The 1,094,565-nt window shown below is 38.3% G+C and overlaps 5 protein-coding genes and 1 non-coding gene across 6 annotated transcripts in view; 3 read left to right on the top strand and 3 right to left on the bottom strand.

Annotated features, from left to right (window-relative positions):
- Nucleotides 1–20,075: 20,075 nt before the first annotated feature.
- On the bottom strand, nt 20,076–45,154 carry GPR180 (G protein-coupled receptor 180). The gene is made up of 9 exons (XM_054386276.1): nt 45,019–45,154; nt 43,397–43,555; nt 40,236–40,430; nt 35,002–35,182; nt 34,764–34,813; nt 29,577–29,734; nt 22,589–22,780; nt 22,154–22,231; nt 20,076–20,346 (listed from the first exon to the last, which is right to left on the bottom strand). The coding sequence occupies exons 1-9, from the start codon at nt 45,152–45,154 to the stop codon at nt 20,188–20,190; spliced, it is 1,308 nt and encodes a 435-aa protein (XP_054242251.1). The 3' UTR covers nt 20,076–20,187.
- Nucleotides 45,155–45,692: 538 nt separating this feature from the next.
- TGDS (TDP-glucose 4,6-dehydratase) lies at nt 45,693–59,001 on the top strand. Its single transcript, XM_054400763.1, has 13 exons — nt 45,693–45,759; nt 46,091–46,148; nt 46,866–46,932; nt 48,368–48,436; nt 51,552–51,642; nt 52,634–52,776; nt 53,320–53,418; nt 54,272–54,331; nt 55,340–55,383; nt 55,652–55,817; nt 56,363–56,421; nt 58,103–58,200; nt 58,580–59,001. Exons 1-13 carry the CDS (start codon nt 45,693–45,695, stop codon nt 58,678–58,680), a joined length of 1,122 nt encoding a protein of 373 aa, XP_054256738.1. The 3' UTR covers nt 58,681–59,001.
- A 5,468-nt stretch (nt 59,002–64,469) lies between these two features.
- TRNAF-GAA (transfer RNA phenylalanine (anticodon GAA)) lies at nt 64,470–64,542 on the top strand. The gene has a single exon. It is a non-coding gene; the product is annotated as a tRNA-Phe (tRNA).
- A 10,174-nt stretch (nt 64,543–74,716) lies between these two features.
- Nucleotides 74,717–92,116, top strand: DCT (dopachrome tautomerase). The gene is made up of 8 exons (XM_054382132.1): nt 74,717–75,017; nt 81,874–82,173; nt 83,578–83,678; nt 84,728–84,894; nt 86,391–86,570; nt 86,677–86,812; nt 88,229–88,430; nt 91,935–92,116. The coding sequence occupies exons 1-8, from the start codon at nt 74,717–74,719 to the stop codon at nt 92,114–92,116; spliced, it is 1,569 nt and encodes a 522-aa protein (XP_054238107.1).
- Nucleotides 92,117–120,436: 28,320 nt separating this feature from the next.
- Nucleotides 120,437–894,811, bottom strand: GPC6 (glypican 6). The gene is made up of 10 exons (XM_054384418.1): nt 894,451–894,811; nt 665,128–665,286; nt 463,234–463,625; nt 326,518–326,683; nt 190,185–190,315; nt 181,928–182,071; nt 177,451–177,480; nt 130,720–130,856; nt 121,085–121,260; nt 120,437–120,639 (listed from the first exon to the last, which is right to left on the bottom strand). The coding sequence occupies exons 1-10, from the start codon at nt 894,809–894,811 to the stop codon at nt 120,437–120,439; spliced, it is 1,899 nt and encodes a 632-aa protein (XP_054240393.1).
- A 137,505-nt stretch (nt 894,812–1,032,316) lies between these two features.
- GPC5 (glypican 5) overlaps nt 1,032,317–1,094,565 on the bottom strand; it is a 723,207-nt gene continuing 660,958 nt past the window's right edge. Inside the window, 1 exon segment of the mRNA XM_054400650.1 lies at nt 1,032,317–1,032,477. Coding sequence (XP_054256625.1) covers nt 1,032,317–1,032,477 — 161 coding nt within the window.

Genomic DNA, 1,094,565 nt, shown 5'->3' with positions numbered 1-1,094,565 from the left:
AAACATACGGCATATTACTCATCCTATGCCTCCAGGCAGAGAATTCTCCTATTGAAATCAACCAGTATAACCAGATTTCTTATGGGAAATTACAGAGGACATCTTAAAACTCTTCTTACGGAAATATATTACTGGAATGTCAATTCCGATCCAGTGCTTCCCTTTTCTTCCTTCCCCCCCTTACTCCCCCTAACAAAAAGTAATTACCCATTGGCAGACGAACCTTTGAGATCCTAAAGGCGTTGGCAACACACAAACAGAACCTGGCATGCAGCCCCGGCAGCCGGACCCCCCCTCCCGACCCTCTCCCAGCAGCGACCGGAGTTGGGGTGGGGGCCCACGGGCCCTCGTTCGCCCCCAGGAAAGGAGGCCGGTTCCCCGCCGGTCCCCACCTGCTCGTAGAAGCGTTGGGCACCCGTGATAAGGAGATAAAAGAGAGGGAGCCCCGTGGCTGCTGCTGCGGAAGGGGGCAAAATGGCAGCAGCCTGCTAAATACCATCAAACAGCTTGGGGATGGTAAAACCACAACACCCCCACTTGCGCAATTCTGTATCCATGTGGAGCAGGAGGAAGGAAAGAACAGGATGAAAAAAGAGAAAAATTCTATTATCAGGGAAAAAAAAGGTCTCTGGGAAAGGAGAATATGTTCTGGGATTGTTCAACTTTTAATAAGTTTTAGGACTAATTCCAAAAGCAGCAATGATTACTGATCAAATTATTCTCCTGGAAATGCTTCTACACGTTCTTTTTATTAAGATTTCTTCGGCTGCCAGAAATGAAATATGAGATATACCAGATAGAAAGCAAAGGAAGGCCAGAGTAAATCTTATAAGTGTTTGGTTTTGGTTTTTTTTGTTTTGTTTTGGTTGGTTGGTTGGTTTGATTTAGTTTAATTTTTTGTTTGTTTGGTTTTTTATTTGGTTGATTTTTTGGGGTTTTTTTTAGGGGTGGAATGGAAGGAGGCGGGAGCGGAGGCTGGAGCCAGGGAAATGACAAGTTATCTAACCAAGCTCTCTTTCAGGTTCCCTACAATACGAATTCATCCTCCTGGCTGTAAGAGCAAGACGGCTTTCTAGCACATCCTAGACTTTGACTCGAGGAATTTGACTCGCCCTCTTTTGCTCAGGGGCTGAAGCCGGGCTCGGTGCACTTGTTGGGAACTAATTTTCTCAGCAGCAGAGTCAGAGACTAAATTAATCATCGCTCCTTTGTTTAGATGCTACAGTCCGTCCCTCTCCCGTACGATGCTGGCGAACGGCTTCCCTGAGTCACCTCCACTTCCCTAGTTGTAGGGTATTTGTGACACGCGTGGGCAGTAACTGTTGATCCCGAGTGCAGGAGAGCTTCGCTAGCGGCAGCTCATTTAATTCGGAATGAAGAAGAGCTTACGTCTCCGGAAAAAAATGGTGTCTATTAACTGTTTATTAATGCGTCTTAATAACCCAAATTATCTCTATAGCATAGAGCTCAGGAGTAAGAACCATTAAATCTGTTCATGTTTTAAGAGGGATCAGCCTGAACAGAAATCAATTAGCACTGCAGACAAAACCAAGCCCTTCTTAAGACAAGTGACACCGCATTTTCAACATACTTCGGGAGTTAATCGGTAGCACCGATCCTGTTTCTTCCCATGTTCAAACATCTGAGCATGACGAGGCGCAGACTCCCGTCAGATGGCTCACTTTAGGCAGAGTCCCGATCACCAGGAGGGAGTTACCATTCCTTGTCCTCCCGTTTTCATACATGTTGAAATCCCATGCCACAGGTTGAGGCCAGCACAGTGGTGCTGAAGTACATACCTCTCCTCATCCAACCCCCGCCCCGGGTGGGTGCCGAGGGGAAAGGAGGGCCTACCAGCCGCTGTCCGCCCCGCCGGGGCTGGACACGGCTTCAGCGACCGTCCTGGTGCTCTTCTCCGCGGTTCCCTGCACCGCTTTTTCGGGAGCGGGTGAAACAACCCCGCGGCACGGAAAGGCCAGGAGCATACTCCCTCTGCCCTTCCCTGAGCAGGCCAGCGGGGCTCCTGCGAGCTCTAGTCCAGACGTGGCTGGCAGCCGGACCCCTCTCGGCTCCAGCCTTTCCTGACCCTGGCTGAGAAGCTGCCCGGTCTGCCGCAGCCGAAGTACGTGTGTCACCCGCTGCTGCTCGCCCTTGTCCCTCGGCCTCCCTCAGCCGGTAGGGCGGCCAGCAGTGCATCGCCCCCGGGGCGGCACAATGGGATGCCAGTGCCCCTGCGCGGCTCCCTGTCTCTCTCGTGCATACCCGGCCTCACGACGCTCATCCCGCGGAGACCGTGCGGGAATTCAGGGAAGCGTCCTTGGGTCTTTGCCTCGCTCCAGCCGCTCTGGGGACCGTCGTGGGGTACATTCTGCACCTTAGGAGCCCGCCTTCCCGGCGCCCCGCTGTGCTGGATTGCTGAGTTCTCCCTCCCCCGAGGGGCACCACGCGCCCCCGAGCTGCAATCTACGAACCCTAAACTCCTTCGAGAGCTGCAGCCAGGATGGGTTTGATTTATTTTCCTAGAGCAAAACCCCAAAAGAGAACCCTGGAAGGGAGGACATACACCTGCGATCTCGCTCTCGGGCTCCTCGCGATGTGTTTCGTAATTAAGGTCAACGTGGCAGTCTGAAACTGGGGAAGCGAGTCAGGAAAACCCCGCTACGGCAGCGTGGCCGCGACTCCTCGTACCTCCTGGGGCTCCCCGCAGATCTGACTTCCACACCGCTAGCCTTTTTGCCTGTCTAGAGGAACCTGGGATTCCATATCAGGCAATCCCAAGGTTTACCCCATAGCCCATGTACTCCCCGCCTTTGTTCCTGTCTGATAGAGTACCTTTCGACCAGGAGAGAGCTGTACTGTACCTGGGAGAGAGTCTCCAGCTCCTGGCAGCCTCGCTTATGAAGGGTTTTCACCTCCTGCTCCCACTCTGACCTACCCATGGGGCAGCGCAGGTGAGAGCTCTGCTCTCCTTGGGACATCCTGTGGGCTGGAGAGTGAGATTCACAGAGACAGAAGAAGGAAAAGCTTAAAGATTAAGGGGATTTAAGGCATTGCTGCAACAGGGAATGGAAGGGTGTCCAGGGGTTTTGCTTCATGGGTACTTTATTTAGATACTTATGGGGTAAAATGCAGGCATTGTTCAGCATGCAGAACTCCAGCAGAAACCTCAGATTTAAGTGAAACAAGGCTTTGATGCTCAGCTTCCAAAAGATGTCTAGCAAGGACAGCCAAGGACAATTAAAGGAGAAGGGCATTAGCCACACTTTTTTATTGGGAATCTCCTTTGCAAATCCCAGTGTGAGCCTCCAGCGCGGTGTGTGCATGTGCGTGGTCAGACCTGTGAGACTCCATTGTCATCTTGGCCTCTGACTTGTGTGTACTGCTAAGCCCTTTTCTTGAGTGCGTCGTGTTCTGGGGTGTCACTACTCAATGACATCTCATTAGAACTTCCTGTAATTGCCCAAGTCCAGCTGGTGGTTAGGCTGTGGTCATTTCTCAACCAGCCTTTCTGAACCTTGTTACTGTAATTACTGAAGAATAAAGGCATGTCTGAAATTTGTTTTCATGGCCTGAATATTCTGTATACAGGACAAATAATACTTGCTCTTGTATCTCTTCAGCTAAATTTAACAATTAGCAAGCCAGCATTCAAGTAGTCCATGAACCAGTATTACTTACCATCATTTACTGAAATACTTTGTAGAAAGTGTCCATTTATACATAGCTGCACAAAGTATATTGTCACATCCAGATTATTAAATATCAACAATATTAACATTGATATTTTAGTGTATTTTGAACATAATCTCACCAATTTAAATAGAAAAAATATCAAAAGGAAAAATAATCAGAAAGTGACAGCATTGGGATTATACTGGTCACAGATAAAAGACACTGTGAAAAATCCAGACCACTCTAAGGAGAATGACATCTCTACCAAGGATTTCAGCACGACCAGGCTTTTACCCAACCTTTTTTTTTTTCCTGTCGTTGATGCTTTGCAATAAATTAATCAGTTTCTGGGCTCCAGACTCTTCAGAAGGTCATAAATCCTGATGAAAACATGTTCCCTCTTGAAGGTGCACCTGGATTACTTATAGGAACATTTTTTAAAAATTTATGTTAAAGTTCCTTTCTGCTTAATTAAGTGGAAAGTTGAAAGGATAGCGGGTTATACGAAAATGTAGTCTTTTATTTACATCTCAGAAGTATCCTTGAGAATGCTCTTTTTCTGACATGAGCTAATGACAAACTTAGCTCATACATGACCTAGTATAGGACACATTATTTAAAGATTACTAATCAAAATTATTGCTGAAGACTTTTTCTTTTTCTGATCTATTTGCTCTGAATTCCTCAATAACAATTTTTATTACGTCAAATAAGTTGTGCCCAAGGCACATTTCCTCTTAATGAGCAGAATATTCTACCTCAGTCTTGTAACGAAGAAAAAGAGCTCTCACTTTTGAAGGATTCGGGGAGAAGAATGGAAAGTTTTAGGAAGAGGATACTCTTTATGGGAGACTGGTTTTGTAGGTATTGCTTCAGTACGATTGGCAAAGTCTTTGTCAGTCTCCAAAACCCACACTTAAAAAAAGATTCATTATCTTCTGTGCTACCTTTCTGTAAATAGAAAGGAGGGGAGTTAAGTCACCTACTAAAATATTTATTCATGATCAGCTGTGGAGAAGCAATGATAACCTCAGAGCAAGTTTGCCCTAGCCAGGTATGACAGTAATTCTGACAAATACGCCTATCTTCTGGGAACACTCCACAAAGTTCTGATAGAGCTGAACCTCCAGCAGCACACTGATACTAGCTGCAGCTGCAAGATGAGCTAATATCCCACCTTGCTAAACACCTCCTGTTAATGGTAGAAGATAATCCAACCAACCTCTTCCCTTGGACATACCACCTGTGATTGCTCTCTCAAGGTTTTCCATCTAGCTCTTTTACATTCTGGCCCATGGTGTATTTTCATCCTCTTCAAACTCTTAGGTGCCTCTGACACCTGCAGCCATGCACTTTGGGATTCATTTCCTTTGGGCTTTTTTTATTTTTTTTTTTGTGGCCACGTTTTAAATCTCTTTCTTCCAGTATAGGGATCTGACAGCGCCTTGATGCTGCTCACACTTTCTTTTAGCTAAGTCCCAAAGTCTTGCCTCTTTAATCTTTTCTTTCTCTTACCTCTCCTTTCCCTGGTGACTCTAGAGAAGAAGATGGCTTAAGCTATCACCTTCACTGTGACAGCAGAAGAGTATCTTTCTTCACCCAGTCAGAATCTGTCTTTGTAGTTGTTTTCAAAATGTCTTATCTTCATGTTTTTTAACATTCAGCATAGCTCAGAGTGAGCCCCTAAATTCTAAGACTTCAAGAATTTTCTGCCACACTCCTCCCTTGCTTGATATTCATACCAACATCGCTGAACCTTGACCTTCCCTTACTGTCCTTTGAACCAAACTCAGGTCAAGTGTTACAGAATTTAGGTTAATGTACATTCCTTTGACAAATATTCTTTGTCCACCTTCCCTGTAACTTTACATAACAGTGCATGGATATCCTTCTCTCATGTGACCACATCCTGCTGTGCTTTCCTCCTCTTTTCTCCACACAACTTTTAACAGTTCCAACACAACAGTTATGCTAGCATTGACAGCTGTGTCTTACTCCATCTTATTTCTTAACTACAGTGTTGCTATATGTGCTTCTGCCTTTCTCGTGCTTTCAATACTTGGTTCAGCTTCCCTCTCAAGCTTCTCCAGCTTTGCCCAGTTCTATGTCCAAGCAGTTTCCTGTGAGGTTCTCCTCCTAACCTCTTCTTAAATTTGACCTCTCTAATCGCACCAGCAAAATGCTGGACAAAATCAAGGTAACTGGTAGCTGGATGGGTGCTTGTTCCAATATGAGTGATAATTCTACTTTTTCCTTCTCCACTTTGCATGTCCAATTATCTGTTGTCTTGTATCACACACGCGGCTTGTTCACTTTCCAGTCCCAGGAGCATATCTCAGGTTTCATGCGCAGCAGTGTTGGCTGAAGAGCACAGTTTTCTTTCGTCAAGACCTAAACATACACTCACACATGTATACAATGTACAGAACATGAACCTGCAAGACATTTCCAGGCCTCAGACAGGCCCAGAACTGTGGACTCCAAGACATTACACTAGAATTTGGTCTCTGAATCCCAGCCCTGCATCAGGCAGTTGTGAAGCTCACTAAGACCATCTTTAGGGAGCCTGGGCTCAAGTCAGCGTTTCCAGGGCTGACTTCCAGGGAAGGTCCACCAGAGAAACCTTCCCGGATTTCATAAGGGATACAAGTCTTTTCCAGGACTCTACATAAGCTCTGTGGGGCAAACATTCATCTTCTGTATGAAGATAATATGAAAGATGTTTGCAGCATGTTTGGACAAGTAAGGTTCTGAAATTCATTGTTGGCCATAGAACATGAAAGGTCCATTCTGATTACCAGGAGTAACAGATCCTTCCCAGCTTAAATCAATATTATTATGTGTGGATCCTTCCCAGCTTAAATCAATATTATTATGTGTGGGTGCAAGGAATTCTGACTATGGACCTAAGTGCCATCTTAACTCCAAGGTTATTTTGCATCCAACTGTTTGGATATAAATGCTGGGATCCAGCATGAGCTTTAGGCTAACTCAAGAAGTAGTGAGGCAGAAAGCTGAGAATGCATGAGACCCATTTGATGGACCAATACACAAAAGAATATATGAGAAAGGAATATGTACAGCATTGATGACTGCTGGATGGAAAGAGGAGATAAAACTCCCTTTGGTTCTTTAAGAAATCCATGCTCACATAACCAAATATTCTATCACTTTGACATTGTTGTTTTATTTGCTCCTCTTGGTTTATCACAACTTACATGTTGGTGATTATGCAGTTAGATATTACATAGTTACCTGTCTAAATGGTCTTCATCAATATGTTGGCATAAATAGCAATATCCAGCTAGGTGTTTACTTTCAGACACATTTCTAGGGTATATTTGAATATAACACCAACACAAAACAAAATATGAAAGCACTGGCATGGAGCCAACTGTGTTTTTACCTTCATACTCTTTACTCCCATCCATTTATTTGTCACTACTTATACCCTCCTTTCCTTTTTTTGCACTGCTAGTATCTTTAGCAATTACAATCATCATTGACCTCAACAGCAGTGGGAAAGGTACATGCAGTTGAAATGCACAGTGCTCCTCTCAGGACCCTGTATAGTTAATGCCCATGTCCATTGTAGATTCCCAAGCAGTTCCAGGCTCAGCTAGTCTACATTTGCATGGAGTTGTGGATTATGGTTGGAAATAGGCCTAATATTAGGAATTATGCTCAAGATCTGTCTGAAACTTTTCCTTGGGACTCTCAACTCCATGTCTGATTCACAGGACTGATCTTAAGTTAGAGTCTTTCCTTCTGGAATCACCAGATTGGGTTTTCCTCTTATACAGAGCCACTCATTTCCATAATAAAAGGATGCCAGACCATCTTCCCTCAGCCAGATTTGCCTGAATTTGGCTAAAAAGATAAGCAGTTTTCAGGAAGGGACCATCACCGAGGATTCCCTAAACACAGTTCTTGGTAGTACAACCTCTTTTCCATTAGGAAACCAGCCCGAAAATCACCATGCGTGTCCATGGACTGAAAAGTCTGCCAGAGATGGAAGAAGAAACACTCATGCGTAATGTCACATCAGCAGTGATCTGGGTGAGAATGAACCAGTTTTGTTTTTTTTTTTTCCTCACTGGGTCGTTTTAAAGCTAGATCATTTTGACAGAACCAGGCTAGCAGTGAGGTTGTCACAACCCACATGAGCAGATGTATGGGGCTCTTACCCCCGTGGGATGGCTGGCAGCGCTCAGGCAGGGTAAGGCCAGGCCTTACAGCCAGTACTACCAGACTGTGTCTGCTCAGATCCTGAACCCAGGTGTCCACACATCATTTCACAGAAATGTTCGCCGGGGCACATCAGCTTCCTGGGGAGCCCTGTGGCATGGGGACTCAGCCCCACAGGTGGGGGACTCAGCCCCACTGCTGAGATCTCAAGTCTCACAAATTCAGCCCCACCAGCACGGAGCAGATGCAGGGTGTGCTGGGATGGAGGAACTGAGTGCCAGCCTCCCCTCTGGGGCTGGGAAGAAGGACAGGGCAGGGACCCATCCCAGAGCCAACCTGACGGTCGCCGCCTATGTGTGGTGGGCCTCACACAGCTCTCAGCCAGGCCCTGTGTGTTCGTGGTGGACAAGAAAGGGGGCTTTTGACTGCCAAATGAGGGAGAGACTGAGCCTGGGTTTCTGCTTACATGTTTCTGTGGTGGGGCAAAACATCAAAAGATGAGTTGGGTGATGTCTGGAGACATGATTTGAAAAGATAACCCATGTTTGTGGACACGTGTGTCTGGGACAAGGTTGTCCTTTTTCCTCCCATGCTGAAGAACCTGGAGGTCCACCAAAGGGGTTGCTGATACAGACCCCACCCCTAGCCATGGACCACCAGGTAAGGCTGTGCTGTCACGGCTGGGGCTGCTGCAGCCAGCTCTGCCAGGGAGCGACTTCCATGGGCAGGGAGGTTTGCGGGGTAATGAACAGCCTTATCGTCACTGGTATCTTTACAAGTGCTTAGATGGCTTTTTAATTGTGGCTTAATGCATTTAATTATGACAACTCTTCTCCATTTTCAAGTATGATGTATTAATATTACAGATCATTAACACTGCTAAATTACTGTAATGACACAGAGTCCTCAGTGTCCCAGTTAGATGGAAAAAAAGACCCGCTCTTCTCCTTTGGCTCTTTTGTTATTTGCCTTATAGGAAGTTCATGCATGATTCTTGAGTTTTTAAAGCATGTAGGAGAGGCTGCTGCTGCACCCTCCTTATTAAATTATGGATGGAGAAAATCCCCCATGTAAAACTTCCTGAGCCCGAGATGGCACAGGAGCTAATATTGTCTTTCTAATAGCCACTTCATCAATGTAAAAGTTAGAAAGCCTCAGCTCTTGTGCGGGTGTCCCGTCCCCCCCCCCCGCCTCGTTCATAATTAGAGCAGACTGTATTTAACATCTGCAAAATAGTCATGCTTATAAGGAATGAGAAATGCGAGATGTTCCATTCTGTTTGCAATGGTTAGACCGTTTTAATCTCTTAACTTCAATATATGTCCTCTAGCAGGCTATACTTCTTGGATTTCATTTTTAGATCCTTAAGGCTGCATATATCTGTCAAAGAGACATAATGAATTTAAAGTGCTAATGCCTAGAAGACCAGGAAAAAAAAAAACCCAACATTGAAATATATCCTTGGTTGATTAAATTACCACCTCTAGCTACTTTACCTCCTTATGTCCAGCTTTCCCTTTTTACTTACCAAGTGCTGGGATCTGGGAGATGTGGAAGATCTAATTTCACGGAAAAAAACAACCCAACCCAACAGCAACAACAAAAACCTAACCAAAACCCAACCCATGCATGGGTCTTTAGACAAATACATTATCTTTCTGATATGTGTTTCTACTACGGGACTTCCCACTGACTGGAAATATTTTTCAATTACACCCAACCTCCAGGATGACCCCCGTGTGGGAGCCAGTGGCTTTCCCGCGCTCTCCTCCACCGGGGGTGGTGGGGGAGGATTGGGCATGGGGGCCGGAAATCGAGGGGACAAGAAGAAGGTGCACCCGACGGCGGCGGCGGGAGCGAAGGGTGGCCCTTCCTGGCACCTCGGTTCTGCCCCCTCCCCGGGGGCGCTCCATGGCTCCATGCTCCCCCACCGCCGCTGCCTGGCCCAGGTGGGGCGGCCCAGGAAAGGGAGTAGAGGGTAATCCCGGCCCCGCGGATGCCGCGCGTCTGCGAGGGACCGGCGAGCCGGGAGAGAGCGGGGACAGAGCAGATTTGTCGCGCTTTGAAATGAAACGTTATAATCCCTCCAACAATCCTGTTGACTGTGAGCTCTAGCGCCGGGAGTACAACACGGCAAAAAAAGGAAAAAAAAAGAAAAAAGAAAAAGAAAAAGAAAAAGAAAAAGAAAAAGAAAGATACATTGTTGGATAAACAGCTCCTTATAGGTAAAAACTGAATGGGCCAAATAGATGAATAAGGCGACACAATGGGGGGGTAGGGGGGTAGTGGTGGTGAAAGGAAACGAGTCGGTGGCAGTGGAAGAGAAAGGTAAAAGTGAACAGAGGAGAGAAAAGAAAAAAATGTAAATGAGTGAGACAAAAAAGCAAAGAGAAAAAGAAAAGAGAACAAGAGGAGGAAAGAAGTAATATTTTCCTTGATAAAAATGCACAAAAGGGAAGATGAACTTTGTTCTTTTTCTCTTTCTACTCTCCTCTCTCTTTCTGCTTTTCGCCTCGCAGCACGCCAGCCTAAGCTGAGAGCTGTAATGTCATTAAATTGCAAATGCTTTTTCATTTCCGACACACACTGTTTACTTATCTGGCAAAAACATATGTTGGAAGGAATCCGTTAAATTCTGCCCATTGCCTTGGGTAAAAGTGCAATGGAAACGGACCCACTGAGCTTCTTCTTTCTTCTTCTTTTAGCACTTCCCTTATCTACAAGACTGCTTCGCAGAAAACTGGCTAGTTCAATGAAAAATGAAGATACAGCAGGAGATTAGAGAAGAACACTGAGCAAAAAATTCCTGGAGAGAGGGTCACTCCATTGCAAATGATTTCACTCCTCTAGATCTGCATAAATTACTATTTTTAAGGCATCTCCAAAGTCTGTATATTTTTCTCACTCTGTCAAACATTTAATTTCACGCCCCGTGTTCTGAATATGCTAAAATGCATATCTCTGATGCACCTTTAAGCCAGAAAAACGAATGCAAAATTGAAGATAAAATGATGTGATTTGCACTACAAGCCTATTACTTGAGGTATTTACATATAGTTTACCTCTGCAGTTCTGAGAATGATTTATTAAAAAAAATCTGGATTAAGCTCATATAAATATGTATAAATCTTTGTTTAGAAAATAGATTTTGCAGCTGTTGTGTCAAAAAGTTCTTTAAGATTCTGTGAAGAATTTTCCTTTAGCCTGCTTTAAAAAAAAGAGGGAAAAAGGACAGCATTTGACATCCTGCTGTGGCAGGAAGGAAAACACATGCACACAGACATACGCGCTCAGACATTCAGGATTTGTCTAAAGACCTGGTTGCTGGAATTTTTTTTAAATGTCTTTTTTATTTATTTCACACTTTTCTTCTCAAACTTCTTTGTCGCCCTTCCTCTTCCTCGCCTCATTCGCTGGGACTCGGTACCAGCCGCGCTCTGGGCTTTCCCGAGCGTGTGAAATAGCGGCTCAGGTGTATCAAAACAACTATAGGCTGGGGGAGCAAAGACAAAACCAAGCTAAAATTTCAAAGGAAAGGAAAAGCATCTCGAAGCGGCTACCAGCCCAGTCCGGCTGTGTCTGTGTCCCAGCGGAGGCTCAGCCCGCTCTGACCCGGCGAGAGGAGCCGTGGCAGTGCCTTGATTCCGGGCCTCGGCCCCGCTGCCAGAAGAGTCTCGCCGCGGCTGCCGCCTCTTCGGACCCTCTCTTTTTCTCCGCGACAAATAACGCGAAAGAAAATGCTACCCCACCCCTACCCCGCTGTTCCGCGCTCTTTGCCGATGTCAGGAAGGCCACTGGGTGGTAGCGACTCGGCAGAGGGACCTCAGCAAAAAGGCTCGCTCCCCGCCTGCTCTGGGAGCGGCCTCTTCGTCCGGCAGGTATCGGGCAGGGACGCTACTTCTGAAGTGACTCTGATGTGCTGCAAGCAGACTGTGGACCTTGCCGTGCTAGGCCGGGCCGTCACGGCCCCTTATCGGAGCGCAGCCCCTCTTGCCGGGCGACTGTCCGGGCAGGGACAGCTCGTGGCGGCGCGGAGCGGCCCGAGGGCCCCCCCTGGCGGCCCGGGCCCGGTCTCAGCAGCCCATTCGCGACCCCGATCTGGAGTGGCTTCCCCTCCAAGGGTAACCGCAGCAGCTCCGGTCTCCGGCGTGTCACGGCGAGGTTTCCCCCTCCTCTCCGAGCCGCCTTCCCCGGCGTAGAGACTTTCACGCCCTGGAAGGACACGTTGTCGCCCCGGGTGGGCCTGCGGTGGATGGCACCCATCTCTCCTCACGGAAAACTTGCAGTTATCACCCCAGATGCAGGGAAGAGGTGTAGACCCTCACAAACCCTGCACTGTCACAGCTGTAATTCATGGAATTAGCCTGAATAAACTTAACTAAAACACCTCTTAGGGCACTGCTTGCATTTCCTTTCTCTAGTGCATGTAACAGCCATGACCGGCGGGGGTGAGATGTGCAAGGAGTGAGGGCACTTGCTAGGATAACCACATACTTGATAAGGAGAAATAGACTTCCCAGGTAACTTCAAGGTTAATTTGAGATTTAGCTTTAAAATCTAGACTTTGAGTAATACATGAACTGCAACTATTCCACTGGGATATGGTGCCCAGGAAGTGGTTTTTCCCTCTACTCTTGTCCTATCCTCCTACTTTTATCTTCAGAAAAAAAGCCTCAGGTTTGCTGGTATCCCCAACAAAGAGACATGTTGTTGCATGACATGACAACAGTCACTTGCAATGGTGCAATCTGTATATACACACCATTGCACATTTTGGTCTCTGGTAACAGACCTCAGAGATAAGAAATTGAAACTCACAGTCTACGGCTCACAAACTCGGTGGTAGAAATAATTTTTTTTTTTAAATTTTTTTTCCCATTTGAAGGTGGTCTGCTCTTCTAGTAGGTGCATGGCAATTTCCCCTTGCAGAAATTCGTGATGCTGATGGCAGCTGCCAGCTCCTCTAGTGTCACTGGATAAAGGTTTTGTACTTTGCCCATTTGTCAGTTCTAGGCTGACTGAGGCTATTGACAGAGAGGCAGTACAGGTTGCTGCCTTGAAGGGATGGAGACCAAAGCCCATCCTTGTCCTCACAAAGGTAGGAATGAGAGAAAAGCCAAATGTATTCAGTTCTTGGGGAGAAGCAGCAACAATCCTCATGCACTGATGACATCAGTGACAATGGTGTGGCAATGGAGATTCCTGAAGGGCATCACTTCACATTTAAACAGGAGAAAAAGGAAGTAATGAAGGAAATTAAGATGGTCTTGCAAAGGCCTTAATTTTGGACAGCAAAGGTTCGTCCCACAGACATCTCAGACATACCATCGCAGACAGGTCTGGCAACTATCAGTTACGTAGTAGCCAAAACCAGTTACTTGCAGGAGGCAGCAGGGTGAAACCATGATGTACAGAGAGGGCAACCCAGGCTCCCATGCCATATATCTTTCAGAGTAGTGGGATAGAACTAGGGTATCCCCACTGCAATCATACAACACAACTGCAACTGGCATTGTGAAGGACATCTAGACAGTCTCCATTTTTTAAGAACAGGCCAGTTTGCTGAAGCTCCACAGGCTCAACAGTCAAGCGAAATCATGTACTCCATCACCTCCACACCACTGTTTCAAAAGGCATCCATTAATGCTCCCTGGCATATTAACTCTTATGCGTCAGGACACTGGGTCTGCACCATTATTACTGCACCAAGATTAGTGTTCTGAGAGCCTGAATTCCTGCTGAAAGCAACTATAAAAGCTACAGTTTGCCAGGACAGAGATGACACTAAGTAAAGGTTCTGTCATTTGAACTTGCCTTTCTGTCAGTTGAATTCCCCACCACGCAAGGTGACTTTGCATTGGAGGAACAGATTGAAGGTTCTCTCCACTGAGGGGACAGCTGAACAGAAGCATGTGGAGGAACTTTCAAGAACCAGACCACAGTAATGAATATGTATTTACAAAACTGTGCACTTATTTGAGACCTGAACACCACAAGTACTACCATTCCAAGGGGAACTCAGCAGGGAGAGATGCTGTCTCTCTCCCTACCATTTCACTGATGAAAACATGGTGATGGAAACAAGAGACAATTGCTGAGCTGTTCCCAGTTTAAGGCATAGTCCTATTCCTTCTCTTACCACTTTGAGGACCAATGCTAACTTTAAGGAGTTTGCAACCACTTGCTTGGTCTTTTTCTTTCCCTCCTTGGTGTGAAAGCTAGAAATGAGCAGCTACCAGGGAAGCACTGAAGACATGACTGCATGGGAATCAAGGGTAACAAGGAAAGCAGAGAGAAGATAAATATCCACAGCTCTAGAGGATGAAATAAGTAAAAAGTATCTGTTGATACTGCTCAGTTTTATGTCTGTCACAATACAGACGCTATATAAATTGTAATCTTTTCCCAAATTCCTCCCAACTTCCTGGCCCAGCATTATGTCCAAGCCATTTTATTTCTTTTCTATGAAAAAGGAGCAATCAATGCAACCCCATCACTGTGAACTCCCATGTTTTACGCACCAAAATCCTTATTCTGCATTGCTTTGATATGGTATTGTCTGAATGTATACCTTAAAATTCCTGACATGACTGGATCCTGTGTAGTCTATCACAGGAATACATATCTGAGCTCTGGGTAGCATTGCCATATGCAGTGTAGGGAACCTTCCATATGGTTTCAGAAAAGTGGTTAGAGCACACGTGCACCAGGCACTTTTCAAAGTAAAACAGATCCGTTCATTTTTATTTTCAAAATACCAAAGCAGTAAAATCATGTAATTGAGTAATCACTTGCCAAATTTCCTTTTCTAATCTAATCTATTTTGAGTTACATTGGAGCCAAAATGCAAATTAAACTGGTAAGGTTCCAAGATTCCCCTCCCCTTTTAGAAAATAGAATTTAAGGTACTCATAAGTAAGGAAATTTTTAAAACCATTTGTTTTGTATGCTGTAAACTTTGTAAAACAAGTTTCAGCCTGAAGTAAATTTTCATAGGTAATAGGTTAAATAGAAGTCTCATGTAAATTTTGATCTCTTCTTAACAACTCCAAGGTTCATTTTACAAAATTTGATATGAAAACAATGCCATTGTTTTAAGAGGCTCAAGAGGTCAGGAACTAGGCAAAAAAGTATCCAGTCTAATGGAGCACATACACACTCTTTCAGCTCTAACTACCCAGAAAAGGAGAGATTCCTGAGCTTGTGTATTTGTAGTCTCCATGAATAAAATTTTTGAGGGGTTGTTGCACTCACTTGCCAGCCTAGGCAGCCCTTTATCACATGGTTAGATCCTCAGCATTCTACCACTGCCTCACAGAAAATCACACACCCCAGCAGATTAAGTGATAGGGTAACAGCAGCCTTCCAGAGTAGTCACTGCTGGAAACTTTTGCTTTTTGGGTTGCAGTTGTTCAGATGAAGGCTCTCCCTACCCACAGGCAGACCCTGTGAAAACCTGTGTGACCTCCTTGGTCACCTTCTGCCACAGTGCTGCCATCTGTTGCAAAAACTAGTACCCAGTCAAGCCATGGCTGTTTTCATGGTGCTTGTCTTTTCTCCCATCAAGGCTCCTTCCTCTAACTGCTGCCTCCTGGGCCCTTTTCTAAGGCTGCAAAAGCACAACTAACCTTGTTTTAAAATACAGTAAAGTAGTAAACCAGGTTGTTTTCTTCACTGGTAGAGAAAGGGACAGATCAATCCTTAGCATGCAAAATGCAGTAAAAGAAATACAGGAAAGAAAGATGGAGGAATTACAAGGCTCAGAGTTTGCAAAAGACTGACTGACCTTGAAGCTGCCTATCTAAAGAGGATCTTGGCCCTCTTCAATGTGCCTTTTCTACCCCATCCTCAGCAGTGCCACCGGTACTCATCAAATCCTGATGAGTTCTGTGAGCTAAAACCACTGAGAAATATTTTTTTTTCTGCTGTTGCTAAAGACTGAGTTTTCTACCAGTTTAACTTAAAACTGCCCGGTGACTAGCCAGTGTCAGTTCAAGGGCAGCAAGAACAGTGTGCAGCCTGGGGAATAGGGATGCTCTTTTCTGTACAATTAACAGACCAACTTTGCTGAGATATCAAACCACAACCTCACATCTCTGATGGCTTAGGGAGACGAAAGACATTGTAGAAAGGGCAAAGGAGAGACAGGAAAAGCGCGAAATCAAAACAGACCAAGGATAAAGAGAACACACATACTAGATGCAAAATAGGGGCTGGACTGTGAGTGTTGATCGTGGGAACAGATGGGAGAGATAGAGAAACGACACCCATTACGCTCCAAATCTTATGTGCAAGAGATGAGAAGAGGGGAGGGCAAAGCATGGTGGGAGAGATAGAATGCACAAGACCGGAAAAAGATTTACAGAAAAAAAATGGCTTAAGAAAAACTGGAATCAGAACTTACTGTTTACCGGAAAAATCACAGTCTAGCTGTATCAGTGAGGTTAGAAAAGAACAACCCTGTGAAAAACAGCTTCATACTTTCTTTTAATGTCTGACATTTGCAAGGATCATGTGCTCTTTGTACATTGCATAGTCACACAAAAAGAGTTAAAAGGTAGAGCATGACACCAGTTTTAGCCTGCCCAATAAACAGTCCTGTCAGCTAGAGGCATGGCATTGCGTGGAGTCAACTAGGGCTAAGTAAATCTTCCAGTTCTGTAGAGGACTGAGATGCAAACAAAAAGATTTTGATACTTTCATGGTTCTTCATTGGCATGGGAACTAGAAAGGAATATTTGTTGGATCTGACTATGGTTGTCTTGTGTGGGAGGTCTTAATATGTATTAGAAACTTGACTGTTTTTCCAATCAAGTGTTTCCACTTACATTTACATATATTTAGTTGTAAATACTCATTTTCCTACCTGGAGCACTTAAAATGAATGTACACTAAACACATTCTACACAGAAAGGGAGCAAATAGCTTAGGGTACCTGTGATGAGGCCTAGAACTGCTCCAGCCTCCATGGTGATCCCAATACAAGGTGATCCCTCCTCACAGCTTGTAGGGCTCTTGTAAATCAAATTAGTGATCATTTCTCCAAAACTGGGCACCCCACTCCCCCCCCCAACCAATAAATCATAACTGACACAAATGAGCATCTGTGCCAGTAGAAAAAGTGATGGAAAGGAGATACCCCCTCACATACAGATGTGCTCCTCAGAGCACAACCAACTTCAGTTTGCAGTCTCATCAATACACGCTTGTCTTTACTGAGCACAGAAATGCACAGGCAACAGAATTCGTACACTCTGTAACTGCAACTTTATTTAAAACAGAATCGTGGAATGCGCAGAAACTCTCAAGTGAGATGTCATTATCTGACCTCAAGTAAACAGTGCTGGTTCACATGGTCAGCAGCAGTAGTGTGCCCTTCAGGGTGCACGCCAGAGTCTCTTGCAGGAGTGAGGTGGCAGGCTGCCCACAGCTGCTGGAGCATTCCCTGAGAGCTCCCTGGGTACACGGCCGCTTTTGATGGGCACAAACTCGCCTCACACACACTCCGGGGCTACAGGCATACGAAAGGAGTGCTTTTGTCCACTGCTATCATCTAACACACAGCTGACATAGGATGCACTGTGAGTTCCTCATATGCATGTGAGAGCCCCAGTTCATGACAGAAAGCACGTTTTTGAAAAATACTAAAGTTTTCCCAGTGCTGATTGAAGACAACTGAAAGAAAGCTGGGAGCTATTCTTTCAAGATGAGGTTATGAAACCAAATTGATAAAACGGGTAACTGTGTGAATAAGCATGAAAATAGCAAGTTGTTATCAGCTGGTCTTGCAGAAGATATAAGTTAGGAAGAAGAGATAGGCTTTCACATACTCCAAACACTCTTCAGGCACAATCTAGAGGCAGAAAGCTTCAAGCTAAGGTACAGGTAAGTATGAAGCTCTGTCAATTAGTTGTACTTTAAGACTCCCCTCTAAGATAGGCTGTACCAAATTAACTGACATCTTGAATATTATTGCAGTCAAACTGACCTATTGCTACACTATGTATCAATGATTTAACAACATAAAAATTGGTGAGTGTTGGTTATGAAAGGATGCTAATAGACCAGGGCAGGAATGTATGTCCTTTGTTCCATTTACCATAAGAAAATAATCTTTAATTGCTACAGTTATTTTTAAATTGTTGGATTCAATGCCAAACTAAGAGCATAATGTTACCTGCTGACTTACGGGGCAATCTGGAAAAGATTAAAAGACAACACCTTATGCTTCATATTTACACTCATCTTAACAGTGAAATCATTTTTATGAATTGTTGTAGGGCATATTTATAAGGTGAAATTAAGATTCCATTTACCTTAATACTGACTGATTCAAGTCAGAGGGACTACAGGAAGTAAAAAAATACTCTGGAGAATAAAACAAATAGAGTGCCTCTTCTGAAAGTCATGTACAAGTTGCTTTGCATAGATTCAAACTTTTATCAGGATGGATCATAAACTCTAAAGTGCTTCTCATGTCTATCGGAAAATGCTATTTTATGTGTGAATTACACATCTTATACATGAGGACAGATAGAACTCTTCTGCATTATTTGAGACTTATCGAAAGCAGGACGCTTTTTTCTTAAGATGAAAAGTACAGAGATAAGCAGGGAAATAAAGACTGAAGCTTTAACCAATAATATTTTTCTGTGGTTATCAGAGGAATGTAATAATCTTTTAATCATTCTGAAGATTGTGTGAAATCATAATATCTCATCTTTTCCAGCCTCAACCTGCCATTCTTGATCCGAATTACAAACAATAAGAAAGGAGATGATTTAATGAGCAACTTTGTCATGTTGCCATTTTGCCTTAGTCAAAGGCAAATGTCTAGTTTTGCCTCTGAACTAAAATGGAATAAGCTTATGTTTCAACTATGTTCATAACTGAGGCAAACACGAATAGAAAAGCTACAGCTAATTTAAAGCTAGAACCCTGGTGTTCTCCTATTTTCATAGACAATTAAATATATACTGTTAACAAGAAACAAACATTCATTTACCAGGAAAAAAAAAATCCATGTTGTGAAGACACATGCATGAAAAGAAGTCTTAAATATGAGAAGTACTAAACTAATGCAAAAAGAAAGATTTCAGTCAATGGTAATAGGTATGTTCTTATTATGAAGGGGGGGAAAAAGTCAGCATGATTTAATCACAATAAATAGGCACTTCAATAAAGTATATTATTTACACTGACTTTCTGAATGCTAGGGCATCACAAAGCAGTATGGCTTTATTACAATGGATGGAAGATGGCAACTACTTAGAACCCAGTGCCAACATGGATTATAACAAATCCAGTGAGTATTTTGTTTTTCAATTATTCATAGAAAATTTAATCCTGATTAAGTATCCTTGGGCAGGAATTCATGGGTAGTTGATGACTGAAACCAACATTTATTTGAAATGCTTCTGTTAATTTAATCTGTGTATATGGCTTAATTATGATTGAATCCTCAATGTAACAGAAATGAATTATATCAGGATTAAAATTCTGCTACCACATCACCCATTCCATTTTCTTTGCCTTTTTTTTCCCTTTAAAAGATGCAAGCCTGCTGTTTTAATTACCTTTATGTTGCCATGTCTTCTAAGCTTCAACTACTGTTTAGACCTTCATTACTCGATGAACCTTCTAGATACATTTATTAAAAACAAACAAACAAACAAACAACAAACCCAATATAAACCCTATTTTCATTTCCATTAAAATTTTAACCAGTGTGAACATCAGTTGCACAAAAAGGCTTTCCCTTTACACCAATAGTAAAGAAAAATGTCTTGAAGTCAGTTGGGAACATTTTACATGTGTTTTATAGAGGACTCTCTCTTTTGTTTCCTTTTCTTTCATACTTATACATTTTATAAAATTCATTTTCTGTAAAACAGGAAAATAACTTGTACTTGTCATTACATATCACACCAATTTCATAACTAGCTTATTTCAGACTTGTTTGAGCTTGTAGATGTTTTAGTAACAGCATTTTATAACACTGTCAAACCTAGTACTGATATAAAGTAAGGACAGTTTTTTGTGTCTGTGAATGGGAGAGAAAAGGCTTATTGTACTTTTCCGTGATACAGCTCAGGACCATACCAACACAAACAATATTTTTTAAATTATTCAAATTATGGATTTTCCACTCAACAATACTTTTAACAGATTAATCTAGGAACCTTGTCAGACTAAAGGTCTGTGAATTGCTCTGATACTGTCACTTAGTTTTCCAGTGAAACTAATGTATCACACCTGTGACAAAAATACCTGTATATTCAAGTTACTATTGCACATTTATTACATAATGTATTCTTCCTAAATATCTCAGAAGAGATGTCGATTTTTATGTCCAGAGGATACTGTTAGTGGCAATGTCACTGATGACAGTGAAGATACTTCCCAATATAGACTATGAGATAGAAAAAGTCTGTAGAGGCTAACCATGGAGATGCACTGACAGAGGATAACGCCTATGGTAATAATCTAGAGACAAAAAAAAAAAAAAAAAAAAAAAAGAAGAAAGAAAGTGAAAACCACCCCACAAAACAACCCACAATAAATTTCTATTGGCATACTGTCTAAGTACTTGAGGTTTAACTTTAAACCTTTTAATACTGCTGCAGTTACAAAAGATTTGAACATGAATCTCAAGTCCAGGACTCACTCTCACACCTGTGTTTTTAAATCAGTAGATGGCCCAGGGCAAGTCACATAACCCTTCTGGCAGTCTCTGTTCTGGGGAATTTCAGACTTGCAATTCACCACCCATGCAGTTTCACAAGCAGAGGTGATGTTTAGATATTCTATTCTTATAACAAACAGAGCAGCAGAAAAAAAAAAAAAAGAGTGAAATAAAGAAAAGAGCCTGGAAACACTGCACTAGCACAGTCGTGGAGCTGTGAGGACAGTGATTTATCAGTCTCACTTAGTCAAATCTCTTTTCAGTGCAAGTCTTTCTACCTGAAAAAGATGTCTAAGGAAGTATTTATCAAACATACAACTATTTTTTTCTGAGGAAGCAAAAGCTTTGTACAGGGAGTCTTTTAAAACATGCTTTTCTTACACAAATATGGTATTTAGTGATGATGTATTTATTGTATTGAAGTACAATACAATATGAAACACCCGAAAAAATAAATCTAATAAATCTGAGGCATTCACTCTTCTGACAAGCTGCCAAAGCCTGCAGAACTTGCTCTCACACTGCCACCTTTTCTGCCCTTAATGTCATGTGCAAAACACGAGGATTTGTTCTTTGTTAAAGGAAACACAACTGAACTATCGTAATTTAGAAGTTGTAGATACATGCAATCATTACACTTGCTCAAATGCAAGAACAGAGCAATTGCACTCCCCCTTCAGTAAGCTCAAAATTTCAAAACACTGTCAAAATTTCCTTTACTGATCTCACCTCTAGAGACTGCCTCCTGCTCTGATGATATTTGCATCAAGCAACAACTAAAAGTCTCTCCATTAGTATCTCTAGAGGAACCTCTAGATTTTTTTTTTTTTAAACAAACATAGTATTTAATTTACTTTATATTTTTAGTGGAATCTTCTTCTTTCCCTTGTATTTCTGAAAATATTTGCATGCAAATGCATAAATGTTTTCTCTATGGCTATAACCATACAAGAAAAAGAAGCAAACTTTACCCCAGAATGAGTTAATCAATCACCTGAGGATAGTAATACACATTGTCTGAACATGGCAGGCTCCACTGTAGTTCTCTAGCTCCCAGTATATTTAAGCAACTGAGAAATCCACCGAGTCCACCTTTGTTTTTAACTGTTTAAAGCTTACCAGCCAAACTACCTATCTGGACAGATTTCTTAATCTAAAGAATACAGTTCACCTACAGGTTCCCTGACCTCTTTAGCCAAACAAAGCTTTTAAAGGATGAAGACTAAAAAGCAAACAGCAGCAAAGAAAATCCACTGATTTATCTTTCTGCTAGCTTTGTTAAAAGAATCCCCAAGGTGTTTTTAATTAAAAAACAAACAAGCAAACAATAAAAAAAAAAACACCCCCTCCATATTTTCCTTTGACTTCACAATCTTCCCCCCTCCTTGCCTTAGCCTAGAAATTATTACTCTTAGATGATTCAAACCCTGTATGCCTTTGTAAAATATGACTCACATTACCGTCAACGAAAGCTCTGTGACTAAGACTTTTCAAGTTGCTTTGGGGTCATAAGATTAACAGCCTAAGAGCATGAGTTTGCTAACAAACACTGAACATGAAGAACAACTACTATGCAAATTCCACCTCTTTTATCTTGCCTGTACATACCTTTTCTCTTTGATATTCTCTGAATATTGCAGCAATGGTTGCAAGACATGGGTGGCACAAAAACCAGAGAATGCAGGCCTGAAAGAGAAGATGAGTATAAGTTATAGAATGACTACATGCCAGCTTAGAAGAAAGAAATGACAGTTAGAGGAACTGCATTTACATTTCTGTCTATTTTATGAACCCATTGTTTAATTTTTAATCAACAGAATGGAAACCACACAATGAAAGGTGGGATTACTGTTTAAAAAAGCTCTTTATGCCTTGTCAAATTAAAATGACTACTCAGAGTATGATGACAGGGTGCAGTTTAATCAAAACAGACACTTAAGTGTTAACTTTCTCATGGAGAAGAAGTGTTCTGTGCTTCAGTCAACTGCATGTCACAATTATATTTACAGCAGAAGGGATCAGCTTCCTGGACGTAGCCCATACTTTGGTGAAGGTGATATAGAACTCCCTTTTCAGCGTGCTTCTTTCTGCTATGATGATCTGGTAAAGACCAGCAGCCAGTGACAAAGCCAGGCAAACTCTGAGGCCAATAAGCAGTCCACTTGCTAAGCCATGGTGTGAATGGTAGCTGTGGTGATTCGTATCTTCAAACTGCTCCCAAATTAATAAAAAGCTCTGGAAAAGAACAGGAGCAAAGTACATTTAGACAAGGTTACACTACACCTCAATTTATATTTCCATCACAAATTATCTGCACAACTGGTTGTGCTCTGCTCTGCTTGTTTAGGAGCCTGCCATGTTGCACAAAAATACCCTGGTGGCAACTGCTTTTTGGCACTACCTATTACTCTAAGTGCAGCTGGGAGGGAGGAAGAAAGTCTCACTTCTTCAATTCTGTAATTTTTAGGAAGTTTGACAAGTTAAAGTTTCCTCTAATTTGGACAGGAGGAATGCTGCACCTTACCATAAGATCCAAAATCATCATCTAGTTAAACAGCGGCCTACTTAGCAGGAAGCCCACTGAAATGATTTCACAGAGCTACAGGGAGGTGTCTCCTTCCACTTGGGATCCACAACCTGTAAAGCTTGTTTCAAAGGCAGGTGACTACGCCTTTTCTTTCAAAATCCTAACAGGATTCACTTTTCTTTTCAAAGATGGGGAAGTAAGAGGGTGGTGCTGCTGCCCCTTTTATACAATAGCCTAAAGGCTCAAGCATTCACCTAGATTGAACTCAGATCTCCCACAACTCCCTTCTTTGCCTAAAGGAAATCCAACGCACATCTCCCACCTCCTTGGAGAGTGCAGCAACTGCCAGGCTATAGGCTGTTCTTGGGTGGGCCACTCTCCACCCCTTCTATTGAAGCTGTGCCATAGTGGAGAAAAGAATTCAACATGAGCTAGGTCAGAAACTGTGAACGAGTCTGACTCTGCAAGCAACTGGCATGAAAACTTCTTAAGGTCTAGGAAAGGGAACATCACAGGTTCCAAACGCTGCTCCAACATCTGGACAAATGCTCTAGCCAACAGACAACTACATGATAATAGTAATTTTCCTTATCTCTGCACTGTACCCCATTTGCTGCAGAATCCAATTTTTGTAGAAACACTGTAAGAAAGCTTATTGATTTTTTTCCATGTTTTTCCATGTGAAAACAGATTTAAGAAGTGCCCAGTTTCTGAATCTTACTTGGGCAGAAGGCAGGCACATACTTGTTGCATAAATAATGGGTCTTATTGAAGTGTATCATTTTAACACTTTGTGAATGTTAACGTTAAAAATTAGAATGCCCATAACGTTTGGACTGTCATAGCACTACGTAAGCAGTAGAATGGCATTTTAAGACATGAATATACACTGGAATCCAGTCCACCTACTGCACACATCTCACTTGCACTTAGGTTTCGGGTGCCTAATGAAGCAGGTTTTCTGAAGAAAGGTAGGCAAATTTGATTTATATGAGTAAGGTAGCTCTGAAGGCCTTCAGAAGCAGGCATTGTATGCCTCAATTTAGAAATCTAAATTAGTCAGATTCCTTTCTGAACACATTCAAAGGCTCTCTCACTACATTAATTACATAAAGACAAAAAGGTTACTGATATTAACTTTTTTTTTTTTAAATGTGTACTCCATCTGTGCCTTCTGAAGGTGGGTGTCCTTGAGCCTCATCAGTTGAGATAGGATCAGTTTCACTTAGAATATCATCAGGTAGTACTCTTGAGCTTTTCCCCTCCATTACCTAGGCCATGAAACAGCAAACATAACTGCTATAATTTCAGTCAGTCCTCAACTACCTGGATGGAAAACACAGATGGGAGAGGGACAGATGTGAATCATACACACATCTTGAACATCACTGATTACTAGTAAACAATCCAATCAACAGGCTTCAAACATTCCCACTATAAAACACTGAGTAACGTTAAGCAAACATCTTCAAATGATCAAACTACTTCACTAAGAATTCTGTCAAGGATGAAGACTGAAATAAGTGGCTGAAATAAATGGCTCCTGAAACCCTGAGATACAGTACAGTGTTTGATAAAGTTATTTTTACAGCACTAGTTTTGGCATGAAATTGATGAATTGCTAGCACAAAAGTTATTTCAGTCCAGGTAGAAAATGCTCAGGAAACAAATAAGGGTTCTACCAGTCACAGAATCACTGCAGTCTTGTACAAAGCACCTTCCTTTTTGATATTTACACTTGGGAATAGCCAAAGTATTTAACTTCCCAGTATGGACTGGACATACACACAGGAGATATTCAGTGGGTGGGGTATTTTCTTGGACAGTGTATCTATGTTCCTGACTGAAGCATGCATCTGGAAGAAAGAAATATAGGCTGATGGAGATGGAACTGTGACTCTGCTTTAAGAGGAAACTTTAGGTAGACCCCCCCAAAGATGGCTTACCTTGAAGGAACAGAGCTCAGAGGGTTTGAATTTTCCTTAACCTACGCCAATAGTAACAGCCATGAAGGAAGCCACTTTCATGAGAAAATGACAAAGAACTGGAATAAAGGAATCATGAGAACAAAGTCCAAATCATCAAGGGAAAATAGTGTCTGACAGGAGAGTATGCTCTGGACTAGCCCTTTAAAGAGTGTAAACAACACAGGAATCAGTTGATCAAAGACTATGTGTACTGACAGTAATGTAAGATCACAGAAATCCATCTTCCTTCAGTTTCATTACTTAAAATAAGCAGAAGGCAGAAGCATTAGAGGCAGAGATGGAACTGTCAGTGCAACAGACTGGAAACTGGAACAAGGTAAACATGTCATTGCACTTACTATGAGCCAGAACTGTTCTCACTCACCAGAGAAAAGCAGGACCCTATAAAAGCAAGTTTGTGCTATTGAGTGTTTCTAGTTTACACTAGATTAGGCAATCCATTCCTCAAAGGATGAGCTTTCAGAGGCAAGCATGATCTTGAAGTAAAAAACCCTTTAGTTGGCTATGGTCAGTAAGCCCTTAGAAGTCCTCCCTTACCTTGACCACAGAATCAGCTCACTTGGCTGCAGTTATCAGGAAGAAGCTGAAAAAACACCCAGACATCAATGTACTGAAGTGGATATCAGTGACATTTTTTTGTCAGCAGTGAACAGAACTATGTTTGAGCTCTGAGAAGAAACTGAGGGGGAAATTCTAATTATTATCCAGAACAATAACTCTGCATAGTAGGCTGCATACAAAAGAACTGAATGAGGCAGGTAGTTGAAAAGCTGACTTGCACTAGCTTTGTCCAACATTAAAGTCACACTGCTTCTTCATAAAGTGAAGGAGAATGACCATCTCCTTATTTACATAACACACTGCTCAAAATGCCTGACTTCACCTGCACATATTTCTCACCTATCTTGGTTCACAGCAGATACCAACCACTGTCCAGTACTCATCTTCCTCTTCAAATGCTAGAGGAATATTTGCCATAAACATCATCCTGATGTTCCACATATACAAGCTGAAGTTCCACATTCATACAACGAAGAACCATACACTCCTTTTCTCTATGTCAACACTGACTTTATGTCAAGCCAAGTTAACACATCAATCTCCAGTATAGGCAGGTTCTTATGGGACAGATCATCTCTGAGGCAAGGAAAAGAAGGAAGCAAGAGAGAAATGAAAAGTAACAGCAAGGTAAAGTGAATTAACTAGCTGCTTCTAACCTAGTATCTAGTACTTGTGTATCTGATGCCATACAATGCCAGTACAGTAAAAATGCTTTAGATCTAAGGTCAGAGGTATGGGCACACCTTTCGGGTGCACCTAAGAACCCATGTGATGCGTGGCATCTAATGCAATAAAGATTTGATGTCATTTTAGTCAGGTTCAAAGAAATCAGCTATCTTTCTAGAATCACTGCTTCCACTTTGGATCAGCCCTGAAAAGCGAAACTGCTGAAGTCAATGTGATGCAAAGGCCTGCCATCAATAAAGTTCTGAAGAAGGTTTCTGTCTCAGCATTGGAGAGTGGAATCTTTAACGAATACAGAGTGGCCTGGGAATTTTTTGTTCCGAGGCTGAAATAAAGAACAAGTTAAGGCAAAGGGAGGTGTTAAATGGCAGACTTGTCCCTCCTTTGAGATGCTGCTACTCTGCAGCCACAAAGGCCACAAGAGATTTGCTTACTAGGAGGCTGTTTCCACCCTGCACTGATGGTAACCTGCAAACACAGCATAGGAAGTTGCTGTTGGTTTTGACAGAACAAAAAGAATACATCCATAGCATCAATACAAATCCTGAAAACTTGTCAAGTAATTCAAACTAGTAGCAGGCAAACAAGGTCAGATAGTTTGCCAGTTGAAACTGCAGTTAAGTTGAGTAACATGTTTTCCCATTTGGTTGACTTCCCTGAAGGTAAGGACAGGTAGTGTAGAACATCAATAAAGCTAACATGGTTCAATCTCTAGCTGTGTTAGGGTAGTAGATGTGATTTCCAGCACCCTCCACACAAGCCCTCTAAATATCTCTGATTTTTCACACAAATGTGTCTGTCTTCTGGCATGGGAGGAAGCTGATTCTCTCTAAGAATCTGTGATGGTTTGAAACTGTCTTTTTAATTTTTCCTTGCAAAGTTCAGAACAGAGAAAGTGAAAGAGTGTAAATAAGTCACTATTGGGTGTAAGAAGGCAAAATACTGATTGTTCTAAACACTTCCATTGGATAGATAGAAATGTTTAAGAACTATTACCCAAAACAAAGTAGGCACTCTGCACATTCTGCTTTCTGCAGGGGGGGCAGTTGCTGGGCTGTCTGGCTGCTGTTTCTTCTTCTCTTCTGGCTGAAGATAACACATACTGACCTTGGCAGCTAAGTTAACAACTTTCTGCTTTAACTAACTCTGCTTTCCGTCCAGGGGGGTCTGGGGGGGAAGCTCCTGGGAGAGGGAGGCCCCTTTGGGAAGGGTCCCCTCTGGGGGGAAACAAAGGGAGATCAGTTGTGATTTTCTGTTGATTGTATACATATTTGTAAATGTTGTGAATTTTGTATATTTGTACATATTCATTGCATTTCATCATAGATTGTAGATTCTGCTTTGTAAATACAGCTTTCATTTGCTTCCAGACTGAGCTAGCCTGGTTATTGTCAGTGGGGGAGGGAATTTCAGCTCACACTGACACAGAATCTCTGGAAAAAAGGACAAAAAGGAAGTTGTTCTGTTTTTTAATCATTAAAAGTACTCATTGATTGTCCTGTTACAGCAGGTCCAACACCTGTGTCAATCTAGACAGACCACTGAACATCAGACTAACCCAGACTTGAGCTCGCTACCTTTGACAGAGGTGATGAGGCCTGGATCCTGCTCCTCTGAGCTCAACAGCCATGTTCTGTGCTAAGAAAGCAGCTGGCAGAAGGTATACTTTGTATGTATTGAAGCATGAGATGGAAATCATCCTTTCCAGAAGGGGCAAGGGTATTCTTGGTGTCAGGGAACTTCTGCTGGAGACAGCAGACACTGAGATGAAGTTGCAAAGTGATCCAGGCAGTGACACACTCTTGATATCCATATCCTGTTCCTACACAACTCTTGCTAAAGCTGACATTCCCAATGGTACCAGGAGGAGCAACATGGTAGAGCTGTGACTTCATGGTGAAAAGTAAGATAGAAAACTTTGTGTCAGTGCTTCAGTGCTGCTCAAAAATGGACTAGTACTGGGGGAAGCACCACATATTTATGGTACCTGCCCAAATTTTTACCCAAGTAACAACTGAAAAAGGATCAAGCTGTCCTTTATATACAAGTGTCCTTTCTATACAGTAAAAAGGAAACAACAACAACCACCACCACCTTTCCAGTCTGAAGTGACAGACTTCTAACACACCCATACGTATGTACAAGTGGAGAAGCATGAATAAAATTAAATACTTCAGAAGCCGTCTTTACTACCAGCATGTAAAATTTCTGGTGCTAGATGGGTGTCAAAGTAAGGTGGAATGAACCTATCTTTAAATTTCAACAGTCTCATTGGCCTTAATTGCCTTTGGTTTACACACTTAATTAGCAAGAAATGTCAGCTCCTAGCTATTCTTAATGTTTTAGCAGTCCACTTACTTATTTTGGAAGCGGCACTAATTACAGACAACTCAAATGGCACAAAATCTCCAGCATAATCTCTTCCTCATTACTGTCTCCAGTTTATCCCTGCTCCTCTCTCAATAGCTTTCAGATTCTGTTGTCTTCATGCTGTGATTAAAAGAAATTTGTTTACAAAAGGTACCACCAGGTACCTTATCTCCATTACAATTTACTTTTAAGTTACTGGTTTACTTGACTTTCTAATTTATACTAATAGAAAATATTTGAATGAAATTATGAGTCAGACCATTTTGTATATTTGCAAGACCAATCCTGCAAATAAGCCTTTCAAAAATTCCCTTATATTGATTGAAAAGACCATCAGATGTCCTATTTGAGTAGTTCTAAGAAGACGCTGAGAATTTTTTTTGGTGACAATTTCTCACAGCAGCTTTTCTTATCTTTCATGATGTTTGCTGTTGCTCCCACAATGTAGTTCACAACTCCTCAGTTGTACTGACTACAGCTATTTCTAGGGCTACATTGTAAATTAGGTCAGTAAAACAACTGTGCTGAAATGTCACCTTTTTTTTTTTTTTTTGGTGGTGATTTCCCCCTCCCCCCCCAAGTCGAGATCATTTCACCGATCTGGTTTACAGAATAATACCATGAACAATTGGCACAATCAGGAGTTTGGAAAACTGTGGGAACTTTTTAAGTGGTTTTACTGCTGAACAAAAACATAGTGCGGAACTACAACTTAAATTGTTAAAGTAAAGAGAAGGTGTTGTTACCTATTAGACATACTGGATGCACATTATGCTGTGGTTTTTTTTCCCCAGGCTTGGTACTCCCTTCCTCATAAAATATTGAAATTAGTTGGTTCATGGTCTGCCATATTTAATAGCATCTGTGTATTTCAGTATAAGAATGAAGATAAAATACTAACCTGTGTAACAACAACTACTACAGCAATGCCAGTAGATGTTGGAGTGGAATCCCACTGAAGAGGCCTGCCATGAGATTTCTTCGTTCTGCCTATCGTCCAACCCATACACAGACTCAACAATAAATACAGCATTTGTATCTGTGAGACAATGTCGCACACTATTGAAAACAGAAGAAAAATAAAGTCACAATAAAAATATTTTTTAAAGCAAAGAGAAATGTTCTATATACCCAAAAAGGAAGGATGGACATTTACACCTCTGCCATATGACCTTTAATTATAATTTTCATGCCAGTTTGACTAGCTGAGGTTGCTTTGCCACAAAATGTGGATATTTTGAGTGGTTTCCAGTAACCAAACAGACCACTATCAGCTTTCCTTTAGGTATGCTGCAGTTCTGCAACAATATGGGCACAGCGTCACATCCTTCCAAATGCTGCTCTTGTGCCAGGGAAGTCTGGACTTAGGAGTCCATGTGCATAAACAGACTTATAAATGCTAAAGAACTATAATCATGTTAACCACACTGCAAATATGAAACACGATGAAATTAACTACTTTCTTTGCTCTGATTTTTTGGTTGTTGTTTTTGCTCAAAAATCAGGTAGCTTGTGACAGAAAGGACAGATACTGAGGACAAATTCCACTCTCCGATACTTAGAGGGGAATTTATAATGAATAACCCTAACAGAAACTTCATTTGGAACAACTTGCTTATATTTCATTTGCTTATATATTATTTTATTAAATGCAAACTACCTTTGCTTCATTTTGCTATGTCCATTTTAAATTATTTTTTCCTGTTTGGGAACAATTAACACATACTCTATAAAGCTGCATTCTTAAACAGCATCCCAAACCCAGGTTTGAAGCTCTATCTCAATAATGAAAACTTCAAGCCAGATTATACAGAGCTGTTACTTATTAGCCTCATTGAAGTACTCCTGGCAGTAAAAAGAATAGAAGACTTCTTTCTGGCGATTGTTAGCTTTAGACCTGGAAAGTTTTAGTCAAAAATTTTTTGAACAATTTTCAAGTTGATGTTTGCACTTGAGAGTAAATCACCTCATGGTACTGGTGTAGCAAAGATGTACAACAAAAAAAATGATTCTTGTATTACGTAAATAACAAATTTGGTTCAAAAATTAGAGAGCGGACACTACACACAACGCTTTTCATCCAATTTACGTTTCAGTTCAAGTAAATTTGTTTCTTATTTATAATTTTCACATACACTATCAGGTACATGACAAACATTTCTATGTCACAGAAGTAAATTTCTGTTTTTATGCAGCTGGACTGTATTATAAATGTACATTCCACATTTACTACAAGTATTGGCACAGAAAATGCTGTCATTGTACAAAGATTAATATGCAGCCAAAGGGACTGTGTCAAAGGAAGATCAGCTATATTTCCCTGACACCAGCAATATTAGCAAGATATGGATATAAAACAGACTTCAACACATTATTCCTGGGATATAGCTGGTATTCTCAAAGTTTAAATGCTTAAATGTTTCTTTTTTAATGTATTGAGACACTTTCACTATTTAAGAAATATCAAGAGCTTTTAGTAAACACAAAGTTGCTAATTCTTTCATAAAATGAACTGGCACTGATTTTGGGAAAAATCATCCTGGGATTATTTTACAATGCTAGCTATGGAGACATAGAGCCTGCTAGGGAAAATTGTTACATGAACCCAAGGCCTGCCAAACCAGCATTACAAGTCCAAGCTGGAGAAATGGCTGAACAAATCTAGATTTTGCAGAGAGCATTTCATTTTCTGTCACTCCTTAAGATAACTTGCCCTATAAGTTATAGTCAAACATAGTCACTCAATCATATCTTGGATATAGATATTGTTCTGCTTGAGTGTGGTAATAATTCAAACTGATTTCTAGATAACATAGTATAAGGGAAAAAAAAAAAAAAATCAGTAGTGACTTTAATCTTTGGTATTCCTGCACAGCTTGCCAGAAAGTTAAGAAAGCTCAGAGAAATGTCTGAAATTACAGTAACTGTACAATATCCAGGGCCAGTGTAATGCCACATGCTACTGAGTTGATACCATGTTTGTCCAACTTCCTCACAATTCATCTACTTGGGCTGTTCAACAGGCTTAATAGTATTATTTGTTTTTTCACATTTCAGTCCTACCAAAAGTTAAAAGATGATTATTTGTTATGCATTACGTGCTTGAGTGCCAGTACTACTTGTGCGATTTATGTGATTAACTTAGCTGATAAATGAGACTGAGGGTCAGGCCTTTATATATGGTAATAACTAAATGATGGTAGGAAAAGAATAATTGCTTAGGGTAGCATCTGGACAGGTTTGTAGAAAGAAATTCTGGCCCCACTGAAGTCAACAAATTTTACCATTTACTTTTAACTCGGATTTTTGTTCTAAGAAAAATGGCAGCACCTTCCATCTTCAAACTATGCTACTTGCTATCAGCCATTCCTCAGAACTGTAACTGACACTGAAGTTTTCCACATTTTCATTATTTCTGCTTTTTTACTTTTTTTGGGAACTACAAACCTTAAAAACAGTAGGAAAAGAAAATTCAATATTAAAAAATATTTTATTGCTAGTAAGTTTTGCTTTAAGCAAATAAAAGTGGGCTCTTCACTACATACACAGAAAACGTAGCATGCAGCTACTCTCTCTGCAGGTCTGGCTGGGTAGTTAACACTGGGTTTCTCACTGGGGAAGAGATATGACTAGCTCCATATCCTCCATTGAATTTAATTTCAGGAGACATGAGGGAAAGTTTAACAATACAGCTGCTGAAGAAGCTGCAAGGAGCTGCTAACTCAAACAGTTAAAACAAGAAAGACGCAATTACTGTGGTGCCAAGTGCCATCAAGAGGCTGTTAATTCCAACTGCAAGCTTCTAAACATACTCTAGGAAGGAAAATAATTTTTTCTCCATAGGCTGTTACTATCACAGAATCACAGAATGTCAGGGGCTGGAAGGGACCTCAAGAGATCATCTAGTCCAACCCCCTGCCAAAGCAGGATCGCGTATACCAGGTCACAGAGGACCTCAATCCAGGCAGGTCTTGAATATCTCCAGAGAGGGATACTCTGCGCCCACCCTGGGCAGCCTGTTCCAGTGTCCTGTCACTCTCACAGGGAAATAATTCTTCCTCCTGTTTCCATGGAACTTCCCGTGCCTCAACTTCCACCCATTGCCCCTTGTCCTGTCATTGGGCATTGCTGAGAAGAGCCTGGCTCCAACTTCTTGGCGCTCACCCTTTATGTATTTATAAACATTAATGAGGTCACCCCTTAGTCTCCTTCAAGCTAAAGAGCTCCAGCTCCCTCAGGCTCTCCTCATAAGGAAGATGTTCCACTCCCTTAATTTTTGTGGCTCTGCGCTGGACTCTCTCAAGCAGTTCCCTATCCCAGAACTGGACACAATATTCCAGATACGGCCTCAGTAGGGCAGAGTAGAGAGGGAGGAGAACCTCTCTCAACCTACTGACCATACCCCTTTCTAATACACCCCAGAACTGCATTGACTTTCTCAGACTTCCTCAGACCACATTGCTGACTCATGGTCAACCTTCCATCCACTAGGACACACAGGTCAGTCCCCAACCTATACCGGTACATGGGGTGATTCTTTCCTAGGTGCAAGACTCTACGCTTGCCCTTGTTGAATTTCATTACATTTCTCCCTATCCAGCTCTCCAGCCTGTCCAAGTCCTGCTGAATGGCAGCACAACCCTCTCATGTCTCAGCCACTCCACGCAGTTTGGTGTCATCAGCAAACTTGCTGACAGTGCTCTCTGTGCCTTCATCCAGGTCGCTGATGAATACATTGAACAGCACTGGTCCCACTACTGACCCCTGAGGGACTCTACTAGTTACAGGCCTCCAACTGGACTCTGTCCCATTGACCACAACTCTGACTCCTTTCTTTCAACTAGTTCTCAATCCACTTCATTACCTGATCATCCAAGACCACACTGCCTCAGCTTAGCTGCAAGGATGCTGTGGCAGGCAGTATCAAATGCCTTACAGAAATCAAGATAAATCACATCCACTGCTCCACCGTCATCTATCCACCTGGTTATGTTCTCATAAAAAGCTATCAGGTTGGTCAGACATGACTTCCCCTTGAAGAAACCATATTGACTGCTCCTAATGACCCTCTTGTCCTTGATATGCCTAAGAACAGTGCCGAGGATAAGTTGTTCCATCACCTTTCCAGGGACGGAGGTGAGGCTGACTGGTCTATAGTTACCTGGGTCCTCCTTCTTACCATTTTTGAACACTGGAGTGATATTTGCCCTCCTCCAGTCCCTAGGCACCTCTCCTGTCTGCCATGACTTACCAAAGATGATGAAGAGTGGTTTGGCAATGACCTCTAGAAGTTCTCTCATCACCCTTGGGTGCATCCCATCAGGACCCATGGATTTATGGATGTTCAGATGACTTAACTGTTCTCTACTATCCAATGTTATTTTCACTGCCACAGTACTACTTTCTTGGGATGCTTCAAGCTAATCAAAAGGCAATGCATTTTCTTAGAAAGAACCCTCCAGTGCTTCAAATGTGAGAAAATAACAACAACAACGATAACAACCCTAACAGTAATATTTAACCCTGAAGAACCCATGAATAGTGCGTTCTGAGAAGGGATGTTACAGGAAGCCAGTTCCAGTGAGAACCCAGAATATCTATACAGAGTAGAGGAAAACACTCTGTTAACAATTTTTGTCATCATTCTAATCAGATCACTTGTGCTTTCAACTATTTACTTTTCCATTATAATCGTTTGCTGGTGAAATGAAACACTCCATAAAATGTGATTAAGATTCCTAAAAAGCTTTGCTACTCAATAATGCAAAATTAGCAACTCCCTTCAATGTATTGAAATGGTTACTCATGTGACAGGCATGTATTTAAGTGCTTGTCAGAAGGAATCTTCAGACAAAAAAAATATATCCTTTAAAAATCCTAAACAATATGTAATTGTGTAATTTTAAATACAATTATTGTAAACAAAGAATAAAACTTGTTTTTCCAGAAGAACAACTTTTAGTATTTTATAGTAAAAAAAATCTGGTGATAGGGCCCACGATCATAATACAGTCCAACAACAGTATCTGCTAACGTATTATACAGATTAATGTGCAGGAATATGTAGCAAATAGACAAGCATACTCACCTTCTGCCAGACTTCCCATAAAGGGTGCTCCTATTCCATCTTTGGAATAACTGATAAAAGAATAAAAATTATACTTAAGTAAGTGAGTCTTACATACATGTTCTCTCTTCAAAGTACATTTAGGCTAAAAACTCAGTCCTATGTTTTGTCACAATCACCACAAGAAAAATCTTGTACTGATCTTTACAACACAATGTTCTTCAAATCTTAAGACTGAAGCAAAAATAAGCAAAGATACCTTGAGAAATGCAGATAGTTGGCAAAAGCTGAACCAGCCTGCAACAACAATGCAATTGTCAACACCTTTAACACAGTATGCATAGGTCCATGCTTCTTAATTGTTTGCCATAGGGATTGCGCATATATGCAAGCAGTTACGAAGTATGCCAGGACAAGCAGGAAAAAAAATTCATGTAATCCTGTGGGGAAAAAAAAATAATACATCTTAGATTTTACAAAGAAATGTTGCTACTAGCTGTAAATAATTAAAACAAAGTATGATTTTTATATAATCACTGGGAAATACTTTGTAACTGTCACCCAAAAGTGGGAATACAGCTAAAATGAGTAAACCCTAGTGTATATTATCCAAGAAAGTCAGTGAATTTTTCCAGAGAGCTGATTATTATTTGATCTGACCAAGTATTCTTTTTTATTCAGCACTATCTTTTTTGAGTATAGGAGAGATTCTCTTCAAATGCAAACAGTTTTGTAGCAATTGCTGAAATAGGATAAAGTGGCACAGCTTCTTGAGAAACAGAAAATAATCGTAGCCCATTTGATCACTCCAAAACATATTTAAAGGACTCATTTCTAACTCTCCTTTTTTTTGGCTTCAATTTTTAAAGGCACAATCTGAGATTATAGGAACTGTGAAGAGACTTCTGCTGAATGTATTTAACCACTGGGTGTCACTATTCCTCCACATAAAATAGTCCAAAGACCACAGCTGACCAAGACAGAAAGCTTTTAGATAAAGAAAAGTGGAAAGAATCACAGCACAGAGAAGAGTAAGTTCATAAAGTGGATTTTTCAATTTTTTTAAAAATCAATCTGAGAAAACGCCTCAAGTTTTTGGCATTATTTACAAACCACAAGCCCTCTAATTTTCAATCTGGCAGTACCATAGAATCACAGAACTGCTGAGATTGGAAGAGATCTTTTTGATCAAGTTCAACTGCTCACCTAAAGCTTACTATCCCACCACTAAACCATGTCCCTAAGCACCACATCCATGTGTCTTCTAAATACCTCCAGAGATGGCGACTCCACCACCTCCCTGGGCAGCCTGTTCCAATGGCTGATAACCCTTTCTCTGAAGAAATTTTTCCTAACATCGAACCCGAACTTCCCTTGGCACAACTTGAGGCCAGTTTGTCTTGTCCTGTCACTTGTTGCATGTGAGAAGAGACCAAACCCCACCTTCCTCCAACCTCCTTTGAGATAATTGTAGAAAGCAATGAGGTCTCTCAGCCTCCACTCCTGAAGAATAAACAACCCCAGTGCCCTCAGCTGTTCCTCCTAAGACTTGTGTTCAAGGCTCTTCACCAGCTTAGACACTCTTCTTTGGACATGCTTCAGCAATTCAACGTCTTTCCTGTAGTGAGGGGCCCAAAACTGAATGCACACCAGTAGCAGGGAGAGAAGTAGAGGGAGCAATCATGTCCCTAGACATGCTGGCCAGGCAATTCCTGATACAAGCCAGGATGCCATTGGCTTTCTTGGCCACTTGGGCACTCTGCTGGCCATCAGGTGACCATCAATCAACACCACCAGGTTCCCCTCCACCGAGTAGCTCTCCAGCCACTCTTCCCCAAGCCTGTCCTGTTATATGGGGTTGTTGTGGCCCAAGTGTGGCACTTAACACTTCACCTTATTGAATCTCCTCCCATTGGCTTCAAGCCCATCTATCCAGCCTGGGAAATACTTAGTAACTGTCACCCAAAAATGGTGACAGAGCTTTCTTGCCCTCCAGCAGATGGGACATGTCTACCCAACTTGGTCTCTTCTGCACACCTACTGAGAGTGCATTCAATCCCCTAATTCAAATAATTGATAAAGATGTTAAACATAACTGGCCCCATCACTGAGCCCTGGGGAACACCACTTGTAACTCACCCCCAGGTGGATTTAATTAACTCCATTCACCACAACTGTCTGGGTCCAGCCATTCAGACAGCTCTTTACCCAACACAGTGAGTGCTTGTCCAAGCCATGAGCAGTCTGTTTCTCCAGGAGGATGCTGTGGAAGACTGTGTTGAAGGCCTTACTAAAGTCAAGGTAGATAACATCACCTGCCTTTTCCTCATCAACTAGGCAGGTCACCTTGTCATAGATCATATTGGTCAAACAAGACTTGGCCTTCATAAACCCATGTTGACTGGGCCAAATTATCTTGCTGTCCTTCCTGTGCATGATGTCACTCAGTAAAATGCTTCCCTCACAGCCTGGATCCTGAAAATTTTTTCTACTGTCTGGAAGATTGGGAACTCCCAAAGGGTCAAAGTGAGTAAGCTATAAGCAAAAAAGGGGTAAACAAACATTTCTCACAGAAAACTCAGTCATTCAGTCTCCAACTTTCCTTGAAACTAAGTGATGTCCATAGAATCAGATTCTGAACGTTTATCGTCCAGCAGCAAAACAACTCTGCTAAAGACTTCCAACCAGCTCCACCCAGAGACTAGAAACAGAACAGTTATACCTATTTCAGTATCTATGTTGAAAAACATTAGAATGGGATGAATTCTGAATTGTTGCTAGTGCTATAATTTCCACAGCTCAAAGTAATAATTTTTGGCATACGTACAGTGAAACTGAGAAAGAGCATAAAGTAATGAAAACAAAAATTTCAGAGCAACTCTACTTCTCTACTATAGCTATACAAAAGCATGATGTATGAATCACAAACCCACACATTTTAGATGAAATCTCTTATGCTAGCTTTCTGCTTCAAAAGACACCCATCAAAGCTGGCAAGGATTCTGGACATAAGATATTTCTCACCCATGTGGGTACACATAGAAAACTCTTTAGGAGAGCCAACTAAATTTTAATAAACATTAACTGTATTGAATAGAAAGTTCCTTCCAACCAAAGACAAATTGTAGATGATCGGCTTTAGACCAGAAGGGTTTAAGAGAAAGTTGCATTGAAATACAACTATATAAACAAACAAACCAACCAACCAACCAACCAAACCAACCAACCAAAAAAAACCCAAAACCATCAGGGTAATTTTCAGCATGGTCTATTTAAGTCTCCTGACTTTCCACTTATGAGTTGCATATGTATCTTAATTTGAAATATCTAACTTCAGAGATCTTCAAAGCACTACCTGTTTAGCTTGTCCTTAGAAGGGAACTAGTACCATGTCATACGTAAAAAATCCCTACCGTATAAAATGATAAAAGATTACTTGCGACAACCAGAAGTCATACCTCCTTGTCCCTCAAGGCAAACATCTTAATCACAAAGTTACAGTCTTAAATTCTTAACTTACAGTCTTAAATCCTATACTTCTCTTTTAGTCCATCTTAAGTTCTGAAATCTCTTGTGTCAGACCACAGTTTTAGTAACTGAAGTTAAGTATGACCTATATTGAACCACCTTTATGTAGCTTTTAGGTGCCGGAATGAAAGAACCAAGAAACAAAACTGAATATTCTCTGATACCCTAGCACTCTACAGTGCATACCTCTATAAAAAAAAATGACAAACATTATGCCCCAGAGAGAGAAATATGAAATCCTCCTCAGTTCTTTTACAGTAGACACAGGCACTTAACTATGTAACTTCTGGATTCTATACTGTAACTTCTGGGTCTGTTTAGCTTGGGAAAGACTGAGAGGGGATTGTAACATTATCTAAAGGGCAAGTGTCAAAAGGATGGGGGTCAGACTTTTTCAGTGGTGACCAGTGACAAGACAAGGGGCAATAGGGACAAACTGGAACACAGAAATTTCCGTCTGAACGCAAGGTAACATGTCATAACCAACTGGAGCACTGGAACAGGCTGCTCAGAGGGGCTGTGGAATCTCCTTCTTTGGACTTGTTCAAAGCTCACCTGGATGCAATCCTGAGCAACCTCTTTTAGATGAACCTGCTTTAGCAGGAGTGGTTGGACTTGATCTCTGGAGGTGCCTTCCAACCCCTACCATTCTGTGATTCAAAGCAGGGATGTAGGTTTTAATTTTGAATAAACAGAGGTGTTTCTCTGCAGCTGTGGAAGATGTCACATACAGCTCATCTTGTTTCCTTCTTGTTAAATCTAAATATGTGCGTTCAATACATTTATGCACCTCCTCACATAGCATGCAAGGTGTTCAGAGTTCTGCTTTCAAGTGCTTGAATTCTCACAAAATTAATATAGAGCTGAGATGCCTCTCTAGAAGGCTTGTACACCACTTTTGAGGGCCACATGATATCTTATGGCTGCTTTGTGCCTTTATTTAGCAAAATAACATTATTATTGCTTTCTGAGACTAAGTAAATTAATTTACTTCTGGATTCAAAATTCACCAAGCAAAACCTACCAACTAAGTCTGTAGATTAAGACGCACAGTTAAGAAGTTAAAGAGATGGGTAACTCAATTATAAGCTATGAAAAACAAATTATTAACAGTGATACTTTTTTACAGCTTCTGCTAAATATTTCAGTGTTGACTTTGTTCCCTCTATACTCTTCTGAGAACAAGCATGTCAGCAGGGAATATGATTCTGAGCATAGCAAGTAGGTTCATGCTAGGTACAGAAGTTAAATCTGTTCATGGAAGGCAGAATGAGCCTAATGGGCTCTTCCTTTTTACAAATTGAGGTTAGTGGCACGCTGATGAGGCCTCCCAGAGCAGTGAAGCTAAGCACTACAATAGTTAGGTTGGTTTGGATTGTCGAAAGCACACATTTTTATGTAGACATTTCTTTAGCTGCTGCCTTGAGTTACTTCTGGAAGTTTTTCTTTGTATGTTAAAAAATGTAAAATTATATTTCTTAAATAAAATCAAGACTGGAAATAACTCATTTGCAGACCGTGACTGAGATACTTAGAGAAACCTAAATACTGAACTTAAATTGTAATGGCAAAATATTTTATTATGCATGTACTCATGTTGCACAGAATCAAATTTTCAATAGCTAAGGAATTTAATGAATTCATTTAAATCAGGGATTAAAATCACATTCAAGCAGCAGTTTACAGTTTCAACATGGGAAAAACACGTATCAGCAAAGATGTTAACACTAATATCTATATTTCCAGTTAGTCAAGTTTCAGAAAGTCAGTCTAGAGAAAGGAAGGTTTTTCTCTGTAATGCCAGCAAATGAATTAAACTTTACTATCTGTGAGAAAGTAGAGTATGAAATAAAAGACTCTGCTATTGATACCCCACACTTTTCCAAGCATAATAAGTATGGATTTGTTTGTGTGATCAGATCCTTAACATACAAATCTAATTTTAAGGAAAAAAAAAAATCTTACCAGATTCCCCTGCGCTAAAGTGATCTAACGGATTCCCTTCTGCATCTGGGTTTAGTAAGATCATTTCAAACTGAATATCCTCGGATTCAGAATAATTCTCCTCGCAGGTAAACTTGTCTACATAAAACACATACCATGTTTCTGGATAAGGAATCTGGGATACTGTCAGATTTTGCTCTGTGTGGTTCACAGTCACTTTGGAAACAAACAAACAACAAAAACAGGAGTAAATATTCAATCAGTTGAGTTTTAGAAAACCAGTCTATGAATTAAGATAAAATTTAAATCCACAATATTATGTACAGGCTATAAACTACATACAGTACAAACCAGCCTTTGTTTTGAAAACTAGCCGTAAGACCAGAGACCAGAATTCCAGCTTAACCTTTTGTTTCAAATAGGTGCAGGCAAGGGTCGGTGAGGATATGTACCGCATTCCATCTCTCAGCTTTTGGCTTCACTGGGAGGGTTCCCCTCTTCTAGAGGATAGTAACTGCACCAAACTGGAACAGCCACATGTGAGCTTGGTAAACTGCAACGTGCAACCTTTCAAGGCATATCTTAGCATATTTTAGAGCTTCTTCCCCAACATTAATTTCAATTGACAGCTAAGGGTTGAGATCATTGCCTAATAAAATTGTGTATTTCAGATCAAATGGCATTTAAAACCAACTATGTAAGAGACATTATTTCATCTGCTCACTGATCTTACCATTATTTTTCCTAAAACCAACTGATAACCAAGTACAATCTCTTAAAAATAAACATTTGCTGCAAATGAAACCTGTGGCTCTATATGCTTGGTTGGAACTGCAAATAATGTAAGTACTGTTACACTGATTACTGAAGTCAAGCGCTGATTAGCTCAGCCATAAATGAAAGTCATCTCTGTAGAAAAAAATAACAATATAGTAACCAGACTGTAGATCAATTCACCTTAATAATTTGACAGTGACTAAGAGAAAAATGCCATTAAAAATGTACAAACCAAGCTATTTCTGGTTTTTTTCATGCAAAGGCCTTTCTAGATAAACAAAGCTGCAAACGTACATATAAAACTGCCTTTAGCAAACTCGTTATCTCTAAATATTTTGCAGACAAAATTTAAACTAATTTCTAAATTGAAGCTTACCTCTGGAAAACCTTTTTGTAATTTAAATACACTTGTTTCGACTTCAAGAAAATATTTTCTGTTCTCTCAAGGCATGAGCTGATCAACATTAGGATCCAGGAAGAAATGTATGGAATGTACCTTTGCAGCAACTGTCATGAAGTACAGATATGGACAACACAAGAACTAAAAAGAAAAACAAAGCCTTCCAATACAGGCTATTGGTCTTCTGTAGGTAATGCTAAGTATGCATACCACTCTGGAGCTACATATCTTATCAATCAAATACATAAAGTTAAACAGCTCCTGTCAAAAAACTGCATCTCACAGGGATGGCTTCACTCTCCATTTCAATTCTCAGCTGAGTTCTGATACCGTGTTATTCGTATCAAGACTTAGAATCACACAGAGCATGTTTAATCCGCTTTCCATCAAAGATGCAAGCTAAATCACAAGAAATTAAAATAAAAACAGAATTGATTTTGTTCAAGATCAGCAAACAGATCCAATTCACCCTGTGGTCACATGATTCCTGCATGCAGCAGAAAACAGCAAGCATACTGCTGTGATAGACAGGAGTGGCAGACCAACTGCTGGCCATTTCAGCAGCACTTCACATTCAGTTTGGATCAAGGGTAGGGGAACTGCATCCTTAGAAACGGTACCCGTGAAAATTTTCTTATGGCATGGTCCAGGAGATAAATTTGTTACTCTAGGGATTCTGGCTGCACAGAGGAAATGCATTCAAAAAGTATGCTGTATTCATTTAAGATACATTTGAATGATTTTTCTGATATTTAGTTTATTAAAGGAAAATTCATCCTCTAATTAGATTTTGCAGTATTATGATCAATAATTGTTGCAAAAATTATTTCATTATGTTTGCTTTCCACTGAATGCTTCAGTGTTTTCTTTTACATTTAGATTGATACTCAAGTAAAGCTTTATCATGATTGGCTCATCTTTGATACTGTATTAAAAATTCTCTAAAATGTTTTGTAGATCAAAGCATGACAGGCTTATGCTGTCATGAAAATAAAACTACTATTTTTATTCTCTTGTCTTTGAAAAATGTTATTTCCACAGAACAGAACGCTCCTGACAAATGAGAAATGTTCCTTCATAAAAACGAAGACAAGAAGATAACCTACATAGTATGTACTGCTGTAATTCTCAGCTCAAATACTCAAAACACATGAATGCAAGATTCAATGACGAACATCAAAATGCAAAATTAAAGGGTGAAAGAAACGAGTTAAAATAGAAGCAGCAAAACACAGATTAATTTTCTCAGATGACCTTTTAGGAGAAAAAAACCCAAACCAACCAAAAAACCCCAAAACCCTGAACAACAGAAAAAAAAGCTTTGCAGGTATAAAGTTACCCTTTTACTGTGTACCTGGGCTACACACTCCCAACATAACCACTTACTTCAGAAATTTAGAGGTAACTGCAGCAGGCTTCATCAATTTACCTCTAAATTTTTTTTCATTCCACTGCAATAAAGGTCACAATTCAAACTGTACACTTGACTTTCTCATTGATCTTGATTCTTAAGTTCTTTAGTTTCATTTTACAACAGTATTCTTTGTAAATTCTTTCAAATACTCAATGCAATCTTTTTTTTACAGAAAAGTGTGAGATTAAAAAAAGGTTTTTACTTCAAAGCAGAGCTGAAAAAAAATCTCTGTACTGAATGAATAATGAAAACTTCAGTCAAATGCATACCCTTTCTGAACTGTGGACAAGTGAAAGCATGAGACTCGGACTGGTAGTGAAATTTGGCTGTTAATATGTTAAAGTCTTCATTTGTCAGGGACTTTTCATTTTCTAATAACCTAAATATCATAACTCACAAAGTCTTATGAAATTATGCAAACAAAGCAATTTTATTTCCTTGTAATAATTTTTAATTACAGAAGGCTGAATTCCTGCCTTTAGTTAAGTTCACGCAAAGTCCAAATTCATTGAAGTAAATATTCTGAATATGCACCTAACAGGGTTCTAAATAAACAACTTAATTCATAAGGGGAAGAAAGTAGCAACTCACTTGTCAGCTGAGCTTTAGAGAACTTCTCTGTACAGCTGTGATCCTGGATACTGTTTTGCACCTTCTGCCATTCCTGTGCTTGAAACAGGTGAAGTCTAGCTGCTTTTGTCACAGCTACTGCTACATTCTTGACTCTGACACACAGAACAGCATGGTCACCTTGATATTTAAAAAATAGAATCAACTACTCTGCCTTTATGTTTTAATCCAAAAACTAGCATAGTATAATTTTTTGTAAGTAGCAATACTACAGCTTCACTTAATTTCTTAAACTTTTACCACTAATTCCTGTAAAAGCCTTTACACTCTTTCAGAAATAATTTCTATACATGTCATTAACTTACTACTGCATACGTCATTCTCTGTGATGGTACTTAAATAAACCTTCATCATAACCCAAATGTCATTAATCTTCTCTACTACTAACAGCCTTCCCTCTCCTTCCCTTTTTTAAAACAGATTTCCAGAAAACACTTTTTTCCTTCATCCCACCTCAAATGCTATTTTCTCAAGTTCAAATAAAGATGATGCCTCAATCAGTCTCAATAACTGGTTCAAAGTCTAGTATTTTATGACCTTTGAGCATCATAGGGTAGCTATTGAATCTAGTACAAGGGTGGTGTCACATTTTCCTTCATTCTATTATTTTCTTGCAAACACTCTCATTCTGTTCCTCCAATCTGGGAGGAAGCCTGCATGAGTATTATCTTTCTGGGTGTTTTTTGAAGCTTTCATCAAAACTCTTTGGCCATGAAGTTAAGTTGGAAAGAAAATAGTCTCTGAAATGCTAAGCACACTGGAAAAGCACGCTGACCAGCACAGCCTCATTGTATATGGCACTCACCACACTTGCATATATCTCTTTCTGAAAAGTAAAACTTCTGTGGCGAGGAAAGGTATTTACAACCTGTATTTTTCTGCAGTGCCCATTCTAGCAGGATTCTAACCCACTGCTAGGCCTCTTTAGTAACAAGGAATTAATAACTTAGAAAAGAAAAAGCAATTGGGAGTAATCAGGTGCAAATTTACATTCTGATGCATATTGACCTTAAAAACACCCAGTGACGTGAAACCCACACGCGGAGTGTTAAGCCCTTCTCTCATTTGGTGGCATACCAGAGATGCATGTTAAAGTCAAAATGCCTCTGCTCTCCCAGATAACCCTGTCACATCGGACTACGGGACACGAAGGGCGGCATAGCGTTGAACAGCCAGAGCTGCACTTTCCCACCCACTGACAAACAGCGACGCTGTTTAATGTAGTACGACGTGCTGCTACCAGCTCCCGTTTACCACTGCCTCGGTGCAGCCCTTCCTCGGCCCAGCGGGGTCCCGTTTCTGGCCAAGCTCCCCACCACGCCACCTCTCGCCGCTGCCCCAGGCTCCTCTCTGCCTGCAGCACGAATCAGACTTGCTGCACGTCTCAGGGGAAGACGGGCTGGCCCCGCTGCCCACCGCCGCTCCCCATGCCCCTCGGCCAGCAGCCCTAACGGTTCCCTCGGCCCCCCAACGGCTCCTCGCCCCATGTCCCGTCCCCCTTGCTTCACGACGGCAGACAGGGACGCTGCGGCCAGGCCGCGCAGCCGCTCGCTCCCTCTCCTTCCCCTCCCTCGAGCACCCACCGTGGAACTGGAACCGCGCCACGGGCCGCCAAGGCTCCAGCCGGGCTGCGGCACTGACGAAGCCGCCTCGCAGCGTCTTGCCCCCAGCGCCCCACCAGCCAGCGGCGCACAGGAGCCACAGCAACCACCACCTCATCCTCGGGCCGCGCCGCCACAAGCTACCCACCAAGGGCTCGCACAGCCGCGTCACATGACCCGCCCCTCCAGATTACAAGCGGGCGCGGGACACGCGAACGGGAGGGCGGGAGAGGAGAGAGAACCAATGGGAGCCACGTGCGACCAAGCGCGCCCGCCCTGGCGGGGCAAGGTCTCCTCTGTTGGCTGTGCCAGCCCCACCCCTGCCACCGTGCTCCGCGCCTGCCCTACTATACGTGTCCATTGCTGGGTTTGGCCGTAAATTGAGAATTACAGTCGTAAAAGGGGACGGGCGACATTGAAGGCCGAAGCAAATCTCTGGCTTTTGCGATTGGAGTGCTCGCGGTGCTGCCACTCGCCTCCATTGTTGAGGCGCGCGAGGAGAGAGGAATGCATTTTGTCACGCAGGATCTTGCGGTCACTGCGAGCTTCGCCATTAAACCCCCGAGAGGAGGGCCGCCTCCCGTAGTGCGCATGTGCAGGTGTGACGTCACGGCGCAAAGCAGCGCGGAGGGGAGAGCCACTCCCGTAAAGCGCAGATGATGTCGCGTCTAACGAGTTCAGTGGAGCTACGGGTTTTCGAGAAGCGGCTGCTGGTGACAGGCGGTGCAGGGTTCATGTGAGTGGTGGTGGCGGTGCCCCAAGCGCGGTCTCGCCTCTAGCTGGCCCGGGAGGGGTCTGCCGGCTTTCTTTCTTGGGGCGCATGTGGGATGTGGTAGGTAGGGGGCAGGTCGCAGCGGGAGGGGTTCCTTGGTGCCGCCTCGCTTGCCTGTCCCCGTTGGGCCTGTCCTGGCTGGCTCAGCGGCTCCACCGACTCGGGCCGCGTTCGCTCAAGCAAAGGCTGCGGTGAACGCAGCCGTTTCTGCAGGTCCGATTTCGCGCTAAAGGCTACCTGTGCCTCTCCCGTGTCGTGGATCTTGAGATAGGAAGCTGTGAGGAGAGAACTGGGCTGCCGCCGTGCACTTCTCTGTCCGTGTTGAGGAAGAAGGTGTTCGGTGAGAGAAGATGCCGACAGTGAGAGTCGACTCTCGGTCCTAGTCAGGGTGGGGTAAGGGAGTGGCAGTACTTTGAGCCAGCTACTTCCCGGTAATACGGGCTCTGTTCGAAGCAGAGAATGGTTGTTAAAGTCCATCTTAAGCTAGGGCCCTTCATCTTGCTCAGAGGTTGAAGCTGTGAGAAGATTAGATTTCTGTGTATACCCCTCAGCTTGGGGGCCCTGCTAAACCTGAAGTCTCAGCCTGAGCTCCTTGTACACAAGACTGTACCAAAGATAAGTTATGCCTGGTAACCAGGCTGTCATTGCTTCTTACATCTAGCATCAGTGTCGGAGAGTCAGTAGGAGATGACTGTTCGGTTCTTCTTAATACTTAGTGTATAAACTTAAGAGTATAAAAGTATTTTAGAACAGTAGTTGAATGTAGCGTGTAATGGTTTGGGGGTTTTTAGGTGGCTGTGAGCAGTGCTGCTTTCTTTTGTTATAACATGAGCTTTTAACCAGACTTCTAACTTCATAACATATGTACTTAAGGGCACGAGTGATAGAATAATGTTGATGTATCTTAAAATATATCTTAATTCTTTAGTCTTTGAGTACAACTCCCTTTTCCCCTGAAGCATTTTGATATTGCTGAGCTTATTTATAATTCGTTATCTCGTTGCCACTGTAAAGCTAACTACATAATTGTAAAATATGTTTTTCTTCTATCTTACAGTGCTTCACATGTAGTTGTCTCCCTAGTGAAAAACTATCCGAACTATCTGATTATAAATCTAGATAAGGTAAATAGCTTATCTTCTTTCTTGAGATTGAAAATTATTTAAAACAATTTTAATGTAATCTATAGCATGTTGAAATTTGTAAGGGTTATTTTATCTAGTATATTTTTTTTTACTATCAATTTATTCCTATGCAAAAAAAGAAAAAAGTAACTGTTGTTCACCTTTACCATCCTGTACTCATCACAAATAATTACTTGTAACAAAATAATAATAAAAAAGTAAAGGGAGCTTTTAAATTCTAAACTTACAGTTCAGAATTTTTGGAGTTAGAATATATTTTGTAGTTTTGTGCTTTTAAAGCTTCTTTGTGTCTGCTTGCAAAATAGCTTTTCTTCTGAAAAAAGTTTTTACTTTGTTCTCAAGCTTTCTAGTAATTGGGCTGGATCTTAATTAGAATCATAGAATGATAGAATCAAGAAGGTTGGAAGAGACCTCAAAGATCGAGTCCAACCTGTCACCCTAAACCTCATGACTATCTAAACCATGGCACCAAGTGCCACTTCCAGTCCCCTCTTGAACACCTCTAGGGATGGTGACTCCACCACCTCCCTGGGCAGCACATTCCAATGGCCAACCACTCTCTCTGTGAAGAACTTTCTCCTCACCTCCAGCCTAAACTTCCCCTGGCACAGCTTGAGACTGTGTCCTCTTGTTCTGGTGCTGGTTACCTGGGAGAAGAGACCAAACCCCTCCTGGCTACAACCTCCCTTCAGGTAGTTGTAGACAGCAATGAGGTCACCCCTGAGCCTCCTCTTCTCCAGGCTAAACAGTCCCAGCTCCCTCAGCCTCTCCTCATAGGGCTTGTGCTCAAGGCCTCTCCCCAGCCTCGTTGCCCTTCTCTGGACATGCTCCAGCAATTCAACATCTTTCCTAAACTGAGGGGCCCAGAACTGGACACAGTACTCAAGGTGTGGCCTAACCAGTGCTGTGTACAGGGGTACAATGACCTCCCTGCTCCTGCTGGCCACACTATTCCTGATACAGGCCAGGATGCCTTTGGCTCTCTTGGCCACCTGGGCACACTGCTGGCTCATGTTCAGGTGGCTGTCAACCAGTACCCCCAGGTCCCTTTCTGCCTGGCTGCTCTCCAGCCACTCTGACCCCAGCCTGTAGCTCTGCATGGGGTTGTTGTGGCCAAAGTGCAGCACCCGGCACTTGGATTTGTTGAATGCCATCCTGTTGGACTCTGCCCATCTGTCCAGCCTGTCAAGGTCCCTCTGCAGAGCCCTTCTACCTTCTAACAGATCAACACCTGCTCCCAACTTGGTGTCATCTGCAAATTTACTGATGATAGATTCAATCCCCTCATCCAGATCATCAATAAAGATATTGAACAGGATGGGGCCCAGCACTGATCCCTGGGGGACACCACTAGTGACAGGCTGCCACTTTCACAAAGACCAGTTCATGATACTGATCTGGTATTTCTCCTTAGCTCGACTACTGTGCAAGCTTGAAGAATCTTGAAACTGTCTCTGAGAAAGAAAACTACAAGTTTATCCAGGTGATAAAGCCTTCTCTTCTAGGGAACTTGACTTTTTACTGATCTTTGTCTTCATACTAAGGTAATATGGTCTCCAGAGCTCCCCAAACCAAAAGCCACTGCTTTCATGTATGGTGAAGTTGAAATTACTGTTTCATTGTCAAGAATGAATCAGTGTATGCCATATGCCAGTGTATGTGACAATCGGATGGCTGTTAACAGCATTTACTTCATCTCTTTACCTTAATTAATCCTTGGAAGTTGGTGAAAAGTGTGTTCTGCCTCTTACATGAAGTAGTATTTTGAAAGTTGATGTATTTTGCCATATAATGCAGGTACAGAACTGGTAAAAATCTGGCTGTAGAGATGAGTGGTTGTGGGTATGGTTGTTTCATTTACAATAGGTAATATGGACAACATGGACTTGAATTCAGCTCCTTCATGCTACTCTGATGCTATCTTGGATTTTGCATCTTCAAACACTGCTAGTCTGTGATGTGCAACATGTTCTGTTAGCATTAGACATCAGGCTGCATTCTTGCTTTCGCTGCTGTTGGTGCTGTGTAGGAGCAGGGTCTCATAGGACCATTTAACATATGCTTATTCTTTTTAAAATTATGGCAATTAAGTTAGCTTGCTGTTTCCACAGTCTTATATCCAGACAGGAGATGGGTTTGGGTTTGGTGTTGAGATAAACATTCTAACTGCTGGGCTAATGTGGTGAAGCTCTTCTGAAATAACAACTTTGGGGAAGCTTTGTCAAAGATAGTAGATATCTATAAATATCTGAGGGGTGGGTGTCAAGTGGAGGGGGGAAGGCTCTTTTCAGTGGTGCACAGTAATAAGGAACAATGGATAAAAACTTGAACATAGAAAGTTTAACCTCAACATGAGAAGACACTTCAGTACAGTGAGGGTGACAGAACACTGGAACAGGCTGCCTAGAGAGGTTGTGGAGTCATCTTCTCTGGGGACTTTCATAACCCACCTGGGTGCATTCTTGTGATCCTGCTTTTGGCAGAGTAGTTGGACTTGATGATCTCTTGAGGTCCCTTCCAACCTCTAATGTTCCATGATTCTATGTAAGTTAAACATATCTCTTACATTCTGACAATTTCCGTTGTGTGATATGAAATGTATGAATGCATTAGAAAAGCCTTGTTACTTGGGTATATAAGAACATTTGGTTGGTTGGGACAGCATAGAGTTCTAGAAGGCATCTTAGAGTAAATGCTCAGATTCCTGTGTGAAGCAATGGGATACTAACAAGGAATGATGGATCTTCTGAACTAGAGTGGGGAATATGTTTTTGTAAAACTTAGGTCAGTACAACTTATTCCAACTTTTAGGGACTTTTGGGTGGTGGTTTTTGTTTGTGTGTTTTTTGAAGGAAGTTTGATCAAAGCTCAATATACAGATGGTATGCAGCCACAGAGTTTGCACTGATAGAAAAAGATATGCTGTAGCAATATCTGGTGGACAAGCCCTGTGATTAGAGCTCTAATGCTATTGTAACTAACCTTAGAAGAGAGCAGGAAGGATAAATGTAGTGATGCTGTAGAAGAGGAGCCCATTTTGGTGCTTAAGTAAAAGCTCAGAGAACTTGCATAAGAGGCTGTATGAAGGATGCAGGTTTATTACAAGTTCTGTTGTTGCTCAGCACAGATATATTGAGTTTGAATTTCAGTGGTGTGGGATTTTTTTTTTGTTTTGTTTTTTTAAGTCAGTAATTGTAACCCTTTAGTTCAAAGTAATGTGTGAGCCCGAAGTATTTGCTGGAGTGTTTCAGTTCTGTTCAGGGATGAGAAATAGGAAAATCAGTTCATCTTCTTCCCATCTCTGACATACTATACTTCAGGCTGTTCAGAATCGTTGCTTGTGAACTTCTTAAAACATAGGTGCATTCGAACTATTTTTAGATAATTTTCTTGTTATTGAAAATGGAGAAGTCTTTAAGTTGAGCCAACAAGAAAATACCAAAAGCTTTTCCTCAGCTTGCCTTTACCTCTAATGTAAACCTGTTGCTTCTGTGCCAAACTAAAGAATGGCTTGTGGGTCGATGCCTTTTCTAAATCTATCCATTGGAATACCAATGTTCCCCCACTCTGCAAATTACCAGAACAAGCAATAAAAAAGAAAATGCGTGCAAGTCATCCAATCGTCTTTGACAGAAGTAGAAATCCGCCTCACCTTTTATAGTGCCACTAGGTGTCACTGTCCGATAGCCAGACTCTGGTAGCCCTCTTACTTGCTCTGCTGATACTGAAGCCACACACTATACTTCTGTTGTGTGTATTTTGGGGAATGATGCCGTTTTGTAATGTTAAATCATAATGCAAATCCTGAAATAAGTTTTGTTGAGATGGTTGCTCAAAATAGTTTTGGGGCCTGCAACAGAAGAGAGGCATGGACCTGCTGGAACAGGTCCAGAGAAGGGCCATGAAGATGATCAGAAGGCTGGAGAACCTCTCCTGTGAAGACAGGCTGAATTAGGCTGTTTGGCCTAGAAAGAGAAGGCTTTGGGGAGACCTTATAATTACATTTCAATATCTGAAGACAGGTTGAATTAGGCTGTTCAACCTAGAAAGAGAAGGTTTTGGAGAGACATTATAATTGCATCTCAATATCTGAAGGGGACCTACAGGAATGCTAGGGAAGGACTGTTTAGAAGGGCTTGTAATGATAGGATGAAAGATGGTGGGTTGAAACTGGGGCAGCGTAGATTTAGGTTAGACATAAGGAGGAGTTTGTTACAACGAAAGTGGTAAAGTACTGGAACAGGGTGTCCAGGGATGTGGTCGAGGCCCTGTCACTGGAGACATTCAACATCAGAGTTGATGTGGCCATGGGCAGCCTAATCTATTTGGAGGTGTCCCTGCTCACTACAGGGTGGTTGAAGGAGTTGACCTTTGAGGGTCCTTTCCTACCTTATGCAATCCGTAAATCTGTGATACTTATATCTGGTTTTATTTTAGACATGGCATTGATAAATTGGCCCAAACTTACCTGGTACTGCTATTTGCATCCTCTGCTTCCTTTGTAATTTTTTTCTCCTTTTATGCGATGCTTAGTACAAAATGAAAGCTTACTATTTTCTAACCAAAATAATTTTGTAATGATCTTTTTTCTTATTTAGGGAGATATTTGTGAACCTGATTTCATAAAACATCTCTTTGAAACTGAGAAAATAGATATAGTCCTTCATTTTGCAGCCCAGACACATGTAGGTGAGTAGTATTTTGGTATTATTTTCTATGAGTATGTTTGTTTGAAATATATACTGGAATTTTTTATATTTTCATATAAAACAAGGGTACAGTTTGTATCCACAAATTACATGATTCAAGATTTAGTAGCCTTTTTAACTTAGAGAGGTTCACAGCCTTACCTTACAAAGTGCTTCACCTGACTGTTGTCTCTGTTAGTTGTGCATAACTAGTAATTCCTGGCATTTCTTTTGCATTACATTTTTAAATATGATCTAGACACGTATAACTGCCAGTGTGCTGGTGGAGTCATGAAGACAGTGGAGAAAAAGTTTGTTAGTAGTCTCAAGTTTTAACTCAATTTGCTCCAAACTTGCAGGGAAACCCCCTGAGTAGAAGCTGAAGGATTAGGCATAGTTCCCTTCAGAATCCCACCTGGGTGCTAAAACCAGAGAATATGCTTAGAAGTGCCTATTTCAAATTACTGCTTTTTAGTAAAACTATTGATGAGACCTATCCTTACCATACTCCTTTCATCGTGAGAAGAAATTCTCAAAAGAGTTATCCAGGAAAATACTTGGCAAAAATTGTCATAATTAAACCAGATAGTAGTTAATTAACAGTAATAGGTATATAGTACTACATTATATAACTGTCTGAGTGATACTTTGCTGACTGAGCTTGGCCCTTCCTAGTGGAGAGGGGAGGTATGCTGCCGCTTAAATAAAGTTAGGTAATGCTGTTTGCAGTGGAAGCATCTATAGCAAATAAGCTTTTGCTCCTGATTCCAGTCTCTTGTACAGACCAAGGAATATTGTCTTGAAGTGTCTTCGTTTAATAATGATCTTGCTATCTGACAATCAAAGAACCAGTATTGAAGCTCCAGTCTGTATTATTATATATATTATTATTATTATATATTATGTATTCTATAGCCTCTAATATTATGGTTTGATAGGAAGTCCTGTCTTGGCTAAATGTAATCAGAATTATCTGAATTTTTTTAATGTAGATCTTTCATTTTGGCATGCCCTGGAATTCACTTATGTGAATGTGTATGGCACTAATGTGCTGGTTGCTGCTGCGCATGAAGCCAACGTGGAGAAGTTTGTCTATGTTAGTACGGATGAAGTATATGGAGGTAGTACTGATGAGGTAAGGTCAAAAATGCATGAGGGTTTTTCTAGTTTTACTAGCTTTAATCTAACTTTCCTTAGCCTCCGTAAATGTATGACTGACTTGAACTTATAAATAAGCACTGGTTGTTTCTAGAAAACTAAGTATCAAAACTGTCCTAAATATTTTTTTTTTTTTTGTAGCATCCTAAAGCAGTGAGATAATGGACCCCTTTTATTTAGGACTGAAAGTTCTATTTGCTAGCTGTAGTGCAATGGTACTCTAGTGGTACTCTCGTGGAACCTCCCTAACAATGATTATTTTACAAGATAAAAATCCTAAGGATCTGTTACTGTGAGCTGCAAGTATAAAAATATTACTGCCAGTATTCTAGCAGTCTCCTGTGTTTGATAAATACTCTCTTGTTAACTGTTCTGCTGCTGTAAATGGAAGGGTAATTTTATCAGTCTGTCGTCCTTGGTATTTAGGGATTTTTATTTTGGTTGCAACTGCAGCTTTTGTAACTTTAAGATTCATCTGGGCAAAACAAATTGAGTAATGCCAGTTTTTCTTTTCTTTTAGGAATTTGATGAATCTTCACCAAAATGTCCAACAAATCCCTACGCTTCCTCTAAAGCAGCTGCAGAGTGTTTTGTTCAGTCTTACTGGGAAAGATACCAAGTAAGTTGATACAAGCTTCAAAAACTCTGAAGTCCATACTTAAGTGTCTGTGTTATGTATGTAAGAGTATAAAAGAAAAATCAGTACTAGTCCACACAGTGACAACTCTCTTCTGATTGCCAGTCTTGTAGTTTGGATGTGTTGTAGGATGTCCACCACTTATTGGTGGAGATAATACTGCAGGACAGTGAGAAGTCAAATGTTTTAAAACTTTTTTAAAAATCTGAATTGGAATGTCCAAAAATGTTCTTTGATAAAATGGTCCAAAAAAAATTAGCAATTTAAGAAAACAGTGTTAAGCTGGAAGGAAATCCATTGATACAGAAGTAAAATATGCAAAGATCAATTTGTAATAAGACTAGACTTACAGTGAAAGCAAAAAATTAAGGGGAGGAGAGGGGAAACCTTATTACTCAGATTTGTTTAAGTAAAAATACTCAAAATTTTGAATACTTAAGTCTTTTTTTTTTTTTTTTTTTTTTTTTACGTGTGTTGTTTTTGACATAAGGCTGACTTGAATAAGATGTAAATGGCTGTGAAACGTTTTCCTGGAATAAGAAGTAGTAAGCCAATCTCCAGTCAACCAGATAGATCATGGTGGTTCCTAAGCAAGACTGAGAGATTACAAACATTCGTTGCTTGTGCTTCTGATAGTTTGAGAAGGCTGGAGGCCCTTGCCTGTTTGACAAGAAGCACAGATGGCTTCATTCATTCATGTTTGTAAGGGCATGCAGATTTTTGAATAAGCACTGTAGGTATGTAAGTGTGTTACTTATTGATTGGCAGGAAGCCTACAGGCTTTTAGTGGTATATATTTTATTACGTAATGACTTTCATGTTTAATGCTCTTAAGTTCCCAGTTGTTATCACACGGAGCAGTAATGTTTATGGACCTCATCAGTATCCAGAAAAAGTGAGTTAAACCTGTGCTTTACTCTGAGCTTCTGTATACAATAATTTAGGGTTGTCATGATGTTACTGTTTTCTGACTTTGCAAAAAAAAAAAAAAAAAGCACTGTCTTGCAAATATATTTGTGTATATTTGGCTGAGGTTGTATGTTTTGGTCTCACTCTGGCATGTCTTATTATCAACACAGTGAACGCATCTTTTTGCATTGTCAGTAAAGCATCAACTGAAGATTTCCAGTATTTACATGAATTTTACTACAATGACTGTAATTTTTCTATTTTTCAAGGGATATTTAACTGCCTTATGCCTGGTAGGGTTCCCTTTCTAAGTGCATTAACTCACATACCATATACTGTTGTTATGAACACTTAGTAAATGAATTAAACATTTCAAACACTACACTATATTGTGAGAGAGAACTTCAATAGTGGGGCAGACTGTCCTGAACTTTCTGGGACATTATGAATGGATCTAAGCTTGTAGCTGAACGTAATACTGTAAAACTTTATGCTGTGAGCTAGTGGTTATCACTTGATCTGTGTTTACTTATCTTAAAATTCTCTGTTGATTCTCTTCCAAATACAACTGTTTTAATGACTCTTACTTTCTGATTGTAGATGAACTGTAATTGGATGTTTAAACTGGATGTTTAAACTATGTTCTAAACTCTAGTTGAACTGTAATGCACTTCTGTGTGTGAAAAGCAATGGAACCATTTTCTTTTGCAAAAATGTTACATTTATAATTACCAATTTGTAACAGCTGACCAGAAGGATAAGCTTTACAGTGCAACAGGCATCTGCTCTTGAAAAAAAAAAAAACCCAAATCCTTGCAGTTTCTAGATTCAATGCATTTTTTATTAGACTTAAGAAAACTTAGAAGTATTTAAAGGGTTTTATTCAAATACTTAATGATACTTGCTGGTGAAGGTCCATGTTCTTTGCAGAATAACAGCTTCTAAAATAACGGACTACTGATTTTTTTTTTTTTTTTTTTGTTCAATTCCTTAGGTTATTCCAAAGTTTATATCTCTGTTACAACAGAACAGAAAATGGTAAGTAATATATTTCTTTTTTAATTTTAATATCTCTACTAATTACAGTTCTAAATCTGTTGCGTAGTTTGTAAAATGGTAATTTTGTAACCAGTTTATGAATTGTTTATTTTAATAATAGAATTTCCTTAAAGGATTGTTTGCATGTCAGCTAGTTAAGGTACCTTCAGTAACAGCTAACAGCAAAACTGCTTAAAACGTACATCTAATAAATTGAATGCTTCCATTTAAGAACTAACAAAAATCTCTTCCCTTTTCTGATTTTAAGCTGTATTCATGGTTCTGGACTTCAGAGAAGGAATTTTCTATATGCAGCTGATGTGGTAGAAGCATTCCTTACTGTCCTGAAGGAGGGAAAGCCAGGTGAAATTTATAACATTGGAACTAACTTTGAGATGTCCATTGCCCAGCTTGCTAAGGAGTTAATCCATTTAGTGAGTAAACAGTTATGATCCTTTTCTTTACTAGTCATTGCATGTGTATATACTGTTATATGAACTGCTGCTATAAACCTTTTGTAGCTCTGAGAGAGCTTAGGCTTGTAGTGGGTCTTAGAAGGTAATTGCTGCAGAATGATGAACTACCTTTTCTGTGGCAGCTGTGCTATGTAAATTTGCAGTACAGGCTGTCATGCATTGAGCTGCTGCAGCAGTTATCCCAGCTGGGGCATAAGTGGCATGATGACAACATTTAGTAGGGGATTTTTCATGCTGGCTACTTCATTTTTGGTCTGAGATTGTGACACTACTAAAATCTGGTTATGAATGGTTAGGCAGTTCTTGGATGAAAGAAAAGATTTGGAATTTTAGACAGTTTTGATAATTCCAGTAGTTTGAGAACTCAGTTTTGACAAAATACCATTTCTGCCTGTGTGTTTTGGTTGATTTGTTTTTGACAGACTTAAATCTTGTTAAAAATTCTATGTATGTTAAGACAGTGCAAGGTGTGTTGTGATAATTTTTGTTTGTCTTCCTGACAGATAAAGAAGACCAGTTCAGAATCTGAAATGGAGTACTGGATGGATTATGTCAAAGACAGGTAGGAAAATAGCAAAGCACATGCAGGATAGCTTTTTCCTGAAGGTTTCTGTGACTTTTCCAAAACATTTTTTTGAGAAAATGTTTCTGCTCTGCAAAAGGGGCAACTTTTGAGGGAGTAAGAGCTATTTTGTTTTCTGTTTATTATTTGGATTTTTGGGTCAGAGTGTATGTCTCGAAGGCAAATGTGTCTGTCTTTGAACTTTTTTCAGACTTCTCATTCCTGTCTCATTTAGCTTTAGTATTTTGACCTTAATGAGACTAGTTCAGACTTACGTGCTTTATAGGCAAGACCCACTCTCCACAGGCAGAAATATGTACCTACAGAGTGTAGTTAATTTTAGATTCCTATCTTAAGCTGAAACTGCTATCTCAAAAGTAGATGTAAAACTCTGAGGTGCCAAAGTTAGGGTGGTAGCAAAAACGGATAGCTTTCATAGATATGCTTTTGCTGTGTGTTTCCCTCCTTAATTTCAGGCTTGATTTGGCTCTGTTCTCTTATCTCAGTTTCTTTTCTGCAGCAACAATGAGCCTCTGCTTACTTTAGATATCACTCTCTCCAGAGTGATTAGAAATGACGTATCTGCTGATGGCAGTTAAGCATTGTTATAGCCTTTAGAATTCTCACTTTCTGTTCACATTTGGATTATCATGGCAACTGAAGTGTTTAAATGTACCAATTTTTGGTTTTAAGAGGAAGCTTCTTCAGAATCCTATCTGAGTGTATTGCAGGACTTTGAACGCATTGCCTTGGGCTGATGTGATGTGACTGTTCAGTAAGCTTAGTGTAATTTAGGCTGAGAGGTGTCTTCATGTGTATTGGGCCTTGTCCTCTAATCTTTAAACATAAATGGGCTTGTGAAGACTAACCACATAGGAATACATGTTTCAGAGAATGTTGAGGTCTTAAAAAGATTCTTAAGATACCTATCTAATGATTATTTAATTCTGTAATGAGCAACTTAAAGGTCATGGGGGTCACTTGCCATGGAAAATTAGTTCTGCTTCTGCTTAAGATTAGCATGTTTTAATATGATGATAAGTAGCTCGTTTGTCTGCACACATAGCTTAACTATTCAGTATGCTAATGCCAGTAAACCAGGAATGCTAGATTAGACTACCTAACTGCCAGGTTGCAGAAGTGAAAATTCATGCTGTGCTTAAATATAGGGAATCTCTTTCTATGTTGAATGTTGCAGCCTGGGATTCTACATATTCAGTATTACTAAGTTTGTGTAACTACTGAGGTACTGTGATGACAATGCTTTGGAAGCCTGTATTTCAAATCAGAAGTTTGTGGAAAATTTGTGGGCTTTCAGAATGAAAAATGTGAATGAGGATACTTGAAAACACTGGTGTGTGTGGTGACTGTCTAAAGAGTTGCAAATGCACTGATCTGCACAGTTGTATTGGCAACAAATTGAATTTTGCGTTCATTTTTGTGCCAATAAGATGTTAATCCGTATTTATTCTAGTCAATTCTAAGTAGATGACCGTACAAACTGCATTGTATTTTAGCTGCACTCAGCTGCTGTGTATTTTTTGAAGGCAATAGTTTTTGTTCATTTGTTGGGAATTTTCAAAATTGAGGCATGCCTGCTTTGAAGACAGTGTGAGGCACTACATCTCTAATGAAAAAGCCTAATCAAATTGTTTTCTGTGTGCATTTTATACTTCTACAGACCTACCAATGATCTGAGATATCCAATGAGCTCAGAAAAAATGCACAATTTAGGATGGAGACCTAAGGTGCCTTGGAAAGAAGGAATAAAGGAAACAAGTAGGACTGACTTTGATTTGGATGTGATGGGACGAGGGAAAGGGGAGGGAAATGGGTTCACAGGTTAGTTAATTTGAATTAAAGAGAACAAATTTAACACTTCAATTTTACATAAAATTGGCTACTTTTCAAATAGTGAATTTACCTGATTTAAAAAGAAAGATTAATCATGTTAAAGTGCATAAAGTACTGGAATTAATTGCTTTTTAATACTAGAATAAGTTTAATGAAGAATTTATAAAGTTGAAACAATATATTTTTTAATATTATAGGCTGCATAATAAACTATTAGCACATTTTTGGTCTTAGTATATTGGTAGACTGTTTGAATTTCTCTGTCTCTGACTCACTTGACTAATCAGCATTCTCTTCGTACTAGTTGAATGGTACAAGGAAAACTTTCATAACTGGAAAAACACAGAGAAAGCTTTGGAGCCCTTTCCTATGACAGAGCCATTTGCACAGCTCAGTGGTCCATAGGGTGGTGGAGAACCCAAAGGAATTTATTCTACTTCACACAGTCTTTTCTTCAAAGCATTCAGTCAAGTGGCCACATTAATGTATTCAAAGATATGTGAACCATGATGAATACAGAACCTTGGGAAGGGTTTCAGCACTTTCTAAATGGAACAATGGTGCAATGCTATATTCTCACTAGGTATTGATTTTAAGGAACTATACAGGGTGAAGAATATTTATAATGCTGTTAATTAGTGTAACTGATGCCAAATCTGCCATATTAATAAAGAATAAATAATTCCAGTTACAGTTTGGGGGACGTTCAGTGAAATTTGTTTTAGCTCTGGAATCATTCATATAGATTTGTTTGTTTTTACACTGTAATACATTATTTTTGTCACTTTAAAGATTTATTTTTTATTAAGGGGAAAATGCTGTACTTTATATGTCAAGAGTATAAATCTAGTTGATAAAACCTAGATATGGTATCTATATGATTCAATCATTTTCTCTGATACAGTATTACCTTCTGTAGATGATTGATTACAAACTTTTATCCTCTTTGTAACTTTAAATGCCCTGTTTTTTGAAGGGGGGTGTGTGTAAAAGTGTCAAGAAGTAGCAAGTGTTCTTACTGAGATTTCCAGAAGCATTTTCTTAAACTTTGGTCTGTTTTAGATGTCATTTTTTTACTATATTACTGTCTTACATGCTTTTTTTCTTAACTGCAATTGTAACAAACTTGAATTACTGTAATACAAACATTCCAGTGATGTTATTTCCTGTGATATGAAGGCTATTTGTTATTTCCTGTGATATGAAGGCTAATTTAAACATCTTGTCCTGTGAATTGTGGGTTAGTGTACTCTTCCACATTTTTTTTGTTTGTTTTAAAGATGAAAAAATACTTGATTTTTAATGTAGAGTTTTAGAGGAAACTTCAAGAAACATGTCAATGAATCTTTGGCAAAGTTGATTTAGTAATAAAAGTTGTGATGCAAGTGTTTTCTCTCAAACATGCTGAAAATGTAGGTGAGTTTTGAATTTATTTTCACGATACAGTAAGAACTAATAAATATCTTCTTTTTTTTTTTGGCTTTAAGGTGGCAGACATATAAGGAAAAACTCTTCTCTATTTTATTACTGTAGCTTCTTTGCTTGGCATAGACCTAGATCCTCTGCTTTGCTCCTGCAGAAGCATAGGACTTGGCTGCTATGGTGTACTCAAATTGCTGTGACTTCTAAAGTCTCGGAAATTGGGATTTAACTGTCCAAACACAAGTGCAGAAGTCCTTCCCTCATCAGCCTAAGTATAGGAAGAGTGACCTTCCAGTATCTGAAGGGAGCCCTCAAGAAAACTGGTGAAGGACTTTTTAGGGTGGTAGGTAGTGATGGGACTGAGCGGAATGGATCCAAGCAACAGGAGGGGAGATTTAGATTAGATGTCAGGAGGACATGCTTCACCATAAGGGTGATGAGACACTGGAACAGGCTCCCCTGGTAGGTGGTGGAAACCTCATTCCTGGATGTTTTTAAGGCCAGGCTGGATGCAGCTCTGGGCAACCTGATCTAGCAAAGGGCATACCTGCACATGGCAGAGGGGTTGAAACTAGATCATCCTTGGGGTCCCTTCCAACCCTGACAATTCTGTGAAGAGTGGATCTTGGGACATTTGCCTTAGCTTTGCCCTGATAGAGTTGCAGTAGTAACTGAACATAAACTTTAGTAGTACTGACCCAGATAGCCTACAGGTAGTGTAGAAACAATTCTGATAGTGTTATCAGATCAGAAATACACAAAATAAAGCAGTAGTGTGTAATTGCTTTATTGAATAGATCTTTTGAAAGTCTTTTGGATTATTTTGATGCTGAAAATGGAAGCTTTGACACACATGTGACGATCACAGCGTGTTAGGGGTTGGAAGGGACCTCTGGAGGTCATCAAGTCCAACCCCCTGCCAGAGCAGAACCATACATCCAAATAAGTGGTATTACTGGAATTTGAATTTTTGAAAGGATCCATTCATTTTTAGTGGAAGCTCTTGTAATTTATTTAAATGTTTTTGAAGATTTATTCATGCCAAGTGTTTAGTGATTTTGGGTTTGTAATTTCTCATATATGATATGTACATGCACATTAAAAAGGATATATTTTAAATTAATATAGAAGGCTTTTGTATTGAACTACTTTGCTGTAGATCATGTTGACTTTCCAAGTGAGTGCTCTGGTAGTAATGTTCAAAGGGTTAAGTCTTTACTGTTTGAGAAAACAGCTGATTTTGCCATTAACCTTCTGGCTTTTGTCAGAAGAAACGAACAAAGGATCAACTAGTGAGTTGTTGGTGGGGAGAAATGTAATGTTTTTAGTCTGTATTTCTCATTTTTTTTACTCCAGAAGTAGGAAGAAGCATTTCTGCAGAAGGCCAAAGATAGGGATGTAAAATGCTGAACACAGCAGTCATTCAGGGTCTCGGGGTTAGTGTCATAGAACAGGGAAATTACACCAGTAAGAAAATATAGTAAATGTGTATATCACTTCAGTTGCTAACACTTTCTTAAGCAGCAGGGCTGGTCAGCTTCTATCACACTTGAAAACTTTTGACGGCACCTGTTAGTCCCACATCTCTTTTTGGGGTTACTGCTGTGGATTGGATAAGATCTTCAGGAAACATTGGGAGAAAACAAGATTACTACCCTATTATCCTGATGTCCCAGGTCTGCCATTCAGTACCTCCCTTGCAAGTAGCATCTGAAAGATGAAGCAGGCAGCTAAGGAGGGCCATCCACAGTCCACCTGCCCTGCAAGTTGTGGGCAGCAGAGCCTTTGTGTGTGTGTAAGTTGTGGTTTGTGTGTATGAGTTGTGGTTTGTGTGTATGATTTGCAGTTTGTGTGATGGAGATCATCCTTGCTTTCTCAAAGTCTTTCTCTGGTCTGACCTTGGCGCTTGCTTACATTCGTATGCTGCTTGGCATTAAGGAGTGCTAGCTGTGGGTGAGGCTGGTTTACATTGTCATAAGATAACTGACCAGAAAATAGCTTTTATTTGGCCACCCTGTCCTTTGCTAGATACAGGAGGAGGTTATGAGAGGAAAAAAAGTGTGGGTGGTGTTTCTTTTGTTGTGGTTTATGTGCTTTATTTGTTTTGTCAGGATATTTTGTTGTCAATACTACTTTTTGAGGTGGTTCTTCACCTTCCAAGTCCTATTTTGTAGGGATACAAAATGGCACACATTTGGTTTCCCATTAGAAGAAAGTTGTGAATAGCTTCAGTTGGACTCAGAATGTTCTGTTTTGCTAAAACTGTTCTTACCCTCTTTAAACGTCTATGAAATGCTAATATGTTTCTACTTTTCAGTAAGAGTAGCTTTCATACAAACCCCCAAATTTTGCTGGTGAAAAAAGTGACTGTTTTATTAAATGTACTCTCTCTGAGACCGAATTATCCTTCTCTTGTCTATTTTCATTTCACCTGGGAAAACAAAGGCTTCTAAAAATAATAAATATTAAAATAATCTGTTGCTTCATCGTAGCTCTGATTTTGGCATTCTATAAAAATTCTACAGTCAATAGTGTTTTGACTTCTACGAAGCGTGTCATCTCACATTTGGAGTTTATCTGTACCAAAGATCACAAGATTGTTAGCTGCATAAGTAGGAGACATGCTCATTAAGTGTTTACATTCACCGTTTCTCAGCTAGACAACCATTGCCAGTGGCAATGTGAAATTGTGAGAATAGGAGATTTTGTGTCAGTATGTTGTTAGCACACCTCTTCAGTACCATGACGTGTGTTTGATTTGTAATGTATCCCTAATGGAATTTTTTTCCTGAAGATTTTGTTTTTAGTCACTAAACTGCTGCCCCAGTCCTTGATGTTTTGACGTCTGAAAACACGTCAGTTCTGAAGAACAGGGGTTGGCCATGAAAGAATTTCCAACAGTCAGACAACTTGAGAAAAGCAGATAATCACAAAATGGTAGGGGTTGGAAAGGACCCCTGGAGATGTAGTCCAACCCTCTTGCCAAAGCAGGATCACCCAGAGCAGGTTGCACAGGAACATGTCACTCTCACAGTAAAGCTTTTCCTCATGAAGTGAAACTTCCTGTGTTCCAATTTGTGCCTATTTGCTGTTCGTCCTATCACAGGGCACCCCTGAAAAGAGACTTGCCCTTTCTTCTTGACACCCACCCTTTAGGTATTTGTAAGCATTAATAAGATTCCTTCTCAGTCTTCTCCACTCTCGCTGCCTTCTCCACCTCGCAACCTAGCTCCAGGTCGCGCAGCCTTTTCTCATAAGACACATTCCAGTCCCTTAATCATCCTTTTGGCCCTCTGTTGGACTCTCTCTGAAAGTAAAAGAAAATAAAGGCATACATGATACCAGATATTCCTTAGGTTAGTTTGTGAAAATACTACTTTCTCCATGCTTAAAAAAGTGGAACAGAGGTTGCTTTGGTTTGTTTTGACTAACAGAAGGGAGAAGCAGTGGACAATCTTGCACCACAGCATTTCACCCTGTGTGGCATGCAGGGAGAATCAGTAATGGATGCTCTCACAGGTAGCTTTTTCTAGAGCCATGGGATGTGCAAATAAATGTGAGATCCCAGCAGCAGTTCCAGATGTAGTTTGCACGCTTGGGTATTGTGCTGGTTTGAGGCCAGCCAGAACATCTCTTGCCCCGAAAGGGACAAAAGAATGACACACGCAAACGGATTGGAGCGTGATGGAAAGTTTAAGTGGAAAAAAAAGCGATTGGTGAAAATACAGAAAAACTACAAACTACAAAGCATAGTGGAAAAGAACATCCCAAAGCATACAGAGTCCCCCACACAGTACCCAGAGGTTTCCCAATCCTTCCCTCCTTCCACCTGAGGGTCTACCCAATCCCTCAGGGCTCTTCCTTCCCCTCCCTCCCACTGCTAGGCAAGTCTCAGGCTGGCCAGGTCTGAGACTGCCCCCCCCCTCCATTCTCCTCCTGGCATTAGGCCTAGTCAGGCCTAAGAGGCCTGAGATACCCCTCCCCCCCAGCATTACCCGATAAGAGAGGACATCTCCCATGGGAGCAGAGAGGGAAGAAAGAGGAAGATGACTCTGCAGATGGCTTTATAGGGTGCAGGATTTATGGGTAGAAATACGCCGTTTCCTGTGTTCACCCCTAGTGGGCGGGTACCTGTAACACCAGAGGTGTATCTCATGCAGCAGTGGCAGGGGGCACCCAGCCCAAACTGCCACAGGTATGTTCTCGGCTTTCAACCCATAGCTGCAGGAATGCCAAATCAGTTGTTGGTTGAAATAAATGCCTCACAAACAACGTGAAAACAAACTATTTTTTCTTAAAACTATGCTCAGTCAGGCTTTGTGATATAGGCAGACACAAAGAGCTTCTCTGAACATGTCTCTCTGAACAAGACCATGGGAAAATGAGGATGGAGGTGCCTGTTCTATTTGTGTCTGTGGAATGTCAGGTCTGTCATAGTTCAAAATAAAGTCCCTGAAAGCTCTGAAGCAAAACTACTGTCAGTGTAATAATGTTATTGAATTCCACAGAATAGTTATTACTACCAAATAATCTAGGGAGCCACAACTGAAATGTATTTACTCTGCCATGCCTGTATGTTATTGCTGCACTTGTCTTTGTTAAGGCATAACTTTATTTGCAGAGACTCGTCATCAATTCGTTTGTGGTAGTCATGGTGTCTAGTGATATAGGACAGGTGACACCTGTCCTGGATTAGTAAACAGAAACATTAGCCAGGTGATGCATGGGGAAGAAGAGATTAGTGCTATTGCTCCAAAGTTCTTTCCACACGAGCCGAAATAGCTCAGTTGGGAGAGCGTTAGACTGAAGATCTAAAGGTCCCTGGTTCGATCCCGGGTTTCGGCAGAGTCTTTTTCTGCCTCGCTGCTGCCTCCCTCAGGGTACTGGCCGCCTTCAAACCCCCACAGCGGCCCGAGGTGGACCTAATTTACCTAACTCGTGATTGTGCTCACGTCTCGTCGCCAGTCATGACCGTTTGTGCAGAGCTAGTGGCAGCGCGCTGCCTTGGCTGCCCAGACAGGGCTTTCGACGTCTGGGCCTGAAATTTCCTGTTTTGCTCAGCTGAGTTGTGGGTTAAAAAAAGGCACAGAATTTCCAATGATTTCATTGTTTTAGGGTAACGATGCCATTTTAACTTTGTTAAAAGTGTGGGTAATGATGCTTGTCAGACAATGCACTGATCCAGAGGTGCTGGTCCGCAGGCCCTCGTGCACAAACAATCCACAGTAGCCTGGTGCGGGGCAGCCCTTGGCCTGCCTGCACTTCATGCCTCTGGAATGTGCCTGACAAGCACTCAGAGATGACCTGCAAAGGAGGTATCAGGGAGATGTGGAGCTTCCCCATCCTTTTTACCACTGCTTTGTTCTGTAGAAGTGAGGAGGACAGGATGCAAAGCAAGCCGTGAAATCAGTGAATTGCCAACACTGTGCCTGCCGTTCTCCCTGGCAACTAGGAATGCAGCATATATGGGGGTTTGCCTTCCAGTTCCCTTTTCAGCTCTTTTAAATTTAAGCATTTTATTTACGATGGAAGAACTGAAATAAAAAAGCTTAATTCCTGGTCCCTTCCCTGCCCTCCACCACCTCACACTAATGGTTGAAACATGGTAGAAGAGAAAGTGAAACTGCACAGAGAGGAGCAGGATGGTGTCGGGGCTTCGGCTACTGAGGGAGAGAGGCTTTCAGCAGGGTGGGAACAGAGACAGAGGGATTAGAGATTGCTTCTTGTCAAAATCTTGAGCAGAGGTCAAAATTCCTGCATCTCACTACTCTTGTGCTGTCAACAGGTAGCTGAAACTATATCTGGTTCACAGGAATCCTAAGGAATAAATTCAAGGTCAGAAATTCTGGTAAATAATGCAAACTAGTTTCTACTGTTCATGCATTTCCCCCAATCCTTTCTTCACTTCTAAACTGGGAAAAATGGATCTATCCTCTGTTAAATTCTAGCTGTTATTTCTCTGACAGATCAAATTTTCTCAGCATCTGGCATTTGGTCATCACAGGATCACAGGATGTTAGGGGTTGGAAGGGACCTCTGAAGATCATAGAGTCCAACCCCCCTGCCAGAGCAGGAAGATAGAATCTAGCGCAGGTCGCACAGGAACACATCCAGACGGGTCTTGAAAGTCTCTAGAGAAGGAGACTCCACAACTGCCCTGGGCAGCCTTTTCCAGTGCTCTGTGAGCCTCACCGTGAAGAAGTTCCCCCTCCTGTTGAAGTGGAACCTCCGTGCTGTAGTGTATATCCTTTACCCCGTGTCCTATCACAGGGTGCAAGTAAAAAGAGGCTGTCCCCTCCCTTTTGACACCCAGCCTTCAGATATTTATAAACATTTTTTCAAGTCCCCCCTCACTGTTATCTTCTCCAGCCTAAACAGCCCTCCTCATAGGGCATCTGCTCCAGTCCCTTAATCATCCTGGTATCTCTCCATTGGACTTTCTCCAGCAGATCCCTGTCCCTCTTGAACTGGGGAGCCCAAAACTGGATTCAGTATTTCAGGTGAGGTTTCACCAGGGCAGAGTAGAGGGGGAGGAGAACCTCCCTCGATCTGCTGGACACACTCCTCTTAATAGACCCCAAGATCCCGTTGGCCTTCTTGGCCACAAGGACCCATTGCTGTCCCATGGATAACTTGTTATCCACTAGGCCTCCTAGGTCCTTCTCCACAGGACTGGTCTCCAGCAGATCACCTCCTAACCTGTACTGGTGCAGTTTATTATTCCTTCCCAGGTGCAGGACTCTGCACTTACCCTTGTTGAACCTCATTAAGTTCCTCTCTGCCCAGCTCTCCAGTCTGTCCAAGTCTTCCTGAATCATGATGCAGTCAAGACAACTCCCAGCTTTGCTTTGATAAACCAAAGAAATAAAATTCTTTGAGTCTCTCATTTTAAGACACTTTCTCCTGCTTTCATATAATTTTGTGTAACCTTTAAAAAAATATTGACTCCAGAACAACATACAGAAAAATGTATTTCACTATTAGTGCCAGAACTGCAAAACAGCAGTAAATCTGCTCCTTACCAATATTCAGCATCTTCCATCTATTTGTGAAAAGGTATTGGTCTTTATTTTAATCACAGCATCACATCAAGGAGAATGCACTCACTGCTGATGAATATTGTGTTAGCACAAACAGGGTAAGTGTCATTTAGACTCCTGCTAAGAAGACAGACAAGGGATAGTATGTGCTTAATATTACTATTGTTCCTAAAGGCTTTTGAATGTTTTTAAATAATATTTATAAATAATATTATGACTGCACAATTGAATACTCCAAGACAGAAAGAAATATTAAAATGAAGATTACTTGTGGCTTCTCATCTATGCATGTGATATCAGAAATACATACTTTCTTGGGAAAAACTTTTAATTATTCATCAAAGACTTTAATGGTGCTTTGGGGATGAATTAGGAAGATATTTCCTGCAGATGTGTGTTCAAATAAACAAAAAAGAGAATGACTGTTTACTTTTGGGTCTTTTTTATACTGCTGAATAAAAGACTCATGGAGCAAGCTTGGATGTTGGACCTCTGATTGTCTGCTTGGCTTGTGCACTAGCACTCTGATGCCAGTTTTCCAAGGTATATTTGTTATGGAGGGACCAGCCCCACATAGTGCAGACGCCAACCAGCTAGTGCCACTCAGCTGGGGGGCCAGGATGTAACTGCAACTGGTTTTAGGCATCGTCTGGCCATACCCCTTCGGCACTGCACCAGAGGTTGAGTCCCCTCTGCTATTTATCTCTGTGAGGTCCAGTAAAGGCATAGGTCACTCTCAGTCTCTCAAAGTGTCTGATTTTCATTAGGAGTACCTGGGCATGCAGATGTATGACAGTTAGATGCTGTGGTAGTGTCTGAAATTTCTATTTATAAGCTAAGGATAGCAATTACCTTCTCAGAGGTTTTGTGATGCTAAACACAATTTTTGTGGAACACTGAAATAGCAAGGGTAATAGCCATGGGGACACTGAGAAGAAAATCTCATTTTTGTTTGCTATGGGATTTGAATAACACACACTGAATAAGGCCTTGGGTCTTATGTGGAAGAAGGTGATAGAATTAAGAGATAACCTTAATTCTGGTATTTTAAAACTTCTGTCTGTTTGATTTTGTAAGCTTGATGCAGATTTTTAATGTGATTTGACAGGTTTTTGAAAAACAACCCCGAGTGTTGCTGCTTTATTGATTTTATGTCACAATATTCAGACATTTTTCATTCAGATATATCTTCTAAACCCTGTCTTCTTTTTAGCATTGCTACTATCTAGGTTTCCTCTTGCCAGCAAATATCTCTATTGCAATTTATTGTTCTACTAGCTTGTTCCCACAAGATGAGACTCCTGCTAGGAAGCAAATCCAGGCTACTTTCATGTCTCATTAACTAAGCCTTTATGCTTTAGTCACATGATTGCTTCTTTGCAACTGGAAAACTTCTCTGCTGCTACAGATGTAGTTACGTATGTTTTTGTAAATGACCATCAAATGCTGAAGTAGATACCTCACAGGGGTTCAGAGGAAAAAAAAAATCACATTTTACAATATTGTTTCAGCCTTACTTGAATATTCAAAATCTGGTGGATTTGATTCATGTGCTTTTTCCCTAGCCGTCCTTGGCTACTGTTTAAGGGAATGAAAACTGTAGCAGAAGGTGCAGCAGGGAGAGGTGTACCCCACATCCTTTTCCTGCTGTAAGCTGCAACAACTTGAAATGACACAACATGGCAAATAATGAAGAAGCTTAAAGCTTTACTTTGATATTTCTGACAGAGGAGGGACAAACTTGCTGTGCCTGGCATTTTCCATAAGCTTTCTGAGGTTTTTAACAAGTTCAGATGTTCCTCAGATAAAATGCTCCTCCTCCTCTTTCATGTCACCAGACTTGCACATCTACCTGATGTGCCTCTTTGACCCTGCAGGCAATTTCTGCACCTGATATTTGTTACTGCCTTGTTTGCCTTTCAGCAGTGAATAAAAGTCACTCACTTGTACAAATAGTAAAATTTCCTTCTCTTTGGATTGAAAATTGAGTTTGTGTGATAGTAAAGATTTGTTTCCTCTCTTAACTAAAAGATTTCTGAGTTTGGCTCCTGAACCATCTGGTAAATCTTATTTAATTATCCAGTATGATAGATGCAAGAGATTTAGAAAACATGAACCGACTCAGAGTTAGTTTTTATGATTTTTATATAATTTATATATTTTTAATAGCAAATCTTATTTCCAGGTCCTGTAGAAGAACTAGAATTGTGGTTTTCAGTTTTCTAGGGAAGAAACTAATTTAAAAAGAGAACCAAAATTTTCAGCTGATGATGCATTTCTAGAATCTAGCACTCTACTTTCAAGGTGCTTATTCTTATTTATTTTTCCCCTGATAAGCAAGTTCCCAGAGCTTTGTCCTGTCTGAGTTCAGCTTAAGAACCTCATGTAATGATTTTTTTTTCCTGATCCATTTCCTTGGGAGTTGCTTTTGTGTTTGTTTGTTTGTTTTGTTGTTGTTGTTGTTGTTTTTTTCCCAGCAATATATTCCAGTGTTCCTGCTTTGTGCTTTTGTAGAAATATGTACCTCATATTCCATAGAAATATAAAAAAAAAAAAAAAGAATTTATGGTGTAGTTAACAAGACATATTTGGGGCTTCATAGTTAGCCCAGGCTAGAAGTTGATGAAATAACAGTGGAGATGAAGTCACCCTTGGACAGCCTTTAGGCAAGTGATCACCACAGCAGTGGTGCAGAGGCAGATGTAAAAAGGTTCAACGACTTTAAGGGTCTTTTCCAACTGAAACCATCACGTGGTTCTATGAATATGTTGTAACATATAAATTCTTTTTCAGGAACAGAAGTCCACTAACTAGAAAGGGACTAGTTAAATATCTGAAATATGACAAGAGCTGATTAGGTTGTTCATATGAAGAGGGATTTTGCACTGGGGTGGGATCATGAGATCTCCAGAGCTTCTCTGCATGCCAAAACTTTGGCCTCATTCTCCCAGATACAGGACATGGAGGCAAAGGGTAAGGTGGTGAAAGAGCAGTGGCCTGTGTCAGAGAAAGGAGGAGAGAAGACATGAATGAATAAGAGCCTGTGTAAGAAGGAAAAAGCATAATGGGATTGGAGAAAAAAGAAAATTAGGGAGAAAAGATTCAAGAGATCTACTCTTCAGGGGGGTGGAAGAGAACAGAGATGAGCAGTTAAGTAGCAAAAATAAAAAGGAAAAACATTTCCACTGTAGAGACAGGATTTGAAAGACCTATGTATAAGGATATAAAAAGCTGAAGAATTGCCGTCAGACTTTCTGGAAATTAAACATAATCTTGCAAGCATAAATAACCTAAACACAAACATGAAAACCTAAATGAGTATCAGATTAACATAGGCAGAAGTGACAGTTACTCTTTGACCTTGATCCTTAACTTGTCTGCAGTTCTGGCTATAGAATTACCTTTCTTCTTGTTATCTCTAGAGTTATCACCTGTCATTAGGAATTATCATATGGTTTATTCTTGCTCTTTATATATTGATTCCGTATAAATTTATATGTAGAATGTTGTGTTTTGGCCTGAATTCTTTCCAAAATTCCAAAGGCTAAATACTTTTCTGGCTTCGTGCTAATCTGTACTAGAGTGCAGTAGAAGTAGCCTGAGAAACAATACTGTCATTGAGAAAAAAAAATGTGAATCCACTGCCTACTTACTGCTCAGGAATTCTGTGTTACTCGGGTGAATTGTGTTTAGTGATTTCTTTGAGTATCTTTTTTTGAGTATTTCTTATGAATCTTTCTTTTACCTTTGAGTATTCTTTTTCTTTATTCCCTCTGTTGTCAAAAAAGCATGTGAAAGTCTTAATCCCAAATATGCATTGGCATCTGTGTGGATATATTTCTTTCCCACCCTTTGATGACAGACTGAGAAATTTGCTGTTAGGGGTGAATCTGGGCACAAATCCAGACTACGAGGTGATTGCAATATTGTTTTCTTGTACTTTCAGCATAAAGCCTAAATGTTTTAACTAATAAATGCAGCACAGTTTCAGGTGTGGGAGCCTGACTCAGTAGATCAGAAATGATGACAAGGCATCATGGTCACAGTTTGTATTACTGGGGCTTCATCCACTGCTCGTGTGCTTAGATTCACTGTCTGAAAAGTCCTTTCATAGTTGCAGGCAAGCCGTTCTGGGTAGTAGAGCCAACAGACAGTGCTACTTATGTTTCAACAGCTAGTAAAAACCCATAGTAAATAAAAAGTCACTCAGAATGCTGTTTTGTAAACTCATATAGTGCTGATACTGTGCAGCCCTTGCAATGGTTCCTTTATTTAAGAGCAATAGCTGCAGGGAAGCTGCAGGAACTTCTCATCAGTGAGGCAGGAAGGAATGGACAAGGGCTGCTGTTTTTGAAAGACAAATGTCTCTTTGTAATTTTTGCTCGGTGCCTTCTTCAAAATGTGCCATGAAGCAACACACAGCTGCCAACACTGAAAATGACAGATTTCTCCTTCCTCATGTACTACATGAGAAGCACTTTTCCTTGCCTTACCTTTCTCTGTGCTTACTCTTTCTGTCTTATATAAGATTGCAGTAGCATCCAGCTTTGATTTTAATGGCAACATGGACACTTCAGTTCAGGGATTTAATAAGCTAGCTGAATCCTATAATTTTTTTAATGATGTTTTGTTTGGTGATACTGATAAATGTGTATTCAATTTAATTGCTTTCAGATGGTATGTTGGTAACTTTTGTTCAAAATATCACATAACCTAAATTCATAGACAGATTCTTGCCTACACCAGAAAGGTGTATTCAGTTGCTGAGTAGTATGTGGACGTGTGTTGTTCAGAGTGATTTTGAGTCGATGCCTCCATTTATAACTCCTGGGCTTCTTCAACCTATTTTTTTTTCCAGCATTGTGTTGACAACTGCCAGTTCCATTTAAATTGAATCCTAAGGGAGATGAGTTGAAACCCATTTCAGACTACTGGTATTGCTAATTGGCTTTGTACATCCATAAATGAAGTAAAATTGTATTTTAGTTTGTCTGGCAATTAATAGATTTTTGATATAAAGATCTGAGAACCTGAAGAGTGCTGATGTTAGTGTCTGTAGCGTGGATGAATTCTTCAGTTGCATGATGATGATGTGTGCTGCATAGGTAACAGACTTCTTGTGCCAGAATAGTGTGGTTGAGCATCCGTGGAAACCCTGAATAGAAGAGACACAACCACAACTGTTTCCATTACACATACTTGGATATTCACAAGTCCATGGGACCTGATGGGATTCATCCTAGGGTGCTGAAAGAGCTGGCAGATGAGCTGGCCAAGCCTCTCTCCATCATTTTCCACCAGTCATGGCTCACTGGAGAGGTCCCAGAGGACTGGAAACTGGCCAATGTGACACCCATCCACAAGAAGGGATGCACAGAAGAACCTGGGAACTCCAGGCCTGTCAGCCTGACCTCAGTGCTAGGGAAAATCATGGAGCAGATTGTCTTGGGGGCAATCACTGCGCACCTGAAAGATGGCCAAGGAATCAGGCCCAGCCAACATGGATTTAGGAAGGGCAGGTCCTGCCTCACCAACCTGATCTCCTTCTATGATCAGGTGACCCGCCTGGTGGACGTAGGAAAGGCTGTGGATGTAGTCTACCTGGACTTCAGCAAGGCCTTTGACACTGTCCCCCACAGCAAGCTCCTGGCCAAGCTGTCAGCCTGTGGCTTGGACAGCAGCACTCTGCACTGGGTTAGGAACTGGCTGGAGGGCAGAGCCCAGAGAGTGGTGGTGAAGGGTGCCACATCCAGCTGGCAGCCTGTCACTAGTGGTGTGCCCCAGGGATCAGTGCTGGGCCCCATCCTGTTCAATGTCTTTACTGATGATCTGGATGAGGGGATTGAGTCCATCATCAGTAAATTTGCAGATGACACCAAGCTGGGGGCAGGGGTTGATCTGTTAGAAGGTAGAAGGGCTCTGCAGAGGGACCTTGACAGGCTGGACAGATGGGCAGAGTCCAACAGGATGGCATTCAACAAATCCAAGTGCCGGGTGCTGCACTTTGGCCACAACAACTCCATGCAGAGCTACAGGCTGGGGTCAGAGTGGCTGGAGAGCAGCCAGGCAGAAAGGGACCTGGGGGTACTGGTTGACAGCCACCTGAACATGAGCCAGCAGTGTGCCCAGGTGGCCAAGAGAGCCAATGGCATCCTGGCCTGTATCAGGAATAGTGTGGCCAGCAGGAGCAGGGAGGTCATTGTACCCCTGTACACAGCACTGGTTAGGCCACACCTTGAGTACTGTGTCCAGTTCTGGGCCCCTCAGTTTAGGAAAGATGTTGAATTGCTGGAGCATGTCCAGAGAAGGGCAACGAGGCTGGTGAGAGGCCTTGAGCACAAGCCCTATGAGGAGAGGCTGAGGGAGCTGGGACTGTTCAGCCTGGAGAAGAGGAGGCTCAGGGGTGACCTCATTGCTGTCTACAACTACCTGAAGGGAGGTTGTAGCCAGGAGGGGTTTGGTCTCTTCTCCCAGGCAACCAGCAGCAGAACAAGAGGACAGAGTCTCAAACTGCACCAGGGGAGGTTTAGGCTGGAGGTGAGGAGAAAGTTCTTCACAGAGAGAGTGGTTGGCCATTGGAATGTGCTGCCAGGGAGGTGGTGGAGTCACCATCCCTGGAGGTGTTCAAGAGGGGATTGGACGTGGCACTTGGTGCCATGGTTTAGATAGTCATGAGGTTTAGGGTGACAGATTTGACTCTATGATCTTTGAGGTCTCTTCCAGCCTTCTTGATTCTATGATTCTATGATACTTACAAAAATGGCTAATAACAGAGGTGTGGAGGGAGAAGTAGAGAAAGCTTTTGGTGAAGCAGAGAGAGTTGCCATTTTTTATTCATCATGGTAGAGATGAGCTAATAGCTATTGCTTCAGACTCCTTTCATGCCATATCACTACTTTATATTGATTTATTCATTTTATTCCACTAGCACATAGAAGCTGCATTGTGGGAAAGAACTGCTGGGTACTAGGAGCTTTTGAAAGTAATTTTTGTAGATGACCTGAACAAAACCACTTGTCTGCATGTCTGATATGTGTATTGATCTTACAGACTGTCTCCTACCAGCTGGGTAATAGATGCTTATCTGTGCAGTTCTGAAAGTCTAGCAGCCAGACCAATCCCAAGACAAGCTCTGGTGTAATGATGGGGAAAGAATTAGAGAGCAAACAAGAACCATTCACCTTTTAAAAACAATTAAATAATTTATTTTGCACGAGAAAAAGCTATTAAGAAGGGAACCCTTCTCCACTTGCCATTGAGATGCTTGCAGTATCCAGCACTGAGGTTCTGCAGTCAGCAGGTGGAGTCTCCATCCTAAACAGTTACTACCAGGTTCATTAATTTTTGTTAATGATGCACCTATATCCTCTGTGCTTCCATTTAATTTTTATTGCTATTTCTTTAGTGGAAAGTATTATCTTGCAGTGAATGAGTTGAAAAGAGAGTTTCCTCTTCTATTTCTTATCCATTTACAGGATTTTGATTAAAAGAATAAACCTGTTTCTCCAGCCACCTCAGCTAAATCAGGACCATCAATTTCTCAGAGTTTTCACGCGAAAGACCTGAAAAAAAAATGTAATAAATCTGAGGCATTCACTCTTCTGACAAGCTGCCAGAACCTACAGAACTTGCTCTCATGCTGGCATCTTTTCTGCTCTTGATGTCATGTGCAAAACACGAGGATTTGTGCTGTGCTAATCCCTCTAATGAGGGCTTCTCCCAGCCTCCATATAAACCCTGCTCAAAGCTGTGGCTGCTGGGCAGGCACTACAGAGCCAAAGCGCTTGTCTTTTGAACTACATTCAAGGCAATTAGAGACTGGGATTAAACAAACACCCAACACCAGCATCTCAGCAGCAAAAGGGATTATCCTGGTTGGCTGGGGCATGGAGCTGTGGTGAGGCCAGGTTGTCCCACGGTGATCTCCCTGTTCCACTTGCTCAAGTCCAGCAGAGAGGCAGAGACTGTCCCCAGCCACAATGGGCACCCTGAGGTGGCTCTTCTGGGCTGGGCTGGGCTATCTGAGCTGTTGCTGTCCCACCCAGGTGCAGGCACAGTTCCCTCGTGCCTGCATGACGGTGGATGCCCTTCACTTGAAGCGCTGCTGCCCGGCCTTGGGAATGGAGCCAGGCAACATCTGTGGGTCCCTTCAGGGCAGGGGACGATGTCAGGAGGTGCAGGCAGACACTCAGCCCTGGAGTGGCCCCTACACCCTTCGAAATGTGGATGACCGAGAGCGCTGGCCCCTCAAGTTCTTCAACCAGAGCTGTCGGTGCACAGGTGAGAGGGGTGCAAGGGTGAGGGAATGGAGTTGGATGGCTCTGCTAACCTTGCTGCAAAGGCTAGAGACATCCCTCATGGCATAAGGTGTCAAGAAGGCCTCAAATACTATCAGTTTTCTAAGAATACTCTCATGTTCATGATATTGTCAGCACTTTTTCAGAGCAATGGAGTTGAAAATGTTTCTCTCATGCAAACTTGTGAGTTTTCCTCTTTGCCCCTGCAGTTGTCCCTGTAGCTATCACCTTTTTCTGCAGGGTTTTAGACACTTCAGTACTGCATTCAAACCTCTGTCATGGTACAATGAACCTGATCACTTTGCATTGATCAGAGATTTATTCCTCTCAGAGTGGTACTTTGCAGCACAATATAACCCTGGGCACTAAAAATGTGTGGATGTCTGCCATCGTGTTTCCCAGGGTTGCTAACTAACTCTAGAACTCAATCTGAAACAGGCCTATACAACCACAGGAATCTTATTCTTTTCCTCCCCATCTCCAGCCTCTCTTTTTCATTATGACTTTATGTGGGCCTCCGTGTTCATGTGCTGGAGGTGAAACGGGTTAAGGAGGAGATGTGCTTGAAGGCTAACCTGGCCAAAAAGATCAGGTTTTAAAAAAGATCAGTTTACTAGCAGAAGGAAGGGAATACAAAGGTGGGGTCAGGGCTGGACCAGGTGCCAGGGCCTTTTCAGCAACAGCCTTTGTTGAAGAGCATTAAAACGAGTGGGATTCACAGCTGCAGCCCTAACTGGTGGAAGATGGTACCAGGAGTCAGACAAAAGGCACATTTCAAGCACTGAAGTCACTTGCTAGACAAATTTCAAATGCAGCCTGGGAATACTTGTTGGAAACAAAGTTATTTGGATTTTCTATCATGGGAAGACTAGCCTGCTTTTTTTCAGTGGGATTCTTAGAACTAGCTGAAGTGTTTTGTCTAAAATACACCTTTGCTCTCACTATCATAAAAACCCAGATCCATCTAAAAGGAAGTACTTCAGAAAATTTCAGCCAAAAGGATTAAGTTTAGCAATGTTGTTATCAACTGAAAGCAGAGAGGTAGAGGCAAATTACTTAAATGGATATATAGCACTACTGAAGCTTCTCAAAATAATAGCAACTGACTTCAGAGTACAAAGCCATCTGTATCTCTTTCTGTGACTAGATTTCAAATGTTTGTGTGGAAGTACTTTTCCAAACACTGTACCAAGAAAACCCCACAATTGATGTAAGTTTGTTCTTTTTTTCCCCTTTTTAAAAAAATTATTATTTTAAGTGTTCTTACATACCTCAAAACACTAATGTCAAGTATCTTATACAGGAACAAACCCTGAGTTAGAAAAGCACTGAAGCACATGGGCATACACCAATATTTATTCATTTGAAGTGATTAGGGCATCAAAACCTGGGAGCAAATTGAAGAGCAGTATGGGCAGACAGAGTCTGCATAGACAGACATTAATTTGTCCAAGTAGAGCTAAGCACCATTATGTGATACTTGCAGGGCTGTGCCCCAAGTTATGTGACCAGAATGTAGTGTCATTTCTTTCAGCCTTCCTTCTGAGCTGTCCAGTCGCCTTAGCTCTTAAAATGTGGTTTCTTCTGCTAAATTTTTATGTCACTTGTATTCCTCTTTCTTCTCACAGTCCTTATTATCCAAATTTAACAATGATAAAACATTAAAGTGGAAGGGGTCCTTAAGGATGATTTTCAGAAAGGCTTCCTGGGCTTTACTCTGCTTGATGCTACATGAAAAGGCCTTTTTAGGAGAATGCTACAAAGTTTACAACTACATGGGATTTGAATTAGATCTGATGCTTTTACAGTGCTGGTGATCATGTGTCTGTGTTTATTAGTATTTTGTTGTGTTTTTTCCCTCTCTATTTTACACACTAGTTGGCTGTCTTCACACCAGGGTTTTAAGTCATGTAACGTGGTCTTTATTAAGCACCTAGAGCTATAGTCCCTATGGTAAGTAATGTAAATTAAATATCCTCATTCAAAGGGACATGGGACAGTGCACATCTCTACTATGAAAGGTATCTTATTTTTCAAATGAATGTTATATTTAGGCTGCCTATTTGAAATAGTTCCTGACTTGTGCTGACCCCAACCCACACCAAGGCTTTCTCTAGCATTTTTAACAATATAAGCAGTCATATTCTGGTGCCATCTTGGCATTGTTTAATTTATAGATATGGTTTAAGCAATAAGCTATGGGAACTCCAATGATTCTGTTTGGTTAAACAGTGTCACTTAAATGTGTCACATACCTGATGTCTGTATGTTAGGAAACATAACTGGAGTAGTGAGGAATAGGGGCCAGGGTTTTCCCCGGAGGATTCTGGAGTTCTTGCAATAAGATAATCCATTGAGTTTTCTACTAAAAGCTTAGTAGTTAAGGATAAAAGGAACTCTGAAAAATGTGGCCATTTGTTGTAGCTGTTCACTGAGGAAAAATGCCTTTAAATCATATCCATCCAGGGCTGGATGCAATGCTGAGCATTTCTGAAAAATAGAGAATCCCAAACACAATAACCACACTGACACACAAACAAATACGAGTGGTTATTGTGGGGTCAAGTTATTTTTATATATTTTTTTCTCAAATTAATGTAAATTTTACAAGGAAAAACAAAACAAATAAACAAAAGCCAAACCAAACCAACCCACATTTATTCTCCATTTCTAGGCTTTACCAGATAGTGTACATTAATCTTTCTTTAACTGGGGAGAAATATAACAGAGTGAGGTTAGTACACATGGTAGCAATCCTGATCCTACCCTTGGGATGCTGCAGTGTGCTGGTGTTTCAAATATAATACAACTCCTGCTTTAAAGCAATGGCTAAAGAAGTCTGAAAATGGCTAAAGGACTCCTTTCTCCTCATCTGATAAGTGATGTATGTTGACATGGTCTCTGTGGAAAGAAGAGGAATCACAACTACTTAGATTTCATCTGATACAAAACAAGGCAGAAGGTGGTGAGTGTTGGATGGGTTTCTTTCTAACTAAAGACAAGACACTGAATTGATGGAGATAATTTCTGTTATGCTCAGTGTCTGAAGACCAACCACTTGTTAAGACTGCTTAGAGGTGGAAAAATCCCTCTCTGTGAGCTCAGGCAGCTACTGGGTTTCAGTGGTGTGTGATAACTGGTGTTAGCATATGCCAGTGATGTATGTTAACATATACCAAGTGTCACGTCATAAGAAGTGTCTTTTTCTTAGTGTCATGCTCATGGACTGACCTACTGGGAGAAGCAGCATGGTCATATGGCCTATGGAAACATCCTGATTCACCCAGCTTGACTGGAAAAGAACACCATTAATGATAGCTCCTGAATCATAGAGCCCCATCTTCAGATAAAAGGGTTAGTGGGGAAGACACCTGAGATGATTTTTTTTTGGTACTACAATGGTCATTCCTGAAAGCAGTAGAACAAACAGGAACCATCTGAACTCAGCGACATGGTCTCCTGTGTGTGTGCCGAAACAACCTCCCACACTATATTCTCTAGGAACCACGAGAGAGGAGAATAATCTGTTTGTCCTTGGCACAGCCTCAGAGAGGTGATACACTGGGTGGATACATGTTAGTCACTGAAGGTAAAAAAATGCTGAAGTGTGAATCCTTGCACGTTCCTATGGTCCTTGTGTTCCAAAGGATCTTCAAACGGTCTCTCTGTATTACTGAAAATGCCCACTGTATGCTACATCCTGATAATAAAAGATTACTTTGCCTGCTCTCCTAGAGCTGTACCATTGAAACGCACAATCACCAATGAGCAAACTTTGAAGCTGAGTTGTAGAAGACAGAGACATACATTTCATAGTGCTGTCATGTGGGAAGTCCACAGGGCAGTATGTAAACTTTCTGAAAACAGCAATGCGTCATTTCCAGACCAGTGACCTGGTAGAGTGCTTTAGAAACAAATGCTGAAAAAGTGGTTTGGGTGGGACATAAAACCCCTGAGTCTGAGTACTGCAGTCATTCCTGTTTGCAGTGTGAGAAATCCCACAGACTTCTATCAGCTTCTTGCCATTTGGGCTGCTGTGCAATAACAGTCCTGTGATGCATGGAGCCTGCTGAAAGAAAACCACAAAAAGCAACTTTCAGTTTTGTGAATTGCTATTATTATGTGCATTTCTGACAAGAGAACATTACTGAATAGACCTGAGTATGTTACAAAAGCATTCAGAACAATCAGCAGAAATACTGCAGTATGCAATACCACTTTCCCTGGAAGCCAGCTCCTCCTGTTTGCTAGTTTCTGCTTCACTGCAGTTCTCCTTCTTACTCGCTAAAAGCTCATGTCCCATTGAAGAGTGTCTGGTGAACTAGCAGACAGAATGGACTTCTTGGATTACTTCACAGATGAGATGGTTAAGGGAGAAAATCCTGAAGAGCATCAATTGGATATAATTAGCACCCGCCCAAGGGAAATGGGTGAAGAGTCATTGGTTCACCTGGCTCCAGAGGCCACACAGGTGGAGAAAAGCTTATTTTTTTCCCAAGAAGATGACTCAGTATATCAGGCTTTTGCAAACCTCTTTTCATAGCCTGAGGAGGCACATAAAGTGTACCTAAAGTACAGACATTTTTCCAATGAAATGACCTTTGCCATCAAGAGCTGTGTAGATTCAAAGGGCCCTCACTGAGAGAGGAGTAGGTACCATCAAAGCCTCAACAACTGACTGGTGGAGCTTTGTTCTGCTACCAAGACTAGACAGGGCAAACCTGGTCCTGTACTAACTTTGGTTCTGTTAGTGTTATATTTCAATGTGATGCTTATCCAGTGCTGTGGGTTATTTGAAATGCTGGAAGAGCGACTGCCAATCTCAAAAAGAGTTATTGACAGATCTTTCAGCGGTTAATTCCTGCTTTGCTCCCCTATGCCTTTGGGTATGAGGGGATAGCAGCCCAGTGTTCCAGAAGTTCATGGTCTGTACTGCAAATTGTGCAATATACATAGCCTAATTAAGTAATGTTGCAAGATATTCCTGATACTTGTCATCTGGTCAGTACAGACAGGAGTATGTGATGGGCCCTAACAGCTAGGAATGAGCAAGTATACAGGTAATGGAGTACACCAAATCCACAACAGCAGTTGTTCTCTTCTGCTGGGACTCTCAGAATATCATGATAAAATCAACCTTCTGTGTTGCTTCTCCCCCATCTCAGTCTTTGCCCTCATCATAATAACATATTAATGCAATCTTATTTCTTTCATGGAACTATAAACTACTTGCTTTTTCTGGTGTCAGTGTTTATCCTTCTAAACCAATGCAGGCTTATGGATTTGGGTGTTTTCTGTCCCGTCTGAACATGGCAGCTGAGCTCTGCCTGCATCAGGACAAAATGTAAGTCATACACCTAGAAACTGCCCTTATGGTATGACATTGGTTGTACACAATCCAAAACCTAGATGAAGTCTTCACTTTTGTGCTCTCTGACCTTAGCACTGATCGTAAGCTTCATGATAGCACATAAACCTACAGATCTTAGAGCCTCTGAACTGACCATAAGCTCTCCAAACCTACAGTTAAAGGTTGGTAGGATTCACAGTAGTCTGTCATGAATGTTTAGAGCTCAGCAGCCTTTATCCTAGAGTTTGCCATAAGCAACACAGCCTTCACGGTAATAGCCCTTGTAACCTTGGAGGATCTTTGAAATTGGTAATAAACCCTGTAGCTCCTGACAATCTGAAATCATTGGTGTCAGCTGTTCTGCTCATAGACTCAACCCTGAAGCCTAGGAATCTCTGTCCATCCAGAGACCCAGATTTAATAAGCCACTTCACTGTCTTTATGTCAGCCTGAAGCCTTTCCTGGGTGCAGCAGCACTGGCATGTGTAGGGAGCAGTGAGATTTTGTGCAGTTTTGAAGACAATTGTTGTGGGGTGACTGTCTATGTGGGCTTGGAGGGACAGTGGGGTTAGAGGGTATCAGTGCAGATTTCGGAGAAATGAGTGGAGGTCCCAGAAGGCCCCTGGTTGCCCCTCTGCTCCCTCCTTCCCTTGGCTGCAATGCCCACAGTCCTATGCTGCTACTGCACTGGCAGCCTGCATGCAATACCTGCTGCAGGGGTGGTCAGTTGTTTTCTGACTCCCTCAGCAAAAGCAAAGCAAGCTGCAGCAGAGCCTTGCTGCTGGCAGTCTGCCATGGTGGGTGAGAGACCACACTTAAGGCAAGCTCTGCTCTCCTGGGTTCTTCCACCATATTAGAAGGTCTGAGCTAATAGCCCAGAGAGGACCTGATTACTTGCCTTAGGAACAATGCCAGTGGGGAACTACAGTACTGCAGTGTTTCTCAGGCTCTTATTGCAGCACCATTTAATAATAGTTAAAGCATGACCTGCAGCATTCCTGTGCTTGTCCTGGATTGCACTAGATACACTGTTAACAGACCTTAATTTTGCCCTTAAGAGAGATGTTTTGTTTGGGGATTTTTTTTCTGTGCTTAAGGATCCACACGAACCAAGCCTTTTCTGGCTGTGATCCTGGGAGTCTGGGAGTACTTGGGAACCAGTTGAACAAAGTACTTCATCACTGTGCTTACCCTGAAGTGCTCAGCTCTCTGAGTCTGAGGGCTTAGTGGAGCTCTGAGCACCTTTGGGCCCATTACCCAGTCCTTCACCTCCCCAGCCTGCTGTGATTCTTGGCCATGCCATGGCTCTGGGAAGTGAGCCATCCTTCTGGTTAGGAAATTGGCAAAGTTACCAGCCTGCTCAGCTCCTGTCCTTTCTAAGAACTGATGTCTCTGGGGGAAAAATGTGCTAATTCTTAATTCTTCTGCATTTCACTGTTAGTTTTCCCTAATTCATAATGTTATGACTGCTATTTCTCTCTTTATTCAGGAAACTTTGCTGGCTATAACTGTGGTGAATGCAAGTTTGGCTGGACTGGCCCTGACTGCAATGTGAGGAAGCCACCAGTTGTCAGGAAGGATGTCCATTCCCTTACGACAGAGGAGAGAGAGCAGTTCTTTGATGCTCTAGATCGAGCAAAGACGACCATTCACCCAGACTATGTAATTGCAACTCAGCACTGGACAAGTCTGCTTGGTCCCACTGGAGAGGAACCACAAATTGCCAACTGTAGTATTTACAACTACTTTGTCTGGCTTCATTACTACTCAGTCAGAGATACACTGTTAGGTTAGTGCTTTTCTTATCCAATGAGTTCTGCAGGTAAAGGAAAGGGTGAAAACTATCATTGCTGAACAAATGTAAGTATGCTTAATGTAGTTGTGCTACTTATCAAGCAGTGAGTCCCAGTAAGAGCAGATCTGTGGAGTGAAACAGTTGAGGGTGAGAAGTTTCTGGCTATCTGCAGTTGATGGAGAGGTGTTTCAAACTTACTGAGGTCTGGTCCCCACTCCCTGTGGCAGCTGGGGCACACCAGCCCCACTCCTGGTGCATCTTCTATCTGACAGGGAGGCATTTCGCAGGCTCCACAATTAGGTGTTAGCAGGCAGTGACTGACTTCAAAAAGATGTTCCATGGGACAAGAGTGTAGCAGCAGTGGGAAAGGGACTTTTCAGTGGTGAAGGCAGAGACCACGCAGAGATGCTGGGAACCCGAGTGGTACTGCTTTCTTTGTCTTTCAGCATGCCATTAAGAATGGGATTTGCCTGACCAACCACAGCCACTTTTTTAAACCAAACCAGGTTAGAGGATTGGGTATCTAAGGCAGTGCTTTCTCCCTGATCAGGATTTCTAGTTCTCATTACTCTTCTAGGCAGAGGTAACTATGACAGCCCAGTTTTGCAAAACATGAGGAAACAGCAGTATGACTTTTCTACCTAGCAGTCCTACATGCAAGATGAACAGCCTATATGTACCTCCTTGCTGGAGGGTATCTGCTACACTACACTGAGTTTTCTTCAGTCTCCCCTTATGACCCAATTCCATTTTGCAGGGCTGTAGGAGGCAATCTCTGACCTATCAAGAGGAAAGATTCATCGGGGACAGGATGGTCATGTGGAAAAGAAAAGAAGCTTCTGCAGTGATAAATACATTCACATCTGGGTTGAAGCTTGCCTCAGTGATAAACAAATGTATATGTGGTTTGAAGCCCCCTACCATTTGGGCGTGTTAGTTTTTGTGTGTAATATACGAGAAATAACAAGCGTAATTTGAAGAAAAATGGCAAAGGACATGTTGTATTACTGCTGGAAGGTTATGGGAAATGCTGAGGTTCTCTTGATAGAGACAGTCTAAATTCTGCCATTGAGCAAGAAAATAAGATAATGTGGTACATATTAGTAAGAAGATAAGATTATAAACAAGACTGCCTCTTAAAACCAAAATCCACTAAATGGATAAGACATCTTCACAATATCAAGCTGATGGAAGTGGGAAGTTTCAAGAAGCACTGAAGTGAATATGCACAGAGGAGTTTGTTTCACTTGTCCCATGCAAGTGTAGCATCTGATATGTGCTCTCTTCCCAAAGGTGAAAAGCTGCAGTTTTTTATTGAACTCCACTTGAGGCAACAGAAGAACGTGCTGTCTTTCTCCTGAGGCTCATTTCGTGCCTTATTTTATATTCCCTTTGTAGGACCTGGCCGCCCCTTCACAGGTATTGATTTCTCCCATCAAGGACCTGCCTTTGTTACTTGGCATAGGTACCACTTGCTGTTGCTGGAGAGAGACCTGCAGGTTAGCTGAACAGCCTTTCCCCTTTTCTCAAGCAGCTTCTCTCTTTTGCTACATGACTTTGTTGAGTCAGTTAAGGGTAAGCTATTTCCTAGGACAGGTTCTTAGTCAAACTCCCAGGAGTGTTTGCTCACTGATCTTTTTTGTTTGAAACAAAATTAGTGCTTTCAAGACACTGAGAGCTAAACAGTTTCTCACTATGAACAATGATGTGAAGGTTACCATGTTTTTTTTTCTTTATCTTTGCAACAGAGGACAGAAGATGTGAATTAATAGTAATTATTAATAAAATCAAAACCTACATGTAAAACTTGGTAGCAGATATTGCCTGCTGATATTTCAGATAGCCTCTGAATGAATACAACTCTAAATATTACTCCCCTAAAATGTGCCATACTTAAGTTTAATACATGCATATATTTAGCAGTATATCTTTTAGATAAATAGATGTTAACATACCCAACAGTAGGTTGCCAAAACATTAACTCATTTCCATTTGCATTATGTTGGCAATATTACTGTATATTAACTTTGCAGATCTCTAATGAAAATGGTTGGTATCAAAATAGCTGCAGGATCTTGCTTGAGTTAAATTGTATCTAACAAGCAAGCACAAGCAAATGCATGGTATTCCTCTGTTATTACAAGTTCAGATTCTTCTCCAGGCCTAGTGTCTCTGAAGTGAAAGCAAACCACATGCACAACTTTACCCATTAACCACTTACATCACTCAGAAAGCCTCTTTGTTGCTTAAGGCTCAATTATCTCTGCTCCTGCTTTCCTATTTGGGTTCTTTTTTGGTAGAAATCCTAACACAGCCAAAAGAAGTGCATTCCAACAGTAGAGAAAATAGTGACAATGCCTTTGCTTGGACTGACTTAATACCCCAATATTTTGAAAGGAGCTGGAGCAGCACTGTGACATGTGTTATTGAAATACAGACTGAAAAGCAGAATATCCAGTGAATACCCAGTGAAACAACTTGCAGGAGTCCCTTGCTTTCTCTTTCTTTTGAAGGTGGTTTCCTGCTAACACATTTCTGTCCATTGCAGCGACTGATGGGCAATGACTCCTTTGCACTGCCCTACTGGAACTTCGCCACAGGTAGAAACGAGTGCGATGTCTGCACAGACCAGCTTTTTGGAGCATCACGGACAGATGACCCAGGGCTGATTAGCCTGAGTTCCAGGTTCTCCCGGTGGCAAATAGTTTGCAACAGGTGTGAGAATGTTTAGGATGAGTTCACATTCTGACCAAACCTTGCTTTCATTCAGTAAATGTCAGCGTGAGCTGCTTGCTCAGTGTGAGTGGCAGGAAAAGAGCCAAGACATCTCTTAAAACTGTGAATCATGGTCTGTCTGTGTGTAGATGCTGCTGTGTAAACTTTGCCCCCTGGTATTATGAAAATACATTTTTAAAAGATGGTTCTTTTGGTACAGGATTTTATTGGATTCAACCAATTTGAGGCTGCCAAAAGTGTGAAGAGTTTATACATTGGCAAGTATCACTTTAAAGAAATGCCTGCATGTCAGTTCACTGTAACTAATACCCAACTGATTTTGGCAGTGGAAGCAGAAAACTGTTTTGGCATATAACAAGCTAGAGACAGGATGAAAAATCTGTTCTCTTGTATTTGCTGAGACCTTAACCCTGGTATATTCAGTGCAGTTTGGGGGCTGACTTTGAAGTGGCTGAGATTTCACATGGAAAACAACAGAGAGACAGCAAGGAGCTTGCTGCCAGCTCTCTGTAGGTATATGTCGATTTGGGTAAGAGCAGGGCTTTGGCAGGGGATTCACATGCAGGATTGAGGCTCTATGACATACCCATATATAGTACAATACCCATATATAATACAATATAATGTTCTGTTGTCAGCTCTGGGACAGTGTGCAGTAAGTCAGACAGAGGTACCCAGAGTTCAGGGCTTTTTCATAGAGTCCCCGGGTACCTAAAGAGCTACTTGAAATTCTAACTTTAGGCACCAGTTGGTTTTGCATCTTTCCCCTACTTTTTCTCTAAGATAAATAAGATTTTAAATTTTTTTTCCCTTGAAAACAGCTTTTGCCTTGCCCAAGTTAAACAGAGAAGGGCTTTTGTTTACTTCAGGAGTTTCTGAACAGTACAGACTTATATTCACAAGATTTACTTTGTTTTTCTCCTCCTCCTTCCCTGGTATGAAGGGCTTGCTCCCTGCAAGAGAAGTATGTCCTCCAGGCCCTGAAAAAGAGGTTGTAACACATTGCAGTTGCTTTTATTCTAAGGGAGATGAAGGATGGAAAGTGTTTTCTGTCATTCATTGTATTTTCTCTGCCCACCCCACAGTGGGACTTTCAGTTGTTTCTTTTTTCCCCTCTTTGTTAAAACTTAAAAAAATACTTACTCAAGACTGAAAGTTTGTGAATTCAAAATTTAAAAGATTGGTTTAAATTGTCTGGCAAAAGCTGTTCTTCCAAATCCCTCAGGAGGGAACAAAGTATGAAGGGAGTTGTGCTTACCTTTCTAAAGCATCCTCCCTTTGTGGACAGGACAAAAAACCAGGTAACTCTTGGTCTAAATGACTGATGGTCCACAAAGAGGACACAAAGCCACAGGAAGCCATGCCATGGTGGCCATGGGAGCTACTATAGTTGAGGCCTGCTTTATACCACGGAAGAAAAAGCCAGCAAGTCATCAGTCTCTTCTGACTTTTGCCTCTGTCTGTTTTACGCTCAGCTTGGATGACTACAACCGCCTGGTCACGCTCTGCAATGGGAGTGACGAAGGGCCGCTGCGGCGGAGGCTTCCGGAGGGCTCCAGTGAGCAGCTGCCCACTGCAGAGGATGTCAGGAGGTGCCTTTCCCTGCAGGAGTTTGACAGCCCTCCCTTTTTCCGCAATTCCAGTTTCAGTTTCAGGTTTGTCCTTCAACTCCTCCAGCAGTGGCTAGGTCACGAGTTTTTCTTTACATGCACATTTATCAGCAAAATGTGGTTATGTGATGCTGCTTTTACCTATCCACAGGAATGCGCTGGAGGGCTTTGATAAACTGGGTGGAGCCCTTAACTCGCCGATGCTCAGCCTTCATAATCTGGCTCACTCTTTCCTGAATGGGACCAGCGTTCTCCCTCATGCAGCTGCCAATGATCCTATCTTTGTGGTATGTGTTTTCCCCTCGTGACTGAGTGGCAGTGGCTCAAAGGCAGATATCTCATTAGACGTTTGCAGAACTGAATTCCCTAAAAATAAGTCCTTTAAATAGAAAAGGAGAAATATTTTTTCTTCTCTTGTAACACTGCCATGCCCACATAATGGTCAAATAAAGAGGGGGAAAAAGATCTCACAGTGATTTGTAAAATATAAGTTTCTAGGGAGAAGAGCTGCTATTCCAAGTCATATTACCCTCAATCGTTTCATTAGGTGGTATCTAAATTTAATGTCTTATAGCAGACAATTTTACAGCAACGGGATAAACTGAAAATGGGGATGGTTATTTCAGAGCAGTAGACTTAATAGCATGTTTCTTTGTTTCAAAATTCACAGGCTAAAAGGAAGTACACCTTATCCAGGGTCTCTTGGGAACTAGAAATAATGTGATTTCACTCTTTCATCTGTTCACTGGGCTGCTTATCACTGTGCACATTGGCTGCACTGTGATAAGCAGCACAAACAGTGATCTGCAAATACAAAGCCAACAGTTGGCTCTGCTGACACCTCTTTTGCTCTTAATAAATTCATGCCATTTTATTTTTCTCTTTGTTAGATCAAATCATGGTGATTATATAAAGAAATTCTACTACAATTAATGTTTTTCTTACCTTTAAGTTTGAGATATGTAGATATATATATATATGAGGAATTGGTCCGAATACTTTTGTACTGGTTTTCCAGCTTATTTTCTAGCAAAAATTTTCATTCTTACATAATGAAAACTGTACTGTAATTTTATATGCAAGAGCATTTTCTATAGGATATTTTCTAAAGTTTTTCCAGGGTTGTAATTAAAAACTCCTACGAGATCTTCAGAAATTAATTTGAATTGCCCCAGGCACTTGTAATACTTGTCTGAAACAGCTTTTCTCTGTTAGTGCTTGATAGATCTGTAAACTCAGTGAGCAAGACCTGACCAAATTCAAAGGTACCTGGAGCAATGGAGCTGGTGATGCACTAAAATGAGCATAAAGAAATCAGATTCCCACAATTTCCCATACCTGTTCAGAGATGACAGAGATCAAAATATGTTTGAGAGGTGCATTCACCTGAGTGAGCTCAGTGAGCCCTCACCTGAGAGGACGCACCTGCTCATTCAATGCCAGCTGACATTAAACCCTCTGGAGGAAGATCTTATTATGAACAAGTGGCAGCAAGGACATATACAACAAAATGTCCCATAGAGGAAAGCATTTTACTTCATTCTCATTACCTTTCCTGGCTTCCCATTCTATAAATCCCACCTAAATTAGATTTCTCTTCTCTGTCTTTCATAAACTGCTGCCACCTTGGGTGAGGGTGTTTTAAAGGCTGTTCAGTTCTGAAAGAGTTTAGTAACTGTGCATGCCTATGTCTGGATTTGCAGGTTCTTCACTCCTTTACTGATGCCATCTTTGACAAGTGGATGAAACGATTTAACCCCCCTGACAACGCCTGGCCTGAGGAGCTGGCCCCCATTGGTCACAACAGACTGTATAACATGGTCCCTTTTTTCCCTCCTGTGACCAACAATGAGCTCTTCCAAACAGCAGAGCAGCTTGGCTACACCTATGCCATTGATCTGCCAGGTATGTCTTGGAGGTGTGGAGGCTGGTCTCAGGCCAAGCAATGAGACAGCCCATAGAAATGTAGAAACATAGAATTGTTTTGGTTGGAAAAGACCTCTGAGATCATCAAGTCCAACCATCAGCCTAACACCACCATGACCATTAAACCACATCCTGAAGTGCCATGTCCACACGTTTCCCGAACACCTCTAGGGACAGTGACTGCACTGCCTCTCTGGGTAGCTTATTTCAATGGCTGACCACTTTTTTTTGGAAAGAATTTTTTCCTAATATTCAAACTAAATCTCCCCTGGCACAATTCCAGGCCATTTCCTCTTGTCCTATCACCTGATAGTAGAGAGAAGAGACTGACCTCTTTCAGGTAGTTGTAGAGAGCAATGAGTTCTCCTCTCAGCCTTCTCTTCTCAAGATTAAACGATCCTGCTTGCCTCAGATGCTCCTCATAAGACTTGTTCTCTAGACCCTTAACCAGCTTTGTTCCCCTTCTCTGGACATGCATCAGCATCTCAATGTCTTTCTTGTAGTGAGGGGCCCAAAACTGAACACAGTATTCAAAGTATGGCCTCACCAGTGCTGAGTACAGGGCCATGATCACTTCCCTGCACCTGCTGGCTACACTTTTCCTCATACAGGCCAGGATTCTGTTGGCCTTCTTGGCCACCTGAACACACTGCCTGCTCATGTTCAGACTGGTGTTAACCAACACCAACAGGTTATTTTTCGCCAGGCAACTTTCTAGCTGCTCTGCCCCAAGCCTGTAGCATTGCATGGAGTTGTTGTGACCCAAGTGCAGGACCCAGCACTCGGTTTTGTTAAACCTCATACAACTGACCTTGGCCCATCCGTCCAGCCTGTCTAGATCTCTTTGCAGAATCTTTCTACTCTCAAGCAGATCAACACTTCCACACAATTTAGTGTCATCTGCAAATTTACTGAAGGTACACTCAATTCCTCATCCAGAGCATTGATAAAGATATTAAAGAGAACTGGCCCCAATACTGAGCACTGGGGAACACCACTAGTGACTGCCTGCCAACTGGATTTAACTCCATTCACCACCACTCTTTGGGCCCAGCCGTCCAGCCCGTTCTTAACCTAGTGAATTGTCCATCCACGCCAATCTCCAGTCAGCTGGGACCTCCCATTGAGCCAGGACTGTTGGTGAATGATGGAAAGTGTCTTGGTAAACACTTCTGCCAGCTCCCTCAGTACCCTCAAATGTATGCCATCCAGCCCCATAGATTCATGTATGTCTAAGTGGTGCAGCAGATTATTAACCATCTCCTCTTGGACTGTGGGGGCTTCATTCTGTTCCCTATTTTCCAGCTCAAGGGGATGTGTAGGTAGCAAACAACTGGTCTAACTACTAAAGTCTGAGGCAAAGAAGGTGTTAAGTACCTCAGCCTTTTCCTCATCCTCACATTTACAATGACACAGGCATGTGGAAGATAAAGCACCCTTCACCTACTCACTAGCAATCACATACTGTAGCATACACAGTTAGTTGCAACTTACTATGTAAGATATGGTAACTGTAAGCATGCAAAAAATTTGCTCTGCTGTAAACTTGCATCAACTTGAACTGCCCAACTTTGACAACAGCATGCCTTTTGGCTTGTGGAGTCTTTGATTTTGTCTCCTGCTCCCAGCACTGTTTATGCCTTTTACAGGATCCTTTAACCAGCCAATAGTCAGGCACTCAGCCAGCGAGTTAATGCCTGGTCGTTAGAAAATACTTGTTTTGCTCAGGGCTGTGAATGATACTGTGCCATGAGTCTCATTAGAGATGAACTCCATCAAACTTTGGATATCCTGGGGAGAGGTACCTAGGTGTTTTGTGTAATTAAACCCCAATTTTAAAGGTTTTCCATGTCTATAGGTATAAGGTGCCCTAGGATTTTTCTCTTCATTTGAAATTGCCTTTGACACAAGTCAGATAATGACAAGAAGTAAGAAAGCAAAGTATTTATGCACAAAGTCCAAAATTCACAACAGGAGTTACAAATATTTTTAAAAGGTACAAGTATAAGCAATGCATGAAAACCATGCTTCAGCTTGCTTTACCGAAGATTAAATCTGAGTCTGTCTGCATGATCTGTGCTCAGACAACAAAGTTTTTACACATAAACCCTTCTCTTTGAACTAAATGTATAACTTGCTAACTCTGCTTCACATAACTGCATTATAATCAATATATTTTAATACATTGGTGGCTCTTACTTGAAAGATGGTAAAACGGTAAACAGTTCATTTTGGGACCTTACTGAATTTGGCATGATTTCCCTCAACTCTTTTGTTGACAAAGACTGCAGACACACAACTTGTAGTTGCTTCATAGTCAGTGTGACATTCCTCTGAGCCATCAGTCTTCTAATTAACTTCTAAATATCTGAAGTACCTTTGAGAGCTTTTTGTGAATATTTAGTCAGATGTAACTATTGCCATGTCAGTATATGTAACATATTTCAAACAAATGGAGTAGGCATTTTTTGCTTCTGAAAGCATAAATGAAAACACAAAATTCAACCAAGTGGAGCAGTGTTATTATAAGAATGGGCAACATTATCTTAGAAAACATTGTTCTCCAGAAGTGGTTCAAAATCAGAAGATGCAATCTGAAGCCATTCAGCAAAACCACACACTAAGTAGTGTTTTCAGTTTAAAGTTTGATGATAGGTTGCTTTGTGGTCTAGATGAGAATTTGAGGGTTTTCTTTTGACTGAAATGGCTTGGAAACAGCTATGCCGAAATGTCATTATAGAAAAAATTTCTTAAATAATTCACAATTTTGGCCAAATTAGATAAGTTTTTTTTTTTTGTTGTTGTTTGTTTGTTTGTTTGGTTTGTTTTGTTTGGTCTTGTCACTGTTAATGTTTCCTGTTCTCAACACTTTAATTTGTGTGAAAGGTTGAATTCTAAATTCAGCTGTAGACTTCTTTGGCAGGAAGCATCTCTGGCTCTGGTATGGCTGGTTACAGGGTGCATTACCAGCTTCTCCTGTGACCAGTGGGTCTCTAAGCTGTTGTAGGCTGTTGCAGACCCCAGAGAATCCAGTCGGGCTTCTCGGGAGCTCTTCGTATGCTTCTCCCCCCAGCCCGGTGCCCGGGGCCGCTTGCAATAAACACACCGAGGCTTGGAGCGTTTGTACTAACAGCTGCCAGCACTGCCAGCTCCTTGATGAATACAAAGCCTGTTTCTTAAATACCTTCTTACTTTCCTGCTAGTTGGTTCTCAGAACACTTTCCCAGACAGCAAAAACCTCCCTACCTCTTACCTCGTAGCTGCAAAGCTAGTCATCTTTAAGGAATACAAAGCGGGGAGGCATTCTCACCATCAAGGTCGTTTACAGCTAGCCCGCCAGCCACCTAGCCCACTCCACATTCTATCCACACTAAGCCACACAAGTAATCATAATTACCCGGCTGTGGGATATTTTCTTTCTTCCATATGATTTGAGAACTGGAATTATGGGCTGTCCTCACTTCACATGCTTCATATTTGCAGGTTCCCTTGAAGAAACCCAAGCATGGGCTGTCATGGTTGGATCCACAATTGGAGGAGCACTTACAGCTCTGGCTATGATCGTTCTGATGCTTGTACTTTTCCAGCACCGAAGGCAGAGAAGAGGTTTTGAACCACTGATGAATGTGCGCTTCAGCCCCAAAAAGTATATGGAAGAGGCGTAGTGCCCTCACTTTGTTCCTTTGCTTATTCTTGTAGGGAATGACCTTGATTGCCTTGTTTTTGAGATCTTAGCTAAGAATTTATCACACACTCCTTTGGCAGCTGATTACATTGTTATCATTCGGGTTTTTGCATTATCTTGTGAATTGTAAGATAGGATGTCTCTGGGTACATACGTGCAAGGCCCAAGGCAGGCCAGACTTTCTCTAATTACCAAACTTTATCTGGAGTGTGTGACACTTGCAAGTCGTCCTTTATAGATTTAGATCAAGACAGCTAAGAATCTAAACAGAAGAAAACCAACTTGAATAACCAAGATAATTTTTCACCTCAATGTGTTTTTGATTTCATTTAGCAGCTCAGAGATGTGCTGAAGGTTATTAACTTTACATATATATTTGAATAACATTATTTTACAGTTATCAATAAATAAATGAATAATGTAGTCTTTTATTAAGGTTCAAAATGCTTCATGCTGTTTGACAAAATACTATAGAAACTCTCCATAGTTTATTTTAGAAGATCAATGCCATATACTATTTCTAATAAAGCCAATGTTAGCTGTAGGTAAACCTCCAAATTCAAATGCTCCTGAAAATTAAGACCAGGAGTTCCCTGGCAGCTTGATATACACTTGAATTTTACCTCTGTGTTAGAGACCTGTCATAGAAACTGAAAATGGTGCTCATCCTTCTCAAGTTTAGCTCTGATGCACTGATTCATTAATTTAGACCTAAATTTCCAAAGCCTGGAGTACAGGACTCAATATAGAGATAACTCTTATTAGGTGAGTCTGCAGGTGGGGCATCAGATTTGGATATAGCACTCCTTAGACCTCATCTTAAACATTCCTTTATACATTCTCTATGTATTTCTTTATTTAGACATAGGTTTTGACTGTATTTGGGTGGCTCTCCTATGTTACCTTGAAAGAAGCTTGTTACACAGCAAATGAAGACCTGAATGGATTGTTTCAGATTTGGTGCGTAGTGTGTTACATTACTTGAGTGCTCAGATTTTGTGTTTTGTAAGGTCCTGAGTCTTAGAAACATTCTGCTTTTGAAGCCTTGAATAAAAAATTTCTGTTAGCAATGCTTTCTGGTATTTTTTCTAGGCTGTGGATTAGAAAGATCTCACTAGGTCTTCACATATACTTAACTTTAAATGTGTAATTCACAAAACTTACCTCTCAAATATGGAAGATTTTTGGCACAGAAAGTTTATGATTTGCTCTCCACATGGTAGGTAGCCCTTGCTGCATCATGTGGACAACAATCTGTTGTTTTTGCTGTTCTGTGGTGGTCCCAGTGCACTTGTTCCTGCTGTGGTGGTCCCAGTGCACTTGTTCCTGGCTCATGCCCAAGATGTCAGTAGTTGGAGCATTTGTATGCAGCTGCTCAGCCCAGTGCCCTAGTTCCAAATTCAAGTTTACTTTCAAGGGTTTTTACTGTGTAGAGACCAGTGTCAACTTGATACTGAGGACATCAGAACATCAGATGAGGTCTCCAGAGACCTGGATTGGGCATGTATTGTATCAGTTGGATCTTGATCAGTGTCAGTTTGCGATTATGTCTGAGGTCTCTATGTGCCCTTCTCAGAGGAGAGATGCCAGTCACTTTCCAGCACTACAAGACTATGAGTCTTCACATGCATGAGTTTCTACTAATACTGATTTAGAGAGATGCTGCTGGATGGAGATGGACACCGTTTTGTCCTTCATGTGATGTGACTGCCAAAGCTTAGGACACAAACTAGGCTGCTGCTTTTATCTTGGTCTCAGTGCATAGTGTGTGCCTGACTAGCTTCACCACCTTGGAGTTTTGGTTTGGTCCATACAAAAAAAAGGGACTCTTTACGAGGGTCAAAGATATGTGCGTTAGCTTTTCCACTCACAGGGCCTTATTTTAATAATTAAGTCTGGTCTGAGTAGTTGCTCATAGAAATCTGCCTGCAGCAAGCTGTATAGAGAGCACAACCTGCCCTCTCGTGGCTTACTGGGAAATTACCTGGTGACACCAGAAAGTTGTTTTTCATGCTTTTTAAAAAGTAGAGTCTTGGTCTAACAACCAAGGAAAGCTGTGTCCTTGGTGTAAGGAAGGAGTGTAGTTAAACTTGATATAAAATACTTAAAAAAGAAAAAAGTTGATGAAAGGCATGTTACAAAAGGATTTGAGGAAATGCTGTAGCAAGTGTGATTGTGAAGGTTGGTTTTACATGTTTTAATGTTCCACTTATCCCAAACTACAGAAAAGACATTTTTTTTCCGCTGTTTTATGCGGATGATAGTAAATACCAGCAATACCCCCAGAGAAGTTATGGAGGCTCCAACCCTAGAATTGTTCAAATCCAGGCTGGATAGGGCTTGAGCAACCTGGTCTAGTAGGAGGTGTCCCTGCCCATGGCAGGGTGGTTGGAACTTGATGATCTCTAAGGTCCCTTCCAACTCAAACTGTTGCATGATTCTATGAATCTACTGTTGCATAAATTCTACTGAAGTTACTACTGCCACAGTGAAATGAAAAAGTAATCTCTCCCATAGCTGAAGGCAAGACTCTCACAGACACCTAGAGCCCAGGACATCTCGGGATTTTGGTCCAACAAATCAGTGCAAAGCACAACCACATCACCGGGAGTCAGGGCATTAAAAGGTATCCCCACAGGGTTGTTTTGCCTTTACACTGCCCAGTGCAGGCACCAAAATGGGGACAGGGAGGGCAGTGCCCACCTAGATCAGGGGTCACTTGTAGATCACATCTACCTTTTAATGCTTTTCCCTCCTCCCCACTCCCTCTCCACTCCCCCCCTTTCCCCACCCCAATTTAAAATAATTCCTGCTAAATCGGTGCTTTCTTCAGACAAAAGTATCTGAATCACATAAGAGCATGTAACACACAGCTCAAATAAGATGCTTAAACTCTAGAGAGGGAGAAGTGCTCAATACCATCCCTTTCTCAGCTTCCAGCTCTGCATGTAGGGCTTTTGTGTGGATTATCTTTCTGAGGATTTTAATTCTCTTTAGTTAGTAGCTAACTGCTCTCTCAATTGGTATACTGGATCTGTGGGTAGCTAATACCTCTTTCAGGTGGTCAGGTGCCTAATTTTTTGACCCTCTGGTAAGCTGGTGTCAGCCACATCATCTTTGCCAGTCGTAGCCTGTGCCTTTGTGCAAATGATTATAATGGAAATTCTCTGAAGGAGTTAGTGAGAACCTGTTTTCTGTATTAAATTGTATCTCATTGCTGGCTGTTTAGCTAAATGCTTGAAAAGGAAGCTGTTTCAGTTCTGTCCCTGCTTTAGGATGTAAGGGGTGTAAAGCAGCCACATCTTGTGGCTATTATTGTAAAACTGAAAGCTGCAATGCCATTACTGACCTCCTGCTTCTGTTAACTGCTTTATGCTGCTCCTGGGAAAGGTATTGTGTGCCTGTGCTTGTGAGGGGAGGACAAGAGAAAGAAACTGATTTAAAAACTCAGCTAAACTTAGTAGTAGAGATCACACTGTCCTAGCTTATGTTAGAACAGGACTAATTCTGTTAGGTGATTTTACTTTTCAACTCAGTTCCTTCTAAGTAACTTCACTTTCTGAATTAATGGCATGTTTTCACAGACAGTGCCTGCTTCTAGAGCAGTGATAACGCTTGATGTTGCTACTTAGTACCAAGCAAGTCAAGATCACTGCTAAATCTTGTGTACCGCATTGGGGTGTAGAATAAAAGGTCACACTTGAAGGGAGAAGTGGTCAAGGCAGGTGACCCTAAGCTGACCAATGAGGCATTCTATTCCATGCACATCATATTCATTATAAAGATGAGGGATCAGAAGGGTCAAGCTCTCTTCTTCAATGGATGGCATGTGAGGAAGACTCTGTCTGTTCTGCTTGATCCTGGATCCTTGAGTTCCTGAATCCAGTTCCAGAATCTAGCTCCTGAATCTGGCTCCCATTTGCTACTGAGTCCAGTTTGGGACTTCCCCAGTGTACAGCATCAGTGGTGCCAAAAGGGGCTTAGGTCAATATTGATTTTGTGTATACTTGTATGTATTTAATTTTATTGTTATTATTTTGATTAAAGTAGTTTTAGTTTTCCAATTCTTAAGCCTCCCTTATTACCTTTCTCTTCTCCTTTAGGAAGGGAGAAAGGTTAATAGAGAGCATCTGTCATGCCTTTAGCAGCTGGCCCAGCCTTGACACACACTTAGAGAACCAGGCAAGTAGGCTGATAGCAACAAAGAAGGAAACTTATTTTCCAAAAGTACCTGCTTTGGCCCTGTGTATGACTTAGACCTGGAGAAAGTCAGGTTACTAACAAAGCTGCATCTGTGATCCTGCTCTACTTTAGTACTCCTGCAGCTGAGACACAGCTATGGGGAGATATTGTTTGGATCTCTTTGCTAAAACTAGGCTTTTCAAGACCTGAGTGTCCAGAAGGAATGATACCAGCATTGCTCATTGTTTTACACAGCAGTTTTCTTTTCATACGAAGGAGCATCCCCCTCCTCTCCTAAACTCTGAAAGACCACAGACATCAAAAGTTACCTCTACACTGGGTTTTAGATTAAGCCAATGTTTCTTTGCATTGTATAGGTACAAATCCATGCTCTAATACTTGCAGGGCCCTCTCCTGTAGGAACCCGAGGGACTAGTTAATGGAATGTTTAGCTGGCCTTTGTGTTTATGAGAGGGTGGGGTGGGAGTTGGGGGGTGGGTGTGTGATAAGCCATGGGACATCTTGTTGTACCACAGAACTGTGAGAGATAGGATGGGAGTGTGGAGATAATGAAATGCTGTATCGCTGAAGCAGATAGGAACAGCAGTTGGGGAAAAACATGTCTGTTAGAACAAGTCAAAACAGTGGGTTTAAGGATTGGTAGGCTGTGGAAAAATGAATTAAAGAATCTACAAACCTCTCAATAAATACTGGTTCTGTGGTTCGAGGCCATTTTGGCCCACCTGTGGCCTTGGTCACCTCTCCACAACTGGTCTGTCAACTTGTATTTTGTCTCTCCATGTTGAGACAGGCAGGCTCTGGAATCAACACACTGCACGATACACTGAGGTATAACTACACCCTCCAAGGAAGAAATATGAAAAGAAAGTTCCAGGTATGCACATAACTGCAGAATCTGCAGGTCTGGTTCATTTTCCCTGTCCCAGTTCTGCCTGCACTTAAGGTAATGGTACCATTGCCATATGAAGGGTCCTGAGACAACCCATGTGCCAGGACAGATAGGATTTGCAGATAGTAGCTAAGGCAGTAAATCTGACAATGAGAGCAAGAGACCTGGATATATCAACCTATTCAGTAGACAGAGAATAAGCAGTCAGTTCCTTTCTCCTCCCTTCAGAGACTTGCTTTGTCTGGCCTGTTGACAAGGGGCAAGTTCAACAGGCAGGGTGGAAAGAAAGCATGGACTGACCCCTCGATGGCCCTTGGCAGCACTTCCAACTGCCTGTGAATAAAGGAAGTAGTCACTTGATCTCCAGCTTGGATGAAGTATTCTCAGCCCTTATCTCTGCCCTCAGGCTTTCTCACAGAGTAGATTAAAAAGCTCCTTTTTTAGCACTGTGATTTTTCCTGTGGTGGGTTTCCTCCAGTGTTTCCTGTTTCTTTGCAGTCCTGTAGCACACAGCTCAGCTGTCTGTTCTGGATATGGTGAATTATATTATGTGGATTGGTCCCTGGGAGACAGGTGCTTAAATTTTCAATGGTGTGGCCACAAAGTCTCCTCTTTTGACTTTCTTTCACTTAATGATTTTGTTGCTGTGTCCCAGGCTTCTTCCATGCCTGTTTCCCTCCCTTCCATCTCTGAAGGTTTGCTCCATCCTGTCTCTTAGAGGAGTTTTTAATTTCTTACTTAGAAGAAGGTTTCCTGAGGTTTCACTTCTTTTTTTTTCCTTTTTTTTTCCCCCTTTTTCTCCCTGCCTCTTGCATCTTTCAGCAGCTTCATTTTTATGTGGAGGCTACAGATCAAATATCTGTAAGAGTTTCACAGCTGCCTCCTCTGCTTGAGTTAACTGAAAAGCTACTGAGTGCTTTAAACACTCAGAAGCTGTTATTGTCAGAAATAAGGCTGATGATTTGCTTCTGTTTGGCTGGTTGTCACGAATTTCAGATAGAGGCTGAAGTGCTTATTAAACCTTCTTTTTGGGTTCCTTTTTCATTTTTACCTCAAACTTGTAAACTCCAGCCTAGCTTTCGTCTACAAATTCTGCCACTTGCTTTCATGCTGTTGTGTCCTACCACATGGTCGAGGCTGCTCCAGGTTGGAGAGACCATGCCAAAGAGTTGCTTCTTTCTGTGTTGCTCCAGTTGGCTGTGCATGGCAAGAGCACTGTGAGGAGAGCTGCTGTGCTCAGCCCTTGCAGGTGCACTTCAAATATACTTACAGTCCTTAGGATCTACATCAACAGCTGGCTTCATGGTTAGCAGGTGCACTCTTGCTTGTCATGCTATCCTCTTGCCAGTTCCCTTGGCAAAGTTGTCAGTTAAAGATGTGAACAAATGGCTTCATTTAGAGCAGCCCTAAGACCGTTCAGATTCCTATCACATCCCAAGGCGGCTGCATCTCCTCCCTGAGCCTGGAGATGGGAGCTTTGACAAAATGTAGAAAGCCTGTGTTTTCTGCAGATGTGGACACCCACTTGGTGTGCCAGCCCCTATGGAATTCAGCTCAGAGCTTCCAAAAACACCACTTGTGAAGGCAAAGCACAATAATTCAAGAGAAAAGAAAAAGCTGGATTTTTAATGGAAGTTAAAAAAAAAGAAATCTTTTTATCCAGGTGTCATGAAGGCATCACATGCCCAGAATTATGCCCCCTGATACCAGCTAACTTGTCCCAACATGTTCTGGGAAGTCCCCCTTCCACCCTCCTTTCAGGAAGGGAAGACAAAAGGCTCAGGCGCCTGCCTGTCTCCTAAGGGGCAAACAAGAAGCAGGCACCCATCTCAATGGGATGCCTATGCTCTTGCCATCTACGGGCATAATTCTAGCTTCACCTTTCTATAGGTGGAAGCAGGTTGTTGGCAAGTGTGCCCATTGGCTAAGTCCAGCCTCGAGTGTCTATAAGTATTGCCCCATTTTGGTGCCACGTTGCTCTCTCCTTTGCTTTCACCCATCATGCAACTCACGATTGTGTAAGCTATAAGCCTTTCACGAAAGCATACTTGGAAGCCTCTGCGAATATGGAAGCCAGCCCACGGAGTGTGCATCGAGGACCCGCAAAGGATGACCCCGTCGCCAGAAGCGACGTAGACCCAGTCGAAAAGGACTGAGGGAAGCCCCCAGAGAGGGTAAGCTGTAACCCAAAGGGGGAAGGACTAGCCCAAGCCTGGCTGTCCAGAAACGCTGCAAACTAATTAAGCAGCCAAAAAAGCAGAAACGCATCTTGCGTGGCCCCCGCAGACCGCGGGTGTGAAAGGAGCCGTCCTCTGCAGCCGCTCTGCAGCCCGTATCAGGGCGAAACACCCGGGGTTTTCCCGAGGGAAAAGAGAGAGCAAAGATTAGCCTCTCCATTGAAGTCAAGGCAATGACTGTACCATTATAATTTAAATGGAAGCAGTCGCCTAGAGAAGCGGCAGTCAGCTCACCTGAAGCCGAGCCGAGGCGGGGAAGCATCGCGTCATCGCACCCCCCACCGGAGACCTGCCTACAGGAAAACTGCCCTCGATCGTAGGGCCGAGCCCTGAAAAGACCTGGCCCTCCTGAGCCGTCCTCCGGCCAGGGAGGCAGTCCCCCTCCCCGCAGACTGCGGGAGGACAAAGAAGCGAACTGCCCTTCCCGCAGACCGCGGGAGGAGAAAGCCAACCTTGCCCCCCCCCCCCGCCCAGAGCCGGGAGGGAGAAAGAAAGCGCCGCCCGAACGGGGCCAACCTCGGGCAGAAGCAGACACCCAGCGAGCCCGCGTGATCCGGCAACTTGTCTCGCTGCATGTAGCTTCATGTGTGTAACATTTAGTAACGCTCTATTCAAAGCGCCCGCGCATGGCCGCGTGATATTTCCAGCTTAACCTGCCTCGTGATAACGATATAAATAGCTCTTACATAGCTCACAGCCGCAGGCGCTTTGTCGAGTCTCCATCTAGTGGACAAGCGGCGGAACTGCAGCCTTTCGTTCCCTTAATTAGAAATTGACTGTAAATATTATAATTGGGTATAATTGTAAATACTAAATCAGTTATGGTCTATATTATTACAACCGTGCATCCGAATCAATATATATATAAAGTAATTAATTGAATATTAATAATAATAAACGATAATGGCATAACTCATATTTTCATAACTCATAATTAATAATCACTATCCTCCATCCCTATTCCCCTTCTCCACGACACCAGGTCAAGTACACTCTTTCCTACCTCCTTTTCTTTTCCATCCAACATTTTCTATGTGTAATATTAGGATAAATCTCATAATTTTGAAAAAAAAAAAAATTGAAAGCATTTGTTTTTAATGTACAATTTGTTCTTGTTAAATGTAATCTCCCAACTAAAAATATTTTATCAGGGACATGACATATCAAGAGAGGGATGGCAGAGCTCAGAGTTCACTTATACTATGTCTGTCTACTGGTAAAGAAGTATACCCTGGTGTCTGTGCTATGACAGATGAAGTGACAGATAAAAGGTATATTTCTACTTAGAACTGAAAAGGGAGGGGGAAAAATGGTACTTTTCATTTCAGTCTTGCCTGTATCTGAACTTTTTAGCTAGGTTTGGGGATTGCTAGTCATGTTTTTCTGATGTATACTTAACTGGGTTATTCAGGTAGATGAATTTGTGTCAGCTCATCACAACAGCCTGTCTCATGCTCATTTTTGCTTTAGTTGCTCTCAGTCATTCAATATCAGTGTGGTTTTTATCTGGAAAGCACATCTCTAGTAGCACTGCAAAAAATTGTTCCGTCTACTTTTCTCTAATATTCCATGATTTGTTTTACTTAGAAAGATAAGGGCAGGTTTTACAGAGCAAAGTGAATGGAAATGTGAATTTATTGAACAACAAAATGACTACTTGGAATATTGCCTTTGCCTGACAAGTTCCAGTAAATTCATCCTGTAGCCAGGGAATGTCAGACTTTTCTCTTTCCCTATTTCTTGAAGTCTGTAGTAGAGCAGCTTGCTCTAGAACAGAAATCCCTTAGTTTTCAGATGTGGCTGTGGCATGGTTAAGGAGCTCTGAAACTGTTTTAGGGAGGGGAACCTTAAATATTTCAACATTTGAGGGCACTGTATCTACACATATAGTGAGAATTATTGATTTGGGAAGCAAAGTTTTCCAGCAACAGCTGGGAAAAGAAAAAAGCAGCCAATCTGAAATTTTCTAGTGTGTTTGCATTGTAGCACAGGATTGTGCCAGCTGTATGTTTTTTGCTTGGAGGTGCCCAAAGGTTTCATCTCTGCTGGTTCCTCTGGAGACTTCTTCAGTCACCCTCCTTTCTTCCACATAACTTGCCTTGTCCTTTTGGCTCTTTCTGTCTTGCTTTACAAACATATTTTTTCCCCCTCATCTAGCGTATCTATTAATATTTGTCACAGTGGAAGAAAGTAGAATGAGGTTTAAACCTAGCTGTATATTTAAGAAGCACTCTAAAATGTGTGGCACAGTCACCTCATGTACATTTGCATTGTATATGCTCTCAGTTGTTTTAAGTATATTCAGGGTTACAGTTAAAAGATTGAGGTTTCTGACATCAAATTAAGAGTTTGTGAGGATTTTCTGAATTTATATTAATCTTATTGATTGTTTTGTATTAATTAATCATAGAATCATAGAATGGTAGGGGTTAGAAAGGACCTCCAGAGATCGTCAAGTCCAATCCCCCTGCAAAGCAGGACTTAGGGCAGGTCACAGAGAAATGCTTTCAGATGGGGTTTTAAGATCTCTATAGAAGGAGACTCCACAACCTCTCTGGCCAGCCTGTTCTGGTGCTCCATCACCCTCACATCTCACCCATCTTATGCTGAGATGGAATTTCCTGTGGTTGTGTTTATGTTCATTGCTCCTCATCCTATCACTGGGTATCACTGAAAAGAGATTGGCTTCATTCCCCTGACAGCCACCCTTCAGATATTTGTAGACATTGATAAGGTTCCCTCTCAGCCTCCTCCTCTCCAGACTAAACAGCCCCAGGTCTCTTAGTCTTGATCATCCTTGTAACTCTCCATTGAAGACTCTCCAGTGGTGTCATGGTAGGGCCAATCGAGCCCAGCACAAAACCCAGACAGGCCCTGATGTGTCTCGACATGGTCCCCCTCTCTCCTCTCCTTCCTGCAGAAAGTTGGTGTAACACGGGAAAGGGAACGAAAGGGACAGGACAATGTGTGTCTGGTAAATAAGTCTCCTTCTGGGGTAAGAGCATGTGTACTGGCCACTGCTCCTCCCTGACCAGGCCTATTTTTCTGCCTTTTATGGCTACAGCCTGGCAGAACTCCTTTTCACTGGGTAACTATGTGCTGGCTTCAGTTCCCTATTGTGCCCTGTGCTGGTTTGGTGCCAGACAGATCGTCTCTTGCCCTGAGAGGGACAAAAGAATGACACTCGCACAAACGGATTGGAGAGTGATGGAAAGTTTAAATGGAAAAGCAATTGGTGAAACTACAGAAACTACAAAGCATAGTGACAAGAATATTCCAAAGCATACAGAGCCCCTCACATAATACCCAAAGACTTCCCAATTCTTCCCTTCTCCCACCTGAGGGTATACCCATAACCCCCAGGGCTTGCTCTTCCCCCTTCCCACTGCTAGGCTAGTCTCAGGCTGGCCAGGTCTAAGACTGCACACCTTCCCCTTTCTCCTCCTGGCATTAGGCCTAGACAGGCCTAAGAGGCCTTGAGAAACTCCCCCACCGTTACCCGATAAGAAAGCATCTCCCACGGGAGCAGAGAGGGAAGAAAGAGGAAGAGAATGACTCTGCAGATGGATTTGTAGGGTGCAGGATTTATGGGTAGCAATACGCCGTTTCCTGTGTCCACCTTATTGGGTGGACATTCAGGACACCGCAGGTGTAGCTTATGTGGCAGTGACAGAAGGCACCCAGCCTAAACTTCCACATTCCCAATTGAATCCTGGGCAAGATATATATACATATATATGCTTGATTTCTAGTCACCTTGCCTTGCTTGAAGCTGCCTTGAGTTGCCCTGCCTCGCCTTGATTTGCTCAGTCCAGAGCCTGGGATAAAAGCCTACTCATGACCCTATTCACTGCAAGCTAGAGAAGACACAAGCTTAGGAGCCGGAGCCAAGCCTGCTTCCCCTTGCAACTGGAATTTTGCCGTGCCTCAGTTTACCCAGGACAAAGCAAGAGCCCGTTGCAGTAACAGTGTCGTACAGCTTGCTGTCCTGCTGAAGCCAGACCATCCCCGAGACCACATGGCTTTCTTGCTGGCAACCAGCCATGCCAGCGCTGTACAAGAGCACCCCCAAAGCCTCAACAGCTAATACACAGCAGCATCACTCCCCACTTGTGGGTGGAATCAGCTGTGAGTAATTAGGGAACTTGAGCATCTCCCCTACGAAGAGAGACTGAGATCCCTGGGGCTGTTTAGTCTTAAGAAGTGAAGACTGAGAGGGGATCTGATGAATGTCTATAAATATCTGAGCGGTGGGTGTCAAGTGGAGTGGGCCAGGCTCTTCTCAGTGGTTCACAGTGATAGGACAAGGAACAACAGGTTCAAACTAGAACACAGAAGATTTCACCTCAACGTGAGGAGAAACTTCTTTACAGTGAGGGTGACAGAGCACTGGAACAGGCTCCCCAGGGGGATTGTGGAATGTCCTTCTCTGGAGACTTTCAAAACCCACCTGGATGTGTTCCTGTGCGGACTACCCTAAGTGATCCTGCTCTGGCAGGGGGGTTGGACCTGATGATCTCTTGAGTTCCCTTCCAACCTCTGATATACTGTGATACTGTGGTACCGTAAATTCATTGCCTCTTTTACCTAATGGTTCTTGTTGAGTCTCCCCCCACTATGGTCAAGCACCATTTCATTCCCAGGGGTTCTCTCTTTCACTGTTATTTCCTCTCTGTTTGCATAAAATTGTTAAAATTGTTATATTTGCTTAAATACTGTACATTTCCATTGTAAATGTATATTCTAATTGCACATCGAACCTATTTAATAAGTTTTGGCAATTTTTTCATATTAATAAAAAGTTATTGATATTTTTATTAATATTTGCCATTATAATTTATAAATTAAATAAATTTCCATAACAAGTAGTTCCCAGTCTGTGCCCAAACTGAATAAATACATAAGTGAAGAAGATTATTAAGCAAAACAAACAAACAAACAGACAAGAAAGAGAAACTTCATTCCAGAAAATAAAATGAAGAGCTGTATTTGGCATCTTTATCTGTTTTAGTTTAAGGATATTTTTGCTGATACTCAGCCCAATTTTTTCCTCTTAATTCTGTTATTATGTGTCTTCTGAACTTCTTCCATTTTCCTCTCCTCTCTCTCTCTTATGCCCACCATCTCATCAAATAATTTGCCTGCAGTAATTACAAGACTCAAAGCTGGCTCGTTGTAGTAGGCTAGTTCCTTCTCCAAGCCCCTCATGATTTTAATGCTTTCTCATTGCCTTGTTCCCAGAACCACCAGCTGTGTGGGCTGCCCAGCCCTGCACCCTACAATCCTTCTGTTGGGCTGGGCTTGGTCTCAGCTGATCTCAGAAGTGAGCACCATCCATCAGGTGGAGCTGCACAAAAACGGGCTGTGGTCTCTCTGCTTCTATGACAATTTCATTGCTCATGCAGATCCGAATTCCAGGAGAGTTTTTTCTTGCATATATTGCAAATACTTGATGCTTGCACATTCTTTACATTATCTGGGCATCTTTATTTGATGACTCTCTGGTATGTCTAAGCTTTAGCAATGCATCAGAAAACATTTTCTTAGGCCACAGCTTTTTCCTGGATTAATGACAACAGTTGATTGGATTTATTAATGTTTGCTATCTATACTACACATTCAAGTGAGTGGATATGCAGTTCACAGATGTAAATATGATAACATTCAATAGTGTATTAAAGCAAGAGTGTGGTAATAAATTTACCAAAGCCTCAGAATTTAGTACATCTATATAATTTAAGTGCTAAGTGTGCTTTTCAAATAGCATCTCTAAAATCTAAAAGAACAGACCAGAACCTTCACTTGGCATTCAGATAAAAGCATCTGTTGTTTTCAAACAGTTGCTAGTTGCATTTTCACTTTTGAAATACTTTCTCACATTTCATTCGCCTTAAATTTTGTTTGCTTTCTGTTATGACAAAATATCATAATGGACTTCCAACGTTTAATACAGTCACGAAACAATGATTAGAAATCTGGCAGAATAAAATAGTCACCGCAGTCTTTCTAGACCAGAGGGATTCTGTGGTGTTTGAATAGGTAGTAGATTCTGGACACTTAATCAAATCTTTAGCAATTTACATTTTCATTTTGTTCCAGGAGGATTTAAAGCAAGCCACTATTAATTAATAGAACCTTGTGGTAAGTGCCTGAGAAAGAAATAATAATTAAAAGGAGTTATTAATTGTTAGATTCTCCATGACTCACTGAAGGTTTCATGCACCATTGAAGGCAATGTCTCTTCAGGCAAGCAGCAGAACATTAAAATGGTACTTTCACTAAGGTCTTCTATGATAAGCAATTGTTTTTTTCCCCTCCTTGTAGAGCATGAAACATACACATCAAGGTTTGATTGTGTTAAGAAAGGGAAAGAATACTGCAAAATTATTATAAGCTGGAAAGCATTCTTTGGAAGCTGAAAATTGCAAAATACTGTATTTTGTTTCTAAATTCAGTGTTTTGGTCTAGAATGGGTTACACAGCAGTCTGGTCTAACCAAGTGAGTACATTCCCAACCCTGCTCAAACAATGTCTTCACAAATGTTATTTGAAAATGAGCTGGTCTCTCTCACTTCGGTGACAGACACACCAAGAAGGTTGAAGGCTTCATCTATCTTGGACATCTAGTGTGGGTACCCAGAGGTAGATAGCATAGTTCTATGGGAGATGCTCAGCAGTGCCACGTATTGGCTGCGTCTCCCATCCCAGAAAGGCATGGCTTTCTTGCAGCTCAGCATATTTCCCTGCTACACACAGATATTTTGGATGCAATACAAACTGTGATTGAATGAACTCCAGAAATGTGTCCAGTGCCATTTGAGATATCCTTAAAAATCCAAGGCGTCAGGAGTGGGACTAGATGATGTAGACACAGGATTTACAGTAGATACAGAACGCAGTTGAACTGAACGCTGCAGTACTCAGAATGGCAATGGTGCTTCTATTTAGACAATGAAACCATTTTTCAGGATGGGATTAAATTTGCCAAAATCTAGATTTGCACCAGGCTGGAGTGGTACTCAGCTCATCTGAATTTAGAGAATTGATTCTCTTGCCTAAAATTACAGCCTTTAGTTTTGTGTAAAATTATCAAGACCACTCTGCCTGGATGTCCAGTTGCCAATCTGGAGGTGGGCAGGACCTCTGCTGGTTGTGTGTGATGTCTGGGGCAAAAGTCTTGGTTAACCTAAGACGTTTCAAGTGACATCAGATAGAAATCTGTAGTGAGCTGAACAAAACTCTTAGAACCAAATCAACAGAAGAATTTTAAGAAGGCTATATTGACAATTTAAAAACATAGTACAAAATCTTATACTTCACTGCAGGAGTGAAGTAGACAGAAGGAAATTAGATACCTCTAATTTGCCAGGTTGCACATTTGTTAAAGAACAGGACTGATTTACATTTTAAGACCTCTGCATCATGGGCAGACATGTAAAAGACCCCACAGTGTTCAACAATTGCAATAAAATGCTACCATTAAACTATCTTCCAATCTGATGGATTTAGAACTAATAAGTAAGTAAGTAAAAAAACCCAATCAAACAAACCAACCCAGCTAAGTATAATTTTAAAAACTATTTTACATATAGTCACAGAAAGCTCTCATTATGCAAGAGAATAAGCAGCTCCTGCCTAAAATTTCATCCTTAGGTGTCATGATTTCCACCATGTTCTTCACTTCCCTGACAGATTTTAAGGAAATATGCCTGTCACGTAAATATAGCTGAAAAAAAAAGAATGTTGTAAAATGCACTCCTCATACATTGTTTTAAAGATTCATTTTACCTCATGATTCTGCAGGAACTGACAATCGTGGGATTAACATTGCTGGCCTGCAGAAAGCGCTTGTCATTTTTTAGCCAAGAAACTGTAAGACACGAGGCAGGTAGTTACTTCAGGTATTTATTGTAGTCCATCAGAGAATATCAAATCCCTGTTTTCAAACCACCAATATACATTGCCTTCATGGTGTGAGTGAAAGGTGATGAGAATGAGATGAAGTGATGACAATGATTTAGATTTCTATAACACCTCTTGGATAAAAATGAATTGGACAAGTCAGAGTAGTTATAGTTTTATTCTTTATATGGTAAAGCAATCTGACAAAACCAATACCATAAAAATAACTAGAATGAATAAGGCATGTCAAAGTCTTCACTGAGGTGTCAAGTATATATATACATACAGTACTGAATATTAAGCAACAGTGTAAAAGATCACCCCAAGTTTTATTACTGTTGTAATTATGAACTGATATAGTAAGTGTCATCAGTGTTGTTTGAGAGAGAGACACCGAAGAGCACAGATTTAAATGGTTAGTATCAAACTTGTTAGATATGCTTCTTGTGGTACTAGAACGGATGGCAAACTCTCACTAGCTTCAGTGGAAGGAGGACCAGAGAGGCTTGGGGAAGGCATTTCTGATCCTCCATTGCATAGTCCTTGCACAGCGCAAATTACATTATCCAGAGTGCTGTAACACCTTTAAACTTTGAATTGAAAAAAGTTACACTGGGGATTCCTTATCCATACACTTTGGGAATAGTTGCCTCACCAAAAATGAATACTTCAGATTGCCTGTCTTTAATACTTGGATTAATGGACAGTCTGCAAACCACCTACTGTGGCATTGTGCATGTCCATAATGGTTTCTAAGATGAAGACAGTCAGGAATCATTCACACAGCTTGTTATACCTTGATGCCAGACCAAAGATTCTCTGTACTGTCAATGGAGAGAAATACGAGCAACATATAATATACGCATCTACAGCAGGTGGAAAGAAAACATTTCTCTCTTTCTGTCTGGTGATACCATCGACAGTCGAGATCTCATGGCACTGGGTGGTAGATAGTTTGACTCCCTCATTTGCTTTCCTGACATTTCATGTGACAGTAGTTGCTACAGCTGGATACCTGTAGTAGATGGTCTGCATGTGACTGTGTGTGTTTCATCAGTAATAATTTCTAGACAAGCAGTCTGATATTTCTTAGCTGAGATATTGCTCTCTCTGTACAGAAAGTTAGTTAATTGTGGATTCTATATTCTAATACTTTACCAATTGAATTATGGCAAGATTAGTATAACTGAGAAAAGTTTTTTTTTCCCCCTCATTATAAAGACAAGTGGAAAACCTGTGTTTTCTAATGTTTTTAACACAGTGCTTTTGTGGAGATTCACTGGCAAAGAGTTTGCTGTGATGTTGAAAACAATATCCTTAAGATCTAATAATCAGAATTAAGCTTTCATGTAATGATCAGAATTTCATGTAATGGTGTCTTAACAAAAGCAAAACTTTGGCTAGTAATCAGTGACAATCAATTAGACTTTCCAACAAGCCACTGCAAATTTAAAATATGCACATGAATAAAGAGTAGAATAACACTGTGAGAGAAATAACTTGCCTTACACTGTCATCAATGAAAATATGTACTCATTAATATATGCATACTATGAAGCAGGGAAACTAACAAGGTACAATCTGTCTGAAAAGCGCTACGTGGATAACGTTTGCAGGCAAAAGGCAGAGCAAATAAAATGGATCATTAAGAGCGCTAGTTATTGTCTCAGTCTGTTACTGAATATTACAATCCTATCCTAACTCTCAAATCTGTTCTAAGCACTAAGAAAAAAAAATCAGTAGGCAGCAAAAGAAAGTATTGATTTAGAAAATAAAATAGATGGACTTTTTCAAATGCCTCTGTCTAGTAACATAATATTGCACCAGGCAAAATTGCCTTGGCTGAGCAGCAAGGTCTTCTAATGCCTATATTTCAGGAAGACACGTTGCAAAAAGTGAATTTAATATCAGGTCATTAATTATCTGGTAGTAATTGTAAGGTATATGAAAGAAGCAGGCGCAACACTGCAAATGTGTGTGTGTGTGTGTATATATACATATATATGTAAATGACTGTTAATACAATGCTTCCAACAAAATATCCCTGCAGTCAAACTTTTCTTACTAATGGACAGGAACATAGCAATTTATGGTTTAAACTTCTGTCATTTCCAAATATCATCTTTAACATTCTCGACATGACAAATTGTGAAATAAACAAGCTTAAGAAACACAGAATTAGTTATAAATCTTGAGGGAAGAAATGATATTTACATTACTGATCACTGCTTTGTGAAAACCACATTAAATGTTGTGCACTGGACTTAGTAAAGACTCTAGGGGAAATGGAAAAGCAATGGGCTGAACAGTGCCATCTGAGATTGTCTTGAAAATGTCAAATACTTCCCTTCTTTTTATCCACAGGGAAATCTGAATACATTTCTACTAATCAAAACTTTCTGCAGGAAAGTGTGTGGAAAGGAAAGATGTGATGAAAAAGACTCAGTGGCTGTGAGGTAATCCACTGGGTATATTTGTGTTATGTCATTCTTGAGTGATGGACAGTAGTAGTATGATTATAAATCTGTGATTAAATTATAGGGGAGTCAGATGATATCATTAGAAATAAAAGCCAATTTTCATTAAACTCACACTCCCCCACTCAAAAAACAAAAAAGAAAAAAAAAGAAGATACTTTAAATCATTGGTATTTTACCCAATTCATTTTTAAAGAATGTATTTTCATAAATATAGAAAAGTCATCATTTAACAATTATTGTCATCTGCAAAGAAGGATGTAGGGGTTTTGAAAAGCTTGGTGGTATTTTTTTGTGTTCAAATAAAAAGTAAAGAAACAATGAAATTCATATCTGTAAAGTCCCAGAATACTGTGAATGAGATCCCATCTAGGTTGCTGCTTTTATCTGGACAGATGGATTTGTTTTTACGTTTTCGTTACTAGTACCAGCAGATGTTCCCAAATAATTTCTTCAGACTCACCCTTTTCCACAGTAATTTCAGAAAATTGCAACAACACTTACAGAGACACCAGCTATAACAATCTCTAAAGCACAAGTCCCTGTGTGGAACTCTCTTGTTAGGTCTGTGTCAAGTATTGTGGTAAACGGAGCTCTTCCAACACTCTTTCATAGCATCTGCACTCAAAAATTACTGGCTTGTGGCTGTATTTATAGAGATAATATGTATGTATAGTGTAAGTAAAAGTGTATACAGGGAGAGAGACACATGCTGACATTTACAATGCGAGTGTGCCATTCTCAGAAATGCAAAAAGGAAAACAACGTGGAAGAGCAGGAAACTTAGAAAAGTGAATACTGACTGGGTGCTTTACAGATAGGGCTTTTGGTTTCTGCCACACTTTAAGTACCAACTCAAAGAGTAGGTTGAGGAAAGAAAAAACATTTCCTCATTACAGAGTCTCAAGAGATGATGGGGGTTACAGAGGAATCTGTACTTAATGATTTCCAGCTTTTGAAAAGTTATTTTCTGTCATAATGATAGGCTATTTTGAAAGAGGTGTGTTAGCGGTTTGTCTGCATTAACCTGTGTATATTAACCTTGCTTTCTCTGCTGACCTCTTAGAAGATGTGTATTTTCCTTTCATTGATGCAGCAAAGGCTGAGGCTGACAAATGACTAAGTGCATTAATGATTAAGCCTGAAGGGTATCTTTATCTCAGTTCTCACTCTTGAGGCACTGTATTAGCTTGCTTTCTGCCCTTCGGCAATGTGCACCTTGCTCCTCTCTAACTCTCTGATCTGGCTTGAGCCCTGTGCACTGCTTTCATAAGCCTTGGAAAGGCATTGGGATTTCAGGAGAAAGCTGTTTAAGCTCCATCACTTGTGCATATGCACATTCAAGGTAGTTGCCTTGTGTGTTCATAGGTAGGTAGGGTAGTTGACAGGTTCTGTCTTACAAGGAAGAATATAAACCTAACAGCATTAGGCAGCATTCAGAACAATGAATGCATGTTGTTTGTACATCTAGTTACATTGGGGTTGGCTTGACCTAGAAACAAATTCCTTTTACTAAAACCCGCTCACATGAGATCTCTCTCCAAACTCCTCACTCCAGCACTGACATGAAGAAGACACACCATTGTGCCAACAAGGAGAAGGGCAGGAAAAAATCATAGTGAAGCCTGGATCCCCTGTTTGACCAGTGACATCTACCTCCAGGCACTTAGGGGAGGTGCCTACATGACAGGCCTTGTCATCTCAGGCTGTCTGTGCAGGGTAGAATGGTAAGCCCCTTCCCAGATATGGAGGTACCCGTCTCCTTTGACTAGCTCTAGAGATCTAGAAAGTAAAACCCTGCTGAGCCACATGCTTCCTGAAGTGGCTAGTGCTAGGAGGTATGACCTTATGGCCCAAGACACAGATGGTTTTCACAAAGACAGATGGAATAATAGGAAGAGGAGTCTGTGGGAAAGGATTTCAATCCTGAGAAAAGGTAGGGATTGCCCATCAAGAAGGTCCGAGTGCTCTTAGAACTGTTACCCTTTCTTGCTTCCAAGCTCTAAGTCTACAGATGGACTGAAAGTGCATTTACAGCTAATAAAGCAGAGCTTTAGTAGTCTTTCTACTGTAGTTAGTAATCATAAGGCTGTATATGATTATAGTGGAAAGAAAAGTCTAGTGTTGCATCCGAAACAGTTATTACAAAAGGCTATATACAGAAACAAATTCAATTGCATTAGCCCTACAGAACGTGATTTAAGGCGTTTTGCACAAAAGGTTTTGGGCTCTGTGAAACTTACCTCACAAATGTATCAATATTATTGTATATGTTTTTCTATTTCTGTCCATGGTACATTACTTTTCTGAAGTTATAAAACCATAAAGAATCTTTGCCTTGAAAGTTCAAACTCTGCCTTTCTACACTTCTCTCTCTCTGTATAAACACACATGGTCATATGCTGCTGAATACTGTATCTTTGTAAGGAGTGCTGGGAGATAGGAGAACTTGGGATTTTTCTTTAGCTTTCCTTTTTCCTGGAATTCTCCCCAAACACTGAGGCTGTACCATTTAGTTATAGGTATGATCTATAAACAGTATCTGCAGGTTAATTTTTTTTTTTCTTTCATGTCAGATCAGGCTGAAATGGTAAAATCAGTAGAAAATCAGGTTTATTATGATCTTTTCAATCCAACTCTATTTCTGTCTAAACCCAACTTGATTCTAAACCTGACTTGCAATCAAATATCACCCCATCAATTCACATTTTACTATGTTAAATACTAATCTAGAAATACAGCGTTAAAACTGGAGCTAACAATTTGCATGCTTTCAAGCAATGTTCCTATGCCTGGAGTCATAAAAGTTTAACAAGCAAGTATAAATATCAGTCAATACCCAAATCAAGATATCTGACCTACTTAAACAACACCTTTTCTTTGAATTTGAGAAATGTAACAAAATTGATAGTGGAAATGAAATGATATTGCTCATCAGCAAAACAAAGTAACCTGGAAGGAGTCTGTCCATCAGCTTATGTAGTTCGATATCCCTGAACAACTTAATTCTTAATTTGTAAATTTGTGTTCAGATTAGGTAAAAGTGGAAAACAAGTTTTTGAACAGTCTGGAGATGCAAATGCTCCTTTTTTTGCCCCTCAAATACACATACATATTCAGAAATTACTCACAAAGTATCCCTGTAGCCTCAAAATCAACTAAAGCATAAAGCTTAAATCTGGACTCTTCTGACCTCTCTTTGGGCAGATTTTAAAGAGTGATCATCACACTGCAGCTCTTATAAGCAGACTAATACTGACCAACTACTTAAACTTACTCTCTGTTATCTAAAGACTGAAAAAGTTAATTCATAGTTGGGTTACAAGCATATAATGTAACATACATATAGCCAATGTGAAAGCAAATCAAATGAAGCCCAGAATGTTAAAATAAAATAAGAAGAAAGAATCCAACACCAAACCTCAAAAACAGTAAACTACAGAACTGTTTCCTGATGTTGTTACATGTTCAATTAATCTGACTATAGAAAATTCACAAATTCTTGGCCATTTGCCTTGCTGGCTCATCAGCAGGGCAGAAATAACAAAACAGAAGCTATATGCCACAGTTACAAGGAAGAAACAGAATTTTGCCACAACTGAATGGATAAGACAACATGTAGTCTGTAAACTCTAATTATGCATGAGATGGAAAAAGAGTCTTCAATATTTATGTCATATGATGATGAACATACACCCAGCAGAGCATGTTTAGAATAGAGAATAAAAGCTAAAGGTGAGGTCTGATAAACATGGGAAAAAACTCCAAAACAAGTGGACCGAATCTCTTTGTTGCTACAAACTTTGGAAAGGGAAGAATTAGTGCTATAAAATCCACAGAGATTTAGGAAGACGAGATAGAAAATCAAGTGAGCTAAAATTTACTGAAAAGGAAGTTCAACCTGGAGAAGAAAATGGTCACAGGGACACAGGAGAATCAAAGACAAGCATGATGTCTAGTACACAGGAAGAGAGCCAAACAGGAAGTTTGGTTAGAAATGTCTGTCATGAGGAAACATGAATTTGCCAAAAAAGCATTTTTTTTTCCTGCAATGAATTAGATTTGGGGAAATATTCACTATGAAACATTTTTTCAGGCCCAGGAAAGTACTTTGAGTTGAGGAATGAGGAGATGAGGGAGAAGAAAGAGCACAGTCTATCTGAAGCCTGGTGTTCATTGGGAGAACCCTACAAAACTTTGGCTGAATGACTAGAGCAAGGCCCCCATGAGTGATGTTTTCAAACTTGAGAATAAAATCCACTAGATGAATAGTGGAATCAAGTCACTTTTGTGAGAGATGCAAAAGCCTTTTTTTCCTAAATAATGTATATTTTTGGGAAAAAAATTACTTGCACATAGATATCTGGTTTAGGTAGCAAGCTCTTCCTCAGACGTTGAAAGATACAGAATTAGCCAGTGTACCTGGAAACTGAGAGAAAGGAGCCTTGCAGAAGACTACAGAAACACCACTGACCTGTGAAGCAATATCTGGGCATTTTCTATGTCTATGAGTGGAGGGTTGTAATTAGATTACACAGAAAATTCATAGACAGAGGTTGAAAGGAAGTGCTGGACAACTGTGAGGAGCAACAGCTGTCCCTCATGATTGTATTGTTAACCCTCCACAGTCGTAATATATGCTTACTCTCACTGTGAATTATTGCTCCTATCACTCATTCCTCAGTTGTCTCTTTAACCACATATAAAAGAACAAACTCCACTGTTGGCAGGGATGGGATGCTCCTTGCTTCAGGTAGGATCTGCATGGGAGCTCAGCAGAGCCCTGGATAGGTATAAAAACATCACTGGGTTTTGAGAGCACAACTGTCTAAATGATTAGCCTCTCATTTTGAGGAAGACAAATTTATTTCCAATGTCATCCACACCTGGAATTGAAAGACATACACTTTGTAGTTTTTTCAAGGAAGAAAATCATACTGATTTCTATTTTAGAGGAACTATATTTGTCTTCTCTGAAAATTTGGCTTTAAAAGGTCCTCAGAGGTAGTGACAGGTGCTACCCCAGTATAAGTAAGACAAATAGTTGCCATTCTGTAGCTCTTTTTTTGCTAATGATGAATGCCTACTCCCTTTCCCTATTGCTTCTCAAGGAAAAAGACAGCTTGTTTTGGCAATGCATCTGTTTTGATTGAATAAACAAATGATACCACTAGATACTGCTTTGTGCTTCAAGTATTAAGTCTCACAAATTTCTTGGTGTCAGTATAAAGAAGAGGGAAAAAAAATTCAGTACACCATGAGAGAAAAGCTATCATGGGTATTACACTGTTAAGTATCAATGATACATAATTAAAATAAAGGTGAAATGAGACCTGATTGAAATACAGACCCACTTTCTTGATTTTTTTTTTTTCAACCCTGTAGACTTTTAGCTATGGACAAATCTTTGTGACTTTCTTTAGCTTCTGGATAGCCCAGAGAGCTCAGCTGTGGGAAAGCTGGGCAGGAAAATTGTGATTGCTTGGGATAAAAGTTTGGAAACTCACACATGGGGATGCTAATGTCACCTCTTTTATGGACAACATTGCTCTGTTATTGAGAGTCAGAAAAAAATAAAGTATGATCAGCTTCCAGGAAAAAAAGACTTTCTTTTTTTCCCCTTCTTGATTATAGTAAAAATCCTTGTTAATGGCAAAGCTCTCACTTGCTTTGCCACAGGGACAGAATTTCACAGTGATGCAATGCACAGTTTTGTTATATGATCATATAGGATGCACAATTAGAACTGTAAACTGTGTAGTCAGTTTAGTAGAAAGAATAGTAAGTACTGTAAGTGAATCCTTCATATTATGCTGGCAAGTTAGCCTAAAATGTTTGATCATCTTGGTCAGCAGATTTGAATAGGACAGACTGCTGGAAAATGTTCTGACTTAATGAATTTGAGACCATCTCTCTTCTCAGATGTGAGAATTTTCTTTTAAAGATCAAAGTTCTTGGTTCTCCATTAGGTCTTCTTATTCCTGTTTACAAGATGAGAACATGGTTACTATTATGTTGTTTATCTTTCATGTACCCTATTACCATGGTACTCTGGCCTCTGCAATTGTTTTATCAAAACCTGGTCATAATTACACCTTAATATGATCCTCATGGTCTATGTGAGTAGCTGTAATGGAAACATTGCCCTGTTCAGTGCATTACCTGCCCTAATTTTCTTGGAGGTAGGCATTGCTGTGTCTATTATGCTTTGACAACATATTCTCAGCCTTACAGCTAAGGACTTAGCCTTTGTTGAATTTGCCTTTGAAATTCTCTTTTTTTTTTTTTTTCCAAGTCTGTGTAATATTCCACTGTTGTTAACTCTTATCAATAGGAGGTTTAAACATTTATGGGTTAATATAGTTAACATAGCTTTGTGGTCTTTTAAATGTAGATTTCTGCTTAATATCTGAAGTCTGCTCAGACATTTGTATTAATAATGCAATCTATAGAAAACTGATTTTTTTTCAGTGAGGTAATACTAAATTTTAATGGATTATTTTTGGGAATAAATTAAAAACAAACCCCACAACTTGCATAAGTGCCATAATTTATTTTTCATGTTGAAATTATAAAAGTCTTGGTGAATTAGTCATATTTGATAATGATTCAGAGTTGGTTCATAAACTGAAGGCAAATGCTCCCTGCTGAGACACTGTATGTGCAGCCCACCTCCCAAGAACATCTCTAACTCATAGTCATTTTCCATGGAAGCAGCTCAGACTGATTCACACATCTGTGGGAATCATTCTTACTAAAAATCCTATGGAATTGGGATAATTTGTATGGCTGAGACTCACATTTTGGGAGCCTTCCACAGCCAGAGCTTTGTGATGCCTCTCAGGGAACTGGGACAGATCAGTATTTACCAGAACACTGAGGCACAGGTTTCCTCTCCTCCTCCTCTTTAGCTGGAAATCTGTACCCTCCTTTTTTCTTTTTTAATTTTTTGTTTCTGTGCTTTTTAGAAATGCCTAAGTTTAGCCAGAGTTCAGGTAGTCTGCACTGCAGTTGAAGGTAGTCTGCACTGCAGCTGAAGGTAGCCTGCACTGCAGTTACAGTAGCGTGTACTGAGTCATCACTAGAAAACTTTGTAGTACACTGAACACTAAAAATTTGGGGACCATGCAAAACCAATTTAATTAATATTAAAATGCAGATCTTCATAGGGGTCTGCAGCACTTCTTATGTTATTAATGGCACAAAATTTTTTTAACAGCCACCATTTTAAATGAACATAAAATGACAATAACTTCTGGATGGCAGAGCATGAAGGGTTTACATAACCAAAGGATTTTTTCCTTAAGACTTAGATTCTCCTTCTTGAACAGGTAATTGCCTTCTTTATCGTTTCTTACTTTACTGCCTGCTAACAGAAGAGAAATATTTAAATTGTGGCACACACAAAAAATACCTTAGAAGAAGAGATATTGGATGTAAAGGAAGTGCAAATAGAAACACTGGAAATTATGTAAATTCTCACATTTATGAACATGACTGCTTTTTCTTTTCTTTCCTTCATTCCCAATTTCATTTGCCCTGTATATTTAATAGCTCTCTTAATCTCAGAAAAGTACAATCTATGAAGAAAGCATTCAACCTTTAGGGACTATTAAAGAAATGTATGTCTAATGCCTCATGCAAAGGCATTTCCATCTCCTGACAAGACATCATGATGCATAGCAGCAAAATAACAGGAGAAATAACAGGGGAGGCATACATCTCTGGTAGAACTCTCACAAGACAATCACATTTTTGGCTAGGATTAGTCTAGTTTGCTGTTTCACTGGAAGTTTGTGGTCCAAGAAGAACAGGGCCTGTTCTTCAGCAAACCCTTTATCTCTTAGGGTTCCCTCTTACTCCTAGCCTACAAGTCAATGGGGTCTACAAACAAGTAAGTGCACCCTGGACACTCAGTTTGTTTGCACCAGCTGAAAACACTCATCAGATCACCCAAGTCTAGCATGAATACCCTAGAAGCCTAATCAGCAGTATGGAGCAGGTACAAGAGAGGACTTGCCTCTGAGGGCTTGGACTTCATTACCTGTCACTAAGCTTCCAGAGTCAGAATAATCAGATGAAAACAGTATCAGTTATCACTGAATAAATACACAGTGAGATAAATCAAAATGGTACTGAACTTATTCTGAAACAAAGTTGTTGAGGAAAAGTGTATAAAGGATGTGTGTATGGGTAGAAAGAGATGGACCAGTGGAGAGTTTTAAAGGGCTCTCCTTGCAGAAAGCTGCATGTGCAAGTTCAGGACCAAACAGGCCCTGCTTTGTACCTGCTATACCAGGGTCAAGGAACAAGCCTGTGAGAATTGACTTAAACTCTGCTGTTTAACTTCCTGAAGACACTAAATTCTGAATGACAAGGTCCGCTCTAGAGGGAGGCATCAGAGAAGCAGGAAGCATTGCTATGACTGGTGTAAGACATGTGTGATCTGAACAACTAGCCAGCAGCTCCTGCACACTAGGTGAGGCCCAGAAGAATGGATCATTGTACTTTGAAGGAAACAAACAAATGGGGGAAAAAAAAGAATGGGATACAAGTGGCTCAAAACCTATTTTTTTTTCTTTTTTGTTATTAAACATACTATATAGACAGTTTATAAATATTTTTTTGGTAAAAGTGCTTAAATATACTTTATCCTAACGTGCTGTGTGTTTTCTACATAAATTTCACACCTAAATCGATAGCTAATTATAATTTGTCAAGAATAAGAGATTGCAAGGGATATGATCTACCTGCTCTGCTGTAAATATTGTGATGTGGTTGGCTGGCTTAACTGCGTAACCACAATTTGTCTACACCATTTCCAGAGTCATTGTACAAATGAGGAAATACATTTCTGGGGAATAATTCCAACACCATGCAGAATTGTACCAGAAGCTGTTTGCCTGTGGCTGATAGAAGAGGGAAAGTTTTGATGTCTCATTGTTGACACTCATTTGTTCAGGATTTAAACAGCTTCCATCTTGGTTCTTACAATCAGGTGCAAATTAGGGAAACTCCATCCAGGACCATGGTCATTTAGGCAATGACTATTAAAGCAATGTATCTTTGAAGAATCTGAGAGTACAATTGCCATCACAAATAACATCCATGTCCTTATCTAGGCCTATCATGTGAACTTATATGCCCCTCACGAATACACACAAGAGAGGCTTTCTCCCCTACACCCTGCAAACCTGTTAATAAATGGACAACTGGATATGTAAAAAATTATCTTTGATTTTTCTGCTCACCAGTCATTAAAGGGTTACTATTCAGAGCAGCACAAAAAGAGAAGAGCTGGTTGACCAAACATTTTTTTTTCTTACAAAGAAGAGTCAACCCTGAGCTTGTAATTAAGAAGTTAAAATCTGTGATTTGTATATATTTATATATATATATATATAAAAATAGATGATCATACTAAGACTAAAAAAGTGAAAGAAATTTCCATGTCAGTACTATGTATTTGTCTGTTCCAGAATTCTGTGGGAGAAATCTTTGTGACATTGAAATTAATGGATATGAAAGATGTAGTTAGGTGTGAAACACACTATTGATCTGGTTGCTGTTAGTCCATTAGAGAATTGCTGTTTTGGTAGGATAATGAACACAGTAGCAGAAAGTCCTAATCGATGTCAGAACAGTGACAAAAGGAAAGAGATTATATCACAAGAGATTATTTTCTGTCTGAATCCTTGAGCAGAGACTTGTCAGGAGTGTTGTTTAGCATTACCACCACAGCTGATGGTGAGCTAAGTGGAAATCTGTGCCAATTGGATAACATGGATAAATACTAAAAGAAGCTAGGTGAAATTGTGCTACTACTTAACTTTTTACTGGGCATTAAGATTTAAATCCTAAACAACTGTAACATGGCATTCTGAAGCTAGTGGAGTTACTATCATACTAAAAGATAAGCTTGTTTTTCAGCTTCTTTACCTTCATACCAATCTGATGTGGTTGGTAGATGGAGTGCAAGACATTCATTGTGTTGGAAAAAAAATCCAGACTTCCTCCCTATAGCAATGATCATTCTGATGACCTGAATCATCCTACAGAAGTTCCTAAAGGAAACCTGGCTGTCAGTGAATAACAGTTGCATTTTTTTTTGTTTTGTTTTCCTTTCTTGTCTTTTTTTTTTTGTTTGTTTGCTTGTTTGTTTTGTTGATACTCTGTTGAAATGCAGCAGCCTTGAGTCAGGCCTGATTCAGAAAGAGAATGGTTTTCTTGGTTTCTTCTCCCTTGTTTGTTTTTTTCTCATTAGGGAAAAAACACACACTGTAAGATCCTTTTTTTACTTTTGCAGCATAAAAGGAAGTGAAGCTCAGAAAGTCTATTGTAATAAAGGTTTGAGAAAGAATTCTCTCACGAGTGGATATCATCTTCAGAGATATCTGAAAAAAAGCAGGAAGCAGTTTAGTCTGGTACCTGGTACTCTTTGGGAAAACAAAAAAGGGAAGCAGGTTGCAGTACTGCTCTCTTGTAGAAAACTGCAAGTGTTTGTGGCATGGTCCATTGTCCAAGAGTATAAGAAAAGAAGAAAGTTGGCTGTTTCTGTAGCTAAAACACAGTTTCTTTGACCAGATCCAGGATTATCTCCACTGTCTCTGCAGTACAAGACTGATGATGATGATGAACAATGTCTGCAGTGACCAGCCAGGCTGTGTGGCTGAAGCTTCCACTTCCCTTCTGTCAGAATCAACTGGTGGTGCTTCAGTGGTGATGAAGTCGAACTCGGTGGGACAGATGTCATCTGTACAGCCACTTCCGCTGCCTGAGCCACTGGTTTCATCACCTGGCAGAAAGAAACAATGGAAACAGTATGAGTTGTTTCTTTGGTACACAAGTTACAAAGCTCGTCCCTTCTCTCTATTCCCATTCCGCCCAACACTCTGGTAGGGCTGAAATTTTGGGAAGGGGGACATGTTGGTGGTGCTAACTTTCCTTTAGTAAAGAAACCAAATGAAAGCCACTGTGATTTAATTAGGTGATTAAATGCTCTTCTGATAAAGGAGTGGACTGCTGGCACTACAGAAAGCCCTCAGAATCTTGATGCATTTGACGTGAAGATAAGCAAGAAAGGCAAAAGAAACAAAAATATAACTGGAATTTTGCAGGACAGAAAAAGACTTTAAAATGTAGCACAGAGTGCAAAGACCAAAAAAAGCCATTGCAATGGAACCAATTTATAAATGTACTCCAAAACCATACTTATTTTATGACAGTTAATGATTTCTTACTTGTATCCTGGAAGTTGACATCATTTCCATTATACGCGTTCTTCAGTTTGTTAGTCATGACACGTAAGGCCATGATTTGCTGTCTGATGAAGGTGTCTGGCCTTGTGATGTCCACATCTACTTCTGGATTGTTAATCTGATTGGTCAAGCCATCATTCATAATCTCAGGCAAGTATCTATATAGCAGGATGAAGGATTAGTTTAAAACACAGTAAATTTCTGAAATAAAAGTCTGTGTAGTAAATGTTCTGCTAAGCAATTTGACACTGATAGCGATGAGACACTTCTTAAACAGCTCCAGTGAAACCATTTAAAAAATATGGTTTTTAATTTTACAGACTCCAAAGGATCTTTTTAGTAGCTCAGCTGCACGGGGAGCAGAAAAGATTTAAGCTCTCCAACTTCCTAACTCTCTACATACTCCTCAGCAAGTGTGCTGGTTCTGTGAACTATGGAAGAAGTTTACCAGCCAGCAGTAAGTCACTGCATGTTGAGAACCTCTGCTGATAGGAATGGTTGCACACCAAATTAAGCATCTAACAGTGCATGGTTATGTTTTTATTTCTTTTTAAAAAATATGGACTCCATTGTTATATATAGCCTATTTGTTCTGAGATAATTTAGAAGACTGTCCTGAAGAATTATGGCTCTCCTTGTTTAAAGGAAGCACTTAATTTTTTTTCTCCAAAAACCCTGTTCACACCACTGTGAACATCCACAGCCTATTCAACATGTAGGCCCATAAACAGTGTCTTGAGTTTACTACACTCTAGTGTGGTCTTTGTTTTGGTCCTTATTCCTTACAAACATGCTATACTTGCATCTCTTGTCCTATGTGCACAATATAGGTAAGGTATGGCATTTCCTATTCATCCACACATCTGAATTCTTTATTCAGGCTCTTAGCTTATAATTTCTTGATTAGTGCAGCATTCCCTTGGTAAATGCAGTATTAGGTTGCTCAGGGGCAGCAAGTGTGCTTTTAGAGGTATCTACCCTACAGTAAAGCATTTGACACTGTCTCCCACAGCATCCTTGAAGCTAAACTGAGGCAGTGTGGTCTGGATGATTAGGTAGTGAGGTGGATTGAGAACTTGTTGAAGAAAAGAAGTCAGAGAGTTGTGGTCAGTGGGATGGAGTCCAGTTGGAGGCCTGTATCTAGTAGAGTCCCTCAGGGGTCAGTAGTGGGACCAGTACTGTTCAATATATTCATCAATGACCTGGATGAGGGCACAGAGAGCACTGTCAGCAAGTTTGCTGATGACACCAAACTGCGTGGAGTGGCTGAGACATGAGAGGGTTGTGCTGCCATTCAGTGAGACTTGGACAGTCTGCAGAGCTGGGTAGGGAGAAATGTAATGAAATTCAACAAAGGCAAGTGTAGAGTCTTGCACCTATGAAAGAACAACCCCATGTACCAGTATAGGTTGGGGACTGATCTGTTGGAGAGCAGTGAAGGGGAAAAGGACCTGGGGGTCCTAGTGAATAGAAGGTTGGCCAGAAGTCAGCAATGTGCTCTTGTGGCCAAGAAGGTCAATGCCATTCTGGGGTGTATTAGAAGGGGTGTGGTTAGTAGGTCAAGAGAGGTTCTCTTCCCCCTCTACTCTGCCCTGGTGAGGCTGCATCTGGAATATTGTGTCCAGTTCTGGGCCCCTCAGTTTAAGAAGGACAGGAAGCTGCTTGAGAAAGTCCAGTGCAGAGCCACAAAAATGACTAAAGGAGTGGAACATCTTCCTTATGAGGAGAGACTGAGGGAGCTGGGGCTCTTTAGCTTGGAGGAGACTAAGGGGTGACCTCATTCGTGTTCATAAATACATAAAGGGTGAGTGTGAAGAGGACGGATCCAGGCTCTTCTTGGTGATGCCCAACAGGACAAGGGGCAATGGGTGGAAATATTTTTTCCACTATGAGGGTGATGGAACACTGAAACAGGCTGCCCAGGGGGGTTGTGGAGTCCCCTTCTCTGGATATATTCCAAACCCACCTGGATGCATTCCTGTGTGATCTGGTATAAGTGATCCTGCTCTGGCAGGGGGGTTGGACTAGATGATCTTTCGAGGTCCCTTCCAACCCCTAACATGCTGTGAAAACCCAGTCCATATCTTCAATCATTCTACTATGTAAGCCTTGCTCATTTTCTGTTAAAGATGCACGCTTTGTCATCTGTGGCTCTCTGTCTTCAGGAAACTCTCCCTTCAGACATCTGCAAAGCTACCTTTTCTCCTGCTTTGCATCCTTGTTAAAAATTGTGTCTCACAGCTGCTAGGCTGATGAAGGGCTGACATTATCTCTCTGTGCTGGCATGGTATCCTGAGCAAATAATGTAGCAAGGCTTTCCTGTTCTCTCTCATCTGCCTTTATTTACTATCTTTGTCTCTCATTTAGACTGAAAGGGATTTGGGGCAGATCTACTTTTTTTTCTCATGTTTCTGATCACAATATGATCTATTTTGCAATTAGTTTGGATAGCAGGTTGTCCTACTGACACTTGTGGAACTCCTCGTGCGGGTATGTGCTCAGCCAGTAATGCTGGCACAGTATAGCCTGCTAGTGGCCAACTTTCATGATGCCAAATATAGTTTAAGAGTATTTCACTTCAGTCTCATTTGTGCCAGCCCAATTCTCTCAATATTCAAATTTGGCATTGGTACCAGTGTTACGTTCATATTGGTCTGGAAAATAAATACATCCCTTAGCAATAAATGTGAAATTAAGGGAGGAGAAAGGACTTTCTCTGCTGAAGTCATGATTATGAGAAAATAAGTTTTATACTCCTTCTGGAGGTTCACAAAATCATGACTGCTTTACTGCACCAGGGTTGGGTTTAGTCTCCTGTAAAAAGTCTTCATTTTGCAAGATGAGATTCATTTGTCATCAGTGCCCTTTGAAAGCTTACACGAGAATAATCCCAGGGGAGTGTGAACATATAAGAACAAAACATGCTTGCCAGAAATATCCAGCCTCAAATTGCATTTGTTTCACTAGCTGTTCTTTCACTAGCACCATAATGAGAAATAACAATGCTGTAGAGGTACCATCCAGACTCCTGTGGTACAGGCTTAACTACTGTGAGAATACACCTCCCTTAGTACAGAGAACTGCAGACTGCAGTGTTATGAATCACCCAAGATAGAAATTGGAAATAATTCTGAAGAGCTGCCTGGAGGCAGGTGGACGGAGACCTTGGCACACTGGGAAGCTCTGGGCTGCAAAGGAACAGCACCTCCATCTGTCACACGTCTCCTCAAATGAAATGGCTGCTGTAGATGAATTACTCAGCCTAGAAGTAAATCAGCAATATCAAAGTGCAGTTGATTAAAAAAAGTGAGACTGTGAGAATTGCCCTACTGGCTCTGAAAGGATGTCCATCTTGCCTGGTATCTTGTCCATGACAATGGCCATATCTGTTAGTGTCTAGCGATCATGTCAACTGCTTTCCTCACTTATGAAGGGTTAGCTGTTCTTTATTGCAGGCCATCCATGAGAAGCTCTGGATAGCTCCACTTGACAGCTCACAGGCTTTCTTTGATGGATTTGTGTTTGATTTGGTCTTATTGTCAGTAATAAAAGAAGAACATACTGAGTTCTCAATGCAGTTTTATATGGACACAATATGAGTTAGTTTGGAGAAGTGAAGCAATTAGCATTGCTATCATGGAAGCACTTAACACCCCATGAGAACCATCTGATGCACCTCACCTAGAAGTGTAAGGGAGCCATACCAGATGTGGGGCGCAGGAAATCCATTAATTTAGGATGGGCTAAAAGCTAGGTGAATTCCCAGGTGAACAAACCTCTTGGCATTTAGGGCATAAGAGCAAAAGAATCAGAGAGGCTGAAGGTTCATCTGTGGGTTTACATTGTTACCCAAACTTGTATGTCTACGTGCAAGTGTCTGCATGCGAGCAGAGTCCCACTCTTGCCAGATGTAGTCAACACAAGATATGGTTAAAACCAGCCAGGATTTTATTCGTCAGTGGAACAGGGACATGCTGGAGTCCCATGTGCCTTTCTAGTTCATTAGATTTCATCTGCTGGGATTTATTTCCACAAACATAGACAACTGGTGCCATTTGAATGGTCTTGGTTATTCCTCCTCGTGTCATAACCAACCCTGAAAGGTGTGGCTTTCTGCATTATATCTACAGGCTCAGGCAGTTGAATTGAGACTTGAGTGCCACTTTAAGCCACCAGGTTGTATGCTGCTTGGTATCCTGCTGCCACTCCAGTAGGGTTTGAATATCCTATAGGTCCAGTGCCTTATTTGCTAACTCCAGAAAGGTGTCCTGACTATTTAGATCTTTTCACATAGCAGTAGATAAGTGTGTTTAGGCAGCAGAAAACTGTCTCATTGACTACACTGACTGGATATTGGGGCTCTCTTCAGGCATCTTGACACTGGTGAGTTTTAGAAAGCTCATGCAGTTCTAGGCCAGCTTCTGGTCCAGATGGGAGATAGTGTCCTGTGTCATACTCATATCAGACCTTCCAGCATCTCAAATTACTGTATTCTCACATGGGCAATAAGAGTGACACCCACAGGCATTTATATTTAAGTGCATGGATTTACATATCTGCATGTGAAGATGGATTCTGCCCTCAGTACTGAACTAGGTCACTTGCTTTCTCATTCTGCTTTCTATACTGAATGTAAATATCTTTGAATTGTTTTCCTTCCTTTAAAGCACTGGCACAGATACGGGAACAGTCAGGCCAAGGTGTTTTGTGAGTGGCAGCCTCTGAGAGGCAGCCTGGCATGTGTTCTGACAAAAGCATTTTGTGTGGGGGGTAGGGTTAAATCACACTGAATTGGAATCCATGTCTTGGGACCATTTTTTGACAGAAGATTTTTTGCTGGCTGAGCAAAGTTGTTGAACACAGCTGCTTTTGCTGCAGTTCTCTGAGTGGAGACACCCCTGTGAATTTTAAGCTTTGCTGCTGGTTCTGCTGTCGTTAATGATCTCTTTGTAGGCCTGGCCGTTACAAGAACTGTATGCCCATTATAAACAAAAAGAAGAGAAATGCCAACCTGAATCAGTGTTTGTTCTCTGCATCCTCCTAGCAAACAAAAACAAAAACAAAAACAAAACCCAAAAAAACCCCAACAAAAAACACAGTTTCCTTATCCATCTGAGTGTGGAGAAGCTGAATAATGTGGTTTGTTTCCTGCTGTTTGCTCCTTGCTCAGCTATGTCAGGATTTTAGTGTAAATTGCAATGTTTTCTAAAATATTAATGCTTTCTGTTCCTCTTAACCTTTCTACAGTTCATGCTTGTCTCAGCAGACACAACAGAGATGTAAAGATGTCTTTTGGCACACCATAGCCACAAAACCTATTTAAAAGTACTTTTTTTTTTTTTTTTAATATCCAGTTAGTGTTCCAGGGTGTCTCCATCCTTTTCAAGTCTAAAAATGACTGACTAATCTTTCAGTTCATTTATATAAAGGTGGTAGCTATGAAAAGAAAAAATTGGCAAAAATAAAAAAAAAGGAAAAGGAAAAAATCTTCTAGCTTTTAAAAGACTTTAAAGGGCATCATTTTCCATATTTTGCTGCTGCAGCAGCTGCTTACAGTACGACTGGAGCATCCCACCTAGGCAGTACTGAAGTTTTTCTGGGTGCACAGAATCATAGGCAATAGAATACAAAATACAGCACAGGCTTACTTAGGCTGGGCTGGGGGTAGGCAATCACATCTGGTGCAGAAAAATAAGTGCAGTGGAAGATTGGCTTGTTTGGCTAACTAGATCACCTCATCCTATTCTGTTTGCTAAGGCGATAATCCCCACAGGATATTTTCAGGTTAGTTTTTCTTTTTTTTTCTGCTCCATCCTGAAGAAAGATTGAGGAGATAGAAAGAGAGGGAGAAAATGGCCCATTTGCCAGTTTGTTGGAAAGAAGAAGATGCAAAAATAAACTAGAGTCACCAACTATAGGCAGTTTACAAATGTATTGAGAAGTGGTTTATTCACACTTTGACTAGTGGTGCTAGATGGTTATCTTTACCTACCTCCACACAAAGGACATTCAGTTCTTTCTCACTGCAAAGCCTTCCAGGTCAGCAATGAGCTGCTTTCCCAGAGCAGGCATTGATGTGGTGAGTTTTTTTTTTTTTTTTCCACCAGAATTTCACCCTGGCTCTCTGCCAGGGAACAAGGCATTCCCATATATGTGGCAGAAGAAGAAAATTTCAGTCCAGCTGAGACTCTATCATGTGTTCATTTTGGTGGAATACCTTGTAGTTTTGAGCTAGGTGTTGAAAATTAGTGTTCATTTTCCCTTTTATTCCTTGCCTTTTGTTGTTGCTGCTTGTTTGTTTGTAATTACTGTCTATCTCATAATTCTATTCCTTCTTCATTGGACTTGAAGGAGTGATAGGCTCCTCATGGGAAAGAACACAGGTCTCATCTCTTCCATAGATTACAGCCTTCCAGGGCTAAGTTGTTAGTAAGTCTATAGTCTTGGAGAGTGTCAGCACTAGGATGATAATGCATGAGCACAATCTCTCACATGGTTTGGTTGAAATGAGTTGACTGAGTTGGTAGGAGTAATTCAAGGTTCGTCTCCTGACCAGCAGAGTGATTGTTTACTGTTCTCATTTTGGCAAAAGGCACTTATTCAAGGGTTAATACCTTGGATTCAGTTTAAGTCCTAAACCCTGAATTTCATAATTCTTGGGAAAATTCATTAACTTCTGGAGAATGTCTGTTAGTGAAGAGGTTATCAGACATTGTTAAGAATTTACTTGTCTATAGGACAGGAGCTAAACTTTTAAGGTTTGTGCTTATTGATAATTTTTGGGTCCTAAATATCTTTAAAAAATCTGTCTCTGTACATCTGGCAGAAGATATTAATTCTTTAAACATAAAATTATGTCCAAGTTCACTTGCAAATACAGATATGCTAAAGAAGTCCTGTTAGGCATCTCTCTAGAAGGTGCTTTGTCTGAAGTAGCTATTATTATTTTTTTTTAATGTGGATATTTATAAAAAAAGAGATTCATCCACCTAGTAAATGTTTACCCATTTCCACAGCACTTGGTTTCAACCTGACGTGACCTGATTAAAACCAGTATTCATATAAGATCAGCAACAAGCCAAGTGCACCTTTCCAAAATGCCAAATGGATGACTCTCTTACCCCATGATTATTCGTGAATTGGTGACCTTCATTTGGCAACCGAGTGTCACTCTAAATTAGTCATGGTAGCAAAGTGATATCTAGGGAGTGTAATAACCACAGGTGACCTTGCTGTAATGCCTCTCTCAGGAGAAAGCCTTGCTTTCATTTTCTGTGATCTCAGGTTTGTAACTCTTTTCCCCAGTAAAAGCAGCATTGAGAGGTGATGTGTAAAATTAAACATGAGGCATAAAGTCTCTCTGCAATTCAAAGTTTCTAATCCTTTAGAACACCACAGGATCTCGTAGAAAGCCAGCAACAGCCTCCTTTACCAACAGCAGCCAACAGCCTGTTCTCTTTTTACTAGTAATATTAAAATCTTTCCCCCTATTTTCCCTTTTCCCCTCTAATATTTATATAGTTTTATTATTTATATACATAGTCATGTTGTCTGGAATTTAAAATGTAGCTCCTCATATAGCACAGAGGTGCTTATGACACAAGCAGATATATGCATATTGGCCAGATTTTGCTACCCTTGTTCTTGTGAACCAGCATTTGATAGCAGACAGTAATCAGTATGATCAAGGAAGCATTTATATTTTCTCTTTATGCTGCCATAAATGTCCTTGCCCACCATCCAAGAGGTGATTTTGCATCTAAAGCTAGTTATTGTCAGTAGTATTTCCCATATTATTAAACATTGAAATTATTATTCAATAGCATTCAATAATAATTATTCAATGTTATGTCAGTATTATTATATACAGGTTGTGGCATTCTATGCTATCTCTGATTTATTACTATGCTCTCCACCTGAGGCATGTATTTGATTCTGTTATTAAGACTATGGGTATATATTTCCTCTGTGAACATATACAAAATAAAGGAGCAGTGGCTGGGCCTGCTGAAGCTGTGTTTTCAGGCGATGCTTTGAAACTATGATTCCACATCCAGTGAAATGACTGTGTTAAATTAATCGAGGAGATTATCAGCAGAAGATAGTTTTCTCTGTGGCTCCATAACATTAATCTCAGAAGGCATAATGAAAATAACCGGGCTTCTCATAAGATAAATATTACAAGAGAAGGATGAAAAACTGCATGCATAAAATGCACCTCTGTAGCTCCCAATAAATGTGCAAGTTATGCCAGACACTTCAGTGCAGGAGCCGAAGAAGCCTAAAAAGTATTGGCCTGATGTGGTATGAACACTCGCACTGATCATGGAAACCAAGAGGGATATTTAGCATGTTTGATTGCTCTTTTGTAGAAAAAGTAGCATGTATCTCTTATTAATGCATGCAGCCCACCAACAAGAAGAGATATAATACAGGCACATAAGCTGCACAATTTTATTTCTTGGCTTCACACCATTCTTTTGTGATGTGTCCTGTAATAGCCAGTCACTGCTCCTAGCTGTTCTTCTCAAGGTATTCTGGGGCTTACTCTGAATCTAGGACTTAGGAACTGAGATTTTCAATGGATTTGATCATGTGCATCTCAAAGTGGGTTAAATGGACTAGCAGCATCCCAAAGACCCATCTGCTTTTGTCTGTAGAATGAATTAGCATTTATTTAATTTTTAAATTGGCTTATTTTTGTATTCTGGATTAATATTTTATCATCAGGTAAAAGGAAAATAAAGATTCCAGTCCCTGAGGGGAGGCAGGATCACTGCTCTCCATATTCAGTACTCACCAGACACTCAAAAGTTTCTGCTTCTCCTGTCTTCCCCAACGCACAGGCTATGGCTGCAGACCTGAAACCTGATTGCCCCTGGCATGGTCCTAGCACCAATTTCCCTCTCTCTTAGCAGGGATAATCAGATCCTCTCCACTGTCAGCTGATGAACACACACTGGGACCTTTGGGGACACCTGCTCATCTGCCAGCTCCAGCCCTACCATAGCCTGAGCCAAGCAAACTTCAAAACTAAAACTCGTAGAAAACTCATCACAAGCAAGGTCAGATGACCACAGTATCTCTGATGAAGTAGCATAAGGTCAAGCCTTCTACACAAGACAAGTAGGAGTGTTACATTTATTCTCTGCTGGCTATTTTTCAGCATTTTTTTTTTTTTTTACTCAGAAAATAGCTCTAAGCTTTGCCATCCAATGGCAAATAAAGCTGAAATTCCAATTTCTGTTTCATCCCAGTATGACATCCCAAGAGTGCAATTGCTTCACAAGCTGTCAGTCCCAACACAGGGATGCTAAATGGAGCTAAAGAGCTCTTTGAAATCTCAGTATAAATTATCCTTCTGGAGCTGAACCAATGAACATTTCCTGTGTTCACATGCTGACATGCTGTGCACATTTACTCTGACTCAAACTCCAGCCTTTAGTGGCACCTTGACAATAAGTAATCTCAGCTGCAAGCTGTGTGTGGACAATTACTTTTTCTCTCCATTTTTGTTTCACTCTTATAAACAGTTTTGTGAAATACCCTCAGTTTCATGACTGTTTCAGGCCAGATAGGGATTTGAACAGAGTGTGGTGGAGAGGGGTCCACCTCACCTTGCCTTGGTGTGGCCGTTCCAGCAGTCCTCCTCGATTGATGGACCGGCTGTCACTTGCTCATCCTTGCAGATTGTGTAAGGTAATGTTGACCAGAACTTTTTAGAGAGCTTTAATTTTTCTTTAATGTCTGTTACCTGATAAGAGACAATGAGAGGGAAAATAGGTTAAAAACATCAGCTCTGCTAACTATCATGTTAAATAATAGGTTATTTAGTTCCATAATGGTAATGATGGTGAAGGTTAAAAGTGCGGAAGCTGCTAAAACCTGAATTTCTATATTTGCAAGCAAGGCACTCAGCATCTGGATTTGGAGGTCACAAAAAATCAGTCACCTTTTTCCACAGGCAAGCTATTAATAAAGGCATGATACATCTTGTTCTTTCTAGTTTCTATTTGTCTAAGGCGCTCTAAATATACATATTTCTGAGAAGTAATATACCTCACAGTCTGCTGAATGTAAATTCAGTTAAACAGTGTACATCAGATAAAATGTCTCACCCAACTTGGTCATGTCTTAGATAAATATTATATTTAGAGCTACACCCACAGGTTCTTAAAAATGGTGCAGTGCTGAGCTGATGTTGAACTGATTTAAGATAGGCAGGCTGCATGCATTGCAGTACATTTGGATCTCAGTAACAATGAGAAGTTTGTGTATATACATGCATGCAGAGACTACATCCATCTTTGCTGTGAGGTATAGATAAATCTCTGTGCTGGATACACCTTCAAGAAATCAAATAATGAAACAGTTTCTTTATGTTATAAACTCCTTGAACACTGGCATGATTCAGGCAGCGAGCAGGAACAAACTGCATTTCCAGCATCAACTTACTAAAGAATTGCTCTGGCTAAAATGTTATAAGTTCTTGTTTTGCTTTTGGTATACCAAAGTGGGAGGAAAAAAAATCTACAAGGATAGACAGAAAACACAACAAAGGACAGACTACAGAGGATGAATGGTGGCACTGTTGTTCTTATAGAAACAGATGCATTTCACATTAAGTTGTAATAGGATTTAGTGGAGCTTGTTGAATAGCTTTCAAAGGAAATTGCAGAGCTTTATTCTTTAAAAAAACAGAGAAATAAAAGCTCTCCATTCTTCCATTCAGTTTTGAGAGTGGCTTTTAGGTTGTTGAGGTACAATATTGTACTTGGCTATTTATCTCTTTTATCTTTTGTTCCGAAGACATGATAGCTCTAGAAGCAAATAGCCCACGCTGCTTTACCATGCTTAAACTCAGTGGAATATCACTTTATAAGCCAAGATATAGAAAAAGCCACGGATGTTGTTTCAGAAGCATTGTCCATATTTTCATCTATAAGAAATAAGTAGGACACTACACGGCTGCATGGGCTGTTGACAGTGTTTCTTGCCATGACAGACACCTTATAAATCTCCACACCCTTGGCAACCCCTAGTTGACTTTTTTTTTTTGTATGAGATACCAACAGCATTTGCAAGCCTTTAAAGTCTCAATAGGCAAAAGAATAAAGAGGGGTTTCACAACTCACACGCTGCACATACTACTCTTCAGAAACGTTCTGAAAATCAAAACGAGGACTCCCATACCCCAGTCACATCTGAAGATATTAAATTATATTTATATACTTTATATGTGCACTGCATATGGAAAACAAACCATCACATTTCCTGACAATAAACATTTTTTTGTTATTGGTGTTACAGAAACACATCTGGTAAAATAAGATGGTCTGACTTTACCCAGGATTGTTGGTAAATGACAGCTAATTAAATCTCACAGACATACCTCTGAGGTGTCACCTGCATTTTAGACCCTGGAGGGAAGGCAGACATTTGCATGACTCATGAAAAGCAGCAATAGGAAAAAGGACTACAGCTTAGTGAAAGGTTATCGGCCCTCTCTGGATGCCTCCAATTCAGGTGCATTTTGATGCTTTTTATCCCCCTCAAACGTTTCCCTTTATAGCTGTTTCCCAGTCACCACTGCATAATTTCGCCATCAAGCTTGAGGATTCAGCCTGAGAAGTCTCACTCTTTCCTGCTGTGTGACTGGATATCTGTTAACCCCCTCAGCTTTTGACAGTGGAGCTTACACAGCTACTTAAACAGTTCCTTGAACTTCACCTTGAAACAGTTTTTGTGGAAGTGCAGTGTGGTTCCTGATGGCATTAAAAGAGGAATTGCAAACATCGATTGATTCACCTCCTCTTTCAGGGAGTAGCCTGATGGTTGTGTTCGGTTCTGATGAACATTGGGGCAAACAATAAGTTTAGAGTACTCTTAATATAACTTTAAATGTGGAATAGAATTAGGTGAGGTAATGCCTGCCATGACATGTAAAACCTTTACCTGTGGATACCTGGTGTCTTCAGTTCAGGGATCTTCTTAAGAATGACCGCAGAAAGTCTCTTGTTACTGTATGTGGTTATGCATATCCCTTTGTACTTTGTTTTAATCACAGTCAGCATTCAAAAAATACGTACCAGATGTACAGTCCCTTGTAAGCAAGATAAAAACCCTTAAGGATTCAGTTAACGTTGCTTGCTTGTGGTTTACAAATTTAGACTACTGTATCCCTCTAGTGACCTGTGGCCTTGTAAGTGATTCTTTGATATTTCCTATTCTTTGAATCAAAGATTAACTTTTAAGCTTGGTTAGACTTCTGTGGAAACATTCAAACACAAGACATTGGTGTTTTACATATTTCTTTTCCACTTTCTCTAACAGAGATTTATTTGGATTAAGACAGCTGGATCTCTGACTGTAGTTAGCCTGACTTTCCCCAGCTATCTTCCTGATGTAGCCCTCATATTGTACTGAATTACTTTTTTTTCCCCAGCTACTTTGAAGGTGCTAAATTTGTTTTGAATTGCAATACTTTCTCACAAGACAAAAGGATATATCAACAGCCAAAGAAAGAGCTACATTTTAAAATTTATTCATGGATATATAGAAATGGATATTAAAATTACTTGGACTTCATCTATAATTGCTAATAGAAGAAAGGCATTATTATGTAGGCAAGAAAAAGCAAACATTTGTCCTTCCAAAGAGCAATTCATATCCAGAGTTATGGAAATGGTATAGCTGCATGCTCTACATGAAAAATTTTCTTATTTCTGCCACTGACTTCTTATGTGACCAAGGCAGTTGCATATGTCATGCAATTCCTCAGCAGAACTTGGAACAGCACCCATGAGCTCAGTTCCCATCCTACCAGCATGGGCGCAATTATAAGCTGGTAAATTAAGCTGACCAATGTTTCTGTCTTCTTTACTCACCTTGCACTCCAAAGTAAGGAAGTGAGCTAAAAAGCAAGCCCATCATTTTAGCAGGAATCAGACCTTAGCATGCCTTATTTTAATTCAGGACAATCAAAAGACTCACCAGGATAATTCAAGAAAGCACTGAAAATACCATGCAAAACTAACAGTGATATGACTGCATTTTATAAGGCATAGAAGATAACAGAAAGAGGTTCGCTTGTGAAGTGGGCAGCCAATTGCCCATGGACTCCATTTTGGTTTAAAGTGATGGAAACACACTTCTTTAGCAGTGGGATAATGTGGGCTCAGAAGCAATGGGGGTGGGGGTGGTGTGGAGAGGGGGGAGACAAAAAGCAAATTTTAAAGGTGAGTGCCTTAATATAGTTTTAAAAAGGCAAGTTTCCTTTCCCCTTGCTCCTCCCCTCCCAAGTCCTCACCTGGCAAGTCCATCTCATAGTCCAGATTTGTCATCCCTACCAATATAATCCAGATAGAGAAATATCAGAAGATGCTAAAATAGTGTTTAAGGATGGTGGAATGTGCTCAAAATGGACTCAGGTTCAGTGCAATAAATAAAATAAAAATATATGGAACCTTGATTGTCCCAAGAAGTAAGAGTTATTATTAATAATTTATTTTCTTTTTTATTCTGCAAGCTGTGAAGATTTTCCTTTCAAAAAAATACAAGCAGAGTATTCAGCTTGCTTTTCTGTCAATGTCTTGCCCTAGGGATGTTCAGCAATGCCTCAATGCAAAGTTGCACTGAGATTTGAGCCTTTATGCTTTATGTGCAGAGGTTTCCAGCTGCTTACCGGGTGTTGGTTCTTTGGTGTAGGGGGTGCCATTCTGAGTGATGTACCATCGATTGGGTCATGGTGGTGTAGCCAGTTGGAAGATGTTTCCAGTGGATGTTTGCAATGAGGTGTTCTAATTCCACGTACTTCAGGCAGCTATGTAAAGTGTGTTCTACTGGTGTGTAGAACTAACAGAACAGCTACAGACAGTGAGTAGAAAGAGCCTTGGGGTTTTCCCTTACAGAACAGATGTGAAAGTAGCCATTTCAAGCCACCTCCCTGTTTGTACAGTTTATTCGGTCACATACTCCTTTGCCCTTTAATCACAAGCGACATTTAACTAAACCCACTTCTTCATGCTGCATAATTTCCAGGAGAAAATGAAGAAAGATTTTTCTACAGCCTGCTCCTTTTTTTCTCCTGGATGTGTCTAACATACCTAGCACCCTTTCAGTCTTCATTAAAAATTATGTAGACCTTGCATAATGATGGGCATCTTGACAACATATTTAACACTTGAGCCTGAGCCATGTGTGGGATCATGAATAGTATGCCCTTTGTCATGGGCATGGATGGCCATATAGGAAGAAAAAGTGATCTGATTTGTGTTATTCCCTACCAGCAGAAAACTGCATTGGGCTTTCATACATTGATCATTATTTATTTATGTCCATTAGGGACCTAATCTCAAAGCATCCTGAGACTAATGGCCAACAATGTGTTTTAAAGGACTAGGTCAGTAAGCACGTATCACATGCTGTTTCTAACTGGTTGTTACGTTTATGTCCCTGATATATGAGTGTCACAGGCAGGACAAGAAGCATATGTCACAAGCAGTTCAGTATAAGACATCTGGGTATCCTAATTGACTCACAGTTTTCCTAGTAAACTGAGTTTAATGAAAAGCAGTTAATTCAGACCCCTAAGTTTTAGGGGCTGCCCTTTGAGAAAGATGTGTCTCCTGTGTGTCCTTTGTTGCGTCTGCCATTTTCATATAGATATCTCAGAGGCACTAGGGTCTTCTGCAAGCAACTGAACTGGGCTTTCTCCATCTCACCTAGGTGTTTAAATTCAGCTAAAGAGGACGTCTTTCTCACTCTCAGTGGTTTTTTAAAGGCACCTTCATTTCTCCAGTGATTAGATACAGGGAGCTCAAGCACATATTTTTGTTTAGAACAGCTCATTAGGTGCCCAAAATTTCAATGCACATTAGGCACCTCAGGGAAGGTGACTTGTTCGATTTGGAATAAGCGAAGCAGAACTTTATTTGCTCTATATGGAGATTATTTTTTCATACATTATACATTTCCACACTTTCTCACAAAATAAATTTAAATGCCAAGCAGCTGCCGGAGCACTACGTGCTTGATCACAGATTATTTTTCAGCCTTTTAAAAAGTGAAGTGTACAGGGCACAGATTCGGTGGGGTTTGAGCCTCGCGTTGCTTTAGCAGCTGCAGCGCCCCTTGGCTCTGGAGGTTCCTGGAGATGGCAGTGTTGCTCAGCTTTTGCGCCGCTGCCAGCCCCACCGCCGCACACCCGCAGTGTTTCCCAGGGAGTAAGACCGTAGATTGTTCTGCTGAATATAAAACTGACAACCCTGTTATTTTAAACTCGAAAGTGACAGGCTGTTATTTTAATGAGGTCTGCCAGTGCCAAGGTTAACCAAAGCTTTATTTCCCCTACAAAACGTTAAGGCTGTGGTTCTAAAGAGGGGGCTGTGAAATTTTATGGTTATTGATACTTTCTTAGTGCAAATAAGTTCGGAGAATTTCACCCTTATTGCGCTACAAATGCTCTTTGGTTTTCTGCCTCTCTAGGTTTATTACTTTTTTTTTTTTCCTTAAATTTGACTTTCTGACTTTAAATGATCCAGAGCTCTGCCAATAACTGCCTGCTTGTGATTCATGTTTCTGCACAGAAAAGCAGATGACAGCTCTTCTAATCAAGAACTAACGCCGAGTCCCAGTTATAAAGCACAAACGGGCGCCTGGGTAATTTGTGAAATAAAACAAATGAGCTAGGCGACTTTCTAAAGCAAGGCTTTTCTCACCAGAGTATTTTAAAGTGAAATGAAAGGGTTTTATTCTGTCATTGTCTCCAAAGGCTATCCATATCTTTGACAAGGAAAAAAAGTTAAGGCTTTTAATAACAATACAGAATGAGTATTAGACCTACTGAATTTTTGAACTAACATATATAACTTTTGAGAGTTAACGTGGGTGCTGCTCCCATAAACACACACTTAGTGTATCTATGTTCACAGTAAAGTCCACAGCAACTCAGCACTGACTCAGTTAAGTTTCTGATGCTGTTTGAGATGCCTGCAGCAACCTGGGCAAGTTTCCTACAGCTTGTGAGTTATATGTAACTGCTCTGTGTGCTATCTTGGATGACCTAGTTGCATTTTTTTTTCGTTCAGCTTTGATCTGGAACAGGTATTTTAAAGTAATCCAGGTTGCCTATTTCATGTTTTTTAAAGAAAATAATTTACAGGTCTGCATAACAAGCACTTGCAAAAGTTTCCTTGCCAACTGTGGTCTGCCAATTCTTGTGCCACATTGTGTGTTAGCTGGCTCCAGGGGCAAGTGCCACTGCCTGTGCAAGGCCATGACTGTCACCACTGAGGTGACAGCACCATGCTCAAAACCAATACAAGCGAAGAGAGCATGTGCCTTATGACACCACTACCTTTCTGTGTCTTAACCCTCACTTGGAAACCATGCTTTCAGCAGTCTCTACAACTCTGCAGAGAGTTTAACACCACTTCACATCATCAGATGGTGACTTTTTAAAAACAAAACCACTGGCTTACAGCCAGGTAGACACCAATCTGACACTAAACTCTTCCCAAATTCAACGTTCCTTTTGGCTGGGGGAAGAGGAAGGAGAAGAGTCTGTTAGATGATGAGGTAACCTGGATTAAACTTCTACTCATTTCCACAAATGTGCCCATTTAACCTCACTCTTGCTTGTGGCTTGATTTGATTTCTGCAGCCAGTCCACCTCCTTAAGCAAGTATGTCAGGACAAGTTCACTGTTCACTGTACTTGTCTCCTTGGTAAATAAAAACATTGCTCTTGGAAAGTAAAAGCTACCGGAAACCTCAGCACCCTGAAATGGAAATCTGTAAGAACCTGAAGCAGCTTTACCCTTTCTTTTAATACCTGGGAGCAGTGCTAAAAAGCTGGTCTGCAAATCTGATTCAAGCAAATTGGAAGCACTCAGAAGAATCAGCATTTTATTGCACTAAGTATAAAAGAAGCATCACAAATGTGCTGGAATTTTGAAGATAAAATGCCAGTGGGTTTTCAGTGCCAAGGCTTAGCTATTAAGTACTGATTCTTTGTGAACGCTCCTTCATCTCTCCAAGTGAAAACATTAATAGCTAATGTAAACCATTACTGACAGAGTATTTCAAGCTTATACAGACTTTTCATTTGTCTTGGAAATGTTCACCTGGTACATGTAGTGAAGTGGCTGTTTCATCCTTTAAAACTCAAGGGTTTAGAGAGAATCACATGTGTTACAACAGACAAGTAGTTCAAGTCTCCTAACAGCTATGAGAAGCATATGATTTCTAAGGACAGCATGAGTTGGGATATGTCCTTTCACAACAAAGCAAGATGGATAATTGTACTTCATACTTGAAGTAGCCTAACATTTAACTTCATTTCTTCTAGTGGTTACTTCTTGACACAGATCCATTGCATTCCAAACTTAAGAAGCTCTCAGTGGATTCTAAATGCCTTGAAGTAATTCAAGATTCAGCAATAAGTTGACAGCTATCCTGGCAGCAACTTTTGGGCTTCTGACCTACCTCTCCATAAACCACAAGTGGTACATCTGGCTGTTTACTCAGAGTAGACAAAGCCACAGTGAAAAGGCCAAGGTAGCTGAAAACATAGGAAACAAAGAAATATGTACAGCCAGAGCATGCAAGTGAGAGCTTCAATGAAAGGTCCACTTTAAGATTTCAAAATTATTGCACACTGTCATAACATATTTGAGATATTAGGGGACTTGAGCATCTCCCCTATGAAGAGAGACTGAGATCCCTGAGGCTGTTTAGTCTTGAGAAGACTGAGAGGGCATCTCATCAATGTGTGTAAATGTCTGAGGGGTGGGTGTCAAATGAAGGGGCCAAATTCTTTTTGGTTGTGCACAGTAATAAGACAGGAAATAATGGGTTCAAGCTTAAACATAGAAGATTTCACCTCAACATGAGGAGAAACTTCTTTACAGTGAGGGTGACAGAGCACTGGAACAGGCTGCCCAGGGAGGTTGTGGAGTCTCCTTCTCTGGAGACTTTCAAAACCCACCTGGATGCATTCCTGTGTGGACCACCCTAAGTGATCCTGCTTTGGCAGAGGGGTTGGACCTGATGATCTCTGTAGGTCCCTTCCAAACTCTAATGTACTGTGAGAGTGTGATATCTTCCATAGAATGTGAAAACTAGTGCAGTTTTCCCTACGGATTTCAGGGATCATTAGCATTTTCCAAGGACTTGGTTGAGATTTTAATTTTAAATTTCGATGTTTTAACAACAATTTAGAATGAAAGCAACAATGTTTTCAGAGATAGAAAGGTTTATCAAAGGACATTTCTGGCAAGGCAAATAGGCTCAGCAGGAAAAGCACTTATCAGGAAAATAATCAGAGTCAGAGAGTACCTTGTACTGTGAATCTGCTGCGTCAATATACTAATGACTTTCTTTGCCTTCCTACTAAAGAGAAGGTGGGTTATCCTCCCCTGATGTGTTGATGCACTCTCTTGTCCTTTCATGATAGTGTTAAGTACTGCAGTTACTGGATCCTAACAGAACTGCACACAGCTTCCTCAGGGCTGCCAGGGACTCAAGTAGATGTAGGCAGGAAACACAGAGGTTGGGTGTGGGTCTAGCTACCGCTAAAGCTTAAGGATCCATCTAAAAGAGGGAGAAAATATAATTCCTTTTTGAAGTACAGCAAAGTAATGAGATGTTCTTATAAGATTTTATCCTAAATCAGCAAAATCTAATGAGACTAATCAATTTCCTGTTTCTGCCATGGCTGAGAGGAAAGCCATGCATTTAGATATTTTTGCAATATTGCTGTTCGATCTAATCCTGAATCAGAAAATTGACCCAGTCTAGGTTTTGGTTCACTTTGAAGTGAAAAGTGCTAGCACATGCCTATAACTACCTGGACTCTGGAGTCTGAACCTCAGTGAGTCCTATAAATTCAAAATGCAGTACTTACCTCTGCCATGAATTCAATACACTCTTCAAGACCATTTGTGGAATCTAATCCAGGCAATTTAAAGAATAAACATGAATGGAGAAGTTTTGCATGGATAAGAATGGGCACAATAACAAGCACCTGAGGCATGCTATGTGAATCCAAATAACAAGATGTCTGTCCCAAAGAGTTTTAATTTAAAATAGAGAAAGGGAGAGCAGAAAGGAATACCCCTATTTTATATATATGTAGGAAAAAGAATTACATGTGAAGAAAATTGTCTGAAGTCAAACAGAGCCACTGGATAAGCAAAGCATTACTCCTACATCTTTAGCACTTCCTTTATAATGAAGTTCCCTCCTTGGATATTGCTTTAGGTAGTAAGCCTCCCCACTCCTCCAAGGATATGTCTACCTAACTGTCAGGACAGTATAACACAGTTCAAGCTATATTTAAATCAAGTAGGTAAATGCAGTATGCAGCTAGACATGGTGTTACTGCCTGAGTATTTATTGTGACTCTTGGGCAGACTTTGTAGGTTGCTGTTCATCTCCCTGTCAGCACAAGTGTGCTGCCGGCATCTGAGCACTTTATGTCACCACATAGCTAAAGGAGACATGCCACTTTCTGGACACTGTCAAATAAAGAGGTCTGAGTCAGGCAGCTGTGTATGTAAGATTGATTTTGTCTTCAAAGAACAAAAGGTAAGGACCAATCCAGGGCTAGATGGGAAGACAAGCAAGACAGAACTGGAGTTGATGAAGCTGTGGCCGCTGTTCCTGATCGTTTGGGAAAGGGGAGGCAGCTCTGGCTGCTGCCTGACATCTGCTAGGCACAATGGACAGGTAGCAGGCACAAGCAGCAACAGGCACCAGCCGTCTTGTTTGCCCCTTCCCTTTGCCTTTAGTGCTAATGCAAGAGGCTCCTGCTTCAAGAAGCTACAGAGAGAGGGAGGCTGCCTGTCTCTGTGGTGACAAGAATGCTGTCAGTGGGATATGTGGAGCCCAAATGGGATGACAGAACAAGGTACTCTGCATCTTCCGTGGGCTGTGAGGGCAGGTTGGGTGGTGAAAGCAAAGCAACAGGACACAAAGCAATCAAGCTGCAGTTGCAAGCTAGGGAGTCACTTCACAAAGAGCAGTAAAATATTCTTGTCTCATTCTTCCCTCAAAGCCTAGGCAATCCCCTGCCTGTTCTTCACAGCTCTTTGTGAGCACAAACAGATATAACTGAGTGTTACCTGCTGCTGAGCTGCCTACAGCTGGCAGGCAGCAATTCTGCTGGCTACCCCTCTTGATGGAAGTGACTAGCTGGACAGAAGATCGATGTTTGCTCCTTGTGCATAGGCAGCTTAAAAGCAGCCTAGCCTCCATGCCAGTACCCTCAGGATTTAGGCAGCTGCACAGTGGTTATTTATTTGTCTCTTTTTGAAAGTGCATTCTCTGTCTTAGCCCACTGCTGCATTTCAGCAAGGATTCATGCAAGGCCATGCCAGGCATTTGGTGATCACAAGCTGTGTTCCCATAGTCACGAGTCTATCATAAAAATAATGGCAATATAAAAGTAACAAGTGCTGCTGTTTATTTGCCTCCAAAATCTAGAAACTTTATAATTAATGTTTTAGAGGATTTAGTGATAGTCCCATATGTTGGAAAATCGGTTTTGTTTTACCATAATGTTTCAGACTGCAGATTTTAAGAAAAGGAGGTTCACAAGACATGGTGTGAAAAATCTAGAAAATTTGCAATTTTATCCTTAAAAGCTAAACCCAGAAAAACTCAAAATGGAAAAAATACAGCTTCACAAAGGGTATTGTCATAAATGAGCAAAAGATAATAATAGAAGCACTCACATTTTCTATTTTAGCTATAAAACCAGTGATACTTTCCAGTCAGGAGCTCTTCACCAGACAGAAGAGATTACTCTTCACTGACTCAAAGCTATCCTGATACTGAATGCATAAAATATAGGCCACTGCCTGAAGTATATATTCAGGAGCATTCCATAAGGATCCTGAGCTTCACAAACGCTGTCATTTCTTATCCTCTTAATTGGAATATTTCAAGAATGTCATTTGAAAAGCCTGGAATTTGGTTACATGGAGTACTGAAGGCACGAAGGCACTGGCACAGGGTGGAAGGGCCTTAACTACACACCCTGTAGGAGCTGATATGGATATGCAAGACCAACAACTGCCATCTCTGAATTACCTGTGAGAGAAAGGGCACATTTTTGACAGAGAAGAAATATGATATTTGGCAAGGGCATGGGAAAATGCCCCTTCTAAATTCTTTTCCTCCAAAAGCCACAGATCAGTTTGAGAAGCTAAACTATAAGGAGAAATAGTGAATACTCACCTGGAGTATAAACTCATTTAACCGTTTTACCTATCAGATTGTTCAGCAACAGTGCTTATGTTATAATTTATAATACATTTTTTAGGCACTGCAAATTTACTTCAGTACTTTGCTGAAAAGTCCCTGACAGTAATTTATGCAGGCCAAAGTCATATTCTGTCAAATGTTTCTCAGGCTATCATGCTTCATCTGTCCAGGAAAGCCAACCTCAGTGGATGTAGTGAATTTGGAAGTAAAGAAAAAAAAATGTAAAATGAAGAGAAACAGAAGTATTTTATGGGTGAGATAATGCTTGGTGAAAAAAAAAAAAAACAAACAAAAAAAAGAGAGCGAGTTTTAGACTCTTCTGCTGCTATCCACTGCTCTACATCTTTGTGCATAAGAACAGCAGGTCCTAGAGAGGACCTGGTCTTTGTGAAGGAAGGAGAGCAAATGTATGGTTGCTCTCAAAGGTAAAAATGCTCAGGGAGGGGCGGCTTTTAAAAAAATATCCTGTGGAACAAAACAGCCCAGCGCCACTTTTTCTTTATTTAATTCCTGCAATGGAAGAAAGAACATGAAGCAAATGTGGTGTTTAAGGAGAATAAAATAGAATGGAAAATGGAACTTGTTAGCATGCCTTTTATTCTGCATGTTAACATCTTGCTGTTGTGTCAAAAGATTGCCACAAGGAAGAACAAGAAGCAGAAGTACAGAACTGTAGCTAAGATTTCCATCCTAAGTAAAACAATGTGATGATTGCTCGTTCATTCGGCATTCCTCCTCTCCCTTAGTCAGCACTCTGAATGCTGACATCGGCCTGTGACATTTCTGAGTAATGGTCCTGACCTATTGGTCATTTTCCAGCAGAACTAATATTTGTTGGCTACTCTGCCCTAAATATCAAGCAAGTAGTTACACTCTCTCAAGTTCGTATCTTCAGCTGCAAATGGGCACATATGAGGAGGAACAGTCATGCAGTATTGGTCATATGAATTCAGCAGCTGTGGGGATGGGTGATGAGGTTCTGCTTTTTTTTTTTTTTGGTGTCACAGCAGTAATAACTTGCCATGAAATACAAAGAAAAAAGAATTGCTTATTTAAGTTTTATGTATTTTCCCCCCCTTTCTTTTATATCTCTCTTCTCTTTCCTTCTTCCATTGTACAGAACAGAATGTTCCTCTCCAGTTGTTTCAGAGTTGGCTCTGCCTATCATGCATGTTTGGAGTGTGCTGAGGTTGTGGTCCAGCTTGCTAACCATCTCCTAGGGCCCTGGCTAGCTTTCACAAGGGAGCTTACCCTGGCAGATGAGCCAGGACAGCTTCCCATGCTCTGTGAGTCTGGTGGATGATCCCTTGCACCACGGCCAGGCATGAAAGTCTCAGAATAAGCACAGTTTCCACCACTACTCTTCAGCCAGTGGATACTACCTCTTGCTTTTATCCAGCCTGTGTGTGCTCTGTTTGTCCCTATGAGATGTTAAAGAGTTTGGCTCCATATCTGACTGACAGTGAACTCGAGATGGGAGGTAGCTTGAGAGATTCTTTCCTGGTACTTCCAAGATAAGAGCCTGCCAGCATGAGTATACCTATGGGGCAGGAGATTTGTTGAGTCCTTGCACTGAGTGTATACAGGACCTAGATTACTGTGTAATGCAGACATTTGCTTTTGCTGGGCTATTCATTATCATATCCATTTTGCAGCACTAGCAAGGCATTCTATATATGTACATAGACATATAACCTCCCACACTGCCATAGTGTGTCCTGGAACCCCTGGTCATCTAAATCAGGTACTATTAGAGACCTTTCATTCCCATTCAGTTTTTATTTTTGGATTTCCTGTCCCATAAACCAGGAATGACAGAGATTTTGGGTCTTGACAGTCTGGAGCTGGGACTCAAGCCAAAGGTCTTACCCCAGCATAAGCATCCAGATCAGCTGGAAGCTGTCATCTAGCCTTTGCCAGTGAAGACTAAGTGGCTCAACTCACTTTTAGATATATCAAGTCAGCACGCAAGAGGTTAAAGCACATTAACAAAAGTTTCATGAAACTTTCCCTAGGAACTAATGTTGCCTGTGGTCATAGAGCAGATGTACTTCTTTGGAGCAGCTATAAATCCTGCGAGTACTCTAATAAATACACTACACGTTCATTGGAACAATGTGCCCCATGGATTTAAACTGCATCTTATCACTTTTTCTTGAAAATAATTATCACACCTAATAGAAGCTATATTTGGGATTTTTAGCCTTATGCATACATCTGCTTTCCTCCCTCTAGATAGATATTGTGCCATGAAGGACATGTATTGGCAGCCTGATTTTCTCCCCAAAGAACAGAAATAACCCTGTGACTATACACTGGGGCACTGCTTACAGTTTAAATCAAGGTGCCCTTGAAAATGGCTTGAAGATACAGGCACTGAAAATCCTACTTTTAAATTGCTCCAGGAGAAAACCTTTGTGCACAAAATGCATTTACCTTTTTAAGTGTCTCTTTTCATATTGGTCCATAGGAAGATCACACCACATCCAAAAAGCAGTGGAACAAGAATTTCAGAGCAATGTAATGCCAGTGGTATTTCTGTTAACTGTTTTTCCAAAACACTGTGGTTGTCACAGTTGCTGCTTTGGAAAACAAAGCCAAATTAAGCCTCTTTTTTTTTTTTTTTTTTTTTTGACCTGAAAAATTAGATTCAGTGATGCTGCCTAGGATGGATTCAGGTTCTGCAGACAGCATGTAGATGATTTAATTTTTCCTTCAGAATCAGACCACAGGCAGGTATCAGTGTTAAGCTCTTATTTGGTTCTTAAATTTAAAAATAATTCAATAGGTAGAAAGCACCAATAAACCCCACCCTCCACAACAACAACCAACCAGCCAAAAGCTAACAAAAAATCCCAAAGCCAAAACCAAACAGAAAATACACTGAACATCCTTCTCTAAGGATAGCTCAGATTTATGAAGAATTTGCAGAATATTCTTACCAGAAACAAGAGAAATCAAGTGAGCCCAACAGGCAAACTCCAGATAAATTCAATTAGAGAAATGAAGACATGCCTGATAATTCTAGGAATAGAACTGAACTGTCTTTTTGGTGGAAGTAGAATGAATAAGTGTAGTCCTATATAATGACTAACAAAATTGTTTTGCACAGAGTAAGTTCACAGCATGCTGAAATGACTCTTTCTCACATTAATTTGACTCCAAACACCAAGAGCTGATCTTGCTTGAACTTGGTGAGAATTTGCCTGCATTATAGCTCTTAACAACCTTATTTTCATCACAAACAGAATTTTGTCAATACGGTATGGGGAGCTGACAGCTTTGGTTGTCATCCTTAGGGACAGCAAGCTAACCTACTTTCTCTCAGCAGACGGATGACTTCTGGATGTTCACTTAGCAAAGAAAAGTACTACAGAAAAAGATAATAATCCACACATAGAGACTAAAGCATCCTTAGAAACTCCAGGAGATATTTCATCATAATATGTGGGTATTTCCTTCTCTCACAGCACAGACTGAAGTCCTGCAGATATTTGTGGATGGGATGCTTTGCATGCAAAAGTAATGACACTGGGAAAGCCACAAATACTCTGGTTTGCTGACAGGAACTTGCAGTATGGTAGTCACAAAACATTCCAAGTATCCATTTGTAAAACGACAACTTCTTTATGACCAGCAAAGCTCAGTTCCTCTACCAGCAGCACTATTCAGTATTCATGAAGGGTATTTTGAGCTGATAGGGAAATATACCATATAAAAATTCCCAATTGTCAGTGTTTAAAAATTTAAAAATAACAGCAAATCTAAGGCATATCCTCCCCTCCTTCCAGCTCGAGAAGTCAAAACAAAAGTGCTAATGTCCTAATGAATCATTGTTTTGTTTATCTAGAATCCAAATAGCAACGCACAGGCTGAGAGTCAACATGATCCATTTTGTTGCAAGAAACTTAAATCAGAACTGATATTAAATCAATGTCCCAATCATTTGCTTCCCCAGAGCCTTCTCATTTGCCCACAACCAGAAAGCCGCTGAAACTTACAGTAGTAGTGCATCACAGTACTGATTTGGGTTAGCTTTATTATAACCCGGAGCAGATTTCAGTAGATTTAAGCCAGTATTAAACACTTAATTCTCATTGACTCTTGTTTTTGGGGGCAAGCCCATTATCCACAGACCATCTACTCTCTGTGGGATGTCGGTTACATCAGTGAATGTACTGATCTCACATCTCTTAAGCAGGAATGCTATTGAACACTGCTCTTTGTATGGTATGCTAAGGGAGCTGGCACGCAAAGTTCCAGAAAGACTGAGGAGAATTGCTGATCCAAGTCCTTTTATCCAAGCTGGACACAGGCATTCTAGCACAAAGTAATATCAATTTTTCAAGCCCACTTTGATTTATATTCCTGTATTTGAAAAGTTAGAAATGTAAGTATATTTGTAAAGGCAGACATTTTTAACCCTAACATCAATAATTCTAACCACTAGACACTGAAGATAGATCGATACTGCTAAATAACAGTGGGAGAAGGCACAAGAATGTGACCTCAGATGGTTCACGGTGCTCTACTTGTTAACTTGTTCTGTGGTACTGTGTTTTCTCCATCACAGTGTTCTGGCATGATTTGGGGTGGAGTTAATATCAGAGCTTGCTCCCAACAGGCAATGCATGTGAGACTGTGTGTTTGTGATACCCTCTGCAGCTCTTTAATGCCATACTGGCAGGTTTTGCCTTTTCTTGCACAACCATAGACCTGCATGTTCAAGGACATATGGCATATATGCTCACTTTCATGCTACCACACTGATGGACTGATAGCCTTCCAACCTCTAGTGGTGCCTTCCAACCTCTAGTGATCCCTCCCAACCTCTAACATTCTGTGATTCTGTGGGTTGATCTCTGGAAGTTACTTCCAACCTCTAGCATTCTGTGATTCTGTGGTTCTGTGACTGCAGCACAGCTCTCATGTCACATTATGTGGACTGGAAACACATACACACAAACACAGTATTTTCTAAGACAACAGCAATGGATTGCAACACCCACAGGAGATCCAAGACAAAGTGATGTGGTCTGTGGATGCAGGCAGTTTGCTTTTGTGGAAACTAGTCATCAGCAAAGTGAACAAAGCAGTTTACATTGTATAGGCACCAGATGCTAGGATCATATCCTAGCCATCTTTCTGTTTAGTGGTGTACACTACATGTACACTTATAGATTAGACAGACATTTTCAATGCAAATGGAAACTCCATTGCTTGACTTGATGGATAGGGTCCAGTTGACCAAATGTAGACTGCCATTGATGTTGGAGAGTGCTACTTGGCTTTCAGCTGTCGTTTCAAGAGGATGCATGCTTGGTAGCATGAGGAAGCACTGCTATAAGATGCACCTTGTGTCACATAGTCTACATAATTCCAAATGACAATAGGTACCATATCTAAGGAAATGCACTGAGCTCTGACAGCTGAAAAATTAGGTGCATACTAAATCGAACCTATGTTTCTCATACTTATCTGACGTTGATGGACAGCATCCTGGAGGTACTTCTCTTCCAGTACCTCAGAAAAGATGCTTCACAGAATGGGTACAGACTACAGAAGGACACACTTAGGAAAGCTGTATCTGTGAGCTACCATAGAGGTCAAGGCAAGTTGGAAACTGTAAATGATACAAAAATCATGCTTACTTAAGAGAAGACTGGATGAAAATTAAATTGCTGGCATATTTAAAATTAAGAGCTAGTATTAAGAAAAAATATTTGTGAAATGAATGTATTTATTATTTTTGTATATATTAGATTTGTATTTATTATTTATTCACACTTAGACCAGGACTAGTTCAAAACTGTGACTTTGTCCTCTGAATTTGCCTTGTGACCCTCACCCCAGACCTAACAAAACAAAGAGAAGTTTTCCCATTTACTTCACTGGAGTTCATACTAAGCTCTAGATTTTCTTTTCTATGTGCAGTTTGATTTGTGAACATTATGCCCAGGTTTGTTTTAAGAGGGTATCTGAGTTAGTCTGTTATGCCCACATTTAATGCTCTTTGGAGGTGTGAACAGATGCTTCCTGCAAAATCACTGGAACACTTTGATTGCTCAAACCTGCTGAAAAACAGGGCCACTTGCTGAAAAAACTCAGCATGGTGTTATTAGCTTAATTGTGGGCTCTAGTAAAGGAACAAAGTGTCTTGTATTAATACTTACTCTGTACTTCATGTTTAGCTGGGACAAGAGTTTGTTATTTCCTCACTGTGATTCCAAATTCAGCTAGCATCACTACAGAAAAGACAGCCCAATCTGGCTGAAAAGATTCAAAGTATATAGAAAAAAAAAAGATGCTTGCTATAGCTTAACATGTCTGGGATTTCATTGTCTTCAATGAAACTTCTGTTTCAAACAATGTGAGAATCAGAAAAGTTACTGTGTCATTAGAGACAATCATGAGAGAGACCACGTATCTGGTGTCACCACTATAAAACAGCAGGCTGTCCTTATTACAGAAAGCCATTTATAGTTCTAAGCTCCTCATGGAGGGTTAAATGCTTTAAAAATACTTATGAGTGATACCATAATGGCAGAATCAGTAACAGTGTAATTTACCTCATCTCAGCGTTCCTCAAAACTGAAGGCACTCCAAAAGGACAGGCTCCGTAAAATAGATTATAGAATTTTTATGGTGCACTTCTGATTTTTTTCTACCTGTCATTAGTTCTAATAAAATAGGCAACACTGATGATGCATTCACAACTTAGCACCATGTTTCAGCTTCTCTCGAACCCCAAACAAATAAGAAACTTCACAGGCAAGATTTATTATCTTTTAATTACAACAATTGAAACAATCAGTGTTCCACTGATAAAAAGTAAAAGACCACTGTATTGACAGTCAAAGGAGAAGTGCCATGTGAGATTCTATCATTCTTTATGCAGGGATATGGAATTAAAAAACAGAAGTAAACCTTCAGTGGAGAGGAACAACTGCTCGAACAGTCTTACCCCAAGGTAAAACTCACTATGAAAAAAGCACCAGTTCAGAGAGAGAAAGAGTCTTTGATTCAGGGTTGATGATGCTTCTGAAACTCTTCAATAAAACAGCATGCAGAGTTGTCTCTTTTGCTGTACTATATTTTTCCACACTGCATCTAAAAGTGGTGGTAGTAAACTATGTGTAATCTTCTAAGGATAACCTATATGCTGGACCCATCAGAGAACAGCAACCAATGCACAGTGGTAAACTGAAATGAAGGGAAGTCACCCCAGTGATATACTAACTATCTGGGAAAATTGTGAGATTTTGCATCATTGCAGTTTACAGCCAGGCTCAGTCATGCTCCCACACTTTGCCCTAAGACATTTGGATGTCTTTCCTGCATGTTACCAAATTGAGCTGAGAGGATGTTCTTTCGCTAGGATGGACAACGGGAGAAGGAAACTGAGAGGTTTGAGTGTCTTCAACCAGGGGAGAAATTAAACACAGACTTTCTATGTTCTGGAGAATGCTGTGATAATAAGGTCTTGTGCTTGATGTCCATTTTGGAAGAAGGTCTCTGCTCAGTGGTTCAGGGTGATAGCTTTGCCCAACATCCATTGATATATGATACAGGCTATATGTGGAGGTGCTTCCTTGTACTGATGAGTAAAGTACCCAACATGTCAAGAAAGTCCCTAAACAGTGCCTGGCTATGTCTAGGCTAGTAGCTCCCAAACCTTTTCAGCCAACAAATTACAGCTACCTTTTAAACTTTCCCCTGGGTAACTTTTCTTCCTTAGAAACGCTTTACTGAAAATACTCTGAGCAGTGCTATTTCATGTGTTCCCAGGATCAAGCCTGCAGACTGTTGGTTTGATTTCTGCAATTTGTTTTGCATCTCACAATAAGGCACAAAACTGGCCCTAGATATGATGAAAGTAGTGCTAATACCTGGCCCAAAGATTTGTATTCAGCTCTGGGCTCACTCAGTGCATCCATTCTTTTTGCATCTAGCCCTAAAAGACCTGATCCAAAAACCACTGACAGAAATAGGAAGATTGCTGTTGACACTGGGCTGTGTCTTAATGAAGGGATAGATACACACAGCCCAAAACTGCCATTCAAATTTTTATCACCGATGTTTCCATTGAAGAGTACTGATGAGCTAAATTAAAAAAAGAACAAAGATTTACTTTTCATAATGCAAACTTTGATTGTTGGAATGGAATGGAAAGATTATAAACTGTGAGAGAGAGGACATAACCTCAGTAAAAGAGGAATTTCGTCCAGGAGTCAAATAAAATAAGTGATTTGTTTTTAAGACCTCCTGTTGATTTTTGCCTTCTTTTTATTTAAAAGGCATTACTGTGAAGATGTGTGTGTGTATAAAGGAAGACTCAGATAAAAGGATATGCAGAGGAATGGGTAAGTTTAAAACAAAACCATCCTCAAATTGTGTTCTGTAATTTTTTCATAAAGCTGGGCATCAAACAACATTAGATACCATTGGTTTGATATACAGCACTTTTAAAAAAAAATAAAAATTAAATGACAACAAAGGAAGAAAACCTAAGTCAAACACAATATTGTGGGCAACTGTGTCTTAAATCTCAAATATCGGAAAGATGCAATACATACATTTAAATACCTGAGTCCAAGTCTTTTTATTGCATCAGCAAAATCTATGTGTGGGGCCAACACATAGAAAATCAGTGTAATCATCTACATATAGACACACCTTTTTCATGTACAGACTATTATCTGAAAGTCTTAAAAACAGTATTTGGCTGTTCAGACACGTACTCTCCCCACCTCAAACCCGACACTAAAGTTAGAGTCAGATGAAGATGTGATGGTGACAAAGACAGCTAACAGCTTTCTGAATATTTTGTGCCTGGTGTTAGTCTCCTTTTGTGAAGAAGCAATAGACTGAGAAAAATAGCTCCTCTGTCACCTTTTATGTCAGTATGAGAAGTGATATCACTGAAGTGATAGCTAATGGTCAGAATCCTTTAAATAGCTCTGTCAGGTGTGCTTGAGCTATCTGACTGATTTTTATTTTGGCTTTTTGACTCATTTGTCCATAATGGTTTGCTTCTGCATCCAGGAGGAATGTGATGCTCAATGAGGACTCAATCGTGCTGTGTGCTAAGAGGAAAGTTGCTTACCTGTTCAGTAACTAGAGGTCTTTGACACGCGTTATCTCTGCATGCATTTTGCTTTGCAAGTGTGGGTGTACATATGTTTACTCACTGGAGACTTTTTCCCAGCAATGCCTGCTTGGCAGGGGAGAGACACAGCAGTAGTGAAGTACAAATGATGGTGAGTGAAGGGGATTCCATGTTCACTTTGTTTTAAACAAGAAACAATTTGGAGTTCGGTCCCTTGCATATCCATTTGGAAGCAGAGAAGTCACATTTTGAAGTTCCACAGGACCCATTAAGGGGTCAGGAGCTTTGTGGGCAAGTTGTTGAGTTCCACACTAGAGGAATTATTTTTTCTGTCCTATTTATTTTTCTTCAGAGTCCTCAGCAGTGGATGAGGAGTGGATGCAGACATTAATTGACCTGACAGTGCATTAGAAAGGTATGCTGGTTCTGATGCCCCTTGAGCAAAATTTGACAGATCTTGCTTGTGTTCCCTACTGAGGGGTTTATGGCTAGACACCCCCACTTCTGAAAAACAAAAAATAATAAAACTTCAGAGTCCCTATTCATGATCTGTGGAGAAAATACTTATGATGTGCTCTGTGGGCAGCATGTGCACCAGTGACAGAGTGCTCTCACGGTTCATACACTCTTACCAAAGCATTTGCTTTAGTGGAGACTGTGTTTTGCTTTTGACTATGAATAAGCTATTTCCATGCTGTCCAGTGTTAATGTAAGGGCTAACTTTGATGGACGAGGTGGGAAAGCTGCTTGTGCTGGGTACTGAAATGCTTCTGTCGTACAATGACTCTTGGGGAATTTGTGTGGGGAATTTGTGTGGGGAATTTGTGCTCCCTTTCACATGTCCAGTCAAATTAATTCTCTATCCTGGCAGCAATCCATTCACTGACTGCTGTTTCCACTGACATGGGAAGGAATAAAGGAGTTCCTATACAAACTTCTAACTACTTCTGACTGCAAGACACTCAAGAGATTAGAGCATGTGATGTATCAGGAAAGGAGAGCTGCAGTGTTCGGACTGAAGAAGTGACAGCAAAATGGGGATCTTATTTGCTGTCTTTAACCACCTAATGGGAGATTACAAGAAGGCAGAGTCTGACTCTTCTTGAGAGTCCACAGCCCAGAAATGAGAGCAGCAACGAGCGAGATCAATTAGATATTAGGAAAATATCACAGAACTGTAAAATCATAGAATTGCCTGGTTGGAAAAGACCTTAAGATCATCAAGTCTGACCATAACCTAACATCTCCCTGTACACAACTGTTAGGCCATGTCCCTAAGGTCCTCATCCAAATGCCTTGTAAATGTCTCCAAGGATGGTGATTCCACCACCTCCCTGGGCAGCCTGTTCCAGTACCCAATGACCCTTTTGGTGAAGAAACTTTTCCCAATATCCAATCTAAACCTCCCTTGGTGCAACTTGAGTCCATTTTCTCTCATCCTATCACTTGCTACCTGGGAAAGGAGTTAACCTCCACCTTGCTACTACCCTCTTTCAGGTAGTTGCAGAGAACAGTAAGGTCTCTCCTCAGCCCCTCTTCTCCAGGCTGAACAACCCAAGCTCCCCCCTGATCCCTCTCTGCCAAACCACTTTCAAGCCATGTTTTGCATAAGGAGAGTGACTGCATATCAGAAAAGATTGCTGAGACTGTTTGTGGTATCTCCATCTTTGGAGATAATCAAATCTTGAGTGAGGCAAGTCTCTGAGCAAACTGATCTAACTTGAAGATAGACTTGCCTTTGAAGTTGCCTCTACTTTGAACCCAATGGAAATACAAAAAGGAGGTGGGGGGTGACCTTCAGAAGTGCCTTTTAATCTAAATTATTCTATGAGTATAAAATATGCAATTCTGCTTTCCATCCACTGTGAGTTATTTAGACCTTTTAAGGAACAGAGAGCAGCATCTTTGGGCTGTCTCCGGATGCATGCCTGCAAACAATAAAGGTCAACTCTCATGTTGTGTGTGATGTTAGATGACCCAGAAGAAACAGAAAAGAGGCTGGTGACATTTAAGGATTTGATCAAAGTCTTTGTAGAGGTTAATATATGCATAGTATCCAAGGATCAAGCTTCACTCCAATGCATTTTAGAGTTTTACACGCTTTTCATTTACCATCTGAGAAAGTTTGAAAGAGTCTCTTTAGTATTGCTAGTGCTCCCTTATATAGTCCCTTTAAAATGCTAAACCAATTCCAAGTCTTGTGAAACACAGGTGGGCCACAAACACCAGCAGACACAAGTGCAGATGTCCACACAATACCAAAACCATTTATTTATATCTATCTGGAAAAGTGCAACTCTGAGGACAAGAGCTCCAAACCAAACTCCCTGACCTAGCAGAAGAATTACTTAGTGACCAATCTGAATCTCGAACACTAAATCAAAGTATTTAGTGTTTGAAATGCAAAAGGGCATTCACTCTACTTTCTTCCTGAGGAAAAGTAAATTGGACAGGTTGCGTAACAGATGAGAAAGATATAATTCAGTTACATCCTTTAAGAGCAAAGACCACACACTCCAAGTGAAAAACCTAAGAAGGGCATAGGAAAATTAAAGGAATATATATTACTTGATATTGATCACTTACTATGGAGTGAAAAAGCAAAGAATTAAAGTTGTATCTCAGATTTTTTTTTTTGGTCAATTTTTTCTTACAAAATTCTGGATGTACTCTGGCAGAAAGTCTGCAGTGCCAGAAAAGCTGGATAACCATGTGTATTTTACATTTCCTGACATTTTTAGGTTAAGCATGGCAGTCAAAGGGAAATCACAGAATAAATAGTTTTCTGCCAGCAGCATGATTATATGATCATATTACCTGACTTAATTTTTCTCACAGACATAAGATCTGTCTGAGAGAAAATGAAGCACAGTTTTTAACATGCAGTAAGAACTGTCTGACTTCTCTCTGAAAAGATTTCTTCTTGGCAAGGGCAGCCCTTTGTTGTCACCTACAGTTTGGATGATGTCTGAATGCTGTAGCTAGGAAGATATTGTCACAGTTACGTAGTCTATGTAATGAAAAATTAGTCCTAAAGACATTCAAAGCTGTTTTGCATGAAGACCTCATTTACAGCTTTCTGTGTGATTGTGATGATTTTGTTCACCGATCTCCTTAGGCTGTTTATTACAGAACTGCTAATTTGTCATACTTAATGAATTTATATTTGGCTATGAGCAATTGGTAATTTGAAACAGAAACTTGAAAATGCACTAACAAGTTCTATTTGCTTCCAAAAAGGTCCAACATCTTTCTAGAAGATGCTCACAGTTGAGTGGTACTTATACTTCCTGTATCTCCATGTAGCCACAGTGTTCATAATAAATATGATATAGAGAGAGTGTGTACAGGCTGTATAAACTTGCATGGAGTTACACCATGATTTAGTTTGCTTCGATGTGGCAATAATAATACTACTATAATAATCATAATCTTGTCTTTTGTAATTCTAGAAATTCAATCTGAAAAGAAAAACATAATCCAACTTCATCTAGATCCATGAATGAAATCCACTTTGTGTGTGTGTGGTTAATGCCTCTGGAGAATCATACCACCCACATGCTTTGTAAATATGAAAAGTTGAAAAATTTCTATTCTCTGTGTAAACTATATTTTGGAAAGCTTGGAACAGCAAAGAGACTGAGTGGCAGGAATTAGTGCCACTAATGATGAGGTAGATCTCCGTGAGAACTATTAGCGGGTCTATAGGCTTCTGACTAGGCTAGACAAGGTGTGTTATTGACTAAATGGCAACTGAGGTATTTAAGGGCAGAAACAGAGCTGCAGCCCATGTGTTTAGAAACATACTGGCACTCAAACCAAGCCATATGCTCCTTTAATATCTGCCATAGCCTTCATGAGACCGTCATTGTTAGAAGAGTTCAGAGTTTGTAGCTATTTTATTTTTGTCAAGAAGGCCAAAAGAAATTTCTCTTCTGTTGCAAAACTTATGTGAAAATCCTTTTGCTAATGATCCTGCTCTAAGCCCTGTGGGAGGCTTGCTGGGTAGAGTTAGCTCAGCAGGGCAGCAGTTGTGGCCGGCAGGTTGTACAGCAAACACAGCTGGTCGCAGCAGCTATCAAAAAATAAATCCAGCCCACATCTGCAATATCTGTTCTTCTGTGATGTGCCCAAGGTTGTCTGGATGTCTAAGAAGAGTACTGGGACAAGGTTCCAGAAGGCCAAATGCATGCTGGGTTGCATCAAAAGAAGTGTGGCTAGCAGATCAAGAGAGGTGATTCTGCCACTCTACCCTGGTCTGGTGAGACCTCACCTGGATTACTGTGTCCAGATCTGGGGCCCTCAACAGAAGAAGGACATGGACCTGATGGACAGGATCCAGAGGACGACCACAAAAATGATCAGAGGCCTGAGAGAGCTGGGGTTGTTCAATGTGGAGAAGAGAAGGCTTTGGGGAGACATTATAGCAGCTTTCCAGTAGCCAAAGGGGACCTACAAGAAAGCTGGGGAAAGATTGTTTACAAGGGCTTGTAGCAACAGGACAAGGGGTGATGGTTTTAATCCAGAAAAGGGTCGACTTAGACTGGACATCCTAATGGATGAAGTTCTTGACCATGGAAGGTGGTGGAACACTGGAACAGGTTGCTTAGTGAGGTGGTAGAGGTCCCATCCCTGCAGATACTCAAGGTCAGACTTGATGGGGCTCTGAGAGGCCTGATGTAGTTGGGGATGTTCCTGCTTACTATATGGAGATTTGACTAGATGACCTTTAAAGGTCCCTTCCAACCCAATGTATTCTATGGTTATAAATCCATGTGCTCATGCAGACACCTTGATGCTATGGCTCCTGAGATGATGCTCAGGCAGGAGCCTCCAGAAACCATCCACTGTCTCTGTATAGGGGCAGTTGGACCACAGCTGGATAGAAGTGCTCCTTCCTCTTCTGGAATATACTGCCAACCAGACTGGGAAGGAGTAACTTTGCCCCAGTTACCTGTGCCCGTTATGAATGTGATGAATCTTTGTAGGTTGCTTGGTGTAATTCACAACATAGTTATTAAGCATTGTGTTTGGTTCTGATGATAAATCCTCGAAAAGAAGAGCGGAGTCTCTCTCAGATTTGCAAAGAGGAGAACTTACAAGCCATTCCCTTTCTCTTAAACCACTAATAGTGCACCATTTTTGTCAGCTGGCGATGAATTCAATTTTAAAAAGCAATGGGATTCATTACTGCTGGGACCAGCCCTGATACCTGTCAGCAGCAAATGTGGCATATGTGTAGGTAGTTGCCATCACCACCCTAAACTGTTCGAGTACAGAGCTTACTAAATGCTGTCCTCCTACTCGCAAAAAAATTTCTTAATTACACTCCTTTAGCTCTCATTTTCTTTTCAGAGGGTAGAGTTATGACGACCTTCTCTTCTTGGATGGCTGCTATATAAACCTTGAGTCTTCATTCATATTTAGCTGAAAGGATTTTCATCTAGTACTGTGCAACAAATCAAAAACCTGCAGCAACCTGCGGATATTTTATAGTCAATCTAGCAAGACTCTGCAGTTTTCATACTAAGTAGTAATATATGACCTAGACAAGACCCAGACAAGGGCTTGTGAGAAAGACCATGCAGCTTTAAAATGATTGCTTTGAACATAGGAAATATGGATAATCACTGTCATCCCCTGACCCAGGGTAGTCTTCTGAGAGATAAGTATACAGCAGGAGACAAAGAACATCTGGGAGTTGGCAGGTTTTGCAGCTAGGTCATACCACTTGAAGCTGAGATTTAAGCTGATATATATATAAAAAAAACTTTTGAGCATTGCCCTGAGTGGAGATGAGGTGGATAGTTTGTTCTCCCTCCTGGAATGAGGGATTTTAAGCGTTGCCAGAAGAGAAGTGTCTGGAGACAGTGTCTACCTTTCAGGCTCCAAATAACCAAAATAGCTTCAAAAAGTAAAGCCCTTAAAAATCAAAACAAGGCTTTGCATGGTTCTGAGGTGGTACAGCATGCTGTGTCTAGGAGAAATTTATCTCACTGTCCAGAGTTTCTCTGTTCTCTGTTTTAGACCTTACACAGAGGAAAGCTGACTTTCACTGGGATATGTGTGACAGGTGGCTACTGATAGCCAAAAGAAGCTGTGAGATACAGTATCACTGCCCTGCAGAGCTGTATGTCCTGCATTTACCTCCCTTCTGCTAATGGATGAATGGACAGTGCATCCTGGGCATGGAGTTGGGGTGTAAAGGAGAATAACCTTCAGCAAGATACTAATCTCTCTTCTATTGTTTAGTACTGTTATTCAGAAATAATTCAAAGCCTGCTTAAAAAAATGCATAGTCACCCCAGAAGGAACTTCTACAGGCATCTGGATGAGAACCAGTGCGGCTGCCTTGCTGTTTCCATTGTGGCATTACAAACTGCCTGGCTCCAGAAGGTGAGTGAGAGAGATGGACTGAGGCACCGTGATTACAGTACATACATTAGCAAAGTCAAGCATGTCTCAAGGGTTACCCTAAAATTCTGTTTGTGGAAGGTGCAGCCACACAAACTTAGCCCACTAGAAATATGGACACAGTGGATATGTCCCTCACTCTGCAAGGCAGTGCTCGAACTGTTGTTACTATATTTTTATATCTTGAGATGTGTGGTTGCTATGGCAAAGTGACACTTGTATTGGAACTGCCCTAATACATATTTTGCCCTCAGAAGGCAACTTGGCTACAAAAATAAGGTAGACTTGGATATACTCCAGTGCTTAATTTATTTTAATTTTTTTTTAACCTGTCAAGTCACTTTCACCACATACTCAGCATGCATATCTTAAATCATGTTGCTGACTTTCTTTGGCTTCCTATGCCAATCCATTTGCCTCAATTTTTCCTTTGACTCATGAGTGGGATCCAGCTGCTTCAAAGTTTGGTGTTGGGTGACTTAACTTGCAAGTGCACGAGTTCTCTGTTGGAACCAGCCCATAGTGATCACAGAGCAAATGACTTTTTCAGATGGCATCTGATTTCCCTGCACTTGGTATTCCTATATGCCCACAGTACTGCAGGTGTTTTGTATAAAATTAGGTCATAAATAAAGCCTGGGAAACATCTCTTTAACAGTGATATCATAAAGTTCTCTGGTTATTGCTTCTCAGTGGTTTCAAAATCAAATTTGCTTTCTATATAAATAAAATCGTGTGAGATTTTTACCTAATTATCAGCCCTCCCTTGAAATATGACAGTCAAGCACTTTATTTCTAGCTTGGGGATTATTTCCTACTCTGAATGAATTGCATTACAGGCACAATAAAGAAACAACTGAGCTAGTTCAAAATGGAACTGGAGGAGTCAGTAGATGGCATGAGGAGGTCTGCACACAGCATGTTGATGAGACTTTACATATTCATCCCATTGTTTCCAGCTGGTGCGATGAGCCAACTAACTGAGTAACCCCGTGAGGCAGACAGCCAGAAGATTAGCTGTGTATAGATGTGTTACAGATCACCTGAGATAACTTGGGTGAACTGGGAAGAGCAGGCATGAATGCTATCAAATATGATATCAGCATAAAAATTGAAAGAGTGCAACTGTATTCTAGGAGTTGGCAGGTGGCCACCCAGGTGTGTTATAAGATCTTAAGGATCTCCTGCATGGTTGGTTTGCTATTATAACCCCATATAATATTTCCATCTATGCCTGAAAAGACAAACACAACCTCTTCACTCCAATAAAACCTTACCATATACCTCTGTAAGCTCAAAACTGTATTACTGTAATTCACTCTATCTGGAGTGACCTATTGAATTCACTTGGAAAGTGGCGTAAGCGTGGAATATAAACTCTGCTTCACTGCTTACTAAGCTATATGCTATGCCAAGTACACATTACACATTCATTGACATCTAGTGTATCTATAGATAAGAAGTGAACCTTTTATCAAGATCTATTTCAAGGTTTAGCCATTTTACTGGAAAGAATATTGCCACTTAACTCTTTCATAGAATCATAGAATCAGTCAGGGTTGGAAGGGACCACAAGGATTATCTAGTTCCAACCCCCCTGCCATGGGCCACTTTGTCTTCTGAATTAACAGCCCTGGATTTGTTGATGTTACAGATGGACAGGATACAGTCTTAACCTCTTACAAAAGGAGTTTAACTCATTGCCTCTGAATTTTACTATCAAACTATCGCTATCAAAACATGTTTTATCTAAATGGACTAAAATCGTAAGTGACTTAGATCACTGTCTTGGGCTGTCTTATTCTATAAAATATTTACTATGTGATCAGTCTGTGCTACCTGCAAAAGTCATACTGAGTTCTACTGAATGCTGCAAGACCTGTTACTGGTATGAACAGAAAGATCTGGTTACATAGAAGAGCACAGTTGTGTGGAAACATACATTTGATGGTGAAGCCCTTCATTTGCATATTTAAATTTCAAACCAGCCTCTATCGATAACCATTTTGAGTCGCTCAGTTTCAGTTGCTTAATATTGTAGTTTTAGTTTCTTGTCCATGTCAGTGATCTTTCAATTTACATAATTGAACTATATATTCAGGGGTTTTTATTTTTTTTTAAAAATTTTAGCAGTCAAAACTCTTAGTCATCTACCTTGGGAGAAAATTCTGTAGTATTTTCACAAGCTTCCAATACATTTACTTTTCTCACATTTTATCTGATGACCTATTTTATGCTCTCTAGTACTTTGATATAACTGGGCTACATCTATTTTTTTTTCTTCTAATCACCAGTTATCTGCCTCTCTGAAATTTTATTTTTCTAGTAAATCCTACACTATTCACACTAGAGGGGTTGTTGCTTGCTTTCCATTTCAGCTGAATCTGTAGACTAAGACCCCTGGATGCAGCCTTCATCTACAGATGATTGTTTTGTGTTTTTGTTTGGTTGGTTGGTTGCTTGTTTGTCTTTTTTTTTAGCTGCACAAGTGGTACAGCTACGTTACAAGAGTCAGAGATCCTTGAGATAACCACAGCCACACTCATTACAGGCTAGGGGGCTGGATGGCAGTGCCATGTCAATTGAACCAGTTATTCCTGTGGAGATGCGGGTCAAGAGGCACAGAATGGTACTAAAATATCTTTATTTCCTATAGGACCCAAGCGGGCAGCTTCCCATGGTGCAGCACAGTGCTGGGTGGCAGAGGTACACTAGCTCGCATAAAGCTGGCTTCTGACTTTTTAGTCTGTGTTACTGCAGAGCACAGAGCTGACCTGTGACATGTTTTTAATTGTAAAGTTCAAAACTGAAGGGAAAAGAGCAGGAGTATCTCCTTGAGCAATCAGTAACCATTAAAGAATTTGCATTAAGGAGAGGGGAAAAAAAAGAGACCTGAAAAAGATGGCAGATTGCCACTAGGTTACATGCGGGCAGTAATAACAAGTAGATCCACAGGGATAAAAGCGGCTGCAGGATGAAGTCTTGCCCTAGAAAGACAAAGATGAGAGCCTCAGGGGTGTGTCCCTCTTCTGCAGTCTGCAGTCTTCAGGCATATTTTCATTTCAATAAAGTACCATGGAAATGAACTGGAAATTAGCCAGTCTCCTTCTTCTCAGCATTCCCTGTTTTACAGTACAATGAACCATGCAAACTCTTGTGAGCAGACAACTCTCCTGTTTCTTGTTTTTTGCTCTTGTTATGAAATGTAAATTCTCGCCGAAAATAAGCGGCGGAGATATCCATAAAGGTTTAATAAATATTTATTAACACTATATTACAAGTGATATATAATTGGTATTTACAGGTTCTAGTATTCAGTCGGAAAGAATCAACTCTGCAGAATGTATATATATAGGCACTTTGAACAGTTTGAGGAAATCTATGTTTAAAAAGTGAAACTAAATTGGAGTGAGGTAAAAAGAGAGAGAGCGGAGGGGTGAGTGCTTGTCCTTTGGGAAGAAGCGGCAACTTACGGCAATGCACTCGAAGGCTGCTGGTTCGAGTCCCGGGCAGGGCGGATCTCTCGGCGGCAGAAGGCACGAGGCGAACACGGGCACGCACACGGGAACAGGCGCAGGTATTAACATGGAGCACCGAACACGGATACCGGGCACGGAACAGGGAACACGAGTGTCCAAAACAACTCCTATTTAACATTTGCTGCACGGACACTGGTCCAGTGAGCATCCTTGTTAAACAGAGCAATTGGCCAATGAACTGGTGTTTCACCAAATATAATGTGAACATAACTTGTGAACAAAGCCAAGTATGGGCATGTCGTCGGCGTGCCATTGTCCCGAATGACCCAGGAGATGGTCTACTCAGACAGAGTGGTGCCCAGCCTTCCCCCCCGCGACTCCAGAGGGGAGAGGGGGTTCCAGCTGAACACGTAGGCCATGTCCCACCACTTTAAGGATATAGTCTTGGGTCATAGGCTTCTTTCACCACAGCTCTCTGGAAGTTATAAGCCTCCTGATGAGCTGGTGGCCACAGGTACACCGCAGCTCCCAGAGGGCAGCTACCCCAGCCACCATTTGGGTGCATGCGCCATGATGCCTAATTTGCCTACAGAGATGAGGGTCATCCTCATGTGTTGAGACAAAAGCTTCTGATGCAGTTTTAATGAGTAACTACGAATCCTGGGATTCAAGATTGAAGCCTACGAATGCAGGGTTGTGTGGCTGAATACTGACAAGAAGATGATGCACAGCTTTGGCCTTAAGTGATATCTATGGCCAGGGCTATCTATGATGTAAAGAGTTTATCACTGTCAAAAGAAAGAGAGGAAACAGGCCCTGTCCATTTTAAACAGTTGATTGTAGATGTTGTTCTCTGCTGAGTGGAGGTACAGACGTGTTACTCAAAATTTTCTTTCCAGGGTGCTCAAAACCTCTTTGCTTAGTCTGCATGTCTGAAAAACTGCTATATGCATATGTGCTGCACCTATATGATGCAAATAAATCTGTACTTTTATCACAGGAAAACATTCAGAGGCAGACATCCCAGATGCTCCAAATGCTTTTGGTTTAACATAGCCTCTTGGACAAAAATAATGCTCCAGCATAGCCATGGTGCATCACAAATCAAGAGCTTCTATTAATCCTACAGCAGTGATCTCCCAGACAACATAATTCAGTTTTTATTAACACACCAACTTAATCTTGTAGGAGGGGACACATTAAATACACATTTTCTTTGGAAAAGAAGTCCAAGAAATAGCAGACTTTTTGACCTGAAATGAATGCTATTTGCCCACACGAGTTCACTTTTTGTTCAGCTCAAGTGTAATTTAATGAGAAAATTCCTCATTTTTCATTAGTAATAGTTGCTCCACCTGGACACACCGATTTGTACCATCTTTATAACAACAACTAGGAAATCTAGATAAAGTCCTACTAACAAGGTAGCATTAGCATTACATTTCTAACACTCCATGACAGGTGGCATAGAAAAGAAATGTATTTCTTTAAAATATGATTTGCACCAGTTTCCCTTTGCACAAATCAGTTAAGGCCCATAAGTGAGAAATTATGTGGGTTTTATTTTAACCAGATTCATAATCCATGAATAAATTACTGCCTTGTAAGAGTGTAAGAAATCTAATTCTGTGTCAACCTGCTGCTCATACACAGAGGCCCCCCCAGTGAAGTCGTAGGCTACTCACAGAAATGCAGAAGTGCAGCTGAGCACTCCTGTGCTTCAGAGAAACAATAATAAGAAAATGTTTTTGAATTTCTTGAGGTGTGTGGTGAATAACAGCACACAGTGCTTCTTTTCTTGGGGGAATATGATGGGATTCAGACTTACCTTGCCCCAGCAGAGAGATAATTGCTATAATTCATAAGAGAGGTTTATTTCCATTTTTCATTACTGGAACAAAACTTTATAAATTGTGTCGAAGGGAATAGAAGCTTTTATTTCCTGAGGCTGCACATGTAATCATTTTAATTCAAACAACCGATTGAACCAGCCTATACTGGTCATTACATTTCTTGTCTTCTTCCTGTCATTTTGTAGTTTGATTTCTTTATCAACTTGCTCCTAGTTTTACATGCGCTTTCAATTTCTTTGTCTGGAGGCATACAGCAAGTAGTCTCATTGGCAATGATCAGTTAGCACAGTTTCTACAGGTCCCTTTTAGAATAGCCTAGCCAATGTCTAACATTGATCCTACATAATTTGTGTTTAAACTTTACAAAGAGAATACTTTCACACTAGGAATGACTTTAAACTATGTCCTATTTTAAGATAAATCTATTTATTTTCCCCATGCCCTTGCCACATTTGCTGATCACACTGACACATACATCTAAGTGAGTTTTGTTTCTTACAGATGCTTTACCTGTTTTATTTTATTCTACAGTACAGCTGCTCATGGAGCTGAATTTGTAACTTAGCTACTGTATGCATAACTGTTATATAGCCTGTGATGGGAAAAGAAAAAGGTTTGAACCACACTACAGGTTCAAGAGGAAGGCAAAGTTATGTCAAGAGAGTTACGCAAAGGAAAAATAATGAAGGAGACCACAAGTCACATCATTAAACTCTGGGAGAACTTTACCATTAAGATTGTAAGTTCTTTAAGATTTGTCTGAATATACACAAGCAGACAAGCTGAAGGATGTTATTGAAACAGCAGAAGTGGAGAAGAACAGCAAAGCATCACAGCAATCAGTAGGCTGCTCTCTGAGCAATCCATCTGCAAGTTTGTCTCTAACTGAGAGTGGCATTCTCCAGGACTCTTGCCTGGACTATGGAGACATACAGATGTGTTCCAGCTTCTGCAGTGCTGTGCATCAAAGCAAGAAGATGAAATACCCAGCTCTACTTTTTAAAGCTGAACTTAGGAATGCAGTTCAGAACTACCTCAAAACTGGAGTATTCTGTTTTCCTGAACCTTTGAAATCAGTAAAATATGTCTGCAATTGTGCTTCAACCTGAGATTACAGATTATGTCAATTTATAATACTTCGTTTATTTGCTTATTTCTGTTTGTAGTCCTCATCAAAATCAGACTAAAAAGAAACACAGAAGAATTACCTGCCTTACTCATATCTCCCATCCGCTTTCTAAAGGAAATAAAATTCAATGGCCAAAGGCTGGGATGGTCTGGATCTGTATTAATTACTGACTCAGCTTCTTGGTGAAAAAGCTCTGTTTGTGCAGTTCTTAGGCTAATAGATTCTTCATCTTGTCAGGAACCCTAAAAAGAATTGTGCCCAAAATATAAGTAAGGAAAAGTCCCATGATTTTTTTTCAACACACAAAATGTTTGAATTCAGTCAGGTGTGGGAGAAAAGATAGAGTCACTTTTCATTTTATCTGACCCATCCTCTTTTTATGTTGACACGCTTCCTGGGTTCAATTATTTTCAGAATATATAACTTTCCTCATATTATCCCACAGATGGCTTCCAGCCCTTTAAGAAATGTACTATGAAAGGCAAATCTCTACAATGTTTACACTTTCTTTCAAGGTGGTTTTAGCAATTCTATCTCATTTCATTTTCTTACTTAGGAAAAGCTGGCAAAATATCAAAAGAAAAATGTACAGATGAGTGCTCTGCATGGAAACTAGATGGATGCTTAGTACCTTCTCAAGCCAGGCTAACCTTGGGCATTCTGATTAGCTGGTTGAAATTCAAATGCATTTGATGCCTGTGGATCCTTTCAGGATTAGTACCTCTTCCGAAGAAGAACAAAGGTAGCTCAAGTTGTCTTGTGTGATGCACCCCAAAGACTAAAAGCTGGTGATTGTGTCAGTATAAAGTACCTCTTGGCTTTCCTTCTATATTTGTGTGATACCCAAGGCTTGTGATTTTGACCTTCCTACTCTGAATGTGCAGTGCAGAGTAGCAGCTCACTCCCATGGTGGCAGCCAGCATGGCATGCTCCCTTTCAGAACCCTAGGATATCTTTACCAGGCTGCAGCACTGCTATCCCTTATCATGTAGGCCAGTAGGCATAGGGCACTAGGCGCATACTTGCACTGGCCTTTCATATCCAAAGCCTACAGGTAAATTAAAAATTGCAGACAGGTCAAAAAATAAATGCTTTACTGTTAGCCCTCTTTAGCTTCTGGGGATAGAAGGAGACTAGAGCATACTTTGTGTCCCTAAGCAAAGGCCTTGAGAGCTTTGTTGTTCCCTAAATCTGTGTGTAAGCACGCAAACAGTTCCTAGAACTGAAATTCCTGACCACCTCATAATTCACTGCATGTTCACAACATGAGGAAAACTTTTCAGGCCTCTCCATACTGTTCTCTTCCCTGTGCTCCAGGCCACCCTTCGTGGAAAAATGCAGGCATTGCTTTCTTGATGACTGTCATACTCCTTGAAACAGGATTTTTTTCCTACTCTAGAATGGATCTCCACATTGGCCCAAGAAAATCATATTGCCCTTCTGCTTCACAAATCACCACCCAGCCATAGACACATTGTGTAAAAGACAGTGTAGGTTTCTGGAGGTTATAAGTGATGGCATATGAAAGGGAATTAGAACTATCTGATTTTCCTATTCTAAGCTGACCCCTGTAAAACTGAGAAGAAAATTGCTTTGACTAAGCAAATATGATATGGTAGTCACAGAAGGAATGTAACAAACCATATCGAATATCAGAATCTTTTAAAAATAGACATGCCTTCTTTCTAAACCAGAAAAATACTTAAATATTAGCAGTAAAAATTGTAACCACTTCTTGCTCTGCCTCATACCCCCATTTTCCTCTGTAATCCCTTTATGCCAATATATTATGCCTATGATTTCTATCTGAGAGACCCTTTCCCTATTTACCTGTAGCTGAACTTCTGTTTGGGGTTTAACAAGTGTCTAAAGAGCTGTGGTTGGATTCTTTGCTCCATCTGGTTTCTGATAAAAGGCAAAGCTTGATTAACTTATCCTGATAAGTTACTATGGCAACTTCCAACACTACAGGGAGAATGAAGCATTCACAGGTATGTTCTATCACTGCACATTTCCCCTGACCATGCAATTTAATCCATTAAAATTAAATGGTGAGTTGTGCAAATGGAGGCTGAGCCTTGGACTCCTTTCTGGAAGTTTGTCATTAGGCTGGATAATAGTGTGAGTATTGCTTTCTTTGATAGAAATCACTTCAACAAGCTGACAGGTAGCAGAATAAGGTCTCAGAATGAGATAGCATTGCATTCAGAAGTGCAGTAAATCCTGGCGAAAACCTTAGTGTTGTCGATAATGCTATTTGTCACTATCAACAGTGAAAAATGACAAAATAACGGCATGGCTATCTGAACAAGTTCAAATCAGATTTGGATTTTCTAAGCATCAGTCAGTCTAGTGCTTCAAGTGGAAAAAAAGTATGTGGGTCTAAACTCAGCTGTGTGGTCAATGTACAGCAGCTGAGTCCTTACTGAAAGCCTGATAAGTTCACTTGAATTTGCTGGATAGCTTCCAGAGTGCATGTGGGATGAGATTTAACAAGGCTAAGTGCAGGGTTCTACACTTTGGCCACAACAACCCCAAGCAGCACTACAGGATGGGGACAGAGTGGCTGGAGAGCAGCCAGGCAGAGAGGTGGGTGCTGGTCAGTAGTTAGGCTGAACATGAGCCAGCAGTGTGCCCAGGTGGCCAGGAGAGCCAATGGCATCCTGGCCTGTATCAGGAATAGTGTGGCCAACAGGACAAGGGAGGTTATTCTTCCCCTGTACTCAGCACTGGTGAGGGCACACCTTGAGTACTATGTCCAGCTCTGGGCTCCTCAGTTCAAGAGAGATGTTGAGGTACTGGAACGTGTCTAGAGAAGGGCGGCGAAGTTGGTGAGGGGCCTGGAACACAAACCCTATGAGGAGAGGCTGAGGGAGCTGGGGTTGTTTAGCCTGGAGAAGAGATAGCTCAGGGGTGACTTCATTGCTCTCTACAACTACCCGAAGGGAGGTTGTAGCCACGTAGGGGTTGGTCTCTTCTCCCAGGCAACCAGCAACAGAACAAGGAAACACAGTCTCAAGTTGTGCCAGGGGAGGTATAAGTTGGGTATTAGGAGGAAGTTCTTCACAGAGAGAGTGATTGCCCATTGGAATGGGCTGCCCAGGGAGGTGGTGGAGTTGCCATCCCTGGAGATGTTCAAGAGAAGACTGGATGAGGCACTTGGTGCCATGGTCTAGTTGATTGGATAGGGCTGGGTGATAGGTTGGACTGGATGATCTTGGAGGTCTCTTCCAACCTGGTTGATTCTATGATTCTATGATGTGTCAGGGGGCAAAGTTCAGAAACTTGCTTGTGTCTTTACACTCTAGCAAAGTATGGCTCATATCCCGGATTGAGTGGGTAGCCTTGGTTATTTGTTCCAGGAGGCCAAAGTCAAATCTTTAGGTGGTTTTAAGACATGGAAATATCTTGGTCACATCTTCTTTCTTACAGTGATGCCCTTCTAATCTCCTTTTTCTCTCTGATAAATCACATGCTGAGAGAGACAATAGTGTTTTAGCATGGAGATGAGTGGCCTTGAAGTGATTATGGTGCCTTTGCCATGGGGAGACATTAAGGAACAAATGACATTGAAGAATATGTCCATATATATCATTAACTATTTTCTAGATTTCTGAAAATGTATTTGCCAGCCATGTTATTTCACATTTCAGCACAGAAATAAATCAGCATTACAACCTGTGGGAAATAGGATTTTTTAAAAGTGCTTCCATAACTAGCTTGAGAATTTGAGAGGTTTTGTCCCAGGACATTATCAAGTCAGTTTGCAGCTGGTCACATTCCTGAGTGAGATGCTGTACATTTCACAGGCAGTACTTTTTCTCCAATCAATTTCTCTCCTATCTGCCTATATCCAGCTGATTTCATGATAAAGGAGATTTTTAAAGGACTCAGCTTTGCCACACTGATTTTTATCAAGCAAGGGCTGACTTGATGAAAAGTTCAATGAAGCTGGGCTTCTCTCTGCAGGCAGAGAGGAGCTGAGTTCATAATTTTTCATTTAACAACAAAGGTGTTTGCCTGGGTGAACTCTAGTTGGCCTAGGAATAAGAAGCTAGGTGGGATTGAGAGAGGAGCTGTACTTCCCCCCCTCGCCCCCCCCAACAATGTGGTTATTATAATCTGGGAGAGAAGAACTGCAGATGAAAATGGCCATGGTTTTCCAGTCGTATTACTACTTTCAAAAGTAGTCATGAAAAGGAAGGTATTCACAGTCTCTGTGAGTCCTGTACCCTCAGGTACAGCATCGCTTCTGTACTATTCTCCCCTTGGAGAGGTAATATGAACTGAATTGTCTGAGCGTAAGTGACAAGAGGAAGACTGTGTTAACTTTCTCCTCTTTCACTTGTGAGGCAAGCAGGCTACCAATGCAGACTTTGTTAACTTGGATATTTCAAAGATCATGATTTACAGAAACAGATGATTAATTTTTCTGGATCGCTCCATTCCCTTAGTGCAAATGGACAGTTAGAAAATCATACATAGACAAGGAGCAATGACTGGGAACCCTGAATCTTCTACTCCACAGGAAAAGAACAACTGAAAGAAAGATCTCATTAAGGTGTTCAAGACAGGAGTATATTTTTAATACATGTTCAATGCCTAGCATAGAGTGACCCCTTGTTGCTGAAACAAATGAAGTAGAAATACCATCAAGCTGTATGATAGTGATTTCACAGTCTGTTCAGGTTTATAGACCCTGAGTTCCATAAGACAGGATGAAATTCATCTCACAGCATGTCAGTGTCCATGTCTGAGCTATGAACTCTTCTTCTGCAGTGAATGGTGAGAAACACAAACTGAAAGGTGGAAGTGCATCTTGATCCAGTAAAGGTTTTAAAAATAGCTCTGAAAGCACCTACTTCTTGCAGCTATCCAATAAAGGATACATTATTTGGCTGACTCTAGGGTTAGATACTTCCATTTGGTCATCTGGATTTAACCTGAATGAATGAATATCAGCTGAAAGGATTTTTATGTACCCATTATTTCTAAAATTATAAATGGTCCCTGATTTTTAAGCTCATTAACGTTCATTGTGAGATCATGGAAGTTTCTTTCAGGTTCATTTATCATGCAAGGATTTTTTTTCTATGAGTGATTTTTTTTTCTTTTTTCCTTTTTCTACAGAAGAAATACATTTCTAAAATTCCTGTTATTTCTGTACATTTACCACACTTCTATGCACAAGCGCTGTAGGTATGTTATGCTAAAAAACCCCCAATGCATTTCAAGCAATTAGCTTTTTGCTTCAGTCACTGTAGCAGTTACTTAGGTAAGACAGTCATTATTATGCCCTGCAAATTTTCATGGACTGGAATGTTTGAGAGAAAAAACAAATTTCATTCCAGTCTGTTTTCATTTGGTTTCCTATAAAGTATTTATGCTGTCCAAATATGTAGTAGGAAAGCAAAATTCACAGCACTTTAAAGGAAAGGCAAATATTCTAGGGACTTGCAAGAGCTGCCTGTGTATCAGCAGCAAGCTTTGCTGTCATATAGATAAACAGCAGTGTCAGTTGCTCATCAGGTTTTGGAAATGAGTTAGTCTTGCCTGAGTTTAAAAGCTCTCAGTGTGGGTATTGACATGTGGACTGGGTGTCAGAGAACCCCACCACAGACAGTGGAGACCTGAAGTGGAATTCAATTGGTTGCACACAGATATCTGTTATCTTTTTAGGTCTTCCCTGTCTTCCACACGACACTATGGGTCTCCATTAGATCCCATACCATACCTGAGACTCTCATGTGAAGGCCCTAAATGCTTTTCCCTGGACAGCTTATGGCCTTTCAGTCAGTAGAGTCTTGGGAGTTGTTCAGGTGGACAGCTGCTTCATTTTGATCTAATTTAGGATATTATGAGTAGCTCCTAGATCCTTCATTCGATATAGAAATGAATGAGGGCTCTTCTTCTATGAGGACAGACTGAAAGAGTTGGGGCTGTTCAGTCTGGAGAAGAGAAGGCTCCGAGGTGACCTTATTGTGACTTTCCAGTATCTGAAGAGGAGCTACAAGAAAGCTGGGGAGGGACTTTTTAGGATATCAGGTAGTGATAGGACTAGGGGGAATGGAATAAAGCTGGAAGTGGGGAGATTCAGGCTGGACGTGAGGAAGAAGTTCTTCACCATGAGAGTGGTGAGAGCCTGGAATGGATTGCCCAGGGAGGTGGTTGAGGCCCCATCCCTGGAGGTGTTTAAGGCCAGGCTGGCTGAGGCTGTGGCCAGCCTGATCTAGTGGGAGGTGTCCCTGCCCATGGTAGGGGGGTTGGAACTAGATGATCCTTGTGGTCCCTTCCAACCCTGACTGATTCTATGATTCTATGATTCTATGAATCTAATGCCATTTTGGAGTCCTCTGGGGCATCCAGAAGACTGAAGAATTTCTGTAAGGCCTTTATATACATCTGTTAGCTCCTTGCACATGTCTAGATATTTCAGGGCATCTCAGTTATTTGTGTTTCAGAAAGTGAATTCTTCCTGGCTTTGACTAGCTGTCCATTGTTATTATGGGTGATTAACAAATCCAGTTGCACAGAGCACCTATATGAGAGACATTGAATAAGACATGGTGAATTCCATTTCTTATGTACCACAAATGACATGCACATCACGTACATTCAGTGCAGAAGCAGCAAACCCCAAGAAAACCAACAAAGACATATACATCATGGTCATTTATGATTTCTACCACCAGACTGCAAAGCCACCAGAACATGGTGAGTTTATGAGCATCTACACAGTTCCCAGTGAGTACACCAAAGTCCTAAACTGTAATAGCCTAAGTCATGTTTACTTCAGTAGGGCTATTTGTGGAGAAGTCAAGTATTGACTACTCAGCAGGGCTTAATCTAACTCTGCTCTAGCCCTCTGTAAGCTAAATATCTTGTCAAGTTTAAAGTTCTTTATAGTTGACAGAGAAGCACGGATACTTCCAGGAAACTTTTCATTCAGTTTCTGGCAGATGTCTACATTAGACTGGAATTATGCTCTGAAAATGCCTGTTCTCTTAACCCTCTCTGGAGGGAGTCCATACTAGTAAGTCCTAGTGCTGTAACTTGAGTTCTCTTTTACTGTGTACTTCAGTATATGCCGGTGTCCAGAGTGGCATCTGCTTGTCAAGGGCCAGGGTTGAGCTGGCTGCTAAACAAGTGACGCTCTCTGTCCTTTCTCAAAGGGGAGGAGAAAGTGAATAAAGAATAGAGACTTATGAACTAGAAATGAAAGCTAAAACTACTTTAATAAAAGTAATAATAATAAAATGAGATATATATGAATGCATACAAACCCAATATCAAACCCAGCTCCCTGATGGCAATTAGCCATCACCACCTCTGATGCCATTGTAGAAGTCCCAGACTGTACTCAGTGGCAGATGGGAACTGGAGCTGGATTCTGGGACTGGATCCAGGAATACATGGATTTGGACTGAAGGCAGAATGGACAGACACATCCTTGGACACCAGCCATTTGAAAAGAAGATGTTGACCCTCGTGAACCCTTAGCTTTATACCAAATATGATGTATATGGAATACCTTGCTGGTCAGTTTAGGGTCACCAGAGCTGTCTGATCCTGCCTGCAGGTGTGGCCTTTTACTGTGCACCTCAAAGTAGTACACAAGATTTAGCAGTAGTCTTGGTCTACATACCAGTCCTTGGTACTAACTAGAAACATGGAGTGTTATCACTGCTAGAAGCAGACACTGTCTGTAAAAACATTCCATTAATTTCAGAAAGTGCAGTTACTTAGAAGAGATTGAGCTGAAAAGTAAAATCACTGAACAGGATTAGTTTTGTTCTAACTCAAACCAGGATTCTGCTGGATCATAGATTCGTAAAATCATTAATGATGTTGGAAAAGACATCTAAGATCACTGAGTCCAACTGTTAACACTGCCAAATTTACTGCTAAGCTTATGTGCTATAGCTACTTGTTTGTTGAACACTTTCAGGGATGGTGATTCCATCACTTTCCTGACCACTCTTTCAGTGAAGAAATTTTTCCTGATAACCAAACTAAACCTTCCCTGGTGCAACTTGAGGCCATTTCCTGCAATCCTTTTACTTGTTAACTGGGAGAACAGACTGACTCCCACCTCACTATGACCTCCTTTCAAGTAGTTGTAGAGAGAGACAAGGTCTCCCCTTGGCTTCCTCTTCTCCATACTTATCAATCCCAGTTCCCTCAGCTGCTCCTTATTAAAGCTACTCTGCCTTTTTGTGCTCTAGACCACTCACCATTTTTGTTGCCCTTCTTTGGACTCGCTCCAGCAACTCAATGTCTTTCTTGTAATGAGGGTTGCAAAGCTGAACTCAGTATTTGAGGTATGATCTCACCAGTGCCAAGTACAGGGGGAAAATCGCTTCCCTAGTCCTGCTAGCCACACCATTTCTGATATTTCAGATATTTTCTGGTATCATTTTGCAGGTATTCCACAATGACTAAGTATCTGGAGTGGCTAGGGCCTACAGCCAAGACATAGGATCCAAAGAGTGCTGTTGGGTCTGCCTATGTATACAGAGACTTAGACTTATTCTTAGCTGGTGATGGATAACATTAGATATAATAAATCTTTTCCTTTCCTCCTCCCCAGTATTATTAAATGTTTTGGTTTTCCTGTCAATGAGTATCTGTAACCAGCCGCTAAAGCTTTGCTGTTATAGAAACATCCCATATTGCTATCCCAGTAACCTAGATTCATGTGTTGGTATGATTGGTGGATGGGATATAAAAGCAGGTGGAAAATATAAGAAATCCTTCCTAATGTAGAATATTTGGTTTTGACTGAAGAAAGTTCACAAAAAGGTCACGATTTGTATGAAGGCAATCCTTTTCAGTCTTTGTATTTTACCTCCCATCTAACCACTGGTGATACACATAAAAGTCCATAAAATGTCAATTTCTGTCTGTTACAACCAAAGAAAAATATATGAGATGTTTGGCTTGGGAAATCAGTTTTCAGTCTGCTGTAACCTACTATTTGTTATAAGTGGACTCTAGCATTGAACACTCCTGTTAGGAGTTCACAATATACCTGTGTGCTGCAGTCTTGCAAAATAAAAATAGCTGCAATAGGCTGGAGAAAACTAATTGCCAGTAAAGTATAACACCTATATTTCTTTGGAGTGAGAATCACTACTTGCAATTAATTCAGAAATTACCAAAGCTTAATGTCTCTGTTGGTATCCACGCTTGTGCACAAATAACTTCAATGCTGAAAAGACATTTTATGGTCTGTAGCCACTTGCACCAAAGGACCTTCTAATTTTCTAGTGGTAATTGAACTGGTGATATATTACAAAATCCATTTTTTTCCTGGAAACTTAGGACTTGTTGGTTGTAGTCATATTAACAATGCAAGAATTCATCACAGTGTACCACCTTTCAGGCAGACAGTCATCATTGTTACTGTCATTGTTACTTGGAAGCATCTAAAAAAGCATGGTTTATGCACTGCAAGCAGGAACACAAACCCTGCTACCAATTTTAAAAACATATTTTTTTTCTTCTAATATCGTGTCAAACAGTTAAAGAGCAGAGGATGTTTATATAGTCACTTTCTTTAGCATTAACAAGAACATTAAGAATTAAGTTTTCCTTCTGCACAGATTCATGCACAGACAGGTGAAATGAAATGTGATGTATCTTTCAGCTGAAAGAGCAATGCTGATGTATTTTCTGCTTACATTAATCTTCCAGAGGCTGATAATACAAACTTTCTATACTGGAAAAAACAACCCTAGTCTTTATTGAATAGAGGCTAAAACATCACACGAAAGAAAGCACACTTTAATCCAGACTTACAAGGGTGAATTACCACTGATTGAAACTTGTGCATCTTCTTAATAACTATTTTTTGTTTGTTTGTTTGTTTGTTTTGGAGACTAGCCTTCCCTCTACTTGATGATACCATGACAATGAGTGTGATTAGGAATATGATTGGACCAAAATCTCTTTTGCTCACATTTGATTCATAGAGCCTAATTTCAAAGCCCAACACTGCCGTTACATTTAGACATTACAAATGGAATATCAGAGCTAATCACCCATACTCTGTCTATAATCAGTGGGGAGCAATGGGTAATTCAGATTTTTGGCATCTCCAAATTACTATCTTAAGCAAGGTCTGGAGGTGCCTAATTCTCTCTACTAATTGGTGAGGGAATGAGATGATAACTCAGATTTTGATAGCAACATCAGAAGCATGAAAAGCTAGGGGGAAAAATCTTTGATATGTCACAGACATGCAAACTTTAAGCCTATATATCTTGCTTTTCTTTACCCAATAGTCAAGATCATGAATCACATGATTTCTCAATGTAATCAGGAGTGGATGATTATTCCTACAGGTTTTGTATTCTCCATCTCTGTAATAGGGATTCATAATATCATTAATCCATTTAAGACTTTCCTGGAAATGAGATGATGAATCTTAGTTGGTCTTCACACCCATCAGTTAAAAGGAAGTTCAACTAGCGTTGACAAGTACATTTTTAGAAGATACCCAAGCAGGCACTGTGTTCAATAAGACAACACATACTCTTCAGGCAAGGCAGATGTTGCACAGTAATCAAGGTAATCATGACAATTAAGGTAGAGACATGTCTTTCCTGTTGCAGCTGGAATACAGTTTGTCCTTGCTCTTAAGAAGCAGGGTCTGAATAGCAGGCAGACCCATTCCACCTGAAGACAGAGGCAATCACTATGATAAAGCTCTTTCTTAGTAACTGCCTCATGCACATTAGGAATGCAATGCATCAGATACAGCAGCATGCAGAACCATTCAGCTGGGGGATGGAATAATATCACTGTTTTTATAAACAGGACTCTGACAGGTCTCCCAGGAGGGTTCTGACAGCCGCCATCATTCATCTGCCTTTGCCAACCGAAGCTGGTATAAACCATGAGGGAAAAAAGTGATGGCACAGACCTAAACTTACTTAGATGCTGCTGTGCCACAGACACTGAGAATAAACAAAACTTGACATGAAGCAAACACTTATTTTTGGAGAACCAATGAAATCCTAAATCTGACATCGAATGACCACGACAGATGTTGTAGAATATATTTATTCACTGCACGTATTTTGTCCAGACAGCTAATAAGAAACAGGAATCTGTTTAAACATGCAAAACCTAAAGCTGGAGAAGCTGTACACCTTGTGTTTTGCAGGAGTTATCTGCTGATTAACATCACACAAAGTGAAATGGCACATCCAACAGCACAGCATCTAAGCGTTGTGAGGGGAGTAGCCTGTGGGCAGTCAGTGGGCTTCTAAAACACCTGCATGAGCCTAAGAGTGTGACCAAACCTCCTGAGATATGAAGTCTTTTACAGGCCTATGGCCCTTGTATGCTGAAGGTGTTTGAAAAATTAAACTCAGTATTTTAAACCCTCCAAGTTTTATACCTACTGGATTTTATTCCAGGTCCCTTTGAGAAACAAAGTGTTGAGAATAAATATTCTGTCTTTGGGAAACTGTGCTATCACTGTGTACATTTAACATTTCTAGACTCTGGACTAAATGGATGCTAACAAAACTGAAACATAAACTCCACTTTCAGGTGTGCCCTAGAGGATTCCCTGGGAAATTCAGGTCAGTGCCTTCCCAGCATGCTGCTCCTTTGATTTTTGTCTTTAATAGCGGGCTAATATTTTTTTCCTTTTATTCCCCCCCCATGTAGTTTTCAAGGCCTGGGACATAACTGTTCACAACAGATTTGTTAGGTTACTACTGATTTTTTTTTTGGGGGGGTGGGGGGTAACAAATATCTAATATCTAAACCAATATATAAATATCTTGAAATATCTAAATATGTAAAAATATGACTGAATGGACACTTAAAATATGTATCACTTTATTCCTAAAAAAAAAAAAAATCTTTCAGGGTATTTTGCTCCTGGAAATGAGGACTTTATTTACTATTATTTAAAGAAAAGCAGAAGAGAATATAAACCACAATGTGTTCCTACAAAATACAACACAATATATTCCCCTCCCCAAGGTAAAGAGCATGAAAGGTTTTCTTTTTCAGACTGGGTGCATGCTCATCCACTTATCTATGCAGCCACTATACTGTACTTGAATGTAAATCACTTGCAAAATGCTATGGCCAATTTCCCAGTTGCCTGTCTCCATAGTATGCATGTGCATTATGTATTATATGGTTAATAGTGCATCAGCTCCCTTGTGGAAAATCAAGAAAGCTTCCATGTCCTCCTGAAAGAAAATGTGAAATTATTTCATACACGCCCAGCCAGGTCAGGCTGCAGTATGTTCTCAGGAGAAATTTCAGGTGAATTAAGGTGTCACTGTGCTCTACCATGATGTGGTGGATACAGAGGTACTTGAGGCAGCTCAAATGCAGGAGGTAGTATGGCTAGATCAGCATGCTGCTCTCTGTAGACTAATTAGTTCTGCTAAGAAGCAGGATATAATAGTCCATGCTAAGTGCTTTGAGGTACTTCACAAGCGAGAGGGTGCATATCTGCATGGTGCTTTGTTCCTGCCTTCCCCTTCAGCTGTGCTGAATTCTGCCGAGGAGGCTTTCTGACTGAAAACAGGGACCTTTAACATTCACAAGAGCTTATGAAGCTGGAAAACATAAGAGAATCTACTCCCACAGAGAAGCCCAATGGTTTCTCTGCTGGACAGCAAGAAATGGACAATTCTAGGGAGAGAGCACAGCCTGAGGACTTGTTTCCATTGCTCTAGTGCTATCTCAAGACATGGGACTTGGAGTTGAATGCAGCCAGTGTCTGCATTTCTACACATGCACATGTGGGGTCTGCTACCATGGGGACACTTACACCAGCTTTTAGCTCACTGAGGGAATACATATGGTCTTTCTTGGGGTGAGGCATCATCTTTGAAGTGGCAGAAAAGTACTGGAAAGAACCAGCATCTCTGGGAACTGAACAGGATTAAATTAGGTACAAATTAGGAACGCAAAGGTACAGAAAGAACTGCTAGCATTTTAGCCTACAAGACATGCGCAAAGTAACAACGGTGAAGATGAAACTTAAAGAACTTGTTTTGCCAAATATTGCAAAAACAAATGGGAATGAAGGTGAAGAATAAGAATACCAAAGCTTACACCATGTTGCATTGTCCTCCAGATAGTCCTCTGGGTAGCAAGAGGGAAACAAATTCAGGGAACAGAAAAACAAAACAAAACAAAATAAACCACAGGTTATACCAAACAGGCAACTACAGAGAAGATAACGAGTCTTTATAGTCAGTTGATTTTAAATGAGAAATCTTAATCATTCATGTTCTACAGAAGCAGCTGAGCTCAGAGGTTAAAAATATTTAATTTCTGACAGTATTAATTTCTCTGAACTTCAAGTGTAATTGCTATATGCCTAGACTAAAGCTGTCACTTTTTGGCACTTTGTAGTAGAGAGATATGGAATGATTTCTCTGAGCTGTTTAAATGCATACTTTAGGATGAGATCAATCGTGCTTTAGAAGTATTTGACCTCATTTCAGTTTCCTAAGCCTACACTAGATAACTGAATGAAGACCTTTACTTCTTTCCATTAACAGTAAAAACTACAGCCATCTTGATTTGAAATCTAGATAACTGGTTCTAGGTTCTGCTGCAACAGTCAGTAGAGAAATAGAGTAGAATTCAGTTACCTAAATATAGACATAGAAAATGATTTTAGTAGCTCTGAGGTATTCCATCTTCCAGTCAATTCTGTAACTGTGCTTTTACATTTTGACATCTTGAAGACCATAGGCATCTCAATTAGCATTTAGTGACTATGTTTATGTATCTGAGTTCCAATCAGAGGGACCTACAGAGAGCAGCCAAGTCCCAGTTCTGTTCTCTTGCTTGGCTGACACTTAGTAGCATTCTCTGGGCTGTTTTACCTGGATTTCGACTGCCAGTTGTATAGGGGAGCATCCCAAATTACTGTCTGACGTGTCACCTTAGTTAGATGTCATAAATACTTTGAGGCATCTCAGTGCTACATATCTACATGTAGGTATCTCAGCTGAGCCTTTCGTTCCCCAATGTACGAGAGGTGTCTGTGACAGATGGAGTTAATCACTCTCCAAAACCATGTCTCTATTTACTTCAGAAAGAGCCTGATTTTTAGGCCCTATGCTGTGAAGATCTGATTCAATTGCCTGAGCAGAGATATCTTGAATTGCTTGAGGTGCTGCAGCATATTCAAGCCAGCTCCCCATTGCTGCTCCAGAAGTATACTGGTCTCCTCTAGTGCAGTGCCATATCTGCTGAGGCCATGATTCAGATGATCCAGGGTGTCTTAGGTGGTGCTTTACATACATGCTTGGATGACTCTCTCGAGCTCTACGTAACTTCCTGAAAACATCTGACACATTTTAAACCAATCATATCAATGCATTGGGGGGATATGTTTTTTTCTTTTTCCTTCACGTTTCTCGCAATTATTTTGATATATTTCTTATTTATTAAGCATAACTGGTTACAGCTATGACAATAACAGCAGAAAACTGCTTTCCCTCCTCTTGGAATGGAATGGCTGGATTAATAACACAAGTTCAGGCAAGGAGCAATATCTCAGATGGGCTCAGTGCTCAATGATTTCAGTGTAGGTTTCTTTTGAGGGCTGCTTTGTGCAACACGCCTGAAAAAATATGCTCAACTGAATAAAGCTTATAAATGGGGATATGAACAGGAGTTAAAAACCCCCACAACTGGTTCTGATATGCTACATGTTTGTCTAACGTTGAGATGCAGAGGAAATATTTTCTAAATTTGGATTCTTCTGAGGACATTATGTCAAAAGACAGATGAAAGCAGACTTGTTTGTCTCTTCTTTTGAGGTTTATGTTGCTGCACATTTGGACTTTGTGATGACAGTTTAAAGTGGTCTGACAGTGTTTTATGAATACAAACTCCAGAACAGACTTCTAAAAGCATTAATGTAACACTGAACAGTCAGCTGACTTACAAGGAAAGATTTGTTTCTTATATCTGTATAATCAAAAGAGGTTTTAACTGTTTGACACTACTATCAAAATAGTGATATTGCTGTATGTTTGTATTGAGCAAGTAATAGAAAATGGTCAGTGTGCAGATTGGGAAAGTTCTGGTCCTTAAGTCCTGCTGGCAATGCAAGGGTTTGGAGCATCTGCATGAAGCTGGCCCTCCATGCTCTGTCTACAGCTAATGAAGTGAGATACATGATTCAGAGAATGATTCAGCACATTAAATGCTAAGGATCCAAAGTAGGCAGGTTGAATGGTGTTCCTGTGGGGCAGGAGTGCTGCATTTATATCCTTTTGGATAAAATTACCCTAGCTGGTGTGAGTAGCAGGCAGTGACCTTTACCAAGTGCTGATAAGGGATTACAGCTCTGAAACAAGACCTTCTGCTCTAATCCACATAAACAGCCTTTCCTCACTCCACTGAGGTCAGTGGCCATCTCTAACTGGAGGGACCGTTAGTCTCAGCAAAAAAGACAGTAACACATGCATGACTGCCGTTTGGAGATGTATTTGATACCTACAGTCATCACTATGACTATAAACAGTTATTTTTCAAAATATCACCAGCAGGAAAAACAAACATGTTTGGATTAAATACTTTTTAAGGTGAGAGCAGCAATGTTAAGACCTTTGTTTTTTTAATGCTTTTTTCCTGAAATAATGCACAAACAAACCTAGTTAAATCATATGGATACAAGCTCCCCTTTCAAAGTGATTAAGAGTTATAATGGATTGTCTGCACTGGCAATTTTCATTAGTTACAGCCTTAGAAGGCTGGAGCATGTGACAACTCTGTGGTATTCAGGATGCTGCTCAGAACTGTGGTTTAAAATTTTTAGTTTAGAAAGGATATCAATGTGTTTAGAAGCATTCTCCTTATGTCTTTTTTCATTACAAAAATGCTTAACTTGTTCTTATAAAACTAATCTAATCTGAATTGTGCTGTCAGCCTTCCATTTTATGTTCTTACTCACTTGCTCTGTTTGCGACCTTTATCTTTGACAGAGCACGAATGAAACCTACAGGCTTTGGTGACCTTCGCTAGTCCTAGATTAAGATCCAGGCCTCTGCACTGAGTAATACACAGGGGCTGGTACTCTGAATCTGAAGTGAAATGGTAAATTTAAGATCCCATCAAATATGGCTTGAATATTGCCAGCTAGATTTTTAGCCTGAGATGTTACACTAGCTTATGAACTTGCTGTGGTTGAAAACCTGTCTACAAGGGAGGTAAACATATTTTCTGCTTCTCCTGTTAGGATACCAGGGCTTCACTGTTTCCAGAAGAGCAGAGAAATAACAAATGTTGCTTTTTGCTAGAGGGTAATCACATGTCTTGACTAGAAATGTCATGTTATTTTGCAACTCAGTTGATACGAAGTTTGACAGAATGCAGTAGATAGAATACAGGATAGACAGAAGTGATTGGAAAGACTTGGTGACTAGAAGACTACTGTGACTGTCAAAGGAATTTGATGAAGGATGATGATGTCAAGAAGATACCCAGGTCCTTATCTGAATTAGTATATTTTGAGTTTCTGCTCAGTGATTTAAGCTGCCTAACAGAGAAACCTCTAGATGTCTTAGGCTCGTGATCACAACCATAGAAAGATATTTTGGTGCTCTAATGCAGCTAGGCCTTGCCTGGCACCCAGCAGGAGTGCAGCTCACCAAAACCTCACATCCCTAATTAATGGCGGCTGTTTTTGGGTGGTCACTCCTCTCCCCTTGTTCTTGCTACGGCCTTGAGCACAACTGTCGTCAACAAGACAGACCAAATATCGTGCAAATGTTCATCAATAAGCTTGGCAAGCAGACAGTATGCAATGCAGTCTGTTTTGATCCAGGTGCTTTACAACTCCTTAATTTTGCTCATTGGCTTTGCCTTGAGATGATTGCTGAAACAGTATTAATGCCTATAATAATTAGCCTGCTATAAATCTATAGATGTATAAATAGCAGTGACATCAAAGTCTGAAATGTGAATGCAATGACTGGAAATAAAGAAAATAATCTTATGTTAAGTCTTGTTTTCAACATGATTGAATAAAGAAAGCAAGATTAATGATTACTGAATATTTAGCTGATAAAAGTCAGTTTTTATATTAATGAAAATAAAATAGCAGTCATTTTATAATTAACTAAAGCAGTGGAAAAACTTAATGTGGCTTTTCAATTCTATATGTTAAAGAACCAGCTGAAAAAATGCCTTAATGCATAAAAGCATTTTTGAAATAAAGTTTTGTTTTAAAGTTAAAAAAAATAAAAATATTGCTGTAGACCACTTTTAAATGAAAGTTTATACTGCAAAGTGCCTGCTGTGGCTTATCTGGGTTTTGTCTTCCAGGAAAGAGCATATTCAGTTCTAACATTTCTAATACATACAAATTGAGTCTGTTCTCCTAAAACGCAGTTCTGTACCATTTCCAGTGAAGAAAGAAAGGTTTACTGAATGTGGGAACAGCTGGCATAGAAACTATATAGAGTGATTACAAAATAGTTAAAAAACCCCCAAAATGTAATGAGATTACCACTCTATATTACCAAGCCATTTCTGCTAATTAAAGAATGGAATAAGTTTGCCTTACCAGCCTATCCAAACTTGTGCCAGCAGCAGTTGTAGGTCGCTCCTCTGGGTTATATGGTTTAAAGCGGGTATTGAAGTTATCAGGGACAGAACGGGAAGATCTCAGGGCAGGTGCTGGTTTAGGTTGGCCACATCCTTGGAAAACCTGAAAAAGACATTGCAGGTTTTATGAGAAAAAACAAAAAAACCCAAACCAACCAACCAAACAAAAAACCCTGGTATTTTATATTCTCTTTATTCTTTTTTTTTCATATATTTGAAACCAACTTTGATTGACATTTTGATAATAGTGAGTTGAGCACTTGCCTGATATTCAAACTCAGGTTAATAATTAAGCATGATTAATTACTCCACAAAAGTATAAAAACATATAGGGGCCTTAAAACTCCCTTAATTTAGGAAGATGATTATAGTAAGAAGTTAAAATCTGAAAGCATTTTAATTGTTGACTTTCCAAGAAGAGGAATGAGCAAAAGGTAGTCCTTTGTGGTGGAAATTAGTTGATAATTTTTTTTCTTTGCTTTTGTTAAAACGTGGCATTTACCCAGAATCACAGCTCCTTCATAATCCTTACCTACAGCTCTTCCTACCTGGCAATTTTGTTTGCAGTCTCAGAGAAAAGGTCAGTGATGAAATAGTCCTATAACTGAATAACTTTCTAATTCCTTACCAGTCTCTCCATAGGAGAGGGGTGAGGCATATGGAGTGGACATATGGAGTGAATAAGAAATATTTTCTGCTACTATATTTGCTTTCTAGGTATAAAAAATAGTGTTCAGTGTTATGAAATTTTTCATATACTTCCATGTGGGAGGAAAAAAAATCAGTGGCATGTATCTAGTGCAGGCTAAATGACAAAGGACACTTAAAACTACTGGGTATTGAACATATATTCCAGAGGGATTCTCAAAAAGTTGGTTGGCTGAAAGGTAGAATATTCCTGATATTAAAGTTTTCAAGTGCTCTCATAAAGTAGGATCTTAGTGTTTGCCTTCATGCCAACATTTTTGGAATTGTGGTTTTTTTTTGTATGTATTTTGGCTGTTTCAACATTTTGCTTTTGTTCAAAAGAAAAAAATCGCCCCCTTAAATGTCAGAATAAACAGTAAGATATACTTTATAAAATCCTAATGCCAGACCTGTCTGAATGAGCTTTGTAGAGGTGAAAACTCCTATGCAAGTCCTGTGTTTTGTTTGTAGGACTAGATTACTTGTTTCTGTGTGGCAAATAAGACGACAAGCTCAGAAGCTATGTAGTGACCTAGTGATCAGGAAGACTCATGTTTCGCTTTTTGAGTTTTAGATTTTTTGCCTTGAGTGGTTCTGTCCTGAAGCAGCTATGGATGGTATGACTTTTTTTGCCTTCAGGATACATTACAATTGACTCCTAGTTAGGTTTTCCTGTGTTAATATAGAGGTCCCAAATGATTCAAAAATTGCTGAAAGAAACTGATTCATACTAAATTTATGTCCAATCATCAGGTTTGTCTTTGCTCGAACTCTAGCAAGTCAGCTGTTGTATGGCCATTGGGATTTTTAATTTATGAGTGGAATACTGCTTGGTCTGATTTGAGAATATCTGTAAGATTTTTAAAAGAGTTTCTCACCTCTCTGGTCATGAGGACTGTTGGACGATAAATCCATTTAATCAACCAGGAAAGATGATTTTTATCTTGCAATGTTCTAAATTTCTCAGTAGGAAAGAATGTTATTTTTCCTCTCTGAAGAAAATTCAACTAAAACTAGTATTTAGGATTTATACATGATTGTGTATGATACTGCATGTTTGAAAGGGCCAAATGTATATGTTGGGGGCATCAGTTATACTTTCAAAAGTTTACTTATATTTCTTCTGACTGAAGAGATCTTATGTGCCAAAACCATAACTGTTTTATTTAGATATCTCTGAAATCCCATCTAGCCAGTTAAGCAATCAGGTATTTGCTTACAAACACAAGTGACAAGTATCCAAAACAATGCAACCTGATTCTCAGGGGAAAGTGAGAGCACTGAGTCTTCTCCTTAAATTCCAGTGTGTGACTGTTAGACTACATGTTTTTTACCATGCTGAGGAACTGTGACTCTACACAATGTGTATTTCATCTTTCTTATGACATATTGAAAGAACCCAACATTGTCTTTGTGGCATTTAGTTTCAGGCAAAGAGTTATAGCAAGTAGTTTTATATGAACAAATCTACATACAGCCAGACAATAACAGAGATGGAAATTACATAGCACTTTTTACATCACAGAAGAAATAATTTGCATCTGAAATGGCTTGGCAGAAATGCAGTAAGGATACAATATTCAGCAACTAAATTTTGAGTGCAAAAGAGACATTTCCTAGTTTGTATTGAAGCATTAACTGACAGAACAGAAAATGGGAAGGTGATATCTGAGATTAACAAGCACTTCCTAAGAAGCAGCACATGAAACACTTTCTTCACAATGCTACTGAGAGACACTGAATAATTTCTGAGAAAATATTTGGACTTTTCAATACACATGCTGTGAATTTGCAGCATAAATCCACTCTTTTAACAAATTGCATTTTATATACAATTGGTGCAATCTATTGCATCTGAGTTTAGAGAAGGGATTCCATTTGAAATTAAGGAATGTGAATTTATGTGTGTGCCTGTAGTTGTCTATATTTAAACTAAGCTCCCTTCATTTGCTCTTAAATCAGCATGTATGACAGTTTGTGATGGCCTGGGGTATCTGAGACATCTGTTAAGACTGTCTTAATACAAGACAGTTCTCCACTGAACTGCAGCTAAAGCTGAAATGGGTTATCCTAGGGAGCCACAAAGAGTACCAGACCTCTGTGGTCAGGGGTATGACCAAGCCATGAGGTAAGTCAATAGAGCTGGTGAAGTATTACATAGAATCATAGAATCATTTTGGTAGGAGAAGACTTTTAAGATCATTGAGTCCAACAAATATCTAACTCTACCAAGCCTGATGCTAAATCATGCCCCTTAGCACCACATCTATTCATCTTTTAAACACCTCCACAGATGACGTTCAACTACCTCCCTGGGGAACTTGTTTCAGTATTTGATAACCCTTTCAGTGTAGAAATTTCTTCTAATATCCCATTTAAACCTCCCTTGGTGTAACTTGAGGCCATTTCCTCTCGTTCTACCACTTGTGACTAGGGAGAAGAGACCAACATCCACCTCACTACAACCTCCTTTCAATAAGGTCTCCCATCAGCCTCCTTTTCTCCAGACTGAACAACATCTATTGAGCTGACTAAATGCAGACATCTACTTCAGGACTAGGATATAGATAGTATAAAAATAGTCATTTTCCCAGGAGAACTCAAAATTTTGGATCCCAGCAGAAAGAGTTTGTTTTCTGTGATGCCTCCAGTCATATTGCTATTTAGATATGTGCTAGTTCTTGGTGTTTCCTATTGAGTGTCTCTGTATGACTCTGCTCCACTGACTCTCTCATCTACAGATAGAATAGCATTGATTTTTTTTTTTCTGAAATGCCATTATATTTTTTCCTGCACAGAGCTCTGTAAAGGACACAGATAAATGAAGAGGTTTGGTTAATATGAAACTCGGAGGCTATTTTAAGAAAAACCTTGGATGTAGTTTTATGAAGATTTCCTCCTTATAAATAATGCATAGGTAGTTTGCTATGTCATGGAGCTCATTCATCCTTTTAGCAGAAGTAATTGCCAAAAAGAAACATATATCTATAGGTTAAAATGAACTCAGATCCATGAGCTCAGATAAAAGCAGATTTAACATTTAGTAAGGGGAGACTCAGTTTTGGGTTAGCCTTTATGAAAGTGGAAAAATCTTGACGTGGCAGCCAAATGACATGTAGAGCAGCAAAACATGTCTGTATAGAACCAGACTCTTAAATTCAGAAAACAATCCAGTATGCTGTGTTTTGAATAGCAATGAAGACACAATTATGCTGATGCAACCAGATTAGGAATTTTTTTCCGTTTGGAAGAAAAATGCATAACATCTTTTCTGCTGTTTTTCAAGTTTCTCTTCACTTCTTTTAAATGAGCAACCTCTGCAGATGTCAACTAGTAAACATTCATATTGTTAAAATGAACATATGTAGGATGTACTTTTTGACTTGAAGCAAGAATCAAAGGTAATGGTACTGACAGCCTTATGGGAAGATTGTGAAGGCTCCATACACATTAGTTTTGGCCAAGACTGAAGACTGAAATGAGTGTTTTTGAGTTATGACTCTCTGAATATGACTCCCTGAGTTACCTCAGGAAGAAAGAGAATAAGGTAAATTTATGCTATGGCTAAGTGTTGGATATGAAATAAGACACAGGAAACAACATGCAGAATATGAAACTTCTGCTTGAGGCATAATCAAGCTGTTGCTGAGCATTGGGTCTGGCACCATAATGTTCAAATACCAAAGAGGTGTCACTGGCAAATAACAAGGTGATTTCACTGATGAAGATAACACATCTCAGACACTATCAGAAGAAATCCAAGGTAATCTTTTGCAACTTGACTTCTACCAGAGGTGACTTACAGAGTACACCTGGGGTGCACTGTACAGAGTACACTGCGGTAGACCCAAATTGCAAAGACCATTCTTATAAAGTGCTAATGTCTTGGGAGGCATCTCAGGTGACCCAGACACTGTTTTTACATTCCGTGTAGTTTGGTTTGCAGAAAGTACTCTGTCAGAATGGCTGTAGCTGTGATGAAGCAATGGAAACTGGTTTTGATGATCTTCAGTCCTTGCCTTTTTTTGGAGCAGGGAAACTTGGGGCTGATTCAGGGCATGTAGATACCTCTAGCATAAAGGCCTTGGGGTCTGACTTTCCAGACCATTGCTCCTGTTTGAAAAGCATCTCCAGACACTGCAGCTGTCAGCTATATGGCATTCCCTGAGGCAAAATAGGACGTTGTGTGGCTGTTGTTTAGGGATGTGAGAGCCACACAAGGTGAGCAGCCTATGGAGCCTAGAGATTTGTGGTCAGACCTAGACCACCAGTGCAGAATATAGACTGCAGAGAAATGTAAAGAAAACATAATTTCCAGCCTCAGGATGAATTGTAGGATTTTAACACAATGCTTGTACCTGGTTAATGTGAACTGTGCTAAAAGAATCAACTACAATCAGCACAAGAACAAGAAAAGTGAAAGATTCAGGAACAGGGATGTTCCATTTTATGCAGTCATAGGTACTGGGCAGTAGCTGAGTCTGTGTGCCCTTTGTTGAAAGTACAAAGATAGAAGTACATGTGGCATTTCTATAATTCTCTGTCTTGATATTGATGTGCACCCATCAAGAGTGGAAGACAGAAGGCTTGTGTCTTCTGAGGAACTGAAAGACAAGGTGTGACCTCAAGCAATAAGCCCTGACTGTCTGTACTGATTAATTGTTAACTCACTGGCCTTTTCTTGGACTGCTCCATCTTGTTCTTGGCAGAAAGAATCAGCTCCAGAGAAGGTAGTGCTCAGCAGTATTGAAATGAATCAGGCTGTAATACTTTGTCCTCAAGATCAGGCACTGGTCCTTAAGGCCTGTCCCCCTTTTATTTATTAATGCAACTGTAACCATGAAGACTATTTCTCAGAAGAATATTGCTAGAATAGGAGGTGCATATTTATAGGAAAACAATATTGGACAAACCAGTGCTTTGATACTACATAAGTGAAGAATGGAGGGCCAAACCACAAAAACGGAAACTTAGGAAGTTCAGGGTATACTTTGATGCTCATGTCTGAAATTGAGGACTTCATCATTCACATAAAAACATTCATTCTCATTTTTATACACTTATAACGTTGGAAAGCATACATTGTTGATCATAATTTTCCCTGAATACGCACAGTCAATGTGTTATAGCAAACATCTATTTTTCTCACATAAATTTAAATATATAATTGCAGTTGGTATAATGAAAATACAATTTCATGATAAAAAGACAAATCCATAGTGCAATTTTATGTGAATGACTTTCACAATAGGTCGATTTTGTGCAAATATTTATAACAGGAGAGGGGTGGATTTTGAATTAAATAAACTCTGGTTCTTCTGCCACAAAGAGGATGAGATTAGTGAAAATTCCTTGAGAAAGAATCTCTTCATAACAACATTATACAAAATTGCCCCATATTCTACTGAATTCAGCACAGGGCCTCCTCCCAGGCACGAACAAGGTTTTTAGATAGAAAAAGCTCTCTGTCAGTGGTGAAGAATAATCTAGGTGCATGTGGGCATAACATTATTAGCACATCATCATTTCTCCCATTGTAAAAACGTGCCAACTGACTTGTGGAAAAATAGCTGTGATTCCTAGTCATCACATTCTTAGCAGGTACAGAGAAATGCAAGATATGAAAATGTTTGGAAAAAGAGAAAATAGCATGATTTTGACACCGTGCCTGAAGCTTTCTGAGTGGTGTCTCAGAATAATTGACAAGTGTAGCTTTTCTACTGCATTAGGTCTGCAATTGCATTCCATGCACCCCATTACATCCAGCAAGGTATCTGTCATTTTCACTGAAGCTCTAAGTGGTCAGTATGTATAAGAGGAAAAATTAGACAACAGATGACTGATTCAGTGTCTGCTCATATATAATCTGTACAGATCTGATATGACATAGGAATGCACAGCACTAAATCCAAAGTCTTTTCCTGAGACTTTTCTTTAAAAATAAAACATTTCCATGCAGTAGAACTTGAAAAAAAAAAATGGATATAGCCAAAGAAATCACATTTCAGGACAATAATGTTCTACACAGAAATATACAAAGGCTGCTCAAGGATAGACAGCTCTGTTTTCTATAAAAATCCCATAAAACAAATTTCCCTGATATAATCTGGTTTCTGTTTCTCAAGATTAAAAAAAAAATATTGTCTAAGGTTTCTCTTAGAAGAAAAACTTTACATTGTACATGAAATTACTGTGATTTATTAATCTTTACAGCAAATAAAATATTTCTGAGGGACAGGAGAAACAGTCTGCTCTGCTGTGAATGAGCTTGTGCCAAGATGACAATTGGACTTTGGCAGAGGACGCAGCTTCCTGACTAATGGAAAAGCTGTGAGAACTGAGAAAGTAAAAAGGGAAAGCAAATGCACCCGAGACTTGGGTGAGTTTTCAGTGAAGATATTTTCCCCCCTTTTTTTAAGGACTGAGTTTGCTGAAGCTGGTCTTGAATTCCCCAAATATTTGGGAGAATTTGGCTGCTAAATGTTGACTGCTGCTGCCAGAACAAAGCCCCGTTGTGTAGGATGCAGACTGCTTTTAAAAATCTGAGTAACTTCATGTAGCTTGAAAGGAAAAAACATCTAGAAGGAAATTCTTAGCAACCTGCAGCAGTGGAGCCATAAAAAGCATCTAATTTTGGGTTGGCAGGTAAAATATAAACCTCAGCCTCCTGCCCTTCATCCCTCCCCCATTTTTCCCAGCTACAGAAGCTTCCTTCTGAGCAATGGAAATTCACTGGCTCGGATGGCAGTCAACCAGGACCTGACAAACTACTGGGAGATCAATGGGAGGTAGAAAATCCTAATGCAGAGAACCTGACAAGCTGTTGACTTTAGATTTTGAGACACAGTGCACAGATGAGTATTAACGAAAAGCCATTAATTGTTGACTATTGGCTCAACAGCATGTGCTACTGAATTTGAAGGCTCTTATTAACGTGAGGTTCAGAGGTGGTGGTCAACTGTGTATATATACACACACTAAAAATGGAAAGGAGGAGGCTGGTATCATTAAGTCTATTTATCTTCATGTCAGAATCCAGACAAAACTGAGGTCTGGTAATCAAAGAATGTCCACTGTAATGATATTTCCCTGGAGTGGCTATTAAAGGAGGTTAAACAGAACATTTTGTGTATTCACCTCAAACACATTTTACTTCAGTCAGACCTAGACAGATCAAAATGTGTTTGGAAGTTAATATGGAGAATCATAGATGAGACACGAGCAGAAGTTACCAAGCTTACTCTGCAGGGTATTTCTTACAGAGCTGCTGCTAATTTTCATCACTTGCTGTTTCCCTTAAATCTCTTTCAGCTATTAATTTGGAGTTTACTAAATGGTCTCTTTTCTCCTTGTCACTCCTTTTTGAAAACTTCAAGCTTGTTTAACTAGAGGAAGGCAGTCTGATGAACTGTCAAACAAGCAGTTTCTAGTGGGCAGTATTTCTTAAACTCTGGACAGAAAAATGGTGGAGATGTTTTTCTTCCTGCTTGTGACATTCATCAATAGAGAAGGTGTGACTCACACAGTACCTTTGCCGACACCTGCATGCTGTTTTCTTGCATGTTCATGATGGCTTCAGAAATCTTGACATCAATAGGATCCATGACTGATTCAATGTTGAATGGTCCCTCTAATCTCTCCGCTACCAGAAGCATAGCATCTGTTAAAACACAAAGCAGCCATTCCCTTAAAGGAGGGATACCTTCAGATGCCTCAGGCAGACCAGTGCTGCCAGCTGGAGGCATGAGTACCAAGCGCTCTCGAGCAGGAATCCATGGGGAAGTGTGGCAGCAGGACCGTGAAGCCTGCAGGGCAGCTTCCCCGCTGTCAAAAATGTCTTCTCTTACTGCTGCCACCACAGAAAGAGGAATAAAGACTGTAAAAGTTAGATTAATAATAGTTGCTATAGCATTATCAAGCTTTTACACAGCATTGCACCACTCGAGGCAGCCAGTGCTCGGGAGTGCTCTTAGGTAGTCTCCTTCACGAGAAAAAGGAGGATGATAGAAATGAATCCCTGGAGTATTTTCTTAGAGTTTGTATGAGGTGATGAAAACTTTGGTATGATATATCAGAGTATTATAATTAAAGCAGCTGTTCTTTCTGTCCTTAATGATCTCATTTTCTTGCAATGTGAACAGCAGATGAATATTGGATTTCTGCCATAGCTTATAGGTATAAACCATGTTTGCCTTGCTACATTTTCAGAACACCGTTGAAAGTTATATTCTTTCTATGCTTTGGATTTTACGAACAATTGTTTCCTTCAATTGCGTTAGAGCCGCTCTCCAAAATAATGTTATATTTTCATATTCATTAACAAGTACAAAAAAAGCAACTGAGGAAAAATTATTAACAGCGAAGAAGGTTTTGCCATAGTTCACATATGTTTGTCTTCGCGCAGACACAGATTTATCACAATTTCTGTGGCAATAGCTGTGCAATAAACTGGATTTATACTCTACCTTTGAACATCATATTTGATCCTTGCCTCATATGCTAGCATTTGAAATTTTCAGCATCTAATTAGCTGTAAGCAGATGCCACTTGCAATTCTAACATGACAAACAAAAATCTTCACATGCTCTCTTCTTTATGCCCTAGACTTGGAATCCAAAAGGTACTAATCAGACTGCCTTCCTAAACAGACTCTGCACATGCTTTGCTATTGCAAGCACAAGTTGCATGGCAGCCATGGAGCATCTTGTAGCCTTGATGGCAGTGTTGTTAGTTCCACATTTGGCTGCAGAATCCCAGGGCTTTTTTCCAGCCTGCATGGCCATCTTGTCCCTCCCCACAGAAGCACATGTGCATGGGTGTATGGGAAGGAGCCTGGCATCTCACTCTGGCAGCTGAGACACAGACTGGCACGCACAATCTGACCTGAGGGCTACAATATGTTGTTTATATGCAGTCAGTGCACGCCTAAAAATCCCACTGAAACTGAAATTACTTGTCATGTAGTACCTAAGCACTTTTCCAAATTCAGGTTCAATATTTCACAGTACTTCTAGGTTGGCAAGTGTGTAATGCCAGTTATTTGGAGTGGGGTGTACAGCACCTGTTGCTAACTGTGACACAGAGTGAGATGATAGGAATTTGGTTTCAAAGAGAGGTATTATTTTGGCTGTATGTTATTTTAAAATTCTTTAGTTTTAACTCTTTCCACTGCAAAATTTTCTGAAAGAAGTATGTAGCTCTGATAGAGGAAACAAAGATATGTATACACACACACATGAACATGCTTGCACATTAGTTAGCTGCAATAAGTTAGCAATTCTTCCACATGAAAAGAAAGTTTGCAGTTGTATACTAGTATAAGTTTTTCTCTTCCTCACACTTTCAGAATGTCTTTTATGGAATCATAGAATCTTTATGTTTGGAAAAACCCTCTAAGATCATCAAGTCCACCCACTGACCTAACACCACCATGAGTACTAAGCCATGTCCTGAGGAGCCACGTCTACTAATATTTTGAACACCTTTAGGGATGGTGACTGTCCCACTTCTCTAAGAATCTTGTTCCAATGCCTGACCACTCTGAATTAATTCTGAATTAAATCTTGAAGCGGATTCTCAGCTACGTGGCAGAAAAGTGCAAGATCGGTGAGTCAGTGAGAAGCACAGCTTTAATTGCTTCACTTTTATTTAAAAAAAATGTTATAAGTGCCATTTTAATGGGAAGCACAGGACAAAATGGATCACCAAGCTAAGTGTTTCATTGTATAACTTAAACATTCAGAAGGCCACGTGTCATTTTCAAGATACAATGATGTTTTGTGAACCCTGAGCAGCTTCAGGCAAAATAATGGACAGAAGAATGATACAAATAGACAAAAATCTACCTCTGTTTCTCAGGAACTGCATCAAGTCACTATCTTTTTGACTTGGTACCAGTTGTGGTGTCTTCCTGTTTCTGTTACATTTCCTTTAGGGCAGGTTTCCAGAAAACTTCTTAGTAAATCCCAGGTTGAAACAAAAGGAGCAGGGACAAGGACACTGATTTATGGTACATCTGATGAGTAAAAGCCCCCCCAAACCAGACTAAAATACAAAGTTCCAATAAAAACAATTAGTGTTTCCTTTTTCTTACCACCTTTCTATCACCAGGAAATTGCAAAGAAGAAGGTCTGATAAGGAAGACTCAGAGAGATGATAAGGGAAGACACAGGGAGCTGATAAGGGAAGGTGTTTTTTGGGTCTGCATTAGTTTGGTTGTGACATCGGTTTTTACTTTCATGCACAGTTTGTTTTTCTTCTACTTTTAAATTATCAGTGAGATTCCAGCAGTGGCTGAGATTTCCCCAGGGAAATCCATAAAAGCATCTATGGATGAAGTCTCTGAAAACCTTTTTTCTTCAGGAAGACAGAGAGAGGTAAAATACAAAACTGTATGTCCTTCAAAAAATCTTAAGGTACATCTTGTTTTGGGGGGGGGGGGGGGGGGGGGGCGGGGGGAAGGGAGGAAGATCTTAGATTTCATATCAGGATGTTTCTATATTTTTCTACTCCCATATAAATTCTTTATGAAGGACTGTGAAATGTTCGTTCACACATTTGCTTCTGAAATAATTCAAGGATCAGTTTTTATTTGAGAAGGTTCAAACAACTAGTTTATGGACAAATCCATGGATTGCAGAAGAGAGGTTAATCAGTTGTAAATGAACTAAGCAATGTATTGTAGTTAATTGTGACCTTGAGAGTGGCAATGCCGGTTTTAGAAAAGGATAAAACTTAATATGCTGGGCTGCAAAGCAGTGCTCATTTGGTAGCTTCCCAACCTTCTGACAAAGGGCAAGGGAAGATTGGAGTTTGGGTTGTCTTTACTATGTCATGTAGCAAAACTCAGTGAGTTTTTCATCATGACACTAAATATAAATAGTAGCCGTAAAATCTTTAGAGCATTAGATGGCAAATTAATGAAACAAAATGAAAAACAAAAATGGAAAAGTGAAATATGGGTACATGTTGACTTTTTAGAAATATAATGACAGTGGAAATACATCCTGGTAATACTCTGTCGAAACTTTTACTGCTAGATTATGATTTACTAAGAAAATTCAATGAGAAGAAAGTAAAACTCCACCTCACATTCAATGAGGTGCTAAGAATTATTTTCTTGGGAAATCAGATTAAGGCATAGGAATGATGCCAGAAGTGCTGTTTTTCTCAGGATTTACTGTCTCCTTTTGACATTATTCCCATGCTAATGCTTTGTGGTTCTCTTCTGATGAGGCTTTAATTGACAAGTTTTCTGACTCATTAAGTTACACAGGTATTGGCATAACAACATTACAATTCTCTACATCCTGCTTCTTTTTTTTCTTCTTTCTTTTTTCCTTCTTTCTTTCTTTCTCTTTCTTTCTCTTTCTTTCTTTCTTTCTTTCTTTCTTTCTTTCTTTCTTTCTTTCTTTCTTTCTTTCTTTCTTTCTTTCTTTCTTTCTCTTTCTTTCTCTCTTTCTCTCTTTCTTTCTCTCTTTCTCTCTCTCTTTCTTCTTTCTTTCTTTCTTTCTTTCTTTCTTTCTTTCTTTCTTTCTTTCTTTCTTTCTTTCTTTCTTTCTTTCTTTCTTTCTTTCTTTCTTTCTTTCTTTCTTTCTTTCTTTCTTTCTTTCTTTCTTTCTTTCTTTCTTTCTTTCCTTCCTTTTTTTTTTTTGTTGAGAGGAATGTACTTTTCTTAAAACTCATGTTTCCACCTGTGTAAAGGGATCCTCAATATTTCTTATTTGGATATTCAGTTATCATTATCCAGTTAAGTTTATCTGTTAAGATATGCAGATAAATGACTTGCCCTTGCCTGAGATTTAGGTAAGTGAGCAAAGCATGAGAAACTGCTGGACACGGTGTAAGGTTTTCCATTTTCCTGGAGGTAACAACACAGTAAGCAGCTGACCAAAAATCACCGCTAGTTTTGTGAAGAATGGCAGCATTTCAGACAGCAAAACAGAGAAATGGGGAAGAAGTACCTGGAGTGGATTGTTTGCATGGGAGAAAATAAGGGCAAAGAAAGAAACTAAGGTGAGCTGGAGAACAAGCATGGGAAAAGGGAGAGAAAATGACATGAAGGAGGCCATCCATGTGGAAACGCTGCTGATCAGCAAACTTGTTGATTCCCTGATCACTGCAGTCTGCCCTATATTCTTATTAACTCTCTTCCTAACTGTTTTCTGGTTGAGAATAATAGTATGGGTGTGCAGTAAATTCTCTGTGTGTGTATCATGTCCTGCTAGCAAACTTCGAGATGGACTGAGATCAGCAGCTGTAAAGACTCAGCGTCTGCACTGGACACTTGATGAAGGGTCTAGGTCTGAGTGCAGAGTTTGAAGGGTCTTGAGGTTCAGGCTGCAGTTTCAAGGCATCTAGTTCAAGATGTCTGTGTGTGAACAAAGAGGTCTGCATGCATTCTCCTAGTGAACTGTCACAGTGGTAGAATCTTATCCAGGTCTTGTGGCAGAGCTGTCTTTTTGGAAAACATGGCCAGTGGACAAGGCAAAAGACAGATCCTGTACAAAACTCAAGTCAGTCTTAAATACTTTCTAAAGCTTAGTAACACTTCATGTCAGTCTGACAGGGATCCATTCACCCTTTCAGCCCTTCTGAGACAATAATTTCTGTAGCTCTTCCTACAGCATGGAGTTCTTCAAAGGAGCAGTGAAGAAGAATGAAGTCTCGAAGGTGCCTACCTTTTCAGAGTACAACAAAGATGTAGGAGACTCCATTTCATTGTTTTTTTGCCTGCTCACAACCTCTACTGTTATTATGTACCTGATAGCTCTCATTTCAAAGCTGCTTCTATGGTGTACTTAGCTATTCACCTCTCTTAGTATTTACAGCATACAGTTATGAAGGGTTGACAGTTTTCTGGCTTGTGCTTGTAGGGCTGAGATTCAAAGGCTGACACAATTAAAAGAAAGTCATCGAATCATAGAATGTTTTAGGTTGGAAGGGTCCTTCAAAGGTAATCTAGTCCAATTCTCAACACAGTGAGCAGGCATATATTCAACTAGATCAGGTTGCTCAGAGACCTGCTCAGCCTGACCTTGAATGTTTCCAAAGATGAGGCTTCTACCACCCCACTGGACAACCTCTTCCAGTGTTTCACCATCCTCATTGTTAAAAAATTCTTCCTTGTGTCAGGTCTAAATCTAGTATCATAAGTTCTTTCAGGAAAGACTGGAATCAATAATTGTCCCTACCAGGTCAATTACCAATTAATTAAAAGGCAAACTTTAAAAATGTGTGTAGATCATCAGGTCTAGGTATTTATTATCTGTGTTGTTTTGATATCTTTCATCAGCTATTTGGCTGATATATCCTGATTGATGACAGCGTCATTTACTCTTCCCTCAAAAAAGGAAAAAAAAAGAGTTGTCAAAAGTATGAATAAGCTGAAGTTTTCCACACCCAGTGATGGAGAATTTTTTAACACTCTACTAGTTTTGCCTCTGATGGTCTGTTTTATGTAGAGCAGCTAAAGAAATCAGTTTATTATCACTTACCATTATTATTATTATTATCATGTATTGTCACGTATGAAGAAGGTACTGACACATAGTTATCATCTTGTTGCAGATGATAGCAGCAAATGAATTTTGTAGGGGAGACTGCAGTCTCACTAGATTTTTTTTGGAGCATTTCACATAGCATACATTATTTCTCCTTTTTTTTTTTTTTTACAAATCATATTAAAATGAAGCTGCTTCTTTGTCTTTCTCTATAGCAATTTGGGCAATTCCAAATAATTCGGTGCACTGTTATGAGGTTATATCTTAATTTTGTTCACTCATGCAAAAGAAAGTAGCAAAGACTAGGCAAAAAAAAGTAGTCTTTATCGACTATTGTTATTCTTTCACTACCGTATGCGAGCTGAATGCAAGATGCTCTTCTGAATTGGACTTTCAGCAAATGTTATTGCCAAATGTTATTGAGGATTCTATCCGAATGTTTGACACAAAATCTGTTTGAATGTTTGACAAAATATGTCTGAATATTTGACAGAAAGTCAGTTAAAAAATGCAACGATTTTATAAAATCTTTGTCTCATTGCTTTTTCTATATGTCAAGAGACGTTCAAATAGTTTCATCATCAGTCGCAGAAAATGTTGTTAGTATATATAACAACCCTCATTGATGAGTACCTGTTTGCTACCTGCTACAGTCCAGTCTTTACATTTACATTGACACAGACTGGTGTGAATAATTATTTCAAGATATGTGCAGGTTGGAGTTATTTTTTTGACTCTTCTTTGATGAGATCTCCTCAAATGCTTGAAGACAGCAAATCATAGCTGTCCAGTGGATGGGCACCTATATGATGAGAGGGTTGGAGAAGAATAAAAAAAGGCTGGGTTCAAAGAGCAGGCTGGAGTGAAATCTCATCTGTCTTCAGTGCCTAAATGGTAGGCACAGAGAAGATGCAGAAATTGTCTTCACACAGATGTGGAGTGGCAGGACAAGGCACAATGGACATAGGTTTCTGTTTGGCTTTGCAGAATCCTGAGAAACCTAATCTAAAGCCCTGCCTTCAACTGAAAGTTGGACACTAAAGGCTCTCCATAGGCCACTTCCTAACCTAGACTTTTCCCGTGATTCTGTGGCTGGGCTTTGATTCTTTTTAGCTATCTAGAAGGTAGATTTACAGTCTGAATCAATTGTAGAAAGCTTATGCTGGGATAACTTCTGCTCCAAAGTAATTTTTAAGACTCCACAGGATGCTGCTTAAGACTTTTCTGTTGTAACCTTTTCATAAAAGATCTGGTGATGGGGGTAAACAGTGAGATGAAACAGCACATTGGTGTTACTGTTCAGGAGAATAAAGATGAAGATTGCCCCAGAAAAGCTGAGAGGAACCTTAGTATTCTGAATGACTGAGCAGTAAAATGGAATCAAGTGATGAGTTTAAGAAAAAAAGAGATAAATTCTAACATGTTTTTAGGCAATAAAAGGCTTCAAGACGGTTATTGTCACTCAAAACTAAGCTTTTCAGTTTGTAATACCATAACATCAGTTTAGTAATTGTCAAAAATTTCCAAACTGAATATTGAGAATAACTAGGGAAGAAACATGTTTATATTTATGAATATAATGAACTGAAATAAGATTCTGGATACTGAATTACAGAAGAAGTTATAAATGTAAGCTTTCAAATATAATACTAGTCATAAAGTAACATTCATAATCTTGAAAATGAATTACTGGAAGATGTGACAGAGGCCAGCAAAACTGTGAGTGACATGGGAAGATGTTAAGGTTCATGGTAGAGGATCACATTTTATGAATTTTTTAATGTTGCAATAATGATACCTTGGTAATCCCAAGAGTATGTGGCAAATTCCTTAGTTTCCCCATGACTATCAGAGATCATCTGGATGCTTCTCTATTGCTTTGGTAAATTCAGCCTTTTTTCTTCTGAATTAAAGCAAATTTTTGCCCATTTTTATGGGGAAAACCACAATTACTGTTGAGATCTGAAATACGTATGCCCAGATACCAGTGTTAAATTTTTTAATAGATATCCTATGAGTAACATCTTTCCTGCTACTTTGTCACTAAGTTGACTTTTTGCCTTTCCTTGCCATAAATAAACAACCAACTTATGGCCAGATTTGCTGGCATGAATTCATCCCAATGGTACAGCTTTTAGAGAGGTGTCACACACAGTTGCACAGAAAAAATTGATTTTTGCCTCTCATTTTATTGATTAATATGGAAATGTGCTGCAGATTTCTTATTGTGGTTAAAAGCCTACCACTATACAGAGAATTTTGAGATGCCTAAGAGCATTTTCTCCTAGCGAGCTCCAATGTAGCAAATACAAGTAAAAATGCTGTTGTTTTTTTTTTTTCCTGCCTAGATAAATGTTTGAATCCCAAACATTTGCGTATATCAGGGTTGTCACAAATCAATACATCTGGTAAGACTAATCTGTTTATTGTTTTGACATTCCTCTTGAAAGGAGAGAGCAATTTCTGTATGTTTGCCTAGCTGCATTAACTGTATTATGGACATGAAACAGAACTAATCAATAGGAGTCAGGCAATGTTGTAAAATCTCACACCTGAGCTTCTTAATTCTTCTAAATTATCTGTGTCGTGATCTTTTAAATGATTGGAAGATCAAGAGTAAAAATGTTCGGCCAGTCTAGAGAAGGTCAAAGCAATATAAAAATCTAAGTCTAATTCCACAGGGCCACTTGCCTGATCTGTTATAATCATCATAAATATTAATAACAACACACAGACAGTGTTGGTCAGAAAAGAAGAAATTTGTTCCTACTAAAGCTTTCACAGTGGGAAAAAAATTGTTATAACTGAGAGCAAAAAATTTTTAAGCAGTGCATTTTTCATAGCAAGATTGCTGGCTGGCTGCATCTTGCTGAGGCTTCTAGGCCACTGACCAGGGAAGCATTGTATTAATTCTCCCTCAAGACTGTTTAATTTTAATTTTTCAAGATGAGCTAACTAAAACTGAAACAAACATCCAAGCATCTCCAGCTTCACCTAAGGGTGATTTATGAATATGAATTATCTGTATCTCCCCATAAGAATGCTGAATGTCATAAAACCAGATTAGGAAATCTAGGGAAGTATGAGGAGGTTTTGGGATCAATGTTCTATATCTTTGAATTTTAACCTGTTCTAAGAACTTAATATCACAGTCCTTCCCGATTCCCTGTACTCTAAGTGAGAAGATCTCTGGAGGGAGATCTCATCCACCCAATTTGTTTAGGGATTAAATTTGTTATGAATTTGTTCACACTGGATCCTCTTTTTAGTGGTTGCTCCAAGAGCACCAGGTTCATGCATCTGCATTCAAGCCTCTGCACAGCTCTGTCCACCTGAACTCTGCTATTCTCCTGTACTCCAGACCATTTTCCTTGCAATTCCTAAGCATGCCCACTTAATACATCTCTTCAGCTCACCAGAAAAACAAGCATTGGTTAAATTATGCTATCACTAACCTGGCCACAGCTCTGGGATACTAACACTGATTTTGTTGCAGCTCTTCCATATCCATACAGCCATAAGCAACCCTATACTGTAAGTATCATTAATATTTATATCTACCAAGTAAATGGGATGTGATCCAAGACCTAAAAAAGTCACAAAGAGTCTTTTCAACAGTTTGGTTTGGAGGAAGCTGTTCATTCCCATTCTCAGATTTTGCAAAGATCCAATTTTCTTTCCCCTTGGCTACGTGCATGACAGCAAATGAACAACTGTTATTCGCAGTGCTGTACTGATGTCTAAGGACAGTGCTATACAGAAATAAACATTTTGGTATGACAGGACTAGGGTGGTAGTTAAGTTGATGTTTTGGTTCCCATTATAAACAATAAGCCATGTCAGTTTGTGCTCCACTCAAAACATTGGGGGAGAAAAAATCATGTTTGTCAAAAGGAATAGGACAGCATCTGTGGGGGTTATAGTTTTTCAGGTTTGCAGAAGAGATCAAAAGAGAAGGGCAGACACTGACTAAAACTTGATACAGCAATGTCTACTTTCCTAAAATGCTGCTTATGGATGTCATGTATTTTTTCAAGCATAAAAATGGGAAAAATGGCATCATCTGATATCGATGTGCTGCACTGGGTACTGGATCTTGTTTGCTATGAGAGAAAATATTTCACAGGCATTGAGCATTGCCAACATTCAGTAACTTAAAAAGGCCTCTAAAGAGGTGCCACCTGGGTTCCACTTCAGTAAAAAGAAAATTGAAGGCACATTTTTTGTCCTCTATAGAGATAGATAACAATGAGTAATATAAATAATGAAGATTAACTTAGTAACATTATGTTCCTCTCCCAACTAGTACAAAAAGGCTTTGATAACACTTACATAAGCCTAGCAATATTTTTTCTCCTAAAGCATATAGATACCATCTCTATTTAATTTCAGAAAAGCAAGTTAGGCAGCCTGCTTTTTCAAAGGTGAGTCACACAAACAGAACTGGAACAAGTCTGTCATTTTGGGATGTTTGCTCAAACCATTGGATAGAAATATTTATTTCGATTATTTCAAGTATTTCTCTGCATACAAGGAAACTCAACAGCCACTAAATTCAACTCACTCCTCACACAGAATGCATAGCTTAACATTTGTTAATTTTTCTGCAAATATTTGTATGCTTTGTGTTGGTTTACACAAGTATCTATGGAGGAGATTTCATTCATGAACAAATTACGGTGTTTCTGTTTCAGATGAGTTTTTTCAGTCTTGTCTCATGTTTCAGGCCACAACTGCTTGACAGAAATATGACAGAAAAGTTTCACAAAAACACCAGACATTTAAATGTCTGGTAAATGTAAAAGGACTATATGTGTAAAGACAGTTCTTATTTTTCTTTTCTTTCTTTGATAAGAAGGAATCTCATTAATTTTAAATGAAAGAGGCTTTGGAAAGGAAATATTTCCATACTTCTATTAGACCTCCTTCTACAAAGTTTTTTTTTTCTCTTTCCTATGTGAAGGCTAGAATATCTCATCAAAGAATAGAAATCCATTTACTCTGAACTCAGTGGCCAGTTACAAAAAAAAAAAAAAAGCTTGCCAAACTAGCTTGTGATTTCCTTTAGTGTAAACAGTTTAGTATCACTGAAAAGCCACTTAAGTTTATAAAATTTGTTCTTTGAAATGTATTGAATAATGGCTGCAGCCATGGCATGATTGTATGCTTCTGGATAGCTGCCTGAAACAACAACAAGTGACACAACAGTGTTCATGTGTCTCCTCAGGCAATTCCTCCAGTCCTTCTGCTGTCTTGGATGCATGATACAGCCTGGAAATCTACATGGAGTAGTGGGAAAGATGACTTGGATGTTATGCATGGAGGAAATAACTTCCAAGAGACAGTCTAGAAATGAGAAATCAATGGCAGAAGGTTGGCCAACTGTGCCTGCCCAGCTCAGGGTGCAGTCACACAGCCTGTTTAAACTAGCTGAAACAGCGATGACTTCTCTCCCACTTCACTGAGGACAAAATTTCTTCCTGTTCTGTGCCAGCACTAATGCTCAGGGAGTATAGAGAGTAGGTTGGGATGGAGCTGGTTGGAAACAGAATCTCTTTTTCAAGTGGGTACATTTTCAGCAGGAGTTATCTACTGCAGAGCAGCCCAAAAGATGATGGGAATGGGAATGGGAAGGGGTCTGCTTTTCAAAAGGGGGCTTCTGTTAGGGTGTCTTTTACAGGTGCTCAAACTGGTTGCTGCTGTCTGTTTCAGGATTTCAAGTGGCCCCCACCATCCCAAGTATTTGCATGAAGAGGTGACTGCAGACCTAGATGGTGGTGTACACCCAGAAGCTTGCTGCATGCTCTGTAAGGCTGAGAGGAGAGGAAGTACCAAACCTACTTTGTAGCAGCAAGAGTAGACTTGGAATGGGATGTGCATTGCAGGGAAATGACATTTCCAAAGGAATGGAATGGGAACAGCATAATAGAGAGATGCTGCTTTGATGAAATTGAAACAGAGGACTGTCATGGTGCTGGAAATTGTAGCCAAAGCCAAAACTGTTACAGCGATGTGAATCATCAGCAAAAGATGGGCTACAAGCAAAGGATTGGCAGAATGGCACCAGGACACTGTGAAAAACGTGCCAAGACCAAAGTTCTGCTTAATATCTGCTTGTCGTAATTGGACTCCTTTCCTGCATCTGCTGCTGTTCGTAGACCTCTGTTACTCTGTAATGATCACAGCGTGCTTGGGAAGTGCTTAGAAAGTTTTGAATGCCTCTGTAGGATAAATTAAAAAGAAAATATCACTAGTAAAATGGTGTCTTGATATAACAAGACGTATATGCCTTTAAGTGAATGGCTGATATAAAAATTAGTTGTTCCTAAACCAAAAAGGTGCCCATAAGTCAAAATCATTTTAACAGTAAATGGTTTTAGTTCTCCATATTTTATGGAGAAGCAAGAAGGTGTAACAATGAAGGATGATCAATAAGGGTGAAACAAGTTATGTACCAGGTTGCATTCATTCCAGCTACCTGACTGTGCTTGAGAAAATGGTGAGCAGGTTGTCATATCAGATTGATGGGCTCTTCTGCTGATAGAGAAAAAAAAATCATCTGCAAAAGAGGGGAAGAATGGGAAAATTTCATTCCTTTCCACACTAGGGAATAAAACAAGTATTAATGGAGACAAAAGTCACTAAAGACATACTTACTCTGAAGTGTTTTTTGGTGAATTTAAAGATGGATTTTTTTTTTAAAATTGTCATTTACAATACATCTAAGGGTTTCTGAAGCATGGTTGCTTTGTAGAGTTTTATGTTGTTTAAAAGAATCCAATTTCTTAGACAAATACTGCCATTATGCAGCTATTTATCCCTTTACCGTTAGGGCATCTTCTTTCTTTAATAGTTTTAAGGATTTGCTTACAAAAGAAATTGCACTGTGCTGTGCATGTCCTTGGCAATCAGATAAAATACCCTCATTCATATCCATATTCATCTTAGTTGTTTCACACTTACCTAGCCAGTTTATATCACTTGCTCACATTCTTCCTGAACACTTAGATGATTCATTCATATAAAAAAAAAAAAAAATTGTCTTTGCATCATTTGCATTTCTTTTCTTTCTCTCAGAAGTGGACTGGAAAGGATATCTTCAATCCCATTTTACCTAAAACACTATTTGATGGTATAGAAAATTAAAGATAGCCTAATCCAAAACATATAGCACCTTCTCTGTTACTACCAGTTTCAGCAGTAAGCAGCAGATTGTGCAAGTGTAGGAAAGAGTCTCTGATGGCACTGTTATTTTTTCCTCTTGGGTCATGCACTGAAAAAGTGCCTGGATATCACTGGAAGGTTTTCAAGACATTTAATTTTGTTAGAAAATTAACTGTAATTTCCTTCACGTCTCATTTTCCCTCAAATATCATGCACAAATATGAGGCAGTCATCAGAAAGACATTTTATTTACCAAGAGTTTAACCGAGTTTGATGCAAGACAATAAAAAGACAATTCTTGTATTCCAGATAGTGGAGAAGTACAAGAGGTATTGAATTTCTAGGTTAATGTGTTTGTTTCATACCAAATTGTCAGAAGAGACAGGTGTCTTCCAGTCCTTAATCTTTCTATAAAAGCCCTCTGTACAGTGCACTCCAAGGCATGTGGATGACAAATCTCTGTCCATTGCAGCTAAATCAGGAGAAAAGTACCTCCAAGAGAGGGAGGGCCACCAAAAGTGCCTCACATCAGCTTCATCTCCTAGAAAAGAGCCATTTCACTGTTGTTAGTATTGCCAGCAGAGGAGCCAGGACTCCGCTGGAAAATGGAGCAGACTGCATATATCAAACTAGGAATGAGAACATGGAGTAGGCTTTGTGATGGGGATAAATGTCTTGCAGCTGTTAAGTAAGGCATCCCTCTAGCCAGAGCTGATGAATCCTGTAGCACAGAGCTGCAGAGCAGAGGGCTTCACCCAAGTAATGATCCATCTGTCTTCTTGTAATAGTTTTAAAAACTTCACACCTTTGTTTGCATGCTTTTGTTGTTTCATGTTTCATGCTGTCCCCAGTGTTCTATTAACAACACATGTTAAGAGATCCTTCCTCCAGCTGTCATTATTTGTTTTAAAGAGAAAGATCAAAGAATTTTAATTGCCAGCTCCAGTCCGATTCATCTGCTACTCAATGAAATGAACAGCAAAGGGTGGTAAAATAATTCCTTCTTTATATCGACTATGCTGAGACTTATTTTTATAATGTAGATTACTGAGGACTTGGGTATATGTTTTAACTATTTCTATAAAAGAAGATTGGATTCTTACCCATTGGGCTGTAGATGCACGTGTATTTGGTAGGGCCATGCTTTGTGTGTGTGACTGTATATGTATGTACCTGTGTGCATACACACATACACCCACCAGCAAACATACAAACTGCATAACTAAAAGTGCAAGGAAATAAACACATTTTAGACACACAGATGCTTATCTGGCTGCAAACACCAATATCTGTTCATATGTTGTTAGTACCAAGTTCCTAGATTCATAGAAGGTTTGAGATGAAAAGGACTAAAAACCACCTAGTTCCAACCCCCCTGCCATGGGCAGGGGCACCCTTCACTACACCAGACTGAACACCTCCAGGAAGGGGACATCCACAACCTCCCTGGGCAACCTGGTCCGGCATCTCATCACCCTCACTGTAAAGAATTTATTTCTAATATCCAGTCTAAACCTACCCCCCTCAAGCTTCAATCTATTCTCTCTCATCCTACCACTATAAACCTTTGTGAAATGTCCCTTCCCGACTTTCTTGTAGGCCCCCTTCAGGTACTGGAAAACAAGATCACCCTGGAGCATTCTTTTCTCCAGGCTGAACAGCCCCAACTAACCTGTCCCCACAGGGAAAGTGTTCCAGCCCTCTGATCATTGTCATGGTCTTCCTCTGGACCTGTTCCAGCAGTTTGATGTCTTTCTTATGCTGAGGGCACCAGAACTGGATGCAGTACTCCAGGTAGGGTCCCGCAAGAGTGGAGAGAGACAATCACCTCCCTTGTGCTGCTGGTCACATTTCTTTTGATGCAGCCAGGATACAGTTGGCCATCTGGGTTGCAAGCACGCATTGTCAGCTCATGTTGAGTTTATCATCCATTGACAGCTCCCAAGTTCTTCTCCTCAATACTGTTCTCCAGTCACTCCTCTCCCAGCTTATATTTGTGCTTGGGATTGCCCCAGCTGAGGTGTAGGACCTTGCTCTTGGCCTTATTGAACTTCATGAAGGCGGCTTGGGCCCACCTCTCAAGCCTGTCCAAGTCTCTCTGGATGGCATCCCTTCCCTCAGGTGTATCAACTGGACTACACAGTTTGTTGTCATCCACAAACTTGCTGAGTGGCAATGGCAAATAAAAGCTACTGTACGTTCATGAATTTTAGCAGAAACTTCCAGCCCTTTAAAAAGATATGCCCCAAAAGCCATTTGGTGACTTTGTGGTTGTTCACAGTATGGCTTGGATCTATGTGGTCTCTTCTTAATGGTGGCCAATGTTAGGGTAAGGGGCAAGAGGTACAAACTAGAACACAGGAGGCTTTACTTGACCTTAATGAGAAGCTTCTTTGAGGGCTATGGAGCACTGGAATAGACTTCCCAGAGAACTCATGGTGTCTCCTCTGGAGACTTTAGAAACCTGACTAGATGAGCTCCTGTGCAACCTGATCTAGGCATACTTGCTTTAGCAGAGAGGTTGGACTAGATGATCTCCAGAGGTTCCTTCCAACCCTACCATTCTGTGATTCTATTTAAGAAAGGAAATTTAAAGGAAGTTCAAATTTATTCTTACACTATTTTTCTAAATTTATAATAAAGACTGTATGGGTTCAGGGATGAAGGACAGGACAAGACATTTTAATCATGTGAAAGGTTATTAACATATCCTGTCCATTTTCAGGGCCTGATTATTTATACCACTTAAAACTGACCAGCACATGTGTCTAGCAAAGACATTGGGTAGAAGACAGCATTTCCATTCCTGGAAAATTCAAGCATTTTGTAATGCATTTTTTGCTTGCCCACTATTATGATTTACAACTACCCCCAGAAAGGGAAAAACACTACAGAAAATAGCAAGATACACAGTTTCAGCGTCCTAATTTCTAAAATGGAGCCATCACCTGCTCCAGTTCCTGGGGACTCCACATATTAGAGGAGGAGGTCGAACTTCCCCTGCTTTATGATGGAGAAGCTGTAATACATTGGCAACCAACTGCTTAGAGCTAGGAGTTCCTGAGGTGTCCGATTCTGTGTATGGAGCAGCAGCTGCAGCAGTGTGGGAATCTTTGTGTGGGTAGTCTGCATGGTAGTGCTAAGTAAAATAACCCATTTTGGATTTATATGCAGACTGGCAAATGTGCATGTGTATGTGTGTGCTTGTATGTATGTGTGTATGTATGAACACAGTCCTGCACTCATAAAGCAGGGCCCCACAGAACGAAGTACATGTGCATCAACATACAAATGGAGATGAAATCATATGAAACATCTGATTAAATGTTTATTTTGGGATATATTACTGTTTCCCATAGAAGACCTTTTATCAGCACTTTTGTGACTCAGTCTGTCTGGGAGCTGATCAACATTCTGCTGCCCAACACATACGTCTCAAATCACCATGTCCAAATGCACATAAAAATGAAGCCACTCATTTAGATCGTATGGATTTTAATTAGTAGATACACTGGAAGGGAAGCCAGAAGTCCTCACCTAAATTCTTCTGCTAACAGAGGTTTTCAGGATGTAGAGGTCTGTATTTTTTTCCCTTCAGTGACTTTTCAATGAAAAAAAAATATTGAAATGCAAGTGGTGAGTTGAGCAATGACAGCCCTTGTGGCTGATCTCTGATGTGTACCAGGGCGTGCAGAGCCTTGGACAGACGGCTGTGCATTTGTCTCCGACCAAGGCTACAGATGGAACGTGGAGCTTATTTTATGTGATAGCAAAATATCAGAAGCCTAATCATATGATATGACCTTGATTAAAAACTAGTTGCAGGTCTGGTATATTGGAGTAATTCCAGAAATGACTCCATAATTATTTAGAAAAGTTGAGGACAAAGTGCAATGCATCAGTTCTGCCTCTGATAAGCAATTTAGGGCCCTGAAAAGGCTCACACAGAATGGCTTCAAGCACTGATGGATTACTTGTGCATTATCCCTACTGATTACTGAGCGTTGCATCTGAATAAGTACTTTCACTCTGATTGAAGATACAAGGTGCAGACTTTGATCAAAATGAATTAAATGACCACTCTGCAACACTTTTCCAACTGCAGGCAGAAGACAATGTGAGGCAGATCTGAAATTGTTATCCTTGTACAATGGGAAGAGCTGGGCTTGATGATCTCAAGGATCTTTTCCAACCTAAATGATTCTGTGACTCTATGACATTAAAAGGAGATCATCATTACCAACAGAAATGTCAAATTTACTCATCAGAAATATGGGATTTCTTGTATTTGCATTTTAAAGTCACTACTAATAACTCAATATGTATTTTCTTCCAATGTTATGACGGTGTAGGTACAGAGTAAATAGATTTATTTAGTAATAAAATAAGAATTATTATCTCAGGCCAGTACAAGCTGAGGCTGAATGTTTCTCTTTGATTTATCATCCTAGGAGCTCAGCTCCAAAGTGGCATCCAAAAGCCAGGAGTCCTGGGCTTTAGCTGCCTCTGACTTAATGCTGTTCACTGACCTGGAAAACAAGTGGCTTCCTGATGCCAGTGGGAAATGTGCATCACATTGGGCATTTCTTCACACCTTCATCTCCTCTTCTACCCTTCCCAAGTGCAGCCTGGCTGCTGTGGCTTTTCTGGAGGGAGTTTCTCATGTTTCTCACTTACTGCTCATGATCTCCCTGGGTCCTAGGGGCTCAAGCACACCTCTGCATGTCTCTAGAGCGGCCTTATTCTGTGTGAGGCCATAACTTGTTGCTTGGTGGCACTGTGGCTTCACAGTGGTCCCTGGGCAACTGCCCACCCACCACAAGAAGAGGTCAGCGGGAGCCTCTGCAAGTCTTATACTGATAGCTGACATGTGATTCCTCCACACAAAACCCTGCTGAGTAGGGAGCCATTATATCTCTTCCCCCTCCTCCTATCTCATCTCTGTCTTTCTGTTCTGCTTTGATTTACCCTGCCTAAATTTATGCACTGAACTGAAACACCTGGATTTGAAGCTGGACTAAGTCAGCATGTGCATTAGAAAATCACTGACACCAATAATTGCATGGAGCTATTTTCCTTTTGTTTAATAGTCACCATTCTGCACTCTTGCTTGAGTGTACAAATAAAGGAAGTGCTATGTCTATTTGAGCTAAGTTTACTAGAGAGAAGGACTGCAACAATGCTATGGGAATGTACTGCTCAGCAAGGCAGTGGCAAGCAGCAAGTCAGTTGCCTTCTTGATTTTTCCTGTTAAATCACATCTTTACTCATAGCTTAATCTGTTTGGAAAATCGCCAAGTGGGACCTCAGTTTGAAAATCATATGTGCGCTCAGTCTTTCATCAGGTTAGTTCCCTCTCCAAGAAAACTATAGATTTTTTTAAATTTTTTTTTTAAGAAGACATTGCGTCTATGGAAGAGCTAGAGACTCTGGGTTTCTACTAATTTCATATTTAACTTTCTTCCCCCCCTTTCACAATCTGTTAATTAAACAGAGGCTAGGTAGAGAATAAAGGAGAAGCTTCACAAACTAATTTGTCACATACCACCTCACTTTTCTGCTGTAGATTCAGCTGCCTCCTGAAATTCTTTGAAAGAATTTGAAAGAGATAAAGCTTCTAGGTTTTTTGGGGGTGTTGTCCTCAGAAAGATGACAAACATCATATACAATTCTCTTTCAAAAGAGTAAAATTGACCTTGGGCATATTATTAGAATGATTGTTTCTGAAGGAGTATATAAGGAGCACAGGCACTGACTAGAAGAAATGGAAGGAATGCAGGGACAATATAGTACAATGATGCTTCAAGTACTACAAAACATAGGGGATAATTTCTAAACCAAATATGTAGTCCCCCTCATTAGCCCTTTGAAGAGTCTTTTAGTCCAGACTGAAACACAGATAAGAGAGACAGTTAGGGCTGTAAGGGCTGAATCCAGGGGACCCAAGAACAAAGCTCTGGAATGCACATCTGAATGATAGCAAACTTTGTTATTCATTTTAATTGCTGTAAAATGGGCATGGAAATTGTTCCATTGCTGAATGAAGGTAATTTTGTTTGATTGGACACTACATGTAATTTGGATGCTCCTTTCCTTAGACAACCAAATAAGGCATCTAAAGAATGATACAGAAAGAAAATTATATTCTAGGGAAAAATATAATTAAGGAGAAAGAGAAACTCAAACACTTTAGCTCTTTTTAAGCTTTGAAAATTCAAACACAATAATTTTAGTTTTGAACACATAAATGAAATGCCATCCTAAGTTAGGTATCTAGCTTGCACAGAAAGTGTAGCTGTTCAGCGAAACAGTTAACTACAGTGGGGACATTTATATTAGTATTTGAGTTCAGATTAAATTACTCTGCCTATCCTCACCTAATTTGCTTTGGTTCACTCTGCAGTGTGGGTTTAGGGCACATGAACTGTATCTCTTTGGGTGGAAACTGCATGGGAGCATGTACTTCAGGATCATATTCATTGCATTCCCAGCATCGCAGGGTATCGGTGCTCAGGTCCAGGTGAGATCTCTAGTGTATTTGCTCTGGATGTCAGGTCCTCAGCACTAAATGGTTTCCTTTGCAAATACTACCCTATGTGTCCACAATTCTGGCTAATGTATGCATAATCTCTTTAGTCAATGGGGAGAAGTGGCAACAGAGACCTCTGGATGGATATCTCTGCCTGCCTAAGCCCAGGCACCATAGTCAGTCTGGAAAGATTTCTCCTGGGAGGTTCTCAGAGCCACATTCTTCACTGTTTAGACAAGGAATATATTTGTTTATGCTAGGAGCTAAATCAATACCTAAAGTATGGGTGCAAGCTGTAATGAAGTTCAGCTTCCTTACTTGTCTGAGTGCTGTCAGCGCTGCTTTTGAACTCTCTTTAATCAATTAATTATTCTGAGCAGACATGCAGATTGATAATTTTCTTAAAAATATTAATGTTGATTTGTCTCCCTAATTTTTCATTCATTTGAACAACGGATCAATATTACCACTGAGATTATTCTTCTTTCAAAAGGAAAAAGTCACAAACTTGAACTTGCTTTAGCGTGTGTCAGTGATCATAAAGTAAAACCCTTTCCAAAGGGTTTCAGATCTGACTTTTGATTTATACTTATGTTTTATCCAAAAAGTTTAAAATATGTTGAAGTTTTAAAGTTGTCCTTAGATAATCTTTCTATTTCTGTAGTGTCCTACTTCTCTCAGTCTCTTTTTTATATGTACATATAAATATTTTATAGAAAACAGATGGTCTGGTAAAGTTTCTATCCACTAAAAAGGCAGATGATGAAACAGAATGGGTCATATTATTCCCTAGCTTATGCTCATAAAATAATTCTATTAACATCATAGTGTAGGACTTACCTCTACATATTGAAGTGAGTCACTCACACATGACCCAAAACAAGATTATTTTTCTAGGATGATAACCATACTTAACCAGGGAAGCCTTGCAAGAAGAAAACAATGTGCAGCCAAACGGTATTTATACAGAACTAAGAGAATAAATATTCATTGAAAGGGACATTATCTTTCTCTTCCTCAGCTTGTTCATAAAGCAATGGTGACCTTTCATTCTGTGTATTGAAAGGTCTTTCAAGCTGGTGAATCTCAGGAGTGCAGATCTGTGCTGTTCCTATTTCTGTCAGAGAATTGATGGGGGCTTGCAAGAGAACTTTTGAGCTTCTGGCATTTCAATAAAAAGTGGTTTAAGGTAATAAAAGATAAAACACCTGTTTCTTTTCTTTAAAAAGAGTAAGCATATCTCCTTATCAGTTCTAATCTGAGGAGTTACTCTGAGGGTAGTTCAGTCTCTCTTTTCTCTGCACAATACCAACTGATTCCTCCTAGGACCTGAGATGTCTGACAATTCAGTGTTAAAACATGTGCCTTTGAGAGTAAGGCATATAACAATGAATCTTCACTGTAATAACCCAAGTCAGTGTTTATTCCATGGTCAACTCAAATGTTACTTAAATCTGAATACTCCATCGACTGACTCTGTAGAAATCCAGCAGAAATATGAGGTAATTCAGGGAAGGAACGAACACCGTTCTTTAAAAAAATAAAAGCTTCTCATCACATCCACATTTTAGTGCAGAGACAAATGGCACCAACCTTTTAAAAATGAAATATTTTGAGTATTTTAGTATGACCTTAGAAACTGGAGCAATGTCTCTTTAATCCTTTTAAACTCCTAGGTGAAACACTTTTATTTTACATTTTTTTTAAACTCTTGTGGGCTTTTCTACTGAAGTTGGTTTCCTCTTTTAAAGGGCAAAAATGTACAGGATGCTACGCTTGCAACTCCTCCTAAAATCAGGGAACGTGTGTTATAGTGTGTTTTCTTACCCATCTATTGACCTGGCAGAGCATACATTGCCAATATCACACACACAGAATCACACAGAAATGTTCAGGTTGGAAGAGGCCCTCAGGATGTTTGTTCAATGTGTATCAAGACCCAGTTCAGATTTTTAAAGTCTATATGGTAGATATTTCAAATTTTAATTCTGACATGCTGTTGACAATTTGTGACACTACTAATCACACACATATTAAACAGCTGAGACCACAGGTTAATCTGTCTGAAACTTATCTTTGACAGTCTTAGGCAGAGGCATTTTTCTAACTTAAGATTCTAACCTTTGAATTAGGTGGCTACATATTATTATGTTCACATGTTATTTCATAATTAACCCAAAATCTTCTTAAGAGAAAAATAAGCTCCAAGCACTTAAAATTGAATGAAGAAAATCAGTCCTTGCAACATTTTGAATCTGTCATTCATTTCATGCTGATTATTTGAATCATTGCACCAGTGTTTCTCAGACTTTTACAAACTAGGAGCACATAAAACCTTTAAAGACAGGGCAATTTCTCTGCAAAATATGGATTTTTGTGTCATTAAAAAAAATGCCTGAAAAGCTCTTTCCTGCCACCATTGCTGGAAAAAAGTCCTGTTGTTAATCTTAGTGTCAATGCCAACATATTTAGACTCACAACACTGACTTCTGGGAGGGAGATTATAAATGCTGATATATATTGGATGATGCGATGGGAACTGGTGATGTGTGTGCACATGTACGGCACTGGGATTGGAAACCTAGTTTATTTTACTTGGAAAATCAGGAAAATAAATAGGGAGAAATTCGGATGGTTCCTGTTATTATTTAAATTGTGGTCTAAACTAAACATTGTCCTATGAAAGAGGTTTTTGAAGGATGAATGGAGTAGTCAGCTCTCTGTTAAAAAGAGACTAATAATAAAAAAAAGCTTCTCTACCCAACTGAAGGAATCTGCCTGCACCAGAGATATTTTTCTGTCTTTAAAATGGTGCTGTTTGAAGCTCTTCTGCATACACTTATTTGAACTGCTTGGCTCTACTTCCTCTCTGTGTACTCACTCATAAGCAAAAATAGTAATTTATATGAGCATGCAATAATGTTTTTCCACTGAAATATTTGCATGGAAAAGGTTTTGAATCTTTCACTTTGTAGTACACTTAAAAGTTCTTCTTAATGAAAAGGATTCATCAAGGACTTACTAGAACCAACACTTCATGAGAAGGGCAGGCCAAACTTACTTGAAAAAGTCATGGTGAATTAATAAGAATAAATACAATCATTTTGTTTGGCAGAAAGTATTTCTTATAAAATGTCAAAATGACAAGTAGCAAAATGGGCCAACACCAAGAACGTAGGAGAAGAGACAACTTTTGAACTAATATCAGAAACAAGCTAAAAAGGGGGATGCAGCTAAAGGCTGCTTGGCATGGCTGGAGAGGAAAAAGGAGAAAGTTCTTTCAACACTTTTCAGAAGATTGTATAGAATCTTCATACTGGGGATGGAGCAAGCAAGCAGTTGAGAAAGCTTGGATGGGATTTGCTCAGGTCTCAGAGCAAGGAAAACAATTCTGGAGGGAGATTTAGTGGCGGTTACTTTGGACACTGAGAAGCATCAAAGAACACAAAAACAATATTTGAGGGTGAGTTCTTTAACCTGCTGTATGCTTGTATCACAAAACAGCAGCTGCAGCTGCAGATATACTCTGAGAATGAAATCTGCCTCTGCTGAAACAAGTAGCTAAACTCCTCTTGATTTCAAGAAAGCCGGTGTTCCAACTCAGGATAATATATGTATGTAATAAGAGTAAGAGATTGTTATCCATATATCACAATTAACCACATAGGACTATTTAATGTATTTTGTGATCCTGGGTTGTATGGTAGACAATCTAAGATGTCTTGCAAAATATATATATATAAATAAGAGTAAACTAAAATGATCTTTCTCCTGTAGCCCCACTTGTTTTGTGAGATTAAAAACTAGTAGTTAAAATAACGAAATAATATTTTTTATCTTGCAGTTTAATTATCACAAAGCATTTAAAAATTCTTTCACTACAGATGCTAAGTAATATAACTGTATACATTTTATAAGAGCAAGATAAGTAAAAATCAAAGATAAGCAATGACACCGAGAATAGCTTTTTAATTACCAAATGTCTGTTAAGCTGCCCTTTGTTTCTTTTAACGGAAATAGACTTATATATGTTAAAATAATAATATTTTCATATATTGCTTTCCAGGCATGGGCTTGAAAGCTTTTTTGAAAATACTGGTTTTTAATGGCAAAACTGATGAAGAGATTTTCTACTTCACTACTTTAAAAAAATGGCTTTTTAAAAAAAAACCCTTTTTTTCCTTGTCTTTTAAATTATAAAGTAAATCATACAGATTTTGAAAGTCTTAGTCTACCTGTTCAATTAATGTTGAAGCTACCCGCCTAAATGATTAGCTGCTTCATATTTGACTGGAAGATAGCTTACATTCAGAGGAGGCCAATGTCAATTATAGGAGAAGACAAGACAACAAATTTGATTTTAATAATATCTAGATAATTGAAAGTTAAACATTTGAGAAAATATCATAGACTAACTAAACTATATTTTAATGTAATATAAAGGTATATTTTCTTCGAGGAAATAACTCATATTCTAATGTTAGTGTGCTTGGCTACTTTGCATGCCTCCTCTTTCAATTTTTCCTTGCAGATGCCATGGTAAATGGCAGATGAAATATGAACATTTTGAAAAACATTGTCAGGTTCTTTCCTCGTTGCTACACCACTTGCTTTTCCTACAGAAACACTTGAGATAATTTGGACCCAAAGTCTCTTCATCAAATTTTCCTTCTATGTAAATGCTTTAACTTCATAGTGAAATCAGTCTTTTTGACCTTTGCAGAGCTTTAAAAACAATACATTGACTCAGACAACAGACAAAAGCACTGATCTTTTTCCCATTGGAAAGAGAAAACAAAATCAGATGTGTTTTCTTAGAACATTTTACTTCTCTACAAAGAAAAAAAAAATGATGCCAGTCTTAGAAAGAAAACCAAGTGCTTTAGATATATGGTAAAAAGGATGACCCAAAAATAACAAAGAACAAGATCTGTAAATGGAATGGATGTGACTTTCATAATGTGAATTTTTAACTCTTTATTTAGTGTCTTTCATCACTTCTCAGCCCAGATCTTGCCTAATGTGTTTAATTTATAGTGACAATTATGGTGCAGTCTTTACATGCATATAAAGACATTGCCAAATAAACAAGAAAAGAAAAAAACTCCTGTTTAACTTTCATAAGAATATGAAAAAGCTTAAAGTCTTTCACTTCTGGTGCCTATGAAAATGAAGGTTACGTGGTTTAGGTCAGAGGGAGATCTAGGGCACCTCAGAGGTCTGATATGGGCAGACCCAAGCTCTCTCTGCCAGAACTGCAAAATGAAGACAGGATACAGAGGCTCTGTGCAGTGCCATGTTAGCACAGACATGCATCTCCTGGGTGAGTGAGCACTCCAGTCAGTCTGCACCATTGCTGTATAGATTCTGCTCAGTCAAAGCATTTCACAGTTCATTGTACAGCACTCCCTCTTTGATGTGTGTGCATTGTGCCTTCTTGCTCCTTTCCAGAGGCATACCTATCATTTGAAAAAATATCTCTAGTTCTTATGGAGGAAAATTAAGCTTCATTTGAAACAAAAATGTTTCTCAGATTCTTGCTTCTGTAATTTTGGGGCTGTATCCCATGATTATATACCAGGACAAACCACAGGCTTGCATTTGGCTCTCCTCTATGCATATGGAAAGGAAGTCAAAGATGTGCTCAGATGAGACCTATGGTTCATTCCCACAGGTCCCCAATATGGATTACAAAGGATCTGAGACACCTGCTTGCACTGGTATGGTATGAATTTGTTCAGGTCCTGATCCACAACGTGAAGCTCCTGTGCAGCTGCCTAGTGTGCCTAGTGCCACTGAATCTACTAAGAATGTCCTTATGGAGAGCAAAGTAGAATACCTATTTCACAAAAGGTATTTCAGTCAAGTGCCTAGAAAATAGGTCTTGGAGGGCTAATTTATTTCAGTGGTTGCTAACAAAACTAGTATGTTTTAATATTAGCATGGTTGTCCATTTCATGCCATGAAGTCAAGCAAGAAATAAGAAACAGATGCATATCAAGTTCAGTATTGCTTACTTCCTTTGGTAATTCTCCAGTTCTCTCTGTGTATACCAGGACAGGATTCTGACAAAGTTGGGTCTGTTTCACTGTGTTTTTTCTGACTTTGAGAAGCTCTCAGTTTTCAGACTCCTTTGAGAACCACCATTTGTAAGACAGAGAGTTTAAAAGCTCTTAGTGCACTGCACTCTTGACCTGCAGAAGACCTCACTCTTGCCTTCACACTCTTCACTACCACACTTGTGTATTGGTTTTATGATCCACATTAACATTCACTAGTGCACAGGTTGACACTAAATCATGTCTGCATGGAACTATCAGAATTCGAACTTAAGTTTATAGAGGTGAAGAGTTAAAGTACCTACCACAGCCCCATTGGTGACTTCACTTACCCTCCTGCAGTCATTTGGAAAAACTAGATAATAGTAAGTGAAACTATTAATGCTGAATTCCAGCCAGACTAAATCAATCTGTAATTAATATTTTATACGTTTACTTCACAGTTTGGTAATGCCATGATATTCTTCATAATAATAGGCTATGGAGATCTATTCTTCTGTACACATACATAGGGATTTACATTGTTGTTCCCCACTATTATTAATGGAAGCAGCCACATCTATTCCAATAATATAGAAATAGAAAGCAGGATGGGATATGATGGAAGAGAGTTACTTTCACGCAACTGAAAACTGATATTGAAATATTGTCTATCACTATATACAACACATACACAATTACTACACTGATTTATGTAGCATTAAATAAATAAGTAGGTGGTTTGAGTTTTGTGGATGCTTAAGGTAGTTTTAGGAGCTGTAAATAGCTGTATCAGGTTAGACCAAGGTTTACATAATTCACTAATCTCTGACAGTGGTTAGTAGCAGATGCCTAGGAAAGCACTGAAGAGCAGGTCAGGTGTGTACTGAATTGCTCCTGAAGTGCTGTACTGCCAGAGAAGCATCTTTGTATTTGAAAGTCCCTACCTGATTTTTTTTTTTAATGTGCTCACTTAACCTCTTTTCTAAACCACTGTAAATTTCTCTGTCAACCACACCACCATCTGGCACTGAAACCTGAGGTTTAGTTATGCCACATGTGGAAGAGAACTTCCTTCTGCTGATTTGCAATTGTTACTCAAATGGTCATTACTCAGATATTTTCAGACACTGGAGAACACAAATCTCCTTTATGTTTTTGGGGCCATCCTTGAACATGAAAGGGTAATAAGTGGAATAAAAACACATCTATATTTGATTCTGCCTGATGTTTGAATCTAGGGACAGTTAGCCTGAATGCTGTAAAAGACATCAGTGATTGTACTACTACACAGGCAGCAAGAATACAGACAATTTGAACAAGTATCTTTTTGTGACATATGACAGCCCTGTTTTCTCCAATGGGATGATGAAGGATCGTTTTGCAAGTGATCTCCTACTTTCACCTTAAGCTTGCTTGTGTCCAGAGAGGTTGTCTCATCTCACTTTAGACACCTCCACTTACGACTGCTCTGAAGAAACCACAAAATTGTCTGAATATAATAAAAATAGCATATATAGGTTCATCTCTTCCTCGTACATTTAAATTATCTTCCATTCTACACAAGTGATATTCACTGGGTACAAATGACACCATTTTCTCAGCAGCTACAGGAACTTTTTGTTCAAATTGATTTGGATTTATACGGGTTTCAACACCATGTATGCATATTAGCAATTTGTATACTGTCTCTCTCCTTGGGACTAGCATAGCCATGAGAACAGCTAGGCCATTTAGACTGAAAAGCCCTTGATTTAGTCACCAGGGAGTGGTATCAGTGCTCAGGATGTGTTCCCTAGTTTGTTCAGTTCATTCAAGATCACTGAAAAGTGAAGGAATGATTAAAGCACAGAAGAGGGTCAGCCTGCTTGCACAGGGAGAAGGGACAGGGATGATGTGTGCCACTGCCGAGGTGATTGATGCACCAGGCTTTGAACTAACTGATTGAAGAAGCAGGTAGCAACCATTTTTTATTAACATTTCTGTGACTGGTGTGAGAATAACAATAGCAATGCTGAATAGATTTGATACTCAGATCTGTTAAAAAAAGAAAAAACAACCAAATACGTGGAAGCCTGAATTAGAGGCTCTACATTAAATTGTCACATAATAAAAAAAAAAAGGCATTGGATTTTTAAGGTAAAATTGTTTCAATATGCAAATTCATCTTACTATCCTATTTATTATTCATAAAGAATGAACTTTAAAATGCCATTAAATAATGCTTAGTGGTATCAGACACAATTTTGATTAACTCAGGCTGCTTTACTGCCCAAGTTCCTCAGATTCAAATGCTTCATATTACCATATTTATTTACTTAAACTGAGCATTTATCTACTTGTTCTTAATGTACAGCTACAGAAAAGTCAGACTATAAATTCGTGTTCCTTTAGTTTTCCTACCAGCATAATTTAACTCTCATAATAGATGATTCTCACATTCTTTTTAAGAGCTAGTCGTTATTTTTATAGATGATGTTCCACCCTCTAAGTAGAGGCCATTATGATGTGCAATATTCAGATGCTGGTCTCTGCTGGGCTGTGTTCATGAGTACTTGAATCCTAGGGCTTGATTCAAGCTTATCTCCAAATTATCAGGATGCTCTCCTGAAACAGATTCATGCCTCCATGACAGGATGACTTGTCATTCTGATGATATTTACCAGGATAATTTTACCCATAAATTTCTTTGCATGGATGCTCTTATTTCTGAGTAATATCTGAATTCCTCCTGCTTGGTGAGTTATGCTTTTCCTACAATGGCAGCATAATTATGCTTTTACATTTCACCATAGAGGCAAATGCTAAGCTTCATTAACCAGTCTGCAATAAGTAAGTGATTTTGTTTTTTTTTTTCCATGAATTTCTAGGAGGCAGTGAGATGTATCTGTATTTACTTAAGAAAAAAAGGAAGAACAATAAAACTTTTTAGTCTTCTTTTTTTTTTCTTGTAATATAGCCCTCATTTACTATTCCAGTGACTATGCTGGTTGAAAAAATGGCTTGAAATAGCTCTTCCAGAGTACTGTAGTAGAAGATAATGTTGTTATCCCTGTCCCTCCAAAAACTTTTAATAAAAAGTTGTCACAGAGTTAGTGAGAGATAATTTTTCTCTGTCCTATGCCTGCAGAAATTACACAGAGTTTATGAAATGGCAGTCTTAAATAGATCTGAACTTGGGCTAGAAATGCAACCAGGAACATTCAAAGGTCCAACCCATGATTTGGCTTCTTGAAAAATAAAAAATGGTAGTTCTAACTGACTGCATGTTATGTTTTGCAAATTTTCAGGATTTTGCGTAGATAAAAATAACACTTAAGATGAAAATGCCATCAAAGTAATTTCAGCAGATCCCTACTGGGATGTTTGAAATATTTCATTTGAATTCAGCATTCAATATCTCTGTATGATGAATAGAGAGTATAACTAATGAGACTGAAGGATGTCTTATAACCTTGCTGTCAGTGAAGCTCTGTGAATTGATTGAAGACTGGCACACGCACCTGGTAAGATGCATGGATCCATGCTGGGATGCAATTAGCACATACATTCTCATTTGTTATTGTCTCTTTAATCCCCTTTCCTTATTTTTTTTTTTTAATGAAGTATTAGGAGACTTTCTCAAAGATTAACATTTTCTCTATATTTATTTCCCTACAGATGAAAATAAGCTCCCAACAGTAACCTGTGCTACTGTTCAGGAGAAATTCGGGAGATATATGGCTTTTCTCAACCACAAATAAACCCTCCATGGTACTCTGCATCATGGGAACACTGTCAGTACATAAGCAAAAGAAGAGAAAGCATTTGTATTGTTTGAGAAGTATGTATCTTTCCAACTGAGCCTAGACCGATTTGAAGAGACATAAAAACATTGCATGTTCAGTACTAGTTAGGTATTATTTGTTTATCCCTGTTGTAATTTGAAAGAATTTCCAAGTTTATTATAAAAGTTTACTCTAACGCAGTCTAGCAAAAATCTGGTTTTTCCTGATATATATGCACATGTATATATATGTAATTTTTTTTGGTCATTACATGTATTTAATGTTGTTTATATTTCTTTAAATGAGATAAAAACACACACATAAAATGATGGATAATGATTACGTGTACCCAGGAGATTAAGCATCTTCATGATTCCTATTGAAGCACATCTAATGGTTAATGATTAATATTTTGGTATTTGAAAACTCTGAACTAGTGCTTCTATAAAAGAAATGGATTCAACATACAACAATTCTTTGATTCTCTGAAAGAACATTTGTGGGACAGTGGTATCACTGCCTGTGTTGGAACTGTGCTCATGAATCTCTTTTTGTTGTTGTTGTTTGTTTTTGTTTTTTCTGTTGTGTTTATACCTGTTTGGGGCTTTCTTGGGTGTAGTTTTCTTTGGGTTTTTGTTTGTTTTGTTGTTGTTGGTTTTGTTTCATTTGGTTTTTGTTTTGGCTTTTTTGTTTTTGTTTTGTTTTTTATTGTCTTGAGGGTTGTTTTGTTTCTTTACTCATTTTTTTCCTTTTTTTCCCTTCCTTTTTATTGTTTTTGGTTTTGAAGAGACTTCAGGAGGTTAAGAGGGCAATACAGATTCAGAGAAAATTTTTAGTCATCTCACCAGATATTTGTCATGTGGTTGGGTAGTTGTAGAAAATTTCAGCAATAAATTCAGAATCTATAAGGTCCATGTAATTAAAAATTCCTCTTTCCTTTCTTGCCCTACAGAGGCCCACCCATGTGTGTATTTTTATCTCCACTTTCTCCTGCAAAGAATAATTTTTAAATGTTTGGGCCCAAAACTCAGGCTTATGAGAATTTAAACTCTCCTGAACTCCCACTTAGACACACAGTATGCAAGAGAAATTTCTACCCACCCAGCAAGCCTTCACTGATTCCATGTGTAGAGCTGAGCTGTTTGACAAGCACTGTGAAAAGAGAGCTGTTAAAAACAATGATTTTTTGTTTTCCCCTACAAGCACTTCAGCAAATCTCCCTATTTATTCAGCTTTGTTTGCACAGTACATAAAGCAACTACTTTACTGAAGGTAAATCAAAATTGATACAAGATTAAAGTATTTCTGATGTATATCTAGCAGCTTGGTAGAACATGAAGAAATCACCTTTTCTGAGCAGCACTTGAGACAGATTTTCCGTGGAACCAAATGTACCCTCCAGTAAATTTAAACAGTATAGAATGAATACAACAGTCATGCTGTTCCCTCTTTCTGTTTTCCAAAAGTGACATCTTATCAACTAAAAGATATCATTGCCCAAGTGTTTCAAAAAGTTTAATTAAATGTATCACTTCCAATAAATTCCTTGGGCAAACAGACTACCATAGGGGAACATAAAATACGTGAACACTAATTGCATTTGAGATTCACCTTGCTGAATTGAATTCTCACACACTGATACCCTTTGCACTTAAGCCATAAATAGCCAGCATTTGTACATCCACCTATTGGCAGGCTTACTGTAAAATAATATTCCCACTAGACTGCAAGGCTATACATGAAAAAGTTCCCACGAACAGAAGCACCTGCTTACAAATGACCACCACTGAGAGAGACAGAATCTCTCTTTTGATACTCTGCATAAATGAGGTATTTCAGTTCTATAGCATTCCATTAGCAATCTCTGCATTAGAGAACTGTAGATGAAAAAAATATCATAGTTATATAAACCATAACAATTTCTTTTCTGAGGGGGTAAGGAGGGGGGAAGTGGGAGGAGGGATACCAACAAAGCAAGGACACCGAATGAAAAATCCAATTTGCTGATAAATTAATTAAATTCCCTACTGACCCAACCCCAGCCAAATGTACCCCATGTGGAAGAGACTAAAAGAAGAATTTGCTAATTAATGTTAATGCAGGGACCGGAACAATTAGAAGAATAGTCTCACTGAAGAACATCCCTCTTTTACTCAGTGAACAAAAGCATGGTAACTAAATCTTCACATTGGCAAGAGCTATTGTGAATTAAACAATTCCATTACACAGAACACAGGTAATAATATTGCAGTCCCCTTGTGGAAGGAAATTTAAACCAAGTGAGGAATAGCTCTTCTGTCTGGGTTTACATTTAATCTTGTCCCAATATCTTGAATATGCTGTGAAAATCATAAGGGATTGGTACTACCGTGCACTTTGAGTAGTCTAAGAGATTGTCATGCCTGAACATCTTTTGTAAGCATATTCCAATAGAGACTTTTAACTATTTGTAATTGTCCTGGTTTGAGGCCAGACAGATCCTCTCTTGTCCCGAGAGGGACAAAAGAATGACACTCACACAAATGGATTGAAGAGTGATGGGAAATTTAAATGGAAAAGCAATTGGTGAAACTACAGAAACTACAAGCATAGTGGCAAAGATATCCCAAAATGTAGAGAGTCCCTTACACAACATCCAAAGTCCTCCCAACTCTTCCCTTCTCCCCGCCTGAGGGTATACCCAAACCTCCAGGGCTCTTTCTTCCTCCCCACCCCCCCCCACTGCTAGGCTAGTCTCAGGCTAGCCAGGTCTGAGACGGCCCGCCCCACCCCCCCTTTCTCCTCCTGGCATTAGGCCTAGACAGGTCTAAGAGGCCTTGAGATACTCCCCCGGCATTGCCCGCTAAGAGAGCATCTCCCACGGGAGCAGAGAGGGAAGAAAGAGGAAGAGAAATGACTTTGCAGATAGATTTATAGGGCTCAGGATTTATGGGTAGAAATACGCTGTTTCCTGTGTCCACCTTATTGGGTTGGGCGCTCCGGACACCAGAGGTGTAACTTATGTGGCAGTAACAGGAGGCACCCAGCCTAAACTGCCACAGTAATTAATTGATTATTATGACTGTTTCAGTGGATATAGTTGTAAAATAGAAAAGTGGATAAAATCACCTGTGTGGTTTTATAAACTAATCAGAGTTGGGAAAGCTCCAGATGGCTAATATTAAAAGTGGCTGACTTCCCTTCACCAGTGCTCACTTTCACCAATAGTAAAGCTGATTTTTACAGTGAGGAGATAAAGACTACATATATGGTGGTGACTTGTCTGACTCCTTCCCAGTTTATGTAGCTCCGTTTTAAAAATTAATTCTAGATGAAGTAAGCTTCTCAAGCCTACACAAGGGAATCTCATAAGATCAGTTAGAATTTTATTGAGTTTATTGGTTTCTACATGAAAGCAAAAATAGTGCAAAAGACATTTGCCAGTTCCTGATGTTTTTACAATTTCTATAAATTATTTCTTAAAGATTGTTTATGATATATTTCCATTTTGCCACCATGTTATCTCTTAATGACTGATCAATATGACTCTAAATATAGATCTACTCAAATAGTAGACTACAAGGAGCCATAATGGACTACTGGGTAACTAATGTCTGTTTTAACAAGTCCATAACCATGTATTTGATATAGGAGAGACTTTACTATGGCTCCAAAGGAGCTATTACAAGCTATTGACTCTGAGCACATTTCTACCCATCTAATTACATATTAATGTTACTGCTGTTACTGTCACAACAGAGAGAAAATTGAAGTGAGACAAAAGGTTAAGAAGCGAAGTAAATGCAAATTTATTTAACATTTTAAATTCTAAATGAAATGTTTATTTCCCACTGTTTACATGTTTTTTGGTAAAAACATGAAATAGAAGAACAGTTGAAAGGAAGAGAGATGACTATTAGCTCTTTCTAACACTCAGTGGATTCAGTTTCCAGTAAGTTAGACAGTTGTTTTGTTTCATTCTGCATTCCTGAACAGAACCATCCCACAAATTTCTCTTTTAATATTCATCTGAGTGTGGTTTCTTTTGCACCTGTACTATTGCTCGCCACATGATTTTGAACCCAAATCCTTACTGAGAAGGAAGATTCATTCCTTTTTATTTGTCTGGGCACAATTTTCAGTTATGTAAGGAAACCCAAAGCAAGGAAAATTTAATTTGTTTCCCCATTTTACAATGAAGAATTTGCACAGCTTCAGTCCTGGCAACATGGAACAAGCAAAGAAATAGAAGGGGGGTGCCTCCCTTTTCCTACATTTAGGGGTTTCACTGTATGCACATTTACAGAACAACTACAGATAGTGAAGGCTGATAGTGGAAAAGATAGGGGATGTGATAGGGGATGTATCTGATGGTGCAACTAAAGGCAAACCTTTCTCTGCCATGTCAAGGTTCTCTCTAAGGATTCTCACAACTCTGTGCAAGATAACCAGGCACATCATACCTGGATATCTTAGTTTTCCAACAGATAACAGGCATAACCAATAAAGTGGACAAAATGCAGAACCCTTTCCTAAATTCCTTCTGAAAAACTTTGTCAGAAATCTGGAATGAAGAGTGCAGAATATTTTTCATGTAAATAAATAAATAAAAATAATTTCTAACTCTAATCCTCTGTAGTGTTTAGTTTTCAGCACCTCTTAATCAAGACTTTTTCCTAAAACAGTCCTTATGCCCTAGGGGAGAGAAGAAAAAATAGAAATTTTCAGCAAAATTGTTCCTGGATGTGATTTGCCATTGGAATGGGCTGCCCAGGAAGGTGGTGAAGTCACTGTCCCTGGGATTGTTTAAAAAAGACTGGATGAGGCCAAGGTTTAGTTGATTAGATGGTGTTGGGGGATAGGTTGGACGTGATGATCTCGAAGGTCTTTCCCAACGCGGTTAATTCTGTGATTTTGTGAACTTCAAAGGCAGCTCAGATTGCTTAGAGCCAAGCCCAACTGAGTTCTGAATTTGTCCAAGAATGGAAAATCTATAGCCTCTGTGGGCCACCTGTTCCAGTATTTGACTATCCTGGTTTTGACTTTTTTTTCCCTAAAAATGTAAAAATTCCTTTGCATTTTGCAAGTCTTACAAAATGTGATGAAAAAACCACCACAACTGGCAACAATATTCTGCAGTTCTTCATTTAATAGGTGGCATTCAACAGGAGAAAGGAGAGAAAGCACGTAAGTACATAACATAGAAAGAAACTCAACAACTTGTTATTTCTTCGGCATAATTTAGTAAACTACTTAGTTTGATTCGATGTGACAATATATTCAGTTTTTGCAGTTTGAATATTTAAGGAAACAAGGGCCAAAGAAAAAGAGATTTCTTCTTTAAAGAAACCTGAGGACAAGAGAAGCTACAGTCTTTTTTTTGTTGTTGTTATTTCATTAAAATAATCTGCTGAGCAATGGGTGTTATGGGTGGTCCGTTATGCCTAATTGACAGCTACTAGCTAGAGATAGCTAACAGCTCAGTTTATAGACAGATATGGTCTCTGTTCCTGATGTCCTCAGCTCTGTTTTAAACCACCCTGACTAACATAGCTAAATTTGATATTTATTTCATAGAAGAAGACTGCTTTGCAAGTGAAAGAACAAGAAAGCATGAGGAATCATGGCTTAGTTGCATATCTGGAACAGCCTCAAAGAAATTACAGGCGATGCAAGCATAAAATCACTGACTCAATTAATTAACTAATGAAATCTCATTTTTCAGTTCCCTCCTTCTGCATTGTAATACTGTGTGCCCTTGAACTGCTGCCTGTACTCACAAGTCTTTATTGTTAAGAAAAAAAATGAATGAGTCACATGAACAAGTACTTTCTGTTACATATGTTACGGACAATTCCAAATTATGCCAAATAGTCAGAATAAGGTTGCAAAAATGCTACAAAAGCAACACTGATATATATAATTCAGAAGCAGGAAATGTTTTTGCAGTATCATCAAAACTATAGCCAAACTAGTGTGTATAGATATAGTCATATCTTTATTCCATATGGTAGAATGGTTCATTGCAGCTCTTTCTTTCCACTATATATATTGAAGTTAAAATTAGGGCAGTTAGGCATGGGTTTTCTCAGGCAGGTAATAACACCAGCAAACAAATCAAACCAAAAGGATTTGGCCTTCATTAAGACAACTGAACCTTGTAACTACCCCTTTCAGAAGAGTAAAATAAAGACACCAAATAGTTGTAGATGTCTGTGTGCATCATTTCCTCTCTCATTTTAGCTTACAAGAAGCAGTTTGAACAGTTACAGCTTTAAGGTGATTAGATACCATAGGAAGAGCAGAACAGTCCTATGCTAGAGCCAGTGACCCCCATTACAAAAGAATGTGCACACTCTGAAAATTACTGAAGGTGTCCTGGTTGCACAGGACTGCCAGCTCATCTATTTCAGATGCCAATGTTAGGAGACGATGCATCACACCCCTTAAGTGTACATTTCTCTTCCACGAACACAAAGGCAGCTTAGGGAAATAGCACGGCTCTCTGCACAGGACATACTTAGAGTAATAGGAGGTGGAGGAAATCTTGGCCAGGCTGCTAACGCATCTGCTTGAGAACCAGTGTTTCTGGGGCCAGAAATTGTGTATTTCCAGTGATAGTGTCATGAACAGAACCTGAAGATGGCATTTAGCAGAAGCTCTTGAGTTACTGGCAGCTCTGGGACTGGGGAGCGACCCCACCTCATTTGCTGTCAAGTGTGTGGTTCAGTGCTGGGGGCATGGGAACTGGGTCTGGAGACTAGGGAGGAAGTGGAAGTAAATAGGAACACAGAAATAAGGTTAATTTGCTGGTCTGAAGAAGGTGAGTTAAAACAAGGGAAGTGTATAGATGTGGGGTTCTGGGTTGAGGTGCTAAGGACGAGCTGTGGAGTTGTCAGTTTGAAGATGGGCTTTGGGCAAGCTGTTGAGTTGGTGGGGAGCAGGTTAATTATGCTGTGTTTGAAAATGTTGAGACCCTTCTAAACTTTCCTCTCATTTCCACATTATTTTAGACCATATCTAAAAATGTACAATTTTTCCTGCCTGATGCTGAGATGACATCCTTGTAGAAGGGCTGAAAGATATATTGTTGAATATAGTTGAAGTACAGACAAATGGAAATACAACCATGGAACAAAGTGTATCCTCAGTACGTGTCCTATCCCCCATTCCCTGCACCCTATTTCTACTGCCTTCTATTGTAGTTTCTGTTCTATTGTAGTTTCTGTTCAATTTAAGCCAGTATCAAGAACTCACAGAAGATTAAATTAAATCACTTCCCTTAGAAAATAAATTACAAAGGACAGCCTATTAAAAGCAATTGGCAAAATTAATATCTAGCCTGAAATAAGAATAATTAAGGTTTCTGTTTGAAGCAGTAGGAATTCAAGAATCCAAAGGAATTTGGAAAATATAATAACAAATGAGCTCAATCAGGGTTTAGGAAAACTATTCAAAAAGTAGGTAAAAGTTCTTACAAATCAAATATTAGAGCTGCAACTACACCTTTCTTTTTCAAATCCTTTCTCCTAATGCAAACTAAAGAGCTCTTTAAGACACTTGCCATACTTCATACGCCTCCTTTCAAGCACTGAAAATTTTTCTGATCAAGTAAAACTCCACACTGGCTAGGATCACATTATGAAGTGTCATAAGTTAGCAAAACCACTGGTCAGAACTGAATTTATAGTAATTCAGGGTTTCATGGTCTGTTCTTCCAGATCACCAAGATATCAGTAACAGTGCTGCCAGTGAGTGAAAAAGTGCCGAGAGCGCTCCCTAAATAATACATTTCTCAGAGCTCATATGAAAGTCTTAATGCCTATGCTAGAGGAACTGTTGGTTTAAAAATTGGTCCTTTTCTGGATGTCATACTTAAAATGAAAAATAATTGTTCAATGAATCAAAATGCCTTTTTCTGATTATTTCTTCATCTAAGTTTGTAAGTTTTCAGAGAAACATTCCCAGGTAGTAGCAGCATTGTCTAAACATAAATCTGCATCATTCTGCTGTCTTGCACACAGAATACAAAGGTTTTGCTTTTAGTGTCAGCATGCATGGGAAAGAGGATTTTCATAGCTGCTTTGAGAATTATTTCTTAAGAGATGTGGCTTTGCTTGTTCATTACTGCTTTAGAGTAACTGTATCTTTTGGACATTAATACTGGATATGAAAGTGTACCTTTGGCTAGGGTTTTGCTGTGGGGTTTTTTGTTTGTTTGGGTTTTTGTTTGTTTGTTTGTTTGTTTGTTTGTTTTTTCCCCCTTTCCTCTCCTGCACTGAAATGCTGAGCAGTGCTTCATTTACCAAAAACCAGATGCTTCTTCCTGCTCCTCCTGTAGCCAAATGTCTGATTCGGATGGGTTTTTGCATCTGTTATGCAGTTATGGGAATTGCAGAAACTCATTAGCACTCAAGCCGTATGTCAGCAAACTTCCTTTGGGAAAGAGAGAAAAATGAATGCCCCACAAATAATACACAGCAGGAGGTTTCATCCCTTCAAATATATTAAGACAGGTATCTCTAGTTCTATAGGTATTTTCTAAAATGTCTTTTTTTTCCTTCATAAATATGTTATCTGCTGCCAATGAGCAAATCTGACCATTGACTTTACTGGAAATAGAAATATTGGAACAAAACCCAGTAATTTATTTTTAGATGACCTCTCATGGATTGGGTTTACTTTAATATAAACAATCTGTGTCCTGCAGATACCTTTAAAATAAACTTTGGAGACTGCTTTCAGAGCTATTCTGTATGCACTGCCAAAGCTCTACTTAGACTCTTTTTTCCCCCTTTTTATTGGCACCTTCATAGGACAACACCTTACTGGCACAAGAATACACTCAACTTTTCTCCCCCTGATAATAGTGGCTTGTTGTTAGCATGGGTACTGTCCAAGAATTTAATGCAATTAAATGCTTTTTGCAACTCTATCACTTCTTTTCAGTACACACATTTTTAACTAACATGAAAAAAGGAGAAAAGTAATATATTTGTTTTCATTAGTTTTCTCCAGAATTTCTTTAGGGAACAAAGGTGCTGTCATTTGGATGCTTTAAAGTATAAACAACAAATGTTCTCCCTTTTATGCTGAACAAACAGACTAAGCCCCTATGAAATGTCAGATATATTCTTAGCAACTGAGCTAGTTCTCATAAAGGATCAGCAAACCTAAGCATTTTCCCCTCTTGTTTATAATTAGCAGCTTAGCTTTTCCAGTCAATTCTTTTCTACATCTTAACATCCCAGAATTTCTCTCCTGTTTCCTTTGAGGTCTGTTGCCTGACACATATAAGATAATGCTCATATTTTTGTGCCATATCCCCACCGAAACAGGAGTTACGCTGTTATTTATTGAGTGGTTTTGAGAACTGCCGTCCAATCACCACCTCTTAAAAATCAACTGGCTAGTTACACAGCACCAAGGAGGAAATACTATGAACTGTATATTCCCTATTCTGAGAGGAAAAACATTGGCAAAACATGTAAATATGCTATTGAGAATGAATAATAAGACCGCTGGAGACTGAATGGCTATTTTCATACACATGTAAAAATGGCATAACTGAGTGGTTGTGTAAAACAGCTGCATTGAGCAGAGAAGGCTGTTCAAAAAAAAAATTCAAGAATTATTTTCATAACTTCTGTTGTTAAATGCATGGCAACATTTGGCCAGATTATTGTTGGTTTGACAGTTCTGATCAGGCATATGCTTTATTCCAGTCCTTATAGTAAGTCTCTTTCACCAAAGGAGCCACACAGAAAATGACCAGCTATAATGCATACCACAGCATATGAGAAGAGAGGCTTGTTCAATTTCCAAAATCATCCTGCTTCATGTATTATTCCTGCAATTTAATGTAATGACTTTCTTAATATTTCATTTGGATTCACTTCAGTAAAATGTCCTTTACTCTCTCTCCTTCCCCCTAGTTTCCTGCTTAGAAACTGCAGATTAATGAGAATTTACACAGGTGAAATGAATTCTACCCCATCAACTCTCAGTTGTTTGTGGTAAGTTTACAAGTTGTAGGTTAGTTGAACTGCAGATGCAGGGACACTGAGCTGGCTCCTTGCAGAGCTAGGTCTGGTCTGGTGAGGCTTGTATGCTAATGTACAGTGCTGTGGGAAGTGACTGTAGAGTGTCCAGGGTCAAGTTGGCCCAGAAGTGGCTCAGACACTTGACAGAGCCTAAACTAATAATGCTTTGTCTCCCTGCACCATGCAGAGTCAACCAAATGGCTCTGCGTGGAGCTAGTCCAAGTCTGGCATGGCTGGCTTGGAAAAGAGGTAAAGAGTTTAATGGGTACTGTGTGACAGCTCACAGAGCTTTCTTTCTCCACATCTCTGCACTTTTGTCCAGAAGTGCTCTCGATCCAAGGGGTTTTTGCCAGTAGGCAGAATGGAACTAATGTACAGAGACAGCATGAAACGGGTTTGGTGCCATGCCTGAGCTGATAGACATTGCTAGAGTGGGGGTCTGGGACAGAGACAACTGTATGGTTCTGCTAAAGTCAGCTAGGATCTACCTGACTTATTGGCTCTGCCAGCCATGCTGAACATCAACTGACTCTGTCTCATGCTCATTCAATTTGGATATTTCAGGTATCCCAGCCTTCCTTACCTATGGCCAGCTGATGCTAAATTCCTTTCTGAAACAAGGCTGACTTTGGGGATACTTGTAACATAACGTTTGGGAAAGAAATGCCTTTTCTCAGTGAAAAACTAATTTCTGGTTAAAATATGGAAGTATTCTTCTGCTTCCGGAACAACAATGGCATTTAGTTTTTCTTAAAACTGCTTTTGGCCATCTTACAAATTTCCATTCTGTCTGATGTAGAATAGAATTAGAATTAGAATAGTTCAGTTGGAAGGGATGTACAATGATCATTGAGTTCAACTGCCTGACCAATTTAAGGCAGACAAAAAATTAAAACATATTATTGAGGGCCTCAAACACACACAGGAATGTTTTAGGCCTTCTGATTTCAGCTGTGGAAATTGCCTTAAGAAACAATGTTTTGAAAGTGAAATTGTTGTAGAAAGACAGAACCCTTTGCTTTTCTTACTAGATGAATTAGAGTGGGTGCTTGCTTGCAGGCACTGCTCAGACCTATGCCTGTCCCTCTGGAGCTGGGGACTGTAGCAGTTATTCCTTTGGACATGCTTGCCTGCAGGATTAAGGAGGCTGCTATCTCCAGCTAGCATTCCTTTCACAGTACCACAGTATCACAGTATATCAGAAGTTGGAAGGGACCTCAAGAGATCATCAGGTCCAACCCCCCTGCCAGAGCAGGATCACTTAGGGTAGTCTGCACAGGAATGCATCCAGGTGGGTTTTGAAACTCTCTGGAGACTCCACAACCCCCCAATGAGCCTGTTCCAGTGCTCTGTCACCCTCACTGTAAAGAAGTTTCTCCTCATGTTGAGCTGAAATCTTCTATGTTCTAGTTTGAACCCAGTGTTCCTTGTCTTATCACTGTGAACCACTGAAAATAGCCTGGTCCCCTTCTCCTGACACCCACCCCTCATATATTTATAGACATTGATCAGATCCCCTCTCAGTCTTCTCTTCTTAAGACTAAACAGCCCCAGGGATCTCAGTGTCTCTTCATAGGGGAGATGCTCAAGTCCCCTAATCATCCTTGTGGCTCTCTGTTAGATTCTCTCCAGCAGGTCTCTGTCTCTCTTGAACTGGGGAGCCCAAAATTGGACACAGTATTCCAGGTGTGGTCTCACCAGGGTAGAGTAGAGAGGTAGAAGAACTTTCCTACACCTTTCTTGATACATCCTAGGATCCCATTGGCTCTCTTGGCCACAAGAGCACATTGTTGTTCCATGGAGAACTTGCTGTCCACCAGCACTCCTAGGTCTTTCTCTGTGGAGCTGCTTTCCAGCAGGGCAGTCCCTAACCTGTACTGGTGCCTGTGGTTATTTCTCCCCAGATGTAGAACCCTGCACTTGTCCTTATTAAACTTTATGAGATTTGCCTGCACCCAGCTCTCCAGCCTGTCCAGGTCACGTTGGATGGCTGCACAGCCTGAGGGGGTGTCAGCCAACCCCCCCAGTTTTGTATCATCAGTGAAATTGCTGAGGGTACTCTCAATGCCCTCATCCAGGTCGTTGATAAAGACATTGAACAAAACTGGACCCAGTACCGATCCCTGGGGGACTCCACTTGCCACAGGCCTCCAAGTTGACTCTGTGCCATTGATGACAACCCTCTGAACTCTGTTGTGGAGCCACTTTTCAATCCACCTGACTGGCCAACCATCTACGCCACATCTCCTGAGCTTTTCTATGAGGATGTTATGTGAGACAGAATCAAAAGCTTTACTGAAGTCAAGATATGTGACATCCACTGCTCTTCCCTCATCTACCCATTTGGTCACAACTTCGTAGAAGGCTATCAGCTTAGTTAGACAAGATTTCCCCTTGGTAAATCCATGTTGGCTACTCCTGATAAACTTCTTGTCTTCCATGTGGTTAGAGATGACCTCCAGGATGAGCTGCTCCATCATCTTTCCAGGGATGGAGGTGAGGCTGACTAGTCTGTAGTTGCCTGGGTATAGCAGGTGTCTGGAAGCACCTAGAGGTCCAATTTTCCCCAAACTCCTGGACTCTTGACTTAATATGTGCAGGTGATAAACAGGAGGTACTAAAAATATGCTGGACCCCTGCTAGGGGGTCCAGCTGTCACGATATTCAACAGCATCTATGTGTAACTGGGTAGTGAGGCCAGCCAGCGCAGTATGAGCTGCATCAAGACTTTCCTTTGTGGTTGCATGAAAATTGAGAAAAGTTTTTGGAGCTCATCAGCCAAATCATACCAGGGAATTGAATGAGAGAGTGTTTGTTAGGACAGACCAAAAGGATCCAGATTTACTGCTATAAGCAGTGATATTGCTTGCCTAGGAATATCTCTCTACCGCAGAGGTACCTTGAGGGGAGATTACATAAAATACCTGGCTTCCAGGGGAGCTAGTCAGCACTGGTTTGGAGACTCCAGAAAAGGAGACTCCTGATACCCAGCTCCAGAGTAGGCAATCTGCATTCCTCCATCCCATATGTGTGGTACAGCAAGGATGCATTTTTAAATTATACAGTTCTTTTTCAACAATGACCTTAAAATGGTTTTGAAGAGGGGCATATGACAGGAGGTCCTTACTTTGTACTGTTTCTAGAGATGAAAGGGTCATACCAGAGCAACTCAGAGAAAGCAGGTAATAAAGTGATGTCCGCTTACTACCAATGAGCATTACTGCCCGTTTAGGAGTACAGGAACCAAAGGCAAACTAAATTATTTACTACACCTACTTGAAAAGAATTTTAAAGATTATATCTTACTGCATGAAACCCTTTTATCAAACTCCACATCAACATCATGAGTACGTTAACTGTGAATTTGATACAGCATTTAATTGGGCCAAGAATCTGGCTTAGCTCCTGAATGGACCTCTTGAGCTTTTGTGTTGGGAAACTTATTCTCGTGCCTTGTTTTTCTAATATTTTCTGTTTTCTGATAGATTCTTCTGGGTACTGAAATGTTGAGAGAGCATTAGCAAAGACCAGTTCATTCAAAACTAGGTTTCCAAAGCTGCAGTTAGTGCATGATGTATCCTACAGAAGCGGTTTTGATGTGTCCAGAGAAGGGCAACGAAGCTGGTGAGGGGCCTGGAACACAAATCCTATGAGGAGAGGCTGAGGGAGCTGGGGTTGTTTAGCCTGGAGAAGAGGAGGCTCAGGGGTGACCTCATTGCTCTCTACAACTACCCGAAGGGAGGTTGTAGCCACGTAGGGGTCAGTCTCTTCTCCCAGGCAACCAGCAGCAGAACGAGGGGACACAGTCTCAAGTTGTGCCCGGGGAGGTATAGGCTGGATGTTAGGAGGAAGTTCTTCACAGAGAGAGTGATTTCCCACTGGAATGGGCTGCCCAGGGAGGTGGTGGAGTTGCTGTGCCTGGAGATGTTCAAGAGAAGACTGGATGAGGCACTTGGTGCCATGGTCTAGTTGATTGGATAGGGCTGGGTGATAGGCTGGAGTGGTGCTGCGGTCGAGGGGAGGCTTATTTATTAATTACCCTCACAGCAATAATTAATAAAACAATATGGCAAATGGGTATTAATAAAACAATAACCCTTTATTAGGAAATATGCCAAAACTCGTTAAAGGATCGTTTGTACGGTTGGAAGATATATTTACAAGGGATTATGTGGTCTCAGGGCAAAATACACACTCTTCTATGCAAATTAGGAGGCAACAACTTGGAAAGAGAATGTCCCCGGGCGCAGTTAGCGCTCAGCTATAACGGGGAGGAGAGTCGGTAAGAACCGTTAAACCCAAAGGGCAGTGAATTAGTTACTCACAGCCATTTTCACCCATATAAGGGCTGCTGCTGCTGCTGCGTTGGCTTTGTGGCACTCTTGTAGGTGCAGCATGGCTGATTGCCGGCAAGAAAGGTTTACCACGTGGTCCCAGGCTGGTCTGGCTTCAGCGGACCAGGCGACTCTAGCTACTAGGTGACTCTGGCTTCTCCAGCTTGCACGTGTATGGCTCGTGGCTTTATCCCAGGCTTTGGACCAGACACTCGAGGCAGGGCAGGACAACTCGAGGCGACAAGACTTGAAGCAAGGCAAGGCTTCAACAAGCTTGAGCAAGGCTTGGAGCAAGGCTTCAACAGATTTGAGCAAGGCAAGGCTAGGCTACCTATCCACTTGTATATATATAAAATGCCAGAGGCCAAGTGGTCCAATGGGGCACTAAACCTAATGTGTAGCTGCCCAGTGGAAAATGTTCTGCCAGGCTATGACCATAAAAGGCAGAAGCAAGGACCTTGTATCTGGGGGAGCTTATGTACTCTGACCCCAGATAAGCATCTTGTTTACCAGACAGGCAAGGGTCCTGTCCCCTTTGTTCCTTTTCCCACACTGCCCTGTTTTCCTGCAGGAAGGAGGGGAAAGTGACCTGTCTAGACATCTTGAGGCCTGTGTGGATTTGTACTGGGCCGTGCGATGGCCCTACCACCACAACTGGATGATGAGGAGATGTGTGGGCTATCTCAAGGAGCATCTTGCTCCATGTTATTTATCCCTCAGCTGCCTGAAAGTGGACTTTGCTCACACGTTGTCTGGGAAAGAAGTTTCTTTGGTCTTTCCCCTTTAGATGAAATGTGACCTGCAGCTATCGTACATTTTAAATTATTGGCAGACAGCAGCAGCAGGGAGCCCAGTGATTAAATGACAGAATATTTTACTTTTCTTGCTAAATGACAGAATATTTTACTTTTCTTGAAAGGTAGCTTTTCCTACATCATTCTGAGCTGTGCTACTTCAGCTAAACAGATACCAGATAACAGATAAAAGAAACCTTAGTTAATTCCAAATTACCTGCAGACACTGTTCTTCAGATTTACTGTTTCTTTATCATTCCTGAAGAGGAAAGGGAGTAAACCCAAATTTTTTATGTTAATGTATTTCTTCTTAAACTAGTTCTCCAAACAACAAACAGCGAAGGAGTGGAAGAGAAGTGGATCACATCTGCACTTGCTCACATTTTTTTTTTTAAAGAATCCATACAGTGAGGTCAGGATTCAAATCTCCAAAGCTTCAGTGGTTTGCAGGTGAAAGTAAAGTATGAATTCTTAAACCGTGTGCTTCAGATTTTCAACTATGCCAAACTTTGTGAAAAATGTTACGGTTAGATTGGTGTGGTGGGTTGAAAGTTCCCTCCCCCCAACATTATATTTGCCGGACCAGCTCAGCCGGAAGCAAATGAAAGCTGTATTTACAAGCAAAACTACAATCTAAAGTGAAATGCAATGACTAAGTACAAATATACAACATTTACAGCTATTTACAATTAATAAACCACACAAGGACCCCCTGGTCAAAGACCAGGGGAAGCTAATAGCTTCTCTCTCCCCCTGCTTCCCCCTTACTCTCCTGTACACAAAGGGGTAAGAGAAAGAGCAGAGAGATGTTAGAACTTAGCCAAAACAATACAGCTGACTAGCAGAAGCACAAAGTTAGTGTCTCCCAGAGTGAAGAGGCAAGAAGAGAGAGAGATTGTTTTGGTGCAACTAGTTTAAGTCCCTTATTTCTCCAGTGGGATTGTTTAGAACTATCGTTATTTCCCTTTTTACACCCAATAATGATTTATTAACATTTTACTACTTTCTGCTCAAAATCTGTGAAAAATTTTAAAGGCACAGCCTAAAACTACCGCAATTGGATAATACAAATCTTGCATCATGTGGCTTTATGAATAACAAGATGAAACACAGTTGCCTCGTCAGTGAGTCTGACAACTTGCCTTGTCCAGAACAAAATGGTTTGGATCTCACAAAAATTTACATTTGGGATACTTCTATCAAAATAAAGATTATTTTATCATCCTTTCCTCCCTTAGTTTGCTAAGGAATTGTTCATCTCATCCTAATGTAAACAGGGACACAGGGATGTTTACTTCACATCCAAGATACAACTGTAATTCAGCTCAAAATTCAAACATATATATGTAGACATTTACATCATAAACATATAAACAAATAAATTGTCTGAGTCTAGAGATGAGTACTGCTCTTAGTGTTCGGTGATATGAATACTTACTTTGTATTACTTTGCCATTTGGGTAGGGTTTCCTAAGATGCCCTGCTTTTTCACTTTTCTGTTTTCTAAGTTTCATTAGATGATTTTATAAGTTAATTCAGTTTCTTTGCAGCTATGAATAGAAATCTGGTATTTTAAACACATTAACATGAAATGGATAAAAAAGGACCAAGAGGATCAAATTTAAAAATGAAAAAATACACCTATTTACTTCTCTTTCTTCCTCCAGCAGGAGAGATTTCTGAATGCTTGCATCCAGGCATGTGAAGTTTTCTTCCCCCCCTTTTAGTTTTTTAATTACTTTTTTTTACAAGGATGAACAGAATTTCTGTCAAGCCAAGTTATTTTCTTACTTAGTTAAAAAAAATAAAAAGAAGAAGAAAAAAATGTCATATACTTAGGAAAATTACAGAAAGACAGTTTATGGGCTGCAGCAAGCAAGAATTACTGATGCAAAAAGATTAGCAATTACTCATTTTCAGCCATCTATTTCACTGAATTAATTCATTCTACCTACATTATAGCACATTTATCAACTTAATTCAAGCATTTTCTTTTAATTTTTCTCATTTCATTACTATGTATATAGAGAAATTGTTTCAGTAATTATGGTAATAAGCTGTATTTAGACCTGATTTACCCTCCCACAACTTTAGGCATCTCAGTTAAATGTGTAAGTTTTGATCTTTTTTGGTCTTCTCAGCACAGAAGCCTCCTTTACATTTGGTGGAAGAAGAGATGAGGCAGCCACAGAAATGCAGATCTTAAATAGTGGCGGTGAAAACATTAAATCAGGCAGGCTGGATTTTGGGCATACTCATTGCTACACAGAAAGGTAACTGAGTTCTTCAAGGTTCTGGCATGCCTGGCACTTGCCTTTAACACACTTGCTTGAAATTTAGTTTACATTTTTCTGAAGGTTTTTTTTTTATTTTTTATTTTGTTTCCTCCATCTACCAGCTTGAAACCTGCTACCTATAAAAGCATCCATAAATCAGCTGTTTAATGGCTGAACTTACGAGGCATTTAGAACTAATTTTAGGCTGTTCATAGAGTCCCTTGCACTATGCTAACCAAATAGTGTAAAAAGGAGATATAAGAGTAGTCACCCTCTAGCTCAACAGTTTCTGCTCTGAATCCAAAATATCTTTGAAAATTTTTGCTACTTCTTTCAGCATCTCACAGGTAATATTCCATTCCTTGTAATTATTTTAGTCTTTTTCTTTTGATTAGTTCCAAAGCCAAGAGATGATTTCTTTTCTGCCTTGAGAAATCTATGTATACATATATATGTATTCTTGCTGTTTGTTAAATGTACTAATAGCTTCATCTCTGGCCTTTTGTTTTTCAGCTTTGTTAATTTACACAGTCCCTTGGATATAGCTAGAGTGGATATTCTCAGGTTTGGCTCCTTTGTTCATCAACATTAGCCTCCTTTATTTCTGGTGTATTTTTAGCTAGATTACATGCATAACCCATGGGCATACACTAATTTATCTTTGAATGTTTTCCATTTCCCTCTGTGTCCTTTATCTCTATTGATTTATCCTACTTGATTTCATCCTTTGCTTTTTACATTCTTCTAAAACTCACTCTTTGAAATTTAACATACTTTTTTTTCCTTTTGTGGTTTTACCTGTGTCCTAATTACCACCATAATTAGGTTATGAACACAACTGCAAAGAGCCCTACTTCTGCAACAGTGTTATATTTACCACATGCAGATCCAGCAAAAGATTGATTTTTTTTTTCTCTGAATTCTTCCTTTTTCCCTACTGGATAATAATGTAATAATGTGTCTTAGCCACAGAAAATAACAATTCCTTTGATTCATTTATTTTAGGTAATTAGCCTACATTTACTAATCCAGAATTTTAACAATTTGCTTTAGATTAGTCATCTCTTCTTATAGAATTTTGCATTTACAACACATATATATGGCTATATGATGTTTCAACTGGAAGTTATCAACCAGTTTATTTTTTCTTTTACTCTAGCCTCATTTAAAAACATTACAGATTACCTCTACTGTCATGTTTTCAAATATAAACTATATTTTTCTCAAGCAAAAAAAGTTATTACACTATGGTCCTTTTGAAATTTCTGGCTTAGATTGTTGAGGTGAGGTTTGTTTGTTGAAGGGTCTGGAACACAAGCCCTATGAGGAGAGGCTGAGGGAGCTGGGGTTATTTAGCCTGGAGAAGAGGAGGCTCAGGGGTGACCTCATTGCTCTCTACAACTACCTGAAGGGAGGCTGTAGCCACGTAGGGGTCGGTCTCTTCTCCCAGGCAACCAGCAGCAGAACAAGAGGACACAGTCTCAAGTTGTGCCGGGGAGGTATAGGCTGGATATTAGGAGGACGTTCTTGTGTCGGTGTGAGCTGAAATTCCCCCCCCACCAACAATAACCAGGCTAGCCCAGTCTGGAAGCAAATGAAAAGCTGTATTTACAAGCAGAGTCTAAAATCTACAATGAAATGCAATGAATATGTACAAACATACAAAATTCACAACATTCACAAATATATACAATCAACAGAAAAAGCACAATCGATCTCCCTTTGCTTCCCCCCCAAGGGGACCCTCCCAAAGGGGCCTCCCTCTCCCAGGAGCTTCCCCCCCAGACCCCCCTGGACAGAGAAGCAGAAAGTTAGTTAAGCAGAAAGTTGTTAAGCAGAAAGTTGTTAACTTAGCTGCCAAGGTCAGTGTGTTATCTTCAGCCAGAAGAGAAGAAGAAACAGCAGCCAGACAGCCCAGCAACTGCCCCCACTGCCGAACGCAGAATGTGCAGAATGCCTACTTTGTTTTGGGTAATAGTTCTTAAACATTTCTATCTATCCAATGGAAGTGTTTAGAACAATCGTTATTTTGCTTTCTTACACCCAATAGTGACTTATTTACATTCTTTCACTTTCTCTGTTCTGAACTTTGCAAGGAAAAATTAAAAAGACAGTTTCAAACCACCACAGTCCACCCCTTCTAAACAATTCCATTGGCTGCTACTATCATTTATCTAATCTAAAATAATACCTACAACACTAGGTGAATAAAGACCATAGTCCATTCCGGCTATCTCAGACGTAGATGATTCAAAAGAGTCAAATCACAGGAAAAACAGCAAACAGCTTGTTTCCTCGCAGATGGAGCGAAGGAAGGAACAGGGACTCTCAGGTGACTCAGGGCTCTCAGGGTTCGTGCACCGTAGATCTCATGAACTCTCCTCTTGGGCGCGATGCTGTGTCTGCGCAACACTCTGAATTTAACCTCTTTCAGCCAAAGTTAGATTTCTTTGTGGAATACACTGAATTTCACCATTTTCTTGCATCACCCAATAGGTGTGACCAGGACCTTCAGCAGAAACCACCCCTCGGACAGGTTTGGCCTCTCCTGAAGGAGAAAATACCCAAACAGTTTTGCCTAACAGATTCTTTTCTCTGATAACAGGAACTCTATCACCTTCTTCCTTTCGCAACAAATCTGATTGGGCAGGTCCAGCTCGATTCACTGAACCTCTACTATTCACCAACCAGGTTGCTTGTGCTAAATGTTTCTCCCAGTTTTTCAAAGATCCACCCCCCATGGCTTTGAGAGTGGTTTTCAGCAAACCGTTGTAGCGTTCGATCTTCCCTGCAGCTGGTGCATAGTAGGGAATGTGGAATATCCACTCGATGCCATGTTCTTTGGCCCAGGTTTTTACAAGATTGTTTCTGAAATGAGTTCCATTGTCCGACTCAATCCTCTCTGGAGTTCCATGTCTCCACAGGATTTGTCTCTCCAGGCCAAGAATGGTGTTACGTGCAGTTGCATGAGGAACTGGATAAGTTTCCAGCCATCCAGTGCTTGCCTCTACCATAGTCAGCACATACTGCTTACCCGATCGAGAACGAGGTAGAGTGATGTAGTCAATCTGCCAGGCTTCACCATACTTGTACTTGGACCATCGGTCACCGTACCACAAGGGCTTGATCCGCTTTGCCTGCTTAATAGCAGCACAAATGTCACAGTCATGGATGACTTGTGTGATAGCATCCATGGAAATGTCAATGGATCTGTCACGAGCCCATCGGTAGGTTGCATCTCTGCCTTGATGTCCTGATGAGTCATGGGCCCACCGAGCTAAGAACAGCTCACCTCGGTGTTTCCAGTCAAGATCAGGATCAAGATCAGAGTTTGTGTCCACCTGGGAAACTCTTGCAGCTAGATCTGCCTGATGGTTGTGGTGTTGTTCCTCAGTAGATTTGCTCTTAGGAATGTGAGCATCGATGTGTCTCACTCTCACTGGGATTCTCTCAATGCGAGCAGCAATGTCTTGCCAGCCCAGATTGGCTTTCCTTTCCTCTGCCAGCCATTCTTCTTCCAGTCTTCCAGCCAACCCCACAAGGCATTGGCTACCATCCACGAGTCGGTGTAGAGATAAAGCTTTGGCCATCTCTCAAGTTCAGCTATGTTAAGAGCTAGCTGGACAGCTTTTACCTCTGCGAATTGACTGGATTCTCCTTCTCCATCTCTCGCTTCTGCAACTCTGCGTGTTGGACTCCACACTGCAGATTTCCATCTCCGCTTGTTCCCAACAAGACGACAGGAACCGTCTGTGAACAAAGCATATCTCTTTTCATCATCAGACAGATCACTGTAAGGAGGAGCTTCCTCAGCACGAGTTACTCTCTCCTCTGGAGGTTTTGCACAGCTTGTGCCTTCTGGCCAGTTTGTGATCACCTCCACCAAACCAGGCCTTTCGAGATTTCCCATTCGAGCTCTCTGTGTTATCAGAGCCATCCACTTAGACCAGGTAGCATCTGTTGCATGATGTGGTGAAGAACCTTTGCCTTTGAACATCCAATTCAGAACTGGCAATCTAGGAGCTAGAAGAAGTTGTGACTCAGTTCCGATCACTTCAGAAGCAGCTTTCACTCCTTCATAAGCAGCTAAAATCTCTTTCTCTGTTGGAGTGTAGTTTGCCTCTGAGCCTCTGTAGCCACGACCCCAGAAACCAAGAGGACGTCCTCATGTCTCCCCTGGAGCTCTTTGCCATAAGCACCAGGTTGGACCATTGTCACTCGCGGCCGTGTACAGAATGTTCTTAATGTCTGGACCAGTTCGGACAGGTCCCAGACCCATCGCTTGGACTACCTCTCGCTTGATCTGGTCAAAGGCTGCTTGTTGCTCAGGACCCCATTGGAAACTGTTTCTCTTTCGAGTCACATCATATAGAGGTTTCACAATCTGACTGTATCCAGGAATGTGCAGTCTCCAAAATCCCACTATGCCTAAGAAACGCAGAGTTTCTTTCTTGTTGGTGGGATTTGCCATGGTGGAGACTCTGTTTATCACATCCATTGGGATGTGACGGCGACCATCTTGCCACCGCACTCCCAGAAACTGGATTTCTCTGGCAGGTCCTTTCACCTTGTCTCGCTTGATAGCGAAACCAGCTTGCAAGAGAATGTCAAGGATTTTGTTACCTTTCTCGAAGACTTCTTCAGCAGTCTCACCCCAGACGATGATGTCATCGATGAACTGAATGTGTTCTGGAGCTCCACCTTTCTCCAAAGCATCATGGATCACTGCATGGCAGATGGTTGAACTGTGAATCCACCCCTGGGGCAAACGATTGAATGTGTACTGAATGCCTCTCCAGGTGAAAGCAAACTGAGGCCTGCATTCCTCTGCTATGGGAATAGAGAAGAAAGCATTAGCAATGTCTATGGTAGCATACCATTTGGCCTGCTTGGATTCCAGCTCATATTGGAGTTCCATCATGTCTGGTACAGCTGCACTCATGGGTGGAGTTACTTCATTCAAGGCACGGAAATCAACTGTCAGACGCCACTCTCCATTCTGCTTTCTCACAGGCCAGACTGGACTGTTGAAAGGTGAATGAGTTTTGCTGATGACCTTCTGACTCTCCAACTGACGAATCAAGTTTTGAATGGGCACCAAAGAGTCACGGTTGGTTCTGTATTGTCTGTGATGCACAGTTTGAGAAGCAACTGGCAGCTTTACATCCTCTATCTCATGTTGTCCCACAACTGCAGATCCATCTGAAAGCTCAGGTCTAATGGACAACTTCAATTTTTCTCCATCAATTTCTACAGTTGCTATTCCAAAAGCCCATTTGTAACCCTTAGGGTCTTTAAAACACCCTTCTCTCAGAAAGTCAATTCCCAAAATACAAGGTGCATTAGGACCTGTTACAATAGTATGTTTCTTCCACTGCTTCCCAGTTAAACTTATATCAACCTCTATCTTAAACAACTCTTGAGATCCACCAGTGACTCCCTGAATAGTTATAGATTCTCCCCCTTGATAATTTGATGGTATTATGGTGCACTGAGCTCCTGTGTCAACCAAGGCCCTGTACTTCTGAAATTTTGAAGTGCCAGGCCACTGGATGTACACATCCCAATAGATTCTGTTATCTCCATTATCCCTTACCTCCCCCTGGCAGAAGGCAGGGCATCCCTAGTTGTGGGGATTACCTCCACATGTACAGCTGGCACAACATCCAGCACCAGAATTAGGATCACTGTTGGAGCTATCAGAGTTGTTCTGGGAAACTGAGGAAGCGACAGCTACCCTCCTGGTATTGCTACCTCGGGATCTGCCCCTCTGCAGCTCCCGTAACCTCTTGAAAAGATCAGAAGTTGGTTGACCATCCCATCTGTTCATGTTCTCACCAAACTGATCACGCAGAGTTATCCAGATACTGCCACGTGATTGCTTCTGCTGTCTGTTTTGGTTTGACCTATTCTGGAATGGCCTCCTTGGAGCACGTCTGTTTCTGACAGCTGAAACTTGTATCCATCTGGAGGAAGAGGAATTAGAATCATCCCCCTTCATCAAGTTGGATATGGAGGTTTTAAGTTCCTCCTTCAGCTCTTTCATGCAATTCTTCATTTCTCCAGACAGAGTTTCAATGGCTGAAACCAAAGAAGTACGTGCAAGACTATCCTCCAATTGCCTCATTTGGTCAGTGAAATGGCCAACAGTGGGAGGTGCTCCACCATAATTTCTTGCCACAATCCTGCTTGCCAGAATAGTAGCATAATTAGGAGGAGCAAGCTTAATGAGCTTTTTGGCAAGGCCTGTTCCAACAGGAATTTCATCAGGATTCAGAGTCTTATGATCTCCATACATTACTTCTCTCACAGCAAACTCTCTCAGACGCTTGATTCCCTCAGCTATTGTGGTCCAAGGCTTAGGGTTCCATGGTAAATCATCTCTGCTGGGGTACCGCAGCGAGACTGCCAGTAGGAGGCGTGCCCACAGAGAAACTTTACCAATGCACTTGCCTAGGTGCCTGTCTATGCCTGTATCCTTTGAGAGCATCCCCAACTGAGAGGCCGACTTGTCACCTACCACCAATGCTGGGGCTCCCATATCAAAACACCTGGCTAGCCAAGACAGGACTGGCTCATTATCTCCTCTGATGTAATCCTTCCTCACATGTCTAATTTCCTGTCTGGGTGCATTAGCTGACTGTATGTCATCCTCATCATCATCATCATCATCATCCTGAGGTCGCTGTCCCCATAATCCTATTTTAATCCTCCATTGAATTTCCTTGAGTTCAGAGGCACTGCCTGCAGTTGCTAATCTACCAGGGTCTACATCCTGACCTAGATCTCCATCATCCATGTGGGGTCTCAAGAGGTCTACCAGAGTTTTAAGGCTAACCCTCTCTTCCTCATCAGAAGGATCTTTCTTAACAGAGGGACCCTGAGTAGAAGGACCCTCATCTCCATCTGCACCATCTCCTGCAGCATCTGCATCTCCTTTACGCTTTCTGCTTACAGTGGCCACCAAATTTACTGGCTTGGTTTTCACATTCACAGCAGAGTTGGAAGAGCAAGTAGCCTTATGTCTTTCTTGACACAGTGCTATCAGTAGCCATATGATTATTCCAAGAAGCAACAAATTTAAGATTAAGGCTAGTACAAGATATCTAGGGTACCACTGGTTACAAAGACCCTCTGTAGTTGTAAGAGGAGTAACAAACTCATATGTGTCTGCTAGCAGATCCATAGTTGAGTTACCATAGCTTCTTAGCCCAATAAGACCATAACAGAATTCACCAACATTCAGTAACTTGTTCTTAACCCAAAGAAACGACTTATATGCCACGTATCTCACAATCTTGTCTATCATGCAGGAAACAGCCCATCTGTAGACAATCACACTGATAACAGAGGAAATAAAATTACTCAAAATCCAAAACAGCTTCATTTTGCTTCCTAATCTGAGCAGAAATAAATCAAACAAGCAATCGAGCCCCGAGTTGGAGCGCCAAAAATAAAAAGTGTGTCGGTGTGAGCTGAAATTCCCCCCCCACCAACAATAACCAGGCTAGCCCAGTCTGGAAGCAAATGAAAAGCTGTATTTACAAGCAGAGTCTAAAATCTACAATGAAATGCAATGAATATGTACAAACATACAAAATTCACAACATTCACAAATATATACAATCAACAGAAAAAGCACAATCGATCTCCCTTTGCTTCCCCCCAAGGGGACCCTCCCAAAGGGGCCTCCCTCTCCCAGGAGCTTCCCCCCCAGACCCCCCTGGACAGAGAAGCAGAGTTAGTTAAGCAGAAAGTTGTTAACTTAGCTGCCAAGGTCAGTGTGTTATCTTCAGCCAGAAGAGAAGAAGAAACAGCAGCCAGACAGCCCAGCAACTGCCCCCACTGCCGAACGCAGAATGTGCAGAATGCCTACTTTGTTTTGGGTAATAGTTCTTAAACATTTCTATCTATCCAATGGAAGTGTTTAGAACAATCGTTATTTTGCTTTCTTACACCCAATAGTGACTTATTTACATTCTTTCACTTTCTCTGTTCTGAACTTTGCAAGGAAAAATTAAAAAGACAGTTTCAAACCACCACAGTTCTTCACAGAGAGAGTGATTGCCCAGGGAGGTGGTGGAGTCGCTGTCCCTGGAGATGTTCAAGAGGAGACTGGATGAGGCACTTGGTGCCATGGTCTAGTTGATTAGATAGGGCTGGGTGATAGGTTGGACTGGATGATCTTGGAGGTCTCTTCCAACCTGGCTGATTTTATGATTTGAAAAATTGTCTTAAGATACTATTCCAAGTTTGTTTGTTTGTTTGTTTTTCCCCAAATGACACCTATATGAAATCTCTCTCCTGTGCCCTACCTTTGACTTTCCAATTTGTTCCAGATTTTCGTATCAATTATTTGTAGACTTTCACAACATTCATCTTATCAATCTTGAATTAATTATATCACACACCATTGTGATACCTTGCCATGGTGACAATGTTGACAATGTCGACAATGTCGACAATGTCATTGTAACTGCCTTGTACAGGACAAAGCCAAACTTGCTCAGGAAAGCACTAGCATATTGTACAGTTTTAGGGTAACGAATATTCAAGTTGTCACTTATATGCTAGGAGTAGGTAGATCCAAACACTTGATGCTTCTGTGGGAACTTGTGTCTACAGCTAAACCCCCCACGTTTCATCTTCATATATTTTTCTGCCTCCTCATTTATGAAAATATGCCTTGCTTACAGTAGATAGTTTCTACAAGAACACTTTCCTTCTTGCTGTTCAGTTCCTTCCATCTGTTATTTCCAGCTAATGCATTTAACCTACTGATTTGTCACTTCTTTCTTCCATAGTATTTTTGAAGACCAGGAAGCATTTAAAGAGACTCAAGGTTTTATTATTTCGTATATCCATAATATTTATGACTGCATGTTCAGAAAATGATTCTATTTCTTAGAATTTCTATTTCTATTTCTTATTGCATTTTTCTTCAAATTATTTTCTAGCCGTCAAGATTCTGTGATAAATGGTCAGACTGCCTTTGTCCCATGGACACCAGTCTTAACCTTATAGGTTATGATGTAGCAACTTCAAAACATTTTACCTGAAACTTCATTGCTAACTTTAAGTTTCAACAACATTGTATTGAAGTTCAGCAGATACTGGGAATGATTTGTAGTCTCTTCATTTCAAATCCCAATCCAATCCTGCAGTGTAATATATATATATAAATTTCAATAATAACTTTGTTGTCTTTATTTCCCTTTTAGTAACTGCTGCAATAGCACTTGGGGCTGAGTGTGTGTGTGAGAATGGCTGTAGCTGCTTGAGCAGGTGGGTTGGGGCATTGGGAGGTGGAGAAGTAAAAAAGGCAGGGTGAGGCTGGGTGGGGCTCTGAGCAACATAACCCAGTTGAAGATGTCCCTGCTCATGGCTGGGAGGCTGGACTAGGTCCCTTCCAACCCAAACCACTATATAATTCCATGATGCATGTGTGACTTCCACCTTGAAATCCTGCTCCTAAAACTGGGATATATCATCTGTCTACACCACAGCATGTGGCAGCTCCTTTCGTTCATCTTCTAGTGTGTCACTGCAGCTGTTTCTGCACCATGTTCTAAACCATTTAAATCTCTATGACTGCATGTGAGTTAGACTAAAAACCACCCATCTTGCATATATTTCTTGCATGGCTTCATGATCCACATAATGTTTCTTCTAATATTTACTTGTGGTTGTTTCTAGAAGGCTTTAATGCTTTACCTTATCAGGTTTCTCTCCACAAGGAGTTCCTCTTCCACCACTAAATTGACAAGTTGTTGAAAGCTTCTGTGTGTGGCTTGGCATCTATTAAGCTCTTCTTCAGTGTCTTCCCTCTTTTTCTTTTACTATCTCCTGCCTTACTAGCTCTAAGCCCAGGTGCTCTGGATCTTATTCTTGCTGTGCTCATCTTTTCCAGATATCCTTGCTATGAAATACTTGTTCTAAACACCAGGCAATGTGGTAACTCAATTCATAAGCTCAGAAAAATATATTGCTGTCAGATACTTTGGTTAATGTAGAAACCATTTGTCCTTAACTGTCTTCCTTTAGAAATCAGCATATCCTCTGCTGGTTGCAAACTTTATGTTTTACTAAGTCTTAAGATATCCAGTCTGTCACATTTTACAACCCATCAGATTAATGTAAAAGAGGGTGATCACAATATGAAGCAATCAAGAGCCTGTGAAGAGGGCCCCCATCACACCCAGTCAGACCCCTGGTGTAATCCAATTAAAATGAGCAGTCTGCAGTAAAACCCAGAGGATTAAACACACTTACCCAAGCAAACCCAGTTCCTACCACTTGAGTGGTACAGCTCTGAAAAAATGCATCTCATTAAGTCATGTTAGACTTCCTTAAATGGCAATTAAGGCTAGCAGGTTAGAGAAAGATAATCAAGTGTTATAGGGATTCAGCAAACTCCATCTCCCTACACCTCCCTCTTCTCCCCAGCCAGTGTCAGCTGTTTTCTAATTAACCCAGTGGTAGCAAGGTGTCCACAAGAGGATATCTGCTGATTAGCCAGAGAGCTCTCATTTGCTCAGTGCTGCTCGGTCTATGCCTCTAAAGCTCCCTGTTTTACAAAAATTATATCTATGTAGTATGCAGCTAAAGTACTTGTACACAAGCAAAGACACACAAACTCAGTTAAAGCAATTATCTAATGCTAAACATAAATAATTATGCAACTGAGACCAAGACAATGCATTGAAATTATCAATATTCTAATTTCCACCTTTTACTCTATCTTATGTGCTTCCTTCTCACCCTCAGTCTTTCAAACTCCTAACACCAGAGTGTCAGTCAGACTCTGTTCATAGGGAGCAGTGTGCCACTGCAGCCCCAGGGTGTCAGGGCAAGACTAGGAGCAACTGCCATCACCTGCTTCCCATCCAGGGTCACAGAATTACAGATGTTATGGATTGGAAGGGACCTTGAACTAGTCCAAATCCCCTGCTAGAGCAGGACCACCTACAGCAGGTCACACACAAACACATCCAGTCAGGTTTGAACGTCCCCAGCAAAGGAGAATCCACAACCTCTCTGAGCAGCATATTCCAGTGTTCTGCCACCCTCAAAGTAAAAAAGTTTTTCCTTATGTTTATGTGGAACCTTCTATGCTCCAAATTGCACCCATTGCCCCTTGTTCTATCGTTGAATATCACTGAGCAAAGCCTGGCTCCATCCTCCCAACACTCACCCTTTGTGTGTTTATAAACATTAATGACATCACCCTTCACTCTCCTCTTGTCTAAAGTAAAGAAACCAGACTCCCTCATCCTTTCCTCATAAAAGAGATGTTAATAATTTTTGTGGCTCTGTGCTGGACTCTTTCAAGCAGGTCCCTGTCCTTCTTAAACTGAGGGACCCAGAACTGGACACAATATTCCAGATGCAGCCTCATCAGGGCAGATTAGTGGGGGAGGAGAACCTCTCTCAACCTACTATCCACACCCCATCTAATATACCCCAGGATGCCATTGGCCTTCTTGGTCACAAGAGCACATTGCTGACTCATGGTCATGCAGTTGTCTACCATGCAGTTGTCTACCATGCAGTTGTCTACCAGGACTCACAGGTCCTTTTCCTCTTCACTGCTCTCCAACAGATAAGCCCCCAACCTACACTGCTCCATGGGGTTGTTCTTTCCCAGAAGCAGGACTCTACACTTGTCCTTGTTGTATTGTGTTAAATTTATGCCTGCCCAACTCTCCAAATATGTTATATGAAAATCACTTGTAGATAAAAGTTTCCAAAGATGCCAGTGCTTGTCTGTCTTTTCACTGATTTTGGTAGGCTGGGGTTTAGACTGGGTTCATTTAGGGGAGTGGTCAATAGAGCCCAGAGAAACTGTCAGTGTAGAGAAACAGGTACTCCAGAAGACTCTTTAGCCAACCCAAGCTCTGGATTGCCCATTGGAAGTAGCTGTAGCATGGCTTGAATTGTTTGGCTCTCCACTTAGTGGACTAAATTTAGGTGAGACTAGTGAGTTTCAGAATATAGGCATTAAAGTTGGTATCGTCTAATTAAAGACTTTAAAGACTTAGGTAAATTAGATTAATTCCTTTTATGAAACTGATTTGCCTGGCCTTTGCATGTTAAGAGACATATTTGTAAGTCTAGCAATAAGACTATTTCTGCCTCTCTTAATGCTGTCTTTATTTCTGTATGTTTCAGGTCCTAAAATGTAATGTGCTTAGGCATTACTGGATAAGAACAAAATCTACAAAAATGTCTTTTTATTATTACCAGAATATCTAAGTGTATGCTAAGACTTTTGTTGAGCTGACACAGACAAATGATCTTCTATGTACAGTTTAAATAGCTGGTTTGAAAGAGCATTTCTGTACTGTCTGTACTCCTATCCTCTAAGATATCTTTTCAAAATGTAACCCACTTTCTCACACCATTCAGCTACAGAATCACAGGCAATCATTTTGCAAATAATAATAGAGCTACTTTTCCACTATAAGGTGTTTTTATTTTGTGCATTCCATTGCAACATCCTCTGAAACAACATTTTGTTGTTCTTCAGAAGCAGTTTGACAAATCTTGACCTGACGTTTTTTCAAAATGTGCAGTGTCAAAGTTGGAGCATATAAGTCATCCAGGGATGACAGTGGTAGAGATTTCATTTTATGAAATGCTGAAACTTGTGCCTGCTATGAAACTTTCATTCACCTGACAATGTTTAGGTGACTGGAAAGTGCAGTACCTTCTGTTATTTCAGTATGCCTACAGGCAGCTATAAAGTTGAAAGGTATATGCCATTGTACACCAGATATTTTAAGTCTAGATTTTGAAACACTAAAATTAAACACCAAAACCAGTAGAGAAAGCACTGCACTTGTTTAAGATTAAAATCAACTAGGATGCAAGAAAGAAAGTTTCAGGTGTGTGTGGTTTTTGTTTTGTTTTGTTTTTCCCTTCTTAATGATATTCATTATCTGCCATGCAGGGATAATTTCTTATCTGCTCTTTACACACCAGTCAGAACTGAAAGCACACGGTTTGTTCTATTTTCAGTGTGAAAATCAAGCTTCTATTTCTTCTAATGACAGCTATAATTTAAACATAGTTGGCAGGACATATATATATATATATTTTTTTTTTTTTTTTTACATATATATTTAATTCTTCATGTAATACCCAGATTTAAAATGCAGCTGCTCCAAGACAAAAGTTCATTTGTAATCTTTGTCCAAGAAAGGGATCATGAACTAGATTACAAAACTGGAGATAATTTACTTGAAGATCTGCAACTTTTTAAAAGTAGAAGGCTTGATGACAAAAGTAAATCTAGGTATTGCTTTCAAAACTGTTCTTTGTAACAAATATGTTTTGTGGTACAATCAACAGTCCATATCATTCAGCTTCTTCCTGTGCAAAAAAAAAGTGTATCCAGTGCAAACATAATTTCATTTTTCTACCATAAAGACTTGAGATTTTTCAGAACTGTTGCTCCTTTTAAAGGAGCAATTGCTTATATACATATATTTGAGGACCACAACTGAAAGGAAAAGTTATAAAATTTTGCTTTTCGAACTTCTAGCTAGAAAATATTTGTCGTCTTCACAACTGATATTTAATAATCATAATGCTATAATATACTTTGCCTAATTTTATGGATACTTAAAATTTTATTAAGAAATTAAAAGCATTTAAAATAAATAAGGCTGTGAAAGGATAATAGAGTAACAGGTAAAGAAGTAGAGAAGCAGTTCAGTTACTGACACCTATTTAAATTTAAGCAATTTTAAAGTAAGACAAAATGTGTATGAGAAATATTTCAGGCAAAATAATGGTGTGGATGCTACAGACCTAGTAAGTAGAAAGCTAAGAGACAGAACTGCATTTGTTCAGTCAGTGCAAGTTTATGGAGATCACATTTAAATAGTTTCTTTATGAGTCATAAAATCAGTGGAGATGGTAAAAGTGTTGAATTAAACTTATGCAAAGCATTTGACTTAATGTTACATGACACTTCAATTAACAAATTAAAATTATTTTAAAGCTCTGCAAGGGATATTTTAAAGTGATTAAAGATGGCTAACTGGTAGGTCCAAAATGTCACTGTAAATTGAAATCGTTCTCATTCATCATCAAATCTTTCCAGTGAATTCCCTCAGGGACTGATTCCTGGCACTCAAACACATCATATATTTATCCAAGATCTGTAAGAAGTGGTAAAATTATTACCGGTATTGTGTGAGGAAGACACAGGGACAGGATGAGCGGTAAAAGGAAAGAGGCTAACTTGCAGATGAAGCAATCTGGGACTTGTCACACAAGAAAGTAATAGCCAAAGAACAAGATATACAGTCTTGGTCCCTCAAGGCTATTTGAACTGCTCTGCCACCTTGAGAGCCTTTTCTTTCACCAAGTGGTAGAATGGAAAAAATTATTTTTGTCTCCTGACCTGCACAGCTAGGATGTAAACCTGCAGCCAGTAAACAAGGAAAAGGACATAACCCTCCTGGTTTAAATGAAGTGTATTTGTGTTTCACAGCTCTCACTTAGAAAATCAGGACTGGGGGTGTCAGTGATACGGGACCCAAAGCTGAAAAAGTTGGCATCTACAAGACAGTTCCATTGTCCATCCCCTGGAAGTGGTGTATGAAAAGAATATTGAAGTGTATAGAAGTCATTTACCCCCACATTTGTTATTGGCATGTATGGTTTTGACATTGTCCTTTTGTTGTTGTTTGCAGTTTCATAAGAAGGATAAAATCAAACATCCCAGAAAGGCATAAGAAAATTTGAATTAGAATGAAAATCTCAAACTCTGTTGAAAAAACAGTTTGTTCTAAATAAAATACAGTAATTGGAGCTTTTATTTAGGTTCTGAATCACCACCAGTTCTGTGGTACATTCTCCAGGGCCCCAGTCCTATGATAATCTTGTCAGACCATAATCCATCTCAAGATCCTGGGCTGCATCAGGAGAAGTGTGGCCAGCAGGTCAAGGGAGGTGATTCTCCCCCTCTACTCAGCTCTGGTGAGACCCTACCTGGAGTACTGTGTCCAGTTCTGGAGCCCCTATTACAAGAGGGATATGGACATGCTGGAACGTGTCCAGAGGAGGGCCACCAGGATGATCAGAGGACTGGAGCACCTCTCCTATGAGGACAGACTGAAAAAGTTGGGGCTGTTCAGTCTGGAGAAGAGAAGGCTCCGAGGTGACCTTATTGTGGCCTTCCAGTATCTGAAGGGGGCCTACAAGAGAGCTGGGGAGGGACTTTTTAGGATATCAGGTAGTGATAGGAGTAGGGGGAATGGAATAAAGCTGGAAGTGGGAAGATTCAGGCTGGAAGTGAGGAAGAAGTTCTTCACCATGAGAGTGGTGAGAGCCTGGAATGGGTTGTCCAGGGAGGTGGTTGAGGCCCCATCCCTGGAGGTGTTTGCAGCCAGGCTGGATGAAGCTCTGGCCAGCCTGATCTAGTGGGAAGTGTCCCTGCCCATGGCAGGGGGGTTGGAACTAGATGATCCTTGTGGTCCCTTCCAACCCTGACTGATTCTATGATTCTATGATACTTGCTTGCTTTCCTTGTTAGAAACATGAGACTGTAAGTATCTTAAACTGTCTATTTTGCCTGTGACTTGTGACAAAAGCATTGTTGACACCATTTTGTGAAAAAGAAACAGGTTCTGAGAGGCTGATTCCTGGAAAGATACTGGTGTAGTACCCTACATGTCTGAGGATGCTGGATTTTTTTTTCCTTTTATGACTTCTGTCCCCTAAAAAAGAGTAATTGGAATGAACACTTGCATTTTTTAGTGCAGTGCTGGCCTAAAAAAGACAGGAAAGGGTGTACAGCTTTTCTCTATGGGAGCAGCCTGCTCTAAAGTGTGTAATGGACATGTGTAAGGGTTTATCATAGAACATTATGTGTCTTGATTTTCTGGTATTTTCAATTGTTTGATTAACACAGAAATAAGCACTACAACTCTAAATTAGCAAAGCTCAACTTATGTGAATATCAGCACTTCAAACTAGTGTAAAGCATATGGTAGCTTATTTTCTCAGCTGTATGACTAGCTTATCAAAAAAACTCCACAACATCTTTAATGAGAAAATATTGTGGAATGTCTTCCCTCCCCCTCCTCCCCCCGATTCTTCTGTTTGCCAATTTCCCTTTAATATCAACATAACTAATAACGCTCTAGAAGTCATAACAGTTTTGCTATTATTTGAAACAAAGTCAATAAATTATGGGAAGTTAAAACCAAAAGGAGGCCTAATGGAAGCTGCAGTTGAAGTACCTTTGAGCGTTCAAAGTCAAGAGATATCAATTATTGTACATGTCATTCGTTATTTTCTAAATTCCTGCTGTCGTTATTTCCTTTTCAGTGTTTAGGAACTTGTCAAGGAACATGCTCACCAATAAAAAACATTTTGTCATAGATGTTCTAAGAAAGACACGACTGTTACTCTAAACACCTTGGTTCAATAAAAGAAGTGTTAAACCGTCCTTTGCTGTCTATAGGGGCAAACAAATATTTTAACCTCTGGAAGGCAGGGCTGTATGGCTTGGCACTCCTATGTGCCTCTGCAGCAGGATGCTCTGCAGGGATCAGATGTCCTGGGAACAGTGCCGCTTTCTCTCAAGCTGCTGCGTGTTTGGGCACCTTCACAACTGTCCTCTCAGAGTTGGGTGAGGGAGCACACACTGCCAGCTAATGTGTGATGTACATCTGCCTTATGGAAAAGACATGTCTTCAGTGCCAGTCACTAACCCCATGTTACTAGCAAACTGATGTAATTTAGATGTATGTCAGTCCAGAGGAAAGTGTGACACCAGTGTAATTGAGAAAAAGGTATTAACTAATTGGCACATGCACCACAACTCTTCCTTCTCTTATTAACAGAGCCTCATAAAAGATTTCAGGTCAACTTTGAAAACAGAGGATTTCCTATTCTTTCATCAGTTGGAGGCTGATCTTTTTTGGCAGAAAACGGTTCTTGGGTGATATTTCAAATGTTCTCAGGACTAACACAGTGCTGCTGCAGTAAAAGCTTGACAATAGCCAATGAGAGCATGGCTAAGTTAGTGCTGGCTGAGTATGCCTAAAAATTATGCCTGCAACAAAGCTGTATTATTTGCAAGAAGTGCATAATTTTATTATTTGATTTAAAAAGCAAAAAGAAAGAAAGAAACAACCCCCCGACTTAACCATTTTCTCATAGGAAAGACACGCACATACTTTGTTGAAGTGAAAGATACAAGCATGAAATTCATCATTCATGTGCAGTCACATATATCTAAAACATTAGCTCTGATTTAAAGATTAATATTTTGAAGCCTGCTTAACATCTTTAGCTTTGGTAATTTACTTTTACTTTTTAAATGTGTTACATCAGCCTTCCAAATATTACTTAAAATATATTGATACATATGTGTCAGATATAACTGAGATATAAATAGCTCTAAAAATATTCAAAATCTGCCCTTTGGATGCCAGAGCCTTTTGTTCTACGAAATTTAATGTTTTGAGTCTTTGAAGAGCTTAGAATACATACTCCATTGACATGAATTATGACTGAGGTCATCATGAAGCTTATTCCCCGTTATAAAAAATGATCACACAATAGACTGTTTAAAGCAATCTAAGCTCTGCAGATCTTATTAGTTCCCTTTAAATTTGTTTTCCAAGATGGAAAATTAATCTGTAAAAATCTGTCCTGGAAAACAATATCAGAAATTTCTTCTTCCCAAAGACAAAAAGGAAATTTATACTATATTAAGATATTTTGCAATCCAGACACAGACACACACTTTGATATTGTAAGTGCTTGATCAACTGAAAAAATTGGCTTCTGACTTTTATAAGTAGAATCACTTAGTACTACAGACAGGTTTAATATGAATGGAATTACTTGTATGCTTGAATACTCTCAGGGATTAGTCCATCTTTTGTGAAATGGACACAAAGCAGAGATTGCTATATGAAGACTTATTTGAGCTTCAAACGTAATTTTTCAGCATGGGTTTGTTAATTTATTGGGGTTTTTTGTTGTTTGTTTTTTGTTTGTTTTCAAACTTTCTGTCTTTCTTCATGGAAAGGATGTCTCAAACCTCTAAGTATAACATTAAGGATCAGTGTTTTAAAATCCACTTAAATGGCAAATGAACACAAGTTCTTGGAGAGTATTTGAGATACAATACCTAAGATATTATTTCTGTCTTTATCAGATGGATATATTTTAAAGTTAGATTCGTCTGTTATGAAGTGTACGTTCACATAGTTCAGGACTAGGATGTAGAGGACGTTAACAAAGTGCTGCTTCAATAGATAATACATAGAAATTCTAGTATCAAAAAGCAGGTGTCACATTTGCATGCATTTCTCATACCCTGCTTGGATCTCAGATAGCTGCCAAGCAGAAGAAATTTGCTCTCTTTTTCATCTAAGACCTTCTTCTTGTCGGTACATAATATATTTTCATCAGGAAAACATAAACATGCAAAATCCATGAACATTAAAAACTACGTATTGGTATAATCATTCAAAGCCAGGTCATATTACTGCAATAAATTATACTGTTTGGTGTAATAGTGAGAATAAAATTATGATCATAATAAACAGAGAGGCTGCCATTATTACTGTTCTCACTGTTCTGGCACCACAACCATATTATTCTCATTTTGACCATATTATTCTCATTTCAGTCATATTTTTGTCAAGGCAGATGATGAAAAAATCATAAACCTGATGATGGTCCTGATTCAGGAGCCTCTACTTCGGTGAAATACATCTGTTCTTCTGTGTGTCTGGCAAAAACACACACCGAGGCTCCTAACACTTCAGCCATCTAATTTGGTGAAACATTTTATATGGTAATTTGAGAGACTGATGAAATCATAGTAATTTTAAAATACAGTGCTTTCTGAAAATGTCATCATTTTAGCCTTAGTGGTTCTAACCCAGCTATAGATTAGCATAAATTTCATGAAATATTATGTTATGAGAATGTTCCAATTTGCAGATTGCCTAATTCCCTCATGATGGGGAGACACAAGTATCTCCAGCAATACTGGTCCAAGGTCTTGTCCAAATAAACATATGATGAAGAACACGAATAAGCCAATTGTGAGAAAAAAAAAGGTCAAAGTGAGAAGTGAGAATTGACCTCTGAAAATTTTCAGTAGACAGTACATCCCTGACTACCTGTGTGAGTTACTCCTGGTACCATGGCCGTAGATACTGGTTCAAAGCAAGACTGGAACATGGCTTTGTTAAGTGACTTACGAACACATTGTGATAAAAAATGTTTGTCATAAGAACCCAAAAATCTAAAATCCCCATGCCCATACTTGTGCAGTGTTTACAGTGCAAGCATGCAAATTTCATATATGCCCATGTGTCCTACTGAACTAGTTTTAGATAGGAGGATCTGTGAAAAATAATTTCAGAAATTTGTTATGCAGGTAATAGTGTGCCCAAAATGTAATTTCATGGTATTTACCAAGCATACAAACCCTCATACCTTTCTACTTACTACATGACTGGAATATAGATCTTGCATTTATTGAGGCAGAGATTGTATCTTTATCCTCTCAAATCTGCATGTCAGATTACCTTAGTAGATGTTATATGGTCTGACTGCAAATATGGTTACTTTAATATCTCACAAGCAGGGAAAGTAAAAAGGGAGAAAATAATTGCTGAATGCTCAGCACTTATCTTAAGTCTTATCCTGTGAACTGATAGTGTCACAAGATAGCTTCTGACTGCTGTTGCTGTCTATCCTCAGGCATAATTTCATTGCTAATTATTTTTCTTATTATCAATACTTGCAATTAAAATCTTTGTAATTAGAACACCATGTTTTTATAAAATAATTGGCATTTACTTAATTTCTCATTATTTTATTTATTATCTTTCATTCCCTCCCATGAATCACAGTGAGATGGTCTCATCTGACATCTTGGTTATGCCTCTGTATGAGGCATAGTGAAAACATACCAAACTCACTCTTCAACAGCGTGGCCCCTCCTTATTGCTTTTCTTTTTGTCAGGATATGACAAAAAGCAACCATTGCAATTAGAGTTAAGGATAACTGTAGATAAACAGTAACAAATTAAGATTGTGCCAGAGTGAATGGGAAAAAAATTACAGTTAGGAATACTGATATACCATTTGTAATAGACTGCAAAAAGACAAAGGAACAGCTTGAGAAGATCATCTTCACCTGTGAATTTGGATCTGTATCCACCTTTATGAAGGTCCTTAAAGGTTTAGATCAAATAATGGGGAAATATATACAGAACTCATTTCTGAACCTTATTTAGCTGGTGCTGAATTGCCATGATGTGTACTGGCTATTAATACAGTGGTACAACCTCTAGTTTCTATCTTTGAAAATTTTGCTGTTGCACTCCCTAGTCCACAAGGACACAGACAGTTTTCTTGCATCCCGTGGATGCCATCTGTTGAGTGCAGAGGTCTGCTGCATTGTAGGTCTGTGCCATCTGCTTTGCACTTTTAACCTCCTTCATATGACATGTTGGGTGGGCAGATAGCAGGTTAGCACAGCCAACTGCACTGCATGAGCATTTCTTAGCTTCCTTGTTCAATATGCTTTCCCATCTCACTGACATGAATTGCCTCAGAGGGCTGCAGTCAGCTGGCGAATCCCAGCAGTGACCAATAAACAATTTAGAGCAATGATTTTAGGACAAGTCTTTACTCCTAGGATTTACTATGTCTTAAATTGATGATAACTATATAAATTGGTGTATCTGAGAGAGAAGACCATATACTGACATGCACTGTGCATTTCATAGAGTGTCACAAAGTGACTTTACTTTGGTTTTGATATACTGACTTACGCTTGCTTCACCCTTCTGTCTCATGTTCCACTCAGATTCATAAAATCCCATCAAAGTTCAGTGTCCCTGTTGTTCACATATCTCAGGTGGATGCCACTCCTTGCAGCTTTTCCCAGACCTTACACACTTTCAGTACACTGATGAACTTTTTTTTCAGCACTCTACTACGATGAAGTAGTTGTTCTCCGTTTTTTCACTCAAACAATTCTCTCATTTGATGATAGAATTTATCTCCCACACACACTGTCAGTCTTATTATATTTAGCAAAATGTAATCTGACGACCATCTGATGACTTTCAGCAACAATTTACTAGATTTCTGGCTATGCAGCACACTGGGTTTCTGGCCATCCAGGAATGTAAAACAATCACTATCTGCACCCAAAGAATCTCCATGGTCTTTGGTGCAGCAAATCAAACCGAAGCTGGACACTTTGAATTCAGTGCAGATATGACTAGCCTCATTTAGGACTAGCAGGCAACAGCTGATCCGTGAGTGAATGATATAGACCAGACTGGCAACATATGTACAGATGGTTTTATGGACATTTTGGATTCCTACCATTTTCTTCATTAGAATATTGGCAGGTATAAGCTCATTTTATCATGGGGAAATATAGAATGTGCTGTCACATAAACGTCCCCTGGCTCCAACTGCATAGGATATTGAGGTAAATCTTTTAGTCCTATATCGCAATGATAAAAAAGAATCCTGATTATTGCAACTGCTTATGTCATGCTGTGCATAGTAACTCTTTATTCTTTCCTATAATATTAATTTTAACTTTCTAAAAACTGTTTCTAGTATAAAAACATGATTTAAACTTTCTCTGTGCAGACAACACAGAAGCAGAGGAGCAGGCACTTCTAGAGGATGATTCATCTCACAAGTCTTAGGCATCCATCTATCTCCATTTACTATGAAGTTATCCCAGGTATCTAAATACCCAGGTTTCAGATGGCTGAAGAAGTTTAAGGAGAGGAATCCTTCTCTAGGTAGTGCTAGTCATTGTTCACATCTGAGGCAAATGATGGAGAACCAGTATATACCACTGTGGTAGTTTCCGGCTGTGCCTGGAAAAATTTTTCACAGGTCTTGAACAGAAAGTGGTAGAATGTGAATAAATTACTGTTGGATGTAAAAAGGAAAATAACGATAAGTTCTAAACAATCCCATTGGATAGACTACTAACAAAGTTTGTCTGTGTAGTCTAACTTTTTGTCTTTTCAATTCCTCCACTCTGGCTGGTGCTTGTACTGGCTTTCCTGAGCTTGGCTGCATTGCTTTGTTGTGGCTAGGTACTAAAAACCATCCCGCTGCTCTTCTCTCTCCTATAGTGTGTACAAGGAGGGGGAGGGGGAAAGCAGGAAAGGGGAAGCTATTAGTAGCCCCCCTGGTTTTGTCCAGGGGGGTTCTTGTGCTGTTTATAAATTGTAAATATATGTAAATATTGTATATTTTGTATATATTAATTGCATTTCATTTTAGATTGTAGTTTTGCTTGCAAGTACAGCTTTGTTTGCTCCCAGCTGAGTTGGTCTGGCAATTTAATGCTGGGGGGCAATTTCAATTCACCACAGCCAATCAGACAGCAGGTGAGATACAGGGCTGAGGACCTCCCAGTTCCTGGCCTGAAGCAGAAGTCAGGCAATTGTGTATCTGTGCAGTTGGTGTTGAAAGATGCTATGCACAATCTTAAAGCTAAGGTTCCCTTACATAGGCACTGTGCAGCTGCAGTGCCTGTGCCTGTGCACTTTTTCACAGATTTAGTCTGAGTCCCATCTTTTCAGATATCTGGGAAATATACTGTGACTGACCTGTGAAGTTAATTGACTTTGCCAGTGATATCTGAAAACTATTACCTTGTATTAAATTTATTCTGCAGAGGGAAATATATTAGACATTTTCCTCATTCATTTGATTAAAAAAATCCTGCTATGAAATGTAAACTAATACATGCTGATCATCATGAAATAGCCTTCTCTTCTGGTTTTTAAGTAATTGTAATAGTGAATATAATTTTTTTAAAACCTGGAATTAAGTAGACAACTTCATGTATTTATTTCTGAAATGTCCACAAAGGGCCTATGCCATATTTTCTTAAGAAAAGATCCTCATGGGAAGTTTAAACAATCTATGTGGAGTAAACAACCAGAAGGGACGTGGGTAAGTTTTATTTTTCTCCCTGTGAGACATTTCAAGGACAGTAAAAATACCTTCATTTTGATCGAGCTTTTAGTTGTCGTTCGAGGGCTTTTTGATTGAACAGGTCAAAAGCGTGTTGAGAAAAAATGAATTTCAACCTTTATATAGAATCCTCCAACTTCAAATGAAAAAGCTTTCCTTAATACATAAAATCCCCAAAACAACAAACCCTCTAAACTCCTGGAAAAAGTATGCAGTTGCCACGGTTAACAGAAGAAGACTGGAGGATGACAATTCCGCAGAGGTCATACACCAGATTATACTACAGATTCATTAGCTGCTACCATTCAGAGGATCCCTTCACTTAACATAAACTTACTGTTCTGTTTTTGCAGAACTAGAGCATTTGAAGAGACTCTCTGTTTTTCTCTCCCGTGGTCTTGCTTAAGACACTATAGCTCCAAATTCTACCATCCAGAACCTTCCCGTGCCACCTCATTGGTGCTGAATGTGTGATCTCCCCAGCAGGCAGTGGCAGTATTAAATGGGAGGAAATGTCAATCTTTCTATTTACAGTTGGTCTTTTTGAATTCAATTTATTGGGATGCATTGTTCACTCATATGTAAACAGATGAGCACATTTAAAGCCAGATGCCAGACACCTGTGCCTGTGCAATCCACCTGTCTGCTGCAGAAACAAGAATAACAGGAAAAAACTACAACACCTAGGAGCTTTGGCATTGGAAATGCAACCTCTGAGGAAAAGTACTAATTGGGTTGACTTTTTCTTTGGCTCCAGCAGGTCTGCTGGGACATTAAATAATCTTGCATAGTTCAATCATGAGAAAGTAAGCTTGCAAGAGCTTGAAAGGAAGAGAAGTGCTTACTGTTTTCTGTGTATGTAGAAGAGAATCTGCAAGTTCTGCTTTAGGTGAGGACTTAAAAGGTTGAGAGAGCAAAGATCCAGTTCTGGTGTTCTCCTATTGTAAACTGGGAAAGACCATCATCAGATCTGTAAATCTATTTGTCAAAAATGACCAGTAGGGAACCAATGGGGTGAGTATGAAATCTTGCAAATTTGTTGCATCAGCTTTCAAAGACCTAATGGTCTCTATGCTTACTCAAGTAGGAGGAAGTTAAGCAGGCATCACTGAAGGCTGTCTGCACCTCAGACAGCACACAGCATGAGTGATCCAGGTTGAAAAGATGCTAATCCCTGCCATAAACCAGATTATTCTTATTTCATGTAAATAACTCATAATTTTGGTCTTTTTTTTTCTTTCCTTGGTCAAGAAGGGCAACTCAAGGTTTGGACCAAATGAATAATGAGATCTGGTCAGGGAGGAAAGTGAAGGTAGAGGCACCTTCTGTGATAATCTCCTCCAGAAACAAAATGACATTGAAGGGATAGTAAATAGCTAAGTAGCTTATAGTAGTAGAGTTATTCTGTGATGGGACACAAATTGAGCAATTTCTCACAGCAGATAGCTGCTGAGGGTGAACTTAGCTGTGGGGCAAATGCTCTATCATTACACTCCAGGAGCAGTGCAGAGATACTTTGTGCCTCTTCCTTCAGCTGAACAAATGTCTGTTACTGCCTGACCTGAGTGAGAAAATGCTCACACATCAGGAAACACAGAGGTGAATGAGCTGAGACATGAGACAGTTTCCAGGTCCAATTCATCTCAGTAAGAAGAGAGAGAAAAGGGAAAAAAAGAAATGCTGCCTAGACACATCCTGGGGGAGACGGCAGTAGCTCCTTCTGTTGTGGAGGGAATCAGAGAGAGTAGGAATGGGAAAGGTGTTGCAGGCTGGAAATCTGTGCTATTCTGTGAGGCCCAGAGCTTGACAAAACCAACCAAAACAATTATGTTGCCAGACTCATGTTGACTGGGAGAGTGCACCTCTTCACCACTGACTGTTATGAAATAGCAAATGAAACCAGGACTGTCCATGTGTGTTGCTGTTAATGGGTGATACTCAAAAAGTAAGTCCATTTGCAGTTATGGCCTTGTCACTAACCTGTAGTATTTTCTCTCCACTCAGCACCAAGACACAAGCACTTTTCTATTTCTCAAGTACCTAAAAAACACAGGCAAGCCAAAGCAATCATTCAGATTACTACACAGCAAAGATACACTAGTCACTTGGGCCCTCTCTAATTACCAACCATGCTGTATTTATCTAATTCTTGAGAAATAAATAATTGGTTGCAAGCTATCAAAAAATGTAGCTTTCTCTGGGGAAAACAGAAGTAGGAAGTCTTCATGTTCTTAAGTGACTAGATAACAGCAGCAGATAACAGAGAATCAACAGGAGACCATCTTTGCCGTTGGTCAGGAATGAGTTAACTTTCACACTGAACTTAGCAACTGTTCCTGCCTTTTTGCATCCTTTTACTAGTCATAGTTCATTAAATATGTACCCACAACATAATTATTTTATAACATAGGTTTTATTAAAAAAAAAAAAAAGAATTCACAGCTGACAGAGAGAAATGTGTTTGATATATTGCACATGCATAAGGGAGCCACACAAAGCCCTAATCTATCTGCTGTGTTCTCATAGCTGATCATACTTTAAGCAGGAGGCTGGACTAGATCTCCTGAGGTCCTTCCCAGTCTGGGTGGTCCCATAGAAGACAGTAGAGCTGTTCATATCTTTCATTAACTCAGTTTGGGAAGGATATTTTATAATTTCTCCTCTTCAGATCTAACACATATTGTCATTGCGCCCCTTTGAACCAATCTTCAAAAAACTGAGACACATTTGAGCCTCTCAAATGAAAATGTTCCAAACCACAGTCAGCCAATCAAGCATGTTGGCATTCTTGTCTCAAAGAGGTAAAACTAGCCTGGTTGAATAGTTTTGTAAATAGTTTCAGTTATGACACAGGAAAATAAATTTATGTAAGGACCCTTTTAGCAATATTTACAAGTATCTCAGTTGTTCATTGCTGTGAGGAAGGTCGTTAACAATCTGTCAACACGGTTCTTATGCGGAAGTTTTTGAAGCTTTTAGAGCTTGGGCCCAGATCCACCTCACACAAAGCTAGGTACCTAATTAAGAGAAAAATTGACTTGGGCTGCCTGGGTATCAAAGGCAGAGGGAAGCAGCTCAGACCTTGAGGTGGTAATATGGATATACTTCTATCCTAACAAATGGAGAGTGCTGTCAGAATCACCAGCGTATATGCTTACCATAAATCTGAACTGTAGGCGGGTATTTTTTAATGTAGCACAAGTAAGAGTAAGTGGATTTTCTCCTGAGCCAGTCAAGTAAATTTAGAAACAAATTGTGAGTACATCATAAAATAACATTGAATTAATATGTTAATTTCATGGGCAGTTAACCTTTATGTTTCTTTAATAATTGATTGCTTAAATACTTTGTTAATATTATTAGTTTCATTACTCTATGGTCTTTTTTCTTACCTTTGGCCTTTTATTACATTAGGTCCATAAATTTTCATAGAATTGATTAGTTACAAGAAAGAAGTTGTTATGCTCTAATACTATTCTGCCTTTCATGGAAGGGAAACACTTCTAATTTTGTTACATATCTCTCTTCACAAGGATAACTGGAATATAAGGATTACTAATTAAATTAGCATAGTTATGCTAGCTCTGCCAAAATGTTGTGATGTACAGTGTAGTTCCAAGAAATGGAGCAAAAGTAAGCTATTTTTATAGTTATGCTATTCATTTATAATGCTGTTTTTTAATCTTTCCAGTAATATGTCATAACCTCTAAGTATCTCAAAGTATGTTAATTAATCATGCAGGAACAAAGACAACTTGATGCCTTGTAACACACAATATTCAAGACAAGTAAAGAGCAAAAAGGTCAGGTCAAGTGTTTCATACTGTATGTTACATTAGAACTAAATGGGAGTGAAACCCTGAAACATCTCTGTAGGAAGCATTAGCTACTCCATTTAGTTTCCTGAACAAAATGTGAGTTTATGAGTGTTTTGAGATGTGAATGAAATAAAATTTGCACATGAAAATAAAGGCACATTGAGATCAGCAATCCAATCAATGGTTCAATGGCTTGTTTTCTTACTTCTTGTTGCATTTTTTCCTATCATCGTAGGGGGCTGATTGACTTAGTTAAAATTCGTTAACTGCCTTGACTGATTTAACATTGCTACTGTCTAACGTTGCTCCCAAACTGCAAATGAGCTTATCCAACATCTACTAAATTGAATGGAAATGTTCCCAGTGGCTCTGACTGATACTGGAGCAGTTCCACTGTTTGTATCATTTATTGAGGCATATTGTTTGTTGTGATTTGAGAATTCATTCAGTAAGACTCACACCTTTTTGTCTGCATTTTGTTTGCTTTCCAAAATTATGTTATTACTAGAAAACTGTACTGGTGACCTGTAGGAACGTAGCATTACTCAAAGATTAAAGAGGTATTTGCACTGCACATATAAATTTAGAACAGTCTGGTAAGAAATAAAATTACAGAACATGCTCTTATTTACCTCTTCAGGTTCAGTGGATAATTTTCAAACCATCTTGTTTACAGAATAATCACCCAACTTACTACAACAACTGGGTTCACACTGGAACTGTGAGACATCTGTGCATTATTTGCCTGTTGCTTTATTACTCATCATAACTATATTAATTGAATGTAATTTCTTTTATATGAAGTAACATTTTAATGCTGCTTTTTGTAAGCTAAACAACCTAGTAAGCAAGGTGTTTCTTGTAATAATTTTTTCGGGGGGAGGGGGGTGGAGGGGGGGGGGAGGGAATTATGCAAATGTACCCAGTTTAAGGTAATTTGTCCTAATAGCCAGCAACCTTATTTGAAATATGACTGGTTTAATTGTCAAAATTAAGCCAATTTCTTCTGGATGTCAGTAAAGACAGCTACCCCAAGAAAGTCAGATTTTGTGTGTATACAATTTAGAGCCTGGTTCATAAAAGTTAATTTAGAGTAATTTCTACACCATTACAAGGGAAAAAGCTTTAAATGTAGATATTAGGATGCTTGGATAGTGGCCAAAAGAGTGTACAATAACTGTCAATATTTGCAGTGGTTAGGGAAAACACTTTCCAAGCTTATGCCCGTTAGAATAACCTGTTTCACTCAGGGAGCCTAAGCAGCAAGATAACTCGGTTGAGCTAAATTGCTTCATACGAAGGTTTACTTTTTCATTCAGATTCAAGGAGTCATTAAACATTTCCAGATGTTATTCATGTGATGCTTCCTTTTCTTAAATTTAATCTCTCTTGTGGAGGTTACTGATGCAATTTATCATGAACTGATTCCAAAGTAAATGTGAAAAATTGGCAGGCAAAACTAAACTGATTTCATCTGCACTAGCTTTCCTTTTGTGACACTTCACTGACTTCAGGAGACTCACTTCTTGGCCATAAAAATGGGATCAAAACCAAACCCAGAAATACAGTGTTTATTTCATTTGCTAATATTCAAGGAATAGGTTCACAAACAACCAAACTCATTTATGTAATAAGAAAACTGTAAAATATCCAGTTCTAGATATCCTTTTTTTCCTAATCTCTATACACATATAGAATAGGGATATATTTTTTTAAACAAATGTCATGAATGTTTCCATTTACATATGCTACACCTTCTAGGATGAATGCCTATACTTAGATCATAGTGTTAGCTGAAAGAACATGTTAGAAAATAAAGGCAATTGAATTACTTTTTGAAGAAACCATATAAAGCTTTTGCTGTTAATTGAGAAAACTCTATATTTATTTTTATCTGGTTAAAAATGGTTCATTTTTAGAAGCAATTAGGAGAGGCTAAAGCTAAACTTACTACAATGACTTGGGAACAAGGCAATTGCTTTCAGTGGTAGTTGATTGTCAAAGAAAGGCAAAATTAAAAGATGCTAGAAGAAGCTAGGCTTCTCCAGATTAGAAATACATCTGTTATGGTTGGGGGTGGGGAAAGGGTGCCTGTTTTGTGAACGAAAAATTCCCTTTCAAAATCATATACTGCCTTGAAGATGCAGTTTTCAGTCACTATTTTAATTAGCTTTTGATCCCAGGGAAAAGGGCTTATAGATGTCAGCACAGGTTGGCCATTTAACACAGATGGTGAATGGGATGGAAACCTTGCCAAAAGCGTTAGGACTGCACAGTTACAGAGATATGCTTGTAGGTAATCAAACATCCCAGTAATTTTTAGGCCAATGTTTTTAAGTGGGTGTGTATGTATTGTAACAGTGTGAGAGCTGAAATCCTCTCCACCGACAATGACCAGGCTAGCTCAGTCTGGAAGCAAATGAAAGCTGTATTTACAAGCAGAATCTACAATCTATGATGAAATGCAATGAATATGTACAAATATACACGATTCACAGCATTTACAAATACGTGCAATCAACAGAAAAGCACAACCCTTTGCTTCCCTCAAAGAGGGGACCTCCCAAGGGGCCTCCTCCCCAACCAGAAGGACCCAGACACCCCTGGCAGGAGGCAGAGAGTTAAGAAGCAGAGAGGTTGTTAGACTTAGCTTGCCAAGGTCAGTGTGTTATCTTCAGGCAGAAAAGAAGAAGAAGCAGCAGCCAGAAGCCCAGCAAGTTGCGAACCCAGACTCTGACTGCCCCAAGTTTGTTCTTCACCCCAAGTGGTTCTTAAACATTTCTATTTATCCAATGGAAGTGTTTAGAACAATCATTATTTTGCTTTCTTACACCCAATAGTGACTTATTTACAATCTTTTGCTTTCTCTGCTTGAACTTTGAGAAGAAAAATTAAAAAGACAGTTTTTAAACCATCACACGGGGCTAGAACCACAATAGGCTTAGACTTGTTTTCTGATTCTGATACGGCTGCTTCTGGCATTTTTGAGTGTCATGATATGGTGAGATGTAAATGAAGTAGTGTGCCTAAAAATTATAGACAGCTGTCCTCTTTGGAATGTGTGTGATGGATTTCCTAATGCAGCTAAATGCTGTGAGGCTGATGAGTCTTAACATTTCAAGTAGAATTTAGAAATCTAAAAAAATGAACTTTTGGAAAATATTGAGATGTATGCACAAAACCAAAATAAAATATCTGAGTTGTTTTTGTATGAAAAGTCTCCTAAAGAAGACATTTAGAAAAAATTAATGATGAAATCAGAAAGGTCACAGGACATTCTGTAATGACATTTTAACTCTTCTCTGGTAATTTACAACATATTGCACAAATCTCCTTTGCTATGCTGTGCAATTATACATATGTTCAGTGACATCTGGAATAAAGCGGCTTTTGCTAGGAACATATCAAACAGGGGATTTCTGAGAGATCATAGTTTTGTATCTGACTAAGTGAATAATTTCTTTTTTCCAAAAGTGAAAACTAGGAATGACAATCAGTGTTCACTAATCCTGAAGTCAAACAGTCTATTACTGGAATAGGCCAGACAATTATCAAAGCTGGTAGAAAACAGTCCCATTATTTGAACTACTGTTTGTACCAATTTATGTATGGATTCTATGTTTTTGTTATTCTACCTGTAGAAGAAAATCAGAAGTTCTGAGCATTTAAGTGACTTAAGACATCTTTCTACTTTGAATGATAGGACCTTTCCTATGAAGACCTCTTTGAGACTGTTTGATAAAATACAGTTTAACAGGCAACAGGATGTTAAGGCAGAGGAGAAACTCTCACAAGTTTCACATTATTCTAATGCTGAAGTACACAGAATAAGGGATATTACTGTTCACAGTAATGTTTTCCTAGTCATAACAGGTTTTCCTGATAATGAAGAAAAGATTTTTCCATTATTTCACTATATAACAAGCACTGAAGAGCAGCTAAACTGTGGCAACTTAAACCAAGTTCCCTGTTGTCCTAGCTGTTTTATTGCTGTGACAGGCAGTTATCTGATAGAGGTTTGTTCATCTGGAAAGGCATTTTGCAGGCCACTGAATCTTTTCCTGTCATCCTGTGCCTGCCTCCGTTCTCCTGCCCTGATTAAGACCACACTGTAATATAGCATCAACTCCATTTACCTTCCAATCCACAACCTCACAACCCTTCCAAACACCCTATTATAAATCTATAAATCTATACAGTAGGAGAGAGTAGAAGCCACAAACTATAATGAGCCAGAGGGGAACTGAAGGTCATCATCCATGTCTGAGAGGCCTTCAATCTGAAAGACACTGTTAGCTGACAGAAGTGGAAATGGGAGAATGCATCCCTTAGAGAAGGCAAGAAAGGAGATGAGCTCTTCTTGTCTGACATAATCTCCTTTCCTCAGCCTGTTAACCTTAAAATTGGAAATAAGGTAAGGTGGCTTCAGATTAGGCTACCTGTAAAAGGACACAAGACAGTGAGCAGACAGCTAAGCTTTAGCAGCTGGAAGCCAGTCAGAAAGGAACTGATCTGGAAAATTTATTGCTTGATGGACTGCTAATTAATTAAATAGTAATGCTGTGATCCAATTAAACCTTGCCTCTTGCATTCTATCTAGGTATCATTGTGTCTGGGACAACAAATTCATGAAAGCTGGAAGAGCTAATTGTCTTATTATATAAGAGTATAAATAGAAAAGATTTCAGCACTACAGTTCAGCTGAAAAAGGAGTAGGAAGAGTATGAAGCAAGTTTTACATAATGACTTCTGAAAGGAGAACTAGTAGGAGCTATAAAAGCAACTCTTTACCTGGCATGACTGTCCAACCACTTTAGCCTGCTTTTGAAAGCAGATGGACAACACCGGTTTGCAGCACTCCTTTTAGATATTTTCATGCTAATACATTCACATTTTCCTTTGGGATTTTTTTTTTCCCATTATGAATTACAGTCTGCAGTTTTAAGAACTTTATTTTGCTTGACAAAGAGATGTTTGTGCTGCCTGTGGCAAGGGGGGGTGTGACTTTCAGGGATATCCCAGTTCAAGCCAGCTTTCAGCTGCTTTTTCTACACACCATTTGCTCTGGAACATAAAGACACACACACACACACACACACAAAAAGGCTTCTCAGAGGAGTTGTCCTTCTGTTTCTTAATGAAATGCCACTAAAACAACCTGCAATCAGCAGTGAGGAAAATAGTGATCATCAATGCAGAAAAACCGAGTCGTGTTTCAAAGACTAGCAACATACTGAAACCTGAATACCACAAAGCGAAGGTCAAGTCCCACTGAAGCTAACAGCAAACCTTCTCTTAATTTCACTGGGAGAGGAATGTAGAAATATATCTGAGATTTCGTATTCTCTGGGGTAGAACAGTGCAGAACGGTAGAAAAGGTGACCAAAAAATAAAGTCTACTATTTAGGTACTGAAAAACAATAGCAGAATTTTACAGAACATATTAAGGTAGGGATTCTGGGGGCTTCTTCTGTTTTTACCACTTATTTAGGGGAACTTATTTTGGACATGATTTTGACTGCATTTGCTTAATTTTGTCAGCCAGCTCAGGACCCTGGCTCATGAAGTAGTTATACACACAAATGGAATGAAACCTGTGTGACTATCTGCCTTAACAGAGACCTAAACCCACTGAAGCAGCAGAAATTTAATATGACTTAAGATCAGGACCCTATTTTCCCAACAGTTAAACAGTTAACCTACTTTGACTCACAAAGGATTGAGAACAAACCTTACTTGTTTTTAATTTTAGTTTATTTTTTCCTAGCATTCTGTGATTTTATTTATACAAAACAATCAATATTTGTTCATCAGAAAACTAACATACCTCTCTATACTTTGGATTTATCACAAGGGCTGGAAGACACAAGAACTCTAATTGAATTAATTTTATTAAAGTCATCCAACTTTTTAGGTGTCAGCAGAATTTCTTATGTGTGACCATCTCTGAGACAAAGAATAAAGTAAGAGGGAAAATGACTATAAAAAAAGACAAATGGAAGTGTTAGAATTGACCACAACAAAAATGTTTTACAAATTCAGGTCATCAAGATGCTGTAGTTAACGTGATTCCAACAAAACCAGCAAAAAGCCATTGCTGACAGGAAGGCATTTGATCGTCCGTTTAAAGAAGGGACATAACAGGTATAGTCAAAGGTACATTAAGTGAGTGTTTTATCCTAAGGGCATAAAGATCGATAGTCTCCTAAATATCCCACCACACATTCTGATTTTGATGGGGCACTATTAAACACTATGGCAGGTGAAGACTTCCATCAATACTTGTATTAATCTGGGCTTTGGGATGTCAGAGGAATTCCTGTGAAGAGAACTACAGATAAACTCACAGAGAGCAATTACAAAGTGTTAAAATGGGTGTTAAAGATTTCTGAAGTTGTCATGTATCACATAATAAAGTTGAAAGAGAGAATTTAAATAACACTTTGGCAGAACACTGACTTTCCTAATCATGGACTCTGGGGGGAAATTTCCAGCTGGATGCTGTACTGCATTTCAATGACAGGAAAAAGTGAAGAAGACAGACTGCTCCATGAATGGACAGTGATGTCTTTTTATCTTATTCATTAGTAATGATAAATTAATTCACTCTTAGTTCATACAAAGTTATCCAATTTACGGAATAAAGAACCCTTGGCTGCATGCACAAGAATTAAAGTATTTTCCACATCAAGGTGTGCCCGTAAATATATATCTAATCCCCATATATCTGCTCTCGATAAACATCCTTACATGGTATGTCATATAACATATGTATAATCTGTGCAATTATCATGAGATGATCAATGGATCCACAGTTCCTTGTCACATAAGTTTATCATATATTCTTCATCAGGTGGATGCATTACTGAATATTTTAGGGAGACTTCACGATTTATCAGAAACATCTTTTCTCTCTTTTCAGTCAGGACTACGAGTGCCATTTTCAGTCTAGCAGCATATGAATCAAAGCCAAAGAAGAATACATTATTTAAAAATCCAGCTCTTATCAAAACAAATGAAAGTGGTATTTTTCTGTAAGTGAAAATATAGCAAATCTAGAATCTAACCATTTTATAATTCCCAGATATATTCCAATTTTTCAATGATCAGAATCTTGCTTGAATGGTTACAAACCGAGCAGATACAAAAGAGGCAGTATGGAACTCAGGCTGATTACCATGACAGTCATCTCAAAATACTTCATTTTACTGAAACAACTCTAGCATTGAAGATATCTTTCCTTACATTGTTAGTCTGTATGATTGAGGCACACTCTTAGGTGAAAGTTGTGTATACATACATGTCTACAGCATAAATGTCTTAATGTGAATTAGTGACTGTAACTAAAGTCCTGCTGTCCTCAACAGAGATTTCAGGAGACATTCAGCTCTTCTTTCTTCTAGATCAGTAAGTCTTGGGTATCAGGTATGAGTAACACAACTTGGATTTCTCTTCATGATGGATGACAGAAAGAAATAAATGCTTCCTAAAAGAGATTCACCTGACCTATCTCAGACCTCTATCTCGAGAAGAATTTAACAACCCTCTGAAGCTGTTTATCTCCATTGACAGGAAAGACAAATGACTACTTTGAACATAATGATCTGCCGTCTAGACCAATAGGTTACAAAGGATGATTCCTTTCTGTTGTAACAATCAGTTGGCACTAAATATCTCTAGCAGTGCCTGCAGGGCTTCCTTTCATTCTTTGGAACTGGTTCTCAAAACATCCACAAATATAAACTGTTGCAAAGCAGCTAATTAGAAATACAGGTATCTGACAACACTGCATCCTTAATGATCCAATATTTTGTACCAGAGAAGGAGCATTGCCCTGACTGACACTGACTTTTTTTTTTTTTTTTAAATCTTTTAAAGTAATTTTGCACCTGATTTTTTTTAATACTAAGTAGCTGGATTTATACAGCATAGTTTACTTTTCTGGGCAGCATTCTCTCACAGAGAGGCTTCTCTGTCTTCTTGGCTGAGGCAGTGTGTTGCAGTGAACAGCTGAGTGAGCACGGTAAATGCTGACGGAGCCTGGTCAAGGAGACCCTTTGGCATACAACTGCCTGCCTGCCCACAAGCGCTGTGAGATGGATGGCTTGCAGACTGGGTTGGGGAGTCTCATTCTGCATTGGTGGAAATTCTCCATATAGCCACAGCCTTGATAAATCTATGTAGACAGATGATTTTTCTCTCTGGCAATAGCTGTCTTTCTGCGAAGTACATGAGCATTTGCAAGTAATGTCGTTCATGTGGAAACATTTCTTGACCTCCTATTTCTGTGGAGTTACCAGAGAAAAGAGAAGGAGAATCATACCAGCCTATGATAAGGACCTGGTGGTTAGGGAAACACAATTTTAGAAACTGCAGATTGACAGTGCTTTCTATTTATTTATAGATTTCAGACAAGAAAATAAAGTCCCATACTGTACATGAGTAAACATGTTAACACAAATTCCCCTTTTTAAAATGCCATTAATGATAGTCCTAGAATAGGATTCACTACTTGGAATTTAGTATTGCAATGAAGTACAAATATAGTTTATTAAACTTGTCATGAATAGCAATTTTCTGTTTCTTTGTAGTGAACATTTTAATGTAAAGTTAAATTACTACTCACAATCATAGAAAGAAAGTCTTGATTATTTGGATTTTTAAAGCCTTGCAATAAGTTTCTAGAGGTGAATTATACACTAACACTATAAAAATAAAACGGAAAACCTCTAAAGTGCTGCAATCCAGAAAATACATGCACTTTTATCACAGATCACAAATGTAACTACACATAATTATAAGCATATGATAAGCTTCTCCTTAAGTACTTATATTTCAGGGAACATAACTGTGCTCTAAATTTTATTGTGGTCTGATATGTCATAGAATAATTTTGAACATTTTTGTAGGCAAACCTACTACTGCTCATAATTATATTTATTGAAGCTGGATTGGTTTACAATTTGCAACTCATTAATTCAGCATATAATTCCAAATAAACAAGGAGTATCTAGTATAGCTATTTAACTCAACAGCAATACATTACTGTAAAATATTAGCTATCAACAGTTGTTTCATGAGCATCAGAACTAATGTGTCTCTCAGTGTGTCTTTCTGGCACTTCTCGATACATGAGTGTACCTTGCTGCTTTGTTCTGCATCCTCACTCTTTCTCTTCCCACCACTACTTGCCTGCTGAATTACTTGAAATTGGTCAATAGATTTTCCATTCAAGTACTGATCTGATAATGCCACAGTAAGGACCCTCAAGGGAATAAGACATCACAAAGTCAAGCCCATGTTTGTGCTTTCTTAGAAGTTTAATTATATGATGAAAAAAAAAATGTAGGATCTTAGAGTCAAATCACAGAATCACAGAATCAAGGAATCACGGAACGTTAGGGACCTCAAAGATCATCTAGTTCAACCCCCCTGCCAGAGCAGGATCACCTATACCAGATCAGACAGGAACACATCCAGACAGGTTTTGATTATCTCCAGAGCAGGAGACTCCACAACCACACTGGGCAGCCTATTCCAGTGTCCCATCACCCTGACAGAACAGCCCAGGTTGAAAGGGACCTTGAAGATTATCTGATTCAGCCTTTCTTGGGAAAAGAAGTCTAGATAAGATTATCTAGTACCATCCCAAATGCATTTAAAAAATCTCTGGTAATGAGAACTCTACCACATCCCTCATGAGACTGTTTCAAGGACTGATTGTTCTCAATGTTATTTATATATATATATGTATATATATATATATATATATATATATATGTGTGTGTGTGTGTGTGTGTATAACCTTTCCTAGAGTAAATTGCACCCACTTCCCACTGTCTTCTCCATATGGCTTACATGCAAAGATAGAAAACTGTGGAGCAAGGAAAATAAAGGCCTAAAAATGTACAATTAATGTAAGGAATAACAAAGACTTTGGGTGCAGGTCATTTTTTACTGTCAAAGATTCAATCCAGTTTCTGAAAAATCAAACTGTGCTAACTAAACCTTAGGTCAGGACTGCCTGACAAAGGAATTGTCATTGTACTGGTATTTGAATTAAAGGAAATAATTATAAAGTTGGTAAATCTTAAAGCAGCAATCTGAATTGTTTTCTGCCTGAACTGCTAAAATGGAAATCTGGTTTGAAACTGTAAAGCATGAATCATATTTGAAGAACTGTATATATATATATATATATATATTCATTATTTCATAAACATTTTAAGGCAGAAATAATTAAAGAAGTCAGTATAATTTGAAATGCAGAATAAAACTTAAAGTGTATGCATGAGGTTCAGAGAAGGCTAGGATTAAGTTAGGACAGAAATGTCACAATTTTGTGAGTTTCTGTTTCACAAGTCACTTTTTGGATGAAAGTTTACATTGCAATGATTTATTTTTCCCTAAATACATTACTTTGGTTGACATGATTTCCCAGTAAAACCTACAATGCAGAATAAAGTGCCAGATGTGTAATAAGGGTATCTCTACAGATTTGGAGAAGGAATAGAGCATAGAGCACAGTAGGGGTCATTCTGTGGGTGTTTGAATTTTAAAGTGACTTTCAGAAACTCAGAGACCAGCTAGGATGTGCAAATGTAATTCAAAAGTGTAGATCCCAAATACATTACAAGTAAATTTATGGACTGAATTGTAGCAAGTCTGTAGGAACCTACTGAATTTAGATGTAGAGACTTCTTTAGGAACAGCTATCTTTAGAGGCAACTCATCTTTTAAGAAAACTCCTGCCTCCCAGTTCAGATTTCTCAACAGAAACTGAATTCTGCCTAAACAAATCTGAATCTTTGATATTTTGTCCCATTTATTCTGTATAATGGAAATATATATTTAATTGCCACAACAGGGGTTTGCAGTGCATTTGTTAATCAAAACTGCAAAACTGCAAGGTAAGGTAGAACGTTTGAAGATTGATTATCCTCCTTTTTTTGCTTCCTAAGGAAGCCTCTGATTAATTACTACATTTGTTATTCAGCATAATTTATCCAAATTCAAATGTCAGATCACTACAATGGTCTACTTGTGGTGACTAATAATGCAATATATGAAAGACCTTTTCTGACTACAAAGATAGTTAAGCTTCTCCAACTGGACACATGAGCTGATAGGAAAAAACTCCTTCAAAACCAAAAGGCAGTTGAGTACAGTATATTAGGGCAGGGTGAAAGCAGTTCTTTAAAAGAAGATTGAGAATGGTTATTCATCTCCTAAGTAATTTTGCTATTATTTATACTAAAACTCGATTAAACTACTCTCTTAAAAGGATACTTCCCTTGCCGGTAGGGACTATAGGAAATAAACTATGGCTTGTTAACTTCAGGTTACTTCTGAGTGGAACAGCTTTTGCTTTGAGTAGTCAAAGTTCATGAAAAAGCTCCAGATTTTCTATATTCAGTAATGATATCCAGAATCCACACAATATGATTGAAATATGACTAATTGTAAGCAAATTAAGCTGATTGGACATACTTTGTAAAAATAATGTACCTTTTTACTTTCCTTTTACAAAGATGCACTCTTTTATACAGAAGTGTACTCTGTAAAAAGAGGTACTGTTTTTGGTTTATGGCATCTGAAGATCTACTGTCAAACAGCTTTGTGTAATTAGACCTGCATAATCATATGCATAAAGAAATCAGAGAATCAGAAGCCAGAATATTTTAAAACCTCCCCTCCAAACTTAACAAACAAACATGCAAAGAAAACAGGAAAATGGTCCTCAATGACTTTTGTGAACTTAAAGTTTAGTGTAGAATCATAGAATCATAGAATCAGCCAGGTTGGAAGAAACCTCCAAGATCATCCAGTCCAACCTATCACCCAGCCCTATCCAATCAACTGGACCATGGCACTAAGTGCCTCATCCAGTCTTCTCTTGAACATCTCCAGGGATGGTGACTCCACCACCTCCCTGGGCAGCCCATTCCAATGGGCAATCACTCTCTCTGTGAAGAACTTCCTCCTAATATCCAGCCTATACCTCCCCTGGCACAACTTGAGACTGTGTCTCCTTGTTCTGCTGCTGGTTGCCTGGGAGAAGAGACCAACCCCTGCCTGGCTACAGTCTCCCTTCAGGTAGTTGTAGAGAGCAATGAGGTCATCCCTGAGCCTCCTCTTCTCCAGGCTAAACAACCCCATCTCCCTCAGCCTCTCCTCATAGGGTTTGTGTTCCAGGCCCCTCACCAGCTTCATTGCCCTTCTCTGGACACGTTCCAGTACCTCAACATCTCTCTTGAATTGAGGGGCCCAGAACTTTGCCCTACTAAATACACCCTACATGAACTGGAAAAGAGGATCATACTCCTATCCTGGAACAGCGCTGAATGATTCATTGCTAAAGTAATTTTGCTGTGATACATAAAATTCTGTCAGTGATTTTATTTCAGAGGATGGAGATTATCATGGTTATGTCAAATCAGAAATATTTCATTAAAATAAATATTATCGAGAAGTTTTCTGTACCTCATTATGAAAGGATTTCTTTTCATGGGTCTCAGGAGGTCCTGTTCTGCAAACCCTACCTCAGCACAATGCCTTTGACACACACATCTCTGTGGGTAGCAGAATGATGTTTGCATGTGCAAAGATTTCAGTATCCCATCACTGCAATTTCTATCAGGAAACAGGCAAATTCATAATGAATATTCAATAAATCTTGCAAACACTGCCAGTACACATAGTTGAGACACAGGAAAGGTTTGTTTACCAGGCCTGAAAATCTGAAAGCTTTTTCTTGATAGAAAAAGTTGTGATAGCAATTTAAAAATTAAGCAACTCTCATGCCCCAGAATGTTTATAGCTGAATTATCCTTTTAGGATTTTGCTAGATCCTGCTGTACCATTTATCTCTCTAAGAAGCAATTTCTTAAAGATTTCACCATTACCTGTTTGCTGTAACAAAAATGTGTTTGCTTTTCAGATTGTGAAAAATGTATGCATGTGCAGAATGTCTACACATGTAGCATTTTTCTTCTGTGTCAGAGATTTGGAGTAACAAGAAGGAAATAGAGTATCTCATCTTGCTACTTTCTTCCTATAATGAAATATTTAGAGACTGGTTCTGTGAGGAGCAACAGCCTTTCTCTGGGAAACAGCAGACCGGTGTTTTCTTGGACCCCGTCTTGCACGTTAGTTCAAATTGCTTCACTTGCAGCTCATGGGATATGTGCCTGTGTATTCGCCACCTTTCCTTCTTGACTGCTATATCCTTGCTCTGTCCTCCAACTGAAGCCGTTTTGCAAAAGCAGAGGGAGAAGGCTGACTGACTTCTTGTGTTTGAAGTGGAGTATCCTCCTCAGTGCACCAAAATGCAGAAGATGCTCGGGTTGGCAGATGTCTGTGCAACCACCTGCTCAGAGCTGAGTCAGATCCATCAAGCTAACCAGCACATTGTTGAGATGGGTTTTGAATATCTGTGCAAGGATGCAGACTCTCTCTCTGGGCAACCGGTACCAGTATTTGACCATCCTTACAGTAAATTCACAGAACCACAGAATCAACAAGGTTGGAAAAGACCCCAAGGATCATCAAAGTCCAACCTGTCACCCAAGACCTCATGACTACTAAACCATGGCACCAAGTGCCACATGCAGTCCCTTCTTGAACACCTCCAGGGATGGTGTGGCAGTTTAGGCTGGGTGCCCCCTGCCACTGCTACATGAGATACACCTCTGGTGTCCCAGGTGCCCACCCAATAGGGGTGGACACAGGAAACGGCGTATTGCTACCCATAAATCCTGCGCCCTATAAATCCATCTGCAGAGTCATTCTCTTCCTCTTTCTTCCCTCTCTGCTCCTGTGGGAGATGCTCTCTTATCGGGTAATGCTGGGGGGAGTATCTCAGGCCTCTTGGGCCTGTCTAGGCCTAATGCCAGGAGGAAAATGGAGGGGGGCCAGTCTCAGACCTGGCCAGCCTGAGACTTGCCTAGCAGTGGGAGGGGGAAGAAAGAGCCCTGGGGGTTTTGGGTAGACCCTTAGGTGGGAGGAGGGAAGGATTGGAAGCCTCTGGGAGTTGTGTAAGAGATTCTGTATGCTTTAGGATGTTCTTTGCCACTATGCTTTGTAGTGTTTTTGTAGCTTCACCAATCACTTTTCCATTTAAACTCTCCATCACTCTCCAATCCATTTGTGTGTGTCATTCTTTTGTCCCTTTCGGGGCAAGAGATGATCTGTCTGGCCTTAAACCAGGACAGATGGTGACTCCACTACCTCCCTGGGCAGCACGTTCCAACGTCTAACAGCTCTCTACATGAAGAACTTTCTCCTCACCTTGAGCCTAAACCTCCCCTGGCATAGCTTGAGACTGTGTCCTCTTGTTCTGGTGCTGGTTGCCTGGGTTTGTCTTGTTCTCAAATAATCATCCTGTATTTGTTTTTGTGCCTGTTTCCTTTCACTGTATCACTGGGTACCAGTAAGAAGCACCTGGCTCCTTCTTTTTCACTCCCTGCACATCAGGTTTTATATATGTTGATGAATTCTCCCTTGAGCTTTTCCTTCTCCAGGCTGAACAGTCTCAGCTCTTTCAGCCTCTCCTTGTATGAGATGCCTCAAGCATTTAACCATCTGAGTGGCCCTTTTACTGTACTTGCTCCAGTATGTCCATGTCTCCTGCACACAGCATGACAGTCCTAGTCTATGGAACACTGAGTGGGGATGATCCACTATTAGGCCTGCACAGTCACTGTGGATGAAGTGCTAGACTGATCCTGTGTGCTGCCTTAGTTCCCCAGAGCAGCAGCCATGGCAAGGATTCCCTACATTATGCTTCTTATGAGTGTAGGCAATCAAACTAACTGTCTCCCAGTGCCTACAGTTATATCTTAAGAGATTTTTTTAAAGCACAAATGGAGGCTCTTTTATATCGTACTAAACAGCAAAAGACCTGAACTTTCAAAGCTGCCAAATTCTAACACAAATCCATATTACTTATCTTCAGACATTGCTCAGTAAGGACTACTTTTTTGGCTTGGATCACCAGCATATAATCTTAATTTCAAGTCAAAGATAATAAACTCTTTTGCAGTGTATTGAAGGCTCATCCTGACCTATGTAACTCAACTCATGATAATTAATGGATTACACAAATTTAGATCGAATTTTATTAGGCATTTCTTAACGTTATAAGTCTTTGGCTACTCTGAGATACATTCACAGTCTCAGAAGATATGGTAATTTGACCTTCTGCTCAGGCATTCTTGCTGCAGATGTTATGAGACTGACAAGTGTTTCTCAGTATATTCCCTCAAGACTCTGAAAATTTAAACTCAAACTCAAAGATAATTTTCAGTCTCCTACTGCATATATGCTGAGTTCAAGTTCATTCTGCATAATTATAGTCAGTGCCCTGTGACAAGAAGGAATCCATCTAGCCATACTCTGTTAACTCCACCATTTTATGTTCAGCAATGAAAATCCATTTTGTGGAATTTTACAGATGCAACAACCAGAAACAGCATCAGGAAACACTGGAAACAGCCAGTGACCCAAAATTTCCTGGAGAACTCTAGCACAGAAAACACTTGTATCCTTTTACCTCTGAGAAATACTTTCATATTTCTTTGCTTTGATAATTTAGGATTCTGCCAATGTACAATTTATGGGATGTAGACAGTTTTCTAAAATTATTGTGAAAAGTGTGTGGGTTTTTTATTTCAATCTATGGATGGGGAATTTTGTCATTTTCTGAAAAGCTCTGTAGCATTCACCAGATTAGGCACAATGAAGAGTCATTAACTTTAATGACCACCTTGTCTACACAGAAGGCATGCTCAGGCTGCCACTTAAATGAAGAAAAGCATTTTTTCCCTCCTCCTTCTCTATGAAAGGGAGCAAAAGGTGAAAATGTAAACTTTCTATTTGGGACAACAACATAAAGTGACAAAGTAGGGAACTGAAATGATTCACAGGAGAAATAAAAAGTTCCATAAAGAGGTTTCTGACAAAAGAGGAGGTTGTCTACCACCCACAGCCATGAAAATCTTCTGTCTTGGGGAATCTCTGCAAGAGATGTTCTGAGGCAGCACAGCAGACACAGACTTCACCCCAACCAGCAAGCTTCAGGAAAGGTTTCTTACTTCACTACTTCACTTAGGATCTTTGATTGCTCAACCTGTCACAGGAAAAACATGCCTGAATGTCCACTGGTCTACATGAAGACAGCTTTTTAAAGCAAGTGTGAAAGACTGTAAAGTGGTACTACATTAGTTATCAGCCTGATTTGCCTATGTGTCAAGTGTCATGTGTCAAGTGTCATCCCAAGAAGGAAGTTAGAAAAATCAGGCTCTGCACGCTCCAAAAATGCAGTCTTAAGGTCAATTCCTGAACTTTTTTTTCAGTTCAGCCTCTGATTTAAATAAGTCAGCTTTATCCTAGGGTGAGAAGCAGAATATCCCACCCAATTAAGAAACTGATGCCTCAGATACCATGCAGTCTGCAAGGCCATAAACAAAAGCCAGCACCAGACTCTGACAGTGCAAACATATTTGAATAACTCCTTAGTTAATGCTGCTCACTGTTTCACATAGTTTCCTGCCGTTTTCATGCAGATTTAATTAAAGTGGACATAATTTCATAGAGTAGACACTAGAATAATTTCCAATTATTATATTTCCTTACTATCAGGCTTTTTATTTTAAAAGGAAACATTATGTTGTTATACTTGATACCATTTTAATTAACACTTTTTCTATTTAAACACCAACTTCAGTAAAATTATTAATGCTAAAGCAGTTATTAACAGCAGGTGTGAAACTCAAGAAAATGTGAATCTTGACTGTAAATTTGTTTTCTTTCAAACATAGAATTGGCCTTTTTCCCCCTTTTCTTTTCTTTTCTTTTCTTTTCTTTTCTTTTCTTTTCTTTTCTTTTCTTTTCTTTTCTTTTCTTTTCTTTTCTTTTCTTTTCTTTTCTTTTCTTTTCTTTTCTTTTCTTTTCTTTTCTTTTCTTTTCTTTTCTTTTCTTTTCTTTTCTTTTCTTTTCTTTTCTTTTCTTTTCTTCTTTTCTTTTCTTTTCTTTTTTTTTTTTTGCAAATATTAAGCCCTCAGGATTAAGGTAGAGTACATATGAATAAAGAAAAAAGAAAAATAGAATTAGCTAAGAAAGTGTGATTTAATGTGATATGACAGGAAAACAAAACAAAGTAGCACCAGAACAAAGTGGGGCTCCAATACAGAATCACACAATGTTAGGGGTTGGAAGGGACCTCCAGAGATCATTGAGTCCAAAATCCCTGCAAAAGCAGGATCACCTAAGGCAAGCCACACAGGAACACATCCAGGTGGGTTGTGAAAGTCTCCAGAGAAGGAGACTCCACTACCTCTCTGGGCAACCTGTTCCAGTTCTCTGTTACCCTCACCAAAAAGAAGTGTTTCCTTGCACTGAGGTGAAACCTCCTGTTCTCTAGCTTGTACCTGTTTTTCCTTGTCCTATCACTGGGTACCACCAAAAAGAGACTGGCATCTTCATCTTGACACCCACCCCTCAGATATTTATAGACATTGGTAAGATCCCCTATCACCCTTCTCTTAGTCTCAGGACTAAACAGCCCCAGTTTTCTCAGTCTTTCTTCATAGGAAAGGTGTTCAAGTCCCACAATCATTCTTGCAGCTTTGCTCTCCATTGGACTCTCTTCAGCAGATCCCCGTCTCTCTTGTATTGGAGAGCCCAAAACTGGAAGCAATATTCCAGGTGTGGTCTCACCAGGCGTTGAGGGGGAGGAGAACCTTCCTTAGACCTGCTGGACATACTTTTCTTAATGCATCCCAGGAGGCTGTTCGCCCTCTTGGCCCCAAGGTATCTCATGGGTATCTTCTTGTCCACTAGGACTCAAGGTCTTTCTTCACTGAGTCGCTTTCCAGCAGGATGACCCCTGGTCTGTACAGGTGCCTAATGTTATTCCTCTCCAGATGCAGGACTCTGTACTTGTCCTCATTGAACTTGCCTTCACCCAGCTCTCCAGCCTGTCCAGATCTCGTTGGATGGCAGCACAGCCTGATGGGGTGTCAGCCACCCCTCCCAGTTTTGTATCATCAGAAAAAATGCTGAGAGTGGACTCTATCCCCTCATCCAAGTTGTTGATGAAGATATTGAACAGAACTGGACCCAGTACTGATCCCTAGAAACACCACTAGCCAAAGGCCTCCAACTGGATTGTCCAGCTGATGACAACTCTGAATATTGTCATTCAACAGATCCAAGTGCCGGGTGCTGCACTTTGGCCACAACAACCCCATGCAGAGCTACAGGCTGGGGTCAGAGTGGCTGGAGAGCAGCCAGGCAGAGAGGGACCTGGGGGTACTGGTTGACAGCCACCTGAACATGAGCCAGCAGTGTGCCCAGGTGGCCAAGAGAGCCAATGGCATCCTGGCCTGCATCAGGCATAGTGTGGCCAGCAGGAGCAGGGAAGTCATTGTGCCTCTGTACACAGCACTGGTTAGGCCACACCTTGAGTACTGTGTCCAGTTCTGGGCTCCTCAGTTTAGGAAAGATGTTGAATTGCTGGAGCATGTCCAGAGAAGGGCAACGAGGCTGGTGAGAGGCCTTGAGCACAAGCCCTATGAGGAGAGGCTGAGGGAGCTGGGACTGTTTAGCCTGGAGAAGAGGAGGCTCAGGGGAGACCTCATTGCTGTCTACAACTACCTGAAGGGAGGTTGTAGCCAGGAGGGGTTTGGTCTCTTCTCCCAGGCAACCAGCAGCAGAACAAGAGGACACAGTCTCAAGATGCGCCAGGGGCGGTTTGGGCTGGAGGTGAGGAGAAAGTTCTTCACAGAGAGAGTGGTTGGCCACTGGAATGGGCTGCCCAGGGAGGTGGTGGAGTCACCATCCCTGGAGGTGTTCAAGAGGGGATTGGACGTGGCACTTGGTGCCATGGTTTAGATAGTCATGAGGTTTAGGGTGACAGGTTGGACTCGATGATCTTTGAGGTCTCTTCCAACCTTCCTGATTCTATGATTCTATGATTCTATGATTGAGCCAGTTTCCAACCCACCTCACAGTCCAATCACCTAACCCACTTTTCTTGAGTTTATCTATGAGGATGTTATGGGAGAATGTCAAAAACTTTGCTGATGTCAAGATAGACAATATTCACTGCTTTCTCTTCAGCTCTCCATTTGGTCATGCCTTTGTAGAAGGCTATCAGATTAGTCAAGCAAGATTTCCCCTTAGAGAATCCATGCTGGCTACTCTTGATAACCTTATTTTCTTTCAAGTGGTTAGAAATGGCCCCCACAATGAGCTGCTCCATCACCTTTCCAGGGATAAAGGTAAAGTTGACTGGTCTGTAGTTGCCTGGATTTTTCTTCTTGTTCTTTTTGAGGACTAGAGCGACACTGGCTCTCTTCCAGTCCTCAGGCACCTCTTCTGTTCTCCACGATCTTTCAAAAATGATAGAGAATGGTACAGCAACATCATCAGCCAATTCCCTCAACACTCATGGATGCAGCCCATTGGGGCCCATGGATTTGTGTGGTTTTATTCCATCCAAGTGATCTCTAACCCAATCCACAATGATCAGTGGAGAACCTTCCTCCTTCTAGTCTTGCTGCTACCTCCAGTGTCTGAGATTCCTGAGGGCTGGTCTTAGAAGTAAAGACTGGGGCAATACGAGTTGTTAATTCCATACCATCAAAGCCAAACCACAGAGGCAAATATTTTTCATATTGCCATTACTTTACATCAAGCAAAGCATGCAGTGTGAAACAGCATCCTTGCACTTAGACCTAAATCCAAAAATGATCCTGGGATGTCTGTATTAAATCAAAGGAAGAAGGAATCTAAAATCTGATGCATTGTTGGGGTTTGAAGCAATATCCATAAAGACTGGAATCTCTCAAACAATTCAGACATCTAGTTAATGACATGCTGGTTAATGAGGAGTACAATTCCATAAGTCTTTTTATTTTATTCTGTATACCTAGTGGCACCTTGGGAGCCAGACACCTGAAAATCATCTTAAATTCCATATGCTCAAGTGAAAAACACAGAGAATTCTAACTTACTGCTGCCTGTGCGCTTTTGTGGGACTCACTGCTAGGTTTGTAAAATATGGTGAATATGGTCTTCTACTACACACCTTCTGTGAATAGGATGAGTCTTTACCAAAGAATTCCAGGAATATGCAATCTTGATGATTAAAAAAAAAATAATTAGAATAAGAATTATCTAAAACATGCTACTTTCCTAACTGAGTATCAAGTTTGTATCAACACTTCTAGACACAGACACAAAGATCTCTGGGGAAAAATGAAAAAAAAAAAGAAAGAAAAGAAACAGATACAAAGCATAACAGAGTATTAAAACTGGAGTAGTGCTTCCATACCCATGAGATTTCTTTTTCTTTAAAGTATTTCAATTATCTTGACAATAAAGAAAGAACGACTACATTAGTATCATATTATTTCCATAACAGTTAACTTCAGTCACTTCTGATTTGACAAATTTCTACATATATTGCACCTAATAAGCTTGTATTGTTTATTCTGACCTGCTTGCTGAGGCATAAATCACTCCACAACTGTTTCAGTGGAGGCTTGCTATAATGCACCACCATGCAGAACCTGTTGCTAAGACAGAGCATGTGGTGAGGCTCCACCATGGCAACAAATACTTGCCCATGATATGTTAAAATTCTCAGCTCCTCACATTAAAGATTATTTTGTCCTAAATAGGGATCCTATCAACTGAACACATAGAAGTCCCTTGTTCTTTCTAGTAGTGGTGCAACATTAGCAATTGGCTACTGAGTCTCAGACTGTATCCCAGAAGAGGAGCAGAACATATGCTTTGGTTTATTAATGGTCACTGGCTTTATATCATTATGTTTTTAATTTAGGCAGTGTATTGTTCTTAATTCCCTTCCAAGAGACAGAGGACTCTATGAAGATCATCAGGAAAGTTTAGTCATCTTTGTGAGTACTTCTGAGTCTTTTTTTAATGTCATCAAACCCTAACAGGAGTTTTCTTCAAGGAGTCTTCCCAAAGCTGTGGACTGTGCTCACAGAGAGCTGGTTTTATTAAGATTCAGTCAGTTGGCATTGTTACATGTCACACTGTAAGAAGTCCTTTGTGTATCTCCCAAAACAGATGATTCCTGAAAGAATGATAAGGACCGCCTGTATGGACACATTACATTATGTTGGAAGACCCTATTATTAATGAGGTAAAACCTGATGTTCTGTAACAATCAATACACACAGTTAAAGAGATCTGTATAGGCTTATAACTGTTACAAATCCAATTATTTCACTAAATGTAAAAACAAGAGATAAAAATATGCTAAACAGTTCAAAATTCTTTGATGGAAGCTAAAACTAATTTGTGTGCTATAATATGCAGTCTTGCTGAATGCAATCATACGAACTGTGGCAATCTTGACCAGAGTTTAAAGGTATCCATTCACTGAAATGTTCATTAAGCATTATCTCAAGAGGCAGTTCTGTTTGCTAGAATGATCTTTTCTAATTAGTGAATTACAGAACCACATAAAAAAACCTTCAGCTGTCATCGCCTTCTGCTTACACAACATCTTTCTACTGCTTAAGAACAAAATTACTCTGTAAGTGAATCCTCCACTTCAAATAAGTGAAAAATATATTCCAGGAACGATCTAGCAGCTCCAAAGATGAATAAATAAAGATGAAGAATACCTTATGGGTTACTATGACCAGGTTTTGTTTTCTGTTTTTCAGAATCTTTTAATGGTAGCTATTTTGTTAAGAAAAAATACATTATTGTTGACATCTTATAATCTGTGTGAAATTGAGGTGACTTTCACGAAACAAAAATATCACCCATATACAGCTATGGTTAAAAATGACACAAAAACTCCCCAATCCCCAACACCCAACCCATGAAAGATAAAGAAACGGTCATTGTGGCCAGAAATCATGCTATTCAACCAAATACTCTTAGAAAAATAGTAACAAAATTTTTGTCTCATTTGTGGTTAACTCTTCTTTTGACCTGAAGAATTCTTGACAGGAGAATTATTGTCTCTTGTGTTCTTGTTGTCAGGTGAGGGACACAAGCTGGGGATATTTTACTGATAATTATTGATTTATCAGATTACTTCTGCCCATTGACAAAATAGTACTCAACTGACCAAAAAAAAAAAAAAAAAAAAAGCTTCTAGAAGAGTATTATTCCCATCTGCTGCTTGTGAAAGAGACTGATCTAAGCCTATGCATATGAAAATTCTGTTTGTACCAAGACACTTGTAAATAGACATGATGTATAAAGAACATTAAATGGTTCAGCAGGTTTATAGAATTAATTTAGGAGTAACGGTATATCTATATATCTATATCTATATGATCTCTATCTCTATCTCTCTATCTCTATCTCTCTATCTATCTATCTATCTATCAAATCATAGAATCATAGAAAGGTTCAGGTTTGAAAGGACTTCCAAACATCATCTAGTCCAGCCTCCCTGCAGTAAGCAGGGACATCCTCTACTATAGTGATCAGGTTGCCCAGAGCCCTGTTGAGCCTGACCTTGAATATCGCTAAAGATGGGGCCTCAACTGTCTCCCTGGTAACCTGTTCCAGTGTTCCTCTACTCTCATGTTAAAGAACTTCCACCTAACATCCAACCTAAATTTACTCTTCTCTAATTTAAAACCATTGCTCCTCATCCTATCGCTACAAGCCTTTGTAAACAGTCCCTTTACAGCCTTCTTGAAGGCTCCCTTCAGGTACTGGAATGCTGCTGTTAGGTCTTCCTAGATGCTTCTCTTCTCCAGGCTGAACAACCCCAGTTCCCTCAGCCTGTCCTCATAGGAGAGGTGTTCCAGTCCCCTGATCATTTTCATGGCCACCCTCCAGATCCGCTCCATCAGGTCCATGTCCTTCTTATGTCGAGGGCACCAGAACTGGGTACAGTGCTCCAGATGAGGTCTTACCAGAGCAAAGTGACAGAATCACCTCTCTACGTGTATGTGTCTGTATGTGCGTAGATAGATGTTCTGTCAGTCAGTGAGTATGCAGTAAACAAGAGAGCACAAAACTTCAAATATAGCCTTTAGGTTAAACAAGTTGACACTTCTGAATTACTGTTAGCCTGCAGATAAGTAATAGGTGTTTAGCTCAATAGGTTATCTGAGTGCGAACATCCAGCCTGTAATCTTGCCTGCACTGACTGTGAATACATCAATACACTGATGCCTGTTGCATCAGAAAAGCAAATACAGGAACCAACCAACCAACTGACCTCACAGCTCAGACAACAGCCATTCTTTCCATCATTATCAAGATGCACATCCCTTAACTGAGAAGACAGTGAAGGAAAATTGGTCACACCAAATTGTTTTCTGCATTACTTCAGAATAAATGCACAGTGACTCCAGAAAACACCGAACCACGACACAGTAGAAATGCTAAAATGAGAAGCTGATAAAAAACTACATGATCCATAAAACATCCTGAGAAAAAGGCTGACAGAAAAAGGAAACAGAGCTCTAGCAATGTAAAGGAGGAAGCTGAAGAACCTGGGGATCACACAGATTTTTATCGTCTCAGTTTTCACTTCCTGGGGCTGAGTGACAACTTACAGTGAAAATTAAGCTGGAGTACACCTCAAAAGCACAGTAGTGCTGAGCAAGTGTCACGCTTTGCAATTTTGAACATTCTTCTGACACAGACACTTTTACAAGGAACTGTGTTGATTCTCTTCTTAGAAATTCAGCAACTCCTCAGGAGCACTGAGTAACTGAGATTAGGAAGATAAGAGTCTCTGTTCACTTGAGCTGGTCAATACCTACATCAGAAGCATATGCATACAGGCAACTCTTCCTTCTGATCATCATCTGTGCTTTTTATATTTTAGCGAGTAACAACTACATGAAATTTTGAGGATGAAATATAAATGATATTCCAATAAAAACCATGTCACAGGTCAATAGCTTCATGGACATGGGAAAAAATAATGAATTGCTTGACTACTAATGTTTAGTTTGAACTAAATGAGGATATTGTTCAGGTCAGTTAAAGTGCTACTGTATCTTCACCTTACACATTCTTGAATTAGTAGTTACATAGCCTTAAAACAAGTATTTTAAGAGAAGCTGTTTTGGCAGTCTGAAATACTGCACTGTTATGCAGGGTTATATAAAAGAATGTATAATACTTCCATAAATGACATAATTTCCAAATCTTTTTGATCTTCTTATCTGTTACCTGTTGCTGAAGATAATTTAGTGTAAAGCACAGCTTTACAGTGAAAGTTCTTGTCCACTAGTGGCCATTCCCCTAATTTTCAGAACTTCAGAAATAATGAAGAGGAAGAATGGAAAAACCATTACCCTTTCTGAGTTAAAGGTTAAATGTGAAAATATTTTGGATAAACATGGCCTTATTAAGTGTTTACTTTTACAATAGAATTTGTAATCATTTCCTTGTTTGTCACATGCACATTCATGGTATTGCAAAGGATTTCATTAAAGCTGCTTGAATGTTGGGAATGGTTCATAACTTCACAAATGATAAATCCTGTGAAAAGATTGCACTAGTGAACTAAATTTCAGAAACCATTCTCTTCCTCTCCTCCTATATGGCATCAGCCATGGTATTTCTGGTGTAGCTACACGCAGCACTTAATTTGCTAATAGCTTAGTATGTCTTTTGTTAAAATCAAAATTGTGTTGATAGCTGAACCGTTTCATCATTTATAGTGCTTAACTGATAGTTCATTTTTCTGTCTATGATGTGGATTATTCCAGCAAGCTGTCTCTATGACACTGCTGAAGCACTGCTAGAAGGACATTTCATTCTTCTGTCCCTCCTGAAAGTCAATACATTTTGAGACAAAGATGCACCAGATTAGATTTCTTCCATACAGCACTCCTACAGCATGATTTATGCCCTCACACTGTTCTTTTAGTTTTTAAAGGTACTTGAAAGTACTTTTCTTTAAAGCAGAAGACCTATCACCTACTCATGCATGCAACTTTCCTCTTTTGGGGGTTTCTTAATATGAAGATCAGAGATGGCTTTACCCAATTCAGAGAGGGCAAAAACCAGAAGGGGCTTGCTGTTATTCTTGCTTTCCCCATAATTCTCTTCACTGGATCTTATCAGTAAAATAAATAATTTAATCAAGGCAACTACTATGATGAATCAAGAAGCGTTCTTCTACTTCTCTGCTCTTCCCTGGTGAGACCAGACCAGGAATACTGCATCCAGTTTTGGGCTCCTCAGTTCAAGAGAGACAGAGAACTGCTGGAGAGAGTCCAATGGAGAGCCACGAGGATGATTAGGGGAGTGGAGCCTCTCCCCTATGAAGAGAGACTGAGAGCCCTGAGGCTGTTTAGTCTTGAGAAGACTGAGAGGGGACCTCATCAATGTCTATAAATATGTGAGGGGTGGGTGTGAAGTGGAGGGGGCCACACTCTTTTCAGTGGGGCACAGTGGTAAGACAAGGAACAATGGCTTCAAACTAGAACATAGAAGATTTAACCTCAACGTGAGTAGAAACTTCTTTACAGTGAGGGTGATGGAGCCCTGGAACAGGCTGCCCAGGGGGTTTGTGTAGTCTCCTTCTCTGGAGACTTTCAAAACCCACCCGGATGCGTTCCTGTGTGGACTATCCTAAGTGATCCTGTTTTGGCAGGGGGGTTGGACCTGATGATCTCTTGAGGTCCCTTCCAACCTCTAATATACTGTGAGACTGTGATAAAGGATGTTTAAACACAGATATCTACATAGAAAAGAAGTCATAGTCCCTGTTTCACTTTTCAGATATTTTTCTGCTGATACCCTTTCAGTATCCTTCTAGTACAGATTTAACTGTTTTCCTCACATGATTTAAATTTTACCAGATACATTATACACTATTTGAAAATATAGTCTCCTGGGATAAAAGTGGAATTTTCTTTGAAGACAAGCAAGATTTAAACAGCAGGCACAGAGGCAATAGTCTTGGTCCCTACCAATTTAACAGTATATTCCATCCAATAAATTCTATTTCAACTCAATTCAGACTTAATTAAAAATGTAAATAGTAGTAGATATTTTAATGGACTTCTACAGTGATTAAACTTTAAAGGACTGATTATTTTTGTTTTTATAGTAACAGGACTTGCATTTCTTATTTTATTACAGTAAGTAAAAAAAAAAATAGAAGACAAAGACACTACTTCCAACAGCTAGTGTCCTATGTCTGGAAAGAATCAGCATCTCATTAAGGTAATTACTGTTCTCATTTGGGATCCTGATAAGCTCTTAAATAGTCTGTCATTAAGATATATACAGCACATCTCTTTAATAAGATCTCTTGATTTGATGAAACCCTTATTAATTCCATCAAAGGTCCCAGAAGAACACCTCCATTTTTCGTGAGTGTTCTGTTCAAGATTACTCTGGTGTCATTGACACTACTTTTTTTTAATAATTAGGCTTGCATGCAGACTCCTTTTCTTGAATTTTCGACAGTTTAACAATGGTGTGTATGTACCAATGGGATGTATCTCCCTTTATAAAAGCAGCTGCAAGCATAAAAATGGTGCATTTATTTTTTAATTTTATTTTTAAGACTAAGTTAGTACCAATCTGATTAATCTCGGGGTATCCAAAAATGAGAAATTGGTTTTATAGTAAAAGCGTGCCATACTTAAAAAAAAAAACTCTTTTCTGAAATTGTTTATTTCCAACAGGCATATCTTTTGTTCCTCTGGTTCTGCTATGCAATAATTGCACTGTGCTGATAGTTTGTAATGAGAAGAATAAAATACACTAGTACATATACTGAAGTTTGGATTAAGAACAGGTGGGTACCTCCTTTGTTGTCTGATGGGAGAAACAGAATGCACTAAGCACTACATCCCAGATAGAGCCCTATTATCTGCAGTTAAAAATGATTGCTTGATTTATAGGGAGTAGGAAAAAGTAAAAGCTTGAATAGATAAATATGAACCTCTTACTGATGTTAAAAGGAGAAGGAGCCCTCTGACCCACTGCCACAGCTGTGATGCATGGAAGTGGTAAGCTGTCTGAGAGCTGTCAGACAGACTTGATAGAGGCCATGAACGTTGGTCTTTCCTGAGAATCAGGCTGCTGGTGCATGTCTTAGTAACTAAGCAGACAGTGAAGTTTGCCCACCCCTCCCATGCACATAAACTCCTCATTTTTAAAATTGCTATAATTTCAATTCATGGTTGGCACCCAGCATATCCTAAAAAAGACTATTAAGAATCACATGCAGAGTATTATTGAAAATCTGGCCACTTCTCTGTGTACTCTAAAAAGTCTAGGATTGTTCTAAATATAGTCACCTTGTGAATCAAATTCCTGTGTTATATAAAGCTTAAAATGTTACTGAAAACAGGGAGAGCATGTGAAAATATATAATTCCTCCAGGTTGTTTAATGACAAAAGTGCTCTGGGAAAATACTAGAGAAAAAGCACAGTCCGAGAAGTTTTTATAGTAACTGTGATTTAAAAATGAATTAAAAGTTACAATGTGTTCAAAGCAATTTTAGACACCATTAGTCCAGACAATATTTGTGGAGTTCTGCATGGAAAGATCTTATTTTCTTATTGCCTGCCATTCTGAGGTACTTTTGTGTGCAATGAAAATTTTCCTCATCCTTTTCTTCTATTTTTTTTAACCTTTACTTTTCCTTCAAAAAATGCCTCCAAGAAGAAAAATGTTGATATGTCCAATATTTTGTCAATATATCTAAGATAAGACACTTTCTAATTCTCATTATTTTTGTTCATTCTGCTTAACTTCTGAAGGGTTATGACTCATGGAAAAAGGGGTAGATAATTCAGAATGTGGAGGAGAAAGACAATCTGCCAATCTGACACAAGTGAAATCTGGAAGAACTGTGTAAATATGTCGCAGTCAACACGTTTGTCCATCACTTTTGCAGCCAAGTATTCCCACTTTATAGTCTGAGTGGCAATACCTCCATACCCACTGAGAGATCTAGGATCTATTGCAAATGTATGTGGTGGAGGTTTGCTTTAATTGCAAAGCAGTGGCAATCACCATGGTGCTGTTAAAATCATTATGAAGGATGGGTTTAGATGATTCCACTAACCCTGAAGCAAATTATGCCAGATATCCTGATAACTAAAGCAGTTCCCAGAGGATGAGTACATTAGCTTGTTTTCTCAGTTCTCTAGGGCTCACTCAAATGAAGAAAAATCTGTTCAAATTCTTCATCTGCCAAACAATTAAGGGAGCCTACTGTATATGAACTAGTTCAACTTTTCTAGTATTCAGTGCTATTTATTCTCTTGAATTCTTTACTGTTCCTAAGCATATTGCCACAATTTAGAAGAAAAAAATTAAAACCAGGCAAATTACAACTAGTAATAGAAACAATCTTTGCGATGGAACGTTGTCTCTAGTAATTCATTTGCAAAATCTTATACTAAATTAGAATGGAATTGCTCAGTTGCTTTCATGTTGCTAGGCTCTGTCTGAGCATTTGCTCTTTTGCTATTGTACTTTTGGGTTCAATTTTTACTTCTAACAGCCATACCAAAACAGCATCAAAGACATTAGAAAGTTACATTTTTAAATGAGAGCCCCAATATGCCTTTTAAAATTTAAATTAATATGAAACATATATATATATAAGTGTAAATAGTATATATGATAGAAAAAAAGCCACCTCCAAATAAATTACTGTCTCATTTTTTTAAAGAATTTTATGATTTTTCAGATTTGTTAAAGATATGTTTTTACATCTGTGATTGATGCATGGACATGACATGGTATACAATCATTGTATATATATGAAAATTATTGTGTGGTGTACAGATTTCTTCTGCTTTGCTGAGGCCATAGATTGGACTACAGGTTTGGTGCCCTAATTGTTTAAGCAAATTAGTAAATTAATCTGGTATTAATTAGTCTTAGAACAAGATATCTTTTAAAAGGGAAAAAAATAGGCTTGAAAGTATCTGAGGACCATCTGGAAATAGCAATAAATTAATTTCTTTCTTATTTATTTAAATAGCTAATTGTACTGGGTCTGGATGGGATGGAGCTTTTTTTTTTTTTTTTTTTTTTTTTTAGTAGCCACTTGTGTGGTGTTGCATTTTGGATCTGAGACTAAGCCAGTGTTGCTAACACACCAATGTTTTGGCTGTTGCTGACTTTCTCCACTCCTCATTCTGCCCCTCTGTGAGTAGGCTGGAGGTGGGGAAGGAGTTGGAAGGGGGCACAGACAGAACAGCTGAACTGAACTGACCTAAGGGATATCCCATACCATATAACATTGTGATCAGTGATACAGCTGTGGGGCTTTGTCTTGAAGGTGGCCAAAACATGGAGACTGTCTGGCATCAGGCTGCCTGTGGGAGGTGGTGAGTGATTGCCATTACAAGAGTCACTGATTTTTTACCTTCTTGTCTTTAACTTGGTGCAAAATGTTTCTCACTTTTGCTCTTCTGAATCTTTCTGCTGTCCCACTGAGGAAGGAAGGTAAGGGTAGTGAATGAGCTGCTGTGTGGGTTCTTAGCCGCTGGCTGAGGTCAATTTACAACATGAATTAATATTAAACTAAGGATCCTATAAATGCAAAACCACATTTTTTTAATGGGATCACAAAACTTCCTAATGGATAGCTCTCTTTTTAGACACATATGACCTATAAATTCTAGGACTCTAAAAGTAAAATAAATGCAGTTAAACTCCTGCTTCTTGAGAACGGTAAAGGAAATTAAAAGTTCAGGTTTAGTTTGGCAAACAATTCAGAATTTGCAACACTGGATCTCTGGACCCACTTATTTTTAATTAAAATGGGGATTTTGACATTAAATACAAGCTCTACTTGGAAAAGTTCAAGAGTGATGACAGTGTACCTTTGAAAAGAATTAATTTACAGGTTAAAGAATAAATATGTATTAGAACTAAGGAAATGCAGTCAGGGATGGAAAGATAAATGTTTCTGAAACTATACTGTGTTGCAATTATAGTAACCTAACAGCTCTATTCCCTTTAGCCCAACACTCCGTGCTAGAGTTAGTTTATTCCTATTAGGAAAATAAGCATTACATGGATAAAACAAAGCGGTGTCATGTTACTAGGAACTTTATAAACATTACAACACTTTACTTCATTTTGGACTGCGTTTTACAACAAACAAAAGAGGCTTTTGGGAAATATTAGTGGTGAGTCATGAAACACCAGGTGTTACCAGCACTTTGATTTTGGTTTCAACAGTTTGTCAATATATACATTTGATGCTGCCAGTACTCCTGATTTTTCCAGCATTCATGACTTACTGGCGCTTCAAAATAATGCACACAGTCATAGCTACAAGTTGGTTTCAGGAAAGTACTTGTTGGCATACTGGCAATTTTTCTAAGTCAAGAAACACAGTTTGCTTTTATAAAACTTAGAAGCATTAGGCTTCTGCCCTCCCCCCTGCAGCTCCCCAAGAGTAAAACCTTTTAATTTTGAAGTGAGGTTGATTAATGCACATTAACAAACACACATGGTAATCTGTGAAGCTATTTTAATGATTTTTGCAATTGAAGTAAGCATTCTTCAGACTCACCTTGGTTACAATACAAAGTCTATCCCATTAATGTCATTAAGCATTTAAATTTTAGAAAGATATTCCAGGTTTGTCACCTAAAGCCCATGAGTGTTTTACAGCCAGAGAAAGGGTAATAGCAATTTTTCTCCCAAAAGTTTTTCTTCTTTTCAGTTTTTCCATCCCAAGACAGGCCAAGAATTTAGTTTGGACACTGCTCTTAATTTCTGTGGCTATGAAATGAAGCATGAGCTATGTTTGCCAGTGATTGTAAGAGAATGGTTCCATAACTCAGTGGCAGCTTCCAGAAATCTATTAAAAAATAATTTTATTTATTTTACAGATATGCAAGGGGCAAGTTGATACAGTCATAGAACATCTGCAAGGAAAGTGAAAAGCAAAACAAAAACCAAAACAAAACAAGACAAAATAAAGAGAGAAATTGCCCATTGTGGAAGGGAAAGTAGGTAGAGAACTAGTAGCGATACAAAGGAGGTATGCAACGCTGCCAGTACTGGAAGGTGGGGTTTGCAACTTTCCAAGGGAATGAAGACAAATGACCCAGAGAGGCTCTGTTTCAGGAAAAGAGCAATCTGATCTAACAAACCATTTGCTTACTTTGAAACTTAACAGCCTACTTTGTGACCTCACTAGAAGAATACTTGCGTCTACTGCTCAGGTCTATGCTAGACCTAGGAAAGTCGTAGCAAGTGAAGAATTCAGCACATTCAAGCTGCAATAAGGAGTAGCACAGCCCCAAATAACAAAATCCCTTTGCCTGTCTCTTTCTGAGCCTTTCCACCCACATTTGTGTCTATCACTTCTCAGTGCTTCCCATTTATGATTATCACTCCTTCCCACAGTAGTCTGTCATTTATTGTTAGCACCAGAGAAAACAGTCAGGCATAAGTTTTGCTTATACTATCATTTAATTTTACTTTTCTCTACTTATTCTAGATGCAGTATCAAACATCTGCAGGATAGAAGATATACTTGGACTTTTCATACAAATGGCTGAAGAGAATAAATGAAAGTATACTATCAAATCAAGTTGTGATGAACTGACCTGTACTATCATACCTGAAAAAACACGATCTCTTCACTGCAGAGTATTCACATTTATGTGTGTTGACTTGAAAAATCTCTCTGCAGCTCTCTAAAGGCATGGTTCTCTTTATTTTCCTTTTATGTAGAGCTATGTTATGAAGTATTAAAGCTGCAAAGGCAAGACCTTGAAAATCAGGAAATTTCATAATTCAGGTTATGCATAAAGCTTTAAATGTACTGCTGCCCCCTGTGCAGATGTGGTATGACCACTTTTAATGCAATGCCCACATATTATTTTTCTCAAAGGAGTCCTGTTTCATTTAATGGTTTAAAATTTTGGTGAAATTATAATTCATTCTTTTACAAGCTTTTTAGACCCTCACTCAAGAGCCTGGAATCCTGTGACCAATCATTTAATCTGTAATATTACCTTACGTATTTCATAGCTGGAGAAACAGAGAAGACTTTTGAGGGCAACATATGGGCTCAGCAGTAAATGAAAGTTATAATTCAGGATTATCTAACTGCCAGGCATGTGTTCTGACATTATAGATTTCTTTCAAAGATGAAGAAAATAAGGATTTTCAAACCAGGTCAGACTATAAACCAGCATCCTGTCTCTGACCTTGGGAAGCCAACAGGGAAGCCTGTGAGGATAGGACAAGCCTGTAGTAATATAAATACATTGTATTTATAAATATTATAATATTTTCTAGATAATCTTTCAGCTTCAAATGATGTCTGACTCTTTGGCTTTCTATGTGGTGGGTTTTTTTCAGTTAATAGCCCTCAATTTTCTTTTATGAATTGATCATAACCTACTTTGATAACATGCAATATCTTAGGCATTAGCCAGGGGAGCCAAGTTTGTGTGTGCTCTTTAGTTCTGTAGCAAAACCCTGGAAATATGCTGGTTTACATGATTTCTGGGCAGAATGATGGGGAAATTGTCACCTACAGGTAAGTGGAAATTTTCTGTGAATTTCCAGAGCTGGCCAGAAAGAAAGACCTTGGTGAACCTGAGATCAAAATCTGTATTAACCAAAAAAATTATAAACTTGAACCAATGTTCTGGCACCATGGACAGGAACCATCCCACTAAAGCTACTGGAATAGAAACAAACACCTAAAAAAGGACCAAACTAGTACATTTACTTGATGTTTTTATTTGCTGTTAATGGCTTTTCATCATTTGGTGTCTCTCTTTCTGGGACTAGGAGATCAGTTGGGGTCTGGACATTAAAAATCAAGACATGTTTTTTGTTGGGGATTGTTAGCCTGGATGTTACTGAATGCAAATTACTGCTATCACATGAATGCTATCACATAGTTACTGCATTTGAATGTAGCTGGTTAAATGCCCTTAGAACAGTTCTGATGCATAGAAATTGGTGAGTTAGTGCAACTATTGCAATACTGGTATGTCTAGCACATCTACTCAAAGACTTTCTTTCCTCTAAATTGCCTACTGAGTTTTGTATTGAAGCTTTCTCAACTGATAAAAGAAATAAAGCAGGGCTGCTAAAGATTGTCATTGGTCATATTGGCTTATTTTTTGGAGTATCTCCCACCCTCTGAATGGCAAGAGACACTCCTTTGGAAAAAATATCTGATTAAAAAAGGTAGGAAAATTCAGGTGGCTTGAATAACTTAGTTTGACAACTGCCACCTGATACTTCCCATTTTGCAACTTGCAAAATGTCTTTTATGCTTCTATACTTAGGTGTTTCTTTTTCAAATAAGAACAAAGGTGAAGGAATTGATTTAGGGATGAGCTCCCCAGATCCGGACACCAGAGATCTCTGTTGGGCAGTAAACCCTGGGAGCAAAGTGCAGCTGTGTGAAAGAAAACACAGACAGATTGGCTCCCTAGAAGACCACTGTGACCTGTAGGGTTATATGGTGACCCAATAACAAGAACAAAGCAAAGCTCGGGACAGAATTATGGAGTTCCCTTATCTCTTGCTTGACGGGTGCTTAAGCCTTAGGAAAAATATATGCGTTCGTGTGATACTTTCTCTCTGTAGCCAATCATGAATTTACAACTGTAGTATGGACATGCCAATGACCGATTACAAGCTGCCTTCTGATGTTATGTTAACTATATAAAGAAAAAGCTTTGTACAATAAATTGACACTTGGCTTGCATCAGGCCTCGTCCCGTCTCTCACATCGCAGTACAAAGGTGAATGCAAACGCTTTTGTGTTCAACTACAACAGCATTCCATTGTGTAATGGTTAAAAAACATTTGGACTGTAAACCGTGACTCTGTCTCTTTCAGTATTGCAAACAATGACCTCCTCATCTTGTTTACCATTTTCCTTTTGTGGCAAGCTGAAACATGAAATAAAATGTTTTTATTTTCATGCAATACTTATTTTGTACTACTGGAAAAATAAGCAATGCAATAAGGGATGATGTGCCAAGCAGTTACAATGCTTCCTGCCATAGGTTTTCAAAGAAGTGGGTTAATCCATGCTAATCTGGTTCAGTGCTTTGAAAACTATTACACACTTTTTACAGCCCATTTTCCATCCCTGCTAGTATTGCAAATGTCCTCCACTGCATACATGCTTCCATTTTATTGCATCTGTTGGCAAATTTAAAGCAAATAAAAAGATATAATTATGTTTGATTAAGGTAGCTCAGTGGGATATTTGTGTCATCCAGTTCAGTGTCTACAATTTTTTTTCAGTTTCATAAAAGGGATAAATAGATCTCAGAAGGTGCTGTGTGCTCCACTCTGGAGATCTAGTTTGTTCAATTAAACCGAGACAATTGCAGTATTATAGAAAAATGGGAGAGGTGTGGATACATCAGGTGGGTGACTCCCCAAGACCTGAATTACCCCTCAGAGATGCCCATCTGTTGCTATTGATTATAGAAAACATTTAAGTTAACTACAAGATAAACCCAGAGATGCCCATGTTGCTATTGATTATAGAAAACATTTAAGTTAACTACAAGATAAACCAGACTCTGCCGGTTTGTATATCTATTGGGTGCAGGTGTCAAGGTGTGGCTGGCAGAGGTGGCCTCTGTGGGAAGTGGCCAGAGTCTGCCCCAAGTCAGACACAGCCATCTCCAGCTGATCCACCATAGGGCACAGCTGAAACTCTCAGTCATGATGGAGGCACCTTGGGGAAAGTGTGTTTATGAAATGGTAAAAATGCCAGAAACGCAGAGGAGGAGGGAAAAACAGAGTGAGAAACAGCCCTGCAGGTGTTACGACCAGAGAAGGAGGGTATGGAGGGGATACTCCAGGTGTTGGAGCAGAAATTCCTCTGCAGCCTATGCGGGACCCACAGTGGAGCAGGCTTTTTTCTTGAACAACTGCAACCCATGGAGAGTCCTCACTGGAGCAGAGTAAACACATGAGAGGGAAGTAGGGGTCTTTGTCTTGACCTGTGAGCTTTCTTATCCTACTTTCTCCTTCATTATGCTGAGTAGGAGTGAGTGAGTGGCTGGGTTGGCGTCTGGATGCTGACCAAGGTTAATCCACCCCAGTACCTGAATTTAACAGGATGATGTCAAGTTGGAAATGTGCAAGACAAGGCATGCCAGCATCAAATATATGGAAAACATTTGCATTATTGGTCTGAAAATGAAAACCCTGTGCCTACGACTAAGACATGCACTGCATCATTTTAATGTTTCTGATTTAACCACAATCAGGAAACACAGCAATCCTATTCTTCTTATAAGACATTTACATCTACCATTAAAGCTGTTCTTGTGACGTTCCACTGAACATCACATATGCCATAGTTCAAAGCTGCAATAAAAAATTGGCTGAAATCATAAAGATAGAAGATTGACTTTGTCAGTTCCTAAGTGTTTGAATTTTCCTGAAAAACTTTATTCAGACTACTCGTACATAAATATTAGTCATAGCATATTAGGAGGAAAAGCAAAATAAGAGTTGGTGGCACAGTTGGGCACATTTTACTTATAACTGACTTTTAAATTTTACAATCTAAATAACTAAGATATAACCAGAAGGACAGCAAAGATCACGAAGGTAACCACAGACTTTAATCATGAAGACTAGAATATAAAAAGAAGACCCTATCTCTAGTCTAGGTTACTCTTTCTCTCCAGGTTTCCAAATTATCTGTCTCTTTTTTCCTTTTAGTAATGATATATGTTCTTCTGTCAATATTTGTACTAGATGAAAGGCATACTGACTTTGGAACTGCGGTGTGTTAGCAGATGCACAATTAATCTAGTCATGTTTCCTTTCCCTAACTTTCCACGATAACCTTGACAAAACACGTTGTTGTTACCATGTCCCTCTGTCCGTCTTATTAAGTATGGACTGAGTTACAAGTGACAGTGCTGTGATAAGATATGCTTTGTGATAGAAACATATGAATATTGAAACAAGCTATTTTAAGTGCTCCAGAAACAGTTATTTCCTTCACCTATTTACTGTTAATTAAAGATGCATGTACTTACAAGGACATTTATCATCATGATCATCATGCTACTAGCAAAGAAATCCCTCACTGCGAGAACTGTACCCTCACTCATCAGTTCCTCTTGGGAAAATTTGAGGAGAGACTACTAGAAAAAGGAAGAATATTAATTCCTTATGGCATGTAAATCTTAATGATTTAAACAATGTCATTGCTTCATATTGGAATCCTCTTGAAACCTCACGTCACTTTTCACCAACAAAGAGCAAAACCACCATGTTATTAAACTCTTACAACTAATGGACTTCAGTCCAGTCCCCCACATCTGATGTAAGTGCCCTTAACAGAATAGACATTGGTACAGTTACACTGAGACTTGCATCTTCCCAAAATAATTTCAGTTGTGATGAACTAATATTCCTTGATTATTTTAAAACAAACAAACCAACAGCAACCATTCGTGCTGTATTTTCTACACAATTCTCAGCTGTGTATAGTGACAAATGACACTGTGGAGTGCTGTGATGGACAAGATGGGGTTGCAAATGCTCTGCCTTACTGCAGATTTCTTGAAGTCACTTCCGTGGCAAGGATGGAAAAACAAAGATCCTTTCTCCTCAGTATTTCTACAATCCTAGCTTTAGGTCAGCACTTTTAATGCCTTATCTTCCTGGGATTGTTTTTGCCATCAGAATGGAAACAGGACTGAAAGCACCACAATCTTTTACTTAAAAATAAGTAATTTATTTGCAGTGGCATAAGGCCATGGAAGATATACCTAAGTGTGTGCATCAACATATGGTAGGAATCAGTAATTGTGTAGAATTCTGTAAAGGTTTTATTGCTAGTGTGCCACTTGTGAGTTATGCAGGTCATCCCAAACAAGCCGCAAAACAACTCTTACCGCAACATGAGCTATTATATTTCAGTCATGCCACACAGAGTATATCAAAGTAACAGCATTAAAGAAAAAAAAATCCTAGCAAGCTTTTAAAATAAAATGTTATTGAAACCGCTTCTATGTGACCCTCCACCTGCAAGGTGAATTGTCTTGGTTGCCCATAAATCCCAAAGATTTAAGGAATTCTGTGTCTTGGTTAGACTATGCACATATTTAGTGAAACTATAATGTTGTTTAATTTTTTTAATGTTCACTACCTTATCTTTGTTGCACAGTTTAGCTTTTAAAATGTGTAATTATTTATCTCCATTCGTAATGAGAGAAAACTCTACTTTGAATCCCCATAAATCAAAATTACTTTTCTGCCATGCTGTTATTTGTAGTTAGGCTTTAAATTTCACTTGCTGCCTTGAGCTAAAATATATGTGAAAGGAGGTGCAAGTTCATCTACACAGGATATTAACATTTATACAAAACAGGAACCAATTCTATCCATATCACACTATGCTTCCAGTCCTATGGTATTAATAAATGATGCTTACACACTGTAGTTATATCAAAACCTATTAAAATGCCAGGGATCACTTAAACAGGGCTTTTATGGTTAATCAGGAAATTTAACATTGATTATACTGCATCTGCTTTTAAATAAAGCAAATGAAATTTGCCCAGTTAAGAGTCATGATCAATCCCTTTGGGACAGTGAGGGGAATTAACATATTTAATTACCCTGTGATGGATTCTTTTTTTCACTTGCTTAATATTTAAGACATCTTATATTACTGCAATAGGTGACTACTTGTGTTATGAACTGCACAGGAGTCCTGGTGTTCCTGTGATGAAGGGGACCACCTTTGTTTCACACTGATACAGGATAAGAGATTCTTTTGTTCTAGGTTTTTTTTTTTAATTGATACCTAGATTATGAGGAAATTTTTTTTTCACTATGAGGGTGATGGAACACTGGAACGGAGGGGCTGTGGAGTCTCCTTCTCTGGAGATATTCAAGATCCACCTGGATGTGTTCCTGTGTGATCTGGTATAGGTGATCCTGCTCTGGCAGGGGGGTTGGACTAGATGATCTTTTGAGGCCCCTTTCAACCCCTAACATTCTGCGATTCTGTGATTATGCACTTCATGTGGGAGAATGTCCAAAAAGTGTTAAAATGCTAGTAGGCAATGAGGCGCAAGGTTGATTAAGGAATGGACAAACTTAACCCAGTTCCAGGTTTCCAATTTTATCACCCCTCTCCAAATCAAACCCCAATTTGGACTTTTGCCTAAGCTGCAAATGTTTCAGTAATGCCTCTATGTTTGCAGTTATGGAGGTGTACAGAAGCAAACCCAAGGCTAGGACTAGGGGCAAATTCATCTCCTCTATGTGCTGCAGGAGTATCTTCAGGGCTGCTTTTGGGAAAACTGGGATTGTTCTTGTGAAGGAGTTTACATACCCCCTGAAACCCACACTCGGTAAGCGCATGGGTTATCACAGAGCACTAAGCAGCACCTATTTGCTTTTGCAGTGATCTTACATGACCAACACTGTGCTGAAAAGATGGCCCACAGTCCTTCCTAGAAGGGCAGATACAGAATTTTAGGAAGAAGCTGAGGATCTGTCACAGTCTGTGCATCAGGAATGGGTTTTTGTCCATCCCAGGAGTCAGCAGCTCAGGTACATTGTAGATGTGGAGGTAGTTAATGAAACCACAGCCATAAGACAGGCAAGTGTGCTAGTTCAGCCCATGGCCCTGCTACCTCTGGACCTCACTGCAGATCCTGCTTCTCCGGAGATCTTTCTGTGTTGAGCCCTAGGTTGTGGCTTCTGGTCCTATTGTTCATTGGTTTTACCCCACTCTAATTCAAAATAGGGGAAACTGTCTTTTCCCTTTTATGAACTTCTCTGTTACGTGAATACCTCCTCTATGCAAAAAAATTCTTAGACAAGGAGAAGGGTCTGGAGTTTTTTGTCGGTAATTATTTCTGGATTATTAATTACCATTAATTACCATGTAACATCAAGATTAAAATGCATTCTAAAACTTGACACTTCAACCTTATTATCTTACAACAAGAGTATGGTAGTTTCTAACAATACTATTTATCAAAGGTAAACTGCTTATTAAGACCTTCTAATTATTAAGGTAGTGTAATTAATCTTCAGTAAAATTCCATTAGAGAGATATTAGCCCTTGAGAAAACTGCTTCTGACTCTTATGAACTTGACCAATTCTGAAATCTCCTTTCTCCTGTTGTGAGTTACCTGTATTCAAATCTGCTTTCTTGACACTTCAGGGAAAAAAAAAAAAGTTTTAAGTTAGTTGTTCATATGCCAACGGTGTGTTTAGGTCATGTAAATGCTAATCTTTTTTTTTTTTTTTTTTTTTTTTTTTTTTGTAACAATTTTATTCCACAAGAAGACAATTCAATGATAGGGAAGATAATTCAGAAATCCATCAGAGGGCACAATATTTTCCCCACAGTATACTTCTTAGAAACACTGTTCTCCCTCTAATTTGCCTCTTTGCTGAATCACCTGGATGTCATCCTTCTCATTCTGTTCCTGTTTTCTGTATGCAGATGAACTTTTTATTTCTTAAGTCCATCCAGACATTCTGCATAAGCCTTGGTCTCACCTGAATTTTGAAATGTTGATGTTTTACCATATATGTTCGTTTTGTCTATGTCTGTACTGTTGTACTGGAAATGCCTTCCTTTTCTAGGTGTGTAACTTACTTGCTTACACTGGGATAGGACACAACACAGACCTGCAGCACTATCCACTCCTTACCCTCAGAATAATGTGTTCTGACCTGCCTCTTAGGCTGCTTGGGGGCCACTGGCTGTGGGACATGGGTGTATTCATGAGTGTATTCACCTTCCTCACTGTATTGACACAGACTAGATCACTTAGCTCACCTCCTCTCTTCTTTTCCCACACGCCAGAAAAGGACATTGCTCATCCTAAGATGCAAAAAAGCCCCAAACCAAAACAGTAAAGGCTTTCACTATCATCAAACAGGGATCCCATCTTTGAATGTGTTTAAAGCTCAAGACAAGGTTACTCTTTATGTACTTTCTCTGCTTTGCTTAATTGACTCACTCAGGGCTGTATTGTAGCCCAAGACAACAGAGAGACACTAAGATGAAAAGATACTCCACTAGGCTTCTTGGTTGATGTATTAACGCTTGCCTGTGTCACATAGAGACAAGGGAAACTTACTTGGTAGCCTTTTCTATGCAAAAAGAAAATAGTAGATTTTTTTTTTTCTCTTAAAACATTATGTCTGGGTGAAAGAGTGGAAATAACTTGTCTTGTCTACAAAAGATGGAGTGAGTTCCTTTATCCCATATGAACTGTGACCTTCAGAATCACACCTACTCTTTTAAAGATTTGTTTCGCATAGCAACAGGTTATTCAACACTGAGCTAAAATTCTTGCTTTCAATTTCTTTTGATTTTTCTCCCATTATCCAATTTCTCCCATATCCTGCATTTCTCTCACTTTACTCCAGCATTCAAAGGATGTCCTCATCTGTACTTGCTAGCATTTAACAGGGCACTCGACATTTCTCAAGCTCATCACCTTCATGCCTTTCTAAACCTCATCAGATTTTTTTCCCCTTCACATATGTCTCCTACTATCCTGATTCAATTTATTCCTTAGAAATTATCCTACAAATGAATGTTGTTTACTCACGCCAAACTAACTCTTCAAGAGCTTTCTGCACTTTTTGGTACATACTTTTCTGCATTGTTAAGATTAGGGTTTTTTTTTAATAACGTTGATCTAAAATAGTAAAAAGCTGCATTACTCTTTTTTTTTTTATAACAAATTGAACATTAAAATTGTCTTTATTATTAAGGGTTATTTTAATAACATTGTACAGAATTAATTTCCTGCTCAGAGAAGAAACAGAAAATTGAAATAACTCTATTGCAAGAATGTGTATCTTGTTTTTCAGCTGACTGAAAATGCATCGGGGGTTTTATCCAAGAACATAGTTTTCAAAACCAACACATAGCAATCATTTTTAATTTGCCTCCATTGTGGAAATATATTATAATAATAAAATCACAGAATTACAGAGTGATAGGGGCTGGAAGGGACCTTGAAAGATCATCCAGTCCAACCCCCCTGCCAGAGCTCTGCCCCTACCCCTTCTAATAAATATTAGAAGGCAGGGAGAGAGGTGGGGTGAGTTGTCTGCAATTACAATTCAAGCTCTATTTCATTATGGATATCTTTACCATATTGAGCCCTGGACATCTAGATAAAGTTCAGTGTTGATTCTTTTTTTTTTTTCATAATACTTGGGGAGAGTATTCTGAAAAGTATAATAAAAATTTGGGCTATGAAAGGAGAGTTTTAAAATACTTTTGTATTTTTCTGAAAGCATAAGATCTTTTCTTCTATAGAGCTGGATTTATCTTCCTAGTGTACATTATGAGTTATGCTTTCTTTAATTAGAAAACTATTTTTATAGGAGAGTAGTTTTTCTTTGAATGAAGCTACTTTAAAGCAAATAATCTAAAGAAGACAAATATATATTAAAGAAAATCCATTCTGGGAAAATCATAGAAGCTTCAAGCCGTCCTATACATTGTAAAACCTTATTTATGCCTTCCACAGTACTGAACTAAATTCTAGTTAATGCTAGATAGTTAAAGACGGAAATATTATACTGCAGATTTCATTAAGTAGGATCTTGCAGTATGGTATACAAATATGTGCCAGATTTCTGAAGAGCCCTGATACTTCCACACCTACTCATTTCTTCAGGAATATTTTCAAAAGATGCAATTAAGAAATTGGATATACTGTAGGAGGATTATTAGCAAGGTAGAAATAGGTATCTTTTTTACTTTTTTTTTCCCTTTTGCTCAGCTTCACTGATTTTTGAAACATGGGTTATAAACAGGAGTGAAAAATCCTGGATGTGGTAGAAAACAAAAGACCAGGGGTTATGTTATTTCATCCCTTTGTGAACTCTTTCTTTGTTTTATGAGCCCCCACTGGTATCTGTGTTCTTTCCCACTGACAAAGTGATGTATTCTTCCCCTAGCATACAGACCTCTTCAGCTTTGTCATTCATGTAAGTAAGGTTTCCTTATAAGCCATTTTCTGACAAGTTAATACACCAAATCTTTAAAGGTGGAGTACAAGAGCTTTTTAAAACGTTTCAGAGTATGTTCCTTCATAGACTCAAGAATGACTGCAATTCATTTAAGTCAAATGCTTCATATAAAAAGAAGCATTTACAGCAGCAGGGTTGTTATTAAAGCAGTTTATTTTATGTAATGGGTTTGGCCCAGACCTTTAGTTTTCAATAGCATTTAACTGATGGAGAGAAATCTTAATTTTCTCCCTGCAAAGCATAAGTGACAGTTTCTTATGTAACAGTCCACAAAGCTTGAATGACAGTAAGTAGTTATTCAGGCTTTGTTATTTGCTTCTGGCTTGCTTGTAATGGCTTAGTATTGTGATAATGCAATTAAATGCTGTGACTTTCCACAAAGCAATGGAGCATACAATTGTCACATGGTTTAGTTTGACTGTGGAATACGGACAGTGCTCCTAATGGATGCTGTTAATCACAGACAAATTGCTGTGTGCAGGTAATAGGCAGCTGACAATCAGACTATCCATTTCCAGGCATCAGATCAAAGAAAGATTATTATCATTATCTAAATGATTATGTTGGGTTTTGAGCTGCTGTAACTTGACGGATAAGCAAGATCTAAATACTGCTGTTCTCACCCAAAGTAAAACTTTTGAGTGTTGTTTCAACATGAGATACTGAGGTGTCCCTCAGCACCCAGTAGTGCATCCAGGCCAAGTCCCACCTTCATCAAGAATGAGGTTGATGTATAAAGCTCTTCCTAATTTCTGATTTTCATGGCAAGGATGGAAGCATAGAAATGTATAGTGCACTATGGTAAAGAATGCAGGATTCTGGGGTGTTCTGCAGGGTACAGATATCCTCAGCACGGCCCTAGCTTTAAAGTGAGCCACTACAAAAAAGGGCCTGATTTGATAGAAAACTTAGGTAGAACATTGTTTTCTTCATTCTATTTACATACTCTTTAAAATTTCTGTACTCCATGTGATGAAGATGCAAACCTCTTTAGAAATTTTATATGGGATACATTTGCTTTCCTTAAACTCATTTTGTGGAGTCTTCTGAATGAGCTGACAAATCCCAGGTGTTCTCTTGAACAAGTGTTGAACACTCCTGGGCTAGAACATGAATGTTTACATGCTGTTTTGGCTTCTGAACCATCTAAATGTAGTGTAAGGTTACAACTATATTTTGAGAGAAATTTGTACCAAATTTCTCTAGCTAACTCTATTCATTATCACAAGCTTTGACATTAACCTATTAGTTTCCTTTTAAATGAAGAGTTGTTTTACCTGTTTGAAAAGGTAAAAGTTTGGGTTTTATTCTTTTTCCCTAAAAACATTCTAATTCAGTCCTATTTATTTGTTTTTTTAGTAAGCCCTGAGAGTATACCAGATGGGAAATGATAGATCTGCATATCTCTGTATAATTCTGACATCTTTAAGTCTTTTTATAAAACTACAAACTTATATTTATAAGAGCCTCCAAAATGAAAATATATGCACTTTAGGTAAAACATTTACAGTTTGCTTATCCACATGACAACCATTTCACATATCCCAAAATATTTATTTTTTATATTGAACTTCTTTTTATGGTTGATCCACTCTCTTTCAAAGCTGTTCAGTTTATACAACCAGTAAATTACTTTTCCATAATTGCTGTAATTACAGTCCTCCTCATGTGTTTACTCTTATCTCAGAACTGTGCTACTGTTGAACATTCTGGTAACAGAAAGCCTCATGTTTATTTAGAAGATAACACAGAACATTCTGTTAACTAAAATACCTATTTGAGAAATTCTCTGTAGTTAACATAATGTGATAATACTGTGATTTAAAAGGTTGTAACAACATACCAGCCACACAAAAAGCTTTTAAAGACAATGTACAATGCATATGGTTCAGTGAAACCTTGAAATGTTTTTTTCCTATTAACAATCAAGCTGAAACTATGGCTTTATTATGTAAAGGGAAAATATGCTAGCAGTAGGAGAAAAAAAGACTACAGTCTAGACCATTCCCACAGAATATACTTCATCATCTCTGAAGACACAGTTATTGTAACAGCTCAGGACCCTGAATTGTGTACTTGGACAAGAAATTATCTTACACTTTTTAAGTAAGTTTCATCAAAAGTGAACACACAAACTTTTCTCCTTGTGCTCTAGTTCCTGCTATTATCTCTTAAAAAAGCAACAACAGTTATTTAAAACACAGCTATGAGGAAATGACATTTCATAAACTGAAATACTCACAATCCAGAAGATGGATTCTTCTTCCTAAATTCTAACTTTGTGAATTTAATTTTCACTTTTTAGAAATTCCTTCCCTTGGTTTTATTGTCACTGCAGATTACTCAAACCTGCTGTTGCAGTTCTGATTTCCTCACAAAAACAACTCAAAACCACAAGGAAAGAGAAGGACTAGCAACACAATTCTGAGAGGGGCTGAAGCAGCCTTAGAGCTTTCTGAACCGTCACAACCTTGTGGCTATTTTCTCATGGATACAATGAAACACATATATATTAAAATGGCATTCATTTCAGAATTCAGATTAAAGCTGACCTCTCATAATACTCCGACATATTTATTGCAAGGTACCACCCAGACTTAGTGCTTTGTATTTCACCACTCATTCTGCCTAATACTATCTTCCACGCTATCATTTTTTATTTTGTTACCATTATTCATGCAGAAGTCTACTTAAAAAGAGGTTTTGCCTGCCCACTATTATAAATCACATCACAAACCACTTTTTTTTATTCTTTCTCACTATTTCAGTTGCTCTTTTTCTCACTTATTTCTTCATTATTTGCAGTTCATAAACATATTTATGTCTCTAAAACATAAAACATATCAGAGGATGCAGTGCACACCACAATTGCATATTTTGGTATGGTAACATGAGATGCCCTTTATAAGATTATAAGATTCATAAGACTGAAAAGTAAAACAAAGCAGAGTCACAATTTCTTCATCCTAGAGCATGAAAGACCACAAATGACACAAAAGCAGAAAAGATTGAAAATTGTACATAACTACTTTTCTCCTTTTTAAAATGAATCTTGTAAACCAGGAATTAGCTAACAGTTCAAATGTGGCAAGCATATAAAGCAATAGCATTGTGCTGTGTATAATTCTACTGAAGAACTGAAAGCAGAGTCTTAAGGTGAAGTGACAATGGTAATTTTTTTACCAGCTTTGTAGCAGTGAAAGGACAGAGGGAAATTCCACTCTCTCATCCCTCATCTTATCTGAATTCCTTGTTATAAGCATCCACGGCTTATTTTGCAATGGTGCTACCATGCATTGTATGATGATTCAATGGGGCAATACACCAAGAAAACTGGTTAAAAAAAAAAAAAAAAAGGAAAAATTTGGGTGGAGGGAGTATTTCATGTTTAGGCAATGATCCTGTTCACAAAAAAATCCTATTAGCATGAAAGTGAGTGCAAAGGAATCTATGCAAATATGAAATATGCAGCCATACAAGGCCATACAAGATGGGGAAGGAATAAGTGACAAGAGACCTTTTCAGCAGTGGTGACCTCAGCCATCTCATGGAAAGTGATGATTTACATTTCTACTTCAGATGGCCACTGCTTGAATTGATGCTATGCAGTAATCTGGCTGATAATTTCAAACAATTTTTCCCTTTATGATTTGTACTAGGTTAGTAGGCTGGAGAAAGCTTGCAAAGAAAGCTGGGAGAAGGGATGCATTAGGAGCACACAGCTGGGAAATGTTTTCTCTGCTTTTGGTGTCCTCCACCTTTTAGACTGGCTCAGGATATTAGTGCTAAATGCATCTAAAGGTTTACTGATGAAGATAAAATTAACATTCCACTGCTTGTCCTAACTTATTTCTTTCTGCCAGAAGTGGATATTGTGGCATATAACTTAATGTAGGTAGCTCAGGCTGCCTATACCAGTTTTCCGACTGGGTTAACTTCCTGATAGTTCTGGGTGCAGTCAGCTCTCTGCAGACTGAGTGCTCCACTGTTGCTGGAAAAGAAGGTAAGGACAGAAATGTGACTGACCTGTGAAGCTATGGCAGTTGTCCATAGCTTCATCTCTGTAACATCAAACTAACCTCTTAAATCATCTGTGGAGTTCTTTTTCTCTCCTTGTAACTTTCTTTTCCCACTGGCTAATTGTCATTGTGCTGCCTGTCCCTGCCCTGTGTCAGCAGTGCTGTTTGTCTGTGTAGAGGATGACAACATCAGGGATCACTGATGACACAGTGGTATAAACATACAGCTGCCTGCTGTGTGGGGACTGCCTCAAATGGCTTAAGCAGGAAGGGTGCCAAATGTGAAATCATGGCCAGACAGTGATTCCCAAACATAGCTTGCTCAGATGCTGCCTTCATAGGACTGGAAATGTTTTCTGTCACACCTTCCCACTCTGTGCCAGACCATATGCTTAGAAGAAAACATAACACTGGCTTCAATCTCCCCTTTCATATAAGACAGTAGTAACAGCAGTGACAGATCCTTGCTCATTCACACAAGAGGACCCAGAGGGAGAGGCTTTCAGGCTTTTCTTGTCTCTTGAGGAAGACAAGGGTGATCAGTTGTTAGTTCTCGGGTATTGTGTTGACTCAAACATAAAAAAGTGACTGGGCTATGGCTATGTCTCACCCTAGTGAATCCTTGGAGAAGGGTCTGGCTACACCCTTTGCTATTGTGAAGAGAAAGGATTTAAATGTTTTAAAATAAAAATCTAGGGGATTTTGATTATAAAGTAGGACAGCTAATGCACAGAAATTAGAACACACAGCATCCTAGGGCTTTGGATCACTATTTATGAAGGTCTTCTAGCTCACTATACATGCCCTCTCTTGTCATGGTGCCAGTATTCCTTAGGTCACAGGGAGAGCCACATAAAAGAACGAATACAGATGAACACACTCATTGGAAAAAAAAAAAAAGTGGTTTTCACAGAGATCAGCCATCTGGCCTCCAGAGCTGGGACTGGAAAACTGGAAAGTGCAAGTACGTGTGTCTGGCATCATTCTTTTCTGAAGCAGCATCATCTCAGAGCAACTTAGATCAGCTAATAATGAAGGCACACCCTTGGGCAATACTTAGAATTCTGCATAAAAAGCATGTAAAATGCACATCTACTCTGATGCTTGGGTGTCATCTGTGTTGGTCAGCAGCTTCTCAGAGCCCTTGAAATGTGTATTGTTTGTTTCCTACGCTCTTAAGGATTATTGCTGCATATACTACATACACAGTGGGTCTCTGCAGAGAAACAAATAATTTTATTTGTCTAAGGTTAGAGCTTCCTAAAGCCGCAGATCTCCACATTTCTGTGAAATTTCAGATGGCCATAATAGCTTATCTGAATGTACACTGAAATCTAGAAATTATGGCCTTAAAAACAGGGAATTGAATAAGTCTTTTCGGATTGAAAGTCAGTGATGCAGAGAGAGAGTCTGAATCATTCTGGGAACTTTGAGATGCCTTGATAGCAGTTTATGAGTACATAAACCCTCATGATAATTAATCTCTTTTCAGGTTTATACCTGCAGGAATTGTTCATACTGGAAGTCAAACAGATTAAATTTGTTATTCAACATCTCTTCTTTCCTGTACATTTCTGTCCTTAAAAAAAATGTTAGTTAACCCATTTCTTCAATATCTGTAGCAAGAGAATATTAAATCTATCTTCAGTCTAGCTGGAGGTGCACCTGGTACCTAGGGACATGGTGTAGTGCTGAGACCTCGCTGGGTCTCTTCCAACCAAAGATATTCTGTGATTCTGTGATTCACAGGTACCAGCAGACATCACCAAGACCAATACAGGTTACAAGACTCAGTTAAGAGCTCAGGGAAATACAGACAACAAATCCAGGATACTATTTTAGGTTGTAATTAGTATGCAAACCATATATTTGTACCTAAACTAAATAAAGCTCAGGTTGCACCTTAACTGCAGCAAGGACATGTGTCACAGCATCTTATAGATATCTGTGTTTTACTGCTCACTTAGTAATCGTGCTTCTTTGGTATGATCTGAATTTTCAACCTATGCAAAGTTCCCTACTCTAAAAAGCAATTGTGGAAATAGACAAATTGACAAAAAAAGCTGCCACTCTCACTGCTCAAATACTGGGAAATGATCACAGAATCATAGAATGTTTTGGGTTGTGAGGGACCTTTAAAGGTCATTTAGTCCAACTCCCCTTCAGTAAGCAGCAACATTTTTAGATCAGGTTGCTCAGAGTCCTGTCCAGCCTTATCTTGAATATTTCCAGAGAAGGGGAATCTACTCCCTCTCAGGGAAACCTGTGTCAGTGTTTCATCACTCTCATGGTAAACAATTTTCTTCTTTACAGATGTGTAGGTCATCATAGTCCTCCTACATGCCAAATACAGCAATTAATCCCACAATTTACTGCAAGCATTAAAAAACAGTTGTGTTAATCTTGGCACTCTGTTTGGGTTATTATCATCCACATGACTCCATGAACACTGTGAAAATTCTCTAGTTTACTTATCAGGAGAACAGGAAGAAACCTGTTGTACCGCTGGCTTATGGTCAAGTAAATATAAAACCCTATGATTCTCAAAGGGCCAATTTCTGTCTCTCTGTTTCCTTAACTCACTGAAAGGTGATACATACACTTGCAGAGTGTTAAGTCATTATTTCTTTCAAATGGTAGTATTGCAAAAAAATGTTTTGGTTGGCATTGGTGCCCATTCATACTCTTGCCACTCCTCTAAAATATATGAAAGCATTTTCTCCATTTCCCTAAAATAAACAACTACTGCTTCTATTCTAGGAGCAGCTTGTTGCTTCTGCTTCAGTACAGCTATTTAATGTAAGAACATTTAATTTTATTTACTTTTTTTTTTTTATTAAAATGTCTCCTAATACGTTCCTGGGAACTCAAGCAGCTCCCATACTGTTTAATTTGTTCAATAAGAACAATAAATAAAATGCATCCACGTATGTAACATGGAATAGCACAAGCCTATATCTTTTCTCTTACCTTTCATTACACTACCTAACTTTTCCAATTTTGTCTCTAATGAGGTCATCTACCAGAGTTTAGATTTGATGAGCTTCTTTTATATGCTTCTGCAAAATATCCGCTAATCAAATAGAAATCAAACAAAAGAAATTTTTTGTCTTGTCTGTATTAGTTTAAATTAAAGGTATCTGACAGATAACCAAAGCTCTTTACAGAAGAATAGTTATGGAGTTCAGACTGAAATGAAGAAAATTCAATAGCTACCCAGTTTCCATTGAAAATAATGGCATTTCATAACTAACTCATTTACCTTGAATTCTAACTCTTCTGCAAGGAGCCATATAGTGTAATAGCTATTTATTAGACTAATTTCAATAGAATTTCAGGAAAAAGTAATGAAAAGCAGAGAGTGTACATCCAGTAGCTACTAACTCAATATAATTTTAACTTTTTATTCTAAAGAGTATATTTTTATAAGTATTGAAAAGCAATTTGGTCTACAGGAAAAGATAATTATTTCTTTTCATGTTTGCATTAGGGACATTCATGCTTGGAATAGTACTTTTATGCCTGAAGGTCTTGCAGTATACCCTTAGTTCTAGTCTTAACTGGAAGGAAAAATGTCAGAAATCCTGCCCTTCTCCCCTCAAAAAATCCTCTTCTGAAACACAGTAAATCAGAGATCTGAATGTCTTCTGTTTCTCCTACAACAGTTTAGAACATAAGTGTGGTATATATTGGGAGGCTGATTTTCCAAGAAATAGATGTAACGATAACATCTGCAAGTAAACTGAGCTGGAATACTAAAATATCACATGACAGAAATGAAGACTGATTTTAGGCAGTTATGTACTTTGTGTGGTATTCCCCCATCTCTCAAACTCGACATAGGAAATGGACAAGCATTCAAAAATTTGAACAAACAAGCAAACAAAGACATCTGATAATGTATAGATTTTGCGACCAAATGTATTTGATTTGTCTGAGCTGGAGTTAATTCTCCTCAGAGCATCTTTCTAGTGCTGTGTTTTGCAGTGCTATAGCTATATGTTGATAATACATCAGTGTTTTGGCTACTGCTGAACCAGCACCCAGGCTCTGCTTTTCCAGCATTTCCCCACCCCAAGAGTACACTGAGGGGTGGGCAAGATCCTGGGAGGGGACACAGCTGAGCCAGCTGACCAAAACTGACCAAAAGGGTATTCCATGCCATATGATGTCAGCTCAGATATATGCACTAAGTGAAAGAAGGAAGTGTGGGGATATTCATCCCTGGCATTTGTCCTGCAGAGCAAACATTACGTGTAGAACCCTGCTTCCTGGGAGTGACTGATCACTGTGTGCTGACGGGAAGTAGAGAACAATATCTCTGTTTTTGCTTCCATGTGTGGTGTTTGCTTGTGCTTAGCATTATTAAATTACTTCTACCTTTTTATCAGCCTTTTTTAATATTTCCCCCTCTCCCCTGTCCATCTAAGAAGGGGTGGTTTTGGTGGGCATTTGGGCCCCAGGCATGGCCAAACCACCGCACCAAGTTAAAAATTGACAGAGATTAATCTCATTAAACAGCGACACCTTTAACTAGGTTAGATTGTTCAATAGCAACAAAGCAGATTGGAAGAGAAGTGTTTTCATGTAAAATCTATCTGGGCTTCTGATTTCATTTAATATTGACAGATTTCAATGTGAGTCCAACTTGAAACACTATTACGAGACTACCTTTACCCTACCCATCAGACTTTGTGCAGGAGCCGTGCTTTTGACATCATAGCTTATATAATTAGACACATAAATTATCAAAAAATCTTTTTTGTAAGGGGAGAGAAAACTCCTCATACTTTGGAATCAAGAAACTTTTTTTTTCTTTCTGAACAGAATGGGGGCTGGGGAGTTTGAAGATGCTTTCACATTAAAAAAATATAGTATTTGTTTTCTTCATTTGTCAGTGACAAATAACCTGACAAAGAGGAATTCCTTCTGGAGTTATTTTAGAGTTAAATTCAATCTCAGTGTAACTGGGTCTTCACGTGTTGTTCACTGACATGTTTCCATTGCTAAACTGTTTGCATCAGCAAACACATTTAAGAGTGGACCCACTATTCCCCTCTTCTTCCTTTTAGTTTTGATATATCTAAAGAAGACCTACTTGTCTTCTTTCATCTCCTTATCCAGGTTTAGATCCCTTCCTTGTTGTGTCTCTACATATTCTGACAGTATTTGCGTAACTCTCCCAACTGACCAGAAGATTGAAAGACACTACAGGAATATATTCACTGTCTATGCAGGAGACAGTAAAACTAAATATTATGAAGAGAATCAAAATTGTCTAATAATTCAAAAGTGATTTATCTGGGTGAAGTCAATGTGCCAAAATGAGAATGTCAGTCATTAATATATGGAATAAAGGATTTTCAGTATTACTAAATATGTTTTTAGCCATCACAGTAGCTCCAAGCAGCCATCACTCATGCCTCCCAAAGAAAGGTTTTCCTGTCAGAAAATCTCACAGGATGAAGTAGAAAGGAAACACAATTATATGATTTTCCTATTAGTATGAAATACTAACCAAAGAGTACACGTAGTACAAAGAAGAAAGCCTGCTTTACAGTATGTTTGCAGAGCTGCTGATTTTAGCAAAGTTTCAACTAAAAAAATATTAATTAGGTCAACTTTAGTTTGTCATAAGAAATAGACAAACTGCTTCTTTTGAGTATAAATGAAACACAAATCACAAACTATAACTATCTATGCCAGAACTCTCACTCTTACGTTCCTATAGTAGAGAGGATCTATATCCTTTAACCAACATATTTAAATAAGGATGCTGAAGTATAATTAAACACCAGTGGGTATGATCCTACATGTTTTATTAGATAAGTGAAATCTGCTGGCAGACTTTCTGTATCATTTAATCTATGACATTCAACTTAGCAGCTTGTGAGTGCTCTATGTTTTATTGGCTCATGCTCAGGATAACTTCTTGCTCTTTTTGATACTGTCCTGTTACTGTGGTACAACATTTGCTTTAGTGATGGTTTTCATCTTACCCTAATGTTGAGCTAGGTACTAGATGCTGTTGTAATTTGCGCTCTGGAAGAGAAGACTGACCTTCATTTAATTGCACAACATCACACTGAGTTGCAAAGCTTGATTGAAAAACTGGATTCTCCTTTGAGGACAGTAACACATATCCAGTGGAATCAAAATTGCATTCTTTGTTTTACAAGTTGCTATTTTTTTTCTACATAATTACGTGTATTTTAAGAGTTAACAATACAAGACAGTTAGAAAAGGTCTTTGCTTCTGCTACAAATTGAAGTGTGATATTACGAGGGTGAGTTCCTACTGACATGGAAAGTTCAGTGTGTGCTTCTGGTGGATAAATGAAAAACATCTGTCATGGGAGTTTAAACTCCCACTAGTTAACTAGCAATGTAATGCTATTAAAGAATGTTGAATGTTATATTAACGGGCAGGTAACACTGACTAACACAGAAAAATAAGAAATATAAGAGCTCAGTTTTTTGTGTTACCTTCAAATTATCTTCTAAACAATTTGGAATCTTCCAAATGCATCAGAACCATTTTAGAGTTCAATGCTGAAAAAAATGCTCAATGAATTATGCCATGTCATAGTACTCATCTGTCATAGCATTCTGGGACAAACTAGTTTTCTTGACTACAGAAATAGTAGGACTTTCTGCTAGTAAAGCATAAATAAAGGAGGAAAAAAAAAAATCTAAGTTTTCCCCCATAGTTCTTGAATCTGAAAAAAAAAATTTTTTTACAAGAAGGAATGAAGGTTGACATATTGCAAGAAGGGAATGTATAGGACCCTTACCAGAAATAAATAATTATTTCCTGAATTGTTTGTTTTTCTAAAATTCTGATATCTCTAATGACCTTAAGCTTTTCTCCACTAAATATGGCACCGATATAGGGTACTATGCAGGGACCTTTATCCTTGTCACATTGCCAAGTCATGACAAATTTATAGTGCAGCCAACCAGTCTTCACTTTCTTCTATCACTTTATCCTTAAAAAGTCTTTTGGAAGTGAGAATATTGAGTGTCTATGTGTGTCTATGTGGCTTCACTGGAGAAAAAACACTTTGCTTACATTAAGGAACTTAAGTGCTTAATATAATGTCCATACAAAATTCTGTAGTTGTGTAGGTTTTGCCGTATTGCTAATAAGGTTTGGAGCTTCTAGCAGTATATGACTCCAAAAAGACCTGCATACACAGTCAAGAAGTAAAGAAATTTAGTGATTTTTACTGAGATTGTCTACACACCTCAATTATTTTCCTGTGTTTTGGGTTGAGCTTTTATTCTTCAAGAGCCATCAAACTGAAACTTGTTCTGAAATCAAAGTACTGAAAAAAAAACACCCAAATAGTGATACTGAGAAATATCCAGATTTCTCATTATTGGAATTTGGCAGATTATTTAGAATCTAAAATACTTTTTTTTTAAATCCATTATTCATGTACAATATTAAGATTTATTTGTAAGGAGAAAACAAGGGTGGTTGCCAACACTACTTTGTTTCTGCATTTGAAAAAGAAATATGTGCAGTTTGCTTTTAAGGTCACAGGACATGGTTGTAAAGAGATAATATACTACCTAAGACATTATCATAAACAGATTAGCCTTCATAAGGCAATGGCACAGGATTATAATACAAAGAAAATCAATGTCAGTTTTGCTTTGACATCACTGCAGTAAGGGATTTGAACCTATCACCTTTATTTATATTGTATAATAACTTGAATAGATTTAACCCAGTGTTTTAATAGTAGTAAGACAAGACAAATGTTCTTGAAGTAACATACACCTCTCATACATTTATGTTGACTAATAGAGAACATAATTTGATATTTTGTTTTAAATATGAAGTTTACAGAATCTGAAATAGTGGTAAATCAGCCTATGATAATGTAAAATATTACATAGTTTCAAGATCTATTTCCAGTGTATGAAAACTGGTTCTTATTTATGCAGTTTTCTAAAATAGGTGGGTGTCCATTCCACGACAAAATATTGTGAGAGTATAAAATGGTGTCTTAGTGCAACAAAATATTTTTCTCAGGTATGTGGTCTCAAATGCAACTGCCTCCAGGCAAAATTTACACACACAGAATCACAGAATCACATAATCAACCAGGTTGGAAAAGACCTCAGAGATCATCCAGTCCAACCTGATATGTAACACCTCCTGACAACTAAACCATGGCTCCAAGTGCCACATCCAATCTTTTTTTGAACACCTCCAGGGACGGTGACTCTATCACCTCCCTGGGCAGCACATTTCACTGGCCAATTGCTCTTTCTGTGAAGAACTTTCTCCTCACCTTGAGCCTAAACTTCCCTTGGCACAATTTGAATTATTGCATCATTACAAAACCCAGGAATGTCTGCAAAACATAAAATTCATATCATCTTAAGTATATCAATACTGATTAGGCCAAATGACGATGTAACTTAAAACATGTTTAAAGAGAGAACATAATTTTCATGTTTCCTAGTGTAATATTGCATTGCCCCAATTAAGTACAGTAGAAATATCAAATTCAAACCAATTAACCTGATAATTAATCGCTCCTGCTCGTTACATTTGAAAGAAATCTCTTTACCTGGTTTAAAATAATCCATTTTAGAGGTTAACCAAGCATTTATTAAAGTGGACTTACATTTATTTCTTTGAAAAACTTCACATGTTCCTCAGTTGGATTTGTACTCCTTGAAAAAAACACTACATCAAAGTAGTTCTTTTAGGTAACTGAACTGTAAGAGCATGGCTAAATTCTGTAATCTGGGTGTGTGCTTCATTCACATCCTGGTGCCCCAAAACCTCAGACCAAGTAAGAGGCACAATATTTAACAGCTGGTCCTTGGCCCATGAAACAGGGACATGAGCACAATGAAATGGCTGAGGGATACCCCTATAAGGAAACAGAGATTCAGATCTACCTAAGCAGAATTAACTGGAAGATCAATTTCTCCACTGAAGAGAAAACTCTTTTGAGGTGTTAATATACATGGTGACTTAGGACAGGAAGAGCAGCACTGTTTACTGAATGCTGGGAATCAAGAAGTGCCTTGAGAGAGAGCATAACTATGGACTTGGAAAAGTACAAAATAATAATGTTTGATCCACACAGTATTCAAGCAATACATGATTAACATATTCTCCTGTTTTTAGAGATGCCTCATGTAACATCTTCGTGTTCATTGATAGCATTTTGAAGGGCAGTGTCAAAACAACTTATCCAGCACTTCCCCTGAATGTAAACACAGAGAAATTTGCTATTCTGTGCAACTTCCAAACTATGCTCATGTGTACTAGCCAGTCATTTCACTTTGATGTAAAATGATGTGAAGGAGTTGGAGATGGCGAATGAAAATGGAAATAAAAAGTAATCATTTGGATCCAATGGTTTCATTACAAAATCTTCTAAACTTTTTTGACAATGCTGATCAGCCTTGTTATTTTCAAAAGATGCTGTAGCATCTAAACGCTGCAGTCAGTTTAGGGCTCTGCTGTGCCTTATGAAAATGCTGAGTATGTGACTCTCATACCACTTCAAGTTTTGAGAAGCTTTTTTCCTGCAAATGCAGAAACCATACAGTTTAAGAGTATTGTGTATGGATGACAAAGGCAGAATTCTAGAACTGCTGAATTCAATTCTGTACTTGTAACTGACAAGTGACATGATGATGGGGGATGTGTGCCACATGCCCTAATTATCTTTCTATCCTTAAAAAAATGGCATAGTTAATCACCACACAAATCATGTCAAAGCTCAAGAGCCCCAGAAGTTTGCTGCTATCATTCAGCTAAGCATCTGCATCTTCAGAAACCTACAGCCCCTCTTCAGGAACTGCAGTTTTCAAGAGTCAGCCGGAGTGAAGCCATTTAGCATACTTCCAGGATGCATCCTCCTAATGATGAGCTGCTAATGGTGTCAGAGAATAGCAAGATCAGGCAAGACCAGTCCCAGCACTCTTGAGCCAGTACCTGGAGCAGAAGATCCCCATAGTTCCACAGAAGGGAACCTCCTTTTTCAGTGACACATTCTGAAGCAAATACACAGGTCAATGGACGCTGTGAGCTGCTTGCAAAGAACTGTATTATCCCAGAGTAGGGCATAGAAATTTAGCAGGGTAAGTAGAGTTTAAGCAGCAGGGAAGTGCTGGTGCTATTTGCATGCTTCTGGTAGTCCCACGACTTCAGAGAGCTTTTCTCAGGCTGAATTCATTACCATCTGAGAAATTACATGCCCAGGTTGAGTATCCTTTATACTTCTAAGGGAAGAGAAACAGTAGGGAAAGAGCAGATACAATTCTCCTCTTCTACGCATTTGCCTTGCTGTATGGTAACATGTTGATGTTCCCCTTTTTTCAGGGAGTCTCCTGTATGCTCTGACTAAACCATCAGGTTTGGGTATCTTATTTAAATTGTAGGCTGTGATTCTACTGTTTGTGGAAAACAAGATGAAAACATGAGATTGTGGAGTCTACTGCTCAATAGAGAATTTAAAAATGGTAATACTGTAAGCTTTTAATTAGGCATCATCAAGCTGAATTCACTTTCATTTGTGCAACTCCCTTTTTTTATTTTTAAATATCATTGCCAATTCCTTTGTGTAGGCTACCTATACATTGATGGGTCTGAAGCACATTGTGGGTTTTTATTATCAAAAACATTAAATTTACAGCTGCAAATCTGGTTGTTATTAACTTTTAAGCAACTGAATTTGCAGTTGTATCACACAACAGAGTATTTTACTATTTCTTTCCTTGCTTTTAAGAAACATATGCTAAAGAGGAAAAAAATAATTCTAAACTATGAATTCTATTTTTTCCTATATAATGAGGATGGATCTCTACAACCTTTAGAGTCATCTACCAAAGGGAATAGACATTAGTGAATTATAATAGCTAATATAGTCTGTACAGACAAGACTAATAATGGGTAATAATTACTTCCTCAAACTGTGGAGTTTCTCTAAGAAATGGGTAGAAAAGAAGAAAAGCATTAGGCCAAGACAATCTTCCCTATTCTTATTCTGATGGGTGACAAAGAGAGTTTCACTATAAATGGCATTCAGGAATTCAGATGTCACTTTATACAGAAGAAAGCAAGAAAGGATGATTTTAGCCTTAACTATTAAATGTTTGCTAAGTTGATGCTAGCAGAAAATAAATCTTTATATACAAGTTTTGATATTTAGGTTGCCTTAAGCATGAATGACACCAGTTTTCACATGTGCACAAGATATGCATAATGAAATTTTATGTAATGGCACCTCATGACTGCATGAACCCTATCCAGTGCCTGTCTATGAAGGGAACAGTATATGCTATTTTCTCTCTCAGAGTCCTTACAAGAGGCTAGCATTTAATAAATATCAGAACATACTTTCATATAATGACTAAGGGTGATAGAGGGAAGAAAATCAAGTGCCAGGCAACCAAGTTTTCTTAAAATCCTTTTATTTTTAGCTCTTACAATGAGCAAGCAGGAGTAAAACTTTTGTCTACTGAGAGTTGCAATAGACTTCTAGCCTTTGGTCTGTAGTGTGTAAGGGTAAAGAGCAGTGAAATATACTGTACACTTCAGAGAAAAAAGGGGGAAAATACCCATTTTGGTTTGAGCGTTATCTCAATACACTTCAAAGGCTCCTTATTTTCATGAATATAGTATATAGTTGCCTACACAGTCATGGATTTGTTTGTTTACAGTAGCTGTACACACAGGAATAAGAAATTTTTAAAACATTATTGTTAAAATTATAGACTGATTTTTCTATAAACCAGAGGCAATCTCGAAAAGCAGTTATTCTTATAATAAGCCTTTAAAAAAAGACAAATCTAGGAGGTCTCTTGAAGCATTAAAAGGAAAATGTTTATCCTTGTGCTTGCACATGGAATAGAGAAAACGAGTTCTGAGGGCTTTTGTAAGCAGTAAATAAAACTGATTGCATATTTTCACCACTCTAAGGCTTTTGTTAGGAGTAAGTAGCTAGGAATTTAATAAGGAGTTTTACTTAGAATGATTGAGTTGCTATAAGTGAGACTGCATGGTATGCTCTACCTCAAGAGATCTCTTAAGGTAAGTGTCTGAGTCATACTGATGGGAAAAAAATGAAGAAGTCTTAAAGCACATTAAAAAGAAAGTTTATTAGCAGTGCACAGCTGCTGGAATGACAGAAAGGGAAATTACTTCAACACTGGAAGAGGAAGCTTTTTGCTGAAAGCTTGCAAATGGGATTTTCTCATCTGGCTGAAGTCTAGCAGGGCAGTGGCACTAAGAGGTACCTCTCAGCCTGGATGCTAGCTTTGCTGCCCTGGACTACTATAGCATGAACAAACCACATGCTGATCTGCCTTGATACGCTACAGAACTTGTCAAACATTGAACACTTTGGTAGCAAAGCCACTTGGTCCTGAGCTTCAGAAAAAGGATGGCTGTGGACGCAGTCTGGCATGGATGCCCCTTGGCTCCTTTTCATAGCCAGGGATGCAATCCTGAGCCATCAGAATCACAGTGATTTGCTCATCTCTGTGACTGCACCACTTCAGAAGTGTTTTCCACAATTTCCCATTATTAAAACATGGGATTAAGGTCAACGTGTTGAATAATTACTAGAAAACAAAAATTACCTGCAATTTCTACTGCACTATCACTAAATACAGCAGCAAAACATTTATGATTGACTTCGGATGCTGACAAAAAAATCCCAGATATAGTTATAGCAGTGGTTAAAGCAACTGCCTGGATTTTGAGTCTTCTATTTTTTCTAAACTATTTAAGTAAGGACTATCATATTTGACTCACAATCTGGCTTGACATTTGGATTCAAGATCATCTACCTTATCAAGATGGAAGAAATTCAACTCCACTGCTAACTGTTGAAAAAAAACCATCAATCTGGACACTTTACTACCCTGAAGCTGTGGATAAGGCAGTCATTCATTAGGATGAGATGCACTTGCCTTCATGGAAATTGTCTTTTTGTGGGTGTGGATCCTGAAGGTGAATGAGAGTACCAAGGGAATGTGTGGTGCCCAATAAGGGGAGCTCATTTCTTGACTGACATTCTTGCTTGAGAAAAAGAGCAGTTAAAAGGATATAAATGATCAATTGTAGAGAAAGTTAATGTTAGGGAAAGTCAAAGAATCTCAAGATAGAACCAGAGACTGAACTATAGGGTAGTTAGAAAAAAGGTAGTAACAGTATTGTTAAAATTGAATGTAATTCCCTAAGATAGATGGAGTTTGAATCTTTGTAAGTGGGAATATCTTTCTCAATCTCTTCTGTGTTTCCATGACAGAATGAGCAGTGGGATCCCTAAGCCTTATTGCTGTTAATTGATATAGCTCCATGGAGAGAAGCATAATTTTGACAATATCTGTTGGGCCATGAGACAATGAAAATCCCCTTTTCCCTGTTCCATGGAATCAGTCAGCACCTCCCCTGAGGCAATCTCCTTCCTCAGCAGTACAGTTCCTCTGCTCATTCTTTTTATCTTACATTTGCTAACTTTGCTTGAGACTGGTGCAAACGAGATTATGAGGAGTAACTAAGAGGCAGAATATCAGAGGCAAGCTTTGTCAAAACACACATTTTCAAAGTCAGTGTGACTGGTTTACTTTTAAATACCTCATAAGCATTTTGTATAGACACCTGCACAAAATAGTTGTTAATTATAGGTTTATAATCATAATATTATTATTAAAGACTGTCTTTCTTTCTCATTCAAAATTCTTCTAGAATGAAATGTGCTATATGTTTTGCTTTTATTTTGCAGTAATGAAGGCAACAAAATAGAGGAAGCCTATAATGCAGTGTTACACAAAAAAGGCACAGACCTTAAGGGGACACAAACAGGAAAAATATAATAAACCTTGTGTCATGCTATTGTAGCTGTTTCACCTCTCACTAATTTTCACAGTCTATAAAATCTCGGAAAGTGCCAGATGTTTAGGAGAAGCTGTCCAATGCTCCCAAGCTTTGAAAGTAGACATAAGATTTATTAGTGCTGTTATAAACGTGATTTTAGTCCTGACTTTTATATTAAAAAACTGGGTGGAACACATAACATATCCTGTTGTCAGTGAGCCCATTTACTTTGCTCTGTTCCTCCTCATTTGTAGATCTTAGGTGTTAGTGACAACTGCAGTAACTTCAGAACAATAACAGAACATGCTGTCAAAACTACAGTATTTGTTTAGTTACTGACAAACACATATGAGAGTTTTCTCCTAGTAACACCCTTTGCCAAAAAGACCTCACAGTACACATACTTAGAGCTAAGCAAAACTATCTTTTTGTGTATGAATATGTACTAACATTTGGGACTCCTGCCTACTTAGAGACTGTCAGTGCACAAAATTGTATATTTTTTTCCAAGTGCATGGTTCCAAGTATCAGAACAGGTTTAAAAACTGCTCATGCATAATTTCCAATCTTTCATAGCTCAGTGGTGCTGTAAAGTGTTGCCGTTCGTTTTAATTCAGTGAGTAGAAGTTTTGTTGTGTTTAGTACTAAGGGAATTGCACGTGCTGTTAGAAAGCCTCTGATATCTGTCAGAGACAGAGGCAACTCGCTGCATTTCAGTCTTTTATAAAGGAAGGACTAAGGACCCTCATATTCAGCAAAGCTGTCAGAGACCTCAAAATGGGATAAAACAGTTTAGCTTTTGCAAAGACAGGAAGTCCTCTGTCTCTCCTTCTTTATTCACTTCCCCACCAAGTTGTAGAGGGGAACTAGTGTAGGTAGAAAGAGAAAATATGTCTTGATGTATTTGTACTTTATACTGCCTTGTCATCACTGACCTAAAGGGGTAATTGCATAGCATCTTGCTTTCCTTTAAGGAAGGACATGGTATATTACAAAGTATTTAATAAATTGGCACTGTGTTTTAACATGATGTACAAGCTTTCATGCAGTTTTTCTTTACTGAGAGCAGGAGCAATCAAAATTTGAAAGACATTGATGAAGACAAGGGCTTTGCATCAAAGGCTCTGAAAGTCTGAATCTGTAAGCATTTCCACACTTTCCAATGTATGCCTGACACAGCCCTACACTCTTACTGAATTTAAAGCACAAGAAAAGGAAATCTTCTCCAAAGACCTGAAATTCTTACCTTTGAGCTTTTGATTTGAACAACTGTGTCCCTCTGTTGTTTATTTTAGTTTCAAAAGTTCATTTTATTCTAAAATCCTCCATTATTTCCTTTGACCAGAATCAGTGGTAATTATAACGACAAAGGGAAAGTAGCTTAAGCAATGTCTTTAAAAAGCTGGCAGGTTTTTTTCCCGTCAGCACCTGCTTAGCTTTCTGATGATGACCTGACTCTCTTTTCCACAGCAGTAATCCCACAGGAATCCCTCCACATAACGCTGGTTCCAAATTCAGCTCCTTTAACCAGTGAAAGGGACTGAGAAGCCATGATTATTTGCATCATTTGTTTATTATTGTTGTTTTAGTTTTTGGCTTGTGCTCTTTTCATAGCACATTCAATGTTATTTTTCACTCTTCATACTCTGATTCATTTTTCATCCTGCTTTTATCTCCCTAGCCACTTCAGTGCTGAGTAAAGTGAAAATCCATGAATGAGTCAGAGTCAAATTTTCAAAGTCACATTGGTCAGTGGGGTTTGAAGTGAAGTAAAATGAGATTACTCATATTTTTGTCTTTCCAAAAGTAGAAAATAATATTTCCTTTCCTTGGCTGCAATAAAGAGAGCTTTATCCCATGTTTTCTATCTGCTTTTATTTTCCTGAACTCCAGTCTAGTCTATGACGCTCACTAGTGACTGATATAATTAGCTGATTCTGTTCTTTCTATATTATCATTAGCCTTGTCTAATTCCTCATCTTATTCTATCTTTCATCAAAAGCAACTTGAAGGTCTTATTTCTTGTTAAGTGTTACTCTTCTGGGACTGCTCTTTTTTTCCTTTCCTTTCCTTTTTTTTTTTTTTTTTTCCTACAGGATATCTGAATGTGTGTTTAAAGGAGATTTTTTTTTCCCCTCTCTCCTTTTTCCTCCTGTTTTCTTACTTTACTTGAGTGAAGAATTATGTGAATAAAACTGTAATAGGATTTGCCTTAAATACATATTCTATATTCTGTATTCTATAATCCATTCTAATGTTTCAGTTGTAGGTTTGGTACTTTCTATTCATACATTAATGTATTTTAATCAAGAACAAGGAATTGATAATTCCTCCAGTATGTATCTTTTAAAGATTTTGCCTATATACTACCAGAATTAAGAACAGCAGCTGTTGTGATTTATGTCAGCTGGGTATTATACAATGTTATTATTATCTTCTCAGCTTGCAAGAGCCTGGTTTTCAGTTGTAATACATACTATTTCTGCCATGTAAGCTTGTTATCAAATCCTCAACCAAAGCTTTCTCAACATTTCACATACCATGTAGTAATTTGGCACCATTCCTTTTGAAATATGACAGAGTAATTTCTTACTGCAAGCAAGGAAGGTCAATTAGAAAGTGAGATATTGACCAACAGTATTTCCTAACCTCATAAAATTCTGTTTTCTATAACCAGCATGTTCCTTCCACTGATATTTAAACTCTTACCTATGAACAGATTCCACTCAATATCCAAATCTGCCTGATTTGCTAGGCAGCCCTTCATTACATTGAGGCAATAGCTGTTGCAAGGTTTCACAGTGGGAAGTCCTCTGCAGTAAGGGCAGTACAACATCTTCATTAACGCCCGGATGCACCCTGGGGTGGGACTGACCTGCAGAGTTTAAGGGGGGGAAAGAAAAAGAAAAAGGAGGAAATCAATCTCCTGTTCTGTGAACTTTGGGGTCACTGAGATCATGCCTCTCAAGCAGTAAGTGCAGAAAGGCCAATCTGTGAAAAGAGCTCAATCCTCAATAACACCCTTCTATAACACTAATCGATTCCTGTCAGTTATTCTCATTTAACACAGCCAAGAACAATTTTCATGAAAGCAAAAATAAACACTTTTCTACTGATGGCAGTGCTTGCCTCCCCAGCCCTCCCACACAGTCTGCTGGAACGTGAAGGAAAAACATCCAGGGAATCAGCTGGACAGTAACTAACTGATCCTAACACAGCGGATCCTGAGGACACCCCAAGCTATTTCTATTCAAGCTAGAATTGCAAGTCACACTGCCACTGGATCAGATTCTCTTTGCTAAAGCACGGTAAATCCAGGATAATCTCAACGATTTCTATAAAATTATTTGGACCTGCACCATGATAAAGGGATATCATTCTGTTTTCAGAAAAAAATACCTTTCTGTCTTCTCAGACATTTTCACAGAGAGAGCAGTATGGGGTTTTGTTTGTATACTTTCAACATCTTGTGTGAAAAAAAGCCATTATAGGACAACTGTCTAATGAAGCTCAATCTACATATCAGCATGGCACACAATGGCTGCACCAGAGTCAATGGAGAGACATCCAATGAATCTAGAATTTCCAGTCAAAGTCATTACCACTGGCAGGGCTGACAGAATGAAGTAGTGTATAGATTTAAATTTTTAGTGATATGTGTTAAAATTTTTGTTAGAAGGGTATGGATTTCCTGGAGAGAGAGCATGGAGGTTAGGGAAGGGCTTTTGCATGAGGTTTCTCCATTACTTCTAACAATCCTTCACCTCATCTTTTTCAGTCATCAAAATATCTATTCAACAACATGACTTCCATGTTTAATGGAAAGAAATAGATCCATTTTAGGTTATTTCTTTATCCCAGTTCTTGAAAGGTAGGATATATCATTTTCTGGAGGACATCCACTGAATTCTCCGTTTCTAAATTTAAACCACATAACTTTGACAACCATGGGAAGTTCCTTGGGTAAACATTATTTCCCTCATCCTCTCATTTCCATATTTGCTTCATCTCAGACTTTTAAAATTATATTATTTTAAAATCATATTTTTCTACATCATGATGGTGGTAAAACACTGGAACAGGTTGCCCAGGAAGGTGGTAGAAGCCTCATCCCTGAAGGTTTTTAAGGCCAGGCTGGACGGGGGCTCTGAGCAACCTGATCTAGCATGAGGTGTCCCTGCTCATGGCAGCGGGGTTGGAACTAGATGATCCTTGATGTCCCTTCCAACCCTAACAATTCTATGACTCTATATGTACTACTGTAATATATATTTTCAGCCCAGAAATTCTGCTTTGGATTAAAAGGACAAGTTAGGTAATACTTGAAATAGTATCTTGTCAAACTGCAGTGGAGTGTAAGTTTCTCATGATGAAGTGACAATCTAAAGCGATGAAAATGGGCTACAGTTTTTTTCAGAGATTTCAAAATACCTGGACAAGAGAGTGCAAAGCAATGGCACTCCTTTCACTCATTCTGTTGGTTTATGAATAAATGCAACACTTGAAATATGAATTTGATGGGATTAAACTGTTTTCCTATATTCATATTGTCTTGAGAGTATGAATCTAACTTTGCACAATAACAGTATGTGTACAATCAACTGATGTGGTTTGTATATTAGGATTGTACTAAAACGGCACTTCTTTTTCTCTGCAACATCTTCCTCCTTTTTTTTTAATTTATGTATTTTAAGTCACTGATTTTTAGAGAATGATGCAGAACATATTCTTTACAATGGACATATTTACATGAAAATGGTTCTGTTAAAAATTATAGCTAATGTTTCTGAGTATGCTCAGAAGTAATTTTTGTCTCAGTTTCCTAGGGAAATACAGTTTAGCAGCACAACACTGATGATACGTGTGAAGGTATATTTATTCATGTTTTTTCAACAGCTTTGGAATGATCAGCCAATTTCTATCAGATTTGGCCGAGGACTTCAGGTCTTCACTATATTAAGATCCTACAAGGTGGGTTTTTTTGGGTTTTTGTTTGTTTTTTTTTTTTTTTTTAAGTAGGCTGCGGGGAGAAGAAAAGGAAAGAGGCTCCATTACTGTCTATTGAGGAAAAATGATGAAGTATGAGGTCAGTTCCTCGCAGATATCAAAGAATCTACATGGATGAATGATGCTATGAATGGCCCATGGGTTAGAAAGCACCAGTAGGAACTTTCACCTTGTTAAACAGCAGAAAATTCAACTACAAGGAAAGCTTGACTTCACTGCTTCCACTGCTCAGAACTTCTATTCAGAGTCACTTATCCAGCTGTTTATACCTCCAAAACTAGAACAGGTCCATTTTTATAAAAAGATCAGCAGCAAAAGCAGGACAAAAGCAGAATAGATATGCTTCTGGTCAACAATTGAACAGTTGCTTTGAAATTACTGCCAAAATTGAGAGATATTTCTACCTATGATCACTGAGAGTTTTATCAGTGAATTTCATTGTTTAAAATGATGCTTCTTCCTGGGCCCAGAAGTCTTGTCAATGGAAAGATGCCAGTACCAGCTTGTTCCCTAAGTTCAGCTGGAATCCACGTGTTCTCCTATCCACACCTTCCCAAGCTCATTTTGATAGCTGTGCTTACATCACATATAGCTATAAGACCCTGACCTTGAAATTTCATTCTTGAAAAGCATAGCTGGAGGAGAGAAGAGACTCCATGTCTTTATATTACATTTATAGAAATAAAAGATAATAAACATTTTTTAACAAGTGTGGTTTGAGAGATAACTAGCTATCCTATCTTTCTCTGCCAGAGGTCCAGATCGTATCCCCAGTCTGGAAGGGCAGGGTGCCAAAGGTCAGTTAGAATATCTGTTTGTACTGGCCCAGTCAATCTTGACTTATTGCTGCATTACAGAAGAGCTAACCAGAGTAGTCCCAGACATAGTCCATTTCAAAGGAGTCAGGATAAATTCTTACCACTCTAAAAGAATGAGCAGGACCAAGATGTCTCATGTCTTGTCTGAATGTTTTAGTATGCTCTGTACAAATCATTATTAACATTATGCATTATCAACATTATGCATTATCAACAGCATTTTACAAGAAAGGAAGATTCTCTGCTTTTGTTTAGAGAGAAGTAACACAGTTTTTAAGACAAGGGGCCAAGCTGTGACTCCAAACAGAAAACAGGCAGGGAAGGTTTCTATGGAAGACTCTGATGTATCTGTATCAGCCTCTGACATATCTATATTGACTTCTGACAAAGACCAACAGAAGTAGCTCTTTGCTGATCAAGCTGGATTTTGCAGACTTGTACTTCAGAAAATGCCAGGCTGATGAAATAAAATAGAAGCACAGATCAGGTCTGTGAGGCAAAGTGTCAGGGACTGGCTTACCTTCACGTTCTCTACTACTAGCATCTTCTACTCCAAGCTAACCACATCCCATAGACTGCATAGTATTTGGCACTACATCTCCTCTGGGTCCCACCTGGTGCTTGAGTGACTAAAATGCACAATAATTATTTCATGTGGTTATTTTAATCTCAAATTGTTGAAGTCATAGGAGGCAGTACTGCAGGCAATGGGAGTGAAAGGAAGCTAAATATAATGCTGATGTTTTGAAGTGAGAGAGGAAGTTACATTTGATAGTACTTAGACAACATTTGGGGTTAGTGTTGGAATGAAGGCAGAGAACTGAAACAAGATAGGTATCTTAATGTATCTTTAGGTGACCAACCATTCCCAGTTGTGGTACACAGAAACATTAAAGTAACTCAACTACTTTGGAAGTCTCAAGGTTAAAAGTTAAATGCTGTGTTATAGCAGTTAAGTGAATCTAGCCTTCAGTGACCAACCAAATTTCAGCACTCAGCTTCACCTGTTTTTCCTATATCTTTATTTTCAAGGAATACCTTTCAGTCTTTTTATTCCTCAACAACAGCTTATGTATCTTTCATGGAAAAAAAAATAAATTTTGCTCTAACATTCTGAAGTTTTGGTGGATAAACAAACATAAGAATTACTCAGAGTGTATTTCAGAAAGCTATGAATACAGGAACTTTGGAGATTATTACAGAAAGTTGGGGGCAGGTGTTGATCTGTTAGAGGGTAAGAGGGTGCTGCAGAGGGGCCTTGACAGGCTGAATAGATGGGCAGAGTCCAACATGATGGCATTTAACAAGTCCAGGTGCTGGGTGCTGCATTTTGGCCACAACAACCTCATGCAGTGCTACAGGCTGGGGACAGGGTGGCTGGAGAGCAGCCAGGCAGAAAGGGACCTGGGGGTACTGGTTGACAGCCACCTGAACATGAGCCAGCAGTGTGCCCAGGTGGCCAAGAGAGCCAAAGGCATCCTGACTTGCATCAAGAATAGTGTGGCCATCAGGAACAGGGAAGTCATTCTGCCCTTGTATTCAGCACTGGTTAGTCCACACCTTGAGTACTGTGTTCAGTTCTGGACTCCTCAATTTAAGAAGGACATTGAGATACTTGAACGTGTCCAGAGAAGGGCAATGAGGCTGGTGAGAGGTCTCGAGCACAAGCCCTATGAGGAGAAGCTGAGGGAGCTGGGGTTGTTTAGCCTGGAGAAGAGGAGACTCAGGGGAGACCTCATTGCTCTCCACGACTACCTGAAAGGAAGTTGTAGACAGGTGGGGGTTGGTCTCTTCTCCCAGGCAACCAGCACCAGAACAAGAGGACAGAGTCTCAAGCTGTGCCAGGGGAAGTTTAGGTTTGAGGTGAAGAGAAAGTTCTTCACAGAAGGAGTAACTGGCCATTGGAATGTCCTGCCCATGGAGGTGGTGGAGTCACCATTCCTGGAGATGTTAAAAAAAGAATTGGGTGTGGCACTTGGAGCCATGGTTTAGTTGTCAGGTGGTGCTGGGTAATAGGTTGGACTTGATGATCTCTCAGGTCTTCTCCAACCTGCTTGATTCTGTGATTCTGTGTAATTTTCAGGCTTACTACTTTGTGCTTCTGGCAAGTTCTATGAAATGGATTTTCAAAGCCCTTTCCTTCTTCTCATCTTAATAAAACCCAACAATTCAGTCTCTTAAATCTAATCAGACTTTTCTGCAGATGTGAATTTCACCCAGAAGCATTGAAAACCTGCATTTGCTGAGGAGGGCTGCTCCTCAGCCCAGAAGTTGCAATGATTTTTCTGTAAGTAGCATTTGTAGATGGATATGGATTGGATTTTTTTTTTATATGTGTTTGTGTGCTTTTGTTTGGCTTCTTTTTCTTCTTTTTTCTTTTCTATTTTCTTCCAGTATACATTGCAATTGACTCTATGTTATCATAGCAGGGAAATTTACATAGACTTCAAGGTTTAGAAATAACCAGACCTTATGTAAATCATATATTATAAATCAGTCAAATTACACTGAATGGCATAACTGGTGAAACTGCTATAGAGAAGTCATTAATTATGTCATACTCTCCCTGACTGAGTAGGACATCTTCATTTTAGTATAAGCATATGTGGAACGTAACACATGAGAAAAGTGCCTTTCTGAGATTTGATTGAGCCTAGTTGCTTCAGGACATGTTACATTACTGCATTTTGTAACATTTTCTGACAGCTTCAACTTTACCTAAATGTATGTTTTTGCATACATGCAAAAAACCAAAAAGCAAGACTCTTAAGGGCTTCATTACTGAACACTTGTTTTTCCCCCTCAGAAATTCTAGGAGGAATACTATTTCATCTAAAAGACAGATTTTACAGTTGTGAACTTGCAAATATAAATAATTGAGGAGAGAACTTCTTTGGATAAAAGCCACAAAATTGTACTCTCTTGTAACAACACATTTGCAAAGACTGCTTTGTTATGTATTTGACCTGGTTTTATAACCAAAAGCCTTGGCTTTTAAAATTTTTTTCTGATATAAAAAGAACAGACAAGCTGATTAAATAACTGGACACCTTTAGAAGGATCAAACACACATGCAGTTTCACTAATTGTATTTATAGAAGATTCCTTACAGAAGCATCAAATATATGTTTTCTGGTAATAAAGTAGGGGTGTTTTTCCAAAGTAATATTGAATAGACTCAAACTCACAGGATAAAGCCTTACTTGGGTCCAGATCCTGTTACTTCTTAGCATATAATAAAATCTGTCAAATATAGCAAAACAAATCAAAACTGAGTGTTGTTTTAGAGACCATAACCAGGACACAGCTCTATCCCACATTTCCCTCCCATCTGGAATCACCATGAGTCAGTCCTTGCATGGAGACCTCAGAAGGAAACTACCAGGAGTAACCATCTTATTTCTAGTCAACTGGCCCAGGAATTAGATGCTTTCTTAAAATGCCTCTACACTGGAACAACCAATGGTCTGGGAAGGAGAAGAAGATTGTATTTTATTTCTCACAAGCTTCATGAGCGCATTAACAACCAGACTGTTGGATAAAAGTGGAAACTTTTACTTCCTTTCCCATTTGGTCTTCAAGACAAGGTATTAAATTCATTGCTTCATACAAGAGAGTTAAGTGCGTTCCTATAATCCCATGTAAATGGTTCATAATGGGATGAGAGTTTTGAAATAAATCCCTGATTTTAACACTTCCATATTTGTTGTATCATCCAGGTCTGCACTCAGCAAGCTGATGTCTGTCTGCGCAGACACGATGCACTCTCAGAGAAAATGGAGCACTGACATCCTTTAAGTCACTTTTTAGATCTCTGTGTAGCCCATCTACAACTTAATAACAGAAAAATGAGCTAAGTTTCCCAAGGATAATTTTGTTCATAAGCTAATTATCTCAAGAGTTTTAAACAGTACTAGGGCAGTAACAATAAAATGCTTTCATATGTGGCCAGGTGAGAGCTCAACTACACTGGCATGTCTCAACCAACTAATTGACTAAAAGTAGCAGTCCCCACACAGTTTTCCAACAAAAAGTTAATATATCTCTGGACAAATCCATAGTCCATTTCTAGAGCTTTGCGTAAAAAAAACCAACTCCACAGCATAAAACTAGTATTTCTATAGAAAATATATCAAAAATCAAATAAGCCATGATGATCAGAAGTCCATGCTTGTGATTTAAGAAGAGAAGGTAAAAGAAAAACTTTTATTTAAGATTTCCTGATTATTGCATTCTGCTGAAGCACAAAAACGTTTCTTATTACCCATTGTAACAGTGATGTAACTGGAATCAGACTGAGATGTATCATGAAGTACACTTAATAGGATACACAGAATTGCCATGGACCTTTGGACACCCATCCTAAGAGCTTCAGATCCTTTTTTCTTTCATCTTAAACTAAGTACAAAGACTAAACCTCAGTCCAATCACTCACTACATTTTATCTTAAGTCTTTGACCCTATCTTCTCAACACATTACAAATACTCCCTACTGATTTTTGTTTGTTTTTAATGCTGGGGAAAGTGGGTAAAACTTAGTTGGCAATGATGTTTTTCTTCCTTTTGCTCTTTGTTTTCTGCAAACAAGAGTTGCTCAATGTTGGATCCAAGAGATTAAATTTGTTTGTCTATATTTTGGCTGTTTTCATGAGTGCTGTGTTACTGTTTATTTCATTTAATAACCTAGATACTAAGCAAGTTCTTTTTTTTTTTTTTTGTATAGTTCAGCTGAAACTATGTCTGTGTATCTAATTAGAACTACATAGAAATAGTCAAAAGATATTTGAATGCACTATTGAAGTACCTTTCATTGTTTCAGTCTTACTCTTAGATGCTAAGATCTCAGTTCACTGCTTTTAAAGCAAAATCTGATATAAAAATGGAAATACTGCATCAGCCACATTCAATTGGAAATTTGTATTGTAGAAGGTCAATTTGAGAATACTTGCTTGTATCAACCAAAAGTCTAGTCCAATACTAAACTCCTAAAGATAAAAATAGCTACCTTTTTAACAATTCATAGCATCCTAGATGACTGAAAAGTAGAAGACCTGGTTTGAGTATTTAATCTTTGCACTAGTGTTTTTGAATCTGTGCTTGAACTATAACAAAATAAAAGCGAAACACCTCATCCAGCTAAACAGCTGCAAGATTCCCACAGTTCTGGGACAGTATATCTCAAGAATATCATAAGATAAAAATTGGTAAATTAAAGTTTAATATTTTCATATTCAATAAAAACCCCCATAAAAATATATAATGCATAGTTAAATACGTCCATTAAACTGTTAGGAACAATTTTAGGGAAATATAGTTGAACTCTAAAAAGTTTAATAGTGTAAAAAAAAGAAATTACGCATTTACTGTCTGACACAAACACTTTGCAGCATTAAGGACTTTTCTCACTGTGACTCAGAGGAGCTACCTTAATTTTTTTCTAAAAGAAGAGGAATAGTTAGCCATTGTTCTTGTCTAGCTGAGACATCTTTTTCTATTTTCTATGATTTTGAAATTATGAAAAATATAGCAACTGAATTTCTTTCCAACACCTGTTAAAATTTGAGGTATTTTTCATAATTATTTGATCATCTCAATATGTCTATAGCTGTGTTCTGATATATATATATAGTTCTAGAAAGTAGATAAATCTTGCTATGTTTTGCAGATGAACAAAATGAAACATCACAAGCAATTTTAAAAGGTATTTAAATGAATAAAATCTTAAAAGTTACACACCAGAAAATTTCAACACTGATTATAAGTATCTCTCTCATCTGGGATTTGCCCAAATTATAATAACATGTAATTCAAACCTTGCTATAGGAAAATAAGGCCTTCAAGTCTCTAAGTGATTACATCAGGATCTTATACATAAACCAATAAATCATTGTTGGGGAGATGAATTGTGGAGTTTCACAATTTCCCCACAGAAGTCAAGGGCAAAAAATAGAAGGAGAAAATGTTCAGATGTTTACTTGGGTGAGATCAGATCTCCATTTACAGAGGCAAAGAATAGCTTCTTCTATTTTCAGCAAACTAGGAAAATTACTTATTGGATTATCTGAATACAGAAAATCCAAATTTAGAAAACCACTTGTAAAGCTGCAAACACAAGGATATTTTGTATAAGGCATTTTTTTTAAAATCTCTTGAATCACTTATGAGTGATGCTTTAAAGCAAGTTTTATTTACAATTTAAGCTTTTTTTGCCAAATAAAATGTTTGAATGTTCAGATGTAAATATTAAAATGCACTTACATCTCATTTTACCTGTCAGAGGCACAATCAGTTTCTAGCAAACTGGGTGGAAAAATGTTGTTTGATTATAAGTATGATTAAAAACAGAGATTTTATTGGACTGAAAATAGTGCAAGCTGAGAAAATACTCCAAGATACAGGACTATCATTACACTCCATGAGATGTTACTGAGCTGAAAACTCTGCCCTGCAAATTTTATGGAAAAGTAATTATCTTTCTCATCTGTTGTTAGTGTAAGCCCACATTAAATAGAATTTGAGGTGTGGATTCCATATGTTATTTCCCCAGCTTTTCAAGGGCAAAGCTAAGGTGAAAAATCTTTGAAATAAATTTTTTCTTCCACCCCCAGGAGATGAGAAGTTTTCTATTACACAAACATAAGGAAGGAATCTCACAGCTGTTAGACATTTCAAATCCCACCATCTCTTCTGGAACATAAACTTTAAGATACTCTCTTAATAAAAGGCACTTCCTCTGATTTCTTCCCAGAGAGAAAACAACCAAACTGTTGCATCTCCCTTAAAAGAGAATGTGCTCATTTCTTCCAGTGTCATGTAGAATTTGAGAGGAAAGCATGTGCTAAATTTTCCAGGGCTCAATATAGAATAAGACATGTCTGTAAGTAACATCATCAGAAAATGCCCTGAAACTGTCTTCTTCGAACAATTTGGAGAGTAGAAAATAAAATCCATGAAGTCCAGCACTTTAGAAGAGATCCTTAGTATGATTTGTTAGACTAGACACATATAAAAATCTGACATATGCTCTCTTACAAAACAGATTAATTTCAATTTAAGAACAGGTATCTAAAATATGTGCTTATTATTTTCTCTTCTGAGAGAGGTGCTATAATGGCTAATCCATAATGTATTTGATTGGAAGAGACCTTCAAAATCATCCAGTCCAACCTTCCACCCAACACTGAAGGGTCAACACTAAACCATATCCCTAAGTGATAGGTCCACATATCGGCTAAACACCTGCAGGGATGATGACTCCACCATGGCCCTGGGCAGACCATCTCAATGTTTGATAACTCCTTCAGTGAATAAATATTTCCTAAAATCCAGCCTAAATCTCCCTTGGCATGGCTTGCATCCATTTCCTCTGGTCCAGTTGCTTGTCACCAAGGAGAAGAGGCTGGCCCCCTCCTCATTCCAACTTCCCTTCAGGTAGTCGTAGAGATTGAACAACCCCAGCTCCCTCAGCTGCTCCTCATAGGCCCTTCACAAGCCTCAATGCCCTTCTCTGAATATGCTCCAGCAACTCAGTGTCTTTATATTGAGGGGCCAGAACTGAACACAGTACTCAAGGTGTAGCCTCACCAGTGCTGTGTACAGGGGGATGATCACCTTCCTGTTCCTGAAGCCATGGTGTTTCTAATACAAGCTCAGATGCCATTGGCCTTCTTGGCCACCTGGGTACACTGATGACTCATATTCAGTCAACTTATCAACCAATACCCCCAGGTCCCTCTCCAAGTTACAAAACCACCTTCATACATATGTGCAAATATCTTCATACATAAGAAGGATCCAACTTTTTTTTTCCACTAGTAAGGAATGAGGTTGTTACTGAGCAATGACATGCAGTTGCCTTTCAGAACAGTCAGAAGTAGAATCAAATCAAAAGAGACAATAAGAAAGAATGGTGAGGGCACTGAGAGGAAAAAAAAATGTTGCAGAGAAGTATTATCCAGGTACAAATGAGAAATAGAAGGGGAGGTCCTTGATAATCTGAAAATCAAACCCTCAGATAAGTAGGAGAGAAAATTCTGAGAAAGGCAAAAAGAGAAGAACTGCCACAGCAGGAGATAATGATCAAATGTAGCAGTTAGACATGTTGTGCAGCAGTATCTGGATAAGAAAATGATCTGAAGAATGGTCAAAGTCAGTCCTACTTACAACACCCAAGAAACTTGAAAGGCAAACTACCTACCTAAGAGCAGTCTGGCTGACTGCCTATCTATGATTCATCCTTCAAAGCAGAAGAGAAGAACCTGAGAAGAAAATCAGTCCTTTCAAATAGAGAGAGAAGAGCAGAACTGTTCTGATCACTTTTAAGTACTCACAAGTACTCACAAGCCTTGTTTACTGTTCACTGATCTGTGAATTGTTTTACTGACTTTAAAAGGGTATGAAGGTCAGAGTGGTGCAGAAGGCTGTGGGATGTCTTAGTTGTGCAGTGTCAGCAAGAGCACGCTAGCCCTGATGAGAAAGAAATAAATGCATGCATAATATTGGCCGATGATAAGTTATGCAATAATTTGAGATGACAAGTGACAACAGATTGACCCAACGTGTTCCAACTCCTTCCTGCTCTAAGACGGATGAATGGATTCATGATACAAAAGACACTGTAAAGTGTATAGTGAGGTGATCACTGTCTGAATTTTTTGACAATGACAATCTCCTAGACACAGCAAGTAAGGATATGAGAATTCCTTACATGTGCTTTCCTACATGATGGAGGAATTGTCTGGGCTGCACATCAGTAGCAACTAAAGGGTAGGGACTGGGTGAACTAGCACTAAAAAAAAGGACATTCTATTAGAGAGAGAAATTAAATTGTAGGGATAGTGATGCAGGCAACTCCAAGGCTGTTTTGTGTACTTGATAAGCTTAATCATATTCCTACAATGAACATTTTTCATGTGACTTCAAAGGGTAAAATCCCCTAAGTAACTTTGAGCTATTTGGAAAAAACAACAACAAACAAACAAAAAACCTTCAGTGGTATCTCCATAGAAACAAAACAAGTTTCAAGTTGCCCATATTCCTGGTCTTCATAAAATTCAGAAGGCAAAAACCGTGCCTCCAGCATATGGGAATGGATCTGCAGGAGTATGTCCAGAGGAAGGCCATGGAGATGATCAGAGGGTAGGAACACCTTTCCTACAAAGACAGCATGAGAGAGCTGAGATTGTTTTGTGTGGTGAAGAAAAGGTTCTTATAGCAGCTTTCCAGTAACTAAAGGGGGCCCAGAAGAAAGTTGGAGAGAGACTTTTAACAAGGACATGTAGTGATACGATAGGACAGGGGTAATGTCTTTAAAATGAAAGAGGGAAGATTTAGATTAGATAAAAAGAATAAACCCTTCACAATGAGAGTGGCAGAGCCATTGGAACAGGTTGCCCAGAAAAGATGTGGATGTCCCATCCCTGGAAGTGTTTAAGGTCAGGATTGTGAGCAACATATTCTAGTGGAAGGTGTCCCTGCCCATGGCAAGGTTGTTGAAATCCCTTCCAACCTAAATCATTCTGTGATTCTATGATAAAATTTTCCTTGTGCTCCTGTTTCATTTCCTGATATGAAAGAAGCACAAGATGGAGCACAATATACGGAACTGTAAAACAAAGTCTGAGTGGGTCATATACAGACTTAAAGATTGAAAGGGAACATCTTAAACTATTTTCTTGACTTCTAAAGTGAAGAAGGGTGTCAGATTTTTAAGGTACCTCAACAAGGGTCTAGTCAGACATACTGCTGGTTTCTAATAATCAGCCAGAGACTCCTCAATAAAATTCACAATGTCTTTGTAATATATTCAGGGTAGCACAGAAGCAGAAAGATGATTTACAAATAACTCACTATCTATTTATAGGATCCATAAGTGCCCACTGCATTATGTGGGCCAAATCATGTGAGATCACCTTATAGCTCCATGTTAACATTTCCTCTTTGATGGTCTTTCAGATGCTCTTGTTAGGTTTTCACAAAGGTACTTGTAAATACAAATACCGTTTATGAAATATTTAACAGATACTCAAGTGTACCTTGGGATGACTATGGTTTGGAATGACCTGTTTATGGGATGTTTGCCCACATTTATGCTGAGTATTGAATTCGAGCTTTTGGAACTGCATAGGAGAAAATAAATCTGCATCTTTGTCCGATGATTTAAGCATTATTTGATTGGTTTTTATTTTCTTTTAAATCCCTTCCTGATCACTCCTTCCCTGTAGACACAAAATGCAACAGAGGGATCTTCACACTGTCTCTGTGTCCTATTTCAAAGTCACTATAAGAGAAAAATTGGAAAGTGATTAAATTGAGAACAGTTAGGGGAGTTAACGTTGCTACAGTTAGAAGAGGGATTTTTTTCTCTGAGGTCATAGGATCATAGGATGTTAGGGGCTGGAAGGGACCTTCGAAGATGCACACTATAGAAACATCTTGTCAGTTTCTGTAGTACTATATGAAAATATGATATGAAGTCAAGTATATAATTTCCATGAGAATGTTTTCCTGGATCCTGTTAAAACAAATTAGTCTGGTGTAAAAAAGATCTAACTTCCTCCTTCACACTCATAGCCACGTAAACACACAAAACCTAGAACTGTGTACATATATATATTAAAATTAGATGTGTTGTCTTGTTCCCTAAAGGGTAAACCACAGCAGCAAAACGTCTCTATTATATCTTGTATTATAAAATTATAGCTTAGGGACTATAATTATTGGAAAATATTCTAAAGAAAAGTGAGGACTTTGTAATATTGGTTTGAAACAAGCAAGTACCCACTGAAAGACAATTTATAGAGTTTAAAGTGGTTATTTGTTCACACCTTGCATTCAGGAAGCAGATAAAAATCTACACTGTATCTAACAATCAGATCTGATTTTCCCTTTTATGTAGAGATAGATTAAATATGAAATTTACTATTAAATCTTCATTTAACTTACTGCAAATTTTAGGTTAATGTGCAAAATAAAGAAGGAACTGTAAGCATAAGAAAATATCCCTTTCACTATTTTGTTTCTCATAAATTCTCAGCAAGTAAGCTATCATTGAATTTGTTTTCTTTACCCAAAACTGAGCAGGAAAATGCAGTCTGTGTTGGACTGACTAGGACTGAAAAAGCAGCAAATCTATAAATGTGAAAATAAAAAAGAAGATATAAACTGGGGAAAATATAGCCTAAGATTATTTTCTTTTGCTTGCACATTCTGCTACAGTAATGTAAAAATCAACAATTTCAATTATCACTGCCAAAAACTGCAATTGCCTTGCCTATAATTCTCACTTTCTCAAGTGCAGAAATCACTCATTTATGTATTATTGTCACCAACTCTTGAAATCACTGATCCTATATCAGCTGCAGTAGGATGGAAGTGCTCTGCATTATTCACTGAAGCCCCTGTCCCAGAAGCACACTTCCCAGCTGCTGGCTAAGATCAGGTACCTCATCTGTTCTCATCACTTTAATATCCCATACATTGTCAGCCTGAAGATTTTATATTAAACAGGTTTGGAGGCTGTGGGAAGGAATAACCACTTGCTCCATTCACTCTATGCATCAACCCAAAACTGCAGTGCTTTCAGGTACTGTGGCTGCATTGTGACTCCGTGTCAGAATATGAAATCTGTGCATAAAACCACCCTGTGTGCTTTGGTCATTTTTTTCAGGGGGAATTCAGATCCTTGGTACTCCCATGAATTTTCTGGTGATGCAATCAATGGCTACAATGCCACCCACTCTGCTAAGCCTGTGTACTCCCCAGGGTTGATGCAGCCACTGCAGCTATCCACTTGCAGCTGTGACCACCCTTGTCCCTTCTAGTGCTGCTCTTCCCAACACAGTTTCAAAGACTTTCCAAAATAAGTCAGAACAGATTTAAATGTGCAGTGGTGTGAACTGGTCCTGGATATAGTTGCAGACTGACCAGGGCAAGGATTTTTTAATTTCTCCCCCAGCACAGCAAGATTTTCTCTAACAAAGTAAAAGATATTCTGTAGCTTTTTGAAGATATCAGTCCTTGCAAGATGGTAAAACCTCCGTTCACACTGAACCTCAAAGGACCACACATATTAGACTGAATGACAATTTGATCTCTCTCTCATTTTTGGCAAATGAGAGAATTTACTGCCAACTAAGTCAGAAAATCCAGTAAAAGTGAAATACAGCACTATATAATGGCTACCTGGCAGTAAATTTTGTATTTGAGCTATTTCATTGCCATTCGTCTTTATCTGATTAAGCCACCTGATTTATAAAACATGCTGGGATATAGTTTGTATACAGCAACATAATCCACCCAGTGGTCTGGTTTCCAGAACCACAAGGATAAACATGCTCAAACCATAAAGGCACTTTCAATGCAAGATATAAATTTATAATGCCTACTAAAACATGTCTCATCATTACCATTTCTGGTATGGATGAACTGTCAGCTACAATACCACAGCCTCTTTCCAAACCTTTTAAAAGTAAGGAAAGTCTAAGTCACGTTCAAAACACAAAAGTCACAAGTTAGCGGAGATTTTCTCAGTAATCCAGTGATACCATTCACCTTCAACGAGGAAGACAAGAAGGCTGTCACTGTGAAGTTAGCAGTGCTGTAGACCTCTGACAGAGAAGCTAAATTTTTCAGTGGATCTAAGAAATGCTATGTATCTAAAGGTGGATATTGTAGCAGATTCTGAACCTGACAACTTTGGTCCCACAAGATATCCTAAAAAAAAACCCCAAAAAACCCCAGTTACACTGTGCCTGTGCATTCAGCAAAGAGTATATATTGTTTCCAATTGTATCTCGAGAAAAAGATATCCTAAGTAGAACACCAGTTCTTAAAGACCTATGTCCTGTAAGGCTGCTGAAACATTTATAACGAAAAATTAGAATGTAGAAGATAACTGTTTTCTTTCTAAAAGAGCAGAGGAGAGCACAGAATAGATACTGCACTAATAGCTTTCTATAGTAAAACTCTTGCTATTGTATCTAAAGTCCCAGTCTAATACTTACACGTTTGTAGGTCCCACTTAAGTTACTTGCTAGTATGAACAGTAACTTTAGGTTTAATTCTAGAGGTAGTAAAACAAATAATTTTAAACCACTGAAGAAGAGCAAGAAAACAATTTGAACAGTGGTTTGCTGCATTTTGATCTGAAAATCTAGAGAGGTTCCAAGGCATGTTTGCTGTACTCAGAATTACTTGAGATCACAGACTATTATGAATGGAAAAAATGAAAACAGTTGCTTGGTTGCTTTTTGTGGGAAAATGACAGTATGCAAAATACAATAAATGAATTTTTTTGAGTGCTTATTCCACTTCCTTACTCACTTACTCACATGAAAGAAAAGTGAAGGTGGAGCTGCAGACATCAAAATCGAGTGCAGTCTATTCTGGGAGCCATTTATAGTGTAAGTAAAAGTGTAATTAAATAACGACTTCATTTCAGCAGGATCCCATGATAAGAATCAATAGTCGGGCCACTGATCTTGCATTAATTTGCTCTTACATCGACACTAAATCTTGTCACAGTCACACTTCTGTGACACCCTGAATTAACCTTGACTATAACCTTGGCTTTAAAATAGAAGCATTTCCCCCCCTCCCCCTCTCCAGAGGCATCAATGGCTGCTTTCTGGGATTAATCACATTCAGCAGAATTTACATGTATGAGACATGGTCTTCATTTCTGAACAGTGTAACAGGTGTAACAACCCTTGCCAAAAAAATGTCCTCCACAACATAATGGAAGCTGTTACATGCTTAACTTTTCTGAGCCTTTGACAAAAAACAATTTTCTTTTACTTTAAGCCTTTCATATTCCTTAGAAGTAAATACTGCATTTTGATCTTAGTCATAAAAACAAAAATGTGTTAGAAAAAGCATACAAAGATATAAAGAATGCAACCAAACATGACTAAAGTGTTGCAATATTATTTCCGAGGGGATTTTTTTGTCTGCTTTTACTTGAATACTTTTTCATTTTGCCTGAACTGTATTTGCTGGCTGAAATTTTGAGCTCCTGCAAATACAAAATGCTTCTTGCTCTTTACATCTCTTTAGAGAGTTACTAAAAATTTAATTGCTTCAGAAAAAAAATGTGGATACAATTTTACAGTTTGGAAACTATACAAATGCAAAAATAAAGCAGATCCCTGTCCAGACTAATAGACTGGGATTTATGGAAAGACAGCATTTTCACTTTAGGCTTTGTTAAGAAATGAGAAGCCTCAATGAATCCTTACTGTTCTGGAAATACAAAATATGCTTTTTCAATCCTTTCTAAGGGTTTCATATTATGTAATTTCTTCTCTGGTGATACTTCATTAAGTTTCGCAGAAAACTCATTATCCTCCCTGTCTGAAAAAAAAAAAAAAAAGTCAGTACTGGGTCTTTTTATTAAAAAAAAAAAACTAGTTTCAGATTCTTTGCTTTCTTGGAGGCTTAGAAGCACCCTGGTCTTCAGAGCAAAGTGTACCCTCACCAGCCTCTTGGTCTGAGTTCCATGGAGGACATCCTATATTTTACAGTCCACCTTGATCCTGGGACTAGACCTGGCCAGGCTGCTTTTGGCAAGATATTGTCTTTTGCCTTTGACTAGAAAATGAGACAGCCAGCTGTTTACCTAAAAGGTGCCTTAGTTTTCTGAGTCAGCATCAGTCCCTGAAGCTCAGTGTTAAGACGATAAGGATGTCGCCGATGAAGCAGAGAGGCAGAGATTGAAGAGAATGGTATCATTTGCTGTTTTACACTGCTCTATCTATGTGTTATGAAACGTGGAAGTACATAACATATTGAGGCAATTTTTCACACCATAATATCCATAGCAAGGAACTTGCTTTTGAGGAGTGAAAGGAAATTTGGTTTAGGCTTCCTTCATGATTTTTTTTCATAGCAATTTTACCTTGTAATATATTGTGCTACTGTTTCAGGCAATTTGGAAATATAAATTGCAGTATAAATAAATGAAAGAACAGCACTCATTAAGAGGTAAGAATTTAGTGATACTCAGATATTGGTGGCCACGACCACTCCAGGGTGTACTGCTGTGTTGACATTCAACACTTGCAGTTACCATACTCAAGTTAATGTCATACTAATCATAAAACTCCAGTCTGTTTTATTTTGTGTAGTATCCCCATACTCATTATTCATTTAATTTTCTAAATTTCAGTTTGCAAAACTAAGCAAATAGGAACTAGGCTGGCCAGGATAATACAAATGACACAAAGTCCTAAGGGCATATGACAAGCTTTTGAAAGGCTATGTTCCATTCAGCATAATTTAAATTTTTAATAGAATTTTCTAAGTAACAGTACTATGTTCTTTGTTAACCATCGGTTTATTTTCTTGTATCTGAGGACAATCAGACACAAAAGGATGCAACAAGAAAAGTACACAATATTCTTCTTCTAAATGTATTTTTAGAAAAGTCACTGTCATACAAATCTGCACTTATTCCTGTCTTAATCTTCATTAATATGATTAATATCTGGTTTTGTATGACCTAATGGGACAATACTTCTATAAAATTCAGGTTTTGAGTTCTAATAAAAAAATGATAGTGAGTAGTAAAACTTAATCTACTCTACAGTATTTTTTAACATCCACATGAAAAACTGAGAGGGATGCTGGGAGAGTTTGAGCTGACAAGTCAACATGCCACACACTTGTCCATTTTCTTATTGCCAAACATCCAAACATAAAAGAACCTTTTCACAGCACTTTCAGTACTTAGACAGAGTACCCAGCAGCACCAAGGAGAATCAAGCAAACAACACAACAGATTTATTACCACTAATGAGTGACTACAAAAGTGCTCTGAAAAGGTGCATCATACCCATTTTCTTTTTGGTTTTAACATTACTATGCAGTAGAGAAGATAAAGACATGGAAGTCTACTTGTATTCAGGATGAGCTAAGAGTTAAATCAAAAAAACATTCGATGTTCCATATTGGCAAACTGAATTTTTTTTCCCAGAAGCTAATGAGACAAAGCTAATATCTACTTGTCCTTCATCCCATAATACACTTATTACAAAAGCACTATTCAATTTACAGTCACATCTTATTAGACAACAGATGGTCTTATCTAAATTGATTGGTTAATTTAGGTTTATGATTTCTTATTAACAAAGTCACAACAATGAATCAAGTCTTCCTAGGAATCTTCGTGAAGCCAGCCATGTTATGAAGTTAATGACTGCTATTCAGTAAGAAGCAACAAACTTACAAAAAGGCCATTTATACAAAACGTGTTACTGCAGTTCCTTATGTATTGTCGTCTCCTGTAAATGCATTTCTTCCGCCTCTCATAGGTGCTAGAGTCTATTTTCTCATCGTGATGCATACACTAACTTTTCACAAAGTTAAATTAAGGTGATCACAATAGAAAATTCTATGAAAATGACATGATATTCAACTTTAATTTTATAGAAAAGATTTATTCTCTTCAATTATCATCCCCTTCTGCAATGTGCTTTTATGATGTGTGGCCTGAAGGCCAGGTTCACTGAAACAAATACATCTTTCTCTTCTCTGGACTTACCTACCTTCCTCTGTGTTCCCTTACAAGAGCTAGAGCCCTCCTGCAAGCCAACACAGTTACAGTGCCTGGAAGCTGTTTAATGAGAGATTTTCCTCTGAAGAAAATGCAGTGGCTTGTATAACCAGGCTAAGCCATGACAGCAGCAGATTTAAAAAAGCTGCAAGCCCACGACAAAAAATTTAGGGCAAGTTCTGCTAGACATTGAAAAGCTCCAAAAGCACAGCTGGCTCACTTTATACACAGTTGCCAGTGTCTGATTCCCTCCAGGTTTATGACATGATTTTGATGGCCATGCTCAAACAAGATTATCAGCTATAAGGCTGGACTTTTTTCATACGTGAAGTGAAAAATAAGGCTAGGTCTTAATACAAGTCAATGTTTCATTTGTGCTTATGGAGATCGCTGAGACTGAACCAGACATGCTCTGAGGAATCTGCCCTGATTGAGGTCTCCCTGTGGCAAAGTCATCATATAGTTTGCTGTCAGCTTGCTGTCAGAACAGGAACAGTTGTAACAAAAGAAGACACAGGGTTTGAAAGTTAACCAAAACCCTGCTGGCAGTATTTGCCTGCTCAATGTGCAACATTAAGTCCTCATGCTCACAGATGACAGCCACTAGAACCAACCACCAGATTATAGGAATGAAATCTTGACCTGTGTGAATTTGACAGGAAGGCATCAACTGGCCTCAAGGGCCAGACTGTCACCTCCATTTTGAGATTTGCCTAAGCCATTAAAAAAAAAGCTCTACAGGTAAATAACTGAAGTAGAAGTTCCACCTGAGCCAAAGAGGGAGTAGATTCCCAAATACTGGACAAAGCAGTGCTGTTGTTTCTTAAAGTCATGAAGATGCCTTTTCTCATACGCATTCCAAACACCTACACCTCCTCCCCTACTCCCCCCCCCCACCCCCCTCCGTTTTATCTTTAATGCTGATTGCTGTTTTTCATTGGGGTCACAATTTGTTTACATTAGATTTCAGAAGGGATGTCACGGGGAAGAAAGGAGAAGGAATTTTGAATCCACATGGTACAATTTTTCATTTAAATTAGACAATGCATATGACATCTCATACAGGAGATAAAAAGGCATATCTCTTTGTTGAGGTGAAATACAGATACATTTCAAAGAAGGAAAAATTATTTGCAATTTTTGATTTTTGTCTGGAGAGTACTACTGTATATATTTAGTTCATCTCATTTAATAGGTCCCTTTTCTTTGAATTCCCTGACGTGATAACAGTTTCCCTCCAATGTTATTTAATTTGAATTGGATTTTCTTTATCCTTGATGCCAAGTTTTGCGCATTTTTTGCTTACCATTTATAAATGATGAGCACAAGTTGGGCGTTCAGAGAAACAGATGATAAATTACAAGCTATCCCTAAAATTACAACTGCCAATTTATGTGAAAAATTCAGCAAGGTTTCAAAGAAGCCCAAGTTACAACAAAACCCCACCTAAGAATGTGGAAGAAAGTTGAGTCCTTGGGTAATTACGAAACAATCAAGCATATAACAAATCATATTGATGTCTATGGAGGAGACTGTACGTTTCTGAAAACCAGGTGATTAAACTTCAGAAATTAAATATGGGGTTAAGACTTAAAAATCAGGCCTCTATAATAAGCCAGAGAAATAAATAAAGTGGAGGAAAAAAGAAAAAAAAAATTCATCCATTTGCAAAAGAAATTTAATACTCTATGGAATTTAAAAATAGGACTATTATTTAAAGGTGTAAGACTATCACAACAAAGAATAATACAGAGAAACTCTACACAACTGAGAAAACATTCAGTAGAAGTATCACATAAAGTTAGAGAGAGAGGAAGACCACTTCAGTCTAACTACTTATCTGCTGCTTTATCCTGTAAGGATACCATGTCTGGTGCAATAGGCAAATGCAACTTAAACAGAGCCAACTACCTTGAAAGCTTTCATGCAGAGAGCAGTGAACTGTAATATAACAGAGATTACTATAATGTACAGATTAAAGTATGTTTGAGAGTGATATAACTGTTTGTGATGCCATACATTTCATAACAATTGCTTGAAAAAATAGAAAGAAATAAACCAATAGAAGTGACTACATATACAGGAGGTAAGTGATCAATGACAATAGTATGGGAATGCCAGAGGAAGGGAAAAATAGCTTGCAAAGAAGTGAAAAACTGTCACATAGTTGTAGAGGTGAGTAGTTTGGGTGTAGTATAGGCAGGCTTACAGTTAGCTGGTTTTGTCTATAATGTCTTTTTTCTTTCTCCATCCAAATTGAAGAACTCCACTCCTCTTGCCCATCCCAGTCTCTGAAGCCAAGGTGATCTGTAAAAAGCTCTCTTCAAATCCAGTAATAGAACTGGAATTTCTGAATGTTTTTTTGAGAACTCCTTCCTTGCCTTTTTCATGTCTTTTATATATATAAGAAGGTTTTAGGGGTTAGAGTGGGTGGTAAGATTATTGCTGCTTGTGTTTTAAGGTAGCAGTAGGCCCAATTAGGCACCTGGAAATTGACTAGGGAGCAATTAAACATATAGAACTTGCCCTGAGCTAGAAGCAGTTTTAGAATTATTGTCAAACAGCTCAAACAAGTGTATAAAAATGTTTTCCTGAGTACAAACAAATTAATCCCAAATGACAAAATTATTGCAAATAGTAGTCTTCACATTTTGAATACATCCACTGGTGCCACAATATCTCCTACTGAGCATCTCTTCTCTGTTTGCTGTGTCTCTTCATAGGATTTCCTCGTTCTTGCCAATGTCTCATGCAAACAAAACACTTTCTTACTTCAAAGAATTCAATTTTTTAACAGCTAATTCTCTTATATTAATGTAGTTTTCATAAACTGAAATTTCATTTCATAATTCAATACTGGAATGATCTATTCTAATTTCCTCAACACACACTCTGATATTATTAATAGTTTGAGAACAAAACCAGGATGGCAGCAATTTTTTTCTCTCAAAATTTTGGCAGTTTTATGTCATTACAATGCTACTGGCTGAAAGGCAATTAGTCTTCAAGTGCATGTTTGTCACTTTTTATATGCCATGTGGTAATCAAAATATAGATAAATAAAATGAAAAGCTTCTGCCACCAATTCTTATTCTTTGTTTCTACCTCAAAGTTCTATGATATTATGACCCTTACTCTAGAAGTAGAGATTTTAGAATAAAAGATGGAGCAATTCAATGTAATGAGGGTTACTAAAATAATTAAAAATAAAGCAGCAACGTGAAAATATCATAGAATGAAATCTCTCTTTACCCTTTTTAAGTTACAAAAGACTGGTATGTAATGAACAAAAGAACAGGACAATCAGCTTGACAAAATTCCCCAGACATTGACCATTTAGCAGCCTAATCAAGTGATCAACATCTTTTTTCCCCCATTCTCATATGATTTACAAGAAACAAAGAAGATCTTCCCCCAAGCAGCTCTGACAACTTGGTCTTGGATGAGAATGATTATTTAATTTTTCAGTCTCCAATCTGAACTGATAATGACTATATTATGGCCCCAGTCCTGCAAAGTGTTCTTTCCACGCAGAGATCAATGTGGGACCGTGGCTTCTTTTCATACTGACTGATGGATGTTTGGTGGCCCTCCTGAGACAAGGAGACAAGTTATCAAGCTCCGTCCACCACACCACTACCACCATCATGTTTTGCATTAAGAGGTGTTCTTACTGGAAAACTAAACTGAAAAGATAGATTGTGGATGTTGAATTAGTTTGTTTCCCACACCAGCCTCCAGAGGGATAAACACCTTCACTTCTGCTTTCATTCTTTGCCTAAACAGAGTTTAATTCTCCATGATATTAATATTGCACTATTCGTAAGCACACCATTCCCTAAATACTTGTAATAGCTTTGATAAAATTACATTAGTTGTTCTTGGCCATAAATGGAAACAAGCACAAGGTATATTCCATTCCCAGAAAAAAAGTTATGTGGCACTGCAAAGAAAATACAACTGACACTAAGTAATTCTGAAGGGTTTTGGCTTTCTGTCCAGAAGACAGGCTGATGATCTCTCTTTCACAGTGGGAGTGTAGGTCTGAATTGCACTGCATGAAATTACACTTGCCTAAGCTTATCGGAGAAACCACCTGAAAATGACTTACAACTCAATTTGTTGGGAAAAAAAAAAAACAAAGAATTCTGCAATGGCGAAGTGAATCTTTCCTGTTCTGAAGTTTCTGGATAGTCTTTTATGATGAACATAAAATAAAAGAAACAGCGGATTAACCTTCTTTGTAAAGTAGAAATTTATTGATGGATGGTTGTTTTCTATTTCAAAATCATAACTTACTGAATATATATTAAAGCCATTTTATTGAAAAGCCTTTTTTTTTTTTTTTAATGAAAACCACTAAGGCTAAAGACAAAAATCTTTGGCCATGTAGTATATATTCTTGAGAATCTATATTTCCTTCTCAGTGCAAATCACCTCCATTTGTCTCCTACAGGAAGAAGTTATTTTCTCATCATGTCTGGAAGGCTAGTACAAAGGTAGATATGAAATTTTAGTTACTGTGTGAAGCAAAGTTTCCTTTTTCTGAATTACATTTTTAAACCTATTTTTTACACACTTTTGACAATAATGAAATGCCTCTTCTTTCTTCTTCAAACTTATCTCTTCACTTTAAATATTTCAGTCTAACACATAGTAAACTTAAGCTAATTTAGCTTGCTCTTTTTTTCTTTAATAAATATTACTTTATATCTTTCTATTGTTCATTAAACAACTCCAATTTTAACATTTTTGCCTGGGAATTTGATTTTGGGTGTATGATTGCTCATTTTCCTTATGAACAGTAAGATAATGACTTTTTGCCCATGTTCTCAATCTTTCTATTCCCTCTAATTATTTCTTAGCCTTTCTTCCAGGCTATGACACTTACAGATTTTACTAATATACTGTTAGCTCTGTCTCTGAGATAATTTAGAAAAATACTTTTGTAATTGAAATGACTTTGTTATTATAATAGTGTCTTCTGGTTCATCCCTTCTTCACCTCCAGTCTATGAATCAATTACAAATAAGATGTCTATGAGCTAAAAAAGAAAATCTTTTCATCTCCAATAATGCATTGGCCTTGAATGTTTTTAATGTCACTCAGTAACCATGCCCACATTTAAAACACAGCCAGTCCTCTGCTTCTCTCTACCTATTTACAGCAGCTGATACTACTCTGAAGCATTTATGATTATAAATAGATTTGCTCCTCATTTTTTCTATGCTCATTCAGGAGAACACTAGGATACACTGGTGGGTTTTGTCCTGAAGGGACAAGCCCCAAAACATGCCCTAACCCAGACAATGGGTTAAGCACCTGTGAATGTGCAAACTCAGACACTTCCTGGGGTCCAGATGCTCCAGGCAAACATGTAGCACATGTAATTAACTTGTAACTGTGTGCACCCCTGGCCATGTTTGGATATGCCCCATTCTATAGGTTCAGCTATCAGGTTTCTCTCTTACAAAAGGGCATTAATTGCTTTTGGACAGTGTTTAAACCAGCCAAGATAGTAGGCAATTTGCCTTGTTCTCACCCAGAAAGTAACAGGAGCCAAAGGCTGCTGGACTTGCAGCTGAAGAGTCTGTTCCTGCAGGAAAACTACACCTGGGCCTTGCACCTGGACTAAGGAAACCAACACTCCGAGAGCCCTGCGATGGAACACACGAGAGAGAGGCCTCTTAGCCCTCTCTGAGCCAAGAGCTGCTTGAATTATAGTTACAGTGTCTGGGAAGATACCTGACAAAGGAGCAAGTTGTGAGTCCCTGGCTCATCTGCTACAGAATCCTGCTTGTGGGAAACTGTAGATTGTGGCACCTTTATTTCCAATTTGAATCACTGTATTGGAAATTCTCAGATGTGTGGTTAAGTTGTTTAACTGCCTTCATACGTGGAATATAATATCCACAACTGAATAACAGAACCTGGAAATATACTTTGTAAATAAGTTACAGTGGTGTCTGAAGATACCACTGCCCAAAATATTATATATTATATATATATATATATATATATAATTACAGTTTTCAAGCCCCTTGAGGTTTTAACCACCTATCATTAATATTTTCTCCTAACAAAATTTCTTGGTAGGTCCTAAAAGAAGCTCAGAGATAAGGAGGTTTCCAGAATGATCCCTGTAGACAAATATCCCCTTTCCTGGTGTGGTGAAAGAGATAAAGCAAATATAACTGTGCCATACTTGGGAATTCTGAGACATTATTTATTTTTTGTCATGATAAGGGAAGCTGTATGTGTTCTGTTTGTAGAAAAAACCCACTACCTTGCTGAGTTTTACTCACTGTGCTGGAAAAAGAGACATAGTTAATCCTAAAAAGGCTTTGGATATTTCCAAGACTAAGGCTGTTGGACTATGGTCCAGTGGATTATATCACATATATGATTAGTGTCCTTAGCTTAGGTGAAAAAGTTGGAGTGAATCTAAACTGTTAATTTCAAATGGCTAATTCCATTGTGCACTTTCACCAAGTCCAGTGAAGAAGGTGAAAAGGTGGAATGCTACATCCACTGTGGTGTCCATGTCTGCCAACTCTGGCTTGTCAGAAAAAGTTCTTCTGGTGTTCATGAATGCCTGGCTGAAACACAACCATCATCATGTACAAAGGGAGATGGATTTGTGCTGTCTTAATGGCATGTCATGTAAAATAATAATCTCCATCTTCTCCACATATAAGAAAGTAGTGTTTTCACAGCAATCTGTTGTATCAGAATAGGACTCTTGCTTGTTTTATCCACCAAGGTCAATGTCGTGTTTACTCAAGCTGACACATTTTAAAAAATTTACATAAGAGAGAGAGAAAAAATAACAAGCTGATGCCCCTTATACAATCAAACATATACACATGGACTAAAAAATGGTTCATCTCTACAGGCAAAGAGAATGTCAAATCTACTTGCAGAAAGAAAAGCCTTCTCTGCAAAAAGAATGAACTACAATAAACTTAAATTCGTAAGACTGAGGTGACAAAAGGGAAGCTTTCTTTATTTTTCAAGTTATAGCTTGTTTTGCACCAGCTTGTGCTTTCTTTTTATGACACCAAAGCCAAGACCTTTGTCTGTGCATGCAATGCTTTTGCAGGTTTACATCATCACTGCCCCATATGAATGCTTCCCTGATACAAACATGACCTTATGCTCCAAAGCTGCCATCTTCTGAAAGCAAAGTGTTCATGGCTTCCTTAACAATCATCACAAACTGTGCAAATCAAATCAGATGTAAAAAAGATGTGTATATTTCATTGCTCTAAACCAGCATGTGTTGTGCCACCTGAAAGTGTGACCTGCTATGCTTTTAGCATAGTGAGGTCAAGGTTACATGCACATTATAGTCTGACAAAGAAAATGAGAAATAATAGCAAAGCAGCTATGCATCACCTGCTTTTTGTCCCTATCTTGGTACAACTGCCAATTAAAACATTGCAATACCACGTTTAGATGTTAATCCTAACTAGTAGCAGAACAAGTGAAAAGTAACCTCTTGCTACAAAGTTCAGCACTATCAGTGTTTTGTATTTTTCCAAGTGTCAGAAGCTTCCTAATGGAAATGGAGCATGGGGAGTATTAAACAATGTGTCTATGAAAACAATTTTTCATCCTATTTTTGCAGTTTTAACCAGAGAAACAGTAAAATTCACTACTACACTACTTCTGGAAGACGAAACTGTAACAGGAGTAACTGTAACAAGAGTAACAGGAGCATTGATACTGTAGACCATCAACTTTAGTCATGCTTAATGACCTTAAAATGACTTCATAAAAATTTGCTTCCTGACAATAATCAGGGTTGCCCTTCAAAAACACTAGTAAAACATTAGAAATTTGAAAGAATATTAAACTCACACCACTTAAGGGCAAACTTTTTATAAATATGAACACCCTAGGAAGAAAAATTAAAAAGAGATAATTGTTTCTAATTTATTTACTTCTACATAAAACAATTATTTGCATGGTTTCTTTCATATCAATCAAAGCAGAATGGAATCTGATCAAATTTCTACTCTGCCCAGATGAGGCCATATCTGGAATATTGTGTCCAGTTATGGGCTCCTCAGTTCAAGAAGGACAGGGAGCTGCTTGAAAGAGTCCAGTGCAGAGCCATGAAAATGATTAAGGGAGTGGAAGATCTTCCTTACAAGGAGAGCCTGAGGGAGCTGGGGCTCTTTAGCTTGGAGAAGAGGAGACTGAGAGGTGACCTCATTAATGTTTATAAATACGTAAAGGGTGAGTGCCAAGAGGGTGGAGTCAGGCTCTTCTTGGTGATGCCCAATGACAGGATGAGGGCCAGTGGGTGGAAGTTGAGGCACAGGAAGTTCCATGGAAACATGAGAAAAAATTTTTTCACTGTGAGGGTGACAGAACACTGGAACAGGCTGCCCAGGGGGGTTGTGGAGACCCCCTGTCTGGAGATATTCAAGAACTGTGTGGATGAGTTCCTGTGTGATCTGCTCTAGGTGATCCTGTTCTGGCAGAGGGTCTGGACTAGATGATCTGTCAAGATCCCTTCCAGCCCCTAACATTCTGTGATTCTGTGATTCTATTGACCAAGTAAAATGAATGATTTGCTTACACAACTTTGACTGCAAGGCTGCAGCAGAAAGGAGTAAAAGGAATGAACTTCTGTACTTAATGAAGTTTAAATGACAATGAAGAAAAAGCTGAACAGGTTTCAGTCAGGAGCAGTAATCCTTAGAGGGCCACCTGACAATTACATTTAATATGCTAATGCTATTACAGTACATGAAATTTTCTATTCTGCCCATAAAGGTCTTGTTAACAGTAATTAAATGTTAAGCCATTCAGCCCTGAAAAGAAAAGAGATATAGTGAAATTATTATCACTTAAATCAGTGGAAGACTTTTTATTTTAATTAGTGTTTGAATAGCAAAAGATTGAATTCGAACTACCCAGGGACAACAAGGCTGGTAGGAACATACAGTCATACCTCCTTCATAAGAACTGCAAACATTTGTGTAAACCACTGTTTTTTCTATCCAACAGATGACAGGTATTGATACTAATTCTTACCTCTTCCTACCCTCAGTGAGTTTTATACCTAGCCCCTAGTGCTGGTCATCAGGCAGTCTCCTGAATGGGAGATCACCTGGGATTAGGTCTCAAGTGCAGAGAAAACACTACTTGAGTAGCCAGAAAGATGATATGCTGGAGAGTGTGTGCTGCTGCTGTTGGTTGGTCTACATGGGATATAAGGCATAAGTGTCTTTAGTGTTAGGGCCCTAGCTTCTCTTTTCAAACTGTAACAGTTCATGATTTTCAGTCCTAGAGGTCCTTGGCATTTTGTCAAAATGACAAACATCATATTTATGCAAACAGTTTCCCAATTCTTTAAAGAATATTTTGGTAACTTCTTAGCAATGTTTTCTCTTTTGCAAGAGTGAAGTAGACTCTTTATCAAGAGCAAGCCCTGGAATTACACAGCATGGCTTCCAATAAGGAATAATTTGATTTAGTCTATAAAACTAATTAAGATTGCCACAGCCTCTTTAGGATCCTAATACAGCTTTAAATACTTGCTCTAAGTACTTCACAAAACATCCATTTGCATTGAAATTTATTTGCATAGATAAATGTATATCAGCTAATTGAAACACATAAAGAAAAAAGAAGTCCACTCATTACTTAAACTAGGTAGAGACTTAAGCGCAAATTAATTCAGATTAATATTTAATGAGGTCCTAAATCAAAACTGATGTCATGAGGATATAACTAGAAATAATCACTGTACAGCATATCAAGTGATTGTTGTTCCTCAACATCTTGGCCTCAGTTCCATAGCATCTACCATCGTACAGAAATACTTGTCAAATATTTGAAGCAGAACTCCCAAGAAGTTCAGAACGAAATAAATACTGTTGGTGCTAAATTTGCAGTGAATCGCCTCAAAAGCTCATAATTTTAATTTCTGATGATAGCAGACAATTTCATCAGGCAATGGATACCAATGCACATTTTCTAATGTAGAAAAGGGAAGAATATACACCATGGGAAAACTGCTTAATTCTTTATGTGTCTATTTTCCTCTTCTAATGCTTGGGTACAGTTACATGGAATTTCTTTCTGTTCTACACAGACAGACAACAGGATGCTTTGGTCCATTGTTAAAAAAGGGTCTGTTGCTTTATTCACGTTTCTCCAGCTTCCTACATGGTAATAAAGTGATTATATTTGGGAGCAGAAATAAAAATAACATGCATTAGTAACATCTTTGTGAATCAGTAGGTGCACTTCTTGTAAATCACTCTTTCTGACCAAACATGGAATCAGTGTGGGTTACTACTATCAAAATAAAATTTCTTCATCTGACTTCCCACCAGTAAAAACGATCAAGATCTCATGGAACAGAAATGCCTCTGAGTGCCAGTGACCTGTTTACCCTAAAACCATCTTATACAACCTATAACTTTATTTACAAAGAGAACTGAAATAACGTTTGTGCAATGATGGGAGAAACATCTTTCCTCTTCTTCCCTGCCTCTCCATTTAACCTTTTTACATATAAATCTGGACAAAAAATGTAGTTACTATAACTATTGGATGGCTTGCAATAGAAAAGTAAACAAGACAAGTTTTTACAACATATGCTCCTTTCAATCAACACTCCTTTAAAAATGTCTATATTCAGTCTGTTCATCTCTTTACCAAGAAGGTTCTGATGTCCTCCATCTGCTGTTCTGCCCAGGTATCAGAGCCACTTCACATAGATAAGCAGGAATCTAGGTAAATACTGATTAAGAGAAGGTGCACTGTGCTATATGCTAATGCTTGCAAAGCTAGTCTTCAGAGGAGCTGAAGATACTGTCTCCATAATGCATTTAGCCAATAATTTTTTATTTCAAGTTGGTAGAGATTTAATGGGAGAGGATTAAGAAGCACTAAACCAGCACTTTCAAGTTACTTGACAAGGAATTATACAGTGGATTGTTAAAGCTGTCTCCTCTTAGAGTTGGAATCAAAACATGACCATTTATAATAAAAATTAATAATGATTAATAATAAAAATCCCACAGAGGCTGAGGTATCTCATAACAATAAGTGCTACCTTTTCCAATCTAACCAAATATTTTATAGTACTAGTCTCACCTATGGAAAACTGAAAGGATTTTAATCATCTTCAGTGTTAGCACAATGCTATCACTGTAGAATTTGCTTCTGATAAAAAACCCCAAAACAAACAAACAACCAAAAAAAAAAAAAAAAACCCCAAACCAACCAAACAAAATAACAAACCAAAACCAAACCAAACCAAACCAAACCAAAAACATACACACACACACACAAAAACAACAAACAACAAAACCCCCCCAAAACACCACACACAAAAATGGGAGGTGAGATTTTGTACAGATTCTGGACCAAGCTTTCCAATAGTTACTTTTAGAGTCCATAAGCAGAATCCATGGAAACAAAATATGGCCAGGATTGAGGAAGAAAATTTTGCCTTGTGCTCTTTATTTTCCCATTTTCCTTGGGCAATGAGGACTCTTCACTTTCTATTCATAGAAAACCCAAATAAACCAATTCTTTTTGAAGAGCAAGGAGTCTGACAAAAGGAAGAGTACAAATTGAAGGTGTCAGTTTCTGGAAACCTATGGCATAAACTCTATGCAAAGTCAGCAGACAGTAAAGCTTGTACCATCTGACATGGTCAGTCTTTCCCTGATTGTTGTCATAATGCTACTGACTAAGTGGACGGTGAGAAAACCCACAAGTGAGTGTTTATGTTTCAGCCTCCATATCTGGGAGGAAATGTACACATGTACATGCTATATAAAGCACAATAATTTAGAAGTGGTTAAACTTGTTTGGGTTTTTGTTTGTTTTTAAATAATTTCCTCTGGCTCAAGTCATATGATTGCCAACAGAGATCTAATGTTCCTGCTTGCTTCTGGAACCACTATTTTGACTGTGTTCCAGTTCCAATACTAATGCAACTTTCTTTTGAGTGAAAAACTGCAATATCCCTTTTTAAGGTAAAACCAGGCTGCCATGATTCATTCTACCTGGCCCCTCTGATCTTCTGCTCTGAGCTTTTGCTTTAGAACAAACTGATCTACACCACAGGAAATACCTGCTAGATGGCTTATACACTTAAGACTTATGGGTTCATTTAGTTACTGACACATAAAAGTGCTCTCAATTTATTGTACTGTACATTGATTAAAAAAAAAACAAACAGCATACGAAGAGCTTTGATGCAGTCGTTGACCATTAATATCATAAACATCTGCTGTTATTTGACATCTCTATCACTGATTCCAGGAGCACTTTCAGTTTCTGAAGAAGCTCAGGCATGGGTGTAGGATCTGGACACCTGGGAGATGAGGTCTCCTAAACATTACTCTGGCACGTCCCAAGGAGAGCTCTGGCAGAGCACTGTTGTAACCGGAGCTTGGCTGGGGTTAGGGTTGTGTCAATATGCCAAACTGTTAACAGAATTGCTATGTGACAAGCATAATCTGGAGCTTTACCAGACAATATCTATCCACAAACACCAGCCTGCTTTGGGATGGAAAAGAGTTTAGCCATTATGGCACGAGCTATGCCATACCTCCACCTTCTACAGGCTAGAGAAGAGTCTCTGTTTTGTAGTATGTGTGTAGTCTGTCTGACATCTGCTGACCATTTCAAAAGACTTGGCAGTGTATGAAAAACAAGTTATTTAATCATTTAGTGGAAAAAAAAAATAAAAATCGTATATGATCTGACAGGAAAATAGCATTGGTTTTCTAGACTAATCTTTCTAACAGTCAAATGACCTCCTGTTGAGGTTACACAACCCTTAACATTGTAAATACATTTCTGGCTTTTAAAAATCCTCAAAATAATCTTTAGCACAATTCTATAATTTGTGGATGGCATTTGAAGTTTCAAAGAGATTACAAAAATGTCAGAGCTGATTTTTGGGAAAATCTCTTCAGATTTGACTGACTCATGACCAGGCCAATGTTTGAACTTGTACTATTCTCATTAGAGTCTGCTAAACTGAAGAGGACAGAAACTTCGAATATGCTGCCTGAATGAGTCCCATTGATACTTCTGCTGCCAAACATGTAATAAGATACATAGGATACATGTAACATATATAGGATATATGCAACATGAATTTTATTACAAGAGCCTGGATGTCTTAACTGAAATGCTTTGCTGTACTGTAATAAAGATTAACATGTGCTGTCATTTCACTGCATATTAAAACCTTAAAAATGCAACAGATGTAGCTAAAAATTACACGAAAAATCAGTATTTGCAAATCACTCTCTCTTTGTGAAAAGTATACGGATATGTAGTAGTCCTTACAGATATGGGAATCCATCTTTGTTTTTAAGGAAAAGGGAGAACTTAATTCTAGTATGTAGGTAATGAAATGCCTTTATATTAACATTGGATAAGTAATTTGCTGACTTGCTGATGTGTATTGATGCTTGTGCAGTAGCATATGTTTTGGATCATAGCTCTTTCCTTCCAAACCAACAAACAATGCCCCTCACACATGTCATTACTGGAGAGTGATGAAGATATCATATGCATATATTTCAGGACTTTGAAAAGCTCCAGATTATTTTAGTATTCAAGTGAATTTGAGACAAAAATACAATCAATCAAATTTGACAGTATCAGTTCTGAGCCAGATTCTATTATCCAAGATTCAGGTGGAATGGTGCTTTTTTTATCAAGTGGTACAATTGATTTCAGTGGTGTTAGTTGCCAAATAAGAAACTATTCAGACTAAATAGGATATCAAAAGTCACCTTCCATAACTGAAAATGAAAAATATGATGACTGCTAGACATTTCATATATGCTGGAATACAAAATGAAGAGTCTTTTAAAACATAAATGCTCTTGTATAAAGACAAATAGATTTTTTTTTAAGAACCCTTTTAGTCATTTTATTATTTTTTCCTTCTGAGCACTTCAGTAAACATGTATGAAATGCCTTTTCAAAATGCTACAACATGAAAAAAGGAAAAATAAAACAACCCACAACAAACACTCTTAAGAAAGGCTACACTCAAAATAAATTTCATATGAATTAGTATGTCAAAAAAAAACCCTCAACAAAACAGACCTTCGCTTTTGCCAGGGAAGATCCCTAATTTTTTTTTTTTATTGTTTCATTCCTTACATAGGGATTGATATCAATGATGTTACTATAAAAAATAACACCCATCCTAACTCTGGCATCAGAGTGTGAACCAATTAGCACCATGAGATGCTGTGGAAGTTAAAAATCAAATGTGGCAATAACCATCTGGGTAGACAAAATATTCTTTTTACCTGAGGGTCCTTGAACATGGCAACAAACATATGGCAGCCAGAGTTGGGCTTGTTCAGTGCATTTCTAATAAAAATCTAGGTAACACAAATACACCATGATAGGTGTCATAGAAACCAGTGTAATGACCTTTCAGATCTTGAGGCCTCATTTCTAATTTGGAATGAATAAGACATAACAAGGTCAGGTGACACTGTCTAACAGAGCATATTACTTGTATATGGATGAGGCATAAAAACACTTCCAAAGTGTTTTTACCAATCATTTTACCTAACTCAATATGACACCAGAGTGTGTCTCCTTAAAAGAGCTTCCACAAGGAAAAGGTCAAAAGTTTTAACTTGGATTATGCATTTTGTTGTTTTTCCAAATTTATATCTATTCCAAGTTTATATTAATTCGAAATGAAAACCAAATTTTTGCCCCTCCACTTCATACCCCCTTTGAAATGTCATTTTCAAAACACACCACTTGCACAAGTTGCTTACGCTCCCCTAACAGTATGTGCACATTTTACCAGTCATAATAACAGATGGCCAGATCGTGGTTCCCTTACACTGAGTCTACTTGTGCAGCCAGTCTCACTGAAATTTTATTTTCTCATCATCAACTATTCTGCTTCCTCAGTTTACAACCTTCCCAAAATAATACAAGTTAAAAGGGGCATTTTCAGAACTTTGCAATTCATCTGAATGGTACGACTCCCAATAAGAGAAGCACTGCACACTAAAGGAGTTTATCTCTACCTCCTGGACCTAACTCTAAGAACAGGAAGGGAAAACAGCTGCTGCTTTGTAAAACTTGTCACCCAGGAGTCCAGCCCTAGTGGAAGAGAGTGGGCTGGGGCTGTCTGTAGCACCTCCTGGCAGTCAGTGAGCATCCCCTGCCATGACCCCAGTGCAGTGAGAGGGGGAAGAGGGATATTTATGACAGCTCCTGAATTTAGGTGCCAGCGAGTGACTGCTGGCTGTGTCTGGTTTTGCATTTCATGCACCTATTCCAGATTTTTTGGGACATACTACATTCTGCCTTGAGTTTGTCCTCAAGTGGAAACAGAGGTGCTACTGGGGGAGTGATGCTTGAATTGTTTCCTCTGATTTGATGTCACTTGAAGGTATCTTGATTGTATGGGTCTATTGCACTGGGAACTTCACAAGGAGTTTTTAGTACTTTTTTTTCCTTTCTGGGAAATGCCTGTTAAAAAAACCCAGAAGAGATTTAAAAAGAATTAAGAAGAAAAAAATTACAAAGAGATGGAAATGATTCTCTGAATAACCTACCAGTTTGTCTTGCAGGTCATTCAGACAAGGTCAGTGTTGACTGAAAATGATCATTCTTGTTCTTTGCAGGCACAGGTAGAATAAAACAAATCATAATACTGGCAAGCTTAACTCTATCTCATTTCCCAGTTAAGCTATTTTGTCACATGCTTTTAAATTACTGCTTCATTCTTTGTATTTTAAGATTAAAGAACAATAACATTTTTATTACATTTTAAGATCAAACACAAGCCAGCTGAAAAGCAAACATGTTTTGGTCGTGAAAGAAACAGAAGAGGAGAGATTGGTGTACACTTGGTGAAATTCACAGCATGTTCAGAATAAAATGCAGACTATTTTAATGGTTCATGTTTTTAAGTGAAATCAGTCTAGGGAGCTATATCAGGAATTGTTCACTTGATCTTTACTGGATCTAAAACTCATAACTAGTTATAACCAAGCAAAGCTTTCTCATGGAGAGCAGATTTTAGTTGTCAGCTTTAAAGCAATTCAATTTAATTTTAGTATTTCCTGGATAGATCTTTATGACTAATGCACTCTAAAGGGCCACATCTTCTCTTTTGAGTTGACAATCCATTGCATGTGCAATTCTACATTTGTTAACAAATACTGATTGCTTAGGTATGTGCTTGAAATAAATAGTAAATCATAGCAGGAGACTCCTGAGCTGGAAGACAATTAAACTCTGGAACTGGTAGCAGTGTAGTATTACTATCCAATCTAAACAGCCTTCTGAAAGACATTGTACACTTATAACGTGGTCAAGGATATCCCCTACAGCTCATTTACAAACATCCACAGTATAAGCAGTGTAGAACTGGGATCAGTCTATTCTTAGATCTTCCATTTTCTGAGTGGGCAGCTATTCCTAAATCAGTCCTGGATTTTTTAGGACTTCTAATATGACGTGAAAGTTTTGGAAAAAATACTGACCTATGTATACTTCTTTTCTTTGCATTCCTTAGTACCTTGCTGCAGCCTACCTATCTCTGTGTTATTCCTTCCATCTTTTCACTGGGTAACAAACAAAATTTGTTTTAAAGTTTTACAGGCCTAAGGACTATGATTTATTATGAGGACAACAAGGTGCCAGCAGGTCTAGGGATGCTCTCCTCCCCCTCTACTCTGCCCTGGTGAGACCACACCTGGAATATAGCTTCCAGTTTTGGGCTCTGCAACTCAAGAGAGACAGGGATCTGCTGAAGAGAGCCCAGTGGAGAGCTATGAGGATGACTGTGGGACTTGAATATCTCTCCTATGAAGAAAGACTGAAAGATCTGGTACCGTTTAGCCTTGAGAAGAGAAGGCTGAGAAGTGATCTTATCAACATCAATAAGTATCTGAGGGGTGGGTGTCAAGATGAATATGATAGTCTCTTTTCAGTGGTGCTCAGTGACAGGGACAACTGGTACAAGCTAGAACACAGGAGGTTCCACCTCAACACAAGGAGACCCTTTCTTTACAGTGAGGGGGATGGAGCACTGGAACAGGCTGCCCAGAGAGGTTGCGGAGTCTTTTCTGGAGACTTTAAAAAATCTACCTAGTTGCATTCCTGTGTGGCCTAGGTGATCCTGCTTTGGCAGGGTGGTTGGACTCGATGATCTCTAGATCCAACCCCTAACATTCTGTAATTCTGTGATTCTTTGTCTAGCACATATCACACATACTGTAAAAGTAACAATAATTAATATTCTGTGTTGAAATCCTGCTTTATTTCAATCTCTCATTCAGTGTAAAGCATCATGTTTTATGTTTGCTTTTAACATATCTCAATCCATATTTCTTTTAAATTTTCTGATTTGAGATGGACTGTTACTAATCTCATGGTGCTGGTGGCGTGGTTTTCCTGCAAACGAGTCTGCATGTCTCAAAAGATTTGCCTGCACTGACTACATAAATACAGATTACTAAAGAACTAGAAAAAGGCAGGTAAGTTCACTGCCCCTGGCTTTGGCAAATATGTCCCTTTGGTATGTCTGTCAATGTAAACGCTATCATCGCAGAGCAACCTTATGTTTTAGGTATATGGCAAAAGATGAAACTACTTAAGGCCAGACCTAACCCCTGATTTGTGCTGGGGCCCAAAGGTCAATCAGAAGTCAGTCAAAGTTCCCCCCTCAATGTCACCAATGCTCTCACCTATTTCACTTTGTTCTGAGCAATCATAGTCACTTCAAGGATTAGCCAACAAGGGAAGACTTCTAATTTCACACAGTCAGCACTCAGAGGAAGAGAGGTCATGATCCAGCCACTTTTCTCCTCCCTCCTTCCCATGTAGGGAAATAGCATCCTTAGATGGTCTCAGATCATCATCTCTATTATGAAGATTCTCCTTCTAATACAAATGAAACTCCAGACATCATGCACAATGTTTGCCTTAGTTGTATATTTAAATATTATCTTCTGCCAAATTGCATCTCTTTGCAATTAAATGTTCATGATTGTAAGTAAGCTGGAGTTAAAAAAAAGTAATTCAAAACCACTCAAAGTAGAGGGAGCAACTGCTGCTTTCTGATTAAGAGAAAAAGGAAAATTAAAAGAAAAAGGAAAACTGATACATGAAGCCTGATGGTTTCCTGCATCTTTTTAAAGCGTGCTGTTTCCTAAAGGAAAAATCAAACAAAGGCACAGACTTTCTCCTGTGCTTCATGAGACTAGAGTAACAGATGCTGTGACCCAAAGTGATTCACTTAAGTCTTTTCCGCTTTTTAATAATAATTAAAGTTTTCAATATCCTGAAATCCACTGCATTTAACCACTGCATTTGACACTGGAGCACAATTAAATATACCCTATGGAATTCAGCCCTGCAAATGTATGAATTCTTGTGATAACTATTCCAAGCTAGAATGCCACTATCAGATAAAGTGCCAGACTACTTGGTTTTATTTGACCTGGTGGACATGGGAGTTCACCGTGAGCCAGCAATATGTCCTCATGGCCAACAAGACCAAGAGTGTTCTGGGGTGCTTTAAGAAGAGTGTGGTCAAGGGAAATTCTCCTCCCTCTCTACTCTGCCCTGGTGAGGCTGCACATGGAGTACTGTGTCCATTTTTAGTCTTCCCAGTTCAAGAAGGACAGGGAACTATTGGAGAGAGTCCAGTGGAGGGCCATGAGGATGACTAAGAGACTGGAGTATCTCTGTTATGAGGAGACACTGGGAGACTTGGGGCTTTTTAGTCTGGAAAAGAGAAGACTGAGAAGGAATCTTAAAAATACTCATAAATACTTAAAAGATTATGAGGATGAGGCTGGGGTCTTCTCGCTGGTGGCCAGTGATAGGACAAGGGGTAATGGGTACAAAATGGAACACAGGAGGTTTCACTCAAACTTAAGGAGAGACTTCTTTACTTTGAGGGTGATGGATCACTGAACCAGGCTGCCCAGAGAAGTTATGGAGTCTCTTTCTCTGGGGACTTTCAAAACCTGTCTGAATGCATTCCTGTGCAACTTGGTCTAGTATACTTGCATTAGCAGGTTAGTCTGATGAGATGATCTCCAGAGGTTCCTTCCAACCTCTACCATTTTATGATTCTATATAATGTCTTTCATATAAAGTACCCTAGAAACTACATATAGTGCAAATCACTGTTACACTATGTAATGGCAAATTATTGGAATTTGGAAACTGTTTGTGGAAAAGTAATTTGACAACAGAGAAGGGAAATAAATCCTTGTACTGTATTGCACAAACACACTTTGTTCCTCAAATAATCATAACAGAAGAAAACCTCCCTTTTGCATTTTTCAAGTGTGGGACTCCAGTGCTGGAGGTGTTGGTCTTGCTATTCCCAGCTTTACTTTGGCAAACAGCACAAAAGAGGAATATTCTTTACTAAATCTTAGTTTCATTCATATCTTGACCTCAGATTTTAAGTTCTTCTGCTTATGGTTTCCCTATTTTTCCTTGACAGCTGGGGATCAGGGAACACTATTTTACCTTCAGTAATATTTATTTGTAAAAAATACCAGAGAGAATAGCATGAGGCATAAAAAGCAAGACATCAGGAAGGAAAAATTTGATAATGTGCCATCTAAAATGATCAAGTTGTCAAAGATGACACTGAAATAAATTCTCTTGTTATTAAGGATGAACCATTCTAATATCAAGGGACTGAGTATGAGCCAGATTTGATTTGTCAACTTATTGCTATTATTTTGACAACATTTCAGCAAAATTGTCACATCTGTCGAAATTGTTAGAAAATTAGATGTAACAAAGAACACCAAACAACCTTATTCTCTCCTACTGAGTGTGCTGGGATTTTCCTTTGGTGAGTCATCAGCAGGCAGCAACAAAGAAGTGTCACAACAATCACAAAGATACCATCTGTTTAAGGGAGATGATCCAAAAGCAAACATGTATTTTTCTAAGCATAAAACTCATCAGCACAAAATACTGCATGCTCAGACACAAGTTTGTGGGTTTGCATACATATAAATAATTTCTGTAATTCCTGACATGCTATCAAAACACTCAGATAGCAGCAATTACAAAATTTCCTGTATGGATTTCTATCCTCAACTAAAGCCAGATGATATTACTTGAACATTATATCATGGGTGTTCATGACATTTGGAAATATGGAATACGGTTTTGTCACATGGTGTTTCTCACACCTGGTGCTTGTAGAAATTAGGCTTTAATGATTAGAGTGCTTTCATTCCTTTCAAAGTATTTTTAACAAATACAGGCTCTGCATTGCCAAGAACACCTCCAGCAAACTAAGTCTACCAGATGACTACTGCAATAGTGGAATCACAGAATCACACAGAATCACAGAACACCAGCTTGGAAGGGACTTCAAGAATCATCTGGTCCATCCTTTCTGGGTGATAGTGTAGTTTAAACAAGATGGCCCAGCACCCTATCAGGCTGAGTCTTAGTTTTCTAACACTATGCATGTGAAAGTCTCTGTTTAACTTGAAAGAATACTGTTTAAAAAACCTAGTTCTCTTTGTTAATCCTGGCAGCCATAATGGATGCCTGAAAATGTACAATTTTGATCAAGGTAGTCCTTATGCATTTTATACAGTAACCATGACAATTAATAAGCTGAGGGAGAAAAAAAACCCAACAGTGTTTTCCCAAAATGTAAAATCACAGAATCATAGAATTGTTAGGGTTGGAAGGGACCTCAAGGATCATCTAGTTCCAACCCCCCTGCCATGGACAGGGACATTTTCGACTAGATCAGGTTTCCCAGAGTCACATCCAGCCTGGGCTTAAAAACTTCCAGGGATGGGGCTTCTACCACCTCCCTTGGGAACCTGTTCCAGTGTCTCACCATCCTTACGGTGAAGAACTTCTTCCTAACACCTACTCTAAATCTATCCTCCTCTATCTTGGATCCATTCTCCACAGTCCTATCACTACCCAGAATCCTAAAAAGTCCCTCCCCAGCTTTGTTGTAGGCCCCCTTCAGATACTGGAAGGCCACAATAAGGTCTCCTTGGAGCTTTGTCTTCTCCAAAATGAACAATCCCAACTCTTTCAGCCTGTCTTCATAGGAGAGGTGCTCCAGCCCTCTGATCATCCTTGTGGCCCTCCTCTGGACACACTCCAGCACATCCAGATCTTTCTTGTAATAGGGGCTCCAGAACTGGATACAATACTCCAGGTGGGGTCTTGTGAGAATTAATAACCACATCTGTTCACCTCTCTGGTTCCCCACTGGGCTCCATCTGGGGCAGGACAGGATGGCCAACTATTGGGAACCCACTGAGGTGCCGTCACTGCTGCAGTATTGATATGTCTGGGTGGGATTCTGACCTAGAGGCATTCAGTCATAAACCTGTAGATGGTAGCCTTGTGCCAGTGGCTCCTCAGCCAAGCACACGCACCAGGAGGCTGAATCTGTGGTTACTCTTGTACTGAGCAGGATTACTTTTGCAACAACACATCATCAGTATCACAGAATCAAAGAATTAACATGATTGGAAAAGACCTTTGAGATCCAGTCCAGCCTATCACCCAACACCATCTAATCAACTAAACTATGGCCCTAAGTGCCTCATCCAGTCTTTTTTTAAACACTTCTAGGGGCAGTGACTCCACCACCTCCGCAAGCAGCCCATTCCAATGTCCAATCACTCTTTCTGTGAAGAATTTCTTCCTAGGGTAAAACTAACCTGTCTCTCGATGGCCTAAACCCAGCTCATCTTCCCTATTAGTGGGTGAACAATCCAACGCTTGGTGAATTCTGCTTTACAATGATAGGAAGAGCCAGCATGGAAGGATCAAAAAGCGACATTACTATGAACTCTTGGCCACCACAAACCAGTTATCCCTGTGGTAACTTTTCTGATGCCTGCTGCTTAAAACCCCAAAAGCCAGGAGGATCGCAAGGCCCCACTTTCACAGCCTGTATTTGTACTGAAAATCAAGATCAAGCAATTTTTTGTCCTTGTGCTCCACAGGAGGTTTCTGTCCTCCCTGAGCTCACCTTAGGACACCTGCATTACGGTGTGACAGGTGTACCACCCCAGTCAAAATCCCCACCTGCTGCTGTCCCCAGATTCATAAACGAAATTCAGGGGAACATTTTCATTGTGATTCATGAAAATATCAACAATGAAAAGATTATTAAAGAGGCAAAAAGGGAGAACTGATTTGCCAGTTTAAAAACTTAAAGTAAAATTATACAATCAAGGAACAATAATAGCCACATGTTCAAACAGAGGCTTAAACTTATTTTTCTTTCATTTATACCATCCATAACTTTAAAATCAAAGCATAATGGACAACAATGGTCATTAGGTGATGTAAATGTTACCCTGTTATTTCTATGTCCTCAAGCTACAAGACTGAGTAGACCTAGATTACAACAATGGACCTCATGAAGTAGTTCCAGAGACACAGGCAGCTACCTTCTCTGCTTGACTGTTTAGCTCATGTATCTGTTTCTTTGTCTTTCATTAGAAGAGTGACTTATGTAACACAATAAGAGCCAAAAGGAATTCATCCAATAGCAAAAACTCCTGAGGAGTGTTCTAATGATGATACTATAACTATCAGTATTTGTCGTGACACAATATTTTACTTAACCCCTGTGATTACATTTAAACAAAAGGCTTAAATATGAGCAAAACCAGAGATATCAAAGTTTTGCTTAAACATTTACTATTCTTCCTAGATCATGTTCTCACAGAGCAGGAAATGTATGTTATTGTTTTATAAGACTTGTCTGCATTTCTATCTCTACTTCTCCTACTATTCAAGTGATCTGCGGTACAGGAATCAAAAAAATTATACTTGCCTTCACTTAAATGTGAAGTGAAATATAAACATACATGCTCATATGAGATTACAGCAGAAAGTTCACCATTATTGTAAAAATCAATACAACTCAAACTGTTGCAAATGAACCTTCTTTCTGAATTCTCCACTCTTAATATTGCAACTTGGTCAACTTATCTTTAAGCCACACAAAGCATGTTATCTTTTTCTGGGCATACACCTTACCCGATTTGGTAACATTATGCTATGCTATGAGTTGCTAATATAATACAATATAACATAATATACAATCTAATTACTTAAACTAGTTATTTTACATCTAGTATAATGATTTTCACCAATACAGAGAATAATTACCAATGACTATTATTAATAGAATCTAAATTTAAAGAATATTCTTGAAGATACTGTCATGAGTGATTTAATTTTTTAAGTCCTCACGTTAGTCAATAAAAATGATAAAACCATGACTTTGAAACTGACTCTGTGAATAGATGTGGTAGCAACAAATGGCAAAATTGAAGCCTATTTTTAAACAGTATCAAAGTTTCACTTGTTCTTGATGAATTCTCTGCAAAGATTCTTATAAATAACACTGATTGTCATGATGATGTTTGTGTCATAAAAGACAAGAATCTTTGCTGATGAGAAATTTAGTTGGAACTCATAAAAAGTCAGGTTTAGCATATAGTAGGTCAGGTTTCTATTTTCTGCTGTCTGCACACACATGCACACAAACAGGTACCAGTCTGAAAATTCAGCCTTAAAGACTGTAGGTGTGAAAAAGAAAAAGCCATATGTACAATGAAATATATAACAGTTCCTGAATATAGATGTAACAATGACTTCAGCAATAGGCAAAACCTTAAGCAATTCACCTGACATAGACAGACCAACATCAAAGTGAAAAACCCATGAATGGGGAGCCTTTATGTAAGCCCACTGGAAGTGCAACACATTTCAAAAAAACATATTTTAAAATGGCACTCAAATGGTGTTTTCAAATGTGTTCCATCATTTCAGCTAGATGGGGCATAAATGACAACAAAACTTAGTTTTCAGCATTCAGTCAGCAGAACTATTGTGTGATGTGTATCTCTTCATTGGGACTGAAGATGAGTGTGGAATGAAAACAAAGTGACATCAAAATGAAAGAGAAGTGATATCACATAGATAAACTTGTCTTGGACATGTCAGTACTCGCTATTTTATTTCTCTTATATGAAGGATGGATGAAGTAAAACCAATTTTGGTTGTCAAAGGCTTCCACAAAATGGAAAGAAACAACGTGAACAACAAAAAGATGTCAAGAATAGGCCTATCAATAACACTAACTTATTTTATACATACACAGTAAAAACCCATTGAGCTTCCAACTTCACATAAATAAAATACCATTCACTTTCTAGTGGTTGCCATAGCTGCAGAAGGTAGCTTCACCTACCTTCTCAAACTACAAAAGTCACTTATCTGAATATCTTAACATTCTGTACAGCCTTGAAATTTCAAGCAACATGTATGAAGATATTACTTCCCCTTGGGCTTTATTGTCACATTTTTGAAGATCCTGCACAAAGCCCCCATTGAAGGCAATAGAAACTTTGCCTGCTCAGCGACTTTTAAAGTCTTCTCAATTTATTTTATCTTTTCACTATCCGTTTAAACATAAGCCCTTCAAAAACTAAGAAGGCTCTTCAGACAAAAATGTAAATAATCTGAACAAACCTACACAGAGTTTGGGAATCCATAGTAAGAAATATAGTTATAAACACTGGGTATATCTCTGAACTGAGCCACAAGAATCAGTGAAGTTATGACAAAAGAAAAATTAAAGAGCCTGTTACAGAAGAAATGGGAAGGTAGGGAAAAGAGAAAACCCTTACTATGTGGAAAATCTGCTGAAATACTGTTTTCTGTAGAACTTCCATGTCATAAAATACTTTTCCTTTATCTTCACATCAATCTTATTTTCAAAGAAGACATAAGCAAGTTTCATCGATTATTGACTAACTAATACTGATTTGACTCTTGTATAACATGTGTGAGGTATGTCCTTATTATCAATAAAAGAGCCTACAAGTTACAACACAAAACACAATAAAAAAAACTGAAAAAAATGAGGAATAAGGAATGATACAACATAATCACCTTAGATTTTCTAGCACAAGTATCACGGACAGCTGCATTCAGTACTTAAAAAGTGATTTCCTCCCAATGGTCTGATCCAGTAATATTGGTAGGAGTGATAGATGACCCAGCATTTTCCTTCTGTGAAATGCTGCAGAAGACTAAGCAACTCTTTCAAGGGCATTGCTTTTTCTGGTTTGATGTTTTCTTCAGAAAATCAACTGCTCTCAAAAGAGATACTGTAAATGACTGTATATCAAAACCAAATGTGCATGTAATAAGCAATTTCAAATTAAAACCAACCATAATTTCTAAAAAAAAACCCAAACAAAACCCAACTATTTTCATACAGAAAATAGATGCCCTTTCTACCAAGTAGTGCAATATAAGAGATATATCTAAAAAGATAAGCCTTCATGTTGGCCTTGAGGATCAGAAAGTGATGCTGGTTGATAAGCTTTGTGATTAAGAAGCAGCATATGCAATCACTGTTCCTATTTGCTGTTTCTAAATAGGTTACAAGTGCATTCCTCCCATGCTACCTAGAAGAACTTGAATGAAGTAAGCTCCTTTTCCAGAGCAGATCAGAGAATGACTACTGCATTAGAGACCAAAGAAAGCAATGTTGTTGGAAAAATATTCACTACTTAAGAAATACAATGTAATGAGCTGATTGCTCATTGATTATCTCATGTTTCACTAGATCATGAAAGGAAATTTCAAAGGCAACACAAGAAGGGGCCATTCTTTTTTCAGTGGTGCCCTATGTAGCGTGAGAGGCGATGAGTACAAACTGGGACACAAGAAGTTCTGTCTCATCATCAGGAACAGCTTCTTTACTGTGAGGGTGAGAGAGCACTGGACCAGGCTTCCCAGAAAGGTTGTGGAGTCTCTTTCTTTGGAAACTTTCAAAATCCACCTGGTTATGTTCCTGTGTGGCATGCCCTAGGTGATCATGCTTTGGCAAGTAGGTTAGATTTCCAGCGGTCACTTCTGACCCCTACCATTCCATGATTCCATGATAATAGTTGTAGACACTCTACCTAACTCAGGATTAAAAAGAAATCTTTCATGTTACAAGGCACAATGATTTTAGATTCCTCTCTGATTTATCATAAGCTATAGTCTTATTTTAGACAAATGGAGCAAAGAGAATGAGTTGAAGAGTAATGACATTCTTTAAGAAACATAATTTGGAAGGGATGTAGTAAATAGGACAAGACTTATTTTAATGTGAAACTCAATTAATCCTCTCTGTCCTTGCACATCTTCTTTTTCCTTGATGCTATCTATTTCCTTCTGAACTTGATAATTTTCAGGTAAAATATTCTCAAACTGGAATGTTTCAGGCACACTACATTACTGTTTCCTTTTGTCAACAAAGTCTCACAGAATAAGCAAGAGTAATTTAAAAGCAATTTATGTTGAAAAAGTGGTTCAAGGAAATAAAATGACTCCTATACTTGAAAAGCAGCTTGGAGAAGATGTTGAAATAGATAATAGATAATCCAGAGTAGATAACTTAAAGATGGAAATGAGGCTACTCCACAGGAGAACAAAGTAGAAGCAATTTGAACGTCACTTTGCAAAACCAATGTGCTGATTCTGGAGTAGAACTCGACCCTCTAAACGTAAAAAGGGAGACAGAAACAGCCGGGTTTGCCATATCAGTGAGATGCTAGGCTGTTGAAGCCAACTGAGAGAAAATCTCAGGGAATTTTCAGTGGGCTGAGCATTATTTCAGATTAGCAATTTATCTGGCTATGATAAAGGGCTTAAAAGTAAAAATGTATCCTGGCTGGTGTTGCATTAGTATATTTCATTAGCCTAATTATAAAAATCTAGCCTAGAAGTAAGTCACCATAACTCACAGGTTTCCCATCACATTTAAAACAAAAAGTAAAAAAAAAAATCAAAAGGATTACAATTTACAAAACATCTTTAGATACTGAAGTGCTTCTCTTCTACTGAATTTCAATGGGACTGAGACCTTAACAACTTGTTTGGCAATATTTGGAGTTCTTATGTAAAATACAGGTGGAGGCAAATCAAACAGCACAATTGCATTAGACTCAAGGAAATTAAAAAAAAAAAAAAAAGGAAAAAAAGCAAATATTACACAGAAGGATACCAGAGATGAGTTTCTCTCGTATGTAGAGCAGGATTTGAAGGTGACATAGAAAGGTCATCTGTGATTCAAGTATCTGTGTCTTTCAGCAAACACACAGAGTCACAGTGCAGTGCACACAGCTCTTGTGAAAGGCAAAGACAAAATTTCCCAGGTGAAAGGAGGAGTAGGAAAAAGACCAGCTTTTAAATTAAGGAGGATAGGGGTCCTGCCCTGTTTTGATATTGATGCTGCATTACTTACATATTCTATGTAATGTTCTTCCCTTTCACATCAGTTTTATAAGAGTGTAACTCTACCGGCTTCCAAACCTCTAAGCACAGTCCAAAGAGCATCTATAAATTTGACCTTTCCTGCATCTGGATGTTACTGCAGCTCCTTCAATTTTAATTCCATTTTAGGTATTGTGGCACATTATCTCTCTTCATATAGCTTCGAATCACTTATTTGAAAATGCTGTTTACAATTTCATTTCTACATCTGGTGCTTATTTATTATTTAAAATATATTCCCTTTGTAACCTCCCAGAGCTCTTTGAGCATGAGGGATTTTTCTTCCTTTAAAAAATACTGTCTTCTGTACTATATCTACTAAAAGAACATGCTGATCATACCAAGTTTGCAGAATACTGAGATATATGTTGAAGAATATGGTAACAAACAACAGTAGGACAGGTAAATAATCAAAATACTGTGGCAAGATGAGAAATCTAATTTAAATGTCTTTAAATATATAATCTCATGGGTTTTTATTTTCCTCATTTTTTCTTTAGTTTTCATGTCCATTTATTGAGAATGCAACGCTATGAGAAATGCCTTGAAGGACATAATTTAGTATCATAGACTACACATTTTTGAAACCTAGTTTCTAGGGAATGATGATTTTCAATCTAGGTGAACTCAACTAAGCAATTTTGCCACTTCAAAGTAAATAAATTAAGTTCCACACACATTGCTTTATGTGATTTTGTTGGAAGGGAATCAAGGCTCGTCCTCATGTACATGGAACTTTTTAGAACAGATCTATCAGTATGCAGCTGGTTGGGATTTTGGTTTTTCTTTCCAGTAAACTAGGTTTTCCTTTGGGAAATGATGAATTATCAAAATTGAGATCTCTTGCTTTAACAGATAATACTGAATCTGGCTGGGATGGAGTTAATTTTCTTCACAGTGACCCATATGGTGCTGTGTTTTGGATTTGAAACTAAACCAGTGTCAATAACACACTGGTTTCAGCTATTGTTATACAGTGCCTGCACAGCATCGAGGCTTTTTTTTTTTTTGTGCTGCCTCTCCAGTGAGTAGGCTGGGGGTGGGCAAGAGCCTCGAGAGGACACCACCAGAAAAGCTAACCTCAGAGGTATTTGGAGACTGGCTGGGCATCAGTCTGTTTGTGGGTGTGGGGAGTGATTGCCTTTTCAACTTTTGTGGGTTTTTTCACTTTCCTTCACTTATAAATTTGCCTTTATCTTGACCCAAAAGTTTTCTTGCATTTACTCTTCAAGCTGTCACCCTAATCCTGTTGGAGGACAAGGGAATGAACAACCGAATGCATGGTTAGTTGCTGGCCAGGGTCACCACACTGATAAACTAGTTATAGTAAGAATATTTTGAAGTGAAAGATCAGCAATAAAATAAAAGCAAGACAAAGGGTGAGAGATTCCTCCTTTTCCAGTCAGTTCTGACAATCTCTTGTTGACTTTTATCCCTACTTAACATGTTCAGTTAATCACTCAACAGTGCATAGAAAGTGTAAAATAGATTAATCCTAACTCAGCAGCTACAATTTTGTCCTGACTTGCTAGTGGAAGAAAAGACTCAAGTGCCTTTTCAGGAGAAGGATTCATGACTTACCTAATCTACAATAGTTCCAACAGTAAAGGCTGCAAATTCCTTTCTTCTCAAAGTAGTAAATAAACATTTGGTTATGAATTTTGTTTGGAATGAAGAAGATATGCTAAAATACACAGAATATGAATCAGAGTCTTCCTCAATCACATGAGTTTACTGGTCACTAACATAATGAAAGGAAAAGTCTGGAGAAACAGTTATTTAAGTCCTGAAACTCTGATGTGAGAAAAAGTTATTTGCTCTCTAGCTATATTCCAGTACCATTCATCAAAATATCTCCCAGTTTCTTTGTATGGATAGTATAATTTCATGGGATTCTTTAGACTGAAAGGCATTATAAAACAAAATAATCACACAATTAGATGAACGTAAAATATTCTTACTCAATTCTTATCAACTGAAATTTAAAAAGCATAAAAGACAGATAGATGGCCTTGGACCTGCATAGTTCTTGCAACGAAAATTCAATTTTCTTTTAAAGTCTCCCTTTCCCCTCAATCTCCTACTAGTCAAAGTTCGTTTAAGACATACCAGGTGAAGCCCAATGGAACATTGGAATATTATCTCTAATGGTGTGTTCACAAGTTATGAAATGCTACATAGCCCTAATTAGTCAACAGGAAACCTATTTTACTGTGTTCCTTGTAAGATATAAGATGTTTCACTTTGGCTAAATAGAATCACAGAATCATAGGTAGATGAAAATCTAAATCACATATACATATAAGAGCTCAAAACTTTTTTCTCTTCTTGGAAGCTAATAATTCAGGTAAGGGGAGTTTGCTCGATGTACCCAAGTAAACACTTCAGACTAGACAAGGATTTTTAGGAAGTATGAATATTTGTGATTACAAAGCCAGTATAAGACAGCTTGTATAAATTAAATGCAAAATAGATTTATGTATTTGGAGAGTCATATATGCACTATACTCACTGTTCATTTAGACTATACTCATACTTTAAAGATCCAAACTTCCAGTCTTGAATATCGCTGTCTTTAACAGCAGAGAAGATCTGAGTTGATATTTGATGAAAATGAAACCTGGGGCAGAGGTTTCAAAAATAGTCTATATAATATATTGATCTACATAAACATACAGGTGACAGTCAGCATTTGGATAGAAATTAAATGGTCATGATTTTCTGGGCTTAATGGTTGTGTAAAGCATGCTTAGAGTACCTATTCTCTCCCTTGGTTTTTCAAGCTATCTTATCCTTTGTTGCAAGAAAAATATTCAAATTCAAAATTTTGTCTGTTTTTCCAGACTCCAGAAAACTCCACTCTGTTTTCTCTCTTCTCAAACATTTAGTCTTGTCAGAATAGAAAATAAATACCACAAATAATATAAATATATTAATATTGAAATTCTTATTAATAAATTGAAATAGTTTATCACAATAAAGTACCTATTCTACAACACAAGAAAAATACATTTTGGAAGAATGTTGAATTACATTTAAAGGGCTTGAGAACAATGCTCAATAATGAGGAATTTTCATTTCCCTTTAAATGCAGTGCTATGATTTTTTCGTTATAATATACTAATTGTATGCAAATATCAATCAGTTTGAAATAAAATTACAGGCATACCTTAATAAATAACTTTGACAAAGTTTAGATTTTATCATGTACGAAATTTCATGATACTTTGATTATTATTATTTTTCTCATCACCTCTGTTGACCCATAATCATCTTTGCATAACTAGCTACAGAGGAAAGCTAAACACTGCTCTTTTAAGTTAAAATCAAAATACTGTAAAGTGACTACCATTATTTCTGACTATATTTCAGTATCATACTGTAGAGTTTCTAAATGGACCCTTTGGCTGGAAAAGGATGTCCAAGGATGTTGTGTAAAGGTAACTGACTGAAGGAACAGCTGATGAGTGAATAACATGTATCATGGCATCAACTTCAAGATACAAGGCATGTTTTATTCATACATCTGGACAGAAATGCAAAACAACATATGCTGTCTCATTTTTGTCCTTTCCCTCTTCCTTCTGAGCCTGAGGAAAGCAGTAACCTGCAGTTCCTGGGCTGACTGAGGGGAAGTCTGCTTCAGCTTCTGCAAGAAGAAAAGAAAGGGAAAAGGCTCCCTTTATTTTACATCACTCCACCATTTGTGGATACAGGAAAAGCAGAGCTAGTTCCCATTTAGTGCCATTTAATGCCATTCCCATTTAGTTTTGGTAATGTAGTATGGATGAGATGTTTGCCTGTGTCTTGTTTTAAAGGGCTCTGTTGAATACAGCTATGTTACTGGGTGCAAGTGATGAAGCACCATCAGGAAGCTTCTGCCACCATCAGTGCTGATCTGTATACAGTAGAACTGTATGCACAGATAATGCCCTGGAATTGCTATTTCAGACAGCAATGTTAATACAAATCTGGAATGTTTCTGAAAGCTAATAAAAACATAAAATGAAATAATGCAGCAGACTTCTGGCGACGTCTCTGTCCTGTGCAATTTACCAGAGGAAATAAATCACTGAGACGGGAAACATATGCAGTGGCAAAACATGGGTCTTGTCACATCAGTTTAGTGTCAATGTGTATTTGTCTAGTTAACTCAGACTTACATTCACCTTTCCTCACTGAAAACTCAGTTTCTGACCAAGAATTTTTATTAACTTTTCATAAATTTTAAATAGCTTTATATTTGGAATAATAAAAAAAAGGTGACATCTTGTTTATGTAGCAACATAAGAATATCTTATGGTTTCTTAAACATGTAAAATAGCTGAATGCTTCAGGCTATAAATTTACCTATAAAATTATACACATGGATTTTTAAGTATACTGTGTTGTTTGGAGCATGGAGATACTATCTAGTCAGTGCTGGTGAATCATTCAAGCGAAAACCTGTTTCAGATTTCTATTGACTGTGAACACTCTGAGGCAGCACTTTCTCCCTGATGGCTTTTTCATGATTTCCCTGCTGAATTTTGTTTTTAATACATTTGGATAAGTAAATAAGCCATTTCATTTTTATTTTCCCTTCCGTGAAATGCTTCCCAAGTAACTTGATTAATGTTCAAACCCAATATTTGAGCAGCCACATAATGTAATTAAAATTTCATAAAATAGCTATAATCATCCTAGCTTGGTAATAAGCAACCTTATTTATCACACAAATGATTTCTTTGGATTCTCAACAAGCACTTTATTTAGCTAACTAAATAATCCTTTTTTTTCTGCAGGATGCTTGTGTTTTAAAACAGACAACTGATGTCACAGCCAGGATGCCTTGCCATACAAAGCCAGTATCTAATCACAGGAGGTTTCAGCCACATGTGCACTGAAGTTAGCCTGATTTATCCAGGAACGTGTGCTTGACTGAGTTCCATTTTAAACCTGCTTGCCCAAACTATTTTTTTTTTAATCTTGAAATAATACTAAGTACCCACTGAGCCAGTTTAAAGGTAGATTGTTAGGTGAATAGTTTTGCATTTTGGTGTTTGTTTTTTTTTTTTTTTAAGCAACATGCAGCACTGTGTTGGTATCTTTAATGCCATGTGGACCTTTTATGTCAGTAACAATAACTGTGATATCTGCTCTTTGCTAGAGAACCTTAAAGCTGAAGAGAAAGGCTTTAAATTTTTTTTTTTCACTGCTTTTTACATAATGTCTACCTCCCTACTGTCCCTATGGTCCACTTCTATTTGAGACTGAGTGACTTAAAGTGTAGTCCTAGTTTAAAAGTGCTTTTGCAAAAATGGTAGCACAAAGTTCCACATGTATTATATCCCAATGATATCCAGATCAAAGTTTCTTGGCTTGCTGACTGAAAGGTCATTTTTATCTATGCATCTGTTCTACACAGCTTCCTGGAGTCTGGAAACTAAACGATGCTGTTTCTTCCATGCAATATCATTCAAAAACTTTTCTGCCAGGCAAATGCTTCCTTCGGGTGAAACTGGGAAAGACAAAGCATTGCTTTCAAATCCTGTCTTCATTTACTTCCTTCTATGTAGCCCTGGGCCCACAGTGGGGCTGGAAAGGTGCATCTTAGCACTCATTTGAAGCTATATACAGAGAGGCCTCTGGATATTTAGCTGCTCATAGTTATGTTGATTATATAAACAGTAGAAACCTATCTTGCTTTTTATTGCTGAACACAGTCAGTTCTGTAGGGATGACAGGATTGGAAAGGAGAGAAGAACAAATAATAGTTCACTTTCCAGAAGTATAAGGAGAAAGAGCTGTTTCCTGAATGACATAGTCACAGCATACTGTCAGTTTTTATGGGAGAAGCAGAATCAAATATTATTCCAAGGTTCAGTACTACCACCAGGAAGCTTTTTCCTCTGTGAAAATACCAGTCACAGCAGCTGATGATTTGTGACATTGTGTTGTAATCCAGGAGGAACTTGGAATATGACCAAAGGGTGTTACTAATATTCTGCATGACTAATTACTGAACCTTCCTCTGGGTTCAAATATCCCTGTGTTTGCACAGATGATGCTTTTGTTCATCCATCATTTGAAATGACTTGTAGCTGGAAAGCTAACAACATTCATAAAAGTCCATTCATAAAGCCCTCTGGTAGGGGGGAGGTGGGGTGACAGTTTGCATTTTTCTGGTCTTTTAATTTCTTTGCTGCTGACCATGATTACAAATACCTTGTAGCCACAACCACTGGGAAGGTGATTTGCCATATTTTCTAGATAGAATAAAAAGAAATATATTATATTAAGGCAACAAACCTGGTTCTGCTAAACAAACCTTTTAGTCATGTGCTCCTGACAAGCTGGAATTTCACAGTATCACACTCCTGCTTTCACCAAGTCTTTACAAATAAAGACTGCAGAGGCAGGAAATGGAGGAAGGAATGATGTCCAAAATTAACCTTGATATGAAGCCAAGATGCAGACCAGGTGTGCAGAATTGGAAGCTGCTGGGTGCTGTAATCTAGATTAATTTTCACTGAATATCAAGGAAAAATTTCAGTCTGCAGTGACCTCTGGAAGTTGTTGGAAACAACACCCTGCTCTAAGCATAGGTGAGTCTGATCAGGATTCTGTGCGTCAGAAGGTTGAAGTTCTACAGCAGCCTGACTCCGTGACCAAGCTCCACTGATCCTAGAGGTCCCTTCTCTCTCTGACATCTGTGAATTGTGTACATCTTCCAGAATTAAACAACAACTTCCAGTATTTTCCAGGTATTATGAAAAGCTCCTGGGAAAAAGGAGATTAAAGGACTAAGGAGATTAAGTCCCATAAAAGCTTTCATGACTCCAAAAGCTTAGTCACTGCAATTTGAAGCATGTCACTACCACAAAACATAGGTAGCAAGAAGTCCAAAATTTCAGCATTTCTTTTCATAGACTTTCACAGAATCACAGAATCAATAAGGTTGGAAAAGACCTCAAGGATCATCAAGTACAACCTGTCACCCAAGACCTCATGACTACTAAACCATGTCACCAAGTGCCATGTCCAATCCCCTCTTGAACACCTCCAGGGATGGTGACTCCACCACCTCCCTGGGCAGCACATTCCAACATCTAACAATTCTCTCTGTGAAGAACTTTCTCCTCACTTCCAGCCTAAACCGCCCCTGGCACAGCTTGAGACTGTGTCCTCTTGTTCTGCTGCTGGTTGCCTGAGAGAAGAGACCAACCCCCTCCTGGCTACAACCTCCCTTCAGGTAGTTGTAGACAGCAATGAGGTCAACCCTGAACCTCCTCTTCTCCAGGCTAAAAAATTCCAGTTCCTTCAGCCTCTCCTTGTAGGGCTTGTGCTCCAGACCTCTCACCAGCCTCGTTGCCCTTCTCTGGACACGTTCAAGTATCTCAATGTCCTTCTTAAATTGAGAGGCCCAGAACTGGACACAGTACTCAAGGTGTGGCCTAACCAGTGCTGAGTACAGGGGCACAATGACTTCCCTGTTCCTGCTGGTCACACTATTCCTGATGCAGGTCAGGATGCCACTGGCCTTCTTGGCCATCTGGGCACACTGCTCATGTTCAGCCAGCTGCCAATTAGTACCCCCAGGTCCCTTTCTGTCTGGCTGCTCTCCAGCCACTCCGACCCCAGCCTGAAGCGCTGCATGGGGTTGAGACTTTGTTTTGAAGAGAATCTTGTGCACCACATTCAAAGCTCCAAAAAACACATTTCTCCTTAAAAATCAAGGTGGCACTGAGTATCTTATATTCTTCCACAGAGCTTCTCTTCTACACTTGATTTCCTCTTCTTTGTGAGAAGCATTCTGATTAGAATTTCTCTGCAGAAAATCAATACTTATTAAATAAGACTGAAGCTGACTTTGAGTTTGAATTTGAAATTGAACCTGACAACCATTCTGACTTGCAAACTTTTGATTCCTTAAATATGAATCTGTTAAATGGACCCTAAAACCCCTGTTTCTTCCCCTCTTTGTTTTAAGGAAGGGCTATGCACAAAAACATAGTGGGAAATTACCAGAGACTCACACACTCACAAAGTAGATGAGAATTACCCATGAGCAAGCTTTGCAAAAGCCTAATGCTGCATTCAAATAATAGCTAATTGTTGAGAGACATCCCTGCTGATGTTCTGCTCAGTTTCGTGGTTGAACGACAAACATTTGCATGCAGTGTGCATAGCGTGTGTTAAGCGTGAGTGTGCATGCCTGCGTAAGTGCACAGGTGGCTGCATCTACCCGTTGTGTTGAGATTCTGTTTCTGAAAAGAGAACAGAATAGCCTGATAAAATTAAAACACCACTCAATGAAAGATAGATATTAGACACACAAGTTGTTGATATCTCTGTAGCTATCTCATAATGTTTGCTAATTTTAAAAATGCAGGTGCTTACTGCAAGAGCCAAATGCATGATTTCACTGGCTGCAGAAAAATAAATTTTAGGATTTAACTCTATCCTCTGAAGATTAAACACACTCAGTGGTGCAAAGTCCTTGCTCCTGCACACAATCTCACTGGTGGAAGATGATTTACGAGTCAAGAGGAAAAGCCTCCAGCCTTTGTTTATGAAATTTTTAGTTACAGGATATTATAAAGCAGAAATTACAGGGGAGTGAAGTGCTTCACTGAAAGAACAGAATCAACACAGCTCTTCTCTGTATTGATTATGTGATTAGTAAGTGTTGTATTCAGCTTTTTCTTTCATAACTTTTTTTTTTCCCCTTGGAAATTCGAGTGTGATCTGGTCTCTTGACATATGACAAATTAGTCTTCAGCACAGTACAAACAATTTCTTCATATGACAAGAGCACAAGTGGAGTAAGGTGATAAGCCTAAAGAGAAGTAACTATTAGGAGCAAACATTACTAGCCCCTAGAGCTACAGGAGGGCTAGTTTTCCCACTGGAGAGGGTCAGTGGAAGCACTGATGAGGCAAAGTTTATGGTTCCATGCACTCTAATACCAAGTCTGAACAATCACTAGAGCAGTACAAAATAGTTCTGTACCAGGCATGAACCAACCAACCCAACCAATGAACCAGCTAATGACAGTTTTGCCTTATTAGTCTGCAATATCCTCAGCTACCCTCTGTGCCTTAGAGACCACCGAAGTCAGTTCCAGCTGACTGATGTTGAATAAATCCCTACATCCTGATGACCACCAAATCCAAGAGCCTCTAAAAGTTGGCAAATCACAGTGCTTGTTAGCAGTTGCCTTAATGTGAGAACACATTCAGAAAGGTAAACTCTGGGGAACTCTCCACCCAGAAAAGCAAAGCATAGTCATGTTGCAGACCATTTGAGAGCACCATAAACCTCTTTCTGATGACAACATTAGCTAATCTGGCATAGTACATGATGCTTGCTCTTGTTTTACAAAACTCTTTCCTGATCAGAGATCTATGAGAAGCTCCTGACCCAGAATTCATTATGACAAACTGACTACAGTTATGTCACCCTGGTTTTAACATTTGGCCTGTGTTATATTGTCCTTATGGAACTACAGTCTAGATCTCAGTTTCAAAGTAATACAGAACAGGAATAGTTTTTCTCTGCTTGGAGCCTGGAGACTGACAGTTGGAAAGCAGCATTAAAGAAATCAGCCCTGGGGTCCTGCTGGACACCAGGTTGGACGTGAGATAGTAATGTGCCTCTTTGGCAAAGATGATCAACAGGCTTCTGGGCTTGATTAGAAAGATCACTGCCAGCAGGACAAGGGAGGTGACTCTTCCTCTCTACTTCAACCCTTCCCCTCTACCCCTAATTTGATGAAAAAGAAAACAATGAGTCAAGAGGGAGGTAAATTTTGACAACTACAGAGAGGAAAGCCTCTCAGTTTTGAGTGAAAACCATGTTTATTCTTGTGCTTTCCTCTTAACTGTTTCTCTCAGTCTGACTGAAATATTAAGCATCATCACATTTCCTAAGCTAGCATAATTCAAACTACAATATTCAGTGCACCTTCACCACATCTGTATAAATGTTCATCAGCTCCTCAAACACCACTTCCACAAATCCCATTTTAGCTCTGATAAAATGGATTTCTTCTGTGCTAAACGTATGGGTGACTGTACCTAAGAGGTAAGCAAATAAAAAAGCTGGCAGATGACCATATAGGCATCGTTTCCAAATGATAAAATCACAAACCTTGCTATGTCACTACTGATACAGTCATCAATCTTTTGATAATTCAAATAACAAAAATCTGTGTTCCCTTGTGCCCAAGTAACAAACACATAACCTGGTCTAAGCAATTTGACAATGTCTGACCTGCAGATGGGAAAACTTGTGTATGAACCAATAAATCTGGCTATTAAAGAGCAGAAAAGCTGAAGCAAAGCTAGGGTTTTATCATTTCACTGAATCAGATCATTAAAGTTGAGTTATAGCCCGTAACCAAAAGGATGAAATTATGAAATGCTGGTTCTTTGCCCAAAAAATTAAAGCACTATAGTTTTATTTTTATCTCAGAAAGTCAATGTTCGTTCACTTAGTAGCTTTCCCAGGTGCAATGAAAATTTAAATGGAAAGCTCTAGGCAGTATTATGAAATGATTTCCTCACTCTTTGACAGGAAAACATGCAGCACACAGATGTCTTAATACAGAATACTTATACATAATGGAATCACAGTGAGATAGAAATGGGCTGAAGTGAGGAGAAACAGAAAGCTCTGTTGCAAGAAACCTGGTTTCTTTCTGCCATTCTGTTTTTTTTTTTTTTTTTTTTTTAAGAAAATAGAGGAAAGTGTATGTAATTCTTGCTACAGCTAGTTTGGGTTTCTTGAAAACAGACTGAAACCTGGCACATTGTGTTTTCCATGGAGCTTCTCAAGTCAGAGTTTCATCTATAAATCCTGAAAAGCATCCTCAAATATTATATATTCATTATCATATATTGATAAAATACCCATGATGAGACATGGAAAGGAGTATTTTTTCCTTTGTGAGAAATTTCTTGCATATGAGCATGTGACTGTAGTGTTATCAAGCAAGAAGATAGCTTAGAAGTACTTCCATGTATGTTCTTCTTTAGATATGGCAACAAACAGTGAACTTGAGGTCAAAAATCATTCTAACTGTAAAGGGAACCAGTAAATGAGTCAATTTCATGGCACTTAGCAGTGTAAAGACCATATCACATAGATCATATTCAACCTACACTCAAAATCAGGACGGAAGCCATACTCCAATCACTAGGTCCTAGGTCCCAAATCTATGCCCCCAAGCTGGAAATCTAGAAAGCATAATCATGAACTGTGAACTACTTGTGAAGTTCATGTAAATGGGTTTCATTTGCAATATAGGTGTGGTGGTTTCACCCTGGCCTAGGGGCCAAATGTCCACCAAAGCTGCTCTATCACTCCCCTTCTTAAATGGACAAGGGGAGAAGGGAAAAATATAGCAAAACCCAATAATAAGGTAGAAGCAATTTAATAACAATAATAAGAAAAGGCAATAGACTGCGTGGAAGCAAAAGCAGAGAGAAAGATGTTAGTCTCTACTTCCTATCAGCAGGACGATTGTCAGTCTCAGGAAGTAGGGCACTCTAAGCTTGGTGGTTCCTTAGAAGGATAAATGCCAGGGACAAATCACCCCCACTTCCTTCTTTCACTTATTCTTATATCTGACCTGACATCATATGGCATGGAATACCCCTTGGGCCAGGCTGGGTCATCTGGTTCAGCCATGTCCCCTCCCAAGATCTTGCCCAACCCTCAGTGTATGCTCGGGGCAGGGAAATGTTGGAAAGACACAGCCTGGATACTTATTCAACAGTATTCAAAACACTGCCATGTTATCAACTACTGCTGCAAACACAGCACTAGAAGGATGCTTTGAGGAGAATTAACTCCAGTACAAGATATTTTCCTAGAATGCTTTAATAAAAATAGCTTATAATGTGGTTCAAACAAGTGATTCAGAAAATTTGAAAGAGGAGAGGAGAGGAGAGGAGAGGAGAGGAGAGGAGAGGAGAGGAGAGGAGAGGAGAGGAGAGGAGAGGAGAGGAGAGGAGAGGAGAGGAGAGGAGAGGAGAGGAGAGGAGAGGAGAGGAGAGGAGAGGAGAGGAGAGGAGAGGAGAGGAGAGGAGAGGAGAGGAGAGGAGAGGAGAGGAGAGGAGAGGAGAGGAGAGGAGAGGAGAGGAGAGGAGAGGAGAGGAGAGGAGAGGAGAGGAGAGGAGAGGAGAGGAGAGGAGAGGAGAGGAGAGGAGAGGAGAGGAGAGGAGAGGAGAGGAGAGGAGAGGAGAGGAGAGGAGAGGAGAGGAGAGGAGAGGAGAGGAGAGGAGAGGAGAGGAGAGGAGAGGAGAGGAGAGGAGAGGAGAGGAGAGGAGAGGAGAGGAGAGGAGAGGAGAGGAGAGGAGAGGAGAGGAGAGGAGAGGAGAGGAGAGGAGAGGAGAGGAGAGGAGAGGAGGTTTTCCATCTATGTAAGCAAATTTTTTATTGCAGTTCATATGTGGATTGCAGTTTAGTACTGAGCATGAGCTGGTAAAATAAGCAGTGGGTAGGTACTGGCCCAAGGTACATTTTTTAAAATGCTCACTTAATGTCAAAGATTCAAAGCAACTGCACAGAGCACATGTAGCTTACTCCTTAATGCATTGGGCAACACAATTTAGAGGTAAAACACTACCACTGAGAGGACTGAAAAAACATTTTAGAAATCCCTCATGCTTGTACTAAGCAGAAATTCTGTTCCCTTGTTCAAAACAGAGGGTTTCATTTCCACATATAAGCATTTTCTTCAGTCTTTTAAATTCAGGGGAAAAAAGTCCTCTATTAGAGAAACAAAAATAAATCTATCAAAACAAGGGCAGAAAAGGCAAAGACCTTTTCCTTTTTTAACTGATAAGTCTCTAACACAGTCATTTTCTGCTTCATTTATCTGTAGCCAAAATATAGCAAAACATCTCAAAGGGGTTTTCAGTGACCTGTAAGAATAGGATTGTAGAGTTTAATAGTCCCAGCATTTCGGGATCGTGTAACACTCTGTCACCCAGCAAGGCAATGTCAGAAAGGAACAATTGTCCTTATTCTTATGGAATGTATAACAACTGTGATAATTCCTTCTTAAAGTGGTTTAACTTCCCATGATTGTTTGATTCTTGGGCAATATAGCTGGCTGAATTTTATATTAGCCTCCTTTTATTTATACCCTTGTAACCAACTTTTTAATGAAGAGGTAAGCCTTTGTACAATTTTCAATAGGGTAATATTTTTTATGCACACAATTCAGTAAGTAATAGCAATAGTCTAAGTATAATATAGGATTTTAAAAAATTATAAATGTTGAGGTTCCCTTCTTAGCATAGGGCTGTTTTTGAGTTTGGTTTGCATTTTCATTTCTTTTATTTGTTTGTTTTGCTCTTTTTTGTTTGTATGTTTCCTTAGAATCTCATTTCAAAATAACTTAAAAATTTTGTATTAAACAGTTTTATTTATAAAGCAGACAAACTATAACTCTAAAATGGGTTCATAAGAAGAATCAATTTGAATGAAAACTGAGTTACCTTTTGGTTTGATTACTGCATTTTTTTCCTATATATAATTTATTCTATAAAGTATAGACAATTTAAGATTAAAATTACCCAACATAGTCCTCAAAGTAGAGGAATGTCCTTGAATAGTCAGTGTTGTTAGCAGTGGTGAGTTGTTATAGTGAGAACTGCAGAACTCAAATATGGACAGTTTGATTTGAAACACCTCTCTCACTGGGAAAGAAAAAGAGAGAACACGTGCATCCTTCAGAATTACTTGTTCTCTGCTTTTGCTGGTTTGTGGTTTAGCATTTCCATGCATCTTTAAAAACCCCAGGTGTAAGCCTCAAGCAATCTAAACACACCAAACATACCAAAGGCAATGTTTTGTGATTTCCTGCCTGCTTTCAGGGTATTGGAATTAATTAAACCTGAAGCTTCTCTAAAGCAAACATCCTACCCCAAATGTAAGATCTCTGTTTTCATATTTGCTTGGAATATTGCTCTCAATACATTTGCTCATTACTATTTGCAATGGGTTAAAGTGCCAGTGAGTGGACAGGTCATATCCCTGGTGTTTCACAGGCCCATACCAGAAGTACACATAAAGCCTCTCAAATTGTTTATGTATCAACAGGGCAAAATTTTTTTGCCTCTGCAGTTCTCAACACTTTATCTGCTCTCCCCATTTCCACTTTACTCCACAACATGATTGCTGAAAAGGCTCCCTACCCCTGTAAAGCCAATCATCTGGTCTAAAAGAGCAGAAAGGGAAGCCATCTGAGCTCTCTAGTTTATGAAATTAAAGACAACTAGGAATCAACCTTCCACAAAACCAGTGGCTCCAGCTATCTTCCCAACTCCCTAACAAAGAATTCTCTCAAGAGTAGTATTTTTTGTGGCTCAGCCTGCAGCTGTGAAGACAGAGGACACAGATTTGGGAAAGACAGGAAGAAAATAGGAACATGGGAATAGGGTATCTGCAAGAAACCAGGTTATCTGAGGAACCTGATATAGTTGCCCCTGCTCACTGCAGAAGGGTTGGACTAGATGAGCTTCCAACACAAACCATTATATGATTTTATAACACAGCCTTTATCAGACACACTTTCCTTATGTTATGTTGCTGTCTTGTTATGAATGTTTAGATGGATGGATAACTGCAATTGCTATAAAATACCTGTAACAATAATGTACGTTAGAAAATGGTAATCTAGAATCATTCATGGGATATACACCACTGATGAGGACTTCCAGTTTTTAGCACATGAACTTTAAATTGATATTTCTTTTCCTAGAAAATGTAGCTGCACATGCTTTTTAAAAGAATCATCAGATATCAGAGAGGGGTAAGTGCAAATAAATCTTCAAATGGGAGTGCAAAATGATTGTTGCAGAGAGCTTGACTGCAGGTACCAAAAAGTGCATGACGAGTTATCTCTTTGACATCTCTTATTCCAATACCATAGAATCAGTCAGGGTTGGAAGGGACCACAAGGATCATCTACTTCCAACCCCCCTGCCATGGGCAGGGACACCTCACACTACATCAGGCTGGCCAGAGCCTCATCCAGCCTGGCCTTAAACACCTCCAGGGATGGGGCCTCAACCACCTCCCTGGACAACCCATTACAGGTTCTCACCACTCTCATGGGGAAGAACTTCTTCCTCACGTCCAGCCTGAATCTCCCCACTTCCAGCTTCACTCCATTCCCCCTAGTCCTATCACTACCTGATATCCTAAAAAGTCCCTCCCCAGCTTTCTTGTAGGCCCCCTTCAGGTACTGGAAGGCCACAAGAAGGTCACTTCGGAGCCTTCTTTTCTCCAGACTGAACCTCCCCAACTGTCTCAGTCTGCAATATGTTCTATTAGACAGTACAATATTCTGACTGTGTCAGAATACAATATCTTCATGTAAAAGCCTCTAGTATAAATACAGTATATAAAAAGACTTAGTAAAACAAATGATGAAAATAGTTTTCAGGGTTTTATTTGGAGCATGACTAAATCAGTTACTTTTTCTCCTAAATTCAGAGAAATGCCTGCCTACATAGCCCATTAGATGTTTTTTCAGTTTGCATCTGCTAGATTTCTCATAGGCAGTTTGTAAAATCAATGAGTTAGCTTAGTCTTGCCTTGTTTCAAGGCCATCTGAATTCTGGTTTTTGACAACCTGACTCCCATGCAAAGTAGCTTTTAATGGGTATAAAAAAAATACCTGTGGAAAAAAAAAGCTGTGGAAAACAAAAAGAATTCTAATTGAAAACTAATATAGCAAGAAGATGTCCTTTGTAGGAATCTACCTGTTTCAAAATAGAGAAAAAAATTAAATTACAAGATGAATTATGCTTTTAAATCAGAAGCAGAGGAAAAAAAACCCAGTTTGTTCCTTTCAAGAAATGATCAAACTGTGATTTAGGTGTCTTAAGTCCTAGAGGCTCATGTGACAAAACTTCAAATTAGTTTGACAGCTCCCTGCCTAAATTTTGAGGAGTGAAAAAACCCTCTCTAATTTGACTGAGTAGCTCATTGCTTTAAAGGAGCATCTGTTACACTTCACGAAATGTAAGATTTTTTGATTTATATCTTCACCTTCTACAAGTGATTTGAAAGTAGCCAATATTGTTAGCCTGAAGAAATAAAACATGCAATTGGAAAGATCATATTGGTATGAAATTCCCTTTACAGGAACAATATAAGAGTAATTGTATAGCTTGCACTGATTTTTACATGTGAGTGATTCAAATCTTGAGAAACATATTTCTCATCTATATGGACTATTAGTTTTACACTTTCTTTACTAAAGTTTTGATTTAATAAGCATGGTTGCTGAATTCTGTTAATGGAGAATGATAATTCAGAAATAACTCTTTTCTTGACTGAAGGAGCTGAACGATATATTAATGGAAGCAGAAATGTCCTGTAAGTCTAAAGTGACTAATAATATAACACAATACAGCTGAGCTGTATGGAATAAAATAGTGAATCCATTGTCAACCAGCCTGAGTGGATATCACCCCTTCAGCAGCTATGAGTGACATGATAAATTTGTGATTATATTAAAATATCATTTTCAAAGGAACATAGGATCATTTCTAACCCTGTATGCTAATTTTTAAGATTATGCATCTGCATACACTCATCTTCCCCTTATTTTTCCTGGCAACATTTTTTTTCCACAGATTTTATTAACTGAGAAAAATCATACTATAATATTGTGATATAATTTAAATATTCTTTGGTCATCAAAATGACATAATTTTATTATGTAAAATAAATTAGGTTTTTGTACTTCCTGCAAAAAGTTCTGCCCTGTCAACAGTATATCAACTTACAGTACATCAAATCCTGCAGTTGTCTCTTGTTTTCCTGTCCTTTAGTTACTATTACTACCATGAACTCTAGCCATAAATCAAGACCCTGTTGTAAAAAAGACTGTGAGCTAAAAACAGGATGACAGAAAATACATGGACTGAGCATAACAGGATAATGGAGAGGATCTGTTCACAAGAAAGTGAACCTAAAATTGCTAAACATGATAGGCAATAGAAATATATAGCACATGAATGCAGAGAAGATGCCAATTTTGCTGTTGCTTTGTGGGCATCATTTCAGCAGATCTAAGAGATTTACTCTAGGATACTCCTAATAAGAATCAGGGGCACACCAATGATGGAAGCTGCTTGTGAGCTAGTTGCATGTTTGAAGTGACCTTTGAGTGAAGGCAACAGAAAGTTTCTGTTTATTTTAGTGAGAAATAGGATCCAACAGAGGACTGCAAAGGGAAATTAAAAAAATAAACCCCAAGAATAGTCTTTACAGAATTCTGGAAACATTAGCAAGATTGCATTGGTCAAGGCCAGAAAAGGATGATGTGGTGCTGGCACCTTGGCTAAAAGCATATTAATGAAGGGAAATATATATTTGGATATTGTATAATTAGTCTACAGTACCTGGAGGAAATTCCAAATGGAGACTAATAACTGCAGTTCATACAAAACCTTCTCAAAGGAAAGATGGTGCTGCTGTTCAAAATGTTATAGAGAAATGTTATAGAGAAAGATTCTGCAGGTAAGTTTAAGAACAGGTAACCTGGAGGTATCAAAGGAACAAGGTTTTAGCTTGAGCAGAAGGGAACAGGATTGGTAATGATAGAAAATTACATACCTTTCCAGTAGAAAAGATAGTAAATTAGATTGCTGTTAGAAGAGGTTACCCCAAGGTATGGCATATTGAAAAGAGAGAATGGATCAGAACAGACCCCAGAGGGCCTTCAGCTAAAACTAGTACATTGGAAGGGAAATAAAGAAGCAGAGAATCAGGAAAGAATGGAGGTCTGGGAGCAGAGATTGAAAAGATTTCAAGAAGATTGAGATGCTGAAAGTGAGGGGAAGATAGAAGAAGATAAAAATAAAGTTCTTACAGTGTAATTCAGCTCTGAAATATCATTCTCATGAGGGCTGTTTCATTAGAGTGTGATTAGAAGTTACAGGAAAGAATTGGCAAACAGCTCAGCATGGCAATTTCAAGGCATGTACTCTCTGATCTTACTTCACTGGCAGCATAAAGATTTCCAGCTGCTCAAGAATGAGACATCTAAGTGTGAGTGAGTTACCTTGGGCTCTCTTTCTACCTAATTTATCTGATCTATCTTAAGAGATAATGAATCAAACTCTGGAAGGAGCTTCAATTGACTCGAAGTGGGACATAGACACAGAGCAATTATATGCACAAATTAAGATAGAAATCCTATTACAAAGATCTGTGTAAATGTGGCTGCAGGTCATTGTTCTCTCCTCTTTTATACTCTTCCGTAGAATCGTAGAATCACTAAGGCTGGAAAAGACCTTCAAGATCATCAAGTCCAACTGTAACCCAACTACCATGACTACTAAACTATAGCTTGAAGTGCCACATCTACATGCTTCTTGAGCACCTCCAGGGATGGTGACTCCACCACCTCCTGGGCACTCTGTTTCAGTGCCTCACCACTCTCTCAGTAACAAATTTTTTCCTAATGGCCAAACTAAACCTCCCCTGGCACAACTTAAACCCATTTCCTCTCATTTTCAGTTACCTGGGAGAAGAGATCAACACTAGCCTCATTACAACCTCCTTTCAAGTAGTTGTAAAGAGCAATAAGGTCTCCCTTTAGTCTTCTCCAGACTAAACACCACCAGCTCCCACAGCTGCTTCTCGTATGACATGCCCTCCAAACCCCTCACCAGCCTCATTTGGCTTTGACTACCTTGCTTATGGGAAGAGGATTGTGGGCTCTTAATTTCTTTTCAGTATTAGAATTTTTTTCATTTTCACCAGTTTAAGCACAGGTCTCACAGCTGCATCATTTGTTTTTATATCCTTAGTCCATCTCTCCACAAATATTTCCTATCACTTTTTTACCTGCCACTCCTCTTCATATAAGGATCTAAGACTATAGGGCAGTGGGATGAAATATCATGTGCACAAGAAAAATGTGTAAACCCTGAAATAAATAAATAAATGAGAATTCATGGAGAAGTCTATGTTAGACTAATCTTCTTCTTATCTTTTTTTTTTTTTTTAATATCTGACCTCCTCTTATTACAAAATTCACCCAAGGCTGCTTTGAATGTACCGATCTGATCTGTTTTGTGCACCCAGAGCACTCTTGCTGTGCTCAGCATACTGAACAGTATCTGTTGCAGTGCAAATTTCACATCCACTTCAAGTCTGTTTCATATATTATTTTTTCATCATTAAAAGGAATACCTTTTTTTTTTGGTACAGGACTGTGTAAGGAGTTAAGTTTATCTCCCTTTAATTGTCTCAGCATTGTTTACCTTCTCAAAAGGTTTCACACCATTGTCCCAAAGGACCACAAGCTCAGTGCTGACACGGGATCCCACTGTAAACAGGACTCATATCCTCACGTTTGCCTCATGTTTGAGACTACTGTCTCAAGAGGAATCTTTTCTTATCTATAAACCACAAGCCAGCAGATTCTGGGACTTGGTGAGACAAGTCTTTGTGGACCTTCTCATGGACAAGACTCTCAAAAGGTGACTGACACAGCAGTTTCCCAAGGTGTTTTCACACCAGTACCACAAGCTCTGTGACAATAGCAGCTGATAACCAGACAAGGCCACAAGTTCTGCTCTCAGGAATGTTACTGTGAGACCAGAGCTGGGACAGGTAAACCACCCATGGACCGGTGCTGACACAGGCCAAATGTGTTCAACTGAATGGGACAGTGTGACCACATATGGGACTGGAAAAGGTGTAAAACCCAAGAGGCAACAGGGAGAGTTTGAAGCTTCCATGCCCATCAAGCAGCAAGGCCTTATCTTGCTCAAGCATCTCAGCCTTTGCTGCTGTAAGCTTCCCCACCGTGGATCAAGACCTTCAGGGATGAGTGAAACATCATCTAGATCCACAGTGGTAATTATCTTTTTTGCTTTGCTACCCCTAGCTTATTTCTTCTTCTTTTTCTATATTTCTAACTTTTTCTCCTGCATATGTAAGCAAAATAAATTCAAGTGTTTTTCTCAAATCAGCTACTCAGTTCCTTCTTGGATTCATTTGGGGGATCCATAAAAGAACCATCCCTTCCACAAAAAAGTGGATCGAGACAGACCGCAATGATTTTACTAGCACATCTGACACATGATTACCACCATATTAGCATTGGTCCACTGCACAAAGCATCAGCTTCTGTTCTTTACTGAAACTATCATATCTGTTCTGCTTTTATCTCTGCCTAAAGCACTATACACACACGCAGAAAAAGAAAAGAAAAAAATGGCACAACTATTTCCCCTATTGCAAAAGAAGGGCGAACAGTAAGAATTCCAGAGGCTACTCTTTGCTTATCTTAATCAATCTAGAATTTTCAAAAACAAATTAAACAAAAAATTAATTTACTTATGGATATGAGAGTTTCCATACACCCATAAAAATATTTGACTCCAAAGAACAAAATACCATTACTCTTGTATTTGTCCAAAAATTTTCAAGTTTAGTCAGAAAGTGAATCATGTCAATCTATGGAACCTTAACAGCAGGGGCAGGTTACATTCATGCAATTATTGATATCACTTTCTGTTATCAAGCATTTGAAATAACCTTGCTTCTAAGGAAGTTTTCAGAGCACCAGTACTTTGAAGTATGAAGGCTATCAAAATGTAGCTGAGATATACCTGCAAACCTTCGACTGAACTATGCAGTCTTTGATGTTAGGAGTTTCTTTCTTGTTATGACTACATCTTTTTGGTAAAGATCTAGAGACTCTAATTTTGGTGTTTTGGGTTTTTTCAAACCCCATATACAGTTCTTTTTTACTAGTGTTCTCGTAAGGACATTTTAGAGATTTTTTTCATTTGCAACATTTTCCCAGGATTTCTGAGAAAATAAAAGCAAACAAACAAAACCAAAACAATCCAAATGCCTTTAAAGGATATAATTTGATTTTTCACTGTTTCTAGCTTCTCATCAGATATTCATTTCTATTTCTGGATATTTTAAACTCAGTTTTATTTTCTTTCTTGCAGCAGTATATTTCAGGTTTGAGATTTTGTTTCCTGTCTCTACAAACATTCTTTCTGTGTGCTTTAGTCCTTACTATGATTTATTAACAGTAAACTAGTGGATGCTTATTATCCTTTAATCCTTCTTAAAGACAAAGGAAAATTTGTGAGAGTATTCAGGTACACTGAAAATATAAGTCCATTTGAAACTTATTTGTAAAATTAAATAGGTAAAGAGTATGTAGGTACAAATTAAATAGGTTTGTTCTTTTCCATTATATTCAATATACTCTTCACTTGTGGCAGTGAGTAGTATTTTATCATTCATAGAATAAAATCAACAGAAGCTTCTCCCAAACAAATGTTCTATGTATTTGTTTAACTTTTTTTTTTTCCCTTGATTGACAATTTTATAAATAAATATGGTACAAAGGATAGAGCAAGACTATTTCTGGAGGGCATACCTGGAGGAACCATTGCTAAGAATTCCAATGGATTGGGCATCTACACATTTGCCAGCTATCATTTTTCTCATGTAAGAAGGACAGAATAAAAACGTATTTCACATGGTTTTTACATTCTGTTTGCAAGATTAATATGCTTTGTTGTGAAAGAACTGCCAAATTTAAATGAAAATGGGTATACTTTCTAAAATATCATAATGCCCCATGTTTTGCTGTCAGGAAAAGGAAACCAAGCATGTGAACTAAGTGACAGTGAAAAGGAAATACTTTCCTTCTATTCCTCTGATTTCTACAACTTCTTGTCAAATGAACATCTGATTAATCTCAGCTTTACCATATGTACAATGTGTATATACCCACAAATCTTTTTGACTGAAGAGCATTCAAAAACAGCTTCATGTAGCAATTTTCTTTCTGAGAGAGTAAGAGCACATCATATGAAAAGATCAAAATTGTAACAGAAACATTAGCCACAGGTTTACTAACAGCACTTCCAGAAATGTAGGGAAATTTAGTAGGCAAGCAGTAAAAATAGGTGTTGACTTTACTCAACATTTATCTGTTTAACACAGGCCTCCAAAGGGACTGCTGTCTTGCAGGATTAAGTAGTAAGAACATATTACATTATTTTAAAATAGTCTGAAGATGGTATTTTTTTGTCCATGTATGAGGGGCATTGTTAACGTGAAACAGTAAGAGGCATTGACTAGAAGTTACCTCACCTCTACTTTCTAATATCCTATAAGCTTTAACCAAAGTAGTAGGCTGAGGACAGATTTCTTTCTCAGTAATCTCAGTTGTGTCAAAGTCTCTCTTCTCTGGATGAAAAGACCTTTATGCCACCACATAACAGTGACTTCAGCTACGTTTTCTCACCAAAACATGAAACGTTTTGGGAAAGGCAGGTGGTTATCAACCCAGGCTTCAGAACGGAAAAAAGACAATATTGACTTGAATGTTGAGTCAGCTTCTCTCATATTTTTTTGCATACCCACCCACATGTTCAGGAAGACAAAAAAACTCTCTGATAAATATTCCTAGGGATACTTTAATTTTTTGTGATAGTAAGAAATGGAACCCTGAAGTCCTAGTGACACACATATAAGAGCACAGCACCACAGCAAACTGACATCCTAAGAACTCATTCACAACTATCCCAAAAGACAATCAACTCTACAGCAAAAAGTCATCCAAGCATAAGGACCTTTATTTAGGAAACAGCAGGGTATCCATTCTTGTAAGCCATAAATTAAAAAGTGACAACAAAATTTAAGCAGGTGATTTCTACTGGTAAGATCTGCAAAGATCAGACATATTTTTAACTTGCCTTGGCCTATTGTTTTCTACTGTTGCTGAATGACACATTTACCGTGGCACGTTCTTTCTTAGGTTTCATCCTGGGATGAACCTCTTCCCTCTGACTTTCTTTCTTTCCTTACATCATCTGGGGAAGAGGCAACTTCTTTCCTACTTTCACACACCCAAGACTGTACAGCGATTTTGTTTGCTGGCTTGCTTTTATTTATGCCACATTTTTTCCATTAAAATATTACCCTCAATTACATAAAAGATATCCATATTTCACCTGTCAGATGCCAGCTTCTCAGCAGATGTGGTCTTGCCCCACCACTAATGATAATTATACCAAAGGTCATTCTTGGAGGCTTACTGTCATTTTACTGACACAATAGAAAACGCTCATAAAAGCTCTTCATTTATGTTATAAATTTCATCCTAATCTACAAAGCTGATTTCTCATCATCATTAGAGATTTTACCTTATGTATGCTCTAGTGACAGTGCATTTCTGCAGAATGTGATATTTCACCCCTGTGATTCATTTTCGTTGTAATCATGAAGTATCACATTCTATTCAGTTTTTATCCTGTATCATATCTATTCAGGCTCTTGTCCTTATCTGACCTTGATAAACTGATTGCATTTGTGAAGCTTACAATTTGCTTTTTAGACTCCTTTTCAGATGAGTTATTGGTTGAGCAGTTGGATATACTTGGTTAATCTTCCTGTGCCTTTGGGCAAGAAATCATCTCTGCTGAAAGCTGCTGTGATGAAACTTAAAAATGTTCTGCCTTATTGGGGGAGGGAGAAAAGCCAGGGGTATGTGGGATCTTTCAATGTCCTGCTATTCATTTTTATTTTGTGGCATTGTTATATCTTCCAGAGAATTTAGAGTGTATTGTTCCCTTCTGAATAGCAGCTTACAGGAATATGTATGGTGGGTTCCTTACAAGATTTTTCTGTCCCTAAGGGAAAGAAACTTAAACCTGCTTCTCATAATATTTATTCAAGTTACTGATGAAAAAGTTCTCTGAGCTGCAGCACTAGATGATAAAGAAAAAAAAAAATCAAAACCCAAAAAACCCTCCAAAACTCAACCATGCTAACAAGTAACTTTAAATTATTGTATCTTATCTCTGTTTAAATACACATTTCGCTTGTTAAATCTACAGAAAACTTTGGCACTAGGTTTTCACTGATCACTATAAACTTTTTTTTATAAATCTGAGAAAAGTGGGAAGAAAAATGAAGATGAAGCAGCTTTTTCCTGGAGTGGTGGTAGATACCAATGATAAGCAGGCAAAGGACAAAACCCAAACATCCTGGGAAACCATATTGTGACCAGAATGTACCTCCGCTCAGACGGTGAAGTGGTTTGATCTGATCTACATTTTTGTAACGCTTAGTTTGCCAGTAAAAGGTATTGTCAGATAGTAAATGAATCAAACCTTTTTACGTGTTTTGTCGCTCAAGACCTAAAACTCAAGGATGAGGTGTTGAATGTCTCTGTAAAAACCCTCGACTGGAATTTTAAAATTATGGACATCTTTGAAGATAACCCAGGACACAGATAGCTCCCACTATGGTGCTACAAAGGTAGCTGTGCAAATCCCTGGTCGACCACATAAGTGAGTTTGTTACTGTGAATTCATTGGGCATCTGGGAAAAGTAATTTGTATTCACATCTTAAAGCACTGCAGGAAAAAAACCCTGCATCACCACCAACTAAAACAACAATGAAAAAGAACCACTCTTTAACAAACTGTTCTTTCAGCAGTCTCCTTCAGAATTAATGTGGAAACAGGATTTGTAACAGCAGAGCAGAGGAGGTTCTGATAACCTGCAATCCCTTCTTCAGCAGAAGGAAGTACCTTCACAGATGCTTTCTGTTGTTAGTTTGGAAAAAAAAAAAAGAATTAAAAAAATGTTAGCTATGAGGACCCATGACACAGGCATCTATTTGCTAGCAGAGAGATTCACTGACTAGCAAATCAAGGAAGGCAGGAATACCTTCAAAATAGCCCCTTTCAAATCTTGAAAGAAAAGAGTTAAAAAGAGAAAGAAGTAGACAATTAGGAAACAGAATGCAGTGTCATACCTCAACTATGCTGCAAGGCTTGGTCTGCTAGTCTGGGAAAAAAACTAGTAAGAAAATGGTATTTGAAATAAATGAATTATTCCTGCTGTTCACACAGAAAAATGTTTCAGGGAAAAAACTCCATCTCTGCCAGTATCACCAGTGTCTTATTGTAACTATTTACTTGGTGTAGACATTACAATATCATGACTTTAATTATATATACACACATATTATAATCAATGCTTCTTTAGGGAAAAAAGCACTACATTACAACTGAAAAATGCAAGAATTCCTGCTACAAGTTGATTTTTAGCCTGATGCCTTCTCTGCAGTGAAGCTCTATCAGTTTCAGGCACTGCGGTTGTTACCATTATTTCAGAAGCACAACATTATTGTTCTTAAGTGACTTCAGATCTTGGCCTCCATTGTGTTAGGTGTTGCATTTTTAGGGCCCAACTTTCACCAGCAATTCCCCAAAAGAAGGTTGACATGGCTCCCAGGTCTACCAGAAAAAGGAGGAAGATGCAGAAGAACACCAGAGTGGTAACTGAAGACAAAAGCAAGGCCAGGTTTCAAAAGGAAAGGATCATCTCACAGGTTACTCTATGAAAGCCAACAAGTTACATTAGTTTGTCACTCAAGAATGTTTGATTTGCCAGAAATCAAGTGATAATACACATTAATGTTGATTTTTATTTTCCTTGGATTATGATAAAAACAAATATCCCTTTATTTTTTTTTTTTTTAAATAGAACTTCAAGACATAGCAGATTTTCCTGAAAATACTGTAAAGAAAGTTTTTATTAATATTTAGTTGATGATTCATCTAATTAATTTAGATGAGTGTATGAATGCCTGCAAGTATTTAAGTCAATAAACTTGAAGACTGCTATAAGACTGCTTGTTACCTGCTCATACACCAGTGGCAGCACACCTTTTTATTACGTGTAACTGACTTTTCTAACAAAGGTATTTGATAAAATGCTGAGAGCTGGGGAAAAACAATAGGACAATAGTAGTAAAAATTATTGTCTTTGTTGTTTGGTAAAATACATTTCCCAACCTTATATTTAAAGAAACCAAACCAAACCAACCAACCAACCCTACAACACAAACCTACACCTTTTCATGCTAGACTTTTCAGTAAGACACTACAAAAACACCCAAAGCACCTTCACTATCCATACAGCCAACTTTTTCTTCATCAGTTGTGCTCTGTTACTCAACACCCTTACAGCCAAGCACAGTAAAGAAACAGGAAGGAGATCTCAGTGAGCATGAAAGCAAGATGAAAAACAAAACATCAAAAGAGCCAAAATAGATAACAAGAAGATCTGTTGCATGTCTGGCTTTCTGCTTGCCAAAAGAAGTGGAAGCCTTAATTATGATTCATGGAGTCATTAATTCTTTTTAGGCATGAAAGTTAATGGAATAATGATTTTTAATTGCTGTGGGATGGTTCCTGATGTGCCTAAACAAAAATAGTACTGATGATGTATAATGCATAAAGAATATTTCAAGAAAAGGAGTCTCACTGAAATTAAAGGATACTTAAGGACTAAGTGTTCAGAGAGAGCCTTTTGTGGTTTCAGCTCAGGGCAAAGACACTCAGGAGCCCATGCTCCCAGAACCACAACCAAAGTGCAATTGAAAGTGAACGGCCACTTTTGCTTCTGCCTTCTTTACATGAAAATAACAACAATTTGCACTGATTCCTTTGAATCTTTTTCTCTGGATAGCTGCCTGAGATGCGCTGTAGGGCTCTGTATGGTGGAGATGAAAACCTGCTTAGCTGTAGATTTCTTTTGGATTGAAGTGTACCAGCAGTAATTTATTCCAGAAGTTCAGCTGGCCTGATTCATTTCAGCAGTCATCTTGTGCTCTTTCTATTCTCATTCAATTAATAGCATTGCAGCTAATTAAAAAAAGTGTTGCTTTTATTTGGATGTTATACGTAACATTTTCCAAAATGAGATTTTATTAAAACATATGAGACAGCTATGAAAATTTGTACAGAATAACTCTATAGCCTACATTATAAAATATAAATCTAAGCTGAGTCCTCTTCTACCTTATTTTTTATTCCTGTCTATATATGTGGCCTATGGAGCTTTTCTTGCTTTTTACCATTTGCTCCTGTAGTTTTAATTCCATTCTCCCCTACTTCTGTCTTCTCCCTCCAGCCCCTTTCTGGTTGGCTTTGTGGATCAAACCAGGTTGATTGACACAGCAATAATTGACTGCTTCTAGAGCTGATCAAACATTTATCTATTTATTTCCTTTGAGTGCCAGACAACCACTTCTCAATTCTGATATCTCTAGTGTAGGAGCCAGTATATGGACTAATCAATGGAAAGTTCAAGGCACCTCTCTGACATCATTTGTCTACTTGGATCACCTACTTTAGGATGAGACAGAAGGCATAGTGTAAGAGGAGGAAGGATTTGCAAGAATTCATTAGAGACCCCCTGTGCTCAGTACCTATGCAGAGCCACTGAAAGCTGTACAGGGGCAAGCACAACACTGGGATCAGCCAGAGCAAATTTGGAATAGCAGAGATAGACTTCAAGAGAAGTGTTTGAGATCAGTACCACCGATATTACAAGAAAAAACTTCTTGGTTACTTCAGGCACAGTTTTAAAGCACGCAGTAGTCAGAGACATAAAAGGATAAGGCCAGTACTTAAGCTCTGTTCACTTTCACATGAACAGCAGAGATGAGGGATGAGTAACTGATGTCATTTACCTGGACCTGAGCAAAGCCTTCAACACAGTCCCAAACCACATCCCAGTCTCCAAACTGGTGAAACATGGGTTTGATGGCTGGACCATGAGATAGATATAGAACTGGCTTGATGGCTGCATCCAAAGAGTGGCTGTTAATAGGTCCATGTCCCAGTAGAGGCCAGTGACAAGTGGAGTCCCTCAGGGATCAGTCCTGGGACCACTCTTATTCAACATCTTTGTTGGTGACATGGACAGTGGCATTGAGTGCACCCTCAGCAAGTTTGCTGATGACACCAAGCTGTGTGGTGCAGCAGACACACTGGAGGGAAGGGATGGCATCCAGAGGGACCTTGACAGGCTAGAGAGGTGGGCACAAGCCAACCTCATGAGGTTCAACAAGACCAAGTGCAGGGTCCTGCATCTGCGTCGAGGCAATCCCAAGCACAAATCCAGGCTGGGCAGTGACTGGCTGGAGAGCAGCCCTGAGGAGAGGGACTTGGGGGTGCTGGTGGACGAGAAGCTCAACATGAGCTGTCAATGTGCACTTGCAGCCCAGAAAGCCAACCAGATCCTGGGCTGTATCTGGAGAAGTGTGGCCAGCAGGTCAGGGCAGGTGATTCTCCCCCTCTGCTCAGCTCTGGTGAGACCCCACCTGGAGTACTGCGTCCAGTTCTGGAGCCCCTATTACAAGTGGGATATGGACATGCTGGAATGTGTCCAGAGGAGGGCCACCAGGATGATCAGAGGGCTGGAGCACCTCTCCTATGAGGACAGACTGAAAGAGTTGGGGCTGTTCAGTCTGGAGAAGAGAAGGCTCTGAGGTGACCTTACTGTGGCCTTCCAGTATCTGAAGGGGGCCTACAAGAAAGCTGGTGAGGGACTTTTTAGGATATCTGGTAGTGATAGGACTAGGGGGAATGGAATAAAGCTGGAAGTGGGGAGATTCATGCTGGACGTGAGGAAGAAGTTCTTCCCCATGAGAGTGGTGAGACCCTGGAATGGGTTGTTCAGGGAGGTGGTTGAGGCCCCATCCCTGGAGGTGTTTAAGGCCAGGCTGGATGAGGCTCTGGCCAGCCTGATCTAGTGCGAGGTGTCCCTGCCCATGGCAGGGGGGTTGGAACTAGATGATCCTTGTGGTCTCTTCCAACCCTAACAATTCTATGATAATGCATAAAAAGTATGATTTCATCTCAATCTACTGTTTGTTTATTTACAGTGGCTCAAGATAATACCTGAGAAGCAACTAGTGATCTATTTCATTTTCAGAGCATCTCTAAATCAAACCTAAGATATCTTAGTTCCATATCCCCTCAACTAATGGTAATTTTGAAATGTAGCTATTTTAACTATGATATGTAGAATAACATGTGCTAAAAATGTAACTGACAGATATAAAATATTGCCCAGAGAACTGAAGATACAGCTTTTATGTCACTAAGACTATTATTACTCAGTTGAGGTAAGTTAATTTTTACTATTTTTTACTGTGAATATTTCCAAGGATAAAGATTCTACAGCTTCCCTGGGTGACTGGTTCTGGTGCCTGATCTGCTTCGTGAGAAAAAATATAAAACATAATGTCTAATTAAAATTTCCAGTGTTGCAGTGGGGGCTTGTTGCCTTTTGTCCTGCTGTGCACCTTTAAGAGTTTGGTTTTCTTCTGTAAGCTTGCACTGGGTATTTCTAGATAGCAATAGGATTCCTGAAAGCTCTCCTCAAAATCGAACAAACACGGTGCTCTCAGCCTCTCCCTCTATGCTATATCAGCAAATATAGCTGGGTGAAATCAGCAAATAAAAAGATGAATAAAATATGTATTTATTGTTATTCACTCATGGATTAAAAACTTATCAGATGGAAAGCTACTCTTCCTTGTATGCCTGATCTGAGCACATATGACCATAAACATGCTCAGATTCAGATTTTCCTCCTAAGTGAAATAAATTTCAAATTTTAATTGTGAAGAAGAAGAATAAAGTGGAAATCTTTCCTGCCTACTTTTAGTCACAATTCTGCTTGTATGTCCAGTCACTTTAATGCTGCTCATAGCTTTTGCTTTGTTTGGGGAAAAATCACAGTAGTAATAATAATAATTTAAAACTATAATATATGTTGTTTTAATTGATACTCTGAAATGTTTGTGGATACTTTAAAGACATTGTAAAAAAATTATTTTTATCTCCTTGTCTAGCCACTGATCATAACAATGCTGCCCTGAAAGGAAGGAAATGAAAAGTTGTTGGGTTTTCCTTGTTTGTTTATTTTAGTTGTTGTTTTGGCTTTTATATGTTTTGTGTTTGTTTGTTATGTTTTGTTGCTATTGTTTTTTTGTTGGTTGGTTGGGTTTTGTTTTGTTTTGTTTGTTTTGTTTTTCTCGTTGCAATCAGAGTAACCTGTCAGGTGTTGTGTGACACTTACTGGAAACATGTAAATCAGCACTGAAATCATCAAGAGGTCCAACATATGGATCAAGGACCAGTTAGCAGCTTCCAATATGACTGCAATATACATGTTAAGACTAATTCTGGAAAGAATTCTGGCATCCTCCCCATGTACTTCTTCAAGAAGGAAACAAACAAAAAAAAGTGTTTCTCTAGGATTTGTGACACAATTGGCCAGGGACCTAAGTGATCTGGCTTTTCGATGTCTATCCTCCTGTCACATGTGTGTCAAGAAGAGTAGGGAAATAACTGGTGATCCCAGTTCAACTGCAGTACAAAGATTTCTTCTTGGGATGAAAAATGGGAAAGAAGAAGAAAATACAGAGATGATAGAAGATACTATTAAATTTCATAGATTCATAGAATGGTTTGGGTTGGAAGGGACAAGAGGGAGGTATAAATGTGTGATGGACTGGGGAGCACATAGATAGAGGTGAACACAGAAAAAACTTGACTCCTGAAAATAAAAGATTTTCTTTTAAAATTTTAAGTGGAATATTCAGATCTTAAGATTAGAAACCCAGTTAGGTATTGCATATCTTATTTTGTTATCCATGAGTTAAGGCTTGAAAATAACAGCAGCCTTTGAGGAAGGCTCCTTGATCTTTACTCACAGAGCATTGTTGTTGTTATTATTATTATTATTATCATCATCATCATCATCATCGTCATCATCATCATCAAAGCTATGATACAGAGAATACAATGGGGAATCAATTCCAACCCATGTGGAATTGCATATATAAGCACTAAGAAAGTAGTGTCTGCCTGAGTTAAAAATTATTATTGTTATTATTATTATTATTATTATTATTGTTGTTATTGTTATTGTTATCAAAGCTATGATACAGAGAATACAATGGGGAATAAATTCCAATCCATGTGGAATTGTATATATGAGTACTAAGAAAGTAGTGTCTGCCTGAGTTAAAAAACATGTCGTTTCAAAATTTTATAGACATAAAGTATTTTTTATCTAACTATCCATCTATCTATCTATCTATCTATCTATCTATCTATCTATCTATCTATCTATCTATCTCTATATACACATATATATATATATATATACACACAGGAAACACTGAAACAAACAAACCCAGCTGTGTATCTCTAATTGATGCCATGCCTTCCTCTCCAATAATCTCTTCTTCCCATGGGTTAATTGTCTCAGAGTGGGGTGCAGGTACATCTGTGTTGCTTCTGGCTCTGGAAGTAACTTGGATGAGGCCAGCTTGTGGGTTTCTGCTCCAAGCTTTATCATGTGATGCAGGCTTAACACCTTTTTTTTCACTCCTTCTTGCCAATCCAGACAATTTACAGGGTTGTCACTATCCTACAGTGCATTTACAATACATGGGAATACAATACATGAGAAAAGATGTTTTGACTTTGACACATGGGAAAAATAATCACAGTTCTCTTATCTGGGAAAGTGATGGACTATTCAAGCAGATACAATAGAATGTTAAACTATTTAAGATATATATTAGGTGACACAACTACACTTGAGATGGAAAAACAAGACAGCACCTAAAGTGATTCTGGATTCCCTGTTTTTCCATATATCCCTATGCTGTGTTTAACAAAAAATGTACAGCCCCACTTTTTGGCAGCTCTGCTCACTGCAGACTGCTGACTGATTTCTTTGTTCAAGGCACTAAAATGGAGAAAAGCTGCCAATGATGATATTTTACGTTCTGTATGCCTTGGTATCTCTAACCTTTCGACCTGTCTGATCCATGTCCATTAAGAAAATCCTACAGTCAGTAATGAGGACAGCAAATTCCTTTATCTGAAAGGTCAAGCTCAGGAACAAATTTCACTCATAGTTTTCTAAAGCACTACAAAAGAAACATTCCCTTTGCTCTGCTCTGACCACAGGACACATCTGATTTGGAGAGAATAACTGCAGGTTAGGACTGTTGCAAGAGACTTCCAGCATTCATGATCCAAGGGGTCTACAAAAAGTCCCACATAGGAACCCTCCTGTTTGAGCACTTAACATTATTGAGAGAATTGCTGATTCAATGATATCACCAGGTATGGATTTAAATGCTGCAGTTTAAAGCTGAACTTGCACTTGCATGCTTTCTTTTTTGAGGAGTTTCTTCCTTTACAGGTAGGATAATGTAATAGACACCTTCTGAAAATGAAATATATATTTTGCCTGCAATGGATATGTAGTTTCATTCCCTAGTGTACAGAGACCCAGGAAGGAAATCTGAATTGGTCTGCCCTGAGGTCTATCCTTCTGGAATAAGGGTAGAAAGAAAGAGTCTCTGCAGTTATCAGTGTTAATGCAGAGGCCAAAGTCTGTAGAGGCTGTATCCTCACTTCTCTGCTGGTACAGCTAGTGCCTATCTTCTCATCCAGGGCAGGTCTTAGCCTCAAGTTAGGCTGCATCTGTTCTCCAATATAATACATCCAGCATTCTTGAAGACTTTGGGTCACTTTTAACAGCAGTCATGGTCTGACTTTCTTTTTATTACTAAACTGGATGCAAAAGGCAAAACGTTCTGAGAAAAATTATTTTTCAAAATCTGGAGATAAGTGAAGAAGCATCAGAAGCAGAAATTTGATTCCCTTCAGGTAATTCAGTGCAGCCGAGATAGTCAAGGGCAGAATATAGGATTACTGTTTTGTTTCACAATTAAACCCACATTTAAGATTCATTTACCCTTAAAAATTAATATAACCTTTAAACTTCTAGAGTTTGTATACAAACAGTATGGCATATAGGACTGTGTGAAACTTTTCACATATTAGCAAATGAGTATGTTCTTTTTGGCAGGACAGCAATATGTCAGGTTAAATCAAAAGCTAGGCATCTGAGAAAACATTTTTTGCTGTATGTCTGGAGGTATAATCTTCTAGTGCATGACCTAGTCAAAATGACTCAATTTTACTGGCTTTCCAGCTCTCTATTGATAGGGTTATATGAAAATAGAGCAAAACCTTATTTATACTGGTAATTCTTAATATAAAACCAAAACTGATGTTGATTGAGACTAGTTGGAAAGTTTGTCTAAAAAATATCTTTGTGGGACTCAGAGCAAACTTTCACTATCTCTATGGTACCATACATACACTGTACACAACAAGATATTGATTATATTCCCAGATATTTGCTTTCTGAACATATTTTCTTTAGAGCTGAAAAACACTGAATCTCAAAAGTTACATTTCAACAGTTAACTCATTGATTGTTTTCTAAATTCTATTAGGAGGAAGAAGGTCACATAGTTGTACCCACTTCTCTGAAGATTCCAGTACTGGTTACTAAAAAATACTTGGTTTATACCAACAGTTCTGTTTTTCTGTGGTCCCTTTCCTCATTGCAGAATCAGAACTCCTTTAGACTGAAATATAAAGTAAATGGATGAAACTTGAATAATTAATGACTTGACACGGGTGGAGTCAGTACTTTTACAAACCACCTGGCACTAATTCTAAATAAAAGAATCCTAATACTTTGAGAAGAAAAAGTTTCTAATATACTCTAAGTGTTTCAAGCCAATGATTTGAACATCTGGAATTTGAACATCTGGCAGGGAAAGCCCATGTTTGAGCATGGAAGTATTAGGTTAAACAAACCTGTCTCTGGGATACAGAGGACTCGAACAGATTTATCATATTGCCATATCTCATCCACAACAGTCTTAGGACAGAAATCCCTGGAGAAGTTAATATGTTAATATATATGTAAAGCTGAAAATAAAATACAAAACTTACGAAATCCACATTAAAGAAGAATACAGAACTGTATTTATCAGAGCGCAGCCGCCTGTTACTGAGTGCAACAACGGACTTTTTGCTTCTGCCACTCAGTCTTCAGAAGCCTGCTCCAGGAGGAAATGAATGGTCCACTGGAAACCAGGGGAATTGAGGATGCTGAGGGGATGCAGCTAATCACGTTCAGCCTACTACAAACAACTGAGAACAAACCCCATGTGATGGCAAAACTATTAGTGAAACTGCAAAGCAGTAAGGAAAAAGCAGCTTCCAGAAAGAAAACCTCACACTTATGGGTATGTTAGTGTTCACCTGCTCCCATGGTTTTTACTTACATTCCTTTCCATCTATTTTGCTGTCTATCTATCTATCTATCTATCTATCTATCTATCTATCTATCTATCTATCTATCTATCTATCTATCTTTATATTTAAGTGTGTTGTCTACAAAAGTCTACGAAACAGACTTAAGGATTGGCTGCCTACTGCTCTCTTTTTTTTTCCCAAATATCTGAATATTTATGTCTACAACTAAGACGTGTACTCACACAAAGTTTATGCCTATTGGATATAATAATTATAGGTTTTGAAGAGAGTATTATTCTCTGTATGCAGGGGCAAACATCATTTCACTTTGCTATTGTGCGCTTTCCTTTCTTGCATTCTATGTTCCACATAAAATCTAGTGAACCACAAAAACTCCAAGCAGAAGAGTAGTTGTTCTAAAATAGTTTCATTAAAAATATGAAAACCAAAAGCCAAAAATATGAACCCAAAAACCAGCAACAAGAAAACCTCTTTCCCTTCCCAAATCCATTTAAAATTACTCCCTGTACTGGCACCAGAAGAATCTAAACAAAAAAATAATGTGGCCCATTTAAGCTTTACATTGAATTATTCTGTAGAGGAAACAAAAATCATAAGCACTGTCTCATGCATTGAAAAGGATTCAGATCAATCCAGTGGAATAAGACCTTAAGGTTATAGATGTAAATTGTTTACAATAAATATAATACATCTCTCCCAGCCTTTTTATTGTAGATATTGCTGATTGATTTGCTCTATTAGAGTGCAACAGAGATTGTTGTGATAGGAATTCATATTAACTGGTGAATAACATGTACATAAAGGTGTCATAACACATTGAAATCAATGTTAACCCTTCCCTCTTAGTTAGCTCTGGAGATCTTCAAACATTTTTTTTTTTAAATGAGAAAGTGATAAGCAATGTGCAAAATGAATATACTCATTATTTTAATGTCATTTTAATGTCTTAAATTTACTTCTTTTTTTCTTAAAAGAAAATGTTAAGTTCAGTTTAAGATGATAAGTCTTGGCTATTGTTGTAAGTACATCTTTTGTGCTCAAAGTTAGCAACAAAATGTTAATCAGGCTTGTTTTCTGCCAAATGCTACTAGCTGTTGCTTCAAAGCAGAGCTCAAAAGATTTAAAGAGTGTTTTTGAACAGTCAAGACCTCCCTGTGGCATTAGAAATTAAACTCACTTTTTCTTTTCCCTTTTCTCAGATTACTTATTCCGTCAGGAGTAATTTTCTCTAATTAGAGGCGGTATGTTCTGAAACTGTAACTGTTTCTCCAGGACAAGTTAAATGATATTGTGTCACTAGCTGCTCTGCCCTATCAACTTTATAAGCAAACTTTCAGCTTGAATAAATTAAACATAGAAACACAGTATTTGTCAGAATGGATCAGACAACTGGTCTATCACATTGCCCTGCCTGCCACTGGCAATGATCAGACACTTCTTGCTCTTGAGCAAGACAAAATATGCCTAGCTAACCAAAGGCAATATTCTTCATAGGGGAGGGAAAATGCCTTCCTGACCTCCATAAGTAGTGGATTATCTCCCTGAAGCTTAAGATTTTATTACAACTTTGCTTTCACTTCTATAACTAGAGAGGTAATGGATATCAATCAGAATTACTTGTATGTAAAAACAGACACATGTCCTTCCCGACATGGAAACAAGTATCTTGCAAGTGCCTCATACATGGACATTTGATTTTGCAGAATTCAAAATATAAATGAGCGAAGGCTCTGGGAGCAGTCAGGATCAAATCATCACCATATCAATAACATACCTCCTTCTGCAGCCTTCAGTGTGCCCTATTCTTCCCAGCCAAGTTTGCCCTTGGGTTTCTTATTCATTCAGAAGTACACCATCCCCACCTCCTAATCAATAATATAAATAAGACTGATAATTCCCCCCTGATTTTCCATTGCTCTGACTGCTTTCATTATGTAATTTTTGGTGAGTTTTTGGCTTTGGTCTGAGTTGTTCATTGTTTTTGTTTGTTAGTGGTTTTGCGTTGTTTTGGTTTGGGTTTTTTTTGGGTTTTGTTTGTTTGTTAGTATTGGGGTTTTATTTTGTGTCCTAGTTTTGTTAGTTATTTTAGGGTTTTGTTATTTGTCATTCTACTTTTTGTTTTTCTTCTTTAGTTATATAATAGCTCATCACTAGACTAGGACATTTGTGAGTGATACTTTTTATTTTATATAAAACTTTGTGAGACAATTGTTTCAGTCAAATGACAGTTGCCTTAAAGTCACAGGATCAAAGATATGAGATACAATGAAGCAAGAGTAAGATTATTTGGTTCACAATGTCATCATTATGACTTTATCGCTTTCTGGCTTTTTTATATTCTTATTTGAGAGGATCCTCTGTGGCTTATTATTTAGCTAAACTGTCACAAACAGCACAAATAATGTCAAACAGAGAACTCCCACAAGAAAACTTTTCCTTTAGAAGAGCAATTCTCTCCATTCTTCTCTCACGGCTTCTCATCTTTCAGAATAAAAATAAAATTAAAAAGTCAGTTATTTCAGTTATTTTCACCCATGTGCATTATACTCAGCTTGGTTGAATTTCACAGTGGGCACCAGGGACAGAGGTATCTACATCTGTGTAAGCTCTTTTTAATTGCCTACTCATGTTAATTAAGTAAAACAACTTACAGCACTGTTATTAATAAACATTTGACTCATTGCCTACTTTCTCATCCAAATCATTAGCCTATATGCTACTCAGTTTGACCTCAGCTACATCATTGATTTTTCTCCTCTCTTTCAGTTAACTGCCTTTTGTTTTTAAACACAATTTGTTCTCCCTCTCTTTCCCCCCCCCTTCTTTTTCCCCTTTGTCAACAATGCTTTACAACAGACTTTATGGTCTTATTTAAAAAAAAAAAAAAAAGATCAAAAGTAATTATATTTTTCAGCTCACCTTTATTTTTATTTCAAAGAAGACTGAGAAAAAAAGAATTTAAAAGCTATTTTCTTTCTAGTTTCTCATAAACTTAGCAAAAAATCATGCTACATCTCTAAATTTCTGTTAGTATCCAATGATCAAAAGAAAAGCTTAATCTTTAATTTTTCATTTTTCCTAATTTCCTGAGATTCTTAAATGCTGAATTTGATTTCAAGGTTTCTGCTTCTGGTTTGTTTTCTAGTGAAGCTGCTTAACACAGACCTGAGGAAAAGAACTCTGCTTTTAAAATAAGAGTTGTCACTTCTCTATTTTGTCTTGAATAATGCATATAAAGGTAGGAGGATTAAACATTTTGTTAAGAAAATGAGAAACAGCTTTTAAAGATGAAAGCATCTCAGTAATAGTTGTAATCATTCCATAAAAGAGAGGTGTGATTATGGCTAGTCCAGAAAAGAGGGTGACAGTGGAAAGGCTATCAGTGGTGTATTTGTAAAGAAGTAAATAACATATCAGACTTAAAAAGCACTACAGTGAAACAGTTGCAATGCTCCATGAAAGTCACTGGAACTGAGTGACACATTAAGAATGCCACGTATCTCTTTCTCTTATGACAAGAAAATACGTCTTAGCTTACTTTGCAGGGTAATGGATCTTTTATGACACATCTTAGGTGCACACTGTTCCATCACCTTCAAAAGTGCACAAATTCACTTCAAAAGCTCATGCAGTGTTCAAGGCCTTGAAAAACTGACAGCACACTTGGTATAGCTGTTGTCAGGGGCAGGTAAATAATCTGTAGCATTACTCAATGAGGCTAGAACCATCTGAACTTATAGAGATGTTATGCATTAAAAAGCTTGTTACAAATGTTAAGAGGGGTTCTCAGCATACACAGAATGCAAAGCATTAAGCATCTTTAGGCTGTGTCTTACATGAATATCTTTGCTTACATACATTGGAATATGTCACCTGAATGTATACCTGAATATGTACTGACACGTACATGAGTAATTTGTAGGAATCCCTGCACTGGTATAAGATTTAGCATAGAAGTTTTTCTCAAACTGCACTTTTGGGAATATAGATTAAGAAAAAAAAAAAGAAATCCCCGAACAGACACACTATGTGAAATACTGAAAGCTGGAAGATGGGATGCCAGCCAGAGGGACCTGGACAGGCTGGATAGGTGGGTTGAGGAGAATCTCACAAGGTTCAATAAGGCAAAGTGCAAGGTTCAGCACTTAGGTTGGGGCAATCCTTGATATCAGCACAGGCTGGGGGATGATGAAATTGAGAGTAGCCCTGCAGAAAAGAACTTGGTAGTACTGGCAGATAAGAACCTACAGGAAGGCTGGGGAAGGATTGTTTGGAAGGGCTTGTAGCAACAGGATGTGGGGCAACCGTTTTAAACTGGAGCAGAGTAGATTTAGGTTAGACATAAGGAGGAAGTTCTTTGTAATGAGAGTGGTAAAATACTGAAACAGGTTTGCCCAGGGATGTGGTTGAGGATGAATCCCTGGGGACATTTAAGATCAGACTCAAGGCAGCCGTGGGCAACCTGTTCTAGTTGGAGGTATCCTTGCTTACTGCAGAGTAATTAGACGGGATGACCTTTGAGGGTCGCTTCCAGCTCAGTGCAATCTGTGAATCTGTGAAATCTGTGAAAATACAATGAAAGATGAAGTGGACAAAGAAAAAGAAGCATAGTCATGATCACGAGTGTTGCCTAAATGTTCTAAATGGAGCTTTTGAATTTAAAAAGCAGAACCGGCACAAATTTTAACCAAAGAAAAGCCACATCAATATTCAGCTACTGGTAGTATGCATTTGTTTTCTAGCCTTCAGCTCAGAGGATACTTTGGGAAAAAAAAAAAAGACAGAAATGTTCATTAATTAGATAATATGCATCATTTGTCTCCCTTAAAAGAACACAAAATGCCTCTAAGGAATCTGTGCAGAGGTCTGCAAAAATTAACAATCAAAATATGTATATAAGAAATAAACATAGACTGCAATGAAAGCTTTTTTTCTATCCCCAATTAATATATCTCAATTAATTGTCAGAAGTCTAGTTTTTCTTTTTATATTTCTGAGCATGTGAAGATTGCCAAGCACAGAGCTCAGACAGTACATTTTTCCTAATGTTGAGTAGTTTTATATGTTTGAATGTGAAAAAAACCCAACCACATATGTGGGAATATTCTATCAGTACAGTATATTTTAGCAGCTCTTTTTGAAAGTCACAAGAACCTTTAGAGAAGATGCAGGGGACCACATTGTGAAAGCACTGTCTATCCTTGGTGACCTCAGGACAGCATTACTAAGTCTTTCCCTTGCTTGGGAAGAAGAGTGATTGCACACACTCTGCAATGTAGCATGCTCTTTAATAAGGAATGAACTCTATAGTGGCATGAATCAGAAAACACAGCAGGAATGACAAAATTCACAAACTCAGTTTTAGAACACCCAAAGTTTTTAAAAGATAATAGTAGTGAGAGAAAAATTCAGCAAGTTTGAATGTAGTTAAGCTCATTGGTATTTCTGCTTAGTAGTTTGATGGAAAGCTGATGTATGTTAGCATCTAATCTGTTTGGTAGTTTATGCTGTAGTACTGAACCAGGGAGGGCACTAATTCACGTGGTGACTTTTGGAGCCATATTACAAAAACACATAAATATTATATATTCCATTATTTGCTTCTCATAAAGGGGATTACCACATGAAAACCCAAATATTGGCTGTAGGTGTGAAAATGGAATCAGAGTATGCAAAAGAAATCAGTCTGTAAATTTGGGAGACTGAAAAAGGAGGAATACATAAAAGTGACATTTCATGATTTGATGAGGACAGTTCATACCCAAGCAGAAAACAACAGCATTGTCTTGGTGGCCAGCTCCTGTTGTTTGCTTTGAACTGCCATCACAGTTGATGGGACTGCATGACCACTGAGCTACTCTGGGAAACAATCCTGCAGAAAAGTTCAGAAAACCTCAGCACAGATGAGTTTTCAAGTGGGTCTGCTCTCCATTCTGGCATGCAGTGCAGACTCCCAAGTGCTAAGGCACATGCAGCAGGATCTGAGTAGGGGTCTGCCAGCTTTGACCAGCCAGCCTTGAGGGAGCAGGGGAAAGGCTGCCTGAGGTGCATGGTGAGCACTGCTTTTCACTAAGGAAGCACGACAGTGTTTGCTGGGAGGGGGAGTAGATGAAGTAGAGGCAACACATACCTACAGGAGTCCTTTCTGTAGCTTCACTATTGATTGAGGCACTACTTGCCTTTAACAACTTTTATACCTGACTGGATGTTTAATGTTTGCAGATGCACATGGCATAACCATTCCTCTTTCTTCCCCTTTTAAAATTGATAGCCTCCAGTAGATAAATTGTCATTAAACTAGTAAGTTTCTGTAGAAGTTAAATAAATCAATCTGCAAGTTACCTTCCTGTTTAAGTAGAGTATTTCTCTAAATGTTGCACAATCACTTAACTATTAATTCAGGAGCAAACTCAGACTTATGCATTCAGTCTCAAATGATATACTTCAGAATAAGTACAGGCAAAGTATGTATGTGAGAGTGTGTGTGTATCTGTGCATGCATATCTATCTCTGAATATATTTATAAAACAGTTCATGTTCTACTGCTTGTTGATTATTCTCAAACTTAAGAAATAAAAGAACATGCATTATTTTAAAATAAAATGCATCAGGCTCAATTCTACCAGTGGCTTCCAGAACCATTCATATCGGAAATTTAATTGTTAGTATGTTTATCTATTTCCTCTCTTTACCATTTCAAGCATCACTGAGCTCTTTGTATGTCCTTTACTGAGCTGTATAGGGAGCATCATTATCCTCTCCTACGACAATTCCCTGCTTAGCTGCCTGTATCACCTTCAAAACTTTATTTTAGAACTTACCTAATTAGCCTTTGATCCACTAATTGGCTATTATCTGCAGATCTCTTGGTTCTTTCTTGCTCACATGTTTTTTCTCCTTTCATTATAGGAACATAGACATTGTCATACTGGGACAAAACAATGGGTCACCTAGTCTCATATCCTCTTTCTTACCGAGGCCAAAGGCAAGACATCTCAAGCAAGTGTTCAGCACACTGAGCCTGCTCCTGTCATTCTGTCGTGTAAAGCTTCCAGTGAAAAGGCACACAACATCTTCCCTTGAGCTGCAGGTGTGCACTGAACAGATGTCTTCATTGAACTGTCCATAGTGACATTTAAAACTCTTTCCCCCCCCCCCCCCCTGAGAGATTACAGCTAATTCAGAACTTAATTGCATGTACAAATAATGTCAATGTCACTTCCAAACAGCTTTTATGTACTGATTTGGGTACTGTGCCCCTTAATGCTGCTGATTACAGGTTGGTTATTCAGGGACAGAATCTTCTCGGGAAAGAAGCAAATATAAGTTCAACAAGACCAAGTGCAAGGTCCTGCATCTGCGTCGAGGCAATCCCAAGCACAAATCCAGGCTGGGCAGTGACTGGCTTGAGAACAGCCCTGAGGAGAGGGACTTGGGGGTGCTGGTGGACGAGAAGCTCAACATGAGCTGTCAGTATGCACTTGCAGCCCAGAAAGCCAACCAGATCCTGGGCTGCATCTGGAGAAGTGTGGCCAGCAGGTCAGGGCAGGTGATTCTCCCCCTCTGCTCAGCACTGGTGAGACCCCACCTGGAGTACTGCATCCAGTTCTGGAGCCCCTATTACAAGTGGGATATGGACATGCTGGAATGTGTCCAGAGGAGGGCCACCAGGATGATCAGAGGACTGGAGCACCTCTCCTATGAGGAGAGACTGAAAGAATTGGGGCTGTTCAGTCTGGAGAAGAGAAGGCTCTGAGGTGACCTTCTTGTGGCCTTTCAGTATCTGAAGGGGAACTACAAGAAAGCTGGGGAGGGACTTTTTAGGCTATCAGGGAGTGATAGGACTAGGGGGAATGGAATAAAGCTGGAAGTGGAGAGATTCAGGCTAGACATGAGGAAGAAGTTCTTCAGCATGAGAGTGGTGAGAGCCTGGAATGGGTTGTCCAGGGAGGTGGTTGAGGCCCCATCCCTGGAGGTGTTTGCAGCCAGGCTGGATGAGGCTCTGGCCAGCCTGATGTAGTGTGAGGTGTCCCTGACCATGGCAGGGGGGTTGGAACTAGATGATCCTTGTGGTCCCTTCCAACCCTGAGTGATTCTATGATTCTATGATTCTAAGTTCTAAGCTTTTTACCCAGCCAAGATGTCTATTTTTTGTTGTTGTTTGTTTCAGTGCAAAGTATATTTGCACTTTTCAGGCTTAAAAGAAACCAAGTTTCACTATTTTATCAAAACAACCTGATTAATTTTGCTTTATTTTGAAAAAAAAGAGAAATCTGTTCTAACTTTTCAAAGGTAGACATTAAAAAGGAGAATGATTCCTTCTTTTTGAAACTCTTCAAAAGCTTGATTCACAGTATTTCCACCCTTATCCATCTAAACTTTGTGAACGAGGCTCCAGAGACTCACAACTCTAATGAAAAAAAAAAACAGCAGGACTCTTAACAAGACTTCAGCAGACTGCTGAAAGGGTGACTGGATGGCCTTACCTGCTAACCACACTCAAATGCCCTAAAAAGTCCAAGTTTTTTACTTAAAAAAAACAACAACCAACCAAAACAAAACAAAAAATTCCAAACCACATAAAACCAAAACACAACACTCCCCCCCGGCCCCAAACCAACCAACCAACCAAAAAAACCCCAAACCACACAAAAGACGAAGAAAGTCACCAGAATATTAAGCTAAAGACTAAGAATTTAGCAGAACTTTCTAGTTTAGTAATAAAATGAAGGGAAAGGGAAAGAGGAAAGAAGGAGGAGTGTGCCTGGAGCACTGCATCCTGCTCCTGTCCCCAAAACTGAAGCATGTATACACTGGAGAGGGTCCAAAGGAGGGTCATGAGGATGATCAAAGCAATGGGGAACCTGCCCTGTGAGGAAAGGCTAAAGGAGTTAGGTCTTTTCTCTATGGAGAACAGTCAGTCAAGACCTCATCACAGTATTTCAGCACATAAAAGAAAGCCACAAAGAGGACTGAGGTTCTCTCTTCACAAGAAGCACATGGACAAGACAAGGGCTAAGGGGTCCAAGTTGCACCAGGAGTGCTTTCATCTTTTTTACAGTAAGAACAATCAGTCACTGGAACGACCCCCCAGGGACATGGTGGAGTCCTGTTCACTGGAGGTTTTCATGATGTGATTGGACAGGGTGCTAGTTAATCTCATCTAGGATTCCTTTCCAGATGACCAATTGATCTGTTGGGATCCCTCTCCGCCTGAGTTGTTCCATGAATGATTCTATGATTCTAGGAAAGAAGAAAGAGGAAAGGGAGAAGAAAATGGGGGAAGGGGGGGGGGAGGGGGGGGAGATAAAGGAAAATAGAAAAAAAAAGAGCAAAAAAATACAGCAACACTATTTCCCAGCACCACAAAGTGGAGCGCTATGACAGACACAGCTGAGAAAAGAAAATCCTACACAGTCCTTCCTCCAATTAAAGGGTTAAATGACTGCTAGTTGTGATCGTGTTTAATTTCAACTCTAGATAAAATAATATCTGAACACCTTCTAGTTGCCAGGGCTGAATAATTCCAGAGACCTTGCTGTAGTTTCTGTAGGTCATTATACTAATTTAAATTCACAATGCTTTCATCTCTGCTTTGAATGTAGAGTACCTCACACTCATCTGTGCTACATTTCCTTTTCCATGTTTTTAATGGCTAGATTCAGTTATTTCCCTCCTAAATGCCTCAGAATTTGTTCCCTCTGACTACCACTTTGTTCTCAAAAGAAGCTGAACTATCCCAATTTAAGATTATAAACAAAGATGCTATGGGGATAAAGTCACTAAGTGGGTATCTTTTGACCTATACTAATTTGCTTCCATTTAGGACATGGGAAAAGCTGAATTTTATGCAAAATAAATGACTGGCAGAATAAGGAAAATTAGATTGCTGTTTCAGCTGAGTCACTGTTACTCTATGCATATGTATGTGTGTGTAGTCTTGATCCCTAGCAAATAAAAAGCTATACGACTTGCTTTGACTAAAGGTTAATTCATCTCAGTTGAACCAACAAGTGGGCAAGAAATATTCTAAACTGATGAAACTTTGGCAAATACATAAAGCTTTTTCTGTGTCCCTCTTCCTCCCTTTTCACAAATATGTTTAAAGATGTGTCCTATGCTCTCATTATGTCATGTGCTGCTGGGGAAAGTTACACCTGTGGGAGGACGTGGGACAGTGAGGGTATCTGACGGTGGTGTTATGAGTTGATCATCCTGGGAACCAAATAGCCCATGGCCAGCCCTCAGGCTCTGTTGCAGCTTTGTGGTATGAAGACAAGGGAATCACCATCCTCTCTGTCCCATAAAGGCTGTGCCCATGGTCTTCAGCTATGCTTGAACCAGAAGACAGGGTTCAACCTTTGCAGTATATAGCTTCCAGAGAAGGAAGTTTGGCACTCTTATCTTAGGATAAGAGTCTTAGGATAACCATCCTCTTAAAAACTAATAACAGGACCACTAGGACTGGAAAGATCATGACCTTTAACTAGCCTGAACAGAAAACACAGTGCCATATGAGCAATTACAGAAATTGTGGCCCAGAAAAAAAACAGACTGAAAGTATATTGGAAATGGGGTAGAAAACTAAATGGGGTAAAAAAAACTAGGCACAGGAACAGCTGGATTTGGTTATCAGAGTTTTTACAAAACCACCCTGTCATTAGCAGAAACCTGAAAAACAAGTGAAGAAATACCCTCAGGAGCCACTTTTTTTCTTCAGATCAGAGATTACAAATGTGAAGAAAAGGGAATATGAAAAATGGAGAGAAGCATCTCTGAGCTGTTTGAAGATCTGAGAAAGAGAACAGGCACAGAGAAATTCCATTGAGAAAAGCATCAAAGCCATATGAAGACTAGAAATGACCATTGCATAAGTGAAGACTTGAAATATCTTTCAATAAAACTTTGTCTTTTATTTTCCTTTTCCTTTGCTTTCTTTTAATTTCATTCTTCCATCACTTCATAAATTTCTTCTCACTCTTTTTTATTTTTATTTTTGCTCCAAATTCCTTTCTTGCACCTTTGCATTTCATAACAGAACATGTTAATTTCACATGTGTATCCCTTCCCACTGGTTTCCACATTCTATTTCTAGTGAATGGTAAGATAATTCTCCACCAAGCCTAAACAGAAAACTAAAGCATAAAAGGACAGAACTTTATGCTACTTGCAGGCTGCTATGACAGTGAATATGGACAGGCTAAGCCTAAAACTTACTTACTTAGATCCCCCATAAAACCATACCAAACCAACACAAAAAACACCCTCATCTACTCCTGTCCTCTTTTCTCTTTGAGGTGGAATTTTCCATTTAGAATAGTTTCTCAGAGTACATATAGCAGTCATAAATATCTAGCAAATAAATGAGCTTTGAAATTAGTCCCTGCATTTCTCATAAGCATTATTTGAATTAGTAACTTTTCTCTATGCTTTGTTTTTGAATGCTCCACCACTGTGGACTAACAAAATCTTCCATCAGTTTTAAGTAGGCAAATAAAACATGCCTACTTTTCCCATCACCAAAAGCATAACTCTGTCATCAAATCACCTCACTTTGTGAAATCTATGAATAACTAGATATATGTTTTCCATTAGTTTATTATTCTAAATACTGCAATTGAACAAATTCCATTAAAGGCTTTCAAAACTATTTTTTTCAATTCCTGAAAGAAAGCAAACTATAATTTTATACCTCTTTTCTCATGTGATCTCCATGGTAACATATATTACAATAACTTTCATTGTGAACACCTTTATTTACAACTTACCAAACTGCAGTCCTTAAAGGAGTTTTTGTGTTAAAATATACAGGTTGACACAAATGGTACATTCATTTGTGCTCAGATGAAGTTCAGTGCTTTTTAACTTGCTCATATGGAAGTAAGATTAACCTTTTGGTTTTTTGGTTTTGCACCATAACTTTTTGAGGGAATGGAAATGGTTTTAAGATGGTTGCTATCTTATACATATCAAATACCTAACCATATTTGCATGTTCCATTTTTCACAGTTATAAAATAACACTGGGATACTGTATGTTCATGTATATGTTCCTAGCAATTAAAACTTTTCTGATCCAGTCCAGTTTCTGATACTGGAATATAGGAAAACAATTTTGCTCAGTAAAATCTGAATTAATTCAATTCCAGTAGGCATTGATATTTCTGAAAACTACCTTCCTTCCTATAGTTTTATTGTAGTCTTGCCAAGTAAGCATTCCCACAATTGACAGAATAATAATTTCTCAATTTACTTCTATAGTCTGAAAAAATTGAAACTTTTACTCTGCTTAAAGGAAGGAGGATGTGGAAGGTGGAAGGGTAAATTTCATATTACTCACTCCCACCTGTTTGTATTGTTCTGAGGCTGTTTGTAAATAAGGTGAAAAGCACTTCACCAAAGCATGTAACGTTGGAGCTTATTTGTATGCAGAAGGCATGGTACTAAATAAGGTGCATAAAGCATTACTCAATACAAAAATATGCTATGGGAATTACTGTATCATCTTCAGAATCTGACAAATTGCCAGTGTATGACATGTTTAGACACTGGTGGCTTACTTGGGATGCATGAGTTGCAATAAAATCATAAGGCCTCCAAGACAAAGCCTGATTTTTTTATTTGATTGCAGAGAAGCTCCAGCGTGACTCTTTTCAAGCTGCAGTTGATTTCTTTAGCTAGATTTTGGCATGTAAACAAATAGAAGATTTCTCTATTTATTTCATTCCATATTTTTTGATTTCTCTGCCATCTCCCTGATAGCTTTTCTTTTTTTCTTCACTCACAAACTGCTCATTTTTGTAGTGGCACCTGGGCTGGATGGCAAACTAACAATACAGAGGCAAGTGTTAGAAGGAAAACAAACCCACAAAGCCTGCTGCAATGTAAGGGTGCACAGTGTGCTTGTATCTTGGCATCTTCAATGAGAACCCACCCCCTCAACTGTCATTTTTACTCCAAGATGATTAATCTCCTTTCTCCTTTGGAGTACAGACTACAAAGTAAGCCAATCAGTTGCTGCAGTTGTATGAGGTAAACGTTCTTCCTGTTATAGATGTAAAGCACAGTGAATCTGAAGCTGAGCAGTGTGAAGGGGGTTGAGATTCCATGTACACCTCTCACAACAATCTGCTATAGTTATTCTACAGTGCCTTTTAATGATCTCACAGTCATCTTTTGATGATCGTGTATGGAGGTAAGGCACTAGAAAAAAATTCTTATGTCCTGCTCAAGAGCTCCTCAGACATGTTCCATTTTGACTCAGGTTTATAAATTACTTGGCACTGTATTAAAAACTCAATTTAAAGGTCTTGTTTAATCCTGCCAATGGGAATAAGAGCACACACAAAATATGCTCTGAACTGAGCCTGGGGTTGGACACCATTAGAAAAAACAAAATCTCTGTCCCTAGTGGTGCTAAAAGATGACTTTCTCTGTTTTAAAATTAAAATGAAATCTTAAATGGAATCTGGACTCATATTAATGAATGTAACTGGAGAAATATTCTGCCTAAGAATCCATATTCTCTGTTTTAGTGCTTATGGTAGCTGAATGGAATCAAGAATCTGGTGCTCAGGCTGTCTACCACCCTCCTTCTTTTTAAAATATTTTTCTTCACATTTCATGGATTTAGTCACCTACTTTACATGACAAGATAAAGGGTTTTCATAGGGCAGAGCAGAGCTTAGCCTTTTAATTTGGTGACAAAATCACCAAAAAATATCCTTGGGCATCTTTTGAATGAAAACTTGCAAATTTAATTTGTATATGATAGTTTTGACTATTTATTCTTTCTTAGAAAATATCTTAGGCAAAAATCCCATGTTTGCACAGACATCTAGAAATCTTTCCTTCCCAGAAAGGTAGAAAAAAAGTTTCAAACAAAAAAAGGTTAATGTTAAGTATGGAGAATGTATCTCAGTCCAACTGACATATCACATGTAGAAATCCACTCTAGTCTCAATCCAGGATGCAATGAAATCTGTAAGACAATGCTGGCTTTTTCTATTACACTGCTATTAACATTTTATTAGATCAGGCCAATTATGACATTCTTTAATATGCATGCCTGTGCCACCCAATCACAAAATCCTGCCAGCAAGAACTGAAACATGCACTGAGCAGTGAGTACTTCTTGACAAAAAGTTACTTAAACTGGTGGTGAATGGTGCCACATCCAGCTGGCAGCCTGTCACTAGTGGTGTCCCCCAGGGATCAGTGTTGGGCCCAATCCTGTTCAATGTCTTTATTGATGATCTGGATGAGGGAATTGAGTCCATCATCAGTAAATTTGCAGATGACACCAAGTTGGGAGCAGGTGTTGATCTGTTAGAGGTTAGAAGGGCTATGCAGAGGGACCTTGACAGGCTGGACAGATGGGCAGAGTCCAACAGGATGGCATTCAACAAGTCCAAGTGCCGGGTGCTGCACTTTGGCCACAACAACCCCATGAAGAGCTACAGGCTGGGGTCAGAGTGGCTGGAGAGCAGCCAGGCAGAAAGGGACCTGGGGGTACTGGTTGACAGCCACCTGAACATGAGCCAGCAGTGTGCCCAGGTGGCCAAGAGAGCCAATGGCATCCTGGCCTGCATCAGAAATAGTGTGGCCAGCAGGAGCAGGGAAGTCATTGTGCCCCTGTACACAGCACTGGTTAGGCCACACCTTGAGTACTGTGTCCAGTTCTGGGCTCCTCAATTTAAGAAGTATGTTGAGACACTTGAACATGTCCAGAGGCTGGTGAGAGGTCTCGAACACAAGCCTATGAAGAGAGGCTGAGGGAGCTGGGGTTGTTTAGCCTGGAGAAGAGGAGGCTCAGAGGTGACCTTCTTGCTCTCTACAACTACCTGAAAGGAGGTTGTAGACAGGTGGGGGTTGGTCTCTTCTCCCAGGCAACCAGCACCAGAACAAGAGGACACAGTCTCAAGCTGTGCCAGGGGAAGTTTAGGCTTGAGGTGAGGAGGAAGTTCATCACAGAAAGAGTGATCTGCCATTGGAATGTGCTGCCCAGGGAGGTGGTGGAGTCACTGTCCCTGGGGGTGTTCAAAAAAGGATTGGACGTGGCACTTGAAGCTATGGTTTAGTTAGTCCTGAGGTGCTGGATGATAGGTTGGACTTGATGATCTCTCAGGTCTTTTCTATCCTTGTTGATTCTATGATCTATGATTCTATGAAAATAATAGAGTTGTAAAATTCCTAAATAGTATCAAACAGAAAATTCAATAGGAAAATAACAAATGACACCACTGTTGCACCACAAAACAAGCTCTGCCAGTCTGAGACATGTAAGACAGTTTTCAATTCAGTCAGGCACTGTGATGTCCAAATGGTGGTGAGAAATGTTCTGCTACATTCCAAGGAGAGAAGTATTTTGGAATGCGAGATAAAAACCTGAGCGTGACAGGCACCTGTGGATTTCTCATGAACAGATAGAACATAGGTTTTATCTTGTATTTTTATCACATTTTCCTGTGCCTTTGGGATTTCATAATGTTAGCATAGTTTTATAAATGACCCAGTGGGATTTCCTGTTTTTTATGTTTCAGTAGGGAATCACAGTTCTGGGAAGAGAGAATATAATTTCTGGGATTTCATACCTTTATTCCTGTTGAGTGACCTAGTCTTTGTCTTAATGTGGTTTTAAATTCCTATCTTTTGGGGAGTGCAGGCAGCAAAGACAGCCAATTTCTGGATTAAAAGAACAGATATTAAAGATTTAATGAAAAAGAGCTGAATTGGGATGTAGATGGGAATCATGCTGTCCTTTTCAGATTCTCCTTTTAGAAAGGATATGGATTGGACAACATGAAAAATACTGCAGCTGCTGGAGAGTGATAAAATGTTGTGATTTATGCCTTCATACTCTTAGTTGTCAGGTGATATTTGTGAACAAGTCCTGTTTGTGGACACGCATAAAATAAATTGATGGTCTCAATTCAACGAATGAGCTTCTTTTGTTTCGCACACAAAAAAATACAGGTGCAGATTACTGCATATTTGAAGTTGAGTGATCAGGAATTTATGGGTCATGAGGCTGAAAAATTCCAGTCACTTTAGACATTGTGCTTTCCAAGTGAAGAACAAAACAAAAACAAACAAACAAACAAAAAAACAGCCAACCAACCAAAAGGCAAAACAAAACAAATCACAAACAAAACAAAGCCAAAACTAGATGTAGGTGTTAGCAAATGTGTTGCGACACTGATTCCACAGAACTTTCCTGTACATAAATTATTTCACCTTCTCCTGCTGTCAGTCTGACACCCTTTCAGAAGCAGTACATTTCATTCAATGAATGTTAGCACAGAAAGCTGATTCAATCTGTAACCTTAAAGGAAAGAGAAAAAGATGTTCCTGAATAACTACACAACTTATTCTGAAAGACAAACATAATCCACATTTCAACCCCATCTGATGAAAGTGCTGCCCTTCTGACCTGATGCAGGTAGGTACTAACCAGAATTTCTAACATGCCAGTCACTCTTTCTATCTGTCAGCATGGACAAACATGAGTTCTTCAAAGATGACAGAGAGTGGAAGAAGTGTGGTTTTCAACCCATATCCTTCCAGACTTCCTAAATCGTAGCAATGTCAGACATGTTTTAGTTGTTGTCAGGAATGCACAAGCCCTACCTGGTTTGTGTGAGCTGCTTCCCAAACTGACAAGCACGTGTTTTCTGACACCTGCATAGTCCAGCGGGGCCCCTGTTGTTTAACGTACAGCATGCAACTGTGTCACAAGATACATGGGAACACATGCACTGCACATTGCTTCCAAAAGAGTGTAAGACTACTCACAATTATACAGTTTTTTTCTAGCAAATTGTATTTCACTCAGAGCATCACATCCTAAGCATCGTGTTATTTAATACAATAATGCTCCACAGCTGACCAACATACAGGTATTAGCCTTAATAAGGATTGATCACCTGGGCAATTATCTGTTGCAACTGGGCTATGTCATGCATTACAATAACACTAAAGCCAGACATTTTATGTTTTGGTTCTCTTCCCAAACTGTTAATGACATAAGTTAATGCTTTGACAAAGTTCAGAGTGCTGATATAATCAGATCACAGCTGCTCTGGTAATGAGTGCTATAGAGATGTCTATAGGTAGGTTATCTAATTAAGTATTAACATATCCACTGCAATATCCATCATTATGCTCTAATGCTGTCCTTCCCAAATACCCATTTTGGGAATCCTTATTAATATAATCTGCTCTGGGGCTTACCTGCAAAATGGAATACATTGACACTTACCTAGCAGAAATCCTAGTGGAGCACTTGCTGGTTCTGCTGTACCACTGCATGGGGAAAAGCTGGCAGGAGGCTAACTCCACAGCAGGGGCTCCACTGCAGGTGCTCCTGCTACTGTCCAGCCAGGCAGGAGCATTTAGCCATCATGAGTCTGTTCCTCCAAAGTCAGGCTCATTTTTATTTAACAACTTTTTTAATTTCACATTTGAGTAATATGCTGATGGCTTTGGAGCCTTTTTCTTCAGGTTTTGGAATCTCTGGGGATTAGGTGGGCCACAGTTTAGGTTCAGTGAGGCTTCCCTTTTCTCCTTCCCATTTAAAAATATATAACTTTTAGGTGAAAACTGATATTCTGACACACATGTCAATGACAATTTCAGTTTTAGAGAACAGTCCAAGGTCATGAAAGGGCACACACAGAAGTAAAATGTAATTCAGAGCACTATAGAACATGAACAAATAATGGTGGGACAAGTTGAGGTAGAGAGAAAATTGATGCAGGAATTTCACGGCATGTTGCTGTGAGGTTTTCTTAAAAAAAAAAAAAGGAACATGACAGCCTCAGGCAGACCATCTCATATGTAAAGTTTTCAAGTGGAGAGGATTTTAGGTTTTATAGTGGCTTCATAAAGAAATATCTTGCAGGTTTATATCTTCACTGAATAAAATATGTCATACCAGTGTCTAGAAGAGGTGCCACAGAAGTCCTTAAAAGAGTATTACACCCTAACTGAAATACTAAGCAAGCCCATCCATAATCAATGACAGGTTCTAGAAAAAAGCTGTTTCTGTAAAAGGTGTAGTTAAATGGTGGTGTCAACAAAGTACACCAGGCAGCCTTATGCCACAGAACACGACAACTCTCACTGATATGTATGGGCAATATATAAGCAGAGACTAAGAGATCTTGGAAGGTGTTTAGTATCTTGGAAATGCAGAGTAGGAAATGTCAGAAGATAGGGATGTTGTCTCTGAGCCTGAAGATGGGACAAAGCCATGGCTACCTTCCAAATGAGGAAGAAGACAAATGGGTGAGGATGCAACAGACTAATTCTGTGCTAGTGAAAGCTGTTGTGAAAAACATTTTCCAAAACAGACATTTGCTGTGTGCTTTTTGCAGTGTTTCTGGAAATTTGGTGGTAGTGCATAATAATACTTGATATGAAAAGACATTCCTTGGCTAATTCATATTCTCTGCTTTCTGATCTACCACCCAAATGGCCTGGTATATCTGCATTTTTGCTGCATGCTAAATAATGAATATAGTAAGTGTTTAGCAATCCAAAATAGCATTGAAACCCTGGAGATTTGTGAATAATACATTAAGAAGTGTAATTTCATTAGTAGTATGTTTCCTTTTTGTTATATAAATGCTCAATAACTGCATGAAGAATACAAGAATGCATGACTCTTATTTTCCTACTAATCAAGTCAGAAGAATGAAAGGGAAAGCTAGAGCAAAATAAATCTAATATTTCTGCATTGTAATTTCTGCAATTATAACGATTGTTCTTTTTTCATCAGAAGAATTTCTTAACAATGAGTGTGCTTAGCCATAGCTATACCCAGAAAGCAATTCAGAGACATCATGTTAAGCAAAATGGGACCTCTGTAAGAAATCATTGAGACAACTACACTGCGAAAATTTAAAAAGGCTTCTGCATTTATGAGAACAGCAGTAACAAGTAACACTGTTTTACCTATGCCAAAGAGCTACAAAAATTAATTCAGAAACATGAATGCAATCATGGATCACATGGATAGTCTGAGGAAGAAATTCTTTTGTCAGAAGGAAGTTCCGCAATCATATAGGTGCATTATGCAACATTTTCTTTGGAAGCTTCACATGTTAATAACAGTGAAGCAGAATAGCAGTTTAGAAGTTTCACTTGTCCATAGAGCAAAGAAATCAGTTCTTGGTCGTGCTCCAAATATATCTTCTTAGAACACTTTCATGTCTCCAAAAGCGTAATACATATCATTAAGCACTCCCAGAAATTTTTTTTTTCATCATCCCATGTATTTTTAACTTCATCTAACTCAACATTTGGTTTAGCGTCTGCCATTATAGTATCTTCGAGATATTTTGGCCCAACATGCCCAGTATGAAATTATCTCAGCCTGCTGACAAAGTACAAAACACCTTCTAGCTGAAAAAAAGGAAATATTTAATGCTGTATCTTAAAGGGAAGAAAAAAAGAAAAGCTGGGTATAAAACATCTATTGTACTGGCTTCCTTTAAATATTTTATAAAGAGGGGACATGTTTTAAGATTTCTGCTTTGCAGAAATTTGTGTGACTCTAGCAGAAAAAAAAATCCCACCATGGTGAGGTGATATCTAACATAATTCTTTCAAAAGTTAAGATAGAGTTAGGGTAACTGATGTACTGCAGCTACTGTGATGTTAGGAAATGAATCTGTGTGTAAGGGAACTACAAAATAGGATTCAGCTTTGAGTTTCAGACATTTGGTTTAAGATGTCTTACAGTGTAAATGTCTGCAAGCAAGGTCAATGTCTAAGCTCCCTAATGGAGATGATAGAGGCTGCAGAGATACTCATCTTACACTAAAATACATATTGACACTTGTCCAGGTGACCACACTGACTACACAGGGACTTCTTGCTTGCATGCTCTGTACCTCCAGTGTAGGCACTTGATGACACCTGATCTAGTGTGAGGCGTTGGAAACAGATGATCCCTTGAGGTCCCTTCCAACCCTAACAATTCTATGTTTCTATGTTAGGGATAGGTAAATTCCTTTGACTAAAGCTTTCACTTATGATGATGTGGCAATTTGGCTGCATTTGATGTGCTGTTTGTTATTTCATCTATCTCAGGTATCGTACTGCCTTTTCCTCCAAATTTTTCACTTAGTGAGGAAATAATATACTCAAGGAAGTTTTAATGAATTACTTTCCATGTATGCCAATCAGTATGTTCATTACACTTCCATACTGGCTGTTTGTATTACTTACATCCATAGTTATGTATTTATATCAGGATCAGGCTGTCTTAATGACTAATTTTATAAACTACATTGTCTTTATCAGATGAGAAAGTTTTCCAAGGGCTAAAGATGAAAAGGATGAAAACTACTATGCAAATAATGTTTACTGAGGGGAAAATCAAGGCCTCACATTCTATAACTATCACCTCATACAACATATAGATGTTTCCATCTGCTTTGTTACTTCTAGCTAAATTTTTATCATTTAGGCTATTACAAGTCCAGCATGGATATGATTTCTAATAACAAGACACAGGTGTTCACTTTAATTCCCTCTTTCACTGTTTGCTTGACAACACATTTTACTTCAGCTGTTGGGTGTTATTGCTTTAGGCAGCCGAATGCTATAAAGCGAACATAACGTATAAATTATATTTTGGACCCTCTGAAGCAAACAGCCTTTTAAAACGTGCCATTTAAATAACAAATTAATAAAATATGCGTTTCTGGTTTTCTCCCTCTCTTTTTTTTTTAAAATCATGTAAGTTGACCCTGAAACTCTAAGTTCTTATTTTGTCTGACAGTATTTAGACTGCTATATAACTAATGAAACACTGCACTTTTTAATTATTATTCTGAGCCCAAACTAAAACCAAAAAGCAATTCAAACCCAGTCCTGACTGTCCTGAACTCTGGAGACATGTCAGTTACTTAAACAATGGAGATAAGACAGAGACATTAACTAAAGTCAAGAGGGCAAATAGTCTCTGAGATCTGAACTGAAAAAAAAAAAAAAAAAGACCATATAGGAAGTGGCACACAGACTGCTTTGCTCTTTTTCCTCAACAGATTAACTGGAGTCTTTCTGTTCACAGTAAAGTTATTCATAGCCTGTTGCCATTAGAGCCATTGCTCTCTTCCACACAGTTCATTCACTCCATGGTCATTCCTCCCATAATCTTAGTGAACAAATAGCTTGCAGCTAATTGGCTGATCAGCTGGAATTGCTCCATTTACAAATAATGACACAATATTCCATCATTTGGGGAAGTCTTTGTTTAAACTGAGCCAAATTCAATATGGGAGATAAAATTAGGGGGGAAATAAAATAAATCACTTCTATGTCTAATTCTAAATATGGCTAGAAAGTGTTGGCAGTCTTCGTTTAAATGTTGATTAAAAAGAAGGAAGGAGATGAAAACTAACAAGAGATGTTGCTGAAAAAGAGTGTGGGAAGTTGACAGTAAACCTAAGAGTATAATAAATGTTCTATTATGGAGGTACAGAGCAGAGCCAAATCTCACACTGTTTCAAGAAAAAATAAACTTCAGTCCATTTCCTTCTCAGAATCACTTGCCTTCTTTCCCCTACAGTTTTTAATCATTACCATGCTCAAACCAGATTTCAAACACAGCTGTACAGAGACAGCTCTGCTTATAAAAGGCAATCCATCCTTGGAGTGCCAGAGCCTCAGTTTCTTTCTAGTGTAAACCAAGAGTCATCTCTAGCAAATGCAAGCATTTTATGAGTCTGACTTTTAGTTCATCACGATGGATAAAATGTAAATACGCCCTTCTGTCACATAAAAAGGATCAGAAGATATCATAATCATACAATAGCGCTCATTTTCAGCTGTAAAAATGGAAGAAACGTAAGCTGCATTGTTGAGACTGCAATGATAGCACTATTTCCCTCAGTGATATCTCTACATATCTGAAAAATAATGCAATTTTTTTTTCAAATTTTAAAGATGCTATTCAAGGAACTACTGCATATCTGAAGGCAATAATAAATTCTCAGATATCCATAATGTCTGGCATAAGGTCTGAAGTGTCCATTAAATACCTTACATGAAACCACTTCCTGGCAAAGAAGTGAATATTCTTATTAACGAGCACTGACTGTACAATCAGCAACATTAAAGGGAGATTATAAAATTAAAATTGAATCAGTTTCATGAGATGAGTTAAAAGTAGTTTAAAGGACTACATCTGCCCCTTAACTACCCTGGCAGTGGGCCTGATCTAGCAGAGAACTTGACTGAAAAGTGGTTTGTTTGGGTTTTTTTAAGCACACAAATAATATATTTTTTCTCTGCTTTTTTCATGTTTGCATTTAGAGACAACTTTAAAAATATTCCTGGCTTGGTAAAAGGCAGTAAAGAGAGAAAGGCAGAAAAATTTTCCCCTTGAGAAACATTTTTCTCTTTGTTTTCAACGAGATCTCTAAAACTAAAGGTGATACTGAGTAGCTGGGGAAACCCACCATATGTGAAACACTGTCAAACATCCTAAACATAACAGGTGAAATATCTCAACCTCTGATACTTTAAGTTAGTGTAACTTTATGTATATCTTGAAGGAGCAAAAATATTTTCAGATACAAGTGATACTTCAAGCCGATGATGTCCTATTATAAAAACAGTACTCAAACCTATTAACATATCAAGAAGTCATGACAGTAACACAGTACTTATACCTATTTAGCATAACATTGTTAAACTTTGGATAACCATACAAACAGTATTAATGGACACGCATGTGCATGTTTGTGTATAACACATGCATAGGTGCCCACATATGCACATATGTGTATGAAAACCTCACAGTAAAAGTCCATCAGGATCGATTATATGGTTACCAACAGGTACCATGCCTCAATTCCTTCCTCAATGCTGCAGCTGTGTCCTGGCTTTTTCAGGTGGCCAGCACATGAGCCTGCATGTTGGTGCAGCTGTTACACACCTCATTCCCTCTACAGGAAACTGCTCTTGGAGCCACTCCTGTTGTTCCTCAGAAAATCCTCCCCTGAGATCGTGTTTCCCCAAGTTTGTATTTTCAGATGGAGCTCCTTCCTTTACTTCTGCCTGTCACTGACTCCTCTGTGTAATCTCTGTTACCTTACTGTGTTTTTTCTTTATTTGTGTTATTCCATGAAGTGTTAAGAATTCATTGTTTTCCAGGAGATGATGTTTCTACCCAGCTGTGTTTTCATTTTCATTAGAACTGAGAGAGAGTCTCCAGCTGTAGCGGAAGCTGAAAAGAAATCAAGAGACAATATTCCAGCAGAAATGTATCTTGGAAGTACCATTGCAACTATGCAGTGTAACTTCAGATACTGTGGCAACTTCTACTCATTATGTTCTGATACTCTCTGCCAGAAATAATTTTCAGGCTTATTTCATGGGTCCAGTGCTGCTTTTGCTTTATCCCAGCTCTTCTGCTTATAAAATTACATGGATTTTAAATCAATATGGTTGTGCAGAATCTTCACAAGACTAGGTTTAGAACACCTCTACATATTTGACACATCGAGTTTTCTGGCTTTATGCCATTCAACATAAACTGCAGCTAAACACAGCAGGCCAAAACTGCAGCTGGTGTCAATCATATTGAGCCCTTTAAAATCAATGGAACTGGGCTGATTTGTTTCTGCACCCAGATTTTTACTGATACAGGAAAATGTTGTTTTTATAAATATGCAAAATATGTAAATGAGTAAGCTTGCTTTGCTTAGTTTTGATGCCACGTGAACACTGGTTCCAAAGACAGCTGGGGCTAGTGTTCCAGATGTTGTAACACGAAATAAAATCAATGCATTATTTCAGCTAAAATTTGCAAAATATTATTTAGAAATTGGTAAGTGATATGCCCCTGAGATTGCAGAAGTTTCACATTCAGTGAGTAGAAATAAAAGTGACAATACATGTATGTTAAAAGAAACTATCTGAAGAGCTGGTTAATATCGACTGTGGACACAACATTTTTTTTTTTTCACAGAATCACAGAATTAACCAGGTTGGAAACGACCTTCAAGATCATCAAGTCCAAACTATCACCCAACACCACCTAATCAGATAAACCATGGCATTAAATTCCTCATCCAGTCTTATTTTAAACACTTCCAGGGATGGTGACTCCACCACCTCCTTGGGCAGCCCATTCCAATGGCCAAACACTGGAATGATTTCCTTTGGTCCTCATCAGCAAGTAGACATGCTGCCCAATTCGCAGAATCCAAAGATAAGGAATGGGACATTTAAGTGCTTCCTACCATAGAAGATCAGGTTTGAGATCATGTAAGGAACCTGAATGTGCACAAGTCTGTTGGACCTGATGAGATAGATCTGAGAAACCTAAGGGAATTGGCAGATGAAGTTGCTACCTCAGTATCCATCATATTTGAAAAGTCATGGCAGTCTTGGGAACTTCCCAGTGGCTGGAAAAGGGGAAACAGAACCCCCATTTTTAAAAAGTGCCAAAAGGCAAACCTGGGGAACCATGGGCATGTCAGTCTCACCTTTGTGCCTGGCAAGATCATGGAGTAGATCCTCATGGAAAGTATGTTAAGGCATATGGAAAATAAGATGATTGGTGACAGCCAACATGCCTTCATTAAGGATAAATTCATGCCTGACATATTTGGTGGTGTCCTCAATGGCGTTCCGGTCATAGTGGATAAGAGAAGAATGACTTATGTCATCTACTTGGACAAGTAATTTGACACTGTTCACACAACATCATTGTCTCTAAGACAAGGTTATCATGTATGAACCACTTGGTAGATAAAGAATTGTCCAGACGGTCTCACTCCCAAGAGTTGTGGGCAACAGTTCAATGTCTGGGCAGAGACCAGTAAGAGTGGCCTTCCTCAAGCCTCTGTACTGGGACCAATGTAATTTAAATTCTTTGCTGAGGACATTGACAGTGGAATTGTGTGCACCCTCACAAAGTTTGTGGATGACCTACAAGAAACCTAGAGTGAGACTTTTCATAAGGACATGTAGTGATAAGACAAAGGGTAATGGCTTGGAACTGAAAGAGGGTAGATTTAGATTAGATATATGGAAGAAATTCTTCATAATGAGGATGATGAGGCACTGGAACTCTGGATTCCCAGAGCAGTTGTGTATGCCCCATTCCTGGAAGTGTTCATGGTTAGATTGGATAAGATCTTGGGCAACCTGATCTAGTGGAAGATGTCCAGGTTGGACTAGATGAACTTTAAGGTCCTTTCCAACCCAAACCATTATATGATTCTATGAAATCAAGGCTACCTCTGCACTATGGCAGCTCTCATACTATGTCTGATGGTGAACCCATGACCCAAGGAGGAAGATCTGTCTATGTACTGTTGTCCCTCTCCCTTTAAGTTATTCTCCCTCCATTCCTCTTCAGAGAAAAAGAGGCAGAGCGACGCAGTAAAATTTCACTTCATGCTGCAACTGGTGCCCAATCCTGATGACTACTCCCTGTGTCCCAGGTACCATGGTAGGGGAATTTATCAAACAAAATAACCACTGAGCTCAAGATCCAAAGAACTCTCTGTCATACTCAGGATCAGAACTCTAGTACGTGAAAGCTAGCTTTCTATAGGAGGAAGAATAGTACAGTCACAAATGCATAAAACCAGTAAGACATTTTAATGAAATTCCACAAGATCCACTCCTTGGCTCCACAATATGCTTTGGTGGAGTGAGACATGCTAAATGTGTACTTGCATGCCTAAATAAGCATGTCCTGTTTTTCAAAAATGCCAGTTTCTGTGGTTGCCAAAAAGTGACAAATTTTCAGTTCCTCTGAGAACCAAGTCACATTTACTTTGTCTTGTAAGTCTGCTTTTATTTTCCTCCTAAGTTTACTTTCCTCCTAACTTTAGACACCAAACTTGGACAATTGGTGACTTATTTGCAGTTTAGTTATATTATTTTTACAGTTATTTTCCTACTTTCATAATCTTACTGTATATTTGTTTTTGACAGTCTAATTCACCAGTGAAGAATAACAATATATTTTTTATTTAAGAAAAATTAATAAGGGATAATTCCTATTTTAATGGAATGTGATAATTTTACATAAACATACAATTGAAAGACTAATGTATGAATCCAATGATTTATATATATATATACACATGCTTAACATACCCTATAATCTGTAAGTAATGAGAAAAGAATAATTTATTTTTGTGAGTGCCATCTGCTATCAATATTTCACCAGTTATGTTAATAAAAATATACAAACCAGACTTCCAAATCTAAACATCCACTCCAAACAGAGAATAACAAATCATTTGCTATGCGTGTTTTCATACTTAAGTGACTTAGAAAATTTGAAGATTGGCCCCTCCGATCATTTATGAGTTTTCCGATTTCATTGTGTATCTATTATTACTCACTAGGAGGTTTTTCTTCTTTTTTAACAGATTCTTGAGGAAAATAATATATCCTCCATTCTGCAGATACAGTTACACATTCTGCTATCCCTGTTCAGGTGACCTGCTTTGCAAGTAGCACTAATAATTTAACTAAGTGTGGCAGAATTTTACTATAACTATTTGCTGTTCTTCCCCAAAAAGGCACTAAGAAGAAAAAAACCAAACCAAACCAAACCAAAACCAAACCAAAAAAAACAAAACACAGCAACACACTCCCATCTCCAAGAAGACATAGTTTCACCCTGATTTTCTTTCCTTCTGAAAAACAGGATTTTGACCTGCATGAGGGTAGGACATTATCTAACAATCAAGCAGTCCCATTGACCTTCAAGCAGAGAAAAGCAAGCATGTTATAACTTCAAGTGTAACCCCCTCACTAGCCTAACAGAGAAAGAGGCTATATACACAGCAGCTCCACAGGACACAAGATTTCCTCCCACTACTTTAATCGAGATAAAGTGAGACAAACAATGTTAACTGCCACCTACAGTAGAAATAGATGTCTCGTAGGAGGGAGGAATAACAGGTTGGCAATACTATGTTACTTGCCTTTTCTCTCAGCAAAGAAAGGCAGAAAATGATAAAGTGAGACCAAGTGTTTCACACTGGTACTGTAAAAATAATTTTATCTTGAAATTAAGAAATATTATCTTCACTAGTCTTCTGACTGAATTGTAGTAGCTCTAGTTTTGTTAAGCTTAAAAAAAGCACTGGAAAGGAACCTGTGACTATACAGTGGTTCTCAACACATGACAACTGCAAAGAACAGCCTCTCTCAAAATAACTTGTGTAAAAATGATCAATGAGGACAGTAGGACTTGTTTTCTGGAAAGAGAATCTACTGCCAATTGACCAGATGAAATTCAAAGAAGCAAAGTCCACAATATATCTATGGATAATAGCAATTACTTCTGATTTCATTACCCAAGCCTGGACAATATACACAGTGTGAGGACAATGTATCTGGAGAACGGAAACGGAAAAAGTGATACCAATTTCAACTCTGAAGTGACTTCTGGTATTTGAAACGAAGAGCAGAATCCAGCACGTGAGAGTAAGGTCACTCTTGAAAAGTCCACAAGAAAGGAATTAACATAGTCAGATTTCTCAAAGTGAAAGTATACGTGGACAATAGGAAAAGAATAATATTCAGAGCTTGAAAAATTAATGGGGAAATATTGATTTAAGGATGATATCCTTAAAAGTACAGGCATTGGAAGAACAGAAATCAGAAAATCTGTTATTGACTTCACTATGTCCTGCTTTTCATCTAGGCCACATTGACATTTACTTGGATAAATGCAATTATGATAAATTACAAGATGGAAAGAAACAAACAGGATAGGGGGCATAAAATCATAATTATAGAGGAATGGTGTCACAACAGAAATGAACTAGAGGGGTGAGCAAGGAAGTACTCTAAATATAAAACAGTCCCAGTGTTAAAGGACATTATTGTTGAGAAAATAATTCTGGTAAGAAAGCTACTTTACAAAATACTGTTCAGTTGCAAACAGAGAGTTTATAGTCAACATCACGAGAGAATACAATGGCAGAGAAAATAAGGGATGAACAAATCTGTTTTTTTACCAGAGCTGGAAATAAGGCTGGAGATGAAGCTGAGGAAATAGGCAAGGGAAAGAGAATACTTAGAGGATTTCAATGTCCCATAAAACTCACATATGAGGAAGGAAACATATGAAGGATGGGGGCAGTAAGAAAAAAGAAAATAATATTAGAAGGGAGAAAAGCTCTGGTTGAGAACTAAACCCCATCTGACCTGCAGTGTTATAATTTAGATAACTATTCATATATATGTATGGTTTTATAGTATTGGGGCCACAGCTTGGGTTTAAATCCTAATTTGTTTTGCGTGCACACCATTTGATTACTAGGCTCTTAAGCATTTATATTGAAATCACTGGAGTTATAAAGGCAAACCTGTCATCCATGCTGATGCACTCAGTGGACGGAAAGTCTCAGATCTCACCTGTCCTTTCCCAACAGAGAACATGGCTACAGGAGCATTCCTCATCCTGACCATTCATGGGAAGCTATTGCTTATTGCCTTCTGCCTAATCTGAGACCATTGCTGAAACAGAAAAGCCTTTCAGCAAAGCAGAGGAAGAGGACAAGGGTCATCAGGCTCCTTTCTCAGCTGAGAACTAATTTTATAGTATCCAAGCTGACACCCGAGCCCCATCGTGCAAAGGCTTGGTTCCCACCCTGCCCCTGAGAACTAACCAGCAACCTTGGTGATCAAGAATAAGGGCTAAATCCAACTGCTTAATGAAGCCATCTGGAGCCAGAAAACGACGTAGGTCTGATCTGAAAAGTGACAGTTAAAAATTACCACCACAACCTGGAGAATCTGCTCCATCTGCCTCCCTGCCGACTGTGGATGCGTTTCCACCTGGTAGGGCCACAGCTCACAGCTGAATCTTTGCTCAAAAGCAGAATGTAAACAGAGCCACATATTAGGGCAATGAAACAAAATTGATGCTCTTGTCCACAGACAAACTGGGAGTGAAGGATCCTGTTCAGCCTGCACCTCAGTAAGGACCAGTGCAATCACACCTTGCAGCATTAAAGCTTATCTGATCTTGTTTCCTTTTCCTGAGGTGAACAAGTTGATGGCACATTGTAATTTTGACTTTTACGGTGCTAATGTTGAACACGAGCCTTCACACCTTGCAAATAGCACAGGCTCTGTGAATAGTATGGGGAGAAATTGTAAGCTTTATTTCAAAGAGCTGTATACTTGGAGGGATTTATATCAAATCAGCCTATATCCTTAGCAATGTACCTTGCCTTTGCATTTATTTCAGTAGCACTATTATTCAGACTTAGAAATATAAAAGAAAATAAATAAATATACAACAATAATGAATGTTTCTGAAATTGTTATCTGATTACTTAAAAATAGTTACCTACTTGCCTTTTTCCCCCCTTATCTCATTTCTATTTCGATTACATAACAAAGGCCTTGTAAGGAGCAGATGACATTTTACCTTGCTAATATTTAATGACGTTTCAAACGTTTGCCTTTAAAGTGCATTGAAGAGTAACTGTTAAGAAGCCAACTGCATATTTTTCAAGAATTTCACCATTTTATTCCCTTTTAGAATGAGCAGAGGATTGATAAATGTTGTTTTGTGTTGCACCCAGAGCATTCACAAAGACTTTACAGAAGCCTGCACACAAATGATTATTGAGTATGTATTTCCAAATATATGATAATTCAGTGTCTACAGTCTCCTACAGAGCCTTTTACAAGGCTTTCAAAAAGTTACTCATTCAAGTTACTATTGTTTTCAACATGAAACAAATTCTGCTGCTTCTCAGCAAACAAGCCAGATACAATCATCATTTATATACGATATACTTCTAAAAAGTGCTAAAAAGGACAAGCAAAGAGTGAAACTTTTGCATGCTTCCCACTCAGAGGCAAATGCAACAAGAGGTTCAACACAGTACAAGATCACACATCACTGTATAGATTACACGGCTGTAATATTCAGATGTATTTGCAAATGCCATTTATGTAATAATTTTTAAATCCTATGGGAGGTTTTTAGTAGCAAATGCCTTGTTCAAATCTCCTACATGATTATTGGTGCTGAAATAAGTGACCTAATTTTTTGAAGTACCCAAGATGACATCATTTATTTAAATGCTCAAAAGGACTATTGGCATACATTTAAGTAGATGTTTGTTTGAATCTTAGTGTAAAAAATTATATTAAAATTATTTACGTAATCTAACAATCATAAATAGGAAATTGCTCCTCCAATTCAAATGTCCGTGTTTGTCCAATCACCAATGCTAAACACATATTTAAAACATCTTTAAATTAATCTAACCTCGCTCATTCCCTAATAATTTTACCTTTTCAAGTCCAACATGCAACTTGTGCACCTAACATTGCAAGAACTTACTCCCTGAACAAGAAATATGTGTACCTACTTCACTAGGTAACACAGGAGTTTATAAAGTAGCAAAGTTATTTTTTTCCAAAGAAAGGTTATTAACTAATTCCCTCAAAGGGGGGCAAAATTTAAATAAAGACATTTCCCATGTGACTAAACTGCTGAAAAGTTTTAGTTGAACTGAAAGAAGAGCTATTCTGCCTTTTCATTCAAACAAAGGTCATACTGAAGTAAAAAATGTTAATTTTTTCCCACTGCTTTCTTTGTGAATGCAGTGGAACATCTCACATGTCTCACATTCTGGATGATACACTCCCAGATTCTATTTCAAACTTGCATATGCTTTGAAACTCCCACCAGCATATTCTGTTTCATTAATCTAGGTTATACTCTGCAGTACAACTCCACAGCTCCTTTTTGATAAACAGGAAGGCTACATCTTATCACCAGTCTTACCCTGGAGATGATGCCCTGGAGATCATGTCCTCCATGATCTAAAGATCTATTTTACATGAAGAAATTAAAAGCAGTAGGAAGGGATTTTAACTTTTATGGGCCCTGGACATAGATGATAAAATCTACTTAGTTTGGATGGGAAACAATTTTCATGAACGAGAAACAATATGAAGCAGAGGCTTTACTTTCACAGTGTCACAGTATCACAGTATATCAGAGATCATCAGATCCAACCCCCCTGCCAGAGCAGAATCACTTAGGGTAGTTCGCATAGGAACGCACCCAGGTGGGTTTTGAAAGTCTCCAGAGAAGGAGACTCCACAACCCCCCTGGGGAGCCTGTTCCAGTGTTCTGTCACCCTCACTGTAAAGAACTTTCTCCTCATGTTGAGGTGAAATCTTCTGTTTTCTAGCTTTGCAGAGGCTTGGTTTCTCCTGCTATAGTTACGTATTGAAAAGTAAGATGGAGATTTGCCCCTTCACACACACAGTTAATGAAAGCAGAAAATGAATTTTTATAGCACCCAGTACTTGGGGGCTGTAGTTTAGGAATGAGGGTTTATATATATATGTTATAAAATTACAGATTATTATGAGCATTAATATCAGGCAGCCCCAAATAGATCACACACTTTCTGCTAAATTACAGACTGCTAAATTATTCTGTGAGGGTCTTCCAGTTCTCTTGAGCATAGAATCAAAACCAGAAAATACTTCTATTCTGTATTATCTGGCTGCACAAAGTGCATCCATAATATTTAATAAATGAGTGTGATCAGGCTAAGTTTTCAGATAAGCTTCTTAAAGTAGTTCTGTTCAGTTCTTTCCCTTTTTATCGATATTATCTTAAAACCAGAGAGCGCCATTGCAGTCATAGTTTTAAAGACTAGCAAGCACAGCCTATAAGTCTTCTTGGAATGAATTCCTTCTTCAAGTCAAATAACTAGGTTAAAAACACAGCAGAGCTTTTTGAAGAAGCTATTTTAAAATATATCCAATTTAATATTCAGAATTTCAAGTGCTAGGGAGGCCAGCATAACCTTTGAATAGCTGTTTCTATGGATAATTACCCTTGCAATTAAAAATGTGTGTGGTGAATAGAGCCTGAATTTGCCTAGTTTCAGCTTCCAGATAGAGGATCTTCATGTATCTTAGTCAATTAAAACCAAGCCTCTTCGATCATCAGACTGCTGTTCCACACATATGCGTGTAAAAGCCATGATTAAATAATCTTTTATAATGTTGTTTTTTCTTTTTTTTCCTTAAATAAATAGACTTAACTCTATCACTTCATATGAAGTATATTTTTATTACTTCTAAACATTATTATGACATTTCTTCTTTTCAATATCTTTCTTGCACTGTTGGCACATGGGCACCAAGAGAAGTTTTAAAATTCAAAGTAGGCTGTGGTTAAATCTTTTTCAGAATGAACTAAATGCAACTCATTTACACTCACTTGAATCTGAGCAATTGTATCCCTTCATTTTATGGTCAATTCACATTTTTTGGAAATAATTTTTTATTTTAATTTTTTTCATCCGGTGCAATATTTTTCTGAGTCAGGAAGATGCTACCTGCATTATTCAGCAATAAAATACTTATTTCTGCTCTTTTCATATCATAGAATCATAGAATCATAGAATCAGTCAGGGTTGGAAGGGACCACAAGGATCATCTACTTCCAACCCCCCTGCCATGGGCAGGGACACCTCACACTAGATCAGGCTGGCCAGAGCCTCATCCAGCCTGGCCCTAAACACTTCCAGGGATGGGGCCTCAACAACCTCCCTGGGCAACCCATTCCAGGCTCTCACCACTCTCATGGGGAAGAACTTCTTCCTCACGTCCAGCCTGAATCTCCCCACTTCCAGCTTTATTCCATTCCCCCTAGTCCTATCACTACCGTGATAGCCTAAAAAGTCCCTCCCCAGCTTTCTTGTAGGCCCCCTTCAGATATTGAATGGCCACAATGAGGTCACCTCGGAGCCTTCTCTTCTCCAGGCTGAACAGCCCCAACTCTTTCAGTTTGTCCTGTTTCAAAGGAGTTTCCTATGTTCCTTCATTATTTTTCTCTGTATTTTACAAATAAATACTTGAAAAGCCATATTTCTAGCACTATACTTGTGTCATCATAAACTTCCTATTGTACAGAGATCAGATTTGTTTCTTCTAAAGCCACTCGCCCAATTTTACAGATAGGCCAATTCATAATTAACCAATAATAATTCAATACTTTTAGCTTGGGTTGAAGTACAAGAAAAACAGACAAACTAATTGACCAACCAACCAAAACCAAAACCAACCAACCAACCAAACCTACACAAAAAAAAAAAAAAAAAAAAAAAAGGAAGCCAGAAAAGAAAAATCTTAGAAAAAAAGCTTTATTGCAAGATCCTCCTCCTCTAATCACCAAGCTGCTGGTGAAAGCATTAACAAAACTTAGTCACTTTAAAAAGTGAAAAAGGTATTTCTTCAAATTCAATATAGAAATAGAAATAGAAAAGTATGTAACTGATGTTCTTATTTTTCAATTAGTACCTCAGATTAAAAGCTGAGTATGGTTTTCAATCTTTTGTCAGGTTAGACTAATGTACACAGTCAGCATACTAAGATATGTTACATACAGTAACAAAACAGCAAGTAGGAAAAGACCTGGAATGCTCACTGGATAGAGAACTCAAAGATGCTTTTGAATTTCATACTCAGAGAAAAAAGTTTATGAAGAGATTTTTCTGTTTCTTTTAAGCTATAAGAGGGTTTCAGACATCCACCTGAGATTCATAATACTGTTTTGCACTGATTGTCATGCCTCTCTGTGTGTAATATATTGGTTCCTCCTATGAGTCATAACATCATTAAGGTCTCTTGTGTAAGTCCAATTTGCCAGGGGAAAAAAAAAAAACTTCTAAAAAGAAATTTACATAGCCACTGCATACAAATAGGATTAGCGTACAGTTAACAAGAACTGCATTCAAGAGGAATCAACAGCATTTGCAAGATATTTAACAGCCAGCATATGAAGTAATTCTGAGATGCAGCTGCATCTGGATCATTTTATGGTTTCTTTGTTCTTAACAGGATGCTCTCTCATATTACTAATTTATGTGCAGTTGATTAGCATTAAAGGTCTTGTAAACTCATGGTAACAGCATTCCCATCTATGCAGTGGATCAAAAAATGTACAGAGATGACAAAATAATTGACATCTATAATTCTTTCTGTGCAAGGAGAGTGTGGAAAACACCACAAAGCCAAACTCCAATTTGCTTTAAAATGTTGCCAGAATTATTCATAGGCATAATGCCTCTCTTGGAGGAGGGGCTCAGTGGCCCAGAAACACATGAATTTATCATGATAGAAGCAGAGAAAGTTTAACCTTCTCATCAGTATGTGGGATAGGTATCTGCACACTATATCACTCCCACATCATCTCAGGTGCACAGCCCCCTTCCTGAAATTCACCATCTCTACTCCCTAAAATAAAGGCTGGAAAAGCCTGGCAAACTCTGAATGTTAATTCTCACAGTGAGTTCACCTTGTCAGCTCAGTAATACGCACTGACTTTATAAGACAAAGGAGCATAAACTTGGACACCTCCACCTACTGACGTTCTAGTTATTTTCAGAAAACGTCAGCTCTACATTTTTTAAGGCTGAATTCTCATAAACTTACAATGGGCTGTGAGCAAAGTGCTGACAGCATATTTTTTTCCTTTCATAAATTTGTCGCTTGCTGGAACGCCCAAAGGTTTCATACTGTTTGCACCGAGTTTGTGAGAAACCTGCAGCTGGAGAGATTGCACTCCAGAGACCCTCCGAGCACTTGGATCAGAGCCTTGTTTTGGATGTGTCCTTCCATGTGGGGTTCTCATGTACTCAGCCACCCTGCTGTGCATTTTCTCAGCTCAGCTGGCAGCCAGCTTATTATGTATCACTACTCTGCTGGCAATTACAACACAAAGCCCAGACGAAACTCAATGCGACCATCAATGATAACACACTTTCATTTGAAAGGCAGGAGAGGTGCTGAAAATCGGTGCAAAGCATTTTCCTGAGATGCATGCTTACTCAGCCCTGACAGAAAAAGAGAAACTTAGTTTGTGCCATGAATTGGAAGGCATCCTTCACTCTATGTAGTGATAGAGACACGCAAACCTGAGTTCATCCTTGTGACTTAACTCTGAAGCAAGGGTTCAGTCTCCTACCCCTTTTGTCTCAACCATGTAGCTGGCGATGACTGGCTAAGAGCACTTGGGAGAAGTGCTAGAGAGGCAGTTAAAACATTCCAAACAACACTGGAACACATTACGGGTGCAATTCATTAGCCTGCTTAACAAGGCTAAGGCTGACCAACATTTTTCTTAATATAACTAAATATGTGAAGCCAGTAATTTAAAATCAAACTTGACTTTGGTATTTTCTAACAAATACCATGTCAAAGGGAAAAGGGACTTGTCAGCTGCCCAGGGATAAATGGAGGTAGTATTTAGAAAAGGTCAAATAAAATTGCCCTAAAAACTGTGAGATAAAACAAAATTAATTTCTATAGAGAGAACACAGTATGAAAAAATGCCATCATGTTAGTAACATTTCAACCAGCTACATGCATCCAGTATCATGTTTATCTGGTTAGAAAAAAATGAAAGACCAGTGTTTTTCATTCTTCTTAGCATGATAAACAGCACAGAATTATGGGAGAATGAACAAAACTTTGTTTTTGCTCCAAGATCTCCACAACTGTCCAATGCAGCATGATGCTCTTCATTAAAGACCTGTGTAGTTACTCTGTCTTGGTGAATCTTCAGAAGAGGCATATTGAGCTGATTTTAAAATTCAAGTTTACTATTTCAAAGTTCCTTCTCTCTCTTTTTTTTTTTTTTTAAGAAATCAGTTTAAATGAACTAAAAATGATAAATAAATCTGTGAAAAAACATTAATGCAAAATGGCTCCAGACACACTTTTTCTCATCAAAATCACATTTTAAAACAGTAGCTAAGTTTGCCTGGCATGCTTTTTTATTGCATTATGTGATTTCCTGATTAAGAAGGTATGGTCTCTACCTATGACTAATCGAAACTCAGACCATTAATTTCTTTCCTATATTTTGTTCTGCAAAGACAGTAGTATGAAACATTAATTTGTTAACACCGGTAACAGTCTGTTTCACTACTGACCACAGACTGCCTCTCAGGTGCATTGGTAAGATAAGTCTTGCTTCATATATAGCATAATGCCTAACATATGCAACATATTTTCTGTTTTTTCAATTCAAAATATTCCTCAAAAAACTGCATGTCTTCATCTGTTCATGAAAGCACACCAGTGTCTATGCTGTAAATATTGTATGGAGAATTATTCTTCGATCTAGATTTATTTGTGTGAAGGACAGCAGGTGGTGTGCAACAGAGACTTCTGCATTTAGCAATAAATAGAATAAAGACCTCATGCTTCTAGCCAACCCCAATGACTTGGAAACAGTTCTTGAACGTTAACAGCTGATATTCATTTGTGATCGTTTTGCTGCCGAGGTTCCTGATTGTCTGGGGATGGCAATATGCCCCTTGTAAGGTAATATGCCAGTTTTCCAGGACACAGCTGCCAGTCAAATGTGGATTGAGGTGGGGAGGTTATATTGCACTGCCAAGGACATCCCATCTGCATGAAGAGCATTTTCTTTTGAGAGAGTGGCGTACCAGTGCCAAATGATGAAGCCAATATGAGATACACAAACAATAGAAGAGAGGATGACATGGTGATTTCAGGCTCTTGACTCTGAGAGAGAAAGGCTGAACTTCTGTAGGTACTCTGGGGAGACAATGAGGAACACAGGTGTCCAGCATATGTGGTCATATACATATATTTATGACAAAAAACAGCCTCAAGCACTGATAAACTGGGGTAACAGAGCCCAGGTCTCACATACTACATTTGCCTTGAAAAAACTGTCAGTCTAAGCACAATCTGTGGCTGATTATAAGGATATTAGGTATCAAATAAGTAACTTCAGTAGATCAGACGTTAGTCTACCCCTTTCCAGTTCCTGTCAGTCACAACTTTTTCTGCCAACTAGAGCTGCATATCTTTCATGTACTTACATAACTTTAATACAACTCTTTAGAACTGGGTTTTAAAAAACTTTTCCAGCAATATAAATTCTTAAGTTGTACTGACATGAACTGTATTCCCAGGATAATGTTATGTTTTTAATGTAAGTGCTACATAGACCTCTGTGTTAATTGCAAAATGCTAACCATGAACACATCAAAAGTCAGAGGTAAAAGGATGAATAAAAATCTAAGCACTTCCAGTGTGATCAACGAGTACTGCAATAGCACTGCATTAACCTATGTCTTAATCTTGACCCATTTTATGACTTTCCTGCAGCTCTTGATCCAACATTCAGTTGGATTTTAAAATTCAAGTTTACTATTTCAAAGTTCCTTCTCTCTCTCTCTTTTTTTTTTTAAGAAATCAGTTTAAGTGAACTAAAAATGATAAATAAATCTGTGAAGAAACATTAATGCAAAATGGCGCCAAGATGGCCACCTTTTCTCATCAAAATCACATTTTAAAACAGCAGTTTTGTACATATAGTAGATTTGTACATACAAATCACATCTATACTGCTGATTGGGAGTTATTGAGCTCCTAGTCAATAAGTCATCTACATTTGATTGAGTTATCAAGTCCTTTCTTTTTTTTAAGGAAAAAAAAAACAAAACCACACAAACCCTAAAAAATTAATTAATATTTGAGTTACCTGGGTTGTGGGGCAGCAACAAGGATAATGTGAGATACAGGTCATGATAAAAACAGAGAAAACATTACTCAACAAGTTTCATGGTTGGAACCACATAGGCACCCTGTGTCGTAACTCTAATCAATATATCTGATGAAATATCATTGCATGTTATGCAGGTTATGAGATTCAAGATGTTTTTCTAATGCTGATCACTTTATATTTTGCTTGACATCTTCATTATTCAGCAGTATTTGCACACCAGAATTTAAGAAACTGTGTGTATCATTAACATATTTATAGACTGTAAATACAGACTTTAATCAAATAATGCTATATCTGACTATTTAGCCATATATGTATACACAATCTTTATTGCAAAACAAAATTCTTCAGCTGCTGACCAAATAACAGCAGGTTCCTCACGTAAGTACTCTGATTAATCAATTTACAAAACTGAGGATTTCAAAGCATTTTAAGAAATACTCCTTTCAATGAAGTAAAATTGGTCTACTTTTACCAAGCATATTCAGTAATCTATTTTCATTATCCAGTCAACTCTGCTAACACATCAGATAATGCAGTTCAGACCAATAACCTGCATTAAAATTGTGTATTTGTTGCCTTTAAACCAGCTGACTTCTATGGAAAATCATTACCTTGGTCTGTTCTCCTTTCAGAAATAATTTCCACAATGACCAACTAATAAATACTGAATAAAGTGTCATTAACAATTGTATTTAAGTTACTTAATTAGAGGAATTATCTAAATGCAAGAATCCATGATAAAATCCTAACAATCCCTAACTTAATGGTTGCAAAACATGATATGATACATTAATGTTGACAGGCTGGATTTTTTTCCCCATCTAATATTAACCAAAGAATCTGAAGGAAGAAAATATTACTTATAAGACTTTTTTTTTGCCTTTACAGTTGGGAAAGAAAGGCAGCAACATTCTGAGGTCAATTCTTGTGACTGGAGATGGGAACTACTTCTTGGGGATTCTATTTATATTGTTCCTTAAAGAAGCCTATGGCACATACTCCCCAAGTCTACGTATCTTGATTAACCTAAAATTAGGATCATCTGAAATTCTGTAGAAGGATGTAGCACTCTTTTGCTTAATGAACCAGACTAGCTGAGCTAACCTAAGGGGCCTCCATGTTCAGAGAAATGTGATTCTTAATAAATCTCTATAAAAATAAATAAGTCAGTAAAGGTCAGCTTTCATCTACAATTTCTCTTAGTTTTGTCAGGCTTATGAGGTATTTCCCCCCCTCCCCCCCCTGCCGATAATAAATAAAGAATATAAAACTTGTATATGAAAAAGAAGAATTCATTTTTCCTCTGATATGGTAACAAAGAGGCAAAAAATCTTTCAATTTATATAATTAATCTTCACCTGTGAAAGCAAGTTTTGTCAAAATGTAAAGTTTTATTCTTTTAAGACATGGATGAAACTCTATTACTGACATTGATATTTATTTTTTTTTTATACCCTTAAGCCCTTACTTACATTGTGAAGTAAGGTGACTGATAAGAATGCAGAGAGGAGATAACAGGATCCAACAGTACTTTCCCCCAGCAGCATGGCCAGGCTAGTATAGACTGTTAATTTCAACTACAGCTGCTCTCTGAACCTCATGAAAACCAGGCTGAAATTGTGCCATTTACTGCCCCCACAACTTCCTGAGGCAGAAGTGATTTTTCTCACAGTAAATCAGTTTATACCTTTCTGGCTACACCAGAATGCAATTTATAGGACAATCTGAAGTCAATTCTCTCATTAGCTAAACCACATGCTTTGAGATGAGACCTGTTAAAATGCTCAAGCACATCCTGAAAATGGCTGTTTGTGTTTACTGAGGCTCCCTTGTCATGTTGATGCCATGCTCTGTAACAAAAAAGAAAACCCATCAATCTATTAATCCTTAAAAACCCAACAAACCAAACAAAACCAAAACAAGAACAAAATCCTAATGAACATTATGGTTCTAGTGTCAAAAAAACAACCTCTCCCCTTCTCTAAATAAAAAATACTCAAAGGTAAATCCATCTGCGTAAATGGAACATAACTATTTGGGAAATACAAAATACCAAGGCAGAACTTTATTGATATCCAACTAACACACTTAATTGTACTTTCATTTTTTTTTATTTTTTAGCAGGGATATTTGTTTTCACAGCATCACAGAAAGTCAGGGGCTAGAAGGAACCTCGAGAGATCATCTAGTCCAACCCCCCTGCCACAGCAGGATCACCTATACGAGGTCACACAGGAACTCATCCAGTGGGTCTTGAATATCTCCAGAGAGGGAGACTCCACAACAGGAGCAGCTCTTGCATGCTTTATGGCTGATAACTGCCAATGTCTATTTCTGACTCACTTCACAGTAAAAGGACAGGAAAGTGTCCCTTACTGCTCTCTGACTACCATGTCATTTGAAGCAACTGGTCAAAAACCTCATCAGTATCTCATGCCAAAAAGTCAAGAAATACCTTTAACAGCAATTGGAACAAAATTAGATGCATTAGCATATAAATTCCTATCTTGGGAAAATAATAAATCAATAATAGTAATGCTGACAAAAAATTAAAACACCTAGAAAAAAATTTCTATAAGCAGGCATCTCTTGTCTCAGAAGGTACTAACCAACAATTCTAAGTTTCTTACCTATTACATTTGCAGTTATGTTATAATGTCATGAACGTAAAGGTGTGGTTTTTTTTTTTTTTGTAGTTATAATGTCATGAATTTAAAGGTTCTTTTCCCTAATGATTGCTTAAAAAAATCAAATTTCAGTTCCAACTATGCATAGCAGCCGAACTCTCTAAACCATAGACTTCCTCCCCTCTTTTGTCATTTCACTTGTTCTCTTTAATTTACAAGGTCTCCTTATTCTAATAATGAATAATCTACATACACTTGGAGCAACAGATTAAAGAAGACATTTTCCATTTCAACTCAGAAGCAGTCCTAATTTTTATAGTCTGACTTAAGGAAAATGAATTATGAAGCAGCACATTTTACATATAAAGGTTGATTCTGTCTTATTTTAATCTTTATCCATCATCTGCAAAATTAGCTTCTAATCACTGAGATACTGTTTAATCTGATGGGGTTTGGTAAGAAGTAACTGGTGGGCTCTTAAGGAGTGCATCAACACTATTGACTTCCCTGATGAAATCCCAATTAGGATAAATAAATATCAACTTAAATAGTTATTTTAAAATGTGAATCAGAAGTTACTTAAAAAATAATTAAAAAATTACAAGCAAAATACACAGGTGTGTTTTCTGCAGCTGAGTAAAAAAAGAAATAAAAAAAGGTAAGATATTTATTACAAATGTTGGAAAGAACAACTTAGGTGTAGAGGAAATCTCATTGTGTTCATGGGATGTCCACATAATCAGGCATTTTTTTCTTGGATTGGTCCATGTATTGAATGTCCACTAGTGGTTCTCTCTGTTCCCTCTTCTTTGCTGGGGAGATTTGCAAAAACAGCTTTCTTTTTTTTTTTCAATATCAAGCATTCTGGTTCTTACAAACTTCTTAACTGATTTGATATTCTCCCCTCTAATACCTCAACTTTTCTTGATAATAAATATATTTGTAAGCATTTTCATCTTTCATAAGCATCTTCAGTTTCTGTTCTTTTTCTCACACCTTTCTATTTGCCAATTTCATGTTAAACAGATCATTATATTTTAGTATCTTAGAGCATTTAGGAAACATTTTACTTCTGAAGCCTTTTGGATCATGCTGCAAACACACATAGGTAAAGCATAATAGTAAAAAGGGCTCCATTAGAATTAGGACGGATTTCTTTTTTGTTGTTGTTTTTAAAGAATGTCAACTTGACAGCTTAGCAGACTCAAGTCTTTTCTTATTGAGAAAAATGAGCAAGGCAATGGAACTCTCAGTATTGCTTCAGCTTTGACCCAAAAAAGAAAAAACTAAAGCTACCTACTCTACCAAAGTAGGTATATGGTACATAAAATCTAAAGTAATTTTCTGTACTTCTTCCCTACATGTTTTCTTCCATATTAAATTTGCCTTCAAAGATACTGGACCAGAAAGTGCTTTCTGAGATCTATGTATATATACATTAACACTCCACAGAGTGCAAAAAAAGGCCATCAGATGGTAAAAACACCATGCAGTCATTAAAAGCTCAAATAGCAAAATTTGTATGCTATTACCTGCATGCAGTTAGATTGTGTGCTCATATGTACATACACACTCTAGCCCTCTCTTTCTATTTGTATGCTGAAATACATTTAAGCACAAAAAGGTGTGTGGATCTCAATAACTTTTAATTTGTACAAAGGATACAGTCCAATTCAGCCCCCATATAACATGGCAAATTCTCCCTCTGCTGTAGTTGCCAGCATGGAACTCCGTGAGTCTGTATTTGTGTGCATGCATGAGTGTGAAGACAAGACGAGAGGAAAAAATGTTGAAATCGATCATTACTACATTAAGCAGGAATCTCATTCACTTTATGGAAATCTAATCTTTCATTTACAGGTTCTTACTCTTCCTACTAAGGAGTAACACAGAGTCACCAGGAAAAAAAAATTGACAATGAAAAAAAGAAAATCAATACTTTTAGTCAGCACGTATCCTTCTTTCGCTAAGTGACAATCTGTTCTATGTCACGTCTTGGCCAGCAGTAAGAATATCTTGGTGCTTTACACACCTCACTGCGTGGGTCCTACCCCACTACATCAGCACTATTAATGCAATATATCTGTCAAGGCTTATTAAAATTCTTTTTGATGTGTATCTTGGCTCATAAACCTCCACACTGTGTTGATATTGCCTAAGGGAATGTCCTTGTAGCACTGAATCTCTGCAGATGGGATGATAAAAGAGAAATGTTCAAAACTTAAAAAGTTCAGTCTCTAGCAGAGCTTTCTCTTGCAACACCTCTCTTGCACAGTGTTTTGTGTTGTCACTTGGTAGTTATTGTTCACAAAATGGCTTACAGAACATTTTAACTGATAGAGAAAAAACTTTCTTGCAGATAAATAATTGATGGATGAAAAACAGATTATGAATCTCAACCCATTTTCACAGATGCACTCTTCTAAGTGCTTTGTATACGTGTTGTGCCTTTTCCAGTCCTCAGGTAGCAAAGAAACCCTGGCACCCAGTTCACTCAGTAGAGTGAGCAAGAATTTGCCAAGCCAATTTGAGAAGTGATTTTTTTCTTCTTCGTGTATGCAATTTCTTCTGCTTTTCTATTTGTAATGAATTGCCACAGGGTACAGGAATTGCCCTTAGGGACTGTGAATATTGTGCTCCCCAGCTCGGAACACATCTCTCAAGTGCTATACCTCCAGAACCATGTTAAACCTTTACAGTGTATTTAAATTAAATCACAGGGCTTAAACTTCACTGATGATGATTTAATGTGAACTTAACTACACATCCTGATAGTCTACAAACATTTTACTTATGTTAATTCGTAGTTAACTGTTCTTATGCCTTTATATGGTCATTTTTTGATATAAAATCTGTTATTCCAACTAAATTTCCTCAGCAATAGTTTTCCATCAGTAAGTTCTTGAATTTCCCTGTAAAGGACTTTGCCTTAATAAGCTTTGTTTCCTACCTGATTTTATACAGATTTGAACAATCAGACCCTAATCAAGTTCAAATTGAAGTCAAAGGCTAAGGTACTTCTTACTGTTTCAGGATGGAAAGTCTGAGGAGGCAGATGGAGACACAGACTGAATCTTAAGTAAGGAATTAACTTTTACATATAAAAATATACTGCTATAGGTACATTCACAGTGTTTCAGTACTAACCTAAGTCTGGAAGATACTTCTCTCAGAAGCAGTTTTGAGAAATCAGACTAAAGGTAAAATACAGCCATAGGCTTCTTTCTTTGGGGTCATCCCAGCCACTTCAGGTTTAACATTCACCTTTTCTGCCCTACTCCTCCCCCTTAAAAAAAAAAATAATAACATTTGTTTTACAAAATATTTTCTCAAATTTTGGACACTTTAAAAACATTTCTGTAATTATACATACAAAACTGTAAAGTAAAAAGGAGGCAAAAGCGAATGGACAGTAAAAAAGATTGGCAGCCAAGTTCCTCTGATAGGTTTAGAGTTCCCAGAACAGAAATTAATCAGCAAACACTGTTCACCCACCATTTTAACTCTGATTTAAGCGAAAACCTGAAGTACATTCATTTCCAGTTGATAGATTCTATCTTACTTTTAAATGCTGAATGCTACATAAAATGAATTATGTAGCAACAAGAAAGTTGCATTGAATTAAGATATTCCTAAGGAAAAAAAATTAATTTGAGGGTGACAGAGCACTGGAACAGGCTGGACACTGAGGTCATGCAGACTCCTTCTCTGAAAATCCACAAAACCTGCTTCGATGTGATCTTGTGCAACCTGCTCTAGGTGAACTTGTTTTAGCAGAGGCATTGGACTAGATGATCCCCAGTGATCCCTTCTAATCTCTACCATTCTGTGATTCTGTGCTTTTTCTAACTTCACACATATGTCCAGGAAGCATCCTGAGGACTCACAAAAGATTTTGAGGATCGGTGTGAACGTTTCTGACAGTGGTTCATCTTGTGCCTTCTGTTTCTATATGCTTTTCTTGAAAAGGAGATGTGCATTGATCCTTACAAAGAGATGTGTGATGATGAAAAATACACATGTGCTTTTCTAAAAGACTGCATCTTATGCATGATGGATAGGTTGCTGGGATCTCTCTGAACTTTTTTCCATTCAGTCTTCCTATGCTCTATATGGTTGCAGGTTACTTCTTTGAGGTTAATTTAAGATCTCCAAGATTAAAGGTCACAGTGTGCCTTGAATTGTCTCTCTGCTGGATTTCAAACTGATCATTAAAATAGCCTCCCTTTATCCGAAGAAAATGTCAGTGTAAATTCTCCCAGACCTGAGCCATTTGATTTCGTACAGCCTAGGTGTCACTAATCAAAGTTGGTCAATTATTGCATTCCCTAGATAGAGAAGATAAAGTGCTTAGATCAACATGCATTCACTTGTTTTGGGTCATGTCTCACAACCAGGGTTGTTAACAGCTGCCACAATGTGCCTTAACATCACAGTAAACGGCAGTACTATTGACCAGGCAAACTGCTGAAGAGAAGAATGCAGTTTGCAATGTCTCTCTTTTACTTAAACACTGAAGGTTACTTTTGTGAAATTCAGATCCATATCTTTGGTGGCTCATGCTTCCTTCTACCAACTGGATACATAAAACTTCCCTCTGAAACAGAACAATTAGACCAGTGTATTCTGTTGTGGAGAAAAACACTGATGCTTTGGCATAACAATTCATCATGCAGAGCACTTAGAAAATGTGAATCAAGGGTACTAGCCATGCTTAGCTTTGTCGGCTTGCCAGATACTGCCTTATACACAGACTTGCTTTTGAATCCACGTGAATGAAAGAATCATGAGATGAAAACACAAAAGCTAAGTGTAGATGCGATTCTGTTGCTTGGTGATACTGATAATCATGCAAGCAGGAGTGAAGTGGGGAGTCTGTACACACTTCCTGGATAAATCCAGTAATTTCTCCAGTGGTGTTTTCATGTAACATTGATAAGACTTCTGAAATCAAAGACCAGAAGCCAAACTTGCACATTACCAAGGCAGACCTGAACATCTAAACAACTCTGGCAGTTTTAAAAGCAAAACCATTTTCAGGAATGTAGAAGCTGCTCACAGGCTAAAACTGCACAGAGGTGTTAGGGAAAGGCAAGACCTTGCATGCCAGATGCCAAAGGATGGCAAACCATCAGGAAGGTTTACCAGGAATCTCTTGTATTAAAATCCTCTCTCTTATACACTTATCTTCTGCTCTTGGACATGTAATCATGACAGATGTGTATAGCCGCGGTCAACTAAATCCTCCTAATCTTATTCAGAGCTCTACTTTTCCACTGTTTTGTCTGGTACACGAATTATTCCTAAGAGCTTTTCTTTTTTTTTTTTTTTTTTTGAAAAAAAATAAAGAAGAAAGAAAGAAAAAGGAGGAGGAGGATTGGCTAGTTTGTGGCATAAAAAAACTCCCATTAGAAGCAGACACAAGGGAATGGGGATAAGATGACCAGAAATGTTATTTTTTCTAACAATGAAACACTTCATTTTGTATCCCCATGTTCATACCATTTTTCTTATGTTTGAGACTATGTAGCCAACTGTCACTGACCTTTTAACTGAGAATTGAACTTAGAACCACAACTTTGATTTCGGGCTTCATTAGAGTCTCAAAGAAATCTGACCTTTTCAAAGTGTTGCTGATGACTTTGCTGGCTATGACACTTAGGCAGGTATACATTTAAATGCCAGTTAGTATTCCTGGTGAGTTTTAGGTATATTTGGTATTTTCTTGACTAATGTTTCTGTAGAAGCCTGAAGACCAAAGAACCTATTGCTTTCATGCTTCTGGCTCACAGGAGAAATAAAATTAATTGCTTTTATCAAATTGTAAGTGGAAAACAGTGCTTCCATAGACTGCCTTTGAAACAGGATTAAGACAATCTATGAAAAGAGTAATTCTAAGAAGTCAGCATGTTGTAAGATGATATAGATCTCCTTGCATTGCTCAGCATCAGATGTTTTTAATCTTCCTATTTCCTTTTGATTCTTCTAAATTTTCTTTTACTGTCCTGTGCTAAAACAGCACAAGTGCAAAATGTACTCTAAGATTAATAACAGAAGAGTAAATCTATCAAGGTCATCAAGCTCCTAAGTGAGCTTTGCTTCTTCACCGTTACTGTTGTTATGACTTGGCTGTGTATCATGACATGTGTTAGGATAACTCCTTTGCTCTAGGAACTCCTCTGAAAAAGCTCCATATTTTCTCTTTACATTGCTTCTACAGGTGCCACACGACATCAGCATCTTTCATAGGTAGAAAATACAACTGGTACGAAAATCTTGAATAATTGTATGCAGAATGTGCTTTTCTGCAATCCTGAAGTAAACCTTGATTTGAATAACTGTTTTTCTAATATGTCATGACAGTGTTTAACGACATTGTTAAACTAAAATACATTAATTTTGGTTCTCGATGTGTATATGAAGCTGAATTTAAGGTAATTTTCTGTGCCATAGGCATTAAAAAAAAAAGGCACAAACTGAGCAAAAGCAGTGCAATCATGAATTCTTTGCATATGAATGATACAAAGAATCCAGGAAGACAGGACTACTGCAAATTTTGACATGTGAAGTGGTATACAGTAGGAACAAACCAGGTTGACAGACCTTCTTAAGGGATACTGAGCAAGACAGAACGTCTTATTGAGCAGTATGAATCAGTTAAATGTAAGTTATTAAGATCAATTTAAATCTAGATGAATGAAATGTAAGGAGCTAAGAAATGGAGAGGCCAGTCTGGATTATATCTGACAGTTCTATCTGATAGGTCATGGACTATAGCTTTTGCAGGCCTGCAGACCTTTTGCCTCCATTCTTTTGGTGGAGTAATTCTAGGCCTTTTCTCCTGAGGTGCTCTCTGGGACAGCTGATGTTTTGGTGCACTTAGAGTGGAAAACACATCAGTGCACCTGCAGGAAGTCTAGGGGATATGGAATGGCATCTGACGTGTCTGCAAATTAATTAGAGTGGTCTATATTTCTTTTCTTTTGCAGGAAAAATTTCCTGCAAAACTGAACCTCAATTCAAAGGATACTCCCCACAAAGCAGTCCATGTCACAGACATCTCTGAGCCCTGAAACTTCCCTACTTGGAAAATCCATGGGTTCCTTGCCCAAGGAACACCAAGGAGGAACACCAAGGGACAGGAAGAGGAAAAAAAGACTAGCTCTTGGAAAGATATATGTTCATTCAGTTAAAACTCAAAGAATTAATGACTTGAAAAACCTTAAAATAATAGACACAGAAGCAAATCATAAAAGCTATGCTTGCTCAGCTGGGTAGTTCCTAAACTAACAGTTTGAACTAAGGATTAAAATTTAGCAAAAGCCATAGCTCTTTTTAGATCTCCTTTCCCTCTGTGATTTGAACAAGCCAAATCTCTTCAGCCAATGAAGTAAAAATATACAGGACACGTAGCTCTTTATCTGTCACACCCCACAAATCACATTTTCCAGCATTCAAGTACTATTCGTTTTGGCTTTTAATTACCTGACTTATCAGCATGTCATATTTCTCTCCCTGTTCCTGCAATAATTACATTCTGAGTCAGTGTGACATTCAATATTGACCTTTATTTATGGCTCTCACAAACTGTCCAATGTTTATTTATAAACCATGAAAAGCAGAGTTTGTAAGAATATTGATTCAGTATATTAGAAAAGCAGTAGCATAGCATTCTGTGAGTAGAAGTAATCATAGGCAATTACTAAAGACTGCTTTTCACTACTGATCTTGGGTTTAACCTTATAATTGTATTACTGAATTTGTTTCACTTTGCCTATATATCACCAGGTTCCTAATAAGAAGTCTGATATTAACATAATTTAATAATATTCAGGGGAAAAATGGTTTTAATTGGTTTAAAAAGACAGAGACATATAGTCTCTGCCACACAATCAGAAAAGTATTGCAACAACCTTTTTTATTTTGCAATAAATGATAATTAATATTTAAATGCATTAATGAAACAAGTTCTCAGTGGCTGGGTCACAAATCTTTGATGCTTATGCCACTAACACAATCACTAACTGCTCCAAATGATGCCCTTGAGCTAAGCTTCACTTTACTCCTCGTATAAAAACTACATTCATTGCCAGTAGCATGAATTTGTAAGTGTGAAAGGCAAAGTCAAACTGAGAACAACTCTTCTTGTCCTTATCCCGGTATATAATGGGAAGAAAGTGGGCAAATTTAGAGAAATAACACAAACCACAAACAGCTAAGCTCAGAGAAAAACAAAATTAGCAAGCAATAATTAAACTCTTAGGCCTATGTAAACAAAAGGCCTCTGCACTGCCTGGTGAGTCAGGCAGCATAGAGTTGGTGGAGATGTAGCTGCCTGCCTGGGATTGATTTAGAGCTCTTCAGCAGCAGTTGGGTATTGACAGCTAGCTAACATTTGTCTGGACCTGAGCAAAACCTTCGACACTATCCCACACCACATCCTGGTCTCCAAACTGGTGACACATGGGTTTGATGGGTGGACCACAAGATGGATAAAGAACTGGCTTGATGGCTGTACCCAAAGAGTGGCTGTCAATGGCTCCATGTCCAAGTGGAGGCCAGTGACAAGTGGAGTCCCTCAGGGCTCAGTCCTGGGACCAGTCTTGTTCAACATCTTTGTTGGTGTTACGGACAGTGGCATTGAGTGCACCCTCAGCAAGTTTGCTGATGACACCAAGCTGTGTGGTGCAGCAGACTCGCTGGAGGGAAGGGATGCCATCCAGAGGGACCTTGACAGGCTGGAGAGGTGGGCACAAGCCAACCTCATGAGGTTCAACAAGACCAAGTGCAGGGTCCTGCATCTGGGTTGAGGCAATCCCAAGCACAAATACAGGCTGGGCAGTGACTGGCTGGAAGCAACCCTGAGGAGAGGGACTTGGGGGTGCTGGTGGATGAGAAGCTCAACATGAGCTGTCAATGTGCACTTGCAGCCCAGAAAGCCAACCAGATCCTGGGCTGCATCAAGAGAAGTGTGGCCAGCAGGTCAAGGGAGGTGATTCTCCTCCTCTACTCTGCTCTGGTGAGACCCCACCTGGAGTACTGCATCCAGTTCTGGAGCCCCTATTACAAGAGGGATATGGACATGCTGGAACGTGTCCAGAGAAGGGCCATGAGGATGATCAGAGGGCTGGAGCACCTCTCCTATTAGGACAGACTGAAAGAGTTGGGGCAGTTCAATCTGGAGAAGAGAAGGCTCCGAGGTGACCTTATTGTGGCCTTCCAGTATCTGAAGGGGGCCTACAGGAAAGCTGGGGAGGGACTTTTTGGGATATCAGGGAGTGATAGGACTAGGGGGCATGGAATGAAGCTGGAATTGGGGAGATTCAGGCTGGACGTGAGGAAGAAGTTCTTCACCATGAGAGTGGTGAGAGCCTGGAATGGGTTGTCCAGGGAGGTGGTTGAGGCCCCATCCCTGGAGGTGTTTAAGGCCAGGCTGGATGAGGCTCTGGCCAGCCTGATCCAGTGTGAGGTGTCCCTGCCGATGGCAGGGGGGTTGGAACTAGATGATCCTTGTGGTCCCTTCCAACCCTGACTGATTCTATGATTCTATGATTCTAACTCTGGTTTCAGACAGGATTGACCAGTCATACATATGTTTTTTAAATTTTTTTTTCCTACTAAACTCACATATTCTCAATATGAATTTACCCAGGTTAAAAAGTAAAATCAACACAAGTCAGGCTTGAGAAATTATGCTCATGAAATATTAAAAAAAAATACTTTTTCTCTCTTGTTTTATGTAACTTGCGATGAAAAATATATGGGAGATAAATGCCCCCGAGAAATTTTTTTTTTTTGAGTGGAAGGCTATCCCAACAGAAGAACACCCTGTAACAGAAACTACTGCCTGTAGCAACTAGGACAGTATTTTGGGAAGATCTGCATCCAGTTAGAGATTTGAAATATTCTTTGTTTCAGTCCTAATCTTTTCTTGGGAACTACTTCTGCTTTCTACATATGTTTGGAACAGAATTCTTCCTTATTTATTGGAAAAAATTCTTCAGTACAACAAACTTTGTAATTGTTTTAACTGAGTTATGAATATATTTGGGAAAATTATTTCAAGAATCATAAGCTCCTAGAAGTCATAAAGACCCTCCCCTTTTTAATTTTTAGTTGCTTTATCCTGCCTATTTGTTTTTCTGCTTGCATTTTCTACCACTCAGTGACAGTTCAAAGACAGTACTGTGATCACTGAGAATGTTTTGTTGGGAGTCAGAGAGAATAATTTAGCAGTATTTTCTTGTAAAGTATCCAGAACTCAGACATAGTAAAAGATTAACATGAAAAATATGCATATGTGTTTTTTTTCCACATCATTGAGAATCACAGCTGGCAGCAACTTCAGAAATATTTTCTGGAGCTTCTTCAGTTTAACACTAAATACAAAAACCAGAGCTTTATAGGAAGGTTTAGGTTTTGGGGCTTTTTTTTTTGGTGTGAGTCTTTTTTTTTTTTAATTGTTTTTGTTGGGGTTTTGGTTGGTTGGTTGTTTTTGTGGTTTTTTTGTTTGCTTGGTTGTGGCTCTGGTTTGGGGTTGTTTTTGTGTGTGTGTGTTCCTTTTTCTCCAGGAAAAAAACTGAGAAAAACAAAATACATTAAAAAAATTGATATTTCAATATTCTCTGCTTTATGGGGGAAAAGAAAAGGCTAGCACATTTTTTTTCCCTAAAAAATGGTAACAGAAAGCAGAAAAGCCTATTCTACAGGTTTTTAGGATCTGACAAATGAGTGGAAAACAGCTGTGATAAAATTACCAATTATGTCTGAGACCGTAGCTCAAAAAGTCCATAAACATCTACTAGCTATAGCTTAAGAAAGTATATCAGGTAAGAAGATTTGCTCCTGTACTGACCTTAAAACTGCTGGGCATTGAGGTAAAATCAACTAAACAGACTGTTGGTGTGCCCCAAATGGCACTACTTATATACTGAGTATTACATATTGAGTATTACATATTGAAGTAGCATCAGCAGAATTTCAGAATGGACATTATGAAAAGGTCTTTCACTGAGAGGGTGGTTGATCCCTGGAACAAAATCCCCAGGAAGATGATCAGGGCCACAAGCTTGTCAGATTTGAAGTTGTGTCTAGACAAAATCACATGGCTTAGTTTTAGATACTTCTGCAATGAGCAGCAAGAAATTTGACTTGGGATTATGAAAATACTGTTCAACTAAAGCTGCACAACTTCAGATAGACAGAATGTAACTATGTCCTCTTACAACTGAAACATAATACTAGAAAAAACTAACCAAAAAGACATGTCCTAACCACCCTCCCTCCCCATTTACATAAATGGGGTCTATCTAAATCGTAATCTCACTCACACAAGCAGATTGCAAAGCACTATTGTAAGAAGAAAATTACTGTGGTATGCCTTGCCTACTTTGAATGTGTTTCAGTGCATAGTCATTGGAAAGAGAAGGGACAACAGCTCCTTTGCAAAGAATAAACTGACTGCAATGACTTTAGTCGGTACTAACATTACAACCCCCAGAAGAGAAATCTGCAGAAAAGATGTATCCCTGACATCAGATAGGGAACAATTCCTTCTGAGTGTGTGACCCATCAAGTCCTTTACAGAAATGAGCTAGAAGAGGCTGACAAGGTAAATTAAAGGCCCAAAGGGGATGTTATTGCTGACTTTCTCATTAATAAATCTTCTCACAGTGTTTAAGGTATAGGCTTAACATTTTTCCATGTGGGTGGTCTTTGGCAGTGGCAGTTTGGTGAGATAACAGGTTCACAAATAGAAAACAAAAAATCTTTTTAGCACATGATGTTGCAGTTAGGACATGTCCCCTCTACCCAGCCACTGTAGACAATGGACAAAGATTTCTGTAAAAGAATCACCATGGTTCTTCTTTATATTTTCTCTCTCTTTTTTATTTTTATTGTTCTTTTCATTTCTCTTGACTTACTCAGACGTGGCATTCTTATCACAGCATCTCTCAATATTAGAGTACAATGAATATTAAATCTGTTTTGAATCTGGATGACTTCCAAAAGAGCAACAAAAAATATTTACCTGTCACTCTTTTGGTTACAAAATTGTGTGCTAACTCTAAGGAACATTTGTAGGCTTTAAAAATGGTGTTTGAAGAAAAGAATTTGTCACTTTCTAGAGTGGTTAGACCAGCATAAATACCCACAGTTATGATATGGTCATGAAACCTTGGATCTCAGAGTAACTACAGTCTTTCCATGAGATTTTTATTAACCCTGAACATTTCATGTTACTTGAGGATCTTCACATCTGTTTCACCAAGGCTGCATATGGCACAAGGCCCCTAAACCCAGCAATCATTTACTATTTCCTGTGGGTATGAATACAGATACTGAGACTTCAATGGTAAAGCCAGCCCTTCAATTAAAGGATATTCTATGCTTAAGCAAAAACGTTCATTTCATTAATCTTTTAATGGGATCACAGGATAAAAGTCCTAAAGATGTGTGGCTAGCAGGTTGGAGGAGGTGATTTTATGGTCCTCTACTCCTCTCTGTTGAGACCTCACCTGAAGTACTGTGTCCAGCACTGGAGTTTCAGGACAAGAAGGACATGAACCTGTTGGAGTGGGTCCAGAAGAGGATGAAACACTTCTCCTATGAAGAAAGGCTGAGAGAGTTTGGGTTTTTTTCATCTCAGAGAAGAGAACACTTTGGGGGAGAACTTATTGCACTCTTTAAGTACATAAAGGGAGCGTATAAGAAAGATGTTAACAAAGTTTTCAGCATGACCTGTTATGACAAGACAAGGGGTAATGGCTTTAAACTAAAAGAGGGTAAATATAATTTAATTATTTTTACAATGAGCATGGTGAAATACTGAAACAGGTTGCTCAGAGAGGTGATAGATGCTTCATCCCTGGAAACATTTAAAGTCATATTGGATGGGGCTCTGAGCAACTTGATCTAGTTAAAGATGTCCCTGATCACTGCAGGAAGGTTGGATTAGATGACCTTTAAAGGTCACTTTCACCTCAAACTATTCTATGATTCTATGATTCTATGAGAATTTGAATTGAAGTGTGCTCAGGAGATCTCTAGTCCAACATGCTTCTCAAAGCTGGATCCGTTCTGAGCTCAGACCAGCATGACTTGGTCACTTGAAAGGGCTTTGTACAATAGGACCCCCATGGACACAGCCTGCATATAGGCTCGGTGGGCAACTGATCCACTACTTGATCATCCTCATGGTGAAGCTTCTCCTTATATCACATCTAAACTGACCTTTGTTTCAATTCATGCCTATCATATCTCATCATGTGTCACTGTGAACAGCTTTGCTACTTCTCCTTGATTACCTCCCTACAGGCGTCAGGAGCTGCTTCTAGGTGCCTCTCAACTCACCTCTTTTCCAGGCTGAACAAGCCCCAGTCACACAGCCTGTCCTCACAGGACAAGTAATCCAGGGACCCAAATTGAACATAGTATTCTAGATACTGATAAGAATATCAGTATTTATGTATATATAAAGCAAAGAATCTGTACTGTATCTTGCACCAAAAAACAGATTTCAAAGTGTTACTTTCATGTTAGAAGCAAAAACAAACAAACCAAAACCAAAACCAAACCCCAGAATCATCATTGAGCTATTGTTATCATCCTCAAGTGACACTACAAAAAAGTTCACTTTATGATTGCAGAGTTAGTAGTTATCATTATAAGACCATGTGATAATTTAGTTATCTTGTGATGAACCCTTTTCTTGGAAGGGCTTATGTGCCTAAAACCCAGCATGCGAGATGAAAATATTTCCTGGGTATGTGAGAGAGGAGACAACTGCGCGTTCTGTACAGCCATGTACATACACAGGGAAATGACATCTCAGCAGACAGTTCATACCTTAATCTGTTTGGGATTGACAAACTGCACATCTATTACACGAATTACACAGTTTACTCCCTACAGCTTGATCCAGTCAGTGCACCAGGGCCTAATGCCTACTGGTGACAGCGACATCACTTCTCAGCACTTTCACTTAAAACCCAACCCACTGGCACATCACTGCTCCCCAGGCAAAATCTTCAGCTGCAGAAACATGTGTTCTGCACACTTGGAGGGTAAATAGCCCTATCTGCCCCTGAGCAGATTAGGTGGGATGGGATTTCATGCTGATGCCCTGCCACTGTTCAGAAAGCACTGCAAGAACTGACAGTGCCAGAAAGAGAAGGCAACCCTGCAGCCCAGGAAGGCACTTAGGAGGAAGAGACCTTGGTTCTAGCTGAGTAACCAGGATCATATATTTCATTCACTGACTTTTGAGTACCAAATGACCCTTTTTTCCCATGCAATCTCCTACACATCAAATCAAGCTCTCACTTGAGGACTACCTCTCTGGCTTCATGGCTTCTGTATTTGTAATTGAAAAATATCACATAATACAGGATAAAAAGTCTCATCTTTTGAGCACTTGAATTGCAGTCTACTGTACAATATATTGGCTCTACCTTTACCTCACCTTTTGCTGTGGTTTAAATGAAGAAGGTGAGCCAGTCCTCTTGAGAAAGATCAATGTATTAGACTTGCAAATGCAGGAAAGTGTTGCATAAGGCAATTATCAAAATCACGCATGCACTTATTGTTCATAAGTGAGTATTTGGGAACTTTTAAGCAGAACTCACTCCGGCAATTCGGAATTCAGAACAAAGTTAAGGCCCAGACACACTAAGAGGACTGTGAAGTAGCCAGATCACAAAGCAAGAATCTAGTTGGAACAGCAATTCAGAAAACTATACCTGAGTTTAAAACACTGTATAAGAAAAAGTAATTCAGGCACATTTCTGGAATCCAAATAGGCTATTTTTGTGTGCTTTTTTTTTCTTACTTAGCTTTAATTATGTGAAACCCTCAAGGACTGTAATAGTCACAAATATTTGCATAGATAAATAATTAAAACTAAAATAAATGTGAGTCAAACTGTCCTTTGGGAAAGCTCAAGCTCCAGAGATGTCACTATTTGTCTATTTTCTCATCAAAATGACTAGACATTTCTAACAAAATCCATCACCCGGTTGCATGATGAATGAATGTTGTGAGGGCTGTACTGTCCTAATGAACAGCAGCACAAATCTGCTTGAAACATTCACATTCTGTCATAATCATAATCTTTTATATATGTAACCAGTTTTGAATTATTAATGACACTCGCTACCATGCTATAACATTGATGTATATTGGTATTCCATTCTGTCCTAAGCACAGAGAAATAGTTTCTAGTTAGCATCATGTCAGTATCTCCAGAAAGAATAAAAAACAACTGTTGGCCCTATTTATAACCTTAGTATGGGTATATCAGTAGGCATAAAAGCAACTTAAGAAACAACCCCCTCATATTAAAAAAGAAGTGTATGATGAGTTTTCAATTGTTGAGCAAATTTGAAACAAATTCAAGCCTTAAAATCCCCTGATTTTTAGATTACCTTGGATACTCTGTTTGCAACCTCTCTGCCTACTGTCAGCCCCTGAACAAAGGTCCGTGCAGCAATGAACGCTCTAGTCACTTGAACCTTCAGCTTCCTGGGTACATCTCCAAACGGCTTCAGCTGGTCTGTGTACTTGCTTACACACTCCAAGTAGTCCTCAGAGAAATGGTATTGGGGGTTTATGAGTTGGAACATCCGCTCCAGCAGCCGAGCCCAGAAATCATTGAGCATTTCCTCCAAATTCACATTGCCTCCTGTGTAATATCGCTTCAGCTCTGTGAAGAGGTCCTGGAAAACCTCTGAGTTCTGCATGTACAGCATCCCATATGTCCGGACAAACATGTCATTTAATGATCTTTCCGCGTTCTCCAGAAGCTCTCGGAAAAATTCTGCAGGGAAAACAAGCGAGTGTTAATGGATACATTAGTAAGGTACACTCTTATGTTACCATTAGTCAAGTTTGTTGTTGTTGCCACAGCACTTTACTAGTGAAATTTGTTTATTTGGATAGGAAATAGTTTTATTAGAGGTAAAGAAAAATAGAGTATAACCTGAATTCCCAATACAACCAAGGAGAGAGATGCAGAACCTCTAGTGCTGAACATGAAAAACTCTCTTAAAATAACTTCAGTGAGGGTAGTTTCACTTCTTCCTTGTGTATTATTTGGAGATAAGAACCTCTGTTCCTTGCAATATCTGCAGACAGTACACTAAATCTTCTAAGCTAAAAGCAAAGTCATTAATGTGATGACTTAACTGAAAATCTAATGATTTAAAAATAGCTAGATAATTATAAGCCCCATATTGCTGAAATGCTTGCAATATAGAAGAACAGCATGGAAATAAATCTGAAAACTTATTTGCAAGTGTTCTTAAATAGAACTTGAAAGAGAATGAAGTGGAAATGAGCAGAATCTGTCTTCAAAATATTATGTGCCTAGGTAACGCTAAGAAAATGTTAGGGTTTTCAATAATTTGCTACTCTACTGAAGCACAGTACTAGAGCCCTCTACAAGTTATGTCACTTGCAACTTACTAATTCCAGTCTGTGCTAGCTGTTGGTTTTGGAAGAGCAGACATTATTTTTTTGAAAGGTTTTCAGTCTTCACTGGTTCTGTGCATTTTATCTCTTCAGACCCAAACCATTAAGTATGTCTAAATTTTGGCTTGTGAAATTTATTCTTAGTGGAAACTGAGCCTATGGGATATGGAGGAAATATGTAATCCCCTCTTCTGTTAAGGTCCTTTAACTGCCATACAATGCTTAGGTTTTCCCAAGAAATTCACTAAGCATGTACAGTAGTTCTTTAAACACATCTGACAAAAGTAAACATAGCTTCTCCTGTCTTCCCGCAGGCTCCACTTGTCAATCTTCTTAAACCTCCTTTGGAAAAGAACTGAATGACTGCTGTGGCCTGTAAATAGGGCATTGCAGACAGAAAGGCAGAGATGGCAACACCTCTGGCAAAACATGTCTGTTTGCTGTGATTAATTGATTCACACTGATGCAGGAGTCGTCACACAGCCAATTCTGGGATACCAGATCCTAAATATGTGGTCATTGCTCACAGACAATCCTGCATGTGGCAATTTCAGGGACGTGTTGACTTATAATCTTGGCTAGTGCTACAATGTGAAAGCTTTTTTAACACAGGGATTCACTGTGACTACAGTGACATAAAATTGCAAAATCAATGCAATGCTAAAGTCAAGATAGAAATTAACAAAATGTAAGGAAAAAATCGACACTAAGTCTGGGGATTTACAACCGTGATCAGCAGAAAGCAGAATTCATTGAATGCTGAGGTGTAATCTACAAAGACTTACTAAGAAAAGAGCCTTTTTGGTAGAAATTTTGTAGAGTTACAGTCTTTGATTTTCCAGATAACTACAAAGAAGTTATGAAAATGTATACACAGAAAATTGTGAACACATATGATACATCAAAGCATTTATTAAAGGGAAAATATATTCTAATAAATATATCAATGTCTAAACTGTGCTTTTCTGAAATACTTTATGTAGGAAAAAAGAAAAAAAGAAAAAAACCCAACAAACTCACAAACCCCACAAGCAAAAAGAAAGAAGAAAAAACTCACTCTTGTTATTATTTGTTGTTATATGGAATAATTTGGATTTCTCAACACACAGTCATCTTTGTTGTTTTTCTAAAGTATCCACTAATTCTGACAAAGCTGTTTAAGACAAAAGTAAAACAAAGCTGGTGTTCACTATTAACCCTGACCTGGTGGTATCCTTGATATCTGAATCATCCTGATTGCTGTTTTATATATTCAGCATCTATTCTTCCAAAAACTAACTCTTACTGCCTGTACTGCTGAATACATTTAGCTCTGTAGTCAAAATGACACCAGAGTACTTGGGGCTCAAATTAAAAAGTGTTTTAAGGCTGAAGTCAGGCTTTCAGACCAGTGCAATTGAATGACAACTGGGAAAGGCAATGATGAAATCAGTGAATCCAGGCCCTTCAACTTCTCTCCTGTAAGGATCTGAGTGCTGGGAGGTTGCTGGAAATGATTCACATGCTGGCTTCTCCCAATCCATAGCTATACTGGGAATCTCACTATTTATCTTAAAAGATCATGCCATTGCAGAAGTCAGTCACAGCAAAGCACAAACGAGTTTGCTTGTCATCTCCTCTTGTCAGAGATTGTTAGCCTCCTGGTCCCCAAGCTGGTGCAGTCTGGGTTTGATGGATGGACCATTCAGTGGATAAAGAACTATCTTGATGGACACACCCAAAGAGTGGCTATCAATGGCTCCATGTCCAAGTGGAGGCCAGTGACAAGTGGAGTCCCTCAGGGATCAGTCCTGGGACCAGTCTTGTTCAACATCTTTATTGGTGCCATGGACAGTGGCATTGAGTGCACCCTCAGCAAGTTTGCTGATAACACCAAGCTGTGTGGTGCAGCAGACACGCTGGAGGGAAGAGATGGCATCCAGAGGGACCTTGACAGGCTGGAGAGGTGGGCACAAGCCAACCTCATGAGGTTCAACAAGACCAAATGCAAGGTCCTACATTTGGGTCAGGGCAATCCCAAGCACAAATACAGGCTGGGCAGTGACTGGCTTGAGAACAGCCCTTAAGAAAGGGACTTGGGGGTGCTGGTGGACGAGAAGCTCAACATGAGCCACCAGTGTGCACTTGCAGCCCAGATCACATCCTGGGCTGCATCAAGAGAAGCATATCCAGCAGGTCAAGGGAGGTGATTCTCCCCCTCTACTCCTCTCTGGTGAGACCCCACCTGGAGTACTGCATCCAGTTCTGGAGCCCCTATTACAAGAAGGATCTGGAGGTGCTGGAACGTATCCAGAGAAGGGCCACCAGGATGATCAGAAGGCTGGAGCACCTCTCCTATTAGGACAGACTGAAAGAGTTGGGGCTGTTCAGTCTGGAGAAGAGACAGCTCTGAGAAGACCTTATTGTGGCCTTCCAGTATCTTAAGGGGGCCTACAAGAAAGCTGGGGAGGGACTTTTTAGGATATCAGGTAGTGATAGCACTAGGGACAATGGAGCAAAACTAGAAGTGGGTAGATTCAGACTGGATTTTAGGAAGAAGTTTTACACCATGAGGGTGGTGAGACACTGGAACAGTTTGCCCAGGGAGGTGGTAGAAGCCCCATCCCTGGAGGTTTTTAAGGCCAGGCTGGATGAGGCTCTGAGCAACCTGATCTAATGTGAGGTGTCCCTGCCCATGGCAGGGGGGTTGGAACTAGATGATCCTTGAGGTCCCTTCCGACCCTAACAATTCTATGATTCTATGATTCTATGATTTCTTTGTGTGTGGTGGGGAACTGTTTCACAATCTCACAGGCAATTTGTTTGAAGCCAGCCAAACTTTTCATATTTATCTTGTGCTTGGACAGCACCTAGCACAATGTGATGGATGCTGATCACAATCTTTATTTATAATGTGTTATAAACATTAACTCCACAAACTTAAATTTCATGCTGGCCCAAACATAACATTATACATATGCCCTCTGTGTAGGAAAGCTAATGTCTCCTAAACAGAAGTATATTTATTTGATTTTCAGCCTGCTCATAGATCTCTAGTCTTTGAGAGCTGTTGCTTAAAGTTATTATGCCATTAAAAAGTTAAACGGTTTGTCTTGTGAAGGCTTTGATACAAAAGACATTTTGTTTAAGAGAGTTATCTGCATCAGTAACCCTCTGCAGGGTCAGGATAATAAAGCAGCAACAACTACAAAATTGGATACTTTTCCAGTTCCGGAGAGAGAGACATCTCCCCTGTTGTACTAATTAGAAAAAATGCTCTATCAACTCCCGTACAGCAAAATGAATGCTACTGTTAAGGATCACTTGCTTTTCCAATCCACACATCTTCCATATGTCAAGAATGTAGTCTTCTCTGCAATGCTTAGGTACAGAAACCGTGTCCTGGCATTACTGGACACTTGTCCAATTATATCAGGAGAAACTGCACTTGTTTCTGCAAAGGCTGATTTTTTTCCATGGTCATCACAGCAATTTAAAGATTTTATGTTCATTGCAAAGATGATATTTCATCAACTTGCAGGTAGCTTTTGAAAAATAATGTAATATTTCAGCCCAAAGTAAAAGAATGAAGATGAGACAGACATTAGTCATGTTGCTTAATGTGCTTCTGGAAGGCACTCAAGTACTAGGGTGGGACAGGAGAATCTATATAAGACAGAGCTCTGCAGTGTTTTAAAATACGTGTTGTAAATTTTTTTTCTGCCAAAATAGGCTGCCATGAGGAGTGTTAATGATGGAAATAATTTTTCCTAATTTTAAGTGGTGATTCATTGATTTGTCAGAGTATGTCCTGGGTTTATCTTATGCTGCAGGCATATTTTTATACAGCTTTCATTTATTAGACAGAAGCTCTCAGGAAACTTGTTCAGTTCTGCTTGTGAGGTCGTTAGAAAGGGTAAGATCTAAGGCACAGTGAACTGCTGAAAAGATGGGGAGAAGACTGCTGTTTCAAAGCATTACAAGCTCTATAGAGGCTTAAATGGTGGATTTCTGTTTAATGGATAACACTTAAGCTAGTTTTCATGTTTAAACATTATTTGTAAATTTAGGATGTAAAATGGATAATAACAGTCTGTACAAATGAAGTCCTAATGGTTTTACAATGTTTTGTCTATGATAAGAAAACTCAGTAACAAAGTGAAACAATGCATTGCTAGAGTCTCTTACTGGTATGAATGGTAGGTACTGCTCTCATTTAAAAGATAGGTTAGCTCTCTTGTTAGCTCTCATGCTACCTTGTCAACTGAAAGCTAACTTTCTCACTCTGTTTTAACATAGGTAATCCAGTATCATAATGGAATTCAACCTGGAACCTAGCCTAATTCCAAAGTGATTGTTAGTTGTCATCACAAGTCGGTGGATCAAGACTGGGCATAACATTGCAGCATGACATGATGTAATAGATGCCTTCAGCAAAATATAATCACAACCATCTAGGGACAATTATCAGATAAACAAAGTTGTGTTATGTTGGAGCTAATGTTCTATGATCATTCCCAGTCTAATAAATTCCCTTGCATTTCTTTTTCCACCTGTAATTTAAGCAAAACCATCATCTGCATGCAGGACAAGATGTGAAGCTAGATCATCCAACACAAAAAGATACATACAAGCTTTAAGATCAAAAAGACCAAAATTAAATTTCATCTAATTACTAACTATTGTGCCCAGCTTTTTTTTTTTTTAGCAAAACTTGAGATCTGAATACTGTACTATGGTACATATGTTACATTGGACATGCAATTGCACAGCTGCACAGAGTTTTTCAGAGGGTTTGGACCGGGATGTATGTCTGAGTTTACATTAGCCTTTATGGAAAACATTGTTGAGGCTGGCAAAGTGATTTTCTCCATTTAACACCGCCCAAAATATACAGACAGTTCCTCATTATAGCCTTGTTCTCCCGCCTGTGGGCACTGAGTTTCAAAGAGCTCTGAGGATTTGGACACAGAAAATCTAGTGATCTACCATTTACTGTTAAGATATGCATGCATCTACACCCTATCTGGACTTCAGGTACTTCTTCTCATGTCTCTGAACTTCCCATTCCTGATAAGGCAATTCATGTAAGATGGCTACTTCTTTGGACAGAAAGGTTCTTCAGAGATTCTTTAGATATAGATACTTACATTTATGACTCAATGGTAGATTCTATTTTTTTTTCACTGCCCTATTTCTGTCCTCCTTTCTTTGTTCATGAACTTATTCTTGCAAAGGCTTTGTCATTCTTGCAAAAGATTTTTTGTCATTCCTGCAAAAGATTTTTCTTTTTTTTTAATTTTTTAAAAATTTGTTATTAAAGATATTCCCCAATGGTATCAATTAGTGAAAGTTGCCATTCATCTCAAGAAAATTCAAGTGAAATTAACCTCTGTGGTTTCTACGCTTTTTCAGTTGGTTTTATTTCCAGGTTTCCAGAGACTTCTAACAATAATTAAACCTACAAACCAGAAAGAACTCAATTTAACTTCCTGATTGAGAAAAAAAATGCTGTAAGGAGAATACTTACAGCAGATAATTTTTTCCCTATATTTTTGACATTATATTTGTATTTATATTCAAGAGTGAACAAATTATATGCATAAGGCTACCAGTGCATTGGTATTACATTTTAGTGAGCCTGTATAACTAATTTTAAAATTCCTTTATAGCTTTGACCTTTAGAAGCACTCAACAGTCATGTCTGGGAAACAAATTTCAGCTTCCATTAGGAGCAACAAAAGCTGCAGTGCAATGAGGTCTGTTGAAAATTGCTCTCCCTTTTAAAACTCATTTTTAATATATACAAATTGCATTTAGAGTTAAAAAATAAAGTCAGATAATTAAATGTGCCCTATAATTATGAATTTCAGAATAACTGACTTACACCCTTTGCATATGTCTTGGGTAAAATCACCTACTGGTGAAAAGATTTAGCTGTTAATGGATATTGATACCTTTCTAGAACGTCCTATATCTGTAAATATCATGACATTATGAAATCTTTTGGATGCTACTGAATGTTTTAGAAGCTTGTTCAGCCTCAAAGGTTGTGAGTAAAGGTGATGGTCTCTTTTCCCTCTTTAATCCCTCCATTTCTCAGACTTGCAAGACCTGACAATAGAAGATAATCTTGCAATACTGCAATCTTCTTCCCTGCCTCCTGTCCAGAGTCCATGACTTCTCCCCATCAGGCTGTTGCAAAGAAGGTAGGAGACCCAGGGGAAAAGATCACTGAGGTTCCACCCTTAATCACTTCCCACTGTGGAGCATGGAAACAATGGAAACAGCACTGTCCTGCACTAAATTGACGAACATGAGGTTGGGAAGAAACACAAACATATATAATGGGCTGGGTTAGACAGGTTGAACGAGGTGCAAGCAAATGGGAAAAAAAAGGCTGATATTTATACATCAAATGCATTATCACAATAAGAATCTAATAGGACATTATTTAATGCCAATGTACAAAGAAGTTATTGTGCAAATGAACGTTAGTATAGAATCACAGAATCATAGAATTAGTCAAGGTTGGAAGGGACCACAAGGATCATCTAGTTCCAACCCCCCCCCCTGCCATGGGCAGGGACACCTCACATTAGATCAGGCTGGCCAGAGCCTCATCCAGCCTGGCCATAAACACCTCCAGGGATGGGGCCCCAACCACCTCCCTGGACAACCCATTCCAGGGTCTCACCACTCTGGAGTTAAAGAATCTGTCATCTACTCAGAACTGATTACGTCCATTGATAAAGGTCTTTAAGACTATTCTGCAACACTGAAATCAATGAGAACATTATCAGCAACTTCAGAGAATGCAGGTGCAACCTTTAAATGCCAAACTTACTGTTTCTTCACTGCAAAAGTTCATTTAGTGACACTTGAGAAGACTTGATTCTGCCACTGATTCTACATAGACAATACTGTGACTAGGTGAGACACATCACTTTCACTTAAAAAGTATTAAATTAGATATTAGCACATGCTTTTAAAACTCTTTACTGCCCTCTAAAATCTCAATTCATGTTCTGTTACATCTGATACTTTACATTGATCATGTATACCTGATTATAAATACGAAATCTGAAATTCCTAAGATCCCTTTAAGGAATTAATTGAACTTAGAGTAATAGCTAAAAGAGAAAATGCTAGAAATATAAACAAAGCCATGAGATAGCTTTACATAAAATTTATATATACACCAATAACCAATATACAGCTGATCTAGTTGGAGGTGTCCCTGCCCATGGCAAGGGAGTTGGAACTAGATGATCCTTGAGGTCCCTTCCAATCCTAACAAATCTGTGATTCTATGAATAACTGTCCCTGAAGGTTCTACTTTCACTATCAAGATGAAAATATCCAAGTGAAGTACTCAGAAAATGTAAGCAAAATGTTACATGGCATCAGAAGGCGACATTGTGGAATATTTATGACTGGGCATTTAAACACTTATGGTAGAAGTACTGTCATGAATATCCATGACCAAAGAGAGACATGTAACATTTCATGGATAGCTGTGAATTTCAGAATGCTAAATTTTACATCATATGTTCATAAAAATGCATAACACCTCATGAAACATTCATGAGTTACCACAGTTTCTTCTGAAAAACATTTAAAGCTTTCATGAAAATTACATTAACAATATATAAACTATGGGACTCGGTACAACAATTGTTTTAAAATATAGAGACTCTTGTTTTCCCTGTGCACCACTAGAGGCTATTAAATATCCAGTTCGATAGTTAAGGAGATTTACCATCTAACAGTTTGTATGAAAATTCTTTGCCATGCCTATAATCTACAACCATTTTTAAAACATATTAAGTTTGTTGACTTTTAATACAGGGAAGTGTAAGGCAGACCCAAAAAAAAAAAAAAAAGAAAAAAAAAGAAAAAGTAGGGGAAATTAACAACAGATTGCCTTGCTATAAGCCATGTAAAACTGATTTAAGACAGAACACTTTATATATTCTCTCTGACGACTGAAAAAGCAGGTCTCAAAACAGAGGCAGTAGTTGGCATGACTAGACTCAGTTCTGTGGTGTTTAGAGGTCAGCTGTTGTGCTGGGAAGCCACGTGGCACTGAAGTCATTACATGCCTTCAAGTCTGTTCTCAGATTAGACAGGTTGAATTGTCTAAGGGCAGGAGTCATTCATCTGCAAGGAAGCTCTGGCTGGCCAGAGAAAAACACTGAAATCTTCACTGGTGTTTATTTATTATGTGGTGATTAACCACAACCTGACAGCAGCAACACTTTGGAACTGGGCTTTGGAGGCAAAACACTCAACCTAGATCTATGGGACTGAGAAGAGCTTCTTCACCTCTTTTAAAATACCATTCTTTTTTTGTTTCTTCCTCTCATTTTAAATACCGCGCAGAGCTGTTACTGAAGAGTTTGAAAACCGATTCTTGAGCCCTATTCAGCTTCATAAAGTTGGTGTTTACTGAAGCATGTACTGGATCACATTAATTCAACAAATTACCCAGCAGGGAGTGCAATTCCTGAATCCAAGTGTGAAAAGGTGGGTATGAAATAGATCAGACTGAGTGCATCATGATAGGTTTAAAATTAGAAGCTCAAATATTCCCACATTTGTATTTATTTAATGTAACTGCAAATTTATGGCTGTAAACCCATTGCAGTTTTCCTTTCCATCTCATTTCACTTTTCTCTCTCTTTGAAACAAGCTCATTTCAGAATTTTAAAGAATCAATGTATTATATAAAAAAACCCTGTAAGATATGAGACCCTAGACAGTAACTACTTCAATAACTGCAAAGACTTCTATTTGACCTTACTGACAGAAGCCTACTGTAAGAGTAGTTTGAAGTTGGACTTTTATATTCATAAAGTCAATATTGTATATAAATCTGAAGTTTAAGGAGTAATGAAGTCATGTTGATGGTTTTTGTAGACTCCCCTGAATACAGCTAATAACTTCTGTTATGGTTTAATACCACTAACAAAAAACAATAAAAATATCTCCAAGATAGTTTGCTCATTTTTGAGTCTATCCAATTTACTGACATCCCTACTCAAAGGAACCCTATGCACCATTAAGGCTAAACATTAAATCCAAACGGGTTTTCCAGTTGTTTCTTGATTATTTGGACACTGCACATAGTACTATTTGTTACTACCACTGTTAACAGTGATATCAGACTAAGTTAACTGAAATGTCAGAAAGTCATCTTAATTATTCTCAGACTGTTAAACGGATTAGTTTTGGTTTTTCCTAAGGTAATAGTAGGAAAGTTAAGGAGCAACAACGGTCCTAGAGTTTGGATTTGGACAATCAGTGACTTAAAACAAGGCAATCTAAAATATTATAGATTAAGGATAAGGTTAAGGATTAAGGTTAAGGATAATATAATTGGCTTCAAAGAATCTACAAATGAAGGGAAAAAAAATCTATTACTTTTGAAGAACAGTCTTTCACATCCTGGATCTGCATTCATGTGCTGATTGAAAGATCTTGGGTGCCCTATGGATATGTGTGAAGTCAATAAAATTTCCTACCTGGATGTTTCAAAGATCAGGGATTACAACCCAGACTTTGTATTTGAATAGTTTTGAAGCCAACACAAATCTTCTTCTGCAGACATCAGTTCACTGAATCTGTGTGATTGATTTTTATCTGATGTACCTTTCCAACAGAACCCCTTTTTTGTCTTGTAGGAGCGTGTCTACTGGAAAAATTTTCCAGTCAGAAGAAAATAGAATACAATGAATTGCAGAAAATGTCTTTGGAAGATTGGTATATATTTAGAGTTACATTAGATTTCACAGAATAATCTAATTTTTCTTTGATAGAACTATGCAAGGGTAGCCTTAAAACTGCTAAGACAAGTTGGTCTTAGGTTAACATTTGGACTCGATCACAGAAGTCTTTTCCAACCAAAACAATTGTATGATTCTATGATTTGGACAGTTGTTCCCATTCAGTAGCTATTGTATTGCATGTGATGTTTCTCCATCTAAATGAACATGTCATGCAGCGATACCATAGCTTCTATGACGGTCTGCTGATTAGTTGCTGAATCTATTGGAAATATTGGCAAGAATATGTGAATTAACTCACAAGCTGTTGACTTTCTAAGCAAATAAATAATAATTTTGTCTTCTTCCTGTGATCCTTCCTATGTCACCTTTGTATGAGGTGAAATGAGGTGGTGTGGCTCAGAAGGAGGTAAGAGATCTAGCACCTATTACTGGATTTTTGCATGGGTTGTTTGTCTGTGGGGGGCTTTTTGCCAGATGTCATTTGACTTTCAGACTTTCAGCCATTTCCTTATTCTTTCATCTTCTCTGCAATCTTAAGACTCATTGATCTGCCCTCCCTGCTATAAAATATTTATCCCATTCTCCCAGATTGATTTAATTCCTTGCATTACATGGTTTTTATCTGACAGCTTGATGGGAAAATGTAGGCATAGGCCATGTTTTCTTCATTGGTGTCCAATGCTTCCTCCTGAGCCTAGCAGAGTAGGGGTTCTTTTGGTAGAAAAGTCTTTTCATTCAGTGCCTAGAATCAGTGCTAGACACTATTTGTTAGCGTAATATTTTGGTATCTCTCCAGCCTTGTTTTTGTTTTCTTGCACTATAATAATGCAGAAGCACTAAAACATGGGAGGATAAACGAGGGTAAGTACAGGTGAAATAGGAAAACAAAAGCTAGAAAGGACAAAAACAGTCAGAGAAAAGATAGAAAAAACAGAAATGGAAACTGAAAGAGAGACAGTGATAAAAAGACTGCTAAACTTCAGCTTTTCAGAGGTTCCTCAGACACAGTCTATCAATACTGCTATAACCATCTCATGTGAAAACATGGGCATAATAAGAGTTTCCAAGGCTACATCTTGTCAAGTGCAGGAGGACCTACAGTGCAGGCTAGACATTGCATTGATCCAGTACTGACCAAGAAGTGAAGACTTGTTCCAGCTCTGCTTTTATGTTCTGCATAGGGAGAGCAAGAAGGCTTTGGATCTGAAATCTGGCTTGGGTTCTAAAATGCGGGCTCCACTTCCCACCTTTGCAGGAGCTTGCCTCTTCACATCAAACACTGGATCAGTGTTTATTTTTATTTAACACACACACATACACACACATACAGAGAAGTAAATATATTATTGCTTGATGAGGTGACTCTAGGGATGCCTCTACTGCATTTTCTGAAAGACTAATTCTTTTAGCAGTCTAGAGGAATAAGGAAGTAAAATGAATATTTATTGTAAACATATTTATTCCTTAACTTCTTTATTTATGTTTTCCAAATGCATATATACTTAAGCCATTTGGGAGAAATATTCATACAAATGACATAATAAGGGATAAATACATTAATACAGCTAGAAAAGGACAGAAGAGAGAATACACCTTCTGTTTTTCGACTGAGACAATATATTTCTTTGACTGAGGACTTAACTAATAATAAGAAGACTTTCAAATGCACACTAAAACAGTGATAACTTCTGAAAAATAGAAACATTAGGTATGTTGCATATTAGGTGACACTAATTAGACTGCTCCTTTTCCATAATGAGAACTTCCTAAGTACATTATAACATGTTAGCCTAGATGGCCTTTAAGTGCTTCCACATTCACAAACCATATAATTAGAAATGTATTTCCGAAAGATGGCTTTTATATTAGTCTTCAGCATTCAATGATAATGCTTATTCAATCTATTATCTAGAAAATATTCTCCACTTTCACTGAAGAAGCATTATTTTATTAGTCACATATTCCTCTCTCATAAAGACCAATTTTTCACTTTGACTAGCCATAATTTGTATATGTATAATACATTTTTATTGAAATTTTTACACTGAATGTAAGAATAATTGCATTAGGTGCCACACAGCCTACCTAATATGTATTTAGCCACTGAATAATTTAATTAGTGTTATACACCCATGTATAGTTTATACTGTTTGTTCCTTAGTACCCTAAAAATTAGTTAAATAGCTGAAAAATGTAATTATAGAGGTCACTGAATTTTTTTTTTTTTTTTGGTTGATTACACAGAAAGAGTAGCTTTTGTCTCTGGAATCAAAAGCTGTACAGAAATAATTCATAACGCCATGAATACTCTGGATTTTGTTGTTACTACCCATTTTTGCTTTAAAATTGGTCTCTTCTAAACATTCTTATTAATTCTGAATAATTATCATAGTTTGTGCATTGTATAATCTGATTTTGTCAAAAGTAATGATTTCTTAAAGTGTGAGCATCAGTAGAATCTACTACAAATTGAGGTTTTCTTGGTGTATTCTTATTTTTTTAAATAAGTTTTTTTTATTGTTTTCATTTTGTGACTACACTGTGGGTACTATGTGAGAACTAAACAGTTTTATGCTTTGCATACAACCATCTCTACTGTTTTAACATATCTCTGCCTCTGGACTCATACCTACATTCTATTTCTATTTCTTTTTCCTTTGCGTTGTTTTGAAGTTTGATAGCAAATGAAAAATTCAGTCTCATGCTATTTTGCTGCTGGCTGATACATTGGCATCAGGTCTGAAGGCTCTCTTGTTATCCTTCAAAGCCACATGTGAGATCATAAATACGTGGTGTGCCCTGGGTGGATAGAAAACCCAGAGGCACAAATCCAGACTCACCAGGAAGAACTAAAGAATTAGAAAAATATACACATTTTAATCTTTTGGGCAATTCTATATTCTTGAAGCAACGCATAGAGCTATAGCTGACACTACCACTGAAGGGTAAAGAATTTAACCATACTTCTGTTTTTAAAACAGAAAGTAGAATCACTATTGTTATTAACATAATCATATGTGCCATTCAGAGCATACTATGAAATTTAGAAAATTAAGGCAAACAAGGATGTGGAAAAAGTGATGTCTGCTCACTAAAGCTTTTTAGAAAACATCAGGTAAGATTAAAAAAGTTGCAACACTTGAGAAATTATTTTTACTTGAGGTAGGAGAGGGAGAACTTCTGAATTAATGAAAACAGACCATCATTGTTTAACATCACAGAATCTGCATTCTTCACTTCTGCCTATGCATATATTAGGTGAAAATTAGCCTGGATTTTTTCTTTTATTATTTGCTCATTTATTCCTTCAGCTTTAGGGTTTTTTTCTTCATAGATATAGGAGTTATTAGCATTTCAGCCTAGTAGGCGGTGGCCATTTGGTTCTGCTAATCTGCAAAGTGAAATAAAAGGGTGGCAACAAAGTAACATTGATTTGCTTGGATTATTACTAAAAGGTTTAAGTCTTTGCTGACATTCTACTCCTTTGATTTCTGCTATCCTGACCTGGAATGTATGTGGTCTATACTGCAAACCTGTTTCCCTGAGTGTCTGTTTACCCAGTCTTTCTTTGAACTGCTGATGGTAATGAATCTCTCTCCTCCAGCCCCAACTGCTGCATTCAGTTATCATCAAGTACAGGCATCAACTAGAGCTCTAATCTTGCTCTGATGGATGGAATACTAACCTTTCACAAGATTAGAGACACAAGGTGCTCTACAGATAATAAAATTCAAATAGGTTTATTTCAAAGGGCAACTCAATCTCGATTTTGTTCAAGGGTCACTTGACAGATCATTTGCCAATGTAGTTTTTTTGTCCTTCTGCGTCTGGCTTCTGTGCAGTGCTCCAAGTGTTTCAAATTAAGTGGGCCCCAACAGGCAGAGTTCGGCAAGGGTCTAGCTTCAGCAAAAATAGCAAGGTGTTCATTCAGTATGGAGCTGGCAACTCTGCTAAAAGTGCATCTTAGATGGGTGGTGGGCAAGTTTTTCTTAGCATTTTTCAGGAAGGCATAGAAATGACAACAACAATAAGCATCTTGAGTGCTTTGAACTTTAAACTCCCGTTTGATCATGGAGCAAAAATTGTGCTAGCATCATGACAGCCAGCTGTGCATCATAGGCAGTAGCTGTACATTAAGAGATTTGTAACTCACAGGCAACCGTTTTTAATCTGCTTGTCAAGCACAACTATGCAAAAGCGTTTACAAGTCAAATATTTAAGTCAGGTATCTACAGGAATGAAAATAAGGCTCTAACAGGTGCTAAAAGACGATTTTTCTAGATGACAGTTTTAATGTTCAATGAATGTTACATACATCAGTTAGGATCCTATGCAGATTACATAGGTAAAATCTCCTGCAACCTCTGTCAATGCAGCTTGCACCTATTAAAAAAAAATCAAATCAAATCAAATAAAAATATCAATTGACCCATCCCTCTGGTTTAATAAAGCAAACTTAAATTATTATAACTGGTCTGCTTAGAGAAGAAATATTATTGAAGCCAGTGAGTATAATGTTTGGCCTTCATTTAGGAGAAGGATAAAAGGATAAAAATATTTAAAAGCACCGCATAAACCAGACAGCTAAGGCTGCAGGTGTATCAGTTGCATGCAAATGACAGCACTTCCATGACTTAGCCAGGAGGCTGGGGGCTGGGGTTCGTGGATGCTAGCAGCTGGACTCCTCTTCAGGAGGGGGAGGGAGAAAGTGGCTGAAAAGCAAATGAAGCGCTTCAGAAGTGCACATAAAAGAAGCCAGGAAAGCTCAGAGAAAGTTAGAGGGATGTTGTATGCTCAAATCCAGGACAGTACTGAAAAAGACTATGCTCTAGAAATTAGAAAATATATAATAATTGATTTGAAATAGCAAAACCTGTCTCTCTTCTAAAGAACTTGCTTCTTGCATATTTATTTATAGGTGCGAGAGTTTAGAATAACAAACCGTTCAGAGGCAAGATTGTATTCTTTTAGCTTCCCAAAATGAGGACAACTACATCACATTTAAAATTCAGTGGTTGATGAATTCGCATGATAACTAAGTAGGACAGATTTGATGGAATATGCATCTAAAATGTGTATTGGACTAAGCATGAAATCTGGAAACTGGAAAATAAAGATTTTTTTTTTTTTTTTTACTGCTTTTAAGGCTTTAGAACTACATGAAAAATGTATTCTCATTTTGAATGTTTTCACTGTGACAGCTCACAAACTACTCTATTCCTAGAATTGCAATCATATCTCTGGAGTACATTTACATTGTTTAAATTTCATAATTGAGTGAGTTCTTAATATTTCAAAAGCTGTTTCTGTTTTAATAAAATTTTAATGTACACAGTTCACTTGTCATTATTGTCCTTTATAATAAAAAGCTCTTGCAACTAATTTTATGGTACCTGTTTTTAAAAATGCCAAGAAATAACTCACTGCACATGAATCTTGCAATCCATTCAGGAACTTGTGCACTTACAGTTTTGTTTCTTTGGTCTCAGTACTAATCATTGGACACTAATTTTCTGTAAAAATATATGCAAAAGTAATCTTAAGTGGGAGGATGTCCATATCTGAGTAGTTAAGCCTTTTTGTTATAGAATGTGAATTTTTCAAATAATCATCTGTCTTTGCCACTGCTAACTCTGTCAACCTATGTGCAATTTTCTAGCCATGACAGCTGCAAAAAGAGCTACGAAATTGCTACAGGATCATGCAGGTTAGAAAACAGAGAATTAAGGTCTATGTTACCTAAACTGTTCACATAAAAGGAGACTACATCAAATCATGACCTCTCAGGATGATCAAAGTTCCCAGTCAGGTGCCATGGAGAAGGGTATGACAATTAAGAATCCAGACTACAGGCAGATGCTCTAACTATACGAGAGTCAAAGGCTGGGGTGAAGGAAGGAAAGATAAGGAAGCAGTCCCTGTGATCAGTCTTCCAGACTCACCACTGACTTATCTCAAACATTCAACTATGCAAACTGTATTGGTATGTTTCATCCCAATAGTATGTCTTCATAGACTTTTCTACAGGGCTTGAAATCTTCCCTCAATATACACAGGTGAGATACAGCTGAAGATACATGAAGCAAAACAGGCAAATGTAACCATGGAAAAAAAATTATCTCCAGAACAGACTGTGCACTAAAACTTAGAAGAGTTTAGCTTCTAGAAAAGCACTGCTTCACATAAACCAGGTACCTCTTCTACCAAACTACACAAGTAAAGAAACAGCATATTATTGCAAATCAATGTACCAATAATAGTCTGGTAGGCTTTCAAGAAATATCATTGAAATAAAAGAATTACTGAGGAGTTTACCACATGGTTTAAATTCAGGACTAGATATCAGGAATCACGAAATCTAACATCAGACCTAAACGTAACTGCTGAGCTGAGCACACAGTAATCTTTCTTATAAAGCCCGATCTGCAAGCACACCCGAAGAAAAGTCAGAGTAGCTAATTTGATTTAAATGCAGCTGCCCTCATCACACACAGAAACAACCACAACACCCAGACTAAGCTCTTTTCCAAAGAACAGCACTTGGCCTAAAACACAACATTATGTTCTTCATTGTTAACTTCGAATTTTCTTGCTTTAGTGGGATTAAGTCAGACCCTTAACATTATGTTAATGTAGCTTTTTGTGGTTTAATTACAAGGTTTCCTCTAGAGTGTAACATAATAACAATTAATCAACTAGTTCTCAACTTCCACAAAAGAACCATCATATTATTATCTGCACTGCTAACCCACCACAATGTCAGCGGAACTACAAACAAACAATTAAACCACAAAAGCTACATGCAAATAATGTCTGTAGCTGAAACAATTGAAAGCAAATATCTCAGACTCAGACCAAAAATACTTTTTTTCTTCATTTTATTTTACATAAACAATACACAACTAAAATTATTTAAATGAATACCATACAGTAAGGATACTCTAGCAATATAGATGGACTGATATGAGTTGTAAATCTAAAAAGGCAGAATTTCAAGATGATGCTATTTTAGGGTTTACTGCCTTCTTTCATGCTCTCTAAGATGTTAATTCTCTAGTTTATTTTTAGATCAGGCTTATTTGCAGAGCCACACTGATTATGCTTGGCAGAAAAAAATCATTAATGGAAGCAGATACTAATAGATGCTAGACTAAAATAATGCATTTTAAATACATGAATGTGAAATTCAATAAATGCTTTAATAAAAAATATGAAGACAGGATGTTGGAAATCAGCAAAGGAAGAAACAAGAAGTCACCAAGGGCATTCAGCATTTAAAAATATGAAGGACTTGATCCTATCAGCCATGAAACATTACCAGGTTACAAGTCTCTCCTTGTAGTGAACCTGGTACAGAGATGGATAATATTTCCGTGTAGCTAGACCGCAGTGGGAAATGAGAAGTGGAATTCTGCTGTTGTTATTACTTTTCTTCTTCCAGAGAGCAGTTTTCTCTAGGGTGCTATTTGACTCTTAGAAGTTGCCACATAAAAAAAAATGGCAGTTTGAGTCAACAGATTTGTTCAATGACAAAATATGTTCTTAGCACTCTTCAGTACTGTTAGCCCTGAAGCAATAACATGAGAAGGGGGCACAGAAAGGGTTCTAGTGACTTTTGCAAGGCATTACCTGTGTTCTCTGAAAAGAAAAAAAAAAGAAAAAAACTTGATTGTAAGATATAGCTGGAGAACTTGGAAATAATTGAGAATTTCCAGAAACTGCTTCCCAACCTTAGGTACAGCTACTGCTTATCAACAGCTGTTAGAGGACCCATGTGAGCAATTTTTTACAGTTTACTTACTTCTTTTAGAGCACTTAAAGTATTTATCATTCACTATGTTGTATTTTCATAAGGATGTATATCTAAATATTAGATGAGATTTTTAAAATAAATCTTTGAAACATTAGCAAGGACCTGTAATGGATGGACCAAAACACCTATTGTGACACATTTTTGATTTGTAGCTATAGCAAACTTCAAAATTGCAATCTAGTTAACCTTTCCCTGATATTAACTCTGGTATTATAGATAGTAACTCTAGTTACAACCTTTCTGTGATTGTGGACTGTTTGCACCAGTTTTTCAAAGGTATCCCATTCACTTTCTGCTGTTGAAGTGACAAAAAAGAAAAAAAATCTCATTCATTAGTAACAAACACCTGTAGCAGTGGGATCCACATATACTTTGGGTTTTTTTCACCTCTAAATTGCTTGTCATCATAAACAAGTGACAGCAGTTCTATAAGAGAAGAGTAATGTGGTAGGAAGACTGGAGCCCCCTTTCAATGTTTAATTGCCACACACAAAAAAAGCTAACAAGAGATTAAAAAGATAAATCAAAAGTTTGCAGAAAGACTAAAGTGTCCAGTCAGTTTTATGGTTTCATTTGAGCTACAAAGACATTATTATACATCCATTTACAAAACAATGAGCTCTTATTGTTTATGAAAGTTTAATCTCTTGGTTTATTGCTTTAATATATCTAACATTGGTATGGTTTACTTTAAAATGAAGTCTCTGACTATATGTCATGGATGCTATTTTTTTGACATTCAGTCTGCAAATGGAATGAATAGCACCATAATTGTACTCATCTATGGAACAATTAAAGTAGGGGTAATTGCTTCTTCTCTCATATCTGTGTATAAAGTAAAAGAATTAATATTTTATCATTTGGCAATGCTTCTTGTTAGTGCAATATTCTGACAACAAGTTTTTGTTTGGCCACAGGCATTTGAGCAAATTCTGGAAAAAGTCCTGCTGAACCAAAATGCACATTGCCAGTAAATTTGTGCTTAAGGAGGACAGCAGCTTAGGCTCGTATGCCTGATAATGTTCATCTGTTTAAATAACAACAACAGCAGCAACAACAAAATGCAGACTTCTTAAACTACTAAACCCATAATTTCAGAAAATAAACAAATGAAGAAACAAGGATTTGATGACAAATTGCTGCCCCTTAAATGATATGTCTATGCTAGATTGAACTACAAGATTATTTCAATAACAAGTAAATGTAGCAGTTGAATCAAAGAGGATTTCAGACACAGGTTTATAAAGCTCTGAAGATAAACTGTATGACTGTTTTCACTATTGTAAACTGTCCTATCATTCACTGAAAAATCAAAACAGCATCCAGAAAATGGCATTGACCTTGACAGTTGAATTGATTTTATTTTTATTTTTTATTATCCATTCTTTCAGGAAACAGTTAATGACAGGCTTTTAAATTCCTGTAGTGATTCTTAATGTGATGTGGAAGACTGCCTCTCTCGCAACTTTGAGCATCAGCATGGGGAAGACAGGGGGGCTCTGAAGGACCAAAGAAGGGAAAAAGTCCATTGAAGTGCCAGAAATGTTTCCTACTCTTCAAAATTCTCATGTCTTTTATTCATTTGCTGTCTCATTCTGGTTCTGATTTGCACATGAAGTCCTGTGTCCCGAGTTTGTTTATACTTAACATGTATGCTACAAGGTCAGCAGTCCCGTCTAAAGCCTCAACCGTCTCTTCACTGTCATGTGGACACAAAGCAACCAGTATAGACCTCTTCTAGGATTTATTCTCCACATACCTACCAAGACAGAGTTTCAATTTCCATGCTTCTTCACCAGAAATAAAAGAATGATTATACAGGGGTTTCAGACTAAGGGCTACGACTGTCACAGTAATTCACATAGCTTACAGTACTGCAACACGAGTGTGGTTGATCAAATGTGGTTTAGGGATGTAGCTGTTGAGATCAGAGGCTGGCCTTCTTGTGTCTAATTGGACTCTGCGTTGAAGACATAGGTCAACAAATGTGTAGGGAGAATGAACTGTCCCAAAAGGTGAACTTATTGTGCCTGTGGTTACAAAAGACTTCATATATCAAAGGAGATTTCATTTTAAAAGTACCTAAAACCCCCACTTTAACACATTTATCCACAACCTCAAGTTCTATTCTCAGCAGTTTTACTTCTTTTCCACATTTGGCCGTTAAAGAAATATACATAATAATAAAAACTTTATACAATCTTTTAAAAAGTTTGATTGTGATAGCAACTAGCAGCTGGCCACAGAACTAACAAAATTCTTTTCCCTGCTCATATGTATTATATCCTTGCTCCAGCATGCTCTAAAGTCAGTGACTGTTTGGGTGTGAATGGGGAGAATAAACACATACTTTAGTGTACCCTTCTTGTCAAATGTGTTTAACTGCTTGTATTGCTAGTGTGATCACTTTTGAATGTGATATAAAAATCAGTCTATTAATTTTGAGGACAGCACAGTTTTCCATGTAAGTTTCCTAAAAATGTAAGATGTGCATAGACAGAATTAAAAAAAAAAAGCATTAGGAAAATAAAATGCACATGTTTATGCCAAACTGCAGCAAGATCACTCATACAGTTCTTTTGGAGCTGGAAGTCTGGAACCTTGAGAGAAAATTCACAACCATCACTGTGAAGATCACTATCAAGTAAGTAGAATCATGCTTAGTTTTTAAATCATGCTTACTTTTTTTGTTTACAGAGAAGTACTTGTGAGTGATGTAGCAGTTGGAGGCTGTCTTGGGCACAGCAATCACTAAATGAGAAAGTAGAGAGGGTGAGCAGATATGCCATCTTGAACTTCCAGAGGGAAGATTTTGGCCTGTTTGGGAGACTGGTCAACAGAGTCCCTTGGGAAGCAGTCCTGAAGGAGTCCAGGAAGGCTGAACACTCCTTAGGAAGGAAGTCTTCAAGCCACAGGAACAGCCCATCTCCAAAAGATGAGTCAGCAAGAAAGGCTGGCTAGAAAGAGAAATTTGGTTGCCAGATGGCGTAGGGCCAGATGGCATATCCCCGTGGGTACTGAGAGAGCTGGAGGAAGTGCTTGCCAAGCCACTTTCAATCAGCAGTCCTAACTAACTGGGGAGGCCCCAGCTGTCTGGAGACTGGCAAATGTGATGGGTTACAACAACCCCATGCAATGATACATGCTTGGGGCAGAGTGGCTGGAAAGATGCCCAGCAAAAAAAAGAAAACCCTGGGGGTGCTGGTTGACAGACATTTGAATATAAACCAGAAATGTTCTCAGGTGGCCAAGAAGGCCAACAGTATCCTGGCCTGTATCAGGAATGGTGTGACAAGCAGGACCAGGGAATTGATTGTCACTCTCTACTGGTGAGGCTGCACCTTGAGGATGGTGTTCAGTTTTGGGGCCTTCACTGAAGGAAAGACATTGATGTTCTGGAGTGGGTCCAGAGAAGAGCAACAAAGTTGGTGAAGGGTCTGGAGAATAGGGAACTGAGGTTGTTTAGTCTGGAGAAAAGGAGGCTTGAAGTGAGACCTTATTGCTCTCTGCAACTACGTGAGAGGCTGCAGTAAGGTGAATGTTGGTCTACCTAGCAACAAGTGATAGGAGGAGAGGAAATGGCTTCAAGTTGCACCAGAGGAGGTCTAGATTGGATATTAGTAGAAACTTCATCACTGAAAGGATTCTCAAACACTTGAATTGCCATCCCTGGAGGGAATAGGTTCAGAGCTATGGGACACGGTTTAGCACTAGACTTGGTAGATTTAGATAATAGCTAGACTTACGATCCTGAAGGTCTTTTCCAACCTATGTAAATGACTCTTTCCATACAGAACACCCCTGCCAACCCCCATACTACAAACAAACAAAAATCAGGAGCTGAGGAAGAATGCTCAATCAACCTGAACTGTGCAGAGTGAGTCATAGAAATCAAAGCAGCTGATCATTTTTCATTTTTCTCTCAGTATGACTTCTGACATATCACACCATTAAGCAAGCCAGTGCTATTATGTGGCTCTAAAGCTTTGAGGAAAACAGATAATAAGCTGCTGATCACCCTAACATGACAGGCTGTCTCTCATGTGTGGATGCTTATGCATGTCCTAGAGATGCAACTTTTAAAGTCAGTATTACACATTTTTATACAACGCAGCCACAGCAGTCTTTAGTAAGCGTGCATAAAACACAGAACTGTGCATCAGCCAGAATATTTCTAGATCTTTTCCATAAAACCTCAGAAAGGAATAAATCTATGACTGTTAAAAATAGGCATGATTACTGATTCATTGCCGTCTTTTAAGACTGCCATTACTTATATTCACACTTGTAAACTTTAAGTGGCAATCTATTCATGACACAATAAAAATAACGGTAAAAGTCTTGACTTAAACTCACCACCCTGGAATAACAGCCATTGTAGAACTCTTCGAACTGTAGAGACTAAAACAATTAAAAATACATTTCTCTCTATTAAAAATCTCTAGTTCTCAAGAAAATGTTTATTTCTACAAATACATAGTTAGAATTTCTGACTGACCCATTACTTCTAGATTGCCGTTTTTCTTCATCGATAGTACGTTAAATATTTATAGTCAGTGACTGAAAGTTAATTTTTTATTGAATTCTTAACCTCTTTTGACTCTCTTTTCCTTTTTTGTTGCAAATGTTTATGTCCCTAATAGGACACTTCTAAATTGCCTCTGGAGAAATACCTAATGAGTGTAATAGAGAGCAGCATTTCCCTAAGCTGCTATTATAGTTACAAAGCATTCAGGTTACAATGACCAGCTTGTAAACAACAATAAAAAAAACCCTGATAAAACTAGTAGTGGTAAAATCTAGTAAAAAATAAACCAAAACTTTTTTAACTGATAAAACTAGTAAAATCCCCACAAAATTCTGTATTTTTAAATTTATTTTTAATTTTATTCTTGTTCTTTTGTTTTGTTTTGTTTTGTTTTGTTTTTTTGCTAATTTCATGGTAGAATTTACCCATGGTCAGACAAATTTAAGGGTGCTGCACAGGAAAGTACTATACTTGGGTGTGTATGTGTGCACCCATTCACTGACAAGGTATGAAGGTGGGTAAAACTTGTCCTAACTCTGGACAGCTCTCTGATGGGTCTGTTCTACATCCAAAGATCTTAAAACACTTTATAAGCTGTTTTCAACTATAGAAGGTATTTCTATAAAGAAAAACAAACAAACAAACAAAAAATGAACCAACAAATCAAAGCCAAACCAAAACTGTAGCTCTGGCAGTTCTGTATGCTGCTCTTATGCCATTATGATTGGAGTTTCATTATGGCTACCAGTTTCTGGCAAATACTTCTAAAGGTAACAACCACATTCCTGGTAAATATGTCTACAGATTATAGGACACACTGTAAACCCTGGGAGATGAGAAAGGCAAGTACGTGCTAACTGGCTTGATTGACCAGCAAATCTACTCCTAGGGTGTGGGCTGTTCCCTCTGGGGAATATAAACATTGCTTTTAACTTCAGGGTAACTATTAGATTTGGGATTTTCCATGGAACAGACCTTGTTGATCTATAGCTGGAAAAGCATAGTGGTGAGAGCAGTTTGGGAAATAATCTGTCAAGCAAGTGTTGTTCTAGGGCTGGCTTAAAATAAAGTGGAATTTAACATCTTGGAGTTACATCTGTGTGAACTACCTAGTAGCTGCTGATTTGATGGTAGATAAGGAGGGAAGGGTCCCGGTGGGGAGTGATAAACTAGTGAATCATGGCTGCCTCCTCATGTTCATTTGATTATAACCAAGCTCATGAATGTCATAATTGTGTTTGTGTTTAGGGGCTATTTCCTAGTTAGGGAATCTGGTTTTCTACTAAAATAAGGACCGCTCGAAGGAATGTGCAATGAATGAAATTTATTTATTTATGGTTGTCTTCTCAGCACTTTGAAAAGAAATGTAATAACAGATTAGACATACCAACAAGGGATTCGTTGGTCTTTTAATAGGACCATTAAGATAAGCAAATTACAGGGAACCTGTCATACCACAGGTTACTAAAAGAACAAGTCATGTTTAACCTAATTTTATGAAGGTTAGGCCAAGGCCAGATATGATTGCTGTCTGGTACATACAAGTGCTAAACACTAGGGAGAAAAGACAGCTACTTAAGATGATGGATAAAATAGTCATAAGAACAGAGGGCCATTAATATATCTTGTCTAGGAATAAAAAAAATTCTACTAAAGAAAATAATTTTTGCAACAAATTTCCAATAAAAGTAACAGGGAAATAAAGCTGGGAAGTCTTTTAATGAATATAAGGTTCATGCTGTAGATACACAATGCCTGTGTTCTTTTGATTTACACTAAAACTTGCTTAGTATTATTCATACAAACTACTCCATTACAAATTACTAAAAGAACCCCCAAATCCTCACAATTAATACGGTGATGATTTGAAAATGCTGAAATACTGGCAACACTAAAATCTTACATGCTCTTTTGCAATTTAGTTACCTTTTCTTGAGTAAGTAGAAGACAGTAGTCCCTTAGCATACATAAACAGATATCAAAATTTTTTTTCTCATTAAATTGCAACGGATATCACAAAAACATTTTTTCTATATTTGTAAATATTTATAACAATTAAAACATAATCATATGGTCTATGACAATAAGAAATAGGGATATGGAATTAAATGAAGCCAGTTTTCTAACTTATCACTTATGATGCTAACACAGATTTTATTTACACTGATAACTGTCTTTATTTTACAAACCACATTTCTTGGCTCACAGACAAAATAATTTATAAGAAAAAAAACTTGTATTTTTTCCAGGTATAAGTGAGGAAAAATCTATTTTGGAAAATTTATCATGTCATAAAATATTCTGTGAAAGTAGCAAACACTTTTTCAACAAGGTTGCATCACCATCTTTTTCTAATCTCTTTTGCAGGTGAATCTCCTTTTCTGCCACATATTTATGTATTCACTTAAGCCACTTTGTAACAGAACACAGAGCATATTGATAGCATGGTCAGGTGTTCTCATCCATATTACAGAATCACAGAATCCTAGAATGGTAGGGGTTGAAAGGGACCTATGGAGATGATCTAATCCAACACCCTTTTAAGATTTGCCTAGATCAGGATCCACAGGAACATGTCCAGGAGGATTTTTAAAGTCTCCAGAGGAGGAGACTCTACAACCTCTCTGAGCAGTCTGTTCCGACTCTCCATCACCCTCACAGTAAAGAAGTTATTCCTTATGTTTAAGTGAAACCTCCTGTATTGTAGTTTGTACCCATTGCCCCTTGTATTATCACTGGCCACCACCAAAATGAGCTTAGTCTCATCCTCATGAACTCCACCCTTTAGATATTTATATGTATTTGTAAGATCTCCTCTCAGTCATCTCTAGGCTAAACAGTCTCAGGTCTCCAAGCTTTTCCTCATAAGACATGAGACATCTCTGTTGCCCTCAGATGGAGTCTCTAGTATTTCCCTGTCTCTCTTGAGCTGGGGTGCCCAGAAGTGGACACAGTACTCCAGATGTGGCTTCACTATGGCAGAGGTCTGATAGGATATCTGGAAGGTCCATCCATGTCCGGTAGGTGGCTTGTGGATATCCCTTCATTTTCCACGCATACCAAACCATCATTATTTGTGAGAGTTAGTATTTGCAGTAAGCTGGCAAATTCCACAAGGAGGAAATTTGTGTCTGTCTGAGTCCACTACTCTATAAATTTCAGAGGTGAATCTACTTTATACATTTTACTTTGGATCAGGTATGTACTTCTGGAGCTTTCTTTCACATAGCAGGATGGATCGTTTGGAATGAAACCTAACCTGGTATCTCAGACAAGAAAGCAGCCTTTTACATTTTTTTAGCTATGCAACTAAATATGTATATTTCAAGTAATTTTTTTGCTGAAGATGTTAGGTTACCACAATATGCAAGAGAGAATGATGCAAAGAATTTGCAGTAGGAAAAATCATCATTTAGCTTCAGGAACTGTGAAAAACATGTGTAATTAGGATTTTACAACAGTGTGACACCCTACGAGAAATCAACAGCAATTGTGATGCAACACCTGGTTCTTCCAAAGACATACATCCCAAAACAAAAGCTACTAAGAACCAAAATGTCGACAGAATAGCAATGAACAAGAATGAAAAGAGACATGGATTAGTTCCTGGATTTTACTTTTTTAAAGAGAGGTTTATTTTTTTTCTTCTACTTAACAATACCAAAGCTTAGCAAAAGAAAGGTCTGACACTATACAAATATCTCTCTTTTAAAATAATGTTTAAGCTTCGTGATGTACGTTAGAGATACCTATTTATCCTTACTAAGTGTCTCTGACGTACTGTCATGAGAAGTCAAAAAGACCGGATCTCTGATTGTGTGGTTAAAACCAGAAGCACTTAGGCAGCCCATGGTGGTTTAAAACTTAAGGAAATGGTGATGAGTAGTGATTTTGTCTGAGAAATAAGCTGCAACTATGGAAAGCCCTTTAATGCTGGAATCCTGTATGTTATTTCAATTGCTACTGGGTCACTGTCTTTGGAGAAGATAGTGACTTGATATCATACATAACAAGAATGAGTGAAATCACAGTAACCAGACAAGGAAAGAATGGTCCTGTACACTTCTACAGCATGTACTGACCATGAAAATTCATGACTCATCCCTTCAACACACATTCTTTCAACACATGTAGGTGGAAGCAGATTGGGTCCAGGAACACCTAGAAAAACCTGAGGGTGCACAAGTCCATGGGAACTGATGAGATACATCCACGAGTGCTGAAAGAACTTGTGGCTGAAGTTGCTAGGCCACTAGCCATCATATTTGAGAAGTCATGGCAGTCTGGTGAGGATTCCACAGATTGGAAAAGGGGAAACATAACCCCATTGTTAAAAAGGGAAGCAAAGAAAACTCAGGGAACTACAGACCAGTCAGCCTCACCTCTGTGCCAGGTAAAATCATGGAACAGATCCTTCTGACAGCTGTACTAAGGCACATAAAAAATAATGAGATGGTTAGTGACAGCCAGCATGGCTTCGCTAAGGGCAAGTGGTGCCCAACTAATTTGGTGGCCTTTTATGATAGAACTACAGCACTGGCTGAAATGGGAAAAGCAACTGATGTCATTTACCTGGACTTGTGCAGGACATTTGACACTGGCTAACTTGTCTCTAAGATGGAGAGATACAGATTTGATGGATGGCCCACTTGGTGGATATGGAACTGTCTAGAAGGTCACACCCAAAGAGTTGTGGTTAACAGCTCAAGGTCCATATGGAGACCAGTAATAAGTGGAGTTCCTCAGAGGTCTGTTCTGGGTCCAGTGCTGTTCAACATCTTTGTCAGAGATATGGACAATGGCATTGAGTGCACCCTCAGCAGGTCTGCTGATAACACCAAGTTGTGTGGTGAGGTGGACTCACTTAAGGGAAGGGATGGCATCCAAAGGGACCTTGACAGGCTTGAGAAATGGACCAGTGCAAACTGCATGAGGTTCAACAAGTCATTGTGCAAGGTCCTACACCTGGGCTGGGCCAATCCCAGGCACAAATATAAGCTGGGTACAGAGTGGGTTGAGAGCAGCCCTGAAGAGAAGGACTTGGGGTGGCGATAGATGAGAAGCTCAACATGAGCCAGCAGTGTGATCATGCAGCCGAGAAGGCCAACTATATCCTGGGATGCATCAGGAGTGTGAGCAACAGATCAAGAGAGATGATTCTCTGCCTTTACTCTGCTCTTGTCAGACTCCACCTTGAATACTGTGTCCAGTTCTGGTGTCCCCACTGTGAGATGGACATAGATCTGTTGGAATAAGTCCAGAGGAGGGCAACAAAGATGATCCAGGGGCTGGAAACACCTCTGCTATGAGGGGCAGCTAAGGGAACTGGGATTGTCCAGCCTGGAGAAAAGAAGACTCCAGGGGGAATTTATACTTAAAGGGAACCTACAGGAAGGCTGGAGAGGAACTTTTTACAAGAGTGTCCACCCATAGGACATGAGGAAATGGATTTAAATTGAAGGAGAATAGGTTTAGATTGGATCTCAGGAAGAAATTCTTCACTATGAGGGTGGCAAGATTCTGGAATAGATTGTCCAGAGAGGTTGTGGATGCCCCCTCCCTGGAGATGTTCAAGGTCAGGTTGGATGGGGCCTTGAGTAACCTGGTCTAATTGAGAGGCATCCCTGCCCATGGCAGGGAAGTTGGATTAGATGATCTCTAAGGTCTCTTCCAGCCTAGGCTATTCTATGATTCTATGATTATATGCAGCATTTCATATTGCTTCTCCTCACAGACAGATTGCATCAGGTTGGGAGGGACACTCAAAGGTCATCTTGTCCAACCACTCTGCAGTAAGCAAGGACATCTCCAATTAGAGCATGTGCCTATGGCCAAATCAAGTTTGATCCTGAACGTCCCCAGGGATGGGGCCTCAACCACATCCCTGGGCAACCTGTTCCAGTATTTTACCACTCTCCTTGTAAAGAACTTCTTCCTTATATCTAACCTAAATCTACCTTGCTCCAATCTAAAACCACTGCCCCACATCCTATTGCTACAAGCCCTTCTATACAATCCTTCCCCAGCCTTCCTGTAGGTCCCCTTCAGATACTGAAATGTAGCTATAAAATCTTCCTGGAGCCTTCCCTTCTCCAGGCTGCACAGCCCAAATTCTTTCAGCCTGTATTCATAGAGAGGTGGTCCAGCCCTCTGATCATCTTTGTGGCCCTCCTCTGGACCTGCTCCAGAAAATCTATGTCGCTCTTGTGTTGAGGGTCCCATAGCTGGATATTGTACTCTGGATGAGGTCTCAGCAGAGCAGAGTGGCAGAATCGCCTCTCTGGACCTGCTGGACATGCTTCTTTTGATTTGGCCCAGAACCCAATTGCCCTTCTCGGCTGCAAGTGCACCTTGTTGGCTCATATCCCGCTTCTCATCCACCAGTGCTTTTCTGTGGGGCTGTTCTCAATTTCATCATCTTCCCACCTGTATTGATATTGAGGATTTCCCTGACCTAGGTACAGGAAGGTCCTTATTGAACCTCAGGAGATTCTCCTCAGCCCACCTCTTCAGCCTGTTCAGATCCCTTTGGGTGGCATCCCATCTTTCAGTCTTATAAACTGCACCACTCCTCTTGGTATCTTCAAATTTTCTGAGGGTTCACTTAGTGTTGCTGTCTGTATCATTGATAAAGATATTGAACAGCACTGGTCCAAATACAGACCCTTGAGGGATGCCACTTGTCACCTGTCTCTATATGGACTTTGAGCTGTTGACCACTACCCTTTGTATGCAATCATCCAACCAATTTCTTATCTACTGGACAGTCCACCTATTAAATTAATATCTCTCTAGCTTAGAGAAAAGGATGTTGTGGGGGACTGTGTCAAAGGTTTTACAAAAGTTGAGAGAGATGTTGTCTGTTGGTCTTCCCTTGTCCACTGATGTAGTTACACCATTGCAAAAAGCCACAAGGTTGGTCAGGCAGGACTTGTCCTTGGTGAAGCCATGCTGACTGTCTCAAATCTCCTCCCTGTTATTCATATGTTTTAGTATAGTTTCTAGAAGGATCTGTTCCATGATCTTCCAGAGGTGAGGCTAACAGAGGTTGATAGTTTCCAGTGTCCTCTTTTTTACCCCTTTAAAAAATGGATGTAACTGTTTCCTTTCTTCCAGTCTCCAGGGACTTCACCTGGCTGTCAGGTATTTTCAAATATTATGGAGAGTGGTTTTGCAACTACCTCAACCAATTCCTTCAGAACTCTAGGATGCTTCTCATTAAGTCCCATAGATTTATGTATGTTCGGGTTCCTCAGGTGGTCCTGAACTTGATATTCCCTTACAGTAGGAGAGACCTTATCCCTCTGGTCTGCACCTAGTGGTCCATCAATTCAAGAAAGCAATGGAGCAAGATCGACAGTGAAGACTGAGGCAAAAAAAGTTATTGAGTACCTCAGCCTTCTCCTCATCTGTTGACACCTGCTCTCCATTCTCACTCCTCAGAGGGGGAATGCTTCCTTTTTGTTATTCATTACATCCCTTGCCAAGTTCGGCTCTAGCTGTGCCTTGGCATTTCTGACCTCATCTCTACACAACTGGGCAGTATTCCCATGCTCCTCCCAAGTTACCTGTCCCTGCTTCCACTGTCTGTGCAGTTCCCTCTTGCTCCTTATTTTGATCAGGTCTCTATTCAGCCATGGTGGTCTCTTCCCTTCCTTGACAGATTTCTTACACAGGTATCGAGAGGTCATGCACTCTAAGGATAACACCCTTAAAGATCTGCCAGCTCTGCTCTTCTCCCCTGTCCTTGAGGATCTTTTCCCATGGGATCCTACTGACTAACTCCCTAAGGAGCTGGATGTTTGCCTTTACTCCTTGCCTGTCCCATATCCCTTAGGGCTGCAAACTCCACCAGTGCATGATCACAGCAGCTCAGGCTGCCCCCCAATCTTGACATCACTGATGAGTTCACTTGCACTCATGACCATCAGGTCCAGTACTGCATTCCCTTAGGTAGATCTGTTTATTACCTGGCTGAGGAAATTATCATTAAGACACTGAAGGAGTCTCCTTGATTGCCTAAAACTTGCCGTGCAGATATTGGGGATGCTGAAGTCCGCCATCAGGACAAGGGTCTGGGAGCATGAAGCCTGCTGTGGCCGGAGTAGGAAGGCTTCATCAGTGGGCTCCTCTTGACCAGGTTATCTGTAATAGGTGACCACAAGGCTCTCTTTCTTGCCTTTGTCTATAAACTTATGCATAAACTTTTGACCTGTTCATGGCAGGTCTTCAGGGACAGTCCTTCACACTCTGTCCATTTCCTGACAAGAGGGCAATGCCTCCACCCCTACTTCCTCAACTGATCTTTCTGAACAGTCTGTACCCATTAATAGCTACACTCCAGTCAGAGAATTCATCCCACCAAGTTTCAGTGATGGCTATCAGCAGTTTTCTAGCCACTCAGTAGCTTCCAGCTCCTCCTGTTTGTTGCCCATCCGGTGTGCATTTGTGTAGATGCACTTCAGCTGGGCTGGTGGCTGCATTGATTTCTCAGCAGAGCTTCACGATTCCCTTGAAGTGTTTCAAGAGAATTTCCTTGCTAGCTTCTACTGCCTCAGGAACCCCCAGCGAGTAGACCCTCTACTTGTCACAGGCAAGCCTCATTTCTATCCCCTTCCCCTTCACATCTAAAGTCCTATCAATGAGTCCCACTAGTTCCTGGGCAAAGACGCTCCTTCCCCTTTGATAAAAGTGGCTACCATCTGGTGCTAGCATGCCTGGTGCCATGTAGGCTAAGCCATTGTGAAAGAATCCAAAATTTTGACACTGACACCAGCCTTGGAGCCACATATTTGCCTGTTCCTTCCAGTGCCCCTGCCCACCACTGGAAGCAGGGAGGAAAGGATGTGCTCCAGATTTCCTCACTAACTGTCCTAGGGCCCTAAAGTCTCTTTGATTGCATTATTAAAGCTTCTTCCCCACACACCTGGAAGTGTAATAGTGAGTAGTAGAGCAGTAGTCTGAGTATCTCACCAGGCTTGGGAGTTTCCTTGTTTCCTCAGTACTGAATAACTCTTGCTACTACAGCATGTGCAGTAGGGAGTAAATACCTCTGTCCCATTTTAAGCAACAGTAGAGAAAAACAATGTCATGTTCATGTAGCTTTAAATGTAGGTACTCAAGGCTGAAATGTGTGCTCCTACTCTGATTTGCTTTGCAGTGGTGTGCACGACCTCCTGCAAACAGAGTTGAAGGACATCCATCCACATTTTGTTTCAGCAGATGCTGAAGTACATGAACTTTTCTAAAAATTTCTAAAGATTTCTAAAAATCCTACTAAGGATGCTATTGTAGGTCCATCAGTCTGAGGAGTCTGCTTGCAAAAGGTCAATGCATAACTTTGTGCTCTAGTTCCTCACCAGAAAACTGAGGCTGATCGGACTTTCCGTGCCCTGAACACAATTTGAAAGCCTTAACACATCCAATCTATCTATGAAGTACTTACACATTATAGTGACAGAACTCATAAAGTATACTTCAGGAAGCTAAGTGTTAAGCATTACACAAACATTTAATTTAGCCAAGCTTTAATATTTTTAATATGACTTGGAGAAGGAACAGCAAACAATTTTGGAGCTTGGAGTAAAATGCAGTGCAAGATTTATATTGCTTATGTGTTTCTTCTGATGTAAAATCTAACGGAATTGGATTAAATAACATCACTTGCTGTTTAATCTTGCTTTTACAAGGTTTTGGTTGCTTGACCTGATTTTAAGGGATTTAAAACTCAAACCTCTTATCCTTAATAGTGATTCCAAACCTCACAGCTTTGAAGGAGGGAGAGGAAATAAAATCTGCGGCATAGTCATTGAGATTAGCAGTCCCAGTAAGTATTCATTCCTGTCATATGCAGAAAGACCTATATGGCTACACACCAGGAAACATTGTATGTTATTTGTGCAACTGAAGACTGAGAATTGAATAGGTAATTAGGAACTTTATCTGTCCTGCTTGGAATTAGATGTGTACAACAATACTAACAGACAGATCTCAAGGTTCAGGTTAGATAACTGGGAGGGAATAAAATAGAATACTTAGCCCAATATTTTCTGAAACACTAGTTGAAATTACTGTGGGGAAAAATAACAACCCTGTCATGGTAGGAATTTTTTTTTTGTTCATTTGTTTCATTTTACTCCTACTCAGAAATCAAAAGCTGAAAGCAGTTATTTAGGACTTTTGTTCTTAATAAAAAGGGTTAGCTGGTACTCAGAGGTAAGGGAATTATTTGCATTAGCAAAAGAAAGACATAATGACTAGGGATTCTTTCAGAAGTCCTGTTTATTTATGAAAAGTATAGGAGCTTCTGCAAGTACCACAAACTCAAAAAAAGGAGAGAAAATCACTTCGCTTACAGAACTAGGTAGCTTTATCCAGTCATCATCTCCACCTGAAAACCTTTCTCAGTTTTTTCTTTGGTACGTGTTAAACACACTTCTCAGCAAATTAGTAGTATCTTTCCTGAGTATTTTAAAATAGATCATTTTTACAAGTTGATATCACTGTCCTGTAGTGATTTTCCAATAGCTCTGAAAAGCATTGTGTTGCAAGCAGCCTCATGATTGGCGTAAAATTGGCATTCCTATTTCCACTTCAAAGTTTAACTAACCCGCTAACTAATCCCAGGCACATACCACATTAAAGTGCAAGTTGAACGCTAACTATTAGCTCTTAAACATGCAGAATATTAATCCTGTTTCTAACTTAGGAGTGTAAATACTGGGTATGGTCTTCTCCTAAGTTTTCAGCAATTAATTCATATAATGTCATTGTGACATTGAAAGAGGTCTGGTAAAGATTTAAGGGGTGAGCTCGGGAGTGTAACTGCAGATCTGTCACAAGGAAAACCTGCACTAGGTTATTATGGATCCTCAGCAAGGATCATATAATTTCCTCTGAAATATCACATTGTTGTCGGAAAAGATAAGTGCTAAGGACTTTCTGGCCAGAAATTGATATGAAGAACTGAAAGCAGGCTAGCAACAGCAAAAGATCAGTGTGTTCTCCCCCTGGACAGGGCAGTGGAAGCAGAGAATATTACCTGGGAAAACGATTCCCACTCCCATTTCAATATCTGACTTTAGCTTCTTGCTCAAGTTCTCCAAACCTTTCCCATGAAGGCTTCATATGACGGATAAGAAAAAGAAAGTGGGAAGAGAGACAATGACAAAGACAGGAGAGACTTGGAAGGGTGATGTGCCATTTATGAAAAGAGGATGATGAAAAGAGACAAGAATTGCAGGAAATTTAACATCTAGAAATAAAGGTTAGCAAAATATTAAAAGAATTTCTTTTAAAATATGCATTAACACCCTGACTGGCACAGGATGCTTTGGGTCTGTCTCACCCCTTACACACGAAGAGGAAATGGCTCAGATGAAGCAGCGTTTGACTCAAGCCCTGCAATGGCTAATCTTCCCCTAGCTGGCTGCGCTGAGGCTACTTGGTTGCTTCTTGCTTTTTCTGCAACTGGAATCCTCTCTTGTGGAAAAGAACATCTTTGAGGGACACTGTCATATGCTCTAAGCAATCATCAAGAAGTAAAATTTGCTCATTTTCTGTTCATTCATGAACACTTCACTGAGAACTGAACTTCTGGCCAGGCCAAAAACCAACAGAGTGTTTGCAAAATCTGTAATCGTTCTCTTTTTGAAACAAAATTCTTGCTCCAATGAGAGAGAGAGGAAGGTAGAAAAGGTACTTTGTAGTGCCTAAGTCTGAGAAATGTTAGATGTTCAGTGATTTTTTTTTTGGTTTGGTGGTTTGTTTTTTTTTTACTTTTTTAGTTACATAAAATTTCTTAGCTCTTTTAAACATCATAAGTCTACAGCATGCTGCAGGAAAAGGTAACATGATTTGTCACATTATTAAAGTGAGACCTGGGCAAGATTATGTCCACCAGTAAGGAAAAAAAAATGTTGCTAGTCAATTGGATATTGCTTCTTTGTTTCTCACAATCCACAAGCCTAAATTTAGAAATGTTTTGGAAAACACCACCAAAAAAAAAATAATCCTAAAACTTCTCAGAAAACAAAAAATCCTGTTCACTCCAAATTTCACCAGTATTAAACCATCTTCCTCCCAGTTCCTGAAAACTCACAAGCCAGAAAGCCTATCAACTTTTACTTTTGTCAGAGTTCTGAAACTTCAGGTTCATTGTTTGACCAACTAATTGCTGTGTCTTTAAGGAAAACATGCTTTCCCAGATGTCTTTGGTTTTTATAATTTCAGGTTTTATAATCTAATTTTTGAGCTTGTTCAGCAGTCAACAAAATACAATTTGCATTATGCCTTTTCCCTCAAATTCCTGAAAGCAAACCTTTTCATTTAAAAAAATCAATTTATATGTAAATTATCACATATTTTTCTATGTCCCTAAATATTTATCAATGCAAATCTTTTCAATGCAGATTCTCCATGTACCTGAACCCACTCTGTATGCGTTTTTCTATATAATTTCTATTTTCTTCCTTTCATCAACTGCAAGACTTCCTGAGTGAGGGATGGCAGCAAAGTTACCAAGCCAAAACAAACAAACAAACAAAAAACCCCAAACAAAATCCCAACAAACAAAAAAGCCACAAAAAAACCCCTCTAAATAATTTCTTTAATATAAATACTGCTAAAGTATACATACATGAAAATATTAAATAGACACTAACCCCTCCTGGCTATTGATACTAGAATCATATGAAACAGAATCCTATGAAACAGGCAGCACAAAAATTTCCCTAGTTCCAAATTATATCCTATATAAAATGCGAATGAGAGTCAAACTTAACAGCATAGCATCTAACCAAGATACTGTGAAATACGCTACAGTGGCAGCGTATTCAAAGATGCTCTTTTCTTTTACTGTGAGTAAAAGTGCTGATTTTTTTATTTCAGCTTTTCAGAATTTGGTTTCTATGAATTCGAAAATTTGTAGGGGTAGAATGCTGAGTAATGGCAAATCCACTTCAAGGTAAGATATAAGGTTATAATCTGCAAGAGTACAACATTTACAAAAATACAATATGACAAAGTACATTACAAGGAACATAGTAACACAGATTTTCTTTAGTTCTGCTACACTTCAAGTAGATCTTGACACCAATTTTAATTCCACATGTTATCTCATGGTCTGCAGAACTACTGAAGCATAAATGTGGTGTTTCTATTAGCTAAGAATCAAGAAGAATCAAGAAGGTTGGAAGAGACCTCAAGGATCATCGAGTCCAACCTGTCACCCTACACCTCATGCCTATCTAAACCATGGCACCAAGTGCCACGTCCAATCCCCTCTTGAACACCTCCAGGGATGGTGACTCCACCACCTCCCTGGGCAGCACATTCCAATGGCCAACCACTCTCTCTGTGAAGAACTTTCTCCTCACCTCAAGCCTAAACCTCCCCTGGCACAGCTTGAGACTGTGTCCTCTTGTTCTGCTGCTGGTTGCCTGGGAGAAGAGACCAAACCCCTCCTGGCTACAACCTCCCTTCAGGTAGTTGTAGACAGCAATGAGGTCTCCCCTGAGCCTTCTCTTCTCCAGGCTAAACAGTCCCAGCTCCCTCAGCCTCTCCTCATAGGGCTTGTGCTCAAGGCCTCTCACCAGCCTCGTTGCCCTTCTCTGGACATGCTCCAGCAATTCAACATCTTTCCTAAACTGAGGGGCCCAGAACTGGACACAGTACTCAAGGTGTGGCCTAACCAGTGCTGTGTACAGGGGTACAATGACCTCCCTGCTCCTGCTGGCCAAACTATGCCTGATGCAGGCCAGGATGCCATTGGCTCTCTTGGCCACCTGGGCACACTGCTGGCTCATGTTCAGGCACCTGTCAACCAGTACCCCCAGGTCCCTTTCTGCCTGGCTGCTCTCCAGCCACTCTGACCCCAGCCTGTAGCTCTGCATGGGGTTGTTGTGGCCGAAGTGCAGCACCCGGCACTTGGACTTGTTGAATGCCATCATGTTGGACTCTGCCCATCTGTCCAGCCTGTCAAGGTCCCTCTGCAGAGCCCTTCTACCTTCTAACAGATCAACATCTGCTCCCAGCTTGGTGTCATCTGCAAATTTACTGATGATGGACTCAATCCCCTCATCCAGATCATCAATAAAGATATTGAACAGGATGGGGCCCAGCACTGATCCCTGGATCTACTCTGCTGTAGATGCAGTCACCCATAGACAATCTCTTCTTCTATTAGGAATACTTTCATTTTTTATGTCCATTTATCTGCTTCTACTTTGAGAATGCATTAACCTTTGTGAACCACATAGTATCTCAGGTTATCTACTCACTGCTGTAATTCTGGATATGAATGATAGGCCAGAGCTACTGTACCTTTATATACCTACATATACCTATATGTACCTTTAATTGTTCTGTTACATCTGCCAATCTTGTGGGTACCCTAAGGCACCTCAAATGAGCATAAATGACCAAGAAGGCGAACTGAATCAAGATGCTGGGCTCTCCTGACTAGTATCATAGAATCAATTTGGTTGGAAAAGACCTTTAAGATCATTGGGTCCAACCATTATCTAAGTCTACCAAGTCTTCTGTTAAACTATATCCCTTAGAACCACATTCATGCATATTTTGAATACTTCCAGGGAGCCTACTCCAGTGTTTGATAACCCTCCCAGTGAAGAAGTTTCTTCTAATATCCAATCTAAACCTCCCCTGGTGGAACTTGAGGCCATTTCCTCTCATCTTAAATGGCGCCATAGATACAATATTGCATATGGACACCAGCTATTAAATACCTAAATGCAGCCACCTGCAGTCTCAAATTGAAGACTGTCATAAGAACACACTGAAACCATCTCAAATTGCTCTAGCATATGAAAGACCTATCTCATGTAAATAGTGTGCTACAGTTTCAGCAGCAAATGATGGTCATAGATGTGAGGTCCATTAAGACCCTGAAGTGGTCCTTGGTATTTCTTATATTATTAATGTAATCAATCCCTTCCATTAGTTATACCTTAGTTATCTGTAAACTGTGCTGCATGTCAAACAAAATAAAGAGTTAATTATTACATGAAAAAAGACCCACAAAACCAATCAGTGAAGATGTGTATCATAACATGTCTTTGTGAACTATGTTCCATTCCTTTATTTTCCCAAAGGCAGGCCCAGCCTGTGTTTCCCTTAATCACGATGATTACAGAGCAATAACCATGGGCAGCTGTACAGTTAATGTTAGAGAGATTTTGTAGGGAATGAGGTATTATTTTTCAAGTGCTCTGAGGTCCTCCTTTACTAAAGACACTATAATGGCTATTGGGAAAAAGATAACTCTATAGTCTATGGATCTCTTACTTGAGGATTTCATACTTGGAAACAGACCTTATTTTATTGGTACTTACTAGGCCTTCAAATGCATCAACCCCACCTCCTCTTTTTTAAACATGTTTGCAGAAGGTCTGGACCAGAAGTGATAACGCTGCACAAATTATGAACCCTGGACACTTGTTAATTAGTAGCAAGTTATCTGAAATGTCCATAAGCTGGGTAGCCCAGACCCTCCACCCCCCTTTGCACAGACATAGATGCACATTTGCTGCTCACAAGTACCCCAAGTAACAAAAGCCTCAGAAGAGGGGGACTATCTCCTGGATTTTGATGAAGAGAGGTCAATGAAAAACAAACTAGGATGTGGTCATTTCCCACATTCCCTTCACAGAGTTAGAAAAATATGCTTACTAAAAGAGAGATGAAACTTATATTGTTGTGCTTGTCTTGTGTAAAGATAACTACTACGAAGGAGGAAAATTTGAAATTACTAGCTCATGGTCTTTGTCAGCTAGCAGTGAGTGGTCAGCCACTCACTAAGACAAGCAGTTTTCAGCACTGGAGTGCAAAGCTTATAGTGAAATATGGGTGAGCCAGAGGTTGATAATGACGTTCCTGTAACCTGAGAAACTGTTCGAATTTCTGCTCTTAAAAGAGCTGTTGTAACACAAAAAGTGTTAGTCTGGCTTCTAGAGTTTGCTGTTGCAGGTAGAAGAGCAAGAGAAGCCGAGTAAGACATGGCCAGCACACCAAGGAAAGCAATATGGAGCATCATAAGGAAGCAACAGGACAACTCATGGAGGGCTGAGCATGCAAGGCATGGAAAGTGGGAGCTAGCAAAACCAGATCACACCCCAGAAGTCTATTCAGTTTAAACTTTGTTTTGTGTACCAGCAAAACTGAAAAATCTTTAATTGTGAGTCAATGTTGCAACAAGAGAGGGAACGATATCCGCTATCTCAGAAGGAAGGACTGAATAACTGTCAGAGTTCTGCTTTGAGAGCTAATTTTTGTTACTCGTTCTATCAATCTCATCATAATTTCCCTCTTTAATGAAAATATTGCCTGGTAAGTAATTTCATTATTATTTCTGAGTGGGCAAAACTATTTCACATGTCACCAAGAAAAGTTTATGGCTACAAGCTGACGTTTTAAGAAGATACTCATCAATTTGAATGTTTGCCTCACTGCTGTGGACCAAGTCTCAGTAGAGAGGAGTTTGTAGATGTACAGACAAGAACAGGTATGAACTGCAAGAGCAACATCCATTTCTATTATACTAATTTTATTATTACATGATATCACATTATAAGTAGATGAACTTAAGGGGTTCAGTCTTCAGTGTCATGCTATTTGTCTCCCTTAGAGTATTCAAATAACTTAAATATTCCTTCTTGATGCATGCTTGACAACATTAGAAAATATTTATAGTGTCAAAAGGTAAAGACAAAACAATATTTCTTCTTTTCAAGGTTCAAACCAACTGTTCTAAAGGAAAGCATAATAACAGAAAGTGCTTGGCAGTGACCTTTTTTCAGTCAGCATCTCCATTTCATATTCATCTCCTTAAAAAATACATTTAAGGGAATGGGAAGCATTGTGAAATAAACTTTGAAGAGGCAACCTACTTAAAAACAAAAGAAAGTTATTTTACCTTGCATTCCCTTTTACTGTCTTTCCTATAACTAATTCTTCACTCTCAACATATAAGAAGTTTTTATCACCCAAACTACTTTCATCTACATCCAAAAGTAACAGTGACCTCTACTTTGAAAAATCCAAGCAATCAGCAGAAAGTCTCCAAGTGAACAGAGATTTTCATATTCTGATCAGTGAAGTAGGAGAGAAATAAACCACACCACAACACTTTAGTACTAATTTTCCATGTCTTAACAAATATATGAAGTAAAAACACAACAGACTGAGATATTCAGGAACAACAACCAAACTAAAGAGTACCTCTTGTTTGTTTATCATGGCAAAGCATTTTTGAAAGATAAAGAATGAAAAGTACTACTTTTAGTTACAGTAGAGGTTCCTCTCTATACAAATCAAGTGTGTTTCTGTATTTTATTTGAAAAGGGTGACAGCTAGTCAGACTCAGATTCAATTAGCTTTAAAATATACTCAGCAAGTACGAGCAAATACCCTTTCTCAAAAAAGCTGCAACCCTTAAAGAAAATCCCAAATGCAGGCAAAATTATCATAATAGGCACTTCTATTTGTTAGGCCTTTGGAATACAGGCTGAACTGAACAGAGGTTTTTCAGACCAAAGGACTGGGTCCTGGGAAAGTTTGTAAAGAGATCCAAAAGCCAGCTACCCACAGGAGGAGAAGTGACATCTATGGAAAATTATAAGCAAAACATACAGTCAACTTACTTTACTTATTATCTGGGTTTTGTTTGTGTGTGTGTGGGGGGGTGGTTTTTTCTCTTTTAAATTTCTTTTTTTTTTCTTTTTTTTAATTGCCCAGTGGCAATAAAAACAGACAAGATTTTATATTACCCAATGACAAATCTAATGGGCAGTAGTTCAGCCATCATTTGAGACATCTAAGCCAAGTATAGCAGATAGAGTACAAGAATTCTGGAGACCAAAGGGAATAACTGACTGCACTAAATATTACACGATGACCCTACAGGTAGGCAAGTATTTCCCACTGTAGAAAACACTGAGGACTGAAGAAAGGCTGAAATGTGAGTCTGTTGTTATGCTTGGGCTTCCTATACATAGGTTCCTGCTTCTCTGATTTCTCTGCAGTCAGGCAGCTTCAAAACTAAAAACATTAACACCCTCGCATCAAAACATCAATCTCCTATGGACTTGAGTAATACAAAGCTGTATGTATGTATACCCAAGCAGGTACAGAAGTCTTCTGGTTTCAGCTGGGATAGAGCCTATTTTCTTCCCAGTACAGTGCTGTGTTTTGATTTTAGTGTGAAAACATTGATAACACAGTGATGTTTCCCTTGTTGTTGGTTATCCCAAGTTAAGGAATTTTCAGTTTCCCCTGCTCTGTCAGCAAGCAGTCACATAAGAAGCTGCAAGGGAATATAGCCAGGACAGCTGAGCTGAACTAGCCAAAGAGATGTTCCACACCATAGGATGTCATGCTCAGTATATAAACTGGAGGAAGTTGGCTGGAGAGTCAGATCATACTGCTCAGGCACTCCTCAGCAGGTGGTGAGCAATTGCATTGTGCATCACTTCTCTTTTTTTTGGGCTTATTTCTCTGTCTTTTAGTCATATTCCTTTTCAATACAAATTATTATTATAATTTATTATTATTATTTTGATAATTATATTTAGTTTAGTTAAGTTAATAAACTGTTCTTATCTCAACCCACAAGTTTTATTTTTTTCATTTCTTCTCACTGTCCCACTAGTGGAGGGAGGAGTGAGAGAGCTGCTGCATGGTGTTCAGTTGCTGGCTGGAGTTAAACCAGGATACGAAGCTAGGTTTTTCTCACAGAGTGCTTCAGCTACAAACATCTACAGCAACAGCACTGTGATTGCAACTACCACTGCTTCTGCCTTCCATATCATGAAAGGTAACAGAGATCAATATTGTATTATAAGAATACCATCCTACAGGTTGTGTTAGTGATGCTCTGTGAACAACCATTAGCTATAACTTCCAGTGATTTGGAGGAGTACCTATATTTTGTGATTCTGACTTGGTCTGTGCTATTCTGAGTGGTGTGAAAGTGCAGAAGTTAAGGTCAGAACGTAAGGCAGAATCAGAAAAATAATGTAAAAAATTTTGCATGTACCTACACAAATGCTATCCAAATCCCACTCATTTTTTTTTAATTTAATCTTGCTTTCAGAAAAACAACTTGATAAAACAACATGAAGACTTTGTATCTGGGGCTATGGCAACTCACACGTTTTATAAGTAGGCATAAACCCACGTTCTAATATATTTTCAGCAGTGGTTGGTATCCTGAAAAGAAAATCACATTGGTTTTCTCTCCTTACTTGATATGACACCATCAGGACTAGTGCGAAACAGTACTACAAAGGTATCCAAAAAGCATAGTTGTTCTCCAGTGAAGAAAGACTGAAAGAGCTGGAGTTGTTCAGTCTGGCGAAAAGAAAGCTCTGGGGGGATGTTACTGTGGCTTTCAGCATCTAAAAGGGACCTCTAAGAAAGATGGCAACAGACATTTTAGCAGGGCATGTTGTGACAGAACAAGACTTAATGTGTTTTAAATTAAAAGAGGGTAGATTTAGATTAGATATAAGGAGTAATTTTTTTTTTTTTTTTTTTTTATACAATGAGTATGATGAAATACTGGAACAGGTTGTTTAGACAGGTGGTAAATACCCAGTCCCTGGAAACATTAAAGGTCCAGTTGGACAGGGCTCTGAGCAACCTCATCTAGTTGAAGATGTCCCTGTTCACTGCAGGCAGGTTGGACTAGATGACCTTTAAAGGTCTTTATCAACTCAAACCAGTCTAGGATTCTACGATTATATGGTGCTTCATGACTGTAGTAATTTCTGTCAAACTTAGGAAGCTTCTTATGCTTTTGAGATCATCTTGATCTGTAGTGCAGCCAGTGGATTAAGTACAGTTTTGTATTTCAAAAGTCTGCTGCCAAACTCCGGTATCTTATCTTTGTTATTTTTTTGGAATAGCTTTAACAGACATATTTGCTCATGTGTACTCCTAAAACATCACTTTCAGCACACAAGTTGAGGCAATTTTTAATAACAATTTAAAATCTAGTGACTTTAACATCTGTATGATCTGCCTCTATTAGCAGGGCTGTCCAGATGTTTGCACTTTCTCCCACATCACCATACCTATGCAACGTTTGAAATGACTGCTTTGGTTTACATAAGGTCTATGAAAACATGAATAATTTTTTTATGATCTGTTGTTATTTAAAAATCCAAAAGTGTCTTTCAGTACTTCCTAACAATGTACCACAGCAGGAAGCTGATTTGCTGAATTGAAGATATTTTATCTGGACTTAGTCCAAATGGCTGAGAGGCATATCAGAGCCTGAGAAGATACACATTTCAGAAGTACTGCACAATAGGTAGTTTTGAAGTGCCACCAATGAATAATAAGTACGGGTAAGATTCCTTTCTCCATAAGCTGTTTCACCAGCTTAACAGTTAATTCCTAGCTCCAGACTAATTCCTAGCTGTGATGCATATCTGAAAATGCAAGTACTGCACAGGTTTTAAACACCTGATTTCTCAAACTGTAAATATTGAAATGTTTCAAGTTTTTTTTCTGCTTTACATATATATGCATATATATGTAGAAAGTAACATATTTACAGTTTTATGGCTCTATACATTTTCAGAGAGAAAAGGAAAAGACCATTTAAGATTAAGTTCTATATTGTCAGAAAGCCAGGTGTGCATCAACTGGACATAAATTGATATGGAAACAGAAACACAGTTAATAGCAAGTGCAGCCACGGAGTGAGGCTCTGTTAAGAGTCTTCCATCATAACTGTTAAAGACAAAGGGGACATGCTGCTAGCAGCTGCTTAAATTGTTGTTTGCTGGAGGCTGGAGAGTGCATTTCATGCACCAAATCTCAAGCTATTTTCTGACTTAGGATGGAATTGGCCACAAGAAGACAATACGAATTCTTTTAGCAAATGTTTGTGTAGCTGCAAGAAGTATTTTTCATTTTAATTCTGTGGAAAACTTTACTCAGAGGGGAAAATATGATGAAGTATTAATGAAAATTTGCAATTCTTTGATATCAGTGTCAGTGTAGGCTTGGCTGGACTAATGCAAAGAAGCAACACTAAAATAGATTCCATTGTGGTCTAGTCTTGTCATCTGGAGAAAAGAATGATCTTTTTTCTTCCCTTACCTTGGGGAATACTCATATACCATTCCTCACAAACTGATTTTGAATTCCTAAGAGAGCTACTGTTCTTTTTAATTATTTGCCATTTAGAGTGCTCAATTTAGTTCTGAATAAAATAACACTGGTTTGTATATACCTCAATATTACACCTTTCATCTGATATGTAATATTTACTCCATGGAAGTGAAGCCTTAAATTATGTTTACAGTCTCTGTTAGAAAGAATCTTATTACCAGACTAGCCCTAAATGTCTTTTCCCACCAAAACAGCATGCAAATGCATGGAAAATGTGCTTTAAGTGTTAAGAATCACTAGGCTTTTTTAGAACAGGGAAGAGTTTTCTCATGGAGATAATGCATGTAATGCTCAATTTTAGTTTTATTTTTTCCTTCTCTTAACTTCCTCAGAAATTCCTGAAGTCTAGCTTCCTACAATGCAAAGTATGACTGAAAATTATGGAAAACCTCTAGTTTTTGTCAAAACTTACATCTTAGGTCAGTGATGCAAACACCATTTCCCCAGCAGTTAAACAGACATAGGAAAAGATCTGACTCTGAGCAGCTGGATCCAAAATGATTATTTATAACATGAAGATCAAACACAAAGCCTCCTATCTTCCTATCAGGTTTAATGAGATGGAATACGTTTAAAAACACATTGTTCACATTATTCCCTCCATGCCCTAAAACAACGAACCTGAAACACAAAACAGCTACTGCTATCTTGGAAAGAATGTAATGGTCTGTCTTGAAAAATTAATAATTCATATAAAATTTTACTCTCTGTCTTGGTGTAGTATTTTTTTCCTTTGTTTAAATCTTCCTCACATCCTGACCAAAATCTTTATTTACAGAACCATTGTATTAATGTCAAACAGACTATGCAAGCATATTAACTGGAGAGATTCTGACTTCTCAGTCAGAAGACTATATTTTTAATTCCTTTCTCAATCATCACAAAAGGAATTAAAAACAAACAAACTAGTAATTACTGATTTTCTGAACATTTTTTATCTTAACACTGTATTTTCACCATCTTAGCTACCAGGTCAAACTGAAAGTTCCCTGAAAATATTGTCATTTTATAATATTGAAGAGCTTCTTTAGCTGTCCTTTCCAAGTCAAAGGTCACCTCCAAAAGATGTCTCTGAAAAGAGATTCTCAAAGCTTTCTCTCAATTATTTAGAACTGAAATCTGAGAAGTGGAAAACAAAAGACTCTGTGGGTAGCCTCAATGTGAAAAATTTACTGTCTATGCTGGTCAGAAAATCAATGTAGCCCACAATTTACTGCTCTGAGCTTTTAGTCATTTAACTGTTTTCTGTTGAGATTGGACATTAATTAAGGATGTTTCACTGCATATAAAGATTCCTGAAAACCAAGGGAAAACAAATCTATTCTTTCAGCTACTACTATTTTTACCAGTACTTCATGGAGAAATACATTAATTTGTAGTTGAAATATAGACAAATATTATCAATGTTGTAGTGACACACTTAATTTCTCCTTAAAGTTTCATCATAGTCTTGTCCTGAAGAGCAGAGAAATATTTGTTACTTACAGTTTCAGGACCAGACTTTGATTTTTTTTCCTTATCCTGTAAATGATAATAATGTCATAACCAAAATCTGCAAACAATTACTTCCTACTTAAATCCTACACAGTCTGCTACCATTCCGCCAGTATACACTGTCTTTAAAAATAAAAGGAATAACTCAGACACTAATATAATCAGATTTTCTGTGCATGTCTGTTGACTTCAGCATTGGTGGATTCTCACTTTACAGGGTGAGAACACCCAAAGGGCTTCCAATGACCTACCACACCAAGCCACATGCTTTTTTGAACATATACAGTTTCCCTCTTTTCATTCCTTTCTCTCAACTGACTCTAAGGATTACCCAAGAAGCTTTTAACACTATGTACTGGCCAGGGAAAAAACACTGTGGTTTTGCCTCATTCAGCATCAGCATTCGTACATGATGTTCTGCTGATACCTGATGTTATCTCCTCTGTTAGAAGTCTCTCAACTAGCACTACTCTCACACATACTCTTATGTCTTGGTTTTCTCACCAAGCTCAGTGCTGTGCTATTACAACTTTATTTATTAAAGTGAGGAACAAAACATAGACCCATGATTTTCTTGTATAAAATGTCGATTCGCTGTGTTGGAGGTATTTAGTCACAGGAATACAAAATCCAAGGATTTAATTTTTCTGTTAATCCTTCTAATTTCTGAGCCTGTGCTTCCATTAAAATGCTGCAGATAAGCAAAGCTTCTGGTGCGTCTAGCTGCGGAAGTGGACAGTGCAGTTACTGCAAAGATCACAGCTCCATAAAGCAACTAACACAGTCTCAAGTAGGCATTTTCTCCGTTTAGCTCCATGATAGTATAGCTGGAAATCCAGGAAAGACAACAACCACAAAAAAACACATACAACTCCTGAGCCTGTTTTTTTCCTCAGGTTAAAAGCTTACTTCGATCTGTAATGTGTGAAAGAGAAGGAATTTAATCCTCCTTTCTGTGAGAAAGCAACCTCAACTCCAGAGCTGTGGTCTAACTTCTATAATCCTTTGGTTTGATATACTTCAATTTTCCTAAAAGTTAAGAAAATAGCAATTCGCCTTTCAGGAAAAAAAAAAAAAAAAAAAAAAAAAAAGAAAGCCCCTTAAGTCAGAACATAAGAAAGTAGGAAGAAGATAGTGTTTGAGGAAAATATTGAGTTACTGGGGGGGGGGGGGGGGAAGCCCCATTCTTTTTATCATCTTTGTTTCTAACAAGAAAAATATGCTGAAGATAAAAAATGCAGTGTGTGTGTATATCTATCTATATCTATATATATATATAAAGAAGCTAGTCTTCAGTGACTATTGGTGAAGCTAGTCTTCAGTGACTATTGGTGAAGCTAGTCTTCAGTGACTATTGGTGAGCATTGTGACTACTGTGTCTGATACATTTCTCTGTTGCCTAAGCACTTCTGCTGCTATCGCTTATTCAGAAAGCAATTAAGAATAAATGTACCTGATTAGGTGACTTGGCTGTCCGTCCTGAACTCATTCACAATATGCTGGTTGACATGCCAAATTGACATGGATGCCCACCCCACTCGGTTACAGCCAAACACTGCATTCTCATTGGGAGATGCTTTCTGAAGTAGTTCTTGACTATAGCTGGTGTGTAATACATCCCAATTCCCTTCAGGGCAAAGGCAAACAACTGATTTTAAGTTGCTTTCTGTGGAAATCTAACTATTGGAAACAACTAGGATCAGCTTTTTAAACATTCAGTTACAATTCTGAATAACAAACGGGACTGAAACACTCAAGTCATTTACTGGAGATGGGATTTATCTCATCCACTTGTAGATCCACAAAGTAGCCTACAATAGATTTATTTTCTAGAGCTCCATTTTTAGTGGTAGTGAGAACTAGGAACTTAGAGAACAATTAAAGTGTCCTATGTCAGATCTCTACTGAAGAAATGAGGGAATGGCTCTCCAGAAGTGCCTATTCTTTTTCTATAAAGAAAGCTTCAATGACCACTGCAGATACTACTGACACATATTAGCTGTCTACATAGATGAGAAGCCTCCTTCCATAGATTTTTGCTGAAAGGCTAGAGAGGGATTTTGAAGCTTACTCCCACTCTTTCTTGAGTGAATGAGTATTTACAGTACCTTTCACAACAGAGTCAAGCAGGTTAATTTGAACAACTGATTTCTGAAGCTCAATTCACTAGCAGCTTGCTACTGCCTTTTCCCAGCTGGCACCAGGCAGTGGAAATTTTCGAATTTACTGAATCTCTGGATTTGATTTCTCATGAGCTACCTTTACTTCATGCACTTATGTTCAGCCTTCATATGAACCTGAATGTTATACCAGCACATGAAAAACAAAACCTTAGTGCATCTCAGTATGATTCGTAACTGTCTGCTTAAACATCTCCTAAGCCTTTTTTATTTGCACAAAAATGTCTAGAAACAAATAAAGATGCTAGTGTGTCTGGAAACAAATAAAGATGTTAGTGCCTATTCTCCTATGTTGCTACACTCCCATTAGCGTCACTGCTACCTGTTAAATTAAAGGGTCAACCTCACTGTGAAATAAATATGACATGGGAGGATATGATTATTCTCATAACTTCATTTTTTTGCTTAGTAATTTCAGTTTACATTTCTGGTTCTGGCTCTGCATATATGTCTAGACTGGTACTAAATATGTACAGGCAGAATGTATTTTAAAATCACATGCAAGCAGCCAGTTCATTCCACCAACATAATACTATACGGGCAACAAGGAATGGAAGGGAGACAAAGGTATATGATCATTTAGCACTATTTTTCTTTTAGAAACGTATTTCTTGATTCATCAAGGAAAAACAGACAAAATTTGATGAATCTCTAGGTTGTTGTATTTTGGCTTATTTATTTTTTTATGCAGCCTTCAAGTTGATTTATAACATTACATTAAAATAACTTGGTGGTGGCAGTCTTTGTTGCAAAACAAATGGATCAAATTAACCATCCTGTGTACTACAATTCCGGACAACAAAGTGCCAAACAGTACATGGATGGGTTCAGCACTTTTAAAATGTTGTGTATATATATTAATGGTTACTTTTAGCCATTGACTGATTATACTTTAGTTATCATGTAAAGGGATCAGCCCCATTACATGGAAAAAGAATTAAAAAAAAGCCCAGCCAGCTATCAAGTACTTGGACCTCTATTAATATCGCCTGAGAAACACTCAGTATAAATGAGAGCCTGAAATGAGGGACAAAGGTGAACTTTTTCAATGCTAGTAATTAATTCTTGCTTTGCATAGGGTAATTGAGGGCAATCACAGAATATTGCATGTCATTTCATTACCAGGCCATCAGATGGACTTCTACTTGCATATCCTGGTAAATGTGTTAACCCATGAGTACCTTGACTTCTGGACCCATGTTCAAGATAAAAGCCTCCTTAACCTTCTTGTCACTCTCATCTTCCTTTTAAATGCCTTGTGGCCCCTAACTGTATTTTCTGCAGGCTAAACAAACAAACAAACAAAATGCAGATTCGCATGCTTTAGGATGAAGAAGAGCAGGAATAACATCACAACATAAAATAAAACCATCCAGGAACAGCATTAAGTATGATTTAAGATTATAATGAAATTCCCTGCTTGGGATTTTCATGCTGTTGTGGTCACTGCTGTCACAGCCCTTAGAATCTTTTCCTGTGCCTGTGAAAATCCCTTACCCAGTTGTTCAGACCTCAGAAGCAAATAGTGAAGAAAGCCAAAAGAAGATGCCAGTGTAACAGATAACTAGAAAAATACCAGGGCTGTGATGGAAATGAACGACCAGGCTCTTGGTCTCTTCATGAATCTTGCTCTCTAGTGATACTTTTAAGGCCACCACACATTGTTGACTGAGCACACACGTAAATTAGCAAGAGAGTTTGAGCTTCTTTCTGCAAGATACTTTGTGGGACATAGAAATATGCCTACTTCTTCAAAATTATTCAAGATAACAATTCCTGCTGTTTGTGTGATACGGTTGTTATGCCACATAGAATATAGTAAGTTTGATGCTAATTAGCAAAACAGCAGGACACAGGTACTGATGCATTCAGCTTGATACATGATGACAAAAAAAAACCCCAAACAAACCAATAAACAACAACAACAACATAAAAACCCCAGCCAAACCAACAACCAACCAAACCAACCCTGAGCTAACTTATTCCTATATTTTCATGTCCCACAGGACAGTTTGCCAACCCCAAAAAACCCAAAAACAAAACAAAGAGAAAATGAGCTCAATTTAAAAAATATTTTCAGTAGTACAGTTTTTTGATCTTCAGTTAAAATTGTGTCCACTTTTTTTTTTTAAATATATTTTTACAGGGGGGTATTGTTTTGTTATGATTTGGCCTCACGTAAATAACTTCACTATTCAAATGAAACTGAATAATCAAATATATTTTAGCAAATTTCCCAAGAGGTCTTTTTGCAAAACTACTAATGTATCTTAGTTTGATGATTTCAGTAGTAAGAAAGTCAAGTGAAGTAGTTTCATTTTCATCACAAATATTTTTTATTTGCTTAAAAAATCTTCACAGTTTTGGAGATGTCAGGGAACATTAACCCACTATTAAAACAATCATTTATCACAATTAACAGAGAGGAACGCTTTCTTGCTGTAATTGACTCAATTTTTTCCCCCATACACTAAAGGCTATTATCCTCAGGCCTCAATAAACCTTCCACACTGTTTGTCTGGTATTTCCAAATATAAGGAATTACCCAGACTGGTGTTTCACTGTGCAAAAGCTCTGGATTCTCCACTACAAATTTTTAGGATCTTTCATTCCCATCAGATAATTTCCATGTCTTCCAACTATACACCCTGATATACAACCAATATCCCTTTTATCAGCCTTAATAATGCTATTTAATTAAATGGAAATTGCACTTATTAAAAAAAGAAAAGTGAACTTAACCATACATATTTTCCTAAGAAAAGAAACCATTACTATTTCTAAAAGATAATCATAACACACATTTATTTTTTTCAAACAGCATTATGCACTTTCTCAGCTGACCAGAAAGGACTTTTGTCTGAATGGATAACAAAGCAAAACATGCCTTGATCTCCCAGCCCTTGAGATGGCAAGGCTTTGTAAAACCAGAAAAGATGCAGTAACAAGGGACTAGTACATTGTGTTTTTCAGACAGACTCTTGTTAATACACTGCTGAGATATTTGTTTATTTATTTCTGAGCTGAGTTTAAATCTATTATCAATGAAAGACAACGGGAGGGGGAAAAAAAAGACTGTTCCTGACCAGAGTTAAGACCATTTGATTCAAATAACCTTTATACCATGGTGCTTTTTCAGATGGGCGGGTGCAGTTTGTCTACATGAAGGATGCAAACAACAACTTCCAAAGCATCAACATATGTGGTATGCCTACCTTTTGTAAATTACACAAGAAATCAATACTTAAACTAAGGCTGTCAAAACCGCCGAGAACTTAACATATGAATGACTCCAAATGAATCACAAATTATTGATCATCCTATCAGCAGAACAGCATCGATGAGGAATAACCAACTAGTTCAGCTTATTGTCAGTTTTGAGAAATGAAAAACTGGAAAACACACCTACCAAATGGACCTTGAATATAAACCCTTTCTGAAGAACTCCACATTTCTCAGCCTGACAAGCCCACCTTGGCCAAAGGATTTATATAGTGTCTGCTTGCAGTTGAGGCAATGGACTATAATTACCTGGACTGAGTGTTGCTGTAAAATAGCACAATGGGGGAATAGTATTTATGAATCATAATTAGTATGGCCCTTTCCACACAGATGGATCATGGAGCTGCTCTTCATTAGAGCACCAAAATGAAGTAACAAAATGATTCATAGATCATTGCAGGCCTTGGTGTGAGAGAAATGCCTTGGTGTGAGAGAAATAAGAATGAATTAACACCATTTTCATTGAAATCCATCTCTAAACTACAGCATTAATCAAATGGTAGTATTAATCATATGGTACTGTTAATTGTTATTTTAAAGCTTTCTTAGGAGAAAAGGGACTGTCCTTATTATGAAATTTATTTACATGCCATTAATGCATTTGTCTGATAAATGCATTGATATGTATATATGTATGCATATATATATATATACACACAGAGAGATATCTATGTATAAGCACCACTTAGTATTTCAGAAATGGCAATTCAGTCATTACAAATGGAATTAAGAACCACTCCGAGGATTGTCTTGTAGAGTTGATTGAGCTCATAGACGAGAATGTGATCAGATACTTTCTTTCTAGTTTTCTTGCTTAGGAAGCAGTGACAAAAATAGCTGAGGAAAATAAATATGTGTCCTTCAGAAATAGCCACCGGAAAGATGGTACTGGCAGCAACTCAATCCTTCATTTACCAGAGGCATGGCATCTTTCTCAGATAATATATAATAAGCAATGATATTACTGCAAGGATTGCATATACTTCTTCATCTATGAGAGTCAAAAAAGCTATCATCTGTCCCTGACTTCACACAAATGATCTAAGCAAAAGCTTTACCTCCCCTGTTTTGTTGTCTGTAAGTAATAATTTCATATTTACAGGCAAGGGGTGTCAGGAAAGAGGTGATTTTCAGGAAACTTCAGGAAAAAAAGGTGATTAGAAATTGTAGGACAGGGCACAGCTGTACTTTAGTAAGTAGTCTAATAAAATGTTTGCAAAGTTTATGACAGTTATCCTCCAGCAGCCTTCAAAAAACCAAAAAGAAAGAAGTTCTTGCTCATGAGGCTTGTGTTTACAGGTATCGGAAGTAGAAGTTAGAGAAGTCCCAAACAGAAGACTGACCTGAAAAATAAATGTTACGGATGAATAAGGGTTGAATACTCAACCTGGTTTCCTGTGTCTTTCTTTATATAGCAACATATTATCTCGGATCACAAGGGCTGTATCTGACAGCATTTGTCAACAGTACACAGGAATAGAAATATTAAATAGTATGATCGTTTTTATAAAGTTGATATTTCTAAACAACAAAAAAACTCTCCAAACTGTAGTTTAGTCCAAATTTGAACACAAAATTAGCATTAGTATAGATAAAAAACAGGTAAGAGAAACTTAAATTATTTCTAAAGAAATGAGGTCTGTTCATTCTTTTTAGGAAACAGCATTGCTTGGCATTTGCATGAAAAAATAGTAATCAGTCCAATGTAAAAAAGAATTAATAAATGTTAATTTAACTTGAAAAATGTTTTCTTTTTTACTTGAGTTTTTTTTTTTTTTTTACTTAAGAGAATGAGAGAAGCCACTTTTAAGGCAAAAAGAAGAATATGAAAATATTTGAACCCTTTGGCACTTAACACTTAGCTACATAGAAAGTCTTCAATGTGGTGTTTGAGAGCCAGAGCTCTCAAAACTAAAAATCCTGTCTCTCAAAACAACCTGCAATGCTCTAAGACTTCTTTCTGCCATTACCCTTTCTTAGCAGTGTAGCTTGGAGAGCCATAAGGTACTTACTTTGAAGGCAGAAATAGATGCTTTAGGACTCATTATTAACAGTTGTTCCTTATCATCCCCATATTGAGCTGCACTAAGTCGTCACCATTGGCTTAGCCTGAGCCATCTTCCACAGTGACTTAATACAATTGGTTTACACTGAAACAGAGTTGTTGTTGGGCCTTAGCTGCATGGGCTGTAATGATTACCTAGACATGTAGCAAAAGCCAGCTGTGGAAAGTAAATTCAAATAGTTCTAGCTAGATCTTGTTTGTTGCTGCACTAACTTAATCAGCATCATCCCAACACAGATGAGTTCTTAGGGTTTCATTCATCCAAAGACTGAGAAGACTGGCCTGGCCTTTCTTAGCCAATAAAGACCAATGCAATTACAGTTCATTGCTTCAGGGGAAAAATAGCAAAAGATTAGTTTTATGATGGAGATGTAATAGTTTTGACATGGCCACAGGGTATATTTAATTTTTAACTTTCATCTTCCAGCATGTTTTCTTTACCTTAATAGTGTGCAGCTATAAAACTCAAGTTTTTGGCTGTTTAAAGGGAGACTTGAAGCTGCAATAGCAACAAATTGCTGGAAGTCCATAGAGAAGATTTTGGAAAGAAATGCGAATTCTTTAATTCGTACCCTAGAGAAACCCCAAAGTTTCAAAACTTTATTTGTGAAATGCACAGAGAAACCATAAACTTCAGCTTGGATGAAGAAGCATGTTATGAAACTTTAACAAGATCTCCAAGGAAGCCTAGATGAAAAGGTAAAGATATGTTGCTAAAACTTAAAAAAGATATAACTGACATAAAGTCACTTTCATGGTTTTCATCTGAACCCTGGATAATCTGGCCGTACTTGTGAGTTCTCAATAAACATCTTTTCTTAGCTGAAAGACAGTCTTCAAATGTTTAATATTTTTTAGAAACTCAATTAATTAGAACTTAAAAAAGTAGTACAGAAGAAGGTGCAGTAAATGGAAATAACAGAATTCTGCATACCACTGTATTTTATTTTATTTTATCGTTATTACTTGTTTATTTTTTTATGATTATCTGTTGTTATCTGCTGTCTTACTATTATCTTTTACTTTATGAAGACTGTAAGGCTTTTACACAGAAAATACATGAATCCACTATGCAGCTACCCCTGTATGTGATCCATACTTGCCTGGTTGAAAGAGTTAATGCACAGAAGTATAAATCACATTGTACTATTTCTGTATGATGTACTAAAGATTTTGTGAGTGTGGCAAACAATATTTCTGTGTTTTGCTGTCAAATCATGGAAAAAAAAAAGTTTGGACCAAATACTTTTAACAATTTTTAATCAAGTAAAAGTAAGATTCTTCATGTTGAAAAGAAGATCTTATTTAGAAAAGCCTCCAACTTTTCCATTAAAAATAAAAGGCATTTTAAATTAAAAAATAATCTGGTACAGGAAACTGAAAACAATTTTAAATGAAAATTCACACTTTAGGACAAGCCCTGGCTTCTATGTCAACCTTAACGACATTTTATCTTAAAAAAAAAAAAAAAAAAAAAAAAGATAGATAACTAAATAAATTTCTTTTCTGCCATGTATGCTTAATCTGAGTAAATTTTTAAATGTTTTTTTGGCAATAACACTTGTCATGAAACATATGGAAAACCATATTTACTCAGACAGAGGATTTGCTTTGAAAACATTAAGTTAAAATTATGTCAAAATTCCCACTGTCACAAGGATTTGGGGATGCACTCAAAGTCCAGAAGAGAAGTTGGTTAACTTTTCCCTGACTTGACCTCTCAAATTTGTCCTCATGAATTTAAATCTGTATGGAAGACCCTCTGGGCTTACGAAGAGTTAAACAGAATTTTAACAGAAGATGGTCACTTCTATGTTTCCTGATCCACTCAGGCTCTGATTTCCAAACTCTCCCTAAGACTTTTGGACAGTGTTAAAAAAATTTCCTCTCACTGAGCACATTTGAATGAGTAGGTAGCCTTATCCATTGGATACAGTGATATTACAGCATCCTTTGAACAGAGTAATAGCTACAGCAATAGTAATATGGTGATAGGTTAAAAAAACTCCATCTTTTCTTCTTAGTCACCCCTGGCTGCTTGCAGCACATGAGGAGCTGTAACAGGGACCCGAAACAGTAACTCCCACACTCAACCTGTGACTGAAATATGGGGAGCACAAGAAATATCACTTCAGAGTCTTTTCCTCCTGCATTTGCTTTCTGTGAATTGCCTGTCAAAATATGTATCCTTATGCACATTAGGATTCTTGGAATACTTGATTTCTTGATTTATATACCATTTAAAGGACTTGAAATGATGAAATTTAAATGCAGAGAGAAGCAACAGCAAGAAAATACATTACTGGAGCTGTAACAGGTTTTGTATATTTTTCTTTACAAAAATCATCTTACATGGGACCTATTTTAGGCAACCATCTTATCAATTTTAAGGCAGGAAAATCATGTTTCTCCTTTCACTATTAGATACTTCTAATCAGAGAAAATAGTATTTTTCTCCGTACGGAGATAGTAATCACACCAATGTTTTAGCCTGTTGTTTATAAAACACTTTCATCTGCAACTCTGTGAAGAAAACAAAGAAATGCACTATTTTCTTTGCTTGTGTGGTCTTACGTTCATGACTGCAGAAGACCTCTACCCTTTCTCATCCTGCCTTTCCCCATGCCAATTTTTTTGGTGACTCAGATCAATTCTAGCTGATCTCTCTAAGCTCAAACTACCCAGTCAATACCCTGAGTGGGTGAAAGATTAATTATTCCCACTGAGATCAGCTATGTCAGGATAGCAAAGGCCAATTATAGACAAAAGGTATCACAGAGCGGTCACTTCCAACCTTCTGCCAACTCTAATCCCAAATGCAAAGGAAAACAGTTTCCTGCTGAGGTGAAAAGGCACTAGTTTAAGTGCATCTTATATGGCCAGGATGCTGGCATTTTCCACAGGATGCATTCATTTTCCACAGCTGAAGTACAGGCTTTGCTGGGCTCTGTGACTCATCTTGAAAACAGCAGCAGGCATATACAGTTCCCAAAGCAGTGGTAATGCTAGGTGGGAGGGCAACAGAAGGCACATCAAACACATTTCTGGTGTACAAGGGGAAGAGAGGTTGTCAAGTAATTGTGACTTCAAAAAACTCTTTTGCATGCTGCTTGTTGACAGCTGTTATTATGACATCTAATCTCTAGTCATTATTTGGGGAAGCAGCTCAGCCAGGATCCTGCAGTCATTCTGCTAAACCCACTTAGTGGATTACCTCGAGCTGTAGTTGCCAGAAATGCAAGTTCTCTTACATTTGCTTGCATGAGAGACAAGTAAACATTGAGACCAGTACATGGCAGCAGAAATGCCCAAAAATCTTGAGAAAAAGAAGAGGAGGAATAAATCTGGGGACATAATGCACGCCAGTAATCCTCAGATGAGGGGTGATTGTTGCAGGTAGTAGCCTTGGGATCCTTATGAAATGGAATAGTTTTGAACAGAATCGATCTGAGTTAATTGTTTGCTATCTCAAGTGTCATTCAGTACCATCTGCAAATGAATTAGTATTTCTGATTCAGTCCTGCCATCATTGCTTTGATGACTGGAGGACGTGTGATGTCCAGCCTTTAACGTGCTCTGAATTACACCAGTGATTCCTGTTGGCTCAGGCTCATTCATGTCCTTTTTAGTGTCCTCATTCACAGATGTTCCATAGGATGAAGTTTCTAGATTTGCATCTTATTTATTATGACTGTCCCTTTTTTGAAGAATTTCTACCTTGGATAAAATTATCAAGGGTAAGTACAGTAGGGGAGGGAGTTACTTAGGACATTTCTGACACTGGCTCATCAATTAATACATAATTAGTCACACGAAGTGGAACAGCTCCATCAGAAAAACCTGAAAAAGGATGATCCTGAATAACGAATAACCTGTTTGCCATGGCAGTCTCCCCTCATAATGGAGAACACAATTCTACATATTAAATCCTTTTTCTCTCTTACTACTAGTAAATCTGGTTTCGCTCTTACAACCAGTTTTGACCAGGAACTCCCTCAGGATACTGAGAAGGCTTTGCCAGCAAAAGCCTTCACGTACCAGCATATACCAATAATAAGCTTCTGTTTAAAGTAATTGGATTTTCGAACTAAACTACAACAAAAATTTGTCAGGAAGCCTTGGCCACTTACAATATGCACAAAACAACTCCTGGGCCAGTTTGATCTCTAACATTAAGACCAGTTACAACTTTATGTATTTCACTTTGCTGAATTGATTTGAGCATTAATTCGCAATCTTCAGTAGTAGGTTTGACTGTAGTAGTTACATTGCTCAGTCATGCTGCAACATTATCCCAATACCTGTGTCACTGAAAGTATGCATCTAGCCAGCCCTTGATGGGACTGGGAATAACCTATCTTTCTATTCCAGGTCCTGAGAAGAGAGATAAATTAATCTAAAATTCCTTTTTAAAACTGATGTGTTCTTTTTCACAACATCAAGACATGAAATGAAAAAAAAAAACAAACCCACACTCGATTAAGAATTCTTCAGCAATGCAAGTCAGGTCATTCACTGAATATCAATTAGCTGAAGAAAATTCAGTTTCAGTACAGATTAACTCTAAGATACCATTGCTAAAATGAAATCCCAGGATGCAAATAGTGTATGTTAGCAGTTAGTCTCAAAAAAAATCAAAAACCAAAAAAACCACAAGACTTTGCACAGCTACAGGCTGTCTCTTGTGACTAATGTGGGGTTTGTTCAGCATACAACTTGACCATACAGCCTTGACTTTCTCAAAGAGTGTCCAAGTGAGATTTTGATTATATATTGAATAGAATATGACTACAGTGTAAATTAACATTAGCAAATTCCTTATGTTTATCATAAAGTGTGATAATTTACAGAAGATTTGAATTGCATATGATTTGCACTCAAGCTGTAAGACAGCCTGTAAATGAGAAATTAACTGATTTACAAATATTTACAAAAAATCAGGATGAGATCAGGCAAACAAGTAAAAAAGCACACAGAGTTCTGCCTTTCAGCAGAACTGTAAGAAGCAGGTATATATGTTTCAGGGAACAATCATCTGATTAAAACAAATTACTACAACTAGTGCTTCTATTTTACAATGAAAAGAAGTATATGTGGTTTAGGGAATGAACATAGAATAAATTTTCAATGGTGAATTTCTATCAGCTGTATAATGGAAACCCAAGCTTCAGGTCAATTCAGAAAATAATTAGACAAACTCCCAACTGATAGTCACAGCAGTGACTCAAACATGCTGGAAAACGGAATTACTGTTATTATTCTACAAGAACAAACATCAAGCCTGATGCTATGAGTACTCTCATGTATACCATCTTAACTTTGAGCACTACAGTTTTATTCACTGCATGTGGTGCTAAAAAGTCACATCATACAGTAAAATTCAATTTCAAAGAGTGTAAATAGTTTAATGTAAATAACACTTTATTTTATATGAAGTAGACAAAATGGCAAGAGGACTCAAAATGAAGCCTGTATTTCAGGGGTATAACTTGATAGGAACTGGGGAAAACAAAGTGACAACAAAATGACAAATATTTGTAAATGTAATTCAATCCAAACAATGATTTCATCCAGCAAGCACTTCAGCCAACACAGAATTTGTATGTGTAGGTAGCTGAGCTGAATTCAATTAAACATTTTTGGGCATTAGAGATTACACACATTAGATAAAGTCTCAAGGACAGATGTCATCATTTGCAATATAATACTTCTATTTTAAGGTAGCTTTTAAATCCATCCCAATTTGTAATGCTTAATACTTAATTAATGAAACAATATGGACAGATTCTATTGGGAGTCAGTTCCATTAATATACATTTATTTGCCTTGGTTTATCTAAGTGACAATGTGTATGTAATTTTTAATGCCCTAAAACATTTAATTGAATTTAAAGAAGCTAATACTGGTCTAGACACTGAATTGAAGTAGATAACAGAGTTCTGATTTTTTTTTAACTCCAAGCTGAGAATAATTTCATATTCATGAATACATGAGTGTTCATAAATTTTGGACACACAATGCATGAACTTTACTACTAAAAATGTATTTATGATTTATAAGATTATTTTTGTTTTAAAACAAACTCCACGTTTATACTTGAATGCATGGGAAGACACTGCTCTACACCATTCATCTGCAACACAACTATTTTAAAGAGACAACAGAAATATTAAAAATCTTGAGGATCTTTTCCCATCTACTTAAAACACTGAACAAGCCTCTGGTACATGCCTTTGACATCTTTGCAAAGTCTTTAAATAATTTTTACACTATCGTCATGATTCTTGTCAAAATTGTGAGGCACTTGTAAGTGTACAAATATAGCCCTCAATAGGACAGAAGATGGAAGCTGAAGCTAGATAACTAAGCTAAAGCTATGAAAAGCATATGCTGGAATTTTTTTTTTTTTTTCCGTATTAGAATTCTGAGTGTTAATCATTCATAGCAGGAGGTGGTTTAGAGGTCTGGTGATTTGTTCTGATCAAACCATCACAGAAAGATATGATCTCTTCAAAGCAGAACCAGCAGATTAATTATACATTCCACTCACTAGTGGACACAGAACTGACAGCTTTTCCAGTATTAAAATAGGAAGAAGTTACTACTGATTTATTTTTTTCCCCAAATCTACTTTTGTCTGTTTACTGGGATAATAAAACTTGTAAAGAGCCAGGGATTCAAGTATTTCATTACTTTCTCAGAAAATGGAAAATCTGCTAAACCTTTTTCTCTATGACTTGACTTCCATCTCTTTAATTTTCAATTTCAGCCTTGGGAATTCTACACTTTTTTTTTCTTAAATAGAGGTATTTTTTTTTCCCTCTCAAAATTCCATCAATTCTATTAAAAAAAGCCCCAACCAACCAACCAAAACAAAACAAAAACAACCCATGTTAGGGATTCTTATTTATCATTGTTAGCAGAAAGATTTCTTGGACTTTGCCATGAAGAAATCTCTGCTTATAGATCTCATCTCTGTTCACAGATCTTACATGTCTTCAGGAAACATAAGGTGTCAAATATCTTAATGACAAGGCACTTCAAGTTATTGAGATTTAAGGCAGTGATAAATAGGAAAATAGAAGGCCAGGATGCTTCAGTGAAGTGAAACTTGGATAATACAGCTTTGCATCCTTCCTTTATCATTATTATTGATTTTACAAAGGGAATTTAATACAGTTTGCAGTTGGAGACATAATATTAGAGGAGCTGAAAGATCAAGTAAATTTCTAAGCAAGTTTCAAGCTTGCCTGAAGAAGAATTTGATCTGCTGGTGTTTGAAACACAACAGGCCTAGGGTTTGTTTGGAGAAGAGGTAAAAACCACATTTAATCCCAGCAGCCTCAAACTACAGAGGTTCTTAAACAGGTCATAAAACATCCTGTCCAGAAATGGACAGGTTTTTTTTTCTTTTAATATTAAAGGTACTAATACAATGACTAGGAGAATAATATATACCCAAGAACCACTTCATAAGATGCTTACAGGTATTAGAAACAAGAATTCAACATGCCATAATAATTATTAAAAAAAAAATTGAGCATGTTGATGCTCAATTTCAGTCTCTCTTACCATCCATTAGTTGGAGAGGAATAGCAATTAACCTGCTTCTTCTACAGTACAATTGCAATTCTCCATCTGACAGTTGCTTTCAGGTTTCTGCTAGCTTTTTCTTTCACTGAAAATAGTACTCTATCCTTTTTCTACGTTTAGCAAGTCCCCTGTTTAGATTTGGTTTAAAACAACCACTTCAGGGTCCTGTGAGATCTAAATGTATCTAAATAATTTTTCGTCAGTCTGCTTATTTCTCCAGTTGATTTGGGGGTCTTCTTTCACCTTCTTTGAGGAGAAATCCCTGCTATTTTCAAAAGAGGAATTACAATAGTAACTTTTTTTCCTGGACTTGTCATCTGTGAAGGCAAGAAGACCTCCAGCAGCACTTCATGGCTAGGTGCATCAGACTACAATCAGGGTATGCTTCTCTGTCTCTTCTCCCCTTTCTCTCGGCTTTACTAAACATTCCTCTGTTGGCGGACTTCTGCATCTTGAATTCAATACATGGGGGGTGCCATTAGGCTGGGTTTGTGTCAGTCTTAAATTAACTTCTATATTGTGTTTTGTTCAAATAGTTATCCTGGGTTTGGCTGGATTCTTTCCCAGTCTTTCATAAAGACTACAGAGGAAATGATGTCTAATGTAACTTTATTCCAACAAAGCTGTAGAGAAATTCACAGTGGAGAACTAACGGAGATTGTATTTTTGTTAAACTATTGTCTTAATTATCCAAGGTAAAAAAAAAAAAAATCTGACACATTTACTTGCATAAAGTGATTTGCAAAGTTAGTCAGCAATTACACTATGAAACCAGAGATATGGTTGCCCAAGGAGGTGGTGGAGCCCCTTCTCTGGAGACATTCATGATCAGGCTTAATGAGGATGCATTCTGTGATTCTATTACTCTATTTCAAAGCTAAATTTTCTACATCTATTGCCTAATAACTATGAAACACACATACTATGGATGAAAAATACTATTTACTTTAAACTGATATAAAAGAAGGAACTGAACTTGTGAAAACACTAAAAAGGAGCAAGGAGTGTACTAGTCATCGGGATCCACAGACTAGCAGTAATAGAATAAGAAATACCTACAGACCCTGCCACCTCTGGACCTCCTTTTCCTCTCTTTCCTCCACTCCAGCCTAACACTGCTTTTCCTCATCCCAACCCTTTTAAATGACCTGATGAGATCAGAATCAAAAAGGCATATATGGCTGCAGTCAGATCTCCAGCTTTATTTAAAATGTAACACTTATGTCCCTAACATCACTTGCTTTCCTGTATCCTATTCATATTTTTTCTCTTCAAACCCTTCAATTTGCAAAGCTACACCAGCAACACTGAATACGTTTTCTATTAACATGAAAAACACTGCAATGGAAAACAGACCTAAAGTTGAGTGCACATAAAACAGGAAGTCAGAGAGATGACCAGAACTGTATTTGTACAACTGCATCCACTGAGTGACTTATAGGTATGATGAGCTCTGTCGCAGAGGAGGGCTGGGACCTGGGGGCTAAAAACCACTGAACATTGGGTTTTGTTCTTGCTAATGGCTGAAATACCTCTTTTTCTTAAACTAACATAGCTACACAATGAATGGTCACACTTTGTTAATAGCAAATGTCAAAACAGATGTGCTTAGCAAATTATCACTTCTAATCCATTTAATTGAAAGTCTGTTAGTCTTAGCTGCTCAAAACATTCTGGTTTTGTTTGATTGCAATAAGCTTATCACTAGAAAGGCAGCTGATGATAATATCTAGAACAGCTTGACCCTGTCACAGGTTTGCAAAGTGTCAGATTAACTGACTAGATTGTGTGCAGTACCTGTCTTTCCTTTTTTCTTTTTCAAAAGCAATGATGTGCAATTCAGCCCTCATCACTGATACTGTATTTTCCACTTTGACTATCTGTTCCTTTCACTTCTGCATGTGTTTGATTTATTTTGTCTTAAGGGAAACATGAGAGAACTTACCAAAAATTGGAGTCCTTCTCATCTAACCTTTTGCAGGAACAACTATCAGTATTGCTATCTAAAAGCTGTAGAAGTAATATTTTTTTTTCTATAAACTCTTAAGGTCATTAGAATTGCAAGACTTAATGAATATCATGCATTTTCAGCCACTTGTTTTGGTGGTTTGTTTTTTTGTGTGTGGTTTCTGTTTGTTTGGGGGGTTTTGTTTCAGCTTTAATAAAAGGGAAAAAAAGGTTTCCATGGTGGCAGATTATCACACAGACTTGGATCTTGGTATTTGAATCTGAAGTGTGTGTATCTGTTCAGTTGTCCAGGCACAGCTGTGTAAAAAAAAAAAAAAAAAAGTTTGATGCTGAGCCCATTCCTGCTATGAGAAAGTATATGGCATTTTCTGTTGTACTGGTGACTTCTGCTCTGTGTGTAATGACTGGTATGCTGTCTCTAAGAACACCTTCTGCAATGTATTAGCTTGATGAGGGTTGTAAGTGCCTTAGGAAAATCCCCACTGGCTGCACTGGACTTAATTTTTTTTACGTTAAGACACTGCAGCCTTACACAGAGTAGCTTCTTCCTGAACTCCACAATCAAGTTACATAGTTGTATTTGTGGTGGCTTAGGCAGTGCACCTAAAATGAAAGGAAACCTTCTCTAACAGATGCAGATTTACAAGAAGGTTTTGAAAGTTTTGCACAGTGTTACATAGATATTTCATTACATAAAACAGTTAATGTGTTCTTTTTTTTTGGCCAGGTACAGATGTGGAGAGAGAAAGTCAGAATTTAATTTTAAAAGTAATTCTCAGAAGACTGGTTTCAAAGTCAAACCAGACCAAACCAACCAATAAAACTAGGGCAGGGATATTCAGAAGATACTTGAAGGCTGGAATGCTTTGTGTACAATGTACCAAGAGAGACAGATATTTTACAGCAATTAAGAAATCAAACATTTTAGACTGACATACACTGTTGTGTTCTGCTATCGTGGCATTCCTCAGATAAGAACTCCAAGGGTAGAAATGCAGGAGGTTGGATACAGCCTGCATTTATCTTCTGATTATAAGAAAGATAGCAATGAAAACATTTATAATTACATAAAATCTTATCATAGCTACTAGAATTAAAGGCAATCTGTGCCTAGCTTTTGCAGCTCATGCTTCTACCTGTGGTTTTGAATTTCTCTATTTAGATTCAGAATAGAAAATTAATGATATTTTGCTTGGTGGATTTGTGGATTCTAAAAAGACTTTACAAGGGTAATTAAGGTGAGGGAACTGCTGGTTGCAGGTAAGAATGGTCTGTATGACTACTTCTGTTGGGTAGTGTGTTGAACATAGTGTCTGAAGGTTTTAGCATGCAAGAATGTTAACAGTGTGTTAGCTGATGCACAGCAGCTGTTCTCCAAACAACAGCAAAGACAGGTAATTCAGCACCCTGTCTCTGATATCACTGAGAGTAAAGGGCATTCGACCTTGAAAAGCCAGCTCATGTATTAGCAGTGAGATGTTGGACCTGATTGCTCTTAGTCATTTCATAAGGTTTGATATGAAATATTCTAAATAATTGCAATGCCGACTTCTCTCCCTTTGTTTGATCTTCTTCCAGACTATGGCTGTGTGAGCTGAACGCTAAAAATTGTCTCATTTTTCTTCAAGATTGGCCTTGCTACTGGGGTGCATACAGTACACATTTTAATAGCTTCTTCCTTCAAACACTTATGCACATGATTAACCTTTTATGTGAGAATAATCTGCAGTGTCTTATTGGCAATAAGTATCAGGTCCTATGGATATGATGATGTTCTAAAAAGATAACCAGGTCACTTTAACAGCTAACGGTCACAAATTTCCTCTTATGGAGGAAATGACAAGGAAAATGTGAAGAAATGTCATTACGTACTTTCGCCACTTTGCCCTGCACTTTATCACACCATAAAAATATTTTGCCGTTGTATTGGATTTGCACAAAATTCAGCTAAAAATTCAAAGGCCTACCAAGGTATAACTGGTGGGATTTTTTCCCAAATATATCTCATAAGTGGTATTGTAATTCATTGTTGAAATTTTTATTATTAAAGTTATAGTTTAATCTACCACACACTAAAATCATATGGTTTAGTTGATCCTTAAATATTTGCAGGTTTTCATATATACAGAAGACTGCATTTTATCTTAATAAACACGTATCTCAGACTAATATAGCCATAAAGCCAGATTTTTGTCTACGTTAATGAATGCAGACTGCAGAACATGAGAGCTTCTTGCTGACATTCAACCCAGTTCCTAAATTCAGCATATCAGTCTGCCTGCTTAAATGTACTGCTCTTTGTTTTCTGCTGAGAGTCAAGAAATATGATCAGACGATTCTTATCTCAAAGGATCTGCATTGTACTCTGTCTCTGATGCACAACATCCCACTGGAGCATTGGATTGTTTATCTACTTGCACTCAGGCTTATCTTTTGCATCTCATAATGTAGCACATTAAAACAAGGCTGCTGCCCCATTTGTTTGCCTACTGCTTTACCACTGGCAGTCCTCTTGTCATGTATTGCACAATTGTTGCACTGTGCTTTCTTTAGCATACCCTTTTGTAGTTATCATGAATAGCTACGTTAATTCTTGTGGTGCTTAAAGACCTGTTCAAGACCCTGTACGTCCTTGGGCAGTCTATTCCAACGCTTGAAAATAATTTTTGCTGAATTTTTTTTCCCTAACACTCAATCTAAATGACCCCTAGCACAACCTGAGACTAGTAGTTAAGAAAAAAATAATTTAAAGGGTAAGCCATTATCATAACTAGACTTCTTTCAGTAGGCGCCCCATATTTTAACTGTAATACTTAAACTGCGTTATTCTATGCACTCTAAAAAATATCATTTTGGAGGCATACCTCAGATCTTTGAATTGCATTAAAATATTTTTAACTTTAAAATGTAAACATATACAAAAATACATATATCCTTGAGTGCAGTGTATTGTTCTGTCCCTTACCTGTTGGGCATGCAAACAGATTTTGACCTTTCTAATGCAGAATCATTACTGCATGCCTACACAGCCCCTAACATACTTTGAAGACATTATACAACTACACAGATGTTAATGCTAGAATGTACATTACTGGAGACTTTGGGGACTAAATCATACTAAACACTGATGTCTTCTTGGTAGTGGCAAACATATGTCCTCTTATGAAAAAAAGCAAGATGTATTTCTGTTGTTTAAAAGCAGTCCTAGAATAAATGCTCTCTAAAGTCCTATTTTGTGGAATTCTTTTCCTTCCAAATTGTGACCTAGAACATGAGTGTATTTCTACATGCTTGACTGAAAAAAAAAAATAACATAAGCATGAGCCCTAATTCTTTCCCGATTAAGCACTTTTATGAAAAATGAAAAAAAAAAAAAGCCTTGAAAACACTCCTTCACCTTGTTCATCATCAGTAATACCATACAAGCTCTAGGAAGATAATTTAGACAGGTTTTTATAGGAGGTCATATTTTCATACAATCACCTATCTCTCTCTATGCCAGTAATAGGACTGGTGTACCTGGAATTTCATTAGGGTGGCTATATTGGATTAGAGTGACCCATTCTCTGTGCTCGCACATCATGTTTAAATCCTGAAGTGCAATTAGCAAAATTCAAAGGTGCCAGGCAGTGCAGAACTGTTCTGGTTATCTAAGAGCTTGGTGAGATATATAATATTCCATGAATTATAGGAAGGGTACAGCCCATACCAGAAAGCTGAAAACTGTAGCAAACAATTCATAGTTACAAGTTAACGTGATCTCATATCCTTCTTTTATCACCAAGTGTAAGAAAGCTACCAGCAATATAGTCTATGTGCAAAGCTGGTTTAGCTTTCAATGACAACTTTAGAAATTTCCTTGGTGGTGGGAAGTATTTTGTTTCTGTATTGTGCCATTCACAGTACATGCTATCTGACAGGTTTAGAAGTGTGTGCAGCTACTATATAGAACAAAATGCATGTTGCATCAGTCAGAGGTTAGGACCAGGGGTCAAGTGAGCAGTGAAAGCATTAACATGAGGATTACTGTGCTCTGAGTAGAGAAGTAAAATCCTCACAAAGCAATAGCATTTTTCTACTTAGGAGCTCTATGATCAAAACTATAGCAGGGTAGGTGTGCTCTAGAGCCATTGAGGTTCCACTTGGCAGGTAACTTGCAGCACCACCAAGGACATACCTTGCCCACAAAATGCAAGTTTCCTCTCACCAGCAAAGATGTCTGCTCTCAATAAATTGAGAAACTCTTTCCTGGAGTCATAATTCAGCTGTGGCTGTGACACACAACTACGAATATGAGAACTGTTCAATCTAAGTGCTAACTCAATCCCTTTTCAATACTGAACAAAACTGTAATTCACTACAACCCTGCTTGAGTCAATAGAGAGATATTTACAAATCTCCTTCTAACTGAGGTACAGACATGTTTCCCTTGTCAGGCACAGCATTGCATGGTTCAAATGTCAGAAAGTATATACTCAGTTGTTTGTAACTCTCTGTTAGCAGATATTCCATCTACAGAAAATACATTAACATCGAGGAGTAAAAATCCTTTGCTGACATCCAGGTGTGAATTGTTCTTTTAAACTCATGTTAAAATGATTGGGATTTCAACTACATTGTGCATACTTTTACACTTCTAGGACTGTTCATCTGACAGAAATTCAATCCTGACTCATGGCCACGATTGCAGTTGCAGAATTCTTCTCTTGTCCTTACTCCTCCACCTTTTGAAGGCACCAGCAAAGCACACTGGTGTGTTTTGTTGTTTTTTTTTTCAGTCAGGTGGAGAACCACTATTTGGGCATGGCTTCTGCCTCACTGGTTCCTTTTTGAAAAGAGCAACCTTTTATTGAGCAGAGCTGGAGGTGTTTGCATAGAAAGAGGGATTGTGTGGCACTCACCCATTCTGCACACTGCAGGTTATGACTAGTTTAGGCTTTACGATATTATTAGGAAAAAAAACAACATATGGCAAATTACAGATTGCTGGCTTGTTAATATTCCCATCACATAGTCTCCTGTATGCTAATGATTCCTTTACACTTGTTTTAACATGCTGGATAAAAATCTCCCCAATGCAAGTTGCCCTAGCAGAAGATAGCAGGAAACTGTGGCTGAACTGACCCACGTGCAATTCAACCCTTCTAAAGCCCTTCTACATATAAGAGCACTCATCTGCTCCCTCTGTAAAGGCTATCTTTCCATCTTTCTCCCAAGGGACTGCAGCAGTCATGAGGGGTGAATCAAAGTAGAGGTCAGAGATTTGACTCCATATGCAAGTTAATTCTCCTAATCCATTCCCGGCAGTGTCATTTTTCTAAGGCCTATTTATAACATCCTGGGTAGTAATGTAATGGAAGGGCATTAATTCTATTGAATTTGCTAGAACTCTTGGCAGAAACCAACTAAGCAAACAAGAATTATTTTATTTTTAAAAATAAAAAGCTCACCTTTAGTATTTTCTCTGCCCAAAACAAAGTGTAAGCAAAAAGAACCTATTATTAGTGTTAAACATTTGATTTCAAACTTCATTTTTTTTAAAGAGTTGGACTTTTTTTTTTTTTTTTTTTTTAAGACTACTGAGAATGTCCAGAAATTTACATGCAAAGAAACAGGCTGGAGAGGTGGGCACAAGTCAACCTCATGAGGTTCAACAAGACAAAGTGCAAGGTCCTGCATCTGGGTCGAGGAAATCCCAAGCACAAATCCAGGCTGGGCAGTGACTGGCTGGAAAGCAGCCCTGAGGAGAGGGACTTAGGGGTGCTGGTGGATGAGAAGCTCAACATGAGCTGTCAATGTGCACTTGCAGCCCAGAAAGCCAACCAGATCCTGGGCTGTATCAAGAAAAGTGTGGCCAGCAGGTCAAGGGAGGTGATTCTCCCCCTCTACTCAGCTCTGGTGAGACCCCACCCGGAGTACTGCATCCACTTCTGGAGCCCCTATTACAAGAGGGATATGGACATGCTGGAAGGTGTCCAGAGAAGGGCCACCAGGATGATCAGAGGACTGGACCACCTCTCCTATGAGGACAGACTGAAAGAGTTGGGGCTGTTCAGTCTGGAGAAGAGAAGGCTCCGAGGTGACCTTGTTGTGAACTTTCAATATCTGAAGGGGGCCTACAAGAAAGCTGGGGAGGGACTTTTTAGGATATCAGGTAGTGATAGGAGTAGGGGGAATGGAATAAAGCTGTAAGTGGGGAGATTCAGGCTGGACGTGAGGAAGAAGTTCTTCACCATGAGAGTGGTGAAAGCCTGGAATGGGTTGTCCAGGGAGGTGGTTGAGGCCCCATCCCTGGAGGTGTTTAAGGCCAGGCTGGATGAGGCTCTGGCCAGCCTGATCTAGTGTGAGGTGTCCCTGCCCATGGCAGGGGGGTTGGAACTAGATGATCCTTGTGAACCAACCCTGACTGGTTCTATGATTCTATGTTTACTCATACCTTGCTCAAGTCAAAGCAAACACTGAACTTCCAATGTCCCAATGGGATAAGAACACGCTCTATCTTTTGCTATTCCCCTTCTCATTCAGACATTTGTTCCTTGATGGATCCAATCCTGTAACTGAGACAGAGCCTTGATTTCAAAGCACCAATATTTTTGACAAAGAAACAAACAAGCCATAACAAAATATTGTCTTTTAGGGTGGCAGAATATCAGTGATATTGAGGCCTGGATTTGTCCTCTTCCTGACAAAACTACATGAAACTGGATGACCACTTGGAAAGCAAGGGCTAAAGGGAAAAGGAGGGCAGCAGATAGACTTCAAGCAAAGTATGCAGCAGAAGGGACATATGGAGCATGAGCAGTCCTCATAAAGAAGAACCTGTTACAAGTTCCTAACACTCTTCTTGAAAGAGAATAACATTACTGCTCCTTTTGGCATCACAGTGCTGTGTGAGCAAGCTGCAAGTGAAGGACTTTCCAAAGTAATGGCTCTCTCATCTCTCAAAGCCTGTCCTTATGATAACAAGCATTTCGAGTTTCAGCAAACTTACTGAGAAAGGTAAAATTTTATAGCAAATTTAATAAGAAAAGTCAAGAGGACAACAACTTTTTATGAGTGGCAGAGAGGTCTGGAAAGAGACTTTTCTCTCTATTTAGTCTTTTTTTTTTTCCTTCACTCTTCATTTTGAAACAGATATGACTTAGCAAGGAGGCTGGTTAGAACAGATGTAGCATGTTACAGGACAGTGTCACATTTGGTAGGAATACTGATAGGACACTTTCAGAGTGAGAGGTGTACTTGGGGAACGGATATGAGGACAGCACTGCAGAAAACCTTTGAGCAAGTAAATGTGCTTTTAATTTTTACAGCCTTGACAACTTACAGGTGAAAACTGGAGTTCTATAATATTTGCTGCAGAGCAAGCACACAGTATACAGAGGGGGAAAAAAACACAAAAAATTTTCCCTCTAACAAATATTTAGTTTAATGTAGAAATATAAACCTTTTAATTTGAGAAATTGTGAAATTAAGGTGATAAAGATAGTTTGGTTTGGGTGTTTTTTCTGTGGTCTCATGACAAATTTCTACTGCATATTTGCACAAAATATAATGAAGCTCATTCAGCAGACACATTACGGAGTGATGGTTCATAAAGAGATATAAAAAATGTGTTTATTAGAAAGCACTTTTAGTCTTCCTTCTAGCGTATACATCTGTACTCTGAGACATACCTTGTTATCCATCTACTAAAAGTATAACAACTGGTTTGATTGCCACAGCATTGGGGAGATAATGACTAAATTAGACCGTTGGCAATAACAGAGTCATCTTTTTAAATCATGTCAATTAGCATTAGAGTTTCTTCCCTCAAGTGTCCCAGGGGTCCCTTTCGGTTGCCTTTTTTTGCTCGAGATAAACAAAATCATTGTTGTTACTTGTATCTCTGATACTTGGTGTTTTTTCTCTACCTTGTTATTGTTGTCTTAATGAGCTTGAGTTGTTGATAGAACTGTCAGCTGCAAACAGTCTTGGAAGAGAGGCTCTTATCCCAGTGGTATATTGGAGTATTGAGTTCCTAAGCTTGTAAAGTATTGCTACCCTTCCTCCTGACCTCAATTTACAACAGTGTACTGCTATACTATTTAATAAAGTGTTCTGAAGTGTGTTAAAGGACTATCCTATACTTTCTTCTTTGATATTAAAAGCTGACAGTAAAACTTATTAATAGTAAAGTTCCTGAGACATAAATTTGATGTATATTCTGGCTTGGTCAGTGCCTATCTATCCATACATTGCAGACAGTTCTTTATGTGAGTGGGTTTTTGTAATGGGAGGCAGAGATTGTTAGCTGAACAACTGCTGTTTCACCCAACATGGCTTATCAAAGTATCTCAGAAGTAACATATTAGTGTATACTAGAAATAATACATCAATGTGCATGTTTTTTAACAAAGAAAGACAGATTGGCAGGTCAGTTAATTGTGGCTTATTAAAAACTGGACCCAATGTTATTGAAACCAATTTTAGGGAAACTGTGCAACAATACTAAATATTAATAGATATAGCCATTGTAATTATGTGATGCATGGATGGGTATAGGAACGGACATTATGTCACTCTTATTTCCCCATCCACCTGAGATCAAAATGTATCTATGATTTGCTGACATCAGTTATGATAGCTAATATGGGAAGTTTTACCAAAACAGTGTGCTCCTTCTGTGTTGACGAATTGTTCCTGATTTTTTTTGCATATTCCAGAAAACACTAACCATAAAGGATCCCTTCGAATTTACAGGATTATGATTCTATGAGAACTTGGAAGGGATAGGATATGATCAAATACATCAATATTTAATTATACATAGGGTAGACTTTGAGACAGATTCAGGAGGAAAAAGCAGGAGTGAAAACATTAAGTAGTATAGTGTTGCCACTTATTTACACAGTGGGATATCTAGCAAAGAAGAAAGATGCTGCTGAAGATAAATCCGGAGAAGAAAATCTCTCCCTTCCTACAAAAATACAAAAAGACAGTCTGGCCCGCTCCCCTCCAATTTTTTTAAAGAGATAGTTCATAAATCATGCAGATATTTCCAAAAGAAGAATGATAAAGTCTTTTATAATAATGTCCATAAAGCTAAGCATATGACCAGGCTATAGGGAAATATAAATGCAAACTCCCGATAGCCAAGAAACAAAACATAGAACTTAGGTCACCCACTGTCTCAGTAAATGAAGGAATTTGGTTATTCCTTGGTTTCTCTTTCTTCAGAAATCTCTTTTTTGCAGAACCACATATACAATTTTCCTGCTAATCCTTTCCTATCAGCTCACACCAAAAAGTCCAACAGTATTGTATTATGAAGTATCACTTTAGCCCCTATGTAGTCTGACCTCAACTTAAATCCCAATACAGAATAGAACAGAAAAGCACCCACCAAGCCCAACAGCTTGTAGAGAATACCTTGCTTTTTACATGCTGTTTTTCTACAGGGACTCAGTGGTGTCTTGTTAAATCAAAAGCATACCAGTTAAAAAGGCTGAAAGAACCCAAATTAATAATTTGGGGATCTAACTGCATGACACTGATATTCTCTACCCCATTTTCATTAAGTGTTTTTTTTTTTTTTTAAAGATTAAAAATGACAAAGGAGAGTGCTAAAAGCTGCTCTACAGATTTTTAAACCTGGTTATTTTAAGCCTCTGTAGCTAATTGAAATTTATTGATCTGTATTGAGAGTGCTGGCAGCTGCAGAAAGCAAGCAAGCAAGAACGATTCACACACCACCACAAAATTCCTTCATGTGGATCGCAAAGATTTCACATCAGATCCATTTTAAGTCATGGGTATCCTGACAAAATCCTCTAATCCTCAATACTGACATGGTGCCCAAATATCTTGCAAGAAAACAGTATGAAGGTTGGAGCTTTCTGATGCATGTTCTGTCTTGGTCCACTCTCTGAAGATCTAGCAAATGACCAGACTCAGGAGGCTGTTTAAGCTGTATATTCCAAACCCAGCAGAAAGAAAACCCCACTTTTTTTTTTTTTTTTTTTTTCTTCATGGTTACCACTTCTGAAAGAATTAGGAGTAAGGGACAGCTAGCTTGACCCAACTTGCCACGCATGCTTCCCATGCACAAGAGGTAAAAGGCAAAAGAGATAAAATGGGAAAGGTAGAAGAACACAGTGGTCAGAGCTGCAGCTGGGAGCTGATAAAGAGTAATGGTGGCAGAAGAAAAAGTTTTTTGGGCTGGTGCAGCTGTGTCAGGAGAAACGTGAAAGAGAATGTGTGCTGCAGATTAATTTTGTCATTAATTGTATTCCCCTCCAGTTATCTTGCTCTTCCCTGAGAAAAAAAAAATAATTGAAAAATCTGTAAGTCTCTCTGTGTAGCAAACCTCTTTAAGGTCATGTTTATGGACCATTTCTTTAAAATTATCTTTCCTTGCTTATTCTAGTTCTGGTCCACTGATGTTATCAGTGCTGGAAGTCAACACCCCAGCAGAGGTTTCTTGCTAGTTGCTGCCATGGTTTTAAGTTAATTGAACCTGACCCTGAAAGTCTGCTAAGTGTTAAACATGTATGCATTCTGTGCAGGACTAATATCCTTATTATCAAGATACACTCAGAGAATAGCTAATGAACAGGATGTCACAGGGCATGCTCCAATTGGGGGTGCTACAGCATCCAAATGTCTCCCTGTAGAAAAAAAAAAGGGGCTTCCAGTTCCAGTTCCAGGGGTCATAGCTATATGGTCATCATCTGGAGTGTAATTATCCACAATCCTGCAGGTATTATGATAATCAAATACACATAATACATGCAAAAAAAGTAGAGTACTTCAAACATTACTCTGTATGCAGAGTTGTTCTACAACAGCTCTGATTAAGTAACCAGACAACAGACAGGTGATCAGATTTCAGATTGCTGCTGTAGTCCATTCACAAGATGACAAATATTAAGATATATGTTTTCCACATAAGTATTGAGTTGTATGCTTTCAACGTGAGTGGAAAACACAGTGTGAATACAAGTTATAAATATTTCATATAAGTAAAATCAAAGGAGATAATTGCTTTGCATTCTGTTATTCTCTTTTACCTCTTCTAAACATCTCATCTTTGGTCGAAACTGTCTGGTTTTACTTGGACAATAGAGGACAGATAATAAAGTTCATATATGTTAGAGTTAGACTAATTTTTCCTTTAATGCCTTCTTAGATTTTGTGCTTTACACTCCTTCACTGAAGAAAAGACCCTGCCGCTACTTAAATGGGCTTGACCTCTGGATCAAGCTTTAGAAGTGGTAACAGCAGCTGGCAACAAATTCTTGTCCTGGTATACCATTTTTGTTTCATTAACTTTTCCTTTATTCTTACTTTCCGGAGTAAGTTACTTTTCAGCAGTCTCTTTGTACTGATTTCTGCAGTAACCTTCACCAGCAGAATTTCCTCACTAGACTGACAGGCTGCAGTTTTTGCACCATGAACTGCACATTCAAATGGGGGCATTAGGTCTTTTTCTTTGTCTTCCTGTCGGTGAAAAGACCTTGCAAAAAAAAAAAGAGCCTGGATCTAGTTATTCACCCGCAGACAGTTGACTTTAAAGGTAGCTTACCTGCACAGGCAGGAGGTAAAATAATATTTCAAATATAAAAAGCAGTGTTCTCGTTTGACAAAGCTCCACAGAATGTCACAATAGTTTCTTCTCAGTTCCCTGACACAGCATAAGTCAGGCTGAAAGACAGAGAGTACAACTCTGACTTCAGGGGTTCCCTAGATTTCCCTAATTATGCATTACCTCTGACTTAAGCCTGAAAAGCCTAGAAAATAATCAAGAATTAACACAAAAGTTTCAGGAATTAAATGAAGAAAAAGTGCTAGGCATTCTTTGTAATCTTTTAATGTGTGCATTCACCCACAGAGACCATCATGAACTTCATTAAGTAAACAAGCTTACATACACTATGTGCCAATTAATGCATTAATCTGCAGAAAGGATGTGGTATTTAGGCTGTGGTCCCTAAGCTTTTAGGGTTTGAGTGATGCAAGCTAATGATAAAATCATACTTAATGTAAACTCATTTACATTCATTGTATAAATGCTATGCATAACTACTTGTACCTTCACAGGCAAAACATATTTTACAATTATTGCAGAAGGAATAGATGAATTATAATTTGATTACAGATTTTTAATATATTTTAAATCAACCTGAAAATATGCACTACGGGTACCCAGAATATTTTCTGAGTGATTAACATTTTTGCATCCTCTAATTCCAGCTTCCATGACTATTATCTGTTTCTATTAGGAGGCATTTTAGTTATAATTAAGTCATTTGCTTATTTAATGAAGGAATGGTTCTACAAGATGCCATATTTCCTTTAATGCTAAAATATCTAGTGTTATAGTATTATATTACAATAAATAAAACACATTCCCCATTAATATTTTTTTGATTATTCAGTTCCTACACACAATAATATGCTAATGATACATGCATGTAATTTCCACGGGCATGCAGCTTCTAGCAGTAAATAGCACAAAAAGCATTGGTACATAGGAAAATTCAGGTCTCTAGACCAATCTCCTGCTCAAATCAGAGTCAGTTAGATCAAATGAGGTTCTGGGCTCTGGGGTTTACCCAGTCTCATTTTGACGATCTCTACAGATGAAGATGCTACCTAGATTTACTTAATTCTCTTTAAGTTGGACCTAAGAAGAATTATAGAATTACATTTAACTTCTTGATAATTCAAAACATCATCATGAAATACATTTGAATTTGCAGGGGATGATTGGAAAAGCAGAAAGTAAGCATTCTTGCACTGAAAATATGACACTGTAATATCTTTTTTATGATAGGAGTGAACAGTGCTACACAGAATTACTGTGTCTCAAAATATTATGCCTGCTGGAGAAAATCATCAGTCCTCTATGGACCTCAATTTCTTCCATCTTTAATGCAGAATAAAGTTCACCTAATTATCTTACAGGGGTGTTGGGACTCCTACTTCATTAGCATCTTCAAAGCATTTTGTCACCTTCAGGAGGAAAGCACTGATAATGACAACAGCAGCTGCACAGTCTCAATATACAATGAGGTCACACTATAAGGGAAGATTGATGGCTTATTTTTACTTTCACAAATGGTAGTAAATATACCTTAACGAAAGTTGTCTGACAGTCACTGCACTGCAGGTGAGAATGACCCCAAAAGATGATTTACAACACAAAATGTTCAAGAGCAGGAATCTTTTCAAAAGCTAGAAAAAAAATTGAAACTTGAGAACCCTGCTTCCAAACTAGCACAAGGCGAATACAGAGTCATCTGCATAGGCACCGTGACAGTGAGTAATTTCTGTCGCTTCTGACACTGATCTGCACACATTCAATCAGAATTATAGGGTTTTGAAAAATTACCTTTCTCATACATTCAGCAGATGCTCAGATTTTGATTCCTAAATTCTCATAAGATTTTATCTATAATGACATACATCTATAATGCAGAGTTTCTCAGGACATTTGCTCCAGCTGAAGAGCAGGGTGGCTGTGGGTAAGTCAGGTTAACTTTAGAGGTTTCCTCTGTCTACAGTTCTCAAACATTACAGTAACATGCTGGTTAAGGCTTTTTAAATGTTACAATACTCATTAAATGTATGAGAACACCAATTTTCACAGAACTTATGCACCAAAAAGAATAAATTCTGGTTCCATGGAGGATCACTGTGATACATTATGACCCATATTGCAGGCTGTTCCTCATTGTTTGCTGGGAAGGTTCAAAGACAGAAAGGCAATCTTGATATCTGCATACAGTGACAGCAAGTCAGGCTTCCTGAGATTTCACTTCATGACCCCACATGCATTACATTTCTGGCAATACAAAGAACCAGCTACAACACAAGTTTACTTCAGACCTACCCCACAGAATAAGCAGGTAAGAGAACCCAGGTCTGCTACTTTTTTGCATACACTCTAAATGCTAGATTGTTGGACTCAATGATCTCAAGGGTCTTTCTCACTCTAAATTATTCTGACAGGACACCTCCACTTCTTTCTGAAAGAAAAGAGTGAGGCAGTCATTTTGAAAGGCAAAAAGTTATATCAAATGAAATGACTTCAAAGAGGTGATCTTTGGGAGGTGTCAGCTTGCATTCACTTCAATCAAAATCTAATCTGACATTCTGCTTTAATATCACCTTGGTTAACTTTTAATAATGATTATCTAACAATGGTTTCATAGAAAAATCTCAATACAAACAAAAATTTTGTTTCACAAAAGTGAGGAAAGTTAAGTTAGAATTTGGTCTGCCTGCACTTGAGCAGCAAAATACGAATTTTAATTAAATAGCTAAATCAAGAATTATACTTAGAAGGACAGATATTACCTTTCTGTTAATTTCAGTTTTAAATTGAGATTTTGTGTTTTATTCCTGGATAGGCAGTAAAATTATTCACAAGGATTCAGAAAAGTTATATAAACCCCCTCAAGAATATGCTACAGTGTTTGCTATTTATATTTTTTCTTTTACCACAATATCCAAACTGTGAATTCTATGGGATTTGCAATATATACACAATATATGAACTTGGTACCTCTACTGAATACCAACTTTCTCGATTCTCTCCTCTCTTTTTTAGAAATCACACTCATAAAGATCCAATAACCCTGCTTTCAATGCCCTCTCTCAAAGCTCCTCAGGAGGGATCATTTTTCCATCGGAAAGTGAGCCTGGATTTCAGCTGTGGTTTGCTATCCTTTTTTTTTTTTTTCCTAATTCCAAATACAGTATAAGTAGGAAATACACAATAATGAACAAAAATACATTCATGACTTTTCATTGTCTCCTTCTGGGCACCAAGCTGAGCAAAGATTGGGAACAACTATAAAAAGTGGAGAAGAGGCTGAAAGAGCAGGAGAAGGGAGCTGAGAGAGCTGGAAATATCTTTACAGATGAAGGTGCTACTTGCTACAGAAAATATTTCCTACAAAATCCTGTCTCCAAATTTCCCTACTTAAGCCAAAAGTTAATGCACAGAATTTCTTTCATAGACTTGAAATCCTGTGCCCAAATCAATGCATTCTCAAACAGAAGAAACACATAAGAATTCTTCAGACAGGAAAAAAAGAAAAAGAATAAAACAGGAAATTCAAGTCAGTCTCCTTATAGAAATTAGAAAAATAAGAGGATCCTAATAGAAACATTCAGTTCTGTAAAGGCTTGTTGAAATGTGAGGGGTTTGTCAGTTTTCACCTGTTTACTGTTCTTGAAAATTCCTAGTCAAAATCACTTAAAATTTCAAAATGAAGAGTCATTTTATATTAAAACCCTCAAGGCTTTCTAGTAAAAATGGCCCCATTGTGAAGTAAATATGCAAATATTCTGGAGTTGTACTTGAGAAACAATGATTGTCATTAAACTGCTGATAAGTTAACATGCATAATTAAATGCAATTGTCTCCATCATAGAGCTGATTGCTGTTCTGCCAGCTGCAAACAGGAAATGACTTCACAGAATCAGTCAGTGACTGCTGACATCTTAATGCAGACAACTATAATCTAATTCTGTCTCTACACAGCACAAGTGTTCCCTGAAGTATATTTTCTATTGATATTTTCTGAAAATACCTCACATCCAATATATTTCAGGATCTGCAAAGCATGCTTTTGCACCCTGACAATTTCATGGTGAAATTGTATAATGTTTAGGAGGACACACATGCGAACAGAGAAATGAAACCTAATCTTTTTATAAACACCACTTGCTAGCATGCCACTATCCTCAACAGTAGTACCTGCTGTTTTCAATTCTCATAACTTTATTTATAACAGATCCTTCATTAGAATCTAATCTACTTAGAAATGAATACATATTTGGCCAAGGGATATAAATATGAAGACAACGAATAAAAAGCCTGGCTCTGGAGAAAATACATTACCTACAAAACTAAGTAACAACATCAGTTCAATTGGGAGTCCCATTTTGTGATACAAGTAATTATTTACAGAATTGGAACCCAAAATGCACTGTGATCAATCAAAGCATGTTTGGTTGTTTTAAAGAGGATACAGAGAGCAAAACCTGTTAATTGTTCTGAGAATATGTGGGCTGGGGAGAATGAAAAACAAAAATAGTTCTTCGATACTGTAATCAAAAAAGACCTGAGGATGTCTCCTGGGGATATATAAAACCAATTGACTGCTTGGATTCACTTGAAAAAAGTTGCTCCTGTCCATGACTCATACTTCCATTAACCAGGGATAGTACAATGAAAAGGTCAGGGAGCATGTTTCCAAGTGATTCAGGATAAATTCCTCTTCATTGTCACAGAAAACTTACAAAAGATTCAGTTGATGCTTTGCTAAAAATGATAATAATAAAAAGATCCCTGCTATTTTATTCAAAGATGAAAGCTAATGTACTGTGAAAAAGAACTTCAGTATACTATTATATTAAAGGACATTCGCCCTTTCAATCTTAATTTTACAGGCCATTTAATATTTTGTTAAATGAAAACTGACCCTGGGAAAAAAACAAAACAAAACACAACAATACACAAAAAAACCCCAAAACAAAACAAAAAAAACACCACTAAGGCAACAAAACCCATGTCCCAAACTAAATTAAGATAGATGTAACATAGCTTACAACCCTGTTCCTGTTCTGTGAAGTTACCATGGAAATAATACATAAAGTACAAATTATCCCCATGGGAAATTGCTAAAGAACATCTTTTGAGCACTTCTAAAAGCATTTAAAGAGACTGAAAATACAAACTTCTTTTCTAAAATGAGCCATAAGTGAAACAAAGAGTGATGAGGTGATAACTACTTAATTGATTGAACGGGTTATCTACCTGTCAAGAATTCCTGCAAGCCATCACAACTATTGCAGTGTAGAAGAGAATACTGTGGCATCAAATTTAGAAGATGGAGGTAATCACTTCTTCACTCTCTGAACTCCTCTCTAGCAGTTCTGATTCAGCAAAACACATAGGGCATCTTAAACATTAAGATCCAAAGCCTATCAAAGAAAAGTTTTTAATTTGGAATCCCAGAGCCAAATGATGCTTAAATTTATCCTTGGCTTAAGTACCTTGTAGAACTGGGGCTGGGTGGAGAACACAAAGAAGCTAATCTGGGCTTCAGAATCAGGTTTCATACCAGGTTTCAACCCAGGAGAAGGGGTATATGTATGTATATTTTACTTAAACACAACATATATCTAGGTGTTAATGAAAGACATCCTCTGATCCATTATCAGAGAGCACTTGGCCATCTGTGCAAAGGTACAGGATTTTTAGTTGATTTTTTGCTTGTTACATATAGTGATAGATGACAAGAATTAAGTTTTCTGAAATTCTGTTATTTATAGATAAAATTAAAGAACAATAAAAGTTAAATAGGGTAGCTATGGTCTAAATGACAGCCATATGGATAATAAGGTTTAGCACATCACAAGGAAAATTTTCAGTGAAAGGAAAAGTAGTCTGATGTGTATTAACAAGGTATAATTTTGTCAATCTATTTTCTGAACCAAGAGAAGGAAGCTTAAATGAAATTCACTCACAGTGAGGGCTGTTCTCCAACTGCTTAACACTGTGGGGCATATGTGGGGCTAAATTATCTTCGAATTACTTTTGTTCTATTCTACCTTTTTAGCTATAACGTGCTACCCATGCCTTGCAAGCAACTTAATGAGGTTTTGTAAATGATACAGCGAACTTTTCCTGGCTTGAGGGCATGACGTATATTTTTGATTTGCTTCTGACCTGATTTCTGAAATGTTTACTTGAAATGGGACCAACTGATCATGGAACCATGAAGCTTTGCAGTGTTAACTGCTACTGATCTAATTAGAAATTAGTTTTAACTGTGTTCTTGCTGAAGAATTTCTAGCAGCTGGAAAGCACAGTGTTTTCAAAATGTAAAAAAAAAATAGACTTAATCTTAGAAAAAAAAATATTGCATTAGGATTCGCATTTCTTCCACTGAATGTTTCTTCCACTTGGTCCTGACCTAGACCCATAACCCATCCTAGTTGTGAGGATTGTAGATTTTCAAAATTCTAGGCTGCATGGCCTAGTTGGTTTGTTCTTTCAATTCTCTGTGTTAAATTGGCATTAAAAATATTTTAAATGTAATTTCCATACTAATTTTGCATATAACGAATAGCTTTGATTTTCATATGGCTCATACACAGTTACAAATACGACAAAATGAATATAGGTGCATGAGTACATTCTTTGTAGTAAAAGCTAGTCTGTTTGAAAAAGTTTTAATATTACTGTTTATTTGGGTTATTTTTCAACTGATTTTTTTACTTTAAATGCAGTAATGACAATCCAAGCTCCAAGAAATAGTCTGAGTCCTTGCCATGGCAAAACCCTTGATGACAGATACATTTTAGGAAGAGTACATTTTATAAGAGTACCATTTGTGTTTTGGCTAGAGGAAAAATATTTAATACATATTCCTTATTTTTTTAGGCAACACAGGAAAAGTTTGTTGAGGCTACATTTTGATTCCATCATTATTAGGAAGTTAAGGAATATGAAGTCTACTATCAATACATTCCAATGAAAACTGGAATTTCATCTGCTACTGCTTGGAAAAAAACTCTCTTTTCCAGTTTTGAACAGAGAACATTTGTTCTATTTTTAGTATGACTCTTTGCCATATGGTATAAATAGGATTAAGGAAACTGGAAAGATCACCTTGCCATTCTGACGTTATGATTAATGTTATTGGACCCATGGGGAAAAACATTTATATGAATAATATTAAGTAGTTTAAAGCTGATTACCTGTCTGATTACAAAAGGGACTAAACCACTGCAGAGTAATTTAATTGCAAAGGTAACTGTAAATAAAAAACTGTATTAAAAATACTTTTGTTATCAGAAAAGTAAACAGGTGTGTTTTCTTGGAGCAGAGCTGTCTTAGCAAACACGTGTGATGATTTTTATCCTGGTACTTCCAGCCACATAAATTCCAATTACTGCTATTGACAAATTTATTTCATTAATCTCTTCTACAAGTGTTTCTTCTAAGCTTTGCCTGCCTGGGTGTCCCCCTTTGATAGAATAAACCTGGAGGATATACAGCTGTCACCCTGAGGAAGCTAACTGCTCTTCCCATTCAGGTGTCCTTTCTAGCAGCCCAAGGCATACAAAATTAAGATTTTGCTCTGAAACTTGTATACTCCTTCTGCAAATATTTTGTAGATGTTCTTAAGGATTCTTAAAAGCTGCATCAATAAAACAGAGGGTTTGTTCCAGTGTGCAGCTAAGAACCATAAATAAGTAATTTATGAGATTAAGGAGTCATATAGTTCTTCAGGGAAGAAGAAACTGTACGTTTAGTTTAAAAGCCTTTGTCCACACCCACACACCCCCTTTCTTATGGGAGTGAATAAAAATAACAAAAGCACCCAAGAAAAATCATGTTGTCAGGGGAAGAGTGAGAATGGTATGCATATTGTGAATAATGTGCCAAGGAAAGATGTAGGGAAAAAAGTTACCTGTAGAATCATTACTTTCAAAGCACATGTTCAAAGCGTGCTTTGATCCATAGTTTAGAAAAAACTCTTAGGCTGTTCGTTTCTAAAAAGATTTCATAAATTAATGAAGAATGTCATTTTCATTGATGAGAAGAATCTTTTGTTCTCTTGGTAGATGATGATCTAACATCATCTGATTGTTCTGGAATTCTCTCTCCACTGTAGCACAGCAACACAAATCATCCAGAAAGGAAGCCTCTGTCACTAAAGCAACTCCATCAAAAATTAACAAAATTGGTAGGTCATGTCTCCAGCACCATCATTTACTCAAGAAAAATAAAATGGAACAAAAGGAGAGTTGATGGCCTTTAGAAAAGGAGACAGGCCACTCAGGAGGATTACAATGATGCAGTGAAGCTATGAAGGTAGAAAATTAAAGGGCCAAAACTCAACTAGAACTCAATCTAGCTATTGTCATAAAAGATAATAAAAAATGCTTACATAAATATATTAACAAAAGCAGAAGTAGGGAGAATCTTCATACTTTACTGGGTGCAGGGGGAAATGTAGTGACTAAGGAGAGGAAAAGGCTGAGGTAGTTAATGCTTTCTGTGCCTCAGTCTTTAATAGTGGAACTATTTTTTTTGTGGGTAGCCAGCCCCTAGAGCTGGAAAGACAGGGATGGGGAACAGAAGGAGACCTCCATAATTCATGAGGAAGTGGAGAGTGACCTGCTGAACCACCTAGACATACATAAGTCTATGGGGTCGGATGGGTTAAAGCCAAGAGCGCCGAAGGAGCTGGCAGATATGCTTACCAAGCCACTCCGCAATTTATCAGCAGTCCTAGCTAACCAGGGAGGTCCCAATGGACTGGAGATTAGCAAATGTGAAGCCCATCTACAAGAATGGCTGTGAGGAGGATCCAGGGAACTACAGACCTGTCAGTCTGATATCAGTGCCAGGGAAGGTCATGGAACAAATTGTCTAGAGTGCCATAACACACCATTTACAGGACAATCAGGTGATCAGGGCCAGTCAGCACAGGTTCATGAAGGCCAGGCCTTGCTTAATGGATCTCATCTCCTTCTGTGACAAGGTGACCCACTTGGTGGATTGGGAAAAGGCTGCGGATGTTGTTTACTGCTCCACACAGCACCCTCCTGAAAAAACGTGGCTGCCCTAGGCCTGGATGTGCATACACTCTGTGGATGGCTGGGCCCAGAGAGTGGTAGTGCATGGAGTTAAATCCAGTTGATGGCAAATCACAACTGATGTTCCCCAGAGCTCAGTGCTAGGGCTGTTCCTGTTTATTATCTTTATCAATGATCTTGACAAGGAGATTGAGAGTATCCTCAGTAAGTTTGCAGATCATATCAAGTTAGATGGGAGCGCTGATCTGCTGGAGGGTAGCCAGGCTCTACAGAGGGACGTGGGCAGGCTGGATTGATGGGCTAAGGCCAGTCACATGAAATTCAACAAGGCCAAGTGCTGAGCCCTGCACGTGGGCTGCAACAATCCCATGCAACACTACAGGCTTGGGACTGAATGGCTGGAAAAGTTGCTTGGCAGAAAGGGACCTGGGGGTGTTGATCAACAGCCAGTGGAACTTGAGCCAGTAGTACGTTAAGGTGGCCAAGAAGGCAAATGGCATCCTGGCCTGCATCAGGAATAGAATCACAGAATCATAGAATCACAGAACTGTTAGGGTTGGAAGGGACCTCAAGGATCATCTAGTTCCAACTCATGGCAGGGACGTCTCACACTAGATCAGAGCCACATCCAGCCTGGCCTTAAAAACCTCCAGGGATGGGGCTTCCCTGGGCAACCTGTTCCAGTGTCTCACCACCCTCATGGTGAAGAATTTCTTCCTAACATCCAATCTGAATCTACCCATTTCTACTTTTGGTCCATTCCCCCATGTCCTATCACTACCTGATACCCTCGAAAGTCCCTCACCAGCATTCTTGTAGGCCCCCTTCATATACTGGAAGGCCACAATAAGGTCTTCTCAGAGCCTTCTCTTCTCCAGACTGAATAGCCCCAACTCAATAGCATGGCCTGCAGGACAAGAGAGGTCATTGTCCCACTGCACTCGGCACTGGTGAGGCTGCACCTTGAGTACTGGGTTCAGTTTTGGGCAGCACAGTGTAAGAAAGACACTGAGATGCCGGAGTGGGTCCAGAGAAGAAAAAAAAAGCTGGTGAAGGATCTGAAGAACAAGTTGTATGAGGAGCCTCTAAGGGAGCTGGGCTTATTTAGTCTGGAGAAGAGGATAAGGGGAGACCTTATCGCTCTCTGTAACTACCTGAAGGGAGGTTGTAGAGTTGGATGTTGGTCTCTTCTCACAAGCCACAACTGATAGGACAAATGACATCAAATTATTCCAGGCGACATTTAGGTTAGACATTAGCAAAAAGTTCTATATAAAAAGGGTTATCTAAGACTGGAAACAGGCTGCCCAGTGACTCTGGTGATAAAAAAAAAAAAAAAAAAGATTAAAAAAAAATAGAATAAGGACAGTCCTTATTCTTATACACATATGCATAAATACACATTTTTACACCTGTGTTGCCCAAAGAAAAAAACCTCTGCCCTGAGATAATGATTATTTGCAAATAAAAGGGAAAGAGGTATCTAATCTTCTCATTCCACTGGGAGAAGAAATTACCTTGATGAATTTATGAAGAAACTTCTGATAAGCAAAGAATAAATCCATACTGGGATTCTTATTTTTTCTTACTTTATGTCGATTACGTGTTTTAAATGTCATTGCTAGAGAAGCTGCTTCAATATATCTTTGCATTTACTTAGTTACATTCATAAAGTATTCAAGTGCTTTGGAAATAAAATGCTTGCTATAAAAATTTCACACTGACAATCACAACAGTAAAACTCTACTACTACCAAATACTTCTACAACTGCTGTGTCATGGACTCATAGAACAGTTTGTGTTGGAGAAGACCTTTAAGATCATCTAGTTCCAACTCCTGCGTCGTGCCATGGGCAGGAGCACAGTCCACTAGCCCAGGTTGCTCAAGGCCTCATCCAAGCTGGCCCTGGGCAACATGTTCCAGTGTCTCACCACCCTTACTGTAAAGAATTTCTTTCTAATAACCAGTCAGAATCCACCCTCCTAAAGCTTAAATCCATTCCCTCTCAAACTATCACAACACGTGCTTGTAAAAGGTCCGTTCCTGGTTGTGTCATACCTTCAGAGAACAAATGGGATGACTTGAGAATGAAATCTAGTATTTTTCATCCCATCCACCTCTCCAGTAGGACAGAATATACAGTTACATTATGCCTAACTTACAGCTAAGCAATATTTGTCTTCAACACATGTCCCTGCTGAAAGTTCTGGAACTGCTCTGCTGCCTTCTGGCAACTGCTACATGGCAGAAGACAGTTCGTCTTAATGACCAAAGACTGCAGTTACTCTGAAGCTCTGACAATTAAACAACCATGTCATTTTTTATATATACAAAAGACCAATTTGTCTAGAAAACCCACCCCACCCCCCACCCCCCCAGGCCCTTTTTTGCAAACTACTTTTCAACCTATACCAGTCTTTACACAATTCAAAATTGGGTTGCTCTTCATTTATAGTCATCCTTCCAGGTCAGAAGAATTACTTGCTTAATTAGGCATTATGAATTTGCCATATAATTCCCTCTAGCCAAAAATATTTTAAAGAAAGATTTACTACTCATAAAAATGCTCTTTAAGATTTGAAGCTATCTGTTAGAGTGTAGTTATGTTTTCTACAATAAGGTACACCACAACATTATGTTAAAAGTTTTTAAATACTTGTCTTTTACCTGCTGCAATAACTTTGCTCTGGGTTTAAACACCACCACTAACATAGCAGAAGTATTAGGAAATCTTTTATTTTTTCAACAGATTCAGTATTTAAATCTTTTCAATTTTAAATCGGTGCATTATTTAAACTACATTAACTGTTAATTCAATTCATACCTTGAACTTGTATCAGTATTTAACCGTATTACATTTTCAATACTAGAGGAAAAATTACTTCTTTCATTGGTTGGAAATGTAGTTCTTGCAAATAACCCTTGCAAATAATGTACCTTTTTCAGTATTTATCTGGCCTAAGGAAAAAAAAACAAAAACAAACAAGAACCCCCAAAAACCCTCAAACTCAACATATTTTAATTACAAATTAAAATGCAGTTCATTTTTAACAATTTACATAGAGGATATTTACTACATAAACCTTTTAAAAAAATTAATTCTCAAAAGGTGCTTTTACCTTCCAATCATTAATCATCCTATGTGAGCCATTCCAAGACAGTGTTCATTGAGAGTGCAAAGCATTTCGAACTATGTTTGTTAAAATAAGGTGGACATTAGCATATCTCTCAGGAGCACTGTTTAGCCTTAATAACTAAGCTGTTTGTTAAACCTGAGACCACACTGTAGGGATTTATCTGTACATTTGTTCCAATAAGATAACATTCAACACTTGGGACAGTGCAATTCAATTTTTTTTTTTTTCAATTTCCTTTTCACAAGCAAGGGCAAACTCTCTTCTGCTGCACACTCAAAGAAATGAAGCAGCTTCCAGCAGGCTCTCAATACATGATATACTTTCTGAAGAAAACTCCTGAACCAGTACAGTTCTCCCAAAAGGGGAAATTTAATTTGCCATTTTAAAAGAATATGTGTAAAAGCCCCTAGAAATCCCACCTTCCATCAAATCAAAAAACACACCAAAAAGGGTGAAGCAACGTAAATGGAGCTTGACTTGGGACTGATCTCACCTAAGCCTAAGAGCCTTTCCTCCAACAGAATTCAACTAATCCAAGTTAGAGTTTTACAGTAGAATGATTCCACATAAAAAGTGTCTGGTTTTACCCATTGAGTGTAAAAAGACAATATCTGCACTGATGAATGAAACAGCATCATGGAGAATCTTCTGGCCTTTTGGACAAGTGGCCTAGGTTGACACAATGCACGACCCTAGCTATTGGTTTCCTTTCAATCAGCCTCTGGTCAGCCCTTGACAAGAGAAAGCTTTGGGGAAACCTCATTTCAGTCTTTCACTACTTGAAGGGGGCCTTTAAGAAAGACAGAGAGGAACTCTTTATGAGGTCCTGAAGCAATAGGAAAAGAGGTAAGGGTTTTAAATTAAAAGACAATAGATTTAGATTAGATATAAGGAAGAAATTCTTTACAATGAGGCTGGTGAAACACTGACACAGGTTGACCAGAGAGGTGATACATGCCCCATTCCCGGAAAGATTCAAGGTCTGGTTGGACAAGGCTCTGAGCAAACGGATGTCATTAATGATGTTTCTGCTCGCTGCATCGGGGGTCGGACTAGATGCCCTTCAAAAGTCACTTGCAATGCAAAGCATTCTATGACCCTGTGGTTCCCCTTGTTATCCTGCTGGTCCTTAAAAATTAATGTGATTTACAGGGTCTTTTTAAATATTAAACTGTATGATATAGCACCAAGGTGCAACCCACTTGAGTGACCTTTTTATAGTATGAAAGAGAATGTGTCTCTCAAGTGCCAGAAGGCACCATGAGGACATTACTGGCATTGCTGTGCAGCTCTGGAACTATGTAGGGTACAGAAAGCCAGGCCTGGTGCAATTCTTTTCATATCCTGCATTGGGAATGGCTTCTCAGATTTGCTCCACAAACAACTTCTGGGCACTCCCTTGCAAAGAAAGGACTAGGTGTCATGAGTCAAAACTATGGCAGCATTATGTGATTAGGATGAGCAGCTCTCCCATACTCTGTCATATCCACTCTGTAGCCATGCTTCATTAAGCAGTACAGATGCAGCACCACTGACTAGGTCAAAATCTAATAGCTCAGTGAAAGAGAGATTCAGGAAGAAATTAGAACTTTGCTAAGAAAGAATTAGATATGGAATGCATAAAGACAAACAGTGAAATAAAAAGGCAGAGATATTTAGGAAAACATACACAAAGCCAATAAATCAACTCACAACATAAATCAGACTCTCCAAATCAATTTCTCTCTTCTATGTGAGGTTCACATGTGGAATACACAATAAAGATGGGTGTAGCAAGTGCACCATCACTAGCATTTGTGATGATTTGAAATGCAGACAATGGTTTGGATCAGACTTTATTTTTTATACATACTGTGGCTACTACCCTCAGCTTTTATTGTTCAACAATGCTAGTTATGTAAGTGTCTGGTGTCAATATTTTTCTTGCTCTACAGCCTGAAAGAAATGGAAACAGATATGAGATTATAGATTGCTGTTCCTTTTTGATTAAATAGAAAACCCCAGTAGTTAGAATACCTTTATTAAAAAAAAAAAAAAAAAAAAAAACCAAAACAAGCAAGCAAACAAAAAAAACTCAAACACAAACAACATGCTTTTTTTTTTTTTTTTTTTTGCTTTGGTTTCTTTTGATCATGCAGGTGGAACACAAGTGATTGGATATTTTCAAATATGAACAATTAAGACAAAAATCCAAAATATGTGAAGGAATAAAAATTTATGAATTACTTCTATTTTTAGCTTTAGGTATTGATGGTCTACTACTTTCTTAGCAGTACCCTTCTCTATTGCTATTCTAGACCAGTGCACAACAGGGTTACAGTTCCCTTTGCATGTATATCCCAGTAGAAATCATAAAGTACAAATCACCTTTCTTCAAAAAATCCTCACACGTGGACAGGATGCAAAAGCTGTGCCCAAGCTGCTACAGTAAAATACAGGAACAAAGAGCTAGCAGAATTCATGGGCTTGCATGTGTATGCATGGGTGTTCACATCTCTCAATCTGTTTGTCATCTGTCTGACCCCAGAGTCTCTAAACAAATTATCTGTTAAACTCTCTCTAACTATACCTTAAATCCTGTTTATTAAAGTGCTGATATTATGCTGGCTAAATAAATTTTTAGAAGAACTCGTAGTTGCACTTCAGAGACACTAAATACTCTCTATTAAATGTTAACAATCTCTTTTTACTATGTCCTCATACTTGAAGTCTTGATTGCTAGTTTCCAAACAATGCACAGCTAAAATCAAATCAAGGTTGAAATGACAAATAGAAATGATCTAGAAGCCTCCCAAATGCTGCTTCATATTGACTCAATATGAAAGGGGTAAGCATTCTGATGCACACAAGCAAAGGCAGCGGACATGATATCAGCTATATAAAATGTCACATTCTGAGCATGCTGTCTTGAAAGCACACCTTTCACCTTTCAAAAATTTGTCTATTTAGTAGCCTTCAAAGTTGGTCTAAGAAAAACAAAATCTCTTTGATTTAACTGAGATATTACTTCTTCCATCATCTCTGTCAAAAAATAGTAATGGTTGTCAGGGCAGCTACTTGTTTGGAGTATATTTGGGAGTACTCATTTGGGAGCAATATTTGCAGGTATAAAAATTTATGAAAGTCAAGTGACCTTCCAGAATTCATAAGGTGGTAACTCCTTTTTTTTTTGTAGGATTACTCAATTGAACACAACGCATTGGCAAGGACTGGAAAGGGAAATGGCACAAGTTTCATCAAGGGAACAGAAGTTCTCCTTAAATCATATGGCATCTAATGGTATAATGTGGATTAGAGGTAAGTTTAGTGCTGTTGAAAGTCACACCTGAGAGAGTTTAAATTTTTTGGAAAGTTGGTGCATTTTCATATTTTGTATTGATTTTAGTTATGTAAAAAGCGGCGACATAAATTTAGTTATTTTTTGTGTATAATGACGTACACAGTTGTTTGTGTATTGACAGAAGTCCCTGGATTAGAGATATGATGGCTCACATGTCCTATTTGGGAATGAACTTCATTGTGTATTTGAGTGTAAAGCCAAGCTGTATGCGTTTCCCTAAACCAGAAGATTTTTATTGACAAGCTTCTACTTAAATTACTTCTAACTGAACTTCAGTCAGCTTTATTTTAAGTGCCTTTGAATATGTGTTCTTCAGTGGAAATCTTTATTTATTTAGAAATACTACATTTCAAGTTTGTACATTAAATGGTCATCTGCTAATAAAAACTTATAATTTCTTACAATTTTCCTTCTCACAAAGTTATTCCAGGTAGTTAATAAACATATTCTGCAACTTAGGATGTGTATAAAAGAAAAACTTATGACTTTCCAATCTCGTCCATTAATCCTCAATTACTCAAAGTTTTTCCAAACCCAGGAAAAAAACATTTCTGTCTCTGGGAAATGATGATTTCTATCCTTTCAAGTACATTCACCATATTCAGGAGGTTACAAAACTGTACTAAAGAACCTATGATTAAGAATGAATAATTTTCCTGGATTACATTCTCATTATAGAATGTTCAGAAACTCTTTTACCTTAAGCCTAGCAGAAAACTGCTGCATGCTTTTGAATACATTTTCACAGACAAAAATACCTTGGCCTCAGCTATTAGAATATTAACAGCATGAGATTAACATTTTTGAATATAAATTTTCATAATAATAAGGACCTTCTTTCCTTCAACTTGCCCTATTTTAGTAAAATAAGTATTGAAAGCACTAATATCTACAGCAAAAAGAAAAATAATATAATGAATCTAAGAGTAACTGTAATTGTACTCTGCATATAGCAGATGGACCTAGTAAATTAACATTTACCTAAAATAAACTTTTGAAAAATAGATCTTTGTTTTTTTAGTTGTTGATGAGATAGAAAGCTAGTAGTGTCATTGACACACATGTCTGTGCCATGTTTAAAACCTGGAAAATATAGTTGGAATTAAAATATTTTAAAATTAACAAGATTGTTAGATGCTGAACAACTCAGAATATTTAAAGGAAGCATTAAAACTAAACAGTGTTTCCTAGGCAAAAAATAAACTTAGATTTTCCAATGTGTAAAGAGAAGGTAAACACTGAAGAATTTTTTACTGAAGATACATGAGAAACTATTTTATTAATTAACATTTACCTGTAAATGTTCCACATTTAACAACAACAAAAACCCAAGAAACAAAACACAAAAACCCAAACGACTAAACCCACCTTACTCTGTACCCAGTTTTACAGTTCCTAAACCATAACAAAACAATGCAAAATTAACATTCCCAAGTACAACTTCAGTCTAGCTAGAGAGATACAACAATACCACAACACCGTAATATTTAAAAAAAAATACTATTTTTTCATATAAAATGCATTTCTTTTGTTTATCCTCTTCATAATAGTAGAGTTTTCATTAAAAATTACTAGCACAGTGATGGACACCAAGGTGGAAAGTACATATATATTTTTTATATAGTAAACTTCAAAATTCCACTGATAGATTATTGGACATTGTACTACAGCTCATAGCTGGAGTCTGCTCCCAGAAGGCACTCAAAGGGTTCTTTTCTGGTGAAATTTTCACTTCTGTCTACTGTTGGTCTATTATCCCTGATGTACATGAGTGCACACAAAACTGATTTCTTCAAGTGCTTTCCCTACTGGTGAAAATCCAGGCTGAGGCCCTGCAAGACTCAGCTACAGGTGTATGCAAGGCGCCTGGGAAGCTGGCTCTATATTGTGCACGGTGTGTGCCAAGGAGCAGCAAAGTGTGCAAATGCCACTTCCAGCAAAGATCATAGAACCATGGAATCACAGAACCATGGAATCATAGAACTGTTTCAGTTGCAAGGGACCTTTAAGATCATCAAGTCCAACCATTAACACAGCGCTACCAAGTCACCACTAAATCATATCCCTCAGCAGCATGCCTGTAATGTATCTTTTAAGTACCTCCAGGGATGGTGACTCAACCTTTTATCTGGGGTATCCAGATATCTGCGGTTTTGGTGCAGAAAGTTTTCATAATATCTACTCTAAATTTCCCCTGGTGCAATGTGAGGATGTTTCCTCTTGTCCTGTCGCTTGTTACTTGGAAGAGAGATTGACCTCCACCTCACTACAACTTCTTTTCAGGTAGCTTTAGCAAGCAATAAGGTCTCTCCTCAGCCTCCTTGTCTGTAGGCTAAACAACGCTGGTTCCCTCAGCTGCTTCTCATGAAACTCTATACACTTCATCAGCTTCATTTTCTTTGGACACATTCCAACATCTCCATGTCCTTCTTGTAGTGAGGGGGTCCCAGACTGAACACAGTATCAGAAGTATGGCCTCCCCAATCCTGAGTAAAGATAGAGAATCACTTCCCCAGCCTTTCTGGTCACACTGTTTCTGATACAGGCCAACATGGTGTTGGCCTTCTTGGCCGCCTGTGTACGCTGCTGGCTTATATTTAGCCAGCTGTCAGCCAACACGTCTAGGTCCTTTTCTGTTGGGCAGCTTTCCAGACATTCTTTCCCATGCCTATAGCACTGAGTGGGGCTATTTTGACCCAAGTGCAGGACCCTGAACTTGGCTTTATTGAAGATCATACTACTGGCCATGGCCCATTGATCCAGCCTGTCAAGGTCCCTCTGTAGAACCTCCCTACCCTCAACACAGTGGTCCAACTTGGTGCTGTCTGCAAACTTTCTGGAGGTGCACTCATCCCCTTGTCCAGATCATTCATAAAGATATTAAACTGGCATCAACTCCATTCACCAAAACTCTTTGGGACTAGTCATCCACTCATTTTTTTTATACAGCAAAGCATATGCACATCCAAGTAATAAACAGATAATTTCTCCCAAAGAATGCTGTGGGAAATGGTTTCAAATGCTTTACTATATTCTAAGTAGATGACCTCCACAGTTTTTCCCTCATCCGCTAAGCAGGTCACCTTGTTGTAGAAGATTATATTTGTCAAGCAGGACCTCCTTTTCATAAACCCACACTGGCTGGGCATCATCACCTGGTTGTCCTGTACGTGCCACATCATGACACACAAGATGGTCTGTTCTATGACCTTCCCCAGCACTGAGGTCAGACTGACAGTTCTGTAGTTTCCTGGATCCTCATTCCAGCCTTTCTTGTAGATGGGTGTCACATTTGCTAACCTCTAGATAACTGGGATCTCCCCAGTTAGCCAGGACTGCTGATAAATGATGGCAAGTGGCTTGGTGAGCGCTTCTGCCAGATCCCTCTCTTGAATGGATCCCATCCTGCCCATAGACTTGTGTGTGTCTAAGTGGTACAGCAGGTCACTGACCATTTCAACTTGGATTATGAGGGCTTCATTCTGCTTCTCATCCCTGTTGTCCAGCTGATGGAGCTGAGCACTCAGAGAACAACTGGCCTTAGTGACAGAGACTGAGGTAAAAAAGGCATTCAGTATAGAAACCTTTTTGTCATCCTTGGTCACTGTGTATCCCCTGCATCCAATAAAAGATATGGGCATATGGGCCTGGGCTCACAAGGGCAAAATAAATCCCAGTCTTCTCCTTCAGGGTTGAATGTGCTTAACAGAAAAGTAAATATATGCTTCAAATAAATAATAAACCATGAATGGGACTTTTCTTTGTGAGTATATTCTCATTGTCCAGCCTGATTCACAATGAAAAAAACAGAAAGAATGAGTGCATCCTGGCAACTGTTTTCATGTTCATGTGTAAAAGAAAAGGGAACAAATAAATTAAAACACAATCGGATGAAGATATTCACAGCTGTAAACATTTATCTGTTCATAGACAGAATAAGGTCTCTTGCCCTTTTCCAGTTACACAGAATGGAAACATTTTCCTAAAACAGATTTAATAAGGCAATTCAACTTAGGCATGCACGAAGCAGGGAGTAAAAAGCAAAGCTGGGGACTCAGTAATTTATCTTTCTTTATTATTCTTATTATCCTTAAAGTCCCTGTGGAAACTTAAAAAGAGATCAATGTGAATAAACTGATATATAGATTGATGTAAACTGGTTTTATATTATTTTAGGTATTTATACACCTACTTTATGATCTCCAGTTAGTAAAAAAAGCTGAGAATTATTCAAAGAAACAATAACCATCATTTGGTACTGGCACTTCCGCCCCTCCCCCCCCCCCCTTTTTTTTTTTCCTTGAGAGTTATTAAGAACGGAAAATATCACAACATTCCACATTTACTGATGGTATGCCTGAGCCTTTCTTCCCCTGTGGACATGGAAAAAAAAGAAACAGAAGAAAGAGAAAATAATATGCTAAATGCACAAACATAAAAAACAGTGAAGGAGAAAATTTTATCAGTTTCTGACTTATATAAAAAATATTTTCAATTCATGTGCCACTTCAGTGAATACATACTAGGAAGAATATTTACTATTAAAACATTCTTCTCAGTTAAAATGACCAAGTTGTTTAATGTAACTTCTCTTTCACTTTGCATTTATCTGCAAATAAAGTTAATCTTTTTTAAAGTTGACATATGTATATGTATTTTTTTCTATATTTATGGAAAAAAAAACACCAAACCTCTGCATACTAGACTAGGAACTCTTCCCTGTGGCATGAAACAGAAGTCTGCTGTTTTTCTGCTTCTTTTGGTCGTGAACATGACAAGAGATTGCTACAGTTCCCAGGCTGGCTAGACAAAGAGGCAAAGAATTTAGATAAACCACTTCTGGAGTGATTATTTCTGCAAGTATTTGCACACATTTTTTTGCAGTTTTAAGTTCAGCTTCCTTGGGAGAACTTGAAAAAAAAAAAAAACCAAAACACAAACATTTGTATAGTTTACATATTGATATAATTTTTACTTTTTCTTGTACCAAATGCTACTATTTTGTTGCTTGCCATTTCCATATTATAGGACAGATCATAGTATTTTATGCACAGTGTCTAATCAACGTTCCGTATTCTACCTGCCTTTATCACTTCTCCTCTTCCCTTTGCAGTTCTAATCCTTTTATTTCAAGACAAAAGTTTGTTGGTTTTTTTTTTTTTTTTTTTTAGGTTAAGCTTTATTTCTTCACAGAAGTTATTAAATTTTTTTGGTCTCCTTTTTTTCTCCTGAATATCCACAATTAAGTTTGAACCTGTTAAAAGACCTCACATATTCTCTAGATTTGTTAGCATTTCTTAACAGTGAACTTATCTGAAACCATGATCCCATTTTCTTATTCTGTTTAGCCTACTTGGAGGCTCTGCCCCTTTTTTTTTTTTCTTGAATAACCTGGATAATTTTCTACCACCTTCAAATACGGATTTTTTTTTCCCAAATTACTAGTCAGACACTGAGCTTATTTCTGAATCTTGTCCTTGGCACCCTACTACTATCTGTGAAGAATTTCATTAGAGTCTCTTCCAAAGTGAAAATGGATTATGCTGTGAAGTTTCTCTTCATCCACCAATTTAATCTATTAAAGGCCTTAAACAAGAAATGAGAGAATGTTTCATTTTGTTGGGTTTTTCTTTCCTCTAGACACTACTGATAGCACTCCACAGTATACTGTTTATCTTTTTCATAATTTCACTCTCCATTAGCATTTCAGCTATTTAACTGGTGCTTAATTAAGATTCCTTAATCTGTTACAGAAAAAAAAACAACAAACTAAACAAAGAACAAAAAACAAAAACAAAACCAAAAAACTCAGGCCAAAAAACCCACAAACCACAAAACCCAAAACAATAAAAAACCACCCAAACCACACACAAGATCCATTACATAATATGCAATGGAGAAGAAATACTTTTTGATGTAGAAAAGACCCACATACATACACAATAGGAAAAATAATATACTATGTTATAGTTAGTCAGCCCAGAAGATGTTTATTTTGTGAGCTCATGCTTTGTCTAGCCAACTTTAAAGAATGGCAATAAATAAGTCATTTCAGTCAGAGCACTCAGCTAAGCATCATTACATATGAAGTAGCATAAGGATATAAAGCAAGAGTTACACCTGAATATAATATTGCCTCAGCAATCAGAGATAGGCAGCTACTGGCCTTGACAGGTTTTATGGAACATCTATGCAGCCTTCCCCTCATTGTTTTCTTCTGAATTTAATTTCTTTTTTCTATAAAATGTTTTTTAATTCTTAGTAATGAATGCTAAAAGAGTATTGTGTTATTCAGAAGTGATATATAGAGCTGTTGCTTAGCACTATGTTTTAAGGATCAATACTAAAAGTCTGCTAAGATTCACAGAGGCTCTGATGTTAGATTTATCTAACATCATAGTTAAAAAGAAGTGTACATTTTTACAAACATTTTGAAGATTTGCCACAAAACCCACCACTATGCATCCAATGATGAGCCCAATGTTCTCATTTCCAGACAATTTTCTCTCTAGGTGTCTGGTGCTGCTTACATAGATAAAATGAGTATGTCATAATAGATTAAATTAGTGAATATTGTGTAATTTCCACTGTTACCTTTGATAAGCAAATGAACACTATTAAAAGCAAAACCACAGGTGAAAGGGCAAGTATGTCAAAGTTCTCTAAGAAGATAATTCATACTTGCATTTTTATGACTTTTACAGGTGTGTGTAAAACTGATACCCCAGACCCACTGAAGGAAAAAGAACCATTCACTTCCTTATGCCTGCAACTAGGCTACTTTTTTGATTTTCAAAACCAAACTTTGCCTTTTTGTCTATATACATATATATGTGTGTGTGTGTAGGTATGTATGTGTATATATACACATGCACACATATGTGGTCTTTGTGAAGCACTCCAGGGAGTGACTTCTTCCCTTAGCTAAATGAGTTCTGGATGATTCCAGCCCATCTTACTCTTTCCAAATTAGTCTGGATGCATCTTCAGGCTACATATATATATATAGATATATTTGCATGTAGTGGACGCTTCACAAGCCTTCTCAACATACTCAGCACATCACAAATAGCATTTAGCTTTCCATATGACACCAACTCTCACTACGGATTTAAGAGAGGTCATTTTAATTTTATGGTTTGAAATATATTTTATAATTGTTTAAAAATTAGTATTTCTATGTGAAATGGACAAACTAAATAGCACACTTGATGCCCGTCAAGTTTTTGATTCAGTGGCAGGAAGCTGAAAGTACGTGCTTTGCACTGAAAGACATGGCAACCTTCCAGCCAGTTGGAGCAATGCTTGGACCAGTCTGCACTGAGCTCTTCCTGACTCTTATCTGCAGGCAGACGCAGTTGGTCCACTCCAAAAGGGATTCCAGGAGTGACTCTGCATGCATGAAGTGTGAACAATCAGGAAGAACAGGTTTCTGAACTGAAAAATGGAATGATTCAAACTGACAGTGTAGATGCAGCCTTTGTGAAAGCAGCATAAATCCATGGCACTGGCATAACATACTCCTTTCATCACACATCACTCATCTCTGAGCTTGAAGGAAGGCTGTAATGAGTGAATCCAACTGAAATTAAAATGGTGTAAAGTTCTCCTTACTTCTTCATTACCATATGCATTATAAACATATATTTAGAAATCATTGTCTTGCTGTTTGCAACAACTACACGATCTTCTATGGAATCTGTAAAAAAGACACAATTATCTGAAAATATTCTAGCCCTTTTTTAAAATGATGGCATTATAAAATATAGTTACAACAATACTTGGCATTTATCCATCTCATAAGTGAAGGTTAGTATTTAAGTTCTAACACACTTTTACTCTTTCAGTTATGGTTATTCAAGGTACATTGCTGTCTACAAGAGTCAGCATTTTACACCTCTCTAAACACTTCCCTCCACAGAAGCATGATAATAATGAACTTGAATTGTGGAGTAACCATGAAAATGAAAGAGGAATTCGGGCATCTGCTGTAGAAATACACACCACCCACTCTGAGAAGCAGAGCAGTGCCTATTAAGTAAAAGACAGGCAACTAAAATATTTTCAACTTTTTTGATATGTTGAAGTGTTTTCACTGCCTATGTGTAAACTATTGAACAGTGAAATGTCTGAGAAACAAATACATTCTTAATTAAATTGTTCTGATGGTTTCTTTAGCTTAGAAATAGATACAGAATAAGATACTTACATGTCCCATTTTCTCTTGGTTTCTGTTAGCTTTCTATGTATCTTGGAGCATGCACAAATTTTTACACATCAAAGTAAAGGCAGTATTTTAAAATCACCAAAAAAAGGAAAAAATCAGGCAAAGAACTGAAAATGTGTTCTAAAACCAATGCAATTAATTCAGCTTAGATCAACATAGAATCATAGAATCAACCAGGTTGGAAGAGACCTCCAAGATCATCCAGTCCAACCTATCACCCACCCCTATCCAATCAACTAGACCACGGCACTAAGTGCCTCATACTGTCTTCTCTTCAACGTCTCCAGATTCCACCACCTCCCTGGGCAGCCCATTCCAATGGGCAATCAGTCTCTCTGTGAAGAACTCCCTCCTAATATCCAGCCTCTACCTCCCTGGCACAACTTGAGACTGTGTCCCCTCGTTCTGCTGCTGGTTCCCTGGGAGAAGAGACCAACCCCTACCGGGCTATGACCTCCCTTCAGGTAGTTGTAGACAGCAATGAGATCACCCCTGAGCCTCCTCTTCTCCAGGCTAAACAACCCCAGCTCCCTCAGCCTCTCCTCATAGGGTTTGTGTTCCAGGCCTCTCACCAGCTTTGTTGCTCTTCTCTGGACACATTCCAGTACCTCAACATCTCTCTTGAATTGAGGGGCCCAGAACTGGACACAGTACTCAAGGTGTGGCCTGACCAGAGCTGAGTACAGGGGAAGAATTAACCTCTCTTGACCTGCTGGCCACACTATTCCTGATACAGGCCAGGATGCCATTGGCTCTCCTGGCCACCTGGGCACACTGCTGGCTCATGTAGTAAAAAATAATACATAATACATAAAAGTATTGAAAGCAATAATAAGAAACCAGAGCACATAAAATTAGTCCAGAAGTCACTGAAACATACAGTTATCAATGTATGGGAAAGCTAAATGCTCTACAATCTGAAATGTAGGGTTATCATGAAAATCTGAGGCTACAAGATAGTTATTCAACAAAAACTTTGAAAACCAAGAAAAAAATACTGTATTGCTTTAATCCAACTGAGACATTGCTAGCTTTGATTCTATACTTATGTCATTGATCAGAAATGACTGAATTTTGAAGATTTAAGATGAAATACTAAATGAACAGAGAAATTAAATCCTGATAAAAGAAGCGGCCTGAATACTTATTTTCTGTTCTGTTAAAACTTGAAGAATATCCTTTCTAAAACCGTGTCTCTGGAGTAAAATAACAAAACAACCATTCAGAACAATTATAAAAATATTTAAAAGAATTTTTAAATGTATTCCTGTGAGTAAATTAACCTTCTGGCAAGTCTGCAATAGGAACTCCAGGCCCTTTTCACGCTAATTTGTCAAACGTAAATCATGTAAACAGTAAATGTCACTATTTTGTACAGCAATTGTATCTCTAATATTGTTCCAATGTAGAGAACTTGAACAGTTCCTTTTCGTTTCAAAATAGCACAAACATGGATCCTTACCCAAGGATCTTGAATACCATCTAAATCTTTATGTATGTATCTTCAGTGATTCTACTGATTTTACTTTAGGGAATGGTATAGTATGAGTGAAATCATGATAAAGAACAGCAACAACAACTTGGATGAGCAGTGGATTCTAGAATATGTTTATCTTGATTTGGGGGAATCAAGAAGGTTATATGTCTGATGGATCAGGAAATCAAAATATGGTAACTTTTTCCTGTTTCATGCAGCAGAACTGGACTGCTAAGTACAGATACAGAAGGCAATGCTGTTGTGTTGACAGAGCACATGGATGGCCTGGGAGCACTGACATCTTCACATAGGTACCATGTATTGAAGAATTTATCTAGTGTATCTTTATTGTTTCTTACCTGACTGGAAGTCTGTGTAGTAAAGAGTATTCTCCTGTAGGCAATACCACGAGATAGCTCTTGAACCTGCCATCACAGCATGAATTATAGAGCCTGTTCAAGTAGGTACAATACATACATAATTACCTCCCTCAGAAGATAGGCAAGCAGTAAGAGGTAAACTATTGTAGTGTCTTCTGTGTGTAGGAAACATTATTTTTGAGTTAAAGAGCAGATTCTGCAAAACTAAATGTCAGCAGTGATTTCATTCTCAGAGAATGCAAGAGCCAAGACGTACTGCTTCTATCAGAATGTGTTGTCTAGTTTATGTAATGGAAACCATTTTCTATTCCTCTTTGAATATTAGCTGTGATTTCACTTGCATGTACCTGTGATTCATATTGCTTCAATCAGTTCCAAAGCATACAGTAAGCATAAGGACACAAGAACTCTCTTGTAAATGTCTCAGAGTGGATGCAAAGAAAACACACATGAGTAGTACTCATGAAACCCACTGGGTTCCATCATGTAGGACCTCACTTTTATTCAGCCAAGGGTGCACAGTCACTAAAAATCCTATTATAATATCTCTTTATTATTTTTATTTTACAATAAGCCTGGAAACTCAGTGATTAATTTTCCACGATCTTCAGGATTTCTGAAACAAAGATTGAGTGACTTTCACTCCCAATATATGCCAACACAAGGACATGAAGAAGGTCTGGATCGTTATGTGCAGAGTTCACTGATTGGTGCTAGACGGCCACGCCAATGGAAGTCATGTCAAAAAATGCTTCTTTCTGACTTGAATCATATTCTAACTCCCGAGCACCCAAGGTACTTCAAAGCAAAGGCAGATACTGAAAATCATCCTGCCATTGCCCCTTTCTCTTTTTTTCCTGTCTTTTCCCTAGACTTCCCATATCTGCTTCTACTGCATGTTTTCATGACAGCCAGAGATCCCAGTTCCTGGCATATCAGAGACTATTGGCTCCTAAACATAACCACTTTAAGATGAGCATATAGTAATTTGTGATTGCCATAGATATGAAAAATTCAGAGTGGTAAAATGTGGTATTATTTTTAGAACTATGTTCCAGTTGTTTTTCTGATATAGAGTCACTAAAAATGTAATTTGAGAATTTATGGTCAACTTCTTTTGTCCCTAACTTGTAACAGAGCACAACAGCTAGTCACATCTCTCTCTCTTTCACATGTATGCATATGACTGTAATTGTAGTAAATTAAATAGCTAACATGACTATTTCAAGAGAGAAATACTATATTGCATTGGTATGTCTGACATATGGCACATCTAGTTTTCAGACTTAATCAATTTTCATTTTGATATATGATATTAAAATAAGGTAGGGCTGATACAAGAATCTGAAATTCTTGTTCCCTGTACCTAATAGGCACCAGGAAAAATCATTGTGTCTTCCTGAATCTGCTTCAGCAGCTGTTTACTCAGCAGGAGGAACAAGCTTCCACATTCCAGTAGCTGCTAATTACAGCTGATGCACAACCTTTCCCCAACACACCACCACCACATTCCAATGAAAAGTGGGAGTGGCTGTGGACAGTGCTCAAATGGGTGCTATCTCTGTCTCTGGGAGAGCTGGGGATACCTGTTTTTCAGAAACCCAGGAGCTTTACCTAGGATAGGTAACAAGGTTTGCCTTTAGATTTATACTTCATATGAGTGTGTCATTTGATATTAGGCGTTATAGTTCTTTTTAGTATGTTGGTATTAAACATATTAAACTTCATCGCTCTTTACAACTACCTGAAAGGACATCATGGAGAGGCTGGTGCTGGTCTCTTCTCACAGGTAGTAAGTGATAGAAAAGAGGGAATGGCCTCAAGCTGTGACTGGGTAGGTTTAGATTGGACATCAGGAAATTTTTTTTTCACAGAAAGAGTGGTCAGGCTTTAGAATGGGCTGCCCAGGGAGGTGGTTGAGTCACCAGCCCTGGATGTGTTTAAAAATCATTTGGATGTGGTGCTGGAAGATACGGTTTAGGGATGAACCTTGTAGTGTAGGGTTGTTGCTTGGACTTGGTCATCTTGAGGGTCTTTTCCAACCTGAATGTTTCTGTGATTCTGTATTTCGTCACTCCTCTAAACCCTGTATCAGGGTTTCATGTCTAATACTTTACATTTAATGTATTTACTATCAGCCACATTCTTTGGTAGAGAATCTTCTTTTACAGTCTCTACTGACACACCATCAGAATGTAAAAGTCCATCCTGCACTGTCTTTCTATTGTAACAGATCCAGCACAAAGCAGTCAAAAGTTATTTAGCGATTGACATTGACATAACTTTGCCACAAGCAACAGAAGCAATTACAAGACCTGGGTTGGGTGCAGCTGAAACACCTTGATAAGAAAGCAATGAAAAATGACACATCATACAAACAGAATGGTTTCATCAGAGCAACACTAAATCAACATGTATGTTTCTGGCACTCCCCATTCTTTTGATAATAGAATAATCAAACAGAGAGGAGGACTGATATCCCCAATTTTTCCTGACAGTCTGGAAATAAACTAAAATAAAGCATGCCTGTGCACTGTCATTTGATTGTATTCTAACCAAGATGGTTTCAATTTAGTGCTCTATAAAACTCTCTGTATTTTAGTATGGCATGCCTGTGGTTGGTATAAGAAGATAATCTGTTTGTTGGATTTTTCCTTCATTCCACAAAAAAGATCAGTATTTACTATGAGCATTGAAATCAGGTAGGCTATCACCACAGCAACAAAAACAGTAACAACAAAAAAGTTTGGAAAATAGGTTACCTGATGTTCTCTGCCTTGTGCAGAAATTACCTCTAAACAGTGGCAAGAGTTAATAAGAGGAACACAATATTCTCTCCAATTAAGCAGAAAAAGCATTTCTATGCTACAGGATTAGCTGTTTCCCCCTTCCTATAAAACAAATGAGATCTATACACAAGAAAGTATTTATTTCCAGGATATTATAGTTTACAGAATTATTTGGTATTTGTTATTTTATTTCTCTTTCCAAAGTTTAACCACAAGTATCATTAGATGAGTAAACTGATGCAATTTTCCCTTCCTTTTCACTTTCCAGTATCACCAAAGTCCCTTTGATAACATATCCACATGAAACATCTTCTTATCCCTGAAGTGCCACCACATATTAAAATTACAGGTTTTGTGAAGCAGCAAGGTATTTTATTCCAACAGAAAAGGCAAGCCTTCATTCTTTCAACATTTCCACCTCTTTCAAGGCAAAAAGATATTCCTATTTATGCATTTCTATGACTGTATCATTATGCAGTGATATGTCAGCTATAATAAATAATGAAAGCGCTGTATTAGAGAAGAAGGATTACAAAGATGTGAGTAGTAGCAGCCATGCAGTATGGCAAAGTACAGCAACTGGTTTTAGTAAGAAAAGTGAAGATTTTCCATTTGATTCAATGTCTTAATGATACTACTACACAAATTTTCAGGGAAGAATAAAAAAATATACAACAAAATAATCCAACACTAATATTTTTTTACATTTTTTTTCTTTTGAAATCAAGTTTGCAAGTCTTCTGGTACTACAGTAGGAAAGTACATAATAAACACTGCATGTATTTTGATAGTTGTCTCTAACAAGGTATTTTCCTTCTTATGCTGCTACAAAAAATGAGAAAACCTCCAACCTTCAAATTCAGGAACGTAAGATTTAGAAAGTGCCATAAATAAAGTTAAATAAAACTTTTAAAAGACTAGTATCTGCCTTTAGCAGAAACCAAATGTTGGTTGGTGCCTCACAGCTACTCAGCCCACTAAAAACAGATTGTAAGAGAAAGCTTTAGCAATAGTGTCAGCTCTGTCTACAATAAAAGCAGTCAGCAACCATACAATTCCTAGAACTCTGTTTATTTATATATATATCCTTGTTATATTTACTTTTATATACATAAGCAGCTATTGATTTCTACTGAAGATTCACTGAACCGACATGACGGTGCTTGGGCACTAAGCAATATAAATATTATAACTTGAGATTGGACAGGAGGAAGAGACAATCTCTGTCACTGTTTATTACATTATCAGTTAGAATAAAAGGGTGTTTTTTCCTTTGTAAAAATGCTCTTGCTCCACTGCACCAATCTGGTATATAGGATTTATGAAAACAAGCATTAAAAATAGGGTTTGAGAGAATACTTAACATCAGAGATTAAAATAACTTCAGCTATCATTTACTTCACAGGCTTCTTTTATCATTGTTAGTATCAACTTCCCCTTCTATGCAATGATTATGATTACATGTCATCGTTCACACACACAATCACACAATGTTAGGGGTTGGAAGAGACCTTGAAAGATCATCTAGTCCAACCCTGCTGCCAGGACAGGATCACCTAGAGCAGATTACTCAGGAATGCACCCAGGTGGGATTTGAATATCTCCAGATAAGGAGACTCCACAACCCCCCTGAGCAGCCTGTTCCAGCGTTCTGTCACCCTCAGAGTGAAAAAATTTTTTTCTCATGTTTCCATGGAACTTCCTATGCCTAAACTTCCACCCACTGCCCCTTGTCCTGTCATTGGGCATTGCTGAGAAGGGCCTGGCTCCACCCCCTTGGCACTCACCCTTTACATATTTACAAACATTCATGAGGTCACCCCTTAGTCTCCTCTTCTCCAAGCTGAAGAGCCCCAGCTCCCTCAGGGTCTCCTTCTAAGGAAGATGTTTCACTCCCCTAATCATTTTTGCAGCTCTGCACTGGACTCTTTCAAGCAGTTCCCTGTCCTCCCTGAACTGAAGGGCCCAGAACTGGACACAGCATTCTAGGTGCAGCCTCAACCCCCTGAGATTTAGATTCAGCAGAAAGACTGCTTGTTTATATTTTGAGTGTTAATGATTTTACCAGTATGTTGAACAACATTTAAAACTCCCATTTATGCTTTACCTAACAAAAAATTCTTATGGCAGATAGTGATATAAAATGTTGAGATATTTAAATTCAACAGTACAAAATCGCTACTGGATTGTATGTTGAATAATAATGTAATTTTCCTTCATAAAAACGTATCTCTGAAAATTATGATAACTACACTCAGCACAGCAAAAGAAAAGTAGTTAACAGCTAAGCTGAGGCAGTGTGGTCTGGATGATCAGGTAGTGAGGTGAATTGATAACTAGTTGAAAGAAAGAAGTCAGAGAGTTGTGGTCAATAGGACAGTCTAGTTGGAGGCCTGTAACTAGTGGAGCCCCTCAGGAGTCAGTACTGGGAGCAGTGCTGTTTAATGTATTCATCAACGACCTGGATGAGGGCACAGAGAGCACTGTCAGCAAGTTTGCTGATGACACCAAACTGGGTGGAGTGGCTGAGACACCAGAGGGTTGTGCTGCCATTCAGTGGGACTGGGACAGGCTGGAGAGCTGGGCAGGGAGAAACTTAAGGAAGTTCAACAAGGGCAAGTGTAGAGTCTTGCACCTAGGAAAGAACAACCCCATGTACCAGTATAGGTTGGGGACTGACCTGCTGGAGAGCAGCAAAGGGAAAAGGACCTGGGGGTCCCAGTGGATGGACGGTTGACCATGAGCCAGCAATGTGCTCTTGTAGCCAAGGCCAATGCCATTCTAGGCTGTATTAGAAGGGCTGTGGTCAGTTGGTTGAGAGTGGTTCTCCTCCCTCTCTATTCTGCCCTGGTGAGGCCACATCTGGAATATTGTGTCCAGTTCTGGGCCCCTCAGTTTAAGAAGGACAAGGAACTGCTTGAAAGAGTCCATCACAGAGACACAAAAACGATTGGTTTACGCTAAATTTCTCTCTTTTTGGCTTCCTCACTCTGGGAGACACTAACTTGTGCTTCTGTTTGGCTTTGATGACCTTGGCTGTGTTCTTTATTGTAGCTGAGTATCTTAACAAACAACTCTCTGCTGTTTCTCTTGTCTCATGTCCAGGGGGATAGGAGGCAGGGAGTGGAGAAGCTGTTGGTAGCTCCCCTGGTGCTGTTTATAAATTGTAAATACCTGTAAATATTGTAAATATTGTATATTTCGTACATATTCATTGCATTTCATTGCAGATTGTAGTTTTGCTTGTAAATACAGCTTCATTTGCTTCCAACTGAGCTGGTCTGGCAATTTAATGTTGGGGGGAATTTTCAACCCACCACAATATGCCTATCTATATATGCACATCTATGTATGTATATCTATGCTGCCCCATGATATTTAGGATCAGAAACAGGTATTTGGCATTGAGACTGTATAACTCAGGTTTTCTGCCAAAATCTCATTCTCCCACTAATTAGAACAATACCTTCTAGTCAGATAATTCCTCATAGTGGAAAAATAATCAGTGCATTCATAAACAATATTAGTTAATTTGGGAATCTTCCTTGTTCTCTTCTGAGAAAAATGTGCTGTTATTCATAAAGACAATCCCCTAAATCAAATACTGCAACACCACAAAGTTATGTGGGAGACAAAAAATGGAAAAAAATTAGAAATTACTAGTGCTATATTGCTTTACTACAGCCAGAAATCTCTCTTTGCTAACATCAAAACTATTCTTTGATACAGATATTTAGCAGATAAATAGAAAAATTGCACAGTCCATTACCTCGCATTTGTATAACAATTCCTTTAATTTTCTTATCTATTATTACTTTTCAAAGTATTACTCTTATTAAAATTATCATAGTAGGCATTCAGATTCACCTGAGTTGACCCACTAGAAATTTTTGAAAGCAAAACCATGTTGACACAATATGGTACAGCCAATTTGCTTTGAAACTTCTTAATACAATTTGAAGAAAACCTGCCACATATTTAAAGAAAATGTCAAAAATATTTGTCATTCTCATAAGTACTTTGACAAACATGCAGTTATCATTATAGAGTTAATGAGGTATTAAATGCCTACACTGATTATTCATTATCATGGTATTTCCAGAGAAGCTCAGATTTATAATATGTGCTAAGAGAGAATTTATTTTGAGCATTTAGTATGGTATTTCTAACCTAAGATACCTGCAATGTAGTTTATATCTACACTATTCATTGTAGGGTCCTTGTATAGTTGATAGGGAGAACCATGCACTGCAACTTTATAGTCAAATTTAGAAATCTATTTTAGGATGCTGTGAATCATGCTCTGGAAGTTCTGTTGTTCTCCACTGATTATAAGTGGAAGTATGATTAACTCAGATGAAGAAATCTATATTTTAGATATCTGTGTTCGATTCCATGAATTCACCATCAGTTGTGCACATACACATCTGGATATTATTATAGAGAACTGCATAAATCAACCAAAACCACTTCATGTCTTATTTAATGAACAAGAGGGCCCATGTTAGTCTTCTTAAAGCAATATTTGAACATGCATTGATATTCTAATCTATGACAAATATATCTGTGATCACCCAATTACTGTATTTTTATTTAGCATATATATATTTTTCAGTGGAGCATGGCACACAAGGAGGGAGAATATCCCTAAAGGAGATAGATAATATAAATTTGGTTCACCGTCAGGTCAAAAAAAAACACTTGAGGTCTCAAAAGCATTAGTGTGGTCCTAATTAACTTTGCTGGCTAGAAGGAGTTTTTATGAATTCAGATTCAGTTCTATACTAGCACAACTATATATTGCTTCCAGCTGTGGAACATGTTAAGCCACCACTACTTGCAATGCCTGCTCCAGACTCCATTGTATGGCAGAAGAAAGCTTAGTGACAAGTATAGCAAAACAGTCCACTGCACTGAAAACCTAGCAGCAGAGGGATATATCAGATGATAAAGACCATGTTCATCAAACCTTTGCATGGTTTAAAACTAAAACCTTGCACAGTTTAAAACTAAAACCTTGCACATTGTAGTCATATACTTTTAATTTTCTTGTGTTCATGAGAGAACATATTTTCCTCTGGAAGTTCTTCAGCTAGCAAATTCATATTGATGTGAGTGATGACGTGTCTGAAGGAAGTTCAACAAAAGGGAGAAAAAATAATCCTTTTTTATTATGGCTCATTAGTAGAGCTCTCAAAATTGTAGCTGTGGACAGATGGATGGTAAAGGGTCAGATAGGATGGTGCCACAGGGGAAAGGACATGGCTTCAGTAAGATGAAAGGAAGTACCTACTATGATTTGCTCTTCAGTATTGTGAAGTTAGGTATGCAGTCTGCATATATATGGTTACAATATAAACAAGCCAGCCATTACTATGCTAAGCCTCACCTACCTCTTACTCATGCAGATAACTTTTTCTCACTAGGATATGTACTCATGCCTATGTCTATCAGAATTGAAAAGTATGGGAGAATAAAAAAACAACAACAAAAAAACAACCCAAAAACCTGGTTCCCCACAGTAAAAAAAAAGCTAAACTTTGTACACAAAGAATAGCTTCAGTTAAAACTGCTGATATAGACTTGAATAGTACTTCTCTTTGTCTTTTTAGAGAACATTTTCATGATTTACAGAAAGTCTGTATCTAACTTGCATCTGTTCTATTGTATTTTGACAAAACTACTTAAGTTTTCTCTATATTATACAATTCCAAATCTAATTTGAACTGAGCAATCTGTATAAGCAGATTTACAGAGGTCTGTGCTCTTAAAACCTAGAGTAAAGTCTATACACCAGAGCAATTAGGAAGACTATTTTCTCAAAATAAATAACATAAAATAATTTCGACAGGTAGAAATGAATTGAAATTCATAAACTCCTGCTTTTATATTTTATTAAAAAGATTTTTCTTCTGTCATTACATAAAAAAAAATCCACCCTACTGTAGTGGGTATTTAGCCTGGAAATACAGAACAGCTGTATAAAGACTGCAAGAACTTAATTCTAAGACTGTTTAAAGGCTTCAATTATTTTTAGTATACTTTCTGGTCTCTTTTGAAAAAAAAATTATATTTATTCAGATATTTCAAGAGTAAGTCTGTTTTCCTACACTTTAGCAGAAACACGTTCACAGAGAAGTTGTACATCATCTCAAGACAAAAAGAAGCTCAGACACTTGCAGGAGACACTATCTTGGAAAAAGGCTGAGAGAGAAAACTCCACATTTTATCAAATAAAGTAATATGTTTGTTTGCAGAAATGCCAGGGGAAATGTCCTTCTGTTTTTACCTCTGAGAACTCTTAGATCAGAAAAAGGGAAACTCTTAACACAAAGAAATGATGTGTCCCCTTTTCTTTCCTATGATTGTTCATATTCTCAGTATCTAAATGTCTTATATTTGGTGATCCAACTTTAAATTCCCTATAAGTTTTTTTCTTATAGGAATTTAATGACAGTGCACCATGATTGATATAGTTATTTATCTGCGCATCAAGAACTGAGTTGAATCTGCTACAGTTATTCATACCATGCTGCAGTCATGCAGCTTCAAAAATGAAAGTGCTAACTGGAGCAAAGTATTACGGGGCTTGAAGTTCAGATTGCAACATGGGAGGCTTCCAGATCGAGTTGTTGCTTCTGGGTTCCAAGTTTTTGGGTGTTGGCTCTTTCCTGCAAGCATGGTGGCAGAATGGGTGGGAGTAAGGTAGCTGCTGGCTTTAGTTTTCTCTTTTATGCTGTTTGTGTTTTTTCTCCCCTGTTATTTCACTGTGCTTCTTCTGCAAATAGGGCAAGCTAAGGTAATCAAGCATTGTATTATTAGATTAGATTAACAGCTAAGGTAATTATTGTGATAAATAAAGACAGGGGAAGTAATTTTGCTTCAGCTAATAAGTGAGCAAACAGGAAGAATGTGAGGATCCCGCTCCCAAGGTGGGAGCTGAGGGCATTTTGTGCCGGATCAGGTACTGGTCCCCTAGCAACAGGTGCAGTGTGTCTGTGACACTTGAGCTCAGAAGTTCAAGCATCCACTGAGACCTGAAGAGACCACCACCAGACATGCAGTGGCAGGAACTCCTGTTGTGGGGCAGAAGTTCTTTGTTCGTGAATCCGAACAGGATGTTGCATGGGAAGAGATCCTGTAACAAGGGCAGGTTATAAAAGCCCCAGTGTGGGGAGGGAAGGCGTATATGCGGGAAGGTATGTGCCCAGTGCTGTAAATAAACCTTCTTTAACAGACTTCGTTAGATTTTTTTTTAGGAGAGAGATTGTTTCTCACAATTATGCATTGTGATTATTATATCTTATTTTATATTAAACTCTTACCACTTTATCTCAACCCTGAGTTCCGTGTGTTACTCTTCCTCTCACTTTTCTGTCGGGGGAGCATCTTTTCTTTTATCAAAGGAATTTGATAGTGATATAACCCCCCCCCCCAAAAAAAAAAATAATAAAGCTCACATAACATATAACAAGGCTGACTGGTCTTCTCCTGTTTATCAATTTATCAAGACAGATTTTGAATTATCCTTGAATAACAAAAAAAGAATTCCAAAATGTTATCACATGTATCATGTTCTTACTTGCATTTTAAGGTAAGATCATGGAAAACATATATTTTAGATTTCTTTAAAAGTTGTGCTTCAATAAAACTCAAAGCTTTAATTTGCATGCACAAAATTTAATTTTCAAGGCATGGAATTTCTGCTGGGCTTATGAATAGTGTGGTATCATAATATCAAGCTTCTAATATATGGCCTCATTCAGAATTGTTTAAATTTAGGCTCATTAAAGCTGTAGGCCATGATTCCGTGTGAACAACAAATGGTAGCATTCAAGAATGAAGCAGATATTAATAAAATAGGATTTGGCCTGTGTTAGCAAAGCAAATAATGACAACATTTACAGCTCCTATAATTTTTCACTCTAGAGTGTAACTGGATGTAACAGGAAAGGTCAAATATGTAGTCATTTACTGTCCTTTACAAGAATGATATAGTAGCTGCAAGGGCTCATCAACCTAAATGCCCATGACATTTCCATTTGAGTCCTGGCAGTAGAAAGGCAAATGCTGATTAAATTAAAAGCCTACTGTTATTTAGAGCACATGCTTTTAATCTGAATAAAGAGGTCATACAGAACTGTCCCAAAACATACTTTGTGATATATTAATCACATATACATCATCATCTCCTTATGATAGTCAACATCTGTCTCTTCTATTTCCCTTTCTGTATTCTGAAAATCACCACACCTGTTTCTCCCTCCAAAAAAAAAAAAAAGACACCTTGTCCTGCAAACCACTTTCCCAAAGGCCTGCAGCATGCTCCTTCTATATTATGCATACTATTTCAAATAGGTTCAGGAAGTGCACAGTTCTGCAGGGATGGTTTTATGTAACCAGATTAGGGGACCTTATAGTGTACCTTTTTATAAAAATTAATCCTACAGGGACCATTTTATTTCCTGGTTTAGAGAACATACCACTAAGTCACTGGTTACTGAAAATATAATATCAGAAAATGAAATCTGATTTTTTTAAGAAATTCAAACTTCAATTTAATCCTATCTTTCATAAGGCAGCTACTTTTCCTGTAGCTGCAAATTATTTTGCTTTCAAATTTACCTCTGTAATTTAATTACAGGTCCTTCTGCATAATGTTTCATGTTAATAGTCTATGGTGTTCATGATTGTAGCTCAGTCCCCATATATCCTCATTCATGGACTTATGGAAAAGTCTCTCATTAGAATTGATCTTGTCATTCTTTAACATTCTGTACTATTTTTCATAGTGAGAGAAAAAGACTTAGCTGATGAATTATCCTGTCTCACATTTCAGCTGTCTTAATTAGCAAAACCATCCCAAAATAGAGAAATTATACCCAACAGGGAATATCTTGTTTCAGTCAAAAATACTCAAGGAGCTGAAATATCCAAATAGGAAACATTTTTCTTAATACTGTTAAAAATTCTTTCCATTTTAGAATCTTTTCACAAACAGATCTTTAAACTGTGCGCTCACTTCCTATATTGGCTGAAAGCAAAACAGTAATAAATACTTTAAGACTTTAATAATTTCCAGGCCCCTTAAAGTACCAATTAGCATATTAATGCAATGGTTCATTGGTTTTATCCAAGAAGTTAAACTTCTAAATGACTAAATAAAATGCTTTTATTACATGACTATGTGAAGACTGCTATTACTTGCAAAGGAAAAAAACAAATCCCACATTTGATGAATTGTTCAGTCACATAATTTCAAAGGTCTCTTGTCTTCTTGTAATTAGGCCAGCAATTAAAACTTAATCTATATACTGAAAATTGTATTTGACTTCATAATTATGTTTTAATCTGCTAGTATTCCATTCAGAAAGATCATGTAATTAATTTGTATGTATATTCATTATTACATGTGTCTAAAAACATTCAGTATATTTTCACTGAGTTCTCTTAAACAAACAAGAAACCCAACCAAAACCAGGCTAACTGTACTTGATAAGATTTGGTGTGTGGGAGGTTTTACTGGCACATGAGCTCAGTGTGATTTCCCCAAAAAGGCTTACCTTGGCTAGATCCATTGGCTTTTGGTGTCATTCACTGCCACAAAACTGTTATTAAGAGAGGCTCTAAATCCTGCAGATTAATCTACTGCACCTTAAGTTTGGTGTCCCAAGTTACAAAGGAGAGATCAAGAACAGCTGTGCTGCCTGCAACAAAATTTCCTAGGGCATGTGCTGTTCTAAGCACAGTATACCCACTACTGTGATGAGTGCATGTAAGCAAAACAAAAAGTAAAGTGTCAGTGTTTAAAGTTTAAGAATTCATCTCCAGTAGCAAAGGAAGAGATACAGTAGAGGAGGGAAATTGTTTTTACATGCATGTAGCTTCAGGTAATAAAATACAGCTAGTGATGCTACTGAAGTTGTAGAAGGTCCTTTTGCAGAGAGACAGCAGAACAAGATTTCTTCCAGATGGAAACACTTAATTCTGCACCAATTTTATGATAATATTTTTGTCATTGATGATGCTGGTCATACATGTCCCGTTCTCAAAAAAGGAGAAACATAATATTGAAGTTTTCGCTTTGTCTTTTAATAAAAAGATCTTTTTTCTCTTTCTTTAAATAAAATTGGCAGGTCTGCCTCACCGGTTTATTTCTTCATTGAGTGGTTCCTTATTTTCGTTCCATGTTATGTCTTATCTAAATACAGCTTTCTAAAATGAAGAGCTAATATTTCTAAATTGTTCAGTAACAGAAGAATGGATGTTGTCTGCTCTACAGATTGTTTTAACATGTACCACTCTACTGAAAACAAACACTATCTACCGGATGTAAAGGGGGAAATAATTACCCTTAACTACTAAATGATATGGCAAAGGGGTATTAATAAAAATGCTAGTAATGCTTTATTCATGAAAATTGACAAAACTCGTTAAATAGGATCGTTGTATGGTTGTAATATATATTTACAATGGGAATATACAGTCTTAGGGCAAAATACAAACAATTCTCTGCGATTTAGGAGGTAATAACTTGGAAGGAGAATGTCCCTGGGAGCAGAAAGTGCTCAATTACAGTGGGGGGAGACTCGGTAAGAACCCTTGTGCCAAAAAGGGCAATGAATTAATTACTCACAGCTGGTTTTACCCACGTGGGGCATGCTGCTGTTAGCTATGAGGCTTTGGGGTGCTCTCATAGGGCGCTGGCATGGTAGATTGCTGGCAAGAAGGGTTTGCCACATTATCCCAGGCTGATCTGGCTTCAGCAGACGGTGAGCGGTTAACAATGCTTCTCGCAATGGGCACTTGCTTGGTTCCTGGGTAAACTGAGGCACAGCACGATTCTAGTGGCAAGGGGAAGCAGGCTAAGCAGATCCAGCTACTAGGCTTGTGGCTTCTCCGGCTTGCTGTGTATGGGCTCATGGCATTATCTCAGGCTCTGGTCCAGGCACTTGAGTCAGGACAGGGCAACTCAAGGCAGCAAGGCTTAAGCAAGGTTTGAAGCAAGGCTTGAGCAAGGCAAAGGTGACTACCAAGTCAACCTGTATTATACATACCTGGCCAGAGAGCGATTGGGCCAATGGGGCACCTGAAGCTAATGTGTAGCTGCCCAATGGAAAGGTGTTCTGCCAGGCTATAACCATAAAATGCAGAAACAGAAGCCTTGTTTCTGGGGGGAGCAATGGTCAGTGTATGTGCTCTTAACCCAGGCAAACAACTTGCAGGGGTCCTGTCTCTTTTGTTCTTTTTCCTGGGTTGCCCTGTCTTTCTGCTGGAAGGAGGGGAGAGAGGGGGACCATGTCTAGACATCTTAAGGCCTGTGTCGGTTTGTACTGGGCAATGTCATGGCCCTACAAGGACACCAGGATCTGTGACTACAAACAGAGAAGGAGAAAGCTTCACAGGTTACCACATGCAGCTAGTTTTTCTAATTTGATGAAGTCTCTTTTAGCTTTTGTAAATAGATCTGTATTATTAGTTCTTAAGACACCTGTCTTGGAGGGAGTGAGATAGATGCTCTTTTATGCCTCCCAAAAGGGCTAAAAGAAAACACTCCACACATGATTGGAAAGAATTGGAAATTTAAATGGAAGCACTATTCACAACTAAATACAACAATACAAAAACATACAAAAATACCCAACAATTCATATCCAGCCCAGGTCTCCAGTACGGGCTTCTCCAAAACCTCACTAAACCATCACCTTCCCAAATTCTTCCCCCAAACCAGGTCACAAACCCAGGTCTCAAATGCACCCCCCTCTCCCCCCATACCTCCCTATACCTCACTACCCAGGCTTGAATGATGCAGCTAAAAATCCACTTGCCAGCACCAGGCTCCACTCCCCAGCATCACAGAGATAAGGGAGCCCACACAGGAAAGGAGCAGGGAGAAGAGAAGTGGAGGATGAACAGCCTGTGCTGTTCATTTATAAAAAGGAGATGAAGGCATTCTGAGAACGAAATAACAAAGATGACACTTTCCGGTCCACCCCTGGACCTATCCAGCCCCTGGAATCTATGGTTAAGACATCCCAGTCTCTTAAACCCGTAACAACATCGTAGCCACAGGGCATGTACGTATGATGTAAACGCACACAAGCAGATGCACGTATCGTACAGTAAACAAACACGGTGAAATATCCATACCTACTGTGAAGCTTCACAAACCGAAGCGGTGGTTGGTATGGAATTAAGCCACGGTTTAATGAGTGGACAGGTTGTTCTACTCCTCCAGAAGGGTCAAAAGAATAAGGCTCACACAATTGGATTGGATAGTAATGGAAAGTTTAAATGGAAAGGCTATTCACAAACTACAATGCTACAGTTGCATAACAAAGCATATCAAATACAAAGAAATCCATAGCAAGCCAAAACTTCAAACACAACTCCCTTTACACCAGACCAAACCAACCCAGGCTTTCATGCCCCCCTACCAAGACCTCTCTGCCCTGCATACCACAAAGGCATTGTGATGCAGCATGAATTTCAGCTTGGCACCTCCAGGCCCCAGTTAAGCTGCCCCAGCCTAACTGGCAGCATCACCAAGGCTGACAACCAGGCCTCACTCCTTTGCAGGAGATAAGAACCTGGGCATCATTCCTGGGAGTAGAGAGGAAGGGAAAAAAGGGAAGATACTGACTTTTCAGCCAGCTTTATATGCAGGATTTATAGGAAGAAATACACCACTTCCTGTGTCCACCTACTGGGCTGGACACTCTGGACACTGGAGGTCTCAACTCTGTGGCCCTCTTAGAGGCACCCATAGCCTCAAACTGTCACAGCCACTGCAGTAGGAAAAAAACAAACTTCTGTTGAAAGGTGTCCAAGTACTTGAGGTGTGCTGCGGAGTGATGTGACTGGCAAAGAGAGTAACTGAAAGGAAAAAGAGGTTCTAGATTCATCTAAGAAGATAAGCCAGCTGTGGCTGCTGATGTGGACATCAACAACCCTCTGAGGCTAGGTTTAGGGGCAGAAATAAAGGATCAAACAAGTTATTTCATCAGACACCATATTGCCATGTCATTATTAGTCTACTTTCCAATTCCATTTTGAACTCTTCCAAATATATTTTTTTCAAGAGAGGAATGGTGTAGTAGGTAGTGAAGTTGTAGGCAACATAGTTTTTATGCAGACCATGCCACTTGTCAGAGATAAGAAACAATCCTCTTTGATTTACCAGCATTGGTGTGTCTATAAGGCCTGGCCTAGCTCTTTAAGAGGACAGGACGGCTCATAGTTGGCATTTCTCACTCATGATCTGGCTCTGAGACGTGTTGTTATGACCATAAAACTGATGTAGAAGGGCGTGTGACTTGGACTGAAAGTTGACAAACTTCTGATTTGCTTTTCATGTTACAGCTTTATGAAGACATCAGTGCATCTTTACTTATGTTTCCAAAAAGCTTGGGAGAGAATGCATGATTCACAGTTGGAAATCAATGAATAAAACTGATGGAATTGCTCTCCCTCCTACTCTCCTCTGTTACTAGCAGCAATGAAGTACACAGATCTCTATGCAGTCATTCCCTGCAATAAGAAACCTATCAGCTCTGATTTCACACCTTTCCTAAAGATGAAGATAATTTTTGTCTAAACAATCACTCTTCATTTGAGTCAAAACAAAAATCACAACTCCTTAGCCAGCACAATCAGCACAATTACAGGTTTCTCAAGTGTTGAAAATCCTTATTCTAGGGGGAGAGTTACATTAGACAAGAAACAAAACAAAACAAAACAAGACATATAAAAGTATATTGCCTTCATGACAGCTTAGTTTGCCATTCAAGTTCAGCTCCTTGGAAGCCTATGACTGTAATAAAAAGAACAGCTGGCAGATAAATAAACCAGAAAAATAATTATGTAAAGAGCAATAGTTATGAGAAGAGTGTGTATAACTCATAAGAAAAGGAACCCATCACAGGGACTAATTAACATGAAAAGTTCATGCAACTACTAAAGATTAGCAATTTCCAGTATCTCTATGAAATAAAGAAATCTTTCACTCGTTAAGGATCTTTGTGTTAAGTTCTTTCTGTTCAAATAAGGCATAAAATGAAATCTTTGTTTTTTCCTTTTTTTTCCCTAAATTTCCAAGCACTTTATTCCCCTTAAAACAATGAACATAAACACAGGTTCATGTTTCTTGGCTGCTACTTACATAAATGGAGTCCTGGAGGAGCTAACCAGTTTTCTGTTATTACCTGATTGTACAATTTAATGAGCATTGGAATAATAAAGACTAATCTAACACAGTCACGAGAATAAACTATTTTAAAGTGCCAGATTATAAAATAATACGGGATTACATGTGTAAAATAAACATATGCCAGATATATAGGTCATACCTGATTAGTCAACATCAACTCATTCTTTGTTCTAGATAAATAGCCTTTCAATGTTAAGCTACATAAATGGATTTTTCCAGACTCTATCTGTGTTTCCATAAGATAAGCAGAATATGGAGGATACTTTTAAAAAAAATCCAGCATTTCTGATCCTAGTTAATTTACTTCAGAAACTTCCCAACAAAATATCGTATCATAGTCAAATATGTTGGAACATGAGATGATTTGTTCATGCATAGTAATATTCCCCAGATTCTTGACATGTTATTCCCACCAGTATACTATTTGCTTGATGTATCATTTCAACAAGAAGCATCACTAAATGTTTTGTAAAATTTTTACAATGTAATGTATTTCAGGAGATTATTTTTAAACTTTCACAGTTTCTTGGTTTCAAAGGAATTTAGCATTTGGTGTTTGAAGGTAGCTGCAACACAGAGAAATCTGTATCATACTATTTTAAAAGGAACATTATTTTTTATCTCCCTTGCATCCTGCAGGAATATTCTGCTGGAACTCAGTGTGCTTGCTAGAAAAATACAGATCAGTTGGCCAAAAGTCTGAGCTCTCTACTATTTTTTGTTTCCTTGTATTTCAGGAACATAGTATAAAACAATAGCAAAGAAAATGCAAAGACAGAAGCAAGACATCTGTAAATGCTACTGGCTGTCTCAAATCTTGACAGCATTCATCCACTGACCTATAGCATTAACATCAGCTTTTTGCTTTTTAAAACCCGAGCTGTAAAGTCCATTTTGCAAAACAGTAGGCTCTAGTCAGCCCATAGAGGGAATAATGGCAGTTATCAAAACTCATGGCTAATGCTCAACTCTAGTTTTGCATGCACACAATTCAACTACTGAATACTTGCCTATTCTTGTTTTCTTATCATTATAGTCAAAGTAAATGAACAAAAAATCTAGTGCAGACATTTGATTTTGTTGTCTTCTGTCAACTACACACTGTGTCAAAACTTCTTCATTTAATTGGCTTATCTGCATCTAATCCTACTTGTTCATCTGTGAGATTTTCCGAAACACATCTTCATGTTTTCTTCTCTCCAAACACCTGATGAACTACAGAGACCAAACCAAGCAGGAAATCTCCATTGGCTGACACTATGAATTGCAGCTAGACTTCAGTCAGCCTGACCAATCTGAACCTTCAAAACCCATGTGGATTTTGGACGTATTTCTGGGATACCATGTGTAGCCACAAGAGAGTTTCTTCCATTTTCTGACTACCGTATATGAGACATATAATGTAGTGCAGTTAACACAGAATATATGTAGGGTTTTTCCCAACTTGTTTCACAAGAATTGCTACCACCCATCTTGTATGCACTTGTACACTTAATGCTGGCAGCCTACTGATCCTGATCTTGGTCAGCTGGAAAAAACATAGGATTATAGTTGCATCTAATTGAAGAAAATCTGAAAATAAATGTGAAAAACATTTTAGATTCTGGTGTGTGCATGTTGCGCTAAGAGCAAAGGGGCAGAAACCGGAAGAAGAGTCTGTTTTAAGTTACTTGATTTTAAAATTCATGAGGCCAAATAGCCCACAGACAGCACGCAAGTCCTGTAGTTCATCTTTGTATGAACAAGTCTCACTCAGCACCACTTTTTCAGTATACGAAGCCATTGCCTTCAATTTCAGAGTTTCACTGGCAGGGGGAGGAGAAGTTGCACAAGTTTGTAACATCTCATGAAGAACAGTTTAATATGTCGAAGACCTCTGGTCAAAGCTATCCTTCATTTCGTGTTGTCTAAGCTTATATATGTCCCCATTTTCCACTAGGTGATATATTTTCAAGGAAAACCACATGATACTATGCAAATTTACTACATCTGCTCTGATCTTTGTTCAAGGTCATGTTGGTTGTTTTTGCCTCAGGGGACTATTGGTACAAAAGGGCTGAGTACATGAAGAAAAGGAGAGTTACATACAAAAAGAAAACTTAAATCAGAAAAAAATTGGTAAGAATTATTTCAAAACATCAGGCTACACCTGCAACTAAAGGACTAAAAGTCTTTATTAAGATCTCTCACAATATAAATCAATATGAATGTTTGATTCATTAATCTTCAGTATTAAGTGGATTGAACCATGTCTTTTAGTTCCATACTTTCTTCTGACTGTACATTGCACATATGCATGCCCTATACAAACAGCACAAAAGTGTGGGCACTCTTAAGGGAAGCATCTCATGAACTGAGAACATAAGCATCTTTTCTCTCTTTCTTCTTTCTATTTTTTTTTAATAAAGTAAAAAGAGAATTTATTTGCCATAAATATTTAGCATTACTAAACGTTCTCATAAATGAATAAAAAGTGAGGCTAAAACCAGAGGCAAACATTTTCCAGGGATAGAATTCTGAAGAGACTGGATGATGAAGCAAAGCCCTATTCCATTTCAGGGGGAAAAAAACAAAAACAAAGAAAAAAGGTCTTGACATTGCCAAGACAAAAACTACCTGTAAAGAAAGTGTGGGATACTTGACTACATCTCTGCAAAAGAAAAAAAGAGTGACAGAAGAGGGTTGAGGAAAAGAGATGTTAACAGCTTTGAATATGCCTTTATTAACAGAGCAGAATTTAGTAGAGGTTGGTAGGAAGACATGATTTTGAGCATCACTAAAGGATGCTGCTACCTCTTGTTACTCTGCCAGGAAAATCAAGACTTCAGTGTATCTCTTGCACTTAAAATCTAATTTTGCTGATACTAAAAACAGTGTGATGCCTCATGCATTAGAGAGGATGAGATTATCAAAACATCAGATTTTGTTAACTGCTGAAGATCAGATGTGATCTAGATAGAGTGCATGTCATTACCAGGCAGAGAAAGCCAGAAGTGCTTCAGAAATGCAGTACATAGCCCAGGCCTCTAGTTAGCCATCTCTACGGTCTTTCTCCTCTTCCTTATTTTTCATTCTTTCTACAAGGCAATAATTTTACAAAATAAAGAGGTGGGAAATAAACTGTTGTGTGCCTTTCGATATAATTTCTTTTGTCCTTTTCCATTTTCCAGCCTGTTAAAAATCAGTCCTCGTTTTCTCATCACTTTTGACTTCCATATTTTGTTTGATTTTGTTGTTGTTTGTTTATATTATTGTGTTTGGTTGTTTGGTTTTTGTTATTTGGAGTGAAGAAGATAAGGGTAGCTCCTTTTAAAAAAATTAGATTATCACTACATAATCAGAGATATTGATTTTACTGTGAATTTCTTATGCTTCCCCTATAGACATAGAGGAAAACAAAGGATACCTTTATATTTCTGCTGATGATTTAAAAACTGCTGCTAATGGATAGTGGAGTGAAATCACTTTTTATCTCTCTCTTCCCCTTTTGTCTGAGTACTATTAACAGGTGCTGGATTTCTTCAGTATGGAAAACAAAAGGCCACTATAATGAATGCATGAATTTTTTATCATCTGATTTGTTTTCCTCTTGTAAAGCTATGGTTTTGGCAATGATAAAAACATTCCTAGCAGTAGAGCACAGTTAGGGAGCATTGATATTCATTAGTAAACACAAAGTTGAGTATCACGAGAATTTAGACGTGTTTGCTATACACAAACACAGATCTACAACACATATTTACATATGTTTATACACACTAGTGATGCTTTTAAGAGACATTATGTGAAAGTAAATTGTATGAACGTGAAATGCATTAGCCCAGCATAAGCCAGGTAACACAGTCCTTTTTTCTCCTTGCCTCTTCTGGAGATAAACACCCATTTCACTGAATTACACTGATCTGAAATCAACACAACAAAGGACAATTATAATTAGGGTGCTAAGGTCCTAAAATGTCACCTGTTAGTTCTCTTAAACTCTGATCAAACTATTTGCAAAATGTAAGCTAAAGGTTAATTTCTTATTTATACCTTTGCACAAATAGAGTCTCTTGGTATCAGTTGGGAACTCACAAATCAAATAGGAAATAGGACAGTTAATTGCTACTTCTCACAGCTGAGAAAAATGTGCTAAATGGAATATAGCAGGAAATATGCTCTATCGCTTACTCTGTGATCTTTACCATATCTCCATTGATTCCAACATAAAGCTGGTATTTTAAAAAGTCATGAGAGGCAGTATAGCAGAATGCTTAAAATTACTCAAATGTCAAATTTCTGATCTACTGCAACGCAAAACTTAGTTTTTAAAGTTGATAGGTGAGTGAAATTGTACAGACATCCACAAACTCTACCTCTATTAATGACATATAGTACTACACGGCTTGCTGAAAACAGCATGCCCTTGCACACACTATTTCATCCCAGCTGACAAGAAAACTTTTCAGAAGCCCTGTAAATCTATTAGTCCATAGATATTTGGTAGAAAACCTTGCATATTCTGGAACCAGATAGGAAATATTTCCAAGGGAGCAAATTGGACCCATGAGAAAAGAACTGGGGTTACACCACCAGTGACCTCATTCATCACTTCCTGACAGTGGCCTAGATAAAGTTTACAGTTTTTCTTGCAAGTGCTTTGTGAAGTGCAAATGAACCAGGTGGAGAGCCTTGATTTCAGACTAATACATTCTTTCAAACCACCATGTAATATATATGATGGTCACTGATTGCATACAGTCCATATGAACACATAAAAAAAAATCACAGGAAGAAAGCTATGATTTACATATATGATGGTAATTACTTGGTTTGGGATCCATAGCATATGATTATATGTTTTCATTATACATTTTCCCTGTATCACACCTTAGATATGTGCCCTAAGATCTTCTGTTTAACCAGTATGTTCTTGGGTACTCGGATTTTCTCAGATGCTAACAATACTTAATTACTTGGATATCAACAACAGTTGCAATATAAGACAGAGCAGCTACATATTTACAAATGGCAGTGAGAAAAAAAGTGTACATCTTTGCCTGGTTTTCTAGAAATACAATTGTGACAGAAACTTCTCTCTCCTCTTTTCTCTTTACCTCTTTATTACCTCAGAAATTGCTATTAAGTTATTCCATAGTTCCTTATGTAAGTGAAACAAAGTCCTGCACACACTGATACATTTTAACATCAATTATATTAATATTCTTACACTAATGTCCATCATAATGGTATCTGAGTATTCTCCAAAGATTCAAAATGATGTATGACAAGAAGCATAACTTCCAGTTTGCTGACTGAATATCTTCTTTGCTACTGAACTATATTTAACTTATTTCCCTTCTCCTTGTGCCATTTTATTTCTATTTTCTACATATTTATATTTAGCATGTTTTAAAGGAATAAAAATAGAGGAGAGCACTATCCATTTTACAAGGATATCTTTTATACATAGATGTTCTCCATGCACAACTAAAAACAAAGCATAGAAAAAAATATGACTGCAAAGGATGTGAAGGCAGTTTGCTGAACAGAATATATTCAGAGGTGAGCTCATGCATGTGTTATAATTTTAGTATTTTTAACCACTAACTGGTGGTAAAAATAGATAAACAGAGATTTGTGTATGAAATGAGTTGATATTTCCTCCTTGCAACTTTCATGCCTGTATCCCAGATTTTAGTCCTAGAGTGAAAGAGAAAATAAAATACTAGCCATATTTTTTTCAGGAGTTTTGAGGAAAATGAAGATAGAAACTGTAGCTTCACTACAGCTTATACTTCTATGGAAAATACAAAAAGTGTGATCCTAATCATTGCATTTCTGTGCATCCTTGACCACATCCATTCCATCACATAGTGCAAAACTTTCTGACAGGTGAATCATTACTGTTGCAAGAGTACTTGCTGCTCCTGAATAACTCTATTCTGTAAATCAGCATTAACTGAGTATACATGATCCATATTCTGAAAATGGTAAAAGAAAATGACACTTCTCTAAGGGAGAATAGCTTTCCTGGTCATGTCCAGAATACCCTTTACTGTTTCCTAGTTTGAACTAAGTATTACCCTGAAACTTCAGTATGATGTCACTGGGTTAATTCACCTTTGCTGCATTACAGGGTTACAGAACAGTATGATATTGTTTCCAAACTGTTTGATCCTGGGGTATGTTCTTCTTATGGTTTTGTTTTTGTTATTGTTGCTGCTAGTTTTCAGTTGTTCAATCTATATCCAGTTTCATTTGAATAAGAAACAAAAAACATTTAAATATTTTCATTTTTTATTTCATTCTGCAAAATACATATTTTTTTTTTAATAAGCACAACTAGAAATGCCTGACTTCTGCTGACCTACTAATAATTCATGTGACATTTTTCACAGGAAACCACTATTTTATTTTGCCTTGTTAATCAGTTTGATTTCACAGCTGTTCATCATCTTTTACTTCTGAACAGATAATGTAGGACACTACTTAGCTCTTTGTAGATTCCTCTTGTATATAGCAGGTTGGGACTTAGAGTTTTGTGTTCTTCAAACACTCAGAAAGTCACATAGCTATTAAAATCATCATACAGCAGTAAAATATTTTTCTTCCTCTCATCTTTTTCTTTTGCAAGATGTAAAACCTCAGAATGCTTTAACAATAGTAGAAGGCTACCTCTTTGATCTACAGATGGTACTGAACCATTATGTCCAGCTGACATGTAGCTCTTTGAAAGAAAAATACACATCCTGATAATGTGTACCCTAACAGAATCTCAGTGAAACTCAAATACGAATATTTTCATAAATGGCAAGAGATCAATCTTCTCTGTAATTAAACTACCCTTAAAAACAAACCTCTAATATATTCTAATATCTTATCTAAGGATCTCATTTGTAGATGTGTTTATACCTATATGAATCACTCCTTTCAAAACTTCATTTCTGTATGAGATTCAAATTTCAAAGGAAATACATTGCTACAAATTGACTAACACCACAGGTCTGGATTAATCTTTGCTAATTATAATATAACTGACTGTAGTCACCCAAAACTGATCATTATAAGCTCCATTTTCAGTCAACGGAGAAGTACTGACACCTCTGGAGTACTTTCATTACAAAACATGCACATAGGTGCTTTTGCACTAGATTACACTGGATTAGAAGACAAGTCAATAAAAATAGAAACTGCAATGTATGTGGATAAAAATTATGATCAGAAGATATTATAAAACTATGGTATGAATCATAGATATAATTCTGGTGGAATACACAAAAGATAAGGATAAACTGGATGACAGAGAAACCATGGTTCTCCATAATGGCTCCATATAGCAGGTGGCCATAACCCCACCTGCTATATATTTTAAACTATTGGCAGCATTTGAGAATTTACTTTGGAGCAACAGCAAGGCTTTAACAATATTTAGTGTTTATTTTTAAGACAGAGATATTGGAGGAATTTCCTGGTATCTTGGATCAGAACTTTTTCTTGATCTTTTCCCACTGACTCAATTAAATGTCTACAGTAATCTTATGTTGAAACGATCCTCATATAAAACATAATCTGCAAAACTGCTGGTATCCCTCTAGTCACTTTCCTATGCAAGTTTACAAAAGCTAACCACTCTTAAACGCATGCATTGCATCAGACTCCAATTATATTCAGCCACACTAAGCATAATATGCTGCAATGAAATGAAATTCATTTCAGTCATTATGTGTCATATTCTGTTGCTTCTGTCTTACAAATGTTTTGCAGTGAAATAGAAGACTTAATTCTTTAAGACTATCACTTAAGATCTCAGGCGCACCAGGATCACTAAAATGTGCAAATGGCAGAAAAATGCTCAAATGGTAATTGCATTTCACAGACTAACAGATTGCATTGGGCTGGAAGGTCATCTTGTCCAATCCCCCCTGCAGTGAGCAGGGACACTTCCAACTAGATCAGGCTGCCCAGGGCCACATCTAGTCCAATGTTGAATGCTTTCAGGAATGGGGCCTGTACCACATTCCTGCATACCCTGCTCCAGTATTTTACCACTCTCATAAAGAACTTCTCCCTTGTGTCCAACCTAAATCTACCCTGCTCCAGTTTCCAACCACTGCTGCTTGTCCAGTTGCTACAAACACTTCTAAACAGTCCTTCCCCATCCTTCCTCTAGGTCTCACCCTGAGCCTTCTCTTTTCCGGGCTGAACAACTGCATCTCTCTCAGCCTGTCTTCATAGGAGAGATGCTCTGATCTTCTTCATGGCCCTCCTCTGGACCCACTCATTCCAACAAGCCCATGCCCTTCTTGGCCTTCTTGAGGGCCGCAGAGCTGCACACAGTACTTAAGGTAAGTCTCATCAGAGCACAGTAGAGGGGCAGAATCATCTCTCTCCACCTGCTAGCCACATTTCTTTTGATGTAGCCCAGGATCATGTCCAGCTTCTCATCTACCAGCACCCCAAAGATCATCTCTGCAGGGCTGCTCTCAATTTCATCATCCCTCTCAGCCTGTATTGATATTGAGGACTACCTCAACCTAGGTGCAGGACCTTGAACTTTGCCTTATTGAACCTCATGAGATTCTCTGGAGCTTGTCTCGTCTCCAGCCTGTCCAGGTCCCTCAGGATGGCATCCCATCCTTCAGTCTTATCAACTGCACCTCTTATCTTAGTATCATCTGCAAATTTGCTGAGGGTGCATTCAATCTCGCTGTCTGTATCTTTGATGAAGATATTGAACAGCCACGTGTCACCTGTCCCCATCTGGATATTGAGCCATTGAGCTCTGCATCTTCTGATGTAGACAAAAATGCATCCCAATCTCCAGGGATTTTTTGTTGTTTGTTTGGTTTGGTTTTTTGTTTCAATAATCATTGCTAAACCACTTAGGGATAGATATGAAGACACAGGATTCAGGGGGGGAAGAGGAGATAATTCCTTCTATTAGATCTTAAAATGTTATCTACACACATTTTAAGTAAAGTTGGATGAAATATAGTTGTTAAAAACTTCTATTCAGAAAGCAAAGATACAGAACACAACTTTCACTTTTCAATTGCTTTTTATCATCCCAGGTTTGACAGTGATATAGAAGTTGTGTCAGTTATCAACTTTGCATCATAAAAGGTAAAATACGATAAAAGAAGTGACATTTACATAGAATCTTCTTGCTTGCAGGAAGACCTTCTTCTCATTACAGCAGTTATGGTATTTAATCTTTTCAATAGTTTCCCACCTTCTTGTAACTAGATCCTTCAAAATCATTGATGGCAGCAATTGAAAAGCACATCCAGTAGCAAATGATTACACTGCTGTTGTGTTATTTGAAATGTCAGCTTGTAAGCATCATGCTGCAACTTCAAAAATAATGAAAGTGTGGATTAAAAAGCAAAATACCCACTCAAAATCCCAAATCTTCTCAGCTAAGCCAGAGAGGTGTATATAGTTAACTCTTGTGATTTAAGTGAGATTGATCTTGTTCTTCTTATTCAAATGTCACAAAAAAAGAAAATAATAATTATTTGCATTTGAACTAGTTGTAGCTACTGACAATAGTATGCAAAAAAGCTTTCTAGGATTGGAGTATAATGCCATTTTAGCAATAGCTTTCCTCTGAATTACATAAACACTTGAATTTCATAGTCATTTCTATATTTTTTAAGTGTCAATAACACTTTTTCTTGTTTCACAGTATATCAGAGGTTGGAAAGCACCTCAAGAGATCATCAGGTCCAACCCGCCTGCCAGAGCAGGAACACTTAGGGTAGTCTGCACAGGAATGCATCCAGGTGGGTTTTGAAAGTCTCCAGAGAAGGAGACTCCACAACCCTCCTGGGGAGCCTGTTCCAGGGCTCCATCACCCTCACTGTAAAGAAGTTTCTCCTCATGTTGAGGTGAAATCTTCTATGTACAAGTTTCATGGATGTGAATCCTACAGTTTATTTACATTTTTCTGGGGCAATGAAGGAATGTAACTAGCACAATGTGACCGCAGAAAGAAAAAATGCAGGGTTTTTGTTGTGGGTTTTTGTTGTTGTTGTTTGTTTTGGTTTTGGCTGCTCAGAGAAATTTCCCTATGGTTTTTATATTCTGTACTACCTTCCTTTTCAAAACCCAAATTGTAAGAACAGTAAGTAACATAGGTGCAAATACCACCTTCAAAACTGTCTTCACATGCTATGATGGTCAAAGAAACTGTTGTAATCTTTAAAATCGGTGTAGTTGCACTAATTCATAACTGCTTCTTTACTTATGTAGAATGTCCTGGGTGTTAAAACAAATGTAATGTATGAGGTTCTGTTTACTAGTATTCCATTAACTCAAAGGGATATTGTTATATTGTCTCTTTAAAGCTAGAAAATACATTTCAGAATAAATCCAGTCTACTCAAGTTATCTTTACACCTTCAAAAGTCAATATCACACCTTTAGCTCACTGGGAAGAAATACTTCACTTTGCTATCAGCTCATCATCAACTGACAATTCATGTAATGCAAACAACTCCTGGGGGTTGTTTCATTGCTTTTAATCTTTGGATATTGTGGCAGCCTTATCTGTGAATTTTCCTACATTGCCTGGTACCTTAAACATTTTAACATGATTTCAGATAGATTTTGACAGATATTTTAATTTCCTTTATGAAAATAAAATATATAAAAAGAAAGGAATCTTTTCAGGCTCTAGACTGACAATGAAATAGTACTTACATCATCGTAGGGAGCTGACTTCCTATGACATTTCCATTAAAAAATCTTCCACTATTGTTATATTACTATGTCTGTGACAGCTCACTATGGGTTCTGTGGTTGCATACTGATTTCAGATTGTTGCTTTTCTGAATTTTTTACATGTATGTAAGAGGTCCACTTTAGAAAAACATTATTTTATTTTCCCCCTAAAAGGGTAGTAAGAAGAGATTTACTGAGCTGAATTAATGTGTTGCATATTAAGTGTTTGCAATGTTCTTAATTTTAAAAAAATTAAAGAATCTTTTGCTTAAGGGAGAATTGAAATTAAGCGTTGGAACTAGTATAAAACACATTGCTAATTTTATGTCAGTTACCTTTTTGGACAATGTGAAGGAACACCTCTCAAGAGACAGTATGAAATACTGGAAGTCAGACATAAGTGAAAAATGAATATGTAAGGAAAGTCACTAAAACTGAGACAAAATCTCAGAACTAGTTAGGTTTAGCTTTGAGAGAGCCCTCTCTTGAACATGCAAATCACCTCAGGAGATGATGATTACTTTAAGAACTGAGGAATGTCTCAACAAAGATAAGATCATCCTGGACAACCTGCCTGATGTGTCATCTCTGCCCTCCCAGACAGCAGCAGCCCAGGGGGTGTGGTGAACAGTGGACTGCAAAGAGCGGCCGACCCCTGCAAGCACACAGGAAAGAACCCCTGGAATGTGCAATGTTCATCATGATCATCATGAATGACCCACCTGATGTGTTAGCTCTGCCCTGCCTGTTAGCATAGCACACGTGGCAGTCATATGTCCATTGTAACCTGACTAGGGTGTGGGTGAGGTGGAGCTAGGATGAACAGCATAAAAGCCCTGAGCTATACCAGCTTACTGGGGGGAACATCACCAGGGACATCTCAGGCTGGAGGCAGCAGCCCAGGACATCTTTCCCCTTGCCCCGACCAACGAAGGACGATGGGCTGGTAACTCTCCATTCTCTCTCCATTCTATGTCCCCCTTTTCTTTCATTCTCTCTCTCTTTAATAAATAGTCTCATCTTGATATATGACCTCGTTTCTGTCTTAATTTCACTCACAGGACTGTTTAAAAGAACCACACCTCCTCCCTAACTTTCGGATCAAGACAAGCTTATTTTCTGAAGAATACATTCTGCATCAAGAGAAGTGTGGCCAGCAGGTCAAGGGAGGTGATTCTCCCCCTCTACTCAGCTCTGGTGAGACCCCACCCGGAGTACTGCATCCAGTTCTGGAGCCCCTATTACAAGAGGGATATGGACATGCTGGAACGTGTCCAAAGAAGGGCCACCAGGATGATCAGAGGCCGGGATCACGTCTCCTATGAGGACATACTGAAAGAGTTGGGGCTGTTCAGTCTGGAGAAGAGAAGGCTCCGATGTCACCTTATTGTGGTCTTCCAGTATCTGAAGGGGGCCTACAAGAAAGCTGGGGAGGGACTTTTTAGGCTATCAGGGAGTGATAGGACTAGGGGGAATGGAATAAAGCTGGAAGTGGGGAGATTCAGGCTGGACGTGAGGAGAAAGTTCTTCACCATGAGAGTGGTGAAAGCCTGGAATGGGTTGTCCAGGGAGGTGGTTGAGGCCCCATCCCTGGAGGTGTTTAAGACCAGGCTGGATGAGGCTCTGGCCAGCCTGATCTAGTGTGAGGTGTCCCTCCCCATGGCAGGGGGGTTGGAAGTAGATGATCCTTGTGGTGCCTTCCAACCCTTAATGATTCTATGATTCTATGATTTCTGTCTTGATTCCATCCTAAGTCACTAAAGGATACAAAGCAGCACAGAAAACTCATCCATCAGGCTTCCAAAAATATTAGATCTTTAAGTACATGTGTATAAAAAATGTAAATGTGACTTTAGTAGTAACATATGATTTCAAGTAATACATTATAACACAAGTTGTATAACAATTTAAAGAATGTTAATGATAACATCACAAGATCAGGTATGCATCTCAATAGCAAAAATGAGTTTTCATAGAGAATCATTTATACACAAATCATTTATTCAGGTACATGATATATTCTGTCCAGAAGCTTGACCTCTGCATTGCCATCTGCTGATTGTAAATTTTGTGAAAAACATTGTGCCAACCTCAGATTTTTGCTTGTTCAGAAGATTATCCTTTCTACATTATTTAACTACCTGTTATTTGACCTTGTCTTGAAGATTGTTGCATGCTTCTCATGTCACTGCATTCAGTGTTGACAGCTGGTGTTTATCACTGAAAGCTGTGGGGGGAAAATTACTCAGTGTACAGCCTAGCTCACTTACAAAAGCAGATTGAAAAAAATAAATAGAAATGAGGAGTCTTTAAATACCAGCAGCTAGCACTTCAACAAATGCAGGGAATGCACAATGGTTATATCAGGTTTCAGTCTACAGCTGCTGTCAGCGTTCCTACTGCTCAAGAAAACATCTGACGTGATACCTGGTATCAGAAATTGCTGGCTTTAAAATGTGTCAAAACACAGCACATGAATCTTCACTACTGCTAATTTTCTATGGTAGTCTACAGCCTAAACAAGGTAGTGACTGATCACTCTTTGTCCTGCTCTTATAATCATCCGTTACTGACAACCGTCAGAAACAAATTCCGGGCTAGATGATCCTCTATGCTCAGCTGGTATGGCTGCTCCTCTGTTCTGACAGAACACCTGTCAGATGCAGAAAGAGGCATCAGTGTGGTGATGTGGGGAACATCATATTTCAGGTGTGAAAAGCAATCTCAGTCCTGACCAGGCTTGGTTAGTAAAACTATACTACAAGTTTTCATTTAAAGGCATCAACTCTTGTATCATAGACAAAATCAAGAATTTACCCTTAGGTAACTGATAATACACTTGGCTGCAGCTCGATCTGTTAATCCATTTGAGTTTCTGCCAGTCCTTTTGCACTGATGACATGAGCTGCTGGAATAGCCACATTTCAGTAAAGGTATGATAGAAAGTTACATTTAGTTTTCATATTTATATGTTTATTTTACAAATTCATACGTGTAGGACTACACATAAAAAGCACTGTTAACATTCTTCTTAAATTCTGCTTCCTGAACTTGGGAGGTTCTCTCTGCTTCATTTGCACTAATTGAGTTCATTAGCTCCTTTCAAAACCAATTTTCTCAGTTTACCTTTCTTAAAGCTGTGAACAGCGTAAGCAAAGGGCCAAAAAGGGCCCTTTTGATGGAAACGAAAACCCATCAAGCAACTTAACTTAAAGACAATACCCCTGACTCATGAAGTACCTGATTACGGATCAGAGGATTATTGAAAAGCAATATGAAACATTGCAAAAGCTTTATCTAAAGGAGTTTGACTACTTATATTCTTCCCTGAACATCCAATTGACCATTGCTAGGTAGATCTTTGTTTTGGCACACTAAAACTTTTGATACATTAAAGAGTATGTGAAACTATATTTTCTCCAACAAGCTTTAGTTCCACTTTCTTAACTCACTTTATTTGTTATATTACACCTTTATGATTTAGATTTGCAAACTGTTTATGATAATGCCTTGCTTACAGAGAGACTGAATGACAAAAGACTAAGTCTATATCCAAGCATAAAATTAATTAGACTTTATAAAAAATTCTTGGATTATCACACAAATAATTAAGCTGGGATCACAGTATCAAAGAATGTTAGGGTTTGGAAGGGACATCTAAAGATCATCTAGTCCAAACACCCTGCTAAAACAGGATCACCCAGGGCAGGCTGTGCAGAACCCATCCAAGTGGGTTTTGAAAGCTTCCCTAAAAGGAGACTCCACAGCCTCTCTGGGCAGCCTGTTCCAGCGCTGCGTCACACTCACTGTAAAGACGTTTCTCCTCGTGTTGAGATGGAACCTCCTATGTTCCAGCTTGTACCTGTTATTCCTTGTCTCACCACCAAAAAGAGACCATCATCTTCATCCTAACACCCACCCCTCAAATATTTACAGACATGGATGGATGGATAGACAGACACATTACTTCGAACATGCAAGGCTGTTAAAGAGAGTTTGCATGGCACAACTCGCACCTATCAGTATTAACTTTAAGGGACTCAGCCACCAAAACAGGTAATACTATGTATAATAATACTCCTACTCCCAGTCAGTGCATAAAACTAGAAGAAAGAAGGGATTGATAAATGACTGATGACTATTCTTGCACATTAAAGGATAGTGGGTTCACTCACATGTGACTCTTCATAGATTTTTCAATATTGTGGATTGTGGGCTTGTGGAAAGTGAGCAAATGGCACAGATCATAATTCCTGTTGTAGGAAACAAATAATAGTTTTAATTTTTCTTTTAAAGTGTGGTGTCATCCAAATAGGATGATCTTTAGGATGGTTCTGTCAATTTGGTTCTCTCCTTAAATATGCTAAAAGTATTCCATAAAAGAGGAAAAAACCATTATTTAACAACAACAACAAAAAAATAAAATATCATTGACAAAAATGTCTCCCTTTTTTTATTTGCTCAAAGCAAACAAATTTTGAAAATCTGAGTCACCTGTAAAAAATTGCATTTCATACAATGCTTCAAACATTTTTAAAAAACTAAATAAAACTTTGGTGTTTCCTTGAAATTACTTTAAGTCTTCACAAATAACTTTTTGATTAATTACATGTAAATGAATTCTAATAAGTCTATAAAGGGATTTATTCAGTTGTCAAGGTGATTTTAAATTAACATAAAATGGAAGTCTCTTTTCTGGTTTTCATCAGAATTTACTATGCTACTGGAGGAGGTACAGCTCATCTTCATAGGGCTTAATTAATGTTTGAGGTATTTATGTAGCTCAACCATATAAGTAAAAATTAGCAAAATAAATACTACAGCATTTGTCTGTTTTTACATTGATCTAGTACTATCAGTTCATGGCATCTAACTTAATCTTAGATGGAACATGAGGAACATAATTCTACATCATCTAATTATTGTTCCTAGACAAACCACGGTCAGACACAGGAGCAAAAGCATTTGAAAAGTGCAAGTTTGACCAGAGAGCTACGTCTTCCTGACAAAACCTTCACATATCCCAGCTCATTTTCTCTACAAAATATTCAACACAAACTGATTCCATTACATGTAACAAAACACATCTCACATTTGATAATTTTGGCTACGGCATTTTCTTGCAAATATGAATCCAATACTTTTTCTGGTAATGAATACATGAAATAAAGCCAGGCCTAGAAATTAACTTCATTTGATGACAATAATACATACTGCTATGCTCTGGTAATCAGCAAAAATCAGTCTTTGTATGTGTTTGGACTATAATTTAAAAGCTTAGGTGTGTGAGATGGAACTGGCAAACACAAAGGAATATTCATCTTCTCCAGTGGAGCAGTATATCATTCACTTTGTTTCATGGGGCTTAGATTTGCGTGTCAGCTCCAATTTCAGTGAGCTCCTTTTATTCAGTGGCCTCTTCACAGACATTTATATTTAAAGACCCGAAAGAACTCTTACAGTCATCTGGTCTTTTCATACACAGGCTAAAAAAAGTCTTGCAATAATTCAGGAATTAAGCCTCTCATTTCTTTTAGGGTTCTCATACATGTCTGAGAGAAATGAGATGGATTGAATTTGAAGCCACAGAGAAACTACCACATCACTGAATGTATTTTGCCAGTGATTACATATGAAAACATAGCACCTTCATCTAGACTGATCTTCCATCTATTTTCATTTTCCATGTACAGGTTATTTTTACTTCTGCTATGTTAGAGAGCTGTTTATTGCCAGAAATCATATATTCATTTAGAGCCTTAGAATGAGCCACTCTTTGCTTTCTACTTGTTAAACTAGAGGACCACTTAAATTCATAATATGAGAAATAAATCTGAATTTAATCATTCCTTTAATACTCCAGTAATTCATCTACTTCAACAGCTTTCAAAGCATCACCACCAGAACTGAACGTAGTACTTCAGTAACAGTATCACTAATGCTCCATACTAAGTAATACTTCTTCTCTGGTTCCATTTATTGCCCTGGTTCCTGGAAATCACTCTCAATAGTTACAGTCTATTTGTTATATGTAGCCCTGTGCTGGCAGCTCATGTTAAATCCTGATCTCAAGATCCTTTTTAGTGTCACTGTACTTGAGGATACATCTTGAAGGTTCAACGTTCAGTGTTAATGTCAAGAAATACTTTTTGTACTTAACTCTGCTACAGCAGATACTCTTTAAATGAAACTATAGTTTTAAGTGACTGAAGATAACTAACCATTCCATGGATATTTTTCTCATTTTTCTTGTATTTTCTATCTTTTTTTTTTTTTTTTAATAGGAGGGCTGATATACCCCTTCTACTTGTCCACTTGACAGCGATTTACAGGATGGCCTCTCCATCCATATTTGTACTTTGTGAAAGCAATCTTCACCCTGAAAAGTCTCTTGTAACTGCAATACCTTCTCCTTCCTTGGAGAAAGCCACAAGCCACAGCTACCTCAGTCCCAAGAAATGTGGGAATGACACATCAACAGCAAAAAGCACTTGAAGCATTCTTCATCCTCACTGATCCCACATACAAAATTAGTCAGAGCAAGACAAATTTGGAAGCACATCCCCAACCTCCGTATTCAGGGAAAGAAGATATTTTTCCTGCCTGGTAGATTGAGAAATACTTGAGAGGCAAGATACAGGTGGGCATTAGATTAAAAATTAATGTAAATAGTTAAATATATTAGTCTGAAATTAAGATGGTTGAAACCACTAATTCCTTCTTATGGGAACTAAGGCTATGCCCCAGAGACAGTTGGTCTGACTTCTCTTTTTTTAAAGAACAGGGCAACTTTTCAGGCTCTTTCTAACTACTTCCACTTACTTGGCATTTAGTTTTGTTTGATTTTGTTATTGGTAATTATCAGTGGCACTATTTTGCTACATTAAATCATTTTGCCTGATTAAGATAAAATTTTGTTTCCTTGAAATTGTGTTGAAACCTTTTACAGTTGTGTCATGCCAAATAAGCATACAGCTGTGTCTGTAGAAAGGGATCTGTATAGCCATGAAAATCTGACTGCAGGATTATGGTCAAATTCCACTATTTGTATTTTATTTTTTGTATTTTCTTTATTTTTTTTTCCAAACCTCTGATCTCCAGATTTTTGAGACCCTTCCACAAACACGAGGTCTCCCACTTGTCTACGGTATCAACAGATCTCTGAAAGATGTTCAATAAATCTTCCAATAACTCATCTTTCTTTGAAATTATGGTAAAGGAGCAAAATTTTCTATATTTTTGGGGTGGCTGGAGAAAATTTCAGAAGATAATTTCAGATACATTTTATGATCCATTTGGGAAAATTGAGTAAAGAGTTCTATACATAAAAGGAGAGAAAATAAAATCTTTACTAAATGGACTGCTAATGTTTATTTTTTTTAGAGCTATAGGGGATGCAGATACTCAAGATTATATTCAGAATCTTTATCTCTAAGATAGCATTTAAACATAAGGCACAAAAAACAAAGTACATTTAGTAAGTAATGTAGTTTTTGTGAAAGGAAAGGTAAGAGCTTAAAAATACTATAAAATATTTGGGAAATGAGATGCCAAGCAGAAAAACTGTGAATTTATCCCTTTGAAAACACTTTTTCTTGCATTCTCTTTTTGTTTCTATAAGAAAGCAGGTATTCACTGCCCTCACAAGGCCAAAAACTTAGAGGGATAAAAAAGCTTTGATTGCATACAATGCCTAGGAGAAGACAACCATTTAAGAGACAATGACATCTGTTGAGGTTTGGAAGTCAAAGTTACAATTTCCACCATTCAGTGTTACGATGAAAGTATAGCAAAATTAAATAGAAAAAACTAAATATTTTTTTAAATATGAAAAGCCCACATGTCAGACCACATATAATCACATTCATAATTTAAAGGAAAAAAATAAATGTAAAAAACAATACAGATCAGTCAAACCTCTGAAAATAAAGCCAGCTTTGTGCTACTCTGGACCTCCCAGTTAAGTTGGGAATATTGAGTTGTCATGGATAGAATCTCCATGAGTGTAACAGTGCATTATCTCTAATCCATTTTTAAACATAAAGACTTTTAAGGTATTCTTAATTAGAGACAGGTTCAAACTCTTCCTAACTTAAGGCTTTGGACGAATCACTGCAGTTAAGTAAATTTACCTGTTTTGATTAATATAAACATTTGAGAATTAGACTAGCTTATCTCACTGGATTTCCATCATTTAACTAGCACTTATTTCTAGGCAGGAAATAAGACAACCTTATTTTATCAAAATAATAAGCCAATATTTTTATTGCCAATAAAAACATAATACTCAATGAAAGTAAGAGAGGGAATCTGTTAATCTGTTCATTTCTCACAGAATTACAAACTACTGAAGGGAGTAAAATAAATGTCAAAGAATAAATGTCAACAGTAGCATTGTAAGGACAGAATCAAGGAGACTGGGGAATGCTGTACCTAATATACTCCCTTTTAAATGTCTTTACACCTACAAAGTAGATAATCCAGCAATAACTCTAAATTATTTTCAAGATACCTGACTGTGCAGCATTTTGCTCTTCTTAAGGTACATATTAGACATGCATTCAGCACAATTTACAGAGTACCGTTCTGAGTTAGCTTAAGAAATAATATGTATAGTGTTACAGACAAGCACTTGTCACCTAGACATTGCCCTTCCACCTTGTAATTCTGTGTATCTGTCCTTCCTTCAATGAACTCCATTTGCTTTATGATAACACAGTTTATATTTCCTCACTCCTTGGTGTCACCATTGTCTTTGTAAATGGCAAAACCATTTGTACTGGTCAATGATACCCAGCCATGGAGAAAAGGTTTTTCTTTCAGAACTGCAATGAAAATAGGCATAATATATCTTAGTAAATATTTTCCTGTGCAACCTCATTTTCAATGCTTAGTGGCAAGACTTACTTCATATATGTAAGAATTCAAGTCTAATAGGGAAGTACTAGTTCAGCTGTGGTTCCAAAGCTTTTCATCCAAATATATACCCAACCCAGTAAGCATCTCTGAATGGATTTTCCATTAGTCCTTGTCATTGCTATTTGCTGAAAAACAAAAAAGATCAGCTAAAAGATGGAAGAAATGCAGCAAGACTAACAATAGACCTCTAGTTGTTGTACCCAAAATGGATACTCAAAATGACCTTCTCAACCTCACTCCTTAAAGATCACAAGCTAACGTATGTTTAACAGCAAGAACTTAAAATACAAGAAATACAAGGAAATATAATCTCAAACTGTGGTGCAAATTCTGAAGAAGGAGTGTGCTGAGTTTGAGGCCAGACAGATCGTCTCTTGCCCCGAAAGGGACAAAAGAACGACACTCACACAAAACGGATTGGAGAGTGATGGAAAGTTTAAATGGAAAACCGATTGGTGAAACTACAGAAAACTACAAAGCATAGTGGCAAAGAATATCCCAAAGCATACAGAGTCCCTTACATAATTCCCAGAGGCTTCCCAATCCTTCCCTCCTACCACCTGAGGGTATACCCAAACCCCCAGGGCTCTTTCTTCCCCCTTCCCACTGCTAGGCAAGTCTCAGGCTGGCCAGGTCTGAGACTGCCCCCCCTCCATTCTCCTCCTGGCATTAGGCCTAGACAGGCCTAAGGGGCCTGAGATACTCCCCCGGCATTACCCGATAAGAGAGCATCTCCCACGGGAGCAGAGAGGGGAGAAATAGGAAGAGAATGACTCTGCAGATGGCCTTATAGGGTGCAGGATTTATGGGTAGCAATACGCCGTTTCCTGTGTCCACCCCTATTGGGTGAGCACCCAGGACACCAGAGGTGTATCTCATGTAGCAGTAGCAGGGGGCAACCAGCCTAAACTGCCACAAGGAGGAACATTAATATAATATTCCTACCCCAGATATTTCTCATGGATGACAGACCTATGCATTCTTCTCCTGTGAACAGTTGCATACTTCTGCTTTGACGTTTTCACACTTTAGAAAAAAACAGTTCTACAGTTCCTCTTGGTTTAATGAGGCATGTATGGCAACTGGATTTTATCTGACTACACTAAAAATTGCATTAATTTGCAGAGACAAATGTCAGGTAGATTTTCCCCTCTAAGACATTCTATGAATCAAACAATTTGGACCAACTTCAATAGAGGACTGGTGAGTGAACTTCCTTCCACAGTATTACACATTAAAGCAAGTGCTTTGCACTGAAGAAATAAACAAAGAATACTGAAAAAAAAATAGTATAGACTTTTTCCCTGAAACTTCTGAAAAATTCTTTAAATATTCTCTGCTATGGATACTAAACCATGTAATTGAATATCTTTCTTCAACAGAAACGATGTGTTTCTTCTTCTCTATGGTCTACTTTTTACTACAGTGGTCCTAACTACTGACCAAGATGACTGCTACTCTGAATTAGCAAGAATGAAGGGACCAGGGGTAGCTATGAAAATTTTTACATTAATGTTATATAATTATTGGTAAAGACTAGCAATCTGTAGAGAAAATATCCCCCTACCACTCTACAGTCTTTAAATATGTAATACTGGTTTCTTCACATGTCATTAAAAGCCAAGAAAATAGGTAAAATAATTACGTTTCACTGACTAGATTTATGTTTGGGTTTATGCATTTTTCTCAGCTTCTCAGTGGCATTATTTTCATACAGCATTAAAATGCTACCAGTTTCTTAACTACATGTACAATCACACACACAAAAAAAGAACAGTTCTCATTTGAAAATGATCTTGCAAAGGGATATTCTAAGAAACACCTTTAAAATAATGTGCTTTCTTCAAACATCTTTTATGAGCACCTACAGACCATAAACCATAGTTCCCACAGTAAATCTGAATTTGTTTTTATGATGCATTGTTCAGTAAAAGTAGAAATCTGCAAGAACTTTCAAGTCCATTATGTTTATCCCCACTACATTATACAGTTTGCTGTCATAAATTAATTTTTTACCAAAAGAATCAAAACTGTTTTTTGACAAGGAATCTTTTTTAATCAGATACATGCTTCTCATCAACCAAAAAAAAAAAAAAAAGAAAATGATTTATCTAACCCGTTATCATTTGATTTGTAAAACGGTAAAAAAAATATTTTTTTCCCTATTCTATTAGTATTATTTTATGTGAAGAACAATTGACTCAGCTGACTTGGCAACAGTACACAAACAGAACATGTGTTGAAGGATGTTTAAACAAAATAAGAGTCTTAGCTTTATTAGGAGATAGAATGAACTCTAGAATTCGAATCCATTTGTATCTTAAACCCCAGGAAATTTACTTATATTATTCTTAAGCGGCTCAGTCAAGTTCTAGTTGCACCTGCACTGACTTATCATATGTTTAATATGCAAAGGCAAAACTAAGACATTGAGTTCTCATGTACTAAAGAAATACAGAGTATTTTACAAGTCACATCTTTCCTTTGCTTACTTGCACTATTTAAAATGAGAACAAATAATTTAAAAACTCATATGCCCCCTTCCAACAAAAACCCCTAATGACTTGTCTCTGGGATTTTAAAGGAATCTCACTAGCTGTAGCACTGGGACAACAGTACATTCTGTATCATGAATGTGTTGTGGAATGTGCACTGAAGCAATGCTAGCCTTGCCAAAATTAATATAGAAGCATACAGCTGCCCTGGCACTGTCAGAATACACATAGGAGGAGGCACTGAATTAGCCCCCAACACTGCCAAAAGTCCATATGAGCCTACACACACCCAGAACATTTACACCTGAATTCAGAATTCAAAGTGGTAAATGTCAGGGGTTTGGAAACCTTTCTGAAACCTCATCATACTTAGCCAGCCTTACAGTTCTGAAATGAAATGAAAACATGAATGGTCCATAAAGGTAGTGAAGAGCTGTGTTAAATCACATCTGTAACATTCTTTGTTTAATTCTCTGCCACACACAAATTCCTTGAACAGTTACTTTCAAATTTGGCTAGCAATCTCTCAATTTTTACAGTTCCCTCTCGTATTGAGTAACTATGGTTCCCAACAGACCTAATTTCATCCAGTATCACATAATGGTACACTAAAATGAGTGCAGGATGGGAGGTCAGGAACAAGCATGCAGACAGACTGCAAATTACATTCCAGCACAGCATTCAGGCATATCTTTCTACCACTTACTCCTCATGCTAGGTATACAGAGGGAATCATGAGGCTGCCTCAGGTTCTTCTTGGACATATTAAGTGTCTGCTAACATCAATTGCCAAAAGATTATTTTTCAATAAACTATTGCTGACATCATAATTAGGATGCTTGACACTTCATGTAAATGCCCTGGAAAACCAAGACCATCTTGACTGCAATTTGGAGTCTGGAAGGAAATTCTCTCCCTCTTTAGGCAAATAATTTTAATTTCTTTTTTCCCCCACCTTTTTTGTAGTACTCAAATCTTGCACATCTTGTCTAAATAATCTTCCTTTGCTGCATTCCTGATTGCACACTGTTTTCTTCCTCTGTCACACTGCCTGCTCAAGTGCTTTGTATCTAATTAATGTCTTGAGCAGATACTATATTGTCCCATATAGATGAATATCCGCACTGCATTTGAGATCAGAGCTCAAGGATCAGATATTGCCAAGAAAAAGACCTAAAGGCTAGACTGGATATTTTATAGGGTTCTTTGGGCTTAAGCCATATATAATGAGAGGGGCAGACACATGCCATTATAGTCTTAGGAACACTTCTATGCTGTGTTCCAGATAGATACTATTCTTGTTACCAAAACAAGATGATATTGCCATGATGACATGGAATTCATAAAACAGCTTCCACTTTATCTTAATTTTCTCTTCCCACCATATTACTAAAAATGGTCATGAAAACATTGATGTAGTTAGTTATTATCTCATCACAAAGATATTAAATTCCACTCCTACTTTCTGCATGTACTAGCATGAAGTCTTGCAATCTTACATCCCTACTTCTAATAATAAAATATTTGTACAAAATATACCAAATATATGTGTACATCCCCAGAACATACATCAATTATCAGATGAGACAAGTTTACCCTTGATCTTATCTTCTCAGATTTTCCTTAACCCATAGCTTGTGTCAGTGTGAGCTGAAACTCCCCCCCCACCGACAATAACCAGGCTAGCCCAGTCTGGAAGCAAATGAAAAGCTGTATTTACAAGCAGAGTCTAAAATCTACAATGAAATGCAATGAATATGTACAAATATACAAAATTCACGACATTTACAAATATGTACAATTAACAGAAAAGCACAACCGATCTCCCTTTGCTTCCCCCCAAGGAGACCCTCCCAAAGGGGCCTCTCTCTCTCCCAGGAGCTTCCCCCCAGGCCCCCCTGGACAGAGAAGCAGAGTTTGTTAAGCAGAAAGTTGTTAACTTAGCTGCCAAGGTCAGTGTGTTATCTTCAGCCAGAAGAGAAGAAGAAACAGCAGCCAGACAGCCCAGCAACTGCCCCCACTGCCGAACGCAGTTGCTAATCTACTAGGGTCTACATCCTGACCTACATCTCCATCATCCATGTGGGGTCTCAAGAGGTCTACCAGAGTTTTAAGGCTAACCCTCTCTTCCTCATCAGAAGGATCTTTCTTAACAGAGGGACCCTGAGTAGAAGGACCCTCATCTCCATCTGCACCATCTCCTGCAGCATCTGCATCTCCTTTACGCTTTCTGGTTACAGTGGCCACCAAATTTACTGGCTTGGTTTTCACATTCACAGCAGAGTTGGAAGAGCAAGTAGCCTTATGTCTTTCTTGACACAGTGCTATCAGTAGCCATATGATTATTCCAAGAAGCAACAAAATTAAGGCAAGCACAAGATATCTAGGGTACCACTGGTTCCAAAGACCCTCTGTAGTTGTAAGAGGAGTAACAAACTCATATGTGTCTGCTAGCAGATCCATAGTTGAGTTACCATAGCTTCTTAGCCCAATAAGACCACAACAGAATTCACCAACATTCAGTAGCTTATTCTTAACCCAAAGAAACGACTTATATGCCACATATCTCACAATCTTGTCTATCATGCAGGTAACAGCCCATCTGTAGACAATTGCACCGATAATAGATGAAATAAAATTACTCAAAATCCAAAACAGCTTCATTTTGCTTCCTAATCTGAGCAGAAATAAATCAAACAAGCAATCGAGCCCCGAGTTGGAGCGCCAAAAATAAAAAGTGTGTCGGTGTGAGCTGAAATTTCCCCCCCACCGACAATAACCAGGCTAGCCCAGTCTGGAAGCAAATGAAGGCTGTATTTACAAGCAGAGTCTAAATTCTACAATGAAATGCAATGAATATGTACAAATATACAAAATTCACAACATTCACAAATATATACAATCAACAGAAAAAGCACAACCAATCTCCCTTTGCTTCCCCCCAAGGGGATCCTCCCAAAGGGGCCACTCTCTCTCCCAGGAGCTTCCCCCCCAGACCCTCCTGGACAGAGAAGCAGAGTTAGTTAAGCAGAAAGTTGTTAACTTAGCTGCCAAGGTCAGTGTGTTATCTTCAGCCAGAAGAGAAGAAGAAACAGCAGCCAGACAGCCCAGCAACTGCCCCCACTGCCGAATGCAGAATGTGCCGAATGCCTACTTTGTTTTGGGTAATAGTTCTTAAACATTTCTATCTATCCAATGGAAGTGTTTAGAACAATCATTATTTTGCTTTCTTACACCCAATAGTGACTTATTTACATTCTTTCACTTTCTCTGTTCTGAACTTTGCAAGGAAAAATTAAAAAGACAGTTTCAAACCATCACATAGCTTTATATAGTGATGAGGAAGGTTTTAGTAGCATGCTTCTCATTTTTTATATATGTTATAAACCTTCACAACATGTTACAATATAGAGTGTGATTTAACTGACAGAGCCTCTATTTTGAAGTTAAATGAATGAATGTATATATTCAAGCTGCATACAAAGTAGCTACTACTCAACATAATTTATAATAGTAATAATCTGATAGTTTAAATCATATGTGTTAATTTCCTTGTTGGGTGGGTTTATGACACTTCAGAGATACAATGTTTACAGCTAGTCTCTGCCCTGTTAATGACATGCTAATTCATCAGAGATTTTTTTTAATCAAATGTGAAGATTCAATTTTTATTTATTTAGAAAGAGGCTTTCAATTACAATTAGATAAGCATTCTCACTTTTAAGAAAGTTCAAATCTTTAAGCCTGTACTGGTGAAAAACTAAGAGACTCACTGAGGTCCTCATTGCTTCACTGTCTTTCAAAGTGGCTGCTGATTCCCTGGAGTCCTGTAGTTTTTTCATTATAGGATTTCACAGAAGCAATGATTGCATCTGGTGGCTAAGAGCTACTGAGTTGCAAAAGTAATCTAAAGAAAAGCTGCATTTTTTATTGGAATTACCATTTCAGTGATTCCAATGTGGTGAAGAGGTGCAGTATGGAAGCTTGCACCAGTGAATGGAAGCTGAAACAGGTGGACACAGGCTGTTCAGGAAAAGACCAGCTCAGAAACCAAGGAGGAGGTGAGCTCCGTGCAAAGGAGTGCACTGAGTGCCAAGAGCTTGTCCTTGGGTCTAGTGATGGGCCACTTCAGCCCTTACAGGGAGAAGACTGACACAGCTGACATGCTGGTATGCTTCTGACTGAGCAGAGGAAACAGATGAAGCTTTCTTTAGAAAGCTGGAGTAAGCCTCATAACAGGCCCCATTACTTATGCACATAAGTAGAAAGATAAGTAGAGAGATGGGCAGAGTATAATGGAATGAGATTTAACAGGTCTAAGTGCCAGGTTCTACGCATTGGCCACAACAACCCAATGCAGCGCTACAGGCTGGGGTCAGATTGGCTGGAGAGCAGCCAAGCAGAAAAGGACCTGGGGGTACTGGTTGATAGTAGGCTGAACATGAGCCAGCAGTGTGCCCAGGTGGCCAAGAAGGCCAATGGCATCCTGACCTGGATCAGGAATAGTGTGGCCAGCAGGAGCAGGGAAGTCATTGCGCCCGTGAACTCAGCCAGGTGTGGTCAGGCCACACCTTGAGTACTGTGTCTAGTTCTGGGCTCCTCAATTCAAGAAAGATGTTGAGTTGCTTGAACATGTCTAGAGAAGGGCAACAAAGCTGGTGAGAGGTCTGGAACACAAACCCTATGAGGAGAGGTTGAGCGAGCTGGGGTTGCTCAGTCTGGAGAAGAGGAGGCTCAGGGGAGACCTTACTGCTGTCTACAACTACCTGAAGGGAGGTTGTAGCCAGTAGGTGTTGGTCTCTTCTCCCAGGCAACCAGCACCAGAACAAGAGGACACAGTCTTAAGCTGTCCAGGGGGAAGTTTAGGCTTGATCTTAGAAAGAAGTTCTTTACAGAAAGAGTGATTGCCCATTGGAATGGGCTGCTCAGGGAGGTGGTGGGGTCGACTTCCCTGGAGGTGTTTAAGAGACTGGATGAGGCACTTAGTGTCAAGTTGGTTGGGTGATCGGTTGGACTTGATGATCTTTGAGGTCTCTTCCAACCTGCGATTCTGTGATAACATTCATATTTGCTGGAAAGACAATTAGCTTAGAACAGAAATAGGAATAGAATAGAAATAGGAATAGAAACAGGAGCAGGAATAGAAGAGTTGTGCACATTAAGTAAATCCTTGAGACTCCTGAAGAGTACTGATGGCAATTTCCTGACACAGGTGATGGAAAACTTGAACAGGGGAGATGGTGTGTTGGAATTGCTACTTAAAAGCAAGCAAGAAATGTTTTGGGTAGCTTTGATTGCAGTGATCGTGAGATTGTGAAACTCAGAATGATTACAGGAATGATCAAGATAAGTGACTACAAGACTGAACTTCAAGAGTATTTGTCTTACTGAGGGATCTCAGCAAGGACTCAGGACAGGTCGTTCATCTTCAGGGACAACCTCCTCAAAGCACATGAGTGATCCATTCCGATGTCAAGAAAGTCAAGCAGACAAGGCAGAAGGCTAGTATGGATGGACAGGGAACACCTGAATAAGCTCAAAAGCGAAGACAAAGTACAGAGAATGTGGGCATGGGGATAGGCTACCCAGGAAGAACACAAGGACAATTCCCAAACAAGAAAACATGCTGTTAGGAAGGGCAGAGATCAGTGGGAGTTGAAACAAACTAGGAATGTGAAGGGCAAGAAGAGGAGTTTCTGAATGTATATGGCTATCTAAGGCGAGTAAAAGTCCACAGCTTAGTGAAGCAGGAAAAGCAATGATAAAAGATGTGGGAAAGGTCAAGGTACTCAGTGACTTTCTTAGTTTCCACTTGCCAAGTTTGCTCTCTGGTGTCCCAGTCCATGGGAGCAAAGCAGTACTCCCAAGGCAGAAAGTGCCACATCTAGCTTCCAAAAGAGCAATGAGGATCAGGGAAACTACAGGCTGGTCAACGTCATCCAGTACTTGGGAAGCTTATGCGTAAAATCCTTCTGGAAACCATTTCCAAGTACATGAAGCACAAGTATGAGTCCAGGAACATCCATCTCAGAATCATGAAGGGTGAATTGTCTCATCAAATCCACAGTGTTCAGTGATAGACTGTCTGTGGCTGGGACCTCATTTATTACTCTAAAATTATTAATTGTAACTCCCTGGTATAAATGTAAAATAAGAGTAGAGGCAATTGTCTGAATATTCTGCAGAATAGTGTCCATCTCTGGAACTCCAATAGAAGAAGGACATGGAACTGTTAGATTGGGGCTAGAAGAGGGCCACAAAGGTGATGAGAGAGCTGGAGCACCTCTCAAGACTGTGAAGACAGGCTGAGACAGTTGAGGTTGTTCAGTCTGGAGAAGAGAAAGCACCGGGGAGACCATATAGCAGCCTTCAAGTATTTGGAGGGAGTCTACAGGATAGCTGGAGAGGGACTTCTTACAAAAGCATATAGTGACAGTGTCTTTAAACTGGAAGAAGCTAAATTTAGATTATACATTAGGAGGAAATTCTCCACCATGAGAATGGTGAGGCACTGGAACAGATCGCACAGAGTAGTTGAGGCTCCAGCCCTGGAAGTGATCCAAGCCAGGCTGGATGGGGCCTTGAGCAACCTGGTCTAGTCGGAGGTGTCCCTGCCCATGGCAGGGGGATTGGAACTAGATGGTATTTAAGGTCCCTTCCATCCCAAACCATTCTATGATTCTATGACATGATCTGCATCGGAGAAAAAAAAAAATATCTGCAGGTATAAAGGAGCAGATTAGCTGATGTTATATGGACACAAGTGCCTCTAATCAGTGAAGTACATTTCCTTAGTGAAATTGCAGCTGAACTTCACTGGTCCTTGATATCTCCATACTTCAGACTCCTTATATTGCATTATCTGTAACTGTTACGTAGATGATGCATAGTCTACTAATTCTACTTGTTCCTTCGCTGCCTGAAGCTGAAGCAGTTTGTGGCACTGATTAGAAAAATGTTGATGATCCTAATTCTTTGCCAACACAATTATAGCTGATCAGATGGCAGATTTTTAAAGAAGCTAGAAGCATGTAAAGTTCTATTAATCTAGAGTACGCACGCCCCTTTTTTGAGCAGGACTGTCATGGCTGTGTATTCAAGCACTCATAAGTTTGTCAGAAAATTGCTTATGCATATGCAACTTTACAGCCTCTTTGACACATCCATCATAATATTATAGTAATACAAGTCATTATATTTCTTCCTTAAAGCTTCTAGTTGCATTTATTGTTATTCAGGGTGGTATTTTTTGTTGTTTTCCTTATTCATTACTTGACCCAACACCTTATTTAGCACACGTCAGTCAAATCTTGTATTGAAAGTAGAAATTCTTTCTTCATCACTGTTTCCATAGTGTTTGTGCTATAGTGAATGAATGCTTCATAACCACAAATTCCTAAGATTCAATTCATTACAAATATTTTTCAGTTTGAAAGTTAATCACAATGGTACTAAGATGCCCACTACCTCCAGGAATGGAGTTTCAATCACTTGGGCCTGACTTCTTCATGTTCTAATTTATAACATTGCTCTCATTCAGAGCATTGTTAATTGATTTTATTTACAATTGGAGACACAACAGTTTTGCAAATCTGACCTTGTTTTTCACTGTATATCCAGAAAGTAAGAAACATAGTTACAAGTGTATTTAACACACTAGATGATATACTTTTGAAAATAAAATGTAGGTTGCAGGAATTTCTTGTTCTTTTCCTCCAGATTCTGCCATACTTTACAGCTTTCTATATCACTTTCTCCTCTTGTGGATCTCTGCCCCATAGACTACCTCTTCCTATCAGAGGTGGCCTGACAGATAGCCGAGCAATTTTTCTCAGTAGGGGTATTCAGCTTTAAAATCTTCTGCTTCAATTTAAGAACTAAAAAGGTGCATGTATTCATGAAAGCTCGCCTCATTTTTCCATTTATATAAAAGTACTACTTTTAACTACTGCACTTTTAACACAGCCTACTTCAGTCTGCATTAATAATGGTTTCATCCCATTTCACAGTCATCAGTTCCATCTCTGGTGTTACACATCTTGAGATGAGAAGCGAATGAATCTGGCATCCTATGGACAGCATTTTCTTTCAAGGCATCCTGAGAGAACAAGGTATTGGGTTAAGGCTTCTGTTAAAAATGAATGTGATCATAAAAGCAAAGACTGTATTCTCTTTCTTGTGTGCAGAACTTGATTTTAACATTCTCTGATGCTAGGTATCCTAAGTTCTAATTTTAAGTAAAAATTCAGTTATGTCTCCTACTACAGCTTTTAATAAAACGTTTGCATAGTTACATGTAAAATACATATATATCACAAAGTATATGTACACCTATACTTTCATTTATATGTTTCTATTGGCTAGCTATGAACATAAGGAAATCTCACTAAATCATCTGGAAGTATATTTAGAAAGATCTTTTATTATTGTCATTCCCATTGGTTAGTAGGAAACATGTCTTTTGAATGACTATTGGTATATAAACAGCAAATGGATGAAGCTAGAAAGAAAACCAAAATACACTGACTGGTAGAAACAGCAAACTGCTGTGTCAAAGAAAATAACCAAACTTCCTATTTGTAGCAGGTATCTGTATTCCTGCTAAATAAGAACTAACTAGAGCAGCAGCTGACAGACAAGCTCCTGCTAACTCTCACCAAAATGGACATGTCATTTGCTCCCCTATCCCCCCCTTTGCCTGCTTTCACATACTTGTGATTCTGCTGTACACGGAGTCATTTAGACTTCTTAGACTTCTAAAGGTACACAAGCGTGGCAGAGTCAAACTTCTGTATTTCTCATTTAGTCATATGCTGATCCTTAGTTTTTTTCCATATCCATGCATCTACTTTTTCCACTGCCAGTGGGAAGGACAAGCTGTTGCCTGAGCCCTGAGTCTTGTACTGCCAGGTGCCACAGGAAATCACATCTCTGCTAACATGGCTGCTGAGTGACTGATGTAATTCTTATTTTATGTCAGATTAAACAGATCAGAGCTTGAGTAAAAAGGAAAGGGGGAAAAACAATAACTAACATTAAGATATGACAAAGGCTGAAGGGGATGGTATTCTCTTCATTAAATGTTTCTATTGCATTCTGCAATACTCACATAAAAATATGCAGTGCTCATGTTTGGCAGAAATCTGAGCCCTAATGAACCTCATGGCTTCAAGTGTTTTTAGTTGCTGATATTTATCAAGTAGGATAGCATCCAGGGGTGAAAGGGCTGTAAACGCTGCTGTGTTTTGCCTACATGTGATAGTGATGGCTGTTGAGGCTAAGACAGGCTAGGCTGCTCTGTGAAAGGTAAGTCAGAGGAGGAAGAGAAGGCTACACAGGAGCACGTAAATCCCAGTTATGCAAAGCAAGAATGCATTGTTTGAAATTTGCATAGCTATCTGCAAGCACCTTGTGTTCGTTAGACATCCCAGTGGGGAAACTCTGGTTTGAGGAGTAAGAAGTTGAGTGAAATTAGTTTGATAGGAAAAAAAAACCAAATTGTCACCATATGTGTAGATCAGTATGAAAACATGCTACATAATGAGAAGAAAGTAAAAAAAAAATATTTTCAGGCATAGGAACCATCTCAACTGTTAGGCTCAGAAATACTTCCTGATGTATTGCAACTCTTACATAAGTTGTCCTATATTTTGAGACAATGTTCCTGGATGAGCAGTGATCTTTTGAATTTCCCTCATCTCAGAAACCCAAGTCAGTCATTTACTGAAACTGAACTTATTTTAATAGCCAACACAAAACATGGCATGTGATTTCCTCTGGTGAATGTTTGCTATTACATTATGAAACAAATCCTGGATGTCCTCAGTACTAAAATTGTAGACATTAAGGGTTTTCCTCACAGGAGACACCCAGTGCTTGATAGGCTAGAAACTCATTAAAAATCTCCAGCATATCTATGTTCCTTAAATGTGGACTTGAAAGGCAGAATGGTGTCTGTTTGCTGAACTTAGATCACAAGGTAACTCTGCAGTCATAGCTGTATCTGCTAAAGACTAAATTCAGCTGATAATGAAGGCATTTAAAATAATAGACCGATGCACACATGCCTAGATGGAAAACTAGTGACATGTGATAAAGGCTGATCAGAAAGCCACAGTGTACTGGACCACTATGGTGGAAGCATTTGTAAGGGGAAAAAAATAAAAATAGCCACTTTCAAGTTTATAAATACTTTTGTAGAATGCTAGCAAATTTTTTTTTTGGTTGGTTGGTTTGTTTTGAACAGGTGTAATATAATGAGCCTGACTAGAATCAGACAGGATTTAAACTGCTGCATTTATTAACTGAGTCTTAATATGGCAATATTTTGAGGGTGGGAAAATGAAACAAGATATAAGCACCAGATTTTCAAAAATAGATTGGAAACCATAGCATTCAGAGGCACTTTTTTTTCCCCCACACCTAATACATGGAAATGGTATTTTGAGAGGATATTGAAAGTTACTGCTTGGGAGAGAACAAAGCTACTGCATGCAAAATGAACCAAAAGCTATCTGAAGCAGAGCAATGATGTGCAATAATTATTTCATGTCTGGAACCAGGCCACAGGTAGGCAAGACAATCAACTAGAATGAAACAGGTCTTTGTAGCTGGAATAGAATAATTCCCTGTATTCACCATTTACAATCAGAAAACCTGGCTCACTAGCATAAGAGACAAATTTTGTCATAGCCCTGCATCAGAAAGAGAAAAATAGAAGGTTGTGAGTTCACCCATCCACTTTATGCAGAGGCATGTGTTCCAGTATAGGTTTTAGAATTCAGAATAGTATGTGAGGACAAAAGCCTCTGCAACAGATGAGATAAAGCTGACCTTAATATCAGCTCAGCTTCATACCAGCTTTAGCTGAAGTGGATTCAGCCACTGAGTGAAACATGATACATGGAAATCAAGACTAAACAGCCTAACAGTGACTTCTGCTTTAAATGATAGGTTAGACTAGTTAGCCCAGTTTAGCTATCTCCAGATTTGGCATTTAAGCCTCAACTTGTGATTCTAGGCTCCCTTTACATCCATGAAGGGAAATCAATCTCATATTAAGAAAGGCATCTAAGGGGAGTAAGATGAATTACTCTCTGGAATGCTTATCTCAGCTGACTTTAAAAGGAGCCTAAGGAACTGGCTGAGATTTACACATCTATGCTTTGGATGTGTCAAGGCTGCATAGATTAATCTCTCCTTTCAAATTTGTCATGGTTTTCTTGTATTTTTCCCCCTGAGTTTATATTTAAAAACACGAGGAAATGTTTCCATTTTTTCTACTCCATTCTACATATCTTTAGAGAAGGTGAATATAGGTGAAAAGACCATTCATGTTTCCTATTCTAAACACACTGGGTTTACATATCTTTCTTTTCATCACTATGATATATATAGATTGTAGACCTATATTATGTAGTTCCAGTAGCTGAGAGAGGAGAGTACTATTGTCATACATAAATATGCTAAATAGGCAAACTACCACAATGAAAAGTTAAGAGCTTAAGAAATGCAAATCAGAAATTTTGTGTTGAGGAAAAACTCCAGATACATCCATACAATTCAAAATTATTCACTTTTCTTATCGTTTTTTTGGTTTTAATTATTTAAAAAATATTTTTCATGTGTACTTTATATTGTTATACTAATTCATATAGAGATAGATTTAACTGAGATGTCTTTCATCCAGAAAGCCAGCAAGCAGCTTACAAATTTATACATGTTACATATTAGCAGGTAACATGCCTCTGCCTTGGTGGCATTATTATAAATAATTCCAAAGAGAAAAGATTTGTGATAGAACCTTGTTTGGGCCATTTTTCTTGCAAACCTAATAATAAAACAGACTCACAAAGGAAAAGATTGCCCCAGCAACGGCTTGATCACACAGCTTCTCTGCTCACTTCTGTCAACTGCATGTCAGTTAACAGGCTCCATTGCTCAATAGAGGAGTTTGATACAGGTTTCTGTGTGCCTTGTCACATTCTGTATCCTTGCACACTTCTGGTACAAGTCACTTTGTTGGAAGGTCTAACTACGATTATGTTTTGATTTTCAACACGGATGTGGCACATCTTAAAGCTCCCTTGCTGCTTCTGTGACCAAAGCCAAAAAAACTCTTTTTACAAGAAACAGTCATTACTGGACATGGATATGTTTTATACTGTTATAAATATCTAAAGATTATTCTACAGTAACAGTAATCATAGCATAACTGCGCATGAATGGACCAAAGAATTACTGAATAAATAATCAAAACCAAGATTCAGGTACAAGATCCTAGCATTGTTCCAGAAGTGCTGTGGACAGCTATAGGTAATGAATACAGAGAAGGGATCTCTCCAAATAAAGAATAGGTACATACCACACTTAAACACAGGCAGACTGTAGACAGTTCTCCACAGTAACTATCATGGATTGAGTTGAACCTGCTGCTGTTATTCATACCATGCTGCAGTCATGCCAGCTTCCAAAAGTGAAAGTGCTAACTGGAGTGAAGTATTATGGGGCTTGAAGTTCAGATTGCAACATGGGAGGCTTCCTGTTCTGGTTCTGCTTCTGGGTTCTGGGTTCCTGGGTGTTGGCTCTTTTCCACAGGCATGGCAGTGGAACGGGTGGAAATTGGGTAGCTGCTGGGTTTGGTTTTCTACTTTATGCTGTTTTTTTCCCCCCTGTATTTCAGTACACCATTTCTGTAAATAATACAATGTATAATTGTCTCATCTTGGCCTATTAGATTAATTAGATTATCAGCTAAGGCAATTATGCATTGTGATTACGATATCTCATGTTGTATTAAACTCTTATCTCAACCCTGAGTTGTGTGTTACTTTTCCCCTAACTTTTGTGTTGTGGGTGGAGGGAGTTTAGCCCTTGCACCAAACCATTACACCAACTAACGCAACATTAATAATCTTCTATCTGTTACAACTATTAACTTGTCAAAAATAGGAACCTAAACTAAAGTTAGCCTCAGAACCAAAACTGATAAAGTTCTTTATGAAATTAAATCAATTTGGAAAACAAAGTAAGAAAGCACATACAAAAGGTGATACGTTGGAAGAAATGCCCCTTCAACCATCAGCCTGTCTCATCTTCCAAGGTTTCTTTGGAAGTCAGTTGCGTAAGTAAAAAGATTTTGTTTATTCTGATTGCTTTTCTATTATTTATTTATCATTATTTTAAATCTTGGACCGTCCTTGATATAATGTTAAGTTACAGAAACAGAACCTAGTCTGGTGACTAAAAATCTGCTTCTGTCTGTTAAACAAAATCTTATCCTAAACCTACCTGAATATTTTTTTGGCTTTGTTTGTGGTTTTTTTCTTTTGTCTCTTTTGCTATGGTTTTGTTCGTTTGATTGACTTTGGTTTTCTTTGTTTGTTTGTTTTTCTGTCTCTGTGGCCCTAAACAAGTGGAGATGCATCTCCCTTATTTTCTAATCAATTTCAGTCTTGTAGCAGATCAACTTGTGTAACTCCTTATTCATGCATCCAGATCATTTATCATTAATGAACTTTTTGGAAATTATAATGGAAACCAAATTTTATGAATGGAACAGAATTAATCAGTGTAGAAACAAAAATCTCTGATATTTGTATACAACTTGAAATCACTTATTTGTTTATCCAAAGAATTATCACTGCATGCAAAAAATGATGTTGTTACTGAATACGTTCCCAAATGTTATATAGTAAGCCACATTTTTCTTACAAATTGGGAAGCGCAATATACAAAATTCCAACAACACACCTCACCAGCTTCTCAGCTGGGTTTATTTCACAGAGACTTAATATATGAGTACATGACTGTCATACTTCATGGCATTTTATGACATTCAAGCAAGAGAAGAGAGAGATTCTGAAATGTAAATTTGGCAACTCATTAGAAATTACCATTGCTGCTTTGATTTTTCAAAGTGCATGTCTTGTTGCAAATGTAAAACCTTCAAGGAATTTTGAAAAACATTGACAAGAATGCCATATGCTTTAAACGTTTGAGTTTTCCACAGCCTGGTCTAAAGACACCAACCTATGCCTTATTGTTGTCTGTTTAAATCTTTCATAAAAGACTAACTTGCACTGTCAAGGCCACTGGCTAACATCCATTTCGACACTGATGAAATTACCTGGAGTGATGCAGAGTTTCCCAAGGCACACTCTGTCACAAGTAATGAAATATGAAGGGACCGGAAAAAAACTTTTCTGGCTCTGCATAACACAGCAGAGAAAAAAAAAGTAAAACAAAAAGAAAAAAAACGGTAAAACAAATAGAAAAAAAAAAAAAAGGGGTGGAAAAAGACAAAACAGTTTGAAAAGTACAAGCGAAAACATATTTGCCAAAGTAATCTTTGCATTCTAGAGAAGCAAGACTTATCCACCAACAGTCATGGTCTGGAACAGTATGCAAACAGCGTTTGGGCATTACAGTCAAGGTATAATACTCTAGAAAGGTAGAGCAATAGATGATAAATGATTCTTGCTGAGTTAAAGAAGGAAAAGAATAATGTGCAAGACCACTTCTCTTTATTACCTGAGCAACTCCACCTGGCTTTTTCAAATCTCTCAAAGCAGATTCTCCCCCTCTACTCAGCTCTGGTGAGACCCCACCCAGAGTACTGCATCCAGTTCTGGAGCCCCTATTACAAGAGGGATATGGACATGCTGGAACATGTCCAGAGAAGGGCCACCAGGATGATCAGAGGCCGGGACCACCTCTCCTATGAGGACAGACTGAAAGAGTTGGGGCTGTTCAGTCTGGAGAAGAGAAGGCTCCGAGGTGACCTTATTGTGGTCTTCCAGTATCTGAAGGGGGCCTACAAGAAAGCTGGGGAGGGACTTTTTAGGCTATCAGGGAGTGATAGGACTAGGGGGAATGGAATAAAGCTGGAAGTGGGGAGATTCAGGCTGGACGTGAGGAGAAAGTTCTTCACCATGAGAGTGGTGAGAGCCTGGAATGGGTTGTCCAGGGAGGTGGTTGGGGCCCCATCCCTGCAGGTATTTAAGGCCAGGCTGGATGAGGCTCTGGCCAGCCTGATCTAGTGTGGGGTGTCCCTGCCCATGGCAGGGGGGCTGGAACTAGATAATCCTTGTGGTCCCTTCCAACCCTGACTGATTCTACGATTCCCTTATAATGAAGCTGAGCTTGCCAACAGTCATTATACTTGCAAAAATGATAGATAACCTGATTTTATTGCACAGAAGTTCATAATTGCACACAAGTCAGAACACTGACATTAACAGGTGTCCAGTAACTGCAGAGGATAGGATCAAGCTGTATGAACTAGCATCCTCAGGAGTCCTGTAGCCACAGTCTCTGGAATGCTCTTTAATAAAAGGAACTTAAGGGATTTACCCAACTAGGAAAGTTGCATACCTGTTGCATAAACTGTTGCAATGCAATGAACAACTGTATTCTAGTACAGGAATCTCTCATCGATGCCTATAAATATCTGGCACCATCCACTTGACACCCACCCCTCAGTCTCTTTATGGTGGTGGACAATAATAAGACAAGGAACAACAGGTACAAGCTTGAACATAGAAGATTTCGCCTCAACATGAGGAGAAACTTCTTTACAGTGACAGAACTGGAACAGGCTGCCCAGGGTGGTTGTGCAGTCTCCTTCTCTGGAGACTTTCAAAACCCACCTGGATGCATTCCCATGCAGACTACCCTAAGTGATTCTGCTTTGGCAGGGGGGTTGGACCTGATGATCTCTGGATGTTTCTTCCAGCCTCTACTGTTCTGTGATTCATTTGGTTATGTTTGAATATTGCACTGTCTCTCTCCATTTCCAGCATGTTCATCATAGATTTGTCACACTGAAATACTAATTTCAGTAATTGTAGGGTTCCAGTGCATGGTGAGTGTTTTTGTTATTTTTTGTAATAGGTAATCTACTTTTTACATACACACATTAATTTCCTTAAAACCTTTAAAACAACTGTGGCCAATAGGAAACATGGCAGCAAGTGTGAAGCAGAAGAAGTCTTCAGCTACTGACATATAAAAAGTACAATGTGAGACTACTGAAAAATCAGGTTCACCCTTACTTATAATCTTTACAGGAATCAGATTTTATGATAAAAGTAGAACTAATCAACGATATTCAGAAGGATCTATGTGACAGGTTTAAAAGTAAACTTTTATCTATACTTCTAATTGGAAACATTATTCCCAGTATTAAAAAAAGCTATGTATTGAGATGGAAAAATACAGTTAAAATTAGCAAGTCACAAGCTATATATTTATGTCTAACATTTACAGATTTTGGATACTACCAATGTATCACTGTGAATTTCTTTAAAATTAAGCATATGATATGGTGCCCCCCATTTTAACATTTCTTTCTCTGTAACACAAAAAATCTAGGTAGAAAACTAAAGATAATTCTATGGTCTTTATATCTATTGGGCTATATGAACATAGACATTGCATTTCTGATGCTACAAAGAGCTCTCCTTATTCCAGGGGTTAATCACAGTATTATCCACAAAGTATGTTTTTGTCCAGAGATGCCAGCATCATTATCAGAGATATATTTCATACATCAGAATATATTTTTTCTACTCCTTAAAAAAAACTTTCAGTAATTCACATACAGTATTTAATTTTTATTTAATGTAAGTGATGTTGATTTCTACTCAAGGATAAAATATAAGCAAATTTGGAACATGCGAGAAGATTTTCACACTGCATTTCCATATATTAATTTCTAAAGAAACTTTAGTAAACTAATGATGACCAAGCTGTTATGTTTCAAAAAGTACCAGTCATTTTAGATACCTTTATTTTAAGGTGCTCCATGTTAAGTATGCGCATTGTGAGGTCTTTTTTTTTTTTTTTTGCATTAATAGGATTAGTTTGAACGTTTCTTAAATTCGATGCTCATAACACCTATAAGCCCCTCTAGGAGAATTATGCATGTAGAACACCCACAAGCACTCAGACAAAACAAAATGACATGCAATTAGGTTCTCAAACTCAAGAGCAGTTTATTTGAAGAGAATGGTACCTAATAACTGAAAGATGACCTCCACCCAGTACTCTGGGAAAATGGGATTGCATCTTAGAACAGACCTGAATTATACATGAATTCTATGTATCCTTATTACAATACTGACACAACAAAAAAGGCCTTCCACAACCTTACTTAGCAGAGCATTTTTAGTGTTACATATAATTCTATTCTGAAATCTATTTTTAAAAACTATAAAACCTAAACTGCTGCAATCTATACAAAAAAGAAGATCATATATCAAAAGAAAATTTCCTGGCACTCTGTTTTTTCCTAGTCTAGAAATCATCTTCTAACTTCACATAATTCTATTAGAGGGAGAATTCTCCCAAATGAACAAACATCAGTGACATGAGACCATTGTCAAGTTAAACTTCTCAATTTATCTCCTAATCTACCAACTAATCAACAGCTACATGCCCTATAGCCATACATCCCAGGCAATAGTACATTTCAGACACTGCACAGAATGCCCTTGTAGAAGCCATATAGTTGAAACAAAATGAATGCCACACCTCCAAAAGAAAAGCCAATTGGCAGAAGGCAGAAATATCTGGTTGTTGGAGGAAACCATTTTTCACTGAAGAGTCTCTCTATCACTGTTCGCTCTGTTCTGAGCCTCAAGGGAGATCTATAAAATACCTTCAACATACAAGCCTAGAAACTAAAACCCATTATTATACTAGACAGTAAAAGTTATGGACTGAATAGCTATTGCACATTCCATTTTTCCCAGTGACATTCTTTCAACTACCTCTGAATGTTTCATAGTCATTTACCACCTGCTTTTGTCAAGTCCATGCAGAATAATGATCTTCTGTCATGGTTCAGGCCCAGACAGAAGTTGAGGCACATGCAGCCACACAACTGTCCCAACCCCCCAGACCCTGCTACTCTCCCCCAGTGGGATGGGAGAGAGAAGTGGAAGAAAAAGGCAAAGCCCTGTGAGCTGAGATAAGAAGAATTTAACACAACAGCATAAAGAGATAACAAAAATCAGGGAAAACAACCACACCAATGAAATAGCACATACAGTGAGTGATACAAAACACAGCAATGAAATAGCACATACAGTGAGTGATACAAAACACAGCACTGACCATGACAGTCTGAGTAGCCCAACTGCCTCCTTTACCTCACCATCACAACCACCTGCACCTACCCACCCAGTTCTTCCCTTATATTGTAAGCACGTCAGCATGGTATTGCATACCGTACAATTGCATATTGGCTGGTTCAGCTGCCTGTCTCGGCTGTGGCCCCTCCCAGTTCCTTGTGAAGAGGAAAACCCAAAACCCCCACACCAATCTAAAAAGTTTAAGCCATCCTAGTCATAGCCAGGACATCTTCTGACCTATGCTTTATTAATATCCCCCCACTCGTTTTCCCAATTCCCAACCACCCTTTTGCCTCAAATTAGCAGAGTGAAACCACAACTGTTTCTAACCAGCAGCTGATTGTTCTCTTTGTTCTTTCTAGTCTACATCTAAAAAATACAGTTCAGTGTTCTGTTCCTTTTCAGCTCAATCTGTCAATCTGTTTTGTAAATTGTAATGATATACACACACACAGCCCCACAGAATCTTCCTGGACATATTTAATAATATAAGGTATAACTCTGCAGTTAGCTCTGCTCAGTTTGAAAAGTAAATGGCTGTTCAAAATATAACATGAAATACCATGAAGGAAATACCAAACTCTCTAATCTTCTGTATTTTGATGTACCAAAAATCACCTCCTTTGCAAAATACATAGTCTAACTATGTTTATATTGATTAGCATGGGCACAGACAAGTACCTGAAACTAAATGCTTCCATTTTAATTTTTTGATTGAGGATCTCAACTTGAAAAAAATACACTGAAATCACTGGGGGTTGTGGTTACTTAGCAATGCTGAGAATCAAGTCTTTCTTTCTTTATTGCAGTTGGTAGTCATCTTCAGAGCCATTTGAAAGTGACATATAAGATGAGAACAAATTACTGAATTCTCGCTATTAAAAAAAAAAAGAGTTGTAGCACCAGCTGCCTCCACACAAAGTTAGATTCAAAATAATAACTTCCTTTTTACTGCACCTGTATTCAATTTCTAAGGTACATTGTCATTTTATTTTAACAAACTCTAACAAGATCAGTTCACAGCCACCTGTGTCTCTACCTTGCTAGTAATTCAGGTTGCATTGCTTAATATTATCTAAAGCAAAGCAAAACAAAGCAAAGCAAAACAATTGCAAAAGACTAGGGATGACATTTTGAAGTTCACTACAGCTTACATTAGATACATCCATGTGCTTATAATTTTAAGACTCATGCCTTCAAGTGCAGGTGAGTTATGAAATAATGCAGAGCTTGAAGAGGACCACCAGTCCCTCTTTAGCAGCAGCTCTATTTTGTCACCACAGAGTTAAACCTGGAAGGGGTTACAGGTTTTTGGCATGTCATGGTGCTCACATACTCTTTTCTGTATTCATTCTCTACTGTGAAGGAGATCAAGAAGGTTAAATATAATCAATGCTTATACTTCCTGAGAACCTATGTAATGGTAAGCAAGTGGACAGAGGAATTGGTATTTCCAAAGCTATGTAGAAGTCTCCATATAATGAAACTACAGCCCTAGGTAACTGGGATATATGTTGTTCCTTTGCAGGTAAAGAAAAAGCAGAAAACGCACATACTGCAAAGTTGCTTAGGCATAGCTTTCTAAATTCCCACTTAAGAACAAAGGGTCTCAAAGAATCTGCATCAAAGCACGATTATTTAACTAAAAATAAACAAACAAGGATAAGCCTCTGAGTCTCACTGGATACAGTCCCCCTGCCTTGTATAAATAAAAGTTTGCTTTGATCCAAGTCCTTCACACATGGTATAAAATCACATCGCCCAGAACAGCAGCAATTTGGAAATATCATAATGTGTGGCATTAGAAACAGAATTTCTGATGCAGAAATTAGGGCCAAGGGAGAAACAACACATTAATTCAGTATTAAACAGAGCCAATTTAGGAGAATGAAAACAATACAAAACAATCCCCCCCTGAAAATTATCAGATCAAAGCCAAACAACTGTGGATTTACTTTAGTCCTTCTGTAGTTGAAGCATTTGTTTTCCCTCATTTGTAGAACTAAAACTTTGCTATTAGTAAAGAATATGAGTTGAGGGCTAATTATACAGAATTATATACAGACGTACAGTTCACAAACCAGGCAATTTTCCATTCCACTATGGAGTTGATTATGAATGTCAGTCAGTTGGAGCCTAAAGTCACCTAAAGATAAGAAGCTATGTATAACTGCATCCAATCTATAAAATGGAGGAAGCTGTAGTTAGGAATCAAGCTTTTGCACCAAGGGAAACATTGAATGCCAGAAACCTAAGGATCGACCATAAAGATGACAAGTCCAAATTGTTACTGCAGAGTCAGACCATAAGAACACTGCAGACTCAAGGAAATGAAACCTACAGGGACAAGGGATTATGGAAAAGATTTAGCAAATCAATCAAAGCCAACAAATATGGCAAAGGCAAGAGACTGTCAAGAACCTAAGGCACTTAGTGCCAGGCTAATTGCAGTGAAATAGGCAGCAATTTGAAATGATGAGTAATGGACAGGTTATAAAAGCATTTTAGTAGCTCTGTGCTTCAATGTAATGAAACTGTAGACTCCTCCAATCAGCACTGAGAACTAGAGAGAGGACAGGACTGTCTGTCTTACTCAAGGTAATAGACTGTGGTCAAGAACTTAGTAAAGCAAAAAAAAAAGGAAAAGAGCACCTGAGAAGAGAATCAATGCTGCCAGAGACTTGGCAACTTGGCAGGTCTTCATGGCAGCAAGTATTTGCAAAGTAAAAGATGTAGACCTCTGAACCACAACACAGCAATGTCCTTACACACTAATCTCATATCGACATCTGATTTTTCTTTTCCTTTCACAAAAGTTCTATCTACAGTTCAACTTTCAAAGGTAAAAACATGTTGCCAGTATTTTTTTTTTTACTCTCTCTTAGTAGAAAAAAAGCGCTATTCTGGTTTAGTTGATGCCATATCACTGATAATTCTACTATAAATGCCACACTGTATCACAGGAAACACAAGAAAAATCAGCATGGGCACTAAAACATACGCATGGGTGTACATGTTCAGTACAAAACCACATTGTTTTCTTTATAAAAATTATTAGAATTAATGTTTTTTATTGTCAATGCCTAACAAGAAAGTCACAGTTCACATCTCATGTGCTCCCAGAAGAAATTTGCTTAAGTACTTTGATGAAGAATATTACAGCAAATACAGCCAAGAATAAAGCAGGCAATATTCAACACCTCAGTTGGTAGGAAAACAGATACCTTACCTTCCTTAAGTATTCTTGATAATTACTAAACTTTTTTAAAAGTAACATTTCAGTGATGAATAGCAGTTTCTTTCCTTTTGGATCTTTAGTGTTTCAATGCAATTGTTTCCCATAAACTTTTGGGCTATTTACATAGTAAACAACTATGTGTATTGCACATATATTAAATGGTATGTCTACTTTCCTTGTGAATATTTTAGTAAGTCTCACAGAGGGGATACTCATAAAATGTTTTGGAAGGATAACACTTAAAAAAATGAATGTACAGATATGTAAGACTGATTTTTCCCTTTCCTGTTTCCAAATGCTCTGAGCTCTTAAACTTACACTTAGAAACTACTTGCCATTATATTTCAATTCAGGGCCACTTCCATATTCTGAAACTCTTTAAGTGTTATCTCTTCACTGACATATATATTAAGAACTTTCCACAGTTGCCTAACCTAAAGGGTCTAAGGCCCTTTGGCATGCCCTGTTTTATCTGGAATATTGGCATAATACTGGTCAATGCAAGATCTATGAGAGATTCATGCTCTTCTGGGTTGGCAGCTAGAGTACCACAGGCATCTCAAATGGCACAGCCAAGTACATAAGCACAACAAAAGCCCAGACATGAAGGATGAGATTCAGATCTCAGGTAAAGACACCTACATTTATTTTCATGCCCCAGCTCCCACTATCATCAGCAGGGATGAACATTTTAATTAATTTGCCTGAAAATAAGTACCTAGCACCATTTGAAATTCTCAAGGGCATCCTGCCTGCCCTTCAGCTGCTGCTCCAGTGATATGTCTCATATTTTTCCATCCCTGGAAAAATGTTCCAGAAAGCCCACAGCAGCTCACTTAGCACTAAGCAGCTTTTGCAGGAACCAAAAGGTGTCCAATTCAGTCAACGTCTTGAGAACTAATCCTTGACCTTGGCTCAATTACCTAAGGAGTGCCTACTTACTGGCAAGTAACGTCAAGACAACATTGAATTGAGACCAATAAATAGCCTGCTGTCTACGTTTACTAGACTTCCATTGACATAGGAATTCAAATACCTAGCTCACTTGATAGCACCTGTATAGTACAGAATTAAATTTAAGCATTCTAGTTAGACTGTTCCTACAACTAAGCTTCTAGTGACCTTGCCTGTACAGTAGCATGAACCTTGAATGACATTAAGCTCTTGCATTTAAGCAACTGTACCCTTCCTTAAGACTGTAATAAAATGCTGATGTCAATTCAGGTGTCTAAACAAAGATGCCCAGTGCTATTTGGGATATTCAAGACATGAGGCACTATGCAATGGGATATATCAAGGCCTGTGATTTTCTGAAGTGACAGATGGAACTCAAAAAGAGTATTACATGACATTTCAAGTGTTACTGGTTGACTATATACAGGTAATTTAATTAAGCCACCTAAAATTTATTTTTCAGTGCGATCACAGATGTCTAGACTTCTCCCCCTCAAATCATGCACGGCTAAGTGCTGAGAAGCCAAATGTTCCACACCAAAGACAGAAAGTGTGTAGAGAAGATCAGTGAGTAAATTTGTATTTTCTTTATCTTGTACTTTTTAAATAAAACTACTTTAAAAATATAAGCTTAGATTATTAAAAGACAATCAACAGAGCCTTAAAAAAAAACCCATTTATTATAAACTGATCTACAAACATGGGTTATTAATTTTGTATTAAATCTTAGGACCTCAGTGTAAACATCCATCTAGATTAAATCTACGAGCTCTCTCCAACTATCACCCTGCCCATTTCTTACCTTGTATCACTTCACACAGATGCATTTTGTTCAGACAGTATAAAATTGCTTCTTTCAGAAAACATGGGTTAATTAATTTTCTTGCATGCTCTAGCTGAGCTGCAGCGGTATGTCAAGTAAGCAAGGAACCCATTCAAAGTTCTATGTAACAATTTATAAGTGTTACTTTTGAACTGCCTGAAAGAATTAAGGAGAGGTAACAGTAACGACAGTGAAAAAAAATTTGTTAGTAATAAAAGTTAATCCATTAAGAAAAAAATCTAACAAAAAAAAAAAAACAGCTAAATTGAACTGTAGTAATTTTTCTGACACACTCACTTCAAATCACCATAGCCTTTTACTGATGGAATAGTTTCTCCCTTGGCCATGCATTCTACTGACTCCCAACATTATAACCTTCTAAGAAGTCAAAGGGTCTGCATAATGGGCACTTCTTGATTTCTTATCCCACTTCACCCCATTCTGAAGACAAATCACCCAACCAAGTGTAAAATGTAGCAGAAGCACTAGCTCCCACCATTCCCAGAAGCTTCCAGAACTCTCTCAATTTCATGCTTCCTTGCACAACTTTATTTACACTAAAACCATTCTGGTATATGCTTCAGAGCAAACACTTGGTCTTGATCTCCCAGCAAATATTGTCTATATTATCTGAACAGTCTGTGAAGCCTTAAGTCCTACTGGAGACTGGCTGACATATCAAGTGAAATACAAGTGAACTGCATAATGGAAGTTAATGTCCCATCAAAATGGGGTCAACAGGATATGATCAAATGTGTATATCACCTACACATAGTGTGCAAGCTTTTCTTCAAAACAGTATTCAGATTTGATGTCGGTGCTGCTACACAGATATTTGATGTTTCTCGATAAAGTGCTGCTAATTATCTTTTTTGAATTCAAGTTGGTGTTTCACAAAGATTATTTCAACAACTTTTCAGATCAATCATAATTTAATTTTAAAATCTATAACAGTTGTGGTTTCTCAGCAACATTTCCGTGAAAAAAGACAGTTACAAATATAACCCCAGATACTACTGAGGTTGTATTTGACAGGCTTAATTACATGGGCTTTTTAAAAAATTACATTTATACATTTTGATAGTCTCTGCAAATTATCAATTCAAAGTCTAGCACTTAGCATAGTGTCTTCATAAAAAGCCTTCATGCATGTAGGTGAAGAAATAGATTTCCTTCTTAAAAGATATTCTAAAACTCAAAGCTTTAAAAAAATTCAGTAAACACTGATGAATACCTATCTTTTATGTAGAACATAAAGCCTCCCTTCAAAGCTCTTATTTAAATATGCTAACTACTTGGACACTTTTCTAATGTAAATTGCTACAAAAGACACACTGAAAAGCATTTTTGCTGCATGTCATTCAAAGTTAAATGTACCTGTTTTGTACTTCTATAGAAGTACATCTATTTCTTACTTCCCTAGAACTTTCTTCACAAGAATTTAAATCATAAAAAGAAAGAGAATACTTGTATTTCACAGTGTGATGGAAGGAACTTGGTTTGGTTTCTGACTTTGCTTGTTCTGACCTAGCAACATCTATTTCATTCAGATGAAAATAAAAGTATGAAATGACAATTGTATTACAAAATAGCACTAAGCAATTTTCGTTGCTATCTACACAACTGCATTTTCCTAAGTTGCTTGTCTAAACTGAAAACACTGATTAAATTCAAATTCAGTTTTCTAAATACTCGAAGATCTTTGTATCTCCCATCTATACAAAGCTAAACTTGGAATTTTGGATCCTTGACAGAATTTTTTCCTTACTTTCACAATTACAGAATATATTTGTAAACAAGTTGCAAAGAATTTTTAATTGCATAGGTAACAGCATTTTGCATCTAAAATGATCTCGTAAAATATATTCCAATAACATGATGCAATGTAGGAATTTTATCCTAAATCAGGTGTCTACATTTGCAGAGAGTTCTTACAAAGCCTTTTGAAACCTCTTCAGAAATTTTACTGCTTTTTCTCAAATGGACATGAGACTGCTTCAGCAATGTCAGACATGAGTTTCTTGCCTAGATTTATTGCTGTATTAAAAAATAAATAACACATTTCTTTATTTTACATTATTTACAATAATATTCTCACAATTTCAAAAGTATTTGAAGTGACCCTACTTGCTGTCCTGTGATTAAATCACCATGGACTTTATGGAAGCTCGTATTTTTTTTCACAGGATCAGAGAATGGTTGAGCTTGGAAGGGACCTCTGGAGAACAATTGGCCCAATCTCTCTGCTCAAGTAGGGCTGCTTAGACAAGGTTGGTCAGGACCGTATCCAGACCATTTTTGAGTATCTCCAAAGATGATGACACAACAACTTTTCTGGGCAACCTCTTTCACTTGTGGTTTACTCTCACAGTCAACACGTGTTTCCTGATATTTAGAGGATATTTCCTGTGTTTCTGCCTGTGATCCTGTACTTGAGCAGAACCTGACTCCATCCTCTTTGCACCTTCCCTTCAGGTATTTGTCCACATTTCTGAGATACACATGCCCTTTCCTCCCTCTCCTTGGGCCCACTCTGCTCCAGGCCCAACAGTCCCAGCTCTCTGAGCTACACCTCTCATGTCCAATGCTCCATTCTTTTAATCATTATGGTGACTCTTCACTGAACTTGCTTTAGTATGCCCATATCTTATATACCCTCAGGTTCTTTTCTGCCAAGCTCATCTCCAGCCAGTTGATCCCCAGCCTGCACCAACGCATGAAGTTTTTCTTCCCCACTTCCATTTGCCGAACTCCATAAGGTTCCTGTGTTTCTTTATTCTTCTCAAAACAAATTACATTGGGATGACACTTGGGAGAAATACAACCAAAAGGTCAAAACTATCAGAAAGCCTTAACTTCTTGTAGTTTGAAGTACTATGGACGTTTGAAAGAGCTTAAGGGATTTTGCTTTGTAAACTTTGTATGCTTGTGGAATTTCTTTCTTCAGTATTAAATCCATGCCCAGCTCCTACTCTTATCCAAAAGTGAGACTGTTTTGATGTGAAACTAAACAGTGGAAACTAAAAGTAAAGAAAAAGATCCATAATCCTCTATCTGAAATAATGCAGATATTTCCCTTTTTCATTTTGTCTTAAACAGATTTTTTTTTTTTAAGAAAAAAAATCCCTACAAGCCAGTATTTTAATTTTTATCTGGAAGCCAGGAATTAGATTACAGTTACAAATTAAGTTTTATGATTTAGCAAAGTGATTATGCCATGTCTTCCATTTGATGTTGCACTGCTATTCCAGATAGGAATTCGTTTAGGTTTACCTTTAATGGCAGTGATCTAACAACCAGGTTGCTGTAAATTAACTTGTCCTAGCTTTAGCTGTGTGCAACCCTGTGGTGGCACAAGTCCAGTTATAGTAATTTTGATTTATTCACACACACAAGAATATATATATATGTACTTAAAGAATAGCAACAACAAGCATTAGTTCTGTATTTAATGAACATTATCCATAGATTTAAGCCACAAGTGGCACAGAATGAAGTACCTCTGGCTCTAGAATAAAAATGTCATGTAGAGTAGTGCAGTTGTAGAATGGTAACATAGACTGTGGAGGTGCTGACATAGGAGGATAACAGAGGCCCCAGAGCTACTAATAAATCAACAGCAGTCAATTCCTACTCATGACAAGGATGCAGAGCTGGAAAAAAATAAATTTAGTTCAAGGGCAAGAAAGAGCAAAGTAACATTACACATTCCTGGATATACTGTTTTTCGCTTGCTTTCCAGAAGACTGTTGGCATCAGTTCTTTGCAGATTAGTCTCTACAGTAAGGCTAGCCTGCATGCTGCCTTGTGGAAAGGAGAACTTCTGAGAGTTGAGGGTGGGTTTAGTACATTCTACCTTTGAGCTTAAAATCATATCAGCAATTGAAAAAGGGAGATTCCCTCACACTGAAGAGAACCAAGACTTGCAAGGCTTGGTTATGAAACAGGACAATTTTGGTTTAAGTGAATTGTTCTGCTCTGTCTTCCTTATTTCCCATAGCCTTGCACACATTACTGTATTTCTGCAGCAGAAACTACCTACAAAAAAATTAATCTTGATGACATCATGTGGAGCTAGTTAGTCAGATCATTTAAGGAGGATAAAGCACTTTAGCCTTAAGGACTCTTAAAATGAGAATCATTTATTCTCTGTTGTCTTCCATGAAATGGATTCTTGCTGTTACTAATGTAAAAACCTGCTGCTAAATGTTTTGACTGTACATATTAGCCAGCTGGTGGTTCAGTTCTTACTATTGAGTTGCCCAGAACTGAAATAATTAATTTAGCTAAGAAAAGTATATTGTGCTCTACCTTTTGGATTTGTGACTGTAATCTGTAATCACCAGGGAGTTTATTTGGATTTGCAATAATATTGGAGTTGGTAATTTATAACAGGTGATAAGAAGAGGTTATGAAGCTTGGAGTTTTTCAAAAATAAGTTGCAGAATTTCTTATCATATAGGTGCTGTTAGAAGTTTGCAATTGGCAAAAATATTAATCTGTGTTATCCTAATAACCCGAAACTGAAAGCAAAACCTGTGGTTTTGAAAGGTTCCCTTTAACAGCACGGGTTAATATTGTCTCTTTATATCTTTATAGTAAGAAATTAATCAAAGCTCATTGCAGTCTGTGGAAAAGCTCCTGTTGACCATAAAAAGATTGGACTCTAGCTCTTACCAAAAAGACTACTTAAAACTAAAAGTATCCATTAATACCAATTTATATGATTTTTTTTTCACTACATATTTGTTACTTCTGGTACCTTCTATCCACTTCTTGTGTTACAACAGACTTCTTAGAAATGCAATATATCAAGACTATCTGATACTTGAACATTGTAGTGAGGCAAATGTTGCTATATTCAAATATACTCCTGTGTTATTTGATCCATTTTTAAAAGAATGAAAAGGAAAGGGATGTGTATGTGGGGGGTGGGGTGGGTGTGGGTGGGTTGGGGTGTGTGTGGGGGGGTGGATAGCCTTCTCTAAAAGATTGCTAGTAAGAATAATATTTTTCCATACAATATTCATCACACCAGGTACTGTGCTTCTCTAATTTTATTTATTTACTTATTTTATCATGGTCCAATGAGACACTGATTTATCTTGCTTGCATAAAGACTCCCTAAAGAATGAACCTTCTCAGATACCTGGTGGAGTCAGATGCTGAGCTCCTACCCTTGAAGAACACATAAGAACCAGAGGATGCTCTCAGACTCTAAGACTCTTGAAGGCATCCATTGAAGACTCTATTTCCTACATAAAATGTATCTCTGCTTGCAGAAATGGGTGGTTAACCTGGTGATTTATCAATTTTACTTTATGAGGATTTTCATTTGGTGTATGACAGATCCCAATACTGTAGACACAGGAAGAACTAGAGTATGGACATGCATATGTCACTGTGAGACAGAGAAAATGTGTGCCCTAACGGCACCAACACTAATCCTTCTGAAAGACAGCCATTTTTTGTTGTTATTTTACAACAGTGACAAATATTATAACTGCATATTGCTACAGTTTGTGTTGTAATGAGACTTTCATATTTTTTTAAATTCAATGCTAGTCTGTTAATGTACAACTATTCACAGATGTTTAACTACTGTTTACAGATGTAAAGCATCACATTTTAGCAACATTTTTCTCAGTAGTAGACCAAAAAGAATTGTGATTTTTAAATTGTTAAAGCCAGGAAAACAGTACTGACAATACTCAGCAGTCTCTTTCATCCCTGAAGTGTCATGAGCTTAATTAAGTTACTAAATAGTACCATGATTTTAAAATGGCAGATAAAACCTGCCAGGTATGACTCTGAATGTCACACTGAATGTGTATCATTTAAGTTGGAAAAGTCCCTTGAGATCATTGAATCCAACTGTTTCCTAACACTGCCAAGTCCACCACTAAACCATATCCCTGTCATAGTCACATGTCTTTTAAATACCTTTTACCTTTACCACTTTCCTGTTCTAATGCTTGACAATCGTTTTTCCCCTGGCAATCTAATCCTCCACTGGCACAACCTGAGGCTGTTTCCTATTGTCATAGAATCATAGAATCAAGCAGGTTGGAAAACACCTCAGAGATCATCAAGTCCAACCTATTACCCAGCACCTCATGACTAACTAAACCATGGCTTCAATTGCCACGTCCAATCCTTTTTTGAACACCTCCAGGGACGGTGACTCCACCACCTCCCTGGACAGCATATTCCAATGGGCAATTGCTCTTTCTGGGAAGAGCTTTCTCCTCACCTCGAGCCTAAACTTCCCCTGGCACAGCTTGAGACTGTGTCCTCTCGTTCTGGTGCTGGCTGCCTGGGAGAAGAGACCAACCCCCTCCTGGCTACAACCTCCCTTCAGGTAATTGTAGCCAGCAACGAGGTCACCCCTGAGCCTTCTCTTCTCCAGGCTAAGCAACCCCAGCTCCCTCAGCCTCTCCTCACAGGGCTTGTGCTCCAGACCTCTCACCAGCTTTGTTGCCCTTCTCTGGATACATTCAAATGTCTCAATATTCTTCTTAAATTGAGGAGCCCAGAACTGGACACAGTACTCAAGGTGTGGCCTAACCAGTGCTGAGTACAGGGGCAGAATGACTTCCTTGCTCCTGCTGGCCACACTATTTCTGATGCAGGCCAGGATGCCATTGGCCTTCTTGGCCACCTGGGCACACTGCTGGCTCATGTTCAGCTGGCTGTCAATCAGTACCTCCAGGTCTCTTTCTGCTTGGCTGCTCTCCAGCCAATCTGTCTCCAGCCTGTAGCACTGCATGGGGTTGTTGTGGCCAAAGTGCAGCACCTGGCACTTGGACTTAAGTGCCATCATGTTGGACTCCACCCATCTGTCCAGTCTGTCAGGGTCCCTCTGGAAAGCCCTCCTACCCTCTAACAGATCAACACCTGCACTAGCACTTGTCCTAGCACCTGCTACATGGGAGACAACACTGACACCTACCCCACTACAACCTCCTTTCAGGTAGCTACAGAGTGATAAGGTCTTTCCTTAGCCTTCTTGTCTACAGACTAAATAACCCCAGTTCTCTCAGCTGTGTCTCATAGGACTTATGCTCTAGACCTTCACCAGCTTTGTTGCTTTTCTTGGTATGCAAGAAGGGAGAGTCCTGGAAACAGTACCTTGCTCTAATTTTGCTATGCCCGAAACTATTGTTGCATCAGGGTTTGTTTTTTTTTTTTTTCTGGCAAGAGGAAATAAGGAGATTGAGGCACTACCATTTTATTGCTTTTGATCAAATCTCTTCTGGATTCAAAAAGCCAGAGTAGTTCTTTCTCTAAATAAAAATGTATGGGAAAACAACAAACAAAAAACATGAACAAACCAACAAAGAAAAAAGGTTTGCCTAGTTCAGTGTATTGTTTCCAACAGCAAGTATATGATAGCAAATGTCTAGAATGGGGAAAGTATATAGCTACACAAAATTGAAGGGAAATTGAGATTAAGACTCTTTGAGATTAAGAGTCCTTGCATCATACTAGAAGCCACACCAGTAAGTAATTTACTTGATAAATATCTTAAGTGAGAAGGACACTGAAAGTTCTTGCTTCTTGCTTTTTTTGTCCTCAAACACAAATCAGAAGCAAACTAGTGAGTTTCAGTCTTCTCATAAATAAAAATGTCTTTAGTGACACTGCATTTAGAATCACTCAACAATTTTATATTTAAAGACATATATATATTGAGAAGTTGAAGTATAGGTAGTTTATTTACTAATTTTACCCAGTAACAGCACTTTGATGGTGAATGAACTTGAAGATAACCTTGCATTCATTTTTCTAAATTTACATTTAAATAAAATATTCTGGTTTACACTTCATTCAGTATTAAGAAGCGTATATAATAATATTATCCTTGCATAAGAAAATGAAATTTTCTTGTGATGGTGCTGAAGGACTTCCATTTATATGCAGATTCTGACTTTTACCTCAGTAGAAATGTATTATTTGAAATGAGAGCAGAAAAGTAAATATTGCTTAAAAAAATATTTGGAACAAGAAACATTATCTCTGATAAAGCATGAATTAGCTTCCAACTGATGAGCAACCCCACCTTCCCAAGAGGACTTCATTTATTACTCTTTTTTTCACTGCCATGCAAAAATCTCAAAACACCTAAATAGTCTTCTTTTCATTACTTTCCCTCTTCCCTTTCATTACTGCTTATTCCTCTAAGCTATATATCCTCCCAACCTTTAAGGCTTGTAACTGAGATCATACTTTACTCTCGCTACTTTTAAAAGTGGTATCTAATTTTCCATTCTTCATCCTCCACGATACAGCAGGAGGCAAAATGTCCCTGCCTGCTCCAGCTGTTGACTGTAGCCTAGACAACTCCAGCTTTGATTCCTTATCCTCAGCAGAGGACTCCTTGATATTCACGTATTTATTCCACAGAGGTCAGATGAAACTATCACACCTTTTACACTTACCAATTCAAAATACCAGTGTCAAACAACTTCTACGGTGCTGTGTCTGCCATGCAGTGGTAAAGCAACCTGACACACCTGACTGCTCCACAGGCAACTAACAGACTCTTTCTACTTTGTTTTGAGCTGCTGTGTCTTTGCTTTTGTCATTTGATCACTGAAACAGGGCCTCTTCCATCTCAAAGACAACCATTGCTCCCAAGGTTTCCAGTCCATATTATCCATCTCTTAGCCTTATTTTTTACTTCAGAAACCTGATGGCTAACTTCAGTTATCCATGTAGTCTGGTGAGTCTAAGATGTTCTTACAGAGAAAACAAAGCTGGCATATGACCTCTGGGTCAATCAGGACCTGGTCAGCTGAAATCCAGGTAGGAAAACTGGGTCTGTTTCATACTGCTCATAAGCAGACATTCATTATGTGAATTTGTTGCTGAAAGAGAGTGTGGTATTTTTTTTAACACTGGGAGATGAGTTATTCTGGCATCCAGCTTCCCCTTGTCTCCCACACATACTGTACAATTATTTGTCAAACCTCCACACATACCTTGGGAACCCTGAAACATCTCAAATGACAAACACATCTGCTTTTAGGTGAGTGACTCCTGCCCTTGTGATTCAGAGTGTGCAGTCTGGTGGTGAGACTGCATCCTGAGAATCTGAAAGAACAAAAGCTAACCACAGGCACATTTTTCTCAACCAAATAATTTAACCATATTTGATTATCTTGGATAACCATTTGGAGTAACAGATAACCGCAGATACCAAGACAATATAGTTACAATGTGTTGTTGCTAAAACCACATTTTCATAAAAACACCCAAGAATATTGGTTTAAGGTCAAGCAACTTAAATTTCAAATGTATTCATAAAATATTTTATCAGTAAAAGACAGATTTTGAAGCTTAAATAAGTTAAAATAGCCTACACCTGTTTTTAATTTTATTATGTCAAAAAATGGTTACGTTAACTTTGGAGAAGAGAGGTAATCAATAAACTCTTCTAAAGTGATAATAACAAAGGAATAAATGGGTGAATATAATCATAGGTAAATATATGATCTCCACCCTTAAGCAAATTTTGCTTCCTTAGAAATTTAATTTATTCTTCATTGAGATATTCTTGAAGGAGAGCAATCCCATGTGATACCACAATGAGCCATGTAAAGCAAGATAAAACTGATCATAGCAGGATGTTACTGGGATCTGTTAATAACAACATCTATTCTTTCTAATAGCAGATGTTTGGCAAGCAAGTACATTTTTTAAGACAGATCAAACTGTATCCATGGTGAATATGTTGGAAAGGCAGAAAAATAGCAGAAAATAGTGATGGCTAAGAGATCAAGGTCAAGAAAGCTTCACTTTTGATTTTCAAGAAGAAAGAGATAAAAGTAACATTTAAAAAATTATGATAAGCACCCCATTTGTGTCTGCTGCAAATGAAGACCTGACTGTGGTTAGATAATAATGTCTACTAATACTACCTACAACAGTATGTTATAGAAAGGGGAGGGAAAATGGGCTTCAAACTGGAGTGCTAGTCATACAAATCACCCCAGCTATTTAAGAATCAGTAAGAAAGTAGCATTTTGAAAAACTCAAGTTACACCTTCTGTTTTTTTTTTTATAAACATCAGCTTATCGTTTTGCCTATTAGAAAATATAATTTCTCACTTTGCCTATTACATGTGATATTCAAAACATTCTGTGCCTGTTCTGCAACACGGATCGTGTGCATCATTGTCTTGCCATTTCCACATTGCAGGCTACCCTTAAAATGAATGACAAAGCCCTCCTAGACAGAATGGGCTGGAAAAATCACAAGAACAATGTTTAAACTCTGCAACGCTTGCTGCCACTACTGCTTGGGGACATCACATTTTACTAAAACCAGAAAAATTAAAATACTACAGAATAGACTTAGTCTGCAGATTTTACAGAACCAGTTGTACATGTGAAAACCCCACAAATCAGAAATTACTAATCTAGGCAGAACTATAACATAGAAGAGAGGTGGACATGGATTCATGTCTGCATGCTGCAGGTAGGGCCTCAGTAAAGATGAAATTTTCTCTGCAGTGAATATCAAAGACAATATGAATGTGGACACTTCCTGTGCATCCAAAAACCAAAGTATGAGACTAATACAAATATCTGACTACATCTTTGTTCCTGAGAAAGATACAGATCAAATGTCTCAGTATGGTCATCTAACAGTATGCTAAAGCAGCCTTACAGCATTACATTATTTCTACTGTCACACTCCCAAGTTTATGATCAAACACAAAATAAGGAGGCTTGTGGCAAGATGAGTAACATCAGACTCTAGTCCTAATATCTCAGTGAGATAAGCAGGAATGAGACGTTAAGAATGGTGTAATCTCAGAGGTAACATTATTACAATTTACTAAAATAGTTGAGAAATTTTCCATTACAGAATATTGTGTTGTATTTTCTGCAACTTGCAATTGTCTCTGACTGTGCTGCTCATAATGAAATTCATAAAAAGTAGAAAAAGCCTGGGTCTATCAGGCTGTTTTGTAAAAAACAATGTGAAGAGCACAAAAAGTTGATCCTTCACATTTAACTGTGTTTGAATTGTCACTGAAAGCGATGCGAATTTCAAAGATCTAAACCACACAACACTTGCAGGCCAAGAATCGCTCCAAGTTTACTTTTCAATACAAGTGAAAACCAAATGTGTCTATATTTGTGCAACATTACTTATAATATAAATAATGATGACAGCAAGCTGAATGGTGCAGTCAATATATGCCAGAGGGACCTGACAAGCTGGAGAAGTGGGCCCAGGAGAACCTCATGAAGTTCAACAAGACCAAGTGTAAGGTCCTGCACCTGGGTCAGGATAATCATCATTATCAATACAGGCTGAGGGATGATGTCATAGATCACAGCCCTGCAGAAAAGGACTTGGGGCTACTGGTGGATGAGAAGCTGGACATGAGCCAACAATGTACACTGGCAGCCCAGAAGGCCAGTTGCATCCTGGACTGCACCAAAAGAAGCTTGGCTAGCAGATCGAGAAAGGTGGTTCTAACACCTTACTGTACTCTGGTGAGAACTCATCTGGAGTACTTTGTCCAGCTATGGGGCACTGAACACAAGGAGGACATAGACCTGATGGAGAGGGTCCAGAGGAGGCTCACAAAAATGATCAGAAAGCTGGAGCACATCTCCTATGAGGACAGGTTGAGAAAACTGGGATTGTTCAGCCTGGAGAAGAGAAGACTCTGGCAAGACATTATAGTGACCTTCCAGAACCTGAAGGAGGCCTAGAAGAAAGTTGGGAATGGACTGTTTACAGGGGCATGTAGCAACAGGACAAGACAAGAAGTTCTTTACTATGAAGGTGGTGGAACACTGGAACAGTGTTTTCCGGGGAGGTTGTGGAGGCCCCATCTCTGGAGACATTCAAGGTCAGGCTTGATGGAATTCTGAGAAACCTGATCTAATTGAGGATGTCCCTGCTTACTTCAGGGGTTGGATCAGATGACTTTTAAAGGTCCCTTCCAAGCCACTGCATTCTATGATTATATGATAAGCTTATATGCATGTAAATTGATAGGGCTGCATTTTGTGCTACAAAGATGACTATCAAAGGATGAAAACTTGCCTGTGCCTGTAATAAGAAAGGAGACAAACAATTTTTAGTTCAAACTTCCTTCCTTTAAATCATAGTTTTTAATGAACTCTGGAAAAGCAGGAAACCTGATACCTGTTGATCTTACATCTCTAAAGCAGATGGCTTCATTATTGTTTGTGTCTGGAAAAGCTCATCTTGTAGGAGTCACCAGAGATTTCATGAATATCTGGAAATAAAAAATTTGGAGGCTTGCTGCTGTGTCTATAAAATTAGCCTAATATTGATTTTTTGGTGCATTAAAATCTGAGGTGAGCCAAGTTTAAATCTGAGAAGACTGAAAATAGCACTACAGCTTGGGCTACTTCATTGTAAGTCAAAATATTATATTTCCCATGTATTTGGATTCCTCAGTGTTCTCAGCCACATGTAAGATGAATGTCTGAAGTCTTGATGCATTTGTTATTATAGTCCAACTGTGATAAAGAGCTATTAAAATCTCATTGGCTGTATATTGCCGTACTTAAAACACAGCAGAAGTATTTTGTACTAGCCAGTAACATGATAATATGTCTCACACGGAGGAACTTTGATGATATTCAATATAACAGAGTCCAATAAGTTGACTGCAATGTAAAAAATAGAATGGAAACAGCAAAAAACCCAACCCAAACCAAATCTATTCTCTGTTTTTTGGGTGAAATCTACATTTGTAGATCCAACACTGAGGTATTCAGTACTGTGATCCTTCAGCCATGTTTGTGAGTGTGAAAAGTGATTTTGGTGCTTGAAATATTCTGACATGCACACACAAGATGCTGCACAAGAAGAAGTAGAGTAATACCTCTGCACACTAATAAAAAGCTTAAAAATGTGGGGAAACACAAAAGCCAGCACAGAAGTTTAGGCAGAGAAATCTGAACATGGAAGTAATGACAAGATCTTAAAACATGAAGGAGAAATAGCTCCTATTACCTTGGGATAGTGGTAGCATTGTTCTTTGTGGCTGTGTTCACTCTGATTTATTGTGATATCATCTTACCTACCTTTAGATACCTGTGACATGCATCTGAGAGGCTTAGTCTTCATTTCTCTTACAGTCAATAGGGAAAAAGAGCCACATATGAGATGCATTCGTCTAACCTATTCTAAAATAAGAAATATGTTGTGCCCTGAGAGTTCCTATATCTTTCCACTGACGATCAAGGGAGTTGAGACAATTTGCTCAGATGAAGTCATCCATGCACTGGCTGACATTGCCATTCAAAAAGAGAAAGAGGGGAGGAAAGGGAGGGAGTGACAGAAGGAGAGGTTGCAAAGATGCAGAGCATAAGGAACTAAGCTAGAAGGAAGAGACTTAGTGACTAATCCTTAAGTTTAAGAAGGAGAATCATCAGGAACTCAGAACAAGGCAAACAAGGTATGTATTTCAATTAATAGAAAGTGAGAGGCCAGTGTTTGAAATGTTATTGGGGAAAGTATGGACAGATTGACGCTGGGACTTAATTTAGAACCAAACAAAGGAATGAATAGATTTAACTACCAAAGCCATAGAGGAAAACACTACAAATAGAATGAATAGATTTAACTACCAAAGCCAGAGAGGAAAACACTACAAATAGCTGTATTACCAAGCTTGAGGAAAGCAAGAAAAGAAAAGCATAAATGTGCACAGAGCACTGAAGCTAGAACACAACAGGAAGGGAAACTTGTAGACAAGGCTAACTCTTCTGGACTCATACAGCTTTGCTACATATTTGGTTAAGAATATTCCACTTCCTTTTTAATATATAGATTATTTGCTTCTTACACCTACTTAAGATTTTTAAACCATTAAAATGTCTAAAGTTGTTCTGGCTACTCCAGATACTGCCAGCAGACAAACCAGAGAACCTCAGAAATATTGATTGGAAGGGACCTCTGCAGGTCATTTAACCCAATCTCCCACTGAAAGCATGGTCAGCTGGGACTTTGTCTAGCTGTATCAGGAAAACCTCCATGAATGGAGATCCCATAGCCTCTCTGGGCAACATGTACCACAGCTGTGCTGCCTTTTAGAAACCTTTTTTTATTTTCAGCCTGAAGCTTCTAAGATGCAATTTGTAGCTATTGTCTTTTCTTATATCTGGCACTTTTAGAAAGAGTTTGGTTCTATTATGTTTGGCACTAGGTATCTTTTAAGGAATTATAAAAAGGTATTCCAGCTGCCATTTTCCTCCTCTTTATCAGACTAAACAAACCAAATTATCTCTGATTTTCTTTCTATAACTTGTGCTGTATGTCTCTGACCTTCATGTAAACCTCTGGTGGACCCTCTTCTGTTTCTCCAAATATCTTTTGAAGAGTGAAACTAAAACAGGTGGAATTTTCTAGTTGTGGCCTCAACAACACCAAGGACCTGGGGGTACTGATTGACAAGAGGATGAATGTGAGCCTGCAGTGTGCCCACGTGGCCAAGAAGGCCAATGACATCTTGGCCTGTATTAGAAACAGTGTGGCCAGCAGGACCAGGGAGGTGATTGCCCTTCTGTACTCAGCATTGGTGAGGCTGCACCTCAAGTACTGTGTTCAGTTTTGGGCACTACAGTATAGGAGAGACACGAGTGGGTACAGAGAAGGGCTATTAAGCTGGTGAAGGGTCTGGAGAATGAATCCTGTGAGGAACAGCTGAGGGAACTGGGGCTGTTTAGTCTTCAAAAAAGGAGACTGAGGGGAGACCTTATCGATCTCTATGACTACCTGAGAGGAGTTTGTAGAGAGGGAGGCACTGATCTCTTTTCACTCTTTGATTCTTGATTCTTGAAGTAGCTAATGATAGAATGAGAGGGAATGGCCTTAAGCTGTGCCAAGGGAGATTTAGACTGGACATTAGGACATTAGGATTTTTTTTTTTTCATGGAAAGGGTTGTCAGGCACTGGAACAAGCTGCCCAGAGAGGTGGTTGAGTTGCCATCCCTGGACACATTTAAAAACCACATGGTGCTTGGGGACATGGTGTAGTGACAGACTTGGTGGAGTGATTCTGTGTGGTTCTGTGTGAGCGGGCTAAATGGCTGGACTTGATGATCTTGGAGGTCCTTTCCTGCCTGGATGATTCTATGATTCTTTCTACTGGCTATGCTTCTCTTCATATATTCCAGTACATCTGTTTGTCTGAATAAGGCAGGAAATAAACTGTTCATGTTCAACCTGGCATCCACATTGACCCCCCCCAAGACCCTTCAGTAGGGTTAATTGTCAGGCAATTTCTTTCCAGCCCACATTCCACTTGTCATTCCTACATGTACAGCTTTTCCCTTCTCCTTACTGAACTTTGTGAGGCTCCAGTTGACTCAATGCTCATGTTAATCCAGTTTTGCTTTGACAAGCCTTTAGACTAAAGTTTGCATTCCTCACATCAGCCATTTCCCCTGACTTTGTGCCACGTCAAGTTTCTTCTGTGTCACCTCTGAGGTCATAAATGACAGCGGTCCCCAGCACTCATCCCCTAGAGTGCTGGCTACCTTCTCTTCAGCAGCCACCCACTGGACATTTAGGCACTGATCACTGCCCTTTGAGCCTGATAGTCCAGAAAATTTTCTATCCACACAGCAATTAGATTAGGCAGCTCAGGTCTCCTCAGCTACCAAATGAGAACACTGTGGGAGATGGTGTCAAAAAAGCTTACCAAAGTCAAGGTATATTACCTCCACAGCTCTTCTCTCATCTGCAGAGCCAGTCATTCTGTCGGAGAGGCAATCAGGTTGCTCAAGTATAATTTGCCCTTGAATGCCTGCTGTGAACACTTGCAGTGCCTGAATGCAGCTGGCCTCACAGCCTTTTAATTTTAACACCTGCAAACTGACAATCTCAGTCCTGCAAGGCTGTTGAACCCCGAACTGATGTTGAAATGACACAACTAGCACCTGCTGCACTTCAGGACATCATAGACCTGTATTCATTTTCTCAGAGCGGTGTTTCTAGGGATGGCAATAGACTCTGTAAGATCAGACTTGCAAATTAACAAGCAATAACAGGAATATTAAATTCCTAAGTACCTCCACATCTTATTCTTTGGAGATGTCTTAATTTTCAGATTGAGAGTTAAAAATAAATCAAGTTAACTTGAAGCTATTAAGTAAAACAGAGAAACTGTTTCCAGAGTAATTCAGATGTTCTAAACATCAGTTATGAGACATTTGGTTAAAAGCATTCCTTAGTTTTTTTGTGAGTAAATGGTAACATCTATTCCTGTTTACAGTGTATAGAGCTACAAGCATACAGCTTAAATAAGTTTCCGGGTCACATATAGGTATATTCACAGTAATTACTGTTAGCATTTTTGTCAATACCATCACCTCTTTCCAGATATCCCACATGTAGCATTTTCAGATACCAGGTTTCATTGTTTTCATTCAAAATAGCATGTTTTGAAATCATGGCAGGGCTACCTACTAAGACATGCATTTCTGTCTTTCAGAGGAAAAAGCAAACAGATCAGTTACTAAACGGTAAAGGTCAAAGTATAAATCAATCATTCTGCTAATAAGCTATCTTCAAGCAATAGCCACATAAAGAATAGAAGAACATTTAGCTTGGTATTCTCTGCACAGATATTTCAAGGGTAAAGGCTCAAGATGACATCCTGATTCCCATCAGTCCTCTGAGACCAGAGCTTTAAAATGCTGGACAGCTCAGAGTTAAGTGCTGTAACAGACAGGTGCTAGGCCAGCCAGCACATTAATTATGTGCATTGCATGCTGTCAATTGAAGGAATGGATGTTTAAGTGTATTTGTAGTATTTGCAAACAAATTTCCTATCATCTTCATCTGCTGAAGACACAGAACACATCTCTTTTTCCAGCTTTCTGGTTGTTTACATTTTTTCTTCCTAAACATTTCTGACCATAGAACTATACTAGGTACATTTGTGCTTTTACCTCTGGACTCACTTGTCCTGAGGACTTGCAATGGTTAGTTTCTTCTTTTCTGTTGTTTTTTTTTTCGCCTTTACATATTCTTGTTCATCTTTGATTGTTTTTACAGGTATGCTGACATTCTGGGTATGCAGTCACAGCTATTTATATCCCATCAAGTAAACAAGTTAATTCTACCAGAGAGTATCCTTATCATTCCAATGCTATTATTTAGCAACAGCTGCCACTTTCCAGTACTTGTGATATCAGAATACATTCCTGGAGGACAAATAACATGACGCAGCCAGAGAGGAGGAAGAAAGCTGCCACAAAATGAAAGCCAGAAGTTTCCACAAAATGAATTTGCACTTTACTAAGTGATTGTGTTGTTAAGGAATACCATTCTTCCTCTTCTCAAAGTTATGAACAAAGCTGGCCCTTGGGAATCATGTATGTGCCAGAAGAAAGCATAAAATCTCTCTCCAGCCTAAGAAGCAGCATTGTCTTGCCTTCAAGAAGAAGACACATAAGGCATAAGCAGATATCACTGAGCTAAACTGTTTTTTCACTGTTGTTAGGTATGACATGAGAATAATACTGGTTTTCCAGTTATGTATAGAAATATCATGGTAAACAAAACAAAAGATCTAATACAAAAACTGAAGCTCCTTACCCACAGAATCTACAGTCAGGAGGTTCTGCTTAACAGCTAAGAAGTGTAGCAAAAAAAAGTGCTGAAGTTTAGTATTCATTTTTTATAGTTAGCTCACTGCAGAATAGTGGTGCCTTGGTGCCTCAGACAAAGTTCACCAGCTAAAAATCTAAACCCAGCCAAGCCTATCGAAATAATAGCTTTTGTTAATTTTGGAGAAAATTTGAGGAAATTAAGGATGAGTAGTTATTTACAGTTTTAGAGATATACTTGTTACCTTAATAAACTGTGAGATACAGAAAATCAAAGAATCACTAAGGCTGGAAAAGACCTTCAAGAACATCAAGTCCAAAAGCAACCCAACTACCATGACCATACCCTGAAATGCCAGATCTATATGCTTCTTGAACATCTCCAGGGATGGTGACTCCACTGCTTCCCTGGGTTGCCTGTTCCAATGCCTCACCACTTTCTCAGTAAAGAGGTTTCTCCTAATGTCTAATCTAAACCTGCCCTAGCACAACTTAAACCCATTTTCTCTCATCCTTTTGCTAGTTGCTTAGGAGAAGAGACCAACACCAGTGTCACCAAAACCCTCTTTCGGGTAGTTGTAGAGAGCTGTAAGATCTCCTCTTAGCCTTCTCTTCTCCAGACTAAACCACCTCAGCTCCCTCAGCTGCTCTTTGTATGACATGCCCTGCAAACCCCTCACCAGCCTAGTTGCTCTTCTGTAGACACACTCCTTCCAGGACCTTAATGTCTTTCCTATACTGTGGCACCCAGAATTGAAACACAGTACTCAAGCTGTGACCTCTCAAGGGCTAAGTGCAGGAGCACAATCACTTTCCTACTCCTGCTGGACACCATACTGGTTTTGATACATTTCAGAATGCCATTGGCCTTCCTGGCCACTTGGGCACACTGCTGGCTCATGTTCAGGCAGCCATCTACTAACCCACTCAGATCCTTTTCCACCGAGCTGCTTTCCAGCCACTCTTCCCCGAGCCTGTAGCATTGTTCAGGGTTGTTGTGACCAAAGTGCAGAACCTGGCACTTGGTCTTGTTAAACCTGATTCTGTTGACCTCAGCCCACCAATTTAACCTGTCCAGATCTCACTGCAGAGCCTTCCAACCCTCAGGCAGATCAAAACTCCTGCTCAGTTTAGTGTCATCTGCAAACTTGCTGATGGTGGCCTCGATCCCTACATCAAAATCATTAATAAAGATATTAAACAGAACTGGCTCCAATACCGAGCTTTGGAGAACACCTCTTGTGACAGGCCACCAGTTGGATTTAACTCCATTTATCACAACTCTTTGGGCCCAGCCATCCAGCCACTTTTTAATCCAGCAAAGAGTCTACCTGTCTATGTCATGGGCTGCAAGTTTGTCAAGGGAAATGCTGTGGGAGACGGTGTCACAGGCTTTACTAAAGTCCAGGTAGACAATGTCCACAGCCTTTCCTTCCTCCACTAGGCAGGTCACCTGATCATAGAAGGAGATGTGGTAGGTCAAGCAGGACCTGCCTTTCATGAACCCCATGCTGACTGGGCCTGATCCCTCCGCTATCCTGCACTTGCTGTGTAAGTGCACCAAAGACGAACTGCTTCTTAATCTTCCCTGGTACCAAGGTCAAGCTGACAGGCCTGAAGTTCCTGGATCCTCCTTTCAGCCCCTTTTTCAGATGGGTGTCATGCTGGCAAGCCACCTCCCTTGTCAACCAGGACTGCTGAAAGATGATGGAGAGCAGCTTAGTCAGCTCCCTCAGCACTCTTGCATGAATCCCATCTGCCCTCATAGACTTGTGAGTGTCCAGGTGGCATTAAATGCTTCCTCCTGGATTACGGGGAGTTGACACTGCTCTCCATCCCTATCAGGAAGTTGAGGATAATGGGTCTGACTATTAAAGACTGAGGCAAAGAAGGCATTAAATACCTCAGGCTTTTCCTTATCCTTGATATCAATGTTTCCTCTCCTGCATCCAATAAAGGGTGGACAATTTCCTTGGCTTTCTTTCTGTTGTTAATGTATTCATAAAAACGTTTTTTGTTATTCCTCACAGCAGTGGCCAGGCTGAGTTCTAGTTCAGCTTTTGCCTTTCTCATGGGTAATGGATCTGAAGAAAAAGGCTTGCTTTGTTTGATAAATAAGTGGGGTTCAATGGCCCACTTTAGCTCTGGGAAGCTGGCATAAAGTTGCGCAGCAGAAATTTGATACAATGAGAGCACTGTTGTTTTAAAAGATCAATGATGAGAGGACGTTATGGCAGAATTTCAGCAGTCTAATTACTGCTACTGTGTTTGTACTATATCCTGAAGAGCTTGTGTCAGATAAAGAATGGGTACTCTTTTCAAATGAATCATCTGTTAATCACCTGGAAGAAGGAGTAAACAGCACATTAATTAAATTTTTAGATGGTTCCAAAATAGGAAGTGTTCAAAACAACTTACACAGAAGTAAGACAAAATGCCTGTAGAGACTGAAAATTAACAATGGCAGTCAGTAGTGAAGCAGGTTCTATGTGTAAAAATACAAGTGAATGTATTTACGAAAATAAAAAATAATCAACAGGAATACCTGGGGGAAGATTACCTGAAAGTAATAAATGTAATGTGAATGTGTAACACAGCCTTAGAGCAAGGAAAAAAGCAGTTTCATTTCATAAGGCAAAAGGCATTGCAAACCAGAAAGCTCTTCTATAGTGACATGGTGCACTAACTGAATATTGTGTATAAGTCTGGGCACTTCAACACTAAAGACCTGAACTGGAAGGAATTTACAAAAAAGTAATAAAAAGTGACTATGAGAAAAAAAATAAACTCATGACAGAATGCAAAAAGAATTCTTGCCTCCAGAAAAAGCTTGGATTAATGAAAATCAAAGAAAACTTTAACTTCTAAAAGCTTTAGGGCATTAACATCAGGAAAAGTAAGGTTAGATCTAAGAGTCCAAGACAAAGCATATGCGAAACAGCCCTTGTTCCATCTGAGATTTTTTCACTATCAAATCATGTGACTTCAGGAAAGTCAAAATGCCTTTATATGTCTCCATTTCTTCATAGTCGTAAGAATATTTCAGCAAAGTATCTTGAGTCTAAAATCAGCAGCATTGGATCTGCATTGAAGCAAATTTGAAAACAAATTCTATCATTCAGAAAGTGAATATGCAATTCATAATTGTCTTTCTTTGGTAGTGGATGAGGTAGTATTTTATCTACTTCTAACTGTTAAATTTATTTTTCAGCCTTTTTTCATATCTTCCCTAAGAAGAGATGTCAACATTTACAGGATAGCCTGGCAATCCACATGCATGTTCTACATTCAACAGTTAAAACATGACAGATAATTTGACACCAGCATCAGAAAAAATTCTATTTACTATCTGTATGACGGCTCTTAAAATCATGCTTTCACATGGAATGTGGCCTTAGAAGTGTTCTGCTTTCTAGTTATTTCTATATCATGTTCCAAATTCCTGCCCAAATAGCAATGAAATCTTTAGAAACAAACCCAGAATATTTTCTTTCCCCCATCCATATAAGCTGGGATCAACTATAAACTTTGAGCTGCCTTGGCTTACTCAATAATCAAGTTGGCAAATACAAAGAAATGAGACATACTTGGAAGATAAATTCCTTCCATGGAGGAGCAAAACAGTAATGTCTAGATGGTAAATATTCAGGGATAGAAAAGCTGCTATTCACATTTATTATTTTTTAAGCTGTGGTGGGTTGAAAATTCCCCCCAACATTAAATTTCCAGACCAGCTCAGTTGGAAGCAAATGAAGCTGCATTTACAAGCAAAACTACAATCTAAAATGAAATGCAACTAATACAAATATACAATTTTTACAGATATTTACAATTTATAAACAGCACAAGAACCCCCCTGGACAAACCAGTGGCACTCCTAGTAGCTTCCCCTTCCCTGCTCCCTACCCACCCTGGACATGGGACAAGAGAAAGAGCAGAGAGTTATTCGTTAAGATACTGAGCCACAACAAAGAACACAGCCAAAGGTAGGAAAGCCAAGCAGAAGCACAATTTAGTGTCTCCCAGAGTGAGGAAGCCAAAAAGAGAGCAAGTTAGACTATGCAGACCAACTTTGTTAGTAGTCTATCCAATGGAATTGTTTAGAACTTACCATTATTTTCCTTTTCACACCCAATAATGATTTGTTTAATTCTACTACTTTCTGTTCAAGATCTGTGGAAAATTTTCAAGGCACAGCCTGAAAGTACCACATAAGCAAACAATACTATCATCATATTAGGAAATGTGGGCTGTTTCCATTGTAAAGCACACAACATCTAGGTAAAAACTAGATCTATTTCCTGAAGAGACTTCAGGTCAATTTCTCAGCACTATATGAATGTGATACTCCATTAACTCACATGTTTTGCAAACAGAATCTGAGAAGAAACCTTTTAGCTGTTACAGAACTTGCTGCACTTGTTTGTAGATGGACTATTAGCAAACCTGATAGTGTGCTGTTTTGCTGAGTAGTCTAATAAGGACTTTGAAACAGACTAAGTGATTGTTAAGGCATTGGTGGGAGCAGGGTCTGGCCCTTTCCTAAGAGTTTGAAATCTGCATTGGTGCTTTGATATTTTTATTTCACAGCTGAACATAAGCAGACAGCCAAATACTGAGTTATCAATTTCCTCCTCCTCAAAATTTCCATGTCCTACTTTTATTACTCTCTTGAGACTATTTTGTTGTTTAAATCTTTGTAAGTAGAAGTAATGTAAAAGCTTCTTTTTTTACTCTGGCAAATTATTATTTTTATTTTTATTTTAATATTTTGGCCTAAAAATGAGGTTGTTAGAGAGATGCCTTGTTTTGCCCTTTTATCTATGGACCCTATAGCCATCAGAAAATTGTTCTGCTACCAGTATGGCTAGTCACAGAATCAGAATGCAAGATCAATGTCCATCTCCTTATGTTAAAGAAAACAAAAATCTGTAAGTCACAAGCAAAAAAACTGAGCAAGCAAGAAAGTAGATATAACACATGGCCACAGTATTAACTTTTCCATTTCACATAGGCATGAATAGCACTGCACATTCACAAGCAATATTACCACCTGAGTCTCGGTTTGAGACCTCCAATAGAATTGTCTGTGGACACCTTCTTTTGCACACCTATAGCAATGCATTAGGGATGCACAAATCATCCCTGTAAAGCGTCACTGAGTCTGTGCTTTTCCCCTATAATTCTGTATTTGTTTTTATACCAGAAATTACATAAAAAAAAAAAAAATCTCACATCACTGCTAGTTCTACCTTAAATACGAGTTATAGCCTTCCTGGATATGGTTAGAGTAGTAGTAAATAAATACAATATAGATTATTGATAAGGATGTGTCAGCCCACATAGTAACATGTTTTCTGTTTAGAGAATTCACAAAAAGCAACATTAGAGAAGCAAATTGAAGAGATTAAGACATTTAGAAATTTTAGTGAGACCAGTAAATTGCTATTGTTTTTATGCTACGCTACGATTGTTTCCTTTCAAGCTGTGTATTTGAAGGCCTAATTACAGATACTGTATGCATTCTGAAGTCTCTTTCAAGTTGAGGAGAAAAAGCAGGTACTAGAAGAAAGGCTGATTTACATACCATAAAAAAGCCTTCCTGCTCGTGAACAATTCTCAGGTAACAGCCTTCTCATGCTCATACCTTTAGATGATTTACTAAATCCTGCAGCCTTTGACAGATAAACCCCTTGACTGCAATGGCAATAAAGCCTTGTGGATTGCCTAGTGAGACACCTTTGCTGAGGTGGCCTTCCTTGGGCCACCACGTTTCAGTGCTTAACCGTCTTTTCACAGGACTATGGCCACCATAAAAGTATAATCAGTTTCCGTGTGTCCTTCTCTCATCTCACAGTTTCCCTTCCTCTTCAGCACCACTGTTTTTCCATGCACTTCTTTACAAAGAGATGAACAAAACCATTTCCTTCTAAGCATACTGCTGCAAGAGTTATTAAGTTTCAGCAACCCACTGATGCGCATGTAGAAAATGAGACCACGCTAGGGAAACACATCTCCAAGAAGTGTAACCACAGAAATCAGAAGCATAGCACAGGTGAAAGTGAAGATAAGGAGTTTTATTTCAAAGTGCTTTTTTAAAACAACACTGCTTTTGCTTGCTGCATTTTATTTTATGCATTAACTGAAAATGCAATTGATCCCCATGCAAAGGTCTGGCATTAAGCCTGTGACTATTTAGGTCCAGCACAGACTTATCCTTGGGCTAAGAAATGAACAGGGATTTTTCTAGTTTTATGTACTGTCATGGATTTCAGTGTACATGAAAGAAAGCAGTTCAAAACATTCACTTTAAGGAAGAGAATGTAGTAATGCATGATTCCAGAAAATCCAAATAAATCCCTGTGCTTTAAGGCTTCCCTGTTAACAGTTAAGCATATTATTCTGGCAAGAATAGTATAGCCTCTCTGTTAGAACTAGTCAATTACTGCTTTGAACTAACGCTGATATTTTCTTTCCCTTTCAAGAGTTATGTAAAATCAGACAAAAATAGAATTCAGGTACACATAGATTCCTCATAGCAGCAGTACCTTTATTCCACAAGAGGCATTATTGAAGGGCCATTTGAAAACTTTTTCTTGTTTCGCTTTCACTTTCCAAACCTCTCTTATTTTCATGATACCTTATTTTGATGTAAAAAGAATCACTTATACATGGGTATGCAGATTCAGTAAGGCCAATGATTGTGGCTACAGAGATAATACAAACTGCTACAAATACTAAAGATATACCCACAGTTATTCAAGGAGTGTAATACTGTTACTACAAAATGTGGTGGGAAGAAAAGTCTGTTCTGGGGTTAGGTTCTAATCCAAGAGCTGTATAAATTCTTAACTTTAATTTCCTTAATTATAATTTGATATTTAACATTTCATTTTTATTTAACAGAGAAGCTGTCATGTAGGGATTCCTATCCTGAAAGGCATTTTATTTTATCCCTATCTTTAATTACATCACCATGCAACTTATTTGAGAAGCCAGTATTTGTCAGTAGACTATTGAATAAAAAATGTCACACTAAAGTAACTTCAGCTATTAGACATAAGCTTCCACAGAATACTAACTTAATTGTTTCAGTCCACTAATTGGCATTTGGAGCTCTATCTGTGCCCAGTGTAAAGAATGTGACATAGATATGGATTGATCCATATTTAAATAGTGCAACTGTGTATCTGCTAAATACTATTTTTAAGCCAACAGGATGAAAAGAATGAAATTAAATGTCTGAATTTACAATGTCTGGTAAAATTATGGATACATCAAACATTAGAAGAGCAGTTAAGGAGGAATGTGTCGGAAGACTTCCGTTAATGGTATTTTGAGAACAAATCCCAGGAAGCATCCTAGAGACAGGCATGTGTGATAGTGTATATTCCTTCTTATGCTATATGGAAAACAATTACAAGCATACAAGCACCATTCAGCTCTCCATTTCTTCACACCTGTCTCCAAACTGTTCTTATACCACTCTGATTTTTTCAGACGTGGCACAGGCCATGTGTGGTATAGGATGTGATGTGCAACCAGGGGCTAATTAAGGTTGTTTGATCTAACAGCATCTTGCCTCTGTCTGAAATGTCACCATACCCATTGACTGCATTGCTAGAAAGGGAGTCTAAAGATGTAAAACTACAAGAATGTTCAGATTCTGGGTGAATGTGGCAAAACTGGACCAAAACAGACATGGCAATGTAAGAAACCTTACTAAGCGTGCAATTTTCACAATTTCAAATTTTCGCGTAATAGAAATGAAACAAAACAAACCCCAACCAACTGAAAAAAAAATACAAGCCACCAAAACCCAACCAAAACCCAATAATCTCTTTCTCTATTGATATATAATCACATTACAATGATCAAGCCTGTATATCTTTACTTCGCTTAAAAAACAATACTGAATATTAAGGATCTGAATATCAACATATTTTCAATGTGCACAGTGGCTATTTAAAAAAATCAGACCATGTATGTTTTGATATCACAATGGGAAGCCAAATCTCAAATGTATACTACATGTAGGCAAAAGCAGACTATTTTCACACTTGTAGCTCTCCACTACCTGTAGATATCTTCACTAGACAGATTCATTCCAGTTGGCAGGGTTTGGGTAGAATTCAGAAAGGATCTTGAGATGTCTGAGTACAATCTTTATAGCCAGAAGCTATGGCCAAGTACTGAAACTGCAGTAGGCATCAGAAAAGGTGACACAGGTTCCTTCTGCAAGTTATTTAATGAGAGTTTAAATTAATATGCTATTTACTTGTTGGAGTGCCAGGAAAGTTATGGGGATTTTTACAACAGTAGACACTGAAAAAAACACTACTTTCCTGGGAGTGTTTGAGATTTGCTTGTAAAGCTGATCACAGTGTTAACACCAGAAACTTGTAAAAATTAAAAATGCAGTGCTGATGCTTTTCACAAATTCACAGAACTTCACAGTGCCATAAAATGTACTTTTGGAAAAAGTTTATAATAATGTTTCCTTATTTTCAAATGCAAATGTTGGGTTTTTCATTTGGAAATAACCTTTAGCATTCACATGAAATCCTTCGAAATACTTGAATTTACTGAAATCCAAAAGAAAATCTGTGCAGCATTTTGTTGACATGGAATACGTATTTCAGCTTCAAATCTTGCTTATTGCTTTGTGTGGTGACTGAAACAAGGTGTTTTCTCTAAGCAATTGTTTCCAGCCTTTTAAAGGCAAAAAAAACCCCAAACAAACAAAAAAACCCAACCAAACCCCAAAATCTCAGTCATTATTTGCTTAGTCTGAGAAAATAGTAAATTACCTAGTTTGTATTCCTTCACATGCATCCATTTCTTGTTATGCTTTGAAAGCTTGTTGTATTTTTCCCCTCTAGGGATTTTACATGCTCCAAAAACTAGTTCACATCAAGCAGAGATGACATTGTCTTCCAGCGGTAACTCCATGGTGCTACCAAACTTTGATTCACCGTTTACACAAGTATATATAAATTGATGCCTTCCCTAAGCTGCACACCCTGTGAAAATGCCTCAATGTCAGAATAAAGAAAAAGTAGGTAACAGCAAAATTTATTCCTTAAGCACAGTTTTAGTATCTGCGTAGTCAAATAGCTCTTATTGAAGTAAAAATTAAAAAGCATACATTGTATGCACTTGATCAACTACCTGCTGTTGCCCTTCTTAGGACATGATCTTATTGAGATTTCATTGACTGAAAACGTCTATTTTCACCTCATTCCTGCTTCACATATGTCTAATATTTTAACTACTAGTGTAGCTCTTGAAGAGCAAGGACAGCCTTTTAGCTGCTCTGATGTACTTCCTAATTCAGAAACTGTGAATAGCTACTAGATGCTCCCATGAGATCTCAAAAAATTATCCAGTCACAGTAAATCATTTCACCTAAGAAAGCTAAATTAATCACTTGTTATATATTAAAGATGTATTTCAGGCCTTAAAGTTTGTTGTTAATTTTATTAAAATTCTTGGTATAGCTTCAAAGCACACTTCAAGTAGCAATGGAATCTGCTGTCATTCCACTGACATGAAAACTATCTTCCTTAAAAGCTGCATCCAGTTACACATCTGAGATTGGCCCCATAAGCTATATACTGCCATTTATAATCATAATAGACAGCTCATGACATGGCATTTTTGCTTCTACCTCTCTCTTTCCCCATTCTCCAGCTACTCTTCTGGTCTTTGTGTTGCCCTTATAATATCACTTGATATAATGATAGGTAACTGACCTGCACACTGCTGAAACAATCAGCTAATGATTCAGTGATACATCACCTTGAATGCCTAGAGCATGCAGGCTACAACTAGAAGAAAATTAGTTTATTTCTTATAAAGCTTGTAAATGAATCTATTCATACCCCAGAGTAAACTGAGCATGTGATGCACACAGAATAAGCACACTAAGCAAAATCACTTCAGTTTAACTTGGAAAAGATGAAAAAGTTGTAAATATCCCAAGAAGTGAACAAGTGGGAACTATATTAGTAATAATCAGAAAAAGAATCCATAAAAACATTATGGAGAATCAGTGAAATTTAATTTTCCAATATATTTAGGACAATTGGAACATTTCAATAATATCTCTATCTATTGAGCCATATATTTGTTAAAATCCTATGTGTTTAAAATGATATCTGAATGTTCATGCATAGAACCAACAAGCAAGAAATGCAACATGGATAATGTAGAAGGGTTTGTATGTTGATGATATGCTTTCACTTGGGCTGTAGCAGTCTAGCCAACAATAACTGTGCTACCAGCAGCATGGCAAGCATGACATTACACTAACCAGCTTGCCCACACACCATTTGTCAGCCTTTACCCGCCTCAGAGTGCACCTGCCCACACAGAGACTGACTACTACTTCTTTCTACCAGCACCTACACAGGCAAGCAACTAGATTGCACTATGGGAGTGTAGGCAGCATGCATTTATTTTTACCTCTCAGCTATCAGTATAGAATGAGAGTTAGTGTATAGCATTCAGGGAAGACTTCAGAAGCAATACCCCTGTGCCACATCTTGCCTGTCCTGTTCCTGAAGGTTTGGTAGCTCTGATTTATACATATCATTTTCATAGTTGCCACTAAGTATAGCACATGTGGACCTTAATATGCCTGCTTTTAAAAATATTTCTGAAAGGCATGCAGTTCCCTCCCTAAAGGATCTATCTTACTACTAAAAGCGACTTTCCTATGACATTCCCAACCAGAAAAAGAGCCATTTCCATATTTTTCTGGTAAACCACAGAGCAGAGGTAGAAGTAGAAAAAGAAACTTTAATTTAAAGTAAACTCTTAAGGTCTTTTAGATAAGCAGAGATACAGGGACAGATAGTCATTAAATCACGTTTCAAATATTCCAAGATCTTTTTCATGATATACTGGTTTAAGTCTGCTTTTAATTTCCCAGTTGTGTGGACAGACAGGCAAAAGAATCAGGAAAAGAAGGGCAGCAAAAAGACAATGCCTGTGTATTACAGTCAAGAGATTCATCTAAAAAGTAGTAATTCTGCATTTAATGAGGGCTGAGGACAATAAAATGAGAAATAAGGCTACAGTTCATATTATCCAGAGTGCTGACACTATGTGTGAATGCCCTTGTTTTGTAGCTTTGTATTTATATACAGTCCCTATTTTTGCATCTTACTAGGCTTGAAGGCAGAAGGGGATAAAACCAGGCTCATGAGAGAAGGGATGAAGGGCAGCCCTCAATCTGCTGTCCCACTTGAGGTGGTATAAGCGACAATAAAAACACAGGGCTCAGTAATAGGTTAATAACCACAGAAGTGACCGGGAATGGACAGATATCAGGAGTGAAAACTAATGGCTTAAATCCTCCTCTGAAACACTTACATAACCGATGCACAGAGTATAAGGAATAAGCAGGAGGAGTTGGAGATCTGCATTAGGTTGCATGACTATGATATAATTGCTACCACTGAAACATGGTGGGACAGATCCCATGGCTGGAACGTTGTCATGGATGGCTACATACTATTTAGAAAAGACAGACCAACAAGGTGAGGTGTTGCTCTCTATGTGTGAGAGCAACTGAAATGTATTGAGTTCTATCTAGGGGGGGGAGGCAGAACACGTTGAAAGCTTGTGGGTATGAATTAATGGACATGAAACTGTTGTGGATGTCTACTATAGACCACCAAACCAAGAAGAAGATGTTGATGAGGCCTTCTACAGTCAGCTGGAGGTAGCCTCTAGAACACACTTCTTGGTATTCATGGGTGACTCCAATCACCCTGATATTTATTGGAAAACCCACACAGCTAGGCATATTCAGTCCAAAAGACTCTTGCAGTGTATCAACAATAACTTTTTGATGCAGGTAGTGGAGGAACCAACAAGGAGAGGTGTTCTGCTGGACCTAGTATTAACTAATGAAGAAGGACTGTTTGGGGGCATTAAGGTCAGGAACAACTTTGGTGACAGTGATCATGACATGGGGGAATTTAGTATTATACAAGGTAGAAGCAGGGCAGTAAGTAGGATTACAACCCTGGACTTCCACAGGGCTAACTTTGTACTCTTCAAAGATCTACTTGCAGGAATCCCATGGGCTAAGGCTCTGGAGTGTAAAGGAGCCCAAGAAAGTTGGTCAGTTTTTAAATGCCACTTCCTCCGAGGCCATGATAGGTTCTTGAGTAAAAAATTGGGTAGACGTGAATGGATGAGCAAGGAGCTCATGGAAGAAAGAAACTTACATTTCATGGAAGAAGGGACTTGTCACTTGGGAGAACTATAGAGAAGTTGTGAGGGAGAAAACTGAGAGAGCATGTAATAAATGTATGTAAATATATGAGGGCTGGGTGTCAGGAAGGAAGGGACAACCTCTTCTCACTTGTGCCCTGTGACAGGACAAGGGACAATGGATGTAAACTACAGCACAGAAAGGTCCACCTCAACATGAGGAAAAACTTCTTTACTGTAAGGGTCACAGAGCACTGGAATGGGCTTCCCAGAGAGGTTGTGAAGTCTCCTTCTTTGGTGACTTTCAAGACCTATCTGGACACGTTCTTGTGCAACCTACACCTGCTCTGGCAGGGGGGTTGGACTAGAAGATCTTCAGAAGTCCCTTCCAGCCCCTAACATCTTGTGATCCTGTGATCCTGTATGGTTTTTTCCTTGTTATATGTCAGGTGAGCACCTACCAATGGAGTAAGAACCAGATATGGGTAACAGAGCCTCTGACAGCTGATTGTCAGAAGAGTTTAACCAGTGTTATGGATTTGAAGCTGAGGCCTTTGTTGATCCCATACTGTCCATATGCATATGGCTAACGGTATAAGGCTTAACAAGGCCAAGTGCAGGGTCCTACACTTTGGCCACAATAATCCCATGCAGACTAGGGGATGAATGGCTGGAGAGCAACCTGGCAGAGAAGGACCTAGTAGCGCTGGTTGACAGCAGGCTGAACACGAGCCAGCAGTGTGCACAGGAGGCCAATGGCATCTTGGCTTGTATTTGGAACAGTGTGGACAGCTGGACTAGGGATGTAATTCTGTCCCTGTACACGTCACTGGTGAGGCCTCACCTCGAATACTATGTGCAGTTCTGGGCACCTCACTTCAAGAAAGACATTAAGGTGCTGAAGCGGGTCCAGAGGGGAGTGATGAGACTGGTGAAGGGACAGGAGGGAAAGGCTGAGGGAGCAGGGGTTTAGCCTGGAGGAGACTCAGGGGGGACACTCTATCACACTCTACAACTAGGGAAGGGAAGTTGTAGTAAGATGGGGGTTAGGCTCTTATCCCAGGCAACATGTGACAAGATGAGAGGGCATGGCCTGAAGCTGTGCCAGGGGAGGTTTAAGTTGGATGTTAGGAAGCACTTCCTCACAGAAAGGGTAATTAGAGACTGGAACGGTCTGCCCAGGGAGGTGAGGGAGTCACCATCCCTGGAGGTGTTTAAGGAAAGATTGGATGCGGCAATTAGTGACATGGTCTAGTTGATGTGGTGGTGTTAGGTTGTAGGCTGGACTTGGTGATCTCAGAGGTCTATTCCAGCTTCAATAATTCTGTGTTTCTATGAATCATCTTTATTCACAGGAATCTTAGTATTTGTAAATCAGTGATTTTGCTTATGGGTTAGTTTCTTTGAGGCTCGGATGCTAACTTCAGAAAACCATTTCCATCATAAAATACTAAAACCATACACTATTCAGAACTTCAGTGAACCGGATTCAGGAGCTGGACTCTGGATTGTATGAACTGGGACTGATAGAACTGACAAAGTCTGCCTCAGACATCAGCCATTGAAGACAAGGGCTTAACTCTTGTGATCCCTCAGCTTTATACTGAATATGACATATAGTAATACATTGTTGGTCGTTTTAGGGTCACTTGTCCTGTAAGCTCTTCCCTGCAGGTGCAGCCTCTTGCTTTACTGCACCCTCAGTGTGGTACACAAGATTTAACAGTGGCATTGGTTTCTAGAGGAGTAAATATAAGCAAGAACCTTTCTGCATTTCAATCCTTAGTAGCAACTACCAACATCAAGCATTACCACTTCCAGAAGCAGATACTGTCTGTGAGATTATGCCATTAACTTCAGAAAGTGCAGTTACTTAGAAGAGATTTAGCTAAAAAGTAAAATTGCTGAAAATTAAAACCAGTGAATAGAATTAGTTCTGTTCTAGCTCAAGCCAGGATAATCAGTAATATTACCTATGGTTTAATATTTTTAAAGTTTGGACACTAAGTTCAGAAAACAATTTCCATCATAAAATACGGAAAGAATATACTACTCAGTGCTTCAGCAAAGATTAAATGCCATTTGAAGTCAACCAGACAGCATTTTTCCCAACCATTATAAGACAACTGACTGCCATAGCCTTCCTTGCTTCGATATTTTTAATATCTGTTCCCCTATAAAATATTACAGAAAAAAAAACAAAGGATGACTTTTGTAAAAGAAGCAAATAGAGCACGGAGAGACCCTCAAATGGATTTTAGATGTTTCACTCCTTTATTCTGTTCCTTGGGGTGGAATTTATCTGAACAAATGTGTAAGTAAGTCCATATTACTTAAGTAGTGTAAGGTATCTGTGTCTGAACTCAATGCCCTCTTAATCAATACAGAGAAATAAGTACTTCAGGGAGAGATTTTTCCTGACCTATGTGAAGTGTAAAATTCAAACCAGTATGACTTGCACCTATCATTCCCTATTGACTACTGAGGGAACCTACAGTAGTAACCTACACTGTGAACATCTAATATCCAGCAAGGCAGATTCAGCTTTCTGTGTAACAGGAAAAACACTGGATCCTTGTCTTCTCAAAGCCTGTTTGAATTTGGCTGTATCTGGACAACATGCTTTCTAGCGAGTCATTTGAGAGTGGGTCATGCACACTTGGTACACCACAGGGTAGCAGCTTGTCCTTTGCTTTGCAGCTTCATAAACCTGATGTATCTGGTTAGAAAATTACATGCTCCACTGACCAGCTGCATTTAGCAAATGAAGTTGTAGAAGAGCAGAGAGAACAAGCCATCCAAATGCACCAAGCACATTTCCAGTTGCAGGGAGTACGTGTAAGACACCAGTTCCCAGAGTGCTGCCTTTCAGTATGGGACTTGATCAGGTTACAGGAATTTGCATCTGTCCTGGGATAGGACAGGATAGGTTTGTGTTCTTTTTTTTTGCCTTTAGAATTTGGGAGGGGCCACAGCCAAGATAGGCAGCTGAACCAGTCAATACTGCACTAACACTGTGTCTACTATTTCAGGGGAGGGTCAGCCAGGCTGAGCAACATGGGGCAGGACCAGCTGGATGGGCCAGACTGGGCTGGACCATCACAGCCAGTGCAGCATTTTTTATAGCTCATGCTCTATACTATTTCTTTAGTATTGTTGTTATTCCTGATTGTTTCTTCTCTCTTTGGGCTGTTCTGTTAAACTCTCCTTAACTCAACCCACAGAGTTTTGCCTTTATCTTCCAGTTTTATTTCCCATCCTGCTGCAGGGGTAAGGGGCAGTTGTATGAGCAGCTGTGTGTGACTTGACTGTCTGGTCTGAACCACAACAGAACCACTGGCTGGAAACTGTTCCTGCTAGTGGGTGAATCCTTCCTTTCCAAATTTTGTACACTTGAACACTTCTCCACTCCTGGTTAATTTTTTAAGACATAATTTATTTCAACCTAATGTAATGCACAAATTTTGACATGTGAAACAGTGATCTTGGCAAAATTCTTACAGGATTAGTGCTTAAAATCATTTGTAGGCAATAGACTTTTCTAGTAGGCTATTATCAGCTGTGACAGAATTTGGAACAAATGTGTAGCATTTTATTTTCACATCAGTATTCCTCATTGCATATAAGGTAAGGGATGTTTTATCAAGAATCTCTAAAAATTTAAAAACTTGCACCAGAGGTCCACCTAAGTCTCGCAAGCAGTTACATGCTACAAGGCAAACGATATTGCCTAACTAATCTAACTGATCTAAGGTCTGTATTTTGACAAGTGCATAAGTTATGTAATGTGTTAAAACAGTAGATGAATTACACAGAAACTGTGGTCCCACTAACACTGTTAACAGCCAAACAGCAAAAATCCACCTGTTCTGCAATAGATTTTGCATTTCATAGGAAACACATTGCAAATTGACACTTAAATCTTGTTAACACAAAGAAAACAAAACAAAGCATCATTACTTTGCCCAGAACCAAAATCCAAAATATCTGTTAAATCAGTTTTCATGTGATGAAAACTATGTTTTGTTGCAGATACGGCAACACTACAATAGTAAGAGTAGTTTCATGAAGTACACAGATTATGCTATATCAACTTTCCTACACTCCCTAGAATCCCCCTCCCAAACAAGCCTGTGGAAAAGGCAGACCTTTCTGAATCCCTGCTTCCAAAAATCAAAGCAACAAAGCAAAGATCTTATGAAAGCCATGGCCTTTCACATTCAAAGTAAGCAAAGCAGGAATGTCCACCTGCCAACCATGACAGTATCAGTGTGCAACAGGGCTCCTCTGCTGTTGCAGTACTACTCTTCTGCACAGGTCCACAGAGGTCAATGCAGCTCCAGTCATGAGCTGGGGTTCAAACTGAGGTGGCAGGCAGAACAAGAAGTGCAGCAGGAAGGGGGAACAGAGAGCAGAAGACTTGCATTGGCCATGCAGTTGAACCTAAGTACATTCTGATTTCCAGCTTCTCCCTTGTTTTACTTTCCACACTTCCCCCCCCACCCCCCACCCCCAAGTGTAATGAAATAATTATACGTGACTAGAAGATTTCATCCCACTGCAGAGTTCTTTGCTGGAAAGCAGCTTCACAAAACACATTTTTGTCCACCCTAATATCAAAGAAAGATTCCAACCCAATATTTCTCCATGTTCTTTCATAAATTGTGCAAGAAAAGGAAAAGGAATACAGAGTATCTGGGATGCCTGGCTATTCTTGCAAATATTGTTTTGGAGTGTTATCTTTGAAACATTCTTTCCTTCCCTGTTATTTACACTGCTACTGCTGGCAACGACTGTAAGAAATATAATCACCACTAATGGGTATGGATCACTGTTCTACTAGACTGTAAAAAACCCAGGAGTATGGTGAATGATGACCCTGCAAGACAGATCAATGCAGCTGCAGATTGGTTCTTATGCTATTCAGGTTAGTTTCCTTAAATGGCATCATACCTCACACATTCTGCTGAAAGCTATCCATATCCATTCATGTTTGTGACAGCTATTTTTATATGCTCTTTCATTTTTAGCACCATTACAAAGACTACTAGCGTATTTTTTTTTTTTAATGAGAATGAGGAATTAGTGCCTCTTCTACTAGATTCAGATTTATTTACTTTAAATGAAAGTTATTTGCTCTAATTTTCCTATTGCTATTCAAAGGATCGGTGAGAAAACGTCACTGAACAGTTACTTGTCTCCTCATTAACATTCTTTACAAAATCTTCCAGTAGGGCTGGTTTCAGCTGCTGATGGAGCAATACTTAAAAGAAATTGACTTGTCTGTGAAGCAGCTGCTCAGCAATGCCACTATGCAAGAAATCAGTGGTAATAAGATGATACTATTACAGCTACACTGAGAGAATGATATATTTTAAGCTGCTTTGAGGTATATAGCGAGGGTCTAAGGATTGAAGCATGCCTACTTGTCTACTGCTAGAAACAGGAAACAGCTGTTCTTTACATGTCTGCTTATTTGGATTAGTCCTGCCCAAAGCCCTGAAGTAAAAGAAAAATCCACATCTAATGCAACTCCTCATTTCCTGTGTATTTCCTGTCTGCTGGAAGGTAGTTTCGTTCATTTTCCTAGTTTTTGGAAGGGTTTGTAATTCCCATTTCTGAAACAGGCATTGTATTCCTTGCTAGGAATGTTCAGCACCTACTGTTTCAAAGGAATTTTTCTAATTTCACTGCTTGCTTTATTTAATATTTAGCTACTCCTGCTTATAGTTCTTGTAGAGATTTGGAAAGTACTGTAATTCAGGTAAAAAACAAATATAAAACTGACATAGAAATGATATAAGAGCATTGCCCACAGCCTGAGAGAGGTGGATCTTCTCAGCTCAGCCACATTTGGAGTTTTGGGTCCATGCCTGGGCTCCCCAAGAAAGAGCTCCTCCTTTGCAAGTCCAGCAAAGTGTGGTAAGATAATAAAAGGACTGGACCATCTCCCATATAAGCAGAGGTCAAGAGGGCTGGAACAGTCCAGCCTACAGAAAAGAATGCTCAGAGGATCTCATCAATGTGTATAAATATCTGTTGTGAGGGACTAAAGAAGACTGAGCCAGGCTCTTCACAGCAAAGCCTAGTGACAGGGCAACAAGAAAGAGATAGAAATTTAAAGAACAGTTAATTCTATTTAAAAACAAGAAAACATTTTTTTACTGTGAGGATGGCCAAACACTTGCATAAGTTGCATAAAGAGCCTGTGCAGTCTCCATCCATGGAGATACTAAAAATGAGGTTGCACATGGTCATGGGTAACCCATGGTAGCTGACCATACGTTCAGCAGGGAGGGGGTTGCCTAGACCACCTCTAGAGGTGCCTTCACATCTCAGCCACACTCTCATTCTGTGTAAAAATGTGTGTCTTAGCAAAGGCTAAAGAAACAATGTTTAAATGGTAGCAATCTTAATTTCCTTGTAGATCATGAACTGGAAGCAGGCAAAAACCTGAAAGGGAAAACAAACCTCAAATTTCCTCTCAAAAGGGAAATGTTAAAATCATTCTACATATGCTTAAGTGTATGGTTGTGAGATACAAAGTAAACAAGAAAGGCAAGGCATATGAAAGCCAGATAGTAACTCAACAGAGGTCACATATCCCTAGAAAGTCTTATGTTGTAAAGATTAGCATTGCCCTAAGACATACCTGGTACAGCAGAAAAAAATTTACAAAAATCTAGAAAATCTTCCATGTCCCTTTCCAAGGATTTGCAAAATGAAATAAATGTCTGCATGTGAACAAAGAAGTTGGCAGCAGTAGTAGTTTCACTTAACTCCTTATGGGAGCAATGCTAGTATGCTTTCTATCTCAACATTACTTAAATGTTCATATATTCTGCTACTGTTTAGATATGCTACTATTTATAAACACAGGTCCTGTACACAACTTCTATAAAATTGCCACAGTTGGTTCTATTTGTTTTGTTATATCTTGTGTACTAACATTAAATGGCAGAATCACAGAATCACAGAATCAATAAAGTTGGAAAAGACCTCAAGGATCATCAAGTCCAACCTATCACCCAAGACCTCATGACTACTAAACCATGGCACCAAGTGCCACATCCAATCCCCTCTTGAACGCCTCCAGGGATGGTGACTCCACCACCTCCCTGGACAGCACATTCCAGCCTCTAACAACTCTCTCCATGAAGAACTTTATCCTCACCTTGAGCCTAAACCTCCCCTGGCGCAGCTTGAGACTGTGTCCTCTTGTTCTGCTGCTGGTTGCCTGGGAGAAGAGACCAACCCCCTCCTGGCTACAACCTCCCTTCAGGTAGTTGTAGACAGCAATGAGGTCATCCCTGAGCCTCCTCTTCTCCAGGCTAAACAACCCCAGCTCCTTCAGCCTCTCCTCTTAGGGCTTGTGTTCGAGGCCTCTCACCAGCCTCGTTGCCCTTCTCTGGACACGTTCAAGTATCTCAATGTCCTTCTTAAATTGAGGAGCCCAGAACTGGACACAGTACTCGAGGTACAGCCAAACCAGTGCTGAGTACAGTGGCACATGTATCAGAATTCCCTTGTGCAAAGTACCAAATTAAAACAAAACAAGCACAAAAAGAGAGATGATTCTTGAAGAGTTAATACATTCATATTACCTAATACTACAATATTTGCCTTATACCAAAACCCCCCATTCTATTTGAAACTGCAGCAAATCTGTCTTTTCAGTATAAAACAGCCTATTAGGTGAATACATTTTTTAATTTGCCTTTTAGGAAGACAGTATTTTTTCTGTGAAAGTGAACAACCTTTGAATCATTTTAGAATAGTATTAAAATACTGAAAGTATACGCAAAGTTCAAATGCTCTTTGATGAGACTTCATATTGCAAATTCCCTCTAAAACATCAATGACCAGCCAGAAGAATCCACTTTAAATCCAACTTCCTGAAAAGAAGATCCTTAACAATCCCAGAAGGTAATATTTACAATAGGTCAGTAACTGTCAGCCATACACGTTATCATCAGTATTAAGATACAGAATTTCAGGTTACTGAAAAAGCCGTAATGTGACTATGCAATATAGTTCATTGCAATATAAAAAGGGCTCAAGTTGCCAGAAAATGAGTAAGGTGTTCAGTGGTCAGAGAGTTTTTAGACAGTTTTTAGACAACTGCACTGCTCCCTGAATACCAGTGATCTTCCTGTTTTCCTTCTAAAAAAGAAAAACACTGCATGTACCATAGATGGTTTGCAATGTCTGTTCTGCTTGCATACACATCTTGTAATACTGCACACTCAACCTCTAGATGTTTTGTTTTGTTTTTTTCAGGTTTTTAAAGCCACGTAAAATTTTGAAAACTGACTACACAAAAAAGTTCCAACTTCACACTAAAAAGTGAAGTCATCTCAACGCAGAACACTGCATAATCATCCACACCATAGTCCTTCTAATGACTAAGGACACTTTCTAAATTATATTAGCATTTGATCTGTAGCTGGGGACCATTCTCCAGACCATCTTCATATTATACATTTCCCACTCCTTCCTTTTATAATTCATCTTCCATTCTGTGCCATATTTAGAGAATCAATATTAGGGAAAAAAAAATCTTTAATTTGATAGAGAGAATGATACAGAATTACTCCAGGGATTTAAAGACACCTTCATTTGTTTTTGAATGCAACCTCAGAGTTTTGAAGTAAGCTTCCCACCACAGAGATAACCTTTCCATTAGTCTCCTACACATACAGCCCATAACCTAGTGTTAGACAACTTTATTGCACTGTTTGCAGGCCTTCTGCCTGCATGCGCAGATGCAGCTCTGCAATCCTTTTTGAAATGCCAATTTGTGACTTTTAGTGCCAGACCTTTTCCAACTTATACACACACAGAAATACTCAGGGGGATACTTTCAACATGAATACAGGTTTCATATTTAGATAAAGCCATGACTGAGTATTCTGAAGGTTTTACTCCTTCCTAATCTGCAGTTTATGAGAAGAGCTCAATACAGTGTGACTTGTAAACATAGAAACAACCATAAAAACTACTTAATGTTCCTTATTAAAGACAAGCATTTAGCAAATTGTGACACTGAAACCTGGCCCTTACAAAGAGAACTGATTAGAAACAAATAAAAATTCCCAAACTGTTCTTGTGAATTCTTTCTAAGTATAAAGTGTGCATTTGATAATAAGTGGTTTGCACAACAATCCCTCTCAAATGCAGCTGAGGCCTTAGCGTTCGGAAGCCAGAAACCCTCTAAGAGACTAGTACATTGCATGAAAATCATCCAGGAAAAAAACTACAGCACTAAGGCTATAAAAAGCAAACTACAAAAAAACTGGTTTGCAGCAGCAAAAAAATCATGGGAGATCCATAGTTCATCTTGCAACAGTTGACATAACTGCAAACCTACAGTTTGCATTTGAAACTAGGAGACAAAACTTATAAACCTCTCTATGCATATCTAATCTCTTTTTTTAACATCAGCCAAGCCTGCAGGCACTTAACAGTCCGATTCTTAATGTCATTGTAATTAAAGGCAATACTCACAAGGCTGATAAGCATACCAGCTGTAAATTAACCCTTATCTTAGCCAAACTGACAACTGCAAATGTGGTATCTAATTGTAAAGAAAAGAACACTGGAATTTATTATGAGAAGCTGACTTTTAAATCCCATAACCTTGAAATAAGTAAATTATATCCAGCCTACCGTCAAACTTCTTGTGCCGGGATACAAAAGTGGTGCGTACAAAGTGACTTGTCTCTTCCACTAAGTTTTCAAACTCCAGCTTGCTCTGTTGGCTTAACTTGTCCTCCATTTCTGAGGTGCAACACGTATATTCCTGAGGGCAGATTCTCAAATGTTCCCCTGGAATCAGAAGTAAAAATTAATTAGAAATATTTGAATATAGATAAAAATGTCTCAGTATCAAACATGCATGATATCTATTCAGTCAAGGAACATGAGCTACTCAAAGAGCTCTTTAAGGCTTGACTACTTTATTACACACACTTTGAATCTATAGGAACAATTTTGCCATGCTTGAACATTCCTCACACAAGAAAGAAGACTCAATTTGCAGAGTTGTTTTGATACTTCAAAAGGTAGAATTGTCTAACACTGAAAGTGATTCCTCACACAGAAGAACCCTTCCTCGTAAATAGACATATACTTAAGAAGTCAAAGACAATTGCTTGCTTTCTGTTTGTATTCAAAATGCCTGGAGAAATACCTAGTGAGATGACCTCCTACAAGCCATCAGAGCTGCCTTGCTGTCAAAACCAGAAATGATGTATTTCTGTTTATAGGTCCCACTTGCCCAAATGCATCAAAATATTTTCCCTTTCTACTCTTCCTTCCCTTCTGGTTGAGTAAGTGTACTTTAATGACTGTATTTCTGTGCCACGTGTTTTCTTGGGCAGTATTTCTTGTCAGACCGAATAAGAATAGCTCTGCTGAATAGGAGAAAGCAATGAAGAGTTTAATTAATGCTTATGTTATATGGAAATGCAATGTAAAAGGTAATGAAAGCCTCTTATTTAATTCAATAGATTTATCTCTTGAAGCGCTGTGCCAGTTCTTCCGACAATATTGCTTTCTTCAGTACAATTTGCAAGTGGAAACCAATTCTTTAGCTCATGAAATTAAAATGGTCTGTTATTACACGAAATGTGAATTTCGAAGTGACACTGTACTATGGGTGTCAGAAACATTTAGCTCAGTTTGTACAAAGGCAGGAAATTCTACCATTCCCTCTTGAGAAATAAAAAGAATAAACTGCCTCTATGATTAAAGTTACTTATAAGGCAATGAAAACATTTAGCTTTCTGTACACCAAATCCTGATTAAAAATCCCTCTGCAAATCTCTTAAAGGTGCAAATAAAATGATACACAAAGCCCAAGGGTTAAATAAATACTGGGGACCTGATTCTCATTTATATCGATGCTTCTTTCTTCCACTGCTGAGCCATAAAAAAGATTTAAATGCAATTTATACCTACTTTAAGGCTACTTTCCACCATTCTTATTACGTAGTGAGGAGAATCAGGCCCTAAAGTTTATGCTTCCCAGAGGTATAATACATTTAGCTGCTGCATCATTTTGAAGACAGCATCAAAAAGAGGTTGCACATGCTTAGAAAAAACATTGTCTTTAGTATGCCTTCACCTTACTCCAAGTTTTGTTTCAGTTTTTGAATTGTCTTTTAATTTGAAATTCCTCAAACAAGACCCATCAACCTCATCTTTTTTTGTTTTCTTTTTTTTTTTCTGCAAGATTTTTTAATATATGAACTGTAACACCATGAGACTTCTTTCAGCAGTCTCAAGACTTTAAAAACTAACAGCCATACATCTTCAGGAATGATAATTTCATTATTATCAGTTACTGTTTGGCAGTGCTACCTACAAGTCCCAGTCATGTCTAAAATCACCATGATGTAAAACACTGTATGGACCTGGAAAAACAGATATCCCTTCACCATCAAAGTATTTTAAGGCTTTTTTACCCATGTCTATTATACTCTCCCAACACTATAAATTCATTCCATTCTTGAAATCACACATCTGAGGCATAAATGACACACACAGGGACTCTTGAGCCAGTTGCTGTCAAACATGATGGCAAAATAATGGTTGCCTCACCCTCTATATTCAACCAACAACGTGTCTGTGGAGGTACCATAATAGACACAGTAAGTATTATTTAAGTAACAGTGATGTTCTGAGTTTTTATTAGATGTCAGAAAGACAAAGAAAACAGAAATGTTGTGTTAGTACAAGCAGTGCAGTATGCCTGATTAAACAACAACAAAACAACAACCTAACATCCATAATGTCTATAACCCTCTGCCTAGTTCAGCCCAGAGGGTTTTGCTCAATGGGAGGCACTGGGTAGACCCATCCCAGTTACAGCCTGTGGTAGTATTCGGCTATGCCTAGAAAATTTTCCACAGATCTTGAACAGAAAGCAGCAGAATGTAAATAAATTACGACTGGATGTAAAAAGGAAAATAATGATAAGGCCTAAATAACCTCATTGGACAGATATCTAACATATGGTTAGTAATGTAAACTAACTTTCTCTTTTTTTTTTTTTTTTTTTTGCTTCCTTCGCTCTAGCAGATACTTGCTTCTAGCTTTCTGCTGGCTTTGCTGACCTTGGTTGCATTGCTTTGTTGTGGCTAAGTATTAACGAACAGCTCTTTCTGCCTTTCTCCTTTCTTTTCTTATGTGTACAGGGGAGTGGGAAGGGAGCAGGGAGGGGAAGCTGTTGGTAGTCCCCTGGTTTTGTTCAGAAGGGTTCTTGTGTTCTTTATAAATTGTATATATGGGTAAATATTGTATATTTTGTACATTATCATTGCATTCCATATTTTAGATTGTAGCTTGTAAATACAGCTTCATTTGCTTTCCAACTGAGCTGGTCTGGCAATTTTATGTTGGGGGGTAATTTCAACCCACCACACAGCCACAATGGTAATTTACACTTACTATATTGATAACGTCCTCTACTGTTGTTGCAGTCAAGAATTTTTATAAAATTCTGGTTTATTTCCTCTCTTAAGTTTGTTTTTCATAATTGCCAGACTATCAACTGATCTAATAATCAAGGCAATGTGCTTAGAAAGTAAGATCTATGGGTTGAGTTGTTCAAGATGTTATGTTATGCTAAGTATTACGACAAGTTAAAGCATATCAAACTCAGTATAGCTGTTTTGTTTTGGTTTTTTTTGTAACAATATTAATTTTTCTTTCACTTATTCTCTTTGCTACAAAAATTACATCCCTGCCTTGGCTGCCACAAGCTTATTCAGATTCCTACTGCAGTTATTTCATATACATGTGTTTTCATTACTTCATTATTTCATTCTTTTTAATTCACTATATCTGCATTCATTCCTGAGGTTCTTGGATGTTGAAACATGAAACTCATATTTAGAAATGCTCACAACCTCAACACCATCTCATTGCTTTCTTCTCCTAATGATGTGCATCCTTAAATCATCTATATTAACCACCTGCATTTTTAAAGCTTTTTTAAAACTTTATTTCTAGTTCTTCTCTTCTCCCCTGTCTGTGATATATGTCCTGAATTTTGGTACAAAGAAACAATAAGGTAAATATTTTGCTCCTCTTCATATTCTGCTTCAAGTTTTTTTCCTCCTCTTATTTCCTGCACTGGAGGTTCTGGTCAGATTACAGATAAAGCAAAAGCATTTTTCCATTGCTCTGTGCCAATGGGGTGTTTGTAGGACAAAGAGGTTCAAGTATACTTTGCAAAGATGAAATCTTTAGAAATTGTGCCACATCAGCCCTAGCAGGTTGGTACTGGCTACAACTGGTACAGTTTCCAGAGGCTCACAACTTGGACAAAATCTTGGGCCCTTTACTGGGAATGGCAAATGGAAACTCTCTCACAAACAGTCATTTCTGTACACTTAATTCTAATTTGCTTTTAAAAAGTATCTTAATTATTTTGTGTCTGTTCATATTAAGCCTTCAATTCATGTCAGAATTGCCAGGTCATTAGTTCACCCCTTGGACAAAAACACCCCAAACTAACACAAACCCAAAACCAAAACAGTCAGGATTGTTTTCTTTAAAGAAGTGATTGTTTTGCTTTTGGTTTTTTTTTTTTTTTGTTGTTGTTGTGGGGTGGGTTTTTTTGGGTGTGGGGTTTTTTTTTTTTTGGGTGTAAATCTGTTGGCAGACTGCTTGGATTAAAAGTAACTCTGGAGGCTATATTTGATTGTGCTTCCTCTATTTCCCTGAACAGGATCATTTACAATTTGCATTTTGTAATATATTGTTCTATTACTCCAGTTTAATCACTGATTTGTGTATTTACACACCTTAAGTATTTTGCAGGCTGAAAATGTGCTCACAGCTGATGTACCAACTCTTGCCCTGGGAAACGCCATATGGCCTATGTTCTTATGCTAATTTTAGTGAAGATTTTTAATGCCACAAGTGGTGTTGGATGTAACTGTTTAGTTTTTCCTTGTTGCAAATGCTGTCTCCTCAGACAAGTTCAGCAGAAAATAGTTAGGCTGCACCAGCATTTTGCCAGGCTAAACAAGTATTAACTCAGCAGTTCTCAGTGACCTATCACAACTCTTCTAACTACTGTTTCCAGATGAAGATGCTGACCTACATATCTCTCCTCACATGGCTTATGTTATATAAATCAAATCAATTGCCTACTACAACTTCAGCTACCAGTATTCAATTTCAGTTTTATTACAGCTGTAATCTCACATCTGCCTTCATATGATCCAAATTGGTAAGTTTTGCAGTTGAATTTGGCAATTCTGCCATGTTGCTTTTAAGTCTGATAAAACAATTTATAAAGCACTTGTTCTATATTCATATATATTGCAGCTTGGTACCCCCAGTAACATCCTACAAACCAAAAAGAGTTTTTAAAAAACTGCAACTCAAAACTCTGGAGCTGAATAAATGCTTCTACTGTGTATCAGAATGCCAGGACTGATTTAGGCATAGTAACTACTTGCAGAAGATACCAACTAAAGGAACTGTAAACCCTATGGAATAGAACATTATCCTTAACAATATCACTGCCAGATTTCCTGAACACTCGATGCAAGCATTTGTTACATTATTAAAAACTGGAAGCATGATCACATAAAATATTTTACATCAGCCACAGTTTTTATGGGCCATGATGCAAGTTTAACAATTTCAGAAACAATTATTTCTGAGGCAGTCAATGTTTTATAGTTTCTATCCTAACCATAAATTTAAAAAATCTGGTATGGTTCTGCTGACAGAATGGTAGGACTAACGGCAGGCCAAGTGAGAGCAGAAGTGTATAGTCATCACACTGCTTCATAAATTCAACAAAACATAAATGTTAATAAATAAAAGGGGTAAATTCAAGGTGTACTTTCAAACTTGGTCATCCTGTATGCACCAACAGAGCTTAAAGGAAGGGATATAGCTCCCTATTCTTCATCCTGCAGATTAGATTAATGTGATTGGGCTTTGTCATTAACCATGTTCTTGAAAATTAGAATTACCTGCTTCAGACCTGCTCATACTCAGCCATGCGTGGAGAAGGTAGTGTAATTTATCAATACTATGTAGTTTAACAAAGGCAAGTGCAAAGTCCTCCACCTGGGATGGAATAACCAGAACCCAACAGAGGCTAAGATCTGCATGGCTGAGGAGCAGCCTTGCTGGAAAAGATCTGGTGGACAGCAAGCTGAACATGAGTCAGCAGTGCACCATGGCAGCTGCAAAGGCAAATCAGATCCCGGAATGCATCTGCAGGGACATTACTAGCAGAGATACAGACCTGATCCATCCCACTTTGCTCAGTGCTTGTCAGACTGTACCTAGAGTTTTGTATCCCATTCTGGTTTCAAATGAAAATGTGGACAGACTGGAGAAGGTCCAAAGGAAGGCCATGAAGATGAATCAAAGGACTAGAGAATGTACTCTGTGAGAAAAGACTGAAGGAGTAAGGTCTTTTCCCCTAAGAGAAGAGATGATTCAGGGACAACCTCATGACAGTGTTTCAGCACTTAAAGGCAGCTACAAAGAGGATGAAGTTTCTCTCTTCACAAGGAGCCACATGGAGAAGGGCAACAGGTAGAAGCTTCACTAAGAGAGCTTTCATCTTAACATAAGAAAGAAATGTTTTCAAGTGAGAACAGTCAGTCACTGGAACAACCTCGCCAGGGATGTGGTGGAGTCCCCACTGCTGGAGGTTTTCAGGATGTGACTGGACAGGATGCTAGTTAACCCTATCTAGACTCCCTTTCCCACAATGCCCTGAACCAGATGATCTGCTGTAGTCCCTTCTAACCTGGGCTGTTCTACGGTTTTGCAATTGGGCAGTTCAGAGCTTCCTATCTCATAGAATTATAAGGCAAAGGATTGGAACAGCTGGAGTTTTGTTTCTAAATTAACATTTTCCTTCTAATTTGCTATATTTTTTTAATAATTTTGAGTATGATTTTACATTATTTAAAAAAATAATATGATGAACAAAGTTAAAAATCACATTCAGTTTTAACTCCTGCCCACTGTTTTGAGATTTGGACCTTTTACTGTATTGGTGATGATGTTTCTGAACACTTACTTTTTGAAGATTTCTGCTGGTGAAAACAGGAGCACGTGAGAGCTCTTCATGATCACATAATTAATTTCCTATTATATAAAAGTATTCTCCTCTAATACACTTATACTTTTCCATTACTCATATGCAGAGCCAGTGCTGTAGAAGAAATTGACTCTCAATCATTAAACATACACCCCCACTCCCCTAAAAGAGCAGTGTCATGTTTTCTGCATTAACTTAGCAGCTAAAATTAAATTAGAAACCTGAGTTTCATCATTTCAGTCAATATTCAAATAATGAAAATTAAAATATCATCTGGCTGGACAAGACTTGCTCCCTAACCAGAAAATCCTAAGGCTCCTTCTAAGTTTATAATTATCTTCTCTGTGGGGTATAACAGCCCTGCAAGCAGCCTCTGTAAAATTGCACCTGACATTCAAGTCACAGAATTGAACTTTCCTACTCAAACTGAAAGGAAACAGATTATGTTTTAAATTAATTCCATTGTAATATTGGCCTGACAAGTGATGATGGGAACATTATTTGCACAGAAAATGACAGTGAAAGGAAAGGATGGAAATCTCTATGTAACATGCAGATCATGTCATCAGATACAACTCTCCCATTTTTAATCAGCGCAATATTGAACTTGAAAAACATGTATGTCCAGTGGGCTCCAATAAACTCAAGAAACTATTGCATGAAAGAAAATTACTCACTTGTTTGCCTTAGACCCAAATCATCTTTGCTCAGATTTCTTTTGTTCCTGGAGTGCTTTGAGGTCAATTAAAAAATGAATGCCTTCCAAACAGACAGATAATTAGTTAACAGTCTCTTCATTACAGGTCCCACAGGGAACACTCATTTACAAGAAGCCCTGACCCTGTTGTCCTTGGGAAACCCTCAGTAATAAGTTACAGAAGCAGAGGCCAAGACAAACCTGTTCAGACTAGGACTATACAGATGTTAAAGAATGAGCTCAAGTCCCTAGAGTCTTCCTAACTAAACTACTAGGAGCAGTACCACTATTTGAACACTCAGGTTCACTTTATTTTCCAAGCATACACAGTCAGACAATTGTTTTTTGATAGCACAGTTTGTAAGAAGAATCTTTAGTTACCTCTTGGGGAGTGTATTACTGGCATTGTGCTCAGTGCCTTGCGGAAAGCGAACGGAAAGGCTGCGATTCAGCACTGTTCAGTTTCATCACCTTGCTGGCTACATGACTGTGCTTTCTGATTTCAAAGCAAGTTCCCACCTGGGAGCGGCAGCCAACTTCACCTCCCCCCCCAATTGATTTTTGCTGTTTATTATGTCCCCTACTGTAATAGTAGAAATACCTTACATAGCATCATAGTGTGAAGTAGAATACAAGCAGCACATTGCCTTACCTTGACCATAAAACATACTGCAAGCAGGTTTTGTATTTCAGTTGCTCTCAGAACAATTGAATTACTAAGAAAACAGGGTGAGACTGTACACATTCATGCATGTTAAACATTTTAATCAACATTCATCACATAAAAAAGAAATCCAAAGATGTGATTGCAGCACATGATCTATCAGAGAGGGGTTTACACCACTTAGTTCATGTATCCACATAAACAATCACAGCAGGACAGAGAGGAGTTAGTGGCCTGAGGCTAACTGGGTATGCTGTACTGCCAAAACAAGTCCTTAAGGTAGTTATACCATTACTAATATACAGGCAGCAAAAATTAAAGCTGCATGAGCTTCAATGAGTCATGCCATGTGATTGCACTATCAAGTGTATTTTAATGCCTTGCAGATCCCATGCTGATCACTGTATTATCATGTAAAAAAAAATCCACATTTCTAAAATACTGAGCTTAGTAACAACTGTTTAAAAGTCCTCAATAACAGTGCTCTTCTCATAGTCATATTGCTTCAGTAAGTCCAAGGAAACTTTTTCATGCTGACATTAAACAGAAGAATCTATCTTCCCATCTTCTGATTTATAATGACATGCTTCCTGCAATGCCAGTCATAGAAACAGGTCACAAAGACAATCACAGTATCTGCCATGTTGGGCTTACATCAGAGGCAGCAATGGGTATGTCAGTGGTAAGATTCTGGTGGTTCTGCCATAAGTTCTTTGTTGAGATACTCTTCAGACTAATTTCTTTCCTAGTCACTGAAGGAAAAAAGGGTCCAAAAATGGAGGCTACAATTTATAAAGATATTAGAGCCCTCTTATTGTGTTGATTCAATGTCTATCCATAAAATTTCAGGTCTAGAAATTTGTCTTTTTGTTTCTATTTGGAACCAGTAACTAAAGGAAAAATTTCCTCCAAGTGTTAACCTTACTCTGACACAAGCTTTAAGGCAAAAGGCAAAGTTTTCTCCAAGTTTATATGTCTTTGACTTTATGGGGGAAAAAAAGAGGTGTTTTTTTTTTTTTTCCCCAGAGAAGCATGCTTAAGAGTATGGTCACAAGTGAAATGCACAGAGAAATAATCCAATACAGGAGAATCCAAAGCACACACAAAATAATGTTCCATTACCCCTGTGCAGGAGTTTCGCATTGTATGAGGCATGTTCAATGTGAATTTGTGTGTCCTTGGCTCAGTTTTACAGATCCAGTTGCTGCATGTGAGAAAGTCCATTCTAAAACCAATGTTTTAGAAGCCACAGACAGGATTGTGGAAATTAAAGATTCAAGAGGAAAACTACTTATAGTTAAAGGTATAAAATCCCATGGGGGGGAGGGGGGGGGAGGGGAGAGAGAAAAAAAAAAGGTGATAAACAGGATGGTGGCCCATTCACAACCTGATTGATGATTCAATAGCCACCTGAGAATTATCAGGTATCTTATCATTGATTGCAATCATACTATTGCTTAGCCTTATAGCTCATCAGTCCTAGCTATCTATCATGCATAGTAGCCAGAAAATAATTGCTTTGTCCTCTTGTACATACGCTGCAATTGGGCATAATCTGCGGTGACTCCTAAAGCATTAACTCTAAGGGACTGGGGGAAAACCTTTCCCAGCTACTCAGCCCAGTAGGTTAAGTGGAAGTAGATACCACAGTATGGGGTTTTGCTTTTTTTTATGCAAGTTTCTCATTGCCATGGCAAGCTCTTCAGGTGAGAGGGCCTCAGAACTACAGAACTAAATAATTAGTCCTTTCCTAAAGGTGCACAAGAGAATGTTCTGTGACTGTACTGTGAATGTTTCCACAGTAAATCTTATGCAATTAAGGAGCTCAGACCTTTTCCTGGCTACTCCCACCACAATCTGTACTGCTGAAATGACTTTCCTTCACTTACAGGGGATACTTGCTGATACAGGGGGAAGAAGTGCAGGTACAGAATGTGCCAGTGGAAAGTTCTCTTATGCAAGATTTTTTTCTGTTGACTGACTACTTTTAGACTGGTTTGATTCACTTCACTTATCTGACAAATTCAGTTTCAGTGGTCTGAAAAAAAAACACCCATGCATTTAAGTATGAATAAAAATAAGTATTCTGAATTATAAGGCTTCTAATTAACAATATGAATCTAAGAGTTCTCTGTTGTTTTTTTTTGTTGTTAGCTATAGCATGGAATTAGACATTCTATTACTAAGACTGTGGATAGGCAAACTTGTTGAAGCAGCAGGAAATTCTGAAACATTTTCAATAAATGATATTTCCTTAGGAATCTCAAGATTCAGCGATGCATTTTTAAAATTATTTGTTCAATGCTGCTGTCATATTCTCAGTTTCATTAACCATCTGTCAAATGTCCTAGAGGCTGGGTTGAAGTCTCCAGGTGTTCTAATCTTTTAGGCAAGCTGTGCTCAGGATATCCTGAAGAGAGAGGCAGCTGTTAAGTGTACCTAGATGTCTGGAGATGCTTGGACTGAAGGTAGTTCAGAAAACAGTCCTGTCACACTGCAGCAGAAATCAGGAAGTCTTGAAGGCTTTCTGAATCTGGACTATGTGGTTTCTTTCCTGTAACAGTCTCTAGATTTTCTCAGAGCTTACCAGTTTTGAAAACCTCAGAGATTTCCATTTAATTTCCCATGTTAGAAATATCAGCTCCCAGCTCAGGCCAGGTTATCAGGTTTCTGTACCATTCCCTGTGCATCCAAAGGCTGGAGTTGTATCCCTAGGCAAAAATGTGCCAGCAACTGATCCTGTGGTCAGAAAGGCTTTTACCCATGTTTCATAGGGCAAATTGCCTCTGTACACAATGCATCTAGGAGCAAAGTAGTTGAACCAGTAAAAAAAGAGCAAGGGTGGAACCTAACAATTTTTGGTCCAGTGCTTGAGCTCATTCCTTAGCCATTTTTCAAACTAAGATCCTGACAGGCGAGATTGTTGATTTGCTTGAGGATAGAGAGGCTCTGCACAGAGGGATCTGGACAGGCTGGCTGGATGGGCTGAAGCCAACTGCATGAAATTCAGCAAGGCTGAGTGTCAGGTCCTCCACTTGGGTCGCTACAACCCCATGTAATGCTACATGCTTGGACTGGAGCAGCTGGAAACCTGTCTGGCAGAAAAGGGCCATAGGATGTTGGTCAACAGCTGACTGAATATGAGCAAGCAGTGTGCCAAGGCAGTCAAGAAGGTCAAGAGCATCCTGGCTGGTATCAGGAATAGAATGGCCAGCAACACCAGGGAAGTGATTGTCCCTGCATACTCTGTACTGGTGAGGCCACACCTTGAATATCATGTTCAGTTTTGGGCCCTGCACTTCAAGGACAATATAGTGCTGGAGCATGTCAAAAGGAGAACAACAAACATGGTAAGGGGTCCAGATAATAGGTCCTGTGAAGAGTGGCTGAGCTAAACGCAGTTTAGCCTGGAGAAAAGGAGGCCCAGGGGAGACCTTATTGCTTGCTGAAACTACCTGTAAGAAGGTTGCAGTGAGGCAGAGGACAGTTTATTCTCTTAAGTAACAAGCAATTGGACAAGAAGAAATGGCCTCGAGTTGCGCCAAAGGAGGTTTAGATTGGATATTAGGAAAAAATTCTTAACTGGAAGGGTTGTCAAACATTGGAACAGGCTGCCCAGGGAAGTGGTTGATTCACTGAGCCTGTAGGTATTTAAAAGATGTGTACATGAAGCACTACAGACAGGACTTAATGGTCACGTGGGTTAACACATGGCCAGGCTGGGTTAACAGTTGGACTCAATCTCAAGGGTCTTTTGTAGCCTCAGTGATTCTATGGTTCTAAGATTCTAACATTCAACTAGAGAAAGGTTTTTCAGAGGACAAAAGCCTCTGGATTCAGGGAGCCTGGCAGAATAGGCATTTGACTTAAGGAAGTCTCCTGGTATGAAGGAGAACACAGGGCAGATGTGCCTTGCACTGCTGGTGCTGCAAACTTTGGAGTACAGGCAGACCTGCAGAGCAACAAAAGCTCATACTTATGATATTGTGATTTTTCTTTGAATTGGTATTCTCTATTAGGATGTCATTTGCTCTGAAAACTTTTAACTCACTTGAGTGATCAGAAACTATGCTTCCATAATGTCAGACAGCCACAGTAATCGCTACCAAGACAAAAATGAAAGCTATTTAGAGAAGGGGATAGTAGCTTAGCTCCAACAATTGCAGATTTCCACTATTTCCAAGAGCACTTGAGGTCTGAATCTCTTAGTCCTACACAGTGGGATTTTGTTGTGGTTTTTGTTTGTTTGGGGATTTTTTGTTGTTCTTTTTTTTTTTTTTTTTTTTTACCCTTTTTGTTTGGTTGTTATGGTTTTGTTCTCTTCTCTTTTGTGCATTGGTTTGTTTGTTTGTTTAATTAGATTTATACCCAAACAGACTGAACATGATTTTTTAGGTCTTCTAATTAATACACTACTGTCAGTGCCCCCTACGGCCTGTGTTACTTGGCAAGGGTCAGGGTCTTCAAAATCAATAACTGCATGTAATAGAGTTTCTTGCCCTTCAAGTGTTTTAATGTTAAAAGTGTTTTAATGTTAAAGTTTGACCTTTATGACTAAAGACCAGTTTGAACGGAAATCCCTATCTACATCTGCACACATATATATGTGTGTGTGTGTGCACATATATTTTTGAATGTAAAAATAGAAGAATTCTATGCATTACCATAGAAGTAATCAAAGCATTGAAATACACAAGGATACAGTGATAAACTAGACAGGCTCCATCAATTCTTTAGAGAATAGCTTTTTCATTATTAATATGCCTTTTTGGCACATTTATCCAGAAGAGTCACAACATTTGACTGGCTGTTTACAGCACCGACCTCTGATTAACTTGTGATTACATTGTAGCACAGACTTCTGGAAAAAGAACAAACAAAACAACAACCAACCTTTTTCTTTCCTTATTTATGGAAAGAACATTATATTCTGTATCTGAAGGGAATGTATTTTTCTTAAGGATGCTTGATAATCCTTCTTCATTATGGCTAAAAATGCTCTTTCCTATAAAGACAACAAGGCACCCTTTAAACTTATTTACTGTGTGCAGTTCAGCTGACATAATATGGACAGATATCATCCAAAGAGAATACTTGTCTCATGAAGGAAACTCTCTGCAGATCTATAGCAGATGGAGCAAGAACAAAAGTAGGCAAAGACAATATCATAGTTGTTTCTACTCATTATCTTCAGTATGAGGAAGATCCTAAGGCATGTAAGTTTAGTGCCCCTTGAATATATTTCTCTCTTGGTTCCTTTGCTCAAAAACTACTCAGCATAAGGCATTGCCTGGCATTCCCTGGACTCTGCTGCATGAATGGAGCCACGATATGATGTATCACATTAAGTAGAAATTTAAAGAAATATCCAGGCATGTCCTACAAATCTCAAATGACTTTGCCTATCTTGCTCCAAAACCTATAAAAACCCACAACTGTAAAACATAAAAATGTTCAACTTTGCATTAGAGATCTAACTATTATGCTTCCAGGTCTTACCATTATCTCTGAAGCTGAAATTTAAGGATTTCTCATTCCCTGTGGGAGTGCCTATTGCCTTCCCTGCATGCCTTGCGTTAAACACTGCGACTTTGCTTTCCTGCCATCCCTCTGCATTCGTCCTGCAATGCTGTCCTCAGAAGGAGCCCTGTGACCCCCACTACCAAGAGGATGCTCTGCAATGTGCTGCCATACCTCTCCCAAAGTAGAAGTGCTTTCCAAGCTACAGCAGTGATCATTTATACCGGTAACAGGGATTGACTATGAAGACCTACAGAAATCTCTGCAAACAGCAAGAATAAATCTGTAAAATAAGAGCTAGAGTAACATGAACATAATACAAAAGCATACCATATGTATTTAGGAAAGAGTAATATTTTGGGATTTGTAAATTATGCTTTGGGGGGTGAATTATATTGTTCAACTCCGTGCCAAACATCAGCAGCAGTAAAAATATTAAAGTGCTTTCTAGTGCTGTGTTGGACTAATACCTGCCTAAAATCTTTTCCCTCAAATATTTTTTATCATCTTGGCAAAAGACTTGAAACAAGTAAAGAACAATATGAGGCAATCCCCCTGAAATACTTCTTTAAAAATTAATTGCAAGGAATTAGCCAAGTTGCTGAATTGCAAAATCACAAGGAATTGCTAAAGAATGTTGATATTTTTCAGTCAACAATACTAACTTCTACTGTCATTAAAGCATTTTTAATATAAAATGTCCTAATAAAACTCAGATTATCAGATTATGTTTTTTCCTTATCACTGTCTTTACTAACAAACGGAAGTCATAAATATTATATTTTCTTCGTATATCACAAGTACAGTTATAAAAGACAACTGACAAGTTTCAGTTAAGGAATGCACCTATTAAACTATATATGTGAACAGTTTTCCCAGATTGTCTGTCTCCTTGGCAAGTAAAGGTAATGTCTGTTACTACAGAGGGAAAAAAGACAAGCAAGTAAACAAACCCCAAAACCAAAACAAAGAAATAAACAAGAAAAACCCCAATACCCTACATTATCTGGTAAATTGTATAAAGCATCTAAAGGAAGGTCTCTGCCAATTGTCATGACCACTATAGGAAAGGCCCTTATATTTTTATATGCCTTTAAATTACTCCCACAAATGTGTCACATTCTTTGAATGTCAACCTGGGTATTGTCTCTTTCCTGGTTTGATTTCTGAGCAGTAAGGAGACACCAGGAGACGAAACTTCACTCAGGGATGCTGATTTGAACAATCAGACTGGAAATAGTATGTAAAAATGATGAACGTTTGCACAAAATTACATATATCATTAAAAGCAGGATATGGGAAAAAACCATACTTTTATCTTGTGAAAAAGTTAAAAGCCATTGTCAGGAAAAAATGGAGTGAAGTTTGGCTGCTTTTGTGATGAAAAAATAGCAAGACTGGTCCACTTATAATGGGTTTATAAAATAAAGCAACAAATTGTGTTTTGTAAAAGCCAAGATTCAGTCATCAACAATACAAGTCAGAAAATATGTGCAAAACATACACACTTGCCAGTGAATGACCACTTCACTGAGTTAGCGTTTTTGTAAATTACAAATTAGGGATCATGATCCTAATAAATACAATATACTACTGGTTAATAGCTCTCACACCATTTTAGGTTTTTGAAAGAGATTTATAGGTTTATAATGAGGAACATTACAACAGTGCAGGTGCTATTAACTTCATTAAAAGTTATGCATTAAAAAAAGGAAGAGCAAACCCTGTGCATCTTCCATTGAACAGAAAATAGAAAAGCATTTTGTTAAAGTCTTTTCCTTGCGTAGCGATTTCTAGGAAAAAAAAAAATCTCTGTTTCAAGGTGACTTCTAAGCAGTGTAATTAATATGGTGGATTTCACAAATTGCTTAATGAGTACTGCATGTAATGAATATTCTCTGAAACTTTATGGCTGTTTCCTACATCCATTCAGCACAACAGCAGTTTTGAGCACTTGTTGCAGATGTTCCCAACTGTTTTCTGCCAAAAGCAATTTTACTTCTTGAATGATTGAATTATGAATGCCAATTTTAGCTGATAGTACTGTTAAAAGATTAATGTCCTAAAGGGAGAATCAAATTACTGCCTGAGTTCTTTTGACATCACTTAGAAACACTCTCAATGCCTTTCAGCTTGGACAGTGTGCTTTTTAAAACAACATAACTTAGCTAAGTAAGTTTAGCTTTCTCAAAATATGGTTACAAAGTATCTAAAGCTAAAGCCCTATCTTAATGGATTTATCATGACTGTATAGTCTCATGACAAAGTTCTTAAACTTCACATTAAAAAATGTTAAAACTAAGTGTCATACGGCAGCCATCCAAGCTACTCCTTGGAAGAAATTGCAAATAGTGTGCAATAAAGAGTTTAAGTTCCTATAATAAGCTGAAACTATTTATTACCATAAAATTATGTTTAAAAGTTTAAAAAAAATGATAACCATATAAGACAGGTACATGTGCTAGTGGCAGAATCTTGTAAGGTTCCACAGTAATAATACTAAGTGGATTTGTAGCTTACTATGGTTATGAAGATGAAATAAGTAATACAAAAAGAAAATCAAAGCTTTGGCCAAACTGTCTCGTTCAGAAATGAATTCTAGAGTAAAGATATGAACTGTGCTTCTTGCATTTTTGAAGGCAGATACTACATACTTCATGTCAAGCTGCAGATCTGTGAGTGCAGACTTTGAAAAGAGAAGAAGTGGTGATTTAATGCTAATTTGATGCATCATTCAGTCAAGACACCATCTAAGACTGATTTGACAAGACACATTCAAAGTACAAAATGATCAAAATGAAATCTTTAGTTATTTTATGGCAAATCAGGTTTCTGACTGTTGCAGAATTTTTTACAAGAAATTGTATCATCAGAACAGATTAATTAAGTGAAAGGTGGAAGTAATACAGTGAGTGACATCTTCACTGGTTAAAGTGTGATGGATCAAAGAAATACAATGGAATGATGTTGTCTCTGAGTGACTACATCTTACTTGATCAAATGCTCCCACAGAACCGCATTATTATTTCTGCACTTTAATTCTGATGCTCAGAACTGAACAAAGTTCACCTTTTTCATTTCAAGTCAAGTTAATATCATCGTCAGTTTTGATCTGCTAAGTTACCCTTTTCCATGTCTGAATGAACCCACAAACCTCAAAATTTAGTCCAGCTAGTCATATTTTCCACACGTGCTTACTCAATGCATAGGTTTGTATAACTGAGGCTCAGCCATGACCCAGGATCAGACCACAACACTTACATAGTCTCAGTTTGATTTTAGATAGTGTAATTAAGTGGTTAAACGAAGACCTAATACTTATGAAATATGAGAAGGATTGAGGAACTGAAAGAAGAAAATGAAAAGAGATAAACAAAGAATAGCAACAATTGAAGGTATAAATAATGTAATATTTGTCCAGAAAAAAAATATGCCATTGCTATCTTAATTTTCATAAGCTCTCAACTAAGGCAGAATATAAAAGCAAATCACACTAATTCTTTAGACAGAACAAAACCTCACATTATTTCATATATTTTGAACTGAATAAATGCACCAATAATGCCACCTGAATAAGTGTAACAGTAATTCCACAGCACTACCCTATTTTGGGACCAAGGAATACCAATACCAAGGTCAAGGAATATGAAGTGTGGATCAAGTAGGCAGCTGGTGCTCCAGAAGAGGTAGAATAACACAGATATGAGCTTGCCTATGCCACATACTTTGGAGCTACAAATCAGCTTAAGCCCCTGCTTAAGCCAGGCTTCCAAGTAGAAAGCATCTCCAGGTTTTCTACATCTTCCTAACTCAAATATAGTTATTAAGAAAGCAAGATCCAATGTCAGACTGAATGGTTTGGATCTACAGGATGCTTTACAACTAACTGCTGATGACCAGGAAGTGGCAGCCATCGTTCCTGCAACACACACAGTACAGTTGGTGATTCTCTTCTGCTTTCAAGATTTTGTCTGGTCATGTATAGCTTTTCTGTAAATGCCAATATCTTGACATTTTTTTCACAGAACCCTTGTTTCCACAGTAACTTTGAGAAGATTATGTTGATTAGAATACTTCTTGATGCCAAAACCCATGCAAAAGAGGAAAACAGCAAGGAGCTCACATAATTGTGTACAGGTGACAAATCAAGCATATGGAGTGTGAAAAAGAAGAGTGAAATCATTGAAGAGCTAGCAGCTAACCCTTCATATGAAATTTAGCCTTTTTTTGAAACACTGAGAAGAAAAAATGTGGTGCCTTTTTTTCAAGATGTAATCTGTAGCATTACAGACTTCTGGAATTTATTTAAACAATTTCATTCAGATTTTTTTACTTTACTGACTGATGTTTCTGCATTGAAGCTATAACTACATTGCTGTTTGTCAGTAACAACAAAACCAAACATAACACCTTTAGATATGCAATATATACAATGTCTTTATGTATACAGACATATGGTCCTACATCCACAGACTCACAGAATGACTTGGGTTGGAAGGGACCTTAAAGATCATCTAGCTCCAAATGCCCCTGCCATGGGCAGGGGCACCTTCTACTAGACCAAACCACTCAAGGTCTCATCCAACCTGGTCTTGAACACCTCCAAGCAGAGGGGCAACCACCGCCTCCGTGGGCAACCTATTCCACTGTCTCACCATCCTTACTGTAAAGAATTTCTTCCTAATATATAGTCTAAATCAACCTTCCCTCTTGTCCTATCACTACAAGCCTTTGTAAAAAGTCCTTTCCCAGATTTCTTGGGGGACCCCTTCAGGTAGTGGAAGGCTATTAGGTCTCCCCAGAACCTTCTCTTTTCTAGGCTGAACAGCTGCAACTCTCACAGCCTGTCTCTATAGGGGAGGTGCTCCAGCCCTCTAATCATCTTCATGCCCCTCCTCTGGACCTGCTCCAGCAGTTCATATATATGTCTTTAGTCTTTAGAATTTACTATTCAGTCAATTGCAGGGTGCAACTTTAAAAATAAGAATTAAAGCTCAGTTTTAGAAAGAAATTTGAGAAAAACTCCAGGCAACTCAGCTATTAAACTAAAGATAAGGCAACAAGGGCTTCACAAAAGCTGTGGGTACATTTCATAATGATGAACACTGCAGTTCATCACACAGTACGTTAAATTAATATACTTAAATACTGCTGCAAGCTAAAAATACCTTTCTATGTTCATAATCTTATGTCTGTCAGAAATTAAAATGAGGACAAAAGTTTTCATTGTCAAACCATGGTAAGGATAGTGTTTTATCAAGACGTAAAGATTTACGTGCTGAGAGTATAATGTTGTACAAACCTTTAGGGGACAAATTCACCTATCATGCTTCACTCACAAAATAAGGTACTTTTCCTTTTCATATATATTTATGAGAGAAAATAAAACTATATTTTTCTTCTCAGTACACTTACTTTTTCCTAATATTTAATGCAAAAATACCCCCAAACCAAACCCCATTTTTCTGGCGTATATCCTCTGTTCAATTCTGTAGAACAGACTACAGATACTGATTGACATGACTCACTAGACTGCATTTTCCAGTTTTCAAGATCTGTAACTTTATGAAACCTCTTCTGCACAAATATTTTCCAAATGCGTTTTGCTTCTTATGCAGCTTTAGAAAAGCTGCTTTTCTGACTCCTAGTGTTCTGCTTCTCTTTTTCTTTCAGAAAACAGCCAACAGTTTGTATATTCACTTGGGATCAGTCTTTACTTCAGTCTAAGTAATACATTTAAATAACGGAAGATCTGACCATTTTCAATTCTTTTTGAACTTTTTTACATATGACTAAAATGAGCTGTCTATTAAAGTGACAGTCCACTGGGTTCACTTCTCTCACATTTCTTAGAAATATTCAGAAACTTGTTTGATGCTGAAAATTATTTTATTGTTTTTGTGTTATCACACTGTCCTTGGGAAAAGAGCAAGGGAAAAAAAGAGTGCATAATACTTGGAAAGAAGTTTTCACATATTATCTGCATAAAGTATCTCCTTTATAGTAAAATATACGTATGATTTCAATTTATTGGACAGATAGCCCTCACAAATGTGCAGACAAAAGATTAGCCATTTTGCTAGAATCAGACTCACAAACTATAAATACACATTTGTGAGGGCTTACATCTCCTCAGAGCAAAGTGCAAGGATTCATATCCAAGCTGTTATGTCCAGGATAGAAATGCAAGAAAATACAGTCTAATCCTAGTTCAAATTTACTATTAAAAAATTCAAATAAATAAGTAGTCTGAGATATTTCTAATTCACAGTGTATAAAATTTAAATACTAAAAACCTCAAAACCAAAAAAAAAAAAAAACAAAAAACCAACCCATAATTTTTCAATACAATTTCCTTCAGGCACCTAAATCCATTATAATAAAATTTATTTACTGTGTATTTACTGCAAATTCCTTTGTCAGCAGGAGGAGTTAGATAAAAAACTGCCCTTAACTATACTCAAATTTCAGTTTAAAAACCACAAAACATACTATCAACAAGGAAGTTAATGGGAGACAATTCTAGTTCATTTAAAATATATGTCAACAGAAACATATACTGCCCAGCCTGAATATACACTTTAGAAGGATATGAATTAATTTCACTATGGTTTGAGAGCCAGTACAATGTGACACGCTCCATTACAATTTTTCTCTATGAGCATTCTCAACAGACACTCAAACAGATGCAAGTTCCACTAGTTAGTAGAAGAGCAAGGCCTTCTCCTTGAAAGAATACTTTTGGTAGCCTCCTACATTTTAGGAAGTTCCCAAAGCATCCTTGTCATTCCATTCCTGGCTTGGGAATCCTGCTAGATGACCAGTTACTGTCTGCTAAATTTGGCCTCAGACATTACAGAGAAAAAAATGCATTTGTGTTGTCGTTTTGACAACCAATTCTGTGGGAAACCTCAGCGTTAGGCAACATTTTTCTTTCCCTTTTTTCCTCCCTGTAAATTAAACATATTAATGTTGATATAAAGCTTAGCAGTACAGACTTGCAGTTAGTTATAGAAAGAAGACACATTCTTTTCTGAGATGCTGCTCTTTTCCAGGAATTAGGTGACTGTTCATGTATTCATTTATAGTGACATCATATGAATACAGAATTACAAATGCCAAAATTCAGCATGAGTAAATTTGCACTATAAATGCAAAGAATTAGCAGCTACATATGCACTTCTTTCTGTTCAGAGGTGTTTACATACAAACCTGGATATTCCCATAAGAACAGAAAATTCTATCAGTGGTAAACAAAAACATTTCCTAGGAACAGTGGTACATAGCTGGCTCATTGTCTAAGAATATAGAAACAGTGAAGGTCAAATACCTACTTATTAATTTACTTAGTAGATGATAAAAACCAAAAGAGATAACATCACAAGGCAAATACACTTGTGGCAATAAATAGCACTGTATTGACATGTTTATGTTTTTGGTCCTGAAGGATGTACTCAGTATTTTGACAATATAGGACAAATTGTATAAATGCAAATACTGAAAATAAATTAAGACACATGGGACAAATGAAAAAAAAAAAATCATCCATCCCACAGAAATAATTTTAAGTAGATTCCAGGTCCTGTGTGCTGTTCCAATTGAGATGTAAACAAATCCTCCTGAGACTGATGTGAAACTGTACTTATATAGACATAAAAAATAAGAAAATAATATTTTGTCTTCACTCAGTACTACCTAAATATATAAATAAAACTGTATTTCCTTATATAGAAAAATTCCTTATGCTAGATCTCTGCAATGCAGTTTATACTCAGAACTTACTGTTAACGTTCTTGTCCACAAATTTTTCACATCCTGACTTAAGCCAATGGATCTCTGCTGCAATCGATTAGGACTTTGATTTGAGTGCTGATGATGGAGCTGCATAGCTATACATTCTGCAAAATGTTGGAAGAACTTAATTTTTTGAAAGAATGCTTTGAAAATTTATGTCTTTCTACAATTGACTTCTTAATGTTTAGAGGACTTGTCATGAAAAAGGTTACTGCAACGATATTTTAAAATAAAAAAAATGTACACATATTCTGAAACTACTTTTATACGGGTACTGGTTAGCTTCTAAAATCCCCTTTACCTCTGCCTGACAAAAACTAAAATACCATCCATGATAGCCAAACCTGTGTCATGTAACAGAATGTTGTTCGTGTTTACTGATTACTATTTAGAAATAAGTCATGAAATGCAATACCTGATAAAAAAAGGTTTTAAAACAAGACTGTGAGATATAAGAGCAGAAAAAGAAAAAGAAAACAAACAACCAAACAAACAAAAAAAAAAAAAACCCAAACCCCAAACACTCCCAAATCTGTTTGTGAGGAACAAAAGAGAACACTAATTCTGCACTGGGTGAGGAAAAAAGTACTTTGGACAATATAATCAATTTGGATTTTACACCTTTTACTACATACATAGTCACATGGCACTGGTTATTGCCTTGGGGAATAAAATATTTCTCTTATCTCGGAAACAGCCATTTTCTGCAGCATATAAATATTGAGAGCACATTCTTATGTCTATTAGATTTGTGCTTTGATTATTCCAGTAAAAAGAGAATATGCTACATGTTTAGAAATGATCCCTCTATTTCACATTTGCTGAATTTTGTATTGCAAATAGAAGTCACCAGTAAACAGTGCCATTAGTTTCATATGGGAGCATTAGAACAAAAAATCAAAACAAAAATAAATTTGAAAAATTCTGTTTTTCTCTTTTTCTTATCCAGTTCTAACCACATGTAGAAGAAGGGCAAACTAAAAATTCCCTTTTTAGAACTACATAGAAAAATGCTTTCATTTATGGTCTGTGATAAGGGTGCAGAATACATACAGAATTGTTAGGGTTGGAAGGGACCTTAAGGATCATCTTGTTCCAACCCCCCTGCCATGGGCAGGGACACCTCACACTAGATCAGGATGTCCAGAGCCTCATCCAGCCTGGCCTTAAACACTTCAGGGATGGAATGATATGTATGATTATCATATTAAACCTCATCTTCACTTTAACAGATTCTTCAGATTATTTTCTAATTTATTGTGACCCATGAAATATATCCTTCTGGGAACAATGAGATGTATATAGATTCTTTCTCAGAACATGCAATTTGCCACACCAGTAATTAGTGCATCAAAGTGCTCATTTTTTATGAAGACATGCTTCAAAACCTTCCCTAACCCCAACAGAGAGCTAAGTCTACAAGTGATAGGTATGTGCAGCTCTTTTTTTCCCCTTTCATTGTTTGACTAACAGTATCAAAGAATCAAAAGTATCAGAGATACGAGCAGAATGAAGTGTGTTCATGTTTTAAAGGCCTTGATTGCTAATTATTGAAAATATCCCTCTTTACTGGTAGTATTTGTCCTTATCTTCGAATGACAGATTAAATTATATCTGCTCTTTAACTATCTTTGACTATCACCTGTAACTGCCAGTAGGCTTCGTCATACTAAGTGAAACCAAAGATTCATATTACTGAAATAGAGCTTACCTTTTGAGAGATTGACTAAAGCTTTTGGGTTGTTACCTGAGCAAGATTCAATAAGTTTAAATTTTAAAACTGTTCAGCTAAAATAGAACAAAAGATGTGCTTACTAATTTAAAAAAAAAAAAAAAAGGCTTTCATTTGTAAACTTTTACAGAGGAAATAATTTCCCAAGTTATTGGAAGTATTTTTCTATACAGCAATTTTTTTCAAATAATTTATTTTTCAAGAAGTGGAAAACAATTACTGCAGATGATTGGTTCATTTTATAGTTCTTGACTGACAACTCCAGCAACTTACTCAGACCACTTTTGTTAAAGTTTGGGTTTTTTCCACTTGAGTATTTGCTTTCACTTTTTCTCTCCTTCCTAGTTCTTTGAACTTGAATTGTGACACTATTGAAAGAAATAGTTTTCTCCTCAAGAGCAAAACATGTTACATAAAATGCTAAAGGACAAACTATCTTCTTTCTCCTTCTCATTAGCAGTATGTTAACTTCACCTGCAGTGTCTAAAGAGTGTCAGCTATATCAAAGATCATTCTCTAACATGGGAATACCAGAGGTTTTATTTGGTAGTCAAACAAGAAACGTAGCATTTTTCCTTTCTTCATCCCTTTAATTGCTCTGATTTTTTTTTCATATCATAAATGATTCCCACATTACATCAGATCTGTCATATAGTTTTCACTGACCTACTTTTACTTAAGTAAATGTTTGACAAAGACAACAATCATAACCATAATCATCATTCAGATGTTGGACAGATTGTTATCCATTCTAAGTTTCAGTGGGCTGCCTTTGGCACTTGTGAACCTTTAATTTGCCACTCTTTGCCACAGAGAAAACGAAATATAGGTGTTCTGTCAGATTAATATTCTGATCATTTTAAGGCATCTCATTCATGTAAGCATGCATTTTTAAAAAAGGAAATTGTCCTTTACTTGTGATCAACAATTCACCACTACCTTTTCTCTGTATATCTGCAAGTGATGTTTCCTAATATGTTCCATATGAGAACTTAGTTTTGATATATGTAGAAGCAGAAATATGATCATTTGGTTTAATTTCCTTAATGAGGGAATTTATCCTTTTTGCACAATATGCCAAGCAAGCTAGCTGTCTCTGAAAGTCAAAGAATGAGACTATCACCATAGGTTTGTAGTAAAATGCTCTTTTGAAACAACACCTGAGATATACTCTTCTCAAAATTGTCTTCAATAAATACAGCACAAAAAATAAGACTGAGCCTTTCATTACAGGCAATTTACGACAAATAAAATATTACTAATTACAGCTTTCTGTTTTTTTTTTTTTAATTTAGATTGCAGTTTGAGAAATCCTCTTACTTATGGCAGCAATTATCAAACTTTCAAATTCTCACTTTTCCCATGTTCAGAATAAAGTAACAACCCTGCAAGTTTCAAATCTCACACGTATTATGATTTCAATCCAAATCATAATTTCCTTTCCAATCTTTAATTAAAATGTTTGCTTGAATCACCACCATAGAGATGTAATAAGACTGTGCAGCAAAGTGTTAGAATTAGGAATCATTAATCAACACTAACCACTTGCTGTAAATGTTTATCAACTGTGAGTATGATATGAGATACAGTAGTTCCTAGGAACAAAACAGGAAGATGTGACTGCAGAGATCTGAGGTCTGCCTGCCAATGGAGTCAGCAAGCCCATCTGCATCCATGAAGCTGCTGTGAAACATCACTGGTTGCAACTGCAGTAAGAATTGCATTGCACTGACAAACTTCCAAAGCAGGAGTGAACACCCAGCTATGTATCACTTCACTTTGTCCTGCAGTAAATTGTTTTCTAAGTAAAACATTATAATAGCAGAAAACTATTTCATGCTTTTAAGTGCTGGCAATGCTTCAAGTTTTCTGCAAAGTTCACCCTCTATATATACTCAAATTTTTAAAAAGACAAAACACCTGAAGCCGTGTCAAGGGGCCTTCTTCTTATAGAATCTGTTGGAAATCAAAATGAAACTCATTTATGCAGTTTCACATTAAGATTTTGTGAGATTTTGTATTTCTAAGCAATGAAAACACTAATTTAGACTAATTATTCTTGACATTTTGGAATTACAAAAATAATGAACTTCAGAAGAATTTTTGCTTATGCATACACCATGTGGTAGTATTAATGAGGATGAATATGTAATTGTACAACACAATAACTTCATAATTATTTTGTAATTAAAAGGTCTACTCCTCTGATTACCTGCACTTAAATTTAACATCTAATTATCTGTAATGAGTGATTATATAAGATAGACAAAGACCTACTCACCATGTCATTCTTAGACATTTAAGCACTGTGACAGCAAATTCTACTCTTCTATGCAGGGCTTTTGGATACTGAGCATGTGTCCACTAAGGAAGGGGTCTGTGCATTGACAGATGGTTTTCTTTCCCTAATGGTGGGATGGCATTCACCTATAGTGAATGTTTCTGTGCTAGCAGGATAGCTAGTGCCTCTGTAGATTTGTCCAAGACATCTATCTACTTGGACTGCTCCCTCAAATCCATTTTTTCCCCTTGTTACCATGTACCTTTTTATTCACATGCTTCATAAGCACTTCTGAAAGGACATGAAATCTACCACACAAGCTCTGGGACACCTTTTCTGAATGGCAACTGTTTGGGCCTAACTTGACATCCTGCTTTTCTTGTTTGGGGAGATTTGTCAGTGTCAGAGCCTTCATTTAATTCTACGAGAGAACTGCTGAATCTTTGTAACATAAATACAGGTGATTTACTCACAGTATGATACCACATTTCCTGTTTTATTGGTATTGTTTATTTGTTACTGATTCTGAGAGTATGAGAAAAAGCAACACACGTCAAAACATGATGTGACTTGGGTGGTACAAATAATCTATATCAGGGCCTGCTGGTAAACTTTTACATATACAACTGTTATGAAGATTAAGAGGTTGATTTGGAATTACATGTAGTACAGAATCACTGATGGTAATAATAAATTGCTATCTGCGTGGCAGTGATAGGACGACTATCCTCACTGGGAACATGTAATTTTTGGATCATGAATGGACAAGCTTCGAAAACAATATGAGGAAATAACTTGGGGATATTTTGTTCCTTTTCAATTCAGTTTTTACAAAACCAAGGCGGTAGTGAACTGGTAGGAGATGGGCTTCAAGTGACAAGATGACAAGAGAGGTTTTTCCTCTCTTGTTGTGTTAGCACAGGCAGGTGGTTGTACTTGATGTGTTTCATTGGGAACATATTCAATGCATTGCAGAGGCATGCAAAAAGATGACAAAAGTGACAGAAGAGCAGCTGGGCATTAGGACTGGAATCACTGATGAAACTAGGATGGCACGGCTTGAGATTTATATGAAAGCCAAACCAGCAGGAGAATGTGAAAAACAGAGGTATATAAAAAATCCTCAAACAAAACCAAAAGCATATGTGCTTTAACAAAGCAGACTTAAGTGATAATTTTGTGTTTATGAAGATTTGCAATCAGAATTGTTATTAAACAAACATTTACAAATACAAAAGACAGAAAACAGTTGTTCAAGAATATTTGTGCATTTCTTGACATATTAAGTATTTCTTACTAGAGAAAAGTTCTTGTAGCATCTTGTTACAATACAATTTAACACCTGGATTTTGTATTGCTATTCCAACGTATGTAACATATATTTGTCTATGAATTAGATTTCCTTTGAACCTTCATTGCAGAATTTACTCACACAGTGAATTAGAACACACAGAAACCTCCAAAATAAAAATCTGGGTTTTTTTTAAATTATTATAGATTCATAATGATAGGGCAATTTAAATGATCATATTTTCTAAACAAACCTGACATTCCAGCATGCATTTACCACAGTGTTATCTTTATGTTACCTTTTTTGAAAGGAACTCAGTTCATACATCGTAAAAATAACCAAGGTGCTTATATCTTCTGCAAAGCTTCCTTAGAAGCAGAACAGTTTGAGAAGTATTATGCAAACCAGAAAAAAAAAAATCTCAGACAAATTAAAATGAGATGGTAGATATTTCTTGAAAGTTTGAAAGGATCTTCTTCACACAAAAAGTATTTAGATGTTTTTTAACTTGTCTTCCAAAGGTATTCAGAAAAATTTCATTCATTTTTATATTCAAAAGCTAACTAAATGGATAAAGACTACATAAAATAAGATTTAACTTTATTTTTTTAGAGGGACCAATATTATTCAATATATTCATCAACGACCTGGATGAGGACACAGACCACACTGGCAGCAAGTTTCCTGATGACACAAAACTGGATGGAGCGGCTGACAAACCAGAAGCTTGTGCTGCCATTCAGAGAGACTTAGGCTGGAGAGGTGGGCAGGGAGAAATTTAATGAAATTCAGCAAGGACAAGTGTAGAGTCTTGCACCTGGGAAAGCAGAACCCCATGTACCAGTATAGGTTGGGGACTGGCCTGCTGGAGAGCAGTGAAGGGGAAAAGAGCCTGGGGTCCTAGTGGATGGAAGGATGACCATGAGCCAGCAATGTGCTCTTGTGGCCAAGATGGCCAATGCCATTCTGGGGTGTATTAGAAGGGCTGTGGTTAGTAGCTCAAGAGAAGTTCTCCTCCCCCTCTATTTTGCCATGGTGAGGCCACATCTGGAATATCGTGTCCAGTTCTGGGCCCCTCAGTTCAAGAAGGACAGGGAACTGCGTGAAAATGTCCAGCACAGAGCAACAAAAATGATTAAGGGAGTGGAACATCTTCCTTATGAGGAGAGGCTGAGGGAGTTGGGGCTCTTTAACTTCGAGGAGACTAAGGGGTGACCTCATGAATGTTTATAAATGTACCAAGGGTGAGTGCCAAGAGGATGGAGTCAGGCTCTTTTTGGTGATGATGCCAAACAGGACAAGGGGCAATGGGTGGAAGCTGAGGCATAGGAAGTTCCATGGAAACATAAAGAAATAAGATTTCACTGTGAGGGTGATGGAACACTGGAACAGTGAGGGTGGTTGTGGAGTCTCCTTCTCTCAAGATATTCAAGACCTGCCTGGATGCATTCCTGTGTGATGTGGTGTGATGATTTGAAACTGTCTTTTTAATTTTTCCTTGCCAAGGTCAGTACGTGTTATCTTCAGCCAGAAGAGAAGAAGAAACAGCAGCCAGACAGCCCAGCAACTGCCCCCACTGCAGAACGCAGAATGTGCAGAGTGCCCCACTTTGTTTTGGGTAATAGTTCTTAAACATTTCTATCTATCCAATGGAAGTGTTTAGAACAATCGTTATTTTGCTTTCTTACACCCAATAGTGACTTATTTACATTCTTTCACTTTCTCTGTTCTGAACTTTGCAAGGAAAAATTAAAAAGACAGTTTCAAACCATCACACCACATCACACAGAACCTGAGTTTTAATATCATCAACAATTAATGTATGTCATATATCCAAAGCTCCTCTGTAACTGACTTGACTTGTAGCTGTGATGGTTGGACACCTTTGCAACTGTAATGCTGATATTTCCTAACATTTGAACTGTGGCTTTCCAGCCTTTCCAACCTTGTTTATGGAGGTCTATTGCTCTTTCAAAAGTCACTTTTTTTTCTGTATATAAACAATGGAAAGTAAATGTCACAAATGCTTTGTGAAACCATAATGAGCTCTGTGTGAAGAATTTAGACCCACTGGATAATCAAGCTAATTATTGGTTAGTTTTACAGGCTATGTATACATTAGCAAGGAAGTTGGAACAGCAAAAGAGGATCAGTAGATCAAAACAGACGGCAATGAGGGCCCTGCAATGATATATGTGGTACAGGAGCTTTACCTCATATGAAGGTAAAATATAGTCCTCTGGACTGACTGTTTTTATTTGACATGTAGGAGCTGATCAATACAAAAGACCGGTCATTGGTAAGAACCCTCAACTCTCCAATAAAGGGCGGAAGTATATTTGCACCTAGAGTGGAGTTGGTTTTAGTGTTGCTTTTATTTTTTTCTGGAGGGGGCCACTGAATTTGCAGTTCAGTTCCCACAGAATTAATAAACTTCAGAAGGCAGCATAGATGATAAAAAGTATGGAATACTTTCACACATACATAAACCACAGCTCTTCAGCTAGGAAGAGATTATCGATAAAATGTGAAGGAGACCTGCAAAATGAACAGCAGAATAAGAGTAGGGAATTCTTACTAGCAATGTGAATCCACACCACTGTTCTGTGTCAATCTGGAGAACACTTGAAGCAAATATCCAGATTGGTTAAGCTCACATGAAATAGATTCCTTCAAAAGGAAAAAAAAAACAGAAAGATGCACTCCAGATACTCTCCTAAAATGATCCTGCCACTAACAGGCATCAAATTGAGTGGTAACTTTTTAAAGTAGGTATTCAGTATTTGACTCATTGCCACATATTCTGTTTGGGTGGAAAAATTATAAATGGGTTCAGGAGTTATTGGGCAAACAAGATGTCTGCAAAATATATTGACACAGATGCAATTTCCTGCTCAGAAATTACTCAGACCACACATTATCAGAAAATCAAACCAGCAGACAGATCATTCCATGCATGTCACATTATCATACTTTTTTATGTCAAGCACAACACAATGTCAATTTCTGCACCCTGAATTTAGTTTCAATAGATATTGAAGATTCAGAGTTCCCTAGGTGCTTGGCTTGTTTAATAACTTTATCTTGCAAAATGGCTTTCTGGTGGTGCCTAACAGACATCTACTAGTATCCTCAAGGTAGAGCAAAACATTATCCACTAAAATCCACAAAATACTGAGTTAAGCAAGTCTCTCAGTACTGTTGCATGCATCTACACACAGCTGAACAGTGCAAAGAACACACACTGGATGTTTTGGAGTTGCTGCACTTTGATCAGTGGATAAAGAACTGGCTTGATGGCTGCACCCAAAGAGTGGCTGTCAATGAGTCTGTGTCCAAGTGGAGGCCAGTGACAAGTGGAGTCCCTCGGGGATCAGTCCTGGGACCAGTCTTGTTCAACATCTTTGTTGGTGACATGGACAGTGGCAATGAGTACACCCTCAGCAAGTTTGCTGATGACACCAAGCTGTGTGGTGCAGCAGACACACTGGAGGGAAGGGATGGCATCCAGAGGGACCTTGACAGGCTGGAGAGGTGGGCACAAGCCAACCTCATGAGGTTCAACAAGACCAAATGCAAGGTCCTGCATCAGGGTCAGGGCAATTCCAAGCACCAATATAGGCTGAGCAGTGACTGGCTTGAGAGTAGCTCTGAAGAAAAGGACTTGGGGGTGCTGGTGGATGAGCAGCTCAACATGAGCCACCAGTGTACACTTGCAGCCCAGAAAGCCAATCACATCCTGGGCTGCATCAAGAGAAGCATAGCCAGCAGGATGAGGGAGGTGATTCTCCCCCTCTACTCTGCCCTGGTGAGACCCCACCTGGAGTACTGCATCCAGTTCTGGAGCCTCTATTACAAGAAAGATCTGGAGGTGCTGGAGCATGTCCAGAGAAGGGCCATGAAGATGATCAGAGGGCTGGAGCACCTCTCCTATGAGGACAGACTGAAAGAGTTGGGGCTATTCAGTCTGAGGAAGAGAAGGCTCCAAGGAGACCTTATTGCGACCTTCCACTATCTTAAGGGGGCCTACAAGAAAGCTGGTGAGGGACTTTTTAGGGTGTCAGGTAGTGACAGGACGAGGGGGAATGGAAAAAAAATAGAAAAGGGTATATTCCGATTGGATGTTAGGAAGAAGTTTTTCACCATGAGGGTGGTGAGACACTGGAGCAGGTTGCCCAGGGAGATGGTAGAAGCCCCAGGCCGGATGTGGCTCTGGGCAACCTGATGTAGTGGGAGGAGTCCCTGCCCATAGCAGGGGGATTGGAAGTAGATGATCCTTGAGGTCCCTTCCAACCCTATGATCCTATGATTCTATGATCAAGAATCATGGGACATTTTGTCTTCTGAAAAAAAAATAGCATTTTCCCCCAGGTACTTATTTTCTCATAGTGTTTCCTTATGCCTTTAAACCTTTGGTGTACTACTTGAGTATTTTGATTTGGATCAGGAGTGAGATTTTTTGAAGTGAATGTTGTAGTGCCTGCACCTGCAGTGCTTTGGTTCATGTTACATCTCAGACAGCAGGCACAAACTGCAGTGCTTTCCAATTAAACTGCAGCAAGTGAAAAGATGCACTCTGGGACTTTACCTAAAGTATTCCAGTATCTAACTGAAATACAGTCCACAGAACCATTTCAGTTAGAATGAAATAAACACTCTGAAATGCACATAATGTAGATATCAAGTCCTCAGCAGCTGCTGTTTTACTCTACAATTCACTCTTACTAGACTGCATTATTTGCTAACACAGACATAACCCTCATTTTCTAACCACTGGTATTTTGTTTCAGTTTGACTCTGACAAAGTGAAATTTAAAAAAGAGAAACTATGAGAAGGTTCCAAATGAAAGCAGTGATAAGACAGTTAATGATGAATATTCTTTTGCTATGCTAGAAGACATAAATTTAAAAGGCACTGCTGACGGTCAAGGCCAGCAATTGCAAATTAAAGATACCCAACAAGATCCCAAGGGTGCAATTAGACTATGCCTGAACAAACTGTCTGCAATGACCAAGCATTTTTTAAGCTTGAAATAAAGTTTGGAGTAGAGCTTAAAAAAGAAAATATTTTATTTCGTCTGTACAAATTCAATTTAATTCAATTTAATATGTGTCAGGTTTGACATAACAAATTCATGTTGTTGTAGCAGGAAGTGAGGAATCAAGATCTACTACAGACACAGGGTTTTACGCTTTTCAGATCAAAATGAGTTCAGGTTATTACTTCTCTGTAAGCATTCCATAGCCAAAACATGATCACAATAAAGGTGTGGCAATATCAATTCACAATGCAGTCAGTAGGCTGAAATTTGTTTCATGTTTTAACGTCCTTACTCACTTGCTCACAGATTTCCTGAAAGAAATCTGTTAGAAGTTGAAGTTTTACATGCCACCATTAGAGACATTTTTATGGTGCTGCTACAAAGTTTGCCACTATCATTTCATGAGTATTTGAAATTTTGCATATCCTGTATGCATTGTTAGGAACTCTTGAGGCTCATTCTTCTTAAATAAATCTACAAAATGTGATTTATACTGGACCTTGGAGAGATATTTTAAGCCAATTTGGGTGTAAGGGTGCAGATTTATAGTGATAAGGTAGTGCTACACAAACTCTTTGTTGCAGGCAGACTCTAGATATACAGCCTGGCTCTTGCATTGTGGCCATCAGCAGGGGAGAGAGTTTAGCAGAGCTTAAGTGTTGCTGTGATTTTGGGAAGTTTGTCTTTAATGACTTGTCCAGAATACGAATTTGAACAGATGAAACACAGATGTTTCATAACAGCCCTGTTTCTTCCACACTTTTTAGATTCTGTCTCTTTTCCCTGACTTCATGTTTTGCTTTTTTCTTTATATTCTTGGTTCCCTGGGACTCATTCTTTGTGCATGTCTGGAAAACATCTTCTGCAGCTGGAGTGGTACTGACACAGAAGCAGGAGACAGTAACAGCGGTACAGAGGAGCAAAGACATTGACAACTGAAAAGAACAAAGGAATGAGAACAAGTTAACCTGACTGCAATTTAAATTCCTCCATGTTGAGAACAGACTCTTTTTGCTGTTCGATAGAGTGCTCAATGCAGTTGTCTCTCAAATAAAAAATGTAAAACTGCTTTACAGTTAGAAGATGCAGTATATTTAAAGCTGTATTCCACCGATGACAAAAGATACATTAATTACGTTTGATCAGTCAATTCACCTAAGTGTTGAAAGTTGTTACCGCCAGCTTTAAATCTCTAACATTTGTTTGCTAAGCACATCTGATAAAACCTCAGACTTCATCTCTGTTTGGCTTACCCATTTAGCCAAAGTAATGCACAGAGTATCAACATGATTTACTTTTTAAGTACAAATAAATCACATTCTTAGACGTCTGTATCTTGGGCATCGCAATTAGGGTGTACACCTATTACAGAAACTATCAGCACTACTTTCGAATACCTGACAGCTACACTTAATTTAGTAGCTTCGTTTCCTTTTCTTACTGTTTCAGCTCCATCACTGCTTTTCACGCATCAGAATCATTACTGGGCACACAGAGATACTTGTCTCTGGGTTAAAATGTCTGCAAGCTGTCAAAAGGCTTTAGTGTAAACTACTGTGACTGAATGTTTCCGGGTGCTCTCTGCATACAAGAGATAGGCTAGCCAATATTACTTACACACAATGATAAATGGGCAACATTACTCACTTGACTCTAAAGTAAGCTTTGCTTTTGGGATGCTATTTAAGAAATCTTTTTCTCTACTGCAGTCTTTTATAAAAAAAGTTTACTTTGTTTCACTTTTAAAAAAAAAAAAGATTAATTTTAGGCTTATCACACATGAATGAAAACCATATGCTTTCTCAAAAGAAGAAAAGTCACTAACCTGAAAAAAGAGATTAAGGGAAAAAAATACATTTGGATGTTTTAATCTGCAGCTAAAGAAGCAGGAATGATGCATGCCAGCAGCAACTGCAGCTTGGGGATTTTTTTTTTTACCACCTCAAATTTTTCATTTGAAACATGTTCGTTCTCTGTATTGTATATATTCTATGATTTGTTTCTTTTTCTCTCATTAAAGATATTTACATAGAAATACGAGGGGGAAATTTATTTGGATGATGGTTGAAAAAAAAGTCATGCTTCTTGGAGAACTTTGGAAAAAACAATTTTGGTTAGAAACAATTTTGCTTTAATATTATATTCATTACCAAGGATATTGAAGTAGGATCTTTATTTCTAACAATTTGTTTTTCCTGCTGCTTCTCTACCTGAACTCTTAATCAGGTTTGGTAACAGTGTAATTATTTCCACAGCAACCAGTTTGGGTGTCACAAATAGAGGATTATGACTTCAGTATACAAAAGAGCAGCAAGAAGATTAACTCTTGGAAACAGCTTGGGGGAAGGATGTTCTTATTTAATTTTCCTAGTACTAAAGAGCACAGGAAAAGAATCAAATATATATAAGAACGAGAATGTTTCTGAAGAAAAGGGCATGCAAGCACTTTTCATAAGAAGTAGGATTATTTCCAACCAGTAATAATTCTATTATTCTGAAATTTGACTTGGGATTTAAGTTGTAAATGAGACAATTTATAGGGTATAAATGTCTATATACATGTATAATGGGGGAGGGGGAATCTGTTGTCAAAACATAGGTGCCAAGCTCCATCTAAGGCATTTTGGCATATCTAGGATATCTGCATGAGCTATCAGATAGACAGAAGATATATGGGAGATGAATAATTTTCTGAATCTGCAGCTGAAGTTCAAGCAGGGTCTTGTAGGACATTTCAGATGGCACCAGATGCCTGAACTGAACTCACATGTGAAGACTCTGTTGTGTCAGCTCTGTGTTATAAGGATGTCCTACATATTGTAACATGTATCAGAAAGACCTGAGCATTTTCGTTTAGCCAGGTCACGAGGAATCTGAATCATAGTCCAAATCCTACCTGAAATGACAGTTTAGAGATGTAAGTTATATTTCTGTGATGGAATTTCAGTTTAAAAACAATCAAACAAACATATCAGAAAAAAAACAAACCGAACCAAACCAAACCAACCAAACAAACAAAACAAAAAAAAGGGGGAAAAAAACAAAAACAAAAACAAAAACAACCCCCAAACCAAACAACAGTTCATATCAGGGACCACATGGAAGATTCTGCCTACTTTTAGAAAATCTTCTGATGGCTACCTGGAGAGAAATTACTTCTTTCATAGCATAGAAAGTATTTGTTAGCACAGGAATTAATTTGGTTTAAGAAGATACAGGAACACTGAATACCCATCTGCACTGATTTCCTAAACTCAAGCCTAGAACTGGAGAAATCAGAGAGCAGTTACTGCGTTTACCAGACAGAAAACAGGCAGCTAACATTTTTAACAGAGAGACAAGAAAATCAGGTGAGAACAGAGAAAGAACTGAGGAGGGAACATGTGGCTTAATTAGATGTTGTCAAATCAACAGAATCTTGGGAAGTCTGCCTTAGAGTACATGAAACACTTCACTACAACAATGTCAGAAGCATTCATGATTATTTTTCAGAATTAGGAGAGGATGATGACAGTTCCGAATATTTTAAAATGTCAAACATGAACTTTATCTCTAGAAACTGGAAAAAGGAAGAGACAAGGAATTATAAACTACTCAACTTACATTCAGTTCCTGAAACAATACTGGAAGAAATTAAGAATTTTAGAAACTCTTAAGATAACACAAAAATGAATAGCAGCCCACATATATTTGCCAAGAACAAATCACATTCAATTTCCTTCTGAGAATAAGGTCTTCTGAAAAACAGAGTAGCAGAAGATATATTAACTTAAAAAAATACTTTTGGCATTGCCACACAAGGCATTTTTATAAGCAAGCGATGATCCAGACAGAACTATTCTAAGATGTGCAATACTGGTTTATGAACTGCACTCAGGGTGTAGTTATCTGTAGTTCATTGTAAAACTGAAAGGATATGTATGATGATTAACAGATGTAGATCAAATAATACATCAATAGTCTTCATACTTCACTGTGAACCTAGTGACAGAATAGAGAATGTATCTACTGAATTCATAGGAAACAGAATTTTAAAATGGTTTAGAAAATAGGAGCAACAAATTGACAAAGTGGTCTGAAAGAGACAAGATAAAATTCATTATGGAAAAAAACCTAAAAGCATAATGTTGTTTAGTGAAGTAGAATAATCAACTCCAGAAATATTAGATGGGAAACAACTCTTAGGGGGGCAGATATAAAGGGAAAAGTCTAAGGCATATATTGAATTCTCAGCTGATTGTAAGCTGTCAACGCCAGGTAACTGGAACAAGCTATCATACTGAGATGTATAAAGAGAAATACTTTTTGCAAGCTACATGGAATAATTCTTTGGGATTAGCAAAGCCTTCCCTGTCTAGAGAGTCTAGTTTTGAACCTTGCATTTGAAAGAAAAATTGGTCAATTAGAAAGATCCTACAGGAGAACAACCAGATATCTAATAATCATAACCTACAAAAACAGAGATACATGGTTCATAGAAGACAAATGACTGAGGCTGGAATATAAGAATGATCTCCATTATTAAGAAACAGTTGTAAAGAGAAAGGAAATAAGCTACTTTCCACATCCTCAGTACATAAGAGAAAATTATATTACATTACGCAAAAAAAAAAGTTTAAAAATATGAACATTAACTAAGAGTAAAGCTCATTGAATACAGGAATAGATTATCTGTGGAACATGTGAAATAGTCATTATCAATGACCTGCAATGTTTTAGGGATAAGGCTCTGTTTTGGATCAAAATGGGGAACATGAACCTTCCAGAGGGCTTTTTTGTGTTTTTTTTTTTCTTTATTTGATTGTTTATTTGTTTATTCTTTATTCTTTTAATTTTTACCTCATCAGCCCAACAGCTGTAAAGTAAGGACTTGCACTTTTATAAGGTTAGTTCTTAATTTTGAAAGGATTTATATTTTTCTACTCCAAAATTTATCTAGTAGTTTAGTTTATTATTTTCTTTATTGCTTGTGGCATCAATTTAGTGCAGTCATAAGGCTTTTAAGAACAGCTTTCAAAGAACATTCAGTGTATCACCTGTGGCTTGCATTGGATCCTTCAGAAACAAAGCAGATTAAATTTTCGGAAGCATCTTATGGCACAGAGAAAGGCAAGAACAAAACTCAATGAAATTGATCTCATTTGCTGAAAATGGGAAGGCCACACAAGAATACAAACATTACAGTCCCACTGACAGTTTGGGAAGTTTTTATGACAACATCATATTCACAAGGCAGGAATCCTATTGCCCTTTCACCTCACATTCTTACATTCTAAAATTTTGCTGCGTACTTAAGATCCATCCTGCCACTGGTTTAAAATCCAACCCCAAAATACACTGACATTTAACTTATCAAGTATTTAGTATCAAGTATTTATTTGTTGCTTCTTATTCATACCCTCCTCTAGAAGAAAAAATGGAAAAAACCCAGAGGGCTAAATGTATTTTATTAAAATGTCTGTATGTTTATAAAGATTTGAGTAGAATGACTCAGCCCATAAATGTCCAGAAGGTTTTAAAATTATTGGGCATTTAGTTCAGTAGCCATTTATGAAATTGTACAAGAAGTTTTCCTTGTGGCAAGTAAGACCTCCACCCAGTACTTCTGTAAATAGTCTAGGAAGGGAAGTATAATACTGCCAAAGCAGTTCTTTGCTCCGTTTCAGTATCATCAGCTGTTTAATGATCTGAGAGAGAAGATAACAGCATCAAATATTGACATCTGAACTGCTCCACTAGATATCAATTTTCTGTATACTATTTTGTTCTTTATCATTCATCCTCCCATACATAGTTTTTTTATTATTATTGGCTACTAGGGTCTAGGACTAAAGAAAATGGAGCCAAGGAAAATAGTCTTTGGCTTGGCAGCAGAGACCAAAATTAATGACAGAGATCAGAATCAGCTGGGAGATTTCTATCTTTTTGAATACTTAGTATGAAATGAGTTGAGGAGAGAAAGAAAGGTATGGATCATTAAAGAGGCTGTTATGACATTCTGCACATTTGAGGACAGAGAATTTGTGTTAAATAACTGTTCCCAGCCTCCCTTTTTCAAAATCATCACTGAGGACTAAAGAGTAAGAAATGTAATAGTAAGTGTTAGGCTGATGTGTTCCAGTTTTCAGGTGACTAATGAAAATGCACGATCCAAAATTAGTTTCTGTTTCCTGTACCATGCAGAGGCACTTATATACTTCAGACCATAAATGTAATTGCATAAAGTTCAACAAAGTATAAGAAATATATAGTAGATGAAGTATATTAACACAATTTCAATCACCAGAACACAATCATTGCTTTTCAGTGGCCAAAGCAAAGAGTTGTGCTGTGTTTCTTTTATAACTATGTATTTAAATATACTCACAGTACAATGGATATACTTTAAAAAGCAAAACAAAACACACACAAAAAACCCCAAACACACCCTACCCCAAACCAACACAACAAACCCACCAACCAACCAATCAGCCACACAAAAAAGCCCCACCAACAAAAAAACAACAAACCAACCAACAAAACCAACCAATCAACCAAAGCTCCTTTTCCTAGGCAGCAAAGCATATAGTTTCTTTGGACCATCCTTTGGGAATGCAATAAATCAAAAATAATAGACAAACCAAAAACTTTCAATTTCCCACTTGACTTGGGAAAGCTAGAACAGATTTCTTTTATTTACACTAACTGCCACAATAGGAATAAGCATTCAATTGCCATTTTCAGATGCCTTAATTGAAAAATCAACCTCCTCATAACCCAGATAGCACTGTTGCCTAACACTGGCAGTACCTGACTTCCTCAGGTAACTAAGCTACTACAGGTGTGTTTACAGCACCAGTTTCCCTTTTTGAGCACACTCAGACTGCATTCATCCTGACCAAAGTAAACAGGCAGATTACTGGCACACATCTAACAACTGTCAAGGTCACAAACTGACCATTCCTCCACCTACCTTCCTTAAATAACCAAAAGGAATAGGTGCTTTAAGAGATGCCAGGGTTTACGTGGTGTAGATACAATTTCAAAGAGCAAGACCTGAGGTGCCTGGCACGCTCTTCTGCCAGTATTTCACTGGATAGAGAATATAAGACTATATCTATATCTATAGTCTCTCTATATAGATATATAGAGAGATATATTATATATAGATAGAGATGAAAGAAACACAAGTTTGGTTCTCTACTTCTGCCTGATTGAACCTGATCCAAATTCATGTTACTCCTTCTGGAATACAACTTGCCTATATTTAGTTCTACGAATGTCACTATTTGTCAGTGTCAACACCTACAACAGCAATCTATTCTTCATAACCATTTTGGGATATAGTCCTTTAATGTATGGCTATTACTACATTTTTCACTCACTATTAACTAAATTCCTTCTTCAGACTAAAATCTTTAATAGCTCTTTAACACCTAAAGCAAGATGAATTGCAGACAAAAGTGAGATGAATTCCTGACAGGGTTTTTAATGCCAGAAGTTGGTTCTCAATCTCTCCTCCTGAAACTATTTGATTTTCTGTGGAGCAGTTTAATATACATAAGAGATGTTAAATATCTTATTTAGGACAGATAGAGACAACATTGATAGAGACAACATCAATAGATCAACATGCAAGCATTTGTGCTTCATCAGCAGCTGTGCATTTATAATACATAGACAATCCTAAGGGGAAAAAGATACTAATTTGAAAATATTTGGAGAATTTTGGAAAATTGGAGCCTTTTTTCAAACAAGTGTTTATGGGTGATGCTTACAATTTTTTTTTTAATGCTGAAAGTATTGTTTTAATTCTTCTACAGGTGCATACAAAGAAACATTGCTATGAAATTAATTTCTACCTTTTATACATAAATGTATTTTGTGTGCTATTGCTGTGCCTAACCAATACCCTTTCACATAATTTAAAAGGAAAAGAAACATTGTCACTTAAGCCACATAACTCATTTTGATGCTAGTTTTAGATAAGATAGGGAAAAAGCATTGTCAAACTCTGCTCTTTTTCACTAGCGTTCTATCAGCCTAACATACACAGCTTATCTGAAGTGGTGGTAAAAAAGTTCAAAATGTAACTATGTTTATACAATCTCTCATAATCATTTACTTCATTAGTGGTTTCCTTAGGAAAAGAATGAAACTTTAGAAGAGCTGATCTCAGCAGAATGGTTATAGCATACTTATAAATCAGAAAAATGAAGTACATTTATCCCTTAAGACTTTTACTTAAGATCAGGATTAGCAGCTTTTTTGATACTTTTCTCAAAAAAAAGCACAGTTCAAGTTTTGCTAGTCTTTATAAGCCATGAGATAAATGTAAATACCAGGATTCTTGGTAAAAAAGTATTTCAATCTTTCAGAACATTTCTGTAGAATGAGGCGGTATTCTTTTAGAGATGACAGAGCAACAAAGATCCTGTGTTAATTCCCTAATTTCACATTAGATCTTCACACAAGAGTCAGTGCCTGACTTGAACATTTTAAGAAAGAACTGCAAGAAATTCAAGCTTGCCTACTATCTACCACATGCATTTGACACAGCTGTATGTTAGCTTCCCCCTGTGCTTCTGCAGATTTACACAAGAGCAAGAAAACGGATATTAAGGTGAAGAAAGATTAAAATCGATTACATAAATTACTATGAAAATTACTATCATAAAAGACTAAAAGGAACCCACAAAAACCTATTCAAAAAAGAAAATCTGCTTACATATATTTTTGCTATATTTACAATGACAAATTAACAGAGGGCAAGTTCTCAAATCAAAAACTCAATGATTATTGTATTTAAAAACATAACTAGTAATTCACAGTATTGTGACTCTTTGAACTCTAAAGACCAACTGATGACAGATAAGCCTACTTCTATTTATTTGTGACATCTACAATTACATGATCACTTTTCATGACAAGGAAAACTGCACCTTCATGCTGCAGAAAAATTACAGAAGCTGTGAAATATTCAATGCTAGCTGCTGCTTGCCTTGTTTGGCAACGTCACAAGATACAGTGCAGTTTGGGTTTTTAAGGAGATGTGGGGATGTGCAGCATTCAAAATTTTTCTGAGTCTCTCTGGCAAGACAACTATTGGCAGTAGATTGAAGGACTGTTAAAACTCTGATATGCAAGAAAATTATGGTTTTAAGATAAATTAATAAATTAAATGTCTAAAAAGTCATATGTTGAAAAATGCATAATTTTTCAGTGGTGGGAGAAATCAAAATAGTAAAACCTCATATTTCTAAAATCTCATTAAACTCTTTTGAAGAGAAATAGTCTCCATTAGGAGGGCTTCTTAGTTGACAGAAAGGTACAAAAGTTAACACGTTTGGCAGGTTGATAACCTTCATAATATAAGGATGGATTTAGACTCGAGACTCTTAGGTTTGTTCTGCTCTATGCTGCTAATAGATGTATGAATAACCATAAAGACATAAAAAACATATTCTATTTTAAAAGATTAACATAAGAGAAGTAAAATTGGTCTCAAGGCCAAAGTTAATTAACACCAAATGCTATTTAGAAGTCAAATTAAAAGTAATGTCAAATATTTCTGAAAAGGAAATAAATTTCTAATATTATTATTCTAACAGTATCTCAATCATCATTCTTTTTAATGTCAGCAGTTTTACCTTTGCTATTTACATATCGTAAGAGCACTTACTGCTACTGTTTTAAGATTTTCATCAACGTGAACACAGACTTCAGTTCCAACAGCTCTTCATATATGTTTGAACTTTGAGAATGTGGTGACTTCTGAGAAAAAAACAAACTTCTAGAATATGCCTGAAGAGATGTTTACTGCTTATTACGAAAGCACTTATAATCTTGAAGTTGAAAACAACTTGAGGAAGAAAAGGATGAAAGGGCAGTAATCAGCATTTACCCTTAAGACTGCTTGAATTGGTTGCCCTTTATTATAAGTTTTGAATAAACAAACTACACAATACGATGAAGCTATGACGAACTAGATTTCGTGACCTCTGCATGGACTATTGAAGGATGGGCACATCCTTATAGTAGCATATCTTCCAGGTACAGTTTGCAAAGCTCATGTAGACCTTACCAAAGATCAAACTCTGTACTTCTATAAAAACACTAGTTCTATGTAACTAGTTCTATGTAGTTACCTAACTAGTGTTCTATGTAGTTACCTAACTAGTGTTCTATGTAACTATGTAGTTACATAGAACACTAGTTAGGTTTCTTACACAAATTCAGTTTTGGATTGGACAGTTAGTGAATGCCTAAACTTCAAGCTCCTGTTTCATTAGTAATCTAAAAAATACACCACTGATTACTAATTTTAGATACAAGGACTTTGAAGGCTCATTCAAGCTCAATTTAAAATCCTGGACTTAGCTGCTTTAGGGTGGCTTGCCACGATTATCCATCCTAGAGACTACAGGCCTGTCTTTCTCTTTCTGACTGCATTTTCCTTTTGGCTCACTGCCCAAATACTGTTAAGAAGCATTAGTTCCCAAGGCAGTCCTCATTCTTTTCCAGATAGAGTAAAAAGTGCTGATTCTACTATTTTATTGATATTTCACTATATTATTCTTTATTTTATGGCTTGTCTCTAAATGCTCCCTAAGAACTTGCTCTTCATAAAGTGACGTGATTGTTCCTTTCACACAATTATAGAAGAACCCAACAACCCTGTTACTTTTACTTCCACTTCACTGATCTGAACACTGTTTGAATGTAAATGTTATGAGCATGTATTTTGTCTGGAAGGAAAGCAAGGTAACTGTCTTTTAAATACAAGGAAATATTTTTATATGTTTTCTTGCTTTCTTTACGAATGAGAATGAAGAAAGACGTCTGGAAAAGGTAATCAAGGCAATTCTCTCACACATTTTCTATTTTTTATTATCATCTTTTTAATGATTCTTGATTAGTAATTCCAGAAAATGAAAATATTTAGTACATGAATGCAATCTAATTTTTTTCCAAATCACTCCATGTTTTAGCTGCTTAATTTAATAGCAAAACTCACACTGATTTAATGAAGGCCTATACCATTTTTTTTCCCTACTACAGCCATGTTATACACAGGATGCCAAATAATGTGGTTAGTTTGGCTAAGAGTGAATGAAGATCGTGTTAAATTGCAGGGACTGAGGCTGAGCAAGATGTCCCAGGCACCCATACAGACCACAGGTTTGCAGTACAGGACCTCTCTTCTCCACTGTTGTGCCTGTAATATCTTCGTGATTGCTCCAGTTGCATTTTTTACCCTGCATCCCTAGAGCTACAACCACAACACTGTACCATGTTAGGGGCATCAATGGGAAAAGTTAGATTCTTCTTCATAATCTCTCCTTCTCCTAATCTGTTCTGTTGCCTGGCAATAGGTACATCCATCATGCAGATTCAGAGAAGCTAGGATAGTTCTCAGCCTTCCAAGGCAAGCAAAAATATGTCAGTCATCCTTAAAAGATCTAACATGTCTGCTGACTTGCAGCTGACTTGTCCCCTTTTCTTCACGCTGTTGGAGAAGCTGCCCCTCTGATTTCTTTCTGTCCAATTCCCCCCACCCCCCTTTATTTTTATTTTGCAATAAGAAGTTACTTCATAATTCTCTGCCTAGTATTTCGTGATGCTCTCACTTGTCTAGCAAGAAATATCAGCATTTTGAACCTTTAATGAATGTAAAACCTAGGAGAAAGAAAAAACGACTTATAAAAATGTGCATTCATTTAGGATGAATGTTAAAAAATATACCTTTTAGAAGAATTTTTGAAAGATACTTTGAAAGAAAGGTGATAAAAGAAAAAAAAAGTTATACACTAAGCCTACATGCCAGACTGGCTTTATATCTAGAAAACAAAGAAAGATTCTTTACAAAGGCCTGTAATGGTAGGATGAGGGGCAATGGCTTCAAACTAGAGAAAAATAGATTTAGACTGGATGTTAGGAACAAGTTCTTTACCATTAGGGTGGTGCAGCACTGGAATGGGTTGCCCAAGGAGGTCATTGAGGCCCCATCCCTGGAGATATTCAAGGTGAGGCTCAACAGGGCTCTGGCCAACCTGATCTAGTTGAGAATGTACCTGCTTACTGCAGAGGGGGGTTGGATTAGGTGACCTTTGTAAGTCCCTTCCAACCCAAGCCATTCGATGATTCTGTGAAAATAAATTCTTTAGAAAATATGAATTATCATGGATATATTTTTCCAGACTTTTCCAAACATTAGATATAGTAACGCTTGAAAAGTAGTTACTTTATATGAAAATATTTAATATTTATTACTACAATTATTAAGGAGGAGACAAAACTAGGTCAGGGGAATAAAGTAATAGATTTTGCCAGAAGTTTCTAGTAGAGTTCCTTAAGAATCCTTTCATTGTGATTTTGGCACAAAGAGCAGGAGTACACCAATGAACTTTACCCAAGATACAAGATGAGAGGTTAAGAATATTGTATAAGGATACATGGTTCTTCAGGAATAATAGAGTCAGAAGAAAAAAATCCAACATACAGTAAGGAAATAATACTAAAGGAAGAACAAAAGATAAGACAGAACTAGGTTTACTTGAAAAGAACATAACTGAAAGATGCCAGCACAGTGAAGGCTAAAACATGCATATGTTATACATATTTGCAGAATTGAAGGTGTTACTGCAGCTTTTTTAAAGGAGCTTTTTAAACCTTACCTAGAATACTCTACACAAAATCCATCATTCACAAAAAAAGATGAATGCAAACTAGAGTAAGTCTGAAGCAGTGCTACCGGGATGAAAAAAAAAGAATGCTTAGGGAAGAACTTTTACCATGGTTTATATTTCACTTTGTTTTACCTGAAAATACGAAAGCCTTGTGAAGCTTATAAAGCAAGTCCCTATGGATCTGTTTCCAAGCACATTAAGGAGGAAAGGTGACTGTGAACAGCCATCACAGCTTTACCAAGGGCAAATCACACTTGACCAACATGATTGCTTTCTGTGAGGAGTTAAAAGCCCCTGTGGGTGGATGGTGGAAATGGCGGGGAGGAAGCAGTGCAAGACATTAATTTTTATTTCAGTACAACTTTTGATGACATCTCCTATACCATCCATGTAGCCAAACCGGGCAAAGGTGGACTGGATATGTGAATTACAGGATGGATGAAAAACTGGTTGTGTAAATAAGAATCAAGGCTAATGGTTCAAAGTTTAAGGGGCAACCAGTTTGGGGTTGTTTTTGAGAGCTCACTCTGAGGCTAATAAATCAAATGAATGAATCAATGAATCTCAGTCAGTGACATGAATGATAGCTTAGAATTGACCTCTAGTATGTTTTCAAATTACATGTGGGAGAACACCTGAAATGCTTGAGGTTGGAGCTGCTATTCAGAAAAAATTACTCCACTTTGAGAAGTGGAGTAATGGGCCATCATAAACCTTGATACCTGACAAAAACAAATACCAAGTTCTCCATCTGGGATGGAACAACACGAAACTGCCCTGGCTTCAGAGCCCTGGTAGATGACATGTCAACATGTCACAATGTCTCTTCCAGACCGGGTATCCTACAAGTGGATACAACATTCCAGATGTGGCTTCATGTTTGCTGAGTAGAGGGAGTCACCCTATCTGCTGACATGCAACCCACAACCTCTGCAGCGTACCAGAACAGCCAGCTCTGGTAGGCTGCCACACAGTAATCCCATTCTTTGAGGCACATTTATTAAAACACCAGTTGCACTTTCACACACACACACACTAAATAACAATTGTGTGCTAGGACTGTAGGAGCCCCACACAGGGCTGAGAAGAGACTCAGCATTATGTAGTTAGATTTAGATAATCTGCTCTAGTGGGACTAAGGCAAAAATGGTCAGGAGCCAGTCCATAAACTGCTTAGCCTCCAGACTCCAAGGGCCCCAGACTTCTCTCATTCAGCATCACATATTTTACTGATTAAAAGTCTAGAAAAGCATAAGAACAAGGAAATAGTACAGTGATACTTTCCTTCTACATGTTTCCACTGGCATTCTGTGGTTTAAGGATAACCTGATCTCCCATATATAACTGCATTTAACAGCATTGCCACAGTTTTAACAGACTTTGTGCCGATAACTTAATGCAACCTCTCTTTCAATGCTTTTATACATCTGGCTACAGCAACATCCTATGAATTCCACACTTGTTCCACAATTGTGGGTCATGTGAGAAAAGCTCTTACTTACATTTCACTTAAACTTACTGCCTAACAATTTAATGGAATGTCAATAAGCTTTCCTTGTACAATAAAACATGGTGACCCATCATGACCTGGTCATTTTCTCCATACGTTATGGAGATCTCCACCATCTCTCTCCTTTGACCTCAAACAGTTATCTCCTTTTAATGTTAGAGACTCTTAGTCTATTTAATAATCCTCCCCTATAGTTTTATGGAAGTCTGTATTTCTGCTGATCTTTTCCTGATTGCCCTTACACATTTTCAGCCTCTCAATCCCCTTTTATTAAATGTAAATGGAATTGAATTAAATGTTCCAGATGATGGCAAAACATTTATCTGAACATTAATATTTGGAAATTTTCACTGTCTATTCTTAAAAATTCCCGAAGTTTTATTTGTCTTTTTTACAGTCGTTGAAAAGTGAGATTTAATAACTGTCCCCTAAGTACTCTTTCCTGAAAAGTATATATAATCTGTAGATTATCATGGTGCCTCCTATACACCTATTATTGGATACAGCTATTAGTATTAGTAATTTGATAGGGTCAACAACATAATCAGTTTTATGTGCTCTCTGCTACCTTTGTTATTTTTCCTTTCAGTCATTCATAAAGAGGTCTTTAAAGACCCCAAATTTCACCTCACACTTGAGTGAAACCTTTTCTCTTTTGGAGAAACTATTTGTTCCTAACTTTAGTCTGTCTCTTAAACCTTCTCTAGAAAATTCTCCCTAGAAAAATCAAGGAGGACCAAGTTGTTTCTTCTTGAAAACCAAGTATATTTAACATCTTTACAAATCCCCTTTCTGTTATCTTCTGTAAACAAAAGATTAGTGAGTCATAGTTATACACACACTTAGAACTTCTTTTCAGGTAGAGAACTCAAACTATCAGATCTATATCCCCCTAAATCTTTTAAGTCACCTTTAAACCAGTCATTTTGCAGTTGTTGTCTCCCATTACTCTGAAACTGAGGAAATTTAAGCAACAGGATATACAGTTGCTATTATTTTCTAACAGTACTTCTCACCAGCATGTAATTTTGAGGTAGCTCCTTCCAACCCCATTTTGAGGAAGAAACCAGTGAAGTTAAATAAAGTGGAGAGGAATCATCTAGCCCTGTGCTGGTCTTCTACTTGTGCTCTATTTTACCAGGATTCTGTTCATGTGTGCTGTTTGTTTGTTTGCTTGTTTAATAAGTCCTTATGCAAATGAAATTCAAATTTTTGCATTTTTGGTTATATTTCACTTTGGAGTGTTTTTCAAAACTGTACAGAGGAATTCCAAAGCAGAACATAAACAGAAAGTAGTAAATCCATAATCTATCCAATTCCAAACATAGAGCTTATTCACCTTTTACTTCTTGTTTCCTTTCGCTTTTCCATCTCTTGCACTTCTATCTGAAGCTGCCAGCACCTGATTATCGCTGAATAGAGCTAAATGAAATTACTGCCTATCAAAGAGTTTGACCATCCCCATAGATGAGCCAAGAGTGTTGTGCTCTTGCAGTACTATATTATTAGCAAAATTATTTTCCTATTCTTAGCCTGGAAGTCTGATTTATTTGACAGGGAATTTCTTGAGTCAGCTGCATCTCATCTTACTGATGATGGCCATGCCATCTCTCCTTGATCCCAGCAGAGTACTCTGTTCCACTACATCAACTCTCAGGGACACAGGAGGATAAAGCTGAATATCTGTTTTCCTACCACAGTCCTCATTCTTTCTAAACAACTGCTTATAGTCATAGCTCAGGTTTCCTAATATCCTGCTGTCCCCTGAATACAGCTTCCCAATCTCAAGGTGATATTGCTGTGTTAACTACACTGCCATTGTTTTATTGTGATGTTATAGTCACTATCTTCAGCTGGTTTTGCAGAACTATTGTCTCTGAAACACCTATCATTATTTAAAGAAACTTCAAACAAGAATGGAAAATATTCTAGTTACAGAGAAAAAATATTTTCAAAGCATAAATATTCTTTCTGATAACACATTTTTAGTGATGAAAACCTGAATACTGCTAGTAGATGTAACATTCAGATAAAATCTCCACTTCAACACAGTGCCATTTGAATGGACTCCATTTAAAGAAAGACTTATAAACATACAAGGTAACATAATCAGCTCTCTGTAGAAACATGTAGAAACTGTAATTTTCAAATTGATACACATGAATTATTAACAGTGACATAAATCCAAAATCACATTTCAGTTTATAGAGGAAAAAAAAAAGAAATTAGAGAATATTGATAACACACACACCCCCCTCCCTCCCCCCACACATACAAGTATTAAATTCTATCTCCATTCCTTTAACCCTTTAGAAGGAATGCACTGCAGCTACTACTTTATCCAAGTAATTTATTTTCTGGATTAAAAGTGTACCTAAATTTCTTGCCACAAAACTGTATTGGCTGGAGAAAGATACTTCAAACAGTTCTCAGTCTAAAGGTATGGAATTCCTTGTGAAGCATCTTTTGTATACTAAGATTGGTTGGCTTGAGCTCAACAAGCTTGCTTTATTTTTGCTTCGATTATAAATCCTGATCCATAATTATATCCCTAACGTTGCACTATGTCCACAGCCCTTTAATTTCAACACATCTCATATGAGAATTATAGGATATATAAACTGTGTTTAAGATTCGGGCATGTGATTTTTAGATAATGATTCTGAGAGAAATATGTATGCAAATTCACATTTAAGTTTATAGTTATTTTTTTCATGCCACACAGTTGCAGCAGTGTTTTAGCAGATAGTGAGTAAATTCATTTCCTACACTTTTGAAAACTGAAAGAGCTGCAAAAGGATCAGGAATTAAGCTTAAATGGATTCAGTTTGGGTTTGTTTTTGTCCCCATAGAATGAGTATTTATCTAGAATATAATCACAGATATCTTTTAAAGCCGAAATCATAGTAAAATGTCCCTTGCCATTTATGGAGACTGAAAAAGCAGCTGCTGACAGTCACAGAGATTTCACATCAAGTGCCTTCTCTCAGACAGTCAAGAAACTTGGCATTAAACTTCTGACTCACTCTACCACAACATAATCAGTGGCCCTTCTTGTAAATATAATTTAACTGCAGAAAAAAAGAAGGTAGGATTTGTTTACTCCAGCTATGTATTTCTCCATATTGTAGGTGACTACATTTGGACTAGCCACATTTACACCTTGGCTATGGTACTTTCAAATTCAGAAGAAAGACTAAGTGACAGTAGGGAGAGGGATTAACCTAACATAGAGAAGTCTACACCATGTAAAATGAGTATCATCATGAAATTACTGAATGAACTGTTACCAGTCTTCCAAGTTGCATGTGATCACACATCTTGTTTCTCTTCTACCAAATGTGCACAGATGTGCATTCACCACTGTAATGTCTCTGTAATTAACGGAGACCATTTATCTACTTTCTAGAAATTCTTATCTACTGCCTACCTACAAATACATCCTAGCTGACAACTTAGATAAAAATGACTAATTTACATGGCTTAGATGCTATATGAGATGAATTGTAGTGCTCACTTTTAGCTCAGCTTAAAAAAAAAAAAAAAAAAAAAAAAAGTCTTTTTGAACATATGCTACTGTATGTTTGAATCACTCCAACAGCTCCAGGCACAAATTCAATACTGATACAAACATTAAGGACCTCTGCTGATCTCACTGGTATTTGAAGCAATGACTTTTACTGTGTAAAATGACACTGTAATTTTGGATTCAGTTGCTGTGTGGAAATTGTTCTCATGTTTATCACAGCTTCAACGTTACTCCGAATTTTCAGCAATCTTTCCTGTAGTGACTCAGATTGGGAAGAATCTAGTAGGAAGAGTAAAGAGCAAGATAGCAAGATAAAGGTCTTGAATTCTTGTTTCCATTGAACTTCCTAATGCTGACTCAATTAGTTCAGAATATCAAATTCAAATATTAATGCACTTGTGGATTAAGTTTGGCCTCAACAGTATAATGTAAAAAGAGATCATTACTCTCCATGATGTCACATAGATGGGCAATCATTTTTAATGAATTATTTATTTGATGAATTTTGTTCTTTTCTCTGGTCATGAAGACTTTAGACTCTTCCCAAAGGTAACAGTCAAGATTGAGAAAATTCATAACACATTTTTCTTTGTACTCTGAAAAAAAAAATTATTTGATATTTTAGTACTAATATTTTAGTACAAATATGAACCAACAATGTACCATTGCAGCAAAAATACCCCACCAACAGCTTCCTGGACTGTATTAGGAGGAATGTTATGCGCAGGTTGAGGGACCTGATCTCTTCCCTCTGCTTAGCACTAGTGATGCCACATCTGGAGTGAAGTACCCAGCTCTGGTCTACCCAGTACAAGAAAGAAATGGAAATACCAGAAGGAGTCTAGCAAAGGCCCACAAAGATAAGGGACTGGAGTATCCTTCATATGAGTGGAAGCTGAGAGAGACAAGAGTGTTCAGTGGGAGAAGAGAAGGCTCACAATGATCTTCTCGGTGTGTACCTGATGAGAGTAAAGAAGACCGAACTGGACACTTTTCGGTGGTGTCCAGGGACAAGTAGAGGCCATTGACACAAACTGATACACAGAAAATTCTATTTATACACAAGAAAAAAAAAATTACTGTAGAAGTAATTGGACACTGGCAGAGGTTGCCCAAAATTGTGAAGGCTGCAGCCTGGGAGTTATTCAAAACCATGCTGGACTCTATTCTTGGCAACTTGCTGTAGCTGGCTGTGCTCTGAGCAGAGAGTTTGGACTAGATGGTCTTTAGAGGCTCCTTCCAACCTCAACCATTCTGCAACTCTGAAATACACTGAAGTAATCTGATGCCACCAGTGGTATAGTTTTCTTGCCTTTACTTCTTTGCCATACAAAGTATATCAGCAAGAAAAGAAACTGACATTGTGAAAAATAGTCTCTAGCACATACATACATACATATGAGTGTGGGTTGGGTTTTTTTTCTGTATATTAACATGAGCATTCATCTGAATAAAACTGGACAACATTCCTTGTACAAAACTTCTCAAAATTAGTGTTTTTTCCTGGCTTAGGACTATCATGTCTTTGAAACACAGCTATATAAATGAAGGTAATTCAATACAGAAATAATTTGCAATTTCTGTTTTGAAAGGGGTTGTAAGTATTTTCTCTGTCTCTCTCCCTGAATTGTTGTAATTTCTCTAAGCTCTCACAATAATAATTTTCTATTTTATTATAACTCAAGACTATTTTTCCTCTCTGCTAATCAAGTATCCCCTGATGTAGAGCAGGAATTCTAACTGGCATTTTTAAGCCTAATTGTATTATTTTAATGGGCTTGGTTATACAGATGCTTCAGTAATTTACTGTAGTCCTTTCAGAGTTAGTTAGGAATAAAGATAAGGAAACAAAGCTTACTTTTAAATTTCTTATGCTGACTGTAGAAGAAACAATAAAGAGAGATCAAATTTATGTACAGTCTTGTTACAACGGAATATGTTAATTACTTTTTATCAAAACAATTTTATGTTACTAGGAAACAGCAACAAAGGCCACAGGTGGTAATGAAAGAAGGATGCCTTATCAGAAGTGACTAAAAATGCTTGAGTTGCCAAAGTAACCAGATTGTCTCCTAAAAATGTATGCTTTGACATTCACTTATCGATGCTACTGAAATGCAACTCTTATCATGTCTGCATAGCAAATTTCATTTCCGTAGAAGAGATGAATATGCAGATTCTTCTCTTATTTAAATGTCTCATTTCTTTCTTTTTCATGCATACAGGAAAAGAATGCTTCTTGTTGGTAAATTTCACCCCCTGAAAGGGATAGGCTTCACTGACTTGTCTTACAGTTTTGCTCTCAGGTCCTGGGTAGTTATGCAGTACATTCTCTTTGGATTAAGGAGTCATAATTTCTCTTTTCTTTGCCAAATTCTTTTTGTTATCTTGTCATTTATCACATTGTCTCTTTTAGCAACATACTGATACTTATATATGACAAAATGTATTGACTGTGTTAGGATTTTTGTTTCAGATTTGCTTTATAACTGTATTGCTGTAAAACTTCAGAAAACTGGTTGGATCTCAGTCACAAGAGGCATATACCTTCATTGGTCATTTTCATCTCTGCAGTAAAGAGTATGTTTCCTAGTTTTCTCTTACACTATTATAGAAAATTTCCGATTGCACGTTCTGTATCTCAACAGCCACATGACTGCACACAGGGCTGCAAAAAGGGAAAATGCCTTCTTATAGGTCCTTTGAAGCAAGATCACAGTATCACGGCATATCAGAGGTTGGAAGGGACTTCAAGAGATCATCAGGTCCAACCCCCCTGCCCAAGCAGGATCACTTAGGATAGTCTGCACAGGAATGCATCCAGGTGGGTTTTGAAAGCCTCCAGAGAGGGAGACTCCACAACCTCCCTGGGCAGCCTGTTCCAGTGCTCCATCATTCTCACTGTAAAGAAGTTTCTTCTCATGTTGAGGTGAAATCTTCTATGTCCTAGTTTGAACCCACTGTTCCTTGTCATATCACTGTGAACCACTGAAAAGAGCTTGGGCCCCTCCACTTGACACCCACCCCTCAGATATTTATAGACATTGATCAGATCCCCTCTCAGTCTTCTCTTCTCAAGACTAAATAGCCCCAGGGATCTCAGTCTCTCTTCACAGGGGAGATAATCAAGTCCCCTAATCATCCTCGTGGCTCTCTATTGGATTCTCTCAAGCAGTTCTCTTTCTTTCTTGAATTGGGGAGCCCAAAACTGGATGTAGTATTCCAGGTGTGGTCTCACAAGGGCAGAGCAGAGAGGTAGAAGAACTTCCCTAGACCTGCTGGACACACCTTTCTTGATGCATCCCAGGATATGATTTGCACTCTTGGCCACAAGAGCACATTGTTGTTCCATGAACTTTCTGTCCCCCAGCATTCTAAGGTCTTTCTCTGTGGAGCTGTCTTCCAGCAGGGCAGCTCCTACCTGTACTGGTGCCTATTGTTATTCTTCCCCAGATGTAGAACCCTGCACTTGTCCTTATTAAACTTCATGAGGTTTGCCTGCACCCACCTCTCCAGCCTGTCCAGGTCATGTTGGATGGCTGCACAGCCTGACAGGGTGTCAGCCACCCCCCAGTTTTGTATCAGTGAATTTGCTGAGGGTACTCTCAATCCTCTCATCCAGGTCGTTGATAAAGATATTGAACAAAACTGGACCCAGCACCGATCCCTAGGGACACCACTTGCCACAGGCCTCCAAGTTGACTCTGCCATTGATGATGATCCTCTGAACTCTGTTGTGGAGCCACTTTGCAATCCACCTCATTGACCAGACATCTATGCCACATCTCCTGAGCTTTTCTATGAGGATGTTATTGGAGACAGTATCAAAAGCTTTACTGAAGTCAAGATATAGAACATCCACGATCAGGCTACAGAAAGTACAGCACTGTATGGCATTACAGTACTGACTGCAGTACAGCACCGTTGATGTTTTATTTATGTATTGATTTCATTCTGTATACACAGTTGGACAGCAGATCCCAGACCAGTCAGTGCAACATTTCTTGTTCAGGGATTCATGGAGTAGAGAGAGACCACAGCACTGTACAGCAAATATACAGTGGTAAAGAAACATGAGACAGGAATCAAAAGAGAAGGGCAGAAATCTTATGTTCAGTGTGTGAGATTTGACAGATCTGAATTGCATAAAGCCAGCTATTTTGACTTGCTAAAGTTTTGTTCTTGGCACACATGTAAATGATTACCAACTGACAGACAGTACAAAATCAAATCCTACTTCCTTTGTTGGTACAAAACAAAAGTATTACTTTCTCAGCCGAGAAAACTAGCTATGAAAAATGTCTGTATAGTTTTCACCAACACATATTCACATACAATATAATCTTGGGAATAAGTGACTACAGATGCTTCAGAGCAGGAAATCAAAATTCTTCTCAGCTGTTGAAAAATGAAGGCTGCTATCAGTACAAGGCATGTGACAAATACAAACATATCTCACTGGAAATTCAACAAATGAGTGATGAAATTTATCAAAAACTATTTGAAATTCAAGGTAACACTTTTCTGTTAAATAAATATTTTTCTATGTGCAGTACTGATTGTGTAATGGGGTAAGATTTATCTCCTGCAATTTCAGACATGTAAAAATTAAATGTCTGCATTTGAGCATTAGGATGTGTACAACGAAGGAGGAAAACAGACTTCACTATAGGGAAATTCATTTGACATATATAGATACCTATTTCAGGATGAAATGATTTGCTGTGGAAATACCTCTTCCTTGACTGTAAAGGGAAGATGGGAGTTCAAGCTTGGACACCAGAGATACAGTTACTTAAATTATGGTGTGAAGCTATCCATGCTGACTGCAAGATACAAAAGCGTGTTCAAACAACTGACATGTGATGTAAATCTAAATGCATCAAATTGAAATAGTCTGTAGTGCATGGCTATCACAGAAAGCAAACATCAATCTTGAGAAATGTAGCTGAGAAATCTTTCTGAAAAACTCATTAAATTTTTTTGTGAAGAATTTACATTATAAATGGCTAAAATAATTTCTGAGCCTGTTCTACAAATACCTCATATAAGTAGCATCTGAAATTTAAAAGCAATATGAAAATGTTACAGAAATATATACCCTCCTAAGGAATCTGCCAATTTTGGAAGTCTAGTCTGAGTGTGATCTGCAAGTTATATTGCTTCATTACCCACATCGATATAGGCCTATTGAATTCAGTGTCAATGGGTCTATTTAGAGAACACACTACTCCTCAGTATTTCAAGTGTGGCCAAATCTAGCTTTCCTCAGTCATTGCTTTTTTTCATTTAATTCCAAACAGTTACTCTAAGGTTGAAATTGAACATGCAGGTCAACTCCTATATTTTTTATGAGAAATCACAAGCAGAATGAAGGTTGCAACAGATTTTAGATCTCCAGGTGCTGATTTATTAGCAATAGTAAATATTCTATCAAGTGTGGGCAAAGATCTCAACTTTCCATTCATCATCATCCCATATATCAATATTATTAATTTTTGTTACCAAAACAGATGAAAACAGGCTGAAAAGGTTGCTCAGGGAAGTTGTGGATGCCCCCTCCTGAGAAGTGTTCAAGGTTGGGTTAAACCCTGAGCAATCTGGTCTAGTGGAAGGTGTCCCTGCCCATGGCATGGGGGCTTGAACTAAATGATCTTTAAGGTCCCTTCAATGATTGTATGATTCTATGAACACTTTACAAGCAAATACTGAAAGTTACAATTTATTCTTCTGGAGTCCTTCCCCTCCTAGTCTACCCCAAATGCTGCATGCTATGAAAACTAAGAGATTTTTTTTTTTTTTACTACACTTCAAATGCAAATAGGCTTTTTTTTTCTTTAACAGTTAAGACAGTCTTATAAGTTTTAATTTTCTCTTGATCAGTTCATTCTAATGTTTTCTAGTTGAGCTAATGACTAAGAATGCACCAGAATCCAGATTCCCATAAAGTTCTAAGTGTTGTCAAATCCAAAAATCCTGCCTGTGACTCACAACAGGCAATAGAGGATCACTTAAATCAGCAAAACTGATTAGTTTGGAGGCATTAGTCTACTGAAATAATTCAGCAATGCTATTCTACCTAACACCAAGAGAACTGTTACCCAAAAATTGTCTCAAGGGACCTAATCCCTTTCACTGGCAACCAAAACTTTCACTTACAGTGCTTGCAAATAATAGATGACTGGGAAGTTTATATTTATTGTGTATTGTAGACCTTAAAATCTATACTATCTAGACTATAAAATTACCACATCAACACTTCTGACTCAGAATAAAAATGCATGCATGATGTTAATATAAACCTGTATGCCTAAAATGGTCTAGGAAAAACACGTAGCTTCTTCAAAACTATCACACAATGTCCAACATTACTATTTATAGCACTAAGTATATCTATTGATTAAAGTACTTACTGAAAAAGAGTTTTATAATACTAAAAAGAGATGAAAGACAACCGGCTTGGGATTATTCAAGGAATGCATACAGACAGAGTGGCTATTATGGAAATTTTTTACTCAGTTCCTTTTATTGTTGTTGTTGTGCATAACACAGTAAGTGAAGAATATTAATATTTTAACAGGTATAAGCAGCAAAGCAGATTCTGGCTGAATAATACTAATCTCTCACTGCTAGGCCTCATGTGTCTAACCAGACTATATGTGTGGTGCATATGAACCTTACTTACAACCTTTCCTTTTCTGTCTTACATTGTTGTTGTTATTAAATAATAATAGCTCCCTCAAGTACCCAGTGGAACAAGGGTGGCCATGTTGTTAAACACACAGTGAGAGGCATGTATTCCACTCCTTCTAAAGAATTTTCTTACATAAGGCAAGTGGGGCCAAGGGGAAAGGAAAAGACAGACAAAGTGATTTGCTCAAAGTCAGTGGCAAGTCAAGGGCAAAATCTGAATATAGATCCTTCCAGTCTCATGTCCCTTCCCCTCATGTCATTTAGCTCCATGTTATCATATGGCCTATTTGAAACCTCTAATTTTCCCACAATAGTGAACATTTATTATTTAATGTTGATTGAAAATGTTATTATACTTTCTCTTAAGCCATATCATCACATGCTCTTACCAAGGCAAAACAAACCAAGCAAGCAAAAAATAGACATTCACATATATAATCTTAAGCACACAGTGACAAATGTGTTATTCCATCAGCTTTACATCCTTCATTATTTAGTCTGAAAAATTTCCAATACCTTGGGAACTGATTATAAAATAAATACTCACATAGCTAAAAAGTGTGTTAGTCTGTCCATTTGAATATAAAGGACACAGCCAACACCCCACCCCCCCACCCCCCCCCACCCCCCTCCACAGCTGCTCTATTTAGTTCTTAACAAAGTTTAAATATCACTGATTTATAAGGTCAAGGGTTTGGGCACTCTAATCAATCCCAAGTCCATTCTCAAGTCAGATCATGATTTACTGTATTTTTCAGGATGAAGACAAGGGCTAGACAAGAGCTGTTCTTTGTGCCAAGGTAATCTCAGAACCAAACACATAGCTCTTGCCCATCTCCCCCTTATCAATATCTCTGCCATTGTTGAAAGGTTTTTGTTGAATTTGTTCTTGAATTCTCATTCCTGTGCTTCAATGACATTAGTGTTGGAAAGTTTATAATGTTGAGTGCCTATTTCTTTTTTTTTTTCATAAATTTGGAGAATTTTTTTTAATAAGTTACTTTTTCACATTTCAAGGCTTCTTAACTGAAAAGCTTAAGTTTTCTCCACTTTTTTCTCAAATGTTATATTACCTGATAATTCTCATTACTCTGGCTGAACTCTCTTCAATTGTTTTTTTCTCAGTTTTGTCTGAACCTGAACAAAATGCTTCTGCATCACGCCACAGAGGATATTTATGTATCTTTCAAAAAATGATCCTGACCATCCATCCAACTATGTACTTGGGAGCTTATTTTGGCACTATCATGCCATTTATGACCACTGCTCAGTTTGTAATACTTTGTGGCCACAGAAACCTTTTTCTTTAAAAAGTTACATGCCCAGCCATTCTCTAGCCTAGTTAAACTGTTATTTCTTTCAGATATTTTTTTTTCATTTAAATTTACCCGATTTTCCCCCCAATGTTTCTCCAGCATCAGAATATTTTCCATTAAAGTCTCAGGTTCAACCATGAACAGGTTAGTGTCATTGGAAAATGGAATAAGCATTGTTCCTATTGTCTCATCCAAATCAATACTGTGAATATTAAATAACACCAGACACAGAGCACACCCTGCAGAACCCTTCCAGCACATTTATCTAAAGCAACACTGAAGCACTGATAGTTACTCTTTGAGAATGACTTTCCAATCAAATCATATGGACTGCTAACAGAGTTGATAACCAGGAAATACACAAAAATAAGATAAAAGCCCAGAATGGACCTTGTGTGCCTCAGTATGTATTGCAAATTTATAATCTCATGCAGCCTGACAGCACAGTTATATATGTGTTAAGAGAACACGAACAGAGAATCTTTCTTCTTCAAAACACTACTCACTCTTACAGCATGAAAAATTATTTTCCAAGACTCTCTTATTAGCAACATCATGCATTATACAACAGCACTGCTTGTTCAAACTGTTTTTCTGATAAGAAACACTGCATTTTAAAAAGCAACCTCTTTTTTAATATTTAATACCTCAGCATATCTAGATCTCCAAAAGCAGCAAGCTATTTAGGCAAGTACTGCACTTCGTGTAATGTTAAAAGCATTTCTGGCATTTTATGTTATCTTCTTTTTAATGACTGTATTTTCCTAACATTAAAAATGAATTAATATCTTTCCTTAAGTAGTCTGCCAAATGCTGAAAGAGTAAATCTGACAGGGTTACTCATACCTTGCATATACTGTTGAGACCTACACATCAGTTTGTTTTTTATACTTTTGAAATTAAATGGGTTTCCTTGCAAAACTTACATATCTCCAAAGCTCAGCAGTTATGCCTAGGCAGCAAGGAGAAAAATACACACTTGCTACCTTCAAATTTCTTTAAACTAGACTGACAAAATCTAAGTCACCACTACTCTTACTGGCATTTAAATCCAGTGATGAGTAAGCCGTATCAATTCTTCAAAATTGAATATGATCTAAAATTTATAGAAAAGAAATCCTCTGAGTTGTTTGGTGAAGTCTGAGAAAGACTTTCAAAAACACTAAACCGAAGATCAATGCTTTCTTTATTTTGTCCTCATCTGTAATGTAAGCTACTTCATTGTCTCTGTAGAAAATACAACATGCAAACACAGACAAATATTTTTTTTCCTGAGCTTTTGCCTGTCCCTAGTAAGGACTGCAAATGTTTTATTAATTCTATCAAAGAGGCAAAAATGACCATTCATAGCATTCCTATGGTAAAACAGAATTCTGGGATGATAATCAAATATTGTGCACTGTATTTTGGTATTTTCACATTTTTGGTGCACTTTTTATGCCTCATATTCTCTTCACCTTATGTGTTGCATTTTGAAAAGCAGCCCTTCATTCTAATCTGTGAATGGCCTTTTATTTTATTCGCCTTTCTCTCTTTACACCCTCCAGTAAGAGGTAAAAGAGAGAAAAGCACATACATATCTAAAGCCCAATTTTGCACCATTTAATTAGACAAAAGAAAGCTAAAACTTCTCCAACCACCTACAACAATTAGTAGGTTAAATCAGAGAAATTGTTCTAAGAAATAGTTCTTAATGACAACATATGTAACACAAAAATAAGAGATAAGATATGGATGATTCTGTCAGAACCAAACCTATAGTAAGAAAGAAATTCCCTCATGTTTTCTGCATATTGGGAAGATAATGTCATTTTCTCACAATGTTGATTGACTTTCTAAATTTCTTAGAGATAAGGGTGGAGTTCTGACATAGATGGTGTTAGAAAGATTCCTATCACTGAATCCCATTATAAAACTCTCACATTCATGCATCCACTACGTAGACATCATGTACAACTACAAAGACCTGCAGTTGATGTTATAAAGCCACATAGAAGTATTCTTCTCATTAACCTTATATCCTGCGCTGCAAATGTTGGCAGTATTTAACAGGAAACAAATGTCTCACTAAGAGAACTATATTAAGACATTCCCTAAACAAAAACTAAAATGGACTAGATGCAGTGGTAACAAAAAGCATATAAAAAAAATTCAGAATTCAGCCTCAGAGACCTTAATCATTGCATATGAATTCAAACACAGATCTGCTTGCCTTTTCCTCCTCTGAGACGACATAAATATACATCTTCAGTCCAGAAAAAGATGAAAAAAATCTTCCCAGACCTTGGTGGGCAACATGCTAATAGCTGATTGTCCTACCATTCTGTGATCCATGTAATTCAGGGTTCTCTAACAAGCTTATTGCCCTAGATCGAGAGATTCTATCTCTCTTACTCTGCTCCTTTCTCACAATGTATGCACAAAAGTAAAACTAATGTCTGTTTTGTACAGCAACAAAACAAGTTTCCTTTTCCTCTATATATACAGAGTGTGTAGATATATGTGTAAATCCAAAAAATATATGGGTACTATGATGTATGAATGACAAGATCAGTTATAGCACCTGTTCTTAGAGTGCTAAGTGAATGTTTCTTGCAGGCATATTGCAGGCTATTTGAAAATGTCCCGTATTATACTGAAGAGAGCCTTGATATTAGTGGTTATTATGTATTGATTTCCTTTTAGGAGCAATCATTCCTTCACATGTGCTGATGTTTCTACTGCAGTATCTTAGACCTATTTGTCCTACTCATTGGAATTACCCTCTGGAAGCAGTGACAAGCATTTCACAGAATTCCACAAATTTAATCAAGATAATCTACATAACAGTCTAATAAAAGCAACTGTTACTTGCAGTTTTCCAAACTGCCAAACAGTGCTTCATTAACTTGACCTATTAGTCTACAGAAACTTTCCTGTAAGGGAAACCAGCTATTTTTCATACTAGTAGTACCACTATAATTAGCCTCCTACCGAGCTGTCCTTAGCCCAGGGCTCCGTCAAGAAATCATATCTGGAAAACAGCATTTGATTAGGACAAATTTATAAGTTCATTACCCAGATCTTCTAGCTATCATTTACTGTGGATAATTCAAACTCCTTTTCACAACTTACTTAATGACACAATAAGTACCCATGGGGTGGGGTACCCAAAGTTCCCAATCATATATCTCTCTTACAAGGAAAAAATGAAAGACTTAGGGCTGTTTAGTCTGGAGAAGGCTGAGGGGACCTTACAAATGTCTACAAATACCTGAAGGGTGGCTGTCAGGATGATGAAGCCAGTCACTTTTCAATGATGCCCAGTGATAGAATGAGGGTTAATGGGTGTAAACTCAATCACAGGAAATTCCACCTCAACACGACCAAAAACTTCTTTACTGTGGGTGTGACAGAGCACTGGAACAGGATGCCCAGAGAGGTTGTAGAGCCTCCTTCTCCAGAGATCTTCAAAACCCTCCTGGACATGTTCCTGTGTGACCTGCCTTAAGTGGTCCTGCTTTGCAAGGGTGTTGGACTTGATGATCTCTGGAAGTCCCTTCCAACCCTTAGCATTCTGTGATTCTGTGATATATATGCCTTGGCTCTGTGTTCAGAAGCAGCTGTTTGAAGAAAGACTAGGCATTAAAAGCCACTGGAGACTGTGAGTTTCTATGTAGCTGTACCAACAAGGTTATTTTAAGTCATGGAGTGGTACCTTAATGATTCATGTAAAAATCAAAGGAAAATGCCTAAGATTTGCTCCCAAGCATAATCTTTCCTTTCTTGAAGACCAAAAATGAAAATAAAAAAAGGGAGACTTTCTTTCCTGTGACACATTTGCTAACAACTCCCTCAAGAAGATTTAAATTAGCATTAATAAGGAGCAAATATCAAGTGATTCAGAAAACTGTTAGGGCTTAGTTCTGCATCTCAGAAACTGAGTAATACTGGGAGGGGTATCCTGTTGGGAGTAATTTCTGAAGCACCATACATGGGCCTGTGTTGATTCATCTCTCACGAAAGGCCAAGACTGCTTCATTGTTATCTTGGATCACTCATCTTGCTTATTCAAGATGTAGTTGTGAAGACAAATGGAATTATTTTGCTCCTTATAAAGACTGGAATCCTTTCCACTCTGCAGCAAACACCTCTATTTTTAGGTAGTCCTTCCTTATTTCCATCCGTTAGTCATGACCAGAGATAGTCATCCCTTGGGAGATGGACCCTAGGAAAACAGTGCCCTCCAGGCACACAGAAATGGTGGCTGCCTTGTTGATCAGGTATTTGGCAAAGCAGTGCCTCTCTGATAGCAGGGGATTCCCTTCTGGCACAGCCAGGAGTACCAGGGCAGTCTGTGAGGACCTATACTGTTGGCTTGTCCTGACTGATGATGTTGCCACTGCCTCTGTCCTCCTCTAGGAACAGCATTTACCATTGTGAACTCTGGGACAGACTGAAAGGAGGTATTTTTTTCTCTATTCAGCTCTGGTGAGACCTCTCCAGGAGTACCATGTCCGGCTTTGGAGCTGTCAGCACAAGGACATGAACCTGTTGGAGGGGGTCAAGAGGATTGGAATACCTCTCCTATGAGGAAAGGCTGAGAGAGTTGGAGTTGCTCAGCCTGGAGAAGAGAAGGATACAGGGAGATCCTATTGCACCTTTTCAGTACTCAAGACAGCTTGTTAAGAAAGATGGGGAGGGACTCTTTACCATGGCCTACTGCACTTCCTGGCCCCATCCTGATTGCTTTGGCTCTATTCTAACCTCAGCTAGAATTCAGCAAGAAGTTTTACATATGTGGATGATTAATTTCCTGCTTGTGTGATTTATTATTGTTTTTGGGGAAAAAAAACAAGGACACTGAACCCGAAAGTAACTGTAATTCTACTGTGCCGTAATCTCATATGGTGAAGCTACCTTTAAAAATATGATTGGAGTATTACGTTTCTATGTTATTTTCTTACTGGAACACAATAAATTCTAGTCAAGCCTGCTAAAATGGGAGGATTTTATTCTGCTAGAGCTTAAATCACTCTGACTTATGCAAAATTTAAGAGGGATAAGAAAGGTGCCCTTTGCCATATCTCACTAGTACCTCGTATACCTTGAGATCAACGTACCTTTCAATATTCACTGTGATGAGCTTCATTCTAAATTCCCACAGATGCAGCAGTCAGAGGGAGTAAGAGCAGGCACAGGATTGTTCTATGTACCCTCAGCATGGAAAACGAGGACTTGCCTGTTACCATTTTAAGACATGCATTTGGGGATGATTTTTGTTCTAAGCATTTCTGTGTTGAGGTAATTGTCTTCCCTTTGCCATTAGCCTTTACTTTGCTTGATCAGGCAGCCTGCCACTTGGTACATTTGTGTTACTTTCTTGGCTCACAAGTTTTGATGGGCTTTCATGGGTGGAAAACTCTCATCGTGTCTTCAAAATGTGAAATACACATCTGCTAACTATGGAGGGAAAGAGGTCCAGACAAAATGGATAGCTGTAATTGCTTGGGGAAGCTTTATGACTTCAAATCACAATTGAATGACCCTGTAAAGCGTAGTGTGCAGAGTCTGCACCTGAATTTTGAATTAACTGAGGAAGGAACAATCTGTCATCGGTGCATGTGACGAAATGGTCTCATATACAAAAAAAAAAAAAAAAGCATTTCAAGTGAAAAATAAGGTTCAGTTTTACTATGGATAGTTCTTTTATTTCATCTGGAAACACTGCTTCCCACCTTTCCTAAAGAAAAAAAAAATAACAAACCCAAACCCCCCCAACCAAACACCAAACAAAAAACCCAACACACAAACCAACGAACAAACAAAAAACCACCAACCCCAAAACTCTGAGCCTCTTTTTTTTTCTGTCTGCTTTAAAATTTCCAAAGGATTTTTTTTAACAAGGATGATGAGGGACGTGATCCTTGTCAAAGAATGCTTTGAATCTCATCCAGCAAAGATGACAATAAATCTTCAAACCATTTCTGACCATATGTCACAACTCCTGAAGGCAAATGAAGGCTTTTACAGCTTTTAAACAATCTTTGGCAATTACAGCTGTTACAACACTTCTCCTCCTCCCACTCTTTCCATTCTGATAAATGGGTGGGAAAGTTTGTGCTTTCAGTCCCTTTCCAGTGTCACACATCATGACCCAGTTTACTGTAACCTAAACATTAAAAACAACTGGAAAGGTCTCATAATGTGTGCAAATTAGGAAACCTGCTATCCACACAGCTCACACAATTTTCAAAATAAAGAAACTGCCTTATGATCCTAAAATCTGCTGTTCTAGGGCAAACTGTACTTACTTTGGGGTTACCAGTGCTTAATCAGCTCCAGACACAGAGAAATAAATAATTCCATTAACCTCTGTACAGAAAGTTTGCAGTGGCTGAATCCTATAAATCACTATATTTAGCATACTTGAGCAGTATTTTTGTGTCTGTTTTCTCCTGTTGAAAGGCTCAGAGTGTAAAACAGGACCTGAATTTTAAGGAAAAGGTAGCACATTTGACATCAATAGTACATTTGTCTCCTTGCAGAGAATGTTGTAAGCCATGCATAGCAGTCTTGAAAACCTAGGAGAGGGCTGCAGTGGAAGAGAATGCATTTATCCATAGGTATACTTTTTTTTTTATATCATAGGTTTTGAGATAGAATCAAAAAGTGTGCGCTAAATTTTAGAATATTTGTTGTGGAAAACGATACACAAGTGTCTCTGACAAGACTGGCTGGTTTTCAGTTACTGGAGATGTCTGATTTGTAGAAGCTGAAGAATTCTTCAGTAGTGAAACGATGTATTTACTGGATTTTACTCATCTAGAAACTACATAGGGAATTCAAATACAAAGAATACCCTGTGTTCAACCAGATAACCTAGTTTATATATTTCTTGCAGATTTCTTAGTCCACAGACGAGGTTATCAGTTTCATACACGCAGAAACACACACACACACACATTCCTCAATATGGGTAATAATACATAGAATCCTAGAATTGTATCAGTTGGAAAAGCCCTTTAAGATCATCAGGTTCAACTATTATTTAACTCTGCTATGTCTGGTGCCAAACCATGTCCCTTAGCACCATCTTCGAAACACCTCCAGGGACAGGGATACACCCCCTTCCTGGGCAGTCTGTTCTGTTTGATAACCCTCTCAGCAAATTTTCTAATACTGAATCTAAACTTCCCCTTGTGCAGCTTAAGGCCATTTCCTCTCATCCTATCACTTATTACTAGGAAGAACAGACCAACACCCACCTCACTACAACCTCCCATCAGGTACTTGTAGAGAGCAAGATGATGTCTTCAGCCTCCTTTACTCCAGACTAAACAACCCAGTTCCCTCAACTACTTCTCATAAGACCTGTTCTCCAGACCCGTCACTAGCCTTCCTAGTGCTGAGTACAGGGCAGACATTCACTTCCCTAATCCTGCTTGTCACACTATTCCTGATACAGGCCAGGATGCCATTGGCTTTCTTGGCCACCTGAGCACACTGTTGGTTCATGTTCAGCCAGGTGTTGACAAGCACCATCAGGCAGCTTTCTCTACTAGGCAGCTTTCCAGCCACTCTTTCTCAAAACGGTAGCATTGCATGGGGTTGTTGTGACCCAAGTGCAGGACCTGGCACTTGCTGAACCTCATACAATTGGCTTCATCCCATCAATCCATATTGTCCAGGTCCTACTGTAGATCCTTCCTACCCTCAAACAGATCAACACAGCTTAGTGTCATCTGCAAACTTACTGAGGGAGCACTCAATCCCCTTGTCCAGATCACTGATAAGGATATTAAAGAGAACTGACCCAAATGCTGAGCCCCGGGGAACTCTAACTGTGACTGGTGGCGAGTTGGATTTTATTCCATTCACCACAACTCTTCGGACCAGGCCACCCAGCAAGCTTTTTACCCAGCAAAGAATCCACCAACCCAAGAACAGCCAATTTCTCCAGGAGGATGCTGTGAGATGCAGTGTCAAATACTTTACTAAAGTCCAGGTAAACCTCCACAGCCTTTCCCTCCTCCACTGAACGAGTCACTTTATTGTAGAAGGTGATCAGATTCGCCAAGCAGGACCTGCCCTTCATGAATTTATGCTGACTGGGCTTGATCACCTGATTGTCATGCATGTGCTGCATAACAGCACTCAAGATGATCTGCTCCAGCACCAAGGTCAGACTGACAGTTCTGTAGTTCCCTAGATCCTCCTTCCAGGCCTTCTTGTAGATGGGTGTCACATTTGTCAATCTCCAGTCAATTGGAAACTCCCGACTTAGCCAGAACTGCTGGTAAAAGACTAAAAGTGTCTTGATGAGCACTTCTGTCAGCTCTATCAGTACCCTTGGTTGTATGCCATCCTGCCCCATATACCAGTGTATGTCTAAGTGGTACAGCAGGTCACTAACAATATCCTCTGGATTATAAGGGCTACCTTATGCTCCCCACACCTATCTTGCAGCTCAGAGGGCTGGGTATCCAGCAAACAAGTAGTCATATTACTAAGGATTAGGCCAAGAAGGTACCTCAGTCTTTTCCTCATCCTTGATCACTATGTTCCTCTCTGAATGAAGAAAAGGAAAGAGATTCTTCTTAGTCCTTCTTTAGTTGATAATATTTGTAGGCCCATTTCTTGTTGTCTTTAAAAGCCGAAGCCAGATTAATTTCTAGCTGGGGTTTGGCCCTTCTATTTTTCTCCCTGCACAGCCTCACAACAACTTTGTAGTTCTCCTGAGTGGTCTGCCTATAACAGTCAGGAGTAAGGAACCTAACTATAATGTTCTAGATATTCTTTATCACATTTATCTGACTTAAAATTATCAGCTTAAAAAAATAAACAGCATTTGTTGCATTTTGAAAATCTTATCCGACACCCAGAGTTACTTTTAGTATAATGTAACAGTCTACAATTCACTGCAACGAATGGATGCAAAAGTCAATGTGTTTCAGTTCCCCCCGTGTATTTAAAGAACCAAAGTTCTACAGGCAAGAAACAATGGACTGTCAGATCCACAGCTGTGCAAAGCATAATATTTAAAATACTCCTTGGCACATAGGTACTTTTAAAAGTCTACCCCCTGATTTTTGAAAGTTTTACTTTCATGAGTTTGATGCCAGGTTGGTTCAGAGTATGAGCAGTGTGAGCTTGTAGCTACGTATTTCCCATCTGGGCATTTCCCTTGGCGGGGAAGAGAGACTGTCTAGGAATAAAGCATCTGTTGATTAGCTGATTATGCCAAGCTAAGCAAAAAAAAAAAAAAAAAAATCAAAAGCAGAAGAGGAATGGAATCTGGAATCTATTTGGGAATTTATGAAGCATTGGACTGAACAACTTGGAGTCTCCTTAATAAGACAACAGTGATTTCAGACATCACATTTATGGCAATCAGTTGATTTCTTCTTTCTTCCCTTTATTTTTTAATTTATTTTTCATGAAACAGCAGCAAAGAACCAGATGAAGAATGAAGTGGTTTTTCTCATTTTAGAGTCTATTCTTTAAATGGAAGATCTAGGTTCAACATTCTTCCCAGACAGAATATAATAAAACCTTTTACCTTCCAAGAACATGTCCTGCTCTCTTCTATATTTTAGAACAAAGATATCTGTTCCTGTTTTAAAACATTGACTATGGTGAGTAAACCAACAGGAATATGCAGCTTTCTGAGGTCTATCTTGGTACTATTAAGTTAAAATAATAGATTAGACCTAAAAAATATTATAATAAAATGTCATATATTTATTTTTTTTATCTGGGCAGATATATTCCTGAAAATAATACTTACAACCAACCTGTCTGGAAAAACAGATGTCTTTACTTCCAGAACATGGTGAAACACAGGACATATGACAAATATCTGCTGAACAAATAAGCAGAAACTGGTATGCATATGCCTATGTATACTCTACGATGAATGAAAGAAATTACACCCATACATGCTTTTAAATCTAGCCAAGTTTCTCTGAGCTGTATTTTGTACTTCCCATTAATTATATAGGAGAAATGGGAAGATCTGGAACTAAAGCAGTCTTTAAGGAGAGAGGCAAATAAATAATTGAATACTGCATTGCTTCAGATATCTTCCACATTCTTGTGCCTGAAGATATCTCTTTCAAGCTTTAGGGAATTAATAAATTAGACCACTGATCCATCTATTACACCTGCTTTGTGGGACCACAAAAAAAAAAACCAAACCCAAACAAACAAAAACTAGTGGAAACATTTCATCTCATAGTTTTATTGCCCTTTACTATTGTTTAACATCTTCCTGACAGAAAAAAACAGTGAAAAGTCAGTTTAAAACCTGGACTGAAAAAGTGTGTGTGCATTTATTTATTTATTTTATTATATTACTGGAATATTTATTGGAAAATACAAAAAAGTCTTATTTCCAAACATTCACAGAAAATACTTTATATTCATAAGTAGTTTGTCTTAAATCCACAGATACATTTTAGATAATACTCAAGTTTGACCTAAGATACTCTGCTTTTGGTGACATGATAAACCATAAAAGCTACAGGTAGAAATAATATGAAAAAATTTAAGTCTTTATTCCTGAATTTTTTTCTCTCCCTAGCCAAGAAAACAGAGTTGTACCCAGGAAAACACTGTAAAGAAGATGCTCTTATCTTTTCCCTACCTCATGATAAAAACTCAAGTATCCCTTTTAAGTGCCACAGCACAATACAGAGGAGGATTCTAACATTATCATTAAGCTTTCAAATGGTCTAGTTCCAGATTCAGATGGTTTATTTCTGATGTCAGTTAATTATAAATGCTAAAGCTTTTAGCAGCACAGAATCAGATATGTTTGGTTATGAATGATTAAGTGTGCATAAAGTTTTTACCAGCACATTAATCACTGGGTACAGAAAGAAGCATGACACTGGTTGACAATTCACCACTTCACTGCCCAGGGGAAGTGTAAAGTTTTAGCAGGCAGTCAGAGATTGCTGACCTTTACAACAGGCCAAGTGCTGAGTAAGATTAGTTGAATTTGCATTCCTCTAAACAGTACTTTCATTTGGTTAATTAGAGTAATTGTCCTTTGACAGTATGAATGGCAGCAGTAGGAACAACAGCAGTGGCAAAATCAGATAAGGAGTTTTAATTATGCTTTACTGCGCACCTGCTCCTGAAACCTAACCCAGATACAGAATAACAAACTATTTCAGGGAAACACAGGTATCTCAAATATCTATACATTTACCCTCCTAGCTCTGCCCAAATAACCCATTTTCACTCTTGTCTGATCCAGCAGAAACGGTTTTATACAGCAGAACAGCCGCACACAGAGATGCTGGACAAAGTGTGGCCCCTTTGTGGTAAGTTTTAAAAATACACTTAGTAAGAGGCTGTCTTTCTGTTTTCAAGTATGTCCAACTCTAAGCACCTTTGTGACATTCATGTGAACTTTCTACTACTTTCACACTAAATCTACACTTAAACTAGATATATGAACATTAAATCTGAAATATTTCTATATATATCCAGATTCCAGACTAAACCTCAGGAATTCTGCTGTCTTGCATTTCTGTTGCACACCATTAATAAGAAGCTGTTCCTACTGAAACTGTGTTTCTCTGGGTGTTCTCTGGGAGTTATACACACATTCAATTCTTATCAACTCCCAAATTTACTTACCTCTTTGACTTATCACGCATTTTTATGGTAACCTGGAAACTATCAAATATTCTTTATATTAAGATTAAAATTAGATAAATCTATTTAGCTCATTACATGACCTTGCAGACAAATAGCAAACACTTGCACTAACCGCGCTGAGATGGCAGCTGTTTTGGAGTGACTGTTCCCTAAACCTATCTATGGTAGGCACCACAGTAAACTGGAAAATCTAGTACTGCCACCATCTAGTGAAGAAAGAAGCACTGGAAAAATAAATATAGCAGCAGGAATCTGAAATAAATTCTTAAGTGAACTCACTGTAGAAATCCAGATGTGCAAAGTGCAATCCTCAAATGCAGTTGGAAGCATATTTTAGCACTCTAAAAATCTCAGCTAAAAAGAGCCATGTACAATAAGCCATGTGCATTTCAAATCTATTTCTTTGCACTGTTTGTAACTTTGATACTGTAAATACAGAAACTGTATTTCAAGAGGTATTTCTTAGTCATATGGGAAGTCCAAATGGGGGAATACAAAAATGACCAGCCAAGGCTATGATCTGCATCAGCTCTTGTTTTGCAAGGTTTCCTATTAGCTTTTTATATTTTAATTTCTTCATAAAATCATAGAATCACAGAATGGTATGGGTAGGAAGTGACCTCTAAAGGTCATCTAGTCCAATGCAAAACAACAGCAGATGAAGTCTGCATGGTAGAGCTCCAGAAAAATGTTAAACAGAAACCATGGAAACTCAAGTAAACTCAGGTATCTTTACAAAAACTGACTGAAGACTTACAAGAAATCACTCATACACTGTATTAAAAGATCCTTAATACTACTCTGGCTGTTGATCTTCAATGGATTTGCAATGGTGTTTGAGGGAATCATTTTTATTGTGCTTATTTGGATAAAGAAACCTATTTTATGCAAGAAAATACGCTAAAGCATATTTAAGCTATTTCAGTACAAAAAAAACCTTTCGTATTCTGCCCAAGTAATCACTTGATGAATAATACAATCTAAGAAAGTTTACAATAACACAAATGAAAATAGTATACGTAATGATGTTGCAAGTTAAGGCAGAAACCATTTACTTTTTTCTAACATTAGCACAAAAATAAAGCCCAGGTGGTCTTGCCACTCCCTGCGAGACCAGCTATACCTCCTTTAAAGTGACCTTTCAGGATAATAAAACAAAGGCATGATGAATATTCTAAAAGGTCAGTACTAATTAACTGCATTAATGTATTTTACATAGAAACAGCTGTTTGAAGACACACTGATTTTTTTTTTTTTTTGACATGTGTACCAGCAAAAGCTACTTCAACAAGATTTCTTCCTTCAAGAAACATCTTGAAGGAAGGCAGCAGAATAGAGCTTTATGAACACCAGAGTACACTTGGTATGCATGTGTACCTGTGTGTCTGTACACACAAATATGTTATGATCATTTAGTATAATAGTGTCAACATTTGCAAAGAAAAATAATCATATTCCCATACGTGCAACACCAGGATATAAAGAAATTGAACATTTGCCCAGATGCTGTAAATTTAACTCCTGTGCTGACTGAACTCCAACTTGCAAAATTCATCAGCTACAATAGCTGTTACTACAAATGATCTATCGTGTTGTCAATTTATTCCTTAAAAAGATGAGGCTTTCCATCTCAAAATGGCCTCGCTCTCTGTGAACAGCAAAGAAAATCAGTTCCTAAGATTATATCTGTGATTGCATTGTGGGCTATTGTTACATTAGCGAACACTGCAGCACAACAGGGGGTTCTGTACCACAGAGCACTTTCTCCTAATTTTGAGGGGGATTTTTACTACAGACTCTTTCTAGTTCATTCTTGTGGTGCACACAAGATTTTCAGAAAATCATCTAGCTAAGTTTCATCTCAAAAGCTTGCACTTTCTACACTCCAACACTGTTTCTGTTGTATTAACAAAAACATTGAAAGGTGGGATGATTAGAACACCTCCTAAGCAATACATTTCAGATTAAATAAAATGCTTACACCAATGTGTCTGTTGTCAAGGCATTACATGCATTCTTCAACTTGACCTGTCTCAAGACCCTTAAAACATGCAAGAAACTATGAAATTTTCTACTAACCTAAGTCCTACACATCTTCATCCTTGCACCCATCAAAACTCATTTCAAAACTCAGTACCAATGAAACAGAAGAAATAATTTAAAAGAGCTTCAAAAGTGCTAAGTCTGGGGCTCATCTTTTATTGTTAGCTAATTAGATGTGTTAATACCATTTGATTTGCTTCATCCCAGACACAAAAGATTCTCAGTTACCTCAACAGCCTTTTGTCCTTCCAAAGTGACAAGAGACTGGTTAATAGCCCTCAAAGTCTACCCTTACATTAAAATTAAAGGAAGGTGTCATTTAGTTCCTAAAGAAGAAAGTGTTTGTAATTTGCCTTATTTCTCTTATGGCAAGCCTTATAGAGTGGCTTTGACTATTATTTGTACATATAACCTTGAAAAAACTCCATCCGTTTAAGAGCTACAACTCCAGAGAAGGGCTACAAAAAAGATGGAGGGACTGAAGCATCTCCTGTAAAGGAAAGGCTGAGAGAGCTTGGACTGTTGAGTTTGGAGGAAATAAGGCCCAAGAGGAATCTCATCAATGTGCACAAATCTCTGAAGCCAGACTCTTTTCAGCAGTGCCTTGGGACAGGACAAAAAGCAGTGGGCACAAACTGAAACACTTTTTCACTGTGAGGGTAACAGAATACTGGCACAGGTTGCTCAGAGATTCTTGTGGAGTCTCCATTCTCAGACATACTCAGAATGCAACCAGACAAAGCTATGAGAAACCTGCAGTAGCTGACCCTGTTTTGAGAAGTGGGGTTGGATCAGACAATCTCCATAGACACTTCCAACCTCAAATATTCTATCATTTCCTAAAGAACCTATTGTGATTCATATGAACTTTGGTCATTTTTCTCTTCCTCCATTTCCATTATCTTATAAACTGGTGTGAATTTTCCTTCTTCAGCAAAATAAGGTTTATTCTGGATCAGGAAATTATTCTGATTCATAATCCTTACTTGCAGCAATATAATTTGGGCCTCACAGTCTCAGCTCTAGGGCAGTTGCTGCTGTGGGTTCATCAGGAGTTTTATGGTACTCAATGTTTTCCTTAGATCCACTGACACCTGCAGTCAGATGATTCCATACTCACCACAACTTTCCTTGAAAAAAAGATCAGTCAACTGTATACAAAAATTTATACTGTGAATTTTAAATGCCTAAAAATGGAAATTTTATCTTAATAGCCAAACTTAAAAAAAAAAAAAAAACAAACAAACAAAAAAAAGCCACAAACCTTTAAAAAATGATTGCCTGGTATTCTGATTCAGGAGACAGAAGCCAGATGTCTAGTTTTACCATGACTGGAACACTGTAACTCTTCTAGTGAGATCTTAAAGACTGAAAAGTACTTTCTCCTGCACATCAGGGGCACCTAACTTCTGCCTGCAAACAAACTTATTTACAGTAGCCTTTTGCCTTTTAGTTCTCTCTCTTTAGCTATTTTTTTTTTCTTCTTACTTTGCTGTCTTAAGGGCAACTACAGTTGTTACAATGCTAGAAACATGGTAGCTCAACTGTTTGAACAAGTTTAAGCATGATGGGTACCCAGAGGCTACTTTTATTTCCTTAGCATTTGCAAGTAACTAGCCAGTTTAAGGGGTGACTTTGGAGAAGACAAACAGCATGCAAACAGTCAGTATTAATTCTTAGTATAGCATGAGGATTTACACTATAGCTTCTGCACCCCAATGCCTATTTGAGATTGCAGAAGGGTCACTTAAAAAACTGTGTACAAAATGGAAGGAATTAACTATTATTCAAAGTAACAAATTAAGTATTATTTCAAGTAACAAATAGTTTTCCTAAAATATTACTTTTCCTCCCCAGATGCGATTTTTTTTACAGTTCACTTCTGGCATCAAATGCAAAGAAAACTAAGTAACACTGCTATAGTTTCCTCAGACACCAAATGAGCTTTCTCTTTAGATGATCACAATGAGGAGTTTGAGGTCTTTCAGACACCTAGTTGTCAAAATAACAATCAATTTAGTTAGCTCATATATAATATTTAGCACTGTATTTTAGACTGACTAGTCCATAAAGGCTCCATTCCATAAAAACTGAAGGAACCATTAAAATGATATAAAGAGGATAGACATGATATTAAAAAAAAAAAATCCTGATTTTTTTTTTTTGAATGGAGTATATGCCTCTGCATTCTTTAAACAGACAGAACATGAATCACTACCTAGAAAGCTTCTCTTTATTGGATAAAAATATAAATAGTGCTAGTGCCAAATCTTAAGGCAAAAGAAGAGTCACATTCTTCTTTGGAAATAGTACCTTTGTCTTAATGATAGCTATTGAATGTAACTGCTAAATGTCAAAGAACAGAGAAAGAAGAAGACTAAGAAGATTTAACATTAAAATCTTCAGATAAAAAGGACATTTTCATCATTCATTTCAGTGAAGTTCCTTTATTGTTTTCTTAACTTTTGACTTTGCTAGAAGAGAGCATTTTTATTTACATATCTCTATAGTGGTCAATATACCAAATAAAAAGGGAGAATATAGCAGAAAATGGAGCAAAAATCAGGTGTTCAGCATCATGGAAAGTAACTGTTACACAGTTCCTCTTTTCCACTCTCAACACAGAATAATATAAGAAAACCAGAGAAGACAGAATACATGCTGACCCATTGAGTTATTCAGTTCAAGATTAAGTCAAAGGCTGCTAGTTACAAAAGGTACAGTTTACTAAAGTGTGTAAATGCCCAAGTCTAGTTCCTTTTTTTTTGTGAGATGATAGTGTCCTGAATAATTTTCCTTTTGTATATATTGACCAATTTCTCTCACTTTGCATCTCTTCATATGAATGCAACTGTATGGGATTTTTTTTCCCAAACAAAATTACAATTCTAAGAACCTTTAGATACCTGCAACTGCAATGTGAGGACACTTACATGCACAGCATGTATGCATAGTTCTTCTTAGATCTCTTTCTATCCATCCTTCAGCAGAGGAAGACAGTTTGGTCATTTATTTCTGTGGCTGACTGAAAAAGCCAATATAATGATTCAACTTCCGCAGGGGAACCCAGACATTAGGTCTCCACCACTAAATGGTCTACTGACATTATAACTGAGACCTGCAGAGTGAGAATACCAGACTCATGCCTTTGGACAAGAAGTTTAAGTGTTGATGAAAAAAGGGAAAAATGCATTTGAAAGAGCTTCAAGTTTCACAGACCATGAAATACCAATTCCAACAGTAGCTGGGAAAGCAGACGAGGAGATGTGTAACGACAATTTCAAGTCTGTGCTATTTATTAATCACTCAAATTCAGATTTGTTAAATTCTGTTACAATTTAAAACATATACTTTCAGAAAACAGATTGAAACCAAAACCCCTACCCCTCCAACAAAATGAACTCCATACTTCGTGTTGCCTAGGGTAAATACATCAAGGAAATGCAATGTTTGGCCTTTTTTTTATTTTCTTTTGCTGTATTCAACAAGGTTTGAGTTTTGCTACCAACAATAAATACAATTTCATAATACTTAGTTATGGTCTGTGAATTGCCTCAGAATCCACCCTTTTATCCCAGTAGAAAGGAAGTCTCATTAAATCCTAGGTACGCTTAAGATAATGGCGAGTTCGTGTTGGACAGGACTTTATCCTTAATATATCACAATTACATTTACTTTGGAAAAGGAACAATGTCACTTAAATGACAATTTTGAGAAATAAACAAAGAAAAATATGTAATGAATTAATAGTTTTCAGAGTTTGCAACCAATCACTAATTTTGACTGAGCACACAGGAAGTTAATAAACGTAGAAGTCTGTGTTAGCACACCCAGCAAGTGGAGAAAGAGAATATACTGAACTATCCTCAAGCATGCTACAGGCATTTTACCACTTGTTATCTCATCAAGACTTTTTTATAAAGAAAAACTGACATCTAGTTTGAATGAGATTTGCTGCTTATTATTACTAGGTCACATTTATGTGCCCCGAAGACACTTCATGTTTATCTATTCTCTGTATTTGTAAGTCGAATTGAAATCAAGAATGAGAATGTTTGTCCAGTTAAAATATTCTGCTCCTTTAGCAAAATGGGGGTGTCTTGAGGAACAGTAGTCATTTATGATACTGCTTACATCTTTTACTTCTAGGAGCTATCTAATCATGCCTTCAGAGTAGGGTCTCATGAGTGACAAGTACTTCTTCAAGCTGAAGTAAGTAGACAAAATAGCCTCAATAAGATGCAAGCAAAAGACATTAAAAATGCCTCTACCAGCTAAAGCGTGAAATCCAAATGTCTTCTCAGTTCATCTGAAACATTAAGGATAGTCTAAAAAAGCCTGATATATATCATGAAAGACATGTTTGCTGCTGACATCCAGAAGACTGCCAAGCCTGTGTATTGAACAGCTCCCTTTGCCCTTACATTTTCCTCTGGCAGCAAAGCATTATTATAGTTACATGTAGTCCATTCTAGTTAGCAACTAGGCATACAACACTCTTCCAGGATTGTTAAACAGTAGTTTTCTAAAGTTATCCATAGCATTTTCTGAAGTTTCAAGAAATAAAGGGGAAAAACAGCATGTGGTAATTCTTTCAGATTTCATGAGTTACATTTGACAGCACTTCAGGCATCTTCAATGCTGTTCTTCAATGAAAAGTATCAGGGTAAAAACTAAAATCAAATTTATGGACACATTTTTGTGTACCACACTGCATGCAATTTGCATACCTTGAAGACTCATCCTGTCTTTCTGAATATTTTTATTTCACTATTAATATTATACAGAGCCATTCTGTGAATATTTTCCTCACATTACATTCCTTTAGTGTTAGTGCATTTAGGATAAAATCAGTATTATTGTGTATAAACAAAAGTTCTGAGACTTATTATGAAAGTACCATATATGAACAGACGTCACAAGGATTTCTGAAGATGTTATTTGTATTCTAGTCACTGAAATAAGGAGAAATACAATCCTTTTTAATTTTTTTAGTTTCCTTTAAGCAAATCCAAGAACACAACAATACGAATGATGTTGAGTATCACATTCTGACTTATACCAGGTAATTTTAGAAAGCTTAAAGAACTCTCCTGTTTCATCTGTTTTTCTCCATTGAGAACTATCCTGTAATTTGGGTGTGTTCTAAAATAGCCTCAAATGGACCATTATTTTTTGACTTTCTGTAATATCTTTAAGCAGTTATATTAATTATTGTCCAGTTCTGTATTTTACACCTTTTGCACTTGCTATGAAGTTTTCTGTACATAGATTCACAAATGGTTAAAATTTGAAGAACTTGAATGTAGATGGTTTCTGTGATTTTTTTTTTGTTTGGTTTTTTTTGGAGTTTTTTTGGTTTGGTTTGGTTTGGTTTGGTTTTTTCTTTTTTTTTTTTTTTTTTGTCTGCTGCTCTTTAAAAACTGTCAATAAGGAAAAAAGTGGGAAAATATTTGTAAAATATTAGAGCGGGGAATATTTTGGTTTGGCATTAAAGACAAATGTATACGCGATGCTCTGAAGCAGTCCTCTACATTTAAGAGTTCATATAATATTTATTACATTTAAAGAAGAAAAATATTCCTCGAAATTTTAATAATTTGTATCACATAATTCAACAAATTTAAATATTACTTCTATCTCTTTTCCTTACCAATATGTTTGGACTATTTTCTGTATCATCTCAGATGGACCACCTTCTGGTAATCAGAAGAAATGAACCACTCTGTAAAGGTGCTTAATTTCCATGAATAGACACAAAAAGAAGATAGCAACTGGATATTCTGGATCAGTTTTCAGTGTCTTTTGGGGTTTCTAGAAGATTCTGTTAATGATTGGAGGAATCAAAACTCCTCCAAAATCATGGTGTCGAGACTAAACATCTCTATCTCTCAAATCACAGAATTCTTTCATCTGGAAAGACCTCTAAGATCATTTAGTTGAACCGTTGACCTGATACCACCATGGACATTAAACCATGTCCTGAAGTGCTATGCATTTTTTGAACACCTCCAGAGACAGTGACTCCACCACCTCCCTTGACAGTCTATTGAAGGAATTGATTTAGGGACCAGAACTCCAGACACTCTTACTGATAGAAGGAGATGCTTTAACCCTGATGGGTGGCAAACCCTGGGAACAGAGTGCAGCTAGAAAGGAAAACATAGATAGGTTGACTCCCAGTAGTCACTGTGACCTAGGGAGTTATGCAGGGACCTGATAACAGGAACTCGGTAAAAGTTGTAACATCAAAGATGCAGAATTATGGAATCTTTTTATCTCTTGCCTGACGTATGCTTAAGCCTTCTGAAAAATATATGTGTTCGTGTGATACTTTCTCTCTGTAACCAATCATGAATTTACAACTATAGTTTGGACATACTGATGACCAATTACAAGCTGCCTTCTGATGTTATGTTAACCTATATAAAGAAAAAGCTTTGTACAATAAATTGACACTTGGCTTGCATCAGGCCTCGTCCCATCTCTCGCATCGCAGCATCTATTCCATGCCTGACCACCTTTTCAGAAATGAAATTTCTCCTAATGCCCAACCTAAACCTACCCTGGCACAACTTGAAGATGTTTGCTCTCCTGAGGAGAGCAAGGGAGAAGGGATGGACCCCACCTCACTGCAACCTCCTTTTTGGTAGTTGTTGAGAGCAGCCAGGTTTTCCCTGAGCTGCTTCTGCAGGCTAAACAATCCCAGTTCCCTCAGCCACTCCTCACAAGACTTGTTCTCTAGACCCTTCACCAGATTCTTTGCTGGACATGTTCCTGTCCTTCTTGTAGTGAGAACCCCAAAACTTCCCTACTCCTGCTGGTCACACTATTCCTGATCCAGGTCAGGATGTGCCATTGGCATTCTTGGCCACCTGAGCACACTGCTGGCTCATGTTCAGACAGCTGTCAGCTGGCACCCCCAGGTCCTTTTCTGACGGACAACTTCCCAGACACTCTCCCTCCAGATGTAGTTAGTTAAAACCCAGAAACTATTACTGTTCATGTTTAAAGCTGAAGCACAGTGGGATGAAACAATCTTAAACAGTTAGAAATACTACAGGCTTAACATAGGCAAACTGAACAAAGCCAGTGGTGTCCATTATCAAGAAACCCCAGTCCTTTTCAAAGCAGTTGTGTCTTCTCAATGTTTCTAGGGGTTAGCATGATGGTAATGTATTCACTTTTCTTATCTGCTTAAGCTCTTACACCATGTATTTCACTGCTGGAAAAGTTGTGTTCTATTAAAAAAAAAAAAAAAAGAGCACAATCCAAGACAGAATCATAGAATCATTTAATTGTTTCAGTTGGAAAAGACCTCTAAGATCAAGTCCAACTGTCAACCTAAGACTCTGACTGAGGCAGAAAGTCTGATTACAAGTATGCCCTTGGTAAAGACTAATGTAATGTGTGTCAGTTTAATGCCATCTCAGCTTCAATTCAGCTGCGGTTTACAAACCTGAATGCTTGACTTACCTATAGGCTTGTAGTGCCATTTGAGAGACCCTGGAGTACTTCAGCTAGCCACAGATATGACAGAGATTCAATGTGAGCACCGACTTTCTGGACTGGCAGCTGTGATGCCCCAGGATAGCAAAATGGCATTAGACTACTGTCTGCTTAGTTGAGTGACTGGCCCACATCCTCAGAGGAGGCTGGAGACCTGTTCGGCTTACCCTGAAATAGACAACTCTACATAGGTAGATATGATCTGTTTCAGTACAGAAATATAACATGTTGAAAGAGAAAACTATGACTTTTTTGAATGCATACTATATTTTCTGCTTCAATGTGCACCCCAATGCTGCCTAGTGGTCCCTGCTTTATCAATATGCACAAATAATATTTTAGTACAGCTTATGTAGGTAATCCTATATATATGCTAAAAACTGGATATGTACATGACATTATAAGGATATACCAATATCAGGCAAATTACAACAACAGTAGCTCTCTGATGGCAGTTGAAATGGGATATTGATTTCAAATAATAATTACACTGTGATCCAGAAAGACAACTATGCTAAGACTGGTACAGACCTATGAATTAATATTTTTATACATCCAGTTATGTAACTGGAAAACTTGGTTTTTTTCATAGTGATCTCTATTGCTGCAATCTATTACAATTAACATATCTGGAAAGAAACTACCCTTCTGATGGTAGTTAAAACCACATAAGCAACTGCACTGGGTTTTGGCTGGTACATAGTTTATTTTCTTTATAGTAGATTGTATGCCATTTCTAACTTAAGCATGATGTGAGATATTTACCACAGTATTCAAACTATCTTGCACACACACATATTACATTTATGTATATTTTACACATGTGCATATTTATGTGTTTTACACATTATAAAATGCGTATATATTTTAGACTAGTAAGTATTTTAACTTACCTTTCCATTAATGAGCTTATATAAATTAAATAAGTGTGAATTATCGGAGGAAAGCAAAAACTTTTAGCAACTGAAAACAGGTATTATTAATCATTGTCACAAAAAGTTCTATGAACAAAATATTTGATTTTATGTTATAGCATGTACATGTAACTTCATTTGACATATGAATCACTGAGGCATAAAAAATATTGAAGCAAGGTATTTTCAATTGCATTGGCATTTCTGCAACAATACTGCAAGGCAAGGGGTCTTCTTCTAAAGTATTATTAATAGCTGAGCTGACATTTTTGTGTCAAGACGTTTTTATGGGATTATGTTTGCAGAGCTGCTGTGATTTACAAGAAACCAAACTGTTAGAACACTTCCTAACATCTCGAGGTACCATACATACATTTTACCTGAATGGTCAACTGTGATCACAGAACACGTCACCTTCCACTTAATGAGTCTTACTTCTTAATCTAGGTGAGCATGTATGTGTTTGTGTAAATAGACATATGTGTATGTGCATTTTACATTATTTAAAAGTGGGGAAATTATGTATAAAGCTCAATTCTGATATCACATTGCCTTTTTTTTTTTTTTTCTGACGAAGCATGTATTTTCAGAAGGTCATTCATCAATCTATATAATCATATGAAAGAAAACATAGGCCTTTCAAGGCATTTTTATTCTTTTCAAGTATTTGCTTGCTATACATCTAGATACATTATCCCTTTATTACTTACAAAAAGAATCTGGTAATTGGTACTACATATCTAGTGACCTCAAATGCATTGCATGTTTCTTTATCAAGTAGTTAAATTCCAGCTGGTTATACAGCTACTGTTTGAATTTGTCATGAATGTGATCAAAAACTTTGTGAAGAGTCTTTGATTTTTGCTAAGCTTTTTGTTAAACTGCCAATTTTAGGCAATGCTGATTATAGTCCACAGTGACCAATACTATATTCTACTTTCATCTCCCAAAATAAAATATGCCTGATTACGTTAGCAGTACAGATGTAAAGTTGTTAAATGTCTGAATTTGAGCATTGACCATTCAGCTAATGCAAAAAGAAAATGGAGGCTAAGAGTCTGGGTCTGTAAGGAGTTAGATTTGTCTCCCTTTAATTGCCTCAGTATTGTTTACCTTCCCAAAATGCTGTTTACCTTCCCTTTCACGCCATTGTCCCAAAGGACCACAAGCTCTGTGCTGACACTGGATCCCACTGTAAACAGGACTCATATCTTCACATTTGCCTTCACACTACTGTCTCAAGAGGAATCTTTTCATATCTACAAACCACAAACTCTATGCTGATAGCCAGCAGATGCTGGGACTTGGTGAGACAAGTCTTCATGGACCTTCTCATGGACAAGACTCTCAAAAGGTGACTGACACAGCGGTTTCCCAAGGTGTTTTCACACCAGTACCACAAGCTCTGTGACAATAGCAGCTGATAACCAGACAAGGCCACAAGTTCTGCTCTCAGGAATGTCGCTGTGAGAACAGAGCTGGCACAGGTAAACCACCCATGGACCGGTGCTGACACAGGTCAAATGTGTTCAACTGAATGGGACAGTGTGACCACATATGGGACTGGAAAAGATATAAAACCCAAGAGGCAACAGGGAGAGTTTGAAGCTTCCATGCCCATCAAGCAGCAAGGCCTCATATGGCTCAAGCATCTCAGCCTTTGCTGCTGTAAGCTTCCCCACGGTGGATCAAGACCTTCAGCGATCAGCGAAACATCAGCTAGATCCACGGCAGTAATTATTTTTTTCCTTTGCTACCCCTTGCTTATTTCTTCCTCCTTTTCTATATTTCTAACTTTTTCTCCGAAATATGTAAGCAAAATAAATTTGAGTGTTTTTCCCAAATCAACTACTTGGTTCCTTCTTGGTTTCATTTGGGGAATCCATAAAAGAGCCATGTCTTCCACAAAAAAGCAGATCGAGACAAGGTCTATAGAAGAATTACTGAAAGTCTGTAACTGGATGGCCCACAATCTTGTATGAGGTTCTCAGCTGAATCATTTGTCTTACCTAGGACATTGCATCTAGGTAAAGGTCATAAAATGTGTTACAAATTTTTAAAGACCTATGCTAGAGGGAAAAATACTCCAAGTTTTCTGAAAACAATGCAAGATTCATGAAAAACAGAAAAGAAAGTTAATGAACAGTTAAAGTCTGATAATATCAAGTTACAATTTGTCTCAGGTTTTTTCACCTGTCTTGGTTATACAGAAGGGGAACAATTTTGTGATCTACTTGGATATTCACAGACACGGTTTTCATTACATAAGTAAACAATACTGAGTTTATAGAACACATAGACTTATCATGTTATCATGAATACATTTAGCCTTTCTCTTTTTAAAGTCAGTTACTTATAAAGTTTAGTTTTGTCATTAAGTCACTCCTTCTATCAGTGATGCTTTTGCCTTCTATTGTACGTTTTGTGATAAAAAAGTTAGAAAAGAACACAAAAGAATTTTCAGAATATGAAGTTTGAGACTTTTTAATACCTCTTTGAATTAGCAAAACTTCTTAAATAAATCAAATTGTAAATACAACATTAAATTATCCAATTATTAGAATTAAGTCCATCTGTCTAGAAATACTCTTCAAGCTCATGTTTATCTTTTTCAGCTTGTGATCATCAGCAGACTCCTTGAAAAGCTTTTATCATAACCTTGTTTCCACTCCATTATGAGCAGCATTGTGTTTTTTCCAAAAACAATCACTATTATTCAAGTAGATGACCCTCTAATTTCATTATCTTGCAATTTATGTATTAAACAGACTATGTCATTTTCTATAATTATAGCAAATTTGGTTTTAGTTGATGAGGTGTGTTCATCTGGTTTTGCTATAATTCCATTTTCAGATTAATGGTTTAGTGTTATACAAATCTCTGATGCTTTCCTAATTAAAACCTTTTCAGGTAAAACACACTTCATTACACTTATAGCAAACATGCTAATCCATCAGGAATACCTGACAGTCCAACGTTCCTGGACAATCGACAATTTGTTTAGAGCATTAAAGTATTAGTATGGAGCATTAGAACCGAGCTATGTTTAAAAATACAATATGCAGTAATCTAATTGGTACAATATAAGCTGAAACAATTGGGGGGAGGTGGGGGGTGTATTCCTATCGCTGTTTTGATTAAAAAAAACCTGTTTGCAGCTGGGCAGTTGATGTACAGTAATCACTGAAAAAAAATATGCCAACTGAACCGGCTGAACTGACAACAAAAAGGTTTATTTTAAGCACAGCTAATATTAATTCTTTTTTTGCAGAGAAAGGAGTAGTATTGTTGCTGGGAAAACATGGCACTGCTTTCCAATCATTTACGTTTAGTGGCCCAAGTTTCTCAGAGTACAGTGCAGCCTAGGGAGACAAAAAAGCGTCAGGAGACTACCTGGTCCCAGGCAGCTCAAAGCATTTACAATCCACATAACTGACATCTTTCAGGGAAAACTGTTTTCCTGGGGATTAGCTGGAAAACCAAATTCTCTCCCACATATTGCACCCTGCTGCAGTTAATATAAATCAGCAAGTGAAAGAAAGGTTATTTGGGTCTTGGTTTCATGTCCTGAAGACTCCTCTATAACGTCCAACAACCTCTGATGTCCCTGTGGGACTGAAGGCATTGCCAGGGCTCTGGTGGTCCTGCCAGGACCACATGACTGTCAACTCATGCCTGGTACATAGGCAAACGCAACTGAAAGATGCAAAGTTCAGAGAAACGGTCTGTAGCTTTTCTTCTGAGTCAGAAAAAAAGTTGGCAACCAAATAACACACTAACCCTTCATCAAGTGAAGTTTATACAAGTTGCACCAAATGGAAGCTAAAAGCCCATCATCCAAAATACCACATATTCAGGAATGTAATTTTTAATGTATCTCTGAATTTTTCCTTTAAAATTTATCTAACATCTACTAATATTTAAAAAATCATGTGCTAAGTCAATACCATTAATAGTTTGAGATTGAGAGGTAACTAATGGTTTCTTCTTACTGGCAGTCTGCTTGAGTTATTACTGACCCCTCTATTGGCACCAACCCATGCCACGAAAGCACATCACATAACATAGCAACTGCTCGAAATAAGCAGGGATATTGACAGAGAAGTTGCAACCTCATTTATTTCAGAAATGAAAAAAGAAAAATAAGCATGGTGTGCAAACAATGGGCTATTTTTCTTTCCATTAAAATATATTTTGCTCTCATAGTCTGCATAATAATTTATCATTTTCTTTGTATTTTGGATTTGTTAATAAGTTTAAAAGAGAATAATGGAGATAAATATGTTTAATTTTCTACTTCATTTTGTTTTCAGAATATTCAGGCACCCTGCACCTTTTTTCTTTTTACTACTAATTCCTGCCATGTGGTAAACAATATAGAATTTGAGCAAAGCAACTGTTTAAACAATTAGAAAGACCATAGGAACTTAGAAAGCAGAATTTTTAAAACAGTGCATATGTACAATCTTTGAACAGAAAAATTTAATCCAGATTCACTGGCCTAATGCTCACTCACCAAAACCCAACCAACTGTCTTTCCAGATTAGAAACAAACTTTCATCTGAAATCACTCTCTAATCCAGGAGCACACTGAAACCACTGCCAGCAATATGTATTTGCACTGCCTAACTCATTCCTTGTATTCCACAACCGAAATTTGTCCATCTGTTAGCTCTTATTTTCTGTATATTTTGGGTATCTTCTTTTTCCATCTGTGTTTTTACAGCACCAATTCATGCTATTAAACATAATGAAAATACATAAACACTTTACTATATTAGTCTTAGAGAATAAGGTCAGGTTTCCCAACAGGTTTTCAGGAAGAAGACAAGGTTTTGTTGATTTCTGAGAATACCAATTTCCAGAATACAACAGTTTTGAACAAATATTTGAACACGCATTTGCTGAATGATCACATAAATCTCACTAATTACTTCAAACCACTAAATAAGTAGCATTTCCACCTAACATATCCAAACTGCCAGGATTTAAAAAGAGAGATACTGCTCTTCAGAAAAGGTGGAAGGGAAAAGATGAACTTTAGGTTTTAATATATTGACACTGTGAGATCTTTGGCATCCTAACAAAGGCCTTCCTCCTTCAGACTCTTCATAGGGCAGAGTTCTAACATCCCGGGTTGAGGAAACACCAACAGAGGGTTTAACATGGTGCGACACAAAAGGACATTTCATATACAACAACTTTTTCAGGCAAGCACTTCCAAAACTCATCTCCATTATAGTGCTGGAAGGAAGATATAAAACCAGTGTCTGAGTCAAGGGTTTTATTGGACCTTACTAAAGCTGGTAAATTAGAAAAACTATCTGGATGGCTTTTAAATTCCATTACTCAAAATAAAGTAAAAAGGAAACACAAAAACAATCTCAGATACGTTCAATAGATAGCTAAACTTGGCATCATAGGAAACAGAATATAGCCAGTTTTGGTTCTCTATGCCACTGCCTCAGAGAAAATTTTTTGTATACTCTATCTTCAAATTTTCAAATGTACATTTCTAATATTTACAGATAAACAATATTAAAAATTTAAAAATTACAGCTTCTCCAAGAACATAACTGAGGACTAGAACTAGGGATTGACAGAGTTGCTTTTCAATGTTTTCTCAGAATTAAATACATGCTATTAAATATAAGTAGCACATATGGTATGTAAATGTTGCTCTTTATATATCCATGATTTCCTTTTAAAAAACCCACACAATTACTGCTTTAAAGAATGATAATCTATCATTTGAAGGCTTCATTATATTATCTGAATATCTACATTACCATGAGCTATAACTATATCTTCTTAATACTGAAAGACAAGGAGCAGCTCATTTTCTGATGTAATACATTAAAGCTAGTTCCAACCCTTCTCAGTTCACGTTTAAGAGCCTGTACTCCCACTGACAGTCTACTCTATGCTTATTGTTATGCTCTAGAAACTGCATGTATACCTTCATTTTACAGTCTCCCAGATCTATGGCTAATTTTTTCTATTCATCCTGTTGTCTATTGATACATTCTGGTTTCTAGTGAAGTAAATTTCCCAGAAACCTTCATTGTGTGAACCATGTTCTTAGAATTATAATCTGAAAGCTCCTTTCTCTCTTTTTTCCCTCAATTCTTTTTCACAGCTTCCATGACTACCATGTTTGAGCAGGCTTTTCAAAAGCAAGACCGTGTATTTTCATTGTGGACACATGAAATGTCAATTATTATCCCAATTTGTTGAAAATATTTGTGGCAGGACCAAATGGATTAACTTTGCAGTTACATCATGATTTCTTTAAATCTCAAAAGCACATCAAAGTACTTTACATAGGAAGACTGTTATGATTATTTTATTCATGCTGTAGTGGATATTTGATGTTAACAAGAAATAAACAAAACAACCCCAAACAAACAAAACAAAAGCAACTGAAACAAACCAAAAGAACCCAACAAATCTGTTTTAAAATGTCTAATTAGGACAGAAAAATTTGAATAAAATTTGAACAAAATTATCGCTGATGATACAAAACTGGGAGGGTTGGCTGACACCCTGTCAGGCTGTGCAGCCATCCAACATGACCTGGACAGGCTGGAGAGCTGGGTGCAGGCAAACCTCATGAATTTTAATAAGGACAAGTGCAGGGTTCTACATCTGGGAAGAAATAACAATAGGCACCAGTACAGGTTAGGGGCTGCCCTGCTGGAAAGCAACTCCACAGAGAAAGACTTTGGAGTGCTGGAGGACAAGAAGTTCTCCATGGAACAGCAACGTGCTCTTGTGGCCAAGAGAGCCAATGGGATCCTGGGATGTATCAAGAAAGGTGTGTCCAGAAGGGCCAGGGAAGTTCTTCTACCTCTCTACTCTGCCCTGGTGAGACCTGGAATACTGCATCCAGTTTTGGGCTCTCCAGTTCAAGAGAGAGAGAAACCTGCTTGAGAGAATCCAACAGAGAGCCACGAGGATGATTAGGGGACTTGAGCATCTCCCCTATGAAGAGAGACTGAGATCCCTGGGGCTATTTAGTCTTGAGAAGAGAAGACTGAGAGGGGATCTGATCAATGTCTATAAATATCTGAGGGGTGGGTGTCAAGTGGAAGGGGCCAGGCTCTTTTCAGTGGTTCACAGTGTTATGACAAGGAACAATGGGTTCAAACTAGAACATAGAAGATTTCACCTCAACATGAGGAGAAACTTCTTTACAGTGAGGGTGACAGAGCACTGGAACAGGCTGCCCAGGGAAGTTATGGAGTCTCCATCTCTGGAGACTTTCAAAACCTACCTGGATGCATTCCTGTGAAGACTATCCTAAGCGATCCTGCTTGGGCAAGGGGGGGTTGGACCTGATGATCTCTTGAGGTCCCTTCCAACCTCTGATATACTGTGAGACCGTGAAATTATTTCACTAATCTTCCTGAAGTGAGCTCTGTCACATAAAAGTAAAACATTTAAAAAAATTTTAAAAATTGGCTGTGAAGTCCCCTGTTAAAAAAGTCTTCAATAATGCACTCAATTTTCAGATGTGTTATACAATTAGAATATTCCCACAGTGTTATGGAAAATAATATTCACTCAGGATATTTGAGAATTCATGGATATAAGGTACTTTGCCTTTTTTTTTAATCTTAACTTTCTTTTCAGATGGCTTCAAGAGAACCTCCAAAAATTCTTTCCAAAGGTCTATTGTTACAAACTTGGCTTTGCTGTAAAACTTATTTCATTTTTACATTTTAATCAATATTGATCATTATGTAAAACTACAATTAATATTTAAATCTACAGCTACCACAATGAAAGTATATAAAAGTGTGTTGGCAAATACTTTGAGTTACAGAGATATTTTTTCCTTGACATTAAATAGCAAGAAGATTGCTACGTGGTCCATGTTCTGTAAAATTCCTGTACCTTTAACTTAATACTTGCTTTTTACCTTAAGTGAAAACAGATTTTTCACGTATGTTGTCCAAAGTTTTATAAGAGTTCTTACTGACCAGTTGTTGCTTTCACAGCTTCTGCTCCTGGTTTAAGACTCCACAGAGATGTGTTCTGCCTAATTCCCCTACATTCTCAGTGAAAAACAAGGACTACATTTTTAGGATTCTGTAGCATTTTTAGTCCAGTTATCAGATTTGCCCTTCTTCCCAGTCTTGGAGCAGGGATGATATGTATCCTCCCAAGAACTGTATGCAAGGTCCACAGCAGCCTTAGACAGCAATTTTTCAAGAAGAGAGTATTCAGTTCTGCCAAATGGGAAAGGAGCAACAGAAGCCAAAGTCTTAACTTCATAAGCCACCTGACACAAAAATTGCAGATCTGTTTCATCTTAATGAAGATGAAGATGAAGAATTTTGATCAGATTAAGGTGTGTGAATACCCAGTCTGCAGGTAGACAAGCTGGCAGGAGCATGATGTCCTGTGCCATGAACCCATGCACTGCATACTCGCCAGCTCAATGTCCCACAGACACTCCACAAGGCACCAGTCTCCCATTTAGTGGATCATACCTTGGCTCCCTCACTCCCCTTACTGCATAAACCTCTGAGAGAAATCAGAGTACATTTGGAGATAGTGAACACATGGCTCTTGCACAGGTGGGGTGTGAGGATGGTGCCTATCAATGAAGCACAGCTCACCGTTGAAGATACCATCTTTCTTTTTTTATTTCTTTCTTCCTCATTTGTTGAAGATGAACCCACTGAAGACCAAATACCCTGTGCTACCCAATTAGTAAGCATTTACTGATGCAAAATCATTTATGCAGAGCAGTTCATGTGTAATCAGTGTTTAAAGGTCCCAGATTACCCCAAACTACCCACAGAACATTCAAATTATATTGAAGAATTTTTTTCAGAGGAAACTAAGCATATCACTGCAGCATAAGAAAATTGTCAAAATACTGATTACACACTCCAATGCATTTCACTTATTTAAGCCCAACACAAATAAATTTATTTAAATTATCCTTATTTGATAAATCCCAATTTCATTTTCCAGACAGACTGGATCATGGAAAGATTCAGAAATGGAATTAAAATTTGATCTCAAAATTTCTTGTGTTAATTCCTGTAGTTATCAGCCTGCTGAAAACTCAAAAGAGAAAAAGCACTGACAAGTGATAAATGACAAATAGTTCTTCATTCTAGTTAAGGGGAGATAACTCATATGTCAAGGACTTTAAGTCCCACTGAGCTCCTTTTGAGAAAAGCTCTTAACAGTGGGTGTTTGGATCATTTTTAATTAAAAAAGTGAATTTCCTTTGTAGCCTTGGTCTGACTTCATGATTGGTTTTGCTTCTTACAATCACATTCAACACACAGGCAAGGTTCTTTTACAAAATGTGATGTGTGCCCATTTATTTTAAAAAGGTTTCTTAAAGAATAGACTAGAATCTCACACTGAGTTGTTTGACATCCATTTTACATTAAGTCAGGAGGGTGTTACTTCCTGTAGCTGAAAGACTGTCTGCACACAGACTGATCATTTTACTAACTGAATTCTCAAAAAATCATTCAGTTTTTTAAATATTGGCTTGCTGTTGTATTGAATATTTATCCTAAAAGGGAGAGAATAGTGTTCTAGCAGTGCATAGGCATAAGAATAATAAAGTATGTGACAGCAAATCAACAAGTGATCCATTTCATATTATGAAAAACAATACCTGATTGCTTGAAAACTCTTGTTGTGCTATTTTTCCCTTGTATGTAACAATGCTCTCTAATTTTAGGATATTCAGATGTTACAATCACAAATGTCCATACTCTGGCATATCAAGGAGACTGTTAAGTAAGGTGTAAGAGAACTCAGAATCCAGTCACTGATGTACTTCCCTAATTTTAAAATTAATGCAATTACACAGACTAGTCAAGTTATTCCTGCCTTTCTTTGGCACCAGAGCAGAACTGGACCCCATGACTGGTCCAGTGTGCTTAGAAACACCAATTGTGCCAGAGCACAGTAGCATTTCTCTTCAGTGCAAAGCAGCTCATCACCCATCACCTACTGGCTGGTCTCAGAAGTAACAGTGACAATGAGCTTCACAAAAAATTACCTAAGCAGGCATCATGGCTGAAAAGAGATGCAGCTGAGGAGAGAGTGAAGCAGACAGCTCCTCTTTATTCCACAGACTATTGACTGGGATCAGCGTGTCAAGCTCATGTCTCCTGTTTTTGCTGTAAACCAGTAGATATTCACGATAACAGTATTTTGCTCAAGTGAATCTGACCTGCACATTGTCAAGTGACAGCATCATAGTATCACTGGGACTAACAATTCAATACAATGACAAATCCAGGGATGGATATTGTCAGTGTTCTAAAACAGTTTTATATGAAGCTTCCCTCAATATCAAATTAAACTGTTTCAGGAATAGAAACTATTTTAGATATGATTGCTGATTGTAAATTTGTCAAAGCCCTTAAAAACAATTCAGATTATCTTCTGATTTTGCATGGTACTGAAATATAAAAACCTGAGCTTGCACCTCAAAACGCATTCCCATTTTGTTCTTTAAAGTTTATTGGTCATAAATACCAAATACACATGACATCTCAATCAGACCCCCTAAAATTTTTTATGTAACTGGTTTATAATAAATCAGTTGCCTGATTCTGACAACAACATCTTGTACTAATGGTCTTCTGCAACATCTTGTACTAATGGTCTATAGTTGAATCTGAATCTATTTCAGGGTTTAGCATAATCTGTAATAACACATTATGTATTTAATATTAAAAATATTTTTGAGCCTTTTCTCAAAAGTACTCAAAGTACTTAGAAGTTTGCAAAAAGCAACTTTCATAAAAACAAATCTTCTTGGATTCGTCTTTCCCGTGGTATAGAGAAATTTTCCAGTTCAAATTTGAGAGAGAGGAGATAGAGATTCAAGTGCTACAGCCCTTTGCCAACACATCACCTGTGAAACTGGTTATCTCACTTTCATAAACACTGAGAAGATCCACTGAGTCAAATAACTTCACTCCTCATCTCACTTTTGGATTCTTGTCATGTGATGATTAGCAGCCTAAATGTATTATCTATCTTTCATATTGAACCAACTAGATCCCTCCAAGACAATAACCCAGCTATCATTCACTTAGAGAGCTTACTATTGGAAGTATATATGCAATTCCCTTGCTCCACACGTTGCACTTTGACACTACCATCAGACCTTGAACCAATACCCTTATACCTATAGAAGTGGAGTGATGACCATAGAGGAACTTATGGAATACAAACAGGTAAATAACTGCATTTCCTTTATACTTACCATGTTGAACATGGAGTCTCCTTCTCTGGAGACTTTGAAAATCCACCTGGATGCAGTCCTGTGCAGACTACCCTAAGTGATCCTGCTTTTGCAGGGGGTTTGGACCCAATGATCTCTTGAGGTCCCTGCCAGCCTCTGATATACTGTGAGACTTTGGACTCCTGTGTCCTCTCATCATTGGACAAGGAACCTCAGTAATTTCTAGCTTCAAATGACATACAATAATCTAAAAAAATTACAAAAATTTTAAAAAAAGTATTTTGATATTTTTATTCACATCAAGGCTTCCAAAATTACATCATGCAGATTCAACTTTTTGCAATAGAAGACCAAATTCCTGTGCCTCAATTATTTTTCAAACCAATGACCTTCTCATAATATTAAACACCTTCAAACACTATGTGTAAATACATACTATGAGGGTCTTGGGAGATTTAGCAGCTGGGAAGCAGACCCAAATGCTTTTTTGAAAAGGTCATGATGCTTCTTCTGGCAAATGTACAGCTAGTTGATTATTAGTCTTTTACACCAGGCACATAACTTACAAGATACAAACTATCCCCCAGTGTATTTACGTGGCTACTTCTTACAGTCACCATGGGATCCATTTCTGCCCAACCAATCGAACATAGAAGCTATTTCTAGCTAATGTAAAAATTGCCATCCAAAACATGTTTTTTTCCTTTGTTTATACCTCCTTGTGTCAGGATCAATAGTGTGAAGCACAAAAGACTTGCTTCTGCATATAAGAATCTTTTCTTTGGTGATCATTTTTACTTCTTGCACAAACCAGTTCATAATCTGTACTCACATTGAAGAGTTTATCTTCAATGCATACTCATATTCCCCTCTCATTCAGCATTTTCTTAGCTTTCAGGGATTATAAACCACAGTGATCAAGTGACTCCAAAGAAGACTATGTTCTTTCACTATACAGGTTGTAGCAATTGTGTTTTGCATCACCATGATGACATGATCACACAGAATCACAGAATTATTGAGGCTGGAATAGACTTCTGAGATCATCAAGTCCAGCCTATGACCTAACACCCCCACATCAACTAGACCATGTCACTAAGTGCCACATCCAATCTTTCCTTGAACACCTCAAGGGACAGCAACTCCACCACCTCCCTGGGCAGTCCATTCCAGTCTCTAATTACCCTTTCTGTGAGGAAGTGCTTCCTAACATCCAATCTAAATCTCCCCTGGCACAGCTTCAGGCTGTCTTGTCACAAGTTGCCTGGGAGAAGAGTCTGACCCCCACCTTACTATTAACTTCCCTTCAGGTAGCTGTAGAGTGTGATAAGGTCCCCCTTGAGTCTCCTTTTCTCTGGGCTAAACAACCCCAGCTCCCTCAGCCTCTCCTCATAAGACTTTCCCTCCAGTCCCTTCACCAGTCTTGGTGCTCTCCTGGGGACCCACTCCAGCACCTCAATATCTTTAAGTGAGGTGCCCAGAACTTCACACAGTACTTAAGGTGAGGCCTCACCAGTGCTGAGTGCAGGGGCAGAATTACATCCCTAGTCCTGCTGGCCATGCTGTTCCTGGTACAGGCCTTCCATACCACCAGGGCACACTGCTGGCTCATGTTCAGCTGGCTGGCAACCAGCACTGCCAGGTTTCTGTCTGCCAGGCTGCTCTCCAGCCACTCATCCCCCACACTGTAGCACTGCATGGGGTTGTCGTGGCCAAAGTGTAGGACACTGCACTTGTCCTTGTTAAACCTCATGCTGCTGGCTGCAGGTCAATCCACCCAGCCTGTCCAGGTCTCTCTGAAGTGTCTTCTTACCTCCAGCAGATCAACACACCCTCCACCTTGGTGTCATCCACGAAATTACTAATTGTAGACTTGATCCCCTCATCCAAGTCATCAGTAAAGATGTTGAATAGAACTGGGCCCAGTACTGATTCCTGGGGGACACCACTGGTCACTGGACACCAACTGGATGCCGCACCATTCACAATTAAAATACCATTTCAGTATTATTTCAGTGAATTAATTGCTATGCATCACTTTGATAACTCTTGCCTTTTATGCTTTCATGTTAAAAGATGTCAGCCTTGGTGGACCCTTAAGAATACAATCTATGAAATAGTAATGGAGTTTTTTCTGCCCCTTCTTCAGCACAAACAAGATCTCCAACTGTATGTAACTGATGACAGAACAACTGACCAGTCAGCTGGTCTTTTCTTCCCATCTGTGTATGTGCAATTTTTCAGAGCTAACATCACATACATCATTGCTATTTTTTCTTAATCAGTCTGAAATAATTTCTTTTTATTTAGACTCCTGTATATTTCTGTTAGGGATGAGTGTGATCCATGCTATTTAGAAGAAAAGCTTTTTCAAAAAGACTTTGGAAAATAAACACTATTTGTTCAATGCCTGTAGTTCACTTCAGTAACATTACAAAATACATTCTTATTATAAGTTGTGACAAACATGAATGTTTCTAACTTAAGAATGACAAAAACACTATCCTTTTTCTTTATAAAGCATTTCCATTGACAAGTTATGACTGAGTTTAAGCCACATAGGCATTTTCCTTTTTTAAATATATGCCCCATGAAAGCATCGATTATCCTTTTGAGGTCAGTCAGTTGATGTGGTAGAAACACACAAAGGTAATTCTTTTTCCAAAGAATAAAAGGTGAAATTTTCAATATTGGTATTTCAAGATCCAAAGAATTCTAAGTTTACAAGCAACAAAAAAGACTCAGAAATTCTATTAAAATTATACCAGAGGCAAAAAAAAAAAACCAAACCAAAAATAAACCCCCTCCCCCCAAAAAAAACCCAAAACTGAACCAAAACAAACACAAAAGTATGCTCTAATGTAGAACTGACAAAAACTGTTCTATTACCCCTACTGAAAAATCAGTCATCAGCATCATGTGCAAACTAAGCTGAATGAACCTCATTTATTATCTTTAATGACAACTCTACACCAGGTCTTCATGCTATGAGCTCCCTGATATAAAACTAAATCTTTCATCAATAATACTTGCTTTGTGAATAGCAGAATAGGTATATCTCTAATAATCACCAGTGTAGGAACTTTTTCATTGTTTTCCTCCCTTTCCAGAACATTAAATATGAATTAGTTATTAGAATAACTGCAGATACCTTCATGTATGAAGTCTGTTTCACCCACAACCATGCCACAATTTTTACTGCTTATAAAATATCATTGTGAAAGACATTCATTTTCTTGATCATTTTTTCATGAGACTATGTTTTTTTCTTTGGAGGAAATGTCTTTCTGACCTTACTTTTTATTTCAACTGCTTCTCGCCTGTGGAAGACCTGTAGAATATAACATATGTGTTATTTTTCAAGAAGCTTCCAATCAGCTTCCCAGAGAAGCCCTTAAAATTGGCAAATTATTAAAAAAAAAAAAAAAAAGTATTTAACATAGCATTTTGGTGCTTCCACAATCAATGACATGGTCAGAAACCTATTGATCTTCCTGAACTGGCCACTCCTGAACTAATAAACTTCTGCTAATTGCATTCTTCAATGAGACTGCTCATTGCTTATTATATAGTTAACACTCCAATGGATATACTCCATGTAAATTAGAGGCAGATGCCAGCTGCGTCTCTGTGATATATATAAAAAAAAAAAAAGTTCAAAAGAGCAGCACACTCTTTTCAAGCACTAGGAACTCTGAGAATATCTGCCCTTTTCTCCCTCACCATAGTAAGCTTCACCTTCTCTGTGCCCACTGGCAAGGAAGAACACTGCTGCAGTGATCACAAAATTATACCAGCAGACACGGCCAGTCTGAATTTGCTTGAATACTGCATCAAGAAAATAAATTTTAGTTACTCTCCTATTCTCTAGCACTGATTTCCCCCATGTTTGTGAGTTTTGTCAGTGAGGTCTCTACTGTCCTTTAAGCTCAGGTCGAAATTAGCCAGTGGGCTTCAAACAGACAGAAATGTGAAGACTAATTGTGTAAGCTTATTTCAGAGTTTGCTAAAATCAGGTTATCTTAAAACATAACCATGCTTTTCCTAGGAAAAAAAAACAAATTCATCACCAAGTTAAGTTTTTTGAAAGTGATTATCTGAGGATTTTAACATACACAAAAAATTACTGGTGGTACTAATATCCCAAGATTATTATGAAAGAATATGTCTAGATATTGATTTGCTATTTTTTATTTGCAGTGAAACAAAGGAACCAATTACCCAACTGCAGTGAAATTACATTAGACAGTTATCCTAAACAGCTAAACAGTGAAACAGTGCACTGAGGGTATTGCTCAAAGACATGGGTCAGGGGGAAAAAAAAAAAAAAAGGTTAAAAATAAAGGTATTCTAGCCTTTGGCCTAAAAGAGAGTATTAACCATAAACTGAATGTTTCCCACTACCCTTCATTTACTTTAGTCTTCCACATGTTACTGACAGCATGTGGAGGTGATTTCATTGTTTTGTCCCTTATATGACAGTTGAATTAAAGATTTTCAGAAACACCTTTTACAAGCAAAAGTATGGTTTGCTTAACCAAACTATTCTTGCAGTAGAAGACAATTTACAAGTTTGCTTGTTTTTTTTTTTTTTTTTAATCCTGCAGGAGTATTTTGAATGTGTTCTGCTCTTGGAGTCACTTTGCTTTCTTTCCTTTATGAGTACGGACTGCCAACAGACCACAGAGTCAAGTGCCTATATTAGTGATAAGGGATAGTGTTTATTCACAGGCACCGAGTGCAACTGGTAAATAAGATAAATAATAAGCATGGAAAATGAACAGTTTAGTACCTCCAGCAGAGAGCCAAGAATGCTCAGCAGTGCAACGTAGGCAGTCAGTTACCTTTACAGATGTAACCTATGATCAATGCTTTACATACTAAATGTCTGGTCACAGATCTTCTGATGTACACGACTTTGCCTGAAGACACAAATAAAATAGGTTTTAAAAAGACAAAATACTTTTTTTTTTCTCCAAGTTCTGTAAAAAACTCAGCATGAAACTTGTCACAGTCAGAAATTTCCCTCAGGAGGTAGACCTAATGTCTCATTAGACACTTCCTTGATTTCTTTTGTGTTTTCAGATTTTTAATACTTGATTATTTTCAAAGGTTTTGGGTGGGATGAATATAATTGCAATTAAATCCTCTCTAGATGTTTTGAGATCTGCTAATTGAACATTTTGAGTTAGAGCTCAATGTTACTGAGTATTGTGATTCTAAAACTACAAAAAAAAAAAAAAAAGAAACAACTACCATTTAATTTTCATTGGCGTAAGAGGATATCTTTTTTCTTCACTTTCATAGCTAAAATTCTTTCCCACACATTTCATTGCCAGTCAACATCTGCTGTAGTTGATTTTGCAGAAAATATTTGCACAAAGACTTGGAGTAAACTAGCTAGTTATCTGCTCAAAGTATTTTGATATGGAAATTCAAGGTGTCTTTATAAAATGAGATTTTAATTTTCTCTGAGGTTATTTATGTCTTGGGTAAAAAAGTTCTCCAGTTTTTGCCCAAATTCGTGACTTCTTTCATTGAGATAAAAATTGCATATATAAATAACCACAAAATTGACTTAGCTACAGATAACTATTTACCTTTACACCTTAACTTTTCTATTTCAGTATATTTTTATGGTATAATGAACACCAGAAGCACAAGAACAGGCCTCCACGAACAATTATTTCCATTTTAAAGAAGACATACTCTTATCACTAATGTAATAAGAAAGCTTACTTGTTAAAATAAAACAAAAAACAAACTCAAAATAAGTATTAGCTAAATAATAAAGTATTAATAAGAATTGTCAACATTTCTCAAAATGGGTATGTTATTTTTTGTAGTATTTTCAGATAGTAATATCTCTTTCCATAAATGTATCTGTCTTACATCATTGCATGAATTTTCCTAGAGTAGTAAATAAAGTTATACATGGCTGCATGATTCTGGATGGGCAGTTCTGGCACCGATATGAAGATACAAGTTATTTAAATGTTTCCTTTAGAAATTATCAATAAAAATTAATAGTAATCTCTAAATTATCTGAAAGCCAAGAATAAAGTCTAATTAAATAACTATTTTAAATTTCTTTTGAGCTATGAAAATGTTTTCATTAATGTCTGCCATTTCAAATATAAAAACCAGTGGTTTAGACATTTTTTCCTTGAGATTGTTTTTACAGAATTAAGTTTACACTTCAACCAAAAGTCATTTTAAAATAAGGGCAATGTAAACTTCAGGTGTGTTTTTGAAAATATCAGTCTTGTATTGATGAAGTTATTGTGCTCAGCTAAAAAGAAACGACCAGAAGGATGTTGATCATCAAGAGATGATTAATTATCCACGTATATTTGACTGCTCATATTGGCTGTTTTTTCACTATAGGAACAGTTCAGTTCCATGTATTGTGGTCTTATTCCAAGAAGTTTTTCAGCTGGATGACTACAATCTTCCTCTAGACACTTAAAATTGAGTTAGCAAGCTGCTTATCTGAGATAACTTTCTGTAGTGGTGTGAGGAAACCATAACGACTGACCAACAGGTCTTGCTTGCATTTTCTTTGGAGCCCTGGCTGGACTTTCCAACAGTGACAGAAAGGCCTGTAACAAGTAATTCTGATCTCAGCAGATAAGCACAAATCATTCACTTATGTTTCCCATGAGCGATGAGAACTCATGCATAATCTCAAAGTTACTAATTTCACCTATGCATAAACATGAGTACTAAAATAAGACAGGCTGATGTAAGGGCTCCTTTAGGAATATGGACTCAACACTAATACTAGATTTCAGCAGCATCTCCACCATTGAGATATTCAGTAATCAGAAACGAGTATAAAAGCACAATTTAACTTCTTGCAATAGGATCCCACAATCATTCAGTTTGGAAGGAACATCAGAGCTCTCCAGTCCAACCTCGCACCCAAAGCAAAGTCAGCCACAAGCTGAGCACTCCTAGGCATCAAGGCCTTCCTCAATGTTAGTCAAGTTCTCAATTTACTTCAACGTTTTTGTCTGCTGTCATCCAAATATGTCCCAGGGGAAACGACCCCTCACAGTTCCCAATTGCTAATGCCAGAAAAGCTGGATCTTCTAAATGTCATCAGTGACTTTCTTAAATGCCCAAGCTGCGTCTGCAGGATGACAAAGTGTTGCATATGGAGTCAAAGACCTCTGGAAAGGACAAGCTGAGACCACTCAGTGTGAAAGGCATGTGTAGGAAGGATGGGCATACAGCACCATCAGGAGCTGTGTCACTCACAGGAGCAAGCGTGCAGCCAATATGTACAACAGAAGCAGAGCCTACCTCACTCCTTTGAAAAGCTAATAAACAGCCCGATGTGTGTGTGTGTTGGGGGGAGGGAACACACAAGTAAAGTATTCTTATATTCTTAGAGATATTGTGCATTGTTGTTGTCAGTTGTTTTGTTTTGGTTTTTTTTCTGATTTTTTTTTCTTCCAGTAGAAGACTGATTTCTAATGGGACAGAATAATCCCATTTCTTCTGAGAAATAAATAATATAACATACTAATCAACACCTGAAAGCCTATGAATTAGAAGAGGATGTTTCTATGAAATACTGCCATCACTTATTCCATTCCTTATGTATACCATTTTAACTATTATATCTTTTAGTTATTATTACATCAGATGGGTGGTAGCTTCAATATCACAAGTCAATACTTTACTGATTATAATCACCTTCCTCATACAAGGCAGTAAATATGCTTCCTTAGATTCAACTAAATAAAGTGTTTATTAACAACAAATTACTGTCTCAGATGAGCACATCTATCTATTCTATCTGTTTTCAGGACATAGGCACAGTATTTAAGATATATATTTACCATTTCCAGATACCTATTACCTATGCCTTTGCATACTAGCAATATCAGCAACAGTGAAATTAGACTCACTATGCAATCTTCTAGAGAGATAGCAACAGAAGAAAAAACTGTACATGTGTCTTCAATCGAACTTGCTGCTCAACCAAGCAATGTGCAAGACCACGCTGTGCACTACCACAGACTTCATGAACAGAGGGGTTCTTACTGAACATGGATATTTTTGGTTGAATATCAGTTTGTAATTCACAGACATCTCTTCAGTGTGTACATGAGTCTGCATGTGTATTAGGAAAGAGCTGTGAAGAGTCAAGGGCAGACCAGAGGCATTTTCGAAACAATTGGATGCTTCAAGTAAGGATGTCAGCAGGAAAAGGAGTGGTGTGATAGCTGCTGAAGAGTCCCTTTGCCTCAATTTCCACAGATTTTTGGTGCAATCTTACTAAACAGTTTGTCTGCAGCATGGCCAAATTCTGAGGCAGAAGGATCAATCCTCTAGACACAGGTTTCACTGGTTTTTCTTAGCACAGACGTCAGGGGGGCTGGCTACCCTGGCACTATGGTCAGTGAGAATCTGAATTCTGTATGCAAATTTTTCTCTTCCAAGCAGTCAGCTAATATAATTAAAGTTAGATTATTTACCCCAAAGTATAAAAACCCTCAAACAAGAATCTGAGAAATTAAAAAAATATTCAAAATTTCTTTAAAATTCTGAGAAATGTGTTCATAAAATGTTTGTAATTTTTGTTTTAACAAATAACTTCTAGTGAAATAGAATCATATTCTTATATGTCATAATTATTTAATAACTTAATTTCACATTTTAACATTTTTAAAGTGTAAGACAAGACTTCAGAGCAAGAAAATTACCAACTTTTTATACATACTCCCAATTTTCTTAGACAGGTAATTTCAAAATTTATGATAATCTCAATTTAAAAAAAAAAAAGTGGATTTTTCTAATGATCTCTAGTTACCTTTAGGTATCAATTAGTAGAAAAGGAATGGTCAACTATATATTCCTCTAAGAACATTTCATTTGAACAATTTGCAATCTAGTACTAGTCCTCTTTTTTTTACATTTTTCTAATGTGTTTTAATTGGTAGAAAGTTTTTTTGTTTTTTTTTTTTTGAAGCATTTGTACTCAGTGAGCCAAAAAAAAAAAACCCTGCATGTTGCACTGCATTTCTCCTAAGACGATAAGAACAAAAACCAATTAGGAAAACTCACCAGTATTTGTGCATGTCTAGAAGGTAGAAGTATTTAATTTTTCATAGTATAATAATCCTAATGTTTCCAATTTAATTTAAAGTAAATTATAGCTCAGCTCTCTAATGTCATTGTTTTACTTAATGGTCTTAATTCAGGGCCTGATGTTCAGATTAGTAGCTCTGATTATTCTGTTTATGTGAGCAACTGCTTCAGTTCACATACAAAGGACTCCAGAGCTTGGGGAAATAAAGTCCATGATTCACTAGACTTATCAGGTTAGATTATTATAAATAGGGAAATGGTGTCATTAGCATCAAAGCAAATGAACACATACTTAAATACATAGCAGATGCAAAAGATAAAGACTGCAGTCAATAAAAAGATATCACAAAGCTAAGTATTTAAGAAGAAATTATTGTAGAAGGTTTCTAGTTTCTTGCTTTGTGTTCCAACAAGCTTCATGAACTTGTGTATTCAGTGTTGAAGCATCTTTGAGTTTTCCTGTTGACTGTAACATCAAAATAAGAAAAGTAACCTGAATGTGTTCTAGAAAATGCATTTATGTGTTTTTTTTCCTAGTAGATTTCTTCCTGTGCATCAACACCCACACACCTCTGTGCATTGTGTTCATCCTTAATAGCTGCTTTATTAAAACTTGAGGACTTAGTTTCATAAACACAACGAAAAAGTCCCAGAGGTCATTATGGATTACCGGAAGAGAAATGCAAATGCACATGCCCTCAGTGGCTCTAAAATGCCACGTTGGACAAGTTTTGTCATCCACAGAAGATCTTTTTCAAGATACTGCTTTTAAGAAAGGATCAGCTATGTTGCAGGTTAAGGGTCAACTGTTGTACCATAGAGCGGATCTCCTCCCCAGGGGCTGAAAAGTCTGTCCCAAGGGAGAGGCACAGGTTGCCCAGGGAGGTGGTTGGGACCCCATCCCTGGAGATATTCAAAGTGAGATGCAACAGGGCTCTGGGCAACCTGATCTAGTCGAGGATGCCCCTGCTTACTGCAGAGGGGGTTGGACTAGATGACCTTTGAAGGTCCCTTGCAACACAGATCATTCTATGATTCTATTCTATATTGTAATGTCTTATTCTTTTCCTTTTCCTGCACATTCTCTATTTACGAGGAAGAACTTCTGGAGTTCACTCTCTTCCTTGGGACAGACTGCTCTGTGGCGCCGGGAGGCAGCCTTGCTGCTGGCTGGGAAGCTGGTTTTGGCTGCTTAGTGGGACCTAACCCATCAGGAGGCCTAGTCCATTGCCAATTCTGGTTTTGTATATATTCCTTTTCCCTTAATACCTTTTGTACTTTGTTTACTATTGTAAATAATACTGTTATTAATTTCCAATTCTGTGCAAGTGTTTCTATTTAGTCCTTTGGGGTAAAACCATTCTGTCCAGAGCTAGAAGTTCAAACTAGGACAGCCTAAAATTTTCAGAAAAAATGCAACAGATTAGCTTGTAGCCCACTTGTTCCCTAGTAGCTGAAAAATTGCAGGTACATGACTAAAGAAGATAAAATATTTCACAAATCATTAGGTTAATGTTATAAGTGACATCATAAATAAAAATACTGATAATGCCTGGTGAAAAGCCGTGGCAGAAGTCAAGAGTTAGCAGACGTTCTGAAGATCAAACTTCAACATCCTGGGTAATGCTGCTAATTCTCTGATCCTATTTTAAGCAGCAGTTAGTGAAGTTGTAACCAAAAGTCAGTCCATTTCCCACCAGTCTTTGGAGTTTCAGACTATCACATTCCTGTAACAACTACTAATTCTAATGTTCTACATAATATTCCAGCAACTCTAGATCAGATTTAGGATTATATATACAAATGAACTAACACCACTAACTTCAATAGTCAATCAGGACAAATAATTTAAGGACTAGTACATTCATTTAAAAATTATATTTGTTTCCAACAGAAGGTTGAAACGTTCTGGTGGCTTATTTTAATGGCACTGTAAAATCATTTAGAAAATGCTATTACTTAGACACCTGCAGCAGAATCTGTACTCTGCAAGTCAAGAGAGCATATTTATTTTGACTAGTAAGTATAGCTTAGAAAGCCAAAAATGAACCTGTCTTTTGAAATGTCCATCAGAAGTGTCTGGACAGTTTACAATGGAATTCAAATTCACATCCTTTTACGGAAATAAGGAGTTAACTTTACACTAAATACAATACATTAGGAGCTGTCTGTGTGGGTTATGCAGTACCACTTACAGGAAACAAAAGCTGGGGCTACAAGCTGAAATGCATGCCATTTGACTATAGAGATTAAAAAACCCCCAAACATTCAGGAAGGTAGTTACTAATATGATTTTCTGTTTTCTTCTGTCTCATCTTCTTTTACAGGTTACGTTATGGTAAAACATGCTCTGCAAAACATTATTTCAATATAGACTTCCCTCTAATTGTTAAAAAAAAGTCTAACGGAAGCCAGATGCAAATGTCTATAGTGCACTTTTAAAACAGAAAAGTCTTCAAACCTCTCCAAAGCACAAAAGATAAAGGTACACCTAGGGGCTCACCTCTTTTGAAAGTCAAACTGAACACAGCAGTGGCTTTTCCTAGTGATGCTTTCTCAACAGCAAAGAAATAGAACATAAACAGGAAAAGAACACAGACGTAGGAGGAGGTATTACCTGGCAGACTTAAAGGGCAACAGAAGATAAACATTAAAAGCAAATGAGACATTTCTATTTCTAAACTCCAGGTAGAACTCACTGAAGCATACACAAAGCAACAGATTTAATGTCTACTACTTGTTAGACTAATAAAGCTGAATTGGAAAAATTGTGTATGCATGTATTTTGCAAAAAGTATTGCACTATTGATGTAGTAGGAGCAGAGGGACAGTAGCCTTCATTAAAACTAGGTTACGTGGTTATCTGCACAAATCTTGGCTGTAGCGCAATGTGTATTTTCTCAGCAACAACAACAACAAAAAGATTTCTGAGAGAGCACGACCTTTCCAAAGAATAGACTGGCATCCTGCAGAGCCAGGATCTGTGGTCAAGAATCAATACAGCCTTCTGGAGGTGTCTTATTTGGTTTAACGGAGAGCAAGCAACACAGCACAATGTGCTGTATAAATCCATAACACTATTCAAATGTCATTTAAGGTGCTTTCAAGGTTAACAATCATTGCTATCAAATAAGCTGTCAGAATGGCAGGAAGCTTTTCTTCACTGAGAGTTCTAAGGTCTAATGAGGTAATTAAACTCAGAATACAGAATAAACTGTTCTCATGCAGTGTACCAGAGAATCCTAATGAATAGTTAGCATTGCTTCTGCTACTGCTAACAAAACCTTTGCTTCCACTCAGGCAGCTTTGCTTTCTTGTAAGCATCTGGTGCATTAAGTGCTTTCTCGTGTTTCTAGGCCCATTCATTTGCAGCTCTCCAAGAAAAAAAAATCACTGAAAGCAAAATAAAAAAGTAAATATTTTACCACTAGTCACGACCCATATGCAGATAAAAGACATTCACTTTTCAACCATCTCAGAATGCTTTAGTAACACTTCTCTGGAGAAAAAGAATTGCCACAAAGCAGATCTTCACAAATGCATTGTAGTATCTTTTGGGTCTGAGTGTTGGGACATTGTGACTCCACAGGCTTGTACAACCCTGAAAACATCTCAGGTGACTTTCCTACCCTGGAAATCACATTGGTCACTTATGGAAAGACTATGGAATAGTTTAAAAGCTACTGTTCTTCCTCTCCTAAAACTTTCCTGGGGAAAAACATTCAAAAAGCATCTGCTACAGAGATGGTTGCATAGGGGAATGAGAAGATTATGAACAGGTTTTGAGGATTCCCAAGTTTAAAGCTGCTGGTCATAAAGAGGGGTACCTTCTGTAAAGGCAAGTTTTCTGTTTGAAGGATGCCAAACACTGATGGCTACCGAACAGGCTTCTATAAAAGCAAGAGCTGTCAGGAGTCACCTCTGCCCAAACCCCAAATATGACACTCACTGAAGGCTCAGCGACAGAAGGATATTGGCTATTTCAAAATATCTAATGATTTAAGGACAAAGCCCAGTGAGCAGGCCTCTGCTGAGCCTTGTTTTACTGCCTACCCTGTTTAAACAGATAAATCAAACTGGGTTTCCAGAGTGCCAAAAGCCTGGCTGCAACCCCTTGGCATCAGACATTATTTTTCTGAACTAAGGCAGTGCTATTCAATGATAGAAATGGCGTCCAAAAGGATTTGGTCTCATACACCTAAAAACACAGACTGTATCCAAAACCAATTAGCTTAAAAGCTTCTGTGATTGAATAATTGAGTATATCCATAATACAAACTAAAAGAGGGCAAGGAGAAGCTCAGGGACGGGATCTCTCATCACCCACGTAACTGCTTAGTTGTTAGTTCATTCCTGGCTCTGGTCACATATGGGGGACCTGGTTCACAGTCACAAGACTGGTGCATATGTGCCACAGTCTAACAAATAACCTGGAAATGAAACACATCAACAGAAAAAGAAGAGCCTTCACATCCTGGTCTTTGGCCTAATCAACTGTATTTGCCTTAGGTCCTAAACAAACAGCAGCATTATTATTTAGTTCTTCAATGATTTATTAAAAATATTTACATTATGAGGGACTAGATGTATTCCTTGAAGAAAGCAAGGTCTCAAAGTTGGAGAATGTTAAGCTTTTACAGTAAACGATTTAATATTATCTATGGAATATATAAAGCAATAATTGTGGCAAAAGGTGACTTATCTTTCTGGGACAGCTATCAAATTGCTTGTGCAGATTAAATACATGATCTAAACTGTATGCATATAGGTACTAAAATCACAAAGTACTGCTGAAAACGTACAAAATTATCCCTTGTGTAACTCTATTCAAGCCAAGGGAATTATGCATGGGAGACATTTGTCACAGGTAGATTTCAGTCTCTCTGACAGCTGAACAAAGGCTCCCGGCAGCAGGAACTCTGCCAAAAGTTCTCACAGGGAGCGAGCACAAGGTGTAGGCACATGAACCCCGTTACTGACAAAAGTTCAAGCCCAAAACCAGACTAAACCAGAGTTCACAGAAAAAGTTTATTCTACTGCCTCTTCCCTACATGCATAAGATCCCTGTAAAACCCAAGATGGGTTTTAGGGCTGCTCTCCTGGTGGACCTCAGAACCATTAGTGCAGCCTACATAAACTTGATATATGCAAATGTCATGTCTCACATCAGATCAGCACTGAACTCAGTTAAGGCAGAGAAAGAAACATCAAACCATCCAATATTTTTCAGGCAGTTCCCTTCCTTTGTCCATCCTAGCCAGGATACATGAAATAGAAAATGCAAACTAAGAAAATGAAGTGATAAGTAAAATAAAGCATATGTGAATGCCACATAATATATGTGCAATGGACTTACATCTACATTTAGCCCATATCTAGGGTTAGTCTATATTTTTTTTTAATTATTATTTCTCCTTTTATATGAAAACAGCTTTAATTAAATAGACAACCCCAGTACCAATACAAAGTATATAAAGTTACATCCAGCCCAGCAAAAGTGTAGCAATCATACTATCCCAGAAAGCAGTCCTCAAAAGCAGGAAAGGGGTGAGGGGGAAGCCCCCACAAAAAGCTGAGCAAATTCCCTCCTTCATGAAGAGTGTGATGCTAATGGTATGTGACACACCTGTGAGCCAACTCAAGGCAGCTGTCCTGGCTGACTCAGAACTGCTGATAGCATGCAGCCCATGGCTGGCCTGAGATTCTGTCCCAGCAAAACTGGGACAACTCACTTGCTATTACCTTACTCTGCTCTTGCCTTAGTATGGAGATTGCTGCAAACCACTGACACATCTAGATCCTATTCCTATCTCCTTCACCTTAAAATTACTGCGTAGACTGAAATTCTTAATAAACCTGTAGTGGAAAGGAGGAGGTAAAAGTGCATGGACATACAGCTTCATCAAGAGCAATGAAGATAATAGAAAATGGACATCACATATTACTGTATTTAATAAGACAAACATTACAAACTAATTTTGCCATTAGTTTCCTTTTATTCACAGTATCACAGTATATTGAGGTCCCTTCCAACCTCTAATATACTGTGATACTGTGAATAAAAGGAAACTAATGACAAAATGATTTTTTTAAAAATACACCTAGGAAAAAAATGGTCAATGCAATTCAAAGGGAAAAATACAAACTAAAAAGAGATGGTTAGCAAGCATGGTGGCTAATTTTCTTTCTTGTCAACCTTAAAAGGGGAGAGAGGAGTTGTCATGCTCTTAAGACATTTTTCAGGAACTGATCCTTAGAAATTGAAATCTCTAGGGAGAATCCTAAGTGCAGCAAATCACTGACTGCAAATCAGATACTTGGACAGATCTGTAAAATGGTTCTTCACTACAGTATTCAGTTATGCCATGAAGCCACACATCACTGAAGAAATATAATAGCGACATCACTACAAAGGACAACTGACAAAACAGGACACTGGGCAAGTTAGAGCATTCCTTGCACTTACAGTTGCAAAAAAACCCAAACCAAACCAAAGCTGTGCTTCTTGCTTCTGCAAATACCATATGTTAATGCTTTTTTTAAAAAATTGAAAATCTTCTCTGTCTTTATATTCAGCACCAAGATTTTTTTCCATATTAGTCAGTATATAGAGTATTGTAGACTACACAGTCAACAGTAGAGAATCTGCTGTATTTCAGAAAACGTGTTCAAATAAAATAATGTTAAAAATCACAGTCTTGTGTGACTATAAAAGGCTACTCTTCTGAAAGAGAGACACGTAATGTCAATATGATAAGCAGACCTGTTCATTAGTGTACTGGAAGAGAAAGTTGACTAAATGGTTGAAGCCTGCAGGTGATCATTTCAGTTAATGAAGTATGGAAGATTGTAAATAACTTCACATAGATTTGCATAAGTTAGGAGACTGAATGAGAAACATCAATTTCTGATAGAGTAAATGACAATTTGCCTCAGGAACAAAATGCATAAGAGTTCTAAGTTTAAAAAGGGACATTTATCTAGACTTTACCTTAAGCTTTTCAGCAAACAATACATGTAAGTTTAAAAGAAAAGGATAATTTATGGAATTAAGACATACTGGTATATAATATTATTATATTATATACAAAACTACCCATTGGAACTTTAGATTTCAACAAGTTTTCAAAAATGTAATAAAGAAGAATCTGAAAGATCCAAATTTTGTATTGATTCTCATCCAATTTTTAACTAATTAATAAGCCCGTCAGGGACATTGTTTTCAGTAGGATTTTGTTGCAATGAAACGTTCATGCTCACTGATACCATTTTCTCTGTAGCTTCTTTTTGTTCTTACTTATCTAAACAGTGTAAGGCAAGGCAAATGGGATTGGAATCAAACCTTTATATTGCCGTCCCTTTACTAGGAAAACCAATCTCTTTCTGAAATCCTTTTAAGAAGATTTTGTCAAACTTTCATAGTAGGTTTACTTAAAGTAATGAATGTCCCAGAAAGATATAATGGTCATATGGGAACTATCAACTCTGCATCAAGCCAAAAGCAGATCTTTGCCACTACTTCTAGTGTTTTGGATCCTGCATTCATGATGTATTTGGAAAATCAACAGGAAACTAAGTAGAAAGTCAGTACCAGAAAACAAAGATAGTTTCTGGTAGAAAGAAACAATCTGAGCTGAATGGCCCATTTATTAGGACATCAAGCTGTCACATACAAAACATTCAGCTAAAATCTGGGAAGTTTACAAACACAGAGATTAATAGCAGGCATAAACTTTTTTCTTCTCATGAAATTTACACGAAGGAAAACTGTCCATTAAGGATGTGGGAGGTTTTTCGGAAATAAACACCAATATTGCAATGGCAATTTTCAAATATTCGGTGTATACAATGCTACTGAAGCTCCTACTGATCCCCTACTAAAAAAAAGAAAAAATTGTAAGAACATCACATATATAAGTGTATGCATATGTGAGTTTAGGTATTTAATTACAAATATTATGTTTCATTATCTCAATGATTGTAAAAAACTCTCACTGTTAAAGCAGCTATTCAAATATTATGAGTTATTTCACCAACATTTGGAGAAATCTGGCTAAGTTGTATGACCCATATTTCTGTGTCTTTGAGAATTCTAACATGAAGTTGATGCAGCACAGCGAGTCTTAGCATGAGAGTCTCTGGGGCATGTATATTAATATATTCCTATTCTAAAACCACTTTCATTCTTTCTCTGCAGTGATAAAGAAAATATAAGACTTAATGTTTACATTAAGCCATAAAGATCTGTCTGTTAGAAAAGCCTGTCTCCCTCAGCTATTATTAAGGAAGCCAAAGGCAAATTACCTGTTAGTTTAGGATCATCAAGAATATTCCTAATGTTACATTTGATGAAAATTGCTTCTAAGACAATAAATAGAGGAGAAAGGCAAGAAAACCAAGTCATACATTTTCAAGGCTTATCTCTAGGTATTCTGAACTCCAATGCCATGTATGATCTAGGGAGTCTCCCACATCATTTTGCCTTGGTGGGTCATTTATGACAAATGATCCAAGGTCTTAGAAACTGTTGCCTAGAAGTTCCATCTGGACATGTTTTACAAACACATAGCAGTACAGAAAATTGTAAACTATCAGAAAGTGGGATCTAGAAACTAGCAGAAACAAGTGAGCATTTAAAAGATGAGAAATTAGGGAGCGAAAATATTCTTTCCCAAAAATCAGGGTTTAGCCAAAATTACTCTGACACTGAGCTCTTTCATTGACTGCAACAGCGACCACTACTTCAGATTGAACAGGAATATATCCATCTCTTCCTATTTTTACTGTCAAGTAATCAAAGCTCCATTTTCTTTCTTAACTCAATGATTGCACATGCCTTGCATGCTAGGACAGACCAAGTTGTGCCCTCATATTAGTCTGCAGAGAAGGAAAAAATCCTAGACAGATTGCTTGTATCATGCATTGCTAACAGTATCATCTGCCCTTCAGCCTATACATTTTCAGAGCCTGCTAGTGCACGGCATGACAAAAACCTGCTGTCCTCATGACCATCCATCAAATGCAGTGAGAGCATAGGGATAAGCCTTCCAATGGGCTTTCACAGGAACTGAAGAAAATAATCCCTAAGGTGAAGGTCACACATGGGTGCATGTCAATTAGTAGAAGACCCTTAATGCTATAGAGGTTTATGCCAGAGAGAGCTCAGCTGGGACTGAGATGAGATGAGGCAGTGTTGGTAGGAATGGCAGGTCTGGAAAAGAAACATTGCTTCACTCTCCAGCTAAGCAAGTTTCTGCTGAAATATCTGAGACACAGTAAATATGGCAGCCTACAGGGTCATTTTTGCAAAGTCACCACTGAGGTCAAAATCATACTTTCAATAATCTTGACTGTATGTCCTTTATGACATTACTATGCAGGTTCTTTTTTATCCTGGTGAATTACAACTCTTTCTCTCTATGATCTGGGATGATTCAAGGACAGCTGCAACCTCACTATCTTCCTAATGTATCACTGTATGGATAACACTTTAAGAAAGAAAACAGTGGGATTCAGGAGCAGGGGAGGCTATCCCACTGATTTGATAAGACTCAAAAGGGTAATCTTCAGCTACATCTTGTTCATTAGTCTAAATATACATTTAAAACATCAATGTGCTTTAAAGTACTTTGTCAGTATCCATTAAGAATTTGCATTGCATATTTCAGACGTCTTGATAGTAATAGGTGCTGAAAAGCAGCCACTGTTCATCTTTTTAATGAGTAGTTTTCCCTCTGAGTGCACTATGAAGCTATGATGCACCATAAAGTGACACTGGTATGCCCTGTGGATATGCAAGAGCAACCCGTTCTGTGAAAATCAGGCAATTATAAAACGTAATCTGTGTGCATGACTTCAAAGCAGCTATTCTTTCAGTTCTTGATTGCAAGATGACGAGGTCTAAGAAGACCTACCTGATACTAGCCACTTACACTGGAAAATGGACAGCTGAAAAAAAAAAAAGGAGCCTCTGAGAGGTTATTATTCCACCTCTGATACATGATACACTTTTTCACATCATTCTGCTAACATAGCTACATTGTGCAAGTAAATATCCTGCAGCATATAGATTAATTGCATCTGCCAGTTGAGGACAAAACTACATCTATACTGCTAATCATCCTTGGGCTGCAGGCCATACAGTGAGTAACCTCCTTATCGGCTGGACTGGAAGCACAGTGGACCACAGTTGAGTTCCACTCCCTCATGCAGTGTATTTGTGGCCCTTAGACGTTAAGTGCTTGATTTTTTTGAAATTGTTGCAGTTTGAATACCTGAAATAACAGGAAGGCTATCATGCAATCTGTCAGCACAGAGTGGTGTGTACACAGCATGCCGTTAAGGGAATGAAGGATATGGCATCAGAACATATGGTGTGTTTTAAAGTACATGGCCCATTGGGAGACTGTAGAGGACTGCGTAGGGCAGAAGAAACCAAATCTAGCACGGTCGTGGATGAGGAACAATTTGCCCTCAGAGTGAAGCATCTCCTGAATCACTGAATCAGCTGATATCACTTTGGTGGCAGAAACACAGTTTTGCCTCACTGCAGAGTCTGGGAATTAAGTAGCATATCTACCAAGTCACAAATAAGCAGCTGATTTGACATTGCTAACCCATCCACAGTGACTTTTTACACTGAAGCTGCAGGAAGTAGTTGTGTAAGTATACATCTGGTGTGCCTGTAATTCTATAAAATGAAGGTAGAAGGTTGTACAGCTAAGGACAAGGCCAGTGGTGAGGCAATGGTGTCATGGCAATTAAGATTATGGTTGCTGGTAATGATGGTGATGAGCTTCACCTGGCATTTCTAACACTGCTCACATTGCTACACTGGACGTGCTACCTCCCATTGCTCTCAACTATGCCACATGGGAGTAAGTATATGTAAAGTACTGCTCATCTTGCAAGTAGCAGCCTAACTGGGAAGTATAAGCATCAATGCCAGTAGTGAAGGTCCCAATACTACAAAGACTACAAAGGCAACTCTGTGCTTCTATCAGGGATATAGCATACTCCCAGCTCTTGCACAACAGGCAATAACACATGAGAAACTGGATTCTACTTTCACACTGGGTTGCGAGGTATACCCTCTATATCATGCTACAAAAATACTGAAATGCAAAATAATACTTTGAACCGTAAAGAGCTTTTGATTCCTCCCACCACCCACATGCATACATTTATACACACATGAGTAAGTCCAGTGTATCAGGATCACACAAGCACCACATGAGGGTTTAAGGACCCTCCATAGGCAAGAGCTGCTTCATGCTACACAATCACTCCCCTTCAGTGGAGGCTACCTGTTGACCAATCATAAGAACAGTCCAAAGAACATTATCTTTCTCATCATTGTCATCAGGAATAGGAACCCACATGGCCCAAAGACTTGGACTGATATGCAGGATAACATCTTAGCATGAGTTTTGCAGCAGCCTACTCCATAATAAGTTACTGATTAAGTTACTGAGCCTGTAAAATGGAACACAGTCTCCCTGGATTTGCAGGTGCAGGTCCCATGGGAAGAAGCCTATCTGGTACCAACTATCCATACCTGTCAAGTATGATGGACGATTCCACTGTCCACAGTTACTGCTTTGGAATGAAGAACCATAAGTGCTGCCAAAAGGGACTGATACCCAATGCTGCTAAGGGAACCATGAACCTTAGGGAACTTTGCTCATTATAATATCATTATAATACAAAACCACACTTCCTGGCCTAAAGCTACCCGCCTCCAAGGCAGACAATGCCTTGGGCATGTCTTCTTGGGCCCGGGCAGTCACGTTAGTCACTCCTCCTTGGGCACGTGTGGAAGCCTTACTTGTGGGGGGCACAAGGGGTGGAGAGAGGCAGAGTTTGCACACTGGCAGGTGTGAAATTGATTATAAAAGATGTCTCCCTAGCAACGGGACTCTGAGAGCTTTCTCCACCAGGATCAAGAAAAGATCAGAAGGACCAGCAGGACTGGACCTGGGACCAGAGAGATGTCTTTGGACCCTCGTGCTGGTGGTAGCCATAAAGCTCGTTCTCTTTCCTCTCTTTGCTTTACTTTACCTTTCCACTTTCTCTTCTCACTTTTCCCTACCTATTGTGCACCATCTTATGGACAAACAATAATGTGTACTATTGATTGAAGTGACCCCCCCCAGCATGGTCACCCTGAGATTTTGCACTTTGAGATCATACTCATGAACCATCATGAGTCCACTGCTTGGACCATGACACCAATCTGGGCCAGATCACTGTGACTAGGGTGGACCAAACCACCCTGCATCAGTCCACCAAGGAGTAGAGGAATGCTTTGGAAACTGATGCATTTAGCCTTGTAGATATAGCATGCTAATGCAAGAGCTGAATAAATGAGTATACAAAAGGTAACCTCAGAATCCTGATGACTTGGGAGTGTCAGGTAATGCTTGTTCATATGTTTAGAGGTTTCTCTTTTTTTCTCCCATTAATGATTTAATTGTTTACCACTAGGCAAGGACATTGCTCACTGAGGAATTGCTGTTCACCAAAACAGAGGATAACAGCGGACATTGGTCACTGAGGAATTGCTGTTCAACAAAACAGAGGGTAACAGCTACAGAGCTTCATTTTCATAGCTGTTTGCCACAGACAGTTTGGGACGGAATTAAAAAAAAAAAAACACAGCCACCTTTCCACCAATACTGCATGGTTAGCAAATTACTGTGCTTGTTGTCCAGAAGACTATATACTTTCAACATTAAAATATTTATCATCTTCAATTTTGTTCAACATTTTTTTCTACCCTAGGCTGTACATATCATTGCTATTCCATAAACTGACCTGTAGGCTATCAATAAGATCACAAGAAACCTCTGCTAGTGCCTCTAGAAACTCTTTAAAGCCCTGCAGAAAAAAAGGAAGAAAATGGGGAAGAATTGCAGAATGGAAATGTGTGCCTTATAAGCCAGTGGTTGAAAAAAAAGTTTCAAATATTTATGTATTTATAAAAGGAATCAGTCCATGCCTCCAACTGAAAACTTCATATTCATTATTTTTTATTAATAATCTGTGCCAGAATCTTTGATACAGCTGATCAGATAAAAAAGTACTTGGGACTGCATTCTTCTGTCTGGCCAAGAAGATTTGGTACATCAACAGTATTAAGAGTATTACAGACTATTACTGGGCAAGAAATACATTTGTGAACAGGAATTATTTTGTATATCTGCATACTTTTTTTTTTCAGAAGAATTACTTAATTTATGTACATTTTTAGAGAACTGCGATTCATTCAGCAGTATTTCAACAAAAGAGTCTTTAAATTCAGAGTAAGCCAAGAGTGAATGTACAGACATTTTAAAGATCCCCATTTTGTTAAAGTATTAAGAATGAGTAATTAGTCAGCATAAATCTTCACGGATTCATTGCAACTGTCAATGTATATTTACTTCAATAAATTTTATCAATGCTTCAATAAGATCACAAAAATTTTGAATACTGTATGGTAACAAAAGCAGCATTAACTGGGGAAGAGAAATATGCAAGAATTAAAATAAGCCCTAGATTAACTTAAGGCCTTTGAACGCACTGTCTGAATTCATACCTGAAAAATATTTTTTGGTATTTTTATATTCTTAATTTGCCTTTAAAAACATTGACTAGATTTGCTCTGGAGTTATAACACTGTAAGAAAGAGTCTATTTTTCTACAACTATCTGTATTTTACAGTGGTAAAGAAAAAAAACAAGTCACCAGACCTTTTGCTTCTGAAGAGGTGTGGATCTGTGGATTTTACTGTTTTCTGCAAGCTTCCAGTAAGACACACAGTGGGCTGCTAGTGTACTACACAAAAAGATTAGTTCTCCTGGGCCACACTTCTATAAATTTTATTCCTGACAAGAGCAGCAAAGGCAACAGAGAACAGTCTAGGGAGACTACTAGGAAACAATAAACATAGTATTAAAAAGCTTGCAAAAGGAGAATTATCCACTTTGAAGCAGAAGAGCCTCTGTCATACTGTTTCCACCTTCTATTCAAAGAGAAATAAATTCTCTGTGACAGCTCCTAATGGCCTCCACAATTGTTCACTGAACTTGACCTCAAATTACAGGGTAATAAAGAGATAACAACCCTTGACTGACTAAATGAGGAGGTGGGTCCTCCAAGTAAAAGCATGTCTTTCATTACTTGCCCTTTTTCTTTTGCTCATCAAGTGAAGTAATATCTCATGAACACAAATAAATTGCTAACAACAGACTAATACATCTTTATTCTGCTTGAATCATTCCCTGGAGCATCACTGTGGTAATACTACAGATTTGTGTTACAGTTTGCTTGTTTAGAAGTTAGCAATACTCTTACTTCACCTAAGCATAGCAAGGCATCTGGCATTACTGTCAGGCTTTTTTTTTTTTCCAGATTTTAAACATTTTTACACAACACATCACTGTATTTCTGTCATATGGCACTTTTCCTATTAATCTGTTATTACCTTATTAAATTCTGTTCTCTCTCATTGGAGGCCACCTACATATATATTGAATTTTTGTGAATTACATCTGTGAATATGTCTGTTCTGACCTGCTTTCAGCTTGACATTCCCACAAAGAAGAATATAATCTAAATTTAGTTGGCACAAACAGACAAGAATTTGCCTGGATAACCACATTGCTACAGGTGAATTTCTGCCAAATCATTTTGTAAGAGAAGTGTATGGAATATATAGGACAATACTTTTATCTTTGTTCATGTGATTTCTGATGACAGAAAGTAGGGTGGAAATGGTATTTTAATTGTATGGCATTTAAAAAACATCCATGTATGAGAAACAGTTACAAACATAAGAAATGGTTCATTTTTCAAGTGTCGATTTAATGAAATAATTTTGGAAATGCCTTGAGTTGAGGTATCTAGGTGGAAGGAAGTGTGAATGTGTGAAAAATCTTTCCTCCTAAATTGTGAACCACTCTAGTTTCAACTCTCAGAAGGGATAATTGGTAATAGAACGCCAGTTGTGCAAGAAGCATAGAAAATATCTTTATTCACATAGGAACTTATTTAGAAATAATCGGAAAAATTTTTAGATATAATACATATATCCAATTTTTAATTTATCTTAAATTAAAATCAGTGATCTGCATGGGTTAATGAAATCAATATCAACGTCTTGACTTCTCAGCATGAAAACAAAATCAGTATTAGTGCTGCTTAGTGAAATAATTTTGGAATCTGTTTAGATTTCTTAGGTTGTTTTCTGGTTTAGAAATCATGCTACTTAGTCTTTTCTAAAATTTCTTTGAAGCTGTCAACTGCACAAAAATTAACAAGAATCTTAGCTAGTGGATGCCTGGAGACATGGAGGTGGGCATCTCCATTATTTTCCTGTGTCAAAGAGGAATGTGCATAAGGAGGTTACTCTTCTCTTACAAAATGGTGATAAGTAGTGTAGACTGGATTATATGTGCTGGCTGATCTTGTTTTACTGACTCTAGAACAGTGTTGTAAAATGTATAAAGTTTGGTTCTTACGATATTGCGACAAACTCGAGGTACACAGCAAAAGGTAAACAAAAAAGCCCAACCCAAACCAAACAAGACCAAGCAAACAAAAAACCCCAAAAAAACCCCACACAGGAATTATGACCATTAAGTCATTAGACAGCATTTTTGAGTCAGTACTGAGCAAATGCCCAGATTGATGTTGCTGGAGTCTTTCATGTCACATATGGAAGTGTGGTTTTAATTGCTTATAATTAGAGGGCTCCATAACACCTTTTTTGAAGAATTCAGGGAAATAAAGTCCAGCATCTGGTGAGATTCCAGTGCTGGTAATTACATTATATCCCTCGTTGTTCCCCTTAAATGGCAGCTGGGGAAAAGAGTTACCTTCTTTTTAACAGTTATGAGGAAAAAAAGCCCACTATTCTGGTGCTGATGGCAAGGGATGTGGGACCTCTAATCTAACAAAGACTATGTGAAGTGCCTGCAATTGCACTTTAGGGCAGTGTAGAATAAATATGTGGTTTCATTTTTAATCAAGAAAAAAAACCTGTTTTTAACAAAACATGGTTATATTACTCATTTTTTTTTCAAACACAGCATGTATTTGTCATAGGAACTCAAAGCAGCAGAAATAAATATGATTTTGCAGATTCTTTACAGAAATAACTTACCCATTATAGGTCTGGTGATTCCTACAGATGACATTCAATTTGATTATACTAGGCAGGTTATTTGCTAGCTCTTAGGAGTACAGGAATATAGGAGTACAGGAGTTCCGACTATGCAGTGAGAATTCTACGGATAGTAACCTGAAGAAAGACGGCAAAACTAAATTTCAGTAGCAAATGGAAATCTGCCATATTCCTTCATTCAGCTCCTTTTAGGTCTACTCTATCTAGTAGCTATTTTTCTGTATTGCTTGTATCATTTCAACATTTCTGCCAAAGCACCTCATGCTTCCCACCAGACTGAATTTCTGATACAATTCTCCAGAAACTAGGGTGACGAAAGAATTGAGTGCAATTACAAGGTACCACTTCAAGTAGCCAACACAACATTTTTAGGTAAAAAAATTGGGATGATTTTCCTTGAGGAATATAATGAAAAAGGAGAAGGGAATCAGAAGGCAGATCTATACTACAGCTTGCGATTCAGGGGCAAGGGATCTGCCCTGGCCTGAAAGGAGCCTTGATGCTGCTCAAGAAATTATCCACGCTGTCCACACTAAGGATCCTAATCAGTTTTCACCCTGAATAACTCTGGTACCTTTTACTGGGCCAACATGCTATTACCCCCAAATCCCAGGATTACTCCTTTATACATCTGTTAGTAATTAAATACCTTAAAGCCTGGGGGTGGAAGTGCAGGGGTAGCAGGGAGAGCCCTACCTTGCTGCAAGATATACTGCTACTAGGAACATCAGAAAATCTCTGCAAAGTACGGAAGTCTTATTTTGAAACCTTTTGGGTAGCGATTTCTGTTCTGAATTATTTTTAATGGGTACAACTCCCACCTTTCTGCTTTCTGTGTACGTCTCAGTATTATTTCAGAGCTATAAGGATATAAAAGTCATCCATGTAGTTTCCAGCACTCAAGAATATAACAAATGCATTTTTAAAGCAGAACAATATGAAGCTGTTATTCTAGAGGCAAATTGTTAACCTTTTCGCTATGTAATGGTCTACAGACTCAAAGAAGAAAGTAGTATGTGGATCACAGTTCCTTTTATTTTCTGCCTTTATTCTGTAGAGATTCAATTCCCCTCAGATTACATGGAAGTTCTTTCTTTCCCATTACATTCTCCAAAAATAGAGCCCAGGGTTTAAATATAATTTACATCACAGTCAAAAGAACAATCACATAAGAATTTATGAATAACTAATTGCAACTGCTATTACATTAGCACAATACTATTATTAATATATGGGGACCACAATGGCAACTTTACTAACCTAGCAAGGGGCAAGTAGCAATTAAATTAGCACACTGATTAACTAATGAGCATACACAGACTGTATAGGGATACAGAGTTTGATTGATTGATTGATTGACTGATCGATTAATCTTTTCACTGTGATCATGCCACAGTGTACTGTGTTATAGTATCCTCAACCAAAAAAAAAAAAAAAGTCTCACAACTATAAAGAAGCATTGGAAGCATTGTTAATGCTCTTTTCATTGAAAGTGAATTATTTTGCTCTCAACAAAAGAAGGGATGAATTCTAAACCCGGTGGCAGCTGCCATAATCTGCAGAATGCTTACAATTCAGTGGGAAGAAAAGAGCGCTGCTGAAGTGCTCCAGTAATGATACTTCTGCCAGAAGAGTAACTGAAACTTTCAAAACACTCAAAATGTGTCCATTCTTACATTCCTAATAGTGAAAGAAAACCGCACAGTGTTTTTATTCTGAAAATGTCAGATAAGATACGCACTCTAGTTTTGTGTCTTTTTTTTTCGTGTTTCCCCTATCCAGATGTCTACTAATTCGTACAGCTCCATGGAAACAGAACAACTGATGAAAAACTGAGGAGCATTTACAAAAGGGAATTTGAAGAAGCAGCTTTAGTTTTTGTGTTTCTTTCAGGTAGCAAGATGTGAAACTCATACTTAGAATGTATTTAAAAGCAGCAAAAGATAAAAGCATGGATCTCCATTTTTCTATGATAAATTAGGCTGGTGTTTCAAAGGAAAATATTGCAGATGAAGGCAGTTGGAATTTTTAGACAAAAAACATTTCTCTTTTAACTTGCAGAACTGAAGCTTTCCAGAGAACCGTAATGTTGCTTTTAGCAGACAGAACTACTGGCTCTCATCTAGGAAAGGGAGCACATATATACTCCCATCCAATAGGCAGGTGGTAGCAAAGATCATATGTCATGCTTGAGAGACAGATGACACTGCTGTTCTCCCTGATTCAGACACATAACTTCATCTCGGATATGTAACTTCATCTTTATATTCTTGTTTTCATTCCAAAAGGTACTGGGTTTACTCCAGTACAGTACTGGGGAAAGTTTTGAAATATCAGGAGTGTCTTAAGAGTGAAAAAAAAAAAAAAGTTTCCTTTCTTACTTTAGTTTCAAGACTTTAGTATTGCTTAGAGAAACAGAAAAATGTATATACATTAAAATCTGATTTCCATTCCCGAATTATTCAGATAAGGATATTATGGAAAAGACACTCGTGTTAAGAATGTTCATCCTAACTTTGTATAAACTTAGAGTGTAAAATATCTGTTAGACCTAGAACATAAGTTTATTATACTGTTTAGATTTCAGTAATTAACTTTTACTTTGTTCCAATACTCAAACTGATGAAGAAAATGTCTTAATAGAATAGTAGAATACCACAAAAAGAAAACAAATGATCTAGCAGAAAAGATAAAAGTTCAGTTATGAAGGAGAAGATGGAGACATGTAGAAATCGGATGAAATAAAAACATGAATTAATACACACAGCTTCTAGGTCCTTCATTCCAGAGTGTAATTAGAATCCTTCAATTACATGTCTTTTAAAATCACATGTCTCTTCAAATTCATGCAAACCATTCTACTCCAGTATCAACATCTATACCTGGAGATCAAGAGATAGTCATACAAGCTAACAGAGAGGTAGTTGGGACATTTCGACTATTGTCAACAAGGAGAAAGGCACTGTTTTCAGAGAGCAATTAGATCCTCAGTGGGTCATTGTTTGGAGACTGGTCTAGTTTCACCTTTTATGCAGTTAGCTGAGGGCCACTAGAGTTCCCATCTGGGAATTTCTGTACGGTTTGTTCACATTCACAGAATCAGTCACGGTTTGGTCAACATTGCAAGGGACCTCTGCAAGTCATCTTGCATGAACCCAACTATATTTAATGTATATTTCTCATAGAGGTTATCATAGATTCATAAAATCAACCAGGTTGGAAGAGACCTCCAAGATCATCCAGTCCAACCCATCACCCAGCCCTATTCAATCAACTAGACCACGGCACTAAGTGCCCCATCCAGTCTTTTCTTGAACATCTCCAGGGACAGTGACTCCATCACCTCTCTGGGCAGCCCATTCCAATAGCAAATCACTCTCTCTGTGAAGAACTTCCTCCTAATATTCAGACATGCTTTGGTTTAATAACTTGGAAAATGGGGGTTGTTGCCAGTGCTGTTTCCCAGATGCTGGGACAACCTCAGAGCAGCTCCAGGGAAGGAGACTGCTGAAAAAGGAGTTCTAGGACAGAATAAACCCAGGCCACTTCTGTATCCAAAGGCAGGTGCCAGGCAGATGTGGGCATGGTATTTTGACAACTACACTGGATTGTACAAAGGCCTACTTATCTCTGAGGCAGGGTGATTAAAAAAATGCAGACAGAAGCAGAGGTAGCAGGCAACAACGCAGACAGGTGGAAGAACTAAATCTGCGAATAAAGGCTCTTCTCCTTACCATACTGTGCTTCACAAACAATACTTTGACACAACCTTATTTATTTCACAAAAGAAGTATAAAAAACTATTCAACCTCACTGTCATTTTTCTCTACTAACACAAACGATCCTTGGGACTCTAATTACTAGCTAACTTCTCACATCAAGAAAGGGAAATGCTAGCAGGAAACATGGAATTTATTTTTAAGAAGATAAAATTGTAAGCAGTTTTTCACATGAATCACAAAAGAGCAGATGCAAGCACGTTTAAAAAACTCCAAAATGGACACAGTAATCTTACATAAGGCTAAAAGACAAAAGGTGCAAAAGGGAATCAATGCAGCATCTGGTGGTTTTTGAGATAATGAAAAGCTGACTTTTAAAAAAATGTTAAACCTCTTTCAGATTAGCAGCTACCAGTAGAAAAGTCTCAGAGCAACTGATGAAGTGACCAGCAGCCTGCCTCCATAAAACAACTGATGCTAGTCAACCTTTTGTTTTGAATTTGCTAATAAAACTGACCTTTAGATTGAACTTAAAAGATCAGAAATCATGTTTCACAAATACAGTGTAAATCAGTCACCAGGATGCAAGACTGATCTTTACATAATACTTTAACAGATTTTATATGTATAAGACATCTATTCATCAAAGGAAGAGACATAAGTCTGTTCCAATGCAAAAATTCTTCCTTTTTTTTTCCCCCCTCTTCTCCCAACAGAAGAGCTTCCTTTGAATTAAAGCTGAAATAAATGGTTCTAGGGAACAAGAAAGGGTTCCTAACAGTTACTCCAAACTGGCTACTCATGCTAGACCTCTGGGGCACAAGGCTTTCTCCAAAAAATTGCCAATACTATGCAGAATCTGGCACAACAGATTCTGAAGCAAGCACACTTGCTTCAGTGTAAGACGTTCATTTGAGCTGGACAAAGCCCAAGAATGAGAATTAAGCTGATGTCAGGCAAGAGAAATTAATGCAAAGGCTGTACTGATAAATGCAGGTTGACATATCCACACCAGCTTCTATACGTTTAAAGAATTAAGCAATGAATTACTGGATGACTTGCTACTTTTAGCCTGGTTATTACACCTAGAATTGGCTAAGGTATACAAGCTATACTAGAAGCAACATAATGAAAAATTGTGCTGGGCTATTTAGCTGTCTTCCAACTGAATGGAAATAAACGTTATTTTCTTCCAAGTAGCATTTCACATTGACTTTATGCTTACAAAAAGAACATTGAGTAGATCCAGTGGATCCTTGCAGAAATTAAGAGATTTATATGACTCTCGTTTTACTAGTGCATATTTGGGTTTGCCATACTTACATCAATTTTTGCACAGACTGAGAAAAACACTTCTGCTATCAACAGAGAAAATTCATACCTGAAAAGAACTCTTGCAAATACTTTGGTTTTAGCATTCCTGTCTTTTGAGATTTTTCTACAGCTGAACTAAGGTACTAGAGAAGACCACAAATTAATGAGAAACCTGTTAAGGGAAATGGTTCTTTAAATAAAGATCTGGATTTAGGGTGTTTTTTCCTTCTTCATAGAAGACAACCTAACACAAGATGATGTGGTTATTGTTGGTGTGGGGGGAATTTCAGCTCACACTGACACATGCCGATGTCATTAAAATGCTTTCAGTGTTACATATTCTGGGGCCGGAGTGTACTTAATTTCCTTTCAAGAACTCTCTTGAGTCAGGTGTCTTGGAAGGAACTTAATAGATGGTTTGAAATTTGCAGTGTTGTGTCAAATCCCTGTTTCAGGGGCCATCTGCAACAAATGGTGTACAAACACCGTTGCTGCTTCAGAATTCCAAAAACGCAGAATAGACTTGCGGAATAGAGAGTAGACAATCTCAGAAGCCCTCAGAAGTCCATTGTTGCCTGAAGTAGCTGATTAAATATACTATAGCTTATCTTGCACATTAACCCACTTAACCAGTAGAATTCAGCCCCGTACACAAGCTACAAATATTCCCCTATATAAAGCAGTAAAAAGAGTTCCGTATAAAAGACAAGTCCAGTGCCTCGGAAGGTCCAGCTTCTGCGGAATGTTGTTTTCTTTCGGCATGCAATGTTTTGTTTTGTTCTTTGCAGCATGTAGCTCTTCAGTTAGGAAATATTTCTCAATCCCATGCCTTCTGCATTAATCTTAGAAGCTTTTGTTGTTTGCAGAAACAGCAGCTGCCACAGTGTTGCAGTAATATAACAGGTTTGAGTTGAAGTGGGTAATGCTAAAGCCTTAACCCCTCTAGTTTCCCCACTGGACAACCATAAATACTGACCTAAGTAGGAAAACAAATAATCATCATTGAAAGGAACACATGTGATACGAAGGACATGGGTACTTGTTTCAACAATCACGGAACAGAAAATTTTTCCAAAACAAATGCAAGTTTGCTGCTAAGTAGGTATGAAACAAACAAAATCAAATCAAAACCTCCCCACAACTCTGATTTTATTTGCTAGCAAGTGACTGAAAAAAATGAATGGAAAACACAAGCACTCTGAAATCTACCACAAAATCAAACATTTTGAACTGTGACAAGAGAGTATAGTAGAGATATCTGCATGAACTGCTTAATACACTCTCAGGCTCCCTGAAGTGTCTTCAAATTTGGCTTACATTGCTGTAAAAGGTCTCTATCTGACTTTGATAAGGAGATCAGTTTTCTGGCTTTCCAGCAATATTGAGCCAACACTCAAGATCGTTCCTGGCATAACATGCTGAAGACTCATTTTCTCATAGGCATCTTCATTTCAAATGCTATGCATATATTTTCTCTCTCCTGCTTCTACGTTACCATTAAGGCTCATGATGAAGTTCTTGTGGAAACAGGAAAGAAGTGGACTGTCTGCAACATAATATTGTCTGTCTTCTCTTAGGGCTTAATGTGATAAATTCTAAGATTTGGATGCACATTTGTGGTGCTCCATCACATGTCAAGAGAAAGCTTAAAATAAAGCAGATCTGAAGTGCTACCTAGGAGCAGGTGAGAGTGAGCTCTGTTTATGGTATGGATACTGCCTAAATACAGTGAAAAATGTGTATGTGAAGAAAGGAAGTTACAAACTTGTATTATGATTTCAAAATTACTGGTGAGTTTCTCCTACTCCTTCTAAAAGCCTTACTTGAGATTTTGAATAAATATATTTTTCCGATGAGTGAAATGCTAACAGAAAGTAGTTTATTAATCATTAGATCATAATCATTAAAAGATTTTGCTGTATTTCAGGGTAAGGTTATCAAGCATCAATTTACAGAACAAGCTTTCAGACATGTTCTTCCAGCCTGTCATCCTTATGATACCTTATAATCAATAGAGAGAAATTAGCTCCTTCAGAGGGTTATTAATTCCATTCTGAGAAATATGAGATTAGTAGCTGCTCAAAACAAAACTGATACAGGAAGAGCGAACTAGATCTTTCCACAGCCTGGCTCACAATAAATGTGAACAGAATTGCTACATGTAGGCAGACAGTGAGAAAGGTAGGCATGTCACAGAAGTTACCAAAGCCCTTCCATCTTTGCAAAATTACGTCATTTTCAGAGGTTTCCAGTCCCTGTTTAAAGTTTGATTCTCAAGAGTGCAAGGCACCCTCTGGGTGTTTATACTCAAAGGATTTTGAAAGATAAATGGGTTAGATTTCACACCGACAATGACCAGGCTAGCTCAGTCTGGAAGCAAATGAAAGCTGTATTTACAAGAAAAACTACAATCTATGATGAAATACAATGAATATGTACAAATATACAATATTCACAACATTTACAGATACGTACAATCAACAGAAAAGCAGAACCAAGCTCCCTTTGTTTCCCTCAAGAGGCCTCCCCAAGGGGCCTCTCCCCTAAACCAGAAGGAATCCCCCCAGGCCCCCCTGGCAGAAGGCAGAGAGCTAAGAATCAGAGAGGCTGTTAGACTTAGCTTGTCAAGGTCAGTGTGTTGTCTTGAGCCAGAAAAGAAGAAGAAGAAGCCAGACAGCCCAGCAAGCAAACTGAGAATTCAGACACCCAAACTCTGTTTTGAGTAGAGATTCTTAAACATTTCTCTCTCTCCAATGGAAGTGTTTAGAATAATCATTATTTTGCCTTCTTACACCCAATAGTGATTTATTTACATTCTTTCACTTTTTCTGCTTGAACTTTGAGAAGAAAAATTAAAAAGACAGTCTTTAAAACCATCACACCTGTCTAAGAAGAAAAACACAGATCCTCAGTCTTTTGACAACCCTTGGCAGAAATCAAGTCTTTCTTATATGCACATAACAGATTAAGGTGTTTATTCAAATTCGTGGTCCAATAAAGCAGCAAGCTCGTAACAGGTAGCCAGACACCTACTGGTGTAGTTAAGGTCATAAAGAATTTCAGGGAAATCCTCCAGGTTGCAAAAATACTAAATTTCATGGTAGAATGTTAAATATTTTGTATATACCCTCTTTTGTATATAAAGCACATTAAAGAGGAGTCTGCTTCTGAATTAGATCCTTACTGGTATTTAACCACAATGTCAGGCTCCACTGTGAAGCTATTACATCTCAATGAGAAGCTTCAAAAGAAATTGATATTTCAGTGAAGTTGTACATTAGCGTACGTGGCTCATTACAAAGTGAAATGTGCTCTTTTGCATTTAAATGGGCAAGGAGATGAAAACATTAAATTGTGGTTCATTACAAATAAACATAAGACTGTCCGTTCTTTATACTCTCTCCCCCTGACTCAGCTGGTGAGCAACCAAATCACCAATACAAGCTGGGTATATGTGAAAATCTGGTATCATGATACCATTTGATAGGTTTGTGCCTTTACTACACTTAGAAAGATGCTGATTTGCATCCTGCAGAGTAACTAATATTCTGTAGCTAATTGTGTGCACTGCCATGACAGAACATCTAAAGAAGGACATTACTGCATATGTCTCAGAGGGAATAGGAAAATACTTCATTTATAGCCACCCATCTGTCTAGTCACAGCAGAATTAGAGACAAGCACAATGCACAGATTGGTATGTCCTTCAGGAACAACCCTCCCGGCACAACAGCCTGGCTTCTGCACAACTTGACTCATGCACCAGTTTGTTGTGTTATGAGATTCTGTACATTGGTATGCTTGATGACAGGCACAGAAATGTGAATTAGAGAACTGGAATGGAGAATACAATTGTACTCCAGGTGGGGTCTTACTAGAATGGAAGGGGAGAATCATTTCCTTCAACCTGCTGGTCACTCTTATTTTGATAAAGCCCAGGATGCAACTGGTGTTCTGGACTACAAGGAAACATTGTGAGGTTATGTTGAGCTTCTTGCCAACACGACCTTCAAGTCCTTATTGGCAGGGCTGCTTTCAATCCACTCATCACCCAGACTGTATTTGTGCTTGGGACTGCCCCAGTCAAGGTGCATGACCTTGCACTTGGCCTTGTTGAACTTCATGAATATTCTGCTGGAGTACAGAAAATACATTCCTTTTAGATTTAGATGACTCACAGATTTTTAACAGCAATTAACTGTTGACATTATTGATAACTTATAATTCATCATAAACATGAAAGTAAAGGGAAGTCATTATCACACAGACAAGGAGTACTGGCTGTGGGCAGTGAACTTGAACCTGCTCATGAAAAGTTATGAGCCAAGTTATGAAATGTGGGACACTCTAGAACATTTTGTATAAAATGTTGTATAACTGGGCCACCAAGATTTAGTGTCTCTGCACCACAAGTCATTAGAAGTACATATTAAAAAATCAATCATGGAAAAAGCCCTACAGACCAGTGAATATATTTTGTACTAATTCAAAAGATTTTAGCAACTAAAGTAAAGGTCTGTACAGGTTTAAAAAAAAATCTAAGAGAGTATGTCCTCAGTAATAGCGATGCATAGATGAGAGGTCCTTGTTTCAAGTATGGAATGATCATGCTACTTCAGCAACAAAACCAGTCAGTGACACAGCAGCATGACTGGAATCATCTGTTTAAAAAAAAAAAAAATAGACTGGTCAGACAAAACAACAGAAAGCAAGACAGAAAAGGAAAATCTAGAACGGCCTTTGGACCAGAAACAGACAGACACAGTTAACTGCTTAAGTATATCACAGAAACACTCTCAATCTAGGCAGGTAAGTGTGGTTGTTCGTATCAATTTATATTCACATTCGTTGACAGCCTTTGTGTTCTCTCTGGCATACAAGCTACAGCTTTTCCAAGGTATATTTGCCAATTAAGAAGGGGTCAACTTTCCAGGTTATATTAAACTTAAATTTTGCTCATAAAAAAAAAAAAAGTGACCGTGTCAACTAAAATTGTTGACAGCAAGGCATATACAGCATTCAGGTCTGCCTGTAATTCAGCTATGGCATGTTACTAGCTGTTAGTGAAGCTCAGTGTAGTGGACAAGAGCTAACATTCCCAGAGGAACAGAAGGTTCCAAAATATTTCTTGAGATACCAAATATTCCATCTGTGGCAACTTGTCACCAACCTAACAGCTGAGGAACTGTCATTTTAAGTAGCATTCTTGAGGAAATGGAAATTTGGAGGTTTTCATAAAATCTCAGAGAAAATGGGGGTTCAAATTTCTGTGTGGAGGCAATTGTCTGGAATAATGTGCACCATCTCCACAAGAACTTTAAAGGAGCCACACAGGCATTTTGCATATCACTGAAAAACTGGTAGGCCAGGACAAAATAGTGTGTAACATTTCAATTTTTTTTTCTTCCCTAGGAATGATAGAGGTGGGAAAGAAACATATAGTGGTATTGCTAAAGTATGATAATGATGATGTGTCAACCTATCTAGGCCAGTATAAGTCAAAGCAAAAATAAGAAAAAAAAGAGCTTTCTGAAAACTGAAACAGTGCTGACCCTACACTTCCTACATTTTAATTTTAAAATCATGACATTAGCAAACCAAAAGATGCATTTAAAAATATTTATTCTGATGGGACAACACTTCATTTTAGATGTTAAGCTGTCAGTCCAGGCAGATGATTCAAAAAGAAGCTTCATTTGTTGGTTTAGTATGCTCACTAACAGAAGAGGACACAGAAGAGTAGGTCTAACTGTTGCAGGGCTCTTTGGGGGTATTTTAAATTTATGAAAGCAAATCAGACAGACTGGTGAATGACCTGAGAAATGTGTCACTGTCAGCTCTCACTAGTAAGAGATATACTACAAGGTTTTCTGAGTGATGTTGTCTGTATATTTTGATAAAGACAACCAAAAGGCATGCTTTTACTGACATAATATAGTAAAATATTTCACAGATGTTTCTCACACTCATGGTTTTCCGTATCCACTAGGCCCAGACCTACTGCTGTCACATGGTCCTAAGGAAAAACTTGGTGTGAGAAGTATAGAAACACTGTCACATTAGTAAGAAGACAAAATATGTTGGGTTTGAGGTTGGAGAGGCAATTTGATTGTAGAAATAGCAGAAGGTAACAGAGTCTGAGGGAGCAGGAAGGTCCAAGATTGTCGTCTTTCCACATCTCTTCCTGAGGAGTCATCTCCTCTGTCATGCTTCTGTGGCAGGGGTTATGGAAGGTAACCTTCAAGTATGAAACTCAAGCTTGACCACAATTGCAACCAGTGCAGCTGGATATCATGGCTGTTCCTGTCTGCACATCCTGTAATGAATTCTCCAAGTGCCCCAGGGCTTTCCAGGCCAGTCTTCTGCACAAATGAGTTAATGGACTGGCTGGAGACAAAGAACTGTGTTGAAGCTAAGTGACTGACCAACCCAAGCCACATTCCATCATGATTAATTATTTGACTGACTAACTACAGTTACAGGAGCTCTCCAGCTGGGAATTTCAGAGAGTTGTAGAGATTCTCCCAAGAAGCCCTGCTATGCTTCATTCAATTTGTGAAATTAAACCTCTTGATTAACATCCCAACTAGAATGTCCCAGCTAGCTCCTACTGGGAAATTGATCATATGTACATAAGCCACTTGAAAATAACCTGTAGAAATTTGCCAAAGATGGAGAAATGTTTATGTAGTACAGTATGCACATGTACTTTTAAGACTGTTAGAAGATGTGCAGGATCCCGCACCTGGGCCAGAACTATCAATACAGATTGGGCCATGAGGTGACAGAAAGCAGCCCTGCAGAAAAGGACTTGGGGCTGCTGATGGATTAGAAGCTGGATGTGAGCAATGTGCACTTACAGCCCAGAAAGCCAATCATATCCTGGGCTGCACCAAAAAATGTGTTGGCAGCAGATCCAGAGGTGAATCTGCCACTTTGCTCTGGAGACAACTCACATGGAGTACTGTCTACAGGTCTGGAGCCCTCAATACAGGAAGGACATGGGCCTGATGGAGCAGGTCCAGAGGAGGGCCACAAAAATGATCAGGGGTTGGAGCACCTCTGCTACAAAGGCAGGCTGAGGGAGCTGGGGTTGTTCAGCCACAAGAAGAAAAGGCTCCAGGAAGGCTAATAATGACCTTTCAGTACCTGAAGGGGGCCTCAAGAAGGGTGGAGAAAGACTGTTTACAAAGGCCTGTAGTGATAAGACAAGGGGCAATGGCTTCAAACTATAGAAGAGTAGATTTAGATTGGATGTTAGGAACACATTCTTTACCATGAGGATAGTGGAACACTAAAACGAGTAACTCAGGGACGTGGTTGTAGCCCCGTCCCTGGAGATATTCAAGGTGAGGCTAGACAGGGCTCTGGGCAACCTGATCTAGTTGAGGGTGTCCCTGCTAACTGTGGGAAGGTTGAACTAGATGACCTTCGGAAGTCCCTTCCCACCCAGACCAGACCATTCTATAATTCTATGATTCTATGTTTTCTATGCCATTTAAGATGGCTCCCAAAAATGGACCATGCATCCAATGGAGTGGTTAAGTAGTACAACAAGCCAGTAGAAGAGTGTTTTGAAGAGCTTTGTCCAATATAACCATACCGTTGCAGAGACCCTTACAGTGAAGATTCTCATTTCCATCCAGTGATCAACTGCTTAGATGATTTCTTTCCCAACAGAAGTATTACTGTATGAGAAAGTCCAAAGTTTGTGGTTGTTTTTTTTCAAACAAGTAGTCTGTCCATAACTGTCCATGCAACAATTACATAGCATCAAAGAAGAATCATTCAGAGAAGGTGTGGATCTGAGTAAGCTCTCCGAAGAGCTGGAGGAAGGTGTTAATTTTATTTCTTTCACTGCACACTCAAGATGTATGTGTTGTGATAAGGAAAGATGGAAACTGCATAATGACTAATTCTGTTTCTCATCTTCTCATACTTTCAGGTTTCCCCACAATCCATAAAAATGTAAGGTTATATATAGAAAGAGTTTGCAACAATGTATTTAAAATCCAGCTCAAAACTGCAAACTGACTGCTAAGCAGTATTTGTTTAACAAGATTCAACACAAAGGTAAGAGCTGGGAAATGGCAAGTTCTGCGTGACATCTGCAAACAACCGTACTCTCCCTAACTCTGCTTTACTTTATCTTGTAACCTAAGTGCTAGTAAAGTTCACTTTTTTCACTCCTTCTAGCCTCACCATTAATTTCCATCTGCATTTTCTCTCAAAATCAGGCAAAAGTTTCCAAATATTTAGTCAAAACAATTGAATTAAGTGACAAAGCCCCTGTCAATAACATCAAGTTTGGAAGTATCATTGTTAATAGCATACTATGTATATAAAGTGATCTTATCTGTATATGTCCATGTCATAGAGCACAGTTAAGGGACTCTGATTTTTTTTTAAACGTATATTACCACAAAGATCACATTTAAATAATTTAAATTTGCTGTTTCTTATTATCAAATCTATATCTCTAGGAAGAATTATAAAGGATAGTCTCAAAGTTGCACACCCTTACAAAATGATCAACGAAGTACTGAGTAAATTTCAAATGAGCAAAACCATCTAATGCTTGGAAGAACTCTAGATGCCCATAGAAAGTTTTTTATATACAGGTTATTAAAATATGCAGTTTTGCCTTTTTGGATTATTAAATAGAACCTTACATATTAGGCTTCTTTGTAGATTTTCTGTACCTGGAACTACAAAACAGTCAAGGATGCTTCAGCCTCAATGAGAGATACATAGAGAAGAGAGATATAATAGATTCATAGAGTCATACAATAGTCCTAGGCAGAAGGGACCTCCAAAGGTCATCTAGTTCAACCTCCCCGCATCACTCTCAACTGGATCAGGTTGCCCAGAGCCCTGTCAAGCCTCACCTTGAATATCTCCAGGGAAGGAGCCTCAACCACCTCCCTGGGCAACCTGTTCCAATGATCCACCACCCTCATAGTGTAAGGAACTTGTTCCCAACATCCAATCTAAATCTGCCCTTGTCTAGTTTGAAGCCATTGCCCCTTGTCTTATCACTGCAGGCCTTTGTAAACAGTCTTTCTCCACCCTTCTTGAGGCCCCCTTCAGGTACTGTAAAGCTGCTATTAGGTCTCCTTGGAGCCTCCTCTTCTCCAGGCTGAACAACCCCAGTTCCCTCAGCTTATCTTCATAGCAGACATGCTCCAACCCCCTGATCATTTTTGTGGCCCTCCTCTGGACCTGCTCCACCAGGTCCATGTCCTTCCTGCACTGAGGGCTCCAGACCTGTAGACAGTACTCCAGGTGAGTTCTCACCAGAGCAAAGTGGCAGAATCACCTCTCTGGATCTGCTGCCAACACATCTTTTGATGCAGCCCAGGATGTGACTTGCCTTAATAGATGTCTGTTAATTTCTCAGTGGTCTGAAGAAGGTGCATATAGACCAATACACAGAGTAAGGGAGTGATGTACTATCTAAACAAATAACAACAACAAGAGTAAGATAGAACAACTCCAAGAAAATGAAGGAAGAGAAACATGACTTGTCTCAAATAACATGAAAGTAAGCTAAGAAAGATTTTGCAAACATTGTAAGAAGGCTCCAAACTGACTGGACAAAGTAATGGAAACATTAAATACAAACCTACCACTACGGCTCAGAAGGTCCTGGGAAAAATTTACTGCAATGATGCTTTCAGCTTACAGTCTTCCCTAAGCTGTCAATACACTATGATTAACCTGTTTTAATGAACAGATGAAATGGCTGAAAATTTAATCCAATCTGATATGCCCCTACATATACTCTAAAGTCCTTTGAAATTTCTAAGTACTATGAAACTGCATCTATCTTCTGGATTTTGCTATTCTTTAACCAGTATCTTGCAGAAGATATGCAGAAATCGAAATAAAAATTTCTATTCTAGAACTTGCATCTGAGACTCTCAAAGAGCTAATGGATACATATTGTAGCTAAAAAAGTATTGAAAAAAATCAATCTCAAGCATTAGATGTCTCTTTACATATGTGATTCTTTGGCAAATGTTGTGGCATCATCAGCATCTCTCCTCTGTGGCCAATGAATAAGAACCTTTACTGATAAAGACTTTACTGAAAATTATTGGAAGATAATAATGTGCAAAAACCTGAAAGAATATTTTGAAGCGCTCCTCTGCAGCTCAGGCAAGCACTGTTAGATTCCTATGTGCTGCTAGCTACTCCAAGGAACAGCAAAGACGACACATATGAATCTTAATCTGATTTCAGGAAAACCTACAATTAGTAATTCTAGCAATAGACTCACCAATTTACCACTTTCTTCTTCCTACATATGATACACTCACCTTCTTAGCATGGAAGCACTGATTCATGTTCCTTTAAACTCTTTGGGTCATTCACTCCACCCACCCCCCCCTCCCCCCCCCCGTCCCCTATATTTCCATTTGGTTTATTTTCTCATTTCCACTTTTTGATTATTTTTCGCCTCTATTAAAGCCAGCCTTTTAATGAACCATCAGTTTATCCAGGCAATCCTATAATATTGCACTGAATACAGCACCGGCATTAGAACGTCACAAACATCCTGGTGTTTTCGTAGGATTATTAAAAGGATAAACTTTGAAAAATGTTGCACTCAAAGTAGTAATGTCTGCTCATTAGATCGATGCTTCTAGATGTATTTAAAAAATAAAAGTGACAGTAATGTTTTGAAGTAAATGGATTAACAACCAACACTTGCAATAGATGCATGATGATAATTTTAAATCACTGGCAATTATTTCTATTTATTTATGGAAGTATTGTAGATAGGGAGCAGCAACCTGCAGAGAGACATGCTGCAAAAATCCAAAAATCTGCAGAGGAAGAGAGTTTCTGGAGAGTCAGACTGTGAAAGAACATTTCAGTAAGAAATTATGTTACACATTTACTCCCATTTGTTAATATGCACCGACCATAACAGTACAATCACACTTCATTGTTGCCTTTATGTATTTACTAGTGTGCTGAAGGCAAAAGATATACAAAGCATTTCCATATACGCTGCATTAAGAATGTGTGCAAACCTGCATCCCAGTTCTTCCACTCCAATTCACCACATCAAATGAGACTGTGGTACAGCCTCAAGATGCAACATCTGTGTACAATTTCCCATCTGTGAACTTCAGTCTTTGTAATCAAGAGCTACACGATTTATTCCTACACCTGTAACCATCCCTGTGGCCCCTCCAAGAAGCCAATTCCATGTACTGGTCTCAACACAATTATTTTATTGACATTTCTCAGCTGAAAGACTTTTGCAAATATCATCCAATTTTCCAGGTCTTTCTAAAGGATCAGAAGAAGCACCTTGAATAATGGACAGAAATTTACGTTGATGAGTGTCTATTGTCTTGAATACAAATGCTTATTCATGGTGTTTGCCCAAAGCTAAATGTGTGTGTTTCTGTAATAACTAACTGCAGTTAGACTACGAAAGCATACTTGTGCTGGAGATAAAATATGTTTGAGCCAGAGAACATCTTTTGCTTGAACAACCCCCAGGCTAAGATCTTCAAGGTCTCCTAATTAGAGAGGATGTCACTGAGCTTGAAACCTGTCATTCTAAATAACACAGCTGGAAAGGTCACTTTATTTCTGTTTGGAAATGATAACAACTCTGTTAGGTTACTGCAGCAAGTAATAGGCTCTGCAGGTTGAGATCCGTTTCTGGCAGAGATCTGCAGGTAGAAAACTGCTCTGGTTCCTGGGTTCATGTATGCAGTGAGAGGCAACCTAACAGACTTCGCAGCCTGGCCAAGGCACCAACCTAAGACTTTCTTTCAAGTACAGAAATAAATTCAGATGTAGCTAAATCTCCCATATCATGCCCCTATCTCAAGTCACCCTACTATATAGCCTTTACTATATACGGCCAGTAAAAAAGATACTTCTTTCAAGTGGTGATGCAAAGCATATCCTTCATGAATAACTTACCAAAAATACCATCTGCTTCACGGTGTATGCACAAAAGTATTAAATGTACTCTCATGTAGACACTTATCTTCATATTATTTTTAAGACTGTGTAGTACGTGTCAGATCAGAAAGCAGTATTACTAGAAATAAAATTTAAGCACATGTCTAACAATGTCCCTAAAGTAATCCTAACAGCACCACAAACATGAAAATAAATTGTAGGCACTGTAATGTTTTGAGGCCATGTTAGAGGCTTGCTTACTCACATCTATTATGCAAATGCTTTTACACCAACACGTTGCATTTTGAAATGCCTCCTTGCACTGAACTAAACTTTGTAGCAATTCCAATAAATGCTTTCTTTTTTAATATTCAGAAAATCTGAATATATGCAGATAGCATAAATGTGATATACACTTCATCACAGCTATGGTAGAATAAAATAATTTCTTTTTTTTTTCCATTCTTGTTATTAAACTTACAATCCAATGCAGAACTATTTTACTTTTCATTCTATGTTCTCAGTAATTCAACTTAAAGAAAACAATCCAGATTTTTTTTTTTTTTAAATCTAAGCAATCATACAAGAGGGCATGTATAAAATGCTTTTCAAACTAATATACTTTCATGGCACTCAGGAAAAATATGTTAACATATTTACAAACTCAAAAATATGTACAAGTGCAATAATAATTCAGTTTTCATCACAGAAATTAGAACTAAAGTTACCACAGAAGACAATTTCAGTGCTTTGTCTCCTGCCCCGAATCTATACTTCTTCATTTTTTCAGATCATTTGTTTTAATAGCACTCAATAGTTTTTTATGACCGCAAGACAAATGAATTTGGTTTGACTAGATCCCTATCAAACGATTTTCAGTCCTTTAAATGTTTCAGCCCTTGTTATGGCCACATATTTATGCCACACCTTATAATTTCAAGCAGAAACATTTCAAAGCATTTCTTCTGTTTTAAGATGGAGATGTAGACATGCAGTAATTTCTTACACTTCAACACTTCCGTGACTTTCATAATGTGATTTTACACTTTTCAAGACATCTGCAGAACTAAACTCACCACTTAGAAAATTTTATCGCACTTCAAAAACAAAAATTCATTAATGAATTGAAAGAAAGAAACAGAGCTCTGCTTATGATAGCCATGATTATGATAGCATGAACTTTAACAGTTTGTAAGTACTTTGAGAGTTAAAGTGAGTTTTTTCAACAATTCCAGAATATGGGGAACTGGTATCTTAAAATTTATTATAGTAGTCTGAACATATGGTACAGAAGGAGATTCTATGTTTTATCTTTCGGTTTGTAATCAGCACAGCCTTCACCCAGTCTGCCTGTTTGTTCCAGTTCCTAGAAAGTATGCAGAAAGAGCTCCTAAATTAACAGCAGCTATGGGTTGATGAGGGTGTCTTCTCATTGCACACGTAACTGATCTTTCCTACCTGCTCTGGCCACTGCATAAAGATGAAACTTGGCAGGAAGCCAAAGGAATTAGCTCCAATATTTAATATTGCTCATGATATGGTATTCGAAATGCTGCAGATTTCATTTTTAGAAGATTAATTACAGGGAGAAGAGGCCTGAAGTCAAGATTTTTGTGTATGTGTATATATATATATATATATGTATATATATACCATTTTATACATATAACACTTTTTATATATGTATGTGTTTGAGGTTTATATATATTTATATAAACAAATGAGATGTCACATATATAGTCTTGTTGTATAAAATATACATATATATTCAAATGTTTACTGAGAAAGAGTAAGAGGGAAGAAAATTACTCCATTACCAAAAGTGATCCCTGTGTCTCACAGGAAATGAAGGGATCTCAAAAACAATTTTTATCCCCTGAAATTAAATGCTTCTTAAAAACTCTAAAGCTAGGGACTCTAGAGAAGAAAGCAGAGTCTTATTTAACCTGTTACCTGCCAGGACACAGAAATAACTGAGGAAAGACTTTATTGTTATGTCTTTTGGGTGTAGCTAGTTTGAGGTTTTTTAACATTGACTAGCTCCTCGAAATATATTTTTAAATAAACACATTTTCCCTAAATGTTCTTAAGGCACACACATACACACACAGATAATTATTGGTGACTGAACAATATGATAGACAACAAGACTTCACCCTTACCTGCCTATCAAATTTAAAGCCAGATCACAGCTCTCCATTCATTACTGCCAGGTATGCAGTACCTGATAGAGTTCATCTCTTCTCCTCTACTAATACACTTGTGTAATAGATAAAACAAAGCTAAGTTTAGAAATTATTGCCAGTAACTATCACTTGAGACCCAGGTTTTGAATTTATCAAATAACTGATCACTTTCTGTACTGTGACAGGATGAGGATGGCTGTGGTCAGAGCTTTCACCTGTGCCATCTGGCATTCTTCCAACCACTCCTCTGTGAGCACCTGTGACTATGGGGCCAAGCTGTGATGCCCTAAACTATCTTCCTCTCCAGGTGGAGAATGACCACAGAATGACCCACAACGCACATTTACTAGTGTAGAGAGAACCTGAGAATTCAGCATTCTTCAAACCAATAGCAGGGAGTTAAAAAATAGGACTCAGGCTTGCAAGGTGAATGCCTGCAAATGGGACCTGCTGAAAATGCTGAAGTAGTGAACACCACAGCTATACACTCCTCTTTCTGATGGAAATTACACGAGGAACAGAAGAAAGGGAAACCATTGCTGTTCACAGCTCTGTGTATTTTCTAGACTGAATACCATAGCACTTTACAGTAGTAAAGCCCAGTGTTAGGTACAATAGCAAAGGAGAAAATAAGGGAAACCTTCCTATATCACTGCTGTTCACAGCCCTGTGCATGTTCTAGACTGAATACCACAGCACATCGTGTTAGTAAAGCCCAGGTATAGCAGCAAAGGAGAAAATATAGACATTTTATAGTCATCTTGCAAAATGTCTGCAAACATGAGTCTTAGTATCCTTCTGCAGTCCACTATTTTGGCTTCCAAAGGTTATAAAATAATGTAAAAGGCACATGAGCAAATATGAAATCATAATTATTGATTCAGATCATTTTCACCAAAGTTGAAAGCTGCCTGTCTTGAGGAAACAATTTCCATGTGCAGTAAGACTCTTCACAGGATTTGGCAGGTTCTCTGATGCCTGTAAGGAGTTTCCTAATGATTTCAGCATTACATCAAGTTGTAGGTTAGTAGTTTATATTATAGATTCTGTACACAGTACACTAAAATAATTGTTTTATATAACTAAAAAAAAAAAGTTTATTATGAATACTGTCTATACCTGTCATGGTGTTCATAACAAAGCTATCTATAAATCAAACTTATTTTGTAAAATAAAACACAACCAAATATTATCAAATTCATAAACTATATTAAATTGGTGCCTGGCAGCTAACATATAAAAATGCCCTAAACCAAGCTGAACATAGTGAAACTACAAAATGATTCAATATCTCCAAAGAATGAACATAAGATATATGGAAATAAATAGACCCAAATACCATTTTTCTTCTAACTACAAACATTTACTAGAGACACTTCAAATAACTTATGCACATGTTAGAAATTATCCTTCCTTTGTTTGTGACAGCTTCAAGAATTATTTTGCAATGCCTGTTACATTAGATTGCAGCACAGATTTTTGCTTCTGCTATTGGTAATGAATTTTGCAGTTGCATAGCCTGTTTTGTATTCTGGTGAGTGCAAACTTTGGGAGTCACATTTTTCATGCTCACTTAAAGAAGGTCATGTTAGTCACATAGTCATCTTTATAGTCTCTAAGGTATCTGCATGCCTCACTGTATTTGCTTTCTCCTTACTTCTACTGTTAAGAAGTATTTATAGCAGAAATTAAGATTCTTAAACAGAAGTTCCAGAAAACGGGGGTTTGTTTTGGTTTGGTTTGGTTTTGTTATGAAAGAATGAATCCCAGAGCATTTTAAGATTTTCTGCATTAGTAATATTTACATCTGTGATTCCCTATTCCACATTAAAGCTGGCAATCTGTGCCTTGCTGGGTTGAGAAGCATATTTTTCAAACAGATTTGCTGTTCAACATGGTATTTTTCTGCCTTAACTAACTTGGGCCAAATAGTGTATATGTGGATATAACTCAGCTAAAGTCTACCCTCTTATTCCATGGCCAAATTAGTATTTATGAGAGCTAAAGCTAAATAAAACAAAGCAAAGCAGTCTTCTGACTGCATTACCCATATTGCTTCTTTCAAGTAGTGGGAACAAAGTCGAAATTGAAAGTGTGTGGCTTCAAAAACATTTCACAATCAACGTGACCAGGTTTGTCAATACCAAAATGCATGCCTGAACTTCACTCAACTACCAGCACATGTCCTCCCAATGACATGGATTTCATGCTGTTTCTATCACATCTTACTCAGAAGAGGTTTTATGGACTTACCATTTTTTAATTTAGCCCACTACATCCTTCACTGACAAAATGCAGAAGACACAAAGCAACCTGAAGACGCTAAGTCGGACTGTCAGTAAATCCCAACACTGGGGACAAAGACACCCATTTATTATAATTAAGAAAAGATGACAAGGCAAACTTCCAAAATCAGGCATTACCCTTCATCCCTCCTAGTCTTTACCACAGAGTACTTTCAATGAATTACATTGAATTTCCATAGCAAAAAACCAAAAAGACCAACAGAACCAAAATAAGATAGAAGGAAGAATTTGCCCTGTGCTCAGAAGGCCCATTTAATGCATTTTATACTAGAAAATTGCATAGTAGAATACCAATTCTTGTAAAGCCAATTGTCTGAAGAAAAAAATAGTGGGTTTCCTTTACAAAAAGATATACAGAAAGTCACTCACAAGAAATGCCACGGCTTCAGTTCTAACATTTTTTTCAAAAATGAAACTAAACAATTAAACTAAAAAAGTTACAACAGCATAATCAAAATCCCCCAAGAAAAATAAATATGATTCATAGCGCTTCAAGACAGGAACAGTATCATGTGCCTTATGTCATGAAACCATTTGGGGGTTTTATTCTGAGACCTGAGATCTGAGGAACAGGTTTGAATGTCCAGCTCTAAAATACTGATCCATAGAACAAATCCTTGGAATCTGAGAGGCATTTAGCTGTGTAATCACACAGTTGACAGAACTATTTTTTACTTTTCACCCTTCCAAAAAACAAAGCCACTAATCATTTTTCACCCTTTGAAATCTTGTCATCCCTCGCAACTCTGTGTGATCATGGCAAATCATAGTAATTAAAAAAGTACTTTAAAGAATAAAATCATGCAAAGAGAAATAGACTGATTTAAGCCTCTGGAAAAGAAAGTTCTCTGCTGCAACAGGAGGTTAGCTAGGATTACATATGAGGTAAATGGCAGCTTCTCTCTGGAGCTATCTTTTCCATACAGAAAGGACTGAAAGGATTATGTCAGGCTATGCCCCACTACCTAATTTACTTCAATGTGAAATGCAATGTTGTCTAAATTATGGGAGAAAATTGAATTAAAAACATTAAAAAAAATAGAAAAGACATAAGACCTGTAAGTTGCTGGTGTCTGGGCAAGTAATCAGAGATATCATTGCATGCTCTCTTCATCTTATACTCTTCCTTCTGCATCTGATAGTGGTGGATGTCAGATATTCAGCATTGCACTACATGCTTCCTCAGACTGATCCAGCACTATCTCTCTTTTGTTCTTGTTAAGGATAATGTTAAATTTATTATATTTTAAATTATTATTATTTTGCTGCTGTGGTTTAAAACAGTCTTACTGTATTTAATCATGCTCTGGACCCTGGAGCTGCAATACTAACATAATGAAAGCTAAGACTTACATAAGCTGTTTCCTAGTCTTCCTTCTAGCTTTAGAATGAAGTGAGACAAGAGCCAGCTATGGTAATTTCTTTAGGAAGAACATACCTGTTCAAACCATCAGTTATTTCTGTTTTATAAAAACACAACAGAAACCAATCATAATGAATTACCTACAGTCCCTGACACCAGCAACTTAAAATATTCTCTTACATTATCTCCAAGTTTGTATTTTTCTCTAATTCTCATTGTGTCTGGAGTTCCTCTGCTTCAGCATGGCTTCTGTCCTTGGTTTCCATGGACACTTTTCCAGAAAGATTCCCTATGCTTTTTCTAAGCCAAAAGTAGAATCAAGATTTTATTTTCACCTTCTTATTTTTCAAACACTTCTGATTCAAGACTTTTCTTCAAGTATAGTACTATTTCAGATTCTGAGATCACTCTTCCTTATTTCATTCCTACTTTTCTAATTTTGCTTTAACATAACAGTCTGACATGTTTCAAGAAGTTCCTATTGGTTTAATGTAATAATGGCTCAAAGAGAACTCTTCATTTTGCTGCTCAGTTTGAGAGATCTTTAGTCTTTTTTTTTCCATATATCTATGAATAACTTCATCCTCCTTTTCATATACAAACCCTAAGACTTATTTCAAATGGTAGCTCTCGTTCCTTATATTCAGTGTTTGTCTTCAGCTTGCAGATTCCTTCAAGAAATCTTTTAAGACATGCAGCCTTTCATATCCAAATACACAGCCTGTGCATTCCCCAAACTGAACTTGTGTCCTCATTGGTACAACATCCTTCTTTCAATCACATGTTCATTAACTTCTCTATAATATAACATCATTTTTATAACAAGCAAAGAGATATTAAAATAATTGTATGCACTTTACACTAGGGAAGGAAGAATTTGAACAGTTTTGCACATATCTCAAGAGGTTCATTTACTAAACCCTATTTATCAATTTGACGGAAGAGCAAGATGCAGCAAAAACAGTCCTGAAATACATTCTTAATTTTTTTTTTTTTTAGCTTTAGTAAAATAAAAATCCTAAAATACTGTGGAAAGGAAGGGTCCCTGAGAACTCTCTGAAAAGATGTACAACACAAAATCTGTTACTTCTGTCACAGAAAATCAGAATGTCTATAGTCTTCCTTTAAGTATGACTTCATTCCGCTACTTAGAGCATAAAGTGAAAATTACAGACTGAAAGCACTGCTGGAATATGATAAAATACACCACTGAAGAACTGGGGTACCTGATGGCATTTATGAGAATTCAAACTAACTTTAAGAATTTAGTGAACTTTTTCCCCATCAGATCACCAGAAGAGTTATTTCTTCCTTGCTCCTTCATGTATAACTTTGAAGCGATCATGTTTCCAACTACTTCTGGGATAGCTCAATCATTTCCCAGCTTCCCAGGTTATACAGGCATAGCAAAGCACAAAGAGTAGTTTCCCAAACTAACATCAGACATGATCTTTGACTGCAGTCCCTATAGGTAATAAAGAAATTATCCTCAGAAAACCCAAATCAAATTCATATTTGCTATTTTGGAATGGGTACATGATAACATTCCTTGAAAAAAAAATATTGTAGTTTCTTTTCTAACCTAACTTTTCAAATAGGATAGATATCCCTTCAAAAGTTTATAAACATGTCTAGCTCCTGTGCTTCTGTAAGACTTTTCCACTCTCCAGGTGACAAAGGAAGCCCCACTTTCCTTCAGTCACCTTGCTTACCTACCATCTCTGCTTCAACGGCATGACGCTTCATTCTTAGGCATTCTTTGGCCATGAGATTCCTTCAAAATCAAATTCTGTTATCTTAGCATCTGGCAAATGATGCTGCATAGTTCAGATTATTACCCGCTTCGGGTGGGTAGTGATAATGATGTAGCAACAAGAGGATCACAATCAATTAAAAGAGATTTCAGGGCCTTGGGGCAACTGATAAAGGAATCAGGAGCTCAAGTTGTGTTCTCCTCCATCCCCCTGACATCAGCAAATATATAGGAAGAGCCTATATATAGGAAGGTCAATTTCTGGCTCCAGGACTGGTGCCATCGACAGGGTTTTGGGTTTTACAATCACGGCTCAGTATACAGGGCTCCAGAGTCATGAGAATTAAAGGGGTCATACCTGTCTCAGAGGCAAATAAGGAATATGGGGCAGGAGATGGCAGGTCTCATTGAGGACTTTAGATTTGAATGGGAAAGAGGTTAGTAATCTCATGCCTGCCTGTGACACACAGTGGGCACCACAGTAAGGGCAGAGGGATGGACTACTATACTAGTAAGGGCTCTCAACTTGTTGCCCTCAGGCAAGCCAGGGACAATGCACCAAGATACTCCAAGTGAATCAAGGGGAATTTGCCTAAGGGGGTCCAGTCCAGCTGAAGTGCCTCTATGAAAAAAAAGAAAAAAAGAAAAAAAAAAAAGGCAAATGAAGACACAAACAAAAACCAACAACAAACCCAGCTTAAAAGTAGTCTGTATTTTCAGAATCTGAGGGCATACAAAATCTCACTTTGCCTTGGTAAAACTTATATCCTACTGAAAGGATAATTCTGTCAATATAAACACTAAAACCATTAATTAGAATTTTATGCCTTAAGAATCTGAATGCAGTATTTCCCATGCAACAGATTATGAAAGAGTAATTACAGATGGATGAATTTACCCAGCAACAGGACTGACTGGTAGGGTGACTGGGTGGGAAATAGTGGGCTGCACAGTGCACTGCATGGATTCTCCCATTTTACCTGGCCGGCAGTGAAAAATGTAAAAGGGAAAGAAGAGACAGTAGGAAAAAGATGCTACGATCTCTTTCACTCTCCAGTTGAATTTTAGTGTATTTAGTGCTGTCATTCAGCATTACTCAACCTCATCTGTCTCGAGACCTTTTTTCCATGCTCTTAGTGCTTAAGTGCAACTATGACTTAATTTCATGTCTAAGCGTTTGTAACACCATTACACTGAATTACGGTTATTCATATTAGCAGTATGGAAAGCACAGTATGTTGTGCTGACCCACACCTCAGTACTACAAATCTTACGGATTTCTCATAGGTTTTAGATTCATTACTAGCTTATGGAATTCAGAAGAGTTATATTTAGAAAAAATATGGAAGAGACTGACAAGGATATAAATTCCTTGTACCCTCAAAGCAATTAGTTACCACTGTGCCTAGGAACACTCATGACTCAGTAATGATTACATTCATTATTCCCTATACATGTTTGCATCAAATGCTCTCTTAGCATACAGATTGATAAAAGACATAAATGGATGTTTGTTTGGTGAAGACAGTTCTCAACAGGTCAGCAGATAGGAGGGCAATGTGAAGCACAATCTCATTTACTCAGAGGTAACTGTCAAATGCAGGAATTGGTAACTAAGACATCAAGGTTATGTTTGCTCCCTTAAAGAGACATCTTTCAGTTGGAGGAACAGGAAAACTAATTCCTTACAAAAGTAGAAGTTAATAAGGCAGAAAGAACTGAAGGAAAACAAGTAAATTTATCCAAAGCCCTACTGACATTCAAGAAAGGAAATTAGTTATAAAGCTAAGACTCCCACCAAAAGAGCAGTTCTTTCCAAAACTGAACTTGAATAGCACGTAGAAAATATAATGCATACATAATATGTAATGCACGTAGACAGAAAGACACTTTTCAGCTTTAATCTTGATGTCAGAAAAGCAAGTATTTTTTCTTTCATTTATTGTTCAGTTTTTTGAAACATTTGCAACATGCAAAATGGACAGCATGATAACAAACTTTGGTTGTTTTTTCCCCTATGTTTATTTTCAGCAGATTTGAGCTAGGAGTGATTGCAAGGATTTTTCATCCAGTACTGTTTAGCAGATGTATAAGTGGGTATTGTAAAACGCTAACAAGTGCTTTATTTCCTTAGCACAATTTCCAGCGCAACAATCCATCCTCTCCTTAGAAAACACCTGGATCAGTTTCAGAGCTGGGCTGTGGGAAGGACATGTCTTTCAGTGACTGTAAAACTCAACTTTGCTCTGGAGAACCTCAAAGTATTCCCAAGGAGCCAGGTTTAGATCTCCTTCTTGACAGATGGATAAAGATCTGCTCACTGCATTTCTATGATCATGGGTTTGATGAACATATCGACCTATACTTCTGATTGGTTAAGTCACCTTACAGCATCTACATTTAAGAAACACAGGGAATCATGCAAGGCATTCAACACACCAATTTGTAGCACATCTGACAGAATAAAAGTGGCCTACCCAAAAAAAGGACAAGTCTGGAAGACTACATCAGTAAAAGAAGAGTGGATGACAGGCAGAAAATTATAGAGAATGTTTTATTTTATTATTTAGAATGTGACTCTACTCATAATCATGTAAGACAAAGTGTACTTAACCTCACAACATGAAACACTGCCTTTTCATATTCTATAAAGAAGACACAACTTAACCCTTAGTTAACATATTTGTAAGCAGCTCCATATGTGACCACTGAATTTTTATGTAAAATAGTTTATCTGTGCTGTAAGAAATCTGCAGAAATTGAAGTTTCCTAGCAGTGGTAGCAAAAGCAAACCAATAATTTACCGATGACTGTCAATAACACTTCCTCATCATTTATACACAAGTACTGCAATATTTCATCAACACAAAATGCTGTAACTTCTTCAAATGCCTCACCTTGAAGAGACTAGATGTGAATTTCTGCATTTAGACAGCAAATTCAGAAGCCCAGTAGTCAGAGTTCCACAAAGGATTACCAGCATAATCATTGTTCAGAGTCATACCATAATTAATAAATTATACATCTAGTATCACAGATAGACTATATGAAGGGCAAATATCTGATTGAAAGCTATAGATTTTGAAACAACAGTGAAATGCAATCCTTATAGAAAAGTACCAGAGTTTTTTGGGTTTATTAGTACAACCCCACTTCTAGATGCAACACGAAGTTTGCATGCTCCTTAACAATACTAAATCCAAACTTTCAGTGCAAGGCTGGCCCTTAAACTTCTTTCCACAACTTATTCAAAAGCCTGGACATTTTTCTACAAGTAAGACAGGCTTCTGCTTCCATTCAGTATTCCCAGGTGAAGAGAGACGATCAGAATTTTTGCTTGTCCAGGCAAGGTTTGCACTGGGTGGAAAGAATTCAGAAGGCAGTTAAAAAAAATAAAACAAAATCGAGACTGCATTTATAAAGCTGCAAAAAAAAAAAAAAAAAAAGTCAAGCATTTGAAAATGCAAGCCCTTAACAGAAAAAGCTACTGCATCTTTCTGGTGTGTCATCATAGACTATAAAGTTTATAGGCCCTAATTCAACTCCCAACAGTAAAAGATTCCTTCAAAATTGTATTCAAAGCCTCAAAATTAACATCAGCACTTTTGAGAGATTCGGCTCTCACACAGGCAGATCCTGTGAAATTGAAACTCAGACACAATCTTGAGATATTAATTAGGAAACATTTTAATAAACATATTCCAAAATTAATCCTCTTCCTTCCTAGCATACCTCAGCACTACCATTGTTAACATTAAATTGTGCATACATTTCTTTGTATTTGTATTGCTAAATCACTTCTCCAAAAGAGACTAAAGGACTTAAGAAGGAAAATTAATGTATATTGTACAGGATCGCAGGATCACAGGATGTTAGGGGTTGGAAGGTACCTCTGAAGATTGAGTCTGACCAAGCGCAAGCTACACAGGAATGCATCCAGATGGGTCTGGAAAGTCTCCAGAGAAGGAGGCTCCACAACCTCTTTGAGGAGCCTGTCCCAGTGCCCTGTGACCCTCACAGTGAAGAAGTTTCTCCTCATGTTGAGGTGGAACCTTCTGTGCGACAAGTCATTTATATCCATTACCCCTTGTCCTATCACAGGGTGCAACTGAGAAGAGCCTCTCCGCTCCCTCTTGACACCCAGCCCTCAGATATTTATAAACATCTATTAAATTGTAGATTTCTGTTATCTGCTTCCAAACCATAGGATTGTGTTCATATCCCTCTCTTCAGCTATTCCTCTTTCAGCCAGCCACACTTCCTAGAGCTTAATGCATAAAACAGCATAAACCACAGACTGACCACAAAGTGCTCGAAACTACAATGGGCTTTTTTTGTTGCTATTTAAAAAAGAAAAAAAAAAAGTTTCACCTACATGCAGCCAAAAGCAATCTAACAAGGATTTCTTAAGTAGTTAGTGTGGCAACCTTTAATAAAAATATTCACACCAATTCTCAAAAGACAGAGCTTCTGTGTTTGTCCCTGTGCCCAGCATTTTTGAGATTGTTATTTGATCTGGATTCAGACTCCCTAGCATTACTCTTTTTCTAGGGCCACCGTCAGTTCTCCAGCAAATCCTTTCCTTTCATGGCCAGCAAGATGATTTTATTTCTGCAGCTATTCTGAAAGATCGTGTGAGATCTACTTGAACAAAAGGACTCTCACAATAATTTTGTGAGAGCAATGCAAACTCTAGGAAAGCAAACATGCTGTTAAAGACTTTAACATATTGGTGGAGGAAGATAAGGTAAAAAATGTTCCAGAGATTTTACGCAAACTTCACCAATAAACAGAGAAACGCCACCATGTGCAAATATCTTCACTGATATTAACACCCATTTGCTGTTCCTTTACAGCAGATGCAACGTTCAGTGAAAATGCTTCTGTTTAACACTGAGAATCTTCTCCAAAACTTTAAATCTGCTCAAAGTAAGAGTCAATGTTTGTAAGTCCAATTTAGAATTTATAATGAACTAGACTCCAAAATTTATGAGTTAGTATGGATAAACATATTTTGGAACAGAAGTACAATTACGTGATTATGAAGTAAAAAATTCCTGCTTCCAAGCTGGTTTATGGTACATTGTATATAAATGTTGTCTGCATTTTAACTTTTTTTTTTTAAGTCATGAGGACCAGATGACAAAAACACTGGTCTCATCCCCAGTGGTATGTAAACTGATTACAGTATGCTAACTTTTTTACATTCTATTTGTCTGCTGCACCCACAGACACTATTTTTGAACATTTGGTTTGGGTCATGTCTAATTTACACATTTGAAATCTCAAATAAGAGCCTGTAAATAAGGTGGAAAAAAACGGCATTTTATAAAGTGTCTTTCAAACACTACTTAGGAAGAACTATAACTAAATTATATGTGCCCAAATTTTTCTCAAAAGCTGCACAAAGTGTAGCTAGTTAAAACTTCTATCATCTCTATGATATTATGAGCACAGCTACTGGAAATTACTGGGTTTTGCATAAAATTCTCAGCACTAACACATCTGTGCTAAATCCCACAGCTCAGAGAAACAGGAAACCCTTAGCCCGTAATATAATGAACATTTTATGACAAAGAACATAGTTATTGTGCAGTAACAGCACTCGTTTTAACTTGGTCCTCTGATCTACAGGGCTGTACATTCAGCCACCACTGGCACTTCACAGAGGTGGGAAAGTAAAATGGAGATCAGATTCTTGAAAAACTGGTATCTTGTTTTGCTCCTTGTGATCATAATGCATGACATTTCAGAGTTGTCTCAAACATTATTTCAGGAACTTAGCAATTTGGAAGTGTTTAAAATGAAGTGGGAGTTTCCTGTGTCTTTCCCCTTTGATTGCTCCCTCTTCTCATTTTCCCCATGTCTCAACTAATACAGTGCTTGTATTGAGGCTTGCTGTAGCATGAGCCTGATTTTGATGCACAGTCCTCCTTCCCTGGGCTATAGAGAAGAACTGTTTCTCAGAGGACTGTATAGCACTCCTCTGTCCTTCTTTTGACTCTGTGTGATTTTTCATGTATGAAAGGAAGACAATTCCCCCTTTGTGAGACTCTATATCTCTTTATAGTTTAGCTTCTTTCTTGCTCTGAAGCCTTATTACTAGGTCTGCATAGTTTGAGAAAAGTAGCAAGAAATATGGATTTGAACCCACAGCTGGCATAAGAAAGGTACTTAGTTCTTTTTCCTCCTTTAAAACCACTACACAGTTGCCATCATTCCTTAAAACATAATAAAAACGATTATCTCTAAAGAATTACTTTTCCCCACACATTAGCCACATGTTGCAGAAAGGCTTCAATGTAGTTTATATCAGAAAGAAGAAAGAAAAAGTAGCTCTTAATGAAAGATCCTTAATTTATCTCAAGGGGGTTTGGGGTCACTTCTGGATTGCATGAAAACAGAAGATTCTGTCTAAAAAGCCTAACAACTGTTCGTTCCAGCTCAAATCAAGAAAGATAATTAATCTCGTCATTATTTCTTGAAAGCTACTCAAAATCAGAGGTTCCTACTAACAGCTGTGTCTTCCTTCCCCTTCACGTTTCAACTCAACAATCTACAAAATCTGTGAAGCTACAGCCTCCCAGTGAGGCACAGAGAATAAAACGAGTACATGTCCTGTATAAAGTAAAAACTATGACTTCCAGGCTTACTGAAAGGTAAAATCCTACTTCTAAAGCTTACAAGCAAAACACTACTAGTTCTATGATACTAAAAAAATAAAACATAACACTAGGTCTACCTGAAGTGAAGTTAGCAAAGTAGGCAGCTGGGTAAGTACACTACAGCATTGCTTTGTGCCATGAAGGATGAAGAAGGTTACCTTGTGGTGAATCCCGGAATTTGAGGTTGCACTAAAATAAAGCAGGAAGAAAGCTACCTACAGCGGTGCCCACCAACTTTATCCCCTTCTTCAGCAAGTCCTCTCACCTCTCACTGACTTTAACTGCCCATGAAAGCTTTACAAAAATGGAGGGCAGATGGTCAAAGCCAGCTTGATCATTTGTGTAATCTGAAAGTTGTTGCAGCACAAATAATGCATCTTTATTATACTCCCAACTGCTGAAATCATAAACTTGACATATGTTCCCCAAAAGCCTTCATGTTTTATTTTTCTACTGCTAAGAAATATGGACAGTTTTGGGTTTCATCTTTACCTTCCCAGAATACAGATCAACGGAATGACCCTTTTTGTGAATTTCTTTGTCGCCATTCAGTCTACACAAAACCTGTATAAACATCCCTTTATTTGCTCTATTTTATGCATGCTCTTAGCAATATGTATCTTGTGCCTTTAGAACATCAACACGTCTGGCCCTTATGAGATGTTTGTCATTTTGTCACATTTGATATATGTAGGTTGTCATTGTAACAGCAATGTCCAATGTATATTGCATAGGCATGACCACTGACTACTAGACAGAAAGTTGGGCAAAACAACACAGCCCTTAATGTTTGTACCTGCTCCACATTTTAAGGCACTTGAAATCAGGATGAAATTAAGTGCAAACATATGGGCTCTGACTTACCACCAGTATGTTGATATTTGCCTGTTGTTATCTAGAAACTTTCTGTGCCCTAAACTGCTGCACTGATTGGGTTATTAAATAAAACAATCTACACATGTTTTGACAGAATTCCAATTAATGGTAACACACTAAATGTACACACAAAAAAAAAATCTTCATAAAGAAAGAGCACTGACAACATTTGTCAGTTTAAACACTTTCTGGCTATAGCTCAGCTTGTTAACAGGCAATGAAAGACTGCTCTATTAAGCTCAGGATGATGCTAAAATGGTTTCATACAAGACGATAGCCATTTCCCTTACCACCAAGTGAGGCTACCTGTTGAGAAAGGCCATGGCACGCTGCAGGTCTTTGCTATTCATAGGTATTGACTGTAATGAGGAAGACATTTTATTGCTAGCAAACATTATACCAAGTTACATGAACAGCTATGGTTTTATTAAGATCTAGCAGTCATATAAAAATTAGACTAGTGCTTAGTTTAATATCATTTTGTTTTAATTTTAGTTGAAGTAATGTTCCATACAAATAGTAAAAAAGATTACATAATCTTTTGGTTTTAATTTAAAACCAGCCTTTGAAAAGGAGAGGGTTTAGTAAATGCTACTGTTTAGAATTTACCTGTCACTTCCATCAATAAAGTATTCTTCTAGATCAGATCTAGATTAATTTTGTGTGTTACGTGAAATTACAAGTTCTTGGCAGTCCCCCAGGTGTGTGGGAACCTAGCCTCAGTAAATATTGGGGGAAAAAAAAAAAGCCTAATAAGGCATAAAAGGATAAAATAGAACAACAGGAAAGAGAGTTTACCAACAGAAAGGGAAATGTAAACCTGGTTAGTGTCCAGAGGAGAAGACAAAATTACAGCCTCATCTCGCATTCTGTAGACTCCAGACATCATGCTGCACAGTACTATTTTTTTATTTGGGTATCAATGTTGCCAGTCCAAAATAAATCTCTGTTGGAGGGATGTTTTAAACTCCCCATTTTAAATATCCTGCTAGCCAAAAGCTGGTAAATGCAGAACATGGGAATGAGTTTTATTCTATTTCATATGACATATTATGTTTCAGTAATGCCCCTTGTTAGAGGTGGGAGATCTCTGATGAAAGCAAATCTCTGAAAGTTCAGAAGAAGTTCAGGTAGAACTTCTTCATTAAAGCCTGCTGAAAGACCTTGAATGCTAGCTGTCCTAGCTGATGGTGTGGCTGTAGCTTTGCCCTCTCCTATACACAGAAGGTCTGAAAGAGATTTCTGGTTTAACATTGCATTATCTGTGTAATTTCCCACTTACAGATATTACAAACGAGGCAGGCCAATAATTCTGATCTAGGTTATTTGTCTTCAGCACATGCATTTCTGAGAACTTGTCAGGAGCGCTTTCAGTCTTTACACTCAACATCTCCTTTCTATCACAGTGCAAATTTCAGGCTCATAGGAAGGACTCAACCAAATTCACAAAAAAGGAAGTCCTTTTCAGAGACTGCTACAACATTCACAGATGCAGGTAACTATGCTATAAGACAAGCTATTCTTGGTCACTTTCCTGTGTGGCCTGTGCTAGATTCTATGGTCCTGCTCTGGCAGGAGGGTTGGACTCAATGATCTTCGGACGTCCCTTGTAACCCCTAACATCCTGTGATCCTGTGATGCCCATTTATTTGCACAGTTAATACAAAGTGATCTGTTTTAGTAAGCAGATGTGTATGATTTCAATGGACTGACATGAATTGTACTCGTGCCTACAATCATCAACATGTCTGAAAACTGAGATATTTAAGCTTGAAACTTAGTGATCTGAAGTTTCCCCCAGAAATTCTGAAGAAGGATATACACACTCTTCCTCAGAGCAATTCAAGTATCAACACTCTAATGGTATAGGGCTCATACTCAACTACCCTTCTAGCTCAAGCAGATAACTAAAATAAAGTATGAGAACGGCCTGTTTTGTCAACAGTTAAGAGCTTACGTTTCTTTATGCATGGTTGGCACCAAAATTATATTTAAAATATTAGTTCATACAAAAAAAGGGGTGAAATGGATTTTTTCCCATGGTTAAAAACCAAGACTAGAAGCCATAGTTCTTTAAAGGCACATCTTGATTTACTGTTCCTCACTGCAAAAATAACTTAGGTCCAACCTTTATCAATGAGGATGTATGTAAATTTAATCATGTGGCTTCTTAGACAGGATCATAGATTTAAATGTCTAAACACAAGAATCTATTACTCCCAAGAGAGCAGCAGCTGTCCGTACCCAGCATCTGTTCCTTTGCTGCCCGCAGCAGACCTAGGATAAAGGGCAGTTTCTTTAAAGGTCCCTTTTTTTTAGTGCACAGATTCCTTCAGTGAAAAGGTTTATCCCTAGTGATACAAAAAAGTTCCTCCAAGTTAGTGTATACCCCAGCCCATAGTTCTAAATCCCTCAGTGGTATCTATACCTTCAGCACTATCAGCACTAGAAAATTGCCTATACACGGCTGCTTTTCTTCCTGCGGTGTTATTTCTATTGTATAATACATGCTTGCACAATTGCTTTGATTTGAATCTATGGAAACACATACTGCATAGCAGAGGGCAGATCAACCTCTGATTTTAAATAAATGATCACACCGACAATTAAAATTCCTGGTGACAGGCAAATTACTGTTAAAATCTATGATTTATTTCTAGCAGGAAAATCTGGAGCAGCAGGGAGTAGAGAAGCTAGCAGAAAACCCTAATAAAAATCAAGGTAATAAACCTTTTGCAGACATAAATGTTAATTATTTTTTAAATTATCTTTTCCTCTTCCATCTCTTTCACATGGTCTAATCATGTGAAAAGTTAATCATATTTTATAATACAAAACATTTACTGTGTGGTGGGGCTTTTTTCCATCATCTTTAGTGGAGTTTTTCAACAATACGAGCCATTACACTAAAATGGGAATACCTTCAGCCATCAGAGCACACAGCTGTTTTATAGTTAAACTGTTTTGCATCAGTACAGTTCTTTTTACACAAGTACTGTAGCTTCTGGAACATAATTTTGCTACAACGTAAAAACCTAAATTCTAAAATCTTGTATTTCATTTCTACTGGTATCTGTACAATGGCTAGTTCAACTGAGAGCTAAGAAATACAGAGTACTGCATCTTCATTTTTTTGAGGTAAAAGATGTAGCTAATTTTTAGAAGTGATTTATTTAATGGAAGAAAAAGAGCCACAAGGGCCACTAAAAAGTGGTAAACAGCAGGCAAACATAAAAACCCCTGGGTGCTTATCATTTCATTTATCCCATTTTGTTTCCAAAAGTGCATTGTACTTACACTGCAATGATCTTTAAATTGGTGGTAATGAAGAATAATGAACAATACACTGACTGGAATTGGTCAGCTCCAATTTGTGACTTGCCATGAGCAGCGTGTATTAAAAAATGAATCACAGTACAGGACTTAATTCCAGCTTCTCTTTTTTATTTATTTGCCTAAACTATCCCCTGATCTTCTTCAAGGTTTACTGACATCAGTATGACTACCGCAATTTAACTCCAGAAGAGACTGACCTGCTTAGAGGCACAGAAAGGAGTAACTCCAAACAATTGCTTTATGATTGCTCTGACCTTTGCAGGGGCTTAGAGAAATATTGAGGAGCCTGATATTCTATCATTTCTTTTCCACGACAAATAACTTTTTTTCTAGATGGGATGTGAAGCCAAATGACCAAGACTGTATCCTTAACAAGTACTTAACACCGTGTGCATGCAAACACACAGACATAAACAAGTTTCTTGTGAAGAAAGACCATGTAATTTACAAAAATATCCGGATAATGGCTTAGCATTCCCAACAAACGTCTTTCAAATTCTAACTCTCAGTTCAGCTGGCTTACTTTCAGAGACACATATTTCAGCCGCAGCTGAGGATTGCGTGTTACAGCCCCACTCCTGACACTTGACGAAGGCTGCAGCACACGTGTACTACTGGAGCGATTAGCACTGACGCCTACGCTGAGTTTGTGCTACTCACAGCATACACAGGCTGCTGAGGGGCACATACGTATGAGGGCATTCGGTGGGGTGTAACAGCCAGCATGATTCAGCTGGACCACAGCATCCTCCTTCCCTACCTCAGGCTGCTACCAGGAACCGGACATGCCTAGTTTGATGGATTAAACGATGTATATTTGCAGACCAAGAACTGATGAACTTGGGCTCACAATCCTGTGCAACACACTCAGAGAATGCAGAGAAAAAATACTTGAGATTGCATGGGGATGAAAACTTGCTATTTACAGAATGAGTTTATCAGAACTGATGTTTTTTCCTAGTAAAAGCTGTTGTACATATGAGCTCAATTTGACACTGCATTGTTTAGTGGCAGACAGAGATAAAACAAAACATAATGCAATTTACCGCTTCGTTTCTTCATAAAGTCTACCCAGAAATATTTCCTACTCCATGTTACAGTAGAGGAGACGAGCAAAATGAGTAAAGTAGGAAGCCTGCAAAACTATAAATAATATTTCACACTCCAGTGAAATAACGTAAGAAATTTTCTTTTTAATACCTTATCTGACCTGAATTCTCTGTCTAAAATTTCTAAAATTGAATTAGTCACCCCAGACTAGATTTGTATTTACTATTTTGTCTTTTGACAAAATGGACAGTTCAGTCTGCTCCGCCTGTAGAACTTGACAACTGAGAAAAACTAGAACACATATAATTTTCAGATTCTGATGTTCTTTCTAATTACCATGTTGCCAGCATTGAATTTTGCTTGTTTATTCTCAGTGGTCAATCACAAAAGACATGGTTAAACCTAAGAGTTTTAAAACAAAAACCCTCAACAATAATGTTGACTTTGAAGGACAGATGAAGATGAATGATAACCTCGGGGTCAAATGTGTCACTTCATAGGAAGACCTCAAACTTCAGTAAAAGTTCTCAAGAAATACAAACTGCAATTTTCAGGAAGACCTAAATTTAGGAAGTTCAAAAGATGATAGTTTTAGAAAGATGTGAGAATGAGATAAAAACAAGGAGACATAGAAAACCAATCTGCAACCATAAAGATAATCACTTGCAGCTACTACCACCACTGTCCCTTTCGATTTTAGATGAATTGTATCTTCTGCCCATTGACAGGTGCTCTGTACAGAAGTTGGTCCTGAATCAGAAGCACAATTTTAATGGCTTAAAAATCTATATTGAAGATATACAGCTTAGTTTCAAAACAGAGTTACTAAAACGAAAGCAACATTCAAAACCCAGTGGCTGATTACAAAATGTAGGCAATTTAACTGCAAATGCTTCACTACTGCTAGTTAAACTTACCATCTTTTTATGCATAGGTAATCACTTAAATAGGCCTATATTATCTGATTCAGCAACTACAATAAACTTTAAAAGCAAAATCGCAGGAGATGCTACACAGAGTTTTCAGTTTATGCAGTAAGGATAAAAAAGCATGCCCAAACCTAATTCATAAGCACATATAGAACACACTTCTGTATCTCTGCAGATACCTTAAAACAGAGTCATTTTCAGCATGTGATGCTCCCGAGTTCAAAATTCATGTAGGAACATTTCAAAACAGGGAAATCCTTTAAGTACTTCACATTAATCCCAAATGTGTACCTCACGATTAATGTGCCAAAGGAATCAGTAAAGATTAACTAGTTATTGCAGAAGATTACTATTATTTTGATGTGAGGTTTGCCTGCTTTCTATGCTATATCTTTGAAACCTCACCTCAGAAGGACCTGAGAGTCACGCTGCTTTTTATGCAATATCAAGTATAGAAATAAATAATCTGCAACACAAAGTATGCAATACAAGATTACCACTGACTGAAGAGCTGCTGTATTAAGAACAAGAATTTATCTAGATAAAGTAGTTTAAGTCCAGTGCTTTAAGTATTTTCCAGTGACAGTGACCCAGCTTGACTTAATATCTAGATTTCTAAAATTAGGTGAGGTAAATCTGGCTCTAGACTCTGAACTCAATGTCACTAATCTGGAAAAATTCTTCTTGATTTACTATCCTATTTCTATTTTATGCAAGAAATATCTTGCAAATATACTTTGTTAATCAATGGTGAAGATGGCTATAGTACGAAAATGTATGAAAATGTAAGAGAATTAAGTGTGTAGAAATGGAAAAATTGAAGCAATGCTAATAAGACAATAAAAAGGCTACAATAACCATACCTATAAAAATATCGTTTTAACAACATTAATACTGGTTCCTTTCCAATGGGTTTTTTACTAATAGTGAAAATCCATGCCCTAAAATTTGAGTTTGTACCCACGAGAGAGAGTGTCTAGGGCATTGATGAGGATTTGATAAAAATACTGGGCTGTTAAAATTTCTCAGGAATATATTAAAGAAAACTCTTTGCTAAAAAAAAATATTATTTTCTGATTAGTTACCAAACTTATGACACTGTAGTTTAAACTCGTGACCATGAACTATAAACCAGGCAAAACTGTCCCAGAGAAGCATGTGAAGAGTTGTAATTATTATCTAGAAATAAAGAAGTTATGAAGGTAAAATGAAAATGTTCTGGATTCAAAGTTTTGGAAAGAGGCAAAACGTTTTTCTGAAATTAAGAAGTGTAAGCTCTACCTTTCTTGATAGGAAACCTTTGTATAAAGCTCAAAGTTAAGGACATAGGAAAATCCATATGAAATTTGCACATACTTACCTTCATACTGAACTATGTATTGTAAAAGTATCTCACTTACAGCAACTATATATTTTTTTAAAAGTAGAATAAGAATTGTTATCACAATTACGGAAGTAACATAAATGACCACAAAGGACAAGCTCAGGTCACAGGATCACAAGATCACAGGATGTTAGGGGTTGGAAGGGACCTCAGGAGATCATCAAGTCATCTAAGGTTCAATTCTAAACATATTTCTACTTGTATTGAATCAGGAATTCTTTTCATCTAAAATAAGACTTTGCCTTCATCATCACAGAATTGTGGTTTTTTAAGTTTATCAGTTTCCAGGTTCTCATTCTGCTTGTTGATTCAGTTTCTCTTCCCGCCCATTTTGGGGGAAATTTAATCAGACTAGCCTTTAGTCCATTGTCTATGTTATTCCTAAAAATGGGCAATAGTACAAGATCAAGAACAGATTCTTAGAGAACACACTTCTAACATGTCAGCTTGACAGAGAACAATATACTTCGCATAGTTTCCCTACTAATTATATACTCACATAATAATAGTGGAATTTCTTTTTTTTTTTTTAATGCTTTCTTATGAAAATGTCATGTGAGATAAAATCAGAAAATTTGTCAAGACAGATGACATCTCCTGGCTTATCCTCTTCTCGAGAGCTGTTATGCTGTTACAAAAGCATGTTAGTCTGGTATTACAGAATTTCTCCTTGATAAATTCATTTTGGCTATTACTCATGCCCCTGCTATTCTCCAGGTGCTTACAGTTCCTTTGATTTGATTATTTGTTACAGGAGTTTTTTTACAAAATGTGAATTATGCTGATGGGTCTGTAATTCTGCAGCTCTTCCTTCCTCTCCTTTTATAAAGGCAGGCACTGAGTCAGCTCTTGAGTTTCCCGAAACTTCCTCCATTCTTCACAACAGAGAACTCCTAATGGATCTTGATAATGTTTCATCTAGTCACTTAAAATCTATACAACAAACTTCATTAAACCAGATCATTTAAAGATGTCTAATTTCTCAGTGTGTTCTTTTAGTCTGACATAGCCCTTTCTTAGGCTTAGTAGCAGGGTCAACTGAGCACAGTAGCTCCAGTTAAGGAAACCTGTAAAATATATTAAACATTTTTCCATGTTTAATACTATTTTCCATGTTCTTTCCTCCCCTGATAGCCTATCAACCTTCCCCCCCCCCTTCCTTCTCTTACCACTAATGTGTTTACAAAACAACTTTCAGTTTCCTTTTATGTCTTGGCCTCTCCAGTTTTGTCACTCTCCATATTACCGCTACTTCATTTACACTAATTTGATAATTTGAACTAGATCCCACTTCCTGAGAGATTTTTTTTTCCTTAGGCCACTGAAGTCACAGACTACTTAAGGGAGCTACTTTCCTACGCTTTACAAGTATTGAGTTGGTTTTCGCTTCTCCCTTAAATATACTTACTAGGGGAAACTGCCATGGCTTATAAATGTTTTTCCCTTACATTTATTTGCAATGAGATCTGACTCATCAGTCCTACTAGATTGGTCTCTATTTATTAGCTTTATTATGATACACACTTTCTGATCCTTGATGTAATAAATCATTTTATGTGGTAACTAAGCAAGCTAATGAAAGTGAAAATACAGGACCCTTTTGTATTTTCAACTATATTTTTTCTAGGGTCTTCCTGCTAGCTGCCTTCAAGGGACCACAAAGCAACTGAGGCTGGGAGAGACCCCTGGAGGCAATTACTTCAAGCTTCTACTTAAAACAGGGCTAATTACAAAACTGGATCAGATTACTCAGGACTTTAAGTCAATTTGTTTGACGAACAAAAAATTACTGAGGTTTCTTCTTCTGATAAACAACTTTTGTTCTAAATTATTGTTATTCCTTATACTCAGTTGAAATAGTTTGTGTTGCAGTTTGTGGCAGTTGCTTGTTGTCCTTCCATTATTCACTTCTGAAAAAGTCCAATAATTTTTCTATCATGCTCTACAGGTAGTGGGAAACTGCAGTTAGATTGTGCTCAGCATCATTTTAATTTGGGATGAACAAAGCATTTCTTTCTTCTTATCCTTGCACAACATTCTCCAGCCTCTCAACAGTCTTGATGACCTCCAGTGGGAACTGTCCAGTTTGTCAGTAGTCCTTAAGCTAGGCCCCAAAATCGGACACATTTTCCCAAATGCAGTTCGACTAGTGTCAAGCAGAGGAACTGATCAGTCCTTGCCACCAGCAGGCTATGTACTTCCCGCTGCACTTAACCTGCATCACTGCCAAGGTCCACCACAGAATAAGACATAGGTTGTTATTGGCTGAGACCCCCAGGTCCTTCTGCAGAGCTACAATGTGGTGGTTGGTCCAGTGTGTATCATTGCATAGGGTTATGCTGATCCAGATGCAGAACTCTGTAACTGTACAAGACCCCTGTAGGCCCATCCTCATGGCATGCTGCAACCTCTCCAAATGGAAACCCTGCCGTCCAGCCTGTCAGCTGCTCTTCCTCCACTTTGGAGGCCACAGCCGCTATGCCATTACTCTGCTGCTGCTGCTGAGGATGCTAAACAGTAGCATCCTCAGATTCCCATAGTGGAGAAGAATTCTTATAGTGGAGTTTTCAGAGGAGAACTCTTCCTTTACTCTTCTTGTTTTTCTTCTTTGTTCCAAACACTTCCACAAAGTTCCTAGCTGCCTGTCTTAATTTTTTGCTTAACACATTCTACATAACCTCATTTGCTCAAGAGATAAACTAGCAGATATTCTTGTGCATAATGACTGAACATTGTGCATTTCTGCATAGCCTTAAAGGGAAACTGGCATACTGCAAACTATCTTCTCATAACAGTGCACTTTAAAAAGCTTTTAGAATTTCCTCCAGGCAACTGCATTACCTGCCAGAGGCTAGTATGTAAAAGATTCATCACAGAAAAGTTCCTGTTAAGGCAAAAAAAGACTTAATTTTCTAACTTGCATCTGAAACCTAAACCAATAATAAAACATTAGAAAGAAGAATTTATTACTGAAATGTATTTGTTAACACATAGACTCTATGGCACAATTTCACAGGAAAGACATGCAGCTGCGGCACCTATACCTACAATGCATAATTACCTTTGCTATAAAAAGATGCTTTATTCTCTTTGTAAAACTGAATATTCAATTCAGCACTAAAGCCAGAATAAAGCCAGAATAAAAAGTCTATAAGGCCACCATACAGTGGGGGTTTTAGGAAGCACCACGTGAAGTTACTTTTTTCCTCACCTATATACATCTTAAGATATTTTGCAAGGATTTTGCCAACCACTGGAAATAAAGAAATAAATAACGCAAGTCAAAGTAAATGACAGGGTGGTGGTGATGGTGGACCTAGCAACTTGAAGACAGTCTGCTTAACTCTCTGTTAGGACAAGGCACATCCCAGACGCTCTCTACCCTGCTGCCAAAAGCAACTGTCTAACTCTGCAGTCCAGCATCTCTGCAGACAAAATGATTGTTGGATACCTCTGGGCAGAGCAGCATTAATCCATTTTCATCAGTCATAAATCACACTTTTCCACTGCAGCTCACAGAGTTCAAATCAGGGCTGGAGCTGCCAAGGTAGCTAGAAGTTGTCCTTTGAACTACATCTGGTCTCTTTTTTCACAAAGGCTTCCCTGGAACATTGTAAACTGGTGCTCAGAATTTGCTAATTTCCAGCAATCTAGATGTGTTGGTTTGTGTCTATTTTACAGAGGCTTTAAAATATGATACAGATACTGCAAACAGAATCCAGTTATCTATTAAAACATACCACGGAGCAAACGTTTTTTTTCCTTTGGTTGTTCCTCTCCTCATTTTTTCCTTAGGTTTAAATGTTGCATGTTAAAGAAAATTCTTTGTGAAGGTAGAAGTCTATTTATGTGAATGACAAATCCTAGTGTTTGACAAAGACTTTTCAGGCTCAATAATAGGAGTTCGTTACGTATCTGAAGACTTCTAAGTCTCAGTAATATCTACTCAATCTATACCTAGCTCATTTAATCCCTAACATAAATTAGAAACACTGCTGAGAAGGAAGTCATTTAACCAGAAGCTGACCAATGATTTCCATTGAAAAAAAAAAAAGAGAAAAATGTGAAGATGTAAGAAGTAAACTACTTTTTTTTTTCCCCTGAACTTTGTTTTTTTCAAGCTTCATTCTGCTTCATAAGGCCAATGCAATAAAAAAGGCTAATTTCCTGTGGCAATCATCTTCAAAGGAAACTGAAATGAATGCATATATTCTGGAGCCACAGTGATGAAAAAAGGTTCAAACAATCCCTATTATTTCAAATAATGTTGAAAAATGATACCCAAGAAGGGGTTTCAACTTATTTCTAGCTATCCATTTGGGATTAACATAACATATGCTATTTCCAGTTGTTATTATCCCTGTGTGATGTATTTATATCAATATGATTACTATCTTCTGTGAAAGGTTTAGTATCAACATATATGTTGATACTGGAAATCTTTCAATTCATATTAAAAAATGAAACTGTAAGATCAGCAACAACTGCCTCAACTAAATCAAACGATTCTTCCCACAAGCCAAGTATAAATGTTCTCATGTATTGACGTTACACATCTCTTTCATAGCAAAAAGTGAGCAACTCAGCTTCATTTCTAAAATTATCCTTATCAGCTTTGCTGACTGTCTTTACACAGGGCTTGTATGTAATTTGAAAGGATCTCGCCTGAAAGCACTTGATCATTGGTAAAGAAAAATTAAAATCAGAAAAATAGAAATTTATTTAATATCAATGATTCCAATCTTTTACTTATGTATGACATCTCTGTACATATTGACATTGGAGACTAACAATATTCCAGTTAGCTTACTTTTATGGTTTGGGTACAACAATTTCCCTTTACAGCTAAAGAGATAAAAACAGTGTATTTCTAATTGCTAGATCAAACTGGTTTTATTTTGAATTAACATGACTCTGACAAAACAATGGAATAATGTGTTTGGAAAATCTTTATTGATTGATCAATAAAGGACATTAGAAAAGAAACCTGAAGCAAAGGATTCTTTCTCTGTCCACTCTGGAAGAAAACAAAACATGCCAAATTTCTCACAATCAGTAAGGAAGCCTGGAGTTAGGTCTGAGGAATACAGTAAGAAAAGCCTCGAGGTAAATTTTATGTATTTATGCATATTTTGACACCATGAGAAATCAAAAGTCTAGTCATACCACAGTTTTGTTTTAAAAACTAAGTCAGAGCTAAAAGGAAAAATAAGGCAATAATCTATGGTAACATCTGAAAAGCCATGGGGAAATGAACAAAGGTGTCCAGGAACGTGTAGACACAAGGCTCACAAACACAGACCTTCTGGGAGCACTCCACGTTGCTGGACCACAAGACCTAGCACCTGGAAGCCAGGCAGAAAACATGGGATGTCTCAAACTGTTCTAATGTCTACACAGGACATATGAGCCCCAGATGGTACAAAACATGAAGAAAGAGAACACACTGATGTTTCTTTAAGGACCTGTGGGACAATGAGCAACCGTAACTCTACAGAAGTTTGTCCTGGACCCAGCTTCATCCTATGTCTGCAGAGACGTTCAGAAGAGAGCTGTCTTACAGTGCTTACAGGGCATAGCATGACACCAGAGAAGCTTCTAAACAATTGTGCAGGTAATCAGAATGCCACGGGAACCTAGCTCAGTAGTAGTCCTAAGTGTGACACTTAAAAAGGGAGGCCAGATACAACACCAAAATGACAACAGTCTGGAAACTCAGCAGTACAACAGAAACATTCTATGAGTTTGTAATGGACATCTAAACATCATGACACTGCTGGAGGAAAACAGCAGTATAGCTTAGTATTTGTTGACAAACTAGTATTTTTTAGAGGATACAGAAAGTAATTATTTTCCTCTACTTAGCACTATCAGACCTTTTCCAGAGAACTTGTCAGTGTTGTGGGGCAAGTTATTCTAGACAATAAAGGGAGGTTGAAAGAAGCCCATAAGGTTCAACAGAAAGGAAATGGCAGCAAGAAGGAGCAAGGGAGGGAGGTGGTCAACTAGAGCAGGCAGAACTTGGCATAGAACGCATGGCGATAAATTGTTCCTTGTGGCCATAGCAGATAAGAAGAGATTATCTTAATTTGCAGCAAAGAAGATTTATGTCTGATCTCAGGAAAAGCTTTCTCACTTTAAGAACTGAATATACACCAGCATCTGTCACATAAGGATGTACTTGATCCTGCTTTCAGTATAGGTGATGAATTAGATGATCTCTTCAAGTCAATTCTAGCTTTACATTTCCATGAGTTAATAATCTCAACTGCCTGAGAAATTTACACTATTTGCTATAAAAACAGCTTGTACTGCAAATTAGCCACAACACCAAATTCCAGCATATCAATTAACAGATACCAATAATGTGACATTCCTGAAGGCCTCTCAGCCTTATGTTTGACTGGATATTATCAAAGCAAGGATTTCTGTTGCTAAATATTGTCAGTGCTGTCATCACAAATACTCAACACATAATTAAAAAAAAAAAAAGTCACTACAGAGTTTATTATGCAAGGCTAATAAATGAAGTTTACCCCACTGGTGGAACTGCACATAATTTCTGACGTGTTTTATTTCATCTGTTCATCACTGTGAAATTGTTTTTTTCAACACAGAATTTCTGTGGAAGTAGCTTAAACATTAAAACAGTATCAGATAAAACCCATACATCTTCCTATTCCGAATCCTCTCCTCAAAGAAAAAGAAGATGGAGGATATAGGTGTTCAAAGAAGAATTGGATGTGGCACTTGAAGCCATGGTTTAGTTAGTCATGAGGTGCTGAGTGATAGGTTGGACTTGATGATCTCTGGGGTCTTTTCCAACCTTGTTTGATTCTATGTTTCTATGATTCTATGATTTACAGTAATGCAGTTCCTTCAATTTAGTGAGAGCAGCAGCTGAGGTTAGTTCCATGGATGAAAATGTTTTTTAGGAGTTACTGGAGTAAATTGGGACACTTCAGTACTCCTGAAGCTACTTCAGGAGTAGCTTCAGAAAAAGGCATAAAACCTTTTGAAGACCAAGACTACACAGTAAAGGCTAACTTAATATTAAGGTAGCTGAATGGGTTTTCATAAGTGCCACTGAACTAAAGACCTGTATAACATCAGAGGTTAGATGGGTCTGCCAGAAGGTTCTGCTCCCAGTCTTAAAGTCCATTTTCTAGATCTTTTTTAGATTGCTGTGACCTAACTGCACTCTATTCTCCTTTTTCCTTGAGGTCAAGTATGTTTTAACTTTTCTTCACAGAAGAGAAATAATTAAAAAAAACGCGTTACATTCTCTCTTTCTCTCTCTTACACACACACACAACACTTCAAAGGGATTACGTATTGTTTCTGTGTTGTGTGAACCATGCTTTTCCTCCCACCAGTGCAATTCCTAGGTGTTGGTGCTGGCTGCTGCAGCAGCACCTGCCAGGTACAAGTACCAGCACTACCACTGCCCCAGGTCTCCCAAGGAGCAGACAGTCATTGGTACAGATGACACTCTTCTGCCAGTGGATGAGCACATCTCCTCTGCAATAAACTAAACTTAATTCTGAAATTCATTCCCAAATGGACAGTATCTAATAGCCATTTTACTGTCCACTACAAGCAGCTGACTGCACAAATATACATGCAAAGGATATATATGCACCAGTAAAATCTGTTAAAAGATGTATGGTTTATTGCTATTTCACAAAACATTTGGAGAATTAGAGTCGTAAGTATAAAACAAATTAAATATTTTCATTTTATCAGGCAAAATTAAGGTCTGTCTTCTAACATATCTGTCATCTTCTTTCAGTAAAGCGTCCCAAGAATTAAGACAGCATTCATCTGAAGCAGATGAAATATTCAGCTGTTAATAAAGCCAATATACTTTTATCAATGAGATCAGATGCCCTTTTCTTTCCTAAAACCAATTTATTGCCAGGCCACATATGAACAAGATCCATGCTAGCAATCTTCAAACAAACTAAGTGAGAAAAAGCATGCAAATGGCATTTAGGAAGCACATCTGACTGAGAACCACATTAACTCCGTAAAAAGTGTTTTGAATTATATTGCTGTTGGGGGAAGAGGTGAAAATGATCCCTAAGCAAATACATTTTTTATTCACTAGTACAAACTGCGTAAAGATTATTTGTATTCATTTTATTAATGATATAAACAGGAAAGGAAATTAAAAGCAAAGATACGTTTAGCATTCTATAAATTTATCATTCATCAGAAAGCGCCCACCTTTTAATTTCAGTTCCCATGCTGATCTGTGACTGAATGGGGGTTTTTGTACTAGAAATTTCAGAACTTGCTGTTATTAGGCGTAAGTGTTCCACAATGATTTCCACAATAAATAATATTGGTAAAACCTAGTATTCTAAAAAAAACCTGAAAATAATTGCTCAATTCGCAACTTCATCAGTGTAGTAAAAGCACATTTCTTATCCACAGTTTAGTCAACCACAAAAAAAAAAATATTTTGGATATTATTCTTTAATACATTTTACAGAAATATTTGAATTGTTTAATGGTACGCTATAGTTTCAAATATAAGTAAATTTATTCTTATGTAGTATATAAAAGCACACAAAAATACATAAAATGTGTTAAAAAAGAGAGCCTGAACAATCATTGAAAGCTACTTTCATACCATATTGTTTTGTATTTCACACACTCTATGCAAATTTCCCCACAAAACAATGTACAGAGCATAACAATATAATTATTACAGCCAACAGAATGTCACATTAATAATACAATATCACACAATTAGAGATCATTATTCGCCTTACAGACTTTCTCTTGTTGCATCTTGCACATATATTGTAAATGTAAGCTTAATAAACAATTTTCTTTTGTACAGCTCTCTGTGACTGCCATTGCCTATTTCAAAGTTCCTATGTCATAAAGAAATAGTTAGCTACAATTTGATTTTATATTTACTTTCAACTAAATATATTGTAAGGGGTTAAAATCTGTTATTTTTTTTCTCTAGTGTTTCAATGGAGACTAAAACTTATCTAGGATGCATTATAACTGTTTCCTGCTGGATCCTAGATACCAGGTTTGTCAAAGTCCTGCAGTGACACATCACCTTGGACAAAGCACTTAATCTTTCTACACTTCCATTCATTGTATTTAAAATGTACTGTTCTCAAGGAAAACGTCCTGGCCAGCACAAGCTGACTGCAACAGTAGCATGGTTCTGCTAATGCCGTGCTGCAACAGCAATAATCTGCCTGTTAAGACCAACAGTGAAGAACTAATAACTTATCATCTGGGGCACAAAACTGACTGTACGAAGGCTTTAGGTTCAAGTTAGTGTGGCTACCTGCTGCTACACAATCTTGTGTGATGATACCAACTCATGTTCTGTCAGCTTGCGTATGAGCTTGGGCCACGCTAACACATTCTGGTGCGGAAAATCACCATGCTGTGGTTCTGTGAAAAGATCCTCAATGCTGCCCTAGAAAGTAATCTCAGTCTTTTGCAAAAGTAGTAGGAAAAAACCAGCAGAAGTGTTTTTGATAAGGATCAGTATTGCAGGTCTACAGAGATAAATGGAGCAATCTGGGATTCTGCATAAAAATGTTGCACTAATTGGTCTTCTGAGGTTCTTTCCCCCTTTTTATGATTCTGTGATCGTAAAAAGACAAAATCAAACATAAACCATCAATGTCAAGGTTTAAACCACATACCTATACTCCTTTCCAACCAAGAATCTAGTCAGCTGGCAACCAAAAGTCCAAGGGAGGTTCAACGGAAGTAGAGAAAGAAGACCACTTTAATCTATTACCGTTTTTTCCCCAAAACCAGACACATGCCACAGTCTGACAAGATAACCAATGCCTCTGTCAGCACTGAAACCATTTTGCTTAGCTCGGAAATAGCTCCTGAAAGATATATAGCTCAGTATGATTTGGATGGCAAAGCAGACCCTGATGCTGCTACTTTACCGTCTTCATCACACAGCAAGGCCATTGAACAAACCTTAATTAAAATATTCAGTCAATGGGCAGCAAGGCAAATAGAGGGTACTGAGGTAAAGGGGAATCCTTCTGATGGCCAGCCTTTGGTTCATACTTTGTATATCCTGCACAACCAGGAAGGCCTGGCAGAAGCTATTCATTTTTTTCTCCTGTTCTAAATGTTCTTTTTAATCTTGATAAACTGGAAATATTCTATAAATGGCATATGACCATTAATATATATATCTATATTTATATATAGATATATACATACATCTGCATTTATGTATATAGATATAAATATATCTATATCTACATCTACATCTATATATACCAAAACATCCTACTTACTCAGAAGAAATTTTGAAAATTGGTGTTCTTGGAAATTGTCGACTTAGAATATAAAATTATACTGAATGAAAACGAAACTGGACCATGAAAGTGGACATGTTTATTAAACCAAACTTATTTTAAAAACATGAACTCTTTGTTATCTATCATATGCATATGACTGGCATTACCAGCCAGAGCATTACCAGCCTTCCTAAAACATTTTTCATTTCTTAGTCCCTGATTGAATAGCGTTATCACTGCCATCTGTAAATATCAGATAGAATCATGTAATTTACTTTGTTGTACTCAATTCATGCATTATTTAAAACTATTCCATGTCACAAACACTCCTTTCTCTCAAAAATCCATTGCAAAAGAGAAGTGATTTTAAAAAAATCACAGCTGACATATTTTCAACTTTGAAGTTAAATATGTTATTTTCTTGGTATGTACTTGCCACATGGCCTTAAAGTGCAATTTATATAAACTTTGCTGATTTTTGTTTACACTCATGCTGCGTTTAAATCAATATATAAATGTTTGAAAATTAGGAGCTTGTAACGTTTTACATATCCTGAGAACAGCTTGGATCTTGGTTTCCTTCCCTAAATATACTCAGTCACTTAGTAACTAGTGCTTCTGTGTCACTAAAACATTTTCATTTCATTTAATACTATCTTCTTTCTGCATTCTAATCATATTCAAAATATTTTACCAAATAGGCTTACATGGGAATTAAAATATTACAACTTTATGTTATTTTGTCATTAAATGCAGAATCTGCTCAACTCAATCAATCTCCCCATAAACAAGCTGAAAACTGATTTTCAGAAGCACTGATCTTTAAACAGAATTTTTAGTTAGAAGTATCTCCTTAAATGATACAGGAAAAAATATAGGTTGTGCATGCACATTTGCCTCTATTTATGCAAAATACCAGTTAGCATTAATGAAGTGTTGCAGGGGAATTTATCTGTCCCAGTGTTTACACGATAGACATCTACCTCTAAGGGATTCATCTTAGGCGTTTTTTCTAGTCATTGAAGTAAGCACCTCATCCTAACAGTGATCAAATAAACAGCATTTCTGAAGTGTTTACTTCTTTCCATTAATGGTATTTATCATTACTGGCCTGTTCATCAACAATGCAGATACCTGAGACCAGGCAAGAGAAGCTCTTTTTGAGTCCCTGCTACTTTGTCACCGTTACTCCTTAGTCAACACAAGGTGAGCCTCTGACAAAAGCAATGTACTTCTGAAGAGCACACACTGGGAATATTTTGAGGAGATGGACTTTAAAATTTAACACACTTATCAATTATACGAAAAATCAAGGTTTTGACTTGCTGTTAGTTCCCAGTGGTTTTTTTATCCCTGTTAAAAAACGTTCCTATTTTCTGAGAATTTTAGACCTTTTGTTTCAAGCTTTACAATGTAGAACATAAAGAGGGTAACAGGGGTATTCACCAAACAACAGTTAATAGACCTAGTTCTTTCAGAGACTAAAGTAAAAAACAAACCAGAACAAAAAAAAAAAAAAAAGGTCCCAAGTGCATCACCAATTCCCCAAAATCAAGTACAACAAAACAGTTTTTTGTGGACAAGAAGGCACAGAAATTTCCCTCCTGGGACACAATTCAGATGGACCAGAAAGCAGACTAAGTAATAGTTTCACCAATCTTCTTCCTATAGGGTTTATAAACACATAAAAGTGCAAGCTGCATTTTTATTGTCCTGAAACCCACCCTGCATCAAAAGACCTCCTGGTACCATGCCCTTGGGAAGTCCAGGGATTCTCTGCAGTGCTATTTTTTAAAGAGCAAAAAGACTAAGTCATAGCAATAATGAATTTCAAAATATTGTTTTTAGAATGCTTTCTGGGAAGCATATAGAGTACACTGCAGAAAGTGTAGTCAATAAATGAGATGAAATGGTAGTTAACAAGAACACATCATTCCCATCAGTGATTATAAAACATAATTAAACCCATCTTATCTTACAAAACATCATCATTGATGATGCTTCCATTTTCACTTCTGACAGAAATTGTCTGACTATAGGCTCTTAGTATACAGCAATGACCACATAACTGGATTTTATTACCCTACTTAAAATCCCTGTAACAAAGATGAAGGCAATCCTTACAAAAAGAGTCAACATTAGTGTTAACAGCAAAATTATGTTCAAGAATTGAGGAAAGATTATAAACAGATAACCTTGTAAAGCTACTGACAGGAATATTTTGCTTGTAAGTAAATGACTGAAGTTTCCTGCATTAGCTTTGAGACCATGGAGAAAATTCCAGCAATCACCAGAGACCATAGGCTATATCCTCAGCTGGTATAAATTACTAACTTACTGATACAGAAATATTCTATTGAAAGATGTAATTGAAAATATGTATTTTAAAGCACAACCAGTAAAAATGTTATAGCTGTGCTCACATTTTGGTTTTTTTTTTCTCTATATGCAAATTGAAGTTTTCTATCCCTTTTCCCACATGTACACAATCATACTGTTGTTCCCAGCATGATAATTTCATGCAGTAAAAAAAGGTGATTAAACATGTAAACTATTGTAGTACTCAGTGTTGCATACAATCACAGTCCAAACAATGGACTCATGATGGTTTGTTACTGTGATCTCAAAGTGCAAAGAACTCAGGCGACTCACACCAGGGGGGTTCAATTCAACCAGCAGCAAAATTTTACTGTTTTACCCATATGAGGTAGAGAAAAGTGAGGGGAGAAAAAAGAAAAGTAGAGTAGAGTGAAGACGGAAAAGGGAAAGTGGTCTATAGATACCAACAAGGCCAGGATCCAAAGACGTCTCTCTGGTCCCAGGTCCAGTCCTGCTGGTCCTTCTTGACCTTAGTAGGGAAAGCTTTCCTTCAATATCTTCTTCTTGTTGCTTCTCTCTCTCTTTCTCTCTCTCTCACACACACACACCCCTCCCCAGAAAACTCCCAAAAACTCTCTAAACCCCCGCCTCTCTCCGCCCCTTGTGCCCTGCAACAAGTAGGGCTTCCACGCATACTCAAGGAGGCGTGTCTGAGGCATGGTCTGCCTTGGAGTCAGGTAGCCTCAGGCCAGGAGGTGTGTTTTCCTATTATAATGAACATTATAATGAGCAGAGTTCACTAAAGTTCATGGTTCCCGTGGCAACACCAGGACGTCAGCCTTTCTTGACTGCAGTTCTGTTTCTCTGTTGCAAAGTGAAAATCGCCAACAGTAGGGTCGTCCATCATACTTGGCAGGTATGGACCATTTGTACCATCTAGGTCTCTCCCTCGGAACCTGCCCCTGGAAAACCATGGAGACTGCATTCCAATGCACAGGCTCAGTCACTTAATCAGTAACTTATGGAGTAGGCTGCTGCAGAACTCTTGCTAAGACGTTAGCCTGACTTTCAGTCCTTCTCCTTGGGGAAAGAGGGTCCCGATTCCTGATGACAACGATGAGACAAATGAGGCTCTTCGGACCGCTCTTTACACATACACATTCAAGTATCTGAAATTTCAAATTTCAAACAGACGATTTGAAAACAACCTGTACAGACTTGCTGTATGGCTTTTCATTTCTCTCGTAAGTTATTTTCTACATAAATACAAAGTGCTTCTACATCCAAATTGCATAAATATACGGATATTTTTAAGGAAACACACCTAAATGAGAAACCATGTCTGGGAAAAAAAGTTATTTCTACTTCACTGTAATTGATTTTATTTTTTTCTCAACTTGGCTAGCCCCAAGATAAGAACAAATATTTGCTAGTTAAAAATCAGTACAGGAAACATTTGTAGATATTCCAAAGCTACTGGAGACGTAAAGAAATTTAAAAGTATGTCAACTACAAAGAAAACTTAGATTCATTTTTCATGTGGGACATCTAGAGCAACGAGAATTTCTGAGATTTGAATTCAAGGTTCCATCATAAAGCAGATAAATACTATACTCACACAACAGAAGAGTTTCAGGGGAATTTAGTGAATCTGAGGGCTTAAAATTAAGCACACATAACCAACTAAACATGTACTTCAAGCACACTGCAGCTAAGACAGCAAATATTACTTTTGGATGCATTAAGATATTAACGACATAAGAAATCATTACATTTACTTTGATCTTCTCATTTTGGAAAGCAACTTGAAATTTATTTGTTTGTTTTTTTAATTCAATAGACTAAAGTTCAAGATTTTAAGTTCAAAAGTTTAAAGCTCTTTCAAAAGAGACCATTAATACTAATTTTTCAGTGCCATGTGGATAACAATACTATTAGTGGAACACCATAACCTACTCTCAATGCCAACCTGACTTATGACTCCTTCAAATGCTGCAAGACTGAGCTCAAAAGTACTTGCATTAGAGATACTCCTCATTGTGTTCTTGAGAACCTGATATGATTATTACATTCAAAAATACTGAAATTCTAAAATCCATGAATGAATAAAGGTCTAAAATGGTCTTTGCTTTCTAGGAATTCTGGCAGAGGAAAACACAAATATTAAGACAGAGACAAGAAGCTTTGTTTCATCCATTAAGAAACTCCTTTACAAACACTGTTTTTCCATAATTCATTGTTTTATTTCAGCATCTGCTTCAGTATCTCATGTGAGGATCCTTTATTGCTTTGTGATTAGAAGAAAGAACTGCAAATTTCCTTTTCTTTTCCTAATTGCTAGTGAACATACTTCTAGGCATAAGAGTATGACCAGCACAACGCAGGGTAGTATAAAGAGCAGAGTCTGTATTTGTGGGAAGTACGTTACAATGATCCACTTTTCCCTTCCATTCTTGCAAATGAACCCCAGATCTCACTCAGTCTATTTTCCCTCTCTCTTTTGTTTAGCTCATCAAATCCTACTTACTCACACCACTTCCTCATCTCAAAAGAGGAAGATCAAACAGTAAGCAGAGATAAAAGAATAAGTAGGAAAAGGGTTAATTCAGTAGAACAATCTTCAAATGACTACAGGCAATACAAGGGAAGAATGGGTATTTCCTTCATTCTCACAAAAGGAAATTACTGTTTCTGGCTTTACCAGATATAAGTGGCAAGGCTGTGGTAGATATGTGGGGATGAAGGAATGGCCTCTTTGGAAAGAGGCCAAGGTGGTCACTTGGCTGCTGGCCAAGGTTAACCCACCAGCTCATGATGGGTGACCTGCTAGTGCCTCATCTCAACTAAAATATCCCAAGTCTCTAAAATATAAAAAAAAAGAAGATTTAACAATGTTAAACTCAACTGCGCCCTCTTTAACAATGGAGCCAGCACATTTCCACTATAGATGTTGCAGAATAGTATAGAAGAATCATGGGAAAAGAAACATTACGTGAAAACAAGATGAACCCATTAGGTACAGTCTAAAAGGAAAACACTTCAGTATGGTTTCCACTCTCTCTTTCAATCTATTACTCATCAAACAGACCTTGCAAATTTAATCTTTTCTCCTTCGTACAAGAATATTTCCTCTACCATCCATATTCCTATTTCGTTTTCCATCATGATGACAAAATGCCACCCTATTTTTCTTGGTGATCTCAGAATCTTAGTAGTGAAAGTGAGATATGCTCAGTTCCAGTTCCAATCATCGTAAACAGAGTTAGTTATAGAATTTGTTACTTTCTTACAGGTATCTAAACTACTTTGAGAAGCTGTGAGGTATCCATAACACATGCACTGTGAAGATACAACACAGGCTATACTGAAGACCCGTAATCTTCATTGGTATTTAAGCCTCTCATCAGTGAGATGCATTAGATAACCTTAGCTGTGCTCCAGAAATGAATTCTGTCCTCTACGTTCTTGAAGACACAGGGAGCAATACGGCTCCAATCTCCATATAGGCCTGGGTCAGACTTATCGGCCCCATATGCCTGCCTCAGATATGCCAGGACACCTAAGCTGAAGTAACCCACACTTGCAGACACCTATATTTAGATGACAATACCCAGAAGCCACAGGCTTCCCCTCTATAGTATTAATACATCATTCATAACATCGACAACCTTCTTCAACCAATCCTGCACTAATCTGTACATTTGCACTGTGAATGGAAGATGGAGCACCAATAAGCCACATGTGGCAAACTCAAATACTGGCACACAACAGAAGTAATTTCATTGCTGCTTGGGTGTACTATTATATCATTATTACTGTTCCTAGTAACTACTAGCTGATTCAACCGGGCAGTGTTAAAATATTTTGTGGCATACCTGCAGGTGTTTTTCATTATTTAAAGTCACTATTACCTTAATTCATCACTTTTTGGAGTTCTAAAATGTACTACTATATTGTATGAGGATTTGAAGTAATTGAACTCAAGGGCTGAAAGTGCCCTTGGCAACCTTCACTCTGGTATAGACTTTTGGATAGCTAACGTACACTTGCTAAGAACTGCAAATCAGCATTACTACCAGACTGTAAACGTGCAACTTTACCAAAAGTTAGAGGCATGAAGTGACCAGGACAAACTCTCTTGCTGTTTCAATGCTTACTTTTTCCTGATGCTGCCTGTCCTAAATAACATCTCATCTTGCCAGTTCAAAACCCACAACATGCTTGTACAAGGAGAAATGGAACTTTAGAAAATATTTATTATCATAATGCTGTAAGATGATCACAGTCAGCCATATGGAATCACTCACTTTTATATAAATTCAGATCCTTCCCTTACTGGTGATCTGTTGGCTTAGTTTTTAGTCAAAAGGTTAGAGCTATCTGTGGCAAGATACTCTACAATTTTATATAGAAAGCAAAATGGTACACCAAAGATAAAACTACACAACAGGAAACCAGGAAAATGAGATTTCAGGAGAGAGACTGCGGCGAGTGGAATGAATATGGGAGAAAGAAAAATCATGTCAGGAAGAAGGACTGATGGAGAAGAAAGGAAGAACTATTCTAGGATAGTAGAAACTATAAAGTCAGGCAGCTATCCTATCAGCAAAACTCATAGCATCTGGGAAACTGTCAGCACCTAGAATAGCAGCTGGAAACTGGCTGAGAACCAGTAAACCCAACATCTGAGATTCTTGAAGAGTGATGAAAATAGCATGTGAAAATGTTATTAGTACTGGATGTATGAATAACAACTACAAGAAAAGTTGACATAAACTTTGCGAACAGAAATACATTTTTTGATCATATCATTGCCCATGACTTACGCTTGCAACACACACTTACAGTAGAAACATTTGGAGAGACATAAACTACAGTACCAAAGGGAACTGGGATGAGAGATGGAAAGATGAATCCTTCTTACAGAATGATGCAGGTCACTTTTACTGCAGGCATATGTATTTATGTTTTCTCTCCCCAGTACTTTCCAAGGTGCATCATGATGCTATGAATGTATTGATTACAGCTGCCATACGCACTTTGTAATGGAAATAATGACACCAAGCCATATGTAGAGAATTAGTTGCACTTTGTAAGCCAGCTACTTCATATTATTACTGGCAAAGATTTATTCTTCAAGGGTCAGTATATTTAAGTTCAACGTTACTGTTGATGTTTAATTAACTAAGAATTATATCGATTTGGCTAATATCCTCAGTTTTATTACTTTTCAAAACAGGTTATTGGAAACATAAAATATATTATTTACAGGATCACAGGATCAGAGGATGTCAGGGGTTGGAAGGGACCCAAATAGATCATCGAGTCCAACGCCCCTGCCAGAGCAGGACCATACAATCTAGCTCAGGTCACAGAGGAACGCATCCAGATGGGCCTTGAAAGTCTCCAGAGAAGACTTTTAGTTGTGTTTTAACTGCTCACAGGTTTAATTTAGACCCTGAAGTACAGAATTCAGGTTGATGACATTAATTTTCTATAATTTATGTTATCTTAGTTGATCTCCACAAGAAAAAAAAAAAGAACTTTTAAAATATTTTTATGCATAACGTATATATTTATCCTCAAAATGAATGAAACAGAATGAAAATACTGGCACACTGTGAAACAGGAGAGGTAAATTTATCACCAACAATGCTCAAAAGGCAGAGGTTCACAACACTTTATACACCTCTGTCTTTATCAGCATTGTCAGGCCTTTTGAACAAAAATCCAGGTTGGTGAAAACACAGACTCACCATTAGTAAGGGAAGAAATGCTCTGCCAACTATTACAGGGACCCTGTGTTAAGAGAAATAGATGACATCATTGCAGGGCCACTTGCCATAATCTTTAAGAGTCATGAAGATGGGGGACACTCCAGAACACTGGAAGACTAATCTCACTCTCATCTACAAGAAGGGCTTAAAGGCAAATTCAGGCCCCTTCAGTCTTAAGTACGTCAGTCCTTGGGAAAGTTATGAAATCAATCCTCCTGGGGGCTATCACAAGTCAGACAAAGCACATGATCGGGAAAAGCCAGCATGGAATCACCAAGGGCAAATCATACTTGAGAAACCTGATGTACAACAAAGCAACCCACTTGGTCAGTGCAGGGCAAGCACTGGATGATGACCACCTGAGTTTCTCCAAGACTTTTACTACAGTTCCCTACAGCCTCCTCCTAGAGAAACTGATGCATTATGGTCTAGATAAATGGTCCATACAGTGCATGGGGAACTGACTGACAGGCTACACCTGGAGGGTGCTGGTAGTTCCCCCAAGGACCGATGTTGGGCCAAACACTTTAATATCTTTGTAAGTGTCTGGTAGGAGGATCAAATGTACCCTGCTGAAGTTTGCTAATGATACCAAATTGAGTGGGGAAGCGGACACTTTGGAAGAGACAGCTACCTTGCAGGAATGCTTGGATAGCGAAAAAGAGTGGGCTAACAACAACTCGATAAAGTTCAAGGACAAGTGTATGGTCTTCCACCTGGGAAAACATAATCCAGGAGTGCAGCAGGCTGGCATCTACCAGGCAGCTCTGCAGAAAGAGACCTGGGATCCTGGTGGACAAAAAGCTCATTATGTGCAAACAGTGTGCTGCTGCAGCAAAGAAAGCCAACAGACTGCAGGGTTGTATCAACAAAGGCATCACTAGCAGAGATTAAGAAGTCATCATCCTACTGTACTGAGAGCTTGTTAGGCCACACCTGGAGTACTGCGTTCAGTTTGCTGCCTCCTATACAAAAAGGCCAGAGGAGAGAGTCCAAAGAAGGGTCACAAAGATGATCAGAGGACTGAGAAGCCTGCTGTATGAAGAAAGGCTGAGAGAACTGGGTTTCTTCAGCCTCAAGTAAACAAGGCTTAGAGGAGACTTTATCACCATGTTCTAGTATTTAAAGGGTGGCTAGAAAGAAGACAGAGACTCTTTTTAGAATTAGTCACATGGGAAAGATATGGGTTAGTGGGTACAAGTTACTCCCAAGGAGATTCTGATTGAACACAAAAGGACATTTTTTCAAAATGAGAATTATAAGCCATTGGAATAATCTCCCCAAAGAAGTGATGGATCTCACATTGGGCAATTCTAGGATTCAGGTAGACAGGGGATGGGCCATTTTGTCTAGATCATCCCATTTCCAAGAAAAATTGGACCGGATGATCCTTGTAAGTCCCTTCCAACCTGTATTCTATGATTCTGTGAAAATGTAAAATTTAAGAAAGAGAAAAAAACCTAAGGATAAGTATTCCATCTAAATAAAGCTTATTTTAATGCATTTCTTAAGTGTTTCTCTAGGCAAAGAAAAAGTACTATAACCATAATAGTTTTACCTTAAAAATTTTTTTTAAAAAGTTAGAAAAAAATAAAGTGGGAGGCTGGAAGGCATGAAGACCATCATGTCAAAATTAGACATTTCACTGCAAACATTTTCTGAAAGAGAATGCATGAAGTCAGTACTCAAGCTCCAGCCTGCAAAGCACTTCAAAATCTGCCTCATTTTAACCCCTTGCTCCAGCTCCAGCTGCTCCAAACAAAGACATGCTTATATGTATTGTTGCAAAGAACTGGACCAAAGCACACAGTTAAAAATTAATATGTTAATCATAGATTATAAAGCCATAAAGATCTCTGTGATCCTCTAATCTGACCTGCCACATAATAAAGGACAGAGGATTACCCTGACTTCATTCTACTTTGAGCTATGTGTTCCCAAATGCTTTTTCAGGGCTTAGAAATCCTTTTCTTCCTCTCGTCAAAATTGTTAAGAGATAGGCTGTGTTTCCACATAAGTGTGTAACAACTACTTGTAAAAAAAAAAGGGCTTTAGAAATTAAAATACTACTATTGGTATCAGTGAATAGTATTGTTAGCATCAGTCGGAACAAAGTAATGATGGTTCATTGTGTCTCACTTTGATGTTTTTATTGTAGTATCTTTCTGTATGAGTTGCTATATATAGCAAGGTTTAGATGCTTATCATCGTTATAGCTTTTACAAACACTGGTATTTAATTTTTTAGATAGTAGCAGAGGATTATTGATGACCTTGACTTATTCTGGCAATACTGATTTTAAAATAATTTTATTTGAAGGATACACAGGGCTTTTCTGGTTACAAAAGAAGCTCACTCTTTGTCAAGGCGCCAAACTATGCTGACATACAGTGCAAGTGTACTAGGATATTCTCAGTCCTGATGAGCCCCACTACACTTGTATTATGGCTAGCCATCACAAATGAAATAGGAAGTCTTCTCCAAAGAACTCCTCACCTTCATCCTGGTTCTGGGGGGGGTGGAGATGGCCCAGCATAGGTGGTATAGGGAGCTTCAATCCTCTCACCCTACCAGCAGTAATTTTTGTTTTTATAATACACAAAGACTGAATTATACCAAACATAGTCATAAACAAAGCATGTGTATCATTTATTCTCTGTGGAAAGCAACAAGAAGGCAGAAATCGATTATTAAAAATTGCTTTAGCTTTAGTTAAAAAGCTATGCATACTGAGACAGATATTCTGCTAATAATAATGGCCTAGAAATCTGGAACTTACCCTAGGATAAGAGTTACTCAGCTGACCAAATGTGATTAATTTAGCTGCCGGCACAGGAGCCTTGTGCCATCTGAGTATTTATAGCACATCCAAACCACTCCAGTAGGGCTGGCAGGTATGACACCTGTAGCCTTCTCAAGTAGCATCTGTAAAACAGTGGGGTATCTCAGATGGGACCAGTACAGCCAAGTGAATTTTATTTGGTGTGTTAACTGTTATGTGGACTGAATAGCGCTCCTGGCTACACTGATGGGTTTGCCTAGAACAGTGTTGCTATATGGGGAGCCTGGACCTCTAGTTCACACTTAGATGTTTATAGATATTCACTCTGAAGCTGAATGCAATCATTATTAAATTTTCAGTCATGTGCTAGGAGGCAGAGTAGAAAACCAAACTGCTCCTGCCAAATGAAAATGCACAAGTACGTGCAGAATTTGATTTTCAGGGAGCACTATTTGTAGAAAATAGTAGTCCTTAAAAAAATTTGAGTACTCTCTACTTATACCCACTACACTGAAATTCCAAATGGTTCCAGGTGCTTTTCAGGCCCACTGTCAGGGTCCTGCAGGAAGGAACAGGCAGTATACAAAAACACTTCAAACATTTTGTGTTCCCACAAGTGTGGATTAAATATGTTCAATATACCAAACCCATCCCAACTGGATCAGACTAGCCATCAAGATGTCATGTTGCCCTGTATGTTGGTGCACCATTTTGCTGTGTGTGATGGCTTGAAATCCTGTACTCAGAGTTTAATGTCCTCTTCAACAAGCATATATCTCTGCAGTTAGGGGAAAAGGGAAAGCTTAAGCAACTCAAGAAAATCAGTGTTGAGTTTATTTTTACATAACAATCCAAACAAGAGTTGTTTTAAAGGTTAAATTACTTTCATAGAGTTCACAGTGACTGAAATTATGAAATTTTCAGTTTTCCTGCACTTACTTGAATTAACAGTTATGTTCTCAACCTTATACTGGGGAGGAATAACAACAGGCACCAGTACAGGTTAGGAGCTGCCCTGCTGGAAAGCAGCTCCACAGAGAAAGACCTCGGAGTGCTGGTGGACAGCAAGTTCTCCATGGAACAACAATGTGCCCTTGTGGCCAAGAGAGCCAATGGGATCCTGGGATGTATCAAGAAAGGTGTGTCCAGCAGGTCTAGGGAAGTTCTTCTACCACTCTACTCTGTCCTGCTGAGACCACATCTGGAATACTGTGTCCAGTTTTGGGCTCCCCAGTTCAAGAAAAACAGAGACCTGCTGGAGAGAATCCAATGGAGAACCATGAGGATGATTAGGGGTCTTGAGCATCTCCCCTATGAAGAGAGACTGAGATCCCTGGGGCTAGTCTGGAGAAAAGAAGACTGAGAAGGGATCTCATCAATGTGTGTAAATATCTGAGGGGTGGGTGTCAAGTGGAGGGGGCCAAGCTTTTTTTGGTGGTTCACAGTGATAAGACAAGGAACAATGGGTTCAAACTTGAACATAGAAGATTTCACCTCAACATGAGGAGAAACTTCTTTATAGCGAGGGTGACTGAGCACTGGAACAGGCTGCCCAGGGGGGTTGTGGAGTCTCCTCTGGAGGCTTTCAAAACCCGCCTGGATGCCTTCTTGTGCAGATTACCTTAAGTTATCCTGCTCTGGCAGGGGGGTTGGACCCCATGATCTCTTGAGGACCCTTCCAGCCTCTGATATACTGTGATACCGTGATACTGTGCTATCATACCAACAGCGATGTTAGCAGATCACTGTCTATTGACTAAGAGCATTAACTGTAACCAGTAACTACTGTTATTGTAGTACACAACAAAAGTAATTGAACTTACAGTTACAGGCCTTTTTGTTGTACTTGTTAGAAGGTTGTTCTGCAGGGTGTTTTGTTTTGTGGTTGTTTTGTTTTTTTTTTTTTTTAACTATAAGACACAAATCATGAAGCAGTGAAAGATAATGGGAGGGAAAAAAATTAGTATCAGAAGTGTGTTTATGTTCCTTGGTACCACTCCAGGTAATATAATCCTCCCACTCCCCCAGCATCATTTCCTCTTAATCATGTTATAAAATCTGTTTTGCCTTGTTCAGGTCAAATTGAGTCTGAGATAAAAATAAGTAGAAAGGTCAGCACGAGATGGACCAATGCAATAGGTTGATACTTTCACAGAAATTGGCTCTTAAAGAAGGCAATCTGAATCCTAGAAAATGAGTACAATCTGCAAGAAAACTTCACTTTCACATAATTGAATAGAAAATATCACCAAAATATAAGACGTCAGTCTTGACACTAGATTTCCTGCATTTTATTTGTTCACCATTTACAGACAACATTATTTAAAGCAACTACTTATATAATGTCAGGGTTGAAATCTTCTCATAAAGTATTTTTTTCAGAGTTGTAGTTTACGCTTTTAAATGTATACACATTACGCTTTATATTTATACACATTTACCAAAGAGGATTGGGAATCATTCCAGCTTTTGGCTTAAACTGTACACATGAAAAAAAACAACCAACCAACCAACAAACCAACTACCAGTTTAATTGCATATTTAAAGTACCTAGTCAGTTTGAATAAATTCAGTAAATCAAATATAAAAGAAAAAAATAATTTTACAGCAATATAGGAATATAACTTCTGTAAGTAGTATTATTTACAAAAAAAAAAAAATCCCCAAATTTAGCCTACCATATAATTTGAGTACATTTTTAGCATATATGCTATGCCTATACAGAAATACTCAGAGTAATGTGTTGAAACTAAATTGGTGATAGTATGTCACAAACCAGTCTATTTAAAACTTTAAATCTTAACTTCTTCCCTTTATAATATAAAAAATTAACTAGTTTATTATATAAAAGTACATACGTGAAACAAAGGAGTCTTTTAAAAAATATGGCCTTTGGTGCCAACAGATCTATAACCCTTTTCTTAACAGATCAAGATGTCTACTTTTTTCCACTATGCTTTATATACCATAAATGTCATTCCTCCTCAAAGGATAAAAATGAAAGGGGAAAAAACAAAACAAAAAAAGAAGTCATTACAATACTTGAAGATTAAAACTCACAAGCCCTGATTTAAAAAGCTTCAGTCAGAAAACCTGCTCTGGAGCCAGTGGTTTAACAGAGGAAGTTCAATATCTCTTTTAAATTGTGCAGGTGACTGACTATCTTTAAATTATCTGAATTCTTAGGAATATCCAAATTTTAAAAACCTTGATTAAGGTCTGCAAACTTTAAACTTCCACTCTTATCCATTATTGTTATTCTGCTACACAAATACAGCAAATTTACAGAGTGCAAATATAAAACATATTTCAAATAGATCATGAAATATCTTCAGCAGTTTAAGCTTATACAATATCATCACAATTCTTATATTACTTAGTAATTTCCTTAGATAGCCACTTAAACATAATTTTTCAAGCCTCAATTTCCATCTGAAAGAAGAATCACTCTATTGTAAGGAAAAAAGAATCAAAACATTAAGAAACATGTATAAAAATGACCCACTACAAATATAAAAGTTCAGTACAATTTAATAAACAGGGAATTCTGATTTATAACTTTTGACTACATAATCTGATCCCAAAACCTGTGTTCTAAGAAAATACAAAAATGTAAAGAAGAATAAATCGGAAAAAAAAACTTTTTTTTTTTTTTTTGTTCTGATGCTGTTCTGAAGGCACAAAAACATGAGGAAAGAATACTACTGTTGCATAACTATAAGTATAGTTAAAAAGTCAGATGAGCCCTGAAAATATAAGACAACATTATCCTCCAAGCTGACCAAGATTTATCTCAGCTCAGGTATGACTTAATACAGGTAATAACATTAAGACTGAGAAACATTGAATTTGGAGTCGCAGGTCTGCTAGGATTTGCTTTAACTAGGAGAAGAAGGGATCTCAGTAACCTCCCCTATAACACCCATATGCAGGTACAAGGGTAGAAAAACTCTGCCCTTAGACCTCTGCCCTTAGCCCCACCTATACTTATATGTCATTAAAGTCTAAAACCATGCCTGGTCAGCACACCACCATATGAAGTCAGAAGAGAACACTCCTTGGACTCTCATCTCCACCTACCTGTACATGCACTTTATGTTTCAAATTATGATAATTATATTACCAGAACTAACTGTATAACAAGCGATGACTGAGTAGCTGATCATTCAAAAGCACAAGTGCTTTCACATTTCCATGAAACAGCAATATTGAATAATAATTATTAAGAACATGGCCTAAAATGAAAATAAAAAATATCACTAGTACATAAAACATACAATTTCCTTTTATAAGCATTAAAAAAAGGGGAAAATCTCACGAACAAACAAAACCCAACCAAACAAAAAAAAATCACATTAGGAGAAAGAAAAAATAGCCAACCAACCAAACTCAGGTATAGGCACAACTTTTTAACAACTTTACAGGCAAAGGTCAATTGTAACAGAAAAATTCTGAGCTTCCATAAAAGTTAGACACATCATTTCTGATACAGAAACTGGAAAACAGGTTAGGAGCACATTCTATGAATGTCAATCATCCATGTACTAATACACTTCTCTCTACCACAGTACTACGAAAGACAAGCTAATGACAGGACCAGGAACATTTGTACATGCTGCACACAGTTGTACTTACAATCAGGACAGCAGAGCTCACATTAGCTTTATTCACCTGTAGCAATAGCAGCAAAGAAATGGTAATCATGGGATCAGCACTGGCAGGAAAGACCAGAAGGTAGAGATCTCACCAGCATCACTCAGCACATGCTGAATTTCATCCCATCACATTTTACTTATGCTGGTAAGACTAAGGTTTGAAGGACTTTTTTCACTCTTTATTTGAACAAACAGCAAAACCACCACATAAAAAGTCAGGTGGTAGAAGCTGGCACCCGAAAACTGCTGGGAAGTCAGAAGAAATTAATTTACTCAGGTATCAAAGCTAAATTTGACACCATCTACTCCAAGGTGATTTAAGCAAAGACGTGGCTCATCAGAGAATTTACTGGTTTATGGCCATCAGGATGCCTCCAGCACTTCAGTCTTCTTCTGTCCCAGTTTCTACCGATGTTGCTCACCTAATGAGTGCTTCTTGACAGATACCGTTAGGGACGTAAAATAAGCATTGTTCACCCAGTTAGTAAGTGCCTCTGGTTTAAGTTTCTGTATTTTACTTCACAAGTGTAGTATTGTTGGCCTACATGGCTACAGTTACAGTCATCATCAGTTGCTGTAACTGATTTGATAGGCAGCAGTCACGAAAGTTTGGTATCTTGAACTCATGCCATCATCTGAGCACGAAACATTCAAGTAACAGAGGTAGTTTCTTTCAACTGTGTGCTTGCCTTCAAGTATTTGCAAACCTGCAGAAATTTAGAATAGTATAGATGACAGCATTTCCCAGACTAAATGAAAATACCAGCACATAAATTCTTTTGCTACTACAGGACAAATAGGACAAATAAATGACAATAAAACAAGCTAAAATTAGAATTATGCTAGTTTATTTTCTAAAGTTACCGTATCACAAACTTCTCTAAGGCTAACAGATATTCAAGATGTGGTCACCAAAAAAAAAATCTATTCTGTACTCAGATCTTACAGTACTTAGAGCTTTTGTCTCTAATAACACATCCCACAACAAGAAGTAGGCACCAACTACAACATTGCCCTCTGCAGTTCCTGTTGGTAGGTAATGAACAGTCTGTGAAGCCTTCACACCTTAAATATTATAAAGAACGTTTATGGTTAGCGATTTCAACAGGAAATTCTTGCTACATCTAATGAATGTTTCAAATAGTAAGATAAAAACTCTTACATGCCCTCAAATTCTAAAATATTGCATCTTTTGATAGAAATACTTTATAATGTCATCATCAAGTACATAGAAAGATGGTTTATGTGTAAGAAATGCAAGGTTATTTCACATTATAACCAGTTATCAATGTATCACCATTTAACTATCAAATGCTGATTTTAATTGGGGAGTTAGTTAATCATCTGGCAATACTTAAGCAAGCTGCCAGGCTCATAAAGCCAAGAATGAGCTCTATGAGAGAAAAAAAAAAAAAAAAAAAGAATTCTCAGTAACTTATTTCATAGTAGTTGTCAATGTTAAAAGTTGATTTTAAATACTCTTAACGATTATTTAAGTCTAAAAGACTATATTTGAGGTTGGTAATACTATATAGTGCATTAAGAAAAATTATAGCTTTTTACTGTATCAATGTTTCTGCAACATGAGACATCACTAAGACTGAAAAATTTGAAAAACGTGAAAATTATTGGAGAGTTCTAGATGTAGATTATTCTTAACAAATTCAGTTATTCAGAATGTGCATACCAAGAAGGGTTCTAACTATGCTTTTCATTTTCCTAATACAACTTCTTTCTGGCATTTTTTCACAGCTTTCACAGAAAGAAGTCTGCTGTCTCAGTTTTGCTGAGATAACAACATTCGATCCTCCCATGCAGCTCTTTGCAGGCTGTCATTTTAGGTTAAATCTACCACTTTATCCCATGACTAATTTTGGAGGGAAACTGTATAGACATAAGAATTCATTTTATTAAAGCATTAGTGTGCTACTTCAAAATATGACAGTAATTATGTTTTCAGTGGACTGACAATTCCAGCCTAGCTAGTACCACATGGCCTTGTGAAAAAGAAGGATGGATGAAAGAGTAAAGGCAGTGCTCTTCTGGCTCTTATATAGCTTTTTTGTTGGCATTATACTTTACACAAGCCTACTGCCTTCTTGTACAAGGGAACTCTTTTGTCACCAGGAAAATTAAGAAAAAGCCTTTGTGTATAAGCGATCACAGACTATGACATACAACTTCCCTGGTCCAGATACTTAAAAGACATCTAGTCTAAACTAGTCATTGAGGATTTCTCTGCAGTTGGTGCAGAGGATCTTCAGCTCATGATTCAGACTGAACAAGAATTGCTATCTTAGGTGGGATGAATCACACAACTGGATGCCTGTCTTTCTTTCCACTTCAACAACTGTTTTAAGACAGGACACTCACCTCACCTTTTAGATGACTCAGATTAGACATGAAATGCAGCCCAGAGGTGCCAATGAGATGATGAAGAAAAAGAAGGAAAAAAAAAAAAAAAAGAGTACAGTACTATCCTAAGATTATACAGTGAAGAAATCCAGAAAAGAAAAAGAGCCTGTGCTCTGTGCTATTTTGTAATGCGCCCTATATGAAATACTTTTGCCTGATACCCATGACAGATGAAAATGGCAGTACATGGGTGAATAGGGTAAGTAAGAAGGATAAAAAAAAGTGAGCAAAACATGTTAACTGTTTTTAAAATACAATTGAATATATTTACAAAACCGAGTGCAGTTATGTTCTGACTGTAGTAGATACTGGACACAATGATTCAGGAGGCACGATCTAGTAATAGAGTGTTTCTAGCAAGTAATTAAAATTCTCCTTGTTCCCCATAAGCATTCCATAATTGCTCTAAATTACAACAAATTATTAATAACAAAAACATGGTGTCTTCTCATATGAAGTATCACTTTGGTGGAGATGTCTGTCACTATGTTGAAATTAACTGTTTTGTACAGTACTAGTACTTTGATGAGGCTGCTAAACTTTGTGATGCATTTTTGGATGTCCATTAAAAATCACAGGAATCTGAAGACAAACCAGTAGTGACTAATAGCAGCTGAAAATATACTGGTTTCTAAAGAACTCAAGGGGATTATGAACGGCTAAATTAAAACACTGTGAGAAAGTATCTGAGGAAAAAACATAAAAGAAATTTCCACGTGTATTAAGCAGCGTTAACTCTGTACTAGGCTGAGCACATTAAAAATTATATCCCAGATCGGTGCAGGAGAGTAGGTGACTATCAAACACAAACTGTGTAATATCAGAACCACCTGTCTGTCCACTAGTCTGTCTGCCTCCTTCATTCCCTCTCAGTCAAGCAATTCTTAAAAAACAGGAAGGATTCTCCTTGTACCTATTTATATATGTATCCACATGTTAAAAGCAAATTCAAAGAAGCTGGAAGGTGGACAATTCATTAACAGTAGCCTTGTAATAGTCTTGTTACACCTTGTATGCATTTACTATTCTGATACTATTACATACGTATAAACTGAGTATCAACAACAATCTGCATAAAGAAGGAACATTTTTTGTTCCAATTCTCCCTGTTAAATCTTGGTAAATCTATTTTAAAATCTACCACAGAAAGCAACTAGCTACCATGGTAAACATCTGTAAAATTCAAAAACTCTAAAGCTACAATAATCCTAATCTGAACAGCTCATCACAGTTTGAAGCTATTTTAATGTGTATCCAGTTATAATCTGCATTATGATAATGGCATTGTCATTAACATTCTGTGCTATTTCTCATTCTTTCTAGAAACACTGCTAAAAGCAAAACCTTGAAGCTATTCACAGGAGGTGGGAAGTTTCAGTACTTGTATTGCTCAAAATTTTCTATGACATTCCCTACTTTCAAGAATTTCCAATTTTGCCAATATTGTTTCAACAACAATAAAAAAATCTTTCACCTGTAATCTGGTTGAGGTTTGTTCAGATATGCAAAAATATTTCAGATATTCTATTCCAGACTGAAATTAAACATAAAACCCCCAGAAAACTACCAGCTGTGCCAAAGCTTTACAAATTCCTTCTCCAGTCTCATCAGATAACTTGTCACTTCACATTCTGGAGCAGCAAACTGAAATGTGTAAAAAAAGCTGCTTTTTTGTGATTCCTAGAAAAAAAGTACTGACTCTGAACAAAACTCAAAGTCTTCTGGAAGACTTCTCTCCTGACATACACTGTGGAAATGAATTTGGCAACTAAACGTTAGAAGAATTCCCTTAGTGTCTGAATGTTCCTTGGTTCAAAGCTACGGCATTAGTAGGGATTGTGAATAGTACAAGGGGTAATGGTTTTAAACTAAAAGAGAACAGATTTAGAGCAGATATAAGGCAGAATTTTTTTACAATGAGGGTGGTGAAACACAGGAACAGGTTACCTATCTAAATCCAGTCAAAGTGATGTTGTCTTAACGGGAATGTTTTCAAATGTATAAACCAGATTCTGGGATGGGAATGTAACGCAACTGTTTTGAATCACAGTGCTGAAACAGTTAATGTGATCTGCATTACAGTATGTCATCCAAAGAAAACAGGTGAAACTGTTGTCCTTCATTTATCAATATGAATTAATTTGGTTTCTTTAATTTGATTTCCATGCTACAAATGACATTTCAGAGGAAAGCAGCTTATATTACAAAGATATATGTAAAGCACATTTTTTTAAAAAAGAAGTGTAAAGATGAGTTAATGACAAAGAAAAATATCACATCCATCTGATGGAAAAAATATCAGATAAGGAGATTGTGATCTCCCTAGAAGACAGAAAGAAATAGGATGAAGAAGAGAAGATAATAAGGAATCAAATATTAATTTTAAAAACATATGAAATAATTTTAATTGTAGACAAACGTGGCCAGATGAGACATTAACAGCGTTCAAGCTGGGGGGGGGGGAGGGGGGGGAGGGGGTTGGGTGTTTTTTTTTTATTATTATTCATTCTTATAACTACTAGGACTGGAAGTTCAGTACTTCCTTTTAGATAAGGAGAAATTGTACTGTCAACTGTCAACTAACTAAAATTAATTTCTGTTCTTGTTTTTCTTAAGATTTGGAAGACGTGAATAGAACCATCAGAGAGCTAGGACTGGTAGACCAGACTTCCTGGTCAGCCAACATATAGATGAATAGCCTGAATGAAAACAAAAGCTAAAAATAATTTTGGTATTTGTCTTTTCTGGTTTTAGCCTACACAGTAAAACTCTTTTAGCTGTGATCAATTTCAAATATTGCTTTCAATCCCATAGATTAAGTGGTTTGAAGTAAGGTACCATGAGAAGGCTTGTTTTAATACAAGCTCTTAACACAGTCACACTCATCTGTGGTTCTACATCTAACTACTATATTCTAGTGTTTTACAGTATCGATAGCTGGTATGCCAGCTCATTAGAAACCGCAAACCAAAGGAAAGCACTCCTGTAAAAGACAGGTGATCACAGAATGGTTTTGGTTGGAAAAGACCTCTAAAATCATTTAATCCAACTGTCAACCTAACACCACCATGGCCATTAAGCCGTGTCCCAAAGTGTCATGTCTACCTGTTCTTTGAACACCCCCAGGGATGAGGACTGCACCACCTCCCTGGACAGTCTGTTCCAATGCCTGACCACACTCTCAGTAAAGAAATTTTTCGCAGTATTCAATCTCAATCATTTTCTTTTGTCCATGATATACCTGGTTAGTCACATACATGTGGATTTGGCATGTGAACACACTGGTCTCTTAATGGATAAAAACCTACGATTTTATAGTAAACTATAAAAATAATTTGAAAAGACCTAAGAACACTGATAAATAAACAAAAACATGCATAGAAGACTGTTGCACAGAGGTAGTTTCCATGGCTTTGTCCCCCCTGTACTGGAAGACTCCTGCTCTCAGCTGTCTTTGTAGTAGTATTTCCTACCTCTTCAATCGCATCTTAAATTAGACTGCAACTCTAATCAGCATTGCTCTCCTGATCTGTATCTCCACAGGTCTTCACACAGCAGACCCCTGATCGTACACAGTGCAACCTGTGGGCAGGAACAAACTCCATAAAAGTATTTCACTGTACCTACCTTCCTCTAGTGATGGTGGTAAATAATTTCTGGCTGCAAGATAACATGGCATTGCAGCCTCAAGTTACTGCACTGCAACTCTTTAATCAAGCATAAATTTCCTTTATGTTACCTGAATGATCAGCAAATTCACAACATATTACTATGATACCGCTATTTCTGTAGCCTTTAGAAATTAGGTACTTTCAGATGTTTCACTTTTCTGTATTTTTCCTACTGCACAGTATGGGTCTATACTATAAGACATGAAAAAAAGCTTTCATATCACACAGCTCATTAAAGGCTTAAATGATCCAGTTTTAGATGTATGATTCTGACCTCATTACTGTCCTCAATCAATGAAATAAAAATGGCGGTTGTCAAAACATCATATCTTGGATACATTACTCTGGGAATCTGCAATCAGAGTCTGCTCCTCAGATGGTAAAACTGCTATTGAATACATTTGCTAGTAAGTAGTATGCTTGATTAAGTAATAATAGAGAAAAAAATTATTTTTAGAACTCAATAAACCAATCAAAGTATCTCTGAGCAAAGTGAAGGGAAAGATAAATCCTACCTACATCTTCGGCCATTTGCAAAACTCTATAGAAAAATCCTCATGTTGCACATCTCCTATGCCACTGCCTACCCTGTCTTAACATGCTTGCATGTCAAATGCTGCAAATGTTGCAACAGAAATCAGCATGTGTCTGAAGTACTGCTTTGAGGGTGAAAGACATGCTTTAAGATCAATGACCATTTTTTTTAACACTCCATATCTTCAGAATGAGAAAATCTTTCCATTTTCTCCAGTTTTATGCCAGTCATACACTTCACATGGGATGAACAACTCTCTGGAGATTTCCCTTTCCTTCCATTGACTACAGATGGAGCTGAGGTAACTAACTTAAGGCTTTGTGCTTAACTCTTAAACAAAGTATTGCATTCTGCATGTCTAATACACATATATGGCCACATTCAATTTAAGAGAGTTTTCAGTTATGTGTACAAGGTCATTTCCAGAACTTTAAACTTCCAAATACATTAGTATATAAGGAATCATTATTTAGATTTATAAAAATATATAGATGCTTTCTAATGACTAAGCCTTTAGTTTGAATGTATTTGTGAAGGTAACAAGGTGGGATAGGTACACCTTGCCTGTTACATACACTGGACATACAACCTATGTTATTTTTGAAGGACTTGAGTGACCAGCACTTACCCCAAAGGCTCAATAATTCATGAACAGTCAAGAGCTGACACATATTTTCCCTTGTCGTAAGTGTTAAATATTTTAGCATACAGAACAAATTAGCAAACACTTAGACAACTTTCTTGCACTATGCAAGCTGAACTATTCTTATTTACAGGTCTAGCTTTACTTGGTAAATAGACTCTGACTGCTTTTTAAACTACCTTTATTTTTATCACTGAAATAGTGGTTTGTTTTGTTTTGTTTTGTTTTTTTTTTCAGATCCATAGTGTTTTGTATATAATATTATTTTCAGGTGAGACTATTCTTATAAGTTCCTCTCATCTTGTCATAGGTTGAGTTGAATCTGCTGCTGATAATCAATACCATGCTTCTGTCATGCCAGCTTCAAAATGAAAGCGCTGGCTAGAGCCTTTCATGGGGTTTGAAGTTCAGATTGTAACATAAGAGGCTTCCTCTTTCCAGTTGCTGCTTTTTGATTTTCAGGTTTGGGGTGTTGGTCCTTTCGTCTGGGAGGGCTCTGAGTCTGGGGGTGGGGGTGGGATTGGCAGCTTCTCCTCCTGCTTCTGCATTTTGATGCACTTCTCTGCAAATAGGCTAAGGTAATTGAGTATCTTATCATCTCATTAAACCCTCTTTATGTCAGCTTAGAGTTTTTTTGTGATACTTTCCCTCTGATTTGTGTGTGGGGAACGGGGCTGGGGTGAGTGGGCTGTGCTTATGCAGGACAGTCCATACTGTGTACCCCTACAGGATGCTGGGTTGTGATAGTTCTTTTATGATTTGGCAAAATATTATTTTCTTCACTTTGTTGTGTATCAGTTAAATTCTACAAGCAAGGCTTCTTCTCAATAAAAACAACCGGAAGGTCATACCTCTAAGTTGGAGGTATTTGTATTTCTTTCATGTTCTACTTTAGTTTCATAATGCTCCATGCACACTTATAGGGAAACGAAAATTTGAACAGAGACAGAGTACAGGCAGAAAAAAAGGCATACCTGGATCTTCAACAGCAGGTAGGGAATTGACAACTTTTTACCCTTCTACAGTCTTCCTCTCCCTTCCTTTGTCTACTTTTTATCCTCATTGACACATGGGAAATTATGTCAACCTTCATCCATAGCAGACAGCATGGAAAAGGCTCTCCATAGTTAAATGAGTCCTATCTACACCTGCTCAGGTGGGAAGCTTCTTTCTAACAGCAAGTACTCACTTTGGCATTGCCACATGTGGTTAGGCAAACTATCTTCCTTAATTGCTTCACAGTACCACCAACTATGTTATGTATCTACAGCATAAAAACTAGAAGGGGAATTGTTTTTGGCAGGAGATAAAGCTGACTTCTATCAGGCTGGTTTTAGCCTGGTTTCCTATGGAAACAAGCTTACACAACAATATAACACAATCTGTGTGCCCTCTCCTTGTAATTTTTGATCAAAGTAGCCCAGTTTCAACCAAATGTGTCTGAAAAGATTAACATCTCAAAGATAGTTAGGCTCTTAGAAAATTTGAAAGTAGCAGCTGCTGGAGAGAAAAACCAGGATCTTAGCATTAACATTCAGGTTGCTAACAAGCTTATCAGCCCATTTCTGCTCTCAGCTGTGGCAGCCTGCATACTATTACCAGAATACATGCATATTCAGAGATAAAAGAAGACCTCTATAATTCAGTTATTAACCAAGAGACATAAATCCATAAGAAACCAGTCCTCTTCAGTTCTGGTTCTTTTGGCACTTCTCTCTTTTAACCAGACAGCCAAGACACCAGGCTGATGATGGGGAAAATAACACAAAAAGGAGGAATAGTTTAAATCAAAATCATACAAAATCCATATTGTAGTAAAACAGAAGAAAATAGGTGGAATAAGGATTTTATCAGCCACTATGGTACAAGGATGGATCACCGAGGTACATCTGCATCCCTGAAATGGTTAAAGAACAAGGATTTGCCCACCAAACTCATTTATACAGCTCTTTGGTGATTAGAGATAGTTTACCATAATTGTCTATGCCGTGCCTGGTTCTAAAATATCTCAAAAAGTAGCACCAAATACTTACTGATTCATTGGTGAAATGCATGCATTGACTAGGAGAAGTGGTATGACTAGTTATTTGTTACTCAAAGAAGTAGCATAATTCTTCATTATATGTCCAATATTCTGCCAGTATTTACTATAAATAAGACTGTTCTGTTCCAAGATTTCTCAAGGCAGAAGATACAAATTCCAAGCTCTCAGCCAAAAAAAGTCAAAATCTAGAACAAATTTGTCAGCTAGCAGCTTCTGAAATAAAACTGACGTTTGATTCCTATGCGTCAATTCTCAAAAAAAAAAAAAAATGAAAAAGTAAAAATAGGAGCTTTGCTTTCACTTACTTTTGTGGCAATGTCTCTGTGGTGGGTTGAAAATTCCCCCCAACATTAAATTTGCCAGACCAGCCCAGCTGGAAGCAAATGAACCTGTATTTACAAGCAAAACTACAATCTACAATGGAATGCAATGAATAAGTACAAGATATACAGTATTTGCAAATATTTATAGAGGTATTTACAATTTATAAACAGCACAAGAACCCCCCTGACCAAAAACCAGGGAGCTGCTAATAGCTTCCCACTCCCTGCCCCCCTTCTTGCCCCCCTGGACATGAAAGACACAAGAGAAAAGAGCAGAGAGTTATTTTGTCAGACTTAGCCAAAACAATGCAGCTCAGGTCAGCAGAAACAAGTTAGTCTCTCTCAGAGCGAAGAAGCCAAAAAAAGAAAGATAGTTTACCAGACTAATTCTTATGGTAGATATCTCTCCAATGGGATTGTTTATAAGTATTACTATTTTCCTTTTTTGCACACAGCTGTGATTTATTTACATTCTACCACTTTCTGTTCAAGATCTGTGGAAAATTTTAAAGGCACAGCCTAAAACTACCACAGCCTCTCTTCTTTTTTTTATAGTCCACAGTGTCAGAAGTTTTTTCCCTTGCATCCCCTTTGCTTATGGTGGGAATCAGGTGTGTGCTGCCAGTAGGACTTGTGTAAATCAAGGACCTGGTGCTGTCCAGTTAAACTTGGTGCCAGATCACAGACATTCAGATGCTAAGGTAGCTATTCTCCTTTCTAGTTCCACAGTAAATACAATGCTATTAGCAGCATCACCGGGGTATTAACTCATTAATTTACAGGCACATTGTGAGGTTAATCAATGTTGGTTCAAACCGAAAAAAACTAAAAGAAGTAAAGAAGGAAGTCAGGCATTTAAAAGCAAACTCAGTAAAACAGAGATGCCCATACTCAAGAATGTAATCCTGAAGGCATGAACTCAGATGGAAGTTTGCCCAAGAAATCTACTTTTACTATTTGAAAAGTTCCTAAGTGCCAAATTTTTCCATATACACAAATTTTCTTCAGGTTTACCAATACTGAGAAGTCAGCATTTAGCTAAATCTGAACACAAAAATCAGGTTGATAATCTCCTGCCTACCTTCCACAAAGAACTGAATTTATTAGATGTTATTATGATATTCTGGAAAAGGATCATATGCATCCAAAGCGCAGCATTAACCAGCACTTTTAAAATCCAAAATGAAGTGCTGCTTTCTCTGTTTTTTCAACAGCTGAATGTAGCTTAACCTATTTTTATCTTCTTGTCTGCTGGCAGACAAGAACAGACTATCTCACTGTAATCCATTAAAAATTAACTAACCTATCATCAACAGATTTAAGTTTGCTATGGATACACACCTCAGACAGAATAATATTAAAAATTAGAAATAAAAAAAAAAGTTTTCAAACTTGATTCAGTATACTCTTGGGTTGAGGATATACTCAGGATGTTTTCAAGAAACAACAGTTCAGCCTCCTTCTTCATCTGCTGCAATTTAGGCCTCCCTCTCCCACTACCATGTGGTAATGCAGGATACTGGGAGATTTGAGTAAGAAATCAGGTATTAATGGTACAGATCCTAACACTGTACGGCATTGTTAAAGAAGTAGATACTCAGTCCAGGCTGATGAAGGATTCAATTAACTTTGCAGAACAGTGCTGAAGCTAGCCTGAAAGTAGACACCAATTAGCAAAGCAGACCCATATATGCCTTAAATACTATCCCTCTCTAAATCTCTGCAGAGATATGCAAAGCAAAAATCACCCAAAAAAGAAATCTCTTCTTTCAAAAATGTACTTGGCATCAGTTTTTCCCTTTAGGCAAAAATCCATCTGATGTTTCCTTTATTTAAAGGATTTAGGGCTTCTTTAAGGTGGGATGTGTCTTGGGGATGTCGAGGATAACCCGATATCCAACTTCCCTGGAATGCATCTTCACAAGTGAGTTGTTGTTAAGGGTTAGGGCTGGGCCAAGTACTAGATGAAAGACAGATGCTCTCTACTAACCCAAATCCTTTCCCAAAGGGGAAGAGAAAGAGAATAAGGGTAAGAGACTGGAAAACTAAAACAGCCTCAATTGAAGTAATAATATAATTAAATATAGATAAATACATACAAAACTAAGATTGAACCCAACTGCCCTGATGGCAATTCTATCACCACTGATGCTGTAGGCAGGTACAGGGGAGGTCCCAAACTGGACTCAGCAGCAAACTGGAATTGAATTGAGGAGCTGGGTTCTGGAACTGGATTCAGGAACTCATGAATTGTGATCCAAGGCAGAACCAACAGAGTCCTCCTCAGACAGTGGCCATTGAAGAAGCTTAACCCTTGTGATTCCTCAGCTTTATAACAAATATGATGTATATTAAATGGAATGACTTGTTGGTCAGTTTAGGGCTGCATGGCCTGTCCAGCCCTCCACACAGGTGCAACCTCTTACTTACTGCATCCCCCAATGTGATACACAATATTTAGCAGTGCCATTGGTCTGCATAGGAGCAAGCATAAGTAAGAGCCTTTTTGCACACCCATCCTTGGTAGTAACTATACACATCAAGTGTTATAACTTCTAGAAGTAGACACTGTCTGTGAAAATATGTCATTAACTTCAGAAAGTGCACTTAATTAGAAAAGACCTAGCTGACAAGTAAAAATCTCTGAACAGAATTAGTTCTGTTCTAACTCAAACCAGGACAGTTGTACATTATTCTTGCTGGGAAAAAGCCATCTCCAGCATTTTCCTTAGTCAGAAGGAGAAAGAAAAAATGAAGTGTGTGATTTTACGGCTTCAAGGGCAAAGCAATCATGTGAGAGAGAAATATGCTCCTGTTCTTTGCGTGATAACTATTTTACGAAACTTACTCATCAGTTGGTTAACATAAGAAACTAGACTACTCTGGAGGCAAATTTGAAACCCTCAGTCTCTGTTTGCCCTGTCTGGCACCCAGTGCTCACCCGTGAAGCCTATTCTCATGCATGAGACAAAGAGCTCTGATGCCTAACACAATTTCCAGTCTTGGCATGTAAGGATTATTCAGTGGCTACGGCTCAGCATTCAGTAGCTTAACCTTATTTTTGCTAGTGTTTTTTAACGATTATTCTCACAACTGCAGAGTCAACCTTATTTGCTACCTCCTTAAAAAGGCCATCCAAAGAAACAGACGACATAACATTATAAAAGAGGCAAAATTAGCAGTCATGAAAAGTATAAAAGATTTGGAATAAAATATATACTTGCAGGGGTGGTATGGACAATGGCATCTGAAACAGGAATCTGCACACAGGATTTTTTACAGACACTGAGGTCTGTAAGACACCATACGTAACTCACTGCAAGTTCAATTGACCTTACTCAGAAAGAAATAACAGGTGAGAGACAGATGCTGGTGGGCAATCCACAACCAGTACACTTTCCCAGTAACTAACCAACAGGTTTACTAAGCTCAGGGGAACCCCCTCTGCATTCGTGGACCTCATTTGAGCACTGGAGTCCATGTCTCATCCTAAGAGACTGTCTTCAGCTCTAGAAAGACTGTCAGCTAGCAGAAATAGCAGGAACAGTATTAAGTATAAAGCTTGTGTTTTTACAAAATATTTAAATTCTTATTAATACAGTATTTTAAACCCAATATATAATGAAGGAGATAAAAGACTTCCAGTAGTAGAGAAGGAATTAAAAGATGAGCAGGAAGCATAGCCTAGCCAATGAATGAGCCAATGCTCACCAAAAGTGATGCCACCTCCATGAAATCTATGCAACAGTTACTGATTGCTCCTTTCACTATGCAATACATTTATTATCTGTATCTTGGTAAAGCTCAGTGTCACTGATCAGGCTGTAAGACTTTGTCAGGCTAGGAGAAACTCATTCACATAGCAATACGTATAGAAAACGCATATAGAAAATGAGTAACAAGAGTTGGATCCAGCAGTCAAGAAAGCAGAATTCAAGCACTGACTCAGTTACTGCACTCTCATAAGTATGTCTCTCTTGATACTATTTTAATCAATCGCTCTTGAACTTGGGCAATGCATCTGCTGTATTTCCCAAGCTATTATATACAACGCATTTCAAGCTGATACAATTTATAAATGGACTTCACATTGTCCTCCCAGTTATTACTAAACCCAACCACAAGAGTCCATTCCATTACATACTTCACTGTCTCTGTAGGAATGACCACACTTCAAATTTGAAAAAAAGAAATGGAGAAATTTAAAGAAGACAAAAAGTATCTCATAAATGCAGCCCAGAGCTGCCCAGAAGAGGTTGAGGAAGCAGGAAAGAGAGTTTGCAGTGTTTTGAGTAGGCACAGTGAGCTTCATGTGATGACATTAATAATAAATTCCAATTTAGAAAAGACCACAATTTCAATTTTTGCCTGGGGCCCTTTGGAATATCTGTGTGCCCCTGAACGTCTAATTTAGCAGTGGTTTTATCCTATATTGGCACCCACCTGGTACCATTTAATTAAAGGAGCTACATTTCTCATGTAGGAATAACACATTTCATTGTTAGACAGAAGTAGACAACTGAACAAAATAAAGGAAAATGATTACACATGAGTCCTTTTCTTAGTTCTTAAAGTTATGACAGTCCTTGGATGCTATGGCACCTCCCATGTCTGTGCTGCCTGCAGAATGCAAAAATGTCCCCACGATGGAGTAAAGGCCTATCCGGAGTGGTCACAGGGATTGTTCGTGAGGGCAGGGCAGTCCAACCCACATTCTCATGTGTTTACAGCAATTTTCAAAACAGCACTGAATTATCTTTAGCTGTTCCCACAAGTTTTATGGAGGTCCTCAATAAGAGCTTTGGAAAACTGCATCTCGAAAGTACAGCTTTTAAGTAACTGGTGATGGTGCATCAGATATTTCTTTCTAAGCCTCTCAGTAGTTGAAAACCTTTTCAAGAAACCATTTTATATAGCTCCATCACTTTCTTGGGAAATGGCACATGTATATGAAGGGACAAAGTTTGTTCCCATTTAGAAGAAGAAGCGCAGTCTATTCACAGCAAGCAATAACAGAAAATAGTATTGGAATTACATATATTCTCTAGTGCCTTTGAAAGGGATCTAAACGTCCCTCTAGGGTATATTTTATCCCCAGTCTTGTAAGAACTACCATTAGATCATCACTTCCATTTTGTGAGAAACCTATGTTCCTAGGTAAGTTTTTATTGAGAAGGAAGTTTAGTTTGTTTTGTCTCGTTTTTATGCTGCTTGTCTGGTGCATTTCCATTTAGAGATCCACTGGCTGAAATGAAAACATTTACAGCAGTCATGCAATTCTGAATCTCGTGTGACAAACTGAACTGTGGCAGCATCTGCCTAACCTAAATAAATACACAGGGGATGCAAGGTGGGTTTCCTAAATGTCTTATTATGACATGAATTAAATTCATAGGATAAACAATCAGGGACTCCCTCACATATTCCTGTGACTGTGGACTTGTTGCAAAAATAGATTAATTTTTATGACATCATTTACTCAACCTCTCCCAAGAAATACACAAGCAAAACAGTAGCTAAAGGTGAGTGTTCCAAATTGCTAAAATGATTTACCAATATTCAGAAATAAGATATGGAAAACAGCTGTTACAATACCTGCATTACTGATAGTTTATCAAAATTAAAAATTGTTTCTGTACGTTGGCACAAATCTTTACACCGTTTGTGCTTCAGACTTTTTTTGTGATACTACATTACTCTGTTTTATTTTTCCAGTCTGAGATTTTTCACTTGCTTTTACATTTTGATGTCTAACATACAGTAAAAGCTAAAGCTATACATTTTAAGAGTTCTAAAAGAAAATCACTTATTATGCCCAAAGCTTGAAATGTCATTATCATATCTAATACAAAAGAAAAGGCACAAAATTCACTTTTCTGTAAATGAGAGGCATATTATAGTCCATTGATCCCAGACAAATCCTATTAAGTCTTTTTAGGAATAGTTCTCATACAAATTAAGCACATATGTCTCCATCAGGCACAGCTCTGCTCACCACTTTGAAGCAAGCATTGCCCCAAGAATCTTGGGGAGGAAGTAAGTAATCCTTTCACCTCTTCCTCAGTGCCAGGCATAGTCATCACCAGTAGTGGTCAGCAAAGAGGTAAAATGAAAGAGCCTTTCTTAGATGATGAGTAAACAGATGGGAGCAGTCTAGCTCACGGATGGTAGAGGAGGAAAGAGCCAGCTTTTTCTTGGGAGACATTTTCTTTAGCATAAACAAACTAAACAGGGTTTGCATATAAGCTTCAATTAATAGTAGGAGAATCTACCTTGACAGAAAAGCATGAGAAATGAAACCTTTCAGACAGGCTGGAGGACCTGAGGAAGATTGCTCTTATTAAGTACAGTCTTACTTCTGTTGTTTTATCATTCTGTATTTAAGTCCCATTACTGCAAATTTATATTTTAAAGACGTGCTATCTTGTTCCTAAGTGGGGAACACTGCATGGATGACATGAAAAACAAGAGCTTCCAGATGAAAGTACATGGCAAATCTTTAAACACAGGTTCTTAAACACTTAAAACAGCCCAGTCCCCCAATAAAGTATTTCTAGAGCATCCAGGGAATAAAAAAAATATTTTTTTGGAATACCTTATTTTAAGAATCAGCACAACAGAAAAGGAAGAAGCAATTTCCAGCAGTTTCCTGGCAATGCAGCACATTGCACAGCATTAGAGAATATACTTGAAAACTAAGCTAGCATATGACAGAAAGATTAAATAAAACAAATTAATAAAATTCTGAGGTTTCTACAGCTGGGTTTTTGTTGGTTTGGTTTGATTTTTCCCTACCCAAGAATTTAAAATATTGCCCAGCCTTTTAGCCAGCAACATAATAATGCCTGGTCTTACTAGATTTAACTTTTCTAACCACAGTCCCATTACTGAACCTCAAAAGTTTAACTCCATTTTTAATCTCATACTTTTCTGTAGTCACTAGCTCTAGCATCCATGCTGCTCCACTGTATGAAATGCTGTTACACTGCAAGCACAGCACATCAGCTACATTCACCCTGCCTCCACAGTCCCTATCACATGCATGCACTATGCTGCTCACAAGCATACTGCAGCTTAAAATTCTTCTTCTCATAGAATTTATACTTGAAAACTGGTGATTTCATTACTGAGAAAGACTCAGTCTTCACAGTTAACTTGCTTTCAGTAATGGTCAGTGCAGCAGTACACATGCATCTCTCAAAGAAGTGTGGGAAACAGCCAGCTTTGATCCTATAGAAAATCATTTGCCGGTTTAGGGAATCAGCAAAGAACCGTGACTGCCTACTAAAGGAGCTGCAAGTGACCTTCATCACAGAAGAGGCAGATTAGCCCCTTATGTAAGCAAAATTTAGTTGGGGGAAAGGGAGTCCAGGAAAGAATAAGGAATTTTGTAGACATTTTCCCTAAAATAAAGAAAGGAAAGAAGGAAAAAAAACGGTAGCCACTTATTTTCTCAGCCTGGTGAGGTACATAGCATCATAGAATTGTTAGGGTTGGAAGAGACCTCAAGGATTATCTAGTTCCAACCCCCCTGCCATAGGCAGGGACAACTCACACTAGATCAGGTTGCTCAGAGCCACATCCAGCCTGGCCTTAAACACCTCCAGGGATGGGGCTTCTACCACCTCCCTGGGCAACCTGTTTCAGTGTCTCACCACCCTCACAGTGTAAAACTTCTTCCTAACATCCAATCGGAATCTGCCCACTTCTAGATTTGCTCCATTCCCCCTAGTCCTATCACTACCTGACAGCCTAAAAAGTCCCTCCCCAGCATTTTTGTAGGCACCCTTAAGATACTGGAAGGCCACAATAAGGTCTCCTCAGAGCCTTCTCTTCTCCAGACTGAACAGCCCCAACTCTTTCAGTCTGTCCTCATATGAGAGGTGCTCCAGCCCTCTGATCATCCTTGTGGCCCTTCTCTGGACACATTCCAGCACCTCCAGATCCTTCTTGTAATAGGGGCTCCAGAACTGGGTGCAAGTACTCCAGGTGGGGTCCCACCAGAGCAGAGTAGAGGGGGAGAATTACCTTCCTTGACCTGCTGGCTATGCTTCTCTTGATGCAGCCCAGGATGTGATTGGCTTTCTGGTCTGCAAGTGCACACTGGTGGCTCATGTTGAGCTTCTCATCCACGAGCACCCTCAAGTCCCTTTCTTCAGGGCTGTTCTCAAGCCAGTCACTGCCCAGCCTATATTGGTGCTTGGGATTGCCCTGACCCAAATGTAGGACCTTGCATTTGGTCTTGTTGAACCTCATTAGGTTGTCATGGTCCCTTTTACCCTCACAATATGGTAGAAGTGAGGGTAACTCTTCCACAGTGCCTGGAAGGTAATTTTTAGACTATGAGAAAGGCACAATGAGCTGCCATCAGAAACTGATGCTAAAGAAGTTACTGAGGACAAAGATGAGAGAAGTTTTCTTTGAAATGAGCTAGTTGGATGCTGATCAAGTTTACTGGAGGGCAGAAAAGAAGACTGCAAAAGCAGAGACTGAAAGGTAAGAGTCAATGGTGATAGAGAAAGGAAAAAAAAAAAAAAGAGAGAAAAAAAAACAACCAACCAACCCAAAAAAACAGAGAGACTGATTTCCTCCCTCAGGGTGGGAGTGCTCAGCTTACTGTCACAGGGCGAGAACAGCAACATTATCACAATGCTGACCAACGAGGATATTTTTCAGTGTTGGTACCTTAGGAATGGCCATGATGGCCACTAAATCACCTAGTAGTAATCTATAAGTATTTTGGATTTAACATTTATATTGGAAAAAAAAAAAACAAACACATAAAAGGGCTATATAAATAAGATCAATTACCAAGGCGTTTATCTAGCATCTTCTTCCAAGACTACTTTAAACAATCTTCACTAGACTCCAGGATAAATCTCCCCTCCCTGGCTGTTGTACTAGGATTAAGGCAACTCACAGCTATCACTTTCCAACAATCTCTGTTAAGAATGGTAGTTTTCAACTGGTTTGTACTGAAATACTCCTGAGGACAGCTCATATAAAGCCCTGATCACTACGTTAGTTATTCTAGTATCTAAAGTGATGGGTCTTTTTATTACTGTTTTCTTTAAACAAACACAGGTATTTAAAAAACCTTGGTGGGTGCTGAGTCAGTGAAAAGATTTCATCTGCTCCATCCATCAGAATTACTTTGGGAAGCACTCTTTAAAAATACTGGGGTTTATGGCACATAATGATAGTGTCCTTGATTCAAATAATATTGTGGTTAAAAGACTAGGAGGTAAAGGACTGAATTTTTTTATCTTTTATGTTCTCATTTGTAGGACTCATAACTTTTTATTGGCATGTCAAATGTGGTCACAAAAAAACACACTGAAAGTAGGCTACCATTAATGTTGGCTAAAAAAAAATCACAGCTTAACATACTGCTTTATGGGGCAAGGCTGGATGATGAAAGTCCAGAAGAAAAAATACCATATATGCAAACCATGTCCTAAAACTTCAACAACAGAAACACAGCATAATGGGATATTGTAACAAAATGTCTCAGCTAACTTGGGGGCCTGGAGTTAGGGGAAATTACAACAGATAAAGCAGATCTAAGTATGTTTGGAAGTTTCATGTATCTTCTAGTGCCAACATTACAGACACTTAAAAAAAAAAATCAGAATTTTCTAGGGCCATTTAATGGGCCTCATAAACACTTAAGTTTTTTTCAATAAATGGGTTAAAGAACAGAGATCCCCACTCTCGTGACCTTAAGTCAAAGTAAACTGTAGAAACTTCCCTTGCTTAGAAAGAACACAAGTCTGTTATCCCTGCAACAAGAGGGCAAAATCAAACAAATGATACTCGATCTCTCTCCCTGTATCAGCAAACTTTCACAATCAAGTTAATTCAATGTTACATTCTGAAGTAACAAACTGTTTTGAACAAACGAACTGAAGAAAAGGGAAAATAAAAAGCATTTCTGGTACCATAATGATATAAATCTCTATATTTCTATACAGCATTTCTAGAATATTCTGTTCTGAGGACTTTTATCACTGAAGAAAGAAACCTCCAGGTAAGCAAAGTTACACTTTTCTACCTTCCATCACACTAAGGTACATAAATCAACTACTGTGCAATTTTTCACAGCTACAAGCTTGGAAAGGTGTCTCTTGCTTGAAAAGCAAGATCATACCCTAAATATGGAAATTCAAAACAAATCTTATATATTATACATAATTTCTATTTTCCTCTACTTTGTATGTCCAATAGCAGAAATGGTAAATTTATGTACTGATAGCCATGTGTTCACTCCTACAGATCTCAACATAGAAGTCATGACTTCTCTGCCTCAGATTGATAGTGCTGTTGTAAAAGCTGTGGTGCTTACCTGAAAGGAAGAATGCTATTTGGATTTGTTTTGAAAATGAATGTGATGTGAGTTATAACAAGCAGTTGTTTGAATTAATAATAAGATCCCATATTTTATCAGTGACTGCTTTAGCTTCAAAAAAGATGTTTGCTTGAAGACTGTGTTTATACTTCTCTAGTCACACAGACCTCCTTACAGTGGTATCTCTGTAAAGCTCACTTTCTCTCAGATCTTCATGAGTTAGTGTTAACTTTTCTGGTCTGAAATAAAAGCCTTAACTTTTCTGGTCTGAAATAAAAGCAGTAAGTCTAAGAAAGGACTTAATGTTGGCATTTCTAGGAAGGATGCTTTTCTTTGAACAGGCTGATAACACAGGACATCAACTTCACTTACTGCTTTTGTGCTGACTCGTATGATCACAAGCCCTTCTTACTGGTCTTCTAAAAATTACACTTGTTTATTTATCAAGGCAGTTGTGCAGAGTTCTGTGTTTTCCGCAGAGAGTTTATGCCTTTCTAGGACTCCCAGTTAGGATGAGTTTGGTTTCATCTTGGATCTACAATGGCTCTGAATGATTTCTCCTTGCAGTATGAGACCTCTGTCCACAAAACAGTGGTTCCATAATTCTTCAGGCGTTTCTGGTTCTCTCTTTCCTGTCACTTGCATTGCACTCCGAACTAGTCTAGAACACAGGAAAGCAATAACATCCCCAGATTTGTCAGTTACATCAAGCTCTGTGCCTGAGAAAGGCTGCAGTTATAACAGGTGGCAGGGGGGTTGTCCTACTCAGGATTTAGGAAACACCAGAAGAGGAATCTCAACCTCTATATCATACTTATCAACAAAAGTTTGTGTAACAAATCAAAATAAATTCTCTGAAAGAATAAATAAAACATGTATAAGACTGTATAACCAATTCACAAAGAGTAGTTTTATTTCAAAAAGCCTTTTTCTAATAATGCTCTTTGAAGAGCCTTAGGCCTGACTATCAGGAGAGGAGAGGGAAGAGTCTCTTCTGGCTTAATAACTGATTAGTACATAGGAAGCAAGTTATAAATAAATGGTCAGTACTCACAACAGAGAAGGAAGAATTCCCAGAAACCTCTCATGTTCTCATGTCACTGACCTTCCTTTTTTAGCATTGAGAAAAAAGGATGATGAGTGAAAAGTCTAAAGACAAAAAATTAACCACAACAAGACAAATTAAATCTGCCTTCAAAAATCTATACAAGTACCTTACAATACTGAATCACTTGGCAAAAAAAAATATGGATGAAATTCAGAGTAGCTATTTCCAAAGTACTGCATATGCAAGGCAAGAAGGAACACCCCTATCTGCAGATAAGCAGTCACGGACTCCTATAACTTTCATTACCATTAACAGTCAATTTGTTATTGCTCTTCATGCCCAGTAGCAGTTAAAACCAAAAATGCACTTTCAGAAATTAAGTAACAGGAAACAAGACCTAAACAGAAAGTTATTTATTATATAAACTTACAATGCACAATATCTGCAAAATTCCAACAGGATAGTTACACTACAGTAAAGGTATAGGGAAGGAACACCATAAAGAATCAATGTACAGAAAATCTTATGTACTTAATCTGGAGAAGATTAAATAGATTAAGAAAAAAAAACCAAATAGATTTAGATTTTATTTTAGGGATACTGTTTGCTGTACGCATGTCTTGGGGTAAACCACCTAGTTTTGTCTGATTTAGTCCTGCCTTTTCAGGATGATGATGTAGACTCATATGTCTGTATTCAGTTATACATGACTGTAGGAATTGAGGATGAAGAAAAACACATAAGCATGAGGGTTTTATTTTATTTTGGTGTGTTTGTTTCTTTGGGTTATTGCCTCTAGTATGCTCCTTTAAACCTGCTGGCGCACCAACTATTACAATTATGTCAGAAGACAGGAGAGAGAGAGAAGAGAGAAGATGAAATTTTCTCAGCACGTAGGGAAGGCACAAATGGAATTAGATGTGGGCAGTGCACACATTTCAGAATTAGAATTTTAAATTAAGTCTCAAAATTAAGCCTTCAACATGAAAGATTTGCTTCTGGGAAATCCATCTGAGATGTCAGTTGCTGTGGTAACAGGTAAAATTATGGAAAGGGAGGAGCATTTGTTGCTGATGAGTGACACCTCTTACTGACACCATACTGCTGGCTCGTACAAGGTCATGGAGCTGCACATATAAGCCGCATTACACGCTGCAAACTTCAACATCATGAAAAATGTTCCCGAGACCTATGAAAACAAATAAGGCTGAAATAATCATAGGAAAAAAAAACTTCCCAAGGCAGATATGGGAAATGAGAAAAGTGGTAATCTGGTAACACAGGAGAGGCTTGTACCAAATTAAGCACATTGGATGAGGGGTCCTACAAAATGGTATATCTCCTAAATCGTGTCACTTGCTCATGTCATGTAATACAATCATAGCTGTAACCTCACAGAAAGGAGCAGAAGATAAACAAGTCTCTTGTGGACTTTTTGGGGAGGTTCTGAACTTTGTGGTACAATACCCAAAGTTACTCTCAAAAAGAAACAGAAACAATAATGAACTACTCAATAATAAATAAAGAGTCTAGTCTATTAAAAGTAAATCATTCTGAGAGAAACATCTGAAATAAATGAATGCTTTAGCCTTCAACTTTGAAGAATTGTTCTCATTTTTGTAGAGTGTTTAAAATAAGTCCAAGTCCCATACGAACTTGGCACTCACACTGAGAGCAATATTTTATCAGCTGCCACTTGATCTGAACAAACTGTTTTTCCCCCTCTGTGAGCAGCTCAGGAATAAACCAAATACACATTTTCAACTATGCCTTTCCTAGTCACTCTGTTGACAAGCCCGCTTCAATTGCAAAATCTGTTTTCCCCTTGTCTTATGGTTCCCCAGTAGAAAAGTCTTGGAGCAGAACAGGCTTCAAAAAGAAGAGGATCTGTAAGTCAAAACCCAAACCATCCTCTTCATTCTTGTGCGGACCTGAATCTCACTCAGATGCTTAAAAGAATCAAATTGTACACCATCTTTGTTTTTTTTGGAGTTGTTTTTTTTTTTTTCCTGTCCCTTAAGTATCCTTCTAAGGCTGTCCCTAATCTTCCTAAGTCAAGGATGCCATAGTGTAATCAGTGTTTCTGTTCAGGGTATCATATGAAGCAAATCTCCCAATATTATCAGTTGGTCAAAGTTACAGAATACTTAAGTGTGCAGCTGATTTCACATTTTTCAATGAATGTCATTATATTTCCTGTCCATTTTAAAACAATTCTCACAAAGCTGCTACTATATGAATATAAAGCATATCTATCACAATACAAAAGATCCATAAAGGACTTTTCTTGTAATGAACCAGGATGTGATCTGACATGAACAGAGACCACAGGGAGACAGATGTGAATTTTATACTTCAAGATTATATAAGTAAAAAACCTAAATTCAGACACTTTCACTATAACTTCAATAGACATCTAAGGAGTCCTGTTTGACAATCATGAAAGCTAGGAAATGAAACATTCACAAGATAAAATCATATCTTCTGTCCTACATTATATGCATCACAATGGTGAATGGTATAGGACTAAACATATTTTAGAATGCGTAGGATTGGGTATCACTCGATCCGTAGGAAAAAAGCCTTTTTACTTTCCCAAACTTGAACAGATTTGAGTGAATGGAGATGGGAGTTGCACGCAGCTAGAGAAAGGATAATCTCATGAATACGGTGGCAAGAGCATTTCCATGGAGCACTGCATCCTACCATTTTTCTTGTTACAGTTTCCCACATCTCAGTCAAACTTTCACAAATGATCGTCTGTATTCATTAATCACTTTCTGGTGTCCAAACCCAGGCACAATGAAGCCTCATATACAGAAGATCCACTCAGAGCACACAACTAAACCCAGTGTTAGTGATGCTCTGTGTCATGGGTTCTGCTGAATCTGCGGATGAATATTTGATACCATGCTGATGTCATGCCAGCTTTAACACGAACATGCTGGCTGCAGCAAAGTATCATGGGGCTTGAAGTTCATATTGTAATATGACAGGCTTCCTGTTATGATTGCTGCTTCTGGCCTCCAGGTTTGGCATGCTGGTCTTTCCCACTGGGCTGGCTGCAGGCTGGGAGGCGGGAGGGATAGTTTGCTGCTGCTTCTGCACTTTGCTGCACTTTTCTGCAAATAGGCTAAAGCAATTCTGCATCTTATCACCTCATTAAACTCTCTTTATCTCAACCCAGAATTTTTCTGTGTTGTTTTCCCTCTCCTGTGTGTGTAGAGAGGGGGCACTTGTTAACCCAGGACACCATTAAACTCCTTATCTCAGCCACAGGGCTTTTTGTGTTACGTTTCCTCCTGATGTTTCTGTAGGGGCTTCCTTGTGAGAGCAGACTGTCTTAAACCAGGACACTGTGAAAATATAAAGTGCTCTTAAAATATAAAAAGCTTAAGTACTCATAAAAAGCAAGCTGAGCACCTTTAACTTTAAAAACACATTTCTTCCTCACCTGTAAAAGGAAAATAACATCAAAGTATTGTGGGAAAAAAATGGCCTTCTTTTTTTTTTGAGTGTCCAGATATAGTAGTTATAAGACAAGAAGCTATGAGAATGTTTAGTCTTGTCTTCAGAACAAAATTTGAGTGAAACCTAGTATAAGACAATAAAAATAATTAATCACATAAGTACCATTGATCATGTATGAGGATTTCTGTATGATTATACTCCTAGAACCCTCTTTACTCATACATACAAGGAAGCTAAACAGAAGCTCCTGCAACAATTGTAATTATATACTTTTAATGCTTTTTGTTATCACTACAGATTTCTAGTAACACATCAGTATACTCTTTTTTTTGTCCTATATAAAAGCAATGTGTACTTTTAAGTGTTTTAAGTAGAAATATATCCTATAAATGCTGTGAGAATCAGCAAGTTATAAAGAAGTACATCAATAAAGCACTAACTGTTCTTCTGTACTTGATTTATTATGGCCTTGACATGAGAAATTTGTAATAGTAAACTACTCTTTCAGTGAATTGAGAGGTCTGTGTTTTCTGGGAGGGAGGAACAATATCTAAATTGTCAATGAAACAAGATTTACCAAATAGGTTTCGAGAGAATAAGCTAGGAAACACAAGTTAACGCTAATAACAATTTAGCTGGTTTACTTAATAGTCCCAGCACAAGTTCTTTGTTTGGCACTAGCCAAGTAATTACAACAGCTGAATGCAAGTGTGGAGAAGGGTGTGTCTTAAAAAAAAAGAGGGGTGGGGGGAGGGGTCTGGGGTGTGAGCATATTTTCTATCGGTTCTGATTTTTTTGTGATATTGTATCTCTCTAAAACAATAAACAGCCAAGAGATGTATTAGTAAAAATGGGGTGTGATCACTCCCACAGCAGCTACCAGCACTGCCTTGCTCTATTTTACTATACGAACATTATGAACTGTATTTATCTCACCTACTTTTAGACAGCTAATGTGAACATTTCAGTGCCTCAAATTTAGGCACTTCACTGCACCAGAGGATTCAGACACCCTGTGCTAAGGATCCAAACTCTCTCTGTATCTAAAAGAGAGAAACCGTTGAACCCCGTGCTTGTGTCTGCATCTGCAAGCAGTGCAGCAGGAGCAAAATCCTTAGCATAAAATATTGGTGATAAGAACCTGACATCCACACTATACATATTTAAAAGCTTTGGACCTATTCTGATCTATGCCTACTGATTTAAATATCCTGGAGCACATCTTCTAGTTATCAAAAAAAAACTCCATCTTGTGTTCTCCAAGACTGCTCTATGATGTGAATCCAAGCAGAACAAGCAGACAGAAAACGGGAGCTTTACTTCAAAAGCACTTTCCTAATTCATACCAAAAATGCTAATGAAGATACATTCTCTGAGTGCTTCCAGGGAATGATGCAAAACATCTTAATTAGAAGTCTTCCTTTCTCCATTGACTATATGTAACTATAACAGAACAAATTAAGAATTATACTTTATATTTTCTTTTCATGACCTATACAAATAAATTAAAAAAGAGCAAAACAACCAAACAAAAAACCCCCAACAAAACTAAACTAAACAAGAACAAACCAACCATCAAACAAACAAGAAAACATGCAGATCGTAGAAACTATATATTTCCAAGGGAAACTGCAGTGGCCAAGCCTAGGAGTGCTCATAAGCCTGATAAAGCATATTTCTAAATTCAGTTAGGATTCAAATTTCAAAACACTTCTTTCCAGGTGATAAACTTACACAGGAATATAGCACTCATCTGTGTCAGTAGCATAAGGGCTAGAAAATTGAAGTTTCTGCCCCCAGACAGTGTAATTGTTTGGGGTGGGGAGCTGTACAGAGGTAATGGGGTTCCTGAGAAGAAGCTACCTCAATTGCTCTCTAAGATTTTAGTACCTGAATTCTGCATGAAGTCCCTTTAAGTTCCAGTTTAGGAGGTCTGCATATGCATAGATCCTGCATAAGTGGACTACAGGATTTGTATGCAATAAAACACTTCTAATACAGCCTCCACTTCAGCATTCATTTCCAAGTGGAACAACAGCTTTTATTTTGCTTTTCTGCTTGTTAGTATCATTTCATATGCTTAGACAGTTCAATCTCACATATATTGTTTCACAAATACCAGCAAACTAACAGCTCTGCTTTAACCACCTATACAGAGATATACACACACACATATATAGAGAGAGAGAGAGGCCCCTCACAAAAATGATGGAGTTTTAGGATTTTGCAAGTGTTGGGAAACTGACTGGCATCTTACCACATCAAGAATTTATTTTTTTAAATCGCCTAATCTATCCTTAAATGGAGAGTATCTTGGAACATGGCCTTTTGTTCTTTTCCAGGTAGTCATGTTCTCTTCATGGCAAGAACATACATTGAGAATCAAAACCTTTAAAATCACCTTTTCTTTATGGGATCATGTACAATTTGTATTTAACAATTTCAGTCTTTGAAAAATGTACTTGATTGAGTGAGCATGATAATTATGAGAATCAAAGCAAATGCATGGGAGATTTGTTGAAGGAACTAATCACAACTATGAAGTTCAGAGACTAGGAACACTGTCAGAAATACTTAAACAAGCACTTGTGTCTGATGAGCTTTTGAAAGCAAATACAATTCTACAGAATTCATGTGCAAAGCATGCAAAACCAAATTAAAGCCTCACATCCAAAGGTAAGGTACCACATGCCACTTCCTCTGCCTCCACTCCCCTCCACATGCTGCTGTACGTTGTTAAGGAGTCCTCTTCTTCCTCCCTGTCCTTCTTATTTCCCATGTGCTTTCCTTTTGATCCTACTGCCAGTGGGCTTCCAAGTATATTTCTCTTTGCATCTTTGTCTTTTACTTGTCCCTGGCATGACACAGAACTTGAAATTCAACCAACATCTCAGTTCTATTAAGACTTTACTCTCCTGTATTTTTCCCCAGATCTGTTCAGAGTAAAGCTTGTTCTACCAATATCTGCTCATTAATTGTAGTGTAAGAAACAAGTTTTAAACAACAGTAGTCAGTTCAGCATGCGTTTGTATCATTTATGTCCAGAACCTGCATCAGTAATAGCTACCAACTTTCCGCAAGGAATGAATAAGTGGATTTTTCATCTTTAAATAAACTGTTTCCTTGCTCTACAGATAAAGAGCATGATGCCAAAAAAGCAGAACTCCAGGCTGCTCTGCCTAATAGAGTTAGTAAATAGCTGTACCTTGACCATGTGGGTTTTTTTAATCATGATTATAAAGGCAAATTAGCCATGGATAAACAATGTGGTATGGAGTATCACCATTATTTAATTTTAACCCCAGAAGAGAATCACAGAATCATAGAATGCTAGGGGTTGGAAGGGACCTCCAGAGATCATTGAGGCCCCTGCAAACCAGGACCACTTAAAACAGGTCATACAGGAAAGCACCCAGGAAAGTTTTGGAGATCTCTAGAAAAGGAGACACCACAACCTCTCTGGGCAGCCTGTTCCAGTGGTCTGTCACACTCACAGTAAAAAAGTTTTTTCTTATGTTGAGATGAAATGGGGTGTATTAGAAGGGGTGTGGTTAGTAAGTTAAGTTCTCCTCTCCCTCTACTCTGCCCTGGTGAGGCCACATCTGGAACATTATGTCCAGTTCTGGGCCCCTCAGTTCAGGAAGGACAGGAAACAGCTTGAAAGAGTGCAGCACAGAGCCACAAAAATGATTAAGGGAATGGAACATCTTCCTTATGAGGAGAGACCAAGTGGGTCTCTTTAGTTTGGAGAGGAGGAGACTAAGGGGTGACCTCATTAATGTAAGAGTGAGTGCCAAGAGGATGGAGCCAGGCACTTCTCGGTGATGCCCAATGATAGGACAAGGGGCAATGGGTGGAAGTTGAGGCATGAGGAAAAAAATTTTCACTGTGAGAGTGACGGAACCCTGGAACAGGCCGCCCAGGGGGGTTGTGGAGTCTCTCTCTGGAGATATTCAGGACCCACCTGGATGAGTTCCTCTGTGATCTGCTCTAGCAGGGAGGTTTGACTAGATGATCTTTCGAGGTCCCTTCCAGCCCCTAACATTCTGTGATTCTGTGAATTTCCTGTGATTGAGTTTATGTCCATTGCCTCTCATCCCATCACTGGACATCACTGAAAAGAGACCAGCTCCGTCCTCCTGACAGTCACCCTTCAGGTATTTGTAGACATTAATAAGGTCCCTGCTCAGCGTTCTCTTCTCCTGACTAAACACACCCAAATCACTCAGTCTTTCCTTGTAAGAGAGATGTTCGAGGCCCTTAATCATCCTTGTAGCCCTCCGTTGAACTCTCTCCAGTAGTCCCCTACCCAGAACTGTGCACAATAATTTTGCTGATGCAGTACTTATCACATTATGTGAGCTCACATTACAACCACAATGTTCTACCATGTTAAATAATATTTTTTTTTTACACAACTGACAGAACTGAAAGAAAAAATGGCTTGGTGTTTCTCTCCTAAATTATTCACTGTTACTAAAAACATAGTTAACATAGAAAATGTCAGCAAAGTTCATACCTGTTGGCCATGTACAGGTGAGGAGGGGAGATAAAGCAGAAGCAGATTGGTTAGCCCTGTGGTGCTACACATGATGTGCTTACACAGTTCTGACTTAGACTGAGGTTGCACCTGCCTTTAGCATTCCATACTTTTAGGTAGCAAGGGCTTATTTCATGCATTATTCTGAAACTGTCTATTTTAGGTCAAAACCCCAAACTTTTCCTTTTGGCAATAACAATTAAAAAAATAATACTTTTTTTTTTTTAATGAAACTTTTTTCAAAGCTTATGTGTCTGATTAAATCAAGGGAAAAAATAAAAGGCTTTGACAATTTCATATTAATCTTACATCTGGATTGGACTATGCTGATTAATTTTCAGTGCTATTTAAGAGGAATTAAAAGCTATTGGCCATGCTAGACATCTCTGCTCCAAACTTGGGGGAGCAATTATGAAATAATGACATTAAAAATTGCTGTGTTAATGAAAAAATTAATTTTCCACTCCTCAAATGCAGTATAAAACTTTTTATCTCAAAAGTCAGCATCATGGTGACAGTAGATAAGCAGTGTTTCACATGGAGTTAGTTTATTTTCATGTTAATTTTGTCAGGCTTCAGTCTAGCATACTGACATTTTTATTCCTATATTCTGAAGTGGATTTTGACTTTTCTGACAACATCAGAATGGCAAAGATGATGTCTTTCCAATAAATTCTGGCACTTCTGTCTTGCAACTGTTTTTTTCTTGTTTGTCCTTCATCTATATTCCTCCCAAAGTGCTGATGACTGAGAAGTGAAGATATATCTGTACTGCTGTTCGCTATTAATACTTCTCTCTCCTTCAAACACGAGCAGGAAAGTGTAATAAACCTCTAATTCCTAACATCTTCATTTGATGCCCTATCCAAATTCAGACAGATTCTCACACCCTCTACTACTCTGCATAGCATTACTCTCCACACAATACCAAATTATTGCATAAGGCAAGAGGTGCTCTTACTTAGCAGATGTAAATATATTCTGCACAGGAGTGGTTAAAGGCATTTTTAAGGTTAAATTCCTGGCATTCCATGAAGTTCAGAAACACATTTATGTATGCATCTACAGATGCCTGGGGCTTCTGAGATGCAGTTTAGGTCGGACATCCCTACCTAGGCCATGCCACATCATTTGCATGTGGGCTGCATGGCACTAGTACCTGGAATAGAGCCACCCAGTCACAAGGAGACAGGGAAGCTCATTACAGCTAGGATTCATCTCACAGCAGAGTGAGGCGACCATTGGGATGCCATTGTGTTGTCTCCTACATGTAGCCCTCACAGAGCTGCCTTTTCTGTTGGCTCACAAAGCTTTCTCTGCAGCCCTTGTGGGTATATGAGGGTTTTAGCAAATCACTCCTAGCACCTCTGCTGTGGCAGAAATGTGGTGGGATAGCTAGTGGTTTTCATATCTCCTTTGAAAAGGGATGGCAACTCACTGGGTTTAAGTGTTCTAAGAATAAAATATAGGGACTAATTATAGCTGGGTTGCAAAACAAAATTCTGGTGCTGTCAAAGTTTAAGCAAAACTATGTAGCAACACACACACTAAAATTACCAAAAAATTACTTTAGTTATTGTTTCTTTTGTTCTGGCAGGTATTGCTGGACATGGACCGTGTTGTTCTACTTTCACATACCTCCACAGAAGCAAACCCATGTGCCTTGTGCTTTTGCTCAACACTTTGTTCCTCCACAAAGACTGAAGAGACTCTACTCCATTTACAAGGAGGTTGGACAGGATGACTTTTGAGGGTTCCTTCCAACCCAAACAACCTGTGAATCTGAATAGTCCCATGGATAGAAAGTTCCTTACATATTGGTTTAACTATTGTGTAAATCATTTAAATTTACCAAATTATTAACAGCTCAGGAAAGAAAATTCTGGGCAAAGAAAGAAGTCCTGGCCTTATTAAAATCCAACAGAATTTTGACAGACTTTGGTAAAAATCAGTAGTGTACACATCAGTCAAGAGGACCTTAAATGACAGACGATACCCTCATATGATTTCTGAAACACAGAAAAATCCCAGTTTGTGCCTCACAAGGTAAGAAAGTAATCCCAAAAGAGGCTGGCAGAAAATGCACTGAAATGAATCTATATTATGACTCTAAAATCTAAGAAGACCACATTCAATGATACCTCTTCTGGAGGTAAACCTACAGTTTGGAGTTGCAGACACAGAAAAAAATGGGGGGAACAATGGACAGGACAACAATATGACCAAAACCCAACAAGTAAAAGATTGAGCAACTGGAAAAAAGAAGTGACATGGAGTGAAGCTGATGGGTATTTACTGTCCTGAAAACAACACTAAATACTAACTCCTGGCAAGGACCGAGAAAACAATGTACGTAGAGAAATGCTAGTAATTTAGTCTGTGAAAACCAGAGAGGACACAGAGTCAGCTACTCCTGATTGTACAAGGAAAATGTTTTCATGATGAGAATGTTCTAATATGAAACCAAAAAGAAATCCAAGGAAAAAACTATCTCCCCAGAATGCTGTGCACATGAAACAGGATAATTGTCTACAGAGACAAGACTCCTTAGAGGATGGGTGCAGAGGGAAGAGTATTTGAGACTGCTGACATTATTTGAAATGTGCTAAGGGGGATGTGGATATGTTGTAAACTTACGGGATATTTAGGGAAGGACCAAAGGAAGAGAAAGGGAAGAGACTAAAGAAAGACATCACACAAGATCAATGCAGTCTGTAGTTACTCAGGAACGCATGGTCAAGGATATGTGATAGGTATGTCACATTAATTTTGAGTCTAGTGTTATCTAAGCTTCTAACAAATCGCTACAAAATTCTTAGTAAAGGAGGTTTGAGTCTAGTTTTATTTGGGGGTTTGATGGCAATAAGGAAGTAATTCATACTTTCAGTGAATGCAAAAAAAAACCAACCTCAGAAAGTTTTCTAAGTCCACCCATCAGCATTCCAACAAATATCCACCTCCTCAGTCATGGTTATATCTATGTAAGCACATCAGAAATGCTTCTTTAGTTCCTACACCAGCCTACACCACAGTTCTGCAGCAAGCTGAATGTAGACATACCCCAGTCCTCCCAGCCCACTCAGCACCCTGCTTTCTTTGGATATCAAATGTATTATTAGTTCTATGTCTTTTATTACTTTCCCCATTTTGTTGTTACAAAGCTCCTCTGAAAATTGCTATGTAAGTCCTGAATGAATATAATGTCCACAATGAATATAATGTCCTGAATGAATGAGAATATAATGGTGTTAATCACAAATGAAAGCTGTAACCATTTATTTTAACTGTTCTCTGAAATAATCTCACTAGGATGTCTTTGGTCTTGTTAAAAGTTTCATTTCAGTACTTACTTCGGGTCATATTTATATACTGCTTAAATTGTTGCTTGTGTTGTTTTTCACATGAAAAGTCTTGTGAATATGTAAGAAAACTCAGCAGTGAAGGTCAGAAGTGCATAATCAATAGATTCATCATGCCAAGTATATAGAATTCATCAGAACTTAATTTCCTTAAACTTTATGATATTTGGAGCATCTCTTGAACTTTGATGAGTAGATCTTTGATTTCTTGAAACTCAGCCCAATTAAAAAATAATGATCCTATTTTTTTTCCTGAATCTGACTCAGTATCCTGGTGGTTCCCAACAGCTTTTTAGAATTCAGTTTTATATCAAATTATTTTGAGCCTGTTGGCCAGCAACACCTTTGCAACCTTCTAAGGTACTTCTGAAGTGAAGCAATTTGCCCAGGAGAAAATTCTAAAGCTGCTGTTATCCCCACTGTGGAGTTTGTATCTAGGCTCAGAAAGCAAATAAAACTTCTAGTGGAAACAGACAGTACCCACAGATGTTCAAGACCTCCCTCTTCTACCTTAATCTTAGTGAAATACATTAAAAGGAGAATAGCTTCATCTTCAGCAGAGAACACTAAGATTTCTGCTGTTCCATGGATATTTTCTTTTGTCTTTTTTTTCATGGTATAAATCTTAAAAAAACCCACAACATTTATAGGATGCAAAACATTAAACCCTTTGGCAATGGTCTGCAAGGAATCACTCTGCACCACCACTCACTCCCACTAACAGGAAAATAGGACATTTTCAAAGCATGCTTTCTGTTTCATGCATGTTTGAAAAAAATCAAACCCTTTTTGGAACTACAACCTACACAAAACTCACCTTTACCATCATTCATGTGCACTTCCAGTAGTTACACCTACTGCTTTTTCACAAAAAAAGAAAAAAAGAAAAAACCTCACTCTCGCAGGAAACAGAAAATACCAATTTTTGAGGATCCTGCACAGAGGGAGCAGGCAGTAAGTACCTTCTGAGGCTGAGACCATGTACTTCCTTGCAACAAAACAAGTCAAAAGGGACTGCATCACCTGGGAATCTACGAAGCAAATGATCAGCAGCCACCCACACCAACAACTGTGTTAATCCAAACTGGCCCCTAAGGAACATCACATTTCAAGTTATAGAAGTTTGTTTTCACTGTGATTTTTTTCCTTTAGACTTCTTAAAGAAAAAAGGGCTGCTACCATTACTGACAGATCAGAATGAAGTGACAGGAACATGTAATTCATTGTACTTTGTTGGTCCAAACAATGAATTTCCTATCAAATCCCTTGGACGATTATGCCATAAACCAGAGGGATTGTCAGATTATTGCTGACAATCTACTATTTGATTACTAATAATTTAAATAACATTATCAGCAGAGGAAGAAAATTTGAACTGTTCCTCAAGAGGGAAAAAATAAGAGGAAAAAGCCTTCTCCATGTTGATCGATTTTCAAGTTAAGGTCTTTATGAAGAAAAACTTCAAGATCAAATAGAATGCCAGCCTACTGCAAAGCTACATTACATTTTACTATAGATAGGGTTCTCCCTGGCAAAGAAAAATAATTTTGACAACCTGCTCTCAATTTTCTATATTACATTTGCTTTATGTGCAATAGTTATTTCTTGGACAGAAACCGAATGAAGAACCTATCCAGTTAACTGCCCTTACCTCACAGAGATCCAAGCCTGCTCGTTACAGTCTGTTTTCAAGTAGCTACCTTACACAAAAAATTTTATAGGACTGGATCTGAAAAGACTGTTTCAGCTCTTTCAAAACAGTGTCCTCAGCTGTGCTAACAGGCACAAAACCTAACATCTTAGTGAGCATGCTCTTCTATATGCACAGTGGAATTGGTTCAAAAGGACAGTCTGTGCATCCCTCCAAAAGAAGAACCCTGGAAGGTGTTCTCCCAAAAGGTGAGGAGTGAGAACTCAATTCTTACCCAGCATCACTCACAAGGCCTTTTCTTCTACATTAGACTCACTTATCACTCAATTGAGATGAGCCTTCCTCATGCCTTGTACCTGTGGCCTTAAGCACCTCCATGAAAACTTTCACCTGTAAGGCAAGAAACTGCCTAAAAAGAAGGGGCAGTAAATGAAGCAATAAGTATTCCAGCAAAGACAAGTAATGTTACAAATTAATTATATGCTATTTTTTATTCCTCTGAAATGTGGATGTATGTGGCAGTGCAGCATAAACATGAAATATTCTGGGCAGAATAGAAAAGAATGATTTAGAAAGAAAAAGAAGAAGAGAAGTGACCCATAAGCTGCAGATAAAATATTCAAAATACATTCTTTAGCTTGCTTTTGCGAATTAACTCCTCACTATTGAAAGGCATGCATGCAGCTCTCTTGTAAAATTAGACCAAGATTTTTTTTTTTCAATAAAAACTCGTTTAAATATTGAGTTCCTACAGTATCTACAACAATTTAATACATACCTTTGTTCCACAGGGGTCCAATGATTAGCACCTGCAGACCACCACACGGTGAAACATAAACAAGACTAATATTTGTCAAGTAAGTATTAGTAATGTTGACAAATTTATGTTTCATATGAAAGTGTCAAAAATACAAATACCTATTGATTATCTTCCCGAGATGCTTATTGCTGAAAATTGTAACTATTTCATATTCGATGATTGTACCTCTCGATCTCGAATTAACACAAAGGTATAGCAATTCTAAGCACTATTTTGAGAAGTTTTCTTCTGATACATCAGTCCTTTCCACGTGACTCCTCTGAACAGTCACTGCATACAAGAGTTAGATCATCTCCAAACACCAGGTAAGCCACAGGACGGGGAAAAAAGATTAGTTGCTTATGTATCAGCCATTACAATTGTGAGGATCCTAATTTGCCAACTTCATTAGTCTTTTCAGAAAGGTTTATTGTCTGTGTTGTACAATAACTGCAATAATTATGTTAAAAGCACTATAAAAAATTTACCTAAAGTTTAAAAATCAATAGCAAAGTTACATGTGAGATTCTTTAGCCCAATTGATGTTGATGAACCTGCATTAGATTTGTTAAGTATTACAGACTAAAATCTGGGTAAATCTGCTCTTAACTATAAATTATTTTTCATCTTGAGTTTGATTTTTTGCTGGTGTTTCAGCTAGAAGGGACAGGAAAATTCTGTAGAACTTACTCTTCTGTCAAAATCAGATTTAGTTTAAGAGATCCATCAGGCATCAAGGTAACAGCAATGACCACTAGTAAAATGGAAGTTATTCTGGAATAATCACAGATGCAAAAAATACAACAACAAAAGGAAAACCATGAAAATATTAAAAAGAAAACTGGATCTCACTTATAATTCAGAAGTTATCCATAGTGTTATAATACACCTTGGAAAAATGCTGTCTGGTATATGATGAAATTTCAGCAGACTTTTTGACTGTAAGGGTCTCTGGGTACATGGGTATATGAACATATATACGTATGTCCACACATTGTGGACATAATACATCTGTGCATTCTTCTTATTTGAAGAGAAAATCTCTTTGGCAAATGGTGAGAGAAGAGCAACGTAGATTCATTCAGCAGTTATGGAAATGCTCTACTTGAGCAATGATCTGTATTGATATATTTAAGTATTCACCATCAGCAACCAGCTTTTGGTATACAGGTACAAAGAGTTTGTGGTTTGGCCAGTTTCTATACGGAGCACAGAATGTGCTCTAGACAATGATTTGCAGTGTCCATCTGGAGTTACTTTGAAAAGAAAACTCACATTCTAAATTACTAATTAAGAAGTTACAAAGATGCTTCCACAAAGGATCCATCAATTATTACAGTAATCTTAGCAGATATGGAGCTGAGATCCTTTAAAAGGATAGCTGAAAAAGTTAGGTAGCATATTCCTTTGTACTACATTTGTTGTTTATGCAGTGGAAAAATGTTTAAGCAGTATAGTAATAACTATGACAGACATAAATATAAAAGCAAAGCGCTTTGAGGACAGGACTGTCCCTTCTTTGTATTTCTTAACAGTGCCTCAGACAACTAAACTGTAATTTTGAATTTTGATCATTTAACACTTCACTTTGCAAAAGCCCTGCAGTTAGCTCACAATCATACTCTGACATCAAATGCATTTGTTGAAGACAGGCAGAAAACAGGTTTGAGGGTCTTTAATTAAAAAAAACTAGTAGCAGAAGCATGCACATGCCCCACAACCAACCTGATCGCAGTCAATTTATGCATGGCTTTTAGTATGCTGTCTCAGTAATTAAAGAAAAAAAGAGGCTTTGGAGTTTTCATTCAAAGAACAGTACAGGACTTCTGAAGATCACCTTTAAGAACAAGTTAATCACTATTTCAGGAAGCAGTTTCTGGGAGTCTTTTCACTTCACCAGCCATGCTACATTGCAAAGACAGGTGTTTGTATTTAATCAATGTACTTCAGTTATGTTCCAGGTATTCAATTAACAGTGCATGTTGCCATCCCAGGGCCAGCACAACAGACCATCTTGGAACAGCAGTGGTCAAGGAATATTGCTCCTGGCTTTTCACCAACTCAATAAATAAACCTTCCCCACACCATTCTTTTAAATACCTTCTTTTTAAAATTAGATTTTGATTTTCTGCTTACAAATACCTAAATTTCTGTTGAGCCAACAAAACCTATTTTGCAATTTTAATTAGCGTAATCTATCTTCCTTGCCTTTTTATGTGGCTAGACTGGTAGCAGAGGATAGGCTACTTCACAAAATGAAAAAGAAAATTTTATTAAGTTTTTACTGTGGGTCTGTTCTGACATCTTCTCATGCATTTTTGAAACTGATTTAAATACATGCATGTTACACAAAGTTTGGACCAGCCAAGAAGGCTGTAAATTGCAATGACACTACCTGGTTAAAAATAGTATGGACTGAGTAAAAAACTGTTGAAGAAGTATTTTCCATATTTCTCTGTAACACAGATAATGCTGACAGACAAAATGATATATACCTATTTTCATCCAAGCAATCTAAATTGCTCATACACAGTATTAACTTATATGCTAAGGTTGCAAAGCCAAAAGCTAATATCAGATAACTAAATATTTATATTATGCTGTGAATCAATGTTGTGTAACTAAATAAGATGCAGTCACTCTTTGTACTTACAGCTCCTTTCTCTGTAAAACATATGAGAGTTTAATAGAAAAGAAAGAAAACACAGTTTAGCCACTGGACACTGCATGCTCATCTTACCTTTGCCTTTGATTTATCACTGTATTTCTTAAACTTCTCAGGGACTAGCACACACTTAAAAATAAAATGCACTCAGAAATTAAAAGGCATTTCAGGACTGTGCACCATCTGACTGACGACTGGGTATTTCCAACATGCAAAAGACGAGTCCTATCACTGCTTCATAACGATTTATATTTCAGCACTACTATGAGTACAATTTTCTTTTATATGTCAAAGCTGCATATAGCTGGGAATTGGAACCCTCAGGTGCAGATTTAAAGATTTAAAACATGAAACCAACAATAAATAGCAGTATATAAACCTGTGGTCTAATAGTCTGATCCAACTGTCTCATAAACCCCCAAATTTCAATGTTCCATAAAATCAACAGGCACCCAATAAACTGACCACATTAACTATCACACATGGACATGGTAACAAGTGGTGAGCTTCCGTAAGGCAAGGAAGCACTCTCAGTATGATCCTTCATCCCAGGCAGATATTCAGCTCTTTCATTTTCAGAGAACAGATGACTTTGCTAGTATGGCTTGTCAAACTTTGGTGACGCATTACTAAGTCAAATGCAGAAGTGGGAATAATAGCCAAGAATGCTCAGCTGCGGGTAGTTTCTTCTAAATTATATCGTAGGAGTTCTTCTATTCTACTAACACATTTCATTTTGCTGCCATGTGAGAAAGGATGGATAGTATTCCTCCTTCTCAGGATAATTGTAAGACATCTACCTGAAAGCCACTATAAAACGGTGAGCCCAACTTTCTCATCATGATTTCAGGCATACATTCCTACATACTCTCTTGACTAACTTCAAGATCTTTTTTGGAGGGTTAGCCATCAGACCACCTTGCTAGTTCAGGTCAGCATGTCAAGACAGCTAGACCTGATGTAAGGGAAGCAGTTAGAGGCAGGAATAGGGAACCCAAATCGTTGCCGGCAGCCAACTCCCATGCAGTGAGCTGAGGTGCAAATGCAAACACAGTTCATTAGTCTGGATCCAAGCCCTTTACAATTCTTTTTAGGTTTAAAAAAAAGTGTAAGCCAGAAACTCAGAGTCTGCTTTCTCAGTTACACAAAGTCATGGCAAGACACAAAAGCATGCAAAAGCTGCATTGCTCTCCCTGCAATGAGACAATTGCCTAATAGATACTGAGCTGGAATTACTGAGAACTGCCCACTTAGCAGAGGAACAACCTCTGAAAGAATTGTTCAGTAACATGTCTTGAAAACCCAGTATCTCTTGATTAGAACTTTTTCCATTTGAGCATGATTGATCAGGTCACCACGACTGGTGAAAAAATAGAAAAACATACAGACTGTATGGACCAAGACCAAGTGGAGCATATAAATAAATAAACAAATAAATAAATGGAGCATCTCTGTTCCCTTTCTCCTATTTTGCACCCTATTCACCCAAATCTTTGCATGAATAGATTTTCCATTTCTATTTTTCCCCCTTTTCCTAGGACTTGAGCTGTGTGAAAGGTCTTAATACTTACCCCAATAAATGCCAAGTGGTTCAAGCAATGAGAAGTACTCCCATTCATGTTTAATTCATCTTCCAGTTACAGTCCCTTATCCAACAGTTAATACTATCCTACATTTTCTCCCTGTTTCTCTGAGTCAGATTTTTGCCAGCCTCATTACCTGTATCCAGAGCTACATATTTGGACTCCAAAGCCATACATTGCTACCTTCATGAAAGACTATCCAAAACCAAAACACAGATCCATGTGGCTTTAACTGGGCAAGAGAAATGGTTGTTCTGAATTTAAATGCTGTAACCATAAATACCAGCACTTTATCCAAAATGTTTCCTCTACTACTTGATTGATATCACCAGAAAAAATGAAATTTTGATAAAAGCAGTTCAAAGCAAAACATTTCCTGAAGACAGGAAACTGAAAAGAACCTACAAGAAATGTACACAAAACCTGAGGGGAGTCTCCCTGGCCATGATCATTAGTCAGTACCACTGGAATTTTGGTAGGATAACTGCACATGAAGATCCTTTTCCTAACGTTATGCTTCATTTCCTTAAAAATAGTTCTGTTTAAGAAAGTCACTTCAGTTTTTTGTATTCATTACTGCTTATAGGTTCTCAAAGGAAAATTCCAAGGTCATAAGGGATATCATAACTCAAAAGCTAACCATAGGCACATGCCTTGAGAACTGTAGTAAGAAAGTCAAAAGTATTTTGCAGATACGGAGTACTTCTACAAACCTCCATAGTTCTCACAATGTGCATCCTCACATAGTACTATACTGCAGTCTGATGCCCAGATGTGCAAAAGCCTCATCCCATGTGTTGACTTCCTTCCAAGACAAACTCTTGTTTGAGAGGTGTCTCTGTAGTCTCTAGTATGTTAAAAACTCAATACACAAGTCAGACGGATGTGGCCAAAAAAAAAAAATCACAGAAATATGTGCCAACCATCACAGACAAGACAAGAGCTACAGCTATGGAGAATGACAAAGAATCTATTTCTGGAAATGGAGAAGTCTATCTTTTAGCTTAGAGGGTAGGTTATATTACCCTCTAAGTAATTACCTACTATCATAGAATCATAGAATCAAGAAGGCTGGAAGAAACCTCAAGGATCATCGAGTCCAACCTGTCACCCTAAACCTCATGACTATCTAAACCATGGCACCAAGTGCCACGTCCAATCCCCTCTTGAACACCTCCAGGGATGGTGACTCTACCACCTCCCTGGGCAGCACGTTCCAATGGCCAACCACTCTCTCTGTGAAGAACTTTCTCCTCACCTCCAGCCTAAACCTCCCCTGGCGCAGCTTGAGACTGTGTCCTCTTGTTCTGCTGCTGGTTGCCTGGGAGAAGAGACCAAACCCCTCCTGGCTACAACCTCCCTTCAGGTAGTTGTAGACAGCAATGAGGTCACCCCTGAGCCTCCTCTTCTCCAGGCTAAACAGTCCCAGCTCCCTCAGCCTCTCCTCATAGGGCTTGTGCTCAAGGCCTCTCACCAGCCTCGTTGCCCTTCTCTGGACATGCTCCAGCAATTCAACATCTTTCCTAAACTGAGGGGCCCAGAACTGGACACAGTACTCAAGGTGTGGCCTAACCAGTGCTGTGTACAGGGGTACAATGACCTCCCTGCTCCTGCTGGACACACTATTCCTGATGCAGGCCTGGATGCCATTGGCTCTCTTGGCCACCTGGGCACACTGCTGGCTCATGTTCAGGCACCTGTCAACCAGTACCCTCAGGTCCCCTTCTGCCTGACTGCTCTCCAGCCACTCTGACCCCAGCCTATAGCTCTGCATGGGGTTGTTGTGGCCAAAGTGCAGCACCCGGCACTTGGATTTGCTGAATAATGCCATCCTGTTGGACTCTGCCCATCTGTCCAGCCTCAAGGTCCCTCTGCAGAGCCCTTCTACCTTCTAACAGATCAACATCTGCTCCCAGCTTGGTGTCATCTGCAAATTTACTGATGATGGACTCAATCCCCTCATCCAGATCATCAGTAAAGATATTGAACAGGATGGGGCCCAGCACTGCTCCCTGGGGGACACCACTAGTGACAGGCTGCCAGCTGGATGTGGCACCATTCACCACCACTCTCTGGGCTCTGCCCTCCAGCCAGTTCCTAACCCAGTGCAGAGTGCTGCTGTTTGAAGTAGGTCCAACCATCCTGGACCCCTTTGTTCTTAAGGGCTGTTACCCAGGGAACTTTCCGAATAAGTTGCCTGAACAACCTGAAGTTTGCCCTCCGAAAGTCCAAAGTGAGGGTTCTGTTACTGCTCCTCCCTATTTCCCTGCATATTGAAAACTCCACTATTGAATGATCGCTGCACCCTAGACAGCCTCCGACCATCACATCTCCCACCAGCCCTTCTCTATTTGAGAACAGCAGATCAAGCAGAGCTTTACCCCTGGTAGGTTCACCTAAGAGCTGCATCAGGAAATTGTCATCCATGCACTCTAGGAACCTTCTGGACTGTCTCCTCTCTGCTGAATTAAGTTCCCAGCAGATGTCTGGTAGGTTAAAGTCCCCCACAAGGACAAGGTCTGATGATCTTGAGACAGCTTCCAGCTGCTTATAGAATATCTCAGCGGCCTCCTTGTCCTGGTTGGATGGTCTATAACAGACTCCAACCAGGATGTCAGTTTTGTGCGGCCTCCCTCTGATTTTAACCCACAAGCATTCAACCCTTTCTTCTGCAACCTCAAGTTCTGAGGCATCAAAGGATTCCCTAATATACAGGCTACTATGTAGCCAAGAATCACACTTGAACTAACTGGACTGTCCAAACAGTAGTGTAAGTGTGGATGACTTACCTTTGATCTTTCTGACATATATGAACTACACTCTGTGTAGGGTTTTTTAATTGTTCATGTTGTATTCATGTGTGTTTGCACACGTGCTTTTCAAAAGGGGCACATAAAGTTTCTGACTGGTTTGCAAATACCTATCCTGGTAATGTGCAACTTCTTTATCTCTTTCAGTGTTTAAATGTGACTTTGAGGCCACTCCAGGTAAAAGCTACGATCTTACCCCTGCACGTACACACATGAACAAGTAAAGCTGTGACTGTTATTCTGTAAGCATATCTAATGTAATGTAACAGCCCTACAAGGCACTCGTTAAAAGCTGTCAAGACTTCTACTTATTTTGGGAGATTTGCCTTGCTATTTTAAACCCAATAGGTCAGTGAGCAGATCTGAGGTTCCATTGTCAGTCAAGCATCTGTAGAAATGCTTCTTTCAGGAGGGAAGGAAAAAAAAAAAAAAGAGCTCGGGATGCTCAGTAGCCTTTACATCTGCTGCTCAGCTGGACATGCAGTTAAAAGGCCATTAGAAGCACAAGGTGACAGACCTCGCAGGCTAGGTGAGCTGGAGAGCAATTTGCTGTTTGCATTAGGAGTATAAGCCCTCACTGCTTCTTTCTGAAGGACTGAAAGTGGCTTCTGTCCTCAGTCCTGAAAATCCAGGCTGGCAAGTTTCCATCCTGGGGCAGACGTTGCACTGCAGAGCCTCCTTCTGGGCACCTGTGTTTCCACAGCATGCTGGTGGGACATGCACCCGCCCAGAGATATTAACAACCCCTGACTTTGGCCGTCAGAGGCAGGCTCCACTGGGTGTAGGAAGGGGGCCCGAATTATTGTCACCCTTGCAGTCAGTGGGAGCACAGGTGCCGCTTTCCGACACAGCACCTGCCTTCAAATGCTTCTGTGTTTTGCAATCATTCAGCAGAATAATGTAGCATTGTCTCACTTTCTTGGAAGGAAAAGGTCACATTACCCAAATGAAGTTCATCCAAGACAGTTTGGTGGGCTTTGGGACAGCCTCCTATAACTGGAGCTAGAAAATTTCATATTAGGGAAGCTTATTTTCTGGATGTGTGCAGGAGCTCTGGAGCAGTAAGTGGTGAAGAAAGAAACCTTAGTTTCAGTAGATTTTAGGCTGGAGGAAAAAAGTGATAAGAATTTTAGCAGGCATATGTTTTCCTGCCATCTGCAACACATTTTAAATTCCTTTTCCATCTTGTAATATATTCTCTCTGTTTAGCATAATAACTATTCTGCTTTTAAACAGCAATGTTTATATGCTGCTCTTCAGGAATTTGTGGAGATGTGTTAATTCTTTTACACATAGTTAAGCTGCTGACATAATTATGCCTGGTAGCATGAATGGTTAAAGCCACAGAATGCAGGTTCCCTTCCCAGGGAGATAGCACCCATTAACCAGGTACTAAGGGGAGCATACAGTCATAGTTCACTGAAAATGTAATTTCATTTTGCTAGTAATGGGAGTGCTGATACTTTGATACTGTAATAGCGTTTAAAGCACCAACCTTGTTATTTCAACTAGGAACTTTAATGTAATTATGCATTTTTACTTTACTAAGCAGAAAGGAAGATTAGTATGCATAGTTTTCTTACATGTATCATGGGGAATAAGACAGAGATCTCTGAGTGATACTGCAAGATGCTCAAGTCATTCAAAGCAAATGGCAGGTGGTAATTTTAAAGACAAATTATCCAGAAAAGCTTTTATTGTTGATCACTTGTTATAAGATTTGCCATTTGTAAGTAATTGTACATTCAGCTGAAACTGACCTTTTATGAGAGCCAAGTGGTAATATAAATGAAATGAATATATTCTTTATTGCAGTAATATGAAAAGAATGGCCTGAGCTTTTAACATAGTGCTTGACCTCTCTGGTGTCTGAACACCACCTAATCTCAGGAGTATTTCACAATAGCATATGATGAAATAAGTACTGATACAGCATTAGAACAGTTTAACACATTAGCACTTAGGGATGTAGAAAACATTATAGCTTTGGGTATGCTTTTCGGTTATGAATCAGACTGATGACAGAAAGAAAAAAATATTAGAGTACAATGCACTGAATTTCATCATCACACTAATTATTAAAATATTGCCATTTGTATTTTAAAGTCCCTCTTTCCAAGATACTCTGCCATAAAGTCACATCAGGAAATTCCAGATGCTGAGATTTAAAATTCTCAGTCATAAATGAATTATTCATAAGCATGAAAAACATGATATTTCTCCTCAAAGGCCCTGATCTTACAAACAGCACCTTTAGGTTTTGATGTGCATACATAATCTGTATTCCCTTTAATGGCATCAGTCACATACAAACCAGTAAATATGCACAGAAATGATAGCAATGCCTGGTCTTAGAAAAGCTGCACTTCCTCCTAGCTAAATGCACACACAGATTTATTAGCGTGCACCCTGCATTCACAGCAAAAAAATAAGAGAAGCCGTAAGAGGAGGTGACCAGAGAGCCTCTTGATGCTGCAGCTACTGAAATCAAGAGGTGAGGAGCAGTCATATACAATGTGGAGGACACTACTGCAGCAGCACTGAAACATGAAAAGTCCAAAGTTTACATGAAATTCCATATCCATCTGCCCTGTCATCCCTAAGATCAGAAGTGAATCTCTAATGGTCCAATTCAGATTTCACAAATTTGCATTGATTCTGTTATTGATTTCAATGAGAGTGTTCCTTTATTTACCCTCCTGAGACAACTACACAAGGTGCCTGTGAATCTCCATTTCCTTTCTGGTCTGAAGGCAGACACCTTCTTCACACAACTCTCGGTGATAGCAGTAGAGAAACAGAAAAAGAAGTGCCTTGATATAGACTCAGTGAGGAGGCTTTTCCACTGTCCTGTCAATCTATCATTACATTTTAGAATCCCTGAAATGAAAACAAACCATTCAGAAAGAGTATCCTGGTACATCGGACACAGACTAATAGCTCAATTGCATGAGTGACCACTGACTTTATTTCTATTATTGTTACTATTACTATTATCACTTTAGACCTACAAGTAACTGTGTTATGTTTGCTAGTTTTCTTCAGTCAATGCCTCTATATTATGCCAGTATGAAGCCCATTCATCAAAGCACAATTCAAGTGATTCCTGACCTTCAGAATGAAAGGTTTGCTTCTGCTTTCATTTCAGTTACTTACACTATGGTGTCTCTGTGTTGCCAGAATCTCACTTTGTTCAACTGTACAGGAAAACAAAGCTAACTAACTTCTTAAGCATTACTTAGAATTTAACATCTTAACAGTTGGACACTTTACAAGAACACATCTACTCTTTCTCTAAATACACTATTACTCAGTATCTAGTAAAAGAAAACAAGCAAACAAAACCAAGCAAAAACCCCAATAATAACAAAAATGAAACAAACAAACCCCCTCACACACACATAGAAAAAAAAAAACAACAAATAAAACACAACAAAAACCCCCACATATAAATCCAAACAAAACCACAACCCACAAAGTCCCCACGCCCTTCACCTTTCAAAATCTCCAGATCACCTGGAAGTGGAAAAGCAATAATCAGACACATACATTACTTTTAAACAGTCAGACGTTCACTTTCATTCAGAAAACTTTGAGGTAACGACACACTCCAACTCTTAACTTTGATGTTTCATTCTCATGGCTTCCCCTAAGATTCTGTAAGTTATTAAAATCGTGGCTGGAGTTAAACAAGCATTGCTAACAGATACATGCTGTGATTTTCCTCTTCTGTATTGACCTTCAAGTGACAGATTTTCCTACAGCAAAACATTTCCTACAAAGTCCTCAGGAGCTCCACTCAGTGCTCAAGAATTTAGGGTCAGGCAGCATGAGTCTGACAGTTCAACTCTTCCTCACAAGCAGGATACTCCCCAGCAGCTCTGTGAGAAGACATATTTTACAAGGGTAGCCCAGCATACACCACAAGCTACTGCTATCTACCCTGCATGTGGCTGATGCACAACATCAAGCCCCCAGCAGCATATTATGTACACTTGAAATGTTATTCTTTCCCCCATTTCCAGGTAAACTAACTTACTTTGACAATCTATGTTGGAAACCAACTGTACATGCTGTACTCCAAATGTAGGTCACAGCACCACAAATTGGTGATCAGAAAGACATTAGATGCAGCAAGTTGATTACAAGTACTAGACAATTACACTGATCAGTTTGGCATTGTTGTAAAAGCATAGTATACAACTGTAGCCACATTACCAATTTCAACACACTTCAAGTGCCACAAAACACACTAAGAAAACTTTGCCTTACAGCACAAAAACTCACAGCTTTTTAAATATGTAACTTTTGCCTCCTCTATTCAAAAAGTGAGTTGCAGTATAAAAAAAAATACAGCACTTATCTAACAAGTCCGACTTTGCAGCTCCCTTCAACAGAGGGGCACCTCTGTGTGTGTAGCCTCTCCAATTTAAACAGGTTCTTCAGTTCTTTGCATCAGTGCATACACATCTGCACATACACAGTGCATACATCTGCTTCAGAACATACACATTCTGCATTAGTACACACACACTACCTCTTCAGCTCATTAACAGTCCTAGCTGAAAGTAGCTTTCAAACAAATGGCAAATTAAAATATATGTCTACTGTTAAATCAGCACACATAAACCATACTGGATATTACTATTTTCCATCATATTACCAAGCCATTGATGTAAACTCCTTTTAAAACACAGTTTGTTCAGAAATATGACTGAAATTAAAGTTCTGTGAACTCTTTAAAACATTAAGCATTTGACAGACTACACTTCTTTCATAACAGCAACACATTGCTTCCTTAACCATTATGGTGGAAAAAGAATGAAAAAAAAACCAAAATCATTCTGAAACCTGCATGTTGATTAATTAATTAAACTTGTAACATTGCACTGAGTTGCAAACACAGAGCCTTCACATTAGCAAGGGCACATGCTGCATGAACAGTTTTGACACATCTCAGCACCATACAAAAAAGCACACACCCGAACACATCTTAAAGCAATCCTAGTCTTCCAGCAACTGAGTAACTTGAATAGCTACACACAGAACTGCTCCAGTGTTGATACAAGTCGTAATAAGGCAGAAAAATCAACTTGTAATAGGAAGCTCAGAAAAAATAACTCATACATGCATAAATTGTATGGTCCTTAACCATCAGATATTAACTACAGAGCTTAGCAGAAAACTGAGAACTGATTTTGTATTGAACTACTATTACATATTTAAGTACCATGAGTCTCTGAACTGATACTGTTAACAGAAACTTCCAAACACTGGGATTACGTAAAAACTGCACATCAACTTTGCACTCTACATTAAGAATTTACGACAGACGATAAAACTTCTCTGTGAGCTGGAAGCAACAAGTGTTTACCCAAAGTTTCTAGAAGTCTGAAGTTCACTGTAAATTATTATTTTTAATCGTATTTTTTTAATGGGATAGGGTATATCCTACCACCATCTCCAAGCAGACAGAGTAACAGTGAGGAAAAAAAAAAAAAAACAAACCAAACCAAAACATGGCTGCATATTCAAATGGTATATGGCTCACAAGGGAGATTTCTGGATTTGATATATCTGATGATAAACCTGGAGAATTTTTAAAAAATGGAGGGGAAAAAAAAAAGACCATGGAAAGACCCCAGAATTAATGAGCCTGAGGGGTGAATAGTTACACCCATAGGCCCTTTAGGCTCCTGCCTTGTCCTAAAATACGTCAGTGGGTCAGACCTGTGTCTGAAGGAAACAACGTGGCTATGAGAGATCTGGTCTGTTCTGCATTGGTAGCGTGGAACAATCTTCCCTGTATTTCTGCGAACTACATCCTTGCTGTCCTGAGATTTTTCCACATTTATCATTCCTCATACAAAGTGCTAAATACTGCACAGTGAATAACTGTGGCTTTATTTCACCTCGAGGAAGATAAATCTACTGCTTCCTACCTTAAAAAGGAAGCAAGCAAACCGAGGGGTATCTAATTCACTCTACAAACAGCAGAACCTAACAGCAAAGTGCCAGTGGCAAAGCAGGAATGTTTCTTGAGGGCTCAAGCAGTTTAATTTAAGCAGCCCAAGCTCATGCCTTCCCATACTATTTTTCTCTTTTTGTAGTCCTTTCCAATTGCTAAGGGATTATTTGCCCCAAGTATTTTTTTATTCAGTCAGTCCCAAAGATAGGGGTAAGGTTGTAGAGGAAAGTAAGAAAATAAAAATTACAGCAAAAAGCAACTCCAACACTTTCGCAAGGCAGATTGAGACATAACCTGTTGTAGGCATATTTCAGCAGAAGGAAGCGCTCAGTTACAGGCTATCTGCGGTCTCGGGCACCGGAGAGGAGGGGGGGGCAATGGAGGGGAAGGTGGCGGGGGGGGTGCCTCTCGCCAGCAGCCGATGCCTCCGCTCGATTTGGGCTGCAGTGAAGGCGCCCGGCTGCCCCTCCAAGGGGCGTGCTGCCGGCCCGGGGATGCAGATCCCCTCGGAAGGGTGCGCCCCTCCGCGTGGCCACGGCGGTGAGGGTCCGGGGGGTGTGCAGGACTACTGCCCCATCCTTCTCCTCCTCCTCCATCCCTCTCACGCCCTATCCCCGCTAGCAGAGGGCAAAGCTATTTCCCCCGCGCAGGGCAGCAGCGGGGGCAGCAGCCACTGCGGAACCGCTGGCTGCCTCTCGCAGCCCGGCCGCAACTCTCAAGAAGTTTCTGCCGGCGAACAGAACCTTGGCTGAGGTTCGCCCACGCCCCTCTTTCCCCCTCCTCCTTTTTACCCCCCCACCCCTTTAGTTTTTATGTTTATTTAACCATTTATTTACACACACGCCCTGCCAAGAATCCTCCGGGTGCCACCCGGTCTGGCAGTGCCGCTCCGCGCCGCGCAGACAACGCAGCGATTCACGGCCCCGTTTCCGCGAGGAGTGGGCGCAGCCGGGCGGTGGCTCTCCCCACGCTGCGCGGCCCCCGCCCCGCTTCGACCGGCTCCTTACCTGCGATCTCCTGGTAGGGCACGCTGGCCAAACTGAAGCCCTTGGCACTGTACGCCTGCCGCACCTCGCCGCAGCTCCGCGCCTTGCCCTCGGCCCCCGCGGCCAGCGGCGGCAGCAGCAGCAGTGGCGGCAGCAGCAGCAGCAGCAGCCCCGCTGGGGCGCAGCGCCGCGCAGCTCCCTGCGCCGCCGGCATGGCGCGGCGCGCAAGTCCCGCGCAGCGCGCAAGTCCCGCGCCGCCGCCGCACCGCCGCGCCGCCACCGCGTCCCCCGGCTGTGGGGGCGGCGGGCCGGGAACCCCCCGGCCGACGAAGCAAACTTTTGCGAGACAGGGGGGAGATGGACGCGCACACACCACACACATGCGCGCACAGCGGGGATTAGGAGCGTCTACCCCTCGGCTCCTTATCCAAATGCAAAGCGCTCTCGCCTCGCGCCAAAAAAAAAAAAAAAAAAAAAAAGGAGAGAGGAAAGAAAAAAAAAAGGAAAAAAAAAAAGGAAAAATGGAAAAATTAAGGTATAATAATCTGGCAGTAGGTTGTGAAGATTGAAACCGCGGGCGCGTTGCTGAGAGCGGAGTCCCGGGGCAGACAGAGCTCGATCTGCCGCGGAGCTCTGCCTGCCGCCTCTGCGAGGCTGGAGGTGGTGGGAAAAGCAGCCGGTGTGGGGATGGACTGGACAGCAGCTCTGTGCGTGCCTGTGTGTCTGTGTGTGTGTGTGTGTGTGCGTGTGCGTGTGCATGCGTGTGGTGCGCTGGATGCGTGTGCCTGTATTTACGGAATCCGGGGAAACCTCTGCTCCGCGCAGCGCTGGAGCAGCCTCCTGAGCCAGGCAGGGAGAAATCCTGGAGACAGACACAGCGAGAGAGAAACACACACACAGATACACAGAGAGAGAGAGAGAGAGAGAGAGAGAGAAACGTGCTACACATTGCATCGCTGAAATACAGGAGCAGAAAGCAAATCCTGGCGTGGATTGCTGTTTGCTGGCAGAAGGAAGGAAAAGCACACACATCCCTGAAAACTTCCTCTTCGCCAAAATTACAAATTACCTGCCATCAAGAAGTCAGAAAAAGACACTCCTTGAATGTAGCATCAAGTTTGGAGGCACATAAATACATTTTTATTTCAATAATTATTATTCCCTGCATACATTAAGTACCTGAGCTGAGGAGCTAGAACAAAGATAAGTCCATTGTCTAAAGAAGAGAGAAGGAAGGATGTTTCTGTGCATTAGTCAAAGAATGAGGAGGAAACAATAAGGGTAGTCCTTGGCCTAGGTTATTCGTGCTGCTGCAGAAGGGGAGAGCAGGGGACAAAACCATTAATTACCCCTAGCAAACAAACATCTACAAAGAACTGAATGTGGAAACCGAAGGAAATTCCTGTGAGGTGAATTCAGTCTCTGCTTAGGGAGAAAGAAAAATGCTCTGTTCTTTAGTTTTTGTTAGTAAAACCCGAAGTTACAGGTTTATTGAAAAGGTTTATTGAGAAGTGTGACATTTTGCCAAAAGTGTGGTGATAGAAATGTCAGACCCAGGATAAAGTGAAGAAAACCGACAGAAGAGATAAAAGACCATCAGCTTGGAATTTTGTACAAAGTGGAAGGGCTCCAAAGAAAGCCCAGGTCGGAACGTGCTCTAAGCCAGTGGCTTTAGCAGCCCCTTAGAAACATAACATCTTCTGCCAGGTGCATTATAGGCAGGAGGTAAAAACTCTTCTATTTTGGTACCCACACTGATAGGCTTTTTGTGGTGGACACACCATTTGCATCCTTTTTCAGCTAGACCTTATAAAAAAACTAATGGGTTTCACGACTAGTCAAAGTATCTCTTTAATTTGTTCTTTCAGAAGTGGCACAAGTGACCACTGGTTGCTGAATTAAAAACTAATGTATATAACATGGTGAACAAAGCCCTCCTTCCTCCTTCTTCGCATGATGTGTTTCAGGTTAAAGTGCTCTGGGGCAGAGATGGATTTGATTCTGAGTTGCCATATATCAGGGAGTGCTCAAACCTCAAAGTTGTTGGGTAAAAGATAGGCTTTAGGCTTTTCCTACCTCAATTTTGGGAAGCAACACATTAATTCATTTGCATAAGCACTAAAATGAAACATTTTATTTTAGTTAAATGGGACATTTTAATCACCAGGGAACGTTTCTACTTCTTTTGCATTTCTGTGGAAAGAAATAATAGCACTTTAAAAAATCTGGTTTTAATATTTTTGCTTGCTTGGCAGTTGGACTGAAAATCAATCATTTACCCTCTTGCAGACTCCCTTCCACCACTTCAGTACAGTAACAGGGAAGATTGCTTACAATGAAGACTTTGCCATGCATCTGCTAGCCAAGCTTTTTTAATCCCCAGGTTATTCCAAATAGAAGGTGTTCGTTCATATCAAATGTTACTGATATATCTTTTTGCAAAGTTTTTTCTAGAATTGTGCCCAAAATGTGGAAGACAAAGAATTTTTAACCTTTGTTTTCAAACACTTATATAAAAAATGCATTAAAAATAATAGTTCACACCCCATCATAATAAAAACATCAATGCAAAGTGAAGCAGCAGCCAGAGTTAATTCCTCCAACTGCCAGAACACTCTGCCCCACACAGCTGAGGCAATTTTATGGTGTAGTAACGGAACTATGAAATCTCTAAACAATAAGTACAAAAATACATATTGAAACGCTGTCATTTGCCATGCAGCCATCATCTCAGCTCTGAAAGATTCAAGGATATGGTGGAAAAGCCATGATTATGGATTGTAAACATTAAAAAGTGTAGTACAGAGGCGTGAGATTGAGATTGTACAAAAAAGCTTTGCTTTTTTATTTTTTTCACTTTAGAAACCAGATAAATGATGTTACGTTGAAAGGTACACTGATTTATTATCAGGTCTTATCAAAAAACTCTCATAGATGTCCTGAGTATTAAGGAGACTGCATAGACAAAAGCATCTTTCACCTGACTTGACAATAAAGCTTCAGCAAATGTCAAAATGCTGTATAACTCAACTTCACATATATATAAGAAAAAAAAAAAAAGAGAAAAAGAAAAGCTGGCTTCTAGATTCACCATTAGATCTATGTGCTTTGTAGATTTTCTGCTTTCACATAATGGATTTCTAGCAAGAAGGTTTCATGGGTTGAGGCAATAATTGGTGAGACTCTCAAATGTCCAATAGAATTATAGTTGATGAAGTGGCTCTGATGTTTCAGTTGTTTCTGCAGGTGGAGAATTGCTTCTGTGCAATTAGCCCGTCTGCACCATTAAGCCCTGAAGCACAGCAGAAGCTGTAGCTCTGAGAAGGGAGGGCTGATAGCTTTCCTGTCTTCATCTTAAAGGGAGATCCATCCCCACACAGGTTTCCAATGCATTTTTTTTTAGAATACAGAGCACATCCTGATGTTGAGGACCAAATCACTTCCGCTTAGGCTGTATACCTCAATACGGAAATCTGAATGTGCTTCCATTTCTATAAAGCTGTGTGGACAAATGTGAAGAAATTATATGAAAAAAAATGTTCTTATTCTCTGTTTACAGTGTCTACTCCAGGTGGACATGGTTCTTTAAAAGCCTAGAAATCATTAGTTTTATGGTGATGTGAATGAACTGAAACTATTAATTTGCCCTGAAAAAATTTCCAAAGAGCAGTTCAAACAAGGCATACAATGCAGCATCAGAAGGACCCTTTCAACTGTTTTTTCATGTGGTGTACAAAGCCTTTATAGAAAAACTTCTTCCATACAACACAAACTACTCTTCCTTATCATTCTGTGCTAGAAGGAGAAACTTTTTTTCCCTTGTGCTGTATAGTATTTGCTGCAAAATTAATGCAAAGCCTAGTTCTCTCCACAATGTAAGCTCTAGAGGCACAGGTGTGAAGAGCTCATCCTACTCTTAAAGTTGCACTCAGAAATAGAATTGTCAACACAGCTGCTAGGTAAGTCCTCTTAGAAAAGATTTTTTGGATTCATGGCCAAGAAAAGAGACCTGCTAAATACACAGAATAACGAAATACAACTAGCATTCTTTCCTCTGAAATATTTCAGACAGAAACAATCTAAGATTCCGTTGCTCAGTTACACATAACATAGGAGGCTTAGGATTCCATAAAAAAAGGTTTATAAGTGGTAATCAGTGATATCATATTAATTATAAGCAGTACTGGTTGCTCTTGAAGTCTGCAGGCTTTGCTATTTTGGGCAAATAGCAGCATTTTATTTTAGCTGTTCATTTTATGAAACCTTTTGTGAACAAATGCTAGAAGTTTATGCATAGCAACTGAATGGGTAAGCTGAAATGCCTGGGCTTTGTAGCAACAATACTCAAAGGCTGGACAGAACCATTGCACTTCATAGGTAAGGGTTACAGCAAACATCCAGGGCTGCGGTTCGTAACAATTTTAAATTTGGGGGGTTTTTCCTATCTATTTATTTATTTAAGGTAATGTTATTTAATCTTCCCATTTTTAATAAAAACAACAGACCACAGTGACATTCTCTCTTAAATAAAAAGCTTGCAGTTTGTATTTCCTTAGAAAAGGCCAGTTCCAATAAAAAGGGGAAAATTAAATTATTTTTAGGCCTACAGTTTTTCGTTACAACAAAGAGTGAAACCATCACAGAATGAGAGAGATTCAAAGGGACCTCTGGAGAACATCTAGTCCAACCCCCCTGCACACATATAGGCAAATTCAATTCTTATGCTCAATTTCACTGAAGTCCAAAACATTTTTAAAGCTTGAATAAACATTGGCAAAGCTCCAAAATCCAACTGTTTTTATATTTGTGTAGATCTCACACTGACCAAGGAATAGCATTTTAAATGTTATGTGCTGCTTCTTATGTACTGTTATGATGCTTTCATTCTAAGTAATTGGTCTTCAGCTCAGGGAGGATTTTGACATTATGCTAGATCTTTCAAGAGCAAATGCCACTTTTCAAAAGAAAAAATATATACAAGATCAGGTTCATTTTCAAGCATATACTTTTATGAATCTCTTCTTCTCTAGTTAATCCATGGATAAGATGCAACATCTGTTCTGACTCTTAACTCTACAAAAAGATTACCTTAAAGATTCCTAAAAATGACTAAGCAATTTTTTATCTTTATTTTCCTTTACCATCTTACTGGCATTAGAAATTAATAATTAAAATAAAATAGCACTTCATATCTAAAGTCAAAGAAAAATGTTAATTTCCAAATAGCATTTAGACTGTGGGTTAATATTTTTGGGACATATTACTTACTTTCAAACATAGATGTATATACAAGACACCAAACTACTATTGTGGCAATGATATTGTACTGCCACAATATTACTGAGTTGAGAATATTAAATATGTAATATCGCTAGAAAAATAGCATTATTTAGTTCATAGGTCTGAGTAATGTAAAGCCAACAGGTGTCCATTGGTGACAGTTTTCACTCCTATTTTATCCATTTGCAGGATTTTTTTTTTTATTTCTGTTCATCTGAAAGTTGAGGCAATGTTAGCAACTGACAGAAGACAGTATTTTTGGTAGAAAAGTACAATATAATGTATGCGTTAAAGCTGTGAATGTGAGGTTTATAGTTTTTAAATTACAGTTTCCAAGTAATGTATTTAAAAGTATATGATATGTTCTCTGATGAAGATCAAAGGGCTTAATATATTTTGTAAATTACAGCTATAATGATTCCATTTGCAAAAGATGTAATTTACTCATCTATTTTCATAATGAATGGAAGCCTAACAAATCACACAAGCTTATATATTCAGCAAAAATAAGAGACACCTTATATTTGACTTGACATGTGAATTATGATAATAGTTGAGATTTTATTGGAATGTAATTTTTTTTTCTTCATTTCGTGGCATACTCACGTTGTCAGCTTTCTTGGGTGCTATAAAACAAAATATCTTTTAGGCATATCAGTGAATCAAGTGCAGGAAAAGGTTGCAATTGTGCGTTCATTTTTGTGCACATGCATGTGTACTGGAAGGCTGTGAGAAAGGAAAGTGCAAGTTCTTAGGTAAAGACAGGCAAGAAACCTCCTGTGAGAATTAAAGGAAAACACACCTCAGGCATAGTTATATGATTTAATTTTTCTTGGCACTTTTAATAGAATGATGTCATCTTGTTCTTGTTCTGGGATAAGCATGGCGTGCTTAATAATCAAAACAGGATATTGTATAGAATGTAAAAGAATGGATAATTTTCTCTCTTTCCCATGTATGTCTAATACACATTTATCTGGGTTCATGGAGGCTAGAGAAGCTAATGGAAAAGAGCTGAAAACTGATAAATACACAGAGTCAACTTCTGTCTCAGGAATAACTTGAGCAACCAGTTTGCTCAAGATCACAGATTATGTCTATAAATTTGTTCTTTTCTGTGCTTTCCACTGGCACATGCTTTGGGCCACTGCTGGAGAAAGAGCAGCCTTCTAGGTCTACCCTTTGCTCAAAATCAGTATGGCTATTTGTGTATTATACTCTTAAATTATTTTTGATCTTACATACATAAACCAGAAGATAACCTAAGTTTAAAGTACATGCTTATCCCTTTGTGTCTGGAAAAACATACCAGTTTCTGAAGTGCATTCAATGAATTCAGATCCCCATCAGGAAGCAGTGCAGACACCCCCTCATACACGTGTGTGCCTTGCAAATCTCTCATAAACCAACCGCACCATGCATGTGCTACAAGGATTGTCAAAACCTTACTTTTTTCTATTTCCCACCTAGTTAGGACAGTTTGCAGGAATTACCATGTTCAACAAGATCACTGGGTGGAAAAAATACAATATTTTTCTTCAAGAAATATGTTCTGCTTCACAGGAAAACACAGGTCCTCCCATCCCTCCCTTGCAGTAAGTCCCCCTGAATTGTTACTGAGTGGTATTCCATGGAAGGGAAATTTTTTTTTCAGTCCCAGCAGTGGTTTCTAGTTTAATTCAAGGCAGCTCATGCCCATTTGACCTTTAAACGGCAAAACTGGTAGGATTTTATTAATATCAGTGTAAAACTCTTAGGGCCTTCTTTTATCTTCAGGACACTAAATTCCACACATTTAGTTGAATAAAAGGATCATTCCTCCTAGAGTGATGAAAGCTCAAAGAACCTCTCTTGTAGGTTTACCTGCCTACTGTTCAGATAAATACCTGTCTGCTACAGCCTTATGTTCATGTTTGGCAAGCTACAAATCCAAGCTCAGTGGGGACAAAAAGGTTTATTTTTTTGTGAGAAGTTCACCCCACTTCCTCCAGGATGCTTTTTGTAGATATTACAAAAATAGTGTGTTATTTTAATGGTAGTCATCTTCAGGGAATTCTGTTGATTTTCATTTTTGATGCAGAAAAATCAGGTATTGATCTGTCCTTATTCAATTCTTTGTTGGTTAATTTAGTTTCAGATAGCTTTTACTGTACTGCTTCAGTCCTGCTTTGTAGTTCCTAGCATTACCTTTAACTCTTGCGAAAATTAGCTATCATATTCTGCCTCCCTCCAATCTTCAGGCAGTAGCTGGCTTTAATTATAAAACGTGTATTTGTTAAGTAGCTTGAATGCTTTATTTTTACTTCCAGGCTCACAAGGTTTAGGAGAATGCCTCTTTCTGTGGAAATTATTTTCATTACCCCCATGTGAACCCTTCACCAGGATGCTTCAGTGTATCTTTCTTTGATACTTCTTACCTCTGTCAGCAAAATGATCATTAGTATAACTTTTTTTTTTCCCCCTCCAAAGGCCAGAGTCTTAATGTTAGGATTTCAAAACAGTGCTAGGAGTGGGAAAGCCAGGATTTCATTTGCAGAAAGGAAGGGGGCGGGGGGGGGTGGGGGGTGGGTGGGAAGGTGCTTTCTTTCCCCTCTTCAAGTACTAGTTTGCAGTTTCCTCTGCAACAAATACAAAATTGTAACCCTTAAAAATAAACCAGTTCCAGAGCAGATAAAACACATGGGGGAGACTGTGGGAACCTAGCAGATAAAGGTGTGCATCTTTGTATAGTATCCAGCAGTCCACCTGCCCCTTATTCATGGCTTGTTCCCCAGTGATACCTAAGGAGCATCTGATTCCATGGACATGTAACAGCGCAGAAGGTGGACAGTTGCCTCCAGGCAACCTTTGAAAGACCATTTAACTAACCTGACAAGCTGCAGATATTTGACTAAAACTGATACAGTTTTAGGGTGGGATCCTCGTAAAAACAGCAGGCTTGTGTCCTGCCTTCCCTACATAAGAATTGCTGAGGTAAGAGAGAGCCTGGGAATCACTTTCAGCCTCAAATCTTTGAAAGTAAGTTTCTCTGCAAAGTCAGAATATCAACTCATATATCAATTCCTTTAGAATAAACAGAAGAAATGTATGAGACATTTTTCTGTTATCTGTGATTCCTGTGGGAGATTTGTATAGGAAGATTGCTGAATATGCAGAAGGTCATTTATATGCCTATTTGTACTGTTCTCTGTGATTGCCAGAAAAAAACCTTGGATTTTTTACACTTTAGTATTGCTATTTTCAGTAGTGGTGGGATCCCATAACTTTGAGGTCCCTTCTAGCATAAGTTATTCTATGACTTTGTGACCTCAATGTGATATGCTGACTTTTGAGTGAGAAATAAAGTTATATAAAGAAAACAACAAAAAGAGTTCTGAAAAGAACCTGGTGCCTCCATCTTTTTTTGTGGTTCCATGGGACAGATCTCAGCAACAGGAGTCATGAGCATGACTCTTTGCTGCTTGTCAAAGTAGAACAATGGAGCTGGCTTGAGAGGGCTGAAACTGAAATGTACTTCTTTGAGGCTGAGTATAATAGCAGCTCTGTGGTGTCCATGCTTAGAATGCAATCTTGTGTATTCGTTTCTTCCTGGACATTTTAATGGACTCTTGCTTTTAACTCTATGTGTAGCAACTGGACTCATCTTGGATGAACAATAAGCATTAGCCCATATCCTTTCTATGTTTCATTAATAAGCACATTCTTCTGTTTTGCTAAAATGGCTTCCTGCTGCTCATTTTCAAGCTAAAATATGTATAAATCCTATCACAATTTAGATTTACAAAATATGCATCTGACAAAACTCAAAATTCTCAGAGTGCCTTTGGAGACCTTCTTAGAAACCACAAGTATCTTAATGTCAATTTAAGTGATCCTTGGTATTTTGGCATATATTCTGTGCAGAACCTTTTGTAAACCTGAATCTGCATCTCTTGATGCTCTAATTACATCATATACTTGTCTTTAAATGCAAAGCTCGAAAAAACCTAGGCAAACGTCTTCCAACATATGAGTTTTCTTAAAAAACAAAGGTGTTAAATTACTCTCTTTTCAGTAGACCTATTGCAATTGATATCTTCACACATACTGTCCCTACTTCTATCTTACTAGATATATGTATATTGCTTATGTTTAAGTGTGTATGCTGAATGCTGGGTAGTCAGTCTAACCATGTGCAGTAGTCTGCATTTAAACATGCATAGTCTATCCACGTGCAGAGTCTTTTTGTCTGGATTTCAGGTTAGATTTACTGGAGTCTTATGACTTTGGCTGCTGAAAAAATCCAGATCAATAGGCAGAAAAATCAACTGAGATAACTGTTAATGTGCAAAAACATATTGCCAAACAATAGATCGCTTACAAATAGAACAATTGACAAATACAGAATGGACTAATGCATCTTAGCAGAATAAAACATGTGGAGAGAAAAAATGAAGGAAAACCCAAAAAACATTTCTTGCTGTTGCTAGAATTTTCATATACGTCATACTAATACGTCTGTGAACCCTTTCAGATCATTTAAGAGTAGTGTTGAAAGCCAGTCCAAAACGAAGCCTTAGATTTTGGTAGAGTTATCATGCCCCAAGTACCCAATGCTACAGCACAAAAGCTTCAAGAAGCCCATGAGATTGTGTTTGTGTCCTAGTAATTCCTCCCTGTGCATCTACTCAAGGAATTAATTTGCATGTAAGCTAAATTTTTTTGTACAATGTTTTCAGAGAAGTTTACTGAAGAGATTTGCTTCATCATGTCTGTAAATTACAAGTCTGAACATCACTTACGTACTAAACTACACACAGCCTGCAAAAATACAAAGATTAAGCAGGAAACTCAATAATTGAAGTCTTAATGCAGGGGTTATGTAAGGTACATGCTAATATTTAGCTGAAAAGAATATTTCCATACCCCATATGCAATCTGTGCATCACATGATCTTCTCAGTTCTTGTCAGTTTGTAATAAAGTTAACACTGGCATTTTGAAATATAGTGTGGTTGCTGGAGTGAAAGACAGCAGGATGAATACCGTGCAGTGTACATTTTCTGCTGTGGTGGGTAAGAAAGATTTCACTCACTAACTCCATTGTCATCTTGAATTCAACCCTGAAATACTTTGCAAAGCTTCTAGAAATATGTTTATGTGCTCTCATAAAAGTGGCAGATCATCTGAATTTGAAAAGCACAACTTATTTCACATTTTTCAAAGTATATGCGGAAGTAGCACACTGATAACATGAGAAAGAAGTCTGCTTTGCATTTGCAGAGGTAGTATAAAGTTTTTGAACACTAAAATAGGATATAGATTTAAAGATAATTAATGACAAGACATTGAATACTGCAAATAGGCATATAAGCCTCTTTATAGAAGCTATGCTCATCCTCAAGAAGTTTATGCTCAAGCTGCTATCTTAAATTTATCAATGTTAATTTGTTTTTGGAAAAGAATGACAGTTTGCCACGAATTTATGGGGTAGTAGACATATTTATCATACTTTTTCTTCTTATTTGATCAAAGAAAATCAAGAAAATACTGGCTCTGTTCTCTGACCATTATGAGCAATGGTGCCATTCCTTGCTTTGAAAAGAGATTGAGTGATGAACTTACTTCTTTAAAATTATGCATTAGGTTTAGAATTTTTGACTGTACATTCTACATATGATTTAAATATACTTTGTATTATGACCCAAGTTTTGGCATTTGTTACGTAGAGAGATTTATTACTGGAGTTACGGGTAATAAAAAGTCAAACTTAAGACAAATATCCTTTTATCTCCACTGAAAATCTTTGATAGTTACGTGAAAGTTCCACAAAAACACAATAGTTGTAACTCAACATCTCATTTATCATATTTAATATTCGGGAGTTTTGTTTGACTTTGTTGTTGTTGCTTCAGTTTTGGCTTTTATTTTTGTCTCCAAGTGTAACAGTGTGAGAGCTGAAATCCCTGTCCCACGCCGACAATAACCAGGCTAGCTCAGTCTGGAAGCAAATGAAAGCTGTATTTACAAGCAAATCTACAACCTATGATGAAATGCAATGAATGTGTACAAATATACACGATTCAAAACATTTACAAATATGTACAGTCAACAGAAAATCACAACCAAGCCCCCTTTGCTTCCCCCAAGGGGCCTCCCCTCCAGCCAGAAGGAATCCCCCCCAGACCTCCCTGGCAGAAGGCAGAGAGTCAAGAAGCAGAGAGGCTGTTAGACTTAGCTTGTCAAGGTCAGTGTGTTATCTTCAGCCAGAAAAGAAGAAGCAGCCAGACAGAAGCCAAGCAAGCCAAGAACTGCCCAACTCCCCAATCTTGTTTTGAGTAAAGATTCTTAAACATTTCTCTCTCTCCAATGGAAGTATTCAGAATAATCATTATTTTGCTTTCTTACACCCAATAGTGATTTATTTACATTCTTTCACTTCCTCTGCTTGAACTTTGTGAAGAAAAATTAAAAAGACAGTCTTAAAAACATCACACCAAGTTTTACCAAAAAATTAGGGGGAAAAGAAAATTGAAGCCTAAAAACTTTTCTTAACATAAGGGAATTGGATTGTGGTTTTACAAAAAGGTTATGAAAACTAACATTCAGAATAACAATAATTTTATCAATTAATTTAAAAGCAAGACAAGGATATGATCCTTTTGTTAAATAAAAATATTTGATCAGTTTTCTAGAAATGCTATAAGTTATGTTGTTACCTGAAAGGTTGTCACAACAAAATTATAATGAGGAATGATGCAAACTTCAAATTAGCATACCTAAATGATTTCCCTACCAAATAATCACATAGGAAAAAAAAAAGTTTAAATAAAAGTGCTCAGTTCTGCTGGGTTGTGTTACAAGCAAAGAAAATGACAGGTTAAGGTTTTGATGGGAAATAATCACCAGATTTTATCAATAAACTTTTCATCCCTGTCTATATTTCTTCATCAAATCTGCAATTTTATTGATTACGTTCCTCTGCTTATTACAGAGTCTGTGATTAACCATACAGCTAGCAAAGGTGACCAGTGTTAATCAGACTCCTGACAGTGATCACTGCAAAAATATTCTCAGTGTGAAATAGCCATCAGACCTGTACCAGGGACATATTTATGGAGGTATTAATTTAGCAGAAGAAAGATGTTTTGCACCTAACAAAGCTTGGCCAACGTATTAGCACTTGAGAAATTTACAAGATAGTTGTTTTCCAAAGGAACCAAAATATTTAAGCTCAAAGGAGGAGAAGGATGTTTACAAAGTCTCCAAACAGAAAGACAGTGACCTCAGTTCAAATGTTTACAGAACATTAGTGACCTATTCAGTGACCCCATATATTTCTGCTTTATCTTATCTGTTTAACCACTAAATACATCTTAATGTCCAAAAGGGTATATCCAGAATGTTGGTGATTTTAGGTGAGGAGTGAAGCCAGACATTTTCAGATAAAAGATCCCACAAAAGATAAAGCTGTAGGCTCTTTTGGCCTATGAACCTCCCAATATCAGTTATCCCATCTGCTACTTTGGGAAGGAAAAGAATGAATGTAATATATGTGGGAATAATAATCCTCTTGTGGGCCACTCCTCATCAAGTTAGTGCTTTCTCCTTTCTGATTTCCCTGTGTATGTTATTCTGTGAATGCCACAAACAAGAAGGTACAAATCACACCTCTACAAATTCCATACACATGTAAACAGTCAGCTGCAATTTTTAGTAACAAAACCCCCTTATAAAACTAACTAGACTGAATTGACCCAAGACACTATTTCTCACTAAAGGAGTATGCTGGTGGAATGAAATACCAAGAGAGTAATAACAATATTCATTTTAATATTAAAATAGGAAATATATAGAATTAATATTCACAGCAAGTAATCATAACCCTAGACTTCAAGAGGGCTAACTTTGTCCTCTTCAAAGACCTCGTTTTGGGGGTCATCTCTAAGTACATGGAGTAGCCTGCATGGATTTACCAAGGGGAAGTCATGTTTGACTAATGTGATAGCCTTCTATGGTGGTGTGACTGAATAGATAGATGCAGGGAGAGCAGTGGATGTTGTCATCCTTGACTTTATCAAGGCTTGTGACACTGTTGCTTAGAAAAGTGGATGGTGAGATGGATTGAGAACTGGCCAAACCAGAGAGCCTAGAGGGTGTGATTGACTGCATAGAGTCCAGTTGGAGGCTAGTGGTTTTCCCCAGGGGTCAGTTTTGGGTGCAGTCTTGTTTAACATATTCGTCAACAATAGAGATGAAGAGACAAAGTGTACCCTCAGCAAATGTGCTGATGATACAAAACTGGGCGGAGTGGCTGACACACCAGAAATCTGTGCTGTCATTCAGGGAGACCTGGACAGACTGGGCAGCTGGGCAAAGATGAACCTGATGAAGTTCAACAAGGGGAATAAGGAATAAGACCATGCACCATCTCAGGCTGACCTGCTGGAGAATAGCTCCACAGAAAAGGACCTTGGAGTCCTTACTGGTTGATAATAAGTTATCCGTGGGACAGCAATGTGCCATGGTGGACAAGAAGGCCAATAATATACTTGGGTGCATTAAGAAGAGTGTGTCTAACAAGTCAGGGCAGGTTCTCCTCCCTCTCTACTCAGCCCTAATTAGACCACATCTGGAATATTGTGTACAGATCTGGGCTCCCCAGTTCAAGAGAGACAGGGAGCTACTGCAGAGAGTTCAGTGGAAGACTATAAGGATGATTAAGGGACAGCAGCATCACTTACAAGGAAAGACTGAGACACCTGGGGCTGTTTAATGTAGAGAAGATAAGGCTGAGTGGGGACCTTATAAATATCTACAAATATCTGAAGCATGGCTGTCACGAGGATGGAGCCAGTCTCTTTTCAGCGATACCCAGTGATAGGACAAAGGGCAATGGAAGTAAACTCAATCACCAGAAATTCCATCCCAGCATAAGAAAAAACTTTTTTACTGTGAGTGTGATGGACCACTGGAACAGGCTTCCCAGAGAGATTGTGGAGATCTTCAAAATCCACCTGGGCACGTTCCTATGTAACCTGCCCTAAGCGGTCCTGCTTTGCAGGAGGGTTTGGACTTGATGATCTCTGGAGGTCCCTTCCAACCCCTAGCATTCTAGGATTCTATAACCTTGGATAACAGGAGGAAAATAAGGAAAAGAATATTTATTCCATAATAATAATGGTATATAGGATTGATAAATTGTGTTATTTACTAGAGTTTTATAGAAAACAAGGAAGGAAATAATCTTTTTTTGAAAAAAAAGTGCTTTTTAGGCAACTTTTAGCCTCTTTGCAATAGAAATGTTCCTCTAATGAATTCATTGCTAGAATATGTTCTTATCTCAATCTCTCTGTAAACTCTGAGCAAAACCATTCTGAGGTGGTAGAATCATGCCATTTGAGTCACAGCGTAATTCTCCAGATGCTGGAAAATGACAGGGTTTTACAGGAAAATATTTATCTATTTAAAGAAGCCAACAGAAGTACATAGTATTTAATCATCTCAATTTTATTACTTATCTGAGATGGTCTAATGTACTGAATGCCAGCTTACAAAACATTTAAAATTCCATTGCAGAGACTGCATCCCATTGCTTTCATACAGGAGATACAGAACAGAAATTTTAGTGTCTTCACTATTTGTACTTTCACTGTTATTCAAAGGTCCTCAAAGTTATTCATGAAAAAAAAAACACAAAAAACAAACAGCAAAACCCCGACAAAAACAGAGAGCAGGAAGATAGGATTCTAAGAGCATAAATTAACTTATTTTCAGAAAATCATTCACGATCTTTCATTTAAACAAAAAACACACTTACTACAGCATGCCTGCACTTCTGTACCTAATTCCTTCTGTTGGACTCAAAAAAAAACAAATCCTAATACATATTACATGAAGGAAACATACAAAGAATGTTAACAAAAATTTTAAAGCACCTTTTCATAAAATGATTAGACCAGTAGAACTGGAAGACTGCAAATTTCAAATATTGGTAACCACTTTTGTGTTTTCGGACCATGCAGGGTGAGTTACTACAATGATTGATCCAGTCATTTATGAACATATCTTATACTATAAAGTTATTATGGGGAATAAATTACTCTGTATTACCATTTGTGATTCTGTTATTCACCCCTAAGGATGCCTATGAAAATTATTAAAGAATTAGGGGTCATATGAAAAAGAAAAAAAGAACACCTTTCATAATAAGGGATTTAAGAAGCTCTATTTAATCAGTTACTATGAAACAGTTAAGAGAGTGTTGAGTTACATTCTACCTATACCTGTATAGGAAAATATTTCAAATCGACTGCTCAACAGCATTGCAAGGTGTATTGCTAGGGAACTCAGTTGGACAAAGCTGGAACTTCAGGCACTGACTCTTCTTTTAAGATGAGGTTATTTAATCCTTGGAAGCTTACATTGGGAGGTGTTTAAAAATATGATGGAAGTTATAGACTGGATACAGAGATTATCAGGTGAGGTCCTAGGCAGTTATGAGGTTAAACTGGGGTCAAGGTGTTAGTATTTATGCGTATTCTACATTAAACATTTGCTTGCATATAACCAAACTGAAGCAGAAAATGTCACTGAACCTAGTAGTCTTCAGTGCACACAGAAAACATTATTCATCCTATACATGTGATTTATCACATTGCATGTAAAAACCCATTCTCTTTCCCTGATGCATGACCTGACAGTGAGGTCTTCTGATGTGCTCACAGTGAGCAGCTGGGAGTACCAATGACAGGAAACGTGCTTTCACAGAATCACAGAATCACACCTCCGAGAAGAGTCTGGCTCCATTCTCCTGACACTTGCCCTTTAGATATTTATAACCATTAGTGAGATCCCCCTCAGCCTCCATTTCTCCAGGCTAAACAGGCCCAGCTCTCTCAGCCTTTCCTCATAACGTGGATGTTCTAGTCCTCTAATCACATCAGTGGCTCTCCACTGGACTCTGTGTAGTAGTTCCTTCTCCTTCTTGAACTGGGGAGCCCAGAGCTGGAGGCACTAGCCCAGATGAGGCCTCACCAGAGCAGAGCAGTTTTGCACCAGTTCAGTCCAGCATGATACAAAGTAACTGTTAGGCAAAAAACCTCCCAAAATGGTTCAATGTCTTTTTTCATACTTTTGCCTGGGAGACAGAACATGGTTTATTCTGGGAGATGTCCCACTTTTTAGATACTTAAATCTTTCTGATGTGTCTCTATTTCATCTTTCCTTAGAATGTAGTCAGATAGCTCATTCTAATTCAACATGGAGATTAACAGAGGGAATTTTCATTACTTCCACTCTATTTTCTCATGCTCTTTCCACTCTGTGGGTCACCAGCACATCTTGCCCTCCCTTGACTTCCTTCTACAGTTCCATAATACCAAAAAAAAAAATGTAAAATGATCCAAACTTTGTCGGTGCTTTGGCAGAAAAAGTGGTGGCAACGCAATAGAACAGGAGGAAGGAAAAGGGCCATTAAGAAAGCAGAGGGTAGGACTGCATGACCTTTTTCCATCCATGAAACCTTGGAAAATATATGGGGACATTCATTGTTGTGGTTGAGGAGAGGAATATTTGTTAATTGACCTCACAACAATAAATAATAACCGATATGGCAAACAGGTATTAATAAAAATAGCAACCTTTTATTAATGAAATATGCCAAAACTCATTAAAAGGATCGTTGTACGGTTGAAAGATATATTTACAATGGAATTATGCAGTCTTAGGGCAAAATGCAAACTATTCTATGCAAATTAGGAGGCAACAACTGGAAAAGAGAAGGTCCCCGAGAGCAGTTAACACTCAGTTACAGTGGGAGGAGGCTCGATAAGAACCGTTAAACCCAAAGGGCAGTGAATTAATTACTCACAGCTAGTTTCACTCACACAGAGATGCTGCTCCTGCCGTGTTAGCTTTGGAGGGCTCTCTTAAGGCGCAGCATGACAGATAGCCAGCAAGAAGAGTTTACTGCATGGTCACAGGCTGATCTGGCTTCAGTGGACAGCAGGCAGTTAACGACACTCTTCGCGACGGGCGCTTGCTTGGTTTCTGGGTAAACTGAGGCACGGCACGATTCTGGTGGCAAGGGGAAGCAGGCTAGGCTTGTGGCTTCTAGGCTTGTGGCTTCTCTGGCTTGCTGTGTATGGCTCGTGGCTTTATCCCAGGCTCTGGACCAGGCACTCGATGCAGGGCAGGGCAACTCGAGGTGGCAAGGCTTGAAACAAGGCTTCAGCAGGTTTGAGCAAGGCAAGTCAAGGGTGGCTACCAAGTCACTTGTATATATACAAATTGTTAGAGATCAGTTGGTCCAATGGGGCACTGAAGCTAACATGTAATTGCCCAATGGAAAGGCGTTCTGCCAGGCTATAACCATAAAAGGCAGAAGCAAGGACTTGTATCTGGAGGAGCAGTGGTCAGCTTACGTGCTCTCACCCCAGATAAACATCTTGTTTACCAGACAGGCAGCAGTCCTGTCCCCTTTGTTCCTTTTCCTGCGTTGCCCTGTTTTCCTGCAGGAGGGAGGGGAGAGAAAAGAACCCTGTCTAGACATCTTCAGGCCTGTGTGGGTTTGTGCTGGGCCATGTCATGGCCCTATCAGGACATTCATACATGTCACTTCATGTAGGTTGGACTTCCACACGTACCTGGCAAGAGATTTCAGGTTCTCTTTTGTCATCAAATACCAAGCAGAAAAAAAATATGATAGAGAGTAGTCGTTATAATAAGGGAAGGGATAATTCCTCTGTAAGCTCTGTAGCGTGTTACTTTCTCCTACTCTTGGTGGTCTGATGGAACAAGTGTGCTCCTGATACAGATGTCCTACCTCCCTGACCTGGCTGTAGCTTGTTCTATCAGATTGTATTAACGTGTCACTTATTAACATACTAACCTCTGACAAGTTAAAGGTAATAGGCAAAAAGAGCAAACACCTATCCTTTACAAAACAAAATTTATCAGAATACAGAATACAGTTTTACTGAGATCCAGTAGCTGAACAGAAGTGTGATGATCAGTGTATTAAAAATTTATAGGAAACATTTTCCAGAACAATCAGTAATCTGAACTCAGAAAACTTTTAATATATGTTTCTCCTCCTACCCTTACTATCCTAAACAGTACTGCCACGTTTTTACCTTCAGAGAAGAGAACAGATTTGACACTTGGTCAGCCTCAGATTCTCTGCTTTTTGAGACCATATCTTTTTTCCCCCCCCCCCCCAGATCATATTTCATATGCTTTGTAACTGGGATTTCTTTATCCTGTTTCTTACCATTTAGGGTTCAAATACGCAGCCAGTACAACAAAAAACAGTAAAGAGACTATTCACTCACCTGATCCAGTCTGACATGATAAAAATTTTAACTCAGCCCTTGCTATGTGTCATTTAGTAATAAAAACATAACAGAAAAGAAAACAACTCACTGGGCAGTATGTAATGTAAAAATACATCAGTAGCATATGACAACGTACAGAAGTAAACCCTTGAGAGAAACACTAGTAACTCATTCTTGCCATAACAGAACAATATTTCAAATCAATTTACTTTATGTCCATGCAACTTATTATCCTTGACTGTATTGTGAGGTTGTGAAGTCTGTCACTTGTTGAAATAAAATACGTTGCGGATTTAGTTGAACAGACTAGGGGGATTTAGAAGATATAACCGGAGTACTTTGAAATATTTCCTTTTTCTAACAGTTGAGAGTTGATTTAGTAAATGGGAGGATAGACTATTAATCAGATAGCACTGAAAAAATGTGAGCTAACCTTAATAATAATAAGTAGGTGAAATTATAAATTAGTTTAATTAACAGGAAATATATATTAGCTGATTCAGATAATTTACCATACTGAGCATTCATGCTTATTTCATTAAGGAAGAGGGAATGTGTGTGCATGTATATATATATACACACACATATATACATACATATATGCTGCAGTATAGCATAATAGTTCAGTATAATTTCACACTTTTCTTCAAATCCCTTTAGCAAACTATGTGTTTTAAAATGAAGTTCCATTCTGCATTCACACAGCAGCACAGAAACTCTGAGGTTATTGGTGACCTACTCGCAGAACACAACTTCTGTGAAAATGTGCAGGATTTGTAGTGAGTAAAACCAAGGACCTGATTTTTCTTTGGGACAGGTAGAAAATTTGGGAACACCGAACTATGTTTTTTCACACTTAGAATTGTAAACATACATTATTAAATCATCTTATTTACCAAGTAAGGCCTCTCAGACTTTTGTAGGAAAGCTTCCCAATGATTTTGTTCTAAAGCTCATTGTTCATTCTGGCTGCTAAATTTGCAGCTACATCAGCATATACTAAGTTGTAAGAAATAATTTGTCAACAACAGATGACAACATAGTTTCTGCCTAATTTCCAAGGAGATGCGTGTGTACAAGTCACACATTGCATGCATGGAATTACCCTACTGAAATCAGTAAATGAGGTGCTAGTAGGTGCCTCATGGTTTTAAGACTAGAAGACTTCAAGAAATAATCAGTATTTTCTTCTTTTTTCCTTAGAAGTACTTAAAAGATACATTTGAAAAGCTTACATGTACCTTATTTCTCGTGGTCTAAGCAGCCTTCTAGTTTTATACCTTTCATCTGAATCTGAAATTTTCAGACCTTTCTCACTTGCTCTTTTTTCTTCTTTTAAATAACTGAAACGAAAATTAAGGCAGTATAAAATATAAAATCATCATTGTCGTTCTTTCTTTATTGATTTCGATCATGTTTCTCATTTAAGAACCATAAACATTTTTTTCTGGCTTTTGGACTGCATAGTTCCTGTTTCATGCCTGGGAACACCAGCATCTCAAAGTCTTCTAATCATTCTCCTTGCAGCTGTGCTCAGGTATAGTCATGACTGTACTGTACATATCCAAAAGCAGAGTGTTATTTGCTAGCATAATGTATGTGCATTCTTGAGAGTATCTGAAGCCCAACTGACAAGTTTCCAGGAATGTCTGGCATCACGATTGCCAGGGAGAGTTTTGGAGAACAGCCTGAAGACCTAGCCTTCTTTGGTTTCTTTGTTGCTCTCTACTATCCTGGAGCAACCTTAATGTTCAAAACAAGACATTGCTCTGAAAGCATTATAATTTAACAATAAAAAAAAAACCAAAACAAAAAACAAACAAACAAACAAACAAAAAAACCCACCCAAACAAAAAAAACCCAAACAACCAACCAAACAAAAAAAAAACCCCAAACCAAAACAAAACCCAAACCAACCAACCCAAAAAAAAACCCCAAAAACAAAACAAAAAAACCCTCCATGTCTACAGAATTCAGAGCATTTAAAGAGTCATGGAGCTATAGCAGGTGTTTGGTTTGTTTGATTTTTCAAATGATGCCATTTATAAATCATCATAAACCTAGGTTTCTTTTTTTTTGGTTCCTTAGTTTTAGCATATAAAGTAGAAAAGGTTCAAAATTTAAAACTTGTAGTAAGTTAAAGCATGACTAGAACTGTGCTTAAAAAGAACAGGAGAAAATTAATCTTATTGAAGTTGAATCTTATTCTGCCCTGTTAACATTTGACAATATATCATTCATCTTTATGTTTTATGAAAGTTTTGGCTTCACAGGCTGTGGCTTTTTCATGTAGAGCAGGCTGAAACTTTGCAGAGGTACATAAAGTAAGAAACAAAAATGACAGGTCAATAAGCAAGCCTGGATAATATTTCATAGATAAGCCTTATAGAACCCATGAACCTTAATATATATCTGCTGCATGACAAGCCATTGTTTATAAATAAAGCCAATCTTAAAACATCTCAAAATCCTTGCTGCAATTTTATTCTAATAAAATAATCCCTATTTATTATAAAACAAAATAATTTTATATATTTCTATCCAAGGTTAAACTTAATGAAAAATCATTAGTAAGATGAGAGAATAATTTCTTGATAAACACAGTGCTTCTCCACAATGCCATACAGAAAAAAAAACCCACCACCTAGAAAGCTAGTTTATTTGCAACATAATTCACCCCAAAAAATCATTCTTCCATCATGCCCAACTTCTTTGTGCATTAGTCTATCAGAAATAATGCAACATACCTATTTGTGTTCACTCTGAAAAATAATTTTGTCATGTTACTTCTGATAAAAAAAAAAGTAAATAAAGCCATCAAAAGGAGAGATTTGGGGCAGGGAAAGAAGCGGATGAGCATGGCATCTCTGTAAGACCAAGGCTGAAATGCTATGGCAGTGCATGCACTATTGGATCAAGCTCACAGAAATTTCAGAAAAACAGCTGGAGTCATAAGCTGCAGCTTGGAAAAAAGCCATCCAAGAAAACACATCTGATACATTCAAAGGCAAAGGAAAAGACAAAGATTGAGGAGGGTCATGCAATTGCCCAGAAAGCCATATGGGCAAGGAAGAACACTCTCTAAAAAAATAAGTTCATTTTTAACAAAAGATAAGATAGCCATGCACTTTGATATTTTAAGATTTTCCTTCTTTTCATGACCATAGGAAACCTTGTTTCTACTGCCACGAGGACAGTTGCTTGATGGGTCTGCTCCAGCTTCTTTGCAGGATCCCTAGTGCCAGACTTGGACCATCACAGTAACCATGGGAATGTACAGTACAAGAGATGATACCTGAGGTCTGACCCAAAATTGTGGGAATTGGAATATTATGTCTTGCTAGGCAAAAAGAGGAAACTGAACACCAACGTGTCACTGCAAATAGTACTGCATGCAGCTAGCCCAATGCAACTGTTCTGCCTCTGCACTGTGACAAAACACTGTGATTGCTTCATATCTATGCAGGCAGCAATAGCAAAAAAAGACAAATAAAAATCAGGAAAATTTCTTTATTCAGTCATGGTAATTATATTTACCAGGAAACAGTGGGAGATCACATAAACCTACAAAACAATGTGACGTGTGTGCCACATGGGAAAAATTCATACCACAGAAAACAGAAAAATAGAATTATATTAGTTTATACCCACATTTATTACTCAAGTAACTACTCACAGACAATCTTTGGAAATTCTGTCCTTGCCGCCTCCCCTTCTGTTTACATGCCAATAGTACAGGAAAGTATGCTGTTATGCTCTCCTGAATTATGTTATCAACACATCAGATCCTCCAAAAAATATTTCCTGTTTTAATGTTTAATAGTTGTAAATTATGTACACACACACACCCCTTTTTTTCCCCCCATATTGTCATCTAAGGATAAAACTCAGAGTTATTGCTCATACTGTGAGAAGCAGTCCTTTGGGCAAGATCTTTGTTTTCATTTTCTCTGAAACCCTTTAGCTCAACGATTAGAATGATGCTGAGTGTGAAGAATGCACTTGTCAATCATCTAGGGATTTAACTCTGCTAGCCACTCACTAAGCAAATGCTTCCTCCCTCACAGAAACTTTAAAATAGTTTTGCATCTCCTTTTTGGAGAAGAAAGTATGCAAATAGAGATATCCAGAAGCACGAAGGTCAAAAACAGAGGAATTCAGTGTTCAAAGGCAAATGTGGTAGTGGGGTTAACCTGTTCCACAAGTTCCTCATTTATGAGCATGCATGTGAGAATATAATACAAAGAGAGTGCTCAAAAATCCAAGTTTTCATTTTCAGCTGAATGAGTGCATGATATCAGTCAACACTCAGGGAATATAAACACAGAATAATCCATTTTGAGGTAATTGAGCCCTATTTTAGAAAACTTCAAACAGCAACATATATAAGAACATAGTTCTGTAACAGTACAATGTGAATGTGGGAAAAAAAAAAGAAAAAAGAAAACAACAAAACCCAACAAAACAAAACAAAAGAATCATTTTACTATAGTGAAAAATGAAAAAAAAATTAGGTTAGGTAGCTATCTTTATCTTCATACAAATTAGAATAATTAGTATTTTCGTACTCTTTCGGGAAAGGCTGGTAATAATGGTTATATTGCTTATGCAAATAATATACGAATATGCGAAATGGACAGAACCAGATTATAAATCAAAATTCAGCTAAATGATTAGCATGAGTCTATCTCTAGAAAGCAGAAAACCTCATTAAAATCATTGACTCTACATTATTAAAAAAAAGAGAGAGAGAAAACTTTGTTTTTTCTTTCAAAATGTGGAAATAGCATTTACAGAAAAGTAATCTTAACTTCACCTTAAATCTTACTTTTGCTCCCGTTTGGAATTAACTTTGAACAAACACAAGTTCTTTTACAGAACCTGCCTTCCAAAGGGATGAACACAGTTTAGTGTTGAAATAAAATAAATGTGATCATTATAGCAGCTAGAATTCCTCAGACTGTTGAGTTCAGTATGTAGCAAATCCTCCTTCCTGAAGAAAAACAGGGGAAAAAAATAGCTATATTGAATTATTTCCGTAGCTTCACAGACTAAACATATTATCAGAGAATATTCACAGAAGTTTGTCAGGCTTGTTTACTCATGCATTGCTGAGTAAATGCTGGAAATGCTTGGAAAATAGAAGATAGTATTTTACTCAGATATGAATTTTTATATGTATGTGCTTAAATTTTTTAAAGAATAATGATTCTGGCTGTTGAATCTTGAGTCTTTAAAAAGTAATAGCAAAAGGATCAAGAACATTTCTTTATTGTACTTCAGAATGTACAAAACTGGTGCTTTGAAAGTGTAATTCCTTTGAAGTTTTGTAAAAAAAATCAGTATCAATACACATTATTAAAAGTTAAAATAACATAGCATTAACCTTCAAAATCCACTCCCTTGTACTTATTATTTTTCTTTATAAAGTCGCTCATTTATCTGGGAAATAAATAAACAAAGAAACAAATAAATATTATAGAGGAGAAAATGCATCATGATTTGAAAGTTCTTGAGGGAAATTTAAGGAAAAAAATCAACAAGGAAAAAGATGTGCAGTACAGTGAGCAATCAATGTGCTACCTATACGTGCAAAAACAGTGTGCCACAACTACTTGCAAATTTCAGTCTGAGTTCCAGTATCAGTTATACATTTTTTGAAAAAGAGTTGATCCCAAGTCTGAGAACTCCCAAAGTCCCTAAAATATAAAAAGTACAAGCCCATCCTCTTAATCTCAGATCTATAGGCTCATGGATCTTGCCCTAGGAATTTTAATTATTGTAGAAGCAAGGATAAACTAGAATACCAACAATCAGATCATTCTGTCCTATGTCTGAGAGCTTTATATTTCAAAATAAAGGCCTAATTTAAGTGAATACCACCTTGTTATCCAGAAAGTGTGCATTAAAAAGAGAAAAATAAAGGCAGTCTACTGTAATAATTCTGTGATCTTCTGAGGTCATCAGGTAAAAAACAGAGTGGAAGAGTTGTTTATTCCAGCAAAAGAAAAGTAAAAAAAAAGAAAAAAAAAAGTTGTGGCTATGATAGCCTACCCCTTCTTTCAGTTTTCCAATTTGCTCAGCTCTGGAAAAGAAATTGGTTCTGAGCTTCTGGTTTTGTTTTTTTTGTGTGTTTTTGTTTTTTTTTTTTGTCTTTCTACTCGCAGTTCTACATTGATTTTTACCCCTAACTAATATATAAACAGTTTTAGCTTGAGATTGATTTATTTTTGGTTTGTCAAGATAACAAGGACTGAAATAATGCTTTTCTTTAATTTTAATTCAGTCTGCATATGCACATTCTTTTTTTAGAATTATCGTGTTTTATTTTGACATCCATGAAATGTTGATATTTCAGATTAATTTATTTTCATTTTGAACTAGGCAAAAATCCTACACTACCTACTCTGAAATCAAATCAGGGGCTGGCAGAGATCTTTTTCTATCTAAATGTTTCTTAGAATGATTATGGGATTTAAATAGAGGATCAATGTGATTGCCATTATATTTACATATTTTCTGTGGAAAATGTGGTGCCTTGAAGAAGAGGACAGGCAAAAAAAGACCAGTAAAGAGGAGAGTTAGATCAAAATAGATTTCTTTGATTGATTATGGGATGTAAGCATTAGGAAAATCCATTCGATGCTGCTAACCATTTCACTACTGTCTACCAACAAAACAAAATAGTTATTGAAAGACATATGGAAAGTGATATTTCAGCAATTACAGTTCCCAGATATAAGAATATGCAAGTGTTTCTGCCATAAATATAAGGTATATATTTTGCTTCACAGCTGAATGGCTTGTCACAAGCACATTTGAGTGCTTGCAGTTGTATTGTCCAACTCACATAATATATGAAAGTATTAACAGTGTAAGAGTACTAAACAGCAAAGATCAGCTTGCACTCTGGAAAGACAGATAAGCCAAACATACTGCAGTTTATAAGAAGTTAATTTTTATCCATAATAACCAAAACCAGCAAAGATGAGTAGCTACATCATGCTCAAACTCACAGGGAAGGAAAGAAATATCAGTCTCAGTGTCCACTGGCAGATTTTTGAAGCAAAGTCTCCAAGCACCAGTCCAACTGTATCAAATATTACTAACTTCCTTTTCCAGGTAAACAATACACAAATGTCTACTACTAACTCCCTCATGACACAGCCACCAGCCCCTCCAGGCAATATTTCTGATCTACATCTCTCTGTCTCTCCTTACTGCCCAGCTTAGTATTGTTTATCATTTTTGATAGTAACCTTGTTAGCTAGAGTTGAGGCTACCTGCCCTGACTGATTTTGTAACTAGGGTCAGTTGCCTGCTGTAAATACATACCAGCTGCAGACAGATAGATAAAATTAAACAGTTCATGTGAGGTGTTAAAAAGCTTCTCTTGAGTTCTTGATGTCAGTCTCATATCTGTACAATAGATTGGCTGGAGTTAGTCAATGAATACTCATACCTGAAATCTCAATTCTTTCAGAATTACTAGTTTCTTAGGAAACAAAAATGAAGAGAAAAAAACACAAACAATTTCACCACCCTGGAGTTCTGGATCCTGGAAACCACGTATATGACTGCAATGAAAGACTCAAGTGATATGATAAAAAGATTTGGAGGATATGGCAGCAACACACTTCCCACCTTTCAGGACTTGCTTACAAAATTAGTAAGCATTCAGCCACAAAATAAAAAGCCTGGTTTCTATTCCCTCTTCACCTGGAATGAAATCTGAGCCTCATCTCTCAGTGAACACATTGATTTGCTTGTTTTCTGGACCCTGGAACTTTATATTCGTCAACATGCTGATACAGTCTCATTGAATAGAAGTGAAACTAGCTTCTATCTAGCTTTATTAGTAGTTTTAAGATGTGGATTAATTTCTCCTCAGTTTGAGGAGGGACAGGTATCTATACCACCTACATCTGTTTAATAAGATAGTGGTCATATTCATCCTCAGAATTTAAAAAAGAAAATTATTTGCCTTTATTAAGGCCTGTGTACTAGATATGTTTAAAGCCCACTTACTTGATCCGGCTTGTAAGACTCTAAAGCACTGCTGCAGCAAAGTGAACTTGATGGTGAAACTGTCTGACATAAACAAAATGCCCAGCTGTGAATGCTTGTACAGATGGTCATCTGGTAGTTTTGCACCTGGGCAGTTAAAATTTGCCTTATATTGACTTAAAAAGTGTAAGCCTTTCTTGAAGCTAGTCCAGATTTGTCTTTTTACTTGACTGCTAGTCTAGCACCTCAGATTTTTGTCAAAGACAGAATGAGGAAACAAGTCAGTGCTTTGACTATCACAAGACCATTTTACACTACTGCAGTTTTGCCAATGGAGCAGTAAAAAGGCAGATTTTCTGTGCTATGTAAATTCTGATTCAAAAGCTTGCTAGAATTATAAATAAAATCTAATGAGAATTATTTCAAATATGCAAAAATAAACAAAGTTAACGTGCTTTAGAAAATTCTAATGTTTCATTGGGAATAATCTGCACAGAAAGAAAGAATTAAAATCTGAGAGAAGTGTTCATCATGGAATTACTAAGCCAATTAAATCAGATGAGAGGCAGTGGAAGAAGAGCTGGGTAGGCACTGGTAATCATTTACTGGTAGTCATTTATTTTTCTCAATTTCATGACAACTAAAACAACTAATGAAAAGGGAAAGATTCTCAGTGATTGAGCATTCAGATTCTGATGGAAAAATGTTTTATTTGAAAAGTAACTTCAGAAGCACCAACAATACTACAAGAAATCATACATACATTCTTTAATTGGGATTAAATTAACAAAATGGGAATTATATAGTTATCTTTATTTTTCCTGAAAACCACACCCCAAAATTATGTACAAAACTGATTAAACTTATTTACAGGTTCTATTCGGCTGCAAATTCTACCAGGATGCTTATGGGCAATTTTAGTACAATTTAGAGGATTCAGAAAATGGAAAAGGCTAAGCCACAAAATATCTTCACCCCACTTATAAATTAGAGGCAAGCCAGGACCTTAAGGGAAAGCATGAGAATGCCGGTTTTACTCGGGAGGACAGAGCAGGAATTTGGAGACGGTCCCTAGGTCTCTCTCCATTGGCATGCTTCAGAACTGCAGGTTTTATGATCCAATTTGGGGATAATGTAGCACAAATCTGAAGGAAAAGGGACCCACCAAAATCAAGGTGACACAGCGCAAATGCAGAGCGAGTCCAAGATGAGCCAAAATGAGAGCAGAAAACAACGGTGAAAAGTGGGAGCATCCTGACCACTTTCTGCTTGCTCTATTTAAGACTTTTCTAGACAATGTGTCCAGGGCCAATATGTACTGGGTGCGAAGTACCCTGCTAATCCAGTTCCAAATCCCAGCGGGCTCCCCCCACAGATAAATACCTGTGAGGAAGCTCCACCACAGTGGGGAGAATGGGCGCCTTTTACCTGTCCCCCAGGGGGAGGAGAAGGAAATTTTGCACCTTGGAAGGCAATTTCATGCCTTTGTCTTCCCCCATTTAAACTTCGCTGATGGAGGTGGGGGAAGGGGTTTTGGAGCACCCCGTAACAATATCAAGTTGAAGAAAACTTGAAGACATAAAGAGGGGAATTTTAAATTAATATAACTAAGGTCCAGATTTGATGACACTTGAGACTATAGTCCAAATTAAGATTTTGTAGCTTCCAGTGTTTTTTTTTCTTTCTGAAATAATTTGTTAATTGGCATCAGGGTGATCTAGCACATATGTTTCCACTGACAAGCTAGTTGTCTTTCAAGCTCTTTCCTACCTGGAAAAGTGAACTTTCACAAGGAAGTTGTATAAGTACAAAATGTTTTAATAAATATATTAATGGCAAAAGGAGGGCCACTTCCACTCCTTATTGGACATGGAGAAGAATATAGTAACAAAAGATGAGGAAAAGGCAGAGGTACTTAATGCCTTCTTTGCCTCAATTTTCAATCGTGGGATAGGTTGTCTTTAGGACAACTGGCCTCCTGAGCTGGCAGATGGAGCCAGAGAGCAGTATAGTCCCCCTGTAATCCTGGAGGAAGCAGTAAGATACCTGCTGAGCCACTTGGATCCCCACAAGTCTATGGGACCAGATGGGTTCCATCCTAGGGTGCTGAGAGAGCTGGCAGATGAGCTGGCCAAGCCACTCTCCATCATTTTGCAACAGTTCTGTTTCACCGGTGAGATCCCAGATGACTGGAAGCTGGCCAGTGTGATACCCATCCACAAGAAGGGCCAGAAGGAGGAGCCAAGGAATTACAGGCCTGTTAGCCTGACCTCAGTGCCAGGCAAGGTTATGGAACAGGTCATCTTGAGTGCAATCACACAGCACCTACAGGATGGCCAAGGGCTCAGGCCCAGCCAGCATGGATTTAAGAGGAGCAGGTCCTGCCTGACCAACCTGATCTCCTTTTATGATCAGGTCACCTGCCTGGTGGATTTGGGGCAGGCTGTGGATGTAGCCTATCTGGGCTTCAGCAAGGCCTTTGACACAGTCCCCCATAGCAAACTCCTGGCCAAGCTGTCAGCCTGTGGCTTGGACAGGAGAACTGACTGGAGGACTGAGCCCAGAGAGTGATGGTGAATGGTGCCACTTCTGGTTAGCAGCCAGTCACTAGTGGTGTCCCCTAGGGATCAATGTTGGGCCCAATCCTGTTCGATATCTTTACTGATAATCTGGAAGTAGGGATTGAGTCCATCATCAGTAAGTTTGCAGATGACACCAAGCTGGAAGCAGGTGTCAATCTCTTAGAGGTTAGGAGGGCTCTGCAGAGGGACCTTGACAGGCTGGACAGATGGGCAGAGTCCAACAGAATGAGATTTAACAAGTCCAAGTTCCCGGGTTCTACACTTTGGCCACAACAACCCCATGCAGAGCTACAGGCTGGGGTCAGAGTGGCTGGAGAGCAGCCAGGCAGAAAGGGACCTGGGGGAACATGAGCCAGCAGTGTGCCCAGGTGGCCAAGAATGCCAATGGCATCCTGACCTGGATCAGGAATAGTGTGGCCAGCAGGAGCAGGGAAGTCATTGTGCCTCTGTACTCAACACTGGTTAGGCCACACCTTGAGTACTGTGTCCAGTTCTGGGCCCCTCAATTTAAGAAAGATGTTGAGTTGCTTTAACGTATCCAGAGAAGGGCAACGAGGCTGGTGAGAGGCCTTGAGCACAAGCCCTATGAGGGGCAGCTGAGGGAGCTGGGACTGTTTAGCCTGGAGAAGAGGAGGCTCAGGGGAGACCTTATTGCTTTCTACAACTACCTGAAGGGTGGTTGTAGCCAGGTGGGGGTTGGTCTCTTCTCCCAGGCAACCAGCACCAGAACAAGAGAACACAGTCTCAAGCTGCACAGGGGGAAGTTTAGGCTTGATCACAGAAAGAAGTTCTTCACAGAAAGAGTGATTGCCCATTGAAATGGGCTGCCCAGCAAGGTGGTGGAGTCGACATCCCTGGAGGTGTTTAAGAAGAGACTGGATGAGGCACTTAGTGCCAAGTTGATTAGTTAAGGTTGTGTGATCAGTTGGACTTGATCTTGGAGGTGTCTTCCAACCTGGTTGATTCTGTGATTCCATGATACATTGAATTCATAAATACTCTAAGGTTCTTGCATAAGAAAATCCTAAATGAAAAGTACAATAATACTTTTATTTTTAAATGGCAGTCTTCTTTCTACTGTTCCTTTGCCCAAAAGAGAGAGCAGTAAAGAATATTGCAATATATTTTAGCAGGCTTCCTCAAGGCTGTCTAGTTCTTCCTAATGGAAGATTTCAGTACTCTCATTCTCAGGTTCAGGGACTCTAGTAGTGATTATAATACTACTGTGATAAGATACTATAATAATTAAAGAGGACCTCAAAGCCAAGTGACAAAGACTGTCTTGCCTCCAGACTTCTTGATTCTGTCTTTACAACAGCTTTGCTTTGGAAACAGCTAGCTGGAGCAGTCCATAATAGCCACGGAGGAGTAAGTTAAAGTACAAGCACTGTGGATGGTCAGTGGTCCAGGTCTTCAGCTCTGTCTTGAAAGCGTTTTTTAGCCGTGCCCAGCGTTTGAACTAATATGCAACAAAACTGAGTGTGACAACCTTATAGCAAAATTCAGACTCTGGAGTATAGTAGGGCCTAAATCAAGTAAAAAGCCTAGTGTTAGATAATTTTACATCTGATTTTCAAGTATTTTGCATCTTCAGTAGGATCCATATTATTCTGCATAAGTAGCTCTTCACAGGAGCATAAAACCAACACTGTGACATGACATGATAATATGGATACTTTTTGTTATGCTTTCCAGAAATTCAAAATCCTGGTTTGTTCTGCTGGGCCTCTAATGAAGAAGTGTGGCAGGTTTTCTGCCTGACAGTAGTGACATGTTGCATCTCTAGGTAGTATGAGAACTGTAGAAATATATAGGGGATGGCTGTGACCATTACCAGGTGTCTGTACATCTCAGTTAGGTCCTTGATTCACTGTCCTAAGGGGTCTTCGTCACTCAAGCTCCACTCTCTGCCCCACACACCATGTTTTGAAGCTTGATCGAAGCCTCAATATGATCAGGCACAGCAGGATGAAAAGGGGAGTCACAGTAACAGAATATGAGAAGAATTAAACTGTGGTTTCTTGATGGGTTAAGGCCACAAAAGTCATGTCTGACAGTATCTTTTCACCTTTTGTCTTTAAGAGCCTGTGTACTTGTGTGGCCAGATCATGAATTGGTTCAGGGAACTGATTTGGTTTAAAACTTACCTTTTTTTTTGGCAGATTAACGTTTGACTGTCCATTCACAAATTCAGATGGCAAGAATGCCAAGGATGCACTTCTTTTTTACTGTGATGACTAACAGAAGAGTGTAACACTTGCCTGTAAGGTACATCATTCTCTGGACAGAGAGATCTGTTTACTGCATCAAACTTCTCTGGAAGCTAATTTTGAGGTAATAGACCTAGGAAAATGAAAGGACCAGTTTTGACATCTGAAGGTAAATTGTTAAAATACCAATATATGGAACACTATGCAGCTAATTAACTTTTACAGCCAATATATAGCCAATTAACTTTTTCACATTTACCATATGTTTATCTTCCTGCAGGGAGTATTTCCAGGAGGAAACCATAATGGGAGATAGTTCTGCCTTTTATATAGGAATAAGATCTGTTGATGATAGCTACAAATTCTTACATATCTTATGGTAGATGCAAAAGAGGGTGCTGTTGAAATATGAAAAGCGAAATGTAGGAATTCAGCAATTGATTTCATGGTTTCACAATGATTATTTCAGTAACTATAAATGGTCCTTTGTCTTTTTCCTGACAACAGTCCAAAGCAGCCGGTATCAGCAATACTCAAAAATAACAGGACATCATTTCAGACAAGACACTAGCTGAATAAATTATTGTCACACAATATTATCATACAGTGTGTCTCCAAGCTCCCTGACTGCCCCTTTTAGGAATAACCACATATTACTATCTAATAATTGTACAGTCCCAGATCAAGTCTCACCCTGTGTTGTTTCAGCGAAGGCCTTTGCTCAAGCCTTTGACTCATGCCCTAAATTTTCAGCAAACATCAGCTCTCGTAAACAAATTGTGGTAAGTCTTTCAGTTCTAGACAATAGTGGTAGTATTGGCTGGTGCTCCTACAGCCTTTCTTCACTGTCATCAGAGAGAAACATTGCAGTCTTCTTGCAACCTATTACATATAGATAAACTTGGCTGAAATTTCAAGTTGCTTTTTTGAAATAATAATTAAAAAAACCCTAAATGAACCTTTTGACCAATTCCAAAGTCTGCAGTTGTGTTTGACCTCTTGAGTAGTATAGCTCCCCAGTTCATTTTGCAGTCTTGGTCACTCTCCAAAAGAACTGTTAGAGCACACACAAGCCTTTTTTCCCGCATGTGTTTGCAAAAGACGGTCCTTCGATGGCAAACATGGGGACTATGAATGCCCCTTACTCTTGTCCAGACATGCAACTGGAAGATGCTTGACTCCTGGTTCTCACAGTGGGATTGTAGCCTACTTGACCAGATCGCTGGTGTGACTGTACTTAGGTGAGGGAAAAACGCTGTTGTCATTTGTCAGCTAAAAGAGTCCTTAATGCTTTAATAGTATTTGTGGAAGGAAAGATAGTCGCTTGGGTGTTCAGGCAGTTAAGTTCTCAGATCAGAGGAATGAAAGGAGCTAATGAGGAGGAATTAAATAATGCTGTGGTGAATTGGTTGCTGTTTATCACTGTCCAGAGTTGAACAGTCAGTCCGTAATTAAATAACACTTGCCAGAAAAGGTGCAGCAGGGTTTGCACACTGAGCTGATTTTATTGTATTTCTTTCAATTTATTTCAATACAATTGCTTATACATTCATTGTACTAACAATGATATTTATCCTGGAGTAGTGGTGGCAGAATATTTATTGGAAAAGAAGAATATGAAGGGTTATCGTAGCTGTGTCTGGCTTAATCTTTGATCCTAGAACTGAACCATATTATTTAAAATACTGTTTAAAGTATCTGACATGGATTTTAACATAAATACATAACTAATTATTAAAGTTTTATTTTACTCTTATCTGCATTTTAAAAATCTAGATAGAAAAAAAATCTTATTTCAACACTATGATCTGACAATGAAAGTATAACTTTTTTTTTTTTAATACCAAATATTTCTTCTACATAGATGTGGGGAAAACCACTGCTTGTGGACCACACTATGACATGAAAACTCTGCAAATCTGACTAATGTCAAGAACTTTCTTTTTCTCTTATGAAAATATTGATTTCGTTTTCTTTTTATTGAGCTCTTTCTGGGTTTAATGGAGATAAATATCCAAAATAAACAATTTATCAAAATATTTAATTTTAAAATATATAAAAATACTGTTTTTCATTTTGAAGATAGAACAATTTATTTTCAAAATACATTTAAAATATTTTGATTTAAACGGAAAAAAAAACCAAACCTACATTTGCAAATTATTTTGATTACTGCAAAATATTACTACCTGTTGAATGAAGTATTTTTGGAAAAAATGTTATCTAGCACTAACAATGATCATCCATCAACACAATAATCCATTAGTGCTGGAAAATTATTTTAAATTAATTCATACCTATGTTATTGAGAAACTTCTCTAACTATTTAATTTTGGAAAAATAAATTCTCAATCCTAAATGTTTAAATTTGAATGCCTTGAAACACTTGGTGATAAAAGGTGTCACTGCCCATGGCAGGGGGGGTGGAAGTAGATGATCTTTAAAGATCCATTACAGCCCAAATCATTCTCTGAAAATTATATCTTTTTATTTCCTAGGAGGTACTCCAAGCATGCTGTTGGATAAGACAAAAATTTCAAATCGCCTTTATGAACTGGATAAATAATCTATAAAGAGATCCTCTACCTGAACAGGATGAAATAGTCCAAATACAAGTACAAAGTTCTGCACTACATCACAAGAATTATAGGCTTGGTAGCATTATGCAAAAAAACCTATCAGGATAAAAGCTAAACAACAGCAATTAATGTCATGCAATTAAAAAGAACCAATTATCATTATTAGCAGAATATATAATTGGAACACTGTCTCAAAGGCACAGGATGTACCTCTTTCTGCTTTTTTTTGTTGATTTCCTTCTTACATGGTCTTGGCTGAAATGCCTTTGCCTGCAACACAGGGTACTTAAACACCAGGTAGAGAGTGTGCAAAAGGTTGAAGCTGTAATGTTCTTGTCATTAAATGCTCCTGTAATACAATAAAAACATAGTAAGATACAGTTGTGTACGCTATATATGAAGAAAAACATTTTCCATGTTTACAGTACACAGACTATATAACATTTAATTTCAGAAAGCAGAAGTTTGTTTTATATATTATGAAAATATGTTAATTTAAACATTGAGGAGACTAACGAAACTGCATTCTGGAAATTTCAAAGGATATATGTTGTTCAGGAAAGACAGGTAGAGTTTATAAAAATACCACTTGTTTTAACAAAAAAATCAAGAATACAACCAGAAATATTTCTGGTTATTTGTAAGTAAAATTGTTGCCACACTTTTCATCTGCAAATAGCACATTAACAAAAGGCAGGCATGTAAAACTGCTTTGAGATACACTGAGAAGAATTTTTGATATGTAAACATGTGCTTACCCTTTTTTTTCATAACATTTCCAATAAATGTGATTTTTTTCCTCAAGATTTTACCTACAGTCACATAAAAGCAAATGTATTTGTTAATTATACATTTATTCTATGTATTTGTTAATTAATCTTGAAAACAAAATGGTAAAGAAACTGAATGTCTGCAATAAGGAAGTTTGTATATTGAAATTGGAGCAACTGTCTATAAAACAGTCAAAAACATTCTTTTTTCTATTTTTTCCTTTTTTTTTCTGTATTTGAACTTGATTTTTAATGGCTGTCTTAGAATAATACCTATTCAACTGTCACAAATGCTTGTAGGAGAACTGAACTTTTGTCCTGAGATTTCTGAAATGAACTGAATGACCACTGAACAGTCATGGATGTTAAGGCTCAGACAGAAATTACAATGATCAAGTTCCAAGTTCAGAAGTTGACTGCTGTTCACTTGTCAAATAACTTGGTGCAGATCTTTCTTTAATTCTTTCCATGAGGGATTAAAATGTCTTGAACGTTGCCTGCTGTGGCAACTTGTTTGGCTCAAAATTTCTTGAACTCTGCTGTCTCAAATACATATAGAGGACTTAGTAATAAACTAAAAAACAGGAAAAAAATTGGATTTTTCTGCCTGTTTTATGCAAAAAAAAAAAAAAAAAAGCAAAAGATAGGAACAGAGATATCAGATGACCAATCATTTAATTTTGACCAATATCTTCTCCAGTTATTCAGCACAAAGTCATCTGTTCCATAAAATGTGCAACAAGATTAATTTTAATTGTGTATTTAACAAGTGTCCACATATGTGATATCAAAATGTTATTAATGGGCACTTAGTTTCCTGAAATAATTCTTCCAGTTTACTTTTAGACAATGACCAACCCTAGGCACACAATCACATCAATAGCTTTGGTTCTGTAAAACTTATTTCGTCTTATTTCTTCGTTCATTTATTTCAAAACAATTAATGATGAAAGACCTTAGTTCCTGGCAGCCTTTCTTACAATGTTTATCACTGTTTAATTTAGTTTTAGCAAAAATTACGGAAAACTGGTAACTGAATAAATATTTGTTATTAAGAATAATCAAACACACTGGGAAAGTGCATCTTTGTTTTCTGTTGTGTGGAAAATATGCACAAGACAGATGCAGCTTTATTTAGGAAAGCAAATGGCTAACATAGAGTTGGAATGAAATTAAATAGAATCCCCAAAGATCATAGCACATGATAAACCACAGGGTAATCCTGCTGCTAGGTTTCTTTCTTAATGAATGAAGCCAAAGTATGTATCTATCATTGCATTTTTCTCATTAGCGCTTGACTTGACAAAACTAAGAGATTTCGAGCGGTGTTGTACATCTATTTTCTTCAGTCCTTCAACATTATAAACTTTGCAGATTCTGAGTATGGACACTCTACATTTGTTTCTCACATTCTTCCATCAAAATGTCATTCTTCACATAATTTCCACTTACAACACTCCTCAAAAATGAGTAACGTGATCTTCTTTACCCTTTGTTGACTCATTTGTCACAATAATGTAGCAGATTAGGCAGAACAATAGAGAAGACTAACTGAAAAAGTGTTGAGGTACATATTTCTCTCATTATTTTTTGTTTTATTGGGAAAAATTATTGTTTTTAGCATATACATGTTATGTTTATCAAATTAAATTAAAAACTAATGAGCCTAGATGTAGTACATCTAATCCTGTTTTCATCTTGATTTTCTCTCTTTTAAATTATAAAAGATGTCATTCTTACTTATTAGCTCGATCACTATTTCTTTTCTATGACTATACAGCAGTTCATTAAAAACTTTATAAATCAAAATTATTCTTTCATATTTAATTTATTTTAGTATAATTTAAATGTGGCTATTTATAAGTGTGTTGCTATTGAAATTATGGTGCAATTAGTAAAAACAATTTTATACCAAAGATTGCACATCACTTAATTTTTTTTTAAGGGAAAATGCCCATGTCAGTGCTGGAATGTTTTTGTTTAAGGCAAAAATGAAATTAATCAAAGTGAGAAATTAAAAAAAATTAAACCAAATTGGAATCACAGAATGACAGAATTAGTTTGGTTGGAAAAGACTTTGAAGATCATCAAGTCTAACCATTATTTAACTCAACCAAGTCTGGTGCTAAACCATGTCTCATAGTACAATATCTTTGTGTCTTTTGAACACCTCCAGAGATGGTGATTCAACCATCTCCCTGGGGAGCCTATTCTGGTGTTTGATACACCCCTCAGTGAAGAAGTTTCTTCTAATATCCAATCTAAAACTTGCCTGGTGCAACTTTAGGCCATTTCCTCTCATCTTATCACTTGTCAGTTGGGAGAAGAGACCAACACGCCCCTCACTATAGCCTCCTTTCAGGTAGCTGTAGGAAGAAATAAGCTTGCCCCTCAGCCTCCCTTTTGTCAAATTAAACAATGCCAGTTCCCTCAGCTGCTCCTCATAAGACCTGTTCTTCATATCCTTCATCAACATTGTTGTCCTTCTCTGGACCTGCTCCAGTACCTCAATATCTTTTTTTGTAGTAAGTGGCCCAAAACTGAACTCAGTATTCAAGCTGTGGCCTCACCAGTGCTGGACAAGGGGACAATCACTTCCCTGGTCCTGACTGTCAAACCATTCCTGATATAGGCCAGGATGCTGTTGGCCTTCTTGGCTACCTAAGCGTGCTGCTGGCTCATATTCAGCAAGGTGTTGATCAACAGACAAGCAAGGCTTTCTCTACTGGGCAGCTTTCCAGCCACTGTAGCATTGCATTGGGTTGTTGTGACTCAAGTGCAGTACCCAGCACTTGGTCCTGTTGAACCTCATACAACTGGCCTCAGTCCATTGATCCAGCCTGTCTGGGTCCCTTCAAGGCAGGATTGGACTTGTAATGGGCTGCTTGGGAATTATGCAGAATGCATATACTCAAAATTTTCCTTGAGGTGAACCAGGAAAGTATTTAAAAGTAGCCTTTGAAGAGATATGGGTTAGAGTAGAAATGAAACCAAAATCTGGTCCAGGGCATGGATTAATGTGAGATGGAGCACACTGTTTCTAGGCAGACTGGACTATCCCAGGGATCAAATGCCAGTCAGGGCTCCAGTTAGGCAGCTGAAGCTACATCTATAATGCCCAAGAGAGAGATTAAAGATAAGTATAGTCTAATTTACAGTTTCAGTTAGGGACATAGTTATTTATAATACAACATTCTTGTCTGATGTTCCTGTCTACATCTAATTTTATTTCTCATAGTGATATCTCTTGTTGCTGTTGTTCTTCTAAGCCCTGCTAATTTTTCCCTTCCTAGTCATACATGATATATTTTTGTGAGGTCCTGCTTATATATAAATATTTTTATTTGGACAGTGTCCATTTTACTTAAAGGAATAGCTACAGAAATCTTCCACAGAGGTAACACTAAAGACTATTTTTAAAATAGTTTGTGATATCATAAGAAGTAATGGTTTAGTGCAAGGGCTAACCTGCCTGCTCCCCCAACACAAAGTGAGGGGAAGAGTAACACGCAAAACATGGGGTTGAGATAACAAGATAATACAAGAATTCAATGTAACAGATAATAATCATAATGCATCATTACCTTAGCTAATAATGTAATTAGTCTAACAATACAATGCATGATTACATAGCTTACCCTATTTGCAGAATCATAGATAGAATCACAGAATCACAGAATCATAGAATCACAGAATCATAGAATCACAGAAGGGTCTGGGTTAGAAGGGACCTCCAAAGGTCGTCTAGTCTGACTGCAGTAATCAGGGGCATCCTCAACTAGATCAGGTTGCCCAGAGCCCTGTTGAGCCCCACCTTGAATATCTCCAGGGATGGGGCCCCAACCACCTCACCAGGCAACTTGTTCTGGTGTTCCAATACTCTCACGGTAAAGAACTTGTTCCTAACATCCAATCTAAATCTGCTCTTCTCTAGTTTGAAGCCATTGCCCCTTGGTGAGGCTGACAGGTCAGCAGTTCCCAGGGTCCTCCTTTCTACCCTTTTTGAAAATGGCTGTGATGTTTCATTTTTTCCAGTCCCCAGGGACTTCACCTGACTGCCAGGACTTGGCAGTGGCTTGATAAGCGACTTGGAGAATGGCTTGGCAACTACATCAGCTACTTCCCTCAGAACTCTGGGATGCATTTCATCAGTCCCATGGACTTGTATATCTTCAGGTTCCTCAGATGATCACACACCTTGTCTTCACTTACAGTGGAAGGGATTTTTTCTCCCTGGTCTCCATCTTGTGGGCCACTGTGATGGTTTGAAACTGTCTTTTTAATTTTTCCTTGCAAAGTTCAAAACAGAGAAAGTGAAAGAGTGTAAACAAGTCACTATTGGGTGTAAGAAAGCAAAATAACGATTGTTCCAAACACTTCCATTGGATAGATAGAAATGTTTAAGAACTATTACCCAAAACAAAGTAGGCACTCTGCACATTCTGAGTTCTGCAGTGGGGGCAGTTGCTGGGCTGTCTGGTTGCTGTTTCTTCTTCTCTTCTGGCTGAAGATAACACACAATGACCTTGGCAGCTAAGTTAACAACTTTCTGCTTAACTAACTCTGCTTCTCTGTCCAGGGGGGTCTGGGGGGAAGCTCCTGGGAGAGAGAGAGGCCCCTTTGGGAGGGTCCCCTTGGGGGGGAGCAAAGGGAGATCGGTTGTGCTTTTCTGTTGATTGTGCATATTTGTAAATGTTGTGAATTTTGTATATTTGTACATATTCATTGCATTTCTCTGCTTGTAAATACAGCCTTCATTTGCTTCCAGACTGGGCTAGCCTGGTTACTTGTTGGTGGGGGGGGGAATTTCAGCTCACACCGACACAGCCACCAACATGAGAACCATGGGGAGAGGGGTTGCCATGAAGACTGAGGCAAAAAAGTTGTTGATAATCTCAGCCTTCTCATCTGTTGTTACTAGTTCCCCAGTGTTGCTCATCAGGGTGGTTACACTTTCTTTAACCTTTCTTTTCTGGTTAACGTTCCTATAGAAGCCTTTCTTATTTTTCTTTACATCTCTTGCCAAGTTCAGTTCCAGCTGGGCCTTTTGCTTCCTGACATCATCCCTACACAACTGGGCAAAGTCCCTACACTATTCACTGGATGCTTGTCCCTTCTTCCATTTCCTGTGTAGTCCCAGCTTGCACTTTAGTTTGACCTGCAAGTCTTGACTCAGCCATAGTGGTCTCTTGCCTTCCGTGCCAGATTTCTTACACTTGGGGATTGAGATCTCTTGCACTCTATGGAGAGTGTTCTTAAAGATCTGTCAGCTCTGTTCTGCTCCCTTGTCTCTGAGGTCTTTTTCCCACAGGATCCTATTTACTAACTCCTTGAAGAGCTGGAATTTTGCTTTCCTAAAATTTAGAGTCCTAACTATGTTTCTCATGGGCTTCATACCCCTTAGGATAGTGAACTGCACTAGTGCATGATCACTGCAACCCAGGCTGCCTTCAACGTTGACATCCCTGATGACTTCACCTGCATTTGTGATCAACAGGTCCAACAACACATCCCCTCTGGTAGGGCTGTTAATTTCTTGTTTTAAGAAATTATCATCTAGGCACTCCAGGAGCCTCCTGAATTGCCTGCAGCTAGATGTGCTACTTTTCCAACAGATGTTGGGGTGGTTAAAATCCCCTAGAAGGATGAGAGCCTGTGATTGTGATGTCTCCTTGAGCTGGAGTAAGAAGGCTTCATCAATAGGCTCTGCTTGATCGGGAGGCCTGTAGTAGACTCCTACCACAAGGATCACTTTGTTGTCCTGATTCTTAATTCCTACCCATAAGCTTTTTGACCTGCTCATGGCTATTCTTTAGTGACAACTCTCCACACTCTATCCACTTCTTTACATAGAGGGCAACACTTCCACCCCTTCTTCCTGTCCAGTCCCTTCTGAACAGCTTGTAGACATTGATGGCTGCATTCCAGTTGCAGGATTCATCCCACCAAGTCTCTGTAATTGCCACTATATTGTAGATTTCCTGTAGCAGTACAGCTTACAACTCCTCCTGTTTGTTGCCCATGCTGCGTGTGTTGGTGTAGAGGCACTTCAGCTAGGCTGTGAGCCATGTAACCTTCTTAGAGGGGCACTCCATTATTCCCCCAAAGTGTTTCACGGGAGCTACCCTCCTGTCTCCTATTACCTCAGAGGCCCCTGGCTCACCTCTGTAAGACCTTGCCTTTACTGCAGTGTGCACAGCATGCTTCAGAGCAACAGGTTGAAGGCCCTTACTATCACCCCATCCTTCCAACCCTGGTGTGTATTCCTGCCCCTTGACACAGACAATTTTAGTATTGTTGTCATGATCTCCCACCTCAAGTTAAATGGCAGACTGAAGGTTGTCTTTAGGCTCATCTCTAGTGCACCTGGTTTTAACGCCCTCCCCCTTTGAGCCTAGAAGAAACACAGTGAAATACAGGGCAAAAACCCCAGCATAAACCAGAAAACTAAAACCAGTGAACACACCCACATACCTTGACACCATTCCTATGGAAAAGAAACAACAGCCAAGAACCTGGAACCCAGAAGCAGCAACCAGAACAGGAAGCCTCTCATGTTGCAATCTGAACTTCAAGCACCTTAATATATTGGTCTGGTCAGCACTTTCATTTTTGAAGCTGGCATGACTGCAGCATGGTATGAATAACAGCAGCAGATTCAACTCAATCCATGACAAGTAGTTAAAATAATACATATATTAAATATAGTTAACAGTGTTAATTGACATCTTTTAATAGTTTATCTATGACAGAAAAAATCTAAACTTCTTTGGATTATTGAAAAGAGAATGCCCTTTTCAAATAGGATATTATATTTTAATTAAAGGATGCTAAGAGGAGAATGTTACATATTGAAAACTACTTCAGTGTAATTGGGAAAAGGGGCTGCATTATATGTCAAGAAAGGGATGCTCTAGAAATCAGTCTAGAAGGTAACTGGGCAACTTGTCTAAATAAATTACGAAAACAATGGAGTAGTTACAGAACTGGGAAAATATACATTTTAGAATGTTTCCAAAAGGAAGTGGTTGTTGGTTGCATAGTACCCTCAGCAGCATGAAATGAATCAGTTCAGTAGGGATAAATAATTCTACAGGCAACATTTGCCTCCTTCACAGTTTAGATATCTGTAAGTTAGGTGTCTAAGTCATAAGTAGTCATCCTAAGTTCTTTTTGATGATGATAGAAAGACATAGACACCTTCAGATTAATCTGTTTTAGGTATCTATGTTAGGGTGCCCTAAATTGTTCCTTGGAGTGCTTTTTCACTCTGCTGTCAATAACAATTGTTGATGACAGACTTAACTTTCTGGATGTCTGTAGTCAGGTGACAATAACACCCCTGCTCCCATAATCCTCAATTTATACTCATAAAATAAAGACCTGTATGCACACCTGTCTCATTTTTCAAAGTGGGATGTTTTCCATCACCAAGTACATTTCTGCTTTCAACCCTTCCAAAGCTGGTTGCACCATAAAGCACAGAAAAGCAGAACTGCCAATAGAGGCCTTTAATGGGACTCAGAAGAGACTGTTTGGAGTTCTTCCATGAAGCAAATAAAGGACTAGAACTTGAAAAAATAGGTAAGTCATCTGCATAAATGGGATAAGGAGAGCAGGTTGTAACTGTTATTTTGAGGGAATATATATAAAACCAGAAATAGTTATAAAATATTTAATACAACTAAAAACTGGAAGTATTTAGTACATTTGGTAAAAGTTTACTTTTCCCATCTCCTAAGATTAAAAATAATTTTATCTAGTTATTTTTAATTATTACTATTATTGTTTTCCATAATTTTTGACAAAAGGCTGTGAATCTGTCCAAAGGAAAGGGTTCTCAACAGATCAGTCAGCCAGACAACCATGGAGAGCTGATATGTCCTTGAAGACAGCTTCATAAGATGCTGATCCTACTAAACTATCCCTTGGTTTGGTAGTATATGCAGCTGCATTTTTTTTCACTTTCTTTTCAATGTTTCACACAGTCATAAAGCTTGATCGTATTCTTTAGATACAAAGAAAATATTATGAATCAATGAGATCTTCTCTCCTTCAGTGTGGGTTAAAATGATGTGCACAACTTTAAATCTGGATAGGCTTTTGTACCAGTGTGGTTGTGATGTTTCAGTGTTGTGCACTAGTCTGCATGTCAGGTGCCAGTCAGAAAGCTTAAATACATAAAAAAAGTTCACACAGGATAAGAAGTTAATGAAAGAAAGCTAAGTGAGCTCAAATTACTTTACCACGAGCTAAGAGCCTGTATACAGTCAGCTTCTACAAATCAGCTGATGTGTGTGAAGGTGTTGCACCACAATGACTTTTTCATTTGTATAAACCCTTGACTACACTTTGAAATCTACTGTATTTTGATATAGTAAACATCATAGGCTGTAAATGCATAGTTAATAGACTATTTCTCTGCTTACTTTTTACAGTTCAATTTCCTCTGGCTGAACTGCACTAAACAACTACATTTAGAAAAAAACACACAAAAAACCCAACAAAAAACACTCATGATTGAGTTATGTTGATTTCACTTAAAGTTCTTAACTGATTTATATTATTGATTTTTTTGAAGTATTAGATTACTAACATGTATGTATGATACACAGTAGTGATATAACATTAATTATTAATAATTAATTGGGTCAGAAGAAGTTAATTTAATACTCTTTAGATTTTACAGAATCCAGATTTTCAATTTATTCTTTGGTGTTCAACCTGGTAAACTTCCATGTACAAGTTGTACACAGCAGGTCACTAGTAGTGGAGTGAATTATTCCTTAACTCCAAGCTTGCTGCGTGAACAAAATTTAGATCTTTAGGACGTGCCTTCCTGACACTACTCTGACTGTGTTTATCTGGTGACTGATAGAGTCACTTGTACCTTTTGTGCTGCCTGGCTGTGCTATACTTCGTGTGAGCATGTTTTGTGCCTTCTGACTTTACCCTACCAAAACAGCAACATAGATCAAGCAAGCTCATTTTTTCCAAAGTGCAGCGTGATTCCATGTGTGTTTGCCCTGCAGTACACATACAGTCTGCACTGCCCCCACTTTTTCCATCAGGAATGTCTGAAATGATGTAGGGCTGTGATGCAGTCCAGCAGAAGGGTGTCTTAGTGTGAAACTAAGGGTGTTGTATGCCCTCAGGAAGGGGTAAGGGTCTTCAGGTTTGTTTGAGGTTACAGGATGTCCTAGGGTTGCGTTGGAGGATATGGAGAGTGGAGGAAAGCAATACTGATATGGTCTTGTCCTTAAGCTTTCAGGAATTGACAAAATCCTTCATCTGTCTTAGATTTAATCTTGGAAAAAGTTATTGAGATAGTTGAATAGTGAGGTAGTAGGGGACTTAGAATATGTGGTGTGATAATAAATGCTTCAGCTTAATCTTTATCCCCTTTTGCTTTGCAATGTAGACAATATGCAGTTCATCTTTTAGGACTCTGGAGAATATAGGGGGCCTGAATCATGCTGTTATCTTCCTACACATTTTAAAAAGGTCTGCAACCGTTTTAGGCCAACATAGTGATTCCTTGATAGCTTTAAAAGACACTTTCACATTACCACAGGGATTATTATTGTTCATCTCTCCGAGGCAGTAAGTGAGAGGTGATGCACAGGGAACATTCGGCAAATTCCATGAAGCAAATTGCTAGTCATGAACAACAACAACAAAAAAATAACCCATCCCAAGCAACAGTTGCTACACTTTCTTTACCATTTGAAAAACTCTCCAGTGTTTTGGTAAATACCCTTCAGAGAGTTCAGGATCCTATTCTCGTGCCAGACTTGATCATTAAACCATGAATCTTGCCTCCTCCTCTTTCCCTTCCTTCTCTCATTTTCTCTTTCTCTTTGCCTTCATGAGGTCTCTGGGATGCATTATTAACAGCTCAGTTATTTTATTGAACCCTGAGAGATTTTCCCCAAACAGCCGCCCCTGCAAACTACCTTCTTTCTAGCTTCCACCAGAATGGGTTGTCATTAAAATTTGACTGGCATTGTCCTTGTCTAGTAAATACAGCACTGAGAATCTATGGTGTACTATACTCTGCTCTCCCTTCTTCCCTTGTAAAACAGATGCATTTTAAACAGCAAACGAACACGGAACCTTTCAAAGGCAAAGTCCCTTTTCAACACAGTGTATGTTACCCTCTCTGATAGTGCTTCACTGAGATACATGTGTGTATATGTATATATAGATATATATATGTAAGATATTGAAATTGTGGTAAAAAATTACTTCACAATTTTAATCATGAGCCATACGTTATAAGAATAAATTCAGTAGATTCTGGGAACTCTCAGGAGAGACTGAGGTCGTATGTAGTGCAAAGCACTAGGAAGGATGAATCACTCTCATTCTCTCATTTATCAGGGCTGATATCCATGACAGGCTGAAGGAGAACCAACAGTCATAGAAGAATACATAACCCCTGAATTAAAAGAGCATTTTGAAAACTTGCTATCGATGCCTAAGCAGAAGCAAAACTGCCTTTCCCCTGCTTTGTCTTTTGTCAAATACCAATGAAGCATCAGCTTAGTTCTCTAATGCCAATCCAGGCTATTTATCATGTAATATCATAATTCTCAACATGCTCTGTGTTTAGACATTTGAGACTTCCTCAGCTATTCTCAGAATTACATATGAATTAAATCTGAATAAGTAAATCTCAGACTACATAAGTAAGGAATACTGGAGTATAAACATTATAATAAAACAAATTTTGGTTGGTCTTATCCAATACAAACATACTAAGTGATCAAATTCCCAAATGCAGTTACACTTGATCTTAACATGGGATAGGATTATAGATGCTGCTGCTCACTGAATACAGCCTGAAACCTCTGTAAGCATTCACATGCTGTGCAAGGGAAGATCTTGTGCCATTAAAACTGTGGAGTTATGCTATGTATAAGCCACAAAAAACCCTCCAAAGCAGGAAATATATTTCAGATTTTAATTCCTAAATCTTGTTGAAAGACAGGCTGTATTGAATATTGTACAGCTCAGGTGAAAAAGGTAGCAAAGAATATTTACAGATTGTTTCTTTTGACTTCAGCTTCCCCAGTGAAGATTAGGGGAATTTTCTTCTGGGGAAACAGGTCAAGAGCCACCAGATGAAAAAAATACTGCAGGCAAACATGGCATAATTAGTATGTTACCAGTCACACAGTAACCCTACCTCAAAGGAGAATACATTGCAGTATTAATTTACAAGATCATTAACAGACTTGTAAGATAAGTGTCATTTTGATTTGGTCTGGTATCCTGCTTCATTTTGAGATGATACTTCTTTGCAGCTTAATTTTATTAACGTAGCAAGCAGGAGAATGATGTTCTGGATCCACATGGTGAATTATTCATTGCATTTCAAATATTAAGTTGCCATCAAATGCTTTCTGATCTGCATTACATAAAGTCATGCTGAATCTCTAATGTCTGGACTGCCTGTGTAATGAAGAACCTCTCAGACAGTATTCAATCAAAATACACTTGAGACAAAGTAGACACAATATTTTGATAAGCGTCATGAGTACCCCATAGTTTTGTTTTGTTTGTTTTATCTCCTAAGGAGAAAGAATTACCACATCTCTTCCTCTTACAAGTGCCTGCTCAAGCATGAAACTCTTGGTTGTAAAGGTATTATAATTAAATCATTTAGTGAGTTTCTGGGACTACTGTTAGTGGTAAAGTTAAAATAATATCTTACAGATCCTGGATTTCTGTCATAAAGACTACGCTCTCACTATTCTATGTAAGAAATGTTGTTTTAAAAAATCAAAGCATCTGTGAAAAATGGCCTTAGATCACGGTCAGAAAAATGTGCTCTCTATCAGTTTTTGTTTTCTCTTAGAAAATACAAATATAAACCCTCCAAAGTCATATGAATAAAAACAAAGTTGAAAATATATTGATAAATAAGGAAGTGAAATATGTAAGAAGCCCGAGTCAGAAGAAGGGAATGTTTGTTATTTTTATACACTAACTGATTTTATGGCTTGTGAGTATGTAAACATACTTTCTTACAATTTTATTTCTTATTTTAATATCTGAGGGATCTGATCTCTGGTTTAGTATTTCAGTTTCATGGGCAAAAACAATGAAAGGCAAAATCTGGATCTTTCAGATACATACAATTCTTTTGGTTTACTTCTTCCTTCTCTGAGGTCTGTGAGAGAAATTGCACTCCGAAGTAAAGCTATTCTTCATGCTGTGCCTTTAGCTGTTTCCATGGCCAGTTTTATGGCCTTAAGCATTCAAAACCAATAAAGTCCTCATGATACAGTCATTCCCAGCATTTTATCTGTGATTCGACATTCAGCCACCAGGTGGCATATGGGAATGAAAGAGAAGGAAGTTAATATTGGAAAGTTACTATTAGGATATTCTGGTGAGCACAGCTGGCACTAGGCACCTTGGAATAAATATTTTAATATATTGCCACTTGCCTCTATTTTATTCACTTGTTGGACAATAGACTATAGCTGTCTAATGATCACCATTCTTTTACTCATAAATGATTCAGATTGCATCATCTTGGAAGTGACCCTCAAAAGTCATCTTATACAGCCACCCTGCAGTCAGCAGGAATATCTCCAACTAGATCAGGCTGCCCAGGGTCACATCGAGTCTGATCTAGAATGTCTCCAGGGATGGGATCTCAACCGCATCCCTGGACAACCTGTTCCAGTATTTTACCTCTCTGTAAAGAACTTCCTCCTTATGTCCAACATAAATCTACCCTCCTCCAGTTTCAAACCATTATCCCCTTTTCCTATTTCCAGCCCATCTAAACAGTCCTTCCCCAGCCTTCCTCTAGGTCACATTCAGATATTACAACATTGTTATAAGGTCTTCCCAGAGCCTTCTCTTCTCCAGAGTGAACAGCACCAATTCTTTCAGCTTGTCTTCATAGAAGTGCTCTAGCCCTCTTGGTGGCGCTTCTCTGGAGTCCCTGCAGCAGATCTGTGTCTCTCTTGTGTTGGTGGTTCCATAACTGAACACAATACCCCAAGTGAGGTCTCACCAGAGCAGAGGAGAGTGGCAGAATCACATCTCTTAACCTTCTGGCTACCCTTCTTTTGATGTAGCCCAGGATGCGATTTGCCTGGGCTCAAGTGTGCATTGTTGGCTCATGTCCAGCTTCTCATCCATTAGTAGCCCCAAGTTCTTTTCTGCAGGGCTACTCTTAATTTCATTATCTCCCAGACTGTATTGGTATCAAGGATTGCCCTAACCTAGGTGCAGGACCTAGCACTAAACTGTGTTCAAATATTTTTTATCGAAAAATCATTCAGTGTGCCAGATTATTGTACAAATCAAAGCTTTTCCACCTGTCCCATCCTCTGCCTGTAAAAGTAAGCACCTTCTGCTTCTTGGTAACAACATAATTAAAGCATACAGAAATAAGGACATGAATTAGGCAGATCTTGGGGATGTGGAAGAAGAAGGAGATGCCAGTATTCTAGTGCATATATAGCCATGTTAGTCCATGACTTTAGTCACTATTTATTCAAATAAGATATTGTTATTTCAAGCATTAGACTTATGAAAGCAATGTTTCTGTCCCAACTGTACATGAGACAGAAAGGAAAGGGGGCCACCAGTCGACACAGCTCTGTATCATGGAATCATGAAATCATAGAATGGTAGGTTTTGGAAGGGACCTCTGGAGATCCCTCCCTGTCAAAACAGGATCACCCAGGGCAGGCCACACAGGAACACATCCAGGTGATTTTTGAAAGTCTCTAGAGAGTGACTCTGCTACCTCTCTGGGCAGCCTGTTAAAGTGCTCTGTCACCTTCACAGTAAAAAGTTTTTTCCTGATGCTGAGGTGGAACTTCTTGTGTTTCAGTTTGCACCTGTTTCCTCTTGTCCTGCTACAGGGAACTACTGAAAAGAGACTGGACCCTTCAGGTATTTATGAATATTAATAAGACTCTCTCAGATTTCTCCAGGCTAAACTGCCCCAGGTCTCCCAACCTTTCCTCATAAAACACATGCTCCAGTCCCTTAATCATCTTCATGGCCCTCTGTTATGCCCACCAGTTTCCTGTAGCTTTTTAACTGGGGAGCCTATGACTGGACACAGTACTCCAGAGTAGCAGGAGAACCTCCTTTGACCTGCTGGACACACTCTTCTTAATGGACCCCAGAATACCATTTGCCTTCTTGGCCACAAAGGTACATTGCTATTCCATGGTAACTTATCCACTAGGACTCCAAGGTCCTTCTCCATGAAGCTGATTTCCGGCAGGTTAACCCCTAATCTGTACTGGTGCATGGTGTTATTTCTTCTCTTTGCAGGACTCTACACTTAATTTGTGTTGAACTTCATGACGTTCTCATCTGCCAAGCTCTCCAATCTGTCCAGGCCTCACTGAATGACAGCACAGCCTTCCACTGCATCTGCCAAACCTCCCAGTTTTGTATCATGAGCAACCTTGCTGAGAGTACACTCTATCCCCTCATTCAGATTTTGAACAAGACTGACCCAGTACTGGCCTGTGATGGTTTTAAGACTGTCTTTATAATTTTTCTTCACAAAGTTCAAGCAGAGAAAGTGAAAGAATGTAAATAGATCACTATTGGATGTAAGAAAGCAAAATAATGATTATTCTATTTTCTTCCATTGGGGAGATAGAAATGTTTAAGAATCTCTACTCAAAACAAGGTTGGGGAGTTGGGCAGTCTCAGCTTGCTTGGTTTCTGTCTGCCTGCTTCTTCTTTTCTGGCTGAAGATAACAAACATACTAACCTTGACAAGCTAACAGCCTCTCTACTTCTTGACTCTCTGCCTTCTGCCAGGGGAGCCTGGGGGGAGTCCTTCTGGCTGGGGGGGAGGCCCCCTGGGGAAGACCCCTTGGGGGAAGCAAAGGCGGCTTGGTTGTGCTTTTTCTGTTGAATGTACATATTTGTAAATGTTGTGAATATTGTATATTTTTACATATTCATTGCATTTCATCATAGATTGTAGTTTTGCTTGTAAATACAGCTTTCATTTGCTTCCAGACTGAGCTAGCCTGGTCATTGTTGGTGTGGGAGGGGGATTTCAGCTCTCACACTGTTACATGTCCCTTGGGGATCACCGCTAGCTACAGGCCTCCAACTGAAGTCTGTGCAACTATCACAGCCCTCTGAACTCTATCATTCAAGCCATTTCTCAATCCATCTCACAGTTCACTCTTCCAACTCACGCTCCCTGAGCTTACCTATGAGTATGTTATGGAAGAGAGTGCTAAAAGCCTTGCTAAATTCAATGTAGACAACATCCACTGCTCTCCTATTCAGTTACACCATCACAGAAGACTATCAGATTAGTCAAACATGATTTCCCCTTGGTAAATCCATGCTGGAGACTCCTGATAAACCTCTTTTCTTCCATGTGCTTAGAGATGAATAAGAAGCTCCATCACCTTTCCAGGGATAGAGGTGAGGCCAACTGGTCTGTAATTTCCTGGTCTTCCCTCTTTCCCCTTTTTGAAGACTGGCATAACATTGTCTTTCCTCCAGTCTTCATGCACCTTTCCCATTCTCCATGATTTTTCAAAGATGATGTAGAGTGGTAGAATAACAACATCTGCCAGATCTCTCAGCACTCATGGGTGCATCCCATCAGGGCCTATGGATTTGTGCGTGTTCAGTTTACCCAAATTAACTCTAACCCAATCCTCACTGACCAGTGGAGAGTCTTCTTTCTTCCAGGCTTTCTCTCTTACCTCCATGGTCTGGAATTCCTGAGGGCTGATTGTAGCTGTAAAGGCTGAAGCAAAGAACTCTGTAACTCGGTAACTCACTAACTTTGCCTTCTGTGCATCCTGTGTTACCAGGGCTCCCTGCTCACTCAGCAGTGGATCTACATTGTCTGTATTCTGGAAATCTGTTTAAAGGTGGTAGTTCTTCAGGTAGAAGCACAAGATAAATTTCTTATAGATATACTTTACAGAAACAGCAGCCAGGTACAAGAAAACATTTCTCTTCCACCTCTCACCGTGTGAAAGTTTCTACCTGCATTTTAGGATGACCAAAAAAAAAAAACAAACCCAACCAACCATCTACAGACAAAAAAAAGTGGCTTTTTTGTAACTTTAGTTCATTTAAAAGTGTCAGAGGCTGCATGGCAGTGTGCTCCTCTTTACCATACTTAGGCCATAACTTCCAGTGGGGTTTGTAATGGCTGCATCCATATTACTCTGGACTTTGGGGACTGGGTTGCAACATGGTAACCAAGAACCGTCTGGAACAGCAGGCCAAATGTCATGTTAGTATGCAAATATGACTATAAATCAATCATTTTACTTTGCAAGTAGGGGACAGCCTAGAGCCCATTGACGTGTCCTGCACAGCAGCAGGCCTCACACCAGGTTTACACTTTGAGTATGGATGCCTCTCCAGCTTACTCCACGAGTTTGCCAGAACGGATTCCTGGTAAGTGATTAACAGCATGCTAAACTTTGAAATCTTATCTAAGGGATTGATAGAGCATTTATAATCCTCTAGACATAAATTATTGACCAAGCCTGTAACTAGGATTATATCCAGCTGTACTTGGACTGCTTTCTGAGAAGCAGTTTAGAAAGCAAGGGGATCCTTTCTGAACCTCATGACTCAGTGGAAGGGTCTCCCTGAAGGTTTTGTCTGACCCTGTCCTCGATGCAGTAAATAATCAAGTATACATTGTCATCAAATCTTGTCAAACCACTGTGGCATTTACCACTGAACATTGTTAACTCATTTTTATATCAATAAAGTATAATGTTGCTTCTCTTTTATGAGTGAAATGCATGACTCCTTTCCAGACAGACTATGGCAAGATATGCCAAAATATGTGAGGAAGTTATAGACCAAAATTTTTAGTTATGGAACATCATCCCTGGTCTTTAGTAAAACAGGCTTCTTACTTTTAAATTTTATGCAGTATCTGTCTCCAGGTAGCCAATGGCAGTCAGCTGTTCAGCATTTCTGGCATCCTGCCCTGTGAGCTATACTCTGTTGTCCCTGAACACTGCATTTCTGCAAAGGTTTACAGCCACAAGAGTCTCAGGTGGTAGCATCAGAGAGATACTTCTGATTTTTGTTTCTTCATTTGCTGGCACAGCTAATCGAAAATGTAGTACTTGCAAGACTTTGAGGTACACAGAAGACGAGAATTCGCTGAAATTAAAATTGCCAGTATTAAATGCAGAGTAAGGACGAATTAAAAAAACAAACAAAAAAAAATCAGAGTAAGTACCTGTGATAGATGTATACAACACTTTGTCTCATGCAAAATGCCAAAGCAGTGATAAATCTAATTTCCTTTCTGGCCATTTGAAAATATTAAGTCCTATGGAACAGTAGCAAAATCATGCCATCAGAAAGTGCTAGTGGACCAAAGCACCGATACGATCCATATCATGTTTCTGTACCTTGTGTTCCTGTCAGCAGTATTTCTAGCTACATGACACCAAAATGCACACTTTCTGATTTTATTACATAAAACCAAAATGAGCATCTGAGGATGTAAGTACCCTGAACATGCAGCAAGAAAGACCACAAGGGTATTTTCATCAAAGGAGACTTACTGTGAACTAAATCTGAACTAAATGTACCCCAACAGTGGACACAAGAACACTGCATTTTTTCACTTGCATTCACTTGCACACTCTATTCTGTGCATAAATGTAATCATTAATCCCAGAAAAGGGAGGACTCCATTCCTTCTCTGAGATTCTCTCTGATTTGGGTTCAGCCAGGAAGTCCTGAGCCAGCCAAGCTGGCTTTCAGCCTTGCCTTCCTTTCTGCTTGCAAATGCAAGAGAACATAAGGAAAAAAACCTTTGCTTTGAAGATGATTGAGCACCGTAACAGGAAGGAAGGAACTCGGAAGGAATTTGGAAGGAACTGGGAAGGAACTGGGAAGGAAGGAACTGGGAAGGAAGGAACTCGGAAGGAAGGAAGGAACTCAGAAGGAAAGAACTCAGAAGGAATTCGGAAGGAAGAAAAAAGAGATTATTCTTTACTTCCCATCTGCAGACAACATCCAGCCATTTCCTGGGAAGTAGGGCCTCGGCATACATAGAGGTTGCTACAGAAGACAAATGCCTTAACAATGAAAGAGTCATCCTTTCTCCCTCCTCCCTCTTTTTCTTAGCTTTTACTGTTGAGTGATATGAATCATTTCTTTAGTCAGTTTGGATCAGCTGTTTTATGTCACCTCCCATCCTCTTGCCCACCACCAGCCTACTGGCCCTCGGAGTGGGGCTGCTGGAGAAAGTACTTTCTGGCACTGCTCAGCAGTAGCTAAGATATGGGTGTGCTATCAACACTGTTCTATATACAAATAAAAAGCACACCACTGTGGGAGCTACTATGGATAAGGTTAACTCCTTCCCAGCCAGACTCAATACAGGCTCTTTTCTGATCCTGATCCATAAGCCTTCAATAGGCTGCTCTGTAGCAGAGGTCCATGCTCAATGGAGTGCTCCTTTGTCTTTAGAACAGTCTTGTGGTGGGTCATGTAAAAGGAAGAAAAATGGATCCTCCATTAGTCAGAAAGGAAAAAAAAATACTTGACACCTAGGAAGACAACTGAAGTAACTGAATGTTTCTGCTGATTATGGCCTTACCATTAAAAGCACCAAAAAATCACTCTTATAATGAAGTAAATGTTTCCCTCCACCCCACCCCCGCCCCAGATACTTTAAGTGCAGTGTCAGGAGGCCACTTAAGGTTAAGCAGGAAATTCATAAAACATAGTCCTGCTCTGTCTACGTTGAGACATAAATTACCCCTATATCTGTGATTTTTGCTTTTACTTTCGTTGTTTATGTGTAGCTATTTCTGCTCTTGCTTTATCTGATACATTTCTTTCTGAACCTGACCTTGATGAACTGCCCTGAGTTTTTATTATATACTATGATCCAGCTTTTTGGAAATGGCTAAAATTAAATTTCTTTTTTATAAGGTGATCTGTCTTAGCAGACATTGATTATCTACTTAAACCAGTATTTAATAGGACTGCAAAGTATCTGCATAATATAGTGAGGAATAAGGATTGTGAAGAGAGAGAAAAGGGGAAAAGAGATGCATTTGTCTGCCTCTGAAAACATTGTATCTAGAATTAGCAATGTATTTTAGGATTCAAATAAGTGAAGTAGGATGTCTACATCTGATTAGTTGTCCAAACTGTCTTCATAGACAATGAGTCTAATTCAAGATGCCTATTTATCTCTATTAACTCTAAAGGGAGCACTGCACACAAGTTCCATTGTAGTTGTATAAAGTCATGAGATGCATCCAACCCATGAAGACAACGCATTTCACTACTGAGGAAAGATTCATTGCTAGTAGATACTCAGCAATAGGAGGCGCCTAAATGGATTGTTATAAAATCAGATAGGATGAGAAATATCTTTCCTGATTTTGGATAGCTCAGTCCAAGCTGGGCACTTTTAGAATTAATTCACTTCACCCAATTTTGACATTTGTATTAAGTGACTCGAATCATGTCTTGGAGATGTGAACAGAAAAATACATGCCAATAATGACTTCAAACAATATCATTGCTGGGTGTGATAGTGAACGGTTGTTTGCAAATGGTTTATCTACACATCAGCAATAGTCTTGATTGTTTTGATTCCAGATATATGAGAATTGGTACCCTACAGTAATATCAAAGGCAGTATTTCTGCCATTATCAAGGTACTTCTCTTGCGTATTTCTAAGTGTTCCCACCATGTGATCACTTGAATTTGTATTTAGTTCAAAGGAATGTTCGTTGCATTAGCCTAACTTTTACTCATCTCCACTGAGACATGCTCAGGTTTTATAACCGGGTTTTTTTGTGTGTTCAAAAATTCTTTCAAAAGTGCCTCGTGGCTGCTGTGAAAGGAAAGGATGGTCCAGAAAGAGCTTTGAGATATAGTCTTTTTAAAGTTCATTAGAGATACATGATAAAACATTTAACATTTAGAATTAAGGTGATTGTCTGTAATACAAATGTTAACATATGAATTTACAAATGGGACAGACTTCTACTTTTAATAGGATCATTGTCACAGTTCTTGTTGTGGCTTAAACATATATCCAATAAAATAACCAAGAATCAAATATTGAATTATATTCGTCCTTTCAACATTATTTCTAACCTTATTGTCTTATTTTTCCCAGTTACAAGCATCCTGATATCAGTGAGTATCTTCTGTATTAGGGAAATGGGAATTTATCCCCTTTTTCAATTTTCATAGTGTAAAAATTACTCTCTTTATTTAGAATCTGTGTAATTACTTTTAAAAATGAGTGATCGTTATCACAGTATCACAGTATATCAGAGGTTGGAAGGGACCTCAAGAGATCATCAGGTCCAACCCCCCTGCCAGAGCAGGATCGCTTAGGGTAGTCCACACAGGAACGCATCCAGGTGGGTTTTGAAACTCTCCGGAGAAGGAGATTCCACAACCCCCCTCGGGAGCCTGTTCCTCTGTCTCTCTTGAACTGGGGAGCCCAAAACTGGATGCAGTATTCCATATGTGGTCTCACCAGGGCAAAGTAGAGAGGTAAAAGACCTTCCCTCGACCTGCTGGACACACCTTTCTTGATACATCCCAGGATCCTATTGGCTCTCTTGGCCACAAGGGCACATTGTTGTTCCTTGGAGAACTTGCTGTCCCCCAGCACTCCAAGGTCTTTCTCTGTGGAGCTGCTTTCCAGCAGGGCATCCCCTAACCTGTACTGGTGCACATTGTTATTCCTCCCCAGATGTAGGACCTTGCACTTGTCCTTATTAAACTTCATGAGATTTGCCTGCACCCAGCTCTCCAACCTGTCCAGGTCACGTTGGATGGCTGCACAGCCTGATGGGGTGTCAGCCAAGCCCCCCAGTTTTGTATCATCAGCAAACTTGCTGAGGGTACTCTCAATCCCCTTATCCAAGTCATTGACAAAGATATCGAACAAAATTGGACCCAGTACTGATCCCTGGGGAACACCACTGGCCACAGGCCTCCAAGTTGACTCTGTCCCATTGATGATGACCCTCTGAACTTTGTTGTAGAGCCAGTTTGCAATCCACCTGACTGACCAGCCATCTATGCCACATCTCCTGAGCTTTTCTATGAGGATGTTATGGGAGACTGTATCAAAAGCTTTACTGAAGTCAAGATATACGACATCCACTGCTCTTCCATCATCTACCCATTTGGTCATAACTTCATAGAAGGCTATCAGATTAGTCAGACACGATGTCCCCTTGGTAAATCCATGTTGGCTACTCCTGATAACCTTCTTGTCTTCCATGTGGTTAGAGATGACCTCCAGGATGAGCTGCTCCATCATCTTTCCAGGGACAGCGGTGAGGCTGACTGGTCTGTAGTTGCCTGGGTGCTCCTTCTTGCTTTTTGTGAAGACTGGAGTGACATTTGCTTTCTTCCAGTCGTCAGGCATCCCTGCTGTTCTCCATGACTTCTCAAAGATGATGGAGAGAGGTTCAGCAACAGTATCAGCCAGCTCTCTCAGCATTCGTGGATGCATCCCATCAGGGCCCACGGATTTGTGTGTCTTCAGATGGTATAGGAGATCTCTAACCCTGTCCTGACTGACCAGTGGAATGTCCACATCTGTCCAGTTCTGCTCCCTTGCTTCTAGAGACTGAGGTTCCTGAGGGCTGGTCTTAGGAATGAAGACTGAGGCAAAGAAGGCATTCAGCAACTCTGCCATCTCTGCATCATCAGTTACTGTATCTCCCCTCTCATTCAGCAGTGGGCCCACCTTTTCCCTGCTCTTCCTTTTATCATTGATATATTTGAAAAAACTCTTCTTGATCTCCTTCACCCCTCTGGCAAGATTCAGTTCCAGGAGGGCCTTGGCTTTCCTTGTTGCATCTCTATATTCTCTGGCTACATCTCTATAATCCTCCCAATTGACCAGTCCTTTTTTCCACATATTGTAAACCTCCTTTTTTGTGTGTGTTTTACTAAGAGTCCCTTGCTTATCCATGCAGGTCTTCTGTTTGCCTTACTTGATTTTTTTTTCAAGGGAACACATTTCTCTTGAGCTTGGAGGAGGTAATGTTTGAACAACCAGTTCTCTTGGGCCCCCCTTCCTTCCAGAGCCCTAGTCCACTGGATATTCCAAGTAGAGTCTTGAAGAGGGGAAAGTTGGCCCTTTTAAAGTCCAGGGTTGAAATTTTACTTACCACCCTGCTTCTTTGTCTATTGATATTAAACTCTATCATGTCATGGTCACTGCAACCAAGATTACCCCCAACCTTGACATCTATAACCAGTCCTTCTTTGGTTGTTAATATCAGGTCCAGCATTGCACTTCTCCTTGTTGGTTCTTCAACTACTTGCAGGAGAAAGTTGTCATCAATGCACTGCAGGAACCTTTTGGACTGTTTGTACTTGGCTGTGTGATCTTTCCAACTAATATACAAGTGGTTGAAGTCACCCATGAGCACCAAGGCACTTGACCTTGATTCTACTTCCAGCTGCCTGTAGAAGGCCTCATCAGTAGCTTCTTCCTGGTTCAGTGGTCTGTAGTAAACCCCCACAACCATATCACTCATGTTTGTTCATCCCTTCACTCTTACCCATAAACTTTCAATGCTTTTATCATCTCCCCCTGGGTTAAGCTCAACACATTCTAGTTGCTTATTCACATAGAGAGCAACTCCACCACCTCACCTTGTCAGCCTGTCCTTCCTGAAAAGAACATAGCTGTCCATAACCACATTCCAGTCATGGGATCTGTCCCACCATATCTCTGTAATTGCAACAAAATCATAGCCCTGCAGCTGCACCCGGATTTCCAGTTCATCCTGCTTATTCCCCATGCTTCTTGTGTTGGTATACAGACACTTCAGAGACTTAGCAGAGGAGTATCTGTTACCATTGTGGGTGTTGCATAATCCACTATCCCCTGCAGCCCCTGTGGGGGATAAGGATAGAGTTGGTACCCTGCCTCACAATTGTCCCAGGAATGTCCTCAGCGAGCCTGGTTTTTCCCTCTTCCTCCTTCAAAATTAGTTCAAAGACCTATCAATCAGCCCTGCCAGTTCTTGTCCCAGGATTGTTTTTCCTCTGAGAGACAAGCCGTTTTTTCCTATAATCAGCAGGCCTGGAGTCTTGTAGAGTAGCCCGTGAACAAAGAACCCAAAATCCTGCCTTCGACAGCAGACCCACAGCCAGGCATTAATCTGCTGGATTTTCATGTTTATTCCATCATTAGGCATAGCTAGTGGGGGGACAGAAGCAAATACTACTTGTGCTCCTGACCCCTTAACCATTCATCCCAGGGCTCTGAAGTCCTTCATTGATCTCAAACTTCTTTTTGAAATGTCATTATTGCCTACTTGGAAAAGCAACAATGAGTAGTAGTCAGTTGGGTGGACCAGGGCAGGAAGTTTTCTTACTATGTCCTTGACCCTGGCCCCAAGTAGGCAACAGACTTCCCTAAAGAGTGGATCAGGTCTGCCTATAGGACCCTCAACGCCCTTCAGAAGTGAGTCCCCAATGACAAGCACCTGACGTTTCTTCTTGACTGCAGATGTTTCGACAGTAGGTTTGCTTACCTCTAGCCTCTCTGAACAATGTAAACTCAGTAAGCTTTCATAGCTGCTGGCAGTTGGTTTCACTTGTTGAACATTGGTTTTGATGGAAGCAGGTTGACTAAGAACAGCAAATCTATTATACAGGGGCACCTGAGAGGGTTCAGTGGCTTTTGGGGTGCCACATCTGGTGCACTTGGGAGGAATTTGTCTCCATTGATTTCCAGCTTCTGAGTCATTCTGCTTGGGAAGCTGGCAAGAGAGTAGGGAGCACTTAATGACCTGACTATTACATGGCTGATGGGACTGTTTGAGGGATGGCAGAGTCTGATTCTGCAGGTCCAGCTCCCTCTTGTGCTCCCTAATAGTCCGCAGCCTTTCAACTTCCTCCTTCAGTTCAGCCACTAGACAGAGAAGGTCACCCACTTGCCCACAGCGAATACAGGTATAGTCCCTGCACTCTGCCATCAGAAGTGAGAGACTCTGGCACTCCTTACAGCCAGGAGCCCAGACACCTGCATGTTTATGTGGGACATCTGGGTTGACACAGATCTTTTGGAACAGTTTTATGCCGAGTTGCAACCATCTCTGACCCTGCCCGTGTGACCTAACTGGAGAAGATTTTGACAACAAATCCACTTGAGTCAGCAGCTCCCTCTGGTGCAAACCCCCGCCCTGCAGCAGAGACTCTACCCAGGTCATCCCTGCCTCTTGCAAGAGAGAGGCTGGCTCAGGGGGAGAGGGAGGACATGCTGCTCCGCTCGGTGTGCTGCTGTGCCAGTCCCGCCTCGGTGAGCAGGGCAAGGCTGAGATCGCAGTTGCAGTCACAGATCTGCGCTGTCTTGACTTGCTGAGGCATTATTGAAGTAGATAAATCAATGTCCATAAGTAAACTCAGAAAATGTCATTGTGCTAAATTTCAATGAATTGATCTTAGTTAATCAGGAGCATTACTTCTTTAAAGGGTTTTTGAGGTTTAGGTGTTTTCTGATGTTCAAAGCTTTCCAGTTTTATCCATGGTCACATACTTGGAATAAGTGATCAACTCCAGTCAAACTGAGATATTAAGAGGGAAAGTTCACAATACTGCCCTAAGTAAAAGCATTGCTAATAACTCAGATTTTCACTTGAGATTTGTTATAGGAGTGCGCTTACTGTTTAGCTAAATAATACATACATACACGATTTAAAGAACTATTTTACGCAGGATGATGTTTGAGTTTGAATTACAGCCACAACTTTAATTTTAAAATAATAATTTTGTAGTTTGCTACAATGTTTCTCCTACTGGTGAAAGGGCAAACCTCCTGCTATACACAAATTAGGGGTATTAAGGAAAATAAAGAACTGTATAATATAAAAAGCCCCATACCAATGAAATAATTGTAATTAATTTTTATCACAGTTAATTATATCCTTTACAAATTTTAATACTGACATGAGATTCACTTGGTCTTTTGTTAGATAATTAATATAAAAATTTATACAAACCATCATTTTGTAGTGTACATATCTCCCGTACAATTAAGAGTTTAAACAGGCATTAATGTGTTCTAAATAGCTGTGAATACAACATATACATTGTGGGAGTTTATTCTCTTGATACAAAATCTTGCTAAGGGAGCTGAACAGAAAAGACCAATAGGAACAGTTCAGGATGCCAGAGTGCAACCCTGTTTTCAGTCAGAAAGAGAAGCTTACATATGGGCAGCGTGGAGTCCCAAATAATGCAGAACCACAAATCTAAAACAGGATCCTTATGTGCTACGGACTTGATGCTTTGTTTCTGCTTCCCACAGGGGGTGGATAGAAGACATAGCCTGATATGGTGGAACATCCATCTACAACATGGTTGGTTTGGGTATCTGTTTGGCAAGGGAAACTTTCCGAGTTTTGCTAGTCATATACAGTTCCACAGGATGTTTTTGTTGGTGAATGATGGATATAACGTTCTGGTGAATTTGCTTTCATTTGAAGGTTGCCAACTGTAACATTGATTAACCAAATATGACCAATACTGTGCAAGTGACCTTGCTATTAGTGCAATGATAATTTTCTGAAAGGAATTAATCAACGAGTGTTTTGACAGGTTTAGTAACAGATTAAAATATGTGTCAAACATTTCCTATACAACTGAAAGACACAGTTGGTTCAGGAGACTGGTTTTGGACATCAAGCATCTCTCCCTGTATTTTCATATGAATGAAGAGTTGAGTACCACTGGAAAAAATTTCTTCCATCTGAAAGAAGCTTTCACTTCTCTGTGCAATGGTGTGCATGTTCATTTCATTTCCAGATACCTGTATCACTGTCTAGTAATGCATCTGATTGCAACTGTCTCAGAAGAAAACAACTTCTGAAACAGAGCATTTTAACCTTTCCAAATATTGCTGAACTCAAATTTAAGATTATAACTATCTTGAAAATACTGTCCAGAAGCCTATGCAAATGATTTATATTTGATTGGAAACAGAAATTTTGTATTTCTTCAGTACAATGCTGGTTATCTAGAAAAAAAAATGTTTGCATACATATTTGGCTACACAGGTGGAATAAAATTTCAGAAAGGCTTGGCCACCTGGAACAAGAAAATTCCTGTCTGTCAAAATGAGTCCCATGTTCCAAATAACTCTTCTTTCCTCCTCACTCTGAATTATGCCATTTTCCCCTTTGCTTTCTACTCATGATATAGCTTTCTGACTATTCCTTTCACCCCTGCCTTTGCAGCTCTGTCCCTAGAGCCAGCTATCATACAAGACTGCCTGCATTAAGGAACCATTGAAGAGTCATCATGCGATGTGACATCATCTAAAGGCATGATTCAATTAAGTGAAAGGTCTTCTTAAGAATTAATTTGTGCTTAGAGAGACTGATCTTCATTTCTTCTTTAATAGTCAATGGAGAGAGACAAAGGCTTCTCAGTTGCTAATTTAGTCTATAAAGTTAGCTCCTTCCAAGGAGAACTCAAAGCACAATCTGGCCTTTTTCTCAATCAGTTATACAAGGGACTGGACTTTGTTAGCACTATTGAGATATTCCCTGAAGCCTTGACTTTTAACGGAAGTGAACACAAAATTAAATATGTAAAAGGCTTGTCCAAAATCTTCCCCGGATTCCAGTCTTAATATATACATCAAGCTTTTCTCTTTTCACCTCTTATTCTGTTAGATATTACCTCCATGTAGACAGCACAGCTGTTTGTGTCATCACTGTATATATTCATCCTTCTGATATGAAAAGGTTCCTACTCTTCATTGGAGACTATCATTTAAAGTTATGGAAGTCAATGAGAAAAAAAAAAGTTAAGGGCAAAAAATAACCACTGTATACTGGGAAATTTCTGTCAACCGTCTTAGCCCTCACAGCCTTTCTTTTCATACAGTAGGATCAATCATGTAAGCAAACTTGTATTACTAAGCACTCTTGGTTTCACCTCCTTGTCCATCTTCTTTATCTGCTTTCTGTACATATGGGTGTAATCCCCACAATTAGGGGTGCCCTGCCTTCCACCAGGGGAAGGTAAGGGATAACGGAGATAGAATCCATTAGGATGTGTACATTCAATGGCCTGGCACTTCAAAATTTCAGAAGTACAAGGCCTTGGTTGACACAGGAGCTCAATGCACCATAATACCATCAAATTATCAAGAGGCAGAATCTATAACTATTCTGGAAGTCACTGGTGGATCTCAAGAGTTGTCTAAAATAAAGGTTGATATAAGTTTAACTGGAAAACAGTGAAAGAAACATACTATTGTAACAGGACCTAATGCACCTTGTATGTTGGGGATTGATTTTCTGAGAGAAGGGTATTTCAAAGACTCTAAGGGTTACAAATGGGCTTTTGGAATAGCAGCTGTAGAAACTGATGAAGGAAAACTGAAGTTGTCCTATTAGACCTGAGCTTTCAGATGAATCTGCAGTTGTGGGACATCATGAGATAGAGGATGTGAAGTTGCCGGTTGCTTCTCAAATTGTGCATCACAGACAATACAGAACTAACCGTGACTCTTTGGTGCCCATCCAAAACTTGATTCATCAGTTGGAAAGTCAAAAAGTCATCAGCAAAACTCATTCACCTTTCAACAGTCCAATGAGGCCTGTTGGATGTGATAAATAGAGTCTCCACCGTGGCAAATCCCATCAATAAGAAGGAAACTCTACATTTCCTAGGCATAGTGGGATTTTGGAGACTGCACATTCCTGGATACAGTCAGATTGTGAAACCTCTTAATGGTGTGACTCTGAAGAGAAACAGTTTCCAGCGGGGTCCTGAGCAACAAGCAGCCTTTGACCAGATAAAGCAAGAAGTAGTCCAAGCAATGGGTCTGGGACCAGTCCAAACTGGTCCAGACATTAAGAACATTCTGTACATGGTCGCAAGTGACAATGATCCAATCTGGTGCTTATGGCAAAGAGCTGCAGGGGAGACACGAGGACATCCTCTTTGTTTCTGGGGTCGTGGCTACAGAGGCTCAGAAGCAAATTATACTCCAACAGAGAAAGAGATTTTAGCTGCTTATGAAGGAGTGAAAGCTGCTTCTGAAGTGATTGGAACTGAGTCACAACTTCTAGCTCCTAGATTGCCAGTTCTGAATTGGATGTTCAAAGGCAAAGGTACTTCACCACATCGTGCAAGAGATGCTACCTGGTCTAAGTGGATGGCTCTGATAACACAGAGAGCTCGAATGGGAAATCTGGAAAGGCCTGGTTTGGTGGAGGTGATCACCAACTGGACAGAAGGCACAAGCTGTGCAAAACCTCCAGAGGAGAGAGTAACCTGTGCTGAGGAAGCTCCTCTTTACAGTGTTCTGTCTGATGATGAAAAGAGATATGCTTTGTTCACAGACGGTTCCTGTCATCTTGTTGGGAACAAGTGAAGATGGAAGTCTGCAGTGTGGAGTCCAACGCGCAGAGTTGCAGAGTCAAGAGACGGAGAAGGAGAATCCAGTCAATCTGAGAGATGGCCAAACCTTTATCTCTACACTGACTCATGGATGGTAGCCAATGCCTTGTGGGGTTGGCTAAAGAACTGGAAAAAAGAATGGATGGCAGAGGAAAGGAAAGCCTATCTGGGCTGCAGATCTGTGGCAAGACATTGCTGCTCGCATTGAGAGAATCCCAGTGAAAGTGAGACACATCGATGCTCACATTCCTAAGAGCAAAGCTACAGAGGAACAACAACACAACCATCAGGCAGATCTAGCTGCAAGAGTTTCCCAGGTGGACACAAACTCTGATCCTGATCCTGATCTTGACTGGAAACACCGAGGTGAGCTGTTCTTAGCTCGGTGGGCCCATGACTCGTCAGGACATCAAGGCAGAGATGCAACCTACCGATGGGCTCGTGACAGATCCATTGACATTTCTATGGATGCTATCACACAAGTCATCCATGACTGTCACATTTGTGCTGCTCCATGACTGTCACATTTGTGCTGCTATTAAGCAGGCAAAGCGTATCGGGCTCTTATGGTATGGTGACTGATGGTCCAAGTACAAGTATGGTGAAGCCTGGCAGATTGACTACATCACTCTACCTCGTTCTCGATCTGGTAAGCAGTATGTGCTGACTATGGTAGAGGCGAGCACTGGATGGCTGAAAACTTATCCAGTCCTTCATGCAACTGCATGTAACACTGTTCTTGGAAAGACAAATCCTGTGGAGACATGGAACTCCAGAGAGGATTGAGTCAGACAACAGAACTCATTTCAGGAACAATCTTGTAAAAAACTGGGCCAAAGAGCACGGCATCGAGTGGATATTCCACATTCCCTACTATGCATCAGCTGCAGGAAAGATAGAATGCTACAACAGTTTGCAGAAAACCACTCTCAAAGCCATGGGGGGTGGATCTTTGAGAAACTGGGAGAAACATTTAGCACAAGCAACCTGGTTAGTGAATAGTAGAGGTTCAGTGAATCGAGCTGGACCTGCTCATTCAGATTTGTTACAAAACGAAGAAGGTGATAGAGTTCTTGTTATCAGAGAAAAGAATCTGTTAGGTAAAACTGTTTGGGTATTTTCTCCTTCAGGAGAGGCCAAACCTGTCCGAGGGGTGGTTTCTGCTCAAGGTCCTGGGCACACCTATTGCGTGAGGCAAGAGAATGGTGAAATTCAGTGTATTCCACAAAGAAATCTAACTTTGGCTGAGAGAGGTTAAATTCAGAGTGTTGTATAGATACGACATCATGCCCAAGAGGAGAATCCATGAGATCTACGGTGCACGAACCCTAAGAACCCTGAGAGCCCTGAGTCACCTGAGTGTCCCTGTTCCTTTCTTCGCTCCATCTGCAAAGAAACAAGCTGTTTGCTGTTTTTCCTGTGATTCGAACTTTGGAATCATCTACATCTGAGATAGCTGGAATGGACTATAAACTTTACTCACTCATTGCTGCAGACATTGTTTTAGAATTAGATAGATAATAGTAGCGGCCAATGGAACTGTTTAGAAGGGGTGGACTGTGATGGTTTTAAGACTGTCTTTAATTTTTCTTCACAAAGTTCAAGCAGAAAAGCGAAAGAATGTAAATAAATCACTATTGGGTGTAAGAAAACAAAATAATGATTATTCTAAACACTTCCATTGGAGAGAGAGAAATGTTTAAGAATCAGTATTCAAAACAAGGTACGGGTAGTCTGTTTCTCGCAGTCTGTCTGCTCTGCATTTCTCTTCCGGCTGCAGATAACATACTGGTATACTGACCTTGACAAGCTAAGTTTAACAAACCTCTTGGCTTCTTGGCTTTCTCCCCTCTTGCCTGCTCTGGGAGGGCAGCAGTGGGGAGAGTTTGGGGTGGGGGGATTGGGGGGAAAAGAAGCACAGCCCCTCTCGGGGCCAAAGGGCTTTGTTGTGTTTTTCTGTTGATTGTACATATTTGTAAATGTTGTGAATAGTGTATATTTGTACATATTCATTGCATTTCATTATAGATTGTAGTTTTGCCTGTAAATACAGCTTCATTTGCTTCCAGACTGAGCTATCCTGGTTATTGTCAGTGTAGGAGGGGGATTCCATCTCTCCACTATAACACAGGTACACAGAACTTACATGACAAGTGAAGTGAAAATATAAATGCTAAACCACAAAGTCAATACAGAGTATTTAAATACAGTTTCTCATTAGAAATTACTGTAGAATAAAACCCTATAGTTTTAGTTTAAAACAGATGAAAATTTTCTAGCCTCTAAGTACCTTATATCTATTCTTTATTTCTGGTCTTCCAAATAAATAAGGGGATACAATTTTGTTACAAAAGGTCAGAAGTTTATAACGTGCTGCCTCTACAACTGATGAAAATATCTAACTCTTCTTCTTAATCTAGAAATGAATGTTGCTTTAAAAGGTCAAATTATATTAGATTATTTGTATTTTTCAGCATGGTAATAGCATTTGAATCACTTGGTGTAGCAAATGTTGCAACATACTCACACAGTTTAAAATTAAAGGACTGGAGAGATAAGCATATTAAACTGTTCATAATAAGGCATAGATTTTCAGAAGCTATTAACATTTTTTTAACTGTTCATAACACTCTTTATAAATCAAGCCCATTCATCATGACTCAATGTCAATGTAGTCACTTCTGAAAACTGGGATCTTTTCACAGTTTTTGGTATGTTCACCTCTCCTGTTACTACTACTGTTGTGAACAGCATGAAAATACTGACAGTTTTTTATTATTCTATTAAGATAGCAAGGTGATAAGTTCAAAGGTGCTCTAAGTGAACAGCCAATTGCGCATCAACAGCGTTCTTTGCCAGCAAAGACTGTAAATGCAGCTTAAAGGAAAACTAGATGAGATAAAATTCCAGTGTTCATTAAATAATTTGTTATCAGAAAGAGAGAAGCATGCTTATAACTTGCCAATGCCACCTGGCTGGCATATCATACCAGATACAGGTTTTAAACAAGCACTTTATGGATATTACTATGGTTAATTAAATTAATAGATTTTTTTGCATAAAGAAAAATATATCCATCAAAATTGTCAGAACTGTGTGACTGAATAATTCCTTGTGCATTGGAAATAGAACAAACTATAGGACTTTGAATTAACCTTTTAAAAAACTGCTATCCAAAACCCTAGGGTTAATCACTAAATTAAAAAGTAAAGATTTAGGCATTCTACTTCTGAGGAGGTAACCACCCAAAGGAAATCTCTTTGAAGGCTCTAGTACAGTCCTGTCACAATCACCAAATGTCAGCAGAAGCTTTATAAGAGAAACAGATTAGATAATTTAATGGAAAAAATAGTAATATTTATTTTATGAGTCATTTATGATAGGAGAAAAACTGAGTCAAGTTAAAAATACATGGAAAGTGAATGTTAAAAGGAGGTAATTTTAAGATTATGTTAAGGGACTGAATGTGATTTAAAATCTGAAGGTAAAGAAGAACTCTTTCAGGTTACATCTACTAATCTCATCATTTCTAGACATTGACTCAGATAAAACAGTTCATGTCTGTTCATGAAGACAAGAAAAACTTTCAGTTCCCCATACGAGTGCATTTGAAGGTTAAGAAAATAATTTGGGCTTTTAAATTTCTTTGGGTTTACTTGAGGGCTTTTTTTTTTTTTTTTTGTACCTCTGCACAGTTCAAATTTTATTTTTAGTGAGGAAAGGGGTTACATTTTAAATTGAAAATTACCTTACATAGATGGCATCATTTGACTCTTTCTTTGAAAGAAAAAAAAAATCAAGATATTGAAAAATGTTAATGGCAAAGTAAAAGGAAATCTCGCAAAATTTACAAATATCACATTAATCAGTAAAGGTGCAATCATCTCACTTAATTTTAACCCCCTGAAAATTATGCATTTATGTTAAGCTATATTACAAAGCCTTACCTTCAGAAGTGATGAAGAGGGGTCATACAGAATGATATATCTTGCCTATGGCATCTGCAAATGGTTGAATATGTCATGAAGATTTTCACCTATGTTACAAATAGAATTTGGTCTGCTTTTAATAAATGTGAAGGACAAAATTATTTCAGGTGTGGTGATCCTGGTTGGATGAGATGCATCCACTAAAGCTACTATATCACTTTCCCTCCTCGGCTAGACAGAGGAAAGAAAATATAACCAAAAAATAAACCTCCCCACCCCTCATAACACTCTCACCCTGCTCCAGCACAGGATCTCTGTCATGGGAGATAGTCCTCCATGAACTTCTCCAACGTGGGTCCTTCACAAATAACTCTGGTGTGAGTCCTCTCTGGGTCCGAAGTCCTGGCAGCAAACCTGCTCCATTATGGGCTTCTCTCTCCATGAGGCCACAGACTCTGCCAGCATCCGGCTCCAACATGGGCTTGTCACAGGACCACAGCCTGCTACCATCAGCTCTGGTGTGGGGTCCTCCATAGTCTGCAGGTGGATATCTGCTCTACTCTTAACCTCTACAGGCTGCAGGGAGACTGCCTACCTCACCGTCATATTCACCTTGGAGTGTAGGGAAATCTCTGCTCCAGTGTTTGGGGCATGCAATCACTCTCCTTCCTCACTGATCTTGGTGTCTGTGAATTGTTTCTCTCACATACCCTCACTCCTCCCTCTGGATGCATTTGTTGTTGCACAGCTTTTTTCCCCTCTCCAATGTGTTACCACAGAGTTGCTACCACCATTGCAGATAGCCTTGGCCTTAGTGAGTGGTGAGTCGATCATGGAGCTGGATGACACTGGCTTTATCAGATATTGAGGGAACTCTAACAGCTTCTCACCCAGCCCCTCTGCAACCAAAACCTTGTTTTATAAACCAAATTTCAACCCTCACCTCTGCCTTATCTCAAATTTCTCACATCTCTGTTCCAAAAAGGACTGTGATAGACTGACCTTATCTGTAGACCAGGTGCTCACCAAGCTGCCCTATCACTCCCCTCCTCATCAGGAGAGGACGGATGAAAAGTAAAATGGAAAAAGAGTTGTTCATCAAGGTACAGGCATCTTAGTAAAGCAGAAGCAAAGGAAAACAAGACATCTATACTCATTTTCTATCACAAACAATATCCAACTGCTTCCTGGGAAGTAGCACATCAGTACCTTTGATGGTTTCTCCAGTAAATGTAACATCATAATAACGAATGCCACTACCCCCACCCTTCCACCCCACCCCTCACTTCCTCTTAGCTTTTATTTCTGAGAAGACATCATATGGTATAGAATATACCATTGGTCAGTTTGGATAAGTTGTGCTGACTGTATCCCCTTTCAAGATCTTGCCTACCCACAGCTTACTCTGAGCCCAGTGAGAAAGTAGCTGAAGAGTGTTTAGTTGATAGCTGGGGTTAAACCATGACAACAGTTCAAAAGAAGTGCAGTTTCATTTATTTTTAGATCCTAAACGTTCACTGTGGTTACAGACATTCTATTTTCTAAAATACATTTTCAGCCTTAAAAAGCATCAGGTGACTTGTTGAGCAGTTGGCTGGAATGTATCTTGACTTAATGCAATAAATTTGTACTGATTTCTGTCTTCCAGCCAGATGTCTCCACCAGACTATGGAATCCTTAAATATTTTCTCTTATAGCTAACTTCAAAGCTTGTGGTAATTGCTTTATCACAGCAGGTTAGGAAATCTATGTCTGACACAGAGGTTGAGTCCTGCAAATAGTACAAGCTTATGTTTTATGCATCCTTTGAAGACAAATTAACTTGTTTCAGGAATTCTGATCTCAAAAGATTTAGCTCTCGAATATATGGATGTTCTTTTATTATCCATTCCAAGTGATGCTTCTGTTGAACAATTTTTTTTCCCTTTAATCAGAAACTCTGTTGTAGGAGTTGCACTTCCAGTAGAAGCATCACTTTTAGATATGAGTGGGTAATGGACAATCTTTGGGGACAAAATAGAAAAAAGTAACAAAGGAGCATCTTGTTTTGGGCATCTTCTCTTGTTCCTTGAGCCAGATCAGGATATGATGACCAACATGGCAATCATGCACATCACAGTAATTTTGATACTTTTTTTTTTTTTACTTTATTTTCTTTTTGGTCACAACCACAGTAAAAATCCTCCACAACGTAGACATTTGAGAGATTCCATGATTCTATGTGCCTAGTCTCTAGAACTCCCGTTTTTAATCTAAGCCTGCAAGCATGCAAAAAAATTAATTAGGAAAATATTCTTGAGCAGTTTGTCACTTCTCTACTGGAGAATGAATTCACTGCTTATTCAGCTACTCTCCCTCATTTACCTGATTATCATTGCCAGATCTCCCAAAAAGTGCTCTCTGCTTCACAGGGGTTAAAACTAAAATATATTGTTATGCTAAGGAAAAAACCATTACAGAATAAATCTTAGTGCAAGAAAATACAAATGCACATCATCCTTCAATTGACTCTGCAAGAATTTGATTCTTAGTTCTCTGGGCTTTTGGATAATCCTGCTTGGCTTCTTGGGGTTTTTTTGGTTTTTTTTTTTTTTTTTAGTCTGTATCTTTTAGCGTTTTTCATCAGCATTTCCTAATGTACATTATGCTGTACTCTTTAATTTGTTTACAATCTTCTTTAAAGTTTCAGGCTGTTTTCCCACTCTTATCTTTCTGAAAACACATTTGTGAAATTCTAAAGCTCATGTCTCAAAAAAACAGCAATTTTTTAATCACCAGAGAAGACTTCAATATTAGTTTTTCTCTAAGTGTTTTATAAAGACCAATCATCATTCAACAGATGGTGAATTAAGAATGATATCATTATAGAAGTATTTAATTTCTTGAATAGTGTTGGGGAAAAGATGTACTAATAATGTTATTAGTGCTGAATAGCCTTGGCAGATTTCTTTGCTAAAAGTCATTCTGAGTCAACAAGACTTGATACTAAGTTTATACTCTTCTGGACATCCTTGTAAGGACACTCTCTATTATATTCCAAAAGTCATGGCAATCTGGTGAAGTCCCCACTGACTGGAAAAGGGGAAGCATAAGCTCCATTTTCAAAAAGAGAAAGAAGGATGATCCAGGGAACTATAGGCCAGTCAATTTCACTTTTGTACCAGGTATAGATTATGGAGCAGATCCTCCTGAAGGCACTGCTGAGACAGAAGAACAATGAAGAGGTGATTTGGTACAATCACCAAGGGCAAATTTTCTCTGACAAACCTGGTGGCTTTCTATGACAATGTCATGACATCAATAGACAAGGGGAGAGCAACTGATGTCATTTTTTATGACCCCTGACAATGTCTCACATCCTGATCTACAAGCTGGTAAAATATGGGTTTGATGGATGGACCATTCAGTGGATAAAGAACTGGCTTGATGCCCACACCTAAAGAGTGTCTGTCAATGAGTCCATGTCCAAGTGGAGGCCACTGACAAGTGGTGTCCATTATTGGGCCTGGTCTTGTTTAACGTCTTCGTCAGCGACATGGACAGTGCCATTGAGTGCGCTCTCAGCAAGTTCACAGACGACACCAAGCTGTGTGGTGCGGCTGACATGCTGAAAGGAAGGGATGCCATCCAGAGGGACCTTGACAGGCTGGAGAGGTGGGCCCAAGGCAACCTCATGAAGTTCCACAAGACCAAGTGCAGGGACCTGAATCTGGGTTGAGGCAATCCCAAACACAAATATAGGCTGGCCAGTAGCTGGCTTGAGAGCATCCCTGAAGAAAAGGACTTGGGGGTGTTGGTGGATAAGCAGCTCAATATGAGCTGCCAGTGTACACTTGCATGGATCTATAGAGTTAGAATCGAAATTCCTGATTTTTTAAATTTTTTTTTCAATCTGAAAACAACCCCAAAAGTCCCAAACAACTCCCTCCCCAGTAAGGTGCAGGTGTTTTCAATTGACTTAAATAGCATGGCAGAAAATGAAGAAGTATGAATACAACCATCTGGATTATGATTATTTTTTTTTAAACTAGCATTTTTGCTTCTTCTGTAGAAGCTTTAATCCATGTTGTTACTTATTTTAGCCATTTATCCATCCATCTTATATAAAAGCAGGATTTTTAGGGGACAGTAGAAAGAGAGTGAGATTATATAAAGCTTATACCGATATTCAGATATGAAGATTTTATAAAGATACACCTTCCCTGTTAACTTATAGAAATGGGATAGCTGCCTTTTATTGTATTGCATCCAAACTGCAGTCAGAATAATTTTCAAAGACTTTTCTCTTGACCAGAAGATTTAAGTAACACACTTCCTGGATACAGTCCAAGTCAGCATGCATTATACAGAGATTAATGATTTTAATTTTTATCTACTGCCATCGATTGATTTGTAAGGGAGTAAATAGAGTAATTTGTTAAAGATTTCCAGGTAAAATAAGAGATTTAATTATTCTTAAACTTTTTGTTATATCAAAGCAATCTCCCTGGTAATAAAATTAAATTTAATAGCTCAAAGGAAATTAAGAATATTGGTCATACAGACTACATTCTTAAAAGTCACAGAGTCATAAACTTTCTGGTTCATATTTAAATCAGATTTACATTCATTAGGAATCTTACCATGGGTTTTACTTGTATTAAGGAAAAAAAAGAGTTAAGGAATTACTCACATGAAATAAATATTCCAATCCTTTCTCAGCTGTACTTCCATATTAGTATTATATTGCTTTTATGTGCTCTCTACAAAAAAATAGAAGAGGTAAATTTAAAAATATAACATAAATCAGTCCTATGGAAAATTGTCCTGTAAAGAAAAAGCCAAAAATATAGCATCTCATCAATAACCTTATTATTTTGGACCATTCAGCAATAACACAAACAAAACAAAAACCCAAACCAGCAATAACAACAAACCCACAAAACAACAACAAAAAAATCCCCAACCAACCAAAAACCCCTAAGCCCACCCAAACCCAAAATAGCCCAATCCTCCCCCCACCAAATATCTCTCCCATCAAAAATGCTTTTTTCTGTATTAATTTTCATAGGTTTTCATGATCCAGTAGTTTAACTATTTATTTGATCATAAAAACACAATTAGGAAAACATGAACCTGTATGTTGTACATAGGCCATGTTCATAATGGATACTAAAAGATTTTATATAGTTAAATAATTATGTGTGCAGTGTTTGAGTTTTGAAATCATTTTATGTTTGATTGGTTTTTTGTTTGTTTGTTTTATATTGCTCCAGGGACATAAAATTGATACATTGTATGCTTGAAAAAAATGTAATGGAAGATTTTTAACACCTCATTTAGTGTGTGTATCTTTTCTTTCTTATGGAACATCATTTTGTAGTAAAAATTGCCAGCTTTAGATTCCTTTCCAAGACATTTATATTGGTGGACAGAGTTGCTGGTACGTCATGTACCAGGTAGAGGTAGAAATCATAGAAAATACGTTCCTTTGTACCAGCATCATCAGGTGTTCTATACAAACGCAGTTTACTCAACTGACTTGATGTCAGACTGAATGAATTGCAGAGACATAAGGAATCATTTACAGTATCAGTTGCTTTGTAAGCTGAATGCCAGTGCATAGGAGAGTCAAGTACTTAAAAAAAAATGTTTTAGAAGATTCCTCAGTTTTTAATCCATAGTATTAATGATATGACAGAGGAGACGAGGAAATATTTTAGAACCGCAGATAAAGACTTTTTCCAAAATCACTACACCAACAACCTCTTTTCAGATGATGATCCATGAAACCATTACTCAGAGACACCAGACTTCACAAAATCATTTTTTTTCATGTGCCCTAACTTCTGTATCATTACCTGAAGATGTGAGATTTTAATTAAAAAGAGGCAAAGAAACATGACTTATTAAAATTATTAGATAGAAAAGCTTGAATACATAAGTGGAGAAGACTGAAAGCAAAATGAGAAGTAACAGAGCTGGTTTAAAACTTACGCTGTGACTCAGAATGATTTTTGAGTGCCAGTGAGTGACAACCCTGTATTAACAATAATAACTGATTCTTTTCTTCTGAGCCGAGAAAAAAAACCCCACAAACCACAGATCTTTAATAAAGTGTTAAAAGAAAAACTAGTAGCCACGGTAAATCATTATGGGGAGAGGTGGTCCCCAGTTGTGAATAACCTCCTGTGAGGTAGCTCATCACAGACTCCTTTCTTTGCTCAGGAATTGCATTTGAGTCCTTGCCCTTGTCCATCACCCATACAATGTTGCAGCTGTGTCTGTACCCAGTCTTTGTCTAAGGAGACCCTTTGCTGCAAGAGAGGAGTCCCGATTCAGGCTGAGCTGCCCTGCCTGAGGAAACTCAGCAGCAGTGGTGGCTGCCTCCGAATGTCACTTTCTCCACTCCCTCCACTTGTTGCTGAAGGTGAAAATGAGGTGGACAAAACAGTGGACTTTTGCTGGGAATAGCACCACCCTGCAGTATGTGAGCAAGAAAAGCAGGACAGAAACAGTGATGATCATCACTTTCAGCCAAGAGTCCTGCAGTCACTGAGTGGAGCCAAGAAGTCAAGTCAGCATGCTGAGATCAGGTGAGGCATGGTCCTATCTACAGCGTAGCTTAAGCCAGGGCCAGAACTATGAGTCTGAACACAAGTGCAACTTCAGTGATAGGGCAGAAACAGTCAGCAAAGCTTCCTTGAGTTCCTCCTGCTACCCAAGCTATTCTTACCAGTCATTTGTTGCCAGATTATGCAACACTTTTTATGAGCACAGGAAGCCTGATCCCTGGGAGGGAGGGAGAGCTGTAGAGCCCCTGTACAAACTCAGACCTATGGTGCCATTCCTGGCTTTCCTCCAACAACACTATTAATGAAACCATGGGGTATATTGCTGTAAGCAGGAACGGAGACAGGGTAGTTTTAAAACATGGGAAGGGCACTTAACACCAATAAGCGGCCAGTGAGTATCTTCACAGTATCACAGAATATATCTGGTTGGGAGAGACCTCAAAGATCAAATCCCATCCTTGATCGAGCACTGAAGGGTCAACACTAAACCATGTCCCAAAGCACCAGGTCCACACTTCGCTTGAACACCCCCACCAGTGACTCCACCACTGCCCCTGGCAGACCATTTCAATATTTGAATACCCTCTCAATGGAGAATTTTTTCCTAATATCGAGCCTAAATGTCCCCTGGTGCATCTTGTAATCATTTTCTCTAATTCTGTCACTTGCCATCAAGGAGAAGAGGCTGGCCCCCTCCTCACTCTGACCTCCATTCAGGTAGCTGTAGAGAGCAATAAGGTTTCCCCTTGGCCTCCTCTTCTCTAGGCTGAACAACCCCAGGCCTCATCTCCCAGAAAAGCCAAGAAAAACTTCAAAAAAGTCTAATTTTATTTTAAAAAGACTATCTTGAAAAATCCAATTTTGCCATAGAAATTGAACATATCTTCAGAAGTGGAATTCTGGTACATTCGCTGTATCTAGAGTCATATCTACACATTGGTTCAAAGTTGTTATAACTGAGAGGTGTAAGAACCATTCAAATTGTATCCTCTGTATTAGGAAATAAAACAGCTGAGATAATGCTATCAAATCAGATGGCAGATTCAATAGAATGTTCGTGTCTGTGTTGAAATTTTTAAGTTGGAAATTGTCATGGGCTGAATTCAAATTTGCTGCTGTTATTCAAAACCATCCTGCCTCACGCCAGTTTCAAAATGAAACTGCTGGCTGGAGCAAAGTATTATGGGGCTTGAAGTTCAGGTTGTAACATGGGAGGCTTCCTGTTCCAGCTGCTGCTTTTGGATTCTGGGTTTTGGGTGTTGACTCTTCTCTGAAGGGATGGTGGAGATATGGGTGGGAGTGGGGTACCACACTGGTCTGGGGTTTCTGTTTTATGCTATTTTTTTTTTTTCTCTCCTGCATTTCACTGCACTTTTCTTGCAAGTAGGCTAATTGTGTGTTATGATTAGGTTATTTAAACTCCTTATCTCAACCTGGAGATTTTGTGTATTCTCCCTCACTTCTGTGTCAGAGGTGGAGAAATAGATAGGTTAACCTGTTCAGGTTCGTTTTAACCTGTGTAATGGTTTAGTGCAAGGGCTAAACCCCCCCACTCCCTCTCCCATCTACTCTCACTTTACCAGGAGATAAGAAAGGGAAGAAAAAAACAAGGCAGAGGGAGAGTTTCCAGTTGATTTACACAGAATATTTTACTCCTCTGCTAAAAAGATATCAGATTACAGTATCAGTGTATATAGAGAACAGAAGGAAAAGGGGAGGGAATACCTGTCTGAATCCTGTAACAGGCAAAATCACAGCCGCCCACTCAAGGACTGGAAAAGCCAGAGGGAGACCTTCCTTTCCAGGGCTGTAATGCTGCACAGCTGTAAATGCCATAGTTTTAAACTCATGATTCTGATAGTGAGGAATATTATGTGGTTCAAACCGCTACACCTGTTACAGAAATGTTTACTATCTACCGAAGACAAGATAGACAAGGCTCACCTTTGCTGTTAGAAATTTAAAAATGCCACAATATTTTTAGAGTAAGTTCTCAAACAGCTGCTAAAATTTACCAATCTTCACATTGAAAACCCATTAATTAACAATTGTTTCCATATGTTTAGTTTAGTGTTGGTTAACAAATATTTCTTTTTCTTTTCACTGTAGTGAAAAGTGTTAATTAATCTCATGAACCTTTCTGTAAGGAAAATAATAGAGATCATGGAATACTTTAATTACAGACTGCTGCTGCAGGTGTAAGTGGTGTTAATCTCAGAATTGCTAGGTGACCTATAAGTTTAATTCAGTACATTATTGGGACAGCAAGATCAAATACTGAATTTATCATGGCAAATAATTTCTTTTTGTTGGAGCTAAGAACTGTAGTTTTATAGCAGTAAAGACAAAAAGTAATCAACGTTTTTCTCTGTTGGGATTTTTTGGTTATTCTGGAGGTTTCTTTTTGAGAGAAAAATGAATTATAATTATTAAACCCATAATGCATCTCATTGCCCTCTAATATTCACAGGACATTATTCTCAGTTGTCCCTGTAAAAATGCAGTTGCACAGACCTAAATAGTTACTATGTATCATACATTATTCTTATCTCTAATATTAAGAGGGGCTCCAGTTCTATGTCCTTTCAGATATGCAATTTTTTTCCCCTGCAGAATTAATCTTAGTATATTTTTTTAAGTGGCTGACACATACACTTACACAAGACCCTACTACACATTGCCCTGTGTATTGACAAATAAAATCTGTAGCAAAAATAAATGCTTAGCACGTTAGAAAATGCCCATAATATTTATTTTATGATAATGCATTTGAATGTATGAGATTGTGAAAGATTCAAACTTTTAAATCTAGTTTTCAAACTACAGTTATTAAAATATTTTATATGCATACAAAGCTTCAGTTAGGAACTGTTTCAGAAGCTTAAAGATAGGTGTCTGGAGCCATTTTTCGAATCCTAGAGCCTGCTGCCCAGCCCATTGTTGCCATGCCACAGAGGAACAGGTCTACTATACATGCTCTACCTCTCCGTATTTCTGCTATCAACTCCGTGCAAATCTTTTAGTTTCAAATGATAGTAGGTATCCATGTTTAGACATACTGAGATTTAGCTTAGCTGAAAAACATTAATTTAAAAATGATACTGCACAGCACTATAAGAAACAAGTGAAAATGTTTATAAAGGTTTTAATAGCTGTGAAGCTATTTATTGTCTGAAATTGTGCATGCAAAATCTATTACATGACCATTGATATCATGGGCTGGGCCAATCCCAGGCACAAATACAGGCAGGGTGCAGACTGGGTTGAGAGTAGCTCTGAAGAAAGAGAACTGGGTGTTTTGATTAATGAGAAGCTCAGCATGAGCCAGCGGTGCACTCTTGCAGCCCAGAAGGCAAATAGTATCCTAGGCTGCATGAAGAGGACTGTGGTTGCCAGGTCAAGAGAGGCAATTCTTGCCCTTTGCTCTAGTGAGATCCCACCTTGAATACTGCATCCAGTTCTGGTGTCCCCATCGTAAGAAGGACAAAGAGCTGGTGGAACGAGTCCAGAGGAGGGTCATAAAGATGATCCAAGGGCTGGAATACCTCTGCTATGAGAACAGGCTGAGAGAGCTGAGGTTGTTCAGCCTATAGAAGACTACAAAGTGACCTTATAGTTGCCTTCCAATATCTGAAGGGATCTACAGGAAGGCTGGAGAGGGACATTTCATAAAGGTGTCTAGCAATAGGACAAGGGAGAATGCTTTAATGTGAGGGAGAGTGGGTTTAGACTGGATCTTAAGAAGAAGTACAAGGTTGCTGAGACTCTCAATAGGTTGCCCAGAGTGATTGTGGATGCTTCCTCCCTGAGGGTGTTCAAGGCCAGGTTGGATGAGGACTTGAGCAGCTGAGTCTAGTTGAGCAGCAACTCTGCCCATGGCAGGGAGGTTAGAGTAGATGATCTTTAAGGTCCTTTCTAGTATAAGTCATTCTATGATTCTATTATATCACATTAAAAAATTATATGTAGAAATTCCAGCTACTAGAGCTAAAAGTGAGGAAATATGTTTCAAATGCTTGTGGAACAAGAATAATAGTCCATCAGGGTGAAAATAAATAAAATCACGGGTAGCTCTAGAAACTGAATATTAGATTCAAGTAATTGTTATAAGAAATGATGCCTGAGTATTGAAAGTGATCTGAAATCTTATTGCTGAAGTTCCAGACAATACTGGCTGTCTCATACTCAAATAACATCCAGAAAACCATGATCAGAAGAAACAAATCAAAATACTTTTACAATACTGAGATTGTAACTGGGCAGAACACGCAGACAACTTACACTAATGAGGTTTATAAAATTAAATAAATAGAAAATACTTTTACAGAATGGACAGGTCAGAGACAGGCACATGAAAGAGAGGAAACAATCTACATATTATTAAGAAATTACTGAAGCGGATTTAAAAATGTGCCTGATATTAGCCACAGGGAAGCTATTAGCTGAGGTTTGCTTTTCAAATCCTTGTTGCAGAGTCTGGAAATCACACTCACACTGACAGTCCTTGATTTTGAAGATTCATCTTAACATTGTGTAAGTTCTTTTGGGAACCAAAAAGCAACGTTTATCCCCAGAACTGCCATTTTTGCTTTCTAGGAAGAAATTGTATTCAGCAATACCATAACTGCTATAGCATAACATTGTCACTGTAGTAAATAGAGGCATCAAGTATCTCAAATGAATTGATTTCAGTCCAAGTTCTTAGGGCTTTAAGGACATGCTTACAAGAAGTAATATCACAGTCTGTTAAAAACAACTCAGCTACTGTAAGTGATGCAATGTAGCTTCACAGTACAGCACCATACTGCAACTGTAGTTTTATGTCACATCAGACCTTGCAAGCAAAGTAAGCACACTAAGGTAACCCCTGCTAGGTGCAGACACAGCGTGAGAGTGCCTCTAGTTCCAGATCTAGTTGGGACGCAGCCTCTGCCTGGAAGGGTAGGATGCTGTGCTGCCCAAATACAAATTGAAACTTCTCACATGTGGGGAGCTCTTCAGAAGGAATTTCCTGTTGGACTCTGTTTCAGTTCTGAGTCTTTGCTAATATAATTAGTTTTGATTTGCGTTTCATTAAAATCATTATGTATTGGCAATAAAAAATTATTTAAACTAATTAAACCAATATACTAATTAATTATAGTTGGGAACTAAAAAATCCTAAAGTCATATATTTTTATCTGGGAATAAAACATGAAAAAACAGTAAGGAAAGTTGCAGATTGAATAGTTGCTACAGTAAAATAAAAATTTTATCCAAGATTTCTAAACATTGTATTCAGCATTGTACATTTCTTGACAACACTATATTAATTGAATACTATAGTTAAGTTTCATTATATGACACTATAGAATATATTCTATTAACCAAAGATGAGATTGATTTGCATAACCAGGCACAGACATGAGGAACCTGTCACTAGGTGATCAGTCAGATCTCACAGGTTTGATATTTAGGTTCTCATCTGGAAGCACAGGAAAGACAAGGCATGCTGGAACTCATCCAGCAGAGGAAGGACCTCCCACACCCAATATAAAAGAGCACAGGCTTGTCTCAGATTCAGCATCCGAAGTCAGAGACATCTATTAAGCATCAGTCATGCTTTAGAGAACTAGGTCTGCCCATAGTGTCTGAAATAACTCTCATGAAGACTGTAAGTTCCTACTTTTTAAATAACAACTTTTGCTAGACGAGTCTCAGATTCTTCTTGCACCTCCTAAGGCAGTATTAGATTATTTTGAAGGAAGAACTTGTCTTTTCCACTTTTGAAAATATGTGTTTCCCTCTATAATCAGCAATACAAGAGACACTGAAAGCAAGGAGAGAAGACCTGGTTGTATGATCTGACTGGGGTATTCAACAGAAATACAGCTGAACACTAGCTGAAGTGAGGAGTTCTTGGTGAGCTGGAATCATAAGCCTTATCTGCATGTGAGTGAATCTTTGACACTAGTATCAGAAGACTCTTACAAGAACAGCAATGAAGAACAACTACTCAAGGCAATAAATACAGTCCAGAAGAAAGTAGTCAGAAAACAAAAATATTAAAACGAGAAAACATAACTTACTTTCCATATGACAAGTTCAAATTCATAAACTCAGTTACCTAGCTGCAGTGATACAATGTATATGAATTGCAGGTAAAGCAGCCACATCAAATTAAATAAATACAAATAGTCAAATAGGAGCCACCCGAAATCATAGAATCATTTCAGCTGGAACAGAGCTTTATGATTGAGTTCAACCATAATCTAACATTACCAAGACAGCTGCTAAACTGTGTCCCTAAGCAGCACATCTACATGTTTTTTAGTATCTCCATGAATGATGACTCTGCCATTTCCTTGGGCAGCTTCTTTCAATGCTTGACAACTCTTTTGGTGAAGAAATTTTTCCTAATACCCAATCTAAATTTTCCCTTACGGAACTTTCCTGTTGGCTTATCCCTTGTTACTTGGGAAAAGAGACAGACACCCATTTCTTACAACCTCCTTTCAGGTAGTTTTTAAAAGTGATAAGGTCTCCTCTCAGCTTCCTTTTCTCCAATCTAAGCAACCCATTTTCCTCAGATGCTGCTCATAGGACTTGTGCTCGACTCCTCACCAGCTTCATTGACCTTCTTTGGATGTGCTCCAGCAGCCCAATGTCTTTCTTACAGTGAGTGCCCCAAAAGTGAACACAGTACTCAAGATGTGGTCTCAACAGTGCTGAGTACAGGGGGTCAGTCACTTCCCTAGTCCTGCTAGTCACACTATTTCTCATACAGGCCAGGATGCTGTTGGTCTTCCTGGCACCTGAGCACACTGCTAGCTCATAATCAGCCAGCTGATGATCAGCACTTGTGGGTCTTTCACTGCTCGGCAGCTTTCCAGCCACTCTTTCACAAGTCTGCAGTATTGCATGTGGTTGTTGTGACCCAAGTGCAAGAACCTGCACCTGGCCTTGTTGAACCTCATGCAATTGCTCTTGGCCCATTGATCCAGCCTGTCCAGATCTCTCTGTAAATCTTCCTACCCTCAGGCAGATCAAAATACCTGCATAACTGGGTGTCATCTACAAAGTTCCTGAGTAAAAAGCAAACTGAGTAAGTCAAAAGCACACACTTGAGAGAAGTGAAGTTTGGGTGAACGGTGTGAACAAAGTAATGCCTTATAATAGTACCATTAATTATGGACTGTAATTGTAAGTCATAAGGGCAAAATACTTGAACTTTGCTAGGATTATTCCAGGTTTACTTTGCAGTTTTAAAATTAAATCTAACAGATGAGAAGAAGCTGTCCTGAGCTTAGGCCTTGACTTCATAATGAAATTGTACTGTCGTGAATATTCTGTGTATAGTGATACAATGGAAATAATAAACAAACATTTCACTAACTGACATGCACAAATTTTGTGGATCAGACCTTAGAATATTGCTAATGATGTCAGAATCTGTCACTGGAGGAAGGGGAATATCAGAGCATTTTCAGTTAAATTGCATTTTATTCTTCACTAAATAAATCTAAACTATAAGCTAAAACTTAGCATCATAAGGCATGGGTTTGATACAATATGAATGTATGTATTTATATGTTTGCATATACCACATATAATATAGTGCCATATTCTATCTCTAGGTTTTTATGTACTTGTATACATGGTATATAATGCATGTCATTTACCTGTAATTGTTATGTATCTATTAGAATAGCACATTTTTCGCAACTGAGAAGAGAAAGTCTTGAAATATCATAATTTCTCACATTATTCATAATAAATTCAGTTTATATTACAGAGCATTGTCTAAGAGTAATGGCAACTGGCCAAGCAGCATCCTACAGAAAGTAAAAGAAAGTAAGTGTCCCTTATATGGACTATTTCCTAGTAACAACTTTCCAGTATATCACTGTACAAAAAGAGCAGTCTTGATAACCGTATCACAGATTAGCATCACTCTAGAGTCCCCAAACACTACTTAGTTCTCCCCAAATGCCTTGGCATCATCTTTGAATGAGGGTGACATGAACACTAAATTTTACTGCCCCATATCAAACTCATCCTGATCGTACCCTTCAGTGGCTCACAAATCCTTCTCCTGACACCTTAGCTTTTCCTCCACATAGACACAGAGGAGAGAGGGTTTTTAGGCATTTTTATGTTGATTTCTTAGTCTTGTAGTCTTAGTCTAAATTACACTCACAATTTTTATCACTAAAGCTTCCACAGCTGAGGTTGTGGAAAAAAATCTCACCCTTCACTGACACTGTTATGCCAGAAAAATACCTTATACATAGACATTTATGCATATAGAGGGTTGTCTTTGTCAGACTTAGTGTATGTCATTCCAAGGATTATTGAGACTAGAATGGCAGAAAAACAGTTTCTCCTGCCATGCTCTACATATACCCTAGTGGCTTTGCTGGCAAAACACTTGGTGTAACCAAACCAGCGATGAAGACGTTAGCTCAGGTTTATTTGATACACTCACACTTCCACCTTGAGTTTTTATCCTGCTGTGGATACTGAGGAGTCTCACACAGCTAAGGTGATGAACAGAAGCTTACAGGGTGTAAAAATTCATACAAGATCATCTGCACCTTTCCCAGAAAGACAGAACTGAAATGCCTATTAAGGTAAACAGACTCTTGCTTTCTCCCCACAATTTCAAGTGTGTTCTTCCCTGGTCATTTTTCTCCATGATTTTTCTTGTTTGATGGGAAAATTTGACAAAATCAGAATATATATATGACATATATAAGATTATATATCTATATACACACACATATATACATATGTATTTATCTGATGAGCTCCATGACTCCAAATCACCTTAGATCTAGCCCTATATTTATGAAATGAATTTGAATATAGGAATTCTTCTGAACATTCAAATTACATTTGTGCAAAAAAGACTTTCATGAGATTATTTAATTGATTGAAAAAAATCCTTTCTAACAAAGTATTAACTGTACTTCTGAACATCTCAAGTACCTAAACATATCAAGTACCTAAATCACCTCAAAACAAAGTTATATGATAAACTGTGAAGAAAAACACAGATTACAAAAGAAGAGCATGATTTGATTCTGAAGCTGTTAATATGTCCTGTTACAGCTTGATGTACATTTTGTTCTTTACTTATGTTTTTCATATATGCTGCATATGAGAACAAGAGGTATCTGTGAATTTTAGAAACAGTCATAGTCTCTTTTTAACCATATCATTTTTTATAGAGCTTTCTCTTTTTCTCTTGCACATTTTGGTTACAAGGGTACACTTTGCCTACTAAGTGTTTCTGGTTTGTTAAAAGAAAAAAAACAAACAAACCACAACCACCAATTCATTCTTAACCTAACTCCATTTGAGTATTACACAGTAAGCAAAAGTAAATTATATGGAGACTTTCTGGAATGCCTAACAACAAAAGAATGGAAAATAAATGCATTTGGGGGGGTCTAAAAATGTTAAAGGTGAATGAGAAGCAATATTTGAGGTTAAAGAAAAGACTTCTCAAAGTGAAGTGTTAAACACAGGTGTTTCAGAAGTGTGATCTCCTTTTCACTCATTCCTCTTTTGTGTCCTCTTAGGAAAGCAGCAGCTCAGTGCCTTCAAGGCAGGGTGGTGAAAATTCACTGTAATTACTGGTGACAAGTGTTATTTGCTTTACCTTGTCCTGAAGTATTTGAACTGTAGCTTACAATTAAAGGTACTGAATAGTAATTAGCTTCTATCTTGACTTTTGGTGTTAAACCCTAAGTCAATATACTTCAACAAAAGAGTTTAATAAGCAGACAAAAACCTCGCTTGTTACCAAAGCCAAATTCACTCTGGGGAAAAAAAAAAAAGTCTGCAAGATTTCTATAAAATTGTAAGCTGTCAAATATAATTATTTCTTTTAAACTTTATAAGTTGAGTTTTTCTTAGCAGAATTAATTTCATTTATATGCAGATCAGCTGAGATATAAAGCAGGGTAAACCCAGGAACTTTACGTTTCAAAGAGAGTATATGCACGCTTTTGTACCAAACACAGAGACAGCACAACCTTTTTCTTCATAGCAGCAAGGCTTTTGATCTGACACTGCTGATTTCTTGTAGTTACAGAGTGGGCAAGTCTCTGAACTGGAAATTTTGAGTTTTATGCGCACCATGTAATGTCAACATGAAAATGGCTCCTGTACTTTGCAGAAAAATAATGTCATCAAACAAAGCAAAAAAACCTTGAATGCAATCTGACACAAATATGTAATATAAATTGATGGTGAATGCATAGATATACTGTAGGGTGAGTGCAGGACACCAACAGAGAGAAGGCAGAACGGTAACAGCGATGTCTCCTGGGCATCCAATTAATCCTACCTACTTCATCATTTTCTGATTCTTATTTAAGCTGCCATAAAAAGCTGAACTTTCCATTAGTGTTGTGGAAGACAGTAGTAATAGAAAGAGATTTATATCCTCAATTTAATATGCTGTATTACTTTCTATATTCTGTTCATTATCACAGTGTAGGTAGGTCATCCAATCAGTTATCACTCAAGCACCCATAACAGTTTCAGAGAAGCATGATCAAATAACAGTCTGTCCCTACAAAATGAAATTTTTCGGTGTACTCTTAACTAGACAGTGATGGGGAGATACAGTGCAAGCCGATCAATGTGGTTTAGTGCTGTTGTGAAAGATAGTAAACCATCTCCTTTACATTAGAACAGTGTAATTATGGTAGGTACTGTAAAGAAAAAATATTTCTCTTACCTTTATCATGTTTGGAAATTCCAAGGGCAGATTAAAACCTAAGTTTAAGCTTTATTTTCTGGGTTTAAAGGATTTTTAAACTGTCTGCCTTTGATTAAAAAAGAGAAAGGTATGAAGAGAAGGGAAATTCTCCCTTTACCGTGCTCATTTTGAAACCCACACAACAGTAAAGAAAGCACTAAAACCCTGTAGCAAAGACAGACAGTGCAGTGACATCCACCAATGTACTTACAACTTTGGAAGCAATAGTCTCGTGTTTGAATGGGTTTGTCAGGGAAGTACCAAGCCTAATAATTATTAGTCCTGTCACAAGATGTTGCACTAAAGTCTGCCCTTTTCCGACTGTGCATAAATCCAGAATCAAGTAGAGGATGTAAGTTATTTAATGTAATTTTCTAGTTGGACAAATTAATGTTCCAGCTTATTCTCCCTGTAATCATTCCTCCTGATCTGTGTGTGAAGACCGTTGCATGATATAGCAGTATGGTAGTTGGTCTTGTTTTGCTTTGATCCATACTTTCCTTCCAGGATGAGCTGTTGTGATCTGTCTTAACTAGCTACAAAGTCCTTGAAAGATAAAAGAATCCTTGGAAGGGACTTCTGAAGCTTATCTTCTCCAAAATTCTGATCAAAGTAGGGCCAGGTTTTTCCAAATGATAGTATGATACCTATCTTTTAAGGTAGATCTTCTCAAATTATGTAACAGCAGGATTCATAATGGAGTCCTCATGATTTCTCCGTATGTTAGGGTAGTTCCTGGGCTGAGTGTGAGGAGCAAGCAATAATTTAATTCTCCAAACAAATTTGAAATTACTATAAAAGATACTGTTAAGAGATAGAATTAAGATAACCTGAGTTTCAACTATCAAGATCCTATTCTGTTTATTAGTGTGCATGGGAGATTTCAAATTAGAGCAAGTGCTTCTCTTGATATTTTATCTAGTGTGGTTTATAGATCTTACAACTTCCTCTCTTTTACAGTTTTCTTCCATTTTTAATTTTGTATTTATCAAATCCTCTACTTGATATGCTGCAGACTAGAATAAAATGGCTGCAGAATTTTCATTTGGAGTTAATCCTTTTGTTGTCCTTTGTCATGAGACTCACACTATCTTAGCTTGGATTACAACACATTGTAAAATATAAATGAGAAAGAGAAATTACTGCTTGCAAAGGTGGCAACACCAAGCCTGATGTACTTGTCAATCACCTGGCAAAATATGAATGGCTTCTAAGATAATTCGAAGACATAACCAGGTGGATAGATGATGTGCAGTGGATGTGGTTTATCTTGATTTCAGTAAAGCATTTGACACCATCTGCCACAGCACCCTTGCAGCTAAACTGAGGGAGTGTGGTCTGGATGATCGGATAGTGAGGTGGATTGGGAAACAGTTGAAGGAAAGAAGCCAAAGTTGTGGTCAATGGGATGGAGTCTAGTTGGAGACCTGCATCTAATGGTGTCCCTCAGGGGTCAGTACTGGGACCAGTTCTATTCAATATATTCATCAGTGACCCAGATGAGGGAACAGTGAGCACTGTCAGCAAGTTTGCTGATGACACAAAACATGGTGTAGAGGCTGAGACACCAGAGGGTTGTGTTGCCATTCAGTGAGACTTGGACAGGCTGAAGAGCTAGGCAGGGAGAGATTTAATGAAATTCAACCAGGGCAAGTGTAGAGTCTTGCACCTAGGAAAGAACCCCATGTACCAGTATAGGCTGGGGACTGAGCTGCTGGAGAGCAGTGAAGGGGAAAAGGAACTGGGGGTCCTAGTGGATGGGAGGTTGACCATAAGCTGGCAGTGTGCTCTTCTAGCCAAGAAGGCCAGTGCCATTCTTGGCTGTATTAGAAGGTTCTCCTCTCTCTCTGCTCTGCTCTGGTGAGGCTGCATCTGGACTATTGTGTCCAGTTCTGGGCCCCTCAGTTCAAGAAGGACATGGAGCTGCTTGAAAGAGTCCAGTGCAAAGCCACAAAAATGATTATGGGAGTGGAAAGTCTTCCTTATGAGGAGAGACTATGGGAGCTGGGTTTCTGTAGGTTGGAGAAGAAGAGACTAAAGGATGACTCATTAAGGTTTATAAATATGTAAAGGCTGAGATGGAGTCAGGCTCTTCTTGGTGATGCCAAATGACAGGACAAGGGGCAAGGTGGAAGTTGAGGCATAGGAAGTTCCATGCACACATAAGGAAGAACTTTTTCACTGTGAGTGTGACAGAACACTGGAACAGGCCACCTGGGGGATTGTGGGGTCTCCCTCTGTGTAGATACTCAAAACTTCCTATGTTCCATCCCTGTTCTGGCAGGGGGTTAGACTAGACGATCTTTCAAGGTCCCTTCCAGCCCCTAACATTCTGTGATTCTGTGTTTTTGTGAAGACACTTCTTAGATAATTCTCAATTCATCCTAAAATGAATTATTCTAGAATCAAGTGGATGGCTGATTAACGAAACTCTGATTAACAGAAACTGTATGATAATAAGAGACCCATGAACACTTCACTAATATGTCCCCTTGGGGTATACTGACTTTGCTGTTACAAGAGTCCTAAAATTTAGAGGCAGAAATTAACTTTTTAGAAGTGTTGTCTCCTCATACTTGACAGCCTTCCTCAGTTCCTTCTTCAGTGTAGTGCTGACCTTCTGTGAATCTTTAGAAATTCAAAGTGCCAGATTTGATCAATTTTTTTCCATATAAAGAAATATATTTTGGAGCCTACCAAATCTGTGTAAAAAACAGTAAAGGCACTTCAGCAAAAAATACATTTCTCTATAGCTTTAACATAAAAAGCCAAGGTCATTATGAATCTAGAAATTAATTGTCTAATGGGAGGCTTATTTATTGTCCAGTTAAAGATTCTTAATGACATAATGTGTGTGTGTGTGTGTAGACAGATACACTTTTATAGGCAGTTGTACATTGAACTTCATTGGAAAAAAAAGTAAACCAGTTATTGAGAACAATGTTGTTTTGATCTGCTTTAAGTATCATTAATGATTTCAAATGGACTAAAGACTATATCTTAAGAAACTAGTAGAATGACTCCTCATAATCTGTGCGTCCTTCCTCCCTTCCAAGAGGAATGGGCTATAAATTACCTAAGGTAGCTTGGATTAATCTGGCTAATTTTCTGGCATTTCAGACCAACTGGCTATTTTTTAGGTTTAGAGCATGCTTGGAAAAATGTCACCTGATGGTAACCTTTATGATTCTTAGCCCTTTTCCATCAGGATTGAAATGTTTGTAATGCAAAATGAAGTCTGAAGACTAGAAACATAAGTTTTCCTCAGAGGTAAGAGTATGTGCAGGGGGCGCAACCAGAATATATCCGGCTGGAAGAGACTACAAAGATCATCCAGTCTAACCCTTAACTCAGTACTGAAGGGTCAACACCAAACCATGCCCCTAAGTGCCAGGTTCACAGGCAACTTGAACACCCCCAGGGATAATTATTCCACTGCTGCCCTGGGCAGACTGTTCCAGGTTTAATAACCTTTTCAATGAAGTATTTCCTAATGTCCAGCCTAAACCTCCCCTTGGCTCAGCTTGTAACTATTTCCTCTAATCTTGTCACTTGTCATCAAGGAGAAGAGGCTGGCCTCTCCTTGCTCCAACCACCATTCAGATAGTTGTAGAAAGTGATAAAGTCTCCCCTCAGACTCCTCTTCTCTAGACTGAGAGCAACTCCATCTCCCTCAGATGCTCCTCACAGATCATATGCTCCAGGTTCTTTGTGAGCCTCTTTTTACCCTTCTCTGGACACACCCCAGCACCTCAATGTCTTTCTTATAGTGAGGGGCCCAGAATCAAATACAATACTTGAGGAGTGGCCTTACCAGTGCTGAGTACAGGGGCATGATCACCTCCCAGTTCCTGATGGCCACCATATTTCTAATACAAGCCAGGATACCATGCTGATTCAAAAATGATTAAGCAGGATTCTTGTAAAATACCAAACCCAAAACCACTCAGTCAAGCTGAGGAAATGGTATGATGAAACTAAATGGCAATTTTAAGGCAAAAGGAGAGAAAAAAAAAAGTCTTCTAAAATAATCAGTGAGGGTTTGGGTGTTGTTTTGGGTTTTTTGTTGTTTTTTTGGTGTTTTGCTGCTTTTTTTTCATTTCTTTGAGTTTTGGTGTTGGTGCTTGTTTTTTTTTAATTGGGTCATTGAATCAAGTGCTGTGCACTCAAAAGCAGTAAAAAACCAATAAATAATCAAGCCCTGACTATAGCCATCTGCTGCAAAACAGCTGCAGGTACTTACTATACTTAAGCTTTCACAGTGCATGTAAAGTGGTGACTGTCTAGCATAATGAATAAAAGAATTATGATTCCTATCTACTTCCAATTACACAAGAAATTTTAAATGTGAATGGATGAATTTTATATTTTAATTATTTTAAACAGAAAGTGTTTTTGCTTATAACCACCAGATATAAGACATAAATGCCATGAGCTACAAATAGGGACTTCAAGGCAAAGTAATTGAGAAGTTTAATCCAAAGTAATTGAGAAGGTCTCTATGTTTCATGTTTCTTGTGATCCTGGATCTGTGATCAACAGCATCTCAATTTAGACTGCGTTGCATTTCTTAAGAGATTTTTTTTATCAACAGTTTTGATTATATTTTATTTTTTAAACTCCTATATTTTCTGTCCTTTAGATAATTTTTCCATGTCCACTGATGCTCAGTTTTCCATTCATAAGGTCTTCATAGCCAATGACTGCACAAAAGTGACATAAACAGCATGAACTGTGGGAAAATTAAATGTAGTATCTTAAATTTTAAAACAGCTGTCGTGTGTGCTCTCATTCATAGTGAAAGCAATACAGCTGCCAGTATGGACAAGTTGCAAAGCAGATTTAGATGTGTACATTTAGATGTCCATCTAGCATCCAAAACGCTACTGTATTTCTGGAAGATTTTAGACTTGATTGAGGTGATCACTCAAAGGCTTTCTGTGCATATTGAGGTGTCACACGTTGACAGAACTTATGCAAAATGTATGGAACTACTGTGTCCTTCTGGGGCAGTATGGGCTGAACAGAATGGTATTTCAAGTGGTGCCAGTCACCAGTCTCTTAACTGCTTTATAGCCAGTATAGTCTACAGAACGACCCAACTGACGAAATACTACCAGCTCCCATCTGACTGCAACCGGAAGGTAAGCACTTAGGTGAGAAACTTTGGAATAAGATTTCAGTGCCTATGCATGGTTGCCTAGTATGATTTTGTACACTAATGGACATTTCAGCTATCTACACAGTTGATATGAAACATATGGGTAACCCATGCACTTTTGAAGAAGTTTCTTTAAATCAGGAGCAATATCCCAAAGCAGCTCAAATAGCGCTCAAGATCAATGTTTGGTCAATCCGATTTGACCTTAGAAGTTTGTGTTTTGCACTTACATAAAATTTTTCAGTACCTGGATTTAGAACAAGAGTTAATACTCTACTACATTAAAAAAAAATACATTCTTATTATGTTAGTGTCATTGGTTCCCTTAGTGATTATAAGGAACTAATTTTGATAAGAAATAAAACAGAAAAAAATACACTTAGATATGGCTAAGCACATTCAAATCTTCATTCATATTCGGATAACCATAATGTAATGTAGTAAACACAATTTTATATGCAATGAATAAATCATATAAAATTACACAAAATATACCCACAAATGATTTGAAAAAGTCATCTTCATAAGATGAAAACTCATCATGCGAGTCAAAAGATATTTTATTCTTTTTCACATCTTAATTAAATGCACATATATATATATATGCTGAATATAAATATTCACTATCACATTAGCTTGAGGAATCTTTATGTTACCAACAGCAACACGGTATGTGGATTCATTCAGCCTGCAAAAGCTGACACCAATTTAAAGGAAGGCAAATGAATGTTATTCTTGCCTTCCAACGATCATATAGATGCATTGCAAGATTTACTTTCATCTCTCTTGCATTGCTTCAATTCAGGAAACTCTTTATGTAAAGTAGTTATAAGGGTTTGAGGCAAGAAAATGGGGTGGGAAGATTCTGGCATTCATAAAATATTTCTCTTTGCTGAACAATATTTCACAACTCCACCAGAGTGAAAACACTATCCTTGTACCCTACCAAATTCCATCCCTTATGGAGTTGACAGGTATCTTCAAAATAAGCTAAGCTACACTGCCTAGATACTCTTTTCTTTCTAAAGAAACAACTGAATAGCGAAAAGGTGATTTCCCTCTGAATTGTCCTTACAGTTAATTTAGAGAGAAATAAAAACATTTTTATGCTGTAGATCACTGACTTGTGTTAAACATAGATGGTAAATTTTTTTAACCACAGAATCACAGAGTAACTGAGGTTGGAATGGGCCTTTGAGGGTCACCCAGTCCAACTCCTCTGCTCAGGCACAGTCACCTACAGCCAGTTGTTCCCGACATTTGTAATGGTTTAGCGCAAGGGCTAACCGGCCTGTTCCCCCAACACAAAAGTGAGGGGAAGAGTAACAGACAAAACTCAGAGATAAAGACATAAGAGTTTAGTATAACATGAGATATCATAATCACAATGCATAATTACCTTAGCTAATAATTGAATTAATCTAATAATATGATGCATAATTACCTTAGCTCAGCTCATTTGCAGAAGAGCAGTAAAATACAGGGAAAAAAAACCCAGCATAAAACAGAGAACCAAACCCAGCAGCTACCCAACTCCCACCCATTCTGCTGTCATGTCTGCAAAAGAGCCAACAGCCAAGAATTCCAAACCCAGAAGCATCAACCGGAACAGGAATCCTCCCATGGTGCAATCTAAACTTCAAGCTTCATAATACTTTGCTCCAGTTAGCACTTTCACTTCTTGAAGCTGGCACGACTGCAGCATGGTATGAATAATAGTAGTAGATTCAGCTCAATCCAAGACAGCATTGTAGCCAAAGTTACAAACAGAAACAAAGCTTATAAATACTTCACCTTTGTTACCTCAGAGTTAGTTCTGTGATTGGAAAACCTCTGTAGGAACTTTATTTTCTTTTTCTCATTTTTATCCTCATATTTCAATATCATGGCTGCAATAAGGTTCATATTTTGTAGAGTTACCATATGAAAGTTTTACTGAAGAGCAACAAGAAAATACTTTTTTCCCCAAAAAAATATCAGCTGAACTTGTTGAGTTCTGTTACACTTCTCTCAACCTTTCTGTGTTTTCCCACAACCTCTCTGGCACCACAAATACTTTCTCAATGATAGCTGAGTAACAAAATGTCAAAATGCAATGAAACAAAAGTATATTTAAAAAAGCTCTAAAACATAAGGCCAAAACCCATCACTTCACCTTTATAATGAGAACCATGGGGAATTTAAGAGTGAATATTTCCCTCATCTCATACCACTTCTTTCCACACTATTAAAAAACAGTACAAAATATCATCTCATAATATATTGAGTATAGAATGAGATAATTATTAGTTTATAGTAATCTATGAATTTACACGAATGTCAGGCTTTCTGCTAACTCTGTTTACTTTGATATAAATATACATCTCAATTTCCAGTCAAGTCAACAGGGAAAATTAGGGTTTTCATGAGACAGAGAGAAACTGAACGTAGCAGTCAGCTGTCGAGGGGAGCTACTTTAGGGTCAGAATGGGGTGGCATATCGTAGTACACAAAAAGTTTTCCTCAGCTTTAGAAATGTCAGGGAAGCAGAGAGACCTATCAGGAGGCAGCAGCTCTTGTGGTAGCTGCTGATGAGGCCTGAGCGTTGTTAGGGCACCTGTGGCCACTCCCATGCCTATAAAAAATGGCCCTGGGGAGTGCAAGCAACCAATAGTGCTATGAACATTGTGGCATTATTAGCCAGAGCATGGTGCAGCAGTTCATGTAGCAGTTCTTCTAGGAGGATGTAGCCACCTACCAGCTCAAGGTTTCTGCCATAATGATGGGCATTTGCCTCAGAGTTAAATCCCATGTTTCTACAGCGGAGGTTTGTGAGATGTCTGACACTTCCACCCAGATGGAACTGGTAAGGAATGAGACTTTGGTACAGAAAGTTGATTGCAATGAAACCCTACTCCTGGAAGAAGAGTAAATACCTGCAAAAGATTGTGCACAGATTGATGATATGTTGCATCAGGTGGCTGAGATGCAGGAAACAGTTGAAAGGCTGCACGATATTAGATGAGCTGGGACGGAGATAGGTAAGTGGTTTCAGAATTGTGCTCCTGTAGTAGACGACACAGAGAGCGAGGCACCTTGGACCCTGGTGACCTACAAAGGCAGACCCTGCTTCAGTCTCCACACACTAGCATTGCAAACAAAACCAGATATGAAGCTCTAAGAGCTGTAAAGAGTCATAAGCAAGATATATATGGACAACCTACCAGCAGCACATAGTGGATGCCACAAAAGGAAACAAGTACCCATAGCAGGTGTCTATCTGCTGCCCTCACAGGAAGTCATGAGAAGTATGCTGCATTTCAAGAGCTAAGGTTCAAGATGTTGCCAAGGAAGTGCCACAACTTGTCAAGAACTATCTGTTGCTACTCTTTCATGCATGCACAAATGACCCTGCAATCTGGAACCAGGGCAGAATCAAAGAAGATAGAAAGCCCTAGGAGTGTAAGTGAAAAGTATTGGTACCCAAGTTATGCTTTCTTACATTTTACCAGTTAGAGGAAAGAGTTCAGCCAGAAATAGACATATAATGCAATTGAATTTCTGCCTTAGTGACTGGTGCCATCATGAGGGTTTTGGTATTTATGACAAGAAAACATTCTTCAATGACTATAGCCTACTAGAGAAGAATGGGATTCACCTAACTAGAACAGGCAAGGGATTCTGGCAGCAGGCTGCCATCACTCGGTGATGTGGACTTTAAACTGAAAAACCTGGGATGTGGAGTCCAAAGAAGCAGTGCTCACACCATTGCAACCAACTGAGGAATAATTGAGGCCAACCAGAGTAACAACAAAAGCTGGAGGTAGTACTATACTCTTGCAGAAATTCTAATTAGACACAAGAATATTGGAAGCACAAAAGAGTGGAAAAGCACAAAAATAATGTTACTTATAAACACAGGTGGTTTGTGCTGCTATGTCACAGGGACGAAACTTGAAAGGGGAAGAGGTCCATTCTTCCACTGAGTGGGCCTGGAGGTTTGTTCCTCCACTGATCACCTTCAAAGCAGCTTAAGTGCTTGCGCAACTGGTAACAGAACAATGGTTTGACCACAGTCCCACCCTCCACATTCTTCAAAATAGTAGCTATGAGGTATAAATATTGTCCTGATTTTGTATATAAAGCCAGGAACCAGAATTTGACACCAAACAGGAAGCACCCTGGAAGGAATGCCTTTGGGCAAGATTCACACCATGGCCACACCCAAGTCCTTGCCTAGGAGATTTTATGTTTGTGATTGCAATTGTATTTTAAAGCTATGCCACTGTTCTGCAGTTTAGTGTATTTATTGCCTATAGTCTTAAAGAATAATCTCCCCAGGGAAGTGGTGAATTCCCCAAAATGGGACACTTACAAGATTCAGCTGGGCAGGGTGCTGGGCCATCCTGTCTAAGCCATGTTTTTGGATGAAAGTTTGGACTAAATGATCCTTGATGCCCCTTCCAAACTAGTTGCAATGATTTGTAGCTGCAGAAATACACTTCCAGACACAGGATCAGGAGTCATGTCATATGAATGCACTTTATAGCTTTTAAGCCCTTAGTGCCTTTAGAGAGACTGTTAATGTATTAGGATCAAGCCATAGAGAAAGCCTTTTTAATTAGCAACTTCTATCACACCTCAAGAGAAAACACTGTAAAAAATGTGCACGTGTGAATGTATTTGTGTATGTGAAGATGAACAATGTACATTAATGATGTAAAAGAACACTGATCTTAGTCTTTTGCTCTATCAGACCACTTTCAGCAAAAAAACCACATTAAATCCTGAAGATTTATAGCAGCTAGTGCTACTCATGACACTTCTGAATAGAAGAACTAATCAAAGAAGCTCCTGAAACACCCAAATCTAAGGCTTTGATCATGAGTTTCTGAACTTATGATCTCTGGATTATCAGTGATCTGTAGGATCTAGAGCAACAGTTTCATGAAATTATTCCTGTTTACATAGAAATTAGGGAACAATCAAAGTGAGAAAATAGAAAAATAATAACCAAACATTCCATGCTTAGCTTAATTTTTCAATAGGATGTTGATGTAAAACATTCTACTAGCATTGCACAGATAACCTTCGTATTTTGGGATGAGCAGACTGCTGTCTGATTTAAAAAGGCTGTGGTTTTGAGGCACTGATCTAACAATTATTGTGGAGTATTTTGTATTTTGTAGTGTCATCTTTTAATCTATTACCTTTCTGTTAAGAAAACTGCATCCTGCAATTTTTATGTTGTCAATTCTGCAATGTATTAGCTTTTATAGGAAAGATCATGCATTTCTGTACCTTTTTTGCATGTTTAATATACTAGAGAATGAGATTTGTTTCATAACTTCTACTCAGATTATAGGAACTTCTTGAGAGTTTCATGTCTCTTTCCTAGACTCCCTTACCTATCCTAATTTATTTGAGTGTAAGAAACATAATGAATTGTTCAAGTACAATCATCTAACATATAAGCAAGATAAATAAATGCAAAATGTGCACAACTTTACTCATCACTCAAGAAACAAATGTTACACACTGAGAAATTATTTCCTTTCCATTTTACATGACACAGCAAGAGAAAAAAAAATCCAGCAGAATACATATCTTGAGTAAGCAGAAAAGGAAGTAAGCTAAACAATACCAAGCAAAATATATCTAGAGTTTTTTATGTGATACATTACTACCCCTTCCCTATCCCCATATACTGTTGGGAATCTACGTCCTGCAGAATATTGACTGAAATTACTTTGTTAAAGTTATAATCATGAATGTTCAGCTAAGAGGAAAATGAAAAGTATTGTATGATGATAACAAAGATTATGACTATCATAAATTATTATATCTGTAGCATCGAGCCATGTAGGATTCAAGTTTAATCTTAAAGAATCTATGTGGTTATTTAACAACAGTTTGAGAATACTTCATTGTCTGTCTTCAGAGATCAAGGCCTAAATTACTATTCACTCTCCTAGGAAACCCTGATGGGAATCAGTCCTTTATACTACTATGGATGTTTTAAAATCAATGACTCTTAAATGCAGCAGACAAAATAAGGAGCATAATCCAGGAATTCGCTGTCTGATGGAGTTCTTTAAGCACTAGACTGTGAAAACAAGAACCCTCTTATCTTGTAGATCTCTTCTACTTAGCAGCTTGAGGACCCAGTTTTCAACAGAAAACTCTTCTGCATACTTGTTGGTTCCACATCATCACAGGAAGGTGATGGAGCACTGGAGCAGGCTGCCTAGAGAGATTGTGGAGTCTCCTTCTCTGGAGAATTTCAAAACCCACCTGGTTGTGTTTCTGTGTGGCCTGTCCGAGGTTATCCATCTAGCAGATGCCTCAGTGACAGATCTTCCTTTCAAGAATGAAAATCTCCATTACAGCTGTGTAGAATATTCAGGTAAAACAATGCTAGTGTCACTAGAGCTGTATGAGGGACCGCTAATCTCTGAATTTTGCATTATTTTCTCAGCTGCTATCTGTTGTTTTCTGTGAATATCATCTGTGGGTTCCAAGGCATCTTAGACTCAGATTATTCATAGCAACATAGATATGTCAAGGCAAGCAAATACTGAAAGAAATATTAGTCTAACAAGTCATAACAGGAGGTTAAAAAGACACAGTAATATAAAGGGGACTGAAAGGACAGTAGTAAATGCAGACAGATTTGTGTAAATAAAAAATCAGAAGTAAATGTTTATTCTACCATTTGAAGTGATTTGCAAGTACATCAAAGGCGATTATCATACAACGAAGCCAGCTGAAATAGTCAGAGCTGTACCTTTATTTTATAGCGGGCTCTAAAGTGGGCAGATGTGGCATTGCCATGCAGTGATCTGAGGTTTTATTTCGTTTTCAGCATTAATTTCATTAATTGATACTCTCCAATATAGTTGTCCACATGTGATGAGACATGAGGACAGAGCAGTGGCTCTAACAAAATGTGACACTTCTGCAGGCTGTTCAGCAGAATTTACTCTGTGGAGACACATACCGGTATCCTCTTTTAATAGAATGTGTCACATTCCTGACAAATCAAAAATGCATTATATTGGAAAGAAAGTGTCTTTGAGTATGTTCTGAAAGCAAATATTTCATAGGAAAAGGCAGTTCTATGAGCATCGTGGCTTTTTCCATTTACCACATCCCATGTCTCAAACTGACCTTCAAGACCTTCACCAGGTTAGTTCAGTGTAATGGTTTAGTACAAGGGCTAAATTCCTTGCTCCCCCAACGTAAGAGTGAGGGGAAGAGTAACACAGAAGACTCAAGGCTGAGATAAAGGGACAAGAGTTTAACATAACATATTATAATCACAATACATAATTACTTTAGATAATAATAAATATAATCTAATAATACCACGCATGATTACATTAGCTTAGCCTATTCGCAGAAGAAGCACAATGAAAGGAAGGAAAAATAAACCAGCATAACCAAAATCAGCAGCTACCTGACTCTCATCAGTTCTGCTGCCATGCCTGTGGGAAAAACCCCACATCCATGAAGCTGGAACCCAGAAGCAGCAACTGTAACAGGAAGTCTCCCATGTTGCAATCTGAGCGTCAAGCCCCATAATACTTTGCTCCAGTTAGCACTTTCATTTTTGAAGCTGGCATGACTGCAGCATGGTATGAATAACAGCAGTAGATTAAATTCAATCCATGACATTCAGTTACAGAAACCATTTACACAGAATCACAGAATCAATCAGGTTGGAAAAGACCTCAGAAATCAAGTCCAACCTATTACCTAATACCTAATACTTCCTGACAACTAAACCATGGCTCCAAGCGCCACATCCAATCTTTTTTTGAATACCTCCAGGGACGAAGGAGCATATGCTTGTCATTACAGACATGACAGTGCACACTGACAAACATTTACCCTTTTATTGTCAAGATTTTTCATTAATCTCATTAATATGTAAAACCTGCCACAAATGCTAGTAGGAATAAAACTATTCTGATTAGTAAAGGGGATATATGTACCAAAAACTTGTATTTGTTTGGAAACTATATGTTTCTTTTTGTTGTAAGTCAAAAACTAGTAAAGAACTCTGAAAAAATAAAATAAAAAAAAGATCTATCTATCTATCTATCTATCTATCTCCTTTTTTTAAACTTTATTTTATTTATATATATATAAAATCTATGGTGTGTATGTATATGTATGTATATATATGTGTATGTATATATAATGTATATATAATATATATAATGTATATGATATATATAATATATATGTATACATATAAAAATATATGGTGCATATATAATATCTGATGTCATATATTTCATATCTATAAAAATACATGGTATACTGGGGTGCATTAAGAAGTGTGTGTCCAGCAGGCCAATGGAGCTTCTCTTCCCCATATACTCTGTCCTAGTGAGACCACATCTGGAGTATTGTGTCCACTTCTGGGCTCCCCAGTTCAAGAGAGATACGAATATGTTAGAGAGTGTCCAAGGTACAAGGATGATTAGAAGACTGGAGCATCTGTCTTACGAGGAAAGGCTGAGAGACCTGGGGCTGTTTAGTCTGGAAAAGAGAAGACTTTTACAAATATCTGAAGGATGGGTATCAAGAAGAAGAGGCCATTCTCTTTTCAGTGGTGCCCTGTGACAGGATGAGGGCAAAGAAGTGAAAGCTGGAACGTAGGAAGTTCCACCTCAACATGAAGAAACAGCATGAAGGGTGATGGAGTGCTGAAACAGGCTGCCCTGTGAGGCTGTGGGGTCTCCTTCTCTGGAGACTTTCAAAACCTTCCTGGATGTGTTCCTGTGTGATCCTGCTTTTACATGGGGGTTGGACACGATGGTTTCTGGAAGTCCCTTCCAGCCCCTACCATTATCTGATTCAATGATATCACTTTCATAAAGTTTGCAAAGGCACTTAGACCTATAAAGTTGTGCTGTGTCTTCATTTGACCAAAACAAGTAAGAGATGTGATACAGAACTGAGGGCTGGATTATGATGGACTTTAGAAACTATGTTGTCAAATCTATGAAAAGGGAAAGTAAATATATGCTAAGATCTGGGATTTTGCTTCAGAGCAACTATTAACTTGAACAAAACACATTTGGAGGGAATATTTATTTATTTTCATAATTTACTGGTAATCCTCAAAGTGTTCAGGAAAAAAACCCAGATACGTATTTTTTAAAAAAGTTTTTGTTTTGTTCTGTTTTTCCCAAGGATTAAGAGGAAAAAAGGAGTAGTTTTAAGGAAAAAATGAGAACAAGTTTCTGCAGTCAATTTTTTTTGAGTATTATATTCTTCTTTATTATGGCTAAAATATAAGTATTAGTCTCAGGCTATCTTGATTTGTAGCTTGCTAGCATGAATGTAGGCATAAAATCCAATATTTTTTAAAAATGTGCCAATTTTTGTTTCATCTGCTTGTAAGGAAAATATGGTTTATGAACCGAGAATCAGAACGCTCACCACTAAATAGAAAAATTCCAGTTATTTTCAGTTTTGTTCTTGATTTAATGTGAAGGTTTCTACTGCTTTTTCTCCATATAAATACAAAAGGAAAGTTTAATAGCTGATTTTCTTTTTCAGTCATTTAAAAAAAATTAATAATATCATATTATGGACAGATATGAAATGTAAAATCAAAGCAACAATCTTCAGAAGAGTTTAGCTTCTTTTTTCTTCTTAATTTCTGTTTACATTCTTAACTTCATAAAGAACCATACTATAAGACAATAACAGTAGAAGCCAAAAATCTTTTCACAAATTCCCTTGTTTATTTTGCATTAGACTTCAGGAGACTGAAGTTTTTCACCGTGTTTCTGTCAACAAGGAAACAAGTAAAAAAATGGGGCAGATGTGTTTATATGTGTTCACCAACTAATTCTGGCTTTCAGGTTCACAAAAAGCAGGATTTAGTTGCCTAAGTATAGACATGCATAGCTCTTGAGGTACCCATTTACAGTCTCTCACCTGCCATGATCCTTGGTCAGATGTTTTAACTCCATGCACCTATCTGAAAAAAAACCCATTGGAGTATCAATAATGGCATGAGCTGCCCATTTTTAAGCAAGTAAATTGCTTCTTACTGAGTTGAAAATAAACACTGAACATGTGAGAAATATATCTAAAGGAAAATGTAATAAAAAAGATATCTGTAAAGATTAATCAAAACATTTTTCTGCAGTAATTTCTACAATATATCATCTCAGTTTTGGCTTTTATTTTTTCACTTTATGTATGTATATGTATTTTAATATTAAAAGTTGGGGTTGTTTTTTCTGAAGCATAGAAAAAAATATTTTAAAAAGCTATAAAAGCTTTGGCAGTTATAAATTTATTTTTACCCAGAAAATTCTGTGATATTCTCTAACTAAGATATTGTTTCAGTAAATCATGAATTTTTAAACTGAAAAATTCCACATTAAATCTTGTGACTGTCCTGGTTTTGCAGAGATAGAATCTCAGGCCAGCCATGGGCTGCAGGCCATTAGCAGTTCTGAGGCAGTGAGGACATCTGACTGTCCTGTATCCCAGTGTATTCCAGACCATGAGCATCACACTCAGTTTAAAGGAGAAAGTTTGCAGAAGAGAAGGGAGCCTCCTGCTTGGGCTTCTCCTGACCCACTTCTTGCTATTCAGGACTGCCTTCCTAAAAATTCCTTTATGTGCTTTGTATTGATTTATGGTACCAGTTTAGCTACCTCATTAAATACCTCATTATTTCATTGGTGACATGCACAGTGGCAAATTCACTAACACCAAGCTGTGTGGTGTGGCTGACACACTGGAGGGAAGGGATGCCATCCAGAGGGACTTTGACCAGGTTGCAGAGGTGGGCCCATGCCCACCTCATAAGGTTCATCAAGACCAAGTGCAGGCTCCTGCATCTGGGTTGGGGCAATCCCAAGCACCTATATAGGCTGGGCAGTGACTGGCTTAAGAGCAGCCCTGAAGAAAATGACTTGGGGGTGCTGGTGGACGAGAAGCTCAGTATGAGACACCAGTGTGCACTTGCAGCTCAGAAAGCCAATCACATCCTGGGCTGCATCAAGAGCAGGTTGAGGGAGGTGATTCTCCCCCTCTACTCCACTTTGGTGACACCCCATCTTGAGTACTGTGTCTAGTTCTGGAGCCCCTATTACAAGAAAGATATGGACATAATGGAACATGTCCGCAGAAGGGTGATGAGAGGACTGGGGCTCCTCTCCTATGTAGACAGATTGAGAGAGTTGAGGCTGTTCAGTCTGGAGAGGAGAATGCTCTGAGGATACCTTATTGTGGCCTTCCAGTATCTTAAAGGGGCCTACAAGAAAGCTGGTGAGGGACTTTTTATGATGTTGGGTAATGATAGGACTAGGGGGAATGGAGCAAAACTAGATATGGATAGATTCTGATTGGATGTTAGGAAGAAGTTCTTCACCATGAGGGTGGTGAGACGCTGGAACAGTGAGGTGGTAGAAGCCCCATCCCTGGAATATTTTAAGGCCAGGCTAGATGTGGCTCTGAGCAACCTGCTCTAAGTGTGAGGTGTCCTTGCTTAAGGCAGAGGGGTTGGAAGTAGATGATCCTTGAGGTCCCTTCCAACTCCAACAATTCTATGATTCTATGATCCTACAGGTACCTCTCTGCTGAGGTGAGGTCACAGGGTGATAGAGAAACTGATACAGTTTAGCCCCAGATACAGACTAAATGTAGACAGTGATTATTTCCATTTATGATCTTTTCTTCAGATGTCACAATACGCACTGCTTCTACAGGATGCAAAAAAGGAACTAACTTGGTGTAGGCTATATTAGCCTGACCATCAGCTCCTTCTCAAATCTCAGCACAGTATGTGTGAAATACATGCTAACAATATGATATTTTTTCTAATGGCATAGTTATTATTACCTAATTTGATTATTATCTGAAGAAAATTGGTTTTGTCCTGGCTTCCTGCTATGCTTTCCTTATTGCTGTGGGCAGTGGCACTACCTGATGCGCTACTTTACAATGCAATTTTTTTCTCTTTCTCTTCTGTACTTCTCTAACAAGATACTTGATATTACTTGACAGAAAATAATTTTTTCAGCATGCCAGAAAGTGAGCAATTTAACTAGTCAATGTATTCACAGTATACAGGATGACTGTCATAATTTGAAAGTCTGCGTGTCTCAAGGTTGTGGTTTAAAGAAAGATTATTTTGATTCCTGTCCTTTCTCTTCCTTCTGGGGGAAAAATAAGTAGGAAAGCCCAACATTAATGGCTGTTGCTTTCTTTGAAAAATATCTTGAAGATGAGCCATGAGATTACTTGCGTATAGAAGAGAGTTAAATTCCTGAAGAGCACATCGTAATTTCTTGATGCGGAGAGTACTTCCTTGTTCAAAACACTTTGATGTCAGTAGTGTATAAATAAGCCAACTATGGCTTGAAATGACAATGGCAAGGGCACACTATCCAATGCTGTTCTTCAGATGGAAATTAAACATGCAGAGAAGGACACACTGGACTTCTAATGACTTGGCATAAAAGACACAAATAACCTTTACAACCTGGATACTTGATTATGAAATTGTAGAATTGTTTGGATTTGAAGGAATTTCAACAATCATCTTGTTCCAACCCTCCTGCAATGGGCAGGGGTACATTCCACTAGATCAGGTTGCTCAAAACTCTGTCCAACCTGGCCTTGAACGCTTCCAGGGATTGGGCATCTACAACTTCTCTGGTCAACTTGTTCCAGCCTCTCACTATCCTCATTAAAGTATTTTCACCCTTATGTCAAATTTTCCCAAATGGGTGAATAAATGCAGGCTTACCTCTGAAGCTGAGAATGCTAACAGTTCTCATAAGAGTGTGCTGCTGTGCTGTTGATGTGAAACTGCTCCAAGTGGTGTTGAAGGAGAACGTGTCAAATGTAAAGAGGACTATGTACAGAGAAGAGTCTGTGGCAGAAAATATCCTGTTGGAAGCTAAGAGAAGCATAAAATCTTTAATCAATTTGCCTTCAAAGTCCAATTTGAGATGTTCTGAAGTAAGTCAACTTAATTTGCCAATCTAACAAATGAGCTGAATGAAAAAAATTATCACTGGAGTTACTATGAGACATAATTTTTTTGTATCTAAGATACACAGTCATGTAGAGTTAGGCTAAATATTCTGGATAGTTAGATGAATAAATGCTTTAAAAATCAAATATGTATCTAACAGACAATGTATGTAATTCCACTTTCTTAAAAATTATGTCTATAAATGAGTGCATCTCTGAGTTATATATGATGTAAAGCATTCTGTTTCCTTTAACACATTATGCATATTGTTTATAAAATATAACACATTCTTATATAAGTAGCTACATTCTAGTGCAAGTCCTCAAAAAGTTAAAAATGGAGACAGAGATTTCTGCTGGATTGCATCATTGTAGAGGTGAGGAGGTCCCTGAAATGAGCTGAGGTGATCTGCACATGTTCGAATGGCAGTTGATGTTTTTATTCCAAAAGTCCATTAGAAAAATAACTTGTAGAACAAGATTATTTTCCTTTATAATTTTTTTTGCTTATTATTTGATTTTTTATGTTTGAATTATCCCTGGCACACAAGAGACAGAATTTAATTGTTCTGTGTTCTGTTCTTACGTTCTTAAATTGCTAGAGAGGGCTCATTCACCGAACAAAGTGGAATACTGATTTGGCTTTTACAGTAGCTCCGAAGATCAGATAAAATGTGTCAGGAATTCCTGCTGTATTGAAATCTATAAAGCACAGGATCTAATGCTGAAATCGATAATTTAATGATGCCTATTGCTAAGAAATATCTCAGTTTCTAGTTCTAATTCAAACCTGTGTTTAATCTTTAAAGATGAAGAAAGTATTTCCTTCTGCACTTTTTGCAGTGTTTCTACATAAAAGATTTTAATCAAGACTAGCATACCATAGGAGACTTTATAACATCAGGCAGATAAGAGAGGCTTTCCTTTTCACCTTTTTACTATACACTGCAAGAAAAAAAGAGAGGAAAATCAAGGTCTTTAAAATTATTCTTTATTTAAAAAATTTTTTTAGCTTGCAAACAGCTTTTGGCAGGACTTTTTGCTTGCAGAATCTGGAATGTCTTCTGAGGTTTTAATAAAGGATAACTTCATAACATTAGAGCAGTGATCAATGCAAAGCATTGAGAGCTTCCAATGGACATTCCCAGCTAGCTCAAATATGACCTTTGTGGTTACTGGGTCTTGTAAACCAGAAATATAAGCTAGAAAATCAAGTTTCTATTTTTTTTTTCCACTTCAGTATAAACTGCTTGAATGACTAGACTGCTTACTCAGTCAAAGCTGCTTGCTGTCCTTATTCTGCATTTTACAGTCACAGGTTTTGTACCTGACAGTCACAGGATCTTTAAGTAGCAAACTCTAAATTTTCTGGAGATCAGATAGCCCATATCTTTTAACAGGTACCACTGCAGGGAGACGAGAGAACCAATCATACAAAGCAGCATTTTGTGTTCTCATATCATGCGGTGTTACCAGTCAGAATTTTTTTTGGAAGCTTGGTTATCTACAGCAGAAAATCATTGAATTAGGGACCATTACAGCAAACCAGTGGATTTGGGAGTGCTGAGGGACTTGGCTACCACCACAAGGCAGCTGTCATCGTCTTCAAGGGTAACTGGGAACTGAAGGAGTTCTCTGGTGACTAGTAAGGCAAACATCACTTACGCTCCTTTTTAACATGGGTGAGAAGGAGTGTGCCAGACTCATCTTAATCCCCAAGAAGGTTATGGGCTAGTTTCTCTGGGAAAACTTGCCCAGGGACAAGAAGGCATCAGGAACAGTCCATATGGACAAATGATGCCTGCACAGCTGCTTGGCAGGGCCAGGACTGGTTAAAACCTTGTACCTCCAACCAGTTCTCTAACAAAGGTGAAAATGTCTGCATGGGAGCATACTGAGGGTGGGTTGCTTAAAGCCTCATCCAGTTTGGTCTTAAACACATCCAGGGATGAGGCACCACAACTCCTCTGGGCAACCCAATTTTGTTTTCTAAGTGAAGAATTCTACAGTGAGTATTATAGTTGTTTCTTAGTTGGAGATCTGGACAGCTGTAAATGTTTTCTTTAGAAATGGGAGCTGCAAATTCAGGGCCAATTTAAAATACACCTTACTTTTAAAACTACTTTAAGTTAATGTTATGCTTTTTTAATAATTTCCTTGATACTTCAGCCAGTTATCAGTTATTTGGCATTGTTTATCTAATTTTCTTCACTCTTCATCTGGCTGATCCTATACAGAAATACCAATAATATTAAGATGTGACATGCTAATTAAATAATACAGATTGGTCATGCTATTGAACGCCTTAGATTTTTTAAAAATACATCCATGTCTTAGGCAGCTCTTGCACAAAACTTTAAGTCTCCTACTATATATGCAACAATGGTATCTTCTAAGGAGAGGAATTTGAGCTATGATTAAAAGGTAAGATCACTCATTAAAACAAGCATCTTTTGGTAATAATTCTGTTTGTAGTAGTTGAAGACTTGCCACTAATTGAAGACAGAAACATACAAGAGGAAGAACGGCAATTAGAGCAATAATGATTTAAAATATTGGATCAAATGATGGGTTTTCTTTGATGCTTATAGTATAGAAGGTAGGAAAATAGATGAGAAACACGTGGTGCATATATTATTTTTTCAATCCTATAGTTACATTGCTTGTTCTGTATTGACCTCTTGACTTCTTATCAGCTACCTCTTGGTCATCTTCATATGTTTCCTGGAAACAACTGGGGTAGGAACATTTTATGGAAGAAAACCTTTTGAATTACACTTATAACTCAATTTATGTGTTTAAATAAATAAATAGATAACTGTTGCATATATTTACTCATTGTAAATAGAACGTGTTGTAAATAGAACAAGTTGCAACCAACAGGACTTATCTCAGTGTGTACAGTTTTACACAACCATGAAACTGAGATTAGTTATAGATCTTACAATAGATGAAAGGAACTGATTTTATATGAATTACTTGTGTTGAAGGGGGAAAAAACGGAATTCTCTTAGGGACTCTTCCTTGTCAAAACCTAGCCAGAGTGGCACAGATTCTTAAAAAGGCCTGTTCAAATAGAATCTACAGATTGATACCTATTTACATGGATTAGACAACAAGCAATTGGAATTTATTTAATTTCAAATCATGATACTATGTTAAGTTACACAGACATTTATTTTGCAGATTTTCAATATTCAGCTAGGAAACACTCATTTGCTTAGGCAGCCTCCCATAGATCCTGAAAATGGGAAGATGCTATGTCAGTATGATGCTTAAGGAATCTGCCTTCTTGTTCCACAAAATTGTTTTAAACTGTGTTATTTGCAGGCTAAAATATGTCTCATGGTAGCCAGCATATATGTAAGATTCAGTCTTATATGATTACTTCAGTGCAAGACTGAACAAAATAAGAGCAAGCAGGTAGTCTAGTTAGATAGAATGCTCTGGAAAACATATATATTTCTAGAAAAAGAAACTAGAATACACCCCAAACAACTACTTCATTCATCTAACCATTTTTTACAAATTCCCTTTGTAGTACTGATCTCTACTTCGGGTTTCTGTAAAAATTTCTAAGATGGCAATTTCTAGAGAATAAAAAAAAATAATACTTTATTAAATAAAATTGACAACTATATTAAAAATTAGCATTCCATAAAATAGTAGCCATCTTAAATGTTTTTCTTTATTTTTACTTCCATATGCATTTGTCAATAAACCCCAAAGCATTGAAATTCCATGGAATCTCTGAAACAGAGCTACAGAAAAACTGCAATAGTTTATTCCTTTTTTGCTATCCTTCATCATTATGTATAAATTTATAAACATTTTTACCCTTTAATTAAAATTAAATTTTAATTAAAATTATTAATTTTAATAAACAATTAAAATTGTTTATATATAAATATATAAACAATCATTTTAGTATAAATATTAGTTATTTTGACCACTCCGTTGCAAGTTATCATAGTTTTAATAGATAATACATAGTGCACAATATTTAATTAAATAGATATTATCAACAATGACTCAGTGATCTAATATTTAGCTCTATCAAGCATAAAAAAGTGATAGAAAGAGTAAAAGGTTTGCTTCTCTCAGAGGGATTTCTGACTGAAGTCTGAAAATTACTGCTTTGAAACTGTTGTGTATCATGCCTTCTTTAATTTCTTGGTTCCATGAAATATTAGATTTGTCTTTGAATTAGACAATTTTCATTTTGACTCTAAGAGCAAGTAGAACACTTGAATATGCATGCTTTTATTATATGTACTATACTCCTGAAACAATTTTTTTTGACAAAATGTTGAGTTGAGAGGTCTTTTGACTATCCAAGACTACCAAGCTCTTGTGCTAGGTCTCTCAACTTCTATGACATTTAATTTTGATTTTCATATTGTTTTTCTAAATTAATTTCCTGAATTTTCATGAGTACTCCTGGCCAAATCTTGTCTACAGATTACAGTGTTGTGGGTTAAGTGTGCTCCCTTCATGTACAGTGATGAAAAGAATTTTCATCACCTAAAGAGGGAGTACCAAAATTATCTGTCCAAAATGAAATGGGATGTGTCCCAGTCTAACCATCTGGAATAACTTGATAAATACTTAATTTGCACAAAATGATCAAGTTATTACTTGGCAAGTGCTTCAAGTTTCTGTCCAGTGAAGAATATAACACAGACAACAACAACAAAACAAAACAAGAAAAAAAAACCCGCCAAGCAATGTTGACATCATATTCAGTGCTTAACCAGATAGGAAGACATAGCTTTTTGTAGTCTATAAACAATATTTTCAGCATTGTTACCTTTCTTTTTCAATTTTTCATTTTGTTGATAAATCATTTGTGTTCCTTATTACTGAGGAGTAAAACCTTATGTCTTCAACTAGTATTAAGATCTAAATCTAGCTCTGATTTTAAAGGGTAAAAATCAGGTCCCTGGGAAGTACTGATCAGCCATACTCATCCCTGTTCAGAAAGATCACGGAGCAGATCCTCCCAGGAGACATATCACAGTATCACAGTATATCAGAGGTTGAAAGAGACCTCAAGAGAGCATCAGGTCCAACTGCCCTGCCAGAGCAGGATCACTTAGGATAGTCCCCACAGGAATGCATCCAGGTGGGTTTTGAAAGTCTCCAGAGAAGGAAACTCCACAACCCTCCCTGGGCAGCCTCTTCCAGTGCTCTGTCACCTTCACTGTAAAGAAGTTTCTCCTCATGTTGAGGTGAAATCTTCTATATTCAAGTTTGAACCCATTGTTCCTTGTCTTATCACTGTGAGCCACCAGAAAGAGCTTGGCCCCCTCCACTTGACACCCACCTCTCAGATATTTATACACATTGATGAGATCAGCCAGTGCTCTCTGATTAATCTGATGGCTTTCTACAATTCAGTGACTGCATCAGCAGACAAAGGAAGAGCTATGGGTGTCATCTACATGGACTTTGTAAATCCTTTTGTATTGTCCTACACACCATTCTTGCTGCTAAATTGGAGAGATTTAAATGTACTGTTAGACGGATAAAGAATTGGCTTGACAGCCATGTCCAAAGAGTTACAGTCAATGCCTCAATGTCCAAATGGATTCCAGTAAAAAATGAAGTTCCTCAAAGGCCAATAATATTTAATATCTTCATAAATGTCATAGATAATGGGACTAAGTGTTCCCTCAGCAGGTTTGCAGACAACACCAAGATGAGTGGTGCAGCTGACACACTTGAGGGAAGGGATGCCATCCAGAGGGACCTTGAAAGGTTTGGGGAGTGGTCCCATGTGAACATCATGAAGTTTAACAAGTCCAAGAGCACGGTCCTGCACCTAGGTCCAGGCAATCTTCAATATCAGCAGACACTAGGGGATTAACTGATTGAGAACAACTCTAAAGAGGACTTGGGAACAGTGGCGGGCAAAAATTTGGATTATGAGACAGCAGTGTGCAGTCTGAGCCAAAAAAGGCAATTGTATCCCAGGATGCATCAAAAGAATCAAAAGAATCAGTAGATGAGTTTTCCCCTTTGCTTTGGCGAGTCTACACCTGGAGTATGCACCCAGTTCTGGGGCCCCCAGTACAAGAAAGGCATGGACCTATTAGAGTCCAGAGGAGGGACACAAAATAATCAGAGGACTTGAAAAGCACTCTTTTGAAGGAGAGACTGAGACAGTTGGGGTTGTTCAGCCTCAAAAATATAAGGCTCCCAGGAGATTTTATTGTGGCCTTTCCATACATAAAGAGGGTTTATAACAAAAGACAAGAAAAATTCTTTATCAAGGCCTGTAGTGGCAGGACAAGAGGCAATGGTTTAAAATGAAAGAGGGTAGGCCTAGCTTGAAGGAAGAATTTTTTTTTTTTGATGAGGAGGATGGGACAGTGTAGCAGGTTGCCCAGATAGTTTGTGGGTGCCCTGTCCCTGGACGATCTCAAAGTCATTATGGATGAAGCTTTAAGCAACCTAATCAGGTAAAAGATGTCCTTGCTATGGCAGTGGGGGTGGAACTACATGATTTTTAAGATACATTCCAATCTAAATCATTCTGTGACTGTATGACACCATTCCGTAATTTATGAAGTCTCAAAAGTCATTAAATGTGCAAAGAACACACAAAAAAGAAAACTTATAAAATAGGAGTAGAATCTTAATTTAAAGAAAACTAAATTTATCTCAGGAAATCTTGTGTAAAACTTGAATGAGATAATTTTATATATCTTTCATAGCTGATATACCAATTCAGAGGATTGTTCTCTACTTACAGTTTGGATTTATAATAGTTTATATGACAGAATTGATTTTGCCTTTTTTTTTCTGCCTAGAGATATGTTTCCTTCTGACTGCTAGCACTAGTTATTTTAATGCTTTACAAGGCATGGGAACACCACACATGTTGAATCCAACTGCTTTCAGAAAAAAAGAAAAAACGTTTTTGTTGTGATGTTGAACAAGATCAGCTGCTTTCAAATTTCTTCCTAAAACATGTCTCTTAGAATGTAACTTCATTCTCATTAAAGGTTTTCAACAGACAAATATAAATGAGATGATTAACCTCAAGTGTACTTTGGTCTTTGTTTCTGCATTTCTAAAGTTAATATTCAAATTCAGATTACTCAGAAGTGTGTATACAAGCCAAACTTCTGCATCAGGATTACGTAGGAATGACAGTTCTGGTTTGTTTGTTCACAGATTATTCCCTCATTGTGAAAAATTAAATTCTTTCTATTTTTAGTTTGCATTCCTGAGAAACATTTGGAGAAAATAGGATTCTGAACAACTTCTGATTTTTTGTTTTTCCATATGCTTGCCATGCAAGTAAAAGCAAACAACAGGAAGCAAAATTTTTATATATTGATTTGAATTCTCAGGTACTGTAAAGCAATCAAATAGCCAAATGAAGCCTTGTCTTTTTTGCTTTAGTCATATTGTGCTTTCAAATGAAATAATTTCTCATTATCTGTCCATTATTTCAATATTTTGAATTACATCTATTTCTGTGAGATAAAATTTCATATAAAACCAACAGCCCTGAAGAACAATGGAGTCTAGACTACTGTGCATGTTGAAGTTCTTCCCAGATTAGAACTTTGAAAGTCCTCTTTCAGCATCTTGAAACTATACATATGAGTGATAAAGCCAAGTTTAGAAGAGATAGGGAGAGAAGGAGCTTTGACGTAAAATAGCAACTAAGATATCACTTATATTCTTTACCTTAACATATTCAGTTTACTTGCTATCTTGCTTATCATTCTACAGTGTATTTATGAGATATGCATACCTCGCCATGTTTTCATTCTGTACTGGAACTTTCATGATCATTTATCTTTAGTGACGTATCTTCCACATGACAACCTATATTTTCACTAATATATGCATTTTATTACATATGTCATTAGTAAAATGACATTTTTGTATATAACAATTACTCATCATTTCTACCTTGCTTATCATATATGAAATGATTCATAACACAGGATTCAGAATCCTATATTCAAGAACACCCCCTGCACTGTATCAATAACTACTCAGAAATTAATGTGCAGGTAGTCTTCAACTTCTTTCTGTCCCTTTCAAATTGTAAGTGGGATACTTCTTTCCATTTGACTATAATATCTGCAGTTTTCATCATATTGCTAAAATGATATTCCATCTGTGTTATGTTGTATATAATCTGCCACAGTCCCTTCCCTTCCCTTCCCTTCCCTTCCCTTCCCTTCCCTTCCCTTCCCTTCCCTTCCCTTCCCTTCCCTTCCCTTCCCTTCCCTTCCCTTCCCTTCCCTTCCCTTCCCTTCCCTTCCCTTCCCTTCCCTTCCCTTCCCTTCCCTTCCCTTCCCTTCCCTTCCCTTCCCTTCCCTTCCCTTCCCTTCCCTTCCCTTCCCTCTTACCCTGTTCCTTTTTCATTTCCCTTTTCCTCTCTCCATCTTGCTTTCCTTGTCCCTGCTTTGCCCCACCTCACTTCTTTTGCTTTAATCACATTGCTCTTTCAGATGGCAGTTTCTCATTTCCTGTCCACCATTTCAGTATTTTTGAAGGACATTTATTCATGGAATATTATATTTGACATAAGAAACAACTTTCCTGAAGAAAATCAAAATACACAGATTTTTGCCCCACTGACTCTTTTCTTCTGCTTGCCTCTGGCTCTATTTCTTTATATTGTCTTGATATACATGAGGCTGCTTAAAGGTAAGGTAAGATGTTCTTCAAATTATTGTTTTCATCAATTTTAGCCTCAGGTTCGAAATGTCCGCACAGAATGTGATGGGCAGATGAGATCAGAAATTGATTTGAATTTAATTTAAACTCCATGACAAGGAGTGAAGGATGTTTTGAATCAAATTCATTCCACTGGTTTGCTGTTTTCTGTTCTATTATACTCCTCCAAATAAAGAATTCAGATTTTTTCTTTACGGGAGGTTATTGGGTTTTGGATTATTTCTGTGTCTGCTTATTGTACGTGACTTATTGTTCCTAAATGTTTGCCTATTGACAACCTATGACTTTTGCTTCACAGATCTGGAGGACTTCATTCTCTGAAATTAAGCCTGTAATGATGTGATTCAAACTTTATAAAAAATAAAATTCAAAACATGGCATATTGCAGCTTTCAGCAACATTTGGGGTGATCCGCACAGAGCAAATTGTACTTGAGAAGATTAAATTAACAATTTCTTCCATCTGATACAATAATCAACCTTGCTCTTGAAATTACCTATTCATTTAGTCACAGGAAATAGCTGAAAGGTTAAAGAGAAGATTTTTAGAGAACTGTTACCAGTGTACATTGTACCTAAAACTAAGTATATCATTCCAGGTGGTGATCCATTGATAAAGCCTCTGTATTGGTAACGTAATCTGAAATGCGGACTGTGGTCTGGGTACTTTACAAGACCCAGAATCACAAGGGTGGAAAGCCTACCAGCAAGAAAACCAGACTTGCAGGTTATTTCCCATGACAAGTAACCTGCTACAGACCTGTGAGAGAATGGCTGCACATTTAATATCTCGCTACGTTGCTCAGCTGTTACAAATCTGTGATTTTGAAGTTCTGGGATTTCTGGGTACTGCTGTACTTACCAGGTGTTTTTGCTGTCATTTCATTACTCCCTCTTGGAGTTGTCATGTTTATTAGCTGACACTCATCATCCTGCACTGCATGTTCTTGAAGCCAGAGAACAAAAACAGCACTGGAAAGCAGTTTCTAATATTATCTTAGACACTCATCTCTGCTACTTTCAGAGTTCTTCCTTTCTAAACTGTTTTCATAATCTACTCCTTCTGAAAAGCCAAATTGTCTGTCTGCTTCTTTTCAAATAACCTTCAGAATCTGGTGTAAGGAAACATGTAAACTAATGAAGCAGAAAGAATTTTAGACTGGAAAGATTTTGCAAATAATGAGACATTGTTTAATTGCAGCTTTGCTGTGGTAGATGCTAAAGAGTAGACCACGCCACTCTGTGTTGTGGTTCTGTCTGTAAATATTTAATATTTGCACAGAAAAAAATCTTGGCTGCATAAAAGACTATTTGAACTATATTGCCTGTTAATTAAAAAACTGTAAATAGAAAAGGGTCTTTCAAAGAGTACAAAGTCTGGCACTCTCAGTAAGGAAACAGAAAAGTCTCTTGCATTGTTTTTATAAAATACAAAATCTCTGCTTCAAACTCCTTGGGTGTATGCTTTTCTTAGTTGTCTATGAGGCAAGTTTTCTCTCCATTTTTGATGTGCTGATCATAAAACGGCATTCCCAGATTTGGATGACTTCCCAGAATTGCATTATACAGGGACAGCGTAGGTCAGTTTTCATATACTTGTGTGGGCCAAAAAAGAAACCATGGGTTGATGTGCTGGAAATCAAAAAAACTTATATATATTGAAGTATTAAGAATGACAGGTATAATACTTCTTATTATTTCAACAAAATCCAAGTATGAAAAAGTTGCTTCATTAATTTTGTACATGAAATTCACTATGTAAATATTTCTATGTGTGTTAATGGCATGAAAAAAAATCCTTAGATTATTAGCTGTAGAGCAGTGAAAAGGACGTTTATTTATAGTAAAAAAATAAGAGTACAGTTTTACTGGGGAGAACCTCCTTATAAAAAGCCTGATAAAAAAGCCATCTCATTTAAACAATATTCTCACCCTGAAAGGCTGGAACTGTGTGATCCTTGAGATCCAGTCCAACCTGGTGTTCTATGAATATTATCATTATTTGAAAAATTAATTTCTGTAATGACGTTTCTTGTACCATTTCAGTAATATTCTTTCAAACACTTAAATTGTCAAGAGTTATTGACATAATTTTGTCCTGGGTTAAAAGCTTGCTCTCACAAGCCCTTCTCTCCCCATACAGACAGGAGGGAAAGTAACATGCAAAAATGGATGGATAAGAAATTTACTGAGATAAAGCAATGCACAATTACCTCAGCCTATATGCAGAAAATGCTCAGTAAAATGCAGAAGCAGCAGTGGAAGCCAGCGATAAAATGGTTTGTGTCATCCAAGCATGCAGAAGCCATCCCAGTGGAAAAGACCAACACCCCAAAACTGGAAACTGTAAAGGGAAGCCCCTCATGTTACACTCTGAACTCCAAGCCCCATGATAGTTTGTTCCAGACAACACTTTCATTTTAAAGCTGGCATGACAGCAACATGGTATTGAATACCAGCAGCAGATTCAACACAATCCAGGACACATTAAAAAAATAATTGAAATAATTTAAATATAGTAATCACTTTCCCTTTATTTTTTTTTTTTTTAGTAGCTCTTTGTTTTTCCAAACTTTCTCTCTGGTCACTGCCTTTTGATGTATCATTTTCAAAAAATCAGTATCAATTAGAAACTATTCATAATTATTTATTTAAAAAAACCTTCTGCTGCTGCACAATGCAGTGCCAAAACAAGCAACAGCTCTTCTGAAACAGTTCTGTGAATTGTAGTAGACCATCATAGACTATTCTTGCAAATATTTCTCCTGTTTGAATACAGACGAAGAAGTTAATGATTTTTGTATAGTCTGAAATACTTAGCTCCTAGTAGGCTGTACTAACACCTCCTAAGCACAGTGTGCACAGCAAAAATGGTATTTTGCCAGTGCCTCATTGTAATGGTCCTTATGTGACCTGATCACTAAATACTGTACAGTGGTGTACTTGTGTTGGCCAATAGAGCTTGGCTAGAGTTAATTTTCTTCAGTGTAGCTCATATGGTGCTCTGTTTTGGATATGTGCTGAAAACGGTGCTCATAACACACTGATGTTTCTTTCAGCTATTGCTGAGCAGTGCTTACAGAGCTCCAAGGCCACCAGTGTTTCCTGTGCATCCTCATGGTGGAGGTACACAAGCTGGGAGTTGAAATAGGTGAGACAGCTGCCCTGAACTGATCAAAGAAATGTCCCATACCGTGTGATGTCATGCTCAGCAATACAATTCAAAGGGGGAAAAGAAAACAGAAATGTTTGTAATTATGGTGCTTGTCTTCCACAATAACTGCTATGTTTACTGAAGCCCTGGAAACGACTATATACCTACCTGCTGATGGGCAAGAGTGAATAAATTGTTTTGCATTGCTTGTGCACAAAACTTTTGCTTTCCCTATTAAGCTGCTTAAACCCATGGGTTTTCTCACTTTTACCCTTCTGATTCTCACTCCCATTCTGCTGTAGGCCACTGTCTGTTTAGGGATTAGTGGTCTCCCAGGCTTAAATGACAATAAATGGCCTTTGAAATACCATTATTATTTTTAAGGATAAAATGAGATTCTCAAAGTAATCTAAAATAAGTTAGGCACAAGCAGGAATTCTCACCATTGAATTCTCACCAGTGATGAGAAATTACATTTTTTTTTTTTCTGCGTAAATGCTATAAAATCCAAGGAATACATGAACAAAAAGTAACAGCAGTGTTCTGGCAGTTGATTTTTGTTAAACAGCTGATAAATATTAGTTTAAAAAAGGCTGATTACTTAACTTATTGAATAGGACAAATTTGGACTAGGACACAATTTTTTTCAGCTAACCACATTAGAGCAAAAATAGTGATATAAAGATGACACTCCTACAGTGAGTCCTCTGAAATGGTTTCTTATTTAACTAAAAGCATGTGAATATTTTCTACTTTCACACATCTGGGAGAGCTTCACTAGAGATATTTGTACTGCAGAAGTACCACAGAAATTCTTGACACAGTCTGTTTAAATTATCAGTTTATTAACTAGAGAACGCTTGGCCCACAATTGTTGACTGCATTGTAGATGCAATACTGTATGCATTATAGCATAGATTGACTACTGCTCTTTGTCATCTTATATACATTCCTCGTTTGTTCTCAGACTGAAGGTAATTAAATCTGGACTTCACACTCTCAGTGTGCCTTACAATAGACTCAAAGAGTCTGTGTAGAAATCCCAGGGAGAAAAAAGAAGTAAATAAGCAGCTTTGAGTTTTGTTTTTTTTCCAGCATTGGTCCTTGTCCTTAACTTTTTTATGGATTTATATGGCTAGTCATTACTAGCCTTGTTATTGATGTGTTCCTGGGCCTTGTAGCCTAGACACCCAGACCAAAGGTGGTGGCTCCTGCACCTCAAAGATCTACTCTGTGCAACTGGGAATACAGGAAAGGGTTATTACATACTGATAACTTCTCTCAGTGTATGGCTGGGATGTGACTTGGGCATTCACCAACATGTAGGAACCACAGAAAATCTGTCTTGTACAGCAGTGTGGATGCAGCCTCTATTTGCTTTATACAAATGGAATTTAGTGATGAAATAAATGAAAAAAATGTAGTTCAAGGCCTTTACCTGTATACAGTACAAATAAGGGACATTAACCACATGATCTCAATCTTGAACCAGAGCAGCAGACTTGCAAATTATTCTATCATTCTGTTTACCTTGAAGCTTTTCTTTTGTGATGACTATAGTGTTAATTTTGGCTGTTATAACACACATTCTTTCTGTCTTTTGTAGAACATCACTATAGATCACATAGATCACAATTCTATTATCTCAAAACTTCTGGTCATGTAAATGTTTCCCTATCAAATATCTGCTACACCCTTTTGCTATGTTTCAGTAGAAGAGGACTACCTTGTGGGTATCCCATCCAAGGACTGTTTATCTTCAGTACATTCTGAGACACTAAGCAATTTGTTTTAAGCAAGGTGCCTAAAGGGTTTAACAAATAAAGGAAAACAAATAAAATAGTTTGCAGAAACATATGGTGTTGAACAGGAGACACTGATTCTTCATATACTGCCTTGTCAAAGTTCTATGGACCGAAGGTAGCATAAATAGATAAAAATGAAGATGTACCTACCCAGCAACAAAATCGAAGATGAATGAGGTAGTCTGAAACTGTCCTTAATATTACCCTTTTATATCTATATCTATATCTATATCTATATCTATATCTATATCTATATCTATATCTATATCTATATCTATATCTATATCTATATCTCTATGTATAAATATCTTTATCTTTTAACTATTTATTTTAGAATTAGTAAGTGATAAATGGAAAGTGATTGTAAAAAGACCATACCAGATGAAGTTGCACCAGAATTTTAATAAAATAAATTAATAAGCATGGAAATCTGTCTTCTCACATTTCTATCCTCAAATGCAGTGTTTCAACAGTCATTGTGATCTCTATCATAGAATAAAGATATCATAGAATCATAGAATGTTTTAGGTTGGAAGAGACTTCTAAAGGTCCCAGAGCCCAGTGTAACTTGACCTGGAATGTTTTCAGGAACAGAGCTCCTACCACCTCTGTGAGTAACTTCTTTCCAGTGTTTCACCGCCCTCATCATATAATCAGATTTCAAGATGATTTACAGATGTCATAAGTATTGCTCAAATCCTCTTTCCTGTGCTGTAGGAATTACTAACATGCCCAAGGTCTGCCATGCTTGCTATTTCATTTAGAGTAAGAGCAGACTGGCAGAAATGGGAGCAAAAGGATGAAGACAGTGAGTGTGTTGATAAATATTAAAATAGAAAGCAACATGACAGTAGCAAGGCTCTCAGACATGGTAAAAAAAAAAAAGGTAGGTTGTGAAGCAAATTATTTTTTTTAAGGTATGTTCCAATTCATGACAAATAGAAACAAAAATGTTTTGAAATTTTAAACTTGAAATTGTTTCAGTATGCATTCTGAAATAAGGGGCATATCTGTTCTATTTTTTCTCATGTTCCTGAAATCCACTGCTATTTTTCAGAGGCATTATATAAACTCTCATAGTCTATAGCAGAATTCACATAGCTTGTCTCTATGTATTTTCCCCCTCCATCTGCATAATTTTACATTTAAGAGTTTAGTTCAATTTTTCAAAATTCTGTAGAGTATCTCCATGTTCTTAAATGACACTTTGGAAGGGAAAGATTCTTCTGCATGTCTTCTGTCACAGCTTTTAGAAGTCTATGACACACTTAGGGCAAAGATATATTTCTTTTAAGGCAAATCTATTTCGTGTGAAGTCTGTGGCTTCATTGCTAGGTTTGCGTGGTGTTTCTTTCTTGGGTAAGTTTCTTTTAGAGTAGCTCTTCAGAATGCTGTCTTCCAAATGCTAAAATTCTCAGATACAGAAGTGAATAGAGAAAATCTCCCTTAGGTTTGGGTCCAGAAGGGTTATTTGGCACCAGGCAAAACCCAGTCTAAAGGTATAAATCCTTAGAAGACATTGTATGAATTTTCTGATGTTGCTTGTAATAACCAATTTAGATGCCATTCTCTTTGGTTGGTGTACTACCATTTTCAGCAATTGCCTCTGATACTAAACTGGACTATTATAACTGCATCTCTTAATGCACTATTGATCCCTCCTCCCTTTCCTTGTCAATGAAATACACTAAAACTGGGGAATTTTACTGATTCAGCAATAGAAAACATAACAAAAACACTATAACCATCTTATTTCATAAGGAATGAGTTTAGATGTTCTAATTTTACATCTTACATTTCTTTTGGAGATTGTTTCCCTTCCAGTGATCATCCAGCATAACAGATGTTTAAAATGCATACTGCTATTTTCAATTCATGCCAAAAGAGATATTGTGTCTTTAATGAAACAATACACACAAAAATACAAAGCCCTGTTTGGCAAATACTATGTCATCATAATTCAGTTCTTCAGACATTTCTCTGTGTTGCTCATTAAGTTTATTATCACAAATTAAGTTTTTACAATCCCTGTTTGGAATGCTGTGCTGACTTACATGTAGTAGAGTTAAGAAATGTGTAATAGTGGTGTAATCCCACAGGAAACATCTTTTTACTTTCCAAGTAATGCAAATAATATTCTGTGTTGCATTAAATTAGCATGAGGCTGATAAAAGGTAAAACATATCAGCTGTATCGTTCTCAATTTTGCTGTTCGTTGGTGGTGCATGGTTCACAGGCAGTTGCAGCAGCAAGTTCAGAATGATAAATCCGATGGAAAAAAATCATTGAATAGAAGCTATCTATCAATAGACATGTCATGCCAGGAGAGAGAGAAAATGTAAATAATAATTAAATTTAGCAACATAACCATCATCCAAAATGTTCCAGGAATTTTCACTTTAAGCCTTCTTATAAGGCCTAAATCCTTTCCTTGTTACAATCCTCAGTGTTTGCTATCTCCCTGTACTTCATCAAGCAACCTTCCCTTAATCTTTGTGAAGAAATAATCTATTTAGGAAGTTTCTTTTTGAGCCACTATACTAGCAAATTGCCTACAATAACAGGGGAATGGAATATCCCTGTCTTATATTCTTACCTAATGAGAGAATTGATAATATGGTGGATGGATAATAGAAACCCATTCTTTATTTATAAAATAGGATTAACAAATAAATTCCTCTTGGATTTAGTTCATGTAATGATATTTTTCATTCTATCAATTTCATTTAGCACTCAAAAATGCATACCTTAAATATTTTACATGCTTATGTTAAAAAAATTCTGAAGTTACAAAAATGAGGTCTCAAGAAGATACAAATGGTTAGAATTAAAGATGTCAGTGGGTCACAATTTGGTCCCCTACATTTAGGCATATACTTTAACTGTTGGATCATACAAAGAATCCTGTTATTCAGAAAATTTACCACTCACAAAGATGTTTAAAGTGAAATATTGGAATTTCAAAGTGGAATTTAATGCCTAAATTTCAATTCAACATCCTACTAAAAATTCCAAAATCCTCTTGTTAGAGAAATGTGCTTATGGGTTTGAACATGCATTGCATCAAAGGTTTAGTCTTTGCTTCTGACAGATAACTGTATTGCATTCAGTGAGTGTATTCTGTAAAATATGTAGCAGTTTTGAGGTCAGGACCAAGATATTCAGTGAGAATCAGTTGCTTTCTGGATCTGATTTTTGTTCTGTACTTATGAATCTTCCACTTCATTCATGAGGGACCCTATAACAGTGTCATAAGAAGTGAGGCTGTGCTCCGGCTGCCTTGTGTTGTGTAGCAGTATCAGTTAATGAGGTAGAAAAGAAAAAGCTGCATAATTCTCTTCTGTCCATGTAGTCCGACAATCAGTTACAAGTTATTCATCATCCACTTATGACTTCTTAGTTGATGGAACCAGACTACTTTTTGTAACAGAACAGAAAAATGTATTAGATTAGTTTAGAGTAGATAAGTGGTATGCACCTGATTGTGTACAGAATAATTTGGTGGTGGCTTTACTTGATCTAAATGGAGTGAATACTTCCCTTGATCAATCAGACTGAATTATAATGATGAACTTCATGGTGACTAAAGTCAATTTTCCCAGGACAGCACCATGTGTTTTCATCTTCCAAATCAGACTGAAGCAAAATGCTTCAGTGCTCTTACACCTGACAACATTATTTTCACATGTTCAGTTTAGAAAAACTCAGAAAGAATTGAGGAAGTTGTCTATCTCAAGAAGTGTTAACTAGATCGCTCTCCAGGAAAACTGTTCCACTATAATGTTCCAAAAGGACAGAAAATGAAATGGGCAAGGAAGAAACCATGATTTGGATAAACAATCATCTTCACTAGAGATTGATTATAGGCACACATGATACAAGCAATTTTAATTTATGTTCAATTTAAATAAATGATAGCTGTTGTAAACGAGGAAGTTAATGTCTAATAGTATTGACCTAAGGGTGAAGCCTGATCTTAGATTGTTCTGAGGTTGAGTACAGTTTACTTTGGGGTTTACTCTAAATTGTATTCTAACAAAACATCAAATAAAATCACTTATTCTAATAAGAAAGTTTTCAAGAAAGGAAAGTTTAACAGGTACCGTCCAACCCTTGTTAAAACAAGTATATTACAGCACAAAAAAATATAATATTAAATAAACCTTCCCCCCAAATATACTTAAAAGAATTTATAAATATAAAAATATGGTGTACATATGCTGGAAACAGATACCAGGTAAACTTCTTTGTACTTTACAGACAATTCTAGATGATGTAAGCAGACATTGTTATAGCTAAAATCATGTTGATAATTACATCACCCAAGTAATTGTTTAATTACTGAATATTCATTAACAATTTCACTAAATAACTCGTCTTTGCCTTTCTTGGTTTTTTTTTTTTTTTCTCCTTTCAACCTTCTCCTGATGGAAACTTGATGGAAACAAACCTGATGGAAACAAACAATATCACTCACAGTAATACCATGAGTAACAATACTTAAAATAATAGTATCACTTCAGTGAGCAGCTGAAAAGACCCAGTGGTACCAGGAGGGTATATCAAGAAGATACTTAACTTTTACAGAAACTATTATCTTCTAAAGTGACTGCTGTTAACTTGTCTGATATTAAATTTTATCATCAATCACTCTTATTAACTGTGCAGCACTTTGTCATATTCTAAGACCTTTACAAACCACCTGCAAGTTTAGCCATTTCTTTAACAGGGTTTATTTCAAAATGTGGAGAGAATCTCCCCCTTTCCCTCTCTTCTAATGTGATGACCTTCCCCTACTACATTGATGACATGCTCAGCACCAAAAAGTACATTAAGTGCAAATGTCATATCCAATGACAAAGTCTCTGTTCATGAAAACTCAGCATAGGGCTCGTATTCAAAGCCCACTGAAGCACTGAAATCCCTGGATGGGGAAAAAAAACATGATTTCGGTGATCATGGATAAAGGAAAGACACACCAAAAATGTGTTCATTAGAGTAATGCCATGTACAACATTAAGGTACATTCATTGAAATGAATGGAAGTAATGGAAACAGAAATCTGTTACCATGTACTTAGCAGCATGAACAGTTCTCACAGTGTAAGTGGGGTTGAGGGAGCAATTTGACAAAGAAGGTCACATAGCAGACGATTGTCAGCTTGCTCTTAAACACAAAATGTTATTTAATAGAAAACGCCTGCAGATTGTGTCAGAAGGAAGATTCTCTGCTGTTAATAGAAAGAAACAAAATGAGACAGCAGAGAAGGTGGAGTTACAGAGTGCTTTAAAGAGAGTGAACGTGAAATTAAATTAGGGGAGTCAGTGACCAGATTGCAGAAAGGGACAAGACAAGTTCAAAATAATAAAACAGAAGAAAATTTTAGTGGCAGCGTGTCAAACCTCTAAAGATGGATGCTGATGTAAAGATCAGAGTTCATAAGACAGAAAATAGTTACAGCACCATTGAAAGCTTTAGGTGTGATTTGTTTTCCTCCCTCAAGTTTTGAAGGAGATCTAAAAGGGAACAGTAAGATTTTAGCAAAGGACTGATATAAGAATAAAGGAAACAAGTCAAGGTAGCACCAAGTTCTTGAGTCTAGGAGGAAAATAAACAATTAAGGATTTTAAAGTGCTCAGTAATACTTGGCATTTAAGATTACAGGTTTTGTTAAATTGCTGATTTCTTCATGCTACAAGACCTCAGATCCTATAAATTTTGTAGGGAATTGCTTGGTAGAAGTGATGAGGGTAGAGAAATATCAGAAATCCCAGTGTCCTGTAGGGTTGTAGTTATCTAGCATCTGTCGTATGTGTTTGTGTGTGTATGCACTTTAATCTTTTCATGAGGCACAGATGACAGGTGCATTTTGGGCACCAACTGGCTAAAATAGCTTGTAGTGATGGCAGATCTGTTCAGTCGTGACATTGAAGTGGTTAGAATGATTGAGCAGTGAAAGATCCCTACCTCTACAGATGAAGAGGATTCAATTTCACATCTTTTAAGAACTGAGAAAGTGTCCTCATCACCCTAATTTTCAAGCTACAGCCACTCCTAAAATGGGGATACTGTGCATGTCTTGATCTGAAGTGGTGCTCCTGCAAGAAGTTGCTGCTGGAACAAGTGGCACTGGGACTGAAAACAAACATGGATTATTTTTTTTCTGGATAAATTTCCAGCAGGATCTACAGATTTATTTGCCTCACTGCACTTTAGCTGAAATGCAAGAAGCAGTGGGAATGTGCAGTTACTGACTTGGGGGAAGGCTGGCATTTAGCATAGCACTGTCCCGTGTTGGCTTGACTCACTCAGGAATCCTCACTGCAGGTGATAGAAGCTTCTAGCAAATGATAGAAGTTGGTGCATTTTGGACAACATAATTATCAAATATATTTTATCTTATGCTTTATTGAAGAGTAATAGAGCTACATGAGGAAGCACGAGCAGGATAAGGGGGTAGTTATCAGGAATAGTTGGTACAGTTGCAAACAGAAATAAACACAAAGGTGTCACGTAGTTTGAAATCTTTTAGTAAGGAAGTGTCACAAACCAAAAGGAGCAAAGAGAAAACATCTGGAGGTTTTTATGTATCAGAAACAAAAATATCTGCAGAAATATATAGCTTGCTGTATTCTGATAGGTGAATAAATGAAAAGCCAGGGTACAGAAATATCCTTTTACTGTCTGACAGAGATGTCCAGAACTAAAGTGTAGGGAAATATATGAGTATGAAGATATGCAGATATTTAGCAGTATTTCTACCAGACCCATGAAATCTTACTACCTGAGACCCTCATGTTTTATTATTATTTGAAAATCAATTTTATGTAGTGTGCTTGGTTTGTGTCTTCCATTAAATAATAAAAGCACAGTGTTTATTTTTCATATTATATTGATAACATTTATTTTTTAAATCTCAAGGAAAGATAGGTTTACTTGTAGCAACAAAGATGTTGAGCTATAGTTTTTCTACATAAGATGGAAATTATATGACTGCCCAGAGGCCATTTAGACTTTATGAAATCAATGTATGCACATTTTTAAATAGTTAACAGACTACAACTCATATACATATTAAAAAAAAAGTTTTTCTCAGAAGTTATATGAAAAGGCAGCTGTCCTGGAAATCTTAAATATGATATTTATTTAGTAGTGATGGAAGACTCAGTTGTATATCCTGTCTAATAATCTATTTATTTTTAATTTGCCATTTCCTCTTAACTTCTGGCTACATAATCAGAATGCAAATTTTCCTTCTGAATGACACCTGAAAGAGAGAAAAATCAGAGGAAAAAAAGCAAACAAACACTATGTACATTCATTCTTGCCAGTAAGTACTAGATTTTGTTTTGTGGGTTTGTTTTTTTTTTTTCCTTTCAGGATCTCATAAAGACAGATGTGTATCAGCAGAAAAATATAGTTCCCAACATTGAAAGTCAATGATGCAGATAATAGAGATTCAGAATCTCTTTGCAAAATGCACACTGTACTCATTGTGAGATTCACATGTTTGCAAAACCAGGAAACTACATTATAAAACAAACAAATATACAAATAAACAACTCGAAGGAAAAGTCTCATTAGCTAGATTTATTAGCAAGATCTTTAATGTGCCATATGGCACCTCGGCTCTTCTAAGAGGCACAGATCTGTGAATGAATGTACTGAAGTGTGCTGACCAGTACTAGTAGAACAATTGATGCCACCCAGGAGAAAGAAGTGCTTTCAGCAGTATTTTTCACTAGTGTCACTTGTGATGCATTTCCAGGTAGTCCATTTTGCCTCAGTGTGCTTTCAATCAAACCAGTGATCTTCATTTAGCCTGCTGTTTAGATGGATCTCTAGACATCTTGGTTACAAGAAACGGAGGGCATTTAGAAGATTCATCATGTTATTTAATACAGCTTGCTTGCATCAGAATATTCTGTGCAGGAAATCCAAACAGAAGGATTTACAAAGGTTTTAAAAGCCATTATTTAAGTAAACGGAAAATAGACAAAGTGTGTCATTTAAATTTTGGGCAGTTCAAAAGAAATTTTTATGTTACCTGAAAATAATTTTAATTATCGTCCAGGGATAAATGTTTTCATGAATATTTAATGGAATTTTGTGCCTCCTTTTTATTATGGAACTGCAGGAATTTTCAGTTGCTTTTTACAGGAGTTTGGAATATCAACTGTGATTCATCCTTACTTTCTCTCTGCGTACTGCTAGACCTTATTTCGTATTTTTCAAATGCCTTGTTTTATTGCTACATTTTCTCTCAATGCCATATTATTTGACATCTAGCTACATTAGCCAGTCATTAAGATACAAAGGGGAAATACTTAAAAGATTCCAGCACATGCTCATTAGGTTTATCCTGTCTGTGATGGCTGCACAAAAAGGAAAATGGAGATTTAAGTCCCTTCTCTAGTAGTATAGAAACATAAAAAAATGCTACTATTTCCTGTAAAATGCCATTAGCTTTAAACTCAAGGAAATAATTATTTTAATCAAATGTACTATTGACCAAGGGAATTTATTGTCCATAATGCCATTAAGGCAAAATCTTAGCAACATTCAGAGAATGAGTCATTTTGATGTAAAACAATATTCAGATTTCTGAAACAGATGGACAAAAGAACTTTTCTTTTTCTCTCTCTCTCTTTCTTTCTTTCTTTCTTTCTTTCTTTCTCTTTCTTTCTTTCTTTCTTTCTTTCTTTCTTTCTTTCTTTCTTTCTTTCTTTCCTTTCTTTCCTTTCTTTCTTTCTTTCTTTCTTTCTTTCTTTCTTTCTTTCTTTCTTTCTTTCTTTCTTTCTTTCTTTCTTTCTTTCTTTCTTTCTTTCTTTCTTTCTTTCTTTCTCTTTCTTTCTTTCTTTCTTTCTCTTTCTTTCTTTCTTTCTCTTTCTTTCTTTCTTTCTTTCTTTCTTTCTTTCTTTCTTTCTTTCTTTCTTTCTTTCTTTCTTTCTTTCTTTCTTTCTTTCTTTCTTTCTTTCTTTCTTTCTTTCTTTCCTTCTTTCTTTCTCTTTCTTTTTTCTCTATTCTTTCTTTATCTTTCTTTTTCTATTCTTTCTTTCTTTTCTCTTCCTTTCTTCCTTTCACTCTCTCTTCTGTTCTTTCTTTCTGCCTATTTTTTCTTTTTATTTCTTTTTTAGCCTCTCCTCTCCTCTCCTCTCCTCTCCTCTCCTCTCCTCTCCTCTCCTCTCCTCTCCTCTCCTCTCCTCTCCTCTCCTCTCCTCTCCTCTCCTCTCCTCTCCTCTCCTCTCCTCTCCTCTCCTCTCCTCTCCTCTCCTCTCCTCTCCTCTCCTCTCCTCTCCTCTCCTCTCCTCTCCTCTCCTCTCCTCTCCTCTCCTCTCCTCTCCTCTCCTCTCCTCTCCTCTCCTCTCCTCTCCTCTCCTCTCCTCTCCTCTCCTCTCCTCTCCTCTCCTCTCCTCTCCTCTCCTCTCCTCTCCTCTTTCCCTCTTCCCCCTTATACTTACTTTTTCTTTCCTCTTTTCCTTCATTCAGTTCTCCTTTCCATACTTCCATCTTCCATCCCTCCCTTTCCTTCTTTATTTTCCTGCCCCATCTTTCTCTCGGTTTTCCTTTTTCTCCTTCTCCCCACTGCACTTCTCTCCTTCCCAACTCTCCTCCTACCCTCACCTCCAGCTCTCTTTCATTACTCAACAGATACTACTACATGTTTCCCTGGAGGTACAGTAACTTTTTTTTGGTAAGGAAGAAAACATATTGTCAAACGTAATTTTTGACAGAGGCGTTTCTCTAAATTTAGACTAAAACCAAGCTGGTTTGATAAAAAATTCTGTATCTGACTAGGTACCATTAATTTCACATCATGTCTGTTATCCAAGTTTATATTGACTGTTTTCAAAGGAACAATTTGTAGATAAAACACAAGCTAATGCAAATAACTACTAGGATACTTTTGCTCACTTCCCCTCTGTCACGGTAAAACAATGATTGTTCAATATAGTCAAAACTTCCTTCCATTAACTTTTATATTTTTTAAGAGGACTTCTCCATCAATAAAGACTGTAATAGTTGACAAAAACACATCCCACAGAAATAAATATTTTATTTACCCTGTGAGCATTGTTAGAGGATATTTGTATAGCAGTATTTTCAGAAAAAACAGTTGTGTTTACAAGTTGGCAAGCCATTGGCTCTTCTTCCTCTCAAGAAGCTAACCAGAAAGCACTTGAAGACATTACCACAACCTTTGATTGTTTATTGTAATTTAGTCCTCTTTACTGTCTACTTCTAAATCCAAGCAGATTTCCTTAACGCAATATTTTAGAAAATTTTAACTTTCATATCTCCAGTGACACATGTGAATTGCAAATATTACTAATCCTATCACAAAACCACTTAGTATTACGATATATTCACATACCTTTTTCATAACAATTGATATTTCCCTAGAAGCAATGCTGTTGGGATTTATGAGCTAGTGTGAAGGAAAAAACCCAGCGAATTATTTGTAATATAGATGTACTGCTAGCTTTGCCCCTGGCAAATAGTGTTTTTAGCACTAACAACAGGCTCATTAGCCTTTGTGTAAAGCATCTGAGATACTGAGTCATATCCTAAGACACCGCTACTCTGTATTCTTACTTTCAAGGAGAAATGTAAAACAAAAGTCTTTCCTTATTGCTGATTTTTGGTGTTTGTTTTTTGTGGGGTTTTTAATTATTATTTTTATTTTTTTGTTTGTTTTGCTTTTGTATTGTTTCTGAGTTTTTGTTTTTTTTTTCTTTTTGGACGTGGTGGTTGTGGTAGATTTGCTGCTTTTGTGCTTTTTATACTTTATTTTGGCAAGCAGATGTTCAAATTACTGGCCAGTCTTACTCCTCAGTTTTAAATACTGTCTGAGACAACCAAGGAACTCATCAATCCTTTGGAAATGGACTGCTAATGTAATATTTAATCCATTAAACATTATGACTTTGTTCTTTAATGTCATTAGCAGACATCTAAAATGCACTAACCTTTCAAGTCCAGACCATCTCCATTAACATGCCTTGGAAATTACTTTGTTGTTATTGAAGTTTACATGTAGTAAGTAGCAGAAAACTGAATTTATGTGTGCTCCTGTCAAATTGAGTTTGTAGTAATGATAATTGTTAGCTGGAAGGCCAGGTTATGATCATTTCTGCTCTCTAAGAATTTTTATATTTTCCTGGTGTAATCATGACCCTATGAATATTACAGAATCATAGAATCATAGAATGGTCTGGGTTGGAAGGGACCTCCACAGGTCATCTAGTCCAACCCCCTCTGCAGTAAGCAGGGGTATCCTCAACTAGATCAGGTTGCCCAGAGCCCTGTCAAGCCTCATGTTAATATCTCCAGGGATGGGGCCCCAACCACCTACCTGGGCAACTTGTTCCAGTATTCCACTACCCTCATGGTAAAGAACTTGTTCCTAACATCCAATCTAAATCTGCTCTTCTCTATTTTGAAGCCATTGTCCCTGATCTTTTGGAAACAGACTCTCCCCATCCTTCTTGTAGGTCCCCTTCAGGTACTGGAAGGTTGCTATTTGGTCTCCCCAGAGCCTGCTCTTCTCCAGGCTGAACAACACCAGCTCCCTCAGCCTGTCCTCTTAGCAGAGGTGCTCCAACCCCCTGATCATTTTTCTTGTCCTCCTCCTCCATCACATCCATAGCCTTCCTGTATTGACAGCTCCAGAGCTGGACACATTACTCTAAGTGAGAATTCCCCAGAGCAAAGCAAAGTGGCAGAATCACCTCACTCAATCTGCTGGCAACACATCTTTTGATGCAGCCTAGGATGTGATTGGCCCTCTGAGCTGCAAATGCACACTATCTGTTCATGTCCAGCTTCTTGTCCATCAGCAGCCCCAAATCCTTTTCCACAGGGCTGCTTTCTATCACCTCATCTCCCAGTCTGTATTCATAGTGAGGACTGTTCTGGCCCAGGTGCAGAACCCTGCACTTGCTCTTATTGAACCTCATAAGGTTCACCCGGGCTTAACTCTCCAGCCTGTCCAGGTCCTTCTGGTGTGTCGACAACACCACTCAGTTTGGAGTCATCTGCGAACTTGCTGATGGTGCACTTGATCCCACTGTCTATGTCTGAAAAAAATACTGAACAGTACAGGTCCCAGTACAGACCCCTGAGGGACACCACTTGTCACTGCTCTCCATCTGGACTTTAAGACATTGAGCACTACCCTCTGGATGTGACCATCCAGCCAATTCCTTGTCCACTGAATAGTCCACCCGTCAAATCCATATCTCTCCAACTTGGAAAGTAGGATGTTATGGGGGACTGCGTCAAAGGCCTTCAGAAGTACAGATAGACCACCTCCATAGATCATCCCTTATCCACTGACACAGTCACTTTAACATAGAAAGCCACTAGGTTGGTCAGGCAGAATTTGCCCCTAGTAAAGCCATGCTGGCTGTCTTGAATCACCTCCCTTCCTCCATGTACCTTAGCATGACATCTAGGAGAATTTGTTCCATGATCTTCCCAGGCACAGAGCTGAGGCTGGCAGGTCAGTAGTTCCCAGGGTCTTCCTTTCTACCCTTTTCAAAAATGGGTCTGCTGTTTCCTTTCTTCCAGTCATCAGGAACTTCCCCAGTTTCTCCACCTCAGAAGCTACAGAGAAGCAATGATCAAGTACTACATACTTATATCTAAAGACTTAACCAGTTTTGTAGAATCCCAGATCCCAAATTTTCTGAAGATAAGAGATTTTTATACAAGTCTTTGCAAGTTACTGGTACAACCAACCATTGTCAATGGAAAAAAAAATCTGCTATAAGATTCTATATGGCTCTGAGATGCTTGATTGGAGTTACTTTCTAAAAAAAAAATCATCTAAACCTCAGCTATGCACCTGTATGACATCAAGAAGTGAACTTCTGATAGTGCTTTCCTTTGGTGGGGATAAGAAAAGTTTTTATCATCTAAGAGGTTCTCTGCACAAGAAACTGTCCAGTGTTTATGTTGCATTGTGCATTTTCTATTTGAGTTATCTTTCTGTGAAAGAGGAATGTAAGATTTCACAATGTCATAAAGGTTAAGGCAACATTTAGATGGGATATTTGAATTTGGAAATTCAGTTTCATTCAGAAACTTACTGGTTTGAAGCTTTTTGAATATATGAGGTAGAGCCTGCAGGGTAGAGAGAAAGGGCAGAGCTAGGTTTGTTTTTAAGCTCACAATCTGAGAGACTTTCCATGCACATATATCATATAGAAAAGATATAACTTGGTGAAAAGCCAGTGTCAGGCTTTGATGTAAAGCTATTTCAATACAATGTGTCATAGGTCACAAATCCTCAAGAACATTTTATTTAAACCAGATAGAAATATTTGAGAAATGATAATTACTAACCTTCATGAAATGTAGATTTAATTTTGCCTTAACATTTAATAGCTTTATGGATCTTTTCTAAAATACATTTTTGTGTTTCTGAAATGTGTCAGAGTGACAGTGCAAGAATCTAACATCTTTTATCTAGACACTGAACAAACAACACCCGCAGCAGCACGGCAGGCTTCTTGACAGTGCCCTGTCAAAGCGTCGTGTCTTCAGCTCCACTTTGGAAGAATCAGTTACTGAGGTTGGTGCAGTTCAGCTTCTGCTTGTTCATATCTCAGTCTGTTTGCTGAAACTGCCAATCAAATGTACTAGTTTTAGCATGCCTAAAACCAAAGTGTTTGTCAGTGTAGTCCAGCAAGAAGCTACTGAATAAAAAAAAAGGTGTTGCTGCCAATTTGCCTAGAATTGTGCAACTTGTCTAAAACTGAGGCATCTCTTATCAGTTGCCTGGATTATTCTGAGATAACTAGACTAAATTCTCTGGAACATGCTGGTATATCATAGAAATAAAGTTGTCCTTCTGGATAGCCAAGTTTCTGAAATGCTAATAAATGAAACTAGAGGGCAAGTGGTAAAGACAACTATGATGAAGAAGGTTGTGTTTATAACCAGAAATACCAAACATTACTGCCTACAACAATTTATATGATGGATATGTGGAAAATATAACTTATCTGGCTACTTAGCAGTGAATGAATAATGTTGTTTTCCTTCTGGGACTGAAAAGTATTTGACCTCATTGCAATTCCTCAGCCTTACTTGATCTCACAAGGATTCAGTACCTATTTAATCATGAAGGGTATTTAGCAGTTATGAGTAATAACATATAATTTGACAGTCATTGTAGAAGATCAGAAATTGCAAAATGGATGTTACATCACAGAGTAAAAAGTAGTTGTGAACACAGGCTACTGGTTTTAGTAGAGACCCTTCAAATCATGCCTTTGTGCTACTGTAAAAGAATAGACAGTAGATGTAGTTGGTGCCTGAATATCAGGTGGTGTATACTAGTATGCAAATTTCTAGCTAATGAAGAAATATAACATTTAGAAGCTGTTTTTCTTCTCAAAGGAGAAGATAGAAGGAGTTAGTTAGACAGAATCCCATGTAAACCTGAAATTTATCTCTTAAAGCTTCACATATTAAATATTAAATATCCTTGAACTAATATTTTCATTGACAGGAGGGACTTACGTGACCTTTTTCAGAATGAAAGATTCTCCATAGATCCTGAGGCCTTAGTTCAGCTGGCCAAGCAGGCTGCTTTTATCTTTAGAGATGGCCTAAGACACCTTCTGGAAGCTGGCAGAAGCAATTCAGGATACAGTTGAGAAGATCACTGCCTCTTTGCAGTGCCATAAATGAGCAGGTGTCTCAGATTGTCCTGCTGCAACCCAGCAGCCTTGTAACATGACATTGTTGAGGCTAGTAAGTGATCAAAGGCATTGCACTGAGCTCACGAGTCCTCCTTCAGACTGACAGACATCAGACTTTCTGACTGAATTTTTCTTTACTTGCCTGCAGGTTAGTCCACTGGACTAATTACTAGTCCTCCCAATGCTCTGAAATTACAAATACAGTTTTGTTTTTTTTTTATAGTTTACTAAAGAGATACATGACAAGCAAGATTTATTTTTCAGGATCATGTTGCTTTTTACCTTTTGAAGGCCTGGTATCCCAGATTTTGTTTGACTTTAATCTTTTTCAAAAATAAAAAGATGAAAGACAAGGACTTCATGACCAACTCTGTTTGTCAAAAAGCAGGAATTTGAACAGGCATTGAAAAATATTTTTAACAGCCAGCACAGCCAGGTGTTAGCTATATAGATAAATAAACTGTAAGTAAACAGGAAAGCACATTCTCCTACTGCACAATACCCAGCCTTTACGGACACAGCTACAGGGTACAAATGGCTCAGGGTAAGGTGTGCCAATGTATGTATTGGGCAGTATGGTTCTGTGCAACGGCAGAAGAGATCTTTTGTAGTCTTTCATGTGTGCCATGTGTACAAATAAAATCAGGCTTTGCTACGAGTTTTTTTTTTAATGGCCATATCCTACTTTAGATATTGAAGTATCTGAAGGTGCAACTGTGGAAATACCTGTCTGGGTTTTTTTTAATGTTTTTAAAATGTTTTGTTGTAGCCAATGTTGTGACCACATGCTATAAACGTGCTACTAAACTGCCAGGAGCACTGTGGCCCCATTGTCCTTTGTACCAGTGCTGTTAACTGCGGAGATGCAGAGTGAATTAGATCAAGGGGATCCTTTGGGTCAGTAATACCCTGACTAGTTTCATTGTATGGTCCTGTGAACTCTTGTACCAGCACAAATATGGGAGAGTGACATTGAGAGAAACAGGAAATTCACAAACTGCCACTGAGAAAAACTTCCAGGTGACTTAAAATCAAGAGACTAACAAATGATTTAGATTACTTGACAAACCTGGAGAGACTTAGTTGTGACACCTAAATTAGGCATACACAGCAGGTGATCTTAACACAACCCTCTGCACCGTAAGGGGTGATGAGATGCATTGACTGAGTCCTCAGCATGTTATTCCTCTTCAGTGCAAAGCTAGTAAAAGAGCTTCACAGGGTACCAGGTACACAGTCTCTACCATTTCACAAGTTCTAAAAAAAGTAAAAGATAAGTTTCCGCTGCCAGACATGTAATTTTTGTCTGGCAAAATCTGTCAGGACAGAATTTACTTTTTTTTGTGCATCACCAGGAATGAAGAATTAGGAGCTAGAATGCTATTAATAAATTTGCTGAGATTTTCAGGAGGAAAAACTGTGTTTTACTAGAGCTACATTAGCTTTTCCGTCTTATGTAGTTAGAAACATTTTTTAAAAAACATTCCTATTATAATCAGACAAAGAACAGAATTGTTTGCTGAATAAGATTCATGTTTACAGAATTATTTCAGAGTAGAACTGAACTCAAAAAAAATCCTACTAAGCACAGATAGTTTTAACCAGTTATTTTAATTCATGCTCCTGAGAAGATGCTGTGGTACAATGGTTAATCTGAAATCTTTGATAGGTTAATCTAAAACCTGTTATAATCTAAACAATAATATTATCTTAGTAAACATATGGAAAAACACATATAGGTAAATAATATATATATGTATCTACCTATCTATCTATAGAAAGACAACAACAATGTATTACATGACTATAGCTATGCTTCATCTTTTATAAGTCATGAATAAACAGTGATATTTGCTTCTGAAAGAAACAAAAGCTTTTTGTTCTCTTTAACCAGCTACATTCAGGAAAGCTGTCACTTTGGAATATATAGAGCTAGGACATTAGTTATGAGAAAAAGTACTTTGGTACATTTTTTTCCCCCCAGGAGGTACAAGTATATTTAAACACACAGGTACTTCTAAAGAAATTTTTATAATGCACATTCAAGAAGAATAGCTTGTCTTACTACATAAAAATATTATAGATTTTTGAAGTGATGCATTTTTCAGAATTATTCTTCTTCTGATATATTGTTTTTCAAGTAGCTACAAGGTCCTCTAAGAAATTATTACCTATGAAGTTCTCTCACCTTATAGTTGATGCTTTTTTTAAATTGTACTGAAACCATTTACACAACTTTCCTAGTGACATCCACTGAAATTGTAGTATAACCAGCATTTGAATGTCTGTCTGAAAAATGGTAAACATTGACTAAAGTCTTCCTACTTTAAACTGTATCAGCTCTAATACATGAAAAGTGTATTTAAAAGAAAACAAAATAACCCAAAATATTTTTTCACAAAAGGCTTTAGCAAACACAAGTTTTAGACTGTTAAAAATGTCTGAGTAAAAACAAATGGAAATAGTCAGAGCAGCCAAGACCCAAGTGCCATTTCTCAGTGGCAGCCCTGTGCTGTCTGTATGACCTGCTGTTGGGAAAAGCCTCTGCATTCCAAAGCAATTGACTAGTGTAGGGACACACACTGTATACAGTCCACCATTTTATGTTGATACACGTGTTTTTACACTATATTGTCATGTTCTCCACTTTAGCCTTTTTTTCTTTTTCTCCTTCCATCTTCTTTAACATACACTGCATGTTTCTACTCATGTAGAGTGCTATGCCTTGTTCTTTTGTTGACTTTAACACATGCAAAACTCCAGGTTTGATTTATCCAGTTGCCAAACTTAGAGCTACATTTCAACATCCTGCTGTGTTCCCACAGTTTCTTGCAAGGGTACCTTGAGACACATTGCCAAACAACTTTGGTTTTCTTCTCTTTGCTTTGAGCCATTTTACTGATTTCTTTATAGTTATTTAAGAAACAAGAATATTTCTTTATACTATGGTAGATACGGTGAAAGAACTGTGATGCAGCCTGCAATATGAATCTAAGCAATGGTGTGGAAGGTATGGTGATGCGTAGAGACTGGTGGCACAGTGAACAAGGTCTCATGGCAGAGGGTCAGGTGAGGGATCTCCAAGCCTATCACTATTGTGCAGTTGAAAGACAAAGGGAACAGGTCATGAAAAAAATGAGGAGTATACAGGTTAATAATTAATATATACTTGAAGAGGTCTTAGGAACTACTAATCATCATTATTTGAAAAGGGCTTTTTTTTTTTTTTTCAAGGTGCTGCTCCTTGACTACCTGGTGCCATCAGTAAGGTCTTGAACAACACATGAAAATGAGGAACTGAAACAATGCTTCAGGACAGCAAAGCTTTCTTCCGTTTTCCCTGAAGTAACTGATACTGATCATTGTTTAAAAAAAAAAATATTGCTGGACTAGACTGATTACTAGTTTGAGCTGGCATGAAAAAGGAAATGAATGAAGTCAGGTTTTTTCTCCTTGAATTACTGTTGTCATAATTTCACTCTATGACAAGTAAATTTGAAAGTCTGGTTTACAAAACCTGCAAAAGAAGAAACACTATGCCAAGTGAAATAAGCACACATGCTTATTAACGACGTTTGTCTGTCATAGAATTGCTTTTAGGAATGTTCACTTGCTTCTCTAAATTTTATGTATGTTTGCCTGTATGTTGTACTGTATGCATAATGACTAATGCATACATTTGGGAATAAAAATACTTACATGTGTTTCTTTATATTAGTCTCACCTATTTTTTTCCAGTCTAGGAAGAGTTCTAGTTGTATGCACTCATACTGTACCCTTTTAAAATTATTTTCTCCTCTTGTAAAAGACTAAAGAGGGAAAATAACTACAAAATATTCTCAAATAATTTCTGATTATTTTAGCTTGCCTAAAGCATGAGAACTTGAGCTGGAATTCATGTTGTGATTCAGATTTGCATTCATGTGTCACCATTTCAATAAGGTATTCTAAACTACTAATATTATTTATGGAGACTTGGTGTATGACTCATAGGTCCTATTATGGATCTCTAGATCTCTTTGAGATACACAAGGATAACCCACTTATCTACCAGCTGCCACTCCTGATGGCTCCCATTTAAGGAAACCTCTGGAACTTCTCATATGTCATGCATCATATATGCCAGTCCCAGGAGGATATCTTGGATACTCCAAAAAAATCCTAGGTGGCATCACACCCTTGCTTTTGGGCAACTGAGTTGTGAGGTGGTATGTCTTCACATAAGCTGAATAACGTACTGGGGCTTCACTGACGGTGTTGACAAAGGGCTCTGGTCACCTGTCCATAGAAGGACCTAAGGCCCTTCACAGCAGTAACTGGACATGAGCATCTAAACTGGCCCTCATTGCTATTTTAGCAATTGAATCTTAATCTGTATTTCCACTGACTCCAGTGACAGCATAGAGTGGATGTGTGTAATAGACACATAGCACCTATGTAAATATCTGTATATAGACATTCAGATACCTTAATCTAACATTGAATTCTAACCTTGCTGTTATATCTAGATAAATCTTGAATATCTAGATAGATCTTGAATATCTAGGGCAAATTCAACATTTTCTGTTTTACAGAGACCACATCACAGAAGCCTGGACCTTAAATACAAAGCTCATGAAGCGCTGAGCAACAGTTTCATCACTTGCTATCAGTTGTATGTAGGGTTGTGAACAGCAGCACAAAGTCCACATGGAGAACCTCACTTACTCCTGGTTTAACCCAGGATTTTATATGTCTGATTTGGAGTTGAATCCAGTTGGCAGCTGGTCACTAATGGTGTTCTCCAGGACTCGGTATGTGGTCCAGTTCTCTTTAATATCTTTATTGATGATCTGGATGAGGGAATTGAGTGCACCCTGTGTAAGTTTACAGATGGTACTAAATTGGGTGGGTGTGTTGGTCTGCTTGAGGCTAGGAAGGCTCAACAAAGAGATATGGACAAGATGAATGGATGGATGAGCCAAGGTCAATTGTATGAGGTTTAAGAAAGGCAAGTGCTGAGTGCTGCACTTAGATCACAACAACTCCATGCAACATCACAGGCTTGGGGCAGAGTGCCAGGAAAATTGCCTGACAGAAAAGGACCTGGCGGTGCTGGTTGACAGCCAGGTGAACATCATCCAGCAATGTGCTCAGGAGGCCAAGAAAGCCATGGTAGCCTGGACTGTATCAAGAATAGTGTGGCCAGCAGGAGGAGGGAAGTGATTGTCCCTCTGTATTCAGGGCTGCTGAGGCTGCACCTTGAATACTGCATTCAGTTTTGGGCCCCTCACTACAAGAAAGACATTGAGGTGCTGGAGTGTGACCTGTGTCCTGGAGCATGTCCAGAGAAGGGCAAAGAAGCTGGTGAAGGATATAGAGAATAGTTCTTATGAGGAGTGGCTGAGGGAACTGGGATGGTTTAATCTGGAGAGGAGGAGGCTAAGGGGAGATCTCATTGTTCTTTACAATTGCCTGAAAGCAGGTTGTAGTGAGGTGTGGGTCAGTCTCCCTATTATCAGGTGACAGGATGAGTGGAAATAGCCTGAAATTGTGCCAGGGGACATTTAGATTGGATATTAGGAGAAAATTCTTTACAGAAAGGGTGGTCAGGAATGGGTTGAAATACATTGCCCAGGGAGGTGGTGGAGTCACTGTCCTTGGAGCTGTTCAAGAAATGTCTAGATGTGACACTTCAGAACATGGTTTAATGGCCATGGTGGTGTTAGGTTGATGGTTGGACTCAGTGATCTTAGAGGCCTTTTCTAACCAAAACAATTCTATGATTTCTTCATTAATGTTCAGTACAAAGTAATATGGTACACTCAGAGCAAAAAAGTGAGTAATACCTGTTACACCAGAGAATTGTTCTGCCATTCAGAGGGGCCCTGCCAGATTGAAGTAATGGCTTGATAGAACCCATGAAGATCAAGAAAGTAAGTTCCACATCTCCACATGGGGAGGAATAACACCATGCACTGGTTCACGCTGGTGCCTGCTGACTAGAAAATGTTTTACAGGGAAGGACCTAGGGGTCTTGACAGACACCAAGTTAGCCAGTGATGTGCCCTGGCAGCAAAGACTACCATCCTCCTGAGCAGAATTAGGAAAAGTATTGTCAACAGGTCAAAGGACATGATCCTTCCCCTCTACTTAGCACTGGTGAGACCATATCTACAGTTCTGTGTTTAGGATTTGCTCCCAAGGACCAGAGTGACAAGGGCATATTGGATAGAGTCCTGCAAAAAGCCATAAAGGCTTTTAAGAGACAGAAACAAGTCTTATGCAAGGACAGCTTGCATAACACAGCTGGGACTGCTTGGAGAAGAGAAAATGCAGGGAGGATTTTCTAATAGCATATAAATACCTGATAAGGGGAGTAAAGAAGTTACAGAGCCAAAGTCTTATCAGTGGTACCCAGTGACCAGACAGGAGGCAATGGGCACAAACTGAAATACAATAGATAACATTTAAATCTAAGATTTTTTTTTTCCTGTGAGTGTCAAACCATTGGAACAAGTTTCCCAGAGAGGCTGTAGGATCTCCATCTTTGGAGATATTCAAATACCAACTAGACTTGGCCTGGGCAGCTTGCTGTAGCTGACTCTTCTCTGAGGTCAAGGTTGGTCTAAGTATCTCCAGGCACCCCATGACTCAATGATACTGTGATGTCTTTTTTGCAATTTGTTTAGAAAGAAAGATTATCACATTAAACTTATATTTAACATAAATTATTATAAAAGGAAACATGATTTTGCATGACTATCCAGATGTTAAAAAAACCCACAGGAAAAAAAATTGCCTAAAAAACTTTGTATTCAGGCCTAATATCAGAGAGGCTGATATTATACAAGCTGTCATAAATATTTCTATATCCTTATTTGAGACTTGTGAGTGGGGATAAAACAGGCGACAATGAGACACGTGTATCAAGCCAGAGTTAACAGTTACCAAAAACTGGAAAACAGTGCTACCAAACTAATCAGCATATGTGTCATACAATCAGCCACTGCTGCTGTACATCCTGCTCTGGTTGTGTCTAAAGTGCTGCCCTCATTGGTTTGATGGATTTGCTTTACAGCATTGAGGTTTGTCTTGTCTGGCATCCCTGCTGAGACAAATAAGAAAATACATTCTGAAGCATGCCTTGTCACTACTGGCAACTCGTTATAGCTAGGACAAATTTAAATATCATAAGCACACAGACTGTCACACTTTGGTTTCTAATTCTCATGCTAGTGCCAAGTTCAAAATTCTTTATAACTGCATGTAAAAACATACACTATACTAAATGGTTTTTCATCACTGAAAGCAGTTCAGAGGTCTGCCAGCTCTGAATAAAGGTGTTTTTGTGGAAATATATCTCAACAAACATCTGCAGAATAAAGTAAACAATTTTGCCTGTCCTAGCAGTGCCAAAAAGTTCACTGTTTATACCCTTCTTGAATCTGAAGGAAAACTGAAATAATTTACATGAAATAGCTTATGCCTGGGTCCCAATACTATACCAGAATAGTGTCTATGTGATGGGAAGTACAAAATGAAGCATACTTTTTGCAACATAAACCCTCATTTTTGTGCAATTTTAAAAAGAGTTTACAACATAAAAAGGCAAAATGGTAAAGCTAACTTCAAATGGGAAACTTTTACTGAGTTCCCAGATGAATATTGGTATTTTTTTGGACTGGGGTACATAATTCTCTGTGTCAAAACAATGTTTTGTGTGGAACAAATATGCAATCACCTATTATTTTTCCTCTATCTGGTTGAACAATTGGAAACAGAAAGTCTTGGGCACTCATTCAGGTTTGGTAGCATTCTCAGCTGCTTGTATTTGCTATGCATACTTCTAGACTAACTGCTTTACTCCGTATAACATCTTGTGGCATGCCACTATCAATCAAAATTAACAAGTCTAAATTCAGTGTTATTACATGCAACAAATATTGACATTGTAATTACACTGAGAATGAAAAGGGCTTCACATAAAGCAATGTCAATATTTATGTAATTAGGTCAATACATATATAATTCAGAAGGTAAACTCTACTGTTGGAACAGCATCATTAGAAAGAAGCTCAGCTCTACTGAGCTGACATTGACTTTACAGTCTTGAGTATCTGCATTGTTATTAATTGTTTAGGTATTTCTTGCCTCTATCATTAAGAAATATTCATAAACTAGTGATTCTTTTTATTATTATTCAAAAGCACTGTTATGGAATATAAATATCTCAGTCATGATGTTATCCTCTTTATTAACCTGGTGTAATAGAATATACAGAGAATCTGCATTTTTAAAAGGAACAAATTCTTTTTTTGTTGTTGCTGTATGTGTTAAAATCACTCTTTACTCTCAAAGCAACATGAAAGCTGTTCTTTGTGAACTTGCTGTATGTACTCAAATATCCTTCCTGCAGCTTTGAAAAAATGCATTAAGAGTCAGCTAAAGTCAATCATGTTGTCTGAAAAACCTGCTAGAATGAATTTGTTGGCTTTGCTGCTGTTGACTTAGACAGCAAAATATACTGCTATTTTGTGTGGATTTATTGATCCAGTGCTTTTGTCCAGAGTTTGTGAAAATTAGCTCCATGAGTACAATGCAAGTGAACATACAAGGAAGAGGAGTAACAACAGATATTGAGAAGAGGGAATAAAACTTCTTATCATGCACGTTCAGTAACCTGCCTAGAAAACCATCAGTCACTCAACACTTCACTGAATGAAGTTTGGTGGGTCATCAAAGAGGGTGTATCAAGGTTTTTTCAGGGGGATTTTGTAAGCAGAATCACAAAAAGAAAAAAATGCTTTGAGTTCTTTCTGCAGAGCATTAGTGAGGCTTTGTCACATGTAGGAAGATCAGTTTCAACACTGAAAAATTCAACTCTCACCTCTACAACAAAGCAGTTCATGAAGTTCTGTAAGTACAATGAAGCAGATTTTCCCAGTGCATTTACAATATCACAGTAGTAAGATATATGGCCTTATCTTAAACATCTTAGATGTTTATCTTACTCTAAAAGACAATTATCGTAACCCTCAAAATATTCCTAGGTCTTGCAATTAACAAAATAACCAGCTTCAGTTAGAGCATCTGATCTGAATCTGAAGGCAATGTGACTAGATTTTAATTACTGATTGGATTGTTGAGTTTAATGTCTAGTGAAGACTCCATAGAGATATTATGGAAAACAGGGGGAAAATTTAATTTTAGTTTTTGGCAAATGTGTTTGTGTTGGTTTTGGGTGGAGTGGGTTGTTTTTTTTTTAGTTTTTAGGTTTTGGGTGTTATTTTCTTTGTCTTTTATTTCCAGATTAAGATTGAAACTGCATATTTTGAAAGCCCTCATGAAGAGAATGCTTTAAAAATATTCAAATATAACAATATATTTTCCTTTGATCAATCCAAATGTCAGGGAGTATCTAATATGATCTCTGATATTAAATGAACATACTGTTAGGATTGCAGCCTAAATATACAGCAAACCTTTCAGCTCCTAAGCCTCATATGCCTAGACCACAACTTTGACTTTATTGAAACAAGAAGTTCAAAACCTATATAGTTAGAAGTGATCTTGGGACAAAAATCCCCAAACACAAAAACATTCCTAAAAATTAGTGTATTTTAATAGAAGTGTGTGAGGGGGTTCTTCCCAGAATGCTGTATCTTTTATGTTTTTCGTAGTTCTTTTAACAGTAAATTTAATTCCTAACACCTAAGTTATACTTTCTATTTAAATAAATAAATTTTGTTGTTCATTATGTATCAGGATTTAAATATGAGTGACTTTTCATGTATCATAATCAGTAGTGGAATAATATTTTCCTGTGAATGAACTTAACTCTTATAGTTCACAGCAAATTTACAATGAGAGCTATCCAAACATTTGTAGAAGAACAGACCAAAACTAAAAGCAAATTTGCTTGGTTTTAGTTTCCTCACATGCGAGAAGCTAGAATTTTGTCATAGAAAAGGGATTTAAGTTTCTCAAATGTTTAAAATTACCTCTGATAAATGTCTTGTCTACTATCACACTGGAGTTAATATTTTGCCTGGAAATCAGTAACATACAGAAGCTTCAGCTGAGATTCAGAGGTTTTTTTCTGAAGAGAATCTAGAATTGCATCAGGGCAGAAGACAAGTTGCATGGGAATTAAAATCCAAATGTAATGTTTCATGAACCTACATAAAGCAAAGCTGTCACATATCACATACCTGTCCCCAGAAACAACTTTGAAGCTCAGTTAGTGGCTGCAATTTATTGTCCTGCCCTGGCTTAGAAAAAATTAAAAAGTAAAAAAACACAACCCAAAACACCAGAAACTGTGATAACTATTGCAGCATCTCATTATAGTATAATAGTTTCAGAGTATTTCTAATGCTTTTTAACATCCCCTAAAGATATTTAAAGCTTGTCAGAGGTAGTGGTACCGGCATCCGACCTGTTATGTTCTCCAGAGTAGGTACAACAACATGACAATTTCCTTCCAATATTTAGCAAGAGCCTTTAACCTTGATTGAAAAAGTGAAACCTAAGTCATTTGACTTGGAGCTTTCTACTGAGGCTGTGAAAATATTACAAAATGGTCTATGACTTTTGAGCAGTAGATGCTTGCCTAACAATGACCATGCTAGGATTTTAAAGGCTTTAAATGTTTTTCACGGAACATCCTCCAACAATGGCCTAGTTTGAAATCAAACCAGAAATTGTTTGTGTAACTGCAGTTTAACCTCAAACACCTTGCTGTATTATCTTCTGTCTGCTGAGTAACATATATCAGAACTAACACAAGTCTTCAAGGGAAAATGAAGATGTCAGAGGAGCTGGTGTGGGAATCTTGGATACAAATCCTGTCAAAGGTTTAGGGATGAGGAAGAACTGGATTTCTCTCTGTGTATCCCTGTTATGATGTTCTCAGATTCAAAACACAGCTTTCATGGCACAACAATTTTCTATGAGCTTGAAATATGAGGAATGATTTGAGTATGGATGGGACAGTGTTTCAGATAAGAAAAAACGTGTAATGTGGCTTTTACAAGGCAACACTCCTGTGAAGCTCTGTGAAAAATTCATCTTAGAAGTGCAAATAAATATTTCAGTCATTGTATGTAAAGTAAATGTTGAGATTTCATAACACAGAAGCTGTGAAGAAAAGCACTGATAACTAGCTAAAGTTCTGTCTCAATCATGAGGAAGCTTTATGAGAGGGTAAAGAAATGCATAGGAGTCAGATGAGCAGATGAAAAACCTGATGGGCTGTAGATGAATGTTTAAATATGAAGTTGGTAATGTAATTATATAATTAAATAGTTGGGAAAGGGTGTCATGTAGGCACATTGGTCATTGATTTATAGATATCAGTAATGAGAAATAATATTTTGGGTAACTAGAAGATAAAATTGGATGCAACTGATAAAGTAAATTTAAGAACTCGTAGGCAAAGGCAAAGAGAAGAATAGCATAGAGATTAAGAGGAATGAATAAACATTGATATCAGAGCAATGGGATAAGAAATTTTCAGCTAGGAAGAGCTATGGCAATCTCCTTACTATGTCACATAAACACCAACACTAGTAGCAACATATATTTGTAATATTAGTTCTATTCCTGAAATTCACAATATTCACCATAATGAGATTTAAATGATGAGTTTATGTAGGTATTTTGACTAAACTGATTGAAAAAAAAACCAAAAACCCAACCAACCAAAAAAACAAACAACAATATTTATTTTGCATCACCATTCCATAAATTATAGCAGCATATTAGTAACCAATTATTTCTTTTTAACTGGCCAATCTCTTGCCATCTGGAACTTTCAAAGCTTCTAATAGATGTCTCCTCTCTTTTGGTTTTACATTTCCTACTTTAAATAAATATAGGAAAATACAGTATCTATAATTCATATCCAGTGTACCTGGCAAATTTCTTGATCCCATTTTCATGTTTTTGTGACAGCATCTGTAGTTGTAAAAGCTAAGGGATGTCCCTAAAAGGAAAGCATATGCTATATTACACTTGAACATATTCTCTTCTTATAGTACACATATAACAGTTCATGTATTTACCCTCTTCAGGAAATCTATGTGTTTTTATGATGTAGTGCAACTTTTGCTTTCTCCATTGCACAATATGTAAAAGCGAAAAGAGCAGAGGAATTGGAATAGATAATCTCAGAGGTCCTTTCCAGACACAACAATTTTGTGATCCTGTGATTCTATGAGTATCAAACGTTTCATAATTCAGCACCAGTCAAGAACAAACAAGCACACAAGATACCTCACACTAGATCTCACTAGCAGATCTACTGCAGATGGAAGGAACTTGTGTTGCTTTACCATAGAAACATAGAATTATTTTGGTTGGAAAAGACCTCTAAGATCATCAAGTCCAGCCATCAGCCTAACACCACCATGGCCTTTATACAACGTCCTGAACTGCATGTCCACACGTTTCCCGAACACCTCCATGCATGGCGACTCCACCACCTCCCTGGATAGCCTGTTTCAATGCCTGACCCCTCTTTCTGTAAAGATTTCTTAATATTCACTCTAACCCTCCCCTGCAGCAATTTCAGGTCATTTCTTCTCATCCTATCACCTGATACTGGGGAGTAGAGACTGAGCCACACCTGAATACAACTTCCTTTCAGGGACTTGTAGAGAGCAATGAGGTCTCCCCTCAGCCTCCAGACTGAACAATTCCATATCCCTCTCCCATTCCTTGTAAGACTTATTCTCCAGACTTTTCATCACTTTCGTTGCCCTTCTCTGGATACACTCAAGAATCTCAATGTCCTTATCGTAGTTAGGGGGAAAAAATTTGTCACTACCTCACTGGTTTGGGAGCAGGTAATTTGCACGCCTGCTCCCATTCTTTGACTACATTGTTTTTGAAGATGTGAACGTATCATTTAGGCTGGAAAAGACCTTTGATATCACTGAGTTCAACAATAACCTAACATTACCAAGTCTGCTGCTAAACCATGTCCCTAAGCACCACATCTACACATCTTTAAATGTCTCCAGGGATGATGATTCAAGCACTTTCCTGGCCATCCTATTCCAGTACACATTCCCAGTGATATGAGATATTTCTGCTGTGAATTAGGTTGGGAATCAACCTAGTGGAAAATGTATCTTTACTTTATTTTTTGAGTTTTCATTTAATGAAGAAGAAATTAACAGCTAAGGAAATGACAACATTTTAAATCGTTACTCCAATGAAACCTTGTGACTTTTGAAGTTTAAACTTTAAAGAAAAATATGTTATCTAACATTGTACACTGGTTTACCCAATTTAAATTTCATGTCAGTTTACACAGCTGAATTTCTTAATACTTCAAACTTCCTTTCACTGAAGATTTCTTTGCTGCAAGTTTTGTAATAAAAGAAGAGTCAACATTATTCATTCAGAATCAATGAAGGATTTTGCATTATGGAACCTGTTATATAAACATAAGCAAACTGCTGCTCTGTCAATGATGTTAATTAATTAGCACAGAAAACAGGCTTCACTGATACTAAAATCATGTTGTAAAATGATTTCGATTCCTATCCTCTTCTGTCTTTCTGCAAGGTCTCAAATTTTTATTTGGGTGCAATAAATTATTGTTATCTGATTGTATCAATTCTAATAGCTCACTAGTAAAAGTAAGGTGGAAGATAAAAGAAAGTTCAAAACCAAAATGAGTAGATTTTGCCAAAACAGAAATATGTTTCACTCTTTGAGTCTGTCTGTGACCATTTCCTGATGCTTTTGAGCCAGGCATAACAAGATATAGTGAAAACTTTAAATAATCAATCCATTGGGACCACTAACTTCTGGCATTCAGTGATTAATGTGTGCCTTGGAGCATAGGGATAGATATTTATTATCCTTATAAAGTAGAGTGAATGATTCTCATAAGTCTCATAAATTTGTGTTACCTTTTCTACAGCTGCTTTGCCTTATGCAAGAAGAGAACAAATTAAAATCAACGAAAAGCCAAAATGCAATCAAACAAACAAAAAACATCAACAGCCTGAAAAATGTGCTTACACTTTCTCTGTTGTATGAGAGAATTTTTAATGAAGGACAGAGTTCTTGAAATACATCAATTAAAAACAATTCGGTACAGCTTTTTTAACATCAGAGATGAACTCATGTTTTGGCAAAGCAGACTTTCATCTGCTTTGCTGTAGTGGATGTATGGGTCAGTTGGTGTCAGAAATGATAAGCCTAAGTGTGAGCACCACACCGAGTGCAGCATAAAGTAGCATTATGCTAATGCTAAAGTGAGGAGCTTAAGAAGATAATAACAGATGAAATGCAGTGTGTGATTAATTACACTTAGTTTCCAATATTTGTACAGTCTACATCTACAGCTAAGGTTCAGTTGGTTAAACATAGCTGTCTACAAACATTTTAGATGCTGGAGAGTGGTATTGAACTTGGCATACATACTGTCCATCCAAAAGAAGCCTGACTCTTATAAAACCTTCTAAGGATGTCTTGTACATCCTAAAGCATCTCCAAGGACTTTTTGCACTTCTGTTTAGACAACAGAATTCTGCCTTGCATCTGTTAGTTACTGCAGATCCTGTTATAGTGAATACAAAGAAGTAAGTGATGGTAGAAGAAGATATATATTTAGTCTGAATTTGGACAGAAAAATCCTACATTTAGTCAAATAACAGGTTTGCAACTGCTTAACTAATGAATATTTTCCAGCATATTCCCTGTCATTATGCTTTACATCTTTGATGGAAAATATTTGTGATTTCAGCTTCTGGTCTTGAAGGGTAGGATGCCATACTGCAGTGAAAATATGAATGTGTGCTCTGTGCAAACAGTGTCTGAGAAGCCAGTACTTCATGGAAGTGTTTCTTGCTAAAGTACAAAGAAAGTCTTTGCAGCTGTATTTATATAGCTAAACAGGCATTCCAGAAATCCCAGAAGGAGATCCTTCAGACAAAGTGGCATTGAGAGGTGTATATCTACTGTGCTCAGAGATAGCAATACCTAGACGGAACTGATTAAAAAAAAAAAAAAATCTCCATTACATATTACAGTGCCCTGCATCTCTTTTAAGATATTGTCCTGGTTTTGCTGGGACAGAATCCCAGGATCCCAGGCCAGCCATGGGCTGCGGGCCATTAGCAGTTCTGAGTCAGCCAGGACAGATGACTTGAGTTGGCTCTCATGTGTACCCCATACCTCGGGCACCACACTCAGTGTGAAGGAGGAAGTTTGCAGAGGAGAGGGGAGCCTTCTCTTCCCATTGCTCCTCTGGATTGCTGCCTTGGATATTGTGCCTGCTGCTTTTTTGCTGGGCTTAGTAGAACTTTATGTATCTTGTGTTAACATTACTATTATTTTGGCTATTTCATTAACTCTGTTTTTCTTTCAACCTGTGGGTCCTCTAACTTTTTCCTGAGTCTCCTATTCTTCTAAGGAGGGGTCACCAGGTGATAAAGTAATTGCTATAGTTTAGGCCTAAATACAGGTTAAATGTAGACAGCCACACACAAAGGTCTTATTGGCTCAAAGACATAGTTAACATTTTGTTTGTTTGTTTATTTTCAGTTCAAAGTGCATGGTAAAAAACAAACAAACCCCCCCAACAAAACACAAAACAAACATGAGGGGGGTGTTGCAACCCTCTAGGTGGTGATTTTATAACATGAAATTGAAGGAGAGCATTATAGGCTCTGAGATATGACATCCAGGCACAGGAAAGTATTTTGAAAATAAAAACCTGCTGTTGAGGGACTTTGTAGGACAAAGAAATTGAAGTCTTCATCTGTCTGGTTTGTGTTGTGGTTTAGAAGCAGTCCTTGGAATGAATTACCCACAAAATTTGATTTGTTTTGGAGGAATGGAGGGGGTTTTCCTTAATGCTAAGCCATGGAGTGAACTAACATTTATGAAATGCAGATAATGAGAACGGAAACCATGAAACAACTCACAAGCTGAGTTACTTTGCAGTATTGACAGTGCTGGAGAATTGCCTAGTATCATAGAAAGGTTCTGTATGGTGATATAAATTCTAGCAGCAAATTCTTAATGTCCTTATGACTCTCAATTCTGTAACTGGCTAGTGATTTCTTTCAGTGAAATACAATTATGGGGTTTTACGGCCCTTCCTACAGCTCAGGAAACCTGTATCAGATCCCAGGGAAGACCTTGAGAATGAGTACCAAAGGATTGAACCTGACTTATATGATGAGAAAGTTATGTGGAACATGGAGACAACACTCACTTATGAGCCAAGCTAACTAAATGTACTTTTAACTTTCTATAGTAAAGCAGTTTAACTTTCTATAGTAAAGCAGTTATCAGTGACTGGGATTTTTTGTGTTTGTGCAATAAGTGTGGTGATAATCAAGCCAGCATTAGATACTTTATCTCTCAGAGTAACTTTCTTGTGCTTTATCCAATCCATTTTGACAGTTTTCACCAGTTTCCCCAGGGAAAACTATGTCACTCCCCATATAATGGAGTAAGCCATAGCATGGTGCAGGTGAAAACTCTTTGAAACAGTGTACTGAACCGTTGTCAGTTCTTGCTCTGTGCTTATGTGCTAAACATAGATATTGTTATGAAGAATGTTTCTGCAATAGATGATCGGCAGTTCTTTGGAGTAATTTGGTCTAAAATCCTTCTTTTTAATTTAATATATCTCAATGAACATTGTAATAATACACAGATCAACACAAAAAAGCAATTAGAAACGCACAGGGAATATGAATATGCAAGTAATCTCACCTACAAACAAAGGAATAGTATCACTGTTATTGTTAGAAAGCAATTAACAAGTCTGCCTAATGAGAGAAGCTAAAAGAATTCTGCATCCTTAACTGTATATGAAGAAATTAACCCAATATCATCTGTATAAATGAGAAATAGAGTGTAAACAATGATCTGAACATAAGTCTGACATCTTAACTATGAGCAGCAGACATTAAGTCTTTAGTGTTTGAAAGCTTTCTTTCAAAGTCAACAGTAGCATTTGTTTCACATTATACATTAATGAACTCAGCATTTCTATTTAGAAAACAAAGCTTTTATGAGTTAATGCAACACAAATAGTGTCACAAGCCAAAACATTTCCATTTATTTCTGATTCTTAGGAATCAGATAACATTATTTGTTGAAATAGTTAATGTATAAGTTTTCACTTGTGGATTAATTGTGGCATATAACAAAGTGTTAGATGCCTAAAAGACTTGATTTTATTTTGCATACAGAGTCTAAAACATAACTGTATTTTTCATCTGATGTAGAAAGAACCATGTTAACCTTCATTAAATCTATTCCTATTGCTTTCTATGCAAAAGCTTCTAAATCCATCTTCTTTATAAGACATACCCATTATAACTTCAATGTTCTAGGGTCCTGGAATCAGCATTGTCAATAATGCCTGTTTTAAATTAAGAAATCCATATTTCAATCCCATTGACTATTGAGGAGCTTTTAACCTTTATCATTAACCTATGCAAAGTCTTCATAATCGATACAAAATTATAATAGGACTAAAGTCCCATAAATCAAACTGGGTAGAAGTAAGTAAATTCTTAATTCTTTGAATTTTAATCTGATCAGTATTCATTTCCATACTATGAGTCAGATGTCCCATATACATTATTGTTATTTGAAACAATTTCTCCACATTATTTTTTTTTCCAGTTTGGTGTGCAAGATTTATAATCAACAATTCTGGCTTATACAAAATTACCATCTAGAAGAGAGAAACAAAGTTGAACTGAATATCCTGGAAGTGAAATGTGAAAGTGGATAGAGGCAGAATGTTACCAATTAGGCCCATTAAGAAAATGAAATACAACTTTTTTTTTCCCAAACCCGATTTCCAAGATCTATGGCCCAATTTCACTGTAGCAGCTTATTATTTTATTGTTTATCTGGATGCTGGGTTTTAAAATGAAAGTATAAGAAGTCTGGAAGAAAAATCAGAAGTAAACCAATTTCCATTGAAGTAACTTTGGTAATTTTTTTCATGTCAGTTCACCCAGAATTCAGTCATTTCACTTTCAGTTGAAAGAAATACTCCCTGTAGATTAGCGTAGTCCTCCCAGACACTCATACCTTAAACTGTTCTTCTTAATTTTTGCTGTAAATCAAGTTTAAATTGTTGAAATGTATCTTGAAATATATTTAAGTCAAAACTTGCAGTCATTTTCTCATCATATCTGCCAGATGGGTGCTATAAACCCACCTCTTGCCATTCACTGGCACTTGCAAAATCCCCTTAGTGGATCTGCTCCCAGAGGTGAGTGATCAGATCTGTGATTTTTCTTACTTAGTTTTACTGCATTTGGAGCTTACATTTAGAACCACCCCACAGTGGGATCAGATAAGTGCCTGCAAGAGGAAGAAGGATCATGGTACCATAATCTGGGAAAGGACTTAAACTGTCAGCTAACCTTGACATCTTAAAACACCCAGAAGCAGACTGAGAAAAATGTATAATCCACTGTTGATATCTGGCCTGAACCCACATCAAAGACTGGATTACTGACAAAAGGAAGCATGGAGCAGTAAAGAAGGTAGACATTCATTGTCTCTGTTCCTTCCCTGTAAATAAGCACAGCTTTTCTCCTTGCAAATAGGAATGCAACACAAACATTTTCTTTAGTTGTTCATTTATCTTCCTTTCTGGGATAACTTTTGGTTCCCTGATCTTTAACTCAGCTATGATGTTAAATATATCAAAACCATATGACTCAGAAGAATCTAGCTCTTGATGCCTTCTTGGAAATGCATTCTCTTATCAAATTATGAGGTTTAAAAAGTTCAATTTTTCATAGAAATTTTTGTTCTCAGATTTTCATTTTGGAGACAAGCCTTTCTGGAAGAATGTATCAATTTCTTTCAGGCTAGATGAATATCTATGATAAATATTGTGGTGCTTGCTGAATGAATATTGATCTGCACCTTCGAGTGTGTTTAGTGTTACGCAACACAACAGAAAGCCTTGTGTCTCAGTTCATCTTACAAGATCTTTGTTCTGAAGTCAGTAAAAATGGAAAGTTAAACATCAAAATGAGTGCATTCTTTTAGCTCAACTATCACTACCTCACAATTTGAAGACTAAAACTAGTACATGCAGAAGCTCCACCTCTCCTTAGGATAGCTGACCTTGCAGAATTCTTATCAATATGTAAGTTCCATGCAAATATGTTCTCTATTCAGCAACACACAAATAGTGCTGCTTCTCCTTGACTTCCAAGCATCTTCTCTGAACAGAAAAAAATCTGTTCTGTCCTCTATGCTCACAAAACCTAACAATGCTGATGATTGACTTGATTTGCTCTGGTCACCTGGCGGGAAAGTAGTTTCTTACAAAAGCAAGCTACTTGACTCCAGGATTTTAACAACAACAACAACCACAAAAGGCAACCAATGTAATAACTGGTCTCAAGATAACATATGGAAAAAAAGGAAAAACAGATTGAGGAAAAAAGATTTCTGTATTCTCTAGATCAGTAGTGTAGATATGAGAAGCCAAAGTAAAAAACCCATATGATTTCACTGTATCTGTTCTTTACTTCTAACTGAAGGGGAACACCCATCAAAGAAACTGAACTGCTATTTCCAGTTCATTTAGTAACTTACATATGTAAGTTCAGAACCTTGTTTTAGTCAAACACAGCTATTCAAAGAGAACAAGAGTAGAGACAGATAAGAAACAGATGAATTTTCACAGTTTAGGATTTTGGCGTGAAGATATTGATCCAAGAGAGAAAAAAAATTGAGTAAACAATGAATGGGTGTTGAAAAGTAAAGAGAAGGGAGGAGACAAAGGTGACCTCCCTCTATTTAAAGTGATTCTGTGTGGACTTGTAAGCCAAAGATATCATAAGTTTGCACTTTATTTTTGGTTGGGAGAGACTAATTTTGACTTTAAACCTACTTCCAAAGGGGCACAGTAAGTTGAACTGTACCATTTTCAGTGAAGTGACATGTGAAAATAAAGATACTAGTTTTTCATGCATGAATGAGTTATGGAAATTGAGAATACATTGTGGAGTCATTTTGTGAGCTTTCTTTTCATTTTAACCCATGGAGTTCTTATCCTGACCATTCACTGTTCTTTAATGATAAATGTTCTTCTCAAGCCTAAGTATAAACCGACCAAGACCACCTCTTCCACTACACTCTTGTTCTCTGTTGAAGCAACAGTATTTGGCAAGAGAAGGAGAAATAACAGTGTGACCCTGGTGAGTCACCTTTTAGATGAAGTGAAAGAAGGTTGGACTCAGATCCCACAGGTCATGCAGCAGAGGAAGTTTGTCAAGAAGCCTGTACCCAAAAGTTTATGAATACATGCCAGAAAACATGAGACAAATAGTTCACATCCCTGTCTTTTTGCCTATGTTTCCTACTTTTTTGGGTTAGGGTTTGGGATTTTTGTGGGTTTTTTTTGGTTGGTTAGTTGGTTTTGTTTGGGGTTTTTTGTGTGCATTTTTTTTCTGTTGTGGGGCCTATGTTAGCACAGCTGTCATTTCTTGGGAATTCCTAGAGAAAGAAATTCTTCTAGTGCTGCAGAATGCTAGTGCTGTCTCATATCCAGGCTCTTGATATCTAGTTTAAAGCATACGATAACTCTTGGTTCCCTGAAACTTTTATTTATTTTTAAAGTCCTTTTCCAGAAAATGGAAGCTGAATGAGAAGACTGCATCACAGACCACTAGCAGTTTGTTTTCCAGCCTTACACCAGGGATTTGTGATTTTATGGACAGAAGAGAAGCCATACAGTTCCTGGCATAGTTTTGAGTGATGGTTCAGGATGGAGAAATCCAAACCCAGTTGTGATGGTTTAAAACTGTCTTTTTAATTTTTGTTTACAAAGTTCAAGCAAAGAAAGCTAAAGAATGTAAATAAGTCACTATTGGGTGTAAGAAAGCAAAATAATGATTGTTCTAAACACTTCCATTGGATAGATAGAAATGTTTAAGGACCACTACTCAAAACAAAGTTGGGGCAGCTGGGGTCTGCAGTTCGCAACTTGCTGGACTGTCTGGCTGCTGCTGCTTCTCTTCTGGCTGAAGATAGCACACTGACCTTGGCGAGCTAAGTTAACAGCTTCTCTGCTTCTTAACTCTCTGCTTTCTGCCAGTGGGTTCTTAGGGAGGAAGCCCCTGGGAGAGAGGCCCCTTGGGAAAGGTCCCCTTTGGGGGGAAGCAAAGGGAGCTTGGTTGTGCTTTTCTGTTGGTTGTATATATTTGTAAATGTTGTGAATTTTGTATATTTGTACATATTCGTTGCATTTCATCATAGATTATATATTTGCTTATAAATACAGCTTTCATTTGCTTTCCAGACTGAGCTAGCCTGGTTATTGCCAGTGGGAGGGATTTCAGCTCTCACACTGATACACCAGCGTAAATTATGTCTATTCTGGCAATAGAGTCAGTCCTGAAGCAAGCTATCTTCTCAGGACAATTGTGACTTTCCCTGTTGAGGGACTCCACATGGGAGTTCTAAAGGAAATTAGTGTGTGTATAAGGTGAAGGATTAGATTGCTGAGTCCTGAAGTGAAGAAAAAAAAAAACTTCACTCTACAGTGAAATAGCCTACGTTTAGTTAGATCCACTCTTGCATATTCAATGTTTAAAAAAAAAAAATAATAATTCTGATATACTTTTAAAGTATGAGATTTTGGGAACTATATCTGAATTGAAACAGAATGAATGAATGAATTCAAAAACTAATGTAAATTAAGTGACAAAGGAAATTTTCCAGAAATAGTTCAGCAGAATAAGCAGATGAGCCAAACTGCTGAAAAGGCAGACTCCAGGGTTTTAATAAGTCAATAAAACTATAAGTCTTAAAATGTCATGTAAGCTTAAATGGTAGTCATGACATCACTTTCCTTCTTTGTGTTGTGCCCTCCTCCTCCTGTGTTGCCCTCTTTTTTCTTCAGGGTCATTGATGAGTCATATCATGTCATGTTCTTTCTTCACACAGTCTTAGGACATGTTTAGTACACTTGTTCCAACAGTTTCCACAGCCAGTAAGGAATTAAGGAGTGGCAAAAGTGTTCAGTGTGTGTTCAGGACGAGAATATCAAACTCCACTCTCTCCTGAATGCCAAGTTCAATTCAAGAAAGCTGTCAAGAAACACAGCTCTGAGTTTGGGAGGAGGGTTACAGAAGGTTGACAGGTGAGATGAATTCTCTTAGGATTGTTGCTTTGTCTACCTGCACGTTGAGGGTTACCCTAGAACAGACCATGGGGTGAACACAGAACAGGCTGCTGGGGTGTAGTTCTGTAACAGCTGAGCAGGCCTGGGCTAGTAACAGCAACAGTTTCTGTTGACTGTCCAGTGATCCCAAGGCAAGATGAGGTGCTGAATTAGACCCAGATCCATTCAGGAAGACCAGTCAGAAACAACAGCAGGAAACGGGAACAGAAATGGAACTAGAGGTTTCCTTCAACACAGGTCTGAGGCCATCCAGGAGACAGAACTGGAGATAAGCAGATACACAGAATAGCTCGGGAAAGGCCTGGGTGTGCAGAATTGAGATGAAATGAGACTCTTGGGTCCATGGCCAAGAAAGTATGAGTGGAAACAACAGATGAGGTTGTCAGACTTCCACATTATCTCTCCAATGGAAAACTCTCTAATTATATGAAATCAGATAAAGTTGCTCACAAACAGAATAGCTTGACCTGATGAGCTTGTCTTGATCAGACTCAAGGACGTAATTTTTAATTCTTGGAGTACTTTGAAACAATTTACTTTTTTAAAAAATTGAAAACAATATAGGCTTTTTGAATACTCACTGTTTGCTGTGAATTTCTTACACTTACTGACTTTGACAAATTTTATTCAACTTTTGTAATTTGCAAATGGCAATCATGTTTCAAACCACACAAAATAAAAAAGAAATTAAAGTATTTACTAAAACGAGGCACAATGTCAAGATTACTTTAGTGCCAATCAATTCATAAGTTCTAAAGAGATGAATTCCTGAAAATGGGGCTTTACTAGTTGAATGCTGGCAAGGACTCACCTGAAGGGCCCAGAACTGTTATATCCAAATTCACAAGCACCAGCTAGACACTGGAAATTTTGTAGCTGGTCTCACAGAATCACAGAATTTTCAGGGACTCTAAGGGACCTTGAAAGATCATCCTCCCTGCCAGAGCAGGATCACCTACACCAGATTACACAGGAATGCATCCAGGCGAGTTTTGAATATCTCCAGAGAAGGAGACTCCACAACTTCCCTGGAGAGCCTGTTCAAGTGCTCTGTCACCCTCGCAGTGAAAAAGTTTTTTCTCATATTTACATTAAACTTCCTATACTTCAGCTTCCACCCATTGCCCCTTGTCCTGTCATTGAGCACCACTGAAAAGAGCCTGGCTCCATCCTCTTGGGACTCACCCTTTACATATTTATAAACATTGATGAGGTCACCTCTCAGTCTCCTCCAAGATAAAAAGCCCCAGCTCCCTCAGTCTCCCCTTGTACGGAAGATGTTCCACTCCCTTAATCATCCTCATGGCTCTGTGCTGGACTCTTTCAAGTAGCTCCCTGTCTTTCTTGAACTGAGGGGCCTGGAACGGGACACAATATTCCAGATGTGGCCTCAGCAGTGCAGAGTAGAGGGGGAGGAGAACCTCTCTTGATCTACTGACCACACCCCTTTTAATCCACCCCAAAATGACATTGGCCTTCTTGGCCACAAGAGCAGATTGCTGGTTCATAGTCACCCTTCCATTCACTGGGACCCCCAGGTCCCTTTTGCCTTCACTGCTCTCCAGAAGACCTGTCCACAACCTATACTGGTACATAAGTTGTCCCTCCCAAGTGCAAGACTCTGCACTTGCCCTTGTTAATCTTCATCAGATTTCTCCCTGCCCAGCTCTCCAGCCTGTCCAAGTCTCACTGAATGGCAGCACAACCTTCTGGTGTGTCAGCCACTCCACTCAGCTTTGTGTCATCAGCAAACTTGCTGACAGTGCACTCTGAGCCCTCATCCAGGTCATTGATGAATATATTGAATGGTACTGGTCCCAGTACTGACTCCTGAGGGACTCCACTAGACGCAGGCCTCCAACTAGACTCCATCCCATTGACTGCAACTCTTTGACTTCTTTCCTTCAACCAGTTCACAATCCACCTTACTACTACCTGATCATCAAGACCATGCTGCCTCAGTTTAATTGCAAGCATGCTGTGGCAGATGGTATCAAATACCTTACTGAAATCAAGATAGGCCACATCCATCGCTCTACCATCATCTATCCACCTGGTTATGTTCTCATAAAAGGCGATCATGTTGGTCAAACGCGACTTCCCTTCCCTTATGCTTTGTATTAAGATGACATTTTTCAAAGTGTACCTCTGTGCAAATACTTTCTCCAGAAAGATACTGTACATCTGTGTGATGGTTTTAAGGCTATACCTTTAATTTCTTTTCACAGAGTTCAAGCAGAAAAGGAAAAGAATGTAAATAAATCACAATTGGGTGTAAGAAAGCAAAATACATCGGAGAGATAGAAATGTCTAAGAGTACTCAGAACAAAGTCTGTCTGGTGTTTCTCTGCTGGGCAGTCTGTGTTTCTCTTCTGGCTTTGCTTTCGAAGATAACATACTGGCATGTTGACCTTGGAAGCTAAATTTAACAACCTCTCTGTTTCCTGTCTTTCTTCCTTCTGCCAGGGGGGTCTGGGGAAGGCGGGGAAAGCAAGGAAGGGGGAGGCAGCAGGGGCAGCTTTCCTGGCTTTGGCCAGGAGGGTTTTGTGCTGTTTCTGTTAATTGTACACATTTGTAAATACTGTGTATTTGTACATATTCATTGCATTCCACTGTAGGATGTAGTTTTTGCTTTGTAAATACACCTACATTTGCTTCCAAACTGTGCTAGTCTGGTATTGTTAATGTGGGAGGAGAATTTCAGCCCACCACACTACAAAAATCTGGGAGTGTAGGTGATTTCTATGAGTTCTTAATCAGTGCTAAGAACTTGAGAAACAAATGATTAAATGTGAGTTGCCTTCCTCAGTGTTATTGTGTTCCTGTTCTATATCTTTCTGTCTATTTTTAAAGGAATATTTTAAAATAGTTTGCTGTCTAAATGTTTAACAACAGCATTAAAACTCCAGCTAGGTTGTGCTCAGCATTTTTGTCCGGTGGAGTGAGCATGAAGGAAAAAAAAAATCTATCCAAATCTGTACTTCTGGTATCAAACTTTCAACTTGTATAACAGAAGATATATGACTTTTATTTCATTTTTAAAGTATATTTTCTATTATACTCAACACTGAAATGTAACTAGGGGTGATCATTTGTTCAAGGAGTTTCATTATTCCAAATACATGGTTATTTTAGAGTTTCTAGATGTATTACTAGATATTGTGCAAGCAAAAGATGGAACTATCTTCCTTATTAAAAGTAAAAAGTGAAGTCTAACTTGACAAGATTAATATCAAAGATGGTATATGGGGATAAGGTATAAGATTTACATGATTACCTAAGTTTGCTCATGTTCACATCACTTGGTTTAATTATGGCTACCTTCTACAACGTTGTCCCCGGAAAGAAACAGTACAGTCATGTAGAGACATAATGCTTTTAATATTTTTGCATGATGTTCAAGAGAGTGAAAAGTCAGGAAACCTACTCAGTGATCACTCTGCACCCAGAGAAAGTAGAAGAAATCAGAATATGTACCACAAGATTCATTATACCCCCTTTTGAGTCTACCAGTAAAGGCAAGACTGGATTTACAAAGTCAGTGAAATACTGGCTGCCTCCGAGCATTAAGTGTGAAAATGCTTATATTTTAGCAAAGCATGCTCTTAAAAGAAATATAGAATTACTCTCTGGTGAGGAGCACTGACATTCCTTCCATGAGCAAAACTATAAATTTGCCATGGGGTAGAAATACAGTAAATGTACTTTTTAAAATGCATTTAATCAAAGGTGTATCAGTAGCAGACATATTTTTGTGTCTGGATATATACTTTCAGTATTTACCACTCTAACTATTGAAATATTAGCATTTAAAAGTCTTGATTATGGGGCCCTTTTTATGCAGAGTGCAAGTTTCTATGCATTTATTAGACTAACTTTCTTATAAGCTCTGTAAACAAAGGGAAAATAGAAATATATAAGCTTTTTACTATAAAACAAGTTAGAAATTCAACATTTAAGTATTGTCGTTATAAAGTAAGTATGAATTTTTACTATTTTGACTCTTTTTGTATCCATAGAAGTGGTTGCTCTCCACTTCAAAATTTTGGACTGTAAAATGTTATAGATCTATAGTGACTTTCATTCTTCTTATACACAACGATGAGTGAAGTGTTGTTACAGGTCTCAGCCTGACATAGCTCCATGCATATGTTGGTGTATTTTTATGTTAGAGAAGTAATATTTTGTGCTAGTTCTTAACAGTCACCAAAAAAAGCTACTAAGAAACAATAAGATGTAAGGTATCATAAAGTATGTAATAGACACTTGAGATATTTTTGTTTTGGAAAGAACTTTCAGTACACCAAAGTAATGTTAAAATCGACACTCTTTGTGGACTAATTGTAATTAACAAATACCACAATGTCACTCTTAATTGTATCAAATCTGAGTAATTTAAATCAATTAGGGTAGTGGATTTCTCACATTACCTGGTGAAACTTAAACAGAGTTCTCCTTTTCATGCCAAATTATAAGAAAAATGCCGCTGATGGAAACTTTATAGCAGAACTATTTCAGTGTTATTTTTAAAAAACTTTGTATTAAATGGGCTCTTCATCTACAGAATGAGATTAATATCAAAACCTAAACCCAGAACAAACACAACATTTGAAGAATTTTCTTCATCTTTCTAGACAGTCTGGCTGTGAAGCTGCCAAAACACAGCTTAGTGAAATAGAGAACATTTTTTTTTTCAGGTAGGTTTTTAAAAACTTTTCTGCATTAAAGAGATTTCCTTGGTTCCTGACAAAATTTATTTTTGGTTTACACAGCAATTACTAACTGATGTGCAAGAATTATTAACAGCTGGTGTTTATTTATTTATTTTAGAGACTGAGTGATTTCTTTTTGCTGTGCATTGAAACAAAAAATAACAGAATTGCCAACAATATTTCTATTGGATGCCAAAGAAAGGCGAAAAGTTACTTTTAAGAAAAACTTTTACATGTAACATTTATGTAATTATTTGTGAATTTGCAACACTGAAAAGTAGTGTATTAATGAACTGCCCTAATACCTACTGCTCTCAAAAGATTTGCCATTGTGGTACAAAGCTGACTTCTCTCCAACACAGGAATTCTTTTGTGATCTTTCACAAAATGTGTAGTAAAACCCCAGTAACATTTCGAGGTTTTCCAAATCCACTTAATTATTCAAAGAACCATTGTCTCAAAAATGTTTGGATTTTATCAAGTCTGCAGTAATAATATCTAGCTTGAGACAATACTCTGCCTCTCTCTTAGTAATACAATTCAAGCCTCTAAACTATCCCAAAGGGAGAAGAACTGGAAGAATAGAAAAACTGCCATGAAGCAATTACTACTGGGCAAACTGCTTCATATCCAAGTGTTCAGTACATGTATTTCAATTTGTATCTGGCACAGAGTAATATAAAATCAAGGATTCACAGAGAGGAAGAAACAGGAATAACAGGCAATGACTTCAAAACAGGCAATAAATCAGTTTATCCAACAAAACAGCTATAGATACTTCTGGCTGAACAGAAATTCATCAGAGCATCTGGAGAAAAATTCTGGGGGCAAGAGGTATTTCTAATATTTATTCCAGGTAATTTTGTAGACCTTGCATATTTATGAATGCCTTGCCTTGTATATATGTACCTTGTATATGTGTACATTAGGCAAATTATATACCTCACTGAAAGAAATATATCTGGGGAAAATTTTCCACATTTATTTTAATGCTAAGTGAAACTAGATGTAAACTGCCCTCCACGTGAAATACCAACTTAATAATTTTTCAACTTAGACTGCTGCATTTTTTGTTTGGTTTGAGGTTTTTTGTCTTTTTTATTTTATTTTTCTTAAGGATGGCAAATATTTATAGGCAGAAACTGATAAACTACCTGTGAGCTTCTGCTGAGCACCTCTGTAAAGATACAATCAGACTAGACTGCTGGGAGATGGGTAGCCAAGAAGATAATGAAGAACCCAAGTGCTGCCTAATTTAGTATGGTCTCCACAATTTCTAGGGAGCAAGAATGGATTCAGCCCAAGCCCACAGACCTCTTCCATGACACAGGTAATTCCACATTTCTAGCAAAGCCCACTGAACCCAGTACCTGTGAATTTACTGGGAAAGTTTGGTATAGACTAAACATGTTTGGAATACTGTTCAAGCAATTTACTAATACTGATCTTTTAATTTCACTGCCCAAAAATGTTCCTGATAACTGCTGAATTTATTGGTATTCAAAGAATTCAGGTGAGAAAACACACTCTTGAAGCATTTCCTCTCAGTACTTGAGATTTCAGACTCGTAGAGGTAATATGGAGAGATTGTGCTGGTCAGTCAATGCTAGCATTTGCAGAAGAAAAGTATCTAGATAAAAAGGAAAACCTCATTCAAGCAAACACATGCTTGTGAGCACATCTGAAGCTGAACAAGGGAAATAACAGTTCAGGACAAAGGAGAACAATTTCCAAGTGGAGCTGTTTTGGGATGTGAATATTTTGACTCATTAGTGCAAAACTTCTCTAGCAGTAGAAGATTTCAGCTCTTGAAATTCCTGAACAAAGATACTCCACTTAGTGCTTTCAAGCAATCCTCTTGGTGATTCATCCATTTGAATCTGGATGTAATTATAGAACAGAATCATGGAATGCATTGGGTTGGAAGGGACCTCCAGAAGTCATCTAGTCCAACTCCCTTGCAGTAAGCAGGGACGTTCCCAACTACTTCAGGTTGCTCAGAACTCCATCAAGCTTGACTGTGAATGTCTCCAGGGATGGGATCTCCACCACCTCCCTGGGCAACCTGTTCCAGTGTTCCACCACCCTAATAGTAAAGAACTTCTTCCTAATGTCCATTTTAATCTACCCTTCTCTGGTTTAAAACCCTTGCCCCTTGTCCCAGTGCTACATGTCTTTGTAAACAGTCTGTTGCCATCTTTCTTGTAGGCCTCCTTCGAGTATTGGAAAGCTGCTATAAGATCTCCTGGGAACTTTCCATTCCCCAGGCTAAAAACTGCAGCTCTCTCATCTGTTTTTGTAGGAAAGGTGCTTCAGCTCTCTGAAGATTTTTGCAGCCGTCCTCTGGACCAAGTCTAACAGGTCCATGTCCTTCTGGTGTTGAGGGCCCCAAGATTGGACACTATACTCCAAATGAGGTCTCACTAGTACAGAGGGGCAGAAACAACTCTCTTGATCTGCTGGCCACTCTTCTTTTGATGGAGCCCAGGAAGCAATTGGCCCTCTGGGCTGCAAGTGCACGTTTTTTATTTTAGTACAACTGCTTGTACACTCACTCTCTGCCATTTCCCATAAACAGCATCTTAAATTTTCCAAGCAGCCTGTTGCAGTTAAGAAGAATGGTGATGAAGTTAATCAGGCATGAACAGAATAGAGCTCAGAATGGAACAAAACAGAATATGGAATCCTACATTCCTTATGTGCTTTTGAAATAGAGGCCCTGATGCACGGACCAGCAAGCTACAGAGGGAGGCCTTTTGCATTATGCTCTAGAAAGTATGTGGCATGTAGATTCACACAACAGGACAAAACACTGACAGTAGTTAGAAACTCAGGGGTTTTTTTACACCTCCATAAGTGGTCTGTGATGACGATAAGACCAAAAATTGACATTCTGATGTACATATTTTAGTGATACACTGATTTTGTCATAATACTCATAACGGGCTAAGTAAGTCTGTTTTTTGTGGACTTTTTTTAGACAGCTATATTGTGCTTAGATATCACAGGAATACTTGAGGACATGTGTTTAGGCACAATAAGTAAGGACTGGCAGATTTTATCATTTGTAATAGAAATTAACCCTGTCCAAAAGGTCTGGAGAAAAATGAGATCTGAAAGAAGTCCTTTCCTTTTAGTGATAATCAAACTAAACTGATGAAATTGGCACTGTTTCTACCAAAAGAGATTCCAAGAACTATTGAAACCTGATACCTTGGTCATAATGACCTTCAGTTGAAATGACTTTCAGCTGGAGAGAACTAGATAATGGATGCTTATACATCGGTCCAGCTCTACAACTCATATGGCACATCAAAGCCACATTTGTCCCCTTCTGCAGGTTATATCTCTCAGTACAGAAAGAGAACACTTTTGCAGGTGCTTTCAATCTTGTTTTCATGAGTACATGTCTAGTGTTATACAATCCTATCTCATGAAAGTTCAGAGCGTATGTTGTAACGACAAGACTGTGCTCTTTAATCTACACTTCATTACACGTTCTTTGATAGTTTTATAACCCTTTTGAATTTTATACCTGCACAAGAAACATCTGTTTCTTTGTTGTTGTGTTTTGAAGTACATTGTGATGCATATATTACAGTAACTAATTTACTTCCTTCTTTCTCCCTCTACAATGTGTGCAAAAATATAGTGTACATCAAGAACAGTGGACAGTAGGACTATTAGAAGCAAAGAGTGTCTGAGGGTCTCTTTCTGCTCCAATTGCTTCAATATGCAGGTCAAACCTGTGTTTATAGTATTTTCTTCAGTATTTCCTGTAAATTTAATCTCTGCAGGGGGTAAAAGTTATTTAATTTTCCACTCTTTTGCACACTATTTTTCTAGAGTTGTGCATTGATTTTAAGTGTATGGGACATCTCAAGGTTAATGGAACTCCTTTACTGAGATGTCAGATGTCAGATAATTACTAAAACTGAGTAAAATCTTTCTTTAATACATATTGAATATGAGCATTTGTGCTGAATAGTTCTCAAATAGTTAGTAAGGCTTTCTGTACCTTCCATTGATGATGACCAGCTTCTTTTTTTCCCAAATTTAGATTCAAAAGCCTCTGATTACCAGTTGTAGAATGAATTCCAATTCAGTTACTTATTTGGAAATATTCAGTCATAACAATTCAACTACATCTGGAAATGCCATATATGCATTCCCAAATATAAATATCATCTCTTGTGGGATCACCAAGTGAGTTTTGTTATGAAGGGGTTCTAGTGGTTGAAAAACTGTACTGCAAGTGACTTAGTGTCTTTTTTATTTTCCCCCACCTCAAATCTATAGCTATGGCAAATTCCATAATTTTTATATGCTTATGTATTAGAAAGTTGATTTTGTTACTGAACATTTCTGAAGAACCTATTTTTTTCAGGTTTTCCTTGTGACCAAACTCTACCTTCACCATTACTGTCAGGTGACTGGCCATGCTTGTTTTCTGCCTAACATTGGTTCAAGTTCCAAACTTCCCCAAAGACTTTTTCTACAAAACTACTTTTCTTAGATTCTCTTTGAGCTGGAATTCTTAACACAGTCTCAGCACCACCAATGAAAACAAGGGTGGCCTTCCCTTCATAACAGTGGTGGCATCAGACAGCACCAAATTGTGGCAGAGAAATAATATAATTCAAAAACATTGGAAACAAATATATTATTGAGAAGAGAATTCACTGGTTAAAGGCATTAACTAATACCAAGACTGTGAAGCTAGAAATAGGAAGGAAGAACTTAGAACCTAAAGGAAAAATAGGGAAAACTGGAAACTGTTTACCTGGAAAAGTGCATTCAGTTTAAAAGAAAAAAGTGATAAGGGAGGTGGTGAATCTGACAGGAAAATCAGACTTATGAATGAAGAAAATAGTTGAGCAAACAGTGATAGAGTGGAAAGTGATGAAAGGGAGTAGATCAGATGGTGGGCAAATTGACTTTGACATGAAGCTAGAAAGAAAAAGGTGAAGGAGTGGCAACAAAGTGGGAACCGAAAGAGAAGTATATTGAAAGTGTCAATTTTTTAAATTGACTGGAAAAGATGGTGAAGCCAGATCAAACAAAATCAATTGCATTGGGTTAAATGGGTATCAAAATCAGCACTAGAAAGGAGAATTATCTTTTGGAACTGGAGAGACATTACAGTTGTCTAGATAGAGAATTGTTGATTTCCTTCTCACGTTATCTTCTAGTTCAAACAGCAGAGGTTTTGCAGTAGATCTGAAACTTCAAGAACCACTGAGAGTCAATGTAAGTAGCTGTAGAAAAATTAGGAAAAATATGGGATTTTTTTTTTAATTCTTGAGTGGCTTTGTCCAATTTTAATTTTTTTTTTATTTTTTAGTTTAAAAAATGCAAAAATGTATTAAAACATTTTCTGACTGAAAAGTCAACCAATTAAAAAAAAAGAAGAAAATGTATTAATCAAAGTTTCTTCTACAGAATTCATTTGGATTGTTTATTACACCTTTGTTACTAATTAAGAACTGTGAGAGAGTATTATGAGCTACTAAAATTGATCATTTGCAGCTCTGTATTGTCAGAATGATGTCCTGGCAATTTTTTGCCCTAAGATGACCAGAACTCTCTAAACCCACTTCCAGATACAGACTGTAAGGTAGCATGAAGCAGAGACATGTAAGCAAATAGTCCTTTTGGATATGGCCACTCTGTCTTGGAGGGCAAGAAGGTTTAAGTTTCCCATGCCTTTTGTCTGTAGTGCTATATGAGGTTTATACATTTCAGTTTATGGTTATAGACAAAACCTTAGCTAACCAAACAGTTTTTTTTAAAAATTCATAATTGCATGCTCCTTTTTTTTTCCTTTCTTCCTAAATCGGTTACAATTCTCCATTATTGCAAGCATAAGTAATATTACCTAGCCTGAAAAAGTGATGTTTTATATATATGTTACCACGAAAGAGGTTCTAGAGTTTTCATTTACAGACTAATGAAAATTTATTTTTAATAATGGAACATGCTCAGGAAAAGAAGGAAAAATGTATTTGCAGTAGTACTAATCAGACTAACTAATTTGTCAGATGTGTATGCAAGTATAAAGAATCCTAAAGACTTAAGATTTTGGATACAATGTGGAATTTGGAAGTTCATTTATTGCACTTAGAATAAATCTGCTCCTCTGTCATGGGCCCTTTGTAACAGTGCCCTGAATACCATGACAAGGTGACAATTAGTGACACCAATCTGCCTGAAGAAACCTGCACCAAGTTCGAATAGGCTTGCAACAGAGACAGAAAACACAGACTGGACAAACTCCAGATTTCTGCAAACTGCAGAAATTGGACAAGATCTATTTTCTATGTTCAGCAAGGAACAATTGCTCATAGCTCCCCATTTGAGTCTGTTACTCTAGGAAAAATCTAAGAGTAGGTTTATAAAATGCACAGCAACTCTCACCAACAGGAATAACAGAATGTAGGTATTTAAAAGTTTTTGAAGATCTGGCTACATGCTCAAAGTGGACAAAAATAGTAGGACAGTCTCTAGAATCAGAATATAATTTTGTTTATAAAATTTCCATTGTTTTCCACATTGTTTTCTTATTGTGCTATGGAGGAAACATAACGGGTTTTGGGGATTTGGACAAGGCTAGGAGCTAGGTTCTACACTTGGGTCACAATCCATGCAATGTTGCATACTTGGGAAGAGTGTCTGGGAAGCTACCCAGTAGAGGAAGACCTGGAGGTGCTGATCGACAGCTGGCTGAACACGAGCCAGCAGTGTGTCCAGGTAGCCATAAAGGGCAAGAGCGTCCTGACTTGTATCAGAAATAATGTAGCCAGCAGAACTAGGGATGTGGTTGGCATTTGTGAGGCTGAACCTCTCATACTGCATTCAGTTTTGAGTCACTCACTACAAGAAAAACATTGAGATGTGGAAATTTGGTCTGTTCTCCCAAGTAACAAGTGATAGTTCAAGAGGAAATGACCTCAGGTTGTGTCAAGGCAGGTTGGACATCAGGAAAAATTACTTCACTGAAAGGGTTATCAAGCATTGGAATAGGCTGCTCGGGGAAGTGATTAATTTACCATCCCTTAAGGTAATTAAATATGCAGATGTGGTGGTGAGTGACATGGTTTAGTGGTGACTTGGCAGTATTAGGTTAAGAGTTGTACTCTTAAAGGATCTTAAAGGTCTTTAAATGCTCTTATAATTCTATCTGTGATTTGTGGTTGGGGTTTTTTTGCGTGTTCTGTTTTGTAGTTTTGTTTTGCTTTGTTTTATTTTGTTGTGTTTTTCCCCCCACAAGTAGCAGAGACAGAAATGCCACGATAAATATAGGTAGTTATATTACTTGAAATTGAAGAAACTCAGGTTCAATTATCTGCTCCAAATGCATCAGGGACTTGCAGTTTAGCATCCATCAGCTCGTACGGAGCCATAATCTGTAAGATGTTCCTGTTTCTGTCTTCTAAATTATTTAAAAACTTCACTAATATAGTTCCTACCACGTTTCCATTTATAATAGCATTTAACATAGAAAATAACTTTGTCATGACCAAGGCAACATGGAAAATCTTAGACCACTTTTCTCAGACAACAGATTTCTAGAAATAAATCACTTTGCTTTTACTATTCAATACAGCTTGAGGAATGTTTAATTTCTTAAATAAAAAGATCTGAAAGCATATATTTCAGAAAATTAAGGAATTTTTTCATGCCCATTTTAATTGTAGCATTGTTTTTACATCACTGTTCAAGTCATGTTGTGACACCTGCCTTAATATAGAAAAAACCTTTTCGTGTGCAATTGTCATTTCCCCTGTCACACTGAATTGTTCCACAAAGAGAAGCAATATTTTTTTTTTCATCTTCCTAAATGGTCAACCCATCCTGAAAGCAAGTCACAAGCTCAAATATCAGAATGTTTTTGGAGCAACTAGATTACAACTGCATTTCCCTCAGGAACAGAATGGTAAATACAAGCAATACATTTGCAGCTAAACCCCACAGAGCAACAGATTACCATTTCCATAAAATCTTAACATTCATAACGAAATGGGAGAGACTAATTATTATTGTCTTACTATTTCTGTGTAAGTTCATAGTCTGGAGAAAAAAAAATATTCCAGTAAAAATTGATGACTTCGTAAACCAAATATGTATTAAATGATAAGTTGACATGCTGGATGACAAAACATTTTAATGCTGAGATATTAAACAAAACAAACAAACAACAACAACAGTGAACAACCCAAAGCAAAACAAACACCCTCCCCCAAAACTCAGACAAACACAATCCAAAAGAACCAAACAGAAGCAGTAGACAGATGAGACATTCACAAGCTTAGACCCTCAAGATAAAACCTAGAATAATGAAAATGTCTTCTTTCATTATCAGTCATCAAAGTGAGTTAATTAACACAGTTTTCTTTTCCATCAGTTTTAGAATGATGGCATCAGGCTTCTCAGCTCTAGGGCTACAGGAATGAAAAAACACAAAGACTGTAACAGCTGAGAATTGAGAAAATAAAAAGATGTACAATACTTTATACACTAGTCCACCTTCATGGAGAAGTAACAAGTGTGTACAGACTGTGTAGTCTGGTGCATTGCTTTCAATAAGAAAACTTCATCTCAGGTAGGAATGAAAAATAGATATCACTTTCACAAAAGGAAATTTGTGTATTTATAATGAAAGCTTCCTGAAATTTGTGAGGATTTCCTTCTTGTCATTGTTTGATTATTCAGGACACAAAATAGGAGGCTATAGGAGAAATAGGAGACTGGAAGAACTCTTAATTTATGCTTTTTATGTGCTCTGTAGATAGAACACTTCTTTGGTGTTTTGGAAAAATACATTATTTTTTGAATCAATCTGATCTGAGAGTCTAATGGCTCAGCCCCAGTTATATTGAATGGAGGAATCTCCACTATTAAATATTTCAAGCTGTTGATAACAGTTTTTTTCTGAGGGTGCTCTTCAAAAGTATGGCTAATCACAATTCAATTGTCATCTAAGAAAAAATATTCAAAATGAACATTGAAAACAGGTGTTTATATACAGTAGTGGATATTTTACAGCTGTGCAAAGCTTCTATTTTTTTAATGTTTTGTTAGACATGAAAAGTATGTTTACTCTGTTAATTTTACTCATCAGGAAGAATCCAATTTGCATGTGGAAATTTATAACAAAATATTTGCTGTTCAAGACAAGTACATTTCTCCAGGTAAATTTAGACATTTATATGAAAAAAAAGTGTTTGTGTTGATTTTGGTGCTCCAACAAACAGAATGTTAGCTGAGAATTATATTCAGCATTGGTCAAGAGAATATCTCATTCCAGAGAAGAGGAGCTATTTATTATAGTTCACTGTATTTTTTTTCTGAAATGTTTCAGTACAAAATCCTAACCAACATAGATGTGTTTTCTATTTCTTCATGGTAAACACTACTTCTTGTGAAGGGCCTTTTAGAATTCTCCAAATTTTTATGCTATAGAGAAAGGAGAATGAAAATGCTCTGATTTAATAAATAAACCTTCTCAGCAACAAGATTTTTTAATATTTACCTACCAGTCTACCTACTTATCAATCTATATGTATATAAGTATGCATGTATATACATGATATATGTATATATATCATATATTTATATAAATATGTATATATTTGGGCATGAATATATGTAAATACACGTATATATAAGCCATTTACTCTGTAGGTTTCATTTGGTTTTTGCTTTAGGCAATATATTATTTCATAGTTTCATAACATAGTTTTCATTTGAAAAATATTTTGTTCTTACTATGTATTTATTGAAAATAAAACAGCCCTGTTCTCATTCCAGTATTTCAGATATTTAATTTTGTTCACACAATATATAAACCATGTGCCCTGGCACCCCATATCCTGGGGTGAATCAAAGACAGTATAACCAAACAGTCAAAACTGGTGTTCAATCTTGCTGTGTTCTGTGTTTGTGCAGCTTTGACGTGAGTACTGTGTGCAGTTCTGGGCCCCACCATTTAAGAAGGATGTGTGGGTTCTTGAATCCATCCAAAAGAGGGCAAAAAAGCTGGTGAAAGGAATGATAGGAAAGGGGAATGGTTCAAAGCTGCAGCTGGGAGGTTTGGACTGAACTTCAGAAGCGTTTCTTTACTGAAAAATTGGTCACATACTTGAAAAGCCTTCCTAGAGAGGTGTTTGTGCCCCAGGACTGTCAATGTTTAAGAGTCATTTGCATAATGTCCTTAATAACATGATTTATCGTTTGGTCATCCCTGAATTGGTCAGGCAGTTGAGTTAAATGATCTTTGTAGGTCTCTTCCAACTGAAATATTTTATTCTAAAACTATTTTTGGAGTTTAAGATATAGATAGTCAAAGGACCATTAGCATTAACTGTTACTGGACCTGTACAAAACTTGGTAGATGTGATTTCTCTGAGTCTTAAACCTTTCTTTTGCCTCCTATTAATACATTTCATAGTTTTTATGTTCACCTTTTTCTTTAAATTTTCTAACCATTTGAATACAGTGTTTTATGAGACTGCTTAATGATTTGCCTGTGTTAATTTCATTAAGCTTTGCTGGTTGGATTTTTTATTTTTTTTTTTTTTTGGGAAAGTCAATATCTTGCTTTCAAAATATTTTCCTTTGAAGAAGCAGAAAAAAGTGTTTTCTTTAATTTGAGGTTTCCATTGAAGATGGATGGGTTCCAAAATTTTTGTTTAAATTACATCCAATGACTAACCCATATCTTACCAAAACCTGAGTTTCAAATTATTTCCAATGTAATTTAAAATGTCTTTCTAGGTTTAATATTTGTGATTGCAATGATGATTTTATTGAAATAAACTAATAGAATAAAATTAGAAAAATAAAGCATGTTGGTTGAAAACACTAACAGTTTGGGCATCATTTCAGGAAAACACTTAAATGTGTGCTTGAAAGGAAAGTAACTTTGTTCAGGACAGACAGTAGACAATGCATGAGACAATGTAGAAGACAGTCTCAAAAAGTAAAAGATCCCAAGACAGTCAGAATTTGGCAACAGGATAAGGCCTCAAAAATCGAGGAGATGGAAATTGTCCAAGACAGAATGAGCAGAGTTGTCAGGCAACAAAGTTGTTTACAAAGTTGTAATTGAACCTGCATGATGTGTTTCAAAGTTTATAAAAAATTTATGTCTGGGATATTTTAGAATGTGGTCATCAGTGTGGAATCCTAGTAGCTGGAGAGGCCACTAGATAATATCATGATTAATTGAACAGAAAATGATTGTTCAATCATCCTGCCAGGAAAAGAATCAGAGAATGAAATGAAGTGAGCAGTTGTGAGTTGTAAAACATAGTAACATGAAATAGAAGAAAAAAAAAAAGAAAAAGCCCACAAAACAAAATAAGGAAGCATGTCTTCACACAAAACATACATGAGTTGTATGGAACACCTTGCCATGAGATGTTGTGGATTTGAGGTGTTACTCATGCTCAAGAAGTAGCTGGGTAAACCTGATACAGGCACATCCAGTTGGAGCTATTGAATAACAGCTTAAATGCAACTTATTTGCAATAGCCTTTGTATTTGGTGATGTTTCGGACATCCTAGAAGCTTGTAGGTGGATGTTAAATTTGAAAGAGACCTTTCCTTTCTTGACCAGAGCTGGTGAAATACACCTGGGTATTTCAAATGATACCAGACATTCATGCTTATGCACCTGAACCCAGGATGTTTACTTCATCATGGACTGAATCTCTCCTGAGGTTCTTTTGACTGTCTTGACTAGACAGTTCATTAACTATATGTCAGTCCATTAACTATAATTAAAGCTTAGGCATTTTGCTCACATCTAAGCAGTTGCGTGGAGACATCCACAAACTGCCTTGGTTGCAGACTGACAACAGCTGGGAAGATATTCTAGGAAATGATGAAAAGTCATAGTATTCTTGTTGCTTTTGTAAAACCTTACCTAAGCAGCTACTATTAGCCAGGGGAGACGGATCAGAGGTAAAGAAGATGAGATTGATGGACCCTGAAATGACTTAGTATAGCAACGCAGATGTCCTCATGATGTCCTTTAGGACCATAGTGTGTTGTGTATTTTTAGGAGCTAAACCAAGTCAGCATAGCAAAAATTTTGAAAAAGAAAAAAATTTTAAAAATCCAATGAAATTCAGGCAATATGGTAGAGATGAAAAGTTTCCAAAGGTGTTATGTATGACACAAAATGGTCCTCCTGAAAAAGTTGGACTCTTGTTAAAGAACCTGCTTGCTCCAGGTATTTCCTTAAATTGTTTGAATTACTTCATATGAAGGCAGAAACACATGCAAAATATCAAGGTACTACTAAGTCTATGGATCTGAAATATTACTTTCCCCATTCTGTTCCACAGGATACCTCTGTACTGAAAACTTGTGTGTCTTTACCTCACAACTATTTCCAACACTTTCTATACATGTTTCCTCAAGCTTCATTTATAGCAACAATTTACAGAGACCAAGATCACAGTTATCTGTCCTCAGTAATGCCTAGCACACTCCTTTTGATCCACTTTCCATATGAAGCTTAAGAGTAATTTGAAGAAGAAAATACTCCATGGGCTGTTGAAAACAGGTAGGAAGGGTGCCTAATACTTTTTTCTTCTTTGGTGGAAAAGGATAAGTTTACCAGTCAGACTTTAAAATGCCATGGCCATGACGTCCAACTTCTAATCAGTATCTAACATGTTTTATTTACTAATCAAAATGTAACCGAGTGTGCAGGGGTTTTTGTTTGGTTTTTGTTTGTTTTTTTCCCAGAAATTGTTTAAGCCAATCCTTAAGCAAAACTCCAAGTGACCCTAGCCCCAGGGTACCTGAACATGTCACAGGTTTATTACCTTTTTCTGTTGTAACTTTTGTGCTGTTCTTCTGTTGATTTTCATATTTATGTTTAAACTATCCTCTATGGCTGATCCTACCACAAGCTTCATGTGGTTAGGTCAGTCTTGTCGTTCATAGCAAACCCTGCTGTGCTTTCTGTGAAGCAAGTAGTTCAGTTGTAGATCCTATGAATTCTGCTGCTGTAATCCTTTCTCCCAGTTTTTTTGTAACAGCTGTATCCTGATGCAGTACAAAGGATTTCCTGTAAATAATGCATGGATTCTCAGAAAACTGTGCACCAAGAATCTGTAGAAGTATCAAGAGTAAATTCTTTGGGAAAACAACTTATTTTTATTCTTTTCTCACAAATTGCCTAGTCCACTGATGTCCACTGGAATGGTGATGAAATAAGTCAATGCAGTTACTATACTATGAGACCAATATGTACACTGTAGTCTCATCAATATGTACACTGTGTACAAACGTACAGTGACAAATCTGACCATTAATCTGTTAAACAGACTTCCATTGCCTGTGAATACATACATTTTTGAAATTGTCATAGGCATAGTAACAAATAAAACTTTACAATGCAACAAATGAGTTAAAAAACTTTAAAATCTTGACAATTGAAGCAATGTCTCAGATTGCTGCTAAGAACACTCATAAGTCACAGGTTTTTCACTCAAGGAACTTGGGAATTTATGATTGGGAGACATAAGACAACTGTATCTAAATTCACATTATTGTGTCCCCATTTCATTTTTTTTCCCTAAATTGTTATTCAAAAGTTTCTGTGGCCCTCTTTGCTCTAAAGAAGAAATGTTAACAGGGTCTGTGATTGACATTGCATGACAAGCGATTTGAACCATGTCTCATATGGTTGCATACTGCAAATATTTTAGAAAATATTGTACACAAAAAAGGTCACAATTATTTGTTCATCTGTTTTTGCCAATACATATTTAAAATGCATGCAATCTTTAATTCAGCAAGGTCTTCAAGCCCACATAAAGCAAAAAATTGCAAGCAGGTAGAGTTGTGAAATCCTGAGACAGAAAAATCTTAGTGATTTGCAAGTTGGCCTTGTTATGGTTGAGAGGGGAAATTATTGATTTATTGCCCTCACAACAATAATAAATGATATGGTAAACGGGTATTAATAAAAATAGTAACCCTTTATTAATAAAATATGCCAAAACTCGTTGAATAGGATCATTGTATGGTTGGAATATATATTTACAATTGGAATATGCAGTCTTAGGGCAAAACCCAAACTATTCTATGCAAATTAGGAGGCAACAGCTTGGAAAGAGAAAGTCCCCAAGAGCAGGTAGCGCTCGATTACAGTGGGGGGAGCCTCAATAAGAACCGTTAAACCCAAAGGGCAATGAATTAATTACTCACAGCTAGTTTTACCCACACAGGGATGCTGCTGCTGCTGCTGTGTGAGAGTTTACCACGTGGTCCCAGGCTGATCTGGCTTCAGCGGACAGCAGGCAGTTAATGATGCTTGTCACGACGGGTGCTCGCTTGGTTTCTGGGTAGACTGGGGCATGGCACAGTTCTAGTGGCAAGGGGAAGCAGGCAGATCCAGCTTCTATACTTATGGCTTCTCCGGCTTGCATGTGCATTGCTCGTGGCTTTATCCCAGGCTCTGGACCAGGCACTAGAGGCAGAGTAGGGCAACTTGAGGCAGCTTCTACAAGACAGGTCCAAGTATGTGTGAAAGCAATATTTGAGAAAGGCTTGAAGCAAGGCAAGGCAAGGGTGACTACCAAGTTACTTGTATATATACATCTTGCCAGAGATCGACTGGTCTAATGGGGCACTGAAACTCACGTGTAGGTGCCCAATGAAAAGGTGATCTGCCAGGCTACATCCATAAAAGGCAGAAGCAAAGATCTCGTATCTGGGGGAACTGTGGTCAGCTTACGTGCTCTCACCCCAGATAAACATTTTGTTTACCAGACAGGCAGGAGTCCTGTCCCCTTTGTTCTTTTTCCCACATTGCCCTGTTTTTCTGCAGGAGGGAGGGGAAACAAAGGGACCCTGTCCAGACAATAGCTGCCTCCTCTCCACCCCCTTCTCCCCTGTACAAGGGAAAAGAGAAAAGAGAAGAGAAAAGCAGAGAATAGCTTGTTAGTACTTAGCTACAACAAGAACACAACCAAGGTCAGCAACAGCTAGTATCAGCTGGAGTGAGGAAACTGAGAAAAAGAGAAGTTATACAACTAACTTTATATTAGTTATCAAACCAATGGGATTATTTAGACCTTTACATCCAATGGTAATTTATTTACATTCTACCACTTTCTACTCAAGATCTGTGGAAAAATTCCTAGACATCAGCCTACAGTTACCACACATACTTTGTGGGGAAAAAAAGAGATCATTTTCCTTTTCTAGAAGATACTGTTTTGAGTTTGATTACAGCAATTTTGCTACAATTCCTCTGTGAGCTACTATAATTGAAGGTTATCATGACATCACTTTCCAGCTTTTACTTCTCTGACATTGCAGCTCAAATGTTTTCTTTTTTTTTTCCCCTAGGTAATCTTTTCTAGAGCTTCCTGTTTCCTTCTGTGCAATTCTCAACATTCCCGTTACCTGGTCATCTCATCCCCATTCCTAAAATTGTACTTCAATTGACTTAGAAGAGTTGAAAGTCACATGAAGACAGGTTAGAGTGGAGTACTGAAGAGACTGCCTTCACCAGAAGGTATCATATTCTGTCCCTGTGTCAGTACACTCCTTTCTTCCTACTGAGTTATATTTTGCTTAAGCATATTACTACAACAGGTCAATTATTTTGGGAAGTTTTATCCTATCTTCTAAAATACTTGCAGACCTAGAGTTTCATAAAATCTGAGCATTTAATAAAGATTCTCTTTTTTTTCCACTGTCATGAGTGAAAAATGTTGCTGACCCCTAGGTAGACTTCTGTGATAACACACAATAAGCATATTTTCTCTCTGCCAATGAGCCAGACTTAATTCTTTTCTACAATAATTTTACACCAGTTGTGTGTTCATGTTGCAGTTGTTTAATCTGCACAGCATTTCCCTTGATTGCTTACAATAATATCAAGTGATAACTTCTAAAGCTCTTTTAAAATAAATATGTATGGCAGGATGCATTAAAATGCAATTGTTGCTTACTTGGAGAGTGAGAGTTTCTGCCCATATCTATATTGTTGCCAATTACAGAGTGGCAGACTTCACTGTTTCTGGAAATTCATGCTTTCTGGAAGTATGTAATGAAATTCAAAATTTCACCATTATGTGATATGATAAATATTAATTAAAAGTTCTGCCTCTCTTTGAGTTAAAAGAAATTTGCCAGTAGATGGTGCCAACATGACCATAAATCACTTCATATTCAGTTTTCACTTTTAGCTAGTTATAAAATACTTCTTAATTTAACATAATACGTGAATCAATGCTGAGATATAACTCAGAGTAAGTGATATTTTTGCTATGATGAGTGCTTTATTTAGCAGTGAAAAAATTGGCTGTGCAGGGCACTTGAAGTGGAGAATGCCAGTAATTTCTGCTGACACTAAGTTACTATCAGTACCCAAATATAAACTATCATTTATACTAGAGATGCTTTAAGAAGAGCAAAAATACAAGATAGACTCCCCATAAACTCACTTAACTGCAGAATCTTTGGTTAAAGGCCTTCAACTTCCTTTTGCTACACTAAAATTCACATTATTTTATCATACAATGTCATGTCATATTCTGTCAATGATGAGGTCCTATATGGCATTTTTCCCAACTACATTAATACTGAAGATGCCAATACGTGCTATATCATAGCACTTGATGCCAACATATACCATTAGCTGCAATGTTAATCAACACTCAGAAGCAGCTGGAATAAAGAGAAGTGTGCCTTTGGTCTTCTACTTTATTCCTCTTGTTTTCTGACCTGTTCCATGTCACTTTGGTAGGGATTTAGGGGCATCATGCCTACAGTCCAGTGATACACTCCCAGATAAAGATGCTACAGTGAGACAACACTCCTTATGGCAGCAAAATGCTGGAGCCATCTGCAGTTTAGAGATGTGTCCTGCTCTATTTTGTTAGAGTTTCAAATGTGGAAGAGCAGGCAGGTAAGGTAAAATTCCTTACCTTCCTGCTAGGCATGCCCAAACGAAAATTTCCTGCTTTCAAACAGGCTTTCCGGGGATAACTGTCATCATAAAAGAACAGGATGAGAATTTTACATTTTGCAACTGGTGATAACCTACTTTGTCTCATAACACAGTATTTCCAAGACTTTGCATGGGGAATGTAGTTGTCTCTGTGGTAATTAAAAAAATGTGAGTAACCACACCCTAAACAGAAACATTTTTAGAGGAATTCTGGGAGCTTTCCTGGCAAAAATACCCAAATGAATGCCTTATTTTGGGAGGGCGTTTGTTAAAAAAACATGTGAGAAGAACGGTTTAATTTTTCATCTTCTTTTCAGTCCATTTCTATTTTAAGAATTGTCAAACATGGAATTACATTTTTTTTTTTAATTCAAAGAACATAGGTACTCCTGTGTTTGCTTCCTCCTAACTGAAAGTGATCCTACAAGAGAGGAAAAAGATGTGCCTTTCACTTCATTTTCAATGAGTGGCTTACTTATGCTTTGCTAGGAAGAGGTCAATGCCTGCCCAAGGGAGCTTGGTTTTACAAGGTGGGTAACAGGTGCAAAGCTACCTGAAAGAATGTACTTTTCTGCTGTTTGTGGGATGCATTTTGCAGCTCAGCATTCACACATCACAGAGTGCTGATACCTATAGGAATTTGCTTAATGTGGGGGTTTTAAAACCTTCTTACTGGTAGAGACAATAATATTTTCAATAAACAAAGTAAGCATTACTACTAAAAGCCCTATTCTCCACGTAAAGTTAAAAGAAAGAAAGAAAGAAAGAAAGAAAGAAAGAAAGAAAGAAAGAAAGAAAGAAAGAAAGAAAGAAAGAAAGAAAGAAAGAAAGAAAGAAAGAAAGAAAGAAAGAAAGAAAGAAAGAAAGAAAGAAAGAAAGAAAGAAAGAAAGAAAGAAAGAAAGAAAGAAAGAAAGAAAGAAGACCTAGAAATATAAATAGATTTGTAATCTTGAGTTTCCCTATTAACAAGAAAATGGAGAATGCTGTCATTTTGTCTTTTCTTGGACTTCATCATCAACTGCAACAGCTGTAAACATTTGACCACATAACTTGGAAATAATCAATTGGAACCATTTAAATTTTTCTGCAAACCTATTTGAGAAGGTGAGATCATAAAAAAAGCACAGGGGATTGCTACTAATTCTTTTAAGAACTTTCCATTGCAAACTTTTAAACAGAAGCCACAAATAAACTGAAGGTGTGAAAACTTTTGGCAGTAAACTCGTATGTGACTTAAGTTCTTGTGCCTGTAATAGGAAACGTGTCCCTCTCTTCACTGTTCTTGCTGCAGTTCACCTTGCAGCAACCTGGCGAAATCACAGAATCACTTCAGTTGGAAAAGACCTTTAAAATCATCACTTTCAGCCATCAACTGAACACCACCATGGCCATTAAACCATGTTCCAGTGTGCCATGACTACATGATGTTTGAACACCCCTAGAGACAGTGACCCTACCACCATGCTGGGCAGTCTATTCCAATGCCTGACCACTACTTCTGTAAAATATTCTTTCCTTACATCCAATCTAAGCTTCCCCTGGCACAACTTGAGGCCATTTTCTCTTGTCCTTTTGCTTGATAGTAGGCATAAGCAACCAACACCCACCTCACTACAGCCACCTTTCAGGTAGTTGCAGAGAGCAGTGAGGTCTGCCTTCAGTCTCCTCTTCTCTAGACTAGCAACCCCAGTTCCCTCAGCCACTCCTCATAACTTGTTCTCCAGACCCTTCACCAGCTTTGCTGCCCTTCTCTGGACACACCAGCAACTCAATGTCCTTCTCGTAGTTGAGAGCCCCACAACTGAACACAGTATTTGAGCTGTAGCCTCACCAATGCTGAATATATGGGGATAATCGTTTTCCTACTCCTGCTGGCCACACTATTCCTGACACAGGCCAAGATGCTGTTGGCCTTCTTGGCCACCTGGGAACACTACTGTCAACCAGCATCCCCAGGTCCTTTTCTACTAGGAAGCTTTCCAGCCACTCTGCCCCAAGTCTTTTCTAAAAGTCACAATTTCTTCCATTCCTTTTATTTGGAACTTTAGTGCCTAAAACTGGCTAAGAGGAGACAAATGCTAAAAGGCCTGATATTTAGAACAGATTCTAGCTCACTTTCCACTGGATAAAAGTTACACATTTAAGTATGAATGATGAGCATAACACAGGACAAACAGGAAAAAGGAGCATCCTTAGGTGACACATTAGGTAAGTGGAATGCATCACCCCATATCTCTTTCTTGATGTTTTCTACATCTACAATTAATGACATATCAGTGCAGACACAGAAGGTGGGTGAGGTGAATTTCGTATCAGTGTAACAGAGTCAGCTTTTCTTGGTGAATCTCACCTTAACTGTTAAATGCTTTAACAACCCAATTAAAGTCAATTTAGATAGCAGAGACTTTCTTCTTTTTGAGAACATCACTTGCAAAATCTCGGTTATTATGCATTTCTGCTTAAAGACTTGTCCAACATAACACACACACAAAACACAGACGCAAATACAGAAACAGAGAAGTTTCCTCTTATGCCTCCAGAAGCTCCCTACCACTGGAGTTACTCTATATTCAGCCATATAATTTTGAGCTCACAGGACAGAAACTGTTTTGAAACAAAATCTGATCAAGACTTAAGGAAGAATAATCAAGTGAAGAGTTTACAGGTGATGGCTAATGGGGAAGGACTGAAAAAGCTAACAGGAATAGGAAGAAAAACAAAATGAGGGGGGGAAGTTGTATAGTGATATTTATAGCAAAAGCCTTGATAGATTTCTTTACTAAGTAAACCATTAAAGTGAAAGGACATTGGATTATTGGTAATAAGATGTCAGGATAAACTGATTTAATACTGTGGAAAATCTTCCTTAGCTGTGGAAAGGCAGGAAGGGGAGAGCAACATAGCATCTTTCACCTCTAGTTTAATTTTAAAAACAGGTATAACCTCCTTGTGGACAGATAAGAGAGGAAGATGCCAGGTGGGTAGTCTCACAAGTTTTTAACACTCGTGATGCTGTGCAGCTAAGGTTTGATTCCTGCTCCAAATTACACAAGTACAAGCATAAAACAATTCCAGAAAAGAATCACAGCTGTTGTTAAATCAATTTAGTTATATCTACAGAGACCTAAACCCTAACCTAAAAACTCCTAGATCTCCTACTCTACTAGAATTTTCATCTTTTTTCCACATCTTTCAAAATCTTGAAACATTTTAGAGCTAACAGACAGTGATTATCACTGTCTAAAAAATTAATATTTGCTCCCACAAAATGTCATAAAACCTTCAAAAAAGACTAATTCCTTAGAGGAAGTGTTTGCCCCCTTGAAATTATTTGTCATTTCTCTATTGTATTTCAGTCCCAGGATATTCCTTGCACAATAGCAGAACCTTTGAATGAACCATTAGGTCAGATTCTATAAAATTCTTACTTTAATTCAGGATCATTAAACCTGGATATTGTTAAAGTGAGAGTATATATTGTTTTTGAAAGCTGTGATTTGCCTTCAGTGACAAAGTATTTTTAGGCCAGGGAATTGTTCCAAACATGAAGAGCTTTGCCCCAGTGGTTCAGGAGAGCCTGCTTAAATAATTTTAAATAAAAAATGATCCTTTGGAAAATTTGATATCCCTGAAACTTGCATTTATCATTTAACACTAAAATGGCATCTGAAACAGCCAAGAAAGAGCTTTAACCTATCTACCCAAGTTATTTAAAAATTATAGATGTTTTGTTCAATCAAGATGAATTATCCAATTTTTTGTTTGTTTGTTTTTTGTTCTTCCAACCTTCACTCTTGTGTCTTGTGTGATGAAAACTGTTTATTTTAAACTAAATCTTGAAATGATTACTCAAGATTCAGGTCAGTTACTTTTAATTTCAAAACCAGTACAAAGTTTCTGAAAGAACCGTGAGATAAAATTGAGTTTTGCTTTTCCCAACATGAAGGGAAAATAAACCTTTTTTCCTCCTCTTCCTCAAAACAAAGTACAAATCTCTGGTGTAGACCAGGAGTACAGTTGAAGGGGTCATCAATGATGAAGGATGGCTGAAAAGAATCAGGAAAACATTGAGAGGCATTTTGCTCAGCTGGGATTAGCGCCTGATCCTTACAGTCCACTGAGACACTCATTAATACACTTGTGTATTTACCTTGGCAGCAGCACCAAAAGCCAAGGACCATGGCAATGGGAGAGAGGGAAGTTCTTTATGCAGTGATAAAACATCTGCTACCTAAAGCTTCTGGCACAGGCAAACCTGGCAATTTTGGGGCAAGTTTCCTGCTATTGACAACAGTGCATCTTGATATCAGCTAAATGAATGTAACTAGCGAAAAGTCAATGCTTCCAAAACATTGTTATTTCCAGTATTTGTATCAGAAATAGAGATTGGCAGCAGGAGAGTCTACTCAGGACTTCTTTAAAAAAATATTTAACAGTTTATTTTTAGCGGTGACTCATTTATTTGATGGTAGAATTCACTGATGTATTCTGCTTGTTTTCCCGAGGATACTTCTCTAAATGCAGAAGATTTATACTGATTTATAATGTTCCCTGTAAACAGTGATTTCTTAATCAGTTTCTTGCTGGAGAAGGGAGTGGGGGAGGGCAGGTGATTTAAAGCATAGAAAAAAGTTCTGAAAGCAAAAAAAAGCCAATATCAAACTCATCAATACAAGGAAAATGAACCAAGAAATCATGCCCAAAATGAACGGGGGGACCTCTCTTCACTCATGCACTCAGAGTATTCTTAATTGCACATTGTATCCCAGAGATTTTACCTCACAAAGAAAGTGGGATCTGGAAGGAGTTATGTTGTATTGTAAGCAAAGCTCTTTGCTTAATTGATTTAGACAATATGACAATATGGTCTTGAAATAATACTGATTGAAATAATTCTGATTGTGGCCAGCAGGAGCAGGGAAGTCATTGTGCCCCTGTATTCAGCACTGGTTAGGCAGCACCTCAAGTACTATGTCCAGTTCTGGGCCCCTCAATTTAAGAAGGACATTGAGATACTTGAATGTGTCCAGAGAAGGGCAACGAGGCTGTGAGAGGTCTCAAACACAAGCCCTATGAGGAGAGGCTGAGGGAGCTGGGATTTCTTAGCCTGGAGAAGAGGAGGCTCAGGGGTGACCTCATTGCTGTCCACAACTACCTGAAGGGAGGTTGTAGCCAGGAGGGAGTTGGTCTCTTCTCCCAGGCAACCAGCAGCAGAACAAAAGGACACAGTCTCAAGCTGCACCAGAGGAGGTTTAGACTTGAGGTGAGGAGAAAGTTCTTCATGGAGAGAGTTGTTAGATGTTGGAATGTGCTGCCCAGGGAGGTGGTGGAGTCACCATCCCTGGAGGTGTTCAAGAGGGGATTGGACATGGCACTTGGTGACATGGTTTAGTAGTCATGAGGTCTGGGTGACCTTGAGGTCTTTTCCAACCTTATTGATTCTGTGATTCTGATGAAACCAACTTTTCTACAAATATACCACTTGTGCAGGACTTGAATTGCTGTTTACATTTACTAAGCACTAAGGACAGTGCTAAAAGGTTAGAGCATGCTTGCCAGTCACTGCTGACCTTTCCTCTGAAAGTTCCCACTAGCTCCTTTTTTACTGCAGTTGTGAAGGAGTCCTCTGTTACAGATGTGTCACTGCAGTGTTGCGTGTCCTCTCCAAATTTGTAACTTCTGCCTACTCCAAAACTAACTAAAGTAATTATGCTAAACATTCCCTCAGGAGTTCATGGACATTCTGCAGCATTTTAGTATTTACTTTTTTTCCCCACATATTGATTTCAGTTCCACCATTTTAATTTATGTTCCCAGAACTAAGCTATATATCCGTGAGGGAGGACTATGCTTATTGTTATGGATTTTCTTTACAGGTGTCATCCCATATACCAAAAAATACTGGGAGTGTATCACGTCTTGTTTGAGTCATCTCAAGGAGATTTTGATTTTCTGTCATGATAATGTATAAGTACTTGAATAATAAAAATACAGCATAACATGCATAATAGTATATTCACATACATGTTACTTGTTCCTACTTTGTTTGCTCTAGAATTAGCATTAGTATTCTGATTTGTCTTAGCATTAAAAATTAAACCCCTTTAAATGAAGATATGGAATTTTCATGTTGCTATGTAATGGGAGGAAAAAAAAAAGCATGTGTTTGTGGGTGTATGCTTCATTTTTGCACTGTAAATGCTTTTTTACTAGAAGTTGATTCAATCTGAAGTGCAACATTCTCAGATACATTAATGCCAGATATGAAAGTCACAACAGTTTATACAATATTCTTAGTGGAGATTTTGATGAAACTATATTTTCTTCAACATTGCTGTTAGAATGTACCTGAATATATATTTCCTGAAGGAATTTCACTATATTACTATTCTTTGATTATATGTGAATAGGCTCAGACACTTGTGTCTGAAATGCATTTAATAATATGTAATGCCAACATTTTTTAAAACAATGAAGCTGCGCAAATAGAAGAGGAAAATGAGTTCCCTGGTTCATATCCACAGAAAGAGTAATTTCATATAATCTGCACAAAACTAGAAATAAAAGAGTATGTATGCACAGGGATAATCTTTGGTTAATTTCCTTTCTCAAATTCCATTTATGAATTTATATTTTATTTTGCTAAAAGCAAGGTAGCTATTATAAACTGCAAGGCTAAACGCAAAGTGTCATTGGACATCTGCTTTGTTTCATTTTCTGACTGCCAGTGTCTGTTTAAAACCATCCTATCTTATCCAAAACATTGGTTTATACTCAGGAAGTATATGAATCATCTTAGGTTTTTAGAATATAGCTTTCCCTTTCTTTTCTAAATAAATATGTTGGGCAAGTTATAAGCAGCCTAGAAATACCTTGTTAGTAGGAAAGATTTGGCAAATGTATGTTCAATTCCCTGACCAGTATGTCATTAATGTTGTTCAGTGAGTGTGGCAGAGAATCACAAAGAAACAATCAATCCAAAAAAATATGGAGCATCTTCAGTTCCTTTCGAATGCAGTGGAAAATCAAGTTACTTAGCAGATCACTAGATATATTCAACACACAATGGATAAGGCCCAAATAGAGGAAATTGCAATGGTCTGATGACTGATTTTTCTTTGTGCTAAGATTGTTTATATCCCATGATCCCTCAAATGAGCTTCCAAAAAAGCAGAGAACAATCCCACTTTAATTAGTAAGTCAGCCTCACAAAGGAGTAAACTTTTTAGACAATGTCTGAAATGGGTATTTCTGATCCTTTAGCCAATCTATTCATTCTCAAATTAAAAAAAAAAAATAGTTAAAAAATGCCAGAGTGGTACTTCATTAGAGCTTAAAAGCACTGGAAGGAAAAAAAAAACCTGCAAAAGGAAAAAAAAATTGCCTTGAAAATCAAAGACTAAACATCAGAGCAGTTTTGTAAAATAACATTAATGTTCATGAAATATTCTTAAAATGGAAATTGCTTTGGGAAGTTGGGAAATGTTCACATGGCGCTGGATGTCACACATGAGATGCAAAGCACAACATGGTTTAAAAACACACAGTGGGTCAAGAGCAGAGTTAAAGTGAACACAGTATTAAAAAAGTAAGAAAAAAACAACTAAAAGGCCCTGAAGAAGACATTTTACTCAGTAACTGCCGAGATCTTTTTCCATTTTCAGTATTGCTTTTGGGTACCAGCCTTTTTCACCTTTTAAAACACAAACAACAAAAGAAGCATTTTAATCTGGGATTACTCATATTGGTTTTATTTCAAGATGTGTTTTCTGCTTTGTTTCTTTTGGGAAGGAGAATATTTCAGTAGGATCTTCAGCCAAAGAATATAATGTAAAAGCCTTTTTTTTGCATGAGGAATAATAACTTGAATAATAACTTTTGCATTAGTAATAGTAATTTGAAATTAACATAATTCTAGAGAGGAGAAGGCTCTGAGAAGACCTTACTGTGGCCTTCCTACAAGAAAGCTGGTGAGGGACTTATCAGGATGTCAGGTAGTAATAGAACTAGGGGGAAAGAAGCAAAACTAGAAGTGGGTAGATTCAGATTGTATGTGAGGAAGAAGTTCTTCACTATGAGGATGGTAAGGCACTGGAACATGTTGCCCAGGGATGTGGTGGGTGCCCCATCCCTGAATGCTTTTAAGGCCAGGCTGGATGTGGCTCTTAGCAACCTTCTCTAGTGTGAGGTGTCCCTGCCCATGGCAGGGGAGTAGGAACTAGGTGATCCTTGAGGTGTCTTCCAATCCTGACAACTCTATGATTCTATGATAATGGACAAGTGATGTTTGCATATCCACATTCACTGAGTTTCTGTGAAATAACTAAATTTCACTGATCAAAGGCAGCTTCTGTGTTCTGCTTACCTTTTTTTTTTCATTAGTAGCAGGTGGCATAATAATAGATATTCTCCCTACAAACTTTCTTGCATTTATGTTTATATGATCATAGCTAAAACCCCACTATTTTTAGACAATAACATTGTGCCAAAATAGACAGATTCTCCCCTGATGTTTGCTATTTAGGCAGCAGAAAGAAACAGGCACTGGTATAATCTCACCAACTGAGCATTGCTTTTATCTAAGAGCAGCTAAGGGCAAAAGAGAGTCTCTTGTTGCGGTAGGGCCATGACACGGCCCAGTACAAACCCAGACAGACCTTAAAATGTCTAGACACAGAGTTCCTTTCTCTCCCCTCCTTCCTGCAGAAAAACAGGGCAACATGGGAAAAAGAACAAAGGGGACAGGACTTTTGCCTGTCTGGTAAACAAGCTGTTTATCTGCGATGAGAGCACATAAGCTGACCAATGCTCCCCCAGATACAAGGTTCTTGCTTCTGCCTTTTATGGTTACAGCCTGGCAGAATGCCTTTCCATTGGGCAGCTACACATTAACTTCAGTGCCCCATTGGACCAATTGACCTCTGTCATTTGCATATGTACAAGTGACTTGGTGGTCACCTTTGCCTTGCTTCAAGCTTACTGAAGCCTTGCCTTGTTTCAAGCCTTGCTGCCTCAAGTAGCCATGCCCTGCCTCAGGTGTCTGGTCCAGAGCCTAGGATAAAGCCACGAGCCATACACAGCAAGCCAGAGAAGCCACAAGCCTAGAAGCTGAAGTTGCCTAGCCTGCTTCCCCTTGCCACCAGAATTGTGCCTTGTCTCAGTTTACCCAGAAACCAAGCAAGCGCCTGTCGCAAAGAGCGTTGTTAACTGCCTGCCATCTGCTGAAAGCCAGATCAGCCTGGGACCATGCAGTAAACCTTTCCTGACAGCAATCTGCCATGCTGCGCCTTACGAGAGCACCCCAAAGCTAAGGCAGCAGCAGCAGCATCCCCCATGTGGGTGAAACTAGCTGTGAGTAACTAATTCACTGCCTTTTGGGTTTAACGGTTCTTATCAAGCCTCCCCCTGCTGTAACTGAGTGTTAACTGCTCTCGGGGACCTTCTCTTTCCAATTTGTTGCCTCCTAATTTGCATAGAATAGTTTGTATTTGCCCTAAGACTGCATATTCCCATTGTAAATATATCTTCTGACTGTACAATGATCTTTTCAATGAGTTTTGGCATATTTAAATAATAAAGGGTTACTATTTTTATTAATACCCTTTTGCCATATCATTTATTAATTATTGTTTTGAGGGTAATTAAGAAATAAGCCTCCCCTCGACCTCAGCAGACCTGAACTACCAGCCACTGGAGAGCTGCATCAGCTCTGCATCAGAGTTGAAAAGCGCTGGAAGGCACATGAGAGGACTTGCTGGTCATGTTGAAAGTTGCCGTAGCTCCTGCTCCTGCAGACCTGCAGTCCAGCTTTCAGAGTTGAGGATGGTGCAAGCAGGTCCAGCTCCTTCTGCCTTGCACCAGTGCAGAGAGCAGAAATGATGCATGGGCTTGAGTATGGGGCAGTACTACTCATAATCATAATTATTTACTGGTAAATTTTTTTATTGTTAGTAAAATATATGTTATTAATAGATCTACTAATTAGTGTTAGATGGCCTGGCATAGTTTTGGCCTGTGAAAATAGCTGTCCCTTCGGGATGGCTAGGTCCAGGGAAAATTCAAGTTACATGATCCTGATGGGAGTTTAGGTGCAGCCATCCTCTTTTGATGAAGAGCTATACAGAATATGAGACACCATGATAATTAATTTAGATACAATTCTCATGTAGTGTAGATTCAGCCAAAGCTAGGACTACGGCTGGATGAAGAGGTTCCAGGCTTCCTTAACAATAATGCTTTACACCAGAAAATCCACACTGATTTAACACCTGCTGTTTTTAGAATAACCTTTTCTCTCTCATGCGTACAGCACACATTACCCTGTGTGACAAACTTCTGAAATGTATCTATAGATGGCTACACTGTGCCACCTGGAGTTTTAATAAACCAAAACAAATTACTTTCTCCCCATCTCACGTAATTTTATTTATGAATAAAATATTCAGATTTTGAGCAAGAATTTACTTCCATGAATCATGGATAAGGAATTAATGAATAGATTTGCAAGTGTTCTGAGGAAGGCTCATCAGCTATTGAGATAGCACTATTAACAGTGTAATTTGTCAAAATATTTTTGTATGCTGGCAAGAGGAGGAAAAGATGAGATGGAGATATGTGTGAGAGCATTGCAGAAGTGGGTCTTCCTGAATAGTTTAGAATGATAATAGTGTGGATAAGAGTCATGAGAACTACCACTTCAAAGAAATTCACAAAAATTACGTTAAGGGGTGTTTAATCCCTTTCCTCCTCTCTGCCTTCCTGAACAACTATTTTGCCAGTTGCACAGCTTTACAATGCCTTTAGAATTCTGTCATGTTATACAGAAAGAGCAGAGAGCTATAGCTATCTTGTGTCTTAATTTTTTCAGTTAAAATATTTGTACTTTTACAATACAGAAATGAATGCAACAAGTACAAAAACGTCAATATAAAGCACATTCATTTCCTTAATAACAGACAGAATACTACTAATTTAGTCACCTGAAGAGCGTTTCCTAATTCACTATGAACAGCTCTTTGATTTTATAAAGGCCTCCCAAGATAGAAAAGTTTCCAGCTGAACATGGAAAGAAAGAATCTATCTATTCAGAAAATGAACATGACTTTCAGCTTTGCAACAATTTGTGGAGCTCTATAAGTATTAAGTAATATATTATTGGTAATAAAGTGAGAATGAAAACCTCTCACTTGAACTGTCAGTTTACTATTTCATTCTTTTTGTGAAAACCAAATTGCTAATGACATCTGTAGAATAAGAAGAAAATTTTTAAAATTTCACTAGATGGATTTTAATTGCTTCCTACTAAAATTGCAGGTTAATTTATGTAAAAATAAATGGGAAAAGTATCTTACACAAACAAAATGTTTAGACATAGAACGTTTTTGAAGTACAGCTATCACTGAACAGTCTAACCAAATAATGTATTGTGCATGTGGATGAAAGTTTTGAACACCTGCTTGCAATATGAGTCAGAATTAAATGAGACCACTGAGCCAGCTGTGTGGGTTGCCATATGGAATCTCATGTGTTTAATGACATTGAAGAAATACTATTATATGTGCTATGAAACAGCTCAATTTGAGTTGATTTTTTTTTTTCAATACTGTTTAGTTTTAGTCCCTGGCCATGAATCTACTTCACCTTTCTTGGTTTGTGGTTCTGAATGAGTTGGTGTAGCAAGGCAACGGTACCCCATGAAGCAACTGCTTGCATCCTATCTCAAGTACTGAAGCCTGGGCATTGGTTTCAGAGAACCAGTTTCTTCTCAGAAAATAACTATAATCTGCTTTCCTATTAGAAATTCTTGCAAGAACTTAGGAGTAGATGACTTACAATAAAATAATTTTCAGTAAATGTGAGGGTTTTTTTTCCTTTGGAATTTGTTTTTCTTTTATTTGAATTGTAACTTAAATGGAAATCATTGAAAGGACAATAGATGGCAAGAGTTAGGTACAGGCCAGGAGAAGTGTCCCATGGCTCCTATCACCATCTTTGTAGATGATTATTTGGGAAATATAAGAAGAAACACTACCTCACTGATTAAAAATTATCAAAGTGTACCTGGGAGACTAGTAAAGGGCATGAAACTTCACAGGTGATCAAAAGATGTTCATAAACAATGAAGAAGAGGTACTGCTTCATTACCTGCTATTGAAGGCTTAGTCTCTGATCATATTTAGGATCAACGCTCATTAATGTTACATAGTGGAGTTCTGACTTATATGAACAGCAAAGGAACAGAAAAACCTATGGGATATAAAAAGAATCCAGTGAGTTATAAGGATGCCAAGCTATCCTTCCCAGTACACACACATCTAAAGCAACCCATGAGCCAGCTAACACATGCTGCTCTAATGCTGAAAAGAGAAACAAAAAGATATATCTGAAAAAGCTAAGGAAATGAGAATGAAAGTACTATTCCTAAAATACTACATCTTTCCAATGCGCTCCCAGATACCATGAACGAGCTGAGAAAGAAGTGTAAAAATAGTCTTGAGTTGAGGTCAGTAGCCCTTAGTGTTTGGGTCAGTAATTTCCCACACGAGCAGGGAGCATCTTCACCATCCTAAGAGGCCACATGCTGGGCTTACTGGAAGAGAGTGAGTCCACCAAGCTCTCAATAGACCATGCATCACACAGCAGGCAGAGCAAAAGCTCATAGGAACTATCATCATGACAGCACTGGTGAAAGTATGTGACCTACTCCAGCACTTGTCATTGGGGCTGAGGACTTACAGTCCGAGGAACAGAGGCTAGGAAAGTTAGCATTAGTGGCAGACAGGCCATGCACAACATCTTCTCTTCCATACCATTAAACTGCTGTTTCTGTGGAACAAGGGGGAGATCTGACAATGTCCCAGAGTAGATTCCTGCTGTACTTGGTTTATGTGACAGTGTTATGGTAGCAGGTGAGGGGCTACAGGGAAAACTCCTGTGAGAAGCTTCTTGAAGTTTCCCTGTCTCTAAATAGGACTTGTCTCTGACTGAAGCCAAGTCAATCAGTGACAGCAGTAATGCTTTTGCAGTAACATATTTAAGAGTGGAAAAATTTTCTGGGCAAGCTGGAGTGGAGGAGAGGAGTGAGATGCGAGAGAAACAACCCTTCAGACAGACAGTAAAAAATTCCCTTTCAGTCCATGGCAAGAGGACATGCTGATGCTCTGCAGCCCATGAAGGTTAATGGTGGCCATGGAGGATATGACAACGAAACAAGTGATTGCAACTCAAGGAGACTGTGACCCTGTGGAGAGCCCACACTAGAGGTGTCTGTGCCTGAAGGATTGAGCCCCATGAAGGGACCTATTCTAGAGCAGTTCAGCTGAAGAGCTACAGTCCTGTGGAAAGGACCCATGTTAGAAAAGTTCATGGAGGACTGTATCCTGTGGCAGAGATCCTATGATGGAGCAGAAGAGTGCAAAGAGTCCTTCTTCTAAGGAGGAAAGAACACTAGTAACAATGTGTGATGAACTGACCACAACTCCCACTCCTTGTCCCCCTTCACCTCTGGTGACAAGGAGCTAGAGCAACTGAGAGTGAAGTTGGATTTAGGAAAAGGGGAACATGGGGTCCCTGCCCATGGCAGGGGGTTTGGAACTAGATGATCCTTGTGGTCCCTTCCAACAGTGACTGATTCTATGATTCTATGGGAGAAAGGTGGTTTTAAGTTTTGGTTGTGTTTCTCATTATTTTACTCTGATTGGTAAATTAGCATTAATGTTGTTGCATAAATTACATTGATTTTTTTCCCCAAGACTATAATTAGTGAGTGAGCCCTTCCTCTGTCTCAACCGTCTGGATTTCTGTTATATTTTCTCCTACCCATCCCACTATGGGAAAAGTATGAGCCAGTGGCTGTGTAATGTTCAGTTACCACCTGGGCCTAAACCACAACGTAAGATTACAGGCACATGAGCTGTAAAGGGACAAGATGAGGAAGAAGAAAGAAGATCACACTGTGCCCAGCTACTGAAAGCATCTTTCAGTAGTCCAGAGTGCTCTGTATCTTGGAACTGTGGAGGCTGGCGCTCCTACTTCGTTTGTTCTCTCCCCTTAGTTCTTACTCCCTTATGCCTACATTCTGCTGAACCAACCAGAGGCAGTGGAAAGGGATGGCTCTCACTTCTCCTCAGCTGGCACCACGTATGTTGCTGATGCCTCCACTCAAGGTTGCTCTTCCTGCTGAGACATGGGTCCCAGTGAGGCTTGGTGACCTGCTGCTGCTGTTTTCTAACAATACTCCCCCCAAATAGTATCTGCATTTCCAAAAAAACCCCAAAACATGCACAATTTAACCTGTAGACAAAAGTACATTGCATAATCAACTTCATGGTTAGGCACCACATCACTGTTGTGCCGACTTCTATTTCCTCCTGTAACAAAGCAGCAGTTAAAACATGTTGTCACAATAGGCTTAAATTATCTTTTTTAATTGGAAAAAAAATTAATCAGGTACATTTAATAGAAAATAATACTTTTGACAATAGGTCAAGCAAGCTATCATCTGACAAGAAAACTATGATATTATTGCCCTGATGGAAACATCCTGGGATAAATCCCATAGCTGGAGTGCTCTATTGGATGGCTACAGGCTCTTCAGAAGGGACAGGTCCAGAAGGAGAGGTGATGGGGTGCCCCTGTATGTTAGGGAAGGCCTCAGCTGTCTCAGGCATGACAATGATGGCGCTGACAGGGTTGAGTATAAGACAACCAGGGAATCAGGACCAGTCAGCATGGGTTTATGAAAGGCAGGTGGTGTCTGACTAATCTGATCTCTACTACAATAAGATGACCCACCTAGTGGATGGAGGAAGAACCATAGGCATTGTCTAACTGGACTTTAGTAAAGCCTTTGACACTGTCTCCTACAGCCTTCACATTCAGAAACTCCTGGCATAAGTGCATTCTGCATTGGATAAAATATGGATGGTTGGCCAGGCCCAAAGAGCGGTGGTGAATGCAGTTAAGTCTGTCTGGCACCCAGTCACCTTTTGTGTCCTCCAGGGTTCAGTACTGGGTCCTGTCCTCTTTAATGTCTTCATTAATGATCTGGATGAGGGGTAGGGAAGCCCTAAGGGGGCATCTGAACCGTTAGACTGATGGGCCAATGCTAATTGTATGAAGTTCAACAAGGCCAGGTGCCAGGTCCTGCACCTGGTCTCCATGATAAGCTATGGACTTGGGGATGTGTGGTTGGAAAGCAGCAACTTGGAGAGGGACCTGGGGATGTTGGTCATCTCATGCTGACACATGAGTCAGCAGTGTGCCCAGGTGGCCAAAAAAGCCAGTGGCATTAGAAACTGTGGCCAGCAGGAAAAGGGAGATGATTGTCCCCTTGTACTCAGCACTGATGAGGCTACACATCAAGATTTGTGTTCAGTTCTGGGGCCCTCATTACAGGAAGGACATTGAGGTGTTGGAGTGTATCCAGAGAAAGGCAACAAGGCTCATGAAGGGCCTGGAGCCCATGACCTATGAGGAGTATCTGAGGGAGGTGGGGTTGTTCAGTCTACGGAAGAGGAGGCTGAGATGAGACTTTATTGCTCTCTACAACTACCTGAAGGGAGGTTGCAGTGAGGAGGCAGCCACCCTCTTCTTCTTGATGACAAGCAACAGGACTAGAGGAAATGGTTACAAGCTGTGCCAAAGGAGGCTGGATATTAGGAAATACTTCTTCACTGAAAGGTTTATCAAAAATTGGGATGATCTGTCCAGGGTACTGGTGGAGTCACCATCCCCAGAGGAATTCAAGCGGCTTGTGGAACTGGCTGCTTAGGGATGTGGCTTAGCACTGACCGTCAGTACTGGGTCAAGGGTTGGACTGGATGAGCTTCACAGTCTCTTCCAACTAGATTCTGTGATTCTTTATTTTAAACACCAGCTATTGTCTATAGAAGATAATGGTTTCTAACATAAAATCAGAAATACCCTTTAAGTTCTCATTGCCTCCTAGTAATAATTTCATGTTATTTTCTCTGGTGTACAATTGACAAACCATTTAACAATCAATAAATGGGTTTGTTTTTACTTTAGGAGCAAAAGCAAACTCATGAATGTGAAAATATGGGAAATCACTCTCATATTTTGTTAATGAATATGTTAATATACCTTCTTTAGGGAATTTCTCAGTGAGAAAATATGGAAATGCCACTATTTTTATAAGCACAAAGCAAACCTGATTTACACTGACAACAAAAATAAAGCCTTTCACAAAATAGCAGGCAACTCACTGGGGTATTGCTGACCTATCCCTTTCTAACTTATTAAATGAATCTGAGGACTGTTTTGGGATGGTATTGATCATATTTTTTAAATGACAGATGACCTCCAAATCAGTTCACACACCGACTCTTAGAGGAGCACACAGCTGCTTGTCAATGGTGTTCTCAGAATTGAAATAGACATTGATGGACAAGTCTTTCAACTGGCCATGTAAAGCATGCATATTTCCCCCAATTAAACTGATCCTTTGTTTATAGTTGTTTGCTTGGTTTTGTTTTTTATTTTTGTGTGTGTGTGTTTGTTTTGTTTGTTTGTTTGTTTTGTTTCTAAATTAGGTTTTATTGATTTAGGTGATTGCTGCTACAGTGAATTAAGAGAACGCTTGCAATTCCGTATCTAAGATTTTGTAATCGCTGACATTGTAATACAAAGGTTTTTCCAGAGTTTATAAAAAGGTTTATGCTTTTAGCTATGAACATATTCTTCTGTAGTATAGTACTATGTGTGCAAACTTGACTCTGTTTTGAAAAAAAACCAGATATGAATTTTCTGCAAGTTAAGCAGGGTGTTCTATTAAAACACAATGAGTATTTTACTACTTCCAACACAATTCAGCAAGACAAGTTTTAGAGGTGTTGTTATAGTCATAGTAACTCAAATTTTGCTGCAGATCTCTAGTGTTTCAAAGGTGAAAACAAAAATGTGATCTGTGTTTTAGGCAACATCTGTGACATTTTGCATATGCACTCATGTTTTCTTTTAAACAGAGCAACAACATAAATCAAGTGTTTGCTTTATAAATTATGTGTATTGTATGCATTTTCTCAGAGCCTGATTTTACTCTTGTGGTATGCACTGTCTATATAGAAACTCACTATTAAGTGCTATTCAGAAATGAAATCTTGATCAAAATTACAGGAAACATTTATTAAACATGAGTGAAGGAAGGAAAAAAATCAGATTATTTAGAATAATTCTTTGCTTCCTGACTTACTCTGCAATGAAATTTTCCTGTTGTTATTACTCCTTTAAGAGAAAAGTGAATATTATAAAATTGTAATTGAATCCAAATTCAACCACATTATTGATTCCTTCAGATTACCAAGATAATGCTTTCCTCGAGTTCTATCATCAAAAACATTTGCCTCAAAAGTATTTGCATTTTCTCTCAGTTTTTTTGCTTCTTTGAATTACATTACTCTCCTCTGTGTTTCACCCCAAAATGCTGCTAATCAAAACAGCATTGGACCCAAAGCAGACTCCTGTGTGAGGTTATAGTACAGCACATTCTGTCTTGATCTTTTTTATGCAACAATAATTCTCTGCGTGATTCTGCCTTATAGTCACTGTAGGTAAATCTAAACTCCAATAAGTTTTTCTTCTCAACTGTCATGATTTCTAAGTGAACTTTTTCACACCATTTGATATGAATCCCATTTATCCTTTCCCAAATCTTGTGTTTTTAAAAGTTTAAGTGAAGCCATGTATATAATAATTCCGGTAAGGGGAAAAACTTAGTCTCAAAACCCTAGACATGACATTTAGAATAGCATGCTCTGCCAAGACTAGTACAAGTACAGTTTGGATATACAGCCCAGCTCAGAAATCATACAGTTGCATTTAACCTGCCTCTGAACTAATGCATCTTGCCTCTCAAACAAAAATATCAATGCTGTTATAACATGCTGTTAATGTGTGGAGCATGAATCATATTTGGTTTAAATTATTATACCTACCTACAAGAAGGGTCATAAGGAGGATCCAGGGAGCTACAAAACTGTCAGTTTTAACTTGGTGTCAGGGAGAGTCATAGAGCAGATCATCTTGAATGCCACTGCACAGCGTGTGCAGGGAAATCAAGTGATCAGGCCCAGCCAACATGGGTTCATGAAAGGAAGGTTCTGCTTGACAAACCTGATCTCCTATGACAAGGTGACTAGCTTAGTAGATGATGGAAAGGCTGTGGGTGTTGATTTTCTAGACTTTAGCAAAACATTTTACTGTCTTGCACAGCATCCTCTTGGACAGATAGGCAGCTCATGGCTTGTGTGGGTGGATACTTAGATGAGTAAAAAAATGGCTGGAAGTCTGGGACAAAGAGTGGTGGTGAATGGAGTTAAATCCAGCTGGTGGCTGGTCGCAAGTGGTTTTCCCCATAGCTCTGTATTGACGTCAGTTGTCTTTAATATTTTTATCAAGGATCTGCATGAGGGGATGGAATGAATCCTCAGGAAGTTTGATTATGACACTAAGTTGGGAGGGAGTATTGATTTACTTGAGGAACGGTCCCTCTGCTAATCTCATAATGAAAGCACAGAAGTAAGTTTTGGAAGTTAGAAAGTGATCCTGAAATCCAAGCTGCTCACAAACTCAGCAATATTAAACCCATGAAAGCATACAAGAAAAAAAAAGCCATCCCAGAATCCCTCAAACAGTATCCACAGTGTTGGAAAATAGTTCTGAGTCACCAAGGTGATAAAATGTTGTCCAAGTAAAAGTCCTCTAACAAAGTGCTTTAAAACTGTACATTTATTCAAACCTTTCCAGATTTGAGAAAACAATGCTTTAGAATTTTAAGGTATATGAATCCATCAATTGACAGGTTTTTTTTCCTAGTATTTTCAGGATTTGCAACAGCTGGAAAATTAATCTGAGATTAGTCTCAGTTTTTAAACAAGAATAGCACCTTTTCATGGTTTTGTTCATTTTCATGACCTTTCCATATAGAGTTTTTGAATTTTGAATTTATAATTCCTACGATTTTTCTTGAGCAAGGAGCTTTCTTCAAGGTCTTGCCATTGGTTGAAAAAATTATGCTATATTCTGAATTCTAAGATGATGAGCAAAAATAAAGGCAGTTAGCTTTCCTCATAAAAGGGGAAATGAACAATGGAATTTTGTAAGTAAATTAATTTTACTGGTTATTCTATCTTTTATTACAACTTATTCCCACATCAGTTTCACCTCTCTCTATGAGATTCAAAAGATTTTTTTATTTACCTTGGAGCTTTCATTGATTAGGGGTGGGAGGGGTTGTGTTTTAAATTAAATCTATGCAATTATTCTCATGAGTTTTAAGTGTTAATCAAAAGCTGTGATATCTAGAGACACAAGCACTTCATTCTAACTAGTTTTTGCAAGTGGAGGGATGCTACTTTTTGATGTTTCTGTTATTTCAAGGACACAAGCACATTTTAATTATTATACAAATACAGTGGGTACATGATTCAAACAGAACCTGAGTGCATTGCACAGTGCACTGTGCCTTTACATAACACTTTCTGTCTTAAAAGTCTTGAGCTAATACTGACTAAGTAGACTAGACATGCTGATAAACTTACAGTAAGTGGAGGAAGAGCTTTTCTGGCAAGGACTAGGAAAAAAATTGCCATTGTAATGTCAGCTATGTATAGGGGTCAAAAGGAGGCTTTATAAAAATGAGATGGAGAAATTGACCATAGAAGACAAAATTAAGATTTCCATACAAGATGATTATACTTTCCAGCTAGCATAGAGTTTGTGACTTTAAACAGTAAAAAAATAGTGGATAAATAAATCTGAGAGAAATAGGTTGAGCAAATAGGAGAAAAAAAAATCTTATTTCGAATTTCAACACTTGTATTCATAACATACTCTGCTAAACATCTGAGTGCATTAAACTTCAATTCCCCTGCTTCATTTACACTTCTAGCTCCTAATGTTTGTTTGTTCTGCTTATATTTTTTGGCACACCAAATGTTATGGGTCTCATCAGGAAAATCTTTAATCACAGCTTCATCACAGCTTTGTATTGACAATCTCAAGCACTCAAAAAATCCAGAATCTGGCACAAAAATAATAACATTGTCTTTAAATAGTCATGAAATGACATGAATAAATTTGACCTCTCTGTGCAGACTGCCATCTCATTTCTGAGCTGTTACATTACACTTGCTTTATATATTAGGATTTTTTTCTTAATCATGAAAGCTCTAAGTCCATTTGAAAAATAAAAAAAAAGATAAAAGGTGGAATTCTCAGGTTACCGTTTCAGAAGCTAGGGTGAAGAAAAGTAATTTTACTGACATTAAAACTGTAAGTGTGGACAATATAGATTACAGACAGAATTATCTTTAAATTTGGCTCATTTTTTTAAAGTAATGAAGAGTTTTAAGATCAAGAAACTATGAAGACTTCAGCTAACTGCTGGCCAAGTGCATTGGTTTGAAAGGATGAAGGAGAAGATGGGCTGAAGTTATTGTAGATCTCTGTATAATAAAATTCTAGTTATTACCAATTACTAACATAGTATTATTGAAAAAATATACACTAAAACTGCATTTTAGAAATAAATGGTTAAAGAATATCTATTATCTTGCACATTCTAGCTACCTCTTCCAGAATATAAAAGGACTGGAACAAGCTGTACAAAGTGATTTCCCCAGTGTCCCAGTGTGCATTCTGTTTACAGCCAGGCATTGCAACGAGAGGATTTTTAATTTCCCCCCTCCCCCCTTGCGTGAAAACATTAGAAATATTGAGCTTTTAGAGAAGATCAGAAGACATGCTGCAGTCCAGGATACAAAATTTCTTCATCCGTTTACATTTCACAGAACTGAAATAAATTGCTTGAAAGTCGCAAAGTGTAAGTTCTGAAAATCCATGTGATGAAAATGCATAGTAATATAATGCATAACATAGATCCATGTTACACTTTTTATTTATTTATTTATTTAAATAGCTATACACACGGATTCAAGCAACTAGTTATACAACCCATAGTAGCTAAGCAGCAATTCATGGAAGTCTCTCTGCAGCCTGATGTCGGTTCAGTCTGCAGCAACCTGGGAGAAATCTGTATTCCACAAACAGCACTCACCTGACAGTGGCCTCCTGAGTGGAGCTGAAATTTTTGGTTTTGCTCTGTAAATCCCTAAGCAGATTGGAATTTATCATGTCAAAATTTTCTACTTTGTCGTAGCAAAAAGTGATAGCTGCCAGAGATGGGCTAAGTAATCATGGCCAAACTTGCTTCTACTTGCTAAAAACATGCTTCAGTTAGCATGTTTCTTACCGTGTTCTGTGACTTCTTTCCAACCAAAAAAAACCTTTTGAGCTTCAGTGACTCTGCAGGCAACCGAATGTAAAGATTTCTGTTTACTAGGGGAACAAACTAACAGTTATAAACTATTCTTGAATTCTCAGTGGGAAGGCCAACACAGAAGTGTTTTCATCTCTTTTTAATGCACTCATCTCTTCTATCTCTTTCCATGTCAAATGTACCAATCCAGTAGCACTGCGGCAGCACAATTTGAAATTTGTCTGAAGCCAGAAACATCTTAAATATATATTTTTTTAATTTGAATCTTAGCTTACACAATTCATATCTTATGCATGATGGTAAGTAAATCAATAATTCTGTACAATATCAAATCTATTTACCTAGAGTAATCCCTTTATTACAACATTACCTGCAGTGGAACATTCTTCTCTAATATACTTCTATTTTCAGCCATTCTTTGAACCACTATATGGTTACTCAATTTAGCAGCACAGAAGGCAACTACTGTAAACACCACAATCCATTTAAGAAAGGTAAAAATAACTCAAAGAGTTTCTAATCCAAGAAAGAAAGCTGAGTGACCAAATGGAACTGCAGACTGAGATTCAGTTACTATAGGTCATGGCGTGTTAAAGATTTACTGTAAAAAAAAAAAAAAAAATTGAAATAAACAAAGTGGTTTGAATAGTAGTTACTGGTCTCCTCAAACATTCTGCCTGCCAGGAAATTTGACTGGGGTAGCTGAGCACTTTCCCAGTTAAGCTATATGAGCACAATTCTTATCTTTTAAAATAAATCAGCTATAGGAGTGTCTTTGCAGAAAAAAATCTTTACAGTGATTAAAATGTAATTGCTCACTGGGAACTTGTTGTATAATTCAGTATCTGTCACTATAATGGGAACAAACTGCACAGTTTGAGCATGCTTTTAGAGGCAGATTGAGTTCTTTTCTATATCCAAGATGAAAAGCATCCTTGGACTTGCCTGATAACTGCATCTGATTTTAGAATAAAAGTAGACAGATAAATTGGGAAAGTAAAATTTCAAGATCAAAGCTCCATCACAGAATCTTTTACAAGACTGAGAAACGGAATACAATGGTTAGAGTTCTTTTATTCAATGATGTATCAAAAGTGGATGCTTGATTTTAGAGACAGTTTTTCTTTATTCTTGTCCTAGCACAAAATGGATGCAACCCATAAGTAAAACTAGATTAGAGGAGAAAAATAGCTCTCCTCAGAAAGAACTTTTGCTTGCTAATTCTGAGGTCATTGATGGAAACTTCAAAGGAAGCTATTTATATCCTTTATACTTCAATATGTTAGTGTTGTCTTTGCAACCTATCTGCCAAGGGTTATTTGCATTCCCGTGCAACTTAATCTAGGGAAACCTGATTTAGCAGGTGGGTTGGACTAGATGATCACCAGAGGTCCCTTCCAACCCCTACCCTTCTGTGATTCTGTAATTAGGAGGCTTGGCCTGACACAGAATCACAGAATCAGAGAATGTTAAAGGTTGGAAGGGAACTCCAGCGATCATCAGGTCCAACCCCACCTGCCAAAGCAGGATCACCTGGGGTAGTCCTCACAGGAATGCATCCAGGCAAGTTTTGAAAGTCTCCAGAGAAGGAGACTCCACAACTTTCCTGGGCAGCCAGTTCCAGTGCTCCATTACCCTCACTGTAACTAAGTTTCTCCTCATGTTGAGCTGAAACCTTCTATGTTCAAGTTTGTATCCATTGTTCCTTGTCTTATTACTGTGCACCACTGAAAAGAGACTGGCCCCATCTACTTGACACCCACCCCTCAGATATTTATAGACATTGATATAACTCAGCTCAAAGAAGTTGCATCAAAAAACAAAAGAAAAACCAAATTCCAAAACAACTGACCAAACTAATAAAAAAGAAGAAGAAAGAGGCATTTTGTTAGGCTCAGTCTCAATCTAACATCTTTGTTTTCTATTATAAGTCTTTAGAAAAACAAAAAAGCTAAGAGGAAAGGGAAATTTGGTAAGGGAACTTCAATAAGCCCTTTTCACTGGGCTAACCCATATTATGATTAAATCAGTGTTTAGATAGCCTAAATCACTCACTTTTACTACAATTATTCCCCCAACAGATGGTTCTAGTGAACATGAAAACATTTCTTTTGTTCATGTAATAATGAAATAAAATTTCAGATAAAGGAATATTCAAGATCCTAAACCTGTATGCCATACGTTTACACAGATCAGACTCTAATGGACCAAGTGCTCTTGTAAAATTCCAAGTTTCTCAAAAATACTGTCAAATCACTAATATATAGACTAAACCCCACATCTCTGCATCTGCAAAGAATACTTTGTCACCTAAGCTCTAACAATGATCAATTGAAGTAGGTTTCCAAAAAAGTAGTTCATCAGATGCAGTGTCTCTCCTGGAGCCGGACAAGTAACTGTTTACATAACTCACCTTCTGTCCTATCTCAATATTCCGAGAAAGCAAAGACAGTTGAGAGAATTGGGTGTGTTTACAGCTGACAATTCATTTGGTGAGAAGTTATAAATTGTGAAGCAACTGAAATTTTGGTTTTATACAGAGGTGTACTAGGCTTTGAGCAACTGAATGTAGTGCACTCTTATAACTGCAGATGTGTCTGAGTGAGCAACCAAGAAGTCCTCACAACTTAATTAAACCTAATGAACTAGCAGATCTGCTAAAATTAAAATGGTCATTAAACTGTAAAGTTTAGGGGCTTAATAATAGGGGCATTTGGTCTTCATTGTGCCGGTAATGTATGTGGAGAGCAAAAGGTTGTTTTAGGCCCCAAGATGTTCTTTGTAACTGCTTAAATTTTTTGATCATATTGTTTTTCAGTCTTGTTTCATGCTCACTTTCTCTGAATGTTCTTGAATGAACATTCTCCAGGACACAAAAGTAATTTGAGGGAGTATTTGCCCTCAGATTTTTGCACAGTTGGTCAGACATGAAAAGCAAACACTGTAGTGACTCATATGACCTTGCAGACACAAGGCTAAGAGAGCTGGTAATGATCTCTCCTTAAGGCCTCCATCTCAAGAATGCATAGCATTCCAGAACCCTTTGTCAACAATTCCAGAGAGTGGCCAAAATTTTTTTCTCACCTATATTATCTGTAAAGAAGAGGAAAAGCAAAAGTAAATTCTTGTGGACTGCTTATGAAATATCTTTAATTTATACTTAGCAATGCACAATGGCAGGAATGGTACTGCTGAAGATGGTTGTGATAGACTTTTTGTTTGTTTGTTTATAAGGAGAGCTTTAAGTGTTGATATTCCCAGTTCCTAGGGAACTGGGGTTATTTAGCCTGGAGAATAGAGGGCTGAGGGAAGACTTATCGCTCTCTACAAATTCCTTAAAGGAAGATGAAGTAAGGTGGGAGTCCATCTCTTCTCCCTAGTATCAGGAAATGGGACGAGAGGAAATGATCTGAAATTGTGCCAAGGGAGGTTTAGACCAGATATTAGGGAAAATTTCTTTACTGAAAGAGTGGTCAGGCACAGGTTAGGAGCAATAAACTGCTAAGGATTGGTTTATTCTTCGTTCTGTTGGTTGTATTTGGTGACAGAGGAGTATCTGTGGTGTGAGAGAGATGCTAGCACTGGAGTCCATAGTACTTCACAATACAAACTATGTTAGATGTTATTTAGTTCCAATGTGTCCTTGCTTGTGCATACAAATGTACACAGGAACACAAACTGTTTAAGATCATGAAGGTTTTATGCAGTCTCTGCTGCCTCCTCCATAGAAAACATTTAAATTGTACATATGAAATAGGATAGGAAGAAAGCAGGGAAATAAGTTAACTTCACCTTTTTGATCTTAGATGGAGAAGATAAAAGCTAAATATATAGCCTCAGCATAGGAAACATGATTCAAGCCATCCTGAGGGAAAGGAAAATTAAGAGATCAATTTATTCCCTGAGGAGTTATTTGTTCTGTTCTGTGTTTTCAAGGCAATTGAAAGATAGTTGTTCAGGCCGCCTACTGGCAATTTTTAACAGCTTTGAA

The sequence above is a fragment of the Indicator indicator genome, chromosome 1 (genome assembly GCF_027791375.1).
Source record: "Indicator indicator isolate 239-I01 chromosome 1, UM_Iind_1.1, whole genome shotgun sequence".
In the NCBI taxonomy this organism is placed as follows: Eukaryota; Metazoa; Chordata; class Aves; order Piciformes; family Indicatoridae; genus Indicator; species Indicator indicator.
The sequence above is the reverse complement of the archived record's forward strand: the minus strand, read 5'-3'. Positions and strand labels throughout refer to the sequence as shown.

Coding starts and splice junctions, on each gene's coding strand:
- GPR180 (XM_054386276.1), bottom strand. CDS start 45,154: ATGAGGTGGTGGTTGCTGTGGCTCCTGTGCGCCGCTGGCTGGTGGGGC. Junction 43,556..45,018: donor GGCGCGGTTCCAGTTCCACG/GTGGGTGCTCGA, acceptor TTAAATATCAAG/GTGACCATGCTGTTCTGTGT. Junction 22,232..22,588: donor TCTATATCACCTTCACCAAA/GTATGGGCTACG, acceptor CTTCTCTTTCAG/GCCTGCATTCTCTGGTTTTT.
- TGDS (XM_054400763.1), top strand. CDS start 45,693: ATGATGTCGCGTCTAACGAGTTCAGTGGAGCTACGGGTTTTCGAGAAG. Junction 45,760..46,090: donor GCGGCTGCTGGTGACAGGCG/GTGCAGGGTTCA, acceptor GGAAGCTGTGAG/GAGAGAACTGGGCTGCCGCC. Junction 48,437..51,551: donor AAAACTACAAGTTTATCCAG/GTGATAAAGCCT, acceptor TTTCTTATTTAG/GGAGATATTTGTGAACCTGA.
- DCT (XM_054382132.1), top strand. CDS start 74,717: ATGGGCACCCTGAGGTGGCTCTTCTGGGCTGGGCTGGGCTATCTGAGC. Junction 75,018..81,873: donor CCAGAGCTGTCGGTGCACAG/GTGAGAGGGGTG, acceptor CTCTTTATTCAG/GAAACTTTGCTGGCTATAAC. Junction 88,431..91,934: donor CTATGCCATTGATCTGCCAG/GTATGTCTTGGA, acceptor TCATATTTGCAG/GTTCCCTTGAAGAAACCCAA.
- GPC6 (XM_054384418.1), bottom strand. CDS start 894,811: ATGTGTGTGGTGTGTGCGCGTCCATCTCCCCCCTGTCTCGCAAAAGTT. Junction 463,626..665,127: donor CCGGCACAAGAAGTTTGACG/GTAGGCTGGATA, acceptor TTTTCCCTGCAG/AATTTTTCCGAGAGCTTCTG. Junction 190,316..326,517: donor TGAGTGGAATCTGTTCATAG/GTAAGAGTTTAA, acceptor GTGTTTTAACAG/ATGCTATGCTTCTGGTAGCG.